General features: G+C 45.3%; 3 protein-coding genes across 3 annotated transcripts; 1 reads left to right on the plus strand and 2 right to left on the minus strand.

Moving 5' to 3' along the window:
- Positions 1-71,194: 71,194 nt before the first annotated feature.
- Positions 71,195-181,461, minus strand: BAG1 (BCL2 associated athanogene 1). The gene is made up of 7 exons (XM_029589883.1): positions 181,224-181,461; positions 172,598-172,726; positions 164,723-164,805; positions 152,541-152,654; positions 140,661-140,768; positions 117,373-117,435; positions 71,195-72,095 (listed from the first exon to the last, which is right to left on the minus strand). The coding sequence occupies exons 1-7, from the start codon at positions 181,261-181,263 to the stop codon at positions 72,006-72,008; spliced, it is 627 nt and encodes a 208-aa protein (XP_029445743.1). The 5' UTR covers positions 181,264-181,461; the 3' UTR covers positions 71,195-72,005.
- A 20,919-nt stretch (positions 181,462-202,380) lies between these two features.
- Positions 202,381-272,247, plus strand: FRRS1L (ferric chelate reductase 1 like). The gene is made up of 7 exons (XM_029587096.1): positions 202,381-202,425; positions 204,007-204,191; positions 204,711-204,910; positions 206,561-206,645; positions 233,420-233,558; positions 257,922-258,168; positions 270,128-272,247. The coding sequence occupies exons 1-7, from the start codon at positions 202,381-202,383 to the stop codon at positions 270,298-270,300; spliced, it is 1,074 nt and encodes a 357-aa protein (XP_029442956.1). The 3' UTR covers positions 270,301-272,247.
- A 59,093-nt stretch (positions 272,248-331,340) lies between these two features.
- Positions 331,341-903,720, minus strand: NFX1 (nuclear transcription factor, X-box binding 1). The gene is given in 31 exon segments (XM_029589884.1): positions 331,341-335,279; positions 336,032-336,136; positions 344,284-344,429; positions 351,133-351,199; positions 382,081-382,179; positions 400,009-400,050; positions 433,281-433,382; positions 452,828-452,901; positions 455,988-456,218; positions 487,999-488,078; positions 544,481-544,600; positions 627,208-627,316; positions 632,331-632,413; positions 632,647-632,677; positions 635,272-635,369; positions 635,912-636,129; positions 651,197-651,296; positions 702,984-703,123; positions 712,590-712,661; positions 754,627-754,732; positions 756,658-756,735; positions 821,860-821,886; positions 821,889-821,927; positions 821,930-822,019; positions 862,308-862,533; positions 862,536-862,877; positions 862,879-862,914; positions 862,916-863,005; positions 863,008-863,195; positions 863,198-863,356; positions 903,222-903,720. Coding segments are annotated over 31 exon segments (3,405 nt in total). The 5' UTR covers positions 903,244-903,720; the 3' UTR covers positions 331,341-335,194.
- Between the last annotated feature and the right edge of the window lie 249,713 nt (positions 903,721-1,153,433).

A 1,153,433-nucleotide genomic window follows, 5' to 3' on the forward strand; every position in this document is an offset into this window, starting at 1 on the left:
TCTCCAATTTGTTTTAAACCTGCAACTGTTAGTTTTATGGAGGATCCCAAAGTCCTTCTACTATTTGAAAGATTACAAGACCATCCTAGTTCTCTTTTCCACCCCACGCATGACTTTATAAACCTCTCATACTCCCTCTCAGCCGTCACATCTCCCAAGCTGAAGAGTACTGATGTGTTTAACCTTTCTGCATAAGGCAAGAGTTCTAGTTTCTTTAGAACTTCTCTGTAACTTTTCTGGTTCCTCAACCAGAGCTGTACCCAATACTCAGTGTGCGGTTTTGTGCCATAGTTATGTAAAGAAGCATTATGATTTTATCCGTTTTGTTCTCCATTCCTTTTTCTAATCATTTCTAGCTGTTTGTTGTTTATGGGGAGGAGGTATAGGCTAGTGGTTAGAGCAGTGGGCTACAAACCAGATCAGTGTTTGAGTCCCGCTATCACTCCTTGTGACCTTGGGCAAGTCACTTTACCCTCCATTGTCTCAGGTACAAACTAACGGGCCGATTCAGTAAAGTCCACAGGAGAGTGGGTGAACACCCACTCACCTGTGTGTGCAATTCAGTATTTAAATGAGGCCCAGTGGTAGAAACAGGCAAAAGGAGGCGCTAGGGACACTAGCACCTCCTTTTGGCCCAGAGCAGCAGTTGTCAGCGGGTTTGACAGCCGACGCTCAATTTTGCCGGCGTCGGTTCTCGAGCCCGCTGACAGCCACGGGCTCGGAAACCGGACGCCTGCAAAATTGAGCGTCCGGTTTTCGACCCGACTTCAATTTTTTTTTTTTTTTTACTTTTTTTACCCTTCGGGACCTCCGACTTAATATCGCCATGATATTAAGTCGGAGGGTGCACAGAAAAGCAGTTTTTACTGCTTCTCTGTGCACTTTCCCTGTGCCCGAAGAAATTAATTTCTGAAAGCAAAATGTGCGGCTTGGCTGCACATTTTGAATCGCACGGGAATACCTAATAGGGCCATCAACATGTATTTGCGTCCAATGGCGGGTTAACAGTGCGCTCCGTCGGAGCGTACTGTACTGTATCGGCCCATTAGATTGTAAGCCCCCTGGAGATAGGGAAATACCTACAGTACCTGAATGTAAACTGATGTAATATCTCAGATCGAATGTCGGTATATAAAAAATAATTAACTGCTGCTGAACACTTAACTCAGGATTGCAACGTGTTGTCACAATATCACCTAGATCCTATTACTAAGTGGTTAGCAGAATGGAGTGCAAAGCAGGGAAGCCAGCATTCAAATAGCACTGCTGGCCATTTGGACTAATTTCCTGTACATACCCAGACCAGTGGGTTATGCACTCCCACCAGCAGATGGAGGCAGAGAACAAAACTTTGAGGCACTGCTATATCCAAGTGTACCACCTGCAGCTCCTCAGTATTTCTCTGTCTCCAGCAGATGGTGGTGCATACCTGCATCTCTGAGCTGAGTTTGGATTTCTTGTTCCTCGGGGTGCCAGATTCAGTTTTCTGGACCATTCCTGCTAGCCCGTGTGGTCCGAGACTCCTGATAGCCAGGGGACTGGCTCCCTCTCCATGACCGTGGGTTCAGAGAAGTATCCCCGTTGGGGAAAGTTAATTTTTTCTCAGAAGGCCGCACGCAGATTGGGCGCTGGCACTGGGTCCAAAGATAGGGCTTCAGCGTCCGCTGCTCCCCCTGTGGGAAAAGATTCCCAGGGTGACCCTCCTCTGCTGTTTCCCAAGGTGCGGGAACCGAGGCCAGAGGACTTGATGGCCGCGGAGTCGGATTCCAGCTGTGATGATGCTGGTTTTTCGCCGGAATTTGTGCTCCTAATGCATAAGGCATTCCTGGCATGGAAGTTTTGCGAAGCGCAGATCCCTGGAGGGGAGTGTAGGGGCCCCCAAGCATCCTCATCTCTGAGCAGACAATCATACTTTCCACGCTGCCTTGGGGCAGGAAGATTTGGATGGCTCGGATGACCCATTGGGGAAGGAAGTTTCCCCTCCCCCGGATGACCCTGCTGACGATCAGGGGGAGGGCCCCCTGGACTCGGATGGGGGCAAAGGCGACCAGTGTCAGGTGGATCCTGGCTCGGAAGGTGGCAATCCCCGTGTGGTCCAGTTGTTCAAGAAGGAGGAGCTGCAGCCCCTTATTCCCCAGGTGCTTGAGGAACTGGGGGTGAAACTCTCTCTGGAAGAATCCGACAGTGACGGCGTGAACCCGGTCCTGGATGGCCACCAGGGGCCACCTAGCTCTTTCCCCATCTTGAAGAAAATTAGAAGCTCATGAGTCGTGAGTGGGAGTCCCTGGACGCAGGTCTTAAGGTCGGCCAGGCAATGCAAAAGTTATATCCACTACTTGATGAGCACTTGGAGCGCCTTAAGGTCCCTAAGGTGGACGCAGCAGTATCGGCATTCTCAGGCGGCCCGCCTGGAGGCGGCGGTCACTTATGTGGTGGATGCCTTATATGACCTGATACGTGCGTCTGCCTGGACCATGGTGTCTTTGGTAGCAGCTCGGCTTCTGTGACTCTGCAATTGGGCAGCGGATGCTTTCTCTAAGTCGCAATTGTGTAATCTTCCCTTTTGGGGGAAATTACTATTTGGAGAGGATTTGGACCAGCTGATGAAATCTCTGGAAGAATCCAAGGGCAATAAGTTGCCGGAAGATAGAAAGCTCTTTAAGAAGTCCTTCGTTCCATGGATCCATTTTCGGGACTACCGAAGAACCAGATCGGGGAAGGTTGCACCCTCCTCTGGTGCCAGGCAGTTAACTTCTCACCCACAGTCCTTTCACAAGAGGCGGCTTCGGGCAGGGGCCTGGAGCCGGTAAACCTGCCCAGTCAGGCCCACCCACCCCTTGTGCGGGACGATCAGGGGCAGGTTGTCCCATTTTTACAAGGAGTGGGCCAAAATCACTTCAGATTGCTGGATGCTGAACGTGGTAAAGGACAGTTATGCCTTAGAATTTTCTCGGCCACTCAGGGAGGATTCCTGCAATCGCACTGCATTTCCCACAACAAGCGGGTCACGGTAGAAGGCACCCTGCAAAGATTGTTGGATCTGCAGGCTATCATCCCCGTACTGCCGGAAGAGCAGGGGCGGGGGTGGTATTCCATTTATTTCGTGGTTCCCAAGGAGGGAGCAGACTTTCCTCCCCATTCTGGACCTGCAGAAGGTGAATCGCAGACAGAAGGTTCCCCACTTTCGGATGGAGACTCCGAATTGTTATCGCGGCGGTCTGGAAAGGGATATTCCTCGCCTCTCGATCTCACTGAGGCTTACCTGCACATCCCGATTCGCAGCGATCACTGGAATTTCTTGTGCTTCAACATTCTGGGTTATTTCCAGTTCCAAGCGCTTCCATTCGGCCTGGTGACAGCCCCGCACACTTTTACTAAGGTGATGGTCGTGGTGGCATCGGCCCTCCTGCAGGAAGGGGTGATGGTTCACCCGTATCTCGACAATTGGCTGATTCGAGCCAAGTCGGAAGAGGACTGTGTGGGGGCGGTATGCCTGGTAACTCATTGCCTTCAGTCCCACAGTTGGGTGAACAACGAGGCGAAGAATCATCTGATCTCTTCCCAGCTCCCATTACCCGGGGTCCAGCTGCTGATGGCTGAGGAAGTGCGCCTGCACGTTGTCCACACCTGCCACGTGAGAGGCTGCGATTCCTTCCAGATGAAGCTTGGCCCACGCAAACAGGAGGTGAGCCTCCTGTGCCACAGCCGGATTCCGGGTTCCTCCCTGGCAATTGAGATAAGCCACCGTGGTGGCGTTGCCCGAGAAGATGCGAACCATCCTCCCCTGAACCAGGAACTGGAAGGCCACCCACCTCTTGCGGACTGCTCTCATCTCTAGGCGATTGATGGACCCTGACCATTCGGGCAGGGACCAGAGACCCTGGGCTGCATGACCTAGACACACCGCTCCCAGTGCTGGAGACTTGCATCCGTCGGAACGATCACCCAGTCCAGGATTTCGAGGGGCATTCCCTTTTGCAAGTTGGCTTCCAACAGCCACCACGCCAGGCTGGACCGGGCCTGTGGTGACAACGGCAACAGTAACTGGTCCAGTTCCAACACGGGATTCCACTGAGACAGGAGTTCCCTCTGCAACGGTTTCAGGTGAGCGAAGGCCCAAGGGACCAACTCCAACGTTCATTCCATGGACCCTAGGACTTGCAGATAGTCCCACAGTCTGGAGATTGGAAGATGCACCTGCTGCTGCAATTTGCACATCCTGTCCATTGTCAGGAACACCCTGCCCAGCAAGGTGTCGAAGCAGGTTCCTAAATAGTCCAGGGACATGGAAGTGATCAGATGACTCTTCGCCTCATTGAGCACCCAACTGAGGGACTGAAGGCAATGAATCACCAGGTGTACTGCCCGCACGGAGTCCTCTTCTGACTTGGCTCGAATCAGCCAATTGTCGAGATACGGGTGAACCATCACCCCTTCCTGCAAGAGGGCCGCTGGCACCACGACCATCACCTTTGAGGTATGAGTGAACCAGTTCATCTACCCATCCAGCAGACCCAACATAGGCATGACATGTACAGGGGTATTAAGAATATCAGATATCTCTTGGGACTGCTGCGACTAAAACAATTGAACACTTGGACAATACCACCATATATGTATATGCCACTCCTCCCACACCCATGCCATTATAGATGTATCAAACCAGGAAGAAATTTAGAATAGTGCACAGGGGTACGATAAACTGTTGCATAGAACTTAACCATGAGTTCAGTTCACTTAGTAAATATAGTAATTTGATGCGCTGATGTCCATATTTTCTTCCAAGCTTTAGCATCTAGTTCTGTCCCAAATCTTCATTCCATGCTTCTATCAAAGAAGGTACAGTATTTGTACCATATTTCCCTCCAAGAATGCCTCTATATACCATGGCTATCCCTTTTCTTTTCACCCTGGGGTCATTCAAATATATCTCCATACTGTTCAAGGGTCATGGAGGTTCTGCAAATTAAAGTGTTGCTCCAAAGCAGTTCTCAATTGAAAGAAAGAGGCCCTTGAACCTGGATTAAGTTTGTAATTCTTTTCTAATTCAGAAAATTCCAGAAAAGCATCAACCTCCTATAACTAGGATATAAAAACCAAACCCTTATCTCCCCAACTCTTGAAAGTCGTAGAAAAAGTACAGCTAGATAAGATAGGGTTCTCATATAAAGCTGCAATAGGCGAGAGTTTCTCTCTATTCCCACCCCAAAAATGTATTAACCTGACCCCAAACTGAAAGAGTTTGTGCCAATATGGGATTCAATCTACAGATTTTACGGCATATAGGGGAACTAGGGGAGATAAAAGGAAAGCATAGCTATGTTAACCATCTCATCCTGCATCTTTTAATAGCTAACCATGAAACATCCCCCCCTCATTAAGCCAATCATGCAAGCAAACTAATCTACTAGCCCAATAATACAGACACAAATTGGGGAGCGCCGTGCCACCCTGTGATTTAGGAAACCACAATTGCCCAAGCCTCACCCAGGCTCTCCACTGCCTCCAAATACATTTCATTATTTTATGCAACTCCACAAATACCTGGGCAGGGACTGAGAAAGAGAGGTGCTGAAATAAGTACAGCAATTTAGGAAAAATATTCATTTTAAGTAGCTTAATCCTTCTCGCCCAGGAAATTGAAAGATGTTTCCAAGCAACTGTGTCCTGCTTTACCTTGCCTAACATTGGCCCATAGTTTTTAGCATACACATTTTTTAAATTTTTAGTAACTGAGATCCCAATATATTTGAAACTGTCCTCTGTTTGACGGAAAACAGATAAACAATTTGGAAGGGTCATGCAACCAGTAAGGAAGAGCATTTCAATTTTATCAACATTGATTTTGTATCCTGCAGTTTCTCAAAAGTAATAAATGTCAAGTAATGCAGGCCCCAATATACAGGACTTGGTGAGGTACAGGAGAACGTTATCCGCATATAAAGAAATAGCATGTTCCCGCCCACCCAATCTCACCCCTGTAATACCAGAATGTTGGTTGATTGCTCAGTAACTAAGTTAAACAATAGAGGAAATAATGGGCAATCTTGCCTGCTCCTCACGCAATCCTAAAAAAGGGGGACAAAGTGGTATTGATTAACAATCACACCCTTGGTCTTTCATACATATCACAGACTCATGCTACAAATCTGTCTGGGATACCTGCATAGGCCATCACTTCAAACGGAAAGGGCCAAGACACTATCTTCTTTGTGTCTAAAGATATCAAAATACCAGAGACTCCTTTCTGTTTGGCCAAACGCAAGATATTAAACACTCGCCTAGTATTTGAAGACGATACCCTAACCTTTGACAAAGCCAGTTTGATCAATGTGAATCAGTTTAGAAGTACTTGTTCCAATCTTGTTTGTAAAACCTTGGCTAGAATTTTTATATCAGAATTGAAGAGAAATGGGTCTATATGAACTATTACGCATCCAAGATCCACCACCTAGTCTTCGATGCTAAAGCCCTCTTTAGCTACGTTTCTAACCTCACACAAACAAGCCCTCCAGAAATAGCTCTCACCCAAGCTAAATCTAAAGCGGAAGAACTAGCAATATTTTTCAACAACAAAATCAGCAAACTTCTAACCCAGCTTTCCTCTAACACCGTTCATACATCAACCTCACCTCAGACCGCCGTCAACAATACCCGCTTAACTGAACTGGAACTCACTTCCTCCATCGAGATCCAAGATATCCTACGGAAAATGAAACCTTCCTCTCACCCATCGGATCACATCCCCTCGAAATTGCTTCTATCAATTCCTGACGCCATCTCCAAATCCCTGTCAGACATCATAAACTGCTCAATACAACAAGGATCTTACCCAGATGACCTCAAAATGGCCTCGCTCAAACCACTACTCAAGAAACCTAACCTAGATCCTAATGACCCAAACAACTACCGACCGATCGCCAACCTCCCCTTCATAGCCAAGATCATGGAGAAATTGGTGAATACCCGACTCTCAAATTACATCGAAGAAAACAACCTCCTATTCCCATCACAATACGGATTCCGCAAAACACTTAGCACGGAGTCACTCCTCATCTCCTTAACAGATCACCTCATCTTGGGCCTTGATAAAGGACAATCATTCTTACTGATCCTACTGGACCTTTCGTCAGCCTTTGACACCGTTAACCATTCCCTACTCATTAACCAGCTAGCCTCCTTAGGTATCTCAGGCACAGCACTCTCCTGGTTCATATCTTTTCTTAGCAATAGAGGATACAAGGTCAAGCTACAGAACAAAGAATCCTCACAACACCCTTCGTCAGTAGGAGTCCCACAGGGCTCTTCCCTGTCTCCTACTTTATTTAACATTTACCTCACACCGTTATGCCAACTTCTCACCGACCTCAACCTCAAACATTTCCTGTACGCTGATGATATACAGGTCCTGATCCCCATTAAGGATTCCCTCGCAAAAACGCTGTCTTACTGGAACACATGCCTTCAAAAAATTCAACTCCTCCTCACCAGCCTGAACCTGGTACTAAATTCAGGCAAAACAGAACTCCTACTCATCACCTCTGAGAACAGCACCATCATCTCAACACAGCAAGACACACCAATAATTACACAAGTGAGAGACCTAGGAGTCCTAATTGACAATCGTCTGAATTTCAAAGCTACTATCAACAAAACAACCAAAGACTGTTTCTACCAACTACAGGTGCTGAAAAGAATTAGACCTCTTTTCTATGCCCAAGATTTCAGAACCATCCTGCAAGCAATCATTTTTTCAAAACTGGACTATTGTAACGCCATCCTACTTGGTCTTCCCGCCTCTTACACCAAACCGCTGCAGATGGTACAAAATGCAGCCGCACGAATACTGACAAACTCCAGGAGAAGGGATCACATAACCCCCATCTTAAAGAACCTCCATTGGTTACCCATACACTTTAGAATAATATACAAGGCCATTCTTATCACATACAAAAATATCCAACTACTGGCACCCATTGACCTACAGATCCCTCTCCAACTACATAACTCGTCAAGACCGACAAGAGATGCATACAAAGGATCGCTACAGGTACCACCGCCCAAATCCACCAGACACATCACGCTAAGAGATCGGGCATTCTCTACAGCCATTCCACCGTTATGGAACTCTATCCCCTCTAACATCAGACTGGAAACATGCATCTCAACCTTCAAAAAAAGACTAAAGACATGGATATTCATACAAGCATTCCCGGACTCAAACTGATATTTCTCATCCTCACCAATCCTTATCTCCAACTACACCATGATTAACCATCTCCATTATTGTTTACATGTTTGAATTAATAACCTGACCTTTCTCTTCTTTCTCTGCCAAGTTCCAATCTCCCTGTTATATGTAACTGCATTTTCCGCACCATTGTTTTTAGTTATGTTTACGATGCACCCCTGTTTTATGTGAACCAGCATGATGGGACTGCGTTCTCGAATGCCGGTATATAAAAACCCAAAATAAATAAATAAATAAAAATATTCAACAGCATCCTTTCCAGGCTTAGGAATGAGGAAAATGTTAGCATCTTCCATGTAGCCATCCCTGCCAAATTAAAATTCAGATATAGGAAATGTGCCACCTATTGAAAACATTTTTTAAACAAATCTATAGGGTACCCATCAGGACCTGGGCACTTACCTCCAGGAAACCCTTTACAGCTGCCTGCATTCCTAGCAAAGTTATCGGCTCCAATAACTTCTCAATCTGATCTGGTTGAAGTTTAGGCATACTTTATTGGTGTTGGTTAGGCAATTTTATTGATGTTTTCTTTAAAAATATATATTTTGTATACATTTAAGAAATTCATATAATTAAAAAAGCTTTGAGGAATATGTAAAATGTTATGTACCTCTGTTACTGGGTTTTGGTATTGATTATACACTCAGAGGGTTAGGTATACTTTCCATATTTTTACCTGGTGAAGTTTAGGCATATACAGGCCATTTAAAAAGCTTGGTATTTCTTCTTTGGTCACCCTAACAGAATGTGTATAAATTTGTAAAAAAGTGAACAAAAGATTGTTCCACTTCCTCAAAATTTGAAGTAAGATTACCATTGGGTTTTCGTGTCTTAAGAATATAAGCTTTGCTAACCCTCTTCTTCACAACTCTAGCCATGAACGCCCCAGGTTTAATCACCATGCTCATACAATTTTAATCTGGTAAATTTAAGAGCCTTACTGAGGTGAACAATTTTGCTTATGCAGGCCTTCCAAAGCTTGAGAGCTTCAATTTGTTTTTTTCCGCTCTCTGAAGAAAGCTAGCAAAGCCAATGATCTTTTCTCATAAATAAGCTTTAAAGGATTTTTAATGTAATGCTGGGTCTCAATCAGATTCAGGATTATTAGTTTCATATTCATTAATTGCCTCCTGAACCAAATTCCAAATTTTGAAATTGTCTGTCCCCTAATAGTAAAGTATGAAGTTTCCGTGAGAACAATTGAGCCTGATTAATCTTAAAAAGGAATTTCAATTGGACCGAGTAATGATTGGAGATTGTGCTAGGCAAGATATTACTGCTTTGTAATAGGGGGAGCACAAATAATAATCTGGTTGTAATTGCCATTCCTTGGCGAATAAAATGTATAATCTCGCTCCCCTGGATGATGGAGCCTCCAGATAACCATTAAATGCAATGTATCCAAGAGATCTTTAGTATGCACTGACAATATGTTTAGCTTTAGGTGGTAGAATCTTTATCTAGGGATGGCTCAGGGCACGAATTCCAATCACCCTCTCCCCCTTCCAGTACAAAACCGTGTATATCAAAATATAATCAACTTGTCAGCGAAGGCTCTATAAAAAGTTGATTGATCCACATTAGGCCCATAAACATTTACCAATGTAAATTTAAGAGAATGAAGCGTACAATCCAGAAAGACATATCTCCCCTCATCATCACTTAAGGATCTGTTCACAACTATGGGCAAATTTTTATCAATAAGAGTACACATTCCTCAACTGTGAGAGTTATAGGAAGAGTAATACACAGATCTCACCCAACTAAATTTAAGCTTATGTTCTTTACTAGTGAGGTGTGTTTTTTGTAAGAGAAGTATCTGTGCATGATTTCTACGCGCTAATTGAAGGATTCTCTTTCTCTTAATCGGGAAAGCTATACCACGCACATTCAAGGAAAGACAAATCACTTCTATAGTCATTTAATCTGTGAAAATATGTAAATTAAAAAATTAGACTCACAAACTTTATTGGAAAGAATAACCCAAGTAAACAAAATCTGATATCTTTTGCAAGACCCCTGTTCCAGTTGCCCCAGATTTGCTCCTTTGCATAGCTGCATATCCATTTAATCAGTATGCCTTTTAATCCCATCCTATGGGATTTGAAACTATTAACCAGTGAACAGACTTTTCCCATCTCCACCCATACTTCAACACCCAATTAACCCCAACAGCCCTTTACTCCTTAATTGGGAAAGTCTTCGGGACCCAAAAGGAGGGCCACCACAGCTATTTATCTCTATCCTTACCCCAATCAATAACCAACCCCAGCCTATCCTACCATCAACCCTCCCCAACTACTCTTAATCCCAAAGAACCACCTCAACACCCTCCCATCTATTCCCTTCAGATTTCCAAAATTCACTTTCTTATGGAAACTCCCAACTCTCTATCACTTAATATAACTTCTCAGCATTGCTGCCAATACCCAAAAAACAAAAGGACATGAATGCAGAGTTACAACCCAGAAAAAATAAACAAATGCAAAAAAGGAAAAGGCAAACAAATGGTGAAGAATAGCACAAGACCAAAATTAATTTTGTTCCATAGAAACACTGGTCTCTTTTGCCCAACATTTCCCAGTCCATTGAAAAAAAAACAAACTGAATAAAGAAAAAAAGAGAAAGTACAGATCAATGGACAACACAGTAAATATATATGTCATTGCAATTAAACAAATAAATCCCCAGAAAATTCAAAATAAATTGAGGGTCTCAAGACAATCATAACTAGAAAAAAGAAAAGTGCTTCCGTGACACATGATCATTTGTATAGCGCATCTGCGTTTCATAGATACCAGCTATCTTCTACTCTGGCCACTGAAACATCAACTTTCTCGCAGATGTATCCATAGTCGCAGAAGAGCTGTGCAGGCATCAAAAAGAAAAACTGAGTCACACGATATTCCATCTGAGCCCCATCATAAAAACTCAAAATCTCTGACTGCAGCTTTGCCCTTGACAAAACAGAAAACTGAACACATATCCAGGATAGAAACAGCATTATAATTACTTAGAAAGTCATGCTGGGTATAAATAACAACTTGAAAAATCTTGAGAATTAGCACACATTGAATGAAATAAAAAGAAGTGCGCTTTCCATCTGCAAAAAGCAGAGTCCCTTCCGTAAAATTTCAACCTCTTCTCCCACCATTTCTTGCAGATTAACTAGTGCAGATAGACATATTCACCTGTTATTTAGCCGCCTTCACAATAAGGGCCAGATTTTAAAAGTCCTGTGGTGCAAAAACCCGACATTTACATGCATAAGTAGCCGGCGCGCACACAAACTGAATTTCGCTTAGCGGTATTTGTGCGTGTAAATGTCCCTACGCGCACAAAGTTGTTCGCATAAAAAGGGGCGTCAGGGCGTTACATGACGTACGCGTGTATGACATAATTTATAAGGGCGCGCACATATCCACTGGCACGTTCAGTCAGTCTCACGAGCGTATATTTACTACTGCCTGCCTGTGTGCGCAAGTGACTGCTTAAAGTTTCCTTGGTTGGTTGCAGTTTCTTGGCCTCATCGCTCAGGGACACTCCATTCCGGATGAAGGCAGAAGGTGGTAGGAAGAGCTTGTGGGACTTACTGGTGGTAACTGGGAAACAGTAAACTGTTTATCTATGCACTGTTGATTTGTGACTAACTGTAAGGGAATGCATCAGGAGGTGATAAACACAAGGAACAGCAATTGTGTGGCATATTTGCCATTCCTGTTTCTCCACATGATTATAATAGCTGCATGGGTCCTCCAATCTATATGGCTCAGAAGTGAAAGAGAGAGGAGAAGAAGAATGCTGAGACTGAGGAGGTACCCTTTACATAGAGTTTACAGGACTTGTACACGATTTCTGGATCTGTCTGAGGAGGAAGTAATGCACAGGTTCAGATTTAATAAGGAAACCATACTGTACCTCTGCCAAATGTTAGAGCCTGACCTGCAACCTATCGCCCAAAGGGGCCATGCCTTGCCAGTACACATCAAGGTGACTACTGCCCTGTCCTTTTTTGCTACCGGCACCTTTCAAACACTGCTTAGGCGTGACATCTGGAAACACTCAGTCTGCCACCTCAAGGTGTCTAGAGCAGGTCCTGGCTGCCTTGCTCCAGAAAACATAACACTTTCTCTCCTTCCGCTTCGGAAAACAGAAACAACAGGAAATAACGACAGAGTTCTATCAAATTGCAGGCGTCCCCTCGGTCTTGGGAGCTATTGATTGCCCCTAAGGGCACCAGGAGGATATGAGGCCACGTACCACAACCGCAAGGGATTCCACTCCCTAAACATGCAAGTGGTCTGCAACGCCAAGGGCATCATCACAAATGTGGTGCCCCGCTTTCCAGGATCCACTCATGATGCCTACATTCTATCACAATCCAGAATTCATGACCACTTCCAGGAAGGACAAGTCACTGGGGGATGGCTACTAGGTAGTAAGCTGACCACCACTTCTAACATACATAGTTCCCAGCTATCTTTGTCAGCCTTATATTTATGGCACCACAGCAGGGCTCCTGTTTACTTGGCCTGTGAGCTGTGCCACAATGAAACACAGAAGGAATATGTTACTCTGATTTTCTGTGTCTTCTACAGGTGACAGAGGCTATCCACAAAAAACCTGGCTCATAATCCCCATTGCCTCCCCCGCATCTGCCGCTGAGGCTCACTACAACATGGCACACCGTAAAACTAGGGCTATCATAGAGCGAACATTTGGCTTACTTAAATCACGCTTCCGCTGTCTAGAAAGATCTGGAGGATGCTTTCTTTACAGTCCCCCTAAAGTGTGCGAGATCCTTTTAGCCTGCTGTATGCTACATAACCTTGCACTTAACAGACACATGACTTCTCCAGAGGAGGCCCCTCAAGAGAATGAGGAGGAGGAAGAGCATCTGACTCAGGCAAGAAATCCATTGCTTGAGTCAAAGGCAGGCTATACAACAAAGGAGCACTCTCATAGAAAGCCAGTTCATAAGGTGATAGTGGATTTATTTACAATAAAGTGCTTATTTAAATAAAGTGCATGTATGTACAAAAAAGTGCAGATAAATACAATTGAAGAAACTAAAATATCACTTCCTTGGCTGTCCTCGCTTTCTGGCTTCAGGAAGCTTAGGCTGCCCCAACCTGGAGCTCCTGCACAGTAGACTCCTGCCACTGCTCACACTACCCTCAGAGGACAAAGGAGGTTGGGGCAGTTCCAGTTCATGGCTGCAGGAAGGTACAGCCAGCGGCTGCAGTGGCTCTGGTGGTGGTGGGGAAAGCATGACAGGTGGTGAAGGCGGGGGTGGTAGTGCCATCCACGGATAGCCTGGGGCAGGCTGAGGTGCAGGTGGTTGTCCCACAGCGGGCTGTTCAACATGGGCAGGTGCCATTCATGGGAAGGGCAGTCCATAAAGCAGAGGGTAATGCATCCAGGGCACCATGGAAGGCCATGGTGCCGCTGGTGGCTGCGGCTGCACAGGAGGCAACCGCTGCAGCATCTCCCGCCACACTTCCGTTTGTTCATCAGTGGCCTGGCAAAGGTCCCGTATCGCCTGCTGAATCCCCTGTCCTTCCTCTCTGATGGTATCACAGAGGGATTCTGCTGCCTGCGGCACCACATCAGGTAGGCCTGAGATAGCATCCAAGAGGCTGGCGCTTTGCTGCAGTAACAGTCTCTCAGCCTGACTGGCAACCAGTTTGGGCTAGTCAGACGCACTGCTGTCCTGCGGGCGATCCTGTAGCAGATCAGCCAGTGTGTCCTCTGGCTCTTTTCCCTGCTGCTGTTGCTGCTCTTTCTCCTCAGGCTGTTTATGTGCTCCCCCTTCCTCCTCATCTGAGGAGTCTGGGATTACCCGCAGATGACGGTACAGCCTTTGGGGTCGTCTAGGTGCAGGTCCAGGACGCTCATCATCTGGCTCCCCTAAAAAAGTCATAATAAAATGATCACACACTGCCAATCGGTGTGTTATGTACTTTGGTTCATCTGGGATGAATGCTACTACTCCTGTGGTATAGAGCTATGAATGCCCCAGGCATTCTATATAGTCAACAACCCAGCTTTACACTCCAGGTGGTATTCCTTGTGGAAGAGGGAGGGCTTAAGGCACACAACTGAGCGCTTGGGGAATATGACTTTCAGAAGAGACAGAGCATTGTCACTGTGCTGCACAGAATTGGGTCACAGTCTACCAGTTACACAAACACAAGGCCCTATCCTTGGAAGAATCAGGAAAGTGTCTAGATACCTTAAAAAAAAAAAACAGAGACCACCAATGTTCTTTGCACTGCAGGGACACATGACATTTCTTATCTGCTGGGGACCTTATTTATTTATTATTTATATACCGTCGTTCAGTTTTGCCATCACAACGGTTTACAAAGTTTTGATGGTTAACAGAGTTTCCAAAAGGTTCTTGTGATTGTTAACATAGTCTCAAAAAAGATATAGTTGCGATGGAGAAGGTACAGAGAAGGGCAACCAAAATGATAAAGGGGATGGAACAGCTCCCCTATGAGGAAAGGCTGAAGAGGTTAGGGCTGTTCAGCTTGGAGAAGAGACGGCTGAAGGGGGATATGATAAAGCTCTTTAAGATCATGAGAGGTCTTGAATGAGTAGATGCGTCTCGGTTATTTACACTTTCGAATAATAGAAGGACTAGGGGGCATTCCATGAAGTTAGCAAGTAACACATTTAAGACTAATCGGAGAAAATTCTTTTTCACTCAACGCACAATAAAGCTCTGGAATTTGTTGCCAGAGGATGTGGTTAGTGTAGCTGGGTTCAAAAAAGGTTTGGAGGAGAAGTCCATTAATGGCTATTAATCAATTTTACTTAGGGAATAGCCACTGCTATTAATTGCATCAGTCGCATGGGATCTCCTTAGTGTTTGGGTAATTGCCAGGTTCTTGTGGCCTGGTTTTGGCCTCTGTTGGAAACAGGATGCTGGGCTTGATGGACCCTTGGTCTGACCCAGCATGGCAATTTCTTATGTTCTTAGATATTGTCGCTTTTATAAACGTAGTTCGGTTGTCGAACTATACAGGTTTCGGTTATATGTTATATTATTTTCTTGCATTGGTTCCACATGTTTGCATAGGATTCGTAGGAGGGAAGTGGTGTTTGAGAGTCATTAGGTGAATTGGTAGGCTTTGATAAACATCCAGGTTTTTAGATATTTTTTTTTAAGTTTTTAAGTTTTGTTGTGTTCTAAGTTCGATTGGGAGGGTGTTCCAGACTTTGGGGCTTGCTAGTGATATGGCTCTCTTCTGAGATGAGGTGAGTTTGGAACGAGCAGGTGGAATCTTTACTAGATCTTTATTAGCCTTGTGAGGTGGGAAGTGGTCAAGGAGCTAGGCCTAGGGTGAGCATACAGCTCCTTGTCAAGGGGACAAGCCAATCCAGTCCAGATTTTACCACATTGCTTTCATTGAGAAGCAGTTCTGATTTCTCTAGTGATCTCCATAAGAAAAGCTGAATACTAACTCATAGCATACATTGTGGAAAGCCTGGAGCAGGTTCATGGTATTTCACATTGAACAGCAGCTAATCGGTCAGCCTACATAGACCCTAAAAAGAACCTCCCCTATGCATTTTAATTTACAAGCTATGCAAGTAGATCTTAAAGAATCAACTTTATTAGGCCATAATGCATACAGATTGCATTTCTTCATACACACTTGAAAGACCACTGCACGCTTTGACCTAGCTTATATGACCCAAGCTGCAGCAGATACAAACTGTGTGCTGGCTTGGTACATACATGTGTAGATCATGCATTCCTACAATCCTAGGATAATGAATGCCCAAAATACAATGGCTCCATGTTCATTACAGAGCTTAACATAAACTGCTGTACTCTATACTGTGTACATACAGATAGTTAGAGATGTCAACAATGTTGCTTTCCATACAGTACATGAAAACATTTACTAGGAGAGTAGCTAGAAAAAGGCAGGGTTAATAAGAAGTGCTAGATAGATATGAATACAGCCTACTTAAAAATATATATTACTCTGCTCATCTTCTTGCCCTAGACGAGGCAAGGTGTCAAGCTGGCCAACTCCACCCACAGCTCCTCAGATAAGGTGCTGAGTATCAGCTGCTCAGAGGGAGTGAAGCTGATGTGGCTGCCTCCTCCATTTGCATTCCTCCTGACCTGCTTCCGCTTCACAAGTCTCCTCAGGTCCTTCCACTTGTGCATCAGTTCCCCAATGCTACGGTTGTGGTGGAACACAGAGTTGACAGCATGTCTGATCTGCTTCCAGATCTGCTCCTTCCTGTATGCACCCAACTTCTTAGACTGGGGACCATACAGCAGATCCTGGTGCCACATGACATGCTCAACAAGCATGTCAACCTCAGCTGGCAAGAAGTTGGGCTTGCAAATCGGAGCTGCACATGCCTGAGACATGGTGAAGGTAGCCATTGAGTGGACAAGTGAACCTTTTGTAGGCATCCTAATTTGCGCATTTCCCCCCTCACACCCGCGTAAATCATGCGCACAGGTGAGTCCTATCTGCGCGTATTGCAGTTATGTGCGCCATCCATTAAAATTGATGCGGAACTTGTGCACGCTGGCTGATCTGTGCACGCTGCCTATTAACATTAAGGGAGATGTGCGCGCTGCAAAATGTGTGCGTACAGCTATTACCAATTATATGCAACATGTGCGTGTGAGTTGATTTGTGCACTTTACAATCAAAAACGCTGGCACACATGTGCGTGCTGTTTCTTTTCTCCATGGGTAATTAAGATTAATCACCTACTAGAGTCGAGTTTGTCTCCATCCACTGTTAAACCCTGGGGTTGATCTAACTGCCTTGCTGGGTGGGGGAGGGGGTTGATTAGCAGCTGGCCATGATTGAGGTGACCTTCTCTGTGACCCTGCAAGCCAGATCCTGCAGTGTTCACAAGTATGTGCAGATACTAGTGTGTCGATTGCTGCGGCTTTAGGAACCAGAGTAAAAGATAAGGCTTAACTAATTCATGACAAGGGGAAAATGTGTATAATATTTTTATATTCTGGGATACTTGTGTAGAGAGTTTGTATCTCTGATTTGCACTTTTTTGTGTTTGCTCTATAAGGGGATCCAATCCATAGTTTCGCTTTAAAACATGTCTTGTCTGCTTCTCACCTGTCTATGTGAGTTTAAGAATCAATGTTTGGTAGGGTAGGAGCTCACATTTGTATGTCACTTGACTCTCTTCCCACTATACCAGCTCTGCAGAATTTCTGGTATCCTGATGGTATTCTATTGTTTGCTATGTTGAAATCTTTTGAGAGGTAGAGAGAACCTGTATTACATACCTGGGACAACTTAGTTTTTTTTCCCAGCTGGGAACAACCTGAAGCTCTCTAACAGTGGTGAGTAACAAAAACAATTTTGCTTTTCTTGTCCTAAAAAAATATGACCATGCGGTTGGGTGTACAAGATGAAAAATGTGGATATGAAAGAATTGTCAAGTGATAGGTAGCAATGAGTACTCTGTTTCTATAATTGACTATGTATGTGCTGCGATATTTAAAAAGGGTGTGATTTACTGATATTTTTGGGCCTGTGGTTGCCCCCTCTACATGGCTTCATGGTGTGTATACTACTGCAGAATAAAACAAGATATAGGGCAGGTAAGTACAAATGTGTTCTGTCCCTCAGCTGTTCCTCCTTCACCATGTGTCCTTTATGATCCATCTGTGCAGCTGTATTACTGTAACAATGTTTAAAATTTATAAACACATAAACCTAAATGTCAGCCCATTACGTTTTGGCTACACTGTCCTGAGTGCCTCCCTGCGACCCATAGCTGTGAAGAAATGAGAAGATAGCTAGGGAATTCTTAGTCATCTCTTTTCCTATATGACTTGCATGTCCATGTCATTCGAATGGACATCACAGCTGTATGTGTTGCTGGAGATGGTGCTGCCAATCTTCATTGATGATGCTGACTCGGCCACAGCTCCTTGGCTTCCAAGCTGGTTGTTCCTCCTTGACCATTGGATGATTAGTTGAAGTGTTATTGTAACTATTCTCCCCTTCCCCCCACCCCTTCCTTCACCCCCACTGCTCCAATTCATGACCCCCTTCCATCCATGACACACCCATCCATGACCCACTTTCCCTTATCACCCCCTCCCTTCAAGCACCTTGCCTTCATCTGAAATAAACACACCTGTTTCGAATATAAATAAATTTTATAAAACTTTTTTTCAAAACTATTAACAATATAACATTTTTTCAAACAAAAAAGGATGGGAAGAGGAGAACTAGGGAGCAAAACTATTTACAGAAAAAAAAACCCCCGGGAAGTTAGGGAGGCAGGGACAAGGGAGGATGATCAGGAATGTAGGACAAGATTCCCCAGGACCCTTACAGCTGCGCCAAGCAGCTGTATGGCCCTGAGGATTTGATCCGTGTTCCAGATCATCCTCTCCTGGAAGGCATTCACAGATCTCAGTGCCTCTCGCACCCCCCTCATGTAAGCTCAGAACTCATGCCGTTTCAGAGGCTCATCAGCGGGAGAAGGTGCTCCCGATGATGAGCCTCTGCTCATCATCCTGGACCAGCAAACCGCGTTACTAACTCCCCGGGCAAAACAAGGACGCCCTATGTGGGTGGGGGGCGCTAGGGGGGAGGCCCAGGGTGTGCCTCGCCCTGGGGAGGTGGGTGCCGCCTGTGATATCTCCTCGCTGGGGGGGGGGGGGAGAGAATCTGGTCCGGGGAGAGCTGGTCCGGGTGCCGGAGCTGGGCCTGGCCTTTCCTCCAGGTTCTGCAGCATTGTAAAACAAAAGGAGAGGTCAGAAAAAACTGTACATTCATGTGGAAAAACATGTTTGAACATTCCATTAGCATGGAAGGATCACTTATCACCAGGCCCAGCCTGCTCCACCCGCAGCCGCTCCAGCCACCACCTCCTTTTTAGGCACAGCCACTGGGCCTTCTTCAGGTTCTCTATTAGAAAAAATGGAAAGAGAACCATGAGTATACTCTGATGGTCCTAATAGGACCTGCATACTGGAATGTGACAATGAGTGGTATAACAACATTTAGCAACCATGAAGAACCATGATACTGAGCTTCAATAGTCATGTAGGTAATAAGCTATGCCACTAATCCACTCTATGCCACTAATCTTTGGGTTTTACATTACACTCTCCATGCAAAATCCTATACTATAACATTCTGTTTCTCACTGTTTCCTCCTCCCAGGCCTAACCCGACATTCACACTCCCATAGTGCCCCCATCTGCAGTAGTAAAGACTGTCAACTTACTCCACGTGGGTGTGAAGCCTCTGATTGAATTTCGCCTGGACTTGCCTCCAGGCCCTCCTCAGCTGAGGAAAATCCATCTTCCGGCCTCTCCTTGGGAACAAGCAGTGTGTCTTCTCCACCACCAGGGACGCCAACAGTTCAACATCCCTGGTGGTGAAATTTGGCTGCCTCCCCCTGCCAGACATTTTGGAGTGGAGCAATAGGAAGTCCCGCCCTCGCATTCGCATGGGCATGCACGTGATTGCATGGGGCGCACAAGTATACTTGCGCGTGCTACGCATGATGGATGTGCACAAGTCGCGGCCGAAACATGCGCGTATTTTGCATACTGTGCGCACAGATGCGTGAACTATGTAAAATACATGCCGCCCGCTATGTGTACAGCTGCGCATGCCATTATACAGGCGCGTGCACATCTTTGAAAATCTACCCCTAATTGTGCAGCCATTGTTCAACCGCCGACACTGTGTCCAATGTAACAGAAGCACCGTTGGCAAAAATATGTAGTTTAGCTGAATAAGCATGGCATACCGGATATTTTATTTTTGTAATTCCTTTTTGACAGCGGCAAAGTGTTGCTGCTTTCTTTGCAGATCCAGTGAAAAGTCAGGAAAAATAAGAATGCCATGACCCTCAAAATGCAGGTCTTTAATATCCTGGGCTGCATTCATGAGTAATCGCTTGGTAGTAAAATTATGAAGCTTAACAATGATAGCCCATGGTATTCGACCTTCAATTGGTTGGTACTGGAGCTCTATGTGTTTGATCCAGTTTGAGGGGCCCATGACTCACCTCCATTTTGAGCAAATCCGGTAGTCACTTAGAGAAACATTTCACTGTGTCAATACCCTCAGCTCACACTAGATCTCCTATAATTTGAATGTTACATTGGTGAGAATGATTCTCCAAGTCAGTCAAATAATTTCTATCCAGCTTATCTATTTTGGCGATAGTAGTAGTAGCCGCCATTTCCAGTTCTGTAAACCAACCATCATGTTGTCTAGCCCAGTGTTTCTCAACCTTTTTTCTGTCAGGACACACCTGACCGATGATGCTCACATGCATGACACATTGCACACTACATTTAATAGCCATACTAAAAAAAAAAAAAAAAAGAATCCTAGATATTTTATTGTTGAAAATGATGCAGGAGAAAGATAACATTCTTTAATTTCAATAACTGCTTATAAAATATCATTATTAAATGTTTTTTTTTTTCACAAAAATTGTAATGTTTGCTTACTACATCAGTGAGAAATATGGGACTGAAATGCATATGCAGCACACAGTTTTTTTTAATACAAACAAACTATCATGCATTTTACTGTCAACCTCAATAAGTTCTGACCTCTTCTGGAGTTTATACAGAGCAAAGTTAGGAAATTTCCCCTTTCAACTCACCATACAAAAAATATATTCAAATTCTGGTATGCCCTCAGTAATAGTACTTCAAAATCCCTTCCCTGCCAGCCACTTTGTGAAATAACATGAAAACCTGCTAAAAAGACATTTAGAAATTATATAGCATACCAGCCATACCATAAGAGCACTAACACCCAGAACTTGAACAGCAACAATCTTACCTATGAAAAAGCAAGAGTGCAAATATAGAACACAGTACACTTACAATTGGAAAAAACAAAGAAAGCCAGACTGCTCTAGATTCCTACACTGAATCTACATCTTAGCAGAAACCCTCACCTTTGTCAACCATGCAGAATGCAGACTGACTCTTATCTACTACAGAGTAAAAGACCATAAATTATAAACAAGCATACGGAGAAAAACAAACTCCAAGAAGCGAGGGGGGGGGGGGGGAGCGGCAGAATGGCAGGCAGGATACAGCATACCTGCATCATTTCTGGCTTGGATTAGTGTTGCCAGTGATTGCCAGGGTTGAGGGAAAAGCAGCAACAGGGTGCAGTGATGAGGAATTGTAAGTACCAGCTCCTTACTCTGCACTCTCCTCAAGCTGTAAGCACATGTGGCTGTTATGGAAAACATAGAAGCATAGAAATAATGGCAGAAAAAGACCAAACGGCCCATCCAGTCTGCCCAGCAAGCTCCCACACATACTTATCTGTTTCACCGACCACCAAGGTCAGGGCCCTTGTTGGTAACTGTTTGATTCGAATTTCCTGCCACCCCCTTGCCATTGATGCAGAGAGTATTGTTGGAGTTTTATCAAAGGTGAATCATAAGGCTTAATGGTTAAGGGTAGTAATTGCCGCATCAAGCAAGTTACCCCGATGCTTGTTTACCCAGACTGCACAGATCAGTGCCTTGTTGGATGTTGTCTGAATGTATATCCTCTTTTCCACATTTCTCCCTGCCGTTGAAGCAGAGAGCAACGCTGTATATGCATTCAAAGTCAAGTATCAGGCTTAATTGGTTTAGGGTAGTAACCGCCGCAATAAGCAAGCTACCCCCATGCTTATTTGTTTACCCAGACTGTATAGTTCAGTCCTTGTTGGTTGTTGTCTGAATGCAAATCCTCTTTTCCACATTTCCCCTTGACGTTGAAGCAGAGAGCAATGTTGGAGTTTCATTAACCGTGTGAAGGCTTATTGAGTAATCACCAGGTAGTAGCCACCAATCCAGCAAGCCACCCCATGGCTCTTCTTTTCATACCCATCCTCTAGCCTTTATGGATCCACATGACCTTTATCCCATGACCCTTTGAAATCCTTCACAGTTTTAGTCTTCACCACTTCCTCCGGAAGGGCATTCCAGGCATCCACCACCCTCTCCGTGAAGAAATACTTCCTGACATTGGTTCTAAGTCTTCCTCCCTGGAGTTTCAAATCGCGACCCCTAGTTCTACTATGTCAAATCTTTGGTGATGACACACCTTCCCAACTCTTGGTGACACACCAGTGTGTCCCGACACACTAATTAACAACCACTGGCTCTCTAGGTGCTCTGAATTATCACGAACACTCTGCATTAGCTGAGCAATTTTCTCCATGATAATGCTTAAACAAGAGTCTAACTTTACAGAGATTCGCTCAGCAAAACTATCCATGAACTCTCGTATAGACGCAGACCCTACCTCCACATATCGGGCCTCTGCCAGCTGGCCGTCATCAGAAGCAGAGACAGTAGTGTGTAGCATGTCTTCCAGGCAAACATTTTTACTACTTTGCGCAGGTTCACTTTTGTTCTCTTTTTCGGCCCATTGGGACTGAATCTACCTTTTCCCCAACTCTTTTACAGGGGGCACGATTACCTGAAAATCCAATTATTCAGGAAAAAACAGGTGAAATAGAAGGAGTTTGGCAGGAGCTCAGCATGCATCAACCCCCTTCAGAGCAAAAATGGAAGTCCATTATGAAATTTTTGATCACTGTCGATACACAGGTATAACAGAGGGGAGAATATAATCCTTAAGCAATACATCTCTAAATGACGGTATATAAAATTTAACAAATAAATAAATACATTTTTGTCATTGTAGAAGTAGTGTTTACTCCTGGGGGAATTCTATGCAAAAAAATTTTTAATTCTGCACACAAAAACTTAAAATTCTGCAAATTTTATATTGGTCAAAATAACACAATTTACAAGACAGTCTTTAAGTAATTACATTTTAAATTAATACAGAAAAAAGTTATTACTTAAAGATGCAGAATTTTAAATATTTTGAGCAGAATTCCCCTAGAAATTCACTGAAACCTTCCACTTGCTCTTCCTACTCCCCTGGCCACTTTGCCCTCTCAGGCTCCATTTCCTCCACCTGCCAGTATCTCTCCCCTCCACCTGTATACTCAACTCCCTTCAACTCTATCACCACTCCCAGAGTTTGACCCCATTCTCAGTACTGCCCCTCACACAGGCTCCCTCTGTCCTTCTCTCTAACACACACCCTCCCTCTCCCTAGTGCACATACACACACCCTCATACAGGCTCCCTCACTTTCTCGTAAACACACATCCCCTCATAAGGGCTCCTCTTCTCTTGCGTACACCTCCTCTCTCTCACACAGGCTACCTATGTCTCTCTCTCATGCACCCCTTCACACAGGCTCTCTCACACATACACACTCCCTTCACACAGGCTAGCACCCTTACATACACACTATCCCTTTTTCATACACACCAGCTCCCAGTCTCTCATACATATACACACTCCTTCACAATCTCCTCATATAGGCTCCCTCTCTGTGGCACCCCCTGCTCTCTCACATACCCTCTGCTCTCTCTCACCGCCCACCCTGCTTACCCTCCCTGGTATCTCACCCACCCCTGCTCTCTCACCTTCCCTGCTCTCTCTCAACCCTCCTGCTCTCTCTCACACCCCCTCCCTTCTCACACCTTCCCCCTCCTCCCTTCCCTCCGCCCTCCCTCTCCCCCATACCCCCTCCCTTCTCACACCTCTCTACACACATTCACTCTCACCCCAGCCTTCATTTATGCCGTGAGTGGAGCGCATCCCACAGCATGCAGGGGCCTTCATCTTCGCTGCGAACGCGCATGCTCCGTTCACGGCACGCTGGGGCCTTCATCTTCACTGCACATGGTGTGACAGGGCCTTCATCTTTGCTGCGAACAGCATGCTCCATTTGTGGTACACTGGGGCCTTCATCTTCTATGCCATTTTCTGCGCAGAAATTGGCAATTCTGCACGGGGGGGGGGGGGGGGATTTGCTCCACAGTAGCGCAGAATTCCACCAGGACTAAGTTAGATAGACCTCTGTCCACTATTACCAAACAAGACTGATAGTCCTGAGCTTTTAGCTACATGTGCCATTTTATGAAAAGACAAACGAGATTAGGGTGGTAATGGGTGACACCCATGCATTATCAAAACATAGTTTACAATCTCTTGCAGCAAATAACATCTTATACAGTAAAAATGTTGTAAATGTTTGTGGAGATGTTTGAATCAGTATAGGCATTTCTTATGAAATTATGGAAAGAAGTAATAAAGTTCAGGAAGACTGTGTGAAAAAGTACTGGAATAATCAAATTATATAAAAAAATATTCAACATTCCAATAAATGATAAAGAGAAAGATTGCATCAATATATTTGTTTATTTTCCAAGCTTTTTATGTCCTATAAAATATTTAAGCTAATTGGAATTTGTATGCCACTTCAAAGAAAGAAGTGTGTCAATAATTAAATGACAAGAGGCGAGAGGCACCTCTTGTCAAAATTCAGATACCCCGAACCGCACCAACATTATCAATCTGTCCAACCATAAGCTCAGCCAGGCAGAGAAAGCTGTCTTTGCACAGGGGCTCTACTGCACCACCAAATCTACACAGATAATACAATTCTGCGGTGATCTGGAATCCTGCTTCCTCCATCTCCAACTCAAGGAATACTTCTATATCAACCAGCATACCTACACAAAGTTATACATGGAAGATGCGGATAAACCATCTTCATCTACTCAGAACCACAAAAAAAGAAACTCTCAATGGACATGCCCAGAAGGATGTAACACTGGACTGGATTTTACATGGAATGCTTCCAACGGGCCCGATCTGAAATAATTAATAAATGGTACCACTTGCGCTACACACTCAGCCACATAGAACAGGAAGCCATCCATAGCTTCCAAAATAATCCAGGCATCATTATCAAAGAAATGGACAAAGGAGGAGCTGTGGTTGTCATGAATAGATTGGACTACACATGGGAAGCAAAGAGACAACTCTCCAACACAACATTTTACAAGCCCCTGCCCTCAGATCCCACTGGAGAATTTCCAGAAGGAATTACACAATCTCCTGAAGGATTTCCCCACTGGAATTCGCTAATGGATTTACCTGGACACACCTCAGGAACCTCAACAGAGTACTTTCTACATACCAAAAACACACAAACTAAGGAACCCTTACTTTATTTCTAGCATCAACACCATCACAGTAAGAGTATTTGGCTACATGGACTCCATCTTCAGACTCTATGCCACCAGCACTCATAGCTACCTTGACATCACCACAGATTTTCAGAGGAAGCTCCATTCTATTGGCACTTCCCATACAAAACCATCTTGGCAACTACAGATGTTAAAGCCCTTTACACCAACATCCCCAACAAAGATGGACTACAAGCTATCAGTAATATCATCCCATATGCCATCACAGCTGATCTTGCCAACAAACTTTGCCATTTTGTCTTCACACACAATTACTTCAGGTTTGAAGAGGAATTGTCTCTGCAAATTAACTGTCATGGGTACCTGTGTGTCGAGGATTCAGTAGAGACCTGCACCGGGATGCGCCCTACACAGCCGCTTGTGGCTGGTTACAGACCACGCTGGAGTGGAGCAGGTTCTGGCAGAGTCTTGGTCATGGACTGAAGCAGGCATAAGGGAATCCAAGGGGCGGAACAAGATTCAGGACCCAGGACCAAGACGGGACGGCTTCAGGCAGGGAGATTAAAAACACAGGACCAAGATAGAACTTGGTTACAGGCAAGGATAACCCTCCGGAGGCTTGTGCTGCTGACGAGAAGACAGGCCTTGTGCCACGACATGGCACACCAGGAAAGGTGGTGACAAGGAACCAGAGGTTGAGGACATCAGGACTGGATCACGGAACATCAGGACTAGATCACGGAACATCAGGAACATAGACAAAGGACATTCAGAAGAGACCAGAAACACAGATGACGCGGGAACCCACGAAGAACATAGAAGTCAGGCAGGAGCAAATACGAGAAGTCCTAGGAAGGACTAACCCCTTGCAAAGGCCAGGAAGGAATGAACTCAAGGCCCTTTTATAGGGCTAAGCAAGGAAACGCCAAGGGAGGAGTCCAGAGGTGGGGCTTGGGGCGTACCCGGCCGCTGGCCCTTTAAATAAAGAAGAGAGGTGCGGCCCCGCACCTGTGGAACAGGAACAGGAAGCAGCAGGACCCTGGACAGCGGCCATGCTGCCGCTGAGAAGAGGAGGAGCTGAAGCAGGCTGCGTCCAGGCCCGACGCTGGAGCGACAGCGTCCAGGCCACGGAAGACAGCTGGGAGCAACTCCTTGCTGCAAGTGAGGCCGGGGACTGCGGCCTCGGCTGCAAAGCAGAGATGACTTCAGCGGCTCCTACCGCTCTGGAATGCCAGCACGGCCCCACCGGGCTGAGGAAGGAAAGCAGCCTCCGGGCTGTGGAAAGATGGTGGCGGCGGTTGCTTCCGAGCCGCGAGAGAACCAGGAAGAGAGAGGTGAGAGGCCTCCCGTGGCTCTGGCCGCGGGAGGGATCGTAACATGAAGTACTTAAAAAATTCCACCAAGCATTTAACAAACGCAACCCCATCATCAGCATGAGCCTAGAGTAATCTATATAGCAAGTCTACTTTCTGGATACCACTGTCCAACTACATGAGGGACATATAAGAACAAAATAATTCTGTAAATCTACCAACTGCCATACATACCTCCATGCCTCCAGTTTTCACCCACCCCATACCACCATTGTCTACAGCCAAGCCCTATAGTACAACTGCATCTGTTCTGACCCTTAAGAGGAGGACTCCTATCTGAAGAAATTACAATGGATATTTATCTAATTACAGTACCCACCCAATGAATTAAGAAAACAGAATAACAGAGCCAAACAAATACCCAGGAACATTCTGTTACAGAATCATCTAAAAAAAAGATAATAACAGAACATCTATGGTTGCTTACCTATAGCTACCAGTTGAAACATATCATCAAGGATGATATACACCCTCTCACAGTGTGGACAATGATACACCCTCTCACAGTGTTATGTTCTTGATGTATTTGTGGACTCTTGGATCGTGGTGAAAGTTGGCTCCACCCTCAGGGAGGAGCCCTGAGGGGACTCACCACGATAGGCTAGCCTCAGAGAGAAGGACACAGGAGGGAACACACTTTATTGTACAGCAAATAGTAGAATGTCCACCACAAGGGCTGAGGTTCAGCCCAGGGTTGATAGATGGTCAATGATGGTCCTTGGTAGTGGTCCGCGAAGTGGGGTATGCCAAGGATGGCTGTCTGCAAGTAGTCTTGAGATAGGTGGATCCGGTAGTGGCCCGCGGAGCGGAGTACTCCGAGAATCTACCCAATAATGGATGGAGATAACAGACAGGCTGGATGGTAGCAAAGAGTGTGATACTCACTCTGAGGAAGAAGATCTTGCTGAGGAGTGCAGGCAATAACCCAAGGCACGGGGTATGCTGGTAGTGTCGTCTGTCATCCGCAGGGTTGTTGGAAGCGGATGTCCTCACCCCGAAGAGAAGACAGAAGCGGAAGGCATGGCAATGTCCCGAGGTACGAGGTGTACCAGATGGTTCCGTCAAAGAGGCAGATGGAAGCGAGGAATTACTCACACTGAGATGAAGTCTGGCTGCAGGAGCACAGCAATGGTCTGAGGCACGGGGTACACCGGAGGAGTCCGTCAGCAGGAAGACAAGTGAAGACTATTGAAGAAGGCCCTCTGAGGAGCGAATAGCCCAGAATGTAACAAGGCCCCTGAAGAGCGGGTTCAGAGAGTCGGTAGCGAAGCGTCTCCGACGAGGTGGGATATAGCAGGAAGGGAATCCTTGCTAACTCGTAGGAAGCCAGGCTCAATTGGTTTAAATACTGTTGCATCCGTCGGTTCCCAACACCCTCCGCCTGCATGTCCTACCTCATTGGCGCCTCCCTCTTCGTCCATGGGAGGTCTAGCTGCCACGGCATTCCTTTGCTGAGGTCCTCCGGTGTCCCCGGACCGGCTGCATGCTGCGACTCGCCGTGGCTCCTGCGGGCCTAGGGGTGAGCTCGCGGCGCAACCCCGATGGAAATACCGGCGAGGGCGCGAAGCTCGGAGGCGTCCCTTGAAGATGACATCATCCGCGACCAACATAAAAGGTCTCATCATTTGCTAACCGGCGAGTTAGCAAGGGGTTACCTACGGGAACTTTCCCGACCTAAGCTACTCTGCCTCATCGGACTTACCTGAGGTACCTGCTCCTCGGGGGCCTCGCTCTCTCTCTTTTGTTTGCCTTTGCAGGTTACCATTGGAACCGGTACTCGCTCCTCGAGGGCCTATTCTCTCCAGCACCTGGGCTTCCTGAGACCTTTGCGTGAGTGTTACCATCAGGTTCGGTACTTGTGCCCTGCATGCCTTGTCTACTCACTGAATCTTCAGTTTCTCTACAGCTCAGCCTCCAGGGATCACTGTTCCAGTATCTGAGGGATGACAGCCCAGCCGGGCATTCCAACTCACTACTGCCACCTCTGGTGGCTTCCAAGCCTTTCTAATAAAAGAACTATTGTGTGTTTGTCTCCACATCCTCAGTCTAGCCGGTGGTCCCTCTCGGGCCCTTCCCGGGGGTGTGGTCATCTGCCATCAGCCCAGGGATCCACCTACAACTCCTCCTACCAGGGGAGCACACCTAAACAAGTGCTTTTCCTCCATCTCCAGGAGCAAAGCATAACAGATTCAGAACAAATACCCAGGCGGGTGACATCATGCGGAGGGGACGCCCCCGAGGTTCCCACCATGACGCTGTTAAGAGAGGGCCTGGCGCACACGCACGTGCCCTAAGTGATCCCTGACCCAAGATGGCCAACTGGATCGCCAATGCCATCCCGGGGACGCTGGGGAAGGCGGTGTTTGCAGGCGGAGACTGCCAATCATCCGAGGCTTTCAGAAACAAGGAAAAAAAGAGGTAAGCAGGAGCGGTCACAGCAATCTGCAACCGACAGCCGTAACAGTACCCCCTTCTTAGGGCCCCTTCCTGGGGGTTTTGGCTTCTTGGGATGAGCAAGGTGAAAATGTCGGATCAAGTCCTTAACAATGATGTTGGCAGCAGGCTCCCAAGAATTTGCCAGGCAATGAGGTATTCCCAGTGCTTTCCTCTCTTGCGTATGTCCAGGACGTCATCTACCACGTACACAATATCCTCTTCAGCATCAAGAGGATGTGGCTCTGGGGTTTTTGCCAGAGAATTTAGAGAGAATGAGTGGCTTCAAAAGCGATACATGGAAGGCATTGTGTACTTTCATTGAAGCAGGTAACTTGAGGCTGTAAGTTAGAGATCCAAGGCGGCGTAGGATGGAAAAAGTCCGATGTAATGAGGGGCAAATCTGACCGATGGCAGCTTGAGGCGAAGAAACTTGTTACTGAGCCATACCTTGTCTTCTGGTTCGAAAAGAGGTGCTTCTCTGTGGTGTGCATCATAGTATTTCTTGGCTCGTTGTCCCACCTTGACTAATAGGTCCTTGGTTAGCTTCCATAACTTATGGATTTCTTCTGCAGCAGCCTGAGCTGCCGGAGATGTTCCAGACAATGGTAGAGGAAGTGGAGGTAGTGGCTGATGACCGTATACAACTTGAAATGGACTGAATCTGGTGGCTGAAGCAGGATGAGAGTTTAGGGAGAACTCAGCCCATGGAAGTAAAGTAGACCAATCGCTTTGCCTGGAGTTGACGTAGGAGTGAATGAATTGTTTAAGGGTCCAGTTCATTCTTTCAGTCTGCCCATTTGATTGCGGGTGGTATGGTGATGTTAAGTCTAAGGCAATGTCGAACTTCTGACATAGCGCTCTCCAGAACTTAGCAGTGAATTGGACACCTCTGTCCGATACAATGTGTTTAGCATGCTGTGCAGGCAGAAAATATGCCATATAAACAGTTTAGCAAGTTCTGGGGTGGATGGCAAGCCAGGTAATGCCACAAAGTGTGCCATTTTTGAGAAGCAGTCGACTGTGACCCATATGGTGTTGTTACTGCTGGAAGGTGGCAAATCGACGACAAAATCCGTTGTGATGTGTGTCCAGGGCTCATCTGGGACTGGTAAAGGTTGAAGGAGGCCCCATGGGCGGCTGGCAGGAGGTTCTGTCTGGCACAAGTAGCACAGGATTCTACTTACGCCTATACATCTTTTTTCATTGAAGGCCACCGGTAATATCTCGACAAGGTGGATAGCATACGGACTTGTCCAGGATGATTGGCTATACGAGAGTTGTGAGCCCATTTCAAAAGTATTTTCCTCAGTGCTTGAGGGACCACCGTCTTACCAGCTGGAACGGAATGAGTGGCAGCCAACACAATTTTCTCAGGGCTGATGTTATGGAGAGGTGCATCTGGAATGTCTTCGGGAGTGAAGGAGCGTGAGAGGGCATCTGCACAGATGTTTTTCTCGCTGGGTGATACTTGAGCAGGAAATTAAACTGGTTGAAAAATAAAGACCATCGAGCTTGTCTGTGGTTGAGTCGTTGCACATGACGAAGGTATTCTAAATTTTTATGGTCGGTAAATACAGTTATCTGGTGTTGAGCCCCCTCAAGCCAGGGGCGCCACTCTTCAAATGCTAATTTGATAGCCAACAGCTCTTTGTCACCGATACTGTAATTTCTCTCGGCAGGAGAGAAGTGCCTGGAAAAAAAATTAACAGGGGTGCAGGACATTGTTATCCCTGTATTGGCTAAGCACAGCTCCTACACCAACATCAGAGGCATCAACTTCTACGATGAACGGGTGTTGTGGGTCAGGATGGCGCAGGCAGGGCTTTTTGAGGAAGGCTTCTTTGGGAGTTTGGAAGGCTGCAATAGCTTCAGGCGACCACTGAGAAGGGTTAGCTCCTTTTTTTGTCATGGCAATGAGTGGTGCTGTTAGAGTAGAGTAATTCTTGATGAATGTATGATAGTAGTTTGTAAAGCCGAGAAATCAATGAAGTGCTTTATTCTCAGTAGGTTGAGGCCATTCTTATATAGAAACATAGAAATGATGGCAGAATAAGACCAAACGGCCCATCCAGTCTGCCCAGCAACTTTTTTTTTTCCTCATACTTATCTGTTACTCTTGGCTTTTAGTAACCTTTTGGTTCTATTTCCCTTCCACCCCCACCATTAATGTAGAGAGCAGTGTTGCAGCTGCATCTAAGTGAAATATCTAGCTTAATTAGGAGTAGTAACCGCCGCAATAAGCAAGCTACACCCATGCTTATTTGTTTACCCAGACTATGTAATTCAGTCCTTGTTGGTTGTTGTCTGTATATAGATCCACTTTTCTTCATTCCCCCTGCCGTTGAAGCAGAGAGTTATGCTGGATATGCATTGAAAGTGAAGTATCAGACTTTCTCCCCTGCCGTTGAAGCAGAGAGCTATGCTGAATATGCATTGAAAGTGAAGTATCAGTCTTTCTCCCCTGCTGTTGAAGCAGAGAGCTATGCTGGATATGCGTGAAGTATCAGTCTTTCTCCCCTGCCGTTGAAGCAGAGAGCTATGCTAGATATGCATTGAAAGTGAAGTATCAGGCTTATTTGGTTTGGGGTAATAACCGCCGTAATAAACAAGCTACTCCCCGCTTTTTTGTGAATCCAAATCCTTTTTTCCACATTTCCTCTTGCCGTTGAAGCTTAGAGCAATGTTGGAGTCGCATTAACCATGTGCATGTTTATTGAATAAGGGTATTATCTCCAGGTAGTAGCCGTCATTCCCGCAAGCCACTCACTCTTCATTCACGTCCTCTAGACTTTATGGATCCACAGTATTTATCCCACACCCCTTTGAAGTCCTTCACAGTTCTGGTCTTCACCACTTCCTCCGGAAGGGCATTCCAGGCACCCACCACCCTCTCCATGAAGAAATACTTCCTGACATTGGTTCTGAGTCTTCCTCCCGGGAGTCACAATTTGAAGCTCCAGGGAGGAAGACTCAGAACCAATGTCAGGAAGTATTTCTTCACGGAGAGAGTGGTGGATGCCTGGAATGCCCTTCCGGAGGAAGTGGTGAAGACCAGAACTGTGAAGGACTTCAAAGGGGTGTGGGATAAACACTGTGGATCCATAAAGTCTAGAGGATGTGAATGAAGAGTGGGTGGCTCGCAGGAATGACAGCTACTACCTGGAGATAATACCCTTATTCAATAAACATACACACAGTTAATGCGACTCCAACATTGCTTTAAGACTCCAACATGCTTTTAGTCTTCTGTGAATCCATCTGAAAGCCCCTGCTGGAAACAATGTATCCCAGAAAAGCTATGGTCTCTTGGTGGAAAGCACATTTCTCGAGCTTGGCGTATAAACGATTCTCTTGTAGCCTTTGAAGAACCTTGATGACATCTGCGTGATGGCTTTGAAAGTCACGAGAGAAAATGAGGATGTCATCTAAGTATACGACTACGCATTGGTACAACATATCTCGCAGGATCTCATTCATCATATTTTGGAATATGGCAGGGGCGTTGCACAGGCCAAACGGCATCACCAAGTATTCGAATTGTCCGTCACGAGTATTAAAAGCCATTTTCCACTTGTCCCCTTGGCAAATACGGATTAGATTATAAGCTCCTTTGAGGTCCAACTTAGTGAAAATTTTAGCTCCTTGAAGCCTATAGAATAGCTCCGAAATCAGAGGTAGTGGGTATCGGTCGGGTATGGTAATTGTATTGAGACCTCTGTAGTCGATACAAGGGCGGAGGGTTCTGTCCTTTTTGCCGACAAAAAAGAAGCCTGCACCGGCTGATGACTTGGAAAGTCTGATGAACCCTTTTTGGAGATTCTCTGATATAAGCTGACATGGCTTCTGTCTCGGTCAGGGAGAGAGGATATACTCTTCCTTTAGGAGGTTCAGTGTTAGGTCTCAAGTTAATAGCACAGTCAAATGATCTGTGTGGTGGCAGAATGTCCGCTGCTTGTTTAGAAAAGAGATCTTGATAGGATGCATATTGAGGCGGTAGGCCAGGAGGGGTTGCTGAAGTAGCCAAGCAAGGTAATGGTGTTACTTTCTTTAGGCATCGGTCATGACAGGCAGGGCCCCAGTGCGAAAACTCCATCCCAGACCAGTCAAACTGGGGGGAGTGGTCTTGTAGCCAAGGTATGCCAAGTACTACTGGATGAATGGCTTTATCAAGAAACAAAAAGGAGATGGTCTCAGTATGTAACGACCCAGTGCGAAGGCATATAGGTTGTGTGGTGAGGGAAACTTCTCCCAGTAAGGGTTCGCTGTGTATAGAAGAGAGAAGCAGCGGCATGGAGGTAGGTTTATTTGGGATTCATACGTACTCCACTAGCCTTTTCAAAATAAAATTGCCACCGGCACCAGAGTCGACTAGTGCAAGAGTTTGAAACTCTAGGGTCCCAGAGATGTTAGAAACAGGTAGGGTGAGTGGAGGAGATGGTGTAGTCAGACCTAGGAAGAGTCCTCCAGCGGATCCTAGGTCTGCATGTTTCCCGGACAGATTGGACATGATTGCTCAGCATGGCTGGTTTGTCCACAGTACATGCGTTTGTCCACAGTACACAGTACATGCGTTTATGATAGCGCCTCTCCTTGGTGGTCAAGTGTCTTCGGCCTAGCTGCATAGGCTTGTCTTCCTCAATAGTGGGAGGAGACTGGGATGGAACTGTAAAGATGGAGCAGGAATCTCCAGAGAGATGTCTCTTAGGGCTCTTTGTCTCTGATGATCGTTGCCAGATGCGGCGGTCAATTCTCCCAGCGAGGTCAATGAGAGAATCCAGTGTCTCAGGTAACTCGCGTACAGCAAGTTCATCCTTTATCCCAGAATTGAGACCCTCCAGGAAGATTACTCTTAAACAGCCCAGGTCCCAGTGAAGTTCTGAAGACAAAGTCTTAAATTCAATTACATAGTACGGAAGAAGCTTACTGCCTTGGTGAAGGTGCAGAAGTACAGATCCAGCAATTGACTGGCAAGCGGGGTCATCAAATATTGACTCGAAGAGAGCCAGAAACCCAGGAAGATCATTTATCACTGGATCTTGCGTTCCCATAAAGGTGAAGCCCAGGCTAGGGCCTTCCCATCTAACAAAGATTGGATATACGTTGTCTTAGCAGTGGCATTGGGAAAGTAAGACAGCTGAAAAGAAAAGTGCATACAGCACTGGTTGTGAAAGCCTCTACACAACAGGGAGTCTCCTGAAAAGCGAGTGGGGGCTGGTAATGGCACTGCAGTACGTACCACCAGAGCGGGAGGCACAGTGTCCTTGTCTGAAGTAGGAGGAATGTTCAATCTGGCATGCAGTTCATTGAAGGCTTTTGCTAAAGTCTCTAGTGTCCTCTGTTGATTTGAAATGCGCTGGGTCAGGCCAGGAATGGCCTGCAAGGCTGAGAGCTGAGCCAGGTCATGGAGTTAGCAATCTGTTATGTTCTTGATGTATTTGTGGACTCTTGGATCGTGGTGAGAGTTGGCTCCACTCTCAGGGAGGAGCCCTGAGGGGACTCACCAGGATAGGCTAGCTTCAGAGAGAAGGACACAGGAGGGAACAGACTTTATTGTACAGCAAATAGTAGAATGTCCTCCACAAGGGCTGAGGTTCAGCCCAGGGTTCATAGATGGTCAATGGTGGACCTTGGTAATGGTCCTCAAAGCGGGGTACGCCAAGGGCAGCTGTCTGCAAGTAGTCTTGAGATAGGTGGATCTGGTAGCAGCCCTCGGTGTACCCGCGGAGCAGGGTACACCGAGAATCAACCCAATAATGGATGGAGATAACAGACAGGCTGGTTGGAAGCAAAGAGTGTGATACTTGCTCCGAGGAAGATCTCGCTGAGGAGTACAGGCAATAACTCAAGGCATGGAGTATGCCGGTAGTGACGTCCACAAGGTTGATGGAAGCAGATGTCCTCACCCCAAAGAGAAGACAGGAGCAGAAGGCACGGCAATGTCCCGAGGTACAGGGTTATACCGGATGGTTCCGTCAGAGAGGCAGATGGAAGCGAGGCGTTACACTGAGATGAACAAGTCTGGCTGCGGGAGCACGGCAATGGCCCTAGGCACAGGTACACTGGAGGAGTCCATCAGCAGGAAGACAAGTGAAGACTCTATCAAGGAAGACCCTCCGAGGAGCAGATAGCCCAGAACGTAACAAGGCCCCCGAGGAGCAGATACCTAAGGCGTTCAGAGAGTCTGAAGCGAAGTGTCTCCGAAGAGGTGGAATATATCAGGAAGAGAATTCTTGCTAACTCATAGGAAGCCAGACTTGAGTGGTTTAAATACCCAGGCGGATGACGTCATGCGGAGGAGACGCCCCCGAGCTTCCCGCCATGATGCTGTTAAGAGAGGGCCTAGCGCACGCACGCATGCCCTAAGTGATCCCTGACCCAAGATGGCCGACTGGATCGCCCATGCTATCCCGAGGACGCCGTGGAAGGTGGCGTTTGTAGTCGGAGACTCCCAATCATCCGAGGCTTGCAGAAACAGGGAAAAAAGAGGTAAGCAGGAGTGGTCGAGGCCGTCTGCGACTGATGGGCGCAACACACATGCTATAGGTAGCAAAACTATTCTGGTTTACAGACAGCCCCCCCAACCTGAAATGGATACTTACCATGAACCACAAATGGTACAATGACACCTAGACCTTGCCAGAAAGCCAGATGCCAACTCTGTCCACATTTTAATCCAGGCAACATCATCATAGGATTTTATCTAAAATAGCCTCTTTCACTTCACCTTTTAACCATGACTGTAATCGTTTTGCCTTCCTTCCACCTTTCTTAATGTGTGTAAAACATATGGACTGTGCCTCTAGGATTGTATTTTTAAACAATGTCCACGCCTGTAGGGGTGTGCATTCGTTTTGAACTTATATGTAAAACACTACTTTTTTTTTTTTTTTAACTTAAAAAAGTGATGAGGCGAAAACGATCGGATTTCCAACTTATTCAACATAGCTATGTTGAATAAGTTGGAAATCGCGATCGTTGAGCCTAAAAACTCAATGACAAGCTGGCCAAAAGCTCCGTTTGTGTCCAACGAGGGGTCCGGGAGCGGAACCGCGGTGGATCACGTGACGGCCGCATCACTCCTCGCAAAGGAATAGAGGAATGGCTTCCTGACTCCCCGCTGGACCACCAGGGAATTTTGGTAAGTCTTGGGGAGGGATTAAGGAGGGTGAGGGGTTTAAATTTTTATTTAGGGAACCGGTGCACGTATGGACATAGACTCAACTTATGGAATTCTCCATATGTCCATATTGACCGAAATTGACCCCCCTTTTCGACTTATGGACTTATGAACATAAACTTTTTGTCTGCACATCTCTACGCGCCTGTTGAACACTTTTAACCTTTGCAGCTGCACCTTTCAGGTTTTTTTTCTAACTATTTTCCTCATCTTATCGAAGTTTCCCTTTTGAAAGTTTAGTGTTAGAGCTACAGATTTACTTATTATCCTCCTTCCAGTTATTAGTTTAAATTTGATCATGTTATGATCACTGTTGCCAAGTGGCCCCACCACCTTTACCTCTCTCACCAAATCCTGCGTTCCACTAAGAATTCAATCTAAAATAGCTCCCCCTTTTATTGGTTCCTGAACCAGTTGCTCCATGAAGCAGTCATTTATTACATCCAGCAAGTCCTGATATTACAATTACCCAGTCAATATTGGGGTAATTGAAATCTAAGAAAAAATGTTGTGAACCAAGATTTTGACTAAACAAGTATCAAGCATTCATATTCACATTTGCATATTTAGGGACCTTCATAATATCCACAGTGCTGCAAGTTAATACTTGTATTCTGCACTTTGGTGGATCATGTTTAATCATAGGTCCATTAGTCCATTCAATGAATACAAAATTCAATGTCTTTAAACCTTCTTAGATAATTTTTATGTGTTTTTGATTTAGTATAAAACAAACGAGGTTACTTCCTTCTTTGTACTCAGCTCAGCCGGAGTCAGGGGTCCGACGCACGCGTTTCGCGGTCCGCTGCTTCAGGGATGTTAATGGCTGACTTGCATGGCTCGGTGTTTTTGGCTGCAATATTACTGTGGGAAAGAATTCCACTTCAATCAGTCATAGAGGTCCCGATAAATTATTTCAGACCTATCTTCACATACAAGTTCGACATGTCAGCCAAATCAAAAACGTCAGACTAAATCAAAAACGCATAAAAATGATCTAAGAAGGTATAAAGACATAGAATTTTGTATTCATTGAATGGACTAATGGACCTATGATTAAACATGATCCACCAAAGTGCAGAATACAAGTATTAAATTGCAGCACTGTGGATGTTATGAAGGTCCCTAAATATGCAAACGTGAATATGAATGCTTGATTCTTGTTTAGTCAAAATCTTGGTTCACAACGTTTTTTCTTAGATTATATCAGTCGTTGTTGACTCATTTTGAGAAATCTTTTTGTTTTGGTAATTGAAATCTCCCATTATTGCACTGCCAAATTGGTTAGCTTCCCTGATTTCTCTTAGCATTTCAACATCTTTCTGACCATTTTGTCCAGGTGGACGGTAGTATACTCCTATCACTATACTCTTACCCAACACACATGGGATTCCTACCCATATAGATTCTACTGACCATTTAGTCTCCTGTATGATCTTTATCCTGTTGGCTATACCCTCATCAAACTAAACCTAGGTAACTGGTATTCTGATTTTCAACAATAATAATGTGGAACCACATGGAATCACCAATTGCAATTAATTTACGTATTTGTAGGGCCTCTGGTCTACATGAGTCTGTTACACATCCAGACTCATTAGTAGTTTACAGGTCCAAAATTACTTTATTAATCACGAGGCAACTTCTTTGAAAAAATTTTTTTTGAGTTTTTTCTTTTCTATAAAACATTTATAGACCCAAATCGTTATTTAGTCATTATATGCATCACCATGCCGCACCAATTTCAAACAGAGCCAAACTTTCAAATTTGTTCGGTCAATCACTCATAGTACTCATCTATTGTGATGATCCCAATGGTATACTCGTCATTGAAACCGTCCCGACACGATCGTGTTTCGGACCGTCCTGCATTTTCCAGAGCGTCTAACATCCAAGATCTGGTGGTACATTCGACATTCCAGTCGACACGATTTTCCCCAGTCACAGGGGGACATCAAGCCTGTGGACACTGTGACATGTGTGCCTTAACAATTACAGGGACACAATGGATTTTGCCCAATTCCACAATGGTGGTACAACAATCTGCGTTGACGAATTGTGATACAGAACGCTTGATATATGTCATTCAATGCCCCTGTGACAGAGTATACGTTGGTCGCACAAAGAGAAAAATCAGAACGCGACTTATTGAACATAGGAGTTGCATTAAGACTGGCAAGCTCACCGCACCTTTAGTTCAACACTGCTCTCGTTTAGGGCATCAATTTACAGACCTGAGATGGTCTGTCTTAGAACATATTCAGGCTAACACCCGTGGGGGTGATATTCAGATTTTGTTAAACCGTCGTGAGCATTTTTGGATACACTGTCTCAATTCAGTTGAACCATTGGGACTCAATGACAAGATAAACTGGTATTCACTGATTTGATTTCATGGCCTTTTGACATACAAACTGCATTCATCCAGTGACATAGATTGTAATGTCCCAGTTGATCTATTGTCTTAGCCATAGACATGGACTTAAAACATTCAGGTTTGCATCTGTTCAAATATACTGTTTCTGACATTACTTTATACACTCCCAATGAAATGGGAGTATATCTTCGCTGTTCTGTGTATTACCGAATGACTAAATTGAAAACTTGTTATATTTTCCGTCCTCCTATAATAATTACAATAGAGGACGACGCAATTGAAGCCTACAACCCAGTGTATTTCTATTTTCATTACTATACCTTTAATGAAAAAATACGACCTAATAGAAGACTGAGGTTGGGGTGACCAGATGCCGGCATTGCGTATTTAAACCGGAAGAGCTGCCATGTTTTGGATAAAATGGCCGTCGAGGATGTCGACCGAAGACAGAATGAAATAAAAGAAATGGAACCGCAAGAATAGCCATTTTTGGAGACCCAAATTTTCTTGGATCAGACGTTACCCCTGAAGCAGGACCAGGACAGTCCGAAACACGATCGTGTCGGGACGGTTTCAATGACGAGTATACCGTTGGGATCATCACAATAGATGAGTACTATGAGTGATTGACCGAACAAATTTGAAAGTTTGGCTCTGTTTGAAATTGGTGCGGCATGGTGATGCATATAATGACTAAATAACGATTTGGGTCTATAAATGTTTTATAGAAAAGAAAAAACTCAAAAAAAAATTTTTCAAAGAAGTTGCCTCGTGATTAATAAAGTAATTTTGGACCTGTAAACTACTAATGAGTCTGGATGTATAACAGACTCATGTAGACCAGACTCATGTAGACCAGAGGTCCTACAAATACGTAAATTAATTGCAAATAGTGATTCCATGTGGTTCCACATTATTATTGTTGAAAATTAGAATACCAGTTACCTTGGTTTAGTTTGATGTGTGTGTGACAATTTTGGAGGTTCTGGAGTAAGAGTGTTTGGGGCATATTGTATGTAATGGACTCTATACCCTCCCAGATATAAAGTGCCACACCCCCAAGTTGATCCTCCCTATCATTGCGATATAATTTGTACCCTGATATAGCACTGTCCCATTGGTTATCCTCCATCCACCAAGTCTCTGTGATGCCAGTTATGTCAATCTCATCATTTGCTGCTATACACTCTAACTCTCCCATCTTACTTCTTAGACTTCTGGCATTGGCATACAGACATTTCAAAGTGTGATTTTTGTTTGTATTAACAACCTGCTTTTCAGTTGTTAGGGATAATTCGGAAACCATTAGCTTCGGTGATTTTTTACATATAGGCACCTGGTCTATATTTGCTTTTTTTTTTTTTGTAACCTTTATTTTTAAAATTATTGGAACCTCTCTGTTGGGATGCCTTAAATCTCTTGTTTCATTAGTATCCTTCAAGGATACATTTCTCTGAACCATGCACTGCGGAGTGACTGTCGGCTTTCCCCCTTGTTCTAGTTTAAAAGCTGCTCTATCTCCTTTTTGAAAGTTAGTGACAGCAGCTTGGTTCCAATATGGTTAAGGTGGAGCCCATCATTTCGGAAAAGTCTCCCCTTTCCCAAACGTTTTCCCAGTTCTTTACAAAACTAAATCCCTCTTCACTGCACCATCGTCTCATCCACGCATCACACACACCACACCCCCACTCTACTCTCCCAGGCAAGTTCCCATTCACATACACATACACACTCTCCCAGGCAAGTTCCCATTCACACACACACACACACACACACTCCCAGGCAAGTTCCCATTCACACACACACACACATACTCCCAGGCAAGTTCCCATTCACACACACACACACACTCCCAGGCAAGTTCCCTTCACACACACACACACACACTCCCAGGCAAGTTCCCATTCACATACACACACACTCCCAGGCAAGTTCCCATTCACATACAAACACACACACACACTGTCTCCCAGGCACGTTCCATTCTCTCTCTCTCACACACACACACACATACACACACACTCCCAGGCAAGTTCCCATTCACATAAACACACTCTCCCAGGCAAGTTCCCTTTCACATATACACACACACACACACACTCCCAGGCAAGTTCCTATTCACATATAAACACACACACACTCCCACGCAAGTTCCTATTCACATATACACACAAACACACTCCCAGGCAAGTTCCAATTCACACACACACACACACACACACTCCCAGGAAAGTTCCCATTCACATACACACACACACACACACACACTCGCACTCTCCCAGATAAGTTCCCATTCACATACAAACACACACACACACACAAACTGTCTCCCAGGAAAGTTCCCATTCACATACACACACACACTCCCAGGCAAGTTCCCATGCACACACACACACACACACACTCCCAGGCAAGTTCCCATTCACACACACACATTCTCCCAGGCAAGTTCCCATTCACATGCAAACACACACTCTCCCAGGCAAGTTCCCATCCACATACACACACAGACACACACACATTCCCAGGCAAGTTTCCATTCACACACACACACACACACTCCCAGGCAAGTTGCCATTCACACACACACAAACACACTCTCCCAGGCAAGTTCCCATTCACATACACACACACGCACACACTCCCAGGCAAGTTGCCATTCACATACACACACACACACACACTCTCCCAGGCAAGTTGCCATTCACACACACACACACACACACACTCTCCCAGGCAAGTTGCCATTCACACACACACACACACTCCCAGGCAAGTTGCCATTCACATACACACACACACTCCCAGGCAAGTTGCCATTCACACTCACACACTCTCCCAGGCAAGTTGCCATTCACATACACACACAGACACACACCCACTCCCAGGCAAGTTGCCATTCACAGACACACACAGACACACACACTCCCAGGCAAGTTACCATTCACATACACACACAGACACACACACTCCCAGGCAAGTTGCCATTCACACACACACACACACACACTCTCCCAGGCAAATTGCCATTCACACACACACACACACACACTCTCCCAGGCAAGTTGCCATTCACACACACACACTCTCCCAGGCAAGTTGCCATTCACACACACACACACACACACACACACACTCTCTCTCCCAGGCAAGTTGCCATTCACACATACACACACACACACACACACACACTTCCAGGCAAGTTGCCATTCACATACACACACACACACACACATACACACACTCTCCCAGACCAGTTCCCATTCACATACACACACACACAAACACACACTCTTCCAGGCAAGTTGCCATTCACACACACACAAACACACTCTCCCAGGCAAGTTCCCATTCACATACACACACTCTCCCAGGCAAGTTGCCATTCACACACACACACACACACACACACACACTCTCCCAGGCAAGTTGCCATTCACACACACACACTCTCCCAGGCAAGTTGCCATTCACACATACACACACACACACACACACACTTCCAGGCAAGTTGCCATTCACATACACACACACACACACACACATACACACACTCTCCCAGACCAGTTCCCATTCACATACACACACACACAAACACACACTCTTCCAGGCAAGTTGCCATTCACACACACAAACACACTCTCCCAGGCAAGTTCCCATTCACATACACACACAAACACACTCTCCCAGGCAAGTTCCCATTCACATACACACACACACGCACACACTCCCAGGCAAGTTGCCATTCACACACACACACACACTCTCCCAGGCAAGTTGCCATTCACACACACACACACACTCCCAGGCAAGTTGCCATTCACATACACACACACACTCCCAGGCAAGTTGCCATTCACACTCACACACTCTCCCAGGCAAGTTGCCATTCACATACACACACAGACACACACCCACTCCCAGGCAAGTTGCCATTCACAGACACACACAGACACACACACTCCCAGGCAAGTTACCATTCACATACACACACAGACACACACACTCCCAGGCAAGTTGCCATTCACACACACACACACACTCTCCCAGGCAAATTGCCATTCACACACACACACACACACACACACACACTCTCCCAGGCAAGTTGCCATTCACACACACACACTCTCCCAGGCAAGTTGCCATTCTCACACACACACACACACACACACTCTCTCTCCCAGGCAAGTTGCCATTCACACATACACACACACACACACTTCCAGGCAAGTTGCCATTCACATACACACACACACACATACACACACCCTCCCAGACCAGTTCCCATTCACATACACACACACACAAACACACACTCTTCCAGGCAAGTTGCCATTCACATACACACACACACACATACCCAGGCAAACTCCCAGGCTAGTTGCCATTCACATACACACACACACACACTTCCAGGCAAGATGCCATTCACATACACATACACATACACACACACACTCTCCCAGGCAAGTTGCCATTCACAGAGACGCACACACCCACACACTCCCAGGCAAGATGCCATTCACATACACACACACACACTCCCACGCAAGTTGCCATTCACAGACACACACTCCCAGGCAAGTTGCCATTCACACACACACACTCCCCCAGGCAGGTTGCCATTCACACACACACACTCCCAGGCAAGTTGCCATTCACATAGACGCACACACACACACACTCCCACGCAAGATGCCATTCACAGACACACACTCCCAGGCAAGTTGCCATTCACACATACACACACTCTCCCAGGCAAGTTGCCATTCACACACACACACACACCCACACTCTCCCAGGCAAGTTGCCATTCACACACACACACACACACACTGTCTCCCAGGCAAGTTGCCATTCACACATACACACACACACACACTCTCTCTCCCAGGCAAGTTGCCATTCACACATACACACACACTCCCAGGCAAGTTGCCATTCACACATGCACACACTCCCAGGCCAGTTGCCATTCACACACACACACACTCTCCCAGGCCAGTTCCCATTCACAGACACACACACACACTCTCCCAGGCCAGTTCCCATTCACAGACACACACACACACACTCCCAGGCAAGTTGCCATTCACATACACACACACACAAACACACACTCTTCCAGGCACGTTGCCATTCACACACACACACAAACACACATTCTTCCAGGCAAGTTGCCATTCACATACACATACACACACACTCTCCCAGGCAAGTTCCCATTCACACACACACATTCTCCCAGGCAAGTTCCCATTCACACACACACATTCTCCCAGGCAAGTTCCCATTCACATGCAAACACACACTCTCCCAGGCAAGTTCCCATCCACATACACACACAGACACACACACATTCCCAGGCAAGTTTCCATTCACACACACAGACACACACACATTCCCAGGCAAGTTTCCATTCACACACACACACACACACTCCCAGGCAAGTTGCCATTCACACACACACAAACACACACACACTCTCCCAGGCAAGTTCCCATTCACATACACACACACGCACACACTCCCAGGGAAGTTCACATTCACATACACACACACGCACACACTCCCAGGCAAGTTGCCATTCACATACACACACACACACACACTCTCCCAGGCAAGTTGCCATTCACATACACACACACACACACACTCTCCCAGGCAAGTTGCCATTCACACACACACACACACACACACACACTCCCAGGCAAGTTGCCATTCACATACACACACACACTCCCAGGCAAGTTGCCATTCACACTCACACACTCTCCCAGGCAAGTTGCCATTCACATACACACACAGACACACACCCACTCCCAGGCAAGTTGCCATTCACAGACACACACAGACACACACACTCCCAGGCAAGTTGCCATTCACACACACACACACACACACACTCTCCCAGGCAAATTGCCATTCACACACACACACACACACTCTCCCAGGCAAGTTGCCATTCACACACACACACTCTCCCAGGCAAGTTGCCATTCACACACACACACACACACACACACACACACTCTCTCTCCCAGGCAAGTTGCCATTCACACATACACACACACACACACACTTCCAGGCAAGTTGCCATTCACATACACACACACATACACACACTCTCCCAGACCAGTTCCCATTCACATACACACACACACACACACACACTCCCAGGCAAACTCCCAGGCTAGTTGCCATTCACATACACACACACTTCCAGGCAAGATGCCATTCACATACACATACACATACACACACACACACTCTCCCAAGCAAGTTGCCATTCACATAGACGCACACACCCACACTCTCCCAGGCAAGATGCCATTCACATACACACACACACACTCCCACGCAAGTTGCCATTCACAGACACACACTCCCAGGCAAGTTGCCATTCACACACACACACTCCCCCAGGCAGGTTGCCATTCACACACACACACTCCCAGGCAAGTTGCCATTCACACACACACACTCCCCCAGGCAGGTTGCCATTCACACACACACACTCCAAGGCAAGTTGCCATTCACACACACACACACACTCTCCCAGGCAAGTTGCCATTCACATAGACGCACACACACACACACTCCCACGCAAGATGCCATTCACAGACACACACTCCCAGGCAAGTTGCCATTCACACATACACACACTCTCCCAGGCAAGTTGCCATTCACACACACACACACACTCTCCCAGGCAAGTTGCCATTCACAGACACACACACACACACACTGTCTCCCAGGCAAGTTGCCATTCACACATACACACACACACACACTCTCTCTCCCAGGCAAGTTGCCATTCACACATACACACACACACACACTCTCTCTCCCAGGCAAGTTGCCATTCACACATACACACACACTCCCAGGCAAGTTGCCATTCACACATGCACACACTCCCAGGCAAGTTGCCATTCACACACACACACACTCTCCCAGGCCAGTTCCCATTCACAGACACACACACACACACTCCCAGGCAAGTTGCCATTCACATACACACACACACACAAACACACACTCTTCCAGGCACGTTGCCATTCACACACACACACAAACACACATTCTTCCAGGCAAGTTGCCATTCACATACACACACACACACACTCTTCCAGGCAAGTTGCCATTCACATACACACACACACACACTTCCAGGCAAGATGCCATTCACATACACATACACATACACACACACACACTCTCCCAGGCAAATTGCCATTCACACACACACACACGCACGCACTCTCTCCCAGGCAAGTTGCCATTCACACTCACACACAGACACACACACTCTCCCAGGCAAGTTGCCATTCACACTCACTCACACACAGACACACACACACACACACTCTCCCAGGCAAGTTGCCATTCACACACACACACACACTCTCCCAGGCAAGTTGCCATTCACACACACACACTCTCCCAGGCAAGTTGCCATTCACACACACACACACACACACACACACTGTCTCCCAGGCAAGTTGCCATTCACACATACACACACACTCTCTCTCTCCCAGGCAAGTTGCCATTCACACATACACACACACACACACTCCCAGGCAAGTTGCCATTCACACATGCACACACTCTCCCAGGCCAGTTCCCATTCACAGACACACACACACACACACTCCCAGGCAAGTTGCCATTCACATACACACACACACAAACACACACTCTTCCAGGCACGTTGCCATTCACACACACACACAAACACACATTCTTCCAGGCAAGTTGCCATTCACATACACACACACACACACTCTTCCAGGCAAGTTGCCATTCACATACACACACACACACACTCTTCCAGGCAAGTTGCCATTCACATACACATACACACTCTCCCAGGCAAGTTGACATTCACATACACAAACACACACACACATGCACACTCTCCCAGGCAAATTGCCATTCACACACACACACACGCACGCACTCTCTCCCAGGCAAGTTGCCATTCACACTCACACACAGACACACACACTCTCCCAGGCAAGTTGCCATTCACACTCACACACAGACACAGACACACACACACTCTCCCAGGCAAGTTGCCATTCACACAAACACACACACACACACTCTCCCAGGCAAGTTGCCATTCACACACACACACACACACACACACACACTCTCCCAGGCAAGTTGCCATTCACACACACACACACACACACACACTCTCCCAGGCAAGTTGCCATTCACATACACACACACTCTTCCAGGCAAGTTGCCATTCACATACATACACACACACACACACACTCCCAGGCAAGTTGACATTCACATACATACATATACACACACACACACACACACTCTCCCAGGCAACTTGCCATTCACACACACACACACACACGCACTCTCCCAGGCAACTTGCCATTCACACACACACACACATACACAAACACTCCCAGGCAAGTTGCCAATCACACATACACACACACACTCCCAGGCAATTTATAGATATGTCTCAGAGAGATTCAATACTTAGACTATACTTTAAATATCAAAATGTTAACTTTCATAGTCTTCCTATTAGAATCTTCCCCGACATATCTTTCAACACTCAATTAAGAAGAAGAGAGTTTCTTTTAATGAGAAATAGAGCCATTCAGCGGGGTGCCAAGTTCATTCTACGTTTCCCATGTCGTTGTATTATAATACATCAGAATGAAAGATATGTCTTTAATGCGCCTGATCAACTGTGCTCGTACCTGGACTCTTAAACTCCAATTATCTCCTTAGTTAATAATGGGGGGGAGGAATAGATGTTTATGGTTCGGACACAAATATTTGAATGTTTGAATTACTTTAGTAATCTGCTCTTTTTTCTTTTGCCAGTATCTTTAATTTCTGATAAAATATTATTCTAGGTTTCACAGCGATTATCTGTAATGTTTTCTTTTATAACTGTCTTATAACTTACAAGCATCTTGATAAATGCTGTGTAATATTCTTTGGAAAATGAAAATGTTCAATAAAAATAAAATGGAAAAAAAAAAAAAGAACATAAGACATTACCATGTTGGGTCAGACCAAGGGTCAATCAAGCCCAGCATCCTGTTTCCAACAGAGTCCAAACCAGTCCACAAGAACCTGGCAATTACTAAAATTCTAAGAAGATCCCATGTTTGATTAATAGTGTTAATGGACTTCGCCTCCAAGAAGTTATCCAAACCTTATTTGAACCCAGCTACACTAACCACATCCTCTGGCAACAAATTCCAGAGCTTTATTGTGGGTTGAGTGAAAAAGAATTTTCTTCGATTAGTCTTAAATGTGCTACTTGCTAACTTCATGGAATGCCCCTTAGTCCTTCTATTATTTGAAAGTGTAAATAACCGATTCACATCTACTCGTTCAAGACCTCTCATGATCTTAAAGACCTCTATCATATTACCCCCTTAGCCGACTCTTCTCCAAGCTGAACAGCCCTAACCTCTTCAGCCTTTCCTCTTAGGGGAGCTGTTCTATCCCCTTTATCATTTTGGTTGCCCTTCCCTGAACCTACTCCACTGCAACTATATCTTTTTTGAGACGCGGCGACCAGGATCGTACACAGAATTCAAGGTGCGGTCTCACCATGGAGTGATTATAGAGGCATTATGACATTTTCCGTTTTATTAACCATTCCCTTCCTAATAATTCCTAACATTCTGTTTGCTTGTTTGACTGCTGCAGCATTGAGCTGACAATTTTAAAGTATTATCCACTATTTTACCTAGATCTTTTTCCTGGGTGGTAGCTCCTAATATGGAACCTAACATTGTGTAACTACAGCAAGGGTTATTTTTCCCTATATGTCTGCTACTCCCCTAACCCAATGGCCACCCCCTTGTAACTCATGACCCACCCCTCTCTCCTACCCCTTTGTACGCCCTCCTTTGTATTTTTCCCTCACCCTCCTTTTCTCTCCCATACCCTTTTACCTCCGTTATGCTATTTTCTCCCCGACCCACCCTTTGAATCTCTGATTTACTCAGCTCAACACCGCTGTTTTTACACTTTCTCATGACAACCTTGTATAGTTTAAGGTTATTCTTTTGCTAGTATCATGACCCCTACATCATAATTGTTCTCTTTAAGATATATTTATTATTATAGTTGTCTAAGAAACCCTCTTTCATACTCCCTGTTATTATATACATATTTATCCCTTGTATATTGTTGCATAGAGCGATTAATTACACATATATCTCTTGTATATTTGTTTTCCACATTCTTTTTACTGTTCGTTGTAAGGGCTACGCCCACAAGTTATTAGTTGTATGTAAACCGATATGATGTGCAAACGGCTATCGGTATATAAGAAACCCCAAATAAATAAATAAATAAATAAAATAAAATAAATATATGCAACACCTTGCTCTTATCCACATTAAATTTCATCTGCCATTTGGATGCCCAGTCTTCCAGTCTTGCCACATCCTCCTGTAATGTATCACAATCCGCTTGTGATTTAACGACTCTGAATAATTTTGTGTCATCCTTAAATTTGATAACCTCACTCTTCGTATTCCTTTCCATATCATTTATATATATATATTGAAAAGCTCCGGTCCAAGTACAGATCCCTGAGGCACTCCACTGTTTACCTTTTTCCACTGAGAAAATTGACCATTTAATCCTACTCTCTGTTTCCTGTCTTTTAACCAGTTTGTAATCCACGAAAGGACATCGCCTCCTATCCCATGACTTTTTAGTTTTCTTAGAAGCCTCTCATGAGGGACGTTGTCAAATGCCTTCTGAAAATCCAAATACATTACATCTACCGGTTCACCTTTATCCATATGTTTATTAACCCCTTCAAAAAAAATTAAGATTTGTTAGGCAAGACTTCCCTTGCTTAAATCCATGTTGACTGTGTTCCATTAAAACATGTCTTTCTATATGTTCTACAATTTTGATCTTGAGAATAGTGTTTCCACTATTTTTCCCTGCACTGAAGTCACGTTCACTGGTCTATAGTTACCCACATCATCCCTGGAACCTTTTTTAAATATTGGGGTTACATCGGCCACCCTCCAGTCTTCAGGTACAATTGATGAAATTAATGATAGATTACAAATTTTAACTAACAGATAAGAAATTTCATTTTTTATTTCCTTTAGTACCCAGGATGCATACCATCCAGTCCAGGTGATTTGCTACTCTTTAGTTTGTCAATCTGGTCTACTACATCTTCCAGCTTCACAGTGATTTTGTTCAGTTCATCTGACTCATCACCCCTGAAAACCATCTCCGGAACTGGTATCTCCCCAACATCCTTATTAGTAAACACAAAAGCAAAGAATTCATTTAGTCTTTCTGCAATGGCCTTATCTTCCCTAAGAGCCCCTTTAACCCCTCGGTCATCTAATTGTCCAACCGACTCCCTCACAGGTTTCTTGCTTCGGATATATTATAAAACATTTTTATTATGAGTTTTTGCCTATATGGCCAACTTCATATCAAATTCTCTCTTTGCCTGTATTATCAATGTTTTACACTTAGCTTGACAGTGCTTATGTTTTATCCTATTTCCTTCAGATGGATCGTTCTTCCAATTTTTGAAGGATTTTTTTTGGCTAAAATAGCCTCTTTCACCTCACCTTTTAACCATGATGGTAATCGTTTTGCCTTCCATCCACCTTTCTTAATGTGTGGAAAACATATGGACTGCGCCTCTAGGATTGTATTTTTAAACAATGTCCATACCTGTTGAACACTTTTAACCTTTGCAGCTGCACCTTTCAGTTTTTTTCTATTTTCCTCATTTTATCAAAGTTTCCCTTTTGAAAGTTTAGTGTTCGTGCTGCAGATTTACTTATTATCCCCCTTCCAGTTATTAGTTTAAATTTGATCATGTTATGATCACTGTTGCCAAGTGGCCTCACCACTGTTACCTCTCTCACCAAATCATGCATTCCACCAAGAATTCAGTCTAAAATAGCTCCCTCTTTTGTTGGTTCCTGAAACAATTGCTCCATGAAGCAGTCATTTCTTACATCCAGGAACTTTATGTCACTTGCAAGTCCTGATGTTACATTTATCCAGTCAATACTGGGGTAATTGAAATCTCCCATTATTATTGCACTGCCAAATTGGTTACCTTCCCTGATTTCTCTTAGCATTTCATCATCTGTCTGACCTTTTTGTACAGGTGGACGGTAGTATACTCCTTTCACTATACTCTTACCCAACACACATGGGATTTTTACCCATATAGATTCTACTGAGCATTGTCTCTTGTATGATCTTTATCCTGTTGGATTGTATACCTTCCCGGACATAAAGTGCCACACCCCCACCAAGTTGATCCTCCCTATCTTTGCGCTATAATTTGTACCCTGATATAACACTGTCCCATTGGTTATCCTCCTTCCATCAAGTCTCTGTAATGCCAATTATGTCAATCTCATCATTGGCTGCTATACACTCTAACTCTCCCATCTTACTTCTTAGACTTCTGGCATTGACATACAGACATTTCAAAGTGTGTTTTTTGTTTGTATTAACAACCTGCTTTTTCATTTGTTAGGGATAATTTGGAAGCTATTAGTGTCGGCGATTTTTTACATATAGGCATATGGACTATGTTTGCTTTTATTGGAACCTCGCTGTTGGGATGCCTTAACGCTCCTGTTTCATTAGTATCCTTCAAGGATACATTTCTCTGAACCATGCATTGCTGAGTGACTGTCTGCTTTCCCCCTTGTTTTAGTTTAAAAGCTGCTCTATCTCCTTTTTGAAAGTTAGCAGCTTGGTTCCACTCTGGTTAAAGTGGAGCCCATCATTTCGGAAAAGTCTCCCCCTTCCCCAAATTTTTCCCAGTTCCTTACAAAATTAAATCCCTCTTCCCTGCACCGACTCATCCATGCATCACACACACACACTCTCCCAGGAAAATTCCCATTCACTCACACACACACACTCTCCCAGGCAAATTCCCATTCACACACAAACACACACTCACCCTCTCTCCTAGGCAAATTGCCATTCACACACACACACACACACACACTCTCTCTCGCACTCTCCCCCAGACAAGTTCCCCTTCACATACACTCTCCTAAGGGAAGTTCCCATTCATATATACCAATCCAGTGAGGCTCTCATCCACTTGTTCGTTCGTTCATTCATATACACATACCATCGAGAGCAGACAGGGGAGCCCATTCTGCTTCTCCTCTTTGTGTGCTGGCCCCTGTGGTAGTCAAATCTCACAGTGCTAGCACTTCCTCTATACTGATCTTGTGCATCACAAGAGCAGCATAGAGTGGTGATAGCTGCACATGGTATGCATACCGAACGCCAGCACAGAGGAGCAAGAGAATGGGCTCCCTTCTTGTGAGCTTCATTTTAGCTGCCGGTGAGATTGGGTCCACTGGTAGCCTCGCGGGTCTCCTCTTCTCGGATGCCAGTGGAATGAGGTCCACCAGCGCCCTTGCAGCCTTCCTCTTCATTTCGGCCACCAATGGGATAGAATCCGCTAGTGGCCTTGTGCCCTCCTGTTCATTTTGGCTGCTGATGAGATGGGGTCCATCAGCAGCCTCGCAGCCCTCCTTCTCCTCTTCTTGTCCGTCACCCCCTCTGGTTATGCACACCAGTAGCACTGGGCCTGGTCATGGGCCTCTTCCACCAGGCAGGATGGGATCTCCCAATAGCTGTGGGGTTTTTTTGGCTGGGGAGGATGGGATACCTTGCCCCCCCAGGCGCTACCTACAGATTAGCACCTGGGACCTTAGCCCCCCATTCTCGGTATGCCGTTTACATGCCTCATTAAGGTATATATGAGATGAATTTATAATTAATTCCTATTAAGTGAATGTTGCTTTGTCACCCAATTAGGAAAATGTTATGAAAACAAATAAACTAGCTCATTGGTCTGGAAATGGGATTTAACTTATTGTGTAAATAATGCTCTTTGAGGTTGCTTCTGAATTGCTTTGCTGGTAATCTCACACTCTCCTGGAATATTCCAACCATTATCTAAAGAAAATATCTTTTTTAAACTACAAATATAAATTGCTTAGTTTGGTTAGAACCACAATAGATTTTGGCATTCTGGGGGGCACAAGATGAGAAAGAGGGGCAGTTTGCAGTTCCTGGTTGGTGAGTGAAGCTCATCCCTTGCCTTGCTTTTCTTGATAGGGAGCCCATTTTACTCCTTCCCTTGTGAAGGATCCCACCTAATTTGGATATTTTTGCAACATACCAGCACATGAAAGAATTGATTTATTTGCGGTTTAGGTTTTTTAAAAAATGTTAAGTTGTTTAGTGTGAGTATAATTTTATTTAGCAATAGTGGTTTGTAGGATTATGCCCACTGCCTGGAGCACAAAAGGGCTAGGTGTTAGGTTTTTAGTTTGATCTGTGCAAATAGGAAAAGTTGGAGGGCTTTCCCTGGTACTTGAAGGGGGCAAGCAATCCTGGTTAACCTTGGCGTTGTAGCCCTGGGATACTCGGGATATCCAAGCAGTTAAACAGTTAACCTTATGGTTCCATCAGCGCAAGGCATGTTGGACACTCAACGCATGATGCATTGATGCACAACCCACCAATGTGCAACCCACAGGTGCACTTGACACACGATAGATCAAAGCCCTTGAGTGTATGGGCATGCACTCCATTGATGTACCTTGCCACATCGCTGCATCATGCTTGCAGTGCAGCACATGATCCATCGATACATAGTGCAAGAACACATGAGGCTCCTTCTAGACAATCCATCCTGATGCATACATCTATGTAGCTCAAAGGAGGTCTCTAGAAGCACTCGAAGAAACTCTATGGCAGGTTCCAGACATTTAATGCCATCTAAGTACCAAGCTCCTCTACTGCTGCAATTGATGCATCAAAACTGGACCAAGCCCAAATATACTTCAGAGAAGAGCTGTCCACCAATCAGACAGCTGACTTGAAGCAGTTGGTAGAGAAAAACAAAGATCTTCTTGAATCTACTCTGTCATACTCACCTGGTAGAATATATTATGTTTCCTGGCATGGTGGTACAGCAGGATCCTTATCAGATTCCTGAGGCCAGGTGGCATATCATCAAGGCTGAAGTGAAGGAGATGCTCCAGCTCGGCATACTAGGAGGAGTCCAGTAGTGACTGGTCCTCACCCATCGTATTAGTGCCAAAGCCAGAAGGCTGTATCGACTTCAAAAGGGTCAAGGAAGACTCAAACCAACACCTATCTGATGTCACAAGTGAATAAACTGATTTGAGCTTACCAAGGCGTATTGGCAGGTGGCTCATGCCCTCTATGAAAGAGAAAGACTGCATTCTCTACCCCCCCTGGAGCTGTTCCAGTTCATGGTACTCCCATTTGCCATTCATGGTGCCCCCACCATATTCCAATTGGTCGACTGCCTGCTCAGCCCACATCAAGGGTATGTAGCCGCCTATTTAAAGGATGTGATTTATAGCCCCGACTGGAAGACCCATATTAGCCAACTCCAGGCTGTATTCCCATATTAGCCAACTCCAGGCTGTATTAACTAGTCTGAAGAAAGCTTGGGATTAACAGTCATACCTGAAGTACTTGCTAGGCAAGCAAAAGGTTCAACATCTTGGCTTGGGGAAGGGTAAGGTCCATCCACAGAGCAGAAAGATTGAGGTGATCATGTAGGTGCTAGTCCTGCAAATGAAGGCAAAAGTGAGAGCATTTTTACGGCTTACACATAAGGAGTTTATCCCTAGCTATTCACAGAAAGCAGAGCCTCTCACAAGGCTACTGGTAAAGAAAGCACCAGAGAAGGTCCAGTGGTCAGAGAAAGCAGAAAGCCTTCAGAGTTCTGAAGGAGGTGATGTGCTCTGAACCAGTCCTGATCAGCCTGGCCTTCACCAAACCCTTCATAGTGCAAACCAATGCCTCAGAAGTTGGCTTTTGCCCAGAAAGATGGCCAAGACCATCTGGCAGCCTACATTAGCCAAAGCTAATGCCATGCAAGAGATGGTATTCCACATTTGAGGAGGTCTTGGCAGGCAAGTGGGCATTAGAGGCCTTGCGCTATTATCTGCTGGGGTGGCAGTTCAAGCTTGTATCAGAAAACCAACCACTCCTTTGGATAAATAGGAACAAGGAGTCCAATGCAAGAGAGATGAGGTGATTCCTAGCCCTGCAGCCTTTCAACTACAAGATCCAACACCGGGCAGAGAGAATACAAATGCAGATTTCCTGTCCCGAGAGGTGTCCCTGCTACAGGCAGACACTCATTCCAGCAAGGATGATCCGAGGGGGAGGGTATGTGAGGAAGTTTGCAGACATCTCCCTCAGACTACCTTAAAGAACCGGGCACAGCTATCCTGCCCCGTCCTCCTTAAAAGGTGAAATCTACAGACAATCCTAGATGGAGGGAAGAGCCCTTCACCAGAGCATAAGACCTCAGGGTCTAGAAGGCTTAGGGAGCCTCAAGGAGCATGGAGTGTTCTCATATGTTAAGACTTTCTCTGTCTGAAGCCTAACTGTTCCCTGAAGCTAAGGTGAGCTGTACTATTGTTTTGCCTCCCGCGATTAAGCTGAACTGCTGCAGTTTGCATTTCTTGTCCTGAAGTGAAGGCTGGTAGCCATTTTGCTTGTTTAATTTCACTGTAAATAAAGAGCACTGAGGCTCAGCCATAGTCTACTGGTGGTTTCCTCTGGCTACACCCAAGCCACTGATCACTCGAGCTACAACACAGCCCTATTAGGAAAACACAAATTAACAAAACTGATACAGATCCCTACATCGAACTAAGGACAACAGAATACCTCACCTAAATTACACGTGCAAAATGACCTCCAAGAAAAGCATTAACCTGTACCAAAATAGCTGGAAAGCTATAAGTACAAATGCTCATAATTTGAGCAATAAAATCCCAGACTTGGAGGCGGACTTGGACACTGTTACTGTCACGGAGACGTGGTTCACTGCTTCACATGATTGGGATACTACCATACTGGGATATAACTTATTAAGGAAGGACTGAGAGGACAGAAAAGGGAGAGGAGTGGCTCTTTATATCAAAAACAATATCCAAGCTCAGTACAATATCCAAGCATCCAAGTTCAGTATACTACCGTTGTGACGGTAGTATACTGAACGACGGTATAGAAAAGATTTTAAATAAATAAATAAATAAATAAGCTGCAAGGAAGATGGGGCAAAGAAGCTTTAGGGGCCGTCCTAAAAAAAAGATGATGGGGAATCCGTTTTTATTGGCATGGGTTACAGGCCTTCAAATCAAATGGAAGTACTAGACAGAGATCTGATTGAAGACATCCAAAAGATAAGTAAGAAGGGAGAAGTGGTGATTGTTGGAGATTTTAATCTATCAGCTGTAAACTGGAGAATCCCTTCTGCGGAATCTAACAGTAGTAGAGAGATAGTGGATGCCCTGCCAGTGGCTCTGTTCAAACAAATGGTAATGGAGCCTACAAGGAAGGGACCTATACTCGATTTAGTGCTCACTAATGGAGATAATGTCTCTAATGTCCGGGTGGGAGCCCACCTCACCACCAGTGATCATCAAAGAGTATGGTTTCATATCACTAATACGATATGGAGAAGTCACACAAAGACCAGGGTTTTGTGTTTCAAAAACACAGACTTTGCTGACATGGTGAAGTACCTGGAGGAAGAACTAAAAGGCTGAGAGAAAACGATAGATGTGAAACAACAGTGGGCCAAACTAAAAGGAGCAATTACTGAAGCGACTAATATATATGTTAGAAAAGTAAAGAAAAGCAAGAAAAGAATGAAACCAATCTGGTTCACAAAGGAGGTGGCTGATAAAATAAAAGATAAAAGAACAGCGTTTAAGAAATATAAAAGATCCCAAAGGAAGGATCACAACGAAGAATATCTGGTAAACTGAGGGAGTGAAGAAAGTAATCAAGAAAGCGAAAAGCCAAGCAGAAGAAAGGATTACCAAAGAGGTAAAGCGAGGAGACAAAACATTTTTCAGATACATCAGTGAAAGGAGAAAAGTCCAAAGTGGTATAGTGAAATTGAAAGGTGAAAAGGATCAATGGGTGGAGACAGATGAAGAAATGGCAGAAATATTAAACGAATACTTCAGTTCGGTGTTCACTAAAGAAGACCCCGAAGAAGGACCATCGCTAGTTAACAAGAAACTGGAGGGGAGTGGAATGGATGAAACTCTGTTTACGGAAGAGAACGTATGGGAAGAGCTAGGAAAACAAAGTGGACAAAGCCATGGGGCCTAATGAGGTTCATCCCAGGATACTGAGGGAGCTCAGAGACAGGATGGAGGCGGTCCAGAGAAGGGCAACCAAAAAGGTGATCTTCATCGAATGACTTAGGAGGAGAGAGAAGAATCTAAATATGTATACCCTGGAGGAAAGGAGGCGCAGGAGTGATATGATACAGACCTTCAGATACTTGAAAGGTTTTAATGATAAGTGTCAACAACAAACCTTTCAGTTGGAAAAAAATCAGCAGAACCAGGGGTCACGATTTAAAACTCCAGGGAGGAAGACTCAGAACCAATGTCAGGAAGTATTTCTTCACGGAAAGGGTGGTGGATGCCTGGAACGCCCTTCCGGAGGAAGTGGTGAAGACCAAAACTGTGGATTTCAAAGGGGCATGGAATAAACACTGTGGATCCATAAAGTCTCGAGGATGTGAATGAAGAGAAGATGCATGGGGGTGGCTTGTGGGAATGATGGCTACTACCTGGTGATTAATACCCTTATTCAATAAACATACACATGGTTAATGCGACGTCAACATTGCTCTATGCTTCAATGGCAAGAGGAAATGTGGTAAAAAGGATTTGAGTCACGCATAAGCGTGGGAGTAGCTTGCTTGGTGTGGCAGTTACTACCCCCGAATCAATTAGGCTTGATCCTTCACTTTGATGCAGCTCCAGCACTGCTCTCTACATCAATGGCGGGGGTGGAAGGAAATTAGAACCAAAAAGTTACCAATAAGGGCCCTGAACTTAGCAGTCAGAGTAACAGATAAGTATGAGAAAAATTAAGTGTAAAGCTTGCTGGGCAGACTGGATGGGCCATTTGGTCTTCTGCCCTCATTTCTATGTTTCAACGAATACAAAATAACAGGCCGATACAGTACAGTGCGCTCCGGTGGAGCGCACTGTAAACCCACATTTGGACGCGTGTTTTCGATGCGCTAGCTTTACCCCTTATTCAGTAAGGGGTAATAGTGCATCAAAAACACATGTCCAACTCCCCCCCCCCCCCCGAGACTAATAGTGCCCGCAACTGCAAAGGTAGGCATTAATTTCTGCCGGTGCCGGGGAAGTGCACAGAAAAGCAGTAAAAACTGCTTTTCTGTGCACACCCCCCCCCCCCCCCCCGACTTAATATCATGGCGAAAGTTAAAAATTAAAAAAAAAAATTAAAATTTAAGATCAGCCCATGGCTTGAAAACCAGACATTCAATTTTGCCGGCGTCCGGTTTCCGAACCCGTGGCTGTCAGCGGGTCCAAGAACAGACGCTGGCAGAACTGAACGTTGGCTGTCAAACCCGCTGACAGCCGCCGCCGCTGTCCAGAAAGAGGCGCTAGGGACACGCTAGTTTACATGGTTTACATTATTTACTTCCACTGTTTAATTTGTTCTCTGTAAAGCCTGTTGCAGTTTTAGTTATTTGTGAACAGAGATGATGTTCCCAACGTATCCCGGTATATAAAAACACCTAAATAAATAAAATAAATAAATAGTGTTTTTACCGCATGCCCTATTTTAAATATTTTGTTTTACTGTATCACGCGCACAGGACACTGGCTGTGCACTTGCCCGCTCTCCCGCGAACTTTACTGTTTCTGCCTGTAAGTGATCATAAGTTAAAAACAGAAATATTCAAAAACTAGAATGGAAACATCAAGAAGCTAGACTCTGCATTCAATGCAATGCAACACTGGAGCACTAGAAACAGACATGCATATCTTCCTAGACTAAGCCAAGTGGTAGTCGTTGTTCCTGTGGGAGTAAGGGCTGTTATGTAACTTTACCCCCCCCCCCCCCCGAAAAACGACAGTTTCAGAGGCACCCACATTATATGGTATTATGTGTGTGGGGGGGTGTCACTGAGCCCTTGCCATTTTTATGTGGGAGGTAGGTGGAGGTAAGGGTAGGAGGGAGAACAACAAAAGGAAGAGTGAGCAGGGAGAAGAAGCTGAAGGAAGAGGAGCGGGGTTTGGACAATGGATGAGAGCAAGAGGGAGATGGGGAGAGAAATGGAATGCTGAAGGAGAAGGGGTACGGGGACAGAGATAGGGTGCTGAAAAGGATGCAGGAGAGGTCTAGTGGCCAGAAAAAGAGGTCTGTTCCCAAGAAAAACAATGAAGGTTCTGCATCCCCAACATATGGGGGATAAGGGTGGCAGGAGAGAGAAGAAAGAGCAAGATAAGGGGGGGTTGGGGCAGGCTGAAGGAAGCAAGGCTGGAGAAAGAGGCTGCGGGAGAAGAGGTGAATGGGAGAGAAAAGATGGAATGTGGTGGGGAGAGAATGCTGGGAGCAGGGGGAAAGGCCTCGTCCCTGTCCCCCCCAAGAAAAATGACAAAGGCCTGGTGGCCCCAACATCATAATTCTCCCAATAAAAATGTTGACCAGGCCTCTTTTCTTTCTTGCCTCAGCTTTAGTTCCCACTCCCCAATACCTCCAACCCATCCCCTCTTTCTTTCTTCCCATCCTCTCCCCTTCATCCCCTCTCCCCACTCTTGCTATCAAACCTGCCACCTCCTTCATCCTCAACTTCACATTGACCCCCCACAATCCTTTCACTCCCAATTCAGTCTCTCCCTTCCCATCCTCAATTCACTGACCTTCCCCTTTACCTGCAAAGACCATTTTACTCACTCCCTCCCCTTTGTCCCCCTTCCCCAGTTCACTCTGTCCCTTCCACCTTCCTGATCATTGGAAGATTCACTCCTTTCCTATCCCTCCCTGCAATCAGGCAAACATGAGATGGCCAGCCATGCGGCACTTTCTTCTCCCCTGCCCAAGTGTTGCACTTTGAGCTACATGGGGCCCAGCAGGAGAGGAGGAAGTGCTGGAGGTACTGCAAGGCTGGCAACTAATCTATATGTTAGAAAAGTAAAGAAAAATGAAACCTATCTGGTTCTCAAAGGAGGTGGCTGACAAAATAAAGGCTAAAAGAACAGCGTTCAAGAAATATAAAAGATCCCAGAGGGAGGAGCACAAAGAAGAATATCTGGTAGAACTGAGGGAGACGAAGAAATTAATCAAGACAGCAAAAAGTCAAGCGGAAGAGAGGATTGCCAAGGAGGTAAAGAGAGGTGACAAAACATTTTTCAGATACATCAGGGAAAAGAGAAAAGTTCAAAGTGGTACAGTGAAATTGAAAGGTGGAAAGGATCAATATGTGGAGAGAGACAAAGAAATGGCAGAAATATTAAACGAATACTTCAGTTCTGTGTTCATTAAAGAGGACCCTGGAGAAGGACCGTCGCTAGTTAACAAGAAACTGGAGGGGAGTGGAGTAGATGTAACTCCATTTATAGTAGAAAATTTTTGGGAAGAGCTGGAGAAAATGAAAGTGAGCAAAGCCATGGGGCCTAATGAAGTTCATCCCAGGATACTGAGGGAGCTCAGAGATGTGCTGGCGGGTCCGCTTTGTGACCTGTTCAATAGATCCCTAGAAACGGGAGTGGTGCCGAGTGATTGGAGAAGAGCGGTGGTGGTCCTGCTTCACAAGAGCGGGAACAGAGAAAAGGCTGGTAACTACAGGCCAGTTAGCCTCACTTCGGTCGTGGGAAAAGTAATGGAGTTACTGTTGAAAGAGAGAATAGTGAAATATCTAGTCGGGAGAATTGCTGGACCAGAGGCAGCATGGATTCACCAGGGGAAGATCCTGTCAAACAAATCTGATTGACTTTTTTGATTGGGTAACCAAGGAATTGGATCAAGGAAGAGCACTCTATGTCATCTACTTGGATTTCAGCAAAGCTTTTGATACGGTCCCGCACAGGAGACTGGTGAATAAAATGAGAAGCTTAGAAATGAGTGCCGAGGTGGTGGCCTGGATTGCAAACTGGTTGACGAACAGAAGACAATGTGTGTTGGTAAATGGAACTCTGAAGAGAGAGCGGTTTTAAGCAGTGTACCGCAAGGATCCGTGTTGGGACCGGTCCTGTTCAATATCTTTGTGAGCGACATTGCGGACGGGATAGAAGGTAAGATTTGTCTTTTTGCAGACGACACTAAGATCTGCAACAGAGTGGACACGCCGGAAGGAGTGGAGAGAATGAGACGGGATTTAAGGAAGCTGGAAGAGTGGTCGAAGATATGGCCAAGAAGTGCAGAGTCATGCATATGGGGAGTGGAAATCCGAATGAACTGTATTCGATGGGGGGAGAAAGGCTGATGTGCACGGAGCAGGAGAGAGATCGTGGGGTGATAGTGTCTAATGATCTGAAGTCGGCAAAACAATGTGACAAGGCGATAGCTAAAGCCAGAAGAATGCTGGGCTGCATAGAGAGAGGGATATTGAGTAAGAAAAGGGAAGTACTTATCCCCTTGTACAGGTCCTTGGTGAGGCCTTACCTGGAGTACTGTGTTCAGTTCTGGAGACCGTATCTCCAAAGAGACAGAGACAAGATGGAGACGGTCCAGAGAAGGGGGACCAGAAAGGTGGATGGTCTTCATCAAATGACTTATGAGGAGAGATTGAAGAATCTAAATATGTACACCCTGGAGGAAAGGAGGAGCAGAGGTGATATGATACAGACTTTCAGATACTTGAAAGGTTTTAATGATCCAAAGACAACGACAAACCTTTTCCGTCAGAAAAAAAATCAGTAGAACCAGGGGTCACGATTTGAAGCTCCAGGGAGGAAGACTCAGAACCAATGTCAGGAAGTATTTCTTCACGGAGAGGGTGGTGGATGCCTGGAATGCCCTTCCGGAGGAAGTGGTGAAGACCAGAAATGTGAAGGACTTCAAAGGGGCGTGGGATAAACACTGTGGATCCATAAAGTCTAAAGGACATGAATGAAGAGTGGATGGCTCGCGGGAATGATGGCTACTACCTGGAGATAATACCCTTATTCAATAAACATACACACAGTTAATGCAACTCCATTGCTCTAAGAGTCCAACATTGCTCTAAGCTTCAACGGCAAGAGGAAATGTGGAAAAAAGGATTTGCATTCACAAAAAGTGGGGAGTAGCTTGCTTGTTACGGCGGTTACTACCCCAAACCAAATAAGCCTGATACTTCACTTTCAATGCATATCCAGCATAACTCTCTGCTTCAACGGCAGGGGGAATGAAGAAAAGTGGATCTATATACAGACAACAACCAACAAGGACTGAATTACATAGTCTGGGTAAACAAATAAGCATGGGTGTAGCTTGCTTATTGCAGTGGTTACTACCCCTAACTAATTAAGCTAGATATTTCACTTAGATGCAGTTCCAACACTGCTCTCTACATTAATGGTGGGGGTGGAAGGGAAATAGAACCAAAAGGTTACTAAGAACTTCGGTATAAAAAAAGTTATAAATAAATAAATAAATAAGAGCCAAGAGTAACAGATAAGTATGAGGAAAAAAAAAAAGGTGCAAAACTTGTTGGGCAGACTGGATGGGCCGTTTGGTCTTCTTCTGCCGTCATTTCTATGTTTCTCCTTTCCATGTTTAGTTAAATGAGCGGGTGCGTGAAGGGATGGAGTGGGTGCAGTTGCGCTGCTCATACTGTCTCTGATTCTCTTCTGGGGCAGGTAGGTGGGAGAGGCGCAATGCACCAAGCACCATCCCACTACTACCACTGCATTTGTTTGTAGCAGGTCCCTGGTCTCTAGTGGCAAAATAGCCGGTGGAAATTTGGGAGAGGCCATGGCCCCTACAACGCTCCTAGTTGTCCCCCCCACCCCCCGCTGCCTATAGTGCTTATCCTTGGATAAAAATGACTTGAGGAGGCTTACGAGGTAACTTCTGCACATGCTCAGTATAGCTAAAAGCTCTACTACCTAGGAGAGATGAGTCCGTTCAGTGCTGCCAGAGGACATCACCTACATGTCATGGCTAATTCAGCCTGCGTATCGACAGAAAATAATCAGAAGCCTTAAATATACTATATACAATTTTTGAACAGCATTAACAGTAAATGGAAACCCAGCTCAATGAATTTAGTAATGCAGTAAAAATGTAATACATTTTCTTCCAAAGGATATTTTAAACCTTGCATTTAAAACAGAAATGAGATTTACAAGCTCCCTTCATAGGAGATAGATAGCTACTGTATTTCAGACAGCTAGTTTCATAAAAGAAAGACACCAGTAACCTGTGTTGTGTGTTTCAGTATATACTCCTTCTAATTCTGTCACTATGTTTAAGCAATAATTTCTCTGGAACATATTTGTCATACAGATATGTTTTGTGGGCCAGTCCCATGGCTCAGGCCACAGCGAAGACTCATGTTCTCAAGGTCAAAGAGGGAAAATAGCTGTTATTACTGCAGCAGCCCCTGAGGGTAATTATCAGAGGAGACTTCTGGGCAGCCCCTTAAAATCTCAGATCTTCAGAGATTTAAATATTAAATATCCTTGGCAAGTTTTGTCTCATAGATTTGTTTCATATATTACCTAAATATGAATAAGCAAGTTTGCTTATCGTAAACGGTGTTTTCCGTAGCTAGCAGGATAAATTAGCTATTCTGCCTAGGAGCGCCCCCTGGCATCCTGGTACAGGAACTTCTCATAGAAAATTGAAAACTTCATTCCTGCCCGGTACCTTCCTGCACAACTGACTCTCCCCCTCAGTTAATTAGATAGTAATTTGCATGTTATGGAGGCAGTGCATGCACATTTTCTCTCATGCATATTCATTGCAGATATCCTGAAAACCAGACTGGCTGGGGGGGGTCTCCCGGACAGGGTTGGGAACCACTGCCTTAGTATTTCCCTTTCAATCTCCATGTTGTCAAGTGAAGGGAGTGTTGCAGTGATTCTTCCTCCTGCGTTAGAAGGTCAAAACTGTTTGGATGAAGGATTTGTTGTTGTATGGAGAGATGCATGAAGTAGTCATACCAGGGCTGCTGGGACCCGCCAGTGCTGTGCGGATGAGATCCAACTCGTCCACTATGCATTTCTGTATTATTTGAGTTATTAGCGGGATTGGAGGGAACACATACAATAGGTTCCCCGTCCATTTGAGCAGAAAAGCATCGATCTAGCCTTCGTTTGTTTGGATATAGAGAGCAGAACTTCTGTAGCTTTGTGTTGTACTTGGTCACAAAGATCTATGTAGAGTATTCCCCACCTTTGGAATAGAGAGAGTATGCTTCGTCCCAATGAAGCTCCCATTCGTAAGGGTGAAAGATTCTGCTGAGGCAGTCGGCCTCCATATTTCTTACTCCTGGCAGATAGATTGCCTGCAGTCATATTAAATGAGTTAATGCCCATGATTCCTTGCTTAGAATCTTTGAACCAGACCCGCCTCCCGTGTTTATGTAGAACATAGCCACTTGATTGTCCGTGTATACCATCACTGTTTTGTGTTGAAGAATGTGCGAGAAGGCGTGGATTGCATATAATATGGCACGTTGATCTGGAATGCTCTTTCGGTGGGGGATAAAGGCCTTGTGTCTTGAAGTGGAGGCATCTGTAGTTAGTACCATCTGATGAGTCGGGATTTGGAAAGGTGCACCCGACTGTAAGACCCCGGGATTCAGCCACCAAGCAAAATCCAATAACATTGGCTAAGTCAAGGTTAGGAATCTCAACATGGGATGGAAGCATTGTGACCACTGGGATTTCAGACCCTATTGCAAACGGTGCATGTGAAGGCATGTGTGAGACTACGTACATCGATGCTGCCATGTGACCCAATACGGTGAGGACTTGCCCGAATGTGGAAGGAGCTTTATTGTTGAGGCCATGTTCTGAAAACTGCGAATCCTGTCCTCCGGAAGGAAGGCTTCACAAAGGCACATGTTTAGGATCGCACCTATAAATTGTAGGGTTTGAGAAGAGTCGCGCTGCAACTTTTCATAATTTATGATGAAGCCCGATCTTTCCAAGCAAGTTATCTGAATTTGGTGGGCATGGGTCATTTCTGAAGAGCCAGTTGTCCAGGTAGGGAAAAAGCTTTATTCTCTGTTTACGAAGGTGGGCCACAGCTACTGCTAGCCATTTTGTGAATACCTTGGGTGCCAAAGAGAGGCCAAATGGTAGGATTTTGTACTGGTAAGTGCTGGGTTCTGACTTGAAAATAAAGGTAGCACCAAAAAGAGGGGTGCATTGGTACGTAGATATATGCATCCTTCAGGTCCAGAGAACAAATCCAGTTGCTGGGTTGTAGAAATGATAAAATGGTTTTCAGAGAAGTCATCTTTAAATTTCTCCCTCTAAAGGTATCGATTCAAGGACCAGAGGTCCAGAATCAGACGTAAGCCTGCACTTTTTTTGGGGCTGAAGAAGTTTTGGGAATAAAATTCCTGGAACTGTCAATGACGTTGAACCGCTTGCTGAAGAAAAGATTGGACTTCCTGAAGGGGGCAGGGGGGAACATCCTCTTCATTTCATGGAAGTGAAGCTAGGTGTGGTAAATGTGGAACTGTATGAATTTTAGGCCATAACCACTCTTTATGATATTGAGGACCCAATGAGCTGATGTGATCCAATGCCATTCCTGGGAAAAAGGTGTCCTCCCACTGGTATTTGTAGCTGTGGCCTGTTCAGGCTCAAAAAGACTGTAGGGCGTTTTTGACTAACAGGCTGTGGCGGCTTTGATGTTTGCTAAGAACATAAGAAATTGCCATGCTGGGTCAGACCAAGGGTCCATCAAGCCCAGCATCCTGTTTCCAACAGAGGCCAAACCAGGCCACAAGTACCCAAACACCAAGAAGATCCCATGTTACTGATGCCAGTAATAGCAGAGGCCATTCCCTAAGTCAACTTGATTACTGTATTTTTCGCTCCATAAGACGCACCAAGGATTCAGAGGGGGGAAATTAAAAAAAAATTAGTGTGCTAAACCGGCTCTGTTCAGGGCATCTGTGCGTCTTATGGAGCAAATCAGGAGAGTGCATAAAACATTTTTTGCCCCCATTTTATTTCCAGCATTTATTTCCATTTAGGTCCAGCAGTGATCTCCTGCACTTGGGCCATCTGCTGCCAGTAATCAAAATGGCGCCGATGGCCCTTTACCCTTACTATGTCACAAGGGCTACAGCTGCCATTGGTCGGCCCCTGTCACATGGTAGGAGCACGTCCTTTGCTCCTACCACATGACAGGGGCCGACCAATGGCACCGGTAGCCCGTGACATAGTAAGGGCAAAGGGCCATCGGCGCCATTTTGATTACTGGCAGCCGACAGCCCAAGTGCAGGAGATCGCTCCTGGACCACCAGGGACTTTTGGCAGGTCATATTGGGGGGGGGGTTTGTAGTTAGGTTGTTTTTTTAAATATTCACTCCATAAGACACAGACATTTTCCCCCCACTTTTGGGGGGAAAAATGCGTCTTATGGAGTGAAAAATACGGTACTAGCAGTTAATGGATTTCTCCAAGAACTTATCCAAACCTTTTTTAAACCCAGCTACACTAACTGCACTATCCACATCCTCTGGCAACAAATTCCAGAGCTTAATTGTGCGTTGAGTGAAAAAGAATTCCGTCCTTGAGATTGAGTCTGCTGGGACTGTGGTCTTTGTTGATATGATTGAGTCCTGTATGAGGAGAATGGCCTATAGGAGCATCTAGGATAAAATGGCTTCCGATAGGGTTGATAATAACACTTCATCACTGTTTGGTCAGTGGGTGATGTAGGAGACGAAACCACCAGTCTGTTCCTTCAGCTGGGATACAGTTTCCCGAAGTTTCTCCCGGAAAAGGGTATCCCCTTACATGGAAGGTCTGCTAATTTGTCGTGGACCTCCTTGCGAATGGCACTTGCCTGGAACCATGCTATTGTTCTGGCTGCGAAGGCTGCTGTCGAAGTATGGGCTGAGGTATCAAAACCTTCATAAATTGTGCGGAGTAGGTGCCGCAATCCCTCTTGCATATTCGCTATACCTGTTTCTGCGGGATATCGTCTGTGGGCTGTTGTGTATCAGACTCCATTTGTTGAAGACATTCATATAAATACTGCGTTATATAGAATTGGCGATGCTGGATCTTAGCGTTGAGCATTGCACCCTGGAATACCTTCTTTCCAATGTCCTCTAGATATTGACTATCTTTCCCTAGAGGAGTGTTTAATAGAGCTTGGTTTCCTGGCCTTCATCGCAGACTCCACCACAACAGATGCGTGTGCTAGATTGATGGACCATAATATGCTGACTTCCGTAACCTGAATTTTAAGTCTAAATTCTTGGAAGTTGGGGGGGAGGAAGGAAGATGGTGGTGGTGGTACTCAGAGAGGTGACTCCCATGTCTTTCCATTATTCCATCCAATACAGAATGGGACAGCAGAGCCATTGGTTCCTAAATCTTGAGTAGCCCATACATGTCTGTGCTAGGATCCAGGAGTTTTTTGGTTTCCAAGTTTAAGGTGGTTCCTATCTTCTCTACGAACTTGGGGTATGAAAGATCCTCTGGGGGTGCTGACGGTTCTGGTGGTTCCTCCAGAGGATCCAATGGTATACCTAGTGAAGACTCTGGGGAGGGTGGAGGCAAGTAAATAGGCTCTCTACATGATCCCAGTTCCGGCGGGCTCAGCTCCAGCATTTGTTCCTCATCTTCCGATTGTAATCTGGGCGAGGGAGTAATGGAATGCTCAGGTTCCTCTGCTGATGGGCTGGGGGTGGGGATTATTAGAGGACACTATCATGTCGAAGAAGGTTTGAAGAATTCCCATAATTTGGGACAGTGATTGAGAGGCCGCAACTTGTAACCCTTTGCTGGTAGTTGCAGATGTTTTCTTTTTCTTTGCTGGTGGAGAGCTGTCTTGGCCCTCTCTAAGGGAAGTAGACTTCTTCAACTGCTTTGGAGAGCGGTCTGAAGGTTCCTTGGTGTGTGCCCTCTTGTGATGTTTATCTTAAAGTTGATGAAGAGGAGCGCTTTGGAATGCGATGGCTATCGGCATCTGAGCCATCGGAACCTTCTAGATCAGAGATGGTAAACACTATGGGTACAGCCTTAGATTGGTGTAAGTGTCCTGCAGCCAAATTTTCCAAACCATGGTGCTTCTGTGTCAAATGTGATTTATTAGTTTTCAATAGCCTTGACGCATGCATTAGAGTCTGTTGCGTTGGCGTTCTGGAAGTATGGTCTGAAGCAGACCAACGCACTTTTTGATGTTTGCATCAACTCATCAGCTGATTTGCAGCGATCAGATTCCTGCGTCAGTCTCGAAGGCTCAGCCTGATCCCGGTTATCATGGGCGACGCATTAGTGCTTGATTGCGCTTTGGTGCATCTGGGCTGTTATGGAATGCCCATGCTTCCTATGACCCGCTACGGTTTTTGGCAGTTTTAACTTACTGGTAGCTGGTTCCAAAGAGGATGTCCACTTTTGTTTTTCCATTCTGTGGGTTCTCACCCCGGTGAAGATTGTGTGGAGCACTGGTTAGGGGCATAAGAACCGGAAGGGCCTTCCTCCAATTTCCTGAGTCTGGCGCTCTTCACAGCTCTCTGCCACTAGGCCCATGGGGATATTCTGCCACAATCCCGGCAGGATGCCCGATCGTGATTTGGGCTGAGACATAAGTAACAGCGGGTATGCCCATCCTTGAGTGTCATGATTTTGCCACATTGGCAAAATTTAAAACCGGGAGCTTTAGGAGCTATTAGGGCACTGAAAAATGCCATTTGGGGTTCACCAAAGTTATCTTGAGAAGAGAGCAATTTTTTCCAAGAATAACGAGAGAGAAGAACTCGCGACCATTACTGCGTGGGAAAGCAAAAAACTGAGGGGAGAGAGTCAGTCGCGCAGGAAGGCACCACGCATGCATGCAGCAGCGAAGTTTTCAACATTTTCTGAGATGTTCCCACACCAGGATGCCAGGGGGCATTCCCAGACCACATGGCTAATTCAGCCTGCTTAAATTTGGGAAAATATGTACTACTTCAGACTGCTAAATACATACAGATAAAAAAATATACAGTACCTCAGTTGCTTAATGTTGGAGATTTCTTTCTTCAAGAAATGGGAACAAATATCTGTAATTTTTCTACATTTAACAGTGGCATGTGTTATGATATGATGTAAAATCAGAAGCCATTTCTTTTTTGCACTGATTTACAGGGAAGTTTATTATTGAACTTTCATGTAACTGTTACAAAACTGATTCTAGGAAAGAGGTAAAGATGAACTGGAGAACTGTAAACTATTTTACTATTTTGGTTCTGGCCCAGCAGTTTCCTTTGGACTTCCAGTTCAACTGGAACCAGCCCATACTAGGGTTGTGGTTTTATGAACCTTCATTTGCAATTACCCCAGGATTTACCTCCATCGTTAACCTGGCCCACCTATCTACCCTTGCCATTATAGTGATGATCTCTGGCTTAGGACCACAGTGCTCAGCTCTCTCTGGAATTCAGTACAGATGCACCTTAAATCTTACCTCTTGCTATTATCAATGGCAGAGACTCCCTTCCCCTTCAGACTCTATCAGCATTGCTTGCATGGCATCCCTGGCCCCAGCCAACCCAAAAAATACAAGCCAGGCCTGAGAACTGACCTTATATTTCCTATATAATTAACTGTTTAAATAGTTTGTGTTCCATGTTCAACTATTTCAGCTCAGCAATAGCTTGGCAGCACCAACAGAGAAATTAATAGGGAGAGTAATTTTATAACAGCTCATATAATAAATTTTTACCAAGTATTTTCAAAGCAAACAAGTTCACTTTGAAAATACTCAGGTAATTGGATGAATAACAAACAAATAGCTTGCACCAAAGTTACACTGCTCCAAGCAGAGCATAACTTGTTTATGTGTTGGCGGGTAACTTATGTGCATATTTTTTAAAATCAAAAAGTATGCATTGCAACACCACCTTGGAACACCTATTTTCAATGCATGTAAAAGTATATGCTAAACCAAATTATGCGCATACTTTTGTGCACACTGGCCACTGATTTTCAAAATGAGACTTACATGCATAAAACAGGGATTTATGTGCCTAACTCCTGTTGAAAATCAAGCCCATAAAGTATTGAATCAGTCCTTGTAGCTGCAGAAATTATCACTAGGTAACTAACTACACATGACCTACATTAGATGTTCTGAGCTAAAGGAATCAGTCAAAATAATGTCCTGTGATAGTGGTAAAGCTATATACCAAAAGGACTATCACTTTTGGAAAATGATATCTGAAAGATTAAAACAACTTTAAAAGATTTTAAAAAGTAAATTTAACTTGTTTCCATGGTGTAGTTCTAGCAAGTTTCTACAGTAAATAGAATCAGATAAAACTCACACATGATCAAATGATATGAATGCGCCACTCTATAAATAACTGTATGGTAAATATACAGCACAAGCAGACCAGCCCAGTGACAGTAAAGGTCTTCAGTTTGATTTCTAGATAAGATCTTCTGCACCCCTGGCTGCCTGGGGCTTGGTGCAGGGAGGAAGTCATGGTTATTAACAGTGACATCTGATTGCTGAATTTAGGGCACATGGAAGAAGTTCTGGTGTATGGCGCCCAGCCTCAGGATTGTAGTGCAATGACTAGACTAGGTTCAGTGAGATGAAGGGTCTATTAAATTAAGGGAATAAAAGAAATCCCAATTCCAAATTGTTTATGGCACCAGAATCCCAGCACTGGTTCCAATTAAGCTGGAAAGAAAAAAAATGAACGATTGGGCCAAAAAAATCCAAAGAAACATCACACGGGGCAGACCACTGAGCATTAAGAAGGAAATCTGCATTATTTTGATAACAATTAACATTAATTATCAAGACATGCCCTCACCCTGGCTGCTGCCTCTTTCATTCAGCAACAAACACTGCACTTTAATGTCAAATTCTTATCAGCTTCCTCACTTGTTGCATGTCTTTTGTGCTATCATTAGAACATAAGAAATCGCCATACTGGGTCAGACCAAGGGTCCATCAAGCCCAGCATCCTGTTTCCAACAGAGGCCAAACCAGGCCACAAGAACCTGGCAATTAACCAAACACTAAGAAGATCCCATGCTACTGATGCAAATAATAGCAGTGGCTATTCCCTAAGTAAACTTGATTAATAGCCATTAATGGATTTGTCCTCCAAGAACTTATCCAAACCTTTTTGGAACCCAGCTATACTAGCTACACTAACCACATCCTCTAGCATTTTGACAGTCATGCCCCTTCTCTCCTCTGCCTGCATGAGTATTGGGCACAGAGCTCATTGTCACCCAACATACTTATCTTCAATGATCTGCTGCAGGGTTTCTCGGAATCCCTTTGTTAAATTATTTTCTGAAAACAAAATGGAGCAGAGCTACTGCGAGCCACTTTACTAAAATAAACTGGCAGCATACCATTGCCCATCTAAGCTTTAACTATTGATCTATGCATACCAGGTACAGTAGTAAATACAATATAAACACTATAAAAATAAGATTAAGAGTTACCATTCTCCTAGGGGAATATATTAAAAGCCTATGCCTTGATAATACAATATGCATTAGAAAGTGTTTTTGTATGAAATGGAGATGGGGCACAGCCTGGGTCTGGCCATAGAGAGATGACACTTTCCATCTTGTATCGAAAAGTTTGCAACAAAGTAGACTGGATTTTAAACAGGTCTTTGATTCACCTGGTGATCAACAACTATCCACGATTTCTAATACAGAGAGCTGTTTCCTGGGTCACAAAAGAATTGCTACACCTGCAACTCTTAGATTGATAACAGAAAGCAGAGAAAGTATTAAAAAAAAGAAAATCACTGACATGCATGAAGAACAGCTCCACGAGAAAAAGGAGCTACATCTACAGGCCAACAACAGTGGAAAGTTCTGTTATAATTGTCTAACATGTATATATCAGAAAAGATTACAATGGCCTCATGATTATCAAAACAATGTATACCTTATACAGATACTGTCATCCTATAATTGTGAAAACGAATATGCAGAAATGCTCCCAGTCTGAAACATGTCACAGCAATTCTGATGATCCATCTGCCGCAGCAAACAAAACATGCAAAATCTACTATACAGACATTTCTGCTTTGATACAAAGTTTTAGCTTTCAGTAGCTAAGGTTACAGCCAGAGGGGGAATAAAATAATTGGTACTAAGCTATACATACAGAGTTAAAAAGAAAAAAAAAAGCTGAATACATGCTCCAAAACAAAGAGCAAAGTTTTTTGCTCACAGAGCAATTATTTTTCCTAACTACAGGAACTAAAGCTTTATTCTGAGAGTGCCAAATTCTTCGATTGCAGCTTGTCCATTTCTTGACCAATGTTGCCTTCAACTGTATCGCACTGGGCAAGAAAACCCTGAAAAGATAGACAGAAATTAATGGCATGAGAATCACTCGTAACTTTACTTGGCTACTGCTGAGCATGCCTATCAATAGTCTGGCACCGAGGGTTGGATAATCAATATAAAGAATGGGATAGCTGCATAAACCCATGCATCCATCATGGTTGGTTTGAGGGATCCTATGATTAGGAGAAAGGGGAAGGAACACTTGATTTGAGGAAGGAAGGGAGGAAGAACGGTGGTGCATTGGACTGTCATTCAGGAGACCTGGGACTTTCCTTCTGCTGATCTGAAAGTGATGGTACTATTATAGATCCACACTTTGCCTGTGGAAACCTGTACTTTTCAGCAATAAGCACTTTTTTATGACGCCAAGAGGACATGATTTACAGTGCAGAATCACAAGTCCCCTTTCTTGATCATCTTCTCCCAATCTTCCCTCACCCTACACTCAGGGCATCTCCTTTTGCTGAAAAATGACATGAGCTCTCTCTCCTAGGCATCCTTCTCCCTCCCTTCCTCCCCTCTGAGCAATGTTGTCAGCCCCTTCTACTAGGCCATTCCCCCTCCCTTCCCATTTGATATATTGTAAAGCACCATTAGGCGGTGTCATTCAGATTCTGTCATCTGGGCCAACAGTAGGAGCTCTGCAGTCCTTCTTGCTGCTGAATAGGGAGCACCTACAGAATGCAGACCATTTAGGAAGGGCAGGTGGTGGCATTAGGTAGCCCTCAGAGGAAGGAAGTTAAGAAGCTAATGTTATTGTGATGCTGCTAATTGGGGAGGGGGCCAAGGAGGTAAGAGGGACATTATTTTGGGAAAGGCAGGTGGTTTAGGGAGGAAATCCCCTCTGCTAACTAGTCCTTTCACTTTGGGCTAGTTAACACTGGGGATTTCGGGCCACTCTGGGCCTAGTAAAAATTTAGCAGTGGTCATAAGAACCTAAGTTGCCATATCGGGTCAGACTGCAGGTCCATCAAGCCCAGCATCCTGTTACCAACAGTGGCCAATCGGGGATACAAGTACCTGGCAAATACACAGGAAGTAAATAAATCCTATGATCCTAATGGAAATAATAAGTAGTGGCTATTCCAAAATCAATTTGATTAATAGTTTATGGACTTCTATACTTCTATTGAGGTAGTTATTACATTTTTACCCCCTTTACTGGACCCACTGAAAACAGATCGTGCCACATTATTTTTCATGGTTATGATAAAGGCATAAATTTGCATACAATGCTTCCTTGATCACATATGAGATCATGATTTTTTTTAATGTCGCAAGGAAGCATATTTAACACATTTTAAAGCCTTACTGCATAGCATGCTATTTTTAGGGATATGCATATTAAACTTCATTGCATAGTCCCCAGAGAGTACAGCTTTTAAGAATCATGAATGACATGTAGATGCTCAATTCTAAAAAAAATTTCAGCTACAAGGGTCTACTAACATGCTCCTGATTAATTTAAGGGAAACATTATATTGAAGTGGTCCTTATATTAAAGGGCATGGAAAGCAAGTTTGCTTACTGTAAACAGCGTTTTCCGTAGAAAGCAGGATTAATTAGCCATGAGATGTGGGCAACATCATCCTGCGGTACCAAATAGGCTTGTCTCTTCAAGCTAGTAGATCTTTGAATTTTACTGAGCATGTGCAGGAGTTCCTGCGCAGGAGCTACCTCGGTCTCTCTAATTTGTCACAGAGCCAAGCCAGTGTGTAGGATTGGGAGGGGAGAAGGGTAATCATCTCTTGGCTAGTGCAACCTGCTATCTACGGAAAACACTGTTTACGGTAAGCAAACTTGCTTTTACTGTCAATAAGCAGGGCTGAATTAGCCATGATCTGTGGGTTGCCAAAGCTGAGGGCTGCAGCCAAGTATACTGCATATCACCCTTTGTGATTCCTGAACTGCTGATATTCTTTTATTTATTTATTTATTTATTTTAACCTGGAATCCATCATGGAGATGTGATTACTGCGAGAGCGCATGCTACAGTATAGCTTTTCCAACTAACTGTCAGAGAAGGCGAAACTGTCCAGACAGTAATATCAGTTAAAAGTATGGATGGAGGACCAGGTGGCCACTTTGCAAATGTATTCCTGTGCTACTTCTTGCAAGTGTGCAATGGACGAGGCTATGGCTCTGACCTGATGAGTCTTTACTGGGTTTGAGAGATCCAGTCTTGCTGTTGAATAGCAGTGCTGAATGCAATCAGTTGTCCAGTTGGATATAGTACACTTTTGTTACTGATATTTCAAGTCTATTGGGAACAAAGGACATAAACAGCTGTGAAGTCTGATGGTGAGGCTGTGTTCTGTTATTATAAGCCAACACTCTTTTGCAGTTTAATGAATAGAGAGCTTTTTCATCATGAGCATGGGGGTGGGGAAAAAACATAAGGATGATAGACTCATTGATACGAAAAGCAGATACTACCTGAGGAAAGAATCTAGGATGCCTCCAAAGGACTACTTTATCATGAAAAAGTATGGAGGGAAATGCATTCAAACTTGCAGTTTGCCAACTCTATAGGCAGAGGTGAAAGAGACAATGGAGAAATTACTTACCTGATAATTTCATTTTCCTTAGTGTAGACAGATGGACTCAGGACCAATGGGTATAGTGTACTCCTGATAGCAGTTGGAGACGGATCAGATTTCAATCTGTTATCAGCCCTAGTACATATACCCCTGCAGGAAGTGCAGCTCTTCAGTATTCCCCTCGAAAAGCAATTGTGGATATATGTATGACTGAATAATTTGAATAACTTGATTAACTTTATAACTTGGATAACTTAATTTAAACTGGTTGAATTGGTTATAGCTGGAGATCGCCAGTGTCCTCAACCGAGAAACGTCGACACCCGGTAGGATGGGTGTTCCAGTTGGAGAAAGGCATGGCTTACCCGTGAATCATTTGCTGTCGGTGATGTCATTCGAGGATTCCATGAATAACGGCAGCCGTGGGTGAGATGCTGAGGCCATCTGTCTACACTAAAGAAAACGAAATTATCAGGTAAGCAATTTCTCCATTTCCTAGTGTGTAGGAGATGGACTCAGGACCAATGGGATGTATAAAAGCTACTCCCAAACCGGGTGGGAGGCTGCCCATGACCCACTTAGTACTGCCCTTCCAAATGCTGTGTCCTCTCGAGCCTGAACATCCAAGCGGTAAAACCTGGAGAAGATGTGGATGGAGGACCATGTCGCCGCCCGACAGATCTCGGCGGGTGACAGCATCTTGGTTTCCGCCCAGGATACTGCCTGGGTTGTAGTGGAATGGGCCTTGACTTGTAAAGGCGGTGGCTTGCCTGCTTCTACATAGGCCGCCTTGATGACTACTTTGATCCAGCGGGCTATGGTTGCTCGCGAGGCCGCTTCCCCTTGCTTCTTCCCACTGTGAAGGACGAATAGATGGTCCGTCTTTCGTATGGATTCCGACCTTTCCAGGTATCGGACTAGGAGTCTGCCGACGTTGAGATGGTGTAGACCGCGAGCCTCTTCCGAATTCTTATGCTCATCTGCCGATGGTAGCAAGATGGTTTGGTTGAGATGGAAGTGAGAAACCACTTTGGGGAGGAACGATGGAACTGTGCATAACTGGATGGTTCCCGGTGTGAGTCTGAGGAATGGCTCCCGGCAGGACAGTGCTTGTAGCTCGGAGATAAGATGGGCCGAGCAGACTGCCACCAGGAAGGCTGTCTTCAATGTTAATAGTCGGAGAGACAGGCCGCGAAGAGGTCTGAAGGAGGCTCCTGCTAAGAAATCTAGGACCAGGTTGAGGTTCCAAAGAGGCACCGGCCACTTTAGAGGTGGTCGGATCTGCTTGACTCCTTTCAGAAAGCGGAAGACATCCGGGTGAGAGGCTATGCTGCGGCTCTCACTCTTGGTTCCGTAGCATGACAATGTGGCCACCTGTACCTTGATGGAGTTGAGAGAGAATCCCTTCTGTAGTCCGTTCTGCAGGAATTCCAAAATCGCAGGAAATTTGACTGAGCGTGGAATGATGTCGTGGTCCTCGCACTAGGCTTCAAATACTCTCCAAATCCTTATGTATGTTAGGGATGTGGAGAACTTGCATGCTCGGAGCAGGGTGTCAATTACTGCCCCCGAGTATCCGCTCTTCCTCAGGCGAGTCCTTTCAATGGCCAGACTGTAAGAGAGAATCGAGCTGGATCCTTGTGGAGGATCGGTCCTTGTTGAAGCAGGTCTCTGTGTGGAGGTAGTGGGAGAGGGCTCCCTGTAAGCAGTCTTTGCATGTCTGCGTACCACTGTCTTCTTGGCCAGTCCGGGGCCACTAGAAGTACTGGTCCCATGTGGTGTTCTATCTTGTGGATGATTGCGCCCAATAGGGGCCAAGGTGGAAAGGCATATAACAGAGTATCCTGTGGCCAGGTCTGTACCAAGGTATCGATGCCCTGGGACTGGGGTTCCCGCCTGCGGCTGAAGAAGCTGGGCACTTGGGCGTTGGACCAGTTTGCAAGGTAGTCCATGGTTGGTGTTCCCCAACGGTTTACCATCAATTGGAATGCTGTGGTCGACAGCCTCCATTCTCCTGGGTCTAGACTTTCTCTGCTGAGGTAATCTGCAGCGACGCTGTCTTTCCCCGCGATATGGACGGCCGAGATCTCTTGAAGTTCGCTTCCGCCCATGACATGAGGGGGTCTATTTCCAGAGACAGCTGTTGGCTTCTGGTTCCTCCCTGATGGTTGATGTAGGCCACTGTTGTGGCGTTGTCCGACATTACTCTGACCGATTTGTCTCGAAGTCTGTGGCCGAACCGTAGGCAGGCTAGTCTGACTGCCCGGGCTTCTAGGCGATTGATGTTCCATCGCAACTCTTCTTTGTTCCATTGCCCTTGGGTGGTTAGCTCCTGGCAGTGTGCTTCCCCATCCTCATAGGCTGGCATCCGTGGTGAGCAGGATCCAGGTTGGTGAGGATAGTCTCGTTTCCCTGGCTCAGATGGCCTTCTTGTAGCCACCATCGTAGTTGTCCGGGAGCTGAAGTACGGTGTAGTTCTGGGACAGTGGAGTCCATCGTGATAGTAGTGAGTGCTGAGGGGTCTCATGTGAGCTCTTGCTCATGGCACTACTTCCAGTGTGGATGCCATGAAGCCGAGGACTTGTAGGTAGTCCCATGCCCTGGGGCGAAGTTCACTCAACAGGGTTCGCAACTGGGTCATCAATTTTGATCTCCTTGTCAGTGTCAGGATGACCTTGCCTTGTTTGGTGTCGAACTGGACTCCCAAGTATTCTAGAGATTGGGAGGGCTGCAGACAGCTCTTGTTTGTGTTGACCACCCACCCGAGGCTCTCCAGTAGAGTTTTGACTCTGTTGGTTGCCTGGTGGCTTCCCTCTGGGGATTTCGCCCTGATCAGCCAATCGTCTAGATAAGGGTGTACGTGGATTCCTTCCTTCCTCAGTGTTGCTGCCACCACCACTATGATCTTGGTGAACGTCCGGGGTGCTATGGCTAACCCGAATGGTAGTGCCCGGAACTGGTAGTGACTGTCTACGATCGTGAAGCGTAGAAAACGCTGATGCTCTTGATGGATCGGAATGTGTAGGTAAGGCTTCCTACAGATCCAGGGATGTAAGGAACTCTCCTGGTTGTATCGCCCTTATTACCGAGCGTAGGGTTTCCATGCGGAAGCGAGGAATCTTCAGGTGACGGTTGACCGCCTTGAGGTCCAGGATGGGCCTGAACTTCCTTCTTTCTTGGAAATGATAAAATAGATGGAATAATGTCCAGTATTTATTTGTTGTGGAGGCACCGGTGTTATAGTCTCTAAGGCTAGCAATCTGGTCAGTGTAGCTTCCACTGCCATCCTCTTGGAAGGATCGTGGCAGGGGGATTCCACAAACTTGTCCGGAGGGAGGTGGTGGAAATCCAGGTAATATCCCTCTCTAATGATGGATAGGACCCACTTGTCTGAAGTTATCTCGACCCATCTTTGGCAGAATAGGGCAAGTCTGCCCCCTATGGCTTCTTCCTTTGGACGGGTCAGCTGATTTTCATTGTGGGGTGTGGCTGGGGCCTGGACCCGAGCTGGCTCCCCTTTTGCTGTGCTTGTTCCGAAAGGACTGGCTCCTGCCTGCGGGGCGAGCCGCTTGATATGGGCTTCTGTATGGGTTGAAGCGCTGTGATCCACTGCCCCTGGAGGTTCGGGGGAAGGGTCGCTGGTTTCTCTTATTCCTGTCCTCCGGTAGCCACGGAAGTGGGGATTTGCCCCATTTGTTGGCTAGTTTCTCTAGTTCGCTTCCGAACAGGAGGGTTCCCTTGTGAGTCTAGTTTTGGAAGATGCGTTGGCTGACCAGCTTCGGAGCCAGAGTTGTCTTCTGGCTGCCACGGCTGATGGCACTCCTCTAGCTGTTGTGCGCACCAGATCAGAAGCGGCATCCGTGAGGAATGATACTGCTGGTTCCAGGGTTTCCCCAGGAATGTTGTTCCTGGTCTGTGATAAGCAGGCGCGTGTCACCACGGCACAGCAGGCCACGATCTGTAGAGACATAGCGGAGATGTCAAAGGATTGTTTGAGGACGGATTCCAGACGTCTGTCTTGAGCATCTTTGAGTGCTGCTCCTCCCTCCACTGGGATAGTACTGTGCTTCGAAACCGCGCAGACCATGGCATCCACTTTCGGACATGCCAGGAGGTCTTTGGCAGCTGGGTCCAGAGGGTACATGGCTGGGAGAGCACTCCCCCCTTTGAACGTAGTCTCCGGGGCATCCCATTCCAGGTCAATTAGCTGTTGGATGGCTTGTAATAGTGGGAAATGGCGGGAGGTCTGACGGAGTCCCTCTAGTAGGGGATTCGTCTTAGGTTCCCCCGAGGCACTAGTGCCCAGGATAGCAAGCTCTTTCAAGCTGTGTGTGACCAGGTCTGGAAGCTCGTCCTTGGTGAAGAAGCGCCTCATGGTTCAGTGGGGCTCTGTCCCTGGAGGGAGTTCCCCTTCCTCCAGGGGTTCTGATTCCTCATCTGAGTTGTCCGTGTCCCCGAAGTTGGGGCTTCTGGGCGGTGGAATCACTTCCCTGGGCATAGAGGGTCCCGGGATATTGAGGTCCTCTGGTGGAGGTTGTGGCCGTATTATCGGAGGCTTCGGGTTGCATGTGGATGAAGGCACGCAGGCCTTTGAAGAATTCCACCCAGGAGATAGATGCTGAGTCTAAATTAAGAGGCGCTGTTGTCCTTGGGGAGCCCCATTTGAGGGAGGGTCCTGCTGGGATAGGCTAGGTCCAGGGTACTGTTTGAGGAGCTGGAACCCGGTACCGGCTGGGGAGGGCCATGGGCTGGATCCCCCAGGGCCTCCTCACACTATATACACAGGGCAGAGGCCTCCTCATGCTGTGCAGCTCTAATGTGGCATGCTGGGCAGAGGCCCTGAGCCTTGAGCTTCTTTTCCTGTGGTGCCATGGCTTTGTGCGCGTAAAATACAGTTATGCACTCCGGTGCGTCGAAGTTGTGCGTGTAGGATTGGTATGCGCTCAGGGAGGTGAACGTGCTGTTGTGCGCCCAGATCGAATCAATGCGCCCGGCACAGTAAGCGCGTGGCTGTGTGCGTCGCTTGTGCACACGGTACTTGGGCGCACGACGGTGTGCGCATAAGGTATTTGTGCGCGCGGCTCGCCTCTGTGCACACGGGTTGGAACGGCGGACAGATTAACATGGCGACGGCGACCACGCGGACAATATGGCGACCACCTCGAAGGGTCTCCACGTGGGAGGACCCTCGGATCTGACCAGGGTCTAAGCCCTGCTAGGGCAGATCAACCCGGGGCACTGGTCCCAGCTGGCGACCTGTGTGACTCCTCGAGCTTCGGAGACCGGAGACTTTTAAATAGATTTCTACCTTACCGTGTCTTGGCGCTTCCCAGTCTCATTCCGGGCGGTCTCCGGCTGCGGGAGGAGAGGAAAATACCTTCACTGCCGTGCTCGAAGTGGCACCCGCTGCCTCTCAGCCTCACCCGATGTTGGGGGCTAGGTCCCCGCCGAGGGTCGGCCGCCGGACCGAGGCTTATCTCTGAGGGATTGCAGAAATCACCTCGGGAATTCTCAACTGCGGGAGGGACCCAATGGGTGTCACCGCAGGAGAGCGGGGCTCGTCTGTAGAGAAGATTTCTTCTTGTTTTGGGTTTTCTTTGTAAAATTTACTCTAACGCTGTGCTAGCATACATAGAGTCCCGAACTGCTATGGAGGCGGAAAATACCGAAGAGCTGCACTTCCTACAGGGGCATATGTACTAGGGCTGACGTCAGATTGAAATCTGATCCATCTCCAACTGCTGTCAGGAGTACACCTATACCCACTGGTCCTGAGTCCATCTGCTACACGCTAGGAAAGAAAAACAACTTTCCGTGTGAGATGTTTAAGCGAGGCTGCTTCCATTGGCTCAAATGGAGGCTTCATTAAATGCATGACTTTGTCAGATCCCATGGCACTGCTAGTTTACAGAGTGGAGGATTAATTTTTAACAATCCTTTCAAGAATTTGGAACCTAGGGGATGTGTCAAGATAGGGAATAGTCTACTGCATTGTGGTAAATGGCAATGGCACTAAGATGGACCCTGACAGATGAGGCCAGACACTGACAGAAGGTGTAGGTAGGATAAGAGCTGGTACAGCTCACAACAAAATGGGTCATAGCCATTTTGTTCGCACTAGGTTGAGTATTTTATGTCACTTAAAGAAAGTAGTTGCTTCTGGTAGAGAGTTTCCTGGCTGAAAGGAGGAAATCCTGACATAGTAACATAGTATTAATGGCAGAAAAAGACCAAATGCCCAGCAAATTTCCTATGGTAGCAACTGCCACTCCATGCAGGTTACCCCATGTTTCTGTTAAGGGTAGTAAACTGCTGCTCCATGCAGTTTACTCCCGAGCCTTATATATTAACAAAGCAACATTTTTACTGCATGAGGAACAGTCTTGAAAATTCAGACATATGCTGCTTGATGTGCTTTTCTTTTGAACTTGGCCATAGAAATTTTGTTCTTTTTTTCCTTATGTCTGTGTATCAGTACCCCAGACTGTAAAAGTCAGGGCCCGTGTTGGTTGTCCTTTGAATCCAATTCCCCTTTTCCCTACTGTCAAAGCAGACAGCTGTTCCATCAAAACCATCAAGTCTTATTGGTTAAGGGTAGTAATTCCCATGCATATTAAGGGTAGTAACCACCACTGAGCAGGTTACCCAATGCACCCTTTTCTTCATTTCCGTCCTTTAGCATTTAGGGATCCCATGTCCCTTTGAATTCTTTAACTGTTTTTGTCTTCAATGCCTCCAGAAGAGCATTCCAGGAATCCACCACCCTTTCCATGAAGAAATATTTCCTGACATTGGTTCCGAGTCATCCCTCCTGGAGTTTCATTTCGTGAGCCCTAGAGTTCTACTGTTTCCTTTCCAACGGAAAAGGTTCAAAGTATGTGCATCATTAAAACCTTTCAGATATCTGAACTTGTGTCATATCTCCTCTGCACTTCCAGCAAGTGCATATGCAGATCATTCATCCTCTTCTCATAAGTCTTCCGATACAGACCCCATACTATTTTGGCCGCTCTTCTTTGGATCGACTCCATCCAGTCTCTATCCGTTTTGCGATACGGGCTCCAGTACTGAACACAGTACTCCAGGTGAGGCCTCACCAAGGACCTGTACAAGGGCATTCACACCTTTTTCTTACTGGTTATTCTTCTCTCTATCCTCTACTTCTTTGGGTAAGGATAAGTCAGCGACTACTGAGTGCTCAGCATTCAGGGATGATGGATTTGGATACAGAAGGTATCTGCTGTCTTGCGTTAGGAATGAGGGTTGTGTCCTGAAGTGGACAGAAGCTTGGATTCAGAGTCATATGAGGTAAGTGTACCACATTTGCCTTGGTCATGCCAGGGTGATTAATATCATTTGTGCACGGTCTCGCATGAGCTTCTGTACCATCCCCGAAATAAAAGGTAATGGAGGAAAAGGGAACACGAAGTCTGTGCCCCAGTTTATGAGGAACACATCCTGAGAGAAACAAAGTGGACTTGGAAATATGGAGCAAAATAGTTTTCAATTGACTTCTGATGCAAAGAGGTTGATTATCAGTTCCCCCTATAATTTGAAAAGTCTGTTCACTACTGACTGATCGAGCGACCATTCGTGTGGTCGACATCCTGCTAAGACGATCTGCCATGCTATTGGATAGTACGTAACAAACCCAAGCACAAAAACCACCTATGCGGGTAATACCTAAATCTAACAACACTGAACCCACAACTGTTTAACCATTGGTTTTTGTGTCTCTACTGTAAATGGAGTTTCATCTCTACTGTAAATGGAGTTTCATCTACTTCATTTCCCTCCAATTTCTTGTTAATTAGCCACAGTCCTTCTCCGGGGTCCTCGTTAGTGAACACAGAACTGAAGTATTTGTTTAATATTTCTGCCATTTCTTTGTCTCTCTCCACACATTGATCCTTTTCACCTTTCAATTTCACTATACCACTGAACTTTTCTCCTTTCACTGATGTATCTGAAAAATGTTTTGTCACCTCTCTTTACCTCGTTGGCAATCCTTTCTTCCGCTTGACTTTTTGCCATCTTGATTATTTTCTTGGTCTCCTTCAGTTTCACCAGATATTCTTCTTTGTGTTCCTCCCTTTGGGATCCTTTATATTTCTTGAACGCTGTTCTTTTAGCCTTTATTTTGTCAGCCACCTTCTTTGAGAACCCGATAGGTTTCATTCTTCTTTTGCTTTTCTTTACTTTTCTAACATATAGACTAGTTGCCATGGTAAGTGTTCCTTTAAGTTTGGTTCACTGTTGCTCCATTTCTCTCTCGTTCTCCAAGCCTACTAGTTCTTCCCTCCAGGTATTTCCCCATTTCATTAAAGTCTGTGTTTTTGAACTGCAAAACTCGGGTCCGTGTGCTTCTTCTCCGTATCCTTTTTATGATATTAAACCATACCATTTGATGATCACTGGTGCTGAGGTGGGAGCCCACCTGGACATCAGAGACATTATCTCCATTAGTGAGCACTAAATCTAGTATAGCTCCCTCTCTCGTGGGTTCCATTACCATTTGTTTGAACAAAGCTCCTTGCAGGGCATCCACTATTTCTCTACTATTGTTAGATTCTGCAGATGGAATTCTCCAGTCTACATCAGGCAAATTAAAGTCTCCAACAATCACCACTTCTCCCTTCTTCCCCATCTTTTGGATGTCTTCAACCAGATCTCTGTCAAGCTCTTCCTTTTGGTTTGGAGGCCTGTAAACCACTCCAATAAAAATGGATGCCCCATCTTTTTTTTAGGTTGGCGCATAGTGCTTCTTCTTTGCCCCATCTTCCTTACAGTTCGGATGCTTGAATATTGACTGATATAAAAAGCCACTCCTCCTCCTTTCCTATCCTCTCTGTCCTTTCTTAAGTTATAGCCCGGTATTGCCATATCCCAATCATAAGATAGCGTGAACCACGTCTCTGTGACTGCAACAATGTCCAAGTCCGCCTCCACCATTAGGGCTTGCAGATCTGGGATTTTATTGCCCAAACTACGAGCATTTGTGTTCATAGCTTTCCAGCTTTCCTTGTCCAGGTTACTGCTGTTCCTGGACTCCTTTTGTGACCTCTTTAGTTGAGTTTTGTTATCCACTTATTTATTATTTTTTATGTACCGCCATTCAATCTGAGATATCACATCGGTTTACATTCATTACATTTGCACTTGTGCATAGGAGATAATTAGTGCCTCTGATAGATTCATCCAGCACAATGAGCTTATTCCTTTGGTTACTGATCTGGAATTTCTTTATGCATTGGGTTTCTTCTTCCTTTTCAGTTAACACTTCAATCTTTTTCTCAAGAACTTCTTCATTATTTAATACAGAGAAGGCCTTTTGTGCTTGTTGCACTTGATGCAGTGTATGTCTCTGCATCGCAGGTCTAATTCTACCAGAGCCCACTGTATTCCTGTTATTTATTGTTGTTTAGTGTTTACAGATGGACTCAGGACCAATGGGATTATATGCTCCCCTGCTAGCAGAAGGAGACTGAGTCAGGTTTCAAAGCTGACATCACCTTAGATATCCCCCTGCAGTGACCTCAGCTCTCCAGCATTCTCTTCCAAAGCCATTGTGGACATACTATTGAAAAACTTGATTAAAAATGGATAACCGTAACTGAACTCGACCAAACATAAGTGCTGAATCCCAGCAAGATTACAGATGCCCTGATCTGGGGATTTGGGCGACGTCTTACCTGTAACTGGAATCGAGATTCACCTCATGGGTGATTCCCTGGCACTGTTCTTGGGCAGCCGTGGGCGGGATGCTGAGTCCATCTGTCTACACTAAGGAAAACAAAATTATCAGGTAAGTAATTTCTCCATTTCCTAGCGTGTAGCCAGACGGACTCAGGACCAATGAGATGTACAAAAGTTACTCCTGAACGGAGGAGTGCAAGGCTGTTCGTGGTCCGGTAACCGCTGACCTTGCAAAGGTTGTATCCTCTTGGCCCGAACGTCCAGGCAATAGAACCCGGAGAAGGTGTGAAAGGAAGACCACGTCACTGCTCAGCAGATAACGACAGGAGACAGTAGCTTAATGTAACCCATATGGGTTAAAATAAAAAAATGTAATTCCCTGGATCTCAGGCTGGGAAATTGGTGTAGGGGGGAAAGCAAAGGAGGGAAAAATAAATTAAAGAAGAAAAGTTCTGAGAAGAGGTAAGGGGGAATAAAAGGGGCAAATTTAGGTGTGTCTGAATGAAAGTTCTGTATGCATGTGGCTGTCACAAGCTCACTGAGCTTGGGACGGCTGCAGTCAGCATTCCAAGTGTGACAGTTAAACATTGAGTGGGTGGGTAGCCTTGAGAGAGGAAGGTTGTGTATGTGAAGATCCTTTCTCTCAAAGGCATTTTTGTGAGGTTTTTTTTTTATGACAGTCTGAGAATGTGGGGATGTGAATGTGTGTGTGTGAGAGTGAGAGTTTTAGTTAACTCAGAGAGCCCCACAGGAGTTTGGCTCTAGTGTGTGGATGCGATAGGGACTCAAAAAAAAAAAGAAAAGAAAAGAATTTTATTGAAGTTTGTTAGTCTTAAACTGACAGTGGTCTAGTTAATGTAACATAACTTTCTCTCTGAAGTCGGTTGAACTTAAACCTGGCTGATAGGAAGACAGAGCCACTGTTAAGCTGCTGTTACCACCTGAATTTAAAGGAACCCTTTAGGAGTCTGAGGATCCTATATTGATTTCAAGGGAATTTCTTAAGCTTTAAGAAATATTGTAAAAGCTGAGGCACAGGTTAAAAATTGGCCAGTTCTGAGCTGTAGACAGAGGGCCATATTTATTGCCTAAGTGCCTATAACTAAAGCTTTGAATTATTACTTTCTAAAGATGTTCAGTATATGTGCACAAGTAAACAATGCTAATGCATAAAGACCCCCTATAATCTATTTACATTTTTTTAGAGACTGTCTGGTTAAGGGTTTAGCTTCTGCCCAGGATACTGCCTGGGTCCTAGTGGAATGAGCTTTAACCTGAATGGGTAAGATTTCCTACCTCTACATAAGCTCCCATGATCATCTCCTTGATCCAGCGAGCAATGGTAGCTCGCGAAGCTTCCTCGCCTTGTTTCCTTCCACCATGAAGAACAAACAAGCAGTCCCGTCTTGCGCATCGGTTCAGAGATTTCCAGATACCACACTAAAAGCCTACTGACATTTAAATGGCGGAGGAGGCAGTAGCCTTCCGTGTCCTTGAGGCCATCTAGGAACGGTAAGGAAATAGACTGATTCAAGTGAAACTCCGAGACTATCTTAGACAAGAAGGAAGGCATGGTGTAAAGCTGTAGCACGAGTTATCCGGAGGAATGGTTCCCAACACGACAATGCTTGTAGTTCAGAGACGCGACGAGCTGAGCATATAGCCACCAAGAACACCATCTTCAGTGTTAACAGGCGTAAGGATAGACTATGCAGCAGCCGAAAGGAAGGCCCTACTAAAAAATCCAACACTAGATTAAGGTTCCACAGGGGAACCAGCCACTGTAAGGATGGTCAAAGGTGTTTAACCCCTTTTAGGAAATGGGCCAAGTGCGAATGCGCTGACAGGCGCGTTCCGTTCACCTTGCCTCTGAAACAGGAGAGACACGCTACCTGGACCTTCAAGGAGTTAAGGGACAACCTTTTATTCAGGCCATCCTGTAAAATTTTCAGAACCATAGGGATTTTGGTCGTCTGAGAGGCAACCCCGTATTCCTTGCAACAGGCCTCAAATATTCTCCAGATCCGCACATACGCTAAGGATGTCCAGAACTTCTGTGCATGGAGCAAGGTGGAAATTACTGCTGCAGAATATCCACATTTCATCAGGCAAGCCCTCTCAAGGGCCAGACCATAAGACAAAACAGAGTTGGGTCCTCGTGAAGGATCGGACCTTGTTGCAGCAGGTTCCTGTGCAGAGGAAGGCATAGGGGGGTCTCCACCAGAAGCCTCAGCATGTCTGCATACCATGGGCGTCTGGGCCAATCCGGAGCCACTAGAAGGACGTCCCCTGTGGTGCTCGATTTTGCCCAGCAGGGGCCATGGAGGGAAGGCATACAGCAGGTCCTCCTCTGGCCAGGCCTAAACAAGGGCATCGATCCCCAGAGATTGCTAATCTCTTTTGCGACTGAAGAATCAGGAGACCTTCGCATTGTGAGATGAGATCAGCAGGTTGATGGATGGGAGGCCCCAGCGATCTACAAGCAGCTGAAAGGCTCTGGTAGACAACGTCCATTTTTCTGGATCCAGACTCTCTGCTTAGAAAGTCTGCTCTGACGTTGTCTTTTCCTGCAATGTGGGAGGCCGAGATCATCCGTAGGTTCAATTTCACCCATTCCATAAGGGGGTCTATCTCCAGGGACACTTGCTGGCTCTTGGTTCCTCCATGGCAGTTAATGTAGGCTATTATTGTTGCGCTGTCCGACATCACGCGGACCGCCTGACCCTGAAAGCCTGTGGCTGAACTGTAGACACGCTAATCTGACTGCCCGGACTTCCAGGCGGTTTATGTTCCAGCATGCCTCTTCCTTGGTCCAACATCCCTGGGTCGCCAGTTCCAGTGAGCTCCCCATCCCGGAGGCTTGCATCCGTTGTGAGAACTAGCCATTCCGGAGGGGACAGGCATATACCCTTGCTCAGGTGGGCTTCCTGCAGCCACCACTAAAGCAGATAACATACTTCCATCAGTAGGTGTAGGTGAATTGCATAGTCCTGGGGCAGCGGATTCCAACTTGACAGCAGGAAGCGTTGGAGTAGATGCATATGTGCCCTCGCCCACGGTACGACCTCCAGGGTTGATGCCATCAGACCGTGGACCTGAAGATAGCTCCACACCCTGGGGCATATGGTGTTCGTCAACCAGCGCACTTGACATATCATCTTCCTTATCCTCAAGGGAGGAAGGAAGACCTTGTCCTGTTTGGTGTCAAACCAGACCCCTAGATACTCTAAAGACTGGGAGGGCTTGAGACTGCTCTTTTCCATGCTCACGACCCAACCAAGCTCCTGAAGCAGGGACTTCACGCCGTGGGTCACCTGGAGGCTCTCCTCTAATGACTTCGCTCTGATCAACCAGTCGTCCAAGTATAGGTGCACCAGGATTCCTTTTTGGAAAATGTTCTGAGGGCTGCGGTCAGGCCGAAGGGCAGCACCCGTAACTGATAATGGCAGCCTAGCACTGCAAAGTGTAGGAAACGCTGGTGGTCTTGTTGGAATGTAATATGGAGGTAGGCCTTCGAGAGGTCCTGGGAGGTTAAGAACTCCCCCAGGTTGTACGGCCATTATGACGGAGCATAGGGTTTCCATGTGGAATGAATTACTCGTAGATGATGGTTGATGCTCTTCAGATCCAGGATGGGGCGAAAGGAACCCTCCTTCTTGGGTATGATGAAATAGTGCCCTGTATTTTCCTGGGGTGCAGGTACTAGAATTATAGACCTTTACTGCCAGCTTCTTGTACTGAGAGTGGCACAGAGACATCATGAATATGTCCCAAGGAATGCTGTGAAACTCCAGTGCATATCCTTCTTGTATGATATCCAGTACCCATTTGTCCAACATGATCTGGCCCCACCGCTGGTAGATAATCCCCTTGTTTCTTCATCCCGTGGATAGGTTGGCAAAACTTCATTGGGAAGTTCGGGGCGAACCTGAACCAGCCCTTCTTTGGTTGTAGACTCCGAAAGGACAGACCTTCCCGAGGACCAAGATGTCTGAAACGATGAGTTCTTGTAGGGCTGAAAGTGCTGGGAGCCCCTGGCCTGACCCCTTATAGGCAAGGGGTGCTGTGACCTCCTTCTCCTATCTTCTGGTAGCCAAGACACTGGAGAGTCACCCCACTTACTGGCCAACTTTTCCAATTTCTACCGAATAGGAGGGATCCCTTAAAGGGCATCTTTGTAAGGTTTGCCTTAGAGGTCACGTCTGCTGACTAATTCTGCAGCCATAGCTGTCTTCTGGCCGCCACCACTGAGGCCACTCTTCTGGCCGAGGTACGGACCAGGTCAGAGCTCATGTCCGCTAAAAAGGCAGCGACCTGCTCCATAGCCTCTCTTGAAGGTGCTCCAGAGTTATCTGCTTCTCTGGAGAGAAGCAGGCATGAGCGTGCCACCAGGGCACAACAGGAAGCAATCTGGAGTGTCAATGCTGTTGCATCAAAGGCTTGTTTAAGGATGGACTCCAGCCACCTATCATGTGCATCCTTTAAGGCTGTTCCTCCCTCCACTAGGATAGTTGTTTGCGTCGAAACAGCGCAGACCAGGGCGTTCAACATTGGAGAAACACAGGCGGTCTCTGGCCACCGGATCCAGGAGGTAGAGAGCTTCCAATGCCCGACCTCCTTTAAAGCTGTCTTCCGGGACATCCCATTCCAGGTCAATCAACTCCTGGATGGCTTCCAGCATCGGAAAATAGCACGAGGCTTTCCGTAGAGACACCAGGATGGAGTTCTGCTTTGGTTCCATTATAAGGTCTGTGCCAGGAACTCCCAGAGTCTTCAGGGTCTGGGAAACCAGAGCCAGCAATTCATCTCTATGGAAAAACTGCAACATGGTCCGACTTGGCTCCAAGCCAGGAGGGATTTCCCCATCCTCCAATGAGTCTGCATCCCCTTTGTCGTCCATGATGTCTGGGTCCCTGTTAGGGATACACTTTTGAGATAAGGCATGTCTCGAGGCACGCTGATAGGGCTGAGAGAGCAAGGCCTTCCGGGCTGAGTTCGGTCCAGACAAAGGCAGAAGAGACAGACTGCGCCTGTACGAAGGCTTGAAGGCCTTGAAAAGATTCCACCCAAGAGAAGGCCGCTGGATCCATACCTAACTCCAGAGGAACTGGGGTAGGTGCAGCTGAACTGCCCTCTCCTGAGGTAGACCCAGTCCCGGGATTACTCAGATCCAGGGTGCTACCGGATAAAATCATGGCAGACTCATCTTCTGAATGGGAGGAGCCTGGCTTGGAAAAGTTCTGGGAGTCAAACCCTCCCTGGGCCTCCTCACAGTGCTGGCATAGGTAGGACTCCAGGTCAGACTGTGAAGCCCTAATATGGCAGGCAGCACAAAGTGTGTCGCTTGTGCTTCTTTGCTACTGGAGCCATGCTAAATGGTAACTGTGTGCTCAGCTGGCTGAAGCCCAAAATCGAGTGTGCACAGATTTGTCCCGGAGCACGCAAGTAAAAGCGCCCTTACGTACGAACATATGCAAGCAGGTATGTGCACAGGTACGCGTGCAGAGCCGGCCCACACCGCACATACAGACGGGCTATGGAGGGCAATGGTGATGCACAAAACAGCATGCAATGGTGGCACCGTGGCCTGCCTCGTGAAGCGGGGCCTAGCCCATCGGGGGCTGCTCAACATGCTCGGAAGCCCCCCTTCCCTTGCCCCAATGGGATCGGGAATGTCATCGGTATGGCGTGTCGAGCAAGGAGATCGGAGGAAAGACTTACCAAAGCCCTTCCACGTCTCTGAATCAGGAGGAATCCTCTTTTTTTTTTTTTTTTTTTAAACTTACCTGGGCTCAGCGCATATCGGATGAGAACAGATGGTCTCCGGCCATTTGGGTGGGGGGGGGGCTTTGACTGTCACCACTGCGCTCTGCTTCTTGCACCCGCTGCCTTTCAGCTGCTTCAGCAGTAAAGTCCATGCTGGGAACCGGCTACCAACCCCAGGCACACCTCTGAGGGATCTCGAAAATTGCCTCAGGAATTCTCAACTGGGGGAAGGACCTTAAGGTATCACCACAAGTGAGTGGGGCTCAATCTTTCTCCAATTTAAAGGGAAATTTTCCTCTTCTAATGAGTATTGCAATCCCGCTATACCACCAATGCTGGTGTAGGGAAAGCACATCCACATCTGCTAGGAGACTGATACTGGAGGGCTGAGGTCACTGCAGGAGTATATCTTTTTTTTTTGCCACGAACATTTTTATTGACACAGTAAGTAACAGCAGAACAACAATAAAGTAATCAACAAATAAGTTGCGTCACAGTGTCATTATTTCAGACCTTCCCAAATTCCTTCCCCCCACCCCGCCCCTTGTACCAGAAGGAAGTCCCCTCCCGAGAGTACATAAGCAATGATACTATTCATAGGCAACAGCATATCAAGGTAAAAAGGAAACAATGGTTCAAAGAGCCAAAGGCCAAGACAGTAAGACCGTATGGCGACTCCCCGCAAGGACTAAATCCCCCAGCCAGAGAATAAAAACCAATAGACAAGAAATATACAGTAGGCAGGTGTACTCAGGGCTAAGTAACAGAAGTCAAGGAAGCCTCAGTAGTCCGCCAGTTGAGATAAGGATTCCAGATTTGGTAAAACATTTTCAATCTCTTATGTTTTTCCGCTGTGAGTTTATTCAGGGTACAGATATGATCAGTCCTCCGTTGAACCACAGCCAAGCCTGGCCCGTTCCTGTCCCTCCACAGACGTGCAATTTCCAAACGAGTAGCTACACACACCTGTACACACAGTTCCGATGTCCCCTCTGGTTCTAGGCGGTCAAAGTCATTCAGTAACGCGCCATTAGGAGTGAGATTAATGGGATGGGGAAGCATCTTGTTTAACCAACATTCAACTTTCCTCCACACATTTTGGATACACGCCCCCTCCCACCACATATGCAAAAATGTTCCCCTAACATCACACCCTCTCCAGCATTTACCATCATGTTTTGGATACATTTTCCCCAACTTGTCAGGGGTGATATACCAACGAAATAATAACTTGTACCCATTTTCTACAAGAAGGGATGAGATGGAGGCTTTACTAAGACGAAGGTAAATCTGCTCCCATTCAATTGTGGTCAGTTCCCTCCCGAGATCATCACACCAGGCTCTGATATGACTGGGGGCATCCAACAACCGACCATTAAGCAATTTATAAATCTTGGAGAGAAGGCCCCTCGTTCCAAGGGGGTTGGAACAGAAGCCCTCAAATAAAGTCTTGCCGCCCCGCAAATCTGCTAACACTCCATTTGCAAGACAAAAATGTTCCAACTGCTTGTAGGACAAATATTCAGTAGTCGGGATGTCCACCCTCTCACGCAGCAAGGCGTAGGAAAGGAGTTTATCCCCACCCCACAAATGCTCCAATCTAGTGATAGATCTGGCCTTCCAGGCTTGAAATGCGGAGGCATGAAGCCCCGGGCCAAAATTGGTATTATGATATAAACTCGTCATATAGAAATATTTCTTAGTACCCACCAACTTAGCTTTCCAAGTGGACCACAACTCTAACGTGTGAGAGGTAGTAGGCAAGAACTGGTTTTTGCAGGCCCTCCACGTACTCCTAGGTTGCCAGGGCAAGGCAGCTAACTGCAATTCCGGTACCTGAGACTGCTCAAGAGCTACCCAGTGTTTGGGATCTCTATCCACATGCCACTCTATAAGAGAGCGAACCTGTCCCGCTACATAATACCACTGAACATTAGGCACACTGAGCCCCCCTTCAAGTTTAGTTTGATAAAGAACATGTCTACTAACGCGTGGTGGGCGTCTTCTCCAAATAAAGCTAAAGATCCGACGCTGCCACAGTTTGAGGGCTATATTAGGGATTGCTATAGGTAATGACTGAAACAGATATAATAACTTTGGAAGGATATTCATCTTGACAGTGGCTATGCGCCCCAACCAGGACATAGGTAGCCGATGCCAAATATCCAAATCATAAAAGATTTTTTGTATAAGCGGAGGGTAATTGCAAGCATAAATATCCCTCGGGTGGCTTGGTAGATAAACCCCCAGATACTTGAGTTTTTGGGAAGCCCAGCGAAAGGGATGAAGAGGTTTTAAGGTGTGGGCAGTGGAAGGAGAACAGGTGAGATTAAGGATCTCTGATTTTTCCCAATTGACTCGGTATCCAGAGGCCTCGCTAAACCACCTTATTTCCTGTTCAATGGCCAAGAGGGAGTCATGTGGATCCGTCACCGGAAAGATAACATCATCTGCAAAAGGGCAAAGTTTATGTTGGACATCTCCCACCTGCACTCCCCGAATGGCTGAATTACTGCGAATTTTAATTGCTAAGGGCTCCAAAAATATCGCAAAAAGAATGGGCGATAGTGGGCACCCCTGTCTTGTTCCCCGACCCACCGTAAAACTCTCAGAATATCCCCCATTAATTTTGAGGCAGGCTTGAGGATGTTCATACAATTTAAGCAGCCACTCACAGAAAAACGGGCCAAACCCCATTTTACGCAATACCCCAAACAGGAAGGGCCAATGAACCATATCGAACGCTTTTTCTGCATCCATGGAAAGAAGGAGCGCATCCTCCCGGCTACCGTGAACTATCCACATCAAATCTATCAATTTCCGAATATTGTCCCCAGCCATTCTCCCCGGGATAAATCCCTCCTGATCTTGGTGTATGAGGCCCGTGATGTAGTTGTTCATACGACCAGCAAGTATCTTCGCTAGAATCTTAAGATCCAGATTGATCAGGGAAATGGGACGATATGAGCCGCACACCGTGGGGTCGCGCCCTGGCTTGGGGAGGACCGTAATACCCGCTAGGTTAGCTTGAGGTCCTAGAGTGACTCCCTGTCTTAAAGAATTATATACTTTTTGCAGATGTGTGACCAGAAGGGGCCCAAATTGCTTATAAAATTTTGCCGTCAGGCCATCGGGGCCTGGTGATTTCCCCACCTTCAACTCATGGATACTATCTAGTATTTCGGCAGCGGTAATCTCAGCATCAATGGCCTCTTGTGCCTCAATGGTAAGACATGGTAACTGAAGATCCGCCAGATAGCCATCTACATGTGTTTGAGAGATATTAGCGTTAGGGGCATATAACTTAGCATAGAAATCTAAGAAACACTTCCGGATTTCCGTGTTATTAGTGAGGATAGTGCCCGCGGGGGATTTAATTTTGGCAATATTATTTTGATATTGTATGCGTTTTAATCTAGATGCTAGCTGTTTGCCAGCTTTATTGCCCCCCTCGAAGTAAGTCTGCTTCGCTAGCAACATGGAGTGGGCAATCTGATTGGTGTCTAAACGAGTGAGATCCTCCCTAGCGCGTGTGAGTTTCAGCCATACCTTCTGGGAGCCACGGAGCTGATGCAGCCGAGACAAATGGCGTATAGTATCCCTCAATCCCTGGGCGATTTTTGAATCCCTTTTTTTGACAAAAGTACCACGAGAGATCAATAGTCCCCTGAAATAAGCCTTAAATGCGTCCCACACCATGGGCGCAGAAACATCCTCCCCCATATTTAGAGAAAAAAAACTCTTGATGTCTTCATTGAGGGTGGAGACATAAGCTGTCTCGTTCAATAGGGATTCATTAAGGCGCCAGAACCGTACCCCCGCATCATACCCCTGTAAGGATACCTCGACGACCACAGCGGCATGATCCGTCCACACCACCGGACTTATATCGGAGTGACGTATCTGATGGAAGAGCCCCTTGTCTGCCAAAAAATAATCGATCCTGGAATAGGAGCAGTGAGGTGTGGAGTAGAATGTATAGACTCGAGAGGTGGGATAATGTACCCTCCAGACATCCAATAACTGCCAGGTATCCATGAGAGTATTCAACTTAGCTCTATGAGTAGGAGAAGAGGAGACACTGCCCTTAGAGGCATCCAGGCACGGCCTCCGCACCACATTGAAGTCTCCACCGAGCAACAAAAATCCCTGGCCATGCTGTAAAAGCAGGGATCCCACCTGGTCAAAAAACCTTCCCTGTTCCTTATTAGGTACATAAATATTCATTATGGTATACACCACCCCGTTAATAGAGAGAACTAAAATAAGATAGCGACCCAGAGGATCCCTAATACAACTTAGACATTCAAAGATCACCTGTCTACTAAACAAAGTTCCAACCCCTGTATACTTCGCCTTGTTTGAGCTGGCTGCATAATATTGGTGCGGATAGAGGGGAGAGGCCATGAGTGACTCATATCTGGCTCGTAGGTGAGTCTCTTGGATAAGAATAACATCGGTTTTAAGACTGTCCAGTTCCTTATAGAACAGGCGTCTCTTGTAGGGAGTATTAAGCCCCTTAACGTTTAGAGAGGCTATGCGCAAGGTAGTCATTACATCAGAGCTAAAACAGCCGTCACTAAGCTTTGAAATTTATGAGACCCTATCCCCCTCGCCAGCACCTTGTTTCCCACACAAAAATACCATTGCTGTGAACCTCTCATACCCAGTAGTGTAACCAGCAAGCATCGGACCTCCTCCTGTTTCCCCCAAAATCCCCCCCTCCCCAGCCCCCTCCCCTCCCACACAGCAGATCTACAGACTCCGTGCTGCAGATCCAACCTTTTTAGACTCATAGAGGAAGATTATAACTGACTTCACTCCCCCTTCCCTAAAAACATATGAAAAATGCAGTAAATATCTAAAGTTCCCCAATTCTTGAACAGATACATATCTCAAAAAAAAACATTTGAAACAGTGAAACAGTGAAACAGTGAGCGCAGGTTTTCATGGGCACTCGGCTCACTTATCCTGAGGTAAAGAATGCAAACAGACCACCAACTATGTGGGCCCGTATCAGGTCAAGTTGCCCCAGCCACAGACTTGTTAGCGTCAGAGTTCCTTTTCAGCCTGCTATTTCGGGTACCAACTCTTTGCCACCTGGGATGCTGGCCCTGAGGTAGAGCTTTCCTAGATGGACCCGGTAGCGATGTCACAGGGCAGAACCCCTTTCCCTTCAAAAGCGTAGTCGCCTCTGCCACCGTTTGCAGATGGGAAGTCTGACCCTCCCATGTGAAAGTCAACCCAAACGGGTGGAGCCATCGGTACTTAACATTGGCACCCCGAAGGAATTGGGTAACCTCCCGGAATTCATAGCGGCTCTGTAGCGTGGCTTGGGAGAGATCAGCATATATAGAAATCTCCTGGGTTTCCCACACCCATTTCTGTTGTTTCCTTGCCGCCGCAGCTATTTTCTCCTTCTGTGAATAGCTGTGGAAACATACAATTATGTCTCTAGGGACATTTGCCCTCGGAGAGCGCAGGGCTCTATGTGCTCTGTCAATCTTTATGTCCACCTCTACCTGCTGCGCATCCGAATGCTCGCTGTTTAATAGAAAAATGCAGAAGCGGGTAATTAACTGCTCACAGTTCTCGCCATCAGAATTCTCTATGAAGCCCCGAAAGCGAAGGTTCCCTCTCCTCGCTCTGTTTTCCAGATCCGCTATTTTGGCCCGTACGGCGACATTTTCACTCTGCAACTCGGTGCAAATATCCTGGAGTTGCTTCGTGGCCTCCGCCTGCTCATCCATCTTGCCCTCGTGGTCATCGACCCGCCGGCCCATGGCGTGCAGCTCCTCCTGGAAGTCTTCCATCATCTCGCGAATTTCCTTTTTGTAGCTTTTGAGGTCCTGCCGAATGCTACAAAACCATTCACGGAACTCTGATCGCGTCGGGGCCACGTCTGATGTTACATTAAATTCATCTGCGCCATCAGAGGGTTCAGTAAGCATGTCGGAAGTCGCGCTCCGGATCGGGGCCTCCGTCTCCTCTCCTCCCGACTTTTGGTATGAATAGCAGCGAAAATCAACTGATTTTCGTTTCGTCGCCATCCGAGATGCCTGCACTCAAATCTCACCGCCGAGGAAGTACAGGCGTGCAATTTGCCACTCGTAAGTTAGCTTTTGATAGGGAAGATATCGGGAGCTCAAAAGTTAGGCAGCCATTTCATCGGCTGACGTCACTTCCTCAGGAGTATATCTAAGGTGACGTAAGCTTTGAAACCTCACTGTCTCCATCTGCCAGCAGGGGAGCATATAATCCCATTGGTCCTGAGTCCATCTGGCTACACGCTAGGAAAAGCAAGTTTGCCTACCGTAAACGGTGTTTCCATAGATAGCAGGATGAATTAGCCATGCTGTCTGGAAAGCATCGCAACCCAAAGTAGGCGGAACCTCCTCAGCTAGTAACAGAGCTTTGACTCTGTGCGGTGGTGTTCCTGCACGGTTCCCTCTCCTCTTCAGTTTCTTTGTAGCCAAGCGAGAGGTAAGCTAAGTCAGTGTGTGCTGTAGTTGACTGTCTAGGGAGGAGGGAGGGAACGCATGGCTAATTCATCCCTGTTATCTACGGAAACACCGTTTACGGTAAGCAAACTTGCTTTTTCCCGTCGATAGCAGGGCTGAATTAGCCATACTGTCTGGGAGTCCCAAGCTCCCGGGTTGTGTCCTTGTATAATGTCTTTGAAGGTTTGGACAGAAACCCTTGAAGTAGTAGACAGTCTCATATCTTTTTAAGTGTTGATAAGACTGCTGTGCCTATTGCTGCATCAGAGGTCGTTAGTTGCTGTAGAGAATAGTGCAACGTGAAGGTACGAATGGACGACCAAGTTGCCGCTTTGCAGATTTATTTTATTTATTTATTTATTTAAATGCTTTTAAAATATACCGACATTCATAGGACATATCATGCCGGTTCACAATCAACATTGTAAAGGAGGAAGAGGAAATTACAAATAACAGGGAGGGGGGAGGTGGAGCAGTGAAGGAAAAAGGAGAGGATGGGGGTCAGGTGACAGTAAGCGCAGAAGTTGCGGGAAGGAGAAAGGTAGAGAAAGGTAGATATCCAATAATGGAACATTGTTCAAGTGGGCAACTGATGCTGCTGTGGCACGTTATCTGGTGCGCCTTGGGTTTGCTTTCGAGTTTGATGGAACGTTTATTGTAGCAAAATAGAATGCACTGTGATAACCAACTGGCTATAGTCCTTTTCGAAACGGGCTGGCCCGGATCATTGGGATTAAAGGATAGGAATAGTTGAGAGTGCCTGGAAGTGGATTGAGTCCTCTGTGTATAGTAAGCCAGAGCTCTTTTGCAATCTAGTGTATGTAGAAGTTTCTCTCAGTCATTGGCATGCGGCTTTGGCATAAAAATGGGGAGAGTGATGGTATGATTGAGATGAAACATGAAGACCACCTTAGGCAGGAAGGTAGGGTGAGGTCGGAGAATTAATTTGTCATGGTAAAACTCCAGATAAGGGGAGTAGTGAACCAATGCTTGAGTTCACTGACCTTCCCTTGCTGATGTAATGGCCACTAGAAAAACCATTTTCCATGTTACATATTTTATGTGGCTCGTGTCCGTTGGTTCAAAAGGAGCTAGCATGAGCTGTTCCAAAACCACATTTAAATCCCATGGTACCGATGGTTTGGACACCGGCGGGCGAAGTCGTAACATGCCTTTCATGAATCTAGATATTAGTGGATGATTTGAACTAGGCAGATCGTTATATGCTGGTCATGAAACGCTGCTATAGCACTGATGTTTACTCTGACCGAGGTAGTAGCTAAACCCGCCTTGTACAGGGTGTGTAGATACTGTAATAATTGGGAGGCGGTAACAAAAAAGGATTTATGATCCTAGGATTGCACCAGTTTAAATAGTGATGCCATTTGCCTGTATAGTTACGCCTGGTGGAAGGTTTTTTGGATGCGATGAGGTTATATTCCACCTTTGAGGGTAAATAGAGGTGAGTCAATACCTGCCGTTCAATCTCCATGCTGTGAGATGAAGCAATTGATTCATTGGGTGGAGAAGAGAGCCCCCTTCCTGCGTTAGAAGATGTGGATGGTTTTGAAGCAGTATTCGTGGGTGTATGGAAAGACGCATACCATGGCTCCCTTGGCCATGCTGAAGCGATGAGTATCATGTCCGCCATATCCTGTATGCACTTTTGAATTGTCCGAGAGATTAGTGGAATGGGAGGATAAGCATACATCAAGCCTGGCATCCATGGAATGAGGAAGGCATCTGGGGCGAACCGTATGCTGCTGGGATAAATGGAGCAGAAGGTTTGAACTTGTCTGTTGGTTTTTGTTGCAAAGAGATCTATTGAAGGGCATTACACCCTCTTGATATGATTCCAATTTCATCCTTAAAACAGATGGAGCAAACTATTGCATCAACAATAATGACGATCACTAACTTATCACTAAACGACAGTGTCCTACCCTCAGATTTAAAGCGAGCCATAATTAAACCCATTTTGAAAAAAAAAAGGCATGGACAACAAAATCCTGAGTAATTATAGACCAATTTCAAATCTCCTGCTACTTGCTAAAATCATTGAAAAAGTAGTACTAAATCAACATCTTTAAGACAATGAAATTTTGTACCCAACACAATTCGGCTTTCGAAAAAATTTAAGTACCAAAACCCTGCTCCTTTCTTTACACGATTATGTACTATGAGGTTTTGATACCGGAAAAATATATATACTGCTGAGGATCAATCTTTCAGCAGCATTAGATACTGTTGACCATAAAATCATAGTTGTTTCTTCTTTTTCTTTCTTTTAGTTTTGTAATGTAAAAGAAAATTATTCCTTACCTGCTAATTTTCGTTCCTGTAGTACCATGGATCAGTCCAGACGGTGGGTTATGTCCCCCGTCCAGCAGATGGAGTCAGAACAAACTTCGAGGGACGTCACCAGTATAAGCCAGTGCTCCCTCTGCTGGAGCTCAGTATCACGTCTAGCAAAGCCCGATGAGCCCGAGAACAGACTGGATCAAGTTACTTAACCATGTGTTAAACATTATTAAACATTAATCAAAAAGGAATAACCATGAAAAATAACGAGGGGCAAACGCTCAACTTGTAGGGAGCTGTGTAGAGCGACAAGACGCCACACGCTAAGAAATACAGTAGACAGACAATGAGCAAAGAAGCCGAGCAGGAGCAGAAAGAACCCAGAGCGGCGGGCGTCTGGACTGATCCATGGTACTACAGGAACGAAAATTAGCAGGTAAGGAATAATTTTCTTTTCCCTGTACGTACCAGGATCAGTCCAGACGGTGGGATGTACCAAAGCTTCCCTAAACCGGGTGGGCCCCTGAAAGCCCTGCTCGGAGTACCTGACCTCCAAAGTGTCCAGTGGTTGACGAGGCCAGGTGAAGTCTATAATGTCTGGAGAAAGTATGCAGCGACTTCCACGTCGCTGCCGACAAATCTCCTGGGAGGAGACGGAACGGGATTCCGCCCAGGATGCAGCTTGCGAGTGTGTCGAGTGAGCTAGTACGCCACGGGGCGGCGCACGTCCCGATCCGATGTAGGAGACGGAAATAGCTTCCTTCAGCCATCTTGCAATCGTTGCCTTTGAGGCCTATGACCCCTTCTTCGGACCCGACCAGAGAACGAACAGATGATCTGAGACTCTGAAGTCATTAGTAACCTCCAAGTAGTGGATAAGAGCTCACTTGACGTCCAGGAGACGAAGGGACTGCGGTTCCTCGGGACCGAATGCAGGGAGTTCCACCAACTGATTCAGATGGAAGGCAGACACAACCTTCGGAAGAAAAGAAGGGACTGTACGGAGGGAAACTCCCGCATCCGTAAATCGGAGATAAGGCTCCCTGCAGGACAATGCTTGAAGTTCCGAGACGCGGCGCGCTGAGCAAATGGCAACGAGGAAAACCGTCTTGAGAGTAATGTCCTTAAGAGTCGCTCCATGAATCGGCTCAAAAGGCGCACCTGACAAAGCACGCAGAACCAGGTTAAGACTCCAAGAAGGGCAAGGATCCCGTACAGGTGGTCGTATGTGCTTGACACCCTTGAGGAAACGAGCGATGTCCGGTTGGAGGAGGAGAGAACCGTCACCTTGCACGAGAGAATTCAGAGCCGCCACTTGTACTCGAAGGGAATTATAGGCAAGCCCCTTGTCCAGACCATCTTGGAGAAACTGGAGAATCGCCAGAACCGAAGCTTCCGTAGGACAATACCCTCGGGTAGAGCACCAGATCTCGAAGATCCTCCAGACTCGCACGTAAGCAACCGAAGTGGAGGATTTGCGGGCCCGCAGCATAGTGGAAACTACAGCTTCCGGGTATCCTCTGCGTCGGAGACGTCTCCGTTCAAAAGCCATGCCGCAAGACAAGAGTTCGGCCTGCTCGAAATATACCGGCCCCTGGTGTAGCAGTCGCGGGAGATGCCCCAGCCGGACCGGCCCATCCACGGCCAACTGTAGGAGATCTGCGAACCAAGGCCTCCGCGGCCACTCCGGAGCAATGAGAATCACGGGTCCCTGATGACCTTCTATCCTGCGAATAATCTTTCCCACCAAGGGCCAAGGGGGGAAGACGTAGAGCAGACGGTGCGCTGGCCAGGGAAGCACTAGGGCATCTACCCCTTCCGCGCTGTGCTCCCTCCTGTGGCTGAAGAATCGCGGAGCCTTGGCATTGAGGGAGGTTGCCATCAGATCCAAGTGAGGAACTCCCCAGCGACGTATCAGTAACTGCATCGCTTCCTCGGAGAGGGACCATTCGCCGGGATCCAGTTGTTGACGGCTTAGGTAATCCGCCTGGATGTTGTCCACTCTGGCGATGTGAGAAGCCACGAGCCGAAGAAGATGAATCTCTGCCCACTCCATTAGGGGTGTCGACTCTAGGGAGACATGCTGGCTCCTTGTGCCTCCTTGCCGATTGATGTATGCCACGGTGGTGGTGTTGTCCGAGAGAATCCTTACTTCCCTGTTTTGCACCAGAGGAAGGAAGCGATGGAGCGCCAGGCGTACTGCCCTGGTTTCCAGCTGGTTGATTGGCCACGTTGCTTCTACCGGGGACCAAGTTCCCTGCGTGATGCTGCGATCGCAGACGGCGCCCCATCCCACGAGGCTGGCATCGGTGGTCACCACCACCCAATTGGGGATCTCGAGGGACACTCTGCGAACCAGATTCGCCGGGTCCAGCCACCAATCCAGACTGGCCCTGGCGATTGGTGGGAGAGGCAGGACAACTTGATAATCCTGAGATACCGGTTTCCACCTGGAGAGGAGAGCCGCTTGCAGAGGACGCAGATGCGCAAATGCCCAAGGAACCATATCGATCGTGGAGGCCATGACGCCTAACAACTGAAGGTAATTCCAGGACGTGGGTTCTGTCAGCGAGGAAAAACGACAGACATGCTCCCGCAATGATTGGGCCTTGTCCGGGCACAAAAACACCTTGCTCTGACGTGTGTCGAAGCTGGCCCCCAAGAAGTCCAAACGCTGAGAGGGCACAAGGGAGCTCTTGGAGAAGTTCACCACCCATCCCAGAGATCGGAGAACCTGAACAACTCTGGTTACCGAGGCCTGCCCGTGGGCGAAAGACTTCGCACGAATCAGCCAGTCGTCCAGATAGGGGTGCACTAGGATCCCCTCTTTCCTTAGAGCCGCTGCCACGACAACCATGATCTTGGTGAATGTCCGGGGTGCGGTCGCTAGACCGAACGGGAGAGCCGTGAACTGGAAATGCTGTCCCAATACCTTGAAGCGGAGAAATCGGCGGTGAGCCGGGAGGATGGGAATGTGCAGATAGGCTTCCGTCAAATCCAAGGAGGCCAGGAACTCCCCCTGATGTACCGCCGCAATCACTGAGCAAAGCGTCTCCATGCGGAACCGGCTGACGTGTAGAGACTTGTTGACCTCCTTCAGGTCGAGAATGGGCCGAAAAGACCCGTCCTTCTTGGGCACGACGAAGCAGATGGAATAGTGGCCCAAGCCCACCTCGCCGAAGGGGACGGCATAGATGGCCCCTATGCTCTGCAGCCAATCCAATGTTTGTTGTACTACCGCTCTCGAGGTCCGAACCACAGGGAGAGAAAAGGAACCGATCCCTTGGAGGGCGGACAAACTCCAAGGCGTAGCCGCTCCTTATAGTGTCCAAGACCCACTGGTCTGCCGAAATACGCACCCACTCCTCGTAGAAGTCCGCCAGGCGACCCCCTATCCTGGGAGTGGTGGAGTGGGAGACTCTGGCATCATTGGGAAGACTTTGGAGGGGGATTGCTCTGCCCCGGGCCATCCCGCGTGGATCTACGCCCACGAAAGGACCGCGGCCAGGACTGGGCTCTGGAGGGGCCGGAACGGGCCCCAGGCTGCCTGTAAGACCTATAGCACCGCTGCGCTCTGGCCCTAGTTCTGGAAGAGGAAAAGGACCGGGAAGGACGATGGCGATCCTCAGGAAGCCGGTGGACCGCATTCTCCCCCAGGGTCTTGATGAGCTGGTCCAAGTCCTCTCCAAAAAGAAACTTGCCCCGGAAAGGCAAGGAACCCAAGCTAGACTTGGAGGAGGCATCTGCCGCCCAGTTGCATCGCCAGAGTAGACGTTGGGCCGCCACCACCGAAACCATGGAGCGCGCCAGTACACGAAACAGGTCATACAGAGCATCCGCTCCGTAGGCTATGGCGGATTCCAGGCGGTCCGCTTGTGCAGTCTCGTCGGGCGGCAGGGACTGGGAGGTAAGCAGTTGCTGAACCCACCGAAGGCTGGCCCTTTGCGTAAGGGAGGTGCACATCACAGCCCGCATTCCCAAGGCGGAGACCTCAAAGACCCTCTTGAGGAAAATTTCCAACTTACCGTCCTGGGTGTCCCGCAGGGCCGTGCCGCCCGTGACGGGAATCGTCGTCCGCTTAGTAACCGCCGAGACTGCAGAGTCCACCTTGGGTACCCTGATGAGATCCAAGAAGTCTTCAGGCAGGGGATACAGCTTTTCCATGGCCCGTGTGACCTTCAGGGACGCTTCAGGAGTTTCCCACTCCCTGGTGAGAAGCTGCAGGAAGGAATCATGGATGGGGAACGCCCTGGGCCTAGGGCGCAGGGCGGCGAGGACCGGATCCCCCTTCTTGGACGAAGTGGCGACTTTCGGAGCAACTAGGGCCGGAGGCTCGGGTGGAGTATCCAGATCCAGTTCCAGAAGAATCTGCGGAATCAGGTCATTCAGTTCCTCCCTCTGAAAGATCCGAAGCGCGAGTGGGTCGTCCCCCTCGGCTGGTAGATCCGACTGCGCAGGGTCTGGTGGATCCAGGGAGGCACCCCCGGAGGGTGCAGCCGCTGCTGTGGCCCCCAGCGCAGTCCGGGTACAAGGAAGCAATCCTGGTGCCCCTGCCACCGAACCTACCAAGTCGGGGGGGGGCCGCGGAGGAAGTCGGGGAGACCCTGGGAGTCTTGGCAGGTGGGGGGCCCGGGGGAGGACCTCCGGGGGTCCCCAGACCCTGGAGATAAGCGCTGTGCATTAAGAGAATAAACTCTGGTGAGAAGCGTGGCAAGCTGGGAGGGGGGCCTGAGAGAGGAACCTCCGAGGGCTCCTGGATGGACACTCCCCCCTCCGGGGACAAATTCGGGGGAGAGACCTCCCGAAAGTCCCTCCGCTCCTGCGCTGAGACTGAGGCAGCAACTTGCTGCAGCTGTAAAATGGCTGCCGATCCCGCCAATGGCGGAGACGTGGCCGGCCCGCGCCTCCCGGGTTGTGAGGAGGTGAGAAATGAAAAAGTGCTGGCCAGCTGCGAGGTGCCCTCCACGCCGGGAAGGCACCTCGCACAGATCCCCTCCCGTGAGATTCTTGAGCCCGGCTCGCCGCAGGGCGAACAACAGGACGGCCGCAGCATGACAGACGCCGGGGGAGAGGTCGCCAAAACCACGGGGGGGGAAGGGCCCAGAGCGCAAGAAATGTGCCGCGGGGTGGCCGAAAACAGCCTGCACTGCCCGCCGGGAGGACCCCTGATCGCGGGAAAACGCCCTCCCCACCGCAGCGATCCGAAGAAAAAAACATGCTTCGGGGCCGCGGGACGAACGGAGTCGTGGAGAGGCCGGCACCACCGGCATCCACGAGGCACCTGCGCTGCAAAAAAAAAAACCCAAAAGAAAACCCTGCAAACAATAAAAGAAGCTAGCACTTACCCCGGCAGGAAAAAGGAGAAACTAAAACAAGAGGAGGCCGAAAGCCCTAAGCCACGCCTCCCTAAAATTTGAGCAATTTACTTTTTTTTTTTTTCCCAAAAACTTTAAAAGTTAACAAACTTGATCCAATACCAGAAGAAAGTGACAGAAAAAGGAGATAGAGTAAACCCCAAAACCCTGTCAGCCTGGGGAAACTACAGGTTCCCCACTCTCATCTGCTGGAGTCAGAAAGATACTGAGCTCCAGCAGAGGGAGCACTGGCTTATACTGGTGACGTCCCTCGAAGTTTGTTCTGACTCCATCTGCTGGATGGGGGACATAACCCACCGTCTGGACTGATCCTGGTACGTACAGGGAACAGCCAACTAAATTACTACCCTAGGTCATCAAATTTTATGTTATTGATCATATTATTTGGTTATTGACAACCAAAACAAGGTCTTCCAATGCATCCAAACGACAACCCTGGTTTAACGATGAACTACGAAAGCTCAAACAACTACTTCGGCAAAAAGAGAGAAAATGGCGTAAAGCCCCTTCTCCGGCCACACTCTCTGACTACAAACGATCACTCCATCTATACAAAAGTACCACGTTAAAAACCAAAAGAGACTACTATGCCCGAAAAGTTCATCATCTCATCTTTGACTCAAAAGCTCTATTCACCTTCGTCTCCAGCCTCACTAAACCGATCACTCCAGATATTCCACCCGAACAAGCCCAGACTAAAGCAGACGAACTGGCTCTCCATTTCAACAAAAAAATATCGGATCTCCTCAATCAGCTAACTCCAATCACTACTTCTCCAGATAACACATACTTCCCCCAAAACAAAGAGATCCAGTTTATTGCCTTCGAACACATCACAATCACAGAGATACAAACGGTGTTAAAAAGAATGAAACCATCATCTCACCCATTTGATCAAATTCCATCCAAAATGCTCCTTCTCATCCCGGACACAATAGCAAAAACCTTAGCAGATATCATAAACTGCTCTCTATCACATGGTATCTACCCTGATGACCTAAAAACTGCCTCAATCAAGCCACTGTTAAAAAAACCAAATCTAAATGCAAGCGATCCCAACAACTTCCGCCCTATTTCCAACCTCCCATTCATAGCGAAAATCATGGAAAAATTGGTAAACACCCAACTATCCAATTACCTAGAGGACAACAGTATTCTTTCCCCAAACCAATATGGTTTTCGCAAAGCCGCAAGCACTGAAACGCTACTACTCTCACTCACGGACTTCCTCCTCTCTGGAATTGACAAAGGCCAAGCATATTTACTAATCCTCCTTGACTTTTCGGCGGCATTCGACACCGTCAACCACACCCTCCTTCTAAAACAGCTGGCAAACATTGGTTTAACAGGTGCCACACTAAACTGGTTCAAAACATTCCTTGAAAATAGAAGATATAGAGTCAAAATCCACAATAAAGAATCCCAATACCACCATTCTAATAGAGGGGTGCCGCAGGGTTCTTCACTTTCACCCATGCTATTCAATATCTACCTCCTACCACTTTGTCAACTTCTTACAAAACTAAGCCTGAAACACTTCCTTTTCGCAGACGACGTACAGATCGTGATCCCCATAGAAGAATCAATATCTAAAACAATGGAATACTGGGACAGTTGCTTAGTAGAAATTAAACTTCTCCTCACCAGTCTAAACCTGGTACTTAATGCTTCTAAAACAGAATTCCTGCTCATATCACCGGAAAACAAAAATACACACCCAAAACCACCCACACTCCTTCAAACAGCCCACGTAAGAGATTTAGGAGCCATCCTGGACAATCGACTCAACCTCAAACCTTTCATTAACCAAACCACCAAGGACTGCTTCTACAAATTACATATCCTGAAAAGAATTAAACCACTTTTTCACGCCCAAGACTTTAGAACAATTTTGCAAGCAATAATCTTTTCCAAATTAGATTATTGCAACTCATTACTACTAGGCCTCCCAGCTTCCTATACCAAACCTCTACAAATGGTCCAGAACTCTGCAGCCAGAGTCCTCACAAACTCCAGGAAAATGGACCACATTTCACCTATCCTCAAAAACCTCCATTGGCTACCGATCCACTATAGAATCATGTATAAAACCATTAACATCATATACAAAACTATCAACCAAAACACGCACCTCGACCTACAAATACCTCTTAAAAAATACACTTCCGCCAGACCCATCAGGGAATGCTACAAAGAGTCACTCCAAATACCAAAGGCCAAAACCTACCAACATAAATCATTGAGTCTCAGAGCCTTCTCTTCAGCAGGTCCAACTCTCTGGAACTCTATCCCACCAGATTTGAGACAGGAGCCATGCTCTCTAACATTTAGGAAAAGACTAAAAACTTGGCTTTTCAAAAAAGCATTTCCAAGCCTTGAATAATTCCTCCATTAAATAGCACAAACTCTTATCCAATAACTGGACCAAATACAATTCAATCAACCTTAAATTGACAATCATCAATACCTGCTGAACTTTTATCATAACACTGTCGTATTTATGCATTTGGTTATTTATGTTCCGTTCCATAGTGAGGTATTGCCACAGTTTCTCACATATTCTTATTTACTCACTATGCTACTCTATTACATTAATAGACTGAAATGTTAATATTGCTCTGTGCAATCTCTCCCCTTTTCCAGCTCCAAGTTGATTTCCCTGATTTATTGTAACTTTCTCAATTCCTATATCTGATTCACGATATTTAAAGTTCAAGGTTCTTTTTGAGAACATTGTTTTACGTTATGTTATGTTTTACACACTTTGTTAATTGTAAACCGGGTTGATGTGATGCCTGTCATGAAACTCGGTATAACAAAAACAATAAATAAATAAATAAATAAATAAATTAGTAATTGTATTTTTATGCAAACTTTATTCAAACTTTGTTTAGATGCTCATTTCATTTTATTTTTATTTTATTTTTTATTTTATTTATTTTAGTTTTTTATTAGATATTTTTGATTTTAAGTACATTGTTGTAAACCGTTTTGATCAATATTTTGTATTGGTAAACGGTATATAAATACGTTAAATAAATAAATAAATGAGACAAAGACTAATTGAGATTGGTATCTGTAATAAGCCTCTAGAATGGTTAACTTCATTTCTACAGAATAGAGCATATCAGGTTAAATTCAACAATGTTATTTCTGATATCATTAATTTTGATACAGGCATACCACAAGGTTCTGCCTTGTCAGCGAACTTATTCATCATCTATCTACTCCCCTTGGGCCACCTTCTATCTGGACTCGGGCTAAAGTATTTTTTATACTCCGATGATATTCAGATCATAATTCCAATCACTGATACAATAGAGACCACTTTTCAATTAATATCATTATACCTTAACGTAATTAAACAACTCTTGAACCAACTAAAACTCTGCATTAACGTTGCAAAGACCGAAATAATCATGCTCGAAAGGAAGATATCACCAAATACTAATAACTTATTATTCAATTATGAAAATCATCAAATTAAAATGGCATCCTCAATTAGAGACCTAGGGATATACCTTGACCAAGAACTAAACTTTAAAACACACATTGTGAATAAAACAAAAGAAGGATACTATAAGTTACTAATATTGAGAAGATTAAAACCATTACTAAAACCAAATGATTTCAGAACTGTCCTTCAGGCCTTGATCTTTCAATCCATAGATTACTGTAACTCCTTACTCCTGGGTTTACCCTATACCAGTGGTTCTCAACCTTTTTTCTGTCGGGACACACCTGACAGATGGTTCTCAAATGCGTGACACACTGACCCATGATCGTCACAGGGCTAGATGTAAAAGTACAGTTTGCATCCATGGGAACCCCCCTGACCCACAATAATGGATGTAAAGCAGAATTATGACATTCCCCATACAACTCACCCTACAAAAAAGATGCTCTGGTTCTGGTGTCATCTCAGTAACAGCAACTCAAACTCCTTCTACTTCCAGGCTCAATAGCCCTACTTATGAAAAGACAGCAGTTTACCACCAATGCATGTCCTCTTGAGAAAACACAACAAATAAGACTGATACAAACGCTTACATGCTAGTAAAGTATCTCGGTAACAGACACAGAACCGACCTAACATACTCCCAGGATCTGTAGTAATGCACAAACTAATCCGCACACAGTTACACCTGTATTATGGAATACACTCAAACAGGAGCAACCCTATCTATGAAAAGGCAACATTACAAATATTAAATCAGGCCCTAAAAACCAATATACCTCTTATTAGGAAAACAGAACTAGCAAGCAGCTATAGATCCCCACACAGAAATAATTGTAAAACTATACTAATAAGCAGAATAAATGTTTCACAACAACCTTGAACAGAATAACATCCAACAATTAAAAACTCATAAAAACTATTAAAAATTCTCCAACACCAATAAAATATTTCAAAAAAAGCAGACACATCACATAATATTAAATAATTAAAATGGCAGTCAATCAAGAAAAATAAACTTAAAAAGCCACCTTTACTTACCCCCCTCCAGCAGCTCTCCTACTCCCCTTCCATGCAGGCCGTGGCACACACCAGAAGTAGCAGTAGAAGCTAAGTTCTATACTCATGGTCCTCTTCCTTAGTGCCCATGTCTCTCACACACACACCATATCAGTCATGCCCCCATGACCAGTTTCTGTCTCTCACACACCAATCATCTCCCAAACAGTCTTTGACAAACACACCAGTCACCTTCCTGAACAGTTTCTCTCATGCCATACACACACACAGGCTTCCCACGCCCGTGTTCCACTTACATATATGGGCTTCTCACTCTCATAATCACTTTCTCTCTCTGACACACACACTCACCAGTCTCTCACTCCCATGCGTGTTCTCTCCACATGCACAGGCTTCTCATTCCCATAATCACTTTCTTTCTCTCTCACACACACACACACACACCAGTCACCTGATCTCTCTCATGCATACACACACAGGCTTCCCACTCCCATGTTCTCTTTCAGATATACAGGCTTCTCACTCCCATGCTGTATCACACACTCCCAGCTTTTTCACTCCCATGCTCACTCTTCACATGCACAGGCTTCTCATTCCCATAATCACTTTCTCTCTCTCTCACACACACACACACACACACACACACACACGTCACCTGATCTCTCTCATGCATACACACACACAGGCTTCTCACTTCCATGTTCTGTCTTACATATACAGGCTTCTCCCTCCCATGCTGTGTCTCACACACACCCAGGTTCTCACTCCCATGCTCACTCTCTTCACATGTACAGGCTTCTCATTCCCATAATCACTTTCTCTCTCTGTTACACACACACACACACACCAGTCTCTCATTTCCATGCTCGCTCTCCACGTGCACAGGCTTCTCATTCCCTGAATCACATTCTCTCTCTCTCACATTCACACCAGTCACCTTACCAACCAGTCTCTCTCTCATACATGCACACACATACACAGGCTTCTCACTCCCATGCTTTCTCACATACCCAGATTTCTCACTTCCATGCTTTTTCTCTCTCTCTCACACACACCAGTCACATCCCTGACTGTCTCACACTCTCACATACACATCAGTCATCTCCTTGAGCAGTCACTTTCATTGTCTCTCACATATACACATATATCATCCTCTGACCAGTTTCTCTCAATCACACACATGATCTCGATCAAATACATTCTCTCACTTACACACAGGCTCTCAATCACACACACATTCTCTCACACACTGGCTGGCTGGCTGCTTCTCTCTTTCTCTCACTTCCTCTCTCTCCCCCCCCCCCCCCCCCCCCCCAGCACAAATGGTAGCTGCAGCAGCCTCCTCCTCCACCCCCCGCAGGCCAAGAAGGAAGAATTCCATCGACCGCGGGAGGCTCATGCTGCTGTCTCCTTTCTCGATTACCGGCTGCTTCAATTGCTCGGGGGCCGATGCTGCAGCGGCCGGTGTTACTTTATCACCCGGCACGGCTCTTTCTTCTTCCCGCGCACCACGTATCACTTCCTGTTCCAGGTCCGGGGGGTTGCAGGCGCGGGAAGAAGAAAAGGCCAGCCACGGATGCCACAGCTTCTTTTAGCACTGCTACCATTCCCACTGGCTTGAACGTGCTGATAGCCCGGCGGCAACGGCAGCAGGGAAGAAAGAGCAGTGGGAGAGACCGGGAGCACGCGACACACCAGCCGGTGCTTGGCGACACACCGGTTGAGAACCGCTGCCCTATACAACACTCAGTCCGCCAAAAATCATGCAGAATTCTGCCGCAAGGTTATTAACAGGTTCAAAGAGAAAGGAACACATTATGCCAATTTTGCGAGAACTCCATTGGCTGCCAATTGAACAGTGAATACAGTTTAAAACCTTATGTATCCTCCGTAAAGCAGTACATGGGAAAACGTGGAATGGCTGAACGCTGCAATAAGGGTACATACATCCCAGAGAGATCTGAGATCCGCCAATAAAGGCTTGGGGGCGGATTTTCAGAGCCCTGCTCGCGTAAATCCGCCCAAAACCGGGCGGATTTACGCGAGCAGGGCCCTGCGCGCCGGGAAGCCTATTTTACATAGGCCTCCCGGCGCGCGCAGAGCCCCGGGACTCGCGTAAGTCCCGGGGTTCTCGGAGGGGGGCGTGTCGGGGGGCGGGCCCGGTCGTCGCGGCGTTCCGGGGGCGTGTCGGCAGCGTTTTGGGGGCGGGTACGGGGGCGTGGCTACGGCCCGGGGGCGTGGCCGCGCCCTCCGTACCCGCCCCCAGGTCGCGGCCCGGCGCGCAGCAGGCCCGCTGGCGCGCGGGGATTTACGTCTCCCTCCGGGAGGCGTAAATCCCCCGAAAAAGGTAAGGGGGGGTGTAGACAGGGCCGGGGGGGGGGGTTAGGTAGGGGAAGGGAGGGTAAGGTGAGGGGAGGGCAAAGGAAAGTTCCCTCCGAGGCCGCTCCGATTTCGGAGCGGCCTTGGAGGGAACGGGGGGAGGCAGCGCGGCTCGGCGCGCGCAGGCTATACAAAATCGATAGCCTTGCGCGCGCCGATCCAGGATTTTAGTGGATACGCGCGGCTCCGCGCGTATCTACTAAAATCCAGCGTACTTTTGCTTGAGTCTGATGCGCAAGCAAAAGTAGGCTGATCGCGCTTCTTTTAAAATCTACCCCTTACTGTCCATTCCTTGAAAGATCTCAGCAAAACTAACATCAGTAAGGCAAAGAGCCCTATCACGTGCTGCTCCAAAAATTTGGAATAATTTACCAGTTGACATTCGGCTAGAACCAAACAGAATGGCATTTAGAAAAAAAGTCAAAACATGGCTTTTTCAGCAAGCGTTTAATGATGGTGACAGTAATTTGTGAAATTAAAAATCACAAAAAAGAAAAGAACTAAAGGCTGAGGTGAAACAAAGTTGCGTTAGTCACAGTGTTGAATGCCGTTGTCTAGATGTCTTACTGTTAGGCCATTATTATGAAAATTGTAATGAAGCTTTTAACTTTTTAGAATTGTCATTATATTATTTGTAAATTTTGATTTTTTAGTATAAATGTTTTTATGTAAGCTTGTAAACAGATATGACGGTTCCCACCAAATAGCGGTATAGAAATTTTAACAAATAAATAAATAAAAATAAGGGAAACCCCATTATTGAAAAATGTTTGTCGCTACCTCTGGATTCAGGGTCCATTCGTGTGGGTGAAAAACTCGGCTTAGATGATCTGCTGTTATATTGTCTAGGCCCGGAAGGTAAGTGGCTTGGATTGAGATTTGGAACTTGAGAGTCCAGTGAAGTATTCGAAGTGCTTCCCGACACAGCATCCAAGAACCGGACCCTCCTTTCACGTTTATATAAAACACTGCCACCTGGTTGTTGGTATACACCATGAGGTTTGAGTGTTGGATTTGAGTGGAGAAGGTTTGAAGTGATTTCCAGATCACTCGCTCGAAGCTCTAGGAGATTGATCTGGTACGCAGATTCTTGTGGCTTCCAGAGACCTTGTGTTTTCAGGTTGTCTATGTGGGCCCCCCAACCCTTCCTGGATGCGTCCTTCGTGTTAGTTGATGAGGAGGCAGACTGAAAGGGGCTCCCGTTGATAGGTTGGAAGGAGAGAGCCACCAGCGGATGTCCTCCTTCATTGTGTTGGTAATGCGAATTTTGCAGCTGAGTGGTTGTAGAAACAGACCACTGTGTCTTTAGCCCCCACTATAAGCGACGTATGTGAAGTCTGGTGTGGGGGACTACGTAGATGGCTGCTGCCATATGTCCTAGAAGCTGAAGAATTTTGCATGCGGATGCTTGAATCATGTTGATTAGGCTGTTCGCTAATGTCATAAGTGTGCGCATCCTTCCAATGATGATGATGAGAGCACCTATGAACTGAAGTACTTGCGTAAGTTGTAGTTGGGATTTTTTGAAGTTGACTAGGAATCCCAACGTTTGAAGGCACTTAATTGTGCGTAACATATGCGCCTTGAGAGTGGACGGATCGGAAGCCACTATTAACCAATCGTCCAGATAAGGAAATATTTGGATCGAAAGTTATCTGAGCTGAGCTACTGCTAGACATTTTGTGAATACCCTGGGGGTTGAAGACAGTCCAAAAGGGAGAACTTTGTATTGGTAGTGTGAATTTGAAAACAGAGGTACTGCCAAGAGGAAGGGTGAATTGGTATATGGGAATAAGCCTCCTTCAGGTCGATGGAACATAGCCAATCGTTGTGTTGTATCAGAGGTAGAAGGTTTTTGAGAGAGGTCATTTTGAATTTCTCTTTCTGAATGTGTTGATTCAGGAGGCGGAGATCCAGTATAGGACAGAGGCCTCCCGATTTCTTTGGAATGCGAAAATATGGGGAATAAAATCCCTGATTCTGATGTTGAAGAAGGATTTGTTGAATAGAATTCTGAAGTAGTAGTTTGGTTAACTCTGCATTGAGGGATGATGTATGGGTGGGTATAGTCCGCATTAGAGACTGTTGAGGAAGCAGGATGGATTTGAAATTTAGATGGTAACCTTCCCCGATGATGTTGATCACCCATTGGGCTGAAGTGATTGCTTTCCAATTGTGTAAGAAGAATTGGAGGCGACCTCCTATGAAGTCTGGAGGTTGCGGTGGCTAAATGGTACTCAAAAAGAACATTGCTGCTTTTGCTGCAGCGCCAGTGTTTGCTTTTGCTGTCTTTGTTGTCTGGGCCTTCCCCTTGGCGCAGCTTAAGGTGTGGACCTAGGGGGAGCATATGGCTGTGGTCTATACTGAGAATAAGGTCTGGAATATGAACGTGGGTAATACCAACAACGGTAAGATTGATAAAACCTTTGCTGAGGTTTGTGTGATTCCGAGGGGAAGGTAAGAGATTGTACAGCTACACTTTGTTCCTTCAGTCGGGAGACTGTGTCTGAATTGGTCACAAAAAAAGATTGTCCCCCACGCATGGAATGTCCACCAATTTGTCATGACATCTGTTCGAATAGTGCTCAACTTGAGCCAAGTAAAACGCCTGGCTGCTATAGCCAAAGTGGAGGCTCTTGTCGTTGACTCGAATGATTCATAAACTGATCTGAGCAGATGTCTAAGCCCTTCTTCTAAGTTCAGAAATTGTTGAGAAAGGGTATTATCTTCTGAAAAGGGTATTATCTTCTGCAAAGTGGGCACAGTTTTTGTAGTCTCAACAAGGTACTGCGTAATGTAAAACTGATGGTGTTGAATCCTAGAGGTCAACATTGAGGAATGGTAAACCTTCTTTGCGAAGTCATCCATTTATTCTCCTTATTTGGTGGGGTATTTGAATGTAGCCTGGAGCGTTTTGCTTTGAAAGAGCGGACTCCACCACCAAATGATGAGGAAGTTGAGGAGTTTCGTAAATGGAATAACTGCGTATCTTGTATTTAATATTAATTTTCCTGGAGGTTGCAGTTGTGGAAAAAGGGGTTTTCCAATTCTTTAAAAGGAGGTTTTGTAAGACTGAATGCGGTGGTAGGGCAGTTGGTTCAGCAGGGGCTTAAAAAATTTTAAGAGTGCCCATCATTTCAGATCTAGGATATGGGATCCAACCTGTTGGAACCTGGAGGAGGACCCCTTACTTTCTCAATAAATTTAACATAGGTTAATTCCTCTGGAGGAGAATAAGGCTCCGGTGGTCTCTCTGGGGGATCTGACGGCAGTCCTGTGGAAGAATTGGAAGAAACGGTTGATACTTTTGAAGCAGGGCTTGCTGATTGGAGCACCGGTTCTGAGATGGGTTCCTGTGGAACAGGTTCTGGTGAAGGGGGTGTGGAGGTGTGTGGAAGTGTGTGGAGAAAACACTGGTGGTAATGGTTGACCTTGTTCTAGGTCTTGAAAAAAGGTGGATAATACCTCTGAGATCTTTGACATTGCAGATGCTGCAAGGGTTCCCTGAGGAGGGATATGTAACCTTGGTTTTTTGTGTTTAAGAGGAATGACAGCTAACAAAATATGCTCGGGTGAAGTATTCCCAAGTTGGGTTTTGGGTTTAATAAATGGAGCATGGTGGTATCGTTGGGTTAACGGAAGTTGTAGCGAGGGAGAACATCTCTTGGATTTAGATACTACCGAGATACTGAGAAAGAGTGTTCACTCAAAGGAGAATGTTGTGAGGAACAGGATTCTGCGGTAGAGAGAAGTTCCACATCAATCTCTCGGCTAGATCTGGAGGAAGCAGAGGAGTCCTCCTGATGCTTCCGTTTTTCCGTCCTTTTCGTAGGAGTATGCTTCAATAGAGAATGATGTGTCTTGCTATGAGATTGTGGTGTGACAGAAGCACTCCCCGTTGATGTGTCGTAGATGAGTATTGTTTTGTTGTATGCATTGAGGGCACATCATGTTTTGCACTGTGTTTCGTAGACAGGCCGTGCTTCGAAGATGCGCCGTGTGTCGTAGATGCCCGTTTCTTCAACGCAGAATGATGGGGTTTTTTTGGCTTTGACGGCCTGGAACTCATCAACGCATCTCCATCTCCCTGCATCTCTCGAGCCTTTGCCGGAGCCCCGGTTTGAATCGAGGGTAGTTTTGGTTTCTCTAGGCCCCTGCTTCGGAGGGGCCTAGAGAAGAAGCCCGTTTTCTGTGGGCTTTACCAGTCTTTGCCGGTCCCAGCGAAGAGTGGATGGATGACGGTGGGGCATAGGAGCCAGTCTTCAGGCGCTCCATCTTCGCTGCCCTTTGACGTTGGGCCAGAGAAGACATGCGGCCGCAGTCTCTACACGATGCTTGGTCGTGATATGGGCCTAAGAAAATGTTGCAATAATTATGTCAGTCAGTTACAGACATAATTTTGCCACATTGGCAATATTTGAATCCAGAAGGCATCGGAGCCATCTGGAAATCAAATATAAGGAAAAAATGTGAAAAATGGTGAAAAAAAAAATCGCTGAAGAAAAAATTCCTGAGGAGAAAAACCCCACTTGCGGAAAAAAAGAAACTGAAGAGAAGAGGAAACTGCGCGGGAACACCACTGCGCAGCCGCACAGAGTCAAAGCTCTGTTACTAGCTGAGGAGACTCTGCCTACTTCGGGTCGCGACGCTTCCCAGACAGCATGGCTAATTCAGCCCTGCTATCGACGGGAAAAGCTCTACTAGCTTGGAAAGACAAGTCCATTCGGTATCTCCAAATAATGTCACCACATCTCATAACTAATTCAGCCCTGCTTATTGACAGAAAAGTTTTATTTACAAATTATTATGGTGCAGGTGAGTACTGCGCAATAATTCTTAAATGGGTGAAAAGTGGTTATTTAAATAAGCTTATGAGGGTCCCATTGGGGCTTAGGCGACTGCAATCCCAACTGCAGATAGCTCTGCCTTCCAGCAATGTGTCAACTGACTATTGCTCTCTGATGCTTTTTCTCAGCACTAAAGGAAACAGGACAGAGTCATCCAGACTTGGGCATAGCCATGGCTTGACTGACAGCTATCTGAGGACTCCTTTCACTGTCATGCAACAGCTTTGCTAAAATAGCCAATTTAAGAATTATTATTGCCAAACACCCAGATGCACTAGTCTGAAAAAGCATCACTAATAGCTATGTTTTCAAAATGGAGTGCCCTTTTATACATAAAAAATGTTTAGAATTTTTAATTTTTCTGTGTGCCACTTTCAGATGCAGTGGGAAAAAATTAAAGGCTGAAGAGGTCTCTCACAGATAACATACTATGAAAATGAACATTTATGTCTTCTTCACTCTCTGAACTTCAAAGAAGGGAAATATATTTATGATATACCAGATGGAAAAATATTTTTAAGATATCACTCTCTTCCAAATGCAACCTTTCCTCTGATCTCTTCCCTAACTCCTCCCCCCCTCCCCCTCCCCATCTTAGTCCCTGCCCTGCCACCACCCCCCCCCCCCCCCCGCTTACCTCCCCATGTTTCCTCCGTCCACAAGATATGTTAATAATCGCCTAAGATAAATCTACAGCCGAGATCAATCTAGCTGTTTATGTCTCGCTACCCTATTGTTTTTCATTGACTATTTTATCACTCTCCAGTTGTTATTGTTTAAAAATCTTTCCAGTCCTCCAGCTCCCATGTTTTCGCTCCCTGTTTAATGTAACTTTACCTTCTATATAGTTGTTAATTGGTTTCCCCCTGTTCTATTGTAAACCGGTACGATAAGACCTCGTCTTGAGTATCGGTACAGTAAAAGAATTTAAATAAATAAAATAAAATATTTTTTTCATAATAGTCTCAGTCCAGTTGACAGTTTGACATGTGGCTCATTCCACTCCAGACATTTTGCTTATAGGCTACAAAATGCTGCAGACCAAGCTGGTCCCACTCATGACTCTGCCAGCAATATGTAAAAATGTTTACTTTTTAAAAATCACCATTTTCAGGCTCTTTGGCCATCCCTCCACCTTTTCTTTTAAAGGGCTTTTTGAATGACAAAGACAAAGCTACTGTTTAAAGAAAATCCGTTGTTAGTGATCATCTATAACTACTTACGTTTGAGTCCTGGAGATTATGTGATTTTCTCAAGGTCATAAAGTGAAGATAGAACAGAATCACCAGGTTTAACGGCTGTTTTATATTAGGTTAATTCTATGTAATTAGATCCCTCTACTAAGCCACCAGATATAACATCTATATACCGAACCCTTAAAAGTTTATTTCAATCAATACTTACCTGAACCTTCTTAACTAAACCTTTTCTTTTGAGTCTGCAGTCACTGAAATTTTCTGGTACATTCTGCAGGGAAATCACATGTAAATCTGTATTTACTGCAACATGAAATAACTGCTTGTTTGCTTTCAAATGCCTAACTTAAGTAGCAACATAATCTCCACAATTAAGAGCAAGAAAAACATAAGAAAAATATGCAAGTTGAACAATGGAGAAATTACTTACCTGAATTTCGTTTTCCTTAGTGTAGACAGATGGACTCAGGACCAATGGGTATAGTGTACTCCTGATAGCAGTTGGGAGACTGAGACAGATTTCAATCTGATGTCAGCCTACATAAACCTGTGCAGGAAGCTCTGCTCTTCAGTATTCTCCTCGAAAAGCAATTGTGGATATGTGTGTTTTGCTAACTTGATTACTTGGATTGGTTGAACTGATTTCCAACTGGAGGCCGCCAGTGCATTCAACCAAAAAACGCCGACACCCGGCCACTATGGGTGTCTTAAACTAGAGGTAAAGCCTGGCTTACCCGTGCTTGTTTTGTACTTGGGGATTGTCACCCGAGGTTTCCGGACTTTGGGGCAGCCATGGGCGGGATGCTGAGTCCATCTGTCTACACTAAGGAAATTGAAATTATCAGGTAAGTAATTTCTCCATTTCCTAGCGTGTAGCAGATGGACTCAGGACCAATGGGATGTACAAAAGCTACTCCCAAACTGGATGGGAGGCTGCCTGTGGCCCACTTAGTACTGCCCTTGCAAATGCTGTGTCCTCCCGAGCCTGACATCCAGGCGGTAGAACCTCGAGAAGGTGTGGATGGAGGACCAATCGCCACCCGAGAGATCTCAGCAGGTGACAGCATCTTGGTTTCTGCCCAGGATACTGCCTGGGCCCTTGTGGAATGGGCCTTGATTTGTAGAGGTGGAGGCTTTCCTGCCTCTACGTGGGCTGACTTGATTACTTCTTTGATCCTGTGGGCTATGGTTGCTCGCGGGGGCGCTTCCCCTTGTTTCTTCCCGCAGTGAAGGACGAATAGGTGGTCCGTCTTACGTACGTATTCCGATCTTTCCAGGTATCTGACTAGGAGTCTGCCGACGTTAAGATGGTGAAGAAGGCGTGAGTCTGAAGATGGCAGCAAGATGGTTTGGTTTAGATGGAAATGAGAAACCACCTTTGGAAGGAAGAAGGGGACAGTGCGGAGCTGTATGGATCCCGGTGTGAATCTAAGGAACGGTTCCCGACAGGATAGTGCTTGAAGTTCGGAGATGCAATGGGCTGAACATATTGCCGCTAGGAATGCAGTCTTCAAGGGCAGGAGCCGTAGTGACAGACCGCGAGTAGGTCTGAAGGAAGCTCCCGCCAGGAAGTCTAGTCAAGATGGTGAGACTGCCAGTGAAATGCTAAGAGAAATTAGGGAAACTAACCAAATTGGTAGTGTAGTAATAATGGGAGATGTCAATTACCCCAATATTGACTGGGTAAATACATCATCGGTACATGCTAAATATATAAAGTTCCTGGATGTAATAAAAGACATTTTTATGGAGCAATTGGTTCAGGAACCGACAAGAAGTTTGAACTTCAGAGAGAGCCAGCACAGGAGGCAGCAGCAGACGAAAAGCTTTTTCTTACTAGCTTGAAGGTGTGGCCAGGGGTAGGATGGGAAGTGGTGATTCCAGGAGGGGGGAGGGAAGGAAAAAGAAAGTGCTGGTACCAGGAGGAGGTGATGATGTGCCATGACAAAAAGACAAAGACAAAGAGAGGGAGCAATTTTAGATCTAATTCTCAGTGGAGCACAGGATTTGGTGAGAGAGGTAATGGTGGTGGGGCTGCTTGGCAATAATGATCATAATATGATCAAATTTGAATTAATGACTGGAAGGGGGACAGTAAGCAAATCCACAGCTCTTGTGCTAAACTTTCAAAAGGGAAACTTTGATAAAATGAGAAAAATTGTTAGAAAAAAAACTGAAAGGAGCAGCTACAAAGGTAAAAAGTGTGCAAGAGGCATGGTCATTATTAAAAAACAACAACAAACCATCCTAGAAGCACAGTCCAGATGTATTCCACACATTAAAAAGGCAGCAAAACGATTACCGGTATGGTTAAAATGAGAGGTGAAAGAAGCTATTTTAGCCAAAAGATCTTTATTCAAAAATTGGAAGAAGGATCCAACTGAAGAAAATAGGATAATGCATAAGCGTTGGCAAGTTAAATGTAAGACATTGATAAGACAGGCTAAGAGAGAATTTGAAAAGAAGTTGGCCGTAGAGGCAAAAACTCACAGTAAAAACTTTAAAAAATATATCCGAAGCAGAAAGCCTCTGAGGGAGTCATTTGGACAGTTAGATGATCGAGGGGGGTTAAAGGGGCACTTAGAGAAGATAAGGCCATCGTGGAAAGATTAAATGATTTCTTTACTTCGGTGTTTACTGAAGAGGATGTTGGGGAGGTACCCGTACTGGAGAAGGTTTTCATAGATAATGATTCAGATGGACTGAACCAAATCACGGTGAACCTAGAAGATGTGGTAGACCTGACTGACAAACTGAAGAGTAGTAAATCACCTGGACCGGAAGGTATACACCCCAGAGTTCTGAAGGAACTAAAAAATGAAATTTCAGACCTATTAGTGAAAGAAGTTAGCATGTGGCACATTTAAAACTAATCGGAGAAAGTTCTTTTTCACTCAATGCACAATTAAATTCTGTAATTTGTTGCCAGAGTATGTGGTTAGTGCAGTTAGTATAGTTGTGTTTAAAAAAGGATTGAAAAAGTTCTTGGAGGAGAAGTCCATTATCTGCTATTAAGTTGACTTACAAAATAGCCACTGCTATTTCTAGCAACAGTAACATGGAAGAGACTTAGTTTTTGGGTACTTGCCAGGATCTTATGGCCTGGAAATGGCCACTGTTGGAAACAGGATGCTGGGCTTGATGGACCCTTGGTCTGACCCAGTATGGCATGTTCTTATGTTCTTAGATTGAGATTCCATAGGGGCACCAGCCACTTTAGTGGTGGACAGATTTGCTTGACCCCTCTCAGGAAACGGGAAAATTTTGGATGGGATGATAGACTGATGCCGTCCACTTTGGCTCTGAAGCAGGCCAGCGCGGCCACCTGAACTTTGAAGGAGTTGAGAGACAACCCCTTCTTCAAGCTGTCCTGCAGAAATTCCAGGATCATGGGGATTTTGACGTCGCGGTCCTCACACCAGGAAAACTTGCGTGCTCGGAGCAAGGTGTCAATCACTGCCCCCGAGTATCCGCTCTTCTTCAAGCAAGTCCTCTCAATGGCCAGACCGTAAGAGAGAATCGAGTTGGGTCTTTGTGGAGGATTGATCCTTGCTGGAGCAGGTCCTTCTGTGGGGGTAGACACAGAGGTTTCCCTGCCAGAAGTCTTCACATGTCTGCGTACCATGGCCTTCTTGGCCAGTCCGGGGCCACTAGAAGTACTAGCCCCCTGGGGTGTTCTATCTTGCGGATGATCCTGCCCAGTAGTGGCCATGGGGGAAAGGCGTACAGCAGGTCTTCCTGTGGCCAGGTCTGGACGAGGGCGTCGATTCTCTGGGATTGTGGTTCTAGTCTGTGGCTAAAGACCTTGGGAACTTGGGCATTGGACCAGGTTGCCAGAAGATCCATGGTTGGTGTTCCCCAGCAGTTTACTATCAACTGGAAGGCTGTGGTCGACAGCATACATTCCCCTGGATCTAGACTCTCTCTACTGAGCTAATCCACAGTGACATTGTCTTTTCCCGCGTTGTGGGCGGCTGAGATCTCTTGTAGGTTTGCTTCCGCCCACGCCATTAAGGGGTCTATTTCCAGGGACACCTGTTGGCTTCTGGTTCCTCCCTGGTGGTTGATATAGGCAACTGTTGTGGTGTTGTCCGACATGACTGACAGATTTGCCCTGGAGTCTGTGACTGAATCGAAGGCAAGCTAGTCTGACTGTCTGGGCTTCCAGTCGGTTGATGTTCCATCCAGACTCTTCCTTGTCCCACCGTCAGTTCATGGCAGTGGGCTCCCCACCCTCGTAGGCTCGCATCCGTGGTGAGCAAGACCCAGGTCGGTGGGGATAGCCTTACTCCCTTGCTCAGATGGTCTTGTAGCTACCATTGGAGCTGTGTCCGCACCTCTGCTGGTAGCTGAAGGCGAACAGAGCAGTTCTGGGACATCTGGTTCCATCTCGACAATAGGGAACATTGTAGTGGTCGCATGTGGGCCCTTGCCCATGGGACAACTTCTAGTGTAGATGTCATGAGGCCAAGGACTTGGGAGTAGTCCCATACCTTGGGGCGAAAACAGGTCAACAGTTTTCATAACTGGTCCATCGGTTTCCTTCTTGTAGGGGGAAGAACGGCCTTGTCTTGTTTGGTGTCAAGCCGGACTCCCAGGTATTCTAGTGATTGGGAGGGCTGCAGGCAGTTCTTGGTTGTGTTGATGACCCATCCGAGATTCAGCAGAAGATTCTCGACTGTGGTGGTCGCCTGGTGACTTTCCTTTGGAGATTTTGCCCTGATCAGCCAATCGTCCAGGTATGGATGTACGAGGATTCCTTCTTTCCTTAGTGTCGATGCCACTACAACCATGATTTTGGTGAACGTCCGAGGGGCAGCGCCCGGAACTGGTAGGGATGGTCCAGTATCGCAAAGCATAGAAAGCATTGATGGTCATGATGGACCGGGATGTGGAGATAGGCGTCTGACAGATCCAGAGAGGTCAGAAATTCTCCTGGCTGTACTGCCATTATGACCGAGTGTAGGGTTTCCATGTGAAGTGTGGTACCCCTCAGGTAGCGATTGACAGACTTGAGGTCCAGGATGGGTCAGAACATTCCCTCTTTCTTGGGGACGATAAAATAGATGGAATAAGTGCCCAGTATTTTGTTGGTGCATGGGCACCGGTGTTATCGCCTTTAGGGTGAGCAGTTTTGTCAGTGTGGTTTCCACTGCCGTCCTCTTGGAGAGGGAGTGGCATGGTGATTTCACAAATTTGTCTGGAGGGATTCTGTGGAAGTTGAGGTAGTATCCCTCTTGAATAATGGTTAGGCCCCACTTGTCCAATGTTATCTCGACCCATCTTTGGTAGAATAGGGCAAGCCTGCCCCCTATGCCTTCTTCCTGTGGATGGGTCTGTTGATTCTCATTGTGGGGTGCGACTGGGGCCTGGAACTGAGCCGGCTCCCCTCTTGTTGTGTCTGCTCCGAAAGGACTGGCCCCTGCCTGCGGGGCGAGGTGCTTGGTATGTGTTTTTGTACGGTCTAAAACGCTGCGATCCTCTGCCCTTGGATCTTCGGGGTGAGGGGCGTTAGTTTCTTTAGTTCCCGTCTTCCAGTAACCTAGGTACTGGGGATTCGCCCCATTTGTTGGTTAAATTCTCCAGTTCGCTTCCGAACAGGAGGGCTCCTTTAAAGGGCATTCTCGTGAGTTTTGTCTTGGAAGTCGCATCAGCTGACCAACTTCGGAGCCAGAGTTGCCTTCTGGCTGCCACTATGGGTGAGACGCCCCTGGCTGACGTGCGCACCAGGTTGGAGGTTGCATCCGTGAAGAAGGATATTGCTGGTTCTAATGTTTCGACGGCCATGGTTGCGTCCCTGGAAAGCGACAAGCAGGCACGATCTGCAGGGGTATAGCTGCGACATCAAATGACTGTTTAAGGATTGATTCCTGACGTCTGTCCTGGGAATCTTTGAGTGCAGCACCTCCTTCGACTGGAATGGTTGTGTGCTTTGAGACCGCGCAGACCATGGCGTCCACTTTGGGGAACCCCAGGAGTTCTTTGGCTGAGGGTTCCAGGGGGTATAGGGTTTCTAGGGCCAGTCCTCCTTTGAAGCTGGCCTCCAGAGTATTCCATTCCAGGTCAATCAGTTGTTGTACGGCCTGCAGCATTGGGAAATGGCATGAGGCCTGACGGAGCCCGACCAAAACAGGGTTCGTCTTTGGCTCCACTGCGGTGCTTGTGCCTGGGATGGCCAGCGTCTTCAGGCTCAGAGACACGAGATCTGATAACTCGTCTTTGGAGAAGCAACACATCATGGTTTGGTATGGTTCCGTTCCTGGAGGGATTTCCCCTTCCTCCAGGGAGTCTGGCTTTTCCTCCGAGGTGTCTGTGTCCCCCTAAGGGGAGACTTTTGCCCGGAGGAGGCACCTCTCGGGGAGGTTGAGGGGGGCCTGAAAGGTTTTGCTCTTCTGGTGGAGGCTGTGGCTGTGTCACAGGTGGCACCGATTGCGCCTGGACAAAGGTTTGCAGCCCTTTGAAGAATTCCATCAGGAAAAGATCCCTGGGTCTATATTGAATCCAGTAGTGTTCCCAGAGGAGCCCATCTGAGGAGGGCCCGAGCCGGGGATAGAGAGGTCCGGTGTACTGTGATTGGTGGAGTCGGATTCCTGTACTGGCTGAGAGGGGCCTTGCCTCGGTTCCCCCAGAGCCTCTTCACACTGCAGGCACAGGGCAGAGGCCACTTTATGTTGTGCACTCTCAGGTGGCAGGCTGGGCAGAGAGCTTGTCCCTTGGCTTTCTTGGCCAGCAGTGCCATTATTTGTGCACGTGGAGTGGTTCAAAACTCGTCTATGCGCATGCCGGGAGGCTTATTTGTGCGTTCCGGGTGCGCCGACGCTGTGCGCGCAGGCCTGTACTTAGTGAGATGCGTGAGCCGTTGTGCGCCCGGCACAGATGTGCACGCCACTGTGCGCACAGCTCAGTTGTGTGGACAATACAGCGATCAAGGGGTGGAAATGGCGCCGACGTCCATGTGGGTAAGATGGCGACCCCCCACCCCCGGAGGGTCTCCACGTGGAAGGACCCTCGCACCAGATTGGGGCCTAGCCTGGATGGGGCTGCTCAACCCGATAGAATAGATGCCAGATGGCGATCTGTGCAGCTCACCGAGCCTTGGAGACCGGAGACTTTAATAAAGTTTTCTACCTTACCTTGTCTCAGCGCTTCCCGGTCTCGTGCCGGGCAGTCTCCGGCTGCGGGGGGAGATGGGAATACCTTCACCGCCGCGCTCGGTATTGCACCTGCTGCCTCTCAGCCATTCAGGGGCTAAGTCCACGCCGGGAACCGGCTACCGGACCGAAGCTTACCTCTGAGGGATCTCGGAAATCACCTCAGGAATTCTCGACTGAGGGAGGGACCCTTAGGTATCACCGCAGGAGAGCGGGGCTCGTCTTGTAGAGTTAAGATTTTTCTTTCTTCTTTGGTTTGGATTTTCTAACACTGTGCAAGCATGTTTAGAGTCCCAAACTGCTTAGGAGACTGAGAAATACTGAAGAGCAGAGCTTCCTGCATGGGTACATGTGGGCTGACGTCAGACTGAAATCTGACTCCGTCTCCCAACTGCTATCAGGAGTACACTATACCCATTGGTCCTGAGTCCATCTGCTACACGCTAGGAAAAGGGATGTTTTCCAGTAAAAAAAAACCCAAAAACAAAAAAACATAGGATAATGGACATATGGATGGGTGTTTTATTCATGTGTTTCATTTACTAAGGCTTACTAAATCAGACTCAGTGATTTAGGGTTGCTAGGCAAACCAAAACTTGCTGAAGATGAAGGGATGTCTGTATTTGGGATGTCTGTATTTGGCCTACATTGTACATACATCTGAACCCACCATAACCATTCAGAATTGTCCACTTAACAGCTGAGGCTAGCACAATGAGGACAGCTATTTCATTTCATTAATTAGTTAAATTTGCCTGTCCTTTTACAAAAGCACCCAAGAGGAAGTACAGAATGATCATTCAAATATACAATACACAAAACATAAAACAAAACAGATATCCACAAATCTTGAGGGGACCATGCAATACCCTGAACTATTCCTACTATCACTCAAAAGGGAACATTTTTTTGCCATGGACCAATGAATATCAAAATGCCCTCTCTCTCATTACCACTCTACCCTAAAACCTTCAATAGACCCCCCCCCCCCCCCCAACACACACACAGGTTCCATATCAACCTAAATAGCAACTTCCCCAAACACACTTAGGACAACCATGTTCAACCCCCATACGAATAAAAATCCTAAACTAAGAACAAAAAAACAATTTACAAATCTGAATACACTGATGTCTTAATAGTAGGCAAATGGAGAAATTACTTACATGATAATTTGATTTTCCTTAGTGTAGACAGATGGACTTAGGACCAATGGGTTATGCTCCCCTGCCAGCAGATGGAGATGGAGTAAGAGTTCAAAGCTGACGTCACCCTAGGTACACCCCTGCAATGACCTCAGCCTTCAGTATTCCCTTCAAAATCCACTGTGGACATACTATTGAAAAAACTTATTTATTTATTTATTTATTTTTATTATACCGAGTTTCATGATAGGAATCACATCAACCCGGTTTACAATTAACAATGTGAGTAAAGGCAGAGAGTAACAAAGTAAAGAACATTTCCCAATACAACAACAAATATAGTATGAAACTTAACAAATATTATAACAATATTTTGGATGTGAGAAAGTTACAAAAAAACATGGACAAATAACTTGGATATGAAAGGGGAGGAATTGTAGAATGACTATTAGCATTTTAACCAGCTGTATCAATTAATAAATATGTATAATATTATAAAATATAAAATAAAGATGTGTAGCAAAATGATTAGATATGATATTGTTGTGAAGTATAATAAAATGTTGTTGTGACTGCGTGTGAAGTTAGTGGGATTTTTTTTTTTTTTTATTACAGTTCCTAACTTTTGTGTTTATGCTGATGATGAGTGGGGAATTTAATCCAGATCTGGGAAAGCTTTTTTAAAAAGCCAAGTTTTTAGTCTTTTCCTAAAAGTTGGAGCGCATGGTTCTTGTCTTAAGTCCGGTGGGATGGAGTTCCAAAGGATTGGACCTGCTGATGAGAGAGCTCTTGAGCTGTAGGATTTATGATGGTAGGTTTTGGCATGTGGAACCTGTAGTGATTCTTTGTAGTGTTCCCTGATGGGTCTGTCTGATGTGTGTTTTTTAAAAGGGATTTGTAGGTCGAGTTGAGTGTGTTGATGGATGTTCTTGTAGATAATCATGATGGTTTTATACATAATTCTGAAGTGGATCGGTAACCAATGAAGGTCTTTGAGGATGGGGGAGATGTGGTCGATTTTCCTGGAGTTTGTGAGGATTCTGGCTGCTGTGTTCTGTACCATTTGTAGAGGCTTGGTGTAGGAAGCTGGGAGGCCTAGTAGAAGAGAATTGCAATAATCTAGTTTAGAGAAGATTATTGCTTGCAGGATTGATCTAAAGTCATGCGCGTGGAAAAGTGGCTTTATTCTTTTCAGTATATGTAATTTGTGGAAGCAGTCTTTGGTAGTTCTGTTAATGAATGGTTTGAGGCTAAGACGATTATCTAAGAAGGCTCCTAGATCTCTTACATGTGTGGTTTGTAGGAGTGTTGGAGGCTTTGAAAAAGTATTGTTGTTTTCAGGTGCTATAAGGAGATATTCCGTTTTCGATGCATTGAGGACTAGGTTTAGGCTGTTGAGGAGGTGTTTGATTTCTAGTAAGCAATTGTCCCAGTATTCCATTGTTATCGAGATTGATTCTTTTAAAGGGATCACAATCTGTACGTCGTCAGCGAAGAGGAAGTGTTTCAGGTTTAATTTTGTGAGTAATTGACAAAGTGGTAGAAGGTATATATTAAATAGAGTGGGTGACAGGGAGGAACCTTGTGGCACCCCTCTGGTGGAGGGGTGATATTGGGATTCTGTATTATGTATTTTGACCCTGTAACCTCTGTTTTCCAGGAAGGTTTTGAACCAAGTTAGTGAAGTAGCTGTCACTCCAATATTTGCCAGTTGTTTTAGCAGGAGGTAATGGTTGACGGTATCAAAGGCCGCCGAGAAGTCAAGGAGGATTAGTAAAAATGCTTTGCCTTTATCGATTCCGGAGAGGAGGAAGTCTGAGAGTGAAAGAAGTAGTGTTTCTGTGCTTGCAGCTTTTTGAAAGCCATATTGGTTTGGAGACAGAATTCCCTGGTCTTCCAAGTAGTTGGAAAGTTGAGTGTTCACAAATTTCTCCATTATTTTGGCTATGAATGGAAGGTTGGAAATAGGGCGGAAGTTGTTGGGATCATTTGGATTTAGATTCGATTTTTTTAGGAGGGGTTTGATTGAAGCTGTTTTTAGTTCATCTGGGTAGATACCCTGGGACAGGGAACAGTTTATAATTTCAGCAAGAGATTTTGATATAATATCAGGAATGAGAAGTAGCATTTTGGAGGGAATTTGATCAAACGGGTGTGATGAAGGTTTCATTTTCTTCAGCACCGATTGTATCTCTGTGACAGTGATGGGTTCGAATGAGTTAAGTTGGATATCTTTGTTGGGGAGAATGTATGTGTTATCTTGAGAGCTAGTGGTTAATGGCAATTGATTAAGGAGATCAGAGATTTTTTTACTGAAATGAAGAGCCAGTTCATCTGCTTTGGTCTGAGAAAGTTCGGGTGGTATATCAGGAGTGATGGGTTTGGTGAGATTGGAAACGAAGGCGAATAGAGCTTTTGAATCATAGATGATGTGATGAACCTGTTGGGCATAGTAGTCTCTCTTTGTTTTCTGTGTACTGATTTTGTATTGGTGGAGCGTGCGTTTGTAGTCTGAAAGTGAGGCTGGAGAGGGGGCTTTACGCCATTTTCTTTCTTTCTTTCTGCCGAAGTAGTTTTTGAGATTTCGCAGTTCGTCATTGAACCAGGGTTGTCTTTTGGATGCCTTTGAAGACTGTTTTTTGGTGGTCAGTGGGCAAAGTGTGTTTGCTACTTCTTTTGTTATTTTGGTCCATGATTGGATAGCGGAATTAGGTGTAGAAACATCGATGGATGGTAGTTCTGGGGCTATAACTTTGCTGAGGAGTTCAGAGTTACATGTTTTTCTGTAGAGGAAAGCGGGTCTTGAGTCCGGCTTAAAATCTGGTTGTGGTAGGGAAAAACTGGTGGTGATTAAGGAGTGGTCTGACCATGGGACTTGTTGACAGTCAGGTTGATTAGTTTGGGATATGCAGGCATTTGTAAAGAAGAGGTCGAGTGTGTGTCCTCCTTTGTGAGTGGGTTTGTTGATTTGTTGTTTGAAACCCATTGCGGACATTGCGGTGAGGAATGCTTCGCAGTTCGTTGAAAGGGGAACTTTGTCAACATGTAAATTGAAGTCGCCCAAGATTATAGCTGGGGAGTCAAGGTTAAGGTGTAAAGTTATAGTTTCTAGAATGGGAGAGGTGTCTGACTCTAGCAGGCCTGGAGGGGCGTAAACTAGAAGGATTTGGAGATCTTCTGATTTGAACAATCCTAATTCTAATTTGGTGTTTGTGTTGATAGGATAGGGTGTGAACCTCAAGGATTTTTTGGCAGCTAGAAAGATACCCCCTCCTCTTTTTCTTTGTCTTGGGATAGAGAAGAAGTCGTAGATCTGTGTTGGAAGTTGGTTAATGAGTGCGATGTCAGTGGGTTTGAGCCATGTTTCTGTTATGGCGCAAAAATCCGGAGTTGAGTCCAGCAGTAGGTCGTTAAGTATTAAAGTTTTGTTAGTCAGTGATTGTGCGTTAAATAGGAAGATGGTAAATAAGGTGAGACCTAGAAACTGTGTGGTAGAGGAAATCATGATTGGTATAAGGGATTTGTAGGTGCGTGGGCGGTAGGGCATTTTCAGTTGAATGAAGGCTTCTTATAGATACCAGCGGAATGGCTATTTGAATGCTGCTGTGGGTTGGATGGGTGCTGAATGAATGCTGTTAAAGGTCAGATAAGCGTTGAATGAATGCTGTAGAGGGCTGGTTTGGTGCTGGTTGAATGCTGCTGCAGTTTGACTGCGTGCTGGTTGAATGCTGCTGAAGTTTGGCTGCGTGCTGGTTGGCTGCGTGTTGGTTTGACTGCCTGCTGATTTGACTGAGTGCTGGTTGAATGCTGCTGTATTTTAGCTGCGTGCTGGTTGAATGCTGCTGCAGTTTGACTGCGTGCTGGTTGAATGCTGCTGCAGTTTGACTGCGTGCTGGTTGAATGCTGCTGCAGTTTGACTGCGTGCTGGTTGAATGCTGCTGAGGTTTGGCTGCGTGCTGGTTGAATGCTGCTGAGGTTTGGCTGCGTGCTGGTTGAATGCTGCTGAGGTTTGGCTGCGTGCTGGTTGAATGCTGCTGAGGTTTGGCTGCGTGCTGGTTGGCTGCGTGTTGGTTTGACTGCCTGCTGATTTGACTGAGTGCTGGTTGAATGCTGCTGTATTTTAGCTGCGTGCTGGTTGAATGCTGCTGCAGTTTGACTGCGTGCTGGTTGAATGCTGCTGAGGTTTGACTGCGTGCTGGTTGAATGCTGCTGCAGTTTGGCTGCGTGCTGGTTGAATGCTGCTGCAGTTTGGCTGCGTGCTGGTTGGCTGCGTGTTGGTTTGACTGAGTGCTGGTTGAATGCTGCTGTATTTTGGCTGCGTGCTGGTTGGATGCTGCTGTATTTTGGCTGCGTGCTGGTTGGATGCTGCTGTAAATTGATTGCGAGTTGATGAATGCTTCTGTGAACTGCCCAAGTAGTGGCAAGTAAACTACGAGAGGGGCCTTGGATCTGGTTCCAGTGTCTCTCCAAGGGGCTCGCTAAGGGGCAGGCCCCTTAGGTCGCGCCCCTTCGGGAGCGCGACACCCGGCGGGAGTCGCCGCGATTTAAAGGGCTTATTGGCGCCTTCTGATTGGCCTAATGCCTTTCGAGGGGCGCAGCTGACTCACCAGGTGAGCTCTGAGCAGGAGCTTCCTTCGCCTTTTTTTTCTGTTCTGTTTGGCTTCGGTTTCGTTAAATTCGGTGGCCTCCTCTGCACGGCTCGGGTTGGGGACGAGCGGGCTCTGACCCCGATTGGGCCTCGAGAGCCCCGACAGAGGAGGAGGAGGTAAGCGGGAGCTGGAGTCCGACGAATTTAAAACATGATTTAAGAACATAAGAAATTGCCATGCTGGGTCAGACCAAGGGTCCATCAAGCTCAGCATCCTGTTTCCAACAGAGGCCAAACCAGGCCACAAGAACCTGGCAATTACCCAAACACTAAGAAGATCCCATGCTACTGATGCCAGTAATAGCAGAGGCCATTCCCAAAGTAAACTTGATTAATATCTGTTAATGGACTTCTCCTCCAAGAACTTATCCAATCCTTTTTTGAACCCAGTGACACTAACTGCACTAATCACATCCTCTGGCAACAAATTCCAGAGCTTAATTGTGTGTTGAGGGAAAAATAATTTTCTCAGATCAGTCTTAAATGTGCTACTTGCTAACCTCATGGAGTGCCCCTTAGTCCTATTATCCGAAAGTGTAAATAACCGATTCACATCTACTTATTCAAGACCTCTCATGATTTTAAAGACCTCTATCAAATCCCCCCTCAGCTGTCTCTTCTAAGCTGAACAGCCCTAACCTCTTCAGCCTTTCCTCATAGGGGAGTTGTTCTATCCCCTTTATACTTTTGGTTGCCCATCTTTGTACCTTATCCATCGCTACTATATCTTTTTTTGAGATGCGGAGACCAGAACTGTACACAGTATTCAAGGTGCGGTCTCACCATGGAGCAATTCAGAGGCATTTTGACATTTTCCGTTTTAACAACCACTCCCTTCCTAATAATTCCTAACATTCTGTTTGCTGTTTTGACTGCTGCAGCACACTGAGTCGACGATTTCAAAGTATTATCCACTATGATGCCTAGATCTTTTTCCTGGGTGGTAGCTCCTAATATGGAAGCTAACATCGTGTAACTACAGCAAGGGTTATATTTTTCCCTATATGCAACACTTTGCACATGTCCACATTAAATTTGGATGCCCAATCTTCCAGTCTCGCAAGGTCCTCCCTGTAATGTATCACAATCCGCTTGTGATTTAACTACTCTGAATAATTTTGTATCATCCGCAAATTTGATAACCTCACTCCTCTTATTCCTTTCCAGATCATTTATAAATATATTGAAAAGCACCGGTCCAAGTACAGAACCCTGAGGCACTCTACTGTTTACTCTTTTTCCACTGAGAAAATTGACCATTTAATCCTACTCTCTGTTTCCTATCTTTTAACCAGTTTGTAATCCACGAAAGGACATCGCCTCCTATCCCATGACTTTTTAGTTTTCTTAGAAGCCTCTCATGAGGGATTTTGTCAAATGCCTTCTGAAAATCCAAATACACTATACCTATCGGTTCACCTTTATTCACATGTTTATTAACCCCTTCAAAAAAAATGAAGATTTGTTAGGCAAGACTTCCTTTGGGTAAATCCATGTTTACTGTGTTCCATTAAAGCATGCCTTTTCTATATGCTCTACGATTTTGATCTTTAGAATAGTTTCTACTATTTTTCCCAGCACTGAAGTCAGGCTCACTGGTCTACAGTTTCCCGGATCACCCCTGGAGCCCTTTCTAAATACTGGGGTTACATTGGCCACCCTCCAGTCTTCAGGTACAATGGATGATTTAATGATAAAGTTACAAATTTTAACTAATACATCAGAAATTTCATTTTTGAGTTCCTTCAGGAACCCTAGGATGCATATCATCCGGTCCAGGTGATTTGCTACTATTTAGTTTGTCAATCTGACCTATTACATCTTCCAGGTTCACAGTGATTTGGTTCAGTTTGTCCGACTCATCATCCTTGAAAACCATCTCCGGAACTGGCATCTCCCCAACATCCTCATTAGTAAACACAGAAGCAAAGAATTCATTTAGTCTTTCTGCAATGGCCTTATCTTCCCTAACAGCCCCTTTAACCCCTCGGTCTTCTAATGGTCCAACCTAATCCCTCACAGGTTTCTTGCTTCGGTTATATTTTAAAAAGTTTTTATTATGAGTTTTTGCCTATATGGCTAACTTCATTTCAAATTCTCTCTTCACCTCTTTTTATCCTATTTTCTTCAGATGGATCCTTCTTCTAATTTTTGAAGGATTTTGTTTGGCTAAAATAGCCTTTCACCTCACCTTTTAGCCATGCCATTAATCATTTTGCCTTCCTTCCACCTTTCTTAATGCGTGGAATACATCTGGACTGAGTGTCTAGGATTGTATTTTTAAACAATGTCCATGTCTGTTCAACACTTAACCTTTGCAGTTGCACCTTTCAGTTTTTTTCTAACTACTTTCCTCATTTTATCAAAGTTTCCCTTTTGAAAATTTAGTGTTAGAGCTGTAGATTTACTTATTGTCCCCCCCTTCCAGTTATTAGTTTAAATTTGATCATGTTATGATCACTATTGCCAAGTGGCCCCACCACTGTTACCTCTCTCACCAAATCCTGTGTTCCACTAAGAATTCAATCTAAAATAGCTCCCTCTCTCCTTGGTTCCTGAACCAATTGCTCCATGAAGCAGTCATTTATTACATCCAGGAACTTTATGTCTCTAGCAAGTCCTGATGTTACATTTACCCAGTCAATATTGGGGTAATTGAAATCTCCCATTATTATTGCACTGCCAAATTGGTTAGCTTCCCTGATTTCTCTTAGCATTTCATCATCTGTCTGACCATTTTGTCCAGGTGGACGGTAGTATACTCCTATCACTATACTCTTACCCAACATACATGGGATTTCTACCCATATAGATTCTATTGAGCATTTAGTCTCTTGTATGATCTTTATCCTGTTGGACTCTATACCCTCCTGGACATAAAGTGCCACACCCCCACCAAGTTGATCCTCTCTATCATTGCAATATAATTTGTACCCTGATATAGCACTGTCCCATTGGTTATCCTCCTTCCATCAAGTCTCTGTAATGCCAATTATGTCAATCTCATCATATATAGAAACATAGAAACATAGAAATGACGGCAGAAGAAGACTGGCTGCTATACACTCTCTCTCCCATCTTACTTCTTAGACTTCTGGCATTGGCATACAGACATTTCAAAGTGTGTTTTTTGTTTGTATTAACAACCTGCTTTTCAGTTGTTAGGGATAATTTGGAAATCGTTAGCTCAGGTGATTTTTTACATATAGGTCCAATGACTACATTTGCTTTTATTGGAAACTCTCAGTTGGGATGCCCTAACTCTCCTATTTCATGAGTATCCTTCAAGGACACATTGCTCCGAACCATGCACTGCTGAGTGACTGTCAACTTTCCCACTTATTCTAGTTTAAAAGCTGCTCTATCTCCTTTTTAAAAGTTAGTGCCAGCAGCTTGGTTCCACTCTGGTTAAGGTGGAGCCCATCCTTTCTGAAAAGTCTCCCCCTTCCCCAAAAGTTTCCCCCAGTTCCTCACAAAACTGAATCCCTCTTCCCTGTACCATCGTCTCATCCACTCATTCAAACTCTGGAGCTCTGCCCGCCTCTGGGGACCTGCACATAGAACAGGAAGCATTTCAGTGAATGCCACCCTGGAGGTTCTGGATTTCAGCTTTCTACCTAAAATCCTAAATTTGGCTTCCAGAACCTCTCTCCCACATTTTCCTAGGTCGTTGGTGCCCATATGTACCATGACAGCTGGCTCCTCCCCAGCACTGTCTATAATCCTATCTAGGTGATGTGTGAGGTCTGCCATCTTCGCACCAGGTAGGCAAGTTACCAGGCAGTCCTCATGTCCACCAGCCACCCTGCTATCTACATTTCTAATAATTGAATCACCAACTATGATGGCCGGCCTAACCCTTCCCTCCTGGGCAGTAGCCCTGGGAGACTTGTCCTCAGTGCGAGAGGACAATACATCACCTGGAGAGCTACAGGATCAATTCCTGCTACACCAGGGTAATGTTCTCCTACTGGGAGACCTTTCTGATACAAGGCAGTACTGGGGCTGCCAGACTGGATTTGGTACTTGGCTACTATGTCCCTGAAGGTCTCATCAGTGCACCTTTCTGTCTGTCTCAGCTCTTCCAAGTCTGCTAACTCTAGCTTCCACAGATCAGACTCGTTCCCTGAGAGCCAGGAGGTCTTTGCACCAAGTGCACACATACAATCTCTCACCGGCGGGTAAAAAGTCATACACGTGACACTCAATGGAAAAGATTGGAAAGCCCCCCTCTTGCTGCTGGTCTGCTGCCTTCATCTTAATTTTATTGAGTTCCTAGTAAGTTTAGGATACTATGGGAGTTGGAATTAGAGTACTTTAAATTTACAGGTGAATTTACTAATTAATCAGCTAGTGTCCTACAAGGGGATGGTTAAAATTCCAATAAGGGCTGGTACAATAGTATGATTTAGATAAGAACCTGATTGATTTTTAATGAGAAAGTGTCTCTCGCCTAAAAATCAAGGGTTGCGTGGGTGGGAAAGATACTAGAATTAACTCTCTCTGACTTGCTTATTACTTACCTTAGACACAAACAAACTCTAAAGAATATATCCCACTATTTCACCTTTCTCCAAACTTTTATAAGACCAAAGATTTCTCAAAGCTATACTTACCAATCCTCTTTAACCACCATTAAATTGATCTTCAAAAGAACTGAAGGGTGCATGCTTCTGGTCCTCTTCTACTGCAAAGGGTTCGGGGCCTCTGGAAGCTGGGGCTGTGGGATTCAATCCCTGGATCGCTTGCAGTGACCTCTGGACTCCTCTCCCGGGGGATGCTGGAAGCAGTCTGCAAATGAGTCTTCCAGTCCTCTTCTACTGCAAAGGGTGCAGGGCCTCTGGAAGCTGGGGCTGTGGCTTCAATCCCTGGATCGCTTGCAGTCACCTCTGGACTCCTCTCCCGGGGGAGGCTGGGAGCAGTCTGCAGATAAGCCTTCCGGTCCTCTTCTACTGCATAGGGTGTGGGGCCTCTAGAAGCTGGGGCTGTGGAATTCAATCCCTGGATCGCTTGCGGTGACCTCTGGACTCCTCTCCCGGGGGATGCTGGGAGCAGTATGCAGATGAGCCTTCCGGTCCTCTTGTACTGCTAAGCCTTCCAGTCCTCTTCTACTGATTAAAAACGGATACCCATAACTAACTAAACCAAACACTGAACCCCAGTAAAAATATATAGATGCCCTGATCTAGGGACTGGATGACAGCTTACCCATAATCTCTCGGAATAGATATCTACTCCATTGGCGAATCCTTGGCACCATTCTTGGGCAGCCGTGGGCGGGATGCTGAGTGTCTGTCTACACTAAGGAAAATGAAATTATCAGGTAAATAATTTCACCATTTACTAGCGTGTAGCCAGATGGATTCAGGACCAATGGGATGTACAAAAACTACTCCTGATCAGGGCGGGAGGCTGCCTGCGGGCCAATTAAAACCACTCTTGCAAAGGCTGAATCCTCTTAGGCCTGTGCATCCAGGCGATAGAACCTGGAGATGATGTGCAAGGAGGACCACATCGCTGCTCAGCAGATATCGATGGGAGACAGCTGTCTAGCTTCTGCTCATGAAACCGCCAGAGCTCTAGTGGAATGAGCTTTAAACCGAGAAGGTAATGGCTTTCCTACCTCTACATAGGCTCCCGTGACCACCTCCTTAATCCAGTGAGCTATGGTAGCCCGCAAAGCTGGTTCGCCCCGCTTCCTTCCACCGCGAAGGACAAACATGCAGTCCATTTTTTGGACCGGTTCTGAAACTTCCAGATACCGCACCAAAAGTCTACTGACATTCAAATGACTGAGGCAGTATTCTTCCATATCCTTGTGCTTATCTAGGGATGACAACAAAATGGACTGATTCAAATGAAACTCCGAGGGTACCTTGGGCTAGAAGGAAGGAATGGTACGAAGCTGTAATGCTCCTGGAGTCATCCGGAGGAACAGTTCATGACAATGCCTGTAGATGTGACGTGTTGAGCATACAGCCACCAGGAACACCATTTTCAAGGTTAATAAACGCAAGGAAAGACTGCGCAGCGGCCGAAAGGAAGGCCCTGCCAAAAAATCTAATACTAGAAGAAGATTCCACAAGGGAATTGGCCACTGTAGGGGTGGTCAGAGGTGCTTCATCCCTTTCAGAAAACGGGCCATGTCTGGATGAGCAGACAGTCCGGTTTCGTTCACCTCACCCCTGAAACAGGAGAGCGCTGCTACCTGAACCTTCAAGGAGTTAAGGGTCAAACCTTTATTCAAGCCATCCTGCAAAAATTCCAGAATTAGTGGGATTTTGACCGCCCGAGGGGAGATACCGCGTTCTCACACCAGACCTCAAATACTCTCCAAACCCGTTCATACGCTAAGGACATACAGAACTTCCGAGCATGGAGTAGAGTGGCAATTATTGCTGATATCCTCACTTCAACAGGCAAAGCTTCTCAAGGGCCAGACTAAGACAGAATTGAGTCGGATTGTCATGAAGGACCGGTCCCCTCTGCGGTGGGAGGCACGGGGAGGTGGAGGGTGTTTCCACCAGGAGTCTCCGCATGCCCGCATACCACAGATGCCTGGGCCAATCTGGAGCTACTAGTAGGACTAATCCCCTGTAGCGCTTGATTCTGCAAATCACTCTGCCCAGCAGGAGCCACGGAAGGAAGGTTTATAGCAATTCTTCTTCCGGCCAGGTCTGAACGAGAGCGTCTATCCCCAGGGACCACTGATCTCTTCTGCTACTGAAGAATCAGGGAACCTTTGCATTATGAGATGCAGCCAGCAGGTCGATGCACAGGAGACCCCAGCGATCTACTATCAGCTGAAAGGCTTTGGCCGACAATTCCCACTCTCCTGGATCCAGACTCTCCCTGCTTAGAAAGTCTGCTCTGATGTTATCTTTTCCTGCAATGTGGGAGGAGATCTGTAGATGTATTTCCACCCATTCCATAAGGCAATCTATCTCCTGTGACACTTCCTGGCTCTTGGTTCCACCCTGGCGGTTGTTGTAGGCTACGTCATTGCGCTGTCTGACATTACACGGACCGTTTGACCCTGGACTCCATGGCTGAATTGTAGACATGCCAATCTGATCACCCGGGCTTTCAGATGGTTGATTTTCCAGAGGGTCTCTTCCTCGGTCCAACATCCTTGGGCTGACAGTTCCTGACAGTGAGCTCCCCAGCCCCAAAGGCTCGCGTCTCTTGTGAGGACTAGCCCAGTCGGGTACACCCCTGCTCAGATGAACTTCCTGTAGCCACCACTGGAGTCGAGAGCATATTCCCATCGGTAAGTGGGGGCAAATCGAATAGCCTTGAAATTGCGGGTGCCAACATACTATAGAGCGTTGGCACCCGCAATCTGTGTGCCCTCGCCCATGGCACTACCTCCAAGGTTGCCGCCATCAAACCGAGAACTTTGAGATATAGCTCCCCACCATCGGACGTATCGTGCTCATCAACTAATGCACTTGGGACATCAACTTCCATATTTGCGTGGTCAGAAAGAAGGCCTTGCCCTGCTTTGTGTCAAACCAGACGCCCTGACATTCCAAGGACTAGGAGGGCTTGAGACTGCTTTTGTCCAGGTTTATGACCCAACCGAGTTACTGAAGCAAGGAGGTCACCTTGTTGGTCACCCGGAGACTCTCTTCCAAGGACTGGTCTGGATCAACCAGTCATCCAAGTGCAGATGCACCAGGATTCTCTCTTTTCTTAATGCTGCCGCTACGACCACCATAATCTTGGAAAATGTTCTGGGGGCAGTGGCTAGGCCAAAAGGCAGTGCCCAGAACTGATAATGGTGACCCAGTACCGCAAAGCGTAGGAAACTGTGTTCTTGACGGATTGGAATACTTAGGTAGGCATTGGTTAGGTCTAGGGAGGGTTAAGAACTCTCCCAATTGAACGGTCATTATCATGCTCTTGAAGTCCAGGATGGAGTGAAAGGAACCTTCCTTCTTGGGTACAATGAAATAGATGGAATAACATCCTGTATTTTCCTAGGGTGCAGGTACTGGGATTATAGCCCTCATCCTGAGGAGCCTTAAGAGAGTAATCTCCTGCCTGCTTCTTGTGTTGGAAGTGGCAAGGAGATGACATGAATATGTCCCGAGGAGGGCTATGAAATTCCAGCGCCTATCCTTCTCATATGATCTCCAGTATCCATTTGTCCAAAGTGATCTCGAAAGACCTCTGTTATAAGTGGGACAGTTGACTCCCTATCTGCTCGTTCCGAGGGTGGGTCAGCAAATTTTCATTGGGGGTTTGGGATGAACCTGAACCAGAGACTGCCCCTCTGTTGGCCTATGAAAGGACCGAGACCTCCCAAAGGGCCGAGACTTCTGAAATGTTGTGAGCCCCTGGATCGACCCCTTATAGGCAAGGGACACAAACTACTTTTTCTTATCTTCTGATAGCTGGGGAACTGGAGATTTGCTCCATTTACCGGCCAGCTTTTCCAATTCGCTTCCAAAAAGGAGTGATCCTTTAAAGGGCATCTTTGTAAGATTTACTTTGGAGGTTGTGTCTGCTGACCAATTCCACAGCCATAGCTGTCTTCTGGCCACCACCACTGAGGCCACTCCTCTGGCTGAAGTACAGACAAGATCTGAGCCTGCATCAAGCTAAAAATGCAGTGCGGGGTTCCACTCTGGAATTCACCCCCGAGTCATCCACCTCCTGAGAGAGGAGTAAGCACGAACGAGCTACCAGGGCACAACAAGAAGCAATCTGTAAGCTCATTGCTACTGTGTCAAAGGCCGGTTTAAGGATGGACTCCGTCTATTATGTACATCCTTTAAGGCCGCTCCTCCCTCCACTGGGATAGTTGTTCGCTTAGAGACTGTCAGACCAGGGCAGCCACTTTAGGGAAACGCAAACGCTCTCTCACTGCTGGATCCAGTGGGAATACAGCTTCTAACGCTCGTTCCCCTTTAAAACTTGCTTCTGGGGCATCCCATTCAAGGTCAATCAACTCCTGGATGGCTTCCAGTACTGGAAATTATGCAAGAGGCTTTCCATAGGGAAATCAGAATAGGTTTCTTCTTTGGTTCCATCAGAGTCCGCCCTAGGAAATCCCAGCATCTTCAGGGTCTGGGAAACCAGGCCGGCAATTCGTCTCTATGGAAAAACCATAACACTATCTGATACTGTTCTAAACCAGGAGGAATTTCCCATCTTCCAAGGAATCCGTATCCTCCTCTTTGTCCATGCCATCCGGGTCCCTGCCAGAGATACCCCTTGATGAGGCAAGGCATGCCTCAAGGGAGAGGGAGGGCTTATCGGCTGAGGTTCTGTCCAGACAGGGGCAACTGAGGTAGCAGACTGTGCCTGTACAAAAGCTTGAAGGCCCTGGAAAAATTCCACCCAAGAGAAGGCAGCCGGGTCCATGCCTAGCCCAGGAGGAACCGGCTACTGGACCAAGGCACACCTCTTCAGGGATCTTGGAAATTGCCTCAGGAATTCTCAACTGGGGGAGGGACCTGTAGGTATCACCGCAGGAGAATGGGGCTCAATTATTTCTCCAATTTATATGCAGAATTTCTCCTTCCAAAAAATACAGAAATCCCCAGAAGGAGAGGTACGTCCACCATCTGCTGGTGACGGAGAAATACTGAAGGGCTGAGGTGTATCTAGGGTGACATCAGCTTTGAAATCTGACAGTCTCCATCTGCTGGCAAGGGAGCATAACCCACTGGTCCTGAGTCCATCTGGCTACACTCTAGGAAAGTAAGTTATATTACAGAATAGCCAACTTAAAACATTTTCATGATGTTCCAGAATGTTAGATGATCCTGAATTTCTTGGACCTGTAACAAGAGCTGGTCCCACAAAATAGGGCAAGCGCAACTACAGGTGCGGTCCTGAGTGAACAGTAGTCATGCTATTTTCAATAGTGGAATGGGAAGTAATACAGCTTAAGATCTCAGTAGGCTTTTGGGGCAATATGACAGAGGAAGGCCCCTATGCATTTTTAGTAAGGGGTCTTGTAAATACAGAAAGGTGCCAAATGAAAATATACATTTTTGACCCCCAAAGTGGAAATCATTTATTTAGAAGAAAGCAAAACTCTCAGAGGTCTATATTCAAAGACATTTATCCAGATAACTGAGAAGTTATCTGGCTAAATGAAGATTTGGGCACTTATCCAACTAAATTCTAGCTGGATAACTTTTTAGCCAGCTAAAATCTAGCCAGTTAAGTTAGGGGTGTAACAGGGAGGAGTTGAGTTAGCTGGATGAGTTATCTGGCTAATTTTGATATTCAGGAGTTAGCTGGATAGCTTATCTGTCTAACTCTGTTCGGCCTGTAGACCTGTTTTAAAGTTAGCCGGATAAACTTATCTAGCTAACTTTAGGATAGCCAGATATAGTCAGCGAAGCAGCAAATATATAGGTTAAGTCAGCCAGGTAAGTACCTAGTTAACTAGCTAAGCTGCATAGCGGCTGAATATGGACCCTCTCACTGTGCTAATAAAATATTTCTAAATGTTTATATCATATGCAAAACAAAAATGGAATGTATCAAAACTGCAAAGGAAAACGTTTTTTTCTAAGTAATGATAACTCACCAAGGAATCAATCTCTTCCAGGATCTTCATGAACTGTTCAACTGTTGATTTTATTCTCCTGTCCAGTTTGTTAAGAGCTTCAACCTGGAGGCTCTTGGATAAAAAGCCCTGTACAAAAGAAGCCTATTAATTATGCTATGTACATTTATATGTAACTGCATATATTTACAAAATCATACAGAAACACACACATTTATCTGACACATTGTAAGCAAGGCAGGTTTCATTGAATGGATTATTTCATCTGAGAAAAATGGGTACAAATGAATCACATCTTATTTTCATTAGAAAAAATATTTTATCTTCCCCTTCCTTCTCTCTCAGCACGTCACAGCCTGCTTTTGCCTTAAACTTGTAGTCAAGCTCCTGCTGGCTAAGTGACTGGAACAGGAAGCCGCTCTCTGCTTTGGAGTCTAACAGAGAGTTCTCAATCTGGTCAAGAGGCTCCCCCATGTTGGTTTGGTTTCAGGATACCCACAATGAATATACACAAAAATATATCTGCATGCAGTGCATCCAAGAACATGTTAGTGTTTGCAAATGTATCTTATTCATATAAAGTATGGGCATCCTTAAAACTAGATTAGATACTGCACATATCACAGTCAACTGTTCACCTTCCATAGTGGAAAAAAACTGCCTCCAAGGACATCACAAAAAGATGAGAACTTAATTCTGCTTGGTTTTTGAATGACTATTTCTTAACCCCATGTTGCTCTAACCTTTAGCTAGGCAGCAGAGAAACAGATGTAAATGTCATCCCTGCAAGGGGATGCAGTCAGCTATCAAGCCCTGGCTGCTCTCCCACATGAGAGCTGTAAACAAAAGTGTAAGAACACTTCAAACTGCTCAGATGCAGACAAAAGTTGTCTTACTATTGTGCAAAAAAAAAACCAAACAGCTACTGCAAGGAAGGAGATAACAGTGCTCAAGAAGGACGTGACAAATTATTCAGAGGGCTTGATTAAATTCATTTCAGTCTCTGGAAAGAGAATTTAGGATTGCTCTTCAACACAACCAGACTTAGCTGGGTAAGGTAACTGGATAAATCTGATAATTATCCAACTAACTTAACTCTGTCCTGCAGCATCCTCAGACTGCCTCCAAGTTATCCAGATAAGTTGGAGGTGGTCAGAGCAGTGAGATTGTTAAAGCCCACAATTTGTCCAGCTAAGTCCCGATTGTCCTCAGAGAAAATTATGCACATAGGGTGCAGAAATAGGAAAATTTGTTCTTACCTGATCATTTTCGTTCCTGTAGTATCAGTCCAGACAAGTGGGGTTTATGCACCCTACCAGCAGGTGGAGGCAGAGAACAAAACTTTGAGACATTGCTACTTAACAGAGAATGCTACCTGCAGTCCCTCAGTATTGACCTGTACCCAAGCCAAGATGTTTAGACTACACCACCTGAACTAAGGGCGACCCAAAAAAACAGTTGGAGCCCCTAGAAACTAGGACCCTTGACATAATAAGTAATGAACATAAACTTATGTACACAGCCCAGCAACTCTGTAGTTATTTACCTACTGCCTCAACAACATCCGGAAGCAAGGAAGTCTTTCAATTGAAGGGGGATGGGTCTCTGGACTGATCTGTGGTACTACAGGAATGAAAATTATCAGGCAAGAACAAATTTTCCTTTCCTGTGCATACTCCAGATCAGTCCAGACAAATGGGATGTACCCAAGCCCCCCATACTGGGCGGGAACCCAAAAGACCACGCATAACACACCTGCCCCAAAAGTCGTCTCGTCAGGCGTCTGCACATCCAAGCGGTAATTTTGGGTGAAAGTGTGAAGAGAAGACAATGTCGTAGCCCGACAGATCTCATGGAGATAATTGACACTCTGCCCAGGAAGTTGCCTGCACCCTATTAGAATGCGCTTACAACCCCCTCTGGACCTAGATGCCCCCTACATATATAAGATGAACTTATAGCTTCTTTCAGCCATCTAGAAATAGTGCCCTTCGAAGTTTTGTCTCCTTTCTTTGCTCCACTAAAAAGGACAAACAGATAATTTGATTGCCGAAAAATGTTTGTCACTTTAACATACCGTAATAGCACCCATCGTACATCCAAAAGGTGCAACTCCTTTGCCAATGGCTCTGATGGGAACAAATTCGGAAAGGCTGGAAGCTCAACCAACTGGTTAAGATGAAAAGACGACACCCATACCGACCTTCTCTGAATGAGCGGTAGAAAGGCAAGCAAGATTTAGCGAACTGCCCTGGTCTCCAATCGATTGATGGACCAGGACACTTCCTCTGGCAATCACCGCCCCTGGGCCAACCTGCCTGGACAAATTGCCCCCCATCCTTTGAGGCTGGCATCCGTGGTCACCACCACCCAGTCGGGCACCTCCAGGTCCATTCCTCTCTCCAAATTGCTCCGAGACAGCCACCATGACAGAATGGATCTGGCACATCGTCCACAATGATATCCCATCCTCTGAAATCCTCAAAAAAGGATCTCTACAAGACGACTCCTCAAGCTCCGAAATCCTTCTGGCTGAACAAATAGCCACCAAAAAGACCGCCTTCAAGGTCAAATCCTTCAAAGTCTCCCTTCTAACTGGCTTGAATAGAGGACCACACAGAATCCTAAGCACCAGGTTAAGGTTCCAGGCTGGACACACATTCCGGCCTAGAGGACGTAAATGTTTCTCCCCTTTTAAGAAACACACATCAGGATGAGCAGCCACCAACATGCCTTACATCTTACCTAACAGAGACCCTAAGTCTGCCACCTGCACCCGAAAGCCGCACTGCAGAAAGGATAAAACCTGTGGAATCTCCACCCTTAAAGATTGAAAACCATTCTGCAAACACCACTGTTGCCAGTAGATTTTTGGTGCCTGCAACACAAAAGCAGGGATCGAGCAGGCACCAAAGATCTACTGGCATGAAACTTTCTTGCATCTCAAAAACGAGTATGCGGGGGGAAAAGACTTCTTGGTGGCCTTTTTGTCCTCAGGCAACTTACTGCCCTTCGACTCTCCCAATTGCTTCATGAGTTGCTCCAGATCCTCTCCACACAGCAACTTGCCCTTGAATGGGAGATTAGACAACTGGACCTTAGACCACACATCCGCCGACTAATTTCGCAACCACAACGGCCTTCACGCTGCCACCGCAGAGACCATATTCCTGGCAGAAGTTCGAATCAAGTCATAGAGGGCATCCACCACATAGGCCACACCCACCTCCAAAAGCCTGGGTGGACTCACAGCCGCCCCTGACACCATCTCGTGAGCCTTCTGCACCCAGCACAAGCAGGCTCTCTGCATCAGACTTCCACAGACCGCCGTCCAAACGCTCAAGGATGAAACCTCAAACAGCCTCTTGAACAGAATTTCCAGCTTTCGATTCTGGATATTTATTTATTTATTTATTTAAAGTTTTTCTATACCGGCATTCACAATAGATATCGCATCATGTCGGTTTACAATTAACAAGTGGATAGGTAACAAAAAAGGTAAAAACTAATATTTATCTTAATAATAATAATAATAATAATCGTAGTAATAATAATAAAACATTAAACAAGAGAAGGCTAAGGTATGCAGTTACAATAAAACAAGGGCGTAATACAACTTGGAGCATAGAAAAGAAGCAGGGGATATCCTTTAGAGTGGCCGACCCTGTCACTGGGATGGTTGTCTTCTTGGTCACTGTGGAAATCACCACATCTACCTTGGGAATCTTCCAATTATCTAGGGTCTGCTCCGGTAATGGATACAGTTTGGCCATAGCTCTGGCCACCTTCAGGCCCGCCTCAGGAGACTCCCACTCCCGATCCACCAACTTCTTTACCATCTTGGGCAAAGGAAAGGCCTTAGCAGGTCCACGCAGTCCCTGCAAGACCAGGTTCACCCCCTCATCATCCGACGCCTACTGAGCAACCTTGATACCCAACTCTTCCAATACCTAAGGAATCAAGGGAACCAGCTCCTCCCTGCGGACTTCGGCCACATCCAGCATAGGATGCCCCACAACAGTGGCACTCTCGGTTAAGAAGCAGTGCCTCAAAGTTTTTGTTCTCTGCCTCCATCTGCTTGTAGGGATGCATAAACCCTACTTGTCTGGAAACTGCTGAATAAAAGGAAGACGCAAGGTAAATCTCAGATGACCTGAAGGTTTTCAATCAGAATAATAAAACTGAAGGGAAAGTTAGCAGTATGCTTGGGTGTATTAGTAGAAATAATAGTAGTGTAAAAAAAAAAGAAAGAAAGAAAAAAAGAAAGAGGTATAAGTCACTATACCCCCCAACCATGAGTACTGTTTAGTTCTAAAAGTCATACCTTCCCTACAGACACTGATAGGTTGGAAGCAGTTCAGAGAAGGACTATCAAAATGGTATAAAGCTTGCAACACAAAATCTGCATAGAAAAGCGGAACTCAAAATATACTTGCTGGAAGAGAGAGGGGAAAAGTGGATATTATAAACAAATTCAAACATTTATTATGTTTCACTAAAGCATTATCCATAAAAAATGAAATTCAAGGTTAAGAGTTTTTGATATGAGGTTGGAGGAAGGAAGGCTTAGATGAAATATGAGGAAAGACTTTTTTACTAAAAAGGATGGCGAAAGCACAGTTGCTTACCTGTAACAGGTGTTCTCCTAGGACAGCAGGATGTTAGTCCTCACATGTGGGTGACATCATCTGATGGAGCCCAGCATGTAAAACTTTTGTCAGTTTCTAGAAGCTTTGACCAGCACGCTGCTATGCATGTGTCCATGCGAGTCTCGTAATATAGATGAAAAAAATACGAGCGAAAAAATAAAACCACAAACTGAAAGGAGAACCCAACTTCGTGGGGAGGCAGATGGGATTCCTAGGACAAGGAGGATGGTAGTCATCACATGTGGGTGAGTACCAAGCTCCAGACTGATGGACAGAGATGTGCAGGTAGGCTTCTGACAGATCCAGGGATGTCAGGAATTCTCCCGGCTGTATCGCCCTTATGACTGAGCATAGGGTTTCCATGCGGAAGCGAGGGACCCTCAGGTGGTAGTTGAAGGACTTGAGGTCCAGGATGGGCCGGAACGTGCCCTCTTTCTTGGGAATGATAAAATAGATGGAATAGTGCCCAATATTTTGTTGTTGCGTGGGCACCAGCGTTATGGCCTTTAAGTCGACCAATTTGGTCAGTGTGGATTCCATTGCCGTCTTCCCGACAGGGTCGAGGCAGGGAGATTTCACAAACTTGTCCGGAGGGATGTTGTGGAAGTCCAGGTAATATCCCTCTCAAATGATGGTTAGGACCCACTTGTCCGAAGTTATCGCGACCTATCTTTGGTAGAATAGGGCAAGCCTGCCCCTTATGGCTTCCTCCTGTAGATGGGTCGGCTGATTTTCATTGTGGGGTGCAGCTGGGGCCTGGACCAGAGCCGGCTCCCCTTTTGTTGTGCTTGTTCTGAAAGGACTGGCCCCTGCCTGCAGGGCGAGATGCTTGATATGTACTTTTGTATGGTTTGAAGCACTGTGATCCCCTATCCTTAGATGTTCGGGGGGGGGGGGGGGGGGCGTTGGCTTCTCTTGTTCTTGTCCTCCGGTAACCGCAGTAGTGGGGATTCGCCCCATTTGTCGGCTAACTTCTCCAGTTCGCTTCCGAACAGGAGGGTTCCCTTAAAAGGCATTCTTGTGAATCTAGTTCTTGGATGTCGTGTCAGCTGAACAGCTTCGGAGCCAGAGTTGCCTTCTTCTGGCTGCGGTGTGCACCAGGTTGAAGGTCGCATCTGTGAGGAATGATACTGCTGGTTCTAGTGCTTCAACGGGTGTGGTGGCGTTCCTGGTCTTTGATAAGCAGGCGCGTGTCACCACGGCACAGCAGGCTGCGATCTGTAGCAACATAGCAGATATGTCGAATGACTGTTTGAGGATGGATTCCAGACATCTGTTCTGGGCATCCTTGAGCGCTGCTCCTCCTTAGACTGGGATGGTAGTGCGCTTTGAGACCGCACAGATCATGGCATCCACTTTGGGGAATGCCAGGAGATCTTTGGCAGCGGGGTCCAGGGGGTATAGGGCTGCCAGGGTTCGTCCCCGCCTTGAAAGTGGCCTCAGGAGAATCCCATTCCAGGTCAATCAGCTGTTGGACGGCTTGCAGCAGAGGAAAATGGCGGGAGACCTGACGGAGTCCCTCTAGGAGGGGGTTCCATCTTTGGTTCCCCTGTGGCACTAGAGCCTGGGATAGCAAGCTCTTTCAAGCTGTGAGCCACAAGGTTTGATAGTTAGTCTTTGGCGAAGAACCGCCTCATGGTTCGGTAAAGTTCCGTTCCTGGGGGGGATTTCCCCTTCCTCCAGGGAGCCTTGATCCTCATCAGAGGTGTCTGTGTCCCCAATGTTGGGGCTTTTGGGCAGGAGAGGCAATTCTCTGGGTCTAGAGGGTCCCGGGATGTTAGGGTCCTCTGGGAAAGGCTGTGGCATCGGAGGCGCCGGTTTGCATGTGGACAAAGGCCCTTGAAAATTCTACCCAGGAGAAAGATGCTGGGTCTAAATTGAGAGGCACTGTGTCCCCGGGGAGCCCCGTTTGAAGGAGGTTCCCGCTGGGGGCAGAGAGGTCCGGTGTACCATCGGTGGACCTGGATCCCAGTGCTGGCTGGGAATGACCCCGGCCTGGTTCACCCAGAACCTCCTCATACTGTAGACACAGAGCCATGGCCTCTTCGTGCTGCGCAGCTCTTATGTGGCATGCTGGGCAGAGGACCTGAGCCTTGAGCTTCTTGTCTGGTGGTGCCATGGTTTGTGCGCATAGGATTGCAGAAACCCCCGGTCTGTGTGTTCAAGTGTATGCCAGGAGGCTTAGTTATGCGCTCCGGGTGTGCCAAAGTTGTGTGTGTAGGCTTGATGCGCGCGCCACTGTGCGCACGGGGTTTACCTGTGCGCCCGGCACAGTTGAGCGTGTGGCTGTGCACCCGGTGCCCTCATGCGTGCGCCGGTGTGCGTACAAGTGATTTTGTGCGCACGGCTCGAAGTGGCGGACAGGGCGGCGATCAGGCGAAAATGACGGTGATCATGTGAGCAATATAGCGACCACCTTGGAGGGTCTCCATGTGGCAGGACCCTCGTATCGGACCGGGGTCTAGCCCGGATAGAGCTGATCAACCCGGTGGCACTGACGCCGACTGGCAACCTGTGCGGCTCTTCGAGCCTCAGAGACCGGAGACTTTTAGGACGTTTTCTACCTTACCTTGTCTTGGTGTTTCCCGGTCTCGTCCGGGTGGTCTCCAGCTGCAGAGGGAGAGGTCCATTTCACCGCCGCGCTCGAAGTTGCAGCCACTGCCTCTCAGCCGCACCCGATATCGGGGGCTAAGTCCACGCCGGGAACAGACTGCTGGACCGAGGCCTACCTCTGAGGGATCGTGGAAATCACCTCAGCAATTCTCAAACTGGGGGAGTGACCCGTAGGTATCACCACAGGAGAGCGGGGCTCGTCTGTAGAGGTAAGATTTCTTCTTGTTTTGGATTTCTTTGGTTAGAATACTCTAACGCTGTGCAAGCGTGTATAGAGTCCCGAACTGCTATGGAGACGGAAAATACTGAAGAGCAGAGCATCCTGCAGGGGTATATGTACTAGGGCTGACGTCAGTTGAGAATTCCTGAGGTTATTGAATGAATGCACGCCCGCCTGCTCCCGCCTGGATGAATGCACGCCCACCGGCGCGTACGGGCGTGCATTCATTCACTCACCTTCGCCGGCGGGTGCTGCTGGAAGCCGCTTTCACCGCCGGCTGCCCCCGGGAGGCAGGGGAGCCGCAGTGCGCGCCTCGGGAGAGAGGACTGTTCAAAGAAAATTCACATGCAGTAAGTTTACTTTTATTACACTTTATTTACTTTTGTTTTAATGACATGTCGAGCCGATTTTCGCCCTGAGCCTTGCTTCGGGAGGGGGGGGGATTTTGACCGGAGCCTGCCTATTGCTGTCACACCACACTAACACCAGGGTAAGGGTCCCGGGGGGTGAGGGGGTCGTTTGCCCATGAATTTCGTCTCTCTGACCTGACGCTCCACGCTAATGCAGGGGTAAGGGTAGGCGGTAAGTTAGCAGGTTAAACGCGCGGCAAAACTACAGGTTAAAAAGGAGATAATCGGGGCGCACATTACTGTATGGGAGGGAATAGCTAATCGGAGTGTTTACATCTCATATACATGCTGCGGGCGGAAAGGGTTACCGGTTGATTTAAAGAAGCGGTAAGGATGAGTTAAAAGGGATAGTGAATCGTGGGTTGGACTTATGCGGCCAAATTGTGAGTTAGAAGCTGAACAATTAGAAAAATTGTTGTCTTCTAAAGAGATATCTGCATAATTCTGTTATTATATCCAGGAGATAAGTATATTAATCCCCACTATCTCCTTGTTTTCCTTGATTAGATTTAATCTGTAATAATGCTCCGTTAATAATAGATGGTAAAATAAGGTAATAGCATGGTTAAAATTAATGGGAAGATTTAAAGATGTATTTCATAAGTCGATTGTATTTGAATTTGCTATACCTAATGGTAAGGTAAATCCTTATTTGTATTCTTATGAAAAATTTAATAAAGAGACAAATAAAAAAAAAAAAAAGAAGCTGGTTAGAAGCAGGGTAACCGCGGCCGCGCTTTACTGTATCGGCCTGTTTGTTTGCAAGCTCTCTTTCAACACGGCAATGCATTTCCACCCATTCTTCCCAGATTCCCTGGTATAATTTAAGCTACTGTAGGAACAAAATCCCGCTGAGGCTTACAGGAATGATAGGGATGCTGTGAACTCAAGGCAGGTCAGGAAAGAGGATTTAAAAAAAAAATTGTGGGAAAGGGAAAGAAACAATCAATGTACAGGCTCCGTGGTAAGGGAGTTAAAGTCACAAGCTGCTTCTCACTCGGGACTGCATTTTGGGAAATTGCATGCGTCTCTCAAAACATGCTTTCAGATGTGCAAACAAAATGCTTTAACTAACAGAGGCACAGGAGAGAAATCGCCAAACTTCGAGAAGTAAGAGCAGTGTTGCTTTCCTGGGCCCTTTTAAGAACAATAAAGGAAAGTATTGCATTGTATTATTACTACCAATGCTTTTGCTATATCGATGTATTCTCTCTGCTGCATAGCTTTCTGAAGTGTAAGCAAGCAGATAATAAATCTATTTCTAGAATCTACAGTTGTACTACTCAGGTTGTGAGTGTGGTGTTTTATGCTTGGGGTAGCAAATCTCACCTAGGTGCTTGGGGGATACATGTCTTGTATTTTACCATACCCACAGTAAATCTGTAAAATACCTCAAGCTGGAGTCTAGCTCAGGTCCACAGCAGGCTCAGCATGGCAAGAGGAAAGAACTGGCAGCCTAGCTTGTCTAGTCACTATGTAGACATGAATATCTTCTAAGTGCTGCTAGATAATCAGTGCAGCTATTGACAATCTTGATAGTTTCTTTTATTTCAATGAAGAGAGGATTTCTTGATCTGTCCTGGAACAGTTTAGATCATACTTATCTGGAAGATCAACAGATCCATATACATACTCAATGTTCACGTTGGCAGTCTGTCACTTCAGGATCTGCCCTTTAATTTAATATTTATTTAGCACCCATTTGTAAATAGTTAGCCAACATCTGTGATGAGAATAGAATGTATGCTGACAACATCCAGTTTTTTGTTTGTTTTTTTTTTTATCTTGGGCCAAATCTCGTGAATTGGTGTCCATCTGTATTAATGCTATCAAAGCTTGGATTAATGTGTCTGAAATTGAACTGAGAGTGTTAACCAGAAAATCAACTGTTTTGTACTCTCCCTCAATTTCTGTTGCTGGCACTATACTTCCTATAGCCCAATGTGTGAAAAGTATGGGAGTTTTTATTGACACTAAGTTATCCTATCAACCACAAATCAAGGCTATTGCGTGCAATGGGTTTTTTAAACTAAGAGTTTCATGGGGGCCTAAAGCCACATTCATACAGTGGTTCAGGCTTTTATTTTATCTCTGTTAGATTATTGTAATTCTCTATATATTGGCCTGCTAGATTTTGTACTAAAATCTCTACGAAATTTACAGAATGCAGCCACTCGACTAATATCTGGGAGTAATATTCGGGAACAATTTTCCCAGTGTTGGCAGACCTCCACTGATTGCCTGTTCTCTATTGTGTGAAGTATAAAACTGCTATTCTAGTTCATAAATTGATTTCCCTCGATTCTTTACCTTGGGCAAACACCATACTTCATTTAAAGTATGGAGAAGAGACGACTGAGGGGGGATATGATAGAGGTGTTTAAAATCATGAGAGGTCTAGAACGGGTAGATGTGAATTGGTTATTTACTCTTTCGGATAATAGAAAGACTAGGGGGCACTCCATGAAGTTAGCATGGGGCACATTTAAAACTAATCGGAGAAAGTTCTTTTTTACTCAACGCACAATTAAACTCTGGAATTTGTTGCCAGAGGATGTGGTTAGTGCAGTTAGTATAGCTGTGTTTAAAAAAGGATTGGATAAGTTCTTGGAGGAGAAGTCCATTACCTGCTATTAAGTTCACTTAGAGAATAGCCGCCACTGCCATTAGCAATGGTAACATGGAATAGACTTAGTTTTTGGCTACTTGCCCGGTTCTTATGGCCTGGATTGGCCACTGTTGGAAGCAGGATGCTGGGCTTGATGGACCCTTGGTCTGACCCAGTATGGCATTTTCTTATGTTCTTAACCCATCTCCTGCACTACACTTGTATCACAGAGAGGTATTGGATGTTCCATCTATGCATGTTGCATGTCTGGTACAGACTAGAGAAAAAGCCTTCTCCGTAGCCGCTCCAGTTTTTTGGAATATAGTGCCTGCTAACTTGTGTTTGACAACCTGCACCAAAACATTTAAGTCCTTGCATTTCTTGAATCAGTCTCTATTTCTTTTTAACAGTTCATGTATTGTTGCCTGAATTTTAATCATGTGTTTTTACTATTTTTACTCTATGCTGTGTGTTTTTGTATGATTGTTTTAACTATTTTAGTATTATTTCATGAAATGTGTGTGTAATCTTGTAAGTCACTTAGAGTCCGTCACCAGGCAGCCAACAAAATAAATACATAAATAAGGACCATCCAAAACACCCATACGATTTGGCTTGGATAAAGTGTGCATATTGCTCAATAAAGCTGTTAACATTTTTTCCCCAACCAATAGTGTGTAATTATTGTGTCTTGAGCTTCTGCAGCCTGGAAAAAGGAAAGTGACAGAAATAGTCATGTCTGCCTGTATTAATTGTTGCTTGGGTTACATCAGCAGTATTCCTGTTACAATTCACTTGTCGATGTACTCGTATATTCAGACAAGATTATCTTTGCCTCAATCTGCACTTACCCGGTGAAGGAAATTGAACTCTCTAAAACTGGTCATAAGTGGATTAAGATAATCCAGACATCTGCAATTTAATTTCTAGATATATAGGGATCCATTTTCAGCCGCTATCCGGCCAGCAAAGTTAGCCAGATAAACTTATCCAGCTAATTTTGATGGGACATTCAGTTGTAGCACAACATTGAATATACCAGACTATTTTAAAGTTATTCAAGCTAAGACTGCTTGCTCTATGGCACGATTAGCGGGATAACTTATCCAGCTAATTCTAACTTAACTCCAGCCCACAACTCTACATTATCTAGCTAAAATTTAGCCAGATACTATACATTGCAGAAATATTCAAACGTCAGCATTTAGCCAGATAACTCAAAAGTTTTCCAGCTGTATGCTGTTGAATATGGACCCCATAGTATTTTTGAAAGAGTAGTTACAAAAATATTAAAAATCACAGTAATATTTAAAAACACAACTGAAATGGACCCTAAAGCACATTGCCAACTTCAACTGTCCAAGAGTCCTATGACAAGCAACAGTAGAATGACAGACAGACCTTCTGAATGCCTGTCAGTTCCTTAGTGACCTCCTCCAACTTGTTAGCAGTCTGCTTCACTGACTTCTCCAAATCTTTCAATTTCTTTAGTTCAGCATCTTCTTCTGGGCTGTTCTGTATTAAACAAAAACATACAGGGTTAGATGTAATAAATTACAAACACAAAAATGTGTGCTAATATATACAGGGTGTTTCAAAAAGATGGACCCATCTGTGAAATATATTGCTTTGAAACTAGGTCCATCATTTTGAAACACCCTATACATACATATAAAATGATAGAAATTGGGCAATGTATGTAATCAATAAAGTGCTCTGTGTGATATATGAAGAAATTTCCAAAAAGGAAAAGATGACTAATGTGAAAATATTTTGAAAAATTTTATAAAATAGTTAAAATAAATGAGCAATGCCTGATGTATAAAGCTCTACATATAGAGTCTACTTGTATTACATTACTAGATTCTAACATAACATTAAACTGCTATCTCATATAAATTAACAAATAAGTAGTAAACTATTAAATAGTACACAGTTACAGTATAGCAGATTAACAATCAAATGTACATAATTATTTGTGCTTACATGTCACTGCTTCAAAATGTTACATTCTTGAATTACACACAATGTATGATCACAAGAACATACACATACATTCTAACAGTCATACACACACAGAAGACACATTGTGATCTCTAATGTCCCAGGTTGGCAGATAAACAGTCCCAACGAGGCCCTTGTTTTGCCGATTAAGGCTTCCTCAGGGGGAACCTTGGTACCATAGACCCCACAAAAAATGTTTTTGTGTAAAATATTTTTAAATATTTGAGAGCTGTGGCAGGACCTGTAAAGTACTGTCTAAGTGTGTTGTCATTGTTTCTTTGAACACCACCCTGGGAATGAAGACTAGAAGATCAATGCTAAACTCATTTAAATTCAATGCATAGCTGTAACCACAGCAGGAATCCACTAAACAATCTGACTTTCAAGCCAAGTGGCTCATAATGCAGGCAATAGCCATACAGTTCTTCTAATGAAAACGCTGCATGCTGATGTATTGTGACCCTGAAACTGTGCCAGGCAACGCTTCCCTTTGAATACAGAGGCTGAGAGAACCATAAAGACTAAGGGGCGGATTTTCATACTCCGCGAATAGGCCTACTTTTGTTTGCGCTCCAGGCGCAAACAAAAGTACGCTGGATTTTAGTAGATACGCGCGGAGCCGCGCGTCTCTGCTAAAAACCTGGATCGGCGCACGCAAGGCTATCGATTTTGTATAGCCGGCGCGCGCCGAGCCACGCGGCCTACCCCCGTTCCCTCCGAGGCCGCTCCGAAATCGGAGCGGCCTCGGAGGGAACTTCCTTTTGCCCTCCCCTCACCTTCCCCTCCCTTCCCCTACCTAACCCACCCACCCGGCCCTGTCTAAGCCCCCAGCTTACCTTTGTCGGGGGATTTACGCCTCCCAGAGGGAGGCGTAAATCCCCGCGCGCCAGGCCGCGACCTGGGGGTGGGTACGGAGGGCGCGGCCACGCCCCCAGACCGCACCGGGCCGTAGCCACGCCCCCGTACCTGCCCCCAAAATGCTGCCGACACACCCCGAAAACGCCGCGACAACCGGGACCGCCCCCGACACGCTCCCCTCGGAGAACCCCGGGACTTACGCGAGTCCCGGGGGCTCTGCGCGCGCCGGTAGGCCTATGTAAAATAGGCGCACCGGCGAGCAGGGCTCTTAAAATCCGCCCCTGAGGAGATATATATATATATCTGTAAGACATTGATAAGACAGGCTAAGAGAGAATTAGAAAAGAAGTTGGCTGTAGAGGCAAAAAACTCACAGTAAAAACTTTTTTAAATATATCCGAAGCAGAAAGCCTGTGAGGGAGTCAGTTGGACCATTAGATGATTGAGGGGTTAAAGGGGCACTTAGGGAAGATAAGGCCATCGCGGAAAGATTAAATGATTTCTTTGCTTCGGTGTTTACTGAAGAGGATGTTGGGGAGGTACCCGAAATGGAGAAGGTTTTCATGGGTAATGATTCAGATGGACTGAATCAAATCATGGTGAACCTAGAAGATGTGGTAGGCCTGATTGACAAACTGAAGAGTAGTAAATCACCCGGACCGGATGGTATACACCCCAGAGTTCTGAAGGAACTAAAAAATGAAATTTCAGACCTATTAGTAAAAATTTGTAACTTATCATTAAAATCATTCATTGTACCTGAAGACTGGAGGATAGCAAATGTAACCCCAATATTTAAAAAGGGCTCCAGGGGCGATCCGGGAAACTACAGACTGGTTTAGCCTGACTTCAGTGCCAGGAAAAATAGTGGAAAGTGTTCTAAACATCAAATTCACAGAACATATAGAAAGACATGGTTTAATGGAACAAAGTCAGCATGGCTTTACCCAGGGCAAGTATTGCCTCACAAATCTGCTTCACGTTTTTGAAGGAGTTAATAAACATGTGGATAAAGGTGAACCGGTAGATATAGTATACTTGGATTTCAGAAGGCGTTTGACAAAGTTCCTCATGAGAGGCTTCTAGGAAAAGTAAAAAGTCATGGGATAGGTGGCGATGTCCTTTCATGGATTGCAAACTGGCTAAAAGACAGGAAACAGAGATTAGGATTAAATGGACAATTTTCTCAGTGGAAGGGAGTGGACAGTGGAGTGCCTCAGGGATCTGTATTGGGACCCTTACTTTTCAATATATTTATAAATGATCTGGAAAGAAATACGACGAGTGAGATAATCAAATTTGCAGATGACACAAAATTGTTCAGAGTAGTTAAATCACAAGCAGATTGTGATAAATTGCAGGAAAACCTTGTGAGACTGGAAAATTGGGCATCCAAATGGCAGATAAAATTTAATGTGGATAAGTGCAAGGTGATGCATATAGGGAAAAATGTTGAGATTACTTACCTGATAATCTCCTTTTCCTTAGTGTAGACCAGAGCTTTCCAAAGTGTGTGTCGGGACACATTAGTGTGTCGCCTGTAGTGTGGAGGTGTGTCGCCCGGTCCACAGGGCCGGCGGAAGCAGGGAACTATAGCAGGAAGATCGGCGGGCAGTGGTGGAGCTTACATCACCACGGCCCGAAGAAAAGGGTCACGTTCACTCCTCCTCCTTCCTGCCTGTGCAGCCCTGGATGAAAAACGTTGCCGGAGCCGCGTGGGCAGGAAGGAGGAGGAGCATCTGCTGCATACAGAAGAAGAGCAGCATTAATGGGCCGCTGCGGATCCCACGTTGCGACGGCCCGAGAAGAGGAGGAAACCCGATGGCAGGGCCGCTGTGGATCCCACGTCGCAGCAGCCCGAGAAGAGGAGGAAACCCGATAGCAGGGCCGCTGCAGATCCCAGGGAAGATCAGGGCCTCTGAAGAGCCCATCCTTCGGCAACCCGTGCAGAGGGACAGCATGTGCCAGTGAGAGCCTGTGCTTGAGCAAGAGAGCATATAGGAGTGAGAGAGCCTGTGTGTGTGAGAGTGAGACAGCATGTGCACGAGAGAGACAGTATGTATGTATGTATGAGAGAGAGGCATGTGAGAGTGAGAGCTGTGGATGTGTGAGATTGCATGTGAGTGAGAGCCTGTGTGTGTAAGAATGTGTGAGATAGCGTGTGAGAATGAGAACCTGATTGTGTGTTTGAGGGAAGACAGATGGAGAGAAAAGAAATAGAAAAAAAGACCCTGCAAAAGGAATTGGCAAAAAAACAAGAAAGGAAAGGTGGAAAAAAAAGCCTGTGACCAACCGATTAGAAAACTAAGATCAGACAGCAAAGGTAAAAAAAAAAATTACTTTTTTAGTGATTGGCACATGTAATCTTTGGGAATGTGCAAGAGTAGCACTTTCTCTATGCCGATCTCACAATGTACGAGATCAGCATGGAGGAAGTGGAAGCCTGCAAATATTTATTATGAGATAGGTTGTGTTGTGAAACATTTTATTTATGTATATATTTAAGGAAACATACATAAATTGTTGAAATACATTTTGTTCATTTAGGGGCGGATTTTCAGAGCCCTGCTCGCGTAAATCCGCCCAAAAACCGGGCGGATTTACGCGAGCAGGGCCCTGCGCGCCAGGAAGCCTATTTTACATAGGCCTCCCGGCGCGCGCAGAGCCCTGGGACTCGCGTAAGTCCCGGGGTTCTCGGAGGGGGGCGTGTCGGGGGGCGGGCTTGGTCGTCGCGGCGTTTCGGGGGCGTGTCGGCAGCGTTTTGGGGGCGGGCCCGGGGGCGTGGCTACGGCCCCGGGGCGTGGCCGCGCCCTCCGTACCCGCCCCCAGGTCGCGGCCCGGCGCGCAGGAGGCCCGCTGGCGTGCCTTTGTCGGGGGATTTACGCCTCCCTCCGGGAGGCGTAAATCCCCCGACAAAGGTAAGGGGGGGGTTTAGACAGGGCCGGGCGGGTGGGTTAGGTAGGGGAAGGGAGGGGAAGGTGAGGGGAGGGCAAAGGAAAGTTCCCTCCGAGGCCGCTCCGATTTCGGAGCGGCCTTGGAGGGAACAGGGTAGGCTGCGCGGCTCGGCGCCCGCCGGCTATACAAAATTCATAGCCTTGCGCGCGCCGATCCAGGATTTTAGTGGATACGCGCTGCTCCGCGCGTATCTACTAAAATCCAGCGTACTTTTGTTTGCGCCTGGAGCGCAAACAAAAGTAGGCTGTTCGCGCTCGTTTTAAAATCCGCCCCTTAACCTTTAACTTCTGGTTTGCTGGTAGACTGAATTACTGTGTCACGAAATTATGTTGGTCTAAAAAGTGTGTCACCAACATGAAAAGTTTGGAAAGCTCTGGTGTAGACAGATGGACTCAGAACGAATGGGTATAGTATGCTCGTGCTAGCAGTTGGAGACGGATCTGACGTCAGCACGGGTGTATATATACCCCCACAGGAAGCGTAGCAACTTAGTAATCTTCCTTGCAAAAGCTGTTATGGATGTGTGTACTGACGCTCAGTGAAATAGGGAAACAGGATGCCCCTGACCGATTGATAGTAGCTGGAGACCGCCAGCAGTCACAAACGGAAGCCGTTGACACCAGGTAGAGTGTACGCTCTTATGTAAACAAATGACATGGCTTACCTCGAATCGGTGAAACCCATGTACACAGGCAGCTGGGCGGGATGCTGAGTCCATCTGTCTACACTAAGGAAAAGGAGATTATCAGGTAAGTAATCTCAACATTTCCTGGCGTGTAGCCAGATGGACTCAGAACGAATGGGATGTACAAAAGCTTTACTCCCAGCCTGGGTGGGAGGCTGCCTGAGGACCATGTAGTACCGCCCTCGCAAATGCTGAGTCCTCCCTGGCCTGGACATCCAGACGGTAGAATCTGGAGAAGGTATGGAGGGAGGACCATGTCGCCACTTTACATATTTCTGCAGGCGACATGCCACTTGTGCTCTGGTAGAATGAGCCTTGACTCGTAGAGCCGGAGACTTCCCAGCCTCCACGTAAGCTGCTCTGATAACTTCTTTAATCCAGCGCGCGATGGTGGGCCGCGAGGCCGCTTCACCTTGCTTCTTCCCGCTGTGCAGGACGAACAGATGGTCCGTCTGTCGTACTTCTTGTGTCACTTCCAGATATCTGGGCAGCAATCTGCCAATGTCGAGATGGCGTAATAAATGCCCTTCTTCAGATTTCTTCAACCCCGCCGTGGTAGGCAAGGATATGGTTTGGTTAAGATGAAATTGTGAAACCACTTTAGGTAGAAAGGAGGGGACCATGCGAAGATGGATAGCCTCAGGAGTGATCCTGAGAAATGGATCCCGGCAGGACAGTGCTTGTAGCTCTGAGATGCGGCGTGCTGAACATACAGCCAGCAAGAACACCATCTTCAAAGTTAGAGAACGGAGAGACAGGCCCCGAAGGGGTCTGAAGGTGGATCCCGCGAGGAAATCCAAAACGTGGTTGAGGTTCCATAAGGGCACAGGCCACTTCAGTGGCGGACGGATATGCTTGACTCCTTTCAGGAAGCGAGAAACATCTGGGTGCTTGGCGATGGTCTTGCCATCCCTCCTAGGGCCGTAGCAAGACAGCGCAGCCACCTGAACTTTGATGGAGCTGAGGGAGAGACCCTTCTGAAGTCCATCTTGCAGGAAATCCAACACAATAGGGATTGTGGTCACATGTGGATTGGTGCCATGAGTGTCGCACCATGCTTCGAATACTCTCCAGATCCTTACGTAGGTGAGGGAAGTGGAAAACTTGCGAGCTCGGAGGAGTGTATCTATCACGGGCTCCGAGTAACCTCTTTTCTTCAGTCTAGCCCTCTCAATGGCCAGACCGTAAGAGAGAATTGAGTCGGATCCTTGCGGAGGATGGGACCTTGACGTAGAAGGTCCCGGAGAGGAGGCAGGGGAAGAGGCTCCCCTGCCAGTAGTCTTCTCTTGTCCGCGTACCAGGGTCTTCTTGGCCAGTCTGGTGCCACTAGAAGAACTAGGCCCCGGTGTTTCTGAATCTTGTGGATGATGGCGCCCAGCAGAGGCCACGGAGGAAAGGCGTATAGCAGAGTCCCTGGAGGCCATGGCTGAACCAGGGCATCGATTCCATGTGCGAACGGGTCGCGCTTGCGGCTGAAGTATCTGGGTACTTGAGCATTGGACTTGTCTGCCAGTAAATCCATGTCCGGAATCCCCCAGTGATCCACAATCATCTGGAAGGCTGTGGGTGACAGCTGCCACTCTCCCGGATTTAGGCTTTCTCTGCTGAGGAAGTCTGCCGTGATGTTGTCCTTCCCAGCAATGTGGACGGCGGAGATGTCCTGAAGATTCGCCTCTGCCCAAGCCATCAGTAGTGCGATCTCCAGCGATACCCGTCGGCTTCTGGTTCCGCCCTGACGATTGATGTATGCCACCGTGGTGGCGTTGTCAAATATCATTCTGACTGCTCTGTTCTGCAGTCTGTGAGCAAATCGAAGGCATGCCAATCGGACTGCCAGGGCCTCTAGACGGTTGATGTTCCACACTGACTCTTCTCTGTTCCACCGCCCTTGTGCAGCGAGTTCTTCGCAGTGTGCTCCCCAGCCGCTCAGGCTGGCATCTGTGGTGAGCAGAGTCCACGTGGGGGAGGACATCTTCGACCCCCTGCTCATGTGGTTGGACTGCAACCACCACCGTAACTGGGTCCGTACTTTGGCCGGCAGAGGTAGGTGCGTGGAATAGTTCCGTAGCCGGGGGCTCCAGCTAGTGCCGCGGGGGGGCCTGGAATGGCCCTAACAACCCGCCGAAGGGGTCCAGGAACTGCGGGGGAAAACCCCCGTTTCAGTTGAGCACACACCCGCGGGCGGAGCTTGCGAACCGCGGGACCCACAAACGGAGCGGCCGGAACCACCGGCATCCACGGGGCACCACCAAAAAGAAGCAAACCTGTGGAGAAAGAAACTCAAAAAACTTCCACTTACCCCAACGGAAGAGGAAAGGAGTACAGAATAGAGAAGGCAGAGCCACAGACACACGCCTCCTCAAAAATTGAAAAGTCTTTTTTTTTTAAATTTTAAGGATCCAAAATGAAGAGAAACATAAGAAACCCTGTCAATCTGGGGGAGCTAGTGGATCCCCCCACTCACATCTGCTGGAGTCAGAAGAATACTGAGCTCCAGCAGAGGGTGCACTACTCTATATGCTGACGCTCTCAAACTCTGTTCTGACTCCATCTGCTGGTCGGGGGATATAACCCACTGTCTGGACTGATCCAGGTACGTACAGGGAACGCACCTGTTACTTATCTGTTCATTCATACAGGTTTGTAAAATCCCTACGTCCTATCATATATTTACAGCCTGATACAGTATGACAGAATCTGTTAAAATTGTTTATTAAAAAAAATAAAGCATAAAGTTGGAGAGAGGTACGCCATGAAATGCCCAAAACTTCCAAAGGAGTTCCTTATATTCTGGTCACATGGATATTTTCCTATTGCCTTTCCTGTCATGGATGTATGATTTTTATGGTAACTAAAGCACATTTATTTATTTTTTTATTGATTTTATATACCACCGGTTTACAAATAATATAACATTAGATGATATAATTTTCCTTAAGCAAAAATAAAAACATGTCAAAGCAATATTAATATAAATACCTCATTACATAATAAAAGTAGTAATAAAAAAAAATGTTAAAATAAAAGGCTAAAATTAGTCAGTGTACATAAAAGGGGAAAGTATCTGACAGTTTTCAGTTCCTGTCATGAAGTGAATCCTCAAACATTTTATTTTAAAATTGTGTGTGATATTTTTATTGTTCCTCCTCTAGACTGTAATTTATGTACTATTACCTTGAACCTTTGGGGAGAAGCGCATCACAAATACAAATAAATAAATGCCTTGAAACTTAAGCAAGTAACTTTCTGTTGCCAAGAAAGTTAGGTGCACAAGTTGGTCATCCTTTAATAAAGTTATACCAGATACAAATCAAAAAATTGTAATCAAACAAAAAATATCAAATTCTCCTTTAAACCCCTGTTCGGGTTTACTTTTCAAAAATCTAGGCGAAATATGTTCAGAACATATCTGCTCAATGGTCAATCAATCCCTGGAAACAGGTAAATTTCCAACATATTTAAAACAAACTTCGATACTACCCATACCCAAAAATTAATCAGTGTCCACTAGTGATTTTTCCAACCTTAGACCTATTGCTACGCCAACATCACTTTCAAAAACCTTAGAATCTGTAGTTCTGCATCAACTAAATTAATTTCTAACAGAGCTTGATATTATGCACCCTAATCAACACGGCTTCAGAAAAGGCCACTCAACTGAAACCCTTCTTCTTTCCTCTTTTGATACCTATCTAAGAGGTTTCGACTCTAACACGGATTATATCTTAGTACTATTAGATATTTTGGCAGCGTTCTATACGCTTGACCATAAAATATCATCATCTAGACTTCATTCAATAGGATTACAAGATATAGTTTTAAACTGGTTTAGCTGTTTTCTCACTGATCGATCATATCAAATCAAATGTCGGCTCTTCTTCCTCTCAACCATACATGCAATCTACAGGTGTGATGCAAGGTTCATCCTTGTCCCCCATACTGTTCAACCTATACTTACTACTGCTTTGCCATATTTTATCGGCACTAATCGTCCAATTTAAAATCTATGCGGACGACATTCAGCTGTTTGTCCCATACAAATCCTCATGGACCGAAACCCTCACTTTAATTCAGATTTACATTAAAATCACAGAACAATGGCTTGCCCATAGTTGGTTAAAACTAAATCCAAAAAAAACCTGAAATACTACATCTAAGTATGATCGACATTCCACCATCTCATATTATTATAGGAAGTGAGATTTCAATAAACAAGACAGCCCGTAACTTAGGAATTTTACTAGATACAAACTTGTCTCTAACACATTGCTAATGTGGTTAAAAACTCATTTTTAAAATTACAAGTTAAAACGATTGCGACAGTTACTATTTTTTTCGGACTTTCAAACAGTTCTTCAAGCTTTAATTTTCTCTGGTTTAGATTACTGCAATGGGCTATATTTGGGTCTATCAGATTCCACAATTAAACCTTTGCAGCTGATTCAGAATGCTGCAGCTCGCATTCTAACAGGTATATCAATAAAAGAACATATCACTCCCATTTTATATAAAACTACACTGGCTACCAGTTAAATACAGAATTAAATACAAAATACTACCACTAATACATGCTTTGTTAAATAACCAAGACTCCATCTGGTTATGCACCTCTTTACGCTTATATAAGCCCACAAGAGATCTTTAATCTAACAATATGAATTTGATAGAAGTTCCCTCTGTACGTCTAGCCAGACTGCACTTAACTAGGCAGAGAGCCCTCTCAGTGGCAGGTCCTATCTTGTGGAACTCTCTCCCAAATGTGCCAAGACAAATCGCCAATAGAAAGGACTTTAAAAAGGGATTAAAAACATACTTCTTTAATGAAGCATTCCCGGTTACAGATCGCTGAACAAGACAACTTGTATAGACAGAAAGACATATGAATACACTCACCTTTTCAAGCAACTCTTTGTCTAGATTATCGATTCTTTGTTTTTCCTTCTTTTTCTGAGTTTTGTAAAAGTAGATGAGCCAGGCTTTTATTTCATTTTATTATTTTTAGTAATTTAGTTTAGAACATAATATTGAAATCTGATTGTATTTTTCTTCAATCTTAATTTCTTTTATTGATTTAGTTAGTGTCTTTTTCTTTTTGCTTCTCCCTTGAGAAGTATTTTTATGTTGATCCCAAGATTGACTTGTAATCTAGCTAGGTTTGTGTGTGTTTAGTTAGTTTTATTTAGTATTTTTACATTTTTACCAATCACACATTGCTAAGACGGTATAGAAATATTTTAAATAAATAAATAAATAAATAAATAAATAAAACCCAGATGTGAACTGGTGGGCATATAAAGTGTTCCACAGCATAATCACTGTAAAGGACAACTAAAAATTGACAATATAATTAATAAAAATATTAGATTACAGGGGTTTGAGTGCAGATCTCTGGGTGATCCCACTTCTCACTTTATTCCAAGGCAGTGTATAAATAATACAATCAAAACTGGAATGTAGGCCATTAATTATGGCCTCCGCATCACAATTCTTTCATAAGCATCATTATCCCTAGGCCCCACTTCCCACAATTTGAAAATCAGTCTTCCATTGGAACACTAGCCACAATGTCAGCAAACCCAGATAAGCATAAGATCAAAAGATCTGTCATACTGGGTCACATCAAAAGGTCCATCAAACGCGGTATCCTGTTTCCAACAGTGGCCAATCCAGGTCACAAGTACCTGGCAGGATCCCAAGGGGTAGATAGATTCCATGCTGCTTATCCCAGGGATAAACAGTGGAGTTCCCCAAGTCCACTTTAATGGTTTATGGACTTTTCCTTTAGGAACTTGTCCAAACTTTTTTTTAAACGCAGATACACTAATAGCTTTCACCACATCTTCTGGCATTGAATTCCAGATTTTAATTGTGCATTGAGTAAAAAAATACTCTATTATTAGTTTTAAACGTACAACTTAGTAACTTTATTGTGTGTTCCCTAGTGTTTGTACTCTTTCAAAAAGTACAAACACTAGGGAACACACAAATGATCAATTCATGTTTACTCGTTTCACACTACTCATTTTATAGACCTCTTATCATATCTCCCCTCAGTACTCTCTTCTTAAGCTGAAGAGTCCTAATCTCTTTAGCTTTTCCTCAGAGGAATTATTCCAATCCCTTTATTGACCTTCTCTGTACCTTTTCTAATTCTGCAATATCTTTTTTGAGATGTGGTGATCAGAACTGCACACAATATTCAAGATGAAGTCGTATCATGGAGCGATACAGAGGCATTATGATATTCTGTTTATTCTCCATTAATTTCCTAATAATTCAAGCAGTCTATTTGCTTTCTTGGCTTTTGCTACACACTGAACATAAAATTTCAAAGTATTATCAATTACAATACCCAGATCCTTTTCCTGAATGTTGACTTCAAAAGTCTAGCTAAAATTTAGGTTACTCTTCCCTAAATGCATCACTTTACACCTGTCCTCATTAAATTCAATTTGCCATTTGCATGCCCAGTCTCCCAGTTTTGCAAAGTCCTCTTCCAATATCTTACAATCCTCTTGATTTAACAACTTTGAATAACTTTGTGTCATTGGCAAATATGATCACCTCACTCACTGTTCCAATTTCCAGGTCATTTACAAATATATCAAAAAGCAGTGGTCCCAGAACAGACCCCTGGGGCACTCCATTATTTATCTTTCTATATTGAGAACATTGACCATTTATCTCTATTCTCTGTTTTCTTTAACCAGTTCCCAATCCACAATAGGACATTGCTCCGTATCTCATGACTTTTTAATTTTCTAAGTCTTTCATGCGGGACTTTGTCAAATGCTTTCTGGAAATCCGGATACACTATATCGAGCTAACAATCATTTTCCATATCAAAGAGCATGTTATAAATAACAGAATTTAATTTAATTAAGCCTTGCAGGACCTGTTTCCCCTGAACTCATACTGATTCCTGTGTAGTCATATCCTTTTTTTATAAAATCTTCCCTCTAGAACTAAAACTAGGCTATATAGTCAATGGTACCCCAATTCTTGTTGCGATCCCCTACACGCACCCACTTCCAGCCCAAGCAAAGTCATTTAATTTTAACTGACTAAAATCAGCAGTTACCCTTTTTCCAATTAACATGACTTTACAGCCATTCTTAATTCCAAGCGCTGACAAGGATTGCTCCATCTCCTTCAGAGACTTTCCTGAAAATTCAAATACACAGTTATTATTGTGAGTACTGTTCAAGAAATAAAAAAAAACAAAAAACAAACAGCCAGCATTCGAAAAGACTATCTTCAAGCTCCTGTATGAGGAGGGCCCCCTGCATTCAACATGGCAAAATGACTGAGCAGGTGATACAAAATATGTGCAGAAGGAAAGTTAAAAGGGGTACACAAATCGATAAATATCAGGATGTACAATGGAGAAATGACTTACCTGATAATTTTGTTTTCCTTAGTGTAAACAGATGGACTCAGTACCAATGGGTTATGTGCTCCCCTGCTAGCAGATGGAGACTGAGTCAAGTTTCAAAGCTGATGTCACCCTAAATATACTCCTGCAGTGATCTCAGCCATTCAGTATTCTCTTCAAAAGCCATTGTGGACATATTATTGGAAAAACTTGAATACAATTTAATAACTTGATTAAGAACTAGATTAAAACTGGTGACAGTAACTATACTCAAACAAACATAAGCACTGAATCCCAGCAATATTATAGATGCCCCAATCTAGGGATAGGATGATTGCTTACCTGTAACCTCTTTGGGATCAAGATTCATGTGCAATTCCTTGGCACTGTTCATGGGCAGGGCTGATTCCATCTGTCTACACTAAGGAAAATAAAATTATAAGGTAAGTAATTTCTCCATTTCCTACTTGTAGCCAGATGGACTCAGGACCAATAGGATGTACAAAAGCTACTCCCGAATGGGAATAGCACCACCCTCGCAAATGCTGCATCTTCTCTGACTTGGAAGTCCAGGTGATAGCACCTGGAAAAGGTGTGCAAGGAAGACCACGTTGCTGCTCAGCAGATGTCAATGGGAGACAGTAGCTTCCGCCCAGGAAACTGCCTCGGCCCTAGTGGAATGAGCTTTAACCTGAACGGCTAAAGACTTCCCTGCCTCTACATAAGCTCTCATGATCACTTCCTTAATCCAGCGAGCTATGGTAGCTCACGAAGCTGCTTTGCCTTGTTTCCTTCCACCGTGAACAAGAAACAAGCAGTCCGTCTTGCGCACCGGTTCTGTACGTTCTACACACCGTACTTACAGCCTACTGACATTTAAGTGGCGTAAGAGAGGGTAGTCTTCCGAGTCCTTGCGTCTATCTAGGGGCGGTAAGGATATGGACTGATTCAAGTGAAACTCCAAGACTACCTTTGGCAAGAAGGAAGGGACAGTGCGAAGCTGCAACGTTCCTGGAGTCAACCAGAGGTATGGCTCCCAACATGACAGGGCCTGTAGTTCAGAGGGGCTCTCCACAAAAAACCTTTGCATGTCTGCATACCACAGGCACCTGGGCCAATCTGGGGCCACCAGAAGGCCTAATCCTCTGTAGTGTTCGATCTTGTGAATGGTCTTGCCCAGAAGAGGCCACAGAGAAAAGGCGTACAGTAAGTCCTCCTCTGGCCAGGTCTGCACAAGGGTGTCGATCCCTTGGAAGAACTGACCTCTTCTGCGAGTGAAGAATTGGGGGACCTTTGCATTGTGAGATGTGGCCAGTAGGTCGATGGCTGGAAGGCCCCAGCGATCTATTAGGAGCTGGAAGGCTCTGGTTGACAATACTCATTCCCCTGGATCCAAACTCTCCCTACTGAGAAAGTCTGCTCAGACGTTGTCTTTTCCTGTGATGTGGGAGGCCGAGATCCCTTGTAGTCCCCTTTGTTGATGCATTAGCTCACTAGCTCATGCTCTTCCCATGTCTATGCCCTTCAACAGTGCTCACTGTCACCTATATACCCCAACCAGTACATTCCAACCTTACCTACCAATTATTTGTAGCTAATCTTATCATTTATTCATGTTATTTGACGAATTATTGTTGTCTATTTTATATTTAATATTTAATGATTTACGTTCTTTTGTTCAAAACTCTGTTTAATGTAACGCCTTACCCGCAACAGTTTTGTTCTATGGAAACCGACCTGATTTGATATTTATATCGAGAATGTCGGTATATAAAAACCCTAAATAAATAAATAAATAAATTTAACTCCGCCCATTCCATAAGGGGGTCTATCTCCATTGGTTCCTTCCTGGCGGTTGATGTAGGCTACCATCGTGTTGTCAGACATCACACAGACTGCTTGTTCCTGGAGCTGTGGCTGAATTGTAGACATGCTAATCTGACAGCTCGGGCTTCCAGGCGGTTTATGTTCCAGCGTGCCTCTTCCTTGGTCCTTCGCCCCTGGGTTGTCAATTCCTGACAGTGGGCTCCCCACTCTTGGAGGCTTGCGTCCATAATGAGGACTAGCCAGTTTGGTAGGGACAAGCTTACACTCTTGCTTAGATGCACTTCCTGTAGCCACCACTGGAGCCGAGAACATACTTCCATTGGTAGGTGGAGGCGACTCGAGTAATCTTGAGACAGTGAGCTCCAACATGACAGCAGGGAGCACTGGAGTAGCCGCATGTGTGCCCTCGCCCACAGTACTACCTCCAGGGTTGACACCATCAGGCCAAGGGCCTGAAGATGGCTTCACACCCTGGGGTGCATTGTGTTCGTCAATGACACATTTGGCCCATCAGTTTCCTTATCTTCAAAGGGAGGAGGACTTTGTCCTGCTTGGTGTCGAACCAGACTCCCAGTTACTCTAAGGACTAGGAGGGATTGAGGCTGCTCTTGTCCATGTTCATGACCTAACCAAGTTCCTGAAGCAGGGACGTGGATGCTCTCTTCCAATGACTTCACCCGGAACAACCAGACATCTAAGTAAGGGTGCACTGGGATACCTTCTTCCCTCCGCCACAACCACCATAACTTTGGAGAATGTTCTGGGACAGTTGCCAGTAATATGAAGGTAGGCCTCAGAGGTCCAGGGAGGTTAAGAACTCTTCCGGTTGTACGGTCATTATGACAGAGCGGAGAGTTTCCACGCAGAAGTGGAATATCCGCAGATGACTATTGATGCTCTTGAAGTCCAGGATGGGGCAAAATGAATCCTCCTTCTTGGGTACGATGAACTAGATGGAATAATGCCCCATATTTTCCCGGGGACGTAGGTACCAGAGTTATTTATTTATTTAAAAGTATTTATATACAGTTTTTTAAAAATAAATTTTGTCAAAACAGTTTACAAAAATATGAAATTAATGAAATTAAAAGGTAAATTAAAAGGAATAAAAATACACAAATTGGTATATAACTAATAGGTAACTAATCTTAAAAAAAATCTTAATACAAAGGAGCTGTGCCATAGATCGCTTTATGGGCATAGGAGGAGGGAAAGGAGGAGGGAAGGGCTAAGAGGTATCTAGAGGAAAATATTCTCAAAAAAAAAAAATAGAAAGGGGTGAGTAAGTCTGTTTTATTGAAATGGTTCACAGAGAGAAATACTATAAAGAGGAAGGGGAAGGGAAGGGGATTGAGTAGTGGAAGTTAAGTGAGTTGGTGAGATATTAAATGCTAATTGAAACAGATATGTTTTCAAAGATTTTTTGAAATGAAGTGGATTTGGTAAAGAATTCCAGAGGGAGGGTCCTCCTCAAACTGAGGAGCCTTATCAGCGTAGGTTCCACTGCCAGTTTCTTGTGCTGGGAGTGTAGGGGCAACATCATGAACACATCCCAAGGGATGCTGTGAAATTCCAGAGCGCATCCTTCTCGTATTATGTCCAGTACCCATTTGTCCAATGTTACCTCGACCTACCGCTGATTGAAGAGGGATTGTTGGCCCCAGTACTGGAAAGTAACAAGAGGCTTTCTGTAGGGAGATTAGAGTGGACCAAGGAATCTGGCACCTCCTCAGTGTCATCTGGGTCCCTGCCAGGGATACCTTTGGTGAGGCGAGGCACACCTCGAGGTCTGTCCATAATGGTGGGAGAGGAATTTTATTTTTTTTTTTTACTGGTTGAGGTTCTATCCGGGCAGGGGCCAATGAAGTAGCAGATTGCGCCTGTACAATGGTTTTCATCATCTTGAAAAAATCATTCCATCCTAGAGAAGATGGCAGGGCCCCTGCCTAGCCCAGAAGTACTGGGGTAGGTGCTGCTGAATTTCCCTCTCCCACGGATGGCCCAGTTGTGGGTGCTTCCAGCTAAGGCTGTGGCTAACCCCTCATATGAATGCGAGGAGTTGGGCTTATCAAAGACCGAGGAAGCCAACTCTCCTCGGACTTCCTTATAGTGCTGACACAGGTTGAAATTTAGGTCAAGCTGAGAAGCCTTAATACGACAAGCAACACAAGGAACAAGGCGCTTAGTGTCCTTAGCTGCCAGCGCCATTGGTGGTGGTAGTTGTGCAATCCAATTGGCTCGCTCTTAAAAAATTATCTGTGCATAAATTTAGAGTGCCTAGATGGGGCGCGGCAAAGCACACACTCGGGTCGTGCACTCCGCTTTTCCTGTATGCATTTATGACGTGTGCTTAAGTACACGCAGACATAAAGCGCTCAGCACCTTCAGAGTTATGAGCATAAGTATGCGCTGATGTGTTGTGCACACAGGTAAGTGCTCATGAAATGCGCACAGTTCTTTCAGTTGTGAACGTAAGAATGCGCTGTCACACACACAATGTGCTTTCAGAGTTCTGTGTGTAAAGGACGCGCTGATGTCATGCGCTCTCAGAATTGTGTGCATAAGTACGCGCTGACGTTACGTGCACAACCGACGTACTATGCATACCGGCATTCGACATGGGGCCATGACACATACAGAAACGCGTGCAAGATGGCACTGATGAGGCAGACCACGCAATGTGTCTAATATGGGGCCTAGCCCACCGAGGGCTGCTCAACCCACTCAGAGGCCCAGTTCTCCTTACCCTCCGCAGGAGCAGGAATGGCGCCGGTACGGATAAGGTCATGTTGACCCGTCCTGCGACTGAGAGGGGCCGGGCTTGGGGAACTTCTGAGGGTCTAGCCCTCCCTGGGTTGCCTCACAGTCTTGACACAGGAAGGATTTTAGGTCAGTCTGTGCAGTCCTAATATGGCAGCAGCACAAAGACTGTTGCTTGTGCTTCTTTGCTGCCGGAGCCATAGTTGACTTCTGCATTCAGCCGGCAAGCGATTGGATTCGAGCATGAACAGATCCGCCCCTGTGCGCGTACGCATAAGCACCCTTAAGCTGGTTGTGTGCGAATATAGGCGTGTACTTATGCGCTCCGGTATGCGCGCAGGTATGCGCATTGGTGCACATACAGGTATGTGCGCGTCAGACACACAAAGGGCCAGACTGCACTACATGTACCTAAGGTCAATGGGGGAAAATGGTGCCGCCGTGGCCTGCCCACCGAGTCTGAAGCAGGACCTAGCCTATCGGGGACCGCTCAACCCGCATGGAAACTCCCTTCCCTAGTCCTAATGGGATCGGGAATTTCGTCGGTACGCCGTGCTGAGCAACCAGACGGGAGGAAAGACTTCCATGTCTCTGAATTGGAGGAGTTCTTCTCTACTTACCTGGGCTCAGCACTTACCGGCTGAGGCCAGAGACAGACACCAGCTGGGGAGGAGAGGGCATAGGCTATCACTGCCGCGCTCGGCTTCTTGCACCCGCTGTCTTTCAGCTGCTTCAGCAGCAAAGACCACGCCAGGAACCGGCTACCAGACCAAGGCACACCTCTGAGGGATCTTGGAAATCACCTAGGAATTCTCAACTTTCTCCAATTTAAAGGTAAAATTTCCACTTGTAAAGAGTACTGTGTTCCCAATAGGGAAGGCATAATCCATATCTGCTAGGAGACAGATAGATACTGAATGGCTGAGGTCACCGAAGGGGTACATCTAGGGTGAAGTCAGCTTTGAAACCTGACTGTCTTCATCTGCTAGCAGGGGAGCACACAACCCATTGGTCCTGAGTCCATCTGGCTACACACTAGGAAAAGCCCTACTGGAGCATATGCCCAGAATATAATCTGATGATAAAAAGGAGCTTTAATCACCTTGCAAAACCTAACAATAAAATATTTACTGCAGGCCTGGGCCCTCAGAATTTACAGAGACAAAAATCCAACCAACAGAGATGGTGACATTTTCCTCCAGGTCAGCAGAGGCCAGAAGAAAGCCAATTCCTAAGCCAGGGATTTCCAGTTTTGGGCCTCCTAACCCCAAACAGGTCTGCTTTCTAGGATAACCAAATACACAGAAATCTTCAACATGCAAAAACAAACAGCCATTGAAGATTCAGTGTGGATGTCCTGAAAATTCAAACTCTCCGAGGGCCATGAGGATCAGAGTTCAGCACCATGGACCCAGAACCAGAGTTTGTTTTATGTTACTGTTGTGAAACTTCCAAACTAGTCAAGTTGCTGGTGGTCCTTGGAAGGTATTGAATGGAAGAAATGCATACAGTCATTACAGAATGCATTTGATTCCACATCAAATTCAGACATTTTAAAAACTTTATCAAATGATATGACCACTTCACAAAACAGTATGCTGTGGGTTCTGTTTCTCTTGCTTCAACAAAAGGTAGAAACAAAAAAAATGGATATAATCCAGAACACCTCTACTAAAATGTTCTCTCACCATGTCATATACCACCAATGCTCCCATTGGTGTCCGGATTGGTCCCCTGGTTTTAGAATATAAGATTTGTCATACTGGGTCAGACCAAAGGATCAATCAAGCTCAGTATCCTGTTTCCAACAGTGGTTGACCCAGGTCACAAGTATCTGGCAGGATCCCATAAAGTTGATAGATTCCATGCTACTTATCCCAGGCATAAAGCAATGGATTTCCCGAAGTCCACCTTAATAATGATTTATAGGCTTTCCTTCCAAGAACTTATCTAAATCTTTTTTAAACCCAGCTAAGTAACAGCTTTCACCACATCCCCTGTCAACAAATTCCAGAGTTTAATTATGCGAAGAGTAAAAAAATATTTTCTACTATTTATCTTAAATGTACCACCTAGTAACTTCATTGTGTGTCCCAGAGTATTTGTACTTTTTGAAAGTACAAATAATGTGGAGTGGAGCAGGTAAAAAACAGATATGTTTACCCGCTCCACTCCACATTATTTATAGAACTCTATATCTGCCCCTCAGCCGCCTCTTCTCCAAGCTGAAGAGCCCTATCCTATTTAGCCTTTCCTCATAAGAAAATTGTTCCATCCCCTTTATTATTTTAGTTGCCCTTCTCTATACCTTTTCTAATTGTGCTATATCTTTTTTTGAGATGCGGTGATCAGAACTGCGCACCATGGAGCAATATAAGGCATTATGATATTCTCTGTTTTATTCCCTATTCCTTTCCTAATAATTCCTAGCAAACTATGATTTCTTGGCCTCTGACACACACTGAGCAGAGGACACCTAGATCCTTTTCTAGGTAGTGACTCACAAAGTGGAAACTTGTATAGTGTAGTTATAATTTGGGTTGCTCTTCTCTACATACATCACTTTGCAGGTGTCCACATTAAATGTCATCTGCCATTTGGATGCCAATCTCCCAGTTTTCCAAAGCCCTCTTGCAATTTAATAATTTTGAATAATTTCGCATCATCAGAAAATCTCATCACCTCACTCATTGTTCCCATTTCTAGGTCATTTATGAATATGTTAAAAAAAACAGTAGTCCTGGTACAGATCCCTAGGGCACTCCACTATGGAAAGGGAAAATTCCATGCTTAAGGACTGGTCTGGCAGGAAGAAAAGGAACAGGTCTATTCTTTGCAGTCTTCCAGGTACTTTCTAGAAATCCTCATGTTCGAGACAGGTTGCTGTACTGACTCAGCACGACACTTAAGTTCATGGTGGAAGTCATTTTTTTTTATCAACAAACATTTTACAGCAGTATACATTTTCTACCACTTTTACAGTGGTAAACTCACCTTTATAAATCAGCTTTTGAAATGCCACTGGCACTCCGGTGACTTGTTCAATAGCCAGGGCCATGTCCTGCAGGATAGGTTCCTTATCTTCTCCCTGCGCAGCAATCTGAATTTTGTGTTTTTCACTACCTACACAGAAAAAAGAAAAAAAAAAAAAGAATGCATGATTAGCTTCTAAAGAGAAGTTTCAAAGTGCACAGGAGATAAGGGTATTCTGTAACCTGTGGATTGCAGCTCACTTTAGTTTTCCCCCCTCCCCCTTGGGGATAGGGGCAGCACTACAGAACTGATGCAATGTATGCAATCCAAGCTGCTCAGGAAAGGATACCGTTTACCTCAGAATCAGACTTAAATTTATCAGACTTTTTCAAGCTTACCAGATAGAATAAGACAGACAGTTTATGGATCTTAGAAAAAAGAAACTCATGCAGACCTCCTGAACACAGCAGACACTTGCACTAGGTACAACTGTGCACATCTGGTGTAAACAGAGCAACACACATCAGATACCTTGACTTGCAAAAGGGTTATTAATAAACTTAGCTAGCTAGGTATCTCATTTTAGCAGATTACCATCAATTCTCACCATTTTGGAAGCCAAGTCTGCAGAGACGCTGCAGTTCACAGAGGGATCTCTGGGGTGACAGCACATGTTGAGATGTTTTTCTCGGCTTCTAACCAACAGGCAGGCCCATTGCTCCTACCATGTAACAGAGGCCGGCCAATGGCACCGATAGCTTGTCACATGGTAAGGGTAAAGGGCCATCGGCACCATTTTGATTACTGGCAGCCGACGGACCGAGAGCAGGAGATCACTCCCGGACCCTGCTGGACCACCAGGGAATTTCGGCAAATTGGGGGGGGGGGGAAAGGGGGTTGCAATGAAGTAAATTTGAAGGGTTGGGGTTTTTAGTCGTACAAACCCGGTTTTAATTAATTAAATTTGAAGGGTTGGGGTGGCAGCCAAAATAAAATCAGCCCAAACCGCGGGAAAACAAAATTTCCCGCAGAAGGCCGATAAAGGACGAATCAAAAGGTTCGGCCGAAAATTGAATCTGACTGGTGAATGAAAGAGGAAGCGGGTTTAGCCTTGTCCTCATTCACCAATCATGGAAAAAAAATAAGACATCCCCTGAAAATAAGCCCTAACCTTTTTTTGGAGCAAAAATTAAATATAAGACCTGTTATTTTTGGAGAAACACGGTAGTACCTTTGTCCACTCTCATTGCATCTACTACACTAATTATTCTTTTGGTCCATGCTCAAATCAATAAAAAAAATCTGCTGTAATCCATGGCTTGCTAGCTTCAAGATCTATGATTGCCTATGCATAACTAAAACTTGGCTGAAAGATTATGACATACCAGTTCTTAATTGTCTCTGTTCCCATGTATAAGAAAGGTCATTATCTCGACTAGGTTTTTACTAATGTTTCTGTTTTTTTTCTCTGGGAAATGCCGGTGTTTCTTCTACTGAAATTCCATGGAGTAACCACTTCCTCATCTCCTTCTCACTCACTTCTTCGTGTAATAAGCATATGCCCACCTGTGATACCACTACTATCATGAAGTGGGGGGTCATATAGATTCTCAATCAGTAGCATCTGAATTAATATCCTTGTTGGAAAATAACTATAATTGACCTGAGGAATTTCTGGAATATTGGAATCCCCCAGGAATGGAAAATAAAACAGAAAATGTCATAATGCCTCTGTATTACTCCATGGTGAGACCGCACCTTGAGTACTGTGTACAATTCTGGTCGCCACATCTCAAAAAAATGATATAGTTGTACTGGAGAAGGTACAGAGAAGGGTGACCAAAATCATAAAGGGGATGGAACAGCTCTCCTATGAGGAAAGGATAAAGAGGTTAGGACTGGTCAGTTTGGAGAAGAGATGGCTGAGGGAGGGATATGAAAGAAGTGTTTAAAATACGCAGAGGTCTAGAACGGGTAGATGTGAACCCATTATTTACACTTTTGGATAATAGAAGGGCTGGGGGCATTCCATGAAGTTATTAAGTAGCACATTTAAAACTAACGGGAGAAAATTATTTCACTCAGTGCACAGTTAGGCTCTGGAATTTGCTTCCAGAGGATGTGGTTAGTGTTGTAGAAAATACTTACCTGATAATTTCATTTTCCTTAGTGTGGACAGATGGACTCAGGACTAATGGGTATAGTGTGCTCTTGATAGCAGTTGGAGACGGAGTCAGATTTCAATCTGACGTCAGCACTACATATACCCATGCACAAGGTTCTGCTCTTCAGTTTTCTCCTCGAAAAGCAATTATGGATATGTGTGTGTTTGGATAATTTTGGTTAACTTGAGTAACTTGATAATTGATTACTCGGATTGGTTGACGTGGCTTCTAACTGGATACCGCCAGGGCACTCAACCGAGAAGTGCAGACACCTGGTAATATGGGTGTCTGAACTAGAGATAAGGGTTGGCTTACCCATGCTTGTGTTGCTCTCGGGGGGGGAGGGGGGGTGTGGAGGTTCCCCTGAGGATTCTTGATTACGAGGCAGCCATGGGCGGGGTGCTGAGTCCATCTGCCTACACTAAGGAAAATGAAATTATCAGGTAAGTAATTTCTACATTTTCTAGCATGTAGCAGATGGACTCAGGACCAATGGGATGTACAAAAGCTACTCCCGAACCGGGTGGGAGGCTGCCCTTGTGAATGCTGTGTCCTCCTTGGCCTGAACATCCAGGCGATAGAATCTCGAGAAGATGTGGATGGAGGACCACGTTGCCGCCCAACAGATCTCTGCGGGCGACAGTATCTTAGTTTCTGCCCAGGACACTGCCTGGGCCCTTGTGGAATGGGCATTGACTTGTAAAGGTGGAGGCTTGCCTGCCTCTTCCTAGGTCGCCATGATTACTTCTTTGATCCAGTGGGCTATGGTTGCCCGCGAGGCTGCTTCCCCTTACTTCTTCCCGCTGTGAAGAACGAATAGATGATCCATCTTTCGTACAGGTTCCAATCTTTCCAGGTATCTGACTAGGAGTCTGCTGACATTCAGGTGGCGAAGAAGGCGTGAGTGTTCAGAGTCCTTATGCTTGTCTGGAGATGGTTTGTTTTAGATGGAAGTGAGAAACCACCTTTGGCAGGAAGGAGGGTACAGTGCACAGCTGTATGGGTCCCGGCGTGAATCTGAGGAACGGCTCCCGGCATGATAGTGCTTGAAGTTCGGAGATTCGACAGGCTGAGCAGACTACCACGAGAAACGCCGTTTTCAAGGTCAGGAGCCATAGGGACAGGCCGCGAGTTGGTCTGAACGAAGCTCCCGCTAGGGGTATCGGCCACTTTAGAGGTGGCCGAATGTGCTTGACCCCTTTTAAGAAGCGGGAGATGTCTGGATGAGCTGCTAGGCTGGTGCCGTCCACCCTGGGTGTGAAGCTGGCCAGGGTGGCCAGTTGCACCTTGGAGTTGAGGGACAACCCTTTGTTCACGCCATCCTGCAAAAATTCCAGGACCATGGGGATTTTGACTGTCCGTGGAAGGATGTCACGGTCCTCACACCAGGCTTCGAATATTCTCTTAACATGTTCTCTTAATATGTTCTTAACATCCACCCTTGATAACTCATACCCTTGAAGTCTTTCTCTAGGAAAAGAACCAAAATTGGCCCCATGGTTTGATAATCTCCAAAAAAAGAAATGTGAGCGGAGGAGGTTAAGAGAGAAAGTGGCATCGGTACCCAACTCAAACTAATAAACTTATTTAATTCCAATCTTTCTGCTTATCAAGATGTAATTAATGCAGGGGGGAAAACATGGGCTAAGACAGAATCATTTCTTCTTTCCTGTCTTACAAGGAAGACAATTGAAATAATTTAGCTCTCAACATTTCAAAAACTGAAATTATCATCTTATCACGTTTCCCAATCCCAAATACTCCAACTAACTTTCAATTTGTTAATCAGACCAATACTCTCTCCCAAAATGTCCATAACCTCGGAGTCACTGATCCTGCCCTTTCCACACGTGTTCATCAGAATGGTCACTCAATCCTCCCTTTACAAAATTTAGAGGCCAATGCAATACAGTGCGCTCAGCCGAGCGCACTGTTTAACCCGCTGTCGGACGCGGGTTAAATAGGCGCTAATCCACTCCCTAATGCAATAGGGGGTGGATTAGCGAGCTCAGACACACATTTATCGCTCAGATATTAACGCCTGCCTGGAGCAGGAGTTAATAGCTGAGTGCATTAAAAAGAAGTACAGAAAAACAGAAAAAAAACTGCTTTTCTATACTTAAAAAAAAACAAAACTTGGCAGCCGTTTTCATTACTGGCAGACAGACAGGTTATGAAAACCGAGGCAGAGTTTACTGGCGTTGGTCTTCATAACCGGCAGCCGCGGCGGGTCACGTTAGCAAGGAGGTGCTAAGGTTGCGCAAGCGATCCTAGCACCTCCTTCCTAGCGCGACCCCCTAATTAACATATTACATGGCACCACCTTTGCGGGCGCCATGCGTGCTTTAAGAAAGCAGGCACTGAAAAGTCAGAACCCGCTTACCGCGAAGATTATTGCATCTGTCCCTAAGACTTTTTCACCATCTCAAACCACTCCTTAACCCCATTGATTTTCACTCTGTTCTACAATCACTTTTATTTTCTAGAACTGATTACTGCAACTCTCTCCTCATTGGCCTCCCAGCATATACTATTCTCTCACTACAAATTATACAGAAATCTGCAGCCAGGCTCCTCACAGGAATTCCAACTTGTAATCACATCACAACTGTACTTGAATCCATCCATTGTCTCTCAATATCATAACGCATTCAGAACAAATTGGCCATGATCAAACACCCTTCCATTCATAATATTCACTCTCCCTGGATCTCATCTGTATTAAAAATCCATGCCCCTGCTATATCATAGACAGGCCAATGCAATATCAATGTATGAAAAACGGGCACGCATGATAGAGTGCCCACTTTTCTAACATACGCCCATCCTCCTCTCCTGGGCGTGTGATGCAGTAGGCAAAGAAGTCGCCGAGTTAAAAAGGAGGCGCTAGGGCAGTGATGGCCAACCTTTTGAGCTCAGTGTGTCAAAATTCATTAAAAAACCGAGCATAACTCGGGTGGTGTGTCACTTCTAGAAAAATCCATAATTTTGTGATATTTGTAGCTCTAATCAATAACAAAGTTATAATTTTAATATATATACTGTATTTATTAATAAAGCAAAAACAAATAATTCTTTACCTTACCTGCTTAGTGACTTTTTTGTTGCTGAATTTCATTGGCTAAATCTTCAATTGAAGGTTGGTATTTCGTACACTTCAAGTCCAAGCAAGCGTTACAAACTTCATCTGTCAGTTGATTTTTTATTGGCTCCCATTCATGTTCACAAAACTCCCTCCCCATCTCCCAGGCATGCACACATTCATTCTCACACACACAGACCCCCAGGCAGGCACCCATGCATTCACACACATACACCCCCAGGCAGAGTCCCATTCATTCACATTCACACACTAAAGGCAGACCCCCCTCTCTTTCTTTTGCCAGCAACCTCGGAACCTCTCTCATTCCTCTGCTGCCACTGTCACTGATGCCGCGTGGCTATTGCGGAGGTGCCGATTGCTGCTACTGACACTGAAGTCCATTCTGCTGCCTCCTCTGTGCAGGCCCCGTGGGCTTCCACTTTCTCCATGCTGATCTCGTACATTGTGAGATCTGCATAGAGAACATGCTATTCTTGCACATTCCCAAAGATTACATGTGCCAATCACTAAAAAGTAAATTTTTTTTTTTGCCTTTGCTGTCTGATCTTAGTTTTCTAATTGGTTGGTCACAGGCTTTTTTTTCACCTTCCCTTTCTTATTTTTTTGCCAATTCCTTTTATATTGTCTTTTTTTCTGTTTCTTTTTTCTCCATCTTCTTCCCTCAAACACACAGTCAGGTTCTCATTCTCACATGCATTTCTCTTTCTCACACACACAGGCTCTCACTGGCACATGCTCTCTCTCATACAATCATTCATACACACAGGCTCTCACTGGCACATGCTCTCTCATACAATCATTCATACACACAGGCTCTCACTGGCACATGCTCTCTCTCATACAATCATTCATACACACAGGCTCTCATTGGCACACGCTCTCTCTCATACAATCATTCATACACACAGGCTCTCACTGGCACATGCTCTCTCTCATACAATCATTCATACACACAGGCTCTCACTGGCACATGCTCTCTCATACAATCATTCATACACACAGGCTCTCACTGGCAAATGCTCTCTCTCATACAATCATTCATACACACAGGCTCTCACTGGCACACGCTCTCCCTCATACAATCATTCATACACACAGGCTCTCACTGGCACACGCTCTCCCTCATACAATCATTCATACACACAGGCTCTCACTGGCACACGCTCTCTCTCATACAATCATTCATACACACAGGCTCTCACTGGCACACGCTCTCTCTCATACAATCATTCATACACACAGGCTCTCACTGGCACATGCTCTCTCTCTCTCTCTCTCTCACACACACAGAGGCTCTCACATGCTGTCTCTGCAAACATTCAGGTCCTCTCTCTCAACTCACCTCATACACGCACTCTACGGGCCCTCAGCCTCTCTCTCACCTCTGGGCCTCCTCTTCGCGGGTTGCCGCAGGTTGGGCTCTGCAGCGGCCCTGATCTTCTCGGGCCGCGGCAGCCCTGCTACCGGGCCTCTTCCTCTTCTTGGGCCGCTGCGACTTGGGATTCGCAGCGACCCGCGGCGGCTCCTCCTCTTCTGCACGTGCTGATTCTCTTCCTCCTTCCTGCCCACGCGGCTCCGGCAACGTTTACTTCCGGGGCCGCACAGGCAGGAAGGAGGAGCATCAGCGCGTTTGAACGCGATCTTTGACTTGAGCCTCCCTGCGCCCGGGGGCATTGGTGGAGGGTAGGGGGAAACTAAAAAACACATTTTAAAGGGTCGGCGCAGCTGAAAAAGAAAAGGCTCGGCGCAGCCGATAAAAAAAAAATAAAATCCTGATAGTCCTTGAAACGCTGTGCGTGTCAGCCAAAACGACTCGGCGTGTCACCTCTGACACGCGTGTCATAGGTTAGCCATCACTGCGCTAGGGGAAACTGTATATTCCTATTCGGCATTGGCGCTCAGGAGAAGTGACTGCGTATGTGTTACAAAAATGGATGCTCAATTTTATGAGCATTTTTTTTCCTAACCTGACCGCCAGAAAGACATTTTTTTTTATGTTACTCCTTTTTTCAGTTCTGCCGACTTAATCTCCACAACATTAAGGCAGAGGATCTACAGAAAGGCATTATTTTATGCTTTTCTGTTAACTTTTGGGGTGCCTCAAGACTTAATAGCATTAATTTTTGAGAGTAAAAATGTGCACATTGGGCGCACATTTATTTTTTACATAAGGAGGGAATAGCTAATAGCGTTATCAACATGGCATTTACATGTGATAAGCACTATTAGCTATGCGCTGGTTTGGATGCGCTAATCTCCTTATTGCATAAGGGGTTATGGACACGCTACCAAAATGCACATCCAGCCACAGGTTAACCTGTGCGCTAGAATGAATGCAGGGTATTGCATCGGCCTAAGATATCTTCAAGTCAAACCCTCCTCGATATTCCTTCCCCAAAAATAGCCCCATCTTGACAAAACAAGAGAACGTGTTTTTTTCCAGCAGGCCCATTTCTCTGGAATACTTTACCAAAAGAACCTCTATGAAAGAAGCTTCTTTAAAAAAGTACTAAAAACATATCTATTCAAAAAGCATTCTTGAATCAGGCTAAGTCTCCCTACTTTCACCCTTAGCCTCTTCCAGTGTAAGTAACTCTAGTCAGCAAAGCAACACTAACTTGTATTCCTAACATATTTTAAGATTTATTGTAATGTTGTTTTTTTAACTGTAACTTCTTATGTGTGTTTTATTGTACCCTGCCCTAAACGTAGGAAGGGCAGGTAACAACTGTTTTAAAATAAATAAATCAATCCAGATCATTACCTGGGTTCTGCTCTCAGTACCTTGCAGCAACAAAACACACCAGTGGTGTCCCGTAAACTTATAAGTGTTCTTTTTTTGAGAAAATGTGCAAGCATTTGTTTATAGAGAGTCATTCTATTGTGACACGTTCATGTGTGTCTCTGCTCCATCTCACTCTTTGTTTTTCACATTTGGAAGACAGACTGGGGGGGGGGGGGGGGGGGGGGGGCGGCTTCAGTGATTCCATAAATTTTATTTTGATCATATAGATTCTCTTCATGTCTATATTGCCTACTTTGTGGAGATTGGTATACCACACATTTTTGTTAATGTAGGTGTACCTTGAGCTTCGAAAGGCTGCGAAACACTGTACTACGTAAAAACCTGCAGGACTGGCTGGGCAGAAACAAAAAAAAAAACAAAAACCTTGCGATGGATCCTACCTGCAACTGCTATGCACTCAAAGAAAATATATGCAAAACAGACACACACAACATATAGAGCCTCACTAATACAGAAAAATAAAGGGTTTACATGGCCATAAATGTTTTAAATGCATATTGCTGATAACTATGCTCACTGAGAATGTGGAGTGTATACACACAGAAATATTCTAATTTTCGCTCTTGCTCTTACCGTGGCTCACAGTGACGGACCACTCGTTGCTGCCAGCCATGGTCCCACGCGCGGGCGTCAACAATGACGCGCCTCCACCTCCTGCTTTCCGCCTTTCCTCAAAGTAGAGGGTGAAGGAGCACAACGACAGTGTCCGCCTCGTGGGCGATGCAAAGCAGCGGATAACAGCCCGATTCTGATCGGGGAAGCAACTACCGAAAACTTCCGGCGAAGGCCCGGAAATAGGAGGCGGGGAGAAGGAAGAGGCGTGCTGAACAATAGAGCCAAAGTGACCTCACTTCCGTGCACAGGAACTAATGAGGCCGATCTGAGGACTGCGCCCTATAGATCGTGGCGGCCGTTTGTGTGGTTGTAATGAGGAAGCGCGGGAGGTTGTTAAGTACGGCAGATGTGCAGCTTGAGTGAGATGACGTAGGGCAGAGCCTTTCCCTGGCCTGTTCTTTGCGGCAGCGCAGGAAAAACACCTTTACATAAATTTCAAATGTAGAACTAGTTTACCTTATAGAAGTACTGGAGCAACTGTGCACTTATCTGGATAATTTATTTTGTTTTTTACTTTCACTGATTTTTCTTCACTTTTTTCTGACTTTGTCTCTCACACTTGCCGTCACTACCGACTGTCTTTCGCTTGCCTACTTTTATCCCTCCATTATTCCTTTTTCTTCCAAAACTTTCTGTTCTTTATTTGATCTCTCCTGCCGTTTTTCTCTTCTTCAGTCTCTCTCGTAAATCCACACCCTGCCTTCTCATCCACATACCGTCACCTAAATTCCCTTCCCTCCCCTGTACCTGTTGCCTCCCACGTTCCCCCTTCATTGCCCCTCCACCATTTTTCGGGCTTTTCCCTTTGCACTACCTTGTTTCCTTTCTATCGCACGCTTCTTTTTTTTCTTTCCCCTACTCTCTATTAACGTATTTATATACCGCCGAACGCAGAAACTCAAGGCAGGTTACAAAAAGAAAACCATACATAATCATATATAACAAAAAAAAAACCACAAACCTCCGAAACTGAGGTAATAGCAAGATTTAAATTCACTACATGAATTGCACACAGCTTTTAAGAAGATAAGATTTCAGATAAAATCATCCACTGCCGTAGGTTAGTATTAAATAACAAAAGCATGAACAAAAAGATAACTTCTGAGCATTCTCTTAAATGTCTTGGTGCAGTTTGTGAAATGCAAAGTCATGGGGACAGAGTTCCAAAGGTCAGGAGCAGCAACCAAAATCACCCATTTCCAAGTCTCAGTAAGCCCAGCTTGTTAATATCATGATCGCACAAAATGCATGCACTGCTAAATCATTCAGCTAAACCAGGTACTGAATCTCCAATGAAGACATCACTCTTTGCTTCAAAGGAGGGGGGTGGAGGGAAAGAGGAATTTGGATTCAGAGGCGACCAACAGGAGCCATGGCTTTTTTAAAGTCTGGGGTACTGATGCATAAACATTAAGGGAAAAAGCACAGGACTGCTTCTATAGCCACGTCCATAAGTAAAGCCCATCAAGCAGCACTCACTGATAAATGAGGTTAACCTGCACGGTGCAGCAGATACCATCATGGGAAGTTTGCTGGGCAGACTGAATGGACCATTGGTCCTTTTCTGCTGTCATTTCTATATTTTTCAGTCGATAAACAGGGCATTTAGCTATGCATAGTGGGTGGCATCGTCACAGAGGCGGAGCTTTCTCTCTAAACTCAAAAGAGCTTTGAAGTGCGCATGAGCACCACTTCCCGTGCTCCTCGAGCCTGCCTCAGTTTTCGTTTTCCGCGACTCTACACGGACGTATGTGATTTCTCTCTTACCTCAGAAAACAACTACTTCAATCAACAAGGAAGAAAGATGCCGAAAACCCCGGGTTCAAGTACTGTTCATGCGGTAAGATCATGTCGGTGACCGACGGGCATAACTACTGTTATTTATGCCTCAGTCCCGATCATGATCAAACTGCATGCAGGGACTGCGGACGGATGTCCCCGCGGGCCAGGAGACAAAGAGCAGAAAAGATGGAGAGGCTCAGACAATCTTCTGCCCCCTCCCCAGCGTCTGCAAGATCGACAAAGTCCTCCCTGCGTAAACCTAAACCCTGGCAAGAGACTTCTCGACACGCGCATTCGGCTTCGGAGAGCCATGCGCCACAACTGCGTCGTCTATCACGCAGAAAGCGTCAAGTGTCACGTCGGATATGACGCACACACAAAACCTGCATCGGGTCAAACCCATTTGACGCATGTGTCGACAACATTGGCAGCGTTGAAGGCATTGAAGCTTCATGACACACCAAAAAATTCTACGACGCATTCCGACGCAAAAAATAAACCTACGACACTCCTCTAAAGGCTGCGACGCATCACAACTCAACATCAAACATTACGACACATTCAACATCTAGTCATCAAAATACTTCCTCAGAAATCCAAAAAACAACCCCTGGCCTGCCTGACAGACCATGGAAGTCATTTTCAAAGACAAAGCATGTTGCTCCTGCATCAGTGCCTTCAGTTAAACCTTATAAACAGCATTCAACATCCCTGCTAGAAGGTGACCACTCTCCTTCCTCGGTATTCTCGGATGTTGTAATTGATGAACCAACTGGAGACTGGAACTCATCACCGGAGATTCTTCTTCAATCTCCAGGACCAAAAAAGAGACCTCCATTTCCATCTCCATTGCCAAGGACACCAGTCAAGCGACTCAAAAAATCGATAAGGCCACCTGACCTTTCTTCCTGCCCAACAGCTGAAGAAACAATGTCTCATATATCCTCTCTACTTCATAGTTTCTTCCAAGGTTTACCTCCGAACCCAGATATCCTCAAGATCCTGCATCGCCTGCTTCTCCTTCACCACCAAATCCACCATCTCCGACACATACCAATTCTCCTGTGTCATCCGCTCATACCGTCTCTCCAGTATTCTCTCCTCAAAAATCTCTGGGAAGTTCAACGGGTATTCCTTCGGACCCTCCACAGGAGCTGCATCAGCCAACATCCCCTCCTGAGGATCTTACGCTAAATTCTTGGAGAAGCTAGGGGTAGCTCTCGGCATAGACACTCGCAAGCTCCCAGATCCACGGACAGAAATCATGGGACGTCTACAGATGTTTGATGTACCATCTGAGCCCACTGCTCTTCCTCCACAAAAACTTCTAGAAGGTCTCATGGACAAAGCGTGGGATACCCCGCTACTTCTTCCACCTGTATCCAGGAAACTGGACTTAAAATATAGGATGCAAAAAACACCATACTACTCAAGCGTTCAAATTCCCTACAATTCCATAGTGGTCGAATCAACCCTAAAAAGAGCTAAAAAGAACAGACTCTACTCAAATACGCCTCTTGGAAGAGACAATAAACTGTTAGATGATTTTGCCAAGAAAATTTATCAAAATTCAATGTTAAGTTCCCATATAAACCATCATCAGTTTTACATCATCCAATATTTGTTTAACTGCACACAAAAACTGCAACCCTTGCTTCACACCTCACAAGGAGACTCTTCCTTGCCTCAACATTTCTTAGATCTGCAAGAAGGTCTACGACATTTGTTGCGCACTTCCTATGAAGCCTTTGATAGTTCAGCACGTTCCTCAGCAACAGCAGTCTCAGCTAAACACATGGCATGGCTGTGAGCCAGCAGTATACGGGATGATGTGCATGACAGTTTGGCTAATTTCCCATGTAGACCAGACAACCTGTTTGGAGACAAACTTCAGGAAACTGTCTCTTTGATTAAAGAACAAAACATTGCAGTACAATCAAACGCGCCTTTCCATACGCCATCTACATCCAGGAATTTCCTTCCCCAATACAAGAGAGGTTATTACTTCATTTTCATACCCCGATTAGAACCACCAGATCCGCCCACACTGGCACCCTACATATCCCCCACACCTAAACTCACACACCTTATCTCCACCAGAGAGAGAGCTTTTTGCATTGCTGGCCCCTTTCACTGGAACACGATGCCCCCTGACCTCTGACTAGAACCCTGCACTCAGAAATTTAAAAAGAGATTAAAAACATGGCTCTTCAAACTGGCCTTTACCTAACGCCCCTCCATCATTCACTCCCTATCAAACAACCGCAAACCTCTTATACATAGTTTCATTTACTATTACAATTATTATTATTACTATTTATTACTATTGTTATTGTTACTGTTGATTTGCCTCTTCATTGCTCTCTCCTCCAACTCCTATCCTATCTAGACACTATTCCTTCAACTCTCCTCTTTATATCAATTGATGCAACTATTTACATTGTTTTTTGTAACTAATTCTCTTAATTCTCCTTCCTTTCCCCTTCTTTGCTTCGCTATCAGTTAAATGTAAACCGATGTGATATACAAACGAACCTCGATATATAAAAGCTTTAAATAAATAAATAACTATTCTTAATACTTTAAGCTTAAAAAAAAATCAGGGAATACCTACATACATATCACTTTTCTTTCCCTCACTACAAAATATCAAACAGCTGTCTCAGTAGTAAGTAACTGCTGGAAGTGTAAGCTGAGCGTAGTTAAGAAATATAAGAACATGCCATACTGGGTCAGACCAAGGGTCCATCAAGCCCAGCATCCTGTTTCCAACAGTGGCCAATCCAGGCCATAAGAACCTGGCAAGTACCCAAAAACTAAGTCTATTCCATGTTACCATTACTAATGGCAGTGGCTATTCTCTAAGTGAACTTAATAGCAGGTAATGGACTTCTCCTCCAAGAACTTATCCAATCCTTTTTTAAACACAGCTATACTAACTGCACTAACCACATCCTCTGGTAACAAATTCCAGAGTTTAATTGTGCGTTGAGTAAAAAAGAACTTTCTCCGATTAGTTTTAAATGTGCCCCATGCTAACTTCATGGAGTGCCCCCTAGTCCTTCTATTATCTGAAAGAGTAAAAAACAGATTCACATCTACCCGTTCTAGACCTCTCATGATTTAAACACCTCTATCATATCCCCCCTCAGCAGTCTCTTCTCCAAGCTGAAAAGTCCTAATCTCTTTAGTCTTTCCTCATAGGGGAGCTGTTCCATTCCCTTTATCATTTTGGTCGCCCTTGAGTGAGTGAGACCCTTGCTCCTGGCAGGGATTTTTCTTGCCATTGGGGGGGACAGTGGGGGAATCTTGGGAGTACTAACAATTCATTTGAGACTGTGGGAGGAAGGAGGGGTCAATGTCTGGGGGGGGGGGGGTCGAGAGATGATCTGGTAATGTTTGGGATGAGGAGCACTGGGTGAGACAAGGCAATTTACACATAAGGTTGGGAGCCACAGGCCCTTTGATTTGTTTTTTTTTTTTCTAATACTGATACTGACAGTGTTAATTATCCGGATATATTTTAAAGATATCCAGACAAGTAGCAAGTTATCCAGCCACATAAGGCCGGATAACATTACACTTGCTCTAAAGCAGGTCTAAAGTTATTTGGCTAACCAAGCCAGGTATACCCGATATTTGGCTAGGTTAGCTGGATCTCTCAGCTTCTCTCCGAAACACCTCTTTTTTATCCAGCTAAATTATAGCCAGATAACTTAGCTGGATAAGTGACTAAGTATGCCACATTTGCTATTCAGATGGATAAATTTTGAGTTATCCATCTAAATGGGTTTTCCATATGGACCTCAGTAAATTTTACACTTTTCCCTACTGAAGAAATTTATAATTATGGGATTAATTTTCAAAAGAATTTATGCGCATAAACCCTGGTTTTGTGCTCATTAATGTAATGGCCTTTTAGAAAACTGCATGAGGGGTTGCATGTGTAAAACTACACATATTAGCAATTTTGCATGTGCTTTTACATGCACCTCAATGATACATTCTGGGGTGGAGTGGAGTCAGGGAAAGAATATATGCACATGTTTTCAAGCTTCAAAAGTGTGCAAGTAAATATATAAGAACAAAGAGTTACACCCGTTCCTGAGCATGTATGCTGGTGCCAGTTACACACACACTCTAATTTTCAAAGCAGATTTATGCACATAAATCCATTTTGAAAATTCTGGCTAAAGTCTGCAATTAAAAAGTACCCACAGACTTTAGACTATTTATTTATTTATTTATTTTTGGTTTTTATATACCGATGTTCCTGTATAATATACATATCACACCGGTTTACTATGCGGGCTGTTTGAAAATGACCATCCCTAAGCAATAAATGTACAAGTACAGTATTTACGGTAATACAGAATATGACACATATACATACAATAGCTGGTTAAAAAACATTAAATTAGATGACTCAGGGTCTAAATGGAGGTGCACATCCCAGTGACATCAACATTCAGTACAAATTGTTGTTGAAGTGGAGGAGTAGCCTTATGGTTAGATCCAAGGTTCAAATCCTGCTGCCACTTCTTGTGACCTTGGGCAAGTTATTTCTCTCTCCATTGGCTCAAGTGCCAGATTAGGGTTTCATATATTAAGCATTTTCCCCTTATACACTGAATAGGAAAAAAGTCTTAATAAATCAGGCCCTTAGATTGTAAGCCCTCAGGGGACAGGGAAATATCTACTATACCTGGTTGTAACTCGCCTTGAGCTACTATTGAAAAGGCGTGAGCTAAATCTAAAAAATAATTGAGGTAGTTAGTACAGTATATATAAACATGACACATTGAAAATATATTACTTCCATCTGGGTGAAGGAAAATATGACACTACTTTAAAATTAGAATCAAAAAGAGTTCTGGTATATCCCAGACATGCTATAGGACATCATATTGTCTCACTACAAAATTCACATTACCATATACACCATTAACCATGATTAGCTGTGAACAGGAGAGGTATAGGAACACCCTAATACAAGGTCTTGAGATCATTTTAAACCCAATAAAATACACAGATTTTAATAATGTCTCTTGTGTCATGCCTAAGATAATTGTCCCTGTGATAAATCCCTTGTAAACTCCCTGTGTGGAAGCATTGTAATCCCTTTATTAAGTCTGAACAAATATCTGAACCACACTTTCAATATCAGTCACTCCCCATCTTTACAAGAGAAGTATGTGGCTCTCTGGATTAGAGACCTTTTCAATACCCCTTCCTCCCCAAATTCTGTTAGTCCTCAGTGATTCTTTGGGTAGGAAACTCCAATTATGCCTCCATCATTCTCTGGTCATTCACCTGGATGATGAAAATTTTCCAGGAAGAAATACAATTTTCCACACAGAAAGAAGTTCACACTCTCTTCTGCAATTATTTCTGTAGAATAAATTAGGCATTAGCTGGTGGCCTCCACCATCAGCAAACTGCACTGAATAAGTAAAGTAAAATAATAGGTGCCATTTATGCCCTAGTCCCCAACCTGAAAAGAAGTAATGATTTACACCACTAAAAGTTGATGGTTTGAATGATATGAAAAAAAAAGTTAATACCAGCTTAAATTGGAATATTTTATATATTTAGAATTTAAAAAAAATGTTTCTTTTTAACACTCAAAACTCTTATTTTCAGTAACAAATATTGGAAGGTTGCTAGTTATCGGGCCAATACAGTAAAATCGCGGGAGAGCGGGCACAATACAGTAAATACATTTATTTAAATTAGGCCCGGCGGTAAAAAGAGGCGCTAGGGACACTAGCGCGTCCCTAGTGCCTCTTTTCGGACAGGAGCGGCGGCTGTCAGCGGGTTTGACAGCCGACGCACAATTTTGCCGGTGTCGGTTTTCGGGCCTGCTGACAGCCACGGGTTCGGAAACCGGACGCCGGCAAAATTGGGTGTCCGGTTTTCGAGCCGCGGGCCTATTTCAAATTTTTTTTTTTTTTTACTTTTTTTAACTTTCGGGACCTCCGACTTAATATCGCCATGATATTAAGTCGGAGGGTGCACAGAAAATCAGTTTTTACTGCTTTTCTATGCACTTTCCCGGTGCTGGCAGAAATTAGCGCCTACCCTTGGGTAGGCGCTAATTTCTGAAAGCAAAATGTGCGGCTTGGCTGCACATTTTGCTTTCTGAATCGCGCAGGAATACCTAATAGGGCCATCAACATGCATTTGAATGTTGCAGGTGCCATTAGGTTCGGGAGGGTTGGATGCACGTTTTGGACACGCTATTACCCCTTACTGAATAAGGGGTAAAGCTAGCGTGTCAAACGTGCGTCCAATCGCAGGTTAACAGTGTGCTCCGCCGGAGCACACTGTATTGTATTGGCCTGTATGTAAATCATTTCTTTCTTAGATTATTAAAGTTCTTTAGTCACTGTCCTCAGAAATACATTTATTTTTTCCTGTTCTGGTTTTCTTGCCATCTTCAAACAGGCAGGAGGGAGGGAAGGTGAGAAGAGGCTGGGGGTTCCTTTTGACAGGGGGTGTGATGGGTGGCAGAGAGGGAGGGATCAGAGGATAAAGATGTTCTGTTTTTGAAAGCAGGTGGGATGAAGGAGAGTCTCTCTTCTAAGGATCTTACCTGCCTAACTTAAGGAATTTGACAGGTATATCCTCAAGGATAAATTTTCATTAAGCTGCCTAGTGGCCAACCAGCTAAGGTAATTTAGGGTAGGCTGTAATTGAAAATGAATCTAAAAATATCCTGCTCAGTGGCTCTTTGATAACTGACCTCTTAAGTTGAAAATAACCTTGACAAGGAAGTGATTGAAACATACAACTATGTTTCAATTACTGAACCATGTCTAATAAAAATGATACGGATATTTGAAATGATTGTCTATGAACAACTCCATCGATCCATACCCAAATAAAGAGTTAAAAAAAAAATCCCACTGAAGAAACCAAGCAGAACCCTGACTTCAGCAATGGTCCCTGGCCTTCCAAATTTACATTAGTTTTGCAACAAAGTACAGTACAGAGGTCAGCTTTCGGTCTTTGGGCACAGGAGGTAATCCTTTACTCAGGAAGAACCTACACTAACTATAAGGCCATGCTTGCTCCGTTAACCTAAGCAAGAAAATATCCATGCCTGACAGGAGGACCTCCCTGTCAGCAGAAAGCAGAGCCAGTTGCCAAGGCAACAGGCTCCGACACCACAGCTGAATTCAAAATTCTCGCTCTGACATCAATTCTTTATTGATGTCAGTTTTACTATGAATGTGTCTGTAACCCCCCCCCAACCCAAATCCATCTCCTGAAAACCCACCCCAATTCAAAGTGCCCCTCTAGAGTGGTACATACATATAGAGTGTCAGACTGAATTTATACAGAGATGCTCTCTCTTTCTCTCGCTCTCTGTCATGCATAAAGGCTGTAGAAGTACACAAAGCAACAGTATTTTAAATGCTTCATGCACACTTTATAAAATGCAGCATATTTTTGCATACACCACAATATGCATGTTCCTTTTAAATTTTCCAGATAGTGATTAAGTTGCCATCACTCTGGCAAATCTATTTTTTATAATCATCTTCTAGCCCCTCCACTATCACCTTCTCAGAAACATAGGGCCGGATTTTAATAGCTACGCATGGGCGTAGATTTGTGTGCGCAACCCGACGCACACAAATCTATGCCCGATTTTATAATCGCAGTTTATAATCGAGTTTATAACATGCGCGCATGCAGCCGCGCGCATGTTATAAACTCCAGGGTTGGCGCGCGCAAGGGGGTGCACACTAGTGTACCTTGCGTGCGCCGAACCCTAGGGGAGCCCCCGATCGCTCCGAGGCCGCTCCGAAATCGGAGGGAACCTGCAGGCTCCAGCCCACACCCCGCCCCTTTTTTCGAATCCCGGGACATACGCGCATCCTGGGGCTTTAGGCCCGGCGCGCGTAAATCTGCCTGGATTTACGCACGTAGGCTTTGAAAATCTGCCCCATAGTGTTTCTCCCACCAACATGAAACTAGTTTTTTTTTAAATATTTTCATATATACAAATAAACTTTTTTTTGAAGGATTTTTTTGTACTTATCTTCTTTGCTAAAATCCATCAGTAATTTCACTGATGTTTCATATGTTCATTCAAATCCAAAAGGCTCTGGTAATGAAAGTAGAAGCTCGCTGGTTTCAAACACACCCAACATTGCAACATTTCTGCAAATTATATTGCATATATCAGGGACTTCTTTGTAAGACCATAAGAACATGCCATACTGGGTCAGACCAAGAGTCCATCAAGCCCAGCATCCTGTTTCCAACAGTGGCCAATCCAGGCTATAAGTACCTGGCAAGTACCCAAAAACTAAGTCTATCCCATGATACTGATGCTAGTAATAGCAGTGGCTATTTTCTAAGTTAACTTGATTGAGTGGTGGAGTAGCCTAGTGGTTACAACAGTGGGCTCTGAACCAAGAGCCCAGGGTTTGAGTCCTCCTGTTGCTCCTTGTGACCTTGGGCAAGTCATTTTACCCTCCATTGCCTCAGGTACAATCTTAGATTGTAAGCCCTCTGGGGATAGGGAAATACCTACAGTACCTGAATGTAATCCACTTTGAAGCATTGAAAAAAGTGCAAAAAGCAGAATATAAAAAATAAAAATAAAAAAATAATAGCGAGTAATGGACTACACCAAGAACTTTTCCAAACCGTTTTTAAACCCAGCTACACTAACTGCACTAACCTCATCCCCCGGCAACAAATTCCAGAGTTTAATTGTGCGTTGAGTGAAAAAGAACTTTCTCTGATTAGTTTTAAATGTTCTACATGCTAACTTCATGGAGTGCCCCCTAGTCCTTATATTATCTGAAAGAGTAAATAACCGATTCACATTTACCTGTTCTAGACCTCTCATGATTTTAAAGACCTTTATCATATCCCCGCCCCTCAGTCGTCTCTTCTCATGACACTCACAGATTCTAAGTCAGAGCCAGTCCTATTCCTGCAGAGTCCACACAAGACATTCCATCACCTGCATTCCCTGAGCCCTGGCAGCTCAGCATCTCCTCAGCTCCAGAGCCACCACGCTTCATGTGCTGCTTTCTGATCTTGATTTGAAAACCTCAGAAATAACTGGAATGGTTTATTTATTTGTTTGTGAACAGGGGTAACAATATTTACCTCAATTCCCCCTCAAGCCCTGACCACAGCCTATTTCAATATTGGAGCATCCAATTTTTAAGACAGACTTTGAAGCTACGATATCTCATATCACTACAAATGCCTCCCCCTTAACCACACTTCCAGTATAATGACTGCAGAGTCACAAGTAAAGGGCAGATACCACCTACTCCCTCTCCCCCCAATACACACACATCCTGCCCAGCTAGCACAGAAATTGTCAGTAAACAAAATAAACAATTTTCCAACCTTTGTAGTTTCAATCTATCCTCTGTCTCTGCTTGCTCTTAGCTTTCGCTTAGTTTTTTCTCTACCTCCTCATTTCTTTTTTTTCTAAAGCTTATTTTCTAGTCTTGCTCTCATTTATCATTTATTAAAGATGATATTTAGGTCCATCAACCTCTCCTCATAACAATGTATATGTATACCCTGGAGAAGAAGTGGTGCAAGGGAGATATGATACAGACCTTCAGATACCTGAAAGGTTTTAATGATGCACAGTTGACAAACGTTTTCTGTTGGAAAGAAATCAGTAGAACTAGGAGTCAAGAAATGAAAATCCAGAGAGGCCGACTCAGAATCAATGGCAGGAAATATTTCTTTCACAGAGAAGGTGGTGGATGCCTGGAATGCCCTCCCGGAGGAGGTGAAGACAAAAACAGTGAAAGATTTCAAAGGGGCATGAGATAAACACCGTGGATCCCTAAAGGCTAGAGGACAGAAACAAAGAAATGAGTGCATGGGGGTAACTTGCTGGTGTGGCGGTTACTACACTTAACAAATAAGCCACAACTTCATTGTTGCTCTCTGCTTCAATGGCAGGGAGAAAGGAGGAAAAAGGAATTAAACATAGACAGCAAATAACTAGGATACTCAATTTTGGGGTCTGGAAAAAACAAATATAGGGGTAACTTGCTGGTGCGGCTGTTACTACCCTTAACCAATAAGCTTGAAACTCTTGATGCAACTCCAACAGTACTCTCAACTCCAACATTACTCTCTGCTTCTACGGCAGAAAGTAACAGGGAATTTGGACTCTATCAGCAACCAACAAGGGCCCTGACTTTGACAGCCTGGGAAACTGATAAGAATGAGTTCAACAGAAACTACCATAAACTTGCTGGGCAGACTGGATGGACCCTAGTCCTTTTCTGCCATCATTTCTATGTTTCAATGTTATTTTTCTCCATGTATATATTTCTATCTATCTGCTCCCGCTGTGAAGGTAGGAAGGGTGGGTAATAAATAATACATTTAAATAAATAATCTCTCTAAAGAGCATTATTTTCTTTCAACTGCACTTAGTTTCACCCCTTCCTTCCATCATAATCCCCTCCCTTCTCACAAGCCTTTCTTGGTTTACCTCCGCTATCAGCCCCCTCCTCTGTGGCCACATATCTCCTTTCCAAGTCTTCTTCACCTTTCTTTTCCTCTTAAGTTACCTTGTTCACAGAAAAATAAATAAACCATTCCTCTCTTTTATCCTATATGAGACAGCAGTTACTTCTGCTCCTCTTTTTATCACAGCCCATGTCCTCTCTCCCACCTTGTATCCCCTTCTCACAGCCCATGTCTCCTCTCTGGCCTTACATCCTGTGTCTACTTCTCTCCCTCTTCCACAACTAGGGCTGGTGCAAGGATGTTAAGTTCTCTAGTTGAAACTTACAGCCTTGTGCCCATACCCTCCCCTCCCCCCAATACAATTAAAAACATGCATTTACAATAACAGATTTTACATGAAAAAGGACAAAGTACAGTCTTCTGTGGTAAAAATATTACTGACATGTATATTATTTTTACATGCACAGCTGTGGCACCAACCAGAAAACACTGCAAAAAAGACACTTGGAAACCATATGGTATTAAGCCTATTGTAAGGCATCTTGAGTATGAGCTTGGCCCCCAGACAGTCATGAGTAAACTGAACTACGATTACACTATATTAAATCTTCCATACCATAACACTAAATGCCTGTACTCACAGTAGCAATCCTATCTATGAAAAGACAACACTGCGAATATTACAGCAGGCTCTAAAACACAAATACACCTCCTATTAGGAAAACAGATCAAGCCAGGGAAAAGAAAGGAAAAGAAAAGAAGGCAAGTGACAGAAAAAAGTAAAAACCTGAGACTGCCGTGATGTCCGCGATTGGGAGGCCCGCCCCCCCAACGCCATCTGATCAAGCCGCGGACCATTAAATCAGACGCAACGACCAAGCGTCGCACGCCGTCTATCGCATGCCGAAGGGGCGCGACAAAGGGGCACTCCCCTTTGTGCACCCCTTAGTGCAAACCTTAGTGCTAACACTAATAAGCACTAAATTATCATAAATCTTTCTTCCCTAACTACCCAAAGAAATGACAAACCCTCAACCCCCTGACCACAGCATGAACCACAGAAACGACTTGAAATTAGATCTTAACCAGAACGACTCAAGCATGAAATTAAAAAAAACACAAATACCAACACCATACCTTAACTCATAACAACACAAAAACATACAGCAGCTACTTAGCACTATCATTCATGCTCTTTAATGCACAATCCATAATAAAGAAAATTCCCATCATCAATGACTTTCTTCAAGACGACAAGCTGGACTTCATAGCAATCATGGAAACATGGATTAAAAACACAGACAAAGTACTAATCAACCAAATCAACAACCCTCTCTACAAAACCTTCTCAATTCCAAGACCAAAAAGGAAAGGCGGAGGCCTAATGCTGCTCATTAAAAAAAACTTACAGATGAAATTACTCACAACTAACAACTACTCCCCTCTGGAAATTGCACTATTTGACTCACCAAAACTACAAATCTGTCTGATATACTGCCTCCCAAATACGCTGGATTGGAACTGCTCACCACTTATTGAATTCTTCTTGACAAAAATATCCATCAACAAACCCATAATCATCTTAAGTTACTTCAACATACACATAGACACCATCCCCCACTCCCCCACATGTTCATCAATCATTGACATGCTCTCATCAATAGGCCTTAGTCAAATCATCAATGGCCCAACGCACAAAGCAGGTCACACACTTGACCTCGTCTTCATAAATACTAAAATATGGAATAATCACCAAACAAAGATCACCAAGATACCCTGGTCGGACCACTCTTTAATCCATGCAAATTTATACTCAAACTGTAAATTTACTACAATAAAAAACCCACCTAAATCCTTCTCATACAGACCACCTTTTCACATCGAAACACTTCAAGAATTTTTATAAACAGAACTAACAAACATAGACCTATCAAATGCAGAGAATGCAACTTCTTCCTGGATCTCCATCACTAAAACAGTAGCAGATAAGATAAACCCCATGATAAAGAAAACAATAAAAAACCCAAAACATCAGAACCAATGGTACAAGGAAAACATAAGATCAGCCAAACGTGAACTCAGAAAAAAAGAGAAAACCTGGAGGAAGAACAATAAATCATCCACACTACTTAACGCATACAGAGCTCAACTAGCAGAATGCAAAAAACCTCATCCTCAAAACAAAAAAAGACTTCTACTCAAATAAAATAAACAAATACCAACATAACCCAAAGATGCTTTTCACTATTGTAAAAAGCTTAACAAAATCATTCATTGATGACCAGTTATCTTCAACATCCAAGATTACTAGTAACGACCTCGCCGAATTCTTTAATGAAAAAATTAAAAACCTCATAAATAACAACCTCAACATCAACAACAACTTACAAGATCAGAAAATACAAAACTTTCAAACACTAAGTTGGCCCAACTTTGAAACTGCATCACGTGAAATCCAAACAATCATCAAAAAAATGAACCCAGCTAAACACCCTATTGACTCCATTCCCATAACTGCAATTACAAATATCGAACCTTCAATAACTAAAATTTTAACTGACATTGTAAACCTATCCCTCAATGAAGGAAGCTACCCAGAATGCCTAAAATTAGCAATTATCAAACCCATACTGAAAAAGAACAACCTTGATCCAGAAAATCCACCGAACTACCGACCCATATCAAACCTACCCTTCATTGCCAAAATCATTGAGAAAGTCGTCCACTCCCGTCTCAGCGACCACCTTGAAGAAAACAATATCCTACTACCTACGCAATTTGGCTTCAGAAAACAATTGAACACTGAAACATTACTACTATTTTTGAACAACACCATACTCAAAGTCTTTGAAAACGGCCAAGCTACCTTCTAGTACTTCTCGATCTATCTGCAGCATTTGACACAGTAAACCACTCTATCATGATTGAACAACTATAAGAAATTGGTGCAAAAGGTAAAACACTACAATGGTTCACATCTTATCTATCACAAAGAACATACCAAGTATGGATCAATGACACCCTTTCAAAAAAAAATAAATCTAGACACCGGAGTCCCCCCAAGGCTCCGCGCTATCAGCAACACTTTTCAACATCTATCTCCTTCTGATCTGCCACCTCCTATCAAACCTTAACCTGACCTACTTCATATACGCAGATGACTTTCAAATATTAATCCCAATAATCAACTCATTGGAAGAAACCTACAAAAAAACAACCACCTACCTAAACAAAATAAAACAACTACTAACCAACTTGAAACTCATTCTAAACTTTGATAAGACTGAAATAATCATACTGGATAGAAAGAACAACACTCCTCAACCACCACCACTCAACTTAATAAACCAAAAAGTGGCTATCACTCCAGTCAATTTTGCATGCAACCTTACTCTCCTTCAAAAATCACATCACTGCAAAAATCAAAGATGGATATCACAAACTCCTAACATTACGTCAATTAAAACTTTCCTCTCCCCCGACTTCAGATCAGTCCTTCAATTACTCATCTTCTCCAACCTGGACTACTGTAACTCCCTTTTATTCAACTTACTTCTTAATACCATTCGCCCACTTCAGGTCCTGAAAAATGCAACTGCAAGAATACTCACAGGATCAAAAAAATATGATCACATTACTCCTACATTTATATCTCTACACTGGCTCCCAATAAAATTTAGGATCGCATACAAAATACTTTCCATACTTCATAAAATAATATATGAAAAACAAACAAACTGGTTAAGTTCATCCATAAAACTGCATGCTCCAAACAGAAACCTCAGATAAGCTAACAAAGGAGTATTAAAGATCCCACCTTCTCGATCTCAACAACTCACCTCAACTCAAAAGAGAGCAATTTCACTTGGAAGCCCCAAACTCCGGAATACCCTCCCAATTGAACTAAGAATACAAGAAAACTTAAAAACTTTCAAAAAAGACCTAAAAACATGGATGTTTACCAAAGCCTACCAACTCACCCACTGACTCTAAAATACCGCTCCCCTACTATAACACTAGCCAAACTGAAGGACCCATGAAAGCTATGATTATTATTCAGTTATGTATCATGTTTTAATATACAAACCAAGTTCATAAATTATATCTTCTATGTTAGCAACCTTTTGAACCATTTTGAAACACTGTTAAACACTATAACTTTGTAAACCATTGTGAAGGCGAATGCATGTTGATGCATTCGCGCATATTCCCGCGCAATTCACTAAGTAAAATGTGCAGCCAAGCCGCACATTTTACTTTCAGAAATTAGTGCCTACCCAAAGGTAGGCGTTAATTTCTACCGGCACCGGGAAAGTGTACAGAAAAGCAGTAAAAACTGCTTTTCTGTACACCCTCTGACTTAATATCATAGCAAAGTAGAAAATAATTAAAAATTTAAAAAATTTAAAATTTAAAATCGGCTCGCGGGTTGAAAACCGGACGCTCAATTTTACCGGCGTCCGGTTTCCGAACCCGTGGCTGTCAGCAGGTTTGAGCGTTGGCTGTCAAACTCGCTGACAGCTGCCACTCCTGTCAAAAAAGAGGCGCTAGGGACGCGCTAATATCCCTAGCGCCTCTTTTTACCACGGGCTCTCATTTAAATACTGAATCGCGCGCACAGGAGAGTGGCCTGTGTGCTCGCCTGCTCTCTTGCGACTTTTACTGAATTGGCCTGTAAGGGAGGAAAATCAAGAGAAGCTGAACCAGGTACAGAGGAATAAGGAAATTAACAGTCAAACAAAAATGGGGATTAAATTAAGGAAGGGGTTAGCAACTAAAGGAAGGCGTGGATGCTCCAAAAAAATTTTTAACTGCTCTCACCCACAATCCAGCCACAACCTGCATTGTTTATTGCCCCAGAAGGCAGAAGAAAAAAGGCACCAATTACCTTCTGTCTGGTTTGGAACCAGCAAGGACCCACAGGGGAGCAGCTCCTGTGGGGGAGAACAACAGTAAAATCCAAGGGAAGGGAGGGAAGTTTAAGTGGCTTGTTGGGGAAGGGGAGGGAAATTTGGCTGGTTTTGGAGGGAGGGAGAAGGTAAGCAGCAGGGGAGAAAACGTGGTGGAAATGGAAACTAAGCAATGGTTTCCTCAGGCGACAGCTCCCTGTCCCCACTGCAGTTCAGCAAGCTTTCTGGCTTACCCTGCTCCTACTCTCTAGTACCCCTGCAGCCCATTGGTCAGATATTCCACAGACAGTCAATGGACTGCAGGGGGAGACGGGGAAATATAGGCACTTCTTGTCTGTCCTCCCCTACAGCCTATTGGTCAGACATTTCACAGCCAATCAATGGGCTATAGGGTGAGGCAGGAGAAATAGCAAGGAGACAGAAGCTCTTTTTTTTACTGTCCTTCCCCAGTATGGAGCTCTGAGTGTAAGAGACAATATTGGGATGAAGCATGTGGTAGTAAATTTTTATACTTATAAGCATAAGGAAGCTTTACACAGTTTTGCTATATATCAGGCCGATACAGTAAGGTGCGGTAGAAAGAGGTGCGTTAGTGCCGGGCGCACCCGCGTTTACTGCAACCACAGTCTGGATCACATACTGCTCGATACTGTATTTAAATGGGATGCAAATGCAAGCCGCATCCAACGCGTGTCCATGAAGCGCAATCCATTTTACTGTATAGGCGCTATACAGCACCTATACAGTATCCTGGGTGCGCTGGTACCTGTCATTTCAAATGACATTTGAAATGACAGGTACCAGGAAGTGGATCCCAACTTTAAGCAAAAGAAAACCTAAAAACCTAAAATCCAACGCGCTGGGAGAACCACTCTTCAGATCGCGACTAATCCCATCCCCCAGCCCCCACTCACCTGCCCTAGCCGCATCCATGGGTGCAGGTCTCCGGGGCAGCCCCAGTGCTCTCTCCCATCCTCCCGGGGGCAGCCGGCAGCGAGAGCAAGAGCAGCCCGGGGCAGATCGCGAGGCGGCTTCCAGCAGCCCTCGCCAGCGATGGTGAATGGGCGCACGCCGTGACCTTTGACGTCCAGCCGGGCGCTCAGGTCACGGCGTGCGTGCGTTCATGCACCTTCGCTGCCATGAGCGCACGCCGTGACCTCTGACGTCCAGCTGGGCGCTCAGGTCACGGCATGCGTTCATGCACCCTCGCCGGCGGGGGCTGCTGGAAGCCGCCTCGCGATCTGCCCCGGGCTGCTCTTGCTCTCGCCGCCGTCTGCCCCCTGGAGGATGGGAGAGAGGACTGGGGCTGCCCCGGAGACCTGCACCCATGGACGCGGCCAGGGCAGGTGAGCGGGGGCTGGGATTAGTCGCGATCTGAAGAGTGGTTCTCCCAGCTCGTTGGATTTTAGGTTGGGCAGGCAAGAGTTTAGGTTATGCTTGGAAACAACAGGTCCTTCCTTCCTGCTCCGGAGCTGTCAGCGCGCCTGCACGGGAGACATGCACCATGGACGCGACCAGGGCAGGTGAGCGGGGGCTGGGGGAAAGTTTGCCCGATCCTGGTTCTTGTCCTGGGGGGTGAGGGGGTCGTTTGCCCATGAAATTTCGCACCTCTGACCTGACGCTCCACACTAACGCAGGGGTAAGGGTAGGCGGTAAGTTAGCAGGTTAAACACACGGCAAAACTGCAGGTTAAAAAAGCGATAATTGGGGCACACGTTACTGTATGGGAGGGAATAGCTAATCCGATCGTTTACATCTCATATACATGCTGCGGGCGGAAAGGGTTTCCCGTTGATTTAAAGAAGCGGTAAGGATGGGTTAAAAGGGATAGTGAATCGCGGGTTGGACTAACGCGGCCAAATTGTGAGTAGAAAGCGGGTTAGAAGCAGGGTAACCGCGGCCGCACTTTACTGTATCGGCCTGTATGTTAGGTAAGAAATAGCCAGCAGTAGGGGAAAGCCTGAGGAGGGACTGTTTTACCACTGCAGTTTTTTTCTTCTATGTTACCTTAGCAGGCCTGCAGGGCCGCCATCAGGGCAGTATTCTTGGGCCTGCAGTATGGGGCCCCAGGATCTACTGCCACATATGGGGGCCCGCAGCCGCCAGGCGGCAGGTGCGCTTGGGGGATGTATTAGTTCATGGCAAAGAGGCCCACTGAGGCTCTCTCCAACAGTCTGTCGCCCAGGGGCCTACTGAAACCTGGAGCCGGCCCTGGGTGCGGGCCCCAGAGAAGGGAGAGAATCAATGCTATGCGTGTCTTTTAGACACGCATAGCATTGATTTACAGAGCACCGCAGACAGAGACTCGTCCGCGCGCTCTGTCCTGCCAGCGTTCACTGTCTGACGCGGCTGTGACGTCACCGCCGGGTCAGACAGTATGCGCCGGCAAAGCGCGCGGGCCGTCGCTGTCTGCTTGCTAGCTGGAGGCCGAGGAGCCGCGGAGTCCCCGGAGCGCAAAGGGTAAGTAACAAGTTTGTTTTGCCGGTGCATTATCTATTTATTACTGGGGGGACGTCTGGTGCATTATCTATTTATTACTGGGGGGACGTCTGGTGTATTATCTATTTATTACTGGGGGGACGTCTGGTGTATTATCTATTTATTACTGGGGGGAGCTGGTGCATTATCTATTTATTACTGGGGGGACGTCTGGTGTATTATCTATTTATTACTGGGGGGCTGGTGCATTATCTATTTGTTGCATATACTTTATCCACTGAATGCTTGTGGCCCAGACATTTTGGCTGTATGGGGCCTCAAAATTCCTGATGGCGGCCCTGCAGGCCTGCATCAATATCCCACAAAGCAGCATACCATGACCTATCAGCATAGAAAGACCCAGGCCTGAGCAATGTTTCAAAGATAATTTCTGAGATGTGTTCATCCAGGTGTGGCAAGTACAAAGAATTAACTTTGGGCAACAGTAGTAGAAAAATGTTGCTCACCTCAGAAATAAAAAGTAAGCATTTGTTCTGTTTTGAATAAAGAAATTTCTCATTAGGAGAAGGTAGATTTGGCTGAACTAAATACTAAATACTAAATAGCAGGTGCACATAAGGTGCTGAAAATGACCTTATTGGCCTGTAAAACACAAGCTTTGCAGACTGATTGTTAGGGTTTGTTAGTGTGTGGGTCCTGGGCTGAGGTGAGAGATGGTACCATCCACAGGGAGGAGCCCCATGAGCCTCACCGTCGGGATGCGAGGTCTCAGCCGACATGAGACAAAGTATCAGCTGACATGAGACAAAGTATCAGTGGTGCCACTCTATTTCTATTAAAGAAATAGAGTGGCACCACCTGTGGAGTGGGGGGTGCCAGAAAGGGGTCTCACAGACCCAGAGACACAGGGTCGGTGGAATGGGGGATACTCAGAGAGGATACCTCAAAAGAGTTGGTAATGGTCCGCAAAGTGGGGTACACCAATGAGGTCTTCAGTAGAGATGATAGTGGCCCACGGAGCGGGGTACACAGAAGAAGATCCTCAGTAGAGTTGGTAAAGGCCCGCAGAGCGGGATACACCCGAGGGAGTCCTCCGTAGAGATGGTAATGGTCCGTGAAGTGGGGTACACCAGAGAGGTCCTCGGTAGAACAGGAAGTAGTCTGCAGAGTGGGGTACTCACGAAAAGAGTAGCAATGGTTCCAGGGAAGCCCCGGGGAATGAGGCAGGCAGAGGTCCCAAGCAATAGACTCTCCGAGGAGCGGATAGCCAAGAAGTGGAGAGGGCCCCCGAGGAGTGGGTACCTGAGACATCTTACGCCAGGAAGCAGGAACTGGAATGCAGGGTCCTCTGAGAGCGAGGCGGATTTAGCAAGGAGGGATCTCTTTGTCAAGTCGTTGGTAGGCAGGGTCAGCTGGTTTAAATATCCTGGAAAGATGACGTCATCCGGAGGGGACGCCCACGAGGTTCCCGCCATGACATGCTTAAGACTGGCCCACGCGTGCCTAAGATGGCGGTCAGCGGCGTCTGTGCCGCCCCGGGAGGCCTGGGAGCGGTAGGCAGGCAGTCAGCAGCTGGCGGAGGCTGCCAGTCTACCCCACGGAGTCAGGGAAGTGAAGAAAGAGGTGAGCAGTAGCGGTCACAGCCCTCTGCGACCGATGGGCGTAACACTAAGTAATTTAATGTCTGCCTTCAGGACCATCAAGAAGATAACCATGGCTCCTGCACCTGATAAACCTACTACATCAACTGTGTTTTACTATCTGCACTTCTATTATTTTCACTTAAATTATACGGTTAATTTTCAATCTTTGTGATTTGTGGTCTTTACACTGTATTCTTTGGGCTTTAATTTGATTTCTTAGAAATTCCATTGTACACACCTTTCTGTGTTCACAGCCTTCTGAGGTGGTCCTGTCAAGTGTATTCTGCAAATACATGAACCAGAGAAATTCCATACACTTGACAGGACCACCTCAGAAGATGAACCCAGGACCCCTTCTGAAGGACATACCATCCACAAACCACAGAGAAGAGGGGAAGCTGACTCTCACAACCTACTATGCCTGGAAGGAGTTACACCTGTTTAAATTATAGGGTAAGGCAATCTTTCACAACCTTTTCTAGCCCAAGGCACACACATTTTTAGAAAAATGTTGTGTGGCACCCTAAGCAGGCAGTGAGGACATAGAGAGGACTCCTGGCCAAAAGAAGAACTAGGGAAGCACTGGAAGCCCCACTTGTCTCACTTCCAAATTTTAAAACAAAGGCAGAGACGCACACAAACCCATCACAATGTACCAGCTGCCACAACAGAAGGACAAGTCTGTTTTGTTTGAGCCACTGGCTTAGTTACCTTGGCTGCTGCATGTGGCTGTCAGAGCTCCTTCACTGCTGCTACTCCAACACTCAACGCGAGTCATATCCAATGCTGAGTCACTGCTTTCAAAGTCTCACTCAGACCAGGGATAAGACAGAGGCTGGAAAGACTCAAAGGAGGAGGCTCAGGAGGAAGAACACTGTGTGTACTGCGCATAGCGAGGCCTGGCTAACCATGTCCTGCATGCTCCCATTTACCACACTTCAGGACTCATGCTGTGGGTAGGAAGCAGAGGCATGCATGATTACATATGTCCTCAGAAAGGAGCTCCTTTGTGTTTAAGAGCCACCGTTGGGGGTCTCTCGTTGCTGCAAAATGCTGGCCTGGATCTGAGCACCAGGCAGTGGTAACTTTTTTGTGATTTATTTACTTATTTATATGATTTATATTCCACTTTTTGACACTTCAAAGTGGATTACACTCGGGTACTGTGGATATTTCCCTATCGGCGCACCAGGTCAGGTATGAAGGCCATTGCATGTTGGTTGGGAAATCCTAGCATAAGGAGCCTTCTTCTCAATAACAAAATACTCAAGTGCCTCAGGTTGACCCAATCTTATATTTTATTCATTAGCAATGATATTTTCTATCATTAAGAATCCAAATTTGCTTTGTGATGCCATAGAGAAAAAGAAACACTGCTGTGCAATTGTCAGGTTTTAATTAGATTTTTCTTCTTTCCTTCCTTAATTTGTGTCATTTTTATAGTAATATTCACTGCCCCATTTAATCTTCTTTCTTAATACTTGTATCTAGCTCACAGCCCTCTTAAACTTCGCCATCTACGATCTGCCCCCAAGTACCCGCAGTGCCCAGGACAAGCTGAGAAAACTGCTGCTCCTCTACTATAAGCAGGCTGGTAGAAAGCAAGAGCTGTGTAACCCTGTTGTTAGCATTCGTTACCATAGCAACTTAACTTCATCCCAGCAAGCACATCCCAGGTTTGAGGCCTAATCTCTTTATATTCTCCATCCTCATCCTCTTCACCATATCATTTTCACTCCTTCACTCTACAGAAATGCATTTTCTGCAGGACTCATAGGGCTCCCATCCTATAACTATTTTAAGGGAGGAATTTACGCTTCGTCATGAGCATATGTAATACCGAGAAGAATGGGAATCAACTTTTCTTATTTGAAATTGAGTCAGATTTGGCAGCCTGGCTGAATAATTCAGTAGAATCAAAGGAAAGAAGGAGCATAGTAAATCCCACTCCCTTCCCTATTTCTTTTCCTTGCTTTGGAGGAGGCAGGCAGAGGAGGAGCATCAGCAGCTCAAGCAGGCGAAGCACTGCAGACTCAGGCTGCCATCGCATGGAGGACAGATCGCTGTGCAAACCAGAAACAGAACTGCACTAGACCTTTTTGTTTTATTTTAAACCTGGAGATAAGACAGTGTGTGTCTGTTGTGCATTTTCATTTTTTTTTCTCCTAGTATTTGCTTTTTTTTTGTCTTTTCAGTGTCATCGTGATGCTTCAGCATCTGGGCTGGGTGACTTGGTTGCTGTTTGCAGGAGTCACTAGAGCCAGCCCTGCCGATGAGAACTCTGCCCGGGGTGGCCGCAGGGAGCAGGGAGAAGCTGCCCTGGATGAGCTGCACCAGGACACCTATGGCACCTTCGCCTCTGAGTTTTATGATCTCAGATATCTTTCGGAAGAAGGTCAGGAGCGGACATACCCGACACAGTCCATCCTCTATACTGCTAATAACAATATGGCAGGCGGTGCATACTAGGGTTTAGCTTCGTATCATCATTGTGATTAGCCACCAGACTGCTTTATTTCACATTATTTCCAGAATATCCCTTAGATCCCTAATAATTTAATGTATTTTAAAAATCAATCTGTGGCATCAAGAATGCTTTAGATACAATCTTGCAATTCGGTTTATGCACGACTGCTGGAAAGACGCCTGCAGGCAAAATGTGAAGGCCAATCTGCGTTTCCTATATAAGGTTTTGTACAGTTTCGGTGATTTGCTATTTTTTAAAAAAGAAACATGTTTCTGTTCTGTAAGGCAAGAAAAAAAACTTGTTTTGTTTCAGCTTGGGATGAGGAGTGAATTGGTTGAGCTGGTGCGGTTTATCAGAAATGCAGGTTTTCACAGGCCGTTGTGAAATCACTTTTATTTCAGCACAAAGGCCAGCAGTTCCTGCAGAGAGAGAGAGAGAGAGAGAGAGAGAGAGAGTCTAAAGAGCTCTAGCCGAGAATATGCATTTCACGTGACATGGTAAAAAGACATTTTTTTCAAGCAAAGAGAGAATTAGGCAATCATTTTTATTTGGTTTCGCGTAGGTATTTGATTTGAAAGGGAAAAACATGGATAATGATGGAGGAAGAAATCATTTCGTAACTGTAAATCAGCCACTCCCTATCCTAAATTTGTCATCCTTTTCTTAACTGTACAATAGTTTTCTCATAGGCTTTTGCACTGCGGTGTGTGGACGCCAAAAATGTCATGCTTTGATGTTTAGATGTTGTAATCCACTCCGAGCATATTTCTGTGAGGGGAGCAAGATACAAATATCAATAAATAAAATAAAAATAAATAAGAATGTGTGTAGAAAAATTTTTTATCAGACAGAAAGCCAATGATGATTAGCTTTCTTTCAGCGACTAGGAAATGGTTCAAATTGTGTAATCCTGGACTGTATTATTGAATTTATAAAATGTTTTGAGGACATCATCTCTTCCCTTTCCACTTCCTAAACAACTCAAGAAATTTTGCTTGTAAAATTTAAGAAAAATGTGAATTGGACTTTTTTTGTATTAGAGATTTGGTCATTTTTCACAATTTCCTAGGTTTGACTTGCATATAATAGTCACAATTCTGATATTCCCATCCCATACTGGAATGCATGAATAATGGGCAAAACCTGCAATTGCGGTTTTTAAGTCCATCTCCAGTGTAAAATGAGTCAATGTCCATATCCAATAGTGTAAATGCTAGCCAACCAACAGTAGCTCTTTTCCCTTCATTGAGACAAAATATACTTTTTATTTTCTGGAACCTAATGTACTCTAGTGCTGTTTGTCTTTTTTTGTGTAGTTATTAACACATGGTAAGCTTATGTGCTCTGATTCCAAATGCTACATAAATGCAAATGAAAATCAAAATAATGCACACCTAGGTATGGCCTTCACTGCAGGAATCATGACTTTCAAGAAGTTTGATATATTACCATCATATTGCCCAACACCTCCTTGAAATTAAGTAGGAATGAATGGTAATTTTCTGTTTTATTAAGTGTATCATTGTATATTAAAGTGGTATTTTCCTAATGATATTGCATTTTATTCTCATAATGCAGGGTATCCTTTCCCCACAGCTCCCCCTGTAGATCCATTTGCAAAAATACGTGTTGATGACTGTGGAAAAACTAAAGGCTGCTTTAGGTAAGTATAAAGTGAATTTGGATGTGTTCACTCACATGTGTTTATTGTTAGTAGACATATATAAGAGATGCTATAGCTTTCCAGCTCTGTGTTCATAAGATTTACTAATGCAGCAAAGAGAGGATAACTCTTGAAAGCACATCACAGATGTATTAAGTTAGTCCAATAGAATGGTATCACCCTCAACTTGTTTGATGACCCCAGGGCCAGAACAACCCCCTGTGCAAATTGAGTGAGCTGCTGGCGCCACCGTGCAGCGAAGAAAAGGAACTTCAGGGCCACAGCAGCAAAGAGGAAGGAGTTGCAGGGCCGTGCAACGGTTCCCAACCCCCACGTGGCGAAGATGAGGAGGAGCTGGAGGATCGCATGGTGAATAAGAGGAGGAGCCGTAGGGCTGTACGATGAAGAGGAGGAGCAGCAGGAGGGCCACCGTGGCAGTTCACAACCCACCACTCAGCAAAGATGAGATATTTGCAGGGCTGCGCAATGAAGAAGAGGAGGAGGAGCCATAGGGCTGCACAGCCATTCCCAAACTGCCACAGAGCAAAGATGATCGTAGAGCTGTGATGTGAAAATGAGGAGCTGCAGGACCACATGGTTCTCAACCTGCTAGGCAGCCAGAGGGAAAAAACAAGCCACAAGGCAGCTCCCAACCTGCCCCGTGACAGAAGTGGAGGACCAGAGCTGCTGGGAGAGGCCTTGGTATATGTATGAGCAGGAGGAAACCTGTGTGTGTCGTAGCATGTATATTCGTGTGTGTGTTTGTATCTGAGCAGAAGCAGTGTGTGTGTGTGTGTGTGTGTGTGTCCAAGCATGTACGTGTAGGAGGAGGCATGTGTGTGAAAGAGGTAGCGTGTGTGTTTGTGTGTGTGTGTGTGTGTGTGAGGGAGCACTGAGATGCAAGCTCTAAGGATGATGGAATTAGAGGTCTAAATAGTAGTAAGTTCTTTTTGAGCAGTAAATTCTTCAGTTTATATAAGGAAAGGTTGAGGTATTGAATCATAGGGTGTTCTCTTCATTAGTGTCTGAGCATGTGTGTGTTTGAAAGTGTGTGAATGCCTGAGCTTGTATATATGAGAGAGGGATCATGAGTGTGTGTATATGTGTATGTAAGAGGGAATGTGTGTGTGTGTGTGTTTGTGTGTGAACATGATATGTAGAAGGGAGCATCTTTGAGCTTGTCTATGAGAGAGAATGTGTGTGAGTGAGAGGAAGTATGCACATGTGAGCATGTGTATGTGAGAGAACATGTGCGTGTATGAAGGAGACAGCATATGTATGTATGGTATGTATAGATATATAACTACGAGAGAGAGGAGAAAGTTTATGCCTCCCTCTCTCACTAATCCACAACAATCTCAGAGTGACTGGAAATCTAAAGTTTCCAGGTTGGAGAGGGTGAATTATTTTATCTGTATTAGTTTTAATTTTTGGATGCTGTTTGATGAGTCTGCTGTTTTGAAATATTTTATTGGTGTTTGAGAAATTGAAAACAAATTGTTTATGAGTTAATTATTGGATCTTCCATTCACCAGCTATTTTGAAATATTCTTTTTAGTAGTATGTTTATTATGATTATTGTATTTATTATATTTCTTGATCTTATTGTTTAATATCTGAGGATTGGTGATGGTTTCTGTTTTTCCATTGTTTCACTGCCTAGAGCCTGACTTGTTGTGGTTTTCCTATTCAATTTTTGCCTGTACATTTCTATTTATACTTTATGAGTTGTTTTTCCTGTTTTTGGTGAGGGTCTGCCAGTGTTTTGCATATGTGATTGAGAAGGGGTATTCTGCTAGTGTGTAGGAATCTATAGCAGCTTGGGTTCTTCTAGTTTCCTAATAGGAGGTGTATTAGTGTTTTAGGGCCTGGTGTAGGTGTTGCAATTCCTCCCGCAGCCAGAGCCATGGGAGGCCTCTTACCTCTGCCTGCCAGTTCCCTGACGCCGCTCCTCCACCTCCGTGGCAGGAGCCGTCCCCAGAGGCCTCTTCGCGGCTCGGACGCCACCTCCCTCGTCGGACCCTGTCTATGGCCTGTTCTTCCTGCTTCAGCACCTTCAGCAGGACTGCTATCCAGGGTCCTGCACCACTTCCTCTTCCTGCTTCTTAGGCGTGGGGCCGCGCCTCTCTACTTGTTTTAAAGGGCCAGTAGGGAGTGGTCCCTATGGCTCCTCCTGGAACTCCTTCCTGGGCGTCTCCTCTTCTTTAGCCCTATAAAAGGGCTCAGTTGCCAGTCATGCCTTGCCTTCACAAGGAGTTGGTCCTTCCTGCTCTCTACTCCTGCTTGGCGTTCTTCGTGGGATCCCTCGTCATTGTTTCTGGCCTCTCCTCTTGTCTCGTTTCATCTTGTTTCCAAGTCCTGCTGTTCCTGATGTGTCCTGATGTTTCATTGGTCCTGTCATCCTGATGTCTTCACGTCCTGATGTCTTCATCCATGCTCCCAAAGTTCTTCAGGCTCCGTCATCCCATCCCTCATGGTCTGTGACCAGCCCCGGCTGGGCTGAGTAGGGCGTGCAGTGGCCCAGTGGTCCGTGAGCACCCCCGCTGGGGTGTGTAGGGCGCTGGCAGGATTCGTCCATCCCACGGGGCCGAAGATCCTCCTCGTCCATCATGTCCTGATGTCCTCGTCTTGTTCTGGGTTCCGCATTGAACCCTAGTGGCTGTCTTCAGCCCAACCTCAGGATTCCCTCTGTTGCATCTTCCACGTCGGGTCGGAGGTTTCATCCTCCATCTACTGACCTGTCAGGTGTGGCGATCATGCTGGGTCCCGAGGATCCGTCCAGGATGTCTCTACTTGAGTTATCCAGATTCCTTCTGTCCAGATGTTCGTCTGCTGTTCCCAGATTCCTTCTGGGGCCATTGTCCATCCTGTGCTCGTTGCTGCTTTTTTTTTGTAGTGTCTGCCAGCGGCAGGAAGCCCTCTGCTCTCCTGGAGTCCAGGACTTTTATCTTGTCTGCTTTTAACCTGTCCTAGTCATTGTCACTCCCTGATGTGCCTTCGTCAGCTCTGCTGTCATCAGTATCCACGTTCAAGCCCTCTTCCACCTCTGCCTCATGTCTGGCCTGCCGCCTCTGCTGTTACTCAGCGTCAGTTCCGAAAGGGCATGGAGTGGTCGGAGAACTACTCTCAGGCCAACCTTGCATGGTTGGTCTCACTGAGGCGTGCAGGTTGGCAGGGGCTCAGTCTTCACTCCATTCCCAGACAAGGACCCGTCTCATCGCAAGGGCACACACTCGTCGCTCCTTTCCATCCCTTTGCAACAGTAGGGCTGTTACTTTTTAAAATGCTGGCAGTTAGTGCTGTTTTGGTGTGGGAGGTTTATTATATTTTAATTTTAATTTACTCATGGCTTGCTGAGGGTCAAGCCCACACCTAGCAAGCATTACAGTAGCCTTTATGCCATATGAGTTCCAAGTGTGTTTATTTGCAGAGTTTTCTGGTTGGTACCAAAGACGTGCATGCAAATACTTATTATATATATATATATATATATATATATATATATATATATATATATATTACATCAGAAGACTGTACTTTGAATATTCTTTTTCATGAAAAATCTATTATAAATGCATAACATTTAACTGTGTATGTGGAGAGAGCAGGAGGCATTGTGCAATGGTATAAGATTTGCCTAGGGTACCTAATACTCTTGCACCAGCAATGGGTTCTGGGAGAGGTGGTGAAGACGCAGAGGGTAGAGGGTGATAGTTTTTAAAGTTTAGGCTGCTAGAAGGAGCTGGGCTTTTTTTGGCAGGCCCTAGACAGAGACTGAATGAAGTGAGGTGGGGGCAGCACAATAATTGTTCGTGTAGAGCAGCAAAAAAGCTAGCACTGGCTCTGGCTGACCCTTAATTCCACATGTCTAAGTGAACTAACACGGCAACTACAATTCTTTGCTCAACTAATGCATGTTTGAAATTATGTCAGTGTTGATAGACTGTGTTTTTCTATAGATGGGCAAGTGAGAAAAGTTCAGGATGAGTTAAACTTTTCAGAATTTCCTACTTTAAAACCCCTTTCCTACACACACACACACACACCACTGTCTCTTTCAATATTTGCTTGCACAGGGCAGCAAAAGAAACCCTATTGTCAACTCTTTCCTCCACACTCAGGATAACAGACCAATGAAAGTCATTCTTTAAACATAAGAACATAAGAAAATACCATACTGGGTCAGACTAAGGGTCCATCAAGCCCAGCATCCTGTTTCCAACAGTGGCCAATCCAGGCCATAAGAACCTGGCAAGTACCCAAAAACTAAGTCTATTCCATGTTACCATTGCTAATGGCAGTGGCTATTTTCTAAGGGGCGGATTTTCAGAGCCCTGCTCGCGTAAATCCGCCAAAACCGGGCGGATTTACGCGAGCAGGGCCCTGCGCGCCGGTGAGCCTATTTTACATAGGCTCACCGGCGCGCACAGAACCCCGGGACTCGCGTAAGTCCCGGGGTTTTCGGAGTGGGCGTGTCGGGAGGCGTGTCGGGGGCGGGGCCGGAGCGCGCGGCGTTGCGGGGGCGTGTCGGCAGCGTTTCGGGGGCGGGTACGGGGGGCGTGGCAACGGCCCGGGGGCGTGGCCGCGCCCTCCGTACCCGCCCCCAGGTCGCGGCCCGGCGCGCAGGAGGCCCGCTGGCGCGCGGGGATTTACGCCTCCCTCTGGGAGGCGTAAATCCCCCGACAAAGGTAGGATGGGGGTTAGACAGGGGCCGGGGGGGGGGGTTAGGTAGGGGAAGGGAGGGGAAGGTGAGGGGAGGGCAAAGGAAAGTTCCCTTCTAGGCCGCTCCGATTTCGGAGCGGCCTAGGAGGGAACGGGGGTAGGCTGCGCGGCTCGGCGCGCGCAGGCTATACGAAAATCGATAGCCTTGCGCGCGCCGATCCAGGATTTTAGCCGATATGCGCGACTACGCGCGTATCTACTAAAATCCAGCGTACTTTTGTTTGCGCCTGGAGCGCAAACAAAAGTAGGCTGTTCGCGCTCGTCTGAAAATCTACCCCTAAGTGAACTTAATAGCAGGTAATGGACTTCTCCTCCAATAACTTATCCAATCCTTTTTTAAACACAGCTACACTAACTGCACTAACCACATCCTCTGGCAACAAATTCCAGAGTTTAATTGTGCGTTGAGTAAAAGAGAACTTTCTCCGATTAGTTTTAAATGTGCCCCATGCTATCTTCATGGAGTGCCCCCTAGCACTCCATGGCTGGCTTTGGTTTCTTCTTTGTTCTTTTTGCCCAAAATATTACACTTTGCCTTCAGTCTAAGACATGGAAGCAGCATGCTGAATGTTGCAGTTTGCCATTTTGTCAGCAGTTCAAGCTTTGGGCTACATTCATCAAACTATTGCATGCGATAGGAAGAGGGGCATGTTTTATGGTAATAGCTTATTTATCGCAATGTGCATTACCTTAGCGCTTCGCATAGGTATTACCGCAGAGTGCGATAACTTTTTTGCACTTTGCGTTAATACCACAATTATTGCATTTCCTAATTACAACCACTGGAGGTGGGGGGGGGGGGAGAGAGAGAGCTAGGTTGAGAGAACATTGTACAAATCTCGGACATCAAATCTTCACAAGAATGTACTTATCTCTTCATTTGTCTCACTATACATGTCAAAGTGGCCCCTAAACCCTACACTACTACCTAAACCTCACCTCGAGTAAATAGGAGGTCCTCCTATAGAGAAATAAATACCTAATTACTAGAAGGGCCTTATAGCTAGTCTGTCTCTCTCTCTCTCTCCCCCCCCCCCCGCCAGCTGCCTCTCTCTCTCCCTCCACAAGCTGCCAGCAGGTTCTCAGCAAAAGAAAAGCAGCCCAGCCGGAAGTAGTCCAATGCTAGAGCTAGCATGGCCCCGTGGCTGGAAGTCATTCCCTTGGCCACAGGAATGAAGAAGGAGATTCTTGCTGCCTGCTCAGTCAAGGAGGAAGTGAGAGATAGAGAGAGCATGTGTGCGGGAGAGTGAGCATGTGTACTTATGTGTGGGGGAGTGACAGAGAGCATGTGTGTGAACAACTACTCCAGTTGCTCTCTGCCTGCTACTCCATGACAATTTCAGGGCATCTGGAAATCAAAAGTTCCAAGGTATGGGGAATTTTTTTAAATCCTTATTTTAATTGTTGGGTGTTAATAGATGTGTTTGTTTTGAAATATTTTATTGATATTTGGAAGATTTTCATATCAGTTTTTAATTATGGAATGTTATTCATGGGCGGCGCACCCAAGGAGGGAGGCAGACATAGGCAAAAATCACACGGCGACGCATCATCCAGCTTCCCCAGTTCCCTCTCAGTCCATTCTAATTAAGAAGAGGACTGGGAGGGAACTTCCCTACTCCCTACTCTAACCTCCCTTCCCCTATCCTACCCGCCCCCTATCCCTACCCTAGGTAACCCTATTTATTTTTTTATTACCTTTTGCTCCTGTAAAGGAGCTGTAGCAAGTTGCACGTGCTGGCACAGCAGCAAATGGTCGCTGTACCAGGCGCCTCTAGCCCTGCCCCACTCCTGGACTGCCCCTCCCTGTCCCCCAGACCGCCCCTCTCCCGAGGCCAGGCTCGTGCATGCGTAATCCCTGTGTTTTGCACGCATGGGCCATTAAAATTGGGCCTTAATTGTTTTGAATTATTCTTTTTATTGGTATGGTTTTACTAATTTTGTTTTATGAAGAATGGTAATGTTTCTGTTTTTTACATTGTTGCAGTGCATATAGAATTTGGCTTGTTGCAGTTTCCAGTTCAGTTTTTGTCTGTACATTTCTATTTATACTGTATGTTCTCTTTATTCTGTATTTGAGGGTCTGTTTGTGTTTTGCATGTGTGACTGAAGTGAGTTATTCCATTATTGTGTAGTTTCTATGTAGGGATCTATAGCAGCTTGGCTTGTTCTATTTTCTTAATAGGGGTGTATTACTATTTTATGCCTGGTAATATTTGTAATATTAACATTCATATGTAGGGTTGTTGCTGTTTGAGTGCTGGCAGTTAGTGCTGTTTTTATATAGAAAGTTTTTACTCCTGGCTCTCTGAGAGTCATGCCCATGCCCAAGAGGCATTACAGTAGGCCTAATATCATATAGGTTCCAAGCATCTCTTGCTTTTTTGTGGGGTTTTCTGGTTGGCACTCAGCAGTACATTATATACATATTGTAAGTTATATTTTTACCTCAGAAGACTGTGCTTTGAATGTTCTTTTTCGTGTAAAATCTGTTATAAATGCATACTTTTTAATTGTGCGTGAAGAGGGTGTGATGGGGTGCAAGGCGGTAAAGTATACCTAGGGCCTCTAATACCCTTACACTGGCCATGGGCATTGCTATATAAACGTTTAACAGAGTCTTCCAAGTTGTGGTGTCACATGTTGTGTAAAGGGAGAGAGTGCAGTTTTTCACTTGGCCATATGTGTTATGCTCCTGCCCGCAAGAAGCGTAGGCAGGCTCTTACCTTCTCACAGACAGCCAGCCGGGCTGCTGACGCTGCCACTTGCTTTCTCCCTGAATCAGCTGGGGCTGTCCCCGCAGCTGTTCCATGCGGCCGGCTTCTCTGTTCCTGCCTTCCCCCGACGTGCTGCTGCGATCCCGGGCCCTTCAGTCAGCAGGCCGTCTCTGCTGGTGCCTGCTACAGCCCGGGTCCTTGCCTGGCTGGGAAGCCGTCCCTGCCAGTGCCTGCAGCCTGCTACAGCTCTCTACTCTGCCTGCAGTCTTACCTCTCCTCCTGGGGCTGTCTTCACGGCATGGAGCCGTTCCTGCAGTCAGCCCTTCTCCTGCTTCAGTCCTTACAGCTCTCTGTTCTCTCTGCCGGTGCCTGCAGCCAGCCTTACCTCTCTCTGCTTCTTCCTGCTTCTGTCCTTGCAGCTGGGAGCTGCTCCACTGACCTGCCTTCACCCAGCTCCAGCCCAGGGCTGCTCCACTGCTTCCTTGGCCTTCCACGTGGCTGAGGACGCCACCAGCTTCCAGCTCTTCTCTCCAGCTCCCTAGGGTGCGGGCACGCGTCTCTCTGCTCCTCTTCAAGGGCCAGCCAGGTGTGGCCCCCTGCTGACCCCTCCCTGGGCGTTGTCCACCTCAGCCCTACTAAAGGGCTCAGCTTTCAGTCTGTCTTTGCCTTCGCAAGGAGTTGGTCACTCCTGAGATCCTTCGCTCCAGGAAGTCGTCCGTGTTCCAGCACTTCTGCAAGGTCCTGTGTTTCTTGTTACCTGTTGGAGCTCCTCGTCCAGTCCTGATGTCTGCTTGCCATTCCAGTCCCAAGGTCTGTCTTTTGATCCAGTACTTGTGTTCCAGTCCTGATGTTCCTGCTGTTTCAGATGTCCATGTTCCAGCCCTGAGGTGTGTCTCCTGTTCCAGTATCCGTGTTCCTGCTGTTCCAGATGTCCTTGTTCCAGCACTGAGGTCTGTCTTAATCCTTGTTCCTGATCCTGATGCTTTAACCTGCCTCGAAGCTGCCAGGAGTGCAGCGTATCCTTGTCTCGAAGCTGCCAGGAGTGCAGCGTATCCTTGCCTCGAATCTGCCAGGAGTGCAGCGTATCCTTGCCTCGAAGCTGCCAGGAGTGCAGCAACCTGCTCTTCCCTGTGCTCTCCTGCTCACAGGGTGGTCCGCGACTCAGTCCCGCAGGTGGTCTGAGTAGGGCGCCCTAAGGGACAGTGCCCATGTCTTCCTTCAGCCCTCGTTCCTGACTCCACCTCTGTGCATCCAGTACCTCGTCCTGAGTCCATATCTGTGCCTGTCCACGTCTTTGCATCCTGCACCTCGTTCCAGAAGTCCACGTCTATGCCTGAGTCTATGTCGTTCCTGAGTCTCGTCTGAATCCATGTTCCAGTCTTCGCTGCCCTGGCCTCCATCCGGCCTGCCGCTTCGTGCCGTACCCTGCGGCAGGTCCGAAAGGGCTAGGAACGGTCGGAGGACTGTTCACAAGACCAACATTGCGTTGTTGGGTCTTCCGAAGCGTGCAGGTCCGGAGGAGGGCCTGTCTTCCATGTCACTCCAGCCCTGCTCCCGTCCAGCCCATGCTCGGGCATGTCACGCCTCCCGCGGCACCTCTTCAGAGCCCTCTGGGGTCGAGCCGTGGCCCAAGGACACACATCACCCAGGAGTGGGATCGCTCTCCTAGCGCTCCACAACAATATGTGCCAAATTGCCTCGCTACAGCTCTGACTGGCTGCATATAGATTAACACAATGGGAAAAGAAAGAACAGACTGGCTGCAGAGAGAAATAGTGGTTTCTTCAGGATTTTTGATGGTACTATATTTTCATAAATCATAAGGTGTGACAAACTTAACTTCTTTATTTCCTTCACTTCTGCTAACCTCAGTGACTGCTCCATGGTGGAGAAAGGGCTGATTGTTTTGTTCTCTTATGAGGGGCAACCTATTCCTCTGATAATTTCCCTTCTCAAAATGTTATAGGCAATGGTTATCAGTCTGGAAGGGCATAAACAAATGATTGGTAAATAACTAACTACCTCTAGAGAAATATTGTTTCTGTTGTGAAATTTTCCAGATATATTTTAGTTTAATTTAGTTTAATTTGTATTCCACCTTACCCTGGTTAGACCTAAGGCAAAGTACAACAGTAAAACTTAAGGAGATAAAAAAAATTGATAGACATTTTGATGAAGAATTTTATTAATAAACACTGAATTGAAAAAAGTTCAATGTGCACATTAAATAATAACATAAAAATTCAACTGTACAAATATCCAAGCAAAATAAACAATTAAAATATATTTTAAGTAATGCCAAGAATCAATATCCTGGTCTACAAAAGAGAAAAAAAAGATAGTAAAGGTAACTCTGCTCTTTTATCTGAATTCATATATGGCAAGTTAGCATTAGAATACAGCTATAAAGGTAACATCCTGGTCTAAAAAGAAAAAGCTAATGAGAAAAATGTACTCTACATTTTTTTCTGAATTCTTGCAAATTGACAATAAAATGCAGCTCCTGCAGCAGATCATTCTACAAATAGGGTACAATATAAAATAATTCCTTTTTCCTTGTAACTTCTAACCTGATTTCAGTATTAGGAGGGAGTTTGAAGAGACACTCAAATGCAAAGAGCCCTGTTTAGGATATGTCGAGCAAGTCAAGAAGCCAAAAAATAGGATACTGAATTATTCATCACCTTAAGAGCAAGAGACCCAAGTTTGACCGCACTCTATACTAAGTGGGAAACCAATGCAATTGTTTCAGAATAGGGGAGATATGAGCTCCCAGTTAGGTACCTAAAAAGATTGGCTGCAGAATTCTGTATCAACTGTAGCTTATGAAGTTTATTTTGTGAGACAAAAGCAAACAAAATGACAAAAATCCATATGAATCATCACAGTGCCTGAATCAGGGTAGTCAAATCATCTTGGGTGAAAAAATGACAAAGCTGATGTATACAGTATGTCATAGTTGAAAAAACCAACTAGAGAATACAATCAAAATCTGTAGTCCCATACTCAAAGTTTCAGCAAGAATAATTTCCAAACTCTTAACTTTGGTCTCTGGATGGTCCCATCCAAAAGAAGTGGTAGCAAAAGATACAGAGAGGATGTTTTCCTATACACAGAACCTCAGTTTTCTGTGGGTTAAGCTTTTTCCTATTTTGTTCTGACCATTGTAAGATCTTTTCCAATTTAGCAACAGTCCAATGGTTCCCTAGTGGCAGGTATAGCTGAATGTCGTCTGCATAAACAAAACAAATTGTCCCAGAGTTATACAGTATTTCAGGTTCCCTAGAGATCTAACATAGATGTTAAGCATACTAGGAGAAAGGATAGCCCCCTGAGGAACTTCAGACTTTTAAGTGCCAAGGAATGATAATTACCAAGGCTAACCTGGAAGAGACTAAGTAAAAGATATGATACAGACCTTCAGATACCTGAAAAGTTTTAATGATGCACAATCATCAAATATTTTCCATTGGAAAGGAATCAACTCAGAACTAATGTCAGGAAATATTTCTTCATGGAGAAAGTGGTGAATGCAGTGAATGCCCTTCCTGAGGGGGTGGTGAAGACGAAAAGGGGCATGGGATAAACAATGTGGATCCCTAAAGGTTAAAGGATGAAAATGAAGAAAAGAGTGCATGGGGGTAACTTGCTGGTGTGGCAGTTGCTACCCTTAACAAATAAGCCTTGATACTGTTAATGCAACTTCATCGTTGCTCGCTGCTTCAATGGCAGTGGGGAAAAAGGAAATTGGATTCAGACAGCAACCAAGAGGGCCCTCGACTTTTATGGTTTGGGGAACAAATAAGCATGGGGGTAACTTGCTGGTGTGGCTTTTACTTCCTTAAACCAATAAATCTGATATTTTTTATGCAACTCCAACTTTGCTCTCTGCTTCCACAGCAAGGGTAAAGGGAAATTGGATTCAAACAGCATCCAAGGCTCTTGACTTTTACGGTCTGGGAAACTGATAAGCATGGGGTAACCTGCAAAGTGCAGCAGATACTAGCATGAGCGTGCTGGGAAGACTGGGTGGATCATTTGGTCCTTTGCTGTCATTTTTATGTTTCTGTTAGTAAAAAAATGAGAAAAATCAATCAATCATAAATTACATCACTAATCTTTATTTCTGTCAGATGATTCAATAAAATGTTATGATTTACTGAGTCAAAATCAGTAGAATAATCAAAAAGAACAAGAGTGTCAAAATATTGATTCAAATTTCTTCTTAAATCACCCACCAATACTAATAATACAGAATCAGAGTTGTAGCCTGGCCTAAAACCTTCCTGAAGTAGTCAAGAATCAAATTAGTGTCCTAAAAGCCTTGCAGATGTAGCTCTATAAATAAGCTTCCAAAAAAGAAAAGTTAGGACAGGGCAGTAATTATCCAAATTTTTTTTTTTTACCTAAAGTAACTTTTTAAATTTGGGGATGAACAACCATCTTTTCAGAGGTGCTGATAAGTCACTGTCTAGTAAGGAGATATTTACCATCTTGGTGTAACCCCTGTTAGGGGTACATAAAATAAAAAAACAAGTACTGAAGGGTTCCTATCCTTGTACTGGTCTGTGGATTTAAAAAAAATGGTCAAGCAGATGGTGTGGTGGACCAGACTCCAGCAATATCTCTTACTGGACAGGAAATCATTTCCCTTCAGACTTGCAATTCACAGGTTTCTTCCACCACAACAACATGCCGAAATGGCTCATAATGGGAAATGCTCTAAATATTGTTGTGCATGCTAAAATGCTGCTGTTATAGCAAAAAATAGCATACACACTACCCCAGAAGCATAAGGAAAGTGATAGCTTTTTTTGTAGTCCCCTGTGTAAAGCAGCCCAATGTGAAAGGGCTGAATAGCACAAAGGTAGAGAAGTATCTGGTCCCCTTGCTCCACCCCAACAAAAACCACAAGAGGCAAGGTTTTCCTTACTCTTGGCCCTGACTCAAACTACAATGTACCACTTGATCTTGAGTGGGGCAAGGACACATAAGGGCATAGAAAATCTCTGTGCTTTGAGTTGAAGGCTCAGGACATAGAGGCCCCTTGTTCTTTGAATCAGGTGGCTTGGAGGAGATCAGGGTACAGAGGCTCCAGGAACTTTGTATCAGGAGTGATCAGGGTATGAAGCACCCTTGTTCTGTGTGTCACCTGAGTGGGAGATAAAGGGGTGATCAGGGCATGGAGGACCCTTCAACTCTGTGGTGGGGAGGAATTAAGGGGAGGCCCTAATGGTAGGGCATATCCCAGAGTAAAATGTTAGTATGCTGGCCCTGCAGGCAAACTAACATTTAACATCCATATTTCATATGTGCTTTGTAAGCACATATGAAATAGAGTGTAGAGGAGACCATACCTTGCTATTTCTTGTATACCCAATAAAACCTAATTTGCATTTGATATTTTCTCGTTTGCATATGTATACTCACTAACATCCTCAGAGACTCGTCTAGCATGCATGCTTGACCCTTAAAGGTGAATAATAAAAGCCTGATGTGTGCATCAATTAGGGTATGTCCTCACAAGTTGGGCGGTGCACACCCACCAAATTTTAAAAGCTGCCAAGATGCGTGCATATCTCTGGCAGTGCGCACATCTCACTCAAATTGAAAAAGGAGCAGAGTCTATGCAGGGCATGGCTATTCTAGAGCGGGAAAGCCAACAAACAAAAAGTGGATCGATGTTAGAAGAAGTAGATTTTATTAATCATATGATAGACAGGGCCTGGTTGAGGGGCTATATTAATATTGAAAAAATATTAAAAAAATACATTAATGAACTATAAAAGACACATGTATGAATAATAAAAAAAACTTAAGAAACTTAAAAAAAAACCATACATAAAAAAAAGAAATACATACATAAATATTTTTTAAAATGCTAACAAGATGGACTTGACTTATTTTTAGAGATGACACAAGTACAAATGGTGCGGAATATACCTATATTATTCAGAATTTGTCTGTAAAATGATTGTAGCCAGTAATTCTTTGTCAGGAGAGTAGTGCACACTCCAACTCTTCTCTATTAGGGCCTCATTTTCCAATATCGCATTAAGGGGCTGCAGTGGGGAAACTTCACATGTGGCAATGTTTTTGTGATTTGTATATTGTGGAGGGAGGGAGGGGGAGAGAGAGAGACACAAATACCTGTCTACTCCCTAGACAGGTATTTGTATCCCTATGGGAGGCCCACCTAGTTACTCGAGGTGGGGATTAGGTATTAGTGTAGGGGGTTGGGGCCACTTTCACATTCAACATGAGACGTACGAACAGAACAGTGGTCTCTTGTGAAGATTTGATGGCCTTCGGAGTAAGGAAACTCACTCCAAGATGAGATTTGGGCACTGTTCTCTCAAACTAGCTTGATGGACACTCTACCTGGGCAACAACAAGCTAGGTGGAGAGAACATTGGCCAAATCTCATCTTGGAGTGAGTTTCCTTACTCCGAAGGCCTTCACATCTTCACAAGAGACCACTGTTCTGTTCGTACGTCTCATGTTGAATGTGAAAGTGGCCCCAACCCCCTACACTAATACCTAACCCCCACCTCGAGTTACTAGGTGGGCCTCCCATAGGGATACAAATACCTGTCTAGGGAGTAGACATGATAGCAAGGTTCTCTCTCTCTCTCTCTCTCATATACTGAAACAGGCTGTCCAGAAATGTCATGAACCACAATAAACCTTTACTGGCCTCTAGCACACAACGTATCGCAAATGAAAGGGTTGTAGCTATTGGCCACATTAGGAGCCACGCTAACACTGCGGCTGTTTCGCCGCACACGATAACTTTACATATACTCCGCCCCCTGAATACAAAATTAAAAATTTGCATTCGCAAATCACGTTAACAGCTGTTAGCGCGATTTGCGAACTTATCTCCTGCAGTAACTCCTTGGAAAATGACCCCCCTAGGGTCTAGAAAAAAATATTTTAATTAGATGCAAGGTACCAAAACAATACATTTTGATTTTAGCTAGAGGGGCCAAGGGGGTCCTTATTGTTATTAAAAATGAAAAAAGGAATAAAAGAACAAACAAGCAAAAAACAAACAGTGATGGCAGAGAGTTGCTTTCTGGCATAGAATTTCTCAGTAGGTGGTTTAAAAGGACTTGGGGGCAATAGAGAAGCAGCTAGGGGGATATGAAAATGGCTGGAGAGGGTGAGAAGAGATGGGCTGGGGAGGTGAAAGAAGCTAGGTGATGTAAGAGGGGATGAGGTTGAAAAAGGGGTTCTGCTGGAGGGGAGGAGGTTAAAGCCCTCTGGAAGGGGTGGAGATTAAGAGAATGGATCGACTGGTGGGAGTGGAGGTTGAGAGGCAGAATCAGCTGGAGTGCAGGGAGGGTGCAGTGACCATTGGAGGGGGGACTGCATCCTTACTAATTTGTTTTGGTCATTTTGGGGGTCATATGAAATTTCAAGTGCTTAAAATAGGGTCATATTGGCTATTAAACCTCCCATTCTAAAACAACCCTAAAAACCTTATCTATGAAAAGGCAACACTGCACATATTACACCAGGCCCTAGAACACCAATAAAAACTCTTATTAGGAAACCAGGCTGCTATAGATCCCTACACAGAAATTACATGCTAGCAAAATACCTCACCTCAGACACATATGCAGAATACAGAGAGACCCTGACCAAATACAGAATAAAGAGATCAGAAAGTATAAACAGAAATGTGCTGAGAAGAACTAAATTGGAACCCACAACAAGCCAGCCTCTTTATGCAGAGCAACAATGGAAAAATAGAAACATTACCATTTTTCATAAAACATTAAATAATAAAAATAATAAAATCAAGAAATATAAAACATTAATCATAGTAGTCATATTCATAAAAATATTATTTCAGACCAGTTAATGAATAGAATATCGAAAATTTCCCAAACACCAATAAAATATTTAAAAAAATCTGATGAATAAAAAATCCAATTACAAATGTTCTATTCCCCCCAAAAATAAATATTTTAAAAGAGCAGAATCATCAAATTACATCCAATAATTAAAACTAATAAGGATTTTAAAATCTTCTCTCCATACCTGGGCTCTGATTTCAGTCACCCTGAGATTGTCAATGATTGGGGGAAATAGGGCCGCCGAAATTTTATCTTCTCTCTCACACACATGCACAATAACACATTCATTCTCTCACACACTCCCTCTCTCTAACATACACATGCTGCCTCTCCCTCACAGATACAGTATAGGGTTGATTTTAAAAGGAGTGCACATGCATCCTTGAGCATGTACATGGATGCACTGATTTTATAAAGGGCACGCATCGCCATGCGCACATGTGCTCCACGTGCGCATGTGTGGGCGGCCCGCAACTCACAAGTGCCGGGGGGGGGGGTGGATTTTAAAAAGCAACATGCAGCAACGTGAGTAGGGCTTCCCCAGTTTCCTCCCAGTCCCCTCCAATTAAGGAACGGACTGGGAGGGAACTTCCCTATACCCCTACCTAACCTTCCTACCTTTTCCCCTTTCCTCCTCGACCTCTAACCCCTTCCTAGCTATTAGATTTTTTTTTTTTTGTTGGTTACCTTACTCCTCTCCTTCGGAGCAACAGTAGACTCTGTGCACTGGCCAACTGTTGACGTGCGCTTCCCCGGGACAGCAGCTAATGGCACTGTCCCAGACTGTCCCCACCCTGCCCCTGGCCCACTCCTTCGGCGCATATCGGGAGTTATGCACGTGGTACATGCAAGGCCCGGCCATGCACATAACCCCCGAATTCTAAGCACGCAGGTGCACATATGTGCCTGGGAGAGCCTGTGTGACACATAGGTTCTCAAAGGCACAAAACTTACACAGACACACAAGTTCTCACACAGACACATTCACAAGCACATAGGTTCTCACACAGACACACACAGGCTCTCACACAGACACACTCACATGCACACACAAACAGGCTTACAGACACACACAAGCTCTCACTCATTCTCACATACATACAAGCTCACACACATGTTCTCCCAGGACAAGTAGGATGGTAGTCCTCACATATGGGTGACGTCATTAGGTGGAGCCCTATTACGGAACACTTTTGTCAATGTTTCTAGAAACTTTGACTGGCACACTGAGCATGCCCAGCGTGCCATGATCCCTGTGTCCACAGGGGTCTCCCTTCAGTCTCTTTTTTTTACACGCTGCAGTTTGCCTCACGTTTAGGAGCTCTGTGATTGCTTTGAAATGTCCTTTCGTTGCCAGTAACAGGACTCAGTGCTAGATGGTGAACCTAGCTTACGGCCCCTGATTTACGGCCCGAAGTCCAAGATAAACTAGCTGATCTGCCATGCACCGCAGATCATCTCTTCATGCACAAGGTCCAGCAGACAGTGCCTCAATTGCAAGACCACCACGAGACCCTGCGACAGCTCTCAATGTTTCTTGCAAATCCCCCCTCCTCTGCTAGAAAACCAGCAAAGAGGGATGCTAGGAGGACTTTTTACCGCTCACACGAGTATTATCCAGCTCTCACATGAGACCAACCAGTCTACTTCAAAAAGTACGTACATGTCAACAACTGATATCCAGATCACACCAGTCAGGCAGGCAGGCAACTGATATCCAGATCACACCAGTCAGGCAGGCTTCTGGATTTTGAAACCTTGCCAGAGAACAGAACGGTCCATCCTAGTGAGGACCAGGGCTCAGGACACCGTTCCCCGGACACAGCAAGGCAGAGGATCTTAATCCTGCTATTTCCTACTTCCAAGGAAAACAGGCGACCTCCACCCATTCTGGTCCTCAGAAATCTCAACAAATTTCTTCAGAAAGAAAAGTTCAGCATGGTGTCTCTTGGCACCATGCTTCCCTTACTACAACAAGGAGGTTGACTCTATTCTCTGGACCTTCAATATGCTTTATAGTGAGTCAACAGCATTTTCAATACCAAGTTCTACCATTCAACCTAGCTTCGACACTTCGTGTAGTACACCAAATGCCTATCAGTGATTGCCACTCATCTACGAAAAAACAGCATTCACATGTTTCCTTACCTGGACGACTGCCTGATAAGGAGTCAATCCAAATAAGGAGCTCTAAATTCTCTAAGACTCACTATAAATCTACTAAATTTGCTGGGATTTCTGATCAACTAACATAAATCCCATATGGATCCGTCTCATCTCCTTGCCTCCATCGGACCAGATCTGGGCACTATAGTCCAAAAGGCCTTCCTGCCCAACAACCGCGCAGACATCCTATCAAACTGTCCACATCTTTGCGCACATGCAACATAGCCTCAGCCCATCAATTCTTCCCATTGCTGGGCAACATGGCTTCCACGGTCTACGTCACTCCTATGGCCAGACTAGCCATGGGAAAAACTCAGTGAACTTTCAAATTTCAGTGGCTCTAAGCTGTTTAACCGCTTTCATCCCTGATCCATGTCACCTATCCAGTAACCAATTCCTCAGGTGACCTTGGCCACGGCTGCATCCATCTTGGGTTGGGGAGCTCGTATTAACAACCTCCAAACCCAAGATGTGTAGACTCTGCTTGATGAACAGTCTCGGATCAACTTCCTGGAGCTTTTGAGCCTTTGCACTCCCATGACATTAAAAATTCTAACATGGGAGGAAGTGATGTCATCGGCAGCGATGGCCCCTTGATTTTGGGCTCTTGCCCCGGCTCAGCATATTCTTTCCCCATCCAGCCCTGAATCACACAATTTGCCGGTTTTCAGTGTCCTCCTCCCCCGCTCCCACACTGAAGATGTCCCTGCCGTGGAAAAAAGCCGATCTTCAGCGCTTTTCCTTTTCTAGTTCTGCGGTGCAGATGGTGGCTGGATCGGCGGATCAGGAGTCGGTAGGCCATGCGGAATTGGAGGTGAGCGTGGCTGGAGGGGTCGGGGTGGGTGGTGTAGTGCCGAGTCGGGCCAAATTTCTGGGCTCGTTCAGTGAGCTCAGGGGGTGCCATGTCCAGGCTGCAGCAAGACATCAGGGACCTCAGATCGGAGATAGCCGGTGAGATCGCAGCTCTGGGGGGCAGAGTGGAGGAGGTGGAGGCCCGTTTGGAGGACCAGGCCTCAGAACTCACTAACTGAAAAATAGCACAAGACAAACTGTTAAAAGTGAATGTGGAGCTGGAAGCCAGGCTGGAGGACTAGAAAATAGATCACGGAGGGCTAACCTGCGTTTCAGGGTCCCTGAATCATCTGATTTTTCAGACTGCAAACAGGTGGTAAACAGCATTTGTGCTCAAATCCTGGGGCTAGCAGTTGAGGGCTCGGAACCTGCAGCGGTGGTGAAACTGGAAAGAGCTCACAGGGCATTGGGGCCCCCACAGGCTAACCGGCCGAGAGATAGAGTTGTTTGCTTCCACAGCTATATGCAGAAAGAAGAAATCGCAATGAAAGCTTGAGTGACAGGTCCAGTGCAGTGGAAAGGAAACCACGTTGAGGTGTATCAGGACTTGGCCCCTATGACTATTCGCAAGAGAAGGGACTTTAGAGAAGTGGTAACTGCACTTCGCACCCATAATGTTAAATATCAATGGCTAATCCCCTTTGGACTAAGCTTCACTATTTCTGGAGTTACTTCCACGATTTCAACACCAGAGGAAGAGGGAGATATACTGCAAGCGGCGGGTATGAACCTTCATTCTACTAGTTCTAACAACCCCGCTGGAAGCGAGAAGATAGGTTGACCTAATGGCAAAGCCCCAAGATGGCAATGTATTGAAAAGGGAGGCAAACGACTGCGGCGACACTCCAGCGGTTCCATGCCTCTTTAAGACTGTCCAGGCTGATTGCAGATGGTGTCTGTTTTGTGGATCTACAACCATGTCAAGGATCTGCCTTCGACTTATTAGATGAAAAGACCCTGGTGCCGTATACTGATGTTAATGTTCAGGGTTTACATTTTCTATATATTCAGTTTGAAGGGCTAAGCATGTCGATGTACGCATTCCTCCATTCAGAAGCCTACTGGGTCAAGAGGTGGGCCACATTCTAGTTGGTTATGGGGTGGGGGCAGGGGGGAGGAATTGGGAAAACTGCAAGCACTGTAAATACTGGTTGCTTAAGTCATAATAGATTTGTGTGTAGAAGAGTCTTACGGGGCTCCTTTTCTCAAAATCTCTGCTATGTATGGGGGGTTCTGGTTGCTCAATTCCCAACTAAAATTAATGATGGCTGAACTACGCATTATGTCTGTAAATACAAAGGGGCTTAACTTGCCTTATAAAAGGAAATCCCTCTTTCAAGAGGCAAAAAGGGGACAGGCGAACGTAATATTTTGCCAAGAGACACATTTGCTTAAGCATACAGAACGCTTGCTTTGGGACAGATTGTACTCTCCACCATATTTAGCGTCTGCCACTGTTAAAAGGAAATATTGTGGGGTGGGAATACTAATAGTACGAACACTGGTGGTTGATGATAAGGATAGCAAAAGGGATCCTGAGGGAAGATATATAGCGCTTAAACTAATGGTTGGGTCAACCTTGCTTACCCTTCTGAACATATATGGTCCCAATTCTGAGCAGGGAACATTTATTCAGACTATATCATCTTTATTAGAAACTTGGGCAGAGGGGCAGGTAATAGTAGGTGGCAATTTCAACTTAACTAGATATCCCTTTTTAGATAACTCGGGGAATGGGGGAGGCCCACCTCCACAGGGATCGACAGGCTCTCAAACATTTGCTTTCTGATAGAGGGTTGGAAGATATCTGGTGATTATGACACCCTACTCAGCGCAACTATACGTTCTATTCTCATGTTCACAGTACATATTCCCATATCAATATGTTTCTTATGGATAAAGGCTGTAGATTCGGATATTGGCCTCATCACTTGGTCTGACCATTCCCCAATCTGGTTGGGTATCAAGCTTCACTCTAAGCCGGCCGGAAAACATACTGGAGATTGAACGATAGCCTCTTAAATGACAACCATTTAGACTCTATCTCTGGGAATAGTAAAGTTATTTTAATGCTATGCTTTTACTGTTTTTTTCTGTATTTTGATGATAGCTTGCTTGTTTGGAGAGATAACTTGATGAATTTGTTAATTGTTCTTTGTTTGTTTTAACCATTATTTTATGTTTTGAGTAGCAGCCAATAGTTTTAAGATGTTATTAAGGAATTTTAGGTTTGTTTTTCATATATGTTTTAGATTTGATTTGAACTAAAATTGCTTTTAGGTTAACTGCATTGTATTTTAGGTTTATTTATGATATATTTTAGATTAAGTATGATTTATTTTACTCTTGTTGTGAACTGTTACGATGAGCCCTTAGTGACAGCATATAAAACTAACTAACTAGGTAAATAACCAACTAACTAAATATATGACAATCAATTGTACAGAGAGCATTTCTCCTAGTACCATATGGGATTGCCTTAAGGTAGTAGTTTTATTGAGCCAGTTTTCTCAATAAAAAGAGAAACTCCAGGCGGCTACAATTACTACATCAGATAGCCCATCTTTCACTTAGTTATAAAAGGTCCCAGGACCCCCAGAAACTAGAAGAACTCAAATCAGCACAAAAGGAATTACATGCTTTAGATCTGGCAAAATTAACTTTTCAGATGGATTTGTTGAAGCAACAACATTTTGAATTTGGGAACAAGGCCGGGCATAACTACTAAAGGAAAAGGCCGCTCAATCACATATCACTAAGGTACAGGATACTTCAGGGGCCTTATTATATACTGCAGAAGAAATTAGTACAAGATTCACTAGTTTTTACACTGAGCTTTATGCAGCCAAACAGTTGGTGGGCTCCCCTAATATAGATTACCTACAGGGGGGGGGTGTGGAACTCCCAACACAGACATGCAAGATTTTCTTAACACCGAGATAAAGCATGCAGAGTTGTATCAAGCCATACAAGGGTTAAAGGTGGGTAAATCTCCTGGGCTCAATGGCTTCACCACTAAATTCTATAAAGTGTTCCACGCTGAGGTGATTCCTCCCTGAGGGAGGACGGCTCAATTTCAGCAGACTCGAATTTGGTGGGCATAATGATTCTGGCCAAAGGAGGGTGGGATCCTACTCAGTGCAGCTCATACCACCCCATATCTCTGATTAATGTAGATCTCAAACTCTTGGCCAAAATTTTAGCCACAAGATTAGCCTTAGTAGCTTCGCCTCTGATCCATGAGGACCAGTCCGGGTTCATTCCAGGTCTCCTAGCCTCCGATAATGTGAGGAGGGTTCTGGAGATAATATGGCAAGCAAAAAAGGCGGAGATACCGATGGTACTGTTAGGGGTCGATGCTGAATAGGCCTTTGATAGGGTGCATTGGCCATATCTGTTTAAGGTTCTTGATAAATTCCGGCTTGGTGCCCATTTTGTTAAATGGACTCAGCATCTATATGAAAACCCATGGGGGAGTTTGAAGGTTAATGGGGAATATGCAACCCCATTCCCAGTACAGAGGGGTCCCAGGCAAGGGTGCCCCCTTTCACCACTTCTATTTGCTCTCTCCCTGGAATCATTTGCTGCTAGGGTGAGGGCAAACCCAGGGGTTAGGAGTCTAGTGAAGGGACCCCATGACTACAAAATTTCTATGTTTGCAGACGACCTCTTGTTTACAATTACCAAACCCGAAGACTTGTTACCTCCTTTACTGCATGCCCTGAGAGACTTTGGAGGAGTTTCCGGTTTTAAGGTTAATGAAGATAAATCAGAGCTCCTTAATATATCTGTACAGCCCACCTGCTTTGATACCATTGCTTGCACTTTTCCATTTCGCGTTGCGAGGGAATGGGTGAAATACCTTGGAGTCAAGATTGGGTCAGAGTATGGGAACCTCTACAGACTCAATTACGATCCATTGTTTAGAGCTATTCAAAGGGACTTGAATCGCTGGGATAGGGGATTATTTTCCTGGTTTGGGAGAATAGCCATAGTGAAGATGAATATCCTCCCTCATCTCAGTTACCTTTTCCAAACACTCCCGATACCAGTACCAGATATTACATTGACACAATGGCAAAGCAAGCTGCTTCATTTTATTTGGAAGCAGAGACCTCCCAGAGTAGGCCGTGCCACACTCTTCCAAGGGAAGTTACAAGGGGGGCTCCAGGTGCCAAATTTAATCTGGTACTTTGGAGTATCCCAGCTGAGTGTGTTCCTTCAATGCCAATCAGGGGATTAACTTAAACTAAAGCCATGGGTAAGGATTGCCTCACCTGCCAGCCATCAGCCTCCTCTCTATGTTAGGGCCTGGCAGAAGGGTCGCCGTGAGTCCAAGGATCTCTCTCCCTTCATGCAGCTATTATATCAAACTTGGGAAAAGTGGAAATTAAGATTGGTAGGAGATAAGCGAGTGTATTATCTAACATCCTTCCTATATGATAAATCATTCCCGCTGGGTACTGCACCCAGTGCCGTTACCAGATGGGGAACTATAGGCCTCTACAAATGGGAACAATTATGGGATGGGCAGCAATTTATTCCCTTCCCTGATCTACAGCGTTTATACAATTTGCCAGCTCAGGACTATTATGGATACAATCAGGTTTTACACTATTTCACTGCATCCCGAATACGGTTGGAATTAAGCAAGGGCAAGTCTTTGTTTGAAAACTTGTGTTCCCAATCTTCCAGGATTACAAAACCTATTACAAGAATACTTATGATTATTAATGGGTCGTACATCCCATCGTTTCAGCAGGCATGGGAACGGGATTTTTGGGGTCCCCTGAAGGATGATGAATGGGACCAAATCTTCGCCACTGTCAGTAGAAGCTCAGTGTCCACAACCATAAAAGAGAATGGGTACAAGATACTGTACCATTGGTATATTACACCAGAAAAAATCTGTAAAATATATGGTGGAACAGATGGCTCTTGCTGGAAGGGGTGCGGACAAACTGGGACTTTTCTGCACATGCAGTGGGAGTGTCCGAATGTGTCCAAGGTGTGGGAGGCTGTCCGAGATTTTATTTCTACGGAGGCAGGAGTCATAGTTCCTGCAGATCCTAAAGTATATTTATTACGTATCTCATTCGAGGTGGGCTCTAAATACAGGTCACATTGGCTGCAGCAGGTTTTTTCTGCTACCACATGTGAACTCGAATTCTGGTGGCGCAAACATGAGGTCCCATCCTTGAACCACATTCTGTCCCGGTTGGAAACAACATTTTATATGGAAAAATTAACAGCTCTCAAAGGTGATTGCTTACATAGTTTTGAAAAAGTGTGGCAACCCTACCTGACCTGGAAGGGGGGATCACCAAATATTGTGGGCTAGAGGAAGGTGTCATGCCTTACCCCATGTTCTCCCACTCTTCAATCCCCTTTGAGTATGGCCACTTGGGACTTAGTTTTTGGGAAGTGAGGTATCTATGCCTCTCATTTTGGTTATAGGCCTCTGATATGTTTTAGCAACACACAACTCTTAAACTAATTATTGTGTTTAACTTTAGTAGCAGAGTTTGCAGCCTAAGGGGGGTGGGGAGGTGGAGAGTGGAGAGAGGGTGGGCTGGGGGAAGGGGGGAAGAAACGGGGGAAATTATCTGTTTGTATATAGAACGTTGACTAACAGAAAAAAATGGACACAACATTCTCTTTTTTGAATGTTGTAATGTACTGTACATTATTACATATTCTGATTTCATTGTCAATTTTTGGTATTACATGATCTATGACAATTCTACATGTAAGATATATATACCGGGAATGTTATTTTGTTTCTTGTGCCATGCTGTGTTCTCAATAAACTTTAAATTACAAAAAAAAAAAATTCTAACATGGAATATTATTTTCCTCATAGCCATTACATCTGCTAAAAGGGTCAGTGAGTTACAAGCCCTTGTTGCATACTCACCCTACACTAGGTTCCTCCGTGACCGAGTGGTCCTCCGTACTCACCCTAAATTTCTTCCTAAGATGGACACTTAGTCTATAGTCTGCTCACTCTTTTCCCAAGGCCTCACTCTCACCAGGGCGAGAGGTTTTTGCACAACTTGGACTGTAAGCATGCACTTGCATTCTATCTAGACCGCACTGCAGTCCATAGGAAATCCACCCAACTCTTTGTTTCTTTTCACAAAAACAAGCTGGGAGTTGCAGTGGGCAAACAAACTCTCTCCAACTGGCTAGCAGACTGTATCAAATTCTGCTATGAGGAAGCAGGCCTTCCTCTCCAGGGGTGAGTGAAGGTACATTTTGTAAGGGCCATGGCAACGTCGGTAGCACACTATCGTTCAGTACCAATTTCCGACATCTGCTAGGCTGCAACATGAAGTTCTCTTCACACATTTGCAGCCCAATACTGCTTAGATAAGGAAGTCCGTCAAGACTCTGCCTTAGGACAATCTGTCTTGAAAAATATTTTTTGCCAGTATAATGCCCAACTCCTTCCACAACCACCTGCAGTGATTTCAGGCTGCCTCATCATTGCCAATAGCACCCCAATTATTATGCCTGTTGCACAAGTTGCCTGCTATTGGCCTGTTGTAATATGAGTCAGCCTGTGGCTTGCTAATCACCCATATGTGAGGACTACCATCCTGCTTGTCCTGGGAGAAAGCAGAGTTGCTTACCTGTAACAGGTGTTCTCCCAGGACAGCAGGATGTAGTCCTCACGAAACCCGCCTGCTACCCCGCAGAGTTGGGTCCGCTTACGTTTTGTTATTTTACTTTTCGCTCACACTTTTATGTTACAAACGAGACTGAAGGGACACCCCTGTAGCACAGTGATCATGGCATGCTGGGCATGCTCAGTGTGCCAGTCAAAGTTTCTAGAAACTTTGACAAAAGTGTTCCATAATAGGGCTCCGCCTAATGACATCACCCTATGTGAGGACTACATCCTGCTGTTACACAGGTAAGTAACTCTGCTGTCTCCTGTTATCATTGGTCTGTGGTGGGATGAGCTCTACCATGGTCCCATGGGCCTCTTGCTATCTTCGGGCCCTACAGCCCACCAATCTTCCTGCTTGGGGGGGGGGAGGGAATGAAAGCTGTGTGCGGGCATGTGCACATGCATGCCCACACACGGAAGATGGGCCTCTCCTTGAGTTGATGGCGCTCTTTTCTTCTTCGGCCACCAGCTGGTTAGGCTCTGCCGGCGGCCCGCCACCTCCATGGAAGTGCCAACCCATGCAAATGCACGGAATGCACACCTGGTCACACTGGGCCTGCGCATCTGGGTGCATGCCCAGGTCATGTGCCACGTAAGTTTACCTCTGCTAGGGATGATGAAACATTTTAAAAACAGCAAAAAACTGTCCATGAGGGGCTTTAAGGGTCTGGGGGTAACTGGGGGGAGCAAAGGCTATTAAACTAGGGGAGTTTGGAGGACCTAACAACTGGATGAACTGGTGGACAAACTAGTGAAACTGGCAATGGCATGGGCCCAACCCTTTAAAAATCTCCCAGCTTACACAGTAGATGCGGGATTTGCATTCCTTTTTAAAACTGAGTGCACATGTGCACACGCCCAGGCTATTTTATAACATACATGCATATGTGCATTCAAGTTATAAAATGTCCATGTCCTTGGGTGCATGCCGGTGTACACATTCTAATGTGCGCCCGCGCACTGGTTTGAAAGTTACTGTCCCTGTGCATAGCACCTTGATTAGCATGCATAGTAAACAGCTTTAACTTGCATGGTAAACTTTAATGAACAGGTCCCAAAGTTCACTTCTCAATATCCACTACTCCCATTGGCCCTTTAGATAGAGGGATTTAGGGTCAGGATCAAAACATCAGAAGGTGCTGCTGTTCCCAAAAAAAATTAACTACATCTCATGTTACCACAAATCGCATGGTTTTTAACACAATTTGTGGTAAGCTTAAATATTGAGCTGCTTTGCATGAATTTGCATGTAAAGCAACTCATCAAAATGTGTGTGTGTGTGTTGGAGGTATGGTTTGCATTAATGGAACAAAAGTGCAGGTGTTACCTTTAATACATGTTAATGCATTAATACAGTCATTTAATATATCTTAATGTACTTTAGTATATAGTAGCTATATCTAATTTAATTTTGGGCACTGTACTTATTTGCAATATTATTTGTGAAAACCTTTAATGGAAAAATGTTGTCCAGTTTCTAGTCATTGTCGTGTTGCATCAGGTCAGCACGATGAACATATGGTATCCCAGGTACCTGGCTCAATCTGTAGGTGCTAGTGCATATCTCCCCTGTAAATGGGATTCATGTATAGCAGAATATTGAACTCACTAATCTATTGTACAAGTCATCCTTTATCAGCATATTATTATCTAGTTATGTAGGTGCTGGACCTGCAGATTGACTATATACTATTAATATAAAGTAAGATAACCCGTGACAAAAGATTTCCTTAGCATGCTCCAGCAGGAGAACTGAGAATGCTTCTTTTATTTCAGATACGGAAAACCTGGATGTAATGCAGAGACCTGTGACTATTTTCTCAGTTATCGAAGAATAGGGGCCGATGTTGAATTTGAGCTAAGTGCTGACACTGATGGTTGGGTAGCCGTTGGATATTCTTCTGATAAGAAAATGGTAAGATAAATCAATTTTAAAGATGCTTTTATGCTCTCTCCTTTTTTTTTCATTTTAATTTGGGAGATTTATGAAGCAAACCTTAAGAAACACATTCATACAATTGAACATTTAACAATAAAAACAAGTTTACAAAAAAGAAAATCTTGTAATATGATTGTACCCAATCCCCATTATTGGAAGTGGAACAAGAAATAAAGGAAAAAACAATATTACCAATATATAAGAATGTTATATTCTATCTAGCAATGAAATACAATCTTATTTATTTATTTATTTATTTAAACAAGTTTGTGGTAGTTGTGGAATATAAGATTGAATTACATGTCATACATTCATAAATAACCCATAACACAAACAACAATAAATATGTAAAATGTAAAGTAAAACACAAAATTTATAAAACACACAATAAAAAACATAATACTCATATGTACAGATAAAGTAATTATTCAATTAAAATACAGTGCCTTCACTATATTTTTAAAAGGTTTAATGTCCCCCTCCTCATTAACTCAGCTGGCAATTTGTTCCACAGCTTAGGGCCCACATATGAGAATGCTCCAAAATGTGTGCTCTGCATCCTGTATGCCCGGATACTGGGAGTTTGAAAACACTTGATCTGTATGATCTCAGTATCTGAGCAGGCACATACCAATGTATGTTATTTGCTGCCTAATGCTCCTCCTCAGAATATAAGAATTTGTGGATAATCATCCCCTTTTAAAATGTGTTCTCCCTCTCACTTGGAGCCAGTGCAAAGTACACAAGACTGGAGTAATGTGATTTCAAGCACCAACACCGCTTATTAAGTTACTGCTGCTACATGCTGAATTAATTGTATTAATCTAGGTGCTGCATGTTGAATAGTATTAATCTACTGCTGCATGCTGAATTAATTGTATTGCACATAACTTGTCAAGAAGACCAACAAACAAACTGCTAAATAATCCAGGTGCCATAGCACTAAGGCCTATAACACAGTCCTGAACAAATCAGCATTTAGAATGGCAATAAAAGCTTCAACCTCTTTTTTTTTTATATTTAATTTTTTTTTAAATTAATGTTAGCATAACAGTGACAACAGACGCGTTAGCCTTCAGATAACATCATTTCGCTATCATCAACAATTAGCACATTCAAGCCAAAGCACTTATAAATAAAAGTACTAACATCAATCGTTTTCCCCCGTTTGTCCATTCAGAAATCGACCTAAGGTGTGAGAGAATGTAAGGCCATGAAGACATTGCTAACAGCATAAAGACCATCACATGTATTGCACATAAATCACCAAGGTGAGACAGTCTGTTATGCCCAGGGGGATCGTGAACCCTTGGACCAAAGGGAGGTTGGTAAGACCTTTAGGAGATGGCTCCGAAGGTTCCCCCGTCGGGTGGCGAGGCGGAAGAGAAGTTGGGGCTGGCTGGATCTTCGCTGTTGGAGACTTAGATGAGCCCTCTGAGAGGGCAAAGCGGCGTGAAGGCGGAGCAAGGGCCAACTGGATCTTCGCCACTGGAAGTCCGTGGTCCCCCCCAGGAGGAGCCCGTAGGGACCCGGACCGCTGGGACTTAGGTGGACCTTTGAGAGGTCGAAGAGGCGTGAGGTCGGTGCAAGGGCCAACTGGATCTTCGCCACTGGAAGCCCGCAGTCCCCCCGGGAGGAGCCCGTAGGGACCCGGGCAGCTGGGACTAGCTGGGCCCTTGAAGATGGATGGTCTGGAAGGAGTCCGAGGTAAGGTACCGAAGGATCACCACTTGCCAGTCCGAAGTCACACACCGAGGAATCACCACTAGCCAGTCCGAAGTCACACACCGAAGAGAAGTCCGAGGAGAAGCAGGAACCCGAGGCACCAGAAGACTCACCGGAGCCAGCAGACTCGTTGCCAAGTCGAGGAATGACTGTGGGCAGTCTCCTTAAGTAGGATTCAGTGCCTAGCCCATTAGGGGCAGATGATAGCAATTTAGTGGACGAGGCCCCTTTAAATCTCACCGGGAGGCGCGGCCTCACGCCTAAGGGGAGAGCCGGCAGGCTGCACCCGGCAGGGCCTTGTAGAGCAGCCAGACGCCATAGGAGGAGGCCTGGGGAGCGTTTCCCCCGCGGAACCTCACGCCTGGAGTGCAGAAGGAAGGAGCATGCCGGAGACCGATCCCAGCGCGTTCCCCGGCCGCGGCACCGACCGGGAATCACAACAGATTACAGCTCTTACCAATCATACTCTGTTCCCCTTATAGCATAGTTCATATAGCTCTAGCATGATCCTATTGTTTGCACCATCTCTGAAAAGGTTCCCATATCCGAAAATGACGAGCAACAGTGTCCTCTGTATGGCAGTGAGGTATGACCAATAATGAACTTGCCACAATCTACTGATTAATGACTATTTCGTAGGAGGACATTCACATTTCCAGCAGGCTGCCAATACTTGGCGGGCCCCACACAGTATATGGTTAACTAGAGCGGACTGATCTCTAGGCCACTCTTCTGGGTAGTTAGATAGAAGGAATATCTCAGATACAAAGGGGATGTTCAATTCTATTAACTCAGAGAGCAATGTTGTTACCCATCTCTAGAAGGGAGTAATCTTTGGGCACGTCCACCATACATGATAGAATGTCCCCTCCTGATTACACTTATGCCAGCATTGATTGGATTGATCAGGGAAGATCTTATTTAATCTGGTTGGGGTCATGTACCAGCGATACAAAAGTTTATAATTGGTCGCTACTACACTAGCAGAGACAGAACTCTTCGCTATAGCTTTATAGCAACTTAGCCATTGTGTCTCTGACCATTTATACCCCCAATCTGTCTCCCATCCGATCTGATGCTTAAAGCGAGGAAGTTGCTGCTTTTGAGCCATATGTAAATCTTAGAAATAAGACCTTTAGTAGTTTTTTGGTTGAAGCACATATCTTCAAAGGGAGTCCTTTCCCTAAACATATGCTTCCATAGTTGTGGACTCGTCAAACAATGTTTCAATTGTAAATACCTATACTGTTCACCAATGGGCAAGTCAAACTTCACCCACGCTTCCTTGAAGATCAATGAATTGTCCTCGATCAGTTGGCCACAACATCACACCCCCCCTAAGAATCCAAGACTTGAAGAACCCTCCAGATTCAGGTACTAATTGAAAATCCTTATATAGACCCAATGGCAGTAAAAGGGTGTACCATCTAGGGCCTGCTATCACATGTCTCCACCTCTTCCAAATTTTTAAAGTCAAGTTTGTAAAAGGATTGTAATCTATATTACAGACGCCTCTGCAACTCATACTCCAGACCTTGGTATATAAAGAATTATTCAGGTCTTCAACTTCTTCTATATAGATCCAGTGTTTGCTAGGTGAGCGGGATGACCATTCATAAACCGCCTTAAGCTGTGTGGCTGCAAAATATTGAGTGAAGTTTGGAACCGCCAGCCCTCCTTTTTGCTTAGATAAGAACATGACCAGTCTATTCAGGTGCAGTGGCCGTCTCTTCCATATGAAGTGGAAGGCCTTAGCATGCAGGGCTTTGAACATTTTTACAGGGACATCCACTGGTAGGGTTTGGAACAAGTATAGCCATTTAGGTAATACTGTCATTTTTAAAACTGCTATTCTACCTAACCAAGAGAGCGGGTATGAGGTCCAAATATCTAAATCTTTGGCCGTTTTTTTTAATAAGGGAAGATAATTTATACTATATAACTGTTTCCAATCAGAGCTTAATTGAATACCTAAATACCTAATATGATGGGCCGCCCATTTGAAAGGGAAATCTGCTTTTAAACACTCCATCTCTTGCCTGGACAAAGATATATTTAAAATCTCAGATTTACTCATGTTGACTTTGAAGCCAGAGACTGTGCTGAATTGGGGCATTTCCTGAATTAATACCGGTAGTGAAAGCTGTGGATTTGCTATGGAGAATAAAATATCATCCGCAAAAAGTGTAATCTTAAATTGAGCATTTCCCCCTTTGATTCCCCTGATGTCCCTATTGCATCGAACTGCTGTAGCTAGGGGTTCCATAAATATGGCAAACAGCAATGGGGATAGGGGACAACCCTGTTGCGTCCTCCTTCCTAATTCAATTGCAGCTGAATATGGGCCATTAACTTTAATGCATGCTTGAGGGGAGGTATACATGGCCTTCAGCCAGGTTTGGAAATTTTGGCCTAGGCCCACTTTCTGAAGGACCCTGAACAAAAATCCCTAATGTATGCGGTCAAAAGCTTTTTGTGCGTCAATTGCTAGTAACACCACTGGGGTCCCATCCAATTTTGCCTGCCTCATTAAATTAACAATTTTATGGATGTTATCTCCTGTCTGCCGTCCGGGCACAAATCCTGATTAGTCTATATGAACTAAGTCAGGAAGTACACAGTTCAATCTACTAGCCAGGATTTTCGCTAAGATTTTTAGGTCTATGTTCAATAAAGAAATGGGTCGATAGGAACCACACACCAACTTATCCTTGCCAGGTTTCGGTAGAATTGTTACCCCTGCCAGTTGCATGGTTAGGGGCAGTGCGGGTTTAAGCAGTCATTCATTATACAGTTTCTGCAGATACGGAATGAGAAGATCTCCAAATGTTTTATAAAAAAAAGGCCTGTATAGCCATCCAGGCCCGGGGTCTTGTTACTTTTAAGAGAAGCTATAGCCGCATAAATTTCTGTCTGGATAATCAAGCCATCGAGTTTATGGGTTTTTTCCCTCCGAAAGAGCAGGTAGGGATATCTCCGCCCGATAGCTATCAATATTAGAAACTAATATTTCTTGTTCATTAGTATATAGCTCCATATAAAACTGAACGAACCTATTCCGAATACTGGCATTGACTGAGACTATCTTCCCATTACTTTCCTTAACTTTCAGAAGGAAACTTTGGGAGAACTGCTTATGAAGCTGCCTCGCTAACAGTTTACTGGGTTTATTGCCCTCGATATACCGTCCATGCCTGCTTTTATCCAAATGATATTGAATATCACTGTATAATAGGGTTTGTAATTTACTTCTATATTTATTGAGCTCCCTGAGGATTTTGTTACTGCCATGGGCCTTATGCTCATGCTGCCACTCAAGATGCTGAATGGTAAGTAATAGAGACGATTTCTCCCTTTGGTCCTGTTTCTTCATTGCAGAGGCTTTAGATATTAATTTACCCCTTAACACAGCCTTAAAACAATCCCAGACAGCATGGATTGATACTTCGCCATTATCATTGAGTTGGAAATATTCTTTTATGTCTTCTCTAATTTCTTCACATAACAGATTTTCAGTAAGGAGTGAGTCATTAAGTCGCCAGTATTTAACCCCTTGTGGCTCACTTTGTAAGCAAAAAGAGGCATATATGGGAGCATGGTCGGACCATGTAATCGAGCCAATTTCTACCGATATGCATCCCTGGACCCATGCCCCACCCCCAGCCATAGGTCTGTACAGGAGTATGTCCCATGTACTCTGGAAAAAAAAGTATAATCTCTATCAGATGGGTGTTTTGAGTGCCATAAATCATGCAGACCCCAGGTCTCATTACGCGATTTCAACCTTAATCTGGCCCGTTTAAGGCTATCGGATGCTGCATGGCTATTATCTAGGGCAGGATTCATAGATAGATTAAAATCCCCTCCTACTAAGATTTGTCCCTGTAACAGGTCACTTAATGAGTGCTCCAGCATTGCCAAAAATTCCCCTTGGTGTACATTGGGTGCATAGACATTAATTAGTGTTACTAGAGTTGTATTAAGGCGGACAACCAGAGCTAGATATCTACCTCCTCTATCCTTTCTGGATTCTATTACCTCTACTCGCAGTCTTTAGAAAACATTATGCCCACTCCCCCTTTTTTCTTTTGCTCAAGATTAGATGCCAAGAATATTAAGGTATAGTTAGTATTACATAACAGCGCTCATTTTTCTTTAATAAATCGGTTTCTTGTATAAAAAATATAGAGGCCTTTCTAGCTCTGGCTTCCTCGAACAATAGCTGTCTCTTCCTAGGTGAATTGAGACCTTTAACATTCAGCGATACAACTGTGACATCAACCATTGTTATAACACCATATGAAGCTAGAGATGTCTTCCAATAGCGCAGTCTGAACCATGGTAAAATAATTCCCCGTACTTTTTTTACTGTTCCCTTTATTCTCACCTCCTTCCCATGTACCCAAATATGGGTGGAAACTTTAGCCACCCCTTTTCCATGAGGAATGATATCCTCTTGGTGGTCATTAATTATCAAACAATGTTGAAATCGGTTATCTGTAAATATGGTAACAATAACGAGTGAAACTTGAAACTGAACAAGTTGTGGGTTCCTAATATGTCCATTGCCTAACCCACAATATACTTTATTACAGGGTTCATGACACAAAACAGTATGAAGCATTACTCGTATAGCTCACTCCTGAAAATATTCCTCCATGTAGGGCTACATAATCAGGGTTGTGTAGATAGTAGAGTTAACGCCCGGTGATCTTCAGGAATCCTCTCATGTGTTAGGACCAGAAGAGCCTGAGACCTCGCTGGTGTTGGCATTTGCCCCCTTTGCCATCGAGTGGTTTCTCTGCGAGGTCCTGGTTGTGTCTGTTTTGCTCATTTTAATGTCCAGACCTTTCTATTTTAAAAGATTTTCTGCTGCCTCTGGGGACCTGGCAGTCATCGTGTCTCCGCTAATCATAAAGGATACTCCAAAGGGATATAGCCATTTGTAATGAATATTTTCAACCCGCAAGGTGTCCGTGATGTTTTTCCATAGCTCTTTGGCACTGAAGGGTTATGGCTGAGATATCATTGAATATTTGAATTTTTATCCCCTTCCAAGTAATGTATGACACAGCCCTCGAAAACGTCATACATATACACAGATCTCAACGTAGAACTAGATCCGCAAGTAAATTACAGCTGATCATATCATCACTCCCACTAGCCAAACTTTCCACCACAAGAAACAGAGCCATTTCCATCGCTGGTCCGAAATTATGGAACTCACTCCCAGAACACCTGAGCTCACAAAGTAACATTAAATCATTTAAAAAAGAGCTCAAAACATGGATATTCAGCCAAATGTTCAAAGATGGTATTGGTTAATATCTCATAACTTATCTAATTCATAACTTTTCAGTTATGCAATTTCACTCCTAAGGCCATTACATAGACCGTTCTCATACTGGTTCACTTCTGAAAGTCTAATTGAACATTTCATAGGCTCGTCCACCTCATTTTCATAGCTCAAGCACTGATTTATTCTGTTTATAAAAGTTGATGTCAAATGTATTAAATAGTTATTGGTTAAACTACTGTTAATCGTAAAATATTGTTGTATTTGTATACTGTATATAAATGTTGATGTCAAAAGTACTAAATAGTTAATGGATAAGCTACTGTTAATTGTACGAAGTTGTTGTATATGTAAACTGGAGTGAAGGCAGCTAGCTATACTTTGGTATATAAAAACTCCTAAATAAATAAATAATTATTCCTAGAGTCCTGGCTTTCTAGATTATAGCATTTTTTATTGGGAAATCATGTACACAAGCTATTGATTATTGATGATTCTACCCAGGGCCCTGTGCATGCGATCAATTTGTGCCAGCTTTTCCAGGCCCTTCCCAGAGTCAGCATTAAGAATTGCTTTGCATATGGACTGTACCAGTTTTATATAGTCCATGTTTCCTTCCACTTCTAGGACCCCTCTAATGTGGAGATTGTTTCTTCGGGATCTATTTTCTAGATCCTCGAGCTTTGCTAGTAACACCTCTGATGTCTGTTTCAAGTGGAGAATATCTTTAGCCTGGTGTGCCATTGTTGCTGTTTGGTCCTCTGCTGTTTATTCTAACTCATGCACTCTCTGTCCCAAATCGTCAACGTCCCGGCTTAAGTCACCTACCACCGCTTGTATTTCAATTTTCACCGCTGCAATATCATTCTTCAAATCACAGAACCAGGCCTTAAATTCTTCTCTAGTGGGGCCCTGTTCGCCACCATTCTCCGTTCCCGATTCTAACGCCATCTTAATCTCTAGCTGTGCTCCGTCTGTGTCGGCTATGCTCGCTTCTTTTTCTCGTGACTCACCTCCTGTGTAGGAGAAGTCAGCAAGATCTATTGCTCTTCATCGACTCGCCATTTGCCGCTCATCCTCTTACTATCATTATGGACATGATTGGAGTGCTGTAGGCAGTAAAATAACCGATTTTATTGAAAAGCCACGAGGAGCTCTCTGTCTATGTGACCATTTGCTGGAGTGACGTCACTTCCTCAAAGGCTTCAACGTCTTTAATTTACAAAAAGAAACCATCACCAAGTGCTGAATATATGGTTTCAGTGTCAATGTGGAGTCTAGGTACATCCCCAAATTCCTAATCTCAGTTAATTTTGGCAATAAATCACCCTCACAGCAAAGTCATAGTACCATCTTTGGATGAGTGTTCACCAACCCACAAAAATCTAATTTTCTGTATATTCAATAGTAAATCATGTTTAGATAACTAACGTTTAATAACGTTTAGAGACCATCTTCAGCACATAGAAAAACCTGAATGTTGTCTGCATATATGTAATACAGTATAACTAATGATTTAATTAAAGAGTCCAAGGAGGACATATTAAATGATATTGGAGACCGTGCCAACCATTGCAAAACTCCGAAAGATAAGAGTTCTTCAGTTGGAATGAATAGTGCCTATTTGAACATGTTGCCTTCTGTTTCTCAGAAATGAGGTAAACCAAGCAAGTACCATTGCCATGCCAATATTACATAAATGCATGAGTAAGAAATCATGTTTTACAGTGTCAAATCCAGTTGAATCAGAACACCTGATTCCCCATTGACTAATTTGCAAAAGAGATTATCTTTCAAGAATTCTCACAGAAATTCCGTGCTATAAGCTTTTCTAAAACCTAGGAGGATAACTTTAAAACAGCTGTGCGTGGAAATCTACTCCTGCATTTTATAACCTGCACATACATGAAATATGCGGGTTATAAAATATGCACAAATATATCCAGCAACCTGCACATATATGTAAAATAAATCACACTATCCATTCATATGTCTTACTTAGCCGGATAAGTATAATTTTTCATATTTATCTGGCTGACATATAGATAAGTACATTTTTAAGACTTATCCGGTTATGTACCATCAAAGCAGCTACTTAGTGGGATATGTTGGAACTTATTTGGATAAGTTACATGCATTTCCTGTTCATACCCCAGATCAGTCCAGACAAGTGGGTTTTGCATCAATACTAGCAGATGGAGGCAGAGAATAAAACCTTTTCAGGCACTGCCACTTAATCAAGAGTGCCACCTGTAGTTCCTCAGTATTTCTCTGTCTCCAGCAGATGGTGGAGGAGCAAACCTGCAGTCTGGAGTTTAGAAAGTAAAATAAAATAAAATAAAGGAAGAAGAGAGAGCACGATGTATTTTGTGGGAGCTCCCTGAGGTGTTAGGTTCTTTCATGGGCCATCTCTCAAGTAGAGCAGGGTGAGCAGGAGATTGGAGATCCTTGAATTGGCTCGGCCCTCAGCATCCAGAGGTAGCGACAACCAGGGATCCTGGTTCCCTTGCTCTCTCTGAAGCCTTATCTCCCCCACCGGCAGCCAGATGCAGCAGCCAGCCAAGATCCAGAAGCAGGGAAGTATTTATTTTTGTGCTTGGCTTCTTTGTTTGCACTGTCACCTTAAAAAAAACAACAAAAGTGCAGAGTCAGAGCAGGGCTGTTGGTGTGGCTGATACAAAGCATCAAGGCTGGAATCGGGGGTGAAAGAGGGAGCCCACGGCTCAACAGCAGCACCAGGGGTCTGGAGCAGAGTCGAAGGGGTGTTTGTGTGTCTGTGAGAAGGCTCCATGATCTGGCACTCAGCAGCATTTTAGCGGGCTGGCCAGAGCAAGCAGGAGTGATAAAGTCATCAGTGGAGCATGGGAAAGTTTGTCGGGCCTGCAGATTGAGGCTATCGCACCTCATTGCAGCCTCATTGTGTGCTGCCTGTGTCTCCAGAAAGGTGGGAATCTCCGCCAAGACTGCAGGCAGCAAGCGCTCCACCCGGTCGACAGGACCCGAGAGGGTGAAGATACATGCGACTCGGCAACAGCACCAGGGGGGCCGGAACAACACCGGCAGGAGTGACTCAGTGATCGCTACTCTTGGGAAGTTATTTTTACCACTAACTGCGGCAAAAGCATGGTGCCTCCTGCGGAGCGCAAGAAATTGTGTCAAGTCTGCGGAGTGAGGCAATCGTGCTTCAATAGGGCCTCGTCAAGCTATGCCTCTGGAGAAGAAGGGACCTCCTCATGATCTCTGCATGTGTTCTTCAGGTCCCGTTCAGGAGGCCCCGGGGTGGTTGGAGGAGACGGCAGCTAAGTTGCCTCCCCATGGCAGAAGGCTTGCTTCTGCTAGGGATTTCATGGACAACCCTTCCCCACTGTCTCTGGCGGAGCAATGCCCTAAGGAAGTTAGAGAATGGGCAGGGGAGCCAGTTGAGGATGCTGTGGAGAAAGGGGCCAGTGGTTTTGAGGATTTTTTTCCACAGATTTTGTCTTGCTATTCCATGAAGCTTATTTGGCTAAGAGGGAAGCAGTGAGTAATCGTTTGGCCACCCAGAAGTCCCACTGCTTGGCCAAGAGGCCTAGAGCAGCTATGCAGGTAAGGGCAGGGGGGCTTCTTCGGCTCCTTGGTCTGGGATGCCCGCTGGGTGAAGATGAGGAGTCTTCTTAGGATTCAGAAGGTGAAAGTCTATGGGAAGCTTCTCAAGTGGGAACCGGGCATTGATCCTGTGGACGCACCGGTGAGTAGTGGACCTTTTTCTGAGGAGGTTCCTGTTTCAGAAGGGGATGATTCTAGGGAGATGAGATAATTCTGTAAGGAAGAACTGCGTCCTCTAATTTCCCATGTGCTGGAGAAATGGGGGCTCGAAGTCAAGCAGGAGGATTTGGACAATGAAGGGGTACATCCTGTCCTGGATGGGTTGCGAAGGTGAGGAAGTAATTGGTTGAATGGGAGTGGGATTCTCCGGAGGCAGGCCAGGGCTATAGCTAAGTTGTATCCCTTGCCGGAGAAAGACCTCGGAACTTTGGAGACTTCCGAAGGTAGATGATGCATAAGAACATAAGAAATTACCATGCTGGGTCAGACCAAGGGTCCATCAAGCCCAGCATCCTGTTTCCAACAGAGGCCAAATCAGGCCACAAGAACCTGGCAATTATCCAAACACTAAGAAGATCCCATGCTACTGATGCAATTAATAGCAGTGGCTATTCCCGAAGTAAACTTGATTAATAGCTGTTAATGGACTTCTCCTCCAAGAACTTATCCAAACCTTTTTTGAACCCAGCTACACTAACTGCACTAACCACATCCTCTGGCAACAAATTCCAGAGCTTTATTGTGTTTGAGGTGACAAAGAAGGTGACCAATCCTGCAGCAGGGTCAGCTGTGCTAAAGGATGTCCAGGATCGAATGTTGGAAATCTGGTTGAAGAGACTGTTGTAGGTCTTGGCTCGAGCTTCAGTCTGTGCTAACCTGATGCAGAGAGCTTGTTTGTGCTGGGTGCAGAAGGTGCAGGAGAAGACATCATGATCTTTAGCTGATTCAGCCTAAGTGGCTCAGTTGGAAGCATGAGTGGCCTAGGTGGTGGATGCCCTATACAACATGGTCTGGATGTCTGCCTGGAATATGGCTTCCATGGTGGCAGCATAGAGACTCCTGTGGTGGGTGGCGAATGTATGGTCTGAAGTGCAGTGTGTAATCTCCCGTTAAAGGAAAGCTCTTGTTTGGAGAAGAATTAGAACAGCTGATGAAGCATTTGGGGGAGTCAAAAGGTAACAAGTTGCACAAGAATAAGAAGACCGGCAAGAAGAGCTTTCTGCCACATCCTCGCTTTCGAGATGAGGAGGTTTTGCTCCATGAGGAGTTCTCCCACGTCCATGCAGATGCAAGTTTCAGAAAGGCACAAGTCCTTGCTGGCGGAGGTAAGACCTGCCAATGAAGGTAGGCTGGTCCACTCTTCTCTGGAAACCATCGGGGGGGGGGGGGGGGGGGGGGAGACTAGCCCTCTTTTACAAGGAGCAGACCAGGATCACGTTTGATCAATGGATTTTGGAAGTGATAAGAGATTGCTATGCCTTAGAAATTTTGCGCCTGTTCAGAGAGGTCTGTGTGGTGTCTCATTGGGCTTCTCGCATCAAGCGAGTGGTGGTAGGGGACACGTTGCAGTGGCTGCAGCACCTGGATGTCATTGTCATGGTTCCCCTAAAGGAGCAAGGGCTAGGAAAATACTCAGTTTACTTCATGGTTCCCAAGGAGGAGGACATATTTCAGCCCATTCTCGATCTACAGAAGGTCAATGCAGCACTGTAGATGCTGCGCTTTCTTATGGAGATGCTGTAGATGATGATAGCAGTGGTTTTCAATGGAGAGTTTTCTTGCATCATTGGATTTAACAGAGGCTTACCTGCACATTCCCATACATACAGACCATCAAGGATTTCTTCACTTCATGGTGCTAGGAGAGCATTTCCAGTTTTGAGTGCTTCCTTTGGTCTTTCAGGAAGGTGATGGTTGTGGTGGCAGTGGTCTTCTGGTCCTGGTGCATCCGTATCTGGATAACTGGCTAATCTGAACAAAGTCAGAGTTGGAGTGTTGTCATTCAATTCGACGTGTCATGGAGCTCTTGAGGTCTCTGATTGGGTGAAAAACCTGACAAGGAGTCACCTGGAGCCATCCCACAGTCTCTGGAGTATTGAGGGGCGAGTTTTGATTCCCGCTTAGGCAAGATCTTCCTTACTTCAGAGAGGGTGTTCAAGTTGCAGGCTCAGGTGGTTTGACTACTGCGTATTTTGGTGCACAGAATCTGGGATTATTTGCAGGTCCTAGGTTCTATGTGGCCTCTCCAGAGGGGGCTTTTATTGTGTTGCAATCTGCTGTCAGAGGAGTTTCAGTTTTCCTTACCACTTCAGGGAGAGTGCAGATCCAGGCTCTCATGATGGCTGTCACATCCCAATTTGGAGAGAAGAGTAGAGCTGGAGGCCCTGGACTGAGTGGTAGTGACCACAGATGCCAGCCTCAGGGGTTTGGGGGGGGGGGGGGGGGAAACTTGTCAAGGACAGACGGCCCAAGATCAGTGATTGCCAAGGGATGCATTCTAGTCCATCAACCAATTGAAAAGAAGGATGATTCGCAGGAGGTTACTTGCTTCCCCCCCATGGATTTAGGGGCATGCAGTAGAGTATTCTCAGACAATACAACAATGGTAGCATACAGCAATCATCAAGGTGGGATGAAGAGTTGTGTAGCAGCTCAGGAGGCACAGGAGTTGTTTGGGTGGTAAACAAGCCAGCAGGGTTAGCAGCATCTCATGTTGCTGGAGTAGAGAATGTGCAAGCAGATTACCTCAGCAGGCTACAGCTGGATCTGGGGGAATGGAAGCTGTCAGCAGAGGCCTTTGCCCTCATCTGGGACAGGTGGGGCAAGCCTCAGTTGGATCTCATGGAGTCTCAAGGAAATGTCAAGGATGACAGATTTTTCAGTCGCAGGAGGGATTTTGGCTCTGAAGGGATCGACGCCCTGATTCAATTTTGGCCAACAAGACTTCTACTGTACATTTATTTATTTATTTAAAACTTTTCTATACCGTCGTTTAGTAGTGCACCATCACAACGGTTTACAGTTAGGCACAAATATGTGGCTTCTCAATTATCCATAGGGTGCCATTATTATACGGTTACATAGTTCAATAATATCCTCTAAATGGGGAATGGGTGTGGTTACCATTTACGATTAACTGTCTTTCTAATTTAGTACTTAATTGTGAGAAAATAATAAAAAATAAGCAATTCTGCTTTTTTTTTTTTTTTTATAAAGTAATTTTTTATTGAGAGAACAATCAACAAAACAGTCAGTAACACATGAAGCTGAAGACCCCCAACAATTAGAGTTTCAATTTTCCGTTGCCTTACCCCCCCCAGTAGCAAGCCCCCCCTAGAGAACCCCCCCATCCCTCCCTCCCCCCCAGCACAAAGATCAGTAAATAACAGAAAACAAAGATACAAAGCATAAAATCTGGGCGTACATGTTGAAATAAGAACAAGCTTGTACAGAGCACTGTACAAGCTTGTTCTTATTTCAGCAATTCTGCTTTTTCTTGGTGACTTCCTGCTTTGTGTATGTGTTGTTATTCCGCTACCTCACTGTGAAATGCTTTTTTGAAAAGCCATGTTTTTAAGCCTTTTTTGAAGAGTTTTAATTCCTTCATTAGTCTTAATTCCAGTGGTAATGTGTTCCATAATAATGGTCCTGCCAAAGATAGTGCTCTCTCTCTAACTTGGGTCAACTTTGCTGTTTTGACTGAGGGTATGGTTAGCAGAGCTTTATTGGCCGATCTGAGATTTCTTTGAGGGACATGTAATCGCAATGCGGTGTTTAGCCAGTCAGAATTTTCGTCATTAATTAGCTTATGAACTGTGCATAGTGTTTTATTTATTTATTTAGGTTTTTTTATATACCGGCATTCATGAACAAGTCACATCATGCTGGTTTACATAGAAACAAGGGGTGCATAGAACAGTAGAACTAAACTTGTGCAAGGGGAAGCAGTTACAAAAAACAGGGGTAAGATAACTGGGAGAGAGAAAAAAGAGGAACGGTGGGGCGTAAAGATTTGTAAAGAGATAATTACTTAATAACTTAATAATAACTTAATGAATATTTACAGTAACATTGACATTTTACAGTAACATTTTAAATTGAACTCTCTGTTCTATTGGGAGCCAGTGTAAATCTGCAAGTGTTTGGGTGATATGATCTCTTCTGCCTTTACCAGTAAGTATTCTGGCAGCCGAGTTCTGTAGTATTTGCAGTGGTCTGATAGTGGTGTATGGTAATCCTAGGAAAAGTGTGTTACAGTAGTCTGTGCTGGCAAATAGTAATGCTTGTAGTACTGTACGAAAGTGTTCCTGATTTAATAAGGGTTTTAGTCTTCTAAGGACCATTAGTTTGGCATAACCTTCTCTTACTTTTATTGATATGTGTTGCTTAAGGCTCAGTTCAGTGTCTATAATTACTCCTAGGTTTCTAGCTTTATCAGTTAACTCTACTGATTTGTCATTTTTAAGTCGAATGTGATTTTGAATTCTTTCGATGTTTTTTCGTTCAAGATGTATAAATTCTGTTTTTTCGATGTTGATTACTAGTTCCATTTGGTTTAATAGTTGTTTAATTATGTCTAGGTATAACATTGCAAAGTTTAGTGTTTTTTTCAATTGATTCTTCAACTGGTAGAATTAATTGAATGTCGTCAGCATATATGTAGTGTATGATCCCTAGCCCAGGCAGTAGGTGGCAGAGGGGGAGCATGTAAGTGTTAAATAGAGTTGCTGAGAGTGATGAACCCTGGGGGACTCCTGTCTTTAGTGTGATTTTGTCTGATATTTATTTATTTATTTGTTTGTTTATTTATTTATTATTTATTTAGAGTTTTTCTATACCGACATTCTTGAACAAAAATATCAAATCATATCGGTTTCCATTTAAACAGAACAGTCGCGGCTATGGCGTTACATAGAACATTGAGCAATGAACATAGAACAAGTCAACAATTCAACAATACCAAATAGTGAAATAATTCGTCAGTGAATAACATAATATATAGAGCAACAACAACTGGGGCGGCTATGGGCGTAACATCAAATAATACGTTTAATGGAGTATCGTTATGCGACTTCAAATGGATAAGGCGTGGCGGGGGCCCAAGGCATAGGGTAGCAATGAGAATCTGGCTGAATGGAGGAGGGAAGGGGGAGTATGTAGAAGGGAAGGATATGAGGCCTTGAATCATGATTGGAGGAATATAATACGGAAGTAAAGGGTGATCAAGTGTCTCCTTAAAGTCCTGATATGTCTTATGCCCAGAGGTTCCCTTGTGACATGTTATGTCCTATGACCAGTGTCTGAGTACTGTTGAGATTCTGGGAAGGCTTGTCTGAAGAGCCATGTTTTAAGGTGTTTCTTAAAAATTTGGAGAGAGGGTTCTTGGCGAAGCTCGGGTGGTAGCGAGTTCCAAAGGCTGGGCCCGGCTGTGGACATAGCGCGTTTTCTTAAAGTGGTTTTGATCGGAGGTGCGTATAGGGATCCTTTATAGGCGTTTCTAATTGGTCTAGCGGATGTTTGAGTGCGGAGTTGAGAACTTAATTTGAGGTGGGCGATGCCGTGAATGTCCTTGTGAATCATCATTAGTGTTTTGAAGGTGATCCTGTGTTTTATGGGAAGCCAGTGAAGACTTTGGAGTATGGGTGTGATGTGTGCTCTTTTGTTTGAATTTGTGAGTAACCTTGCCACAGCATTCTGGACCATCTGTAAAGGTTTGGTAGTTATTGCAGGGAGGCCTAAGAGAAGAGAGTTGCAGTAGTCTAACTTTGTAAGGATGATAGACTGTACTACTAGCCGGAAGTCACTGAAGTGTAGAAGAGGTTTCAGATTTTTGAGGACTTGCAGTTTATAGAAACATTCCTTGGTTGTGTTGTGTATGAACGATTTTAAGTTGAATAGGTTGTCGAGCCGGACCCCAAGGTCTCTGACGGAGGAGTTGTGGTTGATGAGTGTGTTTGTGAATTGGAATGTGCTTTGTGGATTAATGAGATTGTGTTTTTCATCTGGAGAGATGATGAGGATTTCTGTCTTATTTGAGTTACGGATGAGGTTCAGGCTGGTAAGCAGGTTAGTGATGGATTGTAAGCAGCAATTCCAGTGTGCCCAGGTTTTTTTGATATTGAGTTTTTTATCTGTACCTGATAAGATCTATTGTTAAGGTAAGATGTGAACCATTTAATTGTTTTGTTTTGTAATCCAATTTCTTCCAGTCTTTTCAATAGTATGTCATGGTTTACTGTGTCAAATGCTGCGGACAGATCTAGCAGTATCATGATGTAGTGTTTTCCGCTGTCAAATCCGTGAAGTACGGTATCTGTTAGAGAGATTAGTAATGTTTCGGTGCTATAGTGTTTTCTGAAGCTATGTTGTGATGGGAAGAGTATGTTATTGTTGTCTAGATGTTCTGCTAGTTGCTTTTGTACATGTTTTCCCCGTGGCCTCTCGGAGGTCGAGTTTTGGTGACCTGGTTCAACCTTGGCCAATGAGACTTCTACTGTACATGTTTTTCCACTGTGGCCTCTCGTAGGTCGAGTGTTGGCATCTCATCTGGACATCAAGTGTTTTCTTAAGGGGGCGAAGCACTTGCGCCCACCAGTTCTTAGGATGTGTGTTACACGTGCCGGATGCGCAGACCTGTGGCCCGGCCCCTTCACCTTTCTCGGACAAATCCAGTGCCTGGTTCCTCATCCCTGGTGGCGGTGGGCCCCCAGCTCCGTACTTGGGCCGCCCCCCATTGCCTCAGTGTCAGCTATGGACTCCCGTGCTCCGCATTGGGTCTCTCCGCATGGCCTGCGGAGAGACGCTGCCGTCCAGCGCCGCACCCCTCCCTAGGTGTGCATCACTGTTCCTTATGAAGGGCCCGTGGCGGGAACCTGGCCGCAGCCCGGATGATGACGTCACCTGAGTTCCGGTACTTAAGGCTGGGCTCGACTCCCTATGATTGCCTTTGCAACAGGTCTCCATGCTGGTCGTGTACTCGTTGCTTCCTGGTGACTCTCCCGCACTCCTGGTTCCTGATCCTTGCAAGTTCCTGTTCCAGTTCTCCTTTGTTCCTGCATTCCTGATTCCTAACCTTCACTCAGATTGCTTACTCGGACACGACCTCTGCATTGCCTGACTACGCTATTAACTCTCTCCAAGCCCAGACCTCTGCATTGCTTGACTACACTATTGACTCTCTCCAAGCCCGGACTTCTGTACTGCCTGACTATGCCTTTGACTCTCTCCTCGTCCAGACCTCAGCCTTGCCTTGCCACTGCTTCCTGATTGCCGCCGTCCCTGACTCTAGCTTGCTCAATGACGCCTCTTCAGTCTACGTCTTGGACTTGGCCTATTCAGGCTTCGGCCTGTTCTTGCTCGGGCGCCCCCTGTCTGACTTTGATTCTATTGGCACCCGGGTCTCCAGGACTCTGCCTCATCCAGTACAGACTTCTTCATTCCACTGTTGCTGCCTCTGGGCTGACCCCCTCAGTCCTTTCATCGACGACGACATATGGAGGCCCACCTAAGTCCAGCTGGCCCCAGTACCCAAAGGCTCAAACCATGGGGAATGAGGGCTAGTATTGGTGAAGCGCCAGTCGGCCTCCGTCCTTCAGCCCACTCCACCTACCAATGGTGGGGACCCGTAGGATCCCTCCTACGGGTAGCATCAACCCCACCTCGGCCCAAGGGTCCACCTCCGGTGCAACAATGTGTCCATCGTGGAGCCTTAATCTAGTTCTTTGGGCACTCTATATCTCCCTTTGAACCACTGAGAGGGACGTTTTTGAAGGATCGCTCCTTGAAGACCATTTTCTTGGTGACAATTGGTTCAGCTCTGCAGATTTTGGAGCTTAGGCCTTATGATGCAGAGATCCTTTTCTATGGGTTTCAGATGACAGGGTATCGCTGTGTACAGTTCCTTCCTTTTTGCCAAAGGTCATATCCTCATTTCATCTCAAGACGGTGGAGTTGCCGGTTTTTCCCACACCTGACGTCAGATAAGCTGCATGCAAAGGAGTTTCACTTGTTGGATGTTCATTGGGCTCTGGTGCGATATCTTAAGGACACCAAGGACTTTCAGAGATCAGATCATCTTTTTGTTTTGTTCAGTGGAGCAAACCTTCTAAGAGCACGATTTCATATCTATGTAAGGGTTGATCGGTTCCAGAGGGGTTGCGGGCACATTCTACTAGGGTGCAGGTAGCCTCCTGGGTGGAGTGTCAGCTGGTATCTCCGCAGGAGATTTGTTGGGTGGTGACATGGTCTACCCTGTACACTTTTACCAAACATTACCGCCTGGAAGTTCACACATCAGAAGAAGCGATGTTTGGAGAAAGTGTGTTGTGAACAGGTCTTTTGTGTTCCCACCCAGTGTAGAGGGACTTGGGTACATCCCACTTGTCTGGACTGATCTGGGGTATGAACAGGAAAGGAAAATTGGTTCTTAGCTGCTAATTTTCATTTCTGGAATACCCCAGATCAGTCCAGAGACCCATCCCCTTTGTTTTTTCGAAAGACCTTTCCCGTTTCAGGATGCTGATAATGCTGTATTTGCAAAGATGGTACATATGTTAAACAGTTAGGGTTGGAAGTTTTCATTGCCCTTATTGGAGATGTTGGGGTTCCAGGTTTGTAGAGGGCTCCAAATTTTGATTCTCTGCTCTCCCCAGATGGAAATCATTTGGGTTTTGGGGGCTTAGACATCTTGGCCTGGGTACAGGTCAATACTGAGGGACTGCAGGTGATACTCTCGGTTAAGTAGCAGTGTCTAAAAAGTTTTTATTCTCTGCCTCCATCTGCTGGTAGGGTTGCAAAGCCCACTTGTCTGGACTGATCTGTGGTATTCCAGGAACAAAAGTTAGCAGCTAAGAACCAATTATCCTTTATCCTCCATAAGTCAAATTTTGTGTGTGTAAATCAGGGGATTATATAGCATGCACACAGTAATGACATTACCAGTGTTACCAATTAGTATACCAGTCTGCTCAGTCCATCTGCAGTTCATTGAGATCCTCCTGGCTTTTCAGCCTCAGCTCCCCCCATATTTCACCTAAATCCTCCCATCTAGTCAGTATTTCACTTTAAGAGGTTTACAATCACCTACTCCAAATAAGGAGCAGCTGTAAATACATGCAAGTAAGCTGCCAAATCTACACAGGTAAATCTATTATAAATAGCAATTTACACAAGTAAATGTTGGCCCTGCCTGGGACCACCCTTTTTTACACACAAATTTACTCACGCACCCTTACTTATGCATGTATGTTATAGGTTTCTAAAAGAGTATATGCACAAATATATGCAATTTACACATGTACATGCTGATTTTTACATGCTCAACTTTTGAAAATTCAGCTTAAATTGTTGATCAGCCAAAATCTAATTTTCCTCTAAGAACTCCTGTAACTGCAGCAGATCACATTTTTCAATCACTTTAGCCAAAGTTGGGAGGTTGGAAACTGATCTATAATGTGTTAAATCTTCCAGTCACAACTGGCCTTATTGTAGCCTCTTTAAGCTGTTTGGCCATATAACCCTTAGCCTCTCAGCCAAAGATGCATTAACGATCATCCTCATAATCTCAAATGATTCAGTACTCATATTTTTAATGAAAGGACAGGGATCCAATTGAGAAAATGTAGATTTTAATTATCCTGTAACTAAGGTCAGTTCTCTAATTAAAACTGGCTTAAACTCAGACCATTTCGCTGTACTTCCTATATTGAAACATCTATATTATCAAGATTTAGGGCAGAAGCTAATTCTTAATATTTTCTCTTCATAATAATCTGCTAACCAATCATAGGTTGGATAGTCACACAAATCAAATTGTACTTTAGCTGTTAGTTTCTTAACTACTGCATAATAATTCTAGGGGATGATTAATAGAACTTTCAGTTTTATGAGTAAAATATTCATATCTTTCTTTTCAGCAGTTTACTCTTTATTCTTGCAACTGAGCAGCAAATAACCCCTTATTACAATCATCAGCATATTTTCACCTTGCAGCCTCTGCTTTTCTAAGATCCCTATGCTGAAACACCAAATGATTTGTAAACCAAGGGGCTTTTTTATTTGCCTCCCTTACCTCACTTAATGGAACTACTTTATCATAAATTATTGACAAACTAACATTCTACTTATTAGCCATCTCTTCAGCCCATTCTTGATCATCTAATTCTGTTTTCCAATGAGTAAGAAAACCTGCCTGAACAGGTGGCTGAATAAGTTTCTAATCATGTTGAATAATACTTTTATACTTAGTAATAGAAGTCAAATTAAATTGGATTAAAATTGATCCAACCATAATATGTCTGTAATACAAGGATGAGTCACTAAATTAACCAAAACTTTATGACAAAACAATAAATCAAATATGTGCCCCTCCCCCCCTTTGTGTGTTGGAGAGTCCACCTATTATCTCTGCAGCTTTTGATACTATAGACTACTACATTTTGTTATATAGGATGCGTGAATGTGGAATTTCTGGCACTATCCTTGAGTGGTTCAGATCCACTGATAGAACCCACAGAGTATCTGTGGCAGTGCGTGCCAGAGAAAGCCTCAGAACACCTTAGAGGACCAGTCCCAGAGCTCTGGTCCTGTTCCACCTTAAGGCAAGGCATTTTGGGTGCAGGGTGGCTCCTCTGAGCAGGAATTTAGCTTGGGCTCAGAGGAGAACAAGAGAGGCCCTGGGAAGATGAGGAGAAGGCAGCTCCAAATAAATACTGCTTTGTTGATGCTGATTTGTGAAGTACTCCAAGGTAAGCAGATTATTATATTTTTTCTCTACGTTGCTAGTTTTTATCTCGGCTGCAATTCTGCGGGCCTGGCACAAAAGAATTCATGACTTCATTTGGAATCGTAGACCACCTAGGGTATTGCGATGGGTACTCTATCAACCAAAATCACGAGGGGGGCTAGAGGTACCTAATGTCCACTGGTATTTTGCAGCATCTCAATTAAGATCATTATTGGACGTTTTTAGACAGAATTCTTCCAAACAATGGGTAGTAATTGAGCAAAAGCTGATTGGAGTTATGCCCCTCACAGCTCTCCCATGGCAATCAAGAGACACCTGGAGACCGTTAAAGTGCTTCCCTAGTAAACTGTTACCTTAAGGGTATGGACACAGTGGAAATCCATAGTGGTGGGGACAGGGCAATATTTCTTCATATCACATCTCTTTCACGATGTCCTGTTCCCATCAGGCATATCAAACGGCATGTTTGAGACTTAGAAGAGTAGGGGAATTACCCGCTTTGAACACATTCTTTTCGAAGGCAGTATTATTTCTCAGAGTTCCCTCGCTGATAAATACAATTTAAGTGCCACAAATTTTCTGGCCTATGCACAAGTTCGTCATTTCGTGACATCTCAGTTACTTTTACCCCTCCATGGGCAAAATTGGGTATTTTTGAGCATTACTGCGATCACATAGATAAGTTGCAAGGTGTGATCTAAAAAATGTATTCCCTACTGAATAAAGAGTCTGAGACACCACATAAGCATATTTTGGCATGGAAGTCATACCTAGGGGAAACCATGAGTATAGATGATTGGGACCTCGCATTTATGTATGCATGAATATGCTCTGTATCTGCAGCTCTTCAAGATAATTGCTATAAACTATTATACACTTGGTATCTCACCCCAGTTAAGCTCCATGCCATATATCCTAGGATAGAGGATAAATATTGGAGACAATGCGGACAAGTTAGTTCCCTTTACCATATCTGGTGGACATTTACCCCTGTCTCCGATTTCTGGAGACAAGTTATGGCATAGCTCTCGCAGATACTGGGAGTTAGACCCAGCTGCTCGCCATGTTTTATTTAATATTCCCTACGAGGCTTTGGATAAATATCAGCATAGATTTTGCCTGCAGGTTTTTATTATGGCCCGGTGTGCTTTGGCAGCCTATTGGAAGCAAGTAAAAGTCCCTTCAATTTCTGATGTTCTCCTTAGGCTACATACACACCATTGAATGGCCTATATTACAGCAACCCTGCACAACTGGATGCCTTCTTTTATGAAAATATGGAAACCCTACATGGAATGGCGGGCATCTCAGTCCTAAGTCTAATCAGACTTTGTTGTTTTTGGACTATTTATTTACACTGTCAAGCTGCTGAAGAGTTGGGCTTCGCTTAATTGGACTGTATGCTATATTCACTTATTCACTTGTAATTTTTATTGCCATTGTTTTATACCTTGTGACGTGACTCTGTTTTCGTTTTATTTTGTTAGAGTTTTAATATGCTCTAATTAGTATCGTCAAGACCACATACTGAGCTGTATGAGCAGAGTTTCCTATTGTTCTGGTAACTAAATGCCCATAAGGGGATGTGGGGAAGGGGGGTTGGGAGGGGATATTGTTAGCTTTATTTTAAGTAATTAAAAAACACATCATTGAATGTAAGAAATGGTTTATTGTTACATGTCAAGAGGTATCATTAATACATCTTAAATAAAAATAAAAAAAAAAGAATATGTTTGTGGTCATTTGATTTAGCAGTTAAGATAAATTTATCAGACCAGGTACCCACCATAGCTAGGGTCACACAGCATTTGAATACAGTCTGTTATTTGAATAAACTCACCGCTGTTAGGCGGAAACAAATAGCCAAATTTGATCTTTGATGGCGATGTTGGTTCTTATGGAGGGGAGAGACACATACACAATAGGGCGCATAAGTATTCCTAGTGTATCTCGACACTAATACAGATAGGGCCCCCACGTGGTCAAAGGGTCGGACAGCAGACCAGATTTGTGGGAGGAGGGTGAGGAAGGGTGGGAAGCATTAAAACTCAGACAATTGCAACAGAGGTTTCATTTTTGATGGTTTATTATTCATGCTGCCAGCTTTTATGATATTACAGCTTTCAGGCCTTTTTGTAGAGTCATTATCGCTCTTTTTGCGAACATAGTTTACATCATTATATGTCTCGTATGCTTCCCATTGAGTACCAGTGATGACTGGGAGTCCTGAACAGTGATTTCTTGATCGGGGGGGGGGGCTGCAAGACAAGATAGAAAATTGATATAGCCTGTTCTAGCTTATTTTTCTAACTATATGTTGATAATCAACGTTTAATATGTAATGCTACAATTTTATTGTCTCCATGCTGCTCTGTACATGCCATAGTTGTAACCATTCTGATTGTTATTGTATTACATTTCTACTTTAAAAACATAAATAAAAAAAAAGATAAATTTATTTAAAAACAAAAGAAAAAATGTAAGCTTTATTTTTAGAAGGTTTTGAAAAGTAAAAGAAAATGAAATGGAAATCTGTAAATAGATGTTGACAGGGCAATTTTCAAAAGGTATTTCCACAGGAAAAGTGTTTTACCTGAGAAAAAGGGCTTTTGAAATTTTTTGCGCATTAAAGTGATTGCATGCTTTTACATGCAGCAAGAGATGTTCAAAAAATTACCTTATTAGAATCCTCTCTGGGTAGGGCACTAACTGCTTACAGATGCTCAGTTTGCACCAAGGCAACCTGGCTTGGCGAATGGCTGTTCATAGATTCTTTTTTGTTCATGTATTTATGAATCTAAAGAGGCACTCATACCTGTAATCGATAGACGTTAACATAAGCAGTAATTTATAGTCCTATACAGTACTGAAGAGTTTCATAGAAAACTTGATCAAAACAAATGTTTGGGTCAAATTTATGTTTTATTGTATCAAAGGTTTATCCTGAGCAGAAAGTTAACTTATTAAATATTCTTTTTTGCATGTACAGGGTGGGGATGATGTAATGGCCTGTGTTCATGATGACAACGGCAGAGTTCGAATACAACATTTTTACAATGTTGGACAGTGGGCTAAAGAGATCCAGAGAAATCCTGCAAGAGACGAAGAAGGTATCTTTGAAAACAACCGTGTCACTTGTCGATTCAAGCGTCCAGTATATGTTCCCAGAGATGAAACCATTGTGGACCTTCATTTGAGCTGGTACTATTTATTTGCTTGGGGTCCAGCGATACAAGGTGAGTTGCTTTTTTGGTGCTGTGCCTACATAATGTAGTTTACCTAAACAATTCTAAATTTATTATCACTAAACTCTGTCTTTATGGCTGTCCGATATACCTCTTACATAAGCTCTACAAAGTTTCTCAAACCTGTCCTGGAGGACTCTCAGCCAATCAGGTTTTCAGAATATCTGCAATGAATATGCCTGAGGAAGATTTGTATGTACTGCCTCCATTGCATGCATATTAATCTCATGCATATTTACGGACAATTTTTCAACCTCCCCCCTCCCACCTGTGCATAAAATCCCAGGGTTACGCGCACAAGAGACGGTCCGGGGGGGGGGGGGGGGGGGGGGGGGAGGGGCAGAGCTGGAGGCGGCCAGTACAGCAGCCATTTGCCACTGTGCCGGGGGATTGCCTGCCGGCGTAAGTTCTGAAATAAAGAAAAAAAAAGGTAGGCCGTGTTAAGTGGTCGGGGAGGAGAGGGGAAGAGGGAGGGAGGGTAGGAAAGTTCTCTCCCAGTCCACTCTTTAATTGGAGTGGACTGGGAGGGAACGGGGAAGCTGCGATGTGTCGCCACGCAAAACTTGCAAATTCTACCTCCCCTTGCACGTGCTGCCCCGGATTTTATAACATGCGCACGGATGTTATAAAATCGCACGTCCATGTGCATGCCAGGTACTGCGCTCACAAGGACGCGTGCACGTTTGTTTTTAAAATCTACCCCTTATTGTGGATATCCTGAAAAACTGACTGGCTGAGAGTCCTCCAGGACAAGTTTGGGAACCACTGCTCTACAATAATTACTTCCATAAATTTAAATTCCTTAGCTTCAAAGACCAGTTTTATAAAGAAGTTTCAATAATAGTAATGCAATACGAATCTATCTACTAGGTCAACAACTGGGACTGTAATATAAAATGAGTACTTTGTTTTTACATTAGCTTTAATAGCCAAGCTGCTAAAAAGCCTGAGCACCTTTCAGTCAATTATGGGTGACTACTTGGGCTGAAAATAACCACCTAACTTTAAACTAATTCATTTGTTGCTTCAGTGTTTACTGAGGATGAGGAGGTACTATGCCAGAAACAGTATTTAATAGTGATGATTTGGAAGAACAAACAAATCACAGTGAATGGACAAAATGCTAAACTAAAGAGTAGCAAATCACCTGGACCAGATGGTATACACGATAGGATTCTGCCAAAAAGTAGCTTAGCTGGCAAATGTGGGATAGCTGAGTAACTTTCTTAGGCTGGAGGCATAATACACACAGGACTCCAGCCTTTCTTCTTAAAGATTATAGTTTTATTTACACTTAGCATATATAGTACAATAGTACACTGCTTACCTTATAGCAGTACACTCACACCATTATCTTCTAGAGATGTGATTCGGCCGAACCTTTTGGTTCAGCTTCACTATCGGCCCGCCGTGGGAAATTTCATTTTCCCGTGGTTCGGGCCGAATTTATTTCGTCTGTCCCCGAAATGATGTGTGAAACCCGCCCCAACCCTTCATATTTAAAAAACAAAAACCCCCAAACCCACCCCAACCCTTCAAATTTAATTGTGACCCCCCAAGACTTGCCCGACCCCCCCCCCCAAGACTTACCAAAAGTTCCTGGTGGTCCAGTGGGGTCCCGGGAGTGATCTCCCCCTCTCGGGCCATCGGTTGCCACTAATCAAAATGGCGCCGATGGCCCTTTGCCCTTACCATGTGACAGGGCTATCGATGCCATTGGCTGGCCTCTGTCACATGGTAGGAGCAATGGACGGCCGGCGCCATCTTAAAAAATGGCACGGGCCATCCATTGCTCCTACCGTGTGACAGGGGCCGACCAATGGCACCGATAGCCCCGTCACACGGTAAGGGCAAAGGGCCATCGGCGCCATTTTGATTAGTGGCAACCGATGGCCCGAGAGGGGGAGATCACTCCCGGGACCCCGGTGGACCAACAGGAACTTTCGATAAGTCTTGGGGGGGGGGGGGGGGCAGGGTTTTTTTTGTACCCTTTCTCCCCTCCCCAAAAATGATAAGAAAACTGCACGAAATTTCGTGGGTTTTCTTATCGTTTCGTCGCCCCTCCCCTGAACCATGATGAAATAGGAAATCATCTCTATTTCCTATTTCATCGCAAACGAATGCACATCTCTATTACCTTCTACCAGAGAGGATTCAGGAGTTGGCGTCTTTTGGAGATACGAGGCCCCCCTGTTCCCAGCTGGACTCCACTTCTTATATTGTCTAGCAGGGTTTCGCTCACAGAGCTCTTTCCCTCTATGGGTTTTAAGGTGGATCAGGCCTCTAGCTAAGTCTTGCACAAGTTAAGGAGGGGTAACATAGAACCACTCCTTTACATTCACTCTCCCAGCTTAAACCCATTGAGCACTCACTCTGGATCCCAACCAGGGAAGGGACTCCACTCACCAATATATTTTTATTGACCTCCCGCTAGCTAGGCTGTGATTAGGGGCTTTAGGGTCATGCTCTCCCCTCTTATTAGGGTTACCACAACCTCCCACTGCACCCTTTGTCCAGTGTCCACCCCCAGTGCATTAAAAGAGTCCCTTTGTTGCTCCAGGTTCCATTCTTTTCCCGGCCAGACTCTCTGCACTTTATTTGGGTGTTCCTGTGGTGGCTTCAAATCTTTTTCCACTTTTTCCTTTGCGTGTGCATTCTACATCTATGGAGCCACTTTTTGGCCATTTTACAATGGTTGCAACTGGGTACTCATTAGTGCCTTCCTCTGGCCTCTCTGCAATGCTTCTCTCAGGCTCCACCATGCTGCCTTCCTCAGGTCAGTCTGTGCTGCTTCCAACAGGCCACTCTATACTGACTTCTTTAGGGCAGTCTGTGCTGCTTCCTTCAGGCCACTCTATACTGACTTCTTTAGGGCAGTCTGTGATGCTTCCTTCAGGCCACTCTATACTGACTTCTTTAGGGCAGTCTGTGATGCTTCCTTCAGGCCACTCTATACTGACTTCTTTAGGGCAGTCTGTGATGCTTCCTTCAGGCCAGGTTGTAAAGCTCCACCATGAGCTGTCCTGCACACCAGTCGCAGTCACTGAAAATTCATTCCCCAGGCTTTCCTTCTCGTCTTACACTTTGCTGTGCCTGCCCTTACAATTCAAGCTTTTCTTCCTCCACCTGTTCCAATGGTGTGTTCACTGATTCCATGCCAAGTTTTCCTGTCACACCATCCATAGGCTCCTCTCTGGCCTCAGCACTTTTGCTGCTGCACTTTTGGCCCTCTGGAGGGTAAAGCACCATTCATATGATTCAAATGACTGCTGTGCTTCCTATGTCTCCAGCTTTACTTTTGCTAGGCTGGCAGTTATATGCACCCAGCTAGCTTCCTGTTCTTACCAGGCAGTCTGACACTTCATGGCATTCTTGCAGCTGTCTCTGTCCTTCCAGGAGGATTTGAATCACAGCTTGCATTTCGTGCTAAGTCATGCTTTCCCACAGAGAAGGATGACTTTCTTGAGCACTAGTGCAAAGTGACTGGCTTGCTACTGAAGAGGCTACACACTGTTCAAACACACAGCAACTCTGGCAATTTCACTTTCTGCAGGGGCAATGCCCTGTCCAAACAGTCTGCATAAACATTTTCCTTTTTTTCTGAGGAAAAGGTAAAAGGGGAAAGCCCCACTGCTTGTCCTGCAAATAACTAATTTTATTTCCATCACTGAGCAAGTGGAGCTTCTCTCCTTACTTCCAAACAAACTTTTACAGCTAATATTCTTCTTCAGGTCCTATGATACAGCTCTCTCTAGTAAAGGAAAAAAAATGTTTATTTCTGTGCTCCTTCCCACCACAATCTTTTAAACTCTTCAGTGCTTTGTGTACTGCTAGCAGCACTGCTTCTTTGGCATGCACCGCATACCACCACACTTTCTTTCCCTTCCATGGAGACTGGGTTTCTCTCTGAGCGGTTGCGTAGAGCAGAAATCCTTGAACTGTCACCATATGCGAGATAGCCAAATAACTTTGTTAGGCTGGAGGCATAATCCACACAGGATTCCAGGCTTGTTGTTTAAAGATTATAGCATTATCTACACTTATCAGCATAAACAATACTAGGGCTGCTTACCTTACAGCAGTGTACTCACACCATTAGCTTCTATTAAAGAGGATTCAGGAGCTGGCTTCTCCTGGAGACGCAGGGGCCCCCATGTTCCCAGCTGGGCTCTGCCACTTATCCTGCCCTGCAGGGTCCCACCACCCCCAGAGCTTTCTCCCTCCATGGGTTTTAAGGTGAACCAGTCATCTACCCTGGTACCACACAGTTTAAGGAGGAGTAGTAGGGCCACTCCTATACAGCAAGATACAATGTACAGAGAAGGGCACCCAATTTGATTGTCCTTGGTCTGACCCAGTATGGTGGTTCTTATGTAATTTTAGGAGCCTAGCCCTGAAAATCTGCCTTCACCTAGCCAAGTCCTCTCCCACATGCCACATTGAATTGTAGAATGGAGCTGATAGAGGATTGATCCCATTACTCTGGTGAATAAATGAATACTAAGTGTGAAAAGGTGTCAGCACTACCTATGCTCAGTATTCAGATGAGTTGAGAGGAGGAAAGACTGTGTTCTTCACCTGTTTTCCAATAAATGTTTTTTAGTGGGGGTTAGGGACTTGAGGAGTGCTCTGCACTGCATCTTTTTAAAACTCCAGGGAGGGGGAAGAACATCACATATCAGCCAGGGGCTCTGCACCTTATTTTTCTTTTAGGACTCTCCTGGAGGTATGAGATTGAACATTTTTTTGTAAGCTCCAGCTGGGGGTGGGATGATTGGGAAAAGGCTCTTTTCCTATTATTTTCAACTCAGGTGGGAGGTTGGGGGCTGCTGAGCTGTCAGTTCCACATGATAATTTGAACTGTAGTGGCCAGGGCGGTGCTAGGTTTTTTGCTGCCCTGTGTGCACAATTACTGTGCTCCCCCCTCCCCCGATTCATTCAGTCTCTGTCCTGGCCCATCAAATAAAGCCCAGCTTGCTCCTGTGATCTATATTTTTAAAAACTGACATGCCCCCACCCTCTCACCTTAGTCACATATGCAGAACACAGACAGACCCTCATCAAATACAAAATGAAGAGATCACAAAGTACTAACAGAAACGTGCTGAGAAGAACTGAACTGGACCCCATAACCAGCCAACCTCTACCTGCAGAGCAACAATGGAAAAACAGGATCATCACCATTCTTAATAAATAATAAAATCAAGAAATATAAAACAATCATAATAGTAAAATCATATTCATAAAAAAATAAATATTTCAAACCAGTTAAGGTTTGAAGACTATCCAAAATGTCTCAAACACCAATAAAATATTTCAAAACATATGATGAAGAAAAAATTCCAATAATTAAAAATATTCTGTTCCCCCCCCAAATGAAATATTTCAAAAGAGCAGAAACATCAAATTACACCCAATAATTACAACTAATAAGGATTTTAAAATCTCCCGCTCTCCATTTCTGGGCTCTTTTGATTTCCAGTCACCCTGAGATCATTGTGGATCACACATGCACAATAACACATTCATTTTCTCACATACTCTCTCTCACATACACAGGCTCCTTCTCCCTCACAGATACATTATGTATGTATGTGTGTGTGCCTGTGAGAGCCTGTGTGAGACACATAGGCTCTTACAGGCACACAATCATTCACCAACACACACACAAGCACATAGGCTCTCACAGACACATTCACAGGCACATAGGCTTTCATACAGACACACACACATGCATACAGGGCCTCCTGATGTCATCATGGGTTGTGGAATGAGCTCCACCTCAGCCCCGCAGACCTGTTGTCATCCGGCAATGGTGAAATGAGTTCCACCATGTCACCGCGTGCTTCCTGTTGTCTTCGGGCAGTGGTGGGATGAGCGCCACCATGGCCCACCAGCCTTCCTGCTTGGGGGAGGAGCAGAAGTTGTGTGTGGGTGTATGCGCATGCAAATAAAAACATAGGTCTCTCCTTCTTCAGCCGCCAGGGGGTTAAGCTCCTCTGGTGGCCCTGTGGCTTCTCCTGTTGCTTCCAGCCCACAACCCTCCCAGGTGTGCCACCCCATGCAAATGCACAGTATGCACACCCGGTTGCACTGGGCTGAGGGTGACTGCAATCTGTCAGTCTGCCTTAAACTTTGTTTTAGAGCAGGAGGGAAAGAAGAATCTGGCAAACAGATTTAGTGATGCTTTGGCAGTATCTATATTTGGCTGCACAAGTTAGGTGTCTAGCAATGAAAATCAGCCCTAGGTGACTAAGTTCCTTCCCCAGACCTGGTCTCTCCCCAGCCTCCATCCACTGTTAAACCATCTAAGTTTAGGAACTCAAAATTGGAAATTTTTCAATAGTCCTGATCTAGGCATCTCGATCTTTTGAATATCGGGCTCTATGACGCACATTCAGAGCAATCCTAAAGTTATATGGCTGCATATTGCTGGATAACTTAAGACTTAACTGTTTATATTCAAAATAATATAGTTGGGTAAGTGGCACAGAATTAAAAAAAATAAGTGCAAGCCTGTGGCCCAGTTTCCCTCCCACATCCTGCAATCTTCCAGCAAACGCCCAGCAACCTCCAGCACCCTTCCATACAGCATACATCCAGCACTCATCTATAACAACATTCATCCAGAACTCTTACCTACCAGCAATCATTCAGCGGTCCCCGCCGGTGAAGATGAGCGCACGGGCGCTCGTCAGCAAAGGCGCATGAACGGGTGTGCGTGACGTCACGGCGTACGTTCATACGCTTTCGCTGACTTGGGTGCCCGTCAATTTGGGTGCTCAAGCCAGCGAAAGCGTATGAACATACGCCGTGACATTTGAAATGACAGGTACCAGCGCACTCAGGATACTGTATAGGTGCTGGATAGCACCTATAAAGTAAAATGGATTGCGTTTCATGGACGCACGTTGGACGCGGCTTGCATTTGCATGCCATTTAAATGCAGTATCGAGCGGTAGGTGATCCGAACTGTGCATGCGGCAAACGCGGGTGCGCCAGGCACTAACGCACCTCTTTCTACCGCCCCTTACTGTATCGGCCCGTTAGTGAGAGCTAGGGAGTCGCCCATGAGCACAGAGACCCTCTCCTCCACCACCTCCAGTCTCAGTCTGAATTCTGAAATAGTATTAGCCTGCTGAACAGAGCAGCCACTATTGCCGCTATTAATTCTGCAATTGCCTCATTGTTGCTCAGAATGCTAACCTGTTTCTCTACCTCGGTGGCCATTTTTTCATCAGCCAGTGCATGCAATTTTCTTTTTCCTTTTTCCCAGCCTTCAGGGGCATAATCTGTGACGATTTATGCATATATTTGTCTATTGACACAACCTGATCGTATCCAGTGAAAATATGCAATTTGTAGAGTTCAGATGCCACAGATTTGACGTGATTTTCGGGGGATGGCACCCAGAGCTAGAATGAATAAGTCTATCCCAATCTACCACATCACGTGACCTTTCTACCTTCCTATTTAGTTCTTGTGTACATAGGTAAATTACCAGAAAAATTGGAATGTTGTTTATGGGTGCTAATAATTTGTATTCTAAATGCTATTTGGTGGCATACGGAAGATTGAACATAACAAAATACAAAGACAGTATAAAGAGTATATTTCCTGTCTTTAGATTAGAGTTACTATAGGAATCTTATTATTCTGTCATTAGTATCTCTGTAATCTAGAACTCAACTTTCCATTGTTCTTGGAATCATAAAAACATAATAATTGCCATACTGGGTCAGACCAAGGGTCCATCAAACCCAGTATCTTGTTTCCAACAGTGGCCAATCCAAGTCACAAGTACCCAAACAATAAATACATCTCAAGCTACTATTGCTTAATAATTAACAACAGTTTATGGATTTTTCCTCTAGGAACTTATCCAAACCTTTTTTAAACCCAGCTATACTAACTACTGTAACCACATCCTCTGGCAATGAATTCCAGAGCTGAACTATGTGCTGGGTGAAAAAGAATTATTTTCGATTTGTTTTAAAATGAGCTACTTGCTAACTTCATGGAGTGCCCCCTAGTCCTTCAGTTATCTGACAGTGTAAATAACCTATTTACATTAACTTGTTCAAGTCCTTTCAAGATTTTGTAGACCTCTATAATATCCCCCCTCAGTCATCTCTTCTCCAAACTGAACAGCCCTAACTTCCTTAGCCTTACCTCCAGGGCAGTTATTTTGGTCAACCTTCTCTGCGCTTTCTCCAGTGCAACTATATCTTTTTTATAGATGCAGTGACCAGAACTGCACAAAGTATTCAAGATGCGGTCTCACCATGGAGCGATACAGAGGCTTTATTACATTCATCATTTTATTTGCCATTCTCTTCCTAATAATTACTAACATTGTTTGCTTTTTTGATCACCACAGCACACTGAGCCAACAATTTCAATGTATCATCAACTATGACACCTAGATCTCTTTCCTGGGTGGCAGCTCCTAAGATAGAATCTAACATCATGTAACTACAGCAAGGGTTATTTTTCCCTATATGCATCACCTTGCACTTTTCCACATTAAATTTCATCTGCCATTTGGAAGCCAAATCATCCAGTCTCACAAGGTCCTCCTGCAATTTATCACAATCTGCTTGAGATGTAACTACTCTGAACAATTTTGTGTCATCTGTAAATTTGATCACCTCACAACCAGGTCATTTATAAATATATTAAAAAGCACTGGTCCAAGTACAGATCCCTGAGGCACTCCATTGTTTACCTTTTTCCACTGTGAAAACAGACCATTTAATCCTACTCTGTTTCCTGTCTTTTAACCAGTTTGCAATCCACAAAAGGACCGCCTCCTATCCCATGACTTTTTAGTTTTCTTAGAAGCCTCTCATGCGGGACTTTCTCGAACACCTTCTTAAAATCCAAATACAGCACATTTAGGGGTAGATTTTAAGACCTGCGCACGGGCGTACATATGCGTGCGTTATCCAGCACCCAATTTTATAACATGCGTGCGTAGGCACTAGCAAGTTATAAAATCTGGAGTCGGCGCACACAAGGGGGTGCACAATTGTGCACCTTGTGTGCGCTGAGCCTGCACTGAGCCGCACTGCCTTCCCCCGTTCCCCTCCCCCACCCTTTCTTTTTTTGTTTTGTTTCAAAACTTACTTCAGCCCTGGGGCTGAAGTAAGTTGTGCGATCCCCGGCACAGTGGCAAATGGCCGCTGTGTCAGAGGCCTCTGGCCCCACCCCTTTAGTAAAGCCCCGGGACTTGGATGCATCCCGGGAATTTACGCTCGTCGCCGGGCCTTTATAAAATAGGCCCGGAGCGCGTAAGGCGCTTTATGCACGTAGAGCTTTTAAAATCCGGCCCTTACTGTTTCACCTTTGTCCACGTTTATTCACCCCTTCAAAATGTGTAGGAGATTTGTAAGGCAAGACTTCCCTTTGGTAAATTCATGCTGACTGTGCCCTATTACACCATGTCTATCTAAATGTTTTGTGATGTTATTCTTTATAACAGTTTCCACTATTTTCCCCAGCACTGGTCAGGTTCACCAGTCTATAGTTTCCCGGATCACCCTTGGAGCCATTTTTAAATATTGGGGTTACATTGGCCACCCTCCAGTCTTCAGGTACAATGGATGATTTTAATGATAGGTTACAAATTTTAACTAATAGATCTGAAATTTCATTTTTTAGTTCCTTCAGAACCTTGGGATGCATACCATCCAGTCCCGGTGATTTGCTACTCTTTAGTTTGTCAATCTGGCCTACCATATCTTCCAGGTTCACTGTGATTTGGTTTGGTTCATCTGAATCATCACCCTTGAAAACAGTCTCTGGAATAAGTATCTCCCCAACATCATTAAACACCAAAGCAAAAAGATTGTTTAATCTTTCCACGATGGCCTTATCTTTTTTAAGTGCCCCTTTAACACCTCGATAATCTAACGGTCCAACCGAATCCCTTGCAAGCTTTCTCCTTCAGATATATTTTAAAAAGTTTTTATTGTTAGTTTTTGCCTCTACGGCCAACTTCTTTTCAAATTCTCTCTTACATTTAACATGCCAATGCTTAATCCTATTTTCTTCTGATGGATCTTTCTTCCAATTTTTGAATTAAGATCTTTTGGCTAAAATAGCCTCTTTCACCTCACTTTTTAGCCATGCTGGCAATTGCTTGACCTTCCTTCTACCTTTCTTAATGCGAGGAATATATCTGGACTGTGGTTCTAGGATGGTATATTTTTAACAATGTCCACGCCTGTTGCACACTTTTTACCTTTGTAGCTGCTGCACCTTTCAATTTTTTATTTATTTTTTTTGTTTTAACTATTTTTCTCATTTTATCAAAGTTTCCCTTTTGAAAGTTTAGCACGAGAGCCGTGGATTTGCTTACTGTCCCCCTTCCTGTCATTAATTCAAATTTGATCATATTATGATCACTATTGCCAAGCAGCCCCACCATTACCTCTCTCACCAAATCCTGTCCTCCACTAAGAATTGGATCTAAAATTTCTCCCTCTCTTGTCAGTTTTAGACCCAATTGCTCCATAAAACTGTCATTTATTCCATCCAGGAACTTTATCTCTCTAGCATGTCCTGAAGACTCTCTTACCCAGTTAATATTGGGGTAATTGAAATCTCCCATTATTACTGCACTATCAATTTGGTTAGCTTCCCTAATTTCTCTTAGCATTTCAGTCTGTTTCACTATCTTGGCCAGGTGGACGGTAGTATACTCCTATCACTATACTCTTCCCCAACACGCAAGGGATTTCTACCCATAATGATTCGATTGTGCATTTAGTCTCATATAGGGTCTTTATCCTGTTGGACTCTATGCCATCCCAGAGAAAGCATCACCCCACCACAAAGATGCTCCTCTGTCATTGCTATATAATTTGTACCCTGGTATAGCACTATCCTATTGGTTATCCTCTTTCCACCATGTCTTCAATTATATTTTCTTGAACTTTCTTACATCATTAACTTCCAACCAATCATCAAAATACCTTTCCCCATATCCAGTTAATAGACTTGGTTTGCTCTGCTGATTGCTTTCTCACTACTCTAGAACACATCACTGCTGCTTAACACATGCTACCGTACAGTACTGTATAATTAGGGATCTTCATTTTTAGTTTTTGTTTTATTTTTTCATGGGAATTTCAATGTTATAACAAAAAAATCAGAGGAAAAATGACTTTTCCACTGATTTTTCTCCTGTGTATTATAAGAAAGTCAGTTTTCAACTGATTTGTTTGTTATAAAATTGAAATTCTCAGGAAAAATAAATTAAAAACTGAATACTAAGGACCCTATGTATATTTTTTATTTTGTTCATGTTTCACAAACTACTTTCTAACTGGATTCTCACATTGCCTAGTTTCATAGGTTTCTTTATTTTTTTGCAAGCTGCTAAGGTCATTCTACTGCTAATAAATGTTTAGTTACATACAAATGCTACTCCCCTTGCCTAAGCAAGAATTCTATCTGGGTCTACTAAACCTAATTTTAATCCAGCAGGATTAGTACATATACAAAGACCATGGAATAGTAGCTTGATATGACTATGCTCTGTAAAACTTGGTTAGTCAACAGATACTGCTAGACACATGGAGAGTAAGTGTGGCATTTTACAACAGCTTGCATAAAGGCATTCTGATGGGGAAAGGATAATTTAACATGACTACCTGCAATGGGCTCCATTTTCAGATGAAATCCATTTCAGAGTCAGAATAGCAGGACAAGATTTGAAAACTGAATCCAAAGATTAATCTTAAAAGATTGCTTGACCAGATCTCTTATATTTCAAGATGTACTTTCATAAGTGTTGCAAATATAAGTTGAGAGATTGTGGTTTATATTTTAAGTATATTGTAAGCAGGCAACTCAAATTAGAGAGAGATACTGCACTTGGTTGGATATTCTATATGCTGTGATACTCACACAGGGCTTTTTTTCTACCTCTTGTCTGCTAAAGGTTCTATAACTCGACATGATATTGACTCTCCACCAGTATCAGAGCATGTAGTCAGCATTTACAAGTATGAAGACATTTTTATGCCATCAGTGGCCTACCAGACCTTTTCATCACCTTTCTGCTTGCTACTTATTGTTGCATTGACTTTCTACTTATTGATGGGAACCCCTTAACCACAGCTTATGCTACATGCAGAAGATTGCCAACAGGAAATTCTGAACAAGGATGCTTCTTTTTTGTTTTTCATTGGAATTTATGTTCAGCTGTCCATTTTCCACATTGTGTTGTGTTGATGCACAAACTCCTGCTAAGGTGTGCCAAATAATTATTGCAGCCTGTTTGGTGATAAAGTGATAAATCGCTGACAGGAACAACTGATCACTCCTGATACTTGTGTTTGATTCATGAACATAAGTCCATTATTTTCAATATTATAGCAATCAAGATAACTGTGATAACAGTGTAATCCCACCTCTCTCAGGGTACTTCCAGTAGAAGGCAAGAGGCCACCTTCAGCTGCTGCAGAGTAGCAGAAATACTAACTGCAACTCCGGATCAGAATTCTCCACTGGGGGACAGCTAAAGCTGCAAGAACTATGGGACTTACCACACAGACTTTTAGTAATTACATCCACATAATAGGTGAAGTTCCAAACACAATTATACTTTAGTGAAGTTCAAAAAGTAGGTAAAACAGTACAAAGGTTCAAACAAAAATATAGGAAACAGTTTTTTCAGCAACCAATAGTCAGATAGTCCCAGGTAGTCAGTAGAGAAAAAGAAGAAAAAATTATATTTCTCATGCTGCTTGAGTAAAATAAGTGGGAATTGAATTTCTGATAGTCCTCCAGGCTCCTTTCCTCCCTAGAACCTGGCCTGAGCATAGAACTCCTTTTTCTCCCCAATAGTAGACAGTATTTCTTTACCTAATTTGTTGCAATGAGCCTCCTTTCTCCATGGACTAGGGAAAGTCATCCTCCAAAAAGCAGCTGAGTCCCTCAAATCAAAGCACTCACTCCAACCCTGAAACATCTCAAACAAGGAGAATCCACACAAGTCCTCCTAAAAGGACTGGAAGGAAATTTCTCTTCCCCTCTCCAGGAAACTGGATTGCACAGCACCTCACTGTCTCTCACTTGCTCCTTTTGGCCAGCAATCTCCCTCCCCCCCCATTTCAGTGACTTCTAGAGTTACTCTGTAAGGCAGGGCTTCTCACTCTTTTTATTTTTGCAGGGCACACTTCCAAATTTGCTTGATCCTCAGAGCTTACATACCATAGGGGGCAGTGGCAGTCTGGGGCCCTTCCTCTCTAGTGGATGCACTGGCAGCCCAGGGCTCTTCCTCTTCAGGAGTGCTTCCTCAATTCTGGGGCCACCTTTCTCTGGCAGCAGCTCCAGCTACTCTTCCCTGCACATGACTGCCACCCTATGCAGCAGACACCTCTGTGTCTGCATCTAATGAACAGGAGCATCATCTGTGGCAGCCTGTACTGGCTCTATTAGGAAGTGAGAGGGTCAGCTGGGGATGAAGCTGACCATTGCACACTGGTTGAGAAACTCTGTAGTACTTATGGACCAGCACAGTCTTTCACAAATAACTCTGCAGCCCTGGAATCTCCCCCATTGCTGGAAGTTACCTAACTTTATTCTATGGTGAAGGCTTAATCCACCTTAGAATATTCTTCCAGATAAAATAAAAAAGTAGTGGGTTGAGTATAGTTTTATATTAAATCCATGCTAAAAGTATATAAATTGGGAGCTGTTGACCCTTTCTGAAGCAGTTCAGATTGTTGGAAGTGTTTTCCTGAGGAGGGAGCACCAGAAATTTCCCATATCATACAGAGGCAGCCTGGCACTCTTCTGTACTACTTATTCCATGTAACAGTAAAACTAAGGCTTGATTTCATATGGAAAAGCTACAGGTATGTAAATGTAGGATAATTAGCAAGGCATACTAGCTGGTGTGTGGTAAGGGGTTTTAAAGAGGGTGAAAATGTGGGATGGAAATTGTTTTTGCCTACACAGCAACTCAGAGTCAAAATTCAGTATTTTAACTATCCAAGAAGTAGCTGTATATTTCTATTGTTTACATTAAAAAGTATTTGTGATCTGCCTTTGAGATGTTCTGTTATTTTAGAAATATTTAGTTGTATTTATAAAAATTTCAAAAAAATGTGCACAAAGGAAATTAAAATATACACAAAATAAATACAATATTCATGTCTACTTTACTATATACTGCCTATCATTAGAAGGCTCAATGTGTGTACCTTCCAACATAAAAACTAAGATAAAGGTAAACAAAAAGCAGCAATATAAAATCATAAATTAAAATAAAATATAGTTAAAAATATATACAATTAGAATAGGCTTAAGTAAAATCAAATTCTGGTAACCAGCTCCCAGACCTAACTAGTAAATACAGTCCCCCAATCACAGAGTTCATCTCACTAATACAATATATAGGACCTGATGATGAAACCTAAGAGTTGATCAAAAAGAGCTGTGAATAACTATGCTTTGCACAATTTATAAAACATGGATACATCCTTTTACACATTTAAATTCTTATTTAAGGGAGTTCCACAATGTTGGGTCTATGCAGGAAAGGCTTTCCTATCTGTATCCACTACTGGGTTTTTTGTGGCAACTGAAGAGAGAATGAGCAGAGTATAATACATTAGACAAGATGCCAGGTACTCTAAGTGTCGTTATTTATATTTAAGGTCTTGAATGAAACTAGGAAAACTTAAAATTGTATCCTAGAGGCCAGCTGAAAACCAGTCAGGAGGACTTTCACTTCAGGCATAATAGGGCACTGCAACATGATAGTAAGCCCGACAGCTGTATCAGCTTAAGTCTTTTCAGTGACTGTCATGCTTTGCAGAAGGCAAGGCAAGCCTATAATCAAAGTGTAGTAAGACTAATGTAGCAATTCTGCTTTTCTTCAGAAATGGGTAAAGGTTTTGGATGTTCCACAAATAGCATTTACATAGTATAGTATCCTGTTTTTTAAGCTATTAGACTGTAGAACAAGAACATTTTCTGAAATCCTTATTTATAGCTGTACACTTGTGCACTATTGAGTTCTTTAGATCTGTGTTATGCCATTTTCACGGTGCTGAATATTTGGCATATGTCTTTTGGAGTATGACATTTGGAGTATGTCTTTCTTCTGTTAGATTTCTCTACCTACAGTACCTGAATGTAATCTACTTTGAAGTGCCTGAAAGATGGAATATAAATCAAATCAATTAAATTATCATCTACTCCATGAACCATGTAGATAAAGAAGGTAATTTTCAAGGGACTTCTCTGGATAAAATTGTTCTTTATCTGCAGAAATGACCATGTAGAAAATTGTGCAAATGATAAGCATGCAAAAGTACATGCATATACACTGTATATATGTACTTTTATGCACACTGAGGAGAGACATTCTAGGGGGTGGAGTTTGGGCAGAGTTGAGACTAGCATGTATATGATTTTTAAAAAGTACATGCATAAATTCTCTCAGCAAAAACCTCTGTGCACCATATAGCAAGTATAATTGTGTAGGCATAGTTTTGCTGGGATATTCTCAAAGTGAACTTACATGTGCAGATTCAGTTTTGAAAATAGCATGTGCATTATTGTCCTTCCCACACCTAAATATGCCCAAAAAGCACAACCTTTTTTTTAATGTGGTTAAATGTATGCACATTGTAAACCCCACATATACTTTTAGCTAGATTGAGGGAGGGCAAATTTCAGACAAGCAAGTTTACCCAGGCACATGGGTATGTACTTGCATAAATGGGTTTGGAATTTGCAGTGGTAGGTTGTAATTTTGTGTGCTTTCAAATTTATGTCGCCTTTTATAAATTATACCAATGTGCCTGGATAAATTGGTCTTTTTTGGCACCCACACTTAAGAGCAGGTGCAAAGTACCACAAGCATTTTTAACACGCATGCCTTATGCAGATTTTCAAAGAGAAAATACTCATTATTTCCATTTGAAACTTCCGGGTAAAACACCTGTTTAAAACTGGCCCATGTAGTTTGTAACTATACAGACGCTTTGAAAATTACTGTCAAGAAGTTAACTTTCAGTAGGCTCCCTAATAGGCACTTACCTGATTAATACTAGTGGCCTAAAAGCTCTCTCAAATTTGTAAATAACTGCAGCAAGACATGCTGTTCTGAAAATCCAAATACGTCTGCCCAGAAATGCATGTGCATTGTGGGCCAAAACCACTTTGATGTTTTTTTGATAGGCAAGACATCAAGTTTGTAAATGGAAATAAATAGAAATGTGCTTTAGGCTCCAGATTTATTTCACACATACTTTTGCACGATCCATTCCAGTTCATATGCATGCATAGACTACATGCTCATCACACCATTCTCAGATCACAATCCAAGCTTTGCTAGATGAACCTACTTCTCCTGGTACGTTTGTTCCTGCTGGAGGACAGCCACCTATTTCCAACATCCAGGTGGCAGACACATTTGACAGACCTATCTGCCTCCTTTCACGCCCTCCTCCAACAATATAACCATCAGGCAAATTACCCACAGAAGCTTGAAGATCTAAAGTAGTGCTGGGTGTTCCAGCTTCATGACCAGGAGTGGCTGGCCTACCTTCAACTGGCTATTTCTGGTGAGTACATATGGTCCTCCTTTTATCCTGACAAGCTTTGTTATTATTACTCTCACTGCAAGTTAGAAATTATGTGACCTTTGAGTATCCGTCTCTCTCTCTCCCATACATATAAACACACCATACTAACCAGACTGATGTATGTATCCCTGTTAGGGCAAAAGGAGCTCTGGCTGACTGAACTGGAGTCTGTTCCAGTTGAGGGCTGGAGCTCTGCTTCTGAGCCACTGTGTAACTCTCCTGATCAGAGGCTGAGCAACCCAGAGAGGGCTTTGCCTGTAGCCTCATGCAAGGACTTGCAGGTCTGACTCTGAGGATCTGGGTTCAAAAAGGATTGCTAGGATCAATTGTTTCCAGCAGTTTGAGGGCTGTGAGCCATGCTGTGGATGCCATATGGAGAGTAACTATAAACCTGCAGAGCCTATTGGAGTATTTTTTATAGTATCAGTGAAATAACCCTATTGAAGTGTTTGTAGTATATGTGAAAGCTAACTGGAATATTCTGATGTGGGACCGGATTGTTTATGAAACCTATAAATTTATCTGACCTGCTCTGTCGGAGTGCTGTGCTGAGAAGTTTTTGTGCCCCATACTTTAAGAGAGCCTATGTGTTCTGTTCAATTAGCAAGGTGAAAAAACTTGCTACATGTGAATAAACTCTACACTGAATCTAAATGAATGTTTTCAAGTATCCTTTGGCTAGCAACCTAATTTTCCCCAAGACAAGGTCTATTATCCCCTCCTAAAACCTTTTAAAAAATACCAGAGGGAGGAGTACTTAAAATCTCTAGTGAAGAGATGGTTGGGATATAAAAATGTATTACATTCCATCAGGCATGCAGAACAAGAATGATGTGGACGGGCCACTTGATACCATCCTGACAATTGATAGTCTGGACTTTCAGCATTTAACCATTTGGTTAAATTAGTTAATCTTTCCCTAGCTGAGGGTATAGTTCCTGAGTGTTAAAAAAATCAGTAATTCAGCTGGTTCTTAAAAAGAAGTCACTGCCCCCATCCTGGCTGAAAGTTATAGGCCAATTTCAAATCTCTTAACATTAGGGAAGCTTCTTGAAAAGTTGAATGACTTTCTTTATGATCAGAAAGCCTGCATTACAATTTAAGCTCTAGATAGCAGTGAGTAAAAATTGGTCATTGTGGTCTCTCAATTTCAACTTTGTTGCTGCTCTTTTTAACCTGTTCTGTGCTCTTTTAGAGTCTCTCAATATAGTTTTTAGATATTATGCTTACAACATTCAGTTGTATTTTCCAGTACAGGATGAAGTTTCTGCCACTCTTGCCCTAATTAAGAACTGTTTATCCTATTGTTATGAACTGAATGACCATGAATGCCTTGATTTAAATGTCTCCAAAACTCTCTGGTTTTCCTAACCACAAATCTGATCTGATCTTGTAGAATTTACTTTTAATGGCAAGAACGTTAGGTTTTCAGAAACTGTTCGTACTTTGGGTTTAATTCAAATTTAACTTTCTCACACATTTACGTAACGTTCTTAACTACTGGATATTACAAACTTATGGGCCGATACAGTAAAAACGCGGGAGGGCAAGCGAATGACCGCTCTCCTGCGCGCACAGGCCACTCTCCTGTGCGCTAGGGACACTAGCGCGTCCCTAGCGCCTCTTTTTTGACGGAAGCGGCAGCTGACAGCAGGTTTGACATCTGACGCTCAATTTTGCCGGCGTCGGTTCTCAAGCCCGCTGACAGCCACGGGCTCGGAAACCGGATGCCGGCAAAATTGAGCATCCGGTTTTCGACCCGACAGCCGCCGGCCCATTTAAAATTTTTTTATTTTAATTGTTTACTTTTTTAAACTTCTGGGACCTCCGACTTAATATCTCCATGATATTAAATCAGAGGGTGCACAGAAAGCAGTTACTGCTTTTCTGTGCACTTTCCGGTGACCGGAGAAATTAGCGCCTACATTTGGGTAGGCGCTAATTTCTGAAGCAAAATGTGCGGCTTGGCTGCACATTTTGCTTTCTGAATTGCGTGGGAATACCTAATAGGGCCATCAACATGCATTTGCATGTTGCAGGCGCTATTAGGTTCGAGGGGGGGTGGGGGTGGACGCGCGTTTTGGACGCGCTAGTTTTACCCCCTTATTCAGTAAGGGGTAATAGCGCGTCCAAACGCACGTCCAAATGCTGTATCGGCCAAATGCTTGTATCGGCCCGTTAGAATGCACTGCGCCTCCTTGGGCCTTTCAACACTTGTTCAGGCATTTATTTTCACTACCAGTTTACTGCAATTCTCTATTCTTCGGTCTGCCGCAGTACGATTGCGCTCCCTCCAAACTTTTAAAGAATTTGGTTGCTTGACTGATCATTAAAGCTCCTAAAACTGCTCATATTATCCCTTTGTTATAAGAGCTCCATTGGCTGCCTCTTCAGTATAGGATTAAATATAAAGCTCTCACAATTTTTAAGTTCCAACTGGCTACAGCCCATTTGTATTTAAGTAATTTACTAAGGGGTAGATTTTAAAAGTTGCGTGCGTGCATCCATATGCGCGTGCTTCCCAGCATGCACACATGGATGCGATGATTTTATAACAGGCGTGTGCCAGTGCGCGCATGTTATAAATCCAGGGGCCTGCACGTCTGTGCAGGCAGCGCACATAGGGGGGCCTAATTTTACAAAATTACCTGTGGCAATGAGAACGGACCTCTCCCAGGTCCCTCCCAGTCCGCTCCAATTAATGAACGGACTGGGAGGGAACTTCCTTATGCCCTGCCCATACTCCCTCCTTCTTCCCACCCCCTAAACCCTTACCCTACTTTAAAATTTTTTTTAATTTTGTTGCTTTCTGCTCCGATGGAGCAGTAGCAACTTGCACGCGCCGGCAATTTCTTCCCCGGTACAGCAGCAAATGGCCGCCTCCAGTCCCGCCCCCCCCCACCCCCTTTCCTTCAGCCCGGACTTCTGCACATATCGGCCTTTACACGCGTGGCCGGGCCTTGTTGAAAATTGGCCTTGGCGCGCTTAAAGGCTGGAATTTACATGCGCGGCGAATAAAAATTCGGCTGTTAGTGTCTATACACCCAGAAGGGCTTTATGATCTGGACATTTACATTTATTAGAGATCCCAGGTTAAAGAGGCCCATTTACAACTGACCCGGATCCGGGCTTTGTCAAATATTGGCTCAAGACTGTAGAACACACTACCAGATGAGCTTCGGCTTCTCACTGATTTTAAAATTTTTAGGAAGAAACTGCAGAGTTTAATGTTTATGGAGGCTTTTCCTTGAACATATTGTATGAAGTTTACAATTAATTATTTTGTTTAATCTTTTACTTTTGTATGTTTTGTATGTAGTAGAATTGTTTTATATATGTTTGTTGTAACCCACTGAGCATAGCAAGTTACTATCAGCAGGTTAGAAATCTGGAAATAGCAAATGTGCTTACCTGTAACAGGTGTTCTCACAGGACAGCAGGATGTTAGTCCTCACATATGGGTGACATCACAGGATGGAGCCCAATCACGGAAAACTTCTGTCAAAGTTTCCAGAACTTTGACTGGCCCCTACTGGGCATGCCCAGCATAGCACTAACCCTGCAGCCAGCAGGGGTCCCCCTTCAGTCTTATTTAAGTAAGTATTAACGCTTTTTTATTGAGCATAAACCAAAAATATAACAAAGAGTACACCTGGGCGGTGGTACTCTGAACCCCCAGGATGACAATACAAATATGAGCTCTTTACAATAATCCCCCCCACAGCTGTCATATCCATCCCATCCCCCTATTCCCTCCCTCATAACCCTCCCCCCTTCCCCCCAAAAACCAGGTCAATATAAGCAAATCTTGAGGGTAGATCATCTGTGGTCAGCCGCCAAACTACAGATAGGTCGACTGTGAAGGGTCACTGGCCCTCTCCAGAAACGTTGAGGATCTGACTTCGAGTTCGATGTGGCAGCGCTTGTATGTACACCAACCAGATACGGAGGAAGCGACGCCAATGTAGAGGCGAGGTGTAGGAGGCCATATTCTCCATTTGTAGTAACTTGTGAAAGTTGTTCCTCCATTGCCAATAATTAGGCACTTCAGCACCTTTCCACTGCAATAAAATCCAATTTTTTCCCCACATAACATGCCTTTTGACAAGAGAAGTCGTGTGATTCCACGCTTTTCACCTGAGTAACATGTAACTACCAAATAGTAGAGCAGCGGGAGTACAAGGAACAGCGAAACCCAACAGCCTTTCCAAATAGTTTTACGATGCCATCCAAAATCGGCGAATACTAGGGCAGCCCCAGAAGGCATGATATAAAGTACTCGTGTCCGTGAAACATTTGGCACATTGACTAGTTTCACGTAAATTGGCACGAAAAAGACGTTGGGAGGAAAAATACTTCCTCCATAAAAATTTATATTGCATTTCTCTATAGTATGAATTACTCGTCACCCGAGAAATCTGTTTAAAACCGCGGCCAATTATGGATTCTGTGACCTGAAAGGTATTATCACTGTTCCAGCGCATCGCCAGCCACCCCCAAGGTTTCACTGATAAGGAACGTTTTAGACCTTTATGAGCTTCAGCGAGAGACAACTTTCCAGTCTGTTCCAATTTTAAAAGCTTATTCAGGGCTGCAAAATTGGCAGGATTCTTATATTCCCCTGATAAGGACAATATGTAATGTTTCAATTGCAAATAGGGAAAAACCTGCAGGGGCCGCATCATATATAACCCACTGAGGTCGGAAATAGATAGCAGGGATCCCTCCCCATCCAGGACATGTCCCAACAGAGTGATACCCCTCTGAGCCCACGTCTTAAAGGCAGCTGACTGGGAGCCTGGTGTAAATTGCAAGTTGCCGCTCAAAGGCATTAAGTAGGTACAAATAGAAGGGATATGTAAATAGGCACACACTTTTTTCCATGTTCTCCTCATAGGTTCCAACAAAGGATTCATCTTCAAGGTTTCTGGCAACTGTGAATTAGAGCATTGTAAGACAACACATAAATCTAGTGGTGTCACCAAAGTATGATCCGCTGGGAGGGTGGGTTATACTGAGAGCTGTCTAGTATCCACTCCCTTATTATACGCAGATAGCTCGCCAGATTATATAGCAACAGGTCGGGAACTCCCATTCCTCCCTCCCCCCAGGGCCCCTTTAGGCTGGCTAGAGCAATCCTAGGCGTTTTACCCTGCCAACCCCCCCCAGGACAGAATCTAATTTCCGCACATCTCGTCGCTGCAAGAGGATTGGCAGATTTTGAAGCACATATAACCATTGGGGGAGAAGCACCATCTTGAAAATATTAATGCACCCTCCCAATGATAATGGTAAATGGCGCCAGTTAGAAAGTCTGTCCTTAGTATGTTGTAAGAGACGGGGAATGTTTAGGGAATATGTCTCCAGGGTCCGTAGACAAGCATACCCCCAAATACCTAAAGTGACCTTCGGCCCATCTTAAGGGAAACGTCCCCACCCAATCAGAGCGGATCGTACCTGGGTGTCCCATGGCTTCAGACTTGTCCCAGTTAATCTTGAATCCGGAGATCTGACCATAGTCTGAGAAGATCTCCAATAATGCCCGTAAGCCGGTTTGGTTAGGAATAACAAAATGTCGTCAGCAAAAGCAGCATATTTGTACACCTGTGATTGTAACTTAATCCCCCTAATCGCTGAAGGATCCTGAATGGAATGCAAAAGAGGCTCCAGCGTAAGCAAAAATAATAAAGGCGATAAGGGACATAGAAACATAGAAACATAGAAATGACGGCAGAAGAAGACCAAATGGCCCATCTAGTCTGCCTAGCAAGCTTCACACATTTTTTCTCTCATACTTATCTGTTTCTCTTAGCTCTTGGTTCTATTTCCCTTCCACCCCCACCTTTAATGTAGAGAGCAGTGATAGAGCTGTATCCAAGTGAAATATCTAGCTTGATTAGTTAGGGGTAGAAGCCGCCGCAATAAGCAAGCTGCACCCATGCTTATTTGTTTTACCCAGACTATGTTATACAGCCCTTATTGGTTGTTTTTCCTTCTCCCCTGCCGTTGAAGCAGGGAGCTATGCTGGATATGCGTGAAGTATAAGTCTTCTCCCATGCCGGTTGAAGCAGAGAGCCATGCTGGATGTGCATCGAAAGTGAAGTATCAGGCACATTTGGTTTGGGGTAGCAACCGCCGTAACAAGCCAGCTACTCCCCGCTTTGTGAGTGCGAACCCTCTTTTCTTCTCCCCTGCCATTGAAGCAGAGAGCTCTGCTGGATGTGTAAAGTATCAGTTTTTCTTCTCCCTGCCGTTGAATCAGAGAACTATGCTGTATATGCAATTGAAAGTGAAAGTATCAGGCTTATTTGATTTGGGGTAGTAACCACCGTAACAAGCCAGCTACTCCCCTCTTTGTGAGTGTGAATCCTTTTTTCCACATTTCTCTTGCTGTTGAAGCTTTAGAGCGATGTTGGAGTCACAGTAAGCCTGTGTATGTTTATTTAATAAGGGTATTGACTCCAGGCAGTAGCCATCATTCTGGCGAGTCACCCACTCTTCATTGGCAGCCTCTTGACTTTATGGATCCACAGTGTTTATCCCACGCCCCAACCATGTCTCATTCCTCTAGCTACCGGAAACAATGTGGATTGATTGGCATTAGCAGTAATAAACGTGGCTGGGTCCTGATATAGCAACTGTATACAACGCAAAAAAAAATCCCCAAATCCCATGTGTTGCAGAGTCTGAAACATATTTCCAATTCACACGATCAAATGCCTTCTCGGCATCTAGGCTAACCACCAAAAAGGATTCAGCCACCCTTCTACAGAGCGCCATGGCTGTGGTTACCCAACGTATATTAGTAAGGGCATAGCGTCCCTTAACAAAGCCCACTTAGCCCGGCAGGATCAAAGTTGGCAGTATAGAGCTCAGACGCTCCGGCAAAATCTTGGATAACAGTTTTTGGTCGACATTTAAAAGAGAAATTGGCCAATAAAAAGTTGGCTGGAGGGGGTCTTTGCCCAGTTTGGGAGTCAAAGTGACGTGAGTCACATTAGTGTGCGCCATATAAGATCCCCGTTGAACCAATTCATTAAAGGTTAAAGCCAGCAAGTCTCCAATCTCCATTGACAGTGTTTTATAGAATTCAATGGTAAAGCCATCTGGACCTGGTGCTTTAAGTCACTGTGATGGGACCATTCATGTATGTGGACTGTATAGGCGTGAGAGAAGGAAGTGATACTGAAGACAAAAAGCGGTCAATTGCATTAACCTGTACCTCATCCGCCGCATATAGTTTGGCATAGTATTGCTGAAATGTGACCAGAATCGCCAAGGTGTCAGTGAGAATATGCCCGGACGAGTCTCGCAAGGCTGCTATCTGCTGAGGATGGCGGTGAGATTTTATTAAATTGGCCAGTAATTTCCCCGTCTTGTTACCATATTGGAACAGACGAAATTGATAATACAATAGACTTTTTTCCCCGCTGTGATGGAGGAGGGTATTCACCGCGGCTTGTGCTATCAATTTTTCTCGATTAACGGGTGTTCTTGCTTGTACATATAGCTTCTTAGTGTTCCGTAAATCGGACGTCAAGGAGAGCAATTGTTTATCTAACTTTTTTCGTCGATGTGCCAGATAGGAAATTATGTCTCCCCTTAGAATCGCTTTCCCAGTATACCAAAAGAGAATGGGATCTCCCACATGCGCTTCATTAGCCTTGGAATATTCCATCCATTTTGCCCGAATATAATTCTGAAAAGACGTATCCCTCTGCTAGATACTATGGGTATCGCCAAATTTTTTGAGAGGAGGACTGTGAGAACCATCGTATGTTAAACCACATGGGGGCATGATCAGATATGCATATATCGCCAATCTGCGCATCTTCTACCTTGGAAAAACGCCCGGGTACTAAGCAAAAAATAGTCCAAAACGGGAGAAGGATGCATGTGCTCTGGACATGTGTGTGAAATCAGTTTCAGTGGGGTGCAGTGTGCGCCAGACATCCACCAAATGCAGGGAGTTCTCCAAAAGCACTATGCCCTTACTTGGCGTGCGATGCACTGCCAGACCCTGAGATGGATCTAGACTGGGTTCTCGGACTGCATTAAAGGCTCCCCCAACTATTAAGATACTATCCAGCAGAGGCAATAGGTGGCGATATATCTCCCGAAAATAAGTGGGAGTATATTGATTGGGAGCGTAAATATTACATAACACTATGGAGGCGCCATACAAGTCTGCCACCAAAATCAAATAGCGACCCTGAGGGTCCTTCAATTGTTGGCGGATAGTCAACAGTACCCCTTTACGTATTAAGATGGCCACACCCGCCGATCGGGTGGAGGCCGTGGCGTAGTGTATCTCCCCCACCCAGCCCTGCCACAATTTCTCATGATCCTTATCAGAATGATGTTTTTCTTGAAGGAAGGCAATATCTATCCGCTTAAGTTTTAACGCCGTATAAATCTTTGTACGCTGCACTGGTGAGTGCAGACCCCCAACGTTCCAGGATGCAATTTTAAGGGTATCAGCCATTCCACATATTGGAACTATTATTTTGGGAAACATTCAATACATTCTGAAAAACGGGAATTGCCCTCCCAGCTGGAGCAACCCCCCGCAATACATGTCAACCAGAACATTAGTACTAGAGAAGTAGGCATTAGTATTTTCCCTCAAGACAGGCAGTGCCACAAGTCCCCCCAACATATCCCACCCCCCCACCCCCTCGAGCATCACCCTTCCTCCAACCCCCCACTCCCCCTAATCCCTTTTCCCCATCCCATGTTCCTTACTCAGGCCACTGGTGTACAGCGAACAGAGATCACTTTGACACGACCTAGCCTCCCCTCCCCCCATCCAACCATCCGCGACAATCATGAGCAGTTCAATAACGTGTCCATTGACTGAGCAGTCTCAAATATCAAAGGTCAGTCCAACGTAGAACAATCCAAATGAACCTTCATCTGGCGGAAAAGAATTTATCTTTGTCCAGGAGGGCCTATCGGGCCAAAAAGTCTCCTGGCATAGGAAAGTACAAAATCAGTCCAACGGGCAAAATGTATTTAAGCACTAAGGCAAACAATTAGGCAAGCAAACCAATCCCAAGTGGGCCAGGTAGTCAATAACCCGGCTGTGAGCTGCCATAACAAAACCAAACTTTGAGTATCGCTGAGCTTGAAAAAGCACCTGTTGCGGAGACTGAAGAAAATACCCACTCAGTTACCGAATAGCATTAGCAGATCAGGGGGCTCCACTCTAATTCCGAAGCTGAGACCTGCAGTTCCCCAACAGGATTAGAAAAGGCGCTCTCTCGAACCTCAAGTTTAAGTTTCCAGTCCCCCTAGCCCCGGGGCTACCAGCTCCAGATGGCAGCCCCGCAGACAAGGTCGCCAGAAATTGCTGAACGGTCTCCGTGTCCATGAACCAGTGCACTCCAGTCGCGGTTTGCAGTCGCAATTTAGCCGGGTAGATAAGAACAGCCCTCATGCCTTTATCAGCTGCGAGCAATATGGGGCCAAGGCTCGGCGCTGCAGAGATAGTGAGGCTGAAAAGTCTTGAAATATCAAAATCTTCTGTCCTTCGTGCAACAGGGGATCACCTCGGCGGGCCGCTCTCAGGATCGCTACTTTATGGGCAAAGTTAAGGATTTTGGCTATTACTACTCGGGGACGAGCCGTGCCTTTGCGCCGCGGGCCAAGTCTATGTGCTCTTTCCATGCGAAGTGGGCAGGGCGCTTCCGAGAGATTCAGGTTGTCTGGCAGCCATTTTTCCAAAAACGAAGCTAAGTTGTTATCTTCAATAGCTTCCGAGAGTCCCACAAATATCAAATTCGACCACCTAGAGCGGTTTTCTAGGTCTTCCAGCTTTGTGGTTTGAAGGGTTACTGCCTCTTTAAGAGCCGCGATCTTGGTCTGTGCCGCGTGGAGGCCATCTTGATTTGAGGAAATGCGCGCCTCCACCTCCACGAAGCGTTTTTCGAGCCCGGCCATACCTGCTGCAATCTCGGTGAGTTGCGCCGATATCTTCTGCAACTCAGGGGTGAGTGCTGCTACAACCGCTGTAGTCATGTTGACCGAGCTCGCTGAAGGCGCCGAGCAAGAATCCGACAGCGCCGCTTCTGCCTCTGGTATTGGGTCCGGTGTACGGGCCTTGTCCTTGTCTTTTTTTGTGGCCTGCGACGCCATCCCTCGGGTCAAATAACAGCCCCAACGTTCAGCTGCTTGTAATTATAATTCGAGGGATAGCAATCGCGACGGTTGGTAGCGGGATGGGGCTGGATAGGAGGAGGTTACGGCCCAGGAAGGGAGAGCGCGTCCTCTCCCTTCAGCGTGTCATGTGATCTCATCCTTCAGTCTTATTTAAAAGCTACAGGCAGTGCCGAAAAATAAAATAAAACGTTACGAACCCTACACCGTGGGGCGGCGGGCGGGTTTCGTGAGGACTAACATACTGCTGTCCTGTGAGAACACCTGTTATAGGTAAGCAACATTTGCTTTCTCACAGGACAAGCAGGATGGTAATCCTCACATATGGGTGAGTACCGAGCTGAGGATGTCTGAACATGCACCAAACGTAGCCAAAGGTGTACAATAGGCACAACAACTGGGGTAGAATTTGGAAGAGGGCATCCTGAACCCCACCGGGCAGGCGGAACATAAGAACATAAGAAATTGCCATGCTGGGTCAGACCAAGGGTCCATCAAGCCCAGCATTCTGTTTCCAACAGAGGCCAAAACCAGGCCACAAGAACCTGGCAATTACCCAAACACTAAGAAGATCCCATGCTACTGATGCAATTAAAAGCAGTGGCTATTCCCTAAGAAAAATTGATTAATAGCCATTAATGGACTTCTTCTCCAAGAACTTATCCAAACCTTTTTTGAACCCAGCTACACTAACTGCACTAACCACATCCTCTGGCAACAAATTCCAGAGCTTTATTGTGCGTTGAGTGAAAAAGAATTTTCTCCGATTAGTCTTAAATGTGCTACTTGCTAACTTCATGGAATGCCCCCTAGTCCTTCTATTATTCGAAAGTGAAAATAACCGAGTCACATCTACTCGTTCAAGACCTCTCATGATCTTAAAGACCTCTATCATATCCCCCCTCAGAGTGTTGGTACGTCACGTTGTAAATAGATTATGAAGGACAGACTGGCCGAAGATGGAATCTTGTCTTCCGGCTTTGTCCAAGCAATAGTGGGCTGCAAAGGTGTGGAGACAACTCCAGGTGGCAGCCCTGCAAATGTCAGGAAGTGGCACCGATCGTAGTTGTGCTACTGAAGTTGCCATGGCCCTCACAGAGTGTGCTTTAACACAGTCTTGAAATGGAACGCCCGCTTGCTGATAGCAAAAGGATATGCAGTCCGCCAACCAGGAGGAGAGAGTCTGCTTACCCACAGGCTTCCCCTAACTTGTTAGGGTAGAAAGAGACAAACAATTGAGTGCTTTCCCTGTGGGCAGCTGAATGGTCTAGGTAGAATGCTAGAGCCCGTTTACAGTCAAGGGTATGCAGAGCCTGTTCTCCTGGATTGGAATGGGGCCTGGGAAGGAAGGTAGGTATTATAATGGATTGATTAATGTGAAACTCCAATACCACCTTAGGCAAGAACTTAGGGTGAGTGCGGAGTACCGCCCGGTCCTGCAGAAGTTTAGTGTAAGGCGGATAGGTAACTAGGGCCTGTAATTCACTAACTCTGCGAGCTGAAGTGATTACCAGAAGGAAAATCACTTTCCATGTGAGATAGCGAAGATCAGAGGAGTGAAGAGGCTCGAATGGTGATTTCATGAGCCGACCCAAAACCAGGTTGAAGGCCCAAGAAAGGGCCAGAGGACGCAGTGGAGGCTTGAGGTGAAGCAAGCATTTCAGAAAATGGGTTACAAGGGGTTGTACTGATATAGGAACATCCCCGATACCTTTATGGAAGGCGGCTACCGCATTGACATACATTCTGATGGAAGAAGTCTTTAGAGCTGACTCTGATAAATGCCAGAGATAGTTCAAAAACTTCGTGATTGGACAGGAAAAGGGGTCAAGGGACTGAGAAGAGCACCATGACGTGAACCTTTTCCATTTGTAAGAGTAAGCTTTTCTCGTGGAAAGCTTCCTTGAAGCAATCAAGACATGGGAAACTGGTTCAGAAAGGTTAAGTGGCTGAAGGATTAACCTTTCAACATCCATGCAGTCAGGGACAAGGTGTGAAGATTGGGATGGCGGAGGCACCCGTCATTTTGAGTGATCAGTAGCGGATGCTTTCCCAAGGGAATGCGCCTGCGAATGGAGAGATCCTGCAGTATTGGAAACCACACTTGGCGTGGCCAGTGAGGTGCTATCAGGATCATGGTTCCCTTGTCCTGACGTAACTTCACGAGAGTCTTCGAGAGAAGAGGAAGTGGAGGGAATGCGTAGAGTAGACTGGTTGCCCACGAGAGGGAGAATGCGTCTCTGGGCTGAGAGTGTTTGCTGCGAATGAGAGAGCAGAATTTCTCTACTTTGCAGTTTTGAGGAGACGCAAAGAGGTCTATCTCAGGATATCCCCATTGTTGGAAGATGGAGTTCGCCACCAAGGAGTTGAGAGACCACTCGTGTGGTTGAAAAATGCGACTCAGCTTGTCTGCCAACATATTGTCCACTCCCGGCAAGTAGGTGGCCCTGAAGTACATCAAATGGGAGAGAGCTTCCGCCCAAATCTGTGCAGCTTCCTGACACAGAAGGAAGGAGCCTGTGCTTCCCTGTTTGATGTACCACATGGCCACCTGGTTGTCCGTCTGGATTAGGATAACTTGATTTGAGAGGCAATCCTGAAATGCCCTGAGAGCATATCTGATTGCTCGAAGCTCCAGGAAATTTATTTGGTGTTTGGCTTCCTCTGGAGACCAAGAGCCTTGTGTCTGCAGATTGGCCACATGGGCTCCCCATCCGAGGTTGGAAGCATTGGTGGTGAGAATTAATTGAGGGTTGGAGCCTGAAAGGGCAAGCCTTGGAGGAGATTGATCTGATTCTTCCACCAAACTAGAGACTGACGGAGTGAGTCGGTTACGTGGACAATGGTCGACAGGGGCTGAATGCTTTGAGTCCATTGAGACCTTAGAGTCCACTGCATGACTCTCATGGCCAAATGACACCATGTGTCCCAAGAGGATGAGAAAGTGGTGTGCAGCCGCGGAGTGCTGAGACTGCAGCTGGTGTGCAAGAGACACGAGAGTGAGAGCTCGCTGTCAAGGCAGAAAAGCCTTTGCCTGGAAGGTGTCCAAGTCTCCCCCAATGAACGACAAGGTTTGAGATGGGACTAAGTAGAATTTGTCGTAGTTGACGAGAAATCCTAATGAAATTAGAGTGTGTAAGGTTAGATTCAGGGATGACAGAGCAGCTTGCTGAGTGGGAGCCCTGATCAACCAGTCGTCCAGATAGGGGTAGATGTGAACACCTTGGGTCCTGAGGAAGGCTGCAACTATTACGAGGCATTTTGTGAAGACTTGTGGCGCAGATACCAGGCCGAATGGAAGCACTCGGTATTGATAGTGCTTGGGGCCTACTAGAAACCTCAGGTATTTGCGATGAGATGGAGTTATCGCAATATGAGTGTATGCGTCCTGGAGGTCCAGAGAGCAGAACTAGTCTCCTCTTTGTAGAAGAGGAAGAAGCGAGCCTAAGGTTACCATCTTGAACTTCTCTCGCTGGAGGTACTTGTTGAGAGCCCGTAGGTCCAGTATAGGATGAACACCTCCCGATTTTTTGGGGATTAGAAAGTACCGGGAATAGAACCCTAGGCCATGCTGACAGTAAGGTACTGGTTCTAGTGCCTTGGACTGGAGAAGGAGAGACCTCCTGTTCCAGAAGGATGGAGTGATCGGATGTTCTCCACATCGGTAGAAGTGGGGAGTCCGGTGGAATGGAGAGAAAGTTCAGATGGTAACCCTGAGCAATTATCGCTAGTACCCATTGGTCTGAGGTGATTGAGTGCCATATGTTGTGGAAGTGGCACAATCGACCTCCTGCTGGTATGCGAGGCAGTAGAATCTGGCAGCTGCTCTCTAGGTGGAAGTAAAAAACCTGAAGCAGGCCCTGGTTGAGGAGCTGCTTGTGGTCTTTGTTTTTGACGAGACTGTGCTTTTTGAAAAGGTCTCGTGGCATGGGATCTGGTTGGTGGCGGGTAGGACTTTTTCGGGCGGAAGAATGACTTTTTAGAGTCTTTTCTGAAGGGCTGTTTAGAAGAATAGAGAGAAGGCATCAGAGAGAGCTGTCTTAGGGTCTCATGATAGTTCTTAAGTTCAGCCACTGTCCGTTGAATCTGTTCTCCAAACAGATTATCTCCTACACAAGGTAAGTCGGATAATCTGTCTTGTACCTCAGGGCGAAGGTCAGAAGACTTGAGCAAGGCCCACCTTCTCGCCGAAATAGCAGCTGCAGATACCCTAGTGGCAGTATTATAGATATCATAAGATGATCTGATCTCATGCTTGCCTGCCTCAAAGCCCTTGTTTACTAGGGTTTGGAGCTGATCTTGAAATTGCTGAGGCAGAGAGTCCGTCAAGTCTTGTATCTGCTTAAAAATGACCCTGTTATATTGGGTCATATAGAGCTGATAAGCGGCAATTCGGGAGATGAGCATTGATCCTTGGAAGACTTGGCGACCAATGGCATCTAAAAACTTCTGTTCCTTGTCAGGGGGAAAGGAAGTGTGAGGCTTTGACCTCTTTGCTCTCTTCTGTGCAGATTCTACCACTACCGATTGGAGGAGAAGTCCATTACCTGCTATTAAGTTCACTTAGAGAATAGCCACTGCCATTAGCAATGGTTACATGGAATAGACTTAGTTTTTGGGTACTTGCCAGGTTCTTATGGCCTGGATTGGCCACTGTTGGAAACAGGATGCTGGGCTTGATGGACCCTTGGTCTGACCCAGTATGGCATTTTCTTATGTTCTTATGTTCTTATGATCCAATTGTGGCTTCTGAAAGCACAGAGCTGACTGCACCAAATAGGTAGTGTCAGCTTTTATGTGGACTGGAGCAATGGAGCCAGGATGTTCCCAATTCTTCTTCAGGAGATCCAGAAGAACCAGGTGGATAGGGATGGAGGTTATTACCTTGGGAGCATCTTGTTCAGTCTGTAATTGGAAGGGAACCAATTCAGACATTTCCTTCACAAAATTTATAAAGGAAAGGTCCTCTAGAGGAGAACGCTTTCTACTTTCAGTGGGTGAAGGTGGTGAAGGCAAATCATCGGTGTCTGGTGAGGAATCATCAGTCCAAGTATCATAGGGATCAGCACCTGCGCGCCTCTAGGATGTAGAGGGGGATGGGATGGTGGGATACCTGAAGGTCCTGGTCTAGGCTTCGAAGGAATCGAAGGAATAATCTGAGGCACCGATGAAGGCATCGAAGGCACCGGCGCAGGCATCGAGGGCATCGATAGGCATATCGGCACCGATGGTTGGATTGGTGGCAATGGATATATCGGCATCGATGGCTGAAGCAGAACTCCCGAAGGAGGGATGCGAAATGGTGTTTCTCCTCCCGATGACAGAGTGAGCGGGGAGGGCACTGGCGCCATCGGTGACCCAGGGTCCATCAGTGGAAAAGCGGTTATGAGCGCTTCCATCCTGGAGAGCAGCGGTGCCAACGCTGCTGGAATCGGGTCGGTGATTGGTTCCGCAGTTGGTAACTGTGACTGTGCCGGAGGAACCTGGAGTTGTTGTATCGCCTTGTCGATGGCCTCCTGAACCATCCGGTCCAGTACTTCTCAGAGACCTGGAGCAAGCAGCCCCGGCTCCGGAACAGAAGGAGGAGGCAGAGATATAGCCGGAGGGACCACCGTTAAAGGCGGAGTCGCGGCTCCCAATGCCCTATCAGGGGAGGGTTGCCTCGGTGACCCGGTCGCCGAAAAGGTCTGTGCCTTTTCTGGACGGGGTTTCTTTGACGGCGGCTCGGATGATGGCAAGGTCGATGATTTCGCTCCCTCGATGGTCCGAGACTTTCTATGCCGGTGGCGATGTTTGTCTCTACGATCCCCTCGGTCCTGAGGGGGAGTAGAGGGTGTCGAAGGCCGAGATGTCGTTGATGCCGGACGGTCACCGGCCGGTGGACGATGCTGGTATGAAGTTGACTGTGCCAGTTCTGACGATGTTGATGCAATGGACGGAGTCGGGGTTTGAGCACGGAAGAGATGTTCCATCTTCTCCATTCCGGCCTTGCGACCTTTTGGTGTCATAAGGGCACATTTGGTGCAGGTCAAGACATCATGCTCTCGTCCAAGACACATTGCACAGACTTTATGGGGGTCTGTGATGGACATGGTGTGATTACAGTCCGGACACCGATGGAACCCAGACGCCATGGCAAAAATTGAGCCGCGGTACAGTCGACGGCCAGTAGGCCGCAAGGGCCAAAGAACAGTAATCGACGGAAAACTTACCGGAGTACCGCGGCTTGAAAAAGTGTGAGGAGGGACCCCTGTGGGGCAATTTAACTTTTAGTAATTCCGTGAGGAAAATTCCTGTCAGGAATCTCTGCATAGCTCCTTAACCGCGAGGCTACTGCTGTGCGGAAAAAAGAAGACTGAAGGGGGACCCCTGCTGGCTGCAGGGTTAGTGCCATGCTGGGCATGCCCAGTAGGGGCCAGTCAAAGTTCTGGAAACTTTGACAGAAGTTTTCCGTGATTGGGCTCCATCCTGTGATGTCACCCATATGTGAGGACTAACATCCTGCTGTCCTGTGAGAACACCTGTTACAGGTAAGCAACATTTGCTATTTCCAGATTTCTAACCTGCTGATAGTAACTTGCTATGCTCAGTGGGTTACAACAAACATGCGGGTCTATCCTGTAAAGTGCAGCCGCGTTTACCCTGCTCCTAAGCCGCTTTTTACTCACTTTCCGGCCGCGTTAGCCCTTCCTGCGATCCTGAATCCCCTTTAACCTACTCCTACCGCGTCCTAAATTCCCCGGGCAACCCCTTCCGCACGCGGCATGCATATTGCATGCAAACGAGCGAATTAGCTATTCCCTAGCATCCCGTAACCCGCGCCCCGACTATCACTAGTTTTCCCTGCCGTTTTGTCGCGCATTTAACCTGCAAACTTACCACCTACCCTGACCCCTGCGGTAGAGGCAGGGGTAAGGGTAGGTGGCAAGCTTTCCCCCAGCCCCAGCTCACCTGCCCCGGCCGCGATCATGGGTGCCGGTCTCCATGGCAGCCCGTCCTCTCCCCTGCTCCCAAAGCCAAAGCCAAAAAAAAAAAGCGAAAAAAACGTTGCAGCCCCCCTCCGATGTCCGGACTGGGGCTGCCACGGAGACTGCAACGGTGAAGCAAAAAAAAAAACCAAAAGCAAAAAGTAAGTCGCTTCGCCGCTTCACTCTTCCCTCCTCCCGGAGCAGGGCGCGAAAAGCAGCCTTGCTCCGGGAGGAGGGAAGCGGCGAAGCGACTTACTTCTTGCTTTTGGTTTTTTTTTTTTTGCTTCGCCGCTGTCAGTGTCTCCCCTCCTCCCGGAGCAGGGCGCGAAAAGCAGCCTTGCTCCGGGAGGAGGAGACACCCTGGGAGGAGGAGAGACACTGCGGCGAAGCAAAAAAAAACCCAAAAGCAATTTTGGGTTTTTTTTTCCAAAAGCGACAATTTTGGGTTTTTTCCAAAAGCGACTTACTTTTGGGATCTGTCAAGATCCCAAAAGTAAGTCGCTTTTGGACGCCTGCACAACTTACTTTTTTGAAGCCATCAGCAGGAACACGATCATAGCTCCTCCTGACGAAGACAAAGATGGCCGCCTGCACGGGGGAAAGCGTGCAATTGGCCGCTGAAGACGTGACGTCACAACGTTTGGCGTCACGGGATGTGACGCCACGTCTTGAGCGGCCAATTGTACGCTTTCCCCCGTGCAGGCGGCCATCTTCGTCTTCGTCGGGAGGAGCTACGATCGTGTTTCTGCTGATGGCTGCAAAAAAAAAGTAAGTTGTACAGGCGTCCAAAAGCGACTTACTTTTGGGATCTTGACAGATCCCAAAAGTAAGTCGCTTTTGGAAAAAACCCAAAATTGTCGTTTTTGGAAAAAAAACCCCAAAATTGCTTTTGGTTTTTTTTTGCTTCGCCGCAGTCTCTCTCCTCCTCCCGGAGCAAGGCTGCTTTTTGCGCCCTGCTCCGGGAGGAGGGGAGACACTGACAGCGGCGAAGCAAAAAAAAAACCAAACCAAAAGCAAGAAGTAAGTCGCTTCGCCGCTTCCCTCCTCCCGGAGCAAGGCTGCTTTTCACGCCCTGCTCCGGGAGGAGGGAAGAGTGAAGCGGCGAAGCGACTTACTTTTTGCTTTTGGTTTTTTCGCTTTTTTTTTGCTTCGCCGCTGTCATCTCTTCTCCACTCCTCCCTGGTATCTGTCATTTCAAATGACATTTGAAATGACAGATACCAGCGTGGCGTGAAGCCTTAGGCCCGCGCACCCAGGATACTGTATAGGCGTTCTATCCAGTAAAATGGGTTGCGCGGACCTAAGGTTTCACGGACGCGGTTTACATTTAAATAAAATTAGTGTTCAGGATCGAGCGGTAGGTGAGCTGCACTGTGCGTGCGGCAACCGCGGGTGCCACAGGCACTAACGCAGCTCTTCCTACCGCTCGGTACTGGATAGACCTGTAATAAAACAAGTGAAGCACAATGATGCTAGGCTTGGCCATCGTGTCCTTGAGCTGCTCCAGCGAAGAAGCTGATCCCAGGACTTGCCTTTTTCGCCCATCCATAGAATACAGACATCCTCTTCGCGGCCCAGTGAACAAAGGAATGTGATAATCCAAACAATCCATTGCCATTGGGCCAACTCTGTAAAGAGAGTTTGAAGACAGAAAAGAAATAGGTTATAAATTCATGCCTGCTCTGTCTTAATATACGAGTTATCAGTACTGGACCTCCATCGACTGATTCTCTGAATGGTGTCTATGTGCAACCCAGCCTGCGCTGGTGGCCGCTCCTATTCTAAATGAGTGAGTTCCTAATTCATTTGCATTTCACCCTATGGCAGTCAGTGCCCAATTCAAGACTTCCAAAAACTGATATATTGTAAGGGGTAGGAGACTGGCATGGACCAAAAGAAACTTGCTGCCACTGGATCGCGAAACCAAGAAATTCTGCAAAACTGCACTGGATAGGTGACTTGCGATGATGTGCGTTTCAGGCATAACCTGCAACCCTGGCCAGCTTGATCTGTTTTCGACCTTTGAATTGAATTGTCAAATAGCTTGGTATTTTGTATCAGTAAACTTCTGGAACCTGTGTCATTTTTGGAAGCGGCCACCAGTTCACTAATGCGCAGCGCACTGAAGACCAGGGAAAAAGCGGCGAGGAAAAGTTTGACTTCAAAATCAGAGGCACAAATGTATGGTAAAACTTGCCACAGTTGAATGAGCAGGTTGTGTGTGATTGGGCGTCTCATGTCTCGTGATGGTCCTGTCTTTCGGGCCCACCCTACCAACATCTTCTTAAATAGAAAACCCTTGGTGGGATCACCCCAACCCTGGGCCTTGGAAAAGAAAGAAAACCCGGCAATTTGCTTCACCACTGCACCTCTGGATTTTCCCCTATCCTTGGCCCAAGCTATGTATTCTGCCATTAACCTCTCCTTTACGGGTCCACTGACCCAGCCTCGTTCCTTCAAGAACTCGGACATGGCCATGTAAGATCTGCAAAAAGCATTCCATGTAGCTGTATTCAGGTAGAGACTGGTGAGTACCACCTCCCTTAGCAACTTGGCTACCTTGTGACATCTGGCAGACTGTCGGTTTATGACCTGCACTAGGGCCATATTATCTCACCAGAATACTGTGTGTTTGTTACGCAGTCTGTCGCCCTATGCTGGAACAAAGTCAGCATGGCTTTACCCAAGGCAAGTCTTGCCTCACAAATCTGCTTCACTTTTTTGAAAGGGTTAATAAATATGTAGATATAGGTGAACCGGTGGATATAGTGTATTTGGATTCTCAGACGGCATTTGACAAAGTTCCTCATGAGAGGCTTCTAAGAAAAGTAAAACGTCATGGGATAGGTGGCAATGTCCTTTCGAGGATTACAAACTGGTTAAAAGATAGGAAACAGAGAGTAGGATTAAATGGACAATTTTCTCAGTGGAAAAGGGTATACGGTGGAGTGTCTCAAGGATCTGTACCAGGACCCATACTTTTCAATATATTTATAAATGATCTGGAAAGGAATATGAGTGAGGTAATCAAATTTGCAGATTGATACAAAATTATTCAGAGTAGTTAAATCACAAGCAGATTGTGATAAATTGCAGGAGGAAATTGTGAGACTGGAAAAGCAAGTTTGTTTACCGTAAATGGTGTTTTCCGTGGATAGCAGGGTTAATTAGCCATTATGTCTGGAAGATCCTCCAGTCCTTCCCCTGTGGTTCCCAGCTTGCCTCAGTAATTATCCGAGCTTGTACTGTACTGGTTGAGACTGTCCAGGGAAGTGGGTGGGTTAGCATAGTTAATTCACCCTGCTATCCATGGAAAACACTGTTTACGGTAAGCAAACTTGCTTTTTTCTCCATGGATAAGCAGGCTGAATTAGCCATGTTGTCTGGGGAATCCCAAGCTGAACAGTTGAGTGCCCTACTGGATCTCTGGCAACATGCGCAGTGCCTTCTGGTAGGCCGAGGGGTGTCTCAGCCGAGACTATGGTTGTGGGCAGTCTCTTTGGTTGTTCCTGCCGTGAGTCTAGTCCTTCTTACCACTGCATCTAAGGCTGTCTGCTGATTAAGGCAGTAGTGCTGCCATCGCTCTTACTTGATGGGCTCTTGGCGATGTAGCCAGAGTCTCTGCTCTTCTGCTGTAGCAGAATACGATGCACTGTGAAATCCATGATGAGAGGGTCCTTTTTGATACCGGGAGTCCAGGGGCGTTCAGGTTAAAGGAGATGAAGAGTTGAGAAGCCCTTGACTCCGTGTGAGTGTGGCACTTGTAGTAGGTCAAGGTAGCACTTGCAATCCAAGGTGTGCGGCCGTCTCTCCATATCAGACTTGTACAGCTTCGGAAAGAAAATTGGCAAGTCAATGGTCTGATTGAGGTGAAGGGCGAAACTATTTTAGGGAAGAAGGAAGGGTGTACGTAGTGTCACTTTATCGTGGTGGAACTGTAGGTACAGTGAATAATGCACTACTGCCTGCAGCTGGCTCACCTTCCTGGCCGAGGTGAGGGTAACTAGGAACAGGACCTTCTAGGAAAGATACCTCACATAGCAATTGTCCATGGGCTTGAAGGGCGGGAGCATCAGTTGTTCCAGAACCAGATTAAGATCCCATGGAACCGGCGGTTTTTGGACCAGCAGGTGCAGATGCGGAATGCCCTTCATAAACTTTGAGACTAGCGGGTGGCAGGACACTGGGGTGCCCCCATGAGGAAGATGGTACACAGCGATCGCGCTGACATGTACTCTGACACTGTCGCTAATCCTGCTTGGTATAGGGAGTGGAGGTACTCAAATAGCCGTTCCGGTGGGCATGAGAAGGGGGTTCATGTCATGCTTCTTGCGCCAGCTTGAGTATCTGGCCCACTTGGCCTGATTAGTTTTCCTTGTGGACAACTTCCTGGAGCACACCAATACCTCCTGGATTGGTGGTGGTAGGTTCAGCTATGACAGTACTGTCCTTTCAACCTCCACGCCGTTAGGTGAAGCATTGGGCATGTAGGGTGGATGAGGGATCCCCCTTCCTGTGATAGTAGATTCTCGGCTTTTCCCAGGGGCCATGGTTGTCTGTTGGAGAGCCGCACCAGGTATGCATACCACGGCTGCCGGGCCCATGCCGGCACTATGAGGATGAGGTCAGCTCTGTCCGTGATGCACTTTTGCAGAACTCTCGCTATCAGTGGGATGGGCGGAAAAGCATACAGCAGCACTTGCTTCCACGAGATGAGGAAGGCGTCTTGTGCTATGCGATGCTTGCTGAGGTATACCAAACAAAACGCTCGCACCTTCCTGTTGCTTTCTATTGCAAAAAGGTCTATGGCTGGTCAACCCCATTTTTGGAAGATTCGGTTGGCTACCCCCTCATCAAGCTCCCACTCGTGGGGGTGGAACATCCTGTCCACTCTAGCGTTCCCAACACCTGGGAGATAGGCCGCCTGGAGGGAGATCAGATCTGTCTCTGCTCATTCCCAGATGTGCACCGCATCTTGGCAAAGTTTTCAAGAACTGGACCCTCCTTGTTTATGTAAAACATTTTATTTATTTAACAGTTTTATATACTGATGTTCATCGGTGATATCACATCGGTGTACATTAAACAAAACTGAAAGTAGTGCTTGACAATGAACGTGGTGGATAAATATATGAGCCTAAACTAGAAAATGCAAAGTTATATATGATATTTACAGGATAACATCGGTGTATCTTAAAAAAAAAATGCAGTTATATATAATATTTACAGGATAATTTTGGACTACATTAAACAGAATATTACGCTGGGGTACCCAGGGGTGGGGCTAAGGAAGGATAATGCATTAGGGGAGATGTATGTGAAGGAATAAGATTATAGTGTGCAAACGAAGAAATTAGCTCAGAGTAGTTAAGAGAAAATGTAAGCTAGGGAGGGGTGGGACCATGGAAGCTAGGTGGCAGAGGTGGAGGGTTTAGGTGTAAGCCTGTGTGAAAAGCCAAGTTTTTAGTTTTGCTTGAAGTTTTATGGGTACAATTCCTGGCGTAGATCTGCAGGCATTGAATTCCATAAGGCGGGACCAGCTAAGGAGAGCGCGCGTACTTTTGAGGTCGCAAGGTTGGTGAGTTTGGGGGAGGGTGTACATATGGTAGCAAGGTATTGGTTTCTGGTCAGTCTGGAGGAGGAGTGGAATTGCAGGGAGTCATTAAACCAGTTCATATCAGGGTTGTGAAGTACTTTATGTATGATACAGAGGGTCTTGTATTGGGTCGCCAGTGTAACTCTTTTAAGACAGGTGTAATGTGCTCATTGCTGCGTGTATTGGTAAGGATTCGAGCGGCTGTGTTTTGCAGAATTTGAAGTGAGTGGATAGAGTTTTTGGGGAAACCTATGAGGAGAGAGTTACAGTAGTTGATTTTAGAAAAAATCATAGTTTGTAGGACCGTGCGAAAGTCAGAGAAATGGAGCAAGGGTTTAAGTTTCTTTAGGGTGTGTATCTTAAAGAAGCATTCTTTTTTTTTTTTTGAAACTTTATTTATTAAATTTTTTATCATATCAACATCACAAACATATTTTACAATGTGCTTATAGCAAACAATTTCCCTCCCCTCCCTCTGACACCTCCCTGTACCTGGATTCTAGTGACTCACATTCCGTGTCTATGCCAGAACACATCCTTTTCTGATGATTTTTTTTTTTTTGTGTGTCATACCATGCCTCAAACAATAGTTGTCCAGCGCTAACTTTTGGGGACTAGGTCTTACACCATGGGTCCCTATATACCCCTACACGGGGGGATAAATATCCCATAAAAGCATCCCAAATTTGCTTCGTCCGTACAGATCGTTTAGGCATCTCCGGCAAAAGGATAGCATATTCGAAAGAGCATAGGCGTACCAATTTCTTAAACCAATGCTCATAACAAGGGGGGCCAGTAGCTAGCCAGGTAGTTAAAATAGTTTGTTTGCCCACTGTGCTCGCCTTCAATAAAAAAAAACGTTCTGGGATGGTCAGTTGGGGGTGTGGTGAGCCCTCCAGCCCAAAAAGCCATAAGCTGGGGTTCAGAGTTAGCGTCTTTTTCAAAATGACAGAACAAGTACGGCACACCCTACTCCAAAACTGGGATATCAGTACACACTCCCAAAAACAATGAAAAAAGTCACTATTGAGGTCTGCACATTTCGGGCAAGCATGTCCTTGCGTTATCTTCATTTGGTAAGCCCTTTGCGGTGTGATATAACTCAACCATAGAAATTTGTACTGTGTTTCTTGTATTAACACATTTTCCGATATCTCAGGCAAATCACAAAAGCAGTTTATGAACTCTGTCATTGTTATGGAAAACAGTGCCCATGTTTGCCATTTCTCATAAAGCGGAGCTAGAAACCCTTCCTCTGAGTACCCCAGTATCTCCTTATAAAAGTAAGAGACCCTAAGTTTGTGACCTGTCCCCCCCTGGATAACCTCCCTTAATTTCTGAGCTTCTGGGGTATCTGCAAGTAAACTTTTCTCTGACTGAAGGAAATGCGTAATTTGACAATAGGCGTACAGGTCTGTATCTGGTAAGGTGTAACGTTGTTTAAGGGTCAGAAAGGGTAGTACCGTCCCGGTCAATCTGTCGTATATATCAAAGACATATGTCAGCCCTACTTTGTTCCAACGTTTAAACGTCCCTTCCCCTTTCCCCGGAGGGAAAAAATCATGGCCAGTGATTGATATAAGTGAATTTAGATGGTGCGGTATGTGGCCTATTCTGCACATCAATCGCCAAGCTTTCCGACACGTGACTAAAAAGGCGTGTGATTTGATATTCCAGGGGAGCATCGAGTGGGAGATATATAATAAAGGATTCAGCGATTGCACGCCATACCACTCTAATAATACTGCATAGGGGGTGAGAGCGGAGAGTCCATTGAGCCAATCCCTGATGTATCTTAAACTACAAGCTAAATTGTAAAATTCTAAATTCGGACATCCCAACCCCCCTCGCTCTCTGGGACTCATAAGAGCTGCTAACGTTATGCGTGCCCGCTTACCCCTCCATAGAAAACAACGTAAAGCTTGCTGTATAATATGTTGGTCTCTCTTGGATATCCAAATAGGGGCTAATTGTAGGAGATACAGCCACTTTGGCAGTAAGATCATCTTGTAAAGGTGTACCCGACCCGTTAGTGACAACGGGAGGGGTGTCCACCGTCTCAGGGTGGTCCTAGTAAGCTCTAGTAGGGATTTCACATTTGCTGAATAAAATTGGGACATCTTTTGGGGTATATGAAGACCCAAATACTTTTAAGTTTTCCTTAGCCCACCGGAGAGGGAAATCCGATTGCCACTTATGACGAAGTGTTCCTGTAACATCTAAAACCTCAGATTTAAAATAGTTTATTTTGAGGCCCGAAAACTTACTGTACTGATCCAGAAGTGTAAGCACTGTTGAGAGAGATATTATGGGTTGCGTGAGAAAAACTAATAAGTCATCTGCGAAAGCAGCTATTTTAAAAAATATGGTTCGGTCCTCCAAACCCCTTCACCCTCTTGCATTCATCTATTTTCCTCAAAAGGGGGTCAAGCGTCAAGATATATAACAGTGGAGACAACGGGCATCCCTGGCGTACCCCCCTCTGAATGACTATTGCCTCCGATAAACAACTATTAGCCAATATTCGCGATGTTGGACTTGCATATAATAATGATATATACCTCAGGAAGTCGCCCTGAATACCATATTTTTGCAATACCGAAAAGAGATAAGGCCATGCGACTTGATCAAAAGCCTTTTCCGAATCAAAACCAATCACTAGTTCTGGAATGTCTTGGTCCTGGCAGATTGTCATAGCCGTAAGGAGTTTTATGATATTCGCGTTAGGCTTTTGACAGTGGACAAATCCTGCCTGGTGATGAGATATCAAATGCGGAAGGAAGACCTTTAATCGTTCAGCTAGTACCTTAGCTAAGATTTTTAAATCACAGTTAAGTAATGAGATAGGCCGATAGGATGACGGGCACGTTGGGTCTTTCCCCGGTTTGGGAAGAACCGTGATATATGCTTCATTAAAAGAAGAGGGAAAGCTTCCTTCCCGAAGTCCGGCTGTAAAATAATTCGTTAGGGGGATACTGACATAGGTCGATAAGATTTTGTAAAAATCAAAAGAAAATCCATCAGCACCCGGGGACTTACCCGGCTGGGCCGCTGAAATCACCTGCGAAATCTCAAATGTTTGAAGGGTGCGATTCAAAAAGCTGCGTTGTGCTGCTGAAAGGTTGGGTAATTTAATATCTTGAAAAAAGAATGCCTCTGCTCCCCCCGAGGTACCAGATTGATATAAACTGCTGTAATATTGTTTAAATACTTCGCTAATTTCGAGTTCATTAACCGTACTCTCTCCAGAAGTCTTTTTTAAGTGAGCAATAAAGGACCTTGGCCTCTGTGTTTTTGTTAAATTTGCCAAAAGTCTGCTGGGTTTGTTATCGAACCGAAAGAACGCCTGCTGTCCCTTCCATAGATAGGACTGGGCTCTGGAATCCAAAAGAGTATTCAATCTGCCCAATATTCCATAATACTCAGCACGGTTTTTACTTGTATTATATGTTGGATCATTGTGCGTTTCGCTCTATTAAGTAAACTTTCAAGGTCCAGAATAGCCTTATTAATCGCCCTATTTCGGGAGTGAACGTAAGAAATGATATCCCCCCTCATCATCGCCTTCGCGGTCTTCCAGAAAAGACTCGGAGTATCTACATGTACTTGGTTATTGATGGCATAATCCTTCCACCGCTCCTTAAGAAAAGCCTTAAAGGCGGCGTCATCCTTAAGGAAGGCCGGAAACCGCCATATATGTTTTTGATGGGTAGGTGCGTTTGGCCGGACCTGGATCGAAATCGGGGTGTGATCTGAAATCACTAAGGGTTCTATCCGGGCTCTCGCCACTGTGAAAAAGTCGGGTTGTGAGATTAAAGTGTAATCAATGCGTGAGAGTGTATTATGCGATCGGGAAATATGGGTATAGTCTCGCTCTGTCGGATGTAATGTTCTCCAAACATCTAAAAGGGTTAATTGTTGACATAGGTATGCCACTCCTTTAGGCTTCTTTCCCCTGACGCTCTGACATGGGGTATTTTTGTCCAAAGACGGGTCATGAACACAATTGTGGGATAGGAGTTCTGCTTTCCAGGCTCGCTGGAAAACCACGTCATGGAAAGGGGAAACTCCATTGCCATCTCTAACTGGTTTTTCCTTAACACCTACTCTTAGTATAAAGAAAACGTTTTGTGCCGACCGCAGCAAGCAAACAGATCTCCTGTCTACAGCTAACAGGAAGTCAGCAGGAAATATCTAGTGCAAGCTTTTCTGCAGCCCCAGAATAGCTCATGACCTACTTGCATTTCTGTGGGTTTTCACACCTAGGTAGCTCAGTACCATTGCCTCATGACCAGCTAATGACCTCCCCCCTCCCTGCCTGAAGACTGACCGCTTGCACCTACTGCCCACTTGCACCCACGTAGTAAAAGGTCAGCATAAACATTTATGTGGAAATATTGTAGCAGTAAATATGTGACGTATGTATCCGATGCAATGCTATGTACAAGATTTTACAATAAAAAGGGGGCTGCCCAAAATGCTGGGAGCACGCTTCACCCTGAAGACCGTCTGAGGTGTTTTCATTGCGACACACAATTGAGATCACCCACCAAATATAGTGTTCCTAGAGTATGAATATGTAATAAATTGCAGATGTTTTCAAAAAACTGGTGGCTATATTCATTGGGGGCGTACACATTGCATATGGTAACCTGACTATTGTTCCAGACCCCTACTAAAATAATATAACGTCCATTGGGGTCCACTATTGTTTTTGTAGGGTGTAAATTTGTGTTTCTACTAGTCAAGATCGCTACACCTCCCTTCCTATGTAATGCCTCCGTATAGTAACATTTGCCTACCCAGTCTCTCTGTAGTTTTTGGCTTTTGAGCGCTGTAAGGTGAGTCTCTTCAATGCAGGCAATATCCGCATTCAAGCGCTTGAGATGGGACAGGACCTTCTTCCGTTTCACCGGAGTTCCCAAACCATTAACATTCCAAGATACTAGATTAGCTATAGTCACTTATACACATATGGAAAGAAGATGCGTGTTGAAGATTGCCAATAAACTCGAAGAGAAGGCCCCCAGCCTAGCCCCCCCTTCTTCCTCCCCTCCGCATAGGTTTGAAAAACTCGTCACCCCGTACCACCTCTGAACCTGACACATTTGGATGGTCTCCACAGCACCTTCCTGCGGGATATTCTGAAGGTATGTGTAACCAGGCAATAAATCATAAACCCTCCCTCCCCTCCCCAACTCCCCGAACCCCGCCCTATCTTTCCCCTCCCCCTCTCCTCCCCCCCCTTCCCCAATGCTAAATGAAACCTGAACGCCTCCTAAACCTACTGGAGACATGGAGACCCTGTTAATGTGTCCAGGGTATCCACTTCACCAGTGCCTGGATGTAACTTATGGTAATACACAACACAACCATAACACTCTTTCAACCTCAATAACAAATTACAGTTTGAAAAATGCTTAGAAAGAGATAACTGGGAGTCTCATTGTCCGCTGCCCCCCGAGTTACTGCTGGTCCCAGCAGTTGATCTTCAGACCTGAAAAATGCACGTGGGCACCTTATGCGATGTGCTGAACTCTAAGCAGGTGAAAATGCCGTCCCCCTGCTGTCCTTAAAGGGAAGACCGGGCAATAATGGTCCTACACAGAGGGTGCGTCCTCCCTTCACAGCGTTGCGGCTTCCAAGAGGTCATGCTCCGTCGGTTGGGTGGCCTTCATGGTGCTCTGCCGATCATCCCGAGTTCCCCCGAGGATCCCTCCCGCTGTCTGGAGCTCTGCTTTATTCCGCGCCGGTCGTACATCCTCCTATACCGTCGTTCCGGGTCTCTATGCGGTACCTCGTGATGCCGCCTCTCCGTCTTCGACTCTCCATTGAAGAAACCTTGTAGAAACTCGGCGATCTCACGAAGTGTGTTTTTCTTTGTTTTTTTTTTTTTTTTTTCGTCATCCGGGTCTGCCATGTAGATCCTCCGAAAGGTGACTTATTACTGGGGACACATTCTGTCCGCTTTGCAATTTTGCTTCCTGTTGTGCTAGTCTTTGTGTTTTTTTGTTTTTTTGTTTTTTTTTTTTAGTCCGTGAGCTGTCCGATGATTTCAACCTGCGTTGCCGGCACGTTCCCTATATCCACCACCCTAAAGGATTCTGGGAAAACTTCCTATAGGCGTACCAATGTGGTGGTAGTGCTTGTAGTAGTTTTGTATTATTTATTTTTTCCCAAAGGAAGATAAACTAAGCTCCCGCTGGATGTTGGCCCATTTTTTTTTTTTGTCCCACCAGCGTCGGCCGCCCGTGTTTTCTTACTTGTCGGCCATTTTGTCCACAAAAGTTTTCGCCGGGGCCAGGGCCTCAAAGGTATGCATTTTGCCAGCGTGCCATATTCTCAGACGAGCCGGAAAGAGCAGAGAAAATTTCACTCCCCGATTATGTAGCGTGGTGCATAAAGGCGAAAAGCCTCGTCGGGCTTCAGAGACCCCCGCAGAGAAGTCTTGAAAGATACGAATGCTTTGCCCCTGGTAAATTAAATCTTTCTGTCCTCTCGATGCCCTCCAGATTTCAGATTTGTGGGCAGAGTTCAATATTTTTACTATAATTAACCGCGGATAAGGGCGGTCATCCCTCTTGGCTCCGGATCCTGTGAGCTCGTTCCACGACAAGCTTTCCTTGTAAGTGCGGGAGGGCTAGGGTATCCGGCAGCCATGTTTCCAAGATTGAACATAAAGATTTTTCATCCAGACTTTCCGGGAAACCAAGGAAACGTAGGTTATCCCGTCGGGGATCTATTTTCAAGATCCTCCAGTTTGCTTTGTAGGGATTGCATTTTTTTTTCTGTGTCTGCCAATTTCCTTTCCATCTGCAGCGTATCATCCTCTACACTGGAAATCCTATTCTCTGCTTGCTCTAAGCGTGGCGTTAGCTCGTTTAAAGTCTCTTTAACTTCTCCTATTTGGGTTGTTATGTAATTCAGCTTGTCTTCCAACGCTTCCCGTATAGCCTCTTTTATATCAGCGATAGTTATAGCTGCCGGTGTGGCAGATGATTCCCCCTCTCCAACCGTCGCCATTTTGGGGGTAGTAGTCTTCGGCTTCTCTTTCTCACGCCTGCCAGCCCTAGATGTCATCAGCGGAGTCAGTCTGTTCATATAGTTGATTATGGACATAGACTCTTTCCGTTTATGTCTCTGTGGGCTCGGCCCAATGCTTGCTAGGTTGTGATGACTCGCGATGGGTGAAGTGGGCCCTGGAGCTGGTGAGAAACGCGTCCTCCCAGCTCACCACATCACGTGATCTCCTCCAAGAAGCATTCTTTTAAGTGTTGAGTTGATGAATTTTTTTTAGGTTGATTTGATTGTCTAGAGCAGTGTTTCCCAACCCTCTCCTGGAGGCACACCTAGCCGGTCAGGTTTTCAGGATTGCCGCAATAAATATGCATGAGATTGATTTGCATACCCTGGGTCTCCAATGTATGCAAATCTCTCTCATGCATATTCATTATGGATATTCTGAAAACCTGACTGGTTAGGTGTGCCTCCAGGAGAGGGTTGGGAAACACTGGTCTAGAGTGACCCCTAAATCTCGTACCTGTTGGGAGAATGAGATAAGGTGAGGAAGTGAGTGGTGTAGGGGGAGGGCATTGGTGTAGGCTGGTGGGGAAATAAGCATAAGCTCAGTTTTTGCGGTGTTAAGGGCGAGATGAATATTAGATAAGTGCTTGTTGATTGACATTAGCGTGGATTCCCAGATGTTGATGGCTTTAGAGAGAGAGTCAGTAATAGGAATGAGTATTTGCAATCACTGTTTGATTGTCGATATGAGCCATCACTGCTTTCCCCTATAGTGCATCCCTGAATCTGCGCATGGCGTAACGCACCATGCGCAGTTCCAGCAGATTGATCTGCTGCAACCTCTCCCGCTGAGACCATTGCCCCTGGGTTTGCCTCTGGCCTATGTAGGCTCCCCAACCTTGTAGAGAGGCGTCCGTGGTTAAGACGACCTTATATTGTGGTTGTCAGAAGGGCATGCTTTCAGTCAGTGCTCTGGACTGCAGCCACCACTGAAGATCCTTCCTCATGCTTGCAGTGACTAGCACTCGCTGTGACAAGGGATGCAAATGTGTCCATTGTGCCTTTATACCCCACTGTAGTCAGCGCATATGCAAGTGTGTATTCGGCACCATCTGAATTGCCACTGTCATGTGGCTTAGGAGGGTCAGTACTTGCTTGGCTGGCACGTGTCTGGTCACTAAGCAGTTGTGCTGCCAGGGTCCTTATGGTGCGTGCCCTGGACTCTGGTAGGTAGGCCCTGCCAATTCTCGTGTTGATAATTGCTCGAACTGCAGAACCTGCGATAGCTGCAAGTGTGATTTCTCGTAGTTGATTAATAAGCCCAAGTCCCCCATGCAGTCTGTGGTGATCTGCAGGCTGCATTGTAGGGCAGACTGGCTCGGGACTACTACCAGCCAGTCGTTGAGGTAGGGGAACAGCTGTACTCCCTACCTCATGAGGTGGGCAGTCAACATTGCCAGGCATTTGGTGAAGACCCTGGGAGAGGATGACAGTCCAAATGAGAGCACCCACTGGAAATACTGTTCCCTGACTTGGAAGCAGAGGTACTGCCAGCAGGCACAGTGGATAGGAACATGGGCATACACATCTTTCAGATCTAGTGCACTCATCCAGTCGCTGGGCTATAAGAAAGGGAGGAGCTGCAGAAGCATTGGTGTGCTGCTGAAATTCAAAGTGTACCCTTCCTTGACAATTCGGAGTACCCAGCAGTCTGTGGTAATCCTCTCCCAAGCATGGTAGAAGTGGGGGTGAACGGGGTGAGCAGAGCGTTAAAACCCCGGCTGTTCCTTCTGGGGTGTGTGTTGCGCTATCGACTACAGTTCAGTGGCTGTTGCAGCTGTGCTCCTCTTGGGGGCTGGTACGCAGGCTGACAAAAGGTGGGATACACTAACTCCTTTCTTGTGTGCGTGCGACCTCTGGGAGGTATGGTAGTATCTCCTCAATGATGCTCTGTCTCTCAGGGAAGTCAGGGACTGAACTGCCACACTTTGCTCTTTCAGCTGTGCCACTATCTCTTTCAGTTTCTCTCTGAAAAAATTGTCCAGGAAGCAAGGAAGATCAGTGAGGTTTTCATGGACATCTTCCTGGATTGAGCTCGCTCGCAACCATGTGAGCCACCTTGCCGCAATGGCTCCCACAGTGAACCTGGCCGAGGTATCAAACGCCTCGTAAATGGAGTGGAGCAAGCGGCGCAGCCCTTCTTCCATCGCATGCAGCTGTGGATTCTCCTCTGGGGCTCAGCTGCGCATGGTTTGGAGGGAGGTATCTTCAAAGGATACTAATGATGCATTAGAATTAAGGCATCCCGACAGTGAGGTTACAATAATAATAAAAGTAGTCCAAGTGCCTGTAAGTAAAAACTCACCTGAGCTAAAAAATTCTAACTTATCCCTATCAATTAAAAAGCAGAATGACAAGGGTACTGTAATAAAAAAGAAAATCACAGAGATAACCTGTTGTCTTAAAGACAAGAATTCCGGCCGCTGGACTATTACTTTCATTGGGAATCAGGAAGTTTGCCTTGTGGTAAGCCTCCGGTGTTATTTCCTCGAATCTTTTTTTCAAATCTCCGCCTAACCCCGACATCAGAGGGAGGAGCCGGGACAGCTTTAAAACCTGCATGTTTGAGGCGCGATATTGCAGCCGGCGTGACACCTAAGGGGTGCGCGACTTTGCCTGGCTTAGCCCAGATTAGAGCGGATTGGAGTAATTGTGTCCAGCGGCCAAGAGACCTTTGGGAGGAAAGTAAAGTTTATTGATTTGTCGATTGGAGATACAGCCTTCTTACGGATTTCTCATCACTAACGAGTGCTCTTGAAATAGTGAGTTTTTGTCTTTTATTGAGATGCCACATACAAAGAGAAAAGCTTGAGTGAAAGAGCTTTCCTCAACCCCTATTATGCAACTGAATCAATCGTGGATAGAAGACTGCTTCTCATGAACTCCTTCATATACGCCGGGTACAGTCGCAAGAGGAATCGGCCAGGAGCAGGAGCTGAGCTTCCAGACTAATGAAACATCTCTAAGTCCCGGCGCTCCAGCAACACCAGAGCCCCCGTCTGGTAAGAGAGTTAGAATCCTTTCACCAGGACTCTAAAATAAGATCTGTTAACACACCATTACAGGACCAGAGAGGAGCTGAGGGGATAGTTAGCTCCTCGGAGAACCCAGAAGAGCAGGGTTCCAGGGATCAGAATGGTGTGTCTATATATCTCTCCTAGATGAAGTTGGAAGGGCATCTGTAGAGAAAGAATTGAGGATCAACAAATAAAACTTAAAAGGATTTTCCAATAATAACTTCAAAGAAATGTACAATTGAAGAGATTGGGACTGTGTTAATTTTGATGCAGAAATCTATAAATAATTTGACAATCACAGAACAGGATGCATTAAATAAAAGTACTTTAATGCAGAATAAAGTAGAAAAGATAGATAGTACTGTTAATTTGTTAGAGGGGAAAATTGAAGATATTGGAAAAGTACAGGCTAACTTAAGATCAGAAAAAATGTATATGCTCAGCTGTAGCTGCTGATAGGGTACGGAAAGTGGAACAGTGATCTTTAATAAGATCTACTTTTTCCTTCACTTTGTCTCTAAAGAAATTCTCTCCCCTGTGCACGAAGCATCAGCAAGTTTCTCGTGAACATCTTCAGAAAGACCCAAAGTCTACAGCCATACTAGCCTTCTGGCTCTAATGGCAACTGCAGACATTCTGGAGGAAGAATTGCATGCATCCTAAGTTGATCAAATAATAAATTACTTACCTGATAATTTTGTTTTCCTTAGTGTAGACAGATGGACTCATGATCAGTGGGTTATGCTCTCCTGCCAGCAGATGGAGACAGAGCAACTGATGTCACAGTATTATATATACTCCTGCAGTGATCCCAGACTACCTATATTCTCTTCAAAAGCAACTGTGGACAGACTAGCAAAAAACATGATTAAAAACAGTCAACCATAACTATACTCAACCAACAATAAACGCTGAACTCAAGTAAGAACAAAGGTACCACAATCTAGGGACTGGATGAACACTTACCAGTAAGCTCTTGGGACCCGTATCCCCAAAGGAGAACTATTGTCACAATCATTTGGCAGCCGAGGGCAGAAAGCAGATTCCATCTGTATACACTAGGAAAACAAAATTATCAGGTAAGTAATCTCTCCATTTCCTAGTATGTAGATAAATGGACTCAGGACCAGTGGGATGTACCAAAGCTACTCCTGAGCAGGGCGAGAGGCTGCCCGCGGTCCAGTCAACACTGCACGTGCAAAGGCTGCATCCTCCTGAGCGTGCACATCCAGACGATAAAACCTAAAAAAGATGTGTAAGGAGGACCACGTCGCAGCTCGGCAGATATCGACGGGAGATAAAACTTACCTCTGCCCTTGACATTGCCTGAGCTTAGTGGAATGAGCCCAAACCTGAGTAGGCACGGCTTCTCAGCAACCACATATGCGGCCGTGATCACCAGCTATTGTAACTCACAAAGCTGGTTCCCCCTGCTTCCTTCCATCAAGAAGGACAAACAGGCAATCCGACTTTCAGAGAATATTGGAAACCTCCAGATACCGCACTACAAGCGTCTTGACATCCAAGAAACGCAGGAGGCGATACTCCTCCGTGCCCCGGATCTTATCCAGGATTGGCAAAGAAATGGACTGATTCAAATGAAACTCTGAGACCACTTAGGCAAGAAGGATGGAACAGTATGCAACTGTAACGCCCCAGGAGTCACCTGAAGGAACGTCTCCCGGCAAGACAAGGCCTGCAGCTTGGAAATGCTATGCACAGAACATACAACCACCAGGAACACGTCTTCAAGGTTAATAACCGCAAGGAAAGGGTGCAGAATGGCCAAAACGTAGGGCCTACTAAATAAAATCCAGCAACAAGTTAAGACTCCACAAAGGAAATGGTAACCGCATAGGAGGCAGAAGGTGCTTTACTCCCTTAAGAAACGGGCCACATCAGGATGGGACAATAAAGAGACACCATTCACTGTGCCTCTGAAATAAGAAAGAGCCACAACCCGAACCTTCAAGGAATTAAGGGCCAATCCTTTAATCAACCCATCCCGCAAAAAATTCAGAATAATAGAATGAGGAATAACACTGTGCTCTTCACACCAGGCTTCAAACACTCTCCAAACTCGCACATATGCTAGAGAAGTGGAGAACTTCCGAGTGCGGAGTAAGATAGTAATCACCGCAGTAGAATATCCACACTTCAACAGACGAGCCCGCTCAAGGGCCAAAGTGTAAGACAGAACCAAGTAGGATCCTTGTGAAGAACCTGCCCCTGCTGTAGCTAATCCATGTGCGGTGGCAGATGAAGGGGGTTCTCTACCAGGAGCCTCTGCAGATCTGCATACCACACACATCCGGGCCAATCCGGAGTCAGCAGGAGTACTAGCCCCCTGTGGACATCCATTCTGCGAATGAACCTGCCCACCAAGGGCAATGGAAGAAAGGCATAAAGCAACTTGACTTCCGGCCAGACGTGTACGAGGACATCGATGTCCAGAGACCAAGAATCTCTCCTGTGACTGAAGAAGTGAGGAAACTTCGCGTTGCAAGAAGTCGCCAGCAGGTCCCCAGTGATCCACTATCAGCTGAAAGGCCTCGGAGGACAACACCTATTTGCTGGGCTCCCTGCTGAGAAAGTCTGCTCTTATATTGTCCTTTCCTGTGATGTGGGAGGCCGAGATCATCTGTAGATGTCTTTCCGCCCATTCCATAAGTTGATCTACTTCTTGTGACACTTGCTGGCTCTTAGTTCTTCCTTGGCGATTAATGTAGGCCACCATTGTTGCGTTGTCCGACTTCACTCGGACCGCTTGAACTTGTAGTCTGTGGCTGAACTGCATGCACACCAACCGAACTGCCCAGGCTTCCAGGCGATTGATGTTCCAGAAGGCCTCTTCAGCAGTCCAACGTCCCTGGGCTGTCAGTTCTTGACAGTGAGTTCCTCAACCCTGGAGACTCTTATCTGTCGTGAGAACCAACTAGTTTGGGGAGGCCAAGGACACTCCCTTTTTCAGATGATCCTCCTGCAACCATCACTGGAGGTGACTACAGATGTTCATTAATACAACAAAACTGTATATATATATATGATGTAAACACGTAACTTAGATTCAAACAGCATCATATTTTATGGAAATATCAATAGCTGATACCATGTAGTCTCATATGCGGGACCAGAGAAACCTCATATCAAAATGGCGGGCTTTGCTTCCGATAGCCCTAATTGCCACTAATATAATTGTGCAGTCACAGATAAGTATTCGGACCGTCACTAAATTTTTTAATCATCGGTTTCTCTGTGGTAATTTTTTAAGATTTATGCTTTTTCAAAATGTTTTCATTATTTTAAGTCTGGTTACATTACCAGTATAAGGGCAGTGCGATTACACTTATCGCAGCAGAGTATATGCAGCCGGAATATCAAACTGGCCCTGGCCCGACACGGCTCGTGTTTCTGTCAGCTTCATCAGGGGCCGGAGATTGCCAGATCTAGGTTTAAAAATAACATGGTTTACTAAGATTGTGCAACAATATGGAAAATTAGCACTGCTATCTAATGCATACATACGATTCCAAAGTCTGCCCAGCGATCACATCTGCTACTTGGTTGCAGCTTTAACCTGACAACTGGATCCGCCATTTTCAAAGGTTGTTTTAAACCTGCTTGCATCTTAGAAAGGAACCAATCAGAGAATAAGGTTCGGTAGACTAGAAGCCAATCAAGAGCTAGATCAGCGAGGACCATTCTACAGAATCATTAAGTCCCTGTGGGGATTGAGAGGCTAATGTGAAAATCCACCACTGTTCACGGTAGTTTAAAAAATAATTATGATCACCACCACGAGGATTTTGTACAACTTGTTCAAAAATTGTCCATTTTAATTGATCAAAGGTGTGGCCCAACTCTGTGCAGTGACTTACCATCGGTGCCTCCATGTTGGCTGTGTTAAGACGGCTCCTGTGTTCACGAAGACGTTCTTTAATTTTTCTGCTGGTGCGGCCCACATATAGAAACTGACATGGGCACTGGATTACATATACAACGAAAGTTGAATCACACGTAGTCACCGATTTCTTCTTATATCTGTAACCGGTCACAGGATGTTGCCAATATTGATCTTCAATGGTAGTAGCACACATGTCACACTGACCGCACTGATTGTGACAGCCTTGCACCAATGTTGAATCCTGATAGCTTAAGGCAGCCCGCACCACATGGTTGTGAAGATTTTTGCTACGCTGGTATGCAAAAAGTGGGGGATCAGAAAAAATTGAGTGTAATTGTAGTACATGCCAATGTTTTTTTATACTTTCCATGATGAGATAAGATTTATCCGTATGTGTCAATACGCAAATATCCATGGATACAGGTTCTCTCTCCTTATTCTGAATTTGGTCAGTACCTCTCTCTCTGTGTTTTTCATATGTGACTGAGGTGAGTTATTTTGCTGGCATGTAATTTCTGTGTAGGGATCTATAGCAGCCTGTTTTCCTAATAAGAGTTTATTGGTGTTCTAGGGCCTTGTGAAATATGTGCAGTGCTGCCTTTTCATATAGAAGGTTGTTAGGGATGTTTTGGAAAGGGAGGTTTACTATATTGAAATGGTAATTCTGTTTATTCATGGCTTTCTGAGGGCCAAGCTCACACCCAACATGCATTAAAAAAGTCTAATTCCATAGGAGTTGCAAGTGTCTTTTTTGCAGTTTTCTGGTTGGCACCACAGCAGTGCATGTAAATATAATATGCATGTTGTAAGTGATATTTTGGCTCAGAAGACTATACTTCTAAATGTTCTTTGTCATGTAAAATTTGTTATAAATGCATAATTTGTGTCTGTAAAGGACATGAGAATGTGTGTGTATATAAGGCTGTAAGGTTTGCCTAGGGTTCCTAATATCCTTCCCTATCCATGGGTTCTGGGAGCTGGGCTTTATTTGACAGGCCCAGGACAGGGACAAAGACTGAATGAATTGGGGGGGGGGGGGGGGGGAAAGCAGCACAGTAATTGTTCATACAGGGCAGCAAAAATCTAGCACCAGCCCTGCGGGATACCAATCAGATCATTATGGTGCTTCCAAAGCCTGAGTAAATAAATGATTCTAATGCTTTTTTGAAAGATTTTGGGCAACATGTAGAGCACAGTGATTCAGGAAGTGAATTCCGTATGTGTGGACCGGCTACAAAGGTGGTCCCCATCTCTGCTTATTGATAAATGTGTATGCTTTGGGGAGGGAACTTCAAGAAGCATTTTATTAGCTGAATGCAGCACTCAAAGGTCTATATAACTAAGATCGAAGAGAGCTGATCAGGACATTGTTTAATAATTTGTAAGAGTGGCAACCTTTTAATAAATACAGTATTGTACTGGCAGCCAGTGAAATGAGTGCAATACAGGAGTATCTTTGGACGAAGGCTAACCTTGAGACTTAATCTGCAATGGAGTTTGCAGGATTTCTTGACTGAATTGATATGTTGGAATGTTGAGATTAAGGAAAAGGAAATTATCAGGTAAGTAGTGTAGACAGATGGACTCAGAACGAATGGGGTATAGTATGCTCGTGTTAGCAGTTGGAGACGGATCTGACGTCAGCACGGGTATATATACCCCCACAGGAAGCGTAGCAACTCAGTAATCTTCCTTGCAAAAGCTGTTATGGATGTGTGTACTGACGCTCAGTGAAAAGTGAAACAGGATTCCCCTGACCGATTGACAGTAGCTGGAGACCGCCAGCATTCCCAACCGGAAGGCGTTGACACCTGGTAGAGTGTACGCTCTTATGGAAACAGATGACATGGCTTACCTTGAATCGGTGAAACCCATGTACACAGGCAGCTGGGCGGGATGCTGAGTCCATCTGTCTACACTAAGGAAAAGGAGATTATCAGGTAAGTAATCTCAACATTTCCTGGCGTGTAGCCAGATGGACTCAGAACGAATGGGATGTACAAAAGCTTTACTCTCAGCCTGGGCGGGAGGCTGCCTGAGGACCATGTAGGACCGCCCTCGCAAATGCTGAGTCCTCCCTGGCCTGGACATCCAGACGGTAGAATCTGGAGAAGGTATGGAGGGAGGACCATGTCACCGCTTTACATATTTCTGCAGGCAACAGCATCCTGGATTCCGCCCAGGATGCCGCTTGTGCTCTGGTAGAATGAGCCTTGACTCGTAGAGGCGGAGACTTCCCAGCCTCCACGTAAGCTGCTCTGATAACTTCTTTAATCCAGCGGGCGATGGTGGGCCGCGAGGCCGCTTCACCTTGCTTCTTCCCGCTGTGCAGGACGAACAGATGGTCCGTCTTTCATAGTTCTTGTGTCACTTCCAGATATCTGGGCAGCAATCTGCCAATGTCGAGAAGGCGTAATAAACGCCCTTCTTCAGATTTCTTCAAACCCGCCGTGGTAGGCAAGGATATGGTTTGGTTAAGATGAAACTGTGAAACCACTTTCGGTAGAAAGGAGGGAACCGTACGAAGATGGATAGCCTCAGGAGTGAGTCTGAGAAAGGGATCACGGCAGGACAGTGCTTGTAGCTCTGAGATGCGGCGTGCTGAACATACAGCCAGCAAGAACACCATCTTCAAGGTTAGAGAACGGAGAGACAGGCCCCGAAGGGGTCTGAAGGTGGATCCCGCGAGGAAATCCAAAACAAGGTTGAGGTTCCATACGGGCACAGGCCACTGCAGTGGCGGACGGATATGCTTGACTCCTTTCAGGAAGCGAGAAACATCTGGGTGCTTGGCGATGGTCTTGCCATCCCTCCTGGGGCCGTAGCAAGACAGCGCAGCCATCTGAACCTTGATGGAGCTGAGGGAGAGACCCTTCTGAAGTCCATCTTGCAGGAAATCCAACACAATAGGGATTGTGGTCGCATGTGGATTGGTGCCATGAGTGTCGCACCATGCTTCGAATACTCTCCAGATCCTTACGTAGGTGAGGGATGTGGAAAACTTGCGAGCTCGGAGGAGTGTATCTATCACGGGCTCCGAGTAACCTCTTTTCTTCAGTCTAGCCCTCTCAATGGCCAGACCGTAAGAGAGAATTGAGCTGGATCCTCGTGGAGGATGGGACCTTGACGTAGACGGTCCCGGAGAGGAGGCAGGGGAAGAGGCTCCCCTGCCAGTAGTCTTCGCATGTCCGCGTACCAGGGTCTTCTTGGCCAGTCTAGTGCCACTAGAAGAACTAGGCCCCGGTGTTTCTGAATCTTGTGGATGATGGCGCCCAGCAGAGGCCGCGGAGGAAAGGCGTATAGCAGAGTCCCTGGAGGCCATGGCTGAACCAGGGCATCGATTCCGTGTGAGAACGGGTCGCGCTTGCGGCTGAAGTATCTGGGTACTTGAGTATTGGACTTGTCCGCCAGTAAATCCATGTCCAGAATCCCCCAGTGATCCACAATCATCTGGAAGGCTGTGGGTGACAGCTGCCACTCTCCCGGATTTAGGCTTTCTCTGCTGAGGAAGTCTGCAGTGGTGTTGTCCTTCCCGGCAATGTGGACAGCGGAGATGTCCTGAAGATTCGCCTCTGCCCAAGCCATCAGTGGGGCGATCTCCAGAGAGACTTGTCGGCTTCTGGTTCCGCCCTGACGGTTGATGTATGCCACCGTGGTGGCGTTGTCGGACATCACTCTGACTGCTCTGTTCTTCAGTTTGTGAGCAAATCGAAGGCATGCCAATCGGACTGCCCGAGCCTCTAGACCAGAGCTTTCCAAAGTGTGTGTCGCGACACTTTACTGTGTCGCCTGAGGTGTGCCGGTGTGTCGCGCAAGCCCGGTGCACGTGACACACCGGCAAGTGCAGGGACCGGGAACCCATGGCTCCGAGCCAGATATGGCTCTTTTGAGGGCTGCATCTGGCTCGCAGACAAGTATCGCCACACTTTCCCGCTGACCCAGCTGCTCCCCGGTCCTCCTCCGCCCGGGCGGAACGCGGCAGGACAGCTGGAGTCAGCGGCACCGGCGTGCTCTCTTCTTCCCGCTCCCCCCCCCCCCCCCCCGGAAGAGGAAGTGGAGCGTATCTGGTGCCTGCGCGGCAAGAAGAGGCCACGCTAGTGCGCTCGGCATCGGCCCGAAGAAAAGAAGACTGCAGCGTGACTCGGAGGAAAATGAAGAGGTTCAACCGCGGCCGATGGGACTCCGCCTCCGCGAGGGCTGAAAATGAAGAGGTTAGCGTTGGGAGGAGGCTGCTGCTGCTGCCGCGAGTTCCCGGGGTGGGGGAAGAGAGAGAGCTTCCCCCACCCCGGGAACTCGCGGCAGCAGCCGCCTCCTCCCAACGCTAACCTCTTCATTTTCAGCCCTCGCGGAGGCGGAGTCCCATCGGCCGCGGTTGAACCTCTTCATTTTCCTCCGAGTCGCGCTGCAGTCTTCTTTTCTTCGGGACGATGCCGAGCGCACTAGCGTGGCCTCTTCTTGCCGCGCACTCACCCGATACTCTCCACTTCCTCTTCCGGGCCGCGGGGCCCTGTGTGTGTGTATGAGAGAGTGAGAGATTGCATGTATGTGAATGATTGAGAGCCTGTACATGTGAAAGACAGTATGTCTGTGATTGAGAGCCTGCCTGTGAGAGAGAGAGAGCATGAATGTAAGTTTACCATTGGGAACCTGTATGTGTAAGTTTGTGATTGAAAACCTGTTTGTGTGAAAGAGTATGTGTGTATGATTGAGATCCTTTGTGTGTGAGAGAAATCATGTGTAGGTATGATTAAGAGCCTGTGTGTATAAGTAAGAGAGAGATCATGTGTGTCTGTGTGTGATTGAGAGCTGGATTAGGTGATGGAGCATGTGAGTATGTGATTGAGAGCCTGTGTTTAAATGAGAGAGAGAGACCATGTGTGTCCGTGTGTGATTGAGAGCTGATTTAGGTGAGGGAGCATGTGAGTATGTGATTGAGAGCCTGTGTGTAAATGAGAGAAAGAGAGGACATGTTTGTAAGCATGTGAATGAGAGTCTGTGTGTGAGAGAAAAAGACAGCATGTATTTATGTGATTGAAAGCCTGTGTGTGTGTAAGCGTGAAAAGATAGACAGCATGTGTGTAAATGTGTAATTAAGAGCCTATATAAGTGAGAGAGAAAAAACATGTGTATATGTGAGTACTGAGAGCATGTGTGTATAGGTGTGTCATTGAGAGCCAGTGTGAGAGAGAGCGCTGGTATGTGACAGAGAGGAGAAAGTTCCAAGCAAACCACCCCTCCTCCTGCTAATTCAGAACAATCTCAGGACACCTGGATATCAAACGTTCCCAGGTATGCAGAGCAAAAAAATGTTTGTATCCTTATTATTTTTCATTACTGGGGCTTTGTGTCTGCTATTTTGAAATATTTTGTTGGTATCTGGAAATGTTTTATATGAGTTTTTAATTATTGGATATTCCACTCATCAGCTGTTTCGAAATATGTTCTTTTTGTTAGTACAGTTTTACTGCTGATGATTTTATATTTCTTGATTTGTTTTATAAGGATGGGTGATGTTTCTTTTTTCCTTTGTTACACTGCATACAACCTCTGGTTTGCTAGTAGACTGAATTACTGTGTCCCGAAATTATGTTTGTCTAAAAAGTGTGTCACCAACATGAAAAGTTTGGAAAGCTCTGCTCTAGACGGTTGATGTTCCATGCTGACTCTTCTCTGTGCCACCGCCCTTGTGCGGTGAGTCCTTCGCAGTGTGCTCCCCAGCCGCTCAGGCTGGCATCTGTGGTGAGCAGTCCACGTGGGGGAGGACATCCTCGACCCCTTGCTCATGTGGTCGGACTGCAGCCACCACCGTAACTGTGTCCGGACTCTGGCAGGCAGAGGTAGGTGCGTGAAATAGTTCCGTAGACGAGGGCTCCAGCGAGAGAGCAGGGAGTGTTGTAGAGGTCTCATATGGGCCCTTGCCCAAGGTACCACTTCCAGGGTGGATGCCATGAGACCGAGAACCTGCAGATAATCCCAAGCTACGGGCCGACTGGCTCCCATCAAGTACTGGATACGCGTCTGAAGTTTCAACCTTCTCTTGGTAGTGAGACTGACTGTGTCTGCCTGAGTGTCGAACTGCACTCCCAGGTATTCCAGTGACTGGGAAGGCTGTAGGCAACTCTTGCTGAGGTTGATTACCCAGCCCAAGCTTTCCAGAAGGGCGATCACTCTGTCGGCTGTCCGATGGCTCTCCTCTCGAGACTTCTCCCTGATCAGCCAGTCGTCTAGGTAGGGATGGACCAGAATTCCTTCCCTTCTGAGTGCCGCTGCTACCACAACGACCACCTTGGTGAAGGTCCGCGGTGACGTGGCCAACCCGAAGGGCAGAGCCCGGAATTGGAAGTGGCGTCCTAAAACCTTGAAGCGTGGGTAACGATGATGATCCGGATGGATCGGGATATGCAGGTAGGCTTCCGATAAGTCTAAGGCCGTGAGGAATTCTCCTGGCTGAACTGCGGTCTTGACGGAGCGCAGAGTTTCCATGCGAAACCTCGGGACCCTTAAGTATCGATTGACTGACTTGAGGTCCAGTACGGGGCGAAAGGTGCCCCCTTTCTTGGGTACCATGAAATAAATGGAATAGTGTCCAGAATTCACTTCCCATGCAGGTACTGGGATGATGGCTTTCAAGGTCAGGAGCCTCGCCAGGGTAGCTTCCAATGCTGCCTTCTTGTGTGTGGGACAGGAAGATTCCACAAACTTGTCCGGAGGGAGGTGATGAAAGTCCAGATAATACCCCTCTCGGATGATGGCGAGGACCCACTGGTCCGACGTAATCTCGACCCATCTGGGGTAGAAGAGGGTTAACCTGCCCCCTATGGCTCCATCCCCCAGATGGATCGGTGGATTCTCATTGTGGGGTGCGTCCAGGATCTGAGCCCGGGCCTGCTCCCCTCTTGCTCTGCTTGGTCCGAAAGGACTGATTCCGGGCCTGAGGACGAGGTGCCTGGTAGCGACTCCTGTAGGGAATGAAGCGCTGGGAGCTTCTACCCCTGGAGGGCCTTGGAAAGGCGCGCTGGTTCCTTCTGAACCGATCTTCCGGTAGTCGAGGTACCGGAGAAGCGCCCCATGTGCTGGCCAGCTTATCAAGGTCGCTGCCAAACAGGAAAGAGCCCTTAAAGGGCAATCTGGTGAGGCGTGTCTTTGAAGGCGCATCGGCTGACCATTTCCGGATCCAGAGCTGCCTCCTGGCAGCTACGGAGGATGAGATCCCCTTAGCTGTTGTTCGGACTAGGTCTGATGCAGCATCCGTGAGGAATGAGAGAGCTGACTCCATGTCAGCTGCTGGAGCGTTGTTCCTGACCTGTGACAAACAGGCACGCGTCACCACTGTGCAGCAAGTTGCGATCCGCAAAGATAGAGCTGCCACCTCAAAGGTCTGTTTCAGAATGGCGTCCAGTCGCCGGTCATGAGGCTCCTTGAGGGCTGTCCCCCTTTCAACTGGAATGGTAGTGCGCTTGACCACAACGCTAATCAAGGCGTCCACCTGAGGGCACGCCAGCAGCTCCTGGATAGCCGGTGCCAATGGGTACATGCCCGTCAGGGCCCGGCCCCCTTTGAAGGAAGCCGCTGGTGCTGCCCATTCTAAATCTATCAGTTGTTGTGCTGCTTGCAAGAATGGAAAATGGCGGGCTGTAGGACGAAGACCTTCCAGCAGGGGGTTCTGCGCAGAGGGTACCATAGTGCTGGGACCTGTAATATCCAACTCCGCCAGACACAGACACCAGGTGGGAGAGATCCTCCTTTGGGAAGAACCGCCTCATGGTTCTATATGGCTCAATCCCTGGGGGAAGCTCCCCCTCGTCTGGGAGTTCGGACTCGTCTGGTGAAACCTCCTGGTCCGACTGATCTGGACTGTCCAGCGGCGGAAGGTTCCGCTCACGATAAGGGCGTGAGGGTCCAGGAACAGGATCCGCAGGAGCTGCCACTGCAGCAGCAGCCACCGCAGGAACCGCAGAAACAGCAGGAACAACAGGAACCGCAGGGCCTGGACGTGAAGCCGTTTGCATCTGTACAAAGGCATGAATCCCCTTAAAGAGATCCACCCAGGAAATTGAAGCAGCCTCTAATCGCCGGGGTACAAGATCCCCTGGGATTCCCGATTGGTCGAGACTGACCGCTAAATCCGGGGTAGCCCCTGGGGAACTGTCAGCAAATCGTGGCTGAGACTGGTCCTGGCCCGAGGGTCCAACGGCCTCCTCACATTGGGCACATAGGGAGTCTGGCTCTTCACTGTGCGTGGCTCGAAGCTGGCATGCAGAGCAGAGGCCGAGGGCTTTAATGCCGGAGGCAGGCGGCGCTGCCGCTGAAGACGCTGAGGCGTTCTATTCCATTGAAAAGTATGCGCTGAATGAAAAGCGGCAACAATATACGCTTAATAGAACAGGCGCACAATAATAATAATATGCGGCAGCAATATGCGCTTAATACAACAGGCGCACAATAATAATATGCGGCCGCAATATGCGCTTAATACAACAGGCGCACAATAATAATATGCGGCAGCAATATGCGCTTAATACAACAGGCGCTCAATAATAATAATAAGCGGCAGCTATACACGCTTAATAGAACAGGCGCTTAAGAATAATAATATGCGGCAGCTATATACGCTTAATAGAACAGGCGCTTAATAATAATATGCGGCAGCAATATAGACAACAAGCGCTCAGCCATATGCAATAGGCTCTCAGCAATAAGCGGTTAGCAATACACGCTCAATGGCCTTCAATAGGCTCTCAGCAATAAGCGGTTAGCAATACACGCTCAATGGCCTTCAATAGGCTCTCAGCAATAAGCGGTTAGCAATACACGCTCAATGGCCTTCAAAAGGCTCTTAGCAATAAGCGGTTAGCAATACACGCTCAATGGTATGCAATATGCTCTCAGTAGTAAGGCAATATACGCACAATAAGGAATATAATATGCGCTTAGACATAGAGCTGCGCCTATTACGGACGCTCAATACCTGAACAAGGCTCACAAAATGGCGCCCTCCACGGCGTGCCATGCCGCCGATCCTCTGTTCCTCGGAGACCAGAAGTAAGAGATGTACGCCTTACCTGATCCTCGGCGCTTCCCGGCTGGAACCCGGGCGGTCTCCGGCTGCGGGGGGAGAGGGCAAGTACCTTCACCACCGCGTTTGAGGATATGCACCCGCTGCCTCGTCCACGCCGGGACCGAGGCGCCTCGTATGCCTCACCCGAACCTCGCCCAGGGGCTACGTCCCTGCCGCGATTCGGCCACCGGACCGAGGACTTAAACCTCCGGGAGATCACGGAAATCACCCCGGGAAACTCTACTGGGGGAGGGACCTTAGGGTATCACCGCAGGAGTGCGGGGCTCGATGCTGTAGAAGGTTTAGTTGAAAGAAAGTAGAATGTAGAAATTAGATTTGGAAAACACGCTCAGCGAGCGTGCAGGCACTCCAAACTGCTTTGGAGACGGAAATTACTGAGTTGCTACGCTTCCTGTGGGGGTATATATACCCGTGCTGACGTCAGATCCGTCTCCAACTGCTAACACGAGCATACTATACCCCATTCGTTCTGAGTCCATCTGGCTACACGCCAGGAAATATAGGATTGTGTTTCAGATTTTGGATACATGGACTCAAAAATGGGAGACTACGATGGAAAATGTGTAGAATCTGGTATATTGGTAAAATAATTTTTCCTGATAAAGAGGTGATGGCCCTGTTTGGAACGAGAACTATTCAATTCTCTAACTAGAATGGGCATGGATTGTTTAATAGAAGTGAATTTGTAATAAACTGATATGGTTGATTGACCGACATTTGTATCTCAGTGCTGAGAAATTGATGGCCCCAGCTGAAAAGTGCTGATGCCGAAGTCATTTTCTTATGCACCGATGTATTGGCGCCAAAGGGGTCTATTTTGATTTCTGAATGTTTTGGCACCAGACAGCATGTTTTCTTTCCCTCTTAAGCGGGGGCACAGAGGATGCTGCCTTTTTATTTAGGCTATAGTCCCTGAGCTAGTGATAATTTCCTTTCGCTGACCTGGAGGGATGAGCAAATTTAAAAATTCACGTGCATAACTTCTGGATTTTCTGGCCTTACTTGGTTGACATTTGGGTATAGGCAGTAGAGGTGGAACATAATGGATCAGACCTAAGCCGTGAACACAGTGGTTATTCTCACCTGATCAAGTGATCTTGTCGGGACATCTTTTGAAAACCAGTTTGCTATATACCATTATGGCTTAAACAGAGTTTAGGTCAAACTATCTTGAAGAAATTGAAAGCAATTTTTGTTTTAAAAAAATATACTTTAAAGAGGAAACGCATCCTTTTGCACAAATGAAAGAAAAAATATTGAGGAGACTTGTGTGGCAATAGCTGAGTGGGAATATTTGTGCATGCTTAGAAAATCTTCTTTGGTTTTCTGAGTTCTGAAAGTTTGTTTTAGTGCCATTGGATGAGGTTAAACACTTGTGTAGCTGATTACTGTCCTGCTTGTTCACTGAGAAAATGATATTGGAATTCAAGAAACTACACAGCAGATTCTTAGTGAAGAGAAAGCAACAGGTAAGCTCAAGGTCAAGTAGGATCTGCACCATTCCAGCAGGCTGGAAAAAAACAGCAAAATAGTATTTGTCATCATTTTGTCTCTATGACCTGTACACTCACAATCCACATGAATTCTAGGGAACAGTCATAAATGATACATATTAGAGATGTTTCAATCCAATATATCCAATAAGGTGGTGGTTATTTACATCAAAGAAGGATGTTTCTCTATATACAGTATTATATTGGGGCAAATAATTGTATAAAGTGAAACCTATCATGGGGAGAACAATTTTCAAAGCAATTTATGTGGGTAAAAAGGAATTTACTCATGCTAATCAGATGTCTGAAAATTGCCCTTCATCAGTGGGGCTACCTGCAGAAAAAACACAGGCTCAAGTGATTGAATATACTATGTCCATGTTGCAAATTCAAAGCAAAAACGCACATATACTTTCGCTTTGAAAACTGATTCAAAGCCCATGGCTAAAATGTATGCACAACTATGTCCCAATATATAGTTTGAAAACTATCCCCTTAAAGGCTACAATTAAATACCTAGTGCAAGAATGGACAAATGCAAATGGCAGGCCACTTTGCCATGAGGAGGGTGGGCCAGCACCCCGCAGAGCTCGTTAGAGCACTATATGTGGAAAGGGAGATTTATATCCTGACCTGCCTGCCGCACTATCACTTTCATTGGTCCATAGATGCCACTGCTGAAGATCACAATTTACCTGCCCCTGGTCTAGTCCAGAGGTGGGCAAACCACGGACTGCAGGCCAAAATTGGCCCATCACCTCTTTTTTTCCAGCCCACCAAGTTATTATTAAATTTATATTATATCTGGCCCACCAACTGGGGCTCCGGGGCTGTCCTGCTTAACGTTGTTAGATTTTGAATGTGTCAAAGGCAACATTTGGGCCTTTGTTTATGATGAGTTAGTTTCAGCCACGTATGTTTGCATCCACAAGTTTTTTCTTTGCCAAGGCCTGCAGGAAGACAATCTGAGGTGGCAGAATTGGGCGCAGGACAAGCTGTTGTGCGTGCCTCAGCGTCCACTGTCATGCTGCCTCATGTCTGTGAGCTCTGAACTACTGCTGCATCTCTAAACTTGTCACTGCTTAACTCCTTCCCCTCCTTTGCTCTGAATCTGCTGAAACTCCCAGTCACAGGAAGTAAGTTGATTTTTCAGAGGCAGGGGGGATGTTGAGGGGGTGGGGTGAGAGGGCTTGTTCTGTTTGCAGAGCAAGAGCAGCTAGCAGATAAAGTTGGGAAGGGACAGAAGTAGGAGCAGGTTTGTTTAAAACAAAGTATGTTAAGGAGGCTGGGATTAGGAATGTATCAGACAGAAGAAAGGAAAGATGTCAAGTCATGATTATATCTAAAGTTAAAAACAAATTGTAAGCACAATATGACAGAACAAAAGCCTCATTTGGACATGGGGGTCTATTGCCATATCTCTTGTGCAAAAGCTAAATACAAATTGTAATGTACATAAGACATAACTGGGAGACTGTTGAGTTTGATTTGAAATGAGCACAAATTGACTGTAGATCAGCTATAGCAGGTGCTGGTATGGAGTTGCTACCACCTTCCTTGGGGCTGAATTGCACAGAAACAGCAACTTCCAGCAGGATGTACATAATAGAACTAGCAGCATCTACAAGCGGTTAGGATCTAGAACACAACAAAATCTACACAAGTTTGATCATGCCACGCAGAGCAGGGCAATTTGTGGACTAAAGCCATTCTTGCTTGAGAGGCCTTGTGAGTCTCTAATTCAGAGAGGACAGGGTTTACTTGTGGGAACAGCCATCTCCATGGTGATGCTGGAAATGATAGGCTACAAGCACATATCATGCAAGCCACACTGAAACCTCCAGCAGCCATATTAGTTAAGGGTACAAGAACCACAGACCTGCCAGAGTAAACAAAAGCAGGAGAGAAGGCGGAGTTGCTTACCTGTAACAGGTGTTCTCCCAGGACAACAGGATGTAGTCCTCACATGTGGGTGACATCAGCAGAAGGAGCACTTTTCTGTCAAAGTTTCTAGAACTTTTGACTGGCACACTGAGCATGCTCAGCATGCCATAATCCCTGTAGCCACAGGGGTCTCTCTTCAGTCTCGTTTGTAGCAAAAGGTGCGAGCGAAAAAATAAAACAAAACATTTCGGACCCAACTCCATGGGGTGGCGGGTGGGTTTCGTGAGGACTACATCCTGCTGTCCTGGGAGAACACCTGTAACAGGTAAGCAACTCTGCTTTCTCCCAGGGCAGTAGTCCTCACATGTGGGTGATTAGCAAGCTACAGGCTGACTCATATTTGCTTTGGACCAATAGCGTACAACTTGTGCAACAGGCACAACAACTGGTGTACTGTTGGAAAAATGAGGCAGCCTGAAAATCACAGCAGATGGAAGTGGAAGGAGGTGGGATTATACTGGAAATAAGTTCTTCAAGACGGATTGGCCAAAGGCAGAGTCTTGACGTTCTTCCTTGTCCAGGCAGTAATGTGCTGCAAATGTGTGAAGACAGCTCCATGTTGCAGCTTTAAAGATCTCAGCAATGGGTACTGAACGATAGTGTGCAACTGAGGTTGCCATAGCTCTCACTGAGTGCGCCTTCACTCATCCCTGGAGAGGAAGGCCTGCTTTGTCATAGCAGAATTCGATAGTCTGCTAGCCCATTGGAGAGAGTTTATTTGCTCACTGCAACTCCTGGTTTGTTTTTATCGAAATAAAGAGTTGGGTGGATTTCCTATGGACTGCAGTGCGGTCTAGGTAAAATGCAAGTGCACATTTACAATCCAAGGTGTGTAAAACCCTCTCGCCCTGGTGAGAGTGAGGCCTTGGGAAAAAAGTGGGCAAGACTATAGACTGGTTCAAGTTAAAGTCAGTAACCACTTGGGAAGGAATTTAGGGTGAGTATGTAGGACCAGTCAGTCATGTAGGAACCTTGTATAGGGTGAGTATGTGACAAGAGCTTGTAACTCACTAACGCCTTCGAGCAGATGTAATGGCTACTAGGAAGAGAATTTTCCATGTAAGAAACTTAACATCGCATGAGTGGAGAGGCTCAAACGGGGAGCGCATGAGCCTTGTAAGTACTGCATTTAGGTCCCATTCAGTGACTGGTGGCCGTAGAGGGGGCTTAAGTTGTATTAAGCCCCTCATAAACCGACTCACAAGGGGTTGCGCTGTAACCAGGGCATCCCCTACTCCCTTGTGGTACGCTGAGATGGCACTCGGTGTACTCTCACCGAGGAAGTCTGGAGACCAGAGTCTGAAAGGTGCCAGAGATAGTCTAAAAGAGATGGAGTGGGGCATGAAAAAGGGTAGATACCTTTTTGTGCGCACCATATGGTAAATCTGTTCCACTTAGAACGATAGGATTTTTGTGTGGAAGGCTTTTGTAAAGCTACAAGCCCTTGAGAGACATCAGTTGAAAGGTTGAGTGGTTTCAGGATCAAGCTTTCAACATCCAGACTGTGAGGGATAGAGTCTGAAGTTTCAGGTGGCGTAATATGCCTTGGTTCTGAGTTATGAGATTAGGCGCCGTGCGCCCAGGCAAATGGGTTCTCTGATCGAGAGGCCGAGAAGCATGGGAAACCATACTTGTCGAGGCCAATACGGGGCTATGAGTATCATTGACCCTTTGTCCTGTTGTAGTTTCACAAGAGTTTTGGTTATCAGCGGTATCGGGGGATAACCGTATAGGAGGCCTGTGTTCCAGGGGCAAGCGAAGGCGTCCATGGCTAACATATGTTGCTGCCTGTGCAGGGAGCAGAATTTGTCCACTTTGTGATTCAGTTCGGATGCAAAGAGGTCTATTGTTGGTTGACCCCAACGCTGGAAGATTTTCTTTGTTAACACAGAATCCAGGGACCACTCGTGAGGAAGGAACTGTCGACTGAGGCCATCTGCTAGTATGTTCTGTATGCCTGCTAGATAAATGACCTGCAGATGCATGGAGTGTGCAAGGGCCCAGGCCCAGATCTGCACAGCTTCTTGGCAGAGAAGGTAAGAGCCTGTGTCTCCCTACTTGTTCAAGTACCACATTGCAAACTTGTGTTGTCTGTTTGTATGAGAACAGTCTTGTGTGTAAGGCAGTAATTGAACGCATATAGAGCATAACGTATAGCCCTAGGCTCTAGGAAGGTGATCTGAAACGTTGCTTTGAGCTGTGTCCAAGTACCTTGAGTTTAAAGATTCTTCACATGAGCTCCCCAATTCAAGTTGGATGCGTTTGGGCTAAGGCAGGGGTCAGGAACCTTTTTGGCTGAGAGAGCCATAAACGCCACATATTTTAAAATGTAATTCCATGAGAGCCATACAATATGTTTAAAACTAAATACAAGTAAATGTGTGCATTTTATGTAAGATCACACTTTTAAAGTACAATAAGTCTCTGAAAATATTACACCAGGCCTTAAGACACCAATACATCTCCTATTAGGAAAACGGACCAAGTCAGGCTGCTATAGAGTCCTACACAGAAACTACACGCCAGCAGAAAACCTCACCTGAATCACGTGCTGTCCCTCACCTAACATAGAATAAAGAGACCAAAACGCATAACAAGAAGCATGCAGACAAAAACTGAATTGGAAACTGCAACAAGCCAGAGTCTCTGTATGCAGTGTAACAAAGGAAAAAAGAAACATCACACATCCTTATAAAACAAATCAAGAAATATAAAATCATCAGCAGTAAAACTGTACTAACAAAAAGAACATATTTCGAAACAGCTGATGAGTGGAATATCCAATAATTAAAAACTCATATAAAACATTTCCAGATACCAACAAAATATTTCAAAATAGCAGACACAAAGATCCAGTAATGAAAAATAATAAGGATACAAAAATTTTTTTGCTCTGCATACCTGGGAACGTTTGATATCCAGGTGTCCTGAGATTGTTCTGAATTAGCAGGAGGTGGGGTGGTTTGCTTGGAACTTTCTCCTCTCTCAGTCACATACCAGCGCTCTCTCTCACACTGGCTCTCAATGACACACCTATACACACATGCTCTCAGTCACTCACATATACAAATGTTTTTTCTCTCTCACTTATATAGGCTCTTAATTACACATTTACACACATGCTGTCTATCTTTTCACGCTTACACACACACAGGCTTTCAATCACATAAATACATGCTGTCTTTTTCTCTCACACACAGACTCTCATTCACATGCTTACAAACATGTCCTCTCTTTCTCTCATTTACACACAGGCTCTCAATCACATACTCACATGCTCCCTCACCTAAATCAGCTCTCAATCACACACAGACACACATGGTCTCTCTCTCTCATTTAAACACAGGCTCTCAATCACATACTCACATGCTCCCTCACCTAAATCAGCTCTCAATCACACAGACACACATGGTCTCTCTCTCATTTAAACACAGGCTCTCAATCACATACTCACATGCTCCATCACCTAAACCAGCTCTCAATCAGACACAGACACACATGATCTCTCTCTTACTTATACACACAGGCTCTTAATCATACATACACATGATCTCTCTCACACACAAAGGATCTCAATCATACACACATACTCTTTCAAACAAACAGGTTTTCAATTACAAACTTACACATACAGGTTCCCAATGGTAAACTTACATTCATGCTCTCTCTCTCACAGGCAGGATCTCAATCACAGACATACTCTCTTTCACATATACAGGCTCTCAATCATTCACATACATGCAATCTCACTCACACACATACACACACAGGATCTCACAGACACATGCTTGCTCGCTCATTCACTCTCTCTCTCCCCCTCCCCCGGGAACTCGCGACAGCAGCAGCCACCTCCCAACGCTAACCTCCTTCATTTTCAGCCCTCGCGGAGGCGAAGGCGGAGTCCCATCGGCCGCGGTTGAAGATTTTCATTTTCCTCCGAGCCGCGCTGCAGTCTTCTTCCCGCGCAGGCACCCGATGCTCTCCACTTCCTCTTCCGGGCCGCGGGAAGAAGAGAGCACCGGCGTGCTCTCTTCTTCCCGCGGCCCGGAAGAGGAAGTGGAGAGCATCGGGTGCCTGCGCAGGAAGACCCGCGCAGGCACCCGATGACTCCAGCGCTGGCACCCGGCTGACACCCGATGACTCCCGCGCAGGCACCCGGATGACTCCAGTCGGCGTGCTCTCTTCTCCTCCCCCCCGCGGCCCGGAAGAGGAAGTGGTGAGCATCGGGTGCCTGCGCGGAAGAAGAGACCACGCTAGTGTGGTCTCTTCTTCCCGCGCAGGCACCCGATGCTCTCCACTTCCTCTTCCGGGCCGCGGGGGGGGGGGGGGGGAGGAGAAGAGAGCACGCCGGTGCCGCTGACTCCAGCTGTCCTGCCGCGTTCCGCCCGGGCTGACAGCATTTTAAGCCCGGGCGGCGGAGGACCGGGGAGCAGCTGGGTCAGCGGGGAACCGCGAAGTATGGCGACACGTGTCTGCGAGCCAGATGCAGCCCTCAAAAGAGCCATATCTGGCTCGCGAGCCATGGGTTCCCGACCCCTGGGCTAAGGTCACTTGTAGAATTGGTTGCTGGAAGGGTAGACCTGTCATCAAGTTGGTTTTGTTTGTCCACCAGAGAAGCGATAGACGTAGCTGGTGGGTTAAATGAATCTGGGATGAAAGAGGTTGAGTGGCTTGGAGCCATTGAGATTTCAAAGTCCATTGAGTTATTCTCATGGCCAGTCTGGCCACAGGAGTGACGTGGACCATGGAAGCCATGTGGCCCAGCAATATTAGGAATTGATGGACTGAGGTTGTTTCTTTTGTGCGCAGAGACAAAACTAGCTTGGATAGTGTGTCTGCACGGTCATTGGGCAGGAAGGCCATTGCAACTGTGGTGTCCAAATCTGCTCCGATGAAAGTAAGGAGGTGAGATGGAGTCAGGTGGGATTTTTGGTAGTTGATGAGAAATCCCAACAAGTGTAGTAGATTGATAGTGATCTTGAGAGCGTTGAGAGCTCCTTGCCTGGCTTGGCTCTTGATTAGCCAGTCGTCCAGGTAAGGAAACACGTGTATGCTGCTCTTGCGTAGATGGGCCGCAGCCACTGCTAGGCACTTTGTAAATACACAGGGTGCCGAAGCAAGTCCGAAAGGCAGAACCCTGTACTGAAAATGTTGATGTCCCACTATAAAGCACAGGTACTTGCGGTGCTGTGGGGATATTGGAATGTGAGCATAAGCGTCTTGAAGATCCAGAGAGCAGAGCCGATCTTCTTTTTGCAGAAGGGGAAGCATGGTGCCTAGGGACACCATTCTGAATTTTTCTTTCTGCAGAAATTTGTTGAGATTGTGGAGGTCTAGGATGGGGTGGAGGCCACCTGATTTCTTTGGAATGAGAAAATAGCGGGAGTAGAACCCTCTGCCCTGCTGTGCCCGGGGAACGGCGTCCACAGCCCTGGTGCTCAGAAGGGTGGACAGTTCTGACTCTAGAAGGGTTGTGTGATCTTTTCACATCCACATTGGATTGGGTGGTGAATCCGGGGGGTACCATGAGGAAGTTTAGATGGTATCCCTGGGTTATGATGGATATAACCTATTGCTCTGTGGTAATGCTGAACCAGTTGGTTATGAAGTGGTGAATCCGACCTCTTACTGGCAAGTCTGGTTTTGGATTTGTGAAGATCGATGGCTCCAGTGTTGGTATGGGGGCCGGCATCGAAGGAGGATGAATGCTCCGGAGGGCATTAAGGACCGCCTGTTGGACAAGCATGTCCAGCTCCTCCCTGGAAGCTGGCATAGGTAACACAGCTACAGGGGGAGACAGGCTAGGCCCTACTGGCACCTCCACAGGAGTCTGTGGGGGCTCAGAACCCGGCACCGGGGATTGCCGGGGCACCGGGGATTGCCTCAGTATCTCGGCATCGGCTCGATAGCCATCGAAGCTGATGCGGTGTCGGCACCGGAGTAGACTCGTGCTGGTGCCGGTGTTTTCCCCTCGGTGCTCGGCCTGGTCTTTCTCCAGCACCAAGGAAGAAGATGCAGATGCCCTAGATGTCGTTGGTGACGGATGGTCACCACTGCCTTGCTGTTCATGGTGAGGTTTGTCGATGGACTTTGTCGATGCTCCTGCCGGTGATGACTGGGTAGATGTCTATGGAGTTAACTTTATTTTGAAAACGGACTCCATTTTGTCCAGTCGTTAACGTCTGCCCTTCGGGGTCATTTGAGCACAGCTTGGGCATCAACGAACATCGTGTGTTGAGCAGAGGCACAACACACAGACATCATGTGGGTCTGTAATTGACATTGTACGCGGACACACTGGGCATTTTCTAAAGCCCATAGCCATGTTGGAAAAAAGGGCCACGGAAACGGTCAGTGGCCTGCAGGAACAGAGGGTAAGGTAGCTGGAACTGACCAAAAAATGGTGGAAATTACTCACTGAGCGTTTAGGAAAACGATGGGAGACCCCTATGAGGGAACGTTTTGTGAAGAAAACTTCAAGTTTTTCCGTGAGGAAAAGTAGTGAGAAAATTCTCACAGAGCTCCTAACTGCAAGGCAAACTGCAGCGCAGAAAAAAAGAGACTGAAGGGAGACCCCTGTGGCTACAGGGATTATGGCATGCTGGGCATGCTCAGTGTGCCAGTCAAAAGTTCTAGAAACTTTGACAGAAAAGTTTTCCGTGATAGGGCTCCGTTTGCTGACATCACCCACATGTGAGGACTACCATTCTGCTTGTCCTGGGAGAATCACATGACTACTGCTGCTGGGGAGAGTACTGGCTTCAGTATTTTTTTGATTATATTCTCAGGCTACATAATTAAACAACTGCTACAATTCTAAGTATATCAATCATTGCAAGGCTTTAGTGTTTTTTGTTTTTTTTTAATTATGTGGCCTGGGAGTATACGTTGTGCTGTCCTTTCTTGAAGTGACAGCTTGACCAAAGCTCCACCTTACCCCCCTCCCCTTCCTCTCTGACTGGAGTTCCCCCCCCCCCCCCACCCCCTAGTGGCCCTGCATAAGAAATGTTTGGTCTAATCTATAGAACAGGCTGTGGTTTTACTACAAGTGTTTTACAGACAAATGGTAGTATGTTGTGCCAGTTAATAGCTAAGTTTTATGAGTGGTTTGTAATATAGATTTCACTGAAAAGGAAATCCTATATTTCTCTCCTATACTTTTTTCCCTATCACTATCAAGTAACTGTGTTATTTAAACAAACACAAAAACATGTCATTGTTCAAGCAGTATTTGTTTACTTTTTTATGTAACAAAAAATACCTTGGACTAGAATGAGGCAAAAAGTATTCAAGAAGCTATAAAACATATCAGCTTGAAGTTTGATCTTTATTACAGCATTGTGGGTAACTTATGACACCACTTAACCTGACAGGAATTATGTCAAATAGAAAGCTTTTAGCAATTGACTTATAAATCAACAGTGATAACAATGTCGTCCTGTTTACTTCACCAAAAAGCATATAAAAGTAAAACTGCCAAAACAGCAGCTTTCACACATCTATGATTTGGGGATAAACATGTTATTTTACTGTACATAAAGCACTGAATATTCAGAGCACTCAGACATTAAACCATTTAACATTTACACTGTCCTTGTTCTGATACTCCACACTTGCAGCATTTATACAATAATTTAAAAGATGTGCACTTTTCAGGAGATGGTCAGCAAAACTGCCTTTCCTCAGATTCTACTCAAAATTAAATTCAGTATATTGCATTGTACACATGAAGCAATGTACTGTGTACCCTGCTGAGTGCGATATGTGGAAAAACTCTTTCCAAAGCCTGAGAAATATGCTAGAAAGAAAAATAATTTACCATATGTCTAACTGACAAGCTGGAAAAGAAGAAATGCAAATAGCTGTGTTGTATGCCTGATGGAATCAAAGTACTAAAAGAAACACATGAACTGATAGTTTTTTCAATGACACAAGCAACAGTCAAGTTTAAGGTAACAGTGAGCAAACTAGATATATTCTGTCACAATGGGGTACTTAAAAGCCCTATGTATGCAAGATGAAGTGCATGCACGTCAGCATTTAAAGGAGCAAAATGACTTGATTTAATTAAAAAAAAAAAAAAAGAGTTAAATTGTATGGCACACAAATTTCATTATTATAATGAGGGAAATACAGCAGTTCTTTTAATTTATGCAGTTATTTAGAGCTGTTCTTTGTATAAACCTGTCTTTCAAAATGCAGATTGTAAAGAATATAATCATTTTGTGTTTTGGGATAACTAAGGAATTGTTTTTTAAGCAGCAGGTTTAATCTTGATTTGATGATTATCATTACATCAACGTATCCCCAATGAGGTGAGGTGGCAGGGTGTTAACCCCCTTCATATTGTACAGGTTCTCAATCTTAGCCAAAATGTCAAGAGACCATCCACAGCTCATAGCTCAGACCTTGCACATGACTGATGCTGATGGGAGGGAGGGAAGCCTTCAAAACCAACTAAAGAAAATAATGGATAAACATGAGATTACAGCTCACTTTCTCACTATAGCAGCTTGTGTAACATACAGGCTTATATGGCTTACTCACGAACAGTGAGGCTTCATTCTGTGCCTACAGGAAAAGTTCTTATTAAATAGGACCCAACATTATGATGGTATACTCAAATTAAACACTCAAAAGCCACAAACTCCCCTCCACTCTAGGTTAAAATATAAATGTAAATACAAGAGATGGACCCAGGGTATCAAGAATACTGTAGCAGTGCAGCCTTAACTCTTCTGTACAATACAATGTACAATCATATACCAATTATTGTAAACTGTAAAATGCAGAATGCTTTTAACCAAATTACCTCACATGCAGTACTCAAAATTCCATCAAATAAAAACAACCCCTTCCCCCCAAAACCTGGAAAATAAAAGATAATGGATCTTGTTTTACATACATACTGCATTGTTAAAACACAACTATTAATCTTGCTAACAAAGGTAATAGTTTTGCAGTTTCCCAGGCAACAAAGGTTGAAGGAAGGAATGTGCAACACGCAAAACTGCATACCTGATTATATATGCACAACTTAAGAGTGACAAAAACTGCTGAATGCATCAGGAAATGAATTCTTTAGTCTCTTGCTGCCAGTGGGTGAGGAATTCCCGCAAGAATGCTGATCAGATTGGAAAATTCAGACTGCACTGCCAGCTACATGTAACTAAATTGATTTGTTCTGGATTTAATTACTTTTGGAACAGTATTTTAAAAAATTTAAATAATCCTTAGCTATTATTAGCTGCACCAAGATTTTTAGTTTGTAACAATCATTCAGGAAATTCAGTCCACACTGTGTTTCCCTATTTCATCACTCTTAATTTTGATCTATTCCATCATTTATATTTACCCAAGATGACTACACAATTTAATTTGATTGGCTTATAAATGTATATATTATTTAAATCTTCAGAACTACTGAAATGAATGACAGCAGAAGTTATAGGTAAGAAAGGGATTTGAAAAAATTCAGTTTTCAAGACATTTAAACAGTGCTAATAAAGCAGTATCACTTATTTAAAAAACATTTCACAAAAAGGTCTGTAGCTTTCAGACCAAAAGCCAGAATTTGTGGAAAACTTAAGTCTTAGATTATCACAAGTGATTGATATGTATAGGAGGTTGGGAAACACTGGTAGAAGATATGCTATCTCACTGGGTAATCTGCGTGATTAATACAGGTATAAGTCCAGATATATACAAAAATAGCAAAGTAAATAAAAAGACCCAAAATGTAACATTTTAAAATTCAGTTCAATCCAATGTAATTAATATATATAAAATGTATATAAATCACTGTAGACTTTTGTACGTAGTAATAAATTGACTTAAGCTTTTGGGTCCATTTCATGAAGTTTATTTCAGAGGTTGTATATTCTTGTGCATTGTCCCTGCATAAGCAGTGCGTTACTTGACACAGTGTAAATCTCCAGCCAGACTGGAAAACTGGTCATTAAAGAACTTTTAGCTAAGGCCACATGTCAATACTTATGGGGAAAATAATTACAGAGGTTAAGATTTTTGTGAAGTGTTTGGCCTTGGTTCAGTAAACAGTCTTATGAAATCCTACTGAATGATGTGTGTGTGTATGTATATATACATATACACACACACACACATATATAGAATATTGTGGTTCCCCTCCACTCTCCTCCCTTATAACTTTAGACCTAGCTGCACAAAAATGTGTATAGAGTTAAGTGCTTGGTGGGAAAGGATCAAACTTTAGTGGTTTTTAAAGTTAATGAGAGATTTGCGGGTGCCCAAGAGAGCAACACTGGCACATTTGCAATAGGAAATGCATGAGGGCAGAACCAAGGCTATGTAGAATATCAAACTTCCTACTGCTTTTCTTTTACCAATATAAGCAAGTAGCAGAGATTAATTTACATTTTTTTCTTTTCTTTTTTTTTTTTTTTTAATATAGCTGGCACTTCCTACATCATGACTGTCTGCCAGTTTAATTGAGAGGGCAATAATCAAAGTTACTCTGGCTATAAATCTGGTATTTAAATTAATTTCTTACATAGATATAATTTTTTATACAAATGCAGTTATACTAACAGTACAGTTGGTTCCATCTATTTAAATCTTTGGAATGTATGCCACTGACATTACCTTAAGTAATTCAATATCCAATTCTTTTCAATACATGACTTGTAAAAACAGGATGCATTAGATTTATCATCAGATTCAAACTCATTGATTATATGGGAAATCCTCTAGAGTTAATTGAATGTGCTTGCATACAAACTAAGGGCCTCATTTACGAAGCATTTTTCCCATAGACACAGAATGAGAGAAAAGCCTTAGTAAATCAGACCCTAAAATGGAAGAATAAATCCTCAATTACATCTAACACCTTGGTGCTAAAATGTTTTGAGTACCTCGCATTACTAAAAGTAAAGATTTAATAAGAGGACAATGGCTTATCTTGCAATCCTTTATATAGGACATGCATTATTTGTTAATGTCATGTCCATATGATATTTCACATGCTCTAAATTTAACAGTGCTTTTCAACTGTGCATGGCAGCAACTCCCTCCTGGATAGTTAAGTAGTTCATAGACTGCTCAGGCACAAAGGTGGGTTAAACGAAAAGTCAGTATTTTCTCTTTCCCATCTGTGACATACATTGTAATTAAGATTCCTGTGATTAACACTTAGTCCTTGGACAATCAAAGTAATCAATCACTGGTTCTTCTTTCACTGTTTTATGTAAACCACTGCTTACACTGTTCCTATAATTTAAAGAAAAAAAACAAAACATTGTCACTGAAACGTTTCATATCAAAACACTACTAGAAAAATCTGAGTAGAAGCCAGTGTCTGAATCCGCGTTAATGTTGTTAATGCTTACCAAAATTTGTGTGGAGGAGTACCCTAGCGCTTAGAGCAGCGGGCTATGAACCAGGGAGACCTGGGTTCAAATCCCACTGCCGCTCCTTGTGACCTTGGGCAAGTCACTTTACCCTCCATTGCCTCAGATACAAACAGATTTTGAGCCCTCTGGTGTCAGGGAAATAACTATAGTACCTGAATGTAATCTGCTTTGAAGTGCTGAAAAACTGAATATAAAAATCAGATAAAGTAAAATCTCTAAAAACACTAAGGATCTCACTAAGGATCTTTCTGAAGTTGTCTTAAAGAGAGTATGCTGAAGTATCACTGGTAAAGTTATCAGACTGCTCTAGGTGGTGGGCAGTATGGTACAGGGCAGCCCTAGTACCTTTAAAATGTTTATTCTATTCCTTCACAGCTTGATAAATCAATTAAAAAAAGAACAGCAAGTCTTACAATTTAGTGGTTAGTATTAAAGTATTGCTTTTCATTTCCCTTAAACAGGAAAACAAAGCATGATATAAACATGAATATGGGCCATGATATATGTACTCTGTGTTAACACTGTACTTATTCCCTCCTTTATACAGCTTACTCCTGGGGCAACTGTTTTAGAGCCAGTCTTGATGTGATAACCATTAAGTGTACTCACCGGTCTGGCTGGTGTCTGTAGTGAGGAATAGGTGGTGGAGGTCTTGCTTGTATCTCTCTCTCTATCACTAATGTGAGGGGGATGCTTGGGCACATTGACTTCCCTCTGTAAAAAAAAAAAAAAAAAAAAAAAAGCCCAAAAACCATGAGTCATGAAACAAAACGGATTATAAACCTACTAGCAAAACCACTTATAGCATAACATCTGGCCAATTCAATGTCCAACATATTCTAACTATAGAATCTGACTACAATTTAAATATACAGCTTTTATAATGCAAATCCATTCTAAATACTCTCCAATAAGCTTGCAGCAATACTCCACTAATAAGCAAGACAGATTTTAGCAACTTTAGATCTGTTTACAATATGTTCTACTCAGACTCCGAGAAGTGAAATGACACCATCTTAGTGGAGGAATGTGAACCACATATGACTAAAAAATAAGCATAAGAATGGGGGAACACTAACCTACAGATACATTCAACTTAGAACTGAAGGTAGAAGAGGTCTTAAGGCTAAGGGAAAACCCAAACATGGGCCATAAAACAAATCAGTACAAACAAAAATATTAAGGGCTCAATGTTAAACAGGCTGACAGATTTTTCTAGGTAAAATTTAATTTAGCATTATGTAATTTTTTTAAAATATATTTTCCTTCAAAACTGGCTCTAGCAACATAGGACTGGAACTAGAAACATGATTTTCTATGAAAGAACGGTTGTAGTACTCCAACCAAAAGACACATACTTACATGGAAATCAAAGCCCTTCTATGTGCTATGTAGATCAAATGAAGGACATTTATCACTCATGTAGGAAAAGGGCTAAAACATGAAGCAGCACATATGTATTTTCTATAGTTGTTGCATGGTTTTGTGGCCTGCCTTCTGTTATTAATAGTTACAATCATTGCTGGTTTTCAATGGAGCAATTGCACCGTATATTTGGTTTCCAAATATTTAAAAACCAAATACCACCAACTATTTTGTGGCTTCAATATATTTTAGTATACCAAATACATCTTCTCATGGTTCTTCCTCTTCTTGTAAAGTAAAAAGAATAATTTTCATCATTTTTTGGACAAAAGCAGGATATGACATATCCTCCGGAAGAAATGTACTTCTGGGAGGTTGTGAAGAGGGGTCTGATGGAAGACCAGTTGACTCTTCATCATCAGAAGGGTATGACAGAATTGCATGATGATTGTGATCCTTCTTGACAGTGAGACAGCCATATAGATGGCTCTCTTCTGAGGCTGTCCTATCTTTGGATGAAGGTGAACTGAGCCAAATCTGTGAGACTCAGTTTTCAGGATTTCTTGCCTGGCTTGATATGACAGAATAGAGGACTGAGTTTCAGATTTTGGAGCCATGGACATCAAAATGGAAGAACTTAGCTCCAATGTGCTGGAGGAGATGGAGAATCTGGTATATTGATAAAGTTATTGACAAAGTCAAGCTACATTTTTGTGATGAAGGGATGATGGTCTTGTTTGAAGGAAGGAATCCCAATTGCTTTCCAGTTTTTACAATAAAAACTTCTAAAGTGATGTATAAATCAAATAACATAAAATAAAAGGACAATAAAATCATAAAACCAAACAAGACATACTCCAAACAGTGGAAAGAGCTAACATTGCTTACAAGACAACTAAAATAACCATAAATCAGAAGTAGCACAGATGAACTATTCGATTTTGGAACTAAAATGGGCATAGATTGTTTAATAGAAGTTGATTCAGAATAAAATGGCTCTTGATAAGCAAGTTTGCTTACTGTAAACGGTGTTTCCGTAGATAGCAGGATGAATTAGCCATGCTGTCATGGGATCTGTCAATCAGGTCCGGGAGGCGGCGCTTGTCAAAGCAGAGATCAGAGCTTTGTTCTCTGAGGATGCGCGTGTGTTCCCGTGCAGGAAAGTAACGGAATCTCCTCAGTCTGTGATTAAGCTGTATTGTAGTCGAAGACTTGGTGACTGCCAGGGAGGAGGGTGGGTCAGCATGGCTAATTCATCCTGCTATCTACGGAAACACCGTTTACGGTAAGCAAACTTGCTTTTTCCCGTCGATAGCAGGACTGAATTAGCCATGCTGTCCATGGGAGTTCCAAGCTCCCAATCACGTTGTTCTGATATATAGTATGTACGTTATCATTAACAGTGTGGCAGTCACCGTGGACAGGAGGATAGAGATTGCAGTATTGCTTGCCCTGTCTTCGCATCAGTGGCTGCTTGTTGATCAAGGCAGTAATGAGATGTGAAGGTATGCAGCAATGACCGTGTAGCTGCCTTACAAATGTCTATGGGTTGCACATTCTTTAGGTGTGCCAATGAGGCTGCTACTGCTCTGAATTGGTGAGCTTTAGGCTCTGAATATAGCTGTAAATTCTGTTTATAGTAACATAATTTGATGCACTGTGCTATCCAGCTGGAGATGGTGCGTTTAGTCACTGGTAATCCAGGTGCCTTTGGGTCAAAGGAGACGAAGAATTGAGAAACACGGGAGTCCGAGTTTGTTCTTTCTTTGTAATATGCTAACGCTCTTTTGCAGTCTAGCGTATGCAGTAATTTTTCTCTGTCATTTGCATGAGGTTTAGGGAAAAAGGTGGGTAATTCCATGGTCTGATTGAGATGGAATTGAGAAACCACTTTTGGTAGGAAGGATGGTGAGTTCGGAGAACTACCTTTTGGTGATGAAATTGCAAATATGGAGAATAATGGACAAAGGCCTGTAATTCACTAACTCTTCGTGCTGATGTTACTGCAACCAGGAATACAACTTTACATGTGAGGTATTTAATATGTGCTGAGTCCATGGGTTCAAGGGGAAAAGCATGAGTTGTTCCAGAACTATGTTGAGGTTCCATGGAACTGGAGGCTTAGAGATTGGAGGACGAAGGTGAGTTAGTCCCTTAATGAAACGAGATAGTAAGGGGTGATTGGATATAGGAATATTGTTAACTGGTCTATGATATGCCCCTATGGCACTGAGATGAACTCTGATGGATGATGTTGCTAGACCAGCTGCGTATAGTGTATGACGATAAGTCAATAAGTAGCTCAGGTGAGCAGTCCAACAGTGGTACACCTTTGGAAATGCACCAGGTAGAGTAACGTTTCCATTTATAGCTATAATTTTTCCTCGTTGAGAGTTTCCTGGATTCTAACAAGATGAATTGTGCCGAAGTGGAAACTCCCTGTTCTGTTAAAAGGAGCCTCTCAATCTCCACGCTGTCAAGTGGAGAGATGAGTAACGGGTGTAGGAGCGTCCCCTGATCTTGGCAGAGAAGATCTTGGCGATTCGGTAACCGAATTGGATCCATGATGGATAGTCTGAGAAGGAAACTGTATCATGGTTGTCTCGGCCAGGCCAGGGCGATGAGTATAAGTTAAGCTTTGTCTGCTATGCACTTCTGAATTGTCCTCATTATGAGTGGTATGGGAGGAAAGGTGTACAGGAGGGCCTGTCGTCCACGGGATGAGGAAGGCATCTTGAGCGATCCTGAATTGGCTTGGTCTTATCGAGCAGAATTTGGGAACTTGAGCATTGATCTCCATTGCAAAGAGATCTATCGAAGGCATCCCCCACTGCATGAATATGTCTTGGGCTATTTCTGTATTGAGTGCCCATTCATGAGGATGAAATATGTGGCTTAGCCTGTCCGCTCTTGTGTTTGCAACTCCTGGTAGGTAAGTTGCTTGGAGATGTATGCAGTTTCGATGAGCATGTTCGAAGATTGTCAGGGTCTCCTTGCAAAGGGACCATGAACCAGACCCTCCTTGTTTGTTGATGTAAAACATCGTCACTTGATTGTCCGTGAGGTTCATTTCCCTGCGTCCTTTCAGGTGGTCTTGGAACACTTGTAATGCATTCTGAATCGCTCTGAGTTCCAATAAATTTATTTGCAGGTTCTGTTTCGAGATTGTCCATAACCCTTGTGTTTTGTAAATCTCGAGGTGTGCACCCCAGCCCTTGTGAGACGCATCTGTGGTTAAGACTGCGTTGTGAGAAGAGGAACTGAACAATGCTCCCTTGGATAGGGTGGAGTCTCGGAGCCACCGTGTTATATCTTTTCTCATTTCGGCGGTCAACGATATCTGCTGTTTCCATTGACGTTTCAAGCCCCATTGCAGGCGTCTCATGTGTAGCCTGGTGTTGGGAACCATGAAAATCGCTGGTGCCATGTGGCCAAGGACTACTAAAACCTGTCTTGCTGAAGGTCTCTGAGTATGGTTTAAGGTATGTAAAAGAGGACGGAATTGTGATATTCTGTCGCTTGGTAGGTATGCCCTGTTGCACGTAGTGTCCAGGCATGCTCCTATGAACTATAACTGTTGTGTTGGTTGTAGGTGTGATTTCTGAAAATTGATCACCAATCCTAATTCTTGCAAGCATTGTATCACCCGATGGAGGTGATCGAGTAAGATGTTTGGAGTTGGGGCGATTATGAGCCAATCGTCCAGATATGGAAAGATGGTTATACCTTGTTGTCTGAGATGAGCCACCACCACTACCATGCATTTGGTGAAAACCCTGGGTGCAGCCGATAGTCCAAAGGGAAGAACTTTGTACTGGTAGTGTTGATGTCCATAGCGAAAGCATAGGTAACGCCACGAGGATGGATGGATGGATTGGAATGTGTGTGAAAGCATCCTTCAGGTCGATGGAACACATCCAATCGGTTTGAATCAGAGGAAGGATTGATTTCAAGGATACCATTTTGAATTTCTCTTTGGTGAGAAATTTGTTCAATTCCCTTAGGTCTAGGATGGGGCGAAGGCCACCTGACTTCTTGGGTATGGGGAAGTATGGGGAATAAAATCCTACTGATTGGATCCCCGGGTAAATTTGTCGAATTGCTTGTTTGCGAAGCAAAGCAATTTGCTCTCCCAGTTGTGGTTGGAAGTTGTGAATTCTGAGAGTGGAAAGATGAAGTAATATGGGTTTTGTGACAAATTGGAGTTGGTAGCCGTGATGTACTATCTCCAAAATCCATTGTTTGGATGTTATTCTCTCCCAGGCAGGAGTGAATCCTGCCGGGTGGTGCTTGATATTGTGGTGGTGGCTGGGTAACTAAAAAGATGAAGTTGCTTTTACTGCAGTAGCTGGCTGTTGTGCCTGCTGTCTCTGGTTACGTGGTTTACCTCTACGTTAGGTTTGAGGTATTCTGTTGTGGAGCAGGACGCTGGTAAGCAGGGTAAGGTTGTGTACGAAAGGACTGGTAAGATCTATAGGGTCTCCTGGCATATGATTGCCGACGAGTGGATCCCATATAACGACGTGTGTTCGAATAGTGAGGATGTGATGTTAATGACTGTACTGCTAGAGCTTCTTCCTTCAGTTTACCTACTGTGTCCTGAAATCGTTCCCCGAACAGGTTATCTCCTGTACATGGGAGGTTTGTTAGCTTCTCATGCAAATCTTCACGTATCAAACTTGAGCGTAACCATGCTAATCTGTGGGCTTGCAATGGCTGCTGCAGATGCCCTAGACGATGTTTCATATGCTTCATAGATTGACCTCAAAAGGTGTCGAAAACACTCTTCCATGTCATGAAGAGGCGGAGGTATCTGATCCACAGTTGAGGAAAGCATACCTTTTATATCTTGTATGCACTCATATAGGTATTGTACCATGTAGAAACTGATGTGCATAATTTGGGCATTCAACATTGAGTTATGGTATATTTTCCTGCCAAACTCATCTAAATATTTGTTGTCTTCCCTGTGGGTAGGAGGAATGCGACTGTTTTCTTAAATCTTTGCAACGCCGACTCTACTACAATTGAAGCGTGAGGTAATTGTGGTATAGAGTACGGGGATGTTTTCCTCATATGAAATTTTATGTCCGTCTTCCTGGAAACCGCTGAGATTGCGTAAGGTGTTTCCCAGGATTTCTGTAAGACTGAATGCAGGAGTTCTTGTGGTGGAAGAGATGTTGGTTCTCCTGGAGTATCGAAAATCTTTAGGAGGCCAAGAGTTTCTGATCTAGGGTCTGTTTCTTTTTGAACCTCTAGATGCAGTATTGAACCTAACTTTTCCAGAAATTTTGGATATGTAAGGTCTTCCGGAGGGGAATACGGTTCCTGAGGTTGTTCCTGTGGATCCGAAGGGAATCCCGTAGATGATGGGGATGTTTGCGGTGAAGGAGAATCAAAAGATATATCCTGTTTATAATTTGGTGAGGCTGGTCGGTTTGCTATGGGAGATTTTAGAGGCTCCACCGACTGCTCTCTATTAGTCTGTGTCTTATGTTCCGTAGATCTGCCAGAAGCAAGATTAGTCATTTTGAATGATGACTGCAGAGATTCATAAAATCCTGCTAAGGATTGGGACAATTGATAAGATGCCTCTTTTGTATGAGGGGGCATTATTGTACGACCATCTGGTTCTTGTGACTCACATGCTTTAGGTTGCATTGGAGTGTTGTGAGGTAAAGTACTGGATACTTTAAGGTCTTTCTGTTTTTTGTCGCATATCATGTCCATCGAATCCTCTGAAGCTGTAGAAGCGTTAGAGGAAGCAACTTATATTACCTCTGTATGGGAGGTAATATAAGCTTATTTCCCATGTTGCACTCTTCTTTGCCGATCTTTTGTGGTGGTTGAGGATTGAGGATTCCACAAAGATGCCCTCTTTTTTGAGGGAGCCGGTAAGATTGCAGGGCCAGGCGACGAATGAGCCTCCGATGGCTCCGGTGAGGCAAAAAGTTCCTGAAGCCTGTAGGCCCCGTTGTTTCAGGGCTCTCGGAGACATCCTTGAACAAAATTCACAATCTTCACGATTGTGATCTGGCCCTAGGCATCGGTAACATCGGTTATGTCCATCCGTGACCGACATTACTTTGCCACAATTACAGGGTTTAAACCCCGATTTTGACATTTTATTTAATAACGCTGAGGAGGAGAACAGCTTCGTGTGCGATCCCGCACGTGGAAAGAACAGACTGAGGAGATTCCGTTACTTTCCTGCGCGGGAACACACACACAGCCGCAGAGAACAAAGCTCTGATTTCTGCTTTGACAAGCTCCGCTTCCCGGACCTGATTGACAGATCCCATGACAGCATGGCTAATTCAGCCCTGCTATCGATGGGAAATGATAGGTATCAATATTTGTATTTTGGTGCTGAGAAACGGGTATAGACAAAGATATCGTACATTCGCTGGTCAATGCTGCCTGCAAAAGTTTTGTGCTTAAAAGTGATGGCACTGAAGCAGCTTTTCTATGCATCAGTGTGCTGTCAGCACCATTAGGGTCCTGAATGCTTTGGCACCAAACAATGCATTTTCTTTCCCTCTTTAAGAGAAGAGGGAACACCACCTATGCCAGACTTCAAGTTATGGGTGCACAGCAAGAGAATGCACCTTTATTTTTTAATTTAGGAAACAGTCCCTCAGCTGGTGATTGGTTTTCTGTTTGCTGACCCAAAGGGTTGAAGAGAACTCAAAAATTGAGCACGTAACTTCTGGGTCTTTTAGCCCTGGAGACAGTTCAGGCACAGGTAGTGTAGTTAGGATTATGGGATGGTCCTAAGCAGCAACCAGAGTGATCATACTGATCCATATAAAGTCATTTTATAGGGACACGGTGGCATCTTTTCAAGTCTGATTTGCCTTCATGCTGTCGTGAACAGAGGTTGCAGCTAGGGTCTAATTCAATTTTGGAGAAAAGGAAAGGACTTTTTTTTTTTTTTGAGACTCGCAAATTAAAAACTAAAAATACTTCGACAGGAAGAGAAAATAAAGAGAAAACATGAAAGCAAAAACGTGTCCTTTTACACAAGTGGAAGAAAAGAAGATGGAGGATACTTGCAGCACAGTGGCTGTGTGGAGCTTTTCCGTCTCTGCACGTTGGATGACATCACCCGCTTGTGTGCGGATTATTCTACAGCTTGTCCATGGAGAAAAACCAATTAAGTTTCATGTTTTCACTTTTGACATATTGGCTGTATTGTTTTATTATATGCTTTCATTAATTTATGTATTTAATAATATATGCATTTAATAATAGATTATTTTACTCACAAGTATTACCCATGTTTATACTTATTTACTCACTTGGCCCCCAATACTCATATTTAATTCAAATTTGCACCCAAACAGTCATCGTCAACCTTCATATTCTCCACCACTTTCTTTTTCTTCATCCAAATATTTTAATATAAATGAAATCAAACATTTTTTATTTTAGCAAAACCTAATGTGTAAGAGCATGGCCATTTGGCAGAAGCAAAAGGGGAGAACGTAACATACTTTACTGCAGTGATGACCACGTTGCGCTTTGGTTCATTATCATAGCTCATGCTCTCTACGCCATAAACCTCGGCTAAATCATGGATGATCTTGCGATGGTCTCTATTCATGGGTGGAAAGCAGTGACTTTTTTTGGTCTGCTTGCCCTGATTTCAAAGGAAAAAGCATAAAAAGCTATGATGAGTATCTTGAATTACAGCATTGCTTTAATTTTCTATTATATCTTTAAGGGTGAATTGAGAACTACACACCACAAGAACACAAGAACACCCTCATTCAAATTACAAAAGCATTAATGCTGGGAAGTTTTACCTATGAGATATTTAACAACTGTACTGATTTAATTTATTTGATTTATATTCTGCCTTTCAGACATTTCATTCAGGTACCAAATATATTTTTTTATCACCAGAGAACTTACCATATGATCTAAGGGGGTCATTCACACAGTGAGGCAAAGACCGGGTAGTACCATTTTGGAAAATGGTGGCCAGTGGACCTAGAGCCTAGGGGATGCTCTGGGCATTCCTTAGACCACCAGTGACATTTTGGGGAATTGAGAGGGTCTGGGGGGGGGGGGGGGGGAGGAGGGACTACTACACCCCAAGGTTTTACCAAAAAGAGGGGCAGGTCCAGGGAGTGGGCATTAGATCATAAGGGATACCTTCCTGGGTAAAGGGGGGAGCCAGAGGTGGGCTACTGTGGGGGTCCAGATCCTCAGGACTGGGCAATTTTAGTGAATGGAAGGGGTTTTGAGGGCAGGGCTTGTGCCAAGGCTAAGTTACTTTTATTTTAAATTATTTTACAATGGCCACCAAATGTGGCGGTGGGAGTAGGACAAGGGCATCTGTGCAAATTCCAGGGGTGTTTATCTACTTTTGGGGAGGGTATTACTCTGGACTGTTGGCCCCTTTAAGACAGGACCCAGGGAGCCTTGTGATATGCATTAACATCCCGAGTCTCCAGGAAGAAATAAGCTACCACTTAAGAGCTGTAGCTAATCTCTAATCAAATAATGCGCTGATTAGGGTATAGATGAACTCATTTAAATATGCAAGGTGCCAGAGCTGGAATAGCACAAGATATTTCAAATATTTTGTGTTATCTCCGCATTAGGCTATTTACAATATTTTTCATGAAGTAAATGGCCTAACGTGGTTTAGTAAATGATCCCCTAAGTTTATATCTGAGGCATCAGAGGGTGAAGAGACTTGCCTAAGGTCACTGTGTTGATTTCATACATCACTGCATATAATAGAGGTAGGCAACTCCAGTCTGGAGTCCCACAAACAGGTCTGGATTTCAGGATATCCACGATGAATAAACATGAGGTATATTTGCATGCACTGCCTCCATTGTATACAAATATCACTTATGCATATTCACTATGGATGCCCTGAAAACTAGACCTGTCTGTGGTACTCCAGGATTGGAGTTCTCTAGCCTCGGCATATAACTATTAATAATCACTAGAACAGGTTAAACTGCATAAAGCTGTCTATACTTTACTATAAATTAAACAGCAGGAACATTCTTGCAATGGGAAGTTCAAAGGGGGTTCGTGGAGACTGTGATTGAAAGGAAGGTCCATACCCCAAAAGGATGGGTCAGTGGTTGAGTTCTAGAAAGGGGACTCCTAGCATCCTGAGGACTGTCAAAGAGGGAGCTGGGGGAGGGGAGCAACATGAGGTTGCTTACTCACTGGGTTCCAGGATAGGAAAGGGCAAGTGGCCTTCTCTCCCATCTACTGAGAAACTATTTCTTGCTTTTTCATTGGTTTGGAGAAGAATTCCAAGGGGAATTAAAGCCAAAGAGCTCTGCAGATTTTTTTTCTTCCTAAATTTAACAGAAGAACAACACTTGTCTGGAAGATCGAGTGTATCACCAGGTATTTGCTGTTTTCTTGGTAAGAGAATTCCTAAATTCTGACAGGATATTTGAGAAGAATATCCTTAGGAATTAAGGGAAGATGCAGTTTCCAACTTTTACTGCTACTCACAGTGCATGAGGATTTGAATTATAACATTATTGATTGTATAAAGATACATTTATATTTACTTATCCAATAATTTCCTTACCTTTATTTCTGCTACACCAGTCTAGAACGATTGGGTTTAGTCCCTCATCCAGCTGATGAAGGTAGCAAGCATTATTGTTTTGTTTTTTTTAAATCTGTGATAGCTCTACTACATATGTTGAGAGCACAGACCGGTTTGAGCCAGTATTCCTCTGACATAGCATCCTGAAAACTATGGAAAAGCCATATACTCTAAACAGAAACAACCTTTTATTTTGGAATGGAAGAGGTAAGCTCATCTTTGAGAAACTTTTGAAGATTTTAATTCATTTAGTTTTTGTATAAAGTTGATTTTTTCCCAGGTGGGTTTCTGGACCCGTGTAGCAGAAATAAAAGGAAATCATCAGATAAGTGTAAATTTCTCCTCCTTTTTCTTTCTGCTACATCGGTCCAGAGAGATTGGGAAGCACCAAAGTCCAATTGCTCTGGGTGGGAGTATACTAATGTTGGTTTTAGAATGCTTGCTTTATAAGCAGTATTGTTTTTCATGAGAACATTCAATCTGTAGTGTTTTGAAAAGGAATGTAATGTGGAGCATGTAGGCGCTTTACAGGATGTAGCTTACTTCCAAGAAGATAAATGTACTCGAGTTCAGTGGTTCTCAACCTTTTTTCGGCCAGGACACACCTGTCAGATGGTTCTCACACACTGAACACATGTTCATCATGGGGCTAAATGTAAAGATGCACTCTGCATCCACAGGAACCCCCTTGACCCCCAGCAATGAGTGCAGAGCAGAACTAGGGTATTACTCTCTACAACTCGCCATACGAAAAAGATATTCTGGTTCTGATGACATCTCAGTAAAAGCAAAACAAACTCCCTTTACTACCAGGCACAACAGCCTTCCTTATGAAAAGACAATAATTTACCACTAATGCATATCCTATTGAGAAAACACAACAAATAAGATTGATACAAATGCCTACATGCTAGTAAAATACCTCACCTCAGTCACACACCCAGAACTGACCTTCACCAAGTATAGAAAAACCACAAATTATAAATATGGAGACAGAAACTGGAATGGAAAACCAAAAAAGCCACTCTGCATGCAGTGCAAACCTGGAGAAATGGAAAGAGAAATATAGCACCTAACAGTCCCAGGATCTGCAATAATGCACATAAACTAACCCGCACAAAGTTACACCTGTATTATGGAACACACTCAAACATTAACAACCCTATCTATGAAAAGGCAACACTACACATATTCAACCAGGCCCTAAACACTAATACACCTCCTATTAGGAAAACAGAACAAGCCAAGCTGCTATAGAGCCCCACACAGAAATAACTGTAAAGCAATACTAAAAATGTTACAAAACAGCTGCTGAACAGAATAATGTCAAACAATTAAAAACTCATAATTTCTTCAAAGACCTCCCCTGGCCGCGAGTGAACCCATTGCAGTTAGAGGCGTTAAATGCCCTGGTTAGGGATTGTGAAGTGCATGCCGTTATCCATACCTTAAAAGTTGGAAAGGCGGCAGGGCCCGATGGCCTGGGTCCTGAATTTTATAAAATTCTGAAGTTTCCTTTACTGCCAATTTTGACTTCGTACTTTAATGACTTACTCAAAGATCGGTCTCTAAGTGAACTTGCGAACCAATCTACCATTGTACTTCTCCCTAAACCAGGGAAGGACCCTTTTGAAGTAGGCTCTTATCGCCCTATTTCACTGATAAATAGTGACTTAAAAATATTTGCAGCAGTGCTAGCGGCTCGGTTGGCCCTGATTCTTCCAACATTGATACATCCAGACCAGACCGGATTCATCAAAGGTAGACAAGGGGTAAAGAATGTTCGCCGGTTAATAGCGGCTCTAAGTTTTCATCAGCAGACAGACGCATTGATTTTGAGTCTAGATGCTGAGAAAGCGTTCGACTCTCTCTCTTGGGGATATTTGTTTTGGAGCTTGCGCCAATATGGCTTTGTAGGCCACATTATCACCTGGCTGGAGGTGTTATATAGTAACCCTGGTGCACGCCTCCTCATTAATGGCGCGCTGACTGAGCCTTTTTCCTTACATTGTGGAGTGCGCCAGGGTTGCCCTCTGTCCCCGATACTATTTGTGCTGGCCATTGAGCCGCTAGCCATCAAAATGCGCTTAGACCCTGAGTTTATAGGACTCCAAATAGGGAGACATAAGTTGAAGTTGGCGTTGTTTGCAGATGACATTCTGTTATTCGTGGGAAGGCCCAGAAATAGTGTCCCTGTGATTATTAGGCATTTTTCTCTTTTTAAAGAGATTGCAGGCCTGACTATTAATTACGCTAAATCTGAAGCCTTGGCGCTTGTACCGGATACTGCTCGGCTGTGGGGCGCTGGATTTCCCTTTGCTTGGGCACCAGATAAATTAAAATATTTGGGGGTGTGGATACCAAGGAAGTTATCGGACCTTTATGCCCTCAACATTAAACCTACACTAGCTGCTTTGGGGGCTCAGCTGAATGCCTGGCGCACCTTGCCGATATCCCTCTTTGGGCGTTGTGCCTTGATTAAGATGATATTGGTCCCAAAATTGCTGTACAAACTACATATGTTGCCCTTGCTGGCTTTCATGTGCTGATGTTCTGTGGCTACAGCGCTCTTTTCAACGGTTCTTGTGGGTGGGGAGGAGAGCTCGGCTGAAATACTCAGTACTGGTACACTCTAAGGAAACTGGGGGATTGGGCATGCCTGATATTCGTCTGTATAATGCGTCGTGTCAACTTCGCTTTGTGGGTGAGTGGCTCTTGGACCAATATTCCTACTGTGAGGATAATTTGCTTATTAGTATGGTGGCTCCCTGGTCTCCAGTATACCTTGTTCAAGCTGACACAGTAACCTATAGTGCTTTGAACATACCTAAAGAACTTCTGCAACCTTGTCGAAAGGCGTGGAGGTGGCTTCGTCAGCAGGAGGGACTCAACGGCCTGACATCACTACTTATGCCGCTTCTGGGAAATAAAAAATTCCTGCCTGGCTTGGAGAGTTGGGCAATCTTTCAAGGTTGGCTCCAAAAAGGACTGCCATTTATATTCCACTTTTATATTTTGGATACTCCGGTGATACGGGACTTTGCTTCTCTGGCCCGGGATTACACGCTTCCACCAAGAAATTTCTTCGCTTACCTACAGACTCGCCACTATCTTCAGTCGTTTAAGTGGCAGCGGAAGAGTTTCGACGAGAGTCCAGTTTTGCCCAACGTTTCTTTGATACAGCTTTTCATCAAAACTCTATAAGGGGCTGGAGTGTCGTGGGGCGGAAATGCAGGGACCCACGGCATGTCCGTAGCCTGGCCAGTTATTGGACTGAGGTCTGGGGGCAGACTATTTCTTCTACCGACTCAGTTCCTGCTTCCAACTGTTATCGCACTCCGTCCCAGATCTCACCCTGAGGGAGCTTCAATTTCGGATCTTACATCACGTCATATGTGATGATGTTTGTCGTTACCGAATGGGACGTTTGTCATCGCCCCAGTGTGTTAAGTGTAATGGCGCACTTGGCACGTTGGCTCACAGGTTGTATCAGTGCCAGACTCTCCAGACATTTTGGGATAATGTCCTTGCTCACGTAGCCTGCTGTATTACTTCCACTATTTCAAGGTCAGGCAGATTGCTGTTGTCTGGGCTGCGAGGTAATATGTCTTTTTATACTGCAGCTGCTGATCGATTCGGTCACACCGTAATATTGTTAGCGTGCCGGACAATATTGGCCTCTTGGATAGACCCCACGACACAACCTACTATGCAAGCCTGGTACTATAGACTGGCGTCCACCATGCAACTGGAGCGTCTAAATGCTCTTTCAACAGGACGCACTTCGCCCACCTCATATGTGGCCTATTGGGCAGCTTGTTTTGCATTACTCCCTTTGGATATACAAACTCAACTTTTAAGTACTGGATATAGTACCGCATGGACCTGAATGTGTCATCTCTTTTGAATAATTGTGTGTTTGAATATTCAGTTTATTCGTTACTTGTTCACAATGCATCATTCCCTGGGGAAAGGGGGGGAGGAATTATAGGGGGGCTGTATGGATGAATGCTTGTGTGTGACAAGGATGGATGGCAGGAGGGATGTATGAGGGGAGATGTATACAAATTGGAAAAGGGGAACGTGAATGCAGTTGCAGCGCATGCATTGTCTTTCTTTTAGTCCAACTGTTTTTTGGGTTTTTTTGTAATAAGTCGATGTTTGATACAGGCTCAGGGCTAAGATTGGTTATCTTGTCTTGCGGCTGCTGTAGTTGTCATTCTGCGTTCTCAAAAAAAAATGATTTTGAAAAAAAAATAAAAAATCAAATAGTGCAGTTTTAAAAGCCATATTGATGCTGGAGACATTTTTGTTGATTCTTTAAAAAGGTATCACAACCTAAAAGAATTCTGTTTTAAAATAAAGAAAAGCTTTCTTTACAATAAGAAAGGCATGCACTCAACAAATTTTAAGAAGGTATCTATATGGTGTCAAAACTTCACCATTTTCTTCAGTTAATTCTTACACTGGTTCAATAGATGAGATCACATTCTGCAAAGAACCCAATTTTCTCCAGGACCCACACAGCTACTAGAACATTATTTACAATACAGATATTTAGTGATTATCTTTGATTTATAGTTAATGAAAACATGGATGAATATATCTAGACCCAAATTAGAAGAGCCCTAGAACATTCACAAGATGGCTGAATGAAATGGATGTAGGTTGTTTCAGACCAATTGCTTTGGTTACTACAACTTTTTATTAGGTTACACTGTGAGTTGATTTATACACACTGACTACTTACCTTATTTACAGCTTCTACAAGTGTTTTGATTTCTCTCTCAATTTCAGCGACAAACTTTAAATCTTTCCTGAAATTACAAAAGAAGCCACAATTCACTTTGTAAAGCTCGAAGCAATTGCAGCTTTAAACCACAACTCATGCAGCACATTAGCTATTTTCTAAGGAAATGATGAAAATAAAATTTGAAGCTACACAAACAATGCTTTCTGCAACCATCAGAATAAATTAGCCATAACGCATGGGTAATGTCATCTGACAGTGCTGACAGACCCAGCTCTCAGAGCGCAGATAAATTCTGAGTATGTGCGAGTTCCCTCAAATGGATATTGCCTCATGAAACCCTAGTCTCTTTCAAAGCTTAAGGTTTAATTAGATAATCAACTCTCCAGGTGGGCAGGCAGGAATTGGGTGTGATAGATTTACTTTGCTGTCTATGGAGAACCTTGTTTATAGGTAAGCAAACCTGCCTTCTCTGTTAACAAGGGCATAAATCAGCCATAATGCTTGGGGAGTCCCAAGCTAGGTGCTGCACTGCAGAACAATTACTATCAGGCAGCCTGGATCTCACTAGTAGAGAGTGGACTATTGGTTAAACAGGCTATGCAGAACTGTGTCCCCAAAGTTACTGTCCCACCGGGATATGTCCAGAAAGTAATGGGACGTGAAGGTGTGAACAGATGACCAAGTAGCAGCTTTGCATATATCTTATTTATTTATTTATTTAGTAACTTTTATATACCGGCATTAGAGAGGCACATCATGCCGGTTCACATAATAACAAAAGCGAAGAAAGTACATTATAACAGGAATAATAGTAGGGTCAAAGCGAAAGTAAAGGCAGGAAATAGGGGGATATAAACTAGTAAACAAGTGAAAAAAAACCTGATAAATAAGTACTAAAACATCTAATAATTACAAGCTCTAACAAAAAAAAAAAAGGCAACTTCCATCTTCAATGGATGTGGTCCTGAAATGAGGTCCTGAAGTCACCATGGCTCTCATTTGATGAGCTTGGACAACTGGTACTCTGTAAACCAGCCAAACTAAGTATGTGCTCTACAGTATGCCACCCAATCAAAGTTCTTTTGGCAAATGCCCTTCCCAACTATTGGGATCAAAGGACACAAACAGTTGAGAAACTTGATGGTGAGGCAGAGTCATCTTCAAGTAATACACTAGGGCTCTCTTGCAATCTAAAGAGTTAAAATCCCATTCCCCTTTGTGGGCATGTGGTCTCGGAAAGAATGTGGTAGCATAATAGCTTGGTTAATGTGGAAAGCAGATACCACTTTTGAAGGAATTTAAAGTGAGTTCTTAGCCCCCTGTTGTAAAAAAATTGTATGGCAAATAAAGAGACAGAACCTGTACTTTGCTTACTCTCTGCACCAAAGTGACGGCAATGAGTACATTTTCCAATTAAGAAACTTCAAGTCCACTGATTTAAGAGGCTCGCAGGGAAGGTTCATGAGTTCAACCAGACCATGCTGAGGTCCCAAGGCACTAGAGGCTTACCGATTGGAGGCTTGAAATGCCACAGTTCCTTCATGAACTTTTATATTATAGGGAGGAGAGAGAGATTGGAGTTCCATCCCCTTGCTGCTATGCTGCAATGGCACTGAAATTACTTAAACAAGCTGCTATGCTGCAATGGCACTGAAATTAAACAAGCAAGTCCCTTGGACCACAGGAGAAGAGATCCAGTTGGCTGGTCTCACACCATGTAGAGAACCTCTTTCACTTGAAGCTATAAGATTTCCTGGTTGAAGGCTGAAATCAGCTCATCCTCCATCTCCCTGGAAATGAGTAAGGATGAGATTACTGCACATTCAACAGCCACATCAAAAGAGCTAGCAATAGCAGATTTGGGTGGCAGAGCCTTCCGCACTCCTGGGTGATGACAGACAGCTCCCAAGTGAACTGACAGATGGAGGAATGTGTACTACACTTGCTGTGGCTAAGCCTGGGGTATGAGGATCTCACTTTTGCCTTGTTTTCAAGCATCTTTTTGATAATTCTGGCAATAAGAGGGACTGCAGAGTACAAATTTATTTATATACTGTCTAGCCCAAGGGCCCTCTGCCTAGCCCATGCTCTCCAAAAATGGAAAGCAGAGTTGCTTACCTGTAACAGGTGTTCTCCCAGGACAGCAGGATGTAGTCCTTACATGTGGGTGACATCACTGGACGGAGCCCTATCATGGAAAACTTTTCGGCAAAGTTTCTAGAACTTTTGACTGCCACACTGAGCATGCCATAATCCCTGTAGCCAAAGGGGTTTTCCTTCAGTCTCGTTTGTAGCAAAAGGTGCGAGCGAAAAAATAAAATAAAATGTTTTGTACCCAACTCCGCAGGGTGGCAGGTGGGTTTCGTGAGGACTACATCCTGCTGTCCTGATAGAGCACCTGTTACAGGTAAGCAACTCTGCTTTCTCCCAGGACAAGCAGGATGGTAGTCCTCACATGCGGGTGATTAGCAAGCTACAGGCTGACTCATATTTGTTTGGACCAACAACTTGTGCAACAGGCACAACTGGCGTACTGTTGGGAAAAATGAGGCAGCCTGAAAATCACAGTAGACTGGATGTGGAAGGAGTTGGGATTATACTGGAAATAAGTTCTTCAAGATGGATTGGCCAAAGGCAGTCTCTTGACATCCTTCCTTGTCCAGGCAGTAATGTGCTGCAAATGTGTGAAGAGAGTTCCATGTTGCAGCTTTACAGATCTCGGCAATCGGTACTGAACGATAGTTGCTGAAAGGGTAAGACTTGTGAGCAAGTTGGCTTTGTTTGTCCACCAGAGAAGCGATAAACATAACTGGTGGGTTACGTGAATCTGGGATGAAAGTGGGGGGCTCAGTACTCGGCACCGATATTGGAGGGGATCGCCTTGGTTTTTCGGGTGGAAAGGGTGTTAAGGGCTCCTCTACCCGTCTTCTTCGTAAGCGGCTCGATAGCCATCAAGGCCGATGTGGTGTCGGTGCCGCACCGGGAGTAGACCTACGTCGGTGCCGGTGTTGGTGCTTCCCTCGGTGCTCGGTCCAGTCTTTCTCCAGCACTGAGGTAGATGATGCCTCCAACAGACAACCTCCAACAGACATGCCTCCAACAGACAATGCCTCCAACAGACAACCTTGGTTCACCAATGAACTCAGAAAACTAAAACAAAGCTTAAGAAAGAAAGAAGCGACTTGGCGTAAAACTCCTTGTGACTTCACCATTTCATCATACAAATCCACGCTATACCAATACAAAGCCCTCACTTCAAAATCAAAAAAAGATTATTTTGCATCTAAGATTCACAACTTGGTCTTTGATTCTAAAGCCCTCTTCGCTTATGTATCCAGCCTCACTCAAACTATACCACGAGAAATCCCCAGCGACTTGGCACAATCCAAAGCTGAAGAACTTGCCCAGTTTTTCCAAAATAAAATCAACAATCTTTTAACTCAACTGCCTTCCAATACAGCTGATGCCCTCCCGACATATAATCACCCGACTTTCATAAACTCCAGCCTAAACACTTTTGAGCCCATCTCTTCCACTGAGATACAAACCATCCTGAGAAGAATGAAACCTTCGTCTCATCCTGCTGACCACATCCCCACCAAACTACTCCTATCTATTCCTGACTCAATAGCCACATCATTAACAAACATCATCAACTGCTCTCTAGCCCAAGGATCCTTCCCAGATGATCTCAAAATGGCCTCAATCTCACCACTCCTAAAGAAACCCAACCTTGACCCGAAGGACCCCAACAACTTCCGACCCATAGCTAACCTCCCATTCATCGCCAAGATCATGGAAAAACTAGTCAACTCTCAACTGTCAAACTACATCGAAGACAATAATCTCTTCTTCGCCCCACAACACGGATTCCGAAAAAACCGAGGCACAGAATCTCTCCTTATCTCTTTGACAGACCATCTCCTACTGGGCCTCGACAAAGGAAACTCATTCCTTTTGATCTTGCTAGACCTATCTGCAGCGTTCGACACGGTCAACCACGCTATCCTCCTAAACCAGTTGTCATCCATAGGAATCAGAGGCACCGTCCTTTCCTGGTTTAAAACCTCTCTCAGCAATAGAGGTTACAAAGTCAAACTCCAAAACAAGGAATCCTCAAGATTTGACTCTACCATAGGAGTCCCACAAGGTACTTCATTATCTCCGACTCTATTCAATATTTACCTTCTTCCCCTATGCCAACTTCTCACCGACCTCAATCTAAAGTTTTTTCTATACGCAGACGATATCCAAATCATCATCCCTATCAAAGACACATACTCTAATACTCTTGACTACTGGGAATCATGCCACCAAAAAATCAAACTACTCAACAGTCTACACCTCATCTTAAATTCCTCCAAGACTGAGATCCTTCTTATCTCACCTGAAAACAACACCAACAACAGTACTCTTCCCACCAATCTTCCTACCACACAAACTAGAGACCTCGGAGTGATAATAGATAACCGACTAAACTTCAAGGCACACATCAACAAAATAACCAAAGACTGTTTCTATAAACTCCAGGTCCTGAAAAGGATAAGACCTCTTTTCCACGCTCAAGACTTCAGAACGATCATCCAAGCAGTCATATTTTCGAAACTGGACTACTGCAACTCCCTATTGCTAGGTCTACCTTCATCATACTCCAAACCACTACAGATGGGTCAAAATTCAGCTGCCCGTATTCTGACAGGCGCAAGGAAAAGAGACCACATTTCACCCATCCTGAAAGAGCTTCATTGGTTACCCGTATACTTCCGCATCATGTATAAAGCCTTAACTATCACCTATAAAACTATACATCAACTCACCACTCTCGATCTCCAATTCCCTCTCCAAGTACATAATTCCACTAGACCTACCAGAGATGCATATAGAGGTTCCCTCCTGGTCCCCCCAGCGAAAACGACCAAACACATTACCGTAAGAGATCGTGCCACCTCCACAGCTGGCCCTCTACTGTGGAATTCCATTCCTACAGACCTCAGACTGGAGCCTTGCCTCCCAAATTTTAGGAAAAAACTTAAGACTTGGTTATTCAAGCAAGCCTTTCCGGACACAACTCAATGACACAATCCAATAACTCCTAAATCACCTTGCCGTTTGTTTATAACATTTATTTATTTTGTATACTACATTTAAATTGTATATTGTTTAACCATTTCTATCCTCTTTTCTATTTTTCCTACTCCAAGTTTGGCCACCTTTGTTAAATGTAACTGTACCTTCTGTCACCACAGTTCTAGTTCTTTGTTCTTAACGTTCTATGTATTTTATTGCACCCCCCATTCTATGTAAACCAGCAAGATATGTTTTCATGATTGCCGGTATATAAAACTCTAAATAAAATAAAAATAAAAATGATATAGATGCCTTAGACGGAGTCGGTGATGGATGGTCACCGCTGCCCTTGTGCTCCCGGCGAGGTTTGATGACTAATTTCTTCAATGCTCCTGCTGTGACAAAGTCCACTTTAAACAGGGTCTCCATCTTGTCGAGGTGAGCTCGTCTACCCTTCGGAGTCATCTGTGGCACAACTTGGGCAGTGAGAAACGTCGTGTGATGAGCCGAGGCACAGCCACACAGACATCTTGTGGGTCATAATTGACATGGTATGGGGGCCACTCGGACATTATTCTGAAACCTGTTGCCATAATGGCAGATGTTGAGGCCCCCAAAACGGTCGATAGGCCTGCAGACACCGAACAAAAAGTGGGAGTGGGAACTGACCAGGGACAGTGAACATTACTTACTGAGCGATGAAAAACACTATCGCGATGGGAGACCCCTATGAGGGAACTTTTTAATGAAGTAATCAAGTTTTTTCTGTGAGGAAAATTGTGTGAGAAAATTCTCACAGAGCTCCTAACCGCGAGGCAAACTGCAGCACGGAAAAAAGAGATTGAAAGGAGACCCCTGTGGCTACAGGGATTATGACATGCTGGGCTATGCTCAGTGTGACAGTCAAACGTTCTAGAAACTGACAGAAAAGTTTTCCGTGATAGGGCTCCGTCCAGTGACGTCACCCACATGTGAGGGTTTTCTATCCTGCTTGTCCTGGGAGAACAAGCCTATTCCCTCCAAGGATACTCACGAGGCTTAGAACACTGCTGAGATGATCCACCAGCTTATACTAAACACCTGGTAGGTATGCTGTTTGAAAATGCATGCTGTGATGACCAGCCCATGACCAGATTCAAAGAGCCTTCTTGCAGCAGGTATTTGAGCCCTACGCCTCAGATGTTTATACAGATCATGGCCATCTGATTATTTGGATCAAGATTCGTTTGCCCAAGAGCAGTTGAAAGCAGGTGAAAGCCCTTAACATATATTGGTTTGCGATGGAGAAGGTACAGAGAAGGGCTACCAAAATGATAAGGGGAATGGAACAGCTCCCCTATGAGGAAAGACTAAAGAGGTTAGGACTTTCAGCTTGGAGAAGAGACGACTGAGGGGGGATACGATAGAGGTGTTTAAAATCACGAGAGGTCTGGAACGGGGTAGATGTGAATCGGTTATTTACTCTTTCGGATAATAGAAAGACTAGGAGGCACTCCATGAAGTTAGCATGTGGCACATTTAAAACTAATCTGAGAAAGTTTTTTTTTTTTACTCAACACACAATTAAACTCTGGAATTTGTTGCCAGAGGATGTGGTTCGTGCAGTTAGTATAGCTGTGTTTAAAAAAGGATTGGATAAGTTCTTGGAGAAGTCCATTACCTGCTATTAATTAAATTGACTTAGAAAATAGCCACTGCTATTACTAGCAACAGTAACATGGAACAGACTTAGTTTTTGGGTACTTGCCAGGTTCTTATGGCCTGGATTGGCCACTGTTGGAAACAGGATGCTGGGCTTGATGGATCCTTGGTCTGAATCAGTATGGCATGTTCTTATAGTGATTTGCAGGTGACTTTCTGTTTGGGATTAAGTCCCTTGGGTCCATGCGACATCAGTGTGCCCTCCCCAACCTCCGATGCAGGTTTTCAGTAGAAAGGGTCATTTTGAAGTGCTGGGATGAGAATTGAGAGACGGAGCACCAGGACCTCCGAGCTTATTCACCACTGCAGAGATGCTTTATCTCAGGCGTGACTGATATCCGATGGGATAATGGCTGGAGCAGATGATCCCACTGGCATTGGAGGACCCCAATGAAGACCACAAATGAGTCAAAGGAACCACATAGCCCTGCCATAGCCAATTGACCTGGAAAGTCAGATTGACTTTGCTAACATCCGGTTCTACTGCAGAAGAAACCTTCCAAAAAGATAATAGGCTGACTACGACCATATTTAGGAAATCCACTGATTGTAAAACCTCCTTCGATTGACAGTTTCCATCCTTACTACACTGCACTGCTAATTTGCCGATTGGCCAATTTTTAGTGCTTATGCAGAATTTGTTTCAGTAAGGAGGAGTACATTATACAGGGAAAATAACTCTGCTTAAGATTCTTATGAAGGAGTTATCCTATGCAGGTAATTAAACCAGCTTTTAAGAGAGCTTTAAATGCTCACAGACAATGGGTCTTGCTGAAAAGTAATAGAGAAAAACCGCCAGATCTCTTGGTATGTGTGATTCGTTATTCCAGCAATTCCCATTAGTTAATATCAATATACAAAGACATTGGCATGTGTTACAATTACATTCCATCTTCAAGAACAACCTTTGATTGCATATATGAGAGGAAGAAATTTAAAGGATGTGTTGGTCAAATCGATGCATACTGCACAAAATAACACAGCAAGTGTGCAACCCTACGGACATAGTCCTTGCGATAACTGTACGATGTGCCCCTATCCGTTTACTCTTTCTTCATGGCAAGATCCAATTTTGGGTCGTACTTTCCAATTAAAGGGACATACTGATTGTACATAAAAAACCGTCATATACGCTACCCGCTGTCCCTGTAATCTTTTATATATTGGATGTACAAAACGGATAATTGGGATATGTCTTTCAGAGCATAAAAAGTTATCTTTCTACCAAAAAAATTGCAGATTCTACAGCGGTTCACTGTATTGAAAAATCTCATACTCTTCTGGATTTAAAAATGGTGGATTATAGAACAAATTATATCTACTGGCTGTGATTTGAATTTGAAGCATAAACAATTTCAGAGAACAATTTTGGATTTCTACCTTAAATACAGTTGCTCAGCACGGTTTAAGTGCAGAGATTGAATGGTACTCTAATTTGAAGTTTGGTTTGCTATTCATAACTTTTTCTGCTTAGTGACGACATAGAACTTTTTCAATTAAACGATTAAAAGTTTAATCTAAAAAAACAAATGAGGATAAATTCTGGAGTGCTTCCGGGGTCAGGTTAGAACCCGCAAAGCTGTTGAGCCTTATAAGTATGGTGCACATGCTGTGTTATTTGTTGTGTGCTACAGGCTAATATTCTGTTCTAATGTTCTCTTTTTATTTCAGTATTGGTTGTGTCACAAGATAATCCCCTAAAGCAAGAGCTTACCTCAAAAACGCGGCCCATGTCTGGATTGATGTGATTTTCATAGCAAAGACAAAAAAAAGAGGCAAAGGTAAGTATTGCTCACTCTTATTTTTATTATGCATACTAAATACCAACAAAATATGTTTGAACTTGGAAGATCAATGATTATTTAAAAAGCAATGAAAGTTTTTGGACAGGTAGTGCTTAGTATGATGGTCTCTCTAACTTTAAGTTAAAAATTGTTTTCCTGTACTGTCCGTGTGCTGTAAAAAAAATATACTGACACATGGCTGGACCAAGCTGGTTCTCTGCTGATGTACAAAGCAACTAAGAGTGGATTGATGCTCCTTGATCAGAGCTACCATCTCCTGCACCAAAATCTGTGAAAGGAACATCTGCATCTACTTGTACAAATTCTGCACCATGAACAGCTACACTGCCACAATCCTAGGGCTATGCATAGAACATTGGAAGGCCTTCCTGAAGGCATCCACAATGCCTCTGGATCCTTCCTGGGAGGGTGTTAGAGTGCTCTCTCTAGCACTTGTTCTGCTTCAGCACCAACTCCACCACCACTGAATAATAAGGCAGCTGGACTACACTGAAACCTGGACTCTATATTTGAAGTCAATTTTTCAGGCTACTGGAAGAGATGCCATGAGAGCCTGCCACATCCTCATTTGTGACTACTTCATGAGGTCACGAACTGGGTTCTGCAGGAGGCTGCAGAAATAAGCCCAAAACATCCCTTCTCAGATCTGCTCCTTTCTCAGAAAGATTATCATCTTTGCTAGCTTGTTAAGAAAGTGAGAATAATTGAGATCTTTTGTCGGTGCTGTATGATGTGACAAGTCCAGCAGGGGATGTGAAGAAATCCCTGTAAAGTCCTCCTCACACAACCATGGTGGGACATTTAGAGAGGAACATCAACAAAGATGAAGGAGAGTGTGGATTTCATCTTTAATGGTCCAAAGAATAAAGGATTGGTAAGAACAAAAAGTAAGCTGATCCCACCCGTTTCCCTTTCAAATCATGAAGGGACACTCTTGGAGAAGGTGAATCAGCCAAGTCAGGAAGCAGACTCACTCCAACTGCTGGTAATCCTTGAGGAGAGATACGGACCTCTTGAGTATTCTGGTGCCCTGCTGTCTGGAAAAATTTCCTCCATCTTCAACAGGAGAGGTTCCAACTTCCCTCTCTGATCAACTGGACTTAAGGAAGCAAATTCATTTTTTGCCAATTTATACAGCTGGGCACTCCTTCTGGTTGAGGAATCCTCTGTACTCAAGTGCTCCAGTCCGATGAAGCTGAAAGCACCCTGATACTCCATGCTGATGATACTCCAATGCAATACAAACACAGAGGGCAATAATATAACAGGTTCTCTAATATCCAATAATGTAAACCCCACAAAAAAACGAGAACCAAGAATGTCATCATATCAGAAAAACATATATAAACATAAAAAATGTTTATTAAGAATAATACATCCTAACTAGACATAATACTATCTAACCATTCAACCCCATTCATTCATTAAAACATCAATGAACAACATGTAGACAGCTGTAAATACAAACATTTTCCAAAGAATACACTTTTCAAAAAAGTAGTTACAGATCTCTCATTTTTAAACAAATCAAAGATGAAAAAATGGAATGTATGAAGGCTTTAAGTATTAGGAATATCTATATAATCAAAGATCCTTTAAAGCCTTCATACATTCCATTTTTTCATTTTTGATTTGTTTAAAAATGAGAGATCTGTATCTACTTTTTTGAAAAGTGTATTCTTTGGAAAATGTTTGTATTTACAACTGTCTACATGTTGTTCATTGATTGATGTTTTTAATGAATGAATGAATGGGGTTGAATGTTTAGATAGTATTGTGTCTAGTTAGGATGTATTATTCTTAATAAACATTTTTTATGTTTATATATAAGTTTTTCTGATGTGATGACATTTTTGGTTCTCGATTTTTGTGGGCGTTTACATTAGATGATACTCCAATGCCATAACAAGCACCAGTTATGCAGAGATTGTACATATTATTACTCCCTTAAACCTGTTGGGAAGGCTCTCCTTCCTCCCCTCTCGATCTGACAAAGATTGAGCAAGGTCCAGAAGCCGAAGGTGCTGGATGAGGCACCAAGAAGAGTGTGTAAGTGGCAATGCAGATCCCCTCCTGGGCCGTGTCCCTCAGTACCAAAGAAGTGTGGAGCTCTGGTCCTGGCATGCTGCATACAGAGGAAATGGGTAGTGCCCTAAATGCTGGAACATCCAGGGAAAACAAGTTGCTCAGCATCATGGGAATCTTCCATTCCAGGGAGGATCAGGAGACTTGCACTGAGGGACTTCTCTCTCCTTGCTGTCGAGTACTAGTCTGCCCTACCACAGTGCCACACTGACAGCAATTGCTTCTTTGGTGCTGAGGGATACGGTTCAGGAGGAGATCCCTCATACCTCTTACACATTCTTGGTGCCTCATACACACTTTCAGCTTCTGTGCCTTGCTCAACCTTTGACAGATCTGGGAGCTAATGCCACAGGGGAGGGGGAAGGGAGGGAGGAGAGCCTTCTTGGCAAGTTTTCAGGTGTACTAGGATGTACAATCTCTGCATAACTGGTGCTTCTTATGGCACTGGAGTCTGAAGAGGTCTTGCTCCAGGAAGTGAAGCTGCTGCACTACCAGCACTTATACTTCAGGGTCTTATCAAATGACACCTTCCACAGGGCTTCCATTTTTCAGATAAGGTACTGCTGTATCTGCAGGGACATTCAGCCACAACTGGAGCAACTGGGTACATCATGGTCTGAGCGGGTATCTGTAATGGGCATGTAACGCTCACAGCCACTCATCTTTAAATAGTTGACAACAGGTTTATTAGCCTTGGATTTCTCCATCTCTTTTTTCTTAATTTTATTATAAACTTACTAAAAAAAAAAAAAGAGAGGCTGCTGAAGAAATATAAAAAAAAACCCCAAAAAACCCAGATATGCAAACTTGCAAATCCAAAGCAAAAAAGTACAAGACCAAAAAGGTACAAGCCAAAAAACAGAGACTGGGAAGCATGCCCGTGCAGTAGCTCAGATGAAAGAAAGATTGATGAGCTTATGAGGCAGTGACTATGTGAAGAAACTCCTGCACATGCTCAGAAAGACTGAGTTTTGAGAGCAAGGTCTATATCACCCACATGGTATGGCTGATTTATGCCTGCTTGTCAATGGAGAAGGAACATTTAATTTAATTTTAAGGAAGATCTGTGAGACAGGATATGAAATCTTCTGGCTAGTGAGATTGTATAGGGAATATCAGGAAACATTTTTAAGATTACTTCCTGATCATACCTAATATTATAGTTATAAAATATGTCTCCAAAGAGGTTTGTATGCAACAGGCAACTAGAAAGACTGATCTCTCAGCAATCTGTGGTTATTTCTCCTCCTCGCATGGCATGTCTAAGTGGCTCAAAGTGGCCTGAAAGCAGAAGGGGCGCTTCCTTCGAGGCATAGCCTAAGTGCTGTTTATTGGTCAATAGGGGTCACCATACAAGCATTAATTGTATTCTCTCCCTCCCTGAGCAGGCCATCTCCACAGTATGCGCAATCATTTCGTGGTTTTCATTTCAAAGTGGACCAAATTCTCTTTCCTATCATATATTGCTACCTAAAATAAAGCTTTCTTTGCAGAATGTCTGCAACTTAAAATAACATTGGTCTACCATATCAAAGATAGAAAACTACACAATCTATAAAGTTAGAACCCATAATTTTAAAATGCAGAAATGGCAAACTAAATCCTATTTTGACTTTCTGTTAAGCAGACTACACAAAGAACTTACACAAAGAACCTTAACAGCCATGCACTCTCTAAATAAGGACCACCAACTCAGGAGCCAGAGGGGATGTTTTGCCCTCCAGCCCCCTGCTTCCATACACTGTCCCAATACTGATGTCCAAATTATGTTGCTTTTGATATTTCCAGTGTTTCCCCACCCTTCCTGATGTTTAGTTCAACAGTAAGATGAAGACTGCCACTGGACTGCCCCTTAGGAAATGACCTGGAGCTGTGGGAATATTAACCTCATGAAGTAGTAGGTGGTGCTGTAGTTGAGTTTATTATGTATCTGTGAGAGAGAGTATGTCATGTGTTTTATGTTCTTTTTAAGAGGAGAATATTTGATATGTTTAAATTTTAAGGGACGCAGCTAGTTTATTCTCTAGTGAGTGTGGATTGTAACCATGCTGCTGAGTGAGAGATTTCTGTATGATTGTACTTTTTGCTGTATTTCATGTTTACTTAGCTGTAAACCACTTTAGGTCAATTCCTGAGAAAGGCAGTTTACAAATATGAATGAAAATAGATACAGATCTGAAGTTCTATGATGAAGTTATGCTAAGAGCACATGTGAGTGACAATACATTGTCTTGCTAAACGTTAACATATCTTATAGTCATACTATCACAAATTTAAAACTTGTTTTGATTGTTTCTCAATTTACAGGATAAAGCAAAATAAGCACAATTTGATAACTGATTCTCCAGAAGAGATTCTAAAACACTATTACCCAATCTCAATATAATTGAAATGGCATTATACAATAGTGGTTAGAATGTAAAGCCAGGGATAAACAAAGTGTAGCCATAGTGGTTCCCAAACTGTCCAGGACTAGATCTGCAACTCTACTGTGAGTTTAGCCCTGAGAGAAGAGGCAGAAGTGATGCTGCTATGGCTGCTGGTGTAAAGAATTGGAGGAGCACTGCTGTGGCTTGGTAGGTTCAATCATGCTGGGCCACTGATGCGAGGAGTTGGAGGGCACCATCATGACCCAGTAGGGACACCATCATGACAAGTAGTGCTGCTTTACGCATGGCTGTGACCATTCCGCTGGACTGGCAAGGGTAGGAGGAACAGTATTGCAGTGGCAGGGAAAAAATGCCAAATTAAGGGGTTAAAGAGGGGATAGGCAGGAGAGAATGGGAGGGAGATGGGAGAAAGAGGAGGAAATGGAGAAAGTGAGATAGTGAGTGGGTGAGGGCAAAAGGGTAAGAAAAAGGGAGATGAATCAATAAGAAAGAATGTAGGGGAGAGGGTAACAAATCAAAAAGTGATGGCAGAGGAAAGAGGTGGAGATAAGCAATATGGATGAGAAAAAAGTAACAGATGAATGGGGGGGGGGGGGGGAGGAGAAGAAAAGGTAACATGGAAAGAAGAACAATTAAAAGGAGTAAGACGACAAACAATGAACATAAGAACATAATATTTGCCATACTAGGTGAGACCATAGGTCCATCAAGCCCAGTATCCTGTTTCTAACAGTGGCCAATACAGTTCACAAGTACCTGGCAGGATCCCAAAATGTTAATAGATTCCATGCTGCTTATCCCAGGGATAAGCAGTGGATTTCCCCAAGTCCACCTTAATAATGGTTTATGGAATTTTCTTTCAGGAATTTGTCCAAGCCTTTTTTAAACTCAGCTACAAGATCAGCTTGTACTAGATCTTCCAGCAACAAATCGCAGAGCTTAATTATGCATTGAATAAAAACATTTTTTCCTATTTATATTAAATGTATTAACTAGTAAGAACATAAAAACATGCCTTACTGGGTCAGACCAAGGGTCCATCAAGCCCAGCATCCTGTTTCCAACAGTGGCCAATCCAGGCCATAAGAACCTGGCAAGTACCCAAAAACTAAGTCTATTCCATGTTACCGTTGCTAGTAATAACGATGGTTATTATCCAAGTCAACTTAATATCAGATAATGGACTTCTCCTCCAAGAACATATCCAGTCCTTTTTTAAACACAGCTATACTAACTGCACTAACCACATTTTGTGGCAACAAATTCCAGAGTTTAATTGTGCGTTGAATGAAAAAGAACTTTCTCTGATTAGTTTTAAATGTGCCACATGCTAACTTCATGGAGTGCCCCCTAGTCTTTCTATTATCCGAAAGAGTAAAAAACCGATTCACATCTACCCGTTCTAGACCTGTCATGATTTTAAACACCTCTATCATATCCCCCCCTCAGCCGTCTCTTCTCCAAGCTGAAAAGTCCTAACTTCAAAAGTCTTTCCTCATAGGGGAGCTGTTCCATTCCCCTTATCATTTTGGTTGCCCTTCTCTGTACCTTCTCCATCGCAATTATATCTTTTTTGAGATGCGGTGACCAGAATTGTACACACTATTCAAGGTGCGGTCTCACCATGGAGCGATACAGAGGCATTATGACATTTTCCGATTTATTCACCATTCCCTTTCTAATAATTCCCAACATTCTGTTTGCTTTTTTGACTGCTGCAGCACACTGAACTGATGATTTCAATGTGTTATCCACTATGATGCCTAGATCTCTTTCTTGGGTAGTAGCACCTAATATGGAACCTAACATTGTGTAACTATAGCATGGGTTATTTTTCCCTATATGCATCACCTTGCACTTGTCCACATTAAATTTCATCTGCCATTTTGATGCCCAATTTTCCAGCCTCACAAGGTCTTCCTGCAATTTATCACAATCTGCTTGTGATTTAACTACTCTGAACAATTTTGTATCATCTGCAAATTTGATTACCTCACTTGTCGTATTTCTTTCCAGATCATTTATAAATATATTGAAAAGTAAGGATCCCAATACAGATCCCTGAGACACTCCACTGCCCACTTCCTTCCACTGAGAAAATTGTCCATTTAATCCTACTCTCTGTTTCCTGTCTTTTAGCCAGTTTGCAATCCACGAAAGGACATCGCCACCTATCCCATGACTTTTTACCTTTCCTAGAAGCCTCTCACGAGGAACTTTGTCAAATGCCTTCTGAAAATCCAAGTATACTACATCTACCAGTTCACCTTTATCTACATGTTTATTAACGCCTTCAAAAACGTGAAGCAGATTTGTGAGGCAAGACTTGCCTTGGGTAAAGCCATGCTGACTTTGTTCCATTAAACCATGTCTTTCTATATGTTGATTTTGATGTTTAGAATACTTTCCACTATTTCTTGGCACTGAAGTCAGGCTAACCGGTCTGTAGTTTCCCGGATCGCCCCTGGAGCCCTTTTTAAATATGGGGGTTACATTAGCTATCCTCCAGTCTTCAGGTACAATGGATGATTTTAATGATAGGTTACAAATGTTTACTAATAAGTCTGAAATTTCATTTTTTAGTTCCTTCAGAACTCTGGGGTGTAATACCATCCGGTCCAGGTGATTTACTACTCTTAAGTTTGTCAATCAGGTTTACCACATCTTCTAGGTTCACCATGATTTGGTTCAGTCCATCTGAATCATTACCCATGAAAACCTTCTCCAGTACGGGTACCTCCCCAACATCCTCTTCAGTAAACACTGAAGAAAAGAAATCATTTAATCTTTCAGTGATGGCCTTATCTTCTCTAAGTGCCCTTTAACCCCTCGATCATCTAACGGTCCAACTGACTCCTTCACAGGCTTTCTGCTTCGGATATATATTTAAAAGTTTTTACTGTGAATTTTTGCCTCTACAGCCAACTTCTTTTCAAATTCTCTCTTAGCCTGTCTTATCAATGTCTTACATTTAACTTGCCAACGTTTATGCATTATCCTATTTTCTTCTGTTGGATCCTTCTTCCAATTTTTGAAAGAAGATCTTTTGGCTAAAATAGCTTTTTCACCTCCCCTTTTAACAATGCTGGTAATCGTTTTGCCTTCTTTCCACCTTTCTTAATGTGTGGAATACATCTGGATTGTGCTTCTAGAATGGTATTTTTTTTTAACAATGACCACGCCTCTTGCACACTTTTTACTTTTGTAGCTGCTCCTTTCAGTTTTTTCTAACTATTTTTCTCATTTTATCAAAGTTTCCCTTTTGAAAGTTTAGCACGAGAGCCGTGGATTTGCTTACTGTCCCCCTTCCAGTCATTAAATCATATTTGATCATATTATGATCACTATTGCCAAGCGGCCCCACTACCGTTACCCTCTCTCACCAAATCCTGTTCTCCACTGAGAATTAGATTTAAATTGCTCCCTCTCTCGTCGGTTCCTGAACCAATTGCTCCATAAAGCTATCACTTATTCCATCCAGGAACTTTATCTCTCTAGCGTCTCCCGATGATACATTTACCCAGTCAATATTGGGGTAATTGAAGTCTCCCATTATTACCGCACTATCAATTTGGTTAGCTTCCCTAATTTCTCTTAGTATTTCGCTGTCAGTCTCACCATCTTGACCAGGTGGACGGTAGTATACTCCTATCACTATAGTCTTCCCCGACACACAAGGGATTTCTACCCATAAAGATTCAATTGTGCAGGATGTTTATCCTGTTGGACTCTATGCCATCCCGGACATAAAGCACCACACCGCCTCCCGGGTGCTCCCTTCTGTCATTGCGATATAGTTTGTACCCCAGTATAGCACTATCCCATTGGTTGTCCTCCTTCCACCATGTCTCTGAGATGCCAATTAAGTCTATGTCATCATTCACTGCTAATAAATAATAAAAAATAAAAAATAAAAAAAAATAAAAAATAAAAAACTTAAATAAATAATAATAAAAAACCCAAAATCAATCCTTCATATTACATGTATAACTTCACTCTATTCAATTCCAATTAAGATTATGATTATATCCATATTCACATTACCCTGGTTGGGGATTTATGACAATTGTATATGAAACGTTCCTCTCCTTCCACAAAAATTTTTTTTCATAACAGCTGTGAATTGGTAAACTCTTTTTTTGAGAATTGGAATTGAATAGAGTGAAGTTATACATGTAATATGAAGGATTGATTTTGGGTTTTTTTATTAGCATTGTAGAATCCTTCTTAAATCGCTTTGGTGCTCATTGATTATATCTTGATCATTCACTGCTATACATTCTAATTCTCCCATCTTACTTCTTAGACTTCTGGCATTAGCATACAAACATTTCAAAGTTTGTTTTTGTTTGTATTTTCATCTGCTTTTTAGTTGATAGGGATAAGTTAGAATTTTTTAGCTCAGGTGAATTTTAGTTAGTTACAGGCACTACTTTTCTTATTATTGGAACCTCACTGTCGGGATGCCCTAATTCTAATGCATCATTAGTATCCTTTGAAGATACCTCTCTCCGAACCATGCGCTGCTGAGTGACTGTCGGCTTTCCCTTTTGTTCTAGTTTAAAAGCTGCTCTATCTCCTTTTTAAAGGTTAGCGCCAGCAGTCTGGTTCCACCCTGGTTAAGTTGGAGCCCATCCCTTCGGAAGAGACTCCCCCCTTCCCCAAAAGGTTCCCCAGTTCCTAACAAAACTGAATCCCTCTTCCTTGCACCATCTTCTCATCCATGCATTGAGACTCCGGAGCTCTGCCTGCCTCTGGTGACCTGCACGTGGAACAAGGAGCATTTCAGAGAATGCTACCCTGGAGGTTCTGGATTGTGTGCCCCAGAATCTTTGCACTTTTTTCAAAAAGTAAACGGATTCATGTTTATTTATTTATTTTATTTGTTTTTATATACCGATATTCAAACATAAGTATCACATCGGTTTACATAATAACTTAAGTGATAGTAATAGTGTGACCACAGGTCATATTATCTTTACATTGTAACATAGCAAAAAACTGCATCTACGTATTGCTCTAACAATTATAAAATATTATTACATTGAATAACAACACGACTTAAGTCTTAACATTATAACGGCTAACGTTATTGTGAAAAGGATGGGCCTTTGTTTGGAGGTATATTGAGATCTCTAATGGGCTATGTGTGGGGTTTATAGAGCTGGTTGTTTGGGGTTGGATCTCAGTGGCGAGGGTTAATTGTTGGCGGGATAGGCTTTTCGGAAAAGCCAGGTTTTAATGCTTTCTTGAAGTTTTGTGAAGAGGGTTCTGTTTGGAGTTTTGCTGGTAGTTTGTTCCACAGTGCAGGGCCTGCTATTGAGATTGCGTGTTGAGGTGAGGTGGGCTTGTTTGATGGAGGGGATAGTGAGTAGTCCAGTGTTTTAGAGCACAGGTTTCTTTGCGTGGTGTATGGATGAAGGGTGTCCTTTAGCCGGTCTGTTTTCTCGTTGTTGATGAATTTGTGCATGAGGGTGATGAGGGCTTTATATTGAATTCTGTGGGTTTTTACTTTATATTGTATTCTGTGGAATGTTTACCCATTCCACTATCATAGCTCCTGCCTCAGCCTTCTCTTTTCTAAGCTGAAGAGCTCTCATCTCTTTAGCCTGTTCCTCACAGAGGAATCCCTTTATCATTTTGGTCACTCTTTTCTGTACCTTTTCTAATTCTGCTATTCTTTCTTGAGATGTGGTGACCAGAACTGCACATACGACTCAAGGTGCAGTCTCACCATGGACAGATACAGAGGCATTATGACAGGCTCTGTTTTATTCTCCATTCCTTTTCTAAAAATTCTGAAGCATTCTATTTGATTTCTTGCCTCACACTGAGCAGAGGATTTCAACATATTATCTACGATGACACCTAAATCCTTTTCCTGGGTGATGACTCCCAATGTTGAGCCTTGCATTGTTTAGTTATGACTTGGGTTGCTCTTCACTACATGTATCACTTTATAGTTGTCTACATTAATATCTGCTATTTGGATGCCCAGTCTCTCAGTCTCCACAAGGTGGTCCCTGCAATTTCTCACACTCCTTTTGGGATTTAACAACTGTGAATAATTCTGTATAAACAGCATATTTGATCACTTCATTTGTTGCTCTCATCTCTAGGTTATTTATACATATGTTACAAACGCAGTGATCTCAGGAAAGATCCCTGGGGCACTCCATTAAGAAAATTGACCATTTAGCCGTACTCTATTTTCTATCTTTAACCCGTTCTCTATCCACAATAGAACAGTTGATTCCTAATCCATAACTCCTATTTTCTCAAGTTTCTCATGAAGTACTTTGTAAAATGCCTTCTGAAAATCCAGATATACTATATCAACTGTTTTTTTCTTGCCTTCAACAAATGTAGTATATTGATGAGGCTCACTTGGCTAAATCCATGATGTTTTTGTCTCCATTAAACTATGATTATCTATTTGTTCAGTAATTTTGTTTATAAAAGTTTCAACCATTTTTCCCAGCACTGACATCAGGCTCATTGGTCCTATAGTTTCCTGGATCACCCCTGGAATCCCCTTTTAAAAACAGGGGTTATAACTGGCCACCCTCCAATCTTCAAGTATCATAGGTTGATTTTAATGATTATTAATAGTAGATCTGCAATTTCATTTTTCAGTTCTTTACCACTCTGGGATGGTCCAGGTGATTTACTACTCTTTAGTTGTCAATTTGCCCTTTTACATCTTCCAAGTTTCGACGAGATTTGTTTCATGTTCCTTTGAAATCATCACCTTTTAAATAATCACTTCTGGAATTTGTATCTGCCTTACATCTTCCTCAGTAAAACTAGAGCAAAGAAATAATTTAATCTCTCTGCTATGGCCTTGTCCTCCCAAAGTGCCCCTTTTTCCCTCGATAATCTAATAGGCTCAACTGACTCCCCCACAGGATGTTTGCTTTGAATGTATCTGAAAATTTTTACTAAGAATTTTGCTTCCACATCAAGCTTCTTTTCAAATTCTGGCCTTTGCTGCCTTATTCAATACTTCGCATCTAACTTGCCAGTACTTATGCTATTTCCTGTTTTCTTCATTCAAATTCTTTTTCCATTTTTTGAAAGATGATTTTGGCTAGAACAGCCTCTTTCATCTCACCTTTTAACCATGCCGGCAGTCATTTGGGTCTTCCTGCCTCCTTTTGAATTCTTGAATACATCTGATCTGGGCTTCCAAGTGGTATTTTTAAACATCCATGCCTGATATAAAAGCTTAACTGTTGCAGTTGGGCTCCTTTCAGTTTTTCCTAATGAATTTTCTCATTTTAGCACAGTCTCTCTATTTAAAGTTAAATGTCATTGCAGTAGATTCTTAATGTTCTCCCTTCATTTACCAAGTCAAATTTGATTATGTTATGCTCACTACTGCAGTGGCCTCAAAACTTACCTCTCGCAAAAAATCATGCTGTTGCGTCCGGTCTCAGACAGCTTCGCTCAACATGTCTCACTTCTATTCAGCCTTCTCCACCAGCCTTGAGAGAATGGCGTCCGGAGCGTCTCCTTGCCACAACCCTCCAGCATCCCCGGAGCGGCTTTGGCGCGGCGTCCCGCCTTGTGGCCTGAGGACTCCTAGGGCACGCGCCACGACTCACGTCTTATAGCAGTGTTGGCACGAACCACGGGGGCAATCCCCCTCAAGTGACGTCACTGCTTCCAAATACAAAAGGTTGCCCATTTGCTGACTCTCGCCGATTAGCAACGGATTGGATTCGTTCCGGTCTGAAGCTGCTCTGCTGCTGCTGGAAGCTTTCTACACCCTCCGGGGTTCTACTAACTTGGGTACCCCTACTCAGGGGCCCTTTGCTTATTTCCAGGTGCCTATCCTGAATCCAGGTACTCGCTCCTTGAGGGCCTGTGTCTCTATCCTGGTGCCTGCTACCAATTCTTCTACCTGCTGGAACACTACCTATCAGCTACAGAGTGAGTACTATTTCTCTCCAGTCTGTTCATCTACAGTTCCTTGTTGTCTATCTGCATCGGGCCCTACACCACCATTGTGGGACGGATCTCCGCCGCTGAGGATCACAGACTGTTGCTATCTAATCCACTCTCTACTGCCACCTCTGGTGAACCATACAAGCTGCACAATAAAGATATATTCTCTGTGTTTGTGCATTTGATTCTAGCCTGGTGCTACATTTCCCTAGGGGGCTCCTTCCCGTGGGAGTCACCATCATTGTTGCCCCTAAGAATCCACTAAACACCTCGATATCATAACACATGCATTCTGCTAAAGACTAGGTCTAAAATAGCACCCCATCTTGTTGATTCTTGTACTACTCCATGATGCAGTCATTTATATCTAGAAATTTTACCTCTTTAGAATGTCCTGATGTGATGATACTGACCCAGTCAATACTGGAATAATTTAAATCACCTATTTCTACTGTGCTAATTTTATTAGCTTCCCCAATTTCTGTTAGCATTTCATCGTCTCTTTATTCTGGCCAGGTGGAGAGTAGTGTATTTCCACTGCTATTCTATTTCCTTTCTCACATGGAGTTTCTATCTATAAAGATTCTAGAGTGCATTTTGTTTCCTGCAGAACTTTTATCCCATTTGACTCTATGCCCTCTAACATATAGCACCACCCCTTCACCAATTTGATCCATCCTATCATTGCAATTTGTACCCTGTTATGAGTGCCTCATTGGTTATCCTCCTTCCATCAAATCTGTAAGATGCCAATTATATCTACCTCATCATTCAATGCTGTACTTTCTAACTTGATTTGATTTTTTTTTTTTAGACTTCTAGAATTTGTATACAGACTTTTGAAAGTATTTTTTTTTAATTCGCAATATGCTTATCAGTTTTCAGGGGTAATTTGGAATCTTTCTGCCCTATCTTTATTTAACGGCATCTGGGCTGCTTTAGCATTTACTGCAACCTATCAGGATGCCCCTAACATCCTTGTTTTGTTAGTATCCTTCAAAGATACATCATTCTCAATTATACACTTCTAAGTGACTGTCATCTTTTCCCCATCATCTAGTTTAAAATTTGCTCTCTCCCCTTTTTAAAGGTTAGTGCCAGCAGCCTGGTTCCACTCTGGTTAAGGTGGAGCCCATACTGTCGAAATAGGCTCTCCCTTCCCCAAAATGTTCCCCAGTTCCTAACAAATGTGAAACCTTTTTCCCTGTATTATCATCTCATCCACACTGGAGCTCAGCCTGCTTCTGATGAGAAAGCCAAATTTCTTACCTTGTAATAGGTGTTATCCCAGGACAGCAGGATATAGTCCTCACATATGGGTGACATCACTGACGGAGCCCTATCACAGAAAACTTTGTCAAAGTTTCTAGAAACTTTTGACTGGTATCCTGGGCCTACTGAGCATGCCCAGCATGCCATGAACCCTCGAGCCACAGGGGTCTCCCTTTAGTCTCGTTTGTAGCAATAAGCGTTAGCCAAAAATAAAATAATAAAACATACACCGGACCCAACTCCACGGGTGGCGGGTGGGTTTCGTGAGGACTACATCCTGCTGTCCTGGGATAACACCTATTACAAGGTAAGCAATTTTGCTTTATCCCAGGACAAGCAGGATGCTAGTCCTCACATATGGGTGATTAGCAAGCTACAGGCTGAGTCATCCTTGTATTGGACCAACAGTGTACAACTTGTGCAACAGGCACAACAACTGGCGTACTGTTGGGAAAAATGAGGCAGCCTGAAATCACGAAAGGTTGGATGTGGAAGGAGTGGGATCATACTAGAAACAAGTTCTTTAAGACAGATTGTCCATAGGCTGAATCTTGTCGTCCTTCCTTGTCGAGACAGTAGTGTGCTGCAAAGGTGTGAAGACAACTCCATGTTGCGGCTTTACATATGTCAGTTATTGGTACTGAACGATAGTGTGCTACTGAGGTTGACATTGCTCTTACTGAGTGAGCCTTTACTCGCCCTTGGAGTGGAAGGCCTGCTTTTTCATAACAAAATTGTATACAATCGGCTCCTCCCCCCCACCCTACCCCCTGTTACATTATCAGTTTCATTGTGAAGCCCTGTTGGCTAATTTTTTGTTCGATGGAAACCGATGTGATGTTTTCTTAACGAATGTCGGTATACAAAAAACTTTAAATACATAAATAAATACATAAAAATTGCTTGCCCACAGCTTTTCCAAGTTTGTTTTTATCAAAGACAAAGAGCTTGGTGGATTTCCTATGGGCTGCAGTGCGATCTAAGTAGTATGCGAGCGCATGCTTACAGTCCAAGGTGTGTAAAGACCTTTCTCCTTGGTGAGAATGCGGTTTTGGGAAGAAAGTAGGCAAGATGATGGATTGATTCAAGTGGAATTCCGTAACTACCTTGGGGAGAAATTTTGGGTGTGTCCGGAGTACCACTCGGTCATGGAGGAATTTTCTGTAGGGTGAGTATGAAACAAGTGCTTGTAACTCGCTAACACTTCTCGCAGATGTGATGGCTATTAAGAAGATAGTCTTCCAAGTGAGAAATTTAATATCACAGGAATCCATGGGTTCAAAAGAAGAATGCATGAGCCTCGTTAAGGTCGGTGTGGAGGTTTAAGTTGAATTAAACCTCTCATAAACCTACTAACGAGGTGTTGCACTGATATTGGTGAATCTCCGATGGTACTATGATAAGCTGAGATTGCACTAAGTGTACTCTTACAGATGAGGTCTGGAGACCAGAGTCTGAGAGATGACATAAGTAGTCTAATAAAGATGTTGTAATGCAGGAAAAAGGGTTAATACTGTTTTGTGTGCACCACATGGTAAACCTTTTCCATTTAGCACGATAGTTCTTTTGTGTGGAGGGTTTATGTGAAGCTACAAGCACTTGAGAGACATTAGTGAAAGATTGAGAGGTTGTAGAATCAAGCTTTCAACATCCATGCTGTGAGTGATAGGGATTAAAGGTTGGGATGACGCAACCTGCCCCGATCCTGAGTTATGAGAGTGGGTGCTGTGCCCAGGCGAATTGGGTCTCTGATCGAGAGATTGAGGAGTATTGGAAATCATACTTGTCGAAGCCAATATGGGCTATAAGTATCATGGACCCTTTGTCCTGTTACAGCTTCACTAGAGTCTTGGTTATTAGCGGTATCGGGGGATACGTGTATAGAAGGCCTGAATTCCAGTGGTGAGCAAAGGCGTCCCTGGGTAAGTGGTTTCTCTGCTTGTGCAGGGAGCAAAAGTTGTCCACTTTGTAATTCAGTTGTGATGCAAAGAGGTCTACTGTTGGATGGCCCCAACGTTGAAATATCTTGGTTGCAACTACTGAATCCAGAGACCACTTGTGAGGTTGGAACTGACGACTGAGGCGGTCCGCCACTACATTGTGAATGCCTGCCAGATAAGTGGCCCGAAGAAACATTGAGTGCGTTAGGGCCCAGTCCCAAATCTGTGCTGCTTCCTGACAAAGGAGATAAGAGCCCGTACCTCCCTGCTTGTTTATGTACCACATGGCTACTGTGTTGTCTGTATCAAAACAGTCTTGTGGGAAAGGCAGTCCTTGAACGCATGCAGCGCATAATGTATGGCTCGAAGCTCTAGGAAATTTATCTGAAATGTAGCTTCGAGTTTTGTCCAAGTACCTTGAGTCTGCAGATGTCCAATGTGTGCTCCCCACCCGAAGGTGGATGCATCTGTAGTTAACGTCACTTGCGGAGTTGGTTGTTGGAAAGGTAGGCCTGTGAGCAAGTTGTCCATGTTCGTCCACCATAGGAGTGAGGACCATAGTTGTTGAGTTACTTGAACTGGATAAGACAGTGGTTGAATGGCTTGTATCCATTGGTTTCTTTTTTTTTTTTTTTTAATTTATAGTTTATTAAATTTCTTCAACATTTATACAAATGCAAATGAAAACAAGAAAATATTGATTCACATCATCAACAATAATACAAAAAATATACATTTCCCCTCATTCATCATGCGAACTCAATATCCAGTCCACTTAAAGGGGAGCTATTAACAGGAAATTATAAAAGGTAAATTATCATAACACTTATGAATCACTAGGAGAAAGCCATTTATTTATCCAGTTAAATCCCGTAAAGGGGGTGGTCATCTAGCTTATCCACCCTTATCTGCAAGGAAAGATTCCAGATGAGATGGATCTAAAAATACAAATTTATTTCTCTGAAAGGTGACTATGCACTTACATGGAAATCTGGGTAATAGGTAGCCCCTAGGGACAACACTCTCTGCCTCAAATTTAAAAATAGCTTCCGTCTCAACTGGGTTTCTCTTGAAACGTCCGGGAATATTTGAATTTTTTGACCACAGAATGTAGTATCTTTATTTTTAAAGTAATTTTGAAGAACCACATTTTTTTCATTCTCCAAACTGAATACCACTAACAAGGTGGTTCTCGTTTGTATATCATCCATAGTAGTCTCCAAAAACGCAGTTAAATTAGGACTTTCTGAAACTAAAACATCAATCCCCCCTTCGGGGGTTGATGTATCTCTTTTCTTAACAGGCAAGTAATACATCTTAGATATGGTTAATTCCTTCATTATACCCAGAATTTCTTTAACATATTTATTAAATAGTTCTAAGGCTGATAACAATCTAATACACGGAAAATTTAAAATTCTCAAATTTTTCCTTCTTAAGACATTTTCAAAACTCTCTAATTTTTTATGAACAATTAAGGAGTCCTTTATGGATGCAGCACTAGTTGCTTGTAACGTTGCTAACTGACCAGAATGTGACACACACTGAGTTTCCAAAGAGGCAAGCTTTTTACTGTGATCCGCCAAACTTTTCCTGGTTTCAACAGTCAAACTGGTGGATTGAGCTATGGTAAAGGATAGCATCCTTTCCATTTTGGTGACCACCTTCCACACATCGGTCAGGGAGATATTATCTGGTGGGGCTACATCATCTGGCAATTCAAATTTAGGCAGTTCATTAATCGATAAAGACCCATCTTGTATCCCTGACAATTGAACCCTCAGGTCTGGCGATGTTGTTGCCAGTATTGAGGAGCCAGAATCTCTATTGGCTCCATCATTCCTTGAGGTTACAACGGGTAACTGAGTTTCGGCAGGGCTACCGGGGGTACCTGAGGAGAAAGAGATGTCAGGAATGACATCTCTTATAGTCTGGCTTACCCTTCTGACGAGGTGCTGATCCATCGGGCCTGTTATCTCTGTCCTCGTAGGTGTGGAAACTGCCATCTTAACCTTCCTTTTCTTTCCCATTCAGGTCTTCACACGAAAGGCAAGTCTCAATTCAAGGAGACAAACAGCAAGGAAAAAAAAAAATCTCCCAGGGGCGCGCCCCTTTGGCGTGCGGCTTCGGCGCGCCGCTGTCCTCAAGTTTAAATAGGGGGCAGCGGCGCTTTAGGTGTCGTCACGGGTAGGCAGGGCTGACCTCCTACCCTCCGATACAGCGTCCCTCTCAGCCGGGTAGCTCTCTACGCGCTCAAGCTCACAAAGCGCGTCTCTCCTCCTCAGTCAGCTCCCACCTTTCTCCGCTGTCCTCAAGTTTAAATAGGGGGCAGCGGCGCTTTAGGTGTCGTCACGGGTAGGCGGGGCTGACCTCCTTCCCTCCGATACAGCGTCCCTCTCAGCCGGGTAGCTCTCTACGCACTCAAGCTCACAAAGCGCGTCTCTCCTCCTCAGTCAGCTCCCCTGTATCCATTGGTTTCTGAGTGTCCATTGAGTAACTCTCATGGCTAATCTGGCCATAGGATTGACGCGAACTGTGGAGGCCATGTGACCCAAAAGAGTGAGACATTGATGAGCTGTTACTTGCGTGCGTGCGCGGAGAGAGCCTGCTAACGAGGCGAGTGTCTGTGCATGGTCTTTTGGAAGGATAGCTTTTGACGTTATGGTGTTTAATTCTACTCCGATGAATTGCAACAGGTGAGATGGTATGAAGCGGGATTTCTGGTAGTTGATGAGGAATCCCAACAAATGAAGTAGAGTTATTGTGAGCTTGAGAGAAGTGAGAGCTCCTTGTCTTGTTTGATTTCTGATGAGCCAGTCGTCCAGGTAAGGAAAAACGTGTACACCTTCCTTGAGCAAATGGGCAGCTGCCACTGCCAGGCACTTTGTGAACACTCGAGGTGCTGAGGCAAGACCGAATGGTAGCACCTTGTACTGGAAATGTTGACTTCCTACTAGGAATCGCAGATACTTGCGATGAGGAGGGAATATTGGAATGTGAGTGTAAGCGTCTTGAAGATCCAGAGAACAGAGCCAATCTCCTTTTTGAAGTAGAGGTAAATGGTGCCCAATGATACCATCCTGAATTTTTCCTTTTTCAGGTATTTGTTGAGTTTCTGGAGGTCCAATATGGGACGTAGGCCTCCTGTTTTCTTTGGAATGAGGAAATAATCGGAGTAGAATCCTCTGCCCTGCTGAGGCCGGGGAACTGGTTCCACGGCCCTGGCTCTCAGATGGGTGGATAATTCTTTTTGTAAGAGTTTGGATTGAGTTTTCACTGTCCACGACAAGGTGGGTGGAGTATCGTTTGGTACAGTGAGGAAGTCCAGGTGGTACCCTTGCGATGCTATCGAGAGTACCCATTGGTCTGTAGTGATGTGCGACCAATTGTGATGGAAGAAAGTGATCCGACCTCCTACTGGCAAATTTGGGGTCGGATTGGTAGGCAGGCTGCTGTTCTCTGGTGAGCTTTCAAAATCCCGAAGTCTGGCCTGTTTGCGGAGGGGGTTGAGCTCTAGGTGCTCTTGGTTGTTGGGCCTGCGATCTTTGTGCTGGCCTAGACGACCTTCCATGGGCAAGAGGTGGATAGTATCTCAGTGGTCTATAATATGGCCGTTTTGAATCCTTCCTTGGAAGTCTTCGTGAGGATGTTTGGGACTCCTGCGGAGCAGAGGAAAGTTGCCGTAAGGTTGCTGATTGTTACTTCAGCTGGGAAACTGCCTCACGAACTTTATCTCCAAAGAGACTGCCTTCTGCACAAGGAAGATCAGCAAGCTTCTCTTGTATTTCTGGTCTCAGGTAGGAGGCCTTGACCCAGGCCCATCTGCGGGCACGTATGCAAGTGGCAGACATTCTAGATGAAGTCTCAAAGCTATCATAAGCTGCTCGAACTTCATGTTTCCCAGCTTCTAGGCCCTTATGAATTATACTATTGAAGGAATCTTGAAATTGTTGGGGAAGAGATTCTGATAATTCCTGAATTTGTTTCCACAGATTACGCTAATACTGCGTCATATAGAGTTGGTAGGACGCAATTCTGGATCCCTGAAACATTTTTCTGCCGATGGTGTCCAAAAACCTGTTATCTTTCCCAGGAGGATTTGATGAATGAGGTTTAATTCTTTTTTACCTCTTTTGAGCTGATTCTACTACTACCGATTGGTGAGGTAGTTGAGTTTTTTGGAAGCCTGGGATATGCTGGACTAGGTAGGTAGCATCAGTACGTTTACTTACAGGCGTTATGGTGCAGGGATGCTCCCATAGCCTGTGTTGTAAGTCCACTAGAACTTCGTGAACTGGTATCACCAGGACTTCTTTAGGTGGGTCCACGAATTGTAATACCTCCAAATTCACGCATATCCAGCATAGCCCTAATTCACGCATATCCAGCATAGCCCTTTGCTTCAACGGCAGGGGAGCAAGTCTGATATTTCACTTTCAATGCAAAGCCAGCATAGCTCTTTGCTTCAACGGCAGCGGGGAATGAAGAAAGGTGGATCTATATTCAGGCAACAAACAACAAGGACTGAATTACATAGTCTGAATAAACAGATAAGCATGGGTGTAGCTTGCTTATTGCGGTGGTTAATACCCCTAACTAAATTAAGCTATTTCACTTAGATGCAGGTCCAACACTGCTCTCTACATTAATGGTGGGGGTGGAAGGGAAATAGAATAAAAAAAGGTTACTAAGAGCCATGAGAAACAGATAACTGTGAGAGAAAAAAAAGTGCAAAAGCTTGCTGGGCAGACTGGATGGGCCGTTTGGTCTTCTTCTGCCGTCATTTCTATGTTTCTATGTTTCAGAGTTTTCTGTCTAGTATCTTCTTCAGATACCAGCTGAAAAGGGATAGTATCAGCCATGTCTTTGATGAAATTTGAGAAAGGTCGGTCCTCTGGAGGGGATTTCTTTCTTTCTTCCGAAGGCGAAGGTTCTGAGATGACTTTCTCCGAGAGAGTCAGTATTTGGATCCTCCCAAGTGTCCGATGAGCGTGGACGAGGAGTCGTCGATGGAAGAGGAAAAGATGGCATCGACGGTTTCCCCAGTGGCCTCGATGGAAATAGCGGAGAAAACGATGGCCGTGGACATGAGATTCCCGATGGACCTGGAGCAGGTTCAGGTATCGGTACTTCCTTCACTATTTCTTCTTCCATCGGCCTTGGCGTCGGGGCATCGGGTGGTTGCACCGGGATGGCACAGATAAGCATGTCCAATTCGCTAAAATTGGCGCGAAAAAGGACATATCTGGCATCGGTGGATGAACTGGAACCGGTGATGGACTCTGTGACAGTATCGGAATGGGAACCGGTGACGGGAGTGGAACCGGTGTCGGCGATGGAGCTGGCATTGATGGTGGAACCGTGATCGGTGCTGGCATCTGAGGCATGTCACGGAGTGCGTCTCGAACTGCCTGGCGGATATAACCGTCCAGTTCTGCCCTCATAGCTGGTGAAACCAGAGCAGCTACGGGGGAGGCAGCGAAGACGATACCAGTATCTCCGCAGGACCCTGTGGAGATACGGTTCCCGGCACCGATATCGGTGAGGATCGCCTAGGAGTCGAAGGCCTCGGTGGACATGGATAGTCCTCTCTCCGAGGTTTCTTCAGAGTTGATTCGATAGTTGTCGAGGGAACTCCGGGTATCGGATCCAACTCAGGATCGTGAGGCCTCCGATGTCTATGACTGTGTTTCTGTCGATGTTCGATGCCTTTCTCGATGATAGATGTAGACTTTCTCGATGATCTTGAAGGCGTTGGTGAAGGCCGATCACCTGCTTCATCCGGTCTACGTTTTGTTTTGAGGACGACTTTTCTAATCGCTCCAGCCGGAGACGATTGTGTCGAAGTTGAGGTCGACGGCATTAGTTGAAGATGGAATAAATGTTCCATTTTCTCCATGCGCAGTCTTCTGCCTTTCGGCGTCATCTCGGCGCATCTCAGGCACGTCGAAACGTCATGTCCCTCGCCGAGACAAACTACAAATTCGATGTGTGGGTCCGTTATGGACATACTGTGGGAACAATTCGGGCACTTTTTAAAACCAGTAGCCATAGTGAAGGCCGGACAGCCGTCGACGACCTTCTGACTCGGTTTAGCGGTAATGGAACCGACCGGAAAAATTTAAAGACTTACCGACGGTGGAAAAAAGGGAGACCCCTACGGTGCTTTAAAGTTTTTCCGAATTTTTAAAACTTTTTTATGTAGTGAAAATCACCACATAGGACTCTTTAACCGCGAGGCTAACAGCTTCGCGGAAAAAAGAAGACTGAAGGGAGACCCCTGTGGCTCGAGGGATCATGGCATGCTGGGCATGCTCAGTGGGCTCAGGATGCCAGTCAAAAGTTTCTAGAAACTTTGACAGAAAGTTTTTCGTGATAGGGCTCCGTCAGTGACGTCACCCATGTGTGAGGACTAGCATCCTGCTTGTCCGGGGATAACAGTATGTGCAAACTAAAAACTAATGACAAAGTGAGAATTTTGTTTTAAATACTGGTTGATATGACTTTTAAATGATATATTGTATGAACATTTTAAATGGTTTAAAAAAATTATCTGTATCAAGTAACAAGCAAAACTGCTTTTTTAGACATTTATAACAATGTGTATACACAGAATTTCATGCATTAAACAATATGGTAACACATAATATAAATATATACACATATATATACACACACATATTTATGTTCATGTTCTCAAATTGGGTTCATAATCAAAATATATTGTCCACATACCTTGCATCATCTTTTAAACTGTCACTATACTTTGATCCTGAGGAGCGGACATTAAAAGGGTCAGTACTATCATCAATATTCAAAGCCTCAGCCAAACGTCTGAAATTAAAAAAAAAAAAAAAAAAGAGTTATTTTGGATAGTAGATAGGATCTTGTTATAAGCAAAATAGATTTATTACAGATGTTATTAAAATGAACACTATTTCTAGCTAGACTGGAGTATCTCCAGCTGGTCCTGGAGTACCTCCAGCCTTCGAGAGTTGCCAACAGGTTGGGTTTTCAGAATATCCCTAATTAATATGTATGAGATAGATCTGTATACAATGGAGGCAGTACATGCAACTCTCTCATGTACAAATTCATTGGGGATATTCTGAAAACCTGACCTGTTTATAATCCTTGATGGCTGGAAGTGAATATCATTATCCTGGACAGTCTGTTTTTCAAGATATAAACAATAAACATGCAGGCGCTAAATCTGAATGCACTGGAGGCAGTGTATGCAAATTTCTCCCAAGCATATTCATTGTTGATATTCTAAAAACAAGACTAGCTATGGATACCCCAGAATAAGCTTAAGAAACATTGAACTAGATTATATTAATCAGAAATCGTGATCTTTGCCAGCATATTTGAAGCACCTAGATCTACCGTATTTTTCACTCCATAAGACGCACTTTTTCCCCCCAAAAGTGGGGGGGGGGGGGGGAAATGTCTGTGCGTCTTATGGAGCGAATATTAAAAAAAAAAAAAACAACCTAACTACAACCCCCACCCTCCTGACCCCCCCAAGACTTGCAAAAAGTCCCTAGTGGTCCAGTGGGGGTCCGGGAGCGATCTCCTGCACTCGGGCTGTCAGCTGCCAGTATTCAAAATGGCGCCGATAGCCTTTGCCCTTACTATGTCACAGGGTCTACTGGTGCCATTGGTTGGCCCCTGTCACATGGTAGGAGCAATGGACGGCTGGCGCCACCTTGTGCTCCACTAAGGGCTGCACAGAGACTGGGGTATCGCCCACCCCTCGGTGGTATGCGCTAATGGCACTCAGCTGTACCCTGATCGAGGTGGTCTGTAGACAGGACTCTGAAAAGCACTAGAGATAGTCCAAAAGCCTCGGCGTGGGGCAGGAGAAGGGGTCAAGGGCTTCTTGCGTGCACCACGAGGAGAACCGCTTCCACTTCACCAGATATGACTTCCGTGTGTAAGGCTTTCGCGAAGCTACTAGGACCTGTGAGAGATTGGCAGAAAGGTTGAGAGACTGGAGAATCTGGATTTCAACATCCTTGCGGTCAGGGACAGGGCCCGGAGGTTCGGGTGGCAAAGCCTGCCCTGATCCTGCGTGATGAGGTCCGGCGAGGTGCTCAGGCAAATGGGTTCCTGGACAGAGAGATCGCGTAGGATGGGGAACCAGACCTGACACGGCCAATGAGGGGCTATGAGGATCATGGAGCCTCAGTCCTGCTGTAGCTTCACAAGAGTCTTGGTTATTAGCAGAATCAGATGGTACGCGTATAGCAGGCCCGTATCCCAGGAGTGGGCAAAGGCATCCAAGGCTGGTTTCCTGCGGTCCCCCCTGTAGGGAGCAGAATCAGTCCACCTTGTGGTTCTGCGGGGATGCAAAGAGAGAGACACCCGGCTGACCCCACCGGTGGAAGAGCCTGGTCGCTACAGAGGGGTTTCATGGACCACTCGTGGGGCTGGAATGTCCGGCTGAGGTGGTCCGTCACTACAATCTGAGTGCCTGCCAGGTAGGTGGCTTGCAGAAGTATAGCACGCGATAGGGCCCAGGCCCAAATCTGCACCGCCTCTTGGCAGAGCAGGTAAGAGCCTGTGCCCCCCTGCTTGTTCAGGTACTACATGGCTACCTGGTTGTCCTTCTGGATCAGGATGACTTTGCTGAACAGGCAGTCCTGAAATGCGTAGAGGGGCGTACCGCATTGCTTGGAGTTCCAGGAAGTTGATCTGGCAGGCCGCCTCGGCTCTCGACCACATCCCTTGTGTGCGCAGGTCGTTGACATGGGCGCCCCAGCCTAGGTTGGAGGCATCGGTGGTCAAAGTTATTTGAGTTGCTGGGGGCTGATAAGGAAGCCCTTTTCTCAAGTTGCTGGGGGCTGATAAGGAAGCCCTTTTCTCAAGTTTAATGCATCCACCCAGCGAGGGACAGCCAGAGTGGAGTGGTTATGTGGATCTGTGCCCAGAATTCCTGAGAGGCTTGGTGCTACTGGGAATGGAGGATCCACTGGATGACTCTCATGGCTAGGCGGGCCATTGGGGTGATGTGGACTGACGATGCCATGTGACCGAGCAACCTGAGGAGCAGGTGAGCAGAGGTAGTCCGCTGGTGGCGATAGAGGCACCCAAGTTGGATAGGGTGGCTATGCGTTCGTTGAGGAGGAACACCTTGGCTAAAGTCGTGTCCAGGTCTGCCCCGATCAATGACAGTTGTTGAGACGGAGTCAAATGGGATTTCGGGTAATTCACTAGGAAACCAGTGACTGAAGGAGTTGCAGAGTCAAGTAGAGGGAATAAAGGGCTCCCCTCTTTGGACGAGCTTTTTATGAGCCAATCGTCCAGATATGGGAAGCGTGTCTGCCGTCTCGGCGCAGATATGCGCTGCAACAACTGCCAGTCATTTTATTTATTTATTTAGCACTTTTCTATACCGGCATTCAAGATAAACATCACATCATGCTGGTTTACATTTAACAGGGGGCGAAAAAATAAATACATAAACTGTAGCAAGTGAAAAGAAAAACTCTGAAGTAACAATAAAACAGGGGAAATTTGAAACTGGGAGGAGGAAAGTCTAAAGGAATTTAACATAGAGAGCAATTATTTACAATGTTCTAGGAATGTCTGATTGTGGTTGTCGTTGAATTGCGGTTCAATTGGTGTCTGGAAAGGCTTGTTTAAACAACCACGTCTTAAGCCTTTTTCTGAAAGTTAGGAGGCACGGTTTTTGACGTAGATCCGGTGATGTAGAGAAGGTCCTGCTGTAGAGAAAGCCCGGTCTCTAAATGTTATATGATGAGAGGTTTTGGCTTGGGGTACATGTAGTGAATCTAAGCTTCTCTAATGGGTCTGGAGGAGGTATGTTTTCTGAATGGGATTTGTAGGTTAAGTGGAGCATGGTTATGGATGGCTTTATAGATAGTGGTAATGGACTTATGAATGATTCTATAGTGGATTGGCAGCCAGTGTAGGTCTTTAAGGATGGGAGAAATGTGGTCTCTTCTCCTCATGTTTGTTAGTATTCTGGCTGCCGCATTTTGGACCATCTGAAGAGGTTTGGTGTGAGATGAGGGGAGGCTTAGTAAGATACGAGTTACAGTAGTCTATCTTAGAGAAGATTATAGCTTGCAGAACTGTTCTGTAATCTTGGAAGTGAGTGGTTTTATTCTTTTCAGGACATGTAGTTTGTAGAAGCAGTCCTTAGTTGTTTGGTTGATGAAGGATTTTAGATTTAGCCGATTATCTATAATAACCCCTAAGTCTCTTGCTTGGGTGATATGAAGGTTTGCTCGTGTATTCGTAGTGATAGTACTGTTTTCTGGGGAGATGAGAAGGAGTTTGCTCTTAGAAGCATTTAGAATTAAGTTTAAGCTAGTGAGGAGGCTGTTGATTTCTTGAAGGCAGTTTTCCCAATATTCAAGTGTTTTAGTGATGGATTCTTTAAGGGGGATCACGATCTGGACATCGTTGGCGTATAAGAAGTGTTTTAGGTTCATTTTGGATAACAGCTTGCATAGTGGGAGAAGGTAAATGTTGAAAAGCGTGGGGGAAAGGGAGGAGCCCTGGGGAACTCCTAGGGAGGAATGATGACAGTGTGATTATTGTGTATTTTGACCTTAAATCCTCTTATCAAGGAATGTTTTGAACCAGGCCAATGCAGTGCCTGTTATTCTGATGTTTGACAGCTGGTTTAGGAGGATGGAGTGGTGAACAGTGTCAAATGCAGCCGAGAGGTCCAGGAGAATCAGTAAGAATGAATGACCTTTGTCTAGGCCCATGATGAGGTAGTCTGCCAGGGATATGAGTAGGATTCTGTGCTTACTGCTTTTCGGAATCCATATTGGGTGGGGAACAGAATTTTGTAGTCTTCGATGTAATCTGATAGTTGTGTGTTGACTAATTTTTCCATGACCTTGGCTATGAATGGAAGGTCGGAGATCGGGCGGAAGCTATTGGGATCTTTAGGATCCAGATTTGTTTTTTTTTAGGAGTGGGTTGATGGAGGCCAGTTTAAGATCGTCTGGATAAATTCCCTGGGATAAAGAACAGTTAATGATGTCCGCCAGTGCATTGGAGATGGAGTCGGGAATTAGTAGGAGCAGTTTGGTAGGGATTCGGTTGAAGGGATGTGAGGAGGGTTTCATTTTCTTCAAAACTGCTTGGATCCCCCCGAGATCCAATATGGCCGCCGAGGGAGAGGTCGGCGTTTTTTGAGCTCCTCGACTGAACTCTTTTTGCCTCAGAAATAATGCCCCACACGAAGAGGAAGGGGAAGGTGAGAGTGGATCCTCCTCCTTACCCTCTACACCGTCCCCTTCCCAGCCACGTATCGAGGGCTTTTTTGCTCCGACTGTAGTTTCCAGCCCCGGGATTGAGTCTGCTGAGAGTCTGGCTGAAGGACACGTTCCGTCTCTCCTGGACGAAATATCGTTGTCCCCGAGGCAACTAGAGAGTCTCTCTCCTCCTAACCAAGGAGTAAGCCCGACTGTTTACACCCCCCCCACAAGGTCTTTGCACCGAAGGGGGAGCGGTATTGGAAGACCATTTGGGGAAGAAATCCGAGGTTTTGGTACCTGCGACTGTGACTGCGAAGGCCAGATCGGAGGGTGGAGAAATCCCCCCGAGCATGGCGGAGGACATCGCGCCGGGGCCTAGCAGTAATTACAACCTGCAGGGGAGCAGAGAGACACCTACAGACGAGTCAGTCAGGATTGCAGAGGTCTGTAGGCAAGGAGTGTGAGTCAGACTTTGTCTGTGCAGAAACTTGTCCGGCCAAAAGTTACAACTCTTGACTCTATTTGGTCTGCAATTGTAATGCTTGAAAAAACTATTTCTACACTTGTGGTTGCTGTGAATTCGTCACAAAATATTATAATGGAATTGGAATCTTAAAAAAAAGATCATGAGAAAAAGATACAAGAAATCTCTAAAGAGGTTTCGTCTGTTAAAGATATCCAGGTAAAAATGATTCAAACTGAAGAGATGGTCGCAAGGAAAATTGAAAATTTGGAAAACAAATCAAGATATCTTAATTTGAGAGTTCTAAACTTTCCAAGTGTTAAAATGTTATCCCCTCAAGAACAGTTTAAAAAATATATGACTGAGATATTGTCAATTCCTAATGAAGCTTTGCCACCTATATCAAACACATATTTTGCTACAACACCTAGAAAAAAGAACCAACAATTTCAAACTGCATCTGACCAAGCAGCTGAAGGTGACTTGTCATTATTCCTAGAAACATCAATGGAGGATCAAGTGGAATTTTTTGGGACTTTGTTGGTAACTTTTATGTTTCCTTTAGACAGAGGTAATATTCTAAGAATGTTTCTCCGCAATCGTGAGAAGTTATATCTAGGTCAGAAAGTCTGGATCTATCCAGACCTCACTAAAGATACACAAAAACGCAGAAAAGAGTTTCTAAATATGAGTCATGAAGTTAGGAATTTGGGGGGGGGGGGGGTCAAATGATTGTACGTTACCCGTGTAAATGTACTTTGAGATTAGGAGAAAGTAAATATATTTTCTTGACCCAACCCAATTGAAACAACTGTTGGACAGTCGCACAGTACCTAGCTGAGGAACCCATCTCTAGTGTGATTAATTAGAAACATATATCCTCCCTCTTTTCTTGCAGTTTAATTGTATGGGATGTCCTGTTTATAAATATTGGATCTCCAAATTTCTTTATGTCATTGTTTGCAAGGGGCCAGTATTTCTTATAATTTTGTTTTTACTTTTACTTAACATATTCTGTATAATTGAAAAGAAAAAATATACCATATTTTTCGCTCCATAAGACGCACTTTTTTCCCCCAAAAGTGGGGGGAAAATGTATGTGCGTCTTATGGAGCGAATATAAAAAAAAAACTAAAAATCTAACAAACCCCCCCCACCCTCCTGACTCCCTCAAGACCTGCCGACTTAATTTACTACAACCCCCCACCCTCCTGACCCCCCCCAAGACCTGCCGACTTAATTTACTACAACCCCCCACCCTCCTGACCCCCCCCAAGACCTGCCGACTTAATTTACTACAACCCCCCACCCTCCTGACCCCCCCAAGACCTGCCAAACGTCCCTGGTGGTCCAGCGGGGGTACAGGAGCGGTCCGGGAGCGATCTCCTGGGCTTGGGCCGTCGGCTGCCAGTAATCAAAATGGCACCGACGGCCCTTTGCCCTATGTCACTGGGACCGACCGCTGCTATTGGTCGGTCTCAGTGACATAGTGAGGGCAAAGGGCCATCGGCGCCATTTTGTTTACTGGCAGCCGATGGCCGAAGCCGGGGAGATCATTCCCAGACCCCCGCTGGACCACCAGGGACGTTTGGCAGGTCTTGGGGGGGTCAGGAGGGTGGGGGGTTGTAGTAAATTAAGTCAGCAGGTCTTGGAGGTGGGTCAGGAGGGTGGGGGTTGTTAATTAATTTAAAGGATTGGGATGGGGTTTTTTTTGGGGGGGAGGGGTTCCCAGAGAAAGAAAAGTTTTCTGATCTGGGGAGTGGACCGAAATGGCCCTCCCCAGACCCGAAAACAAATGGGGAGAAAAAAAAAAAGCTATGCATTCCCCTAATTTGCTCCATAAGACGCCCAGACGCAGAGCCGGTTTAGCACAATTTTTTTTTTTTTTTTTTTTTAATTTTCCCCCTCTGAATCCTAGGTGCGTCTTATGGTCAGGTGCGTCTTATGGAGCAAAAAATACGGTACTTCCTTTATTGTTGCAGAATATGATGTTGAATTGGTATAAAAGTTCCTGTACTTGTAATATTTTGAAAATGAGAAATAAAGAAAAAAACTGCTTGGATCTTTGAGGCTGTGATGAGTTCAAAAGATTTGAGAGATATGTCTTTGTTAGGGTGGTGATATGCATTGGAGGGTGAGGTGGTGTTGGAGGGAAGCTGTGATAGGAGGTTGGTGACTGTTTCGGAAGAAGAGGGCCAACTCTTCTGCTTTAGATTGAGCTTGGTTGAGTGGAATGTCAGGAGCGTTGATTTATTTATTTTATTTATTTATTTAAAATTTTTGTATACCGACGTTCGTTATGCAAACATCACATCGGTTTCCATGTAACAAAAACTGGCCAACAGGGCTTTACATTGAAACTGATTAAAGAACTGGGGAGTGGAAAGAGGGGGGAAACATGAAGGGAAATTATTGTACAAGAATAATATAAGCTAGGTAACATGATTATAAGCATGAGAGCATGATTATATATAGGCAGTAAAAATTACAAATATTATATACAAGTAAATTTTTTTACAATGAGGATGATTTGGGTAGGGGAAAAGTGGAGAGAGGCGGGGGGCAAGGGGAGGGGTTTGGGGAGGAGTGGAGGAGTGAAGGGCAGGGGGTTCAAGTGTAGGCTCGTGCGAAAAGCCACGTCTTGAGGTTTTGTCTGAATTTTTTGGGGCAGGTTTCATGGCGTAGATGGGTGGGGATAGAATTCCATAAGGAGGGTCCAGCTAGGGCAGGGGTCGGGAACCTTTTTGGCTGAGAGAGCCATGAACGCCACATATTTTAAAATGTAATTCTGTGAGAGCCATACTAACTACAACCCCCCCCCTCCTGACTCCCTCAAGACCTACCAAATTCATTTACTACTACAACCCCCTACTCTCCTGACGCCCCCAAGACCTGCCAAATTAATTTACTTCAACCCCCCATCCTCCTAAACCCCCCCCCCCAAGACCTGCCAAAAGTCCCTGGTGATCCAGCGGGGGTCCAGGGCTCGCAGACAAATCTACAATAAAAAAGTAAAAATCTAACAAAACCCCCATCCTCCTGACGCCCCCCCAAGACCCCAAAATTAATTTACTACAACCCCCACCCTCCTGACCCCCCCAGACCTGCCAAAAGTCCCTGGTGGTCCAGCAGGGGTCCGGGAGTGATCTCCTGGACTTGGGCTGTCGGCTGCCAGTAGTCAAAATGGCGCCGACGGCCCTTTGCCCTCATTATGTCACTGGGGTCGACCAATGGCGGCGGTAGCCCCTGTGACATAGTAAGGGCAAAGGGCCGTTGACACCATTTTGATTACTGGCAGCCGACGGCCCTTTGCCCTTACTATGTCACAGGGGCTACCGCCGCCATTGGTCGACCCCAGTGGCATAGTGAGGGCAAAGGGCCGTCTGTGCCATTTTGACTACTGGCAGCCGACAGCCCAAGTCCAGGAGATCGCTCCTGGACCGCTCCTGGACCCCCGCTGGACCACCAGGGACTTTTGGCAGGTCTTGGGGGGTCAGGAAGGTGGGGGTTGTAGTAAGGAGGGTGGGGGATTTTGTTAGATTTTTACTTTTTTATTAAAGATTTGTCTGCGAGCCAGATGCAACCATCAAGAGCCATATCTGGCTCCCGAGCCATAGGTTCCTGACCCCTGAGCTAGGGAGAGCGCACGTTGTTTGGTGGTTGTTAGGTGGTAAAGTTTGGGGGAAGGGGTGTGAATATTTGCTGTGTAGGGTGTTCTGGTGGGTCTGGAGGGGAGACGGATGTGTAGACTGTGAGAGAACCATAGCATGTCAGGATTGTGGACGGCTTTGGGTATGAGGGTGAGGGTTTTAAACTGTATTCTGGCAGTGATAGGAAGCCAATGTAGTTGTTTGAGGACAGGTGTAATGTGTTCTTTTCTGCGGCAGCCGGTTAAAATACGTGCAGCTGCGTTTTGCAGTAGTTGGAGGGGGGCAAGGCTGTTTTTCGGGAGGCCTAGGAGCAGAGAATTGGAGTAGTCCATTTTGGACAAAATAAGGGCTTGTAGGGCAGTTCTGAAGTCATTAAAGTGCAAGAGGGGTATAAGTTTTTTAAGGGTGTGAAGTTTGAAATAGCAGTCTTTGATGGTGGATGCAATGTATTTTTGCATGCTGAATTGGGGGTCGAGTGTGACACCCAGGTTCCTAATGGTTTGGGCGAAAGTGTGAAGGCGGGGGGGAGCATTAGTTGCAGGAGTAAGTAATGAATTGATGGATTGAGGGGAGATGATCATAAGTTCTGTTTTGGTGGGGTTTAGGGCTAGGTTGAGCTGAGTGAGGAGAGAGTTAATGGATGTAAGGGCAATGTCCCATCTTTTTAGGGCATTGTGATGGAATCGGAGATAGGTATAAGGATCTGTACGTCGTCTGCGTAGACGAAGTGTGGTAGACTGAGATTTGAAAGCAGCTGGCAAAGGGGGAGGAGGTATATATTAACGAGTGTGGAAGATAAAGAGGAGCCTTGAGGGACGCCCCTTGTGATGTTGATTGGTTCAGGTTCATGGTTTTCAATTTTTACTTTGTATTGTCTGTTGTTTATGTATGATTTGAACCAGCGTAGTGGAGTCCCAGATATGCCAATGTCAGCTAGCCTCTCGAGTAGAATGGTATGGTTGATGGTATCGAAGGCTGCTGAGATGTCTAATAGGGCTAGGATGTAAGTTTGACCTTGGTCAAATCCTCTGATGATGAAATCAGAGAGGGAGAGAAGAAGTGTTTCAGTGCTGAAACGCTTTCTGAAGCCGTGTTGTGATGGGTAGAGAATTTTGTGTTGGTCTAAGTAGTTTGTGAGTTGGTTATTAACTATTTTTTCAAGGATTTTGGCAACAAATGGCAGGTTGGAGATAGGGCGGTAGTTGGATGGGTCCGAGGGGTCAAGTTTAGGTTTCTTAAGAATAGGTTTAACAATGGCTAGTTTAAGTTGTGAGGGAACATCCCCAGTGGCGATGGATATGTTGATGATATCAGCTAGAGGTAGGGAGATGCTGTCTGGGATGGTCAGGAGAATTTTTAGGGAATCAAGTCATAAGTGTGTAGATGGGCGCATTTTCTTAAGAATAGTGGAGATTTCAGTAAAGGATGTGTTTTCGAAAGCGTCCATTTTGAAGTAGGTTTTAGGGGTAGCATTGGTCTGAGGGGGAACATGGGAAAAGCGGGAGGCAATGGTGGTAACCTTGTTGTGGAAATATTGGGGGAGTTGGTTGCATTTGGTGCTAGAATCCTCGCATGGTGAAGTCGTTGTGTGTGATTTGGTGAGGTTTGAGATGAGAGAGAAGAGGGCTCTCGGGTTGAATTGAAAGTCATGAATTTTGGAGGCGTAGTGGTTGCGCTTGGCGTTGAGGGTGTTAGTTCTGTAGTTGTGTAGTAAGGTTCTGTATTTGGCGAGTTGCTTGGCAGATGGGTCTTTGCGCCATGTTTTTTCTTGGGTTCTAAGATTGTGTTTTTGAAGTTTTAGATCAGGGGTGTACCAGGGTTGCTTAGCTTTAGTGGAGGGGTAGATCTCTTTGGTTATTATGGGCAAAGTTTGTTTGCTGTTTCTTTGGTGATGTGGTTCCATGTGGTTATGGCCGTTTGGGAGTCAGAAAGGTCTAGGTTTTTGAGGTTGCTGGAGAGGGTATCAATAAGGTCGTCTCTAGCACAAGCTTTCCTGTATTGGATTGTAGTTTTTGTGTTAGAATGTTTGATGAATTCTTTGATTGTGCATGAGGTTTTAATGAGAAAATGGTCTGACCAGGGAACGGGAGTGTATGTGGTGGAGCGGGTGGAGGTGAGAATTCATGAAAATAAGGTCAAGGGAGTGTCCCGCTTTGTGAGTGGGGCTAGAAATGATTTGATGGAGGTCCATTGCATTAAGGCAGTGAGGAGTGTTTGACAGCTGTGAGAAAGTGGGAGTACATCCCTATGGAGATTGAAGTCTCCAAGAACTATGGCGGGTATGTCTCTGTTGATGTTTGCTGCAATGCATTCAATGATGGGGGAGATGTCAGCATCTAAGACTCCAGGGGGGTGTATACAAGGCAGATTTGTAGTTTGGAGGATTTGAATAGGCCTATTTCGTATTTGGCAGGGAGGAGTATTGGAATTTGTTTTAGCTTGAGGTATTTCTTTGGCAGCAAGGAGTATTCCCCCCCTCTTTTTTTGGGTCTAGGAATGGAGTGTATGTCATATTCTGTTTGGGTAGTTGATTGACAGAACAGAGTCAGTGTCTTTCAGCCATGTCTCTGTGATGGCACAAAATCAGGTTTTTCGTCGAGGAGCAGATCATTTAGTATAAGGGTTTTTTTGGTTAGCGATTGTGAGATCAAGAGCATAGCTATGGTTGAGATGCCTAGGAGTTGTGTGAGGGGGTGAGCATGATAGGGAGGAGGGAGTTGTGTTGACGGTGGGTTGTGAGAATGGACGTGGGGTGGGGGTCTGAGAAGTTGTAGCGGAGTTTGGATATGGGACAGGTAGCCATTGCAGGGGAAATGGCGGAACTGGGTACAACCGACAGAGCACTGGACTCTTGGTCGTTTAGGCAGGTTGCTATGTGTAGGTGTAGCACTATAGTGAGCGTTGAAATGTGAAAGGTATGGGCTTAAAATGGTTGCAGGGGGTGTTCAGTGGAACCTGGGTTAGGGGCCTGCAGGTGCATGGGGCCAGGGTTTCGAAGAAGGGGGCAGGTGCTCAGAGGCAGGTTTGAGCAGATTGCAAATGTAGGAAGTAGAATGCAAGGGAGTGGAAGGGTAAGGGACAGTTATGAGCAATTATGTTTAATTAGAAAGAGTCCTGAAATATGCACTGCGGGCCTGCACGAAGGGGCGCACAAAGGGGCGGGCCCCTTTGTTGCGCGACGCCGAGAGAGTCCAGAATTTACTAGCAGGGGGCGTCGCAGAGGAATGATGTCAGCGGTGCATCCGGGGATCGATTGGCCGCCTTGGACGGAGGACCCAGCAACGAGCAGGTAAGGTGGAGCAGCCGTGCGATCGGAGCGGGAGCCCGGTTGGGGTAGGAGAGGAATTTAAAGGGCCTTACCCCGACGGGCTTCAGCGCCGATTGCGCAGGCCCGATCCTCCGTTTGCCTGCACGATCGCGTCTGAAGCGTGGAGCTGGAGCAGGGACTTCGTGCCGAAAAAGCGACGCCGAGACGAAGTCCAGAATTTATTAGCAGGGGGCGTCGCAGAGGAATGATGTCAGCGGTGCGTCCGGGGATCGATTGGCCGCCTTGGACGGAGGACCCAGCAACGAGCAGGAAAGGTGGAGCAGCCGTGCGATCGGAGCGGAGCCCGGTTGGGGTAGGAGAGGAATTTAAAGGGCCTTACCCTGACGGGCTTCAGCGCCGATTGCGCAGGCCCGATCGCGTCTGAAGCGTGGAGCTGGAGCAGGGACTTCGTGCCGAAAAAAGAATTTGTGTTAAATTAGATACGTTGAAAAAAGGGCTTTAGCGTCAAAGATGAGGTCATGGATTTTATGAGCATAGAAGTCCCTTTTTGCTTTCAGGGTGGAGCTCTTGTAGTAGTGAAGAGTGAGCTTGTAGGCAGCGAGGATGCTGGGGCTAGGTGCTTTGCGCCATTTACTCTCTTTCTGTCATAGGCTCTGTTTGAGTTTACGAAGTTCGTTAGTGAACCATGGTTGTCTTTTGGAAGAGTTGGGATTGAATTTTTTTGTTGAGAGTGGGCATAGTTTGTTTGCTACAGCCTCTGTTATGTTAGTCCAGGAACAGAGGGCTGAGTTGGGAGTGGAGACATCTAAGCATGGGAGTTCTAGGGCCAATTGTTTGCTGAGGTCGTTGGATGAGCAAGATTTTCTGTAGAGAAATGAAGGTTGAGGGAGGTGAATGTTGTTGGTTTTGGCCAGTGTAATGGTAGTGGAGATTAATGCGTGGTCTGACCAGGGACCTGTTTGCATACCGGGTGGGAAAGAGTGTGTGATACCAGCATTTACAAGATAAGGTCCAAAGTGTGACCCCTTTGTGGGTAGGGTTGTGTGATTATCTGCTTGAATCCCATGGCTGACAGGGCGGGGGATTCAATCCCATGGCTGACAGGGGGGATGTAAACATCCAGGGCACGGAGGTGAACCCGAAGGGAGAACCCTGTACTGGAAGTGACAGTGACCCACGACGAACCGCAGATATTTGCGGTGGGGTGGAAAAATCGCAATATGTGTGTAAGCGCTCTGTAGATCCAGAGAAGAGCCATTCCCCCTGCTGCAGCAGCGGGAGTAGGGTGCCCAAGAACACCATTCTGAACCGCTCTCTGCATAGGAACCTGTTTAAGGCCCGAAGGTCGAGAATGGGACGGAGGCCGCCTGACTTTTTTGGGATGAGAAAATAGCGGGAGTAGAACCCTTGGCCCGGGGAAACTGTTCCATGGCTCTGGTCTGTAGTAGGGTCAAAAGTTCTGACTCGAGGGTAGTAGTGTGATCGACCAGAGTCCACACCGGAGAAGGTGGGGAGTCTGGTGGCACCCGAGAAGGTTGAGGTGGTAACTGTGGGCTATTCACTGGCTTTTCTGAAAACCCAGGACTTGCTGCACAAGGTAAGTAGTATCGGTCTTTTTATTGACCGGAGGCACAGTACCTGGATGTTCCTAGAGATGGTGTAGGAGGTCAATAAGGACCTCATGGACTGGGATGGCCATGACCTCTTTTGGAGCATCCACAAACTATAGGACCTCCAACATTTTGTGGGCAGCATCTTCCTCTTTTGCAAGCTGGAAGGGTATTGTCTCCGCCATCTCCCATACAAAGCTAGCAAAGGAGAGGTCTTCTGGGGTGGGGGGGGGGGGGGGGGGGGGGGGGGGGGGGGAGGGAGTGGCATCTCTCCTCCGGGGGAGAAGGCTCTGAAAGCAGTTCCTCGGAAGCCTCCTAAGAATGGTCAGAGGATACGTCCTCCCAAGGTTCTTAGGGGGCCTCTTCCTCACCAGGAGGGTGCCTGGGTCGAGGAGAGAGGGCTAACCCTAGCTTATGGGGAATGGGCACCAATGGGAGGTACAGACGATGGCGGTGCCAGCACAGATGGCACCGGGATCTGAGAGGGGCGCCGGGGCACTGGGAGGCCCGATGGTTCAGGTACGGGATCCAGCATTGGTGATCCCGCGGCTTCATCTTCCTCCAAAGAGCCCAGGATCGGAATGGAGACGGAGAGCTATCAGTGGTTGGCTGGGCACCGGAGGCCCCTGGCATGGGCTGCCTTCGGCAGAGCACCGAGCAAGACGTCCAGTTTTTCCAGAAGGGGTGCCAACATGGATGGTGCCGGTTCCAGTGCCGGTGGCGACTAAAAACCCCGAAGGGCGTTAAGCACTGCTGTTGGACCATGGTGTCCAACTCCTCTCAAAACGAGGGTGTGGAGAGAACCGACCCTAGAGAAGGAGGCAGGCTAGGTGTCACCGGAGCGTCCACGGGGTCCTTGGCAGCTCAGTGCCCACAGTTACCAGTGGGGAACTGCTCGGGCTCCTGGGTCCAGAGGAGGATGGGGGATCCTCTCCCTGGGGACTTTTTCGGAGGAGGCTTGGCCGAGGCCGGTGCCACTCTGATGTTGGTGCCAGCACCAGGCGGCAATGTACGTCTGTGCCGGTGTCAATGCTTCCCCGTCTTGCTCGGCCCAGTCCCTTCTCCGGCGCAGGGATGATGATGCGGAATCTTGGAATGGGTCAATGCCAGTGAGGGTCGATCTCCTGCTCATCGGTCCTCCTGGCAAGCTTCGTGATAGACAGAGTCGATGGCCCCCTTGACCCGTACCGAAGTAAGGAGCAGGTTTGCTTGGGCCCAAACAGTGCTCCATCTTCTCCAGGTGGGCACGCCGGCCTATGGGGGTCATCTGGGCGCAGCTCAAGCACCAATGGATGCCATGGGAAGGCCCAAGGCACAGTGACGCACACGGTGGTGCATGTCCTTTATGGACATTGTCCGTGGGCACTTGGGAAACTTCCTAAAACCAGTCACCATGGTAAAAAATAGGGCGCGTGAGGTCGGTGGGTTTCTGTCACCGTGAGGTGAATAAATGGGAACTGACTGTTCAAAGCGCAAAATAACTCACCAAAGCTTCAGAGGAGGTCAAAGCGCAATGGGGTACCCCCGGTGACGGGGTGAAGAACGAGATATACTTCAAAAATTTCCGTGAGGAAAACTCACACACAGCTCTAAGAACCGCAAGGCACTGCTGCGTTGGAAAAAAAAAAGAGACTGAAGGGGGACCCCGTGTGGGCCACAGGCTTAGTGGGCATGCTGGGCATGGCTCAGTGTGCCAGTCAAAGTTTATTTATTTATTTTATTTATTTATTTAAGTCTTTTCTATACCCGTCTTTAGTAGTTTCCGTCACAACGGTTTACAATAAGGCACAAACAAATAATGATGCTGAAACGTGACTTTACACAAGTGCTATAAATCGGTCCGGTACATAGTTTTTTTAAAATAAGATAGAATGTAGTGTGATAGATACTGTACAGTGTTTTGTTTTGTTTTTCAGAATTAAAAAGCAATGCTAATTATTTATCAGTGTCACTTTGTGCCTTATAGTGATGGATGATCAGACAGAGTAATATAAAATAAATAAAATACAGCTACACGCGTCTTGCTTTTGTTCATATCTCGCACTTCACCAGGCTTCACTATTCACCTACTCTCTTTGATAGACCTTCTTAAATAACCAGGTTTTTTCGAAAGGATTTGTTGTTGCTTTGTAACCTTAATTCTAAAGGCATAGGTGTTCCATAGTATGGGTCCGCCAGCGATAGAGCTCTTTCTCTACTTGTGTGAGTCTTGCTGTTTTATTGATGGGAATTGTAAGAAGTGCTTTGTTAGCTGATCTAGATTTCTGTTTTGTCAAAGTTTCTAGAAACTTTGACAAAAGTATTCTGTGACAGAGCTCCATCTGATGATGTCACCCATCTGTAAGGACTACCATCCTGCTTGTCTGAGGAGAACACCTTATTTAAAGCAAGATTGAACAAGCTTTAAGAAGATAAAACATTAAGATGGGCCAGACTAAATTTCTACTGAGACCAGCATCCTGTCTGACAGTGGCCAGAGTCACTAGGAAGTATTTATTTTCTTTACTTATTTAAAACATTTCTATGCTGCATATGTCCACAGCTCAAAGCACTTACAAATTAAAACACTCATAAAATTCAAATAATATACAAACAAATACGTATTCAAACACTATTAATGACCCAAACAGGATGCTATTTGGAAGAACATCCTAAATATTTAACAAGCACCTGCATAATTAAGCAACAGGCTGCTGAAATAAAAAGGTTTTTAATGAAACACTATAATGTTTTGGTACATATTAGTAACCACAGATTCCATAAACCAGGCCTGCATCAGAGAATGCTCTCTTAAGCATCTTCCTAGGACGAGCTTAACGTAGAGAAGATACGCTGAGCAACCTCTCTGTGAAGATGTTAGGGGATTGGGTTGGACTGTAAATGCATAACACTGCATTCATACAAGGTAATGCATACTCTCCTACCATTTTGTGGATCATCGTGGCAACTTATATTTAATGCACCATGCAACTGGGAGCCAATGAAGGTCATGTAAAACTGGTGATATGTGACTTCACACTCACACTAGAAACCATGTAAGCAGCCACAGTTTGCAAAAGTTGCAAAGCTCTTAAGGTACATGTGGGCATTGCTTAAAGGAGTGAACTGCAGTAATCAAGACTGCAAAGGATCTGCAACTGCAAAATCCACAATAATCCAGTAGCGGGTTTTAACCTACGGAAACTCTTAAGTTTAAAAAAAAACCATTTTACTACTGCTCTTATATGTTCGTGCATAGTCAACTTACTACCTAAATTACACCCAAACTCTACCTGTGTAGTAACTGGTATTGTAATATTTTTACAAACAAATGATGTAAAATTGTAGGTTGGTATTGAACAATCACTTCAGTCTTATTCAGACTGAGGATTAGTCTATTATAAGTTAACCATCGTTTCACAGCAGAAAGAAATTGAGAGCATGGTCAAAAGTAGCAGCCAAGAAGATTGAACTGTAAAAAAGAAATGCATAGTCGGTGTACAGACGACAACCAAAGCAGACAGGGTATAGATGTTAAAAAGTGTGGCTGACAGTACAGACTACTTAGGTACCTTAGTTGAAAATATATGCCAATTGGATGTGTGTACCCAATACTGACATGCTGAGATCTTCCCTCAAGATAGAACAGAACAATGCCAAGACTGTACTGATATCCCACACTCACAGGGTAGATAGATTAGAATCCGAGAATCAAGAGTGACTAAGCAGTGAAGATATGTAGTAGCACTAATACAAAGCTCTGTCCACATTCAAGGCCTCCCAAACACATTGAAGCTCAAAACTAACAGGGTTTTTCCTACTGTGGATCTTCCAAAATCCAAACTGGTCTAAGATCTCATGTTCTTGAATAAAAATATCAATTGTTTCAACATGGCAGTTAAATAATTTTGGAGAGAAAAGACAGCAGAACTTAATAGATCCATTTCTTGTTGCTCATTCCCAGAGATAAGTAATAGCCTGGCTAATAATGGTTTATGTATTTTCCTCCAGAACTTGTCCAAACTTCTTTAAAAACCCAACTATATTAGAATTTTTGACTAGCTTTCCCACGATTTGGATTTCATAGTAAAGGGGGTATTTCACTACTGGATTGAGCTACAAAATCCTTTCATGAATCTAGAATCCCAACCTTCAAGTATTTAGTGATGTGGTCAGTACACATCCAACTGTCTATTAATGGACAGAGTTAGATGTCATGAATAAAAGTTTACAGGGGATATTCTAAATTCTGATGAAACAAAATATAAAAATACATTTATCATTATTAATGATTTCATAGCTGGTTAGGAAATGAAATTGCAAAAAAATCATAGCCTACTATAAAATACAGGATATTGCATTCTCAAATTATATGATGTTTTCTCAGCATTTTCTTGAGAAAGACGACAAGAGTGTATTATTTTGGTAAAATTATTTAAATGCCTCTCACCTGTTCCTTTCCAGGGCCATACACTCTTCATCACATTGCAGCCTTGAAAAGCAAGAGAGAGAGAGAGTCAGAACTAATGCTTAAAACCAAGTAGTATTGTAAAATGATTATGCTATTTTGATAAGGTCATTAAGTTGCATTCTCTTTGCTCACTAACTTCTTATAGTTGCATTTACCCACTAATTAGAGAAGCAGTAAGCTAACGCTGAGGTACTTTATTATATAAATGTAAAAGATTTCTTCCCAGATTTACATACAGATTTCACAGAAATAAGTCAACAAGAAAGTTGTTTGTGAGGAATCCAATATGTTTCTGACTAGCTTTTCTAGCTTTCAAGAGTATAACTGATATGCCCTTCTAATAAGAAACCTGCCTGGGCACAATGACAGTGGCAATCTACTATCTGATTAGAGATGGTATTTTCTGACAGAGGCCCACAGTCTGTTGGTATCAAAAGAAAATGTCACGTGGACTTTAATCTTATCCATATAAAACATGATGGCTCATCTGCACTCCAGAGCGTGACATATAGAAGTGGGTAAGAGTAAAATGTTATAGAACACTACCTTAAAACAGGAACTCAAGGATGAGAGCAATATATCATGTTATAATGAAATTTTGCATAAGTTTGAGAAGTTGCTAAGCCCTGGAACTTGCCAATTTTGCAGCCTGGCCATCACAAAAAATGTTATTCTCGGTCAGATACTTGAATTCACACGATACAAGATTTGAGAGGGCTTTCATGAGCTACATTACTGAAAAAGGTTTGTGATCTGAAATATAAATGACAATTACAAGTTCTTACCATGACACCCTTTTTAAACTGAAACCAGTCTTTTCTTATTCCATAAAATGGTTATAAAACTAGTACCGAAAAGCGAAACATAAATCAAATAAATAAATACAAATTCTGTTTCTTGTACAAAGTAGGAACAATAAGACCAATTCAGATTCAGTATGGTAAAATAGTAAGTGAAATCCCAGTGTCACTAGCACAGTTGGCTAATTAGAATCAGGTGCTTATACAGTGACATAGTGAAAGACAGAAGATAAAGACTAAAATGGTCCATCTAGTCCTGCCCAGCAAGGATACCCCCAATAGTTAGATAATAAGCAAACCACTTCAGAGTAAACTGATTTAGAGTTTAGTCTTCACTATAAGGCAGTGGGAATGCATGCCACAATCAAAAGAAATGTCAGAGGACCTACAAGAAAGAATAATTGAGAAATCATCTGTCTGGACATAGTTACAAGACTATTTCTAAATATTTGGGCTCCATTCATCCATTCTCAGTCAACAAATCGAAAAAGTTGAAGACTATAGTGACTCTATCCAGGAGTGGTCATTCTGCCAAGATCACACTGGAAAATTGTCTATGAAGACAAAGACCCTCATACTAATATCTAATGATCTGCAGACCTCTCTCACTATGGCTGATGTGAGGTTTCAATGTAACAAGCATGAGGAAAAAACTGAATGGAATGGTTTTCATGGAAGGAGAGCTAGAAGAAACCACTGCTCTTTAAAAAAAAGATTTTCTGCATGCACCATGCTCACCAAAGAGCACCGGATGACCGGCATGAGTTCTGGAATAAGGTTCTCTGGGCAGATAGGTCAAAAATTGAACTTTTGGTCAGAACAACAAATGTTTTGCTGGCAAAAACCAAACACTACCTTCCAAAATAAGAACCTCATCCTATCAAGCATGATGGTGGAAGTATCATGGTATAGGGCTGCTTTGCACCATCAGGATCTAGAAGGCTTGCCTCATAGATGGAACATTGAATTCAGCTTCAGAAATTCTAGAGGAGAATATCAGGCAATCTATCTGTGAATTGAAGCTGAGCTGAAAGTACGTCATGCAGCTAGACAACAACCCTAAATATTTAAGTAACCTACTAAAGAATGGCTGAAGGAGGACAAATTTAGGACTGGATTTTTAAAAAATACGCTTGCGCATCCATGTGTGCGCGCTACCCGGCGCACTCACATGGATGCGCGATTTTATAACACGTGCACGCATGTGAACGTGTTATAAAATCGCGCATGTGCATGGGAGCGGCGCACGCAAGGGGGGGCTACATTTTTGTGAATTTTGTGCGGCGATGCATCGGGGCCTTCCGCAATTCCCTCCCAGTCCGCTCCAATTTAGGCCAGCACGTGAGGCTCCAGGACAGCAAATAATGGCGCTGTCCTGGCCCACTCCCTTCCCGCCCAAAACACGCCCCTCCAGCCCACCCCTTCCAAGAGGCCCGGCACTTAAGCATGTCCCGGCTTTACGCGCATGGCCGGGCCTCATGGAAGATTCACCCGGCACGCGTAAGGTCCAGCCACGTGCGTAAAGGCCGGGATTTATGTGCACCGGGCATTTCAAATCTGCCCTTTAGTTTGCTCTGTTAATTTCCTTTCTATGAATTCTGCTAGACCAGAACAGACACATGGATTTATACCATCCTACCAGCAGATAGAGGCAGAAAGCCCAACTTTTCCAGTGACATCATCACTCTTATTAGTAGAAGTATAGCATAGTCACTTGCCAACATCCTTAAGGCAAAGCAATGTAGTAGGAAAAACACCCCTAAAATGTATTTAAAAATTTTACAGGTGCGAACTCTCTTGGAACAATTCCTTCTTTGCCCCTTATCCAGACTAATTGGCAAAGGAAGACTTCAAAGCTGCTACACTCTTGTGGGGACCACTAAATAAGTCAAATAGATTCTTGGTCCTTCTAAAAGATTAATCATTCAATAGTCAAAAGATTTATGTTTACCATGCTGTCAAGCAGTGCCCTAGTGTTCCATAATTTCCTGTGCAGGACCAGGCTAGATGCCTGGTCCACCTTAAATCCACTAAGGAGAGTATGCTCTATGGGAGAGATCCGCTGGTGTTCAGAGGTCATAACCAGAGACTGGGGAAAAAAAAGCTGTCCAAACATTGAGCTGAGATGAAGCAGCACAACTGTGAGAGAGAGCACAGTTTGAAGGTAAAGTCAGTATACTGTTGTCTGTATGAATGAAGCTGTAAATAAAAAGTATGTTTTAAGAAAGGCTGGAGTCAGACTGAATTTCTGCATCCAGGCATGTGGGAATCACCACTCATTCCCACACATGGTGTCATGCATGGGATTTTTTTTCTAAAGCTTTGTACAGAAAAAAAAAAAAACAACCCAGCCTCCAAGAAAGTGTTTGTAGTAAAGAAAGAGTTGTGATGAGGACCTGTGGGTCTACACATAATACAGAACACAGAGCACCTGTGGCTCTAAAACAAAGTACAGAGCGCAGGGGTGCACACAGCATGGTAGCTAGTGTGAAAAGGTGTGGCTAAGAAGCTACATTGAAGGAAAAAACTGTTTAAAGTTTCTGGTAGAGAGGAAACTGAGTGGGCCTAGTTGCAGGGACAGCCAGGAAGTGGTAGCTTTGTACCAGCTAATGGGAGAAGCCCAACTGGAGGTAGATAGGGATTCAAAGAGATTTAGTTATTGCTAGTTATGCAGGCTTTTTTTTTTTTTTTTAACCTTTTTTTTGCCTTGAATAAAGAGAGGAAGGAACACTGGTGCAGCAGTGCTGTGCTGAACAGGGTATGGCCCTGGAAAAGCTGCCAGAATGGGCTGTGAATGCAGTGAATGGAACCAGGGCGGGCCCTTTTCCAGCAAGGAAGTGTGAAACTACGAGAAAACCTGGAGTGGAGCAGCCAGTCTACTGCAGCACCAGAATGCAGCAGTCTGACAGTATGACTACAGAGAGCTGGCAAGCCTTGACCTGGAATCTCCAGGAGGGAGATAGAAGGTTACAAGAGAGCCTTGAAGGAGTCAGCAGGCCTGGGCTAAGCAAAAACAGACCCAGGAAATACACCTGGCTGTGCTCAACTTCAATCTGGAGTGGAGCCTCGTGGCCTTGCCAAAAGTGGTGACACACCGATTGGCCAGAGGATGGCGTTACAGATGGTCCTGAGGAAGAACCTGTAGAGATCCCACTACAGGAAGTCCAGAGACTGCTTCCGTGAGAAGCCCCGATAAGGGGGTGGTGAGAAGTCCAGAGAAAGAGGACATGGAAAGGCCAGCAAGAGATGCCATGGAGTGCTCAGAGGGTGGTGCTGTGGAGACCAGAGCAAGTGAGGCTGCGGAGGAGCCAGCGACCAGCTTGGGTGAGTGACCAGAGTAGGAAACTGTGGACAGCCCAGAGGGAGGCACTGCAGAGTTTATAGACGAGGAAACTGTAGAGATCCCAGAGGGAGGCATTGAAGAGTGTACAAAGGAGGAACCCGTGGAGAGCCCTGAGGGAGGTGCTGCGGAGAACTTGGAGGAAGAGTCCATGGAGAGCCCAGAGGATGGCACTGTGGAAACCCCAGCGAGTGAGGCTGCAGAGGAGCCAAAGAGGGGCTCTACATCAGAGATACCAGATGCCAGGAAGCAGGCACAGCTGGTTATAGAGGAACCAGCACTGGTGGTTCCCCAGTTGTTCCATATAGCTCCATCAGGGTGGAATTCAACCCTGGAGCCAGCAAAGGACTGAAAGGACTGAGAATGTGCACTGCGTGAACAGTTGTGATGCTGTCGAGGGTAACCCTAAGAGAAGGGGGGTGATCATGTCACGAGGTCTCTGTTCCCAAGCGTAGCTGGTGGGAAGCTAGAGGAAGAGGACTGGGAGGTCCTGGATTCTCCTGGATAGGATCCAGGAGGGAGCAGACATGCTTGGCCTGACGGGTCCAAGCTGAGAGGAGTGGTAAGTGAGGCAGTGCCCCTAGTGTTCCCCTATTTTCCTGTGCAAGACCAGGCTAGATGCTTGGTCCACCTTAAATCAACTAAGGAGATTATGCTCTATGGGCGGAATCCTGCAGGGCAGATGGGGCTCAGAGGTTATAACCAGAGACTGGAGAATAAGAGCTGTGATCCAGGTGGGGATAACCAGACTAGGTCCAGGTCTCTGGGAGGAAGGCAGCTCCTGTGTGTAACACTGTCCAAACACTGAACTGAGATGAAGCAGCAGAACGTTGAGTAGAGAGAGAGTACATGGTCTGAAGGTAAAGTCAGCCTACTGTTGTCTATATGAATAAAGCTGTGAATAAAGAGTATGTATTAAGAAAGGCTGGAGTCAGACTGAATTTCTGCCTCCAGGCCTGTGGGATTCACTGCTCATTCCCATACATGCTATTTTAGTTTATTAATTTGTTCAATTGCCTTTCTACATAAGATTGTGCATCATTTTGATTTTAACATACATAATGTCAAAATTTAAATATACAATAAAAACAGCTAATACACAAATTTAAAAGCGGCTGAGGGGGGATATGATAGAGGTGTTTAAAATCATGAGAGGTCTCGAACAGGTAGATGTGAATCGGTTATTTACTCTTTCGGATAATAGACTAGGGGGCACTCCATGAAGTTAGCATGTGGCACATTTAAAACTAATCGGAGAAAGTTCTTTTTCACTCAACGCACAATTAAACTCTGGAATTTGTTGCCAGAGGATGTGGTTAGTGCAGTTAGTATAGCGGTGTTTAAAAAAGGATTGGATAAGTTTTTGGAGGAGAAGTCCATTACCTGCTATTAAGTTGACTTAGATAATAACCACCACTATTACTAGCAACGGTAACATGGAATAGACTTAGTTTTTGGGTACTTGCCAGGTTCTTATGGTCTGGATTGGCCACTGTTGGAAACAGGATGCTGGGCTTGATGGACCTTTGGTCTGACCCAGTATGGCGGCATGTTCTTATGTAAATATATTACACAATATAAACACTGATCAATAAATTAATTGGACACCATAGTGAAAAGTAAGCTGTTAGGATACAAGTATTATCAAAATACTGAGTAAAAAGCCAGGTTGTAACACCCTTTCTGAATTTGAGGAATTTGTTTTCTTGATGCATGGCCATTGATAAGGCATTCCATAAGAACGGTGCCAGGTATTAAAAAATGTTGAGATTACTTACCTGATAATCTCGTTTTCCTTAGTGTAGACAGATGGACTCAGAACAAGTGGGTATAGTGTGCTCGTGCTAGCAGTTGGAGACGGATCTGACGTCAGCACGGGTACATATACCCCCACAGGAAGTGAGGCAATTCAGTAATCTTCCTTGCAAAAGCTGTATTGGATATATGTGTACTGACGATCAATGAAATAGTGAAACAGGATTCCCCTGACCGATTGATAGGAGCTGGAGACCGCCAGCATTCCCAACCGGAAGGCGTCGACACCCGGCAAAGGGGATGCTCTTATGTAAGAAAATGGAATGGCGTACCTTGAATCGGTGAAACCCATGTATACTGGCAGCCGGGCGGGATGCTGAGTCCATCTGTCTACACTAAGGAAAACGAGATTATCAGGTAAGTAATCTCAACATTTCCTAGCATGTAGCCAGATGGACTCAGAACAACTCCAACATTACTTAACTCCCTTCAATCAACATACTTCGCTAGTAATAGCATTAATAGCCACCCCTTATAATGTTATTATATATATATATAATTATCTGATCTTCATTTTCCTTCTTACTCCAAGTTATTGATTCCCTGTTACATGTAACTGCTTTTCTGCACTATTGTTCAAATTGTAAAGTTTATTTTAATTGCACCCCTGTTTCTTGTGAACCTGCATGATGGGACTATCGTCCTGAATGTTGGTATATAAAAAACTTAAATAAATAAATATAAATAAATAATGTACAAAAGCTTTACTCCCGGACTGGGTGGGAGGCTGCTTGAGGACCGCGTAGGACAGCCCTTGCAAATGCTGTGTCCTCCCTGGCCTGGACATCCAGACGGTAGAACCTGGAGAAGGTATGGAGGGAGGACCATGTCGCCGCTTTACATATTTCTGCGGGTGACAGCATCCTAGATTCTGCCCAAGATGCTGCTTGGGCTCTGGTAGAATGAGCCTTGACTTGCAGAGGTGGTGACTTCCCAGCCTCTACGTAGGCCGCTCTGATAACTTCTTTGATCCAGCGGGCGATGGTGGGCCGTGAGGCAGCTTCTCCTTGTTTCTTCCCGCTGTGAAGGACGAACAGATGGTCCGTCTTTCGTACTGCTTCTGTCATTTCCAGGTATCTGGGCAGTAATCTGCCGATGTCGAGATGGCGTAACAAACGCCCTTCTTCTGATTTCTTCAAACCCGCCGTGGTTGGCAAGGATATGGTCTGGTTGAGGTGAAATTGTGAGACTACCTTAGGCAAGAAGGATGGAACCGTGCGAAGATGGATAGCCTCTGGAGTGATTCTAAGAAAGGGATCATGGCAGGACAGCACTTGTAGTTCCGAAATGCGGCGTGCTGAACATACAGCCAGCAAGAACACCATCTTCAAAGTGAGAGAACGGAGAGACAGGCCCCGAAGGGGTCTGAAGGTGGATCCCGCGAGGAAATCTAAAACTATGTTGAGGTTCCACAAAGGCACTGGCCACTTCAGTGGTGGACGAATGTGCTTGACTCCTTTCAGGAAGCGAGAAACATCTGGGTGCGTGGCAATGGTCTTGCCATCCCTCCTGGGACCATAGCAAGACAGCGCAGCCACCTGAACCTTGATGGAGCTTAGGGAGAGACCCTTCTGAAGCCCATCCTGCAGGAAATCCAGAACAATAGGGATTGTGGTCGCATGTGGATTGGTGCCGTGAGTGTCGCACCAGGCTTCAAATACTCTCCAGATCCTTACGTAGGTGAGGGATGTGGAAAACTTGCAAGCTCGGAGGAGTGTATCTATCACCGGCTCCGAGTAACCTCTTTTCTTCAGCCTAGCCCTCTCAATGGCCAGACCGTAAGAGAGAATTGAGCCGGATCCTCGTGGAGGATGGGACCCTGACGTAGCAGGTCCCTGAGAGGAGGCAGGGGAAGGGGCTCCCCTGCCAGTAGTCTTCTCATGTCCGCGTACCAGGGTCTTCTTGGCCAATCTGGTGCCACTAGAAGAACTAGGCCCCGGTGCTTCTGAATCTTGTGGATGAGGGTGCCCAGCAGGGGCCACGGAGGAAAAGCGTATAGCAGGGTCCCTGGAGGCCATGGCTGAACCAGGGCGTCGATCCCGTGAGAGAACGGATCTCGCTTGCGGCTGAAGTATCTGGGTACTTGAGCATTGGACCTGTCCGCTAGTAAGTCCATGTCCGGAATCCCCCAGTGATCCACAATCATCTGGAAGGCTGTGGGCGACAGCTGCCATTCCCCCGGATTTAGGCTTTCTCTGCTGAGGAAGTCTGCCGTGGTGTTGTCCCTCCCGGCAATGTGGACGGCGGAGATATCCTGAAGATTCGCCTCTGCCCAAGCCATCAGCGGGGCTAACTCTAGGGACACCTGTCGGCTTCTGGTTCCGCCCTGACAGTTGATGTATGCCACCGTGGTGGCGTTGTCGGACATCACTGACTGCCCGGTTCCGCAGTCTGTGAGCAAATTTCAGGCAGGCTAACCGGACTGCCCGTGCCGCTAGACGGTTGATGTTCCACCCTGACTCTTCTCTGTTCCATCGCCCTTGTGCGGTGAGTTCTTCGCAGTGTGCTCCCCATCCGCTCAGACTGGCATCTGTGGTGAGCAGAGTCCACGTGGGGGAGGACATCTTCGACCTCCTGCTCGTGTGGTTGGACTGCAACCACCACCGTAACTGGGTCCGCACTCTGGCTGGCAGAGGTAGATGCATGGAGTAATGCTGGAAGCGAGGGCTCCAGCGAGAGAGCAGGGAGCGTTGTAGAGGTCTCATATGGGCCCTTGCCCAGGGTATCACTTCCAGGGTGGATGCCATGAGGCCAAGAACCTGCAGATAATCCCAAGCTATGGGCTGGCTGGCTCCCATCAAGGACCGGAGACGCGTCTGAAGTTTTAACCTTCTCTTGGTGGTGAGACTGACTTTGTCTGCCTGGGTGTCGAACTGGACTCCCAGGTATTCCAGTGATTGGGAAGGCTGTAGGCAACTCTTGTTTAGGTTGACTACCCATCCCAGGCTTTCCAGAAGGGCGATCACTCTGTTGGTTGCCCGATGGCTCTCCTCTCGTGATTTCGCCCTGATCAGCCAATCGTCTAGGTAGGGATGGACCAGGATTCCTTCCCGTCTGAGCGCCACTGCTACCACTACGATCACCTTGGTGAAGGTCCGCGGCGCCGTGGCTAGCCCGAAGGGCAAAGCCCGGAATTGGAAGTGGCGTCCCAGAACCTTGAAGCGTAGGTAGCGCTGATGATCCGAATGGATCGGGATATGCAGGTAGGCTTCTGACAAGTCTAAGGCCGTGAGGAATTCTCCTGGCTGTACTGCGGTCTTGACTGAGTGCAGAGTTTCCATGCGAAACCTCGGGACCTTTAAGTATCGGTTGACTGACTTGAGGTCCAGTACGGACCGGAAAGTGCCCTCTTTCTTGGGTACCATGAAATAAATGGAATAATGTCCAGAATCCATTTCCCATGCAGGTACTGGGACTATGGCTTTCAAGGACAGGAGCCTCGCCAGGGTAGCTTCCAATGCTGCCCTCTTGTGGATTGGACACGGAGATTCCACAAACCTGTTCGGAGGGAGATGATGGAAGTCCAGATAATACCCCTCTCGGATGATGGCGAGGACCCACTGATCCGGCGTAATCTCGACCCATCTGGGGTAGAAGAGGGTTAACCTGCCCCCTATGGCTCCGTCCCCCGGATGGATCGGCTGATTCTCATTGGGAGGCGCGGCCGGGCCCTGAACCCGAGCCGGCTCCCCTCTTATGCTGCTTGGTCCGAAAGGACTGGTTCCTGGCCTGAGGACGAGGTGCCTGGTAGCGACTCCTATAGGGAATGAAGCGTTGGGAGCTTCTGCCTCTGGATGGCCTTGGAAAGGCGCGCTGGTTCCTCTTGAACCTGTCTTCCGGCAGTCGAGGTACTGGAGAGGCGCCCCATGTGCTGGCCAGTTTATCAAGGTCGCTGCTGAACAGGAGAGAGCCCTTAAAGGGCATTCTGGTGAGGCTTGTCTTAGAAGAAGCATCGGCTGACCAATTCCGTATCCAGAGCTGCCTCCTGGCAGCTACAGAAGAGGAGACCCCCTTGGCTGTCGTACGGACTAGGTCAGATGCGGCATCCGTGAGGAACGAGAGAGCTGACTCCATGTTCGCTGCTGGAGCATTGTTCCTGACCTGTGACAAACAGGAACGCGTCACCACTGTGCAGCAAGTTGCGATCCGCAAAGATAGAGCTGCTGACGTCAGATCCGTCTCCAACTGCTAACACGAGCATACTATACCCATTCGTTCTGAGTCCATCTGGCTACACGCCAGGAAAGGTCTGTTTCAGGATGGTGTCCAGTCGCCGGTCATGAGGCTCCTTGAGGGCCGCCCCCCCCTCAACTGGAATGGTAGTGCGCTTGACCACAGCGCTAACCATGGCGTCCACCTGAGGGCACGCCAGCATCTCCTTGATTGCCGGATCCAGGGGGTACATGCCTGTCAGGGCCCGACCCCTTTGAATGAGGCCGCTGGTGCAGCCCATCCCAAATCTATCAGTTGCTGTGCGGCTTGCAAGAAGGGAAAATGGGGGGCTGCAGGACGAAGACCTTCCAGCAGAGGGTTCTGCGTAGATGGCACCGTAGTGCTGGGGCCTGTAATAGCCAACTCCGCCAGGCACTGAGATACCAGGTCGGAGAGATCTTCCTTGGGAAAGAACCGCCTCATGGTTCGATATGGCTCAATCCCAGAGGGAAGTTCCCCCTCCTTGGGGGGTTCGGACTCGTCCTCTGAAACATCAGGGTCCGCATGAACCGGACTGCCCGGAGGCGGGTGCCCACGATAAGGGTGCGAAGGTCCAGGGGCAGGATCAGCTGGAGCAGCAGCAGGGCCTGGACGGGAAGCTGATTGCATCTGCACAAGGCATGGATCCCCTTAAAGAGATCCACCCAGGAAATGGAGGCGGTCTCTAGTCATCGGGGTACCAGGTCCCCCGGGATCCCAGGTTATTCGAGACTGCCCGCTAGATCCGGGGTGGCCCCTGGGGAACTGTCGACAAACCTCGGTTGAGACTGGTCCTGGCCCGAGGCTCCCACGGCCTCCTCACATTGGGCACAAAGGGAGTCTGGCTCCTCGCTGTGCGTGGCCCTAAGCTGGCATGCTGAGCAGAGGCAGAGAGCTTTCACGCCGGAATCAGGAGGCGTCGCCGCAGGAGACGCCGGGGCGTTCGAGTGCTCCATTGCGCGCTGAAGAATATGCGCCTAATACAATATGCGCTCAATAATATGCGCTCAATAATATGCGGCAGCAATATGTGCTCAATACAATATGCGCTCAATACAATATGCGCTCAATAATATGCGGCAGCAATATATGCTCAATGATATACAATATACGCTAAATGATATACAATACGCGCTCAGTAATATGCGATCAGCAATATGCGCTCAATAAGATACAGGCGCCTATCATGGGTGCTCAATACCTGAACAAGACCGACAAAATGGCGACCTCCGCGGCGTGCCGCATACAGGCAACGCCGCCGATCCTCGTACCTCGGAGACCAAAAGTAAGAGATGTACGCCTTACCTGATCCTCGGCGCTTCCCGGCTGGAACCCGGGCGGTCTCCGGCTGCGGGGGGAGAGGGGAGATACCTTCACTGCCGCGCTTGAGGAAATGCACCCGCTGCCTCTAGGTCCACGCCGGGACTGAGGCGCCTCTCAGCCCGGCCCAAGCCCTTCTCGCTCGGGGGCTAGATCCCTGCCGCGATTCGGCCACCGGACCGAGGCATAGACCTCCGAGGGATCGCGGAAATCACCACGGGAAACTCAACTGGGGAAGGGACCCGAGGGTATCACCCGCAGGAGTGCGGGGCTCGTTGTTCTGTAGAATTTAGTAAGTAGAAAGTAGTATTGGAAAACACGCTCAGCGAGCGTGCAGGCTCTCCAAACTGCTTTGGAGACGGAAATTACTGAATTGCCTCACTTCCTGTGGGGGTATATGTACCCGTGCTGACGTCAGATCAGTCTCCAACTGCTAGAACGAGCACACTATACCCACTTGTTCTGAGTCCATCTGGCTACACGCTAGGAAAAACACATTTGTTGGGTACTATTTAAACTAATCTCTGCTGGGGAGGGAAGTCTTAATAGATACTTCTAGGAAGAATGCAGACAGTGACTAGGTGTACAGGTTGGCAAATTGGCAAGTTACAAACGGAAATCTTTATGCAGTGCTTTAAACATTAGATACAACATTTTAAATTTTATTCTACACAATACTGGAAGCCAATTAAGCTCCTATAAAAAAGTGAAGTAACATAAAATCTTTTACAGCCAAAACCCAGCCTAGTAGTTTTATTTTGCAAAAGCTTTAGTCTTTTTACAGATACCATTGGGAGTCCCTGATAAAGGTTGTTGCCAATAATCTAAATCACTCAGTATTAAAGCATGCATGAGTGTTATAAGATCATTTTGATCTAAAAACAGATATAATCAAATACATTTCAAGTATTACAAAGATCATCATACAACTGCAGACATTTACCAAGACATTCATCTTTTGAGAAAGCTGGATGAAAAAAGCAGAGTTGCTTACCTGTAACAGGTGTTCTCCCAGGACAGCAGGATGTTAGTCATCACATATGGGTGATATCATCGATGGAGCCCTGTCATGGAACACTTTTGTCCACGTTTCTAGGACTTTGACTGGCACACTGAGCATGCCCAGCGTGCCACCAACCCTGCATCCAGCAGGGGTCCCCCTTCAGTCTCGTTTGTAGCAAAAAGTACGAGCGAAAAATAAATTAATAAAACATAAGCGAACCCAACTCCGCAGGGTGGCAGGTGGGTTTCGTGAGGACTAACATCCTGCTGTCCTGGGAGAATACCTGTTACAGGTAAGCAACTCTGCTTTCTCCCAGGACAAGCAGGATGGTAGTCCTCACATATGGGTGAATAGCGAGCTACAGGATGCCCGAACAGAGTGAACCAAAACCACCCAACGACGTGCTACAGGAACAACAACTGGGGTGGTTTTGGGTAGGAGAGCAGCCTGAGTTTCTCAGTGAGACGCAGGAAGGAAGTTGGGTTATCAAACTGGAAACAAATTACACAGCACAGATTGGCCAAAGATGGAATCCTGCCAGCCAGCCTTGTCGAGACAATAATGAGCTGCAAAGGGGTGGAGGGAGCTCCATGTGGCAGCTATGCAGATGTCAGTAAGAGGTACAGAAAATAGGTGTGCCCCTGACGTTGCCATGGCTCTCACAATGTGCTTTCACGCGTCCTTGTTGCGGAAGGCCTGCTTGTTGGTAGTAGAAGGAAATGCAGTGATAGGGGTATACTACCGTCCACCTGGTCAAGATGGTGAGATGGACAGTGAAATGCTAAGAGAAATTAGGGAAGCTAACCAAATTGGTAGTGCAGTAATAATGGGAGACTTCAATTACCCCAATATAGACTGGGTAAATGTATCATCGGGTCACGCTAGAGAGATAACGTTCCTGGATGGAATAAATGATAGCTTTATGGAGCAATTGGTTCAGGAACCGACGAGAGAAGGAGCAATTTTAGATCTAATTCTCAGTGGAGCACAGGACTTGGTGAGAGAGGTAACGGTGGTGGGCCGCTTGGCAATAGTGATCATAACATGATCAAATTTGATTTAATGACTGGAAGAGGAACGGTGTGCAAATCCAAGGCTCTCGTGCTAAACTTTCAAAAGGGAAACTTTGTTAAAATGAGAAAAATTGTTAGAAAAAAACTGAAAGGAGCAGCTACAAAAGTAAAAAATGTCCAAGAGGCATGGTCATTGTTAAAAAATACCATTCTAGAAGCACAGTCTAGATGTATTCCACACATTAAGAAAGGTGGAAAGAAGGCAAAACGATTACCGGCATGGTTAAATGGGGAGGTGAAAGAAGCTATTTTGCCAAAAGATCTTCATTCAAAAATTGAAAGAAGGATCCAACAGAAGAAAATAGGATAAAGCATAAACGTTGGCAAGTTAAATGTAAGACATTGATAAGAGAGAATTTGAAAAGAAGCTGGCTGTAGAGGCAAAAACTCACAGTAAAAACCTTTAAAAATATATCTGAAGCAGAAAGCCTGTGAGGGAGTCAGTTGGACCGTTAGATGATCAAGGGGTTAAAGGGGCACTTAGAGAAGATAAGGCCATTGCAGAAAGATTAAATGATTTCTTTGCTTCGGTGTTTTCTGAAGAGGATGTTGGGGAGGTACCCATAATGGAGAAGGTTTCATGGGTAATGATTCAGATGGACTGAATCAAATCACAGTGAACCTGGAAGATGTGGTAGGCCTGATTGACAAACTGAAGAGTAGTAAATCACCTGGACCGGATGGTATACACCCCAGAGTTCTGAAGGAACTAAAAAAATGAAATTTCAGACCTATTAGTAAACATTTGTAACCTATCATTAAAATCATCCATTGTACCTGAAGACTGGAGGATAGCAAATGTAACCCCAATATTTAAAAAGGGCTCCAGGGGCGATCCAGGAAACTACAGACCGGTTAGCCTCACTTCAGTGCCAGGAAAAATAGTGGAAAGTGTTCTAAACATCAAAATCACAGAACATATAGAAAGACATGGTTTAATGGAATAAAGTCAGCATGGCTTTACCCAGGGCAAGTCTTGCCTCACAAATCTGCTTCACTTTTTTGAAGGAGTTAATAAACATGTGGATAAAGGTGAACCTGTAGATGTAGTATACTTGGATTTTCAGAAGGCGTTTGACAAAGTTCCTCATGAGAGGCTTCTAGGAAAAGTAAAAAGTCATGGGATAGGTGGTGATGTCCTTTCGTGGATTGCAAACTGGCTAAAAGACAGGAAACAGAGAGTAGGATTAAATGGACAATTTTCTCAGTGGAAGGGAGTGGATAGTGGAGTGCCTCATGGACCTGTATTGGGACCCTTACTTTTCAATATATTTATAAATGATCTGGAAAGAAATACGACGAATGAGATAATCAAATTTGCAGATGACACAAAATTGTTCAGAGTAGTTAAATCACAAGCAGATTGTGATAAATTGCAGGAAGACCTTGTGAGACTGGAAAATTGGGCATCCAAATGGCAGATGAAATTTAATGTGGGTAAGTGCAAGGTGATGCATATAGGGAAAAATAACCCATGCTATAATTACACAAAGTTGGGTTCCATATTAGGTGCTACAACCCAAGAAAGAGATCTAGGCGTCATAGTGGATAACACACTGAAATCGTTGGTTCAGTGTGGTGCGGCAGTCCAAAAAGCAAACAGAATGTTGGGAATTATTAGAAAGGGAATGGTGAATAAAACGGAAAATGTCATAATGCCTCTGTATCGCTCCATGATGAGATCGCACCTTGAATACTGTGTACAATTCTGGTCGCCGCATCTCAAAAAAGATATAATTGCGATGGAGAAGGTACAGAGAAGGGCTACCAAAATGATAAAGGGAATGGAACAGCTCCCCTATGAGGAAACACTAAAGAGGTTAGGACTTTTCAGCTTGGAGAAGAGACGGCTGAGGGGGGGATATGATATAGATGTTTAAAATTATGAGAGGTATAGAACAGGTAGATGTGAATCGGTTATTTACTCTTTCGGATAGTAGAAAGACTAGTTGGCACTCCATGAAGTTAGCTTGGGGCACATTTAAAACTAATCAGAGAAAGTTCTTTGTTACTCAATGCACAATTAAACTCTGGAATTTGTTGCCAGAGGATGTGGTTAGTGCAGTTAGTATAGCTGTGTTTAAAAAAGGATTGAATAAGTTCTTGGAGGAGAAGTCTATTACCTGCTATTAAGTTCACTTAGAGAATAGCCACTGCCATAAGCAATGGTATCATGGAATAGACTTAGTTTTTGGGTACTTGCCAGGTTTTTATGGCCTGGATTGGCCACTGTTGGAAATAGGATGCTGGGCTTGATGGACGCTTGGTCTGACCCAGTATGGCATTTTCTTAAGTTCTTATGTGGGTATTTTACCAGTGCCTATAGCTCATTGACTCTGCGAGCTGATGTTATAGCACCTAGAAAGATCATTTTCCAAGTGAGATGTCGAAGCTCGCAGGAGCGCAGGGGCTCGAACGGAGGTCGCATGAGCCGTGCTAGTACAACAATAAGGTCCCATGCTGGAACCGGAGGACGCAGTGGATGCTTCAGTTGGAGCAAGCCTCTCATAAAGCGCCCTACCAGGGGTTGCGCTGAGATCGGAGCATCTCCTATACCTTTGTGGTAAGCTGCTGTGGCGCTGACATGCACTCAGATGGAGGAAGTCTGTAGACCAGACTCTGAAAGGTGCCACAGGTAGTCCAGGAACATTGTTGTGGGGCAGGAAAAGTGATCTATTTGTTTTGTCATGCACCACAAGGAGAATCTTTTCCATTTGGAATGATAAGATCTTCTAGTAGAAGGCTTTTGTGAAGCTACGAGGACCTGGGACACATTGTCAGAAAGGTTAAGGGATTGTAATATTAACCTTTCAACATCCAAGCTGTCAGAGACAGGGAGTGAAGGTTCGGATGACGCAATAGTCCGTTGTTCTGCGTTAGAGTTGGATCTGTGCCCAGGCTCATTGGTTGCTGGACTGAGAGGTCGCGTAGGATGGGAAACCTGACACAGCCAGTGAGGGGCTATGAAGATCATAGTGCCCAAGTCCTGCCATAACTTCACGAGAGTCTTGCTGATTAGTGGAAGTGGAGGGAAAGCATACAAAAGACCCATTGTCCATGAGTAGGTGAAGGCATCTCGTGATGGTGTGTTGTGGCTGCTGTGTAGAGAGTAGAAATTGTCCTCTCTGCGGTTGTGAATTGATGCAAAGAGGTCTATGTGCGGGCAGCCCCACTGGTGGAAAATTTGGTTTGCTACAGTGGGATTTAAGGACCATTCATGGGGATGAAAGGTCCGGCTGAGATTATCCGCCATCACATTATCCACGCCTGCCAGGTAGGCTGCTCTCAGTAGCATGGAATGGGAGAGAGCCCAGGCCCAGATCTGCACCGCCTCCTGGCATAGCAGGTAAGAGCCTGTGCCCCCTTGCTTCTTGAGGGACCACATGGTTACCTGGTTGCAGTTTGAATTAGGATTACCTTGTTGGAGAGGCAATCCCGAAAAAAGAAGAGGGCATATGGAATTGCCCGGAGCTCCAGAAAATTTATCTGGTGCTTTGCTTCCGCTGTGGTCCAGGTTCCCTGGGTTTGGAGGTTGTTGACATGGGTTCCTCAACCCAGGTTGGAGGCATCTGTTAATGTAATTTCAGGTTTCGGAGGTTGAAAGGGTAATTCTATCTGAAGATTGGACTCCTGTATCCACCAAGCTAGTGAGAGACGAAGTTGGCTGGTGACGTGGACAATGTGGGACATATGTTGATGTGATTGGGACCACTGGGACTTTAAAGTCCATTGTGTTACTCTCATGGCTAGGCGAGCCATTGGGGTAACGTGAACCGTGGACGCCATGTGAACTAGCAAGGTTAGTAGGTGACGAGCTGTAGTGGTTCGGCAAGACTGTACCGATTTTGCTAAGGTTGACAAAGAGCATGCTCGGTCCCTTGGGAGGACCGCTTTGGCTTGGATGGTGTTTAGATCTGCTCCGATGAACGAGAGGGTGCGTGATGAGAGTCAGATGTGACTTGGGATAGTTTATGAGAAACCCCAAGGATTGTAGTAGGCTAATGGTAAAATGGAGGCAGTGAAGTACTACCTCCTCGGATAGACCTCTGAGCAGCCAATCATCTAGATATGGATAGATGTGGATGCTGCGCTGTTTTAGGTAAGCTGCTACTACTGCCAGGCATTTCATAAACACGCGGGGTGCTGACGCTAGGCCAAATGATAGCACTTGATATTGGACATGTCTGTGACTGACTACGAATCTGAGGTATTTTCAATGAGACGGGTCTATGGCTATATGGGCAAATGCCTCCTGAAGATCTAGAGAGCACAGCCAATCTCCCTGTGCAGGAGAGGGAGCATGGTGCCCAGGGTTACCATTCTGAACTTTTCCTTGCAGAGATGTTTGTTTAGGGCGCGAAGGTCCAGTATAGGACGAATGCCGCCTGACTTTTTTTGAATTAGAAAATATCAAGAGTAGAACTCTTGACCCCACTGCAGTCGAGGTACCGGTTCCACTGCAGGAGGGTCGAGAGCGCTGCCTTGAGAAGTGGAGTGTGGTGAAAAGTCCAGTGGTAGCATGAGAAAATTTAGATGGTAACCGTGGGTAACCACAGAAAGGACCCATTGGTCTGTTGTAATTGAGTGCCATATGTTGGCAAAGTGGCACAAGCGGCCTCCCAAAGGAATTGGTGTGGTAGGCGGGGGTTGACTTCTGCTCTCTAGGAAGGAGTGAAAACCCCGATGCTGGACCAGTCTGCGGAGCTGGTTGGGCTTTTGGGGCCCTGTGTTGCCAAAGGCTGACCTCTTTGAGAGGGTCTAGGCTGTCGAGTACGGGATGGAGGAGGGTAATACTTATGTGGCTTATAGGATAGCCTCCTAGGTTCACGTCTAAAAGACCTCTTTTGGTGGTAAATGAGAAGTCCGAGGGGAGACTGGACAGCTGACGCAAGGTGTCAGTGAACTTTTAGTTGCGCCACTGTTCCTGAATTTTGTCGCCAAACAAATTGTCCCCTGTGCATGGAAGGTCTGCCAACCTTTCCTGGACTTCCTGGTGTAGGTCACAAGATTTGAGCCATGCCCAGCGTCTGGCACTTATGCCTGCTGCTGAGACTCAAGGCAGTTTCAAAGATGTTGTATGCTGCCCTAACTTCATGCTTTCCAGCATCGAGTCCTTTTTGGAGGATTGCAGTGAGTCCCTCTTAAAATTCCTCTGGTAGGGTCTCTGAGAATTCTAGGACTTTCTTCCAAAGATTCGAGTACTGAGTCACGTATAGCTGGTAGGCTGCTATAAGTGCCATCAGCATAGAGCCATGGAACACTCTTCGTCCGAAGGCATCCAAGGATTTCTGCTCTTTACCAGGAGGGGCAGAAGAATAGGGCTGGGATCTCTTGGCTTTCTTCTGGGCAGACAACACCAACAGAGTGGTGGGGCAGTTGGCTTTTCTGAAACCCTGGAGCTGACTGAACCAAATATGTGGCATCGGTTTTTCTCTTCACTGGTGGAACTGTGCCAGGGGGCTCCCAGGTATATTGTAACAAGTCAAGGAGCACTTCATGTACTGGAAATGCCATCACTTCCTTAGGGGCATCAACAAACTACAATACCTCAAGCATTTTGTGCCTGGCATCCTCCTCCATTTGTAGTTTAAAAGGGATGGTTTCAGACATCTCTTTAATGAAATTGGCAAATGTGAAGTCTTCAGGAGGGGAGCGGCAGCGTTCTTCTGGGGGGTGAAGGCTCTGACAGGAGTTTATCTGAGTCCTGAGTGTCAGAGGAATCATCACCCCAGGGATTATATGGTGTATCTCCAGCACCATGCGGGCCTTCAGATGGAGGTAGAAGTCCAAATCCAGCCAGATCTGGAGGTGGCACCGATGGGAAGGATGGAGGCACCGAAGCAGGAGGAACTGGCACCAAGGACGGCGATGGCATCGGCATTTTCTATGGATATCGGGGTGGTAATAGACCAGATGGTCCTGGAACCAGCTCCAGCATCGGTAAATGTTGTTCCTCATCAGAGGATAATGGAATGGGAATCAGTGTCGGAGGCGCCGATGGCATCAAAGGAACAGGTACAGATGGCAGTGCACCAATTGGCATATCCGAGCGCTTGAGGCGTGGAGTCAGCATGGTAGGCACTGGATCAGGTGTTGGCATGGGAGCCGGCGGCAATTGGAATTCCCGAAGTGCCAGAAGTACTGCCTCTTGGACCATCCAGTCCAATTCCTCCCGGAAGGCTAGTGTTGGTAACACAGCAACCGGGGTTGGAGGCTCAGAAGGCGTTGCCGGAGGGTCCACCTGAATTAGTGGAGTCTCGGCTCCCGGCACCGGTGCAGGTGGGGAATGCTTCGATGTCCCGGGTCCAGAGGAGGATGAAGCCCCCTCTCCCCGGGGACTTCTTGGCTGGTGGCTCAATCGATATCGATGCCGAAGGTTTGTTCGGTGGCGGCACCAGAAGAAGGCTCATGTCGATGATGATGACTGTGCTTTTCCTGATGCTCGATTCGGTCCTTCTCTGGCACAGAGGACGAAGATGTCAATGCCTTCAAAAGTGAAGATTCCGGTCACGGGCGGTCACCGGTGTCTCGATGGCTCTGAGACATCGATGGCGACGGAGTCTATGAAGATGAAGGCTTTCGACCCGATGTACTTTTGGCTAGAGTAGACGGAGACACATGCTTGAAAAGGTGTTCCATCTTCTCCTGGCGACCTTTTGGAGTCAACTGGGCACAGCTAGTGCACCGCTGGACATCGTGGGTAAGCCCCAAGCTCAAGACACACACATCAGGAGGGTCCCGTAATGGACATAGTCCTCGGACACTCAGGGCACTTTCGAAAACCGGTCGCCATTTTTCAAAAAAGAAGGGTGGCGTGCGGTCAGTGGCCGTCAGGCACAGATGAAAGCACTGCTGGGAACCGACTGCAAAGGACGAGGTAAAACTTACCAGTGTCGGCAGAGGTCGGCGGTCGATGAGGGACCCTGGGATGGGGAAAAAGTTTGAAATTTTAAAGAAAAATTCAGTGAAGAAAATTCTTGAGGACAGAGCTCCTGAGAACTGCGAGACTACTATTGTGCGTAAAAAAAGAGACTGAAGGGGACCCCTGCTGAATGCAGGATTGGTAGCATGCTGGCCATGCTCATTGTGCCAGTCAAAGTTCTAGAAACTGACAAAAGTGTTCCGTGATAGCGCTCCAGCGATGATGTCACCCATATGTGAGGACGGACTTCCATCTTGTTTGTCCTGGGAGAATCATCTGGTTAAGGTGAAAATTCAATGCAACCTTAGGCAAAAAGGTCAGAACTGGATGAAAGAAACCACCTCTGCTGAAAACACAAAGTACAGGATTTCTGCATGATAATGCCTACAATTCTGAATTATGCCTGAATGAACAAATTGCCATTAAGAACACTACCTTCCATGACAAATCCTTCAGAGACGGCTACCAAAGAGACACAAAGGGCTAAGCCACAAGTTCACTAAGGATTAGATTAAGATCCTACTGGGATACTAGGACCTGAATAGGGAGATGAATACATTTAACCCCTAGAAGAAAACGGACAACATCCAGATGGGAGGCTACTAAGGCTCCCGAAGCTGACCCCTATAACAAGAGATCATCAGCACTAGAACCTTCAAGAGAACTGAGGGCTAAACCTTTATCTAGCCCCTCTTACAAGAAAGTAAGAATGGTTGAGATGTCTGCCTGCTAGAGCAACAGTGAATGAGCTTAGCAACAATGCTCAAATAACTGTCAGACCCAGACATAAGCCAAAGAGGTTAAGTGGTTAATGGCCTTTTAATAGGGTAGAAATCTGAGTTGTTGAATATCTTTTCCTGCACAGATGAAACCTCTCAAGGGCCAGGCTGCATGACAAAATATGGATCCTCCATCAGAAGTGAGCCTTGGTGCAATAAACTAACCGCAAGGAAGACAGAGTAAAGTCAGCCCTTAGCCTCATTAGAGCCACATACCATGGTCTTCCTGCTTAGTCTGGTGCCACCAGGATCACTGGTAACCTGTGATCCTCTATTCTTCTTCTTATCCTGCCTAGCAGCTGTCAAGGAGGAAATACCTACCAAAGTTTATCCTTTGGCCAAGGTTGGAGTAGTGCACCAATTCTGCTGAACTCCATTCCTTCCTGTGAATGAAAAACTTGCTGACCTTTGAGTTCTTGAATGTCACCATGACATCCATACAAAGGATGTCTGATTGGTATACTACCATCTAAAAGGCTATCTGGCTGAATTGAATTCCCCACTCCCTGAGATCCAACATATTCCTGCTAAGGATTGTCAGTTTGAATGTTTTCTGCTCCTGCAATGTGAGTTGCTGAGAGGTGAAGAAGATTCTGTTTCGTCTGGAATAGACTTGCTTCTTGAGCCACCATAAGGCTCTGAATGCCCTCGTTTGTTAACAGACAATGCCACAACAGTAGTGTAACAACTTACTAGGAGCAGAAAACACAGCAGTACCAACCAGATGGCCCTGATCTCCAAAATGTTTTTCAACCAAGAGGCCTCTGCTTGAGATCACAGCCCCTAGGTCACTTGGTTGCCACAGAGGGCTCCCCAGCCTAATAGACTTACATCCATGACTACAATCTAACTAGGAGGCTCCAGATCCATTTCCTTTAATATATTTATGGAGGAAGCAAACTCCCATACTGCAGGCAGAAGAGGAAGATAACCTTTCTATTCCTTTCCCTGTGGAGACCAATGCGATAGGCATCTGTAGGGGACGCATGCAAGCCTTTCCTGTGTAAAAAAAAATAAAAAGACGACTCACCTTGGTATCAAATCCAGTTCCAAGGTATTCCAGCGACAGAGAAAGCAAAAGACTGCTCTTTGTATAATTCACTGCCTGGCCTAGGTCCTCCTGAATCTGTACTACTCTGAATAAAGCAGCTGGCTCACCTGAAATAACTCTGCTTTCATCCCAGGTTGGGATGAACCATACCACCTTCTCTGAACAAGAAAGCTAGGACCACAACAGTTACCTTGGAAAAGGTCCTCAATGCCTTGGCAAGACCAAAAGGAGGCACTTTGAATTTTCCTAAAATGCAAAAATGAAGACCCTCCCTGATGGAAATGTGAAAATATGCTTCTGAGAGGTCCAGGAATGATAAACCACTTGTGTGATTGCCACGATGGACAAAAGAGTTTTCACGTGATATTGAGGTATCTGCAGGCACCTGTTGACTTCTCTGTGGTTGAGAATGGAATGGAAAGACCATCCTCCTTTGGAATTACAAAACAAATTGAATACCTAACTCATCCGTGTTCATCAAGAGATACCAAAATCATCATATCCATTCAATGGCGCTTTTCTAGAGTTGCCTTTACTGCTATCCCCTTGCATCCAACTTCAGAGAGAGGAAGAACAAATTCCAAGGAGTAACCTTTCTGAATAATCTCATGAATCCACTGGGCCGATATGACATGGGTCCACTCCTGCTTATTGAGATCACCTTGGAGGGAATCTGCTAACATTCATTGAGCCACTTGGGCATTAGTAGAGGCTGCTGGGTCTCCTAGCTCTCTAAAAAGACCTAGATGTCTGGGCTGAAGACTTACTCTGGACAAAATCTTCTGGTCTCTCTGTGGTGACCATGTCCTCTATTACAGCAAGAAGCTGAATGGCCCCTATACTCCGGAAGCTTTTCAGGCTTCACTTCTGCCAGAACTTTAACTAGTTTTTCCAGATCTTCTCTGAATACCAACTTCCCTTTAAAGAGAAGCTTTCTAAGACATACCTTTGAAGCTATATCTGTTGCTCAGTTTTACAGCCATACTAACTTTCACACCAAGACAATAGACTTCACAGATCTAGAATAAACCCTCGCCAGTTCATAAATAGGAGTAGTGTTTGTGGTGTTTCCTAATGAGTCATATCCAGACTGTCCAGAAATTGCTGCAACCAGTGCACTGGGTTTGGAGCCATGTAACCTCCACAAATGGCAGACTGGTAGCCAAAACTGAAGTGGAAAAAGCTTGCTGTCTATCCTGTGACTCCTTAAGAGCAATACTCACTTCTACAAGGATAGTCATCTTACAGACTATGACCAACACCAGGGCATCAACCTGAGGAATCTGGAATAAGTATTCCCTGTCCTCCACCAAGAGAGGATAAGCCTATTCATGGATTTACTCTCCTTGAGGGCCCCTTCAGGAGACTCCCATTCTGCCAACACCATGTGCTTCAATGCCTTGTGGAGCAGAAAGGCCCTACATAGCTTTTCTTGATCCCTAGGATAGGGTTTCCTTCAAGGTCCTCCTCAGAGTCTGACATACAGAGACAACCTTGGAAATGACACAATTAAGATCCTCTTTTTCAAACAACCTAATCACCAAGGATTCTTCTCCTCCTCCACCAAATCTCAGGGCTATCAGGCCCCACATCTTCCATTAGCTCCCCAACTGAGCCCAAAGGAGAACCTGGAATGGGCAGCTTCTGGGGAAAGTCCAGCACTTGCATAGCCATCTGGGGCTTGGGGGCAGAAACCCCACGGAGAAAATCCAGTCCATGACCGCAAGGCCTGGGGTGCCTGAGACCCCCTCCCTTACCAGGCTTTTGCATATAGAAAAATAAACTGGTATATGGCCTTCAAACAATCCCGAGGCAAAAAAAAATATTCTTGAATTGAGCAATCCAAGCCCAAGAGGTCCCCCTTAGGAAAGGTTTCCTTCTGATCCAGCCCCAATTTCCCCCTCATCCTCACCCATAATGACAGGCCTTCAGAGCAGCCATTTACTCAATAGTGCCATGTTGGGGTGCTAAAATGACAGCTATCCCCATCTGCACCTTATCCCTCATGACAGCCAGCTCCTCTGCTTGTATTTTTCTGCAACTGGGAGAAACCTCCACTAGGAGCGCCATCCAGTTCCCTCACTGATTTTTCTTAAGTACCATCACAAACTTGGCAGGAAGAGCTGGCCGTGTCTGGGACACACTGATCCCCATACCCAGTGCAATGATAGTCTCGATCAGCCAGTCTCCGCCTTCCCCAGATTCCCTCCAGCAGCAAAAAACATTGATTCCCATGGCCCAGCCGATTAACACCCTAGCCATGGTGGCCCCTATGGAGGTCCACCTCCCTGGATATAAACAGGGCGGAGTTGATCCAGATGGTAGCTATTAAAATGATCCGTGATCTTCGTTAAAAAGCATATGGGGACAGAGTTAAAGATCTAAACATGTATATCCTAGAGGAAAGATGGGTTAGGTGGTGTTATGATAGAGATATTTAAATAACTCCAAGGTATCATTGCATAGGAGGCAGGTCCCTTTCATTAGAAAGGAGACTTTGGAAGAAGGGGTCATGGAATTTATTTATTTATTTAGATTTGTTTTTAGGAATGAGGGTGAAAGGGAGTAATATAAGGAAGTATATCTTCAGAGAAAGGATGGTGGATGCATGGAACCAAAATCTAATTGCTTTCATTATTAGACATACTATACTGTGAATTAGAGCATGGAAAAAACAGGAATTCTAGCCCAATTAGATTTAACAGCAACCTTCGATACAGTAAATTATAAGCAATTATTGTGTAGAATTGCTCAGATTAGTATTGGTGTCAAAGTATTATCCTGATATAGGTGGCATATAAATGCAAAACTAAACAAACACCAGCAAACAAACTAGAGGAGAATGCTCCACTTGGAGAAGGGAATTGAGTGGTGTACCTCAGGGATAATCTTTATCCCTTATTTTGTTTTTATATATATATATATATATATATATATAAACATTGTGTGAGATATTATATAAGCTCAACAAGACGTCCCTTCCATGGATAGGCAAAAACCTCCAGAGTGTGCACTATCAGTAGTAGAGTATACAGACAAACTAGATTTAAAATTGTTTTTAAGCCACATATTAAACAAGTGGTAAAAAAGGGATTTTTCAAAAGCTTAAGATGTTAATGCTATTGCAAAAGTTATTAATGGCTGACCTTTTAAAATCCACAGTGCAATTTCTAATATTCAGTCAGATTAACTACTATAATAGTTTCATGGTGGGTCTTCCAAAAAAAAAAACAAAACACACTTTTGAGACGTCCAGTTGTAACTTGCTTAGCTTACCAGGTGTATTATAAGTGGGCTAAAATGCTTTTAAATAAATAAATGGTAATGGGAGCTATGCGATGAGATCATATTTCCCCAGTACTGCATACGTTGCACTGTGGCTACCACTTAAATGGAAGTCTCAATTCAAGATTTCAGTTGCCATGTTTAAGCTTTTAATTACTGACCATACATGTTCAATAATAGGTAAACTATATAAATATGTACACCTGGACGTATACTGAAATCAACTGATGAGAATCTATTGATAGTTCCATCTGTGCGTGAATATAAATTACAGGCAATATGTGTTTGGACTTTTTCTTTTGTTGCACAGACCTATTGGAATGTCTTACATTCAGAACTGCATGCCAAACGATATTAAAGATTTTAGAAAGAAAATTAAGTCTTTATTTTAGAAAGGCATTCCAAAATATTACACAAGTTGAGTGGCCTTTTTATTTTATGCAAGTGCTATTAATTTTTGTTTATGCAATATGATTTAATGTCTGTTTTAAACGTTTTAGGACTTTTTCTGTACACCATGATCGTATTGATGGAAATTTGTGGTATATAAAAATTGCAAATAAAATAATCTTCAAGTGGAGGAGGTAGAGAAGAAAACATGGGATCTCCGAGGAAGTGATTGGGATTGTAGAGCTAAGTAGTTGTGGGGATAGGTGGACAAAATTGTATTTAAAAGACTTGTTACCCACTGTTATCCATGGTTCAAGGCAATGTACAAATGAACATTCATAAGATAGAAAACCTATACAAATCAGCATGAATGATGCCTATCAACTTGACTAGAATGTAAAACATTTATCACATTCTCATGTCCAGGACCAATAATAGTAAATATCTAATACATCTCACTAACTAATCACCAACCCTAAATTCTTGTCTAAATAGAAATATTTTCAACTGCTTTTAAAATGACTGGGTGCAAGTGGGAAAACACAATTGTTCTGGTAGGGAATTCCAGAATATAGATCCTGCTACTGAAAATGCTCTATCCATGGTTTTGGAACAGCGAGCCCTCCATGGAGAGGGAATGTCTAGTAAATTTTGATGTGCATATGGGGGGGGGCGGTTATAAATATGTAACATGGCATAAATCGAAGGAGAAGTGTTACTCAATAACCTATGGCCACCTTGTATTTAACACATCACTTAACTGGCAGCCAGTGGAGTGAATTTTTTGAATTATGTCATTGTTGATTGAATCTTATGTAATTTTATTATGTTTTCTTGTACTCCCGCCCTGAACACAGGAGGGCGGTAATACATATTTTAAAATAAATAAAATAAAACACAGAGGTAATGTGATCATATATCCTAGCAGCGGTGATAATATATGCAACTGAATTTTGAATAAGCTGCAAAATACTTAGCTGGCAACCCAATATAAAGCACACTGCAATAATCCAAGCTGGTGAAAACCAAGGCTTGAAGTACTGTCTGAAAAGCTAAGGGAATGAGTAATAGCTTCAGCAAACATAACAGTCACAATTTAAAGACAGACATTTTTACTACAGACTTGGGCTCATGATTCCAATAAGACTCCTAAATTTCTGACTTGGTTTACAATAGGTATAATCACAGCCCTAAAAGCTGAAAACAGATGGAAATCTGATCAAATGTAAATCTATTCAAAATATTCACTTCTGTTTTCTCAACATTGAGGAGCTAACTTGTTGTAAAACCACCACTTTTTAACAGTAGGTGCATAGAGCCAATAACCAAACTAGTGCCACGTAGATGTTAAACAAGGCTGTTGATAAGGCAGATCCTTGTGGAATGCTTGTGTCAAATGTGCACCAAAAAGGATGCTGCGGAACATTCTTCATCTGGTAAGAACACAATAAACAGACATAATAAAATCTGATGGTTGAAGCTATTAATGCAGCTGACACACTGAATAAGACCAAAACATAATTTAAGTAGCTATCAAATTCTATTTGAAAGATCCAGGCTGGAAAGCAACAAAGTCTTGGTGCTGAAAAGTTTATGAAACCCAAATAGATATTAGTCAAGAACTGAATGTTCCTCAATGTATTCATTCAGATATTTCAAAACAGCACTCTCAATGAACTTCATCAGAAAGTGGAGAGACAAAATGGGTAGATAGTTCTAAAAACATGATGGATCAAGAGCAGGTTTCTTTTTTTTTTTTAAGCCAAACAGAAGCCCTAAGATTATCAAGAAGATGCCTTTCGTTATAGAAAGATTAATGATAGCGTTGACAGAGCTGCTGATATCCCTAAGAACAATATAGTGACAAAGGTATTTAATGGACAAGTATCAGGATTCACGGCAGCAGCAATGTTTCACAATCTCCTGTCTAGTCAAAAGAAACTTGTGGGTCGGTAAGGATTTCCCTTCCCTGTTGAACTCTGTAGCCGAAACTCCTGAGAGCACCTTTCGGCACAGCACTGACATCCTCTCTCTGTGCTCCAGACCACCACAAAAGGAGGCACACAATGGCATGCCGCCAAAGCCACGCATCCCTTTGTTTCAATTTGAGCTCAACTGTTCTCTTTAGACTGCCTGCTCTTCTCTCTGTTTTTTTGATGTTCAACGGGTAAGCAGAAGGACCAAGTACATGGCTCTCATGTCCCCATACTCTCCGGCCAATCAATGATTCCGCAGATGTTTTCAGGAGTCGAAGAGCTCTCAAGCTCTGTTAATCCTCTTGTTGCTGTTGGCGCTTGGAGCAGCGTCTCAGCTAGAGACAGAAACATCTCTTAGTCCCGAGCTCTGTCCACTTCCTCCTGCACTGGATCCTGCAAGGTTCTCATTGTCTTAAAGTGTGGCTGTGGTCACTCGGATAGGTGGGTTTTCACCCATGGTTGTTGAGTCATCTGGACTAATGGAGGAACCTGTAGTGGATTCTGTTTTGCAGAGGCTAGCAAGCATAGGCCTGGAAGATATTTGGCGTGATTTGCTTCTACCTGAGAAAAACTGTGAGCAATGAAATGAATTCCTTTTCTTCTTTGCTGGATACAATGAAGAATCAAGTTTCTATTCTGCAATCTGGAGTTTCATGCCAAGAGGAAAGGATTAAGAATTTGGAATCTTATGTTTCTACTACACAAGAATTCAAGGCAAATTTGGTTAAAGATATGTCTTTTGTTTATTGGCATTTAGAACTCTGAAAATAAATGGAGATTAAGTAATCTCTGTTTTTTGGGTTTTTTTTTTAAATTTCGCATGCTCTTCTCCAGTCCAAATGAGTTTATCCTGAGGTTTATGGAAAATGTTCTGGATCTTTCTGATGAGCATTATATGCCTATCTTCACTAAATTACTTTAGATCTCTATTAAGGGGAAAAGAGATTATTTTTCTAATGTCATTACATTTTGTCATCTTCTCCTCTTTGCTTAACTGATTTTTTGCAAGAGTTGGAAGATGTGATTAATGAGAGACATTTTATTAGTATCAGTTTCTTCATTTGCTCAAAAAACTCAGAGAATGAGATTATAATTTTCTAACATAGATGCTCTCTTCATGGGTCACAAAATCCAGATTTTCCAGATGTTTATAGTCAGACAACAATTTATTTATTTAGTGGCATTTATTATCTGCCTTTCTTACATTCAGAGCGGGGTACCTTAAGTACATAATACAGTAATAAACTAATAAAATAAACTCTTAGGTGATTCAACCATATGAGTAAAGCCAAACGTCATATAGCATGGATACACATGGAAACAAGAGGTATATGGTAGCAACTAATTGATCAAATAGTGACTAGAGTCGCAGCATACATGGAGCTAACAGGTATACAGTAAACAATTAAAGATGTCGCTATTGAGTAGTTATGAAATTATGAATAATATTGAACAGAGGATAACATGAGCATTAGGGATCTCAGGGAGGATTTATAGGCAATTCGAGGGGGCTAATTGAACTCCAGAAGGGAGAATTATTGGGGAGTATAAATTGTCTCATGTTGGGAAGGCATTTTTAAAGAGGTGGGTCTTTAATGTTTTTTTGGTTTTTTTTAAAGATTCTTTTACGGAGGCACCTCTCTTCCTTTGGTAGGCTGTTCCACAGGAGTGGACCCGCTGAGGAGAAGGCCCATTTGTCTGGTTTCATCAAAATGGGCCAGGTTCAGAGATGGAACACTGAGTAGCACTGAGTTTGTCGAGCTAAGGGACCGGGGGGGGTGTGGATTTTCAGTATTGAAGAAATCCAGGGGAAGTGTATGTTGTATAAAGATGAGTGAATAATCATAGCAAGCTTGTATTGTACGCGGTGAGAGATTGGGAGCCAGTGTAATCTTTCAAGGATTGGGGTAATATGTTCTTATGTGGAACTGCCAGCTTGCTGCAGAGTTTTGTATGATCTGTAGGGAACGTGTAGTGTACCCTGGGAGACCTATTAAGAGAGAATTGCAGTAGTCTAAAACAGAGAAAATTAGAAACTGCAGGATGGATTGGAATTCGAGTGCTCCAGGAGAGGTTTCAATTGGTGGAGAAGTCGCAGTTTGTAAAAAGAGTAATTGGTAACATTGTGTGATCACGTAAAGAAAGGGAGGGGTCAATAGTAACTCCTAGGTTATAGGCAGTTTGAGAGATTGTAATGCATTGAGAATCAAATGAGAAGTGGTTGGGAGTGTTTTGGACTTGGCTCGTGATAATATCATCTCAGTCTTAGAGACATTCAGTGCTAATTGGTTGCCATGGAGCCATTTTTGAATGGTTTTCAGGCAGTGGGAGAGAAAAGTTTCGGTCAGGGCCCATGCTTCCTTCAGGGGAAAGAAGAATTGGATATCATCCAGATACAGCTTGTAATGAACTCCAAGGCTAGAGAAAGTTCAACATAAGGGTGTTAGGTAGACATTAAATACAGCCGTAGAGAGGGCAGATCCTTGGGAAACCCCAGATGTAAGGGTTGTGGTGAAAGAAGTAGTGGATTCAATGTGGAATTTCTGAGTCCTATTAGTGAGGTAGGAGGTAAACCAGAATAGGATGGAGTCACTTAGACCAAAAGAGAACAGCCTGGTTAGTAGGATAGAGTAGTCCACTGTGTCAAATGCTGAGATGTCGTCAAGGAGACCCCATCTCACTGTGTAGGAGTTAGAAAGTAGCAGTAATTCAGTACTATGGTGCTTCCTAAACCCAAATTGGTATTGACTGGTATTTATTGTAGTTATGTAGTTATTGTAGTTATGATGATTTCTGGCTTTCTGCAAAGAGGATTCATGAAGGAATACTTTGATTTTCATTTTATTATGATTGGATATGTTTGTTTTCTTTGCTTTGTACATGATATACTTGTATGTTTATAAACTGCAATAAATATTAAAGTAATTAGTTTGTATTATAAATTAACACAGATTAATAATGAATTTTTAATGCTAATAAGTGTTTGAAATGTTTTAAAGTTTCATGCATGATACATAATGGGTATTGCAAACTGCTTAGAAAGCCACTGTAGGAAGCAGTATAAGTACATAAGAAATTGCCATGCTAGGTCAGACCAAGGGTCCATCAAGCCCAGCATCCTGTTTCCAACAGAGGCCAAACCAGGCCACAAGAACCTGTATATGGCATTATTTATCAATAAGAATACAACTAGTAGGTCTCAGACCTGCATGCCTACAGCCCACCCATGTTAACCTTGTGCCCACCCAAAAAATCAGTTCTGGATAAGCTACTGATGCTGGGTGGAGGAATTGGTCTATATTTTGAATTATCAAGCTTGGGAGGGCCATAGCCTGATGGAACATTTCCAGGCAGAGAGAAGGCAATATGAAGATCATAGACCCGTCTTCTGAATTTTATTATCATCTTGGCTATCAGAAACAGAAGAGGAAGATATGAATATAGAAAACCAGTCCCTTAATGAAGAGAGAAAATGTGTTAGATTACCTTTTGATCTCTTCCAAGAACAGAAGTCTTGAGGAGTGGTCAAGTGATTGGCAATAAATTTCAATACAAAAAACTGCAGACATGCATTTTCGGCAAAACTCCAAATGAAACATGTAATTGGGGTGAGATAGTAATATCCAAGCATGAGAAAGACCTCACAAAACAATATGACAAGGTGGTGGCCAGACTAATGCTAATGCACACAGTGAGGTATGACAAATATAACTGAAAAACAAAAGGAGGTAACATTTCTGTACAGCTTGTTAGCGAGATCTCATTAAGAGTAGTGTGTCCAATTATGGATGCCATACCTCCAGAGCAGAGATAATTCAGAAAAGAATGATATAGGCTACATAAAAAATCTTATAAGAAGAGACACGGGGTGTTGGGGGGGGTGTAGAATCTCAATAGTGATAAATCAACCCCAGTCCTTGATTACCCCTCTAAACAATTTTGTTTTCATGATATCCACAAAGAATATGCATAAAATAGACTTGCATACAATGGAAGCAGCATAAGTAAATCTTTGTTATGCATATTCACTGTAGATATCCTGAAAGCCAGACTAGATAGGGGGTACTCTAGGTCTGGTTCAAAAGCATTGTACTAGAACAAAGGGTCATGATATGAGGCGGCATAAATTTAAAAATCTCTCTTCATTTGGGAGGAGTAAAAACATGATAAATTGGATAACAGAGCTTTAAGTAGAACCCATAGCAGAAGATAATTCCAATAGTATGGTTTCCAGGATATCTCCCTTAAACAAGAGAGTGTACCCTCTTCCTTTTGCTGTTTGCTCTGGTCACAGGCCACTCACCAACATAATACATTCTCATCCTGATACTACGTGATTAGGAGTAGGGATGGAGAAGAGTCCAGAATTGCCTTGGTTCCTAGCGATACTCTACTATATATTTAAAACTCAATGAAGTCTGTTTTAATAGAGGATATAATGGAATTTGGTTGCTTATTGGGATATAAGGTAAATATACACAGATTTGTTGGCACCAAAGCAATCTCAGGTAATTAGAAAGGAAATTACGGACAAATTCCCCGTTAAATTAGCAAAGGAATATCTGCATGAGATTAGCCTGAATAGAGCAGCAGTTATAACTCTGAACATTTTGCTGGGCAGTCTGGATGGACCATTTGGTCTCTGACATCATTTACTATGTTTTACTTACCAAGTGATCTGGAAAGACTATAAGACTAATTCCATTCCTGTGCTAAAGAATATCTAACAAGACATAGGTGGTGGTGGTGGTGGTGGAGGGGGGGGGGGGGGGTGTCTCCATACCAGTTGTCTTGGTTGAGAAGCATCTCTACTGTTAAGATGAATGTGCACATGAGAATTATATTTTATTGTAAAGCGATACGATATGATTGGTATCATGAGTGTCGGTATAAAAAAAAGCCCTAAATAAATAAATAAATATTTGCAGTGATTCCCATTAAATTGCCTATTTTCTTTGATGGTCTTAGTAAATCTATCTTTAAATTTATGTGAAAAAGGAAAAGTCCAAAAGTCTTGTGAAATATCTCCACAAGGGTTAAGATTTGAAGAGACTTGGAATAACCAGACTTATTGACCAACCATAAAGCTAAACAACTTAATTATAAATGGTGTGTAAGAAACTTTTGGATAAATCGTGTTTTTTTAATGACACTAAGAAGTGAGTATTCTGAAATGTTGCCACTATTCTTGGGTTATTTTATTCTCCAATCTGTCAGGAATGTGTGCATTATTCACACACTGCATATAACACGGAAGAGTATGGCAAGCAGATAAAATTCCTTATTTAAAACGTACTTTTGATTACCTTGTTTGCTTCATTTCTTTCTTGGTTATCAGTCTGCTAATCTCTACCGAATCTCCAAGCTGCATATCTGTAAGTTTAGTGGCCATGGATATAGCAGCTATTCTGTAACCAACAGTAAAAGCATTACATTCTTGTAAGGATGCTACAATAAAACTCAATCCATAAAATAAATGAAAATAAGCATACTGTTAACACAATTATGGTATATAATATGGTAGTTCTTACTGAGCACCTTTGCCCAAAGTACTTTACAGTTGTAAAGTATACCATCCTCAGGAAGGATGGATGAATAGTCAAGTTGACCATGCTGGGATGTAAACCTGGACAAATGCCTTCAAAGAATGATGTGTCTCTCTAAAAAGAACTAATAACTAAATGGATAAGTTTGGCAAGTCAGATTCAAAACCAGGGTTTAGGCCCTGTGCAGGGGGCGGGGACAAGGAGGGGAGAGGGGATGGCCACTACTGTGATAATCGCTGTTGGTGAGAAAAGGGGGTTCAATCTTAGATTTCCCTTAGATTTCACCAAGCTACGAAACCCTCAAGACACCAATACCAGGCAACCATGCAAACCCTTTCACACAAATCCATTAAACTGGCTTCCACCAGAGCCCGTCTACTCTCAGTATCCGGGCCAACCCTTTGGAATGCCAGTAGGTTTACACCAAGAGGACTGCCATAAAACATTCAAACGAAAACTCAAAACCTGGCTCTTCACCAAAGCATACTCATAGTGATCATCACCAAAGTACACTCATAGTGCCTCTCCTTTGCTCAACATCTTTCCCCTTCCCCTCCTCCCAGCCTACCACAGTCCCTCAGTATTTCTCCTCTCCGCTTCTCTCTACCTTTCACATAACTCACCTCTTTCCCCCTTCATTCATTTCTTTTCCTCTTTCCCATGTCTCCTCCCCTACAGGTCGATACAGTAAGGCCGCGGTAGAAACAGTGCGGCAGTGTCAGGCGCACCCTTCCTCCCCGCACGCACAGTTCTCTTCACTAAGTCCCCGATACTCTCTTCTAATTGCATGCAAATGCATGCCGCGGCTGTGAAGCGAAAGGGAAGGGTTATGCCCGCGCAACCCATTTTACTGTATAGGCGCTTAATACAGCACCTATACAGTAACCTGGGTGCGCTGGTACCTGTCATTTCAAATGACATTTGGAATGACAGGCACCGGGAGGAGGGAAGTGGCGAAGCGACTTATGTCTCTCCTCCTCCCGGAGCAGGGCGCGAAAGCAGCCTTGCTCCGGGAGGAGGTGGGACACAGCGGCGAAGCAAAAAAAAACAAAACCAAAGGCGCGTGTTCGATCGGGCGGGTGGGCGCGTGTTCGATCGGGCGGGTAGGCGGCAGCAGCGGCGGCAGAGAAGAAAAAAAAAACCAAAAGCAATTTTTTTTTTTTCAAAAAGCGACAATTTTGGTTTTTTCCAAAAGCGACTTACTTTTGGGATCTGTCAAGATCCCAAAAGTAAGTCGCAAAAGTAACTTACTTTTCTGAAGCCATCAGGAACAAGATCGTAGCTCCTCCCGATGAAGACGAAGATGGCCGCCTGCACGGGAAAGCGTGCAATTGGCCGCTGAAGACGTGACGTCACGACGTTTGGCGTCACGGGATGTGACGTCACGTCTTCAGCGGCCAATTGCACGCTTTCCCCCGTGCAGGCGGCCATCTTCGTCTTCGTCGGGGGGAGCTACGATCCTGCTGATGTCTTCAGATCCCGGGGGGCGGGTGGGTGCGTGTCCGGCTCCCGCCGCTGCCTGGATGGGTGGGCGCGTGTCCGGCAGGATGAATGCCCGTGTGATTTTGGCGCTCATGCCATGAGCACCAAAATCGCACGGGCATTCATCCAGCCGGACACGCGCCCACCCATCCAGGCAGCGGGAGCCGGAGGTCGTTCGCCGTCGGCTCCCTCTGCCTGGATGAATGCCCGTGCGATTTTGGCGCTCATGGCATGAGCGCCAAAATCGCACGGGCATCCATTCCGGCGGGGGCCGTGCATTCATCCAGGCAGAGGGAACCGTGGGCCGTTTTCGCCACCGGTTCCCTCTGCCTGGATGAATGGCCGTGCGATTTTGGCGCTCACGGCATGAGCGCCAAAATCGCACTGGCATCCATTCCGGCGGGGGCCGTGCATTCATCCAGGCAGAGGGAACCGTGGGCCGTTTTCGCCACCGGTTCTCTCTGCCTGGATGAATGGCCGTGCGATTTTGGCGCTCATGGCATGAGCGTCAAAATCGCACGGGCATCCATTCCGGCGGGGGCCGTGCATTCATCCAGGCAGAGGGAACCGTGGGCCGTTTTCGCCACCGGTTCCCTCTGCCTGGATGAATGGCCGTGCGATTTTGGCGCTCATGGCATGAGCGCCAAAATCGCACGGGCATCAATTCCGCTGCTGCCCCCGGATCCCGGATGCCGCTTTTTTTGCTTCTTTGCTGCCCCCCCCCGCTGCCGCTGCTGCCCCCGGATCCCGCTGCCCCGCGAAATCGGGAGGAAGGGAGAAGGGACTACCATAGCAGGCCCGAGCCTTGCTACTTTTTCGGTTTTTTTTTTTTTTTTTTGCTTCGGGAGGAGGGGACCGGACGGGGCTGCAGGAGACCGGACTGGGGCTACACCGGACGGCTGGACCGGGGACCAGGGCAGGTAAGCAATTTTTTACACTACACTACACTAACACCTACTAGGGGGAGGCGGTAAACTAGCACGTTAAGGCCGCGGCAGAACAGCGGGTTACTGAGGAGATATCATCAGTGCCCGTTACAGTATCGGAGGGGAATAGCTAATTCCTTCATTATACAGCTTTTTCGTTCATTTACATGCTGGGTGCGGAAAGGGTTATGTGTTTATTTTAGGAAGCGCTAAGGACGCGTGAAACTGGAGACTGTATTGCTGGACCGCCTTACTCGTCTGTATTGTGCGCTCCCAGCACGTTACAGACGGGGAATCTTTAACTGAACGTTACTGTATCGACCTGCTATTGATCAGTAATTTTTAAACTCTTGGACTCAAATATAATGTCCACTTTTCACAATCGCAATAATCATGTAAATTCACATATGTCATTGTTTATGTTTATGTAACCACACAATTGTATATTATGTAAATACATCCACTGTTACCAAAGTAAATTTTGCCTCCCCCCTCCCTTTTTCCCTATCCCCCCTCCCCCTCCTCCTCTCACTCTTTCCTCTTGCCACTGCTCCCTACATTTAATTGCTTTTATCTCTGTTTACTTATAATTCTTATTTAAGTTTTGTATAATTTTATTATAAGTTTAATTATAATTTATAACCAAGATAATTCTTATACTTCTGATTTAAGTTTCTATGTAAAGCCTTGTTGTTGTTTGAAGTTTTCATCACTGTTTACTTATAAGTTTTATGTAAAGCCTTTGTTGCTGATCTCGAAGTTTTACTGTAAACCGATCAGATGTTCCTTACGATGTTTGGTATATAAAAGCCACAAACAAATAAATAAATAAATCTTGGCTAAGATTTCCAACACAGCCTTTTGGCAGTAAGATAATCTGTAGTTGCTTTAAACTAAAAGAAATGGAGGAAATATGGCATGTATGCTATTCTACCTAATGGGCAAGAAATAAGATGACAAAAACTATTTTATTTAAAAATACCCTAGCATAAAAAATGTTATACCATAAAAAGTATTAGGTCTAGTACAGTCCATTCCTATTGTGCAGTATGTTTTTAGCATTCCTCACCTGACCAATTACATAAATTATCTGGTACATCAGAAACACAAGTCACTCCATAAATGTTGACAACCTAAATCAAATTCTGGTGTTAATGTCTCATAAAAATGAAGCTATGTCTACTAAATAGAAGAGTACCTTAAAAAGGCAATAGCAAATGTTGCTTACTTGTAACAGGTGTTCTCACAGGACAGCAGGATGTAAGTCCTCACATATGGGTGACATCACAGGATGGAGCCCAATCACGGAACACTTTTGTCAAAGTTTCTAGAACTTTGACTGGCCCCTACTGGGCATGCCCAGCATGGCACCAACCCTGCAGCCAGCAGGGGTCCCCCTTCAGTCTTGTTTAAAAAGCTACAGGAAGTGCCGAAAATAAAATAAGAAACGTAACGAACCCAACACCGCGGGGCGGCGGGCGGGTTTTGTGAGGACTAACATCCTGCTGTCCTGTGAGAACACCTGTTACAGGTAAGCAACATTTGCTTTCTCACAGGACAAGCAGGATGGTAGTCCTCACATATGGGTGAGTACCGAGCTGAGGATGTCTGAGTATGCACCAAATGTACCCAGGTGTGCAAGGCACTAGGACTGGGGTGAAATTTGGCCGAGGGCATCCTGAACCCTACCGGGCAGGCAGAAGGGTGTTGGTACGTCACGTTGTGAATAGGTTACGCAGGACAGATTGGCCAAAGATGAAATCTTGTCTTCCGGCCTTGTCCAAGCAATAGTGGGCTGCAAAGGTGTGGAGAGAACTCCAGGTGGCAGCCCTGCAAATGTCAGGAAGTGGCACCGAGCATAGGTTTGCTACTGAAGTCGCCATGGCCCTCACAGAGTGTGCTTTAACACGGTCTTGAAGTGGAATGCCTGCTTGCTGATAGCAAAAGGATATGCAGTCGCTAACCAGGAGGAGAGAGTCTGCTTACCCACAGGCTGCCCCAATTTGATGGAATGGAAAGAGACAATTGAGTGCTTTTCCTGTGGGCAGCTGTACGGTCTAGGTAAAACGCTAGAGCCAGTTTACAGTCAAGGGTATGCAGAGCCTGTTCTCCTGGATTGGAATGGGGCCTGGGAAAAAAGGTAGGTAGTATAATGGATTGTATGAGATGAAACTCCGATACTACCTTAAGTAAGAACTTAGGGTGAATGCGGAGTACTGCCCGGTCCTGCAGAAGTTTAGTGTAAGGCGGATAGGTAACTAGGGCCTGTAACTCACTAACTCTGCGAGCCGAAGTGATTGCCAAAAGGAAAATCACTTTCCATGTGAGATAGCGAAGTTCACAGGATTGGAGAGGCTCGAATGGTGGTTTCATGAGCCGACCCAAAACCAGGTTTAGGTCCCAAGAAGGGGGCCGGAGGACGCAGTGAAAGCTTGAGGTGAAGCAAGCCCTTCAGAAAACGTGTTACAAGGGGTTGTACTGATATGGGAACATCTCTGACACCTTTATGGAAGGCGGCCACCTCACTAACATGCATTCTAATGGAGGAAGTTTTAGAACTGACTCCGACAAGTGCCAGAGATAGTCCAGAAACTTCGTGATTGGACAGGTAAAGGGGTCAAGGGATTGAGAAGAGCACTATGACTGAAACCTGTTCCATTTGTAAAGGTAGGATTTTCTCGTGGAAGGCTTCCGTGAAGCAATCAGGACACGGAAAACTGATTCAGAAAGGTTAAGTGGCTGAAGGATTAACCTTTCAACATCCATGCCGTCAGGGACAAGGTTTGAAGATTGGGATGGTGCAGGCACCCGTCGTTTTGCGTAATCAGAAGCGGGCCCTTTCCCAAGGGAACGTGCCTGCAAATGGATAGGTCCTGAAGTATTGGAAACCACACTTGGCGTGGCCAGTGAGGTGCTATCAGGATCATGTTTCCCTTGTCCTGACGTAACTTCATGAGAGTCTTTGAGAGAAGTGGAAGTGGAGGGAATGCATATAGGAGATCGGTTGCCCATGAGAGGGAGAACGCATCTCTTGGCTGATAGTGTTGGCTGCGAGTGAGAGAGCAGAAGTTCTCTACTTTGCGGTTTTGAGGTGACGCAAAGAGGTCTAATTTGAGGGTAACTCCATTGTTGGAAGATCGAGTCCGCTATTGAGGGGTTGAGAGACCACTCGTGCGGTTGAAAGGTGCGACTTAGCTTGTCTGCCAACACATTGTCCACTCCCGGCAAGTAGGAGGCCCTGAGGTACATCGAGTGGGAGAGGGCCTCCCCCCACATCTGCGCAGCTTCCTGACACAGGAGGTAGGAGCCTGTGCCTCCCTGTTTGTTGATGTACCACATGGCCACTTGGTTGTCATTCTGAATCAGGATGACTTGGTTGGAGAGGCGATCCTGAAATACCCTGAGAACATATCTGATTGCTCGAAACTCCAGGAAATTGATTTGGTGGTTGGCTTCCTCTGGATACCAAGTTCCTTGTGTCTGCAGATTGGCCACATGTGCTCCCCAGCCGAGGTTGGAAGCATCGGTGGTGAGAGTTATTTGAGGGTCTGGAGCCTGGAAGGGCAAGCCTTGGAGGAGATTGATCTGATTTTTCCACCAGGCGAGAGACTGACGGAGTGAGTTGGAGACGTGGACAATGGTCGACAGGGGCTGAATGCATTGAGTCCATTGTGACCTTAGAGTCCACTGCATGACTCTCATGGCTAGGCGAGCCATTGGTGTGACCTGAACTGAGGATGCCATGTGTCCCAGTAGGATGAGAAAGAGGCGTGCAGTCGTGTAGCGTTGAGACTGCAGCTGGTGAGTGAGAGAGATGAGAGTGAGAGCTCGTTGTCTAGGTAGAAAAGCTTTTGCCTGCAAGGTGTCCAAGTCTGCCCCTATGAATGATATGGTTTGAGATGGGACTAAGTAGGATTTGTCGTAGTTGACGAGAAATCCTAGCGAAATCAGTGTGTAAGGTCAGATGTAGGGATGACAGAGCAGATTGCTGAGTGGCAGCCCTGATCAACCAATCGTCTAGATAGGGGTAGACATGAACACCTTGAGCCCTGAGGAAGGCTGCAACTACTACGAGACATTTTGTGAAGACTCGTGGTGCAGACGCGAGGCCGAATGGAAGCACTGTGTACTGATAGTGCTTGGGGCCTACCAGAAATCTCAGGTATTTGCGATGAGATGGCGTTATCGCAATATGAGTGTATGCGTCCTGGAGGTCTAGAGCCAGTCTCCTCTTTGTAGAAGAGGAAGAAGAGAACCCAAGGTTACCATTTTCAACTTTTCTCGATGGAGGTACTTGTTGAGGGCACGTAGATCCAGAATAGGACGAACGTCTCCCGATTTTTTGGGGATTAGGAAGTAACGGGAATAGAACCCTAGGCCGTGCTAAGAGTAGGGTACTGGTTCTATTGCCTTGAACTGGAGAATGAGGGAGACTTCCTGTTCCAGAAGGATGGAGTGATCGGATGTTCTCCACGTCGGTAGAGGTGGGGAATCCGGTGGGATGGAGATAAAGTTGAGATGATAACCTTGAGCGATTATCGCTAGGACGCACTGGTCTGAGGTGATTGAATGCTACCTGTTGTTGAAATGGCACAATCGACCTCCCACTGGTATGTGAGGCAGTGGAAGCTAGCTGCTGCTCTCTATGCAGGAGTCAAAAACCGGAAGCAGGGCCCGGTTGAGGAGCTGCTTGCGGCTTTTGTTTTCATATCTGACGAGACTGGGTTTTTTGAAATGGTCTCGTAGAGCGAGTTCTAGCCGGTGGCGGGTAGGATTTCTTCAGACCAAAGAAGGACTTCTTAGTGTCTTTTCGAAAAGGCTGTTTTGAGGAGTAAGAACATAAGAAATTGCCATGCTGGGTCAGACCAAGGGTCCATCAAGCCCAGCATCCTGTTTCCAACAGAGGCCAAAACCAGGCCACAAGAACCTGGCAATTACCCAAACACTAAGAAGAACAACCCATGCTACTGATGCAATTAATAGCAGTGGCTATTCCCTAAGTATAATTGATTAATAGCCATTAATGGACTTCTCCAAGAACTTATCCAAACCTTTTTTGAACCCAGCTACACTAACTGCACTAACCACCTCCTCTGGCAACAAATTCCAGAGCTTTATTTTGCGTTGAGTGAAGAATAATTTTCTCTAGTTAGTCTTAAATGTGCTACTTGCTAACTTCATGGAATGCCCACTAGTCCTCCTATTATTTGAAAGTGTAATCGATTCACATCTACTCATTCAAGACCTCTCATGACCTTAAAGACCTCTATCATATCCCCTCCTCAGCCATCTCTTCTCCAAGCTAAACAACCCTAACCTCTTCAGCCTTTCCTCATAGGGGAGCTGTTCCATCCCCTTTCTATCATTTTGGTTGCCCTTCTCTGTACCTTCTCCATCGCAACTATATCTTTTTTGAGATGTGGCGACCAGAATTGTACACAGAATTCAAGGTGCGATCTCACCATGGAGCGATATAGAGGCATTATGCCATTTTCCATTTTATTAACCATTCTCTTCCTAATAATTCCTAACATTCTGTTTGCTTTTTTGACTGCTACAGCACACTGAGCCGACGATTTTAAAGTATTATCCACTATGATGCCTAGATCTTTTTCCTGGGTGGTAGCTCTTAATATGGAAGCTAACATCGTGTAACTACAGCAAGGGTTATTTTTCCCTATATGCAACACCTTGCACTTGTCCACATTAAATTTCATCTGCCATTTGGATGCCCAATCTTCCAGTCTTGCAAGGTCCTCCTGTAATGTATCACAGTCTGCTTGTGATTTAACTACTCTGAATAATTTTGTATCATCCGCAAATTTGATAACCTCACTCGTCGTATTTCTTTCCAGACCATTTATAGATATATTGAAAAGCACCGGTCCAAGTACAGATCCCTGAGGCACTCCACTGTTTACCCTTTTCCACTGAGAAAATTGACCATTTAATCCTACTCTCTGTTTCCTGTCTTTTAACCAGTTTGTAATCCACGAAAGGACATCGCCTCCTATCCCATGACTTTTTAGTTTTCTTAGAAGCCTCTCATGAGGGACTTTGTCAAACGCCTTCTGAAAATCCAAATACACTACACATCTGCTGGTTCACCTTTATCCACATGTTTATTAACCCATTCAAAGAGTGAAGGAGATTTGATAGGCAAGACTTCCCTTGGGTAAATCCCTTTTGAAAGTTTAGTGTTAGAGCTGCAGAATTACTAATTGTCCCCCTTACAGTTATTAGTTTAAATTTGATCATGTTATGATCACTGTTGCCAAGTGGCCACACTACCATTACCTCTCTCACCAAATCCTTTGTTCCACTAAGAATTCAATCTAAAATAGCTCCCTCTCTCCTTGGTTCCTGAACAAACTGCTCCATGAAGCAGTCATTTATCACATCCTGGAACTTTATGTCTCTAGCAAGTCCTGATGTTACATTTACCCAGTCAGTATTGGGGTAATTGAAATCTCCCATTATTATTACACTGCCAAATTGGTTAGCTTCCCTGATTTCTCTTATCATTTCATCATCTGTCTTGACATTTTATCCAGGTGGATGGTATTTCTACCTATATAGATTCTACTGAGCATTTAGTCTCTTGTATGATCTTTATCCTGTTGGACTCTATACCCTCCTGGACATAAAGTGCCACACTCCCACCAAGTTGATCCTCCCTATCATTGCGATATAATTTGGACCCTGATATAGCACTGTCCCATTGGTTATCCTCCTTCCACCAAGTCTCCGTGATGCCAATTATGTCAATCTCATCATTTGCTGCTCTACACTCTTAACTCTCCCATCTTACTTCAGACTTCTGGCATTGGCATACAGACATTTCAAAGTGTGTTTTTTGTTAGGATTAACAACCTGCTTTTCAGTTGTTAGGGAGAATTTGTAAATCATTAAGCTTCGGTGATTTTTTACATATAGGCACATGAAGTACGTTTGCTTTTATTGGAAACTCTTTGTTGGGATGCCCTAACTCTCCTGTTTCATTAGTATCCTTCAAGGATACATTTCTCCAAACCATGCACTGCTGAGTGACTGTCTGCTTTCCCCCTTGTTCTAGTTTAAAAGCTGTTCTATCTCTTTTTTGAAAGTTAGTGCCAGCAGCTTGATTCCACTCTGGTTAAGGTGGAGCCCATCCTTTCGGAAAAGTCTGCCCCTTCCCCAAATGTTTCCCCAGTTTCTTACAAAACTGAATCCCTCTTCCCTGCACCATCGTCTCATCCACGCATTGAAACTCTGGAGCTCTGCCTGCCTCTGGGAACCTGCACGTGGAACAGGAAGCATTTCAGAGAATGCCACCCTGGAGGTTCTGGATTTCAGCTTCCTACCTAAAATCCTAAATTTGGCTTCCAGAACCTCTCTCCCACATTTTCCTATGTTGTTGGTGCACATATGTACCACAACAGCCGGCTCCTCCCCAGCACAGTCTATAATTCCATCTAGGTGACGTGTGAGGTCTGCCACCTTCGCACCCGGCAGGCAAGTTACCAGGCGGTCCTCACGTCCACCAGCCACCCTGCTATCTACATTTCTAATAATTGAATCACCAACTATGATGGACGGTCTAACCCTTCCCCCTCTTGGGCAGTAGCCCTGGGAGACTTGTCCTCAGTGCGAGAGGACAATGCATCACCTGGAGAGCAGGTCCTTGCTAAAGGATCACTTCCTGCTACACCAGGGTGATGTTCTCCTACTGGGAGACCTTTCTGATCCAAGGCAGCACTGGGGTTGCCAGACTGATTTGGGACTTGGCTACTAATTATTTTTATTTATTTGTCGATTTTTATATACCGTTGTTTGGAGCAAGCCTTCACAATGGTTTACAATGATAACAACAATTTACATCAAACAGGGTAAAAACTGGTTACATTTTAACAGGAAAATCTTGAACAGATGTTTAGGTCAGGAACTTTGTACATGATAATAGCATATTTACATGGGCGTGCTTTGAAATGTTGTAAATACGGGCGGTATGTGGGAGGGTGGTAAAGGGAGGTAAGGGAAGGAAGAGGACGGTAAACTAAGGGTGGACACATGGCAAAAAATACTGGATAAATTGAGGTTGTTGGAAACAGCTTTAGGGATAAAGATTCTAGTACAATGCATGTAGCGGTGACAGTTGGGGATGCTTTGATAATTTGTAAAAAGTCTTGGCTCCAGGTGTGTTGAGTAGGGAAGTCCATTTTTAGGGAAGGGGTTGGAGACGGAGAAACTGTGATAGTATTTGGAGCGTAGAAATTTATCCTATGCCGTCTCTGATGTTTGTTCGAAAAGCCAGGTTTTTAGGAGCTTTCTGAATAGTTTTATGTTGCCTTGTTTCCGTATGTTTTCTGGTAGGGTATTCCATAAGCATGGTCCAGCTACAGGGAACGCTCTGTCCCATACTGAGATAAGTCTGGCGGAGTTGGTTGTGGGAATTGCTAGTAAAGCTTTTTTGGATGATCTCGTGTTGCATTTAGGGATGTGTAATTGGATTGTGTCGTTTAGCCAGTTTATTTCCTTTCCATAAACTGACTTGTGTAGTATGGTGAGAACTTTAAACTCAATTTGTTTTTCAATGGGTAGCCAGTACAGAGCTTTTAGTGTCTGTGTGATGTGCTGTGTTTTCTTCTGGCCAGTTAATATTCTTGCAGTTGCATTCCGTAGAATTTGGAGTGGTCGCAAAGTCGATTTGGAAGGCCTAGTAGAATTGAGTTACAGTAATAGAGACTTATGAATATTAATGATTGAAGAATGATTCTAAAGTCTTGGGAATTAGTAGGGATTTTAGACGTTTTAGGACAAGAAGTTTGTTGAAGCCTTCTTTTATCTTAATGGAGATGTGCTTTTTGAAATTGAGTTCAGGGTCTATCCAGATCCCGAGATCTTTCACTTTGTCATTTAGTTTGACGATAGAATTGTCATTGACTTTGTTTTTCAACATTATATTTATTGTGGATTTCCGTTCTAGTAGGATGTATTCTGTTTTATCCATGTTTAGGCAGAGTTTCATGTTGTTTAGGAGTTGTTTGATGGAGTTTAGGTAATTTGTTGATATTTTGAGGGTTTTTTCAAGTGTGTCAGTGACTGGAATTAAGAGTTGAATGTCGTCAGCATACATAAAGTAAGTAATGTTGAGGCTTGAGAGGAGTTGGCAGAGAGGTATGAGGTAGATGTTGAACAGTATGGCTGACAGAGCTGATCCCTGCGGGACTCCTGTTTCTAGTGTGGTCGGTTCTGATTTGGCATTGTTGATGTTTACTTGAAAAGATCGATTGCTTAGGAAGGATTTGAACCATCTCAGAGTAGTATCTGTGAGGCCTATATCAAAGTTTACTGATTAGGTTTTTGTGGTCAACAGTGTCAAATGCTGCTGATAGGTCAAGTAGGATGAGGAAGCTTTGGCCTTTGTTGAAGCCCCTTAGAATTGTATCGAGAGGATGAAGAGTAGGGTCTCGGTACAGAAATTTTTTCGGAATCAGTGTTGTGTAGGGAAGAGGACGTCATTCATTTCTAGATGCCGATTCAGTTGTTTGAGAACTGCGAGAAAGGATAAGTTGGAAATTGGTCGGTAGTTGAGTTCAGATGGATTTAGATTCTTTTTTCTCAGGATTGGTTTAATTGTGGCTACTTTGAGGATGTCAGGTAGGGTTCCTTCTTCCAGTGATTTGTTGATGTTTGATATTGTTGGTGAAATAGTTTCTGCAATTTCTTTTAGGGTATGAGTTGGTATTGTGTCAAGATTGTGGTTGGCAGGTTTTAGGGTTTTGATTAGATTCTCTACATCAGTGCAGGAGATGTGATCAAAGATAGACCAAGGTGCTGAGTCTTTACTGTGTGGCATGATATTTGTTTGTGGTAGGATATTGAAGTTCTCTGTAACTTTGCAGATTCTTTTGTTTGAAGAAGTTGGCTAATTCCTGGCTTAAGTTGGTGTTTGTGAGAGCTGCGGTTGGGTTATTATCACAGATTAGTTTGCTAACGTTGTCAAATAGTGTTTTAGTGTTTGTGAGAGCTGCAGTTGGGTTATTATCAGAGATTAGTTTGCTAACGTTGTCAAATAGTGTTTTAGGGTTGTGGGAAACTTTTTGAATTTTTTTTTTTTTTACTGTAGTACTCTCGCTGTCCCTGAAGGTCTCATCAATGTACCGCTCTGTCTGCCTCAGCTCCTCCAAGTCTGCTACTCTAGCCTCCAGAGATCAGACTCATTCCCTGAGAGCCAGGAGCTCTTTGCGCCGAGAGCACACATACAATCTCTCATCAGCGGGTAAAAAAATCATACATGTGACACTCAATGCAAAAGACTGGAAAGGCCCCCTCTTGCTGCTGGACTGCTGCCTTCATCTTAGTTTTATTGAGCTCCTAGTTAAGGTTAGGATACTAGGAGTTGGAATGAGAGTACTTTAATTAGTAAATTCACCTGTAAATTTAATTAGCTAGTGTCCTACAAGGGGATGATTAAACTTTCAATAAGGGCTGGTACACTAGTATGATATAGATAAGACCCTGATTGCTTTTTAATGAGAAAGTGTCTCGTGCCTAAAAATCAAGGGTTGAGTGGGTGGGAAAGACAGACACTAGAATTAACTATCTCTGGCTTTATTACCTCAGACACACACAAACTCTAAAGAATATATCCCTCAATGTCACCTTTCACCAAACTTTTATGAGTCCAAAAATTTCTGAAAGCTATACTTACCAATCCTCTTTAACCACCGTTAAATTAATCTTCACTCAGCGGCTGCTATTAAGCCAGATAAGTTGTGGATGGGATATGGGTGTTCTGGGAATGAGCTACTTATCCTGTTAGCCGAAGTAGCAATATTAAAACGTATCTGGTTAAATTAACTGGATAAGTTAGACTTTCTCAATAGGGTAGCTGAATAAGACTTATCCGGCTAAGTAGTGACATATTCAGGGATATTTTTGCAACATAGCCGTGCAACATAGCCAAATAAGCCTTATCCAGCTAACTTACTTAACTGTTTATATTTGAATATTTAACTTGATAAATTGTAAATTTTTGTACTTGGTTCATTTTTTTATTTATATATTTAAATATTGTCGGAAAACAATGGTTTTCAATAAGAACTGAATTTTGTTTGCACAGAGGTATGAATTTTTATGCTAAATTATGCAAATTTGCCTAGAATTTTGAAAAACCTGTCACAGATGTTCTGGCTATATGAAAGCCATTTGTAGGACCGCGAGTCTAGCAGTCAAAAGAAAAAAAAAAACCCTCATCGGAAGGCGCCCATTATCCTGTTTCTCCACATGTACTGACCCTATGCTTTCAAAATCTGTGCAGCCAGTAAATGCTCTATGCTCATCTAGTGCATCGCGAGATTATAGAGTTTAGCTGCGCAAGTTTTGAATACCGCGGTCAGGCACACAAGAAACAGCAGAACAGGCTCCCCCATTTCCTACTGATAGGGAACCTGCCTGTGTTTTGTGTGTGTGTATGTGTATATGAACGGTAGCCTGCGTGCGTGCGCGCGTGTGTGTGTGTATGAGAATGGTAGCCTGCTTAGGGGGGGGGGGAATGTGAATGAGAGCCTACATGAGGGGTGTGTGTGTGAGAGAGAAATAGAGAGCATGTGGTAGTGAGAACTTGTTTATGTAGGAGTGAGAGCCTGCATGTGAGAGTGAGAGCATGTGTGTTTACATCTGTAAGGAAGTGGAAGCAGGAGTCTGTATATGAGAGTGAGAGTGTGTGTATTGTGTTCGTGGGAGTGGGAGGCTGTGTATTTGTGGGAGAGTGGTATTCTGTGGGAGAGAAAGTTTGTGTGTATGACAGAACGTGTGTGAGAGAGTCTGTTTGTGGCATGAAGGAGGAAGGAAAGCAGACAGCCAGAATAAGAGACCCTGAAAAGGAACAAGGGTGGAAAGAGAGACTGGGACCAACTGATTGATATTATTTTACTAGACAAAAAAGATTAAAAAAAAAAAAGATTAAAAAATTATTTTGCCTTTCAGCAGTTGGAATATCCCATCTTTGGAAATGTGCATTTTTTATATATTTGTTCTCAGGCTTTCCATTTCAGTTCTGACTGCATATTTGTTTCTAATTTGTAGTCCCTTATTCTGTCTTAGATAAAGAGTCTATTTTTGTTGCGCATGTATGACAGAGGTAGTATTTTGGCTAGCATCTAGTTTCTCTGTAGGGATTTATAGCAGTCTAGTTTGTTCTGTTTGCCCATTAGGTAGTGTATTAGTGTTCTACGGCCTGGTGTAACATTTGCCTTGCTGCATTTCCATAGATAAGGTTGCTGCTGTTGAGTCCTGAGAGTTACTGCTGTTATGGTGTGGTAAGGTTCTATTTATTTATTTATTTGCAGGGTTTGTGTTACTTCACAAAGCGTTTGGGAGTGAAGGGAATTTGTTTTGCTGTCACTGAGATGACACCGGAATTTGAATTATTTTTTTTTTGCATGTCCTAGTTCTGTACCTGTTGCAAATTTTTATGATTATGATTGTTTTATTGTAGTTGTATGCATTTTTGGAAAGAGGATTCATAAAAATATATTGATATTTGTTTTATTTCATGATTGATCTGATGTTTCTGAAGTGTTCTTTGTTTACTTTCTACTTGATATTGTGTATTTATAAACTGCAATAAATATAAAATAAAATTAATAGAGTTTAATAAGGCATTTTGGCAAGCACTTGAGGTAACAGAATTAAAATATTTTAAAATGTTACTCATGCATGATGGCTATTGCCAACTACTCAGAAGTCCATTGTAGGGTGCATGCTAAGGCATTATTTATCGATAAGAGTACAACTAATAGGGCCTATATCTGTATGCCTACTCCGCACCCATGTTAACCTTGGGCCCCCACCCCAAAAATTCAGTTCTGGCTACACCAACTGCCTACCAGTATTTTCTGCAAAAGCCAACCACAAATCGGCAGCCAAGGGCAGGAAGGTGGATTAATCTGTTTTCACTAGAGAAAAGGAAATTATCATATAAGCAGTAATTTCATATTTCTCAGCATTCAGACAGGTTAATCCTCGACCAGTGGCATGTACCAAAGCTACTACCAAACAGGGCGGGAGGCTGCTCACGATCCAACCAACACAGCATGTACAGAGGTTGCATCCTCTCGGGCCTGCACATCCAGGCGGTAATACCTGGAAAAAGTGTGTAAGGAGGAGCACACTGCAGCTTGGCAAATCTTGACAGGAGACAACAATCGAAGGTCCGCCCATGACACTGCCTGAGCTCTAGTAGAATGAGCCCTAACCTGCTTAGGCAAAGGCTATGTCCATGCCCGAAAACTGGCTACCGGACCGAGGGAGATACACATCCAGCATCTGCTGGAGACGGACAATACTGGCAGGCTAATGTCAATGCAGGGGTATATATACTGTAATGTCAGCTTTGCTCCATCTCCATTTGCTGGTAGATGTGCATAACTCACTGGTCGTGGATTAACCTGTCTGAATGCTGAGAAAACGCAGTGGCTTACCTGTAACAGGTGTTCTCCTAGGACAGGAGGATGTTAGTCCTCACATGTGGGTGACATATTCCAATGGAGCCGGCATGAAAAATCTGTGTCAAAGTTTCTAGAAACTTGGACCAGCAGACTGAACATGCCCAGCCTGCTACTATCTGCGAGTCCACATGAGGTCCCCCCCTTCAGTTTCTTAACATAGCAAAATACAAGCGAAAAAAATAAAACAAATCAAAGGTGAACCCAACATCATGGGGAGGCGGGTGAGATTCCTGAGGACTAACATCCTGCTGTCCTAGGAGAACATCTGTTACAGGTAAGCAACTGCACTTTCTCCTAGGACAAGCAGGATGGAAGTCCTCACATATGAGTGAATACAGAGCTCCAGACTGCCCCATTCGACTGGAAAAAAACAGCGGCTGAACAAGGTGCCAATGGGCACAACACAACTGCGGTGCTGTGGGAAACAGAGGGCAGTCTGGTCCCACAAGAAGCACAAGCAGAAAGAGTTGGGTTCAGGTCTGGAACAGGTTGCGCAGGATGAACTGACCCGGCTGTCCCTTTCGAGGCAATAATGAGCTGCAAACGTGTGGCGAGAACTTTAGATTGCAGCCTGGCAAATTTCCGTGACGGGGACTGCACGCAAATGAACCACTGAAGTAGCCATGGCCTGCACAGAGTGAGCCTTCACCCTGCTGGCTAGCTGAAGGCCTGCCTGCATATAGTAGAAGGAAATGCAATCCGCCAGCCAGTTCGACAAGGTCTGTTTACCCACCACCGCACCCAGTCTATTGGAATCAAATGACACAAAGCTGGGTGGACTGTCTGACTCGCCATGCGATCTAGGTAGAAGGCTAACGCCCATTTGCAGTCCAGGGTGTGGACAGCTCATTCCCCAGTCAACTGGTTGATGTGGAAATCAGTCACCACCTTGGGCAGGAACTTAGGATGAACTTAGGACTTAGTACTTAGAACCACACGGTCATGGAAAAATGTTGTGTATGGTGCGTACATATCCAGGGCCTGAAGTTTACTGACCCTACGAGCGAAGTGATCGCCATCAGGAATATGATTTTCCAGGTGAGAAACTTCAGGTCGCAGGACTGCAGTGGCTCAAAGGGAGGCCATATCAGTCTTGCCAGGACAACGTTGAAGTGCTAGGATGCTGCTGGTGGCCAAAAAGAGGGCTTCAGTTGGAGGAAACCATGCATGAAATGGCCAACTAGGGGCTGGACCGAAATGGGCGTACACTTCGGTGATGCGTGCTGAGGTGCACTCTGACGGAACTGGTCTGGAGCACAGACTCGGGTAAGTGCCACAGATAGTCCAGCAGCCGGGGGAAAGGGCACGGAAATGGGAAGCAGAGTCGGACAACGAGGGGCTTCGATGACGGTGTCGATGTTTCGACTTTGATTTTTCTATCAATTTCATCGACGTCTAGGACGATGAAGGGGACGAGTGGTCTCCCGAAGGTCCCGGTTGAGGTTTTTTAAGTATTACCCTCTTAGTCGCTCCAGCCGGAGACGACTTCGACGACTGCGATGTGGAAGGAATGAGTTGCAGGCTGAATAGATGTTCCATCTTTTCAAGCCTGATTTTCCTAGTTTTTGGAGTCATCTCCGCGCACTGTGGACAGTTATGGACATCATGTTTATCTCCTAAACATATCACACATTTCGTGGGTGGGTCTGTAAGAGACATTTTTCTCATACACACAGGGCATTTTTTAAATCCTGTGGACATTGTGAAATCGACGGCCGTCGATTCGACTGAGGAGAATTAAAAAATATATCTCCGAAAGCAAAATTTTTGACTGGGTTACTTACCGGCCGGCAAGAACAAACCCCGAGAGATTTCTGTGACAGAGAATTTCAAATTTACGACTATTAAGTCGAATAACAGTTGAGGTAAACTCAACGGCTCCGGATCCGCGATGCTAGCTGCAGCGCGGAAAAAACGAAGACTGAAGAGAGACACCTGTGGCAGAGAATATCATAGCATGCTGGGCATGCTCAGTGGCCTCACTGGGGCCAGTCAAAAGTTTCTAGAAACTTTGACAGAAAGTTTTCCCGCCTGGGCTCCGTTCAGTGACGTCACCCATATGTGAGGACTAGCATCCTGCTTGTCCTGGGATAATAGGGATTGCTCTGGTGGAGAACATCGGTGGGGCATCAAGGGCCCCTCAGGCACCGGTTGCATTGGTAGGGTGCCAAGAAGGACGTCCAGATGCTCCAGCAGAGGTGCTAACATCGATGGCAGATGTTCAGGCACCGGTATGAGGGTTGGTGGCATCAGCATCTCAAAGCCTTGCAGCACCTTGAGCACCGCCGATTGCACCCTGCGATCCAACTCCTCCTGGAAATCCTGGGTGGCCAGGACTGATGGAGAGGGACGAGGTGTCGCCGGCTCATCCTCGGGTTCCCGAGGAGACACGGCGCCCTGCACCCGTGTCGGTGGGGAAACGCCTCGGGCTACCAGGGGCACTGAAGGATAGGGCCTCTGATGGCAACTCTGTGGTCGCCGATGCTGCCCCGAAACTGGAACCGTGCCTGGACGGTGACCGTGCCGGTGCCTATGGGACCGCTTATGGTGCTTGGCCCGGTCTTTCCCCAGCATCGAGGAAGTCGATGACCTCGAGGTCCGGGAGAGTGGAGAGGCTATTGAGGGTCAATCTCCTTCTCCCTGGTCCTTGGAGGTGCTAGCCAGGGGGGTCTGAGGGGGGAGCGGTTCAGACAGCTCCCTGCGATCCTTGGGTGTCGAAGAGACCAACACAGGTGTGGAGAATTTCGAGGTCCCAAAAGGTTTCTCCCTTTTGTCGAGGCGCGCCAGATGCCCTTTGGGTGTCATCTGGTCACACAGAGGTAGATCCACGGATGTCGTGCAAATCCCCCAGGCAGAGGATGCAAACCTCGTGTGGATCCGTGATGGACATGGTCCGTGGGCACTGACGAAAACCAGTCGACATTATGGAAAAATATCTGGCGTGCGGTCAATGACAGTCACCCTGGGGTGGGAAGTCTGGAAACGACTACAAGTTGGGGAAAAAAAAATTGACCGAAAATCTTACTGTACCAAGGAGGTACCGACCGCGAAGGGGGACCTGAAGAGGATCTGGAAAAAACAGTCTGAATAAATCGATGAAATTTTAAAAAATGTTGGAGCTTCACGAACCATGAGGCAACTGCAGCGCGGAAAAGAAGAGACTGAAGGGGGAGCTTGCGTGGACACGTGGATAGTAGCAGGCTGGGCATGTTCAGTCTGCTGGCCAAAGTTTCTAGTATCTTTGACAAAAGTTTTCTATTAGATGACATGTGAGATCTACCATCCTGCTTGTCCTAGGAGAAATATTACATTTATGTACATAAACAGTGCTGGTTTCTTCTAACTACAACAAGTAATGGGAAGCAGTATCTAGAATAAGACAAAGAAAAAGGCACACAGCACTAACCTTTGATAAGTACTAGATGCCTCTGAACAAATCATACTCTCCTTTCTTCGACCACACTCACACTGAAGCTGTACCTGTTATTTAAAAAAAAAAAAAGGAAAGATTATGTTTTTCTCCCCCTGCTGAGCATGATTATCATCCAAATATCTTTATCAACAGAAAGCGCTTATAATCAATTAAAGCAATTTGCTTAGGGGAAAGGAAACCTGGGTGAGAGGAGGAAGAGATATTTGCAGCAAGTTTCTTAATGTCAGATCTGGTATCCCAACTGTTCTTTTGGTTTTTAGCCCAGTAGTTGAAATGACAAGGTCCCCGGATGGCCAAGCCTTATGGTGGTACTTCAGACTGAAAAGGATATGACAAAAGCAGGAATATACAGTTCTAACCCCCAGTCAGAGCACTTTTCAGATATTACAGAGAAGGTCTACCAAAATGATAAAGGGAATGGAACAGCTCCCCTATGAGGAAAGACTAAAGAGGTTAGGACTTTTCAGCTTGGAGAAGAGACGGCTGAGGGGGGATACGATAGAGGTGTTTAAAATCATGAGAGGTCTAGAACGGGAAGATGTGAATCGGTTATTTACTCTTTCGGATAATAGAAAGACTAGGGGGCACTCCATGAAGTTAGCATGTGGCACATTTAAAACTAATCGGAGAAAGTTCTTTTTTACTCAACGCACAATTAAACTCTGGAATTTGTTGCCAGAAGATGTGGTTAGTGCAGTTAGTATAGCTGTGTTTAAAAAAGGATTGGATAAGCTCTTGGAGGAGAAGCCCATTACCTGCTATTAAGTTGACTTAGATAATAACCACCGCTATTACTAGCAACGGAAACATGGAATAGACTTAGTTTTTGGGTACTTGCCAGGTTCTTATGGCCTGGATTGGCCACTGTTGGAAACAGGATGCTGGGCTTGATGGACCCTTCGTCTGACCCAGTATGGCATGTTCTTATGCCATATAATCCGTAATACATGTTCAAATTAAAATGATAAAGGACATACAATGGCTCCCCTATGAAGAAAGGCTTAAGAAGTTAGGGCTGTTCAGCTTGGAGAAGAGATGGCTAAGGGGGGATATGATAAAGGTCTACAAAATCATAAAAGGCCTTGAACAGGTAAATGTGAATTGGTTATTTACTCTTTCAGATAATGCAAGAACTAGGGGGCACTCCATGAAGTTAGCAAGTAGCACATTTAAAACAAATCGGAGAAAATTATTTTTTTTTCACTCAACGCACAGTTAAGCTCTGGAATTCATTACCAGAGGATCTGGTCAAGGCAGTTAGCATAGCTGAGTTTAAAAAAGGTTTGGATAAGTTCCTGTAGAAGGAAGGCTATTCCCAATTGATTTACTGCTATTAATCAATAGAGAATAGCCACTGCTTGCTGCCGGCATTAGTAGCATGGGATCTAGTCAATGTTTTGGTACTTGCTAGGTATATGAGACTTGGATCGGCCATTTTTGGAAACAGGATACTGGGCTTGATGGCATATCTTATGTTCTTGTGTACAAATCAACAGTTCTCAGTGAATTAATTTAGCATCAAGCATAAATAAAAGCTACATTCAAAACTTCTCTTTGTTTTGAACAGAACTGCCATACATTTTTTTTTTAATGAATATATACTAACCACTTACCATTGGAGGCTATAATTTTAGAAACTGACAATTTAAAAAAAAAAAAAATCAGCCTCTTTTACATATTTCTAATGTAGTACTCTCACGTGATTCCAACTGTGCCATGACAGTTGGGAATTGGGAGGTCCATATTCAGAATTTTGGAGGTAAATTCAATAGTGAAACTGCACTACTGAATATAGCTGGCTATCTTAAAGTTAGCTGGCTAACTATAGCTCCCTAAGTTTAGGACAGCCCTTTGGCTTGACCAGACTTAGCCGGTTAAGTCATCAGTCTAACTCTGAATATCAGAGTTAGCTGGCTAACTTAACCGGCTAACTCGACTCTTCCCAGTTACGCCACTGGAACACCCCTAATCTAGCCGGCTAAATTCTAGCTGGTTATCTTAACTGACTAGAATTTAGCTGAATTAAGTGCCCAAATATTCATTTAGATGGCTAACTTCTGGTTAGCCTGCTAAATGCTTTTGAATATGGACCTCTAGGCTTCCGATGTCATTGCAGAAATGGTACACATGCAGTAACATGAGAGATCAAGGGAACACTATCAGTAAATATTCAAAATACATTTAAAAAAAGACCATAGGAGTTTTCAAAATCACAGCATCCTATATTAGAAGATTTACAGCAACATATTTAAAACAACTCTATGGTATCTTTGTTCAGTCTTCACATTTAAGAATTAACTTAATTTGTACTTCTTTAACAATCCTATGAAAGCTTTAAATTAGGCCTGAAACGCCATAACAGAAAACATTTATGACACAAAGTGACTGATTATAGGTAACTAAACTATTGACATAGTTCTAGTGCTGATGTCTATTAGTTGAAGCTTGAGTCCATGCTCTTCCTTGACCACACGGAATAACATCTTTCACAAAACCTGGTAGTTTTAATGGGTGAAATTGTTTGCAGGCATTACATGAAGACTTTATGGTACTGAGCATTGGTCCCTCCTCCCATGGTTTTATTATGATTTATTTTACCCTATACAAACAGTAGCATATGCACACCATGTACAAGCATGTGATATAGGGGCATCAAGCTTCTGTACTCAAGAACTATAAACAGATCTGGTTTCTATATCATCCACAATGAATATGCAGATCTGTTTACACACAGTTTCTAGATGTTTGGTATCCTGAAAAATCAAACTAGTTTACAGTTTTCCAAAACTGGAGTTTTGACACCCTCTTTTCCTCCTCAATCTAATATAAGTGAAAATAACAGGAACTATGCAAGTTTCACAAAATTAGGTATCAATTTAATCTTGATTTGGGATTTGTAATATAAATGGAAGAAATGAAAATATCCTACTGCAATTTAGTTTTCAACTGTAATGAATGAAAAACTATACATGACGCAATGTGAGGCTTCATCAGCTTTAGTAACAATTAAGGATATTTTATTAGTCAGAACAGATTTTCCACTATTATAAATTCAATCTTTAGGGATTTCATACTGCATTATTAGTTGTAAAAGTGCAATTATCACATTTAATTAAGCTATATTAATAATCACCTTTGCATTGCAGGCCGTTGTAGGGCAGGGCAAAGATGGATGACAGGAAGCCATACATGGGTGATTACACTCAATCCTGAGCAAAGGACAGGGCTGTTTACATTCCTCGTCAATGAGGCACTCCCCTCTGTGGCAGATCCTTTTACACTTGTGCATCCCACACTTTAACAGCTGATTACAGCGAAGACCACAGGAGATATCAGTCAGGTGACAGGGAATGTTGCTTCGCAGCTGTAAGAAATACATTAAAGATGTAAGATTAATTAGCATTATATATCATAAGCTGTTTTACAGATTCAATTTGCACAAAAGTGTATTTATAGGTAATTTTTTCCAGCACTTTCTTCAAAGTGTCTGAAACACACTCCTGGGCGTGCACAATAGTTCTCGCATTACTGTGGCCATGCAATATCTCAGTTCTATTAAACTGCTCAAATAATTTATTTATTTATTTGAAGTTTTTAATATACCGACATTAGTTTAGTAACATCATGTCAGTTTACAGTTAACAATGTTTTGCAACGACGCTAGCAAAACAGAGATTAGCGGCAGTGCTTTACAATTAAAGTTCAACTTAGGAGAAAGAAAGTCAACCATATTTCCTTCACCAATGAATTTAACTTCATGGGTGAAGGAATGTGTAATTGGTAAGGACCTTGTCCACAGAGGAAGAGAAATTACTACTTACATGATCATTTCCTTTTCTTTAGTGAAGACAGGTTAATCCACACCAGTGGGTTATGCACTTCTACCAGCAGATGAGTCAGAGCAAAGCTGATGTCGCGGTATATATACCCCTGCACCAACATCAGCCCGCCTGCATGTATTCTCTGCAAAAGTTGACGTTGTTCAACTAAACCAGAGCTTTCCAAACTGTGTGTCGTGACACGATAGTGTGTCGCCTGCAGCGTGAAGGTGTGTCGCCTGGTCCACATAGCAGCAGGGCCGGGGGAAGCAGGGAACTACAGCAGAAAGATCGGCGGGGTCGTGGTGAAGCTTATTTCACCACGGCCCGAAGAAAAGGGTCATGTTCACTCCTCCTCCTTCCTGCCAGCGCAGCCCCGGAAGAAAAGCGTTGCCGGAGCCGCGTGGGCAGGAAGGAGGAGGAGCATCTGCCGTGTAAAGAAGAAGAGCAGTGTTAATGGGCCGCTGCATATCCCATGTCACGGTGGTCCAAGAAGAGGAGGAAACCCGGTAGTAGGGCAGCTGTGAGAATGAGAATCTGACTGTGTGTTTGAGGAAAGAAGACAGATGGAGAGAAAAGAAATAGAAAAATCCAGCAGGCTTTCATAGCCCGCGATGTCGGCTTATCCTGTTTACTCTCCCCATGGAGTATAAACAGCTGGTTCGTCAGTCTTCCTGAGAGGTTTAGAAACTTCCAGTACCTCATGATATGCTGCTTGACACCCAAGGTCCGTTAGCAGGTGACAGTCACCACATCTCTCTTCCTGCCCAGAGTTGGCAGGGAATTGATAGATTCAAGTGAAAATCCGAGATCGCCTTTGGTCAAAAAGACGGAATAGTTCACATCTGGACTGCCCCTGGAGTCACATGCAGAGACTGTTCCCGGTAAGCCAGAGCCCATGGTTCAGAAATTCTACGAGCAGAACACTGTTCTGTAGTAAGTAACCTCCAGAAGAGGCTACACAGTGGTCTAAAGGTGGGACTCAACAGAAATCCAGAACCAGATTAAGACTCCATAAGGGCACCGGAAACCGCAAGGGAGGACGAAGATGCTTCACACCTTTCAAGAACTGGGCCATAACCAGATGGGCTGATAAGGGTTCACCATTCTTGTGACCTAGGAAACAGGCAAGAGCCACCATCTGTACCTTCAAGGAATTAAGGGCCAAGCCATTAAACAACCCATCCTGCAAAAATCCAAAGTGAGAAGGATTTTAATCGAACGAGGATGAACCCCTCGTTCCTCAAACACTTGCTAATTGTGAACATAGGCTAAAGAAGTAAATAACTTCCACACTCAAAGCAAGGTGAATCACAGCAATGGACTATCCACGCTTCAGCAACTAAGTCCTCTCAAGGACCACAACGTAAGACAAAAATCAAATCCAGTCTTTGAAAAGAATAGGCCCCCATGCCGTAGCAGATCCCTGTGGATCTGTAATCAGAAAGGAGAGTCCATCAGAAGCCTCCACAGATCTGCACACCACAGCCTCCTGGGCCAATCTGGTGCCACCAGAAGTACCAACCTACTTTTGTCTCTCAAACCTCCGAATCATTCTACCCAACATGGGCCATGGGGAAAAGGCATATAGAAGCTTATCTTCCAGTTATTCCTGCATGAGGGCATCAATGACTGAAAATTTCAGATCTCTCCTGCGACTGAAGCAAGGAACCTTCACAATGTAATGTCACCAGCACGTCTAGAAACAAGAGGTCCCAGCGGCCCCACCATGGAGCTGGAATGCTTTGTTGTACAATGGTCTTTCTCCTGGATCCAGACTGTCTGCTGAGAAAGTCTGCTCTTACATTGTCTATTCCTGCAATGTGTGAGGTTGAGACCTCCTGAAGATGTACTTCTGCCCATTCCATGAGTTGGGCTATTTCCTGTAACATTTGTTGGCTCTTGGTTCCTCCCTAGCAATTGATGTAAGCCACAGCTGTCGCACTGTCCAATATCATTCGGATTTTTCGATGAGTCGCAAGCATGCCAACCAAAAAGAGCAGACTTCCAGCCGATTATTGCTCCAGAGGTATTCTTCTGTTATTGAGCGCCCCTGCGCTGTCAACTCCCGACTGTGAACCCCCAACCCTGGAGGATCGCATCTGTCATGCATAGTAGCCAGTCTGGTGTTCGTAGGGGAATGCCCTTCATTAGATGATCTGCTTACAACCACCACTATAGCTGGATGTTGATCTCCACCAGCAACTGAAGTTGTATCCAGTAGTTCTGAGACTGTGGACTCCAATGTGCAAGCAGTGTGCACTGAAGAGGATGCATATGCTCCCTTGCCTTCGGAACTACCTCTAGGGTGGCTGCTATCAGCCTGCGCACCTGTAGATAGGACCACTCCGCCGGACTTATTGTTTCTGTCAATAGTCGCACCTGTGCCATCAGTTCTGAATGCGGACCCCCAGCAGTAACACCCGGTCATGTTTTGTGTCAAAAACGAAAACAGATACTCGAGTGTCTGCGATGGCTGCAGATGATCTTGGCCAAGTTCATCACCCAACCTAGCTCTTGCAGCAAGGAGAACATCTTGTTTGAGGCCTGAAAACTCTCTTTCATGGCTCTTGGCCCGAATTAGCCAATCGTCGAAGTATGGGTGGATCAGAATGCCATCCTTTCTCAACTGCCACTATGACCTTAGAGAAGGTTCTGGGCGCAGTGTTCAAACCGAAGGGTAGCGCTCAAAAACTGATAATGTCGCCCCAAAACAGCGAAACACAGAAAACCACTGATGCTTCAGCCAGATGGGAATATGCAGATACACCTCTGACAATCCAGAGACATAAGAAACTCCCCCGACTGTACTGCCATTATCAGCGAGCGCAACATTTCCATGCGGGAACGAGTCACTTGCAAAAGCCAGTTGACTCCCTTGAGATCCAGGATGGGGGGAAAGGAATCCCCCTTCTCGGGGAGAATGAAAATTGGAGTTTTGGCCTGTATTATCTTGTGACATGGGCACTAGGATTACAGCCCACAGGCTGAGGAGTCTTGACAACATATACTCCACTGTGTCTCTTCCACGGAGATCTTCAGAGAGACACCATGAAAACGACCCAAGAAACATTGAGAAACTCCAGAAAACAGCCATCTCTTATCACCTCCAGAACCCACTGGTCTGACTGTGATCTCGATCCACATCCAATAAAAAGGATAGGTAACCCCTATTCTCCTGTTCCAGGGAGTGGGCTAGCACACCCTCATTTAGGGGGGTGGGGGGGGGGGGGGGGGTCGGGCTGCACTGCCACTCAAGCCCGCATCTGGGCTATCTGGGACAAAGGACTGAGACCTAACCAAGCCCTAGGAGAATTCGCTCCTCTGTAGGTTTGAAAAATGTTTGAAAACCCCTAGCATGATGTATCGCACCAAACGAGCTCAGTGCTTGCCGTTAATCCTCTCGTAACAGAAGAATCTGGGATTCATCCCACTTCTTGGCCAATTTCTTTTTTTTTTTTTTTTTATCTCACTCCCAAACCAGAGTGATCCTTTAAAAGGTCATTTCATAAGATTAGACTTTTAAATTGTCTTGGCATTAATTCATCAGCCTTAGCTGATGGTCAGTCCTGCTTAGCTTTCGAGATCAGATGAGACTGGGCACATCCAGGGTGGTGAGGCTGTAGGGCACTGCCCTGAAATTCAAACCAAACTTGTTAACTTCCTGAGAGAAAGCAAGCAAGAGCGATCCACCAGGGAGCAGCAAGAGGTTAGCTGCAATTCATTGCTACAGCCTCGAAGCCTGTTTAAGGGTAGCCTCAATTCTCCTATCCTGGGCCTCCTTCAAGCCGCTCCCCCTTCCACAGTGTTAGTCGTCTGCTTGGCGATGGCAAACATCAGCGCATCCTCTTTCAGAAAGCACAACTGCTCTCTCTCTGCTGGATCCAGGGGATACAGTGCTACCAAGGCTCGTCCCCCTTTAAAATTAGCTTCCAAGGTGCCTCATTCAAGATCAATCAATTCTTGAATAGCATCCATAATTCTTTACATAAGGAATCTAAATGGGATTCTTGTTTGGCTTCAGTACCCAGCACCTTCAGTGCCTGGGCGATATGAGCCAGCAACTCATCTCCATGAAAAATGCAACATTGTTCTATACAATTCCAACCCCGGAGGAATTTCCCATCCTCCAGGGAGTAAGGGCCTCCTTCACCAACTGTGTCACCTGGGTCCCTATCAGCGTGACCCGCAGCAGGTGTAGACTTATCCCTCGCTTACCTGCAGCACCAGGCACGCAAGGATCCGCAGTTTGCGATCCTGAACTCTTAGGGCTACCATGTCGGCGACTGAACAAAATCTGCAAGTGGGGCCTAGCCAAAATGCTGCTCAACCTGTGAAGCTGTTTCGCGGCAGACGTACAAAGAAAAGCACGCGAACGCTGCCGCGGTTCATACCAAATCGAGGGGGCATCTGTCCTGTGCCCACTGAGAAGCCTTCCCCTGCTGATGAACCAGATAGGGGAGCCCCAAAACCAGGCAAAACCTCTGACAGATCCCCCTCCCTCATCATGTTGGGAAGGGAGAGCTCAGTAAAAGCAGCGGAGATAACTCTCTCTGAGCCTCCAAGCAGCACTGACACAAGTTAAGGGGGACATCAAGCTGAGATGCCCGGAATGTGGCAAGCAGTACAAAGTAAACACCTGCTAGCAGCACGCTCCCAAAGTGTCTGACAATTATGCGCCCAAGCTGCGTGCCTGCACAAGCGAGTGTGAACTGGGCACTCAAAAACAAGGCCTCTCCAATAAGCATCCAAAAAAATATAGGTACACAATACACGGTCCAGGTAGGCACCCACCTGAGTGCCCACGTAAGCGCACACCCAGGCGTGCAAGCACGAACCAATGTCAGACACTTTTGATGCACACTTGTGCACAGAAAAGCACGCGAATGCTGCGACCTACCATGCAGCATTTAAGCAAGGCCTGAGAGCAGAGCCTAGCCAAAAGGCAGCTCAATCCGTCACCACTCCCCAAGCTCTCTCGGAGGCGAGAATGGATGTCGGATCGAAACACCAAGACTCGGAAACCCTCACTTTTTTTTTTTTTTTTTTTTTTAACTCTTTACCTGAGCTCAGCCCATCTCAGCCAAATATAGAGAGTCTATGGCTACAGGGGGATAGGGCAAAGGCCTTCACTGCTGCGCTCAGCTTCCTGCACCTGCTAGCCTCTCAGCTGTTTCTCTCTCTAAAGCTAAGTCCATGCCGGAAAACCAGCTACTGGACAGAGGCAGTCATCTGAGGGAGGGATCTGCAGATATCACCTCAGGAAAACTCGACTGAGGGAGGGACCATAGGAGAGCGGGACAAATTAATTTCTCTCTTCTTTCTCCTTTCATTTTCTATTTTTTTTCAAGCAATCCCCAATAGGAAGATACATGTCCATCATCTGCTGGAGGCTGAGAATACTGGTGGGCTGATGTCGGTGCAGGGGTATATGTACCGTGATGTCAGCTTTGCTCCATCTCCATCTGCTGGTATGCATGTGATAGAATGCAAATTAGGGGGAAGGGAGGAGTCAGCGGTGTCTTCGCTGCCGGCAATAATGTTATTAACACATTATCGTTGGCGGTGGCGCTATTCGGTGCGAAAGCCAGAGCACCGCCATGGTGTGAAGGCTGCGGGCTTTCGCAGGCCCACCCCCGCCTCCGGTTTTCGCAGGATTCATCATTCTGCGAGGAATGATGAATCCAGGCCTAAAATGGTTCGCATAGCACAATAAGTCCCATTTTGATATGTACATAAACTTTTTTTTGTTTTACAGAGGTCAAGGTCACTGTAAAACTTGCCATCAATACTGAACACAAAAAAGTGCTTCGTCCACATTAACTGTAACCTAAAATCCCCAGTCTAATAGGCCTTTTCACTTTGGGCTGGTTAACATGGGAGATTTCATCTCCCCTCTCAATCCCAGTAAGAAGAGTGTTCCCCTCCCCAACTGAGCACCATCAACTACCCCAGACAGGCATCATCTCCCTCATCCCTCCAGAAATATGCCACAGTATTATAGAGGGAGCTGAATCATCATGGGCAGGAGGAACATCAGAAGCCTCTCTGTCCACCCTACTGCTGCATCAAATGCCACTGCTAAGTATACTTTATCACTGTCACATGACAGTGGTGAAGCACCCCAATACTAACATAAAAGGACTTAATAGAGTCTAGGGTTTTTTTTTTTTTTTTTTAATTCTTTATTTCTTCATTTTCTAATAAATCACATAACTTATGATTTACAAGTAAAGAATATATGGTTTTAGCAAGGAGAATTAACAGCTAATATTCCGGATAAAGAATATACTTGTTATTACATATTAGCTAAACCATAACATATCAAATCAAACATGAGAGGGTTTGCGGATAAAGAAAAACAAGGGAGATTATAACAATGAAATTTCCATAATCATCAAATTGCACACATAGAACTTGCATCATAAAATTCAACTTAATTATTGGACACAGGGGATGAAGTTGTTAAATGGCGTTGAGCTAGAAAATTTTTTAACTGATCGGGTATGAAAAAATATATAGTTCCTCTTGCTTTTTTATTAGACATTTACAAGGAAATCTCAACGTAAAAGAGTAGCCTAAGGCAATAACTTCTGGGCGAAAAGCCAAAAAGGATTTTCGCCTTCCTTGGGTGGATATTGCCAGGTCGGGGAACATTTTTACTAGTTTCCCCAGGTGGTTAATGGGGTATCTGCTGAAATATCTCTTCATAATAACATTAACATCATTTATTGATGAAAATGTTGCCAGGAGAGTACCCCTATCAATCACCTGAGCAGACGAGTCCTCTAAGAAGTTTGTTAAATCTCCCTGAAACATCTGATTTGATTCATTAGATATTTTGTTTCTAGGTTTAGGTAGAAAATATGAATTTATAACAGGAGACTCTCTCCCCACAAGGCCAAGGTTTTCATTAAGAAACTTTTTTAAAGAAATTAATGGTACTTCCCCAATTAACCTAGGGAAGTTTAAAAATCTTAAATTTAAACGCTTGGCGTTGTTTTCGAGAGCTTCAACTCTCCTATGTGTACATTCCCTATCCTTAACCACTGTAAGATACAATTCTTGATTCATTTTTTCGTTTAATTCAAGCACTTTAATTCTATCGATAGAATTTTTAATTTGTTTTTGTATCTGAAAAACCTCTTGTTGATTCCCCGTCCTTAGTATATCCACCTTTGTTTCCAACCCCTTAATATTACTCATCATGCCAGCCATCATATCCCATAATATGTCCAATGTTACCACCGCAGGACGAATGAGTGGTGCTGGGGGTATTCCGATGGTCAGATGGTTTCCAACCCCCTGAGGGGGGAACTTTGTCTCACTCTCTCCTTCTCCTCCTGATAGAGACAAACATTCAATATCCAGAGCTACCTGTGGGCCTAGTCCATTATTGCGGGTTTGATATCCCGCTCCAGGGCTGGCAGATATATTATCCACAAGAGCTTCTCCAGTTTCTACCTCGCCCACTCTCTGCGCTGGTGGCAGTCCATCATGTGGACTTAAGGAGGCCTCCTCTGGGGGCTGAATCAGTCCTCCCTGACTGATTAGCACATCAGGTTCCTCGGAACCTACCTTGTGTGATGCAGGTGAGAGCAGGAAACGGCTGATTTCTTGTTGTATAGGTGAAGGCAATGAAGGTGAGGGAAAAACCCTCACCTTTCCCTTTCTTTTTGGAGGCATACCACTATATATCTCCTACACAAAGAATCTGCTCTGTTTCCACTCTTAACTATGGGCCTCATTTTCCAAGCAGTTTACCGCGTGCGATAAATTCGCAAATCGCGTTAACAGCTGTTAACGCGATTTGCGAATGCAAATTAGTAATTTGGTATTCAGGGGGCGGAGCATATGTAAAGAAGAAACCAGTTTATCGTGTGCGGCGAAACAGCCGCAGTGTTAGCGCGGCTGCTATCGCGGCTAATAACTACAACCCTCAAATTTGCGTTATGGACTGCGCTACGGGCCAGTAAAGGGTTATCGCCGTCCACGATAGTACCAGACAGCCCGTTTCAGAGAGAGAGACGGCCAGCAAATCTTCACTAGAGACCACTGTTCTTTCCGTAGGACTCATGTGGAATGCGAAAGTGGCCCCAACCCCCGACGCTCATACCTAATCCCCACCCCGAGTTAGTAGGTGGCCCTCCCAAAGGGATTAAAATACCTGTCTAGGGTATAGGCACTATAGTAAGTCTGTCTCTCTCTCGGCAAATATCATGCACTGCGATGAAACACCCAAAGAATCATCGCCGCACGCGATGTTTCCCCAGTGCACGAAAGAAGCCTCATTTGCATTGGTAACGCCCCCTAATGCGTTACCAATGTGATATTGGAAAATGAGGGTCTATGTGATTTAATTTTTACCCGCTTAGATGGTCCGTGGAGATAACAGGTAAGAAATGACAAAAGCAAACAGTACCTTTATGAGGACCTGTCTGTCAAGCAGATAACCCAGGCCGGATCCAGGCGGTATCCTATCCAGGCTAAGCCAGGCGAAGCCAATTGTAACGCGCGCCCCTTGGACGCGCGTCGGCTCCACTGCGCGTCGCGCTCAGCCCGATTTTGTAGGGCTTCCTGGTTCCGCCTCCGGGTCTGCCCCTTGACGTCACCGGGTCCTCAGCTGCGGCTCACCTTCGGGTTAGGCAGGCTCCGCTCCCTCCAGGTAGCTTTCAGCAGATGTTTCAAGGGTAAACTCGAACCAGTTCCTTTCTCCACGCTCTCAAGGAAGGCTTTCGCCCAGCCCGATTTTGTAGGGCTTCCTGGTTCCGCCTCCGGGTCCGCCCCTTGACGTCACCGGGTCCTCAGCTGCGGCTCACCGTCGGGTTAGGCAGGCTCCGCTCCCTCTAGGTAGCTTTCAGCAGATGTTTCAAGGGTAAACTCGAACCAGTTCCTTTCTCCACACTCTCCGAGTCTAGGGTATTTTTAAACTTACTGCCAGACAACTTTCTACTGTCTGTCACCTTCTTATCACTAAGACATCAAAACTCCACCCCTTCCCTTCTGCACTTTCACTAATTTAACCTGTGATTCACTTGTTTTTGGCAATTTATTTTTTGTTCTGATCTGCTCATTCTGTTTGGATCCGACAGAGGAACTGTTAGCACTCAAAAGCCAGACAATAATGTATTAAGTTAATCTAATAAAAATATATCACTTTACATAACTTTTTAAAACCTTTTAATTTACTTTAATTCATGCCTTTTCATTTTTAACTCAAGGAGAGTTACATTCACATATAGTAGTTATTTGCTTGCCCCAGAGAGCTCACAATCTAAGTTTGTACCTGAGGCAAGAGAGAGTGAAGAGACCTACACAAGGTCACAAGGAAGGGCAGCAGGATTTGAAATGTCTTCCCTGGTTCTCAGCCTGCTGCTCTAACTACTAGGCTATTCACTCCACTGTGTGCATTCAAGTACACTAACATAGTAGCCACACTACTTTATCCAAGAATTAAATAAAAGGGATACTTAAGAACATAAGAAAATGCCATACTGGGTCAGACCAAGGGTCCACATAGCCCAGCATCCTGTTTCCAACAGTGGCCAAACCAGGCCATAAGAACCTGGCAAGTACCCAAAAACTAAGTCTATTCCATGTTACCATTGCTAATGGCAGTGGCTATTCTCTAACAGGTCAATCCAGTAACGAGCGGTAGGAAGAGCTGCGTTAGTGCCCGGCGCACCTGCGGTTGCCGCACGCACAGTCCAGCTCACCTACCGCTCGATCCTGTATGTAAATAGCTTGCAAATGCGCACAACCCGTTTTACTGTATAGAGCGCTATACAGCGCCTATACAGTAACCTAGGTGCGCAGGCCTAACGCTTCACGGACACGCTGGGATCTGTCATTTCAAATGACATTTGAAATGACAGGTACCAGGAAGTGGACAGTTCTCAGACGCTCGGGATTGTCAGCCCTCTCTCCCCTCCTCCCGAAGCAACAAAAGCGAAAAAAAATCGAAAAAAAAAAGTTGCAAGAGAGAGAGGACGGGCAATCCTATGCTCGGGACTGCCAATCCCCTCTCCCCTCCTCCCGAGGCAAGGCGCGAAAAGCAGCCTTGCTCCGGGAGGAGGGGAGAGAGGATTGGCAGTACACTGCACGGGAAGAGCACCAGAATCTGCTGATCCCTCCCTGCCCAGGTGGCTTCCCAGCTCCAACCAATAGCATCAAAGCGAGTCAGTACTCCGAGTCGGACGGAGGCAGGAGCTAGAAAATGCAGGCAGCTGCCCAGACTACCAAGTGACGAAGCGACTTACTTTTTTTGCAGCCCCCCTCCGGAGACGGACATCGGCGAGGATGACCGCAGCTGCCCGCGAAGATGGACGCCTGCACGGGCAAAAGCGGCCCCTGTTCGTGCAATTGGGCCGCTCAAGGCGTGACGTCACATGCCGTAACGCCAAACATCGTGACGTCACGTCTTGAGCGGCCCAATTGCACGAACAGGGGCCGCTTTCACCCGTGCAGGCATCTATCTTCGCGGGCAGCTGGAGGCAGGGAGCCGCGGTCGTCCTCGCCGATGTCCATCTCCGGAGGGGGGCTGTAAAAAAAGTAAGTCGCTTCGTTGCTTTACACTGTCAATCCCCTCTCCCCTCCTCCCGGCGCAAGACTGCTTTTCGTGCCTTGCTTCGGGAGGAGGGGAGAGGGGATTGGCAGTCCCGAGCGTAGGATTGCCCGTCCTCTCTCCCTTGCAACTTTTTTTTTTTTCAATTTTTTTCGCTTTTGTTGCTTCGGGAGGAGGGGAGAGGACTGGGGCTGCCCCGGAGACCAGCACCCATGGACGTGGCCAGGGCAGGTGAGCGGGGACTGGGGGAAAGTTTGCCGCCTACCCTTACCCCGTCTCTAATAAGGGTAGGCGGTAAGTTAGCAGGTTAAACCCGCGGCAAACGCGCGGCAGGGTAAAAAAGCGATAGTCGGGGCTCGTGTTACTGGATGGTAGGGAATAGCTAATTCGATAGTTTACATGCAATATACATGCCGTGTGCGGAAGGGGTTGCTCGGGGATTTAAGGACGCGGTAAGAGTAGGTTAAAGGGGATTGGGGATCGCAGGAAGGGCTAACGCGGCCGGAAAGTGAGTAGAAAGTGGGTTAGGAACGGGGAAACCGCGGACGCACTTTACAGGATTGACCTGTAAGTGAACTTAATAGCAGGTAATGGACTTCTCCTCCAAGAACTTATCCAATCCTTTTTTAAACACAGCTATACTAACTGCACTAACCACATCCTCTAGCAACAAATTCCAGAGTTTAATTGTGCGCTGAATAAAAATGAACTTTCTCCGATTAGTTTTAAATGTGCCACATGCTAACTTCATGGAGTGCCCCCTAGTCTTTCTACTATCCGAAAAAGTAAATAACCGATTCACATCTACCCGTTCTAGACCTCTCATGATTTTAAACATCTCTATCATATCCCCCCCTCAGTCGTCTCTTCTCCAAGCTGAAAAGTCCTAACCTCTTTAGTCTTTCCTCATAGGGGAGCTGTTCCATTCCCCTTATTTTGGTAGCCCTTCTCTGTAATGATTTTAAAATATTAGTGAAAACAATGCTTTTAAAAATTCAGATAATAAGTATATTTGAGAATAAAAATAACGTCTAATCACAAAAAATGACTAATCGTATTGAATTGGAACTAGGATTTTTAAAATTACTTGCAACATTTAGGAAAACCATGTAAAGCTAAGTTGCACATTTTTAACAGGTGTTCTTTGAGCAGTAGAGGAAGACTGGAAGGCTCATCTGCATACTGCTCCCAGCATCCCCCAGGAGAGGAGTCCAGAGGTCACGGCAAGCGATCCAGGGATTGACTTCCACAGCCCCAGCTTCCAGAGGCCCGGCACCCTTTGCTCCATCTCCATCTACTGGTATGCATGCGATAGATTGCAAATTAGGGGGAGGGGAGGAGTTGGGGCGGGGAGGGGAGTAGTCTTTTGCATTGAGTGTCACATGTATGATTTTTTACCCACTGGTGAGAGATGGTATGTGTGCACTCGGTGCAAAGAGCTCCTGGCTCTCAGGGAACAAGTCCGATCTCCGGAGGCTAGAGTAGACTTGGAGGAACTGAGGCAGACAGAGGTACATTGATGAGACCTTCAGGGATATAGTAGCCAAGTCCCAAATTCAGTCTGGCAGCCCCAGTGCTGCCTTGGATCAGAAAGGTCTCCCAGTAGGAGAACATCACCCTGGTGTAGAAGGAAATGATCCTTTAGCAAGGACTTGCTCTCCAGGTGATGTATTGTCCTCTCGCACTGAGGACAAGTCTCCCAGGGCTACTGCCCAGGAGGGAAGGGTTAGGCCAGCCATCATAGTTTGCGATTCAATTATTAGAAATGTAGATAGCAGGGTGGCTGGTGGACGTGAGGACCACCTGGTAACTTGCCTGCCTGGTGCGAAGGGGCAGACCTTACGCGTCACCTAGATAGGATTTTAAACAGTGCTGGGGAGGAGCTGGCTGTCGTTGTACATATGGGCACCAACAACATAGGAAAACGTGGGAGAGAGGCTCTGGAAGCCAAATTTAGGATTTTAGGTAGGAAGCTGAAATCCAGAACCTCCAAGGTGGCATTCTCTGAAATGCTTCCTGTTCCACGTGCAGGTCCCCAGAGGCAGACAGAGCTCCAGAGTTACAATGCGTGGATGAGACGATGGTGCAGGGAAGAGGGATTCAGTTTTGTAAGGAACTAGGGAAACATTTGGGGAAGGGGGAGACTTTTTCGAAAGGATGGACTCCACCTTAACCAGAGTGGAACCAAGCTGCTGGCACTAACTTTCAAAAAGGAGATAGAGCAGCTTTTAAACTAGAACAAGGGGGAAAAGCAGACAGTCACTTAGCAGTGCATGGTTTGGAGAAATGTATCCTTGAAGGATACTAATGAAACGGGAGAGTTAGGGCATCCCAACAGAGAGGTTCCAATAAAAGCAAATGTAGTCCATGTGCCTATATGTAAAAAATCACCGAAGCTAATGGTTTCCGAATTCTGCCTAAAAACACACTTTGAAATGTCTGTATGCCAATGACAGAAATCTAAGTAGTAAGATGGGAGAGTGTATAGCCGCAAATGATAAGATTTACATAACTGGCAGGAGGATAACCAATGGGACAGTGCTATATCAGGGTACAAATTATATCGTAATGATAGGGAGGATTAACTTGGTGAGGGTGTGGCACTTTGTGTTCGGGAGGGTATAGAGACCAACAGGATACAGATCATACAAGAGACTAAATGCTCAGTAGAATCTGAAATGGCTATAGTTGCCCATTCCAGAGAGCCTACCCTTTGATTTCACTTGGCAAAATGGCCTTGCATGCGAGACTGGCACTGGGCATCCCGACTCGGGCACAATCTTGCATAGAAGTCAATTTTGGTCACACTCCTTCCAACTTCAAGTGCTAACCTCCATACTGGTTTAATGCACTTAAGTGGATTTTCAGGTTAACTCCTTGGCCTGAGGAGGAGTAAATGTTAATTCACATTTCTGATGGCCATGATAGTCTATTGCTGTGTGCATGTTGTAATGTCTTTCTACCAAACTGGGCACAGCAACAGAATAAATCTGGCCACCAGAAATGCGAGTTTATGCCACCTCAGACCAAATAAGGCATAAGCTTTCTGGGGCTTAAATGTACAGTTGAACAAAACATAAGCTCTCTCGGGCAGGCACTTCAGCTGATTGATACGCACTTGGTGTTGTGCATCACGATATTGAAGTATTGTTTAGCTGTAGGTGCCTGCCCCAGAGAGTTTTCACTGGAAATGTAAATCGTTCTGGGTCTGAGGTGGAGTAACACGCTGGCACAACAGGGAGTTTACTCTACCTCAGACCCAGGAGTTAAATTTCCGATGTAAGCTCTCTGAGACAGTCATCAGTCAAGTTCTCTGTTTTCCTGAACAACTGGACAGCATATGCAAATGTAGTGCTAATATGTGTACTGTTCTGCTGTAGGTACCCACCCAGATAGCCTATGCTTTGTTCATATAGATGTAGATTTATTCCTCAAACAACTTATGCTTTGCCATGTTGTGTCAAAATGACCTTGAATGAAAGAATGTGCCCACAAGTTGGGATGCACAGCACCAATCTCACATACAGTGCAGTTTGGCAAAGCATGGCAAGTAAAATCATAGAAATGAAACATAGAAATGATGGCAGAAGAAGACCAAACGGCCCATCCAGTCTGCCCAGCAAGCCATGTATTTTTTTTTTTCCTTTCCCCTCTCTCTCATACTTGTTACGCTTGGCTTCTAGTACTCTCTAGTTCTATTTCCCCTCCACCCCACCATCAATGCAGAGAGCAGCGCTGGAACTGCATCAAGTGAATATCCGGCTCAATTAGGGGTAGCAACCGCCGCAATAAGCAGGCCACATCCCTGCCCCTGTCCACCCAGACTATGCAATCCACATACAGATCCTCCCTTCCTCACTCCCCCCGCCGTTGAAGCAGAGAGCTACGCTGGACATTCATTGAAAGTAAAGTATCTGCCCAGCTGCACCTCACTTCCCCGTGAATACAAATTTTTTTTTTTTCTTCCACATTACCTCCTGCCGTTGAAGCCCAAAGCAATGATGGAGTCACAACCGTGTGTATGTACACTGAACAAGGATATCTCCAGGTAGTAGCCCCCATTTCCGCGAGCCACATTAACAAACAAATATTGAACAAGCCTAGTAATATTAATGCTGGTTTTTTACTCTTATTTTAGTGTGCATTTTTAAGGAGTTAAAATTCCTGGTACACACCAGAGCTAACTTACGACAGAAAAACACGCACTAAAACAGGAGTAAAAACCTGCGCTAATGTTAGTGGCTCCTTATTACATTGGTCCCAATGTGTCAACTACCATTCAATACTAACCCCCCATATACTGGCCAGACTTAAGTCAATATTGAAACTGGTTTAATTTAAAATCTCATGCCTAACCAACCCAGACAGTTTTGGGTTTTTTTCTAACATCTCTCTATTAAGTCACCAAGGACACTACAACCAATCATGTATAGTATCAGATGTAATAAAGCAGTCAAAAGTAATAAAGCATGCCTGAAAACAGCACATGATCAATAACGTAATTTGCCCCGGTGACTATCAACATTTTTCACTTATTCCAAAGATCCCCTCATTGGCACTACTCACCACATACACTTTTATCCTTTAGATAAGAAAATTAGATAGAGAAAGAAAAAAAAATTGGACATACATTCACAAATATCTAGCTGAACAATCCACAAATGCATATTGGGTGAAGGCCCCGTCTCCCTCAGGACAGTTACAAGAACACTGTATTAAAAAATCAACCATCCAATTTGTGCACTAGTAAGCTCCCAATGATATAGTTTTCACAGTTAAACATTTTATCCACCTTATCCCACAGTAAAAAAAATAACCTCTCTGAGCAATCAGTGCTTTGGGATTCTGAAGTCTTTTTTGACATGAGCTCTAGGATAGTTGTTTGAGACATTAAAAGATTCCAGCTACTATATGTCAGAAGCTCATCACTCTTCCAAGTGGCAACAGAAATGCTATCACTAAATTTCTTGCCCCCTATTGGGAAATGAAAGTCTTTAAGGGCAACACTTAAATAAAGACCCCAGCTAATACACTGGCATTCCCATAACCTTGTCAAGAATAAAATAAATCTGTCTCCAGAAAGCTTTCAGTTTATGGCAACTCGCAAACATATGTCCCAAAGTTACCCTCTTGATATTTAGACATTTTATATACCGCTGTTCCATATAAAAGTTCACAACTGTTTACAACAGTAACATTCATAATTACAGTTCAGACATAGGTCTGAGGGCCAAAGGTTCATTTTATACCTTAAGAGTCTGGTAATATAAACTCCATGAATCAGTTTGAATTGAATTTCTCTCATTGCAGCAGATGAAAAGTATGTGTACAACATTGTGAAAGCTTGGGTTATAAGGTCCTCAGCAATATCTGCCTGTAAGTCTTAGCTAAATTAGCAGTGCAATGGAGCGAAGTGCGAAGAAGGAAGCAATGACTTAACATGCATGGACCAAATTGTGTTTTTTATTATACCTAGGAACAATTTCCCAAAAAGACTCCATATCCTCATTGACAATCAACTGCCCTAGATCTCCCCTTGCCAATTGCAAACAACAGCGATGCCCTTGCAAGTAAGCAAAAAATTGGGTCCTAGGGATAGTCCACTGTTCTCTTAATTGATCAATAAGATTCACAATAAACCCCTTTAGAAACCATTCCTGAAAAACTGAAGAGTCTAACCCTGGGAGAAGTCAGCATTACCCACCAGCTCCAAGCTTTCTGAATGGCAAAAAGCCACGAATTAGGATTGCCAACATTGCCAAAACTTCTCAGAATGCCATGTAACAGATTACACAGTTTATATGAATGTGCCTAATCTAGTATCAAGTCTCTCAACATCAAATTTAGCAAGATTGGAGACCCAATCTTGTACATGACAGAGAAGACGAGACATTGTAAAGGCAAAAATCTGGGAGCGTTAAACCACCCTTATGTTTACCCAGCCTCAACACACTGAACTTTACTCTTGCTCTTCTGCTGTTCCATATAAAGGTGCTTATCAAAGCATGCATTGCTTGATATCCTTCTTTCATAAGAACATATGAAATTGCCATGCTGGGTCAGACCAAGGGTCCATCAAGCCCAACACCCTGTTTCCAACAGATGCCAAACCAGGCCACAAGAACCTGGCAATTACCCAAACACTAAGAAGATCCCATGCTACTGATGCAAATAGCAGTGGCTATTCCCTAAGTAAATTTGATTAATAGCTGTTAATGGACTTCTCCTCCAAGAACTTATCCAAACCTTTTTTGAACCCAGCTACACTAACTGCACTAACCACATCCTCTGGCAACAAATTCCAGAACTTTATTGTGCGTTGAGTGAAAAAGAATTTTCTCCGATTAGTCTTAAATGTGCTACTTGCTAACTTCATGGAATGCCCCCTAGTCCTTCTACTATTCAAAAGTGTAAATAACCGATTCACATCTACTCGTTCGAGACCTCTCATGATCTTAAAGACCTCTATCATATCCCCCCTCAGCCGTCTCTTCTCCAAGCTAAACAGCCCTAACCTCTTCAGGCTTTTCTCATAGGGGAGCTGTTCCATCCCCTTTATCATTTTGGTTGCCCTTCTCAATGCCTTCTCTATCGCAACTATATATTTTTTGGGATGCGGCGACCAGAATTGTACACAGTATTCCAGGTGCGGTCTCACCATGGAGCGATATAGAGGCATTATGACATTTTCTGTTTTATTAATCATTCCCTTCCTAATTCCTAACATTCTGTTTGCTTTTTTGACTGCTGCAGCACACTGAGCCGACGATTTTAAAGTAGTATCCACTATGATGCCTATATCTTTTTCCTGGGTGGTAGCTCCTAATATGGAAGCTAACATCCTGTAACTACAGCAAGGGCTATTTTTCCCTATATGCAACACCTTGCACTTGTCCACATTAAATTTCATCTGCCATTTGGATGCCCAATCTTCCAGTCTTGCAAGGTCCTCCTGTAATGTATCACAATCCGCTTGTGATTTAACTACTCTGAAAAATTATGTATCATCCGCAAATTTGATAACCTCACTCATCGTATTCCTTTCCAGATCATTTATATATATATATTGAAAAGCACCGGTCCAAGTACAGATCCCCGAGGCACTCCACTGTTTACCCTTTTCCACTGAGAATATTGACCATTTAATCCTACTCTGTTTCCTGTCTTTTTTTTTTTTTTTAATTTATTTTTTTATTGAATTTCCCAAATTATAATAACAAAAACATGTCAGAGAAATTTAAGTGCTTTTACAATGAAATACAGAAAATGCAAAAAAAAAATATTGACATTTTCAATACAGGTAACTTTCTCGTTCTAACTCTTAATTATACACTATCACATCATAGAGGACAATATTGTGGGGTGCGTACAGAAATACAGAGTTAAATCTATAGGTAAATTCTAATTTAAATAGTCAACCGAGAGTAAACATTCATAATTTCTATCCCTCCTTAGATGTTTCAATTGTCATTGGACATTTAGAACTCAGGAATTCTCTCAACTGTGGTATATCGAAGAAAATATAAGTAGACCCACGCCAGCCTATAACACACTTACAAGGGTATTTCACAATGAAACTGGCACCCAAAGATAAAACTTCGGGTTTCATTTGAAGAAAAGCTTTCCGCCTCACCTGTGTGGCCTTGGAAAGGTCAGGAAATATCCTTACCAAGTCCCCACAAAAAGGTACCCTTAAATTCTTATAGTAATTACGCATAATGCTTGTTTCCTGTCTTTTAACCAGTTTGTAATCCATGAAAGGATATTGCCTCCTATCCCATGACTTTTTAGTTTTCTTAGAAGCTTCTCATAAGGAACTTTGTCAAACGCCTTCTGAAAATCCAAATACACTACATCTACCGGTTCACCTTTATCCACATGTTTATTAACCCCTTCAAAAAAAGAAGCAGATCTGTTAGGCAAGACTTCCCCTGGGTTAATCCACATTAACTGTGTTCCATTAAACCTTGTCTTTCTATATGCTCTACGATTTTGATCTTGAGAATAGTTTCCACTATTTTTCCTAGCAGTGAAGTCAGGCTCACTGGTCTATAATTACCCGGATTGCCCCTGGAGCCTTTTTTAAATATTGGGGTTACATTGGCCACCCTCCAGTCTTCAGGTACAATGGATGATTTTAATGATAGGTTACAAATTTTAACTAATAGATCAGAAATTTCATTTTTTAGTTCCTTCAGTACCCTAAGATGCATACCATCCAGTCCAGGTGATTTGCTACTCTTTAGTTTGTCAATCTGGCCTACTACAGCTTCCAGTTTCACAGTGATTTTGTTCAGTTTCTCTGACTTATCACCCCTGAAAAACATCTCCAGAACTGGTATCCCCCAACATCCTCATTAGTAAACACGGAAGCAAAGAATTCATTTAGTCTTTCTGCAATGGTCTTATCTTCCCTAAGAGCCCCTTTAACCCTTCGGTCATCTAATGGTCCAACCGACTCCCTCACAGGTTTCTTGCTTCGGATATATTTTAAAAAGTTTTTATTATGAGGTTTTGCCTCTATGGCCATCTTCAATTCAAATTCTCTCTTCGCCTATCTTATCAATGTTTTACACTTAACATGACAATGCTTATGTTTTATCCTATTTTCTTCAGATGGATCCTTCTTCCAATTTTGAAGGATGGTTTTTTTGGCTAAAATTGCCTCTTTCACCTCACCTTTTAACCATGACGGTAATCGTTTTGCCTTCCTTCCACCTTTCTTAACGTGTGGAATACATATGGACTGCGCCTCTAGGATTGTATTTTTAAACAATGTCCATGCCAAAGAGGAAGCATTAAGGACATAAGAAATTGCCATACTGGGTCAAACCGAAGGTCCATCAAGCCCAGGATCCTGTTTCCAACAGTAGGCAGTCCAGGCTACAAGTACCTGGCAAGTACCCAAAAACTAAGCAGATCCAATGCTACTGATACCAATAATAGCAGTGGCCTTTCCTTAAGTCAACTTAAGTCCATTATCTGATTAATAGCAGATAATGGACTTCTCGTCCAAGAACTTATCCAAACCTTTTTAAACCTAGCTACACTAACTACACTAACCACATCCTCTGGAAACAAATTCCAGAGCTTAATTGTGTGTTGTGTGAAAAAGAATTTTGTCTGGTTAGTTTTAAATGTGCTACTTGCTAACTTCATGGAGTGTCCCCTTTGTCCTATTATTCGAAAGAGTAAATAACCAATTCACATTTAGCTGTTCTAGACCTCTCATATTTTAAACACCTCTATCATATCCCCCCGCAGCTGTCTTCTCCAAGCTGAACAGTCCTAACCTCTTTAGCCTTTCCTCATAGGGGAGCTGCTCCATCTCCTTTGTCATTTTGATCACCCTTCTTTGTACCTTCTCTAGTAAAGCTATATCTTTTTTGAGATGTGGCCACCAGAACTGTACACAGTACTCAAGGTGTGGTCTCACTATGGAGAGATACAGAGGCATTAAGACATTTTCTGTTGTATTCACACTCCCTTCCTAATAATTCCTAACATTGTTTGATTTTTTTTTTTTACTGCTGCATCACACTGAGTAGACTATTTCAATGTATTATCCACTATGATGTCTAAATCTTTTTCCTGGTTGGTAGCTCCTAATATGAAACATAACATGTTATAACTTCAGCATGGGTTATTTTTCCATATATGCATCAACTTGCACTTGTCCACATTAAATTTCAACTGTCCTCCTAAAATTTATCACAATCCACTTATGATTTAACTACTCTGAATAATTTTGTATCACCTGCAAAATTGATTACCTCACTTGCTGTATTCCTTTCCAGATAAATATATTGAAAAGCACCGGTCCAAGTACAGATCCCTGAGGCACTCTACTTTTTACTCTTTTCCCACTGAGAAAACTGATCATTTAATCCTACTCTCTGTTTCCTGTCTTTTAACCAGTTTCTAATCCACAAATGGACATCGCCGCCTATCCCATGACTTTTTAGTTTTCTTAGAAGCCTCTCATGAGGGATTTTGTCAAACGCCTTCTGAAAATCCAAGTACACTACATCTACCGGTTCACCTTTAAACACATGTTTATTAACTCCTTCAAAAAAGTGAAGCAGATTTGTGAGGCAAGACTTCTCTTGGGTAAATCCATGTTGACTGTGTTCCATTAAACCATGTCTTTCTATATGCTCTGTGATTTTAATCTTTATAATAGTTTCCACCATTTTTCTTGGCACTAAAGTCAGGATCACTAATCTAAAGTTTCCCGGATCGCCCCTGGAGCCCTTTTTAAATATCTGGGTTACATTGGCCACCCTCCAGTTTTCAGGTATAATGATTTTAATGATAGGTTACAAATATTAACGAATAGATCTGAAATTTGCAAACAGTATAAAAATTTAGGGAGTAATACCATTTTTACTAGAGCACATCTCCCCAGTAGTGTAAGAGGTAGAGGTTGCCATTGCTTAAGTAAGATTTTTACTTTTTCCAACAATACCCCGAAATTCAGACGACATAACTCATCATACATGTGAGCTAGACTGATTCCTAGATATTTCATTTGATTTGGAGCCCACAACGGAAAGGTGCCCGCCCATCTATTTGGTAAGGATTTATCAACTGTAAATGCTTCTGATTTAGTATAATTTATCCTGAAAATGTGCCAAACCTATTCAACACATGTAAAATGCTATCTAGACTTTCTTTAGGGTTCCCCCACATGCAACATCATATCATCGGCAAATAAGCTTAATTTGATGCACTTGGTTCAAAATTGAATGCCCTCAGTGGCAAAACTTGCAACCTCACTGCAAGGGGTTCTAAAGCAAGAACAAATAATAAAGGAGACAAAGGCACCACTGATATCGGCCTCTCTGCAAATAAAACAACAGAAAGTGAAGCATTTACCAACAACTGCACACTAATGTCATTATACAGTAGTTGAACCCATTGTATAAATTGATTACCCAGGGCGAATTTGTTCAGAATCCTCATTAGGTAAGGGCAATCCACTCTTTCAAAAGATTTTCAGCATTTATACTCACTAAAACACCATCTTTACTAACTGGGTTGGAAGCTTAAAGGGCCAATACAGCCTTAAGCAAATTATTATTGGAAATTCTGTTCTTAATGAAACCAGTCTGATCTGGGACTACAAGCAATTGTATAGCCCCCATTTAACCTAAGGGCAAGCACAGCTGCAAGAAGCTTTATATCCTGATTGAATAACGATATTGGCCTGTAGGATCTATTGTCTTTGCCAGGCTTGTTCAGCAAGACAACCGTTGTCAGATTGTGGCCAGGTTGGAAACTTCAAGTTTTGCATGTTTGACTAAACATTATTTAGTGGGGTTAAGTATCCAACGTCGGTGGGACCGGACTTTGAATTCCAGGACCAGGGCCGGATCATCACTCACCCCCAGAAGCCCCGGTGTGAGTAGGAGGAGCCCAACGAGCCATAAAAGCGGCTCGGGAGCGGTGCACTATTGTGGGACCGGACTTTGAATTCCAGGACCAGGGCCGGAACATCACTCACCCCCTGAAGCCCCGGTGTGAGTAGGAGGAGCCCAACGAGCCATAAAAGTGGCTCGGGAGCGGCGCGCGCGGCTTGGTCCGGCTTAGGACGGACTGACGGGGGAATTTCTTTGTATCGGTCCCAATTACTGAGGCTTATTTAAGAAGACAGCACATATCTGGAGTGTTCGAGTCTTCAGCTTTTCCAGGTTACCAAGAGTTATTTTTTCTTTGGATGAATTATGCCAGCAAAAAGGAAAGGGAAGGTAAGTGTCTTCCCTTCAGAGCCCTTGCCCCCGCTTTTGCAGCTAGAGATCGATCGCCTCATGACACAGCTGGCGAGTGAGGGCACCAGTGAATCTGTTGAGAGTTCTCTGGAGGGAGAACGGGTGGCTCCCCTAGATGAGGCTTCTCTCAGCCCAGATCAACGTCCGCCTCCAGCCCAACGCGGTGTTCTTCCTGTAGCCACCATTAAAGCTGCTCCTGCACCTCTGTCGGTAGCTGGAGGCGAATTAAGTAGTTCTGGGTGCACTGGATTCCATCGTGATAGCAGGGAACGTTGTAGTGGCCGCATATGGGCCCTTGCCCACGGAACAACTTCCAGAGCTGATGTCATGAGGTCGAGGACTTGAAGGTAGTCCCATACCTTGGGGAGGACCGAAGTCAGCAGTTTTTGTAATTGATCCATTAGCTTCCTTCTTCGTGGAGGGGGAAGGTAGACCTTGTTCTGTTTGGTATAGAACCGGATTCCCAGGTATTCTAATGAATGTGAGGGCTGTAGACAACTCTTGGTTGTGTTCACAACCCACCCGATTTCTTGTAGTAGATTCTTGACTCTGGTGGTCACATGGCGACTCTCCTCTGGAGACTTTGCCCTGATCAACCAATCGTCCAAGTAAGGATGTATCAGGAGGACACCTTTCCTCAGTGCTGTCGCCAATACCACCATGATTTTGATGAAGGTTCTGGGGGCGGTAGCTAGTCTGAAGGGTAAGGCCCTGAATTGATAATGCTGGCCCAGTATCACAAATCACAGCAAGCGCTGGTGATGTTGATGGACCAGGATGTGAAGGTAGGCTTCGGATAGGTCCAGGGAGGTTAAAAATGTTCCCGGTTGTACTGCCATTATAAAGGGGCGTAAGGTTTCCATGCGGAAGTTTGGAACCTTCAGGTAACGGTTGACAGTCCTGAGGTCCAGGATAGGCCGGAATGTTCCTTCTTTCTTGGGAACAATAAAATGGAATAGTGGCCAGTATTTTGTTGAAGCGTGGGCATTGGAGCTATTGCCTTCAGGCTGAATAGTCTTGAAAGTGTGGTTTCCACTGCCAGTCTCTTGGAGTGGGAGTGACACGGCGATCTCATGAGTTTGTCTGGGGGATGCTTTGGAATTCCAGAGAGTACCCCTCTCGAATGATAGTTAGGACGCACTTGTCCTAGGGTAAGTCTGTCCCCTATGTCTTTTTTTTTTTTTTTTAATTTATAAGATTTTTATTAACTGGCAAACTGAAACATACAAAGTAGTGCACCATCTCGGGATATACAGCCAAAAACACATATAGAAACTGCATACAAAATTCCCAACGTAGCACACAGTACAAAAACAAACAAGCCAGGATACATTTTTATACTTAAAGCCCTTTAACTTCCCCCCCTTCCCCCCCCTCCCGAACTTCTCATTTAGTCCACATGTATTGACCTGTGTATAGCTGCAGAGATGGGGAGCCCCATGACGTAAGAACCAGACTGGGGCAATATCTCCAACCAGGTAGAGGCTATGAGCCAAGGCCCCCACCCTCGCGGGGTGAGGATCTCGCCGCAACAATCTCCTTAAGATAAAGTATCAGAAAGTTTCCACTGTTCATATAAAGACCATATTTTCTTAAAGTGGGACAGGGTTTTGTGTTTATATGCGGTTATTTCCCCCAAAGTATGGGTCGCTATCATAAGTTTGTGTATATCCTGAATACAAGGCATCTGTGGGTCTTTCCATAATCGGGCAAGAGCCCCTCGCGCTACAGTCACTGTATATTTAATAAAAACGTTTTGGTATCTGGAATAATCTGGATTGTCTTTATTGAGTAAGGCCTGGACAGGTGTGAGAGAGATTGGTCTGCCCAAGACTTCTGTTAACCAAGCTGATATGGAAGCCCAATAAGATTGTAATTTAGGACACTCCCACCACAGATGGAAAAAAGTACCAACACCCTGGCAAAGTTTCCAGCACTGTTGAGAATGGGTGGGTTGAATGCGGTGCAATCTCGCCGGTGTCCAGTACCACCGAAATAGCATCTTGTACCCATTTTCTATATGAGCAGCGGAGATTAGACCCTTCCCCAGCGAATGAGAGAGGCGTTTCCATTCGTCCAACGACCATGAGATGCCCAAATCCCTCTCCCACGCTGTGATATGTAATGCAGGAGTAGAGGGGGCACCCACTATTAGGTTATAAAGTTATGATATATGCCGACGTACCTTGGAAGCCTGCAGACACAACGCTTCAAAAGAAGACGTACTCATGTGGCTAGTTCCTATCTTGAGAGTATGTGTCATAAAATGACATGTTTGTAAGTAAAAGTAGTGGTCTCGTGAATCCAAGTGATAACGTTCTTGCAGGATAGGAAATGAAACAAGGCCCCCCGGTTCCCACAAGTGTGCCACCTTGGTTATGCCCAGCGATTGCCAACGGGAAGCCCTCCGTGAGTGCCCAGCATGTGAAAAAGCTTGGTGGTGAAACAAATGTGTACTAGAAAAGACAACATGGTTATTCACCAACACATTCCGCCACCTGTTCCACACGTCCAACGTCGCTTGTACAGTCTCGGGGAGGGTAGGCCTCGGGCTCCAGGTTGTTCTGTGTTGCCATAATAGAGCGGATAAAGGGAGACCACCCACTAACTCCTGTTCTAACTGCACCCAGGGCTTTACTAACTGAGAATTGTGCCAGTCCACTGCCGCCTTCAAATGTGCCGCTCCGTGGTATCCCAATAAGTATGGCATCCCCATTCCCCCTTGAGATTTAGGGAAGTATAAAAGTGTCCTTTTAATCCTAGGCTGTTTAGCCTTCCATAAAAATTTAAACAACCTGCCTTGCCACTTATTAATCAATTTGGTAGGCACCACAATGGGTAAGGTCTGGAAAAGATATAGAAGTCTGGGTAGAATGTTCATCTTTATGATGGCTAGGCGCCCCAACCACGAAATGTGGTAACGATCCCATTCCTCCAGCTCTTTATAAATTTTTATTAACAGGGGGGGGGGATAATTAAGCCGGAAGAGATCTGCATGACTACCAATGTAGATGCCCAAGTATTTCAATTTCCCATTGGCCCATTTAAATGGATGCGACTTTTTAAGCTGGTCCACTAGCGAGACAGGGATAGTTATATTTAGCAATTCAGATTTGTCCCAGTTTACTTTAAAACCGGACACGTCACTGAAAGACTGCATCTCTGCCGTAAGTGCCGCAAGAGAAGCTTTGGGGTTAGTAATGGTGAACAAAATGTCGTCCGCAAAAAGGGACATTTTAGAATAAAAGGACCCCGCTCCCAACCCATGGATCTTGGTATTAGCTCTAATATGGTGTGTAAAGGGTTCCAAAAATAGGGCAAATAGTAGAGGAGATAGAGGACACCCCTGGCGAGTGCCCCGTCCTACGTTAAAGGGGGAAGAATAACCCCCATTGATTTTCAAGCATGCTTGAGGCGCCTCGTATAATTTCTTGACCCAACGAATAAATCTCTCGCCGAACTGGAAAGCTTTCATCGTTTGAAACAGAAAGGGCCAGTGGACCAGGTCAAAAGCTTTTTCAGCATCGATTGCCAAAAGAGCCAAAGGGATACGCTCCGCACGAGCCAACCCTATGAGATCTATGATTTTCCTAACATTGTCTGATGCCATTCTGCCTGGTATAAACCCCGATTGATCCGAATGTATAATTTGAGGGAGATAATTGTTTAGCCTATTTGCCAAGATTTTCGCTAATATTTTCATATCTAAATTTATGAGTGAAATAGGTCGGTAAGAACCACAATTAGTAGGGTCCCTTCCGGGTTTCACCAGTATAGTCACCCCAGCTAAGTTAGCGGCAGTGGAAAGGGATAAATCACCCTGTAGGGCATTAAAGAATTTTACTAATAAGGGGGTTATCAAGCCAATAAACTTTTTATAAAAGGCAGCCGTAAACCCGTCTAGCCCCGGGGATTTCCCCATTTTCAAATGTTTTATAGCCCAGGTAACTTCAGCCGGGGAAATATTACGATCTAAAGATTCCTGGATGGACAGTGAAATGGCCAGAAGCGAGGTTTGAGCTAAGTAAGAATCTATCTTTTCCAATTCGATTTGTCCTTCTGCTGTATATAAAGCAGAGTAAAACCTTATAAATCTCTTCCTGATTTCTGTATTAGATGTGACCATATTACCACTCTCATCCTTTATTTTGATGATATTATTCTGCATTTGTTGAGTCTTAAGCTTTCTAGCTAATTGTTTTCCGGCTTTATTTCCCCCTTCATAATACAATTGTCTAGTGAGCGTTAGCTTATGTGCTATCTGGGCGGTTTCCAGTTTTTCCAACTGTGCCCTCAGTCTGTCCATCTCCTCCAGTATTGTGGGAGCTCCAGACCTTTGATGTTGCAAACCTAAACTATGTAAAAGTTGTAAAATATCTGTTTTGACTTTATTGTGTTCTTTTTTTAAATATGCCCCTCTGGCTATTAATTTGCCTCGGAGTACTGCCTTTAAGCAGTCCCACAGCGTCATAGGAGAGATGTCAGCCGTGTCATTGTGCTCTAGGTGCTCCTGTATCACCATGTGAAGCTGTTGCACAAAAGAATCATCATCCAACAAGCTCTCATTTAACTTCCAGTATTGGAGGCCTTTATCATAGGAACTGAGCGCTACCCGACATAGTATAGGACCATGATCGGACCAGGTAATAGGCCCCAATGTCGGATTTTCTACTAAATTAACAGCTTTTAGAGATTAGAAAAACATCAATCCTGGAATATGTCTGGTGTACTTTGGAATAAAACATGTAACCTTTGCCCTTAGGATTCCAGCATCGCCAAACATCTATCAGGTGCCACTGGGATACAAAGGACTTAAAAAGTTTACGATCATTACCAGAAGAAGTAGCGCTACCCCTAGAGTTGTCCAGATGGGGATTGAGGGTAAGATTAAAGTCGCCCCCTACCACTAAGTGCCCCTCACTGTATTGCTCTAGCAAGTGGCTGATGTGATGGAGAAATAGTCCCTGACCAGAGTTCGGAGCATATATATTAACCAAAGTAAACTTTTCCCCTCCAATATTAATAATAAGAATTAAATATCTGCCCTCGGGGTCTTTGTAGCAGGCCACCTCCTCATACATGACATCTTTGGAGATTAGAATTCCAACCCCTAGATATTTATGGGTGAGGGGTCTGGCTGCCCAATATTGTGCAGGGTATGCCTGATGTTTCAAGAGAGATTCGTAGCGTTTTTTTAAATGCGTCTCCTGAAGGAAAATAATAGAGGCATTATAGTGTAGCAAGTCAGAATAAAGACAGTGCCTTTTATATGGGGAGTTCAGGCCCTTGACATTAAGGGACAATAGCGTCAACAAAACCATGACAGACCCTGATTACTGTCTAATACCACCGCTCCCTCTATGGGGAGAACAGCCCCTGGACTACCGCAGGTCATTATAGTACCCTCATTCCCAAAAGTAACTATTGATACCCCCTCGTTATGGTTAGAGTGGTAGATCACCTTAGATATTCTGAGAAGTTCCCCCGTTCCCAAACCCCCTCCCCCATCCCGCTCTACCCCTATCCCCTCCATTTGGTTTGCAACCAGCATCCAAATTAGCATCTGATGGGAGGAAGAAATCATCCCCGTGAGACTGCATTTCCAAGCCAACCAACTATTAAAGTTAAACAACAATGTTTACAAGAAATTTCCTCTTATAAATGTCAAACCCTTATATCATATATAGAAAAAACCATCCAGTGATACCGTGTCACCATGTCACCAGTAGTACCCCCATATCGCTTACAGAGTCCAGTCTCTCAGGTCTTTGCCTGCTGGGGAGCAGAAGGGTCTGCATTGCGTCTCAGCCTTTTATCCCCTTTCTGCACCCGTTGCCATTTTGGATATTCCTCACGTCGAGCAGTTGCTTGTGGCACCGTTTTGAACTGTTCAAAGCCAGAGAAGCCTGCAGTGTGGAGGAGGGCCGCCGCTTCCGATAAAGATTTGGTACGGTGAGTCTCACCCTTCAAGGAGAAGCTCAAGCCGAAGGGGTACAGCCAGCGATATCTGATATTTTCATCCCTCAGCAGTTTGGTAACAGGTTGCATTTCCTGGCGTCTCTTAACAGTGATGGGAGATAAATCAGCAAACACCATTATGGCTTCCCCCTGCCATTGCCACGTGGCCTGCTTCCTCGCTATACTCAGTAGCTGTTCTTTTTTATGGAAGTCATGAAAACAGGCTAGGAGGTCTTTGGGCTTGTTACCAACTCGGGGTCCCATGACCCTATGGGCACGGTCGATTTTGATATCACTGTCCATATCATCAGTGGGCCGTGTTGAGTCAGACTCGAGCAGCATAGTACAAATTTGTTGGACCACCGATGTACAGTTTTGGTTCTCTGGGGACTTTGGCACGCCGCGAAACCGTAAGTTGTTCCTTCGCGAACGGTTTTCAAGGTCCTCCAGCTTTTCATTTATCCGCTCCACGTCCGCCTGAGTGTGCGACTGATTTTCCCGAAATTTTTTAACATGGTCCTCGGTGGCGTCCACTCGGGTTTCCAGCTCAAAAATGCGGCGGCCATGTTCAGCCAGCTCACCCTTGAGTTCTTCGATCGACTCCATGATGTCCCTCGTGTTCGAGGTAAGTTCCCGTTTTATTTCGGAGAACCAGCTTTTCATTTCTACTTTTGTCAGCAGTACCCCGTCGTCGACTCCAGCCGGAGCCTCCTGATTTGCCGTCCCGGTATCAGCCAACTCCTGCTCCGCCATCTCGTCTCCTTGTGTAGGCCCGTGCTCCACCTCCAGTTTTTGGTATGAATATTTGCGAAAATCAATTTGTTTTCGCCTCGTAGTCATCCGGGCGGGATGGAGCAGCAATATTAAGCACTTTAGAGAGAGGCAGCAAGTCGGATGGTATGATATCGCAGGGATTCTTAGTTAGGTTGGAGGAGCTCACGAATTAAGCAGCCATCCCCGAGGGTGACGTCACTTCCTCCAAGTCTGTCCTCTATGTCTTCTTCCTGTGGATGGGTCTGCATCTTCTCATTGTGGGGTATGGCTGGGGCCTGCCCCTGAGCTTGCTCCTCTCTTAATGTGCCTGTTCCAAAAGGACAGAGACCTTCCTGAAGGACGAGGTGCTCGGGACTGTGTATTCTTGTAAGGTTTAAAGTGCTGCGCTCCTTTGCCCTTGGTTCTTCTGGGGGAGGAGCGCTATGTTCTTTTGTTCCTGACTTCAGGTAATCGGGGTACTGGAGATTCACCCCATTTGGTGGCTAATTTCTCCAGTTCGTTCCCGAACAGGAGGGATCCTTTAAAAGGCATTTTTGTGAGGTTCGCTTTGGAAGTTGCATCATCCGACCAATTCCGGAGCCATAATTGTCTTCTTGCCGCCACTGCGGCAGCGACACCCCTGGATGAGGTGCGCACGACGTCTGCGGTAGCATCGGTGAGGAAGGAGACCACGGGCTCCATCGCTTCTCCGGGTGTGGTTGCGTCTCTGGCGAGGATCAAACAGGAATGTGTGCCACTAAGGCGCAGCAGGAAGCAATTTGTAGCGTCATTGCTGATATATCAAAGGACTGCTTAAGGATGGCCTCCAGCCTTCTATCCTGGGCATCCTTCAGTGTCGCTCCTCCCTCCACTGGGATTGTAGTGCGTTTTGAGCCTGCACAGATCATACCATCCACTTTGGGGAAATGTAGAAGTTCCTTAACCGTGGGTTCCAGCGGGTATAGGGCTTCTAGAGCCCTCCCCCCTTTGAATGTGGCCTCTGGAGCATTCCATTCTAGGTCAATCAGTTCCTTAATGGGTTCCAACATAGGGAAATAGCATGAGGCCTTATGGAGGTACACCAGCATGGGATTCTTCTTTGGTTCCGCTGTGGACTCCGTGCCTGGAAGACCCAGTGTCTTCAAAGTCTGGGACACTAGGGTAGGTAAATTCGTCCTTGTGGAAGAATTGGAGCATGGTCCGGTATGGCTCCATCCCTGGGGGAATTTCTCTTTCTTCCAGGGAGTCTGTTTCGTCCTCTGAGGTATCTGGATCCCCATCAGAGAGGCTCTTGGCTAGGTGAGGCATGTCTCGAGAAGCCCTGGAGGTGCTGGGAAGTGTTTGTGCTTCCGGCTGGGCTTGAGTCAGGTGGACAGTAGGGGCTGGTTGTACCTGGACAAAGATTTGCAGCCCTCTGAAAAGTTCCACCCAGGAGAAGGTTCCTGGATCCATGTTGATCCCAGGAGGGGTTGTAGTGGGAGCCCCGGAGGAGATTTCCTGTGGGAGCTCTGAGTTCGAGATACTTAGGTCCGGGATGCCATCATCCGTGGTACCGGATCCCTCTCCTGGCTGTAGAGGGTCTTGATTTGGTTCTCCCTGGTTCTGTTCGCACTGTTGGCACAGAAGAGATTCCAATCCAGGCTGTGCAGCTCTTAAATGGCAGGCTGGGCAAAGGAAGGGTCTCTTGGCTTTCTTGGATGGCGGTGCCATTATTTGTGCGCGTGTAGGGCTCGCCTCTGAGGGATATCGAAAATCGACCTCAGGGAAGTCTCAACTGGGGGAGGGACCGTTAGGTTTCACTGCAGGAGAAGCGGGGCTCTCTTAAGGTAAATTTTCTTTCTTCTTTCTTGCTGTAAAAGTAATACTATTCTAGTTTGGGATAGTGATAATGCTGCTATGGAGACAGAGAAATACTGAAGAGCTAAGCATGCTGCACTGGTATATGTAGGCTGACGTCAGTTTTGAAATCTGACTCAGTCTCCCATCTATCAGGAGAGCACAATACCCACTGGTCCTGAGTCCATCTGGCTACACGCTAGGAAAACACAAATATATATACTAATAAATGTAAACAGTGGGCTTCTACTTCAAAGCGAAGTGATAGTAACTGAAATGGATAAGCTGACAGAGGATGCCCACGTATGCAATACATTTTCAAAGAGAAACTCCAGCATGCATACATTAGTACTTGAAACTCTGTCTCCCCTTATCATGGACAGTGAATACACAGGGTAATGAAAATTTATTAACTAAGATTAAAAGTGAAAAGCTGGTACTTACTTCATGCTTTCCCATACACCATTTCTGAGTGAGATATGTACACGGTGGGCACTTTTCTTCACTATGACAGGAATGGAAAACTGCAAATTCAGATTAACAGAAAAAAAAAGCTGTGTTACGTGGAAAGCAGAATCTACAGTACATGAATGACAAAATGCATAAGAGCACTGGCTCCACAACTATATTCTATTTTAAATGGGACTACAAATCATGAAAACAGACTGTTCACTCTGTCAAACAAAAAAAAAGAACAAAACTGATTAAATTAGTTGGCACGTTATTCATTTTATCCACAGTAATGTCCCTCTGTCAGCGGTGTGTTTATCTGGTAGCACTATAGAAATGATAAGCAACAGTAATAGTAATCTTCCATTGTTCATAAAGTGTGTTACTCTTTGATTATAGAACGTCATACTTGTGGGTCAAGTGCTTCCATAAGAAATTTGAGTGTGTGAGGGGTGCTCTTGCGCTACGTCTAAGATGGCTGCTTAATCCCAAGGCTCCACCAGACTTTGTTTAACATCTTGGCGAACCCACTTCATTTTTGACCGATACCTCCTGAAAATAACTTCTATTTGCTCAAGAAGATGTCCTCCCCAAAAGCTGGCAAGATTGAGGCTGCCTTTGCAGCAGCAGCAGGCTCAAAACGGGCCAAACAGGACCCTCCAACCCCTGAGAAAATCTCAGCAGCAAAAAATATGGCGTCTGCGGACCTAGTGCTCATTGAATTAAAGCAACTCAAGGATCTGATACAGCATAATACAGAGACTAACACTGCAATAAGAGGCGATTTACAGACCATGTCTCAACAGATCGCAAACTTTCAGAGCAGGCTTGAGGATGTGGAATCACAGACCTAGTCTCTCCTGATTTCAACTGCGTCACTGCCCCGGATTAATAGCGATGTAATACAATTGGAAAGAGAGGTGGAAGAGCTTTCCAATCACAATTGCCGAAACAACCTGCGAGTACTTGGTGTCCCAGAAGGAGTGGAAGGCTCGGATGCAATTACTTTCTTAACGGCAATGATACCGTCCTGTCTGCATGTAAAATTCGACCTTCCTTTTGAAATCAAGAGGGTCCATTCTCATGCCATCTAGGCCTCTTCGAAACTCGAAATATCTGCAGCCTCTAATTTTTAAAGCTCTAAGATGTCCCCAGGTCTTGCAATCTTAGCTGTCGCAAAACGCAACTCACCTATCCAATTTCAGGGCCATACGATCATTTTTGTCCCTGATTTTGCTAAGGCCATGGCTGACAAACGGAGGGCCTTTTTGACTCATCGCCCCAAATTGCGTGCTATAGGAGCCCAGTATGGCTTGCTGTACCCGGCGCAAATGAAAGTCACATATCTGAACCGGACTCAATTTTTCCATCAACCTGAGAAACTGGCAGACTTTCTACAGTCTCTTGTGGAGACAGCTGAGATGGTTACCTGATTTCGCCTTTTTTAATTCAGAGGTGAGGTTTACAGCTGGATCGGGTGTCACCACCCCACAATTATTTTCTCTTTTTTCACCATTGGGTTCACAGATTTACTTTTGTTTTTTCTAAGTCTGGTGTAAGACGAGGATACTAGCAGCCTCTGACCTGTCAAGAGGCTCTTCTGTTTTCAATAGCCTTGGATGGCTTTCCTACATTTTTCAACTCAGCTCACCTCCATAATATGTGAGCTCTTTTCTCTCTTTTTTCCACTAGCTTTAGCTTTATTCTGGTTTTCTTGGTTTGCTGGATTAACAAACATCTTTTTATCACTACGTCTTCCACATATCTCCACTTCTACCAGGCTCCACCATTCATTCTCATTTCCATGTGACAACTCATGGCGTCTACTTCTCACTCCATTATTATTACCTCTTTAAACGTTGGGGGTTTTTCCCCACCCTATTAAGTGGAAGAAGATCTTGACCTATTTGCAATCTCTTCACACAGATATCGCCCTTTTGCAGGAGGCGCATCTCTCAGCTGCCGAATCGGCCAAACTGAAGCAACAATGGGTAGGCTAGGTTCTTTACGCTCCTGCTCAACAGAAGAAAAGAGGGGTTGCCATTCTCTTTCATAAACGCTTAGATGCTCAAATCTCTCATCAGGCTGCACTGGCTTTTAGCTCGGACTGATATAGCACAGACCTCATATGCCCTCCTCAATATCTACACTCCGAATGCTGATGATCCTCACTTTTTTCAGTCTGTCTTCCTCCTCTTACATTATTGGCAGGGACTTCAATCAACCTTTGGATCCCTTTCTCGACAAGAAGACCACTGCTCGTCCTTGTATCTCTAAATCATGTAAGACTCTTCAGCATTTAATGGACTCCTTCAGCTTAACGGATCCTTGGTGGCTATCACATCCTACTACTAAAGATTATACTTTCTACTCCTTCCCACACTCCTTGTACTCTAGGATTGACTTTTTTGATATTATGTATGTTTTAATATGTAAACCGCTAAGATGGATAGATCACTACCCCTAGTGCGGTATATAAAAACTTTTAAATAAATAAAAATAAATAAAAATCTCCAGGTCACTACTCCCTGCATTACAATCGGCAAGCATCTGCCCTATTTTAATATCTGATCATGCCGCTGTCACCATTCAACTTGAATTGTCATCTCCTCTGGTAATTGATCATCAATGGCGTTTCAACTCCTCCTTGCTAGCGGACTCATCTTTTATTGACAACCTTCGCACCAAGATTGCCGATTACTTTCAAGATAATGCGACGCCTGATATTTCCTTCCTTAACTTTATGGGACGCTTTCAAGGCCACAATCAGAGGGGAAATACTATTCATACACGATGTGCTCAAGCTGCTGCTCTATTACGTTTGCAAAATACGATATCTACTTTAGAGAAAACTCATATTGCCTCTCCGTCCCCATCCTCACTATCAGACCTGTTAAAGGTACAATACCAGTACAATTTACAGCTGAGCTCCCAAGTCAAGATTGCCATTTTTCGGTCTAAAGCTCTCTACTATGCTGAGAATAATAAATGTGGTAGATTACTTGTTACTGAAGATAACCTGGATTAAATAATTAAATAATGAAATTAGTGGAACAGTTTTGCACAAGAGAAAGGAATGTGTTTTTGTTTTTAACAGGCTTTGCATGAGAGACGCAAGCAGTTTGTGTGGAGCCAGCTCAAGGCCTAGCATACCAAGATAACAGTACTTTTACATCATTAGTTTAGTAAAGGTTGAGTAATTCTGCACTCCAAATATGGGAGTTATCCAAAAACAAGAGAGGCAAAAAAAGAAAAAATGTTGTCAGCCATACATGTATATAATGTATCTTGTTTCTTATATAGAGGAAGAACAAAAGAGAAAGCAGGACAGGTTAGGTACTTTGCTGTTAGATGCACTATGCTTCTAAGACAAATTAATTATATATTCATTTCTTGCATTTTACTAATAAAGATTATTCATTAAGATAAGTTGTGAATTATTACAGACTGGCAGGCCTTCTGCCCCTTCCTTTGAAATCCCGGAGTATGGCGGCGCTCCGGTAATGAACACTACTTAACTGTTTTGAAAACAGGTACTAGGAGTGGACAAGGAAGGCATACCAGTGCCGGAGCACCTGTGGAGCATTGGGACGACACCACGAGAGATCTCCTTCAGTGATCTGTAGCCCCAGTGACATGGAGCGCTTACTGCAGGGCATATGAGAACACGTCAAAATTTCTGAAAGAGCAGGGATGGGTAGAGGGACCGGTGTCCTAGGAGATAATCGCCAGATTTATTGTTTGGGCCAAAGATAATGGAAAATCAGGGGAGCTGTAACTAATCAGCTGGCAGGAGTCACATTCTTGGTGAAAGTGCAGGGGTGGGCGACCCAATGAAAAGCTTCTTGGTAAAAAAGATGCTCACAGGATGGGCCAGAAAGGCAGGGCCAGCAATAGACGCTAGACTACCTATTACACACGATCGGCTCATTCGGTTGTGGCTAGGGTTGCCAGCGGTGTGTCATTCAGACTTTGAAACAAAATTGCTTAGGGCTGCCTTGCTAGGAGACATAGTGGGCGGCACCGGTGACACAGTGGGTGTCAAATGGGGATAAGTGGCTTGTGCTGAGTATTTTAGTTATGATATTGATGTTAAAATAAATCTATGGCCTCTTCATCCATAAAAAGCCTTGGGTCAGTTTTTGTTAAGGATATGAGTCACATGGAAGAGAGGGCATGTGGGTGACAGCTAGTCAGGGATCTTGGCGTTACTTATCCATTTAAGACTCCTTCCTCCCTGACAAAGCCATAGCGGCGAAACATCAGCCTGCATTAGAGTTTTCAAAAATATGAATTTTCAGAATCTTAACCGATAATTTTGTGCAAGCCAGGAGCTTCTTCTGCAGCTTCATATAAGCATCAATATGTCATGTGATCTCCATGTTACTAAAACTAAATATTTTTGCATTCATTGCAATACAGAATTTGAAGTTTAGATTATTTTCACTTTGGTGGGCATTTGTCACATAAGAAAAAACAAATACTTGGAGGTTTTTTGACTGATTACAAATACTCACTAAGCCTTGAGATTACATCTCAGCACTTAGTATCATCTTTTCCTACAGAAAATATATTTATTTTGCTGTGTTCTATTTAATTTTCACGGGTACTATTTCTTCTATTCCATTTACAGTTGTATCAATTAAGCCTTATATAAATCCCACTTGCTAAATCTTCGACCTCTTATCAAGTTCTCGTAAATCTTTTCATTCTCTCTACTCCTTCAGGTGTGTCCACTCTATTGCAGATCTTAATATCCGCAAAAATACATTTTACTTTCTAACCTCTCTGCAATGCTGCCAATGGCATAGCAAATGGGGTGGAGGGAATCCAGGGGGTACCAAGGGGGCAGAAGATTTCATCCAGCAAAAGAAGAAAAGGCTCAACAGCCACCGGAGGCACCCATGCCACCTGGTAGTAGAAGAGGCGGCGGCCTGTGGCCGCCAGGGGAGCCCATGCCACCCTGCAGCAGAAGAGGCGGCCTACGGCCACTAGGAGAGCCAATCCCTCCTGGCAACAGAGGTGGAGGAGCCCATCCGGTCTGGCATCAGAAGTGGAGAAGACCAATGGCCACCGGGGGAGCCCATCCCACCCGGCAGCAGAAGAGGAGGAAGTTTGCAACCATCGGGGAAGCCCATGCCGCTTGGTGGCAGAAATGGCTCATGGCCACTGGGGGAGTCCATCCCACCTGGCAGCAAAGGTGGAGGAGGCCCACGGCCCAACAGAGAGAGGGAGTGGAGCTAGCGTGTGAATGTATGTGGGGGGGGGGGTGTGGAAGAGATGAGCCTGTGTATGTGGGTGTGTGTGTGTGCGTGTAGACAGGAGCCAGCCATGCATGTGTTTTAGAGAGAGTGAGCCAGTGTGTGGATGAGCCTGAGAGAGAGAGAGTCAGCCAGCTTATGTGCATCTATGACTGTGCGTGAGTTCTGAAAGAATGTTTCTGTGTAGCATGAGGATGAACATGTGCATATGAGGGAGGAGAAAGTTTGTGCACCTCCCATCTCCTCCCACTACTTCGACAATCTCAGGTTTACTGAAGTCAATAGTTCCCAGATATGGAGAGAGTAATTTTTTTTAATCTGTATTGATTGGAATTTATTTGATGTGTATGCTGTTTTGAAATATTGTATTGGTGTTTGGGAAATTTAAAAAAGCAAATGTTGCTTACCTGTAACAAGTGTTTTCACAGGACAGCAGGATGTTAGTCCTCATATATGGGTGACATCACAGGATGGAGCCCAATCACGGAACACTTTTGTCAAAGTTTCCAGAACTTTGATTGGCCCCTACTGGGTATGCCCAGCATGGCACTAACCCTGCAGCCAGCAGGGGTCCCCTATCAGTCTTGTTTGAGAAGCTACAGGAAGTGCCTAAAAATAAAATAAGAAACATAATGAACCCAACACCGCGGGGCGGCGGGCGGGTTTAATGAGGACTAACATCCTGCTGTCCTGTGAGAAAGTAAAATTGCTTACCTTGTAATAGGTGTTATCCCAGGACAGCAGGATGTAGTCCTCACATATGGGTGACGTCATTGATGGAGCCCTATTGCGGAAAGGTTTCTAGAAACATTTGACTGGCACTCTGACCCCACTGAACATGCCCAGCATGCCATGATATTCTCAGTCACAGGGATCTCCCTTCAGTCTCGTATGTAGCAATAAGTTTTAGCAAAAATAAAAATATAAAACGTATCGGACCCAACTCCGTGGGGTGGTGGGTGGGTTTCGTGAGGACTACATCCTGCTGTCCTGGGATAACACCTATTACAAGGTAAGCAATTTTGCTTTATCCCAGGACAAGCAGGATGCTAGTCCTCACATATGGGTGAATAGCAAGCTAGAGGCAGAGTCATTTTGTAGCGAAGCAACAGTGAAGTATTGTTGGTGAAAATGAGGCAGCCAAAGATCACAGCAGGCTGGATGTAGAAGGAGTTGGGATTATACTGGAAACAAGTTCTTTAAGACAGATTGTCCGAAGGCTGAATCTTGTCGTCCTTTGTCCACACAGTAATGAGCTGCAAAGGTGTGAAGAGAACTCCACGTTGCTGCTTTACATATGTCGAGAATTGGCACTGAACGATAGTGTGCCACTGAGGTTGACATTGCTCTTACTGAATGCGCCTTTACTCGCCCTTGGAGAGGAAGGCCTGCTTTTTCATAACAGAATTCTATCCAATCCGCTAGCTAGTTGGAAAGAGTGTGTTTGCCCACTGGATTACCCGGTTTGTTTGGATCAAAAGAAACAAAGAGTTGAGTGGATTTCCTGTGGACTGCAGTGCGGTCTAAGTAATATGCTAGCGCACGTTTACAGTCCAAGGTATGTAAGCCCCGTTCACCTTGGTGAGAATGAGGCCTTGGAAAGAATGTGGGCAAAACTATGGATTGGTTCAAGTGGAATTCCGTAACTTCCTTGGGGAGGAATTTTGGATGTGTACGGAGAACCACTCTGTCATGTAGGAATTTTGTATAGGGTGAGTACGTGACAAGTGCTTGTAACTCACTAACCCTTCTAGCTGATGAAATGGCTATACAGAAGATGGTCTTCCATGTGAGAAATTTAAGAGCACAGGAAGTAATGGGTTCGAAAGGAGAACGCATGAGCCTTGTTAATACCAGATTCAGGTCCCATTCTGTGATAGGTGGCAGAATTGGTGGTTTAAGATGAATTAAACTTCTCATAAATCTACTGACGAGAGGATGTATGGATATTGGTGCATCTCCCATCTTGTTATGGTATGCTGAGATTGCACTTAAATGTACTCTTACAGATGATGTCTGGAGACAAGAATCTGAAAGATGGCATAAATAGTCTAGTACAGAAGTTGTGGGGCAGGAGAAAGGGTCAATGTTCTTTTGCGTGCACCACAAAGTAAACCTTTTCCATTTCGAAGAATAGTTCTTTCGTGTTGAAGGTTTACGTGAAGCTATAAGCACTTGAGAGACATTAGTTGAAAGATTGAGTGGTTGTAAGATCAAGCTTTCAACATCCATGCTGTCAGGGATAGGGACTGAAGGTTGGGATGGCGCAACCGACCCTGATCCTGAGTTATGAGAGTGGGAGCTACACCCAGGCAAATTGGTTCTCTGATCGAGAGGTCTAGAAGGGTGGGAAACCATACTTGTCGAGGCCAATACGGGGCTATGAGTATCATAGACCCCTTGTCCTGTTGTAGCTTCACTAGAGTTTTGGTTATGAGCGGTATTGGAGGATATGCGTATAGTAGGCCTGAGTTCCAAGGGCGAGTAAAAGGCGTCCTTGGCTGGCTGGTGTTTATGTCTGTGCAGAGCGCAGAATTTGTCCACTTTGTAATTCAGGTGTGATGCAAAGAGATCTATTGTTGGTTGCCCCCAATGCTGAAATATCCTGGTCGTTACTAAGGGATCCAGGGACCACTCGTGTGGTTGGAACTGACGACTGAGGCGATCTACCACTACGTTGTGAACGCCTGCTAGATAGGTGGCCCGGAGGAACATTGAGTGTGTTAGGGCCCAGTCCCAAATCTGTGCGGCTTCTTGACAAAGGAGGTACGAGCCCGTACCTCCTTGTTGGTTCAGGTACCACATGGCTAGTGTATTGTCTGTTTGAATGAGAACAGTATTGTGTGAAAGGCAGTCCTTGAATGCATGCGGAGCATAACGTATAGCTCGAAGTTCCAAGAAATTGATTTGAAATGTGGCTTCGAGTTTTGTCCAAGTACCTTGGGTTTGGAGATTGTCTATATGAGCTCCCCAACCTAAGGTGGATGCATCTGTAGTTAAAGTTATCTGTGGGACTGGTTGTTGGAAGGGCAGGCCCTTGCGCAAGTTGTCCTTGTTCGCCCAGCAAAGTAGAGATGAACGCAGCTGGTGGGTTACTGGAATTGGAGAGGACAGTGGTTGAATGGCTTGGATCCACTGTGATCTTAATGTCCATTGGGTTATTCTCATGGCTAATCTTGCCATAGGAGTGACATGAACTGTGGAGGCCATGTGGCCTAGTAAAGTTAGAAACCGATGAGCTGTTGCTTGTTTCTTCGAGTGTAGCGAGTTTGCCAATAGGGAAAGTGTCTCTGCCCGATCGTCTGGTAGAAAGGCTTTTGAGAGGATGGTGTTCAATTCTGCTCCGATGAATTGAAGCAGGTGAGACTGTATGAGATGGGACTTTTGATAATTGATGAGAAACCCCATGGAGTGAAGTAGAGCAATTGTTCGGTTGAGAGAAGATAGTGCTCCTTGTTGAGTGACTTCTGATGAGCCAGTCGTCTAGATAAGGGAAGACGTGGACACTTTCCTTGTGTAAGTGTGCTGCTATTACTGCCAGGCATTTGGTGAATACTCTGGGAGCTGAAGAGAGTCCGAACGGTAGTACTCTGTACTGGAAATGCTGATGACCCACCAGGAAGCGCAGATACTTGCAATGAGGAGGGAATATTGGAACGTGAGCATAAGCATCTTGTAGATCCCGAGAACAAAGCCAATCTCCTGTTTGAAGAAGTGGAAGCATGGTGCCTAGAGATACCATCCTGAATTTTTCTTTCTTCAGAAATTTGTTGACATTTCTGAGGTCTAGGATGGGACGTAGGCCTCCGGTTTTCTTTGGAATGAGGAAATAATGTGAGTAGAATCCTCTGCCCTGCTGTGTCCGGGGCACTGACTCTAAGGCTCTGGCTCTCAGAAGGGCGGATAATTCTGCTTGTAGATGAATTATGTGATTTTCGCTTAGTGGAAGAGGTTTTGGAGGAGAATCTCTTAGAATTGAGACAAAATTGAGTTGGTAACCTCGAGATAATATTGAGAGTACCCATTGGTCTGTTATCTGTAACCAATGGTTGTAAAAGGAGGAAACTCGGCCTCCTACTGGCAGATCCGGCTTTGGGTTGTGGAGATGGCTTTGGTCTCTGGTGATGGCTTCAAAAACCTGCAGCCGGTCCCGTCTGCGGTGGAGGTTGAGGCCTAGCAGCTCTAGGTTGTCTGGGCTGAGATCTTTGCTGTGGACGGGAAGATCTGCCCCTTGATGTTGGAGGATAACAACAACATCTCTGCCTGTAGAAAGGCTTCCGAGATTCCTTCCTTGGAGGATGGCAAGATGATGCAGCAGAATCTTGCGGAACTGATGACAGTTGGTGCAAGGTTTCTTATGTTCTTTCAATTGGGCCACAGCATCTTGTACCTTTGACCCAAAGAGGTTGTCACCTACGCATGGCAAATCAACCAGTTTTTCCTGGACCTCAGGCCTGAGGTCAGAGGCCTTCAACCATGCCCAGCGACGTGCACTGCCAGAGGCCGCTACTCTGGAAGCAGTTTCAAAATTATCGTAAGCGGCTCGGACTTCGTGCTTACCAGCTTCAAGCCCTTTGTGTATTATGGCTTGAGCTGCTTCTTGGTATCGTTGAGGCAGGGAATTGGAAAGTTCTTGCACCTGTTTCCAAAGGTTCCGCTGGTATTGTGTCATATCCCAAGTTATGTCTACCCATGTTTCTATACCTGCTTTCACCCTAGTTATGTTATCCAGGTTTCTCTACCTTGTTCAATGTAAGACAAGACTGTGTCACTGTTGTTTTTTGCTGGTTGTAATGTAAACCGAAGTGATAATTAATCCTGTTAATTGAACCTTGGTATATAAAAGCTATAACTAAATAAATAAATATATAGCTGATATGATGCAATTCTTGAATTGAGCATGGCTCCCTGGTACACTTTCCTGCCCAAGGAGTCCAGGAATCTGTGGTCCTTCCCAGGAGGAGTGGAGGAATGAGGTCTTATTCTCTTGGATTTCTTCTGCGCAGACTCAAACAACAACTGATTGATGTGGCAGTTGTGATTTTTGGTATCCAGGAACATTTTGGACTAAATAAGTGGTGTCCACTCTCTTGTTAATAGATGGAACTGAGCATGGATGTTCCCAGAGTCTATGCTGTAGTTCCAGCAGAACTTCGTGGACAGGGATGGCAAGAACTTCTTTTGGAGGGTCTACGAACTGCAGAACTTCCAAAGTTTGCTGTCTTGTGTCCTCTTCAGATACCAAGTTAAATGGTATTGTGTCTGCCATATCCTTAACAAAATTAGTGAAGGTTAAGTCCTCTGGTGGGTATTTCTTCCTTCCGGAGGAGGAGAAGGATCAGACATAAAACTCTCAGAAGAAGTATCCGTATGTTTGTCCTCCCAGGAATCATATGGGTCTTCTCTGCCAGGAGAAGTGGGAGAAGAACTTGGTGGTCGAAAAAGCCCTGAAGGACCTGGCTGTGGATCTTCAAACTGTGTCCGTCCAGGGACTTCATGTGGTTTGGCTGGAATCTATTTTGGTGGTAAAGCACCGATGATTGCGTCAAATCTGTTCATGAGAAGTTGAAACAACGCTAATTCTGGTTGTCCAGGGGCCCCAGGCACCGCGTAGATATTGACGGAACTGGTTCTGGCATTGGTCCGGGCATCGGTGATGGTAGAGGCATCGGTGTCGACGGATGCTTTGGTACCGGTGCAGGCAGTGGCTTCGGTATTGGTACCGGCATCGGTTCAGGCATTGGCGGTCGTTGATCCTGCAACGCTTGGAGCACCGCTTGACGGATAAATCCTGTCAATTCCTCCATGATAGCTGGTGCAGGCAGAGCAGCTACACGCGGTGGAGGTGTTAGTGGTCCTTCGACAGGGCCCTGTGGCGGTTTGATGGTCGGCATATCGGCGTCGAAGGCCTCTGTATTTCCTGAAGGCGAGGCCGATTTGCAGTCGATTTCTCTGGGGAGAGAAGCGCCTTTGGGATCGATGGATGGCGATGCAGATGGCGATGCTTCGGTCGATGTTCCGCCGCTGACCTCGTCGATGCCACAGATGGGGGTCGGCGATGAACATCCCCCGAGCCTTCCGGACGACATTTTTTTGAGGATTAGACGTTTTGAAACTCCGGCCAGAGATGACTGAGTGGATGTCTATGGGGGAAGGCAAAAGTTGTAGATGGAATAAGTGTTCCATCTTTTCTTGTCGGGCCTTTCGGCCCTTCGCGGTCATTTCAGCACACGTTGGACAAGATGTTACATTGTGTGCTTGACCTAAACAAAGAACACACTCGAGGTGTGGATCTGTAATGGACATAGTCAGATTACAATTGGGACATTTTTTGAATCCCATGGCCATATTTTCTTCGACAGCCGTCGATGAAAATGAGAAGAAAAATATTTACACTCAAAAGAGTGAGAATGAGACAAAAATGACTCACCGGCCGGTGGTAACACGGGAGACCCCGATATGGGAGAGAAATAATCTGATTTTTTTAGTCAGAAATATATGTGAGAAAACTCACACAGTCTCCTGCTCCGCAATGCCAACAGTAGCGCGGAAAAACGAAGACTGAAGGGAGACCCCTGTGGCTGAGAATATCATGGCATGCTCAGTGGGCTCAGAGTGCGAGTCAAAGGTTTCTAGAAACTTTGACAGAAAATTTTCCACAATAGGGCTCCATCAATGATGTCACCCATATGTGAGGACTAGCATCCTCCTTGTCCTGGGATAACACCTGTTAAAGGTAAGCAACATTTGCTTTCTCACAGGACATGCAGGATGGTAATCCTCACATATGGGTGAGTACAGAGTTGAGGATGCCCAAGTATGCACCAAATGTACCCAAAGACGTGCAACTGGCACAACAACTGGGGTGGAATTTGGTAGAGGGCATCCTGAACCCTAACGGGCAGGCGGAAGGGTGTTGGTACGTCAAGTTGTGAATAGGCTGCGCAGGACAGACTGGCCGAAGACGGAATCTTGTCTTCCGGCTTTGTCCAAGCAATAGTGGGCTGTAAAGATATGGAAACATCTCCAGGTTGCAGCCCTGAAAATGTCAGGAAGCAGCACCGAGCGTAGGTGTACTACTGAAGTTGCCATGGCCCTCACAGCGTGTGCTCTAACATGGTCTTGAAGTGGAATGCCTGCTTGCTGATAGCAAAAGGATATGCAGTCCACTAACCAGGAGAGAGTCTGCTTACCCACAGGCTGCCCCAATTTGGTGGAATGGAAAGAGACAAACAATTGAGTGCTTTTCCTGTGGGCAGCTGTATGGTCTAGGTAGAACGCTAGAGTCCGTTTACAGTCAAGGGTATGCAGAGCCTGCTCTCCTGGATTGGAATGGGGCCTGGGAAAAAAAGTAGGTAGTATAATGGATTGAGATGAAACTCTGACAGTACCTTAAGCAAAAACTTAGGGTGAGTGCGGAGTACTGCCCGGTCTTGCAGAAGTTTAGTCTAAGACGGATAGGTAACTAAGGCCTGTAACTCACTAAACTCTGCGAGCTGAAGTGATTGCCAAAAGGAAAATCACTTTCCATGTGAGACAGCAAAGTTCACAGGAGGAGAAGCTTGCATGGTGGTTTCATGAGCCTTCCTAAAATGAGGTTGAGGACCCAAGAAGGGGCTGGAGGACACAGTGGAGGTTTGAGGTGAAGCAAGCCCTTTAGAAAATGTGTTACAAGGGGTTGTACTGATATAGGAACATCCTCAACACCTTTATGGAAGGCGGCCACCGCAGTAACCATGCATTCTGATGGAGGAAGTTTTTAGACCTGACTCAGACAAGTGCCAGAGATAGTCCAGAAACTTCGTGATAGGACAGGTAAAGGGGTCAAGGGATTGAGAAGAGCAGCATGACTGAAACCTGTTCCATTTGTAAGAATAAGATTTTCTAGTGGAAGGCTTCAGTGAAGTAATCAGGACACAGGAAACTGATTCAGAAAGGTTAAGTGGCTGAAGGATTAACCTTTCAACATCCATGCCCGTCAGGGACAAGGCTTGCAGATTGGGGTGGCGCAGGCACCCGTCGTTTTGCGTAATCAGAAGCGGGTCCTTTCCCAAGGGAATGTGACTGCGAATGGAGAGATCCTGAAGTACTGGAAACCACACTTGGCGAGGCCAGTGAGGTGCTATCAGGATCATGGTTCCCTTGTCCTGACGTAACTTCACGAGAGTCTTCGAGAGAAGTGGAAGTGGAGGGAATGTACATAGGAGACCTGTTGCCCATGAGAGGGAGAATGTATCTCTTGGTTGTGTTGGTTGCGAGTGAGATAGCAAAGGTTCTCTACTTTGTGGTTTTGACATGTTGCAAAGAGATCTATGTGAGGGTAACCCCAATGTTGGAAGATAGATTCCACCACTGAGGGGTTGAGAGACCACTCATGTGGTTGAAAGTTGCAGCTTAGCTTGTCTGCTAACACATTGTCCACTCCCGGCAAGTAGGTGGCCCTAAGGTACATCGAGTGGGAGAGTGCCTCCGCCCATATCTGCGCAGCTTCCTGACAAAGAAGGTAGCAGCCTGTCCCTCCCTGTTTGTTGATGTACCACATGGCCACCTGGTTGTCTGTCTGGATCAGGATGACTTGATTGGAGAGGCGATCCTGAAATACCCTGAGAGCATATCTGATTGCTCGCAGGTCCAGGAAATTGATTTGGTGTTTGGCTTCCTCTGGAGACCAAGGTCCTTGTGTCTGCAGATCGGCCATGTGGGCTCCCCAGCCAAGGTTGGAAGTATCAGTGGTGAGAGTTATTTGAGGGTCTGGAGCCTGGAAGGGCAAGCCCTGGAGGAGATTGACCTTATTTCTCCACCAGGCGAGAGACAGACGGAGTGAGTAGGTTACGTGGACAATGGTCGACAGGGGCTGAATGGATTGAGTCCATTGTGACCTTAGAGTCCACTGCATGACTCTCATGGCCAAGCGGGCCATTGGAGTGACCTGAACTGAGGACGCCATGTGTCCCAGGAGGATGAGAAAGTGGTGTGCAGTTGCGGAGTGCTGAGACTGCAGCTGGTGTGCAAGAGACACGAGAGTGAGAGCTCACTGTTGAGGCAGAAAAGCCTTTGCCTGCAAGGTGTCCAAGTCTGCCCCAATGAACGATAAGGTTTGAGATGGGACTAAGTAGGATCTGTCGAGGTTGACGAGAAATCAGAGTGAAATTAGGGTGTGTAAAGTAAGATGTAGGGACGACAAAGCAGCTTGCTGAGTGGGAGCCCTGATTAACCAATCGCCTAGATAGGGGTAGACGTGAACACCTTGAGTCCTGAGGAAGGCTGCAACTATGACGAGGCATTTTTTGAAGACTCGTGGTACAGACTTGAGGCTGAATGGAAGCACTCGGTACCGATAGTGCTTGGGGCCTACTAGAAACCTCAGGTATTTGCGATGAGATGGAATTATCACAACATGAGTGTATGCGTCCTGGAGGTCTAGAGAGCAGAGCCAGTCTCCTCTTTGTAGAAGAGGAAGAAGAGAGCCCAAGGTTACCATTTTGAACTTCTCTCACTGGAGGTACTTGTTGAGGGCACTTAGATCCAGAATTGGACGAATGCCTCCCGATTTTTTGGGGATTAGAAAGTACTGGGGATAGAACCCTAGGCCATGCTGAGAGTAGGGTACTGGTTCTATTGCCTTGGACTGGAGGAGGAGGGAGACCTCCTGTTCCAGAAGGATGGAGTGATCGGATGTTCTCCATGATGGTAGAGGAGGGGAGTTTGGTGGAATGGAGAGGAAGTTCAGACGATAACCTTGAGCAATTATCGCTACGACTCACTGGTTTGAGGTGATTGAGTACCACCTGTTGTTGAAATGGCACAATCAACCTCCCACTGGTATATTTGAGGCAATGGAAGCTGGCTGCTGCTCTCTATGCAGGAGTCAAAAGCCGGAAGCAGGGCCCGGCTGAGGGGCTGCTTGAGGTTTTTGTTTCTGTGTCTGACGAGACTGGGCTTTTTGAAACTGTTTCGTAGAACGGGTTCTAGTTGGTGGCGGGTAGGACTTCTTTGGGAGGAAGAATGACTTTTTAGAATCCTTCCGAAAGGGATGTTTTGAAGAGTATTCAGAAGGCATGAGAGAGAGAGCTGTCTCAGGGTCTCATGATGGTCCTTTAGTTCCGCCTCCGTCCGTTGAATCTGCTCGCCAAACAGATTGTCCCCTACACAGGGGAGGTCGGACAATCTGTCCTGAACTTCAGGGCGAAGGTCGGAAGACTTGAGCCAGGCCCATCGTCTTGCCGAGATAGCATCTGCAGATACCCTGGTAGCAGTGTCAAAGATATCGTAAAATGATCTGATCTCATGCTTGCATGCCTCAAACTAGGGTTTGGAGTTGATCTTGAAATTGCTGAGGCAGGGAGTCTGTTAAGTCTTCTATCTGCTTAAATAAGACCCTATTATATTGGGTCATATAGAGCTGATGAGAGGCAATTCTGGAGATGAGCACTGATCCCTGGAAGATACGGCAACCAATGGCATCTAGAAATTTCTGTTCCTTGCCTGGGGGAAAGGAATTGTGAGGTTTTGATCTCGTTGCTCTTTTCTGGGTAGATTCGACAACCACAGATTGGTGAAAGCCTGGAGCTGACCAAATGAGATAGGTGGTGTCTGCTTTCCTGTGGACAGGAGCAACAGAGCCAGGATGTTCCCAGTTCTTTTTGAGGAGATCCAGAAGAACCTGGTGGATAGGGATGGAGGTTATTTCCTTGGGAGCATCCAGAAATTGTAACAGCTCCATCATTTGATGGCTGTCATCTTGTTCAGTCTGTAATTGGAAGGGAACCAATTCAGACATCTCCTTCTGGAAGAGAACGCTTTCTGGAAGAGAATGCTTTCTGCTTTCAGTAGGTGAAGGTGGTGAAGGCAAATCATAGGTGTCTGGTGAAGAATCATCAGTCCAGGTGTCGTAGGGATCAGCACCTACTCCTCTAGGGACTAAGGAGGACGGGGAGGTGGGATCCCTGAAGGTCCTGGTCGAGGCTCCAAAGTAATAACTGGAAGCACCGATGAAGGCATCGAAGGCATCGATGGACGCGTCGGCATCGATGGGTGGATTGTGGCACCAACGGACGTATTGGCATTGATCGCTGAGGCATCGGCAGAACTCCCGATGGAGGGATGCGGAACGGTGTTTCTCCTCCCAATGACAAAGCAAGCGGGGAGGGCACCGGAGCCATCGGTGACCCAGGGTCCATCGATGGAAAAGCGGCCATAAGCGCTTCCATCCTTGAGAGCAATGGTGCCAACGCTGCTGGAATCGGGTCAGTGGTCGGTTCTGCAATCTGTGTCGGAGGAACCTGGAGTCGATGCATCACCTTGTCGATGGCCTCCTGAACCATCCGGTCCAGTTCTTCTCGGAGACCTGGAGCAAGCAGCCCCGGCTCCGGAACAGAAGAAGGAGGCAGAGGCATAGCTGGAGGGACCACCGTTAAAGGCGTAGTCATGGCTCCCGATACCCTGTCGGGTGAGGGTTGCCTCGGTGACCCGATCACCGAAAAGGTTGGTGCCTTTTCTGGATGGGGCTTCTCCGACGGCGGCTCAGACGATGGTCAATGATTTCGCTCCCTCGATGGTCCGAGACTGTCGCTGCCGATGTTTATCTCTACGATCCCCTCGGTCCTGAGGGGGAGTAGAGGGTGTCAAAGGCCAAGAAGTCGTCGATGCTGGACGGTCACCGGCTGGAGGTCGATGCTGGCGCGAAGTTGACGGTGCTGGATGTGATGTCACTGCAATGGACGGCGTGGGGGTTTGAGCAAGGAAGAGATGTTCCATCTTCTCCATTCTAGCCTTGCGACCTTTTGGTGTCATAAGGGCACATTTGGTGCAGGTTAGGACATCATGCTCACATCCCAGACACATTACACAGACTTTGTGAGGGTCTGTGATGGACATGGTGCGATTACAGTCTGGGCACCGGCGGAACCCCGACATCATGGCCATGAAAAAATTGAGCTGCAGCACGGTCGACGGCCGGTAGGCCACGAGGGCCAAACTCGACGGTAATCGATGGAAAATGGGTAAAAAACTTACCGGAGTATCGCGGCTTGAAAATGTTTAAGGAGGGCAGAGCTCCTTTACCGTGTGGCTACTGCTGCGCGCAGAAAAAAGAAGACTGAAGGGGGGCCCCTGCTGGCTGCAGGGATAGTGCCATGCTGGGCATTTATTTATTTATTTATTTAACATTTTTCTATACCGACCTTCATGGTTAAATACCATATCAGGACGGTTTACATCGAACAGGGATAAAAATAATTAGGTAAAGGAAGAGACAAAGTTACATTAAACGAGGACCGTGAACTTGGAAGCTTAGGTAGCTGGAAGAAAAGAGATAAAGTTAAGTAAAGAAAAGAGAAATAACAAATTCCGGACTAGAGATAGTTCAGAATAGAATTAGTCCACATGTTAGAGTTGGTATCCATGCTGTCCAGGAATCAGATGAGGGGAGGTATGAGATGAGATGAGGCATGCCCAGTAGGGGTCAGTCAAAGTTCTAGAAACTTTGACAAAAGTGTTCCGTGATTGGGCTCCATCCTGTGATGTCACCCATATGTGATGACTACCATCCTGCTTGTCCTGTGAGAAATATGTTTTTAATTACTGGATGATATTCTGTTCATCCACTGTTTTGAAATAATTCATTTTAATAGTATGGTTTTACTATTATGATTGATGCTTTATATTTCTTGATTTTATCGTGTGATGTTTTCTGAGGAATAGTGATGCTTTTGTTTTTCCCTTGGTGCACTACATACAGAGTTTGACTTGATGTGGTTTCCAGTTCAGTTTATGTCTGTACCATTCCATTTATACTTTATGGTCATTTTAGTAAAGGGTCTGTCTGAGTTCTGCATTTGTGATTGAGGTTAAGTGTTCTGCTAATAAGGCTTTTCAATGAAGGGATCTGTAGAAGTTTGGTTTGTTCTGTTTTCCTTATAGGAGATATATTGATGTTTTAGCACCTGGTGTAATGTTTGCAGGATCACCTTTTCATAGGGTTGCAATTGTTTGACTGCTAGCAGTTAGTGCTGTTTTGGAATGTATGGTTTATCACACTATAATTGTAATTTAGTTTGCTCATGGCTTTCTGAGGACCACGCCCACACCCAAGATGCATTACCATAGATAGTCCTAATACCATATCTGTTCTAAATGTCTTTTTAGCTTTTATGGAGGGTTTTCTGGTCGACACAACAGCAGTGCATATAAACATTGTACATGCTGTTGTGATATTTCAAAAGACTGTAGTTTGAGTGTCCATTTTCATGTAATTTTATTTTCCTTTTACAACATCTTTATTATGGAAATGCACAGAGCATACAGTCTTGCAAAATAAGTCAATATTCACAAAAATAACAGCCAGTACATTAACCTTATTTTTGATTAATCACACAAACATTGCTCTAAGCAGCAAACAATACACAGGACAGAAACATTCACACACTCCACTCATTCATTCTTTCATTCATCCCTCAGCAGAGTCAATAAATTATATAGGTTTACTATCCATTAATTTTTTTGGAGGCTGAAGTATGTTAAACTCATTGCTTTGGGGATCATTTTGGTATGGTCTTCATCGAATGCATTATGAGGAGAGATTGAAGAATCTACGTTTTAAAAAAAAAACTTTAAAAAATATATCTGAAGCAAGAAAGCTGTGAGGGAGTCGATTGGACCATTAGATGACAGAAGGGTTAAAGGGGCTCTTAGGGAAGATAAGGCCTTTGCAGAAAGATTAAATTAATTCTTTGCTTTTGTGTTTACTAATGAGGATGTTGGGGAGATATCAGTTCCGGAGATGGTTTTCAGGGGTGATGAGTCAGAGAAACTGAACGAAATCACTGTGAAACTGGAAGATGTAGTAGGCAAGATTGACAAACTAAAGAGTAGCAAATCACCTGGACCAGATGGTATGCATCCTAGTGTACTGAAGGAACTAAAAAATGAAATTTCCGATCTATTAGTTAAAATTTGTAACCTATCATTAAAATCATCCATTGTACCTGAAGACTGGAGGGTGGCCAATGTAATCCCAATATTTAAAAAAGGCTTCAGGAGCGATCCGGGTAACTATAGATCAGTGAGCCTGACTTCAGTGCCGGGAAAAATAGGGGAAACTATTCTCAAGATCAAAATTGTAGAGCAAGGGAGATCACGTGACACGTGAGAGGGAGCGGATGTAGCCGACCCTCTCGGGCTCCCTGATTTCTAATCTAACCCCATCCGGCCCTATTTGCTGTTCATTTTTGCGTGGAAGTCTCTCAATATCCCAGCGGCTATTATTGGTGAGCGGAACGGTAGCGCAGGGACAAGGATTCGGCAAAAGAAAAAGTCAGGCCTACTGACTCGGCCTCTGAGGAGGAACACAGCATGGCGGACCTACCGGCACCAGCGAGCTGGGCAGATCTTCGCACCGCGAAGAGCCAGAGTTTAAACTCTGGCACTGGAGCCAGAGTTTAAAAAAACTTTCGTCCCAACTCGGCGAGGTGACCGCAGCGCTTGCTGGCTATGAAGCGCGATTCTCAGCCCTAGAGCAACGGGTTTCGGACGGCGAAGATGGCGCCCAGGCCACGCGGTCAGAGGTAGCGGAGCTACGTGCGGAGATCACCCGACACACAGCGCGTATTGAAGACCTTGAAAACAGGTCCAGGAGGTCCAATCTACGTCTGGTAGGCCTCCCAAAGGAAATTGCGGATCGAGATTTGCCCCAAAAAATAGAAAACTGGTTGATTCGCGAACTGTCTCTGGGCACTGAGCACGGTCCCCTGAGAATAGAAAGAGCTCACCGGTTGGGGCAGAAAAGGGCTCAGCAAGAAAAACCACGAGTAGTAATAATAAAACTGTTAAATTATGCTCACAAAGTAGCGATCCTGCAGGCCAGCCGTCGGGGGAAAGCGTTGTTGTATGAGGGAAAGAAGATTCTGATCTTCCAAGACTTTTCAGGGGCCCTATCTGCACAGCGCAGGGCTTTCTCCCCATTGTGTACACAGTTTAATCTGGGTCAGAGAGCTGTGGTAGTATACCCAGCGAAGGTCCGTGTAAGTACACCTGGAGGACCCAGATGGTTTAGTGAGGTCGCTGACTTAAAAGCTTACATTGGAACCCTGGAGAAAGACCGGGCGGACGCAGCCCTGGGTCGGATACTGGATAAATGTACAGGACAGGCAGCCAGCTACTTAAGCTGAGAAGTTTCTACCGGCATGGCAAACATTGCCTAATCTATTGCTTATGGGGGCAGGGGGACCTGCACCCTTTGGTTACTTAATATTTGACAGTTAAGTCTGTTCACTGTTTTTTTTTCTCTCTTTTTCCAAGTTTCTGGCACATGCTGGAGCGGTGTGAACAGATCTCCACTTTGTGCTGCAATGGGATATTGGTATACTATAGGTGTTTCAATATTGTATTGTGAAATTGTTTATAGGGGGGAACAAAAGCTGTTATTTGTTCAACTTTTATGTTATGTTATTTCTATGGAGTCCCATCCCTTGTTATGTTGCTGCAAGCTGGATGGGGGGTGAAGAAAGGGGGGAGGGGGCAGAGGAGCCCGAGTGTCTTAACAGGATCTCTTAGGTGGGGAATTAGTTGAGATGAGACTTCTGGGGAGTCTAGTTAGGGGAAGGGGGGGTGGGGGGGGGGGGGGGAGGAATGGAGCGGGGAGGAGGGTCAGGGAAAGATACAAGGTGCTGGCATGATACAGATTTCAAACATTTTGGTGGCATGTGGCGTGGGGAAATCACATTCACAGGGAGATGGCCAGAGCTGGGGTGGTCATCATTCCCTTGGAGTTGGGAAATTCTCATTGTTCAAATTACTTTTCTATGGCGTGATATGGGGTAAATGGCTATGCGTAATCTCAAATTGATATCCTGGAATGTATGTGGTATTAATACACCTGTCAAACGGTCGAAGGTATTACAGGCCTTGAAGAGACAGGCTGCGGACATAGCATTCTTGCAGGAAACCCATCTTACAGATGTGGAGCACCTGAAATTATGTCAGTCTTGGGTGGGTTCGGTGTATTATGCCTCCGCCACCACGAGGTCAGCGGGGGTAGCTATCCTGGTGCGCAAAAATCTCCCGCTACAAGTTCTTTCTGAACATAAAGATCCTCAGGGTCGCTTTCTTATTTTAGAAGTAACAATTAATCAGATGCCTGTGGTGTTGTGCAACCTGTATGCCCCGAATTCTCAGCAAATGCCTTTCTTTCAGAATATACATAAAATGTTACTTTCATATATGGACAAATTCCTGGTAGTGAGGGGAGATTACAATTCTTTACGGGACCCCGAATTAGATAGCTCTGCCACTCTGCGGCGGACGGGGGTCAAGGGTCGGGGGATACAGCTCCTTGAACAGAGTTTGCACCTGGTTGATGCATGGCGAGCTCTAAACCCTTTTGAGCGGGACTTTACACATGTCTCCAGAGCTCATTCCACACAATCCCGTATCGACTATTGGTTAGTCAGCACACATTCCTTCTCCAAAATTTCAGGAGTAGGAATTGGAGACATTATTGTCTCAGATCATGCCCCAATTTGGGTGGATCTGGCAGTGCTCCCTCAAGTGAGTGACTGTAGGGGCTGGCGCTTCCCTTATTATCTGGCAGAGGACACAGCGTTTCAAACCTTTTTATTGGAACGATGGACAGATTTTGCAACCCTAAATGCCCAACATAGCAGTGATCCAGTACTGTTCTGGAACACTGCTAAAGCTGTCCTTAGGGGAGATATTATCTCGTATATATCACATCGGAAAAAAGTGCTAAATAATCAATTATTGACCCTGACAAAGAAATTGCAACAGGCTAAAGGGGCACTAAATCGTTCTTGCACATCGGTAACCAAGAGTGATTATAGAACCATTCAATCAGCTTTGAACTCGCTGCTACACCAGAGGGCTAAACACAGCATTCTATATCACCAACATAGGCTCTATAGATATGGTAACAAATCTGGGAAGCTTCTGGCCAACTTAGTTAAGTCTAATAGAGGGTCCCGGCATATCACGGCTCTTCGTACGCCACAAGGCCACATAGTTCATGAAACCCCTAAAATCCTAAAAGTTTTTCGGGATTATTATGTGGCGTTGTATCGGGCTGAGGGCTGGGACTCAAGTCAATGGGACTCATTTAGTGCCGCGTTAAACCTCCCTATCCTGACCCAGGCTCAGCAAGAGGGGCTTAACCGACCCATTACGGAGGATGAGGTTCGACAGGTTATTCGGAGTTCCCCAAGGTTTAAGGCCCCAGGGCCGGATGGATATAGTGCAGACTTTTATAGGTGTCTTTCAGAGCCCCTCTCCCCCTTGTTGCCATTAGTTTTTACAGCACTAATCTCGAAGGGAAGTTTTCCGGTGCATGGGAATAGGGCCCACATCACTCTAATTCCCAAGCCTGGGAAGGATACCCTGCACCCTGCTTCCTATCGCCCTATCTCTTTATTAGATGTGGACCATAAACTGTTGGCGAAAATTATGGCAGATAGATTGAGTGCCGTTTTGCACAGATGATTCAACCGGGCCAAGTAGGCTTTGTGAAAAAACGCTATGCCTTGACTAATATCCGGAAGCTAACAATTGCTATGGATTTCTGCACCAGACACAATATTCCCTTCCTCATTGCTAGTCTAGATGCAGAGAAGGCTTTCGACCGGGTGGAATGGGGGGTTATGTTTGCCCTATTGAGAGACATGGGATTTGGAGGTTTTTTCTATCAAGCCTTGCAACTCCTATACTCGGGCCCTTTCACCATTAACGAGGCCCGGTTGCCTCGTTAATGGTGAATGGTCAATTTTCCCCTGAATTCCAGGTCTTTCGGGGTACCCGACAGGGCTGTCCCTTATCCCCTCTCCTTTTTCTCTTGACCCTGGAGCCTCTATTACTGGCTATTCAAACGTTCCGAGCGATCCGAGGGGTGTTATTTCAGGCGCCGGGGAAAAAGGAGATTTTCAAATATGCCGCGTTTGCGGACGACCTCTTGGTATTCCTTACTAATCCAAGAGACTCCTTGCCGGCCCTTTTGGAGGTGGTTAGGGACTATGGTGGTATTTCGGGTTTTCGCATTAATTGGGAGAAATCAGAGGCCATGGGATTCCCGATGTCTATACAGGAGCAGTGGGAGAGCCCTTTCCCACTGCACTGGGCGAACGGTGTAATAAAATATTTGGGGATTGATATAGCCTTAGATTTACTTAAGTTATACGACTTAAACAACCAAAAATTACTGAGACTCACGAGAGATAAGCTCAAACTTTGGAAAAGCCTCCCTCTTTCCGTAGGGGGGGGGGGGAGTTAATTTGTTTAAGATGATCATACTACCTAAATGGTTGTATGTGTTGCAGAACCTACCTCTTATTCTAAAACGTAACGATTTGGCCGCCCTTCAACAGATGATGCGGGCATTTCTTTGGCAGGGGAAAAAGGCGCGCATACCATTGTCCTGGCTTATGTTGCGTTGGGGAGCAGGGGGAATGGGAGTTCCCGACCTTCAGTCTTATTGTGTGGCGGCCAACCTCCGGATTGTTAGGGAATGGATATTGGGAATCCCCTTTTGTATTGACTTGGTGGCTGAATCCACATTGGTGGCCCCCTTCGCGTTGACCTATGTACTGATGGGGCCGGGGAAGGAGCTACCCCGTCTGCAATCTCTCGGAATCCACTGATTGTCCCGTTTCGAAAATCCTGGCAATACCTTACAAAGAAGTTGGGACTGCCTCGATGTAACCCTTACCTTCTCCCAGTTCAGGGCAACCCAGAGTTTTTACCAGGATCCCAAGATGTTAGTCTGCGGGGATGGGCCTCAAAGGGTATCACTCATTTGGGGCACTTGGTGAACCCGGAAGGGATACTAATGCCGTTCCCCACAGTACAACGTATATATGGTTTGACCCGGGTCCAGTTCTTTGGGTATCTACAAATCCGACATTACATATCATTGCAGTTGGTACTCAGACTTCCACACATTTAGCGGTGTTAGAATCCTTTTTTCAGTTGGGAAGGGAGCGGCCATTATCTCTCTCGACATATTATAGGGCTCTTCAACGAGGTATGTCACAGCGTACCTATGAGACTTCAGTAGAGCGTTGGACCAAAGATGGAGTATTCACGGTTACAGTGGCAATCTTCTCTGCATGTATGGGGAATTTAAAAAGGTCCAGTGAAAATATGTATTACCGGGAAATGCAATACAAGTTTCTGCGGAGGGCCTTTGTCTCTCCACAGGTTGCGTGGAGAGCGCGGCTCATAACAGATTCGACATGCCCTCGTTGTCACCTTGCAATTGGCACTTTGTCTCACACATTCTGGGCTTTTCCCCTTGTTCAACAGTTCTGGCAGAAAATTGTAAATTACTTACAACGCCTCCTGAAAATACGTTTTCAAGTTACCCCGCAGCTGATTCTTTTTGATTGCATTCCCCAGTCGGTTATAAGAAAAGCGGGATTGAGAACTCTGATTAAAAAGGCCTGGCTGGTGGGGAAAAAAGTTATTCTACTTAATTGGTTGGAGATATCTGCACCATCGTATTGGACTTGGCGTAATCATTTTCATCGAATGATGTATATGGACAGTTTTACTTCTAAGTTGTCGCCAACGCACCGAAGACTTTTCTTGGAGACCTGGGAGGTATATGTGCAGACTTTGCCACATCGGGCTCGCAGCTTGATCCTCAATGCCTGATGGATGTTTGTTCTTCTTTTTTTTGTTTTTTGGGTTAGTGATAGACCCATGCCTCCAATGTTATGATTGGACTCTAGTATACATGGATGTCTCAACTTGGGTAGGGGAAGGGGGGTAAAGGGGGAGAAGCGGGACGGGGAGGTTTGGAGAGGGTGAGGGTTTGGGGATAAGCATACTGGACTCCTGTTCCTTCTTGTTTAAGCAGAGCTAGCCCGCTATAGTTGTTCAATATGTCAGACTGGGGGAGGTATCAGAGTGCAGCCTCTCCTAGTTTGTTGGCGACATGAGTATTCTCTAGGGTGGCTCTAGAGATGTCTTAGACACAGTTATAGATATCTGGAAGGGGGAAAATTGAGGAGTGTTTCCTCATGGTTCTGTGATTTGTGTCATCAATATCGTTTGCTGTATTATGTTTGCTTGTCTGTTATCGGCAAAGTTTCATATTGTGTCTGAGGATCACTCAATAAAAATTGTATTACAAAAGAAAAATAAATTGTAGAGCAAATAGAAAGACGATTTAATGTAACACAGTCAACATGGATTTACCCAAGGCAAGTCTTGCCTAACAAATCGACTTCAGTTTTTTTTGAAGGGGTTAATAAACATGTGGATAAAGGTGAACCAGAAAATGTAGTGTATTTGGATTTTCAGAAGGCGTTTGACAAAGTCCCTCATGAGAGGCTTCTACGAAAACTAAAAAGTCATGGGATAGGAGGTGAAATTAATTGATAATCGCCTGAATTTCAAAGCCACTATTAACAAAACCACCAAAGACTGTTTCTACCAACTACAAGTGCTGAAAAGAATTAGACCACTTTTCCATGCCCAAGATTTCAGAACCATCCTACAAGCAATCATTTTTTCAAAATTAGACTATTGTAACACCATCCTACTTGGCCTGCCCGCGTCATACACCAAACCGCTTCAGATGGTGCAAAATGCAGCTGCACGAATTCTGACAAATACCAGGAGAAGGGACCACATAACCCCCATTCTAAAGAGCCTCCATTGGCTACCTATACACTTTAGAATAATATACAAGGCCATGCTTACCACATACAAAAACATCAACCAACTGGCCCCCATTGACCTACAGATCCCTCTCCGACTATATAATTCGTCAAGACCGACAAGAGATGCATACAGGGGATCGCTACAGGTACCACCGTCCAAATCCACCAGACACTGCACACTAAGAGACTGGGCTTTCTCTACAGCCATTCCACCGTTATGGAACTCCATCCCGTCAAATCTAAGAACAGAACCATGCATCTCAACTTTCAAAAAAAGACTAAAGACCTGGATATTCACACAAGCTTTCCCGGACGCCAATTGATAGAACACCACCAAGCCACCCCTAATCTCCAACTATACCATGGTTAACTAATCTCCAACATGGTTAACTATTCTCCAACTCGGTTAACTAATCTCCAAATACACCATGGTCATCCTTATCTTCTATCGTTTACCTGTGTGAATTTTAATAACCTTTCCTTTCTCTTCCTTCTCAGCCAAGTTCTTATCACCCTGTTATATGTAACTGCCTTTTCAACACCATTGTTATAGTTATGTTTACTATGCACCCCTGTTTTATGTGAACCAGCACGATGTGACTGCTGTCTCGAATGCCGGTATATAAAAATCTGAAATAAATAAATAAATAAATGTCCTTTCGTGGATTACAAACAGGTTAAAAGACAAGAAACAGAGAGTAGGATTAAATGGTCAATTTTCTCAGTGGAAAAGGGTAAACAGTGGAGTGCCTCAGGGATCTGTACTTGGACCGGTGCTTTTCAATATATATATAAATGATCTGGAAAGGAATACGATGAGTGAGGTATTCAAATTTGCGGATGATACAAAATTATTCAGAGTAGTTAAATCACAAGTGGATTGTGATACATTACAGGAGGACCTTGCAAGACTGGAAGATTGGGCATCCAAATGGCAGATGAAATTTAATGTGGACAAGTGCAAGGTGATGCACATAGGGAAAAATAACCCTTGCTGTAGTTACAGGATGTTAGCTTCCATATTAGGAGCTACCAACCAGGAAAAATATATAGGTATCATAGTGGATAATACTTTAAAATTGTCGGCTCAGTGTGCTGCAGCAGTCAAAAAAGGAAACAGAATGTTAGGAATTATTAGGATAGGAATGGTTAATAAAACAGAAAATGTCATAATGCCTCTGTATTGCTCCATGGTGAGACCACATCTTGAATTCTGTGTACAGTTCTGGTCGCCGCATCTCAAAAAAGATATAGCTGCGATGAAGAAGGTACAGAGAAGGGCAACCAGTTAGATAAAGGGGATGGAACAGCTCCCCTATGAGGAAAGACTGAAGAGGTTAGGGCTGTTCAAGCTTGGAGAAGAGACGGCTGAGGTGGGGATATGATAGAGGTCTTGAATGAGTAGATGTGAATCGGTTATTTACACTTTCAAATAATAGAAGGGCTTGGGGGCATTCCATGAAGTTAGCAAGTAGCACATTTAAGACCAATCAGAGAAAATTATTTTTCAGTCAACTCACAATAAAGCTCTGGAATTTGTTGCCAGAGGATACGATTAGTGTAGTTAGTGTAGCTGGGTTCAAAAAAGGTTTGGATAAGTTCTTGGAGGAGAAGTCCATTAACGGCTATTAATCAAGTTTACTTAGGGGTAGATTTTAAAAGAAGCGCGATCAGCCTACTTTTGCTTGCGCATCAGACTCAAGCAAAAGTACGCTGGATTTTAGTAGATACGCGCGGAGCCGCGCGTATCCACTAAAATCCTGGATCGGCGCGCGCAAGGCTATCGATTTTGTATAGCCTGCGCGCGCCGAGCCGCGCTGCCTCCCCCCGTTCCCTCCAAGGCCGCTCCGAAATCGGAGCGGCCTCGGAGGGAACTTTCCTTTGCCCTCCCCTCACCTTCCCCTCCCTTCCCCTATCTAACCCACCCGCCCGGCCCTGTCTAAACCCCCCCTTACCTTTGTCGGGGGATTTACGCCTCCCGGAGGGAGGCGTAAATCCCCGCGCGCCAGCGGGCCTCCTGCGCGCCGGGCCGCGACCTGGGGGCGGGTACGGAGGGCACGGCCACGCCCCCGGGCCGTAGCCACGCCCCCGTACCCGCCCCCAAAACGCTGCCGACACGCCCCCGAAACGCGGCGGCGACCGGGCCCGCCCCCGACACGCCCCCCTCCGAGAACCCCGGGACTTTCGCGAGTCCCGGGGCTCTGCGCGCGCCGGGAGGCCTATGTAAAATAGGCTTCCCGGCGCGCAGGGCCCTGCTCGCGTAAATCCGCCCGGTTTTGGGCGGATTTACGCGAGCAGGGCTCTGAAAATCCGCCCCTTAGGGAATAGCCACTGTTATTAATTGCATCAGTAGCATGGGATCTTCTTAGTGTTTGGGTAATTGCCAGGTTTTTGTGGCCTGGTTTGGCTTCGGTTGGAAACAGGATGCTGGGCTTGATGGACCCTTGATCTGACCCAGCATGGCAATTTCTTATGTTCTTAAATATGTATACCCTGGAGGAAATGAGGAGCAGGGGTGACATGATATAGACCTTCAGATACTTGAAAGGTTTTAATGATCCAAAGTCAACGACAAACCTTTTCCGTTCAAAAAAAGTCAGCAGAACTAGGGTCTCGATTTAAAACTCCAGGGAGGAAGACTCAGAACCAATGTCAGGAAGTATTTCTTCATGGAGAGGGTGGTGGATGCCTGGAATGCCCTTCCGGAGGAAGTGGTGAAGACTAAAACTGTGAAGGATTTCAAAGGGGCGTGAGATAAACACTGTGGATCCATAAAGTCTTGAGAATGTGAATGAAGAGAAGAGGCATGGGGGTTGCTTGCGGGAATGACGGCTACTACCTAGTGATTAATATCCTTATTCAATAAACATACACACGGTTAATGTGACTCCAACATTGCTCTATGTTTCAACGGCAAGAGAAAATGTGGGACAAAGGATTTGTATTCGCAAACAATCGTGGGAGTTGCTTGCTTGTTGTGGCGGTTACTATCCAAACCAATTAAGCTTGATACTTCACTTTGAATACATATATAGCGCAGCTCACTGCTTCAACGGCAAGTGGGAATTAAGATAAGAAGATTTACCTCAGACAACTACCAACAAGGACTGAATTGCATAGTCTGGGTAAACAAATAAGCGAGGGAGGAGCTTGCTTATTGCGGCGGTTACTACCCATAACCAATTAAGAGTAGTAACCAATTAGGGGTAGTAACCCCTAATTGGTTACTATGCAGCTCCAGTACTGTTCTCTACATCAATAGCACGGGTGGAAGGAAATTAGAACCAAAAAGTTACCAATAAGGGCCCTGACCTCAGCGGTCAGAGTAACAGATAAGTATGAGAAAAATAACTGTGAAAGCTTGTTAGGCAGACTGGATGGGCCATTTGGTCTTCTTCTGCCGTCATTTCTATGTTTCTGTTTAAGTCCTCTATAGATTTACATTCCTGTATCCCTTGTTTGATGTAATGCATTCATTTTATGCTTTTCTCGTTTTGCTGTAAACCGAAGTGATATGTAATTTTTTACATGAATATCGGTATATAAATGTTCTAAATAAATAAAGAAATAAATTTGATTTATCCATACTTGAAAAGATGGAGAGTTTACACTCACCAACATTGCTATCTAACCAATTTTGCCAATAAAATTGCAATTTTGTTCCAGCTTTAAATTACCCATAGATAAAGATGCAGCCCAAGTAAAGCAGAGTTGCTTGCCTGTAACAGGTGTTCTCAGAGTCCTCACACATGGGTGACATCATCAGATGGATCTTGACATGGAAAACATATGTCAAAGTTTCTAGAACTTTTGTCTTGGCATACCCTATACCACAAGTCCACGTGGGGGACCTTCTCCAGTCATAACAGAATTATATATAAAAGAAAAATTAGGAGAAAACCAACTCTGTGGGGTGGCGGGCAGGTTTCATGAGGACTAACATCCTACTGCCTTCGGAGAACAACCTCACACATGGTTGAATCTCTAGCTACAGGTTGCTCCCCAACAAAAAAAGGGGACCAATAGACACCCAGCCAATGGGCACACCACCATCAGTGTTGTTGGTAATAGAGAGGGGAGACAGCCTGAAACTAAACAACAGGCCCTAGGCGGGGAAAGTTGGGTTATAACACTCAGATTCTGGACAGACTGACTGAACCAACTGTCGTGACAGCCATGCCTATCCAGATAATAGTGAGATGTGAATGTGTGGAGAGAACTCCATGTCACAGCCTTGCAGATCTCCTCCACAGGAACTGCTCTCAAGTGGGCCACCAACGCTGCCATGGCTCTGACAGAATGAGCTTTGAAATGACCCACAAGATACAGTCCTACCTGGGCATAACAGAATGAGATGCAATCTGCTAGCCAATTTGATAGTGTATGTTTGACAATGGCAATGCCCAACCTATTCCTATCAAAACAAATAAAAAGTTGGGTGGACTGCCTATGGGCATCTGTCCGCTCTAGATAGACGGCTAAGGTTCAAGCTCACTTGCAGTCCCAAACTGTGCAGTACTAATTTGCCTTGGTGAGACTTGATCCTGGGAAAGAATGTTGGTAGGAAGATGGACTGGTTAAAATGAAAGTCAGTCACCACCTTAAGCAGGAACTTATGGCGCATACACAAAACCACCCTGTCAATATATAAAAGTGTAAGGTGGATAAGTCACTAAGGCCAGGAAAGTGCTGAGGTAACCGCCACCAAAACAAAAGTGACCTTCCAGGTCAGGCACTTCAGATCACAGGAGCGCAACAGCTCAAAAGGAGCTTTCACCAGCTGAGCTAACACCACTATGAGGTCCCAAGACACAGCGGGAAGCCTTATGAGAGGCTTCAATTGAAGCAGGCCCTGCATGAATTATACAACTATAGGCTGTACAGAGATGGGCATACCATTGGTGATAGGCGCCAATTGCACGGAGATGAACTTTAACAGAGTTGGGTTTTAAGCCAGTTTCTGATAGGTGAAGAAAGTTATCAAGGAGTTTTTAGTGTGGAGCAGAACAATGGAACTAGGTTATTCTGCTCACACCACACGGAAAACCTCCTCCACTTTAGTCCATACGACTTTCTAGTGGAAGGCTTTCTAGAAGCCATCAGGTCCCAAGACACATCCTCAGAGATTGAGTGGTTGCAGTATTAACCTCTCAACATCCAGGTTGTGAGCGACAGGGCATGGAGATTAGAGATGCTGCAACCTGCTTCGATCTTGTGTAATGAGATCTGAGGAAGTCCCCAGACTGATCGGTCTTCGGATGGACAACTCCCGTAGGAGTGGAAACCAGACCTGTCTTGGCAATAAGGGGCTATGAGGATCACAGACCCCTTATCCTTGCGAAGCTTCAAGGGAGTCTTTGTCATTAAGGGCCATCAGAAGGCCCTTGCCCAAAGGACAGGCAAGGGCATCCGAGGCTGGTTTGACATCTGGTCTGTACAGGGAGCAGAACAGAGGCTCCTTCCAGTTCCAAGGGGACATGAATAGATCTATGTCTGGGCTCCCCCAGAGGCGGAATATCCGATTCGCTACGCTATGGTCCAGGGCCACTCGTCGGGTCTGAAGGCTAGACTTAGCCTATCTGCTACTACATTCTCCGTCCCAGCCAGGTATATGGCTCTGAGCAGCATCCCATGCGACAGGGCCCATGACCAGATCTGGACTACTTCCTGACACAGCAGGTAAGATCCTGTGCTTCTCTGCTTGTTGATACACCACATAGAAACCTAGTTGTCAGTTTGGATCAGGACAACTTTGTTGGACAGCCAATCTCTAAAAGCCCATAACGTGTACCTGATCGCCTGAAGCTCCAGGAAGTTGATTTGACATCTTTTCCGAGTAGACCAGAGAACCTGGGTGCTGATCCCATCTATGTGAGCTCCCAAGCTCAGGGCGGACGCATCTGTTAGGCCAATATGGGTAGGAGAACTTCGAAATGACATCCCCTGTTCCAGATATGAAAGAATCTGCCACCAGGACGCGTCCCAGAGAGATTGGGTGACTCGGATGTAGTCCTGGAGGCTGGCCTGGCACCACTGCAACCTCAAGATCCATTGGGCTCTGCGCATGTGTAATAATGCCAAGAGAGTGACATGGATGGTGGTGGCCATATGGTTCAACAGTCTCAACATGTGCCAGCCTGACACCTGCTAGCTCTGCTGAATCTCTGTGGTGAGGCAGGAAGGCCTTGGCCTGAGCCATGTCTAGCAGGGCTCCTATGAAGTCCAACTGAGGTGACAAGCAGAGATGGGACTTTGGGTAATTGATGATGAACCCTAGTAACTCCAACACCCGAATGGTCAAGCGCATGGATCTGAAAGCCCCTACTTGAGATGCGCTCTTGACCAGCCAATCATCCAGATAGGGAAATAGGGGGAGACATGCACCCCAAGCCTGTGGAGGTGTGCCGCCAAAGGGCAAGCATTTTGTGATGACTTGTGGAGCTGAACTAGCCTGAATGGCAGCACCCAATACTGAAAGTACTGTTTTCCCACCACAATCAGAGATATTTCCTGTGACTGGAGAAGATCTTGAAGTGAATGTATGCATCCTTTAGAATGAAGAAGCATAACTGGCCCCCTTTTTGGAAAAGGGGAATCAAGGTGCCCAGGGAAACCATCTTGAACTTCTCTTTCTTTTTAGAAATTTGTTCAAGGCCCTTAGGTCTAGGATGGGACGGAGTCCTCCTGTTCTCCTTGGAATCAGGAAGTACCAGGAGTAGAATCCTTGCCCTCTTTGCCTTGGTGGGACAGGCCTGATTCTCTCTGGCCGTTAACTGGGAGGAGAGCTCTGCTATCAGTACCTCCTGATGCGCAACCAGCCCTCAAAATGGGCTCAGAGGGCAACTTGGAGGTACAGTCAATAGATTCAATTAGTACCCTTGACAGATGATGGAAAGAACCCACTGGTCCGAGGTTAAACTGGGCCACTGGTCCCTGAAGAAACAAGGACCATTCGTGCGGTTGGAACAGACGACTGAGGCGATCTGCTACTACGTTGTGGATGCCTGCTAGATAAGTGGCCCGTAGAAGAATTGAGTGTGTCAGGGCCCAGTCCCAAATCTGTGCTGCTTCTTGACAAAGGAGGTAGGAACCAGTCCCGCCTTGTTTGTTGATGTACCACATGGCTACCGTGTTGTCCGTTTGGATCAGAACAGTCTTGTGTGATAGGCAGTCCTTGAACGCATGTAGTGCATAGCGTATAGCTCGAAGCTCCAGGAAGTTTATTTGAAAAGAGGCTTCGAGCTGTGTCCACTTGCCCTGTGTCTTTAGATGACCAATGTGTGCTCCCCACCCTAAGGTGGATGCATCTGTAGTCAAAGTCACTTGTGGAACTGGTTGCTGGAAAGGTAGGCCTTTGAGCAGGTTGTTCATTGATGTCCACCAGATGAGTGCAGATCTGAGCTCTGGTGTGATATGAATGGGAGTGGACATTGGTTGAGTGGCTTGTATCCACTGTGCTTTGAGTGTCCATTGCAGTAGTCGCATGGTCAATCTGGCCATGGGAGTTACATGAACTGTGGAAGCCATGTGCCCTAGAAGAATGAGGCACTGGTGAGCTGTTACTTGAAGTTGGTTTCGCAGAGTATGAGTCAAGAGGACAAGTGTTTTCGGCACGGTCTCTTGGAAGAAAAGCTGTTGCTATCGCAGTGTTCAGTTCTGCACCTATGAACTGTATAAGATGAGTTGGTGACAGATGGGATTTCTGGTAGTTGATGAGAAATCCCAAGGAGTGAAGCACTTGGATGGTGAGCTTGAGAGAAGTGAGAGCTCCTTCTTTTGATTGACTTTTGATGAGCCAATCGTCCAGATAAGGGAACACGTGCACTCTTTGCTTGTGGAGGTGTGCCACTGCTGCAGCCATGCACTTTGTGAATATTCGTGGTGCTGATGCAAGGCCGAATGGCAGCACTCTGTATTGAAAGTGCTGATCCAGTACCCGAAAGCGTAGGTATTGGCGATGAGGAGGAAAGATGGGGATGTGAGCGTATGCATCTTGAAGATCCAGAGAGCAGAGCCAATCTCCCCTTTGAAGAAGAGGTAGAATGGTGCCTAGGGACACCATTCTGAATTTTTCTTTTTTGAGAAATTTGTTGAGTTGTCTGAGGTCTAGAATGGGACGAAGGCCTCCTGTTTTCTTTGGAATGAGGAAATATCTGGAGTAGAATCCTCTGCCCTTTTGAGGTCCAGGAACTGGTTCTATGGCCCTGGCTCTCAGAAGGGTGGATAATTCTGTTTGAAGAATTATGGAATGTTGATTTACTGTCCAAGATGGAAGTGGTGGGTTTTCTTTTGGGACAGTAAGGAAATCCAATCTGTAACCGTGAGTTGTGATGGATAATACCCACTGGTCGGTGGTGATGGAGGTCCAATTGCTGTGGAAGTATTGTATTCGACCTCCTACTGGTGTATTTGGGAATGGGTTGATCTGGCTGCTGCTCTCTGGGGCTTTTCAAAAACCAGATGTAGTGGCAGTTTGTGGAGGTGGTTGAGCTCTTGCAGGCCTTTGTCTAGGCTGCTGGCGTTGTGTTGGCCGGCCAGTTCTGGGCCTACTTGCTGGGGGGTAATATCGACTTGGGCGATAAGGCCGTCGAGTGTCACGCCTTGGAAACTTCCTGGTAGAAGGCTGAGTCTCTTGTGGTTGAGAAGATAACTGTTTTAATGTTTCAGTGTGGTCCTTCAGGGTTGCCACAGCTTCTTTTATCTTCTCTCCAAAAAGATTATCCCCCAAGCAAGGCAGATCTGCTAAATGTTCTTGGACCTCTGGGCGCAGATCAGAGGCCTTGAGCCATGCCCACCTTCTTGCAGCAATACCAGATGCTGATAGTCGTGCAGCAGTCTCGAAACAGTCATAGGTGGCTCGGACCTCATGTTTACCTGATTCGAGGCCTTTATGAATGATGTCCTGTAAGGATTCCTGATATTGTTCAGGAAGAGAGAGAGAGAGAGAGTTCTTGAACCTGCTTCCAAAGGTTCCTTTGGTACTGGTTCATATATAGTGGATAGGATGATATCTTTGAAACCAGCATTGAACCTTGAAAGATTTTCCTTCCCAGGTTGTCCAGAAACCTACTCTCTTTCCCAGGTGGTACAGAGGAGTGTGACACTTGCCGCTTCGCCTTCTTCTGGGCGGATTCGACGACCACTGACTGGTGAGGCAACTGTGTTTTCTGGAACCCTGGGATAGGTTGCACTAGGTAGGTTGCCTCTGCTCTCTTGTTTACTGCCGACACCGATCCTGGATGCTCCCAAATCCTATATTGCAGCTCCTGGAAAACTTCATGGACAGGGACTGCCAGCATTTCCTTGGGAGGGTCCACAAACTGGAGGACTTCCAAGGTCTTTTGACGTGCATCCACCTCTGTTTGAATGGGAAAGGGGATGGTGTCAGCCATCTATTTAACAAAATTTGTGAAGGAGAGGTCCTCAGGAGGCGACTTCCTGTGGTCATCAGGCGGAGAAGGCTCTGAAAATATTTCTTCATCCGAAGAATAATCAGAACTGGTGTCCACAGGCATCTCACGTGGTGTGTGGTGAGTGATTGGCTGCATAGGTTGTGGTGGTAAGACAGGAGAACGAGGCCTTGGGGGTCTTGGCACTCCAGATGGGCCTGGAATCGGTTCCCCTGGTAATTTATTAGTGAGGATGTCTAGGAGTGTGTCCAGTTTAGTAAAAACTGGATGTAGCATGGAGACATCTTCTTTGGGCACCGGTGCTGGCATCGGTGGTATCGGTGTGGGCACCGGTGTAGGTACTGGTGGCACCGGTGAAGGTATCGATGGAGGTACCTGTGGCACCGGTGAATGTACCGGAGTAGGCATCGGGACCGGTTCCCGTGGCCTCGTCTGTGTCTGCGGCATCGATGGTGCTGGCTCCCTCGGTGATGGAATCGGCATCGATGGAGGTGTCGATGGCTGAGGCGGAATCGCATCGCGCAGAGCCTGTTGCACCGCTTGACGAATAAAAGAGTCAAGTTCCACTCTCACAGCTGGTGATAACAGAGCAGCTATGGAGGGAGGCGGTGTTGGCGATGCCGATACCTCCTCAGAGCCCTGAGGAGGTACGGAGCCCGGCACCGATATCGGTGGGGATCGCCCTGGATCACTAGGCCTCGGAGCCTCAGTCCCCGTCCGGGGTTTCTTTGCAGGCGAGGCCGTGCCTGTCGATGGATCCTCGGTCATCGTTACCTGGCGTCTTCGATGCCGGTGGCGGTGTTTTTCTTTTTTGCTTTTCGCTCCCCGAGGTCGATGCTTTTGATGAAACCGAAGGGGATGGCGTTGAGGCATCTCCCGCCTCCGGACGTTTCTGCTTCAGCATTAGTTGACGGACTGAAGCGGATGGAGAAGATTGCGCGGAGGTCGAAGGCCTTGGAAGCAATTGAATATTGAATAACTGCTCCATCTTTTCGGCCCGAAGACGACGACCTTTAGCTGTCATTTCCGCACATGATTTACATGTTTGGATATTGTGATCTTTGCCTAAGCAAAGAACACATTCAAAGTGAGGGTCGGTGATCGACATTGTCCTCACACAATTTGGGCACTTTTTAAAGCCGGAGGCCATGGCGCCGGACAGCCGTCGACGGCGAAACCCAAAAAATATCGGTCCCAGCCGGAAACTGACAAAGGAAAAAGTTACCGCTGGTGATACTGTGGGAAACCCCTGCGGTGGAAGTAATTTTTTCCGAAAATTTGAAATAGGTGAAAATCACCTCAGGACTCCAATTAAACCCGCGATGCTAATGGCTTCGCGGAAAAAAGAAGACTGAAGGGAGACCCCTGTGGCAGGGAATATCATGGCATGCTGGGCATGCTCAGTAGGCACTCCGGTGCCATTCAAAAGTTTCATGGAAACTTTTAAAGAAGTTTTTCCGTACATAGGGCTCCATTACCGATGTCACCCATGTGTGAGGACTAGCATCCTGCTTGTTCTGGGATAATGCCTAATACCCCTGGCTCTGACTGATTAGAAAGAATACAAATGTAAAATAAAAGCCAAAAATCCATAACGAGGAAAGGGCCAGCACAGTAATTGTTTGTACAGGGCTGCAAAAACGTTAGTACTGGCTCTGCACGGCGGCACCCTGTGGTGATGCGCAGGCTGGGTTCCCACCTTTCCTCAGTGAAAAGACCACATACAGTGGTGCCATGTGATGATATGCTGGCAGGTGATGGTGGGGGCGAAAGGGTGGGGGCGAAAGGGTGGGGGCGCAGGGGAGTCAACACAAATGCATTGGCCCCCCGGGTGCCAGAGACCCTTCACTACGCCTCTGAACGCCTCTCACAAAGATATTGAGCAGAACGAGTTACAAAAACAATCCTTGAGACACTCCACTTAACACTGTTATTGCTACATAGTAGGTTCTATTTACCATATAAACAGTCTCCTGTCAGTCAACCAGTTTATAATCCATTCCACTACCTTGTCGCCAATTCCCAAGCTTCTCATTTTATTCATGAGCCTTCTATGTAAGACTGTATCTGTCACAAGAACTGTGGTCAGGAAATACCCTCCTAGGAGCATGGCAGGTCCACGGGAGAGGAGTTGGGTCTGTCTGCTGCCAAGTCAGCTGCCTCCTCCACAGATTAAGCTCTTGGGTTCTAGGGGCCAGCTGGACTTGTTACGATGGCTGAACATCATAATGAAAGCTGGGTTGGTCTTCTGCCTAGCCAGCCCCCTTCCCTGCAGACTGGAACCCTGGGTGCTGGGGGCCAGCAGGTCTTAACTGGCCAGCTGTATAAGCTGGTCAAGGCAGGGCAGATAGAGGCTGGACATTGTGGGCAGAGACAGACTGAAAGCAGAAGTCTGGGTGTGGGCACAGACAAGGGAGCCAAGAGCTAGAGACTGGAACAAGCGAGAGACTGGATACTGGATATTGGGATAGGTTGAGGACTAGATACTGAGCAGGGCCTGGGCTGAATACAGATAAAGCAAAATTGCTTACCTTGTAATAGGTGTTATCCCAGGACAGCAGGATGTAGTCCTCACATATGGGTGACATCAGTAATGGAGCCCTATGTACGGAAAACTTCTGTAAAAGTTTCTATAAAACTTTTGACTGGCACCAGAGTGCCTACTGAGCATGCCCAGCATGCCATGATATTCCCTGCCACAGGGGTCTCCCTTCAGTCTTGGTTTGTAGCAATTAGTGTTAGCCAAAAATAAAATAATAAAACGTATCGGACCCAACTCCGCGGGGTGGCGGGTGGGTTTCATGAGGACTACATCCTGCTGTCCTGGGATAACACCTATTACAAGGTAAGCAATTTTGCTTTATCCCAGGACAAGCAGGATGCTAGTCCTCACATATGGGTGATTAGCAAGCTAGAGGCTGAGTCATTATGTTGTGAAGCAACAGTGAAGTATTGTTGTTGAAATGAATCAGCCGAAGATCACAGCAGGTTGGATGTAGAAGGAGTTGGGATTATACTGGAAACAAGTTCTTTAAGACGGATTGTCCATAGGCTGAATCTTGTCTTCCTTCTTTGTCTAAACAGTAGTGAGCTGCAAAGGTGTGAAGAGAACTCCATGTTGCTGCTTTACAAATGTCCAGAATAGGTACAGAGCGAAGGTGTGCTACTGAAGTTGACATTGCTCTGACTGAGTGTGCTTTTACTCGCCCTTGAAGAGTAAGGCCTGCCTTTTCATAACAAAATTGTATGCAATCAGCTAGCCAGTTTGACAGAGTATGCTTACCCACTGCTTTACCCGGTTTGTTAGGATCATAGGATACAAACAGCTGACTGGATTTCCTTTGGGCTGTTGTGCGGTTTAAATAGAAGGATAACGCACGCTTACAGTCCAAAGTGTGTAAGGCTCTTTCACCCTGATGGGAATGAGGCCTAGGAAAGAATGTTGGTAAAACTATTGATTGGTTCAAGTGAAATTCCGTGACAACCTTAGGAAGGAATTTTGGATGTGTACGGAGGACTACCCTGTCATGTAGGAACTTTGTAAAAGGTTCGTATGTGACTAGTGCTTGTAGTTCGCTGACCCTTCTAGCTGATGTAATGGCTTTGAGAAATACCCTTTTCCAAGTAAGATATTTAAGGTCACAGGTATTTATGGGTTCAAAAGGAGAACGCATAAGCCTAGTTAATACTACGTTCAGATCCCATTGTATGCTTGGGGAATGGACTGGAGGTTTAATGTGAGTTAGGCCTCTCATGAATCTACTGACGAGAGGCTGTGTAGAAATAGGTGCATCTCCCAGCTTGTAAGCTGAGATTGCACTTAGGTGTACCTCCCAGCTTGTAAGCTGAGATTGCACTTAGGTGTACCCTTACAGATGATGTCTTAAGACCAGAGTCTGAGAGATGGTAAAGGTAATCTAGTAGTGAGGTAGTGGGCCAAGTGAAAGGATCTAGTGCTTTCTGAGTGCACCACAAAGTAAACCGTTTCCATTTGTAGGAATAATTCTTTCTAGTGGAAGGTTTACGTGAAGCTATAAGTACTTGAGATATAGTGGTTGGAAGGTTGAGTGGTTGTAAGATCAAGCTTTCAACATCCATGCTGTCAGGGATAGGGATTGAAGGTTGGGATGGCGCAGCTGACCCTGGTTCCTGAGTTATGAGATTGGGAGCTACTCCCAGGCGAATTGGATCCCTGACTGAGAGATCTAGCAGTGTGGGGAACCATACCTGTCGAGGCCAATATGGGGCTATGAGTATCATAGTCCCCTTGTCCTGTTGTAGTTTCACTAGTGTTTTGGTTATGAGTGGTATCGGTGGATACGCGTATAACAGGCCTGAATTCCAATGGCGAGCAAAGGCGTCCCTTGGTAGGCTGTTCCGCTGCCAGAGGAGAGAGCAGTAATTGTTCACTTTGTAGTTCAGATGGGATGCAAAGAGATCTATTGTTGGTTCACCCCAGCGTTGAAATATCTTGGTTGCTAGCGTTGGGTCTAGAGACCACTCGTGTGGTTGGAAGTGACGGCTGAGGCGATCCGCTACTGTGTTGTGGATGCCTGCTAGGTAGGTGGCCCGTAGTAGAATTGAGTGTGCTAGGGCCCAGTCCCAAATTTGAGCTGCTTCCTGACAAAGGAGGTACGACCCTGTACCTCCCTGTTTGTTGACGTACCACATGGCTACTGTGTTGTCCGTTTGGATCAGAACAGTCTTGTGTGAAAGGCAGTCCTTGAACGCATGTAGAGCATAGCGTATAGCTCGAAGTTCCAGAAAGTTTATTTGAAAGGAGGCTTCTTGCTTTGTCCACATGCCTTGCGTCTTTAGGTGAGCAATGTGCGCTCCCCACCCGAAGGTGGACGCATCTGTAGTTAAAGTCACTTGTGGAACTGGTTGCTGGAAAGGTAGGCCTTTTAGCAAGTTGATCGTTGATGTCCACCAGAGAAGGGAAGATCTCAGATCTTGTGTTATGTGAATGGAAGTGGACAATGGTTGAATGGCTTGAATCCATTGAGATTTGAGTGTCCATTGCGTTAGTCGCATGGTCAGTCTGGCCATGGGAGTGACATGAACTGTTGAGGCCATGTGTCCGAGTAGGGTGAGGCACTGATGAGCTGTAACTCGAGACTGATTGCGAATAGAGTGCGCTAGGAGAACGAGCGCTTGAGCACGGTCTCTTGGAAGAAAAGCTTTCGCTGCGATGGTGTTGAGATCTGCACCTATGAACTGCAACTGGTGAGATGGTGTGAGATGGGATTTCTCGTAGTTGATGAGAAATCCCAAGGAGTGAAGCAACTTTATTGTGAGCTGGAGAGAAGTGAGAGCTCCGCTTTTTGTTTGACTTCTGATGAGCCAATCGTCCAAGTAAGGAAACACATGTACTCTTTGCTTGTGAAGATGTGCCACCGCTACTGCAAGACACTTTGTGAATACTCGAGGTGCTGAGGCCAGGCCGAATGGTAGTACCCGATATTGGAAGTGTTGTCCTTCGACCAGAAATCGTAGGTACTGTCGATGAGGAGGAAAGATGGGAATGTGAGCGTAAACGTCTTGAAGATCCAGAGAGCAGAGCCAATCCCCTTTTTGGAGAAGAGGTAGCATGGTGCCCAACGAAACCATCCTGAATTTCTCTTTCTTTAGAAAGAGGTCCAGGATAGGACGTAGGCCCCCGGTTTTCTTTGGAATGAGGAAATATCGGGAGTAGAATCCTCTGCTCTGAGGCCTGGGAACTTTTTCTATGGCCCTGGCATTCAGAAGGGTGGATAATTCTGCTTGCAGGATTGTGGAGTGATGAGACACTGTCCAAGATGGAAGAGGAGGATTTTCGTTTGGTACAGTGAGGAAATCCAAGCGGTACCCTTGAGCTGTAATTGAGAGTACCCAATGGTCTGTTGTGATGGAGGTCCAAGTTTGATGGTAATGAGATATTCGACCTCCGACAGGTAAGTGTGGAAAAGGATTTTGAGAAGGGCTTCTGCTCTCTGGCTGGTTTTCAAAAGCCTGATGTGGATGCCGTAGGCGCAGGCTGCTGAGGCCTAGCAGGTCTCTGTCGAGGTTGTGACCGTTGTGTAGGCCGTTGTTGTCTGGTCCTGGTAGCCGGAGGATAGCATCGTCTAGGGCGATAGTATGGTTTCCTGGGTTCTCTTCTAGGAGGCCTCCTAGAAGGTTGGTGTGTCTCTTGAGGTAGCTGAGACAGCTGGTTCAGGGTTTCCGTGTGGTCCTTTATGGTTGCCACTGCCTCTTTGACTTTGTCACCAAAAAGGTTTTCCCCTAGGCAAGGTAGGTCTGCCAACCATTCTTGTACCTCTGGTCTAAGTTCAGATGATTTTAACCAGGCCCATCTTCTAGCTGCGATTCCTGACGCTGATAACCGGGAGGCTGTTTCAAAGGAATCATAAGTGGCCCTCACCTCATGTTTGCCCACTTCTAGGCCTTTATGCATGAGTCGTAGGAAACCGTCCTGAAACTGATCAGGTAATTGTTGTGACAGTGTTTCAACCTGTTTCCACAGGTCACGCTGGTACTGGTTCATGAACAGTTGGTAAGAATTTATTTGTGATACCAGCATTGCTCCTTGGAAGATTTTCCTTCCTAAATTGTCCAGGAACCGACTATCCTTTCCGGGAGGTGTGGACGCATGCTGTTTTAGCCTTTTAGACTTTTTCTGGGCTGACTCGACCACTACAGATTGATGTGGTAATTGAGTTTTTTGAAACCCTGGAATGGGTTGAACCAGATAAGTGGCATCAGCACGTTTATTGACTGCTGCCACAGAACCAGGGTGCTCCCACATCCTGTACATATACTCTTGCAAGACCTCATGCACTGGAATGGCAAGTATTTCCTTAGGAGGGTCTACGAACTGAAGGACCTCCAAGGTCTTTTGTCTGGTGTCTATCTCTGAGAGGAGAGAGAATGGAATTGTTTCAGACATCTCTTTTATGAAATTAGAGAATGAAAGATCTTCCGGTGGTGATTTTCTCCTGTCCTCTGGCGGGGAAGGTTCAGAGAGGATATCTTCTTCAGATGACAGATCTGAGTCAGTAGCGGTATCAAGAGGATGCCCTGTTGGCCTAGGAGGCTTGAAGGGGATCTCAGAGACTGGTGTATGTGGTCTGATGGGTGGTATGACACCTGATGGACCAGGTAATGGTTCCTGATGGTGATCAGAATCGAAATCCTGAGGTGAAGATGAGAAGACCTGGATTAGGGAATCCAATTTGTCCATTAAAGGTTGAAATATGGATGATTCCTGACCTGGCATCGATGGTGGCATCGGGGCCGGTGGCCGAATTGGAACCGATGGCATTTGCGGCATATACGCCGGAATCTGCGGCATCGGCATCGACGGCATCGATGGTTGCGGCATGGAGGGTACCGTGTTGGAATCAACGGCCTCGACAGTTGCGGTGATTTCCCTGGAATCGGCATCGAGGGTACCGGTGTTGGAATCGGTGATATTCTCGGGACCGGTGTCGAGGGTAGGACTGGCGTAGGTGATTGAGGTCGTGGCATCGCTTCGATGAAAGCATCCCTGACCGCTTGACGTATATAGACATCAAGTTCCGCCCGCATGGATGGTGAAAACAGAGCACCCATGGGGGGAGGCGGTGGCGGCAATGCCGGTACCTCCTCAGGGCCCTGAGGAGGCACGGTTCCCTGCGCTGGAATCGGTGGGGATCGCCCTGTCGATGGCTCGGAAGCCTTACCCTGGAGCTGAGGTTTCTTAGTCGGTGTACAGTCTTCCGTCGATGGCTCGCCGGGTATCGGGGCAGCGGATGCCGTATGCGGCCTACGATGCCGATGGCGATGCTTGTCTTTTTCGCGGGCTTTTTCACTGCCCGATGTTGACGCCCTGGACGATGGCGAGGGGGAGGAAAGTGGAGCGTCTCCCGACTCACCTGGCTGTCGTTTTTTAAAAACGACTTTTCGAATCGACCCAGCCGGAGACGATTGAGTTGAGGTGGATGGAGCCGAAACAAGCTGTATTTTGAACAATTGCTCCATTTTGTCCAGTCGCAGACGTCGGCCCTTCGAGGTCATCGTAGCACATAAGGGACAAGCCTTAACATCATGCCCTTCACCGAGACAGAGGACACAGTCCTGGTGAGGGTCTGTGATGGACATGTTCCTGGTGCATTTCGGACATTTTTTGAAGCCTGAGGCCATTTTGGGGCCGGACAGCCGTCGACGGCCAATGACTCAGGACAAAAAATTTGGAAAAAAAGGCGGAACGGAACCGCGAAAATGGTAAAAACTTACCGCGATGGAATTACTAAGGGAGACCCTTTGCGGTTTGAAGTTTTTTAAAGTTTTCCGTGAGGAAAAGTTGTGGAGAATTCCACAGGACTCCTAACACCGCGAGGCTAACTGCTTCGCGGAAAAAAGAAGACTGAAGGGAGACCCCTGTGGCAGGGAATATCATGGCATGCTGGGCATGCTCAGTAGGCACTCTGGTGCCAGTCAAAAGTTTTATAGAAACTTTTACAGAAGTTTTCCGTACATAGGGCTTCATTACTGATGTCACCCATATGTGAGGACTAGCATCCTGCTTGTCCTGGGTTAAAGGCTTGGACAAAATAGAGCAGGGAAAGGATACTGGGGACTGGACTGGGCAAGGCACAAGACCAGACAAGGGCAGGACTAAAGGCAGACAAGGGTAGCACAGACATAGCAGGCAAGGTTAGGAACAGACAAAAACATAGAACAGAGAACACAGAAGCCCAAAGGTAGCAAGGCTGGAGGCCCAAAGGCCACTAAGCAAGGTAAGGCTTGAGTAGGCCACAAAACTAGGCCTAAGTAGACAGAAGACCCGGAGGCCACAAGACAAGGCCAAGGTAGCCCGCAAGGCAAGACACAGAAAGGCCAGGAGGCCATAAGGTAAGAAAAGCCAGGTCAGAGAGCCAAGGGTGACTCCATGAGAGGCAAGGCAGGGTTAAATGGAGCTGGATCTTGGGTGTGGTGCAGGCAGCAAGATGGAGCTTGGCAAGGCTGGATATGAAACTTGCTGAGAACCTCTGCTGGAGAGGAGGCTGCACTACAGGCTAAGTCAGGTGGCCAGTGAATAGATGGCTCAGCTAGCTTGGAACAGAGCTCACAGGAGGCCTCTGCATGTAGCAAGGTATCACAATAGGCTGGATCAGGGCATGGTGAGGCTACACAGCAGGCGAAATCTTGACACTATCGAATGCTTTGCTGAAATCCAAGTAAATCACATCAAGTGCTCTTCCTTGATCTGGTTCTCTAGTCACCCAATAATAAAAAAAAAAAAATCTATCAGATTTGTCTGATAGGACCTTACCCTAGTATATCCATACTGCCTTGGGTCCAGTAACCCACCAAATTGCAGAAAGTTCACTGTCCTTTCCTTCAGCAGAGTCTCCATTAATTTTCCCACCACCGAGGTGAGGCTAACAGGCCTATAGTTATCAGCCTCATTTTCATTTCATTTATTAAAATGTATTAATCGCCTAACACAGTCAGGCCTAGGTGACATACAATGCAAACATACATAATAAAAACATGTATTAACATTACTTAACACACACAAATCTTTAGTTTCACAGAAACTAAAATAACCGATACCATATAAGGTAAATTAAATAATTATTAGCTCTCAATTGTGTATAGTATACCTCGAAGCCTAATAAGACTTATTCTTACTTGAATCACTCTAACATACATTATAGGCACGACGGAGAAAATACTCTTTCAATAGATGTTTAAAATTTTTTACATCTAAGGACCGGAGATCAAATGGAATAAGGTTCCACTGAGCTGGTGCAGCAATGGAAAAGGAGGTCTCTCTAGTACAAAACAGATGTGCTTGACGAACCGATGGAATTTAAGAGATTCAACTGAGAAGATCTTAGGCTTCTTACAGGTTTATAGATTCGCAATAAAGCGTTTAACCAGTATGGTGAATCTGAAGCTAACAGCTTGAAAACAATCATAACAATTTTAAAAACAATACGATCAGTCACTGGTACCCAATTAAGTCTACAGAGAATGGGGGAAATATGTTCACAACGTTTTGAGTGTGAAACAAGACGTGCAGCTGAATTGGGCAATAGTTGTATCGAATGTAATGTAACTTTAGGAAGTTCAATGTAAAGACTATTACAATAATCTACATGCGGAAAGATAATCGCTCGAACGACTGTGAGAAGATCGTTGTCATACAATAAATGCCATAAACCTGCAATAAGCCGGAGTTTAAAAAAAACAATTTTAATGAGAGATCTAATGTGAGGTTTGAATGAGAGTGTTGAATCAAGTAACACACCCAAACTCCTGATGGGTTTATTAAGAGAAAATGATATATTATCAATACAGATCAAATCATGAAGGGATGTAGAATGAGGCCAATGAATCAACAGAATATTGGTCTTATTGGTATTTAACAAAAGTTTGTTTTGTTTTAACCAACATTTGATAGTATCCATACATAAATGCAGTGTCAACTGTTTCCTGCCACGAGTTCTGAACTTTAATATAAAACTGAATGTCATCAGCATAAATTTTAAAGCCGTCCGTAATGATTGCCAACAATTTTGCAATGGGGGCCAGCTATAAATTAAATAACATTGCCGATAAGGCAGAGCCTTGCGGCACCCCGGCTTTTAACAATTGAAGCGGAGAAGATTGATGATTAAATCTAACAGACTGAGAATGACTGGAAAGGTAGCTGTTGAACCAAGAACTGTTACCAGAAATACCGCATTCTTGAAGATGAAATAATAATGTCTGATGATCCACAGAATCAATCACAGATGTAATATCAAGAGAAACCAAGAGAAACTGTTGTCCTCCATCAAGACTCCGTTTAATGGAGTCCACAAGCGAAATGAGAAGTAATTCAGTACTAAGACCGTGATGAAATCCAAATTGGTGGGGGCTCAAAACCTCTTTATTCTCCAAAAAGTCTGTCAATTGCTTTAGAACAATTCCTTCAATAACTTTCGCGATGAGCGGAAGTGAGGAAATAGGCCTATAATTCATTAAATTGCTAACATCTAAGATTGGCTTTTTTTAGTAAAGGCTTAACCAAAGCAGTTTTCAATGCAGTAGGCATTACTCCAGTAGAAAGGGAGGAATTTACTATATGTATAATAGAGGCTTTCATTAAGTCGAATATAGCTCTAAAAGTCACCATTGAAACATTTAAGATAGGACACATAGTATTATTGAGATGTAAAATTACATTCAGAATTTCTGTAGAAGAAGCTAGGTCAAACTCAGACCAACCATCCGAGGTACATAAAGTAGTCTCAGAGAAACAAGGAATCACATCTTTGAAGGACAAAAGGAGATTTTTTAACTTCACAAAAAAATGTTTTGCAAACATATCAGCTGAGAGTGTAGAAGAATTGAAACTTTCTGATTTCTGAACATCAGTTAACCTATGCACCAAGTTGAAAAGAGCTTTAGGACTATTTCCTAACTCTCTGCTAACACTTCTTTGAAGTGGGACCTCAACCTCTCTTCTCCAATCTTGTACTACCATACCAGTTTCCAGGGAGTTATTGTATAGTCTTTCTGCGGACCTGCCAGCACATCTCTGAACTCCTTTAGTATCCTGGGATGTACCTCATCTGGCCCGATGGCAGTGTCCACTTAGTTTTCCTAGTTCTTCTCTCCCCAAACATTCTCTTCTGTAAATGGGGTTGCAGCTACCCCGTACCTATCCATGGACTTGTCAACCAGCAATACTTTCTCCAGGGTCTTCTTTAGTGAACAACGAACTGAAATGTTTAATATTTCTGATATTTCTTTGTTTTTTTCTACACACTGCTTCTAGTCATCTTTCAATTTCACTCCACTACCTCGGGCCTTTCCCCTTGCTGAGATATATATGAAACATGTTGTGTTACTTCGCTTTACACCTTTTTGGCAATCCTTTCTTCCACCTGACATTTCACTTTCCTGATTTCTTTCCTCATCTCCCTTAGCTTCACTAGGTATTCTTCCCTGTGTTCCTCTGTTTGGGATCCTTTGTACTTCTTTTAGCCTTTATTTTTTCAGCCACCTCCTTTGAGAAGTAGATTGGTTTCTTTGTCCTCTTAATTTTTACTTTTCTAACATATGGTTTTGTTGCCTTTGTAATAGCACCTTTTAATTTGGCTTACTGTTCCACCTCACCCATTTTCTCCCAGTCTTCTAATTCTTTCTCCAGGTATGCCTCCATTTTGACAAATACTATATTTCTGAAATTCAAAACTTGGATCTAAGTGACTTCTCTCTATTCTGGCTGCAATATTGAACCATACCATCTTATCAAGTGAGCACCTACCCAGACAGAGACAATATCCCCAGTTGTGAGCACTAAGTTGAGTATCACTCTCTCCCTCTTAGGTTCCATTAACATTTGCTTGAGCAGAGCCTCTTAAAGGGTATCCAATATCTCTTTAATCTGCTGGATTTGGATTGAAGTATACCTATTGCAGAAGTAAAGTCTCCAACTAGCAACACTTCTCCTTTCATTCCCATCTTTTGGATGTATCTGATCAGATCTCTGTCTAGATCTGTTTGAGTCGGAGGCCTATAGACCACACCAGTGTAATCGGAAGCACCATTTTTTCTTATTAAATATTTTCTACCGTTCAGACCCTTCAAAGTGGATTACATTCAGGTAATGTATGTCCCTGATCCCAGAGCTCTCACAATCTAAGTTTGTACCTGAGACAATGGAGGGTGAAGTAACTTGCCCAAGGTCTCAAGGAGCAGCAGCAGAATTTGAACCCTGTTTTTCCTGGTTTGCAGCCCGTTACTCTAGCCACTAGACTACTCTTCCATGCTTTTATTTATTTATTTTTAAAGACAGCCCATAATTTTTCTTCCCTACCCCATGTCCCTTGTATTTCATTTGCTTGGATATTGATTTTGACAAAGAGCTACTCCTCCCCCTTTTCTGTCCTTCCTTAAGTTATAGCCCGAAATAGCCATATCCCAATCATGAGACTCAATGAACCATATCTGTAACAGCAACAATGTTCAAGTCCACCTTCACCAATAAGGCCTGCAGGACTGGAATTTTATAGTCCAGACTATGAGCATTCACCTTTGCCGGACTTGCTGGAGCATTTCTCTCCACCAGAAGATCTCCATTACTTCAAATTTTTGCATAAACTGGCGGGGCCAGTTTTCTATCTTTTCTCTCTTGGTTTGCTGCTCTTCCTAATTATGTTTTCTGCTCCTTTGCTTAAGTGTGGAATATTGAGTTGATTGATTTTATTTTCTCCTCTCACTTCCTGTATTGTTTGGGGGGTGACATTTAAATCTCATTGGATACTTTCAACCATCCCTTTGTTTAAAAATCTGATGCTGTATGATGAATTTCTCACTTAGGATCTTCTTTCCTGCCACTGACAAATGTAAGCCATCCTTACAGCATAGTCGATTACTGCTCCATACAAGCCTCAACCTCCAATATATCCAAATCCCCTTTCTTTACACCATGTTTTGAGCTATACACTGAAATGCTCTATCCGGTTTAGCCATTAACATGTAATATTTCAGAAAAGGCAATATTCTTTGTTGTGTGTCTAATATCCTTCCCCAGTTTATGGAAATTGTTCTGTACTGCTTAGATATTTATTTATTTAGTGCTTTTTTATACTAACATTCATGATACAGATCATATCATATTGGTTTACAAGGAACAGGGGGTTGTAACATTAACATAAACAGAGGAAAAGGCAAAAGTTACATTAAAACAAGGGTACTGGAACTAGGGAGAAGAGGAGCCAGTAGCAGAAGGTAACTCGGTAACTGTAACAATAACAAATCATTTACAATGTTGGTAATGGAGTGCACTGAATAGAAGACATTGGTATAAGACTATAGCTGAGGCGGGCCTGTTTCTAGCACGGTCGTTCTTCCCTAGATGGATGTCAACATTCATATTACAGTCTTTAATTTCTTTTATAATTGCATTGACTACCTGGTTTGCATTTCTACCAGCTGAGGATCCAAGGCGGCATTTAACTTGTTTGTAGATCTCTGAGTAGATGGTGAACTCTAGCTGCATTTGCCTCTGCAGGAGGTTCCAGAAACTGCAGAAGCTCAAATATTTCTTCTTTTGGATCTCGTATTTTTTTCAAACATTAAACTCCCACCACCTTCACCAGTTTATCCAAATGTTTGGAGTAACAGAGGTCTTCTGGTGGAGTCTTTATTAACTCACTGGCCGATACAGTACAGTGCGCTCCGATGGAGCGCACTGTTAACCTGCCCTTGGACGCGGGTTTTCCTTTACCCCTTATTCAGTAAGGGGAGGAAAATGCGCGTTCAACCCGCAGCACCTAATAGCGCCCTCAACATGCAAATGCATGTTGATGGCCCTATTAGGTATGCCCGCGCGATACAGTAAGTAAAATGTGCAGCCAAGCTGCACATTTTACTTTAAGAAATTAGCGCCTACTTCTGTGCACCCTCCGACTTAATATCATGGTGATATTAAGTTAGAGGTCCCAAAGAGTAAAAAAAGTTTAAAAAAAAATGTTTTAAATGGACCAGCGGCTGTCAGGCCGAAAACCGGGCGCTCAATTTTGCCGGCATCTGGTTTCCGAGCCTGTGGCTGTCAGCGGGCTCGAGAACAGACGCCGGCAAAATTGAGCGTCGGCTGTCAAACCCGTTGACAGCCGCCGCTCCGGGCTAAAAGGAGGCGCTAGGGACACGCTAGTGTCCCTAGCGCCTCCTTTTGCCTGTTTTTACCGCCGGGCCTCATTTAAATACAGAATCGCGCGCACAGGAGAGTGGCCTTTACTGAATCAGCCTGTCAGAGATTTGGTCCACTGTCAGTTGTGCTCTTTGAGCTGCAGTTGGTGAATAAATATTCTCCTCAGAATGGCAAACTGACTTCATTCTGAGCCGAAGCAATTTGCATCTATCTAGCTGGGCTGCCAAAGCTTGTGCCAGAGTGACCTGGCACCATGGAAGTGATCAGAGCTGGTGTTACCAGCCATAGCATTGGTGGTGTCTTGGAATACATACTCTACACCAAGGACACTGATGGGGTCTGAGTCAGCTTGGGATCAGGATAGAAGTGGGATGGAGTCAAAGGTATTTTTCAAGTCATGAAGGAAGACAACAGCTGCTTTGGTTCACCCTTCAGCCTTACTGGAAATATGAGCCCAACAGTGCAATCATCCCCATCGGTGCAAAGATGGATTTCTTCAGTGCCAAGGTCAGACATCTTCAGTGCTGACAATGGCACCAAATTTAGTTATTCTTTTTCAGTGCCAATAAGCCCCATGGAGATAAGGCTTAATTGTGTGCCGAGGACTGTGCTGCCAGGCACCCAGCACTTCTTCATCTTGCTGGATCCCAAGGTTTTGGCAGATCTGAAACCCAGCTTCGTAGAAGAGGGAGCTCTACCTACAGGGTAAGAATGTGAGAGGCTTCTCAACTTGGAATGGCAAGTATCCAAAGAGGCCCTGCTCTAGGGCAAGGAACGGCTCCATTCAGCAGAATCATGCTGCTTCTCTGTTTTGCTGAGCTCTGTCATCTTCCAGGCCCAATTCCATTGGGATCTGTGGGGCATTCAACTGCAGTTGAAGTAATTTGCAGCATTGTGGTAAAGGTCCAAGAATTTAAAGCAAATATCATAGCCGTCTATGATAGACATTCAGCAGCCACAGACAATCCTTGAAGCTGCTAACCAGTTGTACCCTCTTCAATCCCCCAGGCGCGATGTGAAAATTGTCCTTTTTTATTCTTTAAGGTAGTACTGAAAAGCTTTTGAGGGGCTGCTGAGACTGATAGAAAGAGAGAGTCAAGAGTTGCAATGAGGCAGATGAAGAGAAAAATATCAAGAGGGTCAAAAAACATCTGTGTGCTAGCTCAGAAAAAAACAGACTAAGTGACTCAAGACAACATTCACATGGGAACCACCATGTATACTCAGTAAAACGTTTACTAAGCTAGACAGATAGATCTATTTGGTGCCATCTGACATTGCCACTAACATGTCATGGCTAATTCAGCCCTGCTTCTCTATGGAGAATGAAGAAATTTCTTTTTTCCTTAGTGTAGGACAGATGGATTCAGGACCAGTGGATTTATGTGTTCCCCTGCTAGCAGATGGAGACGGAGTCAGGTTTCAAAGCTGACTTCACCCTAGATATACCCCTGCAGTGACCTCAGCCATTCAGTATTCTCTTCAAAAACCATTGTGGACATATTATTGAAAAACTTGATTAGAATTTGGATACAACTTTATAACTTGCTTAAAAACCTTTGTTTAAAAAACTGCAATTGTACTCAACCAAACTTAAATGCTGGATCCCAGCAATACTATAGATACCCTGAACTAGGGATAGGGCGATGGCTTACCCGCAACCTCATGGAATCGAGATTCACCTCCTGTGGGCGGGATGCTGAGTCTGTCTACACTAAGGAAAACAAAATTATCAGGTAAATAATTTCTCCATTTCCACTCAGACCCGTGGAATGTACAAAAGCTACTCTCAAATGGGGCAGGAGGCTGCCCACAGGCCGGATGGCACCACCCTCGCAAAGGCTGCATCCTCTCGGGCCTGGACTTCCAGGCGATAGAACCAGGAAAAGGTGTGCAAGGAAGACCATGTCACTGCTTGACAGATGTCAACAGGAGACAGTAGCTTAGCTTCTGCCCAGGATACTGCCTGGGCCCTATTGGAATGAGTTTTAACCTGAAGGGGTAAGCGCTTCTCTGCCTCTGAAAACGCGCCTGAGATCACTTCCTTGATCCAGCGAGCTATCGCCTTGTTTTCTTCCCTTGTGCAGAACAAACAAGCGGTCTGTCTTGCGCACCTGTTCTGAACGTTCCAGATACCGCACTAAAAGTCTACCAATGTTTAAATGGCATAGGAGGCAGTAGTCTTCTGTGTCCTTGTGTCTGTCCGAGGACGGTAAGGAAATGGACTGGTTCAGGTGAAACTCCGAGACTATCTTTGGTAAGAAGGAGGGGACGGTATGAAGCTGTACTGTTCCTGGAGTAAACCGAAGGAACGATTCCTATGACAGCACCTATAGTTCAGAGATGTGACAAGCCGAGCATATCGGCACCAAGAAAAAACAGTTTTTAGTGTTAAAAGGCGTAGCAACAAAGTGCGCAGAGGCCTAAAGGAAGGTCCTATTAGAAAATCCAATACTAGATTGAGGTTCCATAGGGGGACCGGCCACTTTAAGGGTGGTCGGAGGTGTTTCACCCCTTTTAGGAAATGGGTCGAGTCTGGATGCGCTGACAGGCAGGTTCCATTCACCACAGCCCTGAAGCAGGAGACAGCTGCTACCTGGACCTTCAAGGAGTTGAGGGACAACCTTTTGTTCAGGCCATCCTGTAAAAATTCCAGAATCATGGGCATCTTGGCCATTCGCAGAGGGAGGCACCTCACATTCCTTGAACCAGGCCTCATTCTCCAAATCCGTGCGTACGCCAGGACGTTGAGACCTTCCGCGCGCAGAGTAAGGTGGCGATTACAGCCGCCGAATATCCTCGCTTCGTCAGGTGAGCCCTCTCAAGGGCCAGACCGTAAGAGAATAGAGTTGGGTCCTCAAGAAGAATTGGGCCTTGTTGGAGAAAGTCCCTGTGCAGGGGTAGGCAAAGGAGCTCTCCACAAGAAGCCTCTGCATGTCTGCATACCAAGGGCATCTGGGCCAATCCTGGGCCACCAGAATTGACCAATCCTCTGTGGTGTTCGATCTTGCAGATCTTGCCCAGCAAAGGATAAGGAGGGAAGGCATACAGTAAGTCTTCCTCTGGCCAGGTCAGGATGATGGCATCGATCCCCTTGGGAGCGCTGGTCTCGTCTGCGACTGAAGAATTGGGGGACCTTCACATTGTGAGATGTAGCCAGTAGGTCGATAGATGGGAGGCCCCAGCAATCTAGGAGATGGAAGGCTCTGGTCGACAATATCCATTCCCCTGGATCCAGGCTCTCCCTGCTGAGAAAGTCTGCTCTGACTGTCTTTTCCCAAGATGTGGGAGGGTGAGATCCCTTGTAGGTTTAGCTCCACTCATTCTATAAGGGGATCTATTTCCAGAGACACTTGGTGGCTTTTTGTTCCTCCTTGGCTGTTGATGTAGGCTACTGTTTTTGCGTTGTCCGACATCACATGGATTGTCTGTCCCTAGAGCCTGTGGCTGAACTGCAGGCATGCTAATCTGACCATTCGCGCTTCCAGGTGGTTTATGCTTCAGCTCGCCTCTTCCTCGGTCCATTGCCCCTGGATTGTCAACTCTTGACAGTGAGTTCCTCACCCTCAGAGGCTCGTGTCCGTCATGAGGACGATCCAGTTCGGTGGGGACAGGCTTACACCCTTGCTTAGGTGAACTTCCTGTAGCCACCACTGGAGACGAGAACATACTTCCATCGGTAGGTGGAGGGGAATCGAGTAGTCTTGAGACAGTGGGTTCCAGCGTGACAGTAGGGAATGTTGGAGAGGCCCGCATGTGTGCCCTCGTCCATGGTACTACTTCCAGGGTTGATGCCATGAAGCAGAGGACTTGGAGACAGCTTCACACCCTGAAGTGCATTTCTCCAAGTCCAGCCCCTCCCAGTCGGAGGACGGTCAGCCATGATCTTATCTGGTAGCACCTCGGATCTGTGCAATTCTGGGGCTGCGTCCTCCCCCGGAGAGGGCAGTTCAGCAGCCCCTACCCTGGTTCCTCCTGGGATAAATATGGACCCATTGGCCTTTTCCTGGTTGGAATTCTTTCAGGGCCTACAAGCCTTTGTTCAGGTGCAGTCAGCAGTTGCCCTTGCCCGGGTTGAGCCCCAGCTGGGAAGACCTTGCCCTCCCAGCCCTATTAATGTGCCTTAGGACATGCCTTGCCTCACCAAGGGTATCCCTGACACCACGGATGACGAAGGGGATATGTGTTTTTTGGAGGACGGGGAAATCCCTCCAAGCCTGGAGCCATACTGGACCATGCTTCAATTTTACCCTAGTCTCCCAGACCCTGAAAACTCTTGGAGTTCCAGGCAAGGACCCTATGTCTGAGCCAAAGAAGAATCCCATCCTGGTGTCTCTACAGAATGCCTCTTGCTATTTCCCGATGCTGGAAGTTGATTGACCTGGAATGGGACGCCCCGGAAGCAAGTTTTAAAGGGAGTCAGGCCTTGAGGCCTTGTACCCTCTGGACCCAGCGGTCAAGGAAAGTCTGTGTTTCCCAAAAATGGACACCCTGGTCTGCGCTATCTCGAAGCAAACAACTATCCCAGTTGAGGGAGGAGCGGCTTTGAAGGATGCTTACGATAGGCGGTTGGAATTCATCCTTAAGCAAGCCTTTGACATGACAGCAATGACACTGCAAATTACTTTCTGTTGTGCCCTGGTGGCTCATTTGTGTCTGCTTCTCGAGAGAGAGGCAGATAGCTCAGGGGTGCATATCAGAGAGGTGATCGAGCCCATTGCGGCCTTCCTAGCGGATGCAAGCTCAGACCTGGTGCTTACTTTGGCCAGAGGAGTAGCCTCAGTGATGGCGGCCAGAAGACAGCTATGGTTGCAAAATCGGTCAGCGGATGCAACCTCCAAGGCAAACCTCACAAAGATGCCCTTCAAGGGATCCCTCCTATTTGGAAGCGAATTGGAGAAGCTAGCCAGTAAGTGGCTACCGGAAGAAAAGGAAGAGAGGTCGCAGCGTCCCTCACCCATGAGGGGTCGGGCCAGGGGCTCCCAGCGCTTCCAGCTCTACAGAAACTCATAGTCTCAGACATCTCGGCCCTCGGGAATGTCTCAATCCTTTCGGAACAGACAACCAGCTGACATTTCAATGGAGTAGAAAATGAGACCAGATATTTAATAAAGATTGTAAGATTTAATGTAAAGGAGTATACAGCCATGATTTTTAGGTAGAGAAATTCTGTTGCTTGGAGAGTTAGGAAGAAAGAGTATGAAAGTACTGATCAAACAGGAGAGGAATGTGGTGGGTGATCACATATGGAGGACCTTAAATTTTCAAAACTGTGTGACAAGGCAGTGGATTGCTCAGGCACACAAGAAGAATTATAACTAAAACAAAAAACTTAGATGGCACAAATAGTTGATGCGACTGTCACTGTGGCCAGGTCTGGAAACTGCATCTATGGAAACATAGAAACAGTACAAAACAGGGTTATTAAAACAGTACAGGCTTTGCACCATTAGCCACACGAGGTGAAAAATAAGGAATACATATATATAATTCTAGAGAAGAGGTAATATGTGATAGATTACTCTCTCTCTCTCTCTATATATATATATATATATCCTTTGGATTTCCCACTAATATAGGTGTCCTATTTACAAAAGCTGGTTTGGGAGTAAGGAATATATATGTTATGTTCCATTTCTGACAGCACCGAATTTGCCATAATGGAATGCTCCTGCAAGGGGATGTATAGAGCCCTAGTGATTCTAGTGTTCAGTGAAAGAAGCAACTACAGATTTAGAGGCAGGCGCCTCAGCTTCTTGCAAAGGAATCAGAAAGTTAAAGAAAAATAGAAGCTTTCCATCCCAACAGTAGATCCCAGAATCCAAAGGTTAAACTCAAGAGAAGCAGATGTTTCCCAAGTATGGAAGAAAGGTCTTGCTCTCAGGGAAGGGAAGGTTGCTATCCTTGAAATAGTTCCAGTGAAAGTATTCAGGAAAGACCTAGAAACCTACACAACTATCTGCTGAAATCCTAAGAGAAAAATAGGAGTAAACTGACTTGTCCAGTCAGTGTAACAAAGTATGTAAATGATGCTTCACCCTGGGATGAAAGTTAACTGTGCCAAAAAGGTACTATAAAGGAGGAGTGTTCTGTTCTGCAGTGATACAGGATTTCCAGGTACAAAAGCTTCTTAAGAACAGGAGTTCCCTTAAAAGAGACAGTAGAAGAATCTGCCACAGAAGGATAAAGGAGATCCTGGATGACTAGACTTGATGTATGAATAGTGTGTAAAGATTCTTCATCAAATAAAATGTACTGTGTCTCATATCACCATTGAGGACATTTTGTTACTGTATATCTTATATTTGAAACAAATGCTGCATGTGAAGAGTGTTTTTATGGGTCTCAACAACCACACTAGAAGGACCTAAATATTAAACTTCCCCCATGCTTTGGAATGAACCACACCCAGTACTCCCTTCATAGTGAAGACAAGAAGAAAAATTACAAATGCCTACTAGTTACCTGGATGATCACAATCATGTTGTCTGGTGCATGAGTTTTTACATTCTGGGGGCCTGGTGCCACAAGGAACTGGAGGAAAAATCACAGACTCCCCACAGTAGCATGTTAACTCATCAAAACCTGAGAACAGATAAAGGACAATGGATCACATTAACAGCTGAATCCTTAAGTATATGGTTTACCATTACTTATAATAAAATCTTGTTATGAGGTTCAAAAATTGTGTTGCAATGGAGAAATTACTTACCTGATAATTTCATTTTCCTTAGTGTAGACAGATGGACGGGAGCAGAGGGTTATGCTCCCCTGCCAGCAGATGGAGACTGAGCAAGCTGATGTCACAGTATATATACTCCTGTAGTGACCCCAGCCTGCCAATATTCTCTTCAAATCCAACTGTGTACAGACTAGCAAAAAACTTGATTAAAAATAGGCAACCATAACTGTACTCAACCAACAAGAAACACTGAACTCGCATAAGAATCTAGGTACCGGCTGAACACTTACTGATAATCCCTTGGGATCCAGAGCCCCACAGGATGATTGTCACAATCATGCAGCAGCCAAGGGCGGGAAGCTGAGTCCATCTGTCTACATTAAGCAAAACGAAATTATCAAGTAAGTAATTTCTCCATTTCCTAGCGTGTAGACAGATGAACTCAGGACCAGTAGGATGTACCAAAGCTACTTCTGAACAGGGTGGGAGGCTGCCTGCGGTCCAGCCAATTGGGCTCATGCAAAGGCTGCGCCCTCCCGGGCTTACACATCCAGTTGATAAAACCTAGAAAACGTATATAAGGAGACTACAATGCATCTCGGCTAATGTCGATGGGAGACAACAATTTTACCTCTGCCCATGAAGCTGCCTGATCCCAAGTGGAATGAGCCTTAACCTGAGTAGGCAACAGCTTTTCAGCATTCACATACATGGCCGACACTACCTCCTTAATTCAGCAAGCTATGGTAGCTATGGTAGCTAAAGCGCCCTGCTTACTCCATCCATGGAGGACAAATAGGCAATCCATCTTTGAGCAAGGCTCAGAAACTCCAGACAGTGCACAAGTCTCTTGACATCCAAGGAGCGCAGGAGGTGATACTCCTTCGCATACCTGACCTTATCCAGGGACAGCAAGGAGATGGACTGATTCAAATGAAAGTCCGACACCACTTTGGGCAAGAAAGAGGGAACAGTATGCAGCTGCAACACCCCTGGAGTCACCAGACGGAACGGCTTCCAGCAAGACAAGGCCTGCAGCTCAGAAATTTGACGTGCAGAACATATAGAGACAAGGAACACAGTCTTCAAGGTCAATAACAGCACAGAAAGGCTACGTAGTGGTTGGAACACAGGGCTCACCAAGAAATCCAGCACCAAGATAAGACTCTACAAGGGGACCGGTAAACTCAAGGGAGGCCTAAGATGCTTCACGCCCTTCAAAAATCGGACATCAGGATGGGACGACAAGGAATCACCATTCACTGGACCCCTGAAACAGATAAGAGTCTCAACCTGCATCTTCAAGGAATTAAGGACCAAGCCTTTATTCCATCCATCCTGCAAAAAATCCAGGAGGAGCGGGATCTTAACTGAATGAGGGAGAACACTACGCGCCTCACATCAGGCCTCAAATACTCTACAAACTCGCACATAGGCTAAGGAAGTAGAGAACTTCCAAGCATGGAGTAAGGTGGAAATCATCTCAGAATACCCATGCTTCAACAGGCAAGCCCACTCAAGGGCCAAACTGGTAAGACAGAACAGAGTCGGATTCTTGTGAAGATCCGAACTCTGCTGTAACAGATCCGGCACAGCAGAACCCGAAGAAGGGTCTCCACCAGGAGTCTTCCCAAATCCACATACCACTGATGCCTGGGCCAATCCAGCACCACCAGGAGTACTAGTCTCCTGTGGCCTTTGATTTTGCGAATCATCCTGCCCAGCAATGGCCATTGAGGAAAGGTGTAAAGCAATCTGTCTTCTGGCCAGACCTGTTTGAGAGCATCTATGCCCAGAGACCACAGATATCTCCTGTGACTGTAGAATCGAGTAACTTTCGCATTGTGAGAAGTCACCAGCAGGTCTATGAAAGGAAGGCCCCAGAAATCCACAATCAGCTGAAACGCCTCGGCGGATAACACCCATTCTTTGGGGTCTTGACTTTCTCTGCTGAGAAAATCCGCTCTTATATTGTCTTTTCTTGCAATATGAGAGGCTGAGATCATCTGTAGATGACGTTCCGCCCATTCCATAAGTTGGTCTATTTCCTGCGATACTTGCTGGCTCTTAGTTCCTCCATGGCGATTGATGTAGGCCACTTCATGTCAGACATCATGCGGACCACTTGGATCCTGCAGCCTGTGACTGAACTGCAAGAATGCTAACTGGACCGCCTGGGCTTCCAGGTGATTGATGGTCCAGTGGCATTCCTCAGCATTCCAACGCCCTTGGGCCGACAGCTCGTCAGTGAGCTCCCCAACCCTGGAGACTGGCATCTGTCTTAAGTATCAACCAGGTCAGGGAGGACAAGGAAACTCCTTTGCTCAGATGAGCCTCCTGCAACCACCACTGGAAACAAGAGCAGTCTTCCATTGGCAAGTGGAGCCAAACCGAAAAGTCCTGAGACAGTAGGGAACGCTGAAGAGGACACAAATATCCTTGCTCATGGCACCACTTCCAGGGTTGCCGCCATCAAGCCAAGCACCTGTTGATAGGACCACACCGGACGTATAGTGTTCTCCAACTGACACACCTAAGACATCAATTTTTGAATTTGAAATTCTGACAAGACAACCTTGTCCCGTGTCAAGCTGAACCCCCAGACACTTCAACAACTGGGATGGCTGAAGACTGCTCTTGGCAAGGTTCACCACCCAATTGAGCTCCTGCAACAAGGAAATCACCTTGTGCATCACTAGGTGGCTCTCTTCCTGAAACTTGGCTCGAATCGGTCAGTCATCCAAGTAAGGTGCACCAGGATCCCTTTTCTTCTCAAGGCTACCGCTACTACCACCATGACCTTGAAAAATGGTCTGGGGGCAGAGGCTAGACCAAACGTCAGCGCCCGAAACTGATAATGGCGCCTCAACACCGCAAAACGTAGAAAAACGCTGGTGTTCCAAATGAACGGGAATATAAAGGCAGGCCTCGGACAAATCCAGGGAGGTCAGAAATTTCCCCAACTACACTGCCATTATCACGGAGTGTAAGGTTTTCATGCGAAAATGAGTCACCTTCAAATGACGGTTGACCCTTTTGAGATCCAGGATGGGATGAAAGGAGCCTTCCCTTCTTGGGCACAACAAAACAAATGGAATATCACCCCATACTTTCTTGAGGTGGGCACCTGAACCACAGCACCTCAGCCTGAAGAGCCTTTAAAGCGTAGACTTAACTGCCTGCTCCTTCTGCAGGGAGTGGCAAGGAGACACCATGAAAATGTCCGGGGAACACTGCAAAATTCCAGCGCATATCCTTCTCTTATCAATTCCAAGACCCACTGGTCCAATGTGATCTCAACCCACCCCTGATAAAAGAAAGACGTCCCCCTATCTCTTGTTCCCGAAGGTGGGTCGGCAAACCTTCATTGGAAAGTTCAGGAAGGTCTGCCACCCGAGCCCACGTCACTCTTGAGCTATTGGAGACAAAAGGACTGAGACTTACCGAAAGTAGAGTCCTCTGAAAGGTGAACCCTCTTTAGGGAAGAAACTGCTTGGAACCCCGGAGTCAACCCCTCATACCAAAGGGGTGCTGCAATTGCTTCTTACCCTCCAGCAACCAAGGAAACGGCGATTCGCCCCACTTACTGGCTAGTTTCTCTAACTTACTCCCAAACAAGAATGAGCCTTTAAAGAGCATCTTTGTAAGATAAGCTTTGGAGGCTGCGTCAGCTGACCAATTTTGCAACCAGAATTGACACCTGGCTGCTATCACCAAAGCCACTCCTCTGGTCGAACTATGGACCAAATTGCAGCCTGCATCTGCTAAAAACGTCGCAGCGGGTTCCATAACCACTCTAGAATTTCCTCCAGAATTAACTTCCTGAGAGAGAAGCAGACAAGAATTTGCCACTAGGGAGCAACAGGAGGCAATATGTAAAGTCATTGCCACTGCCTCAAAGGCTTGCTTAAGGATAGCCTTAATCCTCGTATCATGCACATCCTCCACATGGATGGTCGTACACTTAGAGATGTTATATACCAGTGCATCCACTTTGGGAAAACGCAAATGTTCTCTCGTAGCTGGACCCAGGGGGTACAGACTTTCCAACGTCCAACCCCCTTTAAAATTTGCCTCTGGGGCATCCCATTCAAGATCAATCAATTCCTGAATGGCATCCATCACAGAGAAAAAACAAGAGGCTTTACACAAGGAAACTAAAATGGGATTCTTCTTCGGTTCTGACATGGTATCCGGTATCCCAGCTGATTCAAAGTCTGGGAAATCAGGGCCGGCAATTCATGGTGTGATACGGTTTCAGACCCAGAGGGATTTCCCCATCATCCAAGGAATTAGGATCTGCCTTATCAGTGCCATCGGGGTTCCAGTCTGGAATACCCACAGGGAGCCAAGGTGAGTCTCATCTCCTTAGCATAGGACTGGAAGAGGCCACCGGCTGAGGGTCCAACCTGACAGGTTGGGTAAAGCAGGTGACTGTGCCTGAAGAAAAGCTTTTAAGTCTTGAAAAAATTCCACCCAAGAAAAAGCAGCTGGGTCCAAACCAAGTTCAGAAGCAGGGCCCAGAGAACTACTCTCTCCAGTGGAGGAACCAGTCAAGGGAGAACCAAGGTCTGGCACCCTCCAGCCAAGACCATAACCAACTCATCATCAGAATGGGGGATGCCAGGCTTAGCAAAATCTGAGGAAGACAACTCACCCTGAGCATCCGAACAGCACAGACATGTTAGAAGAAAGGTCAGGCTGAGAAGGCAACACAAAGAGAAAGGCGCTTAAGTTTCTTGCTTACTGGCGCTATCATTATTTATTATTTATTATTTTTTAATTTTTATATACCGAGGTTCTTATAGAGACTACAAATCACTCCGGTTTACATATAACGATAAACTGCCCAACAGAGATAAGGGGCTTTACATAGAACAGTGGCACATATGGAACAATATAACTGGATGACAATTTAACATAATGATAATAAATAATATAGTATAGTTTAACATTGTAATTAATAAAATTATGTAATATAATCTGTATAATTTAACTATTTAACTTGGATATAGTGACATTAACCATCATGATGGTAAATGTGCGTGTGAACGGCTCACACAAAAATTTATGCCCACAAAAATTAAAAGCTGGAGAGGTATGTGCGGCAAGGCACACGCATTTGAAATAGTGCAATAATTGTGCATGCAAAAGGCGTACCTAAAACTGAGTGCACAATGCGTGAGCAGAGCTTACGCCCTGCGCACACCAATGACCTGTAGGGGGCAGCAAAACATGCACAGGCACACGTGAAAATGCTGCCACAGCCTACCACACGGCATGCAAGCACAAAGCCAAATGCGGGGCCTAGCCAACCGGGGCAGCTTAACCAGCCAGGCTGCCCGTTCCCCAACCCCCATGGGAGCAGAAATGAACGCCAGGACGGCGAACCAAGCATGGAGACTGGAGGAAGTCCTAAAAAACCCTTGTCTCTGTATCTGAAGGTAAAATGTTCACTTTTTTTTTTTTAAACCTTACCTGAGCTCAGCGCTTGCCGGCTGAGTACAGAGACAGTCTCTGGCTGTGGGGAGAGAGGGCATCTGCTGTCACTGCCGCACTCTGCCTCCTGCACCCACTGCCTTTCAGCTCAACGAGCAGCTACGTCCACGCCAGAAAACCGAGCTACCGGACCAAAGCACACCTCTGAGGGACCAAGGAAATCACCTCAGGATTTCTCAACTGGGGGAGGGACCTTTTGGTATCACCGCAGGAGAACGGGGCTCTCTTTTCCTTAAGTCAAATTTCTCCTTCAAAAAAACTCAAAGTAATCCCCTTAGGGAGATGCGCGCCCACCATCTGCTGGAGAAAGAAAATACTGGGAAGCTGGGGTCACTGCAGGAGTATATATACTGTGATGTCAGCTCCGTCTCCATCTGCTGGCAAGGAAGCATAACCCATGGGTCCTGAGTCCATCTGTCTACATACTAGGAAATTTGATAGTTACCAGTTGCTCTAATGCACAAAAATGATTTAGTATGCTTTTAATATAAAATGATTAAATATTAAAGCAAGTAAAAGTGTAAGTGTAAAAAGTCTGTTTAAAGAGCCAGGTTTTAAGGGCTTACTCTGAAAAGTGTACATGTTCCACACAGAAATCTAAGATCAGCTAACAAAGCACTACTAACTATCCCCTTGGTTAAGTCTGCTAGACTCACACAAGTAAGGGAGCGAGCACTATCTTTGGCAGGACCCACATTATGGAATTCAATGCCTCTGGAGATAAGACTGCAGACAAACTTCAAACTTTTCAGAGTAAGCCTTAAAACCTGGCTCTTTAAACAGGCTTTTTACAAAGAGAATGAAGAGAGCAAATGAGAGTAAAACCCAACACTGAATACGTAGTTTTTAACTTCCTTTTCTTTCCACCTTTAAACACACTTAAGATTATTTTCTTTATAAATGAAATGCAATAGTAACTTCAGCCTAACAAAAGCAATAATTAACAAATAGTTTTATATTGAAAGAATCCTGTTACCACATATCTTTGGCACGTTTATAATGTTTTAGTTATCCTAATTAATTTCTGTTACTATATGTGCCTGTATGTGAACCGTGTGCTGGTTAATTACTGAATGACGGTATAGAAAAGTTTTTAAATAAATATTAAAGCTATGGTTAGATCCCCTTTTAAATTTATCTGCAAAAGTTATTTTTTTCCATCATGCCTCCCTTCTCCATAACATTCTCTTCACTAAGATTTTCATATTTTCCTAAATAGTCTAATAAGAGCCTGTTGTACAGGAAAGATCACTATAAAACAAAGTAGTAATGGTCCTTAGGAAAAACAATAGTTATATCTGTAAAAGGGGACATAAGAATTAAACTGTTAATGAAAAGAAGATAGGTAATAAAATGAAGTACGGTACCTCTATACAGTGAGACTGCAAGAACAGATTCAATCAACTTTTGTTGTGTGGGGTTGTTTAAGCTGACTCACCCCTCTCCACATCTGACCTCCCTCCATATCTGAGCTTCTAGCCCAGCTGAAACTTGCTCACAACTCCTGCTTTCTGCTATTTATAATGTGGGGATTGAGAGTCCAGAACAACGGGCCAGTAACAACTTTAAGCCTGAGACAAGAGGACACCTACCTGTAAGTACACACAAAAATGTATGCATGTATATTGGATACATGGTAGCATAAACACACAGGAGTTGAACTGTATATATTGGAACTTGTAAGTATTAGTCCCGACTGTCAAGGCATATTTTGTTTATATTTGATTTATAGTCTCCTTTTCAAGATACTCTCTTTGCAGATTCAAGAGCAGATAAAGGAAGCATGACACAACAATACTGTAAGCTATGGGGTAAATGGGCTGGAACCAGTAGTCTACAATTCACCAGAAACCAACCAGATCAGTGCTGACAGGTTGGTGATGGTTGGGAACTACCCAGCATGGCCACATGTTCAAGCATCAGCCTTACTAGTTTTGGTAGCTGGTTAGATTATTACAAATCTTGTTGACAAGACATGGGGTGGGGGGTTAGGAGTATGACCAGGTGGTGGACTAACTATGGGATCTTACTTGCTCTTCTATCCAGGATGGTAGAAAATCAATGAGAAAATAACAAGCTAACTTGAATAGGGACTAATATCCTAAGGAGGGCAAGCTTCTACAGCTGGCAGATGATACTGTAGTGCGGACAGGAATAAATGTTACAGACTGGATGGGCCAATTGTTTTTTTTTCTGCCATCACCTACTATGTTAAGGAAATAAATCCCTCGTCAGGCTGACCACAGCTACTTGGTAGAAAAGGTGTCTGGACATGAATTTTGTATGTTCACGTATCTTTATTGAATTCACAAACCTTTTTATAGCAAATGTTGCTTACCTGTAACAGGTGTTCTCACAGGACAGCAGGATGTTAGTCCTCACATATAGGTGACATCATAGGATGGAGCACAATCACGTAACACTTTTGTTAAAATTTCTAAAACTTTGACTGGCCCCTACTGGGCATGCCCAGCATGGCACCAACCCTGCAGCCAGCAGGGGTCCCCCTTCAGTCTTGTTTAAAAAGCTACAGGAAGTGCCGAAAAATAAAATAAGAAACGTAACGAACCCAACACCGCGGGGCGGCAGGCGGGTTTCGTGAGGACTAACATCCTGCTGTCCTATGAGAATACCTGATACAGGAAAGCAACATTTGCTTTCTCACAGGACAAGCAGGATGGTAGTCCTCACAGATGGGTGAGTACCGAGCTGAGGATGTCAGTGTGCACCAAAAATACCCAGGTGTGCAAGGCACTAGGACTGGGGTGAATTTTGGTCGAGGGCATCCTGAACACTACTGGGCAGGCAGAAGGGTGTTGGTACATCAAGTTGTGAATAAGTTACGCAGGGGAGATTGGCCGAAGATGGAATCTTGTCTTCCGGCCTTGTCCAAGCAATAGTGGGCTGTAAAGGTATGGAGAGAACTCCAGGTGGCAACCCTGCAAATGTCAGGAAGCGGCACCGAGCGTAGGTATGCTACTGAAGTCGCCATGGCCCTCACAGAGTGTGTTTTAACACGGTCTTGAAGCTATCAGCCTGCTTGCTGATAGCAAAAGGACATGCAGTCCGCTAACCAGGAGGATAGAGTCTGCTTACTTACAGGCTGCCCCAATTTGATGGAATGGAAAGAGACAAACAATTGAGTACTTTTCCTGTGGGCAGCTGTACGGTCTAGGTAGAATGCTAGAGCCAGTTTGGTCAAGGGTATGCAGAGCCTGCTCTCCTGGATTGGAAAGGGGCCTGGGAAAAAAAGGTAGGTGGTATAATGGATTGATTGAGATGAAACTCTGATACTACCTTAGGCAAGAACTTAGGGTGAATGCGGAGTACTGCCCGGTCCTGCAGAAGTTTAGTGTAAGGTGGATAGGTAACTAGGGCCTGCAACTCACTAACTCTGCAAGCCGAAGTGATTGCCAAAAGGAAAATCACTTTCCATGTGAGATAGCGAAGTTCACAGGATTGGAGAGGCTCGAATGGTGGTTTCATGAGCCGACCCAAAACCAGGTTGAGGTCCCAAGAAGGGGCTGGAGGACGCAGTGGAGGCTTGAGGTGAAGCAAGCCCTTCAGAAAACGTGTTACAAGGGGTAGTACTGATATAGGACTATCCTACAAGCAATAATCTTCTCCAAGTTAGACTATTGCAATTCTTTATTATTAGGTATCCCATCAGCACATACTAAACCGCTACAAATGGTTCAAAATACGGCAGCCAGAATTCTAACAAACACAAGGAGAAGAGAGCACATCTCCCCAATCCTTAAAGATTTACACTGGCTGCCAATCCATTTCAGAATTCTTTATAAGTCAATCACCATAATCTACAAAACTATCCAACAAATCGCTCCTCTCAACCTACAAATCCCTTTCATAAAGCATACATCCTCCAGACCCATAAGAGAGTACTACAAAGAGTCTCTGCAGGTACCGCCTTCCAAAACTTCCCTCCACATAACTTACAGAGATAGCAAATGTTGCTTACCTGATGTAACAGGTGTTCTCACAGGACAGCAGGATGTTAGTCCTCACAAATGGGTGACATCGAGGATGGAGCCCACCACGGAAAACTTCTGTCAAAGTTTAAACAGAACTTTGACTGGCCCCTACTGGGCATGCCCAGTAAGGCACTGACCCTGCAGCCAGCAGGGGTCTCCCTTCAGTCTGATATTCAAAGCTACAGGCAGTGCCTAGAAAGTAAAAATAAAACGAACCCAACACCGCGGGGAGGCGGGCGGGTTTCGTGAAGACTAACATCCTGCTGTCCTGTGAGAACACCTGTTACATCAGGTAAGCAACATTTGCTTTCTCACAGGACAAGCAGGATGGTTGTCCTCACAAATGGGTGAGTACCGAGCTGAGGATGTCCCGACTTGCACCAAATGTACCCAACGGTGTGCAGCAGGCACAACAACTGAGGAGAATTTGGGAAAGGGCATCCGCACCCTACCGGGCAGGTGGAAGGGTGTTGGTACATCAGGTTGGAAAAAGGTTACGCAAGACCGACTGGCCAAAGATGGAGTCCTGTCTTCCAGCCTTGTCCAAACAATAATGGGCTGCAAAAGTATGGAGAGAACTCCAGGTTGCAGCTTTGCAGATGTCCGGAAGCGGCACCGATCGAAGGTGTGCCACTGACGTCGCCATGGCCCTCACAGAGTGTGCTTTAACACGGTCTTGAAAAGGAATGCCAGCTTGCTCATAGCAAAAAGAAATGCAGTCCGCCAACCAGGAAGAAAGAGCCTGCTTACCAACAGGTTGTCCCAACTTATTAGGATGGAAAGAGACGAATAATTGAGTGCTCTTCCTGTGGGAAACTGTACGGTCTAGGTAAAAAGCTAGAGCCCGTTTACAGTCTAGGGTATGCAGGGTCTGCTCTCCAGAGTTGGAGTGGGGCCTGGGAAAAAAGATAGGTAGTACGATAGATTGATTGATATGAAACTCCGAAACTACCTTAGGTAAAAATTTAGGGTGAGTGCGGAGTACCGCCCGGTCCTGCAGGAGCTTAGTGTAAGGCGGATAGGTAACTAGGGCCTGTAATTCACTAACCCTGCGAGCTGAAGTAACAGCCAAAAGGAATAACACTTTCCAAGTGAGATATTTCAAGTCACAGGAGTGCAGAGGTTCGAAAGGAGGTTTCATTAGACGACCAAGAACCAGGTTAAGGTCCCAGGATGGGGCCGGAGGACGCAAGGGTGGCTTTAGATGGAGTAAGCCCTTAAGAAAGCGTGTTACTAGGGGTTGTACTGAAATAGGATTACCCCCAATACCCTTATGGAAGGCGGCTACCGCACTGACATGCATTCTGATAGAAGAGGTTTTAAGACCTGATTCAGAGAGATGCCATAAATAGTCCAAGAATTTGGAGATTGGACAGGAAAGGGGATCAAGGGACTGAGAAGTGCACCATGATGTGTACCTTTTCCATTTGTATGAGTAAGACTTTCTTGTGGAAGGCTTTCGTGAAGCTATCAGGACTCGAGAAACGGAATCCGAAAGGTTAAATGGTTGAAGGACTAACCTTTCAACATCCATGCCGTCAGGGACAAGGCTTGGAGGTTGGGATGGAGGAGGCATCCGTCGTTTTGAGTGAGCAGATGCGGGTCCATTCCCAGAGGAATGTGCCTGCGGATGGAGAGATCCTGGAGTATTGGAAACCATACTTGGCGTGGCCAGTAAGGTGCTATCAGGATCATGGTTCCTCCGTCCTGGCGTAGCTTCACGAGAGTCTTTGACACAAGAGGGAGTGGAGGGAATGCATAGAGCAGACCGGTTGTCCACTTGAGGGAGAATGCATCCCTCGGCCGAGAGTGCTGGCTCCGAATGAGAGAGCAGTAATCGTCCACTTTGTGGTTCTGAGGGGACGCAAAGAGGTCTATGCGGGGAGAACCCCACTTGTGAAACAGAGAGGGTCGCTACCAGAGGATCGAGTGACCACTCGTGTGGGTGGAAGACTCGGCTCAGCTGGTCTGCCAATACATTGTCTACTCCCGGCAGGTAAGTGGCCCTGAGGTACATGGAGTGGGAGAGGGCTTCCGCCCAGATCTGCGCAGCTTCCTGACACAGAAGGAAGGAGCCTGTGCCTCCCTGCTTGTTTATGTACCACATGGCCACTTGGTTGTCCGTCTGGATTAAGATTATCTGATGAAAGAGATGATCTTTGAAAGTGCGGAGCGCATAGCGGATTGCTCGAAGTTCCAGGAAATTTATCTGGTGTTCGGCTTCCTCTTTGGACCATAACCCTTGGGTTTGAAAGTCGTCCACATGGGCTCCCCAACCGATGTGAGAAGCGTCGGTGGTTAGGATTACTTGCGGATCCGGTGGAAGAAAAGGTAAGCCCTGAAGGAGGTTGACCTGAGTCGTCCACCAGGTTAAGGATAGGCGCAGCGCTTGTGTGACTGTGACTATGGAGGACAGAGGCTGAAAAGCTTGAATCCATTGGTGTCGTAGAGTCCATTGTGTTACTCTCATGGCTAGTCGGGTCATGGGAGTGACTTGAACCGAGGATGCCATGTGTCCTAGGAGAATGAGGAACTGGCGAGCCGTGGCAGTGTTCTGAGACTGGAGCTGGCGAGCCAGGGACATTAGGGTGTGGACCCTCTGAAGTGGAAGGTAAGCCTTTGCCTGTAAGGTGTCCAAGTCTGCTCCAATGAAGAATAAGGTTTGAGACGGGACTAAGCAAGATTTCTCGTAATTGACAAGAAACCCTAAGGAAAGGAGTGTTTGAATTGTCAATTTTAGGGAGGATTGAGCTATCTGTTGGGTGGAGGCCCTGATTAGCCAATCGTCCAGGTAGGGGTAGACGTGGACACCTTCCTTCCTTAAGAATGCTGCTACCACCACGAGACATTTGGTAAAGACTCGTGGGGCAGAAGCCAGACCGAAAGGTAGGACACGGTATTGATAATGGTCGTGGCCTACGAGAAACCGCAGATATTTGCGATGGGATTGTGTGATCGCAATGTGGGTATAAGCGTCCTTGAGGTCGAGAGAGCACAGCCAATCCCCTCTTTGTAGCAGAGGGAGCAGTGCGCCTAGGGTTACCATTTTGAACTTCTCTTTTTGAAGGTATTTGTTGAGGGCTCGAAGGTCCAAAATGGGACGTAGTCCCCCTGATTTCTTTGGTATTAGGAAGTATCTGGAATAGAATCCCTTGCCTCGTTGAGAGGGAGGAACGGGTTCTATAGCATTTGATTGCAGAAGAAGAGACACTTCCTGTTGTAATTGAGCCAAATGGGTGGATAGACTCCACGCTTGAAGAGGCGGGGAGTCTGCCGGAAGAGTTATGAAGTTGAGGTGGTAACCCTGTGCGATAATTGTTAGCACCCACTGATCTGAGGTGATCTGCAACCAAGGTTGTAGAAAATGGTACAGTCGACCTCCTACAGGAATGTCTGGAAGAGGGGTTTGGCATGTGTTCCCTACAAGGGAGTCAAAGGCCAACCGCAGGCCCCGGTGGAGGGGCTACAGTAGGCCTTTGTTTCCTAGGCTGACGCGGCTGAGGCCTAGTAGAGGATCGAGCTGGACGAGGCCTGGCCGATGGAGGGTAGTAACGGCGTGGCCGAAAGAACGACTTCTTAGAGTCCTTCTTAAGTGGTTGTTTGGAAGAAACCTCAGACGGAACAGAAGAAAGTTGTTTCAACGTCTCGTGGTGATCTTTTAATTCAGCTACAATTTGCTGAATTTGTTCCCCAAACAAATTGTCCCCTAAGCAGGGTAAATCCGCTAAACGATCCTGGACTTCTGGGCGAAGGTTGGATGATTTTAACCAAGCCCAACGTCTGGCCGAAATGGCAGTAGCTGAAACCTTTGTGGAGGCATCAAAGATGTCATAAGCCGTTCTGATCTCGTGCTTCCCTGCTTCAAACCCTTTGTTAAGAAGGGCCTGAAGCTGTGGCTGATATTGGTCAGGTAATGTGTCAGCAAAATCTTGCATCTGTTTAAGGATGGCTCTGTTATATTGCGTCATGTAGAGTTGATATGAGGCTATGCGAGAAATCAGCATAGCTCCATGGTACACTTTCCGTCCCACACTGTCCAGGAATTTATTGTCCTTGACCGGCGGAGTGGAGGAGTGTGGCTTTAGACGCTTGGCCTTTCTTTGTGCGGACTCAACCACAACAGAGCGATGATCCAGTTGAGGCTTTTGAAAGCCTGGTGCTGACTGGACGAGGTATGTGGAGTCAGCCTTCTTGTTAACTGGTGATACAGATGAAGGAGATTCCCAGTTTTTCTTTAAGAGATCGAGAAACACCTGGTGAATGGGGATGGAAGCGATGATTTTTGGAGCATCCAAAAATTGAAGCAGTTCCATCATCTGGTGTCTGTCATCGGTCTCAGATTGCAGCTGAAAAGGTACAATTTCGGACATCTCCTTTACAAAATTAATAAAGGAGAGATCCTCTGGAGGAGATCTTTTTCTACTCTCTGTAGGAGAAGGAGGTGATGGTAAATCTGTGTCAGAAGATGTATCATCACCCCAGGTATCATAGGGATCACTTGGGGGTTGAAGCCCCGATGGACCAGGTTGAGGATCCAAAGGCATCGAAGGAAACCTTGGAGGAACCGGTGGTACTATCGGTACTGGGAACGGCATCGAGGGTTTCGGTGCTGCCGATGGAGTCGGTGCCGGTCTTGGAACCGATGGAGTCAAAGGATAAATCGGTGGAGATATTCGAGAAGGCACCGATGGGACCACCCCGGAAGGGGGAATCAGGAACGGTGTTTCTCCCGCCGATGAAAATCCAGTCGGAGACGATGGCGCTGTCGGTGCTACTGGAATCATCGATGGAAGGGCATGTACAAGTGCCTCCATACGTTGTAGTAGCGGTGCAAGCGCTTCCACCAAAGGTTCGGTGGTCGGTTCCTTCCTCGGTGGCGGAGTCGGTGCCGGGGTCGATGCCGGTGCCGGAATCGGTGCCGGAGACGGTGCCAATGGAGGTTGGAATCTTTGCATCGCTTTCTCGATGGCCTCCTGGACCAGCCGGTCCAGTTCTGCCCGGAGACCAGGGGTAACAATACCCGGCTCGACGGGAGAGGGAGGCTGAGGCAGAGCCGGAGGGACCACCGTAACCGGTGGGATCACGGCTCCCACACCCCGAGAGGGTGAGGGTTTCCTCGATGCCTGCGAACGAGACGTGGACGGTGCCAAGTCTGATCGAGGCCTCTTAGTCGGTGGCTCGGCTTGTTCAGAGGTCGATGACTGTGGATCCTCGACAGGCCGAGACTTGTGCCGTCGATGGCGATGCTTGTCCTTCCGGTCTCCTCGCCCATCCGGGGAGGGGACAGGAGTCGACGGCCGAGAAGTCATCGATGGTGGACGGTCACCGGAGGGTTGACGATGGTGGTGCAACTTCGACGGTGCCAGTTCCGATGACGTCGATGCTATCGATGGCGTTGGGGTGGGTGCATGGAAGAGGAGCCCCATCTTCTCCATCCTGGCTTTGCGACCCTTAGGTGTCATTAGGGCACATTTGGTGCAAGTCAGGACATCATGCTCACTTCCCAAACACAAAACACAAACCCTATGGGGGTCAGTGATTGACATAGTCCGGGTACAATCCGGGCATCGACGGAACCCCGTCGCCATGGCTTAAGGCCAAATTTAGTCGCGGGCTCGGTAATTGCCAACAGGCCTCAAGGGCCAAATTCGACGGTAGTCGAAGAAAAAAGGCAAAAAACTTACCGGTTTCCGCGGAGGTGACAAAAATTTGTCGAAGGGAGACCCCTGAGGGGCAAATTTTCTTCGGAAAGAAAAATACCGAATTCCTGTCAGGAACGTGGTAAGAGAGCTCCTTTCACCGCGTGGCAACTGCTGCGCGGAAAAAAGAAGACTGAAGGGAGACCCCTGCTGGCTGCAGGGTCAGTGCCTTACTGGGCATGCCCAGTAGGGGCCAGTCAAAGTTCTGTTTAAACTTTGACAGAAGTTTTCCGTGGTGGGCTCCATCCTCGATGTCACCCATTTGTGAGGACAACCATCCTGCTTGTCCTGTGAGAAAGGGCTTTCTCCACAGCAGGACCCACTCTTTGGAACGCCATACCAACGGAACTAAGACAGGAACCCTGCTTACTGACATTCAGAAAAAGACTCAAAACATGGCTTTTCAAACAAGCCTTCCCAGACTCAGATTAAACCCAATTCTCTCCGACATTCAACCTCCAAGCAACAACTTTCTTTTTACAACCATCCTGGCAACCTACCCTAAGCATTATAAACATCCAGAATTTTCATTACTTCTGATCTCTTCTTTATTGTTAAAAACTACATCTATGTGAACTGAGCAATTCATTGTAAATCACACACTTCCCTTTTTGGAAATTCTACCATTTTACGGGTTAATATACTATGTTAAAGTTACTATCTTTTCTTCTTCTTGCTCCTAGTTGTACGACTCCTTGTTTTATTGTAACTGAATCTATAGTATGTTTAGTACATATTATCTCGTTCACTGTTCCGGTTATCACCCCATTGTTTATTGTAAACCGGCTTGATGTGACATTTTCACGAATGCCGGTATAGAAAAAAATCTAAATAAATAAATAAATAAATAGGAACACCTCCAACGCCTTTATGGAAGGCGGTCACCGCACTAACATGCATTCTAATGGAGGAAGTTTTCAGACCTGACTCTGACAAGTGCCAGAGATAGTCCAGAAACTTCAAGACTGGACAGGTAAAGGGGTCAAGGGATTGAGAAGAACAGCATGACTGAAACCTGTTCCATTTGTAAGAATAAGATTTTCTCGTGGAAGGCTTCCGTGAAGCAATCAGGACACGGGAAACTGATTCAGAAACGTTAAGTGGCTGAAGAATTAACCTTTCAACTTTCATGCCGTCAGGGACAAGGCTTGAAGATTGGGGTGGCGCAGGCACCCGTCGTTTTGAGTGATCAGAAGCAGGTCCTTTCTCAAGGGAATGTGCCTGTGAATGGAGAGATCCTGAAGTATTGGAAACCACACTTGGCGTGGCCAGTGAGGTGCTATCAGGATCATGGTTCCCTTGTCCTGACGTAACTTCACGAGAGTCTTCGAGAGAAGTGGAAGTGGAGGGAATGCATATAGGAGACCTGTCGCCCACGAGAGGGAGAACGCATCTCTTGTTGCAAGTGTTGGCTGCGAGTGAGAGCAAATGTTCTCTACTTTGTGGTTTTGACATGTCGCGAAGAGATCTATGTGAGGGTAACCCCATTGTTGGACGATAGAGTCCGCTACTAAGGGGTTGAGAGACCACTCGTGCGGTTGAAAGGCGCGACTTAACTTGTCTGCTAACACATTGTTCACTTCCAGAAAGTAGGTGGCCCTGAGGTACATAGAGGGGGAGAGGGCCTCCGCCCATATCTGCGCAGCTTCCTGACACAGGAGGTAGGAGCCCGTCCCTCCCTGTTTGTTGATGTACCACATGACCACCTGGTTGTCCGTCTGAATCAGGATGACTTGGTTGGAGAGGCGAACCTGAAATACCCTGAGAGCATATCTGAATGCTTGCAGCTCCAGGAAATTGATTTGGTGTTTGGCTTCCTCTGGAGACCAAGATCCTTGTGTCTGCAGATCGGCCACACGGGCTCCCCAGCCGAGGTTGGAAGCATCGGTGGTGAGAATTATTTGAGTGTCTGCAGCCTGGAAGGGCAAGCCTTGGAGGAGATTGATCTGATTTTTCCACTCAAACCTCTTTCTAGCTCCTTAAGAAAAAAAAGTGCTTCTTCCCTAAAATAATCATATTCACCTGCAAACCACCTTTTCCAATGGTTCTTAAAATGTCCTAATAAGAGCCCTTAAGTAGCTCAGTCTCAGTACATCTGGATCTTATAATTGATCAGAGAATTAGATGAGATTTACTTTTAATTGTTTTGTATTTTAATGTAATTCAATTATGAGAGGGTTGGTCTGGCCCCCTGGGAGGTGGACTGGAATAGAAACTGGTCAAGTGATAGTTTAGTTTTATTGACTTAATATACTATAATTCTTGTAATAAACAAAGCTGTGCACAAACTAAATATAACAATAACTCATAACACAACATATAATACATATAACAAATATGACAAACATCAAAACAGATTGAAAACGCTTAAAACACAACTATGATACAAGATAAATACAGCCAACAGAGCAATTCAAATAGAAGCAACATCAAAATGAACATATAAAACATCTCTAAAACATCACTGTCAATAAAGTAATACCTGAATGAAAATGTACAACAAAGACGTACTGAAAAAACCTTTCCTTAAAACTTTATGGAAATAACTTGCCATCAGTAGAGCAAGTTTGCTTACTTTACATAGGATTCTTCATAGACAGAAGATGAAAAAGTCATGACACAAGGGTGATGTCATCTGATAGCACTGAATAGTCCCAAATCTGAGTTCAGTAAAGTTTAGGGTGCTGAGAGTATATGGGAATTACCAAACGTACTGCTTCGTGAGCCCCTCAGTCCATTGTAGAGCTTAGCTTTAAGCAAGGTAGTTGATTCTCCAAGGAAGCAGGTGTTTATTAAGCATGGCTAATTCATTCTTCTGCCTACAGAGAACCCTGTAAGCAAACTTGCTTTCTATGTCAACAAGCAGGGCTGAACTAGCCATAACACATGGTTGCCCCAAGCTGAGGGGTGCAAATAGAGCACTTCTATATAAGTGAACTACTGGGTGAACAGGCTGCACATAACTGCTTGTCCAAAGTTACTGACACTTTTTGAAAGACTGTCCAGATAGTTGTGGGACATGAAAGTATTAACTGGCAGACCTGTAACATTAGACTGGTTTTAAGGCAGCTGTACTGTGGGGCTCTCTGTGGGAATAGGAGTGCAGCTGTGTGCTCTATGTTTCATGATTGTTCAACCTACCAGCCTCACAGGTGGTGTCAGAACATTGAAAACGGCAGTTCTGCTGTTGGATAGCCTTCACGCAGCAGAAAGAGTTCTTCTTGTCTGAGCTAATGTAAGTGATACCAGGGATGGGGTATGCTTCCTCCCAACTGAAGTAGGAAGCCTCCATAGCTGGCTTGAACCCTTGGAAGAGTTTGTCCAGAGATTTCTTGTGCTGTCCTCTCTTGACATTGTCAATGACCTTCAGCTGCCACGGTCTGAGTTGAGCACACAAATCTCTGCGCCTCTGAGAGCTGATGGTGGGATCCAGGACAGCCAGCCTCCAAAGAACAACCATCTCATCACATTTACTGGCGCAGGTATGAGCAGCCACTTCAGACTGGCCATTACTGCATCCAGTGTGTCCACTGGCACTGCCTTGGGGTGCAGATGTGCGCACACTATACCACCAACCAGTAATGTGTTCGAAGTCAGTCACTGGGGTCAGTCAAGATCTCCAAGAGGAGTTGCATTGATGTCCCGCTTCTTAAATATCTCCCGAACAATGGAAAGAAGGTTCCAGATGCCCTCAGGCTCCTTTCCTCTTAGAGGACGCAGGCCCATTCTGCAGCAGCCGGGGGCTCAGTAGAGGACAGGTGCATATAGTTCACATCACTGAATTCAACAGGAGAGGGGCCACAGGGGGAGAAGGGAGAGAGGAGGCAGAGAATTGCGCTCTGCTTCGGAGTGCTGCGGGGGCCAAGGGAGACCCGAGCCCCGACGGACTGGAGACGCTGCCCGGACCTGACGTCATCCAGGAGGGACGGTAGCGAATAAAACCGCCCCTCCTGTGGAGTTACCTTCGGGGAGAAGGGAGAGAGGAGGCAGAGAATTGCGCTCTGCTTCGGAGTGCTGCCGGGGGCCAAGGGAGACCCGAGCCCCGACGGACTGGAGACGCTGCCCGGACCTGACGTCATCCAGGAGGGACGGTAGCGAATAAAACCGCCCCTCCTGTGGAGTTACCTTCGGGGAGAAGGGAGAGAGGAGGCAGAGAATTGCGCTCTGCTTCGGAGTGCTGCCAGGGGCCAAGGGAGACCCGAGCCCCGACGGACTGGAGACGCTGCCCGGACCTGACGTCATCCAGGAGGGACGGTAGCGAATAAAACCGCCCCTCCAGCGGCGCGCAGTCGACGCCGGCGCGCTGTCTAAGCCGGGCGCGCGGCTTTAGAAGAATTTGGGACTTTTTATTTTTTCTTACCGACGGAGTTTGCCGACTTATCAATTTGGTATGTAAAGAAATTCTATTCTCTTTCTCTCCCATGACTCCCCCACGATAAGGAGAAGTTAAATTGACTGAACTGAACATTATTGGGGAATACTGTGGGAAGATTTCTGTGACTAAGAATATTCATTCGAGTATATATGCCTCACACTAAAAGAAAAGGGAGATTGAGAGGTGAGGTAACAAGCTCACCAGCAATAGACCCTAGTCAGTCACAGATCCCCGGTTTTTTCCCAATGGCTGGAACCTCCACACCGGAGAGCTTTGTCGCAGGGGGGTTGGAGGGAGAGCGACCACCATCCCCTTTGACTTTAGATGTCACTCTTAGCCCCGGATTTCCAAAGAAGCGATCTCACCCTGGGGAAACTAGTCTGTCACCCTTAGTAGTGGCAGAATCAGTACCATTACAATTATCACAAGAAAGAAATGGGAGGGAAGCTACTGCTGTGAATGAGAGGGAAGAACAATTAAGAGCTCTAGCGGAATCTAGTTTAGTCGTGAAATCTGATTCGATTTCCTTAGAAGGAATTTGGTCTACTTTGAAATCGATTGAAAATTCAATAAAGGTTCTTTCTCAAATTACTTTAGAAACCAAACAACAAACAATGACAAACAATCATTTAATTGCTAAGTTTAATGAAAAAACACATTTACTTGAAAATAAAATTACTTCTTTAGAACAAAAGCAAGTAAAATTGATTGTTTCAGAAACAAATACTTCTAAAAGATTAGAATCAGTAGAAAACTCATTAAGAGCTCATAACTTGAGAATAGTAAATTTTCCAGTGATCAAAAATATTTCCCCAATAAACCTTTTTAGAACTTATATGTTGCAGGTTTTAAAAATCCCAGAACCAGCACTTCCGGTACTGGTTAAGGCTTATTACCTTCATCAGGTAAATCAGGATGAGGCACAAAGTGAAGGTCTGAATTTAACAGATATATTGGAACACTCTTTTGAATTAGAAATTTCTCATAGAAAGCCATTGCTTATTTCCTTTGCCTTTTTATCAGAGAGAAATAATATATTACGTTTATTTTTTAGAAATAGACAGGTTAAATTCTATGGCTTTCCAATTTTGGTATACCCTGATGTAATAAAACAGACACAACAACGTCGAAAGGAATTTTTGCAGATGAGGGAACAAGTAATCAAGTTAGGAGCTCGCTTTACGTTAAAATATCCTTGTAAAGCTTGTATAGTTTATAATAGAAATAATTATATATTTCTTGAACCTGTACAATTGAAAGATTTTTTGATTGCTCACCCTCCTCAGGTATCTACAGCAGTTTTGGAATGAATAAAATTGGGTTCATAGTATTGTTCAGTTAATCAGTCATGTTACTATTATTTGTAAATTTTTATTTCTTGATTAACGCTATATTCTGTTATTCTCCTTATTATCTTATAATTATGATGCCAAAAAGTAGTGAAAATATATGTCAAAGTTTGATTTTCCTTTACCTGATTGTTACTTTGGACATCAGTTTTTCTGTATAAGAATATTTTCTTGGTTATATTTCAAAAATTGAAAATAAAGAATTAAAAAAAAAAAAAAAGGAGAGGGGCCACAGAATTTGTGGAGAGTTTTTTTTATGTTGTCACTCAAAGTAGATTCATCAAGGTACCAGGTGCTTTGATCAGAGGCAGAGGGACCAGCAATGGAGAGATTACTTACCTGATAATCTCGTTTTCCTTAGTGTAGGCAGATGGACTCATTACAAATGGGTATAGTGTGCTCGTGCTAGCAGTTGGAGAAGGATCTGACGTCAGCACGTGGTACATATACCCCTGCAGGAAGTGCAGCAACTCAGTAATCTTCCTTGCAAAAGCTTCATGGATATATGTGTGACTGACCAATTGATTAACCTGACCGTTTGATAGTAGCTGGAGACCGCCAGTGTTCTCAACCAGAAGGCGTCGACACCCAGTAGGGTGGATGCCCTATGTAAGAAAAAACATGGCTTACCTCGAATTGGTGAAACCCCATGTCTATCGGCAGCCGGGCGGGATGCTGAGTCCATCTGCCTACACTAAGGAAAACGAGATTATCAGGTAAGTAATCTCTCCATTTCCTAGCGTGTAGCAGATGGACTCATTACAAATGGGATGTACAAAAGCTACTCCCGGACTGGGTGGGAGGCTGCCCGAAGTCCATTTAGGATTGCCCTCGCAAATGCTGTATCCTCCCTGACCAGGATGTCTAGACGGTAGAATCTGGAGAAGGTATGGAGGGAGGACCATGTTGCCGCTTTACATATATCATTGCAAACTCCTGTTACATCATCACCCATTAATACTTAATTATAATGGTTGAGTTATGTGCCTCCTTTTTGTTAAAAATATATTTTTCTTTTGATGATTCACTCTCAATTAAAACGGATCTTAATACATTGCCATGAAAGATAGAAAATGGCGTGATATATACTGATTTAATATTTAGAAAAGATGAATAACTTCTAAGATATGTTAATATTGTTTATTTTCTGTTCTCCTTCATCTGATCTAATTTTCTCTATTTGCAAAATTTAAAGGTTTTGTAAATTAAAAAAATTGATAAATAAAGAATTAAAAAAAAAAAAAAAAAAAAAAAAAGAAGAGATCAGAAGTAATGAAAATTCTGGATGTTTATAATGCTTAGGGTAGGTTGCCAGGATGGTTGTAAAAAGAAAGTTGTTGCTTGGAGGTTGAATGTCGGAGAGAATTGGGTTTAATCTGAGTCTGGGAAGGCTTGTTTGAAAAGCCATGTTTTGAGTCTTTTTCTGAATGTCAGTAAGCAGGGTTCCTGTCTTAGTTCCGTTGGTACTGTATCCTCCCTGACCTGGATGTCCAGACGGTAGAATCTGGAGAAGGTATGGAGGGAGGACCATGTTGCCGCTTTACATATATCTGCAGGCGACAGCATCCTAGTTTCTGCCCAGGAGGCCGCTTGGGCTCTGGTAGAGTGAGCCTTGACCCGTAGAGGTGGTGGTTTTCCCGCTTCTACGTAGGCCGCCTTGATAACTTCCTTGATCCAGCGAGCAATAGTCGCCCGTGAGGCCGCTTCTCCTTGCTTCTTCCCACTGTGAAGGACGAACAGGTGGTCCGTCTTTCGTACTGCTTCCGACATTTCCAGGTATCTGGACAGCAGCCTGCCGATGTCGAGATGGCGCAGTCTTCGACCTTCTTCTGACTTCTTCAAACCTTCCGTGGTTGGCAAGGATATGGTTTGGTTGAGGTGAAAGTGTGAGACTACTTTGGGTAAGAAGGAAGGAACTGTGCGAAGATGGATAGCCCCTGGAGTGATTCTGAGAAACGGATCGCGGCAGGACAGCGCTTGTAGCTCGGAGATGCGGCGTGCTGAGCATACGGCCAGCAAGAAAACCATCTTCAAGGTTAACAAACGGAGGGACAGGCCTCGGAGGGGTCTGAAGGCGGGTCCCGCTAGGAATTCCAAGACTAGGTTGAGGATCCACAGGGGCACTGGCCACTTCAGTGGCGGGCGAATGTGTTTGACTCCTTTCAGGAAACGTGAAACGTCTGGGTGTGTGGCAATGCTGTTGCTAGCACTCCTGGGGCCGTAGCAGGATAGCGCTGCCACCTGAACCTTGATTGAACTGAGGGACAGACCCTTCTGAAGTCCATCTTGCAGGAAATCCAGAATGATGGGGATTTTAGCGGCATGCAGATTGGTGCTGCGAGTTTCGCACCAGGCTTCAAATACTCTCCAGATCCTTATATAAGTTAGTGATGTGGAGAACTTGCGTGCTCGGAGGAGTGTATCTATTACCGGCCCCGAGTATCCCCTTTTCTTCAGTCTAGCCCTCTCAATGGCCAGACCGTAAGAGAGAACTGAGCTGGATTCTCGTGAAGGATGGGACCTTGTCGCAGCAGGTCCCTGTGAGGGGGCAGGGGTAGAGGATCCCCTGCCAGTAGTCTTCTCATGTCTGCGTACCAGGATCTTCTTGGCCAGTCCGGGGCCACCAGAAGAACTAGGCCTCTGTGCCGCTGAATCTTGTGTATAATGGCACCCAGCAGGGGCCATGGGGGAAAGGCATATAGCAGGATCCCCGGAGGCCATGGCTGCACCAGGGCGTCGATCCAGTGGGATAGAGGATCTCGCCTGCGACTGAAGTATCTGGGTACTTGAGCGTTGGACCTGTCCGCTAGTAGGTCCATGCCCGGGGTCTCCCACTGATCCACAATCATCTGGAAGGCCGTGGGTGCAGCTGTCATTCCCCCGGGTTTAGGCTTTCTCTGCTGAAGAAGTCTGCCGTGGCGTTGTCCTTCCCGGCAATGTGGACGGCGGAGATGTCCTGGAGATTTGCTTCTGCCCAAGCCATCAGGGTGGCTATTTCTAAGGATACCTGTCGGCTTCTGGTTCCGCCCTGTCGGTTGATGTATGCCACCGTGGTGGCGTTGTCCGACATCACTCTGACTGCTCTGTTTCGAAGTCTGTGGGCAAATCGCAGGCAGGCTAACCTGACTGCCCGTGCCTCTAGTCAGTTGATGTTCCACCCCGACTCTTCTCTGTTTCACCACCCCTAGGCGGTTAGCTCTTCGCAGTGTGCGCCCCAGCCGCTCAGGCTGGCATCTGTAGTGAGCAGGGTCCAGGTTGAGGAGGACACCCTTGACCCCTGGCTCATGTGGCCGGGCTGCAGCCACCACCGTAACTGATTCCGTACTCTGGCCGGTAGAGGTAGATGCACGGTGTAGTTCTGTAATCGTGGGCACCACCAAGAAAGGAGGGCGCGCAGTAACGGTCTCATATGAGCCCGTGCCCATGGTATCACTTCCAGAGTGGAGGCCATTAGGCAGAGGACCTTTGGTAATCCCAAGCTGTGGGCCGAGTGGTGCTCAGCAGATTCTGCAAGCGATCCCGGAGTTTTGATTTCCTCTTGGAGGTCAGGCTGATCTTGTCTTCCTGGGTGTCGAATCGGACTCCTAGGTATTCCAGCGACTGCGAAGGCTGTAGAGAACTCTTGTTTATGTTGACTACCCATCCTAGGCTTTCCAGAAGAGATATAACTCTGTTGGTTGCCCGGTGGCTCTCCTCTGGTGACTTTGCCCTGATCAGCCAATCGTCTAGGTAGGGATGGACGAGAATGCCTTCCTTCCTGAGTGACGCCGCCACCACTACTATTACCTTGGTAAAGGTCCGTGGCGCGGTGGCTAACCCCAAGGGTAGAGCCCGGAACTGAAAGTGCTGATCCAGGACTTTGAAGCGTAAGTAACGCTGGTGATCCCGATGAATTGGGATATGCGAATAGGCCTCCGAGAGATCCAGGGATGTGAGATACTCCCCTGGCTGTATTGCACTTCGGACTGACCGCAGAGTTTCCATGCGAAATCCTGGGACCCGTAAGTGCCGGTTGACTGACATGAGGTCCAGGACGGGTCTGAAGGTGCCCCCCTTCTTGGGGACAATGAAATAAATGGAGTAATGCCCAGAATTTATGTCCCATGCAGGCACTGGGATTATGGCTTTTAGGGACAGGAGTCTCTCCAAGGTAGCTGCCAGCGCCGCCCTCTTGAGGGGCGGACAAGGCGATTCCACAAACTTGTCTGGAGGGAGATGAAGGAAGTCCAGGTAATACCCTTCCCGGACAATGGCGAGGACCCACTGATCCGAAGTAATCTCGACCCACCTGCGGTAAAATAGGGTTAGCCTGCCCCCTATGGCTTCTTCCCCCAGATGGGTTGGCTGATTCTCATTGTGGGGTGCGGCCGGGACCCGACCCCGAGCCGGTTCCCCTCTTGTTGGGCCTGGTCCGAAAGGACTGGTTCCTGGTCTGAGAACGAGGTGCTTGATAGCGAGCCCTGTAAGGATTGAAGCGTTGTGAGAGCTTCTACCTCTGGATGGTCTAGGAAAAGGGCGCTGGGTCCTCCTTGACCTGTCTTCCGGTAGACGGGGTAATGGAGATGCACCCCATTTATTAGCCAGTTTCTCGAGGTCGCTGCAAAACAGGAGGGATCCCTTAAAGGGCATTCTTGTAAGGCGAGTCTTGGAGGAGGAGGAGGAGGCCGACCAATTTCGTAGCCAGAGGTGTCTTCTGGCTGCCACTGAGGATGACACTCCCTTGGCTGCTGTACGGACTAGGTCGGAGGCAGCGTCAGTGAGGAACGAGAGGGTTGATTCCATTTCTTCTCCCGGGGTGTTGTTCCTCGCTTGTGATAAGCAGGAGCGCGTCACCACGGTGCAGCAGGTCGCAATTCGTAGGGACATGGCTGCCACCTCAAAGGCTTGTTTCAGAATGGCGTCCATGCGCCGGTCATGTGCATCCTTGAGGGCCGCCCCTCCCTCCACCGGAATGGTGGTGCGCTTCACAATTGCGCTAACTATGGCGTATACCATCGGGCATGCCAGCAGCTCCTTGGTTGCCGGGTCTAGGGGGTACATGCTAGACAAAGCCCAACCCCCTTTGAATGAAGCCTCCAGCGCATTCCACTCCAGATCGATTAACTGCTGTGCTGCTTGTAGAAGGGGAAAATGGGGAGCCGTTTGACGCAGGCCCTCTAGCAGGGGGTTCCTCCTAGGTTCCCCTGGGGTGCCCTGGCCCAGGATAGCCAGCTCTGACAGGCATTGAGAGACCAGGTCTGGAAGATCCTCCTTAGGAAAGAAGCGTCTCATGGTTCGATACGGTTCTATCCCCGAGGGGAGTTCTCCCTCCTCGGGGGGCTCGCCATCTTCCTCAGAGTAATCTGAGTCCCCATAAGTGGGGCTTCCGGGTGGCGGGTGGCCATGCGTAGGTCTTGAGGGTCCCGGGGCAGGGTCATCCGGTACGTATGGGTCCGGTCGGGGATCAGACTGCATCTTGATGAAGGCATGAATCCCCTTGAATAATTCCACCCAGGAGAGGGAAGCAGGTTCTAGCCGTAGGGGCACCAGGTCTGTGGGGTTCCCTGGCTGCTCACCGCGGCCTGTTAGGTTCGGGGTGTTCCCTGAGGAACTGGCAGTCAAACTGGGCTGAGACCGGCCCTGGCCTGGAACTCCCAGGGCCTCCTCACATTGGGCACATATGGAGTCTGCTTCCTTGCTCTGTGTGGCTCTGAGGTGGCATGCTGAGCAGAGGCCTAGAGCTCTTATGCCTGATTCTGGAGGTGCCGGCTCTGTGGACGCATGGGCTCTCATACGCTCCATCGCGTCTGATCTCCTATCAATGAGCGCCTATGAATGTGCGCTTAGTAACGTGCGCCTCTCAGCGTGCGCTTAGTAACGTGCGCTTAGTAATGTGCGCCTATCAAGCAATGGGCACCCAAATATTTTCGGGCGCCTAACATCCGCGCCCGTCGCCCCGCTTAGATCGAGGCGGCGAACCAGGGCAGATGGAGACGGCGAGCAGGCAGGCAAAATGGCGACCTCCTTGGCGGACTGCCACGTAGGCAGACCCTGCTAATCCTCGCTCTTCGGAGACCAATAAAGTAAAGATGTACGCCTTACCTGATCTTCGGCGCTTCCCGGCTGCGACCCGGGCAGTCTCCGGCTGCGGGGGGAGAGGGTAAGTACAGTCACCACCGTGCTCGAGGAAGTGCACCCGCTGCCTCTAAGCTGCGCCCGAACTCATCTCGCTCGGGGGCTAAGTCCTCACCGGGACCGAGGCTGCCTCTATGCCGCGCCCGAGCCCTTCTCACTCGGGGGCTAGGTCCCTGCCGCGATCCAGCCACCGGACCGAGGCGCTTACCTCCGAGGGACCACGGAAATGACCTCGGGAAACTCAACTGGGGGAGGGACCCGAGGGTATCACCGCAGGAGTGCGGGGCTCGTCTTCAGGTAGGATTTCTTCTAAGAATTTAGTCGTTATAATTTGGAAAGACGCTCAGCGAGCGTTAAGGTAGCTCCAAACTGCTTTGGAGACGGAAATTACTGAGTTGCTGCACTTCCTGCAGGGGTATATGTACCACGTGCTGACATCAGATCCGTCTCCAACTGCTAGCACGAGCACACTATACCCATTTGTAATGAGTCCATCTGCTACACGCTAGGAAATGAGATCTGGGGCTCTGCACACAGTGAGCAAAGAGAGGGAAACAATCCAGCCCTTGTTTAATCTTGGACTCTTGCTGTCTCTGGGTCATTAGATCCTCCCACCCCTGGGTCTAGCTTTCTTTAATAACTATCATAATAATCATATAATTAATCTAAATTAGATTCAATTATAATTGAGATTTTTCCATTTAAAACACCACCCTCATGTTCTGAAGTGTTTGCAGACCTCTTCTTATTCACCATGCCTCCAATATATTTTCTATTCCTGTTGCTAAACCTCTCTAATCTTATTCCCTGCTGCAAACCACAGCTACCATTAAGTTCACCCTCCCCTATCCCTACATTCTCTTTCTCACCTGCCATTCTGTCAACTGCACTGGCCATTGTTCCTGAAATTCAAATTTGTCTTCCCCCCATCCTGCCTTTTCCACTATCCCTGACACCATCTCATCACTGTCACTATCAACACACCTCTGTGTGTTGATAGTGACTATAGTCTTCGTATTCTCCTGCTCCTCCTTTTACTTTCAGCTCAGGATATCAATCCCAATCCTGGCCATTCAAAGCAATTTTCACTCCATCCTCCCATATCAAACCATAACCCCTCCAATCGTATCACTATTCCCCCTTTCCCTCCCTCCCTCTTCTCTTCCTTTCTCATGCTCCCTGTGGAATGCAAATTCCATCTCCAAGAAGCTTGCCTTTATTCATGACCTTTTTACCTCTTGTTCTCTTCATCTGCTTGCCTTAACAGAGGCCTGGCTTCCCCCCACCCCCCTCCCGAGGACACTGCTTCAGTTGTTGCTCTCTGTCATGGCGGTTATCTTTTCTCCCACACACCTCCCCTGAAAGGCCATGGTGGTGGTGTTGGACTGCTGCTTTTCCTATCCTGCAGATTTCAACCCTTTCTCCCACCTCAATTCCACTCTTTCTTCCTTTGAAGCCCATTCCAGCCACCTATTCACTCCACTACTTCTCCGGGTAGCTGTCATATATCGACCCTCTGATAAATCTCCCTCCTCCTCTCTCACTGACTTTGATTCCTGGCTTTCCTTCTTCATTGACCCATCTTTCCCTTCCCTTATCCTTGATAACTAACCTCCATGTTGATGACTCCTCTAACTCTTATGCCTCAAAATTTATTTTTTTTAAACTTCATTTGATCTCTGACTCTGCTCTACCACCTTTACTCACCAGCATGGTCAGTGCCTTGACCTAGTCTTTGCTTCCAACTGCCATCTCTCAGACTTCACCACATCAGTTCTTCCAATCTCAGACCGTCAGCTGATAACTTTCACATTAAACCACCCTCCCCCACAGACTCGTCCAGTCACCACTTACACCTTTAGGAATCTCCAAGCTGTTGACCCTTACATCTTTTCCACTGCTGTTTCATCTCTCTTTTCCTCCACAACTTTGAATCTGTTGATGAAGCAGTTTCTTCTTACAACACTATACTCTCTTCAGCCTTAGATACTTTCCCCCCTCCTCTTATCCATCCTGTAAGGTGCACTAAACTCTAGCCTTGGCTCACCCCTACAATTCACTACCTACATTCTTGCACTCATTCTGCAGAATGTCCCTGGCTAAAATCTCATTCCCATGCAGACTTCATACACTTCATGCTGACCATGTTCCAAGTATGCTATTGCATTTGCCAAACAAGACTACTATATCCATCTGACAAACTCTTATATCCAACCTTCGCTGTCTCTTTGCCACTCTCAATTCCCTATTCAAACTTCCCTCCCCTCCCTCCTCCCACCTTCTCTTTCTGCCCAGACTATGGCTGACTACTTCCATGACAAGATTCACAAAATTAGTCTTGAGTTCTCAACTCTTTACCTGCCTTTCCCCTAGCCTCCGCCACTCTCTCCTCCTTTCTTAAAGTCACAGAGGAGGCAACTGCTAGTCTTCTCTGTTCCTCCAAATTCACTACTTGTTCCTCTGACCCTGTTCCCTTCTGATTCCTAAGCTCCATCTCCACTGCAGTCATCCCTTCTGTCACCTCCTCAAGCAATTGCTCTCCACTGCCACTGTTCCTGCTGCCTTTAAACCAGTGGCGTAGCCAGAATTGATTTTTTGGGTGGGCACAAGGTTAACATGGGTGGGCTGTAGGCATGCAGGTCTACTAGTTGTTTTTTTACTGATAAATAATGCCAAATTATGCAGCATAGCATTCACATCTACGCCTAAGTATGAGGTTTACTTAATGATACAAACATAATTCACGGTGATTTGTGGTACTTTAGCCTTCTTATTATTACGATTTTATACACGGCTCCTACCTGTCCATAAATTTTGAGAGAGCGGTTGTGTTGCTTATATTTAAATTGCTAACATCTCAAAATATAGATATATATTTTTACCTTTGTTGTCTGATCTTTGTATTTTTCTAATCAGTTGGTCCTGGTCTCTTTTTCCCATTTTTTCCCTTATAGCTCATTTCCTAATTCCTTTTCAGTGTCTTTCTTCTATTACTGTCTTCTTCCCTTCCACACACACACACACACACACATACACGCTTTCTCTCACAGACTCCCTCTCACACACTCAAGCTGTCACTCTCATATGCTCTCCCCCCACCCCCCCACAAGCTCACATTCAAGTTCTCACTTTCTCACCCCTCCCCAGGCTTATATTCTTATGCACACACAGACGCACATCCAGGCACCCATTCTCACCCACACACATAAACCCAGACTCCCATTCTCACCCACAAACCCATGCTCCCAGTCTCACCCACACATATTCAAGCTCCCATTCTCATCCATACATATACACATTTAAGGTACTATTCTCACCCACACATACACACATTCAAGCACCCATTCTTATCCACACATTCAAGCTTCCATTCTCACCCACCCACACAAACCCAGGCTCTCATTCTCACCCATATATACACACATTCAAGCTCCCATTCTCACCCACCCACAAACCCAGGCTCCCATTCTCAACCACACATACACACATTCGAGCTCCCATTCACCCACATATTCAAGCTTCCATTCTCACCCACATACACACCCAGGCTCCAGTTTTCACCCACACACACTCCCATTCTCATCCACACATACACATTCAAGCACGTGCACAGCTTCCGCTTTCTCCCCCAGAGCAGGAAGATCAGCTGCCTCTCCTGCTGCCACCGGCCTCCTGCTATCTTCTTCGGGCGTCGGGCCGTACTGCCCGCCGAACTTCCTGTCGGGGGGGGGGGAGCGGAAGCGCAGCGCACAACGTCCGCTTCCTCCCTCCCCCCCAAGCAGGAAGATCGGCGGACCATACGGCCCGACGCCCGAAGAAGATAGCAGGAGGCCGGTGGCAGCAGGAGAGGCAGCTGATCTTCCTGCTCTGGGGGAGAAAGCGGAAGCTGTGCGCAGCGCTTCCGCTCCCCCAAACAGGAAGTTCGGCAGGCCGTTTGGTCCGAAGATAGCAGGAGAACGGGTGGCAGCAGGAGAGGCAGCTGATCTTCCTGCATTGGGGGGAGGAAGCGGAAGCTGCGCGCGGCGCTTCACCTCCCCCCCCGAACAGGAAGACCGGTTGGCCATACGGCCGCAGCAGCGCTTCCCCACGTGTGCCGTGATGGCGCGCGAGGCGTGGGTTCTCTTGTTCGCTGTCGCGGGGATGGGATCCCGCGACAGCCTTGCAGTTCCGGTGCTAGTTGGGTGGGCCTGGGTCTAAGTTGGGCGGGCACCTGCCCACCCAGGCCCACCCGTGGCTACGCCACTGCTTTAAACATGCTGTAATCATACCACTCCTTAAAAAACCCTCACTGGATCCTACCTGACTTGCCAACTATCGTCCCATATCCCTTCTCCTTTTTGCCTCCAAACTACCTAAACATGCTGTTCACCACCACTGTCTTGACTTTCTTACAACTTAAGCCGTTCTTGATCCATTCCAGTCTGGTTTTTTGCCCTCTACATTCAACTGAAATAGCCCTTGCCAAAGTTTCCAAAGACCTGTTTATGGCTAAAGCCAAAGGTTTTTATTCTATCCTTATCCTCCTTGTCTTGTCTGCTGCTTTTGACACTATCACCTACTCCTTGATACTCTGTCCTCACTTTGATTTCGGGACTCTGTCCTGTCTTGGTTCTCTTACCTCCCATCGCACATTTAGCGTTTCCTCTGGTTGCTCTTCCTCTACTGCCATTCCACTATCAACTGGTGTTCCTCAGGGCTCTGTCCTGGGCCCTCTTCTCACTATATACTAATTCCCTTGGTGCTCTGATTTCCTCTCATGGCTTTCAATATCATTTTTATGCTGACTGCCAGATCTACCTATGTACAACAGAAATCCAATCCCGGATCTTGCCTGCCTGGATGTCCCGCCGCCCCCTTAAACCTAACATGGCTAAGACAGAGCTCCTTATCTTTCTACCCAAGCTCTTTTCCTTTGTCTGTTTCTGTGGATAACACTGTCATCGTCCTTGTCCCATTAGCTCGTCACCTTGGAGTCCTCTGACTCCTCTCTCTCCTTCTGTACGCACATCCAAAACACTGTTAAAACATGTTTCTTTCTTTATAACTTCACCAAAATCCGTCCTTTCCGAACACACTATCAGAACCCTTAGCTTATCTCCTCTTGCTTAGACTATTGCAACCTGCTCCTCAGAGGTCTCTTGGCAAGCCATCTCTCTCCACTGCAATCTGTCCTAAATTCAGCTCCACAAGTTATCTTTCACCAAGGTCGCTTTGCTCACATAACTCCTCTTCTGAAGTCACTGCATTGGCTCACAAATAGTTCAAGCTCTTCTTTCACACCTACAAATGCCTTCACTCTGCAGCACCTCACTACCTCTCTTATCTATCTACACCCCTCCTCATGCACTTTGCTTGTGGATAAGTCACTCCTATCTGTGCCCTTCTCCACTACTGCCAATTCCAGACTCCGTGCTTTCCACCTGGCTGCACTGTGTGCTTGGAATAGTCTTCCTGAACTGGTGCATCATGCTCCCTTCTCTGGTCATGTTTAAATCCCATCTAAAGACCCACCTTTTTGAAACTGCTTTTAAATCTTATGCCTGATTGTCTGCTTTTAGTCTTGACTTTCTTTTCTTTTAACCAAAACTCTTATACTGTATGTTTGTCTTATTACATTGTAAGCTCTATTGAGAAGGGGCTGTCTTTTTGTATGTTTGTACAGTTCTGCATAGGTCATATAGCGCTATAGAAATGTTAAGTAATAGTAGTAACTGGCAACCAAGTTGTAGCATTGTAGATGTCTTCACTGGAGTTGGCTCTTAGATAAGTCACCGACATAGCCATGGTTCTCACTTGATGAGCCTTAGAGTCTGTGATCTAAAGGCCAGCTAATACGCAATTACAACCTGACAGACATTTTTTATTTAAACAATTTTATATTCCACCTCCTCCATATACTATTTCTGGGGTGGATTTCAAAAGTTACATTCAAAAAATATACTTAATTAAAACAATGATAAACTACATCAAATAAAACAATCACAAAACATAATAAACATAACATTTTAGGCTAACACCTTATTAAAAATGCTTTCAACTGCTTGTGAAAAACTTTTATATCAGTTTCACCACACAGCTGCTCTAAAACAGGCTCTGCATAAGAAAATGCAGTAGTCTAATTTATATTGTTAGACAAAGGACATTTGGCAAGATTATACCTAACTTGTTCGGACTGTAGGAAACAAACAGATGAGAAGCTTGATGATGACGTTGAGTCCTCCTTAGGTAATAGGTCAAATCCTATTTGCAGCCCAGAGAAGAGAAGGCCTTCTCTCCTTTATGCGCATGAAGTCTTAGAAAAAATATGGATAAAACGGCTTAATTCAAATGAGACGCAGAAACCACTTTAGGCTGAAACTTGAGATGGATGCAGAGCACTATCCTATTATGAAAAGCCTTCAAGTACAGCTCAAGTACAGCTCACTGATTTGTCTTGCTGAAGAAATAGCAATTAAGTTGTCTTACCTTTCATGTAAAACTTCAAGAAGGCTGACTAGCATTTCAGAGAGAGGTTTTATTAGTTGTGCCAAGACTACATTGAGATCCCATGGCAGAAGTGGTTTCACAACCAAAGGTTTAATATGTCACAAGTGTTTCGTGAATTTTGATACCAGAAGCTGAATGGATGTTTCTGCATTCACTTGAAGATAAGCCACAATGGCACTAAGATGCAATCTGACTGATGACATACTGAAATCCGATGAGGAGACATAGAACAAGCAGATATTTTGGAGTATAGGCAAAAAGGTTCAGAAAGCTAGCCTGACACCAAGATAAGAAGGGATTTAACTTAAAGCCATATGCTCTTCTGGTGGATGGCTTTCTAGACGAAATCACAACGTCCTCAACCTCCTTGGACAGAGACAAGCTGAGGGAAAGGAGGTTCAGATGACAGACAGCTCCCTTCTTGTATTAACAGGGCCGAGACGGTTCCAAAAAGGATTGGACGGACTGACAACTTGAGATAGGAAAATCACACTTGTCTGGGCTAAGTCAGGGTGTTGAGGATAATGTGAATACTTTCACTATTCCTGCTACAACGGAAGTGGAGGAAATGCATATAGCATATCTGCATCCCATAAAATGCTTAGTAATTTTGATTTGCAGTATATATGCTTTTAAATAAATAAAATAAAATAAATTTGATCAGGAAAACATCCAGAGTGGACCTGAATGTGCTTGGAAGAATGGAACAAAGGTTATTGACTTTCCTGTTGTTATCCAATGCAAACAAGCTTACAGATGATTAACCCCAAAGGCTGAATAGTTTACCACATACTGGTCTAGAGAACACTTGCAGAGCCATAAAACTCTGCTGAGGCAATCTGTCAACATGTTGGAGACTCTGGAAAGGTAAGTTGCTTGAAGAAAAGCCCCATGGCTGAGAGCCCAGTTCCAAATTCTCAGATTCCTGGCAGAGAAGCCAGGATCCTGTGTTCCCTTGCTTGTTCACAAAGAACATTGCCACTTGGTTGTTGATGTGGATCAGAATGTTCAATCTCTGAAGAAGCTACATCAAACATATGTTAAATGGCTCGAAGTTCCAAGAGATTGATTATGAATAGATATTCTGTTAGTGGCCAACTCCCTCTGGGTTCAGAAGCACATGTATGTATGCCCCACCCTCTGGTGGAAGCATCTTTTGTCAGTTACCTGATGAAGTAAAACTCAAAGATGGAACCACCTTCCAGGATAATCTGCTTCAGCCACTAGTGGAGTGATGCTTTCATTTCTGGAGTTACTCTTATGGATTGTGATAAAGACTGGCACAGCTGATCTCACTGACAACAAAGGCCCCACTGGAGAGCTCACATGTTTAGGCATGACATGGGGTCTACATGCACCACTGCTGCTATATACCTGATGATTACTATAACTGCTTGAACCAGGACCTAATCCTGTTGTAGCAGGTTCTGGATCTGTGCTCATAGGCAGACTACCTTTTCTGATGGGAGGAATGCTTTCTCCTGTAGTGAGTCTACTCATGCACGGATTAATTTTTCTGGTTAGGGACAATACTTGCATGCATGTCTTCCCCACAGGATATTAACTCTCAAGCAGGATATCTGCCATACCCCAATGGCTGCAGCAGATCTTGAAATGGAGTCAAAGGACTCATACACTGACTGGATGAGATAGCATTTGCACTCTTGTGTGTCTAGAATAGCCTGCAGATAGCCCTCCTGCTCCCTGTTCAGGAACTCTACCAGAGGCTCCAACTTTCTTTGCAGTCATGTAAGTATTGCACCATACAGAGCTGGTGCATCACCCCACACATGTTGAGCATTCAGCTTTAGAAAACTTTCTTCCCCATACTGTCTAAAAACCTGGGGTCCTTACCCAAGGTTGTGTTAAAAGATCCTGATCTTTTTGGACTGCTTCAAAAGGAAAATTATGTTCTTACCTGATAATTTTCGTTCCTGTAGTACCTAGGATCAGTCCAGACTGCTGGGTTATGCCTCCCCTCCAGCAGATGGAGTCAGAGAGAAAACTGAAACACCCCCTAGATATACTGGGGCGCCACCTGCCATCCGTCAGTATAAAGTATAACAAAGCAGAAGAAAACAATCCTCCGCCAAATTAGCCACAAATAAACCATGGCAACTGTCTAGATCAAAAAGTTAAACACACAGCTGCCAAAAAACTGGCAAACATGAACATAACTGGCAACAACAGAAGCACCCCCAAACCCCGAAGAGAAAAAGAGGTAGACACCTACCGTACTGAAATATGGAAACAGAACCGGCCAAGGAAGCGGACTCTCTGGACAGATAAGAACGGGCGGGCGTCTGGACTGATCCTAGGTACTACAGGAACGAAAATTATCAGGTAGGAACATAATTTTCCTTTCCCTGTACGTACCAGGATCAGTCCAGACTGCTGGGATGTACCCAAGCCGCCTCAAGTAGGGTGGGACCCAGAGAGTCCCGCTCGGATGACACTGCCGCGAAAAACATCGGCAGATGGTCCCCAAACATCAAGCCGATAATGACGAGCGAAGGTATGCAAAGACTTCCAAGTGGCTGCACGGCAAATCTCCTGACTAGAAACGAAGCGACTTTCCGCCCAGGAAGCCGCTTGAGCCCGTAGAGAATGCGCCTTGAGCCCATCAGGGACAGGCTTACCACAGCCAATGTACGTGGAAGCGATGGCACTCTTAAGCCAACGAGCAATAGTTGTCTTAGAGGCCTGTAGGCCCTTTCTGGGCCCCTGCCATAGAACAAACAAGTGATCCGACCTTCGAAACGCATTAGTGACCTCCAAATACCGTAGGAGAACGCGCCGGACATCCAAACGCTTGAGATCGTGCCCATGCGAAGACTTCAGGTCCGCCGGAGAAAAAGATGGCAACTCCACCGTCTGGTTGACATGAAAGTCAGACACTACCTTCGGCAAAAAGGAAGGAACCGTACGCAGAGACACACCAGCCTCCGAGATACGTAAGAACGGCTCCCTGCAAGACAGAGCCTGTAACTCCGATACTCGCCGCGCAGACGCAATAGCCACGAGGAACACGGTTTTGAGCGTGAGATCCTTCAGCGAGGCCTGCTTGACAGGTTCAAAGGGGGCCTTGACAAGCCCCTTGAGCACCAAACTCAAATTCCAGGAAGGACAAGGAGCCCTGAACGGGGGACGCAAGTTCCGAACGCCCCGCAAAAAACGAGCTATGTCCGGGTGAAGTGCAAGAGAGGACCCGTCCACGGAACCCCTCAAACACCCCAGAGCCGACACTTGAACCCTCAGAGAGCTATACGCCAACCCCTTCGTCAAGCCCACTTGCAAAAATTGAAGAATATCTCCCACTGAGGCTCGGCGTGGCTGAATCTGAGAAGCAGCGCACCAGACGTCAAACACCTTCCAAACTCTGGCGTAGGCGAGCGTCGTGGAGGGCCTGCGCGCCCGCAAGAGGGTGGAAATGACAGATTCCGCGTATCCTTTTCTCCTTAACCGCCGCCTCTCATAAGCCAAGCCGCTAGACAGAAGCGGTCCGCTTGATCGAAAAAGACGGGTCCCTGCCGGAGCAGGTTCTGAAGGTGACCGAACCGCAGGGGACCGTCCTGCGCGAGATTGATGAGGTCCGCGAACCACGGTCTTCTTGGCCACTCCGGTGCCACCAGAATCACCGGTCCGCGATGAGATTCTATGCGTCTTAGCACCTTCCTGATGAGAGGCCACAGAGGAAACACATAGAGGAGGATGCGCCGAGGCCACGGAAGCACTAGAGCATCCACTCCCTCCGAGCCGTGGTCGCGCCTCCGACTGAAGAATCGCGCTGCCTGTGCATTCTGTCGAGTCGCCATCAGATCCAGATGCGGTATTCCCCATCGCCGAATGATGAGAGCCATGGCCTCGGCCGAGAGCTCCCACTCTCCGGGATCCAGGTATTGACGACTTAGATAGTCCGCTTGTACATTGGCGACGCCCGCTATGTGGGTGGCCGCTATGCGGGACAGATGACGTTCCGCCCAGGACATTAACAGCGCCGCTTCGATCGCGACCGTCCGACTTCTCGTGCCGCCTTGATGGTTGATGTACGCGACTGTGGTTGCGTTGTCTGATAGAACTCGCACCGCCCGTCCCTGCACCAACGGAAGCAGGCGGCGCAAGGCCAGGCGTACTGCTCTGGTCTCTAGACGGTTGATGGACCAAGAGGTCTGAAGCGGAGTCCACAGACCCTGTAGTGCTCGAGACTGACAGACTGCTCCCCAGCCCGTCAGACTGGCATCCGTCGTCACCACGATCCATAGGGGCGGCTCTAGGTCGACCCCCTGCAACAAATTGTCTGGTACTAACCACCAATCTAGACTGGAACGAGCCGGCTCCAACAGCGGCAATTGGACGCCGTAATCCTCCGATTTCTGGTCCCATCGTGATAGCAGAGCACGCTGTAAAGGACGCATATGCGCGAAAGCCCACGGCACCATTTCCAGAGTAGATACCATATGACCAATGACTTGTAAATAATCCCAGGCCGTAGGCAACGGGAGAGCTAGCAAGGTCCGGACCTGGACCATCAGGTTTTCTAGTCGCTGCTGAGTGAGGAATACCTTGCCCTCCAAGGTATCGAAACGCGCCCCCAAAAACTCCAGTTGCTGACTCGGGTTCAACTGGCTCTTCGCGAAGTTGACTACCCAACCTAAAGACTGAAGTTGTTGAACCACCGACTGGACCGCTCGTCGGCACTCCGCCTCCGACTTCGCCCGGATGAGCCAATCGTCCAAATAAGGATGCACCAGAACTCCTTGGCGCCGCAGATGAGCTGCAACCACCACCAGAACCTTGGTAAACACTCTCGGGGCCGTGGCGAGCCCAAACGGAAGGGCGCAAAACTGGTAGTGTTCCCCCAAAACCTCGAAACGGAGGTACCTCTGGTGACGTTCCCTGATCCCGATATGGAGATACGCCTCGGCCAGATCCAAAGAAGCCAAAAATTCTCCCTTGTGGACGGCCGCAATGACAGACCTCAGCGTCTCCATCCGAAACCGGGGAACCCGCAAGACCTTGTTCACCCTTTTTAAATCCAAAATTGGGCGAAACGTACCTTCCTTCTTTGGGACCACAAAGTAAATGGAATACCGCCCTGTTCGGGTCTCCTCTGGAGGAACCGGCAGAATCGCTCCCAGCGACCGCAACCTCTGCACGGTGTGAGCGATGACCTGCCTCTTCTCCTGAGGCCCGCAGGGAGATACCATAAAAAGATCCCGGAGGGGCCGAGCAAACTCCAACTCGTAACCGTAACGAACGACGTCTAGGACCCACTGATCCGACGTGATCTTGACCCATTCCTCCCAAAACCGGGACAACCGGCCTCCGATGCGAGGGAGGGAGGAACGGGCCTGCGTACCTTCATTGCGAAGGCTTGTTGGTGGACGAGTTCTGCGAGAATCCCGGACGCTGCGGATGCCTACCTCGAAAGGACGGAGACCATGGCTGGGACCTAGGGCCCTGCTGTTTCTGTGGGAAAGAAGCTCCCCGTCCCATACGAAACCGGCGCAGACCTCGGAAACGGGACCGTACATTCCCAAAGGAACGAAAGGAGCGGGGCTTATCCTCCGGCAACTTATATACCTTGTTGTCCCCCAAGTCCTTAATGAGCTGATCTAATTCATCTCCAAACAGCAACTTTCCCTTGAAGGGAAAAGAGGCAAGGCGTGACTTAGACGAGGCATCCGCCGACCACCGTCTAAGCCAGAGCAACTGCCTCGCCGCAACCGCCGATGACATCGTGCGGGCCGAGGTTCTCAACAAATCATACAAGGCATCAGCTGTGTAAGCAACCGCCGCCTCCACACAGTTAGCCTGCTCAGCCTCAGCTGGCGGGAGCTCCTGCGTGGTAAGCAACTGTTGTACCCAGCGGAGGGTAGCCCGCTGAACCATACTGCTACAGGCCGCCGCCCGGACTCCCAAGGCCGCTATCTCAAACATGCGCTTCAGCAGCACCTCCAACTTACAATCTTGGAGATCTTTCAAAGCTATCCCCCCTGTAACGGGTATGGTAGTATGCTTGACTACGGCAGTCACCGCAGAATCCACGGAAGGGACCTTAAGGATATCCAAAGAAGCTGCCGGCAGGGGATACAACTTATTCATTGCCCTGCTGACTCTCAAGGAGGCTTCTGGCACCTCCCATTCTTTGGATATGAGTTGTAAAACCTTGGCATGTAAGGGAAAAGTCTGCGGGGGAGCTCGCAGACCTGCCATAGCTATGTCCCCTGTAGAAGTGTCAGTGTCCTGCTGCAGGGCAGGGATCTCCAACTCCTTCAAAACATGAAGGATCAAAAAATTAAGCTCGTCCTTTCCAAACAGACGCAGGATCTCGGGGTCATCGCCTTCAAGCGTTCCCAGACCATCAGTGACCTCTGTCCCAGTGTCGTCCGGAGATCCTGCTCCATCCGGAGATCCTAGGGGGGGTCCTGATCTCCGGAATCCCCTTTTTCCACCAGGGAATAAAGTCTGGGTGCCCCCGAATCCCCCGTCTTGCCCCGAGGTCCCGAACGGCCCCGCTCTGGCGAGACCCTGGGGACCTTAGGGGAAGGGGGTTCATCCGGCTCCCAACCTGCCTCTGCGTCTAAAAAAAGCTTGGTGCATCAGCAAAACAAACTTCGATGAAAAAGGCACTTTCCTTTTTGAACCCCCCGGGGGCTGATCCCGAGGGGGAGGGGGCCGAGGGGCCTCCCCCTCCGATCCGCTGCGCGGGCTGACAGCAGGAAGAGAGATAGCAGAGAAATCCTCTTCCTCTGAAGCTGAATCAACAGGCTGCCGCGTGCTCAAAATGGCCGCCGGCTCCCTAACAGTGGGGGGCGGGGCTGAAGAACGCGCGGCAGCCAGGCTCCCCACACGCTCCGAAAAGGATCGCGAAGCGGGACTGCGGGTTGCGCTCGGCCCCCGGGAGGGTCCCTCGCCCCCTGGGCTGCAATGGGAGCAGAGACCCTCCCTGGAGAGTCGCGCCCCCACCTTGCCGCAGGCCGCGCAGGCCGAAGATCGAGGCATCCGGCGACAGGAAGGTAAGTAGCTGACAGAAAAACAGCCGGTGCGCGCCAAAATACTGTGAGCAGAAAAAACGCCGGGTGAAGAAACTTCACCCCCTCCGGAGTCCCTGGTCCGCGCGGCAGGCTAGGGCTAGACTAGATCCCAGCCTGTCCCCAACAGGACTTACGGGTCTTGTATAAGATTTAAAATTAAAATTCTTATTTATCTTTTTGGTTGTTTTTTTTGAAGAAAAAAAGTAGCCCTCGTCGGGCACAAGACCTGGGAACAATCAGATAGCGATGGGGGAGGGTGACCGGACCACCGGTAACTTTCCCCCCGACCAAAGGGACACAAACCCGGGAAAAGAAAAGAGAGCCAAGGCTCTCACAGCCTGCCTTCATGCACCAAAGAACACGCTGCGCAGAAACAGGGAATGAAAATAAATCAAAAACAGACGCCTTCTCACTAAAGCGTTTCTAACTTTTTTTTTTTTTTTTTTAAACGAGGTAGAATAACAAATTGATCTAGACAGTAAAACTTAAGAAAATTAATAAATGACACCTGAGAAATTTTGTCAGGATCTAGACAGGACTGCAGGTTATGTCTCTCAATCTGCTGGAGTCAGAGGAAATACTGACGGATGGCAGGTGGCGCCCCAGTATATCTAGGGGGTGTTTCAGTTTTCTCTCTGACTCCATCTGCTGGAGGGGAGGCATAACCCAGCAGTCTGGACTGATCCTGGTACGTACAGGGAATACAGACTACCACCACAGACAGGTGCAAAGGTTGAACTACACCAAACAGTTGCTTGTTGCACTCTGCATTTAAAGGTCCAATTTCTTGGCTACTGGGCAGCAGGAAGCCAGATTATCCCACATACTTGTTTGCAGATCCAGTTGAATTTGATGAACTGGGATCTCTACTTGTTTGAAAGGGGTTTCTGGAATCCAAAGTAGGCTGAAGATATTGGTGCAGAGATCCTAGTCCCTCCAGATGTTTATATCCAGTGTGTTACCCAGCATGTCCATGAATATGAAGTTTGAGAGATCTTCTGGTGGGGGTGAAAGTTCTGTCACATCAGATAAGGGGTCAGAGGGGATCCAAGCAGACTGATTCTCTGTACCTAGAGCTTGAGGAACATTAACCCACAATCCTAGATGATGGCAATTGGGACGGAGACCTCTATCATCTTGGAAAGGAAGACTCTCAGGACTGATCCTAGTTGGTGGTGCTCTGTACTTCATCCTCAGAATGTTGGCTAGATTCTTCTGCAGAGAGGGAGAGCTTACCCGACTGAGGTGGGCTAGTTTCCACCACTGGGATTTCTGAAGGGAGTTCCCATGGCATGGAAGCAGAAGGGTGCTCCCTTGAGGAAACAAATCTGACATTCTAGAAAAGAGAGGCTGAAGGGTTTCCTCTGTCACTTGCCACCAATGAGGTAAAGAAAGTATTCACCAATTTAGCTAAGTGGTTCATGGACTGTTGGCTTCTCTAGTCCTTTTGAGAAGCATTGGAGAATACCTCCCGAGCTGCCTGTGCTAAAGGCCATATGAAGATCAAAAGCACAATGGAACAAATAGGATTTTGTTTGTCCAACTGAAGTGGGAAGGTCCTTGGGCTGATGAAAATGAAGGGGACCCTGGAAGGCCTGGGATCCGGAAAGAATAGATGAGACAAGGGTGCCAAAATGGAAGAGGTCAGGTGCGAAAAGCCTCCACCAGGGCCCCATTGGTGCCTGGGTCACAAACGTCATCAGCAGTGTAGACTGCGCTTCCTGATCCTGTGCAGAGTATGCCAAATGCACTGGGAACGGCAACTCTACAATGTTGATGGCATTTCTGGCTTAACATGGGCCAAATGATGCCAATGAGATCCCATTTATAGGGGAAAGAGGCCTGGAAATGCACTGTGGAGTGTGATGGTTCTTGCACTCAACATTTCTACATTAATATTAAATTAATATTCATGCATTTACTCCTTCACTTACCGCAGATTGGTCCCTCCACTGTCACATCACTGAATGAACCAATTCTCTTTCAGAATGCTGTCCTGAAAGGGGAATGGTTCTTTCACAGACAAGAGTTAGTGAAAAGGAGCAATTGGGAACAGCCCTGCGGAGGGGATTCTCCAGCCCCTTCCCAGGTGGGGAGGGTTTCATGGGCTGGGAAGTACGCAAAGACCTTTTATTGGAGAAAGAGGGGCCTCAGGGAAGAAGACAGGGACCTGTTGGACAATGAGCATTTAATGATTAGTACAATAATCAAAGGATCTAAGTTCCGCCTTGCCTGCTGGGCCAGATCTCAAGGAGGGGTTTCAGCAACCTAAGGAGGTGTTTCAGCAACCTAAGGAGGTAGGGAGGACTTGACATGCTAGCTGCAGAAAGTTTAACACCTGCCTTTCAGCAGGAGCTAAATTTCCCATGGTACAAAGGGACTCGTTAGGCCGCTTCCCCATTAGCACTCTTCCTTGCATTGCAGGGTAAAAGCTAATTAGGCTATTACCCTACAATTTGCAAGCACCCGTGCTAAGCTTGCTGTGGGTTTTTTAGTGTAGGTTTTTTCAGCTCTAAAACTCTTACATACATTTATAATGGGTTTTTTAGTATTTAAAAACCCATGGTAGGCTTAGTGCTGCTCATTACATTAGCACCAAAGAGCATTACAATAATCAAAATGATTTGTAATCATAGCATGCACTACTTTTCAAAATCTTTTCTTTCAAACATTTTATATGAGACAACTGTAACGAAGATGGAAGAAAGTGGCACAAATAATAAAGAAACTTGATTTTGCATTGTCAATTTAGAATCTAATTTTATATCTGAGATGGTATCTCTCTGGGGCAAATATTTACCCCCATAGTGGTTGGTTGGAAAATGTATTAGTGAATGGTTTACTTTGCTAACCCACAGTGCCTCCGATTTTATGGATTTAAGTTTGTGCATTGTCAACCAGATGGAAAGAGTTAAGACGATTGTTAAGACTGGTCAAATCACTGGAATTTGTTGAGTCCAGATAAGCTACCAGCTGAATGCCATCTGCAGACAGAACTTATTCTGTGGTCTTGAATAAGAGTTGCAAGGGGAGTGAATTATAGATTAAAGAATGTGTACGCCAATAATGATCCCTGTGGTATTCCATACCTCAATTTTCTCTTAGTTAATAGTTGTGTACTCCAATTAACCTGGTAGGTTTGATCCGATAAAGATGAAAACCAATTAAAAACTGCCATCAAGAACCAAGTCATAGAGGCATTCCAAGCAAAAACAGCATTCATATCTAGCAGAATAATAAATGTGCGTCTTTCTCCCCATCAGTTTTAAAATGAATTTCATTGACCATAGCATCTATCACAACAAATTCAAATAGGAAACAACTCATCCAAATGGGCTGAAATCAGATTGGGTATCGCTCAAGGTTCTGTTTTGTCTGCTACTTTAAATCTCTCTCTGTTGTGTAAACTGTTGGGAGGACTTGGCTTAAATTTTTGAATATATGCAGATGATATTTAGATCGTTGTACCAGTATGCAGGGAATCAGCCACTTTTAAAGTAGCTGGAATTCTTTCACAGCTATACAAACATGTTTTTTTTTTCACAATAGGCTTCATTTAAATTTAAAAAAAAAGACGAAACTAATATTCTTAACAAGGCAATCTAAGATGGAGAATTTATCATTATTTGAAATTGGTAAACATAAAATTTCAGTGACTTCATGTGTTCATGACCTGGGTATGCTATTTGATTTCAGACTAAAAATGAAGGGACATATTCAGAATTTGATCAAATTAGGCTATGTATTCTGAGGCATCTGAAACATCTTTTGGAAGAAACTTCAGAATGGTTCTCTAGATGTTGATATTTTCTGGAGTTGACTATTGTAATTCCCTTATAGTTGGGTTTGCTAAGTGGCATGCTCAGAGCCCTCCAATTACTGCAGAATTCTACAGCTTGTGTCCTAACTGGTCATTCTAAATATGTAATTATCCTGTGCTATCAATGTTACATTGGTTGTCAATTCAATTTAGAATACAATTTAAAATTTTAATGTTGATAAATAAAATTATCACCGATTCCAATATAATATGGCTTGTTTTTTTTTACTTATCTTCACAGCACAACAAACATTATGGTCATTGAATAAAGGCCTGCTGGAGATTCCGACAATTCCGAAAACTTACCTTGGGAAGTAAAGGACCATGCCATCTATGTGGCAGGACAGATAATATGGAACTCAATGTCTGAATATTTAAGAATGTCAACAGAAACTAAGGCCTTTAAAAAAAAAAAAAAAAGCCTTGAAAACTTGGCTATTTCCACAAGATTTCAGGGCAATAAAACACATCTTGAGATCTCAGGTTTGGCAGAAAAAGTTAATTCAATCTGCCTGTATAGTGATGGTATGGGGGACAGCTGAATATGTCTGTAGATGGTTTAATGTTTAGTGTTTATTGCTTGTCATGTTTGATGCTTTTTATTATGTATGTGTTTTATTGCAAACCACCATGACCACCTGTATCGTGTGATACTCCCTAAGTGGCTATATGCACTTCAATTGTTACCAATCTTTTTATTACAAAGAGAATTGCAACATTCGGACACATTCTTATCCATTTTTCAGTATGAATCATAGAAAATTGAGGCTTAGTAACCTCCAGATACCTGACAATATGTCTCTTGACATCCAAGGGTTGCAAGAGATGATACTCCTTTACATCTCTCTGTCCAGAGATAGCAGGGAAATGGACTAAGTCAAGTGAAAGTCAGTGACCACCTTCAATACAAAAAGAAGGAACAGTACGCAGCTGTACTGCCCCTGGAGTTACCTGGAGGAAAGGCTCCCGGCAAGACAAGGCCTGCAACTCGAACTCTACACGCAGAACAAATCGCCACAAGAAACACAGTTTTCAAGGTCAGTAACAGCAAAGTCAGGTTACACAATGGTTTAAATTTAGGGCCCGTTAAGAAATCCAACACCAAATTAAGACTCCATAAGGGCACTGGAACCTGCAAGGAAGGACAAAAATTTTTCACTCCTTTCAGGACATGGGCTACATCAGGATGAGCCGACAGGGAACACCATTCACCTGACCCCTAAAACAGGTGAGAGCCACTACTTGTACCTTTAAGGAATTGAGGACCAAGCCTTTATTCAAGCCATCCTGCATAAATTCCAAAACGAGTAGGATCTTGACCGAACAAGATCTATCATCACACCAGGCTTCAAACACTTGCCAAACCCACACATAGACCAATGAAGTGGAGAACTTTTTAGCCCTCAGCAAGGTGGAAATCACTGCCGCAGCAAGCAAGCCCTTTCAATGGCCATACAATAAAACAAAATCGAATCTACATGAAAATTAGGTCACGGCTGCAACAGGTTCCTGTGTGCCAGAGGTCAAAAGGGCGAGTCCACCAGGAGCCTCTGCAGATCCGCATACCATGGTCTCCTGGGCCAATCTGGCGCGACCAAGAGCACCACCCCTCTGTGGTACCTGATCCTTCGAACCAATCTGCCCAACAGGGACAATGGAGAAAAGGCGTACAGTAAACCTGTCTTCCAACCACTCCTGCACTAAGGCATCAATCCCCAATGATAGATCTCTCCTGCGACTGAAAAATTGCAGAACCTTTGCATTGTGAGAAGTCATCAGCAGGTCTAGAAACGGGAGACCCCAGCGATCCAGAATCAGCTGAAACACCTTGTCTGACAAGGTCCATTCTCTTGGGTCCAAACTCTCTCTACAGAGAAATACTGCTCTTACATTGTCTTTTCCTGCTATGTGCGAGCCTGAGATCTGGAGATTTAGGTTGGCCCATTTCATAAGCGGATCTATTTCCTCCGGCACTTGCAGGCTCTTGGTTCCTCCCTGTCGAATTACGTAAGCCAGTCATGGTGTTGTCAGACATTATCCGGACTGATTGACCCTGCAGCCTGTCACCGAACTGCAAACATGTCAACCAGACTGCCCTGGCTTTCAGGCGATTGATGTTACAGAGAGATTCTTCAGCATTTCAGCACCCTTGCGCTGTCGGCTCCTGACAATTAGCTCCCCAGCCATGGAGAATCGCATGTGTCAGCACTAGCCAGTCCAGTGATGCTAGGAAAATTCCCTTTCTTAGATGATCCGCCTGTAGCCACTACTGCAGGCAAGAGGAGACCTCCTTTGCTTGATCCTGCAGCCTGTGACTGAACTGCAAGCATGCCAACTGGACCACCTGGGCTTCCAGGTGATTGATGTTCCAGTGGGACTTGTCAGCATTCCATCGCTCTTGGGCAGACGGTGAGCTCCCCAACCCTGGAGACTCGCATCTGTCATAAGTACCAACCAGGTCAGGGAGGACAAGGAAACTCCTTTGCTCAGATGAACCATCACTAGAGGCAAGAGCAGACTTCTATTGGCAAGTGGAGCCAAACTGAATAGTCCTGGGGGTTCCAATGAGACAGTAGCAAGCATTGAAGAGGACACACATACTCTTGACCACGGCACCACTTCCAGGGTTGCTGCCATCAAGCCGAGCACCTGTAGATAGGAGCACACCTTTGGGCTTATAGTGTTCTCCAATGGCACTCCTGAGACATCAATTTCTGAATTCGAACTTCCGTCAGGAAAACCTTGTGCCATGTCAAACCGAACCTCCAGAATACTCCAACGACTGGGATGGCTGAAGACTACTCTTGGCCAGGTTCACCACCCAGCCAAGCTCCTGCAACAGGGTCACCAGGCGGCTCTCTTCCAGCGACTTGGCTTGAATCAGCCAGTTGTCCAAATAGGGTGTCCTAGGATCCCATCCTGTCTCAATTCTACCTCAACTACTACCATTACCTTGGAAATGGTCCTGAGTGCGGTGGCAAGACCAAAAGGCAGCCCCCAAAACTGATAATGACATCCCAGAACTGCAAACCACAGAAAGTGTTGATGGTCGTCGAATGGGAATGTGAAGATATGCCTTGGACAGGTCCAAAGAGGTCAGAAATTCCCCAGACTGCACGGACAATCATCACTGAGCGCAAGGTTTCCATGCGAAAATACATCACCTGCAGATGACGGCTGACACCTTTGAGATTCAGGATGGGATGAAAGGATCCCTCTTTCTTGGGCACCACAAAATTAATGGAATATTGCCCTGTATTTTCTTGATACGTGGGTACTGGAATTATAGCCCTCAGCCTAAGGAGCCTTGCCAATATACTCTCCACTGTGTGCCTCTTCTGCAGGGAGTGGCCATGAACATGTCTCGAGGAATACTGTGAAACTCCAGCGCATATCCTTCTTGTATCACCTCCAGAACCCATTGATCCAATGTGATCTCGACCTACCTCTGGTAGAAGAGAGAGGCATCCACCTCTCTCCTGTTCTCGGGGGTGGGTCAGCAAACTTTTATTGGGAGGCTCCGGCAGTTCCACTACCCGAGCCCGCACCCTTTCTGGGCTGTCTGGGACAAAAGGACTGAGACCTATCAAAAGGCCAAGTCCTCTGAAAAGTCACTCCTCTATATGGTTGACAACGCTTAGATCCCCTAGCATGGCCTTGCATGCTAAATAGCATGGTATCTGCTTCTTATCCTCCAGTAATCGAGGAACTGGTGATTTGCCCCACTTACTGGCCAGTTTCACCAATTCGCTCCAAAACAAAAGCGAGCCTTTAAAGGGCAATTTCATGAGGTTAGCCTTGGAGGTCGCATTGGCCGACCAATTTCTCAGCCATAACTGACGCCTGGTCGCTACTACTGAAGCCACCCCTCTGGTGTAGGTGGGGACCAAATCGCAGCCTGCATCTACCATGGCAGCTGCTGGTTCCGTAACTACCCTGGAATTCACCCCAGAGTCATCGACCTCCTAAGAGAGAACAAGAGAGCCACCAGGGAACAACAAGAAGCAATCTGCAAAGCTATTGCCACTGCTTCAAATGCCTGCTTAAGGATAGTTTTTATCCTCCTTGTGCACATCTTTTAAGGCCACTCCTCCCTCCACAGGGATAGCTGTCCCCTTGGAGACCGAACATACAAGTGCATCCACCTTTGGAAAACAAGTGCTCTTTCACCACCAGATCTAGAGGGTACAGGCCTTCCAAATCGCAACCTCCTTTGAAATTAGCCTTGAATGGCTTCCATCACAAGGAAAAACAAACCAAGAGGCTTTATGCAGTGAAATCAAAATGGGATTTTTCTTTGGCTCAGACGTGGAATCAACCCCAGGTACGCCCAGCATATTCAAGGTCTGGGAAATCAGGGCCAGCACTTCATCTCTATGGAAGAATTGTAGCATAGTTCTAATCCCAGAGGAATTTCTCCATCATCTAGAGAGAGTAAGGATCGGCATCAACATCTGTGCCATTCGGATCTCTATCAGACAGACCCTGCTGCTGGTCTTGGGAGTACCACGGCGTTTAACAGTAGGTCCAGGAGAAGTTCCAACCTGTGACTCTGCCCTGGGAGCATTAGACGGGACTGAGAACTGCACCTGAAGAAAGGCTTGTAATCCCTGGAGAAATTCTACCTATGAAAATATAGAAGGATCCATGCCTAAACCAAAAGGCACCTGAGGCATAATGACTGAGCTACCTTCCCCTGCTGATGAACCAGTTAGGGGAGTTCCAATATCAGGCACCCCACCTGAAATGTCTTTACCAAGACCTACATCCAGCTGGGAAGAATAAGGCTTAGTGAAATCAGAGGACAATAATTTTCCTTGAACCTCCAAACAGCACTGGCACGAGTTAGCAGGCACTCCAGGCTGAGATGCCTGAATGACAGGCAGCACGAAGGGAAAGGCACTTAGGCTTCCTTAGGTATAGGTGCCATTAGGCCGACCCCAAACTAAATGGCGACTGAAGGCATGCGTCCAGTTTTGGGGTTTTTTTGGGCATCCTAACACCTAGGCGTCCCTAAGGATAGGCGCCGCAAAAAACGTAAGCGCACAGCAAACGCCCAACTAGTACACACAGGTAAGCGGGATAGCCACCAAGAAGCTGCTTAACTTGGAGACACAAACTGAGGCCCGACAGTGTCCAAAAACCGGACGCACAGCTGGATACATACGCCGAATTGAGAATCCTGAAGAGTGCGGCCTAAAACAGACAAAGCGCGTGAAAAGCCATTGAGGCCTACTATGCAAAGCTCAGCAAAAAAGCGTTAGAACAGGGCCTAGCCTACAGTGGCTGCTCAACCCGCCAGGCTGCATAAGTTCCTTAACCTCTCACAGAGCGGGACGAACATCGGAATGACGCGCCAAGCACAGACCATGGGAAGGGGGAAGCCCTACACCAAAAAACTTCCCTTCTCTGTCTCTGTATTTGTTTTGTTTTTAACTTACCTGAGCTCAGTCTTACCTGGCTGAGTACAGAGATGGTCTCTGGCTGCAGTGGGAGAGGGCATATGCTGTCACCGCCACTCAGCTTCCTGCACCCACTGTCTTTCAGCTGTTTAAAAAAGTTAAGTCCATACCAGCTGAAAAACCAGCTACTGGACCAAGGCACTCATCACCTCAGGAATTCTCGACTGGGGGAGGGGACCATTTGGTATCATCGCAAGAGAGCAGGGGTGAATTAATTTTCCTTATTTCTTCTTTTCAAATAGAAGCAATACCCAGTGGAGAGATGCACATCCATCATCTGCTGGCACTGATGGCCCTTTGCCCTTACTATGTGACAGGGGCTACCGGTGCCAATGGTCGGCCCCTGTCACATTGTAGGAGCAATGGATGGCCCACACCATTTTTTAAGATGGCGCCGGCCGTCCCTTGCTCCTACCATGGGAGAGGAGCTGACCAATGGCACAGGTAGCCCCTGTCACATAGTAAGGGCAAAGGGCCACCGGCGCTGTTTTGATTACTGGCAGCCAAATGCCTGAGGGGGGAGATCGCTCCCAGGACCCCTGCTGGACCACCAGGGACTTTTGGCAAGTCTTGGGGGGAGGTCAGGAGGGTTGGCAGCTGTAATTAATTAAATTTAAAGAGTTGGGGGGGGGGGGTTGTTTTCCAATCCGGGGAGTGGACCGAAATGGCCCTCCCCAGACCCAAAAACAAAACAGGAATGAAAATAAATTATATTTACACCCCTTAATGCCGGAAACGGACACTCCATAAGACGCACAGACGCCCGGGAAAGGAGCAGATTTAGCACACCATTTTTATAAATTTCCCCCCTCTGAACCTTAGGTGCGTCTTATGGAGCGAAAAAAACGGTATTTATAAATATATTTAAAAGCATGGGTCCCATACAGATCCCTGAGGAGATCCACTGAGAAAATTGTCTATTTAATCCTACTCTCTGTTTCCTGTCTTTTAACCAGTTTGTAATCCACAAAAGGACATCGCCACCTATCCCATGACTTTTTAAGTTCACCTTTATCTACTTGTTTATTAACCCCTTCAAAAAAAAAAAAAAAAGTGAAGCAGATTTGTGAGGCAAGACTTGCCTTGGATAAAGCCTTGCTGAGTTTGCTCCATTAAACCACATCTTTCTATATGTTTAATAGTTCAACTGGTTATGTACTGCTACCCATCTGTTAAGTACTGTTCTTTCTAATGCTCTGTTACATGATATTGAACACTTTTGTAAACCGTTATGATGGCTCAACCGAATATCGGTATATAAAACTCCTCAAATAAATAAATAAATAAATAAATAAATGTTCCGTGATTTTGATCTTTAGAACTCTTTCCACTATTTTTCCTGGCACTGAAGTCAGGCTAACTGGGTTGTAGTTTCCCGGATCACCCCTGGAGCCCTTTTTAAATATTGGGGTTACACTAGCCACCCTCTAGTCTTCAGGTACAATGGATGCTTTTAATGATAGGTTACAAATTTTTACTAATAGATCTGAAATTTCATTTTTTAGTTCCTTCAGAACCCTGGGGTGTATTCCATCCGGTCTAGGTGGTTTACTACTCTTCAGTTTGTCAATCAGGCCTACCATATCTTCTAGGTTCACCGTGATTTGGTTCAGTCCATCTGAATCATTACCCATGAAAACCTTCTCCAGTATGGGTACCTCCCCAACATCCTCTTCAGTAAACACAGAAGCAAAGAAATCGTTTAATCTTTCCGCCATGGCCTTGTCTTCTCTAGGTGCCCCTTTAACCCCTCGATTATATAGCGGTCCAACTGACTCCCTCGCAGCCTTTCTGCTTCGGATATATTTAAAACGGTTTTTACTGTGAGTCTTTGCCTCTATGGCCAACTTCTTTTCAAATTCTTTCTTAGCCTGTCTTATCAATGCCTTACATTTAACTTGCCAACGCTTATGCTTTATTCTATTTTCTTCTGTTGGATTTTTCTTCCAATTTTTGAATGAAGATCTTTTGGCCAAAATAGCCTCTTTCACCTCACCTTTCAACCATGCCGGTAATTGTTTTGCCTTCCTTCCACCTTTCTTAATGTGTAGAATACATCTGGACTGCGTTTCTAGAATTTATTTTTTTTTTTAAACAATGTCCATGCTTCTTGCACACTTTTTACCTTTGTAGCTGTTCCTTTCAGTTTTTTCTATTTTTCTCATTTTATCAAAGTTTCCCTTTTGAAAGTTTAGTACTAGAGCCATGGATTTTGCTTACTGTCCCCCTTCTAGTCATTAATTCAAATTTGATCATATTATGATAACTGTTGCCAAGCAGCCCCACCACTGTTACATCTCTCACCAAATCCTGTGCTCCACTGAGAATTAGATCTAAAATTATTCCCCCTCTCGTCGGTTAATGAACCAATCGCTCCATAAAACTGTCATTTATTCCATCCAGGAAATTTCTCTCTCTAACATGCCCCGATGTTACATTTACCCAGTCAATACTGGGGTAATTAAAATCTCTCAATTTGGTTAGCTTCCCTAATTTCTCTTAGTATTTCACTGTCCATCTCGGCCAGGTGGATGGTAGTATACTTCTATCACTATACTCTTCCCCAACACACAAGGTATTTCTACTCATAAAGATTTGATTGTGCATTTAGTCTCATGCAGGATCTTTACACTGTTGGACTCTATGTCATCCTAGACATAAAGCACCCCCCCCCCCGCCTCACCAGATGCTCCCCTCTGTCATTGTGATATAATTCGTACACCAGTATAGCACTGTCCCATTGGTTATCCTCCTTCCACCATGTCTCTGAGATGCTAATCAAGTCTGTCGCCATTCACTGCTATACATTCTGATTCTCCTATCTTACTTCTTAGACTTCAGGCATTAGTATACAAACATTTCAAAGTGTGTGTTTTGTTTGTATTTTTATTCTGCTTTTTAATTGATAGGGATAAATTGGAATATTTTAGCTCAGGTGAGTTTTTAATTTCAGGCACTTGGATGAATTTTCTTATTGGAACCTCACTGCTGAGATGCCCTAATTCTAATGCGTCATTAGTATCCTTTGAAGATACCTCCCTCTGAACCATGCTCTGCTGAGCAACTGTCAGCTTTCCCTTTTATTCTAGTTTAAAAACTGCTCTCTCTCCTTTTTAAAGGTTAGCGCCAGCAGCCTGGTTCCACCCTGGTTAAGGTGTGGAGCCCAGCCCTTCAGAAAAGGCTCCCCATAGGAACATGCCATACTGGGTCAGACCAAGGGTCCATCAAGCCCAGCATCCTGTTTCCAACAGTGGCCAATCCAGGCCAAACGAACTTGGCAAGTACCCAAAAACTAAGTCTATTCCATGCTACTGTTGCTAGTAATAGCAGTGGCTATTTTCTAAGTCAACTTAATAGCAGGTAATGGACTTCTCCTCCAAGAACTTATCCAATCCTTTTTAAACACAGCTACACTAACTGCACTAACCACATCTTCTGGCAACAAATTCCAGAGTTTAATTGTGCGTTGAGTGAAAAAGAACTTTCTCCGATTAGTTTTAAATGTGCCACATGCTAACTTCATGGAGTGCCCCCTAGTCTTTCTATTATCTGAAAGAGTAAATAATTGATTCACATTAACCCTGTCTAGACCTCTCATGATTATCTTTTTAAAAGCACAAGCACACTAAATAATATACCCCATTAGTTTACTTCTCCCCAATACTTCTAAAAAATGTTCCCAAGTAGAACTTACTGATTCCTTTCAGTGCTATTGAGTACTAACTTGTCAGGCTGTATTGTGACTAGGGAACAATAACTGACCTGCCCCAAAACATGCTGAAGAAAAGTATTTCAACTGTTTTAAAGGTCTTGCTCCTAGTTAAAACTGCGATGGCTCAGACAGCAAGAGCATTAGATTTCCACTCTGAAGTCCCTGGTTTGAGCTCGGGCTGCAGTAGCAATTCTTTTTGGAAAACAGCTGGGTGATTTTACAAACATGTCTTCTGCCACTATAGATTATAATGTGTTCTTTTGGGGCCATTGTTAACAGAGAGTAAATGTTGACAATACAAGACTATAAAGTGATCAGCCTAGACAGGCCAAGAATATCTTATTTTCTTATGGTATTGGAAGAGCTATGAATGGGGCCCTACAAGTCTGAACGTGGTGCGGGTGTGTCTCTGACTTGCCCCCACCCTTGCCCTGGACATCAGACTTGTTGGCCCCATTCAAATGTCATGTTTCCTAAAATGCAAACTGATCCTTTCATACCATCTCTGCTTTCCAATTGAAACATAGCTCAGGTGAGTTTTTAATTTCAGGCACTTGGACGAAGGTCTGAATGCCTGGTCTTTTTTTTTTTTCATAGCTAATAAATCCTTTTAGTTACTTTTAAAATGTATATATATATATATATATATATATATATATATATATATATATATATATATATATATATGTCTCTTTGATGTTATAAATGCTAATGCTTTTAAATAGTGGACAAACAAAACATCTTATTTTGCTTAGAACATAGTATGTTCCCTTAAAATATCCTGTTAAGAGTTTTTATTGTTCAAATTATCATCTCAGGTTTATAATACAGAATTTTTTTTTTAAGAACTTCTTGTATATCTCTGCTTTTCCTTAGCTAAACTGTGCTGTAATGTCACATACACCTTTATTTTCACAAGTTTGCTTATGTTCATGTTTAAGCCATAAAATAAAATTAAAATGGAGGGAGGAGGGGCTGGTTTGTGGTTGGGGGGGGGGGGGGGGTTGCAGTACTACTTCTGGCCTCTGGATGTCGAAAAGTAGGGGGGCCATGTGGGGGTGCCTTGATAACTATCTACAATGCATTCTTTTTCCCAAGATTCCTTGCACATTCCATGATGGCTGCCTGCATAGGTCTGAATGCCTGGTCTTTTTTTTTTTTTTCATAGGTAATAAATCCTTTTAGTTACTTTTAAAATGCAGCACTACTCTTAAAATATCTTCTCTATGAGCATGTGCATAGTGTGCTGACATCTGTTCTGGCTTCTACTCCATCTGTAAAATGCAAGGGAGCTCTAGTGGAAGGAGGGGGGTGAAAGGAGGGGGTTCTGTAATGTACATGTTATCAAAGCAACTCCGTTAATTTACGACTTGTTGATAAAATGGCCTCTTTGCTTACTTTTTACAAATAAAACAGGCTAATTCCTTGCTTGCTTTTTACAAAAAAAAGCATGGTCTGGCTTCTCATTTTTAAGAATTATATATTTTGAATATTTAAAAAATAAAATGCATTCACACTGCTGCCTGTGCTCACTGCAGTGAGTAGGCAGAAAAGAGGGTTTTGGGTGGAGTGGAGGGGAGTAATTGCTTTTCTCTCCTTTACAGATAGCAGCGAGGGGCTGAGATGGAATTGTATTCTCTTTTTTTCAAATAGCAGTGTATTCCGAGGAAAGAGTGGGAATTAGTAAAAACAAAAAATACTGGCACAAAAATATATGGATTGTTGCAAAAAGAAAACAAAAGGATTGTCTTTACTTTATTTAAAAAACAGAGAACAGAAGGATTTTAATGACTATAGACTACCCTTTCAAGTTCCCAAAGCTGCTTACTGAGCATTCTTATTCCCTCCAACATGGCTGCCCTCCGTGCTCTCTCCTTGTAAACAAAAGGTCTGATCATGCACATGATTGTCATGGCCTGTGATGTCATTCCAAAATGGCTGCCTTCAGCATGGTTCACAGCATCACAATTCAAACGCGCTTTTGTTTTGGTTTTACCATGCATGCACGGATGTTGCTTCATTTCAGGACCCACCCCACAACAGCCACTATCTTGGATCCGTGTCATTTTCTGTCTCCAGGCACCCACCACCATCTTGAAAAAGTATTTCTGGTTCCACTCTGCATTATCCATGAGAGTTTGACAGTTACTCCTACCACTAGGAAGATGTTGAACCATTTTCGGTAATTCAAGAAGGGAAATTGGGGCTCTTAACTTCTCATTTTTTATATCTGAAACATTGAGCAGATATACTCTGTTCAAATAAGTCTCTCATCTCCTGAGCACAGGAATTCTCTCCTGAGTACAGATCAGAATTAAATAAGCAGAAAGTTTCATTTATACATCTCTAGTCTATACCAGTTGATTAAATTGCCTCTGATTCTCTTTCGCTTTGTGCTCTTGCTCGTAGAATCTCTGATGAGTGAACCAGAGAGATTTTTCATTCTGGTAGGTTTGCAATGTCTCCAAGTCACTTTTACATTTCTGCAATAATTTCAAGTCCGTTTAGAACAGGAATGCTAATGCTGGTGTTCGTTTTTATTTTCTGTTCAAGGATCTTTCCTTGAGCAGACGGACACATTTAAAATAGTTAGTATAGTTACTTATATGATCCCGTGTTACTGTTTTCAGTGTCTCTCACAGCACCACTGGGTTATAAGTTTCAGAGGAGTGAACCTCAAAAACATCCTTAATTACCTTGCAGATCATTTCCACAAGATCATCTTTGCCCAAAACTGAAAAATTAAGCCCCCAAGTGCAGGCCTTACCCAGAGACTGGGAAATATTTAAGGACATTCCTATAGGGCAATGAGCTGAAACAGGACAAGACAACACTTTTGTTGATACCACCTTTTCTAACAGACAAGTAAAGTATTGGGAAAAAGTTCAATCAGCTATATGAGTTGTACACACTAGAAAAGAATGCAAAGTCCCTGCTAATAGGATATAATGTGCGCCACACATCAATGAGATCCAATCCACAGACCAGTGAGACTTTAGCCTATTGTTATATTCCACAGTCGCCTGGCCTGGCCAGATCTGTCCAGTTGGGGTCAAGGCAGGTGTTCCAGTCTCCCACTGCTATAATGTGATTGGAGACAGTGTCATAATCAGCTTCATAAGGAGATGGAAGAAAGGAATTTCATCCATAAGACCACAGACAATGAGGGACACATTTTATTTATACTAGCTGTTTAGAATAACAAACCTCCCCCTTTAGTATCTTTGAAAATTTTAGTAACCTTCAGAGTCAATGAATGATGACTCATGATACAGACCCTGCCCTCCCACTACTTCTATTTTGCATCATATAATTCAAGATCTGCCCCAACCAATCCTGGAGGAACTTGTATGTAAGTTATATCTTTTAAAGCAGTGCTTCTCAACACCAGTGTATCGCCAAACACTAGCAGCTGTGTCGCATCTCTCGGTGTCCCACTGCCCCATTGTACTTTCCTTCTCCCTTTTTCCAGCCCCCGTGGGCCAATTGGAAGCCTCCTTTCTTCCTACTGCCCAATGGGAATCCTCCTTCATTCTGCCTGACCCCGTGTAGGCCAATTGGAAGCCTCCTCCCTTCTACCTGCCAGTGGGAGTAGGAAGAAGAGAGGAAGTCTTTGATTGGCCGGTGAGGCAGGCATCACACAGCCCGGGGGTGGGGTGGGAGGAATGGCAATGTCGAACCCCGACGAAGCAAGGCCACCACAGGAGCCCATCCCAGTGGCAGTGAAAAAAGAAGGCCCACCGGAGTAAAGCCGCGGCGGAACTGGAGCCCATCCCTGCAGTGAAGAAGAAGTTTTTGGTGAGAGCTTGTGTCTGTGTCTGTGACTGGGTGCCTGGGTGAGAGCTTGTGTCTGTGGGTGTGACTGGGTGCCTGGGTGAGAGCTTGTGTCTGTGGGTGTGAATGGATGCCTGGGTGAGAACTTGTGTCTGTGGGTGTGAATGGTTGCCTGGGTGAGAGCTTGTGTCTGTGGGTGTGAATGGAAGTCTGAGTGAGAGCTGGTGTGAATGGATGCATGAGCATTTGTGTGATTGAGAGCTTGCATATAAGAGAGCATGAGTGTGATTGAGAGAGAGACTGGTCAGAGAGGTGATGTGTTTCTGTGTGAGAGAAAGAGACTGGTCAGGAAGATGACTGGTGTGAGAGACCAAGACTGGTCGTGGGGCCTAATTGTGTGAGTGTGTGTGTGAGTGTGAGAGACACTGGTTGTGGGCGCTAAGGAAGAGGACTGTGAGGACAGAGCTTCAGCAGCCCTTGCTGCTTCTGGTGAGTGCTACTGGCCTAGAAGAGAAAGGAGTAGGAGAGATGCTGGAGAGGGTATGTAAAGGTGGCTTTTTAAATTTATTTTTCTTCATTGACTGTCATTTTAATTATTGGGTATTATGCGATTCTGCTGTTTTGAAAATATTTTATTGATATTTGGACATGTTTTAATAATTTTTATGAGATTTTAATTGTTGGATATTATTCTGTTCAGCAGCTGTTTTGTAACATTTTTAGTATAGCTTTGCAATTATTTCTGTGTGGGGCTCTATAGCAGCTTGGCTTATTCTGCTTTCCCAATAGGAAATGTATTAGTGTTTAGGGCCTGGTTTAATAGTTGTATTTCTTAGATAGGGTTGTTACTGTTTGAGTGTGTTCCATAATATAGGTGTAATCTTTGTGCGGGTTAGTTTGAGTGCATTAGTGCAAATCCTGAGAGTCTGTTAGGTGCTATATTTCCATTTCTCCAGGTTCACACCGCATGCAGAGTGGCTTTTTTGGTTTTCCATTCCAGTTTCTGTCTCCATATTTATAATTTGTGGTTTTTCTGTACTTTGTGAAGGTCAGTTCTGGGTGTGTGACCGAGGTGAGGTATTTTACTACTAGCATGTAGGCATTTGTATCAATCTTATTTGTTGTGTTTTCTCAATAGGATATGCATTAGTGGTAAATTACTGTCTTTTCATAAGGAAGGCTATTGTGCCTGGTAGTAAAGGGAGTTTGTTTTGCTTTTACTGAGATGTTATCAGAACCAAAATATCTTTTTTGTATGTCCATAGATCTGCTCTGCACTTATTGCTGGGGGTTGAGGGGATTCCTGTGGATGCAGAGTGCATGTTCACATTTAGCCCCGTGATGGTCACATGTTCAGTGTGTCACACATTTGAGAACCATCTGTCAGGTGTGTCCTGGCCAAAAAAAGTACTTTTAACATTTTTTCCAAAGAATATTTTTTGAAAGGACTTGAAAAAGTTAATGTAAATCCGTTATTTGCTCACTCAGATAATAGAAGGAGACTAGGGCGGGCACTCTGTGAAGCTAGCATGTAGTTAATTTAAAACAAATCGAAGAAAATTCTTTCACTCTGTGCATAGTTAAGCTCTGGAATTCATTGCCAGAGGATGTGGTTCAGCAGTTAGTGTTACTGGGTTTAAAAAAGGTTTGGATAAGTTCCTAGAGGAAAAATCCATAAACTATTAATAAGCATTAGTAGCTTGAGATTTATTTAATTTTTGGGTACTTGTGACTTGGATTGGCCAGTGTTGGAAACAGGATACTGGGGTTGATGGACCCTTGGCCTGACCCAGTATGGCAATTTTTATGTATAAACTGAAAAATCTTTGTACGAGTTATAGGGGATGCAGTATCTTGCATATCTAACAAAACAAGTTGAATCTCTGCTTTAGCCATGGTCCAGGAAAATTAAAACATAGTAAGACATCTTTTAGTTAAACAAAACAGCTGGATTTCTATAACTAATCTAAATGTAAACCGCTAAATGAAGCGATATTTACGGTTCCTTGTAAACCGGGGTGATATGTATATTATACAGGAACCTCCGGTATATAAATCCTTTAAATAAATAAATAAATAATCTCACCACTAATAAAAATACATTTTTGCCTGCAGTTTCCTTTTACAGTCAATGGAACTACCCCCATCCCCTCCCATCTTTTACCTCCCTCCCAACCTCGGGGACAAGAGAAATCAGACCAAGGCACTCTTCAGTTATCAACCCCTCATCTAACCCATTCACAATCCTTAAAGTGACTAAGGAATAACTCTCCATAAACTGTCCTGACCTCTTTCTTTTTATCTTCCTTCACCCCAGCCCACATCCAACCCCTTCCAAACACATTCCTATTCCCTCTTAGTGAAATCCCCTCTAACCCCAAATCCATCCCCTCCAAAAGGTATGAAAAGAACAATCAGAAAATTTTCCCTACGTCCAGCCACTCCCCTACTCCTTCCCTTGCCCCTAGCAACTTCTCTCCTACTTAGCCCCCCCACAACAAAGTTGAGCAGACCAGACAGAAGTAAAATTTGGGCCTGAGCTCTACAGCACAGAGCTTGCCAACAGAGTTCCAAGTCCCCCACTCCACCCCGCACTTCACCATCCCCCACCGTGTCTATGTTAAGCCAACCCCATAATATAATGTTGTCCCAAAATTAGAATGTCAAAATTGCCAAAGTCATACAGAGAGCCCAATGTTACCAGAGTTGCTACCTTTTCCACCTCAACTCCCAGCTGTGCATTAATACAAGATGTAAGCTTAGTCAAAAAAGTGTCAAAACGTTTGCAGAGTTTTTGTTGAATCATTGGAGTAGATAAAGGTCACTCCTCATCCAAAGCCTGGTCTTTCAGCATGTCAGGTTTCTCATCCCCAGTTGTTTTTTTGCTGGTCTTTGTTGCTTTCCCATTTGTTCCCTCCAAGTATGAGGCAGAGACTTTTTTTAGATGGTCTTTAGATGATTTTGCCAGCATTATCACAATTTTAGCCTCAAGAAAGAATTAATTCATTTCGCGAGTAAATAGCTGACCTCACTTCTGCACTGGTTCAGTACATCACTTAACCCATTCCCCCCCCGCCCCCTCCATTCTCAGATCATTTCTGAGCTACTCCTTGATATTCAGATCAAAATTTAGAACACCGTTCTTAGAGCTCTAAATAAAGATGCCCTCTTCAATCTTATTTAGTGTCATCTCTAGGATCCCTCTGTTTCATTCTAGTTTAGTTTTGTTCAAAAGGCAAACTCTTTAGATGGAAAGGAAATGGCACAAAAACTTAGTCTAAACTTTTACTTATTTAAATCCAGCATTATTAATTATTAGACCAGCATTAAAACTGTCAAGAAAACGATCACAGGATGTTGTTTGAGATGGATGACATTTCATCTCGTCACAGGGGGTCCCTCTTTTTCTTCACTTAAAACTTGTGTCTAAATTTTTTTTTCTTGGGAGAATGAAATGTTTTTCATATAGGTAAAACATATACACTACAGTATACTCTACAGTATTGAGGGGTTTTTGGGGGGAGAAATATGTCTTAAATCCCTAGAAAGGATGACAAGGGTAAACTGAATGGATCCAAAATAGCTGATGCAATGTCAGATCCCCTTGTGCAGTCTGAATAGGAGACTTTGGTAAGAGATGTAGCTGAAGCAGTGACACAGGCCTTATAAATAAAATTTGAAAAAAACAAAAAAAGTCAATGAAACATCAACCAGATGACAGTTCTCTCCAAGGACCTTCAAGCAATGGAGGCAAGAATATCTAAGGTCGATTATCAGATTCAAGTTCTGGAAACTGAAGTAGGAGCTCCAAAGGTTGCCCTCAGGTATGAAGATAAGCTCGATGATTTGGAGAATTGTTCCAGGAGGAATAACTTCCGATTGTTGGGCATATTCTGGACTTTGAGCTCCCTAAGAAAATGAATTGTGGCTGAGAATGAGTTATCGTTGCGTTATGGTGTGTCACATTTGGAGAGAGCCCACTATTTAGGACAGTGCTCCTAGAATCTTAATAAACTGCAGATGGTAATAGCCAAAATTTTAAACTTTGCAAATAAAATAGAGCTCATTAGGGCTTTGCAGAAGAAAAAAGTGATATACGATGGCCGCAAATTTCTTCTTTTTTGAGATTATTCAGCATCTGTGGTTGCAAAATGAAAATCTTTTTTGCCTATTTGTGTACAGCAAGCAAAAATGCAAGTACAATTTACATTGGAGTTCTTGGTGAGGCTGTGGGTGGGCTGTGAAGGAAAAGTGACCACCTTTGAATCTGCAGCAAAAGAGCACATACCACTTTCTCATACCTCCAGTACCTGAATGTAAACCGATGTGATATCTCAGATAGAATGTCGGTATATAAAAAAATAATAAATAAATAAGGTAGTCATGCATGTGTGACATCAGATGGAGCCCAGAATGGAAATATTTGTCAAAGTTTCTAGAAACTGACCAACCCACTGAGCATGCCCAGCATGCCACTATCCATGCAGGGTCCCTCTTCAGTCTCTCTTTTTCCGTGACACTGAAGCCTCGCATCCATAGAGCTCATGCTCTTTTCAGTGTGGAAAACTGTTTTCCCAAGTCCTGTCAGGTCCCTCTGCACTTTGGGGTTGTTTTTGGGCGCTGCGGTTAAGTCTTTGTTGTTCGCGGTCGATTACAGACGGTGCCGCTTCGCAGTGGCCGCTGGGCATCAACCACGTGCCTTGCTCTGTTTCCCATGGTGTCATCCAGATTCCGCTGTTGCCCCCAGGGCCCCAGGACCATGTCAATTACAGACCCCAAAGAGGTCTGCGTTTTGTGCCTGAGGCGTCTCATGAGGTCCAAGGCTGTGATTTTTGTGCTCAGATGATCCCCAAGGGCTGTTGCACGTGCCTTGATAAAATGGAAAAGCTGTTTGGTGCCAAAAAGTCAGAACCCTCGATTTTGGCATCAGCATTGACACCAAAGGGTAAGGCGGTCTTAGCGAGCCCAGCCCCTTTAGTGACTCCTCTGCTACTGATTACCAGACTGGAACTGGGAGCGGGGCACTGTCCCATGTCGATTTCTTCTCATTCCAGTTCTAGATCCTCACCATCTCCCTCTGCTCCGGGAAAAGGCCAGGCCGAGCATTGGGGGAAAATCAAGAAAACATCGCCATTGATCCTCGTCACATACATCCGACCACAGGAGGGCACAGACCGTATTGCCACGAAACTGTCCCGGACCGAGGACGCCTCTCATTTCGTGCAACCCAAAGGACCACAAAGATCCCCACTGATGTCGGTGGAAGGAACAGATCGCCCCATGGTTCTGGGGAGGATCTGGTTTCGCCGCCGCCTCCTCAAGCTGTCCTATCCTCATCAACATTCGAGGAGGAGTTGGAGTGACGCATGCAGCTGGCTGTCAGCCGGGCCTTGCAGGGCATCGAGCCACCAGTTCCACTGGGACCGCCGCCACCAGAGCCCACTCTATCAGTGTTTTGCCGACACAGCCTGCCCCAATGCCCTGGACCCTCTCGGTGGTGGTGCAGGAAGTATCAATGCGGCCTCCACCAGTGACTATTCCGGTGAGTGATTCCTCTGACGAAGATAGGCCGTCGTCATCAGAGCCATCTATTCTCTCAGAGATCCTGGTGCCCACAGCGCCTTTGAGCAAGTGCACCTTCCGGTTCCACTGGTGCCTTCGGTTCTCGCATCAATGCCTCTGATGCCACCAAGGCTGTTGGGGTCTCGGCATAAAAGCTCACTGGGGGCTCCACCTCAGGTGTCCCCGGGCATACAGAGCGAGGAGGATGCCCCCTATGACCCTTGGGAGGGCGAGGCATCCCTGTCCTCAATGGAGGACATGCCTTTCGAGCCATCTCCTCCTGAGGAGAGGTGTAAGTCCCCTCCAGAAGAGTTAACTTTTGATGGGTTCCTGAGAACCATGGCAGAATCTGTGCCTTTTCAGCTCCTGACCGAGCAGGATTCCACGCACAAGATGCTGGAAGTCCTGCAATTTGTGGTCGCTCCAAAAGAGGTGGTCGCTGTACCAGCAGACATCATCTTTAAAGATCTGGTCGTCCAGCTATGGGAGCACTCCATTTCCATCCCACCAGTAAAGCCCAAGACTGATGCTGTCTATCTGGTACAACCCACTACAGGATTTGAACGCCATCAGCTTCCACACCAGTTGGTAGTGGTGGAATTCGCCTTAAAGAAAGCAAAGAGACTGCGGACTCATGCATCGGCTCCCCCAGGTCATGAGTACAGGGCCCTGGACGCTCTAGGAAGGAGAGTCTTCCAGGGGCCCATGTTGGCAGCCCGTTTTGTGGTGTTAGCTCTGTATGAGCCAATTCTCCAGAAATCTCTGGAAACAGGTTCAGGATCTGGTGAAGCGCCTTCCACAGCAATTTCAGGAGGATTTCCTGAAGGTGATCCAACCAGGCCTGGAGTGTGACAAACACGAGGTCTGCTCTGCTTATGATGTGTTTGAAACAGCGGCAGGCATTGGAGCTCAACACATGGCCTGGCCCAAAGTACAAGACCATCTTGCGGACCTGCCCTTTACCGGGGAGAACCTCTTCGGTGATAAGATCAAAGAAGCAGTAGCACAGATGAAGGATTACCATGAAACCCTCCAGCAGCTTTCAGCCAGCACCTAGGACCCTTAGTCCTCTGGAAAAAAGTCATAGCATCAAGCCTCAAGACTCCTCTTTTATGGGCCACAGAAGTATTATCCGCTGGCTGCTAGGGCGAGACCCCAGTGGGCATCAGCTAGGTCAAGAGTAACACAGCCACATGCCCCTAGACTGCACCTGGCACCGCAGCAGAGCCCTGCCTCGGGGTTTTAACTAGTGATAAGGGAGTTTAAGCCAGCAATCTGTACCCCTGAGGAACGACCCTCCTGTGGGGGGGGCCGACTGCAAATCTTTGCCGACCGGTGGCTCTCAGTCACCTAGGACCAATGAGTCTTATCTATCACTCGGCAGGGGTACAGATTGAACTTCCAACAGACCCCTCCACAATCTCTTCCGTGTCCCCTATGGAGGTCTGCAGCACACCAGCAAGTACTTCAGCTAGAGCTCTCCACCCTCTTAATGGCTTGAGCGGTCAAGCCTGTTCCGCTAAATCAATGGGGCAACGAGTTTTACTCCAGGTCTTTCTTGATTCCCATGAAAACCGGAGGCCTTCACCCCATCTTAGATCTAAGGGCGTTGAACAGATTTCTCATAAGAGAAAAATTCAAAATGGTCTCGTTGGGTGCCCTAATTCCTCTCCTCAGGACTGGGGACTGGCTTTGCTCCCTCGATCTCAAAGATGCTCAACGCTCATATTGCGCTCTCTCCCAGACATCGTAAATACCTCAGTTTTCTGGTGGAGGGAGGAGCACTATCAGTATCGGGTGCTGCCTTTCGGCCTCGCATCCGCACCCCATGTCTTCATAAAATGCCTGGTGGTAGTGGGTGCTTATCTCAGGAGACACTGGGTGCATGTCTTCCCCTACCTGGGCGATGGCTCATTAAGAGCAATACCAGGCAGGGAACGTTTCATTTATCCACCTCTGCTCTTGGTAATAGAACCCATATACTGGTATTCAAACAGGGGGGAAACTTTCAAATATTATGCTGTGGCCACCTTTAGATTCAATATAAAGATGGGCCATAAGAAAAAACCATGGCTACAGGAGTGATATTTTAAAAAGAAGAAATATTTTGGGGGCCCTGGATTACACCCATTATATAAAAAATCCTCTAGTTGAAAGACGTTTTTTTTTTGTTTTTAAAAATTTTATTAATCGCTTAACACAATTGGCCTAAGCGATGTACATAATTACACACAAAATTAAATCTAAAAGTTTCACAGAAACTAAACTCAACAATAACATTTAAACTAACAAATATTATAAACAATAAAAATCATCAAAATAAGGCTAGCAAACAAACCATTGTCATATTTGTATATGAAGTCAGATGACTTTAACTTCATTACATTACGTCTCAAAAACACGGGTAAGAAGAAAATCTTTATAGGATGTTTTAAATTTCTTAACATCATCCAGAGATCTTAAATCCAGAGGAATCAAATTCCATTGGGAGGGCGCCGCAACTGAGAAAGAAGTCTCTCTAGTACTGAACAAACGAGCTTGACGAATAGAAGGAACTTCAAGAAAGTTCAGTTGTGAAGATCTCAGACATCTAGCTGGTTTGTGAATTCTCAAAAGAGCATTAAACCAATATGGAGAATCACTCATACGAAGTTTGAAAACAATCAATCCTATTTTAAACAAAATCCTTTCGGAAACTGGTACTGGTACTGCAGTTCCTTCAAGCAGCCTGCTAGAAATATTCTTTATGAGTCAAGAGTCAACTGTTGAGCATTAGCTGATACTTCCCTCCCTCCTGGGTACTCCTGGTCACCATTGAGACAGTATGCTGGGCATGATAGATCTCTGATGTCTCAGCATGTTAAATTTTATATTCTTATGTGAACATAGGTTGTAAATGCTACAAAGGCCATCAGGCCGATACAGTATGGTGCGCTCAGCTGAGCGCACCATTTAGCACCCATTTGGCTGCTCGTCTAGAAAATGCGCAGCCAACCTCGCAAAAACTAATAGTGCTCATCACGTGCAAATGCATGTTGATGAGCCTATTAGTTAGTTGTCCGGAATACTGAAAGTAAAATGTGCGACCAAGCAGCACATTTTATTCTCAGAAATAAACGCCTACCCAAGGGCAGGTGTTAAGATCTAAGCAACCCGGAAACGTATACAGAAAAGTAGAAAATACTGCTTTTCTGTACACCCTCCGACTTAATATCCTAGCGATATTAAGTCGGAGGAACCAAAAAAAAAAAATATACCTGCCAGTCAGCAGGTTAGAAAAACAGATTTTGCCGGCGTCCATTTTCCTAACCCGTGGCTGTCAGCGGGTTCGAAAACAGATGCCGGTAAAATTGAAAGTCTGTTGTTGGACCCACTGACAGCCACCTCTACTGCTAATAAGGAGGTGCGAAGAACGTGCTATTGTCCCTAGCGCCTCTATTAGCGCAACACCTAATTTCAATAGGGAATCGCAGCCCAGGAAGAGCAGGCGCTTAACACGGAGCGCCGGCTCTTCCACTTTTTACAGAATCGGCCTGTATGTTAGCTACAAGAACCAGAAACATGGACAAAACAAGTGAATGATTAAAAAAAAAAAAAAAGTTAATTAAGAACAAGATATGGCAAGCTCGGTCAAACCATGGTCCATCTAGCCCAACATTCTGTCTCCAGCAGTGGCCATTTCAGAAAACAAGCACAGGTCAATCCCAAAAAGTAGATCTATTTCAATAAAGGTTAAGCGTCTTTAATTAAAATATAAAAAAAGAGCTAAGCAGAATGGGATCTTGGACTGAGACCCAAACAGAAAATAAAATTATGAAACAGATAAGTGAATGTCATTTATCTTGTACTGTTTCTTAAAAGAATTTCAATGCACTTCCTGCAGTGCTAAAGCAGCAAGTGAAGCAGCACATATAGTGTACACTTTTGTTTACTTAAAATGTAGAGATGTGAATTTTTTTTCGTGCTGCCCGATTGGGTTTTTTTGGTTTTTTTTTTTAATCGGCTGTGCCCAAGCCAATAAAAAAACCCCCACTCCTTTAAAACAGCTCCCTTAGCTTCCCCCACCCTCCTGACCCCCCCCCCCAAAACGTTTTAAGATTACCTGGTGGTCTAGTGGGGGTCCCAGGAGCGATCTCCCGCTCTCGGGACGTTGGCTGCCACTAATAAAAATGGCACAGATGGCCCTTTGCCTTTACCACGTGACAGGGTATCCGTACCATTGGCTGGCCCCTGTCACATGGTAGGAGTAATGGACGGACGGCGCCATCTTTAAAAATGGCGCCGGCCGTCCATTAGGAGTGAGGCTAGAAGTGGCAACCTGCGCAGCTAGGAGTGTGCAGCCTCACTCCTAGCTGCGCAGGTTGCCACTTCTAGCCTCACTCCTAATGGATCCAACATGGTTATCAGAGAGCCTCACTCCTAGCTGTGCAGGTTGCCACTTCCCTGATCAACTGATGCCTCAGCCCCAGCCTTATTAACCCAGCTTCTCCATTCCCTAGGTGCCTCTTCATTGAGTCTCCTCAGCTTTCTGACCTGGCCACCTTCATCTCACTATTCTACCTTGCCTTATATCCTACCCAGACCTTCTGGCCTTGCTCTGCAGCCTCTCAGCCATGCTCTGTGCCCTCTTGTGCTGTCTTACCATGCAGCCTTTGGGCCTTCTAGGTTCACCTAGCCAGCCTTGCACCATATTGGGCATTCTTGTTTCATGTTGCCTGTCTAAGAAACTGCCATACTGGGTCAGATCAATGGTCCATCAAGCCCAGCATCCTGTTTCCAACAGTGGCCAATCCAGGCTACAAGTATTTTATTTATTTAAAATCTTTTCTATAGCGTCGTTTAGTAGAATACCGTCACAATGGTTCACATATAGGCACATATAGTACATTGTATATGCAATTGTTCCTATTATTAGTAATGGAGGTGCCTGATGATCTCGGTAACATCGTTTCATAGTAGTGGCTAAGAGTTTAGTGATGATTGATCTGACCTGTGACTAAGATAAAGACTGTTAAATTATACATTTAATTTAGAAGGTGCAATAGACAGACCATGACATACCCAACAAGTACACAAGTACACAAACACTAAGTAGATCCCATGCTATGGATGCCAGTAATAGCAGTGGTTATTCTTTAAGTCAACTTGATTAATAAGTTAATGGACTTCTCCTCAAAGAACTCATCCAAACCTTTTTTAAACCCAGCTACACTAACTGCATAAACCACATCCTCTGGCAACAAATTCCAGAGCTTAATTGTGCGTTGAGTGAAAAAGAACTTTCTCCTATTAGTCTTAAAATGTGCTACTTGCTAACTTCATGGAGTGCCCCCTAGTCCTTCTAGTGTCCAAAAGTGTAAATAACCAATTCACATTAACTCGTTCGAGACCTCTCAAGATTTTAAAGACCTCTATCATATCCCCCCTCAGCCATCTCTTCTCCAAGCTAAACAGCCCCAACCTCTTCAGCTTTTCCTCATATGGGAGTTGTTCCATCCCCTTTATCATTTTGGTTGCCCTTCTCTGTACCTTCTCCATTGCAACTATATCTTCTTTGAGATGCGGCGACCAGAATTGTACACAGTGGTCAAGGTGTCGTCTCACCATGGAGCGATACAGAGGCATTATGACATTTTCTGATTTATTAACCATTTCGTTCCTAATAATTCCTAACATTGTTTGCCTTTTTGACTACTGCAGCACACTGAGCCGACAATTTCAAATCATTATCCACTATGATGCCTAGATCTTTTTCTTGGGTGGTAGCTCCTAATATGGAACTTAACATGTAACTACAGCAAGGGTTTTTTTTTTCCCTATATGCAACAAATTGCACTTGTCCACAAATTTCATCTGCCATTTGGATGCCCAATCTTCCAGTCTCGCAAGGTCCTCCTGTAATGTATCACAATCCGCTCCCTCTCTCATTGGTTCCTGAACCAATTGCTCCATGAAGCAGTCATTTATTTCATCCAGGAATTTTATGTCTCTAGCATTTCCTGATGTAGCAAAATTGCTTACCTTGTAATAGGTGTTATCCCAGGACAGCTGGATGTAGTCCTCACATATGGGTGACATCAGTAATGGAGCCCTATATGGGAAAACTTCTGTCAAAGTTTCTAGAAACTTTTGACTGGCACAGTGTGCCCAGTGAGCATGCTCGGCATGCCATGATATTCTCAGCCACAGGGGTCTCCCTTCAGTCTCGTTTGTAGCAATGAGCCTTAGCCAAAAATAAAATAATAAAACGTATCAGACCCAACTCCGTGGGGTTGCGGGTGGGTTTCATGAGGACTACATCCTGCTGTCCTGGGATAACACCTATTACAAGGTAAGCAATTTTGCTTTATCCCAAGACAAGCAGGATGCTAGTCCTTACATATAGGTGATTAGCAAGCTACAGGCTGAGTCATCCTTGTATTGGATCAACAGGTTACAATTTGTGCAACAGGCACAACAACTGGTGTACTGTTGGGAAAAATGACACAGCCTGAAATCATGAAAGATTGGATGTGGAAGGAGTTGGGATTATACTGGAAACAAGTTCTTTAAGACAGATTGTCCATAGGCTGAATCTTGTCGTCCTTCCTTGTCGAGACAGTAGTGAGCCGCAAAGGTGTGAAGGGAACTCCATGTTGCAGCCTTACATATGTCAGCTATTGGCACTGAACGATAGTGTGCTACTGAGATTGACATTGCTCTTACTGAATGCGCTTTACTCGCCCTTGGAGAAGAAGGCCTGCTTTTCCATAGCAAAACTGTTTGCAATCTGCTAGCCAATTTGGACAGAGTTTGCTTGCCTACTGCTTTTCCAGGTTTGTTCAAAAGAAACAAAGAGCTGGTTGGATTTTCTATGGGCTGTAGTGCAATCTAAGTAGTACGCAAGTGCACGCTTACAGTCCAAGGTGTGTAAAGCTCTCTCTCCTTGATGAGAGTGTGGTTTTGAGAAGAAAGTAGGCAAGATGATGGATTGATTCAAATGGAATTCCGTAACTATCTTTGGAAAACATTTTGGGTGTGTACGGAGTACCACTCGATCATGTAGGAATTTTGTGTAGGGTAAGTATGTGACAAGTGCTTGTAACTCACTAACCCTTCATGCAGATGTGATGGCTATTAAGAAAATAGACTTCCAAGTGAGAAATTTAACATCACAGGAATCCATGGGTTCAAAAGGAGAACGCATGAGCCTTGTTAAGACCACATTAAGGTCCCATTGTGTGACCGGTGGTCAGTGTGGAGGTTTAAGTTGAATTAAACCTCTCATAAATCTACTAACGAGGGGTTGTACTGATATTGGTGCATCCCCAACGGTATTGTGATAAGCTGATATTGCACTTAAATGTACTCGTACAGATGAGGTCTGGAGACCAGAGTCTGTGAGATGCCATAGATAGTCTAATAAAGATGATGTAGTGCAGGAAAAAGGGTCGACACTGTTTCGTGTGCACCACATGGTAAACTTTTTCCATTTAGCACGATAGTTTTTTCGTGTGGAGGGTTTACGTGAAGCTACAAGCACTTGAGAGACGTTAGTTGAAAGATTGAGTGGTTGTAAGATCAAGCTTTCAACATCCACGCTGTGAGGGATAGGGATTGAAGGTTGGGATGGCGCAACCTGCCCTGATTCTGAGTTATGAGAGCAGGTGCTGTGCCCAGGCGAATTGGGTCTCTGATCGAGAGGTCTAGAATTATGGGAAACCATACTTGTCGAGGCCAATATGAGGCTATGAGTATCATGGACCCCTTGTCCTGTTGTAGCTTCGCTAGAGTTTTGGTTATTAGCGGAATCAGAGGATACGCATACAGTAGGCCTGAGTTCCAGTGGCGATCAAAGGCGTCCCTGGGTAAGCGGTTTCTGTGCTTGAACAGGGAGCAATAATTGTCCACTTAGTAATTTATTTGTGATGCAAAGAGGTTTACTGTTGGATGGCCCCAATGTTGAAAGATCTTGGTCGCCACTGTTGGATCCAGAGACCACTCGTGAGGTTGGAATTGACGACTGAGGCGATCCGCCACTACATTGTGAATTCCTGCTAGATAAGTGGCCTGTAAAAGCATTGAGTGTGTTAGGGCCCAGTCCCAAATCTGTGGTGCTTCTTGACAAAGGAGATACGAGCCTGTACCTCCCCGTTTGTTGATGTACCACACAGCTACTGTGTTGTCTGTTTGTATCAGAACAGTCTTGTGGGAAAGGCAGTCCTTGTACGCATGCAGCGCATAACGTATAGCTCAAAGCTCTAGGAAGTTTTATTTAAAAATGTTATTTAAAATCTTTTCTATACCGTCGTTAAGCTAGTTGCCGTCACAACGGTTCACAATAAGGCACATAATTTCAAACTTAAATGTGTTGAATTATATTAACTAAACAGGTGCCATCAAATACTGTAACAGTTTCATATTAAATATTACTTAGTGGTTGTGATAAGTCATGTCTACTTTAAGTATATCGGCTATAAGATAAATTAACCCTCTTGTCTGGTCCTCTTAGATTGCAACCACATAGAGGTAAAGTAAAATAAAATATATACACACACACACACACACCATTTGAGTAAATTGATGTGTGTGTGTGGGAGTTCTTTGAACTGCATCATACAATTCCCTGGATTCTACTCTTCATTCCCTTTATGGTATGCTTGCTTAAATAGCCATGTTTTTAAACTTTTTTTGAATGCTTTGATGTCTCTTAGTGTTCTGATTTCTAAAGGCATTGTGTTCCATCTGAAATGTAGCTTCGAGTTTTTCCAAGTACCTTGGGTCTGCAGATGACCAATGCGTGCTCCCCAGCCTAAGGTGGATGCATCTGTAGTTAACGTCACCTGCGTAATTGGTTGTTGGAAAGGTAGGCCTTTGAGCAAGTTGTTCATGGTTGTCCACCATAGGAGCGAGGATCATAGTTGCTGAGTTACTTGAATTGGATAAGAAAGCGGTTGAATGGCTTGTATCCATTGTCTTTTGAGAGTCCATTGCGTGAGCCTCATGGCCAATCTGGCCATAGGAGTGACGTGAACTGTGGAGGCCATGTGACCCAAGAGAGTGAGACATTGATGAGCTGTTATTTGTGTGTGTGCATGGAGATAGCCTGCTAACGAGGCTAGTGTCTGTGCATGGTCTTTTGAAAGGAAAGCTTTTGCTGTTATGGTGTTTAATTCTGCTCCGATGAATTGTAACAGGTGAGATGGTGTGAAGTGGGATTTCTGGTAGTTGATAAGGAATCCCAAGGAATGGAGTAGAGTTATTGTGAGCTTGAGAGAGTTGAGAGCTCCTTGCCTTGTTTGGCTTCTGATGAGCCAGTCGTCTAGGTAAGGAAACAAGTGCACGCCCTGCTTGTGTAGGTGGGCAGCTGCCACTGCTAGGCACTTTGTGAACACTCGAGTGCTGAGGCAAGACCGAATGGTAGCACCCTGTACTGGAAATGTTGATTTCCTACTAGGAATCGTAGATATTTGCGATGAGGAGGGAATATTGGAATGTGAGCGTAAGCATCTTGAAGATCCAGAGAACAGAGCCAATCTCCCTTTTGAAGTAGAGGTAACATGGTGCCCAGGGAAACCATCCTGAATTTTTCTTTTCTCAGAAATTTGTTGAGATTTCTGAGGTCGAGTATGGGACGTAGGCCTCCTGTTTTCTTTGGAATGAGGAAATAACGGGAGTAGAATCCTCTGCCCTGCTGAGGCCAGGGAACTGGTTCCATGGCCTTGACTCTCAGAGGGGTGGATAATTCTGTTTTTAGAAGTGTGGATTGGTTGTTTACTGTCCAAAACGAGGTGGGTGGAGTATCGTTTGGTACAGTGAGAAAGTCCAAGTGGTACCCTTGAGATGTGATGGAGACTACCCATTGGTCTGTGGTAATGTGAGACCAATTGCGTTGGAAGAAAGCAATCCGACCTCCTACTGGCAAATTTGGGGTCGGACTGATAGACCGGCTGCTGCTCTCTGGTAGAATTTCAAAACCCCGATGTTGCTCCTGTTTGCGGAGGGGGTTGAGCTCTAGGCACCCTTGGTTGTCTAGATTGTGCTCGTTGAGTTGATCTGGATGAGCGTCCACGGGCAGGAGGTGGATAATAACACCTTGGCCTGTAGTATGGATGCTTGGACTCTTTTCTTGGGAGTCTTCTTCATGGTACTTGAGACTCCTGAGGTACCGAAGATAGTTGCTTTAGGGTTTCAGAGTGTTCCTTTAGGAGAGAAACCGTTTCCTTCACCTTATCCCCGAAGAGATTGTTTCCTACACAAGGGAGATCAGCCAGTTTCTCCTGTATTTCGGGTCTCAGGTCTGAGGCCTTGAGCCAGTCCCATCTTTGAGCACTTATACCTTTGGCTGATAGTCTTGATGCCATTTCAAAACTATCATATGCTGCACGAACTTTGTGTTTGCCCACTTCCAGACCTTTATGAATTATGCCAGAGAATGACTCCTGAACTTGCTGGGGGAGAGTTTCAGAGAGTTTTTGCATTTGCTTCCATACGTTACGCTGGTATTGCGTCATATATAATTGGTAGGATGCAATCCTGGAAACTAGCATGGATCCCTGAAACATCTTCCTACCTATGTTGTCTAGGAACCTGTTGTCTCTTCCTGATTGAGTTGAAGAATGAGTTTTTATTCTTTTTGATTTCTTTTGTGCTGACTCAACTACCAATGACTGGTGAGGTAGTTGAGTCTTCTGGAAGCCTGGGATGTGCTGGACCAGGTATGTTGCATTGGTCCTTTTGTTTACTGGAGATATGGAGCAGGGATGCTCCCATAATCTGTGTAACAATTCTACGAGGACTTCGTGGACTGGTATTGCTAATACCTCCTTAGGTGGGTCCACGAACTGCAACACTTCCAGGGTCTTTTGTCTGGTGTCTTCCTCCGACTGTAGCTGAAAAGGAATGGTGTCAGCCATATCCTTGATGAAGTTGGAAAAGGATAGGTCCTCCGGAGGGGATTTTCTACGTTCCTCTGGAGGAGATTGTTCCGAGAGGACTTCTTCTGAGGAGGTATCAGTGTCAGTATCCTTCCATGTATCAGGTGTATGTAGTCTAGGCACCTTTGGTATCAATGGCATCGATGATTGTCCCCTGGGTTTCGATGGGAACAATGGGGATATTGGTGGGAATGGGCGTGGAACCCCCGATGGACCCGGGTTCGGAGCTGGAATCGGTGATTCTCCGGCAGTATCTTCTCCCCTCGGTGGTGGTATCGGCACTTCCTGAGGTTTCACTGGGATTGCACCGATAAATGTATCTAGTTTTGCTAAAATCGGCGCAAAAAAAGATAAAATCGGGTATCAGCATCGGTGGAATCGACGATGGAACTGGTAAGGGCATCTGTACTGGCATCGATGGACCCGGCGATAGAACCAGTAAGGGCATCGGTGCTGGCGTCGATGGAATTGACAATGGAGACAGTACTGGCGATGGCGCTGGCTTCGAAGGGATGTCGAGGAGTGCATTCCTGACTGCCTGGCGGATATAGCCGTCCAGTTCCGCCCGCATAGCTGGAGAGAACAGAGCAGCTATGGGGGGGAGACAGTGAAGGTGATTCCGGTACCTCCGCAGAGCCCTGAGGCGGTACGGTTCCCGGCACCGATATCGGTGGGGATCGCCTTGGGGTGGAAGGACTCGATGAAGCATCCTCTCTCTGAGGTTTCTTAGACGCTAATCCAGGATCCTTTGATGGACCGCCAGATATTGGGTCGGTCTCAAGAACATGAGGCCTCCGATGTCGATGCTGATGCTTCTGTTTGTGGTCGGTGCTTTTTTCGATGACTGACGTCGATTTTATCGAAGATATAGACGGGATTGTTGACATTCTATCTCCCGCTTCATCCGGTTTTCTTTTCTTCAGGACGACCTAATGGATCGCTCCAGCCGGAGACCACTGCGTGGACGTCGAAGTTGAGGGCATTAGCTGTAAATGGAACAGGTGCTCCATCTTCTCCATCCGGAGTCTCCTGCCCTTTGGCGTCATCTCGGCACATTTCGGGCAGGTTAGGACATCGTGTCTCTCACCAAGACAGAGCACACACTAAGTGTGGGTCCGTGATGGACATTGTACGACAACAAATCAGGCATTTCTTAAAACCCGTAGCCATTATGAAGTCGGACAGCCGTCGACGACTTTCGGCTAATAGATACAGTACGGAACAGACGCAAAAATGGAAAAACTTACCGCGATGGTAAAAAACGGGGGACCCTTGCGGTTTCGAAGTTTTTCGGTTGTTTTTATATATATAGTGAAAATCACCACACAGGACTCCAGTTAACCGCGAGGCTAATGGCTTCGCAGAAAAAAGAAGACTGAAGGGAGACCCCTGTGGCTGAGAATATCATGGCATGCCGAGCACGCTCAGTGGACACACTGTGCCAGGCAAAAGTTTCTAGAAACTTTGACAGAAGTTTTTCCCTATAGGGCTCCATTACTGATGTCACCCATATGTGAGGACTAGCATCCTACATTTAACCAGTCAATATTGGAGTAATTGAAATATCTCATTATTACTGCACTGCCAAATTGGTTAATTTCCCTGATTTCTCTTAGCATTTCATCATCTGTCTGATCATTTTGGCCAGGTGTAAGGTAGTATACTCCTATCACTATACTCTTACCCAACACACGTGGGATTTCTACCCATATTGATTCTACTGAGCACTTAGTCTCTTGTATGATCTTTATCTTTTGGACTCTATACCCTCCCGGACAAAGTGCTGTACGCCCATCAAGCTGATCCTCCGTATCATTGAGATATAATTTGTACCCTGATATAGCACTGTTCCATTGGTTATCCTCCTTCCACCAGGTCTCTAAGATGCCAATTAAATGATGGAGAAGGTACAGAGAAGGGCAACAAAAATGATAAAGGGGATGGAACAGCTCCCCTATGAGGAAAGGCTGAAGAGGTTAGGGCTGTTCAGCTTGGAGAAGAGACGGCTGAGGGGGATATGATAGAGGTCTTTAAGATCATAAGAGGTCTTGAACAAGAAGATATGAATCGGTTATTTACACTTTCGAACAATAGAAGGACTAGGGGGCATTCCATGAAGTTAGCAAGTAGCACATTTAAGACTAATTGGAGAAAATTATTTTTCACTCAATGCACAATAAAGCTCTGGAATTTGTTGCCAGAGGATGTGGTTAGTGCAGTTAGTGTAGCTGGACTCAAAAAAGGTTTGGATAAGCTCTTGGAGGAGAAGTCCATTAACGGCTATTAATCACATTTACTTAGGGAATAGCCACTGCTATTAATTGCATCAGTAGCATTGGATCTTCTTAGTGTTTGGGTAATTGCCAGGTTCTTGTGGCCTGGTTTGGCCTCTGTTGGATGCTGGGCTTGATGGACCCTTGGTCTGACCCAGCATGGCAATTTCTTATGTTCTTATATCTCATCATTCACTGCTATATTTTCTAACTCTCCTATCTTACGACTTAGACTTCTGGCATTGGCATACAGTCATTTCAAAGTGCGTTTTTTGTTTGTATTAACAACCTGCTTTTCAGTTGATATGGATAATTTGGAATTCTTTAGCTCAGGTGATTCTTTACTTATAGGCACATGGACTACTTTTGCTTTGATTGGAACCTCTCTTTTGGGATGCCCTAACTCTCCTGTTTCATTAATATCCTTCAAAGTTACATTCCTCCAAACCAGGCACTGCTGATTGACTGTATGCTTTCCCCCTTGTTCTAGTCTAGTCTAGTCCTATCCTCGTGCAGTCCTTGCCCTGCCCAGTTTAGTCCCTTGTCTACTTCCCAGATCTTGCCCTTTTCCTTTGTTTGGGTCCAGTTAGAACCTGGATCCAACTCCCAGTATCTTATTTCCAGTTCCCTATTTGCCAGGAGGAAAAGTCCTACCAGCCCCCAGAACCCAAGGGCTCAACCTGCGGGGTAGAGGGCTGATTAGGTAGCTCCAGTCTTGTCCTGCAGACCTGTATTGCTCCTGCAAGGGTGCTCCCTGATTCCAGTCTGTCAGACTGTGACAGATGACTCATAAAAGAAAGCAATGCAGGCTTCATACTTGCTTACATATGGACCTAACTGTGCAAGTAGAGAGTCAAGACTTAATGAAATTCTTTCATATTTAGCTGTGCCCAAAATATAGTGTATAAGTTAAAACCCTGTTTTACTGTTCCCTACACCATGCCTGAAGTTACACAGCTCCCTCCCTCTGTACTTTGTGCTGAAATATACTGATACAGGAATATTGCATGCTCTGGATGGGACAAAATGGCTGAAAAATTTATAACAAGAATGCTGAACACTGAAAACTGTGTGATACTGTAACCTTCCTTCAAAGAATAGTCTCTGGGAAGGGCAGCAGGCCTATCAACCAAAGATCCAAGCATGATGAAAGATCAGTTATTTACCGAAACAAAAAGGGCCTAATCATTTACCAGAATAGTCCAGTTTCCCTGCTGTGCCAAGCATCTTTCCTGATAGTCTCTAACTATGGGTCAAGTACCAATGAGCTCTAATTTAATCATCTGGAAGTGTCACTTGATACAGCCAGCAGATGACCACCTCACTTTCAAGGAAACCCATGATCCACTTGAGCCAGTCCAGACTATTATGACTTCTCAACCCTCTCCCTCCATCTCAAGAATCTGAAAGAGTTAGGGTCATAACACAATATGTGACCTACGTTCCTTCAAGATACTTAGGGACTTTTGTTTTCAAATTTTATTTTCATCTGAAATTTATCAGTGTTTATTATAACAAAAAAGGGAGACAAATCAGTGGAAAAGAGTGACTCTTTTTTTTTCCACTGATGTCTGCCATTTTTGTTCATTATAAACATTGGTAAATTTCTGGGGAAAATAATTTAAAAACTGAAAATGAAGATCCCTAAAGATACTAAGGGGAAAAAAAAAATACAGATGAGGAGATCTGCAGAGAGAGAGAGACAATACACATTATCACAGAAGACACACACACAGATCCATGCATGCACAGACTATTACAGAAGATCCTGGCAGAGAAACCAGAGGCCAACAGATACACACACAAGCACTAGAGGAAACATTTTTTCAATAAGAGATTCCTGCAAAATCACTGCACTGAAGAATTTCTGCTATCAGTAAGTTTTATAGTCTTAGAAATAATGTACCATAAAAGGAAAAGCATTATTCTTAAGCATATTTTCCTTAAAGATTCCAAAAGAAAATATGCAGGTATTTAAGCAGAATACAGGCAATCCTCTGTTGTAACAATGTTGTGATTGTTACAGTAAATTGCCAATGTAACATCTAACCTATAATCTGGATTAAAGCCTGCTCCTTTAAACTTTAAATAGTTTTTCCGCTATCTAGAGGTTGTCAAAGCATATGGCATTCTAATTTTAAATAACATTCAAAACAATCCCTTAGTACAATGAATTGTTAAATTTATTTATTTAAAACTATTTGTATGTCACTTCTCCAATTAATCACAAAGTTAAAAGAAAAACAATTTTTATCGAACATTTATACAATACATACTTATTTAACAGCTTTTCTATACCGACATTAAAGTACACATCATATCGGTTTACATAATAACAAAAGGTGGAAAGTACAAATAACAGGGGAGTGGGGGTGGACAACCGATAGGCAAACAGTATGAGGTTCCATAACAGCGGACCTGACAAACTAAAATAGAAAAAGGAAACGGGATAGATGGAGCATAGTTAACAAATATAGAAATATTCAAAGTTTACAAGATTACTCGATTTACAAATTTACAAGTGGTTCTGAGAAGATTATTTGATTTACAGGATTGTTTTATAATGATTATATACAAGTTTTACAAGATTAACAGGTCGATACAGTTATGCCGCGTTAGAAAGAGTGCGGCAGTGCCGGGCGCACCCTCGTTCCCCGCACGCACAGTTCTCTTCACATACTGCTCGATACTCTATTCAAATTGCTTGCAAATGCAAGCCGCGTCTGCGAAGCGTTAGGCCCGCGCAACCCATTTTACTGTATAGGCGCTTAATACAGCGCCTATACAGTATCCTGGGTGCGCTGGTACCTGTCATTTCAAATGTCATTTCAACTGACATTTGAAATGACAGGTACCAGGAAGTGGATGGTTTCCCCCCTCCCGAAGCAAGGCGCTGGGCGAAAACTAAAACAAAAGTTGTTATATATATATATATATATATATATATATATATAAATACCTAGATGTCACTTTCCGAATCCTCCATCTCCACGCGCGTTTATCCAGGCGGCGGCGGCGGGAGCCGGCGGGCGGGTAGGCGCCCGTTCATCCAGGCGGCGGCGGGAGGGCACACGTTTATCCGGGTGGCGGGCGGGTGGGCGCGCGTTTATCCGGGAGGCGGCGGGCGGGCGTTCATCCAGGCGGAGGGAGCTGGCGGCGAAAGCGGCTTCCAGCAGCCCCCGCCGGCAGTGAATGAATGCACGCCTGTGTACGCCCGTGCAATTTCGGTGCTCGACGCTTGACGTCACGGCATGTGACTACCTTGAGCGCCGAAATCGCACGGGCGTACACAGGCGTGCATTCATTCACTGCCGGCGGGGGCTGCTGGAGGCCGCTTTTGCCGCCGGCTCCCTCCACCTGGATGAACGCATGCCCGCTGGCTCCCGCCGCCGCCCGGATGAACGGGCGCCCGCCCGCCCGCACCGCCCGGATGAACGGGCGCCCACCGCTGCCTGGATAAACGCGCGTGGAGATGGGGGATTCGGAAACTGATATATATATATATATACCTAGATGTCAGTTTCCGAATCCCCCATCTCCACGCGCGTTTATCCAAAAAGCGGTGGCAGTTAGTGATTCATGGATAGGGATGATAATTTGGACATCATCTGCGTAGATTTAGAATTTGAGACCAAGATCAGATAGATGATGACAGAGGGGGAGGAGGTATATGTTAAATAGGGTGGAGGAGTGGGAGGAGCCTTGGGGTACTCCTTGCAATAGGGTGAAAAGAGAGGATTCTGAGGTACCAAGTTTTACAGAGAAGCATCTGTTAGTTAGGTAGGATCTGAACCACAGGAGGGCAGTGCCAGAAATGCCAATGTCGGCTAGGCGGGAGATGAGAAGATCATGGCTTATCGTGTTGAAAGCCGCAGAAATGTTGAGGAAAGCGATGAGGAACTTGTGACTTTGGTCTAAGCCAATGAAGAGGAAGTCCGTGAGAGATAGTAGGAGGGTTTTGGTGCTTAGATTTTTGCGAAAGCCAAACTGTGAGGAGTGAAGTATGTTGTCGTCGTCAAGGTATTCCATGAGCGGGGTGTTTACTACCTTCTCCATGATTTTTTTAAATGAGAGGGAGATTGGAGATAGGACGATAGTTGGATGGGTCTTTGGAGTCACGAGAGGGCTTCTTGAGGAGGGGTTTGACTACAGCATGTTTGAGGGGGTCAGGGATTGAGCCAGTGCACAGGGAGCAGTTTATAATGTCTGCTAAGGGTTGAGCAACAGTAGTAGGGATGGAGAGTAGCGTTTTCATGGTTATAGTATCGGATGGGTGGGATGCAGGCTTAGATTTTTTGAGGATTGCCTCAATTTCCTTAGATGAGTTGTAGTCAATGGAGTTGAGTGAATTTTTCAGGGTGGGGGGGTTATTGTTGGGTTTGGGAGGGAGGGGTGTGTGGGAAGCTGCAGGGGGGAACCTGAGGAGTATGTTGGCTATTTTGTTGTGGAAGAAACAAGCGAGTTCTTCGCATTTTGTGCTAGCTTCTTCCTCAGCGATGATGGGGGTGGAGGGGATTGGTGAGAGCTGCGACATAGGAGAAAAGGGCTTTGGGGTTGAAAGTGTACTGATGGATTTTGGAGGCGTAGTAGTCACGCTTGGCCTTTTGAATGGCAAGGCGGTATGTGTGTAATTATGATTTGTAAGAGGTGGAATGCTGTGGGCTTGGGTCTTTGCGCCAGACTCTTTCTTTGAGTCTGAGGTTGTGTTTCATTTGGTGTAGTTCCGTTGCGTACCAGGGTTTGTTGTTGGAGGGAGAGGTGCGTTGCTTACGGGTGATGATGAGGCATATCTTGTTGGCTATGTCTTGAGTGATGCTGACCCAGGAGTTGAGTGCAGTGTCGGGAGAGGAGCAGTCAAGCTTGTTCATGGAATCAGAGAGTGCTGTGGTGAGCTCTTCAGTAGTGCAGGTTTTGCGGTAGGAGGAGTTATTATTTTGTGAATGGTTGCGGGGATTAGAGGAGCTAAGGGTAAGGCAGGACTCAATAAGAGCGTGGTCAGACCACGGATACAGGGGTACAGGTAAGGGGGGATGGGACCTGGATACAGGAGTGAGGTCCAGGGTATGCCCTGCTTTGTGTGTGGGGGCTGAAATGGTTTGGGTGAAGCCTAGGGCCTGAAAGGCGGCTAGGAAGGTTGCACAGGACCGTGAGAGGGGAGTGGAATCTACGTGGAGGTTGAAATCTCCCAGTAGTATGGCAGATTTTCATTATTTATATTGTTGGATATGAGTTCAATGAGGGGGGAGGGGTTTTGTTCCAGGACACCAGGGGGGGCGTAGACGAGGCAGATTTGGAGAATGGTAAATTCAAATAGTCCGACTTCCAGTTTAGGTGGGGGGTTGATATTCATGGGCCTGAGTTTGAGGGGGGTTTTTTTTGTTGTTTTTTTTAAAGAGATAAGGAGAATGCCACCTCCTCTTTTTTTCAATCTGGGGATGGAGGATATGTCGTGGGATGATGTAGGGAGTTGGTTCAAGATAACAGTGTCAGTGTCCTTGAGCCAAGTCTCTGTAACTGCACAGATTTCAGGTTTGTAATCAAGAATGAGGTCATCAAGGATGTGGGTTTTTTTTGGAGAGGGAGTGAGCATTGAATAGCATGATGGAAATTGTGGTGAGGCCGAGGAGTTGGGTTAAAGGGGAGATAAGGATGGGGAGGAAGGATTTGCGCTGGGCTTGAGGGTTAGCAATGCGAAGAGGTGGAGGTCTGGGTATGGGTGGGTGTATACGGGGGAAGGGGAATGATATGGGAGAGAAGTGGGAGTAGGGGGCATGGTGGAGGAGATTGATTAGAAAACCTCTGGGGGTGAGGCTGACAGAGGCTGGCAGAAGAGGCTGAATGAGCGTTGGGGTGGGGCGTGGAGAAAAGGGTGAAGAAGGGAGAGGAGGGATAGGTGAGAGAAAGAACGAAGTTAACTCGTGGGATTGGTACGAGGCAGTAGATAACTGATAAAAATTATGATGCAGTAATACCAGGTACAACAGTTGATAAATTAGTGCAAAGCAATACTAAAAGTAATACAGGACAGTATTAGATACCGTGCTAAGCAGCAGGTGTTAGCGGTGGAGTACTGAGACTGCTTAAGCACACACAGACCTCTCAGAGGGGAGCAAGAGTAGCCCAGAGTACTACAATGATGGCAAGGTGGAGCAAAAGGTGGTACAATGGTGCAGCAGGCAGTATTCGAGGTCAGTTGGTTGGAGGAGGGAGGGGTGGAAGGGGAGAAAGGGGAGCACAAAGGGGCGCAACAAGGGGCAGGCCCCTTAGTCGCGCTCCTTCGTTGTTTATATTTATTAGATACAGAAAGCAAAACTGAGTGGGTTGTTTACTACAAATTCTAAAGCTTTAAAAGATTTGAAACAGACTGCACTTCCCCTTAAAAAGTTTAAAAAATACATGAGAAAATCCTGAGGCCAACTGCACAGTAAAATATTCCTTACTTGTTTGCCAGCATGTCTGACAGTTTCCACGGTGACAAGGCTCCTCACACCTGTGAAGGCCACAGTTAAGCTTGCGTCCACAAATCAAGGAACATTTGTGCTCTTTGTCCTGTACAAAGAATGAATATGAAACAACAGCTACTTAAAACATCTTTTGCCTGCATTTCTTAACAATTCTCAGCAGTATAGGTTATATTTTCACTAGAAAACCATACACAATTTGCCCAAATAACCAGGAAAGTAAAGCTGAATCATATTTTAAGTTCCTTCACCTTTCCTCCCACAAATGTGTGAAATATTTTAAAGGCATTATAAAATAAAGACATTTATACATTTCTTTCCAACCCCCCCCCCCCCCAGACATCTTCTCTTTGTCAAGCAATTTGCATGAATTTTCTTGTTTGCTTGTTTTTAGATCTGGTGCAATTAGGACTGTATATGTAAAATTACACTGAACTGTACACATTGCCAGTATTAAAGTACTGTTTGCTGCAGAAATCAGTGAATTGATAATGCCTTGCCAGATGGTTATACATAGAGTTTAGTATTTTAGCATAAAAAATTCTTCTGTGTTGGGTTATGATGAACCAACTACATTCTCTTCAATACTGCAGTATTCAAAATTTTAACTTTTTCCCAAAAATCCCCACCATAACATCTTTAATATCACAAAGTCAACTATATTATGAAAACTTTTAATCCTATTCACTGGTATTTTAGCGCCAATGTTTTTTTTCACATTTAAACTGTCAGTTACACACCTTAGATGCTGCCACCTCAAACATTATTCAGTCCATGTCAAACATTTAATTGCTATTAAATCCATTACAGGTAGCAACTGCTTTTTCCTTTCATCTACAAAAAAGGGCCAATGCCAGGGGCCAGAAGCATGAGTCAAATGAGGTGTGAGAGACTGGAGGACCTGAAGGGAGAAGTTGAGGAAATATCCCACTTTTTCCTGCTTCATCCTCTCAAAGTCTAGTAGATAAGCTAGTGACTTACACAAGCCAATGTGGTAAAGAAAAAAAAAAGCCAATGATTTAATTTAAATGTTTTCTAATATTTCACAATTATATTTATGCAATGTTAAGTGTTTGGTGACATCATTTTGTAAAAAATGAGATATTCAGAATGTTTGTGTGTATGGCTGCTATGCAACTTCCAGTTCTTATCCACTTAATTTATTATTAAAATTCATTTTGTGCATAAGGTGGCACATATGTACTAAGCATTCTTCCCCACAGGAACAAAATGGGAAAAACCATTAGTATATCTGGCCCTAAGTTATTTGTCAAGGAATAAAGTAGAGTTGCTTACTTGTAACAGTTGTTCTAGGACAGCAGAATGTTAGTCCTCACACATGGGTGACATCATCGGATGGAGCTCAGCACGGAAAACTACTACTGTCAAAGTTTCTAGAAATTTGACTGGCACACTGCGCATGCCCAGCGTGCCACTATCTGCGTGGCCACGAAGGGTCCCCTACTTCAGTTTCTTTACAGAGAATTACAAAACAAAATAAACATAGGAGAAACCCAACTCCACGGGGTGGCAGGCGGGTTTCATTTTTTTAAATGACATCACTAGAAATTAAGTGTTGATTAGTACATATTCAACCAGTTTACTATTGTAGTCTTCACACATGTAGCTAAGTGGTTGAAGAATACTATCTCTTCAGCTTACTTTATTACAAGGTAAAATGGTTTCTAATATGATTAAAGCCCATTCAACTTGAGCATAAGCCTCATCATGGGCTGAAAGGTGTTTGGTAAGTCCATTGGAAATATGCAAGGTGGCAACATGGACTTCTTTGGGAACATTCGTAAAGCATTTTAGGTTGGATCTTCTTGCTGGAAAAGATGCCAATTTTGTTTAGTCTGTCTTAAAAGCGGGATTGTTATCCACCTACCCTTAGATGGGCTTTGGTATTTTCCATAGATTTGGGACTGGTGGAGCAGAAGGTAATGGAAGGAGAAATTGTGTTTTACCTTTACTTCTGCTACACCAGTCCAGAACCTCGCCCTTTATATTTGAAGATAAGATTTCTAATCAGATTATTTTGAGTGTTTTCATATTTACTGTTGGTTACATTTGGGCTTGGTTTCCTTCAGCCCATGATGAGGCTTATGCTCAAGTTGAATGGGCTTTAATCATATTAGAAACCATTTTACCTTGTAATAAAGTAAGCTGAAGAGATAGTATTCTTCAACCACTTAGCTACTGAAGATTTTAAAGCCAATTCTCCCTTACGTGGTCCATAAAAAAGAACAAATAATCTTTCATACTTTCAGAAATCCTTAGTTTTCTCAAGATAAATTTTTAAGCATCTTCTGACATTTAATAATCTTAATGAATTTAGACCTTCCTTACACTCACTCCTGTAAAACACAGGTAGAACAAGATGCTGGTTTAAATTAAAAAGAAATACTACCTTAGATAAAAAGGAAGGAACAAGCCTCAATTACCAAATTCTTAGAAAATCTCAAAAAAGGAGATTGACATGATAAAGCCTGTAAATTCTGAAATTCTTCTTGCAGAAGTAATTGCGACCAAAAAGACTGTTTTAAGTGTTAAATCCTTAATTGAAGATTCGCCCATAAAGGCTCAAAGGGAGGTTTAGCTACAGCTTGCAAAACAAACTCCATTGATGAAAAACAGATCTAATGGGAGGAATGCAAATGTTTTACCTCACTCAGAAAACGGGCAATATCTCTATGAAAAGAGATCAAATTAACATTAATTTTGCCCCGAAAACATGAAATGGCAGCTAACTGCACTTTCAAAGAGTTTAAGGCTAAAAGTTTGTCTAAACCACATTGTAAAAACATTCTTTTATTTGTATTTTCCATGGAGATACATTTCTTTCCTTGCAAAAACTCTCATATATGCTCCAAACTCTTATATAAGACAAATAAGTAGATTTCTTTCTGGCGTGTAACATTGTACTAATTACCGAAGGCAAGTAACCTCTTCTTACTAGCCTTGCCCTTTCAATAGTCATGCCTTGACCAAGAATGGTGTTGGATCCTCCATCTCTACAGGACCCTGATGTAGAAGACCTTTGATTTGCGCCACGAGAAGAGGCTGATCTACTAAAAGCCTTAAGACTGCATACCATAGACTTCTTGGCCAATCGGGGGCTACCAGCACCTCTAACACACACTCTTCTCTCTTTATCTTCCTTAACACTCGAGCTATTAGACATCATGGGGGAAAAAGATACAGAAGATCGTATCCCTTCCAACTCTGATGAAAGGCATCTATTGCTTTGTTGTTGAATTCTCTCAGATGACTGAAAAACCTCTTAACCTTTTTGTTTTGATTGGAAGCCATGAGATCTAACCGATGTGGCCCCCATCTCTGTACTATCTGCAAATAGGCCTCCTGGCATAATTCCCATTCTCCAGGATCTATTACGTTCCAGCTTAGATAATCTGCTTGAACATTGATCTGCCCTGCTATGTGTTGAGCTGTTAAATGAAGCAAGTGATTCTCAGCCCACACAAACAAGTGATCCTTCTCTTTCAGAACACCCTGTATGTTCCTCTCTGCTTGTTTATATATGCTACCGCTGTTGCACTGTCACTTAAAACTTCCATTGCCTTTCCCTGAAGATAAGGCTGAAAATGCAGTAGAGCCAGTCTGATAGCCCTGGTCTCTAAATGATTTATTGGCTACTGTGACTCGCTTTGATTCCACATTTTCTGAGTATAAATATTCTTATAATGAACTCCCCAGCCTAACAGACTTTCATCTGTAGTCAAAAGCTCCCAAACTGGACTTTCCAAAGGCATCCCCTTTTTTAAATTTGGTGTACAAGTCCACCAATTCAGAGATCTCCTGAATCTTGTCAGGTAAAGGAAGACACACATGGTAACCCTGAACTTGTGGATTCCATCCAGAAAGAAGCAAAATCTGTAGAGGTCTCAAATGGGCTCCTGCCCAAGGCACTAACTCTATGGTCAAAGCCATTGACCCTAAAAGCTGAAGATAATGCCAAGCTGTCGGCATTTGCTGTGCAGAGAACTCTCTCACCTAGGCACAAAGCTTTAACATCCTTTTCTGAGGAAGGTAATCCATACCACCTGTCAACTCGAACACATGCCGATTTTATAACTTGAGCGTGCAAGTGCACGCAAGTTATAAAATAAGGTGTCGGCGTGCGCAAGGGGGTGCACAATTAACTAACGCCAAAAAACCCCTGGAACAGACTGCAAAAAAAAGGTAAAAAACAAAAAAACAAAAAAAAAATCTTATTGCACCACACCACTGACTGGGGGGAACCAGGTAAGGGGGACCCCACTTGAAGGTGGCGAAAAGAAATCAAAAGAAAACAAAGAACTGAGGACAGAGCAGAGCTCCACCACTGCGAGGCAAATGCACCTTGGAAAGAAAGGAAGACTGAAGGGGGGACCCCCACTTGGCCACATGGATAGTGGCATACTGGGCATGCTCAGTGTGCCAGTCAAAGTTCTAGAAACTTTGACAGAAGTTTTCCATGCCGGGCTCCATCTGATGATGTCACCCATGTGTGAGGACTACTATGCTGCTTGTCCTAGGTGAAAAATAGTCATTTCTCTATAGTGATCCAACAAAAGGCTGAAAGACCTCCTACAGAATTCAAACACATAGCAGCAGATTTTCAAAATAGGGCTAGGGGGAGGAAGGGGGTGGGAAGGTCAAGTTAGGGGAACGGGGAAGGCAGCGCGGTTCGGAGCGCGCAAGGTGCACAATTGTGCACCCCCTTGCGCACGCCGACACCCTATTTTATAACCTGCGCGCTCAAGTTATAAAATCGGCATGTGCGTGCGCCGGGTAGCGCACGCACATGTACGCCCACGTGTGCGCCGGGTAGCGCACGCACATGTACGCCCACGCGTGCGCCGGGTAGCGCACGCACATGTACGCCCACGCGTACCTTTTTAAAATCTACCCCAGTATGCTCAAACAAGGCCTAAAATGGGTCATATTGTGTCAGCTTTATATAAAAGCCAAAATGGTTTCCAAATGAAGTGTGCTTGCTAAATAAAACATGCAAAAACCACATTAACCAGAAATAAATGCCTCAGGTTCAGTCATAACCTACAGTTGTATAATAAAGATTTCTTTGAAAGTGAACTTACTACACAGCAAATTTCATTACATTTGTGCCGTCCACACAAACGTTTTTTGTTGCATCGCTTGTCGCATATAAATGTAAGATCCGCTGTTGTCAAAAATAAAACATATCACCTTAAGAATAAAATATACTTTTCAGTGCATGTTTATCATTTTATGTTGTAAACCACTTTGATGACTTTAAATAACGGCCAAATTTAATAAATAATAAATGAACAACAATGCACATAATGCACTGCACTCTGCTCCATTTTCTAAAATGGATATACCTTAGCAAAAAAAAAAGTTTACAGCTGGAATGCTCTACAGCTTGATGCTTACCTTCATTTCTAATGAGAGCACAAGGAACTTCCTAGGAAGCAAAGGTGAACTATTTAGAAAACAGCAACTGAAATATACCAAAAGCACAATATGAAAAGTTAAATGGTAATCTATGTAGTGCAATCTTGTAAACAGTTTGAAACAGTTACTTTTCTTTCTTTTTTTTTTTTTATCGTTAGGAAAGAGGATAGCAAACTGCCCAAGAGCTATCCATTGACCACTATAAATGAACTATTATCATTTATTCTTAAATTTATATTGTAGATACCAATGGATCTCAGATGGCATGTTTATCTGCTTTTAAAAGAAGCAGCACCTTATCTTGAGTGAATATAAGTAAAATCTCAGTAAGGTATACAGTAACTTTCTACAGAATATGAACAAATTAAAAAGCATGACTGTCCCAGACCTTTTTGGGGTTGGACCAAAAAAAGGAACATGCTCCAAAACTAAAAATAAAATACATAGAATTTTGAGGAGAAAAAAAAAAAGAACTATTTGAAAATAGCTCTAGGGCATCTGTTTTAAAGACAGCAAAAGTTTGTGAAAAAGATTTCTGATTAGTGAAGAGAGTGCTAAGAAGAGAATATAAGAAATATCATGCTGAGTTAAGACCAATATCCATCGAGCCCAGTATCCTGTCTCAGACAATAGCTGGTCCAGATGACAAGTATCCAGCAGTTCCCAAAAAGGAGATCTACTTCCTGTCATTCACTCTGAGTGAAAGCAATAGCTTTCTTTAGTCGACCTGGCTAATAATGTACTAAGGTCTTTTCCTCCAGGAACTTGTCCAATCCACTTTTAAATCTATGTTAGCTGCTTTGACCTCATCCTCTAGCAACAGATTCCACCGATTGTGCGCCCAGTGAAACCATACTTTCTATGATTTAAGTTTATGTTAGTTTCATGGTCTGTCCTCTTGTTTTAGTGTTATTTGAGAGTATAAATAATCTATCCTTTACTTACCTGTTCCACCCCATTCATGATTTTATAAATGTCTACCATTTATTTATTTAACGTGTTTTGTATACCGTCATTCGGTTTTGCCATCAGAACGGTTTACAGTAATCGTGAAAAAAGGTTAGATAAACATCACAGCAGATAGTCTTGAAGTCGGATTATAATAATGGCTGATGGCAGCTTTGAAATCTGACCTCTCCTGTCTGTCTTTCTTAAACTGAAGAACCCTAACCTGTATAGCCTCTCACCATAAGGGAGCCATTCCATCTCTATCAGTTTTGTCACAACTTTTCTAGTTTTGCTAGATTTTTTTTCAGATCGACCAACCAGAACTGCACACAGTACTCAAGATGCAATCATCCCATGGCTCTATACAGAGGCAATATATTTTCCATTTTAGTTTTCATTCCTTTTCAGATTATTCCAAACATTTTATTTGCTATTAACAGTTACCAGAAACATAAATTGCCATACTGGGTCAGACCAAGGGTCTTATTAAGCACAACATCCTGTTTCCCAACAGTGGCCAATTCAGGCTACAAGTCCCTGGCAAGTACCCAAACACTAAGTAGATACCATACTACTGATGCTAGTAATAGCAGTGGCTAATCCCTGTCAACTTGATTAAAAGCAGTTAATGAACTTCTCAAAAAACTTATCCAAACCTTTTTTAAACCCAGCTATACTAACTGCACTAACCACATCCTCTGGCAACAAATTCCAGAGATTAATTGTGCGTTGGGTGAAAAACTTCTCTGATAACTTTTAAATGTGCTATTTGCTAACTTCATGGAATGCTCTCTAGTCCTTCTATTATCCGAAAGAGTAAATAACATATTCACATTTACCCATTCAGATAACAGAAAGACTAGGGGGCACGCCAAAGTTAGCAAGTAGCACATTTAAACAAACGAGACAATTCTTTTTCACTCAACACACAAATACGATCTGGAATTTGTTGCCAGAGGATGTGGTTAGGGCAGTTAGTGTTGCTGGGTTTAAAAGGTTTGGATAAATTCATGGAGAAGTTCATAAACTGCTATTAATCAAGTTGACTTAGGGAACAGCCACTGCTATTATTGGCATTAGTGGCATGGAATCTATTTAATGTTTGGGTTCTTGCCAGTACTTTTAACTTGAATTGGCCATTGTTGGAAATAAGATGCTGGGCTTGATGTACCCTTGGTCTGACTCAGTATGGCAACTTATGTTCTTTAAACAGAACTCAGCATTATGTACTTATACTTGGGATTATTTTCCCTATATGCCTCACTTTGCACTTTTCCACATTAAATTTTGTCTGCCATTCAAAATGTCCAATCTCCTAATGTCACATCTTTTTGCAGTTCCTCACAACTCTGAATAATTTTGTGTCATCTGCAAATTTGGTCACCTCACTTGTGGTTCCCTTCTCTAGATCATTTATGAATATACATTAGTATTTTGTTCTGGGAGCATAGCAGTTAGTGATGTCATAATGTCTCTTATTTTCCAAATAGGTGAAGACTGAAAACTATCCTAACAGAAGTCACAGGGAGCCCTTTTTGAGATACGTTTTAGACCCAAATGGTCTTTGACTTAGTATATTGCTTAAACAGATAGTTACTTTCACCAGGTCGAAAAATCATCAGTCAAATTCTATGTATTATGGTTGCCAAAACATACCTTTGTTTTGAAGCCGCATCTGCAGGAAATATTTGATGTGCGAGTGCAGGGCCCACATTCTCCTTCATGGCAGAGATTTTCACATATATGGATAAAATCTTTAATAAGAATAAAAATTTAAGAATGTTTTTAAATTTAATGTTTTTCATCTAAATGTTTAATAAAAAAATTTGAATACTCAAATATTTGCTTGAGGCTTTTACATTGCTTCACAGACTACCACTTCCTACTCTATCTTCCAAGATTTTCCCTGCAGTCTAAAATTATTTTTCTGATAGATTAATAACCCCAATTTCCTATATTCAGCTGCAGGCTACAAGGCACCCTCCAAGATTTTGTTCTCTTTTCCTTAGTGCTGACAGTTTCCCAACATGCTACTAGAGTTGGAGCAAAAGATGTACATTAAAGAAATCTGTTTTAGCTCATGCTTGACAACAGAATATGCTGTTAAGTGCTATGTATGACCAGAGGACTAAGAGGTATTTAGTACTACAATATGGAAACCTTTCTGGGAGCTACAAATTAAATACTTCTGTTCATAATATTTATAAATAAATGTACCAATGGAAATAGTGTTGTGAATGCTGTTACACACTGAATACCAATTTGAAATCTTTACAATACTCAAGAGCATAGTTACCATGGGAACCGCAGGGGAGAGGTTTGCCACATGTTTTGCCACATGACGGTATGGGGTCCATACAGGTTTTACGGTCTACGCAGCCTAGTTCAAGTAGTTTGCTAAGAGGAGTCTGTCCACAGGGACAGAAGCGTACTACCTGTGGAAGTCGTGGACAAGGCTGGCAGGGCTGTGGATGACACACTTCAGTGCAGCCATGCCTCCCACAGTTCAATTTTCTGGCAACACAAGAAATAGAAGGGTGTATTATAAAATGTAATTTTTTAAGATTACATACAGGGGAAGGCAACATTTTAGAGAAAATAATAATGAAGACAAACTGGATATGTTGTGGAAAAAAGGCAACTATAGGGTAACAGTTACAGGACACAATAGTTTGTGAAAGAGTTGCTCACAATAATACAATAAAGGAAAACATACTGAAGCATGAAATAAGCCTATGTTTCCTTTTGGTATCACAGACAAACTGAATACAAAAGGTTATTAGGCAGTTCCTGATGTAGCTCTATTCTAGCTTTTTCCAAAACTGCCAGCATACATAAAAAAGACCATTATGCAACAAGAACACAAAGTCTAGAATATATTTACTAATAAGCTAACATATCGATTCTGTTTCTCAGATAAGAGACTGCACAGTGAAAAGAAAAAGCAAGAAGGAAAAGTGAATTGTTTACCTTTAACTGGGTTTTTCAGTGGACAGCAAGGTAAATCAGACACACTAGTAAGTGGCATATGACAGTGCCAACAAAGACACTTCTCTCTGAACTCAGAAAAACCTTCAGCATATGCTGGCATTCCTGCACAGCCACTGCCTCAGACTGCCCCCACAGTCTATTTCAAAGCTTAGGAGTCAGTCCTGGGGATGGGTATGTGTTTTGCTTTTTCTAGCTACAGAAAACCCCTTTCATGGGTAAGCAACTTGCTTTCGCCATCGAAAATCAGGATGAAATCAGTCATACTAGTGAGGAATACCAAGCTGAGGATTTTCTTGATGTATGGTACTGTCGGACAATCTGGAGTTTATATGGTATGGGCGAGGTTCTCCTAACTGAAGAGATTCTGAAGGACCACTTGTCCAAATACACTCTCTCATAATTTCACATTGCATCAAGGTACCACTTTACATATTTCTGTAATAGGGACCATGCAGAAATTTGCTTTTGATGTTACCCTGGCTCTCAACAGATGTGCCTTCATTGATCCAGCTAGCTGCATATCTGTTATGTTATAGTAATATGAAAGTGCGGTCCACCAGTCAGTTGGATAATGTCCTTTTTGCTTACAACAGCTACAATTCTGCTGGGGTTGAATTAAATGAAAAGATGAGTAGACTGACATAGTGGTTGTATCCTTTTTATATAATGGTTAGAGCCCTCTTGCAATCCAATGTATACAGAGCCTACTTTGCCTGGTAAGCATGAGGTCTTGGGAAGAATATGAGGTGTACTATTAATTAACTGATTCATATGGAAAACAAACTATTTTTGGTAGGAATTTGGGATGCATATAAATCACAACTATATTGTGAAAGAACTGTACATAGGGTTCATTTGAGCTTGAAGCTCACTCACTCTACAGGCTGAAGTGATCTCTACTAGGAATAGAACCTTCAAAATTTTAGTTCCATTGAATCCATTTTTTCAAAACTGGCTTCAAAAGTTGCGCTAGAACCATGTTCAAGTTCCAAGAAACTGGAGGCTTTGTAACAAATGGCTTGGTGTGTCGCAAGCCTTCCATGAACATGTCTCTTCCTGTGCAAGTGGTATGCTGAGACTGTGTTTAAGTACCTACATGGAAGAACTGGTAAGGCCTTAAGTTACTCCTGGGGGAATTCTGCACACAAAAATTTTAAATTCTACATATTTTATATTGGTCTAAATAATTTAAACATGTAATGCAGAAAAGTTATTACTCAAAGATACAGAGTTTTAAATATTTTGAGCAGACACTGTAAGAGTGTCCCTTCCGACTTTCTCCTTACTCCCCTGGTCAGACCCCTTTCACTCTGCGTATACACAGGCCCCAACTCCTTTGCTCTCCACAATCTCTCCAGTTCCCCTTTTCACTCAATCCCTTCCATTCTATCTCCACTCCCAGAGTTTGAGCCCTCCCTCATTTAGCCCCTCACAGGCTCCCTCTCACAGACATACTCCCTCATATACAGGCTCCCTGTAGCCCACTCACGCACCCACACATACACACAGGCTACTCCTCATGCATTCACACTCACACAGGCTACTCCTCTCTCCCACATACACACCCTCTCTCTCTTGTATACACACCCATCCTCATTCAGACTACCTCTCTCTCACAAGCCTTTTCAGATCCCCCAGATACACATTAGTCTGTCCTTATTCTCTACCTGAACGATGGACCTATCCGTTGCCTGAACGATGGACTTTGATACTTTGGTTTTTTTTTTTCTCTCTACTGTATTATATTATATTCTTACCGCCGCTTTAACCTCTCTTTCCAGCTGATTAAGCTTCCAAGTTCTTACCCCTTGTTTGAATGTAACTTTGGTCTCTTCCACTTCATTTGCTTATTTATTCTAGTTGTCACTCCAGTTATTACCCTGTTCGATGTAAACCGATCCGATATGGTTTTTAACTATGAAGGTCGGTATAGAAAAGTGTTTGCACCCGCCCTCACACACGCATATATACACAGGTTCCTTCTCTCTCTGGCACACACACACACTCACCCTCAGCACACATTACTACACTGATTTCTGTCACAAGCTTCTTGCCTTTCTTCTGTCTTCTGCTGCAAGCGGGATGGACTCTGCTCACAGCCCACAAGCCTTTCTACAAATTCTGCTCATAAAAGCAGAGTTGCTTACCTGTAACAGATGATCTCCAAGGACAACAGGATGGTTAGTCCTCACACATAGTTGACATCATCCGATGGAACCAGGCATGGAAACTTTGACTGGCACACTGAGCAAGCCCAGCATGCCGGTAGCCATGTGGGGTACCTCTTCAGTCTTATAACAGAGTTTGCGAAAAAATAAAATAAATCGAGAGAAAAAAACAACTCTGCGGGTTGGCGGGCGAGTTTTATGAGGTCTAATATCCTGCTGTCCTTTGAGAACACCAGTTACAGGTAAGTAACTCTGCTTTCTCCAAGGACAAGCAGGATGGTAGTCCTCACACAAGGGTGATTAAGTAGCTTCAGACTGCTCCCAACATGTGCAGCAGAGAGCAGGTGCCAACGTGCACAACTAGAGCTGCAACAACCAGAGGCGCATGCCTGCATCCAAAGACAGAGCCCATGGAGGGAGAGTTGGATATTCATGGCTGGAAGAGATTACGAAGGACGGATCATCTGAATCGACTGTCCTGCCAACCATCCTTGTCCAGGCAATAATGTGAGGCGAATGTGTGGAGGGAACTCCAGGTAGCCGCTCTGAAAATCTCGTGAATGGGGACTGCATGCAAATGAGCCACCGAGACTGACATGGCTCTTACAGAGTGAGCCTTGACGTGACTGTCAAGCTGTAAGCCCGCCTGTGCATAGCAGAAGGCAATGTAGTCCGCAAGCCAATGGGATGAAGTCTGCTTGGAGACAGCAACCCTTAGCCTGTTCCTGTCGAATGAGACAAAGAGTTGAGTGGAGAGGCGCTGAGGCGCCATCTGCTTCAAGTAAAAAGCCAGCAGTCTCTTGCAATCTAGTGCGAGCAGAGCCCGTTCACCCTGGCGACTATGAGGCCTTGGGAAAAAGGAAGGCAACATAATGGAGTGATTGAGGTGGAACGCTGAAACCACCTTGGGAAGGAACTTCGGGTGTGTCCGGAGGACCACTTTGTCATGACAAAATTTTGTATAAGGTGGGTATGACACTAGGGCTTGCAGTTTGCTGACCCTGCGAGCTGACGAAACTGCGACCAAGATGATGACTTTCCAGGAGGGGTACTTCAGGTCGCAAGATCGCAATGGTTCAAACAGAGATTTCAAAAGTTGCGACAGGACGATGTTGAGATCCCAGGAAACCGTTGGAGGGTGAGTGGGGAGCTTTAGTTGTAATAAGCCCCTCATAAACCGCCCCACAAGCAAATGAGAAGAGATTGCAGTACCATTTGTACTCCGGTGGTAAGCCCCTATGGTGCTGAAATGAACTCATTGATGTGGTTTGTAGATCGGATTTGGAGAGGAACAGATAGTCTAAGAGCGCGGGAAGGGAGCAAGAAAAGGGATCCAGACCGCACCCCCTCAAACCAAGTTGAGAACCTCTTCCACTTCATATTCTAAGATTTTCTAGTAGAAGGTTTTCTGGACTCCAGAATAACCCGCGGTATTTATTTAAAAGAATTTATATCCCGCACCCTTCAATATTCGGGGCGAGTTACAATAAAACATACAATATCATTTGAACATAAAATAAATTATAAAATAAGACAAAATACAATCAAATAAAATGAAATAAGATGCATAGATATACAGAAAAGACATGAGGTAATGAATGCGGAAAACCAAAGTATTATTGCATAATTCCAGGAACGCTTGTTTAAATAAGTAATATTTTAGTGCCTTTTTGAAATCTTTTGCATCGAATAAAATTTGAAGACGGGAGGGAATTCAGTTCCAGAGGATTGGTCCTGAGATGGAAAAAGTCTTTTCTCTTGTCATAACCAGTCTTGCAGATTTCGGTGAAGGGGTATGTAATAATTGATTTTTAGATCTTAAGTTTCTTGTAGGTGTATATATGTGAAGACTGACTGATAGTCATTATTATTATTTCTGTGGATAACATTATGTACGATAGTTAAAATTTAATATTTTATCCGCCACTTTGTTGGACAGTTACCTTATTGCAGCATTCTATTTTAATTGTAGAGGCTGTATAATAGTTGATGGTAGTCCTTCATAAAGAGAGTTACAGTAATCAATCAGGGTGATCCAGTACCGAGCGGTAGGAAGAGCTGCGTTAGTGCCTACGGCACCCGCGGTTACCGCCCGCACAGTGCAGCTCACCTACCGCTCGATCCTGAAGCCTAATTATATGTAAATGTAAGCCGCGTCCGAAAAGCCTTAGTCCCGCGCAACCCAGGATACTGGATAGAGCGCCTATACAGGATCCTGGGTGCGCGGGCCTAAGGCTTCACGCCACGCTGGTATCTGTCATTTCAAATGTCATTTGAAATGACAGATACCAGGAAGTCTGGTCCGATCGGATGCAAAAATAAGTTGCTTCGCCGCTGTCATCTCTCTCCTCTCCTCCCGAAGCAGGCCCTTGCTCCGGGAGGTGGAGAGAGAGATGACAGTGGCGAAGCAACTTACTTTTCCATCTGATCTGACCCGACAGCGCTTCTCCCCCCCTCCCGGAGCAAGGCCTGCTTCGGGAGGAGGGGAGAGAGATGACAGCGGCGAAGCTTTCCCCCAGCCCGGACCCGACCCGGACCCCCAACCCGGACCCGACCGGACCCGACCTGACCGCTGTCAGTCTGTTCTCCCTCCTCCCGGAGCAAGGCTGCTTTCGCGCCCTGCTCCGGGAGGGGGGAGAAGAGGTGACAGCGGCGAAGCAAAAAAAAAAAAGGGGAGCAAATTTTGTTTTTTTTCAAAAGCGACTTACTTTTGGGATCTGTCAAGATCCCAAAAGTAAGTCGCTTTTGGATGCCGGCAAAACTTATCTTTTTTGCAGCCATCAGCCATCAGCAGGAACACGATCTGGCTCCCGTAGCTCCTCCCAACAAGATGGCCGCCTGCACGGGGAAAGCGTACAATTGGCCGCTGAAGACGTGACGTCACGACATCACGTCTTGAGCGGCCAATTGCACGCTTTCCCCGTGCAGGCGGCCATCTTGTCTTCATCGGGAGGAGCTACGATCGCATGTGTTCCTGATGATGGCTTCAGAAAAGTAAGTTGCTTCATCGTTGCTAGTGTCCCCCCTCCTCCCGGAGCAAGGCGGCTTTTCGCGCCCTGCTCCGAGAGGAGGGGGGGACACTGAAAAGTCGCTTCGCCGCTGTCAGTGCCCCCCCTCCTCCCGGAGCAAGGCGGCTTTTCGCGCCCTGCTCCGAGAGGAGGGGGGACACTGAAAAGTTGCTTCGCCGCTGTCAGTGTCCCCCCTCCTCCCGGAGCAAGGCGGCTTTTCGCGCCCTGCTCCGAGAGGAGGGGGGGACACTGAAAAGTCGGCTTCGCCGCTTTCTTCGTCGTTGCTTCGCCGCTTTCTTCGTCGTTGCTTCGCCGCTGTCAGTGTCCCCCCTCCTCTCGGAGCAAGGCGGCTTTTCGCGCCCTGCTCCGAGAGGAGGGGGGACACTGAAATGTCGCTTTGCCGCTTTCTTCGCCGTTGCTTCGCCGCTGTCAGTGTCCCCCCTCCTCCCGGAGCAAGGCGGCTTTTCGCGCCCTGCTCCGAGAGGAGGGGGGACACTGAAATGTCACTTTGCCGTTGCAGTCTCCGTGGCAGCCCCAGTCCGGACATCGGAGGGGGGCTGCAACGTTTTTTACGCTTTTTTTTTTTTTGGCTTCGGGAGCAGGGGAGAGGACTGGGGCTGCCACGGAGACCGGCACCCATGATCGCGGCCGGGGCAGGTGAGCGGGGGCTGGGGGAAAGCTTTCCACCTACCCTTACCCATGCCTCTACCGCCTGGGTCAGGGTAGGCGGTAAGTTTCCAGGTTAAACGCGCGACAAAACGGCAGGGAAAGGTAGCGATAGTCGGGGCGCGGGTTACGGGATTGCAGGTGAATAGCTAATTCGCTCGTTTGCATGCAATATACATGCCGCGGGCGGAAGGGGGTTGCCCAGGGAAGTTAGGACGCGGTAGGAGTAGGTTAAAGGGGATTCGGGATCGCAGGAAGGGCTAACGCGGCCGAAAACGAAGTTAAAAACTGCTTAGGAGCAGGGTAAACGCAGCCGCACTTTACAGGATAGGCCTGAATGTTTGTTAGCATCAAAGATTGGAGAATGGTGTGAAAATCAGACAGATCAAGTAGAGTTTAATATGTCCTAGTAAGCAGAGTTTGTTAAATGAGGACTTTACAACAGTTTTAATGTGAGATTGCATGTCTAATTTTGGATCTAATATAATACCAAGATTACAAATATTGTTTGATATCCCTTCCGAAAGGCCAAGGGACTGCACAGTCACCCGTTCAACATCCAAGCCATGAGGGCCAGGGCTTGTACGTTGGGGTGACTGAGCCTGCCCCGGAGCCATCCCCAACCGGATCGGGGGGACGTGAGGCCTGGTCCTGTAGGGTCGGAAACCAGTCCTGATGGGACCAAAAGGGGGCGATCAGGATCATGGAGTCCTGATCCTGCTGAAGCTTCTGGAGTATTTTTGAGATGAGAGAAAGGGGAGGGTAAGCGTATAGCAGCCCGGTGCCCCAGTGAATTGAGAATGAAGCCACCAACGATCCGTTGCTCCTCAGGCCTAGGGAGCAGAAGCGACCCACCTTCCTGTTTTCCAAGGAGGCGAAGAGGTCTATGTCCGGAGTCCCTAATGAGCAAAAGATCCTGTTTGCCACTTTTTGTCTGAGGAACCACTCGTGAGGTCAAAAGGCACGGCTCAAGGAGACCGCCAGGGTGTTGTCCACCCCTGGGAGATACACTGCCCTGAGGAGGATGCCATTGTCGATGGCCCAAGACTAAATGTAGACTGCCTCCTGACAGAGGGTGAAGGATCACATTTTCCTCTGTTTGTTCAGATACTACATAGCTACCCGATTGTTAGTCTGAACAATAAACACTTTGTTCAGGAGCTGCTCTCGGAATGCCTGTAGGGCATACATAATCGCTCAAAGCTCCAGGAAGTTGATTTCAGACTGTGATTGTTATGCAGACCAGCGCCCCTGGGTGTGGAGACCCGCAAGATGTTCTCCCCACCCAGTCCAAGACATGGCTGAGGTGGGGATAGCCTGGGGTTGCGGGCTCCAGAAGGGGATTCCCCTATCCAGACTGGAGGGAGTCGCCCACCACTGGAGAGATTGACGTAGCAGTGTAATGATTAGGACACGAATACACAGGACTTGAGTAGCCTGGCACCATTGAGAACGTAGCGTCCCTGCGTCCTACACATGTGCAGTCAAGCAAAGGGGGTGACATGCAACGTCGCTGCCATGTGGCCCAGCAAATGGAGAAACTAGTGAGAGCAAGCGGAGAAACATGAGAGCAAATGGAGAAACTAGTGAGAGCAAATGGAGAAACATGAGAGCAAGCGGAGACCACTCGAGCGAGAGCTGCGAGAGGCTCCGCCCTGTCCCTGGGCAGTGTCCAGTCGAGCCCCAATGAAGTCTAGTTGCAAGGACAGTAGGAGATGGGATTTTGGATAGTTGATCAGAAATCCCAGAGTTTCCAAAATTTGGATTGAGGTGCGTAGGAGAGTGCCCTATGTTGAAGTGCTTGTGATAAGCCAATCGTCGAGGTACAGGAAGACATGAATCTCCTCTCTCTGAAGATATGCACCAACAACCGCTAGACATTTGGTAAAGACATAGGGTGAGGATCCCAGGCCAAAGGGCAGAACGTGATACTGGTAGTGATTCCCGTTGACAAGGAATCAAAGGTATTGCCGATCCGCTTGAAAGATGGGGATATGGATGTACGCGTCTTTTAAATCGAGGGAGCAAAGCCAGTCTCCCGCTTTGAGAAGGGGAATCAAGGTGCTCAGTGAGTCCATTTTGAACTTCTCCTTTACCAAAAAACAGTTTAAGGCCCTCAGGTCCAAAATGGTCCAGAGTCCCCCCCGTCTTCTTGTGGATTAGAAAATACCTGAGTAGAACCTCTCGCCGTGCTGACTGGGCAGAATGTGTTAGACTGCTCGGGTTAGTACGAGGACAGAGAGCTCTACCCAAAGAACTTGTAAGTCGCCTGTTGGTCTCCACCAGTTACCAGTGGGATGGAATTCGCTGTAAGTGCAACCTGACGAATGATGGACAGGACCCAGAGGTCTGATGTTATCGAGGTTCATCGGTCTGCTAACAGCTAGTTCTGACCCCAACTGGAAGGTCAGTGTCCTGCGGTGAGGGCTGGCTCATGCTCCCTGGCTGCCAGTCAAAACCCCATGGAGGGGTTCTGCGGTGGAACAGTGGTTGTCCGGGGTGCCCAAGGCTTCCTGGGCCTCACTCTGGGAGGCGGTTGTTGAGGGCTGGCCCTCTGTGCTGGCAGGTAGAATTTTCGGGCTGGTAGAAGGGCCTCTTTGGATATTGCCAAGGGGGCTTCCTGGGCATCTGGGTGTCAGAGGTACTAGCTGACAATTGCTGAAGGGTCTCCTGATAGTCCTTCAATTGTGCCACTGCTTCCTTGATTCTGTCTCCAAACAGATTTCCCCCCATGCATGGCAAGTCAGCCAGGTGGTCCTGGATTTCAGGGCATAAGTCTGAGGCATGTAGCCATGCCATCCAGAGTCCCGATGCCCACTGCAGCGGTTCTCATGACTGTCTCGAAAATGTCATCAGTAGAGCAAAGTTCGTGCTTATCACACTCCAGGCCCTGCTGCACAATTCTTTGGAAATCCTCCTGGAATTGATGTGGTAGGCATTCACTAAATTCAAGGGCCTGTTTCCACAGGTTCCTGGAGTACTGCCCCATATACAATTGGTAACAGGCAATTCAGGCAGTTAACACTGCGCCCTGAAACACCTGGTGTGTCCAAGGGTATCGAGTGCTCTATGCTCCCGCTCTGGGGGACTGAGGAATGGGTGCAGATCCTCTTTACCTTCTTCAAGGCAGACTCTACCACCACCAATTGGTCGGGGAGCTGACAGCGCTCGAACCCGGTGGTAGGCTGGACTAGGTAAACTGCATCCGTCTTCTGGTTCACCGGTGGTATCGAGATGGGGTGTTCCCAAAGGTGGGCTACCAGCTCTTTGAAGATGTCATGGACTGGCACTGCCACTACCTCTTTCAAGGCATCCATGAATTGCAGAATCTCAAGCATGTGTCTGGTGTCTTGCTTTGTTAAAAGCTGGAAAGGCACCGATTCTGCCATGGCTTTCATGAACCTCACACGAGGGAGAGATCCTCTGGGAGAGATTTTTGCTGTTCTTCTGGTGGAGAGGGCCCTAAGGACAGATCCTCCATTTCCTCAGCTGAGGACATGGATGCCTCCTCTTCCCAGGAGTCAAAAGGGGCCTCCCCCTCACTGCGTCCTTCTGGGGATGGGGGGGGTCATCAAACACCCGAAGGTGTTCGAGGTGTAGGCCTCGAAAGCACCAAAGAAGGAACAGAGGGCATCAGCAGGCTTCAAGGCCGTAGAAGAACCAATGGGTAATGATTCAGATGGACTGAACCAAATCACGGTGAACTTAGAAGATGTGGTAGGCCTGATTGACAAACTGAAGAGTAGTAAATCACCTGGACCGGATGGTATACACCCCAGAGTTCTAAAGGAACTCAAAAATGAAATTTCAGACCTATTAGTAAAAATTTGTAACCTATCATTTAAATCATCCATTGTACCTGAAGACTGGAGGATAGCTAATGTAACCCCAATATTTAAAAAGGGCTCCAGGGGTGATCCAGGAAACTACAGACTGGTTAGCCTGACTTCAGTGCCAGGAAAAATAGTGAAAAGTGTTCTAAATATCAAAATCACAGAACATATATAGAAAGACATGGTTTAATGGAACAAAGTCTGCATGGCTTTACCCAAGGCAAGCCTTGCCTCACAAATCTGCTTCACTTTTTTGAAGGAGTTAACAAACATGTAGATAAAGGTGAACCGGTAGATGTAGTATATTTGGATTTTCAGAAGGCGTTTGACAAAGTTCCTCATGAGAGGCTTCTAGGAAAAGTAAAAAGTCATGGGATAGGTGGCAATGTACTTTCATGGATTACAAACTGGCTAAAAGACAGGAAACAGAGAGAGTAGGATTAAATGGACAGTTTTCTCAGTGGAAGGGAGTGGGCAGTGGAGTGCCTCAGGGATCTGTATTGGGACCTGCACTTTTCAATATATTTATAAATGATCTGGAAAGAAATACGATGAGTGAGAATCAAATTTGCAGATGACACAAAATTGTTCAGAGTAGTTAAATCACAAGCAGATTGTGATAAATTGCAAGAAGACATTGTGAGACTGGAAAATTGGGCATCGAAATGGCAGATGAAACTTAATGTGGATAAGTGCAAGGTGATGCATATAGGGAAAAATAACCCATGCTATAGTTACACAATGTTAGCACCTAATATGGAACCTAACACCCAAGAAAGAGATCTAGGCGTCATAGTGGATAACACATTGAAATAGTCTGTTCAGTGTGCTGCGGCAGTCAAAAAAGCAAACAGAATGTTGGGAATTATTGGAAAGGGAATGTGAATAAAACGGAAAATGTCAATGTCTCTGTATCGCTCCATGGTGAGAGACCGCACCTTGAATACTGTGTACAATTCTGGTCGCCGCATGAGAGTTCTAGAACAGGTAGATGTGAATCGGTTATTTACTCTTTCAGATAATAGAAAGACTAGGGTGCACTCCATGAAGTTGGCATGTGGCACATTTAAAACTAATCGAAGGAAGTTCTTTTTCACTCAACGTACAATTAAACTCTGGAATTTGTTGCCAGAGGATGTGGTTTAGTGCAGTTTAGTGTAGCTGTGTTTAAAAAAGGATTGGATAAGTTCTTGGAGGAGAAGTCCATATACCTGCTATTAAGATGACTTAGAAAATAGCCACTGCTATTACTAGCAACAGTAACATGGAATAGACTTAGTTTTTTGGTACCTGCCAGGTTCTTATGGCCTGATTGCCACTGTTGGAAACAGGATGCTGGGCTTGATGGACCCTTGGTCTGACCCAGTATGGCATGTTCTTATGTTAATGGGTCCAATGCGTTGGTGGAATCAGGGGCACCAAAGGCACTGATGGAAACAGATCCCGATGGCCCTGGGGTTGCTGGTATGTGGCGGAGCACCATGCGCCCCCCGAGATGCCATCGAACCCAATGGCCCTTCCTCTTCTGAAGAGTCGCTCACCGGGATGGGGGCCAGTGGCGGTGGCAGCGATGCTCCCTTCGGCCACGAAGGTGCTTAGGGTATTGGTGCCAGCTGTGTCAGTAGAACACTGAGCAGCGTATCGAGCCATTCCAATAATGGCGCAAACACCAGTGGAGTTGGCTCCTGCGGCGGTGGTGGTCCCGGTGGAACTGGGGACTCTAAGCCCTGAAGGGCCCGGCCAACCAACCACCTCTCCAACTCCTCCTCAAAGACAGTAGAGGACAAAACGGCTTGAGGAGATGGCAGTGGAATTGGGACATTCCCCGGAGAACTGGGGGGCACCGATCCCTCCACTGATGCCTGTCCATGGTCTGGCTTAGAGGATGATGACCCATGTCGATGTTTCTTCGACCGTTCGATAGACACCAGAGTCTTTTCCCGGAACCGAGGGAGACGTCAAGGAACCTGACTGGGAATGGACAAAGACCGCAGTCTGTCCCTGGCTCCTATCTTGGGGCTGGAGAATGGCTGTGGTGGTGACTGACAAGGTCGAGATCAGAACCTCCTTTCCGAACAGGGTGGAGGTCCCCAATGCGACAACAGATCCGATCTTTTGGAGCCAAACCTTTTTTCCATCTTGTCAAGGCGTGCCCGACGGCCCATAGGGGTCATCTGGCCACAGAGGTCACAGTTGCGGACATCGTGGGATGCCCCCAGGCAGAGGACACAGACCTTGTGTGGGTCTGTGATGGACAGTCCAGGGGCATTGGTGACACCGACGAAAACCAGTCAATGCCATCGCAAAACGTATGTGGCACACGGTTGAAGGTCAGCAGACAGTAGGAGATGAAACTGTCTGCGATCGACCGCAAATGTTCGAAGGACTTACCAGGTCGCGGAGAGCGGAACCAGACAAAAAAATACGAGGGACCCTACGCGATGCGGGAAGAGAACAGCAACATTTTTTTTTTAAACTGTGGAAAAGAAGCGTGTGCTCATGACCGTGAGACAGCAACTTCACGGAAAGGAAGAGACTGAAGAGGCACCTGGGTGGACACATGGCTAGCAGCATGCTGGGCATGCTCAGTGTGCCAGTCATCAGGCTCCATTGGATGTCATCCATGTGAAAGGACCTCTATCCTGCTTGTCCTTTGAGAAATACAAATTCTGTGCAGCAGGGGAATTCTGCGCAAAACCTGCAGTAGTGCAGAAGTCTCCCAGGAGTATTACAGATGTGAACCAAAATATCTCCTTCAGTATTTATTCCATGTGTATGGATTCTGGATCATCTGAAAGCACCATATGGAGAGCGCCTTCCTTGAATCTAATAGATCTTCTTGTATATGGGTCTTCTTCAAGCTATTAGTATGTTTTCCAAATCTTTCAGCAGTTGATGAGATGAGACTAAGGCAAGTTCAACATCCACACTGAGGGCTACGGAGGAAATATCTGGATGTAACATTCCTCTTTCTCTCCCACCCCAGGATATTAGGTGTGGACAATTCCCCCAAGGAGACTGGGGTGTGCTCTGAGAATTCAGAGAAACCATATTTTCAAAGGCCATGATGGCGCTAGGAGGAAAAATGTGACTCCATCCTGCTTCATTTTCTGTAATGTTTTGGAAATCAAAGGAATCTAAGGGATATGCATGCATCAGCCCCATATTCCAAATTAGTTTGAACACAACAGAAGCCAACTTTAAACTGCTTGGCCTTCTAAAGCTGTATCTTTGAATTTTTCAGTTTTCCCCTGATGTAAATAGGTCTACATCCATTGAATGAAGATATTTGCTACATCTTGATTTAGCAACTACTTGTGTGGTTCTAGAATTCAACTGAATTTGTTCAAGTTTTGTATTCCTGGAAGATATGATGCCCAAAGCAGGACATGGTGCATGACCACCCATTCCCAGATTCTTACTGCTTGTTTGCAGGGAAATATGAGCCCGTTCCTCCTTGTCTGTTTAAACACAACATTGCTACTTGGTTGTCTGTCTGCACTAGCATTCTTTTCCCAGTTAAATAGTTGGTGAAGGCCTTTAGGGCTTTGTGGACTGCTCTCAGTTCAAGCAATTTGATGTGCCTTTTCCCTTTGTGGCCATGCTCCTTGTATGCAGATGGATTAAAGGTGTGTGCCCCATCACATTTGTCAGAATTACCTGGTGCACTGGTGAATGAAATAGAAGATCCAAAGACAGGTACTCATCCAATCCCATTGAAACTTCAGACCCCACTGAAGATGACTAAGTTCCTTCATTTTCAGTTTTTATTTTCGCCCCAAGAATGTAGGAGTGTTTATTACAACAAACAAATGAGAGAAAAATCAGTGAAAAGAAACAAGTCGTTTCTTTCCATTGATTTTCTTCAATTTTGTTTGTTCTAATAAACACTGACAAATTCTCAGCAAAAATAAAATAAAAACAAGGGTCTCTTAATATGATACATTAGCCAAAGGGTGTGACATGTACTGTTGCTGTCATGTATCCTAATAGCGCCATTAATAAATGTGCTATGGAAACAATCTTGTTGGAGAGTACATCTAGTAGTTCATTTCTGTTTGCATTCTGACTTGGGAGAAACATCCTTCCCAGTGAATAATCTGGGCTGGGATTAGATTGGATTTTTGAAAATTTATGACTAAACTCAGTGACTATAAAACAATCTAATAATTATGGGGTTTTCTCTGGAGATTTGCTCTTTATTAGCCAGTTGTCCAGGTATGTATAGATAACCACCACCCACTTCTGCAGTCAATGCCAGTATTCTGTCTCCAACAGCTGGTAGCACCTACTCGACTGGTGCAGCAGCATCCCAGCTTCTGGGAAATTGAAGAAACTCGGACATCTCAAATCAAGTTTGTCCTAGTTTATTTTAAATTCATACTGCCTTACTAAAAAAAAGTATGCTCTAGTGATTTTTTCCCTAACTGTTAATACAAGTTATTCAGATTATATTTATCCACTTTAAAATATTACTACACAATGACAAGGGAGCCTAAAGCAGTTTTCTTTTTAGAAATAACCAAGAGATATCTCTGGCTATCAATTTTAGAAAGAACATATGCGTGCACAAATTTAACTCTATATTCCATTTTCATTAGATAACAGTGTATGCAAAAATAGCTATTTCAATTAGATATTGAACTGATCCAACCTTGAAGTCACAGAGCTATCAAACAAGCAACCTGATCATTTCATTTCTTTTTAGTGAGACTGAAAAGAGGACATGATTTCATGCACTGAGAAGTAGGTTATTTCAAAGAACATGATTGTCTAAGGCTGTACTGGTGTGATATTTTCCTTCAGAATTCCTATTAAAATGATAAGCAGCGTAAATAAATGTCTACTTTTCCAGCACTATTATATAGGTATATTTAAGCAATATTGTTTTCATTTAACAAGAGATGCAACATACTTGCCACACTGCTTCTGACAGGAGAAGTTTCCAAAGCCATCGTAATTATCTTTGTCCATTCCACACAGCACATCCCGAGAGCTGCCACCACAGTAACAAGCTTAATGAGGGAAAACATAAAAAGTTGCTTCCTGAAGCTTTTATGGAAATTTTAACCACATCCCCAACCCTTAAACCCCAGAGAAAAATATTTTAGTGTATTTTGAACCTAGTGCAGGAATGTGTGAATTACGGTGGCCAACAATCCTTCATTTGACATGAATGCTTTAAAAAAACCAAAACCAACCAAAGTTGATGAATTCAGTGCATTTTAGTGGTGCTTTTAGAAGTGTTCTCCTACCACACTCACAAAACACCATTTAAAAGTTGGCCATCCTAACATGAAACCAAAAAGAAACTCAGTGCTTTAAAAAGCAGAGATACAATTTTTCACCACCATAAAGTATACTACTCTCAGCAGAGCCAATATTTCCATTAGGCAAACTAGGTGATCACCTAGAGCACTAAAGTTTTGGGGGCAGCAACATTCAACTAATGCGAAGCCAGAGGGGTGCTGTGCCAGTCAATATTGCCAAAGAAGGGAAGGCTGTACTGGAGACACTGCTGACAATAGGTAAAATGGGGAAGGGGGTGCGCATACTGAAGGTTTGCTTAAGGCACCAAATACTCTCGCACTGGCCCTGACTAAGTAGCCCATATCTCCACCTTTACCTTAAAAGCGTAAACAAGGTTGGGGGAGGCAGAAGGGAGCACATCATCAAGATTTAAACAGTCAAAATAGATTTTAATTTTTATTTAAAGCCCAATATTGGTATTTTTAGCCATTGGATCTATGGAATTATAGTGATACTTTCAAAGAAAAGCATCACTATAAGTATACAGATATAGAATTACTAGTGGTACCCGGCCATGCGTTGCAGTGGCAGAGTCAGGTTCTTTACCCTCCCTCCCCCTTCCCCTTGCTCATTTACCTCAGTCACTCATCCTCCTCCCCCTTGGTCACTCACCCCCCCTTTCCCTCCCCTGTCCCCACTCCAACTCTCTCCCCTCACACTCACCTCCCCCCCTCATTCTCCCTCCCCTGACACTCACCTCCCCCCCTCATTCTCCCTCCCCTCACACTCACCTCCCCCCCTCATTCTCCCTCCCCTCACTGTCACCCTCCCCCCCCCCCCCCCCCCGCCTACCCTTCAGATCAGAAAACCTTTGTCTTTCTATTTCAGTGGGAATCCCCCCCCCCAATCCCAACCCTTTAAATCAAATAATAACCCCCCACCCTCCTGCCCCCCTCCCAAGACCTGGGAAATTAAAATTGTTGGTGCTACATGTGGTCTGTCCCTGGGCGTCTGTGCGTGTTATGTAGCCAAATAGGGGAGTGCCTGACCAAATTTGCACTTCCAAATTTGTTTTGTGGTCTGGGGAGGGCTATTTTGGTGCGTTCCCGAGATCGTGCAAGTTTAGTGTATGTATTTGTGTGTGAACCTCCCCCTTCCCCCAAAAAACAACCGTATGAGAAAAGTTCTCTTAAACTAACCACCCCCCACTCTCCTGCCCCCCTCCCCCAGCCCTGCGAAAAACAGTAGCCCACCCCTCCTACCCCCCCCCCAGAGTTGCTGAATGAATGAAACCTGCCCCCCCTCCCCAAGATGTTCGCAATAAATTCATTACCACCCCCCACCCTCCAGACCCCCCCCGAGACCTGATAAAAATGTCTGTCAGTGGAGTGGGCGTTCAGGAGCAGTCCGGGAGCGATGTATTGGCGTTGGTCCGTCGGCTGTGAGCACTGAAACGGGTTCCGACGGCCCTTTGCCCTTACTATGTCAGTGGGGTGGAGCAATGGCAGCGGTAGGTCCTCTGACATAGTAAGGGCAAAGGCCCGCCGGCTGCCAGTCCTGAAAATGATGCCGAGGGGCCCTCGCCCTTACTATGTCACATGGGCTACTGCTGCCATTGGTGTCCCCGAGTGGCATAGTAAGGGAAAGGGCCGTCGGCGCCATGTTGAGTGCTGGCAGCAGACGGCCGTAGTGCAGGAGATGTGTCCCGGACCGGTCCTGGCCCCCCGCTGGAGCCTCCCGGACTTCTGTCAGGTTTTGTGTGTGTTGTGAGGGCCTGGGAAGTAAATAAATTTGGCATGTGTGTGGGGGGTGTGAGGAGGGTGGTTTTGTGTGTGTTGGGAGGCTGTGGGAAGTAAATCAATTTGGCATGTGTGTGGGGGGCGTGAGGAGGGTGGTGGGTGTATTTTGTCTGTAAAGGAAATAGTTATCTTCCGGCGAAAAAAGTGCGCAAATGTGTTAAAATGGAAGTGAAACGTGGACCTGGTCTGGCGAAATGATTAGTGTAGCGTGTGTTAGTGTAAGGTGTAACAGATGTCGCTTACGTCCAGCAGATGTCGCTGTTTTCTCGAAATAATTTTTAAACCTATTTTACCTGTCACAGGTGTGACATATCTGTAATCTAAGTACAGAAGAACCTTCCTGTATGCGAAATGAAGGTTGTGTCCAAATTTGAAAGCAATCGGTTCAGTGGTTTCTGAGATTAGCGATTTTGTCCAAACTATTTAACATTTTTATTTATATAGATAAAACCAAGACATACTAATTTGAAGTTCTACTGCATATCAGTGAATGTAAATATTCATAATACAATACAACACAAACATAGAAAATAAGATGACCATTAGGCACCCATCTAGTTTACCCATTGCTGATAAACCATAGATTAAATCTCAAGCTTCATCCCCACTTCTTCAGATCTAAGGATCCTCTTGTTTATATCCCATGTTTTCTTGTGTTCTACTACTATTCTGGCATCCACCACCTTTCCAGTCTTTTGCCAGTACTGTCCCATCATTAATAGTTTAGTATGGCTTCAGCCTAATCATGGACTCATTGCATGACATCTCCGTGATAACATTCTAATATACCTCCATTACTAGGGCCTACAAGTCTTGGATTTTATTACCCAAACTGAACATTTCTACACATAACCTTCCAGATACTGCTTCTTCCCACAACCTCTTTGCATATATTCACCCATGTCAGGGGTGGGCAATTCCAGTCCTCGAGGGCTGCGAACCAGTCGGGTTTTCAGGATATCCCTAATGAATATGCATGAGCGAGATTTGCATGCACTCTACCTCAGGTGTATGCAGATCTATTTCATGCATATTCATTAGGAATATCCTGAAAACCCGACTGGTTCTCGGCCCTCGAGGACTGGAATTGCCCACCCCTGACCCATGTACTCCTTTTCCTCCCTGGGTTTTTTTTTTTTTTTTTTTTACAAGTGGTTTTGTGGATTCCCATCTGCATGTGTTTCTCCACTTACCTTATTTGTTAGAGGTAATTGCTTGATTCAACCAGCTTCCAAATCACCCCCTTACTTAGATTAAACTCCTGCCAATGTAAGATCTGAACTCTTCACTTAGGCTCATGAAGGTTCCCCTCAAACAGATGCATGTCTTCATTAATATAAAGTCATTTATTAATTTGTATTTATTTATATTTAGCTCATTCCTCTTGTCCCTCCTGGTGGAGCTATAGGCCTAATAAATCCATGCAGCCACACAACTCCTTGTATGTCTTACCTATTGCCTTGTACAGTTAAACACCTCAAAAAAGGCCACTGCTCTTGACTGTGGCTTTAAACCCTCCCCTGAACTAGTTTCTGGCTAAGTCATCTTTTCCAAAATAAGGCAAGATATCAATCTCTTCTTTCCTTTATTTAGCTCCAGCAACATGCTTTCTTTCTCTGCTAGCTTCGGAACTGAGGGAGCATTTAAACTTTCTCTCTCTCCAATTCTACACCTAAATCTATTCATTCTGATAGCATCCCCTTCAGATGCTAACCAACACTATTCATTTTCAAATCTGTTTTAAATAAACATTTTCTAAAATAAGTCATTTCCACATTAACAAACTCCAATATTGTATATAAAGTATAATCGGATACAGAGCAGTAAATTAGTTCTGTAAGTGTACACTACTGGTATTTTAATGTGATTACTTTGTTAGACTACAGTCTCTGGTAAGTTAGCCCACAAAATTCTTTTAAAAAAAAAAAGAAGCCCTTTAAAACCAAAACCATAACCATGTTTCAAATGTATAGCACTTCATGAGAAGGGAGAGACGTGGAACAGGGAAAGTTAATTGGTTCTAATAAAAAAATACCTTGGGTTCTTTTAATTGATGAATCAGTCACAGGAGAGAAATTCATAGCATTTATCCCAAGAGAAACTGCAAAATACTGCATGCTACGGCTGAGCTGTTTTAAAGGAAAGGTTTGCTAGGTAGTGGAGAGAATATGTCCAGCAGTTCTTGTAACTGTCTGTGACAGTACAGCTCATATCAACTTTAGTTTTAGAAGACTGAAAGTGCACACACTCAGATGAGATTGTGGTAGGTGTACTTGTTCTTGAGAAAAGTTGATTCTTTGTAGGTTGTGAGACTTTTTTTTTTTATAAGCAACAAATAGATTTAATGCCTGAAAAGGTTGAAACAAATCTGTCTTGGCCAAAAAGGAGCTATTAGGATCATAATTCCTTGTTATCTTCCAAGTTTTATAAACATCTTCATAAATAGGTACCACAAGACGTGCATTAAGACGACCCAACCCCAAAAGTGGGGAGAAGGTACTCAAGACTAGCCTGCCCTCTAACTCTCCTGGAATAGAAATGTAGGACCTTTCTGTTCAGAGAGGTCAAACAGTTCTTCCTTAGGTATTCCCTCTTAAAAGAAACATCTCGTTACATCCTATTCCAAAGATTTAACTGAGCTTGTCTGCCAAGATATTGTTCTTTCCTACGAGTATGTGGCTCTTAAAGTTAATTAGTGAGAGATGGCCTAGCTCCACGCTGACAGCTTCCTGACAGAAGCAAACCTGTTCTTACCTGATTGTTCATTCAGAACACAGCTACCTGACTGTATGGATGAGGACAGCTTTTTGGCTACCTGATCTCTGAAAGCCCAAAGTTCCAGGAAGTTGATGTGAAGACACATTTATTGAACTAACCAAGGTCCCTGGGTGTGAAACCCTCAAGTAAGATTTTCAATCCATGTCTGATGCATCCATTGTCACTATCATTTTTACTTTTTATCATTTTATCATTTTTTACTTTTACTTTTACCTTTATTTATTTTAGCTTATTTTCAAATCTACCATACCCATTGTTATTTATCTCTATAATATGATATTGATATCAAAAGTTTTTCCTTCTCTTGTAACTATTCTCTATACCATGTTCCAGTTGTACGTTGTTATTATAGTTTTATAGTTATATGTAAAGCCCGTTGTCTTATAGTTATATGTAAAGCCCCTTCAGTTTGGGCATTTCACTGTTTTATGTAAACCGGAGTGATTTGTATCTGATACAAGAACTTCGGTATATAAAAATTAAAAAATAAATAAATAAATATCATTTGGTGAAGAGGATTTTAGAAGTGCAAATCCTTAGCCATACTGGCATTTGATAACCACGAAGAATCTCTAAGCTGACCTATGATGTGTGTATACGCTGAGTCCCTGAGTGGCTCAATTCCACTAAAGTCCTTTGGGCTCAAATCATATGAAAACATGCCATAGGTGTGACATGAAAGGTTGATGCATTGTAGCCGTACATTTTCAATATGTCTCAGGCTGATGTTTGCTAATACTCCTCTTACCATGGTAATTCAGTGCTCCTGATGGAAGTGAAAAAGACCTTTGCCTGAGTCAGGTCTAGCAGAGCTCCAATAAATTCCAATAAAGGTATAGTGCTGAGTTGGATTTTGGGTAATTTGTGGCAAACCCTAATTATTCCTGTACACAGTCAGGGTAGCCCATGGATTCATTCACCTCTGCCTGAGATGTGCTCTTAACCCATTATGTCTCAAATTTTTTAAGAAGCTGTCCTCTAAAAAGGATACTGGGACATAATGGGTTAAGCAGCAAATTATCCAGGTAGGGAAACACATATACAACTCCTCCCACCCCTCCCCCCGTCTGCATAGAAATGCTGCAAGTACTGCCACACATTTCATGAACACTAGGAGTTGACACAAGGCCAAAGAACACATGGTATATGCGTTGCTTCCCTACTGAAAATCTGAGTAGGATATACTGCTATATGGATGTATTCAACTTTCAGATCCAGCTAGCATAGCCAATCTCCTTTGTTTATAAGTGGAATAAGAGTGGCTGAGGATCCAAGACATCTGCTGTTGATAGCTCTGATTTGGAGCTCTGAGCCTGAATGAAATGTTGTAATCAAGATCTGTTGCTTTCATCCCAAAATGAAATGGTGAGGGCTTACCTTCTAAAGACCTCAAGCACTCTTTTGCTTATATAAACTACCCTTGGTGGATTATTTGTTCCACCAGCTGGTGTTTTAGCTCCAGGCAGAAGGCTAGATGGATGGTTCAGTGAAACAGAGATCTCGCTTGGCTCAGAAAGCCACATGCTGCTGCCAAATCTAGGAAGTGATCAAGCAACATACTTAGGACCCAAGGCAGCAATGTGAGCTGCTTGGGAGGCAGAATCTTGAGGAAGCACTCCAGCCAATTTCCTGTCCCCACTGGTGTCCTTCAATGCCTAATAAGATTTACAGAGCAGTTGATGGAATTGGCAAGCAAAAGCGCCAATGTATTCTCAAGACAAATCTGCGGGTTAGCCTGCTACTGTGCTGTCTGTCAGGAGCCAGTCCAAAGATCACCTTCTCTACATTTTCACGACTTCCGCTTGGTACTCCAATCTATTATCTTCTCAAAAATCGATTACTGTAATGCTCTTCTCATCTGCCTCCCCGCAAACACCATCAAACCACTACAGATGCTGCAAAATTCTGCAGCCAGAATACTGACAAATACAAAGAAAAGAGATCACATCTCCCCCATCCTATACATCCTCCACTGGCTGCCAATCAAATACAGGATCCTCTACAAAGTCCTTTCTATAACTCACAAAGCCGTACACAACCTCTCCCCTATTGAGCTTACCATTCAACCACGTCTCCATAACCCGAATAGACCAATCAGAGGAGCCTATCAAGGTACACTACACGTTCCACTAGCGAATACCCCTGGTAGTAAACGAACACTTTCCACAGCCGGCCCTTCAAATTGGAATGCTCTTCCCCCAGATCTCAGACAAGATCCATGTCCCCTGACTTTCAAGAAAAAACTTAAAACATGGCTCTTCAAATTAGCATTCCCTGATTGAGATTCCTCTTACAACAATGACCAACCTTGACCAATTGGTCCAACACGTAACACCGTCTCTTTAGTTATGATTAGCCAGAAAGCTATTAAGAAACTATAAACTCCCGTTTGTAAATATTTTGTTTCTAAATTTTATTTAGTTAATAAATGTTGAATTATACTCTGTATTTACTATGAGAATGATGTATTTACTTTGAGAATGATGTTAGATCAATATTGTTACTTGTCACTTTGTTCCATGTAATGCTCTCATGCAAAGTTTTTTGTTCTCTGGAAACCGATCTGTAATTTCTACAAGAATGTCGGTATATAAAAAACCAAAATAAATAAATAAATAAATTAGAACTATTTCAATAAATTACAGAAAGGTGGTACAGAAAACTTAAAAACAAACCAATCTAAATTAAATGGAACAGTGACAGAATTGACTGTTTTGTGGGTATCATGTGATTTGTAAACCCAAACTATCATCCAGGCACAAGGAAAACCAGAGCATACGAAAAAACTATTACAATCAAATCAGCAAGTTAAAGGGTTATAGACTTTAGTCTACTGTAACATGGAAATGTTAAGGTAGATGACAATTTCTGTTTCCTTAATTTTCCCAGGTCTCCCTTATTCTCCCCTGGAAATAGGCTCAAGAAGTACAGATGGACTATGATGCAGATAATTATAAATAGTGACGACAATAGGAATCGGATGATGACAAGCCCTTTATTAAAATGCCCGACTCTGGCCGAGTTTCGCTCCCTTGCACAGAGCTGCCTCAGGGGCAACTAAAAATGGGCATACAAATAATTAAACCACATACATATAAAAATTAAACCACATACATATAAAAAAATTACATGTATATAAAACTAACAATAATCATACATTCATTTAAAATATGTGTCATAAAACAATCATGTTTTAGGAGACATAAAATCAAAACAACTACATATATATGTGTATAAGAGTATGCGTGTACTTATGGATGCAATACAGTAAATGACAACATACATGCATGGCAGACATAAAAATTGATGCAAAAACTAAATAACATGGTTATGCAGAGAGATTAGAGGTGGTGACTTTGTGTCATAGATAATATGAAGGTGTGAACAATGGAGTCAATACTGGTTATAAAACACATTATGAACCTCAATAATATAATATGTAATGCTTACTTCATTTTACCAGGACTTGATTTGGTCAATGTAGAAAATGTCACATTGATTATGCCTAATTGAACAAGAACAATGAAATGAAATAAAAAAAAATATACCATAATAGAAAAAATAAAAAACGAAAAAATGAAAACAAAAAAATGAAGAATAAAGCGAAAAAATAAAAAATAAAATTATTATTTTATCAAAAATAAAAGAAATCAAAAAAAGAATGTAAAGAATAATAATAAAGAAATTCAAAAATCAACCGATGAAAGATAACTGATGAAAATGCCAAGTGAAAGAAAATAATAATATATAGAAAACTTAAAAGGGGTCTACCTTCAGTGCAGATGAATTCCCACTCAAACACATAGACGTTCTCTTATCAGCATAGTATTGCTACGTAATAGCTGCTTTGAAGTCAAAAACGTTCTGTACATAACAACTATATTAGATAAGAAATATCATAATGTCATTCATAAAGCACTCTTAAACTGTTCAAATCAATGCTCTGCTATTAAATACACTAATATATGTGATGTCACTCATAAACTAACAGTGACTGGCATAACATAAGTTATCACAAAGAACGGCTTATTTCTATTTGTTAGCTGTTGACTGTGATTACAGATGACGCTCAGTTTGAAATTACCAACTCGCTGTGAATTTAATACTAGCAGAACTATATAAATAGCTTAAGAACTTATACTATAACCAGAGCCGGCTAATATTACTAACTGCTAAAGCAAACCAAAAGGAATTTGGAAGTGCAAGATATATTGTGCAGGAGCGGTACTTACATTCAAATAGACGAGCCGTCTTTTTAGCTAGTCAAGAGAAAGGACGCCGTGAATGGCGTTTATTTATGCAGGCTCTCGCGATATCCAGCCAGATTTTCGCGCCAAAATCATAAAAATCAAATCACTCTTAAACAATGAATTTTGATCATGAAAATAGTGTGTACTATATCGCCTGTCTAAAAATCTCCTAAAATTTATGACTGCTGATCAAAATCATGATACATGCTGTATTTTTAGTTCCAAAGAAAAAATAAAAAATAAAATAACCATGACTATATGTAAAAAATTGTTTTATAATTTTGATTTTTTGATTTCCGGGCTGCCATCATAGATTGTCGACTAGTTTACATTATTTATTTATTTATTTATTGATATATTTTTTACATATAGTCATTTTTACATATAGTCATTTTAAGGCACATACTTTTAGATCATGACATAAGACAGCTTTTAAAGGGTCACCAACGCAGGTTCATTCATAGTAGTGCAAGTCATTTCATCTTATTCAGTATGGTTTATTTTATTTTTTATTTGGAACTAAAAATACAGCATGTATCATGATTTTGATCAGCAGTCATAAATTTTAGGAGATTTTTAGACAGGCGATATAGTACACACTATTTTCATGATCAAAATTCATTGTTTAAGAGTGATTTGATTTTTATGATTTTGGCGCGAAAATCCGGCTGGATATCGCGAGAGCCTGCATAAATAAACGCCATTCGCGGCGTCCTTTCTCTTGACTAGCTAAAAGACGGCTCGTCTATTTGAATGTAAGTACCGCTCCTGCACAATATATCTTGCACTTCCAAATTCCTTTTGGTTTGCTTTAGCAGTTAGTAATATTAGCCGGCTCTGGTTATAGTATAAGTTCTTAAGCTATTTATATAGTTCTGCTAGTATTAAATTCACAGCGAGTTGGTAATTTCAAACTGAGCGTCATCTGTAATCACAGTCAACAGCTAACAAATAGAAATAAGCCGTTCTTTGTGATAACTTATGTTATGCCAGTCACTGTTAGTTTATGAGTGACATCACATATATTAGTGTATTTAATAGCAGAGCATTGATTTGAACAGTTTAAGAGTGCTTTATGAATGACATTATGATATTTCTTATCTAATATAGTTGTTATGTACAGAACATTTTTGACTTCAAAGCAGCTATTACGTAGCAATACTATGCTGATAAGAGAACGTCTATGTGTTTGAGTGGGAATTCATCTGCACTGAAGGTAGACCCCTTTTAAGTTTTCTATATATTATTATTTTCTTTCACTTGGCATTTTCATCAGTTATCTTTCATCGGTTGATTTTTGAATTTCTTTATTATTATTCTTTACATTCTTTTTTTGATTTCTTTTATTTTTGATAAAATAATAATTTTATTTTTTATTTTTTCGCTTTATTCTTCATTTTTTTGTTTTCATTTTTTTGTTTTTTTTGTTTTTTATTTTTTCTATTATGGTATATTTTTTTTTATTTCATTTCATTGTTCTTGTTCAATTAGGCATAATCAATGCGACATTTTCTACATTGACCAAATCAAGTCCTGGTAAAATGAAGTAAGCATTACATATTATATTATTGAGGTTCATAATGTGTTTTATAACCAGTATTGACTCCATTGTTCACACCTTCATATTATCTATGACACAAAGTCACCACCTCTAATCTCTCTGCATAACCATGTTATTTAGTTTTTGCATCAATTTTTATGTCTGCCATGCATGTATGTTGTCATTTACTGTATTGCATCCATAAGTACACGCATACTCTTATACACATATATATGTAGTTGTTTTAATTTTATGTCTCCTAAAACATGATTGTTTTATGACATATTTTAAATGAATGTATGATTATTGTTAGTTTTATATACATGTAATTTTTTTATATGTATGTGGTTTAATTTTTATATGTATGTGTTTTAATTATTTGTATGCCCATTTTTAGTTGCCCCTGAGGCAGCTCTGTGCAAGGGAGCGAAACTCGGCCAGAGTCGGGCATTTTAATAAAGGGCTTGTCATCATCTGATTCTTATTGTCGTCACTGTTACACAGCTCACTGGATCGGCTACCGCTTTGTTTTTTGGGTCCGATAATTATAAATATACATCTAGAACTAACTTCCTTCATATTTTCTTAGGGTGACTGTAGCTCTTATTGTGGTACATTGTTTAAAGCAGTGGTTCTCAACCTTTTTTCTGTCGGGACACACCTGACAGATGGTTCTCACATGCGTGACACACTGACCCATGATCGTCACAGGGCTACATGTAAATGTACAGTTTGCATCCACGGGAACCCCTCTGATCCACAATAATGGATGTAAAGCAGAATTATGACATTCCCCGTTCAACTCACTCTACAAAAAAGATATTCTGGTTCTGGTGTCATCTCAGTAACAGCAACTCAAACTCCTTCTACTTTCAGGCTCAATAGCCCTACTTATGAAAAGACAGCAGTTTACCACCAATGCATGTCCTCTTGAGAAAACGCAACAAATAAGACTGATAAAACACTTACATGCTAGTAAAATATCTCTGTAACAGACACAGAACCGACCTAACATACTCCCAGGATCTGTAGTAATGCACATAAACTAATCCACACACAGTTACACCTGTATTATGGAATACACTCAAACAGGAGCAACCCTATCTATGAAAAGGCAACACTACAAATATTAAATCAGGCCCTAAAAACAAATACACCTCTTATTAGGAAAACAGAACTAGCAAGCAGCTATAGATCCCCACACAGAAATAATTGTAAAACTATACTAATAAGCAGAATAAATGTTTCACAACAACTATGAACAGAATACATCCAACAATTAAAAACTCATAAAAACTATTAAAAATTCTCCAAACACCAATAAAATATTTCAAAAAAAGCAGACACATCACATAATATTAAATAATTAAATAGCAGTCAATCAAGAAAAATAAACTTAAAAAGCCACCTTTACTTACCCCCTCCAGCAGCTTTCCTACTCCTCTTCCATGCAGGCTGTAGCACACACCAGAAGCAGCAGTAGTGGCTAGCTCTATACTCGTGGTCCTCTTCCTTAGGGGCCCATGTCTCTCTCACACACACACACCATACCAGTCATGCCCCCATGACCAGTTTCTGTCCTCTCACACACCAATCATCTCCCAGTCCTTTGACAAACACACCAGTCACCTTCCTGAACAGTTTCTCTCATGCCATACACACACACACAGGCTTCCCTCTCCCGTGTTCCACTTACATATATGGGCTTCTCACTCTCATCATCACTTTCTCTTTCTCACATACACTCACCAGTCTCTCACTCCCATGCTTGTTCTCTCCACATGCACAGGCTTCTCATTCCCATAATCACTTTCTTTCTCTCCCACATACACACACACCAGTCACCTGATCTCTCTCATGCATACACACACAGGCTTCCCACTCCCATGTTCTCTTTCAGATATACAGGCTTCTCACTCCCATGCTGTATCTCACACACTCCCAGCTTTCTCACTCCCATGCTCACTCTTCACATGTACAGGCTTCTTATTCCCATAATCACTTTCTTTCTCTCTCTCACATACACGCAAACAACACCAGTCACCTGATCTCTCTCATGCATATACACACACACACATAGGCTTCCCACTCTCATGTTCTCTTTCAGATATACAGGCTTCTCACTCCCATGCCCACTCTTCACCTGCACAGGCTTCTCATTCCCATAATCACTTTCTCTCTCTCTCACACACACCCGTCACCTGATCTCTCTCATGCATATATACACACACACAGGCTTCCCACTTCCATGTTCTGTCTTACATACACAGGCTTCTCCCTCCCATGCTGTGTCTCACACACACCCAGGTTCTCACTCCCATGCTCACTCTCTTCACATGCACAGGCTTCTCATTCCCATAATCACTTTCTCTGTTACACACACACACACACCCAGTCTCTCTCTCATTTCCATGCTCGCTCTCCACGTGCACAGGCTTCTCATTCCCTGAATCACATTCTCTCTCTCACATTCACATACACACCAGTCACACCGTCACCTTACCAACCAGTCTCTCTCATATACATGCACACACACAGGCTTCCCACTCCCATGCTCTCTCTCACATAATCAGGCTTCTCACTCCCATGCTTTCTTTCACATACACCCCCACAACACCAGGCTTCTTACTACCCATGCTTTCTCACATACCCAGATTCTCACTTCCATGCTTTTTCTCTCTCTCTCTCTCTCTCTCACACACACACATATCCCTGACTGTCTCACACTCTCACATACACATCAGTCATCTCCTTGAGCAGTCACTTTCATTGTCTCTCACATATACACATACATCAGCTCTCTAACCAGTTTCTCTCAATCACACACATACTCTCGATCAAATACATTCTCTCACTTACACACAGGCTGGCTGGCTGCTTCTCTCTCTTTCTGTCACTCACTTCCTCTCTCCCCCCCCCCCCCCCAGCACAAACGGTAGCTCTCCTGCCTCCAGCCCCCGCAGGCCAAGAAGGAAGAATTCCATCGATCGCGGGAGGCTACATTCTGCTGTCTCCTTTCCCTTCCGCTTTCTCCCCCAAAGCAGGGAAGATCAGCTGCTCCGCCTGCTGCCACCGGACTCCTGCTATCTTCGGGCGTCCGAACTTCCTGTCGGGGGGGGGGGGGTAGCGGAAGCGCAGCGCACAACGTCCGCTTCCTCCCTCCCCCCCCCAAGCAGGAAGAGCGGCGGACCATACGGCCCGACGCCCGAAGATAGCAGGAGGCCGGTGGCAGCAGGAGAGGCAGCTGATCTTCCTGCTTGGGGGAGAAAGCGGAAGCTGTGCGCGACGCTTCCGCTCCCCCACCCCCAAGCAGGAAGATCGACGGAACCATACGGCCCGACGCCCGAAGATAGCAGGAGAAACGGGTGGCAGCAGGAGAGGCAGTTGATCTTCCTGCATTGGGGGGAGGAAGCGGAAGCTGCTCGCGGCGCTTCCGCTCCCCCCCCCGAACAGGAAGACCGGTTGGCCATACGGCCGCAGCAGCGCTTCCCCATGTGTGCCGTGATGGCGCGCGAGGCGTGGGTTTCTCTTGCGGCAACGGCCTTTCTTCTTCCCGCGCACCACTTCCTGTTCTGGGTCCGGGGGGGGGGGGGGGGGGAATGCAGGCGCGGGAAGAAGAAAAAGGCCAGCCGCGGATGCCACAGCTTTTTTTTTTTTTGCACCACTGCCGTTCCCGCTGGGCTGAACGTGCTGATAGCCCGGCGGCAACGGCAGCAGGGAAGAAACAAGCAGCGGGGAGGGACCGGGAGCCACGCGACACACCTGCCGGTGCTTGGCGACACACTAGTGTGTTGCGACGCACCGGTTGAGAACCGCTGGTTTAAAGGGTATTGTGATGTTTAAAAAATAAACTGAAAACATCTTTCAGCATTAAAAGATATTGATTTGTGTGAATTACGTTTATTTCTTTTCAAGAGAAAATAGAATAATGGAAAATTGAAAAAGCACTAAAAAAAAGAGTGGGATACAAGCACTTTTGTATTGCAACAAATGTTTATAATCACTGAAGAAAAATCAAAAAAATGTGTATTACAAAAAATATTACAAAAGATGTTAATTTAATCATAACAAAATTAGTTTATATTTAAATGTACATCATATTCACTATCATCTGTTAATTCAAAATGGAGAAATTACTTACCTGATAATTTCATTTTCCTTAGTGTACACAGATGGACTCAGGAACAATGGGTATAGTGTACTCCTGATAGCAGTTGGAGACAGATCAGATTTCAATCTGACGTCAGCTCCAGTACATATACCCCTGCAGGAAGTGCAGCTCTTCAGTATTCTCCTTGAAAAGCAATTGTGGATATATGTATGACTGAATAATTTGAATAACTTGATTAATTTGAACTGGTTGAATAGGTTATAGCTGAAGAACGCCAGTGTCCTCAACAGAGAAACGTCGACACCCGGTAGGATGGGCGTCCTAGTTGGAGGAAAGCATGGCTTACCCGTGAATCACTCGCTCTCGGGGATGTCATTCGAGAATTTCATGAATAACGGCAGCCGTGGGCGGGATGCTGAGTCCATCTGTCTACACTAAGGAAAACTAAATTATCAGGTAAGTATTTCTCCATTTCCTACATGTAGCAGATGACTCAGGACCATGGGATGTATAAAAGCTACTCCCGAACCGGGTGGGAGGCTGCCCGTGGCCCATTTAGTACTGCTCCCCAGGAGTGTTGTTCCTGGTCTGTGCTAAGCAGGCCGCGATCTGTAAAGACAGAGGAGACGTCAAAGGACTGTTTGAGGATAGATTCCAGAAGTTTGTCTTGAGCATCCTTGAGTGCTGCTCCTCCTCCACCGGGATAGTGGTGTGCTTCGAGACCGCGCAGACATGGCATCCACTTTCGGACATGCCAGGAGATCTTTGGCGGCTGGGTCCAGAGGGTACATGGCTGCCAGAGCCCGGCCCCCTTTGAATGTGGTTTCTGGGGCAACCCATTTCAGTTGCTGGATGGCTTGTAATAGTGGGAAATGGCGGGAGGTCTGATGGAGTCCCTCTAGTAGGGGGTTCGTCTTAGGTTCCCCCGAGGCACTTGTGCCGGGATGGCAAGCTCTTTTAAGCTGTGTGCAACCAGGTCTGGAAGCTCGTCCTTGGTGAAGAAGTGTCTCATGGTTCGTGGGGTTCTGTCCCCGGGAGTTTCCCCTCCTCCGGGGGTTCTGACTCCTCATCTGAGATGTCGTGTCCCCGATGATGGGGCTGCTGGGTGGTGGGATCACTTCCCTGGGCATAAAGGGTCCCGGCATGTTGAGGTCCTCTGGTGGAGCCTGAGGCCGCATTATAGGAGGCCCTGGTTTGCATGTGGACGAAGGTATGCAGCCCTTTGAAGAATTCCACCCAGGTGATAGATGCTGGGTCTAGGCTAGGGGGCGCCGTGTCCCTGGGTAGCCCCGTTTGAGGGGGGGTCCCGCTGTGTAATGCTATGTCCGGCGTACTGCTCGAGAGGCTGGGATGGGCCATGAGTTGGGTCCCCAAGGGTCTCTTTGCACTGCATACACAGGGCTGTGGCCTTCTCATGCTGTGCAGCTCTAATGTGGCATGCTGGGCAAAGGCCCTGAGCTTTGAGTTTATTTTCCGGTGGTGCCATGGCTTGTGCGCGTACAATAGAGTTGTGCGCTCCGGTGTGCTAAGTTGCGCACGTAGGTTTGTTGCGCGCGTGCAGAGAGATGTGCGCACTCTTGTGCGCACAGGTCGAAATTATGCGCTCGGCACAGTAAGCGCGTGGCTAAGCACGTCGCTTGTGCGCGCGACGTTGTGCACATAACGTATTTGTGCGCACGGATCAAAACGGCGGACAGGGCGGCAAACAGAGCCAAAATGGTGACTGCGACCATGTGAACAATATGGCGACCACCTCGGAGGGTCTCCATGTGGGAGGGCCCTCGGATCTGACCGGGGTCTAGCCCTGCTAGGGCCGATCAACCTGGAGAGACCGGAGACTTTTAACTAGATTTCTACCTTACCTTGTCTCTGTGCTTCCCGGTTTCGTTCTGGGCGGTCTCCAGCTGCGGGGGGAGAGGGAAAATACCTTCACCACCGCGCTCGAGGTTGCACCTGCTGCCTCTCAGCCTCACCCGATGTCAGGGGCTAGGTCCCTGTCGAGTGTCGGCTACCGGACCAAGGCTTACCTCCGAGGGATCGCGGAAATCACCTCGGGAAATCTCAGCTGGGGGAGGGACGCAAAGGGTGTCCCTGCAGGAGAGCGGGGCTCGTCTGTAGAGGTAAGATTTTCTTTTTAATTTGGTTTTCTTTGGTAAAATTACTCTGTGCTAGCGTGCATAGAGTCCCTAACTGCTATGGAGACAGAAAATACTGAAGAGCTGCACTTCCTGCAGGGGTATATGTACTAGGGCTGACGTCAGATTGAAATGTGATCCATCTCCAACTGCTATCAGGAGTACACTATACCCATTGGTCCTGAGTCCATCTGCTACACGCTAGGAAATTAGACATTTTCTCTAGCTCACTCTCAAACAAGAGCAAGCCTTTAAAGGGCAGCTTTATAAGGTTAGACTTGGAGGTTGCATCAGCTGACCAATTTCTCAGTCATTACTGATTACTGGCCACTAACACCAAACCCATCCCCTCTTGCTCAAGTACGGACCAAATTGCAGCCCGCATTTGCTAAGAAAGCAGCTGCTCCTATTAGGAAAGCTCCATCACTGCCCTAGCATTCACACGAGATTCATTGACCTCCTGAGAGAGAAGCAAACAGGAACGAGCCACCAGGAAACAAGAAGTTATCTGCAAATTCATTGTCACTGCTTTACAGGGCTGCTTAAGGAAGACCTCAATGCTCCTATCCTGAGCATCCTTCAAGAACGCTCCCCCTTCTACGGAAATAGTTGTCCGCTTGGTAACAACACACACAAGCACATCCACTTTCAGAAAGCGCAATTGCTCTCGTGCAGCCGGATCCAGCGGGTACAGTCTTTCCAAGACTCGTCCCCCTTTGAAATTAGCTTCCGGGACGTTCCACTCAAGATCAATTCTTAAATGGCCTCCATAATAGGAAAGAAACACAAAGCTTTACACAAAGAAATCAAAATGGGATCTTTATTTGGTTTAAACATGGATTCATTCCCAGGTACTCCCAGCATCTTCAATGTCTGGGAAATCAGAGCCATTAACTCATCTCTATGAAAGAACCGTAACATAGTCCTACACGGCTCCTAACCCAGAGGAATTTCCCTATCCTCCAGGAAGTAAGGATCAGCTTCATCATCCGTGCCATCTGGGTCCCTATCGGGAAGCCAGGCTCCAAGCATATAAACGGTGCTTACCTGCAGCCCCAGGCTTGCAAGATTTCACCACCTGCAACCCTGACCAGTTAGGATTAGCTGGGGCAGAGAACTGTGCCTGAAAATGAGACTGCAGTCCTTGAAAAATTCTACCCAAGAAAAAGCAGAGGGATCCATGCCAAAACCAAGGGCAACCTGTTCTTTGCCCACTGAACTACCTTCCCCCACTGACCAAGCAATTAGGGGAGCTCTTTTTCTATTCCCGCATCAGGCTTGGAATAACCACGCTTAGTAAAATCAGACCGAGGCAATTCCTGCCTAAGCCTACAAACAGTGTTGACAAGTTAGAGGAAACGCCAGGCTGAGATGCCCGAATATGGCAAGCAACACATAGGGCAAGGTGCTTAGCTTCTATGATTTGGGCGCCAGTCTGTCAATACACCTTAAACAGGTGTCTGACAATAGTGTGTCCAAAATTTAGGCACTCACTATGCCCTGATAATCGCACAAACCGAGCTCCGCCAGTACGCTCAGGTAGTGCGCACAAAAAAGCACATGCATGTGCGTGACAATTGAGCACCCTAGTAGGTCACAACTAAGCATACAACAGGCCGCACAGCCAGGCGCCCAAGCACAAACTGACAAACCGAAGAGGGCAGTCTTTGGCTGCGCAAAAATGCTGCCACAGCCTACCACATGGCACACAAAAGGTAGCCTGAGAGCGGACCCTTTGCAAAAAGGCTGCTCAACCCGCCAGGCTGTCCATGTCCCATGCACTCCCCTGGAGGCGGGGAACAATCGTCAAATCACATGCCGAGCACAGAGATCAGGGGGAAGAAAGGGAAACCCTACTTAACTCCCCTTCTTCTCTATTTTTTTTTTTGGTAATTACCCTTTACCCTGAGCTCAGCCCATCCCGGCTGTCTACAAGGCCGGTCTCCGGCCTTGTAGACAGCCGGGAGAGGGCGAAGACCTTCTCCACTATGCTCGACTTCTTGCATCCGCTTGACTTCAGTTGTTTTTTGTTTTTTGTTTGGTTGTTTGGTTTTTTTTACAGCTAAGTCCACACCAGCAGAAAAACCAGCTGCCGTACCAAGGCACTCATCTGAGGGTACCAAGAAAATCACCTCAGGAATTCTCAACTGAGGGAGAAGACCATAAGTTATCATCGCAGGAGAGCTGGGCAAATAATCCTTCTAGTCTCCTTTGAAAAATTCCTTTTTTTTTTTAAGCAATCCTCAGAGAGATGCACATCACCATCTGCTAGAAACGAAGAATACTCATGTGCTGATGTCACTGCAGGGGTATAGTCATACTGTGATGTCAGCTTTGCTCCGAATTTATCTGCTGGTACAGGTGCATAACTCACTAGTTTTGGATTTACCTGTCTGAATGCTAAAAAAAAAACAAAACAACCCTATATTTTTAATAAAATCACACCTGCGCCCCCACCCCCCAAAGTGAGCAGAAGGGTATTAGGTACCCTAGACAAAACTTTACAGCCTTACACATGCCGCCCCCCCCCCCCCCCCCCCCCCCCCAACAAAACACCATCTAGACACACGCACACAGTTTAAATTATGCATTTATAAAAGATTTACATGAAAAAGAAACATTCAAAAGTACAATCTTCTGAGGAAAAAATATCTTATAAAGTGCATATTTACATACACTGCTGTAGTGCCAAGCAGAAAACTCAGCAAACAAGATACTTGGAATTCATATGAAATTAGGCCTTTTGTAATGCACGATGGGTATGGTCTTGGCCCTTGCCCCTTGCCCTCAGAAAGCCATGAACAAACGGAATTACCATTACCATACAGTAAACCTCCCATATTAAAACAACTGCCAGCTCTCAAACAGTAACCAACTTATCTATGAAAAGGCAACACTGCACATATTACATCAGGCCCTAAAACACCAATACACCTCCTATTAGGAAAGTAGAACAAATCAGACTGCTACAGATACCTACACAAAACTACATAAGAACATCCCATACTGGGTCAGACCAAGGGTCCATCAAGCCCAGCACCCTGTTTCCAACAGTGGCCAATCCAGGCCATAAGAACCTGGCAAGTACCCAAAAACTAAGTCTATTCCATGTTACCGTTGCTAGTAATAGCAGTGGCTAATTTCTATGTCAACTTAATTAATAGCAGGTAATGGACTTCTCTCCTCCAAGAAACTTATCCAATCCTTTTTTTAAATGCAGCTATACTAAACTGCACTAACCACATCCTCTGGCAACAAATTACAGAGTTTAATTGTGCATTGAGTGAAAAAGAACTTTCTCCAATTAGTTTTAAATGTGCCACATGCTAAATTCATGGAGTGCCCCCTAGTCTTTCTATTATCCAAAAGCGTAAATAACCGATTCACATCTACCCGTTCTAGACCTCTCATGATTTTAAACACCTCTATCATATCCCCCCTCAGCCGTCTCTTCTCCAAGCTGAAAAGTCCTAACCTCTTTAATCTTTCCTCATAGGGGAGCTGTTCCATTCCCCTTATTTTGGTAGCCCTTCTCTGTACCTTCTCCATCGCAATTATATCTTTTTTGAGATGCGGGCAACCAGAATTGTACACAGTATTCAAGGTGCGGTCTCACCATGGAGCGATACAGAGGCAATATGACATTTTTCGTTTTATTCACCATTCCCTTTCTAATAATGCCCAACATTCTGTTTGCTTTTTTGACTGCCGCAGCACATTGAACCAGCAATTTCAATGTGTTATCCACTATGACGCCTAGATCTCTTTCTTGGGTAGTAGCACCTAATATGGAACCTAACATTGTGTAACTATAGCATGGGTTTTCCCTATACCTTGCACTTATCCACATTAAATTTCATTTGCCATTTTGTTGCCCAATTTTCCAGTCTCACAAGGTCTTCCTGCAATTTATCATAATCTGCTTGTGATTTAACTACTCTGAACAATTTTGTATCATCTGCAAATTTGATTACCTCACTCGTATTTCTTTCCAGATCATTTATAAATATATTGAAAAGTAAGGGTCCCAATACAGATCCCTGAGGCACTCCACTGTCCACTCCCTTCCACTGAGAAAATTGCCCATTTAATCCTACTCTCTGTTTCCTGTCTTTTAGCCAGTTTGTAATCCATGAAAGGACATCGCCACCTATCCCATGACTTTTTACTTTTCCTAGAAGCCTCTCATGAGGAACTTTGTCAAAACGCCTTCTGAAAATCCAAGAACACTACATCTACCGGTTCACCTTTATCCACATGTTTATTAACCCCTTCAAAAAAGTGAAGCAGATTTGTGAGGCAAGATTTGCCTTGGGCAAAGCCATGCTGACTTTGTTCCATTAAACCATGTCTTTCTATATGTTCTGTGATTTTGATGTTTAGAATACTTTCCACTATTTTTCCTGGGCACTGAAGTCAGCAAAATACCACACCTCGGTCACACATGCAGAACACAGATAGACCCTGACCAAATACAGAATAAAGAAACCAAATGGTATAAACAGAAACATGCAGAGAGCTACTGAACTGGAACCCACAATATGCCGGCCTCTATATGCAGAGCAACAATGAAAAAAATACAGTACCATTCATCATAAAACAAACAAAATCAAAAATATAAAGCAATCATAATAGTAAAACCAAATAAATAAAAAGAATACATATTTTAAACCAGTTAAATAACAGAAAATCCAAGTGTGAGGCAGGTGAGAGACCCGGATTTGAGGATGCTTGCATTGTTGGAGTACCCGGAGTGACATCAGGAGGCACCATTACCAGCTATAAAATTCCTCTGCCTGAGGTGCACCACCCATTGGCACATGCTGCCAAAGCCACATGCCCCTTTGGAAGAATTTTGTCAGTGCATTTGCTCTTCTCATCTAATTTCCTTGTTTGGCATTAAATGGGAAAGAAAAGGAAAGGATCTTAAGGCCGCTCCCAACTAGCTCTTCAGTTCTTCCTTCCATTACTGCCTTTATGACGTTCAAGAACAAACATCTGGGGCTTGTCAGCTTGGCTCTGTTACAGTGCCACTGTTGGGGGGGGGGGGGGGGGGGGGGGATTCTCTCTCCCTGAGCCCCAATGCCAGGTCACCTCCTTGACTTTCAGGCAGGCCCCAGACAGGAGATGGGAGCCAATTGTTTGAAAAGGTCTGCAACTCCATTCCTGAAGATGGGAGAATCCTGGGTCCTAGTCAGACTGATCATTGCAATACTAGTGTGATTACTGTCTCAATTCCTGTTGTCTCTGTACAACCTGTGTTCACTAATTTATTTAATAAGCGTGTACTGATAACCAAGGACTCTCTATGGTCTGCTATAATGGGTTTAGAAATTCACTTTCTGGGAAAACTGATTCCATGTTATCTAAATAAGAAGGTTTGCGGAACCAAGTTGAATTATGTGATCAGAATTTAAAAGCTTTAGATGAAAGTTAGTTCTGACTTTTCAGTGCAAGGGGATGCAGCAGCATCAAAATTCCTTAATTAAAATAAAGAATGGTCTAATCAGTAATTTGAAAATTTGATAAAGATTAAATTTAAGATCTCTCAATTTTCCCAAAATTGATTTGAAATTTTTCCTTACAATACGTTAAGACTTTTTTTTTCAGGAAATACTTAAAATTCCAAAGGCACCACTCCAACCTATTTCTAAGGTAATTTATCTACCTAATAGAACTAGTGTTGAAGGTAGTGACAACTCTGTTTTAGGAAATTCAATTGATAATGAGGATCTGTCAGCCCTTTTGCAGAACTCCCAACTGGAAATTAAAACTCGTACAACCTATTGGTGGTTTTTGTTCTAGAACCTAACAAAAAGTGGATATTGAAATGTATTTTCATGTTTAAAATTTGTAATTTTCTTACAGGTAAAATTTCTATTTTCAAGATGTTGCCAGAACCACTCAGACGAAATCATTTCACCTTTTCCAAGAAAGGGTTTTATCTCTGGATGCAACTTTTAACTTACATTTTCCTTATAAATATCATGGTAAATGGGGGTGGCAATAAGTTTGTATTTAATGAGTCTTGTCAGTTAGAAGATTTTTTTTTTGTCCAACAGAGAGTTGCCAAAACCAGTTGTTAGCTGAGGCCCTTGTATGTAAGTTACTGGAAAAAGTTAACAAGTATACTTGGGATGTATCAAAGTTTTATTTCTTCTTCTACGTTTTTTCATATTTGCTCCCCAGATGTGGTCTAATGTTTCCAAATATAGTACTATAAGATTCTTCTTTTGTCTTGCTGTATTTTTTCTTGATGTCTTTTTTTTTTTTTTTTTTTTTAAACAAAGTAAGGAAAATCCAAAAGTTCCCAAAAAGACAAATATTTCAAAACAGCAGACACAAACAAACAGTAAGCAATAATTAAAACAAATGTGGATTAAAACATTCCCTCTCTTCATACCCAGGAACCTTTTTATTTACAGATGCCCTAAGAAAGTCACGGATTAATGGGGGAGAAGAGAGGAAGGCTCATACACACACCCATGTAGGCAAGGTTTCCTCACTAACAAACACTTCCTCATTTGCACCTATACACACACACACACAGGTAGGCAGGCTGTTCCATGGCAACTGGGCAGCGCCGCGGCTCTCTTCTTCGGCTGCCAGCAGGGTGGGCTCCACTGGTGGTGCCATGGCCACTCTTGCTGTCACTTATCCTCCCAGTGTGTGCCCAACACCATGCAAATGCGTATGCACACCCACAATCACGCCAGAACCCAAGTTGAAAAAAAGACCATAAAGAAGTTTTGATGGTTACATCCATCACGGTAAGATAGATCTGTTGGAACTGCTATCTTTCAGGATAATGGATAAAGATGTTTCCTCCAGTTGGACTTTAGTTGTCACTGCACACCCTTCTCATTTTAAGCATGCCAATGATGCCATATGATTTATTATTGTCATGAAAACTCTTGCTATCACTGATGGACTTCGACACTGTATGAACAACTTTCATTAGCTCAAGTATTCTTTGAAGAATTCAGTTGGGCACCTATGAATTCCAGATGACTGTTAAATACTTTGCATTCACCCACCAACACTATATAAAAAACAAAAAAAACCCAAGGGGAATACCTAAGAACATTTGCATCTACATAACAAAACAAATACCTTTCACACAATATTTTTTCTCTAACCCATCAGAATCTACCTAAGCTACTATCTGATGGGTTAGAAAAATAAATATCACCAAAAAAGGAAATGGCTGATTTTCTGGTTAAACCCCATCCAATAATACCAATATTTTGTGGGTTGCCAAAGATCTGTAAGTTAGTGGTGGACCCTCCCAGATAGCTTGCCGTCACAGGGATAGGTTTCATTTTGGAACCTTTATCAATTTTTTTTGCCAGATTTTTGCAACCTTTTGGGGGTTTTTTTTAGCACACTCATATGTTTGTGACTTCTCATTTTATTGAGATTTTTTACTTGTTACCTGCTGTCACTGAGGAAGTTTTATTGGTGACAGACACTGAAATGCTACATAAGAACATAAGAATATGCCATACTGGGTCAGACCAAGGGTCCATCAAGCCCAGCATCCTGTTTCCAACAGTTGCCAATCCAGGCCATAAGAACCTGGCAAGTACCCAAAAACAGTCTATTCCATGTTACCGTTGCTAATAATAGCGGTGGTTATTATATAAGTCAACTTAATTAATAGCAGGAAATGGACTTCTCGTCCAAGAAACTTATCCAATCCCTTTTTTTTTTTAAACACAGCTATACTAACTGCACTAACTACATCCTCTGGCAACAAATTCCAGAGTTTAATTATGCGTTGAGTGAAAAAGAACTTTCTCCAATTAGTTTTAAATGTGCCCATGCTAGCTTCATGGAGTGCTCCCTAGTCCTTTCTATTATCTGAAAGAGTAAAAACAGATTCATATCTACCCGTTCTAGACCCTCTCATGATTTTAAACACCTCTATCATAATCCCCCTCAGCCGTCTCTTCTCCAAGCTGAAAAGTCCTAACCTCTTTAGTCTTTCCTCATAGGGGGAGCTGTTCCATTCCCTTTATCATTTTGGTAGCCCTTCTCTGAACCTTCTCCTCACAATTATATCTTTTTTGAGATTGCGGCGACCAGAATTGTACACAATATTCAAGGTGCGGTCTCACCATGGAGCGATACAGAGGCATTATGACATTTCCGTTTTATTCACCATTCCCTTTTTAATAGTTCCTAACATTCTGTTTGCTTTTTTGACTTGCCGCAGCACACTGAACAGACGACTTCAATGTGGTTATCCACTATGACGCCTAGATCTCTTTTCTTGGGTAGTAGCACCTAATATGGAACCTAACATTGTGTAACTATAGCATGGGTTATTTTTCCCTATATGCATCACCTTGCACTTGTCCACATTAAATTTCATCTGCCATTTAGATGCCCAATTTTCCAGCCTCACAAGTTCTTCCTGCAATTTATCACAATCTGCTTGTGATTTAACTACTCTGAACAATTTTGTATCATCTGCAAATTTGATTACCTCACTCGTCATAGTTCTTTCCAGATCATTTATAAATATATTGAAAAGTAAGGGTCCCAGTACAGATCCCTGAGGCACTCCACTGCCCACTCCATTCCACTGTGAAAATTGTCCATTTAATCCTACTCTCTGTTTCTTGTCTTTTAGCCAGTTTGTAATCCACGAAAGGATCTCTCTCAATTCTAGGACATATAGTGAGTGAAGGAGACATTGAATAAAAAGGACTATTACAATCCTTGGTTGAGCTAGAAACTTGGGCTCTAAAACATTTTTTATGCTTCAACATGATTTTTTTAAGCAGGTTAAAGGAACCACGATGGGAGCCCTTTATGATTTGTAGTTTTAAAATCAACAATTAAGGATGGAATAAAAGTGAATTTATAGTTTAGATTCAATTTCTCCTCATGGATTAAATCTGAAAATAAATCTGAGAGCTTTTATGTAAGATGGAATAGTTTTTCTGTTTTTGATTTATATAAAGTTTTTTGGCTGGCATGGTTTTTATTGGTTGGCAGTCCCTTGGTTGATGATGAGGCTATGTGATTAGAGGATCTTCGTGTGAGGATTAAGAGGTTAGTCTGCATCTCTTCAGAAATGAAGTTTTTGCCATTTGTCGGTAAGATACAGTTCTATTTTTGGGGGATTACATTATAAAGTGTTAGGGTTGTCTTATTTTTTTGTTTTGTTTTATTAGATGGTTTTGATTTGGAGAGTTTTTTCCTTTCCAGCATTAGTCAGCAGTTGGGATTAAGGTTAAGGGTTTGTTTTTTGTATGTGTGTGGGTGGGGGGTTTCTTTGTCATTTAGTTCCCTTGAGGCAGCCTTTTTTGTGAGGCAAAACATGGGCCTATATCAGATGTATGAATAAATACCATTGGAGACATTGGTGGTTGCTCCGCACCGGGTGCAAGAATAAACATCACAGATATAGAGTATACCGGCATGATGCGACTCCCATCGCGAATGCCGGTATATAAGAAATTGAAATAAATAAAATAAATAAAATATACCAAGTGATTTTATTGGAGAGGAATCAGTTGCATTTTATGCGAAGTGGAGATCGGGAAACATTTGTTTCGGGTTAGTGCACACTAAACCGAAATTCGGGGTCTCCCCAAATTTTAAAGGCCAAAACCGCGGGAAATACAAGATTTCCTGTGGCGGGCCAAAAACGAAGCCGGGACCAATAGGTTTGGGGCTTTGCACATCCTATTGGATACCATCATTTTGAACAAAAGTGTTTTGACTATTGTGATATAATGTCACAATGTTTGTGAAATATATGTAATTAGCGAGACTCTCCTGTGTTTTTTACGGGGGTTTGTTTGTGGGTTTTAATTAGGGGGTTTTGGTCACATGTGGGTGATTTTCTGAGAGTATATGTGGATTTGTATTTTGTCTGTCTTATATTAGGGCTTTTGTTTGATATTTAAAACATGAGAATTCATTATATCAGTGGTTCCCAACCTGTGGTCCGCAGATCCCTAGGGGTCTGTAAGACCATCACAGAGGGTCTACAGGATGTATAGCTGACCCAAAAAAAAGCACCACTAAGTGTAGTGCAATGCTGCTGCTGAGAGGATGAAAGACTATTTAACTAGTGGTGGAAGATCCACATTACATAGAAACATTGAAATGACGGCAGAAGAAGACCAAACGGCCCATCCAGTCTGCCCAGCAAGTTTCGCACCTTGTTTTTTCTTTTTTCCTCATACTTATCTGTTATTCTTGGCTCTTAGTAACCTTTTGGTTCTATTTCCCTTCCACCCCCACCATTAATGTAGAGAGCAGTGTTGGAACTGCATCTAAGTGAAATATCTAGCTTAATTAGTTAGGGATAGTAACCGCCACAATAAGCAAGCTACACCCCATGCTTATTGTTTACTCAGACTATGTAATTCAGTCCTTGTTGGTTGTTGCCTGTATATAAATTCACTTACTTCATTCCCCCCTGCTGTTGAAGTAGAGAGCTATGCTGGATATGCACTGAAAGTGAAGTATCAGGCTTATTTGGTTTGGGGTAGTAAACGCCGTAACAAGCAAGCTACTCCCCACTTTTTTGTGAATGCAAATTCTTTTTTCCACATTTCCTCTTGCCGTTGAAGCTTAGAGCAGTGTTTGGAGTCACATTAACCTTGTGTATGTTTATTGAATAAGGGTATTATCTCCAGGTAGTAGCCGTCATTCCCGCGAGCCACCCATTTCTTCATTCACGTCCTCTAGACTTTATAGATCCACAGTGTTTATTTATCCCACGCCCCTTTGAAGTCCTTCACAGTTCTGGTCTTCACCACCAGTAGTGGTGTGCCCATGAACTTATACATGAGGTTCTGGTTGTGGCGCCACCTGAGATTGCTGATACAGAGCCAGGGAATGTAGAAAATGTCAGTGGGAAGCTCTCTCTTTCCTCCCCTTGTCTCCCTCTCAGCTGGTGTCACAAGCAGATTCCTACTTCCGGGTTCATGGAATAAGGAACTATTCCTTCCAGACTGTAGTATAGCAGCCAGAGCCTTCCCTGTGCTTCCCACTGACTTTTTCTACATTCCTGGCTCCGTATCAGCAATCTGAGGTGGCGCCACAACCATATATAAAAAATACGAGCTGAAAAAAATAAAACAAACCAAAAGGAGAACCCATCTCCATGGGGTGGCGGTGGGATTCCTGAGGACTAACATCTTGCTGTCCTAAGAGAACACCTGTTACAGGTGAGCAACTGCGCTTTCTCCTAGGACAAACAGAATGGTAGTCCCTCACATGTGGGTGAATACAAAGCTCCAGGCTGACTCCGCGAACTGTTGGTCAGCAGGAGACTGCCTGGCACAAGGCCAGAAAAGTTGGGTTCAGGGCTGGAAAAGATTGCACAGGACAGATTGACCAAAGGCACTGTCCTGATGTTCATTTTTGTCCAAGCAGTAATGAGCAGCAAATGTGTGAAGAGAATTGCACGTTGCATCCCAGCAAATTTCAAAGACGGGACTGCTTGCACATGAGCCACAGACGTTGCCATAGCCCGCACAGCGTGAGCTTTAACTCTGCCAGCCAGAGGAAGGCCCGCTTGCGCATAGCAGAAGGTGATGCAATCCACCAGCTAGTTGGATAAAGTCTGCTTACCCACTGCTACTCCCAGCCTATTGGTATCAAAGGACACAAAGAGCTGAGTGGGCTTCCCGAGACTGGCTGTGTGATCCAAATAGAAAGCCAAGGCCCTCTTACAGTCCAGAGTATGAAGAGCCCATTCCCCTGGGTGGGAATGAGGCCAAGAAAAGGTGGTGGGTAAAATGATGGACTGATTAATGTGGAAATCAGTCACATCCTTAGGCAGGAATTTAGGTGCATACACAAGAGCACACAATCGTGAAAGAACCTTGTGTATGGTGGGTAAGTAATGAAGTTCACTGATCGTACGAGCTAAAGTAATCACCACCAAGAATATAACTTCCCAGGTGAGGAATTTTGGGTCGCAGGAATGCAGTGCCAAAGAGAGGGGACACATGAGCCACACCAGGACAATATTGAGGTCCCAGGACACAACAGGAGACCGAAGAGGGGGCGTCAACTGGAGCAGGTCCCTCATGCAGCGACCCACTAAAGGCTGCACCAATATGGGTGTGCCAGTGACATCTTGATGGTATGCACTTCCAGCGCTAAGATGCACCCTGACTGAGCTGGTTTGAAGCCAAGACTTGGAAAGGTGCCACAAGTAGTCCAAAAGCTGGGGAAGGGGGCATGTGAGTGGATCCAAGCCATGTTCCACACACCAGACGGACAATCTTCTCCACTTCAAACTGTAGCACTTTCTGGTGGAAAGTTTCCTGGAAGCCACCAGCACCTGGCAGACACTGTCCGAGAGGGCCAAGGGCTGGAGGACTAAGCGCTCAACATCCAAGCATTAGGGCCAACACCCAGAAGTTTGGATGGCGCAGGGTGCCCAGGTTCTGTGTGATCAGGTCGGGCATGGTCCCCAACGGGATGGGGGGCGGCCTGACAGACAGGTCCCGCAGGAGAGGGAACCAGACCTGCCGGGACCAAAAGGGTGCCACGAGTATCATGGACCCTCTGTCCTGTTGAAGCTTCAGCAGTGTATTCGAAAGGAACAGGAGAGGAGGATATGCATACAGCAGACCCTTCCCCTAGTGGAGGGAGAAGGTATCACAGTCCAGATGTCTGCCCCCCCCCCCCCCCAACCACAGGGAGCAGAATCTGCTCACCCTGTGACTGTGCGGGGAGGTAAAGAGGTCTGCATCTGGTGTACCTCACCGAAGAAACCTCCGGATTGAGGGACCATTTGTGTGGCTGAAAGGATAGACTCAGCCGGTCCGCCAGCACATTCAGAGTCCCGGGCAGGTACATCACCTGCAGACATCCCCTGTGACAGGGCACAGGCCCACACCTGCACCGCCCAATGACAGAGGAGGAATGAACCCGTACCTCCCTGTTTGTTGATATACCACATTGCCATCTGGTTGTCCGTCCAGACTAGGACTTGTGTGACAACCGGTCTCTGAACACCCAGAGGGTGTAACAAATCACCTGAAGCTCCAGAAAGTTTATGACAGCGGGCTTCGTGAGCAGTCCAGAGAACCTATGAGTGGAAACTATCTACATGGGTTCCCCAGCCCTAAGGAGAGGCGTCGTGGTGAGGATCCTTGAGGTGGAGCACTGAGGAAGGGAATCCCTCACTCCAAATAGGAGAGGTTTTCCCACGAGGACAGAGATGCCTGAAGAGGTTCTGTGACTGCAACGGAAATCTTGAGGTCCTGAGACGCTTCTCACCATTGTGACCGCAAGGTCCATTGAGCCCTTCACATGCACAAACGGGTGAGAGGGGAAACATGGACAGATGCCATGTGGCCCAGCAAACAGAGCCAGTTGCTGTGGACAAAGGATGCCAGCAATGTGAGGGCAAGAGCCTAGTTGCAAGGCAAAATGTTGGGATTACTGCCTGATAATCCCCTTTTCCTTAGTGTAGACAGATGGACTCAGAACAAATGGGATAGTATCCGCGTGCTAGCAGTTGGAAACTGATCTGACGTCAGCATGGGGGTGTATATATATCCCCACAGGAAGTGTAGCTATTCAGTAATCTTCCGTGCAAAAGCTGTTATGGAAATGTGTACTGACGCTCAGTGAAAAGTGAAAACAGGATTCCCCTGACCGATTGATAGGAGCTGGAGACTGCCAGCATTCACAACCGGAAGGCGTTAACACCTGGTAGAGTATACGCTCTTATGGAACAGAAGACATGTCTTACCGTGAATCGGCGAAACCCATGTACACAGGCAGCTGGGCGGGATGCTGAGTCCATCTGTCTACACTAAGGAAAAGGGGATTATCAGGCAGTAATCCCAACATTTCCTGGCGTGTAGCCAGATGGACTCAGAACAAATGGGATGTACAAAAGCTTTACTCCCAGCCTGGGCGGGAGGCTGCCTGAGGCCCATGTAGTACCGCCCTTGCCAATGCCGAGTCCTCCCTGGCCTGGACATCCAGATGATAGAACCTGAAGAAGGTATGGAGGGAGGACCACGTCGCTGCTTCACAGACTTCCGTAGGCGATAGCATCCTGGATTCTGCCCAAGATGCTGCTTGTGCTCTGGCAGAAGGAGCCTTGACTTGTAGAGGCGGAGACTTCCCAGCCTCTACGTACGCTGCTCCGACAACTTCCTCAATCCAGCGGGCGATGGTGGGCCGAGAGGCCGCTTCACCTTGTCTCTTCCCGCTGTGCAGGACGAACAGATGGTCCGTCTTTCGTAGGTCTTGTGTAAGTTCCAAATATCTGGGCAGCAACCTGCCAATGTCGAGATGGCGCAATAAACGCCCTTCTTCAGATTTCTTCAGCCCCGCCGTGGTAAGCAGGGATATAGTCTGATTAAGATGAAACTGTGAAACTACCTTAGGGAGAAAGGAGGGAACCGTACGAAGATGGATAGCCTCTGGAGTGATTCTGAGAAAGGGATCATGGCAGGACAGTGCCTGTAACTCGGAGATGCGGCGTGCCGAACACACCGCCAGCAAGAATACCATCTTCAAGGTGAGAGAACGAAGAGACAGGCCCCGAAGGGGTCTGAAGGTGGATCCTGCGAGGAAATCCAAAACAAGGTTGAGGTTCCACAGAGGTACAGGCCACTTCAGTGGCGGACGAATATGCTCGACTCCCTGCAGGAAGCGAGAAACATCCCGGTGCTTGGCGATGGTCTTGCCATCCCTCCTGGGACCATAGCACGACAGCGCCGCCACCTGAACCTTGATGGAGCTGAGGGAGAGACCCTTCTGAAGTCCATCCTGCAGGAAATCCAACACAATAGGGATTGTGGTTGCATGTGGATTGGTGCCGTGAGTGTCGCACCATGCTTCAAATACTCTCCAGATCCGGATGTATGTGAGGGATGTGGAAAACTTGCGAGCTCGGAGGAGGGTATCAATCACGGGCTCCGAGTAACCCCTTTTCTTCAATCTAGCCCTCTCAAGGGCCATACCGTAAGAGAGAATTGAGCCGGATCCTCGTGAAGAATGGGACCTTGATGTAGAAGGTCCCGAAGCGGAGGCAGGGGAAGGGGCTCCCCTGCCAGCAGTCTTCTCCTGTCCGCGTACCAGGGTCTTCTTGGCCAGTCTGGCGCCACTAGAAGGACTAGGCCCCGGTGTCTCTGAATCTTGTGTATGACAGCGCCTAGCAGAGGCCACGGAGGGAAGGCGTACAGTAGAGTCCCTGGAGGCCAAGGCTGAACCAGGGCATCGATTCCGTGTGAGCACGGGTCGCGCTTGCGGCTGAAGTATGTGGGTACTTGAGCGTTGGACTTGTCCGCCAGTAAATCCATGTCCGGAATCCCCCAATGATCCACAATCATCTGGCAGGCTGTGGATGAGAGCTGCCACTCTCCCGGATTTAGGCTTACTCTGCTGAGGAAGTCTGCCAGGACAGTGTCCTGCCCGGCAATGTGGACGGCGGAGATGTCCTGAAGATTCACCTCTGCCCAAGTCAGAGGGGCGATCTCCCTAGATACCTGTCGGCTTCTGGTTCCGCCCTGACGGTGGATGCATGCCACCGTGGCGGCATTGTCGGACATCACTCTGACTGCTCTGTTCTTCAGTCTGTGAGCAAATCGAAGGCATGCCAATCGGACTGCCTGGGACTTTTGCCGGTTGATGTTCCACGCTGACTCTTCCCTGTTCCACAGCCCTTGCGCGGTGAGTTCATCGCAGTAGGCTCCCCAGCCGCTCAGGCTAGCATCTGTGGTGAGCAAGATCCACGTGGGTGAGGACATCTGTGACCCCCTGCTCATGTGGTTGGCCTGTAGATAATCCAAGGCTATGGGCAGACTGGCGCCCATCAAATACTGAAGACACTGCTGAAGTTTCAACTTTCTCTTGGTAGTGAGACTGACGGTGTCTGCCCGGGTGTGGAACTGCACACTCCCAGGTATTCCAGGGACTGGGAAGGCTGTAGGCAGCTGTTGCCGAGGTGGATTACCCAGTCCAAGCTTTCCAGAAGGGCGAGTACCCTGTCGGTCGTCCGAAGGCTCTCCTCTCGAGATTTTGCCCTGATCAGCCAGTCGTCTAGGTAGGGATGGACCAGAATTCCTCCCCTCCTGAGTGCCGCTGCTACCACGACGACCGCCGAAGTGAATGTCCGTGGTGACGTGGCCAACCCGAAGGGCAGAGCCCGAAACCGTAAGTGGCGGCCTAGAACCCTGAAGCGGAGGTGGCGCTGATGATCCGGACGGATCGGGATGTGCAAGTATGCCTCTGACAGGTCCAATGCCGTGAGGAAGTCCCCTGGCAAATGACAAATAGGAACGTGTCACCACTGTGCAGCAGGTTGCGATCCGCAAAGGGAGAGCCACCCCCTCAAAAGGTCTGCATCAGAATGGCGTCCAATCGCCGGTCATGAGGTTCCATGAGGGTAGTCCCCCCTTCAACCGAAATGGTAGTGTGCTGGAGCACAGCGCTAATCAAGGCGTCCACCAGAGGGTACGCCAGCAGGTCCTGGATAGCCAGTGCCCATGGGTACATGCCCGTCAGGGCCCGGCCCCCTTGAATGTAGTCGCTGGTGCCGCCCATGCGAAATCCATCAGTTGTTGTGCCGCTTGCACGAATGGAAAATGGAGGCCGTGGGACGAGGATTCCAACTTCGCCAGACACAGAGACACCAGGTCGGAGAGATCCGCCCTAGGAAGAACCTCTTCAGGGGTCTATATGGCTCAATTCCCGGGGGAGAGTCCCCCGCGTCCGGGAGTCTCGACTCGGCCTGTGAAATCTCCTGGTCTGCATGATCCAGCCTGTCCAGCGGCGGGAGACCCGCTCCTGATAAGGGGTTGAAGGTCCCGGAACAGGAATCATAGAAGCCGCCACCGCAGGAACCGCAGAAACCGCAGGAACAGCAGGCGCTGGCTGGGAAGCCGTCTGCATCTATACAAAGGCAGGAATCCCCTTCCTGGGGACCCGTCAGCAAATCGTGGCTGAGACCGGTCCTGGTCCAGGGGACTCCCAGCCTCCTCACATTGGGCATATAGGGAGTCCGGCTCTTCACTGTGCGGGGCTCTAAGCTGGCATGCAGAGCAGAGGCCAAGGGCTACAATGCTTGAGGCAAGCGGCGCCGCCACTGAAGAAGCTGCAGCGGTGTGAGCCATTGACAAGTATGCGCGGAATGTACAAGAACAGGCGCACAAGTAGAGGAATATGCGGCAGCAATAGGCGCTTAAGACAACAGGCGCACAATAATAATAAATGCGGCAGTAATAGGAACAGAATACAACAGGCGCTCAATAAGAATATGCGGCAACAAGAGGCGCTTAATACAACAGGCACATAATAATAAAAATATGCGGCAGCAATAGGTGCTGAATACAAGAGGCGCTCAATAAGAAGAATATGCGGCAACAAGAGGCGCTTAATACAACCGGCGCACAATAATAAGAATATGCGGCAGCAAGAGGCGCTTAATACAACAGGCGCTCAATAATAAGAATATGCAGCAGCAAGAGGCGCTTAATACAACAGGCGCGCAATAATAAGAATATGCAGCAGCAAGAGGCACTTAATACAACAGGCGCTCAATAATAAGAATATGCGGCAGCAAATATGCGCGAAGTACCACCGGCGCACAATACGTTCTCAGCAATAGGCGGCCATGAACACAGCTCAATTATATGCAACCTGCACACAGCAATATGCAATTAGCAAGACACGCCTTATAGTGTACCATAGGCCCTCAGCTATAAGCGGTGAGCGATACCCGCTCAATGTCATTCAAGAGGCACTTAGTAATATGCGGTTAGCCATACACACTTAATGGCATTCAAGAGGCTCTCATTAATCTGCGGTCAGCAATACACGCTGAATGGCATTCAATAGGCTCTCAGTAATATGCAGTTAGCAATACACGCTTAACGGCATTTAATAGGCTCTCAGTAATATGCAGTTAGCAATACACGCTTAATGGTATTTAATAGGCTCTCAGTAATATGCAGTTAGCAATACACGCTGAATAGCATTCAATAGGCGGACAGTAATATGCGAGGAGCAATACACGCGTAATGGCCATCAATATGCTCCCAATAATATGCGGTAATGAATATACGCACAATGGCATTCCATAGGCAGTCAGCAATACGCAATTAGCAATATACGCTCAATAGCTCTCAATAGGCAGGCAGCAATATGCAATCAGCAATATACGCTCAATAGCTGTTAATAGGCAGTCAGCAATATGCAAGTAGCAATAGACGCTCAATAGCTGTTAATAGGCAGTCAGCAATATGCAATCAGCAATATACGCTCAATAGCTAAAGGCAGTCAGCAATAGGCAATCAGCAATATACGCTCAATAGCTAAAGGCAGTCAGCATATACGCTCAATAGCTTTTAATAGGCAGTCAGCAATATGCCGTTAACAATATCTGCTCAATTTGCAGTCAACCGGCTTTCAGCAATAAGCGGTCATCAATGCATGCTGAATTTGCATTCAATAGGCTCTCCGCAATAAGCGATTAGCAATACACGCTCAATGGCCTGGAATAGGCTGTCAGCAATAAGCAGGTAGCAATATACGCTTAGGTGGCATTCCATAGGCTTCCAGCAATAAGCGGTCATCAATATACGCTTAGTTGGTATTCAATAGGCTTTCAGCACGAAGCAGTTAGCAATATACGCTTAATGGCCGTCAAGAGGCACTCAGCAATTATGCGGCGAACAATATACTCACAGTGGCAGCCAACGTGCAGGTACAGTAACAATGCCACCAACGCATAAGGAGGAAGAAAGCCGTGCCTATTACGGGCGCGGAATACCTGAATAAGGCCACAAAATGGCGTCCTCCCCGGCTTGCCACGCCGCCGATCCTCTACTTCGGAGACCTGGGCGAAGAGACGTACGCCTTACCAGATCTTCGGTGCTTCCGGGCTGGAACACAGGCGGTCTCCGGCTGCGGGGGGAAAGGGCCGGTACCTTTCACCGCCGCGATTGGAGGAACTGCACCCGTTACCTCGTCCACGCCGGGACCGAGGGCCTCGAAGCCACACCCGAGTCTCCCCCGGGGGGCTATGCCCCTGCCGCGGTTCGGCCGGACCGAGGACTTTCACCTCCGGGGGACCACGGCAGTCACCCCGGGAAGCTCAACTGGGGGGAGTGCCAGAAACGTCCCCTGAGGAGCGCGGGGCTCAAAAGTCATTGAAGAAAGATAAAGTAGAATCTAGAATGATAAAAAACAAAAGATTAAAGTAGTCTTGGAAAGCAAGCTGAACCAGCGTGCAGGCACTCCAAACTGCTTTGGAGACAGAAATTACTGAATAGCTACGCTTCCTGTGGGGATATATATACACCCCCATGCTGACGTCAGATCCGTCTCCAACTGCTAGCACGCGGATACTATCCCATTTGTTCTGAGTCCATCTGGCTACACGCCAGGAAAACGCCTTTGCCTGCCTCATGTCCAGTCTGGCGCCTATGAAGTCCAGCTGAGGAGACGAGCAGAGGTGAGACTTTGGGTAGTTGATCACGAACCCCAAGGCTTGTAGAGTCCACACTGTCAGGGCCAAAACACTCTGCCCCTTGCGCAGGAATCACACGAGGCACCACACGACGCCTGAGGTACGCAGCCACCACCGCTAGGCATTTGGTGAAGATGCAAGGGGCTAAGGCCAACCCAAAAGGCAGCACCTTGTACTGATAATGAGTCTTCCCCACCACAAAGTGGAGGTATTTTCTGTGGCCAGGGAAAATGGCTATGTGAGCGAGGGAGCAGAACCAGTCTCCTCTTGAGGAGGGGAATCAGCATCCCCAGAGAGATCATCTTGAACTTCTCTCGAGAGAAACTTGTTCAGCACCCTGAGGTCAAAGATGGGGCATAAGCCGCCATTCTTTTTCAGGATTAGGAAATACCTCGAATAGAACCTTCGGCCCTGCTGTGGGCAAAGAACCAGCTCTACCGCTCCTGCTATGAGGAGGGTAGAGAGTTCCTTTTGAAGTATGTACTGCTGGGCGGACAAACCCCATGATGGATATGGGGGAAAAGTCCTTGGGAGCTGTCTGAAGTTGAGACGGTACCCCTGACTGATTATGGAAAGGATCCATCGGTCCATAGTGACCTCCTCCCAGCGATGGGTAAAGCCAATGAGCCTGCCTCCCACTGGGGGATCCGGCGTCAGCCGCCAGCCAAAAGCCCATAGCCAGGGCTTGCTGCTGGCAAGAGTGGCCCCTGGAACTAGTGCGTGGCATGCGAGCCTGGGAGGCCAGAAGATCATACTTCCTCTGCCTATAGAAGGGCTTTTGGGGTCCTGGTCTGGAAGGTTTCCTGACTGAGGAAATGGCATCGGAAGCACTAGCAGAAAGCTGTTGAAAGGTGTCATGGTGGCATCCCGGACCTCATCACCAAAGAGGTAGTCACTTGTGCAGTGGAGGTCTACTAGCTTCTCCTGTACCGCTGGGTGGATGTCAGAAGCTCTGAGCCAGGCCATCCTTTGATGCCAATGCCCACTGTGGACACACGAGCTGCCATTTCAAAAACATCGTCTGTGGAGCGCATATCGTGTTTGCCAGCCTCTAAACCCAGTAGGACGATAGCAGAGAGTCTCCTTTTGCAGTTGAGGCAGACCCTCCGCGAGGTCCTGGACTCGCTTCTAGATATTCCGGTGGTACTGGGTCATATACAGCTGGTAGGCAGTAATGCAGGTGACAGCAAGGCGCCCTGGAAGACCTTCCTGCCGAAGGCATCAAGCTCCCTATGTTCTCGCTCCAGGGAGGGGGGGGGGGGGGGGGCACGGAAGTGTGGGTATGGGAGCACCTAGCTTTCTTTAGGGCAGACTCCACAAACATCGACTGGTGGGGGAGGGTGCCATGTCTCGAACCCCACAGCGTGCTGAACCAAATAAGTAGCATCCGCGTTTCTATTAACTGGGGATATGGAGATCGGGCGTTCCTACATCCAGCGGAGAAGACCTTTAAATATGTCGTGGATGGGAACCGCCACAATTTCCTCTGGAGCATCAAACTTTAGCACTTCCAGCATTTTATGTTGTGCATTCTCCTCCATAAGGAGCTGGAAAGGGATAGCCTAGGCCATGGCCCTGACAAACCCCGTGAAGGAGAGGTCCTGGGGGGGGGGGGGGAAGACACGCCTTTCCTCGGGTGGGGAAGACAGAGAGGGGGTCATCCGAATATTCGGACGAGGACTCCGAAGAATCATCTTCCCAAAGGTCAAAAGGCCCTTCCCTCCTCCTTAAGGCCAGCACGGTACAGTCAATGCCTGTGAGGGATCCCAGCCCTGGGCTCCGATAGCTTCGGATGCATCAAGGACACCGCAGGAATCGATGGTTCTCCTGGCAAGAAAGGGATTACGGTGCCCAGGGAAACCATCCTGAACTTGTCCTTTTTCAGAAATTTGTTCAAGGCCTTTAGGGTATAGGAGGAGATTGAGTACTTCTGTTTTCTTTGGTGTAAAATCCATGCCTTCTTTCTCCTGTGGAATGGGTTTGACCGCTCTGGCCATCAAGAGAGAGAAGACCTCCTCTACAAGTACCTCCTGATGAGCAACTGGTCCTCAAACAGGACTGGGGGGGGGGGGGGCGCATTTTAGCAGGGCACTCAATAGATTTAATTTGTACTCATTGTGCACGATGCCAAGGACCCACAGGTCTGAGGTTACACTGGGCCACCGATTTGCATAGAACTGCAGCCTGCCCCTGACCAGAAGAGCCTTTGCCATGGGTACGGCAGACGTGGCTATGTCCCATGCGAAGCAATCAAAACCCTGTCCCCGGAGTTGACCGAGGAGCTGGCTGGGCCTCTGGGGCCATCTGTTGCATGGAGCGGCCGAGAGGGGCCTGCAATTGCTGATGGGAGTCGAGGAAGAGAAGGGTTGTATTTCCAAGGAAGAAAGACTTCCATCCTTCCAATCTTGAAGGCCTCCTGGATGCGGACGGCATGTCCTGGGTGCCAGCAAAGAGTTGCTGGAAAATCACATGGTGGTCCTGAATTTGAGCCATCACATCTCTTCTGAGATAAGGGAAGATTCTCTCCTGTGCACAGCAAGTCATTCCTGCACCTCCAGTCAGAGGTTCGAGGCCCACAGCCACATGAGTCTATGAGCGCCAAACCCCACTGTAGAGTTTCTATGCCATTTTGAAATCATAGGTAGACTGAACCCCATGTTTCCCACAATCCAAGCCCTTGTGCAACAGCAACTGACATGTATCCTGCTGCTGTTGAGGCAGCTGCTCAGCTACCTCCTGCACCTGCTTCAGAATGTCCTACATATACTGGCCTATATAGAGCTGGTAGGCCGCTATGCGGGAAATAAGCATAGCTCCTTGAAAGCCCTTTCTCCCGCGAGCATCCAAGGCCCTCTAAATCCTTCCCCAATGGTGCTGAGAAATGGGTCCGAAAGTGCTTGGCCTTCTTGAGAGCAGATTCAATGACTACAGATTGGTGTGGTAGCTAATGCTCGTCCAATTTGAGAGCCTTGTGGACAAGATAAACCATGCACACTTTCCTGTTTACAGAAGGCAGTGAGAGGGGGTGTTCCCACATCCTCATCAGCAACTCCACAAGTATCTCAAGTACTGGAACTGCCACAATTACCTTGGGAGGCTCCATGTACTGGAGGATAAACAGCATCTTGTGCAAGGTATCCTCCATCTCTAACTAAAAAGGGATGACTTCCACCATCAACCTAACAAACCCTGTGAAGGAGAGATCCTTCGGTGGAGACTTCCTTTGATCTGCTGGAGAAGAAGGGTCCAAGGGAGTACCATCTGATGCACCAGTATCAGAAGCATCCAAGTTGTCATGCTCCCAGGGATCATAAGGGACATTGTCATCAACAGGTGATGGGCCCCATGGCACTCTGGCCCCGGCCAGCAATATGGGAACTGATGGAACTGACCAGGTTGGCCGCATCCACCTCCAAGGGAGCTTCCCCCTCCTGGGGGATCGGGAGGACACCAGATCGGCAGGTGGCGCCTTCGATGCTCTATGCACCGGCACAGGCTGTATAGGCAACATGCCAATGAGTGAATGTAGAGATTTGAGCAGGGGCTCGAGGTAGATCGGTGCTGGCCCTGGTGCTGTCGGTGACTTGTCACAGAGACTCTGCATTGCCCACTCCATGGCCACCTGCATGCATTTCTCAAGCTCCTCCTTGAATATCGCCAATGCCAAGACCGACTGGGAGCAATAAGGAGTGGCCACATCCTCATCAGACCCAAAAGGAGGATCAATGGCAGACATCTGGACTGATGGAGGCCGTGGCAAACCCCTAGGCATCCTGGAGGATTGGTTGTCTTGCCCTCAGAGTCACTTCGGGGGCATCACTGCAACTGCTGGTGCATCCCTATGCCCGGCACACTGTATTAACAGGGACCAATGCCGATGCTTCTTTGGCTTCTCTCAATGCTCTGATCAGTCTCACCCTGGTGCCTAGACTGATGATGAACCCATCTGCGATTTGGAGGAGCTAGGCGAGTTCCTGTCTCCGGTGTCCCTATCAGCCATCAATATCTATGGAATCTGCTGATGTTGAATGTTCGATGGCCATCGGTGCAGCTCAGAGGTCTGTAGATGTCAATGACTCAAACTTGCCCGATCCAAAGAGTCTCTCAATCTTTAAGTCGGGCCAGACATCCTTTTGAGGTCATCTGGGCGCAATTCCAGATGTCATGCAATGCCCCTAAGCCGAGGACACATCTATCATGGGGATCTGTGATAGACCTGGTCCTTGAACACTTGGGGCATCACTTAAATCCAGTAGAGGACATGGCATTGTGAAATAAAAGGAACACAATCAAAATAGATGGCAACGGCTGTCAATGGCCAGCAGGCACCAACCACATCACCGCCTCAGGAGAACAAAATGAAACTTACCCAAACCGCCAAAAAACTTATCTAAGATAAGGGGAAGACACTGAAGGGACCCTCAAACATGAGGTCAGAATCACAAAAAATCATTAACTTTATAAAAAGAGGCAGCTACTTTAACCACAAAAACTCAAGCGAAACAAGAGGCTCCATGGAAAACAAGATACTGAAGGGATCCCATGTGGATGCATAGTATAATGGCATGCTCAGCGAATCTCAAACTTTGAACTAAGTTTTCTGTGCCAAGCTCCATTGGCTGATGTCACCCACTTGTGAGGACTGCCATCCTGCTTGTCCTTGGAGAAATGATTAATATTCTCTTCTAGTGTAATAATTATATGATCTTTTGAAGGTCTGGTGCTATCTTTCCTGGGTTGGTTGTTCTGAGAATGCCGTAAATAAAGTTTACAAAACTGTATAATGCTTTTTAATTATTTCCACAGCTTCTTTAATCTTTACCCCAAACAAATTATCTCCTAAACATGAAGCATCTTCTATCCTATTATAAGGATTTTTTCGGGGCCCCGAAGCCTTTAAAAAGGCCTCCTCCATGCTATACCTATAAAAGATGCCCTAGATGGATAGCAAATGTTGCTTACCTGTAACAGGTGTTCTCACAGGACAAGCAGGATGGTAGTCCTCACATATGGGTGAGTACCGAGCTGAGGATGTCTGAGTATGCACCAAATGTACCCAAGATGTGCAACAGGCACAACAACTGGGGTGGAATTTGGCCGAGGGCATCCTGAACCCTAATGGGCAGGCGGAATGGTGTTGATACGTCAAGTTGTGAATAGGACAGATTGGCCAAAGATAGAATCTTGTCTTCCGGCTTTGTCCAAGCAATAGTGGGCTGTAAAAGTATGGAGAGAACTCCAGGTGGCAGCCCTGCAAATGTCAGGAAGTGGCACCGGTCGTAGGTGTGCTACTGAAGTCACCATGGCCTTCACAGACGGGACGATACAGTAAAGTCCGTGGGAGAGCAGGCGAATGCCTGCTCTCCCGGCGCGCACACAGGCCACTCTCCTGTGCGCACGATTCTGTATTTAAATGAGGCCCGGCAGTAAATCAGGCAAAAGGAGGCGCTAGAGTCACTAGCGCGTCCCTAGCGCCTCCTTTTGGACCGGAGCGGCGGTTGTCAGCAGGTTTGACAGCCGATGCTCAATTTTGCCGGTGTCTGTTCTCGAGCCCACTGAAAGCCACGGGCTCAGAAACCGAACGCCAGCAAAATGGGTCGAAAACCGGACGCTCTGACACCCGCGGGCCGACTTCAAATTTTTTTTTTCCTTTTTTTTACCCTTTGGGACCTCTGACTTAATATCGCCATGATATTAAGTCGGAGGGTGCACAGAAAAGCAGTTTTTAGTGCTTTTCTGTGCACTTTCCCAGTGCCCGAAGAAATTAGCGCCTACCTTTGGGTAGGCGCTAATTTCTGAAAGCAAAATGTACGGCTTGGCTGCACATTTTGTTTTCTGAATCACATGGGAATACCTAATAGGGCCATCAACATGCATTTGCATGTTGCGGGCGCCATTAGGTTCGGGGGATTAGACGCGCGTTTTCGGCCCCTTACTGAATAAGGGGTAATGCTAGCGTGTTGAAAACGCGCGTCCAATGGCAGGTTAACAGTGCGCTCCGTCGGAGCCCACTGTACTGTATGGGCCCGAGAGTGTGCTTTAGCACGGTCTTGAAGTGGAATGCCCGCTTGCTGATAGCAAAAGGATATGCAGTCTGCCAACCAGGAGGAGAGTCTCTGTTTACCCACAGGCTGCCCCAATTTGAAAGGATGGAAAGAGACAAACAATTGAGTGCTTTTCCTGTGGGCAGCTGTACGGTCTAGGTAGAACGCTAGAGCCCGTTTGCAGTCAAGGATATGCAGAGCCTGCTCTCCTGGATTGGAATGGGGCCTGGGAAAAAAGGTAGGTAGTATAAAGGATTGATTGAAATGAAACTCCGAAAGGCAAAAATTTAGGGTGAGTGCGGAGTACTGCCCGGTCCTGCAGAAGTTTAGTGTAAGGCGGATAGGTAACTAGAGCCTGTAATTCACTAACTCTGCGAGCCGAAGTGATTGCCAAAAGGAAAATCACTTTCCATGTGAGATAGCGAAGATCACAGGATTGAAGAGACTCGAATGGTGGTTTCATGAGCCGACCCAAAACCAGGTTAAGGTCCCAAGAAGGGGCCGGAGGATGCAGTGGAGGCTTGAGGTGAAGCAAGCCCTTCAGAAAACGTGTTACAAGGGGTTGTACTGATATGGGTACATCCCCGACACCTTTATGGAAGGCGGCTAGCGTACTGACATGCATTCTGATGGAAGACGTTTTGAGACCTGACTCTGATAAGTGCCAGAGATAGTCCAAAAACTTCGTGATTGGACAGGTAAAGGGGTCAAGGGACTGAGAAGAGCACCATGACGTAAACCTGTTCCATTTGTAAGAGTAAGATTTTCTCAAGGAAGGCTTCCGTGACGCAATCAGGACACGGGAAACTGTGTCAGAAAGGTTAAATGGCTGAAGGATTAACCTTTCAACATCCATGCAGTCAGGGACAAGGCTTGAAGATTGGGGTGGCGGAGGCATCCGTCGTTTGGAGTGATCAGAAGTGGGTCCTTTTCTAAGGGAATGTGCCTGTGAATGGAGAGATCCTGAGGTATTGGAAACCACACTTGGCATGGCCAATGAGGTGCTTTCAGGATCATGGTTCTTTTGTCCTGACGTAACTTCACGAGAGTCTTCGAGAGAAGAGGAAGTGGAGGGAATGCGTAGAGCAGACCGGTTGCCCATGAGAGGGAGAATGTATCTCTGGGCTGAGAGTGTTTGCTGCGAATGAGAGAGCAGAAGCTCTCTACTTTGCGGTTTTGAGGAGACGCAAAGAGGTCTAAACTGAGGATATCCCCATTGTTGGAAGATGGAGTTCGCTACTGAGGGGTTGAGAGACCACTCGTGCGATTGAAAGATGCGACTCAGCTTGTCTGCCAACACATTGTCCACTCCCGGCAAGTAGGTGGCCATGAGGTACATCGAATGAGAGAGCGCTTCCACCCAGAACTGTGAGATGGACTGAGGACACCATGTGTCCGAGAAGGACAAGGAATTGTCAAGCTGTTGCTGTATACGGAGACTGCAACTGGTGAGCGAGAGATACGAGGGTTTGCACTCGTTGTTGAGGTAGAAAGGCTTTTGCCTGTAAGATGTCCAAGTCTGCCCCAATGAACGACAAGGTTTGAGATGGGACTAAATAGGATTTCTCATAATTGACAAGAAATCCTAGAGAAATTAGAGTGTGTAGGGTCAAATCCAGGGACGATCGAGCGGCTTTGTGTTGGGGCCCTGATTAACCAGTCGTCTAGATAGGGGTAGACGTGAACACCTTCTTTCCTGAGAAAAGCTGCGACAACCACGAGACATTTGGTAAAGACTTGTGGTGCCGATGCTAGGCCGAATGGAAGCACTCAGTATTGATAGTGCTTTGGGCCTACTAAAAACCTAAGGTACGTGTGATGAGCTGAAGCTATTGCAATGTGGGTGTACGCGTCCTGGAGGTCCAGAGAGCAGAGCCAGTCTCCTCTTTTTAGAAGAGGTAGAAGCGAGCCCAGGGTTACCATCTTGAACTTTTCCCGCTGGAGGTACTTGTTGAGGGCACGTAGGTCCAGAATTGGACGAAGCCCCCCCGGATTTTTTGGGGATCAAAAAGTACCGGGAATAGAACCCTAGGCCTTGTTGTGAAAGAGGGATGGGTTCTATTGCTCTTAACTGGAGAAGAAGGGACAGAGTGGTCGGTTACACTCCACCCTTGTAGAGGTGGTGAATCCGGTGGAAGAGTGAGAAAGTTCAGGTGGTAACCCTGAGCAATGATTGCTAGTACCCATTGGTCGGTTGTGATTGATTGCCACATGCTGTGAAAGTGGCACAATCGACCTCCCACTGGTATGGCTGGCAGAGGATCAGGCTGCTGCTCTCCAAGGGAACATCAAAAACCTGAAGCAGGCCCCAGCTGGGGAGCTGCTTGTGGCTTTTGCTTCCAGGGCTGGCGGGGCTGAAATTTCTGATAAGGCCTCGTAACTCGGGACCTTGTTGGTGGAGGATAGTACTTCCTTGGGCGGAAGAATGACTTCTTAGAATCCTTCTTGAAGGGCTGCCTAGAAGGGAAGTCAGAAGGTATCGATGAGAGCTGTTTGAGGGTCTCATGATGGTCCTTTAATTCAGCCACTATTTGCTGAATCTGTTCACCGAACAGATTATCTCCTATATAGGGCAGGTCAGAGAGCCTGTCTTGTACTTCTGGGCGAAGGTCAGAAGACTTGAGCCAGGCCCAGCGTCTTGCCGAAATGGCAGTTGCAGACACTCTAGTGGAGGTGTCGAAGATATCGTAAGCTGTTCTTATCTCATGCTTTCCCGCTTCAAACCCCTTGTGGACAAGGGTTTGAAGATGTTCTTGAAATTGGTCAGGCAGGGTTTCAGAGAAGTCCTGTATTTGCTTGAAAATGACCCTGTTGTATTGGGTCATATACAGCTGGTAAGAAGCAATCCTGGAGATAAGCATGGCCCCTTGGAACACTCGACGACCAATATTGTCGAGGAACTTGTGTTCTTTGTCAGGAGGGGTAGAAGAGTGTGGTTTTGTCCTTTTTGCTTTCTTTTGAGGAGATTCCACCACAACTGAGTGGTGGTCAAGCTGAGATTTTTGAAAGCCAGGGGCTGACTGTACCAGGTAAGTAGAGTCAGCCTTTCTGTGTACTGGGGAAATGGATCCAGGGTTTTCCCAGTTCTTTTTGAGGAGGTCAAGAAGAACTTGATGAATGGGAATAGAAGTGATCATCTTAGGGGCATCCAGGAATTGGAGAAGCTCCATCATCTGGTGCCTATCATCTTGCTCCGTCTGAAGCTGGAAAGGGACCAATTCTGACATTTCCTTCACAAACTTAATGAAAGAGAGGTCCTCTGGAGGAGAACGCTTTCTACTTTCAGTAGGAGAGGGAGGTGAAGGTAAGTCATCTGTGTCTGAGGAAGTATCGTCACCCCAGGTGTCAGAAGGATCAGTAGGTTGACCTGTAGGACGAGAAGGGGGTTGGATACCCGAAGGCCCCGGCTGAGGCTCCGAGAAAATCGAAGGAATCGCCGGGGGCACCGTGGACAGCCTGGAAGGCATCAGTGCCGGTATCGAAGGCATCGATGGTGCCGATGTGCGTATCGCTCTCGATGAATGGATCAGTGGCGAGGGACGACATGGCATCAATGGCTGAGGCAGAACTCCCGAAGGAGGGATGCGAAACGGTGTTTCTCCTCCCGATGAGGCTGTCATCGGGGAGTGCACTGGGGCCATCGGAGACCCAGGAATCACCGGTGGAAGGGCAGTCATGAGCGCCTCCATCCGGGATAGCAGCGGTGCCAGCGCTGCTGGAATCGAGTTGGTGACCGGTTCCACTCTTGGTGCCGATGTCGGTGCCGGAGAGACCTGGAGCCGTTGCATCGCCTTGTCGATGGCCTCCTAGACAAGCCGATCCAGTTCTTCCCGGAGACCTGGGGCAATCAGCTCCGGCTCCGTGATGGAAGAGGGAGTCTGAGGCACAGTCGGAGGGACCACCTTTACAGGTGGAATCGCAACTCCCAAACCCCGATCGGGTGAGGGTGGCCTCGATGCCCCGGTCGCAGGAGTGGTCGGTGCCGTTCCTGGACGGGGCTTCTTTGATGGTGGCTCGGATGGTGGTAAGGTCGATGATTTCGCTCCCTCGATGGTCCGAGACTTACGATGCTGATGGCGATGTTTCTCCCTTCGGTCCCCTCGATCTTGAGGGGGAGAAACGGGAGTCGATGGCCATGAAGACGTCGATGGCAGGCAGTCACCGGACGGTTGTCGATGTTGGTGCGACTTCGACGGTGCCGGTTCCGATGACGTTGATGCGATGGACGGCGTCGGGGTGTGAGCATGGAAAAGGAGTCCCATCTTCTCCATTCTGGCTTTGCGACCTTTTGGTGTCATGAGGGCACATTTGGTGCAAGTCAGGACATCATGCTCACGGCCTAAACACATTACACAGACTCTATGAGGGTCTGTGATAGACATGGTGCGAGTACAATCCGGGCACAGACGAAAACCCGACACCATGGCCATAGAAAAAAATCGAGCCGCGGTATGGTCGACGGCCAGTAGGCCGCGAGGGCCAAACTCGACAGTAATCAACGAAAAACGGCAAAAAAACTTACCGGAGTACCGCGGCCAGAGAAAAGTTAGAGGAGGGACCCCTGTGGGGCAAAGTTATTTTAAATAAGTCCGTGAGGAAAATTCCTGTCAGGAATGTGTTCAGAGCTCCTAAACCGCGAGGCTACTGCTGCGCGGAAAAAAAAGACTGAAGGGGGACCCCTGCTGGCTGCAGGGTTAGTGCCATGCTGGGCATGCCCAGTAGGGGCCAGTCAAAGTTCTGGAAACTGACAGATGTTTTCCATGATTGGGCTCCATCCTGATGATGTCACCCATATGTGAGGACTACCATCCTGCTTGAAACTGAGTTTCTGGAATTCAGCATTGCTGTTTGGAACAGTTTCTTGCCAAATGTATCTAATAATTTAGATTCTTTCACTACAGGAATGGAAGTGAAGAACTGACTAACTTCTTCATGGCTGACTCCACTACTAGAGAGTCATGGAGCAGTTGAATTTTGGAATGCCCTGGACACCGTTGAACTCTGTATTTGATGTTTTTTGCCACAGGAAGTCCTGTTAGAAGATTTCTCCCCACTTTTGCTTATATAGTGCACTGAGTGTAGGAATTGCTTTTGTTTGTTTAGGAGGCTGGATGAATCTCAAAACTCCTTGAAGTTCTTACAGCTCTTCCAATATTCTCCTAGAGATGAAACAGAATATTGTCTACAAAGCAAGGGATATGTTAAATCCCGTACACTCATCCACAAATGTCTTAATGAAGAAGAGAGTCCATTTATTTGTAATCAAACAGGCAGTCTGAACCTTTCAAAACTGAACAAGTTATAGTACATTTACAGCACTGTCAGTCCCCCAGCACAGGCCGCGTTTCACAATGGCTGTATTGGGAAGGATAGAGTCTGACCACACAGGTCTTCAAAATGCTAAGAATTATAATCAATAAACAGAAAATATATACAATAGCAAAGCAGATAAAATCAAAATAGACCACAGTAAGAATGAAAAGGTTCAAGACATATCTTTAAAACATATACTGTGCTTAAGACTGCCAGTGTGAGACGCTAGTAGAGCAATTAAATACACTGAAGACATACCAAAAGGGAGCCAATCAAAGGAGGAGCATAGACATGTAATCTAATGCCAAACCAAAAGCTACATCATGAGCAAAACACCAATCAGAGAGGGAGGCGATTTATAGTGTTCAAAAATTCTTTTTTTTAATTTTTCTACTTGTTTTACCCATATACATAAGTAAACAGAGACAGGTAATAAACAACCCCACAGGAATTGCAGTCTGAACAATGCTTGAGAAGGTATCGTTTGTTATACTGAAGGTGTGTGAAAACAGATAGTGATTCTGATAAGGGACATGCAGTGCACTGGCCACAAGGCCACAAGTACTCTCTATCAAAATGGAATGGAAGGGGGGGAGGGGTTCTCTGCATACATTAGAATTTCCAAGAATATCATTAAAATTTATGCCTCTCCAAAAAGTAAACCGGGGTTGCTCATTAAAGACCGAATGTGGAGCTAAAGCTGTCCAATGGCATTTAATATTGGCATAAACTTCATCAATTCTACTGGAATAGGGTAACAGAGATTAATCTATCTGTAGTTGGAATTGGGGCAGGTAAAAATAAGAGGTCTCTATCCTCAAAGTGCATGCTTGCACATACTCTTAATACGCGCTGGACAACACCTGGCTAGAAAAAGTGCCTTTATAGTTTGGACTTGCGTAATATGAGAGCATAACGTGCAGAGCCTCCTCAACCAAAGAAACTGGTCAATGGGGATGTTGTCCCTTAGCATGCGAAGATAGTTACTTTCATATTGCAGCAAGGTGTTTATCTGTTGGTTTACAAAAAATAGACGTACACAGTGAACCCTCACAAACTGTAACCAGAGTATCTAAACAGGATATCTTAGATAAGTCTAAGCAGTGAGAAAAACGAAGGTTAGGGTCACGGGTGTTCAACTAATCTCTAAATGTAAACTGTATGTCAGTGCCTGTCAACAAAAGGAAGATATCAATGAAGCAAAGCCATATTAGGATGAACTGGGGAAAGATATTGTTATATCTCCACTGAGCTTCAAAAATTAAACAACACAGGCAAACTATGTCAGGGGCCATAGAGGCCCCCATAGCAGTACCTTTAATCTGTTTGTAAAAGACACTGAAAACTGAAAATATTTTCAATGAGTGCACTTTATGTGAAAAGAAACCTCTTATTTTTACCTGCCCCAATTCTAATTATGGACATGTTAATCTGTGTTACCCTAATCCAGTAGAATTGGTGAGGTTTGTGCCAGTATTAAATGCCATTGGACAGTTTTAGCTCCACATTCAGTCTTTAATTTGCAACCCCGGTTTGCTTTTGGGGGAAGCAGAAATTTTCGTGATATTCTCGTAAGTTCTTATCTACACAGAGAAACCGCCCCCCCACACACACAATTTGATAGAGAGTACTTGTGGCCATACTCCTTGTGACCAGTGCACTACTGCAGGTCCCTTATCAGAATCACTATTTTCACACATCCTCAGTATAACAAACTATACCCTCTCAAACATTGTTCAGACTGCAATTCCTGTGGGGTCGTTTATGTCATTACCTGTCCCCGTTTACTTATCTATGTGAGTAAAACAACTATAAAAATTAAAATAAAAATGTTTGAATGCTGTTCTTGCAAACACCAATCAAAAGACTGAGGCACCTCTGGTATCGCATTGGCTAAAGAAGCATTCATTTTCAGACCTCCGATTTTTTGTTATTGAAATAGTACATCCTTTTTCCCATGGAGGTGATGTTGCAACTCATTTGCTATGCTGGGAACAGCGATGGATCTTTGAACTGGAGTCTTTTTCCCCATTGGGACTCAAAGAAATTGAATGGTCTGTCTTTTTATTAAAAAAATGATTATAAATCGCCTCATTCTCTGATTGGAGTTTCGCTCATGACAGTTTTTGGTTTATGTCAAGTTACATATTTATGCTCCTCCTTTTGGCACATCTTCAGTGCATTTAAGTACTCTACTGGCATCTCTCACACCAGCAATCAAGCACGGTATATGCTGTTTTAAAGATATGTCTTGAACCTTTTCAGTCTTACTGGGATTTGTTTTCATTTCAACTGCTTTGCTATTATATATATTTTCTATTTATTTATTTATATATAATAATTCTTAACATTTTGAAGACCTGTGTGGTCCTACTTTGTCCCTCCTGATGCAGCCATTGTGAAACACAGCACATATTGGGGGACAGAGGACGCTGTAAATGGACTATAACTTGGCTCAGTTTTGGAAAGTTCAGACTGCCTATTTGATTGATTGATTACAAAGAAATGGACTCTTCTTCATAGTCGTTTACATCTGGGTATGAGTGTAAGTGACTTAACACATCCCTTGCTTCATGAACTATAGTTTTGGCATGTTTATATCTTCTACTACTGTGCTGGTATATGGAATACTTTCTGACATCTTTTCCAGAAATGCTAGATCCTCAGGTCATGTGTCAACTTCTCTGAGGCTTCGGAGACAGCTCTAAAGACAAATTCAAGAAATCCTTCCCTGAATGAAAGGAATATAAATAATCAGACATCACAAACTTCAAAATAATGATGGGCGAGGATTCCTTCAGCCATGATCTATGCTTCAGAGAAGTAGATGCAGTAGTAAATAGTTGAGCATGAAGATGTTCTGTTGAGTTCAGAGCAGGCCATTTCTGGAGAAAATGACTGGACATTTTATTTCAGAAAGTCTGTCCATATCTCTACACAAAGTTATGTCACACTGGTAATAGAAAAATCAGTAGTGTAGGTGGAGCTTTCACTGAAGAGTTATCTGACTCTGGTACTAATATCCAAGAGAAGGCTATCCCTTTTTTATATTTTTCTTCAGTGCTGATGTGTTTGGTCTGCCCGTGGTGTCAAATGAAATGGGTAAATGGCACCCATTGTTTCTACTCCATTGTTGTGGATTGGTGTTTTTCTGATGGCTTCTGCATTAATCTATCAGTACTGTGTCTTTCCTCGAGTGGCACAAATGCATGTTTCTGTTTTCTGCGCCATGTGAAGAGGAAGATGTGCTCTTTCTATCATGAGAATGACTTTTGGGCACTGGTCTCAAGGAGGTGGATTACTTCTTTTCTGAAAGAGGAAAAAAATATCTTCAACTTCATGCTTCTATAGGCCCTGGTTCTGGGTAACATCCTTCTACAGCAACCACAGTTAGAAGGACTGTGTCCTAGACACTTAAGGCACAGTTCATGGGAATCTGCACTATCCATCTTATGGTGATATTTTGAACATAACTTGAAGGGTTTTTTCCCCTACTATCCTGGGAGAAATAAAATGAAGTTAACTGTAAAACATTTTTGGGGAGGAGGGGGCTCAAAAATAAAATTAAATAAAAAATATAAAAAAATAAAGAGAGAAAATAGAAGTAAAATTTCTAAAAAAAACAACTGCAACAGCCAGAGTAATATGTTTCTTCCATCAGAGTGCTGAGGCAGACAAAAAAAGACCAGTGTTAGTTCAGACGGTGGCAGCAACAGTCCAGGAAATTCCATGTTCAGAAACACCTTTTGGTCTTTCTGGGATCATAGAAAGTTTTTTTTGGGTTGTTTTTTTTGGCGCATCAGCACCATCAGATGTCACGCACTTATGTGGCTGCTTGTTCCTGCTTATCCATGGAGAATAATAATTTTGTTAGAATTTAACTTTTACAATATCTTGCTAGCAACACCATTAGATATGATGCAAGAGCAAGCTTGAAAGTTTATACTGACATATTTCTTCTTTACAAAAATTTACATAACACTATGCTCAGAGTCTCTGGATGCTCACCTTGCTGAACTGCTTGCTGGCAGGGCTGGCATTTCTCAGCATGACATACCTGAGCACAGCTGTGCTCACCACAGTTCAAAGGATTCTCACATACATTACAGCAATGGATTGCACTGGACTGACCACAGCGAACTGAATGACTGTAGAAAATAAAGACATTGTCAGATGAAAAACTTCTACAGCTAGCTAATATGACTCCTTATAAAGTGAGCATCTTCTAGTGCCCTTGCATGTAAACGATATATACTTCTGGAAAGGTATTTCTTTTACTCAGCAGCTGTTTTTAATTTGAATCTACATTCAAGTAAAATAATTTACACAGATGTTCACTCTAGACTCTCAGATTTTTATTGAATTAAAAACTACATATAGTCCATAATATAGTTTTAATATACTTCTGTTTTATAAATGAAGATCATTTTTGAAGGAATATTCTGATCAGTGTATTTTTTACAGCAGCATTTCAACATAATGATTTCATACACTGGCTAGGCTGAAACACCAATTCAGGTATATAACCTATTAAAAATCAAGTATTCACCCACTGGAAGGAAACAAAACAAAAAAAAATATTCAAAAGATGATTTTCTTCTGTATTTTCAGCAATTCTTCTACCCCCTGTGCTTCTGGCCTCTCTAATTCCTAGAAATCCCCCCCAGATACCAGTCCATTCAACACCAACAAGAATTTAAGTGGTCAAAAAGACTAACAATCTGTGGAGAGCACCAGCTACCAAACTATGGAGGATAATAAATCTAACAATAAAAAAGGTTTTGATTTGCATTTTTAATCTCCTGCAAGTGTACAAGCAACAATTTGAACACTGACAGATTCTTCTTGATTACTATTAAATTTCTCAAATGTGAGTATCATGAAGAGGGTTTTACTCCATCAACTGTTTTCTTTCAACCAAACTGTTGCCATTACCTTAAAGGGTAGCTCCGTTGTCAAAATTCAAATTATACAATCAAACTAGGTGAAAGTACCTCTCCCACATCTAGGTTCTAGATTTCAGCAAATTATAAATTAAGTTCTCAGAGAGGAATTTATAATACTATTGGGTACATTCACTTTTATACTAGAAGCAGCCAAGATGTGATATCAGAAAGCTCTTCCTCATTATGCGGGAAAAAGTGGAGTTTTGACATCACCTAATCAACTGCTGTTAGCACAAAATGGATCAAATGTGCAATTACAGTGCCCTGCAAATATCTTCATGCCTTTGTACATTTTTCACATTCTGCTGTGTAAAAAATACAAATCAAATGCATTAAAGGATTTCAATGCACAAACCGATCCACACAACACGCTCTATACTTTCATGAGAAAAAGCAAATGTTGCTTACCTGTAACAGGTGTTCTCACAGGACAGCAGGATGTTAGTCCTCCCATATGGGTGACATCATCAGGATGGAGCCCAATCATGGAAAACTTCTGTCAAAGTTTCCAGAACTTTGAATGGCCCCTACTGGGCATGCCCAGCATGGCACCAACCCTGCAGCCAGCAGGGTTCCCCCTTCAGTCTTATTTGAAAGCTACAGGCAGTGCAGAAAAATAATAAAACGTTACGAACCCAACACCGCGGGGCGGGGGGCGGGTTTCATGAGAACTAACATCCTGCTGTCCTGTGAGAACACCTGTTACAGGTAAGCAACATTTGCTTTCTCACAGGACAAGCAGGATGGTAGTCCTTACATATGGGTGAGTACCGAGCTGAGGATGTCCGAAAATGCACCAAATGTACCCAAAGGCGTGCAACAGGCACAACAACTGGGGTGGAATTTGGTAGAGGGCATCCTGAACCCCACTGGGCAGGCAGAAGGGTGTTGGTACTTCACGTTGTAAAGAGGTGACGAAGGACAGACTGGCCGAAGATGGAATCTTGTCTTCCGGCTTTGTCCAAGCAATAGTGGGCTGCAAAGGTGTGGAGAGAACTCCAGGTGGCAGCCCTGCAAATTGTCAGGAAGCGGCACCGATCATAGGTGTGCTACTGAAGTCGCCATGGCCCTCACAGAGTGTGCTTTAACACGGTCTTGAAATGGAATGCCCGCTTGCTGATAACAGAAGGATATTCAGTTCGCCAACCAGGAGGAGAGAGTCTGCTTACCCACAGGCTTCCCCAATTTGTTAGGGTGGAAAGAGACGAACAATTGAGTACTTTTCCTGTGGGCAGCTGTACGGTCTAGGTAGAATGCTAGAGCCCGTTTACAGTCAAGGGTATGCAGAGCCTGTTCTCCTGGATTGGCATGGGGCCTGGGAAAAAAGGTAGGTAGTATAATGGATTGATTGAGATGAAAATCCGAAACTACCTTAGGTAAAAATTTCGGGTGAGTGCGGAGTACCGCCCGGTCCTGCAGAAGTTTAGTGTAAGGCAGATAGGTAACTAGAGCCTGCAATTCACTAACTCGGCGAGCTGAAGTGATTGCCAAAAGGAAAATCACTTTCCATGTGAGATATCGAAGTTCACAAGAGTGAAGAGGCTCGAATGGTGGTTTCATGAGCCGACACAGAACCAGATTCAGTTCCAAGAAGGGGCCGGAGGATGTAGCAGAGGCTTGATGTGGAGCAAGTCCTTCAAAAAACGTGTTACAAGGGGGTTGTACTGATATAAGGACATCCCCGACACCTTTATGGAAGGTGGCTACCGCACTGACATGCATTCTGATGGAAGAAGTCTTAAGACCTGATTCTGATAGATGCCAGAGATAGTCCAGAAACCGGGATTGGACAGGAAAAGGGGTCAAGGGACTGAGAAGAGCACCATGACGTGAACCTTTTCCATTTTTAAGAGTAAGCTTTTCTCGTGAAAGGCTTCCGTGATGCAATCAAGACTCGGGAAACTGGTTCAGAAAGGTTAAGTGGCTGAAGGATTAACCTTTCAACATCCATGCAGTCAGGGACAAGGCTTGAAGATTGGGATGGCGTAGGCACCCTTCGTTTTGAGTGATCAGAAGCGGGTCCTTTCCCAAGGGAATGTGCCTGCGGATGGAGAGATCCTGAAGTATTGGAAACCACACTTGGCGTGGCCAGTGAGGTGCTATCAGGATCATGGTTCCCTTGTCCTGACGTAACTTCACGAGAGTCTTCGAGAGAAGAGGAAGTGGAGGGAATGCGTAGAGCAGACCGGTTGCCCATGAGAGGGATAATGTGTCTCTGGGTTGAGAGAGTTTGCTGCGAATGAGAGAGCAGAAGCTCTCCACTTTGCGTTTTTTTTGGGGCCACAAAGAGGTCTATCCGAGGATATCCCCATTGTTGGAAGATGGAGTTCGCTACCAAGGGGTTGAGAGACCACTCGTGCGGTTGAAAGACGCGACTTAGCTTGTCTGCCAGCACATTGTCCACTCCCGGCAACCAGGTGGCCTTGAGGTACATCGAATGGGAGAGAGCTTCCGACCAAATCTGCGCAGCTTCCTGACACAGAAGGAAGGAGCCTATGCCTCCCTGCTTGTTGATGTACCACATGGCCACCTGGTTGTCCATCTGAATCAGGATGACTTGATTTGAGAGGCAATCCTGAAATGCCCTGAGAGCATATCTGATTGCTCGAAGTTCCAGGAAATTTATTTGGTGTTTGACTTCCTCTGGAGACCAAGATCCTTGTGTCTGCAGATCGGCCACGTGGGGTCCCCAACAGAGGTTGAAGAGTCTGTGGTGAGAGTGATTTGAGGGTCTGGAGCCTGGAAGGGCAAGCCCTGGAGGAGATTGATCTGATTTTTCCACCAGGCGAGAGACAGACAGAATGAGTCGGTGACGTGGACAACGGTCGACGGGGCTGAATGGATTGAGTCCATTGAGACCTCAGAGTCCAGTGCATGAGTCTCATGGGCAAGCGGGCCATTGGTGTGACATGGACTGAGGACGTCATGTGTCCCAGGAGGACGAGAAATTGGCGTGCAGTCACGGAGTGCTGAGACTGCAGCTGGTGAGCAAGAGATGCAAGAATCAGTGCTCGTTGTCGAGGCAGGAAAGCCTTTGCCTGTAAGGTGTCCAAGTCTGCCCCAATGAACGACAAGGTTTGAGATGGGGCTAAGTAGGATTTGTCATAGTTGACGAGAAATCCTAATGAAATTAGAGTGTGTAAGGTTAGATTGAGGGACGACAGAGCAGCTTGCTGAGTAGGAGCCCTGATTAACCAATCGTCCAGGTAGGGGTAGACATGAACACCTTGGGTTCTAAGGAAGGCTGTGATGACTACGAGGCATTTTGTAAAGACTTGTGGCGCAGACGCTAGGCTGAATGGAAGCACTTGATATTGATAGTACTTGGGGCCTACTAGAAACCTCAGGTATTTGCGATGAGCTGGAGTTATCGCGATATGAGTGTATGCATCCTGGAGGTCCAGAGAGCAGAGCCAGTCTCCTCTTTGTAGAAGAGGTAGAAGCGAGCCCAAGGTGACCATCTTGAACTTTTCTTGCTGGAGGTACTTGAGGGCACATAGGTCCAGAATAGGACGGCCGCCTCCAGATTTTCTGGGGATTAGAAAGTACCGGGAATAGAACCCTAGGCCGTGCTGAGAGTATGGTATGGGTTCTATTGCTTTGGACTGGAGAAGAAGGGAGACCTCTTGATCCAAAAGAATGGAGTGATCGGATGTTCTCCACATCGGTAGATGTGGGGAGTCCGGAGGCACGGAGAGAAAGTTCAGATGGTAACCCTGAGCAATTATTGCCAATACCGATTGGTCGGAGGTGATTGAGTGCCATATGTTGTGGAAGTGGCACAATTGACCTCCCACTGGTATGTGAGGCAGAGGAATCTGGCTGCTGCTATCTAGGTGGAAGTAAAAAACCTGAAGCAGGCCCTGGTTGAGGAGCTGCTTGTGACTTTTGTTTACGTGTTTGACGAGTCTGCGATTTTTGATAAGGTCTCGTGGCATGGGATCTGGTTGGTGGCGGGTAAGGCTTCTTCGGGCGGAAGAAGGACTTCTTTCTGAAGGCTGTTTTGATAGTCAGGAAAGCAGAGTCCTGTCTGGTTGACAAACGCCCCGCTATGCTTAGACGTTATATTTAAGCCGCTATTTCTTTGTCTCAATGCCTAATCTTGTTTTTTGTTACTCTGTCCTTTATCTCTGACCAGCCCAGCCCCCTAGTTATCTACCCTTGTTATATGTAACTTCCGCTTCTGGTTAATTATGTTTAAGTTATACCCTCTGTTACATGTAAACCGATCTGATATGAAATGTTTTCATGAAGGTCGGTATAGAAAAGTGTTAAATAAATAAATAAGAAGTCGGAAGGCATCAGAGAGAGCTGTCTTAGGGTCTTATGATGGTCCTTTAGTTCCACCACCATCCGCTGAATCTGTTCGCCAAACAGATTATCTCCGACACAAGGCAGGTCGGATAACCTGTCTTGTACTTACGGGCGAAGATCCGAAGACTTGAGCCAGGCCCACCGTCTCACCGAAATAGCAGCTGCAGATAACCTAATAGAAGTATCAAAGATGTCATAAGATGTTCTGATCTCATGTTTGCCTGCCTCAAAACCCTTGTTTACTAGGGTTTGTAATTGTTCTTGAAATTGCTGAGGCAGGTAGTCCGAGAAGTCCTGTATCTGCTTAAAAATGACCCTGTTATATTGGGTCATATAAAGCTGATAGGCGGCAATTCGGGAGATGAGTATTGACCCTTGGAAGACTCGGCGACCAATGGTATCTAGGAACTTCTGTTCCTTGCCAGGGGGAACAGAAGAGTGAGGCTGTGACCTCTTCGCTCTCTTCTGTGCAGACTCCACCACGACAGAATGGTGATCCAGTTGTGATTTCTGAAAACCTGGAGCCCACTACACCAAATAGGTAGGGTCAGCTTTTCTGTGTACTGGAGCAATGGAGCCAGGATGTTCCCAGTTCTTCTTAAGGAGATCCAGAAGGACCTGATGGATGGGAATAGAGGTGATTACCTTGGGAGCACCCAGGAATTGGAGCAACTCCATCATCTGGTGCCTATCATCCTGTTCAGTCTGTAATTGGAAGGGAACTAATTCAGACATTTCCTTCACAAAGTTTATAAAGGAGAGGTCCTCTGGAGGAGAATGCTTCCTACTTTCAGTGGGTGAAGGTAAATCATCGGTGTCTGTCGAGGAATCATCAGCCCAGGTATCATAAGGATCAGCACGTGTCCCTCTAGGAACTAGAGGGGGACAGGGTGGTGGAATACCTGAAGGTCCCAGTCTAGATGCCGAAGGAATTATCGGAGGCACCGATGACGGCATCGAAGGCACCGATACAGGCATCGAGGGAATCTATAGATGGCTTGGTGACGCCGATGGACGTATCAGCATCAATGGCTGAGGCAGAACGAACTCCCGATGGAGGGATGCGGAACGCTGTTTCGCCTCCCGATGACACTAAGTGGGGAGGGCACGAGAGCCATTGGAGACCCAGGATCCATCGGTGGAAAAGCAGCTATAAGCGCTTCCATCCTGGAGAGCAGCGGTGCCAGCGCTGCCGGAATCGGGTCGATGATCGGTTCCGCAAGCGGCGCCAGTGTCGGTGCCGGAGGAACCTGGAGTTGTTGCATCGACTTGTCGATGGCCTCCTGAACCATCCGGGTCCAGTTCTTCTCGGAGACCTAGAGCAAGCAGCCCCGGCTCCGGAACAGAAGAGGGAGGCGGAGGCATAGCTCCCTCGATGGTCTGAGGACTTGAGGTGTCGATGGTGATGTTTGTCCCTGCGATCCCCTCGGTCCTGAGGGGGTGTAGAGGGTGTCGATGGAGAAGAGACGACTGAGGGGGGGGATATGATAGAGATGTTTAAAATCATGAGAGGTCTAGAACGGGTAGATGTGAATCTGTTATTTACTCTTTCGGATAGTAGAAAGACTAGGGGGCACTCCATGAAGTTAGCATGGGGCACATTTAAAACTAATCGGAGAAAGTTCTTTTTTACTCAACGCACAATTAAACTCTGGAATTTGTTGCCAGAGGATGTGGTTAGTGCAGTTAGTATAGCTGTGTTTAAAAAAGGATTGGATAAGTTCTTGGAGGAGAAGCCCATTACCTGCTATTAAGTTCACTTAGAGAATAGCCACTGCCATTAGCAATGGTAACATGGAATTGACTTAGTTTCTGGGTACTTGCCAGGTTCTTATGGCCTGGATTGGCCACTGTTGGAAACAGGATGCTGGGCTAGATGGACCCTTGGTCTGACCCACTATGGCATTTTCTTATGTTCTTATGATGCCGGGTGGTCACCGGCTGGTGGTCAATGCTGGCGTGAAGTTGACAGTGCCGGCTCTGACGACATCAATGCAATGGACGGAGTCGGGGTTTGAGCACGGAAGAGAAGTTTCATCTTCTCCATTCTGGCCTTGTGACCTTTTTGGTGTCATTAGGGCACATTTGGTGCAAGTCAAGACATCGTGCTCATGACCTAGACACATTACACAGACTTTATGGGAGTCTGTGGTAGACATGGTGCGGGTACAGTCCGGACACCGACAGAACCCCAACGCCATGGCAAAAATCGAGCCGCAGTACGGTCGACGGCCAGTAGGCCGCGAAGGCCAAACGCAACGGTAATCGACGGAAAACGGTTAAAAGCTTACCGGAGTACCGCGGTATGAAAAAAGTTAGAGAAGGGACCCCTGTGGGGCAAATTAAACGTTTAGTAATTCCGTGAGGAAAATTCCTGTCAGGAATCTCTTCAGAGCTCCTTTACCGTGAGGCTACTGCTGCGCGGAAAAAAGAAGACTAAAGGGGGACCCCTGCTGGCTGCAGGGTTAGTGCCATGCTGGGCATGCCCAGTAGAGGCCAGTCAAAGTTCTGGAAACTTTGACAGAAGTTTTCTGTAATTGGGCTCCATCCTGATGATGTCATCCATATGTGAGGACTACCATCCTGCTTGTCCTGTGAGAACAATTATACAAATATTCCAAACGTAATTAAGAATAAAAACTAAAAATAAAAAAAGCCTTGATTGCATAAGTCTTCATACCCCCATACAAGGTGGAAGCGCCTCTGGCAGCAATATCAGTCATGAAACATTTAGACCTGGATTCAGGTCTGGGCCACTTAAGTACATTCATTTTCTTCTTGCTGGCCACATTGTTGCTTTTACTTTGTACTTAGAATCATTTCTTCCTGAAAGATGAAGGTTTTCCCCAGTCCCAAGTCTATGGCAGACTGGAACAGGTTTTCCTCCAGGAACTGCCTGTAGTTTGAGCCATCCATCATGCCTGTGATCTTCATAAGCCTCCCACAATATTTATTTATATTCCACTTTTCCAACATATTACGGCCACCACCATGCTTATTGTAGAGATAGTAGTGTTAACAGGGTGATGTGCTGTGTTTGTTTTACACCAGACATTATGGTTAGTAATGGGACAAAAACTTTCCTTTTGGTCACATCAGACCACAAAACCTTCTCCCACATGAATGCGATGTATCCCAATTGTTTCTTTGCAAACACTACGCATCACATCATATGGCTGTTCTTCAACAGTGACTTCCTTCGCCAACCTCCCATAAGACCATATTTCTAAAGTAATCTTTAAATTGTTGAACTGTCAACATTTTCCCCAGTCTCAGCTAAAAACGTCTGTATTCTTAGGCCCCACTGTGACTTTCTACAGAAGTTTCCTTAACACAGTTACTGACTTTGGAGGCCTGATTGCAGCAGTGTCTTGTGATGTCAAACTGTTTCCACTTTACAATAATGGATCTGTCAGTGCCCCAAGGAATATCCAAACACATTTACGTATACCTTTGAATAACTATTTTGAAGTTCTTTTGGCAGCTCCTTGAACATATTTTGATCTTTGCTTCAAATTAATCTCATAAAACCGAAACAGCTTGATTCTTCATCCAGGATTATTCAAATCACTTCAACTACTGTGGGCTCTATTTAAATTATGGGCTTTCTTAAGGCAATTTTTCAAACTGGAGTTAATACAGGTTTGCTAAGGGTGTGAAGACTTAAGCAATTAGGACATTACTTTTGTTATATTTCTATAATGCTCTTTTGTGATGAAAGTGTAGAGTGTGTTGCATAGATCAGTGAAACTGCTACTTTAATGCATTTTGATTTGTATTTTTTTTTAAACTGAAGAATACAGAAAATGTATAAGATTTTAGCAAGGAACTGGAGATTTAAATTTAAAAAAGGATGTTCTTGGCACTAGTAAAGAGCCCAGTTTACTATACACTAGTTCACAATCGTCTTGGATGCAAAAAAACAGAACAAAAACCAATTACTGTCCAGTTGGGTGTATTTTCACTTAGAAATCCCAAGACCAGGATTTTGAGAATGGAGGTCCACTTACAGTAGTGATTACAGATAAAGACTAATCAGAACCACTATATTAATATTTAAAGCTGACAACTTGCCAGGGAGGAAAAATAAATTATCTCTGATTCTCACAGGCATAAGGTCAGTGATGCATTATCACTATTATCACTCAAAGTATCACTCAAAGCCCCATCATCAAGTCCACCCTCTGTCAATCCTTCACACTTCTGGTAGCACCTCAGGACATAAAACAGCAATGAAGCTGAGTTGATGCCCATCCATTTGGTTTCAGTCTTGCCACTTTGAATCTAACTGTTTCTCACACAATTCTTAATTCTTCTCAAACATTTTAGAACTGATTATATTCAAGTGTCTCACCTTGTTCTTCCACATTCACACGTCTTTGTCATAAAGGCAGGGCATGATGGGCAAGGTCCTGGATGGCAGAGTCTTGAATATAAAAACACCTTACTGAATAAACAAAACTATACAACATAATTTAGTGAGAAATTCCTAAACTGCAGTGACAATTTAACATTTGCAAGCTAAACTTTTAATCTTAAAAGTCTAACTAATGTTAATCTAAAATCTTAATACAATTACCAAAATAATGAAAATGTATTGCTGATTATGCAAGAAAGTTGTATTAAAACATGCAACCATTACTGCAAACATGCTATTTTAAATCAGCCTTTAAGTGGATGCTACAAAATGCACTGCTTAACACATTAAAATGCTAAGATAGGAATATTAATATTAAAATATTATAATAGTGAAGGCATAGCTTAGTGGTTAGAGTATTAGTCAATTCCCACTGCCGCTCCTTGTGATCTTGGGTAAGTAACTTCACTCCCCAGTCTCAGGTCCAAATTTATATGGTAAGCCCTCTGAACACAGGGAAATTCCTATGGTACTTGCAAGTAACCTTCCTTGAACTATACTGAATAGGCATATGCTAAATCCAAATAAAGGTTTATTACTCATTGTCCTACAGAAGTACTCAGAGAGAGATACAGGATTACAGTATACTTTACATGTATGATATATAATACAAACAATTCCAGTGTGTTGTAGCAAGTATAATGTCCCAAAGAGTTCCAACACCATAGATTTAGTTATTCGTCTGCAGAAAGTCACTTAAAATGTCATTGACCAGGAAGTGCGCCCCCCCCCAACACAGGCCATGATTCTTCAGGGAGGCTGCTTCGGAACAGACGGTAGGTTCAGATACTTTACATTAAATCAATAGTGGTACAGGCAAGGGACGAGGTAAATACAAACAACTTACATCAATTCAGTCATAATATTTGCACTTAAAGTGAAACTCAGCCCATATCAGGGGACACACTTCTTAGTCAATGAAGTTTTTTTGGGCTTCACATAAATTTTCTTTTGATGAATAATAAAATCTATGATTTTTTTTTTTTTTTTTTTTTTTTAATTCTTAGGGACATTATGGGGGTCATTTTCCAAGGAGTTACCGCGGGTGATAATTCCGCAAATCGCGCTAACAGCCGTTAACGCAATTTGCGAATGCAAATTTTTAATTTTGTATTCAGGGGGCGGAGTAAATGTAAAGTAGGGAGGAGTTATCGTGTGCCGCGAAACAGCCGCAGTGTTAGCGCAGCTCCTAACGCGGCCAATAACTACACCTCTTTCATTTGCGTTACGTTGTGCACTAGAGGCCAGTAAAGGTTTATCGCGGTTCACAATGTTACCGGACAGGCGAGTGAGTGAGAGAGAGAGAGAGAGAGAGAGAGAGAGAGAGAGACTTGCTATAGTGCCTCCTCCCTAGACAGGTATTTGTATCCCTATGGGAGGCCCACCTAGTAACTCGAGCTGAGGGTTAAATATTAGTGTAGGGGGGTAGGGGCCACTTTGACATTCAACGTGAGATGTACGAACAGAACAGTGGTCTCTTGTGAAGATTTGCTGGGCTTCGGAGTGAGGAAACTCACTCCAAGATGAGATTTGTGCAATGTTCTCTCCACCTAGCTTGTTGTTGCCCAGGTAGAGTGTCCATTATTTATTATTATTATTTATTATTTATTTAATCGCCTTTATATACCGGCATTAGTGCGAGACATCATGCCGGTTCACATTTTAACAAAATGAGCTGAAGCTCATTTTGTTAAATCAAGCTAGGTTGAGCTCATTTTGTCCATCAAGCTAGGTTGAGAGAACATTGCCCAAATCTCATCTTGGAGTGAGTTTCCTCACTCCGAAGCCCAGCAAATCTTCACAAGAGATCACTGTTCTGTTCGTACATCTCATGTTGAATGTCAAAGTGGCCCCTAACCCCCTACACTAATATTTAACCCTCACCTCCAGTTACTAGGTGGGCCTCCCATAGGGATACAAATACCTGTCTAGGGAGGAGGCATTATAGCAAGGCTCTCTCTCTCTCTCTCTCTAGCATACTGAAACAGGCCTGTCCGGTAACATTGTGAACCGCGATATATACTGGCTATGTAGCCCAAATTGGGCTAATAGTGCAACTTGCGATAACAGCCTTTCGCATAGCTGATATCGCAATTTGCGATACACATGCTTATTAGCATAAGGTACACCCCTTTTTGGTATCGCATGCGATACCAATGCGATATTGGAAAATGAGGCTCTATAATTTGCTACAACATACTGTTTGGACTTGAACATCATTTAATGTGTGTTGGTTTACTCTACATTTTGGGATTTTGATATATAATACATACAAAGCATAGATAAAATATAAATATATAATAATCCATACGAATCTAACATAAATGCATAACTTATTCAGCAGAAAAACATTTGAGTCAGGGGTCAGCATGTTGGGGTGAGGCAGTATGAGGTAGTGTATTTTGACAGCCAAGGGAAAAGTCGCTGGTGGAAAAGTCAGGTCTTTACTGTACAACAAAATGTCAGTAGTCGGTCCAGCCTCAAAAGGGAAGGATCCAGAGTCTGGGGATGAAAGAAGGCATGTTTATGGGCTCAGGCTAGCCTGAAGATTTTAGAGACTAAGTTATATGAATGCATCTATTTTGGATCTTAATCTGTGGGAGGCAGGTGATCCTTCAGATAGATTTCTGGTCTTATAAGATCTACGCTGATGACATTCAACTCTTTGTACCGTATAAATCTTCTTGGACAGAAACATTGGCTATGGTGCAGCTATATATAAGTACCATCGAAAAATGGATGGCCCATAACCGTTTAAAATTAAACCGAAATTCTATTACTTAGCTTTATATCAAATTCCAAAAATGCTCCTCCTGTAAATATTAAGCTGGGAAAAGATACCATCCAAATTACCAAAATCGCCCAGAACTTAGGAGTTTGGATTGATTCAAATTTATCACTTACACAACACATTACTAAGGTTGTGAAAAATTCATTCTTTAAGTTACATGTGGTAAAAAGATTAAGACCCTTATTATTTTTCAATGATTTTAGATCTGTCTTGCAAGCCTTGATTCTTTCTGGTATAGACTACTGTAATGGCCTATATTTAGGCTTACCCGAATCTACCATTAAACCGCTTCAAATTATTCAAAATTCTGCAGCGAGACTACTTACAGCTAACTCCGATGAGGCAACACATTTCCCCAGTTTTACAGAAATTACATTGGTTGCCGGTAAAGTATCAAATAAAATACAAGATTCTTAATCTTATTCACTCACTACTAAACAATATCGATTCTACCTGGCTCTGTTAAGAACTCAGAATTTATAAACGTCACCAGACATAGAGCATTCTCAGTTGCGGGACCCATATTGTGGAACGCCTTGCCTGACCCTTTAAGGCAAATTTATAATAAAAAAGAATTTAAAAAAGCCTTAAAAACTCATTTTTTCAAAGAAGCCTTCAGTACCCTAGATACTACTTAGAAAGGTTTGTCGTTTAGCTGTCAACCTAATATCAAATAAGTTTGTAAACTGTAGTGTTTTTTGTTTCTTTTTATAACTTAATGTAAAGTTATATCCATTTTTTTTTTAATTTTTGGTTTATTGGATTTGATCATGATGTTTTAATATAATTTTGGTTTTTATTATTTTAGTTAGTAAGTTTTATTTCATATTTCTTTTTATTTTATTTACTATAAACTTTATTTTAAAATTTTTTTTGAAAATATTGTAAACCGCTTCGGTCATTTCTAGCATTTGGTGAAACGGTATATAAATGTATTAAATAAATAAATAAAATAAATATGAAGGCAATGCAGAGGGCTCTGAATTGAAACCAGTAAAGGATTGGCAGACCATGTAGGTTCCAGAGGGATTGGACTAATTGCCTCTGTAGCTGCAATCTGATAACATCCAAGCTGCAAAATTCTTCACTATCTGTAAACGTTTTAGCAGTTTTTGTGGGAGACCTATGTACTGCGTATTGCAAAAGTTTAGTCAGGATAGGATGAATGCATATAGCAAGAGTGGCCAGGTTGAGTCTTTCAACACATGAATTTGCTTTAGGTCACTGCAGGTGGTAGAAGGCATTCCTTGCAACTGTGGGGATTTGAGTTTCCATGCTTTGTTTGGCATCCAGGTTGAAGCCCAGTCTTCTGACTTCCAATGTCAATGGTGGGGGGGGGATGCATTTAGAAGCAATGTTAGCTCTTATTGGAGCACAATGGGTATGCCTAGACTTAATACTCTGCTTTGGTGGTGTTTAGCTTGAGTTTATTGGAGGTGGTCCATTTCCAGATTTCTGTAAGCAAGTAATTTTTTGTGCAGTAGTGTCTGTTAGTTCCCACTGAGAATGACTTGGATGATGTCAGCACAGATGAAGCACTGGAGCTCAGATTTCCTAATCATTTGAAATAGGTGGCCAGATATTTTTTTTTTTTTTTTTTTTATTATGCATTTAAAATACAAGACAGCAATACCGCATGTCACAGATTGGGTACAAATAATATTACAGGCAATTTCCATTCCTCTACTATACTCTATTTAAATCAAGAAAATCTGCATATTACAACTTTTTCTAAGAGAAATAATATAGGTTAGAACGAAACAAAAACTAACCCCCGTTATAAAGTAATAGGAGATCCAAGATGTAATTAGAGCAAGAAAGAAGAAAAAGCATTATTGCTAAAACATAAAGCATAAAGCAGGTAAGCAGTGCTTTCAAACTATTCCCTTTAACTGATATCAGCAAGCTCTAGGTAATTTTGCATCAATAAACTTTCGTAATTCAAGCGGTTCTAAAAACACAAACCTCTCACTTTGGAATTTAACCACACATTTACTGGGGTAATAAATCATAAACTGAGCACCAAGGGTCTTCACCTCTTGGCCCATTAAAAGAAATTTTTTTCTACGTAATTGTGTGGTTTTAGTTATGTCAGGGTATGTCCAGACTTTCTGACCCAGGAACGTCTTGTCTCTATTTTTAAGAGATAACCTCAACATTTTATCTCTATCTGCTATATTTGCAAATTTCACACATAACGTCCCCCTTTGCTCTACTTGATCAGTCATGCTTTGTTCAAGAAATGCTGTTATATTTTCCATTTCCTGTTGTTGTTGTGATCCATTTTTTCCCGGTTCTTGATCTTTCTTTTCCATTTTCTTTTGGTTTATGAAGAAAATCTTCTCCATCACAGGTATTTCTCCTGGTGTTAACATCAAGACTTCTGAAATGTATTTTTTATACATCTCGTAGGTGGCCAGATATTGAACACAGTTGTAGAAAGGGCTAATCCATACAGTACTCTTCAGAACAGGGTTCTGACATTAAGCATTGCCGCACACATTGACCTGCTGTGTCCTACCTGTTACAAGGACCAAAACCATTTCAAGGCTGGGCCCTAGAAACCAATGACTGATAGCCTATTAGAATATCATGTCAATGATGTTAAAGGAGCTTAAGAAATAGAGTAGGATCAGGGTAAAGCATTAGAGGCCCTGAGGAAGTCATCATCTAGTGGGGCTGTGATGGAAGTAGGCAATTCCAGTTCTCAAGTGGCACACGCCAGTCAGATTTTAGGAGGTTGTAAGAACATATGGGCCGATACAGTAAAATGGGAGCGTGATTTTCTATTTAAATGAGGGCCCGTGGTAATAAGGAGGCGCTAGGTACACTAGCGCGTCCCTAGCGCCTCCTTATTGGCAGAAGCGGCGGCTGTCAGTGGGTTTAACAGCCGACGCTTAATTTTACCGGCGTCGGTTGTCAAACCCGCTGACAGCCACGGGTTCGAAAAATGGACACCGACAAAATTGAGCGTCTGTCTTCCAACCTGCGAGCCCATGGGCTGATTTTTTTTTTAATTTTTTTTTTTTTTTTGTTTTTTCTGCTTTTCTGTACACTTTCCAGGTGCCGGCCGAAATTAACTCCTACCTTTGGAGCTTGGCTGCACATTTTACTTTCTGTATGGTGCGGGAAGAACTAATAGGCTCATCAACAGGCATTTGCATGTTGCGGGCGCTATTAGTTTTTGGGGGGTTGGACATGCGTTTTCCTCACGCTATTACTCCTTACTGTATAAGGGGTAAAAACAGCACGCTGAAAACCCGCGTCCAGACAGGGGCTAAAAGTGCGCTCGGCCGAGCACACCGTTCTGTATTGGCCTGATAAGAAATTGCAAATACTAGGTCACACCAAGGACCCATCAAGCCCAGCATCCTGTTTCCAACAACGGCCAATCCAAGGCTACAAGTACCTGGCAAGTACCCAAACATTAAGTAGATGCCATGTTGCTGATGCCAGTAATAGCAGTGGCTATTCTCTAAGACAACTTGATTAATAACAGTTAATGGACTTCTCCAAGAACTTATTCAAAGCTTTTTTAAACCCAGCTACACTAACTGCACTAACCACATCTTCTGGCAACAGATTCCAGAGCTTAACTGTGCATTAAAAGACAAACACTTTACTCTGATTAGTTCTAAATGTGCTACTAGCTAACTTCATAGAATGCCTTCTTGCCTTTCTATTATCCAAAAGAGTAAATAACAGATTCACATTTACCCATTCTAGACCTCTCATGATTTTAAAGACCTCTGTTATAACCCCCCTCAGCCACCTCTTCTCCAAGCTGAACAGCCCTAACCTCTTTAGCCTTTCCTCACAGGGGAGCTGTTCTATCGCTTTTATCATTTTGGTCACCCTTCTCTGTACCTTCTTCATCACAACTATATCTTTTTGAGATGTGGCAACCAGAATTGTAGACATTACTCAAGGTGTGGTCTCACCATGGAGTGATAGAGGCATTATGACATTTTCCGTTTTATTCACCATTCCCTTCCTAATAATTCCTAACATTCTGTTTGCTTTTTTGACTGCCGCAACACACTGAGCCAAAAATCTCAAAGTATTATCCACTATGATACCTAGATCTTTTTCCTGGGTGGCAGCACCTAATATGGAACCTAATATTGGGTAACTACAGCATGGGTTATATTTCCCTATATGCATCACCTTGCACTTGATCCACATTAAATTTCACCTGCCATTTGGATGCCCAATCTTCCAGTCTCGCAAGGTCCTCCCGCAATTTTTCACAATCCACTTGTGATTTAACTACTCTGAATAATTTTGCATCACCTGAAAATCTGATCACCACTCATATTCCTTTCCAGATCATTTATAAATATATTGAAAAGCATCGGCCCAACTATAGATACATGAGGTGCTCCATTGTTTACCCTTTTTCCACGGAGAAAATTGACCATTTAATCCTACTCTTATTTCCTGTCTTTTAACCAGTTTGGAATCCACGAAAGGACACTGCCTCCTATCCCATGACTTTTTTTTTTCTTAGAAGCCTCTCATGAAGGACTTTTCAAATGCCTTCTGAAAATCCAAATATACTACATCTACCGAGCCACCTTTATCTACATGTTTATTAACCCCTTCAAGAAAATGAAGATATGAGAGGCAAGACTTCCCTTGGGTAAATCCATGCTGACTGTATTCCATTAAGCTACATTTTTCATATAATCATGTTATAATGCTAGAGTTATTCTCCTGAGGTTGGCTCCAAGCCCCTTCTCTCTGTTATATCTCTCTACTTTGGTTATCCTTCTCTTCATTTCCAATTCAAAGTTATTCACCCTTGTTATAATGTAACTTTTTACCTTCTGCTCCCAATCTGTCTCCTCTTTTGAGGTTTGACTAGTTATTGTTAATGTACTATCGTTCTATGTAAACCGAGTTGATTTGATCTGTATCAAGAAAATCGGTATATAAAAACCCCTAAATAAATAAATAAATGTTTATTAACCCCTTCAAGAAAATGAAGATATGAGAGGCAAGACTTCCCTTGGGTAAATCCATGCTGACTGTATTCCATTAAGCTACATTTTTCTATATGCTCTGCGATTTTGATTTTTAGAATAGTTTCCACTATTTTTCCTGGCACTGAAGTCAGGCTCACTGGTCTAGAGTTTCCTGGATTCCTTTTTAAATATTGGGGTTCCATCGCTCACCCTCTAGTCTTCAGGTACAATGGATGATTTTAATGATAGGCTACAAATTTTAACTAGTAGATCTAAAATTTAATTTTTTAGTTCTTTCAGTACCCTAGGGTGCATACCATCCAGTCCAGATGATTTGCTATTCTTTAGTTTGTCAATCTGGCCTATTACATCTTCCAGGTTCACAGTGATTTGGTTCAGTTCATCTGGACTCATCACCCTTGAAAACCATCTCCAGAACCGGTATCTCCCCAACATCCTTATTAGTAAACACAGAAGTAAAGAATTAATTTAATATTTCTACAATGGCCGCATCTTCTCTAAGAGCTCCTTTAACCTGGTCATCTAACGGTTCAACCGACACTCTCACAGGTTTCTTGCTTCGGATATATTTTTAAAAAAAAAAATTTTTAGTTTTTGCCTCTATGGCCAACTTCATTTCAAATTTTCTCTTCACCTGTCTTATCAATGTTTTACACTTAACTTGACAATGCTTATGCTTTTCCTATTTTCTTCAGATGGATCCTTCTTCCAGTTTTTGAAGGATTTTTTTTGGCTAAAATAGCCTCTTTCACCTCACCTTTTAACTAGGTAATCATTTTACCTTCCTTTCACCTTTCTTAATGTGTGGAAATCATCTGGACTGCACCTCTAGGATTGTATTTTTAAAACAATGTCCATGTCCCTTGAACACTTAACCTTTGCGGCTGCACCTTTCAGTTTTTTTCTATTTTCCTAATTTTATCAAAGTTTCCCTTTTAAAAATTTAGTGTTAGAGCTGTACATTTACTTATTGTCCCCCTTGCAGTTATTAATTTAAATTTGATCATGTTATGATCACTATTGCAAAGTGGCCCCACCACTTACTTCTCACCAAATCCTGCATTCCACTAAGAATCAAATCTAAAATAGCTCCCTCTCTTGATCGATCCTGAACCAATTGCTCCATTAAGCAATCATTTATTACATCCAGGAGCTTTGTCTCTAACATGTCCTGATGTTACATTTACCCAGCCAGTATTGGGGTAATTGAAATCTCTCATTATTATTGCACTGCCAAATTGGTTAGCTTCCCTGATTTCTCTTAGCATTTCATCATCTGTCTGACCATTTTTATCCAGGTGGACGGTAGTATTCTCCTATCACAATACTCTTACCCAACACACATGGGATGCCACACCCCCACCAAGTTGATCCTCCCTATCACTGTGATATAATTTGTACCCTGATATAGTACTGTCCAATTGGTTATCCTCCTTCCATTAGGTCTCTGTGATGCCAATTATGTCAATCTCATCATTTACTTCTGTACACTAACTCTCCCATCTTACTTCTTAGACGTCTGGCATTGGCATACAGACATTTCAAAGTGTGTTTTTTGTTTGTATTAACAACCTGCTTTTCAGTTGATAGGGATAATTTGAAAATCTTTAGCTCAGGTGATTTTTTACATATATAGGTTGATGAACTGACGGTAGTCAGTTATTTCACAATATTGAAGAGTATTTTCGAGTTATGTCCAGCAGCCTGAATCAAATTGGAATATAACTTTTTTGCTTCATTAAATTGCTGTTGGTAATTTGACAAAGATGCTTTAAAATTAGCTAAATTAATCTCACATGGATCCTTGCACCATTTTTCTCTGGGTTCAGCCATCTTTCAGCTGATACTGGTTTAACTTCCTCTCCCAAAGAGGTATAACATCAAGGGTGTTTAACAGAGTTTCATTCCAAGCTAGTAATGCTTTTTCACTACCATTACAACATATTGGAGTTAGTTTCTGCTCTAAGATAAGAGGGATAAACTGTCCTAAGTTTTGAAAGGAAGAGATGCAGTTTTTAGCTTTAATTGGAGAGACAGATCAATTAAGAAATGGCCTGACTAGGTAACAGCATTTGATGATATTTTACAGGTATGAGAGACTAGTAAAGACGAATTTATGAATATCAAATCCAAAGTATTTCCGTATTTGTGAGTCAGGGCAGCTGATACTTATCTCATCCTAAAGACTTCATTATATCAAAGGGAAATATCACAACCTGACGACAAAGGATATTTATTCACACGCAAGTTAAGGTCCCCTAAAAACAAATTGCTTTATTCAAATTGGCTTGAGATATCAGTAACGGCTCAAACATCTACAAACAAGTTTACATCCATTAGACCTGGGTGAACATAAACAAGGCATGTGGATAGATATTTATAATTTGATTCAAGACAAAGATGTTCATAATTAAACTTTAAAAATGACTTCTAGAACACTAATGAACTTCCTCCATGCTTCTTTGCACGGATTGAGATACAGCGATATAATCTGGAGCAGCGATTCTCAACCAGTGTGTCGCGGGGAGGAGTCACGTGATGTGGTAGCTGGGAGGACGTGGTTTCTCCTCGCTCCTGTCAACCCTCCCTAATCGCGAGGCATCTCAGCGCGTTTTTGGACTTATTTTGACTCGGAACCGCAGGGTGATAAGGTCTATGTCCCCGGTTGCTCTTCGTCAAAAGCTCTCGACCCCCATGAGTGTCCGACCCGGAAAAAAAGACAAAGAAAAAACGCTGACGCCTGGCCCAAAGATGGCGGCCGCGCCGGAACGAGAATTCTCCTCCCCCGCTTTGCCGCTGACGCTGCTGGACATCAAGGTGGCCATACGAGAGGCTCTGGACGAGAAACTGTCAGTGCTCACAGAGCAGCTGGGAGAGGTACGTGACACTCTAGCCACTATTCTGCCGCGCATAGCAGCCGCTGAAACACGCATCTCAGACCTGGAAGACGCGCGGCCCGAGGTGAAGGCTAAGATGGCGGAACACACTAACCTGATAAAAGCTCTGCATGCCAAGGTAGACGACTTAGAAAATCGGGCGCGGAGGGACAATCTCCGGTTCCTGGGGTTCCCCGAGGCCCTGGAAGAGCGCAACCTGTGTGTAACCTTAAAGTCCTGGCTCCCCACCGCCTTAAATTTGCCGCACCTGGAAGGCAAGCTGACCATCGAGAGGGCCACCGCCTTGGCGCGCCAAACCAGAATGCGGGCAGGCCGCGACTTATTATTGCCAAGGTCCTCAATTTGGCGCATCGGGCGGAAATCTGGAGAGCGTCCAGGGCACGGCCTGATTTACAGTATGATTCATACCCCATACGTATATTTCAGGATTTTTCAACTGCAGTTTCCAAAGCGCGGCGGGGTTTTTCTGGACTCTGCTCACTCCTTCATAAACGTGGCATCAAGTTTGCCTTACTGTTCCCGGCTCGACTACGAGTGTGGCATGCGGGGAAAACTCAAACCTTTGACTCCGTCGACCGCGCAAAAGCTTTTGTGGATTCCATAGTGGTGGAATAAAGTTGGCTCTGGATCGCTCCAAGGGTGGGCTGCCCAGAGGGGCCAGGTTTACAACCACTCTAGTCTGAAAGTGGGACATGATACCTTGTTGTACCTCGGCTTTGTTTGGCCATCTGCATGAGCTGAGAGGATGCTAGTCCGGACTCCGGGGTTAGGCCTGCTGGGTCAGTGGAAGGACTGCACACGGGCTAAAACCTGGACCCATTCTGACTTTTTGTTCCCCGGATCCCAGTCCCGGAAAGGAGCTACTTTTCTTGATGCACACCGGATTAGTCTCGGCGATACCTGTCAGCGCTGAACTAGGCGCGACAACATGGAGTCCCTTTGATCCTGGACGTCGAACTCACTTTATATATTTTTCATATATATTTCACTGTTTAATTTTTATTTTTACTGTTGAACTGTTTGACGAGACTGTTGGCTTGGCCATAAAACAGGCGCAGTGGCTGAAGGAAGCTACTGATTGGGGGAGCAAGTGGATATCCTCACTGAACTTAAGGACGATATCAGACTTCTCAAGGACGTATCATTGCTCTCATGCTTGCAGTTATGATGCCCCGGTTACACTTTATTGTTGTTTCTTTGTTGATCGGACCACAAGGGGAGCTGGGAAGGGGCCTTTGTTTCGGGACCCCACACCTGGGGGTTCCCCATGGGTTTGTTTCGGGGGACATCCACGCAGAGGGGCTGGAGGCCCCATGCCTCTCTAAAAGATGTAATCTTGTTACGTTGTTGTTTCGTTCTTAAGGGATGCAAGCTGTATGATCTAAGATATGAGATGAGGGAGGGGATGTATCGGACACATAGGTCCGTGACTCTAGTACTTCCCTGGGAAGTACCGACCGGTACATGGGGTTAAGGCAGGGGGCTGGGGGGCAGCAGTGAGGAGGGACAGGAGGGCATGGGAGGGTTCGGGGAGGGAAGGTAGTTATAAGGGAGGCAGGGGGGGCACAAAGAGACTTGGGCAGAGAAGGGACATCTGGATTTCAGAATAGTGTCTGGTACGGAGTTGGCGCACTATTGCCAGTATGTATGCGAGGAACTTATGGGAATAGAGGAGTGATGGGAGCCTTAGCTGGGAGGGCTTTCATCGGAGTATTGAAGTATCTCGGTGACTATAATTTACACAAGGTTGTAGACTATGAGTAATACTGTTCGTGTGCTCTCTTGGAATGTCAATGGGATCCACTCCCCTATTAAGCGCTCTAAGGTCATTGCTTTATTAAGGAAAAAACAGGCACAGGTAGCTTATTTGCAAGAGACGCATCTAACAGCAGCTGAGCACGCCAAACTAAAGCGAGACTGGGTGGGGGAGGTTAGATCCGCAACGGCCACCACCAAATCCGCGGGGGTCGCCATTTTATTCCACAAGTGTTTGCCCATAACAGTCACCCGTGAGATTGTAGACCCACACGGCAGGTACCTAATACTGGAAACCGAATTATATGATCAAAAATTGATTTTTTGCAATATATGCACCTATTAATTACAGCGCTACCTTTTTTAGGGGTCTGTGTGCGCACCTACTTCCCTATCTTAATGAGACTCTAATTATAGGAGGTGATTTTAACACAGTCCGGGATGGGGACTTAGATGTGATGCCGCCTCGCCGTAGAGAGCAGGGATTGGGAAGGGGTCCACAGATGCTGGAGCAGTCTTTGCACCTGATGGATGTATGGAGGGTGTTACACCCCACAGAGCGCGACATTACACACATTTCACGTGTGCATGCCTCCTCCTCCCGATTGGATTACTTCCTGGTCAGTGGCCATGCTTTTCCCAAAATACAGGAGGCACGCATAGATAACATAATAATCTCGGATCATGCCCCAGTGTGGGTGGACTTTCAGTGGTCAGGTAGCACGTTGGGGAGCAAATTGTGGCGCTATCCCTACTATCTGGCTGACGATGCTAAATTTAAGGACTATTTACAGGGTAAATGGCGGGATTATGTTACCAATAATCGTGATTCTTGCCCTCAACCCTCCTTGTTTTGGTATACGGCAAAGGCCGTCCTTAGGGGGGACATTATTTCTTATGTGTCCCACAGGAAGAAAATGATAGATAAACGAATTCTGGCATTGAATGTGCAGCTAACCAAAGCCAGATCGAAGTTAAATGCTTGTGGCAGTGTTCAAAATCGTGATCACTATAGATCTTTGCAAAATGCCCTAAACATATTAATCCACCAGAGGGAGAAAAAAAGCTTTCTTTATTATCAGTTTTGCCTTTACCAGTACGCCAATAAGACAGGCCGGATGATGGCCAACTTGATAAAGTCGGCTCGCCCACGGCGCTATATCCCGGCCTTGCTTTCTTCCCCTAACACTGTGGTGCGTGACACCCCCTCTATATTACGGAAATTCAGAGATTATTATGCTACCCTATATGCCTCTGATGGGGGGAATGATGAGATGCGCGAGCGTTTCTGTTCGGCTTTACCCTTACCTTGCTTGACTGCAGCTCAGCGGGAACAATTGAATTGCCCAATCACGGCAGGGGAGGTTATTACAGTCATACGACAGACCAAGCCGTTTAAAGCCCCGGGCCCTGATGGGTATACTGCAGAGTTTTACAAGTCACTTCAGGATCAGATTGCTGGCCCGCTAGCGGAAGCCTATATGGAACTGGTCGCCCAGGGCTCCTTTCCAACCCATGAAAATTTGGCCCTGATCACGCTTATACACAAGGCGGGCAAGGATCCTCTGTTGCCCGAATCCTACCGACCCATTTCCTTATTAAATTCAGATATCAAGATTTTGGCAAAAATCTTGGCGGACAGGCTTGCTCCCATTCTTCCATGCTTAGTAGGGGCACATCAAGTGGGCTTTGTCCGCAACCGTTATGCCCTGACTAATATTCGTAAAGTGTTGGCTGCTATGACCGTGTGTAGACAAATGCAACTCCCTCATTTAATTATCAGCTTCGATGCCGAAAAGGCTTTCGACAGAGTGGAGTGGCAATATTTATTTGATATACTGCAGAAGATGGGCTTTGAAGGCTTCTATGTGAAGGCGGTGGCCCTACTATACAGCAGCCCTCGAGCTTATATTTTTGCTAATGGGGCCATGTCAGAAACCTTTGAGGTGGCAAGGGGAACAAGACAGGGCTGTCCGTTATCTCCTCTGTTGTTTGTATTGCAGTTAGAGCCGTTGTTGCTTGCAGTTCAACAGACGAAGGAAATCCGGGGAGTACGTCTTGATAACCAGATCTTTAAGAGTGTGGCCTTTGCTGATGATCTCTTGGTCTTCCTCACGGAACCTAGGACATCATTGGCCAGACTACAGCGGTTGATCTGGAACTTCGGAGTTTTTTCGAGTCTTCGCCTGAATGAGTCCAAGTCCTTGGCGCTGGCCTACCCTCCCGCGCTGCGCAGAGAATGGGCAGACTCCTTCCCGCTGGAATGGGCACCGGGGTTTATTACATATTTAGGAGTCAGACTTCCGGAGAACCCGGCCGACATTTATGTGGCTAATATTCCAAGGCAGGTACAAGCGACCACGGAGAAGCTAGCGTTATGGCGGACTCTCCCCCTCTCTTTAATTGGTCGAGTAAATTTACTCAAAATGATTATTTTGCCCAAATGGCTTTACATACTCCAAAATATACCCTTACTTATCAAGCGAATAGATATACTGCGTTTGGAAAGTGACATTCGGCGTTTTCTGTGGCGGGGAGGGAAATCCCGGTTGCCCCTGTTCTGGCTAAAGACGAGGTGGGAGAGAGGAGGCTTGGGGGTACCTGATTTGGCCTTGTATAATTTGGCCTATAACCTGCATATCCTCCGTGATTGGTTGACCAATAACCCAATATACACAGCTTTACAAGCAGATCGGGCGATTATGTTCCCAGTGGCGCCGATGTACACACTACAAGCGAACTCTACCCATATTGTCCCATACATTACCCGAAATGTGATGATTCGGCCTTTAAGGCAGACTTGGCTTCGATTGATGAAACGTTTGAAGATACAGGGGGTTTGTGCGTATTTTCTCCCCATTAGAGGGAATATGGAATTCAGACCGGGGTTGCAGGCCTCCTATTACCGGCACTGGGAAGAGAGGGGAATTACTTTCTTGGGACATTTGCTGACAGGGGAAGGGCAGTGTCTTTCTTTTAAGGAATTTATGGCAATGTCTGGGTTTGGAGTCACACACACCTTCCCTTATTTACAGGTCAGACATTATATCCAAGCGTTACCCGAGGAGACCAAACGCCCCTCGACGTATCATACTCTTGACCAGTTGTTTCAGTTCACGGCGGTCAATGCCCCCACTCTATCTACATACTATAAAACTCTAGTACGCAATGTGGAGGTAGATATGTGCGCTGTGTTGGAAGCTCGCTGGAATAGGGATGGGGTGTTCGTGGTTAGTCAGACAATATTGAACTGAGCATTTCGGGGGATAGCCAAGCTCTCGAGTGCCACGAATTACCGTGAGCTTCAGTTTACATTTCTCAGTCAGGCCTACATATCGCCGCAAGCGGCGCACCAATCGACCATAGCGATCACTGCGGCCTGTCCTAAATGTGGCGCAGTGGTGGGGACTCTCTCTCACATGTTCTGGGCGTGTGCCTTCATACAGCGTTTTTGGCACAGAATAGCAGCTTACTTAGCTGATTTGATAGATATCTCTTTTCCAGTAACCCCGATGTGGATGCTCTTTGGATGTATTTCCCCAATTCGAATTCGGGATCCGGGTTCCCGATTGCTTCTTCAAAAGGCTAGTTTAGTGGGGAAGAAGCTGATACTTTTGGCATGGAGAACCTCGGATACTCCGTCCTATTGGGCTTGGAGAAACCATTGGCATATTATGATGACCATGGAGAGTTTGGAGGCGAGGATCTCTGCGAAACGTAGACAGTGGTTTCTGAAGGTGTGGCAACCCTATATTCAGTCTCTTTCCTCACACGCCCGAAGCTTGGTGATTAATGATTAAGCTTTCTGACAGTAATGAGGCGCCAACTCTACTGTAATACTGTACTGATGTGACACTATTGGCAGTGTTTCCTATGGCAGAATGTTCCCTTGTCTGGGGGGGGAGGGGGGGAGGGGGAGGGTGTTAGACTGAGTACTGAAATACTTATTGCTGTACTTGTTGTTTCATGCGAGGAGGGGCCAAGTGTCCTGCTCTTCCTCGCGCTGTTATCATTACAGTTACTTTTAAAAACTCAATAAAAACCGTTTAAACATACAAACCAGTGTGTCGCGGCTCCTGGTGTCCCACTGCCCCGGTTGTGCTTCCCCGTTCCCTGCCCCCGCATATTCCAATCAGAAGCCTCCTCCCTTCTACCTGCCAGTGGGAATATGAAGAAGGGAGGAAGCTTCTGATTGGCCAGTGAGGCAGGGACATAGCATAGGCCAGGGGTGGGGGGTTGGGAGGAGTGGCAGTGTCAAAGCGAGGCTGAGGAAACCAGACCCCCGATGAATCAAGGCCGCCACGGGAGCTCATCCCCATGGCGGCGAAGAAGAAATCCAACCCCTGACTAATCAAGGCTGCCACGGGATCCCATCCGCGTGGCGGCGAAAAAGTCGTCCCACTGGGGTAAAGCCGTGGCGGAACTGGAGCCCATCTCTGCAGTGAAGGAAGAAGAGGTTTGGTGGTGCGGGTGTGTGTTGGTTTGAATGGGTGCGGGTGTGTGTTGGTGTGTGTGTGAGAGAGAGAGTGTGAATGGGTGTGAGAGCATTTGTGAGTGATTTTGAACTTGTATATAAAAGAGAGAACATGTGTGTGATTGAGAAAGAGATTGGTCAGGGAGGTGATGTGTTTCTGGGTGTGAGAGAGAGATTGGTCAGGAAGATGACTGGTGTGTGTGAGTGTGAGTGACTGGTTGTGGGCCCTAAGAAGAGGATCGTGAGGACAGAACTTCAGCAGCTACTGCTGCTTCTGGTGTGTGCTTTTGGTTTGCAAGAGAAAGGAGTAGAAGAGTTGCAGGAGATGGTAAGTAAAGGTGTCTTTTTAAGTTTATTTTTCTTGACTGACAGCCATTTTAATTATTGGGTATTATGTAATCTGTCTGGTTTGAAATATTTAATTAGTATTTGGGCAATTTTAAAATAATTTTTATGAGTTTTAATTGTTGGATGTTATTCTATTCATCAACTGTTTTGAAACATTAGTATAGTTTTACAATTATTTCTGCATGGGGTTCTATAGCAGCTTGGCTTATTCTGTTTTTCTAATAGGAGGTATATTGGTGTTTAGAGCCTGGTTTAATATTTGTAGTGTTACCTTTTCATAGATAGGGTTGTTATTGTTGGAGTGCATGCCATAATGCAGGTGTAAGTTTGTGCAGATTAGTTTGTGTGCATTATTGTAGATCCTGGGACTATGTTAGGTGCTATATTTGTTTCCATTTCTCCAGGTTTGCACTGCATGCAGAGTGGCTTTTTTGGTTTTCCATTCCAGTTTCTGTCCTTGGTGAAGGTCGGCTTTGTGTGTGACAGAGGTGAGGTATTTTACTAGCATATAGGATAGCTTCTTTTTCTTAATAGGATATGCATTAGTGGTAAATTACTGTCTTTTCATAAGGAAGGCTATTGTACCTAGTAATAAAGGGAGTTTGTTTTGCTTTTACTAAGATGTCACCAGAACATCTTTTTTGTATGGTGAGTTGTATGGGTAATGACCTAGTTCTGTTCTGACCCATTGTTGAGGGGGTTCCCGTGGATGCAGAGTGTATGGTTACATATAGCCCTTGACGGTCACATGTTCAGTGTGTCAGGCATGTGAGAACCATCAGTCAGGTGCGTCCTGGACGGAAAAAAAGTTGAGAACCACTGATCTGGAGGATAATGGAGAAATTACTTACCTGATAATTTCGTTTTCCTTAGTGTAGACAGATGGACTCAGGACCAATGGGGTATAGTGTACTCGTGCTAGCAGTTGGAGACGGATCAGATTTCAATCTGACGTCAGCCCCTAGTACATATACCCCTGCAGGAAGTGCAGAACCTCAGCATTCTTCCTTGCAAAGCATTGTGGATATATGTTTGACTGACCGATTGGTTAATTTGATTAACTTGTATAACTTCGTAACTATATAAACGTTATAACTTGATTAACTAGAATAATTTGAACTGGTCGATTGAGTATAGCTGGAGACCGCCAGGGAGCTCAAACGGAAAGCGTCGACACCCAGCCGGGTGGAGACCTAAGTAAACGAAAGGAGGCTTACCCTTGAATCATTTGCAATACCATGCGTGACGGCAGCCAAGGGCGGGCTGCTGAGTCCATCTGTCTACACTAAGGAAAACGAAATTATCAGGTAAGTAATTTCTCCATTTCCTAGCGAATAGCAGATGGACTCAGGACCAATGGGATGTATAAAAGCTTCTTCCGAACCGGGTGGGAGGCTGCCTGGGACCCACTTAGTATTGCCCTTGCGAATGCCGTGTCCTCCCGAGCCTGAACATCCAAACGGTAGAATCTGGAGAAGGTATGGATGGAGGACCATGTCGCCGCCCTGCAGATCTCGGCAGGTGACATCATTCTTGTTTCTGCCCAGGACGCTGCCTGGGCTCTGGTTGAATGGGCCTTGACCTGTAGAGGTGGAGATTTCCCTGCTTCTACGTAGGCTGCCTTGATAACTTCCTTGATCCAGCGGGCTATGGTTGCCCGCGAGGCTGCTTCCCCTAGTCTTTTCCCGCTGTGAAGGACGAAAAGGTGGTCCGTCTTCCGTACGGGTTCTGACATTTTCAGGTATTTGGAGAGAATTCTGCCAACGTTGAGGTGACGCAGATTACGGATTTCTTCCGAACTCTCCAGGGCTCCCGCCGAGGGAAGCAAGATGGTCTGGTACAGATGGAAGTGGGAGACAACTTTGGGAAGGAATGACGGTACCGTGCGCAGCTGGATGGATCCTGGGGTGAACCTAAGGACAGGCTCACGGCAAGACAGTGCTTGTAGTTCAGAGATGCGTCGCGCTGAGCAAACTGGAAGTTCAGGACGAGGTTGAGATTCCACAGAGGTACCGGCCACTTCAGCGGTGGGCGAATGTGTTTTGACTCCTCTCAGGAAACGTGACACATCCAGGTGAGAGGCTAGGCTATCACTGTTGTCCCTGGTGCCGAAGCATGCCAGTGCTGCCACCTGTACCTTGATGGAATTAAGGGACAGTCCTTTCTGAAGTCCGCTCTGTAGGAACTCCAGCATCACGGGAACTTAAGTGAGCGTGTCTTGATGTCGTGAGCGTGTCTTGATGTTGTGATCTTCGCACCAGGCCTCAAATATTCTCCAGATCCTTATGTATGTTAGCGATGTGGAGAACTTGCATGCTTGGAGGAGGGTGTCTATTACCGCCCCCGAGTATCTGCTCTTCTTCAGGCGAGCCCTCTCAATGGCCAGACCGTAAGAGAGAATTGAGTCGGGTCCTCGTGGACGATCGGACCTTGTTGTAGCAGGTCTCTGAGAGGGGGCAGGAGTAGAGGGTTCCCTGCCAGCAGTCTTCTCATGTCTGCGTTCCACGGTCTTCTTGGCCAATCCGGGGCCACCAGAACTAGTCCCTTGTGTAGCTGTATCTTGTGAATCATTGCGCCCAACAGGGGCCACGGCAGGAAGGCATATAGTAGGGTGCCCTGTGGCCAGGTTTGCACCAGGGCATCGATCCCTTGGGATTGTAGATCCCGCTTGCCGCTGAAGTATCTGGGTACTTGGGCGTTGGTTCTGTTCGCCAGGAGGTCCATTTCCGGTGTTCCCCACTGGTTCACTATCATCCGGAAGGCTGCGGGAGATAGCTTCCATTCTCCTGGGTCTAGACTTTTTCTGCTGAGGAAGTCCGCCGTGATGTTGTCCTCCTTCCTGGCGATGTGGACGGCGGAGATCTCCTGTAGATTAAATCCGCCCATGCCATCAGTGGGTTTATCTCCAGTGACACCTGTTGGCTTCTGGTTCCCCCTTGCCTGTTGATGTAGGCCACCGTTGTCGGACATCACTGACCGCTTTGCCTCTGAGTCTTTGAGCGAACCGCCGGCAGGCGAGTCTGACTGCCCGCGCTTCTAGCCGATTGATGTTCCATCCTGCCTCTTCTGCGTTCCACTCTCCTTGGGCGGCTAGTTCCTCGCAGTGTGCTCCCCATCCCCGCAGACTGGCGTCTGTCGTTAGCAGAGTCCAGGTTGGGGATGACAGTCTTGAGCCTCTGTTCATGTGGCTGGGCTGCAGCCACCAGCATAGTTTGGTCCGGACTGTACCCTGGAGAGGTAAGCGTACGGTGTAATTGTGCGACCGTGGGTTCCAACGGGACAGCAGTGAGTGTTGTAGAGGCCTCATGTGGGCCCTCGCCCAGGGGACCACTTCCAGTGTGGATGCCATCAGCCCTAGGGCCTGCAGGTAATCCCATGCCGAGGGGAGAGGGTCGCTCATCAAGGATTGCAACTGTTCCACAGTTTTGATCTCCTTGTGGGAGTCAGGCTGACTTTGTCTTCCTTGGTGTCAAAGTGGACCCCCAGGTACTCCAACGCTTGTGAAGGCTGCAGGGAACTCTTGTTCGTGTTGACCACCCATCCGAGGCTCTCCAATAGAGACTTGACTCTGTTGGTTGATTGGATGCTTTCCTCTGGTGACTTTGCCCTGATCAGCCAGTCGTCCAAGTAAGGATGTACGAGGACTCCTTCCTTCCGCAGTATTGCCGCCACTACCACTATCACCTTGGTGAACGTCCGTGGTGCTGTGGCTAGCCCGAAGGGTAGGGCCCGGAACTGGTAGTGATGGACCAGGATCTTGAAACGTAGGTAACGCTGGTGTTCCTGATGAATTGGGATGTGCAGGTACGCCTCTGACAGGTCCAGGGAGGTGAGGAACTCTCCCGGCTGTACTGCCTTTATTACGGATCTCAGGGTTTCCATGTGGAAGCGGGGGACCTTCAGGTATCGGTTTACGGATTTGAGGTCCAGGATTGGTCGGAACGTTCCCTCTTTCTTGGGAACAAGAAAATATATGGAATAATGACCAGAGTTTATCTCCTGAGGAGGTACCGGAGTTATGGCCTCGAGGTTCAGTAGCATGGCCAGTGTAACTTCCACTGCCGCCTTTTTGGTGGGGACGTGGCAGGGAGACTCCACAAACTTGTCTGGGGGGGTGCGTATGAAGTCCAGGTAGTACCCTTCCCGGATGATGGCTAGGACCCACTTGTCCGAAGTTATCTCGACCCATCTTTGGTAGAATAGGGCCAGTCTGCCCCTTATGGCTTCCCTTGGATGGGTCGGCTGATTCTCATTGCGGAGCGCGGCCGGGCCCTGAGCCCGAGCTGTTTCCCCTCTTGTGCTTGCTCCGAAAGGACTGGTTCCTGCCTGGAGGGTGGGGCGCCTGGTAGCTGCTCTTGTATGGGTTGAAGCGCTGCTAGCTTCTGCCCCTGGAGATCCTGGAAGGCTGTCGCTGGACTCTCCTTGACTTGTCTTCCGGAAGGCGCGGTACTGAGGATTAGCCCCATTTGCCCGCCATCTTTTCCAAATCGCTGCCGAACAGAAGTGATCCTTTGAATGGCATTCTTGTGAGGCGTGTTTTGGAAGATGGGTCGGCCGACCAGCTTCTGAGCCAGAGCTGTCTCCTGGCCACCACCGCCGATGATACTCCTCTGGCCACTGTGCATACGAGGTCTGAGGCTGCGTCCGTTAGAAAGGATAGCGCTGGGTCCAGGAAATCTCCCGGGGTGCCGTTCCTGGCCTGGGATAAGCAGGCACGTGTCACCACGGTGCAGCAGGCCGCAATCTGAAGAGACAAAGCGGCCACGTCAAATGACTGCTTAAGCATAGCTTCCAGCCAGTCATGGGTGTCCTTGAGGGCTGCTCCTCCCTCCACCGGGATGGTGGTGCGCTTGGAAACTGCGCAGACCATGGCGTCCACTCTTGGGCAGGCGAGCATGTCTTTGGTTGCTGGGTCCAGGGGGTACAAACTGGCCAAGGCCCTTCCCCCTTTAAAGGCAGACTCTGGGGTGTTCCATTCCAGGTCAATAAGCTGTTGCGCGGCTCGCAAGAGTGGGAAATGACGGGAGGTCTGTCGAAGGCCTTCCAGAAATGGGTTCTCCTCAGGATCCCCCTGGGTTTCTGAAACGGGAATCGCTAGTTCTGCCAGGCATTGGGAGACCAGGTCCGGGAGCTCCTCCCTTGTGAAGAACCGCCTCATGGTTCGGTGGGGTTCTGTCCCCAGGGGGAGTTCCCCTTCTTCTAGAGGTTCGGCTTCGTCTTCTGAGAAGTCCATGCCCTCGAAGGTCGGACTACTTGGCGGTAAGGGTCTATGCCTGGGTCTTCAGGGGCCTGGGGCATAGGGGTCCACCTGCGACGTATGTGGTTGGTCCGTCCGGGAATCCGTTTGCATCCGGACAAAGGCATGAATCCCCTTGAAGAGTTCCACCCAAGAAATAGACGAGGGGTCCACATTGAGTGGCGCTGTTTCCCTGGGAGCCTCCGGCTGGGAGGGGGTCCCGCTGGGTGTTGCTAGCTCCAGGGAGCCCCCTGAAGAGCTAGTCCCTGGCCCTGGGCGGGTCTGAGGTTGTGGTGGATCTCCCAGGGCCTCCTCGCATTGGGTGCATATAGCGTCTGCTTCCTGGCTCTGGGCGGCCCTGAGGTGGCATGCTGAGCAGAGGCCTAGGGATTTTACTTCATATCTTGGCGGCGTCGAGGTTGCCTGCGCGTACATGTTTCGCTCCGGAGCGCCTGGTCTCGTGCGAGGACTTGAGCAAGTATCTATGCGCTTAACCCCGGATGTGTGCGCCGGTAGTCGAGTGCGCGTAGTCCGTGCGACCGGGACTTGCGCGTGCCGCTTATGCGTCTGAGTGTTCCTGTGCGTGTAACTTGGGCGCAGAAGTAGGTTTGTGCGCACAGGTAAATTTGTGTGCTCGGCCGGTGGCGATGAGAACGGCGAGATTAAGCCAAGATGGCGACTGCGACCATGCAAGCAAGATGGCGACTACCTCAGAGGGTCTCCACGTGGGAAGCTCTTGGAAATGCCGGGGTCTGGCCCTGCTAGGGCGGATCAACCCGGTGGCGCTGGCTTCGGCCGATGGCCTGCGCTCGTCCTCAATCCTCGGAGACCGGCACAAGTAAAGATTTCTACCTTACCTTCGGCGCTTCCCGGTCTCGTCTCGGGCGGTCTCCGGCTGCGGGGGGAGAGGGCAATTACCTTCACCGCCGCTTTTTGAGGGTGCACCCGCTGCCTCTAAGCCGCGCCCGAACTCGTCTCGCACGGGGGCTAAGTCCTCGCCGCGAACGGCTCCAGACCGAGGCTGCCTCTATGCCGCGCCCGAGCCCTTCTCACTCGGGGGCTAGGTCCCTGCCACGATTCGGCCACCGGACAGAGGCTCTTACCTCCTAGGGACCACGGAAATCACCTCGGGAAACTCAACTGGGTGAGGGACCCGAGGGTATCACCGCAGGAGTGCGGGGCTCGTCTTCAGGTAGGAATTTTCTTTAAAATTTGGTAGAACGCTCAGCGAGCGTGAGATAGCTCCAAACTGCTTTGGAGGCGGATAATACTGAGGTTCTGCACTTCCTGCAGGGGTATATGTACTAGGGGCTGACGTCAGATTGAAATCTGATCCGTCTCCAACTGCTAGCATGAGTACACTATACCCATTGGTCCTGAGTCCATCTGAGGGTGCACAGAAACGCAGTTTTTACTGCTTTTCTGTGCACTTTCCCGGTGCCAGCAGAAACTAGCTCCTACCTTTAGGTAGGCGCTAATTTCTTAAAGTAAAATGTGCGGCTTGGCTGCAAATTTTACTTACTATATCGCGCGGGCATACCTAATAAGGCCATCAACATGCATTTGCATGTTGAGGGCGCTATTAGGTGCCGCGGGTTGGATGCGCGTTTTCTTCCCCTTACTGAATAAGGGGTAAGGGAAAACGTGCATCCAAGGGCATGTTAACAGTGCGCTCCGTCAGAGCCTGGCAAGTACCCCAAAACTAAGTCTAGTCCATGTTACCATTGCTAATGGCAGTGGCTATTCTCTAAGTGAACTTAATAGCAAGTAATGGACTTCTCCTCCAAAAACTTATCCAATCCTTTTTTAAACACAGCTATACTAACTGCACTAACCACATCCTCTGGCACCAAATTCCAGAGTTTAATTGTGCGTTGAGTAAAAAGGAACTTTCTCCGATTAGTTTTAAATGTGCCCCATGCTAACTTCATGGAGTGCCCCCTAGCCTTTCTACTATCCGAAAGAGTAAATAACCGATTCACATCTACCCGTTCTAGACCTCTCATGATTTTAAACATCTATCATATCCCCCCTCAGTCATCTCTTCTCCAAGCTGAAAAGTCCTAACCTCTTTAGTCTTTCCTCATAGGGGAGTTGTTCCATTCCCCTTATCATTTTGTTAGCCCTTCTCTGTACCTTCTCCATCGCAATTATATCTTTTTTGAGATGCGGCGACCAGAATTGTACACAGTATTCAAGGTGTGGTCTCACCATGGAGCGATACAGAGGCATTATGACATTTTCCGTTTTATTCACCATTCCCTTTCTAATAATTCCCAACATTCTGTTTGATTTTTTCACTGCCGCAGCACACTGAACCGACGATTTCAATGTGTTATCCACTATGACACCTAGATCTCTTTCTTGGGTTGTAGCACCTAATATGGAACCCAACATTGTGTAATTATAGCATGGGTTATTTTTCCCTATATGCATCACTTTGCACTTATCCACATTAAATTTCATCTGCCATTTGGATGCCCAATTTTCCAGTCTCACAACATTAAATAGATCTCAAGCTACTATTCCTTATTGAATAGCAGCAGTTTATGGATTTTTCCTCTAGGACCTTATTCAAACCTTTTTTAAACCCAGTTACACTAAGTGCCATAACCACATCCTCTGGCAATGAATTCCAGAGCTTAAATATGCGCTGAGTGAAAAAGAATTTTCTTTGATTTGTTTTAAATGAGCTACTTGCTATGCCCCCTCATCCTATTATCTGTCCACATGATTATCTACCCCTTCACAAAAAAAAAAATGTAGATTTGTGAAGCAAGACTTCCCTTGGGTAATTCCATGCTGGCTGTGTCCCATTAAGCCAAGTCTACCTAAATGTTTTGTGATTTTATTCTTTATAAGAGTTTCCATGATTTTTCCCAGCACTGAAGTCAGTCACCCCAGTCTATAGTTTCCCGGATCAGCTTTGAAGCCCTGTTTAAATATCGGGGTTACATTGGCCACTTTCCAGTCTTCAGATACAACAGATTATTTTAATAATAGGATACAAATTAATTGTAATAGGTCTGAAATTTCATTTTTTATTTTTTTCAGAAATCTGGGGGTGTATACCATCTGGTCCAGGTGATTTACTACTCTTCATTTTGTCAATCTGGCCTACTACATCTTCCAGGTTCCCCGTGATTTGATTCAGTTCATCTGAATCGTCATTCTTGAAAACAGTCTCCAGAACGGGTATCTCCCTAACATCCTCTTCAGTAAACACCAAAGCAAATAATTTGTTTAGTCTTTCCATGATGGCCTTATCTTCCCTAAGTGCCCTTTTAACCCCTCAATTATCTAACAGTCCAACCGGCTCCCTCTCAGGCTTTCTGCTTCGGATATATTTTAAAAACTTTTTTTTTTTTTTAATGAATTTTTGCCTCTATGGCCAACTTCTTTTCAAATTCTCTCTTAGCCTGTCTTATCAATGTCTTACACTTAACTTGGCAATGCTTATGCTTTATCCTATTTTCTTCTGAAGGATCCTTCTTCCAATTTTTGAAAGAAGATCTTTTTGCTAAAATAGCCTCTTTTACCTCACTTTTTAGCCATGCTGGTGTGATAATAAAATTTATGGTAGGCATCTGTTTAGTGAAACTCCAGGAGGCACTGCTTGAATTTTTGAGGCCTTCTTTCAAACTGTCTCACACTTAGATAACAGAAGAAATAGTGTATCTCTTTGTAATCTTAGGCCCACAATGAAGAATTATGAAAGATGCATGTCTTCAAGGTTAGCTAGTTTCCCAGGACTCTTTGGAATGTTAGATGTAAGCAAATGTTTATTTTCACCTTGTGACCTTAAATCAAAGGAGTGCTTTAATTACTAGGGCAAAAGTGTATTTAAGTACTGCACTACCAATTTGGTTAGCTTCCCTAATTTCTCTTCGCATATCACTGTCTCATCATTTTGGCCAGGTAGACAGAAGTATACTCCTATTGCTATACTCTTCCCTAACACACAAGGGATTTCTATCCTTAAAGATTTGATTATGCATTTAGTCTCTTCCAGGATCTTTATCCTGTTGGACTCATCATCCTGGACATAAAACGCCACCCCGCTACCAAGTTGCTCCTCTCTATCATTGCAATATCCCACTGGTTATCCTCTTTCCACCATATCTCTGAGATGCCAATTAAGTCTATGTCATCATTCACTGCTATAAACTAACTCTCCCACCTTACTACTTAGATTTCTGGCATTAACATACAAACATTTCAAAGTGTGTTTTTTGTTTGTATTAACATTCTGCTTTTCAGTTGTCAGGGATAAATTGGAATCTTTTAGCTCAGGTGAGTCTAATTATAAGCACATGGACCACATGGACCACTTTTCTTATTATTGGAACCTCTCTGTTGGGATGCCCTAACTCTAATGCTTCATTAGTATTCTTCAAAGATACCTCCCTCCTAACTATGTGCTGCTGAGCAACTGTTGGCTTTCCCCTTTGATTTAGTTTAAAAAGCTGCTCTATCTCCTTTTTAAAGGTTAGTGTCAGTAGGCTGGTTCCACCCTGGTTAAGGTGGAGCCCATCCCTTCAGAAAAAATTCCCTCATATTATGTTTCAAAATTTTTTTAACCAGTGGTTATTCACCCATCAAATAATCTTTTTAACATGCTTTATTTATTAATCGAAAACTCCTTTCTACCCTGTGCTATTGAAGACACTTGACAGATTTGTATCCTCCCATTCTCTAACTGGACTGTGAGGTCTGTATGATTATAAATCACCATTGGCTGAAGTTATCCTCCTTACCAGCTTTTCAAGCCCCCTTGTGCTTTGTTTTCTGATGCAGTCAATCTCTGGGACCATCTGATATCTTCTGATTTGCCGCTTCTAACTTCACATTCCTTTGATAATCCTGGACATAAACCATGCAGTTCCTGTTTGGCACGTATTTTCTCCTTTAACATTTCTGTTTTTGTTCATTCCACCTCTAGTTGATTGCAATCGGTATTACAAAGCAATACCGATTGCAATTCATCGGGAATGATGTCATTTTTTGCCCATGTTCATTTTAATATTTTGGTAAAACCTTATGTCAAGTAACAACTCATATTTATGGCATTGTAGTAACATCCGCAATTCTCACATTGGCTTAAACACAACCATGAGACATCCAATCTGGAAATTTGCTCCCCCCCCGAAACCCACAGCGGTAATTTTACTATACATCTGCTCCACCGTGAACAAATTTTCTTTAAACGCATTACAGCCATTTGGTCTCAATTCAGAGATTGAATGGCTTTTCTGTATTTAATTTTGTAACTCTTTTCTATTATTTATGCACCTGTTTGCTACATGCCTCCTTTGATTGGTCGATATTATGTGACCATTTGGCGCCATTTCTACACTTTAAGTTAACTTATCCCTGCTGTGGTTGCTTTGAAAGCCTTCATGCAAAGAGTTTGCTGATGCATTGTTCAGTAAGTCTTTAGATGTTATGGAAGTTTTTCTTTATAGACCTTACACTTAGTACTGTATTGTATTATCATTGAATTATGTCCTAATGCCTTGTTTTTTGTCCGTTATAGTTTGCTGATTCTTTATTTGTTCTTGTGTTTATAGATGGCCGTCTCCCCCCTTGAAAACCGCATTGCTGCTAAACACATTTTGTATTGGGGTTAATGGTGAGACTTTGTCCCGCTTTTACATATTGGCAACTGTCATCCATCAATTATACTCCATATTAAATTTTTAGACGGAACTGATTAAATAAGCTATTGGGCTTTCATTATAAACAGTGGACTTTTCAGTATATTTTGTTGCACACTCCTATTCTCCTTTGCATTTGCTTGAGTGTATTATTGGCTCCTCTTCTTTGTTGGAGAGAGATAAGGATAAAGTTGAAGATGACTAACTACTAATTGCTGGCAAGAATACATATGGAAGAGGTGTGGATAAAAACAATTTACAGAACAGTGAGTTTGCAGAGAACTAGCCAAACAAAGTAGAATGGATTGGACACATCTTAGAGTAGTTAAAGAAACTCAGAGGTTCTGGCAGGTTCATTGGAAGAACCATTCAATAGATCTTTAGAGATAAGAGTGGTTTCACAGGACTAGAGATGGGTGGATGTAGTCCCTATTTACAAAGCTGGTAACAGAGAGGAGGCTGGAAACTATATGCTGGTTAGACTTGCCTCAGTGGTGGAAAAATTAAGAGAGATTCTCCTGAAGGAAAGGATAGTGAACATTTCAAACAAACCTGATTGATTTCTTCAATTGGCTGACAAAGGAATTAGATCAAGAACATCCACTGGATGTGATTTAGTTGGATTGCAGCAGAGTACCATATAGGAGGCGCATGAATAAACTGAGCAGCCTGGGGGGGTGGTAAACAGAATTCATTCTGAGGAAAGTGCAACAATTACTGCATTCAGATCTATCTCATGCATATTCATTGTGGATATCCTGAAAATCTAGTGTTTGTGGCTCTTGAGGACTAGAAGTGCCCACGTTTAAATTAGTGGAATGCCTCTGGCATTGGTCATTGGGCCAGTTCTGTTCAATATTATTATGAGTGATACTGCAGAAGAACTAGAAGTAAAAAAAAAAAAAAAAAGTCTCTTTTTGCGGATGACATTAAAATCTGCAATTAAATGGACACATTCTAAGGCAGCAATTCTCAATCAGTGTGTCGCCAAGCACCGGCAGGTGTATTGTGGCTCCTGTCCCACTGCCCTGGATGTACTTCTCTTTTCCCAGCCCCCACAGACCAATGGGAATCCTCCTTTCTTCCTGCCCCCACAGACCAATGGGAAGCCTCCTTTCTTCCTGCCCCCGTTCAAGCCAATCAGAAGCCTCCTCCCATCTACCTGCCAGTTGGAGTAGGAAGAAGGGAGGAAGCCTCTGATTGGCCAATAAGGCAGAAAGAAGGGACATCGCATAGCCCGGTGGGGTGGAAGGAATGGCAGTGTCGAACCCCGATGAAGCAAGGCCACCACAGGAGCCCATTCCTGTGGTGGTGAAAAAGAAGGCCCGCCGGATTAAAGCGGCGGTGGAACTGGAGCCCATCCCTGCAGCAAAGGAAGAAGAGGTTTGGCGGTAAGAGCTTATGTGTGAGAGTATGTATGGGTGAAGCTTGGATGAATGGGTGCAAGAGCATTTGTGTGTGACAGAGCTTGTATATGAGAGCATGAGTGTGATTGAGAGAGAAACTGGTCAGGAAGATGACTAGTGAGTGTGTGAGAGAGACAGACTGTTCATGGCGTCTAACTGGGGGTGTGTGTGTGTGACTGGTTGAGGGAATTAAAGAAGAGGACTGTGAGGAAAGAGCTTCAGCAGTCCTTGCTGCTTCTGCTGAGTGCTATTGGCTTGGAAGGGAAAGGAGTAGGAGAGTTGCTCGAAAGGGTAAGTAAAGGTGGCTTTAAGTTTATTTTTCTTGATTGACTGCCATTTTAATTATTGGGTATTATGGATGTCTGCTGTTTTGAAATATTTTATTGATATTTGGACATGTTTTAATAATTTTTATGAGCTTTTAATTGTTAGATGTTATTCTGTTCAACAGCTGTTTTGTAAAATTTTTAGTATAGCTTTACAATTATTTCTGTGTGGGGCTCTATAGCAGCTTGGCTTATTCTGTTTTCCCTAATAGGAAGTGTATTAGTGTTTAGGGCCTGGTTTAATATTTGTACTGTTGCTTTTTCATGGATAGGGTTGTTACTGTTTGAGTGTGTTCCATAATATAGGTGTAAATTTGTGTGGGTTAGTTTGTGTGCATTATTGCAGATCCTGGGACTATGTTAGGTGCTATATTTCTTTTTCCATTTCTCCAGGTTTGCACTGCATGCAGAGTGGCTTTTTTTGTTTTCCATTCCAGTTTGTGTCTCCATATTTATAATTTGTGGGTTTTCTGTACTTGGTGAAGGTCAGTTCTGGGTGTGTGACAGAGGTGAGGTATTTTACTAGCATGTAGGCATTTGTATCAATCTTATTTTTTGTGTTTTCAATAGGATATGCATTAGTGGTAAATTACTGTCTTTTCATAAGGAAGGCTATTGTGCCTGGCAGTAAAGGGAGTTTGTATCACTTTTACTGAGATGTAATCAGAACCAGAATATCTTTTTTGTATGGCGAGTTGTACAGGGTAATGCCCTAGTTCTGCTCTGCACTCTTTGCTGGGGATCGAGGGGATTCCTGTGGATGCAGAGTGCATGTTTACATTTAGCCCTGTGATGGTCACATGTTCAGTGTCTCACGCATGTGAGAACCATCTGTCAGGTGTGTCCCGGCCGAAAAAGGGTTGAGAACCACTACACTAAGGAGTAGCCAAAATGAGAAGTAATCTAAGAGCTCTGAGTGGTCAAATGCTTGGCAGGTAAGATTCAATGCAAAAAAAGTGCAAAAGTCATCCATCTGGAGTGTAGAAATCCAAATAAGCTATACGAGATGTTATGTGAAAAGCCAATATGCACCGACCAGGAGAGAGACCTTTGGTTGATATGTCTATTGATCTCAACATAAAACAATGTGTTAAGGCAATGGCTAGAACCAGAAAAATGCTGGGATGTATAAGGAGACACATAACCAGCAGAAAATAGGACATGATCATGCCACTGTACAGATCATTGGTGAAGTTTTACCTAGAATAGTGTATTCTGTTCTGGAGACCATATCTCAGAAAGGATAAAGAATCTAGAGGCAGCATAGAAAAAGGCAACCAAAATGGTATGGGGCCTGCATCAAAAGTCATATGAGATGAGACTTGAGGATCTAAAAACGTATACCCCTAGAGGAGAGGAATATGATACAGACTCTAAAACAAATCTTTTTCAATGGACAGCAAATTCTAGAATTATGAGGTATGATATGAAGTTCCAAGGAGGTAGACGCAGGACCAACAACAGAAAATAATTTTTTTATATATATATGCTGTAAGAAGCATCTTTTATGGAAAAGAAGTAAAACACTGCACCAGTCAGCATCAGGAATTAAAAGCTAAATTACAGATTTAGATGAATTACTCTTTTCAAAGAGCCCCTCTGCCACCATCTCCTATAAATTCTAGTTAGGGCTCCTGGCTGAGCCTCATTCAGGTTCATGCAAGTTACCTTCCACAGATTGTACTGACAGTTCTCAACTGCATTTATCAAGGTACATATTTTAACAATTCTCTATGTTCCTGCTACCCTCTCTTCTGTTTTACTGGCCAAGAACTGTAGCAACCTCCTGTGGCCAAAGAGAATGTGATATAGCCATCTTGGAGAATGCTTTAGTAAAGGACTAGCCTGCTAGCAGGTGGGAACAACCTTGTAATGGTAGGATAACCCATGAAGCAATCAAGAATCAAATGCTTGGCAGCTCAAATTACAATCACTAAAGGTATTTCATAGCTTTCTTTGCTGAAAAGCATAGCATTCAACTGAAGTTTCACATATATATAAAATAGCAGTATAAAGACAGGGGAGATATGAGAGATATATAAATACCTCAGCAGTATCAATGCACAGGAGGTGGGTCTCTCAACAGAAATGAAACTCTGGAACATGGTCATGGGATGAGGGTGAAAGGAGGCAGACTACGGGGAGTAATCTAAGAAAGTATTCCTTTACAGAAGAGGCAGATTCATGGACAGCCTCCCAGTGGAAGTGATGGAGACAAGAATATGAATATAAATTCAAGCAAGCTTGAGACAAGCATAGGGAATCTCTGCGGGAATAGTAGGGGCTATAGAGCAGAGCAGTTGTGTGGATGAGCAGACTAAGGCTGTATGGTCTTTTCCTGCCATTATGCTTCTAAGATAATAGGGTGCTTTACATGACTGGGAGCCCCAAATCAACAGTTAAAAATACCCTTGGCATAAAGGGTATGTAATGATAAGCAGTCAGTACTAGGCAGAGAACAGACTCCAGGCTGGACTCTGGTAAAAATCTTTATAAGCTTCTTTATTGGTGAACAATAATAAAAATTTTGCTGGTTTGTGCAGCACAGCAAAATAATGGTCACTTACAACTCAGCCACAAAACGCTCCACAACGGCAAAATGGACTGGTTAAACACATCCCTATGCTTTCATACACCCCAAAGAAACGTCTGCTCCATCAACACTGGTCTTCTCCCAATCCCCACCCCGAAAGAGGCACATCTGACCACAACGAGAGAATGCGCGCTATTTGTAGCTGGTCCGTCTCTCTGGAACAACCTTCCAGCACAACTAAGAACCAAACCCTCAACTCATCTATTCAAAAAACACCTAAAAACATGGCTCTTCCTACAAGCCTTCCCCCCTGTGACCTAATATCCCCCACCACCTCCCCCCCCCCCAGAACCATATCCTCCTTCCCCCTAATACAAGCTCCCCTGCAATACGACTAAATCTCCCCTGAAATGCAATATTTCCCTCTATAGTACTCCTCCCACCTTTTTTGTTTTGTTACCCCCTAGTCATCCTGTTATTCCCAGTTACGCTTCAAAAGCTCAGTCCTCACAATAACATTATATTGTTACTAAGTTTTTCCGTGTTAGAATTAAGTTCTATATTGTTACTACATGTTCTTTGTAAGAAATAAGAAATCCATATGCTTATTTCACCTTCTGTTTCCTGTAAACTGATGTGATATCTTTGATCTAATGTTGGTATATAAAAATGAATAAATAATACATTTTCTTGAGCTTTGGGCCTTGGGCTAGGGCTATGGAGGCAGTGATCCTCCCTAACCCAGAATCCCCTTTATGGGTTGGGCATTAAGAAGCACCAGTAGGAGGGCGCAGAGGAAAAATCTGACCAGCTACCTGAGGCTGTAGAGAACGGGGCAGGGAACCCCCTTGCCGACCGTGAGCTCCAGCTGACCCGCCGACGCCGCGACGTGAGGGGCGGACCCTGAGGCGGATCCCGGAAGTTGCCCTCTTAAGCGGGGCTTCTGAGTTCCTAAACCGAGGGCGCAGAGGAAAAATCTGACCAGCTACCTGAGGCTGTAGAGAACGGGGCAGGGAATCCCCTTGCCGACCGTGAGCTCCAGCTGACCCGCCGACGCCGCGACGTGAGGGGCGGACCCTGAGGCGGATCCCGGAAGTTACCCTCTTAGGGGAGCTTACCAGCGGCGCAAGGCAGAGCCGGCGCGCTGCTGAAGCCGCGCGCGCTAAAGGGGCGCGCGGCGAGACGGCTTTGCCCGGCTTCGCCCGGAATCGCCGGATGACGGCAAACATCTGTTGGGTATAACCAAGGTACTGTTTTCTTTTCTTTGCTTGTTTAAACGATTATCCCCTCTGCTTGCCAACAAATTGCACATAAAATTTGGCGTCAAACTGGGTGAATCTGCTACTATTAAAAAGCTAAATGCCTCCAAAAAGGAAAGGCAAGGTGCGAGTGTTTCCACCACTCCCCTTGCCGTCTCCAATTCAGCAGGAAATAAGCAGATTTCTCCTTTCACCTGCGAATGAGATGAAGTCCAAAGACTCTGATGTGCCTCTCAGTCAGGGAGGGCTGAGTGGGCCTACAGACGAGGCTTCATTGAGCCCGAACATCGGCATGCCTCCTGCACAAAGATTGGCGGACAGTACCCAAGCGGTTATTGTACAGACCATCGTAGAGGGGGCGTCTGCTGTCTCGGACTCAACTTCAGGAAGTGGAATAGGAGACTTGAGGTTGGAAAACCCTGAGGGAGGGAATTTAGAACAAAAGTCCCGAGACAGCAGTAACATTGACCTCCCTACTCGCCCAGCAGTGGTAACCCTTGATTCACTTTGGGGGATGATGGAAGGAATGCTACTGAATATTAAAGGGTTAGAAAAGAAAGTGGATAGTTTAATAACAGGAACTCAACAAGACACGCTACAAACACAGAAACAAATTAAAGAGCTGGTTGACAGGACTAAAGATTTGGAGAATTCCCAAAAGAAAAATATAGAATTCCAAGTAGCTGTTGTTAAAGACAGAGAGATAATTTCTAGAAGGCTTGAATCTCTAGAAAACACAGCCAAGAAATATAATTTGAGAATTATGAATTTTCCTAGAGTAATTGGGGAATTGCCCCATATTACTTTAAAAAATCTGCTTAAGGAAATACTTGGCTCTGTTGCTGGAGATAAAATAATTGTACTAAATTGCTATTTTATACCAAAAAAAAGAATTCCAGAAGATAGATTAGAACAGCCCTTTCAGGGTGATCTAACAAATTTTCTTGAGTCTAGTAACCAGGTAATTGATTGGGGGACTCTTTTGGCCAATTTCTCCATATTAGAAGATATAGCAAATGTTGCTTACCTGATGTAACAGGTGTTCTCACAGGACAGCAGGATGTTAGTCCTCACAAATGGGTGACATCGAGGATGGAGCCCACCACGGAAAACTTCTGTCAAAGTTTAAACAGAACTTTGACTGGCCCCTACTGGGCATGCCCAGCAAGGCACTGACCCTGCAGCCAGCAGGGGTCTCCCTTCAGTCTGATGTTCAAAGCTACAGGCAGTGCCTAGAAAGTAAAAACAAAACAAACCCAACACCGCGGGGTGGCGGGCGGGTTTCGTGAGGACTAACATCCTGCTGTCCTGTGAGAACACCTGTTACATCAGGTAAGCAACATTTGCTTTCTCACAGGACAAGCAGGATGGTTGTCCTCACAAATGGGTGAGTACCGAGCTGAGGATGTCCTGACTTGCACCAAATGCACCCAACGACGTGCAACAGGCACTACAACTGGGGTGGAATTTGGTAAAGGGCATCCGCACCCTACCGGGAAGGTGGAAGGGTGTTGGTACATCACGTTGGAAAAAGGTTACGCAAGACAGATTGGCCGAAGATGGAGTCCTGTCTTCCAGCTTTGTCCAAACAATAGTGGGCTGCAAAGGTATGGAGAGAACTCCAGGTTGCAGCCTTGCAGATGTCAGGAAGCGGCACCGATCGAAGGTGTGCCACTGACGTAGCCATGGCCCTCACAGAGTGTGCTTTGACCCGGTCTTGAAAAGGGATGCCCGCTTGCTCATAGCAGAAAGCAATGCAGTCCGCCAACCAGGAGGAAAGAGCCTGCTTACCCACAGGTTGTCCTAACTTGTTAGGATGGAAAGAGACGAATAATTGAGTGCTCTTCCTGTGAGAAACTGTACGGTCTAGGTAAAAGGCTAGAGCCCGTTTACAGTCTAGGGTATGCAGGGTCTGTTCTCCAGAGTTGGAGTGGGGCCTGGGAAAAAAGATAGGTAGTATGATGGATTGATTAATATGAAACTCAGAAACTACCTTAGGTAAAAATTTAGGGTGAGTGCGGAGTACCGCCCGGTCCTGCAGGAGCTTAGTGTAAGGCGGATAGGTAACTAGGGCCTGTAATTCACTAACCCTGCGAGCTGAAGTGATAGCCAAAAGGAATAACACTTTCCATGTGAGATACTTTAACTCACAGGAGTGCAGAGGTTCGAAAGGAGGTTTCATTAGACGACCAAGAACCAGATTAAGGTCCCAGGATGGGGCCGGAGGCCGTAAGGGTGGCTTCAGATGGAGCAAGCCTTTAAGAAAACGTGTTACTAGGGGTTGTACTGAAATAGGGACACCCTGTACACCTTTATGGAAGGCGGCTACCGCACTGACATGCATCCTAATGGAAGAGGTTTTAAGACCTGATTCAGAGAGATGCCATAAATAGTCCAAGAATTTGGAGATTGGACAGGAAAGGGGATCAAGGGACTGAGAAGTGCACCATGATGTGTACCTTTTCCATTTGTATGAGTAAGACTTTCTTGTGGAAGGCTTTCGTGAAGCTATCAGGACTCGAGAAACGGAATCTGAAAGGTTGAAAGGCTGAAGGACTAACCTTTCAACATCCATGCCGTCAGGGACAAGGCTTGGAGGTTGGGATGGAGGAGGCATCCGTCGTTTTGAGTGAGCAGATGCGGGTCCTTTCCCAGAGGAATGTGCCTGCGGATGGAGAGATCCTGGAGTATTGGAAACCATACTTGGCGTGGCCAGTAAGGTGCTATCAGGATCATGGTTCCTCCGTCCTGGCGTAGCTTCACGAAAGTCTTTGACACAAGAGGAAGTGGAGGGAATGCGTAGAGCAGACCGGTTGTCCACTTGAGGGAGAATGCATCCCTCGGCCGAGAGTGCTGGCTCCGAATGAGAGAGCAGTAATCGTCCACTTTGTGGTTCTGAGGGGACGCAAAGAGGTCTATGCGGGGAGAACCCCACTTGTGAAACAGAGAGGTCGCTATCAGAGGATCGAGTGACCACTCGTGCGGTCGGAAGACACGGCTCAGCCGGTCTGCCAATACATTGTCTACTCCCGGCAGGTAAGTGGCCGTGGGCTTCCGCCCAGATCTGCGCAGCTTCCTGACACAGAAGGAAGGAGCCTGTGCCTCCCTGCTTGTTTATGTACCACATGGCCACTTGGTTGTCCGTCTGGATTAAGATTATCTGATGAAAGAGATGATCTTTGAAAGTGCGGAGCGCATAGCGGATTGCTCGAAGTTCCAGGAAATTGATCTGGTGTTCGGCTTCCTCGTTGGACCATAACCCTTGGGTTTGAAAGTTGTCCACATGGGCTCCCCAACCGATGTGAGAAGCGTCGGTGGTTAGGATTACTTGCGGATCCGGTGGAAGAAAGGGTAAGCCCTGAAGGAGGTTGACCTGAGTCGTCCACCAGGTTAAGGATAGGCGCAGCGCTTGTGTGACTGTGACTATGGAGGACAGAGGCTGAAAAGCTTGAATCCATTGGTGTCGTAGAGTCCATTGTGTTACTCTCATGGCTAGTCGGGTCATGGGAGTGACTTGAACCGAGGATGCCATGTGTCCTAGGAGAATGAGGAACTGGCGAGCCGTGGCCGTATCTTGAGACTGGAGCTGGTGAGCTAGGGACATGAGAGTTTGGACCCGTTGAAGCGGAAGGTAGGCCTTTGCCTGTAAGGTGTCCAAGTCTGCCCCAATGAAAGATAAGGTTTGAGATGGGACGAAGCAAGATTTCTCGTAATTGACAAGAAACCCTAAGGAAAGGAGTGTGTTGATTGTCAATTGTAGGGAGGACCGGGCAATCTGAGGGGTGGAGGCCCTGATTAGCCAATTGTCCAGATAGGGGTATACGTGGACACCTTCCTTCCTGAGGAATGCTGCTACAACTACGAGGCATTTGGTGAAGACTCGTGGAGCAGATGCCAGACCGAAAGGTAGTACTCGGTATTGATAATGGTCGCGGCCTACTAGAAACCGCAGATATTTGCGATGGGATTGTGTTATCGCAATATGGGTATAAGCTTCCTTGAGGTCGAGGGAGCATAGCCAATCCCCTCTTTGCAGCAGAGGGAGTAACGTGCCCAGGGTTACCATCTTGAACTTTTCTTTTTGAAGGTACTTGTTGAGGGCCCAAAGGTCCAAAATTGGACGTAGCCCTCCTGACTTTTTTGGAATTAGGAAGTACCTGGAGTAAAATCCCTTGCCTCGTTGAGAGGGAGGGACAGGTTCTATAGCATTTGATTGCAAAAGAAGGGATACTTCCTGTTGTAATTGAGTCAAGTGGCTGGATAGACTCCATGCTTGAAGAGGCGGGGAGTCTGTTGGAAGAGTTATGAAATTGAGGTGGTAACCCTGTGCGATAATTGCCAGCACCCACTGGTCTGAGGTAATCCGTATCCAATGCTGCAAAAAGTGGCACAGACGACCCCCTACAGGGATGTGGGGGAGTGGGATATGGCATGTGCTCCGTATCGGGAAGTCAAAGGCCTGCCGCAGGCCCGGGAGGTGGGGCTACAGCAGGTCTTTGTTTCCGAGGTTGGCGTAGCTGAGGTCTGGTGGAGGATCGAGCCGGACGAGGCCTAGTCGACGGAGGGTAATAACGATGTGGCCGAAAGAATGACTTTTTAGAGTCCTTCTTAGGTGGTGGTTTGGAGGATACCTCAGATGGAACAGACGAAAGTTGTTTCAACGTCTCGTGGTGATCCTTCAATTCCGCCACAATCTGTTGAATCTGTTCTCCGAACAGATTGTCCCCCAAGCAGGGTAAATCGGCTAGACGATCCTGGACCTCTGGGCGAAGGTTGGATGATTTTAACCAAGCCCAACGTCTGGCTGAGATGGCAGTAGCTGAGACTTTCGTGGAAGCATCGAAGATATCGTAGGCCGTTCTGATCTCGTGCTTCCCAGCTTCAAATCCTTTGTGAAGGAGGGCTTGAAGCTGTGGCTGGTATTGGTCCGGTAATGTGTCAGCGTAGTCCTGCATCTGTTTAAGGATAGCTCTGTTGTATTGAGTCATATAAAGTTGGTATGAAGCTATGCGAGATATCAACATAGCCCCATGATACACTTTCCTGCCCACACTATCAAGGAATTTGTTGTCCTTGATAGGGGGAGTGGAAGAGTGTGGTTTTAGGCGCTTGGCCTTCTTTTGCGCAGACTCAACTACAACAGAGCGATGATCCAGTTGAGACTTCTGAAATCCTGGTGCTGACTGAACGAGGTATGTTGAGTCAGCTTTTTTATTAACTGGTGACACAGATGAAGGTGATTCCCAGTTTTTCTTTAAAAGATCCAGAAATACCTGGTGAATGGGGATGGAAGCGATGATTTTTGGGGCATCCAGAAATTGGAGCAGCTCCATCATTTGGTGCCTGTCATCGGTCTCAGATTGCAGCTGAAAAGGCACAATTTCTGACATCTCCTTTACAAAATTTATAAAGGAGAGATCTTCAGGAGGAGATCGTTTTCTACTCTCTGTAGGAGATGGTGGGGATGGTAAATCTGTATCTGAAGATGTATCATCACCCCAGGTATCATAAGGATCATGTAGGGCTTGCAGTCCTGAAGGACCTGGTAGAGGATCCAAAGGCATCGATGGAATCGGTGCTGCAAGCGGAACTGTGAACGGCATCGAGGGCTTCGGGGGTACCGATGGAATCGGTGCCGATCTTGGAATCGATGGAGCCGAAGGATAAATCGGTGGAAAGGTATGTGAAGGCACCGATGGAACGACACCGGACGGGGGAATCCGGAACGGTGTTTCTCCTGTCGATGAATGTCCTTCCGGAGATGATGGTGTAGTCGGTGCTACTGGAATCACCGATGGAAGGGCGCGCATGAGTGCCTCCATACGATTTAGTATCGGTGCCAACGCTTCCACTAGAGGCTTGGTGGTCGGTTCCCTCCTCGGTGGCAGAGTCGGTGCTGAGGTCGGTGCCTGAGGTGGTGCCGGAATCGGTGCCGGAGGCGGTGCCGGTGGAGGCTGGAATCTTCGCATCGCATTCTCAATGGCCTCCTGGACCAGCCGGTCCAGTTCTGCCCGGAGACCAGGGGTAACCATACCCGGCTCGACGGGAGAGGGAGGCTGAGGCAGGGCCGGAAGTACCACCGTAACCGGTGGGATCACGGCCCCCGCACCCCGGGAGGGTGAGGGTTTCCTCGGTGCCTGCGAACGAGACGTGGACGGTGCCAGGTCTGACCGAGGCTTTTTCGTCGGTGGCTCGGCCTGTTCAGAGGTCGATGGTTGTGGATCCTCGACGGGCCGAGACTTGTGCCGTCGATGGCGATGCTTATCCTTCCGATCTCCTCGCCCATCCGGGGAGGGGACAGGAGTCGACGGCCGAGAAGTCATCGGTGGAGGACGGTCACCGGAGGGTTGACGATGGTGGTGCAACTTCGACGGTGCCGGTTCCGATGACGTCGATGCTATCGATGGCGTTGGGGTGGGTGCATGGAAGAGGAGCCCCATCTTCTCCATCCTGGCTTTACGACCCTTAGGTGTCATTAGGGCACATTTAGTGCAAGTCAGGACATCATGCTCACTTCCCAAACATAGAACACAGACCCGATGGGGATCTGTGATTGACATAGTCCGGGTGCAATCCGGACAACGACGGAACCCCGTCGCCATGGCCTAGGGCCAAATTTAGCCGCGGGATTGGTAAGTGCCAACAGGCCTCTAGGGCCAAAATCGACGGCAGTCGATGAAAATCGGCAAAAAACTTACCGGCTTTCGCGGAGGTGACAAAAATTTGTCGAAGGGAGACCCCTGAGGGGCAAATTTTCTTCGGAAAGAAAAAAACCGAATTCCTGTCAGGAACGTGGTAAGAGAGCTCCTTTCACCGCGTGGCAACTGCTGCGCGGAAAAAAGAAGACTGAAGGGAGACCCCTGCTGGCTGCAGGGTCAGTGCCTTGCTGGGCATGCCCAGTAGGGGCCAGTCAAAGTTCTGTTTAAACTTTGACAGAAGTTTTCCGTGGTGGGCTCCATCCTCGATGTCACCCATTTGTGAGGACAACCATCCTGCTTGTCCTGTGAGAAAAGCTTGATAATGAAAAATTATTTCCAAAAATATCCAGTCAACTTCATGGGAAAACAGATTAAGATATTCCCTGATCTCGCTTTTTCAACACAATTACGTAGGAAAGCCTTTCTGGCTTTACGCCAGGAGGTAATTGAGATGGGATTTACTTTCACCTTAAGATTTCCGTGCAAGTGTGTCTTGAGAAAACAAAATGATTTATTTATCTTTTTCTCCTCTGACCAACTTAAAGAATTTTTAGAACAGAGGAAAATTCCAGCCTCATCCCCAATAGTGAGTTAAGGAATAAAGGAAAATATAGTAAGCAGGTATTATGAGCCCTTTTAGTTTATATTTGAAGTAAAATACTCCCTATGGTTTCCGTATGTAGTGCAATGAGCCCTCAAATGTGATTAATACTGAATGAAACTGGCTGTGGTAAAATGTTAATGGTTTCCTTTTTAATGGAGATAAGAGCCCATTGAATTTATTGTTATAGATTTTCTTCTGTTATTCATGTACCACAAGCAGATCATGTATTTCCTATTGCAAACATTGTTTGTATATATTGAAAAGCATAAATAAAGGATTAAAAAAAAAAAAAGAAGCACCAGTACCAATAGCTGTGGACGGTCCTTTAAGGTGTTCTGAGGGAGTGCCTTACATGCTCCCTGACAGAGTATTAAGGATTAATACAGTCCATATATACACAACTCAAGAATTTCACCAAAATCTTACCACTTATGGCTCGAACTTTATTAGCATGAGATGCCAGAATTCTCTCCTCCCTCCCAGATTCGCTCTTCCTCAATTCCTCTATTTTGGAGTATTTATTTGCTCCCCAACCTTCACCTTCCCTCCAGCCTCTTTACTTGCTTCCCTTTCCTCCCTCCAGCCTGCAACCCTCCAGCAGCAGAAGTTCAGAATGCAAGAGTGCTCCCCTTCCTCACCCCTCTCTGCTGGCAGCCCAGACCAAAGCAGGAGCCCCTCTCTCTCTCTCCTCTACCAATGGCTCAGGCTGTGGAAGCTGTGATAGTTTTTCTCCACCTTCCCTTTCCTCCCTAAGCAGTCCAGATTGTTGACAGCAACCTCTCTCCCTGTCTCCACTAATGACCTACCCTATAGCTTCTCCCTGCCAATGGCCCAGCTCTAACATTACCCTTCTCACTATGCTTAAAAGCCGCTTGCATTTAGAAAGTCGTATTCTTGTGAGTTGTCTAAACTGATAGGAAAACAGAAAGCTAAATACAGCCTATGCCATTAAACATTCCAGTTCAGAGCAATCTCATCAAAATTGTACCATCATCTACTTACATATTGCAGGAATGAGGACAGTCCTGCCCTGATCGCCTCTTTCCACAAAGTTCTCCACAGCTATGTGGAATTTCATTTCTATTCCATTCCGGGTTGTTAATCTTACCTGCAAATACACCAGATGCCAATAACAAGCACTCACATATTTTAAGCTTTGTAGTACATTTAAAAACATAAAAATACATATTACAATAAATTGATAAGTACACTATGTGTTTGTGGGTAAGTCCCTCATGATCAGTAACTGGCATAGGCTGTCTGCACTGTTCAATACAGAAAGTGCAGTTGCTTACCTGTAAACAGGTGTTCTTCTAGGACAGCAGGATGTTAGTCCTCAGGAATCCCACCCACCTCCCCACGATGTTGGGTTCACCTTCGGTTTGTTTTATTTTTTTCGCTCGTCTGCTTTGCTATGTTACGAGATTGAAGGGGGACCTCCCGTGGACATGCGGATAGTAGCAGGCTGGGCATGCTCAGTCTGCTGTCAAAGCTTCTAGAAACTTTGACAAAAGTTTTCTGTGCCGGGCTCCATCAGATGATGTCACCCACATGTGAGGACTACCATCTTGCTTGTTCTAGGAGAATGTAAAATACAAAAAATGGATTTAAAGTCAGAATAAGAGCAAAGGAAAAATAGAACTAAAACAGAAAGATGTTTTAGTGCTATGCATGGCACTGCTACAGAAAACCCACACACTACATTTAATGGGCTGGAACCATGGCTCAGGCTGCAGTGGAGGATATGGCTTCTGAAGCCCATCCATCACAGCCAGTCAAGTCTATGAGCACCAGAGGGAGTGAACTCATGCTGGTGGGGGAGGGGGGGGGGAGAGAGAGAGGGAATAGTAAGGTAGAAAAACAGGGCAAGTGAAGGAGAGAATGACTGCTGCTACTGTGATGAACCCTGATGGCAAAGAGTGGAACAGTGTGCATCACAAAGAAAGCTCCATTCCAGCCACTGGAGCTGCCCAGGTCATATCATTTGGGGAGGAAAAGGGGTTAAAATAAAAAGGGTGAAAGAGGAAGGAAAGAGACTTCCCCTCCTCCCTTACAAAAAATTTAAACAAAAAACATTTAAGCCACACAAAACAAAATACAAACATTTAAACTAAACTGTCTCCCAAAAGAATATTTTCCACAGTATTTGACCTAGCAGTCAAAATTACTCCATATATGTTCTCTTTATTAGACAGATGTTAATTCATATCAGATTACCTCTAGAAAGGGACTAATCTTTTTCCTCCCCTCACTTAAGCCTTTTAAAGAAAAAAAATATTTACAAAATTACACAACGATTGTTTTAAATTTTGCTTTTAGTGAATTTTATACTTATGAAAAGTACAAAAATGATCCATAGTCTTCCATTTATCCACAAAACAGGTGCACCACAAGCAGCTATTTTGCAAGTTTCCCCAGCACCATGCCAATCTGCCTCACACCCTTCCAGACCCACCCTCAGGCCTCAAACCCAGCTTGAGGGATGAATAATTTTCTTCCCTAGCCCGTACAATCTTTGCCTCCTCTGTTACAGAAATGTATTAAGATTTTAAGTATATTAGAACCTCTCTCCTTGCAATGAGAATCATTTTATTAAAGACAATAGAAAACAAATCACTTAGTACACATCTGACACACCATCTCCCCTCCATCCCCAAAATAAAATGTAAAGCTGGCATGTTAAAGAGCTAGTAAAAACCACCCAAATCCATCTGAATTGTCCTGAGCTTTCCTTTATGACAAAAAGAGAACCAAAATAAGCTTCACATTTTTTTTTAATTATATATGCCTCTTTTTCTTCATAATATTAAAGTGATGTAATAGCACATGCTATTGAAGCTAGGAGAAATTAGTTTCTTGGGAAAAAATGCATGTTTAAATATCCATGTGTGTGTGTCACACACATGGATACAAAACATGAGGAGAACAGGAACATCAGAATATAAATATCTTTGGTTAAGCTTATACATGTTGGTAAGCCTTTGCTCTTTTAATTCATAAAAAGGCAACACTGGAGGCACGAGTCATACTTACCACAAAAGCAAGTGTACATGCCGGGGACACGCGCAGACACATTTTGACAAGCAGGGCATCTCCAGCCACTATTTCCATCTGTAAAAAAACAGACACATACTGAGTTCCTTTGCAGCAGAGGATAGTACAAATTGCATTAATATTCAGCTATTCCTGAAAAATGTATGGAAAGACATGTAATTTATTAGTATTTAGGGCAAATTTGTTAAATTGTAAAGGCAAAATAGCCAATAGGTGTTTTACATTGCAACTTTAAAATACATACTATACCTATGGAAAAATCTGTGGTAAATAGGGTACTAGATGTTTAAAAGAATTTCTGAAATTTTATTTTATTTTTTTTAGTTTGAACATGAATTACTGATCAGAAGTGTTTCAGCACACAGAGATATGAATGAGTCATATCTGTAAGCCGCAATGCGCCGGAATCACTGGCTTCTGCATTCACTGTGCAATTTGTACTAATCACAGTCTTTTGGTGTGAATAAGGTAATGTTGTAGCAACCTAATATAACCTTATTTATAAAGAAAAAATAGTCAGTAAACAAATTACTGAAGAAATCAAGAAACAGGTGTACTATAGGGTTTATCTCATTTTTTTTTTATCCATGGGAGAAATTCTTAGTACATTTTGATCTCTGAATTCAATTGTGGTGACTAATATATGCTGCCAATACGTACAACTAATTAATATCATATTCACTGAGAGTCCTAGTAATTTATAGAAACAAATGCCATGCTGAATCAGACAAAGGTCCATCGACCCCAGCATCCTATCTCTGAGTGGCCAGTCCGAGTCATAAGTACTCAGCAGATCCCATAAAGTACACCTATTTCCTGTTAGCAAGTTCCAGAAATAGCACTAGCTTTCTTTAATCTGCCTGGATAATATTTAATGGGCTTTTTCTTTAAGAATTTATCCAAATGTAGCCGACCCTTCGGTCAGCCACTAGATGGCCTTGGATTCCTGCCCATTAGTAATAACAGCTTAGTAGGATATTCCATTTCAGTCTCTCCTATGAAGCTGACTGTGATTGGCTATCCCGAGGGTACTAAGGTGAGTTAGTGGTATAGAGTGCATGGTCATTTTGAGTTGGCTCTTGGAGAAGGAAGAGGTACATTTCCTTTTCCGTGCTGAGTTGGGCTTGCTAACCCAATGGTGTGTTTTCTGCATTCATAGGGGATTCCTCATCAGTACAGAGGGTCAGAGGGTCTGCCTCATTTTTGGAAAAAAGATTTTTGGAGATTTTGATCAGGTTTTGGATTTTTTTTTTCTCGTTCTAGGGAACACCTTGAACCCTTCAGAGAGAGACAACCCACCCAATCCAGAGAACAGGTGATGAAGGCCTGTGAGCAACCCCTCTACTCCCTACAGAAAGCAATACCAGTGACTGCATTATCCAGCGTGGGATTTTTAGATTTAGAGTAATTTGGATGTTTTCCCCTTTTGGTTTGTGTGGACTTTTTTTCCCCTACCTCTCTCCTCACAGATTGGAGTCAGGAGATTGAGAACTTTGTTCAAGACTGGAAACATCGGACTCCCCCCTCCCCATGAGAAGTCACACAATTTAAAGGCAGTGCGGGACAGATTATCAAGATCTGGAGACTCCCAACCGGATCGCCACCCTAAAGGGTGACCAAAATGATAAAGGGGATGGAATGGCTCCCCTATGAGGAAAAGCTAAAGAGGTTAGGGCTTTTCAGCTTAGAGAAGAGATGGCTAAGGGGGGATACGATAGATATAAAATCATGAGAGGACTAGAATGGGTAAATGTGAATCGGTTATTTACTCTTTCGGATAACAGAAGGACTAAGGAGCACTCCATGAAATTCGCAAGTAGTACATTTAAATCAAAGAGAAAATTATTTCACTCAACACACAATTAAGCTCTGGAATATGATGCCAGAGGATGTGGTTAGGGCAGTTAGAGTAGCTAGGTTTTAAAAAGGTTTGGATAAGGTTCCTGGAGGTTCTATTGACTTAGAAAATAACCACTGCTATTCCTGGCATTATCATCATATGATCTACTTAATGTTTGCGTGCTTGCCAGGTACTGGATTGGCCACTGTTGGAAACAGGATGCTAGGCTTGATGAATCCTTGGTCTAACTCAGTATGGCAACTTCTTATGGGATCAGGACACAGGCTGTGGGGCAAGAGACAGAACTATGGACTCTGGTAGGATTTTGGCATGCATTTGGGGTTCCCCAATAGGATTCCCCTACACCCGAAGCTGTTTGTACACTGATAAGGAAAAAGTGGCAAGAAGGGAGGTGGACACGAGCACCCCAGCAGAGAGACTATGTAAATAGTTCTAATGTACAGTTTCAGTTGTGGAAAGTATACTGGATGGACTATGAATGACATTTTGGAAATAAACAGTAAATTTTATTTGAACACCCAGTCTATGACCAGCCTGTCTGTCCTTGAGGAAAATACAGATCCAGAGAGATAAACACACTTAAGGAGAAACACTCCATCACCTGGGCCAAGAATGATTTACTCCCCTCCCCCCTCATAGGATCTATAAAAAGAAAGAATATGACTGAGACAGTAGCCATGAAGAATAAATACTTTTATGGCATTAGGGAAAAAAAGCAAACCCCTTAGCAAAGGGTTACACAAACCTTTTTTTAAAACCCCTCTTTAAAACTGTTACAAGCCTTGATATTAAAATCTAGATCGCCTCTAGCTTCCCCACCTGAAATAGTGGTAAAGCAGAAGAGTTCTTTTCACTTTAGTAGCACAAGCAAAACATGTTACTGCATATTTCAAATCACTCACCAAATATTTCATCAGAATCATCAGGGATGCTCATACACATCAAAGTTAGAACTGCCATTATTATACAAATAATATATTACATCGGCTAAAGATGAGGAAGCACTTGTGCAAGTACCTGCATCCCATTTGAATGAATACAAATAATTGTCAGATTATGTTCTGTTCAAAGTTCAAACCAAATGCAAATTCCTACAACTATCCTATTCAAGCTGCCATGAGGCCGAGGACTTGTAGGTAATCCCATGCTGTGGGACAAAGTTCGCTCAACATGGTTCGCAACTGGGTCATCAGTTTTGATCGCCTTGTCTGTGTCAGGATGACCTTGTCTTGATTGGTGTCGAACCGGACTCCCAAGTATTCTAGAGATTGGGAGGGCTGCAGGCAGCTCTTGTTTGTGTTGACCACCCACCCGAGGCTCTCCAGTAGAGTTTTGACTGTTGGTTACCTGGTGGCTTTCCTCTGGGGATTTCGCCCTGATCAGCCAATCGTCTAGATAAGGTTGCACGCGGATTCCTTCCTTCCTCAGTGTTGCTGCCACCACCACTATGAGCTTGGTGAACGTCCGGGGTGCAGTGGCTAACCCAAATGGTACTGCTCGGAACTGGTAGTGACGGTCCAGGATCGAGAAGCGTAGAAAACGATGATGCTCTTGATGGATCAGAATGTGTAGGTAAGCTTCCGACAGATCCAGGGATGTAAGGAACTCTCCCGGTTGTATCACCCTTATTACAGAGCGTAGGGTTTCCATGCAGAAGCGAGGAATCTTCAGGTGACGGTTGATCGCCTTGAGGTCCAGGATGGGTCTGAATGTTCCTTCTTTCTTGGGGACGATAAAATAGATGGAATAATGTCCAGTATTTATTTGTTGTAGAGGCACCGGTGTTATAGCCTCTAGGGCTAGCAATCTGGTCAGTGTACCTTCCACTGCCATCCTCTTGGAAGGGTGGTGGCAGGGGGATTCCAAAAACTTGTCCGGTGGGAGGTGATGGAAATCCAGGTAATATCCCTCTCGAATGATGGATAGGACTCACTTGTCCGAAGTTATCTCGACCCAATTTTGGTAGAATAGGGCAAGTCTGCCCCCTATGGCTTTTTCCTTTGGACGGGTCGGCTGATTTTCATTGTGGGGTGCGGCTGGGGCCTGGGCCTGAGCTGGCTCCCCTTTTGTTGTGCTTGTTCCGAAAGGACTGGCTTCGGCCTGCGGGGTGGGCCGCTTCATATGTGCTTCTATATGGATTGAAGTGCTGTGATCCTCTGCCCCTGGAGGTTTGGGGAAAGGATTGCTGGTTTCTCTTATTCCTGTCCTCCGGTAGCTGCAGCAGTGGGGACTCGCCCCATTTGTTGGCTAGTTTCTCTAGTTCGCTTCCGAACAGGAGTGCTCCCTTGAAAGGCATCCTTTTGAGTCTCGTTTTGGAGAATGCGTCGGCCGACCAGTTTCGGAGCCAGAGTTGTCTTCTGGCTGCCACGGGGGATGACACTCATCTAGCTGCGGTGAGCACCAGATCAGAAGCGGTGTCCGTGAGAAATGACACTGCTGGTTCCAAGGGCCTCCCCAGGAGTGTTGTTCCGGGTCTGTGCTAAGCAGGCGCATATCACCCCGGCACAGCAGGCCGCGATCTGTAAAGACATAGCGGAGACGTCAAAGGACTGTTTGAGGATAGATTCCAGACGTCTGTCTTGAGCATCCTTGAGTGCTGCTCCTCCCTCCACCGGGATAGTAGTGCGCTTCGAGACCGCGCAGCCCATGGCATCCACTTTCAGACATGCCAGGAGATCTTTGGCGGCTGGGTCCAAAGGGTACATGGCTGCCAGAGCCCACCCCCCTTTGAGCATAGTTTCCGGGGCATCCCATTCCAAGTCAATTAGTTGCTGGATGGCTTGTAATAGTGGGAAATGGCGGGAGGTCTGACGGGGGTCCCTCTAGTAGCGGGTTCGTAATAGGTTCCCCCAAGGCACTTGTGCCCGGGATAGCAAGCTCTTTTAAGCTGTGTGTGACCAGGTCTGGAAGCTCGTCCTTGGTGAAGAAGCATCTCATGGTTCGGTGGGGCTCTGTCCCCAGAGGGAGTTCTCTTCCTGTAGGGGTTCTGAATCCTCATCTGAGTTGTCCGTGTCCCCGAAGGTGGGGCTTCTGGGTGGTGGGATCACTTCCCTGGGCATAGAGGGTCCCGGGATGTTGAGGTCCTCTGGTGGAGCCTGTGGCCGTATTATATGAGGCCCCGGTTGCATGTGGACGAAGGTATGCAGACCTTTGAAGAATTCCACCCAGGAGATAGATGCTGGGTCTAGACTAGGGGGCGCCGTGTCCCTGGGGAGCCCCGTTTGAGGGGGGGGTCCTGCTGTGCAATGCTAGGTCCGGCGAACTGCTCAAGAGGCTGGAACCCGGTACCAGCTGTGGAGGGCCATGAGTTGGATCCCCTTGGGCTTCTTCGCACTGTATACACAGGGCTGTGGTCTCATCATTTATTTATTTATTTATTTATTTTAAGTTTTTTTATACCGATTTTCCTGCATAAAATGCATATCAAACCGGTTTACAATGAAACAGAATGAGCAGGAAGTAAAATTCCTTAGTCTAATACATCTAATACATGCTGTGCAGCTCTAATGTGGCATGCTGGGCAAAGGCCCTGATCCTTGAGTTTATTTTCCGCTGGTGCCATGGCTTGTGCGCGTAAAATACAGTTGTGCGCTCCTGTGCGTTGAAGTTGTGCGAGTACGTTTGGTGCACACTCAGGGAGATTTGCGCGCTGTTGTGCACACAGATCGAAGTAATGCGCCCGGTATAGTAAGCACGTGGCTGTGCGCACAAGTTATTTGTGCCCACGGCTCGGAACGGCGGCGAACAGATCAAAATGGTGACGGCGACCACGCGGACAATATGGCGACCACCTCGGAGGGTCTCCACGTGGGAGGACCCGCTGATCTGACCAGAATATAGCCCTTCTAGGGCAGATCAACCCGGTGGCACTGGTGCCGGCTGGCGACCTGTACGACTCCTCGAGCTTCGGAGACCAGAGACTTTTAGCTAGATTTCTACCTTACCTTGTCTCGGCGCTTCCCGGTCTCGTTCCAGGTGGTCTCCGGCTGCAGGGGGAGAGGGAAAATACCTTCACCGCCGCGCTCAAAGTTGAACCTGCTGCCTCTCAGCTTCACCCGATGTTGCGGGCTAGGTCCCCGCCGAGGGTCGGCCACCCGACCGAGGCATCGCGGAAATCACCTCGGGAATTCTCAACTGGGGAGGGACCCAATGGGTGTCACCGCAGGAGAGCGGGGCTCGTCTGTAGAGGTAAGATTTCTTTTTATTCTTTTGGTTTTATTTGGTGAAATTAACGCTGTGCGAGCTTGCATAGAATCCCTAACTGCTATGGAGATGGAAAATACTGAAGAGCTGCACTTGCTGCAGGGGTATATGTACTGGACTGATGACAGATTGAAATCTGATCCGTCTCCAACTGTAATCAGTTGGTCCGGAGTCCATCTGCTACACGCTAGGAAATGATGCTTTGCTTATTAATTGAAACGTACATGATGGCAGTAACTACCACAAACCCATCTAGTCTGCTCACTTGCTTTATTGTTCCAATACCACAAGCTCAAATTGATCTTTGGCTTTACCATCATTTCCCCATAACCATAGATCTGTGCTTTTCCTGTGTGTTCACAATTTCCAGTATTATTTTTGCCTCCATCATCTTCTGAAAAAAAATGTTTCATGTTATTCCTGAGTTTATCCCCTTCTAATCTCACATGACCATTTGTTCTATAACATTTTCAATGACAAAATGGTAGCCTCAAGGCAGTATTTACATCTTTGGGATATCTCAACGTATCTAGTATATCCCATGACCATTGCTTTCCTCTCTTTTATGGTACTCACATTAGCAAGGGTGGAAAAATCATAAGTGGCTTGCTTAAAATTCAGTGCCTACCATGGAACCAAAAGACTGGAAGGAAGGAAGATGAAGAAGCTAGAGAGGAGGGGCTGGAGTGACAAAGTGGAGAGTTACAAAAATATATATATATAAAAATCAAAATGAATTAAGGAAAAACAGATTTTAAAAAAGCAAAAAACAAGTTAAGGAATAAAGTTACTCTGGTGATCAATTTTCAGTGGCTAGCCAGCCAAACAGGCCGATACAGTACAGTGCGCTCCAATGGAGCGCACTGTTAGCCTGCTCTTGGACGCGCGTTTTCCCTTACCCCTTATTCAGTAAGGGGAGGAAAACACGCATCCAACCCGCGGCACCTAATAGCGCCCTCAACATGCAAATGCATGTTGAAGGCCCTATTAGGTATGCGCGCGGGATACAGAAAGTTAGAAAATTAGCGCCGACCCAAAGGTAGGCGCTAATTTCTTCCGGCACCGGGAAAGTGCACAGAAAAGCAGTAAAAACTGCTTTTCTGTGCACCCTCCGACTTAATATCATGGCGATATTAAGTCAGAGGTCCCGAAGAGTAAAAAAAAGTTAAAAAAAAAAAATTTGAATTCGGCCTGCAGCTGTCGGGCCGAAAACCGGACGCTCAATTTTGCCGGAGTCTGGTTTCCGAGCCCGTGGCTGTCAGCGGGTTCGAGAACAGATGCCAGCAAAATTGAGCGTCGGCTGTCAAACCCGCTGACAGCCGCCGCTCCGGGCTAAAAGGAGGCGTTATGGACGTGCTAGTGTCCCTAGTTTCTCCTTTTGCCCGATTCTACCACACCACCTCATTTGAATACTGTATCGCGCGCACCGGCGAGTGGCCAGTGCGTGCGCCGGGAGAGCGGGCATTCGTCCTGAAAGTTAGTCAGATATAGCTAACTTTTACACACCCAGCTATATCAAAAGTTAGCCATATAAGTTTATCCAGTTTGACGAATAGCAGACCTAAACTTTTCAGCAAATTTAGCCAGATAAGTGTACTATGCTTCAGAATGCTCCTGGACCACCCCTAACTCATCCAAGTAACATTTTAGCAGGATGAAAAGTTAGCTAGCTATGTCCAGGGCAGTCATACTGGCAGTGTTTTCAATTCCACTGTTGTCCAGCTAATTCAGGGACTTACATCAAAATGCTGCAACAATGCATGGATAACGCCCGTGCTAAGAAAAAGGGGCGTGTTTATGGAAATTTTAGAATTACTGCACCACGCGGTAACATCGCTGGGTACAGTAAATGTTTTGCACCCCGCAATACTTCCTATTTCGCATCTCGCACTGAGAGAGCAAGAGACTATCTATAAGGCTTTCATAATAGTCAAATATTTATCTCTCTATAGGAGGACCATCTAATAGCTCGAGATCAGGTGTTGGTTTAGGGACCAGTTTTTCATGCAGAGTAAGATGTGCGAACAGCACAGTTCACCTCAGTGAAGATCTGACTTCATTTGGCGTGAGGAAAGTCTCACAAAGATGAAATTTCTACTATGTTCCTAACACCCTAGCCTGATGGACTCTATAACAGGGTACCATCAAGCTAGGGTGAAATAACATAGTACAAAATTTCATCTTTGTGAGACTTTCCTTACTCCATATGACGTCAAATCACAGAGGTGTACTGTGCTGTTCGTACACTCGGCATGAAAAATTGGCCCCTAAACCACCACCTCACCTCGAGCTATTAGATGGCCCTCCCATAGGCATATAAATAGTTGCACACAGTGAGGGCCTCCCCAAAGGCTCCTTCTCTCTCTCTCTCTCTCCTCCACTTCCTCTACCCTCCCAAGGCCAGAAATGGGCAAAATGCAATTTGAAAATTTTATCGTGAATTGCGTTATGGCCATATCGACAACTTAATGCCAGGAAGAAAGGTTTAGTTATTTTTGGCCTTAAAACCGTGCAATAGCATGTGTTATGCTATCGCATGGTGCAATATTGCCCTTCATTTTCATAAATCCCGCCCCTTCCCAAAATGTGCGTTCACCCACAAAGCATTTTGATAAATGACCCTGTTAGCTGGTCAAACTGCGTTCAATATTGACTCATCAGTTCCTAAAACATTTTGCTGCATAAGCATCTTACCCATATTTTAAAAAATTTATGATTTTACAAACTTTATTGCTTTAAATTTGTAAAGTACGAGATACTTTTGTTAGATGCTAAAATGTTTGACAAGTTTTATTTTATGTAGCTTGCTCTACAGAGACCTTGACTACTTTGGAATGATATAAAATTATATGCAACTTCCAAAAGTCACATATGCTCTCTTTCCATTTTTTCTCTCTTTTTTTTTAAAGAATACACATACAGATTTCTCTGTGACAAAAGGGGATACATAGTGTTCTATGGGCTAGTACAGCAGTTCCTAGGCAATGTTGAGTGCTCAGAATAGATGACACCCAGCAGGGAGAATAAAATCAAGCAGCAACAATACAGGTTATCAAATTGTTCAGGAAGGATCTGTGCTAAAGCAGTGTTAGGATAAAAACCTAATTATGGAATTATCAAAACATCCAACTTAGAAGGGCTCCTTAAACACCATGAAAGATAAGTTGTTTCCTTAGTGACTGATTCTGCAGTAGTTTCCAGCCAATAAGAGCTTGCATAGCTAGCAACACAAGATATTACTGTCCCAACAATCCAGTGTCCAATTTGCTATGTTTGTAGTATTTCAGAGGCTTAAGACATAGCTTTTGCTTCTAGATCTCTCCTGCATCTCTGCAACAAACAGGCTGGGAAGAGAATAAAGGACAGGAGAAAATGGCAGCAACAACCTCTATATGAAATATTTCAAACAGGAGCTATGGCAAGAGGCAGTGAGACAGCATCATGACCAGATCTCATCAAGCTTTAAAGTCTATAAGCATATGAATTTAAAAAAAAAAAAAAACAAAAAAAACAAAACCTGAAAAATGGACAAACCTTCATCCACATAAAAAAAAGTTACTGATGAGCTCCAATTAATCTGACAACTGCATATCAGAATAGGTGATAAAACAGATTGCTCACTGATTTTCTGGCAATTCTTCCTGTGCCAAAATCAGTCACATAAAGCAGCAACAGAATTACTACTAGCAGAACAAATAAGCAGTCTGAAAGTAAATTGATGCTCCTGTTGATAGTCTTCTTTTACAAGTCCCCTTGTTACAAATCATGAGAAGGCTCGTTCTCCTATACCTCCTACATCTTTCCTAAAACAGATGGTAAAGTTTATTTTTAAAGACTAATAATTCTTACTCTTTTGCTCCCTCCCTTTTCAAATCCATGCTATTGCTTGAACTTCTTCCCTCAACATTTTTTGCTCCCATGGTGTTGAGTTTCTCAGTCTAGGATGGTGCATCGAAGTCCACCACCTCATCTGAAATACTGCATCCAATTCAGGAGGCCAAATCACCAAATGGACAGACAAAACTGATGAAATCCAGAGAATGACCACCAAAACGGTGCAGTCTCTGTTCTTTAAACCCTATACAGTGTAACTAAAAGGACCTTCATCAGTATACCCTAGAACAGTGGTTCTCAACCTTTTTCCCATCGTGACACACCTGACAGGCCACGCTCACATGTGTGACACACTGCTCATTACAATTCACGGTGGAAATAAAAAGTAAAGGTCCGGTAATTATTTTATTGTTTAAAATGACACAAGGAAAAGATACGTATTCTGTCTGAACAGAAATTACATAAATAGTAAACTTCCCACACCAAAACAGCACCAATTTCCAGCACTTAACAGTAACCACCTTACCTAAGAAAAGGCAACACTGAAATTATTACACCAGGCCTTAAGACACCAATACACCTCCTATTAGGAGAACGGACCAAGCCAGGCTGCTATAGAGCCCTACACAGAAACTACATGCCAGCAGAAAACCTCACCTGAATCACATGTGCTTGATCCTCACCTAACAAAGAATAGAGAGACCAAAATGCTTAACTAGAAGCATGCAGACAAAAACTGAATTGGAAACTGCAACAAGCCAGAGTCTCTGTATGCAGTGTAATAAAGGAAAAAAGAAACATCACCCATCCTTATAAAACAAATCAAGAAATATAAAATCAGTAGCAGTAAAACCATACTAACAAAAAGAACAGATTATTTCAAAACCCTGAGTAGAATATCCAATAATTAAAAACTCAAAAAATTTCTAGATACCAATAAAATATTTCAAAATAGCAGACCCAAAGACCCAGTAAATGAAAAATAAGGATGCAAAAATGTTTTTGCTCTGCATACCTGGGAACGTTTGATATCCAGGTCTCCTGATATTGTTTTGAATTAGCAGAAGGAGGGGTGGTTTGCTTGGAACTTTCTCACACAGGCTCTCAATTACACACACCTATACACACATGCTCTCAGTCACTCACATATACACATGCTTTTTCTCTCACTTATATAGGCTCAATTACACATTTACACCCATGCTGTCTATCTTTTCAGGCTTACACACACAGGCTTTCAATCACACACATACATGCTGTCTTTCTCTCACACACAGACTCATTCACATGCTTACAAACATGCTCTCTCTCTTTCTCTCATTTACACACAGGCTCTCAATCACATACTCCCTCACCTAAACCAGCTCTCAATCACACACAGACACACATGCTCTCTCTCTTACATATACACACAGGCTCTTAATCATACATACACATGATCTCTCTCACAAACAAAGGATCTCAATCACACACACATAACTCTTTCATACAAACAGGTTTTCAATCACAAACTTACACATACAGGTTCCCAATCGTAAACTTACATTCATGCTCTCTCTCTCACAGGCAGGCTCTCAATCACAGACATACTCTCTTTCACATATACAGGCTCCCAATCATTCACATACATGCTATCTATCTCACACACAAACACAGGATCTCAAACACACATGCTTGCTTGCTCATTCACTCTCTCTCCTTCCCTCCCTCCCCGGAACTAGCGGCAGCAGCAGCTTCCTCCCAAACCTAACCTCCTTCATTTTCAGCCCTTGCGGAGAAAGGAGCCCCATGGGCCGCGGGGGTTAACATTCATCTTTTTTCTCTGAGCCGCGCTGCTCATTCCTCCGGTCGCGTCTCTCTTCTGTTCTTCGGGCCGATGCTGCCCACACTCGCATGGTTCTCTTCTTCCTGCGCACGCACCCGCTGCTCACCACTTCCTCTTCCGGGCCGCAGGGAGGAGGCGGGAAGAAGAGACCATGCCGATGCTGGTGCTGTTGACTCCACCTGATTTTCCGCATTCCGCCCGGGCTGACAGCTTTTTAAGCCCAGGTGGAGGAGGACCGGGAAGCAGCTGGATCTGCGGGGGACCGGGAAGTGTGGCAACACACCTGCGTGTTCTTGGCGACACACTAGTGTGTCGCGACACACCGGTTGAGAACCACTGCCCTAGAACAAAGGCCCCCAAAACTTTTCAAAGGAAGGGTCACATAGGAAAATTCAAAGCAGAAAGTGGGTGGGGAGGGGATGTTTGTCCTCCCCTCCTTTTTCTTCACTCAGTAACCTCCCTTATACTTCAGGTGTGCATGTAGGATCATCTTCTCCCACTGGTGGGGCCTGGCCACCCCACCAGCAGTTTTCTTCAGTACCGTAGCCCTAGCACCTCTTCTCTCACTGGTGTGTTTTTGGTTTTTTTTCTGTGCCATGGCACCAGTGGTCCTCCTCGCCAGTAGTTTGCTTGAATGTCACGGTCATGGCGCCCCTCACCAGCATTTTACACATTGCTGTGAGTACACAAAATGTCCTCTGCTGGCCACATAATGGGCAGTCTAACTAGCTCTAAGAGCCGTGTCTGGCCCATGGACCAGTTTGGCAACCCCTGCACTAGGAGAAAGGAGGGAAAAATCAGCAACACTGGAAAAACCCATTCAAATAGCTCAAATTATAAAGTACCAGAGTCAATTTTTCAGTACAAAATTCTAGAATAGTGTCCTAGCTAAATGACAAAGTAATATCTTCATAAAAAGGTTGGTGGAACCAAGAAAATAGCTTTTTGGTGGAGAAAGCATAGGATAAGGATAATTAGTTTTGAGGCAGTGAGAGTAAAATCGGAAATCAAGTAAGGTCAGCAATATTTTAAAAGGAAGGGAAAATGGACTTTATAATCTTTATCTACCGCATCTGGTGATGCAACCAGTGGAAGGAATGCTGTCGAAGACCTGGAAGCCATTCAATGACCTGGAAAAATAACAGTGCCAGAAGCAACACCGCTATGGAACTTAAAGTGGAAAAGATGCCATTAGTAAAAAAAACTTGCTTTTCTGTAACAGGTATTCTCCAAAGACAGAAGTTTGTAAGTCATATTTAGGTCACAGGACCACACCCAGCATCAGAGCTTCTTTCAGAGCTCCTGGGAAAGATATAAAAGCCTTTCACTGTTTGTGTGTGATAATTCGCTTGCTGGCATGCCTCCCCCCTCAGGTTCCATATAAATTAAAGTTGCTTACATGTAATGGGTGGGGGGCAGGGGGAGATTCTCCGTGGACAGCAGGATAAATTAGCCATCCGATCCGTGTCAAAACAGATGTGGATCTCAAAGCTCAAAAATCTGAACATGAATGGCGTTTACACACGTAGTCGCTACCTCATGGGCCTCTTGGTCTCTTTCCAGAGCTTAAGGTTAAGCTGATTAGTTGACTCTCCAGGCAGACAGGTAATGTATGGCTGATTTATCATGCTGTCCATGAAGAACTCCCTGCACTTAGGCAGTAATGGGATGTGAATGTGTAACCTGAACTGCACATCACAGCCTTAAGTCTCAATGAAGGTAGACCTTACATGGTAAACTAATGCCATAGCCCTAATGTTATGGGCCTTGAGAGACCTACGTAAATATAACAGGAGGAGATATAATCTGCTATTCAATAAGAAATGGTGCATTTTGTCTCTGTACTCCTTGGTCTATTAAAAGAAAGAAAAAAAAAAAAAAAAAAAGAGTTGGATGCACTTTACAATGACTTAAGTCAGCTCCAGGATGAAAGTGACAGCTTTCTTGCAATGCAGGGAATGAAGAGCCTTTTCGCCTTAATGGGTGATGTGACCTAGAGAAATATGTTGGAAATACACCACCAGAGACAGAAGCCTGTAAGGTGTGCAGAGCACTATCCTATTATGATGAAATCACTAGGGCCTGGAGCTTAATGACAGTGGGCTGAAATGACTACCACCAAAACTGGAAATTTCCAGATTAGGTACTTGTGTTCACAAGGTTCTAGAGGCTTGAAAGGGATTTTCATAAGCTGAGAGAACCACACTGTTATCCAATGACACTTCAGGCAGGTTTCAACAGAAGTAAACCCTGCATGAATCTGACAGCTGGAAGCTGTAAAGAAATAGATTTTCTTCTACATGCTGATGGTACAAAGATGAATCTTCGAGTTGGTTTTAGCTCAGATTCTGAAAGATGTAGAAGGAATTCAAGCAGTTTTGTGTGGGACAAGTGAAGGGATTTAGGGACTCCGTCACAAAAAAAAAAACCCCATAGCAAACACCAAATTCATAAAACTTCCTGATGGAAGGAAACAGAGGGTTTAAGATATCTTTTTGTAGTGACAGAGATTGTATTATACATCATTCAACCATCCAGGATTTGAAGGCCAGAGACTGGATGCTAGAGTACAGCCATCTTCTCTGTTCTGTATGCTCAGAGTTGAAGAAGTTCCCAAAACTTTACTGGTATCCTCAGGGACAAATGAGAAATGACTACTTACCTGATCATTTCCTTTTCTTTAGCACAGACAGATGAATCCAGAACCAGTGGGTTATGCGCCTCTACCAGCAGATGGAGCAAACTTACATCACAGCATATATACTCCTGCACCGACATCAGCCTGACAGTATTCTCTTCAAAAGCAATTGTGGACAGACTAGCAAAAAACTTGATTAAAAACAGACAGCCAATACTGTACTCAATCAAACACTGAGCTCAGACAATGTATTAACAATAGTCTAGGGACTGGATTAACACTTACCAGTATTCCTTGGAAACTTAGTCCTGAAGGAGGACCATAGCGCAATCATTCAGCAACCAAGGGCAGGCAGCTGAATTCCTCTCTGTCTGTCCTAAAGAAAAGGAAATGATCAGGTAAGTAGTAATTTCTCATTTCTTAGCGTCCAGACAGATGTTCCAGAACCAGTGGAATGTACCCAAGCTACTCCCAAACAGGGCAGGAGGCTGCCCACTGTCAAGACAAAACCGCAAATGCAAAGGCTGTGTCCTCCTGGGCCTGCAAATCCAGATGATAATACCTGGAAAAGGTGTGTATGGAGGACAACATCGCAGCTCAGCAATGTCGATGGGAGACAACAATCTTAACTCCACCCATGTCACTGCCTGAGCCCTAGTGGAATGAGCAATGGTTTTCAGATGCCACATATGCAGCCATGACCACCTTCTTAATCTAGCAAACTATTGTAGCCAATAAAGTTAGTTCACAAAATTTTCCCCACCATCAAGGACAAACAGGTGATCCGACTCTTGGAAAGGTTTAGAAACCTCCAGATCTCTCACTACACATCTCTTGACATCCAAGGGACGCAACAGGCGGCATTCCTCTGCATCTCTTTCCTTATCCAAGGACGGTAAATAAATGGATTCACGTGAAAATATTAGACCCTTTTAGGCAAGAAGGAAGGAACAGCATGCAACTGTATCGCCCCTGGAATCACCCAAAGGAATGGCTCCCAGCAAGACAAGGCCTGCAGCTCAGACATTCTTTCCACAGAGCAAATCGCCACCAGAAACACAGTTTTCAGGACAGTAACTGCAAGGAAAGGCAACACAGTGGTCAAAACATAGGGCCTGCCAAAAAAACCAACACCAGATTAAGACTCCACAAAGGAACCGGTAACCGTAAGGGAGGTCGAAGAGGTTTCACTCCCCTCAAGAAACGGGCCACATCAGGATGAGACGATAAGGATTTACCATTCATCGGGCCCCTGAAGCAGGCAAGAGCCGCTACCTCAAGAAATCAAGGATCAAAAATTCCAAAATGAGTGGGATCCTAACAGAACAAGGAAGCACTCCTTGCTCTTCACACCAAGCATCAAACACTCACCAAACCCGCACATAAGCTAAGGAAGTAGAGAATTTTTGTGCTCATAGCAAGGTGGCAATCACCGCACTAGAATATCCACACTTCAACAAGCCAGCCCTATCAAGGACCATACCATAAGACAAAACAAAGTCGGATCTTTGTGAAGGACAGGCAACTGCTGCAACAAGTTTCTGCACGGCAGACGAAGGGGGGTTTCCACCAGGAGTCTTCGCAGATCTGCATTCCATGGCCTCCTGTGTCAATCCAGTGCCACCAGAAGCACCGCCCCGCTGTTGCCTTCAATCCATCGAACCATTCTTCCCAATCAGGGCCATGGGGGAAAGGCATACAGCAGCTTCCCTTATGGCCAGGCCTGCACAAGAGCATTGATCTCCAAGGACTTTGGATCTCTCCTGCAACCGAAGAATCGAGGAACCTTCACATTGAGAGAAGTCGCTAGCAGGTCTAAAAATGAAAGGCCCCCGCGATCTACTTTCAGCTGGAACACCTTTGTCTTGACAATAACCATTCTCCTGGATCCAGACTGTCTGCTGAGAAAGTCTGCTCTTACATTGTCTTTTCCTGCAATGTGTGTGGCTGAGATCTTCTGACCATTCCATAAGTTGGTCTTGTGATACTTGTTGGCTCTTGGTGCTTCCCTGCCAATTGATCTAAGCCACTGTCGTTGCATTGTTAGACATTATTTGGACGGCTCAACCCTGCAGCTGAACCGCAAGCACCCCAACCAAACTGCATAGGCTACCAGCTGATTGATGTTCCAGAGAGACTCCTCTGTATTCCAGAGCCCTTGCACCTTTAGTTCCTGACTGTGAGCTCCCCAACCTTGAAGCTCGCATCTGTCATTAGTACCAACCAGTCCAGCGACATCAGGGAGACTCCCTTTCTCTAACGATCCACTTGCAATTACCACCAGAGGTGAGCGCAGACTTCCATCAGCAAGTGAAGCTGAATCGAATAGTCCAGAGATTGCAGGTTCCATCGAGAAAGCAGGGAACGCTGAAGTAGATGCCCAAGGAACTACTTCTATGTCGATAAAGGTGAACCGATAAATGTAGTGTATTTGGATTTTCAGAAGGCATTTGACAAAGTTCCTCATGAGAGGCTTCTAAGAAAAGTAAAAAGTCATGTGATAGGTGGCAATGTCCTTTCTTGGATTACAAACTGGTTAAAAAACAGGAAACAGAGAGTAGAATTAAATAGACAATTTTCTCAGTGGAGTGGGGGTGGGCAGTGGAGTGCCTCAGGGATCTGTACTGGGACCTGTGCTTTTCAATATATTTATAAATGATCTGGAAAGGAATAAGACAAGTGAGGTAATCAAATTTACAGATTATACAAAATTATTCAGAATAGTTAATCACAAGCAGACTGTGATAAATTGCAGGAGGACCTTGTGAGACTGAAAAATTTGGCATCCAAATGGCAGATGAAATTTAATGTGGGTAACTGCAAGGTGATGCATATAGGGAAAAATAACCCATATTCCATATTAGGAGCTACCAGCCAGGAAAGAGATCTAGGCATCATGGTGCATAATACATTGAAATAGTCAGCTCAGTGTGCTGTGGCGGTCAAAAAAAGCAATCAGGCCGATACAGTAAGGAGCGGTAGGAAGAGATGCATTACGGCCGTGCGCACCCGCGTTTGCTGCACGCACAGTTCGGATCACCTACCGCTCGATACTGTATTGAAATAACATGCAAATGCAAGCCACGTCCAAGAAGCGTCCGTGAAGTGTTAGGCCCGCGCAATCCATTTTACTGTATAGAGCGCTATACAGCGCCTATACAGTATCCTGGGTGCGCTGGTACCTGTCATTTCATATGACGTTTAAAATGACAGGTACCAGGGGGGATTGCGAGTCCTCTCCCCCCCCCCTCCCGAAGCAGGGCGAAAATTAAAACAAAAGTGAATAAAGTGTAATAAAAGTAAACTTACTGCATGTGAATTTTCTTTGAACAGTCCTCTCTCCCCTCCTCCCGAGGCGCGCACTGCGGCTCCCCTGCCTCCCGGGGGCAGCCGGTGGCGAAAGCGGCGGGCGAAAGTGAATGAATGCACACCCGTACGCGGTGGCAGCCGGCGGGCGTGCGTGCCTTCACTCACCTTCGCCGGCGGGCGTGCATTCATCCAGGCGGAGGGAGCCGGTGGCGTAAGCGGCTTCCAGCAACCCCCGCCGCCGGTGAATGAATGCACACCTGTGTATGCCTGTGCGTGCAATTTGGTCGCTCAAGGCGTGACGTCACGACGTGTGATGTCGGCGATCGCTAATACACTGCCTTGAGCGCCCAAATTGCATTCATTCACCTTCGCCGGGGGCAGGGGAGCCAAAGCAGCCCCCTCCGCCTGGATGAATGCACGCCCGCCGGCGAAGGTGAGTGAATGCACGCACGCCCACCGGCTGCCACCGCGTAAGGGCGTGCATTCATTCACTTTCGCCTGTACGCTTTCGCCGCCGGCTGCCCCCGGGAGGCAGGGGAGCCGCAGTGCGCGCCTCGGGAGGAGGGGAGAGAGGACTGTTCAAAGAAAATTCACATGCAGTAAGTTTACTTTTATTACACTTTATTTACTTTTGTTTTAATGGCATGTCGAGCCGATTTTCGCCCTGCGCCTTGCTTCGGGAGGAACTGGGGGAGGAAACATTGGGTATCACTGCAGGAGAGCGGGGCAATCCATCTCCAATTAATTCTCCTCTAAATTTAAAGCATTCCCTAGTAGGGAAATGCACGTCCACCATCTGCTGGAGACTGAGAATACTGGCAGGTTGATGTCACTGCAGGGGTATATATACTTTGACTTCAGTTTGCTCTGTCTCCATCTGCTGGTAGAGGCGCATACCCCACATGTTCTGGATTCATCTGTCTGGACACTAAGAAATTCCAAAATAGTGGACAGCAAATCTGTCTTGGCAAAAAAGGAGCAAGGAGGATCATTTCTCCCTGGTCCCTTCTAAGTTTCATCAAAGATTTGGCCAGAGGTAAAGGATATGCATACAGAAAATTTGACCCCCAATGAAAGAAGACAGCATCTGCTGTTAGTCTACTTTCTGATCTTCTGCAGAGACTTGCTACTTTGTGTCCACAAGTATGTCCCACACGAGGAAAATTTTGGTTGCCACTCATGGTAATCCAGCTGTCAGCTGAGATTGTCAGAATATCATCTCTTCTAGCCTGGTATTTGGTACTTATGATTATCTTGTAAGAGAGCCCAGTTCCACAACTAGACAGTTTATCAGCACAGGAGGATAGATACTGTTCTTCCCTGCCTGTTCAAGCGGAACATAACCACCTAGTTATCTGTCTGGACAAGGACAATTTTGCTGGTCACTTGATATCTGAAATACTTCGGAGCATTCCAAACTTCCTGCAGCATCAGCAGGTTGACGTGAAACCTTTTTTGGAGGGACAGGGGCCCTAGGTGCAAAACCTTGTTGATGAGCTCCCAACTCATGCTGGAAGCATCTGTAGTGAAAACAATTTTGTTAAGAATCTGGAAAGGTAAACCACAGATCAAATTGGAATGAAAGAGCCTCCAAGACAGGGAGTCTATTATCAGGGGTGCTAGTAACCACTGAATACCAACAGTCAGAAAGAAAGATTTTTAGTCTAGTTAAAAGATCTCATAATAAGGGCATAATGCAGCTCACCAAACAATGCAAAGTAAACCCCCAGCTCACAGAACCCAAGCCACTCAGTTAAATATGTCACCTCCCCTAAAATTCTCAAATTACTATTTCAAATGTAATCAATTATTAATGTTCCTATGTTTGTGAAGGAACATGTGGAAAAACTCTGCATACGTCTCAGAGAAAAAACACACAGTTTTTATCATCTTCTCAATTGTGACTGAACAACTGCATTTTTTTAATCCAACACCATTTGCATGCTTCGCTTAATCAAAAAATGAAAGTCCAGATTGCTATGGTAATCATTTATTTAAGGCTTTTATATACCGATGTTCCTGTACTAGTACATATCACGTCGGTTTACATAGAACCAAAGTTGGAAATTACATCAAACAAGAGACAGGGCTAACTTCGTATGAACTTATAGATAAAGCAGCGAACGACTTAAAATAAAATTAAATTATTATAAATATAAGTATAAATATACAAAATATAAATAAACAAACATTCAACAAACTTGGATTTACAGCAGACTTGAAAAGCATGAATGCATTATAACATACAGCTTGCGGGGAAATAATGAGATTAAATTATAAGATTAAATGGTTACGGCGTCTGACATCTTGCATCATCGTGAATCTGACCCTGAGGGAGAGACCTTTAAGTGAAGGCTTTTATGAAAAGCCAAGTTTTGAGCTTCTTTTTGAACGTCCGACTACAAGTTTCTAGCCGAAGGTCTGTGGGAAGGGCATTCCAGTGAGAGGGGCTGGCGGTCGAGAATGCACGTTTCTTGAGCAATGACTTGGCTGGAGGTGCATATAAGGTGCCTAAGTAGCTGGATCTGATTGGTCTCAAAGATGCTTGGGGACAAAGTGGGTCACTTAGATTTAGCGAAGTTTGGGAATGAATGGTCTTGTGAGTTATGGTTAGTACTTTGAATATGATTCTAAATTTAATAGGGAGCCAGTGTATGTTCTTTAGAATAGGTGTGATGTGTTCTCCTCTACTAGAGTTGGTTAGGATCCTGGCAGCAGAGTTCTGCAGCATTTGTAATGGTTTGGTGGTGATAGCTGGGAGGCCAATTAGCAGAGAGTTGCAATAGTCAATTTTTGAAAATAAAATAGTTTGGAGGACTGTTCTAAAGTCCTGAAAGTGGAGGAGAGGTTTTAGCTTTTTCAATATGTGTAGCTTGTGAAAACATTCTTTTGTAGTGTTTGTGACACATTTTTTGAGATTCAGCCTATTGTCGATAGTAACGCCAAGGTCTCTTACGTGAGTGGGGGAGATCATTAGCGGTGTGATTAGATTGTTGGCAGCCTGACAGTTGTCATCCAGGGTGATCAGCATAAATTCCGTTTTTGCAGTATTGAGAACTAAGTTAAGGCTAGTGAGGAGGGAATTTATGGACTGTAGACAGTTGTTCCAGAAATTGATGGTGTTGGAGAGATTCAGTGATAGGCAACAGGATCTGGACGTTGTCGGCGTATATGAAGTGTGTGATCTTTAGACTTTAGAGCAAATGACATAGTGGGAGAAGATAAATGTTAAACAGGGTTGGGGAGAGGGAGGATCCTTGTGGGACTCCAAGAGTGGACTTGACCGGGTGTGATTCCTTGTTGCTTATCCTGACCTTGTATGTCCTATTGTTAAGGAATGATCTGAACCATTCAAGGGCTGATCCTGAGATGCCTATGTCTGAGAGCCGGTTGATGAGGATAGAATGCTTTACAGTGTCGAAAGCTGCAGATATATCGAGAAGTGCCAGGAGGTAGGGGGTCTTTTTCTCCAAGCCGGAGAGGACTCTGTCAGTCAATGAGATTAAGAGGGATTCCGTGCTGAGGGATTTGCGGAATCCGAATTGGGCTGTTGTGAGAATCTTGTGGTCTTCTAGGAATTCCAACAACTGTTTGTTAACTATTCTCTCCATGAGTTTGGAGACAAACGGTAGGTTAGCGATAGGGCAGAAATTGGCTGGGTCTGCAGGGTTCAGGTTGGGTTTCTTGAGGAGAGGTTTGAGAGTGGCTAGTTTCAGCGTGTCTGGTACAAGTCCTTGTGTTAGCGAGCGGTTGATGATCTCTGCTAAGGGCTTCGCAATGATGTTTGGGATAATGAGTAGTAATTTAGAATGGCGTCTATCGGATGAGTGGAAGGTTTCATCTTTTTGAGAATCGATTCAATTTCGAGTGAGGAAGTGAGTTCGAAGGATTCTAGGTTTGCTTTCTAGCTGAAGGGGGGGGGGGGGGGGGGGGAGTAGAGAGGGGGCGGTTCTGTATTACATGTAGCCAGAGGTGCTATTAGCTTGAGGATTTTGTTTTTGAAGAATTGTGCAAGAATTGTGTAATCATATAATTGTAATTGTGTAATCATGTAATTGTGCAAGAATTGTGTAATCATGAGCAAACCACATATGAAAACATTTAAAGTACTGTGCTTTAAAACCATGTACTTGACTTAAACAAAGATTGGTCAGAGTTCAGGCAGAAACAAAACTCAATCCTGCCTTTTAACATACATTTTAGCATATCAGCAGCCTTGACTATTTCTACAAGTCTGATCAGAGCAATCTCATTGTGCTGGAATTATCTTTTTCACCACCACCAAACTAGACTGGCTTTATAAAAAACCTTCTCAAAGCACCCTTACACTATGAACTCCTCTATGATAGAGAAGTCTGAGGTTGAGGTGGGCTTGGTTCCACTGGGACTTTAGGGTCCAGCAGGCTCGTCATTGCCCCTGTTGGTAGGGAGATAAACCATGACTTGAGATTAATTCAAAGATCCTAAAAACTCCAGTTGAGAAGATGGGTTAAGATTGGATTTGGTGGTAGGTGATAATAAACCCTATTTTGCAATTTTTTTCAATGTACAAACCTCAAACATTCATGTTTTTACTGTAAAACATTGTTATAACTGTAAACATGAGTGAAAGCTAGATCCAAACTTCGGTATATAAAAGCTTACAAAAATAAAAAATAAATAAATATTGAATACAGTATCCAGACAGTACACTGCTTGAATTCAACCACTCCTGCCTAACATGGAAAACTGACAGGTCAAGAGCATAAATAGGGAAATGCATGAACCCCCAACTTGCATAGAAATGCCATGATTGCTGGAAAACGCAGCACTGAGGCTAGGATAAAGGGTGGAATGCAGTACTGAAAATGCATTTTCTCTCCCTATAAAGCTGAAATCTTCCCTATAACTAGGATCTATGCAAGTATATGCCTCCTGTAGATACAGAATACATAGCTAGTCTGTTTAGACAGAAATAAAGAGCATAGGATAACCATCTTGAAGTTTTCTATTTTCATGAATTTGTTCAAGGCCTTCTTTTGGGAACCAAAAAGCACTGAAGTAAAATTCCTGTCCTCTCTGCAGTGCAACAGATTTGACCATCCTGACCTACAAGAGAGGAGATTTCCAACCTGAACAAGTTTGGGTGTTAGTTAAGCCTACGTACTTTTTTAGGGAAGTAATTTATTTATTTATTTATTTGCTTTTTTATACCGACATTCAATTCAAAATATCACACCAGTTTACATTGAAACAAATTGTCAACAAATATTATTGAAGACCTGATACAGTATAACAGTTGAAAAACAGCTTGTGGAATAAGGGGAAAAAAACAAACCCCTAATAATTATCAATAAATTAAACATAGAACTATATAAGATAATAAGCTAACATTATGAAACCAAAATTCAGTATCTCATCGATAACAAAAGGAACAAAACCGTGTATAAGGGGAAGAAATCTATCAAGTTTATTGGGGGAAAGCTTTGATAAAAAGCCATGTTTTAAGGTTTTTTCTAAAGGTGGATGTGGAGGGTTCAGTCCTTAGTGGTGGTGGAAGTGAGTTCCATAGAGTAGGACCAATTATAGAGGGAGCTCGATTTATAGTAGCGTTTTGAGCATTTTTTTGCTGTAGGGAATAGAGAGTAAACCAGTGTCTGTAGAACGAAGATTTCTAGTAGAAATACAGTGATAAAGTGGTTTTTGTAACCAAGATGAGTCATCATCATACAATGCTTTATGAATAAGCATAAGTATCTTATATTGTAATCTAAAAGCATTGGGAAGCCAATGTAATTGGTGCAAAATTGGAGAGATGTGTTCAAATTTTCTGCAATTTGATAGGGATCTAGCGGCAGCATTTTGAAGCAGTTGAAGTGGCTTAATTGTGGAAGCAGGCAATCCTGTTAAGATGGAGTTGCAATAGTCTAATTTTGCAAAAATTAAGGCTTGTAGTACTGTTCTAAAGTCAAGATGATGTAGTAACGGTTTCAATTTTTTTTAGAACTTGAAGTTACATAATGGGAATCTTTTAGGAAAAAGATTCCCATTATGTAACTTTCCTTTAGGATCTGGAGAACCCAACTGTTTAGGTTATAATGGTTTACAATAAAACTCAAATACTCTAAGGTGGTATTCCAGAATAGACTGGAATTCTGGCTATTTACTCTAGATGTAGCCAAAATCCCTGGTTTTGACCAGGGTAATTCCAGGGCTTTACCATCAAGACCAGAGAACTATGCTATCTAGAACATATTGGGCCTGGGAAACATTTCTTTTGAAAGATCTATTTCCGCGAAGGATCATAATAAAAACTTTGAAATGGGGAGAGTGTACAGAGGTAGCAATGGATAGGGTCTGAAGTACACATGGGAAAACATAGCATGCATATGAAAAGGAAAATAAAATGGTGTTTCAAAGAACTAAAAACCCTATATAGATCTCACTCGACAGGATGCAGATGTGTATACATGAAATTGCAGATCAATGTAAATTCATAAAAGAATGACCATCATACCAAGACTTTGATAGACTTACCATGCTATGTTGCAATTTTTCCCTTATCAAGTACTTATTAATATATATAATATTAATATAAGTACTTGATATGGGCAGAATTGCAACGTAGCATAAGCCTATCAGTCTTGGTATGATGGTCATTCTTTTTTGAATTTACATTGATCTGCAATTTCATGTATACACATCTGCATCCTATCGAGTGAGATCTATATAGGGTTTTGAATATAGGTATTTTCACTTTTGGGTTTTATTGTTTAGAGTATTATTTCAAAGAACTAGGCATGCAAATTTATAGACTACATTGCACATAAGAACATTTTTATGTTAACAGGCCACAAAAAAATTAGAGGGAACACTAGTCTGTAGCATAAACTGGTTGTCTTATGAATTCCACTGTCTCCTTGATCTTATTCCTGAAAAGATTTCCATTATTGCAAGGCAAAGCTGTAAGGTATTTTGGCACATCATCATAAAGGTCCAACAATCACAACCTTAAGAGCCTGCAGGCATTAATGACCATGGCAGATACTCTCGAAGCAGTTTCAAAAGCAGCAGAGATCATGCAAACAGGGAAAAACAAGGAAAAATAGTGGAAAGTGTTCTAAACATCAAAATCACAGAACATATAGAAAGACATGGTTTAATGGAACAAAGTCAGCATGGTTTTACCCAGGGCAAGTCTTGCCTCACAAATCTGCTTCACTTTTTTGAAGGAGTTAATAAACATGTGGATAAAGGTGAACCGGTAGATATAGTATACTTGGATTTTCAGAAGGCGTTTGACAAAGTTCCTCATGAGAGGCTTCTAGGAAAAGTAAAAAGTCATGGGATAGGTGGCGATGTCCTTTCGTGGATTGCAAACTGGCTAAAAGACAGGAAACAGAGAGTAGGATTAAATGGGCAATTTTCTCAGTGGAAGGGAGTGGACAGTGGAGTGCCTCAGGGATCTGTATTGGGACCCTTACTTTTCAATATATATATAAATGATCTGGAAAGAAATACGACGAGTGAGATAATCAAATTTGCAGATGACACAAAATTGTTCAGAGTAGTTAAATCACAAGCAGATTGTGATAAATTGCAGGAAGACCTTGTGAGACTGGAAAATTGGGCATCCAAATGGCAGATGAAATTTAATGTGGATAAGTGCAAGGTGATACATATAGGGAAAAATAACCCATGCTATAATTACACAATGTTGGGTTCCATATTAGGTGCTACAACCCAAGAACGAGATCTAGGTGTCATAGTGGATAACACATTGAAATCGTCGGTACAGTGTGCTGCGGCAGTCAAAAAAGCAAACAGAATGTTGGGAATTATTAGAAAGGGAATGGTGAATAAAACGGAAAATGTCATAATGCCTCTATATCGCTCCATGGTGAGACCACACCTTGAATACTGTGTACAATTCTGGTCGCCGCATCTCAAAAAAGATATAATTGTGATGGAGAAGGTACAGAGAAGGGCTACCAAAATGATAAGGGGAATGGAACAACTCCCCTATGAGGAAAGACTAAAGAGGTTAGGACTTTTCAGCTTGGAGAAGAGACGACTGAGGGGGGATATGATAGAGGTGTTTAAAATCATGAGAGGTCTAGAACGGGTAGATGTGAATCGGTTATTTACTCTGTCGGATAGTAGAAAGACTAGGGGGCACTCCATGAAGTTAGCATGGGGCACATTTAAAACTAATCGGAGAAAGTTCTTTTTTACTCAATGCACAATTAAACTCTGGAATTTGTTGCCAGAGGATGTGGTTAGTGCAGTTAGTATAGCTGTGTTTAAAAAAGGATTGGATAAGTTCTTGGAGGAGAAGTCCATTACCTGCTATTAAGTTCACTTAGAGAATAGCCACTGCCATTAGCAATGGTAGTATGGAATGAACTTGGTTTTTGGGTGCTTGCCAGGTTCTTATAGCCTGGATTGGCCACTGTTGGAAACAGGATGCTGGGCTTGATGGACCCTTGGTCTGATCCAGTATGGCATTTTCTTATGTTCTTAAAACTTGAGCCACTTTCTGGTAGGAATGAAACAATCTGTTTTGAGCAATCTTTGTCAGTCTCAGCGCTTGGTTGGTTCCCAGAGAGGACCAGATAGAAAGCAAAATTGCTTACCTTGTAATAGGTGTTATCCCAGGACAGCAGGATGTAGTCCTCACATGTGGGTGACATCATTGATGGAGCCCTGGTACTGAAAACTCTGTCAAAGTTTCTAGAAACTTTTGACTGGCCCTGTGAGGCCACTGAGCATGCCCAGCATGCCATGATATTCTCTGCCAAAGGGGTCTCTCTTCAGTCTCGTATTTAGCAATAAACTTTAGCAAAAATAAAATAATAAAAACGTATCGGACCCAACTCCGCGGGGTGGCGGGTGGGTTTCGTGAGGACTACATCCTGCTGTCCTGGGATAACACCTATTACAAGGTAAGCAGTTTTGCTTTATCCCAGGACAAGCAGGATGCTAGTCCTCACATGTGGGTGATTAGCAAGCTAGAGGCTGAGTCATTTTACAGTGAAGTAACAATGTATTGTTGAAAATGAGGTAGCCGACAATCACAGCAAATTGGATGAAGAAAGAGTTGGGATTAAACTGGAAACAAGTTCTTTAAGACAGATTGTCCATAGGCTGAATCTTGTCGTCCCTGTTTATCCAAACAGTAATGAGCTGCAAATGTGTGTAGAGAACTCCATGTTGCTGCTTTACAGATGTCAAGGATTGGCACTAAATGATAGTGTGCTACTGAGGTTGACATTGCTCTTACTGAATGTGCCTTTACTCACCCTTGGAGAGGAAGGCCTGCTTTTTCATAGCAAAACTGAATGCAATCTGATAACCAGTTGGATAAAGTATGTTTTCCCACTTCTTTACCCGGTTTGTTTGGATCATAAGATACAAAGAGTTGAGTTGATTTCCTGTGGACTGCCGTGCAGTCTAAGTAAAATGCTAGCACACGCTTACAGTCCAGGGTATGTAAGGCCCACTCTCCTTGATAAGAATGAGGCCTTGGAAAGAATGTGGGTAAAACTATGGACTGGTTCAAGTGGAATTCCGTAACTACTTTGGGAAGGAATTTTGGATGTGTACGGAGAACCACTCTGTCATGTAGGAATTTTGTATAAGGTGAATACGTGACAAGTGCTTGTAACTCACTAACTCTTCTAGCTGATGTAATGGCTATGAGGAAGATAGTCTTCCATGTGAAAAATTTAACATCACAGGAATAAATGGGTTCGAAAGGAGAACGCATGAGTCTTGTTAATACCAGATTCAGGTCCCATTCTGTGACTGGTGGCCGAATTGGTGGTTTAAGTTGAGTTAAACCTCTCATAAACCTGCTGACAAGAGGTTGTATGGATATTGGTGCATCTCCCATCTTGTTATGGTAAGCTGAGATTGCACTTATGTGTACTCTGACAGATGAAGTCTGGAGACCAGAGTCTGAAAGATGGCATAAGTAGTCTAGCAGAGAAGTTGTGGGGCAGGAGAAAGGGTCAATGTTCTTTTGCATGCACCACATGGCAAACCTTTTCCATTTTGAAGAATAATTCTTTCGTGTTGAAGGTTTACGTGAAGCTATAAGCACTTTAGATACATTGGTTGAAAGATTGAGTGGTTGTAAATCAAGCTTTCAACATCCATGCTGTCAGGGATAGGGATTGAAGGTTGGGATGGCGCAACCGACCCTGATCCTGAGTTATGAGAGTGGGGAGCTACACCCAGGCGAATTGGCTCTCTGATTGAGAGGTCCAGAAGTGTGGGAAACCATACTTGTCAAGGCCAATACGGGGCTATGAGTATCATGGACCCCTTGTCCTGTTGTAGCTTTACTAGAGTTTTGGTTATGAGCGGTATCTGAAGGTATCTGAAGCGGCATATAGAAGGCCTGAGTTCCAATGGCAAGCAAAGGCGTCCTTGGCTAGTTGGTGATTCTGTCTGTGCAGAGCGCAGAATTTGTCCACTTTGTGATTCAGGCATGACGCAAAAAGGGATACTTGTTGGTTGCGCCCAACGTTGAAATATCCTGGTCACTACTAAGGGATCCAGGGACCATTCGTGTGGTTGGAACTGGCGACTGAGTCGATCCGCCACTACATTATGAATGCCTGCCAGATAAGTGGCCCGGAGAAACATTGAGTGTGTCAGGGCCCAGTCCCAAATCTGTGCAGCTTCTTGTCAAAGGAGAGACTAGCCCGTACCTCCCTGTTTGTTGATGTATCACATTTCTACTGTGTTGTCCGTTTGGATCAGAACAGTCTTGTGTGAAAGGCAGTCCTTGAACGCATGCAGAGCATAATGTATAGCTTGAAGCTCTAGGAAATTGATTTGAAACGTTGCTTCGAGTTTTGTCCAAGTACCTTGGGTTTGGAGATTGTTTATGTGAGCTCCCCAAACAAAGGTGGATGCATCTGTAGTTAAAGTTATCTGTGGGACTGGTTGTTGAAAGGATAGGCCCTTGCGCAAATTGTCCTTGTTCACCCACCAAAGTAGAGAAGAACGTAGCTGGTGGGTCACTTGAATTGGAGAGGATAGCGGTTGAATGGCTTGGATCCATTGTGATCTTAAAGTCCATTGGGTTACCCGCATGGCTAACCTTGCTGTAGGAGTGACATGAACTGTGGATGCCATGTGGCCTAGTAACGTTAGAAACTGATGAGCTGTTGCTTGTTTCTTCGAGTGAATCCAACAGGAAAAGTGTGTTTGCCTGATCCTCGGGTAGAAAAGCCCTTGAGAGGATGGTGTTCAATTCTGCTCCTATGAATTGAAGCAAGTGAGACTGCGTGAGATGGGACTTTTGATAATTAATGAGAAAGCCCATGGAGTGAAGTAGAGTAATTGTTCGACTGAGAGAAGTCAGAGCTCCCTGTTGAGATTGACTTCTGATGAGCCAGTCATCTAGATATGAGAAGACATGGACACTTTCCTTGTGCAAGTGTGCTGCTATTACTGCCAGACATTTGGTGAATACTCTGGGAGCAGAGGCAAGTCCGAATGGCAGTACTGGAAATGCTGATGACCCACCATGAAGCGTAGGTACTTGCGATGAAGGGGGAATATTGGAATGTGAGCATAAGCGTCTTAAAGATCCAGAGTACAAAGCCAATCTCCTGGTTGAAGAAGTGGAAGCATGGTGCCTAGAGAGACCATCCTGAACATTTGTTGAGATTTCTGAGGTCTAGGATGGGACGTAGGCCTCCGGTTTTCTTTGGAATGAGGAAATAACGGGAATAGAATCCTCTGCCCTGCTGAGCCCGGGGCACGAGCTCTACTGTTCCTGCTCTCAGAAGGGTGGATAATTCTACTTGCAGGTGAATTACGTGATTTTCGCTTAGAGAAGGTGGTCTCTGAGGAGAATCTTTGGTATTGAGAGGAAATTGAGTTGGTAACCTCGAGATATTATTGCAAGTACCCATTCGTCTGTTATTTGCACCCAATGGTTGTAAAAGGAGGATACTTGACCTCCTACCGGAAGCTGTGGATGAGGATTGGACAGATGGGTCTCCGGGAAAAATCTCAAAAGCCAGCAGCCGGTCCCGTCTGTGGCGGAGGTTGAGGCCTAGCTGCCCTAGGTTGTCTGGGCTGAGATCTTTGTTGCCGCCTAGAAGATCTGCTCCTAGATGCTGGAGGGTAATACCGCCTTTGTCGGTAGAAGGGTCTTCTAGGTTCTTTTCTTTGAGGCCTACAAGATGACTGTGTGGCCGGATCCTGTGGAATTAATGAGAATTGTCGTAAGGTTTCGGTATGCTCTTTCAATTGAGCAACTGCATCTTGTACTTTGGAACCAAAAAGGTTATCACCAAGACATGGGAAGTCAACTAATTTTTCCTGGACTTCAGGCCTGAGGTCCGAGACTTTAAGCCAAGCCCAACATCTTGCACTTAAACCTGATGCAGCCACTCTAGATGCTGTTTCAAAGCCATCATAGGCAGCACGGACCTCGTGCTTGCCCGCCTCCAGCCCTTTGTGGATAATTGCCTGGGCTGCTTCTTGATGTTGTTGTGGCAATGATGGTATAAACTCCTGCATCTGTTTCCACAGGTTTCTTTGGTATTGAGTCATGTATAATTGGTAAGAAGATATTTTGGAATTTAACATGGCTCCTTGATAAACCTTCCTTCCCAGGGAGTCCAAGAATCTGTGATCTTTTCCCGGGGGAGTTGAGGAATGTGGTCTTATCCTCTTAGACTTCTTTTGTGCAGATTCCACCACCACTGATTGGTGTGGAAGCTGTGACTTTTGGTAGCCAGGAGCAGACTGCACCAAATACGTTGTGGCCATTCTTTTATTTACAGCAGGCACTGAGCATGGATGCTCCCAAGCCGATGCTGTAGGTCCAGAAGGACATCATGGACCGGTATGGCTACTACTTGTTTTGGAGGGTGTACAAATTGGAGAACCTCCAATGTTTGTTGCCTTGAATCATCTTCTGTCACCAAGGTGAAAGGTATGGTGTCAGCCATTTCCTGGATGAAACTGGTGAAGGATAAATCCTCCGGTGGAGATTTCTTTCTTGGGTCTGGAGGTGAAGGATCTGACATGAAATCTTCAGATGAGGTGTCTGTCCATCATCCCAAGTATCGTATGGATCTTCTCTATGTGGAGATAATGGAGAAGGTCTAGGTGGACGAGGAAGCCCTGAAGGACCTGGTTGTGGGTCACTGAAGGGTATGTCTTCCGGCTGTTCTTTCCGAGGCATAGGAGGAAGAGCACCAACTACCTCATCAAATCTTTTCATTAAGAGCTGATAGAGTGCCAGTTCTGGATGTCCTGGGTCTTCAGGTAAGTTTGGCATTGATGGTATCGGGCCCGGAATCGAAGATGGCGTCGGTGTCATCAATGGCCGTGTCGTTAGCACCTTGGCTGGTATCGGTGTAGGTACTGGCATCGGAGTCGTCGGCATCGGTGTAGTCACCGGCATCGGTAATGGTACCAGCATCGGTGAAGGCGCCGGAATAGGCATCTGCTCCTTAAGGGCCTGGAGCACCGCTTGCCGGATAAAATCCGACAATTCCTGCGGAACAGCTGATGCAGGCAGAGCAGCTGAACGAGGTGGCGGTGGAGGCGTCGATACCCTTTCCACAGAGCCCTGTGGAGGTTCAAGTATTGGTATTACCTCGGAAGGTGAAGGCCCAGACGTCGAGGGTAGCAGTGTTTCCTATAGTTTAAGCCGCTTAGCGGTCGGTTCCTCCGGGGAGAGAAGCGCCGCTGGAGTCGATGTACGCTGTCTGTGACGATGTTTCGGCCGGTGTTTGATTACTGACCTTGTCGATGCCGATGGCGATGGATGATCTCTGGACCCCTCCGGACGACGTTTTTTCAATATTATTCTTTTTGAAACTCCGGCTGGAGACGAATTTATTGATGTTGAGGGAGAAGGAAGAAGCTGTAAGTGAAAAAGATGTTCCATCTTCTCTTGGCAAAGTTTTCTTCCTTTGGGAGTCATCTCTGCACATTTTGGACAGGTTGAGACATCATGTTTGTCCCCCAAACAAAGGACACACTCGAGGTGTGGGTCTGTAATGGACATTGTCTGATCACAGACAGGATATTTTTGTAAATCCAGTAGCCATTTTCTATAGACAGCCATCGATGAAATGAGGGAAAATTTATGAGAAAAAAGTTTTTACTCAGGCAGTAAAAAACGAGACTATGATTACTGGTGGAAATCTAAGAGAGATCCCTTATGGGAGAAAAGAATGAGAAAATAAGTGACTTTTCAGTCAGCAAACTCTGTTAGAAAACTCACAAGGCTCTTTGCTCCGCGATGCTTACAGCAGCGCGGAAAAACGAAGACTGAAGAGAGACCCCTGTGGCAAAGAATATCATGGCATGCTGGGCATGCTCAGTGGCCTCACAGGGCCATCAAAAGTTTCTAGAAACTTTGACAGAAGGTTTTCCGGCAATAGGGCTCCGTCAGTGACGTCACCCATATGTGAGGACTAGCATCCTACTTATCCTGGTATAACACCTGTTACAGGTAAGCAAAATTTGCTTGCTCACAGGACAAGCAGGATGGTAGTCCTCACATATGGGTGAGTACCGAGCTGAGGATGTCCGAACATGCACCAAATGTACCCAAGGACGTGCCAGAGGCACCAACAAATGGGGAGCAATTTGGGAGAGGGCATCCTGAACCCCACCGGGCAGGCGGAAGGGTGTTGGTACGTCATGTCGTAAACAGGTTACGCAATACAGACTGGCCAAAGATGAAATCTTGTCTTCCGGCTTTGTCCAAGCAATAGTGGGCTGTAAAAGTATGGAGAGAACTCCAGGTGGCAGCCCTGCAAATATCAGGAAGCAGCACCAATCGGAGGTGTGCTACTGAAGTTGCCATGGCCCTCACAGAGTGTGCCTTAACACGGCCTTGAAGCAGAATGCCTGCTTGCTGATAACAAAAGGATATGCAGTCCGCTAACCAGGAAGAGGTGGTCTGCTTACCCACAGGCTGCCCTAATTTGATGGAATGGAAAGAGACAAACAATTGAGTGCTCTGAGGGCAGCCAAATGGTCTAGTTAGAATGCTAGAGCTCGTTTACAGTCAAGGGTATGCAGAGCCTGCTCACCTGGATTGGAGTGGGGCCTGGGAAAAAAGGTTGGTAGTATGATGGATTGATTGAGGTGAAAATCCGAAACTACCTTAGGTAAAAATTTAGGGTGAGTGCGGAGTACTGCCCGGTCCTGCAGAAGTTTAGTGTAAGGCGAAGAGGTAACTAGGGCCTGTAATTCACTAACTCTGTGAGCTGAAGTGATTGCCAAAAGGAAAATCACTTTCCATGTGAGATATCGAAGTTCACAAGAGCGAAGAGGCTCGAATGGTGGTTTCATGAGCCGACCCAGAACCAGGTTAAGGTCCCAAGAAGGGGCCGGAGGACGCAGTGGAGGCTTGAAGTGAAGCAAGCTTTTCAAAAAATGTGTTACAAGGGGTTGTACTGATATAGGGACATCCCCAACACCTTTATGGAAGGCGGCTACCGCACTGACATGCATTCTGATGGAGGAAGTTTTTAGACCTGACTCCAAGTGCCAGAAATAGTCCAGAAACTTCGGAATTGGACAGGTAAAAGGGTCAAGGGCCTGAGAAGAGTACCATGATGTGAATCTGTTCCATTTGTAGGAATAAGAGATTTTCTCGTGGAAGGCTTCTGTGAAGCAATCAGGACACGGGAAACTGGTTCAGAAAGGTTAAGTGGTTGAAGGATTAACCTTTCAGCATCCATGCAGTCAGGGACAAGGCTTGAAGATTGGGGTGGCGAAGGCACCCGTTGTTTTGAGTGATTTAGAAGTGGGTCTGTTCCTAGAGCAATGTGCCTGCGAATGGAGAGATCCTGAAGTATTGGAAACCACACTTGGCGCAGCCAGTGGGGTGCTATCAGGATCATGGTTCCCTTGTCCTGACGTAACTTCACGAGAGTCTTCGAGAGAAGTGGAAGTGGAGGGAATGCGTATAAGAGACCGGTTGCCCATGAGAGGGAGAACGCGTCTCTTGGTGGATAATGTTGGCTGCGAGTGAGAGAGAAGAATTTGCCTACTTTGTGATCCTGGGGTGATGCAAACAGGTCTATCTGAGGATATCCCCACTGCTGGAAGATGGAGTTCGCTACTGAAGGGTTGAGAGACCATTTGTGCGGTTGAAAAGTGCTACTCAGCTTGTCTGCCAACACATTGTCCAATCCCAGCAAGTAGGTGGCTCTGAGGTACATCGAGTGGGATGGGGCCTCCGCCCATATCTGTGCAGCTTCCTGAAACAGAAGGTAGGAGCCTGACCCTCCCTGTTTGTTGATGTACCACATGGCCACCTGGTTGTCCATCTGGATCAGGATGACTTGATTGGAGAGGCGATCCTGAAATACCCTGAGAGTGTATCTGATTGCTCGCAGCTCCAGGAAATGTATTTGGTGTTTGGCTTCCTCTGGAGACCAAGAACCTTGTGTCTGCAGATCGGCCACGTGGGCTCCCCATCCGAAGTTGGAAGCATCGGTGGTGAGAATTATTTGAGGGTCTGGCGCCTGAAAGGGCAAGCCCTGTAGAAGATTGATTTGATTTGTCCACCAGGCGAGAGACAGACGGAGTGAGTCAGTTATGTGGACCATGGTCGAGAAAGGTTGGATGGATTGAGTCCACTGTGACCGTAGAGTCCACTGCATGACTCATGGTCAAGCAGGCCATTGGGGTGACCTGAACTGAGGACACCATGTATCCCAGGAGGGTGAGAAAACTGTGTGCAGCTGTTGAGTGTTGAGACTGCAGCCGATGTGCAAGAGACACAAGAGTGAGAGCTCGCTGTCGAGGCAGAAAAGCCTTTGCCTGCAAGGTGTCCAAGTCTGCCCCATTGAACGATAAGGTTTTAGATGGGACTAAGCAGGATTTGTCGTAATTGACGAGAAATCCGAGCGAAATGAGAGTGTGTAAGGTGAGATGTAGGGACGACAGCACAGCTTGCTGAGTCTGAGCCCTAATTAACCAATCATCTAAATAGGGGTAGACATGAACACCTTGAGTCCTGAGGAAGGCTGCAACTACGAAGAGGCATTTTATGAAGACTCGTGGTGCAGACGCGAGGCCGAATGGAAGCACTCGGTAGTGCTTGTGGCCTACTAGAAACCTCAGGTATTTGCGATGAGATGGAATAATCGCGATATGAGTGTATGCGTCCTGAAGGTCTAGAAAGCAGAGCCAGTCTCTTCTTTGTAGAAGAAGAGAGCCCAAGGTTACCATCTTGAACTTTTCTTTCTGAAGGTACTTGTTTAGGGCTCGTATATCCAGGATTGGATGAACGCCTCCTGATTTTTTGGGGATTAGAAAGTACCGGGAATAGAACCCTAGGCCTTGCTGAAGGGATGGTACTGGTTCTATTGCTACGGACTGGAGTAGGAGGAAGATCTCCTGTTCCAGGAGCAGTGAATGATCGGATATTTTCCTTGTCATTAGAGATGGGGAATCCGGCGGGATGGAGAGAAAGTTGAGATGATATCCTTGAGCTATAATCGCTAGAACTCACTGGTGTGAAGTGATTGAGTGCCATCTGTTGTTGAAATGGCACAATCGACCTCCCACTGGTATGTGGGGTAACGGAAGCTGGCTGCTGCTCTCTATGCGAGAGTCAAAAGTCAGAAGCAGGGCCCGGCTGGGGGGCAGTTTGTGGCTTTTGTTTCCGAGTCTGACGGGACTGTGCCTTGAGAAATGGTCTCGTAGAACGGGATCTGGCTGGTGGCGGGTAGGACTTCTTCGGGCTGAAGAATGACTTTTTAGAGCTCTTCCAGAAAGGCTGTTTGGAAGGATAGTCAAAGGTATCAAAGAGAGCTGTCTTAGAGTCTCATGACTCTAAGACATGACTCTAAGATTGTCCCCTACGCAGGGGAGGTCGGACAATCTGTCCTGGACTTCAGGGCGAAGGTCTGAAGACTTGAGCCAGGCCCATCGTCTTGCTGAAACAGCAGTTGCAGATACTCTGGTTGCAGTGTCAAAGATGTCATAACATGATCTGATCTCATGTTTGCCTGCCTCAAAACTTTTGTTAACTAGGGTTTGAAGTTGTTCTTGAAGTGACTGAGGCATGGAGTCTGACATGTCTTGTTATCTGCTTAAAAATGACCCTATTATATTGGGTCATATAAAGCTGATAAGCGGCAATTCGGGAGATCAGCATTGATCCTTGAAAGACTCTGCGACCAATGGCATCTAAAAACTTCTGTTCCTTGCCAGGGAGAAAGGAAGTGTGAGGTTTTGACCTTTTTGCTCTCATTTGCGCAGATTCAGCCACCACAGATTGGTGATCCAATTGAGGCTTCTGAAAGCCTGGAGCTGACTGCACCAAATAGGTAGTGTCAGCTTTTCTGTGGACTGGTGAAATGGAGCCATGATGTTCCCAGTTCTTCTTGAGGAGGTCCAGAAGAACTTGGTGGATAGGGATGGAAGTTATTTCCTTGGGAGCATCCAGGAATTGTAGCAACTCCATCATCTAATGTTTATCACCCTGTTCAGTCTGTAATTGGAAGGGAACCAAATTCAGACGTTTCCTTCATAAAATTTATGAAAGAGGTCTTCTGGAGGAGAATGCTTTCTACGCTCAGTGGGTGAAGGTGGTGATGGCAAATCATCAGTGTCTGGTGAGGAGTCATCAATCCAGGTATCATAAGGATCTGTACCTGTCCCTCTAGGAACTAGAGGGGGACGGGGTGGTTGGATACCTGAAGGCCTCGGTCTAGGCTCCGAAAGCATCTAAGGAGATGAAGGCATCGAAGGCCCCGGCGCGGGCATCAAGGGATGGCTCGATGGACATATCGGCACTGATGGAATCGGTGGGGACGGCCGTATCGGCCTCGATGGCTGAGGCAAAACTCCTGATGGAGGGATGCGGAATGGTGTTTCTCCTCCCGATGACAGAATAAGCGGGGAGGGCACTGGGGCCATCGGTGACCCGGGGTCCATCGGTGGAAAAGCGGCCATAAGCACTTCCATCCTGGAGACCAGCGGCGCCAATGCTGCTAGAATCGGGTCGATGGTCAGTTCCACAATCGGTACCGGTGTCGGAGGAACCTGAAGTCGTTGCATCGCCTTGTCGATAGCTTCCTGAACCATCCGGTCCAGTTCTTCTCAGAGACCTGGAGCAAGCAGCCCCGGCTCTGGGGGCAGAGGCATAGCCGGAGGGACCACTGTTAAAGGCGGAGTCACGGCTCCCGATGCCCTGTCGGGCGAGGGTTGCCTCGGTGACCCGGTCGCCGAAAAGTTCAGTGCCTTCTCTGGATGGAGTTTTTTCGACGGCGGCTCGGACTGTCGAGGTTGATGATTTCGCTCCCTCGATGGTCCGAGTCTTAAGGTGCCGATGGCAATGTTTCTCCCTATGATCCCCTTGGTCCTGAGGGGGAGTAGAGGGTGTCGAAGGCCGAGAAGTTGTCGATGCTGGCGCGAAGTTGACTGTGCCGGTTCTGACAACGTTGATGCAATGGACTGAGTCGGGATTTGAGCATGGAAGAGAAGTTCCATCTTCTCCATTCTGGCCTTGCGACCTTTTGGTGTCATTAGGGCACATTTGGTGCAGGCCTAGACATCGTGCTCTCGTCCAAGTCACATTACACAGACTTTATGGGGGTCTGTAATGGACAAGGTGCGAGTACAGTCCGGGCACCAACGAAACCCTGACGCCATGGCCATAGAAAAATTGAGCCGCGGTACGGTCGACGGCCAGTAGGCCATGAGGGCCAAATTAGACAGTAATAGACTGAAAATGGGTAAAAACTTACCGGAGTACCGCAGTCTGAAAAAGTTAAAAGAGGAACCCCTGTGGGGCAAATTAACTTTTAGCAATTCCGTGAGGAAAATTCCTGTCAGGAATCTCTTCAGAGCTCCTTAACCGCGAAGCTACTGCTGCGCAGCAAAAAGAAGACTAAAGGGGGACCCCTGCTGGCTGCAGGGTTAGTGCCATGCTGGGCATGCCCAATAGGGGCCAGTCAAAGTTCTAGAAACTTTGACAAAAGTGTTCCGTGATTGGGCTCCATCCTGTGATGTCACCCATATGTGAGGACTACCATCCTGCTTGTCCTGTGAGAAAGGGAGCAACAAGTGATCAGATTTGCAAGTTACAATGATATTCAATGTAATTAAACATGCAGACTATGAGGACCTACATATCGGTGGATTGGGCAGCTAAATTACACATTAAATGTAAAGTCATGCACATAGAGAAAAACAACCCTAACTATAGGTACCAAATGCTGGCTTCCATATTATGAGTCACCACTCAAGAAAAGGATTTTGGTGTCATTGTGGACAATACACTGACATCCTCAGCAAATAAAAATGATAGGAATTGTTTGGGAGAGAATGGAGAACAAAACTGAAAATATGGAAACATATCTGCATAGATATTTTTTGCGGCACTAGCTGCATCTTCCACCTTGGAGGATCTGATTACAGAAATCGCTCCTGAGGTGGGCATCGATAGACTGCGAAGGCTCCAATCCCAGCATGGGGACCAGTGGCGCAGGCGGCTCGACGCTCCAAAGAGCTCTGAGCACAGTGGTCTGCACCCTGTGGTCCAACTCCTCCTGAAAGGCATCACTGGCTCTTCCCTTGGTCCTCTTGAGGCGGCACAGTGGGGTATGCCTGGGACTTCCAAGTAGGTCAGAGGATGGGGCCTCCAAGGAACAGGGTCTCTTTGGTAGCAGTATGGCAGCCGCCAGTACCACACCAGAACCGAGCCGCGCACTGTCGGCAACCAGTGTCTATGCTTGTGGGACCTCACACGGTACTCTGCCCTGTCTTTCCCGGGTGCAGAGGATCCAGATGTCCTGGAAACCAGTGAGATCATGGAGGATTGTTCACAGTTTCTGCAATCCTTTGAAGAAGTGGAAAGAGGAGTGGAGAGAGGAAGTGTATCAAAGGGCTCCCCTCAACTCCCTGGTGTCGATGACTGATGTGGGTGTGAATGGAGCAGACTTTTTAGAACCGAAATGTTTCTCCATCTTACCAAGGGTTGCACGACGGGCTTTGAGGGATCATCTGGTCACACAGATGACACCCTCGAATGTTATGCGAAGCCCCAGGCAGAGGATACAAACCTCATTCATATCCGTGATGGACATGGAGCGCGGGCCCTAAGAGCACAGAAGAAAGCCATACACCATGGAAAAAATACCCGATGTGCGTTCGGATGACTGGCAGTGACCGAGAGGCGAAAGCCGGGAATCGACCACAAGAAGCAGGAAAACAGAAGTTTTCACCTACCGTGCTGAGGAGGCACCAACCGCAAAGGGGGACCCAACGACGAAAATGGGAAAAAGACTTCTTACAAGAAAATAAGAAAAAGGATCAGAGCTCCACAAACCGTGAGGCAACTGCACCGTGGAAAAAGAAACTGAAGGAGGGCCTTGTGTGGACACACAGATAGTGGTATGCTGGGCATGCTCAGTGTACTGGTCAAAGCTTCTAGAAACTGACAAAAGTTTTCCATGATGGGCTCCATCAGATGATGTCACCCATAGGTGAGGACTACCATCCTGCTTGGCCTAGGAGAACATGGATGTGCCTCTTGTACAATATTTACACTTCTGATTTGTCTTCATGTACATCTTTCTCTTCCTGTAAATAAATACTTAAAACCCTTAAGTCTCATCTCATAGGGCTTATGGTACGAATTGTGCATCATTTTGGTTGTCCTCCTCTGGGCAATAAAATAAGGAAAAACCAATGGTAGAAAGCCAGAGACCAATGGAGCTGAGAAGCTGAGAAAGGAATATAAGGGAAGAATGAGGAACTGGAAGGGTTAAGAGAAGAGAAGAGACAGAAGGGGAGAGGGAGAGGAGTTGAAAGGACACCAAGAGAGGGCAAGGAGCAGCCTGTTTGCTCACCCCTGAGAGAATTTGAGATGAGGCAAACTGGTAAAAATGGAGTTTCAGAGATGAACTGTAGTCAGAATTGGGATGAAGGGGTAAGGAGAAAGAAAGAAGGCCACATCAAAAAAGTTAAGAATCCTGCAGTACTTGCATTTCATTTATTATTTATATACCCCTCATGGCAAACTTTTACAAGCAGATCAAAGTGGTTCACAGGATAACATGTACAATACATAAAACCATTAAAAAAAAAAACCCACCCCCTCAATTAAAACCAAATTACCTTACCCTCATTAATAATACTGAGAATCCTTCTAAAAGTGCATCTTACCTTCAACAGCCATGTAACTTAACTTTTTTTTGTTGTTCCAGCAATTTACTTCAGCTCTTTTGGGCTTCCAGCTCAATTGGAATCAGGGCTGGTATCTGGTGCCATCAGACTATTCAAAACTACTCCAAGATTTTCCCCCCTATTTTATATCTCCTGCCCAACTCATTAAGACCAGTCACTGCAGCAACAGTCCATGCACTAGGACTCTTAATGGAATGCTGCAATCACGGGCCTAGATCTGGCAGACACTTTCCCCATGGACTGCAAACACAGTTGCCTCAGCATCCCTGCCCCCAGCCACCTCAGACAGCAAGAGACCAAATCTAGAAATCAAATTCAGGTCCTATGCACAGCTCAGTAGCCAAGCCATCAAACTGGCCACTGATTTCTTAAACCATTAAATGCACCAGTTTCAATCTTAAAATGGGACCACAGCTGTTCAGAGTTTTCATAAGCAAGAATAGCTTGCATACCAATCTATACCTTGGAGTTGAGACAGTTTTCTAGTTTAATACATAAAACTGGAGTGCCTGAAATCTTCCCTGTAACCCGAATCAGAACGCAATACTGCATGCCACACTCTTGGTCTTCCTGGGAAAACGACTGAAAAACATTCACTTCTATATTTAAAATAACTAAAATGCATACGAGGCAGTAATTAAAAGATTGTACACAAGTAAATGTGTGTTTACCCGAATAAAAACGTGGTTTGATTGCCCTGTCTAAAGTAAATGTGTGGTTTCATAGTCAAACAGAAAAATGGCCAGGAGGTAGGAGTGAAAGCAAACAGATTTCATACTGAAACTGCTGCACGTATTTTCACAAATACACTTTTACTCCGGGGAGAATTCTGTGCAGAAAGACTGAAAATTCTGCGCACACATTTTGTAAATTCTGCACATTTATTTTTCGAAAATACAATATTTTTTGCAAATTATTCTGCATTTCAGTGCAATCCAGTATTTTCATGAGAGGAGGTAAAAGCAGGAACAGAAGTAGAGGTCAAAGGAGGATTCACATCTCCACTTGCTTTAGGCCAGGGGCAGCAGCCCACGGCACTGGACAGCTGAGCAGACAAAGACAGTCACCGCTACCCTGAATCAGCAAGCTAGCTTCAAGCCTCACATGCAGCAGCAGGAGTCTTATTTAAGCAAACATCTCCCACTGCTGTGGGGCCGGTCTTGAGCAGCAGGAGATGTTTGTTAAGCGCAACCTCTGCGGCGGAAGAGAGTCAGCTCAGCTGTCCAGTGCCAGGGCACACAAGTCAAAGGCTGAAGACCTCTGGCTCAGAACAAATGGAAATATGAATCCCCCCTTGGCCTCTGCCCCTGTCCCCATTCTGCTTATCTCGAGCCCCCACTAGAAACATTCCCCTCCCTCTCCTCTCTCTTCCCCTCCTCTCCTCCCCCCAATTGTAGGGTCCTGGCCTTAGAACTGTGCAGCTTGCTACCCTCGCCCCTGCCGCGCTGCCTCCGCTCTCCATGCGGGAACTTCGTCTGTGATGCCTCTGCTCTCCATGGGCGGCGAACTCACTCATGCTGCGATGCTTCCGGTTTTGCTTTCTCTTCCAACAAAGCATTCGGAAAAGAGAAGCATTCAGCTGCAGGGATTCTGCAAGGTGAGGGAGGTTGTTACAGCTATGGCTGCTGTGCAACCGCCTCACCACCAGGGGTCCCTCAAGAGCTTGCTCTCCTGGCTGGTCCAATCTGCCCTAGTCAGCTGCTCTATGTCCCGGACCGTCTTTATAATCCTGCCTACCCAAGACTCCAGTGCTTCGGCATCGAGCTCGTTTGGGCTCCCTGCTCTAGCCTCTCTTGTTACCTTGCTCTCAGGTTTCTGCCCTGCCGCCTTGCCTCTGGGCTTCTGCCTGCTGCCCTGTCTTCAGGCTTATGTGTTTTGTGTTCAGTGTTAGTGCTGTCCTGGTTTGTCTGTCGGTTCATTGTCAGTGTCTTCCTCAGGTTCCCTCAGTTTCAGTTCACATATACTCACAGTCTATATCACTCTTACCTGCACACTAACCTGTATCCACTCTTACCTGCACTCTGCTCCTGTGTTCTGACCATCTTTACCCGCAATCACTTCCATACGTACCACCATGCTGCTTATGTGTATCAAGCTCACCCTTACCTCCACGCACCTTGTATCAGAGACTCCCTCCGCCTGCATAGAATTCCCGCTAACCAGCACCCAGCTACAATCCAGCTCCACAGGCTCCAGCCAGCACTCAGCTACAATCCAGCTCCACAGGTTCCAGCCAGCACCCAGCTACAATCCAGCTCCACAGGTTCCAGCCAGCACCCAGCTACAATCCAGCTCCACAGGTTCCAGCCAGCACTCAGCTACAATCCAGCTCCACAGGTTCCAGCCAGCACTCAGCTACAATCCAGCTCCACAGGTTCCAGCCAGCCCCCAGCTACAATCCAGCTCCACAGGTTCCAGCCAGCCCCAGCCTCCCTGCCAGCCAGCACTCTGCTCCACAGGTTCCAGTCATCACCCAGTACTATTCACTCCTGCTTCTCTCCACCCGGGGGCACCCCTGCAGGTGGTGTTCTCTACATCTGACCACTGCCTAAACGTAACAGAGGTAATCTGCATGAAGGTAGAGGCTGCAGTGGATTCTGTGAGGTGAGGGGGGAAATCTGCAGGAAAGGAGAATTCTGCACAAATTCTGAATTACGAAGTGGGCAGAATTCCCCCAGGACTAAACTTTACACCTTTTCCATGTATGTGAGTCAACTGCATTTTCAAAAAGGGAAAATCTATGATGAGTACTTTGTACCCACAGGACTGCAAAATCCCCATGGGATTTCAAAATTACCCTGATAGCAAACAGAAAGCAAATGTTGCTTACCTGATGTAACAGGTGTTCTCACAGGACAGCAGGATGTTAGTCCTCACAAATGGGTGACATCGAGGATGGAGCCCAACCACGGAAAACTTCTGTCAAAGTTTCAGGAACTTTGACTGGCCCCTACTGGGCATGCCCAGCACGGCACTAACCCTGCAGCCAGCAGGGGTCTCCCTTCAGTCTTGTTTTCAAAGCTTCAGGCAGTGCCGAAAAATAAAATAAACGAACCCAACACCGCAGGGTGGCGGGCGGGTTTCGTGAGGACTAACATCCTGCTGTCCTGTGAGAACACCTGTTACATCAGGTAAGCAACATTTGCTTTCTCACAGGACAAGCAGGATGGTTGTCCTCACAAATGGGTGAGTACCGAGCTGAGGATGTCTTGACTTGCATCAAATGCACCCAACGGCATTGTTGGAAAAAGGTTACGCAAGACAGATTGGCCGAAGATGGAATCCTGTCTTCCAGCTTTATCCAAACAATAGTGAGCTGCAAAGGTATGGAGGGAACTCCAGGTTGCAGCTTTGCAGATGTCAGGAAGCGGCACCGATCGAAGGTGTGCTACTGAAGTCGCCATGGCCCTCACAGAGTGTGCTTTGACACGGTCTTGGAAAGGAATGCCAGCTTGCTCGTAGCAGAAGGAAATGTAGTCCGCCAACCAGGAGGAAAGAGCCTGCTTACCCACAGGTTGTCCTAACTTGTTAGGATGGAAAGAGACGAATAATTGAGTGCTCTTTCTGTGAGAAAGTGTACGGTCTAGATAAAAAGCCAGAGCTCGTTTACAGTCTAGGGTATGCAGAGTCTGTTCCCCTGAGTTGGAGTGGGGCCTGGGAAAGAAGATAGGTAGTATGATGGATTGATTGATATGAAACTCCGAAACTACCTTAGGTAAAATTTAGGGTGAGTGCGGAGCACTGCCCGGTCCTGCAGGAGTTTAGTGTAAGGTGGATAGGTAACTAGGGCCTGTAATTCACTAACCCTGCGAGCTGAAGTGATAGCCAAAAGAAATAACACTTTCCATGTGAGATATTTTAGGTCACAGGAGTGTAGAGGTTCGAAAGGTGGTTTCATAAGGCGACCAAGAACAAGATTAAGGTCCCAAGATGGGGCCGAGGACGTAAAGGTGGCTTCAAATGGAGCAAGCCTTTAAGAAAGCGTGTTACCAGGGGTTGTGTACTGAGATAGGGACACCCCCGATACCTTTATGGAAGGCGGCTACCGCACTAACATGCATTCTAATGGAAGAGGTCTTTAGACCTGATTCTGATAGATGCCATAAATAGTCCAAGAATTTAGAGATTGGACAGGAAAGGGGATCAAGGGACTGAGAAGTGCACCATGATGTGTACAGTTTCCATTTGTACGAGTAAGATTTTCTTGTGGAAGGCTTTCGTGAAGCGATCAGGACACGAGAAACTGAATGAATGGTTGAAGGACTAACCTTTCAACATCCATGCCGTCAGGGACAAGGCTTGGAGGTTGGGATGGAGGAGGCATCCGTCGTTTTGAGTGAGCAGATGCGGGTCCTTTCCCAGGGGAATGTGCCTGCGGATGGAGAGATCCTGGAGTATGGGAAACCACACTTGGCGTGGCCAGTGCGGCGCTATGAGGATCATGGTTCCCCTGTCCCGACGCAGCTTCACGAGAGTCTTCGACAGAAGAGGAAGTGGAGGGAATGCATAGAGCAGACCGGTTGTCCACTTGAGGGAGAATGCATCCCTGGGCCGAGAGTGCTGGCTCCGAATGAGAGAGCAGTAATTGTCCACTTTGTGGTTCTGAGGGGACGCAAAGAGGTCTATGTGGGGATAACCCCACTTGTGAAAGAGAGAGGTCGCTACCAAAGGATTGAGAGACCACTCGTGTGGTTGGAAGACACAGCTCAGCCGGTCTGCCAATACATTGTCTACTCCCGGCAGGTAGGTGGCCCTGAGGTACATGGAGCGGGAGAGGGCTTCCACCCAAATCTGCGCAGCTTCCTGACATAGAAGGAAGGAGCCTGTGCCTCCCTGCTTGTTTATGTACCACATGGCCACCTGGTTGTCTGTCTGAATTAAGATTGTGTGATTCGAGAGGCAATCTTGAAAAGTCCTGAGAGCGTAGCGGATCGCTCGCAGCTCCAGGAAATTTATCTGGTGTTTGGTTTCCTCTGGTGACCAGAATCCTTGAGTTTGTAGATTGTTTACATGGGCTCCCCAACCGATGTTGGAAGCGTCAGTGGTGAGGATTAGCTAAGGATCTGGTAGAAGAAAAGGCAAACCCTGTAGGAGGTTGACTTGATTGGTCCACCAGGGAAGAGACAGACGGAGTGCATCGGTGATGCGAACAATGGAGGACAGAGGCTGAACAGCTTGGGTCCATTGGGATCTCAGAGTCCATTGCATGACTCTCATGGCCAGGCGGGCCATGGGAGTCACATGAACCGAGGAGGCCATGTGTCCCAGTAGAACTAGGAATTGGCGAGCTGTTGACTTTGTTGAGACTGCAGTTGGCGAGCTAGGGACACTAGAGCCTTTGCCCGTTGATGAGGAAGGAAGGCTTTTGCCTGTAAGGTGTCCAAGTCTGCCCCAATGAAGGATAAGGTCTGAGATGGGACTAAGTAGGATTTCTCGTAATTGACAAGAAATCCTAGAGAAAGCAGAGTTTGAATTGTTAGAGTCAGGGAAGACCGAGCTATTTGCTGGGTTGGGGCCCTGATTAACCAATCGTCCAGGTAGGGGTAGACGTGGACACCTTCCTTCCTGAGGAATGCTGCTACCACCACAAGGCATTTGGTAAAGACTCGTGGTGCGGACGCCAGGCCGAAAGGTAGTACACGGTATTGGTAGTGGTTTCAGCCTACTAGAAAACGCAGGTATTTGCGATGAGATTCTGTGATCGCAATGTGGGTATATGCGTCTTTCAGGTCTAGAGAGCATAGCCAATCCCCTCTTTGCAGCAGAGGGAGCAATGAGCCCAGGGTTACCATCTTGAACTTTTCCTTGGAAAGGTACTTGTTCAGGGCCCGTAGGTCCAGGATTGGACGAAGTCCCCCTGACTTTTTTGGTATCAGGAAGTACCTGGAGTAGAACCCGAGACCTTGCTGTAAGGGAGGAACGGGTTCTATAGCGTTTGATTGTAGGAGAAGAGAAACTTCCTGCTCTAAAAGAATAGAATGATCGGTAAGTCTCCACGCCTGCAAAGGTGGGGAGTCGGCAGGAAGGGATAGGAAGTTGAGATGGTAACCCTGTGCAATGATTGCTATCACCCATTGATCTGTGGTGATTTGATGCCACTTTTCTAGGAAGTGGCACAGCCGCCCACCTACCGGTATGGCTGGAAGAGGGGTTTGGCAACTGCTCTCTAAGTGAAAGTCAAAAACCCGCCGCAGGGCCCGGCTGTGGAGCTGCTGCAGGTTTTTGTTTACGGGCCTGGCGAGGCTGAGTCTTATGGTAAGACCGTGCAGGCCTAGGTTTTGTTGATGGGGGATAATACTTTCGTGGCCTAAAGAAGGACTTTTTGGAGTCTTTCCTAAACGGCTATTTGGAAGGCAAATCAGGAGGAATGGATGAGAGCTGTTTTAGTGTCTCATGATGATCCTTCAATTCAGCAACAATTTGTTGAATTTGCTCACCAAACAAATTATCCCCTAGGCAAGGTAATCAGAGAGCCTGTCCTGAACTTCTGGACGAAGGTCAGATGATTTAAGCCAAGCCCAACGTCTGGCAGAGATGGCCGTAGCAGAAATTCTAGTGGAAGCATCAAAGATGTCATATGCTGTTCGTATTTCATGCTTCCCAGCTTCAAACCCTTTATTTAGAAGGGATTGAAGTTGTGGCTGGAACTGCTCAGGCAAGGCATCAGTATATTCCTGCATCTGTTTCAGAATGACCCTATTATATTGAGTCATATAAAGTTGATAAGAAGCTATTCTGGAAATCAGCATAGCTCCATGATATACCTTCCTACCTATACTATCTAGGAATTTGTTTTCCTTAGTAGGAGGTATGGAAGAGTGTGGCTTTAGTCACTTAGCTTTCTTTTGAGCTGATTCTACGACTACAGAATGATGGTCTAACTGAGGTTTTTGAAACCCAGGTGCTGACTGTACAAGATATGTAGAGTCAGCTTTTTTGTTGACCGGGGAAACAGATCCGGGAGATTCCCAATTCTTTTTAAGAAGGTCTAGAAAAACCTGGTGAATGGGAATAGAAGTGATGACTTTTGGGGCATCCAAAAATTGGAGTAATTCCATCATCTGGTGCCAGTCATCTTGTTCAGATGAAATTGGAATGGGACCAACTCTGACATTTCCTTCACAAAATTTATGAAAGAGAGGTCCTCAGAGGGAGAACGCTTTCTACTCTCCGCAGGAGAGGGAGGTGAAGGCAAATCATCGGTGTCAGTAGAGGTATCATCACCCCATGTATCATAGGGATCTGGATGATGACCCGCAGGACCTCGAGGGGGCTGAACACCTGAAGGCCCAGGCTGAGGTTCCGAAATATCGAGTGGAATCACTGGGGGCATCGAGAAAATCCTCGAAGGAATCTGTGCCGGTATCGGTGCCGGTGTAGGCATCGAGGGAACCGGTGTCGGTCTCGATGGAATTGGTGTCGGCATCGAAAACCTCGGTGGAGCAGAGGTGCGTATCGCCCGGAAGAAGAAATCGGTGGCGAGGGACGACCTGGCATCGATTGAACAATTCCCGAAGGGGGAATTCGATACGGTGTTTCTCCGCTTGAGGAAAGACCTGTCAGTGACAGCGGTCTTACCGGTGTCGGTGACTGAGGTACCACTGGTGGAAGGGCTGTCATAAGCGCCTCCATGCGGTGTAGCAGCGGTGCCAGTGCTGCTGCAATCTGCTCGGTGACCGGTTCCACTCTCGGTGCCGGAGGAGTCTGGAACCATTGCATCGCCTTGTCGATGGCCTCCTGGACCAGCCGGTCCAGTTCTGCCGGAGACCAGGGGGTAACAAGACCCGGCTCGACGGGAGAGGGAGGCTGAGGCTGAGCCGGAGGGACCACCGTCACCGTGGGATCACGGCTCCCAAACCCTGAGGGGGTGAGGGTTGCCTCGGTGCCTGCGAAACAGTAGTGGACGGTGCCACTTCTGATTGAGACTTTTTTGGCGGTGGCTCGGTCGGTGCTGAGGTCGATGACGTTGATTCCTCGATGGGCCGAGACTTATGACGTCGATGGCGATGTTTTTCTTTCCGATCCCCTCGAGCATCAGGGGAAGGAACGGGAGTCAATGGCCGCGAAGTCATCGATGGCGGACGGTCACCGAAGGGTTGTCGATGATGATGAGACCTCGACGGTGCCGGTTCCGATGACGTCGATGCAATCGATGGCGTTGGGGTACGAGCTTGGAAGAGGAGCCCCATCTTCTCCATTCTGGCCTTGCGACCCTTTGGTGTCATTAGGGCACATTTGGTGCAAGTCAGAACATCATGCTCGCTCCCTAAACACAAAACACAGACTCTATGAGGGTCTGTGATTGACATAGTTCGGGTACAGTCCGGACACCGACGGAACCCCGACGCCATGGCAAAAAGCCAAACATTTAGCCGCGGGACTGTCGAGTACCAACGGGCCTCAAGGGCCAAACTCGACGGCAAAAACTTACCGAAGTTCCGCGGACCGAAAATTTGTCGAAGGGAGACCCCTGTGGGGCAAATTTTCTTCAAAATTAAGTTTTTTGAAATTCCTGTCAGGAACGTGGTTAAGAGCTCTTCTACCGCGTGGCTACTGCTGCGCGGAAAAAAGAAGACTGAAGGGAGACCCCTGCTGGCTGCAGGGTTAGTGCGGTACTGGGCATGCCCAGTAGGGGCCAGTCAAAGTTCCTGAAACTTTGACAGAAGTTTTCCGTGGTTGGGCTCCATCCTCGATGTCACCCATTTGTGAGGACTAACATCCTGCTTGTCCTGTGAGAACCATGGTATTACATAAGTGAAAAGTTAAAAATCATTCACAAGATAGAAAACAAAGCAAAGCAGCTTACCTGCAACAGGAGCTCTCTGAAGAAAGCAGTTCTCCAGTTACACAAGTGTGATCATGCAACCAATACACTGCACTGAACAAGCAACTTACCTAGGTCTTTCTGGAAAGGCCTAAAGGCCTATATCACACATGCGAGAGAGCTCCCACACATCCCAACAGCTCCCTTCATTTCTGAACTTTGAATAGGGGAGAAGAACTCCAAAAGACAGATGGGGCTTGAGTGATTGGTGAACTACTATTTTCAGGAAACACCTGTTACATGATAAGCACATTTATTTTCTTAAGACAAAAATCACAGTCATGTGATTTCCTAGAGACTAGTCCAACAAAAAGAAAAAGAAAACCATCAATATTGCCAATAGGTAAATGTTTCTTTTTACATAATATAAAAATGTACCTATAGTACCTGAATGTTACCCCCCTTTGAAATAGCTTAAAGGTGAAATATAAATCAAATAAAGACAACCTGAAATCATATAATGGGCCCTATAAGGAATGACATTGGGCTCTACCTCACATAAGCCATGGTCAACAGATAATTCAAATGTAGTATCTCACTGAAGCTGCATCTAAATAGTAATGGGATGTAAATGTGTGGACTGAATTCTAAGTTGCAGCCTTGGAAATCTCCACATCGAAAGCAGAAGTTAGGTAGATAATCAACATCGCCACAGCCTTCACATGCCCCTATAAGGTCAGGCCTGTCTAGTCGAGGTCCCTCTTCAGTCTCTTAACATAGTAAAAAATAAGAGCAAAAAATAACACAATAACCGAAGGAGAACCCAACATCATGGGGAGGCAGGCAGGATTCCTGAGGACTAACATCCTGCTATCCTAGGAGAATACCTGTTACAGGTAAGCAACTGCGCTTTCTCCTATAACAAGCAGGATGGTAGTTCTCACATGTGGGTGATTACAGAGCTGCAGACAGCCCCATTTAACCAGTCCCACAGTAGCCAACAAGGTGCCAACTGGCACAACACAAGTGTGGCGCTGTGGGGCAAAACAGGGGAGGTCTGGTCCCACAGAGAGCACGACGAGAGATAGTTGGGTTCAGGACTGGAATAGATTGCGCAGGACAGACTGGCCAAAAGCGCTGTCCTGGCAACTATCCCTGCCAAGGCAGTAGTGCGCCACGAACGTGTGGAGAGAACTCCAGGTCACGGCCCTACAAATTTGAGCTATAGGGACCGCACGCAGATGGTCCACTGACGCTGCCATAGCCCACACGGAGTGAGCTTTCATCCAACCTGCTCATAGCAGAAGGCGATGCAATCCGCTAGCCAGTTTGACAAGGTTTGGTTCCCCATCGCTGCTCCCAGCCTATTGGGGTCAAAAGACACGAAGAGCTGGGTGGACTGCCTATGGGCCGCTGTCCGATCCAGATAGACAGTGAGCACGTTACCCAGGTGGGGAATGAGGCTATGGGAAGAACGTGGGAAGGATGATTGACTGGTTAATGTGGAAAAACGTCACCAACTTAGGCAGAATTTTGGATGAGAATGCAGCCACACCACACGATCATGGAAGAATTTTGTGTAGAGAGCGTACATGACCAGGGCCTGGATTCTCACTGACCCTGCGAGCGGAAGTGATTGCCACCAGGAACATGACCTTCCAGGTGAGGAACTTCAGGTCACAGGACTTGAGAGGCTCCAATGGATGCCGCATTAGCCTCGCCAGGACAACGCTGAGATCCCACGGGGTTGCTGGCGGTCTAAGCGGGGGCTTCAGCTGAACGAGGCCCTGCATAAAGTGTCCGACAAGAGGCTGGACCAAAACAGGCACACCAGCAACACCCTGGTGTTAGGCACTGAGGTGTACGCGGACCAAGCTGGTTTGAAGGCCAGACTGACAATTGCCAGAGATAATCCAGCAAGTGGGAGAGCAGACAAGAGAACTGGTCCAGTCCGTGACCACTGCAACATATGGAAAAATGCTTCCACTTCGAACTATAGGATTTCCGGGTAGAAGGCTTCCAGGACTCAATCAAGATCCTGGAGACACCATTCGGGAGCTGCAATGACTGGAGGATCATGCGCTCAACATCCATGCCGTGAGGGCCAGGGCCCTGAGGTTCGGGTGGCGGAGGGTGCCCTGGTTCTGCGATATGAGGTCAGGAGCCTTCCCCAGTGGGACAGGTGAACTCACAGACAGGTCCTGGAGAGGAGGAACCCACACCTGCCTTGGCCAGGAGGGCACCACCAGGATTCATGGTCCCCCTGTCCTCAAGAAGAGCAGGATAAGGGAGTATGTGTACATAAGACCCCGCCCCCAGTGCAGGGCGAAGGCATAGCAGGCCAGATAGCCCTTCCCCGGAATCAGGGAGCATAACGTGCTCACCTTTTGATTGTGGGGAGAAGCAAACAAGTTCATGTCTTGCGTGCCCCAGCGACGGAACAAGTCAGCTGCCACCACAGGGTTCAGGGACCATTCGTGTGGCAGGAAGGACCAGCTGAGGCGATCCACCAGTGTTGTTCAGGTGACTCGGCAGATAGGTGGCCCATAGGTACATCCCTCTGGAAAGGGCCCAATCCTAGAACTGCATAACCTCCTGGCAGAGAAGGAGGGAGCCCGTGCTGCCCTGCTTGCTAACATACCACATCGCGACCTGGTTGTCCATTCTGATAAGGACGACTTTGGAGGACAACCTGTCCTGGAAGGCCCACAAGGCATACCGGATCGCCCAAAGCTCCAGGAAGTTTGTCTGGCAATGGGCTTTGGCCACAGTCCAGAGACCCTGGGTATGCAGGCCGTCCGTGTGGGCCCCCCACCCCTGAGGTGATCATCTGGGGCATGGGCTGAAATGGGAGCCCGGTTTCCAAATTGGGAAGGGCTTCCCACCAGATCAAAGAAAGGCGGCGAGGATCCGTGACAGTAACAGGCACCTCCAGATCCTGGAAATGCCTGCCGCCACTGGTACCACAAGGCCCACCGAGGGTTCCTCATGTGGAGGCGGCCAAGGGGGTCACAAGGACTGAGGCTGCCATGTGGCCCAGCAAGCGGAGCAGTAGACGAGCTAGCACCCTCTTGCTGTTGCAAACGAGGGCGGCCAACGAGGAGAGGGCAACCGCCCAATCCTTGGGCAGGAAAGCCTTTGCTTGTGCCATGTCTAACCTGGTGCCTATAAAATCTAACTGTGGAGACGGACAGAGATGAGACTTGGGGAAGTTGATGACAAATCCCAAAGTCTGCAAGGTCTGAGCTGTCAGAGCCAGCACGTTCAAGGCCCCAGAGTGGGAATCGCTTCAGATCAGTCAATCGTCCAGGTATGGAAAGACATGGACCAAGCGACAACTGAGGTAGGCAGCCACCACCGCCAAGCATTTGGTGAAGACACGTGGGGCTGATGCCAGCCCAAAAGGCAGCACTTTGTACTGAAAATGTGCCATCCCCACCAGAAAGCAGAAGTACTTCCTGTGGTTGGGAACAACTGCAATATTGATGTACACCTCCTTTAAGTTGAGGGAGGAAAGCCAGTCTCCTCTTCGGAGGAGCGGGACCAGCGTGCCCAGAGAGACCATTTTGAATTTTTCTCTTACGAGAAACCTGTTTAACACCCTGAGGTTGAGAATGGGGCGCAAGCCGCAGTTCCGCTTCGGAATGAGGAAGTTCCTTGAGTAGAAGCCGTGGCCCCGCTGTTCGCGGGAAACCGGTTCTACTGTGCCCACTGCTAGAAGGGCGGAAAATTCAGATTGAAGGACAACCTGATGGGTGGGTGAACCCCACGATTGACATGGGGGAGCAGTCTCTGGGAGCCTGCTGAACTTCAGGCGATTAACCTGGCAGACAATGGAGAGGACTCAATGGTCCGAAGTGATCGCTTCCCAACAGCAGGCAAAGCAAAGGAGCCTGCCACCGACCAGGGGATCAACCGCCAGAGGAACCCGTGTTTGGCTCGTGTCCCCTCGCCGCCAGTCAAAAAGCCTGTAGAAGGGGCCTGCTGGGGTCCTGGGAACCTGCTATTCTCGGCCACAACCTCGGATTGGTCCGAGGTGGGCGTACAAGGGTGGCTGGAGGATAGTATTTCCTCGGCCGGTAAAAGGACTTGCGAGAGCCCGGCCTGGAGGATTTCCTGGCGGAGGAAGAGTCTTCCAAGGGGCTGGCAGAGTTGCTGAAGAGTATTCATGCTGATCTTTCAGCTGCACCATGATCTCTTTCACCTTATCCCCAAACAGGTTCTCGCCTGTACAGGAGAGATCCATGAACCTGTCTTGACCCTCTGGCCATAGTCCTGAGACTCAGAGCCAAGCCAAACATCTGGCGCCAACGCCCCTGCAGCCTCAAACACATCGTAGGTAGACCTCACCTCGTGTCTATCCTCCTCAAGGCCCAACATGGCAATGGCTGCAAGAGATTCCTGCTTTGCTGGGGAAGGCCCTCCGCAAAGTCTTAGACCTGTTTCCACAGATTGCGGTTGTATTGGGTCATGTATAGCTGGTAGGCCGCAGTGCAGGCCACCAGCATGGCCCCTGAAACATTTTCCTTCCTATGCCATCGAGCTCTGTGTTCGTGCCCCGGGGGGGGCAGAAGCATGTGTCCAGGAGCGTCTAAGCCAGGGGTCGGGAACCCATGGCTCGCGAGCCAGATATGGCTCTTTTGAGGGCTGCATCTGGCTCGCAGACAAGTGTCGCCACACTTTCCAGTCCCCCGCTGACCCAGCTGCTCCCCGGTCCTCCTCCGCCCGGGCTTAAAATGCTGTCAGCCCGGGCGGAACGCGGCAGGACAGCTGGAGTCAGCGGCAACCGGCATGGTCTCTTCTTCCCGCCCCCCCCCCCCCCCCCCCCCCCCCCCCGCGGCCCGGAAGAGGAAGTGGAGAGCATCGGGTGCGTGCGCGGCAAGAAGAGCCACGCTAGTGTCCGACGAAAAGAAGACTGCGGCGCGGCTCGGAGGAAAATGAAGAGCTTCAACCGCAGGCCGATGGGACTCCGCCTCCGCGAGGGCTGAAAATGAAGGAGGTTAGCGTTGGGAGGAGGCTGCTGCTGCCGCGAGTTCCCGGGGTGGGGGAGAGAGAGAGTGAATGAGCGAGCAAGCATTTGTGTTTGAGATCCTGTGTGTGTGAGTGAGAGATTGCATGTATTTATGTGATTGAAAGCCTGCCTGTGAGAGAGAGAGCATGAATGTAAGTTTACCATTGGGAACCTGTATGTGTAAGTTTGTGATTGAAAACCTGTTTGTGTGAAAGAGTATGCGTGTATGATTGAGATCCTTTGTGTGTGAGAGAAATCATGTGTATGTATGATTAAGAGCCTGTGTGTATAAGTAAGAGAGAGACCATGTGTGTCTGTGTGTGATTGAGAGCTGATTTAGGTGAGGGAGCATGTAAGTATGTGATTGAGAGCCTGTGTGTAAATGAGAGAAAGAGAGGACATGTTTGTAAGCATGTGAATGAGAGTCTGTGTGTGAGAGAAAAAGACAGCATGTATTTATGTGATTGAAAGCCTGTGTGTGTGTAAGCGATAAAGATAGACAGAATGAGTGTAAATGTGTAATTAAGAGCCTATATAAGTGAGAGAGAAAAAACATGTGTATATGTGAGTACTGAGAGCATGTGTGTATAGGTGTGTCATTGAGAGCCAGTGTGAGAGAGAGCGCTGGTATGTGACTGAGAGAGGAGAAAGTTCCAAGCAAACCACCCCCGCCTCCTGCTAATTCAGAACATCTCAGGACACCTGGATATCAAACGTTCCCAGGTATGCAGAGCAAAAATATTTTTGTATCATTATTTTTCATTACTGGGTCTTTGTGTCTGCTATTTTGAAATATTTTGTTGGTATCTGGAAATGTTTTATATGAGTTTTTAATTATTGGATATTCCACTCATCAGCTGTTTCAAAATATGTTCTTTCTGTTAGCACAGTTTTACTGCTGATGATTTTATATTTCTTGATTTGTTTTATAAGGATGGGTGATGGGGTTTTTTTTCCTTTGTTACACTGCATACAGAGACTCTGGCTTGTTGCAGTTTCCAATTCAGTTTTTTCTGCATGCTTCTTGTTATGCGTTTTGGTCTCTTTATTCTATGTTAGGTGAGGGACAGCACATGATTCAGGTGAGGTTTTCTGCTGGCGTGTAGTTTCTGTGTAGGACTCTATAGCAGCCTGACTTGGTCCGTTTTCCTAATAGGAGATGTATTGGTGTCTTAAGGCCTGGTGTAATATTTTCAGAGACTTATTGTACTTTAAAAGTGTGATCTTACATAAAATGCACACATTTACTTGTATTTAGTTTTAAACATATTGTATGCCTCTCATGGAATTACATTTTAAAATATGTGGCGTTTATTGCTCTCTCAGCCAAAAAGGTTCCTGACCCCTGGTCTAAGCCTTCTTGAGCGGGGACTCCACAATCACTGATTGGTGGGGGAAGTGCCGCCGTTCTGTTGCACCAGATAGGTAGCATCGGCCTTCCTGTTAACCGGGGACACAGACACCGAGTGTTTCCCACATATGAAGGAGGAGCTCCTTAAAGATGTCGTGGACTTGCACCTCCATGATTTCCTTGGGAGCATCGATGAACTGGAGGACCTCCAGCATCATGTGACGGGGATCCTCCTTCAACAGGAGCTGGAAGGGGATGGCCTCTGCCATCATCCTTACAAAGCTGGCAAATGACAGGTCTTCAGGTGAAGACAAATGCCTTTCCCTCCAGCGGGGAAGGCTCCGAGAGGGGGTCATCGGAGAACTCAGAGGATGAGTCCTAACAGTCATCGCCCCATGGGTCTTAAGGACCCTCCTTCTCACTGGGGCCGGACGCCTAGGGCGGGGGGCTGGGAGGGGCAGCAAACCTGGGCCTGCTAGTAATAAGGTGGACTTGATGGAAAAGAGCACTTAAATCATTCAGAAATTTTTTTAAAGGGTTAAAATATTACTCGCTGTGTATATTGCCTGCTTGTTTTAAGGTTAGTACTTGTTTGCTATTGTTAATTGTGTTCAGGGAAAATAAGAGTTTGGACTAATTGAGTGAGCCAGTAAAAGTTAGTATTTGTTTGCTAGTGTTAAAACTGTGCCTTTGCAAAGCACACTTACCTGATCTGAGAAGGTGAGTACGGGTTAATGACTAGTTTGACTCCCACATACCCCAGTCAAATGGGTTGGGGTTTTTTTATATAGCTTTCCCATATTTAAGAAATTCTTCAAAATAAAAGTCAATTAGTGATTTAAAATAAAAGTTACCCAAATTTTATGCTCCCAAATGACATTCACACGTGCCCTTAGAGAGGTACTTAGTAACTAAGAACAGTCCTCCGCCTCATCACAACTAACTACTGCTCAAGATAAGAAGTCCTATCCGCTCTCCATGATCTCCCAACCCATTCCCATTCTCAAATATTCTAACTTCTTACACAATCCCATGAGAAATAAGTACAGTATCCCATCTTACAAAACCCTAATCCCCATTATGACATCCCCCCTCACTCAAATCCTAGGTCTGATGACATTTTCCATCTTATTAATAAATGCACAATAGATTGTAAAAAAGGCTACTCTTCTCTGCGATATCCTCACTGACTAATCCCCTGACATTTGTGCAATAACAGAGACCTGGCTAAAGAACTCAGACACCGCTATAATAAACCAACTACCTACGGAAGAATATAACATTTTCTCCATTCCTAGAGGTAAAAAGAAAGGAGGTGGTCTTCTCCTTGCAGCAAAAAAGAAATTCAATATCGCTCTGCAATCCATCATACCTCCTCACAGGCTTGAAATTGGCCTCTTTAAGTCCAAGGAACTACAAATATGCCTAATATATGCCCCCCCTGGTGTATTAGAAAACAACCCCTCACTACTAACTGAATACATTTCCAAATACATTGACATCAATATCCCCACAATCATCCTAGGTGACTTAAATCTACACCTTGACTGCTCACCACTTTCACCAGCCAGTGAAGCCACCCTGGACTCCCTAAACGCTCTTGGATTTAGACAAACAGTATCGAGCCCTACACACAAAGCTGGACATACACTTGATGTCATTTTTACGAATTCACTTATCCAAACTGACTCTCCACTATGCACCCCCATTCCCTGGTCAGACCACTGCCGGACTGACACTTCCTGCATGATTAAATGCACCCCCCACACTCCTAACTACAATAAGAAAACCATAACATTCCGTAAACATTGCAAATCTGAAGTCATTATGGACTCACTATCAGAAGACCTCAATAAGTTAGATCTCACTGATGCCAACTCAGCATGTTCCTCCTGGCACCAAATCACCAGCAATATTGCAAATAAACTGTGCCCACTAATCTCAAAAGAAATCAACACAGAGAAGAAAGCCAAAAGACCGTGGTACACCCCTGATTTGAGAATTATGAAAACGGAACTAAGTAAATGGAAAAGAAATGGCGTAGAAACCAATCCCCAGCGCTACTATTAAAGTTCCGCTCTCTGCTACATGAATACCGGAAAAATACAGACAAAGCCAAGAAAGACTATTACGCATCAAGGATTCATCAATACCAATTCAACCCACGTGCTCTCTTCCAATATGTATCTAGCATCATTACTCCTCCAACAAACGTTAACTCAGATAATGAGGACGAAAACAAGTGTGAGAAACTAGCTGATTACTTTCACGACAAAATAGATAAACTCATGGCACGCTTTACCATCTCCCCCCCCTCCAGTCAATTCACCTACTGCCAATGCACACATCACTACACTCACAACACACTTACACACAACCCTAACACAACTATACCACACCCTGCCACCCTTACAACTTTGAAACCACTACCCCCTCTCGAAATAGAAGCTATCCTCAAGAAGATTAAACCAGCTATGCACCCCTTTGATATCATACCCACAAAAACACTCCTTTCTTCTCCAGCAAGGATTGCCAAACCCATTTCCAAGATTATCAATAAATCTATCACTACTGGTCTGGTACCCGCTCAACTCAAACATGCCATAATAAAACAGACTCTCAAAAAAGTGGACTTGGACCCCACTGAACCATCTAACTATCGCCCAGTCTCGAACCTTCCTTTCCTGTCCAAAATAATGGAGAAAATCATAAACAACTCACAGAATTTCTAAATGAACATCAACTGCTACTTCCATCCCAGTATGGATTCTGCAAGAACCATAGCACCGAAACCCTGCTCCTGGCTCTTTCAGAATTAATACTAAAAACACTAGACAACCGATCACTCTTACATTCTTGCACTACTTGACATATCATCTGCATTTGACACCGTCAACCACTATACCCTGATCACCCACCTATCTCAAATTGGAATCACTGGTTCTGCACTTTGCTGGCTCCATTCCTATCTTAATGAGAGAAAATAGTGTTAAAATTGGCCGCCACAAATCCAAACCTAGAAATCTACAACAAGGAGTACCTCAAGAATCCTCTCTCTCATCAACACTGTTTAATATCTACCTTATCCCCCTATGTCGACTCTTGATGAAACTTGGATTCCCGCACTTCATATACGCAGATGATGTGCAGATCCTCATCCCCATTAAGGACTCTCTACCCAACGCTCTGAAAATCTGGGATACTGCCCTTGAAGAAATAAAGAATCTACTCACCGAAAATTTTCTAGCAATCAATACCAGCAAAACAGAACTTCTCATCATCTCCCCACAAAGCAACATCCCCCTCATCCCTATCAATTATCCACAAACTGGCCTTCTCGTCTTACAGCAGGTCCGAAGCCTCGGTGTTATAATAGACAACCATTTCACATTAAAAAAATTCATTGCGGCCACTGTTAAAAATGGCTTCTTTAAACTCCATACTCTTAAAAGAATCAAATCTCTTCTACACCCGCACGACTTCCGAACAGTTTTACAAGCTACAATATTGTCAAAACTGGACTACTGTAATTCTATCCTGCTTGGACTACCAAAAAATTCACTACAAACCTTACAGATGCTACAAAACGCAGCCACCCGAATACTGACCAACGCACATCGCCATGATCACATTACGCCGGTACTTCCAATACCTTCACTAGATGCTACCAGTAGCATCTAGAATCACGGACAAAGTCCTCACCCTTATACACAAATTTGTCTACAACAAAGAAATGCAATGGGTTCTATCTGACCAGTTTACATTGCACAATTCCAACAGACCTACGAGAACAATACACCAAGCCAAACTCAAGACACCCACACTCAAACATATTAAACATGTTTCCACGAGAGAACGATCATTTACCATAGCAGGAACCAATGTTTGGAATAAAATGCCCACAGATCTGCGCCTGGAGCCATGTCACAAGAAATTCAAACAAAACTTAAAAACTTGGCTCTCAGAAAAGCTTATACATAATGACCTCTTACTCAGCAAACAGCCATCCACCCCCCCCCCCCCCATCACCCCCAACTGCCTCTGCTTGAATGTACCTAGTTATACATAGTTTTTTATTATTATTATTTATTGTTATTTGAACCCAGTGCACCTTATCATATATAGATTGTAATTATACATAGTTTCCCCCAAGAGATTAGACGGGATTCAATATACTATATGTGGACTTTTTGCCTTGTTCGCTGACCTTATTGATATATGTTTTGTTCCTTCTGAATTGATTGTAAAGCCTGTTGCTAAAATTTTTGTTCAATGTAAACCGAGGTGATGTTTTGAAACGTGCCGCGGTATATAAAAATCCTTTAAATAAATAATAAATAAAATAATTTCAATTAACTCTGATTTTAGTGATTGACTAATTGTAGTCCTGTTGCTGGTCATTCACAAACTAATATTAGTCACCTAGTAATCAAGTTAAAAACCATATATTTAGAGCCACTTAATAAAATACATTAAAAACCCTAGTCAAATTTAAAACTGTATTGAAACACTTCACCCTCCTTAATCAGCTTTTAAAACTTTAGCAACTCATATCTGGATCCAGTAGATCTGCCTGGTTCTTGCTTTCAATTAGTATCCCACAGGGGTCAGCTCTTTCAATGTCTGAGTGCAATAGGGAAACTGCTTATTGACCTTTGTATGGGACACCGGATATACTCAGATGTCATACTATTATGTCCAGATTAGCTCATCCTGGGAGGAAACATCTGCCACTGTTTCATGGTATATCTCTGCTGTTAGGTAATGGCTGAACAATGGGGCCGATGTAATAAGGTGCTCTGAAGCTGCCGCGGGTTTGAGAGCAGATGTGTGTTTGTACGCGAGTTTTTCCCGCACAAAGCCCCAAACGGAGATGTAATAAGGGGTTTGTACACGGGAAAAAATCGTGTACAAACACGCTTACAGACCCGTGGTTTTCCTGCGCGAATGCATGCTAATGGCATGCAAAGGAGGCAATCAGCTAATCATAGGCAATGCAGAGAGCCATGCTAATGCTAGTGCAGGTTTTTTACCGCCAGGGTAAGGGCAACGAGTTAAGGGTCGCGCCAACCCAGGGAGCCTATGTCAGCGTCCAAGCATCCTGAAAAACCACGTGGCTGAGCTCCTCTCTCAGCATCCAAGTGGCCAGCTTAGCTAGGTGCTTTTTCTGGGCATCAGAATGGCCAGCTTAGGTAGGTGCTTCCCTAGGCTCTTTTCTCGATGTCTGAGCAGCCAGATTTGCGACCAGCTAAGCACCTAGCTCAGCGCCCTAGCAACCAGATACATGGCCAGAAAAGCACCTAGCTCAGTGCCTGAGCAGCAAGATTAGCTGGGCGCCTTTCTGGGCGCCCAATCATATAGATATTTTTGCCACGAACAGAGCACAAGCTGCCTGATAAGCGCCTAGCTGAGCACTTATCTCGGCTTCAGAGTGGCCAGCTTAGCAAAGTGCTTTTCATGGTGTCAGAGGTAGGGTGCTTCCCCTGGGCGGACAGATACATGGCCAGAAAGACGGCAAGATTATTGTGAAAATATTGCCATGTTTCCTGCAGCAGTTATTTGAAATATTAAAAATACTTTCCAGTATCATACTTTCACTTAATAGGGAAGCGGCAGCTTCAGCCACACACTGTGATCAAAACCTGTGCTTATAACGAGCGCCTGTTTTGGCCACAGGTCTTATTACTTCGGGCCCCAATAAATGGCCTTAAACCTCACAAAGACTGAAATTTATACTTTAGTACACAAGCCTGTTACAGAACTTTCCTACTACGAGTTGAAAATGTGGTGTATAGAGATGCCATTGCATGTCAAGAGCTTAGGTGAGATTATTGATTCTGCTCTGACATTTAATATTAAAATTAAAGCTGTCATTCAGTCTGGTTTTTACTTGAGTGCAACAGATTTTCATGTAGTTGCAAGGGCAATTATATTACCAACATTAGATTACTGATGTGCATTACTCTTGGGGCTGCCGGCTACAACCTTTCGAACTTTACAACTATTGCAGAATGCAGCAAGACTGATATCAGGAAAATCATTGAGAGAACACATCTAACCAATACTAACAGTTCAGATGGCTACCAGCACAGTTCAGAGTAACGTACAGGGTGGCAATGCTTGTACATAAACTGCTAGCATATGATTCACGTCCATGGTTTCATGCCTTGTTAGGATTTGTAATTCAACTCATGCACTGCACTTCTCTCAAAGAGGTTGTTGGAAGTTTGACTGTGTCAGGCCCGGCTGGCTAAGATGAGGGAGCTTTTCAGTAGTTGCCCCCATTCTTGTCAAACTTCTAGTTGTATGAACTGTGTTAAAAACTTTGGTGCCTAACTCCCACTGCAACTGAAGAAATGGTATGCTTTAGCATTCCATTTTGAGGCCATCAAATCCAGCTGAGGGGATACCCAACCTAGACTGAATGAATCTATCTCCTTGTCCACCAGCTCCCATTCTCCTGGATCTAGGACACTGCAACTGAGAAATTCTGCCTGAACATTCTCCATGCCAGCTACATGAGATGCTATCAGAGTTGCCAGGTGTTCTGCCCAGCAAAACAGTTAGAGTCTCCTGGATCCTCCCTGACGGTTGATGTAAGCCACCATTGTCAAAATGTCCAATAGAGCTCTCACTGCCCAACCGTGCAACAGTGGAAGAAAGTAAGCAATGCATTACGAACAACTCTCATTTCCAACCAATTGATAAACCATGAGGCTTCTTCCGCCAACCACTGACCCTGTACTGTTTGCCCCTTCAGGCCGGTATCTGTTGTCATCACTACTCAATCCAGGATTCCAACTCCACTCCCCTCACCAGATGGGCTCAGGAAGCCATCAGGAGAGACTGGACTTGGATTCCCTTTGTAATGATAGCTCCTCTGACTGAGGTTTCCAGTAGGACAGAAGCACACTCTCTGAAGGGTCACAGATGTGCATATATCCCTGGAACTAATTCACGTGTAGAAGCCATAGAAACCCAGGCCTTACAAATGGTCCCAGACTCTGGGAACTGAAATTTCACAATCTGTGGATTGCGCCAGCAACTTCCTCACTCTCTCCTCCCTAAGAAACACCTTGCCTAGGAAGGTAATCTGAACAGGCTCCAGGTGTTCCATGACTGGGTTGGAAACAAAAATGGCTCTCTGCCAGATTGACCACCCAGCCTAAAGACTGCAATACCTACAATCTGTCGGTGCACAGAGGGCCGACAGAGCTCCCTTGACTTGCATGGATGAGCCGGTCATCTAGATAGGGCTGGCACTAAAATGCCCTTCCCTCTGCAGCACTATGGCTACCACCATCACCTTGGTGAATGCCCACAGGGCTGTCGTGAACCCAAACAGAAGTTCCTGAAACTGAAAATGCTCCCCCAGTAGGATCCTGCTATATAGGAATGAGTAGGTATGCTTCTGTGAGGTCAAGGGTCGCCCAGAACTCTCCTTTGCGAACTGCCATAATCAAAGAATGTAAGGTTTCCATTCGGAAAATGAATTCAGAGCTACATTCACCTTTTGGAGATCTAGAATGGGGCCAGTAGGCCCCCTTCCTTCTTTGGAAACCACGAAGTAGACCGATTACTTTCTGTGTTCCATTCTCCCGGGGACCCAGGTACTATACACCATCTAGATACTTCAACTAGTCGAGCGTGGCGCGCACACACTCACTTTTCCTTGAAGGTGCAGGGAGAAGTCCATGAAAGATTCCTAGATCGGATGAGAAAATCTAATCTGTAGCCTTATAACTATTAAGACCCACTGGTCCATTGTTAACTTGGTCTACTCTTTGTAAAAGAGGGCTAATCGTCCCTCTGTGAATCCAGGCTAAAAGGTGGACTAGTCACATTTCATTGCATGGTCATTCTTCTCCTGACCCCCTGACAGAGGAGTCGCAGGCAGATCTCCATGACCCACAAAAGGACTGTGGCTTGTTAGGCCACTGCTAAGCAGAGGAAGTCTTGCCTGGACAGTATTTACTTGCCTCTCTGCACCTTTGCCGGCCTGGAAAAGTCTTTCTACCCCCTTTTGGCTTGTCCTCAGGCAACTTATATCCCATGGACTCACCTAAGTTCTTCACCAGCAGGTCCAAATCTTCACCTCTTACTTGGAATCAGACATTCACTGACCAATTGCACTGCCAGAGAAGATGCCTGGCCGAATCACCAACACCATATTCCTGGCCAACGTGCAAGGCATCAGCAATGTAGATGCCCCCCCCCCCCTCCCAATCGCTCCATCTGCTTTGTATTGTAGCCACGGACAGTGCAGTCTCCGACCCCTGGAGTTGCTGTACCCTATTTAAGCAAGCGTCATGAAACTGCTGCAAACTGCAGCCCAAATCTGAGACCTCAACCATCTTCTGAAGATAAACATTCAATTTCCGGTCCTGGGCATCCTTCAGCACTGCCAACCCCCACTATTGGAAGGGTGGTTTTCTTGGTCACTGCTGAAACTGAAGCATCCCTCTTACGAAGCTTCAGCAATAGCATCCTCAGGCAGGGGTACAGTGTCATCATTACCTTGCCAACCTTCAACCCCGCCCTCCAGAGGGAGTATCCCATTCACAGAAAACCAACCTCTTAACTGACCAGTGGAATGGGAAAGCTTTCACTGGACCTCAACGTACCTCCATGACTAGGGCTACACCCTTATGATTTAACAATTCTTATTACCTTAACTCCCAATTCCTTTAAAATGTGGGGAATCAAAAGAAGGAGTTCTTCATTCTGGAAGAACCAAAACCACCTTGCTCCCTCCTGGGAGGCCAAATTCTTGGATATGGTGCGTCTCAGAGGACTAGGTGAGTGAGCCCACTTCCCAGCTGAGCCCTTCCATACCAATAAAAAGTTTTTGTGCAGTAACAGCACAAATGCAGAAGAAAAGTTTTTTCACCTCTGAGCTCCTTCCTGGGGACTCCTCAGCACTTCCCAAATCGTTCTAGGTATCCTCCTGATCAAGCACAGCAAGGGACAGTTCCAGAGAAGACAGCCTGTCCCCCTGAAGCCTCCTGCAACATGGAAACCAACCCCAAAAATGGCCGGCTTTCACGCTACAGGAGAGAGGGGCCTTAATTACACCAGCAACTTGGACCAAACCTTCTTTTCCCCTGACATGGTCCCACAGCACTATGTTCATCGCCGGATCAACATGTACAGTACCAACCCTACTGGGGTAAGCCCATGATGCTTTCTGTCCTCACAAGCGGCAGCATATTCCAAAATCCACGGTTGTCGCCATGCCACTTCTGCATGCACAAATGCGGTCTTCCTATGTGCCCATAGCACAACCTGCAACCCACCGCTGGGGGGGAGGGGGAGTCCCAAGGAAACAATTCAGCCATCCCCCGACCTTCTCGCAAGCTGGGCTCCTGAGCCACAATATTCCTCTCCCAGGCATTCAGCAGCCACTCTTTTTTTTTTTTTTTAAACTATGACCACAAAGCAGTAATTTCAAGAAAAAAAAGCAAACAAGTATTACTTCCCTTTGACAAACAGCCCGAAGGGGGGGGGGGGGCACACAAAGGCCACGTGGCAGACAAAGAGGGAGCCAGACCACTGGCTGTCAATGTCTCTCTAATCCACAAGCTGAGACAAGCTAGAGTTCCCCAACCCCCTGTCCAGCCACTCAGCCTGGGGGATGGTCCCTAACAGAGCCACACCAGGAAATAAGATGACTTTATTCTCCACCCCCACCCATTTTCCTCAAGGCTGCAGGTTTTACACTTCTACCATCTGCTGGAAACAGAGAAATACATACTGAGGGACTGCAGATGGCATGCTAACATAAGTAGTGCATTTTCAGTAAAGCTTTTCTCCTGTCTCCATCTTTTGGTAGGGAGATAAGAATAAGAATTTTAAATGTACATCATTGTTTGGTAGGTAACTATGTTGGTTAGCTAAACCAAAAATCTCACACCCTCTATCCAAGCCTTTCTGCCCATGTCAATATTATCCCCTGTTTTAGTAGATATCCTCACTCCTCAATTTTTTCAGTGCAAAACATAGTTTGATTATTCAACATCTATTTTCACTGCAACACCATTATTCTATAAATACCTAGCATCAATCTTGTTTACTGATGCCAAATTCAAAGTACCACATACAGCTATATCATGAGAATTTTCCCTAGTAGGATCTAGAAAGAATGTAAATGATTGCCTGAAATTTTCAAGAACTGTTCTTTATGCAAATACACACTCTACTGACCTTCAGCTTGTGATGCTGGAGATCTTGCCACTTCTTGATGCAGTTCAGATGGAACACATGATAACAGCTTGACAGCTCCAGACTGGAGCTATTACTCGGACCACTTCACAACATACCATGCACTCATATTTCTCAGTGGTCAGCTGCTCTATCAAAGAGCCTGTAACAAAAAGAATGAATTATAAAATGTGCTTTCTGATCAATCAACAGTATCTGAACATACAGAAAATATTACTGGGCTATTGTTTCAAATGCATTTTAAAAATCTGTTCTCCCCTACCAATATGAACAATAATGTGAACACCTAATCTTAGGCATTGTCAGCTACATAAGAACATAATGCATGCTGGTTCAAATCAAGGTCCATCAAGCCCAGCATCCTGTCTCAGACAGTGGGTAGTAGAAATCGCAAGTATCCAACAGATCCCAAAAAGCAGACTTTTTTTTTTTTTTTTTTTTTTTTTTTAATTAGTGACTCATCGGAGATAGCAATGGTTTTCTTAGTCTATCCGGCTAATAATATTTCATGGCCTTTTCCTTCAGGAATTTGTCCAAACCCCTTTAAACCCTGCTGTACTAGTCATATTCATGCCTTCTGGCAACAGACTCCACAGTTTCAATTGTGTGCTGAGCGAAAAAGTATTTTCTACGATTTGGTTTAAATCTCATGGCTGTTAGTTTCATGAAATGTCCCCTTATTTTAGTATTATTTGAAAGGGTAAATAACCATCCTTTTTTAGTTCGTTTCTTTATTAAGGTTTCAGTAATACAAATAGTTCACATGTACAGGGGTATAAAAGCATAAAAACGTGTACATAGGGGAGACCACGTGACCTGATGAGCCGGTAAGCTGCGTGCAGACCGTGCTCCTGGCTCCCCCACCACATCGCAGCGATTACAGGCAGCGAATTTCTGAGCAAAGTGGCGTCCCCAACAGAGCAAGGAACACAGAAGCCGATTACAGATTTTTTTTGCACCGAAGAGGCTGCTATGTCCGCGAAACCGCAAAGGAAAGATAAGCTTCCTACCCAGCAGAGTGAGGCCAAGATGGCCGCCGGCCCCCCGAGCCCTGGATCCGCGACAGGAACGGCAGATATTGTGAGTGAAGTGACCGGGGCGGTTGTTAAGGCGCTAGAACCGAGGTTCAGTGATTTGGTGCAGAAAATTAATTTGGGTAATGAAACCCTTCTGGAAATAAAACAACAAGTAGCAGATACTCAGCAACGTGTGGCTGATGTGGAAGCAGAGGCGCAAAATTTAGTACAAAACCAGGGCAACCATGCTCAAGAAAATCTCTGAATTAGAAAACAAAGTGGAGGATCTGGAAAACAGATCAAGGAGGAATAATCTGAGATTCGTGGGGTTTCCAGAGTCCGTGGCAGATAGGGAACTGGCACATTTGTTGGAATCATGGCTGCCTGCAGCTCTCAACCTGCCTAACTTAGTAGGCAAAATTGTTGTTGAAAGAGCGCATAGATTGGGGATGAAAAAAGCAGACGCCCCAAAACCCAGAGTGGTAATTGCACGTCTCCTGAATTTCAGTCAGAAATCAGATCTTCTGCAAGCCTTTCGCAAATGTGACTCCCTGCTCTATGAGACTCATAGAATACTGATTTTTCAGGACTATTCCGCAGCTTTGTCAGCTAAGCGCCGGGAGTTCTCACCTGTATGTGCTGATTTATTCAAAAGGAATTGAGATTTAATTTACAATATCCAGCAAAACTTTGCATGGAGCATAATGGAGTCTGGCACAGTTTTGACTCAGTGGCGGAGGTGAAGCAATTTTTGACTGACAGAATCGACTCCAGTTGAACCGCTCCTTTGAGAGCCGCTAATTGGCTATGATGGATTCATGCAGAATGATGGGCTCTGCTCTGGGCCTTGGCTCTGGTTGGGGGAAGGTTCTTGCCTCCCATAAGCAACACAATGTTTGGTTTTTGTTTTCTGCTCACTGCTCAGTTATATGATGTTATGGCACTGGTTATTGTTGGTGGGGGAGCCGGAGGGAGGTGGATCAGGTGGTCTCTCTTCTCCAATTAATGGAGGACACGAATTTGGTTTATATGAGGGGGAAGGGAATTGGGGGGGGAAGGGGTGGGGGTAGGGATGTTCGCTATGGTCCATTGGGCTTCTGATATTGTATCACACATTGAGACATGGAAATGCAGGTCTTGCGCACATGTTGGAGGAAGTATATGAGATTTGGGGGTCTGTTCAGGGGTCCTCCCTAGGCTGGGGGGGAGGGACCTGTGGAAGTAGAGAAGCTTCTGTACTTTTGTGGGGTGATACCCTCTACTCTCTAGAGTATGGCTGAAACCTTGCGCTGCATTTCTTGGAACGTAGCGGGTCTGGGTTTCTCCTATAAAAGAGCTAAAGTGCTTCAATCTTTGAGACGTCATAAGGCGAACATTGCACTACTGCAGGAAACACACCTTACAGAAGGTGAAAGTAGAAAATTAACCAGAGACTGGGTGGCGCAGGTATTCTTTTCTCCTGCAGTGGGCCGGAAGGGAGGTGTGGCTATTCTTATGGGGAAGAATGTGGTGTTTGAAGAAGCACAGAGTTTTTTCTGATAAGGAAGGAAGATATGTTTTGGTCACTGGGAAATTGTTTGGTACGGTTGTGACACTATGCAGCGTATATGGCCCAAAATGTTTATAGCCATGATTTTTTCAGGACCTGATACACTTCATTTCCACCCATCAACTAGGGTTGCTCTTTGTAGTAGGAGATTTTAATCAGGTGATGGATGGCGAGTTAGATAGATCCACCAGAGGCTCAGGTCCGCGGCAGCGGCAAGATAGAGGGTTGCCTTATTTTTGCCACCAGGTGCACTTGGTGGATCCCTGGAGACTTCTACACCCGGAATTGCGCAATTATACCCATATCGCAAGGGCACATCCCATGATGTCTAGACTTGATTACATTCTGGTGTCTCCACAGTGCTTATAATGCGCTCAGGCTGGCTGAGATTGGTCCGAGGAATGCTCAGATCACACCATGATTTGGGTAGAAGTGCAACTAGGGGGCCCTAAGCCAGACAGGACCAGGTGGCGCTTCCCGGCCTATCTGTCGGAGGATGTGGGATTCCGCTCTTTCCTTCAGGAAAAGTGGCGAGAGTACACCCTTCATAATACGCAGCATTTAGACACCCCGGCGCTATTTTGGGAGGCGGGGAAAGCCACAATCAGAGGTGAGATCATAGCCTATGTCATACGACAGAGAAGGATTGCCAATCAACAACTCATAGATTTGGGAAACGCAGTCACTAAGGCTAGGGGGTACCTTACCACCACATCCCACTCCACAAGCCAAACGGGATTATAGGGACCTTCTTTACACGTTAAAACTGTTATATCCACCAACGGACACAGAGGGATTTATTGCATCAGGCGCACAAGCTGTATAGGTTTGGGAACAAAATGGGGAAACTATTAGCGAACCAAGTTAGGGCTCAGCGGGGAATGACATTTATTCCTATGCTAATGGACACCGCCGGTAACAGACATACCAAGGGTGCTAAGATTTGTGCCATCTTTCGGGCTTTTTATGAAGGATTGTATACCAATGACACTTCTGCACAAGCACCTGTAGCTGAAGCAAGTTTCTTCCGCAATTTAACACTACCTAAAATTAGTACTGCCCAATTGGAGGCGGTGAACGCCCCCATCACTAAACAGGAAATATGGGAGAACATAGGAGACAGTAAGGCGCACAAAGCTCCAGGTCCGGATGGGCTAAATGCGGACTTTTACAAATTATTAAAAATGGAAGTGGGGGATCCGTTACAACGATATTTCCTTAGTATACCCAAGGCTGGGTTTTCTAGAGAAGCGACAATGGCATATATTACTGTACTCCCCAAGGGTGGCAAAGATCCACTTCATCCGGCTTCTTACCGGCCAATCTCTCTGTTGAATTATGATGTCAAATTATTTGCCCGAATTTTGGCCAATAGACTTAGTAAAGTGTTACCAGAATTGATCTCCATCAATCAGGTGGGATTTGTGAAAGGGAGGAAGGCCAGTAGACACCTTTTGAGTTTGTGGATGGCAATGACACATTGCTCGATGCACCGCATTCCAGCCTTAGCAGTGGGGTTTGACGCCGAAAAGGCATTTGACCGTGTGGCGTGGGACTATCTATTTTCTGTTTTTGCAAAAATATGGTTTTCAAGGCAATGTCATTAATAGCATTGCAGCCCTCTATCACCCATCCTTTGTCTATGATAGTAGCTAACGGCCTACTGTCTACTCCGTTTGAGCTATGTCGCGGAGTTCGGCAAGGTTGCCCTCTCTCCCCATTGCTCTACATTCTGTCTCTTGACCCCTTATTAAGAACGATTCAGGGAGATCCTGGGGTGGAAGGGCCTGCAGTTGAGGGGGTCTCAATTTAAGATTGCTGCTTTTGCAGACGATGTGCTGATCTTTGTGATAAACCCGGTAACTTCTCTTCCCAGAGTCCTTTCACTTCAAGCACAATTTGGGGTATTTTCTGGCTTAAAAATTAATAGAGATAAATCGGAAGCTATTGACATTCTTGGTTCCGTGAAAGGACTTTGGCCTGGAGTTTTCCCATTGCGATGGGTAACCTCTGAGATGAAGTATCTGGGTATTAAAATACCGGTGAATGTTAATCATTTATATGATGTGAATATTTTGCCATTATTGAAAACACGAAAAAAGAAACTTTCGGACTGGATGAACCTGCCACTGTCCATCTCGGGACGGATACAATTGTTTAAAATGATTGAGTTGCCCAAGTGGCTGTATATCATGCAAATGCTGCCCATGTGGGTCCGGCAGTGTCACATACGTGAGTTGAATGCCGCTCTTCGGACATTTATTTGGCAAAAGAAGAAAGCCAGGATTGGTATGTCTAGGCTTATGCGTACCCAACAAGAGGGAGGTCTGGCGTGTCCCAACATCCATCTGTATAATGTGGCCCTGTTATTATGTCATCTACAAGACTGGATACGGGGCACGAGTCTTTTTATTCCACGTGACCTTCTTCGAGATTGGTGTCACCCGCTTGACATTGGTAATTTACTTATTGCCCCGAGATCAGCCTTGCCTAAGCATGTGGGGGACTTTCCATATATTGGGGCCTGTAGGATGGCCTGGAAAAGACTGTGCTCTCAGCTCTCTATTTCTTGGAGGTCGTTATATTTTGCTACTATATGGGGTCTTCCACAATTTTCTCTCCCAGCTGGGACCCCTCTATTTTTCGTCAGTGGACTGAGTTGGTCTTACTCACATCGAGCAGCTAATGAACCCCACTGGTCCTGGATTACTGCCCTTTGCAGACTTACAGGCGCTCTATGGCATACCCAAGACACACTTTTATGCTTACCTACAAATTCGACATTTTATTACCACGTGGAAAGCGCCCACGATAACGGGAGTCTTAGGAGAGCGGCTAGAGATGTTTTTCCCTGTTACTCCCCATCGGACTTCTTGTGCCACTATGTTTCAGAAACTTACGTCCTTGAATCCCACAACGGGGTTGACACATCTAACGGACAGCTGGAACGCGGATCTACACAAGTCAACTTTCCCCCAGGCAGCTGGAAGTTTGTTTTCCGCACTATTGGTTACTACACACTGACAATGTACAATTAAAGGAAGTACAATTTAAGTTGCTACATAGAATTTATGTAACCCCGGCTAAAGCCTGCCAATGGAAGATGACCACCTCTTCCGCTTGTTTTAAATGCGGGTCAGAAGGGGCCAATCTATGGCATAACTTTTGGGACTGTAGCTTTATCAATCTCTTCTGGCAGAGATTTGGCCTATATGGGACGGCTGTGGGAGTGTGTTATTCCAGGGGATCCACAGCTGTGTTTACTCCATCTCTCACCAGATCTAAGGTTGGGGACACACACCAGTGCACTGGGACGTTTCTTACGTAAGGGCTTTCTCTTGGCCAAACAGGTCATTCTGTCTCACTGGTTGGATAAAGACCCGCCAACCTTTACTCACTGGCGTCTAAAACTTCATCAGATGGTAGTCTATGAACAGCTAACGGCGAAAGCTACCCTGTCGCTTCACAAGCAAGACCAGTTTCTGGAAATCTGGAACCCGTATCTCCTTACATTGCATCAGCGAGCCCGAAGTAGGATCTTAGATTTTTCATCTTGACCTGGACCATGTCGCACGGCTACATCAACATCTGGTTTACTCACACAGACTCTGCTTTGCTTTCGGTTGTTTCTCTGTTGTTTCTTTTGTTTTCTTTACTTTCTTTTCCCCCTTTTTTTAGTATCTGGTGTTTTAATGAGATCGATATTGAAATTAGGATCACCCGTATTTCATAGAAATGTTTCTCTGTATTGTTCAAAGTTAACTGCTGTCTGTACCTGCATACGTGTCTTACCTGGGACATAGCGGACCGGGGGGGGGAGGTTAGGGTTGGGTTTAGGGAGGGACAGTGAGGGATTGTGACTGCGTGATAGTCTGCTTTCCTGTTTATGATAGTGGTTGTAACGTTAAAATGTTATAATAAAGGATACAAAAAAAAACAAAAAAAATGTGTACATAAGAGTACAATTACAAAAACCAACACCACAAGAGGGGTACATCTTCAGAAGTTAAGGACACCTGTATATAAGTATTAAATCTAGGTATTATTGCAAGGAGCATCAATTGAGTCGAGTCGTTCTAATTGCTAGGAGATTGTGCTTCAGATGTTGGAAGTAATAGTATTAGTGTAGTCATCAAGCAGTTTCCACACCTGACACCAATTGGTCAGCCGTCTGTTTTGATCGCTGCTGCTTTTTCGTATCTGGAATATAAGCATACAGAATTCCACCAAAATTGCTCACTAAGAAGTTCACTGTGCTTCCAAAATGAGAGTATTAGATGAATGGCTACTGCTATAAGAAAATCTAATAGTTTGCTTTCTGTTACTGAAAGGTTGAATGTTGGAGAAGTACTCCGGAAAATAACCACTTGGTAGCTTATTGGGTAGAAGAATTTGAGAATATTAGATATGATTCTCCAGATCTGTTCCCAAAAATGGTATACCAGTGGACAGTCATAAAGCATATGGGACATTGTGGCCTTAGGCACCGAGCAGGGACAAACAATTGTGATTGGATATCAAGCCAGCACGGAACATTTTCCAGGGGGTCCAGATGTCTCTATGTATGACAAAATAGGAGGTTTGTGTCAGACTGGAAGACAGTGATGTCTGCAGCGAAGAGGACCAGAAATATTTCCAATTTACATATTTGGATCAACATTGCAATCATTAGCCCAAACCTTGCATACAATTACTTTATTAGAGAAGGAGTAGAGACAGAATGCTTTTTAAAAACTTAGAGGCTAAATGTCCAAAAGGGCTTAGTTCTGATAAAGGGTAAAGACGTGAGGGAGCTTATCAAGCTGGAAGTTAGAATTACGGGTAGCAGAGATGGCTGTGCTGATCTGAAGCCCAGGCGAATACTTGTGAGGCAGGAAGGGAGTATTGACTGCACAGAGTAGGAAAAGAAACTAAGGTACCCTGATGAAAAAGTTGTGAGATGTACCATATTCCACTGGTTATCCCATATTGCCAATTAACTAAACTGGTAATCCACTTAACATCTGGGTGTGATTTAATGGGCGCTAAAAGGGAGTACTTCCAAGGAAGGGCAGTAGGCAAGTTGAGAGAGTAAGTCTTTAAGGGCTTTATAAGTAGACACAATTATTGGGTGCGTACGAATTTGTTTTATAAGGGGGTCGGCCAATAACTTCTCTAAAGGGGTCAATGCTGTTAGGTCATATTCGAATAATTTCCACCTGGGAGGGTCAGCTAGATTTAATACATCAGAGAACCAATAATATGCCTAATGTAAGATGTAAGCACGATGATTAAGTAGAATCAGGGAATTGACACCCACCTTGCATCTTATTGGTTTTCAATTTAGATAGTGCTATTCGTGGTGCTTTATTGTGCCAAAGAAATTGAGTTAACAACTGTTCCACTTGTTTATAAAATCGGAGGGGAAAAATATCAGTATCATGGATAGGATGTAGTTTATGCATGGGTAAGAACCATTTTTATTGTATCTAGTCTGCCCCACAAGTGAGATAGAGAGGGGACCAAGACAGCAAGTTTATTTTAATTTGGACAGGATACAATTCCCATTATGAGTGTGTATCTGTTAAATCAGAATAGAAGGTCACCCCCAACTATTTAATCCCCTTTGTTGAGAAACAGAAAGGTATGCTGCAAGATCTACCAGGGACACCTTGTAAATTGAAGGCAGTGTTTCTGTCTTGTGCCAGTTTAGACTATACCCAGAGAAAGAGGAACATGGTGATATCGTGGAGAACAGATGAGGAACGGAGGAATCAGGGTTAGTTAGATACAGTAGTACATAGTCAGCATAAGCAGATAATTTAATCGACTACAGTTCCAACATTATACCTCTATAAGTGGGTTGGCCCGGATAGCTTGTAGCAAGGGTTCCAGTGGATAAATTAAAGAGAAGGGGGGACATGGGACATCCTTGTCTGGTTCCTTTGTAAACTAAAAGCCAGAGAGCATCTGTTAATTCAAATATATAAACACCCTAGGATATCGGTATAGTAGCTTGACCCAAGAGATATGAGGGCCAATCCAAAAATGTTAAGCACCCTCAAAAAGATATGGCCATTCAACCCTACCGAAGGCCTTTTCTGCATCCAGAGAGAGTGCGATAATCGGAGAGGGATGCTTTTTCGTAGCTATTTGCGCATGGAGGAAAAGGCATGCATTGTTGAAAATGAGACTCTTTTTGATAAAACCTGATTGATCGGGATGTATGAGGTGCGGCATAATATGGGTTAGGAGAGGTGCTAGAATTTTGGCAAAGATTTTGTAATCCGTATTAAGTAGGGAAATTGGACGATAGTTGGAAGCCAATTGTGGATCTCTGCCAGGCTTTGGAAGAATCAACAATGCAGGCTTCTGAGAAGGTCGAGGAGCACTGGGGTTGAGAGAGTAGATCTGTTAATAGGTATGGAGTTTCGGGATAAGTAATCCCGAACGTCCCAGTAAAACTCCACAGGAATCCATCTGGACCAGGTGCTTTTCCTTCTTTTGAGTGCTGCTAGAGCTGAGGTAAACTCCAAATCCGAGATATCACGGTCCAATGTATTGAGTTGATCTGGAGTAAGAGTTGAAAGGGGAGTCAGGAGAAGAAGTATTCCATGATCGAGGAAGTAGAGGTAGCATTAGATGAATAAAGTTCCTGGTAAGAGGCCTTGAAACTCTTGTAAGATCTCCAAATCTTTCAGTAGAAGACTGCCAGCAGTATTCTTTATGGCTAATATGCATTGTTTGTCAATACGTTTTTCAAATAGCTGGCTAGTAGATCTCCACATTTGTTTGTTCAGCATATCATCTTGCCTTTTTGGAGAAGAATAGCTTCCCAGACTTATGGCTTAACAGTTGGTTGTATTCAAAGCGAGCTTTCATTAGGCATGTCAAGTTAGTAGGAGACGGGTCAGCAATATGTGGTTTTCAAGCTGACTGATGAGAGCTTGTAGCCACAATGTTTCTTGCTTCTGCTCCTTCCATTTCTGGCTATTATAGCAAAATGACATCTCCACGGATCGTTGCTTTAAAAGCCTCCCAAATGGAATGAGGAGAGACGTCTGAGGTCTCATTATTGGAGAACCAATCTGCATACATATGAGCTGACAAAATCCTTCATCTTCTAACAGTGCAAGATTGAGTCTCCAGAGTGGTCTGTAAGAGTTATTGAAGGTAGAATGAGAGTAATAGTAACGGCTGCATGATCTTCAGCAGAATATAGTCCAACAGTTCAAACAGATGTTTCATTACCTGTGTAAGGACATTAAGATCCCATGAAACTGTAGGCTTCGAGACTGGGGGTTTCATATAACCATAACTCCTTCATGAGATTGGAAACTAGAAGTGAATGGAGATTGGCTTCCACATTTTGGTGGTAAGCTGCAATGGCAGCTATGTGCACCCAAAATAATAAAGTAAATAAAGTCCCTGACAAAGAAGGGACAACAGGTATCAAAGAAGATACTTAGGGGGGCAAACAGATGGATCTAGAGAAGTTGACCAACACCAAGTGAGGATCTCTTCCACTTAAAAGCATATAACTTTCTGGTTGATGGTTTCCTTGTGGGAAGCAAGATATCCTCCACCATCTTTGGTAAGGGCCCAAGGAGAGATTAAAGAGGGCTCAACCGCCATGCCATCAGGTAGAGTAAGTAGATTGATACGATACAGTCAACCTTCCTCCTGGATAAGGAGCGATAGAAGATTCCAACTGAATAGGGGAATGAGAACCACACTTATAGGATCAACGTTGCCCAGACATCACTTTTTAAATTGTCCTGGCTACTAATAGTACGATAGAAATGCGTACAGTAGATTGGCATCCCATTCGAGTACAAAAGCATCCATATCAATCTGACTTGCTTGGAAGAATGAAGAAAGCAATTGAGTTTCCAGTTACTCTCTGATACAACAAGTCCATAGAGAGCCAACCCTACAGGGAGTACAGGTCATCTGCCATTCTCTGATCCAATCACCATTCATGTGGTTGAAAAATTTGGCTGAGGCGATTTGCCAGCATGTTGGACATTCCTGGGAGGTATGTCCAACTTGAAGTTAGATTCCATGACTGAGGTCACATACCCAAATTATTGAGCTTTCTGGCACAGAACCCATAAGCCTGTTCTGCTTTGCTTGTTCACAGATACATTGTTACAACCTGATTGCTGGTTTGAATTAAAATTCTTTTTGTTTGCAATAGGTGAGCAACGCCTGCAGGATGTAGCAAATCGCTCAGAGCTATAAACAATTTGATACGGCATCCTGTATCGACAACATCCTTTGTGTGCTAGGTACCTGTGTGTGCTCCCTAACCCCTGACAGAGATTCATCACCAATGTCACCTGAAGAGAAGAATTTGCAGAGGGGTACTGATTTTGAGAACCCATCAGAAAGACATTTTCATCCTTGACATTAACCTCAATAGGATGTGACAGAGGTCAACAGAGTTGCTCCGATTATGACTGAAGGGCCCACCGAAGAGGTCTCATTTGAAACAAGCTAAACTGCACCAAATGGACTGCAGCTACCATGTGACAGAGGATAACCAGTGATGAATGAGCTGTGGACCGGCTCCAGAGCACCAGATCTTGCACTAGGGACTCAAAGTTGGGCTACCTCGTCCTCTAGAAGGAATGCTCTTTTCGTAACTGAATCTATCCAGGCTCCAATAAATTTGATTCTCTGAACTGAGATGAGGTTCAAAGCAGCATAGTGAAGCTGATGATAAATCTCAGAGACTGTAGCAGCTGTATCATTTGGACTCAGTGTATTCAAGATTCCTGTTTGGGAGAGAAGTTTTACTAGCCAGTCATCCAGGAAGGGAACATAAGAACATGCCATACTAGGTCAGACCAAGGGTTCATCAAGCACAGCATCCTGTTTCCAACAGTGACCAATCCAGGCCATAAGAACCTGGCAAGTACCCAAAAACTAAGTCTATTCCATGTTATCATTGCTAGTAATAGCGGTGGTTATTATCTAAGTCAACTTAATTAATAGCAGGTAATGGACTTCTCCTCCAAGAACTTATCCAATCCTTTTTTAAACACAGCTATACTAACTGCACTAATCACATCTTCTGGCAACAAATTCCAGAGTTTAATTGTGCGTTGAGTGAAAAAGAACTTTCTCCGATTAGTTTAAATGTGCCACATGCTAACTTCATGGAGTGCCCCCTAGTCTATTATCCAAAAGAGTAAAAAACCGATTCACATCTACCCGTTTTAGACCTCTCATTATTTTAAACACCTCTATCATATCCCACCTCAGCCGTCTCTTCTCCAAGCTGTAAAGTCCTAACCTCTTTAGTCTTTCCTCATAGGGGAGCTGTTCCATTCCCCTTATTTTGGCAACCCTTCTCTGTACCTTCTCCATCGCAATTATATCTTTTTTTGAGATGCAGCGACTAGAATTGTACACAGTATTCAAGGTGTGGTCTTCACCATGGAGCGATACAGAGGCATGATGACATTTTCTGTTTTATTTACCATTCCCTAATAATTCCCAACATTCTGTTTTGCTTTCATGACTGCCGCAGCACACTGAACCGATTTCAATGTGTTATCCACTATGACGCCTAGATCTCTTTCTTGGGTAGTATGCCTTGATGATGAAGATGTACTGCCACTACTGGCAAACACACCGCAAAAACCATCAGGACTGTTGACAAGCCAAAGGGAAAAACTTTGTATTAATAGTGCTGCCCCTTTCACCGTTAATCTGAGATATTTCCAGTAAGACAGTGTATGGGGACATGAGAGTATGCACCCTTCAAGTCCAGAGCATACATCCATGTTCCCGCTTGAATGAAAGGAAGGGTGGTGTGGAGAAAATTCATTTTGAATTTCTCCCTCTTCAGATGTTTGTTCGGTCTTCGTAAATCCAGAATGAGTTTGAACTCCCACTCCCCGTTTCCTTGGGAATAAGGAATTATCTGGAGTAAAAACCCTTTCCACACTCCATAAGAGGGTCTTGCTCAATCGCCTACAGATGAAGAAGCATGTCCACCTCAAGACAGAGCTTGTCCAAGTGAGACCAATCTGAATTGAAGGCCTAACCACAAATTTGTGCTGACAAATGGCAGAAATGCAAGGAGTACCCACCAATAATTAGCACAGAGTGGTGTCTGGTGATTATCTCCCATTCTGGGAGAAACAGATGAATGCCACCCCCACCCCCCCAACTGGAAATGGTGGGGAGCAAGGTTCTATTTCTGTCAAAAACTAGTTCCTGCCAATGCCCAAGGTTGCTGTTGTGTCAGCATATGAAGAGCTAAGTAACAGATATGCACAGAAGGGGTTTCACTGCACATATGCCCTCTTAAACGGGAAGAATGAACATCTTTAGCTAATAGCAATCAATAAAGATTGAAGGACCACTTCTAAGTGGATGACATCCAGCTGCTAGTTCTACTCAATAAAACTCACGTCATGGCCATCACCAACCTAAATAGCTGCTTAGGAAAAATCGCTTGCTGGCTATGCCAAAACAAAGCTTACATCCTTAAGCAAACAGACGCTGTGGACCAGAAAGCAAAAACCAAGTCACCTCCCATCCACAGGTGATACTTGGAGGGCACACCCCAACCCCCCAGCACTCAAGTCCAGAGCCTAGGAGTCGTTCTAGACTCCCAACTCACTATCAAACCCCAGTTGCAAACAGTCACCAAAGCTGCCTTTTTCCAATTCCACCTTCTTTGATATCTCCATCCTCTTCCTGAACAAGTCAGCTTTTGCAACAGTCATCCAAGCCACTGATCTCCAGCCTGCACTAATGCAACACACTATATGCCAGAATCCCTAACTCCCTAAATCATTGCCTACAACGGATACAAAACACGGCAGCCCGTATGACCATGAAAATAGGCAAACCCCAACATAACACCCATCCTAAAATCACTAAACTAGTCATCAGCATAGTACCACACTAAATTCAAATTTCTGACCTAGCCTATAAAACCCTCTATGGTCTGGCATCCACCTACCTAAACAAATCTCTATCCCATATGTGCACACTACACTACTACCTAGGCCTGCCTCACAGTATCTTCCCTATGGTAAATGCGCCTCACCAAAACTTGAAAAAGAACATTCGCAGGATCAGCTCCTACTCTTTGGAACTCCCTACCACTTCATATCAGACTCCGTCCGGGATTTCTCCTCTTTCAGAAACTTAGTGAAGACTTGGCTACTTGAAGCAGCTTTTGGAACAAAAAACTCCACGTCCTACCCAATTGCTCACTCTCCATGCCACTCCCTGTAATCTCTTGATTTAAATCTTGATGCCTGCCTACAGTACTCTGCACTATGTTTTTAGCCATTACTAGCATCAGTTATTTACTAGACATGCTTATTGGCTGCCGTTACCGATATATATCCTTGTGACAGGGTGCCCCTATTTTCTCCTGTAAACCTGTGTAGGACCAGGTTAGATGCCTGGTCCACCTTAAATCCTCTAGAAGGAGAATGCTCTATGGGCAGGACCCTACCATGCAGGACCCTGCCGAGCAGGAAGAGCTCAGAGTGGGACCAGCAAGAGGGGATCCCAGCTGGGATAGAGAAGCCCCATGTCTCCAGGAGTAGGAGCTCCAGACCCTCTCTGGGGAGTTTGAGCTATAAAGAGGACTGTGAAGGTAGGCAGTTATTGTGAATATCATTTTGCTGTTTTAAGTTAATGAAGTAAAATTGCATGAGAACAGGCTGGAGGTCAGCGTGCTTACTGCTCCAGCCCACAGAATATTGCTTAGCCACCCTCATAAACCTGTACAACATTCTCTCTCTACTTTTAGTGCCTGTTCTCTGCGGGATTCCTGACACTGACTTCTGTTATTGCATGTTGTGTTGTGCCTTGCACATTTGTTATTCCCTATAATTTCAGCTCCTTTTTGCCATGACCTATGCTAGAATTTGTTACCTCCACTACTTACACTGTAAAAGGCCACAATGTAAACTATTCTCTAACTGTAACATGCTTTGCTCTCCTTGGCGGAAAAGTGTGCCATAAATAAGCGAGGATAGTTTTTAGCTATTTGGGCGTTAAGCATTGAGCTTCGAAAGAAAGTATTTCCAAACAAATCAAGAAGACTTAGTTTCTTACAAGGAAGGATGTTGAAGAAAGCAGAGCTGCTTACCTGTAACAGGTGTTCTCACAGGACAGAAGGATTTTAGTCCTCAAATATGGGTGACATCATCAGGATGGAGCCCTATCACGGAACACTTGTCAAAGTTTCTAGAACTTTGGACTTGGTCCACTGAGCATGCCCAGCATGCCAACAACCCTGCATCCAGCAGGGGTCCCCCTTCAGTCTCGTTTGTAGTAAAAGTACAAGCAAAAAAATAAAATAAATCGCAAGTGAACCCAACTCTGCGGGGTGGCGGGCGGGTTTCATGAGGACTAACATCCTGCTGTCCTGTGAGAACACCTGTTACAGGTAAGCAACTCTGCTTTCTCACAGGACAAGCAGGATGGTAGTCCTCGCATATGGGTGAATAGCGAGCTGAGGATGCCTGAGTAATGTACCAAACACCCAAAGACGTGCAAAAGGCACAACAACAGTGGTGGGTTTGGTTAAGAGGGCAGCCTGAAATTCCCAGCGAGTCGTTGGAAGGAAGTTGGGTTATTAAGCTGAGACTAAATTGCGTAGAACAGACAGGCCAAAGATAGAATCTTGCCCACCAGCCTTATCCAGGCAATAATGAGCTGCAACGGTATGGAGAGAACTCCATGTAGCAGCCCTGCAGATGTCAGCAAGAGGTACAGAACGAAGGTGTGCTACCAACGTTGCCATTGCTCTAATAGAATGCACTTTCACGCGTCCCTGGAACGGAAGGCCTGTTTGTTGGTAGCAGAAGGAAATACAGTCCGCCAGCCAGGAGGACAGGGTCTGCTTGCCCACTGGGATTCCCAGTTTGGTTTTATCAAAGGTGACAAATAGCTGGATGGACTTCCTATGGGCTGCAGTGTGTTCCAAATAAAAGGCTAGCACACGCTTGCAGTCCAAGGAATGCAGAGCTCGCTCACCTGGATGTAAGTGGGGTCTTGGAAAGAAAGTAGGTAGTATAATGGATTGATTTAAATGAAATTCAGATACTACCTTTGGTAAAAATTTAGGATGAGTGCGAAGCACCACACGATCATGGAGAAATTTCGTGTAAGGTGGGTATGTTACCAGCGCCTGTAGCTCACTGACTCTGCGAGCTGACGTTACAGCAAGAAGAGCACTTTCCAAGTGAGGTGATGTAAGCTCACAGGAGTGCAGAGGCTCAAACGGATGTTTAATGAGCTGTGCTAACACCACACTGAGGTCCCAAGCAGGGGCGGAAGGACGAAGTGGAGACTTTAGGTGTAGTAGGCCTCTCATGAAGCACGCTATGAGGGGTTGTGTTGAGATAGAAACATCCCCTATGCCTTTGTGGTAAGCAGCTATGGAACTGACAGACTTGGATGGAAGAAGTTTGGAGACCAGACTCCGACAAATTCCAGAGGGAGTCTAGGAACTTCGTTGTAGCGCAGGTAAAGGGATCTATTTCCTTTGACGTGCACCATGAGGAAAACCTTTTCCATTTGGAACGATAGGATTTTATGGTGGAAGGCTTTCGTGAAGCTATGACGACATGGGAAACATCGTCCGAGAGGTTTAGAGATTGTAAAATTTAACCTGTCAAATTCCAGCTGTCAGGGACAGGGAATGGAGGTTCGGGAGATGCAATTGTCCGTTGTTCTGTGATATCAGAGACGGATCTGCGCCTAGGCGAATTTGGTGACAGAGGTTGCGAAGGATGGGGAACCACACCTGGTGTGGCCCATAAGTGGCTATGAGGATCATGAAGCCCTTATCCCGTCGCAACTTCACAAGAGTCTTGCTTATGAGTGGAAGCGGAGGATAGGCATACAGGAGACCGTTGGACCATGAGAGGGCGAAGGCATCTCTTCGTGGTCTGCTGTGACTGGTGTAGTGAGCAGAAATTTTCCACTTTGCAGTTGTGAATTGACGCAAAGAAGTCTATGTTTGGATAACCCCACTGCTGGAATATTCTCTCCGCCACTGTGGGGTTCAGGGACCATTCGTGGGGACGAAATTGCGACTGAGTTTGTCTGCAAGCCCGCCAGGTAGGTCGCTCTCAGTAGCATGGAGTGTGAGAGCCAAGCCCAGATATGCGCTACTTCCTGACACAGCAGGTAAGAGCCAGTCCCTCCCTGCTTGTTGATGTACCACAATCGCAATCTGGTTGTCTGTTTGAATTAGGATTGTCTTGTTGGACAGACAATCTTTGAAGGCTATGAGGGCATACCTTATTGCCCTGAGCTCTAGAAAATTTATCTATTGCTGCGTGGCAAAAAAGAAAAAAAAAAAAAAAAAAAAGAGACTGAAGGGGGAACCCCTGCTGGATGCAGGGTTGGTGGCATGCTGGGCATGCTCAGTGGACCAAGTCAAAGTTCTAGAAACTTTGACAAAAGTGTTCCATGATAGGGCGTCATCCTGATGTCACCCATATGTGAGGACTACCATCCTGCTTGTCCTGTGAGAAAATGCCTCTATCACTGCATGGTGAGACCGTGGCTTGAGTACTATGTACAATTCTGGTCGCCGCATCTCCAAAAAAAAAAAAAAATTAATATACACACACACACATATACATACACACGTTAACAAAAATAGACAACATCGAGAACAGATCCCGTAGAGGGAACCTAAGTTTTATTGGCTTTCCAGAAACTATCAGGGGGTAGACCTGGCAGAAATCCTAGAATCGTGGCTTCCACAGGTACTTGATCTCCCCTCCACACATGGTGTCCTACGAGTGGAGCGCACTCATTGCCTGGGCCAGAAGTCTGAGAATAGAAACCGTCCAAGACAGGTTATAATGAAAATCTTGAATTCAGCAACATAAAATGGACATCTTGCTCGCATACTGAAAGAATCGTTCCCTGGAATATAAAGGGACTTAGATATTAATTTTCCAAGATTATTCTGCATTAGTAATGGCACAGCACAAAGGCTTTGCCCCCAATTTGCACAAAATAAGTGCATCAAGTAGTGGCCTTCATGCTACAATTTCCGGCCAGATTACAAATAACCTGGCAGAATGAGACCCACTTCTATGATTCCGTGGAAGCCGCGGAGCAATTTGTACACACCTTGGATTCCCTGCCAGGAGAGTGAGTACTACAGTACCAGGTTTGGCTAACTTGATTGTCACTACAGCGAGTTTAGCAGTTTAAGTGTTATGGTTCACTCGACATGACATTTCTTTCTCTTTCTGGACACTATCTGGATGCTGGGCCTTTCTACTATTACCGTTAATGCGGTGGCTTGGGATGGTTTTTAACCCACATCAGATCTAACGAACATCCTTAAGACATTAACATAACAAGGAGCTTAATGCTTCATGAGCTGGCTTAGCTGGCGTATTAAACCACAACTCATGCAACAGATTCCTAAGGACCCGAGGCCTTACCATCTTAAGACCCATACAACTTCAGCCTGGTGGTAATATTCAGTGGTGTCGTGGACAGATATGCTGAGAACCCAAGCAACTGCCGATTCAAGCTTGTTGAAACTTTTGGGAGTGACCCTTGCAGAGCTATCTATGGCTCTATAACCTACTTCCCCATGCTGGTTAATGGTTATTTGGATCAGCTATAGGATTTGGTTATAATCCGGAGTGGACACTTTTTTCTTTTCTCTTTTTCTGTTTCACCCTTTTCTTTTTCTCTTCATTTCTCTGTCTCTGGAGAGGGGGGGCGCTACATGCCGATAGGTAGCAAAGCTCTCTATGTTTAGAGAGATAGTAGGCCAAAGTGGTGCAGGGTTCTCAAAATATTGCTAAGTTTCTTGTTTTACATGGATCCTACTCTAAGAGAGAAGACGAAGCATCATCATATTGTGTTACTTATGAACCTGGGTTTAGGCTGGGAAACCCAGCTTCCCACTATAATTAATTCTTGCCATTACCACTCAATGATTAATATTATAAGCTGTCACAAAATGTAGTAAGATTTTGGCCTTGGAATGTTTTCTGGTATAGGCTCGTGTTTTCAAGAGATAAAATATTACAATCCCTGCAAAGGGCATTGCGTGCATATAGCTCTCTTGCAAGAAACAAAAACTAGACAAACTTGAGCATCAGAAGCTCCCGTTGAATGTGGGTAAAATCATGTATACTCTGCACAAGCCTCCTCTAGAACAGATGGGGTAGCGATATTAAATTGGCAAACTTGTGCCTTTTCAAGTTGAGCAAGTAATACTTGATGAGGGTAGATACTTCACCCTGAGTGGCCAGATACATGGGCAAGACTTTACTATTTGCAATATATATGCACCCAATGTCTATAACTGTTTTTTTGTTGGTTTTTTTTTTTACCTGGCTCTTAACATTGTTAGCAACTCATACCAAAGGTCACCTTCTAATAGGAGATGACTGTGTATTAGACCCCCAATCAAAATTGCACTAAAGCACGTGCGGGAACCTGGTGATGCATCAACAAAAGGGGATACCTTTTGGTATGAGTTGCTAAACAATGTTAGAGGCAGGTAAAAAAAACCAGTTATAGCTTGCCATACCTTAGGAATGATAGATGTGTGGAGAAACACTCTATCCGACTGACACTGAGTATACACATTCTTTCCGAGCTCATAGCACAGGGTCCCAGATAGATTATATACTGGCCCAGGAAGCAGACTTTGCTCAGATACTTTACACTGATTGGGGCCGCTGGGAATAACTGATCATTGCCCGGTGATTGTGACTTTAGACCAACCCGCTTAACACCATCCACTTATGGAGATTCCCACACCACCTTTATGATGACTCGGGATTTTGGGCTTACTTAACCCAGAAATGAGAAATCTACACCACTACTAATGAAGGACATAAATCCCAGCCCCTTTTATTCTGGGAGATGGCGAAGGCTGTTCTCAGGGAGACATAATAGCTTACATGGCGATGCAGAGCAAAAATCTACTACAGCAGATCCGTAACTTAGAGAGAAAACCTAAAGGATGCCAAACGTAGCTTTGAGAAGTTATCCACTAGAGAAGTTAAATCTTTACTCTACACTGTCTCGTGTGAATTGAACTCTTTACTACACCCAAGAGTGCAGAAAACAGCTTTATACTTTAAAGCCACGTATTATTATGGTATACATCGGGGAGACCTTCTAGCAAACATGACCAAAATTTGGGGTGCCCGAAGACCATATCACAGTAATGCGCTCTTCGGCCGGTTCAATTGTGAACACAGATGGAGACATACTATCAGACTTTATATCAGGGCAGACCCGGTTGATCAAGTGGTTCTTCAAGACTATTTATCTCACTCAGGCCTTCCCTGCCTATCCGTGTTCCAGCTAATGGGTTTAAACCAACCTATCGATGCCCAAGAAATATGACAATATCAATAATGCTAAGCTATTAAAAGCTATTTAAAAAGCTCCAGGCCCTGATGGCTACCCAGTCGAATTTTATAAAATACTCCTACCTCAAATCGTGTTGCCTTTAAGTGCCATGATGGATGATCTCATTTCTCACCCTAGCTCCCCCTTTTTTACCACAATGCAGTGCATATCACTGTCATACATAAAGACAAAGATCCACCTGACCAGAATCATACAGGCCTATTTCCCTCAATTTCAATGTTAAATTAATAGCCAAGATCTAAGAATGTGGACACAAATTATTCTTTGGAAAAGAAAGTGACAGAGAATGAACTAAGAATTAAGGACATAAAAGAAATTCAAAACAAAACAACTTAGTAAAATCTGAATCTATAAGTTACAATAGTATTGAGAGAATGAAAAATGAGTACAGACGAGTTAATCTGAGGATATTGAATTTCCTGAAGGCTAAGGGACTGTCACCACGAGATTTGTTCAGGAAGTTATGTTAAAGATATCCTGAAATTCCCAGAGGAGGCGTTACCCACCATATCTAGGATATATTACTTGCCTAGTGCCAAGGAAAAGAAACAAGAAAATTCAACACTATTTCAAGGAGGGAAAGAAGAGTCTTTGAATGTTACTGCACTCCTTGATATGACTCTGGACACTGTAATAGCAACAAGGGAAACTTTGTTTCATTTGTTTTTCTCTCTGAAAGAGATTCTATTCTGAGAAATTTTCTTAGAAACCAAGACCTTGCGTTTCATGGTTACAGAATCTGGATTTATCCAGATGTAACAAAGGCTACGCAGGAGAGAAGGAGGAGTTTCCTACAAATGCGACCAGAAGTCAAATAGGGGTGCAAAATTTATATTACTTTTTCCCTCAAAATGTATTTTGATTTTCCAAGACTCTAGGTATGTTTTTCAAGATCCTGCACAGCTGAGAATATCTCTGGACTCACATTCCTGAAATTGCCCCAATGCCCGGGTATTTAAGTAATCCTTCAGGAATCATTCTATAGGGCGAGATGTTTGGTTAAACAATAGTTTCATCTTTTTTCTTTTGTAATACTGCTCAATGTATATTGGACTCCCCATTTACTATGATTTTTCAGATAAGAAAAAGAAAATACTTTTTACTTTTACTTGTATTGTATTGGTTATTAATACAAGTGGGATATTACTCATCTTACCTGATATCCTGAACTTATGTTCTGTAAAATTGATTACAATTCAATAAAAAAATTAGATTGAAAAAAATTAATAGCCAAGATCACGGCGAACTGACTGTCAAACTTGGTACTGTCTCTCATTGGCGAGGATCAATGTTAAGATTACGTACCTGGTAATCTCCTTTTCCTTAGTGTATGCAGATGGACTCAAAACAAATGGGTATAGTGTGCTCGTGCTAGCAGTTGGAGACGGATCTGACGTCAGCACGGGTACATATACCCCCACAGGAAGTGAAGCAATTCAGTAATCTTCCTTGCAAAGCTATTATAGCTATATGTATACTGACCAATCGATTAATCACAGGATTACCCTGACCAATTGATGGTAGCTGGAGACCGCCAGTGTTCTCAACCGGAAGGCGTCGACACCCGGCAGGGTGGAAGCCCTATTGTAAGCAAAACATGGCTTACCGTGAGTCAGCGAATCCCCATGTATACCGGCAGCCGGGTGGGATGCTGAGTCCATCTGCATACACTAAGGAAAAGGAGATTACCAGGTAAGTAATCTTAACATTTCCTAGCGTGTAGCAGATGGACTCAAAACAAATGGGATGTACAAAAGCTACTCCCGGACTGGGCGGGAGGCTGCCCGAGAAACCGTGTAGGATCGCCCTCGCAAATGCTGTGTCCTCCCTGGCCTGAACGTCCAGACGGTAGAATCTGGAGAAGGTATGGAGGGAGGACCATGTCTCAGCTTTACATATCTCTGCAGGCGACAGCAGCTTAGCTTCTGCCCAAGAGGCTGACTGTACTCTGGTAGAGTGAGCCTTGACCTGTAGAGGTGGTGGTTTTCCCTGCCTCTACGTAGGCTGCTTGATAACTTCTTTAATCCAGCGGGCGATGGTGGGCCGTGAGGCCGCTTCCCCTTGCTTCTTCCCACTGTGCAGGACGAACAGGTGGTCCGTCTTTCGTACTGCTTCTGACATTTCCAGGTATCTGGACAGCAGTCTGCCGATGTCGAGATGACGTAGTATTCGACCTTCTTCCGATTTCTTCAAACCTTCCGTGGTAGGCAAGGATATGGTTTGGTTGAGGTGAAAGTGTGAGACCACTTTGGGTAAAAAGGAGGGACTGTGCGAAGATGGATAGCCCTCTGGAGTGATTCTGAGAAATGGATCACGACAGGATAGTGCTTGTAGCTCTGAGATGCGGCGTGCTGAACACCACAGCCAGCAAGAACACCATCTTCAAGGTCAATAACCAGAGCGACAGGCCTCGAAGGGGCCTGAAGGCTGATCCCGCTAGAAATTCCAACACTAGGTTGAGGTTCCACAAGGGCACTGGCCACTTCAGTGGCGGGCGAATGTGCTTGACTCCTTTCAGGAACGTGAAATGTCTGGGTGCTGGGCAATAGATTTGCCGTCACATCTGGGACCGTAGCAAGACAACGCTGCTACCTGTACCTTGATGGAGCTGAGGGACAGACCCTTCTGAAGTCCATCTTGTAGAAAGTCCCAAGATGAGAGGAATCTTAGCGGCATGTGAATTGGTGCCGTGAGAATCGCACCAGGCTTCAAAAACTCTCCAGATCCTGATATATATTAGTGATGTGGAGAACTTGCGTGCTAGGAGGAGTGTATCTATCACCGGCTCAGAGTATCCTCTTTTCTTCAGTCTAGCCCTCTCAATGGCCAGACCGTAAGAGAGAATTGAGCTGGATCCTCGTGGAGAATGGGGCCTTGCCGTAGCAGGTCCCGGTATGGAGGCAGAGGAAGAGGATTCCCTGCCAGTAGTCTTCTCATGTCTGCGTACCAGGGTCTTCTTGGCCAGTCCGGGGCCACTAGAAGAACTAGCCCTCTGTGTCTCTGAATCCTGTGGAACAATGGCGCCCCACCAGGGGCCATGGAGGAAATGCATATAGTAGGATCCCTGAGGCCACGGCTGTACCAGGGCATCGATCCCCTGAGCTCGAGGATCCCGCCTGTGGCTGAAACATCTGGGAACTTGAGCATTGGACCTGTTTGCTAATAGGTCTATGGCTGGCATCCCCCAGTGATCCACAATTATCTGAAAGGCTGTGGGTGACAGCTGCCATTCTCCTGGGTTTAGGCTTTCTCTGCTGAGGAAGTCTGCTGCAGTGGTTGTCCTTCCCGGCGATGTGTACGGCGGAGATGTCTTGAAGATTGGCCTCCGATGCCTTCCATTCCAGCTCGATTAGCTGCTGTGCTGCTTGTAGGAGGGGAAAGTGGTGAGCCGTTTGGCGCAGGCCCTCTAGCAGAGGGTTCTGTACAGGAATCCCTGAGGGGTCCTGGCCCGAAATGGCCAGCTCCGATAAGCATTGTGAGACCAGGCCCGGCAGATCTTCTCTCCGAAAGAAGCGTCTCATGGTCTGATATGGTTCTATCTCTGAGGGAAGTTCATTCTCTTCGGGGGGCTCCTCACTTACCTGTGAATAATCCGAATCCCCATGATTGGGGCTGTCGGGTGGTGAGTGGCTGCGCCTAGGTCTCGAGGGTCCAGGGGCTGGATCAACCGGGACGGAAAGACCCATCCGAGGAGCAGACTGCATCTGGACAAAGGCGTGAATCCCCTTGAATAATTCCACCCAGGAAAGTGAAGCCAGATCTGGCCGCAGAGTACCAGGTCTCTCGGATTCCCTGGCTGCTCACCGTGGCCTGCGAAGTCCGGTGTGGTCCCCGAGGAACCATTAGGCTGGGACTGGTCTTGTCCTGGAACTGCCATGGCTTCCTCACATTGGGCGCATAGGGAGTCTGCTTCCTCGCTCTGTGTAGCTCTAAGGTTGCATGCTGAGCAGAGGCTTAGAGCGTTCATGCCTGATTCTGGGGTTGCCGGCTCTGCAGACACAGAGGCATTCTTATGCTCCATTTGCTTTTAAATGCGGTGGCGTCCTACGATGGGCGCCTAACACGGGCGCTCAACAGCATGTGCCTAGAACGGGCGTCTTATCAACGTGCGCCTATAGCAGGCGTCTTATAAATGTGCGCCTATAAACGGGCGTCTTAGCCTAACAACGTGCGCCTATCGCGTGCGCTAACAACGTGCGCCTATCGCGTGAGCGTTTAGCAAGCAAAAGCGCTTAATTAGAAAAAAAGAAGTAGGCAGGCAAAAAATGGCGACCTCCCAGGCGGGAGGCCTCGTAGGCAGGCCCAGTCAGTCCACACTTCCTCGGAGACCAAGTAAAGATGTACGCCTTACCATTTCTTCGGCGCTTCCCGGCTGCGACCCAGGCGGTCTCCGGCTGCGGGGGGAGAGGGGAATACCTTCACCGCCGCGCTTAAGGAAGTGCACCCGCTGCCTCTAGGCCGCACCCGAACTGCTCGGGGGCCAAGTCCACGCCGGGACCGAGGCTGCCTCTAGGCCGCGCCCGAACCGCTCGGTGGCCAAGCCGTGCCCGAGCCCTTCTTACTCGGGGGCTAGGTCCCTGCCGCGAACCGGCCACCGGACCGAGGCTCCTACCTCCGAGGGACCACGGAAGTCAGCTCGGGAAACTCAACTGGGTGAGTGACCGCCTGGTATCACCACAGGAGTGCGGGGCTCGTCTTCAGTAGATTTCTTCTATGAATGCAAGGAAGATTACTGAATTGCTTCACTTCCTGTGGGGGTATATGTGCCCGTGCTGACGTCAGATCCGTCTCAAACTGCTAGCACGAGCACACTATACCCATTTGTTTTGAGTCCATCTGCTACACGCTAGGAAAGTTGGCTTTATTAAGGAGAGAAATTCATCCATGTTAGTAAAATTCTATCCTCCTTAGAGACCTGTCATTGGCAAGCGATACCTTCCATGCTGATCAGTTTTGATGCTTTTTCAGTTGATGCTGAAAAAGCATTCAGTCAGGACAATTGAACCTTCATGTTTGCCGTGTTAGATTCTGTGTATCACTGGTTATTTCCGTCAAACATTACAAGCCCTATACTATAACACTACAGCATCGGTATTGGTCAATGGAACCTTATCTGCTCCTTTTGCAATATGCCGGGGAACCCGCCAGGGTTGCCCGTTGTTCCCGCTATTTGTTCTTACCTCAGAACCTTTGTTGAATCATATATGGGATAATGATATTAAAGGAATTCCCCTGCGCCTTTGCAAACCGGCACCGTATAAATTAGTGGCTTTTGCAGATAATCTTCTAGTGCACCTTAGTACCCCATCATCTTCCTGGGATGCATTAATACAGGAAATATCTCGTTACGGGAAGGTAGCAGGATTGAAATTAAACTTGGGGAAATCTGAAGTGTTGTTAACTATGCCCGAGTCTCATACATGGATTCCAGCCGATTTCCCAATATCTCAGGCCACACACTTTACAAATATAATATCTGGGAGTTTTAATACCCCGTTTCCCGGCCTTAACACAATCCTTAAATTACAGGGCCCTACTACGCAAAACTAATGCCCAACTCCAACTTTGGCGAGATTTACCACTCACCCTAGCGGGTAGGATAGCACTATATCAAGTGATGGTTTTGCCTCAGTAGCTGTATGCGATGCAACTACTCCCTGTATATTGGTCGAAGCGAGAGCTCAAGGAAATGGATGTTCAAGTGCGACTGTTTCTATGGCAAGGCAAGCTTCGTTACCCTAAAAGTACGGCACGTGGGGCTTGGCTAACTTAAAAACTTATAACGTGGCTTGTCAGTTGCGCTATGTGGCTGATTGGGTTATGGGAACTACCTACTACACTCGTCTGGCCACAGAGCACCTTCAGATCAAACCACTGCAACTCTTGTACCTCTTGCATAATTCCCCAAATACTTTCCACGCATCTTCGACAAATGTACTGATCCGACCAACCTTAGAGGCCTGGTGTTGGGCTTGTCAAAGATTACAATTTCCTCAACAGACCACTCATTTCTTGCCTATTCAGAGAAACAAAGACTTTGTACCTGGTCTACATATTAGAGTTTTCCCAAGAATGGTACTCAAGGGGTATTAAGGCTATACTACATGTAGTGGATGACAATATCATTTCTACGCATATTTGCAATTACACCACTATGTACAGCCCTAACTTTGCCTGACCCTCATAACCATGCATGGGAAATTCTTTCCGATTTTCTGAACATGGATGACCCTACCAGCCATACACACTCCTTTTGGTACAAGCTGCTAAGCAAATATCAACTCCCTCTCAGTTGGGATACAATGGCTGATAGTTGGAATAGAGAGCTGGGAACCCATTAAACTTCAGCATATTATAAGAAATGTTTCACACGCACACAGTCCTTTTCGGTACCTACTCCTCTTCAGGAGCTGCAATATAAATTTTTATACAGATTCTACACTGATTATGCTCAAGCAGTTAAAGTAGGAAACCTAGGAAACGGACAGTGCCCTAAATGCGGTGACTCTCGTGATATGCTTGGGCACCCGTTTTGGTCTTGTCCACGGATTTGCTCGTTCTGGCATTGTGTGCACAAATATTTACTACATATATGTGGGGTATCCTTTGCATACCACATAAATATGTTTCTTTGGGACGACGTCAGAGGTCTCTTTCCTAACAAATATGTACAGTGGTGGTGTAGTTTGGCTATATTCCTTGCAATAAAAATGTTTTACAAAAATGGATCACTTCAGACCTTCCCACAATACCGCAACTTTGCGATATGATCCATATTAGACAAATACATAGAAAAATTGAATGGTTTAAAAAGAAAAAGAACCTCACTAAACGATGGGAAATCTATCTCCATTCTCTATCTCCAGTGGCTCAAAGGAATGATGTAACTTCTGATTAGTTTTATCTTCATGTTTTCTTCCTTTGTGACTAGTCAAGCGATGGTATTCTATGGTGCTTGTTAGTCCTTTTCTTTAGTTGGTTTAGGATCCTAAATTCTGGGGTGGAGGGTTATGGGCTGTATGGCATGCCTCTTATATAATTAGTGAGCTCCTTTGCTGTACGGTGTCCTGCCAGTATGCAGAACCACTTCTGGTGGACGCTCAAATGCGGAAATGGCGGAAATTCCCACTAATGTATATTTAGTATACTTGTTATTGTTACGACTATCGCTGCTGTGCAGCCTCCTCACCACCAGAGGGCCCCCCATGAGCATGATCCCCTGGCTGGCCCGGGATTCCTTGTCTACCTGCTCCATGTCCAGAACCTTCTATTTAACCCCGCCTAGCCCATGCCTTGGTGCTTCAGCATCCTTTGGGCTCCCTGCATTAGCCTTCTGTTCCTTGCCTTGCACGCCTTCGAGCATCCCGCTTCCCTGCCTTGCTCTGTGGCCTATGGGCCTTTGCTGATATTGCTCTGTAGGCATTCTAGTCTTGCCTGCCTTCTTGTCCCCTGTGTCCCTGAATCCCTGTCTGTATCTGCTCTATTACTCTTCTGCTTCCCCCTGCTTCCTTGGACCTCCTTGCCTTGCTGCCTTCGGGCATTTTGTGGTTTCATGTTCAGTGTAGTCCTTGTCCTGGTTTGTCTAGTCCTGTTATTGTCTGTCTTCCTTGCCCTGGTTCCCCTCCTCCAGCTCACACTTACCTGCATACAGTCTCATGCTTACCTGCACGCTATTCTGATTTCACCCATACCTGCACTCAGTTCCAGTGTAACAGTTCACGCTTACCTGCATTCACATCCTCGTGTACCCAAATGCTGTTCCAGTGTTTCCTGAAGTTCACCCTTACCACCACACTCTCAGCTCTAGAAGAGCTTCTCAGCCAGCACTCAGCACCTGACAGCCTTCTCAGCAGAGACCCAGCTCCAGGAATTCTTATCCTTCATGCGGCTTCGGAGACTCTACTCAGCCTCACCAGTTCACCTGCTATTGCTCCCATCCCTCCTGTCCTGTGTCACTCCTGCATGTGGTGTTCACTACACCAGGCTACAGCCTAAACAGTTACCTGGTATTTGTATATCTACAGACACTATGCAGATGGGCATATTGAAAAATGCGTACTCTGTCAATTTGTTCTGTTCATTATTTATTGTTCAATAAAAAAGTTTTGGGTTGGTTTTTTTTTTTTTTTTTTTTTTTTTTTTTTTTTTTTAACTAAACTATCACTTTAGCTTAGGGTTATGTTAAAGTTTTTGACCATGGTATTATACATTAATAATGTATAAAATGCTCTCATTTTTTTCTGAGTACATACCTCAAAGTGTTAAACTCATGAAAATATTTTAGAGTAACAAAAAACCTGGCAGTAAACACCATAACAAACAGTTCCTATATTTTTCATTTAGCAGATTTTCACAAAAAACTTTTCAAATGGAGAAATTACTTACCTGATAATTTCATTTTCCTTAGTGTAGACAGATGGACTCAGGACCAGTGGGTATTGTGCTCTTCTGCTAGCAGATGGGAGAGAGTCAGATTTCAAAGCTGACGTCACTCTAGATCAGGGGTCAGGAACCTTTTTGGCTGTGAGAGCCATAAACGCCACATATTTTAAAACGTAATTCCATGAGAGCCATACAATATGTTTAAAACTAAATACAAGTAAATGTGTGCATTTTATGTAAGATCACACTTTTAAAGTACAATAAGTCTCTGAAAATATTACACCAGGCCTTAAGACACCAATACATCTCCTATTAGGAAAACGGACCAAGTCAGGCTGCTATACAGTCCTACACAGAAACTACACGCCAGCAGAAAACCTCACCTGAATCACTTGCTGTCCCTCACCTAACATAGAATAAAGAGACCAAAACGCAAAACAAGAAGCATGCAGAAAAAACTGAATTGGAAACTGCAACAAGCCAGAGTCTCTGTATGCAGTGTAACAAAGGAAAAAAGAAACATCACCCATCCTTATAAAACAAATCAAGAAATATAAAATCAGCAGTAAAACTGTACTAACAAAAAGAACATATTTCTGATGAGTGGAAGATCCAATAATTAAAATCTCATATAAAACATTTCCAGATACCAACAAAATATTTCAAAATAGCAGACACAAAGACCCAGTAATGAAAAATGATACAAAAATTTTTTTGCTCTGCATACCTGGGAACGTTTGATATCCAGGTGTCCTGAGATTGTTCTGAATTAGCAGGAGGCGGGGTGGTTTGCTTGGAACTTTCTCCTCTCTCAGTCACATACCAGCGCTCTCTCTCACACTGGCTTTCAATGACACACCTATACACACATGCTCTCAGTACTCACATATACACATGTTTTTTCTCTCTCACTTATATAGGCTCTTAATTACACATTTACACTCATTCTGTCTATCTTTTCACGCTTACACACACACACAGGCTTTCAATCACATAAATACATGCTGTCTTTTTCTCTCACACACAGACTCTCATTCTCATGCTTACAAACATGTCCTCTCTTTCTCTCATTTACACACAGGCTCTCAATCACATACTCACATGCTCCATCACCTAAATCAGCTCTCAATCACACACAGACACACATGATCTCTCTCTTACTTATACACACAGGCTCTTAATCATACATACACATGATTTCTCTCACACACAAAGGATCTCAATCATACACACATACTCTTTCACACAAACAGGTTTTCAATCACAAACTTACACATACAGGTTCCCAATGGTAAACTTACATTCATGCTCTCTCTTTCACATATACAGGCTCTCAATCACAGACATACTCTCTTTCACATATACAGGCTCTCAATCACAGACATACTCTCTTTCACATATACAGGCTCTCAATCACAGACATACTCTCTTTCACATATACAGGCTCTCAATCATTCACATATATGCAATCTCTCACTCACACACACAGGATCTCAAACACACATGCTTGCTTGCTCGCTCATTCACTCTCTCTCCCCCACCCCCACCCCGGGAACTCGCGGCAGCAGCAGCAGCCTCCTCCCAACGCTAACCTCCTTAATTTTCAGCCCTCGCGGAGGCGGAGTCCCATTGGCCGTGATTGAAGCTCTTCATATTCCTCCGAGCCGCGCACCATCCAATGCTCTCCACTTCCTCTTGCGGGCCGCCGGGGGGGGGGGGCGGGAAGAAGAGACCACACTAGCGTGGTCTCTTCTTCCCGCGCACGCACCCGATGCTCACCACTTCCTCTTCCGGGCCGCGGGGGGGGGGGGGGGGGGGGGGGAAGAAGAGAGCATGCCGGTGCCGCTGACTCCAGCTGTCCTGCCGCGTTCCGCCCGGGCTGACAGCATTTTAAGCCCGGGCGGAGGAGGACAGGGGAGCAGCTGGGTCAGCGGGGGACTGGAAAGTGTGGAGACACTTGTCTGCGAGCCAGATGCAGCCCTCAAAAGAGCCATATCTGGCTCACGAGCCATGGGTTCCCGACCCCTGCTCTAGATATAAGCCTGCAGTAACCTCAGATCTTCAGTATTCTCTTCGAAAAGCCTTTGTGGATATATCTTTGCTTAAATAACTTGATTTAAAACTTGAACTGGTTCAACTAATTTCCAAACTGGAGACCGCCAGTGCACTCAACCAATTAACACCGATACCGGACAAACTGTGGGTGTCTTGAACTAGGGGTAGGCCTCGGCTTACCCGTATCTGCTTAGTCTCAAGGTTTGCTAGCCAAGGTTCTCCTTTTCTGGAGCAGCCGTGGGAGGGATGCTGAGTCCATCTGTCTACATTAAGGAAAACGAAATTATCAGATAAGTAATTTATCCATTTCCTAGCGTGTAGCCAGATGGACTCAGGACCAGTGGGATGTACAAAAACTACTCCCGAAAACAAAGAGGTAGGCGATCTATGATAGCCGTCAGGAAAACAAAAACACAATAGATGCCTCAGTCTTATTTCAGTATTTATTAGAACAGAGATGTGCTCAATAATTGCCCGACTCAGGCCGAGTTTCGCAGCTCGTTGGCCGCTGCCTCAGGGGCTACAATCAAACCAAACAAGAATCATATTGAATTACATCAATAATCAAATAAAACAAACAATAAACAAACAACATCATTAAGATCTTATAAATATTAAAAAGTTTTTTTCAAATAATCAAAAATCTTTTTAAACAATAATTAAGATCTCAGATATCAAAAAATTATAATTTATAAAATATATGACGACAACACATATAATTAAAAGCTACAATTGTTTATATAAAAAATATCAAAGAGCATTTTTTACCTTGAACACTTCAAATTCTCGGTGGAACTCCACACAGTGAATTTCATCAGACGTACAGCAAATGTATGATCAACTAAAAAATGATTATTTACAATGTAAAACATTAAAACACGTTTCATCATTTATAATGTACATGTGGTATATCAAAAAATCCTATTAGAAAAAATCAATTAAAAAACCAAAAGAAAATGTCAAAAGATGTATTCTTTTAATAATTATATATATTGACAGCATCAATGTTTAAATCAATAAATATGCCTGTTTGAGACCAATCATGCTAAAAATAAAGCAAATATTCTTATCACCGATTCAGTAATACAAAACATAAATATTAATTAAAAAATTTAAAAAATTTTTAATTTATGTAAATGCAACAAAAAAATCGATTGTATGTATGAATGTACTAATCATAAAGGCAACGATAGATATATTAATCAAATGAAAATAGAATGTATCTTGATAATGTTTAACTAGAATACAATTGAATTCTTCAAAGAATGCATTTTAATATCAGGCTTAGCAAAAGGTTAAGCAAAAGAAAAATGTCGGGTGACAGGCACAGAAAAACCAGCCGCGCCTAAACCTAACCATATTCTATTACAAATAAAACGATCAAATTGGTTATAAGCTCAACTAAAAATATATTGATTCAAGATATCGCTATCTAAAATCATCGCTATATACTACACTGAGACTGACAAAAAGTAGAATCAGAACGCACTGAATCCACTGCTAAAAAAATCAGTAATACTGTTAAAAAATCTTAATTCTAAAGCAGTCAGATATTTATAAACTTAAAAAAGGCTAACCAACTTAAAATGAAGCTGTCTTAAAAATGCGATTGAATCAAGAGAATCTAAAACTTACTGTTTCGGGTGGTGTACCGCACTCAGTTTCACATTGAATCAGGATTCTGCGCGCTGAATCCACCATTTTAAATAGCGATTTTGGCGCCAAAAATCAGAAAAACGCTGTCAAGATATATTTTAATCTAATCAAACAAATCAACAATCTAAAAAATCTAAATCTTCTTTTGCAAAACGGCCAAATAAATAAAGCTCCTTAAATAAAAACCAAATTCTTTGTAATACTAGAAATGTCAATCATTCTTATGGGCGTGTCAAAGTCATGTCAAAATTATACAAAAGCAAATCAGACAATAGGAGCCAATAAATGATACAAATATATTAAGAAGTTATTCAAGGATTCATTCAAAAGGATATACCAATCACCACATGCACATAAAAATTCAAAAACGTATTAAAAATTTAAACATCATAAATAATCTTAAAAAAATAAAATATATCAACCCTGGAGGACAAAATTAAACACAAAGATAAATCATAAAATACTGACAAATCAGTCTCCAAATTCAGCCCATTTGAAGTCATTGTATTAAATTCATATATGTATTTCTGTTCAATCTGTAATAACAGCCTATCTAAATTTCCACCTCTCCAATTTAATTTTGGTTGTTTAATAACACAGAAAGTATATTGCTCAAATTTATGATTGTACTCAAGAGAATGATCGACCAAAGGTTTAGATGCGATACTCCTCTTGATGCTGCTTTTATGTTCCAGATTTCCAGAATTCAATTGTATTCTAGTTAAACATTATCAAGATACATTCTATTTTCATTTGATTAATATATCTATCGTTGCCTTTATGATTAGTACATTCATACATACAATCGATTTTTTGTTGCATTTACATAAATTAAAAAATTTTTAAATTTTTTAATATTTATGTTTTGCATTACTGAATCGATAAGAATATTTGCTTTATTTTTAGCATGATTGGTCTCAAACAGGCATATTTATTGATTTAAACATTGATGCTGTCAATATATATTATTATTAAAAGAATACATCTTTTGACATTTTCTTTTGGTTTTTTAATTGATTTTTTCTAATAGGATTTTTTGATATACCACATGTACATTATAAATGATGAAACGTGTTTTAATGTTTTACATTGTAAATAATCATTTTTTAGTTGATCATACATTTGCTGTACGTCTGATGAAATTCACTGTGTGGAGTTCCACCGAGAATTTGAAGTGTTCAAGGTAAAAAATGCTCTTTGATATTTTTTATATAAACAATTGTAGCTTTTAATTATATGTGTTGTCGTCATATTTTATAAATTATAATTTTTTGATATCTGAGATCTTAATTATTGTTTAAAAAGATTTTTGATTATTTGAAAAAAACTTTTTAATATTTATAAGATCTTAATGTTATTTATTTATTTATTGTTGGTTTTATTTGATTATTGATGTAATTCAATATGATTCTTGTTTGGTTTGATTGTAGCCCCTGAGGCAGCGGCCAACGAGCTGCGAAACTCGGCCTGAGTCGGGCAATTATTGAGCACATCTCTGTTCTAATAAATACTGAAATAAGACTGAGGCATCTATTGTGTTTTTGTTTTCCAAAAGCTACTCCCGGACAGGGCGGGAGGCTGCCCGTGGCTTACTTAGTACTGCCCTTGCGAAGGCTACATCTTCTTGGGCTTGAACATCCAGGCGGTAGAACCTGGAGAAAGTGTGCATGGAGGACCACGTTGCCACCTGACAGATCTCGGCGGGCGACAGTAACTTGGTTTCTGCCCAAGAAACTGCCTGTACCCTCGTAGAATGAGCCTTAACCTGTAGTGGTAAGGGCTTCCTTGCCTCTATGTAGGCTGCCTTGATTACTTCCTTGATCCAGCGGGCTATGGTTGCCCGCGAGGCCGCTTCTCTTTGTTCCTTCCTGCTGTGAAGAACGAACAAGCGGTCCGTTTTGCGCACCAGTTCCAATCTTTACAGGTACCGCACTAGGAGTCTGTCGGACATTTAGATGGCGAAGAAGGCGTGAGTCTTCCGAGTCCTTATGTTCATCCGGAGATGGTAGCGAGATGGTTTGGTTCAAGTGAAACTCGGAAACCACTTTCGGTAGGAAGGAGGGTACAGTGCACAGTTGTATGGTTCCAGGCGTGACCCTAAGGAACAGTTCCCGACAGATAGTGCCTGTAGTTTGGAGATGCGCAGAGCTGAACATATTGCTACCAGGAATACAGTCTTCAATTTTAAGAGGCGTAGTGACAGACCGCGTGTTGGTCTGAAGGAAGCCCCAGCTAGGAAGTCTAATACTAGATTAAGATTCCATAGAGGCACCGGCCACTTTAGGGGTGGGCGGAATTGTTTAACCCCTTTCAGGAAGTGGGACAAATCTGAATGGGTTGATAGCCAGATACCATCCACTTCGGCTCTGAAGCAGGCCAGAGCGGCTACTTGGAACTTGAGGGAGTTGAGTGACAACCCTTTCTTCATACCATCCTGTGGGAACTCCAGGATCATGGGAATCTTGGCTGTCTGCAGGACTATCCCGCGGTCCTCACGCCAGGCTTCGAATACTCTCTAGATCCATATGTATGAAGGGATGTGGAATACTTGCACGCTTGGAGCAGGGTGTCAATCACGGCCTTTGAGTAACTGCGCTTCTTCAAGCGAGTCCTCTCAAGGGCCAGACTGTAAGAGAGAATCGAGACAGATCTTTGTGGAGAATCAGGCCCTGCCAGAGAAGGTCCCTGTGTGGAGGTAGGCACAAAGGGTTCTCCGCACAAGGAGTCTTTGCATGTCTGCATACCATGGTCATCTTGGCCAATCCGGGGCCACTAGTAGAACTAGTCCCCTGTGATATTCTGTCTTGTGGATGACCTTGCCCAGTAGTGGCCATAGGGAAGGCGTTCAGTAAGTCTTCCTCTGGCCAAGTCTGGACAAGATAGTCGATTCCTTGGGAATGTCTCTCTCATCTGCGGCTGAAGAACCTGGGGACTTGGGCACTGAGACGGGTGGCCAGTAGATCCATGGCTGGGAGGCCCCAGTGATTTACTATCAGTTGGAAGGCTGTGGTCCACAGCGTCCATTCTCCCAGGTCCAGGCTCTCTGCTAAGGCAGTCTGCTGAGACGTTGTCTTTTCCTGCGATGTGGGAGGCCGAGATCCCTTATAGATTTATCTCCACCCATGCCATGAGATGGTTTATCTCCAGAGACACCTGCTGGCTCCTGGTTCCTCCCTGGCGGTTGATGTAAGCAACAGTTGTCGTGTTGTCAGATATTACTCAAATTGCTTTGCCTCGGAGTCTGTGGCTGAATCGTAGGCACACTAGTCTGACTGCTCGAGCTTCTAGCGGTTTATGTTCCATTCTGCCTCGTCCTTGTTCCATTGTACCTGGGCAGTCAGTTTCTGACAGTGGGCTCTCCACCCTCGCAGGCACGCAATTCGTGGTGAGAAAAGTCCAGTTCGGTGGGGATAGGCTTACTCCTCTGCTTCGGTGGTCTTCCTGTAGCCACCATTGGAGCTGAAAACATATCTCTGCTGGTAGTTGGAGGCGAATTGAGTAGTCCTGGGACAGTGGGTTCCATCATGACAGTAAGGAGTGCTGGAGTGGTTGCATATGGGCCCTTGCCCACAGGACAACTTCCAGGGTTTATGCCATGAGGCCGAGGACTTGAAGATAGTCCCATACCTTGGAGCGTGCATTGGTCATCAATCGTAATTGTTCCATTAGTTTCCTTCTCCTCGGAGGAGGGAGGAACACTTTGTTCTGTTTGGTATTGAAACGGGTCCCCAGGTACTCTAGCGATTGAGAGGGCTGCAGGCTGCTCTTGCCCATGTTCATGACCCAACCGAGTTCCTGCAGGAGGTTCTTGACGCTGCTGGTCACCTGCCGGCTCTCTTCCGAAGACTTTGCCCTGATCAGCCAGTCATCCAGGTAAGGGTGTACCAAGATCCCTTCCTTCCTCAATGTTGCTGCCACAACCACCATAATCTTGGAGAAGGTTCTGGGGCGGTTGCTAGTCCAAAGGGTAGTGCTCAGAACTGGTAATGGTGACCCAGTATCGCAAAGCACAGGAAGCGCTGGTGATCCTGATGGACTGGGATGTGAAGGTAGGCTTCGGAAAGGTCCAGGGAGATTAGGAACTCTCCCGGTTGTACTGCCATTATTATGGAGCAAAGAGTTTCCATGCAGAAGTGTAGTACCTGCAGATGACAGTTGACGTTCTTGAGATCCAGGATGGGCCAGAATGATCCTTCCTTCTTGGAAACGATAAAATAGATGGAATAGCGCCCATATTTTGTTGGAGCATGGGAACTGGAGTTATTGCCTTCAGACTGAGTAGCCTTGTTAGAGTGGTTTCCACTGCCAGTCTCTTGGTGTGGGAGTGGCAGGGTGACATATGTTTGTCTCAAGGGATGCTGAGGAACTCTAGAGAGTAACCGTCTCGAATGATGTTCAGTACCCATTTGTCTGACGTTATCTCGACCCATCTTTGGTAGAAGAGGGCAAGTCGACCCCCTATCTCCTCTTCCTGTGGATGGGTTGGCCCATTCTCATTGTGGAGCATGGCTGGAACCTGCCCCCGGGCCTGCTCCTCTCTTGGTCTGTCGGTTCTGAAAGGGCTGGGATGAGGTGCCTGGAACTGCGAGTTCCTGTAGGATCTACAGCACTGCGATCCTCTGCCTTTGGTTCTTCTGGGGGAGGGACGCTGAGATCTTTTACTCCTATCTTCCGGTAGCAGAGGCACTGGGGATTCGCCCCATTTGCTGACTAACTTCTCCAATTCGCTTCTGAACAAGAGAGCTCCTTTAAAGGGCATTCTTGTAAGATTCGCTTTAGATGTCACATCCGCAGACCAATTCCGTAGCCATAGTTGTCTTCTGGCTGCTACTACTGAGGCAACGCCCCTGGCTGAGGTGCTCACCAGGTCTGAGCTTGCATCCGTCAGGAAATCTGCTGCAGGTTCCATCGTCTCCCCGGTATACATTCCAGAGTTATTTGCTTCTCTCGAGAGGAGCAAGCAGGAACATGCCACCAGTGTGTAGCAGGAAGCAATCTGCAGTGTCATTGCTGTTGCGTCGAAGGCCTGCTTAAGTATGGATTCCAATAGTCTGTCCTGAGTATCCTTCATTGCAGCCCCTTCCTCAACGGGAATCATTGTCCGCTTTGAGACGGCACAGACCATAGCATCCACTTTCGGGAAACGCAGGCGTTCCTTGGTCACTGAGTTCTAGAGGGTATAGGGCTCCCAAGGCCCGACCCCCTTTGAAGTTGGCCTCTGGGGCATCCTACTCCAGGTCAATCAGTTCCTGGATGGCTTTCCTCATTGGAAAGTAGCACGAGGGTCTTACGAAGGGACATCAAGATGGGGTGGTTTTCTTTGGTTTCGCCATAGGGTCCATGCCTGGAATACCCAGCATCTTCAGAGTCTGGGAACAAGGGCTGGTAATTCTTCCTTGTGGAAGAAGCGAAGCATGGTTATCAGTATGGTTCCATTCCTGGAGGGATTTCTCCTTCTTCCAGGGAGTCCACCCTTATCCTCTGAGATGTCATAGTCCCCTGTCAGGGAAGTTACTTGGTTAGGCGAGGCTTGTCTCGAGGCATCCAAGCCAGGCCGATCTTGTGCTTCCGACAGAGGTTGAGCCTGGGCCGCATCTGGGGCTGATTGCGCCTGAACGAAGTCTTGCAGCCCTTGGAAAAATTCCAACCAGGAATGGAACATGGAAAAGAACATGGGTCCATGTTAATCCCAGGGGGAGTCTGAGTAGGGGCCCTAGAGGTGCCCTCCTGTGGGGAAGCCATCTCAGAGATGCATAGATCCAGGGAGCTATCGTCAGTAGTTCCGGAACCATCTCCCGACAGAAAGGGACCAGGCTTTGGTTCCCCCTGGGCTTCTTCGCAATGTTGACACAGACAGGACTCCAATTCAGGCTGCGTGGCTCTTATGTGGCAGGCTGTGCAAAGAGTTCCTTCTGGCCTTCTTGGGCGCCGGTGCCATTGTCTATGTGTTTGCGCGCGTGCAGTTGCAAACGCGGTTGTGCGTGTAGTCATGTGCACGGGTGCGCTCAGTTGTGCGCGCAGCTATGCGTGCGTCTGTATTGGACGTGCGCAAGTTAGGCACATCGGCCGCCTGGCTTGCCCCGCACGTACCGCCGGTCGAGAAGGGAAGATGGCACCAACGACCCCCGGGCGTAAGTTGGCGCTACCAGAGGGTCGCAGTGTGTGGACCCTTGCACCAGATCGGGGCCTAGCCCAACAAAGGCTGCTCAACCTGATTGGTGCTCCCTTTTAACCTCGCCGGAGAAGAATTCAGTACGGCAATCCGAGCTCCGGAGACCCGAATTTAAAGATTTTTTCTTACCTGGTCTCAGCGCTTACCGATCATGTGCCAGACCATCTCCAGCTGCAGGGGGAGAGGGAATTACCTTCACCGCCGCGCTAGTTTCTGCACTCGCTGCCTTTCAGGCACACTGGGAAACCGGCTACCGGACCAAGGCACACCTCTGAGGGATATCGGAGATCACCTCAGGAATTCTCTTCTGGGGGAGGGACCCTTAGGTACCACCACAGGCCAGTGGGGCTCGATCTTCTTTAAGGTAAATTTTGTTTCTTCTTTGCTGTAATTCTTAACACTGTTCTAGTGTGTGGGATAGTGCCTGCATCTGCATGGAGACAGTGAGATACTGTAGAGCTGAGGTTACTGTAGAGCTGACGTTAGCTTTGAAATCTGACTCAGTCTCCCATCTGCTAGCAGAAGAGCACAATACCCACTGGTCCTGAGTCCATCTGGCTACAAGCTAGGAAATTCAGAATGAGATACCAAATATACAGGCCGATACAGTAAAGCACGGCCGCGGTTACCCTGTTTCTAACCCGCTTTCTACCCACAATTTGGCCGCGTAAGTCTAACCCGCGATTCACTATCCGTTTTTCCCCAATCTTTACCGCTTCTTTAAATCGACGTGTATCCCTTTCCGCCAGCGGCATGTATATATGTAAACAATCGGATTAGCTATTCCCTCCCATACAGTAACGTGCAGCCCGATTATCGCCTTCTTAACCAACTGTTTTGCCGCGTCTTTAACCCGCTAATTTATCGCCTACCCTAACCCTGGCGTTAGAGGGATGTGACAGCAATAGGCAGGCTCCGGTCAAATAAGTGGGTGGGTTGGAGCAAGCGAGTAACATGGTGAGGCCTGGTTCTCCTACGCTCGGGCATCGGGGATTGCCAGTCCTCTCTCCCCCCGTCCCGAAGCAAGGCGCAGGGCGAAAATCGACTCGACATTTTATTAAAGCAAATAGAAATTGTAACAAAAGTAAACTTACTGCATGCATGCTTCCAGCAGCCCCAGTCCTCTCTCCCCTCCTCCCGAGGCGCCCACTGCGGCTCCCCTGCCTCCCGGGGGCAGCCGGCGGCGAAAGCGGCTTCCAGCAGCCCCGCCGGCGAAGGTGCATGAAGGCACGTCCAATTTGGGCGCTCAAGCAGCGAAGGCGCATGAGCGCAGGGGAGCCGTGGTGGGCGCCTCGGGAGGAGGGGGAGAGAGGACTGGGGCTGCTGGAAGCATGCATGCAGTAAGTTTACTTTTGTTACAATTTCTGTTTGCTTTAATAACATGTCGAGTCGATTTTCGCTCTGCGCCTTGCTTCGGGAGGGGGGGGGGCGGGGGGGAGAGAGGACTGGCACTCCCCGATGCCCGAGCGTAGGAGAACCATCCACTTCCTGGTACCTGTCATTTCAAATGTCATTTGAAAAGACAGGTACCAGGAAGTGACAGGTACCAGGTACCAGGAAATGACAGGTACCAGGAAGTGGATGGTGGATGGTACCTGTCATTTCAAATGTCATTTGAAATGACAGGTACCAGCGCACCCAGGATACTGTATAGGCGCTGTATAGCACGCTCTATACAGTAAAATGGATTGCGCTTCATGGACGCGGCTTGCATTTGCATGCCATTTATCGAGCGGTATGTGATCTGAACTGTGCGCGCGGCAAACGAGCGGGCACCCGGCACTGCCGCACTTTTTTACGCGCCCCCTACTGTAATCGGCCTGATAGTTATTTATATTGGGTATATTTTTGCTAATGACGCAATGGCTGACGTTATGGATACTGTTACAGGAACCCACTAAAAAATTGTTTCAGACATAGGTATTGAGGATTTCATCATATGCCCAATGTTTTGGCTATTCTCTCTGCTTGTTATGGCATGGCAATCAATTTATACTTTTTCCCAAATAGTCATGTTGAAGTCAATACAGTGTATGGCCTCTAGGACAAATGAGCTTTTTAGATATGGGTATGCAAGAATATAGCACCCATTGTACGATTCATAGTCCTGGAGCAATTCCATATTTTGTCAGGACAAAATGGGAAACTTGAAAACCAATGACACTGTTTAGAAAACTGGATCAAATACATGATCAAAACCTACCTGTATGAGTTTCCTTGTTCTTTGGTATATCACTCTGCTTTTTCCACTGCTGGGTTCGGCCTGAGTGAGAAGATACTTTGTGTGCATCCTGCAGAGGATATTTTCTTCCTGAGTGTTTGTCAGAATCAGACACTTTGTGAGCACGTGTTCTAGAGTCTGGTTCTTGCTTGCTAACAGGGGATTCTTTTCGCCTTTCTGTTTTTCTGTCCTTTGAAGTAAATGCCTGTGGTTGGGCTACTTAATAGCTCTTGTACTTTTGTTCCTGGGTGTTTCATCCCTTTTCTGAATCTCATCATCTGACTGAGGTCTATTCCACAACATGGACTCCCTGGGATATCTCCTGTTTGCAAATGGATATCTCTTCTGTTCATCATAGAATCCATCAAAACCTTCCCTTCCAATAGCAGAAGTTTCAGATGTCCCAGGTTTCACCAAATCTTGTGGTGGTATGTTTTCAAACATTTCTTCCTCCTTCTGTTGAGGGGCAGCTCTTTTTTCCCTTTCATAGGTCTGTTTCACTTTCTCCCTTGGTCCTCTTACCGAACCACCCATCCCATGCATTACTTTCTTTAGGTTTTGCACCTCTGACATCTGCAGTAACTACCTCCCTTCTCGCTTTCTGAAGAGTGAAAGTCACTGGGTTCTCTAGTTTTCATTCGCCAGTTGTCAGCACTGGAGCTTCTCTGAACCCCAGTCCTCCAACACTGTCAGGAGGAAGTCTTGATTGGGTTCTACTGTGCGACCTCTCACTTCTTGACCTATGCCATCGCTGATTTTGAAAGCTGTGGTTCTTTGCTGGTTTACTGATACTAGAAACCTCTGAAGAATCTTCTTGGTTTCTATAATGTCTTGTTTCCATACTATTGTAATCATGTCTCTTTTGTGAAATGCTTCATGATCTCTTGGACGTGGCTGCTGATGAAATGATAAATTAACATTTCTGCTTCGATTCCTGGACTCCACTTTTTCATGCGTTCTCCAGTTTGACTGATGGTTTTGTTTCTCTCTTGGAATGAAATCGGGTGCATCAGGATTGTAATTTGATGAACCTAAATTAAAAAAAAAAAAAAAAGAAAACCAATAACATTAAAAAATAATCTCTTTGGCACAAAATTGTTTAAATCCTTTTTAAGCTTATTTTCTGAAGGTAATAAGGCTTACAAGATCATTGTGTCTCTGTTTCCCCTACTAATATCTTCTCAGATCAATATTCAAAGGGTTTGTCCAGCTAAATCCCAAGATCTGATACTCTCCCCACCACTACAACTCCAGCTAAATGTGTATGTGCAAATCATTGCCCACACATACTTACTAGGCAGAGAAAGGCAGTACTGAAGTCATTCCTGGGGTATGATTTCACTTTGTTTGGGGAGTACTGATATTTAGCAACTAATCAGAAAAATTGCTGTCCTAAAGTTTCCCAGATAACTTTATCTGATTAACTTTACCCTGGTAGATTCAGCAGCACTTTTCCCTAGACATAGAAACAAGATGGCAGGAAGAGACCATATGCCCATCTGTCCAATTACGTTAGCTTTATAATTCCCATCACTCCCTTAGAGATCCCCTGTATTTTATACAATGCTTTCTTGAATTCAGATAGTTTCTGTCTCCACCTCCTCCACTGGGAGGTTGTTCTATGCATCCTCCACTCTCGCTGTAAAAAAATATTTACATTTATTAAATTTATAGATCGCCTAACACAAAATAGGTCTAGGCGATTAACAAAAGAAAAGTATAAAAACAATTACAAACTGGATAAATAAAATCATATAACATTTCAAGACATAAAAGAATTAAAAAGCCAACAAAGAAAACGTTTTAAGGAGACATCTGAAATTTTTGCCAGAGTTACATTTGCTTATCTCAAGAGGGAGCGAATTCCAGAACACAGGTCCTGCAATGGAGAAGGAACAGTCACATGTGATATAAAGGTGTGCGACTTTTGGTGAGGGAACTTCCAAGAGGAAATGTGATGAATTGTAGGGAGCGAGTAGGTTGGTAGAATTTGAGTAGGGAATTGGCCCAAGGACAGGAGTCATCGTTCATAAGCTTATATATAATCATACCAAGTTTGTATTTGATGCGTTCAGTTCTGGAGAGGCAATAGTGGTGAATTAGAGTGGGTGTAATAAGGTCCAAGTGTTTTGTTTCAGATAAAAGTGATGCAGCCAAGTTGACGAGAAGTTGGATGGGTCATAAAGGAGTAAAAGGAAGACCAAATGTAGAGAGCATTACAATAATCAACAACAGGAAATATGGAGGCCTGGAATACTGTGTGAAATTCAGAAGGAAAGAAAAGCTTTTTAAGGCCAGCCTGGAGATGGAGTCTGAAAAATCCCTTGCTTGATTTGAGGTTTAAATAATGATAGGGTGCTATCTAGGAGAATGCCTAGACTTGATCTGATTACTAGTGGTGAAAAATAAAGTGTTAATACAAATGGTTGTTTGCAATACACAAGAATGGGGACTGGAAAGTGAGAGAAATTCAGTTTTGGACATATTTAAAGTTAATTTATGTTCCAGCCAAGATTATATTGAGGAGAAACAAATATTAATATGACAAAGTGTCGTTCCAAGATGACCAAATGCAAATGAGGAATTGGATGTTGTCGGCATAAAGTTTGTAAGCATCTGTCAAGTTTGATAGAATTTTGCATAAGGGTGTTAAGTAGATATTGAAGAGCAAAGATGAAAGAGCAGAGCCTTGAGGAACACCAGCTTTGAATTGAGAAACATCTGAAAGGACAGAAGCAATTTTTACTTGAGAGCGATTGGAAAGATAGGAACGGAATCAATTGAGTACAGTAACTGGATAAACCAGCTTCCTGTAAGTAAAATAGAATGTTGTGGTCACAGTGTCAAATGCTGACGAAACATTGAGTGAAATGAGTATGTATTGATGGCCACTGTCAATGCCTCTTCTGATAGTGTGATATTCCACTCTCGGCGCCATTTTGCAATACAATATGGCCGTATGGCCATATTGCCGTATTGCAAAATGGCGCCGGCCATATGGCCGGCGCCATTTTGCAATACGGCAAATACGATTCGAGTGCAGGAGGTCGCTTCCGGACCCCCGCTGGACTTTTGGCAAGTCTTGTGGGGGTCAGGAGGCCCCCCCCCCCCAAGCTGGCCAAAAGTCCCTGGGGGTCCAGCAGCGATCTCCTGCGCTCATGACGTCGGGGGACAGGAACCAAAATGGCGCCGGCGCCATTTCTATTAACGCACCCGTGGCCCGAGAGTGGAAGATCACAGCGGGAAACACCCCCCCCCCCCCCCCACACTGGACCCCAGGTAATTTAAGACATTTGGGGGGGGGGGGGGTTTAGGGTTGTTTTAGTGTGCCGGTTTTCCCGCCCTCCCCCTCCCCCCGATTTACGATTTTTGACGATAAATCGGGGGAATTCCTATTGTATATCACCTCTAACGATTTAAAATATATCGGATGATATTTTAAATCGTCAAAAAACGATTCACATCCCTACTAAATACCATTTCTGTATTACAGAACCTTGGCTATTAGATTCTGATACCATTATCCTTAACCTAGTTCAACCCCCCCCCCGGTTACTCATTTGTTTCACACCCCTGTCAGAAGAAAAAAAAAGAGGTGGTGGTTTGCTAGCGATTTACAAAGACACCTGGGGCATTCAAACTGATATGTTCTCCCATGAATCATCTCTGGAAATGTTAATTGTTGATGCTAGTTTTTCATTATGTTTAGTTTTATGCTTCTTCAAAATTACTTGCAAATGACCTCTCACCTTTTTGAACTGCTAATGCTCTCTAAGACTGATCTTAATATGATAATTATTGGAGATTTTAATCTCCAAGTTGATATTTCTCCACCACTAGCATTTGTACTACATTTCTTGACATCATGGATTCACTTGGTTTGTGTCAATTTCTGAACAGACTCACAATTTAGGGCATACCTTGGATCTTGTTTTTGTTAACAAGTCTATTTCTCACTCTGCTATTTTTTCTTTGGCTGTTAGTCAAGTTCCATGGTCAGACCATTTCTGGATTCAACTTTGTTTTCATCATACATACAGCACCACCCACACTCCTCAATTCCTCCAATCATTTCAAACGTAGTGACATTGATTTAGATCTCTTTTCCTCTACTATTACATCAGCTGCAAAACTAAGACTTAGTTTTTCAATTTTCAAATTGAAGAATTTAAGAAAAGAATGTGCAGAAAGATTACTTGGAAATCGCAAATTCAGTGGAATGGAATTAGTGAGATGTTTGACAATGTTAAACAGAGTTTTGGGGTCATAACCAACCTCATTGATTAGGTTTGAATAATATTTTTTCTTGGCTTCTAAAATAGAAGCTTGATAAGTTTTAGGAGATGCTCTAAAGGCCTGGGCAAGCAGAAGAACATGCCAAGCATGTTCTGACATTTTTAGAATTTGACGAGTAGCTTTCACGTCAAGAGTTAACCATGGCTGGGGTTTAGATCATTTGGAAGATGAGAGTGTAAGGGGCGCTAATTTATAAAGAGTTGAAAGAAGTATCGTATATTTTCCCACTGAGTGACAACACTAGATATATTAAGAAAGGTCATAACTATGCAGCTGATGCAATAGTAGAGGAAAAGAGATCTGAATCAATGTTACTATGTTTGAAATGATTGGAGAAATTTAGAGGAGTGTGGATATGCTGTGTGTATGATGAAAACAGAGTTGAATCCAGAAATGGTCTGACCATGGAACTTGACTAACAGCCAAAGAAAAAATAGCAGAGTGAGAAATAGACTTGTTAACAAAAACAAGATCCAAGGTATGCCCTAAATTGTGAGTCTGTTCAAAAATTGACACCAACCAAGTGAATCCATGATGTCAAGAAATGTAGTACAATATGCTAGTGGTGGAGAAATATCAACTTGGAGATTAAAAATCTCCAATAATTATCATATTAAGATCAGTCTTAGAGAGCATTAGCAGTTCAAAAAGGTGAGAGGTCATTTGCAAGTAATTTTGAAGAAGCATAAAACTAAACATAATGAAAAACTAGCATCAACAATTAACATTTCCAGAGATGATTCATGGGAGAACATATCAGTTTGAATGCCCCAGGTGTCTTTGTAAATCGCTAGCAAACCACCACCTCTTTTTTTTTCTTCTGACAGGGGTGTGAAACAAATGAGTAACCGGGGGGGGGGTTTGAATTAGGTTAAGGATAATGGCATCAGAATCTAATAGCCAAGATTCTGTAATACAGAAAGAGTCAATGTTCTCATGAACCTCATGAACAATAATATTGTTAATTGAAATTTGCACCTTACTGACTGAGTATTAATGAGGCAGAGAAAAAGTTAAAGTAGAAGAGACATGAGAAGCTTCATTAAGACAAACTGTCTTGAGCGCAAATGGTAATCAAGAGCAGTAAGAGAGTTCGTGAGGAGAGGGCGTGGGGGCAGAGCCAAGATGGCGGGGACATAGCAGCACGGCTCGGGACACTGCCCATTTCATCTGATTTTTCTCTTTGTTTCTTCCTGGAATTATGGCCCCGAAACGAAAAGTGTTAGGGTATAACCCGCAGTACCCTCCCTACCCCAAGGATAGCGAACCATTACGGAGCTGGCTGCTGGCTATTCCAGAGCGGAGGTGCTGTGCTCTGCGGGAGGAGCAGCAGGCAGTTGACCCAGACGAAACCAGTTTCAGCCCTCCCAACTCACAAACACCTCCAGTGTCGATTCCCCAAGAATTCTCGAGCCTGGTGAGTGCAGAAGCGGCCCTGTATGGGCCTAGCCGCGCAAATGTGGGAATCACCGTGGGAAGTGGGAGTATCGAACATGGTCTGGAAGGGGAAGGAATGGCAGGAAAGCAAGCAGCAAGTATTGAGTTGGAATCTATTTCTTCTTTAAATGCCTTAATTGGCGAAAATCCTTTTGAGTCTGAAGCTGTGAATGCCATATTCCTTAAACCTGCAGTAGTGATGCTGGACTCTTTATGAGAGCTGGTGGCTAAATTGGGGACAGCACTACAACAGTATTCCCAGCAACAAGTAAATATTTCTTCAAAAGTGGAAGTCTTTACCCGGGATTTTAATTCAAAACAATTGGAACAGCAGCAGAGGATCCAAAAGCTAGAGGATCAATGAAAGAAGTTTCAGGATACCCAGGTGGCTTTGGTGCAGGAGCGTACAATTCTTAATAGAAAAATGGAACAGGAACATAGGGGGGGGTGCTGTTGCACATCGGATGGAAGCAGACGCTTGAGTGCTGAGCTCTGATCCTCACAAGCTTCCAAACCCTGCAAATCATCATTTATCGCAGTAAATCAGCCCCACCAACGAGAAGGAGGCATTAGCAAGGCAACCACCTCTTGAACCATGGCTTCAAAACGCAGGACTGCGGATCTGAAGCAATTCTCGTACGCGACGTTACCGCCGACCTCAGGCCTGGATGACGACGATCAGGCAGAGCTCGATTTGGACCCGGAAACTGCCGCAGTCAACACCCTTAGCGACACTGCCGCACCAGATCCATGATCAGCCTCAGAACCTCTTACTAGGGGGGAAATTCGCACCTGGTTTGTGGCACTCCGAGCAGATATGCGGCAAAATAAAACAGACATCATAGCGCTGGGCACGCATGTCGACGACATGGACGTTTGGGTTGAAGGCCATGGAGAAGCAATAAACCACCTGAATACTCAGCAGACTATTTCCACGGAAGTTTCCTTGTTAGATGAAAAACTCGAGGACCTTGAGAACAGGGGTCGGCGCTGCAACTTGCGCATATGAGGGGTACCCGACACGGCAGATTATGAGGACGCCCATGCTCTGCACAACAAATTTGCTCTCACATTCTCTCTGTTAGCCTGCAAGCAGTGCCTGACAAGACCCTGCAACCCTCGGAGATGATTGGAGAGAGCGCACAGGGCCCTGGGACCACAAGCTCAAAGACCTAGGGACATAATCATCTGTTTTCACAGCTTCCACCAGAAAACACAAGTTTCGGAAGCAGCGAGGCAGCTTAAAGAAGTGCAGTGGCACAATAATGTCCTGTCCATCTATCAAGATCTTGCACCTTCCACACTAAAGAAGCGCTTTGACCTTCGCGAAGTGACCGCAAGCCTCCGCAGCTCTTCCATTCGCTACAGGTGGACCTTTCCTTTTTGACTGCAATTCCAGGCTCAAGGAGTCACCTATCGAATAAAAACCATCGCTGAAGCTGCGGAGGCGTTTAAACAGGCGCAGCTCACCGTCACCTTTCAAACTACCAAGATGTCTACAGCCCCCTCAAAGCTGGATACCGCGCCACGCTGGCAGCGAGCTGACAAAGGCAGCAAGCGTTTGCGCCGCCAGCCTGAAGCTCACCCATTCTCTGCAGCAGGACAGGGTTGAAGACTCACTAGACCTACAGGACTGCGAGGAGGTTTTTTCTAAGATGCGCTATGTTGTTATACTAGCTCGACTGCATGCTGCAGGCTGATTTTTTTTCTCAACTGGCTTTCTATATGGTTCTGGTAAACAATTCCTAAGTTTTACCACACAGAATAATTGGGTTTGGTTCACGTTACACTCTGATATATTGCATACATCCTTGTGGGGGGGTTTGGGCTTCACTGTGCCTGCTTTGGCCCGGATGTGTGAACCCCACTGGAGTACGTTATTCCGCAGGAGAATGGCGGAATACCTCTGGATTAATAGGGGATATAGCGGGACTTGCTTTTCATTCTATAGAAACCATGTTGGGATTTTCTTGTCTCTGTTTGGATGGGATTTTATTACTACTGCTGTTAGGCTGTGTTATGGGCTGGTGAGGTGGCTGAGTATCAGATGTTGTTAACACAATGGCATTACGAATTATTTCCCTTAATGTCAAGGGGCTTAATACTCCAAGTAAACGTCCCTTATTAACTAAAGAATTACAGAGACAGGGAGCCTCCATAGCTTATATACAGGAAACCCATGTATATAAACACCATGAACGCCTTCTCACCTTTTCCTCATATGCAAATTCATATTGGGCGGTTAGTACTAAAATCTCTTGCTATGCTGGGGTAGGTATTCTCATTTCTAACTCCTTGGTTCATGATGTTCTATGTAAATATGTAGACCCACAGGGAAGGTACATCCTTCTCAAATTGCAGGTGGGCACCTGTGTTATCACTCTTTTCAATGTGTACATCCCTAATTTGAATCAGCTCACATTCCTACACGACATTGATCAAATACTGTCTAAGTATGGGGAAGGTGACTTAATAGTGGGAGGTGACTTCAACGCTACTAGGGTGCTCTCTCTGGACAGCTCTTTTACGACTGTCTCTACCTCTGGGATGTGGAAGGGTTGGCAGTCTTTCTTAAGAGAGATGGTGCCTAGTGGATATATGGAGGCGTTACCCACACTCCCGCTCCTATACTTTTTTCTCATCCCCCCCACGGCACGTACTCTAGGATTGACTGTCTCCTCTCATCTTCAAAACGCTGTCTGTGACGCGGGCATAGAGGCCATGACGTGGTCTGATCACGCTCCCATTTGGATAAAGGTATTTATTGGAGAGAAAGATAAGGGCTTCAGACCCTGGCGACTCAATGATAGTTTAGTAAAAGATAAAGGATTTATGAGTAACCTGGACGCCCATCTTCGAGACTACTTTTCCCGTAATATGCAGGAAGACACACGGCCTACCATTCTGTGGGATTGCTCCAAAGCAGTAGCTAGGGGTTTCCTTATTGCAAGGGCGGCTCATTGTAATAAAGAGCAGGAGAAAGAACACTCATCCCTTATGGCCCAAATTACACTGTTAACCACACAACACATGTCTTATAATTCCAGTACCACATATCAACGCCTACTAGGGCAAAAGATGCTTTATGCTCCTTAGATGACTCCGCTATTAGTCATCATTTACTTATGCTGAAACAACAGTTCTTTGAGGGTAGAAACAAAGCTGGAAGGTACTTGGCACAGAAACTCAGAGCTGCTCGCTCCCAGACACTAGAAGCGAAACTACATAATGCACAGGGATCACTTGTCATGGCCTCCGAGGAGATCCGTGAAGCCTTCACAGCTTTCTATGAGAAACTTTACATGGGAGACCAGTCTATTACGGACTCTGCTATTAGTGATTACTTAGCTACAGTTTTAAGCTGCCCACTTTAACACCAGAACAGCAGACATTTCTGGATAGGCCAATAGAGGCAACTGAGGTTTCGGAAGCTATCAAAACTCTAAAGCCCGGGAAAGCACCCGGCCTCGACGGGTTTACGGGAACATATTACCGCAGCTTTGTCTCCACCCTTGTGGGGACCCTTACGAACATGTTTAACTCACTCCGAGAGGGTGGCATGATAGCCTCAGACACTAACACTGCAGGGATTTCGGTTATAGTTAAGCCGGGGCGAGACCCCACTCAGTGTGGGTCTTATAGACCCATTTCACTGATCAATATAGATTTAAAAATCCTGGCTTGGGTGATGGCTGCTCGTTTAAATGGGGTACTGCCTAAACTTGTGCATTCTGACCAAGTGGGTTTTGTACCCGGTAGATTAGCTGCTGATAATGTTAGGAGAATAGTAGACATTATTGATTATGTTCATCATACTCGCACACCTGCTGTCTTTTTATCCCTTGATGCAGAAAAGCATTTGATTTAGTTCACTGGCCCTTTTTATTTAGAACACTTACACACATGTCCTTTGGCCCCTATTTTATTAATTGGGTAATGAAACAATATGAACATCCACAAGCACAGGTGAAAACTAATGGTAGTTATGGAGCACCATTTGAAATCCGACGAGGTACACAACAGGGTTGCCCGCTATCTCCCTTGCTGTTTGCCTTGTTTTTAGAGCCCTTTACAACCCAGGTTAGGCAGTCACACTCCATTATTGGTGTCCGGACAGGAGGTCAACATTTCAAAATTTTTCCCTGTTTGCTGACCATGTCATATTTACCCTCACAGATCCTTCAATCTCCCTTTCTGGAGTCATGCAAGAGCTCATACAATTCACAGCAGTGTCCGGCCTCAAAGTCAACTATGACAAATCGGAAATCCTCAATCTCACTCTACTGACTGCTGAAATACAGATCCTTCAGCAACAATACCCCTTTAAATGGGCGAAAGGGGCCTTAAAGTATTTAGGTGTCCGCCTTGGGGCTCACTCAGATCAATTATTCCAGCTAAATTATACTCCTCTTATTAAATCCCTTAAGGACAATTTTGCGAAGTGGTCCCATCACACCCACTCGTGGCTTGGGCGTATAGCCATAGTCAAAATGAATATCCTACCTCGTTTGCTCTATTTATTCACCACCATTCCCATTTATCTTCCTTCCATCATATTAAAACAATGGCAACAGCTAATATTTGGGTTCATTTGGCATAAAAAATAGGTTGGGAACACTTAACCCCCTCTATGTTGGTATTTCAGCGCAGCGCAGTTACGTGCTCTGGTGGTATTGCACAGGACAACGGAGGTACCACAGTGGATGCTGTTGGAGCAAGCTTTGGTTGGAGCAAGCTTTGATAGGTAGCATGCTGCTATCGGCCGTACCCTGGCAACACCAATCCACTTGGGGACTATTTACATACTATCCCAGTGCACTACGCACTACACTCCAAGTTTGGAATCAATGGAAAACTTTTTTGGTAGGGAAGGAGGAACACACATTACTGACCCATATTTTTAACAACTCTGTATTGCCCTTACCATCACAATCCTCAGCGTCTCAGGTCTGGGCTGCAGCGGATATTACCCGCCTAGAACAAATACAGTTGCAGGAGGTTCTCATGTCCAGAGCAGAATTTAGCTCTCATTATAGCTTACCTAATATTGATTTTCTACTATATGCTAAGGTGTACCACTTTATAAAACGTGCTCATAGAACTGGATCGCTCCGACTCACTGGATCTTTATTTGAAACCTACTGTATGAATGCTCATCATATACGTGGTGTTATCTCTAAATTTTATGTGCTTCTTGATGGTAGGTCCCAGAACTTTCATCAACAATTAGCATGGGCCAGTGATTTTGAGCGAGATATTACAGACACGGAATGGGATGCCGTATTTACGACTGCCCATAAGTGCTCTATATCAGCTGGTTTGCAAGAAAATTGCTATAAGATGTTATATAGATGGCACTACCCACCCACTAGGTTACATCATTTCTCATCATCTATCTCTCAACATTGCTGGAGGGGCTGTGGACAGGTTGGTACCTACTACCATATTTGGTGGCAATGCCCACAACTTAACCACTATTGGCCCTTAGTCCTATCTTGGATATCTGATATTCTACAAGTGCCCTTGGCTGCAGAGCCATGGCACGTTCTTTTAACGATGCCCATAGAAGATTTAAATAATGACCAACAACGTTTTACACAACAAGTCTTTATTGTGGCTCGAACAGAGCTTGCTTTACCCTACCTAGTCTGGCTCATAATTATTTTCAGTTGGGGCGACTTACAGCTGTACATCATAATCGCTTAACCACCTTTAATAAAATCTGGGATCCGCACAAATCGGTGGTTGATCGCTCATTCGTAGTTGGAAGACTGGGTAAATGGAAGCCTCTCTCTTTTAGCTGAATATAAAATTGTGGCAGTACTCTTTGTTCTGGGACCTATGATTGGGTCTCTGAATGCCCACTAGTTCGGCTCTGCAACTACCTCACTTCCCTGCTTTACTGAGGAGTATCATTCATCCATATCTGTTCTAATGCTCATTCAACACAGCTAGTAGTACTAGTCTCATTGATTTTAATGTTTCATTCCAAAGATTGTTTTAATTTTTCAGTTGTTTCATCTCACTTGTTTACTCTGTTTATGTTGTTTCTCTAGCCGCTGTCCGAGGGAAGGAGGGGAGGGAATTGGGGTTTGGTTTTCTATCTGTACAAAAATGGAACGGATGTTTCTCATTTCATGTACCACATTGTAATGTTGCACACTTTCTGTATGTGCTGTTTATCTTTAGTTCTTACTGTGATGTTCGAATTCTGTTCCAATAAAAATTCTTTAAATATAAAAAAAAAAAAAAAAAATGGAACAAACTGAAAATAAGATAAGACACTTGAACCTTAGGTTTATAAATTGTTAAGGTTCTAGGAGAACAACCAAAGATTACTCTAAGGAAATACATGATGGACGTATTAAAGATTGCACTAGAAAATATTCCTGCTTTAAATAAGGTGTATTTTCAACCACATGTACGATCTAGAGAGGAAGATGTGGCACCTGTGATTGATATGGAGAACTTAACAGCTTTTCTAGAGACTTCCACATCTGAGATAATAGAGAGGGGCTACTCTCTTAGTGTCCTTTATATATGCACAGGACCTGAGTTTTAATAATGAGGAATTATTTCCAAAATATGAGAGTTGAGTTCATGGTGCAAGTTTTCCCTGACTTAGCCAAAGTAACCCAGGAAAGGAGGAGGGGGTTCCTAGCAATGAGGCAGGAAGCCTGCTCTATAGGTGCTACGTTTATGCTCAGATACCCTTGTCGATGTATGCTGAAATTGGATAATGTCATATATATTTTCTTTGTACCTGAGCAATTAAAGGTAGTGCTAGAGAATAGAAAGAAACTATCACCTATCCCCTTAGTCCTACAAGTGAGCCATAAGGATAGAGGAATAGCAGAAACATTAAGCTTATTCTTCTTTTATTTGTTTCCTATTTGATGTAATATCTCCTTGTATTTCTGGCTCTAGCCCTCTATATGTATACTTGGGGGTCAAATTATGAAAATGTTTCCTTTTGTCACAGTAGATACTGTGAAGATGTAATGAAAACATGTTTTTCTTGGTTTCTGTGCAAAGTGAATAACCTTTGTAAATTTTGATTAAACTAATAGAGAGAAAATTAAAAAAAAACAAAAAACGCATTTGTGAAAGGTAAGATTACCATAACGACCCTGACCAGTGAGAGTAAGAATATTAAAGTAGGCATGGCAATCAGCATAAGTCAAAGAGTCACCAATCTCAGCTACACTCTGCATACTCTGTGTATGAAGAGCGCACAAAGGAGCTTCTTTGTTGTGCTCCTTCGTGCACACACAGCTCCATGGCACTCCACTCTGGCTCTTCACACACCCCCCCCCCCCCCCCGGGAAGGTGACATTGAGGGGTGGGGCTGGATGCCATTGCTGTTACAGGAGCCAGCAGGGGGAAGTTGTTCCACAGTCAGTCATTCTCCCAGAGGCAACTGAGCCCAAGTCTACCCCCATTTACCCTCCTTTTCCTTGAAAGTGATTCACCTCTTGGAACATGGAGACCCTTGCGATATTTAAATATCTCAATCCTATCTCCCCTTTCCTCTAGGGCACAGGTGCTCATGGGTCTTATGGGCCTTCCAGATTTCTCTAATGAATATGCATGGTATTTATTTGCATGCACTATCTCCTGTGTATGCAAAGTATTTCTCATGCATATTCATTAGAGATATCCTGAAAACGCAACTGGGGGGGGGGGGGGGCATAGAACCAGTTTCAGCACTCATTCTCAAGGGTATACATGTTTAGATCTTTAGGTCTTTCTCCTTATACTTTGGAACAAAGACCACTCACCATTCTAGTAGCCACCCTCTGGACAGACTATCCTGGTTTATATCCTTTTAAACGTGCGGTCCTCAGAATTGTACACAGTATTACAAATGACGTCTTATCAAGGACCTACACAAAGGTAACATCACCTCCCTTTTTCTGCTGACCATTTCTCTCCCTATGCAGCTTTTGCCATCACTTTATCCACCTGTTTGAACACCTTAAGATCATCAAATACGATCACTCCTAGATCCCACTCTTCCTTCATGCTTTGAAGAATTTCAATTCCAATACTGTACCTCCCTCTTGGACTTTTGCATCCTAAATACATTATGCTGCATTTTTTTTTTATAATTAAAATGTTAGCCTCCAAACCTTAAACCAGTGATAGCAAACTCCAGTCCTTGAGTGCCAACAGGCCAGGTTTCCAGGATATCTACAATGAATATGATTGAGAAAGATTTGCAAGCACTGCCTCCATTAGTTCTGGGTGGAACTCTCTGTTGAATCTTTACCTCAGCTGTTCATTCTCCATAAACATAAATCTGCTCAGACACTATCCATAGAGAAAATAGTTATCCACAAATCATTAGCCTTGGTTCTTTCTGAAGAGAATCTTACAAGAGTGTATTGATGTCTGTGTGTGTTTCGGTTTGCATGGCTCTAAGCAATAATCAGCTCACAGGTTAAATCCAGTCTGGAACCAAAGATGGAACTGTTGTGGCTGAAATTACTGCCCTGGTTTCCACAGTTAAGGGGAAATTACTACTTACCTGATAATTTCTTTTCCTCTAAGGAAGACAGGCCAATCCACACCAGAGGGTTATGCACCTCTACCAGCAGATGGAGACAGAGTAAAGATGACATCACAGATATATAACCCTGCTCCAACATCAGCCCGCCAGTATTATCTGGAAAAGCCAAACTGTGGACAAACCGATTATATTTAAAAATGACTTAATAGTCAGCCACTCATGCTTCCAACCAATTGTGAACACTGAGCTCAGCCAAAAGAATTAGTATTCACTAAACTTAAGCAGGTTATGACATTTACCAGTCCTTCAATGAAAGAACAGGAACACACTGCATTGTCTGCATATAAAAGGACAAACCAAAGGCAAGCCAGTAGCCAAGGACGAGTTATGGATGGGCCTGTCTTCCTTAGAGGAAAGAAAATCATCAAGAAAGTAGTAATTTCTCCTTCCTCTGCACTCAAGCAGACCAATTCACACAACTGGTAATGTACCAAAGCTACTCCTGAAAAGGGCAGGATGCGGCCCGTGGTCCAGTCAACACCACATGTGCGAAGGCAGCATCTCCTGAGTCCGAACATCCAAGCGGTAATACTTGGAGAAGGTGTGTAAGGAGGACAATGTCCGCTGTTCGGCAAATCCTGTCAAGAGACAATAATTGAAGCTCCACCCATGATACTGCCTGAGCCTTAGTGAAACGCACTTTAATTTGCTTAGGCAATGGAACCTTGGCATTCAGATGGGTAAAAAGTCATGTCCACCTAACCGGCTATGGTTAACCATGTCTCTATATCAACTTGTTTATCACCACCATAAAGCACAGTTGATCAGACTTCCTGAAAGATTTAATCAATCTTCAAGTACCGCATCAGATGCCACTTGACATCCAAGGCATGCAGAAGATGATACTCTCCCTCATTTCTATCCCTGTCCACTCTGTATGGGGAAACAGACTGATTCAAATGAAACTCCAAAATCACTTTCAGCAAAAGGAAGGTACTGTCCTAAGCTGTACTACCCACAGCGTCATTTGCAAGAATGATTCGTGGTAAAGAAAGCTTGCAGCTCTGAAACCTGACGTGCTGAACAGATTGCCAAAAGAAAAACTATTGTAATTATGTCTTCAAGGTGAGCAGCTGCAAAGAGACCACGTAATGGTCGAAAGATTTATTTATTTGTTGAGTTTTATATACCGTTATTCGGTTGAGCCATCGCAACGGTTTACAAAAGTATACATTTTCTTAACAGTTGTGTAACAGAAAAGCAATGTGAACGTTATACAATTTTCTTAGCAGTTGTGTAACAGTAGAAACAATTTGAACAATATCAGAAATAAGCATAACAAGTCCAGAGAGCATTATTCGGTTGGATGGGGAGGGTATGCAGGTTCAGGGTCAAGATAATGTATTAAGAGGTTTAGAATTGAGAGTTCAGTTAAGGGTTGGGATGAATAGACGTCTAAAAGTCAGTGAGGAATTTGCGGAACATTAGTGTTTTTAGGTCCTTTTTAAATGTTTTTAGATCATGTTGGGTTCTCAAGAATTTAGGAAGGGTGTTCCAAAGTTTAGGTGAGGCAATTGAAAATGCGCTCTCTCTTGTGGTTGCCAGATGTGCATCTTTGATAGGGGGAATGTTTAGGTAACCTGAGTTATTGGAGTGTAGGTTTCTTGGAGGATTTTGAGGTATTATGTTTAGGGTGTTAAGACCTTGATGATCATTGTTTAGGATTTTGTGGATTATGGTCATTGATTTGTAGGCAATGCGTGCAGTAATAGGTAGCCAGTGAAGTGAGGTCAGAATTGGTGTTATGTGTTCATTTCTTTTTGTTCCAGTTAGGACTCTGGCAGCAGAGTTCTGCAGTATTTGTAGTGGTTTGAGGGATGAAAAAGGTATTCCAATTAGTAAGGAGTTGCAATAGTCGAAGGTGGAGAAGATGATAAGTTGTAGTATTGTTCTGAAATCGTAGGGGTTGAGAAATGGTTTCAAGTGTCTTAGGGTTAGGCGTCTGTGGTATCCTTTAGTTTTATTTGCTATGTGGTTCTTGTAAGAAAGTTCTTTATCAATAAAAACTCCGAGGTTCCTGGTGTGGTTGGTAGGGAGTATAGTTATCATTTGTTTGTCAAGTATTGTCAGGGGTGGCGGAGTTGGATTGGGTTTTTTATCCATGAGTATTATTTCAGTTTTGTCAAAGTTGATTATGAGTTTAAGGGAATTTAGAAGATGTTTGATTGAGATAAGTAGTTCTGAGGTTTTCTTGTAGGTTTCATCAATCGAATTTTGTATGGGAATGAGGAGCTGAATGTCATCGGCATAGAGGAAGTGTGTGATTTCATATTCTTTTAGTAGTTGGAAGATGGGGAGAAGGTATATGTTGAAAAGGGTGGCTGATAAAGCTGATCCCTGAGGGACTCCGGTGTTGAGGTTGATTATTTTTGATAGGCTGTTGTTGATTAGTACTTGGTATGTTCGATCAGATAAATAGGAAGAAAACCAACGTAAGGTATTGCCAGTTAAACCAATTTGGGATAGTCGTTCCAATAGAATAGTGTGGTTCGCTGTGTCTAAGGCGGCTGAAAGGTCAAGAAGAATGAGCAGGTATTTTTCACCTTTAAGAGGCTTTGACAATGTCATTTAGAGAGATGAGAAGAGATTCCGTGTTTAGGTTTTTTCTAAAACCATATTGGGATGGAGATAGGATGTTTGTCTCCAGATAGTCATCTAGTTGAGTGTGTACAACTTTTTCAATGGTTTTAGCTATGAACGAAAGGTTTGATATTGGATGGTAGTTGGTAAGGATTTCTGGATCTAGGTTGTTCTTTTTAAGGACTGGTTTGCTGACAGCAGATTTGAGGTATTTGGGGTAGTTGCCTTCGTTCAGCGATAAATTGAAAATTTTGGTGATGGTTTTGATATGGTAGGTTCAATTGATTTGAGGGTTGTTATTGGTATGAAGTCCAATGGATGGCTGGCGGGGTTCATTTTATTTATTATTGATTGAATTTCAATGGTGGAGGTGGTGTCGAAGTTTGACCATGATGGGGTTATCTTGTTGTTAAGTTTGGTGTACTGGTTGTTGTTTGTTATGTTGGATTGGATTAGATGAGATATTTTGTTGTTGAAGAAATCAGCAAAGTCGTCGCTTCCATTTTTGGTGCATGAAGATTCTTGGGTAGTTTTGGTAAGTTTCTGAACTATTGTGAATAACATTCTGGGGTTATGATGAAATTTGGAGATTTTGTTGGAGAAGAATTCCTTTTTCGCATTGTTGATTATATTTTTATATTGAGCTAAGTTGTTCCGATAATTATTTAGTGTGGTAATATTTTTGTTTTTTCTCCATTCTCTTTCTTTTTTTTTTTGGAGTATGCTTTGGCAGTTCTGATATTTTTGTTATACCATTGGTTGTTGTGTTTGGGTTGTTTAGTTTTAGTAATAATGGGATTGATGTTGTCTGCAACTTGTTTTGTAATGTTTAGCCATGATGAGGTAGCGTTCTCTGAGCTAGATAGGTTGATGTTGTTTAATTCAGATTGAAGATTTTTTTGTAAAAGTTCTGTGTTGAATGGTGGATGGTAGGAAATTTTGTTTGGGGTGATTTGAGGAGGATTAAGGTTGATGTTGGTATGAAGGTTAGCTTGGATGAGGTGGTGGTCAGACCAGGGAATTTCTGTGGTTTGAGTTGAGTTGGACTTCCATATTTCAGTGTTAATAAAGATGAGATCAATGGTGTGACCAGCTTTATTTGTTGAAGATTCAATTATTTGTTCAAGATTTAGAGTCGATAGTGCATCAATGATGGTTTGGCAGGTTTTTGAGTGGGCGGATAAATTGAAATGAATGTTGAAGTCACCAAGGATGACGATTGGTTTGTTTTGTTGAGAGAGATGTTATTCATAATATATTCAATTAGAGGGGAGCAGTTTTTATCGAGCGTCTTTCGAGTCTGGGACACAAGGGCTGGTAACTCGTCCTTGTGGAAGAATCGGAGCATGGTTCAGTATGGCTCCATCCTTTGGGGGGGGGGGGGGGGGGATTTCTCCTTCTTCCAGGGAGTCAGTTTCATCCTCTGAGGTGTCTGGATCCCCATCAGGGAGGCTCTTGGTTAGGAGAAGCATATCTCGAGTAACCCGGTGGGTGCCGGGAATGGCTTGTGCTTCCGGCAGGTGTTGAGTCAGATGCGCCGCAGGGGCTGGTTGTGCCTGGACAAAGGTTTGCAGCCCCTTAAAAATTCCACCCAGGAGAAGGTTCCTGGGTTCATGTTGATCCCAGGAGGGGTTGTAGTGTAAGCCCCAGAGGTGCCTTCCTGTGGGTGTGCAGAGTCGGAAATACAAAGGTCCGGAGTACCATCATCAGTGGTTCCGGATCCCTCTCCTGGCTGTAGGGGGTCTTGCCTTGGTTCTCCCTGAGACTGCTCGCACTGCTGGCATAGGAGGGATTCCAATTCAGGTTGCGCGGCTCTTAAGTGGCAGGCTGGGCAAAGGGGGTGTCCCTTGGCCTTTTTGGATGGCGGTGCCATTGTTTGTGCGCGTGTAGAGCTTCAACTTCGTCTGTGCGTGGAGGTATGCACGCAGATGCACTTAGCTGTGCTTGCCGGGTGCGCAGATGTTTTGCGCACGGGCTATGGACTTTGTGTCCCTGACTGATGTGTGTGCCGTTGTGCACGCGCCGATGTATGTGCAGCACAGTTGTGCTCGCTGCAGTGCGCATGGCTCAGTTGTGAGCGCAGCTCAGCATGTGCCTTTACGGGTGCACTCAAGTTAGGCGCCTCGGCCCTCCGGCCTGCCCAGTACGTACCACTGATCGGGGGGGGGGGGGGGGAATGGCACCGACGCCCCGCTGGCAAGATGGCAAACCCCCCCCCCCCCCCCCCCCAGGGTCTCCACGTGTGGACCCTCGCACCAAATCGGGGCCTAGCCCAAGGAGGGCTGCTCAACCCAATTTTGAACCTAGTCGGGAGGAAGATCGATACAGCTATTTGAGCCTTGGAGACCAGAGACTTAAAAGTAAAGGTTTCTACCTTACCTGGTCTCGGCGCTTACCGGTCGCATGCCGGGTGGTCTCCAGCTGCGGGGAGAGGGGAATACCTTCACCGCCGAGCTCAAATCTGCACCCGCTGCCTTTAAGCCATCCTGGGGGTAAGTCACGCCGGGAGCTGGCTGCCTGACCAAGGCTCACCTCTGAGAGATATCGAGAACCACCTCAGGAAAGTCTCGACTGTGGGAGGGACCCTTAGGTTTCACTGCAGGAGAAGCGGGGCTCTCTTCTTACAGGTAATTTTCCTTCTTCTTTCTTGTTGTGAATATTACACTATTCTTTTGGATAGTGTCCGCATCTCCTGTGGAGACTGAGAAATACTGAAGAGCTGAGTTTGCTGCACGGGTATATGTAGGGTGACATCAGCTTTGAAATCTGACTCCATCTCCCATCTGCTATCAGGAGAGCACAATACCCATTGCCCCTGAGTCCATCTGGCTACACGCTAGGAAAGAGACACTACAATCATATTGGAATTGTAAGTCACTCTGAAGGTATAGAGTGTTAGGGAGTGCTAGGAGAGCGGTCCCGTTTCCAAGGAGATTGTGTGCCCTTGGGCCACGGCACGACCCCAGAGAACTCCAAGGTGGTACCGAGGCAGGCGAGAAATGTCCGAGCCTGGGGTGAGACCAGGAAGCTAGGCCCACGCCGCCCTGCGCAGCTTCAGTGAGGCCAACCATGCAAGGTTGGTCTGTGAGTGGTCCTCCAACTACTCCAAGCCCTTTCGGACCTGCTGCTGGGAACGGCAAAGGCGGCAAGCCAGACAGGAGGCAAGGGCAGATGAAGAACTTGGAACATGGAGACTGAGCACTAGGAAGACTCAGACGAGGATTCAGGATCAAGTACTAGGTTGAGGCTATGACGCAGCGCGCCCTACAGAGTCCACCCACAGGACTGGTCACGGATCACACTTGATGCAAGGCAGACTCCACGAGTAGAAGGGGAAGTTGAGACTGGAACATGTCGAAGATTCAGTAGAGTCACGGACCACGCTGGAGCGGAGCAGGTTCTAGCAGAATCTTGGTCATGGACGGAGCAGCCACAGGGGAATCCAAGGGCCAGAACGAGCCTCAGGGTACAGGACCAAGATGGGACTTGGCTACAGGGAAGGATGACCCTCCGGAGGCTTGTGCGGTGGACGAGGAGGCAGGCCTGTGCCATGAGGTGACGGGGCAAGACAAGATAGGTGGACGAGGTACCAGGGGTTCAGGACATCAAGGTAGGATGGCGGAACATTTTATTTAAGGGTTTTTATATAACGACATTCATCAGGGATATCACATCTGTTTACAGTAAACGTGAAACTGCGCATAATATGCGCTTGACAAACAAGAAAACAGGTACATATGAAGCAATTAACAGAATAAAATGCCTAAATGCAATATGTATGAGACAAAAGCAGTTGAATATAAAGGTAACTTATGTAGCTGGCTTGTTATGGCGGTTACTACCCCAAACCAAATGTGCCTGATACTTCACTTTCGATGCATATCCAGCATGGCTCTCTGCTTCAACAGCATGAGAGAAGACTGATACTTCACGCATATCCAGCATAGCTCCCTGCTTCAACGGCAGGGGAGAAGAAAAACAACCGATAAGGGCTGTATAACATAGTCTGGGTAAAACAAATAAGCATGGGTGTAGCTTGCTTATTGCGGCGGCTACTACCCCTAACTAATCAAGCTAGATATTTCACTTGGATGCAGCTCCATCACTGCTCTCTACATTAAAGGTGGGGGTGGAAGGGAAATAGAACCAAGAGCTAAGAGAAACAGATAAGTATGAGAGAAAAAATGTGTGAAGCTTGCTGGGCAGACTGGATGGGCCATTTGGTCTTCTTCTGCCGTCATTTCTATGTTTCTATGTACAGAGCAGTAGGGTTATTTACAATCACTTACAAGGCTGTTCAATATGGGGACATCTTAAGAGTGTAGCCGAGGAAGATGCTGGGAGTGTAAGGAGGGTAGGATTAGGTGTACGCTTGTGTGAACAACCACGTCTTTAGTTTTGGTTTTTTTTGAAGATTTTTAGGCAGTCCTCCTGGTGAAGGTCTACAGGCATTTTGTTCCATAGGGCGGGGCCAGCTATGGAGAGCTCACATGGTCTGGTAGATGCCAGGTTGTTGTTTCTAGGGGAAGGTGAGCGTATGGAAGCAAGGTATTGGTTCCTGGTTGGTTTAGAAGGTTTGTGGAATACTAGTGAATCATTGAACCAGTTCATTTCAGGGTTGTGGAGAGCCTTATGTATGATGGAAAGAGTTTTATATTGGATTCGGGATGCGATAGGGAGCCAGTGCAGTTCCTTAAGTACAGGTGAAATGTGTTCGTAAGTATCTGTGCAACTGTGTTTTGTAGAATTTGTAGTGGGTAGGCCTAGGAGAAGTGAGTTACAATAATCAATTTTAGACAATATTATAGTTTGTAGTACTATATGAAAGTCTGATTGGTGGAGTAAAGGTTTTAATTTCTTTAGGGTGTGTAATTAAAAACGTAATTTAGGGTGTGTACCCTCCCTCCAGTCATGCGACTAGTCACCTCACTTACCTTGCTAGATCAACTGTTTCTCCGCCAATTTACCAGTTTTACCCTTTTGTTAATCCGTCGTTTCCTGTTAGGCTTGTTATCTCTTGTTACAGCTATCCCCTGATTCTAATATTCACTGTTACCACATTCCTATCATGAATTTTACGTATAATGTTTTTGAGTTCCTATGTATAATGTTGTTCAAATGTAAACTGGAGTGAAGGCCAACACTGATACTTCCGTATATAAAAATAAATAAATAAATAAAATTTAAAGAAACATTCTTTCAGAGTGGTGTTAATGAATTTCTTCAGGTTGATTTGGCTGTCTAGCATGACCCCTAGATCTCGTACCTGTTGGGAGAACGGGATTGGTAGAGATTGGGGGCGAAGTAGGGGGAGATTATTAGGCCGATTTTGTGGGAAGATAAGCATTATCTCGGTTTGTGCCGTGTTAAGGGCAAGGAGAATGTTGGATAGCAGTTTGTTAATAGCTAGGAGTGTTGATTCCCAGATGTTCATAGCTTTAGGGAGGGTGTCAGATATTGGGATAAGAATCTGAACATCATCTGCATAAATATAGTGGGGAAACTTGAGATCGGATAGGAGATGACAGAGCGGTAGGAGGTAAATGTTGAAAACGGTGGAGGATAGCGAGGAACCTTGCGGGACTCCTTGGACAAGAGGTATGGGTTTGGACTCGTGATTTCCAATTTTGACTTTGTAGTTTCGATTACTGAGATATGATTTGAACCAATTATGAACAGCACCTGTGATTCCAATTTCGTGAAGTCGTTGCATGAGGATATTGTGGCTGATTGTGTCAAATGTTGAGGATATGTCTAAGAAGGCTAGAATATATGATTGTCCTTTATCTAGGTCTTTAATGAGTCTGTCTGACAAGGAAAGGAGGAGGGCTTCAGTACTATGGAATTTCTGAAATCCATACTGAAATGGACAGAGAAGGAACATCAGGACTGGATCACGGAACCCCAAAACATCAGCAGAGACCAGGAGCCCACGAAGAACAAGGAATGCCAGCAGGAGTGAAGACGAGAAGTCTCAGGGAGGACTAACCCCTTGAAAATGCAAGGACAGAGTGAAGGAGGGCCCTTAAATAGGGCTGCAAATCAGAAGACGCCCAGGGAGGAGTCCAGGTGGGGTCAAAAGTGCTGGCCCTTTAAATCTTCCTTAGGGGAAGTGGGCAGGACCATGGACAGCGGAGAGAAGGAGCTGGGCTCTGGAGCAGGCCCCAAAGCTGGAAGCGGCTCCCTGCCGCTGAAGAGACACCAAGGGTGGCTCCAGCTGCCAGGCAAGACCGGGGACTGTGGCCTCCGGGCCATGAAGATGGAGAGGGTGTCGCAGCGGCTCCAGCTGCATTAGAGCATGGCGACAGCACCCGCCATGCAGGAGAGGCACTCCAAAGTCTGCGGCTCCTGCCACGGTGAAGGAGAAGAGCTGGCTGCAACTCCTGCCGCGAAGAATGTCGGTGGCTCCGTGCTGCGGAGGTAAGTACCTGCTCGTGGCTGGGACCGCGAGCAGGAGTGTAACAGAGAATTCGGACCCATTCGGCTTTTTCACTAAGTGGCTTCACGCAAGTTTTAAATGTACAATCTGGCAAACCAATTCTCAAAAGTAGACAGGGCCCACAGAGCGTTGGCGCCAAAGCCAAGCGGATATGCTCAAACCTGTGCAGTGCTAGTTCATCTTCACAGCTTTAGTGACAAAGGCAAAATTATGGAGGCGACCAGGAACATACATGATCTAGCTACAGAGGCCATCGCATGTACATGTCCAATATTTTTCAGCAGACTTGCCAAAATGACAAAGCTTTGCTGAAGTCAAATGGCTGCTTCACTCAAGTGGGATATCCTGTTAAGTTGCATGTGTGCAGTGATAGTGGCATCCAATTTATTGTTTAAAAAGCTAAAGAAGCTGAGCAGTTTACTAAAGGTCTGCACTGTGATACCAGTATCTCCACCACAGCCTGATTGCCTGCTGTTAGCACATTCCATGATGCAGGAAACTAAGTGCTGTTTTAAAAGGAGCCAGGAGCTCACTGTATGCGATAGTTAGGGGTAGGGTGGTGATGGATTTTCTGGGGGACTGTTATGCTATTTTTTTTTTTTTGGACAATTTTGTAGTGTTCATGAAGAGTCGGGGGAGAGGAACTGAGTTTATTGGACAACATCTGGAGCATATAAAGCAATGCCCGCTCCTTTATCTGGTACAAAATGGCAGCAAGAATATTACCACTATAAGATGGGCCATATACTTGTGCTGGGTCACAAGCGGCGATGACATCGCATGGCCAGAACTCTCTCTACTCGGGAGTCACAATCAATCAATCAATCTTGCTGGGACCATCACAGGCCTATGCAGAGCACCACAATTTGATGTGCTCACTAGGACTTCATACTGTGGCTGCAGCTTTCATGGAGGAGAACAAGATTCCAGTTGATAGGTGGAGTATGGAGGTAGGAGGGGAGAGGTTGCAGTTCTTGTTGGGTGGGTTCTGGGCGGATGTGTTCAAGAAGTTGGGGGGGGGGGGGTTCTCAGGGATGGGAAGAACTGTTTGTGGCAGCATGCATCAGGCCTTGGGTTGGGTGTTCTCATGCCTGACAGACATGCTTGCCCTATGACTCAGTGTGAGGGTTTACAGTGCTGGCCCTGGAAATGAAGGGTCAATCTTGGGGTCTATATGCTCCCTCCTTTCCTATGCAGGTCTTGGGGTGATTGTTTTGGAATGATTAGGGTTTCTAAGTTTGAGGTTTTTAAGAGTTGTGTATGGGGGGTTTTAAAGAAAAAGAGCAGATCACTATTTCATCTATACCTATCTGGAGCAGGGGCTTTCAAGTCAATAATATAGCACATACAGTGAAATCATATCTATATATGGTATACCACAGATGACTCTGAATCAGGTGAATATTTCCTTTAATGTCAGAGGTACAGTTTCCCCAACAAAACAAAAAAGGCTTTACAAGTATCTTAAAACACACACTCATAAGCGATGCTACAAGAAACACATTAACAAGCTTCAGGCCAACCAAACACTCAGCTGATGTTACTATCATCTCCAATTACTGCCTGATCTCCACCCTATCCGTCATGGCCAAAGACTTAGAAACAGCAGTGCTTCACCAACTCTGCAACTACACTGACACGAACAATATCCTCAACCAATACCAATTCTCATTCAGAAAGCACCACTGCACTGAACTGCTGCTGCTCTCCAGCTCTCACACAGTGAGACAAGGTTTCCATGACGACTCAGTATTCCTCCTTTGTTTCCGACATCTGTCGCTTTTGACACCGTCAACCATACCATCCTACTCTCAAGACTCAGCTCCATTGGGATTTCTGGCTCCGTGTTGGCCTGATCCTCATCTTACTTGAACAAGAGAGCCCAATAAGTCACTATGGACTCCTTCACTTCCCCCTCTGCTGCCCCTGGGCTCTGGGGTACCTCAAGGCTCTGCTCTATATACTGCCTTATTCAACCTTTACCCTACTCCATTATGTCGTACCCTTACCAACCTTTGAGTCCACTATAAGATCTGTGCTGATGACATTCAATTCTTTTCTCCCCTTAGGGCAACTTGAACCCTCACTGAATCCTTCCTCACCTATTGCCTCACGACCATCCAAAGATGGCTACAAAGAAATAAACTAGCCCTCAATATCTCCAAAACTGAAATCATTATCCTATCACGTCACACAGTGGAAAACACACCCAATCTTTTTTCCTTTGACTCCCAATCAATCACCATCTCACAAACTGCAAGAAACCTGGGAATCACAATTGACTCATCAATTTCAATGCACCAACATGAACACAAATTTACATAGACACATAGAAACATAGAAATGACGGCAGAAGAAGACCAAACGGCCCATCCAGTCTGCCCAGCAAGCTTCACACATTTTTTCTCTCATACTTATCTGTTTCTTTTAGCTCTTGGTTCTGTTTCCCTTCCTCCCCCACCATTAATGTAGAGAGCAGTGATGGAGCTGCATCCAAGTGAAATATCTAGCTTGATTAGTTAGGGGTAATAGGGGTAGTAACCGCCGCAATAAGCAAGCTACACCCATGCTTATTTGTTTTAACCCAGACTATGTTATACAGCCCTTATTGGTTGTTTTTCTTCTCCCCTGCCGTTGAAGCAGAGAGCTATGCTGGATATGCGTGAAGTATCAGTTGTTTTTTTTTCTTTTCTCCCCTGCCGTTGAAGCAGAGAGCTATGCTGGATATGCATCGAAAGTGAAGTATCAGGCACATTTGGTTTGGGGTAGTAACCGCCGTAACAAGCCAGCTACTCCCGGCTTTGTGAGTGCAAATCCTTTTTTCCACATTTCCTCTTGCTGTTGAAGCTTAGAGTGATGTTGGAGTCACAGTAACCATGTGTATGTTTATTGAATAAGGGTATTGTGTCCAGGCAGTAGCCATAATAAAATATGATGACTTATATTGGTCCAGCTGTGAAATAGTGGTGGGAGGGGACTGGAAATGTGTGTTTGAACCCACAAATGGACAGGTCTAGCAGGGCAACTGGTCATGTGAAACTGAGGGAGAATGTAATTTCTAATGAAATCATTAGACTTGTTAGATGTGTGGCAACCATAATATTCTTCTAGCAGAGACTATACGTGCTTCTCTGCCACTCAAACGTACAGCTGTATCGTTTATGTTCAGAACAGCTATTTTCAGTTGTTAGGGCTGCAGATATTCTCTCAGCAGAGTTATCGACCATAGTCCAGTGCTACTGCCTTTGATGGTGATGCAGGCCGGACAGGGCAGTAAAAATGGAAGCGCAACACTTCATTATTGGGCAGAGATGATTTTGTACCGTTAGTGCTCAACTCTAATCTAGACTTCCAGCAAATACACCCCAAAGAGAACTATAACCCGGTACCGTTATGGGAAACATTTAAATCAGTCCTATGGGGGAAAATCAACTTTTCCAGTCAAGTTAAAAGGCAGTCTGCTAAATGTGAGACTTCACCTATTCAGCAGATCCAGCTGCTGGAGAAGCAACATAAGGATAGGAGCTCATGGATGGTATGGAAAGAGCTTCAGCAGCATCAGGCTGAACTAAACAGTATCTAAATACAGCAGGTAGAAAGGTCATATCATTTTTTAAAACAAAAAATATATGAGCAGAGTAATAAGACCGCAAGCTTCTAGCCCGGCTATTGAAAAAGAAACTAGTTAGTAATACTATTGCGGATATTCGTACCTTCAAGGTAGCCACTATATATTAAATGGCAGGTATTAACCATATGATCACTGAATTTTTCTCCAGACTTTATGCTAAGGAGAAGGGTATGTCCTTCCACGAGCTGAATGAGGGTGTTTACTTACTTCAGGTGACTGACGTGCAAAATGAGAAATCAGCTGAGCCAATTACTTTGGATGAAATTCAATTATCGGTGCAACAGCTGCCAAATGGCAAATGCCCTTATGATGGACACCACCTCGACAATCTTTTTCCACAGCAAGGACCATGGCTTTCCAGCATTTATAGTATAATCCCAATTGTCCCTACCAAATAACAGATGCTAACATCATAGTTCTCCATAAAAAGGGCAGAGATGCTACACAGGATCTCGTTGCTTAATGCAGATATAAAAATTCTCACTGAAGTGCTACAAATGCGACTGGAAAAAATAATGCTAGATGTTGTGTACCCTGATCTGACAGGATTCATTAAAGACAAGCAGACCTCGGCAAATACCCAGAGGGTTTTCAATATCAAGACAGTGGCATGAAGGAATACTAGATTTGGGGACATTGTGGGCCTGGACATAGAAAAGGTCTTCAACCGCCTGCATTGGCGGTTTCTTTTTCATATTTTTAGCAAATATGGGATAGCTCCACAATTCATAATGGGAGTGTGGGCGTTTTATGTGCATCAAGAGGCTAGGGTCCTTACCAATGGTGCCTTGTCTGACTCCTTCCCAATACTAAGAGGCACCAGACAGGGTTGCCCATGTCACCCTTGTTATCTGACCTTGCCATAGAGGCTTTGGCCTCTTTGATACGAAAAGACCTGCTAATCAGTGGACTTAAATTTGCTGGAAAAACCCATAAGATCTTGCTATATGCCAACAATGTTTTGCATTTTCTATCAGATTGCCAGACTACCATTCCTTAGCTGCTAGATGTTCTTGCTGAGTATGGTAGAGCCTTGGGATACAAAGTTAATAAACAAATCCTCAATTTTTCTTCTGGACCCTTGCTCCATAGAGAGTAGGTTCAGGTCCTCTCTGCCTTTCCAACAGGCTAAAGATGGGTTCAGATGTCTTGGTAATTTTTATCCGAAGACACTGGGGGGATATTTATAAAACAAATTATGCTTTCTGTAACAGATTGAAGATACCCCACTTCTCTGATGAACAACTTAACTGGCTGAATCGACCAATAAGTGAGGGGAGATAAATGCTGGCATCTGTCAGGCCAAGCACTTAAAAGCTCCTGGCTCTGATGTGTTTAATGCATAATTTTTTTAAAATTTTGGTTGATTCAGTTTGTGCTCCTCTAAGCATGGTTTTTAATCGCTTTGATTATCACTGGGGCATATCCCGCTCTTGTTACTCTCATACCTGAATCTGGTAAAGACCCTCTTTCTCCAGCTTCCTACTGGCCTGTTTTAAATTTTGACCAGAAGCCATTTGCAAAAATATTGGCAGATAATGGAAGGTAAGGTCACCGCTAGACTATCAGGCCTGGCCAGGTGGGGTTTGTTTGTAGACGATACGCCCTCACTAATGTTAGACTTTTGTTAGCAGCTATGAAGCTGTATCAGAGGACCGGTGAACCCTATCTGGTGGTTAGTTTCGATCCTGGGAAAAAAAAAAAAAAAAGTGTTTGATAGGGTGGAATGGGGGTATTTATTTTATCTTCTTTACCATATCAGGTTGAATGGTCTCTTTTTTAATGCAGTCCGGTTATTATACCATCAACCAAAAGCATCAATCATAGTTAATGGATTGCATTCTATTTTCTTTTCCATTGGTTGTGGTACTAGACAAGGCTGTCCTGTATCCCCTTTATTTCTTTTGACTTTAGAGCCCCTGTTGAATCACATTCAGTTATCTGAAGTGGTGCAGGGAAAAAGATTGGGACACCTGATGTTTAAATATACGGCCTTCACCGATGACTACCTGATGACCCTGTCAAGTCGTTGGGTTCTCTATTAGATACTTTCAGGGATTTTGGTGGGGGGGTTTTCTGGTCTTCGTTTAAATAAGGATAAGTCTGAAGCACTGGCTTTCCCTGAATCTCTTAAAGAGATGGGGTGCTCATTTTCTATTACACTGGGTTGATGGTAGTATTAAAAACTTGGGTTTACAAGTTCCCATTAATCTGTCGGCTCTCTATAATTTAATAATTTCCAAATTATTGATATTTTCCAGGGATAAATTACAGGCTTGGTTGGGACTTGCCCCTTTTATTGGGAGGCCAAATTAAACTTTTTAAAATAATCATCCTTCCAAAATCTCCCCATGCAGATAAAGCATAAGGACATTCTACACATGGATAAACTGCTTTGCCACTTTATTTGGCAGGGGAAAAAGCCAAGGATTCCCTTAGACTGGTTGAAGGAGAGATAGGACCAGGGGAAAATGGGGGAAATGGGGGTTCCAGACTTAGTAGTTTATAATTTGGCCAGTAATTTACAAATGGTGCTGGAATGGTTATTGAACAAGCCCTTTTATGTTAAACCTCCAGGGTGAGAAGGCTATAGTTGCTCCTTTGCATTTGCGATATGTTCTACAGGCTTCACCAGTGCACCTTCTGAACAATATTCACAGTTTAGTAGCCCCCATACAATGGTCTTGGATTCGCTTAACCAAGCTCCTAAAGGTCGTGGATTCTTAAGAACATAAGAAAATGCCATACTGGGTCAGACCAAGGGTCCATCAAGCCCAGCATCCTGTTTCCATCAGTGGCCAATCCGGGCCATAAGAACCTGGCAAGTACCCAAAAACTAAGTCTATTCCATGTTGCCATTGCTAATGGCAGTGGCTATTCTCTAAGTGAACTTAATAGCAGGTAATGGACTTCTCCTCCAAGGACTTATCCAATGTTGAGATTACTTACCTGATAATCTCCTTTTCTTTAGTGTATGCAGATGGACTCAAAACAAATGGGTATTGTGTGCTCGTGCTAGCAGTTGGAGACGGATCTGACGTCAGCACGGGTACATATACCCCCCCAGGAAGTGAAGCAATTCAGTAATCTTCCTTGCAAAGCTGTAGCTGACCGATCGTTTAAATGAACAGGATTACCCTGACCAATTGATAGTAGCTGGAGACCGCCAGTGATCACAACCAGAAGGCGTCGACACCCGGTAGGGTGGAAGCCCTATTATAAGTGTGATCGGTAGGCGGTAAGCAGTGGGGTTGTTTTGTTGTTCTGCCAGGTTCTCTTTTTTTCGGAGTTCACGTTTGGCTAATCTGATGTTGTCCTTATACCATTGGTTCTGGTGTTTTGGGTTTATTGGTTTTTTTTTTTTATCATGGGGTTTGTCTGCGATTGTTTTTGTGATGTCGAGCCAGGAGAAGTGGCGTTTTCTGCGTTAGATAGGTCTATGTTTGTTATTTGCCAGATCCACCCCACTCAAGATTTTATAGACCTCTATCATATCTCCTCTCAACCATTTCTTCCCCAGGCTGAAGAACCTAAAACTGTTTAGCCTTTCCTCTTAGGGGAGAAGTTCCATCCCCCTTTATCATTTTGCTCACCTTTTCTGTACCCTAACTACTATACCTTTTTTAAGATGGCGTAACCAGAACTGTACACAACACTCAAGGTGTGGACACATGGATCAAAACAAGGCTTCCCAAGCTTTTAGCAAATGTGACCCCATTTCGTTTCATGAAAATTCACAAGTATGACCAAAATAAATTAGGTGTACAATCCCTTTCCCTTCTTTCAAACTCCACCCCTGCAGAAGACCTTGTCTCAATCTTCTCCCCTCGCCTTCCCAGCCCATTCCTTCTCTCTCACCCCCTCTAGCCCTTCTTATAACCCCCAACTGATCCACTATCACCCACCCCTATTCCCTTTCCCCTGTCATCTCCTCTCACCTTCCAATCCTTCTGCCATTCCCAACTGGAAAAGGAACAGTGTGCAAATCCAAGGCTCTCGTGCTAAACTTTCAAAAGGGAAACTTTGATAAAATGAGAAAAATTGTTAGAAAAAAACTGAAAGGAGCAGCTACAAAAGTAAAAAATGTCCAAGAGGCGTGGTCATTGTTAAAAAAATACCTTTCTAGAAGCACAGTCCAGATGTATTCCACACATTAAGAAAGGTGGAAAGAAGGCAAAACGATTACCGGCATGGTTAAAAGGGGAGGTGAAAGAAGCTATTTTAGCCAAAAGATCTTCATTCAAAAATTGGAAGAAGGATCCAACAGAAGAAAATAGGATAAAGCATAAACATTGGCAAGTTAAATGTAAGACATTGATAAGACAGGCTAAGAGAGAATTTGAAAAGAAGTTGGCTGTAGAGGCAAAAACTCACAGTAAAAACTTTTTTAAATATATCCGAAGCAGAAAGCCTGTGAGGGAGTCAGTTGGACCGTTAGATGATCGAGGGGTTAAAAGGGGCACTTAGAGAAGATAAGGCCATCGCGGAAAGATTAAATGATTTCTTTGCTTCGGTGTTTACTGAAGAGGATGTTGGGGAGGTACCCGTAATGGAGAAGGTTTTCATGGGTAATGATTCAGATGGACTGAATCAAATCACGGTGAACCTAGAAGATGTGGTAGGCCTGATTGACAAACTGAAGAGTAGTAAATCACCTGGACCGGATGGTATACACCCCAGAGTTCTGAAGGAACTAAAAAATGAAATTTCAGACCTATTAGTAAAAATTTGTAACTTATCATTAAAATCATCCATTGTACCTGAAGACTGGAGGATAGCAAACGTAACCCCAATATTTAAAAAGGGCTCCAGGGGCGATCCGGGAAACTACAGACCGGTTAGCCTGACTTCAGTGCCAGGAAAAATAGTGGAAAGTGTTCTAAACATCAAAATCACAGAACATATAGAAAGACATGGTTTAATGGAACAAAGTCAGCATGGCTTTACCCAGGGCAAGTCTTGCCTCACAAATCTGCTTCACTTTTTTGAAGGAGTTAATAAACATGTGGATAAAGGTGAACCGGTAGATATAGTATACTTGGATTTTCAGAAGGCATTTGACAAAGTTCCTCATGAGAGGCTTCTAGGAAAAGTAAAAAGTCATGGGATAGGTGGCGATGTCCTTTCGTGGATTGCAAACTGGCTAAAAGACAGGAAACAGAGAGTAGGATTGAATGGGCAATTTTCTCAGTGGAAGGGAGTGGACAGTGGAGTGCCTCAGGGATCTGTATTGGGACCCTTACTGTTCAATATATTTATAAATGATCTGGAAAGAAATACGACGAGTGAGATAATCAAATTTGCAGATGACACAAAATTGTTCAGAGTAGTTAAATCACAAGCAGATTGTGATAAATTGCAGGAAGACCTTGTGAGACTGGAAAATTGGGCATCCAAATGGCAGATGAAATTTAATGTGGATAAGTGCAAGGTGATGCATATAGGGAAAAATAACCCATGCTATAATTACACAATGTTGGGTTCCATATTAGGTGCTACAACCCAAGAAAGAGATCTAGGTGTTATAGTGGATAACACATTGAAATCGACGGTGCAGTGTGCTGCGGCAGTCAAAAAAGCAAACAGAATGTTGGGAATTATTAGAAAAGGAATGATGAATAAAACGGAAAATGTCATAATGCCTCTATCGCTCCATGGTGAGACCGCACCTTGAATACTGTGTACAATTCTGGTCGCCGCATCTCAAAAAAGATATAATTGCGATGGAGAAGGTACAGAGAAGGGCTACCAAAATGATAAGGGGAATGGAACAACTCCCCTATGAGGAAAGACTAAAGAGGTAAGGACTTTTCAGCTTGGAGAAGAGACGACTGAGGGGGGATATGATAGAGGTGTTTAAAATCATGAGAAGTCTAGAACGGGTAGATGTGAATCAGTTATTTACTCTTTCGGATAGTAGAAAGACTAGGGGCACTCCATGAAGTTAGCATGGGGCACATTTAAAACTAATCGGAGAAAGTTCTTTTTTACTCAACGCACAATTAAACTCTAGAATTTGTTGCCAGAGAATGTGGTTTGTGCAGTTAGTATAGCTGTGTTTAAAAAAGGATTGGATAAGTTCTTGGAGGAGAAGTCCATTACCTGCTATTAAGTTCACGTAGAGAATAGCCACTGCCATTAGCAATGGTTACATGGAATAGACTTAGTTTTTGGGTACTTGCCAGGTTCTTATGGCCTGGATTGGCCACTGTTGGAAACAGGATGCTGGGCTTGATGGACCCTTGGGTCTGACCCAGTATAGCATTTTCTTATGTTCTTAAGCTGATCTTTCATCACACCTCCACAGCCAATCTAACCTCAAACCTCTCTTGCATCTGCTCCCTCTTTTCAAACAGCCTCTTATCCAAACAGCCCCCATCCTGGGTCAATTGCAATATTTTCCTTTGGGACAAAAGGTGGATGACACCTGAAGGGAAGATAAGGGCAGGCTAATGATAGGGGCCGAATTTTACTCTTGGCTGGGCTCAGCAGTGAGAATCTTCGTTGGCCCATGCGTATTCAGCCCTCCCCTGCTTCCTCTTATCGCTGGTCCCAAGCCAGACAGTGATCTGCAGCAGCAGCTGTATTAATAATGAAAGTCAGCATGAGGTCTGTGTGCCACTGCAAGCTCACAGGTCCTGTAGCATTCTCGATCCCTCCACACAAACAGCTTCTAGTTATCACAGAAGCTCATGCAAAGATGAACCCCTGCAGGGTCTGAATGCGTGTGCTGGCTCACAGGCTCCATGCTACTTTCCACTACTACTGATACTTGAAGAATGCTTCCATTAGAGAAACTTATGACCCCAGTTGAAGCTTTCGTAACCACATTTGAGGTCCCAACTCTGCATTATGATATCCTTCCCTAATATTATATTTGCTTGTTTATCCTCCGCCACACACCTTCAGTATGGCATGTTCTTATGTTCTTACACTCTGCACCAAGGATTTCAAAGTATTTTCCACAATGATTCCAAGATCCTTTCCCTGAGTGGTGATGCCTAATGTGTTATTGAAGGATAAAGAATTCCCACTGCTTAACTTATGGCTAATCAAGAAAGGTGAGATTCTTCTTAACAGCATGTAACCCAGCTCAGATGGTTTTGGAGCCCGAATCTCAAAAAGCATAAAGACAGGATGGGGGCAGTCCAGAGAAGGGCAACCAAAATGGTTTGGGGCCTAGATCGGAAAACCTACAAGGCTGAATATGTAAACCCTGGAAGAGAGGAGGTGCAGGGGAAAAAAGATACAGACCTTCAGATACCTAAAAGGTTTTAATGATGTATGAACTTTGAACCTTTTCAGTTGGAAAGAAAACAATAGAACTAAGGGGGTAGGAAACGAAACTCCAGGAGGGGGGGGGGTGTGACAAACATCAGGAAATATTTCTTCACAGAGAAGGTGATGGATGCCTGGAATGCCCTTCTGGAGGAGATGGCGAAGACGAAAACAGAGAATTTATAGGGGCATGGAATAAACACTGTGGATCTCTAAAGGCTAAAGTGCGAAAACAAAGAAACATGAGCATGGGGGTAACTTGCTGGCGCAGCGGTTACTACCCTTAGCAGAAGGCATAGAGATTACTACCCTTAAACAATAAGCATTGATGTTTTTAATGCAACTACAACACTGTAAAATTTTTCACTTCTGCCACTTGTTTTACTGAATTTTTTTTTATAATTTTCTCTTTATTGAATTTTCAAATTATGAATACAAAATCACATTTCTGTGCATAATAAATGGTAGTGTCACATCTTATAGATCAGTATATTAGAAATATTCCCAACAAATGTTGTTTCTGTATGTAAACCGGAGTGAAGGCAACTCTGCTATACCTCGGTATATAAAAAAAATGCTAAATAAATAAATAAACAAATAATACAACAGAGATAATGCACTAAAACATAATGGTGGGACCTGACAAAAATAAATACAAAACCATACTCAAATATCAATGGAGGAGGGAGCGCTATCTATTTCTATGCCATCTGGCTTAACATTGCTGGTTCTGCTCCACCCATTCTTTCCCCACTTTTATCTCAAAAAAAGTTTCCAGGCGTGAAGGATCCGAAAATATATATTTTTTCCCTTGAAAATTAATAAAACACTTACTAGGATATTTCAAATAAAAAGTTGCTGCTAATTCCAAGGTTTTATTTTTCAGGGCTAAAAACTGCCTTCTCCTCGCCTGAGTTGGCTTGGAGACATCAGGAAAAACGAAAACCTTCTGCCCACAAAATAACAAATCTTTGTTCTTAAAGAATTTATCAAAAATGAATTCTAAGACAAATGATACAAGCAATGTTGCTCTCCTGTTAATCAGGTCTACAGCTTCCTCCAAAAAGGTAGATACTATTCTCCTATTCCCTCCCAGGTGTAATACTCATTTGGACAGGGAAATAATACGTTTTAGATATTAATGGTATCTGATCACATGCTAGAATTTCTCTCAAGTATTTCGTAAACATCTCATATGGAGAAAGCAATCTAGTGATAGGAAAACTTACAAAACGCAAATTTTTTACTCAAAGTTTTCTAAACTTTCCAAGTCTGAATGTAATACATTATCAGATATGTAAACTTTCCAAATTTTTTTTTTTTTTAACATTTTCTACTTCTAGAAACAAATTAACAGATGTTTCTATATCATTTATCTTTTTCCCATGTTCTTGAATAATTATTTTATTCCCATTAACAGTTGCCCCAAGGGAGGAATTCGAGACATATTTGAGTCCAGCTTAATCAGCATCCTCCAAAGATCCCCCAGCATTATATTAGCTGTGTCTACAGTGTTCATCCATACGCTACCAATGTTAATCATTAGAGGTCGTTCACCTGCTTCTTGTTGCTCTAACTCCAAGCAGGGAGGTTCAGCAATTTTCAGTGACTAAGAAGAAGTTTCAAGGTCATTTACATTTGCGTTATCTCTAACGTGGATGTTTCCTGCAGATGTTCCTGCTAGGGGTTGTAGAAGTGTTGGGCCAATGCCAGGGCTCACAAAGACATCAGACATGTCCCTACAGTTCTCCCTCTGTGGTGATCTCCTCCAAACATGTGCGTCCATGGGGGCCTGACTTTTGTGAAGCCAGAGAGGAGGTGACAAACTTTGCCTTCCTTTTACACCCCATAAAATTTCAGGATCAATCAAAGCTGATTTAAGCCATGCGCAGATTAGGCGGCGCGGGTGCGCCACACTCCCGCAGGCTTTTATGCTCGCAGCACTGGCCAATGACGTCAGCAATTCCGGCGATCCCTCACCTGTTGCTGGATAGTTCACAGGTCTCACCCTTTGCTGTGCCAGGTAGGCTGTGTCCACTCCTTTCCTCCTCCACTCGATTCAGCACTGAATTTTTTTTTTTTTTTTAATTCAATTCTGAGGTAGTGCTACTTCTCCGTTTTTGGTGTTGAAATTTGGCTCTACCCAAATACTGTGGAGAAAATACCACACTTCTCTATAAATGAAAATGCAAAAATTACCGGTATATGCTGAATGTTCAGACACCTGATAACCATATTCCATGATGCAGTACTATGCTTATGTGCTCTATTCACAGCCAATAAGTACATTTTCCTTTAGAGCCTTGACAAACACCAAATGTTTATATTATACGTAACTAATCACTGGCAACTTTGGAGTTGGATAGGGAAGTTATCAATTGGAGAGCATTCAAAGGGGAATTCTGTGAGACTGGAATGTGAACATTTACACAATATTAGCCATTATGAAATACTATTAACATGAAATAAGAAACTTCAGGGAAACAAACATTACTCTGAATTAAAACCTTACAGTGCTCCTGTTAGATCTCAAACCAGCTAAACAGCATGTAATAGGTTAAAAGATCAAAAGGCTTTTTCACAAGTCCCAAAATAAGAGTTGGTCCAATGGCTTAGTGGACAACATTGTACATTTCCATGCAGGCTGGATTCCAACCTCAGAATTCTTACAATCTCACTCTCAGAAGCGAAGAGTCTCTCAGAAAGCCAGGAAAAATTTGGGCAAAAGATAAGAGCAAGAAGTCAATAACCCAGTTTGTCTGAAATAGTACATCTTTTACTAACAGATTTAGTTTCCTTTAACTTTCAGGAAGAGAAAACATTTGTGACAAGCCTTCTGCAAAAATCACTATGCAACATTTGCCTGAAAATCCAAAATTTAAGAAATGAACAAAAAGCACTATAAAACATTTGAATAAGATTTTGCTACCATTATTTTTCGTTGGATTTTTCCCCTCCAGAAGTTTCAATAAAATATGCATATTTCAAAACTGTGCAAATAAAGTGGTTTGCAGACTTTTTGAACTGACTTTGCCTGAATTAAAATCAGACCCTAAGATCAGAGGAAGCTGTGGATGTTTATCGACCACTACTGCTATTATTACATACAGCAATAATAGCCACTTGCAATCTTCGGACTTAGTATCTTAGATCCTATAAAGGGCAGCTGGAGGAAATGGGGTTAATACTGTAGCTCTCAATACTAGTTGTTCTGGCATCAAGCTATTATGGCATTTATACATATTTCTTGATATATGTTTGCATATTTAATTTACTTTATGTAATTTAGTAAAATGACTTCTCTAACAAATCAAAGTAATGGTTATCCTGATAGACATTTGGAGGACTTGAAAGACCAGACTTCTGATCTATGGAAACAGGGCAATAGCTAGTGCATTGTGGTAGTACAGAATGCCTCTATGAGAAAGTATGGATTCTCTAAGCTAGAGCACTACACAGAGTTGAGGAACAGCTAAGCTGTAGTTCAGGGGTGTCAAATATGCAGCCATTGATGCAAGATTTAGTTGCCTGCACATTACTTTCTTACACAGTAAATTGCAAGTGGTATTCTTCAGCTATGAGGTATTCCATGCAGACTTCACCCAGCAGAATCTTCATATTGGGTGCATGCATAAGTGCATAGTCCAACAGTCTCCACAGCAGCCCTAACACCTCCTCCATTGGGCAGTATTACAAGCCCATCCAGTATTACAGACCCATCCAAAGCACAAATTTCCTACCAAGTTGAAAATCAGGAGCAACAAGCACATGTCTGCAGGGAGACCAGATGGAAGAAGGCGCAATAACGAATTAGTGAAGTGCAGAAACAGAAGGGATATGGTGGAAGAAGCAACAGCAGGATGGACTGTGATGTGAAGTGTGAGCCATGTGTGTTTAAGATTTTCTCCAATACCCCAAGTACATTCATTGTGCTTGTACAGAACCAGCACTGCATAAGTGCCAATACAATGTTATTTCAGCTAATTGAGAAAGTTAATTTATGCAATAAAATACCACATAAGATGATATATGAGTAATGGCCTGACATTGCTGCTGTTAGTCCTGGTCTTTGTTTTCACTGCCTCTTGTTAAAGTGATGGTGGTCCTAATCATTTTTTTTTTAGTTTGTTTTGTCTTGTTTTCATTGTTTTGCATAAAACACAGTCCTATGAATCAAAACTAAACTTATGCTTGAAGATTATCTATTATGAGCAAGGTTTTAAGATTATTAGTCTAGAAATTTCAGTAAATAATGGCACATGTTCTTTTGCGAGCATGGTGGTAAACTGTGCTGTCAATACAAAGGGGTTCAATATATGCACAGAAAATTCCAAAGTCATTGGCTGGATGCGTATTTTACTTAATTCAATAATGTCTGGCTATCTAGACATCTGCTTTGTCTACTTTGAAATTTACATTGCAAGTAAAATGTATTTCCTCCCTGCTGTGTTATTCCATTTAAAAACATGGAAACAGAGAAACAAAAAAATACCAATCAGTACTTTATTAAATTAAGTCCAATAAAAGTAATATATTTATATAATATATTACTTTTACTGAACTAATTTAATACATCACTTGATTAGCTTTCAGGAGCTGACACTCATATATAGGAACATAGGAAGTGATGACAGAAGAAGACCAAACAGCCCATCCAGTCTGCCCAGCAAGCTTTCACACCTATTTGTTTTCATACTTATCTGTTACTCTGACCGCTGAGGTCAGGGCCCTTATTGGTAACTTTTTGATTCCAATTCTCTTCCATCCCTACCATCAATACAGACAGCAGTGCTGGAGCTGCTAAGTGAAGTATCTAGCTAATTGGTTTGGGGTAGTAACCACCGTAATAAGCAAGCTACTCCCGTTTGTTTAACCTGCCTGTGCAATTCAGTCCTTGTTGGTTGTCTGAATATAAATCCTCTTTACTTCATCCCCCCCCCTGTTGAAGCAGTGAGCTGCGCTGGATATGTATTCCAAGTGAAGTATCATGCTTAATTGATTCAGGGTTGTAACTCCTTTCCTTAGGTCTGGGAATGTCAGCTTCTTAAAAGCTAGTCAAGAAATATATGAAATTAGTACAATATATACACACACATATATATATATATATATATATATACACACACATATATATATATATAAATAAAACAGCAGAAAAGGACCAAAATGGTCCATCCAGTCTGCCCAGTAAACTTATGGTAACATCTACTGCGCCTTGTAGGTTACCCCATGCTTATCAGTTTCCCACACCATAAAAGTCAGGGTCCTTGGTTGCTGTTTAAATCCGATTCCCCGTTATGCCTTGCAGTTGAAGCAGAAAGCAATCTTGTGAGTTGCATCAATAGTATCAAGGCTTATTGGGTAAGGGTAGTAACCGCCACACCTGCAAGTTACTCCATACACTCTTTTAATCGTTTCCATCCTTAAGGGATCCACAATATTTATCCCATGCCCTTTTGAATTTTCACTGTTTATAATCAGTTTATACGTTTTTTCTCAACTTATTTCCGTGCTAACAATAAAATCCATTACCATCTGTGATGCAGATTTGTTTTAAGACAGCTTTGAGTTATATGATCAAAAAAACAAAGTAACTTGTTGACTGGTTATTAAAAATATTGCTCATAACAGCGTTTGTTAACACCTTTATAAGAATCATATGGTTCTGAAAGGATATATTTAATAGTATTATATGTTATTGGCATTTTTTTTGTTTGCATCTACAGCATAGCAAATGGCCCTTGTGGCCAAATAAGTAACATCCTTGCTGAAGTTAAAAGGAAACCTACCAGATGGCAGGATTAGTACTTCCTTTGGGAAGAGAGAGGTAAACAAGAGGCTTAAAAAGCTGGTAGTAGAAGCCTTCTGCTGGGTATAAATACAAGATAAAGGTGGTGCAATGCACCAGAGCACCTGCCATCTCTATCAGATCTCCAACATACAATAGTGAGACAGAAAGAACAGGTGTTTTAAAAAGCAGGAAGGTAGGCAAGAATAGAAACACTTTCGAACAATAAGAAATGCTATTAAAAAAGGACAGTAGGGAAGAAACAAAAAGATCTTAAGAATTAAGCTACTTTAAAATGGACTTAAATAGTAGTATATAGGTAGCTAAATTATTTCTGGAGACATGAGAAACAGCCCATCTACATTACTTTGTGGGGGGAGGGAGTGCTGCATCTTTTCTGCTTGCTATACTACCAAGTGTGTTTTGGGGAAAAAAAAAAAAAAAGATCAAGTGACTTAATCATCATAGCATACTACTTCAGTTTGAAACCTCACGACAAGCCATGTGCTACGATACACCACGCCTAGCGATTCGCACTTCTTATAGCATTACATAAAGGCGGATATAGCATGGGCTGCCAGTCACGATGGGGAGGAATCGCGCACCTGCACCACGTGACAGTCCGGGTGTGTGCGACGGTTGCGGTACAGGCTATCCCTTACTTCCCTTCTCCCTGCTGCCCGCAAGCAACATTGGCTGTCCTCGAGTATTCACAACTGAGGATGGCGGCAGCCGCTGACTGGGGAAAGGGTAGAGACTACTTCGGGATTGCTCCTTCCCCACGCCTCCAGTAGACGGTTGGCGTTCAGCAGCCACGAGGGACTGGCACGCCGGGGAAAGGGAAGCCCGGCCAACGTGTTAAACTCCGCGGTTACCTGGCGGCTGAGCCTCCGCCATTCCACTGCGGCGGCGGCCTCTCCGGTACCGTTCTCTCTTCTGTGGTTCTTCACTGGTGACCGCAGCCACCGACCTGCGAGAGGACAGAACGCTGTACTAGCCACGTGACAGCCGCCGCTCCGCAGGCTGTCCGCGAGCAAGAGAGACTAAGGGAGGGGGAGAACCTTCCTCTTTTACGTCACCAGACGCGTCCTCCGCTAGGACTAGATCCGCTTTTGGCTCCCTGCTTTCGTTCCAACACCGCCAAAAGCTCACACGCCACGCATCTTGGACGCATGCGCACAGTAGAGGTGGTAGCGTGGAACGTCGCTTGGGGGGGAGTAACTTTATTGAGAGCGTGTAGATGGTGACAAGAAGTACAAACGGTCTCCGAACGCATGGGGGCGTGGCACACGAGGTGGACTTTAAGCTTACAGCCATACTTGGCGTCTGTCTCCAAATCTGCTGGGTATTGTTTTGTTTTTATAGTTGAGGCTGCTCCCTGTTGAGCTATTCTTTGGGAGCTGACGGGGCAGGGGAAGCAGTGACGAAATGAAATGCCGGGCTACTGGAGGCACTAGGGTTGCCAACTTTTACATAGAACAGGACTGGACACTGGAAGATCCGGAGAGGGGCGGGAGGCCGGTGCATTGAGAAAGGGTCCCCCTTGAATAAATTTGCTTCCACTTCCTTTGATTCTAATCTAGCATCCATACTGAGGACCCTCCAGTTCCTGCTGGTTTTTTGTATTCTTTTTTGGAACTTGCTTTTTTACCTGACCAAGCACTGCATTTTCCCTAGATGCTACTACTTGAACTTGCCCTAGGACCCAAGTAATATGAGTGCTAGAAGAAGAGGCTGCAGTACTAATGGGCCTGGCTCTGCCACCCGAGCCATGGGAGTAGAAGAGCAAGCAGCAAAAGTTCAAGTTAGAAAAACAGTCAAGGATATTAGACATACTAGGCAAACTACAACCTTGAGCCCTCCCCTCCATCACACTGCCCTTTACACACACAATTAAAAATTATGCATCTGTAACAGATTTTACATGAAAAAGGACATTTAAGTACAGTCTTCTAAGGCAAAAATATCACAACAATAAATATATTTCTTTTTTTCATGCATTGTTGTGATGTCAGCCATAAAAACCCTGTGCAAAAGATACTTAGGCCTAATTAGCATGTGCTGGGTGTGTTATTAGCATCAGAAAGACATGAATTATGATACAGTAAACCTCCCATACAAAAACAGCACTAACTTCCAGCATTCAAGCAGAAACAACACTACCTATGAAAAGGCAACACAGCAAATATTACACCAGGCCCTAAAACACCAATATATTCTTATTAGGAAAACAGAATAAGCCAGGCTGCACTTGAGCTCTATACAGAAATTACATGTTAGCAGAATATCGCAGCTTGGTTACACATGCAGAACACAGACAGACCCTCACCAAATACACAATAAACAGACCATAAAGCAAAAATAGAAACATGTATACTAAAACTAACCTGGAAGCTGCAACAAGCCAGATTCTGTATGTAGTGCAACAGCTGAAAAATCAAAACATCATTCCTCATAAAACATCAAACAATAAAATCAAGAAATATAAAACATCATAATTAAATCCTACTAATAAAAATATTTCAAACAGTTGATAGGTAGAATCAAATAATTTAACTCAAGCATTTTGAAAAATTTCACAAACATCAATAACATGTTTTAAACATTAAATAATACACAATACTTAAAATGAATAAGGTCTTTAAAAAATCTTCCACACTGCATACCTGGAGATTTTGATTTCCAAACACCCTGCAGTTGTGGAATAGTGGGAATGATGCACTGACTTTCTTGCTTATGCTTACTCCCCCCCCCCCCCCCCCTACACACACACATGCTCTTTCTCTCATTCACAAACACATGTTTATGTTCTCTGTGTCACATTCAAGGAGACACTGCTCATTCTCATGGCCAGCCATGCAGCAGCCTGAGGGGACCGGGAGAATTCTAGGTAGAAGGGGAGACGGGTTACAGTAGGATGCTGGGTAGGAGGGAGCGGCGGAAGTTCAGCAGGGAGAGGGGAATGACAATTGAGGGTATGTTGGGCAAGGAGAGAGGAAAGGGGTGCAGTACATGCAAGGGCAGAGCCTGCGGTTTCACTACAGTACACGGTTTTGTTTAGTAGCAGTTAATTCCAACTTATTAAGGGTGGTTTCCCTTTTTTTTCCACAACCACTATTGACCTGGATTGTTTGGCTCAGCCATAGCAACATCAGCCAGTAGAATAAAAAAAAGGCTGTCAGTCACAGGAGGGAGCACCAGTAGCATCAACAAATAGCAGAACAGAAAACGAAAGGGGGAAGCAACACGGTGTGAGGCTGAAGCGACTGGCCAGGTTCAGACTTGATAGTGACAGCTAATGAATGAATTCCATTAAGCAAAAAGTTTACAATGATCAGCAGAAAACCACAGTGACAACACAGTTCGGGCCACCACTGGACTGAGACATGAGCTGAGAGTGAAATAGATGATGGAATGCAGCTGGTGCCTGCACAGCATGCCACCACTCCACCCCAGAGAAAAAGCGAGGGACCACAGCAGGTGCCTCAGTCACTAGAAGGGGCTCAATGGGAGTAAAGGTAGGGCAGCAGGCTACAGCTAGATGGGCCAAGTAAGTTAAGAGAGAGAGGTGGGATGAGCAGCTCAAGCTTCAAGTAGGCACTAGAAAGGCAACTTTCACAATCTGAGCATGCTCTTGATGCTTCTGCAGCTGCAGGAGCTTTCAGCATCAGCCCAAAGAAAGAGCATGCAGCTGATTGGTGCATCAGGGGGCATGCATATAGATAAGAAATGATTGCCTGTGATGTGTTTTCTTCCAGCCTATCCAAAAAACACCTTAGCCATGCTATTTCACTAAGTGCATTCTCTTCCCATACCGCTCACATTTTTCTTCCTCATTTTGTTTTCACTTTCCTGGTATGTCTACAATCTGACCTCTCAAGTTTGCTGTTCACCCTCTCCAGGCTTTTTTTTCCCTCAGCGTGATTTTGGTGAGAGCATCCTTACTTGCCTAGTCCACGACTCACTTTGCTCTGTCCAGCTTCTGCAAAACGCTATCTTAAATTCTTCCGTCTTGTTCTTATCTCACTCTGCTGCTCCCCAAACCTATCATATGTACAAATGTATTCATGATTCTAGTCACTGGCTCTCTTAATTTCCTGCTATTTTTTTCTATTTATATTCAACCTTTTTGGCACTTCAAAACAACATTTAGGTACTGTAAGTATTTCTCTATCTCCAGAGGGCTTACACTCTAAGGGCCTGATTCATTAAGGCTTTTTCCCATTCTGTGTCTATGGGAAAATAAATTAGTAAATCAAGGCCCTAAGTTTGTACCTGAGGCAATAGAGCAGCAGTGGGATTTGAATGCTGGTTTCCCTGATTTGTAGCCCCCTGCTCTAACCACTGAGCTACTCCTTCACTCCAGCCTGTATAGGGGCCGATGCAATAAAGTGTGCTCAGCTAGCACCCAGGTTAACGCTCAGACCCACTAGAATAACACCTGATGCAATAAGGGGATTAGCGCATCCAATGTATAGCCAATAGCACTCATCACATATAAAATCCATATAGATGAAGCCCCAGAGTTGGCATTAAGTCATACTGTGAGTCAAGGGCTCATGAAAAAAAAAATACTGCTCTCTGTGGTTCCTCCTACTTAGTATTGTTGCAATACTATAATCTACTGTTCCCTGTATGTACCCAGATCAGTCCAGACTCCTGGGTTTTGTCCCCGCACCAGCAGTGGAGACAGAGAAAGTTCTGACAGACTTTGCCATATATACCTAGGTGCCATCCACAGCCTGTCAGTATTACTCTGTCTCCAGCAGGTGCTAGGAGTGCTTAACCCACAGTCTGTGATTATTTAGGATAGTGGTTAATTAGTTCCAAGTGGCCAATTTCAATTTGGGCTATTCTTTTTTGTTCTTAATTGATAAAAAAGAAAAAGAAGCATTTCTACAGCAAGGATCTCAGCCTCCCAGGGGAAGAGCAGTCCCTCCTGGTTTGTGAGGCAGCTGCAGCTATGGTCGAGGACCCAATAGCCTTCCTTCAGCAATTGAGGGGTTGACACCGGGGAGCCCGGCTCACTCACCCCTAGAGACCTAGCGGCAAGACCCTTCCTGTGCTGAGCAAGTAATTTAAAAAAAAAAAAACTTTTCTTGATGTTCCGACTCTCCCTTCCCTCTGCCGGTGGTTTCTTTGATTTTTGTTTTTCGCTCCCGATCGGCGCTTGAAAAAAAAAAAAGCAAGTAGTTGATTTTTACTTTTCCTCTCACGGCCCGACATGCCGCGGAGGTCGGTGTGCAGAGCATGCAGCTCTGTGCGCACTCATTTATCAGGGGACGATTTGTGCTCTGCTTGCATGCCGGGAGGTGAGGGCACCTTGCAAACCACTGGGGGGGGGGGTGTCATGGTTTGCGTTACGTCGGTTACCCGCGAGTTCGGGGAGCTGCTGGAGATTCCTTCTGCCCCATTCCCGCTGAGCGGGGAACAGGCGCCATTTTGGATGGTTTCAGCACAGCAGGGTCAGCTGCATCGGGAGCCAGCATTTTGCCGCAGGCTCGATCGCAGCAGCGTCTGCCCACGGGGGGGTCTAAATCAGCGTAGCCGCTGCCGTTTTCGATGGGGGAGGCCCCTACAGAGGAGGAGGATTCCTCCTCATCCTCCTTGTTTAATTCAGATTATGTTAGGTTTTTACATAAGGGTTTTAGAGCCAAAAGTGCCTCAAAGAGACAGGACAGGGATTGGAGTTCCTCCCCTTTGCCTCCTAAGCCCAGAAAGTGGGCCAGGATCCGGACGGATCAGGAGGCCTCCAAGGATAAGCGCCCCTTAAGGTCCAGGGCACCTCAGGACGAGTCTGATTCGTCCTTGGATGTTTCTCCAGACCCAGAGGATCAGGACCTGGCCACCCCTCCCCGAGGGGGGTAGAGGGTGATGGGGACCAGCAGCAGAGTGCTGCACGAGAGTCCCATGGCATGGATGGCGACAACCCTAAGGGAGTCAGGTTATTCTGTAGGGATGAACTGGCTCCTCTTATTCCAGCTATTTTGAAAGAGTTGGGCATTGCGACGGCACAGGATCAGGCGTCCTTAGGGTCTATGGACCCGGTTTTATTGGGTCTGAGGGGCCCGCCTACTGCCTTCCCTTTCCATTTCATGGCGACAAATTTGCTCTACAGATTTGCTGTACAGGACACCCCAGATATGGGGCTCAAGGTCACGAAGGCTATGGATAAGCTCTATCCTCTGCCTGAAGTTCTCCGGGTCCCGAAGGTCGATGCCGCTATGGCTGCGGTTACAAAGAAAACAACTATCCCAGTCATGGGCGGTACGGCTCTCAAGGATTTTCAAAATCGTAAGCTTGAGTTGCAGCTGAAGAGAATTTTTGAAGTCTCGGCGCTGGGGTTCCAGGCCGCAATGTGTAGTAATTTTGGTTTGAGAGTCGGACTTCGCTGGTGCAGCAACTACTGGCCGAGTCTCTCTCTGAGGAAGAAGCTCGTCAGGCCGGAGATCTGGAAGCGGTGATAGCCTACAGTGCGGCTGCCCTGTATGATCTTTTGCGGACTTCCACCCAATCCATGGTCTCAGCGGTTTCGGCTAGGCGATTATTGCGGTTACGGAACTGGGCGGCGGACGTGTCTTCTAAATCGCAGTTGGGCTCTCTTCCATTTAAAGGGAAGTTGCTCTTTTGTAAGGAGCTGGAAGACATGATTCAATCTTTGGGAGAGAATAAGGTCCATCGTCTCCCAGAAGACAGGCCTAAAAAAGATCCACGAATATCAATTCAACCCTAGGACACTTTTCTCCTATGTCACAGACCTAACCAACTCAAACCAAAATGCTACAACCCACGACATCCCCACCATCTCCAGCGAAAACCTAGCACACTTCTTCAAAGACAAAGTCTCCAACATCATCGCCAAGATCCCCCCCTGTCAATTATGACCTACTAGAACTACCCTCACACAGCTCTACGTGGTCACAATTTGAACCCGTCATATCCACAGAAATTGAAACCATCATTCAAAAGACAAAACCCACCACCCACCCACTGGACCCCATGCCCATCAAAACCTTAAAACGCATCATCAAGCTCATCATCAAACCCATAGCCGATATCATCAACCTATCACTCGAGCAAGGAATCTTCCCCGACAAACTCAAAAACGCAGTAATCAAATCCTCTCTCAAAAAACCTCAACTCGACAAATCTGATCCAGCAAACTACAGACCAGTCTCTAACCTCCCTTTCATAGCCAAGATCCTCGAAAAAAACAGTCAACAATCAACTCACGGATCACCTCGAAAACCAGAACATCCTACTACCTGCACAACATGGTTTCAGGAAACTATTCAGCACTGAAACGCTCCTTCTCACCCTCACCGGCACCATCCTTAGAGGTCTCGACCATGGCCAGTCCTACCTCTTGATACTCCTCGACATATCCGCCGCCTTCGACACCATCAATCACAAAACACTTCTAATCAGACTCAAAGAAATTGGACTGCGAGACACTACAATCAAATGGCTCGAGTCATATCTCACAAACAGAACATTCAACATAAAGATAAATACTTCAGAATCTTCCCAGATACCTCTTACACATGGCGTCCCACATGGATCATCCCTATCCTCCAACCTATTTAACATATACCTCCTACCACTTTGCAAATTCCTCTCGGAATCAGACCTCACATACTTTGTATACGCCGATGACATACAAATTTTACTCCCCATAAACAAAACCATCGAAAATACCCTAAATATCTGGAACCAACTCAGCATGAAAATAACTCAACTTCTCTCACAACTATCACTCTGCCTCAACCAAAACAAGACCAAAATCCTACATATATCTAACAACCACTCCTCACCCCTCCCCAGCAACTACACACCTAACCACATGGGGTCTTAACTTACACATACTATAAAAAAACCTTGGAGTGACTATTGACAATGAGCTCAACTTCAAACATCACATCTCCACAATGATCAAGGATGGATTCTTTAAACTACAAACCCTGAAAAAACTCAAGACTATCGAACAGTCCTCCAAACAATAATCTTTTCCAAGCTCGACTACTGCAATACACTTCTCCTTGGCCTCCCCGATGCCATCATCAGACCACTAGAGGTACTACAAAATGCCGCCGCCAGATCCATCACTAACATTAAGAAATGCGAACACATTACCCCCACTCTCAAGGATCAACACTGGCTACCCATCAGCCACAGAATCCAATACAAAACCCTAACCCTCATACATAAAAAAATGATCAACAATAAGATGGACTAGTTAAACCATGCTATACTCCCTTACACCCCAAACAGGAACCTCAGATCCACTGACTCTGGACTCCTCATCGTCCCCACCTCCAAAACAGTGCACCTGTCCTCTACCCGAAAACACGCCATATCAGTAGCCGGACCCACGCTTTGGAACTCCCTCCCACCCCACCTCAGAACGGAACCATCGACTCAAATCTTCAAAAAACACCTTAAAACCTGGCTCTTCCTGAAAGCTTTTCTGCCAGAAACTTAGCCCCCGCCCAGCCACCACCCCTGTATAGAAATGATCCATACTTCCCCCCCATTGCACCCTGCTAATTGCATCCTCCAACAAACCTGAAGAAAACCCGTAATCCACCTCCCCCTCCTTTGGCACAAGCATATCCACCCTTCCCACTTTCCTCCCCGCCTTATTCCCCCCTTAATCTCTTTCCATATTGTAAATGCACCCCACCCTTTCGTCATACTCTTACCTCCATTTCAAGACACCCCGGTCTTCCCTGTCACCCCCCCTACCCAGCCCCCCTGCTACCCTATATGCTCCCCCTGTAAAAGTCTCTGTAAATAGTTAATCTGTTTCTTTTTCTTTCTTTTTATATCTGTTTATCTTCAAATCACCTGTTAATTGTTATCAACTCGAAGTTATTATGTAAGTTAACCTTCCTAACTTCTTATATGAGTTACAATGTAAAATAAGCAACCAATGTCTTATTTATGTTCAGTTACATGTGAACCGATGTGATATCTCGATCGAATGTGGGTATACAAAACAAATAAATAAATAAAATAAGTCTAGGAGTTCTTTTTCTTGAAGGTCTCGTTTTCGTGGTGGCCGGAGGGCTTGAACACCCCGCTTCGAGTGTCCGCTTCGTCGTTCCGTCAGAATACGGGAAGACAGCAGTCTTGGCCTCAGTCCTTTCGAGGGCGCTGTTTCGGTAGACCCAGTACCTCTCAGTCTGCTCCAGGAGGAAAAACTGTTATTGTTTGTAAGGTTTTGGGTGGACCCTTGGACACTGTGGCTGCTGACCATGTCCACGGGGAGAAGTCCCATGAGGGGCCACAGGTCAGGCTCAGCTTTAGGACACACAGCACAGATAGATCTTTCATTAACAGTTTTGAGGAGCCACCAGAGGTGGCAGTAGTGAGCAGAGATGAAGCCCGGCTGGGCTTGTAGTCCCTCAGGGCTCTGGAACAGCGATCCCATAATGGCTGTGCTGTAGTGAAGAGAAACTGAGACAGTGAGTACAATGAAGTATATGCAGGGTTCTGGAATAGAGCCTCGTTGGTTGAGTACTCACAGAGCGGTTTCTCTCGGTAGGAATCACAGGAGCTGAAGTAAGGCAGGCCCTCGAGAAGCGAGTACCTGGTTCCAGGGAACAGCTCTGAGAGAAGTAGATGGTAACTCACTGATGGTGAAGGCAGCGGTATCTTCCAGGCAGAAGTGAAATCCAGGCAGCGAGTCCAGGAACATGGGCCCTCGAGGAGCGAGTACCGGTTCCAGACAGTGACCTGAAAGAGAAGAGCGGGTACCCCAAATAGAGTAAATCCAATAATGGAGAGGCAGAGTAGCTAGGTACGGAAAGCGAATCCCATCCATAAGGAGTTCACCAGTACGAATATTTATTTTATTTATTTATTTAGTGATTTTTATATACCGCGGCACGTATAGCTATACATCACCTCGGTTTACAGTAAACACGATTAGCTAGCAGTAATGTAGGCTTTTTGTATCCTGGATGCATGACATCATCACAGAGGGACACCCCTGAGGTTCATGCCAAAGAAAGTATTTGAAGCAGGGCCGCGTGGCGCGTGAGCCCTAAGGCAACTGGACAGCATGGCGGGAGACAGCGCCCAAGCCAGACCGGGGACGCCGGAGAGGACTCCAGGCAGACGCTGCGGCAGCCAAACATCCGTCAACCGCAGGAGGAGTCGCCAGAGAGGTAAGGAGGGCGGAGTGGAAACGTCGGGCAGCGACAGTCATAACAAAAACTTCACAATGATGGGCAGCCGGTTCATTCCTCGATTCCAGTGGTAGGGGGCAGACTGTCTCTGTTTTACAAGGAATGGACCGAGATCACGTCAGACCAGTGGGTTCTATCTGTGATAAGAGACGACTACGCTTTAGATTTTGCACACCGACCACGCCAACGGTTTCTGGTCTCTCCTTGCGGCTATGCCGCGAAATGTCAGGCGGTAAAACAGATGGTGCAACGTCTTCTCGCCCTGGGCGCCATTGTTCCGGTCCCTCCGTCAGCTCAGTGCACAGGCGGTTACTCCATCTACTTCGTGGTACGAAAAAAGGATGGGTCCTTCCGTCCCATTCTAGATTTAAAACGGGTCAACAGATGCTTGCGCATCCCAAGATTCCGCATGGAGACGCTCTGGTCGGTGATCGCGGCCGTGCATCCAAGAGAGTTCCTAGTGTCTCTGGATCTCACGGCGGCGTATCTACACATCAGAATCAGGAAGGATCATCAACAGTTCCTGAGATTTGCAATACTGGATCGGCATTATCAGTTCCAGGCTCTGCCCTTCGGTCTCGCTACAGCGCCCAGAACCTTCACCAAGATCATGGTGGTAGTGGCGGCACAGCTTTGTAGAGAGGGGTTGTTAGTGCACCCCTACTTGGACGATTGGCTGATTCGGGCGAAATCAGAAGTTCTTTGCCAGGAAGCGATCCAGCGAGTGTTGCAGCTGTTGAAGATGCTTGGCTGGGTGGTCAATATGGCTAAGAGTCACCTGATCCCCTCCCAATCGTTGGATTATTTGGGAGCTTTGTTCGACACTCGTCAGGGACGGGTCTATCTCATGCCTGACAGGATTGCCAAGTTACAATGTCAGGTGAAGTTATTGCTCTCCAAGACCCAACCCAAGGTTTGGGATTATTTGCAAGTGCTAGGATCTATGACCTCTACTTTGGAGCTATGACCTCTACTTTGGAGTTGGTTCCCTGGGCCTTCACTCATATGCAGCCTTTACAGTCAGCCTTATTTTCCCACTGGAGCCCGATCTCCAAACAGTTCCATCAGAACCTGCCTCTGAAGGATTCCGCTCGTTCCAGTCTACATTGGGGGGTGATTGCGGACAATTTGACCAGAAGAGTCCCTTTGGTGGTTCCGGATTGGACGGTGGTGACTACAGATGCCAGCCTCTCAGGCTGGGGTGCAGTTTGCCTGCGGAACTCTGTGCAGGGGCAGTGGACTCCGGAAGAATCTCAGTGGTCCATCAATCGTCTAGAGACCAGGGCAGTCCGCCTAGCGCTGCAGGCATTCCTCCCGCTGATTGAGGGGAAGTTGGTCAGGGTGTTATCCGACAACGCAACCACAGTGGCTTACATCAATCGGCAGGGAGGCACCAAAAGTTGTCCGGTGGCAGAAGAAGCTCGACTGTTGGTAGGCTGGGAGGAGCAGCATCTCCTCAGCATAGCCGCGTCCCACATAGCAGGGGTGGACAACGTTCACGTGGACTTTCTAAGTCGGCATCGTCTCGATCCCGGCGAATGGGAGCTGGCAGACAAAGCCTTCCAACTCCTCTGCGACAGGTGGGGCATCCCCCACATGGATCTGATGGCGACATTCAAAAATTCCAAGACTCCGTGATTCTTTGCTCACCGCAGGGACACAGGAGTGTAAGGAGTGGATGCTTTAGTTCTTCCCTGGCCAACGACGGTTCTACTGTATGTGTTCCCTCCTAGGCCTCTAATCGGCAAGTTACTCCAGTGAATAGAGGGACACCCAGCGGAGGTGATCTTGGTAGCACACGAGTGGCCGCGAAGGCCGTGGTTTGCGGATTTGCTCCATCTGGTAGTGGATGGTCCTCTACGTCTTCCCTTGATCCCAAACCTTCTTCATCAGGGTCCCGTCTGTTTCTACCAGGTCAATCGCTTCTGTCTAGTGGCATGGCTTTTGAGAGGCAGCGTCTGAGGGGCAAAGGCTATTCCGATGCGGTGGTCACTACTCTCTTGCGATCGCGTAAGACTTCCACTTCTTTATGTTCAGGTCTGGAAAGTTTTCAAATCATGGTGTGTGGCTCGGGAGATTGTGCTCACTCGAGCATCTGTGTCGGATATCCTGGGTTTCCTTCAGGCAGGATTAGCAAAGGGATTGTCTTGTAGTTCCTTGCGCGTACAAGTGGCAGCTCTTGGTTCCTTACGCGGTACTGTGGAGGGCATAGCATTGGCTGTGCATCCAGATGTCTCTCTTTTCTTTAAGGGAGTGAGGCATTTATGACCTCCAGTGATTTCCCCATGTCCGTCTTGGACGTTCTCAAAGCTCTCTGTGCGCCGCCCTTTGAGACTTTAAAAAGGGCGACATTGAAGGACTTAACATTGAAAGTGGTCTTTCTGGTGGCAATAGCTTCAGCTCGTAGGGTTTCCGAGCTTCAAGTGTTGTCCTGTAGAGAACCTTTCTTGAGGATCTCAGATTCTGGTGTCTCCTTGTGCACGGTTCCTTCATTTCTGCCTAAGATAGTTACTTCTTTCCATTTGAATCAATCTGTGGAACTTCTGTCATTCTCCGGTCTGGATAGGTCGGATCCTGTTTCGCGGGATTTGCAAAAATTAGATGTTCGCAGGGCTCTACTACGCTATCTGGAGGTAACTAATGAATTTCGAGTCTCGGACCACCTCGTTGTGCTCTGGAGTGGCCCAAAGCGAGGTAACATGGCCTCTAAGATTACAATCGGCCGGTGGTTGAAAGAGGCTATTAATTCAGCTTATCTGCTCCATGGTCGGCCTTTACCTGAAGGCCTTCGAGCACACTTAACCCGATCTCAGGCGGCTTCTTGGGCGGAATGCCAGCAGGTTTCAGGTAAGAACCAATTTTATTTTTGCGGTGATTAAAATTTAAGGAAAAATGTAAGGGGACGATTAAAAAAAAAATTCTAGGTGCACAATATACACGTTCCAAGCCAATTTCCCCTCTTGCTATTGTACATGTAAATTATCTGCAGCGGGATAAAACAGATGCTTGTACTGAGCGCCGGTTTTCCTAATGCACACAACCACGTCTCCTGGGAGCCTGATGCTTTTGAGCAGTGGTTCTCAACAGGTGTGTCAGGAGGTCCTGAGAGGTGTGTCGCAGGGCCAGCAGATGGCTGCCTCCTTATCAGCCCGGGTGGGAGTTGGCTGACTTCTCGTACATTGAGCTTGATGAGAAGCTACTCTCACTTCCTTCTCTTCTTTCTGGCCCAATGAGAGGTTGTTTCCTCCTTTACCCAGATAGGAGCAAGCGTGCAGGTCTGGTAGAGGTCCCCGGGTTCCAGCCTAGGATTGTCTCATCGCAAGGGCACACTTCTTGTCCTACCTTGGTGAGCGCCCCCTGGTGCTCTCCCCCATCGCAGCGCTACACCCTACTTGTGCACGTATCTCCCAGCTTTGATGCATGCAGGGCTTTTAAAATTTACCTCTTTGTAAGTTGTGCATCAGAGTTCAATATATGTCTGGCATTTTTCTGCTTTTCTTTGTTAATAAACAATTTTACACAAAGAAAAAAAAATTACCTCCCATGTACCCTCCATGAGAGAGGGATCCAAATGCAAGCTATAACATTCTGGGAATATTGTAAGAAGAATAGATAAAGCAGTGATTCACGGATTTAGAATGATGCTTCCCTATGATATGTTCCCTTGCTTTGTCAGACTGGTTTCCTTGACAACAGATCCTGATTCTTCTCTGACCTCAAACGTGAGTCAGGGGCATCAGGTCTGGATGCTATAGAAACTCCCACATGACCTGCCCAGCCTCAGGCTCTATCTTTCCAGTGCAGACAATACTTTTCAATGAAAAACGTAAACAAATTGTTAACCCAGAATAAAGTTCCCATTTCTCTGTAAAAGTATAAAGACCAATTCCCAGTAGCTATGGCATAGTCTATCACATAGGAAACGTCATGCGCACCTAATGGACAAAACAATGTAATGTGTCTTGATGTGGGCTGGCAAAACTGAAATATCTGAGTGTAGAACAAAACAAAGCTCTAAAGGCGCTACTCATCCTTCTTCCCAAGTGCTTGGGATATATGTAGATGTATTAAAAAGCCAATCCCGCAAGTGATGCAATATACAAATCTCCCTTCCCGCCATCCCCCCAACAGACGGTTAATCAATATTCGGGCTCATTTCTCCCACCAGAGAAACCTAGATAGCATGGCATAACTCAACCATAAATCCCTTCTTTGTAGATAAATCAATAAAACCTGCAGCATGTAAAGCCACTTTGGTCACAACATCATTTTAAATAGATTAAAATGCCCAATACGGACAATGGCAGAGAATTCCATAGTAACAATTTATCTTTCATATTTTTCAACAGGGGGAGTACATTCAAATCATATAATTGGGGCAAATCCAAGGAAAGAACTATACCTAAATAACAAAAGGACCATCTGTCCATCTCACTGGGAAGTTCATTCCCTACATAGAGTCCCACCTAATGTGAGGAGGCCAATGCCTCTGACCAATGCCTCTGACTTTTCCATATTAAGTTTAAAACCAGAAAAAGAGCCAAATAAAGAGGATCCAGTGGGAGCACTGAGAGGAGAGGAACACCTTGCTAGGGGCTCAAAGGAATCAGTAAGTTTTGCTTGCATAATTTTCTTTTTTTAAAGCATTGGGGCGAAGTTAACTATTGGGGCATATTATTTAATGTGTTTGTGCTTTTAATAGTCAGTAAGGCAGCGAATAAACAGAAGTTAGACTTTGTATTTCCCAACCCTCCCACCCTTCACCCACCCACCCCTAGCTCATCATTTAATTTATAGGCAGGTGCCACTTTCACACTAAAAAAAACAAACAAAAAAACAGCATTTTAACTTCACTTCACGAATTACCCACACCTTATTGAGAGTTTGATCATTCTCCTGTAGGCCACTACCAGACATATAGTGAATTCACTAATACATTTAAAGGAAGCTAAGTAGACACATTCCTACTCCCATAGCAACCTAAAACGTAACTACGAACTGAACAAATTTGAGATGAAGGTTGTTGCGGTCCCAGTCACGGCAGCTGTGACTGGGCCCTTACCTCCTTGGTCCCGGTCCATCTCCGAGGGTCTGCGGCCTGTTTCGCGGCATCCCCACGGAGGGGATGCCGCCGAGAAGCCCTGCCTGGACGCCTTCTCCCTAGGCGCGCGCGCGCAGTCCGCGCTTATGAAGGCCATTTCCTGCCACTGGAAGCTCCGCCCCATCAATAACGTCAGATGCCGCGGCCTATGTAAGGCCGCCATGGAGCCCAGGACTTTGCCTTGCAACGGGGTTCCTTGCGGTTCTCAGTTGCTCTGTGCCCCGGAGTGCGCTATTGCGTTAGCGACTCCATTCCTGCCTGAGACTTGTGTTCTCTCCGTGCTCAATTCTTGCTTTTGTCTGGCTTGCTTGCAGTAACCTGTTCTGCTTCAGTTCCAGCTTGGTTCCAGGTTCCAGTAGCCAGTTCTGCTTCAGGTCCTGTCTGGTTCCAGTAGCCAGTTCTGCTTCAGCTCCTGTCTGGTTCCAGTAGCCAGTCCTGCTTCAGCTCCTGTCTGGTTCCAGTAGCCAGTTTTGCTTCAGTTCCTGCTTGCTTCAGTCCTAGCCTGCTTCAGTTCCTGCCTGTCACCAGAGCCCTGCCTGCCTGCTTCAGCTCCAGCTTCAGTGATCACCTAAGTCCCAGCGGCCGGGCTCCTACAGGCTCCTCCCGGGGGAGTACCGGTTTCCAGGGTGAATCACCTAAGTCCCAGCGGCTGGACTCCTATGGGATGCTACTGGGGGAGTACCGGCTTCCAGGGTGAATCTCACCTTCTGCTCCTGCCTGGCATCTGCCTCCCGACGTGTCACTCTCTAGAGACTATAGTACACCTCTCCCCAGTCTCTCACAGGTCGGCCAAAGGGTCCACTAAACACTTCACTCACAACAAAGGTAGCAGTCCAGCAACAAGAGGGGGGGCTTCCTAGTCTTTTGCATCAAGTATCACATGTGATTTTTTACCCACAGGTGAGAAATTGTACATGTGCATGCAATGCAAAGAGCTCATGTAACTCAGAGAATGAGTCCGATCTCTGGAGGCTAGAGTGGCAGACCTGGAGGAGCTGAGGCAGACAGAGAGGTATACAGATGAGACCTTCATGGACATAGTAGACAAGTCCCAACTTCAGACTGGCAGCCTTGGTGCTGCCTTGGAGGAAGAAGGTCTCATGATCAGAGAACATCAACCTGGTGCAGCAGGAAAGGATCCTGTAGCAAGGATCTGCTCTCCAGGTGGTGCATTGTCTTTTCGCACCGAGGATGTGTCTCCAAGACCTACTGCCCAGGAGGGAAGGGTTAGGTCAGCCATCATAGTTGGTGATTCGATTATTAGGAATGTAGACAGCTGGGTGGCTAGTGGGCATGAGGATCACCTGGTAACATGCCTACCTGGTGCAAAGGTGGCAGACCTCATGCGTCACCTAGATAGGATTTTAGACAGTGCTGGGGAAGAGCTGGCTGTCGTGGTACATGTGGGCACCAATGACATAGGAAAATGTGGGAGGGAGGTTCTGGAAGCCAAATTTAGGCTCTTAGGTAGAAGGATTAAATCCAGAACCTCCAGAGTAGCATTCTCTGAAATGCTCCCTGTTCCACGCGCAGGTCACCAGAGGCAGGAAGACCTCCGGAGTCTCAATGCGTGGATACGATGATGGTGCAAGGAAGAGGGATTCAGTTTTGTAAGGAACTGGGGAACCTTTTGGGGAAGGGGGAGTCTCTTCCAAAGGGATGGACTCCACCTTAACCAGGGTGGAACCAGACTGCTGGTGCTAATCTTTAAAAAGGAGATAGAGCAGCTTTTAAACTAGAACAATGGGGAAAGCCGACAGTCGCTCAGCAGTGCATGGTTCGGAGGGAAGTATATTCAAAGGATATTAATGATGCATTAGAATTAGGGCATCCTGACAGTGAGGTTCCAATAATAAGAAAAGTAGTCCAAGTCCCTGTAACTAAAAACTCACCTGAGCTAAAAAATTCTAACTTATCCCTATCAATTAAAAAGCAGAATAAAAATGCAAACAAAAAACAAACTTTGACATGTTTGTATGCTAATGCCCGAAGTCTAAGAAGTAAGATGGGAGAATTAGAATATATAGCAGTGAATGATGACATAAACTTAATTGGCATCTCAGAGACATGGTGGAAGGAGGATAACCAATGGGACAGTTTTATACCGGGGTAAAAATTATATCACAATAACAGAGAGGAGCACCCGGGAAGTGTTGTAGTGCTTTATTCCGGGATGGCATAGAATCTGCAGAGACTGCAGTTTGATATGCTGATTTACAACAGGAACCTTTAGGTTTAAGTTGTTCTTGTATTGCTGACATACAATTACTGTTTATTGGAAGAAACAACATCACTGACTGGAATAGTGGAGCCCCTGAGGCAGCGGCTGTAGAGCTGAGAAACTCGGCCTGAGTCGGGCATTTTTATGGATACGTCTCTGCATCAATAAAGTATTTGAAAAGATCCAGGCATCTATTTGTAGGGAATCATCTGAGGCAGTGGCTGGCAAACCATGCTGACTCAGCGATTTCAATACATCTTCACTTCCTTATCTCTGACCTTTGCACTGAGTGCAGCAAGACTAGCACATCTTAAAGCTTTAGCTTATAATTAACCCCCACTGCCTAAGGAGAGGATACCTGGCTGCCCCGTAATCAGCTGCAGACAGAAGACAGACACATATATGGTATAGGCTTCAGCAGCCAATGAAATGATCTGTACGCACCTCCTGAGCCAATGGTCTAATGACACGTCTGTATGCTATGGCTAAGAGAGCCAATGATGTGATGGCACATCTGTATGCTATGGATGTATGTACAATAAAAGGGGACCCACGGGAGTGTTCAGCCCTTTTTGCCATGAATCCTGCCTGATGTGTCTTCATTGCCGCAACATCTGGTGACCCCGCGACGTGATAGCCCTGCTCACTCGGCTGGAACAGCCTAGGTGCGCACCACAGCAGCAGACCCGCTCCCGCAATCGTAAGTATTTTTCAGCGAGTTTGCTCCCAACATTCGTGAGTATGGGAGGTGAATTGTCAGCTCAGCAGACGTGTCATGCAAAAAAGCTGCAAAAAATAATAAAGAATCATTATTTCGTCACCAGGGGAGAAATAGCACAAGTCAGACTAGGGGACTTGGAAAAATTAATAGGTGAAATAGCCTGCCAGTGTCCATGGTATCCAGAGGCTGGGACTCTGGACATCCAGGACTGGATTAAGATAGGCAACAGTCTCCATGTGCCTCCACGCGCTCCCATACGGCAATTGTTACTCTGGCAAAAATGCACAGAAGTGATAGAATATCTGGGGAAATCACCGTCCCCTACCACGGCTCCTGTGGCTTCCTCTGCGTCCACCTCAGAGGAAAAACCCCAGGAAACTAAAGACACTGAAATCAAAGAAGCTAGCCTCCCTCCACCTTACCCGCAAGCCCCTTCCCCACCAACCACCAGCTCCCTGTACCCCCAGCTGCCATTGCCTGTGACAGTCGTTGATTCTGCATCACCGATTTGTCCAGGTAAATTACCATCTCAAACCGCCGCTCCCTGTAACGATTTATGTGCTGCGGTCAGCATGGGGTTTCATCTAGAACAGGTGAATGGAAATCTCACAGGGGAGGAATTATTGGAAAGGATTCAAGCATTTCCCATCACGGAGGTGCCTAATGCCCAGGGTGAGATTCAGTATCAGTGGTCAGCACTACCTTATACTATTTTAAGGGAACTTCGAAAGAGCATCACAGAAACAGGCATTCATTCCACCTATACTCGTGGGATGTTAACGGAAATTGCGAATAGCTATAAATTCATTTCCCAGGATTGGAAAGATCTGTCCCGTATGATCCTTACCCCTGCTCAGTATGTAGTCTGGGACTCAGCATATTAAAGGGAAGCCCTCATGGCTGGTACTGCCTCAGGAGGAGCATATTTCCCTGACCAACTTTACGGGGTGGGACAATTTGCAAAGCTGGAAGAGCAAGCAGTGGGGACGCCTGCCGCTGCCTTTCCAGCGATCACTCGCTGTGTGACCAAGGCCTTTAAGAAGGTTCCTGATTCCGGTAAAGCCGCAGTCCTGATATCACAGTGGCGTTACAAACGAAAACAGTACCAACATGAGAGAAATGATCTAATGAGACAGTACAATGACCTGTTGCAAACCAGAATAAACCATGTGATTGAGCAGACAAAGCAAACCTGGAAGGAATGTTTATCATGGGCCTTGCTATTCTGTTGCAGGAAGCCTGCATATTTAGAGCGCATTTCCCCACAGGCAGTGTTCCCCCACCCATCAGAGAAAGATCCAGTGTATGCAGAGCCTTACGTTGTAACTATAGTGAAACTGGGACAGGACACTGTGTAAACTCAATGTGAAATGGTCCCCTTTGACAAAGTTAAATAGGACCAGATTTAGGATGACTCCCTTACTCTGAGATTTATTTTTGTAGCTTTTGCTTGCATTACCAGTGCACATAATTTGCATTTTTATTGCAGTATTCATTTTAGGACAAAGTAAGTTAAGATAGAATCTGTTTAAGAGATCAGCAAATCCTTGCCAGTCTTATTGTCTCTGGTTGACGTTATCTAGTTATGTTATCACTTGCTGGTACATTTCTTGTATAAGGATTTTAGTTTAACTAAGCTAATGTTATACAGTGCCGCTTTCCAGTTCCTCTAGACTTGAAGGATTGATTCATTGAATGGAGTTCTCTCCTCTGTTTATTTTCTCTTGAGAAATGCTGTTCTGCATTCCTACACTAGCCCTTCCTCTCACTCTTTCTGTTGTTAACTCTTGGTTGCCACTCATGGGGGGGAGGGAGAACTTTTGAAAAGAAAAAACTGGACTTAGTACTGCAGTTTCTCTCCCTAATTTATGTATCTGTTATATCTCTGATACATTTCTTTATCACAACACATACTTCATACCTTTCCTTCCTGAATTATCTGCCCCAACTGTGCGTTGCAGCTTTCAAAGGGGGGCATGAGACAGATCAGATCTCTTGCTGATCCAAACCTCTTTTCCCTCAACCTTCAATACTGAACCCTTTTAATACTTTCATACTTCTTTAATACTGAACTGAGGTTACTGACAGGACATGTAATAGTAGTAACAGTTGCTTTAGCGTGTAGCAGACAGAGCTGAGCGAACAGCGTGTTTAAGTTCCTATTCTAATAATTAATTGATATTGTATTCTGATATTCCACATTGAATTTAAGCTCAGAGTATTATTGATTGAATTTATTGTTCCAGGTTGCAATCTATAAAGTGATGATGGTGCATCCACCAGGAGGCACTATATCGCTATTTTAATAATTCTGTTGTATACTAGTTTTTATTTTTCAGGTCTACAGTCCTCCTGTCTTAAAGGAATTTCAGTTTTATTTTCTTTTTCTAATTTTTGTACAGAATTCTGAACTTTTATTTTTCAAACATTTTTCTAACACCTTTTGATTTTTGATCTTTCATCTAATTTTGTTTTTGATACTTTTTGATACGAATTTTGAGCTCAAATTGGGGCGGATTTTAAGAGCCCTGCTCGCGTAAATCCGCCCGGATTTACGCGAGCAGGGCCCTGCGTGCCGGTAAGCCTATTTTACATAGGCCTACCGGCGCGCGCAGACCCCGGGACTCACGTACGTCCCGGGGTTTTCGGAGGGGGGCGTGTCGGGGGGCGGGCCCGGTCGTCGCGGCATTTCGGGGGCGTGTCGGCAGCGTTTTGGGGGCGGGTACGGGGGCGTGGCTATGGCCCGGGGCGGTCCGGGGGCGTGGCCGCGCCCTCCGTACCCGCCCCCAGGTCGCGGCCCGGCGCGCAGCAGGCCCGCTGGCACGCGGGGATTTACGTCTCCCTCCGGGAGGCGTAAATCCCCCGACAAAGGTAAGGGGGGGGTGTAGACAGGGCCGGGTGGGTGGGTTAGGTAGGGGAAGGGAGAGTAAGGTGAGGGGAGGGCAAAGGAAAGTTCCCTCCGAGGCCGCTCCGATTTCGGAGCGGCCTTGGAGGGAACGGGGGGAGGCAGCGCGGCTCGGCGCGCGCAGGCTATACAAAATCGATAGCCTTGCGCGCGCCGATCCAGGATTTTAGTGGATACGCGCGGCTCCGCACGTATCTACTAAAATCCAGCGTACTTTTGCTTGAGTCTGATGCGCAAGCAAAAGTAGGCTGATCGCGCTTCTTTTAAAATCTACCCCATTATGTGTTATCTGTTGTCTGTCTTGATGTCAAGAAGAGTATGAATGAATATTTGCAGGATGGATGAATATGTGTCAGTCTTGTGTAACATATGTTTAATGTAATGTCTGAAGTACTTGTTGTTTGTGGTTCAGCCTACTGCAAATGACTTTTCCTTTAAATGATTACTTTACATTTATGCTAATTTACTGAATGAAAATTAATCACTGTATAAAAAACATTCTCGATAATGGGATTACCCTCTGTTCTGAAAACTGATAATGGCTCTGCTTACAGCAGCCATTCCTTTGCTGAATTATGTCAACGATGGAACATTAAACACGCATTTGGCATTCCCTACAACTCCACAGGACAAGCCATTGTGGAGTGAGCCAACCACACCCTAAAGAATGCCCTTGACAAACACAAATAAAAAGCAGGGATTGCCCCTGGACTTCCCCCTAAGCAGGACTGGCTGAACAAAGTATTGTTTACTTTGAATCATCTAAACATATCAAATTCAAATCAGACCACAGCCGTGGATAATCATTATGGGACAAGGGTTAGTCACCCACAGCCATCCGTTTTGTATAGAATGTTACCTAACCATGTCTGGCATGGTCCTGTTCCTTTGTTAACATGGGGACGGGGATACGCTGCTGTGCTTGGCCCACAGGTCCACTTTGGGTTCTGGGCCGCTGTGTAAAGCCTTGGAAAGATGGCATGGCATCAAGGTCTACAGAACCCGATCCCAAACTTCACCCTGAGCCTCCACAACCCTCAGAAGGACCGAGACCGAGCTCCCCGCAACAAGCAGCACCAGGTGACCTGGGGACAAATCAAAGCGTTATCCAGCCAATCTACACAGCTTTTGGAACAGCAAGGACTTGAAAAAACTCCAGAGAACTTTTTGCTTGCTACATTTTCTTGCTTGAATGCCAATTCATTGACAATTGTGATGTGCATCTTCTTATCTTGCATTCTCTCTCCTGCCGTGGCGATTTCTGAACAAGGACTATGGCGGAACAACATGTACATCACCGATACGTAGAACTTATCGCACCTGTTGAATCGAACAGACTGTTGGATCTGCATGCACATGCCGACCCACAACCGCGGAGGACTACTGATGCACGCCGTACCATTTAATCTTACAGGATGGACTACTTACCCTTGGCCGGGAGGTTATCTCATTAACTCTCCAGTTGGTAATGTTGAGATTACTTACCTGGTGATCTTCTTTTCCTTAGTGTAGACAGATGGACTCAGAACCAATGGGATAGTATCCGCGTGCTAGCAGTTGGAGACGGATCTGACGTCAGCACGGGGTATATAGCCCCACAGGAAGCGAAGCGATTCAGTAATCTTCCTTGCAAAAGCTGTTATGGATGTGTGTACTGACGCTCAGTGAAAAGTGAAAAGTGAAAACAGGATTCCCCTGACCGATTGACATTGACTGGAGACCGCCAGCATTCCCAACCGGAAGGCGTTGACACTGGTAGAGTGTACGCTCGTATGTAAACAAATACCATGGCTTACCTGGAATCGGTGAAATCCATGTACACAGGCAGCTGGGCGGGATGCTGAGTCCATCTGTCTACACTAAGGAAAAGAAGATTACCAGGTAAGTAATCTCAACATTTCCTGGCGTGTAGCCAGATGGACTCAGAACCAATGGGATGTACAAAAGCTTTACTCCCTGCCTGGGCGGGAGGCTGCCTGAGGACCGTGTAGTACTGCCCTTGCAAAAGCTGAGTCCTCCCTGGCCTGGACATCCAGACGGTAGAACCTGGAAAAGGTATGGCGGGAGGACCCCGTCGCCGCTTTACATATTTCTGCAGGCGACAACATCCTGGATTCAGCCCAGGATGCCGCTTGTGCTCTAGTAGAATGAGCCTTAACTTGCAGAGGTGGAGACTTCCCCGCCTCCACGTAAGCTGCTCTGACAACTTCTTTAATCCAGCGGGCGATGGTGGGCCGAGAGACCACTTCCCCTTGTCTGTTCCCGCTGTGCAGGATGAACAGGTCTTTCGCAGGTCTTGTGTCCTGTCCAGATACCTGGGCAGCAATCTGCCGATGTCGAGATGGCGTAATAAACGGCCTTCTTCAGATTTCTGCAAACCTACCGTAGTAGGCAAAGATATGGTTTGGTTAAGATGAAACTGTGACACCACTTTAGGGAGAAAGGAGGGAACCGTCCGAAGATGCATAGCTTCCGGAGTGATCCGTAGAAAGGGCTCACGGCAGGACAGTGCTTGTAGCTCAGAGATGCGTCGTGCGGAGCACACCGCCAGCAAGAACACCAACTTCAAGGTGAGAGACCGGAAAGATAAGCCCCGAAGGGGTCGGAAGGTGGATCCTGCGAGGAAATCCAAAACAAGATTAAGGTTCCATAAGGGCACAGGCCACTTTAGTGGTGGACGAATATGCTTGACCCCTTGCAGGAAACGAGAAACATCTGGATGCTTGGCGATGGTCTTGCCATCCCTCCTGGGACCATAGCAAGACAGTGCCGCAACCTGAACTTTGATGGAGCTGAGGGAGAGACCCTTCTGAAGCCCATCCTGCAGGAAATCCAACACGATAGGTATGGTGGTGGCATGTGGATTGGTGCCATGAGTGTCGCACCATGCTTCAAATACTCTCCAGATCCGTACGTAGGTGAGGGGTGTGGAAAACTTGCGAGCTCGGAGGAGTGTATCAATCACGGGCCCCGAGTAACCTCTCTTCTTCAGTCTAGCCCTCTCAAGGGCCAGACCGTAAGAGAGAATTGAGCTGGATCCTCGTGGAGGATGGGACCTTGACGTAGAAGGTCCCGGAGAGGAGGCAGAGGAAGAGGCTCCCCTGCCAGTAGTCGTCTCATGTCCGCGTACCAGGGTCTTCTTGGCCAGTCTGGCGCCACTAGAAGAACTAGGCCCCGGTGCGTCTGAATCTTGTGGATGATGGCGCCCAGCAGAGGACACGGAGGAAAAGCGTATAGTAGAGTCCCTGGAGGCCATGGCTGGACCAGGGCATCTATTCCGTGTGAGAATGGGTCGCGCCTGCGGCTGAAGTAGCTGGGGACTTGAGCATTGGACTTGTCCGCCAGTAAATCCATGGCCGGAATCCCCCAGTGATCGGCAATAGGGATGTGAATCGTGTCCTCGATCGTCTTAACGATCGATTTCGGCTGGGAGGGGGAGAGAATCGTATTGTTGCCGTTTGGGGGGGTAAAATATCGTGAAAAATCGTTAAAAATCGTTAAAAATCGAAAAATCGAAAAATCGAAAAACCGGCACACTAAAACCCCCTAAAACCCACCCCCGACCCTTTAAATTAAATCCCCCACCCTCCCGAACCCCCCCCCAAATAACTTAAATAACCTGCGGGTCCAGCGGCGGTCCGGAACGGCAGCGGTCCGGAACGGGCTCCTGCTCCTGCATCTTGTCGTCTTCAGCCGGCGCCATTTTCCAAAATGGCGCCGAAAATGGCGGCGGCCATAGACAAAAAAGATTGGACGGCAGGAGGTCCTTCCGGACCCCCGCTGGACTTTTGGCAAGTCTCGTAGGGGTCAGGAGGCCCCCCACAAGCTGGCCAAAAGTTCCTGGAGGTCCAGCGGGGGTCAGGGAGCGATTTCCCGCCGCGAATCGTTTTCGTACGGAAAATGGCGCCGGCAGGAGATCAACTGCAGGAGGTCGTTCAGCGAGGGTTCCGGCGCCTCGCTGAACGACCTCCTGCAGTCGATCTCCTGCCGGCGCCATTTTCCGTACGGAAAATGGCGCCGGCCATACACGTATGGCCGGCGCCATTTTCCGTACGAAAACGATTCGCGGCGGGAAATCGCTCCCTGACCCCCGCTGGACCTCCAGGAACTTTTGGCCAGCTTGTGGGGGGCCTCCTGACCCCCACGAGACTTGCCAAAAGTCCAGCGGGGGTCCGGAAGGACCTCCTGCCGTCCAATCTTTTTCGTCTATGGCCGCCGCCATTTTCGGCGCCATTTTGGAAAATGGCGCCGGCTGAAGACGACAAGATGCAGGAGCAGGAGCCCGTTCCGGACCGCTGCCGTTCCGGACCGCCGCTGGACCCGCAGGTTATTTAAGTTATTTGGGGGGGGGGGTTCGGGAGGGTGGGGGATTTAATTTAAAGGGTCGGGGGTGGGTTTTAGGGGGTTTTAATGTGCCGGCTCACGATTCTAACGATTTATAACGATAAATCGTTAGAATCTGTATTGTATTGTGTTCCATAACGGTTTAAGACGATATTAAAATTATCGGACGATAATTTTAATCGTCCTAAAACGATTCACATCCCTAATCGGCAATCATCTGGAAAGCTGTGGGGGACAGCTGCCACTCTCCTGGATTTAGGCGTTCTCTGCTGAGGAAGTCTGCTGTGGTATTGTCCTTCCCGGCAATGTGTACGGCGGAGACGTCCTGCAGATTCGCTTCTGCCCAAACCATCAGTGGGGCGATCTCCAGGGAGACTTGTCGGCTTCTGGTTCCGCCCTGCCGGTTGATGTAGGCCACCGTGGTGGCGTTGTCAGACATCACTCTGACAGCTCTGTGCCGCAGTCTGTGAGCGAATCGCAGGCATGCCAATCGGACTGCCCGGGCCTCCAGGCGATTGATGTTCCACATGGACTCCTCTCTGTTCCACCGCCCTTGCGCGGTGAGTTCTTCGCAATGTGCACCCCAGCCGCTCAGGCTGGCATCCGTGGTGAGCAAGGTCCACGTGGGCGAGGACATCTTTGACCCCCTGCTCAGGTGGTTGGACTGCAACCACCACCGCAGCTGGGTCCGAACTCTGGCCGGTAGAGGAAGGTGCGTGGAATAGTCCCGTCGACGGGGGCTCCAGCGAGAGAGCAGGGAATGCTGTAGAGGTCTCATATGGGCCCGCGCCCAAGGCACCACTTCCAGGGTGGAGGCCATGAAACCCAGAACCTGCAGATAATCCCAGGCTATGGGCCGACTGGCACCCCTCAGATACTGGATACGTTGTCGAAGTTTCAACTGTCTCTTGGTCGTAAGACTGACCGTGTCCGCCCGAGTGTCGAACTGCACTCCCAGATACTCTATTGACTGGGAAGGCTGTAGGCAGCTCTTGCTGAGGTTGATTACCCAGCCCAAGCTTTCCAGAAGGGCGATCACTCTGTCGGTTGTCCGCAGGCTCTCCTCTCGAGATTTCGCCCTGATCAGCCAGTCGTCTAGGTAGGGATGGACCAGAATCCCTTCCCGCCTGAGAGCCGCTGCCACCACTACTACCACCTTGGTGAATGTCTGTGGGGACGTGGCCAACCCGAAGGGAAGCGCCCGAAACTGGAAGTGGCGGCCCAGAACCTTGAAGCGCAGGTAGCGCTGATGATCCGGATGGATCGGAATATGAAGATATACTTCTGACAGGTCTAATGCCGTGAGGAATTCTCCGGGCTGGACTGCGACTTTGACGGGGCGCAGAGTTTCCATGCGAAACCTCGGTACCCGCAAGTATCGATTGACTGACTTGAGGTCCAGAACAGGTCGAAAAGTGCCCCCTTTCTTGGATACCATGAAATAAATGGAATAGTGTCCAGAATTCACTTCCCAGGCAGGTACTGGGATGATGGCTTTCAAGGACAGGAGCCTCGCCAGGGTAGCTTCCAATGCTGCCTTCTTGTGTCTGGGACAGGAAGACTCCACAAACTTGTCCGGCGGAAGATGATGAAAGTCCAGATAATATCCTTCCCGGATAACGGCGAGGACCCACTGGTCCGACGTGATCGCGACCCATCTGGGGTAGAAGAGGGTCAACCTGCCCCCTATGGCTCCGTCCCCCAGATGAATCGGCAAATTCTCATTGTGGGGCGCAACCGGGACCCGAGCCCGGACCAGCCCCTCGCTTGCGCTGCTTGGTCCGAAAGGACTGATTCCTGGCCGGAGGACGTGGCGCCTGATAGCGCCCCCTATACGGAACAAAGCGCTGTGAACTCCTGCCCCTGGAGGGCCGTGGAAAGGAGCGCTGTCCCCTCCTGGATCGATCTTCCGGCAGTCTCGGCACAGGAGAGGCACCCCAGGTAGTGGCTAGCTTATCAAGCCCACTGCCAAAGAGAAACGAGCCCTGGAAGGGTAACCTGGTGAGGCGAGACTTCGAAAGCGCATCAGCAGCCCACGGCCGGATCCAGAGTTGCCTCCTGGCGGCTAAGGAAGATGAGATCACCTTAGCTGTAGTTCGAACCAAATCCGAAGCGGCATCTGTGAGGAAGGAAAGAGCTGACTCCATGTCAGCCGCTGGAACGTTGTTCCTGACCTGGGATAAGCAGGCACGAGTCACCACAGTGCAGCAGGCCGCAATCCGCAAAGAAAGAGCTGCCACCTCAAAGGTTTGTTTCAGAATGGCGTCCATTCGCCTGTCATGGGGCTCCCTGAGGGCCGTCCCCCCTTCCACTGGAATGGTAGTGCGCTTGACCACAGCGCTAATTAAGGCGTCCACCTGAGGACATGCCAGCAGGTCCTGGAGAGCCGGAGCCAATGGGTACATACCTTTCAGGGCCCGGCCCCCTTTGAATGAAGCCGCCGGCGCCGCCCATTCCAAATCTATTAGTTGCTGAGCCGCCTGCAAGAAAGGAAAATGGCGGGCTGTAGGACGAAGACCTTCCAGCAGAGGGTTCTGCGCAGAAGGTACCGAAGCACTGGGACCAGTAATATCCAGCTCCGCCAGACACTGAGACACGAGGTCAGAGAGGTCCTCCTTAGGGAAGAACCGCCTCATGGTTCTATATGGCTCAATCCCCGGGGGGAGGTCTCCTTCGTCCGGGAGTTCGGACTCGTCCGGCGAAACCTCCTGGTCCGATTGATCTGGACTGTCCAGTGGCGGGAGGTCCCGCTCCCGATAAGGCTGTGAGGGTCCAGGAACAGGATCCCTAGGCGCTGCCACTGCAGCGGCAGCCGCAGCAGGCGCCACAGACATAGCCACCGCAGGAACCGCAGCAACAGCAGGAACAACAGGAGCAGCAGGGACAGTAGGGCCGGGACGGGAAGCCGTCTGCATCTGGACGAAGGCATGAATCCCCTTAAAGAGATCCACCCAGGAAATGGAAGCAGCCTCTAATCGCCGGGGTACAAGATCCCCCGGGATTCCCGAGTGGTCGAGACTGCCCCCCATATCCGGGGGAGCTGCAGGGGAACTGTCAAGAAACTGCGGCTGAGATTGGTCCTGGCCGGAGGGTCCCCCGGCCACCTCACATTGGGCACATAGGGAGTCTGGCTCAGTACTGCGCGTGGCTCTAAGGTGGCATGCAGAGCAGAGGCCAAGAGCTGAAATGCCTAAGACAGGCGGCGGCGCCGCTGAGGCCGCGGCCGCGTGCTGATCCATACAAATATAGCAAGCGTGCAATAATCCGCGGCAGCAATAGGCGCTGAAGAGAACAAGCGCACACTAGCAATAATATGCGGCAGCAATAGGTGCTAAATACAACAGGCGCACAATAGCAATAATAAGCGGCAGCAATAGGCGCTAAATACAACAGGCGCACAATAGCAATAATATGCGGCAGCAATAGGCGCGTAATACAACAGGCGCACAATAGCAATAATAAGCGGCAGCAATAGGCGCTAAATACAACAGGCGCACAATAGCAATAATATGCGGCAGCAATAGGCGCGTAATACAACAGGCGCACAATAGCAATAATAAGCGGCAGTAATAGGCGCTCAATACAACAGGCGCACAATAGCAATAATATGCGGCAGCAATGGGCGCGTAATACAACAGGCGCACAAGAGCACTAATATGCGGCAGCAATAGGCGCTCAATACAACAGGCGCACAATAGCAATAATATGCGGCAGCAATAGGCGCTGAATAGAACAAGCGCGCAACAATAAGCAATAGGCACTAGAGATGTGAATCGTGTGATCGATCGTCTTAACGATCGATTTCGGCTGGGAGGGGGAGGGAATCGGATCGTCGCCGTTTGGGTTTTTAAAATATCGTGAAAATCGTGAAAATCGAAAACCGGCACACTAAAACATCCCTAAAACCCACCCCGACCCTTTAAAATAAATCCCCCACCCTCCCGAACCCCCCAAAATGCCTTAAATTACCTGGGGTCCAGTGGGGGGGAGGGCGGGAAAACCGGCACACTAAAACAACCCTAAAACCCACCCCGACCCTTTAAAATAAATCCCCCACCCTCCCGAACCCCCCCAAAATGCCTTAAATTACCTGGGGTCCAGAGGAAGGGTCCCGCTGTGATCTTCCACTCTCGGACCTCCAGTGCTTGTAGAAATGGCGCCGGCGCTACCTTTGGTTTTTCCGTACGGAAAAACGATTCGCGGCAGGAGATCGCTCCCGGACCCCCGCTGGACCCCCAGGGACTTTTGGCCAGCTTGGGGGGGCCTCCTGACCCCCACAAGACTTGCCAAAAGTCCAGCGGGGGTCCAGAACGACCTCCTGCAGTCGAATCGTGTTGTCTATGGCCGCCGCCATTTTGCGCCGCCATTTTGCGCAAAATGGCGCCGGCCATAGACAACACGATTCGACTGCAGGAGGTCGTTCCGGACCCCCGCTGGACTTTTGGCAAGTCTTGTGGGGGTCATGAGGCCCCCCCAAGCTGGCCAAAAGTCCCTGGGGGTCCAGCGGGGGTCCGGGAGCGATCTCCTGCCGCGAATCGTTTTTCCGTACGGAAAAACCAAATGTAGCGCCGGCGCCATTTCTACAAGCACCGGAGGTCCGAGAGTGGAAGATCACAGCGGGACCCTTCCTCTGGACCCCAGGTAATTTAAGGCATTTTGGGGGGGTTCGGGAGGGTGGGGGATTTATTTTAAAGGGTCGGGGTGGGTTTTAGGGTTTTTTTAGTGTGCCGGTTTTCCCGCCTTCCCCTTTCCACCGATTTACGATTTTTTGACGATAAATCGGGGGAATTGTTATTGTATCGCGGCTCTAACGATTTTTGACGATTTAAATATATCGGACGATATTTTAAATCGTCAAAAAACGATTCACATCCCTAGGCACTGAGCCCTAAGCAGGTAGCAATATACGCTCTATGGTATGCAATAGGCATTCAGCAGTAATATGCAGCATAAACTCTCAATGGCAGCCAATATGCGAGAACAAAGCAATATACGCACAAGGAGGAAGAAAGCCGCGCCTATTACGGGCGCGGAATACCTGAATAAGGCCACAAAATGGCGTCCTCCACGGCTTGCCACGCCGCCGATCCTCTACTTCGGAGACCTGGGCGAAGAGACGTACGCCTTACCAGATCTTCGGCGCTTCCGGGCAGGAACACAGGCGGTCTCCGGCTGCGGGGGGAAAGGGCCGGTACCTTTCACCGCCGCGATTGGAGGAACTGCACACGCTACCTCGTCCACGCCGGGACCGAAGGCCTTGAAGCCACACCCGAGTCTCCCCCGGGGGGGGGCTATGCCCCTGCCGCGGTTCGGCCGGACCAAGGACTTTCACCTCCGGGGGACCACGGCAGTCACCCCGGGAAGCTCAACTGGGGGGAGTGACAGAAACGTCCCCTGAGGAGCGCGGGGCACAAAAGTCGTTGAAGAAAGGTAAAGTAGAATCTAGAATGAGAAAAAAGAGAAAAAATTAAAGTAGTCTTGGAAAGCACGCTGAACCAGCGGGCAGGCACTCCAAACTGCTTTGGAGACGGAAATTACTGAATCGCTTCACTTCCTGTGGGGCTATATACCCCGTGCTGACGTCAGATCCGTCTCCAACTGCTAGCACGCGGATACTATCCCATTGGTTCTGAGTCCATCTGGCTACACGCCAGGAAATACCATACTACCCATCGGTAGCCGTATTCAAGAGACTGCTGCACTGTGTTGGGAATATGATCCAGGGGATGGTAAGGGGCTTCAGGTGGGGAAATATCCATATTGTAGCCGAACCATTGTATTACAAGAAATCATGAACAGATCATACTATGATGTACAAGCATACCCAACAAATATCACGGAATACTTGCATACCTTTACCCACTATATGTGCAATTGGCTGATCTCAGAATGTTCAGTGGGAGAACCAAAAAGGTGTGAAAAGAGAGAACGATTCTCAGACGGGCAATTTAACCTTTGTTATTATGCAGCCCAAATGATACAACAAGTTAAACAGACCCGTGACTGGTCCACTAACCAGATAGGGAATGTTTGGATGTTATGCGGGCGTAGAGCATATAAGCACATTCCCCCCAGGTGGAAAGGCAGATGCACTCTAGGCTACATCCTCCCCTCATACTACACAGTCAAAAATTTACCTAAAGCAAGACTCCGTAACAAAAGGGAGGCGATCAAGAGTCCTATAGATAAGTATTCAGAAACTCAGATATCTAGAAGCCTGTTTCCCCCAATGGGAACAGCTATGAATTACAGAGACTTGCACATCCTAGCTAACTGGATGACTGATCTATTTAATCAGACAGTCCATGCATTAAAACTACTCACAACAGAAGTTGCTCAGATTAGAGAGGTAGTACTACAAAACCACTATGCTATAGACACCATCTTGGCTGCTAAAGGCGGTGTTTGTGCATTAATTGGATCTCATTGCTGTGTATACATATCAGATTATAAAGCAAATCTCACACATACCATAGAGCAGATGGAGACCATGGTTGCTGATGCACCACTCTCAGACAAAACACCAATTTATCCCTGGGACTGGCTATGGTCCTGGCTTCCTGATATTTCTAGTCTCAAAAAGGTGATTCCTATTATAATAATTGTAATTGTCTTACTTATTTGCCTGTGCTGCTGCATTCAGTGCATACCCAATCTCATATCCATACTGAAACCTCGCTTTCAGCCTGGATACAAAGATATTTTGTATGCTGCTTAAATTAAAACAGAAAGGAGGAGATGTAGGGAATCAGCTGAGGCAGTGGCTGGCAAACCATGCTGACTCAGCGATTTCAATACATCTTCACTTCCTTATCTCTGACCTTTGCACTGAGTGCAGCAAGACTAGCACATCTTAAAGCTTTAGCTTATAATTAACCCCCACTGCCTAAGGAGAGGATACCTGGCTGCCATGTAATCAGCTGCAGGCAGAAGACAGACACATATATAGTATAGGCTTCAGCAGCCAATGAAATGATCTGTACGCACCTCCTGAGCCAATGGTCTAATGACACGTCTGTATGCTATGGCTAAGAGAGCCAATGATGTGATGACACATCTGTATGCTATGGATGTATGTACAATAAAAGGGGACCCACAGGAGTGTTCAGCCCTTTTTGCCATGAATCCTGCCTGATGTGTCTTCATTGCCGCAACACTATTCTTTTGTGTTTACCTGATGGCTATCATAGATCGCCTACTTCTTTGTTTTCTTGGACCAAGATGGTGAGACGGACAGTGAAATTAGGGAAGCGAACCAAATTGGTAGTGCGGTAATAATGGGAGATTTCAATTACACCAATATTGAGTGGGTAAATGTATCATTGGGACATGCTAGAGAGTTAAAGTTCCTGGGTGGAATAAATGACAGTTTTATGGAGCAATTGGTTCAGGAACTGACGAGAGAGGGAGCAATTTTAGATCTCATTCTCAGTGGAGCACAGGATTTGGTGAGAGAGGTAATGGTGGTAGGGTTGCTTGGCAATAGTGATCATAGTATGATCAAATTTGAATTAATGACTGGAAAGGGGACAGTAAGCAAATCCACGGCTCTCATGCTAAACTTTCAAAAGGGAAACTTTGATAAAATGAGAAAAATAGTTAGAAAAAACCTGAAAGGAGCAGCTACAAAAGTAAAAAGTGTGCAAGAGGCGTGGTCATTGTTAAAAAATACCATCCTAGAAGCACAATCCAGATGTATTCCACACACTAAGAAAGGTGGAAGGAAGGCAAAACAATTACCGGCTTGGTTAAAGGTGGTGAAAGAAGCTATTTTAGCTAAAAGATCTTCATTCAAAAATTGGAAGAAGAATCCAACACACGAAAATACGATAATGCATAAGCATTGATAAGACAGGCTAAGAGAGAATTTGAAAAGAAGTTGGCCGTAGAGGCAAAAACTCACAGTAAAAACTTTAAAAAATATATCCAAAGCAGAAAGCCTGTGAGGGAGTCAGTTGGACCGTTCATGATCGAGGGGTTAAAGGGGCACTTAAAGATAAGGCTATCACGAAAAGATTAAACAATTTCTTTGCTTCGGTGTTTACTGAAGAGGATGTTGGGGAGATACCCATACCGGAGGTTTTCATGGGTAATAATTCAGATGGACTGAACCAAATTAGGGTGAACCTAGAAGATGTGGTAGACCTGATTGACAAACTGAAGAGTAGTAAATCACCTGGACCGGATGGTATACACCCCAGGGTTCTGAAGGAACTCAAAAATGAAATTTCAGACCTATTAGTAAAAATTTGTAACTTATCATTAAAATCATCCATTGTACCTGAAGACTGGAGGGTGGCTAATGTAAGTCCTATGTTTAAAAAGGGCTCCGAGGCAATCTAACTACAGACCAGTTAGCCTGACTTCAGTGCCAGAAAAAATAGTGGAAAGTGTTCTAAATATCAAAATTACAAAACATATAGAAAGACATGGTTTAATGGAACAAAGTCGGCATGGCTTTTTACAAGGAACGTTCAACGTTCCTTGTAAAAAGTTGAACCGCGTATTGTTTCAAATTACGAAAAAAAATGTTAAATGGTTTATTGTTACTGTTCAATGTTCCTTGTAATAAGCCCAGGTCGGACCGCTCCAACCAGGGTAACTTATTGTTTCTTGTAAACCGGATTGATTTGTATTGTATACAGGAATTCCGGTATATAAAAATTAAAAATAAATAAATAAATAAATATTTACCCAAGGCAAGTCTTGCCTCACAAATCTGCTTCACTTTTTTTTTTTTAAATTCTTTATTTATCAAGTTTTCACACTTACATTACACACAAGATATTAACTTGTATACAGAAACAATACTGAATATAAGAAAATTTTAACAATATTTATAACCCTTCTATTCATATCCTTCAAAATATTCAGTATCAATTAAAGGTAACCTTAAGTGAACACACTGATTCTTTCAGAGCGATTCTAAAGTAACATATACATCAAATTTATATTATATTATAGGAAAAAGTAAGATAATCTTCTAATTATTTATTTGCCTGAATATCACCTCCCAACAAAACTCTAAGATGGTCAGGATTAGTGAACTGGTAGTTATGCCCCTTATATTTTATAGCGCATGTACATGGATATTTTAACAAAAAATGTCCCCCAGCTTCTATCACTTCTTTCCTATAAGCTAAAAATTTTTTCCTTCAAACTTGCATATCTTTAACAAAATCTGGATATATCCAGATTTTCTGTCCATAATAAGTTTTTTCCCTATTCCTGAAGAAAAACTTTAAGATATTCTCTTTATCTGTGTTGCAGTCTGGGAAGCTGCGGCTTGAGAGTGGACCCTTGAGCCGAACCACCCTGGGTAGAGTAGCTCGGGAGGCAGAGCCACAGGCACAGGTCTTCACCCGGGAACCAGGAACCCCCCAGGAGGAGCCCGTAAGGTCCTGGAGCCTTGGGACTTAGGAGAGACACGTAGGGGTCTTCACCCGGGAACTGGGAACCCCCCAGGAGGAGCCCGTAGGGTCCCAGAACCTTGGGACTTGGGAGTGCAGCTAAGCTCTTCACCCGGGAACCAGGACCCCCCAGGAGGAGCCCATAGGGTCCTAGTCCCTTGGGACGTCTGCACAGGGTAGTCTCTCTAGGAAAGCCCGGGCAAGGAGTAAGCACAGAGTCCAGTAGCAAGGGCCTGTAGGTCAGGGAGCACAGAGCAGGCAGAAGCAGGATCAGAGTCAGTAATGTCTTGACTGGAACTTGCAGGGTGCAAGCTGGAAGCCAGCAGCGAGTAGGCCAGAGCCTGGCAGGAAGTAGAAGGTCTCGGGACCCAAGGCAGTCTGGCAGGAGTTCCAGCCCAGGCCTGCAGAGGGCACTGTCCGTAGGACAGGAGCGTAGCAGCTGCGGCAGACAGCGGTCGAGTCAGGAACGAGCAGAGGTCGGTGGCTAGCGGCAGGCAGAAGCAGAGTCAGGAACGAGCAGAGGTCGGTGGCTGGCGGCAGGCAGAAGCAGAGTCAGGAACGAGCAGAGGTCTGTGGCTGGCGGCAGGCAGAAGCAGAGTCAGGAACGAGCAGAGGTCGGTAGCTGAAGCAGAACAACGGAACTGCAACTAAGAACTACACACTGTAGCGACCCTCGTTGCAAGGCAAATAGAGGACTGAGGGACGCCGGTTATATCGGGCTTGGGGCGTGGCGTGATCAGCTCAGGCGGGGTCAGGCTTCCGGTGAGCGTACGTCCATAACGCGCGTCCCCGCGTGTGCGCGGGGCGGCAGCGAGACGGCCCAGCAATGGCGGACGCCCTGAATGCTCAGCAGAGCCACGGAGGCAGTGTTCCCGGCCTCGGAGGTGAGCCCTGAACACGGCTAGCAAGGGGGAAGCGGTAGAGACCGCAACAATCTGAGACCAATGCGAATGTTATAATCATCGTTCCACGGTTTTCAATCTTTAATTCTTCCTGAGATTTCATCAAGAAATCTGTAAGATTCATAGATTTCTCCCTATCTTCATTTTGCAGGCTAGCTTCCTGTTCTTTCCCTTGCTGATCTAATTCTTTTCCTTTGATCTTTACTGAACTCTTCAAAAAGAAGGCTCTTACAATAATGGGCATTCCTTGTTCAGGGATTTTTAATACCTCTCTAACATAAGATTTAAATATTTCTGCTGGGCTTACTTTGTCCAGCTTTGGGAAATTTATAACTCTCAAATTTAAGACTCTAGTGTGATTCTCCAAATATTCAATCTTTCTCTGTATTTCTGTATCTGCTTTAATTTGTAAATGCTGAATTTTCTCTACCTGCTCCACTCGTTTATCTATATCACAGATTTGTTTTTGTTGAGTATCTAATATCTCAGAATTCTTTTTTACTACAACATTGGTCTCCTGGACTACATCTGCAAGTTTCATAATTGAAGAATCCAATTTTGCAATATAGTTCCACAACGTTTCCATTGTTACAGTTCCAGGTTTCATCTCTATACGCTTGATTTTCTTTTCTACAAAACTATTCCCTTTTTGAGAATAAGATGGAATCTGTTCTTGTTTCCTATCATTCTTTGGTGTACTCTCTTGTTCCGGAGTAAATAAATTGGCATCACTATTATCCAGTCCAGATATTGTCTGTGGTGTTTGTAGACTTTCCTGGCCATTTTGATTTTGTTGAGGCATTCCTGGTAATGGTGGGGAACTAGCCCCATTTCTTCCAGGTGGTGATGGCATCTCAGGCGCCCCTGGACTTAGCGAGATGTCCTTGGCCATAAGGGGAGATTTTCGCCCTGAATACTTCACTTTTTTAAAGGAGTTAATAAACATGTGGATAAAGGTGAACCGGTAGATGTAGTGTACTTGGATTTTCAGAAGGCGTTTGACAAAGTTCCTCATGAGAGGCTTCTAGGAAAAGTAAAAAGTCATGGGATAGGTGGCGATGTCCTTTCGTGGATTACAAACTGGCTAAAAGACAGGAAACAGAGAGTAGGATTAAATGGACAATTTTCTCAGTGGAAGGGAGTGGGCAGTGGAGTGCCTCAGGGATCTGTATTGGGACCCGTACTTTTCAATATATTTATAAATGATCAGGAAAGAAATATGACGAGTAAGGTAATCAAATTTGCAGATGATACAAAATTGTTCAGAGTAGTTAAATCACAAGCAGATTGTGATAAATTGCAGGAAGACCTTGAGAGACTGGAAAATTGGGCATCCAAATGGCAGATGAAATTTAATGTGGATAAGTGCAAGGTGATGCATATAGGGAAAAATAACCCATGCTATAGTTACACAATGTTAGGTTCCATATTAGGAGCTACCACCCAAGAAAGAGATCTAGGCGTCATAGTGGATAACAGATTGAAATCGTCGGTTCAGTGTGCTGTGGCAGTCAAAAAAGCAAACAGAATGTTGGGAATTATTAGAAAGGGAATGGTGAATAAAACGGAAAATGTCATAATGCCTCTGTATCGCTCCATGGTAAGACCACACCTTGAATACTGTATACAATTCTGGTCATTGCATCTCAAGAAAGATATAATTGTGATGGAGAAGGTATAGAGAAGGGCGACCAAAATGATAAAGGGGATGGAACAACTCTCCTATGAGGAAAGACTAAAGAGGTTAGGACTTTTCAGCTTGGAGAAGAGACGGCTGAGGGGGGGATATGATAGAGGTGTTTAAAATCATGAGAGGTCTGGAACAGGTAAATGTGAATTGGTTATTTACTCTTTTGATTAATAGAAGGACTGGGGGCACTCCATGAATTCAGCATGTGGCACATTTAAACTAATCGGAGAAAGTTCTTTTTCACTCAACACATAATGAAACTCTGGAATTTGTTGCCAGGGGATGTGGTTAGTGCAGTTAGTGTAGCTGGGTTTAAAAAAGGATTGGATAAGTTCTTGGAGGAGAAGACCATTCCCTGCTATTAATTAAGTTGACTTAGAAAATAGCAACTGCTATTATTAGCAACAGTAACATGGGATAGACTTAGGGGTAGATTTTATAATTTTGCGCGATCGCGTACTTTTGTTCGCGCACCAGGCGTGAACAAAAGTACGCTGGATTTTATAAGATACTCACGTAGCCGCGCGTATCTTATAAAATCCTGGGTCGGCGCGCGCAAGGGGGTGCACATTTGTGCAACCTGTGCACGCCGAGCCCAGCGCGCGCTGCCTGTTCCCTCCGAGGCCGCTCCGAAATCGGAGCGGCTTCGGAGGGAACTTTCCTTCGCCCTCCCCCCACCTTCCCCTCCCTTCCCCTACCTAACCCACCCCCCCGGCCCTATTTAAACACCCCCCTTACCTTTGTTGGCAGATTTACAACTGCTGAAAGCAGACGTAAATCTGTGCGCGCCAGCGGGCTGCTGGCGTGCCATCACCCGACCCGGGGGCTGGTCTGGAGGCCTCGACCACGCCCCTGGGCCGGCACCACGCCCCCGGACCCGCCCCCGAAACACCGCATCACGCCCCCGAAACGCCGTGTCATTTCGGGAATGCCCCCGATACGCCCCCTTCCCGCCCCTTTTTTCGAAGCCCCGGGACTTACACGCGTCCCGGTGCTCTGCGCGCGCCGGCGGCCTATGCAAAATAGGCGCGTGGAAAACGTGCAGCCAACCCCCCCGAAACTAATAGCGCCTGCAACATGCAGTCCCGCGCGATCCAGAAAGTAAAATGTGCAGCCCAGCTCAGAAATTAACTCCTGCCAAAGGCAGGAGTTAAGTTCAGCCAGCACTAGTAAAATGTACAGAAAAGCAGAAAGACTGCTTTTCTGTACACCCTCTGTTGCGCTCGGGAGTGGACCCTTGTCCTAAGGCAGTGGAGAACCACCTCCTGGTAGGGACCAGGAGGGAACTGCCCCCAGGGGGCTGAGCACTGGAGGAAACAGAGGCTAGGAGGAGCTTCACCACTGGAAGCTCGAGGTCCCCCTGGGAGGAGCCCATAGGGACCCGGGCCACTTGGACTTAGGTGGGCCTCGCAGGATCTCCTGGGAGAGTGGAAGTCCGGCGTGCCCACGGACAGAAGGGGAGCACAGTCAAGTTCGAGACTGGAGGTCAAGTGGAGCAAGGAGGACCAGGATAGTGTAGGCGATGACAAGGTTAGGAACAGAGCCAGACTCTGGAGATGAGGTCGAACAGGCAGAGGTCAGAGTCCAGTAGTCAGTCCAAGGAATGGTCAATGAAGCAGAGGTCAGATACCGAAGGTCAGATGAGGTCGAAGGCTGGCTGAGGTCTTGAGGCAGGCGGCAGGCAGGCAGGCAGGCAGGCAGGTCAGGAACAAGCTGAGGTCAGTACCAGTAAGACAGTCCGAGGGTACTACCTGGGTAGACAGACAGACGAACACAGGAACAAGCAGGAACTAGGATGCAGGAACAAGTCAGGAACAGAACTGGAACAGAAGGATCCTGGAACGAGACTGGAACAAGGTTCAGATGCAGAGACAATCTTAGAGCAAACCGACCTGATTGCCAAGGCAAGGAAGCAGAGACAGGAACTTCCTTATATCGAGGGATCAATCAGGGCACGCCGCGGAGCTAAGACCCACTCCTGGCCCTACATGAGTCCGGGCGGTCCACGCATGCGTATGGGCGTGGCTAACATGGCAGAGGACGCCGAGCCTCGGTGTGAGGTCTGGCGCGCAGTGGAAGGCCCGGCGACCGCCGCCGCAGGACACCGGGGCCTGGCAGGACTGGCAACTACCACGAGGGAGGTCGTCCCGGGGCCCGCTGTGGAACCTTGAAGGTGAGCAGGCCCGTGCGCGAGACGGCCGCGGGCGGGGTGCGTAACACCCTCCAACTTAATATCATAGTGATATTAAGTCGGAGGCCCCAAAAATTAAAAAAAAAATAAAAAAATTGTAACCCCCCCCCCAAAAAAAACAGCCCACGGCTGCGGGTTGGAAGACGGACACTTAATTTTGCTGGCGTCCGTTTTCCGAACCCATGGCTGCCAGCGGGTTCGATACCGACGCCGGTAAAATTAAGCGTCTGCTGACAAACCCGCTGACAGCCGCCGCTTTTGCCAATAAGGATGCGCTAGGGACGCGCTAGTGTCCCTAGCGCCTCCTTATTACCGCGGGCCCTCATGTGAATACTAAATCACGCTCCCAGGAGAGTGGCCAGGGCGCGCATCGGGAGAATCGGCTCTCCAGCGCATTTTACTGTATCGGCCCGATAGAGAAAATAGGTACTGGAAGTATGTGTGGTGGAAGGGGAATGGGGGGAAGGTGGAGATGAAGGACTAGAAGAGGGGAGAGATTCAGGCTATTAGGAAGGGGTTGATCTTCAGTCAGTGCCCTGTGGCTTCTGGGGCATTACTCTTTGAGGAGCTATTTACTTTTCTAGATTGCCATTCATCCAGCTCTCTACTGTCTGTCAGGCCGATTCAGTAAAGTCCGCGGGAGAGCGGACGAATGCCCGTCGGAGCGCACTGTACTGTATCGGCCTGTGTGTTAGGTGATGCATGTGGAAGTGCTTCCCTGTGCTATTTGGCCCATCAGGGAGGATACCTTATTGTTCAGGATATTTCTGCCCCACCTCTGGCTATGTTCTCTGCTAATTCATCGATTGATTTCTGGAGTTCCTTTGTTTCCTGACTCCAGTTCTTTGGTGTTCCCGGTTACCTGTGTTACTTCCATGTACCTGGATCCTTGTACGAGGACCTGTTACCTGGATTTCTTATGTTTTTGGTTTTTTTTCTCTTTATTAATTTTTTTAAAAATACAAAGCAAACACACACTTTGCACAGAGACTCAGCAATCTTGCCATAATTACATCTAACTTCAGAGGAAATCTCAAAATATAAATAAAATTTAACCACAATCTGTGTTGGAGGGGGGTGGATAAGATTTAAGGGAGAGAATAAAGAAATAATAATAGATCAAATATCAGTAATTAGCTTTGCAGGTATGAATATATTTATCCTTCATTACTATTATCTGAGACATTCAAAGGGTACTCTCTAGGGGAAGATGTTAACAAGCCCCTTTTTCTAGTATCTAGAAACATTCTTAATTGCTCTGGAGCAAAGAAAATAAAGACATCTTTATTATATGTGACCACGCACTTGCACGGAAACCTTAGAAGAAACTTAGCTCCAATTGTATTACATTCCTGTCTCATCGACAAAAGGCTTTCCTCCTCTCTTGTGTTATTTTAGCCATATCGGGGAATATTTGGACAGGTTGTCCCAGAAAATTTTCACCTAAATGTTGAAAGTAGTATCTCATAATCAGACTTACATCACTCTCAATAATTAAAGAAACCTGCAAGGTCGATCTATCTATTATTTCAAGTGAGGACTCCAAAAACTCTGTCAGATTCCCAATATCTAGCTGTGGCTGATTAACTTCCCCTCCCCTCTTAAATGATAAAAAGTACACTTTGTTAAAAGATGGTATATTCTCACTAGGTATTTTTAATACTTCTACAAGATACTTTTTTAAGGTTATACGAGGTAGTTCACCAATGACTCTTGGGAAGTTTAAAACTCTCAAGTTCAGTCTTCTCATTTTATTCTCATAATTTCCAGCTTTCTAGACACAGTTTGTTTGTCCTGTATCAACTTTGCACAAACATTCTGAGTTGACTTTGCAAATTCTTCTAATGCAGCAATTTTGTCTGTGTATTCTTGAAACTGATTATCCTGTTCCAGCGATATCCTGTCCATTTTCCCCGATAACAATGATAATTGTTGAGAATAGCCCTTAAACATATGGCGATATGAAGCATGTAATTCCCACAAAGAGTCAAGAGTTACCGTTACCGGTTTTGCGATGTCTTCCATCTCTAAGAGTGTCTGTAGCCCGGAGTGTTCTTTCAGCGGTTTCCCTCTCGCCTTTTCCCCCATTGGGACTGGCGCACCTCCACTCCTGGGGTCCGTCTCCGCTCTCACTGCCGCTCTGACTTGGTTAGACTCGCCAGATGCCATTGTTGATCCGGGACCCTCCAGATCCAGGGCTGCTCCCTCGGCGTTGCTTGCGATACTCTTTGGTGCAGCTTCACTCGGCGTCAGCTCAGGGAGTTGGTAGAGTCCAGGCGCTGCCGGAGTTCTCAGACCTGGGGGGCTTAAAGATGTTTCCCCAGATAGGTTCGCCGCTCCCATCAGCTTACTATCAATGGGGCTTGCTCCCCCAACCAGGTAAATTGCGGTCAGTTCGGGGATCGTTTTCTGGCCGGGCAGAGTTGGGGGCATCGAGGGATATACCCTGACTCTACCTTTCCTTTTGGGAGGCATTCTTTACCAAGGATTCCACTAGCAAGAAAAAAAAGGTTCAGCCAGATCCGAGCTGCCGCTACATGCCCGCCGCCATCTTGGCTCCACCCAACTTATGTTTTATTTAAAATAATTTATATCCCGCGCCCATTGAGATTCTGGGTGGGTTACAACAATACATTCATAATTAACATAAAAACATAAAATAATAAAATATCCTAAAAGCCTCATATTGAAATTGAGAAGATATACAACAGTGTAGACATTAGTTGAAAAGAAGGAATTGTGTTAGGATTCAATAATTCTGCAAAGGCTTGTTTAAGCAAATAGGGCCAGAGTTTTAAAAAGGCCCGGCGACACACGTAAAGCCCCAGGACGCGTGTAAGTCCCGGGGCTTTACTAAAGGGGTGGTCTGGGGGCAGGGCGGGGCCAGAGGCCAATATAGTAGCCATTGCCGCTGTGTCGAAGGATTGCGTGCCGGCAGCCTTTATTCAAAAACTGAACTGGAAACCCCAAGAAGCCAAATTCTGCATGCCATGCAACACCAGAGAAATAGAAACAGTAATAGTATGCAAATAAAAAGATATCATGAGCCACACATTCCCAAAGCTGATATATTCCATGAAGATAAAATGCTTTTTTCTATGATGGCTGTTTGGACGCTTGATTTTTCTAATCACTTTGGTCCTCATCTCTTTATACTGCTCTCTTCTTCTTGGTCTCCTACTCTTTTACAGTATCTCCTGGTCATTTTCCATTTCATCTGTCTCCTCCAGACTTCTTTAGTTCCTTCCCTACATCTTTGCATAATATTGATCTTTCCATTTTCTTCTCCTTTTTCTTCATTCTCTTTATCTCTGCCTATCCACATTTCATCCCCCTTCTCTCTCTCCAGTTTTCTCTGCCAATCTTACACCTCGCCAACTCCCTCCTCTCAGTCCTCCATCTCCTTCTCATTGAATAGCTCCTTTTACCATCTCCAGTTCTCTGGCCCCCTTGTCCTTCCCCTCACCAGCTGCAATCTTTCTCTTGAAAAACCCTTCCCCTCAAATACTCCTCCTTCCCCTTCATCCTCTCTCATCTTCCACAGTCATTTTCCAGCCAATCCTAACTTACACCCTTCAATAGGGCCTCTGTATAGTTAATAGGCACTTTAGATGAAGCTGTTGCGGTCCCGGTCGCTAGGCTAGCGACCGGGTCCTTACCTCTCCGCCGCCTCCCCCGGGTTCGCCACGATCCGCCGCTCCTGGGGCCTGTAGGGCCGCATGGCAGCGTCTCCCTCCATGTGGAGATGCCGCCGAAGGCCGACTCTGACTCCTCCCACTGCCAGGGAACGCGCGCACGCGAGGAGGGGGCTCTTAAAGGTCCAGCACCCGGAAGTGCTGAACCGCCCCGTTCCTGACGTCAGATGCCGGCTGGCTATTAAACCAGCGTCTGACTTCCTTGCTTTGCCTTTGCAACGTGGTCGCTCCTTTGAGTGGTTAGTTGCCTTGATTCCAGCTCTGGTTCCTGCCTGTTCCAGCCGTGCCGTGCTTCCAGCTCCGGTTCCCGCTTGTTCCAGCCGTGCCTTGCTTCCAGCTCCGGTTCCTGCTTGTTCCAGCCGTGCCTTGCTTCCAGCTCCGGTACCCGCTTGGTCCAGCCGTGCCTTGCTTCCAGTTCAGGTTCTGCTTGATCCTGCCGTGCCTTGGTTCCAGCTCTGGTTCCTGCTTGTACTGTACGTACACTGACTCCAGCTCCGGCTTCACGATTCTCCTTGTCTTCAGCCAGCCACGACCCTCGGACTTCTTCACGATTCTCCTTGTCTTCAGCCAGCCACGATCCTCAGACTTCCTCACGATTCTCCTTGTCTTCAGCCAGCCACGACTCTCGGACTTCCTCACGATTCTCCTTGTCTTCAGCCAGCCACACACCTCTGACTTCTTCTCGATTCTCCTAAGTCCCAGCGACTCGGACCCCTACGGGCTCCTCCTGGGGGGGTCTCGGGTTTCCAGGGTGAAGACGTCATCAGTCCGCTCCAGCTGAGCTCCGCCTCCCGGCTTATTAACACCTGTGGACGTTGTCCATCTCAGCCGGCCCAAGGGTCCACTATTGACTCTCTTCACAACATAACAGAAGCTTTCAGGCTTGCACCCCTATTCTCCCAGGTTGTGCCCTCCCCACACACAATTACATATTATGCATTTATAAAAACAGATTTCACATGAAAAAGGACTTTCTGGGGTAAAAATATCATGTATAACATGTATATTATATTTACATACACTACTGTGGTGCCAACCAGAAAACCCTATAAAAAAAAGACACTTAGAACCCATATGGTATTAGGCCTATGGTAACACGTCATGGGTGTGGGCTTGGTCCTGGGAAAGCCTTGAGTAAACTGAATTACAATTACAATATAGTAAATCATCAATTTAAAAAATCCATAAACTGCTATTAATAAGCAATACTATCTTGAGATCTATTTAATGTTTGGGTACTTGCCAAGTACTTGTGACTTGGATTGGCCACTGTAGGAAACAGGATGCTGGGCTTGATGAACCCTTGGTCTGACCCAGTATGGCATATCTTATGTTCTTATGTAACCTTAACTGCCAACACTCAAACAGTAATAACCCAACCTATGAAACCAATACATCTCCTATTAGGAAAACAAAACAAGCCAGTCTGCTATAAATCCCTACACAAAAATACCTCACCTCGGTCACCCTCACTGAATGCAGAATAAAGAGACCATAAAGTATAAATAAAAACATACAAAGAAAAACTGAACAGAAAACCGCAACAAGCCAGAGACTATATGCAGTCCAACAAAGGAAAAACAGAAACATCACCAGTCCTCAAAGCTTCAAACAAAATCAATCAATATAAACCATCAATCATAATAGTAAAACCATAATAAAAATAATATTTCAAAACAGCTGACGAATAGAGTAGCATCCAATAATTAAAAACTCATATAAATCATTTTCAAATGACAATAAAATATTTCAACAGCAGATACTTCAAATAACATCCTATAATTAAAACTAATAAGGATTTCAAAATCTTCTGCTTTCCATACCTGCAAATGTTTGATTTCCAGATGCCCTGAGATTGTTGCAGATTAGCAGGGAGAGGGGAGGGATTGTTGCACACAAACTTTCTATTCTCTCTAACACACTCATGCTCATTCACTCTCTCACATGCTGAATCACACACTCATGCAAATGCTTGTTCTTGCTCTCACATTGTCATACATACACACACAAACAAGCTCATTCGATTTCTCGCTATCTTTTATGCTCAGTCACACACACACACACATACACTCGTTCTCTCTCACATGCTCAATCATACACACACACAAGCTCATTCTTTCACATGCTCAATCATATACACACAAGCACACTCATTTGCTCTCTCTCTCAAACATGTTCATACACACACTCAGGCTTGTCTCACACAAGCACAACCACACACACACATTCTATCACATGCTCAATCGTATACACACTAACACACTCCTTTGCTCACACACACACACACACACGTGCTCCTTTGCTCTCTCACACATATACTCTCAATCATATATACATACACATTCACTCCTTTGCTCTCTCACACATATACTCAACCATATACATACACACATTTGTTCCTTTGCTCTCTCTTACAAATACATTCTCAATCATATACCCACATATATTTGCTCCTTTACTTTCTTTCACACATACATTCTCAATTGTATACACACACATTCACTCCTTTGCCCTGTCTCACACATAAGCTCAATCATATACAAACATACATGCTCCTTTGCGCTCTCACAAATACATTCTTAATCATGTATATCCACACACATTGCTCCTTTTCTCTCTTACAAATACATTCTTAATCATATACTCACACACACACACACTCACCCCTTTGCTCTCTCACATATATGCTCAATCATATGCACACGTGTTCCTCTGCTCTCTCTCTCACTCACACACACACACACACACATAAAACAATGCACAATTATAGACACGCACATGAGCTTTCTTTTTCTCTCCAGAAGCTGTGTTTCTCCTGACTGGCAGAGGGAGGGGGGATTAGGAGGCCAATGTTTCTTTCTTTCAGCCCCCAGGGCCATGTTCTTCCTAATGCCGGGTGTGGGGTGGAATGAGTGGGGGCCTGTAGGAGGCCAATGCTGCAACACAGACCGCATTCCTCTGGACTTCCAGGGGTAGGAGGTCGATGCTGCTGCTTTTGGAATCGCAGGCTGCTTTGATCTTAACTGCAGGCAGAAGGGGAGGGCTGCAGCATTAGTAATGTTTTTGTCCCAATTTGGGCTCCACCCCCAAATGACAGCCCTGAGGGTATGTGGGACACCAGGAGCAGGCACAACAGCTCTTCTCCCCTCAGGCAGCTCAGCTCTTAAGATCCCAAGTTGTATTGGGTGAGACAACATGTTTAAAACATGTTTTAAACATGTTTTAAACATAGCTAGCCTATGGCCTATATGGTCTCAGCCATTGGTGCCAATGGCTGAGACCATATAGGCCATAGGCTAGCTATGGCTCTGGTCTCCCTTCTCCTGCACTTGTGAATGAGTCTCTCTTTGCTTTAAAATTTGGAATATAAACTGATGGGGCTTTCAGGGCTTCTGTAACACTTCTTTTAGTCATATGAGTTCCCCCACCCTATCTACACACTCTGCTCCGTGGAGGTTGGGGTGCCACACAACATTTTTGTTCATGTAGGTTTGCCTTGGGTTTGAAAAGTTTGGGAAACATGGTGTTAAGGTACAGTGAGATTTGTTCAGCCTCTTGTTCCTAGTCTATGTTTGGTAGGCATGCCCAGCAGTAAGCCCCAAGGATCCCTACCCCAGTTCATAGGGGTTGTCCTCATAAATTGCTGTATATGTATGTGTGTCCATTAATGACTTTTGTGTTTAATGTCCTATCCATACCAGATTCTCAGGACCTGTCATGGGAGACAAAAGGTTTCTGATAGAGGTGGGATATTTTCAGATCCATTCATATGGATCTGAACAGAGAAAAGTATGAATGCTTGTGTCCATTCATATGGATCTGAACAGAGAAAGTATGAATGCTTGTGTCCTGGAAAGGAGGCTAATAGTTTTGGGTGGAACTTCTTTTTCAGAAAGATTGGAACTTCAAGTCTATAAGTGCTTGAAAAGACTAAAGGATAATTAATAAATGCAAGAAAGTGTGAGCATTTTAAAATCAATAATTTCAGATAGGATAACATTTAGGATTAGAGCAATTAAAAATAAAGTAGAAAATACATCTAAAGAAAATAAGTGTTGTTAGTTTTCCAATGTGTTTATACAACAACTTTCAGATAGTAAAAATGGTAGCTTTTTGTAGAATATCATAAAAGGATAATTAAATAAACTGTCATAAAACTACATATTTTCTTCTAGAACAAATTGATATTTTCCTAATATCTAGAGATATTCAGACCATAGCAGCGTGTCCAAAGACCTCCATTAATGCCAACTCTTCTTCCTGGCAAGCATCCTACCACTGATTCACCCAAATATGAATGCATTTATTACACACATCCCAGAGGTTTCAGAGAAACACAAGGCAGGCTAACATCCAGCTTAGATGCTGCAGCTGTCCATTATTTCTGAGAAGACCTTTTGACATCCTTTGTCATTATTTCAGAAATTTCTAGTAAGCAACCATGCCATTGATACCAGCTTAAGGAGGGAAAGTGCCATAAAAATAATAGTATCAAACATTAAGAAAATGTCTTTAACAGGATGCTTTAGGTACTGTACCATTTCCCTTATCCAAAAATAATGCAAGCATGTTCTCTAATAAACCTTGGCAATGGCGTAGATTGAGAAAATGTCTTTCATATTACTCAGAATTATTTATAACTTGGCAGGGTATCGAATAGCAATGTTTGAATTAACCTTTAAAAACAATCTTTTACAGCAAAAAATCTCTTTTGTTTTAAACATGTTGTCTTAGCAATGCTTGAAAGATGTGAATCCTGTGACCGTTAAACATGAACATTTTATTTGTACTTTACCAAATTCACAATCATTTCTTTACTTGGTTCAGCATAAAACAAAAAAAAAAACCCATCAATGCTGAGCTGATAGTTCTATTGTCCCTGGAGCCATCTATGTGACTTCTTGCTTTTGAACAAGAGAGATATATTGCTTCTGTCTTCTGATGATTCATTTGTATTAAGAATTAACAAAATTTGTTTCAAGTCGCATAAAAAAAAAGGCAGTGTGCATTTTTTCACAAAGCGATCCTTCATAATTTTCATCAGCTCCTTAGATTCTTACTTTTTTTTTTGCTCTCCCTTGTAATCAGATTTTCTTTTTAACAACTTAACAGCAAGTTTCCTTTATAAAGGCTTGTGTCAACACCTACTGTGATTCAACATATTTATCTGCAACATAAAGGTCTGCTCTTAAAACTGTAATCTCCTCTTGTATTTTATTCATTAGTTATGATTCAGGCTTAGCTTTAAATTCCAACATATTAAATTGCCTGTTAATTTGTAATATTGACTTCTCAGTGACAAATTTACCTCTCACGTTACTAAGGTTACAGGCTCATTTATAACTAAACATTTTCTTCAGTATTGTTTGAAATTTTAATAGATTGCCAAAAACATTTTCTATGGATTTTTTTCAACATTTTTCAACCATTCTTTTGCAATTTTGTGAAGTATCATCTCTGTTCAATTTAGAAATCTGTATTTTCTCTGAGTTCATTTTCATAGCATTCAATAAAGGAGATTTTTTTTCATAGCCAGTAGTCTTTCTGATATCGTATCTCTCTTGTTTTGCATGGAACTGTTTTGTATGGCAAGCAGAGCTGTACCCACTCCCAGTGCCTCTCCCCAACTGATACTCTAGCACAGTGGTTCTCAACCCTGTCCTGGGGACTCCCCCAGCCAGTCGGGTTTTCAGGATATCCACAATGAATATGCATGAGAGAAAATTTGCATACACTGCCTCCATAACATGCAAATTTTATCTCATGCATATTCATTGTGGATATCCTGAAAACCCGACTGGCTGGGGGGGTTCCCAGGACAGGTTTGAGAACCACTGCTCTAGCACCTGGACTCTGAATGGAAAGTTACGGTTACAAGTATTCCTCCATAACTGTCTGCATTTTACGGCCCAAATTCTCTTAACCAACCCAGATTCATTCTTTGCTTCCCTGCACCCTCCTATACATTTTCAAAATTGTTTAGTGATCAAAATTCATCCAACTCAGAAAAAAACCGAAACAAACAAAACAAATTCTTGGTTGGCAAAAGTCTAATAATTTCCAGTAGTATCTGGTGAAAACACTGTGCAAAAGAATGGGGAAAAGCTCTTTCAGATTAATCAACGACAGAAGTATTTGAAGGGGAGGAGAAGGTGCTGGCGAGGAGGGGCGACAGGTTGGCAAGCTAGCTATGTAGGAGGGCAAGCCAAAACAAGATTTCCACCCATCCCCACAGCATGGCTCTTGACCTTTCAATTGGAAATAAAAAATACTACAAGGAAAAGTCTCAAGGGTCTTCTATGAAATAAATAATACCTTCTCCCCCCGGCCAGTTTGAATCATCCAGTAAAACTACTATTAAAGTATTCTATAGTATCATTCATCTAGTTCTTCTATATTAGAATGAAATCTGGAGGCCACGTAGGATGGGCCTGAATCTCATTAAAAATCCTGCATCTTTAGTTCTGTAATACACACTGGGGCAGATTTTCAAAGGGTTACGCGTGTAACCCCCGAAAAGCTGCCCCTTCCACCCCCTGCGCGGGCAAGCCCCGGACACGCATAAGTCCTGGGGCTTTCCTGGGGGGGCATGTCGCAGCCGGCGGGGCGTTCCGGAGGCGGGGCCGTGGGCGTGGTTCCGGCCCAGGGGCGTTCCGTGAAGCATGGCCGCGGCCTCCGGACCAGCCCCTGGACCAGAACATGGTGCGCCGGCAGCTGGCCGGCGTGCGCAAGTTATGCCTGCCTCAGGCAGGCGTAACTTGTAAAATAAAGATAGGGCGGGGGAATTAGTTAGGGCTGGGGGGTGGGTTAGATAGGGGAAGGGAGGGGAAGGTGGGGGGGAGCCTGAAGGAAAGTTCCCTCCGAGGCCGCTCCGATTTCGGAGCGGCCTTGGAGGGAACGGAGGATGGCTGCGTGGCTCGGCGCGCGCAGGCTGCCGATTTTGCGCAGTGCAGCGCATGTTATAAAATCGGGAGTAGATTTGTTCACGCCAGGTTGCGCGAACAAATCTACTCCCGTGCGCATCTTTTAAAATCTACCCCACTCTGAATCCACAAATTTCCCCAGCAATGGGTGCAGAGTAGGACGTTTCCCTTTACAACTACTCAAACATAATAAATAAATTGAAATTCTGGTATTGCCTCAGTAATAGCACCACAAGCTCCCTCCACTGCCAGAGATTTTGGGAAGTAACACAAAGCCTTTCAAAAAAGGGATAGAAGGTAAAGTTTGTCTGTTTGCGGATGATACTAAGATCTGCAACAGAGTGGACACGCCTGAAGGAGTAGAGAGAATGAAAAGAGATTTAAAAAAGCTTGAAGAGTGGTCAAAGATTTGGCAGCTGGGATTGAATGCCAAGAAGTGCAGAGTCATGCATCTATGGTGTGATAATCCAAAAGAGCTGTATAGAGGGTGAAAGACTGAGGTGCATGGACAAAATGAAGGATCTTGGAGTAATAATGTCTGGAGATGTCTGGAGATCTAAAGATGGCAAAACAATGTGACAAGGTGATAGCTAAAGCCAGAAGAATGTTGGCTGCATAGAGAGAGGAATAACCAGTAAGAAAAATGAGGGGAGAATACTCTTGCACAGATCCTTGGTGAGGCCTCACTTGAGTCATGAGTTCTGTTCTGGAGTCCGTCTCTCAAAAGGGATAGAAACAGGATGGAGGCGGTCCAGAGAAGGGTGACCAAAATGGTGTGGGATTTGTATCGGAAGATCTATTAGGAGTGGCTGAAGGTTCTCAATATTTATAACCTGGAAGAGATGAGGTGCAGGGGTGATATGATACAGACCTTCAGATACATGAAAGGTTTTAATGATGCACAGGCTTTGAACCTTTTCCATTGTGTTATAATCTGGTATGGTTGTGGACCCTGGATCGTAGTGAGAGCTGATTCCACCACAGGGAGGAGCCCTGTGGGGACACAGAAGTAAGAGACTTTATTAGACTGGAACGTGGGTAATAGCCACAGAGTGGAGTGAAGACACAGTCCAGAGTAGAAAGATTACTCAATGATGATATCCCTGGTAGTGGCCCGCAGAGTGGGGTATGCCAGGAAACTCCTCTCCTGATGACACACCTCTCAGGATAGATCCAGTGGTGGCCCGCAGCACGGGGTATGCCGAAAATCAGCGAGTAGTAGTTCAGAGAGGTGCAGGAGGTCAGCAGAGCAAGGTAGATGATGTTACTCACTCCGAAGTGTAGAAGAAGATAGCTGAGATGAGCATGGTAGTGGCCCGAGGCACAGGGTACACCAGCGGTTCCGTTAGCAAGGTGGTAGAAACGAGAAGTGTACTCACAAGGCTGAACTAGGCAGGATCCCAAACAAGGATAGATGGATTCTCCAGGCAGGAAGGCCCTCCGAGGAGCGGATAGACAGAACGTGACAAGGTCCCTGAGAAGCGGGTACCTAAAGTGTTCCAAGTCCATGAGCCAGTTCAGAGTAGCGAAGCAAAGTGTCTCCAAGTGTCTCCAAGAGGAGTGGAATAAGCAGGAACGAAGTCCTTGCTAACTCGTAGGAAGCATAGGCTGGATAGATTAAATATGCTGGCAGGTGGCGTCATGCGGAGGGACGCCCCCCCCCCGAGGTTCCCGCCATGACGTGAATAAGACCCTGAAATCAATCTAAAACAGCACATATCGCTAAAAGTAAAAGAAGGATATGCAAAACTCATGGTACTCAGAAAACTAAAACCACTACTAACTCAAAATGACTTCCGAACAATTCTACAGGCTCTAATTTTCTCCAGCACGGATTACTGTAATGCCCTGCTGCTAGGACTACCAAATACTACGTTAAGACCACTTCAAATACTTCAGAACACAGCAGCTAGAATACTAACCGGAAAAAGGAGGAGGGACCATATAACCGAAACCCTAGCGGAACTACATTGGTTAACGATTGAACACAGAATTAAATACAAAACCCTATGTGCCATCCATAAACTAATTCATGATGAGAAATCAGACTGGCTAAACACAGCATTACGGGTACACGTCCCACACAGAAATCTTCGATCAGCAAATAAAGCACTCCTAACCATCCCCTCAGTTAAAACAGCAAGACTAACCCAAGTGAGGGAAAGGGCCTTATCATTAGCAGGACCCACAATTTGGAACACAATGCCTCCAGAGATCAGATTACAAAGTGATCTCAAGGCATTTAAGAAAAGTTTAAAAACATGGCTTTTTAAACAAGCATTTAAAAAGGCGACAGGAGAATAGAAATTATTCAGGAATAAGCAGATAAGCACCGACACACAGTACTTAGGACGATACAGTAGAGTAGTCTATGAACCCCACATCACAACTAGCATATTGATAACACTATGTATGATAAATTTACCCATAAAAGTACCTTCAGTACACTCGGTCATGACCCACTTCTCTAAAAATTATTTTGTCTAATGATATATTGTAACCGAACCTTTGACGGCACCTGTTAGAATGTACTATAGTACACTTTTACCTACATTAAATATGTGCCTACATGTAAACCGTTGCGATGGTATATAACTTAGCGACGGTATAGAAAAGATTTTAAATAAATAAATAAATAAATAAATAAGAGAGGGCCTGGCGCGCGTGCGTGTCCTAGGTAATCTCTGATTCAAGATGGTGGATGGGATCGCCCATGCCGTCCCGGGAATGCCAGGGAAGGTGGCGTTTGCAGTCTGAGGCCATCATGGCTCTGAGAATCGCTGGTGCAGGGAAAAGAGAGGTGAGCAGCAGAGGTCGCAGCCATCTGCGACCGACGGGCGCAACAGTACCCCCCTTATTAGGGCCCCTCCCAGGGGGTTTCGGCTTCCTTGGATGAGTTAGATGAAATTCTCAAATAAGATCCTTGTCAAGGATGTTATTAGCAGGCTTCCAACTATTTTCTTCCGGCCCATATCCTTCCCAGGATATGAGGTTTTTCCATTGCTTTTCACGTTTGCGTACATCCAAAATGTCATCTACTTGGTACGTGATGTCCTCTCTTCAGTAGTAACAGGCTGCGGGTCCGGAGTCTTTTTAGAAAACTTGGAGAGGATGAGTGGCTTCAAGACAGATACGTGGAAGGCGTTGTGTATCTTCATGGAAGTGGATAGTTGCAAGCTGTAAGTTACAGGTCCCAGGCGGCAGAGAATGGAGAAAGGCCCAATGTAGCTGTTATTATTTGTGATAATTGTGGGTGGATCCTTGGGCCGGTGGCAGATGACCACGCCCACGGGGGAAGATCCCGAGAGGCTCAGAGTTGGGAGACAGACACACACTAGTTCTTTTATTAAACTGCTTTAGAGAACCACCAGAGGTGGCAGTAGTGAGCTGGAAGAGCCCGGCTGGGCTGTAGTCCCTCAGGCACTGGAACAGCGATCCCAGGATGGCTGAGCTATAGAGAAACTGAGATAGTGAGTAGGCAGAGTATGCAGAGTTCAGGAACAGAACCTTGATGGTAACACTCACACAATAGTCTCTTGGAACAGCCCCGGAGCTGGAATGAAGTAGGCCCTTGAGGAGCGAGTACCTGGTTCCAGGGAAAGCTCTGAGAGAGAGATGGTAACTCACTGGTGTTGTAGGCAGCGGTAACTTCCTGGCAGAAGTTATATTCGGTAGCAGGTCCGGGAACGTGGGCCCTCGAGGAGCGAGTACCAGTTCCAGACTGCGACCTGAAAAGCAAGAGAGAGAGCGAGGCCTCCGAGGAGTGGGTACCCCTGGTAAAGTCCAAGGAGGCAGAGTAGCAAGGTAAGTGGAGAGCGAATCCCATCCGCAGCGATACCTGGAGGCGGCTAGGTAGGAAACCCTTTGCTAACTCGATTAGCTAGCAAAACAAGAGACCTTAAATATCTGGTGATGATGATGTCATCTCAGGGGGACGCCCCTGAGGTTCGCGCCATAGCTGGTACTTGAGTCGGGGCCACGCCGCGCGCGTGCCCTTAGGCCTCAGGAGAACATGGCAGAAGGCAGCGTCTAGCCGGTCCAGGAACGCCGGAGGAGGTCGGCAAGATGACACCGCAGCAGCCAAACTTCCATCGACTAAAGAGGAAGTCGCCAAAGAGGTAAGGTGGGCGGAGTGGAGACGTTGGGCAGCGACGGACGCAACAGTAGCGTGGAGCAAATTGAACAGATGGCAGCTTGAGACGGATGAATTTGGTACTGAGACATACCTTGTCTCCTGGTTGGAATTGAGGTGCTGCTCTGTGATGAGTGTCATAACCTTTCTTGGCCCGTTGTCCTGCCTTCTGCAAAAGGCCTTTGGTTTGTTCCCAGAGATGATGGAGTTCTTCAGCCGAAGCCTGGGCTGCTGGAGATGAAACTGACAAGGGTATTGGTAGTGTAGGTAATGGCTGATGGCCATACACTATCTGGAATGGTGTTGATCCAGTAGCGGCTGATGGGTGCGAATTCAGGGTGAACTCAGCCCAGGGGAACAACTCTGCCCAGTCGCTTTGTATGGAGTTGACGTAGGAGCAGAGGAACTGTGTACGGTTCGTTCTTTCGGTTTGACCATTTGATTGTGGATGGTATGCTGACATCAGGTCTAAAGAAATATCAAATTTCTTACACAGAACTCTCCAGAATTTAGCCACGAACTGTACGCCTCTATCCGAGAGGATATGCTTCAACATGCTGTGCAGGCGAAAGATATGCGTTATGAACAGCTTTGCCAATTCTGGGGCAGATGGTAGTGTGGGTAATGCCACAAAGTGCGCCATTTTCGAGAAGCGAGCAACAGTAACCCATATGGTGTTGTTTCCGCTGGACACTGGCAAGTCAACGATGAAGTCCGTCGCGATGTGCGTCCAAGGTTCCTCTGGAGCTGGTAAAGGCTGGAGAAGACCCCAAGGGCGACTGGCTGGAGGCTTCTGTCTTGCACAGGTGGCGCAAGATTCTACATATGCTGATATGTCCTTCTTCATCGAAGGCCACCAATAGTATCTTTCTAAGGTTGATAGCATATGGGCTTGCTCAGGGTGACCAGCCAATCGGGAGTCATGAGCCCATTTTAGAAGTTTCTTTCTCAGGATCCTAGGTACTACTGTCTTCCCAGCTGGAACGGAATAGGAAGCAGCCAGAATCACTTTATCAGGGTTGATTATATGGCGAGGTGCATCCGGAACATCTTCTGAAGTGAAGGAGCGTGAGAGAGCGTCTGCATGTGTATTCTTGTCAGTATGGCTGTACTTGAGTAGAAAGTCAAACCAATTAAAAAACAAAGACCATCAGGCTTGTCTATGATTGAGTCGCTGAGCATGATGCAGATATTCCAAATTTTTGTGGTCTGTGTATACAGTTATCTGATGTTGTGCTCCCTCGAGCCATGGGCACCACTCTTCGAATGCTAGCTTGATAGCCAACAGCTCTTTATCTCCTATGCCATAATTTCTCTCGGCTGGAGAAAAACACTGGGAAAAAAAAGAGTAAGGGTATCACTGTTCTGGCTAAGAACGGCTCCTACACCAACATTGGAGGCATCAACCTCGACTATAAATGGTCATCGAGGGTCTGGGTGGCAAAGGCAAGGTTTTTTGAGAAAAGCCTCCTTGAGGGTTTGAAAGGCTGCAACAGCTTCTGGAGACCACTGCAAAGGGTTGGCTCTCTTCTTTGTCATGGCAGTAAGTGGTGCAGTCAGGGTAGAGTAGTGGTGGATGAATGTGCGATAATAATTGGTGAAGCTAAGGAAGCGGAGGAGTGCTTTGAGACCAGTGGGTTGAGGCCAGTCCTGTATACTTTTGGTCTTTTTTCGATCCATCTGGAAACCTCTACTGGACACCACGTAGCCCAAAAAGGGAACAGACTCCTGGTGGAAGTCACACTTTTCAAGCTTAGCGTAAAGACGGTTATCCCGGAGCATTACACAGGCCAAAGAGCATGACCAAGTACTCAAAATGGCCATCGTGAGTATTAAAGGCCATCTTCCACTCGTCCACCTGACGAATGCAGACCAGATTGTATGCCCCTATTAGGTCTAGTTTCGTGAAAATCTTGGCTCCCTGGAGTCTGTCGAATAACTCTGAAATCAGAGGTAAAGGGTATCAGTCCTTTAATAGTAATTTTGTAAAGTTCTCTGTAGTCTATACATGGACGAAGAGATCCATCCTTCTTGCCAACGAAAAAGAATCCTGCTCCGGCAGGTGACTTGGAAGGCTGGATAAATCCTTTTTGCAAATTTTCTTGAATATAGGCCGACATGGCCTCAGTCTCTGAGAGAGAAAGTGGGTATACCCTTCCTCTAGGGGGCTCTGAGTCAGGCTTTAAATTAATAGCACAGTTGAAGGACTGGTGTGGTTGTAATACATCTGCTTCTTTTTTCAAAAACACATCTTGAAACGATGAGTATTGTGGCGGCAAACCTGGAAGAGAAGTAGAGGTTGACATGCAGGGCATAGGTGTTACTTTCTTCAAGCATCTGTCGTGACAAGCCGCTCCCCATTGTGATACTTCCAGGGTGCCTCAGTCAAACTGGGGTGTATGGTCTTGCAGCCTTGGTAGACCAAGTACTACTGGATGAATGGCTTTGTCAAGGACCAAAAATTAGATGGTCTCGGTGTGAAGAGAACCAGTGTGCAGGCATATCGGTTGCGTGATATACGAAACTTCTCCTGGTAGTGGCTCACCATGTATAGAGGAGAGAAGCAACGGGCTTGGTGTCGGAACGATAGGAATCCGAAGATGTTCCACCAGCCTTTTAAGTATAAAATTGCCATCTGCTCCAGAATCAACAAGTGCAAGAGTCTGAAATTCAAGAGTCCCGGAAATGATTGAGACTGGTAGAGTCAGTGGAGGAGATGGTGTAGTAAGACCTAGGAAGAGTCCTCCCGCGATCCTAGGTCTGCATGTTTCCCAGACAGATGGGACAGGATTGAACCGTATGGCCAGGTTGTCCGCAGTACATACAGAGACCTAATCTCTTACGGTAGCGTCTCTCTTTGGCAGTTAGGTGGCTGTGGCTTAATTGCATGGGTTCATCTTCTTAAGTGATTCGAGAAGGCCGAGTCTGAGTTGCAGGTGTTGGTCGTGAGCGCATACTCCCTGATGGATGTTTCTTGGGACTCTCTACTTCTGATGATCGTTCATGCAGGCAGTGATCAATTCTGCCTGCAAGGTCAATGAATGAATCCAAGGTGTCAGGCAAATCACATGCTGCCAATTCATCCTTGATGCGGGAGTGAAAGCCCTCTAGGAAAATTGCACGTAAGCACTCCAGGGCCCAATGAAGCTCTGAAGACAGGGTCTTAAATTCAATAACATAGTCCGGAAGTGGCTTAGCTCTTTGCTGGAGGTGTAGAAGAGCAGATCCAGCGATAGTCTTGCGAGCTGGGTCGTCAAATACTGACTTGAAGAGAGCAAGAAAACCTGGCAAGTCACTGAGAATTGGGTCATTGCGTTCCCAGAGAGGTGAAGCCCAGGCCAGGGCTTTCCCGTCTAAAAGAGACAGGATATATGTGGTCTTTGCTAGTACATTAGGGAAGTAAGTTGGTTGTAGCGAGAAGTGCATACAGCACTGGATGAGAGAGCCCCTACACAACAGGGGATCTCCTGAGAAGCAAGTGGGGGCTGGTAGGTACTGCAGTTAGAATGGAAACCACTTGCAACGAAATATTTTTATCAGACATGGTAGAAACATTCAGTCAGGAATTCAACTGATTAAAAGCATTAGCCAATGTTTCTAAGGTCCTCTGTTGTTCAGCAATACGTTGGGCCAGGCCAGGGATGGCCTGCAGGGCTGAGACCTGAGCCGGGTCCATGGAGTTAGCAAACTGTTATAATCTGGTATGGTTGTGGACCCTGGATCATAGTGAGAGCTGACTCCACCCACAGGGAGGAGAGAGTGACTGAGGGGAGGGAGGAAGGAGAGTGACTGGGGGAAGGAGAGAGTGACTGAGGGGAGGGAGGGAGGAGAGAGTGACTGGGGGGAAGGAGGAGAGAGTGACTGAGGGGAGGGAGGGAGGAGTGACTGAGGGGAGGGGGGAGTGACTGAGGGGAGAGGAGGAGAGAGTGACTGAGGGGAGGGGGAAGTGACTGAGGGGAGGGAAGGAGGAAAGAGTGACTGAGGGGAGGGAGGGAGGAGAGAGTGACTGAGGGGGAGGGAGGAGAGAGTGACTGAGGAGAGGGAGGGAGGGAGGAGAGAGTGACTGAGGGGGAGGGAGGGAGGAGAAAGTGACTGGGAGGGAGGGAGGAGAGAGTGACTGAGGGGAGGGGAGAAGTGACTGAGGGGAGGGGGGAGGAGGAGAGAGTGACTGAGGGGGAGGGAGGAGAGAGTGACTGAGGGGAGGGGGAAGTGACTGAGGGGAGGGAGGGAGGAGAGAGTGACTGAGGGGGAGGGAGGAGAAAGTGACTGGGAGGGAGGGAGGAGAGAGTGACTGAGGGGAGGGGAGAAGTGACTGAGGGGAGGGGGGAGGAGGAGAGAGTGACTGAGGGGGAGGGAGGAGAGAGTGACTGAGGGGAGGGGGAAGTGACTGAGGGGAGGGGGAGGAGGAGAGAGTGATTGAGGGGGGAAGGAGGAGAGAGTGACTGAGGGGGAGGGAGGAGCAGTGGCGGCGAGGGGTGGTGGCGAGGAGCAGTAGCGGCGGCGGGGAGTGACTTAGAAGTCACATGACTGAGAAGTCACATTAATGGTAAGAAGTACTTTATTCATCATTGGTTAGCAACAGCATAACGTTATTAAAAAGAATTCAGATAACCCATGCTATAATTACACGATGTTGGGTTCCATATTAGGTGCTACAACCCAAGAAAGAGATCTAGGTGTCATAGTGGATAACACATTGAAATCGTCGGTTCAGTGTGCTGCAGCAGTCAAAAAAGCAAACAGAATGTTGGGAATTATTAGAAAAGGAATGATGAATAAAACGGAAAATGTCATAATGCCTCTGTATCGCTCCATGGTGAGACCGCACCTTGAATACTGTGTACAATTCTGGTCGCCGCATCTCAAAAAAGATATAATTGCGATGGAGAAGGTACAGAGAAGGGCTACCAAAATGATAAGGGGAATGGAACAACTTCCCTATGAGGAAAGACTAAAGAGGTTAGGACTTTTCAGCTTGGAGAAGAGACGACTGAGGGGGGATATGATAGAGGTGTTTTAAAATCATGAGAGGTCTAGAACGGGTAGATGTGAATCGGTTATTTACTCTTTCAGATAGTAGAAGGACTAGGGGACACTCCATGAAGTTAGCATGGGGCACATTTAAAACTAATCGGAGAAAGTTCTTTTTTACTCAACGCACAATTAAACTCTGGAATTTGTTGCCAGAGAATGTGGTTCGTGCAGTTAGTATAGCTGTGTTTAAAAAAGGATTGGATAAGTTCTTGGAGGAGAAGTCCATTACCTGCTATTAAGTTCACTTAGAGAATAGCCACTGCCATTAGCAATGGTTACATGGAATAGACTTAGTTTTTGGGTACTTGCCAGGTTCTTATGGCCTGGATTGGCCACTGTTGGAAACAGGATGCTGGGCTTGATGGACCCTTGGTCTGACCCAGTATGGCATTTTCTTATGTTCTTATGTTCTTATGACTTATTGTACTTTAAAAGTGTTGGTCTTACATAAAATGCACATATTTACTTGTATTTAGTTTTAAACATATTGTATGGCTCTCACGGAATTACATTTTAAAATATGTGGCATTCATGGCTCTCTCAGCCAAAAAGGTTCCTGACCCCTGTCTTATAGCCTCTAGGCCTGCTAGGTTCTCTTAGTCAGCCTTGTGCCCTGTTGAGCTTTCCTGTTTATTGTTGCATGTCCTTGTCCAGTCCTTGTTTGGTCTTGCATTGCCCAGGCCTTGCCCTTGTCCTTTTGCCTCAGGCCTTGCCCTTGTATCCAGCCCCAGCCCATACAGCTTCCAGCCTGTGCCTAATCCAAGCTCCCAGCCTGCACACAGCTCCAAGTCTGTGGCTAGCAATGATATTCAGCAAGAAACAAGTCCTACTGGCTCCCAGAACCTACCTAAGTACTCAACCTGCAGAGGAAAGGGAAGGTTAGGTAGAAGTCTAGCTCCAGTCTAGCCCTGCAGTTCTGTCCTGCTTCTGCGGGGGTGCTCCCTGACTCCAGCCTGCTAGTCCATGACAATAGTCCAATCACTAAAAACTGAACATTTTTTTTATACTGCTTTTGTTTTCTGGGTTATTTTTCTATTAGTGTTGGTCTCAGTCTCTCTTTTCCACTCTCTTCTCGGTCTTCTCCTAAGTCCTTTTCATTGGTCTTCTTTCCATTTTTCATTTCTTCTCTTTTCTTATTCTTTTACTTTCAGGTCTCTGACATTGATCTTTTACTTCAACTCAATCTCTCCTCTGCTTCTTCATCTAGTGCCCTTCCTTCTCTCTCTCTTTCCCACCCTGTAGTTCTCAGTCTCTCTTTTTTCACTTTTCACCTACCTACCAGCTTTCAATTTTCCACTCTCATCCCCTTCTCCTGCCCTCCCATTACTTTCTGCCTTTCACTCTTTCCCCAACTTATTCCAGCAGTCTTTTACCTTTTCCACCATTTCCACCTTCTTTATTCACCCTTCTCCAGTCCTCATTTACCTTCCTCTACCTCCCATCACCTCACTAGCTCCAACTTCTTTCTGGTCACCAAACCTGGACTTTATCCCCTTTCTTCTGTTTTTTACCTCCTCCCCAGTTTCCCATTCCCCCCCGTTCTTGTTTACCACTCCAGTCACCTTCCATCCTTTCCCCAGAGGGGGTGAGGCTGGAGCAGACATTGCAGGAAGATAGCATGTGGGGAGGAAGACAATGAGAAAAGCTGGAGAAGTAGAGAAATCCTTTTCTGCTCCGTGTCCATTCCAGCTATGCTCCATCCCCTCCTGTGTCAACAGGCCACAGATGAGGAGAAACAGGAGGGGAGGGGCTTGACTAGACACAGCTCAGCCTGTAGTTCTTTGTGATTCCATAGTGATATAGTTCATGATAGAGGATAAGTACCAAAATAGTCCATCCAGTCTGCCCAGCAAGTTGCTTAGGGTGGTAACTGATGCTCTGTGCAGGTACTCAGGGGCATAAGGTGACTACTGAAGTTGGTGGTGCATCAGAAAATTTGCTGCTGCCAGGTATCCTAGAACACAGTACACCTATCAATTTTATACTCACAGCAACCAATCCTTAGAGGGAAAATTAGCTAAGTCCATCCCTTAAAATAATCACTTAATCTACTAACAGAAGTTACAATGAGAAATTACTACTTGTCTGATAATTTCCTTTTCTATAGGATAGACAGATGAATCCAGAACCAGTGGGTTATGCACCTCTACCAGCAGTTGGAAACAGAGCAAAACTGACATCATGGTGTGTGTGTGTGTGTGTGTATATATATATATATATATATATATATATATAAATAAAAATGTTAAATAGTTTGGACAAAATCGCTAATCTCAGAAACCACTGAACCGATTGCTTTCAAATTTGGACACAACCTTCATTTCGCATACAGGAAGGTTCTTCTGTACTTACATTACACATATGTCACACCTGTGACAGGTAAAATAGGTTTAAATTTTTTTTGAGAAAACAGCGACATCTGCTGGACGTAAGTGCCATCTGTTACACCTTACACTAACACACGCTACACTAATCATTTTGCCAGTCCGGGTCCACGATTCACTTCCATTTTAACACATTCGCGCACTTTTTTCGCCGGAAGATAACTATTTCCTTTACAGATAAAATACACCCACCACCCTCCTCACACCCCCCACACACATGCCAAATTGATTTACTTCCCAGGCCCTCACAACACACACAAAACCTGACAGAAGTCCGGGAGGCTCCAGCGGGGAGGCCAGGACCGGTCCGGGACACATCTCCTGCACTACGGCCGTCGGCTGCCAGCAATCAACATGGCGCCGATGGTCCTTTCCCTTACTATGCCACTCGGGGACACCAATGGCGGCAGTAGCCCATGTGACATAGTAAGGGCGAGGGCACCTCGGCGCCATTTTCAGGACTGGCAACCGGCAGACCTTTGCCCTTACTATGTCAGAGGACCTACCGCTGCCACTGCTCCACCCCACTGACATAGTAAGGGCAAAGGGCCGTCGGAACCCGTTTCAGTGCTCGCAGCCGACGGGCCAACGCCAATACATCGCTCCCGGACTGCTCCTGAACGCCCGCTCCACCGACTGACATTTTTATCAGGTCTCGGGGGGTCTAGAGGGTGGGGGGTGGTGATGAATTTATTGCGAACATCTTGGGGAGGGGTCACGAGGGGGGGCATGTTTCATTCATTCAGCAACTCGGGGGGGGGGGGCGAGGGGGGCTACTGTTTTTCACAGAGCTGGGGGAGGGGGGGGCAGGAGAGTGTGGGGTGTTTTTTGGGGGTTGTTTTTTGGGGGTTGTTTTTTGGGGGTTGTTTTTTGGGGGAAGGGGGAGGTTCACACACAAATACATACACTAAACTTGCACGATCTCGGGAACGCACCAAAATAGCCCTCCACAGACCACAAAACAAATTTGGAAGTGCAAATTTGGTTAGGCCTTCCCCTATTTGGCTACATAACGTGCACAGACGCCCAGGGACAGACCACATGTACCACCAACAATTTTAATTTCCCAGGTCTTGGGAGGGGGCAGGAGGGTGGGGGGTTATTATTTGATTTAAAGGTTTGGGATTGGGGTTTTTTTTTGGGGGGTGGGGGGGTTCCCACAGAAATAGAAAGACAAAGGTTTTCTGATCTGAAGGGTAGGCAGTAGGTAGGGGGAGGTGACAGTGAGGGGAGGGAGAATGAGGAGGGTGGTGAGTGTCAGGGGAGGGAGAATGAGAGGTGAGTGTGAGGGAAGAGAGTTGGACTGGGGACAGGGGAGGGAAGGGGGGGTGAGTGACCAAGGGGGAGAAGGATGAGTGACTGAGGTACATGAGCAAGGGGAAGGGGGAGGGAGGGTAAAGATCCTGACTCTGCCACTGCAACGCGTGGCCGGGTACCGCTAGTATATATATATATCCCTGCACTGACATCAGCCTGCCAGTGATCTCTGCAAAAGCCAACTGTGGACAAACTAACAAAACTTGATTATTAACAGATAACCCTTTCAATACTCATTCAACAGGAAAACACTGAGCTCAGATAAAAGAGTGTAATAATACTAGTCTGACTGGATTAATACTTAGCAGTACCCCTGGAACACATAGCCACACAGGAAGACCATAGCACAATTATTTGGCAGTCAATGGTGGGAAGCTATCCTATAGAAAAGGAAATTATCAGGTAAGTAGTAATGTCTCATTTCTTAGCGTCTAGACAGATGAATCCAGAACCAGTGGGATGTACCCAAACTACTCCCGAATACAGCGGGAGGCTGTCCATGGTCCACTCAAAACTGCACATGCAAACGCTGCATCCTCCCGGGCCTGCATATCCAGACGATAATACCTGGAAAAGGTGTGTAAGGAGGACCATGTCACAGCTCGGCAATTGTCTACAGGAGATTACAATCTAACCTCCGCCCATGATGCTGCCTGAGCCCTAGTGGAATAAGCTCTAACCTGACTATGCAATAGCTGCTGAGCATCCACATACGTGGCTGTGACTACCTCCTTAATCCAGCGAGCTATTGTAACTCGCAAAGCCGGTTCGCCCTATTTACCTCCACCGTGGAGGACAAACAGGTGATCCATCTTCCTGAGAGGTTTAGAAACCTTCAGATACCTCATGATATGTCTCTTAACATCCAAGGATCGCAACAGGCAATATTCCTCTGCAACTCTCTCTCTATCCAGAGATGGAAGGGAAATGGACTGATTCAAATGAAAATCCGAGACCACTTTTGGTAAAATGGAAGGAACAGTACATAGTTGAATCGCCACTGGAGTTACTCAAAATAACAGCTCCTGGCACGATAAGGCCTGCAGCTCAGATATTCAACACGTAGAACAAATTGCCACAAGAAACACCGTTTTTAAGATCAGTAAAATCAAAGAAAGGTTACGCATCGGTTGAAACATAGGGCCTGTTAAGAAATCCAAAATCAGATTAAGAATCCAAAAGGGCATTGGTAACTGCAAGGGTGGACGAATATGTTTCACTCCTTTTAAGAAACAGGCCACATCTGTATGAGCCAACAAGGGTCCACCATTCATATGACCCCTGAAACAGGCAAGAAATGCTACTTGTACCTTTAATGAATTAAGGACCAATCCTTTATTCAAACCATCTTGCAAAAATTCTAAAATGAGTGTGATCTGAACTGAATGAGTAAGAACCCATGGATCTTCACACCAAGCCTCAAACACTCGCCAAACCCGCACATAGACTAAGGAAGTAGAAAACTTTCTAGCTCGTAGCAAGGTGGAAATCACTGCGGTAGAATATCCATGTTTCAGAAAGTGAGCCCTCTCAAGGGCCATACCGTAAGACAAAAACCAGTCAGATTTTCATGGAGATCCCTGTGTACTGGAAATTGGAGAGGAGAGTTTACCAGGAGCCTTCACAGATCCACATACCATGGTCTCCTGGGCCAGCCTAGTGCCACCAGAAGCACCATCCTTCTGTGACTCTTGACCTTCCGAATCGATCTGCCCAACAAGAGCCTTGGGGGGAAAGGCATAGAGTAGCTTGTCCTCTGGCCCTTCCTGCACGAGAGCATCAATGTCCAATGACTTTGGATCTCTCCTGTGACTAAAGAATCGAGGAACTTTCGCATTGCGAAAAATCACCAGCAGGTCCAGAAACGGCAGACTCCAGCAATCTACTATTAGTTGAAAAACCTTGTCTGACAATTCCTATCCTCCTGGCCCCAGTCTCTACCTGCTGAGAAAGTCTGCTCTTACATTGTCTTTTCCTGCAATGTACGAAGCTGAGATCTCCTGAAGATACACTTCCATCCATTCCATACGTTGGTCTATTTCCCGCAACACCTTCTAGCTCTTGGTTCCTTCCTGCCGATTGATGTAGGTCACTGTCATTGCATTTTCTGACATTATCCAAACCACTCGACCTGCAACCTGTCACTGAACTGCAAGCATGCCAACTGGACCACCTGGGCTTCCAGCCAATTGATGTTCCAGAGAGACTCTTCTGCACTACAGCACCCCTGCGCTGTCAGCTCCTGACAGTGAGCTCCCCAGCCTTAGAGGCTTGCATCTGTGGTAAGTACTAGCCAGTCTAGTGAACTTAGGGAAACCCCCTTCCTTAGATGATCTGCTTTTAACCACCACTGCAATTGAGTGCGAATTTCCATTGGGAGGTGGAGCCGAAATGAATAGTCTTGAAACTGTGGGCTCCAATGAGACAGCACAGTGCACTGAAGAGGATGCATATGCACCCTTGCTCATGGCACTACCTCCAGGGTTGCCACCTTTAATCTAAGCACCTGCAAATAGGACCACACTGTTGGGCATATTGTGTTCATCAATAGACGCACCTGCGCCATCAGCTTCCGAATACACTCTGCCCTGTTCTGTGTCGAACTGAACATCGAGATACTCTAGCAACTGAGATGGCTGAAGATTGCTCTTGACCAGGTTCACAACCCAACCTAACTCCTGCAATAAGGAGATCGCCTAGCACGAGACCTGGAGGCTCTGTTCCAAAGTCTTGGCCTGAATCAGCCAGTTGTCCAAGTACAGATGTACCAGGATGGAATCCTCTCTTAACTCTGCTGACACCACTTCCAATACCTTGGAAAAAGTTCTGGGTATGGTGGCCAAACCAAAAGGAACTTTTGGCCAGCTTGGGGGGTCAGGCCCCCCAAGCTGGCCAAAAGTTCCTTTTGGGTGCAATGAGGGTCCCGGAGCAATCGCGCGGGGAATCACGTGATGCCGCGTCACTCCGACGTGACGCCGACGTCACGTGCTCCTCGCAAAGGAGTTCAGAAATGGCGTCCTGACTCCCTGCTGTACCACCAGGGAGTTTTGGTAAGTCTTGGGGGGGGGGGGATTAAGGAGGGTGAAGGGTTTAAATTTTTATTTGCACGTATGGACATAGACTCAACTTATGGAATTCTCCATATGTCCATATTGACCGCAAATGGGACCCCCTTTCGACTTATGGACTTATGAACATAAACTTTTGCTCTGCACATCCCTAATATGCAGGTATGCAGCGGACAAATCAAGAGACACAGGAAGTACCCTTACTATACTGCCATTATCACTGCGCGCAAGGTTTCCATGTGAAAATGAGTAACTTGCAAATGACGGTTGACTCCTTTGAGATCCAGGATGGGACAAAATGAGCCCTCCTTCTTGGGCACAATAAAAGAAATGGAATATCTGCCCATATTTTCTTGAGATGTGGGAACTGAAACCACAGGCTGAGGAGTCTGGACAATGCACATTTCACTGTCTGTCTCTTCTGTGGAGATTTGCAGGGAGACACCATGAATATGTCCTGAGGAACACTGCAAAACTCCAGTGCATAGCCATCTCATATCACCTCCAGAACTCACTGGTCTGTAGTGTTCTTGACCTACCTCCGATAAAAAAGAGAGAGGCGACCTCCTATCTCCTGTTCGCAGAAGTGGGTTGGCACAACTTCATTGGGATGCTCAGGGTGCTCCACTACCTGAGTCTGCTCCCCGTCTGGGCTGCCTGGGATGAAAGGATTGAAATCTACCGAAAGGTTGAGTCCTCTGAAAGGCCACTCCTTTGTAGGGTCGAAAACATTGGAACCCCCTAGTACAACCTCTCAAGCTGAAGGAACATGGTGCTTGTTTCTTCTCCTCTGGCAATAAAGGAACTAGGGACTCACCCCACTTACTGGAATTTTCTCCAGCTCACTCCCAAACAAGAGTGAGCCTTTAAAGGGCAACTTCATAAGGTTGGACTTCAAGGTTGAGTCGGCCAACCAATTTCTTAGCCATAGCTGATGCCTAGCTGCAACTTCCAAAGCTACCCCTTTGAAAGAAGTACAGACCAAATTGCAGCCTGTATCTGCCAAAATGGCAGCTGCTGGTTCCATCACTGCCCTGTAATTTACACTCATTGATGTCCTGAAAGAGCAGCAAACAAGACAAGCCACCAGGGAACAACAAGAAGCTATCTGCAAGGTCATTGTCATTGCCTCAAAGACCTGCTTAAGGATAGCCTCAATTCTTCTATCCTGTGCATCCTTCAAAGCCGCTCCCCCTTCACTGGAATAGTCATCTGCTTGGTAACAACACAGACACGCGCATCCACCTTTGGAAAATGCAATTGCTCTCTTGCAACTGGATCCAGGAGGTACAGTCCATCCAAGACTCGTCCCCTTTAAAATTTGCTTTCAATTCAATTGATTCTTGAATAGCCTCCATAATAGGAAAGAAACATGAGGCTTTACACAAAGAAACTAGAATGGGATTTTTCTTTGGTTCAGACATGGATTCAGCCCCAGGTACTCCCAGCAACTTCAGTGTCTGAGAAATGCGATCCAGTAACTCATCTCTATGAAAGAATCGCAACATAGTTCAATAAGGTTCCAATCCTGGAGGAATCTCCCCATCCTCCAGGGAGTAAGGATCAATCTCATCATCTGTGCTATCTGGATCCCTATTGGGAAAACTGGCTCCAGGCATACTCTGACTCTTACCTACAGCACCAGGCATGCGGGATTTCACTGTCTGTTACTGGATAAGGTTGGCCGGGCCAAAGACTGTGCCTAAAGAAAAACTGTAGTCCTTGAAAAAATTCCAGACAAGTAAAGGCTGAAGGATCCATGCTAAAGCCCGGTGTCCTGTGCCTACTGAACTACCTTCCCCTGCTGATGAACCAGTCAGGGGATCCCCAAGATCAGGCAACCCTTCTGGCAGCTCTTTCTCCATTCCCACCCCAGGCTGGGAAGAACCGAGCTTTGTAAAATAAGAGGGGGGCTATTCCCTCCGAGCCTCCAAATAGCACTGACACAAGTTAGAAGGAACGCCAGGCTAAAAATCCTGAATATGACACGCCACACACAGAGCAAGGCATTTAAGTTTCTTCGCTATAGGTGCCATCAGATAAGGCACACAACACTTTGCCGAAATAAGTGCCCAACTTGAGCTCTGACAGGATGCTCAGGGAATGCACGTAAAAACAAGTGCATACATGCGTATGTGCATAAAAAGGGATTGTGTGTGTGCGAGCACAAATGGGCACCCTAGTAGGTACTCCTATGCTCCTAACTAGGCGCACAGCTAGGCAATCAACTAAGCACACAAGCAAACGCACAACAGACTGCAAAGTTAGGTGCACAAGGCACAATCTGACAGAACTGAAGAGGGCAGTATATGGCACACAAAAAGCGCATGAAGGTGCCGGTGTGGCCTACCATGCAGAGAACCAGCTGAGCCTTGAAGTGGGGCCTAGCCGCAAGGGCTGCTCAACCTGCCAGGCTGCCTCCCCCCTGACCCCAGAACACACCGGAGGCGGGAATGGCCATCAGATCACTTGCTGAGCATGGAGATCGGGGGGGGGGGGGGGAGGGTATATACCTTCACCACCACGCTTGGCTTCCTGCACCCGCTTGCCTTTCAGCTGTTTTTGTTTTTTTTGTTTTTACAGCTAAGTCCTCACCAGCTAAAAAGCCAGCTACTGGACCAAAGCACTCATCTACGGGACCATGGAAATCACCCAGGCAAATTAATTTTTTTCTTCTTTTCTCCTAAACTTTAAAGAAATCCCCAGTAGGGAGATCCATGTCCACCATCTGCTGGAGATGGAGAATACTGGTGGGCTGATGTCACGGCTCCATCTCCATCTGCTGGTAGAGGTACATAACCCATTGGTTCTAGATTCATCTGTCTAGATGCTAAGAAAAAAAATATGCGAATAAAAAAATATTTTCTGCAAGAACATTCAAAACCACTTTCTGCAATCAAATGAAATAAATAAAGATCAAACTTCTGGGGGATTGGTGAAGACAGTGACCAAGATGGATGCCTGAATCTGAGCTCCTGTCCCTCTTAAGCCAAATCCACCACAATCTTCAAAATCTGATCTTGCTCAGACAATTTCTCAGTATTTGTTGAGAATCTTTACTTCTAGGATGGCAGCTAAGTGCAAAACGGTGGATCTGAAGCAAATCTCCTTCAGTAAGGACGCTGCAGATCTCGTTGAAAAACACCCCAACAATCAGGGCCCATTAGGCCTCACAGAGGGAGAATCGGAGCTGCTGTCCCAGACACTCATCAAGCACCTTCCAGAGAGGAAATTCGTGGTTGATTCCAAGATTTAGGCAGGGATACAAAGCAGCATAACCAGGAATTACTAGAGATAATGGCTGACATGAGAGAGGACATGGCTGCCTTGGGTAATCAGATAGATGCAAGTGACACCCACGTGGAACGTCAGACTGACTCATTGCATTGTCTCACCGAGCAACAGAAGGAGATGCAGTCTGAAAATGTGCAGAATTCCGACAAGCTAGAAGATCTGGAGAATAGGTCCAGATGCTGCAGTCTGAGATTCAGAGGGGTGCCGGAGACCCTTGCCAACGAGGATTGCAAATCCATGATACTCTTGATCTATAAGTTTCTGCTGCAATCCCAAGATAGTGGCATAGAAGAGGCAGTTTCTGCTTACACTGAGATTAAGCCGGAGCGATTACACAGGGCTTTGGGACCTAAACTGGATAACAAAGCACGAGATATCATTGCTTACTTTCATAGTTTTTCAATGAAGGAGCAAGTTTGTGATTGCATGAAAAAAAAGTGAGGTGTTTTGGGAGGGTTATAAAATTTCCATTTTCACTGATTTGGCTCCTGTCACCTTGCGTAAGCACCAGGAACTGAAAGAGGCGCAACAAGTGTGCTGAGGGCAGAGGGGATCCGGTATCGTTGGACCTTTCCTTTTGGATTGTTTGTTTTATGATCAAGGGAATATCCTATAAAGTCATTAATTGCTGAAGGTGCAGAGGCTTTCAAGGAGGCAGGTCTGCCGCATGACTTTGTGGTTCCTAAAGTGGCGAGCACATCTACGAGAAAGGAAATATATCCAAGATGATAGTGGATAGGTAAAGGAGGCAGGAGACTGAGACGCAAATCTGACGAGGACCAACTTTCTACTTCTGATTCTTGCTGACATAATTTTTTTTGGATTCTAATCACACTGGGACAATGCTTTAGAGAGTGGATTAGTCTATTTCCTTTGTGAGATTCTGTATTGCTAGAACACTTAGAGGAAAGGATCACCTTGCTGGTGGCTGAAAGGAATCAGTAAGTTTTTGCTTGGGACATTGTCTTTTTTAAAAGTATTGGGGCAAAGTTAACTATTTGGGAATATTATTTAGTGTGTTTGTGCCTTTAATAGTCAGAAAGGCAGTGAATAAACAAGTTAGACTGTATTTTTAGTCAGTCAATAAGGTAGCAGTAGGTAGTGTGTTTATTTTTAAAAGTCTGCAGAACTGAGTGTTCTCCAGACTTTTAAAGAGCTGAGTATTTGTATTTAATACTGAGTGCTTGTATTGAAAAAAAAACAAAACACAAAAAGTAGCCAGAAGCTAGAAATAAGCTAGGAGCAGTGTATACCAAAGTAAAAAAGTTGAATAGTTCAGCTCAGTTACTCACCTTGGAAAGGTGTTGAGGTAGTGTGATTGGGTTTGAATAGGGACCAACATTTGTTAATCAAGGGAGCAGTGAGTCACTCAGGCTGACTAACTGAAGTTAGACTGTTTGTATTTCCCACCCACCCCTACCTCATCCCTTAATTTATAGGCAGGTGCCACTTTCACAAAAAAACCCAAAACCCATCAACAAAAACTTTATTGAGAATTCGATCAGACCCCGGTAGGCCACTACCAGACACATAGTGAATTCACTAATACATTTAAAGGAAGTTAGACACATTCCTACTCCCATAGCAACCTAAAACTTAACTAGGAACTGATCAAAATTGAGATGAAGGCAGCAGTCCAGCAGCAAGAGGGGGGGCTTCCCAGTCTTTTGCATCGAGTGTCACATGTATGATTTTTTACCCACCGGTGAGAAGTTGTACATGTGCATGCGATGCAAAGAGCTCCTGGCTCTCAGAGAACGAGTCCGATCTCTGGAGGCTAGAGTGGCAGACCTGGAGGAGCTGAGGCAGACAGAGGTATATAGATGAGACCTTCAGGGACATCGTAGTCAAGTCCCAACTTCAGACTGGCAGCCCTGGTGCTGCCTTGGAGGAAGAAGGTCTCATGATGGGAGAGCACCAACCAGGTGTAGCAGGAAAGGATCCTGTAGCAAGGACCTGCTCTCCAGGTGATGCATTGTCCTTTCGCACTGAGGATATCTCCCCAAGGCCTACTGCCCAGGAGGGAAGGGTTAGGTCGGCCGTCATAGTTGGTGATTCGATTATTAGGAATGTAGATAGCTGGGTGGCTGGTGGGCGTGAGGATCGCCTGGTAACATGTCTACCTGGTGCGAAGGTGGCGGACCTCACGCGTCACCTAGATAGGATTTTAGACAATGCTGGGGAGGAGCCGGCTGTCGTGGTACATGTGGGCACCAACGACATAGGAAAATGTGGGAGGGAGGTTCTGGAAGCCAAATTTAGGCTCTTAGGTAGAAAGCTTAAATCCAGAACCTCCAGGGTTGCATTCTCTGAAATGCTCCCTGTTCCACGCGCAGGTCACCAGAGGCAGGCAGAGCTCCGGAGTCTCAATGCGTGGATGAGACGATGGTGCAAGGAAGAGGGATTCAGTTTTGTTAGGAACTGGGGAACCTTTTGGGGAAGGGGGAGTCTCTTCCGAAGGGATGGGCTCCACCTTAACCAGGGTGGAACCAGACTGCTGGCGCTAACCTTTAAAAAGGAGATAGAGCAGCTTTTAAACTAGAACAAAGGGGAAAGCCGACAGTCGCTCAGCAGCGCATGGTTTGGAGAGAGGTATCTTTAAAGGATACTAATGATGCATTAGAATTAGGGCATCCCGACAGTGAGGTTCCAATAATTAGAAAAGTAGTCCAAGTGCCTGTAACTAAAAACTCACCTGAGCTAAAAAATTCTAAATTATCCCTATCAATTAAAAAGCAGAATGAAAATACAAACAAAAAACAAACTTTGAAATGTTTGTATGCTAATGCCAGAAGTCTAAGAAGTAAGATGGGAGAATTAGAATGTATAGCAGTGAATGATGACATAGACTTAACTGGCATCTCAGAGACATGGTGGAAAGAGGATAACCAATGGGACAGTGCTATACCGGGGTACAAATTATATTGCAATGACAGAGAGGAGCACTCGGCAGGAGGTGTGGCCCTTTATGTCCGGGATGGCATAGAGTCCAACAGGATAAACATCCTGCATGAGACTAAATGCAAAATTGAATCTTTATGGGTAGAAATCCCTTGTGTGTCGGGGAAGACTATAGTGATAGGGGTATACTACCATCCACATGGTCAAGATGGTGAGACGGACAGTGAAATGCTAAGAGAAAATAGGGAAGCTAACCAAATTGGTAGTGCAGTAATAATGGGAGACTTCAATTACCCCAATATAGACTGGGTAAATGTATCATCGGGTCACGCTAGAGAGATAACATTCCTGGATGGAATAAATGATAGCTTTATGGAGCAATTGGTTCAGGAACCGACGAGAGAGGCAGCAATTTTAGATCTAATTCTCAGTGGAGCACAGGACTTGGTGAGAGAGGTAACGGTGGTGGGGCCGCTTGGCAATAGTGATCATAATATGATCAAATTTGATTTAATGACTGGAAAAGGAACAGTGTGCAAATCCAAGGCTCTCGTGCTAAACTTTCAAAAGGGAAACTTTGATAAAATGAGAAAAAATGTTAGAAAAAAACTGAAAGGAGCAGCTACAAAAGTAAAACATGTCCAAGAGGCGTGGTCATTGTTAAAAAATACCATTCTAGAAGCACAGTCCAGATGTATTCCACACATTAAGAAAGGTGGAAAGAAGGCAAAATGATTACCGGCATGGTTAAAAGGGGAGGTAAAAGAAGCTATTTTAGCCAAAAATCTTCATTCAAAAATTGGAAGAAGGATCCAACAGAAGAAAATAGGATAAAGCATAAACATTGGCAAGTTAAATGTAAGACATTGATAAGACAGGCTAAGAGAGAATTTGAAAAGAAGTTGGCTATAGAGGCAAAAACTCACAGTAAAAACTTTTAAAAATATATCCGAAGCAGAAAGCCTGTGAGGGAGTCAGTTGGACCGTTAGATGATCGAGGGGTTAAAGGGGGCACTTAGAGAAGATAAGGCCATCGCGGAAAGATTAAATGATTTCTTTGCTTCGGTGTTTACTGAAGAGGATGTTGGGGAGGTACCCATAATGGAGAAGGTTTTCATGGGTAATGATTCAGATGGACTGAATCAAATCACATAAGAACATAAGAACATAAGAAAATGCCATACTGGGTCAGACCAAGGGTCCATCAAGCCCAGCATCCTGTTTCCAACAGTGGCCAATCCAGGCCATAAGAACCTGGCAAGTACCCAAAAACTAAGTCTATTCCATGTAACCATTGCTAATGGCAGTGGCTATTCTCTAAGTGAACTTAATAGCAGGTAATGGACTTCTCCTCCAAGAACTTATCCAATCCTTTTTTAAACACAGCTATACTAACTGCACGAACCACATTCTCTGGCAACAAATTCCAGAGTTTAATTGTGCGTTGAGTAAAAAAGAAACTTTCTCCGATTAGTTTTAAATGTGCCCCATGCTAACTTCATGGAGTGTCCCCTAGTCTTTCTACTATCCGAAAGAGTAAATAACCGATTCACATCTACCCGTTCTAGACCTCTCATGATTTTAAAACACCTCTATCATATCCCCCCCTCAGTCGTCTCTTCTCCAAGCTGAAAAGTCCTAACCTCTTTAGTCTTTCCTCATAGGGGAGTTGTTCCATTCCCCTTATCATTTTGGTAGCCCTTCTCTGTACCTTCTCCATCGCAATTATATCTTTTTTGAGATGCGGCGACCAGAATTGTACACAGTATTCAAGGTGCGGTCTCACCATGGAGCGATACAGAGGCATTATGACATTTTCCGTTTTATTCATCATTCCTTTTCTAATAATTCCCAACATTCTGTTTGCTTTTTTGACTGCCGCAGCACACTGAACCGACGATTTCAATGTGTTATCCACTATGACACCTAGATCTCTTTCTTGGGTTGTAGCACCTAATATGGAACCCAACATCGTGTAATTATAGCATGGGTTATTTTTCCCTATATGCATCACCTTGCACTTATCCACATTAAATTTCATCTGCCATTTGGATGCCCCAATTTTCCAGTCTCACAAGGCCTTCCTGCAATTTATTACAATCTGCTTGTGATTTAACTACTCTGAACAATTTTGTGTCTTCTGCAAATTTGATTATCTCACTCGTCGTATTTCTTTCCAGATCATTTATAAATATATTGAACAGTAAGGGTCCCAATACAGATCCCTGAGGCACTCCACTGTCCACTCCCTTCCACTGAGAAAATTGCCCATTTAATCCTACTCTCTGTTTCCTGTCACGGTGAACCTAGAAGATGTGGTAGGCCTGATTGACAAACTGAAGAGTAGTAAATCACCTGGACCGGATGGTATACACCCCAGAGTTCTGAAGGAACTAAAAAATGAAATTTCAGACCAATTAGTAAAAATTTGTAACTTATCATTAAAATCATCCATTGTACCTGAAGACTGGAGGATAGCAAATGTAACCCCAATATTTAAAAAGGGCTCCAGGGGCGATCCGGGAAACTACAGACCGGTTAGCCTGACTTCAGTGCCAGGAAAAATAGTGGAAAGTGTTCTAAACATCAAAATCACAGAACATATGGAAAGACATGGTTTAATGGAACAAAGTCAGCATGGCTTTACCCAGGGCATGTCTTGCCTCACAAATCTGCTTCACTTTTTTGAAGGAGTTAATAAACATGTGGATAAAGGCGAACCGGTGGTAGATATAGTATACTTGGATTTTCAGAAGGCGTTTGACAAAGTTCCTCATGAAAGGCTTCTAGGAAAAGTAAAAAGTCTTGGGATAGGTGGCGATGTCCTTTCGTGGATTGCAAACTGGCTAAAAGACAGGAAACAGAGAGTAGGATTAAATGGGCAATTTTCTCAGTGGAAGGGAGTGGGACAGTGGAGTGCCTCAGGGATCTGTATTGGGACCCTTACTTTTCAATATATTTATAAATGATCTGGAAAGAAATACGACGAGAGAGATAATCAAATTTGCAGATGACACAAAATTGTTCAGAGTAGTTAAATCACAAGCAGATTGTGATAAATTGCAGGAAGACCTTGTGAGACTGGAAAATTGGGCATCCAAATGGCAGATGAAATTTAATGTGGATAAGTGCAAGGTGATGCATATAGGGAAAAATAACCCCCCCAAAATGTCTTCAATTACCTGGGATCCAGTGGGGGGGTCCCGTTGTCATCTTCCACTCTCGGGCGCCGGCGCTACCTTTGCCCTGTCATTTGACAGGGCAAAGGTAGCGCCGGCGCCATTTTGGTTCGTGTTCCCCGACGTCACGGGCGTAGAAGATCGCTCCCGGACCCCCGCTGGACCCCCAGGGACTTTTATCGAGCTTGGGGGGGGCCTCCTGACCCCCACAAGACTTGCCAAAAGTCCAACGGGGTCCGGGAATGACCTCCTGCACTCGAATCGTGTTACCATACGGCCGGCGCCATTTTGCTTTGCCATACAGCAAAATGGCGCCGGCCGTACGGCAACACGAGTCGAGTGCAAGAGGTCGTTCCCAGACCCCCGCTGGACTTTTGGCAAGTCTTGTGGGGATCAGGAGGCCCCCCCAAGCTGGCCAAAGTCCCTGGGGGTCCAGCGGGGGTCCGGGAACGACCTCCTGCACTCGACTCGTGTTGCCGTACGGCCGGCGCCATTTTGCTTTGCCGTACAGCAAAATGGCACCGGCCGTACGGCAACACGAGTCGAGTGCAGGAGGTCGTTCCCGGACCCCCGCTGGACTTTGTCAAGTCTTGTGGGGGTCAGGAGGCCCCCCCCAAGCTGGCCAAAAGTCCCTGGGGGTCCAGCCATTTTGCTTTGCCGTACAGCAAAATGGCGCCGGCCGTACGGCAACACGAGTCGAGTGCAGGAGGTCGTTCCCGGACCCCCGCTGGACTTTTGGCAAGTCTTGTGGGGGTCAGGAGGCCCCCCCAAGCTGGCCAAAAGTCCCTGGGTTCCAGCGGGGGTCTGGGAGCGATCTTCTATGCTCGTGACGTCAGGGAACAGAAACCAAAATGGCGCCGGCGCTACCTTTGCCCTGTCATATGACAGGGCAAAGGTAGCACCGGCGCCATTTTCTATCAACGCGCCCGACGCCCGAGAGTGGAAGATCACAACGGGACCCCCCACTGGACCCCAGTGGGGTCCAGTGGGGGGGGTCCCGTTGTGAATACATTTTGGGGGGGTTCGGGAGGGTGGGGGATTTATGTTAAAGGGTCGGGTGGGTTTTAGGGATGTTTTAATGTGCCGGTTTTCCCGCCCTCCCCCTTCCCCTCCCCTTCCCCCGATTTACGATTTTTGACGATAAATCGGGGGAATTCCTATTAAATATCGCCTCTAACGATTTTTGACGATTTAAAATATATCGGACAATATTTTAAATCGTCGAAAAACGATTTAGGAATAGGAATTTAAGAATAGTACAAAGAGGCACAGAGGGATTGGTGGTTGTGACAATGGTGGGCATTTTCCTTGTTAATGATATTCTTGGGAGGTGTGGATTTAAAAAAGAGAGCAGCTGTTAGGAGGGTTATATCTCATGTCTTGCTCTAGAATCTTGTCCCTTAATGTTAAGGGCCTAAATCTCCCAGAAATTGGCCGCTTTTACTTCAAGAATTGTTCTCTTACAGAAATCTTTTAGAGATTTGTTACAGGAAACTCATTTAAAGAAATGATTTTGAGTCTTTAATGACATCTAGGGAGTTCCCCACATAAATATTTTGCTGCCAGCTCTTAAGAAGGGTAAATACATGGGGGTTAGTATACTCCTTTCTTAGCATCTGGTCCATGAGACTATTCTTCATCTGGCTGATCCTAAGGGCAAATTCTGAATCTTGAAATTAAGGTTGGCATAAATTGTATATCTTTGTTAATATTTATGCCCCAAACCAGGACCAGGACACTTTCCTGAAGTCTTTGTAGCAACTGCTTTTATCTCATGCCAAGGGGGTGGCTGATTATGGGAGGAGATTTTAATTTTACAAGAGTGCCTTCCATAGATAACTCTCATTCACATGTTCAGGGGTTGCAGGGAGTAAAGTGAACTCTTACCTCGGTGATGGAAAGATGGAGTTTAGTAGATAGCTGGCATCAGCATTACCAAAATTCTAGGTCATATTCTTTATTTTCTGCACAACATGGTACCTACTTTCGTATTTATTATTTTTTTTGACAAAGGAATAATGAACATGATCATGGGAGCAGGGATAGGTAACATAACTTGGTTAGATCATGCCCCTGTATGGTTTGATTTATAGTTTAAAATTATGATATAGGACAGCGAGACTGGCGCTTAAATGATAGTTTATTAAAAGATGAGTCTTTCAGGATGGCGCTGTAAGGAGAGGACGTGGGAAGAGGAGCTCCCGCAAACTCAAATATGGTTACTTTTACCTTTTTCAATGCCGCAACAAAAAGAAAAGGACGGGTCAGAGACCGGCCCTAGTACAAATGACAATAGCGGACTTCTACCCACCATCGTATCTCATAGCCCCAGAGGTTCCCACGAGAGCGGGGAGTGGAGAGCAAACACCCCCGCTCATGGGAGAGGTCATGCTTAGTCCCAGAGCTCTGACAACACCCTCCCCACCAGCGAGCGCTGCAACTACAGGCCCAGACACACCCCAACGATGGATGGTGTTTTTCGGGGTGAGCACCGCCGAGGAGGGAGCTGTAGCAGTCATTGCGACGCCAATGAGGCGTCGCAATGACTGCTACAGCTCGAGAGCAAATCGAGAGCTGTAGCTGTAGTTTGCTCTCGAGAGCAAATCGAGAGCAAGCCCTCCCCACAGTCGGGAGGGCTTGCTCTCGATTTGGATCGAGATGGCAGCGGTGGTCGAGCCGCTGAAAGTCGAGGAGATGATGCACAGTTCCTGGGGATTGCTGACTCTTCAGCGACTCAAGCTCCACAACTGGTAACGTTTACTCCATATTTAACTTTGGAGAAACCAAGAACAGTAACTCTAGAGTCTCTGTGGCAAGCAATCTCTACCTTATAAAATTTTTTAGTAAATTTAACAGCTACTATTAAGATACACAGGTGCAATTTAATAATATTAATCCAGTTGTAACTCAAGGGTTTGAAAAAATGGAAAAGTTTGAATCAGAAATCCTTCAAATAAATAAAGTTCAAAGTACTCTGATACAAGGAGAAATGGCGTTAAACAAGAAAATAGAGAACTTAGAAAACTCAATGAGTTATACAAATTTGAGAGTATTGAACTTTCCAAAATGTAAGATGGTTTCATCAAGAGAACAGTTAAAAACTACCTTCAAGAAATTTTACAATTACCAACAGAGGCATTACCACCAATAACTAAAGTTTACTTTATACCTGGAATAAATAATGGAGGATTGAACAACCAACCGCCTGAGGAAAGATCACTAGATGTTTCAGAATTGCTGGAAACTTCCTTTGAATCCCAGATAGAAAAAAGAGGTACTCTAATGGTAAAATGTACATTGTCTTCTGACAGAGACAATATACTAAAGTTATTTCTTCATAAAAGAACCTCTTTATATCTGGGACAGAAAATCTGGATTTTCCCAGATGTATCCAAGACCATGCAACAAAGGTGTAAAAGATTTTTGACCCTTGCAACCCCGGGCAAGAACCTTAGGTGCTCAAATAATAATTAGATTCCCCTGTAAATGTATTATGAGGGTTGAAAGGTTAAAATATGTTTTTTTTATCCAAATCAATTGGAAAAATATTTAGATTCCTGTCAGCAAAACCAAGGAGATGTGCAAATTCTGCCGCCTTTAGAAAATATCGGTTTAAAATTATGGTCTGTTACCTCTCCATTTTCTTCTTCTTTATATGTATACTATATTGTGTGGTTTTTTTGCTCAATTTATGGATCTCCTCAAAATTGTATTGTGTAAAAAAAAAAAAAGGGGTTAAATGGATTAGAATATTTTGTTTGGAAAAACATTTTTTTTTTTTTGTATCTGGTGCATTACTGCATATCCATGTATACCTGATATTTCTTACGACTCAAGAATTATTGATGTCCATAATAATTGAAATAATAAAAATAAAATTACAAAAAAAAAAAAAAAGATGAGTCTTTCTGTAACAGTCTGACAGATAGCTTACAGGAGTATTTCCAACTCAACACCACAGATGGGGTTTCAAAAGGAATGGTGTGAGAATGTTCCAAAGATGTAATACAGGGGTTGATGATCTCTCATGCCAGGGATAGTTCTATCATAAGGCAGAGTGAGGCGGTAGCCTCAGGTGGCAGAATTTTGGAGTGGCAAAAAAATGCCCCTCCAAAACACCTCTACCGCAGCCGCTGCCTCTCCCTGCCTCCAAAGTCAAACACTGGATCGAGCAGGGATAAACCAAACCCCTGCCTGATCTGCTCATGTCCCTAACCCCAGGCAGCAGGAGTCTCATTTATCCCGACATTATCTCCTTCTGCCATGGGGCCAATCTCGCAACTTTTACTGCCACCCACCTCACAACTGGTGACCTACGAAAGGAGGAGATTGCAGTGGCTGACAGCGGACCCCATCCTACTGGCGGCTAAAAGAAAAGGCCTAGGCCCTATGGGTGTGTGTGGGTGACTGTCTGTGTGGGTGAGTGTATATGTATGCCTGTATGTGTGCGAGTGGGTGACTGCCTTGCTGGGTAGATGGGTGACTGCTTGTGTGAGTGTTGGAGGGGGGTGAGAGCCTGTGTCTATAGGTGAAAGGCTGTGTGGGATTGGGAGATCTTGTGTATGTGTGTATTGGTGGGAGGGTGAGAGCATGTGTGTATCAGTGGGAGGGTGAGAGCATGTGTGTGTCGGTGGGAGGGGGAGAGCCTGTTTGTGGGTGTGTAAGTGTAACTGCTTGGGTGGTGGTGGGTGACTAGTTGTGTGTGGATGACTCTCTATGTGGGTGGGTGAGATCCTGTATATGTGTGGGTGAGAGGCTCTTTGGGGGTGGGTTTGAGAAGCTCTGTGTTTGGGGTGGGTGGGTGGCTGGATCAGAGCCTGAGTGTCGTGTTGTATATGTGTGACTGTGTGTGGGTGGGGGGGGGGGGGGGGAGGGTCTGTGTATATGTGACCGTGGGTGGTTGGGTGAGATCCTGTTTGTCTCAGTGTATGTGTGTGAGAGAGGATGTGTGTGTGGGGTGGGGAAGAGAGGCTGTTTGCATGGTGGGTGTTATGACCGTCGGTTGCAGACGGCTGCGACTGATGCAACTCACTTCATGTACTGCTCATGGCGTCCGGGACACCGCCATCTTCGTTCTACAATAGAGACTGTACCTGCGCGTCCCCGCTCCTCGGGAGCGCATACGTTCTACACAGACATTGTGCCTGTGCTTCCTTGCTCCGCGGGGCAGCGCTTAGTTGTTTCAGTGACTCTATTCGGCACCCCCGCTCCTCAGGGTAGTGCCTCGTTTCTCTGCCAGAGATTCCATCATGCGCAGCCCCGCTCCCCGGGGTTGCTTTTGTCACTACGGCAGAGATTCACCCAGGCTTCCCCACTCCGCAGGTTAGCCTATGTCACCACACCAGAGCCTCTCTTGCTGCGCAGCCCCACCCCTCGGGTCTCTCCCTGCTGCGGACCTCCAGAAGTTCCTGTCTCGCGCTCCCCGCTCCTCGGGGCCTGCCCAGCACTTCTCTCTCTCAGCGGACCCTGCTCTGGTACGTGCCTCTCCAGTTCAGCGAGAATATTGTGGGTTCTCCCTGAACTGTGTCTCTCATCCCGCTCCTTGGGATCCCCCACAGTACTCCCTTTACTGCACCTACGATCACGTGGTTGTGACACAGGATGCTCCATTCCTCTACACTACTGAATCTCCCACCACAGCTGACCTCGCCTCCCAATGGTGGGGACCTGTGGGGCTCCTCCCCACAGGTGGTACCAACCCTCACCTTGGGCCAAAGGCCTACGAACCCATGAATCCTAACAGTAGGGAGGGGGTTGAGAGTCTTTGTGTGCATAGGTGGGTGAGTAAGAGCCTGTGTGTGTGAGTATGTCTGTGTATGTATGACTGCTAGTGTGTGGGTGTGTGTGAGAGCCAGGGTGGATGGGTGGAAGAGAACCAGTGGGTGATGTGGAGGAGAGCCTGTTTGTTGGGTGCATGTGTGTGAAAGAGTGAGAGCCTATGTGTGTGTGAGAGGATAAAGTTTTTACACTCTCCCTTACTCCAATCAACAACAATCTCAGAGCGGCTGGAAATCGAAATATCCCAGGTATGAAGAGCAGGAGATTTTTAAAATCCTTATTAGCTTTATTATTGGATATATCTGCTGTTTTGAAATATATTTTGGGAAATTTAATAAACATTTTTTGAGGTTTTAATTATTGGATTTTCTATTCACCTATTTAGTATTTGTTCTTTTTATTAGTATGGTTTTACTTTTATGATTCATGTATTATATTTCTTTTTTGGTGTTTGTTGGTCTCTTATTTTGCCTTTCGTAAGGGTCTGTGTTCTGTATGTGTGATCAAGGTGAGGGATTTTGCTGTGTATAGTTTGTGTACGTCTATAGCATTCCATCTTGTTCTGTTATTAATAGGAGTTGTATTGGTCTTCTAAGACCTGATGTAATATTTGTAGTGCTGCTCTTTCCTGAGTAGGATTGTTGCTGTTTGATTTCTAGGAGTTAAGAGTTGTTTTGATATGGCAGATTTGTCTTTTGTGGTAAAATGTGTGCTTGACAGGCTGTGATAGCTTTTATTGGTTATGTAAGTATTATTCAGAACTACTGTACATAAGTTATTGAGACAGTATAGGATCCATCTTTAGATGTGAATGTCTCTGATAACTGAAGAAGGGACTTATGTAGTGTTACATAGTTTTTGTACAATATTTTTAGGTACATGTATTTTTTTTAATTTTATAGCTATTTTATAGCATGATATAATATTTGCAGTGTTGCCTTTTTGATGGTAGGGCTGTAGTTTGAGTGCTGGCAATTAGTGCTGTTTTTGGTATGGGAAGTTTACTATATTGTAATTGTTTATTCATGGCTTTCTGAGGGCCAAGCCCACACCCATTACATGTTACAACAAGTCTAATTCCATATGGGCTCCATGTGTCTTTTGTCTCTAGGGGAGAGTGGGTTTAGGGAGTGAGATTGTTGTATTCATAGGAGGGGGAGAGAGGACTGGGAGCAATACTGAATCCCCTGCTATAAATGTCTCTGCTCACTGAGAAGCAAAGCGAGGGTGGTGTTTGTGTCCTGCCTGCAGGGTTCCCACCCCCTACAGGCAGAAGAAAAGAAAAGCAGGCAGGCTATTGGAGCAAGTTTTAATTGGGCCAATGCCTCTCCAAGCTTTACGTGGCAACCAAGACATTCTTGCAGACCGTCCTGAGATGGTTTCAATGAGTTTGCTCGGCTCCATTTTAAGAAATGTTAGGATATGGCTGAAATTTAAAATTTACTTGCCTCAAGCATCATTTCAGGCACGCACAAAGGGGCACACAAAACAAACACACTCATATTAATCAATCTTTCACATTCAGAAGAAAGATAGAACCAAAAATACTTTAAGAAACAATTAAAAATAAAATAACTGAGTTTGATCTTGATAATGCCTCCTCATCATTTGTCTCCTAGGATACAATAATTAATTAAATAGCAGATACCCTATGTTCAATCCAGGAAAAAATGTTCAAAAATGAAGGCAACACAACCAAACAAAAGAAATCTTGGTATATCCAAAAACTAAGACACACCAAACAGACTCTGAGAAAATTTGAAAAGCAATGGCAGAAATGCCAATCTACAGAATCACTAGAAAAATACAAATCCCTATTAACAAAATATTGTGAACAAATCAATAAAGCAAAAAAAGACTACTACACAAAGCAAATTCATGGTGTAATATTTAATTCCAAATTACTCTTTGAAACAGTAAAACCTAATCAAGGACCCTTCCTCCTCCACCTCAAATAACTGGCGGGTGGATTTTAAAAGCCCTGCTTGCATAAATCCGCCCGGATTTACGCGAGCAGGGCCTTGCGCGCCGGTGCGCCTATTTTCCATAGGCCGCCGGCGCGTGCAGAGCCCCGGGACGCGCGTAGGTCCCGGGGTTTTTCGAAGGGGGCGTGTCGGGGGCGGGACCGGATGACGCGGCGTTTCGGGGGCGGGGCACAGCATTTCGGGGGCGGGACTGGGGGCGTGGTGCCGGCCCGGGGACGTGGTCCAGGCCTCCGGACCAGCCCCCGGGTCGGAAGTCGGCGCGCCAGCAGTCCACTGGCGCGCGTAGATTTACGTCTGCTTCTCGCAGGCGTAAATCTAGGGACAAAGGTAAGGGGGGGGGCTTAGATAGGAACAGGGGGGTGGGTTAGGTAGAGGAAGGGAGGGGAAGGTGAGGGGAGGGAACGGAGGCAGGCTGCGCGGCTCGGCACGCGCAGGCTGCCCAAATCGGCAGCCTTGCGCGCGCCGATCCAGGATTTTAGAGGATATGCGCGGCTATGCGCGTATCTTATAAAATCCAGCGTACTTTTGTTTGCGCCTGCTGCGCAAACAAAAGTACGCGATCGCGCTTTTTAAAAAAATCTACCCCTATGTCTTTTCAAAGAACTCATGCAACTAATATGCTACCTCGTTGTTAAACAAAATCAATACACTAAAAACACAATTCTCCACCTGCTTACCAACAAAAGAACCTGTACAAAAATTTGGTCAAGGGAAATGGAACTCATTCGAACTAGTATCTAAATTTGAAATAAACCAAATCATCACAAAAATGAAGCCTGCTACCCACCCACTGGACCCTATCCCTTTGTTGAGTATTGTTCTGTTTTGCATTGGGCAAGTTCTTTCCTATGCATTTACTTATCTCTCACATTGTTCCATGTAACGCTCTTATGCGAAGTTTTGTTCATTGTAAACCCGTATGATTTGTAGTTTTTTACAGGAATGTCGGTATATAAAAAGTCAAAATAAACAAATAAATAAATAAGTACCCTGAAACAGTAAACAGCGTAATAAGTGTGATATTCACAACCATAATAAACCACTGGCTAGCAGAAGGTTTGGTCCCCGATAAGGCAAAACAAGCTGTGATTAAACCAATCCTAAAAAATAAAACTGGCAGTATCGATGACTGGGACAATTAACAACCAGTATCCAACCTGCCTTTCATCACTAAAGTCCTAGAAAAAGCAGTGTTATCTCAATTAGAGAACCACCTAGGAGACAATAATATACTATACGCAAACCAATTTGGATTCAGAAAAAATTGCTCATTTCCCTAGCTAACCCTGTACTACAGGGATTTGACAACAATGAATCATATATCCTGGTACTAATTGATCTAACAGCAGCATTTGACACAGTTGACCATACCCTGCTATGCCACTAGCTGAGATAAATTGGAATAGACAGAATTGTCAACAAATGGTTCTCTTCCTTCCTAAGTTATAGGACATTCCAAGTCAATCTGGGCAATCAAGTTAGGTCCCCCCCCCAAGGTTCAGCCATCTCAGCAACACTATTCAACATTTATTTACTGCCTATGTGTGCACTACTAGCAAATCTCGGAATCAACTTCTTCCTATATGCAGACGACATACAATTCTATATCCCCTTCAATAAAACATTTGAAAAAACTACATAGTCTCTGTCAATATACATGAAGGCTATACAACAAAAACTTTCTCAACTGAAGCTAACTCTAAACCCCCTTAGCTGTGGTTAAGGAGAGATACCAAGACAATCAAACCGCCAACCGCCAATTATAAATATCACTCCCTTGGATCAAGTACGAGACCTAGGAATACAGATCAATGAGAACTTCACTATGAAAAAGCATATAAGCTAATTAATCAAAACAGGATATTCCAAGCTGAGAATATTATATCGGCTGAAACCATTGCTAACAATACAGGACTTCCGCACTGTTTTACAAACTCTAATATTTTCAAACTTAGACTACTACAACTCCCTATTTCTTGGTCTACCCTCAGGAATACTAAAACCACTTACAGGTTACTTCAAAATGCCTCTGCTAGACTCTTACTAGGGACAAGGAAATTTGACCACATCCCCCCCTCGCTGATAGCACTACACTGACTTCCTGTAAAATCCAGAATTTATTATAAAGTATTAACTCTAATTTTCAATATCATCAACAATATTAATCTATGCTTACTAGGAGTTCAACATTACACACCACAGAGAGTTCTAAGATCACAAAACAAAGGACTTATAATTTTGCCTTCTACTCGGAACACACACCTAACGCAAAATAGGAGACAATGTTCTCCATAGCAGGACCCAAGTTGTGGAACTCTCTTCCAGGGTCATTACGTCAGATGACAGACAGAATATATCAGGGTACAAATTATATATTTCTGATATATATTTATATATCAGGGTACAAATTATATCGCAATGATAGGGAGGATCAACTTGGTGAGGGTGTGGCACTTTATGTCCGGGAGGGTATAGAGTCCAACAGGATAAAGATCATACAAGAGAGTAAATGCTCAGTAGAATCTATATGGGTAGAAATCCCATGTGTGTTGGGTAAGAGTATAGTGATAGGAGTATACTACCATCCACCTGGACAAAATGGTCAGACAGATGATGAAATGCTAAGAGAAATTAGGGAAGCAAACCAATTTGGCAGTGCAATAATAATGGGAGATTTCAATTACCCCAATATTGACTGGGTAAATGTAACATTAGGACTTGCTAGAGACATAAAGTTCCTGGATGTAATAAATGATTGCTTCATGGAGCAATTGGTTCAGGAACCAACAAGAGAGGGAGCTATTTTAGATTTAATTCTTAGTGGAACGCAAGATTTGGTGAAAGAAGTAACGGTGGTGGGGCCACTTGGCAACAGTGATCATAACATGATCAAATTTAAACTAATAACTGGAAGGGGGACAATAAGTAAATCTGCAGCTCTAACACTAAATTTAAAAAAGGGAAACTTTGATAAAATGAGGAAAATAGTTAGAAAAAAACTGAAAGGTGCAGCTGCAAAGGTTAAAGTGTTCAACAGGCTTGGACATTGTTTAAAAATACAATCCTAGAGGTGCAGTCCATATGTATTCCGCACATTAAGAAAGGTGGAAGGATGGCAAAACGATTACCGTTATGGTTAAAAGGTGAGGTGAAAATGTCTATTTTAGCCAAAAAAAATCCTTCAAAAATTGGAAGAAGGCTCCATCTGAAGAAAATAGGATAAAACATAAGCATTGTCAAGGTAAGTGTAAAACATTGATAAGACAGGTGAAGAGAGAATTTGAAATGAAGTTGGCCATAGAGGCAAAAACTCATAATAAAAACTTTTTAAAATATATCCAAAGCAAGAAACCTGTGAGGGAGTCGGTTGGACCATTAGATGACAGGGGGGTTAAAGGGGCTCTTAGGGAAGGTAAGGCCATTGCAGAAAGACTAAATTAATTCTTTGCCTCCGTGTTTACTAATGAGGATGTTGGGGAGATACCAGTTCCAGAGATGGTTTTCAGGGGTGATGACACAGACGAACTGAACGAAATCACTGTGAACCTGGAAGATGTAGTAGGCCAGATTGACAAACTAAAGAGTAGCAAATCACCTGGACCGGATGGTATGCATCCTAGGGTTCTGAAGGAACTAAAAAATGAAATTTCTGATCTATTAGTTAAAATTTGTAACCTATCATTAAAATCATCCATTGTACCTGAAGACTGGAGGGTGGCCAATGTAACCCCAATATTTAAAAAAGGCTCCAGGGGCCATCTGGGTAACTATAGACCAGTGAGCCTGACTTCAGTGCCGGGAAAAATAGTGGAAACTATTCTCAAGATCAAAATTGTAGAGCATATAGAAAGACATGATTTAATGGGACACAGTCAACATGGGTTTACCCAAGGGAAGTCTTACCTAACAAATCTGCTTCATTTTTTTGAAGGGGTTAATAAACATGTGGATAAAGGTGAACTGGTAGATGTAGTGTATTTGGATTTTCAGAAGGCGTTTGACAAAGTCCCTCATGAGAGGCTTCTACGAAAACTAAAAAGTCATGGGATAGGAGGAGATGTCCTTTCATGGATTACAAACTGGTTAAAAGACAGGAAACAGAGAGTAGGATTAAATGGTCAATTTTCTCAGTGGAAAAGGGTAAACAGTGGAGTGCCTCAGGGATCTGTACTTGGACCGGTGCTTTTCAATATATATATATAAAAGATCTGGAAAGGAATACGACGAGTGAGGTTATCAAATTTGCGGATGATACAAAATTATTCAGAGTAGTTAAATCACAAGCAGACTGTGATACATTACAGGAGGACCTTGCAAGACTGGAAGATTGAGCATCCAAATGGCAGCTGAAATTTAATGTGGACAAGTGCAAGGTGTTGCATATAGGGAAAAATAACCCTTGCTGTAGTTACACGATGTTAGGTTCCATATTAGGAGCTACTACCCAGGAAAAAGATCTAGGCATCATAGTGGATAATACTTTAAAATCATCGGCTCAGTGTGCTGCAGCAGTCAAAAAGCAAATAGAATGTTAGGAATTATTAGGAAGGGAATGGTTAATAGAACGGAAAATGTCATAATGCTTCTGTATCGCTCCATGGTGAGACCACACCTTGAATACTGTGTACAATTCTGGTCACCGCATCTCAAAAAAGATATAGTTGTGATGCAGAAGGTACAGAGAAGGGCAACCAAAATGATAAAGGGGATGGAACAGCTCCCCTATGAGGAAAGCTCCCCTATGAGGAAAGTCTGAAGAGGTTAGGGCTGTTCAGCTTGGAGAAGAGACGGCTGAGGGGGGAATATGATAGAGGTCTTTAAGATCATGAGAGGTCTTGAATGAGTAGATGTGACTCGGTTATTTACACTTTCGAATAATAGAAGGACTAGGGGGCATTCCATGAAGTTAGCAAGTAGCACATTTAAGACTAATCAGAGAAAATTCTTTTTCACTCAACGCACAATAAAGCTCTGGAATTTGTTGCCAGAGGAGGTGGTTAGTGCAGTTAGTGTAGCTGGGTTCAAAAAAGGTTTGGATAAGTTCTTGGAGGAGAAGTCCATTAATGGCTATTAATCAATTATACTTAGGGAATAGCAGCTGCTATTAATTGCATCAGTAGCATGGGTTCTTCTTAGTGTTTGGGTAATTGCCAGGTTCTTGTGGCCTGGTTTTGGCCTCTGTTGGAAACAGGACGCTGGGCTTGATGGACCCTTGGTCTGACCCAGCATGGCAATTTCTTATGTTCTTATGTTCTTAAAGAGTTTCAAGCGTGAACTGAAAACATAACTCTTTAAGAAATGCATACGATTTAACATAAAACACCAATATGCTGATAACATCAACGTCAATACTAGAAATAATTTTAGTGAAGCGAACAATAAGCAATGAACGATGTAAAGTAGATTGTTAGTATAATTAGAACTTGTATTTGCAGTTGGATTGATCTAGAAAATGTATGAATATGAACTAGATTATTTATTAGCTGTTGTTGACCTACAACATGTATAAATATGAACCGGAATATGTATTTGCTGTGATGTTGACCCAGAACATGAATGTTGACACAGTATGTGAATGCTGACCATGAATATTAATGTTAATTTCGTAAACCGTTGTGATCTTCTTTTGAACTACAGTATATAACTTGCCAAATTTTCCGGTGTATAAGACGACTGGGCGTATAAGACGACCCCCCCTTTTTTATACATATTTTTAAGAAAAAAAATAATTTTACACTCAAACAGGAGCAACCCTATCTATGAAAAGGCAACACTACAAATACCGTATATCAGGCCCTAAAAACCAATACACCTCTTATTAGGAAAACAGAACTAGCAAGCACTATAGATCCCCACACAGAAATAATTGTAAAACTATACTAATAAGCAGAATAAATGTTTCAAAACAGCTATGAACAGAATAACATCCAACAATTAAAAACTCATAAAAACTATTAAACATTCTCCAAACACCAATAAAATATTTCAAAAAAGCAGACACATCACATAATATTAAATAATTAAAATGGCAGTCAATCAAGAAAAATAAACTTAAAAAGCCACCTTTCCTTACCCCCTCCAGCAGCTCTCCTATTCCTCTTCCTCTTCCTTAGGGCTCATGTCTCTCACACACACACCATACCAGTCATGCCCCCATGACCAGTTTCTGTCTCTCACGCACCAATCATTTCCCAAACAGTCTTTGACACACACACCAGACACCTTCCTGAACAGTTTCTCTCATGCCATACACACACACAGGCTTCCCACTCCCGTGTTCTGCTTACCGTACATATACGGGCTTCTCACTCTCATAATCACTTTCTCTGTCTCACACACACACACACACACCAGTCTCTCTCTCATTTCCATGCTCACTCTCCACGTGCACAGGCTTCTCATTCCCTGAATCACATTCTTTCTCTCACATTCACACACAGCAGTCTCTTTCTCTCACACACACCGTCACTTTATCAACCAGTCTCTCTCTCATGCACGCGCACACACACACACACACACACACACACACAGCCAGTCCTCCCGCTCCCATGCTCTCTCTCACATAATCAGGCTTCTTACTCCCATGCTTTCTCACATACCCAGATTTCTCACTTCCATGCTTTTTCTCTCTCTCACACTCACATACACATCAGTCATCTCTCTGAGCAGTCACTTTCATTGTCTCTCACACACATGAGCTTGCTGACCAGTTTCTCTCAATCACACACATGCTCTCAATCAAATGCATTCTCTCACTTACACACAGGCTGGCTGCTTCTCTCTCTCTCTCTCACTTACACACAGGCTGGCTGCTTCTCTCTCTCTCTCTCTCTCACTTACACACAGGCTGGCTGCTTCTCTCTCTCTCTCACTTACACACAGGCTGGCTGCTTCTCTCTCTCTCTCTCTCTCACTTACACACAGGCTGGCTGCTTCTCTCTCTCTCTCTCTCAATTACACACAGGCAGAGTGGCTGCTTCTCTCTCTCTCTCTCACTTACACACAGGCTGGCTGCTTCTCTCTCTCTCTCTCTCACTTACACACAGGCTGGCTGCTTCTCTCTCTCTCTCTCTCTCTCTCTCTCTCACTTACACACAGGCTGGCTGCTTCTCTCTCTCTCTCTCTCTCTCACTTACACACAGGCTGGCTGCTTCTCTCTCTCTCTCTCACTTCCACTCCCCCCCCCCCCCCCGAGCACAAATAGTAGCTGCAGCAGCTTCCTCCTCCAGCCCCCGCAGGCCAAGAAAGAAGAAACCCATCGGCCGCGGGAGGCTCACGCTGCTCTCTCCTTTCCCGATTACCAGCTCCTTTTACTGATCGGGGGCCGATGCTGCTGCGCCACTGCTATTTTTTCACGCGGCACGGCTCTTTCTTCCCGCGCATCACTTCCTGTTCCGGTTCAAAGGGGGGGGGGGCGGGAAGAAGACAAGGGCAGCCGCGGATGCCACAGCTTTTTTTTTTTTTTTTGCACCGCTGCCGTTCCCGCTGGGCTTGAACGTGCTTTTAGCCCAGCGGCAACGGCAGTGCGGTGCGCGGGAAGGAGAAAACCGTGCCGCATGAAAAGATAGCAGCATCGGCCCCGAGCAGTCGAAGGAGCTGGTAATCGGGAAAGGAGAGAGCAGCGTGAGCCTCCCGCAGCCGATGGGTTTCTTCTTTCTTGGCCTGCGGGGGCTGGAGGAGGAGGTGATGCAGCTACTATTTGTGCTCGGGGGTGGGGGTGGAAGTGAGAGAGAGAGAGAGAGAGAAGCAGCCAGCCTGTGTGTAAGTGCGAGAATGCATTTGATTGAGAGCATGTGTGTGTGATTGAGAGAAACTGGTCAGAGACCAGGTGTGCCCGGCGTATAAGACGACCCCCGACTTTTGAGAAGATTTTCTTGGGTTAAAAAGTCGTCTTATACGCCGGAAAATACGGTAAAAATATTACGGAAGTATTTAACACCTGAGAGGCTATATGTCATGTATGCTAATATTGACAAGTGCTGGAGGGGATGAGGGGAGTAGAACTCTTTCTTTCATATCTGGTGGAGTTATGGGTTGATTTTTAATTATTGGAAATAAATAGCATCATGGACTTTCCTCTATGTGGTGGATGTGGGCCAGATTTTTGAATCTACACCCAATTTTATAACATAAGAACATAAGAAAATGCCATACTGGGTCAGACCAAGGGTCCATCAAGCCCAGCATCCTGTTTCCAACAGTGGCCAATCCAGGCCATAAGAACCTGGCAAGTACCCAAAAACTAAGTCTATTCCATGTTACCATTGCTAATGGCAGTGGCTATTCTCTAAGGGGTAGATTTTATAAAACAGCGTGAGCGCGTACTTTTGTTGGCGCACCAGGCACAAACAAAAGTATGCTGGATTTTAGTAGATACGCGCGGCTAAAATCCTGGATCGGCATGCGCAAGGCTGCCGATTTTGGGCAGCCGGTGCGCGCCAAGCCGCGCAGCCTGTCTCCGTTCCCTCCGAGGCCGCTCCGAAATCGGAGCGGCCTCGGAGGGAACTCCCTTTCGCCCTCCCCTCACCTTCCCCTCCCTTCCTCTACCTAACCCACCCCCCCCGGCCCTATCTAAACCCCCCCCTTACCTTTATCCCTGGATTTACGCCTCCCGGAGGGAGACGTAAATCTACGCGCGCCAGCGGGCTGCTGGCGCATGGAGACGCGATCCAGGGGCGATTCCAGGAGGGCACTTCCCGGCCCCCGAACCAATCCCCGGCCCAAAACCACGCCCCCGGGCCCACCCCCGAAACGCCACGTCCCGCCCCCAAAACGCCGCACCAATCGGCCCTGCCCCCGACACGCCCCCAACACGCCCCCCTCGAAAAACCCCGGGACTTACGCGAGTCCCGGGGCTCTGCGCGCGCCGGCGGGCCTATGGAAAATAGGCGCAAGGCCCTGCTCGCGTAAATCCGGGCGGATTTACGCGAGCAGGGCTTTTAAAATCCGCCCCTAAGTGAACTTAATAGCAGATAATGGACTTCTCCTCCAAGAACTTATCCAATCCTTTTTTAAACACAGCTATACTAACTGCACTAACCACATGCGCGCAGCCGCACGCATGTTATAAAATCTGGGGTTGGCGCGCGCAAGGGGGTGCACACTTGCGCACCTTGCACGTGCCGAGCCCTAGGGGAGCCCCGATGGCTTTCCCATTCCCTCCGAGGCCGCTCCGAAATCGGAGCGGCCTCGGAGGGAACTTTCCTTTCGCCCCCCCCCCCCCCCCCACCTTCCCCTCTCTTCCCCTATCTAACCCGCCCCCCAGCCCTACCTAAATCCCCTCTACCTTTATTATTTAAGTTGCGCCTGCCTCTGGGCAGGCGTAGGTTGCACGTGCCGGCCAAGTGCCGGCACACGATCCCCCAGCCTAGTGGGTCTTCAGAGGCCTCTGGCCACGCCCCCCCCCCCCACACTGATCTCACGGTACTGACCTTTGCTTGCTCCTAACCTCGTCTGACTGCTGCCCGGATCTTGACCTCTGCAAAAAGTTTAATATTACTCTGAACCTGACGTCAGCCTACTACCCTCAAGCAAATGGACAAGCTGAGAGGACAAACCACTCCCTGAAAACATTCTTAAGATCTTACGCCAATGATCTACAGGATAACTGGGCCGACCTCTTGCCATGGGCCGAGTTATCCCACAATACGCATGTCGCCTCTGCTACTGACACATCACTCTTCTCTGTGGTCTTTGGCTACCGGCCATGCCTTCCTCTACCTGTGCCGTTCTCTGTTCCCTCGCCTGCGGCCCAGTCTACTGCACAGACAATACGGAAAATATGGAATCAAATCAAGGAAAGACTGACCCAGGCGGCCAAGCGGGCCAAATACTTCATGAACGCTCATCGTCGCACCGCACTCCTGTTCCGGCCTGGCCAGATTTGGCTGAGCACTAAACATATCAGGCTAAGCCTTCTGTCACAAAGACTGGCTCCTAGGTTCATCAGGCCCTTTCCGATTATCTGGTGCATAGGAGCGGTCACATATCAATTACAGCTTCCCGCTTCCATGGGGATTCATAACACGTTTCATGTATCCCTTTTAAAGCCTCTAATTCTGTCTTGGCCTTCCCGAAGGCCTCCTGCACCTACACAGCATGATACTGAACCCGAGAACACCTTACAAGTAAAGGAAGTATTGGACGTCAGACGACGGAAAGGCCGTTGGGAATACCTCCTGTTGTGGGAGGGCTTCGGACCGGAGGAGAACTCGTGGGAGCCCTCCCACCACATCTATGACAAGGATCTCCTGTCGGAATTCCATCGGACTCATCCTGAAAAGCCCATGCCGGTAAGCAGGAGGCCTAGAAGGGGGGTTATTGTTGCGCGTCCCAGCCTCATCTGCTCCATGGCTGGCCCTGCTTACCTTGCTCTCCCATCCATGAGCTCCGGGCTCTCCTCCTCCTCCGCAGCTGCAGCCAGTTTGCGGCGTCCCCGGCTCCCCTGCTCTCCGTCTCTGATGCAGGCCTCACAGCGGAGCTCCCTTGGGGCTCCGCGTTTTCAGCCCCGCCCCTAGGCGCATGCGCGGCTGACCTGCAGCCCTTTAAAGGGCCAAGCGCGGGAAAACCCCGAGAGGCGCATGCTGATGACATCACAAGGACTCCATATATAAGGCAGGGCTCAGTCCCATGATCTCTGTCTTGGCAATTGGGTCGTACACTCCGGTGTTGTCTAGTTTGCCTGTTCCAGTGTCTCCTGTTCCAGCATCTCTCCATTCTTGGTAGTTCCCTTCGGACTGATCTCACAGTACTGACCTTTGCTTGCTCCTAACTTCGTCTGACTGTTGCCCGGATCTTGACCTCTGCCTGTTCACTGACCACGTCTGATCGCTGCCTGGAACTTGACCTCTGCCTGACCTGACTACTCCCGTATTGACTAAAGGTACTGACCTCTGCTTCGCCGGACCATTCTTGACTGATACTCTGGCCTTGATCCTCACTATCCACTTGGACACTCTATTTTGGCCTCCTGTGACCTCTGAACATTCTTGCCTGGACATTGACCGCGCACTCTTATTTGTGGTGGCCACGCCCCTGTGCTTCCTCTCTAGGAGACCCTGCGAGGCCCACCTAAGACCAGGCAGCCCGGGTACCCAAGGGCTCAACCTGCGGAAACCCCGGGTTGCTATTGGCGAAGCTCCAGCTAGCCTCTGTCTCCTCCTGTGCTCTGCCTCCTGGTGGCAGGCACTCTCTGGGTCCGACCAGAGGGCTGTACCAATCCTGCACCAGGCCAAGGGTCCACCTCCAGTACAACACTAATCTTTTTCATATGAACCTGAATTATATTTCAACAAAAGGAAAGTTAAATATTAACTCTTCCATTAGGACAAATATTGTATAATTTTCACAAAGGGTGATCTTTGTGATATAAAAATCTGACCCATCACTTTATCAACTTTTCAATTTATCAAATCAACAGGGTCATTCTTTAAAATGTGGTAAGGCCCTAATGCACATGATCATAAAAACATAAGAAATTGCCATGCTGGGTCAGACCAAGAGTCCATCAAGCCCAGCATCCTGTTTCAAACAGAGGCCACACCAGGCCACAAGAACCTGGCAAGTATCTAAACACCAACAAGATCCCATGCTACTGATGCCAGTAATAGCAGAGGCCATTAAAAGCAGTTCATGGACTTCTTCTCCAAGAACTTAGCCAAACCTTTTTAAAATCCAGCTACACTAACTGCACTAACCATATCCTCTGGCAACAAATTCCAGAGCTTAATTGTGCATTGAGTGAAAAATAATTTTCTCCGATTAGTATTAAAGGTGCTACTTGCTAACTTCATGGAGTGCCCCCTAGTCCTTCTATTATCCGAAAGTGTAAATAACTGATTCACATCTACTCGTTCAAGACCTCTCATGATTTTAAAGATCTCTATCATATCCCCCCTCAGCCGTCTCTTCTCCAAGCTGAACAGCCCTAACCTCTTCAGCCTTTCCTCATAGGGGAGCTGTTCCATACCCTTTATCATTTTGGTCGCCCTCTCTCTGTACCTTCTCCATTGCAACTATATCTTTTTTGAGATGCGGTGACCAGAATTGTACACAGTATTCAAGGTAGGGATGTGAATCGTTTTAGGACGATTAAAATTATCGTCCGATAATTTTAATATCGTCTTAAACCGTTATGGAACACAATACAATAGAGATTCTAACGATTTATCGTTATAAATCGTTAGAATCGTGAGCCGGCACACTAAAACCCCCTAAAACCCACCCCCGACCCTTTAAATTAAATCCCCCACCCTCCCGAACCCCCCCCCAATGACTTAAATAACCTGCGGGTCCAGCGGCGGTCCGGAACGGCAGCGGTCCGGAACGGGCTCCTGCTCCTGAATCTTGTTGTCTTCAGCCGGCGCCATTTTCCAAAATGGCACCGAAAAATGGCGGCGGCCATAGACGAACACGATTGGACGGCAGGAGGTCCTTCCGGACCCCCGCTGGACTTTTGGCAAGTCTCGTGGGGGTCAGGAGGCCCCCCACAAGCTGGCCAAAAGTTCCTGGAGGTCCAGCGGGGGTCAGGGAGTGATTTCCCGCCGCGAATCGTTTTCGTACGGAAAATGGCGCCGGCAGGAGATCGACTGCAGGAGGTTGTTCAGCGAGGCGCCGGAACCCTCGCTGAACGACCTCCTGCAGTCGATCTCCTGCCGGCGCCATTTTCCGTACGAAAACGATTCGCGGCGGGAAATCGCTCCCTGACCCCCGCTGGACCTCCAGGAACTTTTGGCCAGCTTGTGGGGGGCCTCCTGACCCCCACGAGACTTGCCAAAAGTCCAGCGGGGGTCCGGAAGGACCTCCTGCCGTCCAATCGTGTTCGTCTATGGCCGCCGCCATTTTTCGGCGCCATTTTGGAAAATGGCGCCGGCTGAAGACAACAAGATTCAGGAACAGGAGCCTGTTCCGGACCGCTGCCGTTCCGGACCGCCGCTGGACCCGCAGGTTATTTAAGTCATTTGGGGGGGGTTCGGGAGGGTGGGGGATTTAATTTAAAGGGTCGGGGGTGGGTTTTAGGGGGTTTTAATGTGCCGGTTTTGCGATTTTTAGATTTTTAGATTTTTCACGATTTTTCACGATATTTTACCCCCCCAAACGGCAACAATACGATTCCCTCCCCCTCCCAGCCGAAATCGATCGTTAAGACGATCGAGGACACGATTCACATCCCTAATTCAAGGTGCAGTCTCACCATGGAGTGATACAGAGATATTATGACATTTTCTGTTTTATTAACCATTCCATTCCTAATAAGTCCTAACATTCTGTTTGCTTTTTTGACTGCTGCACGACACTGAGCCGATGATTTCAAAGTATTATCCACTATGATGCCTAGATCTTTTTCCTGGGTGGTAGCTCCTAATATGGAACCTAACATCATGTAACTACAGCAAGGGTTATTTTTCCCTATATGCAACACCTTGCACTTGCCACATTAAATTTCATCTGCCATATGGATGGCCAATCTTCCAGTCTCAAAAGGTCCTCCTGTACTGTATCACAATCCGTTTGTGATTTAAGTACTCTGAATAATTTTGTGTGATCTGCAAATTTGATAACCTCACTCGTCGTATTCCTTTCCAGATCATTTATCACAGCGGTATAATTTAAATCAGGGGAAGGGGAGGAGGGGAAGGGGCTTATGGCTGGCAGCACTGTGGGTGATAATGTTTTCCACATTATCGCCGGCATTACTGTGAGAAATAACACCACCTTTTCCCCTGGTGATATGGGGGCGAAAGTGTGCAGCTTGTGCACCATCACGATGTGGCCGACTGCATACTTTCACCTCCCCCGCCTTGTTTTTTCCCAAGGGCCATCATTCCACTATATTTATAGCAGAATGATGAATCCCGGGGAAAATTTGCTCCTCATTTTCCATATACAGCTCCAGTTTGGTTGGTACACCAATTCAATTTGCCCTAGGGAATAAAAAGGATATGACTATAAGAACATAAGGAATTGCCATACTGGGTCAGACCAAAGGTCCATCAAGCCCAGCATCCTGTTTCCAACAATGGTCAATACAGGTTACAAGTACCTGGCAAGTACCCAAAAACTAAGAGTATACCACGCTACTGCTGCTAGTAATAGCAGTGGCTATTTTCTAAGTCAACTTGATTAATAGCAAGTAATGGACTTCTCCTCCAAGAACTTATCCAAACCTTTTTTAAACCCAGCTATAGTAACTACACTATGGTCACAGTTAAATTGCAAATCTATATTTGAAATATTTCTTATGTCTTCATGGTTCAATTCAAACTCTGTCAGTTGGCATATATTCTATAAATCTGCAGGTGTATGCACTGGTTAAAGCCAAATATACCATTCAAATTCTGATTCCAATTCAATTGTTACATCAAGTAAATCTCTTCCATTAAAGAGAGACATTAATTTGAGCCTTTAGGATTTAATGACTGGACTGAAGGGTTATTGGAAAAAATGATACTTAATCTAGAAACAAATAATATCCTATCCTTACTAGTCATATCCTGACCCCTTCTGATATTTTTTTCATAGCAGTCTTTTAGTGAACCTTAATGCATTTCTGGTTCTCATATCCTACTAAGGGCTGGATTTTCTATCGGCACACAGGTTTGTGAATCCTGTGGTAATGAGGGGCTGGGGGGCAAAGTGGGTGGAGGGCCTGCGAAAGCCGGCAGTGATTGCACCACCACGGTGTTATTGCTGCCAGCTTTCACACCCAATAGTGCCACCGTGAAAGGTGGCGCTATTGGGTGTGCTAGTGGCGGCGATAATGGGTCTTACCTTATTGCCGCCAGCGAAGTTTCCGCCGTATCCGCCCCAACGCCGCCCTGACTCCTCCTCTTCCCGTCCTGACTCCACCCCTATCAAGCTATCGCATGCGAAAAGTCCCTTTTCGCGTGCGATACCGATAGAAAATGACCCCCTAAGTGTGGTTATTGTACATATTTAAATGCAAGAATATCAAAAACTGCTGAAACACAAAAGAACTTGGAGTGATCACTTGTATATCAGTATTATGAGCAAGATCCACTTTACCAACATGAGATGGGTTTAACATTTATAGTAATAAATTTGAGTTATGACATCATCATAATCTATAAAAGGGCAATCCTCCATATACACAAAGTAGTATTCAGAGTGAAAGGGGAAAATGTTTTTTCAATGCAATATTTGTTTTTATTTATTTATTTATTAATTTTTATATACCGCTTAATCAATGAAGGGTAGGTCTAAGCGGTTAACATGTCAACATACATAATAAATCACAGACTAATATAAATAAACATAAGTTAAAGCAATTAAAAGGTTAGAATTTGATGAGAAATAGTAAAAGAGAAAAGCGGAAGGGAAAAGGAAAGGGGGCGAAGAGAAGGGTAAGATTATTTTATGGAGGTTGTTTATAGGCATTAGAGAATAGATGAGTTTTTAACTGTTTCTTGAAGTCTTTGTTGTTAGAAGCCTAAGGTGTTCAGGAAGGGAGTTCCATAGGGTAGGGCCAGCAACAGAAAAAGCACGACGTCTAGTAAGTCAAGTCTTGCTAGTCGTACAGTGTGAACTTCAAGAAGACACTTGTTAGTGTAACTGTCTCGAGGGTTGGTAGAGCCAGAGGAGGAAACATTGCTAGATAGCTGATGGACTGTAAATTAAATTATGAATGAGACAAAGAAGTTTATGTTATATGCGTAAAGAAATGGGAAGCCAATGTAGAAAGTAGAGAACAGGAGTGATGTGGTTTCTCATTCTTGAACCAGTAAGAATTTGGGCTGCAGAGTTCTGGACTAACTGTAGAGGACAAAGAGAAGAATCAGGTAGGCCTAAGAATAGGGCATTACAATAGTTAAGACCAGTTAATATCAGTGCTTGGAGAACTAGGTGAAAGTTGTAAAATAGCAGAGGTTTTAGACTTTCAGGAGGTGAAGTTTATAAAAAGATTTTTTTTTACCACAGATGAGATATGGTGAGTCATTGAGAGGACAGAGTCAAAATAACACCTAGGTTACGTGCCTTAATGGAAATTGCAATGTAATGGTTATCAATGATAAGATGAGTTGGGGGATGGCATGAGGAGGAAGGAATTGTGGAAAGATGCAAGATTTCAGTTTTTGCAGCATTTAGTTTGAGGCGATTGTGTGAAAGCCAAGTATTAATAGATTCAATACAAACGTTGACAAATGAAAGTGTGTTAGACCAAGAATGAGTATATGGAATAAAAATGATGGGGCAATTTTAAAAATGTTAGTTGGGAACTATATGAATAAAAATGGGGTTTACGCAGATAGAATGGCTGAATACCCCTAAGTGGATTTTCAACTGGCTAAAAAGTGCCCATACTTTTATAATGCATGTACTTTTAGCCACAGTAAAAGAGGCATTACCAGGGATATAATTTGGGTGGGATTGAAAACAGATTCATATGTGTGCATATGCAGAAGTGCATACTTTCTCCCAGCATTGTTAATGGTGTGTACATACCTACGTTTTGATGTATAAGCCAATATACCAGACAAAGTATGCAAGAACTGTACCTTATGTTTGAATATCGAATGGATTTGTGCAGGCTAAAAGGTATAAATGTAGACTAGTAGGTAGGCACCCTACTGAAAGCTGATCTCATCCTGGAGAAGGTAAAGAATCATTCTTGAAGAATCTCATTACAGGATTTATATGAAGGCAATTCAACAAAAGTTCCTATGAAAGAACAGTAATATTGGATATGGGAAAGTTTAAAAAACGAACTTATATTTAGGAACATAGTAGTACTGTATAATGGCTCCCATGTTTTAAAGTCTAGATCAGTGGTTCTCAACCCAGTACTCCAGAATCGCTTGGCCAGTCCACATAGGATATGCATGAGATATATTTGCATAAACTGCCTCCACTGTATGCAAATATATCTCATGCATATTCATTGTGGATAGCCTGAAAACCAGACTGACTGGTTGAGAACCACTAGTCTAGATGGCATTAAAAAAGATAAGGAATAAATATGACTCTTATAACTCCTCTTACTATTTAGTCTAACCCCTGAATAACAGTTTTTAAACATCAATACTTCAAAGGTGGAATGCTTGCTGTTTTGACCTTCCATATCACACATGGGATTTAATTAATCAAACATTATCTCCGAAAGCCAATAAAATGAGAGAAAAATGTAAATGCCCGTGAAGCTATCAAGAAAGTTTTTTGTTCATTGTATTAGGTTACTGTAGATACACCAATTTGAGTTCAGTCTTTTTGATATATAATTTCTTCTCCAACTTATTCAAAATTCATTTCTGGCTCATGTTGCTTGGGTTCAGGAGATGGACTTGAACTAAAATTTGTAGTTGTTTCTATTAGGTCTTCATTACTTAATAGTCCAATAGTTTGTTCATCAGGAAAATGGACTTCGTACTTTGATAAATTGATTCTGACAAGCTGGTTTGATGGATTCATTAATTTACTTCTTTGCACTTGAATATCTTTAATATTTGCAATGCTTGAAAATGTTTTCAATATTGCTTTCACTCCAGTTTCTCTTTCTTCTATATATTGTGCTGCCAATGATCTTCTACAACATCTACGTACAATACTGAAAAAAAAATGACATATTGGAAGTAAGGCATGATATAATATACAAAATATAAAAAATCCATTGTAATAATGTATACTATCATGACTGGCATCTACACCATTTTATTAAACAATATTATAGGGGTTATTCTGAAAATATGAATGTAGGTATGAGCAATGTATTAAAACATGGCAGTATTACTGTACTTTTATAGTTTACTTGGGATCAACCATTTCCTTCTGTCAATTAGATTTTCAGGAGTGGAAGAAGATATATAATAACAGTTGTGACTTTTATTCTGGGTTAGGATTGCTACAGTTATGGTTTTGAGGTGTTTGAGTGGATTCTTGGGTACTGTGGAGATGACCACGCCACGGGGAGGAGCCCCATGAGGAACCACAGTACTAGGCTAGACTCGAGACACGCAAATACAGAGATTCGTCTTTTATTATACAGCTGAGATATACCACCAGAGGTGGAAGTAGTGAGGTGATCCAGAGGTAGCAGTCCAGGGACCCTCGGGAGGGGACCCATCTCACAGAGATAGTATAGGGAGATCCGGATGCAGGTTCCCAGTGCAGCAGAGCTGTAGATGAGATAGACTGAGAACGTTAGATTACTTACTAAGTTGGTAGTTGTATAGGTGGAGATCCCAGCAGGCAGAAGTAGTTGAATACAGGCACCGAGCCAGGGAGAGCAGGCCCTTGAGGAGGAGTCCCTAATCCCAGATAGGCACCTGAAAGAAAGCAAAGGGCCCCAGAGGAGCGGGTACCCAGGTTAGAGAAATACCCCAAAGGGCAGAGAGAGCTTCCAGCGGCAGCAAGGAAGTGGCAGAATAGCTCAGATCGGAGGCTTTCCATCCATTCACAATCCTTGCTAACTCGATGAGCTAGCAAACAAGGGCAGGCTAAATACCCAGATGGCGTGACGTCACTCGAGGGGGACGCCCCCGAGGTTCCCGCCATGACATGGATAAAGATGTGGGTGGCGTGCGCACCCTAGGAGGCCCTTAGGAGAAACATGGCATGAGGCTTTGCCATAACCATTCTGGAGATGCTGGAGAGAGTGGCATGCAGATGCGGCAGTAGCCATTTTCCCAAGGCTAGCGGGGAGAGCAGAGAGAAAGGTGAGGCACAAAGGTCGACGCCATCTGAGACCGACGGACGCAACAGCTACTAAGAGTAGAAAGCAACTTAGTAATCAGCAGGGCCATTAAAAGCACTAGGAGGACTAAGCAGCCACCTAGAGTGCCATGGACTTGGGTTTGGCATTAATCAGGTTTGCCTTATCCACTCCTGTGGCCCGAGATGAGAAGCGGACAGGCAACGATAGAAGGACACAAACCAAGGAGGTTAGGCACTTATTTCCATCCTCCTGCCCTGACGTAACACCTAAGCTTGGTGGTGGTCCTCAAGTGCGCAGATGCAGCAGAGAAGTGCATACTGTATGTGCACTCAGAAGGACAGGATAATATAGGAAAAAGGAGGACCAAGGACAGACTGGAGTACTTTGAGATCTGCTGCTTCATTGTCTGACAATCAGCCTGGGCCATTAGTCAGAACATAGAGCACTGTGTTGCGCTGATGGTGGACCCTTGGCCCAAGGTGGGGTTGATGCTACCCGCAGGGCAAGTCCTACAGGTCCCCACCATCGGGAGGCGGAGCAGGCTAGGAGATGGAGGCCAACTGGAGCTTCACCAATACCAACCCACGTTCCCCTCAGGTTGAGCCCTTGGGTGCCAGAGCTGGCTGGACTTAGGCAGGCCTCCGTGTAACGACTCCCAGTTGGTGTAGACAAGAGTTCAAAGGTCTTGAGAGTCTTTTTGAGTTTGTTAAGATTTTTTGTGACAAAAAGTTAGGATATACCTTCATAGCACATAATTCTAAAAGCTATGATGGTTATTTTGTAGTTAGAGAGCTGCTAAAGGAAAAGATGGATGTACGCTTGTTAGCTCAGGATGCTAAGCTTTTACAAATCACGATCAAACCCCTGGGTATACGGTTTAAAGACTCTTTAAATTTCCTGCCCATGAAGCGTAGTAAGCTTCCACAAGCCATGGGGTTTCAAGGCTGTAAGGGCTATTTCCCTCATTTTTGTTTACTACCAGGGATAATCAAAATAATGTGGGACCTATGCCTAGTGTTGAGTACTATGGAGATGGGAATATGATACCTGGAGAAAGAGAGGAATTTTTAAAGTGGTTACAGGCACAATCAATATAACAACTTTGATTTACAAAAGGAGCTCACCTATTATTGCCAGCAGGATGTGAACATTCTGAGGCAGGTATGGATCTTGTACAGATCTGAAATCATGGCAACGACAGAGAGAGAGGCAGCTGTTGTTGCGTCCGTCATTGCTCGACACCCTCACCCCGCCTCTCTACCTCTGCGGCGACTCCCTTCGGGTATGATGGATGATCGCTGCCATGGCATCTCCATGCCGTCTCCCTCCGGTGTCCCCGGACTGGATCAACGCTGCGGATCCACCATGTTGCCTGATGATGTAGAGCGCGCGCGCTCTGACTAATGTACCAGCAAGGGCGCGAACCTCAGGGGTGTCCCCTGAACTGACGTCATCCGCTTCCAACATAAAAGGTCTCAGTAAACGCTAACAGATCGAGTTAGCAAGGATTCCAATTGTCCAAGCTACTCTGCCTCCTCGGACTTACCAGGGGTACCCGCTCCTCGGGGACCTCGCTCTCTTTTCTTTATTTAGGATTGCAGATAGGAACCGGTACTCGCTCCTCGAGGGCCCATGTTCCTGAATACTCTGAAGATTCTCTACTGCCTGGAAGCTATCACAGATACAGACATTTGTGAGTTACCATCGCACTCTCAGAGCTTTCCCTGGAACCAGGTACTTGCTCCTCGAGGGCCTAACCCTTTCCAGCTATTGAGCTTCTGTAAGACCATACGTGAGTTTTATCATCCAGTTCTGGCTATGTACATTGCATACCCTATCTACTCACTATCTATAGTTTCTCTACAGCTCAGCAACCCTGGGATCGCTGTTCCAGTTCCTGAGGGACTTCAGCCCTGCCGGGCATATCAGCTCACTACTGCCACCTCTGGTGGTTCTACTAACCTGTCTAATAAAAGAACTATCTGTGTCTGTCTCCATAACCAAGCCTAGCCGGTGGTCCCTCTCAGGATATCCTCCTGGGGGCGCTGTCATCTGCCATCGGCCCAAGGATTCACCTATCTACTTTCCTCTACAGCTGAGTGCCTTCTCCAAGCACTCCGCTGGTATAGATTGCTACTCTTTCCCATCAGGGGCTTTAGCAATAGTTCATAACAGATTGTTATCTACTCCCTTTACAGGAACTGAGCATATCAGATTGCTAACTCATCCTTCCACAGGAGTAGATTCACAACAAGATTACTAACTCCGCAGTCTATACCTACAAGATTGCTAACTCCTCCCTTCTCCGGGAGTCAGTCCCACCAAGGGAGCTGATTCATCACAGAATGCTGACTCCTCCCACCAAGGGAGCTGATTCACTACAGCTGTAGAGCAGGCGGTGGATCTAAAACTGTGAAAAGATACATAGATCCCTTCCAATATATAACCCTGGCATCTGTGTGCATGGCTATGTACAGGTTTATGTTTTTAGAACCCAAGACCATGGCATTCGTCCCTCCAGACAACTATCACAGGCACACAGAGACTTTCATCACCCTCTTTTTAGTGGATGATGTATACAGAGGCCGCAGAGCAAATAAAGATCACCCAAGCTTTAAAGGGGGGGTGAAAAGCAGGTGGGTCCCTATTTTCTTGATGGTTATGCACTTATTGATGGGGTACAAACAGCTTTTGAATTTAATGGTTGTTTTTTCCATGGTTGAATGAGCTGTTATAATGATAAAGACCAGAACCCTTTAAGAGCTGCAACATTTGTTTTTCTCAATTACAAAACACAAATCAAAGCAGATTTCCTGAAAAGAAGAGGGTTTAAGGTCATAAGCTTGTGGGAACATGAATGGAAGACAATGGTGAAAGAAAATATCAAGGGATGTGCAGACTTTCTGGTTAAATCTGCACTACCGCAGCCATTAGTACCCAGAGATGCCTTTTTTGGTGGTAGAACCCAATGCTGTTTGCTTGCACTATTAAGCAAGGCCTGGTGAAAAAATACATTACTATGATTTTACCAGTCTATATCTGTTTGTCAATAAAACCAAGGAACATCCAATTGGCCACCTGCAAATCATTTATAACAATTTTATTTAAACAAGCCTTTCCTGAGTCTAATATCCATTAACAGACCATAGCTGTATAACGTAAATACTGCCTATTGTAAATACTTTATTGCCTATTGTAAATACTTTACTCCTGTATAATTTTCTTTAACTATTGCCTCCTTACACCACCAGTTCTAGCAACCCTGTTATATTGTAACTTTATTGTTTCTTATGCACTTGTTATATGTACGAAGTTACTGCACCCCTTGTTATCTGTAAACCGGCATGATATGATTGTATCATGAATGCCGGTATAAAAAAAGTTCTAAATAAATAAATAAATTTTGCCGCCCCCCCCCCCCCCCCCCCCGACTATTTTGGGTTTGTTAAAGCCAAAGTGTATCTACCATGAAATAACTTTTTCCCTGTATTACCAGTCTGTGTGGGCAGTAAGGTCATGTTCCCACTATGTCGTGCATGTGCTTACAACAGTCAGCAAGAAATGTGCACCCATTTGGATGAGGAGAGAGCCCTCATGGGACTTGGTGCACTGTGGAGATGGATGTGGCTGTTGCAAAAGGGTATGTGGTTGCTGAAATATTTGAAATATGGCACTTTGAACGTAAATCTGACGGCCTGTTTTCTGAATACATAAAAATGCATCTCCGTGAAAAACAGGAGGAGTAGCAGGTTCCCAAGAGTTCTCCTCAGGCCCAAATCCCTCCCAGGCTAGGAGGTACTCCTACTTGCAGCCTCGCTCCCTGGGCTGTGGAAATTCAGGAACCTTCCGAGTAGGCCAGGTGAGGACTAGGGGTTTCAAAAGAGACATGTGGAAGGAATTATGGATCTTTAGTGTGGCAGGTAGGCGAAGTTGATAGGTCACGGGACCAAGTTGCCGTATCACCGGGAAGGGACCGATGTAGCAGGAGGCCAGTCGTATCGATGGGACCCTCAGGCGGATATGCCTGGTACTAAGCCACACCTTTTCTCCAGGATGGAATCGGGGAGCCGGTCTTTGATGCTGGTCAGAAAATGTTTTTGCTGTGCGAGCCGCCTTTAGGAGCATCTACTAGGTGTGAACCCATAGTCTCTTTAGTTGCATTGCTGTTAGCTGGGCTGCCGGCGAGGGAACAGGCAGTGGCAGAGGCAAGGGTGACCTGGATTGTTGTCCAAAAACAATTTGAAAGGGTGAAGCCCCAGTGGAGGTACAGGAGTGTGAGTTGTGGGAGAACTCGGCCCAGGGGAGAAGCGCTGCCCAGTTGTCCTGGCAGGTGTTTACATACAATCGAAGGAATTGCTTTAAGGTACGATTTGTACGTTCCGCCTGGCCGTTAGCTTGGGGGTGAAACGTGGTGGTGAAATCCAGGGAAATGTGAAACTTCTTGCAGAGGTTGAGCTAAAATCTGGCCATGAATTGAGGACTGCGGTCAGATGCGATGTGCTGCGGTATTCCGTGGAGGCGGAAGATGTGTAGCATGAACAGTTGGGCCAGATGGTGAGCAGACAGGAGGGCGTCCACCTCCACCGTAAACGGGCATCTGGGGTCTGGGTGCCGGAGGCAAGGTCTCTGTAAGAAGGACTTCTTGAGAGCCTGGAAGGCTTCTTCAGCCTCAAAAGGCCAGGCCTTGATGTTTTCCCCTTTACGAGTTAGGGCTATGAGAGGCGCGGCCAGTTTGGAGAAGTTCCGGATAAAACTACGATAGTAGTTAGCAAAACCGAGGAAGCGCTGGAGCACTCATAGCTCACTGGGTTGAGGCCATTCTTGGATACATCTCAGCTTGGAGGGATCCATCTGAAAGCCTCAATTCGAGACAATGTACCCCAGGAAGAGTAGGGACTCTTTTTCAAAGATATACTTCTCTACTTTGGCATAAAGTCAATTCTCTCTTAGGTGTTACAGAACTTGGACGACATGCTGTTGTTGCATCTTAGGTCATGAGAAAAGATCAAGATATCATCTAGGTAAACCACTACGCACTCATAGAGCAGGTATCGAAATATTTCATTAAGGTGTTGGAATTCGGCAGGAGTGTTGGTAAGTCGGAACGGCATGACGAGGTACACATAATGGCCGTCCCAGGTATTAAAAGCCATCTTCCACTCGTTCCCCTCTCATATCCGGATCAGATTGTAAGCTCCTCAAAGGTCCAATTTCGAGAAGACCCTAGCTCCCTGCAGATGGTCAAAGAGTTCGGCTATCAACAGCAAGGGGTACCGGTCCTTGATGGTAATGGCATTTAGCCCACGGAAATCGATACAAGGGCACAGGGTCCTATCCTTCTTGCTGACGAAGATTAAGCCGGCCCTGGCTGGAGATGTAGATCGTCGGATAAATCCCTTCTGAAGGTTGTCCTGAATATACTTGGACATGGCGCGAGTCTCCAGAGCAGACAGCGGATAGACTCTTCCGCGAGGCGGGGTGGCTCCAGGAACCAGATTAATAGCGCAATCAAATTCTCGATGCGGGGGCAAGGTGTCTGCGGCTTTCTTGGAGAACAAATCGGCAAACTGGTTGTATTGTGTAGGTAGGCCCTCCAAGAGTGAGGTACAGAGGCAGCTAGAGGAGGGAGTTACTCCCTTGAGGCAGGTTTCATGGCATGCGGAACCCCAGCGAGTTAGTTGTAAGGATGTCCAGTTGAACTGCGGGTTGTGGTGTTGCAACCAAGGTATACCAAGTACAACTGGATGGATGGCTTTCGGGATGACAGAGTGATGTGTTCCGTGTTCCCCGGTGTGATGTGGCACTCCAGGGGGACCATGAGGTGCGTTATTCTCCCCGGAAGGGGATCTCTGTGGCTGGAGGAGAGAGTCAAGGGTCTCGGGCACAGACGAGTGGGGATGAGCAGTTGTTCTACAACAACCCGCAGGATGAAGTTTCCTACGGCCCCAGAATCCATCAAGGCCAGCGAGGAAAATTCATGACCTCCAAGAAAGAGGGTCACAGGTAAGGTAAGTGAGGGAGCAGGAGAAGTTATGCCTAGGGTCACTCCCCCAGTGGAACCTAGGCTTTGGAGTTTCCCGGACGAATCAGGCAGCAAGCAATGAGGTGGCCAGATCCTCCACAATAGAGACAGAGGCCAGCCTTACGGCGCCTTTGCCGTTCTTCTGGGGAGAGAGGTCCTCATCCTAATTGCATCGGCTCTTTGACAGACCCCTCGGTAACAGGAGAAATTCAGGAGACGGGTGAAGATGGTCGTGGAGGAGTAGCAACTGCCATGCGTCTTCTCGAGCCCTGAAATTCACAAGCCCTTTCCTGCAGCCGGCAATCGATCCTGGTTGTCAGCTTGATGAGGGAGTCAAGCGAGAGTGGAAGCTCCCAGGCCGCCAGCTCATCCTTAATCTTGGCTGACAGCCCCTCAAGGAATATGGTCCGAAGACAGCTCTCTTCCCAATGGAGCTCTGACGCTAGGGTTCTGAATTATATCGTGTAGTCCGCGAGAGAACATCCTCCTTGGCGGAGATGCAGAAGGTCAGAACCCGCGGCTACTTGTTTTCCCGGGTCCTCAAACACGGTCCGGAACAGCTCCAAGGAAGATCTTGCAATACTGGATTGGAACGTTCCCAAACGGGGAGGCCCAGGCCAGGGCCTTGCCTTCCAACAAGGATAGGATGTATGTAGTTTTCATCTTGCTGTCCGGAAAGAGGGAAGACTGAAGGCGGACGTGCAGTGCATACTGCATTGATTAAGGAACCCCTAGCACAGACAGGGTTCGCCAGAATACTGTGGGGGAGTTGGCAGCAGAATGGCTGGGCGAGTAGGTTGCTGCATCACAGGAGGAGTCGGTGCTGGTGGAGGAATCGCGTGAGCCGCATCCACTGAATCCAAACGGGCGTTGAGCCGCTCCATGGAGGACGCCAAGGACTCTACCCATTGTTGATCCAGAATCTTCTGGAACAGAATACTGTTCTATCACTGTGGAGAAAGATTTTTTTATTAATTTTATAAATGTCTTATATTGCTGTTCATGACATCTGTTCGTAGACACGGAGTGGTGAAGAGGACGTAATAATGGCAACTTGAAGATAAAAAAATGCAGCGAGGCAAGAATCCTGCTAGTTGGAGATTTCCATCATGAGACCCCCCTGAAGAAATATGTATGTCTGAAACACGAGCGTGTCGGATCGAGTTTTATTATCTAAAGAAACCAACACACAGGAAGTTGGAAGGTACCCGCTTTAAATAAATTATAAACTTCAAATTTCAATTCATAAGTTTACCTCCCTTCGTGAACAGACCAGAGCCAATAACACGACGGATGTTATCATATTTTTGGGACTTTATTGTGAATATGTTTCATTAAAAACTTTTTTTAAAAAATGAACACAGAGGCAGTAGGAGGTTAATGATTATAACTTGCAACAAATTGGTGCGGGGACACCTACACTATATATGAAACCTTCTACTTTTTCCAAAACATTTTTTTATACAGTAAAATAAGTTTTTTTTTTAAAACAAATACACCCACATTGTGTTTAGGTATTGGATTCAATAATGGAAGCAATATAAGACATTTATAAAATTAATAAAAAAATCTTTCTCCACAGCGATAGAACAGTATTCTGTTCTTGATTTGATTATAAATTAGTGGATCGCTGTTTCTAGTGGTGGTTATATAGAGTTTGGTTTGTCCCAGAATCTTCTGGGCCAGGCCGGGAATGACTTGCAGAATGAGGCCTCTGTCGGATCCATGGCCTTGGTTTACTGTTATGCTTCCGAGAGGTGGATCCCTTGTCCGAGGTAGAGTGGCGCTACCTGTGAGGGTAAACCCCCTCAGGTCCCTACCATCGAGAGGCGAGGCTGAACTGATGCAGGGGCCGGCTGGAGCTTTGCTAATACCAACTCCGTTCCCCGCGGGTTGAGCCCTTGGGTGCTTGGGGCCGGCTGGTCTTAGGTGGGCCCCTGTGATGTCGGTGGAAGCGCAGCTGGAAACAGTGAAGAGAATCAGTATGGGGTCAGAAGCCAGAGAGTCCCCGATAGCCAGTCTGGGGTCAGTAGCCAGAGAGTCACCGATAGCCCATCCAATGTCAGAAACCAGAAGAATCAACAAAGCCAGTCCGAGGTCAGAAGCCAGAAGAATCCGTCCGAAGGAATTGGAGGGTAGGAACAGGAGCAGGACTCGAAGACAGGAAGGGGACTCGAACGCAGGACCTGGAAAAATGGACCAGGAGCCAAGAAACCAAGCCAAGGTCTGAGGAGCAGAACTTGCCTTAAATAGAAAGAAGCCAGGAGGGGCCCTAGGGAGGGGCCGCGACAATTTCCGGTCGTGGTCCCTTTAAATACAGGAGTGAGGCCACGCGCGCGACTCTAGGAAGGCCCAGCGGGGGAGGAGCCAGCATCAAGGAGGAAGTCAGGCCCGAGACATGGCTGAGTTCGACGACGGCTGGGACGGCAGTGAAGAGAGATGTCGGGGATGGCTGCCAGTTGCAGTCAGCGCCCCTGGAACAGCCCGTCTGTGCCGGTAAGTGGCCGGCACCGGTTGCGGACCGCCGCAGTCAGCGGCCATAACAATATAGATATCTCATCGTGGATTTAAATGCTATGACCCCTGAGTGTTACAGACTGAGGACAAACATCTTTCCACCAGACTGGACCACAGCATACTGTGAAAAAACACAGCCCCCCCATAAAAAGAAGTGAATATATATATTCTTCTCCCACATATTTGTTTTGTGTATCCCAGAGACCATGTCTGCTCTCTTAAAGCGGAACCTGGCCTTTTAAAAACATTTAGTTCAAGCCTCTCCACAGCGGAGAAAAGCTATCCTAAATACTGCTTCTAATGATTTAGTGGGGGCCATAGAGGAGATCACACTAAACACTCTGAAAAGTAATATTCCTTTATCACAACAGCAGATAAATATATTGAAAAGGAAAGTCAAGCCATAAGGACTCTGGGTGATAAAAGGGTGACAGTTTAAAAAAAAAAAAAAAAAAGAAGCTGCTGAAGCAGCTGGGGGGGGGGGGGGGGGTAATCGGGCCTCTGCTAGATTTTGCATTGCCAGTCATCACAGCCCTTTTGAGCTAAACCCTAATGCAGTTTACAGAAAAAATGTATTTAGTGCCTAGTCAACAACTTGATCGTTTGAGAAATCCTTTGTTTCTAGAGGAAAATATTAGAACCACTGCAACTCAAAGTTTTGATGAAGAAATGAAAGGTATAGTCAAAGTTCTGGTATGTACAAATATGAGAAGGCCAAACATTATTCAGAAGTGCTACAATGCTATCTGGTGCTTAACAGACATGGAGAAATAGAAAAAGAAAAAATAATTTTGTATCTACCCCTTTGTATCTGCTGGAAGAAACAGCAACCTCCAGATCCCATTCTGCAGGAAGTGTTAAATGGCATCAGCATATGCTATAGAAAAAATGCAGAAGTACTGCTCAATAAACTGTCAAACAATAAGGACATTGCATCCTGGGAGAGTAATGGTACTTTTGTATACAAGGGAAAGCCTGTAAGTGGCTCTATGTTACGCTCGCCGCCCTCAGCAGCCCCACGGTGCGGCCCTCTCACCTCTCTACACAAGCTTCAGGCGCCAGCTCCTCATCACTGGCGGCGGTGGGCTGCCAGTCCCGACCTCGGACTTCCGCCAGCACCTCTGGCCCTGCTCCGCTTCCCGGGACCTCCAGCCAGGATGCCTCCATCCGTCGGGCCTCTCTGCGGGGTTCGCGTGCACCAGTGAAACCTTTAAAGGGCCCGCGGCGGGAACCTGGCCGCGGATCTGGATGCTGACGTCAGTTCCCTCAGCGCTTAAATGCTCAGGCCTCGCACTGAAGCATTGCCTTTGCAACAGGTCTCCTTAGTCTCCGGTTCCAGGTTTCCTCATACTCGCTTCTCCATTAGCCTTGCTTCATGTTCCATGTTTGTTCCTTCTTGTTCCTTGGTGCTTGAGTTCCTGTTCCATATCCCGTCCAGGATAGGACCATGCCATCTGCTGGCTGCTGTCTCTGGGTTGAACCATCTACTACCTGTACTTAACCCTGAGGCCCGCCTAAGTCCTGCCGGCCCCGGCACCCGAAGGCTCAACCCGAGGGAAATGTGGGCTGGTACAGGTGAAGCTCCAGTGGCCTCCAGCTTCAGCCCACTCCTTCTGTGACAGCTGCTGAAATGTCCACAAAGACTGTAAAGTGCAAAGACCCCCTTCCCCCATAAAACGCACTCCCAGAGACACTTTAACTCTCCTTACAAAGAGGGCTGTAGTTCTCATCGGCATCTGCGCTCATTAAGAATGCATCTTTGTTCCACGTTAGTTTAATTTTCACATCCACGCCATTTATGAGCAGCATTTCTTGAAAAAAAAGATCGCTCTGTAAATGCCTCAGAAGCTTTACTTTATGGCTAAGCTCTTTTGGTAAAACCGGTATTATGGGGCCCCATGTCTCTCACTTTGTGGTTTCTGGCTATGTCTTTATAAAACAGACTGCTAGTAACTGTGTTTTGAGAGGTCCTCACCATAATTGAGAAGCAGTTCTATGAGGGCTCTGTAAGGGTAACAGTTGTTGCTCTGACTAATGAGTCTGTCTTCCAAGAGTGACATCCAGCTGGCTAAAAATAGAGGCTATTGGATAGTTCATGAGAGCTACTTTGGCCCCTATGTCAAGACCAGCACCATCTTCTTTCACTATTTTACAGGTCAGGTACAGCAACATGTTGTTTAAATCTAGGTAATCCTTGCCATGTCCAGTTATATAAAAATCTAAAGGGGCTGTTTCTGACAAGGCAGATAATGGCGGAATTTCCACATAAATACTTTTTTCTATGCTGGTTTGTGTGGGGGCCAGTTGAAACAGATCCAATTCTGATTTCAAGCATTCTTCAGACCCCTCATGTACAAAAGCCATAGTGCTTTAGAATATATCTTGCTTCCTGGTGAAGAGGTTTCTCTTCTGAGCCTTTCAGTTAGTCTTTTGAGGCTTGGCACATTTAGGCTTCTTTGTTTTAAAAGGTTCAGGAGGCCCCTGTTGAATAGTTCACTTTCTTTTAACAGTTCTTCTAATAGCCACTAATCCTGACCCCTCCTGTTCTGTGTTATTTTCCATTTTATTCAGAACGGCTGCTGTGACAGCCCATAACATCTTTGGCGATGTTTTTTGCTGCACTTTTCACATTCGGTTTAACAATCTCAAAACCCCTTCTCAAAAGAGGTATTGCTTTTCTAAAGAGACTACGAAACATACCGCCTATCCCCGGCGCCCCGTAATACCCAGAAAGACCTTGACCGGCCTGTGCTGCATAATAATTTCCGGGGTCGTAGGTGTAGCTTAAGGATCACTTTCCTGTAGCGAAATGAGATGTGTTAGTTCTGGTCTGTCCTTATTTCAAATGTTATGGTGTCAATATGTTGCTTGTTCACAGGAACATAATGCGGCTTAACATTAATGAAGGTGATAAACTCATCCTTAGCGGGAACACAGTGAAGTAGCTGCACAAAATGGTCTCCCACCAGCTGGTGCTCTACAATATCTATGTACCAGAATAGGGTATTAAACCCACCTGTGATATCTGTTGGAAATAGCGAGCGCCTCATATTCATTTTAGCTTCCAGCCCCAAAATGGGGCTGGAAGCTAAAACGGAAATTACTGCGCCATCCTCTGGCTTCCTAATTTGATTCTTCGGATATTGGGGGTCATAAATGATTCGTGGTGGCATGGATTTAAGGAGACTATTCATGTCATGGTTCATTTGGTCCACTAGGCTTTGAATGGTTGCACAATACCCTCTTCGTACAACAAAGTGATGCTCCATGCTTCCTTCTCCCATGGTGACAATGTACTTATGGTCTTCTTTAATATTATCCCATGTGTGCGGGTACTGTATTTCCACTAGCCCCACTTCCCACAATCCCTGTAGGTCCAAAGACTTAGCTAATTGTGTCATGAAATTAGAGCTGGTGTTTTGTGGAAATATCCTCATAGAGGCGTTACTAGGCAGCATTATGTAAAATCCCCCTTCCTTCGTTTTTTCTTTTTTATGATACAAGGCCTTTTCAAATCAAACATCTTGAATCTCTGATGCTTTTATTCAACTGTTTAATTTTTCAGGCCACCCTCACTATTTCACAAAGCACTGCTTGTTCTTACCTCTCCCTTTTACCTTTAGAACCTTATCAATGTGGTATATTCTATCCTGTTGAAGGCTGTCTTTCAGTAATTCTTCAGGATAAAAAGAACCTTGAACAGCTTCCTCACCATAATCTTCTATTTTGTACACTGTTTTCTGCCCCTTGTTTAAGACGTCAGTTATTATAAATATCTCATCTGTCCATGTTTGTTCATAACCTTTTTCAAATTTCCCTTTAGTTTTTGACAGTCTAACATGATCCCCCTTTTTAAAAAGCGGCGTAGCAGGTTCATGTTTGTTGTTATTGCCGTAGATTACTTTCCAGAACCACAGAGAGTTTGAGGCTTTTGCATCGATGGGGCGGGCCTGTATTGTTCTGTGAAAGCTGTGGTTATAACTATTCACAAAAGCCTAAAGCACATTTTCATATCAAAAAGTGTTGTGCGATGTAAAGTATCACCACATATTGGATTTTAAAGTCCTGTTAAATCCCTCCACAACTGTTGCCTTAACATCATTGTTGGTCACAAAATGATGAATGCTTCTGTATTTTAACAAATTCTTCACAGAGCTATTTAAAAACTCTTTACCCCTGTCTGGGAACACTGCTGTCTTTAAATATATTTTCAAATGCCTTGGCCACTTCACGACCTGTTTTTGTTTTTAGGCTTTGACAAAACATCTATCACCATCAAAATGTTTTTGTAGTCGCTGTTATACCTCAAAGGATCTGCTCAAATTTCACTCTGCAAGGATAGGGGCCATTGGGCATGCATATCTACAGTGAGGGGAGGAGGGAAGGAGGAGATTCTCCCTGTCACTGTGTACAGAATGAGAGAAAGCTTCCTGCCACCTCACAGCTAGTAACTTTTTAAAACAGAGAGGCTAGAAAAAAACCTGCTTCCGGCTCTATTATCATTAAAAAGTGACAGGGGACATTTCTTATGACGCTCTAGGGGGCTACATTTTTGGGTGTGGTTTGGGTTTGTGTTGTACTTCCAGTGAGATTATCAAAAACAGCCAGAGTCCATTAATTCTGTTGTCATTAAAAAGTGACAGGGCCCTTTCTAGGGGGCGTGTTTTTAGGGGTTGTAGTGAGGGTTGGACTCCCGGTGATGTCATACCTGTGACATCATAGGGGTTTTGGCTTGGGGTGTGGGAAGGGCCACCAGTGACATCATAAGGGGGTTTGGGGTGGGGCGTGGGAGGGCCACTCCATTCACTTCTATTGGGTGGGAGGAGCATGGGTGGGGTCAAGAGCAGAGCTAGTGGCATGGTCGGGGTGGTGGGGGTGTGGACAGAGGCAGGAGTGGCGAGGTTTGGGGGCAGGGCTATGCACATTCACTTCTATGGGAGTGGGTAGGGAGTGGGCGGGCTTAGTCCAGAAGTGAACATTAATTCTGTCATTAAAAAGCGACAGGGCCCTTTCTGATGACGTTCTAGGGGGCGTATTTTTGGGGGCTGTGGTGAGCGGACTTCCAGTGATGTCATACCTGTGACATCATAGGGGGTTTGGCTTGCGGCGGGGTGTGGGAGGGGCTACTCCATTCACTTCTATTAGGTGGGAGGGGCACAGGTAAGGTCAGGGGCGGAGCTAGCAGCATGGCCAGGGGTGGGGCCAGGTGCAGGAAGGGTGGCGCTACACCCATTTAATTCTATGGGAGTGGGTGGGGTTTAGACCAGAAGTGAACACTGATTTGCTGATGTCACTTTTGATTGACAGTAGACTACTGCTATAGAAAACCAAGACTGTTCTTTTAAGAAACATGCCATAGAGCGTTGGCTTGGGTGAACCAACTAGGATTACTGACTTGTGAAAATCAAAAGATCCTCCTGAGGAAACCCATAAGAGGTAAAAACAAAAGCTTTTGTAGAGGTTGTTTGTTATGCGATCACCTTTAGAATTGTTGGAACCTATTATTGAACTTTGGGATTGGAGGTTGTTTGTTTATTGATCACATTTGGAACTGTTGGTACCTATTTTTTAACTTTGGAACTGATCTCCATGATATGCAGCAACATAAAAAACATAGAACATGGGCTTGTGGCAAAATAAGTCTAAAAAACAGCTGTGCCTAGTATATTGTATAATATAGCACATGTTTAGGCTGTGAAGTATTTTTGTATATTTAAAAAAAACAAAAAATGCAACAAGAGTCATTGGGGAATGTAGGGATATTGATTTTAGGATGATATGTGTGTGTGAGTGGGAGTTAGAGGTGTTTCATATAAAACACTAATAAAATTAGAGTATTTTCCACATAGAAGTGAGGGCAACAGTCAATAAAATTTGTTTTGTAACCATCAGAACAACAGTTCAATGTTAATTGTATATTAATTGAGGGAGGCATTATTTTGTGTTTTTTGGATGGATACACACACACACACACATATATATACACATACACATACACACATACATATATGTATACACATACACATATATACACATACACACACACACACACACATATACACACACACACACACAAACAGAGAATGTTGGGAATGGTGAATAAAACAAAAAATGTCATAAAGCCTCTGTAACGCTCCATGGTGAGACAGCACCTTGAATACTGGGTACAATTCTGGCCACATCTCAAAAAAGATATAGTTGCGATGGAGAAGGTACAGAGAAGGGCAACCAAAATGATAAAGGGGATGGAACAGCTCCCCTAAGAGGAAAGACTAAAGAGGTTAGGACTGTTCAGCTTGGAGAAGAGGTGGCTGAGGGACTTCCCGAAGGGGGGATATGATAGAGGTGTTTAAAATCAAGAGAGGTCTAGAATGGGTAAAAGTGGATTGGTTATTTACTCTTTCGGATAATAGAAGGACTAGGGGGCACTCCATGAAATTAGCATGTAGCACATTTAAAACTAATCGGAGAAAGTTCTTTTTCACTCAACACAATTAAACTCTGGAATTTGTTGCCAGGGGATGTATTAGTGCAGTTAGTGTAGCTGGGTTTAAAAAAGGTTTGTATACTTTTCTTGGAGGAGAAGTCCATTACCTGCTATTAATTAAGTTGACTTAGAAAATAGCCACTACTATTACTAGCATCAGTAGCATGGGATAGCCTTAGTTTTTGGGTAATTGCCAGGTTCTTATGGCCTGGCCACTGTTGGAAACAGGATGCTGGGCTTGATGGACCCTTGATCTGACCTAGTAAGGCATGTTCTTATGTAAAACACAAGCAATAACCTTTCTCCCTTGCTTCAAAAGTAAGGATTTATTACTCCTATCCATAAAGTATAGAATATAAATAAAAATAATTTATAAACATTTTATAAGGCACTTATCAAATATTTATACAATTCAGCATATCAAAAATTTTTAAAGCAAACATTTTTAAAACCACATAAAGACTCTCATTCACACTAAGGTAAAACATGAAAGTTACAACAACCTTCATGGTAAGCAGCAAACGTTTTTGGAAAACACTTGAGAATTTAAGAATTATTATCCTGTAGACGTATAACAGACAAAATGGTTGTAAAATAGATTTTGAAATGTTCTATTCCAACAATCCTAAATTATGCTACTTCATGAATGCCAAGTGTCAGATTACACTGTAAAGTTCCTCTGGCTATTTTAAAATCTGTAGAAGCTACAAACTTTAATTATCCAGATTGTTACTGCCTAAGCAGTTTTCAGATGTTTGCCAAGCTCTTCAATGTCTTTACAGCAAGTATTGAGACCTCAACAAAGAGAATAAAGAGCATAAAGAGAAAGAGCCAGAAGGAGGAAGACACCTCAAGCCATGCTCTCATGGGCCTGTATGGGCCAGAAAAAGATAGAGACATGCTTGTGTTGGACCATGCGAGCCAGAAAAAGGTAGAGGCATGTTTATGTTGGGATGGGAGAAGGTAGAGGTGAGCTCGTGCCAGCCCACATGGCTGGAAGAAAGTAGAGGTGTGCCTGTCTTGGACCATGTGAGCTGGAAGAAAGATGGCAACAGCTGGTGCAGAGGAGGAAAGTTTCAGCAGCAGCATCAGTTTAACAGGAGGAGAGTGCTGGGGTCAAGGAGGAGGAAAGTGTTGCGGAGAAAAGGTGGTTAATATTAAAAAAATGAAAGGGGGCCCAGTGACAAAAATGTTTTCCGAGCTCCACTTAATTGGTTAAAGTAGCCCTGCCGCTATCTTCCTATCCCTGAGCTGACATTGGAGGATGAGTGGCTTGGGATGGGAAGGGAAATAAAGAAGAGTGAGGGGATCAGTGGTGTAAGGGAAATGAATAAGGGATTGTGAGGGGAGGGGATAAGGGAAGTGAACAAGGAAGAATGAATGTATCATGATATCATGGTGTTGGTGAAGCAGAGTGAATGAAGGAGAGCGAGGGGATTGTGTTGGGGGGGCAGTAAATGAGAGAAAAAAGTGAATGAGGCAATGTGGGTGGATAGGAGATAGTGCCAAGAGTAACTAGAAAAGTAGATCTCCTCCTTCCTGTTCCAGAATACACCCCTCTCTTTACCTTTCTTCCATTCACTCCCTTTTACTCTCCTTGCAAACCTTTCTCCCTCTGCTCCCCGATTTCCCTTCTCTTTCCCTCCCCTCTGTGCCTTGATCTCCTATCCCTCTTACCCTTCTCCCTCAGATCTCTTCTCCATCTCTCTTTGAGATCTTCTTTCCCTTCCCCAGATCCCCTATCCTATCCTACCCTACCCCACACCCAATTCTCTATCTTCCTCCTCTCTTATCAGCACTGGTCATTATGTTCCCCACTGCAAAAGAACCAAATAAGTTAACCAGACACAAGAAATATCATGATAAGAACTCTATTTTTGTAAGGTAAAATATAAATTAATGTTATTTAATATGCAAATCAACTCAAATTTATTAAACGTTACTACATAATTGCCTCAGAATTTTTAAAAATCTGCACAGAATTTGCTAACTTTTGTCAGGAAATCTTAAAATCTTTCACAAAAACTGGGGGCTCTGGGCAATCCACTAAGCAGACACGTGGGTAAGGTTCATCCATCTTTCAGCACATGAAAAGAGATGGCCCACCTCCAGCAGAAACAGTTGGGCCAGAAGCAGTAAGTTGAGAAATGGGGGTTCCTTGCTTATGTGGGTGCCATGCTTGACATGTTCTGCATTCTTAGGAACCAGAAATAAAATGTGCACAAAGTATGTGGGTTAAAATTGTGTTCACACAAAACATGCACACTGACCTATCAACAATGCATATACTTTTATGGGTACAATTTTATGCACAAACTCTTGCTGCAGCTGTCTGAAATCGGGGACATTTTTAGACAACTGAAGATACCCAATTATGTACTCCTACTAGGAGCATTTCTGAAACTTGACCTCCCCATGGCTTCTTTTATTTCAGCCTATGTCACATTGTTTCTGTTCTTCCCTGTCAGATCCCACCTTTCTCTATATCCATTGCCCCCCCCCCCCCCCCCAATACATAAAGCACTCGACCACCTTATCAAAGTTGGCAAATGAAGTCCAGAAGCATAAAGATCACAAATTGTTTGAGGAACTTAACATTAACTGTATAACATGAAAATATATAAGATACAATGGTTAAACAAACATTGATACAATTTATGTTGAATATTTATATTTGTGATTTGCCTGGTACATAATTTTATACGAGGCGGAATATACATTTTTTAAAATGAATAAATAATTTTAAGGACTTTATAGAATGTATTATATTATAGTAATTCATAGGTAAAACAAAGGTTTCTTACATCCAAGATGTCACTAATAGGAGACAAGTTCCCAAAGAAGAGATTAGGATAACAATCCATATCTGTAGAGTCTCTGAAAGATATTGAGATTTTAAATACAAGAAATATAGAAATAAATGCATCTCTCATGTATTAAACATATTCCAGATACATGCTTTAATAGTCTTAACATTTGTATTATTCGATTAAGTGAATGTTTTACATTAATCTATAAATTGTGGCTATCTCTCCTAACAAACTGTATCAATATTCTTAGAATAAATCAACACTTAGTTTTGCTAGGAAACTGTTTCATATCACTTTACCCACATCTATATACTTCAAAACTCATGTTCTTGAAAACAATAATATCTAATTAACTATAAAGGCAAATGATACAAACATCAACATAGTCCAAATTTAAAATAATTAAATACCTAAGTTGAAATGAGCTCCCTATCAGCAGATCTTGAAATTCAGTCTTCTTTTAATAAAGGGGCATTGTGCAAAATGAGTTATTCACCCAATTTGATGGTGAAAAAGAGGCCATAGCAAATAGATATTCAAGAAGACTGGCTGAGTAAAAATCAAGATTCAAAGATAGAAAAGAGGCTGTACAGGAAGCCAATGGGTAGCAATTTGGGCAATATTAATGGAGAAATTACTTACCTGATAATTTTGTTTTCCTTAGGGGTAGATTTTCAAAAAGCGCGATTTGGCGAACTTTTGTTGGCGCATCAGGCGCCAACAAAAGTACGCTGGATTTTAGTAGATACGTGCGTAGCCGCGCGTATCCGCCAAAATCCTGGATCGGCGCATGCAAGGCTACCGATTCCGTATAGCCGGTGCGCGCCGAGCCGCGCAGCCTACCTCCATTCCCTCCGAGGCCGCTCCGATTTCGGAGCGGCCTCGGAGGGAACTTTCTTTTGCCCTCCCCTCACCTTCCCCTCCCTTCTCCTACCTAACCCACCCCCCTGGCCCTGTCTAAACCCCCTCCTTACCTTTGTCGGGGGATTTACGCCTCCCGGAAGGAGACGTAAATCCCCGCGCGCCAGCGGGCCGCTAGCGCGCCGGGACGCGACCTGGGGGCGGGTCCGGAGGGCGTGGCCATGCCCCCGGACCGCCCCTGGCCATAACCACGCCCCTGGCCACGCCCCTGGGCCTGCCCCTGGCCGTAACCACGCTAGGTCCCGCCCTGAAAACACCGTGCGGATCGGGCCTGCCCCCGACACGCCCCCCTCGGAAAACCCCGGGACTTACGCGAGTCCCGGGGCTCTGCGCGCGCCGGTAGGCCTATGTAAAATAGGCGCACCGGCGCGCAGGGCCCTGCTCGCATAAATCCGGGCGGATTTACGCGAGCAGGGCTCTTAAAATCCGCCCCTTAGTGTAGACAGATGGACTCAGGACCAGTGGGTTATGTTCCCCTGCCAGCAGATGGAGATGAAACATATAAACATATAGAAAGATAGAAATGCCGGCAGAAGAAGACCAAACGGTCCATCCAGTCTGCCGAGCAAGCTTTCACTCCCCCCCCCCCATACTTATCTGTTACTCTTGTCCCTTGTAAGTGACTTTTTTGTTCTATTTCCCTTCCACCCCTGCCATCGATCTATTTCCCTTCCACCCCCGCCATCGATGTAGTTAGCAGTGCTGGAGCTGCATCTAAGTGAAGTATCTAGCTAATTGTTTAGGGGTAGTAACCGCCATCATAGCAAGCTACTTCCACGCATGTTTATCTAGCCTGTGCAACTCAGTCCTTGTTGGTTGTTGTCCGAATATAAATCATCTTTTCATCATTCCCCCTGCCGTTGAAGCAGACATCTTTTCCTCATTCCCCCTGCCATTGAAGCAGAGAGCTATGCTGGATATCATTGAAAGTGAAGTATCAGGCTTATTTAGTTTGGGGTAGTAACTGCCTTATTAAGCAAGCTACTTCCCTGCTTTTTTGTGGATGCAAATCCTTTTTTTTCACATTTCCTCTTGCCATTGAAGCATAGAGCAACGTTGAAGTTGCATTAATCGTGTGTATGTTTATTGAATTAAGATATTAATCTCCAGGTAGTAGCCGTCATTCCTGCAAGCCGCCGCCATGCCTCTTCACTTCATTCACATCCTCTAGACTTTATGGATCCACAGTGTTTATCCCACACCTCTTTGAACTCCTTCACAGTTTTGTCTTCACCACTTCCTCCAGAAGGGCGTTCCAGGCATCCACCACCCTCTCCATAAAGAAATATTTCCTGACACTGGTTCTGAGTCTTCTTCCCTGGAGTTTTAAATCGTGACCCGTGGTTCTGCTGATTTTTTTGCAACGGAAAAGGTTTGTCATTGTCTTTGGATCATTAAAACCTTTCAAGTATCTGAAAGTCTGTATCATATCACCTCTGCTCCTCCTTTCCTCCAGGGTATACATATTTAGATTCTTCAATCTCCCCTCATAAGTCATTTGATGAAGACCCTCCACATTTTTGGTCGCCCTTCTCTGTACCGCCTCCATCCTGTCTCTGTCCCTTCGGAGATACGGTCTCTAGAACTGAACACAGTACTCCAGGTGAGGCCTCACCAAGGAAGCAAGCTGATGTCATGGTATATATACTCCTGCAGTGACCCCAGCCTGCCAGTATTCTCTTCAAAAGCAACTGTGGACAGACTAGCAAAACACTTGATTAAAAACATGAGCAAAAACAGGCATCCATAACTGTGCTCAACCAACCAGAAACACTGAACTCACGTAATAGCTAGGTACCTGTGGTAATGCACGTTTGTGACTTAGTCCCTGAGCAGGAATCCCTGCTTAAACCCCTAGGAGCAGTGCAGGATTAGCTAAGAGAAAAGAAAAAGTAGTTATGCAGGGAACTACACTTCCCATAATGACTCTGCCTATTTTCTTGGGCTACAGGCCATCACCCCTGGCTCAGGACTAATTGAATTGGTTAATACCTCTCAGACTTGGGAGAGGGCTATAAGACGTTTGTGGAGCAGATGAGCAGAGGCTGAGGAGGAGGTAGCTGGGAACAACTAGCCATGGAGGAGGCAGCAAGAGAGCAGCTGGGAACAACTAGACATGAAGAGAAGGATGGAGCTGGGGGGAAAAAGAGGGACCCACCTATGAAAGGAAGCAGATTTTGCCGTTTAATAGAATTCTCCTCAATTAGTAAGCTGTATCTAGGAACTACATAGGAGTAAATACTTTTAATCAAGAATGAGTGAGCTAAAAGCTCTGGCTAAATGATTAGTCAGGCTTTGGATCTACATTTCAGTAAGTTGGTACTGACTGGTAAATCAATGAATTAGGATTATACAGATGTGAAACTCTCTTCCATTGGCCATATAATTGAAACCACAGGTTGAGAGTAAGCCATATAGAATGAGAACTTCCTCTAATTGAAAGCTAATTAACTGTGTGAAACTAAATTTTCATAGCTGAAAAATAGGAAACTACTTGCTGTCCAGATTCGCAGACTGTATTGGAACTGTGGAATCACCTAAGAGCAGTACTAGCAGAATTAGAATTGCTATCTTGCAAAACCCAATTAACCTGAGTTTTATAGCTTACTTGTGGGAATTGCAACTGTTTTGTATTCAAATACGGAATGTAGACTGTGATTAGTTACTGGAGAATTGCATTTCTACCTGAAGAATAAAGTTATGGTTTTTTCTGAAATTGGACATATGAAGCACAAAAATAAACATAGTTGAAGGATACTTCTGGTAATTGGATTTTTTTTTTAACGGAGAGCGGGCTGACTGTTCAGGAGACTGATTAACAATTATTTTGGTTAGAGTAAGAGTTGCTGACCCTTGCCATTGAAACCAACCAGAAGGCCAAGCAGGGATTAAGGGAATGGCATCTAAAGGTTGGAATGCAACTTGGAATTCTAGTCTCCATTAGATCAAAAGCTTGGAATGCAAATGATCATAAATCACAACCTTAAATATCAGATGTGCTTTTCTTTAATTTTCTATTCTGAAATGGTATAAGCCGTATATAGGTGACACAGTACGTCAGGAAGCCGCCCAGAGCATTAGCCACGAGGTGTGTCCTGCCACAGTACCCCAACCAAGGGACTGGATGAACACTTACCAGTAATCCCTTGGGACCCAGAGCCCCACAGGAGGACTACTGACACACTCAAGTTGCAGCTGAAGGCGGGAAGCTGAGTCCATCTGTCTACACTAAGGAAAACAAAATTGTCAGGTAAGTAACTTCTCCATTTTCTAGCGTGTAGACATATGGACTCAGGACCAGTGGGATGATTCCAAGCTACTCTCAAACAGGGTGGGAGGCTGCCCACAGTCCATTTAACACCGCACGTGCAAAGGTTGTGTCCTCCTGGACCGGCACATCCAGACAATAAAACCTGGAAAAAAGTGTGTAAGGAGGACCACATCGCAGCTCAGCAGATATTGATGGGAGACAACAATCTAACCTCTGCCCATGACACTGCCTAAGCCCTAGCAGAATGAGCCCAAACCTGAGTAGGAAACGGCTTTTTAGCATCCACATACGTGGCCGTGACCACCTCCTTAATCTAGCGAGCTATGTTAGCCTGTGAAGCTGAAGCACACTGCATACTCCCACCATGGAGGACAAACAGGCTATCTTCCGGAAAAGTTCAGAAACCTCCAGATACTGCACGACAAGTCTCTTGATATCTAAGGAGCACAGAGGCGATATTCCTCCGCATTCTTGACCTTATCCAGGGACGGCAAGGAAATGGACTGATTCAAATGAAAGTCTGACACTACTTTGGGTAAAAACAAAAAGGAACATTGTGCAGCTGTAATGTCCCTGGAGTCACCCAAAGGAATGACTCCTGGCAAGACAAGGCCTGCAGCTCAGTAATTCGATGCACAGAACATATAGCCACCAGGAACACTGCCTTCAAGGTCAACACAACAGGCCTCAAATACTCTCCAAACCCGCACACAGGCTAAGGAAGTGGAGAACTTTTGAGTGCGGAGTAAGAACAAAAGAACATGCCATACTGGGTCAGACCAAGGGTCCATCAAGCCAAGCATCCTGTTTCCAACATGGCCAATCCAGGCCATAATTTGGCAAGTACCCAAAAACTAAGTCTATTCCATGTTACCATTGCTAGTAATAGTGGTGATTATTATCTAAGTCAACTTAATTAATAGCAGGTAATGGACTTCTCCTCCAAGCACTTATCCAATCCTTTTTTAAACTCAGCTATACTAACTGCACTAACCACATCTTCTGGCAACAAATTCCAGAGTTTAATTGTGCGTTGAGTGAAAAAAGAACTTTCTCCGATTAGTTTTAAATGTGCCACATGCTAACTTCATGGAGTGCCCCCTAGTCTTTCTATTATTCGAAAGAGTAAAAAACTGATTCACATCTACCCATTCTAGACCTCTCATGATTTTAAATACCTCTATCATATCCCCCCCTCAGCCATCTCTTTTCCAAGCTGAAAAGTCCTAACCTCTTTAGTCTTTCCTCATAGGGGAGCTTTTCCATTCCCTTTATCATTTTGGTCGCCCTTCTCTATCGCAATTATATCTTTGAGATGCGGTGACCAAAATTGTACACAGTATTCAAGGTGCGGTCTCACCATGGAGTGATACAGAGGCATTATGACATTTTCTGTTTTATTCACCATTCCCTTTCTAATAATTCCCAACATTGTTTGCTTTTTTGACTGCTGCAGCACACTGAACTGACGATTTCTATGTGTTATCCACTATGACGCCTAGATCTCTTTCTTGGGTAGTAGCACTTAATATGGAACCTAACATTGTGTAAGTATAGCATGGGTTATTTTTCCCTATATGCATCACCTTGCACTTATCCACATTAAATTTCATCTGCCATTTGGATGCCCAATTTTCCAGTCTCACAAGGTCTTCCTGCAATTTATCACAATCTGCTTGTGATTTAACTACTCTGAACAATTTTGTGTCATCTGCAAATTTGATTATCTCACTCGTCGTATTTCTTTCCAGATCATTTATAAATATATTGAAAAGTAAGGGTCCCAGTACAGATCCCTGAGGCACTCCACTGCCCACACCCTTCCACTGAGAAAATTGTCCATTTAATCCTACTCTCTGTTTCCTGTCTTTTAGCCAGTTTGTAATCCACGAAAGGACATCGCCACCTATCCCATGACTTTTTATTTTTCCTAGAAGCCTCTCATGAGGAACTTTGTCAAATGCCTTCTGAAAATCCAAGTACACTATATCTACAGGTTCACTTTTATCCACATTTATTAACTCCTTCAAAAAAGCGAAGCAGATTTGTGAGGCAAGACTTGCCTTGGGTAAAGCCAGGCTGACTTTGTTCCATTAAACCATGTCTTTCTATATGTTCTGTGATTTTGATGTTTAGAACACTTTCCACTATTTCTCCTGGCACTGAAGTCAGGCTAACCGGTCTGTAGTTTCCCGGATCGCCCCTGGAAATCACCTCGGAAGAATACCACACTTAAACAGGTGAGCCCTCTCAAGGGCCAACCCATAAGAGAGAAGCAAGTCCGATCCTTGTGAAGAATTGGACCCTGCTATAATAGATCCAGGTGCAGCGGAAGCTGAAGAAAGGTCTCCACCAGGAGACTTGGCAAATCCACATAACACAGCCGCCTGGTGCCATCAGGAGTACTAGCCCCCTGTGGCCTTTGATTTTGCGAATCATCCTGCCCAGCAATAGTCACGGAGGAAAGGCATAAAGCAATCTGTCTTCTGTCCAGAAGTGTACGAGAGCATCAATGCCCAGGGACCACGAATCTCTCGTGACTGTAGAATTGAGGAACTTTCGCATTGTGAGACATCACCAGCAAATCTAGGAATGGAAAGCCCCAATGTTCCACAATCAGCTGAAACTCCTCAGCAGACACACCCATTCTTCTGGGTCCAGACACTCTCTGCTGAGAAAGTCTGTTCTTATGTTGTCTTTTCCTGCAATTTGAGAGGCCGAGAATATCTGTAGATGTCCTTCCGCCCATTCCATAAGCTGGTCTATTTCCAGTGACACCTGCTGGCTCTTGGTTCCTCCCTGGTGACTGATGTAGGCCAACGTAGTCATGTTGTCTGACAACACACAGACTGCTTGACCTTGCAGCCTGTGGATGAATTGCAAGCAAGCCAACTGGACAGCCCAGGCTTCTAGGTGATTGATAGTCCAGCAGAACTCTTCGGCATTCCAATACCCTTGGACCGCCAGCTCCTGACAGTGAGCCCCCCCAACTCCCTTTCTCAGATGAAACTCCCTTTCTCAGATGAAACTCCCTTTCTCAGATGAAACTCCCTTTCTCAGATGAGCCTCCTGTGCTGGAGGCGAGAGCATATTTCCATTGGCAAGTGGTGCCAAACCGAATAGTCCTGAGACTGCGGGTTCCAATGAGACAGTAGAGAACACTGAAGAGGACACATAAGTGCCCTTGCCCATTTCCAGGGATGCCGCCATCAAACTGAGCACCTGTACATAGGACCGCATCGTCGGGCGTATAGCATTTACCAATTTATGCACCTGAGACATCAATTTCTGAATGCGAACTTCCTGCAGGAAATCTTTGTCCTGCCTCATGTTGAACTGAACCCCCAGATACTCCAGTGACTGGGATGGCTGAAGACTGCTCTTGGCCAGGTTCATCATCCAACCGAGCTCCTGCAACAAGGAGATCACCTTCTGTGTCACCAGACATCTCTCTTCCTGAGACTTGGCTCGAATCAGCTAGTCATTCAAGTACGGGTGCACCAGGATCCCGTCTCTTCTCAAGGCCGCCGCCGCTACTACCACCATAACCTTGGAAAATGTTCTGGGGTGGTGGCTAGACCAAAAGGCAGTACTCTAAACTGATAATGGTGCCCCAACACAGCAAAACATAGAAAATGTTGAAGTTCCAAATAGATGGGAATATGAAGGTAGGGCTCAGACAGATCCAGGGAGGTCAGAAATTTCCCTACTGCCTTGCCATTATCATAGAAGGTAAGGTTTCCATGCGAAAATGAATCTCTGTCAAATGACAGTTGACCCTTTTGAGTTCCATGATGGGAGGAACGGAACCCTCCTTCTTAGGCACAACAAAATTAATGGAATGTCGCCCCATACTTTGAGACGTGGACACCAGAACCACAGTCCAGCCTGAGGAGCATTTGAAGCATAAAATCTACTGTCTTCTTCTGTGGGGAGTGGCAAAGGGACACCATGAACAAGTCCCGAGGAATACTGCTAAATTCCAGGGCATATCCTTCTCTTATCACCTCCAGGACCCACTGGTCTGACGTGATCTCGACCCACCTCTGATACAAGAGAGAGAGGTGGCCCCCTATCTCTTGTTCCCAAAGGTGGGTTGGCAAACCTTCACTGGGAAGCTCAGGAAGGTCCACCACCCGAGCCAGCTCCTCTCTTGGGCTGTCTGGGATGAAAGGACTGAGACCTACAGGAAGGCCAAGTCTTCTGAAAGGTCAGACCTCGGTAGGGACGAAACCGCTTTGAACCCCGGAGATAACCCCTCATGCTAAAAGGGCGCTGCAATTGTTTCTTATCCTCCGGCAACCGAGGAACTGGATATTTGCCCCACTTACTGGCCAGTTTCTTCAACTCACTCCCAAACAAGAGCAAGCCTTTAAAGGGCATCCTTGTGTGATTAGCTTTGGAGGCTGTGTCAGCTGACCAATTTCGCAACCAGAGCTGATGCCTGGTTGCTATCACCAAAGCCACTCCTCTGGCCGACAGCAGGCACCATAAACACTCTGGAATTCCCTCCAGAATCACCAAGCTCCTGAGAGAGAAACAGACAAGATCACACCACTAGGGTGCAACAGGAAGCAATCTGTAAAGTTATTGCCACTGCCTCAAAGGCTTGCTTAAGGATAGCCTCAATCCTCCTATCATGCACATCCTTCAGGGCCACTCCTCCCTCCATGGGGATAGTCATCCACTTAGAGATGACACATACCAGTGCATCCACTTTGGGAAAACGCAAACACTTTCTCACAGCCGGATCCAGGGGGTACAGGCCCTCCAATGTCTGACCCCCTTTAAAACCTGCCTCTAGGGCATCCCATTCAATGGCATCCATCACAGGTGAAAAACAAGAGGCTTTATGCAAGGAAACCAAAATGGGATTCTTCCACAGCTCCAACATGGCGTCTGTACCAGGAACACCTAGTTGTTTCAAGGCCTGGGAAATCAGGGCCAGCAGCTGTATACATGGTTGTATACGGTTCCCGTCCCGGAAGAATTTCCCATCTTCCAGGGAATCAGGATCTACCTCATTAGTGCTCTCTGGGTACCTGTCAGGAATACCCGCAGGGAGCCGAGATGAGCTCTGGCGCCTTAGCATAGGATTGGAAGTGGGAACAACCACCAGCCAAGGTTCCAACCTGACTGGATTGGATGAAGTGGAGGACTGCGCCTGAAGAAAAGTTTGTAAGCCTTGATAAAGTTCCATCTAAGAAAAAGCAGCTGAATCCAGACCAAGACCAGAAGGAGCTGGAGCGGGGCCCACAGAATTGCCCTCTCCTGTGGAGGAACCAGTCAAGGGAGAACCAAGGTTTGGCGTCCTTCCAGCCAAAGCCATCCCAACAACAGAATGGGAGGAGCTAGGCTTAGCAAAATCCAAGGAAGACAACTCTCCCTAAGCATCCAAACAGCGCTGACACATTAGAAGACAAGTCAGGCTGAGAAGCCCTAATATGACAGGCAACACAATGAGAAAGATCCTTAGGCTTCTTGTTTACCGTTGCCATCATGGCGGTAAATGTCAAAATTTTATGTGCTCAAAAATTAAGCGCCAGAGAGGTAAGTGTGGCAAGGCACACACACAACTTGTACACCAAGTGAAAGCGTTTAAGCCAGTTTAAAATTTGTGCGCATAAAGGCACACCCAAAATGGAGCACACAATGCGTGTGAATAGCCGATGCACTGCGCATACCAATGGCCTGTAGAGGGTAGCAAAACACGCACAAGAGCTCGTGAAAATGCTACCGCAGCCTACCATGCAGCATGCAATCCAAAAGCCTAACTGTGGGGCCTAGTGCACTGAGGCTACTCAACCTGCCAGGCTGCCCAGTTTTGCGCTGAGCACGGAGACTGGAAGAAGTCCTAAAACCCTTCTGACTCTGTTTCAGCTGAATGAGCAGCTAAGTCCATGCCAGGAAACCCAGCTACCAGACTAAGGCATACCTCTGAGGGACCATGGAAATCACCTCAGGAATTCTCAACTGGGGGAGGAACCTTTTGGTATCACTACAGGAGAGCGGGGCTCTCTTTTCCTGAATTTAGAATTTCTCTTTCCAAAAAACCTGAAGCAATTCCCATAGGGAGATGAATGTCCACCGTCTGCTGGAGATGGAGAATCTTGGGAGGCTGGGGACACTGCAGGAGTATATATACTGTGACGTCAGCTTGCTCCGTCTCCATCTGCTGGCAGGGGAGCATAACCTACTAGTCCTGAGTCCATCTGTCTACATGCTAGGAAAGCCTATTTGGGGCCAGGCAGGCTCTGAGGTGCAATTGCATTATCAGTCTTGTTACAATATGCACAGTGAAGCCAATATTCAGCAGGCCATTTAGTGGACAAGTTATCCGGTTAGCCAGATAATTTGTCTGGTATATTTAGTGGTATAAACCTCCTGGTGAATATACTAATGTAAAGTTATCCAGCTACATGTATCCGGCTAATTTTAAAACCTAACCGGCTATGTTTGAATATAGCCGGATAGATTTTTAAAGATAAATAGATACATGTAGCTGGATAACTTGCTACTTATCTGGATATCTATAAAAGTAGCGCTGTATCAGTTCCAAAAAAAAGAAAACCACAAAAAAATCAAACGGCTCGTGGCACCCATCCTCTCATTAGAATTGCTGGCCCAGTGCTTCTCAAATACATTTATGGGCCATCTATGTCCATCCCCACCTCCCCACCACCACCACATGCACCCTTTTCCCTTTCGGCAGTTTTTAAATGTCTATTGTGCCACATCCCTGATTTTGAACCCCTCCAGTCTAAAAGAATGTCTTCGCTCCCCCCCCTCGAGCGCTCATTCCACCTCCCAGGAACCCCATTCTATTCTACCCTCCCCCCAGTGAATTGCTGAGAGTGAGGGTCCCACATACCCACTCCAGGCATGGGAGATACCTCTTTTTTATCTGGCTAAATTCTAGTCGGGTGTGCCATTTAGATGGATAACTGTTAGGTTATCCATCTAAATGGCTTTTGAATATTGACCTAAGTTATTTTGGTGGAGAAATATTATAGAGCATGTGCAAAATATTCTGTCCAGACTTCAGTTGCAAGTTTGGCTCATTTGCATACACTCTTAAATGCTTATCCAGCCCTACTCCATAGAATATAATGGGACAAACCCTTGCACACAAATACACATACAACCCCCCCCCCCACACACACACACACACACACTTATTACAGTGAGAAGAAAGAATGTGAATGGCTTAACAAGCTGCTGTGCAGGAGCAACTAGTGGCATGCAAGGCTGACATGGTAAAATAATGAGAAAAAAAAGCCTAATACCTGTTACTATCTGCCAGGGCTGGTGCAAGGGGATTAGGCACCCTTGGCACCTTCTGCCATGTGCCGCCCCACCCTGCCCCCAGTTGCAGTCCCCACCAAACCCCTAATTTCAAATCTACTCTAGGTGTTCCCCAAGGCTCTTCTCTATCCCCTACCCTCTTCAATATCTACCTCCTGCCCCTCTGCCAGCTGCTCACAAAGCTAAACCTAATTCATTACCTATACGCAGACGACGTTCAGATCTTGATCCCTATAAAAGAATCCCTTACAAAAACACTTTCCTACTGGGAGGACTGCCTTAAGTCCATCAACCACCTACTCACCAGCTTAAACCTGGTTCTCAACGCAGCCAAAACAGAAATCCTTCTTATCTCCCCCAACCGCTCAGACAGCTCAGATCAGACAGTCTCTAACCCACAGACCACTCAAGTTAGAGATTTAGGAGTCATCCTTGATAACCATTTAGAAACATAGAAACATAGAAATGACGGCAGAAGAAGACCAAACGGCCCATCCAGTCTGCCCAGCAAGCTACGCACTTTATCCATTTTTTTTCCCTTTTTCTCTCTCCCACCTGTTACTATTGGCTTCCAGTACCCTCCAGCCCTAATTCCCTCCACCCCACCACCAATGTAGAGAGCAGCGCCATAATCTGCATCCAAGTGAACCTAAAGAAATCAATCAACAATATCACTAAGGACTGTTTTTACAAGCTTCAAGTTCTTAAAAGACTCAAACCCCTTCATTTCCAAGATTTCAGAACTGTCCTCCAGTCAACACTGTTCTCAAAAACTGCCTATTGTAACACTCTCCTTCTAGGACTCCCGATCTCCGCCACCAAACCACTACAGATGCTCCAGAACTCAGGAGCCAGAATCTTAACCAACAACAACCGGGGAGCTCATATCACCCCTATACTCAAAAACTTGCACTGGCTACCTATAAAATACAGAATCCTACACAAAGCACTCACCATAATCCACAAATCCATTCATAACCAACTACCTCAGTTCCCATTCAAACTATACTCATCCGCAAGACCAATTAGAGAAGCATATAAAGGAACCCTTCAAGTCCCCCCAACTAAAACCACACATCTATCCTCCACGAAAGAACGGGCATTCTCCACAGCAGGCCCAATCATCTGGAACAACCTGCCGACTGACCTAAGATTGGAACCCTGCCTGCTAACCTTCCGAAAAAAACTCAAGACCTGGCTTTTCCTCCAAGCCTTCCCTTAAGTTCTAACATTTTAACATAACTCTACCAGAATCGTCCCAATTGGCTAGACGCTCGTTACAGCCACAGTGTAGACATATGTTCTCAACCCCTAGTTTTTTGCTGTCCTTTTATTTCCAGGCTACTCTTGCCCCCAAGTTCCATCACCCTGTTATATGTAACTGCGCTTCAGCCTTCCTGTTATTTGGTTATGTTTAGTTAGCCCCTAAGTTCTATGTAAACTGGTCTGATATGAATCTTGTCATGAAGTTCGGTATAGAAAAATGTTAAATAAAATAAAATAAATAAAACTCATATCTCCAGGGGTGGGGGACCACATACTGCCTCTCCTCCACCCCCTGCGCCCCCCCCAAATTTAAATAAAATAACCCTTCCACTCTCCCGACCCCTCCTAGACTCATGAAACCCCCTGGTGATTCAGTGGGAGGCCTGGGAGCGATCTGCCACTCCCGGGCCATTGGCTGCCACTAACCAAAATGGCGCTAGTGGCCTTTAGTTCATACCATGTGACAGGGGCTACCGGTGCCATTGCCTGGCCCGTGTCACATGGTAGGGGCAATGGATGATCAGTGCCATTTAAAAAAAAAAAATATATATATATATATATATACTTTTTTGCAAAAGTATGTGATCTCTAAAAGATTAGCAGATTTATATGGTTTACAAATGACACATACTGTTGCAGTTGGGTACTGCAGGCGAGGTAGTGGACCCTTGGGCTGGCCCACCTAGGATGACAGGGTAGGCCGGGAGGCGGAGCCACAGGCTGGCAGTGTTCACCCGGGAACCAGGAGCCCCCCAGGAGGAGCCCATAGGGTCCTGGAACCTTGGGACTTGGGGTATATGCTCAAAGTCCAGTGGCAGGTAAGGCCTAGGCTGGGAGTGTAGTATGGAAAGTCCAAGAGTGTAAGATAGTCCGTGGACCGGCTGTACAGGCCGAGGGCCAGCTGATGACAGGGCAGCGGGCGGCAGCGGAACCTGTAGCTAACTGGACAGTGAGGCAGGGTCTGTAGAATGCTGGGCCTGGAGCAGGCTGAAGACTGAAATGGAATCTGTAGCAGACTGTGGACTGGAACAGGCTGTGGACTGGAACGGAGTCTGTAGCTGGCTATGGACTGAAGCAGGCTGTAAGCTGAAACGAGGTCCGTAGCAGGCTGTGGACTGAAGCAGGCTGTAGACTGGAACGGAGTCTGTAGCTGGCTGTGGACTGAAGCAGGCTGTAGCGAAGTCGGGAACGGACCAAGGTCTGAGGCAGGCGGCAGGCAGAAGTGAAGTCGAGAACGGACCAAGGTCTGAGGCAGGTGGCAGGCTGAAGCGAAGTCGGGAACGGACCAAGGTCAGAGTCAGGCGGCAGGCTGAAGCAAAGTCAAAGGCAGTCCAAAGGTCAAGTCAGGAACGAGGAACAGACGAAGCGCAACTCAGAACTACTAGGCAGTAGTGAACCTCGTTGCAAGGCAAAGAGAAGGAGTCCAGACGCCGGTTATATCAGGCTTAGGGCGTGGCGTCATCAGCACAGGCGGGGCCAGACTTCCGGGAGCTGTGCGCACAAAGTGGGCGTCCTCACGCGCGCGAGGCAGCGGGGAGACGGGCAAGCAATGGCGGCCGCCACGTGAAACTGGCAGAGCTGCCGGAGTCCCAGCCACGCGGAACGCGGCGTTTCCAGCAGCGGAGGTAGGCACTGTTCAGGGCTAGAGAAGGGGAAGCAGCAGAGACCGCAACACATAGATTGTTCCAGACAATATGTTTATTGCAAACAGTATGCTCTTAAAATAAATTTTCAAAGTCACAATTCATTATTTCTCTGCATTTTTTGTGAAATAAAATTTAAAATCTGAAAAATTCTGCTTGCATAAGTATTCAACCACTGTGCTATTGAAGCTTCAAATTTACACAGATGAAATAAATTGCCCTAACAATTGGCTTCTATCTATGAAAAGGTCAGCTTTTCTGGATAAAAGACCCTCTAATTCCAGTATCAGTGAATCTGAAGGAAAGCTGTGAAAATGAAGACCAAAGAGCATTCTCTAAGGAAATTAAAGATAAAGTTACTCTATGTAGATCACCTGTGTACGAGCTGGTATTAGAATGGTCACATGGGTGGTTTCCAGGGTGTCAGGCTTAAAAAGGAGTTTCCTTTAGTTAATACAGCTCTTGAGATGGAATGCACAAGACATTTTCAGCAAAGCTAATAAAAAAATTTTAAAGAAAAATATAGACTTTTTGAAAATAAAAAAAAATGTCTAAATGAACTGAAACTGGCCGGTGGTATATGTTCAGTTTTTTAAAAGTATTTATTTGTGAAATTAAATGTTCATGACATTAACAGTTATCAACAATATATACTGTTCTAAATCACAAGCTATTATCTCCCTGTAATATTTTTAGAAAAGTATAACAATTTCCTTGAGATGGAAACACTTTATAAGGAAATTCCATCAAAAAACACCTATAAGAAACTCATACACTTGAGAAGGTATGAGAACCCACAATAATTTCACAAGAGCTCACAAGAATATCAGAAAACATTTTTTTAGAACGTGTTCCCAATACACAGAAGCTCTGTCAGATAAGTATAACCCTAATATTGTTTACCTTAGCTCATTACTACTTTAAATAGAAATTTAAAGTTTCAATTAAGAACTGATTCTTTGTGTTTCTTTTCCTTTACAGGACTAAAGAGAAATGCTAGACAATAGATTTGGGTATTACTTTCCTAGATTTGTGACTACTGTGATTAACTCAGTTTCTAGTTTCGTTGGTGCACATAGCTTACAATCCTTGCCAAAAGCTGCTAGGGGATACTGTTTGGGTATGCTGATTGAGAGCAGAGAATAGGAATAACACCCCACCGGTGAGATGCTTTTGTGCCTTTGGAACCAATGCTAGGGGGCACTGTTTGCAAGCATCGACTGTAGCCCTCTTACTATTCACCTCAATGATGTCTGAGTTCCAAAGGCATCAGCTACTATCCTAACTTTAAAACTTAAAGGACTAATCCCTTTCATAGAAAATTATGTCTTAGTGTAAGCTAGGGTATACGTTTGCGATATATTTACTAATTACAATAAATAAAAGGATAATTAGAACCCTCATCTGTACATGCTGAAATAGAGCTGCTGAAAAGTATGTGTCCTTAAATTCAGCTGTGCTGTAATAAGACAGTGATGCAGGTGAAATATGCATTCAACCTTTCAAGTATAGTTATTCATAACCACTCATTGTTTAAACAATCACCCCAAATAACGAGGGGTTAAAATATTTATCCCTCAGAGATCCTAATAATTTAAGAAAAAGAGCTTATCAGGTTTTAATTCTGAGCTGAATCTCATCACCTGTCAGCAATTTCTTTTATATGCTGCATAGGAATTTTAACAGCTTCTTTATTTTTTTCAACTTTCCCTTATTTACGAGAGAGGGCCAGCCTTGGGATTAGCTCAGTCCTTTTTTTACAGGAGGAATAACCTGATGTTAAAGGGCTATTTTCCAAGCTGTGTTATGGGCTTTTCACATGCTAGGTTGAGAGAACATTGTACAAATCTCATCTTTGGTTAAATTTCCTCACTCTGAAGGACATCAAATCTTCACAAGAGAGCACTGTTCTGTTCATACGTCTCACTCTGAATGTCAAAGTGGCCCCTAACTCCTACACTAATACCTAAACCTCACCTCGAGTAACTAGGTGGGCCTCCTATAGAGGTATAAAGCAAAATTGCTTACCTTGTAATAGGTGTTATCCCAGGACAGCAGGATGTAGTCCTCACATATGGGTGACATCATCAAATGGAGCCCTGGTATGGAAAACTTCTGTCGAAAGTTTCTAGAAACTTTTGGCTGGCACTGTGAGCCTACTGAGCATGCCCCAGTATGGCATGATATTCTCAGCCCAGGGGTCACCCTTCAGTCTCGTTTGTAGCAATATGCGTGAGCTAAAAAATAAAATAATAAAAAGTTCGGACCCACTCAAACGGGGAGGTGGGTGGGTTCTGTGAGGACTACATCCTGCTGTCCCTGGGATAACACCTATTACAAGGTAAGCAATTTTGCTTTATCCCGGACCAAGCAGAATGATAGTCCTCACATATGGGTGATTAGCAAGCTACAGGCTGAGTCATTCTTACATTATACCAACAGGTACAACTTGTGCAACGAGCACAACAACTGGTGTACTGCTGGAAAAAATGAGGGCAGCCTGAATCACAAACAGGATGGATGTAGAAGGAGTTGGAGTTATACTAGAAATAAGTTTCTTTAAGACGGATTGTCCAAAGGCTGAATCTTGTCTTTCTTTTCCAGACAATAATGAGCTGCAAAGGTGTGACGGGAACTCCATGTTGCAGCTTTACATATGTCTAGGATGGGCACTGAACGATAGTGTGCTACTGATGTGGACATAGCCCTACTGATGTGCTTTTACTCGCCCCTGGAGAGGAAGCTTTGCTTTTTCATAACATAATTCAATACAGTCTGTTTTCCTACCGCAACTCCTGGTTTATTTTTGTCGAAAGAAACAAAGAGTTGGGTGGATTTCCTATGGACCGCCGTGCTGTTTAAGGTAAAAAGCTAGTGCACATTTAGGTCCCAAGGTGGGAGGACTTGGAAAGAACGTAATGCAAGACCTATGACTGATTGATATGAAAATCGTTACTAATTTGGTAAGAATTGGGGTGAATGCGAAGGACTACTCTGTCATGCAGGAACCTTGTGTAGGGTGAGTATGTGACGAGAGCTGCAAACTCACTGACCCTTCTAGCCGATGTAATGGCTACTAGAAAAGCACTTTCCATATAAGAATTTTCTTCACAAGAGTGTAGAGGCTCGAACGGTGAGCGCATGAGCTTGTTAGTATAAATTCAGGTCCCATTCAGTGACCGGTGGTCGAATGGAGTTTTAGGTTGAAGTAAGCCTCTCATGAACCTACTTACTAGGGGTTGTGCTGTTATTGGCGCATCCCCTATTCCCTTGTGGTATGCCGCTATGGCGCTTAGGTGTACCCTTACAGAGGATGTCTGGAGACCAGAATCCGACAGGGGTTTAGGTAATCTAGGTAAAGAAGAAGTGGGGCAGGAGAAAGGTTCTATACCCTTTTGTGTGCACATTTTGTAAATCTAGTCCACTTAAAGTGGTAGGATTTACATGAGGAAGGCTTTCGTGAAGCTACTAGAACTTGAGAAACTTGTGTTGAAAGATTAAGTGATTGCCAGAATTAAGCTTTCAGCATCCAAGCTGTTAGGGCAAGAGTTGTCAGGTTGGGATAACGCAACTTGTCTGATTCGGAGTGATGAGAGTGGGCTCTGTGTCCAGGCGGATTGGTGGTTGAGATCGAGAGGTCGAGGAGTATGGGAAACCATACTTGTCGAGGCCAGTACGGGGCTATGAGGACTCATTGTCCCTCTGTCCTGTTGTAGCTTCACGAGAGTTTTGCTATGAGCGGAATTGGAGGATACGCAATATAGACCGGTGTTCCAGGGGCGGAGCAAATGCGTCCCTGGGGACAGTTTGTCAACGTCCGTGGAGGGAGCAGAAACCTTTCACTTGTGAGTTCAGTGTGGACGCAAGAGGGCTATGGTTGGGCAACCCCAGCGTTTGCTCGCTACACGTGGGTCCAGCGACCATTCGTGGGGATTGAAATGTCGACTGAGATTGTCTGCTAGGATGTTTTTGATGCCCGCCAGATAAGTTTCTCGGAGATGTATGGAATGTTCTAGATCCCAAGCCCAAATCTGTACTGCTTCCTGGCATAGCAGATAAGAGCCTGTGCCTCCTTGTTTGTTTATGTACCACATTGCTACTGTGTTGTTTGTTTGTATCAGCACAGTCTTGTTTGAAAGGCAGTCTTTGAAGGCATAAAGGGCATATCTCATCGTTCGAAGTTCCAAGAAGTTTATTTGATACTGCTTTTCAAGCGTAGTCCACGTCCCTTGTGTTTGAAGGTTGTTGATGTGAGCTCCCCATCCAAGGTTGGAGGCATCTGTACTCAGGATGACTTGCAGATTTGCCTGTTGGAATGGGAGACCAGCTTTCAATGCTGTTTGATTTGTCCACCATTGGAGCGACAGGCGCAGCTGGTGGGTGATTTGAATTGTGTACGACAGTGGTTGGAAAGCTTCTAGCCATTGAGATTTCAAAGTCCATTGAGTTCTTCTCATGGCTAACTTTGCCATAGGAGTGACATGTACCGTTGACACCATGTGTCCTAAGAGCACCAGAATTTGATAGGCGGATGCAAACTGGTGATGAATTACAATGTTCGCCAAGCGTATCAGATCGTCGGCACGGTCACTTGGAAGAGAAGCTTTCGCCATTGTGGTGTTGAGGTCTGCTCCGATGAATGTGATGTGGGATAATTGATGAGAAATCCCAGAAGGTGCAATAGTGTTATTGTGGTTTTCAATGCAGAGAGAGCTCCCTGTCTAGATGGACTCCTGATTAACCAATCGTCTAGGTATGGAAAAACATGAATACTGTTTTTTCTTAGATGTGCGGACACCACTGCTAGACATTTTCGGGCGGATTTTAAATGCCCTGCCCGCGTAAATCCGGCCGGATTTACGCGAGCAGGGCCCTCGCGCGCCTATTTTGCATAGGCCGCCGGCGCGCGCAGAGCCCCAGGACGCAGGTAAGTCCCGGGGCTTTTAAAAAGGGGCGTGTTGGGGGCATCGCCAAATGACGCGACGTTTCGGGGGCGTGACGCAGCATTTGGGGGCAGGCCCGGGGGTGTGGCGCCAGCCCGGGGGCGTTCCGGGGGCGTGGCCGCGCCCTCCGGAACAGCCCCCGGGTCAGGTCTTGGCGCCCCAGCAGCCCGCTGGCGCGCGCGGATTTACGTCTGCCTCCAGTAGGCGTAAATCCATGGATAAGGTAGGGGCGGGGGTTTAGATAGGGCCGGGGGGGTGGGTTAGGTAGGGGAAGGTGAGGGGAGGGCGAAAGAAAGTTCCCTCCGAGGCTGCTCCGATTTCGGAGCAGCCTCGGAGGGAACGGAGGCAGGCTGCGCGGCTCGGCGCACGCAGGCTGCCCAAAATCGGCAGCCTTGCGCGCGCCGATCCCAGATTTTGTAAGATACGCGCGGCTATGCGCGTATCTTATAAAATCCAGCGTACTTTTGTTTGCGCCTGGTGCGCGAAAAAAAGTACGCGATCGCGCTGTTTTTTAAAATCTACCCCTTTGAGAATACTCGAAGGGCAGAGGCTAGGCCGATTGGAAGGACTCAATACTGGTAATGACTCTTTCCACTGCGAATCATAGGTACTTGCGATGTTGTATGGAAATTGGTACAGGTAAGCAACTCTGCTTTCTCACAGGACAAACAGGATGGTAGTCCTCACATATGGGTGAATAACAAGCTGAGGATGCCCGCGCATGTACCAAAAACACCCAAAGATGTGCAACAGGCCCAACATCAGGGGTGATTCTTTGGATAACGGGCAGCCTGAATATCCCAGCGGGTGCAGAAGGAAGTTGGATATTACACTGAGAATAGATTGCGTAGAACAGACTGGCCAAAGATAGAATCTTGTGTACCAGCTTTACTATGCAGTAGTGGGCTGCAAAGGTATGGAGAGAACTCCAGGTTGCAGCTTTATAGATATCAATAAGAGGTACAGAACGAAGGTGTGCAACCGAAGTTGCCATTGCCCTAATGGAGTGCGCCTTAACCCGTCCCTGGAGTGGAAGGCCTGCTTACTGATAACAGAAGGAAACACAGTCTGCCAGCCAGGAGGACAGGGTCTGCTTTCTAACCGGGAGTCCCAGCTTAAGCTTATGAAAGGAAACAAAAATCTGGTTGGATTTCCTATGGCCTGCAGTGCGTTCCAAATAAAAGGCTGCGCTAAAACCACATTAAGGTCCCAAGATGGGGCCGGTGGACAGAGAGGAGGCTACAAGTGAAGCAATCTTTTCATAAAGAGCACCACCAGGGGTTGGGTTGAGATAGAGACATCTCCCGTACCCCTATGGAAGGCAAATACCGCACTGACATGCACTCTGATGGAAAAGGTTTGTAAACCAGACTCTGAGAGATGCCAGAGGTAATCTAAGAACTGATTTGTGGGGCAGGTAAAAGGATCTAACTCCTTTGAATTGCACCACAATGAAAATCTTTTCCATTTAGAATTATAAGATCTTCTAGTAGAAGGCTTTCGTGAAGCTACCAGGACTTGGGATACAGATTCCAAAAGACTGAGCGGTTGTAAGATCAACCTTTCAACATCCAATCTGTCAGTGACAAGGCCTGAAGGTTGGGGTGACACAATTGGCCGTTCCTCTGAGATATCAGGGACGGATCCGAGCCTAGGGGAATCTGCGGCCGCACCGAGAGATCCCAAAGAATGGGAAACCATGCCTGACGCGGCCAGTGGGGGGCAATGAGAATCATCAGACCCTTGTCCGTGTGCAGCTTCACGAGAGTCTTGCTGATGAGAGGAAGTGGTGGGTAGGCATAGAGGAGGCCTTCCTTCCAGGACAGGGCGAGCGCATCCCGAGGTGGAAGTTGGCGACTGTGATGTAGAGAGCAGAAGTTGTCCACCTTGCGATTCTGAAGTGACGCGAAGAGGTTCATAGTCGGGTGCCCCCACTGCCGAAATATTCTGTCCGCAACTACCGGGTTGAGGGACCACTCATGGGGCTGGAATTCCCGACTGAGATTGTCTGCTAGAACATTGTCCACACCCGCCAGGTAGGTCACTCTAGAAGCATGGCCTGAGATAAAGCAAAAGCCCAAATCTGTGCTACCTCCTGACATAGGAGGTAGGACCCAGTTCCCCCCTGCTTGTTGACGTTCCACATTGCTACTTGGTTGTCCATTTGGATCAGGATTGTTTTGTTGGACAAACAATTTCGAAACGCAGAGAGAGCATATCTGATCGCTTGAAGATCCAGAAAATTTATTTGATGTTGCGAATCCGCTGCCAACCAAGTTCCCTGAGTCTACGGGCTGTTGACATGCACTCCCCAACCTAGAGTGGAAGCATCGGTTGTCAATATTATTTGAGGTTCTGGAGCTTGAAAGGGTAGACCTTGAAGCAGATGGGACTCCAGGATCCACCATGCCAGTGAGAAACGAAGTCGCCTGGTGATGTGGATAATGTTGGACATTGAATGATGTGCCTGTGACCACTGGGACTTCAATGTCCACTGTGTTACCTGCATTGCTAGACGAGCCATTGGAGTAACATCGACTGAGGATGCCATATTCCCCAGCAAGATTAGCAGATGACGAACCGTTGTGGTTGGACGAGACTGTATATCCCGCGCCAATGATGCCATTGTGTGAGCTCGGTCCCTGGGAAGAAAAGCCCTTGCTTGGATTGTGTTTAGATCCGCTCCGATAAAGGAGAGGAACTGAGATAGAATTAGGTGAGATTTCTGATAATTGATTAGAAATCCCAATGATAGTAGTAGCCGCACTGTAAGGTGGAGGGAGTGAAGTACTCCGTCCGAAGACTGAGCTCTCAGTAACCAGTCATCCAGGTAAGGATAGACATGAGTGCCCAGTCTTCTTAAGTATGCGGCTACTACCGCCAGGCATTTTGTGAAGACCCGAGGAGCTGATGCCAGGCTGAATGGAAGGACCCTGTACTGGAAATGTTGGTCTCCAACAAGGAAGCGGGTGTATTTTCTGTGAGATGGGGTAATTGCAATGTGCATGTACACATCTTTTAGGTCTAGAGAGCAGAGCCAATCCCCCTGTTGAAGAAGTGGAAGTAAGGAGCCCAAGATTGCCATCCAAAACTTCTCTTTCCGAAGATGTTTGTTTAGGGCCCGAAGGTCTAATATCGGGCGAATGCCTCCCGTCTTCTTTGGGATTAAGAAGTACCGGGAGTAGAATCCATGCCCCCTCTGGGCCAGAGGAACAGGTTCTATGGCATTTGCTTGCAGAAGGGAAGTTACTTCCTGCTGCAGTTGTGGACAGTTGTCGGAAGAGGGCCACCCTGGCCGAGGTAGAGTGTCCGACGGGACGGAGAGGAAGTTTAGATGGTAGCCTTGAGCTACGACCGACTGTACTCACTGGTCTGTGGTGATGTTTAGCCACATGGTGGAGAAGTGGCATAGCCGGCCGCCCACAGGCAGATTGGGCAAAGGGGGATGATCTCTGCTCTGGAGTTGGAAGTCAAAATCCCACCACAGGAGTAGGCTGAGCAGGAGGTTGAGTTTTCTGCATCTGTGGCTGGCACGGTGCAGACTTCTGGAAAGGCCTGGACTGGCGACTCCGAGTTGCTGGTGGATAATATCTCCGGGCTTTGTATGTGGTTCGTTTAGCTTCACGTCTGAATGGGCGCTTGGAGGAAACCAAAAATTCAGCTTGAGTGGCCGAGAGCTGATGGAGTGCTTCATTGTGGTCCTTCAGTTGGGCCACCATCTCTTGGAGTTTTTCACCAAATAGGTTCTCTCGTGCACAGGAGGTCAGCCAAATGATCCTGCACCTCTGGGCGGAAATCGGAGGACTTCAGCCAAGCCCAACGGCAGGCGCTGATACCAGTGCTGATAATCGGGAGGCCATATCGAAGACATCATATGCCGATCTGATCTCATGTTTTCCCGCATCAAATCCCTTTTTAATGATGGAGTTCAGCTGTTCCTGAAGCTGCTCTGGGAGGGACTCAACTTCTGTAGTTGTTTAAAAAGGTTTTGGTTGTACTGTGTCATATATTACTGATATGATGCAATACGCAAGATGAGCATGGCCCCGTGAAACACCCTACGGACTAAAGCTTCGAGAAATTTCTGGTCCTTCCCAGGCGGTGCCGAGGAATGGGGCTTTGGACGCTTGGCCCTCTTCTGGGCGGACTCTACCACCACCGAATGATGGGGAAGGCTGGACTAGGTAGATTGCATCCGTCTTATGGTTCACTGGAGGTACCGTTCGAGGATGCTCCCAGTTTCTCTGCATCAAATCCTGCAGAACTTTATGGACTGGGATGGACATGATTTCTTTTGGAGGATCTAGGAATTGAAGTACTTCCAGCATTTTAGGCCTGGAATCCTCCTCCGTCTGCAATGTGAATGGAATAGTTTCCGCCATCTCTTTGATAAAGCTAATGAAGGAGAGATCTTCTGCGGCTCTCCTCTGGAGGGGACGGCTCTGACGGAACCTCAGTTGAATCCTGGGAGGTGTATTGTCCGTCCATGGATCATAAAATTGATCCCCTGCATCCATCAGTGGCCTTAGTGGCAATTCTCCGGCCGGAGGAGGTCTTGGCAGTAAAGGGATCGGTGCCGGCATCGATGGACCTGGCCTTGGCATCGAGAAATCAAGGTCCGGTATTGGCACCGGATGCAATGGCACCGATGGCATCGGTGCAGGAACTCCCGAAGGCCCTGGAATGGGCTCCGGTCTCGACGCGTCCTCTTCTCCTGATGAAAGTGGGATGGGCGTCGATTGAGCCATGGGTAACAGTGATTTTCTCGGTGCCCCCGGCAGGGCACCGATATGCAAATCTAGCTTTTTCAGGAGAGGAAGCAGCATCGGTGGCATCGGTGCTGGTTCCGGCATAGGCACCGATACTGGAGTCGGTGGTCTCGGGAGGCCTTGGACAGCCTAGACCACTGCCTCTTGCACCATCCGGTGCAATTCCTCTCGGAGCGCTGGGGTGGTGAGCCCCAGGTCCGGAGTGGGAGGCATGGCGGGCAATACCGGAGGGTCCACCGGTCTCGGTGGAATCTCGGTAGCTGCGCCCTCCGAAGGCGTGGGACGCCTCGGAGCATCCAGCTTCGAGGGCAAGGGATGCTCCTCGGCCCGGGTCTTCTTCATTGGTGGCTCGCTCGATGACACCACCGGTGTTGCTGAAGTCGAAGGCACCGGTCTCTGATGCTTGTGTTGGTGCTTCTCCCGGTGTTCCGCTTTACTCGACTCCGGCATCGATGAAGGAGACGCCGAAGACTGAGACACCGATCGGGAGTCTTCAGCCTCGGAGCGATGTTGATGCTTTTCTTGAGATGGCATCGACGATGCCTGTGGAGATGGACGCTGAAATAAAAGCGCCATTTTTTGAGTTGTGCCCTACGGCCCTTCGGGGTCATTTGGGCACAATTGGTACCACGTCGTGCGACGGTCCGAGACATAATACACAGACTAAATGGGGGTCCGTGATTGACATAGTTCTCGTACAGTCAGGGCACCAATGAAAACCCGTCGCCGAAAAAATTTAGGCTGGTCGCGGGCAGTGCCGACAAAGCCCACAGTGGTCCCCACCAGGAACCGACTGAAAAACGGGGTAAATTTACCGTATGACTCAGCACTCGACGGCGGAGAAGGGAGATACCTAGGGGTATAAACTTTTGCAAGTTTTAAATTAATTTCCTGAGGAGAAAATTCCTGTCAGGAACTATGAAGAGCTCCAAAAATCCACGTGGCTATAGCTGCGCGGAAAAAAAGAGACTGCTGGATGCAGGGTTAGTGCCATGCTGGGCATGCCCAGTAGGTGCCAGTCAAAGTTCTAGAAACTTTGACAAAAGTATTCTGTGATTGGCTCCATCTTGATGATGTCGCCCATATGTGAGGACTACCATCCTGCTTGTCCCGTGAGAAATAAGCTATTACCATAAAACACGCCCCTCTTCCTATCGCATGCGATAGTTTGATGAATCTAGCCCTTAGTTCTTTAATAAATGTTAAATATTCTTAGTGTAATTCAACTAATTAATATTTACTAGTACTCTAGTATTTACTAGTACTAGTACTCTAGTAAATATTTACTAGTACTCTAGTAAATACTCTAGAAAAACCCGCATTTTGGCATTTAATTACTTTTAACTAACCCTAATTTCCTCACCTTTACCTTTTAAAGGGTTTTTATAACTTGAGACACTCTCTCACAGTCACATTCATACAACTTTATGTGTTCACTAGCATTATTGTATGTTTTTCACTTTTTACTAAACCTCAAAATTGGGCTCTAGTAATACAGGTCCTCCTCTTAGCATTTCTTTCTTCAGTTATTTTTCCTTAGTTCTAAAACTGTCAGTAGCTTTTTTTCTAAGCTGTGATGACACTAATTTGATGGTCAGCTAAATAGTGCTAAAGCTATTGAGATAAGATATTTAAGATCTTGACTTCTGTTTAAAAATTCTCTGGCACACATAACTGTGATAAGAAAGAATTTTAGGGGCTATCAGAATCTTTCTAAATAGAATTAATTTTAAAAACAGTTTGATGTTTTGTCTTAAAATTAGTACTACTCCTCCTGCTTGTTTACCTTCCACTTGGTGCATTTATCTATTAATCATGGAATTACCATAGTGATGACTTCAGAATGTTCAGATTAAACCATTAAAAAAAAAAAAAGAGAACTTGTTTTTACCTCAGCTCCCATTAAGTTCTATGAAAGGGGAAAACCAATTGAAACTAATAGAAATGAAATACCAGCCATTAAATCCTAAAAAAACTAACTTAAGTCTAAAAACACTCTTCTAACATTCCTAACTGTTTGAGCGCCCCATTCGCGCTTGGCCCGCACCTGGGCCTGCTCACCTCATCCCTGCTCCGACGGGTCCTGGGCCGTCCTCCCCCGTTGCTGCTGCTAGCTCGGCTTAGCTGCAGCGTCCCGTGGTGGCGACCGCCGGGCCTTCTACCTCCTACCAGGCCTCATGGCGGGGCTTGGCATCCTCCGTGGGATTCGCCCGGCCTCTTAAAGGGCCAAGAGCAGATCCCAGCTCCGCGGCATGCCCTAGTTGATGGGAATACTTAAGGAAGTGGTCAGACACCACTTTCTCACCTTGGCAATCGAGTCGTACACTCCGGTGTCTCTAGTTTGCCTTCCAGTGTCTCCTGTTCCAGCGTCTCCTGTCTCCTGTTCCTTCATCTCTCCATCCCTGGTAGTACCCTTCAGACTGATCTCTCGGTACTGACCATTGCTTGTTCTCTGATTACTCCTGATCGCTGCCTGGAACCGACCTCTGCCTGACTACTGACTACTTCTGATCGCTGCCTGGAACTTGACCTCTGCCTGACCTGACTACTTCCGGATTGACTACAGGTACTGACCCCTGCTTCGGCTGACCATTCTGGACTGATACTCTGGCCTTGATCCTTGCTATACACGCGGACTCTGTTCTGGCCTCCTGTGACCTTTGGACATTCTGCTCTGAACATCGACCGCGCACCCTTGTCCATGGTGGAGACTTCCATGCGCTTCCTCTCTAGGAGATCCTGCGAGGCCCACCTAAGACCAGGCGGCCCGGGTAACCAAGGGCTCAACCTGAGGTAACCCCGGGTTGCTATTGGTGAAGCTCCAGCTAGCCTCTGTCTCCTCCTGTGGTCTGCCTCCTGGTGGCAGGCGCTCTCTGGGTCTGACTGGAGGGCCGTACCAATCCTGCACCAGGCCAAGGGTCCACCTCCAGCGCAACAGGTTGCCAAGGCCATGGACTTGGCGGAGTCTCCCGCCTTGCAGGCCATTCCAGGACTAGCCGCTCATGTCTGAGAACAACAGCGAACTATTGAAGCATTGACTTCATACATGGAGAGACTATGGTCTCAGCTACAGGACACTGTTAAGGCCAATTCTGGGGGTTGGGCTCAAACACTGCCTCCACAGGCATCACTGGCCCTTCCAGCTCCACCTCATTTCAACGGGGATCCACACCTCTGCCGAGGCTTCATCAATCAGTGCTTTATGCAATTTGCCCTGCAGCCTGCATTGTTTCCAAGTGAGACCACCAAGATTACCTTCATTTTCTCATGCCTTGAAGGGAAAGCCCTGGCATGGGCTTCCTTACTTTGGGAATGTTCTGATGACATCCTCCATCACCTCTCCCACTTCATGACCGTTGTCAAGTGGACCTTCGAGGATCCCGGCCGACAGGCGGTTGCATATCATCAGCTTCTCCATCTTCGTCAAGGCTCGCATTCACTCACTGAATTCACAGTGGAATTCAGGACACTAGCCACCACACTGGGATGGCAAGAGGACTGCCTATGGGCAATTTATCTGGATGGCTTGTCTCCTACCCTCAAGGATGAGCTGGGTGCTCGTGAGATTCCCACATCTCTAGATGACCTGATTTCCCTGGTTGGCAAGATTGATCATTGCCTTCATCAGCGACACCAGGAGGTAAAGGTCTCCCGGCCACCTGCCTCACACCCAGTTCGTGCTATGAGTCCTCAGTTAAAGGCCTTACCAGCACCTCCTCCTTCACCAGAAGAGCCGATGCAGATCAATCGCTGGTGCTTGTCTCCTGAAGAGCGCCTTGTCACAAGAAGGAAGGCCTTTGCCTATATTGTGGTGGCTCCGTCCATCTCCGACAATCCTGCCCTGTACGGGAAACTGCAGAGCTTGAGCCTGACGGGGGTCCCGAGCTTGGGCGTGACTGTTACTGGCCCCCAATTATTATTGTGTCCCTCTCTAGGGAATCACGCTCCTTTGCCACAACCGCGCTCATGGATACTGGCGCGAGTGGCAACTTCATTCTGGACAATATCGTCACACTACAGATTCCTCTTCAGCCTCTGAAGGTACGCCTCTGCATCGCATCTATCCAGGGAGAGCACCTCCTCGGATGCATCACTCATCGCAACATGACCTTCCGCCTCTCCGTGGGAACTCTTCATGAAGAGGAGATCTCCCTGTATATCCTAAAGCGTTCTACGCATCCGGTAATCCTTGGACTTCTGTGGCTCCAGGTTCACGGACCCCAGTTCGACTGGCAATCCCTGCAGTTGATCCAGTGGGGACCCCAGTGCCAGAACCACTGTCTGTGACAGGTGGCCCCAGCGGTCACTGTTCTGAACTCTATGACCCTTACTGGGTTACCTGCTCCATATTTAGATTTCCAAGATGTGTTCTCCAAACACAATGCTGACATTCTGCCTCCACTCCGTGAATTCAATTGCCCCATTGAGTTCCTACCAGGTACCATGCCTCCCAAGGGCAGAAGCTACCCTCTCTCGCTGCCAGAAACTAAAGCAATGTCTGAGTACATTAAGGAGAACCTGAGTAAAGGTTTCATAAGACCCTCCAATTCCCCGGCAGGAGCCAGATTCTTCTTCATGAAGAAGAAGGATGGCAGTTTATGTCCTTGCATCGACTACCGTGGGCTGAACACTGACTCGCAAGGATTGCTACCCTTTGCCACTCATTAGCGAACTCTTTTGATCGCCTACAAGGAGCTCAGATCTTTACAAAGCTTGATTTCCGGGGGGCATACAATCTGGTACGGATCCAACCAGAGGATATCTGGAAGACCGCTTTCAATACTAGGGACAGCCACTACAAGTACGTAGTAATGCCTTTCGAACTTTGTAATGCCCCTGCGGTCTTTCAGCATTTGATGAATGAGATCTACTGGGACCTACTATATTCATTTGTCGTGGTATATCTAGACGATATACTGATCTTTTCCAAAGACCTGAAGTCACACCACTTACATGTTCAAACAGTCCTCCTACGCCTCAGAGACAATCGTCTCTATGCAAAATTAGAGAAATGTATCTTCGAACAGACTCGTCTCCCATTTTTGGGCTACATTATCTCCAATTGTGGTTTTACCATGGACCCTGAGAAACTCCAAGGAATTCAAGATTGGCCCCAGCCAGTAGGCCTCCGCGCCTTACAAATATTCCTAGGATTTACGAATTATTACAGGAACTTCATTGCTATCTACTCCACGCTAGCTGCTCCACTCACGGCCATGACTAGAAAAGGTAGTAACCTTCAAGTTTGGAGTCCCAAGGCGCAATCTGTGTTCCACGCCTTGAAAGAGGTCTTCTGCACCAGACCCTGTCTACGGCACCCAGATCCTAACTGCTATTGAACCCCAGACAGGCCCGCTGGGCGCTGTTCTTTGAACATTTTAATTTTGAACTCCGCTACCGTCCAGCAGCAAAAAACACCCGAGCGGATACGTTCTCTCGAGCCATAGGATACACCAGAAACTCCTAGGCATATCATCGACCCAGCTTGCATAACCCTCGCTGTTATCAACATGGTGCCAGCTGGGAAGATGGTGGTTCCACGCTGTCTCCAGGATCGCGTCCCACGACTCGAAGTTGGCCAGCCATCCTGGCCGAGCTTGGACCCTTGAGATGTTAAAAACACATTACTGGTGGCCCAGCATGATTAAGGACTCCCGCAGTTATGTAGATTCCTGCCCCATCTGCGCACAGCAGAAGCCTCCAACTGGCTGCCCTTAGGGACTCCTCCAGCCTTTTCCGGCTCCCACCAAACCTTGGTTAAGCATCTCAACTGTCTTCATCGTCGATCTGCCCCGTCAAAGGGCAACGTGGTCATCTGGGTTATTATCAACCGCTTTTTTGAAAATGGGCCACCTCGATCTTGTGCCAAGCCTCCCCTTGGCTCCTGAATTGGCAAAGCTCTTCTTAAAGAATGTATTCCACTTACATGGGCTGCCCAGAGAAATTGTTTGATCGTGGACCACAGCTCGCTGCCAAATACTGGAAATCCTTGTGTACCAAATTTGACATCACCCTGAACCTGACGCCGGCTTATCACCCTCAAGCGAACGGCCAAACCATAAGGACAAACTGCTCACTGAAGACGTTCCTGAGGTCCTACGTCAACGATCAACAGAATGATTGGGTCGACCTCTTGCTGTGGGCCGAGTTATCCCACAATATGTCGCCTCTGCCACTGATGTTTCACCCTTCTCAGTGGTCTTTGCCCGTCAGCCACGCCTGCCTCTTCCAGTGCCGCTTTCAGTTCCCTTGCCCATGGCTCAGTCCACAGCACAGACAATACGTCGCTTATGGAATCAAGTCAAAGAAAGATTAACCCACGCAGCAGAGAGTGCCAAACGACTGACGGACACTCATCGTCGCACTACACCCTTGTTCTGACCTGGCCAGAAGGTTTGGCTGAGCACCAAACATATCAAACTAGGGCTTCCATCCCAACGATTGGCCCCTAAATACATAGGTCCATTTCCGATCCTCAGACGCATAGGGGCAGTAACTTAGCTTCAGCTTCCTCGCAATATGGGCATCCATAACACATTTCATGTGTCCCTCCTGAAGCCCCTGGTATTGTCATGGCCCACCAGACGTCCACCAGCTCCACCGCAAGTCTCTGCTGAACCTAACGCTACCCTCCAGGTAAGAGAGGTCCTCGATGTCCATAGGCATCAAGGCTGCTGGGAATATCTTCTTGCCTGGGAGGGATTTGGGGCTGAAGAGAATTCTTGGGAACCCTCACAGAATATCCTCGATAAGAATCTATTGCGAGACTTCCATCAGGCTCACCCAGACAAGCTTCGACCGAGAAGGGAGAGGCCTGGGGGGGGGGGGGGGGGGGGGGGGTATGTTGCGCACCCCTTCTGCTCTCAGCCCACGCCCGAGCCTGCTCACCTCATCCCTGCGCTGACGGGTCCTGGGCCTTCCTCCCCCGCTGTTGCTGCTAACTCGGCTCGGTTGCAGCGTGTCATGGTGGCGACCGCCGGGCTTTCTACCTCCTACCAGGCCTCACGGAGGGGCTCGGCGTCCTCCGTGGCGTCGGCCCCGCCCCTAGGAACGTGCAGACCGCCCAAGCTCTTAAAGGGCCAAGGGCGGTGCCAGCTCCGCAACGTGCCCTGATTGATGGGAATACTTAAGGAAGTGGTCAGACACCACTTCCTCGCCTTGGCAATCGGGTCATACACTCCGGTGTCTCTAGTTTGCCTTCCAGTGTCTCCTGTTCCCGCGTCTCCTGTTCCAGCGTTTCCTGTTCCTTCGTCTCTCCATCCCTGGTAGTACCCTTCGGACTGATCTCACGGTACTGACCATTGCTTGTTCTCTGACTACTCCTGATCGATGCCTGGAACCGACCTCTGCCTGACTACTGACTACTCCTGATGGCTGCCTGGAACTTGACCTCTGCCTGTCCACTGACTTCTCCTGTTCGCTGCCTGGAACTTGACCTCTGCCTGACCTGACTACTTCCGGATTGACTACAGGTACTGACCCCAGCTTCGGCTGACCATTCTGGACTGATACTCTGGCCTTCATCCTCGCTAAACATTCGGACCAAGGGTCCACCTCCAGCGCGACACTAACCCTCACACTCAATCACACTGTTACATTCTGACAAAAATATTTATTATAGCTTCTCTCAAAAGTATTTAATAAAATAATTTAAAATGTGTGAAACTTTTTATCCAACAAATGGTTTTTTTATGATTTATAATACTCCTTCTGGTGATCAAACTCACTGATTTTTGAGAAGTTTGTAAGCATTTTTTAGGGGTCACAATCTCCAAGGAGATAAATAACTTTTAAACTAAGTGTGACAGAGCTCAAATTTCAGTCCTGGTCATTTAAATGAGTCTTCCTCAGGTGACCACTACTGACAAAATTTAAAGTTTATTACTTTGAAGAAACTCATTTGAACCTATTGGTGCTGGGTCCACCATGGTGATTCCCAGTGGTTAAAATTACAGTGGCAGGCTCTGCCCTGGCTCCTGACCAAAATCGCCATGGTTTAAAACAATAAATTTGCCCCCAACTTTTTTTTTAATTAAAAAAACTGCTGCAGGCACTTTTAGGCACCTGCTGATGTCAGTAATGACATCAGTGGGTCCTCGGCTCCTCCGGTGTACCAGGAGCTCTCCAGGACTCCTGGGCAAGTGTAACTGTCAGTGTGATTTTATATGCAGTGGTAGCTCCCTGCTGCTACCATTGCTATTCTGGACCATGCACGCTACAACGTGCCTTTGTATATTTATTTATTTTTTTACTTCCTCTGTGCTGATGGTAGTTCCCCAGGCTCCTGTGGCACTTGTACACATGTGAGTGGCCTCATCGGGGAAGTCCCAAAGTGAGTGCAACACTCGCAGCCGCCAGCAACGGCTCCCCATTGCCTCTCTCTGCCTCCTCCTCCTGTCCGGCGCGCCCTATCCCCACCCCCCTCATTTGTGGCAATTTACCAAATGCAGCTTGAAGCTGCAAAACCTCCACCGCTTTCCCCTCACTCGCGACAAATAAAAAAAATATGCGGCCAGAGTCCTGGGCCTGTCTCAGCCCTCCAGATCACTGCGGGGTATGAGCAAAGGCTCAGAAATGTTGCTTCTTCAGTGGGCAAGACAGGGGCAGATCTGAATCTCTTTCTTTTCTTTTTTTCTTATAAAATAGAGTTAACGAGAGAAACTGCAAATTGCTTGAAACTAGATTAGCTGCATGCAAGCAACTTACAAGAGAAATCCAGCAAACCCCCCCCCCCCCCCCCCACCCTGACCCAGCTTCCTCCTTGGCAACAATAATGCATAAGAACAAATTAGAAACCACAAATCTGCTTAGGATAGCACAGGTAGTACAGACAGGGGAAGGAGCATGTGACTAACGGATTGTCAAGGAGAAAGCAGAGATAAGACTGTACCCTTCCTCACCACATTCATAGTTATAGCCATGTACAAGATAGGAGAAGGCTACAAAATAATATCCACGTACTTGAATATCCCAGTGAGCACTGTTGGATCAATTGTGAGGAAATGGAAGTTGTATCATACCATCCAGTCACTACCTAGACAAGGCCATCTCTCAAAACTCAGCAACAGAGCAATGAGACTTGTGAGGGAAGCCACAGAGAGGCCAACAATCACTTTGAGGGAGCTACAGAGTTCAGTGGCTATGATTGGAATGGAGTGCACCAGTCAACTCTCTCAAGAGCTCTGTATACAACTGGCCTGAATGGGAGGTAATGGCTAGAAAGAGCCATTACTGAAGAAAAACCATAGGAAAGCACATCTGGAATTTGCCAGAAAGCAAAGAGTGACCCAACTAAATTGTGGGATAAGGTTTTGTGATCAGATGAGACAACAATGGAATTTTTTGACCAAAATTCCAAATGCTATGTGTGGTGCAAACCTAATACTGCCCATTCCTCAGCAAACACCATTCCAACAGTAAAGTATGAGGGTGACAGCATCATGTTGAAAGGATGCTTTTCCTTAGTGGGGACTGGGATTCCTGTTAAAATTGAAAGATGGATGGTGGGAGATGCTGCAAGACAACCTGCTTCATATGCTAAAAAACTAAAACTTGGGAGAAAGTTTACCTTTCAGCAGGACAATAATCCCAAGCATAAAACCAAAGCAATACAGGAGTGGTTGAAGAACAAAAAGGTGAATGCTCTATAATGGCAAAGTCAAAGTCCAGAACTCAATCCAATTGAGAATCTGTGGCACTATTTGAAAATTACAGTCCATAAATGTCATTCAACCAACCTGAACAACCTAGTGCAAATCTGCCAGGAAGAATGGGCAAAATCACTCCCAAACAGTGTGCAAAACTGGTAGAAACTTACCCCAAGCTGTTATTGCAGCAAAAAGTGGTTCTTACATGTACCATTCTGAAGGGGTTGAATACTTATGCAGGCAGCATTTTTCAGTTTTTAATTTTATTTTACAAATAATGCAGAAAAATAATGAACTGTGACTTTAAAAATTTACATTAAGATCATACTGGTTTGCAATAAACATACTGTTTGAAACAATTTGTGTGTAATTTGTAATCCGCACAAATCTTCTGACTTTTTAGCCACCGTATATACTTCTGCAAGCCACTGTGTTTATATATATAAATCTACTGTGAACCTTGTCTGCTTATACCATTCTAGTGTGCACCTTTGCTTCCAGTGGTTCTTGTGAATGCCTTGCTTCTTCCTAGATCTAGAATCTTCATTGAACTCTCTCTGCTTCAGGCTCCAGTTGTGGCTTGGTCCTTCTTTCGAAGTGACTTTCTCTGAAAGTGTGTATTCAGTTGGTTTCTCCTCATGGCTACATTTACAGTGATAGGTGGCATGAGTGTAAGCCCTTGTTGCTGTGTTGTAGTTGACACAGCCTTTTAGGCGAACTGAGGCCTACACCGATAGCTAACGAACATGCCCTTAAGCAGGACAGGCTGGAGCTTCACCTATAACAGCTGTCTCCCCTATAGGTTGAAACGTTGCATTCTGGTGGCCAGTAGGGCTTAGATGGGTCCCTAGGGCAGTCAGATAAGGAGTCTGAGGGAACACCAAGGTCAGGGCAGGACTTGAGGAGATGAAGGCAGGCCAAGGTCAGGACAGGCTGTAGACAGACATGGTCAGGTGCAAGCAAGAGGTCAGGTCCATGCAGCAGGCAATCATGGTCAGGTCCAAGCAAGAAGTCAGAATCTGGAAGTCAGGCCAAAGGTGGACGAAAACGTACAGAAGAAACTGGAAGAGGTGGGATGAGGCAGGCTGGGCAAGACAAGGCAAGGCTGAACAAGACAAGGCACAGTGACAAAGACAATCATGAAGGCAGGGCACACAAATGAAGACAATTGGGAACGCAGGAGCAACACACACTATTAACAGTAGGAGACACATTGCTGAGGCAAGCAACTGTGGTGCCAGGAGAGCTTATAAAGCCCTAGGGCTGTGACGTGATTCAAGGCGCCATGTGGCTGTTCCCATGGGCCCCTTAAAAATCGATGCGTGCCTAGAGGGAGGCCCAGGAGGAGCAGCAGCCTGATGGGGACTAGATGCTGTGCCGGTGTGCTGACTGTGCAGTGCAATTCTGGTAGTCGGAAACAGTGTCCCTGCTATGGGTGGCCAGGAGTGACTTTGGGGGTAAGTGAGGCAGCTTTCAGGGCCATCCTGTGAGCCATGCATCATGACAATAAGTTGGAAAAATCGCTGCTTATCTGGCTATGTAGTGCTGAATATTGGGCTCCAATTATCCTTGAATGACTGTTTCCTGAACATAAGATTACCTTATCAACCTTAAACCTTTAATACTTAACTTTTCTTTTGTACAGCTGATACCTATGCTTAGACTTAAGCACCCATTCTTGATCTACCCTGCTCCCTAATAAACCCAAATAATCCAACTACTTTGCATATAATCTATTTCACTCCAGATGTCACATCAATCTACCTCTTATCTCCTCTTTCTACTTATCTGCTCTCTTGTGAATACTCCTGTGATGATTATAAATTTTGACGCAACTGTAATTGTAACACAGTTTTTGATTGTAATCCACCTTGAGATCAAATTGGAAAAAGGTATAAAATCAAATGCTTATAAATAAATAAAAACATTTTTGTGCTAGGAACAGCTTCCTGTTACAAATTTTGTCCTTTAACCAGATAAGAAAATTTATCAAGCTGTGCTAGGGCTCTAACACGTAGTAAACACTGTATATCACGGTGATATCACGTTGCTTTTGCATAAAATCCATCCCCCTATTACAATTAGCATAATGCATGCAAAGCAGCTAATGCACTGTAAATAATATGTAAATAAAATAATGCAGCTGACATACATGTTATTTTAGCTACACCTTTTCTGAAAGCGTTATTCTAACATGGGAGCACCAGGACTCTAACACTAGAATTGAAGGGCCATGTGGTGCGATATAAACACCCAAAATAGTTTAAAAAACCACTGGGAGTCTTATTAAACACCTTCCCGCCCACCCTGTGCTGCCATTCAAGGCAGTCCTGCAAAAAAAAGTTTAAGAATAGATAAAACATACTGCACAGTGACACCTTTCCCCCCCTCTCCCCAAGACTTGCCAAAAGTCCCTGGTGGTCCAGCAGGGGTCCTGGAGTGATCTCCTGCACTCGGGCCGTTGGCTACCAGTATTCAAAATGGCGCCGATAGCCTTTGCCCTTACTATGTCACAGGGGCTACCGGTGCCATTGGTCAGCCCCTGTCACATGGTAGGAGCACAAGATGCTGCCAGCATCTTGCTCTTACCATGTGACAGGGGCCGACCAATGGCACCGGTAGCCCCTGTGACACTGTAAGGGCAAAGAGACATCAGCATCATTTTGATTCATAGCAGGCCTGACAGCCCAGAGGGAGAGATCGCTCGCGGGACCCCGCTGGACCACCAGGGCTGTTAGTAAGTCTTGGGGAGAGATCGGAATGGTGTGTGTGTGTGTGTGGGGGGGGGGGGGGTTGTAATACAGTAAATGTGAAGGGTTGGTGTGGTTTTTTTTCTGATTCGGATTTTTTTTTTAATATTCGTTTTTCCGGGTTTGGGTTCCAGCTTTGTTTTTGCCGAGAAACGATCCGTGGGAAAACAAGTTTTCCCACGAAGCGCCCGAACTGAAACCCGACCCGAGCCAGAAAAATGAAGCTCATCTATAATACCCTGCTCTGACATCAGCTGGCCAGTATTCTCTGCAAAAGCCAACTGTGGACAAACTAACAATACTTGATTATAACCATTAACAGACAACCATTCAAGCACACAGCCAACAGGAAACACTGAGCTCGGACAAACAGGCTGATGCTATACCATTTGCTGGCTGCAGTGCACAGTTTAACCTGCAATTGGACATGCATCAATATCCCCTGATAGAAAACAGGGGTTAGCACATCCAAAACGCGTGTAGGTAATAGCGTTCATCACATGCAAATGCACGTTGATGAGACTATTATCAATTCCCCCTCCATGCAAAAAACAAATGTGTGCCAGAGGGCTATGGAGCTGGTGTTAAGTCTTGAAGAGCCGAAAAAGTGTACAGAAAAGCAGAAAATACTGTTTTTCTGTACTTCCTCTGAAAGAGTGTAACATCACTAATCTAGGGACACTTACCAGTTATACTCAGAAACATAGCCACTCAGGAGGACAATAGAACCACAAACTGGCAGCAAAGGGAGGAGAGGTGGCCCGAAAGAGTGTAACCTCGCTAATCTAGGGACACTTACCAGTTATCCTTGGAAATTCAGTCACTCAGGAGGACAATAGAACCACGAACTGGCAGCCAAGGGCAGGGAGGTGGATAAACCTGTCTTCACTGAAGAAAAGGATATTATTAGGTAAGTAGTAATTTCTCATTTTTCAACATTCAGACAGGTTAATCCACTACCAGTGGGATATAGCTAAGCTACTCCCAAAAAGGCTGGGAGGCTGCCTGTGGTCCGACCAATACCGCACGCACAAAGGCTGCGTCCTCCCAGGCCTGCTCATCCAGATGATAATATCTGTAAAAAGTGCGTAAGGAGAACCACGTCGCCACTCAGCAAATTTTGACGGGAGGCAAAAATAGAAGCTCCGCTCATGACACTGTCTGAGAAATGGAATGAACCCTAAGCTGTTTAGTTAATGGCTGCTCAGCATCCACATACGTGGTCATGATAACCTCATTAATCCAGTGGGCTATTGTAGCCCGCAATGCCAGCTCACCTTGTTTACCCCCACTATGTAGTACAAACAGCGGGTCAATCTTTCTAAGAGGTCTAGAAAACTCCAAATACCTCAAGACATCCAAGGTCCACAACAGACGATATTCATCCACATCTCTCTCCCTGTCCAGCGTTGACAGGCAAATCAATTGATTCAAGTGAAAGTCCAAAACCACTTTTGGCAAAAAAGATGGAACAGTTTGCAACTAGTCTGTCCCTAGAGTCACTTGCAGGAACAGTTTCCACCAAGAAAGTGCCTGCAGTTTGGAAATTGTCATAAGAAAAACTGTCTTCAAGGACAGGCTACACAGTGGTCGAAACATGGGATCCCCAGAAAATCCAGAACCAGATTAAGGTTCCACAAAGGCACTGACAACTGCAAGGAAGGACGAAGATGCTTCACCTCCTTCAAGAACCAGGCTACATCCGGATGGACCAACAAGGGTCCACCATTCACCTGACCCTGGAAATAGGCAAGAGCTGCCACCTATACCTTCAAGGAATTAAGGGCCAGACCCTTAATCAACCCATCCTGTAAGAAGTCCAAAATGAGTGGGATCTTAACCGAATGAGAAACAACCCCTCGTTCCTCACACCAAGCCTCAAACACTTGCCAAACACAAACAATAGGCTAAAGAAGTGGAGAACTTCCAAGCTTGAACCAAGGTGGAAATCACCGCAGTGGAACATCCATGCTTTAGCAACTGAGCCCTTTCAAGGGCCATACCATAAGATAAAATTGTGTCGGATCTTTGTGAAGAATAGGTCCCTGTCGTAACAGATCCCTTTGGACCTGTAACTGGAGAGTCCAACAAGATTCTCCACAGATCTGCATACCGCGGCCTTCTGGGCCAGTCAAGAGCCACCAGAAGCACCATGTCCGTGTGCCTCTCAATCCTCTGTAAGAACCAGCCCAACAAAGGCCACTGGGGGGGGGGGGGGGGAGATATACAGAAGCTTGCCACTTGGCCACTCTTGCACTACAGCATCGATGCCCAGAGACTTTGGATCTCACCTAAGACTGAACCTTCGCATTGTGTGACATTGCTAGCAAGTCTAGATACGGTAGGCCCCAGCAGCCCACTAATAAGCTGGAACGCTTCTTCTGACAATTCCCATTCTCATGGATCCAGACTGTCTGCTGAGAAAAACTGACTCACATTGTCTTTTCTTGCAATGTGGGAGGCAGAGATCTGTGGATTCCACAGTACAAGCAGTGTGTGCTGAAGAGGATGCATATGTGCCCTTGCCTACAGAACCACCTCTATGGTGGCTGCCATCAAACCGAATACCTGCAGGAAAGACCATACTGTCAGGCAAACTGCTGCTATCAATAGTCTCACTTGAGCCATCAGTTTCTGAATGCGGATCTCTGGCATAAAAACCCTGCAATGCTTCATATTGAAATGAACAGAGATACTCCAGCATCTGAAACAGCTGTAAATTGCTCTTGACCAAATTCACCACCCATCCTAGCTCCTGAAACAAAAAGACCACCTTGTGCGAGTCTTGAAGACTCTTCCAATCTTTTGGCCCGAATTAGCCAATCATCTAGGTACGGATGGACCAGAATGCCATCTCTCAATGCTGTCATTACCACCACCATGACCTTGGAGAAGATTCTGGGCATGGTGGCCAAACTGAAAGGCAGCGCTCAAAACTGATAATGTCGCCCCAAAACAGCAAACCATAGCAACTGTTGATGCTCCAGACTAATGGGAATATGTAGATATACCTCTGACACATCCAGAGATGTAAGAAACTCCCCTGACTGTACTGCCATTATCACTGAGCATAAGGTTTCCATACAGAAATGTGTCACTCGCAAATGATAATTGACTCCCTTTAAGTCTAAAAGGGTCAAAAAGAACTCTTCTTCTTAGGCACAACGAAATAAATGGAATAACAGCCCATATTGTCTTGTGCCCTGGGCACCAGAATCACGGCCCGCAAACTCAGGAGCCTTGACAACGTAGTCTCTACTGCCTGCCTCTTTTGTGGAGAGCTGCAGGCAGACGCCATGAAGATGTCCTGAGGAATGCTCAGAAACTCCAGAGCATAGCCATCCCTTATCACATCTAGAGCCCACTGGTCTGACATAATCCTGACCCACCTCCGATAAAGAGAATGGCGACCTCCTATCTCTTGCTCCAGAAGGTAGGTCGGCACACCTTCATTGAGGGAGTCTGCACTCCATCTGGGCTGCCTGGGCCAAATGGACTGAGACCTATTCAAAGGTCTAGCCCTCTGAGAAGCTGCTCCTCTGTAGGGTCGAAAACATCTGAAACCCCTAGCACGGCCTCTTGCACTGAATGAGTGCAGTGCCTGCTTCTTATCCTCTGTCAACTGAGGAACCTGGGACTCACTCCACTTATTGGCCATTTTTTCTAACTCACTCCCAACTAAAAGTGATCCTTTGAAAGGCAATTTTGTAAGATTAGACTTTGAAATTGTATTGGCTGACCAATTTCGCACCTGATGCCTGGCCACTATCACCGAATGCCACTCCTTAGCAAAAGTATGGACCAGGTCACAGCCTGCATCTGCCAAAAAGGAGGCTGTTGGTTCCACCACTGCCCTGGAAGTCAAACCAATCTCATTGCCCTCCTGAGATAGAAGCAAACAAGCGCGAGCCACGAGGGAGCAGCAAGAGGCTATCTGCAAATTCATTTCCACTGCCTCAAAGACCTTCTTAAAGATAGCCTCAATTTTCCTATTCTGAGCATCCTTCAATGCCACTCACCTTCTACCAGAATGGTTGTCCACTTGATGACACAAGCGCATCCACTTTCAGAAAACAAAACTGCTCTGTCGCCACTGATCCAGGGGGTACAAACCTTCCAAGGCTCGTCCCCCTTTAAAATTAACTTTCAGAGTGCCCCATTCAAGACCAATCAACTCTTGAATAATCATCCATAATGGGGAAGAAACATGATGCTTTACGAAAAGTCACTAAAATGGGATTCTTCTTTGGCTCAGACATGGGATCAGCACCCGGCACTTCTAGCATCTTCAGTGTCTGAGAGATCAGTGCCGGCAACTCATCTCTATGAAAATGCAACAATGATCTATAAGGTTTCAACCCTGGAGGAATTTCCCTATCCTCCAGGGAGTAAGGATGTTCTTCCTCATCTGTGCCATCTGGGTCCACATCAGCGTGACCCGCAATAGGCCAAGACTACTTCTGATGTTTACCCGTGGCATCAGCCTGTGATCCTGAATGTTCAGGTTTGGCCGGCTCTGCTGAACGTGCCTGAAAAAAGAACTACAGCCCTTGAAAAAATTCCACCCAAGAGAAGGCGGAAGGGTCCATACTAAAACCAGGGGTCAACGTTCTGATGCCGACTGAGTTGCCTTCCCCTGCTGACGAACCAGTCAGCGGAGTCTCAAAACCGGTGAAACTTCTGACAGATCCCTCTCCAATTCCTTTCCTGATCCCTCTCCAATTCCTTTCCTGAACCTTTCCTGAATCAGTTGAAGACAACTCATTCTGAGCCTCCAAGCAGCGCTGACAGAGACTAGAGGGGACCCTAAGCTTTGATGCCTGAATATGGCAAGCCTTGCAAATTGCAAGGCACTTAGGCTTCTTTGCTACCAGGGCTATGGATAAAGACATCCAGTAGAAGCATGCTCAATAACAAACGTTTGGCAACTGTGCATCCAACAGTGTGTCCATACCCAGCAAGCCCAGACAAGATACCCAAAAAAACGGATGCCCAAATCAATCTATAAAATATCCCCTTCCCACCTCAGGAGCGATCACAAGATATCATCTCAGGAGAAGTGGTACGTGATCAATCCTCTTTCTCTCTTTTTTTTTTTTTTAAACAAGCAATCCTCAATAGGGAGATGCATGTCCAACATCTGCTGGAGATGGATAATATGAGTGGGCTGATGTCAGAGCAGGGGTATATATACCTTGACTCTATCTGCTGGTAGTGGTGCATAACCCTCTGGTTGTGGATTAACCTGTCTGAATGCTGAGAAACACACATTTTGCTGGGTATAAAAGGAGGTCCAGCTAGAGGTATTCCAGGGTAAAGATTTTAAATGTGGCCTGTTAGCTTGATCTTCAGCACTAAATGGTTAAACTGAGCTGGGTAACTGCAGTCAGGCAAATAATACTGCCAAAGTTACCTGTTCAGATTTTGAGCAGGTAGGGTTAGCTGAATATTCAGCTGCACTAGTATGGCTAAAAAACAGTGTAAAGATAACTATCTTACCAGTCAGTGGGTTTTTGAATATCAAGCCCTATGTGATCAAAAATTTTACAAACAAGGAATTCCATAACATTGCTATTAAAATCAATATATAAATCTCCTATATTTGTAACAGATATATATAAAGAAATAACCTACTTTGGCATTCTTTTCTACTCTTTGCTCCTTTTCCTCCAGTCATCTCTGTTTTAGGACAATTTATACAGGCAGTCTGTCCATAGTTTGCACTGTAGGAGCCAAATGCACATAAAATACATGCAGTGTCAAATCTTGCACTGAATCTACCAGGTGGGCATGCTACTGTTAATAAACAGAAATGTTAAAAATTGTAATTAAAACTGAGAATACCACATGTACTATTATAAAGTATGTAGTTGAAATTAATATCTTAACTATATATAAATTCTTCTAGCAAACTGAAAGTTCTAGGAATTCATCTACAAGGGTATTAATACATTCTCCACAAAGAACAGTGGAGGGCAATTTTCAAAAGCCATTTTCCTTGAAAATGGCTAGTTACCCAGGTAAAAGGACTTTTTGAAAATTGCCCACTCTATATGCAGGTAAAGGTACATGTGTTGTTTCACGACACACATATGTTTACCCACATTTTCAGAGAGGCATTCGCATGGTACAGTTAGGCTGGGGAAAGGCAACATTGCATATAGGTTTGCACTTTCAAAACTATACACATTGTTTTTGCAAGTGCAAATCTTTGCAGGTACTTTTTCCTTGAGCAGTTTTCAAAGGGAATATATGCTTATACTTTCATTTTGAGAACAGATGCAAAATCCACAAATAAAAGTACCCTCAATCTTCCCACCTGCCTTTAATTTTGAAAATTATTCCAATATTGTTCAAATGATCAGGGAGTCCATGCTAGATATAATATGAGATATAAAACTAAGAGAATACTTATAGTAGAGTAACTGCAAATATATTAGATGATTTTACAATAAATTAATGGTCATAACCTGACAAATTTTAACATGGGTATTAAACTTCATACTACTTAGCTAATGATATGTAGAACAAGTTATGCTAAAATGGCCACACTAAAGTGATTGTAGCATAGCCAAACTCTGCATTTTAGTAGTAGATGAAGGCCTTCCCATGATAACTATACAAAGCTAAAGAGATGGTTAGTGTGGGACCACCTCCTCCTGATGAAATCATGCTTCAAAATACCTGAAATGAAATCCTCATGCATGCTTTCTGTTTCCCCTGTCCCCAGATTCATCTATTTCCGGCACAGGATATATACAGTTTTCATAGTGTACATACTTTTCCCTCCATTTAGTGGGGGAAATTTCAAACAACCACATAATCCATTTTAACTTGGATAGATCTGTTTGAAAACTGCCCTCATAATCAGTGATGCTCTACAAGTTTCTTAATACCAGACTCTCACCAACATTGTTCTACTTCATAAGAAACTTTCAAGGTCATTCATCAAATTGCATTAGGGCGTTATCGCGGGCGTTAGGGCCCTAATGCTTGCGATAATGCATGCGATAAATATCACATCTCGAAATGCAAATATGAAAAATATATTCAAGAGGGAGGAGTTTGGACAGAGTAAATGGAAATGAGGGCTATTTAACATTGTGTGCGGTAACATAACGCATGCTATCGTGGGATTTAATGCCGGAAATAACGACACCTTTGGAGAGAGGGAAGAGGGGAGAGGGGGACAGTGAGAGGGAGAGAGAGAGAGAGCCTCTGAGGAGGTCCACTGATTTTTGAACTTTTTATACCACTGCAAGTGGGGGCATTATGAACTCGGGGTGAGGTTTGTGGGGTGAGTTGGGTTTTAGGGGATAGTTTAATATGCACAGTCATGTGTATGAACAGCACAGTTACCTTCAGTGAAGATTTTATGTGATTTGGAGGGGTGAAAGGTGAAAGAAGAGTAGATCTGTACCCTTCTCAGTGGAAGGGAGTGGACAGTGGAGTGCCTCAGGGATCTGTATTGGGACCCTTACTTTTCAATGTATTTATAAATGATCTGGAAAGAAATACGACGAGTGAGATAATCAAATTTGCAGATGACACAAAATTGTTCAGAGTAGTTAAATCACAAGCAGATTGTGATAAATTGCAGGAAGACCTTGTGAGACTGGAAAATTGGGCATCCAAATGGCAGATGAAATTTAATGTGGATAAGTGCAAGGTGATGCATATAGGGAAAAATAACCCATGCTATAATTACACAATGTTGGGTTCCATATTAGGTGCTACAACCCAAGAAAGAGATCTAGGCGTTATAGTGGATAACACATTGAAATCGTCGGTTCAGTGTGCTGCGGCAGTCAAAAAAGCAAACAGAATGTTGGGAATTATTAGAAAGGGAATGGTGAATAAAACGGAAAATGTCATAATGCCTCTGTATCGCTCCATGGTGAGAACGCACCTTGAATACTGTGTACAATTCTGGTTGCCGCATCTCAAAAAAGATATAATTGCGATGGAGAAGGTACAGAGAAGGGCTACCAAAATGATAAGGGGAATGGAACAACTCCCCTATGAGGAAAGACTAAAGAGGTTAGGACTTTTCAGCTTGGAGAAGAGACGACTGAGGGGGGGATATGATAGAGGTGTTTAAAATCATGAGAGGTCTAGAACGGGTAGATGTGAATCGGTTATTTACTCTTTTGGATAGTAGAAAGACTAGGGGGCACTCCATGAGGTTAGCATGGGGCACATTTGAAACTAATCGGAGAAAGTTCTTTTTTGCTCAGCGCATGGTTGGACTCTGGAATTTGTTGCCAGAGGATGTGGTTAGTGCAGTTAGTATAGCTGTGTTTAAAAAAGGATTGGATAAGTTCTTGGAGGAGAAGTCCATTACCTGCTATTAAGTTCACTTTGAGAATTACCACTGCCATTAGCAATGGTATCATGGAATAGACTTAATTTTTGGGTACTTGCCAGGTTTTTATGGCCTGGATTGGCCACTGTTGGAAACAGGATGCTGGGCTTGATGGACCCTTGGTCTGACCCAGTATGGCATTTTCTTATGTTCTTATATGGGTATTTTACCAGTGCCTGGTTCCAGTACTCGAGTCTTGCTACAGTTCTTGCCTGGTTCCAGTGTCCGAGTCTTACTACAGTTCCTGTCTATTGTTCTAGTCTGGTTCCAGTTCTCAGTCCTGCTCATCAGCCTGCCCGCTCCAGTCTCAAGATCATCAACCCGCTTAAGTCCCAGCGGTCGGGCTCCTACAGGCTCCTCCCGGGGGGGCTTCGGCTTCCAAGGATGAAGCTTCACCTAAGTCCCAGCGGTTGGGCTCCTACGGGGTCCTCCCGGGGGAGTATCAGCTTCCAGGGTGAAGAGCACCTCTACGTCCTGCCTGAACATCTGCCTCCCGGCCTGCGGTGTACCAGAGACATTGAATACCTTTCCCAGTCTCTTGCAGGTCGGCCCAAGGGTCCACTAAATTGAGACTCCATAACAGGTGACTGAAATAATTGGCTAGAAAATTTCTGAATTTATCAGATCTTGTGCCAATACTGAGGTCTTCCCTTCAAAAAATGTAATAATCTTTAAAAAAAAAAAAAGAAAAAGAAGTTCTTTGAATTTAAATAAAAAGTTAAGAATTTTAATAATTATTAACTGATTGAATTATTCAAGACGAGACTCTCCTCAAACATATCAAAATTAGTCAACTAGCTTATTTTTCGATAGCAGTGAATAATGTCATAGACTTAATTGGTATCTCAGAGACATGGTGGAAAGAGGATAACCAAAGGGATAGTGCTATACTGGGTACAAATTATATTGCAATGTCATAGAGGAGCATCTTGGTGGCGGTGTGGCACTTTATGTCTGGGATGGCATAGAGTCCAACATGATAAAGATCCTTGTAAGGGCAATAAAAAATTAATGACCATGTAGACTCCATTTTGTATCAGTAGGAATGACTCCATTTCATTCCATACAGAATAGCACACAGTGTTATGTTCCCGGGCCGTGCCCCAGTCCCTTCACCTACCTCGGGGCCGGCCCAGGCCGCTGTTATTCCTCTCCGGCCGGCAAGGCCTGTCCCGGCTTCTGCTGCGGCGCTCCCTCCTCGAGGGAGACGCCATCGATCCTTGGTGCTTGGCCCCGCCCCCTAGGCGCGTGCGAGCGTGGGAGCTCAGGACTTAAAGGGGCCAGTGCAGGAGAAGTGAGGACGGCCCACAGATGACGTCAGATGCTGCAGGGATATTTAAACCCTGCAGCTGGGCCTATGCGTTGCCTTGCAACGAGGTTCACTCTCTGTTGAGAGCTACTAGTTGCTGCTTTCAACTACTGGCTTCTGACTTCAGCTTCCGACTACTGGCTTCTGACCCTGGCTTTCGACTACTGGCTTCTGACCCCGGCTTCTGACTACTGGCTTCTGACTTTGGCTTCCAACTACTGGCTTTTGACCCCGGCTTTCGACTACTGGCTTCTGATTCCGGCTTCTGTCCACTGATTCCAGACTCCGGTTTTCTTCCAGTTGGCCTCCTGGCTTCAGCCCTACTCTTCTCGATCCTCTGGAACTCCTCTTCAGACACCGGCCCACAGGAGACCGCATGCAAGTCCAAGCGGCTCGTATCCTCACGGGCTCCTCCTGGGGGGACCTCGGGCTTCCAGTGGTGAAGATCCCTCCGGTCTCCTGCTCTGTGCCGCCTCCTGGCTTCGACATCCACTGTGGGTCTTCCCACGGTGAGTCTTCATCTGTCACAGCCGGCTCAAGGGTCCACGAATCCAACAGTTTGCAAGGCCAGCAGACGTGGCCGGCTTAAAGGCCATCCCTGGAATTGCCCAGCGTCTGCAGTAACAGCAAATTTGTCTGGATGCCCTGATGATGACCGTAGAGAGACTGGCCAATCAGACTGATAGTACACCTGAACTAGTACCTCCTGTGCAGTTGCTGCGGCCGATCCTGGACCAGCGACACCCACACAGCTGCTGGCACCCTCGTGGTACTTGGGGGAAGTGAAGTACTGCCGCGGATTCCTCCATCAGTGTTTCATCAATCTGCTGCCTTCCCAGTTTTCGATGGATCAGATTAAGACCAGTTATATTTCTTTGTTGGACGGGAAGCCCCTGGCCTGGGCTTCTCCACTATGGGAGTGTAAAGACCCCCTTCTGGGGAATCTGGAACAGTTTCTCTTGCCTTCTGGCATATCTTCGATGAGCATTCTCGCAGGCCCACTGCCGCCTCTGAGTTACTTCAGCTACGCCAAGGCAACCAGTCCCTTGCCGAGTATATGGCAGAATTCCGTACCCTGGCAGCCAAGCTAGACTGGAGGGATGACAGCCTCCATGGCAAATTCTTGGAAGTTATCTCTTCAAGACTACAAGACGAGCTGGAGGCGACGGACCTCCCAGATGACCAGCACAGCCTGATTGATTTGGTTGGACGGGTGGACCGCCGTATCCAACGCCGTTTACGGGAAGGAAGGTCCAGTCGTAAAACCAGTAACTCTGGGCCTACATTTCCCCGACCGGTACCCTCCTCCTCTGCCTCTCCCGGGAACCAAGATGTAGAGCCTATGCAGTTGGATTGAGGTCCAATGTCGCAGGAAGAAAGAAGACAGCGCCGCGCTCAAGGTCTGTGCCTATATTGCGGTGGCAAGGGGCACTTCCTAGCCCCATGTGGTGAGCGTCCGGGAAATGCCAGAACCTAGGGATCAATGGGGAGCTGACCCTAGGTAATACATGTTCCGCCTCCTCATGTACTGTACCGGTTACCCTCGTCTACCCTGGGGGTACGTTTGATACGCTGGCTTTGGTCGACTCCGGAGCCAGAGGGAATTTCATCCTCACAGACCTCGTCCAACAGTTGCAGATTGGGGTCCGACCCCGAATTCCTTCTATCCGGGTATCTTCTATTCACGGAACTCTCCTTCCAGGGAGCATTACTACCTGCACCAAGCCCTTGGTTCTTCGCACCGGCCTCCTGCACACTGAAGAGATTTATTTACTTATACTGGAGAAATCTATGCATCCCATCATCTTGGGCTTACCCTGGCTGCAGAAACACTCCCCAGTCATACACTGGGATGCTCTTCAGATTGCATCTTGGGGCTCGTCTTGTTTTGACTCCTGCCTGATGAGTGAACCTCGTCCTAGTCTGCCTCTCGTGACCACACCCATGGCACTCCCGCCACAGTACCAAGACTATGAAGATGTCTTCTCTAAGGAGAAAGCTGAACTTCTCCTGGAAAACTGGCCCTTTGACTGTGCCATAAACCTGGTTCCTGGCACTACGCCTCCCGGGGGCGGGTTTACCCCTTGTCGCTTCCGGAAACTCGGGCCATGTCTTCATATATTCAAGAGAATTTGGACAGAGGGTTTATTCGGCCCTCTAACTCCCCTGCCGGGTCCGGGTTCTTCTTTGTGGCGAAGAAGGATGGGTCACTCCAACCCTGCATCGATTACTGCGGCCTCAACACCATCACATGATAGGACAAGTACCCTTTGCCTCTGATTCCAGAGTTATTAGACCAACTGCTAGGAGCGAAGGTCTTTACCAAGTTGGACCTCCGGGGTGCCTATAATTTGGTACGGATAAGACCCAGCGACGAATGGAAGACCGCCTTCAATACTAGAGATGGGCACTACGAATATTTGGTCATGCCCTTTGGCTTGTGCAATGCCCCGGCGGTCTTTCAAAACCTCATGAATGAGGTCTTGAGGGATATGTTGCATACCTCGGTTAAAGTGTACCTCGAAGACGTGTTGGTATATTCTAAGGATTTGCCACGCACCGTGTACAAGTGCGGAAATTACTACAGAAACTTCAGGACAATCGTCTCTTTGCCAAGTTAGAGAAGTGCCAGTTCGAACAGGAATCCTTGCCATTCCTCGGATATATAGTCTCATCCACGGGCTTCCATATGGACCCTGATAAAGTGGCGGCCATTCGGAATTGGCCACAGCCGGTAGGGGTCAAGGTCCTACAACACTTCCTGGGCTTCGCCAATTTCTATCGCCAGTTCATACCCCATTACTCCTGGATGGTGGCACCACTTACGGCCCTTACCAGGAAGGGTGCTGATGCAAAGAATTGGTCCCAGACAGCAATAGATGCTTTCCAGAGGCTGAAGGAAGCCTTTCTCCTTGAAGTCTGTCTCCACCATCCAAATCCGCAGCAGCAGTTTATTGTGGAGGTAGACGCATCTGATTTTGCGGTAGGGGCTGTCTTGAGCCAGTTATTCACGAAAGTCAAATCCCTACCATGTTCTTATTATTCCCGAAAATTCTCTCCGGCGGAGAGAAATTATAGTATCGGCAATAAGGAGCTCCTGGTCATCAAGCTCGTGCTGGAGGAGTGGTGGCAATGGCTGGAGGAGAACCAATACCCTGTGATCGTCTATATGGATCACAAGAACCTGGAATCCTTGTGCCGAGCCCAATGCCTTAATTCTTGACAAGCCCGATGGCTGCTCTTTTTTAGCCAGTCCAATTTCCTCCTCCGGTACAGGCCAGCCTCCAAGAACATTAGAGCGGATGCCCTCTCACGCACTGCTGAAACAGAGGATAACCCGGATCTGCCCCGTTATATCCTCGATCCAGCCAAAGTCCTTCTTGCAGCTTCAGAGGTGGTTCCTATGGGTAAGATGGTTGTACCCGTTCACCTGCGCAAGAAGGTGTTGACATGGGCTCATGACTCCTAGACTGCAGGGCATTTGGGGGTCGCTCGGACTTTGGATCTGCTGACTGAATATTACTGGTGGCCTCAGGTAAGGAGAGATGTTCGTCTTTACATCAGCTCGTGTCTGACCTGTGCTCGACAAAAGACGCCGACTGGTCGCCCGTGGAGGCTCCTTCAACCATTACCTATTCCCACCGAGCCATGGACCCATTTGTCCACCGACTTCATCATGGACTTGCCACCTTCTGAAGGGAAAACCGTGATATGGGTCAAGATCGACAGGTTTTCGAAGATGGCCCACTTCATCCCCCTCACTAAGTTACCAACGGCACCTGAGCTCGCTAGTATTTTTGCCCAGCACATCTTTTGCTTACACGGATTTCCTCTCCATATTGCCTCCGACTGGGGCTCACTGTTCACGGCTAAATATTGGAGAGCACTCTGCAAGATGTTTGGGGTCCAGTTGGACTTCACGACCGACTTTCATCCCTAAGGCAATGGCCAAGCGGAGTGCACAAACCGGACCTTGAAAGCCTTCCTCTGAGCCTTCGTTGGAGACCTACAAGATGATTGGGTGGCTTTACTCCCATGGGCAGAATTCTCCTACAACCAGCATTGGCATTCGGCCACCGGTAGGCCTCCCTTACAGGGAGTCTTTGGGAGACGTCTCCAACCTCCTTTGCCTTTCCCATTAACTGTCCCATCACCAGCCGTGCAACTCACAGCCCAACAGCTACACAGCCTCTGGAGCTCCACTCAGGAGAAACTTCAACGCACGGCAGTCACGGTAAAGAGGTATGCATAGAGGCTACGACGTCCAGCTCCAACAATCCTTCCCGGATACAAGGTATGGTTGAAAACCAAACAGCTTCACCTGCGGCTTCCTTCAATGTGCTTGGCTCCGAGGTACATTGGCCCGTTCCCTGTCATGGAACGGGTAGGTGCGGTCTCCTACCGGCTCCGCCTTCCCTCTACGCTCAGGGTTCATAACGTTTTTCATGTCTTGTTGCTCAAGCCGCTGGTCTTGTCCGCCTTTCATAACAGGATTCCTGCATCTGCCGTGCCCGTGGCCCAGGAGGATACGGTCTACAAATTAAAGGATGTCTTGGATGTTCGGTTCCACCTTTGTAGATGGGAGTACCTCCTTTCCTGGGAGGGCTACGGCCCCGAAGAGAATACATGGGAACAGGCCTCTAACATCCTGGCTAGTTCCACTTGGACCATCCTGCTAAACCTAAGCCTCCGGGAAGTGGGCGTAGGAGGGGGGACACTGTTACGGTCCTGGGCCGTGCCCCGGTCCCTTCACCTACTTCAGGGTCATCCCGGGCCACTGCTACTCCTCTCTGGCCAGAAAGGCCTGTCCCGGCCTCTGCCGCGGCGCTCCCTCCTCGAAGGAGATGCCGTCGATCCTCAGTGCCTAGCCCCGCCCCCTACGTGCGCGCGTGGGAACTCAGGACTTAAAGGGGCCAGCATGGAAGAAGTGAGGACGGCCCACAGATGATGTCAGACGCTGCAGGGGTATTTAAACCCTGCAGCTGGGCCTATGCATTGCCTTGTAACGAGGTTCATTCTCTGTTGAGAGCTACTAGTTGCTGCTTTCAACTACTGGCTTCTGACTTCGGCTTCCGACTACTGGCTTCTGACTTCAGCTTCCGACTACTGGCTTCTGACTTTGGCTTCTGACTACTGGCTTCTGACCCCGGCTTCTGACTACTAGCTTCTGACCGACTTCCAACTACTGGCTTCTGACCCCGGCTTCTGACTTCAGCTTCCAACTACTGGCTTCTGACTTCGGCTCGTCCACTGGCTTCTGATTCTGGCTTCTGTCCACTGATTCCAGACTCTGGCTTTCTTCCAGTTGGCCTCCTGGCTTCACCCCTACTCTTCTCGATCCTCTGGAACTCCTCTTCAGACACCGGCCCACAGGAGACCGCATGTAAGTCCAAGGGGCTCGGGTCCTCACGGGTTCCTCCTGGGGGGACCTCGGGCTTCCAGTGGTGAAGATCCTTCCGGTCTCCTGCTCTGTGCCACCTCCCAGCTTCGACATCCATTGTGGGTCTTCCCACGGCGAGTCTTCATCTGTCCCAGCCGGCTCAAGGGTCCACGAATCCAACACATAGGCACTGGTGCAAAAAAGTAAACTTGTTAAGGCAGAAGCTGTTTTGCAATGTATTTTGTGTTTTTCATGTTTTCAGTTTACTGCTGAGCCAAGGTCATATGACCCTGACTCACTCGGGCTGAAAGCTGGCCACTTTCATCTTAGAGTGAACGAGGAAAATAACATACAAGCTCCGATCATAAGGTATAAAAACAGCGGGACTTTCCAGGGTGGGCAGAAGCTCGTTAACTACAGTAAAGAGGGACGCCTCCCCGTAGTTGGTGTTTCTCGGACGAGTATCTCTGCCCACACTGAAGGAGCTTCCCAGCTGATGTTAAATGGACAAATGATGCCTACTCTCTGGTGATGAAAGTTTTTGATCCTTTGTATATTGATAATCACTGCAAAAGAGAAGCTTTGCATCTACTTGTGGAGTTGTAAATAAAAATCACTTTCTTTAAAGTGTAACTCAGACCTGTTCTTTATTTGGCAATACGTGGCGCTGTGAGCAGGACTATACAGAAAGTGAAAGGAAATTAGTGTAGTGTAACGTGTAAATAATATAAAATGTCTTTATTTAGAAAGAAAGACAAAAAGATAGGAAAAAAAGAATAGTGACGTTAGTGAGGTAAAAGATTTCTTTGATATCCCGGGATGGGAGAATCAACCATATAAAATGTTAGTGGAGCAATGGTGTTGTAATACGGGTCTATGTGAAAACTGGGAATCAAAGGTGAAAAATGATTATAAGCCTTTAATTTGTGTCTGTGTATCCCTTGATCTTTTAGTGTGAAGGGCTGATTTGTTTATGTTGGGACAGTCTAGCAGAAATAAGAATAGAGCATAAGAAAACCTATTGAGTACAGAATATTCTGTGTGTGTATTTAACGTTAGCATTATGTGGCAACAGAAGGTGTCATTTGTTAAGAATCAAAAGGACACTAAACTAGAATTAAAAGCAGAAACAAAGAGAAAGCACATTTTGGAGACTGTAGCAGCAGTATGTGGGAAGAACCCATGGGATTCTAATGTTGCAGCAGACTTAAATTATTTTGATGATGTAGAAAATAAGATTTCTGAGTATATCCATGCCACAATGCCCAAAAATAAGCGTAAGCAGAGCACAGCCTTAATATGGCTACTGTTAAATATTATAAGTGCTTGGTCACAATGCATTAAGATATTGACAGATAAGTTGAGACAAGAAAACTGTAATTGGTTAAAACGGAGAATTTTCTGCCTAGTTGCAGAAGATAGACAACGCTATGAGCAGTGTGAGACTGATTTAATTGAGAAGCTAAAACTTGCTAGAACCCAGAATGAAGCTTTAAAGTCTGAAATTAACCATCAAAATAAACAGTTACTTGATAAAGATGGAGAGCTAGAAATCCTTTGGCAACACTGTAAACACAAATCCTCCTCTGATTATAAGAATGAAAAAGAAGGTAATATAAAGACCACAGTGAATAAGGGAGCAAATGATCCAGAAGTGGGGGAGTGAGAATGTCGCCACTGCATGCATCTGTGACTGGACATTAAAGGGAAGGCCTGCACTTAGTCAGAAGTTTTGTGGCATTTGTTATTGATGCAGGAGAAAAGGACATACAGCATAAAATTGTCACAAATCCCGGATTTTGCATTCAGTATTTACCTCCCCCTCCCAGCAGGCCCACAGATTGTTGGGGATGGCTGACCCCATTCCTTCTACTCTCTAATGGCACACCCAGTACTTACTTAAACAGTGGGGTGTCTGGCATCAGCTGATAACCGAATTTAAAGCTTGCAATATTTTAATTGTGCAGCTACAGTTTTAGCAAAAGGATTTTGTATAAGCAGGGAGAGATCTGTCTCCTAAACCTTTTTCTTTCTCGTCTCTTCCTTCTATCTCGCATGACCAAGTTTGAATGAATGTAAACAATTCTGGTTTCAGTGATTAAGAAATCAGAATCTTGTAGTTAGAAGTTAATCAAAGTAGTGGCTTTCTACTTTAATTGTGTAGCTCAGTTACTTATAGCTAGCTATTTATTACTTTGTAATGTGATTTAAAAGATTTAAATTAACCTCTCTTTGTAGCTGTGATTTTTTTTTTTTTTTTTTACAGATTTACAAGAATAAAAGCTGCTGTACAGGCCAAAGTGTAAAACCTGAGTTTTTTTCTCTCGCCTAGATTTTGTTTTGTTTTTTGAACAGATCTGTTTTAAAAATTCTGATTTTTTTGCTTAATTCTGAATCCAAGATTTTTTTTTTTTGCTTTTAAAAGGCCTACTTTTTGAGCTCTAATGATAGATAATTTTTTACAGTTTGTGGTTCTCTGTCATTAGGTGGAAAGAAGGCAAAACGATTACCAGCATGGTTAAAAGGGGAGGTGAAAGAAGCTATTTTAGCCAAAAGATCTTCATTCAAAAATTGGAAGAAGGATCCAACAGAAGAAAATAGGATAAAGCATAAACGTAGGCAAGTTAAATGTAAGACATTGATAAGACAGGCTAATAGAGAATTTGAAAAGAAGTTGGCTGTAGAGGCAAAAACTCACAGTAAAAACTTTTTTAAATATATCCGAAGCAGAAAGCCTGTGAGGGAGTCAGTTGGACCGTTAGATGATCGAGGGGTTAAAGGGGCACTTAGAGAAGATAAGGCCATCGCGGAAAGATTAAATGATTTCTTTGCTTCGGTGTTTACTGAAGAGGATGTTGGGGAGGTACCCGTAATGGAGAAGGTTTTCATGGGTAATGATTCAGATGGACTGAATCAAATCACGGTGAACCTAGAAGATATGGTAGGCCTGATTGACAAACTGAAGAGTAGTAAATCACCTGGACCGGATGGTATACACCCCAGAGTTCTGAAGGAACTAAAAATGAAATTTCAGACCTATTAGTAAAAATTTGTAACTTATCATTAAAATCATCCATTGTACCTGAAGACTGGAGGATAGCAAATGTAACCCCAATATTTAAAAAGGGCTCCAGGGGCGATCCGGGAAACTACAGACCGGTTAGCCTGACTTCAGTGCCAGGAAAAATAGTGGAAAGTGTTCTAAACATCAAAATCACAGAACATATAGAAAGACATGGTTTAATGGAACAAAGTCAGCATGGTTTTACCCAGGGCAAGTCTTGCCTCACAAATCTGCTTCACTTTTTTGAAGGAGTTAATAAACATGTGGATAAAGGTGAACCGGTAGATATAGTATACTTGGATTTTCAGAAGGCGTTTGACAAAGTTCCTCATGAGAGGCTTCTAGGAAAAGTAAAAAGTCATGGGATAGGTGGCGATGTCCTTTCGTGGATTGCAAACTGGCTAAATGACAGGAAACAGAGAGTAGGATTAAATGGGCAATTTTCTCAGTGGAAGGGAGTGGACAGTGGAGTGCCTCAGGGATCTGTATTGGGACCCTTACTGTTCAATATATTTATAAATGATCTGGAAAGAAATAAGAGTGAGATAATCAAATTTGCAGATGACACAAAATTGTTCAGAGTAGTTAAATCACAAGCAGATTGTGATAAATTGCAGGAAGACCTTGTGAGACTGGAAAATTGGGCATCCAAATGGCAGATGAAATTTAATGTGGATAAGTGCAAGGTGATGCATATAGGGAAAAATAACCCATGCTATAATTACACCATGTTGGGTTCCATATTAGGTGCTACAACCCAAGAAAGAGATCTAGGTGTCATAGTGGATAACACATTGAAATCGTCGGTGCAGTGTGCTGCGGCAGTCAAAAAAGCAAACAGAATGTTGGGAATTATTAGAAAAGGAATGATGAATAAAACGGAAAATGTCATAATGCCTCTGTATCGCTCCATGGTGAGACCGCACCTTGAATACTGTGTACAATTCTGGTCGCCGCATCTCAAAAAAGATATAATTGCGATGGAGAAGGTACAGAGAAGGGCTACCAAAATGATAAGGGGAATGGAACAACTCCCCTATGAGGAAAGACTAAAGAGGTTAGGACTTTTCAGCTTGGAGAAGAGACGACTGAAGGGGGATATGATAGAGGTGTTTAAAATCATGAGAGGTCTAGAACGGGTAGATGTGAATCGGTTATTTACTCTTTCGGATAGTAGAAAGACTAGGGGGCATTCCATGAAGTTAGCATGGGGCACATTTAAAACTAATCGGAGAAAGTTCTTTTTTACTCAATGCACAATTAAACTCTGGAATTTGTTGCCAGAGAATGTGGTTGGTGCAGTTAGATTAGCTGTGTTTAAAAAAGGATTGGATAAGTTCCTGGAGGAGAAGTCCATTACCTGCTATTAAGTTCACTTAGAGAATAGCCACTGCCATTAGCAATGGTTACATGGAATAGACTTAGTTTTTGGGTACTTGCCAGGTTCTTATGGCCTGGATTGGCCACTGTTGGAAACAGGATGCTGGGCTTGATGGACCCTTGGTCTGACCCAGTATGGCATTTTCTTATGTTCTTATGTTTGTGTGTCATTTTATGTGTTGCAATCCCTGGCCACGGTAGCCCTCGGCCAGGTCCCCTACCTTCCGTGGGTCACCGGAGCAGGGACCCCCTCCATCGCAGCGAATGGCGCGCGGGCCGCAGCGCGACTGCCCCGGCACTTCGGCAAGTAAGAGATTTTTCATTGGCCAATTGTAGATAAAAGTGCACTATTTATTTTGATTTTGCTGTGGGGATGTTCAGATTCTTTCTTGTATACTTAATGAAAGCTTATTAGGAGTGATTCTGGTTCATTTGCCTGTAAAGTTGTTAATAAATTTGTACTGGAACAGAATACACAGAGGTTTAAGACAACAACAGTTAGTTCTTAGTTTTAAGTCCTTGCCTTGCTTGCATGGTTCTGAGCGGATTGATGCCATGGTGTAAATTATAGCAGTCTCAAGTTACAATTTCCATGGAATTTTAGCATTTGAAAGGACACTGTGTTGGAAGATAAGAAGAAGCGGGACTCGTAAATCTCAGTTATTCATATGCGCAAGTAGAAACAGTGGGGAGAACTTGTTTAAATGAATTGCTTTGGACTGATGAAGAATTAATTTGTGGAGAAATGAGTTGATTTTTACAGAAAGTGAATCTAATTTAGTAGATTCTTTAAGAAAGTTTGGTCTTGCCTGCTTTCTCTTTATGGCTAGCATTGAATTTGAACAGAAACTACTAAGGTATGGTTTCTTTAAACGATGGGTAAATAAATACTTGTATTTGTGTTAAGATAAGGAAAGTGAACTGCTCTGAAGCTGTCTTGATCCTTTTCTCAGGGATTCTTTATTGGTGTTAGCCAGACTCTGGCCGAGTTTCGCTCTTGCAGGAGCTGCCTCAAGGGCTACTGGAGCAATGGTTGCTTGTATGTGTCTCACATAAATGATGTGAGAACTTCACACCATATCAATTGGAATTATGGTAAGTTGAATCAACGTGGGAGCAGTAACTTGCCAGTTAGAGTATAATTGATGTTTGTTTTAAACAAAACAAATGCCACTCTTAGTGCGGTGTATATCTTAGTAATGCAATCACAAGTTTATGTGAGACACATACAAGCAACCATTGGTACAGTAGCCCCTGAGGCAGCTCCTGTGAGAGCGAAACTCGGCCAGAGTCGGGCTAACACCAATAAAGAATCCCTGATTACCGATCACCACTGTTTGTCCTGCTTTTCAGCATTATTGATCGGCTTCCGATTTGTTTCCTTGATCCTTTTCTCTACATGTAATGTATGTTTTGGTCTTGAATCAGACTGGAATGCTTGTTAGATGCCTATATTTATAACTTTTGATATTTTATTCCTATTATCTGTAATGAAATACTATAGATACTGTATATTTAGGGAAGGAACATGTATGGCAGAATGAGTTGAAACATGCAGTTATTTTCCGAGTGCCTTGCTCTTTGACCAAAGCAGATGATTCAAAATAGTGCAGCCCGAATATTAACCAGGACCCCTCTTCACAACCACATCACCCCAATTCTCCAATCACTACATTGGCTCCCAATAAAGTTTAGGATACAATTTAAAATTCTGTCTATCATTCATGGTCTGATTCACAACCCAACCTCCACCTGGCTCTGCTCTTTACTACGGATTTACAAACCCACCCGACATCTACGTTCACTTACCCAAAATCTCCTAGATATCCCATCTCCTAAACAAGCGAGGCTAGATGTCACCCGAAAACGAGCTTTCTCGGTAGCTGGACCCATTTTGTGGAACTCCCTCCTCAACCCTCTTCGTTCAATTTCAAATTCTTCTCATTTCAAAAAATCACTCAAAACCCATTTGTTTCAACTAGCATTTAAAACACTTACTCAAGACCAAATATAAAGTCTTTTCCATCATCTTATTTACAGCCCCTATCACTCTCATTCATATCTTTCCATTCCTTCCCCACTTTTCCCTACTTTTCCCCTACTTTTCCTCCCTCTACCTTATTCTCACCTTTTTGTACCATCCCTCTCTTCCCCCTCCCGTCCCATATCAATAGCAAGTCCTACGGCAACAATTTTTATTTTATTTATTTCAGTAAATATTTGATTTATTTTTAGCTAGAATTTGTTCCAGCTATTAATTAATTTTATGTATTTTTAATTTAATTTGTTTTTGACTGTTTCTTTATAATTTTTATTTTTTATATTTTTTTTTTTATAATTTTTTTTTATTTTATTTTTTTTTATTTTTATCCAATGTAAACCACTTTGACAAAACCAATTTTATAAAGTGGTATATAAATGCTTTTAAATAAATAAATAAATATACGGAGATCTGATAGAGATGAGAAGCTTCCTTTTTACTTTCCTGCTTCTTGTCTTCTCTGCTTCATAATTAAAAAATCATATGGTTGGAACAGAATAGGATTTCTTTCTTTTTAAGTTAGGTGAAATATTCACAGTAGTTTCCTACTTCAGTTAGAAATGAAACGGTATCCGGTAGCTGTCTTCGTCTTCCCATGTGATTAGATTTAAAAGATGCATAAAATTTTTCCCTGTACGTGAGACTTTATTTCTACATGTTAACAAGATATTTGCTCTGCTACATGTGGGTCTGTGAAGTGTTTTGTTACTAAATAAACTACTGATTGAAGTGTAAAGTAAAATATGTAGATCGTTGTTTTACGGGAGCAGTAGGAGTAGCCCCTGCCCTCAGGAATTTAATCCTCTTTGCAGCAGTGAAAAAAAAAAAAAAAGAAACAAGAGTAGGGATGTTGTTTTTAAAATGAACTGAAGGAGCTCTCCTTTTAGTTTTTGTTTGCTTGATACTGTAAATTGTTTGATGTTCAGGGTACGTTAGTGGATGGAGTGAGTTATGCTATGGTAATGTGTAAGAGAAGAAAATGGATTAAGGATACGAGTTATTTAATTAAACAGATGTCAAAAAAATAAAAAGAAAGAACTTATATACATATAATCCATGCTAAAGTATTTGTTGATTAACAAATATGTCATATCCTAATGATAACAGATATATTCCAGTTTTGCCTTTACCCAATGAGATTCCAATTAAAAATTCAGAAATATAGGACTCCATGCTATGTTTTACTGATGGGTCTGTCCTGTTTGTAGCAGTAATTTACAACATAATTTAACCATATATGCTGATGTAGATTATGTTTTCTCTCTTATACATTATCACCTTAGGAAATGGAACAAAGAGGTTTTATATTTGCAGAGGGAGAGCAGCTATCTCCCAACAACTCATGATAGCGTCTCCTAGAGGTATAACTATAGAGATAAGAAAGTAGCTTCATGACTGCTTTTTGCTGAATTAATACCAAATAACATATACGGGCGGATTTTCAAAGCCCTGCTCACGTAAATCTGCCCGGATTTACGCGAGCAGGGCCTTGCGCACCGGCGCACCTATTTTCCATAGGCCGCCGGTGCGCGCAGAACCCCGGGACACGCGTAGGGGCGTGTCGGGGGTGGGGTCGAACGACGCGGCGTTTTGGGGGCGGGGCGTGGCATTTTGGGGGCGGACCAGGGGGCGTGGTTTCGGGCCGGGGCATTCCGGGGGCGTGGCCGCACCCTCCGGTACCGCCCCCGGGTCTGGTCTTGGCTCGCCAGCAGCCCGCTGGCACGCGTGGATTTATGTCTCCCTCCGGGAGGCGTAAATCCATGGATAAAGGTAGGGGGGGGGTTTAGATAGGGCCGGGGGGGGGGGGGGTGGGTTAGGTAGAGGAAGGGAGGGGAAGGTGAGGGGAGGGCGAAAGAGAGTTCCCTCCGAGGCCGCTCCGATTTCGGAGTGGCCTCGGAGGGAATGGAGACAGGCTGCGCGGCTCGGTGTGCGCCGGCTGCCCAAAATCGGCAGCCTTGCGCGCGCCAATCCAGGATTTTAGAAGATACACGCGGCTACGCGCGTATCTTATAAAATCCAGCGTACTTTTGTTTGCGCCTGCTGCGCAAACAAAAGTACGCGATCACGCAGTTTTTCAAAATCTACCCCATAGTGACATATATATTGTCTCAATCTTTATTTAATGAAAACTTCACAAAACAGTACTCAAAAGAACTTTACCACATCACCCCAAGGAATAGGTCATTTAAAAATACCCACTTTATCTCACACATTTAATCATACCCATTCACACCACACACATTCTACAAATCACTCACCATTAAAATACTTTCATAATTTTGAATTATGCACAAATGTAAACCTTTTCATACCACAATGTAAATCTTTTAAATACAATTTGTTTATAAGCAGAGAAAATTCTATTGCACAAATTTTTCTTCGCTCAAAGAACGAAAAACCTTCAATCCTTCTTCATCTTCTCAACATGTTTCGCCTTCCCTGGGGAGAAGTAAATGATGTACTTCCGCTGATTCACTCGATGGCGGCGGTTTTGTAAGCCACGGAGGTGGCGTTTTTTGCCGAAACGTAAAAAGGTAAGGTTTCCTTCTCTTTATCATGCATGTAAAAATCTTTGATTAAAAGGAGATGGAAAAAGTTGTTTTTTTTTAGTTGCTATCTTGATTCAATTTGCTTTAGGTAAACGTATACAATGTATAAGACGAGGCGTTCTACAAAACTGTGTTTGAAAGACGCCGCAAAGTAAGAGTCGGGGATATACCTGGTTGCACGTCCGGAAAAAATCTTTGGGACGTTCAGGTAAATAAAATGTAAATAATATTTGAAGGTAAAAATTAAAAGGTTTTGGGGGGTTGATATATTTTGAGCAATATTAATTCAGCTTGTGAAACGTTGTAGATGAAACCCATTGGAAATGTGTTGATGATGCATGACCAGTAGGAGATTCCTTGGACGTTCTCCTGAAGAAGCCTGTGGGAAGGCGAAACATGTTGAGAAGATGAAGAAGGATTGAAGGTTTTTCGTTCTTTGAGCGAAGAAAAATTTGTGCAATAGAATTTTCTCTGCTTATAAACAAATTGTATTTAAAAGATTTACATTGTGGTATGAAAAGGTTTACATTTGTGCATAATTCGAAATTATGAAAGTATTTTAATGGTGAGTGATTTGTAGAATGTGTGTGGTGTGAATGGGTATGATTAAATGTGTGAGATAAAGTGGGTATTTTTAAATGACTATTCCTTGGGGTGATGTGGTAAAGTTCTTTTGAGTACTGTTTTGTGAAGTTTTCATTAAATAAAGATTGAGACAATATATATGTCACTATATGTTATTTGGTATTGATTAATTTGTGATATATGATTAAATTGCCAGAATAATTGTATCTTTTAGATGTAAAATGGCGTTTCAGATTGATTCAGTTTTTAGCTATTCAGACACTATCCTTGACTCTTTATTAAAAGGAGCCCCTCTGTTTGATCAGAAAGCAGATGTAGTGGGTGACGCTCAATGGTCTGATTTATCTCAGTTGAAGAAGCGCTTTTTTCGCTCTGATTTACATGCCTCCACTTTGGTTGAGTACTTGAGAACAAAAAGAATCCCACGTGGATTACGTTTATATAAAGAACCTCATTTGTTTTCTGAGGACAAAGATTTTGTGGCAAAATGGAACTCAATACTCAATAAGTGTGCAATGGATCTAATGATTCTTATAGTGGAGACAACACAAAAATTATTGATAGACACACAGAAAGAGATTGATATTTTGAGCGCCACCCTGAAGGATAATATGTCTTCAGAGAAGTTTGAAGAAAAGTTAAGTGAATTGAATCAGGAAATCACTAGTATGCGTGACAAATTGAAGGAAACTAAGTTAAGTAAGTTTAAAAGAGACGAAAACGACTACACCCATGGATAAGTTTATCCATGGTATAATAAGAATCGAATTAAGTTTAAGAAATCATCTAATTTTGACAAGTCATCGAGTGACTCATCGGGGGAAGAGGGAGGACATGTGACTTTTTTAGATCAAGGTACGAAGCCACGACAAGGGACGGAACGACGGGGCGGACAAGGGGGTCGCTCCTCGAGGAACCGCAGTCCAGTCCGTTTACGGGAACGCAATCAACAGTAAAAAATGATTTAGTTATAAACCTTTCCTCTCATTCATTAACAACAGTAGAGTTAAAGGTTTTAAATCAGGGTCTATCTTTTTCACCAACTCCCAGATATGATTTATTCGAAACCAGGTTGGCACTACAAAGATTCTTTCGGTTAATGAAATTAAAAAATTTTTTTCAGGGGAATGAGGGTTTATATTCTGATGGCTCGGTAGTTAAGAATCCCTCATGTTGGATGCCACCGGGTCCGGTACATCCATTGATGGTAGCGTTTGAGGAAGTTGTTGAGCGTGATTTGAAGAAAAAAGAGGCGGAACAACGATTCCCATTTTGGAATCTAAATAAAGAGGAATATATGGCATTGGAAAATCTGAGTCATGAGCAAGACTTAGTGTTTAAACCTGCGGACAAAGGTGGCTCTTTGGTGATTTTAAATAGAGAGCAATACGTACAGGAGGTATATCGCCAACTTAGGAATGAAAGGTTTTATCAAAGACTAGATGAGGATCCCACTAATGTATTGGCTGTACGGATTTCTGAGATTGTTACAGAGGCCCTAAGTGTAGGGTGGGTAACTGTTAAAGAAGCGGCTTTTTAAATGAACCGTAACCCTCAGATTCCCGTGTTTTACATCTTGCCTAAGGTGCATAAATCTCTAGTGTCTCCACCTGGGAGACCTATTGTGGCCGACATTGGCTCAGTATTAGAGTATCAATATATGTGGATCACTTTTTACGTCCTTTTGTTCCATTGGCCAGATCGTACATAAGGGATTCATCACACCTGATAGCAGTATTGCAATCTCTTCCTATAATGGTAGAATCCACCCTACTTATTTCAATGGATATAGAATCTTTGTATTCCAGTATCATTCAAAGGGCCACGATTAGTCTGATTCAAGAGGTTTTGGACACAAGAATTGATAAGAAGGTTCCAACACATTTTTTGGTAGAATCGGCAACAATTGCACTCACACAGAACTATTTTCTGTTCCAAAATGAATTCTACCAGCAGGTTCATGGAACCATGATGGGGGCCACGATGATACCGGACCTCGCATGTTTGTACGTGTCAGCGTTCGAAGAAAGATTTGTATAATCTTCAGTATGGTACAAACATGTGAGGTTATGGTGTCGTTATATTGATGACATTCTCATAATTTGGTCGGGCTCTCAAGGAGAATTCAAAGATTTTTTCCATTATCTGAATGTTCAGGATGTGAATCTTAAATTCACATGTGCTATTCAAACACAATGGGTTCCATTCTTGGATATGAAGGTAGGTAAGAAAGATGGAGTATTTGTGACTGAGCTACATCGGAAGGCAACAGATAGAAATTGACTACTGCATTTTAGTAGTTTTCATCCCAAGCATGTTAGGGAAAATATCCCATTGGGACAGTTTTTCAGAGTAAGGAGGATCTGTTCAGATGTGTCATCCTTCAAAACACATCCTAAAGATTTGCGAGAGAGATTCAGTGTAAGGGGTTACCCTAAGCGTGTGGTCAATCAGGCTTATAAAAGAGCCCGGTATATCAATAGGGATCTTCTGTTAAACCCGAGGAAAATACAGAAATCACCATCATTAGTGTGTGTATTACCCTATTCAAACAGGGTAGGAGATTTAATTCAGGTTATTAAAAATCATTGGCATCTTGTTAGTGGGTTTGAGGGTATGAAGGATCCCCCAATGTTTTCATTTAAAAGATCTAGGAACCTTAGGGATATTTTGGTACACTCGGATTTAGGTGATAAGAAGAAGAGGGATGATAGAATTGGTGGACATTACCCTTGCACAAAATGTGGTGTGTGTAAATTCTGTCTGTCGGTTGAATTCTTTACCCATCTGGTCTCTGGGAAAAAGTTCTTCTTGAGAAGTGTTACAATGTGTCAGACATGCTCAGTAGTGTATATTGTGCAATGTCCATGTGGACTGTTTTATGTGGGGAAAACATCAAGGAAGATTAGAACTCGAATATTAGAGCACTGCAGTAGACTTCGGAATGAGGTAGAAACTGCTCCATTAGTGAAGCATTGGCGTGAATACCATCATACAGTGGAAGAACTCCGTTTTTTTGTGGTACAGGAGGTACACAATAGACGTGGAGGGAATGCGAATAAAACATTATTGCGAATGGAGCAAAGATGGATTTTTTCATTGGGAATGCTGTGGCCTAAGGGGTTAAACGACAGAATTGATTGGGTAGCGTGTCTTTAAATTTTGTTTCTGTGAGGTTCTTAAGAGTTTAAATGATCAAACAAATTGTCCAGTGAGTTCTCAAGTGTCTTTGGGTTTTGTGCGAGGGTTGGAGGTATATTGAAGATTTGGTGGTTGAAGATGGTTCTCTAGAAAAATAAAAAAATATAAGAAAATATAAAAAGAAAGAAAGCCTGGTTCGAGGTGTGTGAGTGAATAGTATAGCTCAGTCAAAATTTGGCGGGCAGTGGAAAAGGGGTGGAGATATACTGAGTGAGCTTTCTTGATTGGTGTAGAGGGATTTAAAAGGACGGGGAGAAGTAGATGATGTACTTCCGCTGATTCACTCAATGGCGGCGGTTTTGTAAGCCACGGAGGTGGCGTTTTTTGCCAAAAAGTGAAAAGGTAAGGTTTCCTTCTCTTTATCATGCATGTTATAATCTTTGATTAAAAGGAGATGAAAAAAGTTGGTTTTTTTTAGTTGCTATCTTGATTCAATTTGCTTTAGGTAAATGTATACAATGTATAAGACGAGGCGTTCTACAAAACTGTGTTTGAAAGACGCTGCAAAGTAAGAGTCGGGGATATACCTGGTTGCACGTCCGGAAAAAATCTTTGGGACATTCAGGTAAATAAAATGTAAATAATATTTGAAGGTAAAAATGAAAAGGTTTTGGGGGGTTGATATATTTTGAGCAATACTAATTCAGCTTATGAAACGTTGTAGATGAAACCCTTGGAAATGTGTTGATGATGCATGAGCAGTAGGAGATTCCTTGGAAGTTCTCCTGAAGAAGCCTGTGGGAAGGCGAAACATGTTGAGAAGATGAAGAAGGATTGAAGGTTTTTCGTTCTTTGAGCGAAGAAAAATTTGTGCAATAGAATTTTCTCTGCTTATAAACAAATTGTATTTAAAAGATTTACATTGTGGTATGAAAAGGTTTACATTTGTGCATAATTCGAAATTATGAAAGTATTTTAATGGTGAGTGATTTGTAGAATGTGTGTGGTGTGAATGGGTATGATTAAGGGGCGGATTTTAAAACCCCTGCGCGCGCCGGTGCGCCTATTTTGTATAGGCCGCCGGCGCGCGCAGAGCCCTGGGACGCGCATAAGTCCCGGGGCTTCCTGTCGGGGGGCGTGGCAGGATGACGCGGCGTTTAGGGGGCGGGGTGCAGCTTTTTCGGGTGCAGCGACGTGGGCATGGTTTCGGCTCGGGGGCGTTCCGGGGGCGTGGCCGCGGCCTCAGGAACAGCCCCCGGGACCGGACCACGGAGTGGGGCAGCCGGCCGACGCGCTCAAAGTTACGCCTGCTTTCAACAGGCGTAACTTTGCCGACAAAGGTAAGGGGGTTTTTTTTAGATAGGGCCGGGGGGGGGAGGGGTGGGTTAGGGAGGGGAAGGTGGGGGGAGGGCGAAGGAAAGTTCCCTCCGAGGCCGTTCCGAAATCAGAGCGGCCTCGGAGGGAACAGGCAGCGCGCGCTGGGCTCGGCACGCGCAGGTTGCACAAATGTGCACCCCGAATTTTATAAGATATGCGCGGCTACGCGCGTATCTTATAAAATCCAGCGTACTTTTGTTCGCGCCTGCTGCACAAGTATATAAAATCTGCTCCTAAATGTGTGAGATAAAGTGGGTATTTTTAAATGACTATTCCTTGGGGTGATGTGGTAGCGTAGCCGCACGCATCTTATAAAATCCGGGGTCGGCGCGCACAAGGGGGTGCACATTTGTGCATCCTGCGCGTGCCGAGCCCAGCGCGCGCTGCCTGTTCCCTCCGAGGCCGCTCCGATTTCGGAGCGGCCTCGGAGGGATCTTTTCCTCGCCCTCCCCCCACCTTCCCCTCCCTTCCCCTACCTAACCCACACCCCCGGCCCTATTTAAACCCCCCCTTACCTCTGTTGCACGATTTACGCCTGCTAAAAGCAGATGTAAATCTGCTGGCGCGCCATCACCCGACCCGGGGGCTGGTCCGGAGGCCTCGACCACGCCCCCGGGCCGGAGCCATGCCCCCGCAATGCCGCGTCTCGCCCCCGAAACGCCGCGTCATTCTGACACGCCCCCGACACGCCCCTTTTACAAAGCCCCAGGACTAACGCGCGTCCCGGGGCTCTGCGCGCACCGGTGGCCTATGCAAAATAGGCGCGCGTAAATCTGGCCGGATTTACGCACACAGGGCATTTAAAATCCACCCCTTTACTTTCAGAAATTAGCGCCGACCCAAAGGTCGGCGCTAATTTCTTCCGGCACCAGGAAAGTGCACAGAAAAGCAGCAAAAACTGCTTTTTATCATAGCGATATTAAGTCGGAGGTCCCAAAAAGTAAAAAAAAAAAAATAAATTTTGATTTTGGCCTGCGGCTGTCGGGCCGAAAACCGGACGCTCAATTTTGCCGGCGTCCAGGTTCCGAGCCCGTGGCTGTCAGCGGGCTCGAGAACCGACACCGGCAAAATTGAGCGTCGGCTGGCAAACCCGCTGACAGCCGCCGCTCCTGTCAAAAAGGAGGCACTAGGGACGCGCTAGGGTCCCTAGCGCCTCCTTTTCCCCGTTTTCACTGCGTCACCTAATTTAAATACAGAATCGTGCGCACCGGCAAAGGGCCGGTGCGCGCGCCAGGAGAGCGGGTGTTCGTCCGCTCTCCCGCGGACTTTACTGTATCGGCCCGTTAGTAATAAGTTAAGAGGCTTTGCTCCGAAGTAAAAAATGCACCATACTGAGAGAACTGTATACGCCATGTGTCAGTGATTTCAAAAATCATCCCATCCTTTGCACAGAAATCATCTTGCACCTTTCATTATATGAACTGAAGTGCTTACCCTTTATACCTGATTTTCTCTCTGTTTTTCTTGTTCTATGGGAGTTGCTTTACCTAAGAACTTAAGAACATACCATACTGCCATACTGGGTCAGACCAAGGGTCCACCAAGCCCAGCATCCTGTTTTCAACAGTGGCCAAACCAGGCCATATGAACCTGGCAAGTACCCAAAAACTAAGTCTATCCCATGCTACTTTTGCTAATAATAGCAGTGGCTATTCTCTAAGTCAACTTAATTAATAGCAGGTAATGGACATCTCATCCAAGAACTTATCCAATTCTTGTTTAGTATAAAAACGTTTTTTATTGAGTGTGAAACAAATAATATATAAACAGTGGTTACGCAGGAAAAGAAAACCAGTAACATATCACATATTTATTTTATTTATTTATTTGTGTTTTTCTATACCGGCATTCACGGAGGTTCGTATCATGTCGGTTTACATAAAACAAGGGGTGAGCAATACATTATAATGTACATAACTATAACATGAGAGTATACATTACAAATTATATCAAGTGCACAGAAAAAGAAGTTACAATAAAACAAGGATGATTCTAACTGGGAGTGGAGGAAGAAGATGATAGAAGTTTAACATAAGAAGTGGTGGTATCCCTTTGTTTCCCCTTCCTGTTTGGAAGTAAGGGACATGGTCAAACCGAGCTGGGAACACTTCGGGAAGGCACCAGGGATGTGGAACTCTGATACACTCCTCAGCACCCCCCAACAGAAGAAGAAAAGAAACCAAGACATCGTCTTACAGGGTATAAACATTAAGCATACTGCTCCCTTCCTCCCCCCCCCCCCCTCCCTCCCAAGTCCCTTCAATGAAAACCAACAATAGTTCAACAGCTGAAAATGTGGTCGTAGCTAGTCCACGGACTACAAGTACCTAATGCTTTTCTAGGCCAGCGGACTGTCCAGGACATTCAGTCATTAAGAATCAGAGTCCGAGCATCGTGCGGCAAAGCCTGGAGATAGACTTCCCAAGTTCTTAATAAGATTCTACGCTATAGCGGTGATAGTTTGGAAGTAAGGCTGTCCATTTGCATCATGCAGTGGAAATGTATACGCCAGGTCCAGTACGAGGGCGTAGTCAATTCTTTCCAGCTGAGTAAAATAACTTTTTTCCCTACCAGCCAGGCCTTCTTGACCAGTAAGCGAGAGCCTGCCCCCCGAATTAAAGTCTGAGGAATGCAATCAAATAAAATCAGCTGCGGAGTAACCGGGAACTGCACCTTCAATAGGTGTTGTAAATACTTTACAATCTTCCCCCAATATATTTGGATCAGAGGGCAAGCCCAAAAGGCAAGAGATAAGGTTCCAACGGCAAAGTGGCAGCGAGGGAAAGTGGCGTCCAGAATTAGTTGCGCACGCCAGGCTAACTGCGGAGAAACAAAGGCTCTCCGCAGGAATTTGTATTGCATTTCCCTAAAATACATATTCTAAGTGGTTTTGGTCAAACTTCGCATACAAGCAGAAAAGGCCGCCAGTGAAACCGAAAACAACACATCTTTTTCCCAGCGGTCAACTGAGATAATATAGGTAACTTGTGACTGGCCTTGCATGAGCCCCTTGTAATAATTAGGGAGTGAAGGGGAGTGCTGTCTCTCCAATTGAAAGAAGGATTCCAAGGACAGAAAGTGGGCAGGGCTATGGTTATCGATCTGTAAGGACAGAATAATGCCTGATCTGCAAATAGACAAAGACATGGACAGATGTTAATCCATAGGTGCCTTGTAGGGTTGCAAAAGGCAAGAGAGTCCTCTCCGGATTGAGCAAATGACCCAGGTGTGTGATGCCCCGTTGCTCCCAGCCCTGCAAGCTAGTAGATTGGGAACCAGGCAAAAACTTCGGATTCCCCTGAATCGGAAGGAGGTAGGAACAGTATTTAGGCAGTCCAAGCTGCCTAGTGAGGAATAACCAGGCCTTCCTAATAGGGCTTTGGGAAATCGCAGTAGGTAGTTCCACGCTCAGGCCCATCAAAATGAATTTGAGATCCAAGGGAGCCACCAGAGTACGTTCTGCCAAAATATTTGTGTAAAAGGAAGTCCCTAAAATCCATTCACGGACAAGACGGAGATTAGCCGCCACACAATAATGTACTCCCATGCCTCCCTCGCCCCATCGCAAAGTCAGCCAGTAGAGCGGTATGCGTGCTGTCCTCCCCTGCCAGAAAAAAATGCGCAACAATTTGCTCAGGTGTCTATATCACGGCGCTTAAGCGATAATGGAAAATTTTGCAACACATACAGCCACTTAGGCAAAAGGGTCAATTTGAACAAATTAATACACCCTCCCAGAGAAACCCGGTAGACCTTGCCAAAGACGCAGCTTTTCCCGGGTATGTTTGAGCAAGCCTGGAATATTAAGATTGTACATAGTCATCAGGTCCAACGAGAGGTGTATCCCCAAGTATCGAATAGTATCACCCGCCCAGTATTTTTATTTATTTATTTATTTATTTTAAATTTTTATATACCGGAATTCCTGTATGCAATACAAATCAGTCCGGTTTACAAGTAACGAAAGAGGTTGCCCTGGTCTGGGAAGTTAGACCTGGGTTTTTTTACATAGAACATGGAACAATAACAATAAACCATTGAACATTATTACAAATAACATAGAGTGTAACAATAGCGTTTAACAGATTTAACCTTTTTTACAAGGAACTTTAGTAGCGAATATGGTCTGCAGTAGACGGTTATATAAAGGTGAATAATGACTGTTAGAATTGTGAATAAGCAATTACGGTATGAAAATTAAGTGGCAAGGTGTTGGTGATACCCTGCAATGGTTGGATCTGAAAGTCAGGAGGAGGTGCCTATTGGAAAGCTTGCCTGAAGAGCCAGGTTTTTAACCTTTTTATGAATTCTAGTAGATTGGATTCGAGTCGAAGGTCTGGTGGGAGCGCATTCCATTGGTGTGGTCCCGCAGTGGAGAGTGCTCTTTTTCTTAGTGTTGATTTGGCAGGAGCTGCGGCTAACGTGCCTTTGTAGGCGCTTCTGATGGGTCTGGAAGATAAGTGTGGACGAAGTTGGGTTTGTAGAGATATAGGTGCGACGTTATGAATTGCTTTATGAATGATGGTTAATGTTTTATATAGGATTCTCTGTTTGATGGGTAGCCAGTGGAGGTTGCTCAAGATGGGGGTAATATGGTCTCTTCTCTTCGTGTTAGTTAGGATTCTGGCTGCGGCATTTTGTACTATCTGTAGGGGTTTGATGTTGTTGGAGGGGAGGCCAAGTAAGATTGAGTTGCAGTAATCAAGTTTCGAAAAAATAATGGATTGAAGTACGAGGCGAAAGTCATTGAAGTGAAGGAGTGGCTTTAGTTTCTTTAGGACCTGTAGTTTAAAGAAGCAGTCCCTGGTGGTTGTGTTTATGAATTTTTTTAGGTTAAGTTGATTGTCCAGCCATGCTCCTAGATTCCTGACGTCAGCAGAGAGCTCAATGTTTAAAGATGTGGTTTGTGTCAGGTTAGGTGTGTGGGTGTTCGGGTTGTGTGAAATCAGTAGCAACTCTGTTTTGCTGGAGTTTAGAATCAGGTTCAGGCTGGAGAGTACTTGTTTAATTGGTTGAAGACAATTCTCCCAGTAGGCGAAGGTTTTTTGAATAGATTCTGTGATAGGGATTAGGATCTGGATGTCGTCTGCATAGAGGTAATGAGTAAGTTTAAGCTGTGATAGCAGATGGCAGAGGGGGAGGAGGTAGACGTTGAACAGGGTGGGAGAGAGGGAAGAACCTTGAGGTACACCTTGGTCTGATAGGATGGGGTTAGAATCCTTGTTATTAATTCTGACCTGGTAAAACCTGTTTGATAGGAATGATTTGAACCAACTGAGAGCTGTGCCTTTAATTCCTATGTTTGATAGTTGTTCCAAGAGTTGTGAGTGATTTACCGTGTCGAACGCTGAGGATAGGTCTAGTAGGACCAGTAAGAATGATTGTTTTTTCTCCAGGTTCAAAAGTAAATTATCAGTGAGAGAAAGCAAAAGTGACTCTGTGCTTAGTGATTTTCGAAAACCATATTGTGCAGGGGAGAGAATGTTGTATTCCTCGAGATAATCGGAAAGTTGTTTGTTTACGGCTTTTTCCATCAATTTGGAGATCAGGGGCAGGTTTGCAATGGGTCTGAAGTTAGCTGGGTCCGTTAGTGATGCATTTGGTTTTTTCAGTAGGGGTTTGATGATTGCAAGTTTTAGTTGGTTAGGAACTGTGCCCATGGCCAAAGAGGTGTTGATGATTTCTGCAATAGGTTTTGCGACGGTGCTAGGGATGGCAGTGAGCAGATTGGTAGGGAGTGGGTCTGATGGATGTGCAGATGGTTTCATTTTTTTAAGTAAATTTTCAATCTCCATGGCAGATGTGGGCTCGAATGACTTTAGTCTAGAATTCAGAGTGGGTTGGTAAGAGCTATGAGGTATTGGTAGAGTTTGATGGGTTGTGAGGGAGCTAGTGAGGTTTGAGATTTTTGTTTTGAAGTAGGTGGCTAATTAGAGGAAAGTAGGTGGCTAGTATAGAGGAAAGGGGCCACCCCATTGCTCCCAGAGGGTCCGCAGGAAGCCCAGGGCCTCGGATTTTTCCCAATTAATCCGCAGACCTGAAAAAGTGCCATAAGCCTGAACCAACTCCAGCAGGGCAGGCAAGGAGTGACGGGGGTTAGTGAGAAAAACAAGGATGTCATCCGCAAATGCGGTATATTTGAAAACCTCTTTCTTTTCCTGAAAGTGAAAAAAAAAGTCCCCGAATCGCAGAGGAGGTTTGGATGGCAAGGAACAAGGGCTCCAATGTCAACAGAAAAAGAAGGGGGGAGAGAGGGCATCCCTGACGGGTACCCCTTAACACCGGGAAGGGGGCGGAACACTGTCTATTCACTAACAATAAGGCAACCGGGGAGTCGTACAGCAACTGGATTGCTTGATAAAAAAACCCACCAAATCCCATTAATCCCAGAATATGGAACACAAAACCCCATTCTACTCGGTCGAAGGCTTTTTCTGCATCCAAACTAGCAATGAGAAAGGGAGCAGCATTCCGAGTGCATAGGTCCATGGCCACCGCCAGACGCTGAATGTTAGTCAAAGCGTAACGTTTCTTAACAAAGCCCACCTGACCAGGTTGGATCAATTGGGGGAGAATATCACCTAGCCTATCCGCCAGAATATTTGTCAACAATTTATAATCTACGTTCAACAAAGATATGGGGCGATATGAAGCAGGTAGTAGGGGATCCTTCCCCGGTTTAGGGATAAGAGTCACATGAGCCACATTCCCATGCACCGGAAAAGCCCCCTCAGAAATCAAGGCATTAAACACTAAAGAAAGGAGTGGAGTGAGGGGTTCGAGAAGGCAGGTACACTATGACTGCACGCTGGCCCAGGTTATATAATTGTGCGCAGAGAGGAGAGAGCACCTGCCGTTGTGCTGATAGGGCGCCTGAAAAATCTAGAAAAATCAGGATCTTCTTCTCCTTGAAAATCAACGATTTCCCCCTGCGAATCGCCTGCAATATTTCAACTTTATGCAGGTAGTTCAGGATTTTGATAATCACCACTTGCGGCTTCTCCTGCTGCGGTCACTTCTGGCCCAGTTGGTGTGCTCGCTCTATGCGCAGGGGGCCATGTTCACTGGAGAGAGAGAGTTCCCGGGACAGCCAGTGCTCTATTAATTTGGGAAGGTCATGTTCCTCCAAGGTTTCTGGGAGACCTATGAGGCGAAGATTGGAGTGCCGGGATCGGTTCTCCAGATCCTCAAGGCGCTTAGTGTGCCGGACGATTGCGGCCTGCAATGCTGCAATGTCTGATCTCATGGTTTGGGCACCATCTTCCGCCTCCGACACTCTCTGCTCCAGCTCCGTGAATCGTACTTCATAGCCCACTATCGCTGAGGTAAGCTCACCGAGCTGGTGAGAGTTTTTTAAATTCGGGCTCGAGGGCTTCCACAACCGCCATCCAGAGATCCACCCAGTTCGCTGGCACTGGGGATTCCGCCACCCCGATGTCATCGTCGGAAACCGCGTCAGCAGGCCGCGTCTTCTCTTTAGTTAGCTCTCTCTCTTTACGCACCGTTTTCGTGGTCATTGTTAGCCGTGATCAGCTGAATTTCAGTTCCAGGGCTCAGCGAAAACCGAAAAGTGGCGCGGGATGGGGTTAGATCGGCGAAACGGGAGCCAGAGAGGGAAAGCTACATCCACTCCCCCTCACAGCGTCACGTGATCTCTTCCAGTCCTTTTTTTTAAACACAGCTACATTAACTGCACTAACCACATCCTCTGGCAACAAATTCCAGAGTTTAATTGTGCGTTGAGTGAAAAAGAACTTTCTCTGATTAGTTTTAAATGTGCCACATGCTAACTTCACGGAGCGCCCCCTAGTTTTTCTATTATCCGAAAGAGTAAATAACTGATTCACTTTAACTCTTTCTAGATCTCATGATTTTAAACACCTCTATCATATCCCCCCTCAGCCGTCTCTTCTCCAAGCTGAAAAGTCCCAACATCTTTAGTCTTTCCTCATAGGGGAGCTGTTCCATTCCCTTTATCATTTTGGTTGCCCTTTTCTGTACCTTTTCCATCACAACTATATCTTTTTTGAGATGCGGTGACCAGAATTGTACACAGTATTCAAGGTGCGGTCTCACCATGGAGCGATACAGAGGCATTATGACATTTTCCGTTTTATTCACCATTCCCTTTCTAATAATGACCATCGTTCTGTTTGCTTTTTTGCCTGCCGCAGCACAATGAACCGACAATTTCAATATGCTATCCACTATGACCCCTAGATCTTGGGTGGTAGCTCCTAATATGGAACCTAACATTGTGTAACTATGGCATGGGTTATTTTTCCCTATATGCATCACCTTGCACTTATCCACATTAAATTTCATCTGCCATTTGGATGCCCAATTCTCCAGTTTCAGAAGGTCTTCCTGCAATTTATCACAATCTGCTTGTGATCTAACTACTCTGAACAATTTTGGATCATCTGCAAATTTGATTACCTCACTCGTCGTATTTCTTTCCAGATTATTTATAAATATATTGAAAAGTACGGGTCCCAATACAGATCCCTGAGGCACTCCACTGCCTACTCCCTTCCACTGAGAAAATTGTCCATTTAATCCTACTCTTTGTTTCCTGTCTTTTAGCCAGTTTGTAATCCACGAAAGGACATCTCCAGCTATCCCATGACTTTTTACTTTTCCTAGAAGCCTCTAATGAGGAACTTTGTCAACGCCTTCTGAAAATCCAAATATACTACATCTACCGGTTCACCTTTATCTACATGTTTAATAACTCCTTCAAAAACGTGAAGCAGATTTGTGAGGCAAGACCTGTCTTGGGTAAAGCCATGCTGACTTTGTTCCATTAAACCATGTCTTCCTATATGTTCTATGATTTTGATATTTAGAACACTTTCCACTATTTCTCCTGGCACTGAAGTCAGGCTAACTGGTCTGAAGTTTCCCGGATAACCCCTGGAGCCCTTTTTAAATATTGGGTTATATTAGCCACCCTCCAGTCTTCAGGTACAATGGATGATTTTAATGATAGGTTGCAAATTTTTACTAATAGGTCTGAAATTTCATTTTTTTAGTTCCTTCAGAACCCTGGGGTGTATACCATCCGGTCCAAGTGATTTACTACTCTTCAGTTTGTCAATCAAGCCTACCAAATCTTCTAGGTTCACCGTGATTTATTTGTATGCTTTAAGATACCGAAGTTTAGCGAATGGCCTCACTCCGGTTTACAGGTATAACAACAGTTTACAGGTGTAACAACAACAGCTTTGTAAAAACGACAGATTTGGTTCAGTCCATCTGAATCATCACCCATGAAAACCTTCTCTGATACGGGTATCTCCCCAGGATCCTCTTCAGTAAACACTGAAGCAAAAAAATCATTTAATCTTTCCGTGATGGCCTTATCTTCTCTAATTGCCACTTTAGCCCCTCGATCATCTGACTCCCTCACAGGCTTTCTGCTTCTGATATATTTTTAAAAGTTTTTACTGTGAGTTTTTGCCTCTATGGCCAACTTCTTTTCAAATTCTCTCTTAGCCTGTCTTATCAATGTCTTACTTTTAACTTGCTAACGCTTATGCATTATCCTGTTTTCTTCTGTTGGATCCTTCTTCCAATTTTTGAATGAAGATCTTTTGGCTAAAATTGCTTCTGTCACCTCCCCTTTTAACCATGCCGGTGATCGTTTTGCCTTCTTTCCATCTTTCTTAATGTGTGGAATACATGTGGACTGTGCTTCTAGAATGGTATTTTTTTTAACAATGACCACGCCTCTTGCACACTTTTTACCTTTGTAGCTGATCCTTTCAGTTTTTTTCTAACTAGTTTTCTCATTTTCTCAAAGTTTCCCTTTTGAAAGTTTAGCACGAGAGCCGTGGATTTGCTTAATGTCCCCCTTCCCATCATTAATTCAAATTTGATCATATTATGATCACTTTTGCCAAGTGGCCCCACCACCGTTACCTCTCTCACCAAATCATGTGCTCACTGAGAATTAGATCTAATTAGATTCATCCAGGAAATTTATCTCTTCAGCATGTCCCGATAATACATTTACCCAGTCAATATTGGGGTAATTGAAATCTCCAATTATTACCGCACTACCAATTTGGATAGCTTCCCTAATTTTTCTTAGCATTTCATTGTCCGTCTCACCATCTTGACCAGGTGGACGGTAGTATACCCCTATCACTATAGTCTTCCCCGACACACAAGGGGTTTCTACCCATAAAGATTCGATTGTGCATTTAGTCTCATGCAGGATGTTTATCCTGTTGGACTCTATGCCATCCCGGACATAAAGCGCCACACCGCCTCCCGGGTGCTCATCTCTGTCATCGCGATATAATTTGTACCCCGGTATAGCACTGTCCCATTGGTTATCCTCCTTCCACCATGTCTCTGAGATGCCAATTAAGTCTATGTCATCATTCACTGCTATACATTCTAATTCTCCCTTCTTACTTCTTAAACTTCTGGCATTAGCATACAAACATTTCAAAGTTTATTTTTTGTTTGTATTTTCATTCTGCTTTTTAATTGATAGGGATAAGTTAGAATTTTTTAGCTCAGGTGAGTTTTTAGTTACAGGCACTTGGACTACTTTTCTTATTATTGAACCTCACTGTCAGGATGCCCTCATTCTAATGCATCATTAGTATCCTTTGACGATACCTCCCTCTGAACCATGCGCTGCTGAACGACTGTCGGCTTTCCCCTTTGTTCTAGTTTAAAAGCTGCTCTATCTCCTTTTTAAAGGTTAGCGCCAGCAGTCTGGTTCCACCCTAGTTAAGGTGGAGCCCATCCCTTCGGAAGAGTCTACCCCTTCCCCAAAAGGTTCCCCAGTTCCTTACAAAACTGAATCCCTCTTCCTTGAACCATTGTCTCATCCATGCATTGAGACTTCGGAGCTCTGGCTGTCTCTGGGGACCAGCGCGTGGAACAGGGAGCATTTCAGAGAATGCTACCCTGGAGGTTCTGGATTTAAGCTTTCTACTTAAGAGCCTAAATTTGGCTTCCAGAACCTCCCTCTCACATTTTCCCATGTCGTTGGTGCCCACATGTACCATGACAGCCGGCTCCTCCCCAGCACTGTCTAAAATCCTATCTAGGTGACGCGTGAGGTCCGCCACCTTCGCACCAGGTATGCATGTTACAAGATGATCCTCACGCCCTCCAGCAACCCAGCTGTCTACATTCCTAATAATTGAATCTCCAACTATGATGATCGACCTAACCCTTCCTTTTCCTTTGTTTTATGAGGCAATGTTCCTTTATTTGACATGTGATAACTGATTTTCATAACACAACATTATTTCTATGATATACCTAGTTAATATCTAGTTATGTACCTATTTGCAGATGCCATTATTTAGGTTTTTAAGTTAATGACACAGTCTGAATTAATGCAGTTTTTATTAGTCTCTATATTCCAAGCCTTTTGTAGCATTTTCCAGTGCTATAATTTCTAATATGTATATGCATTTTCTTGCTGAGTCAGCTAAATGATTGTTTGATATGCACCTTATTGTAAACCGATGTGATATCTCTTTTTGAAATGAACGTCGGTAGATAAAAATCGCAAATAAATAAATAAATAAAATAAATATGCTCTCCTTTACTTTTATCTGTGAAAGCTGGTTTGATCACACTAATCATTCACCCTGCTCCACTACTTGTCATTTTCTGGTGTGATATGTCTTGGAGTAGATCAAATGTTCCCGAGAGTTCCTTATTCTTTGCCCACCTGTCCTGTTCTCTGGATCTTCCCTTCCCTGTTGTAAACTTTGTTGTCTCAGTGATGGTTCAAGAGGGATGTTTCATACTGCCACACCAGCATGTGGCAAATACATGCTGTTCTGTTTGTTGTAAGAAATGCAGCTAATTGCATTACTGAATGCTTCCTATTTCTAGCTTTCTCTTGCTTGCCTTACTGCTGGTGCCTCCTCATAAGTCTTTTCTCTTATTTCTTCTTTTGCAGCCTGCATTTATGTTTTTCAGTAGTGTGGCACTGTGTTTCCCTATATTCCTATTTCTGCCTATGACCAGAACATGTCTTATGTTTTTTTTTAACACCTTTCTACTTCTGTTCTTGGTGCTCATTATGAGACTGTCCTCCTTGCAGAGACTCACCCATTATAGATGGTGCTCAATGTAGCAGGGATGTGCAACTATATTTTCTATACCTTCTTCCATAATAACTTCTCATTGTTCTTTTTATTCTTATGCTGGTTGTAACACTACTATATGTGATTTCAAACATTTTTCCTATACTGCTATTCTATGTTTTTCTTTTTGCTTCTTTGTCCACTACAACGGACTGCCTCTTATCTTTCTCCCTGTACCCTTTAAGAACAATTTCTTCCTTCAGCATGTTCTTTAGTTCCCTGTACGTACCCGGATCAGTCCAGACACCTGGGTTGTGACTCCGCACCAGCAGATGGAGACAGAGCACGACCTGTCGGGCTCCGCTACTTATAGCAAGGTGCCACCCACAGCCCCTCAGTCTTTCTCTGTCTCCAGCAGATGGGGCAGGTACAACCACAGCCTCTGGGATCCCTGGGAAGTAATTGGTAGTTAGTTAGGTTTTCAGGGATTTTATTGGAAGTCTGTCTGGGAGCCTCCCAGGGGGGTTGTAAGGTTCTGAGGGGACCATCCCCCCTGGTTGAGGCCGCCGCTAAGGGTCGAGGACCCAGCCCTTCAGGTTAGCGGCTTCGGGGGTGACACCGGGGAGCCCGGTTCACTCATCCCCGCCGGAGCAGCACTATCAGGACCGAGGACAGCGGCAAGTAAAAAAAAAAAAAAAAAGCCGTCGATACTGTTTCCTTTGTTCCATGCGCCGGCTCTCTGTTTCGCTTCTCAGGGCGCCCGGTGGCTTGTTTTTTCGGGGGTTTTCAGCTGGCTGGGGGCTCTGGAAGGGAGGCGGATGCCGCGGGGGTCGGCGTGCCATGCGTGCGGCTCGGCGCGCTTGCGCTTATTGCACGATGGTATTTGTTCGGTTTGCGTCTCGGGCGGCGAGGGGCCGTCCGAGGCTGGTCGGGGGGGCTGGTCTCGGCCAGTGCGATCGCCGCCACAAGGTGGGCCGAGCGCAGAGGTTAGTCAGGATCCATTCCCGCTTAGCCGGGAATGGCGGACATCTTAGAATCTGTACGAGAGGCCTCGCGGGTAGCTGCTGGAGATGGCGCCCTGCCTCCCGTGCTTTCTCCACAGCAGAGGCCCTCCGGGGGGGGGCACTGTGTCGCCAAGGTCGCAGGATAGTTTAGAGGACGAATCCTCTTCTGAGTCCTCTTTCTCATCGGATTTCACGCTCCTTCTTCAGAAAGTATTGAAGCATAGGATGTCTAAGCGGAAGGCTGGCAGGAAGAACAGACATTCACGGGCCCGGAAGAAGAAGGAAAGGGAGGGGTCCGGGAGGAGCTCAGACCCGGCTAAAGAAAAGCGCCCTTTACGTGCTGGCCCTCAGGGCACTGACACTGACTCCACGTCGCAGGATGAGGCGCCATCGCCCACGGGGCCCCTGGGGGGGCCCGATGGGGTGGATGAGGAAGTGGCAGCCCAGTCTGGTTCCAGTAAGGGAACTCCTGCGGTGGAGGGTGATGACCCAAAGGTGGTCCGGCTGTTTCGAAAAGAGGAGCTGGGCCCACTGATTCCGGCAATTCTGCAGGAGCTTGGGGTGGACGCCCCACTGGTGGAGTCCCGGCGGGGGGCCAAGATGGATCCGGTGTTGTTAGGCCTTACTGGTCCAGCGGTGGCTTTTCCCTTTCATTTCTCGGCGTCGGATATATTGTTCCGGGAATGGGACACTCCGGAGTTGGGCCTGAAGGTGAGTAAGGCCATGGATAAACTTTATCCGCTGCCGGAGGACACGCTGGAGCTTCTCCGTCTTCCCAGAGTGGACGCAGTGGTGTCGGCCGTAACGAAGAGGTCGATGATTCCGGTAACAGAGGCTACGGCACTGAAGGACATACAAGATAGGAAGCTGGAGCTCCAACTTAAGAAGGTTTTTGAGGTCTCTGCTCTGGGGGTCCGTGCGGCCATATGTAGTAATTTTGCCTTGAGGGCAAGCCTGCGCTGGGCCCAGGTGCTCCAGGCCAATGCTGGTCTCTCAGAAGAGGAGTCTGCTCAGGCGAATCATTTGGAGGCGGCGATCACCTACAGCGCGGATGAGCTACATGACCTACTGCGCACATCGGCCAGATCCATGGTCTCGGCGGTTTCCGCACGCCTTCTCCTTTGGCTACGGAACTGGGCGGCGGACGGTTCCTCCAAGGCTCACCTGGGCTCACTGCCGTTTAAAGGGAAGTTGTTGTTTGGCAAACAGTTGGATGATCTGATGCAATCGCTCGGAGAGAACAGGGCATTCAAGCTCCCTGAGGACAGACCGAGGTCTCGGAGCTCCTTCTCCAACAGGACACGGTTCCGGGGAAACAGAAGATCACGCCCTCAAAGATCTTCAGGGTTGTCTTACCGTTCAGGCTCTTCCAGGCAGTCGTCGTGGACTCAGTCCTTTCGAGGCAGGCGTTTCGGGAAGCAAGGTGGACCTTCGTCGGGAGCGGGGTCTAAGGCTTCTCAATGAGACACGTGTGGTCCATTCCTCTCGGCCGATCCCGTCATCCGTGCCAAACGTGGGAGCTAGATTGGCGCACTTTACAGAGGAATGGACCAAAATAACGTCGGACCAGTGGGTCCTCAGCATGATAAGTCAAGGTTACGCTTTAGATTTTGTACGGATCCCGGCAGACAAGTTTCTCGTCTCACCCTGCAAGTCCCGAGAGAAGCGAGTAGCGGTACAGGAGACTCTTCGGTGCCTGGAGGACTTGGGAGCGGTAACCCCCGTGCCTCCCGGGCAACAATGCGAGGGCCGTTACTCCATTTACTTCATAGTGCCAAAAAAGGAGGGCACATTCAGACCGATTTTGGACTTGAAAGGAGTCAACAGGTGTCTGTGCATTCCACGCTTCAAAATGGAAACGATTCAGTCGGTTGTCGCATCAGTTCGTCCCGGCGAGTTCCTGGCATCGTTGGACCTCATGGAGGCATACCTCCATATAGGCATTGAGCCGGTTTATCAAAGGTTCCTCAGGTTTTGCATTCTGGGTAGGCACTATCAGTTCAGAGCTCTTCCCTTCGGTCTCGCCACTGGTCCACGCAAGTTTACCAAGGTGATGGTAGTGGTGGCAGCTCATCTCAGGAGGGAGGGGTTTTTGGTGCACCCCTATTTGGACAACTGGTTGATTCGTGCGAAGTCTCAGATGCAGTGTTGGCGGGCGGTCGCCAGGGTCCTTCAGCTCTTGCGCTCTCTCGGATGGGTGGTCAATCTTACCAAAAGTTGCTTGGAGCCAACCCAGACCTTGGAGTATCTGGGAGCGCTATTCGACACGAAGCAGGGCAAGGTGTTTCTCTCCAGGGGGGCGTGTGCTCAAGTTTCAGGGCCAGGTGAGGTCCTTGTTGTCCCTCCAGATGCCACAGGTTCGCGATTATCTGATGGTCTTAGGCTCCATGGCATCCACACTAGCGTTGGTTCCCTGGGCTTTCGCTCATCTACGTCCATTGCAATCAGCATTGTTATCCCGCTGGAAGCCGGTGTCCGAACAATTCCACCTTCCGCTCCCGCTCATGGATCAGGCGAGGGCCAGTCTCCACTGGTGGCTCGTGTCGGACCATCTGATGTGCGGAGTATCCCTGCTCATGCCCAACTGGACGGTAGTCACCACAGACGCCAGTCTTTACGGTTGGGGAGCGGTCTGTCTTGGACGGTCGGTGCAGGGACAGTGGTCCAGGGCGCAATTTAAGTGGTCCACCAATCGATTGGAGACCAGGGCGGTAACCCTAGCCCTGCAATCCTTCCTTCCACTGATACAGGGGAAGGCGGTCAGAGTGTTGTCGGACAATGCAACAATCGTGGCGTACATCAATCGCCAGGGCGGGACAAGGAGTCAGCTAGTGGCGGAAAAGGCGCAACGGTTGATGTGCTGGGCGGAACAGAATCTCAGCAATATTGCGGCGTCTCACATCGCTGGAGTCGACAATGTTCAAGTGGATTCCCTCAGCCGTCATCATCTGGATCCAGGAGAATGGGAGCTGGCGGACGACGCTTTTCACCTCATCTGCGAGAGGTGGGGCCCACCACATATGGATCTGATGGCCACCTCTCAAAACGCCAAGGCTCCACGGTTTTACAGTCGCCGGAGGGAGCGAGGGGCCGAGGGCGTCGACGCACTAGTGCTTCCCTGGCCAACCGACGTATTACTGTATGTGTTCCCTCCTTGGTCCCTGATAGGCAAGGTGCTTCGGAGAATAGAACTGCATTCGTCGGACGTGATTCTGGTGGCGCCGGAATGGCCACGACGCCCTTGGTTTGCAGATCTACTTCTGTTGGCAGTGGAACCTCCCCTTCGTTTTCGAGGGTCCGCGGCTCTCCTCTGCCAAGGCCCCGTTTGTTTGGAGGAAGCGGATCACTTCTGTCTCGCGGCATGGCTTTTGAGAGGAAACGCTTGAAGAATAAAGGGTATTCGGATGCGGTGGTAGCCACCCTGTTGAGGTCTAGGAAGCAGTCTACGTCCTTAGCCTACGTTCGGGTGTGGGCGATATTTGAAGACTGGGGTAGGGATCGCAGGGTGGATCCTATGACAGCGTCCTTATCCGATGTCCTAGCTTTTCTTCAGGGGGGTCTTTTGAAAGGCCTCTCTTGTAGTGCTGCCACCTGCGGGTCCAGGTGGCGGCACTCGGTTGTCTCAGAGGTAAAGTACACGGGGTGTCTCTGGCACTGCACCCGGATGTCGCTCGTTTCCTTAGGGGGCCTAAGCATTTACGTCCTCCGTTGCGACAGCCTTGCCCGTCCTGGAATCTCAATTGGGTACTTTCTGCTTTGTGTTTGTCGCCGTTTGAGCCGATCAAGCGGGCGACGCTAAAGGATCTCACTCTAAAGACGGTATTTCTCATCGCGATCACATCGGCAAGGAGAGTTTCGGCGTTGCAGGCGCTGTCATGCAGGGAGCCGTTCTTGCGGATCTTGGATTCCGGAGTATCCTTAAGGACGGTTCCTTCCTTTCTACCGAAGGTGGTGACGGTGTTTCATCTGAACCAGTCGGTGGAGCTTCCCGCATTTCCAGAAGGGGAGCGGTCGGAGCCTGGGGCGAGAGACTTACGGAAGCTCGATGTTCGCAGAGTCCTCCTACGCTACTTGGAGATCATGAACCCTTTCCGTGTCTCAGACCATCTCTTTGTTTTATGTACGGGACCAAAGAGGGGTGGTGCAGCTTCCCGGACTATGATCGCACGTTGGCTCAAGGAGGCCATTGGCACGGCATACATTATGCGGGGGAAGCCTGTGCCCGTGGGCCTCCGAGCTCACTCTACACGGTCGCATGCTGCTTCGTGGGCGGAATCCTCTCAGGTGTCGCCTCAGGAGATTTGCAGGGCGGCTACTTGGAAGTCGTTACATACCTTTACAAGACATTACCGGCTGGATGTTCAGGCCGCTGATTCCGGGGTTTTTGGAGAGAGGGTTCTCCGAGCGGGACTCTCTGGTTCCCACCCTCGGTAAGTTGGCTCTGGTACATCCCAGGTGTCTGGAATGATCCGGGTACGTACAGGGAAAGGAAAATTAGTTTCTTACCTGATAATTTTCGTTCCTGTAGTACCACGGATCAGTCCAGGAGCCCGCCCATATTGTCTGTATTATCGGCACTGAAGTAACAGAGAGTCCGCTCGATGGATTCATTTCTGGTTTTGGTTCTATTCGTTCTCTCCTTTGGTTCTGGGAGTTCTGTTCCAGTTGGGAGTTGATGAATTGGCCCTTGTTGAGGGCGTTTAGATAGATAGTTTGTTCATTCTCTGCTTTGACATTACGTAAGACTGAGGGGCTGTGGGTGGCACCTTGCTATAAGTAGCAGAGCCTGACAGGTCTTGCTCTGTCTCCATCTGCTGGTGTGAAGTCACAACCCAGGTGTCTGGACTGATCCGTGGTACTACAGGAACGAAAATTATCAGGTAAGAAACTAATTTTCCTTTTTTTCATACTGTCCTTTTATGCTCATATAATGTAAACTACAGCTTATGACTAATGTCATGATAATGCAGTCACACTTGCAGTTCAATGACAGAGCTGAATGACTTTTATTGTAACTCAGCCTTAATGCTGCCATTTGCTACCTGAGAATGCTTGTATCTATGTGAGTATCACATACTTAATTTAGGGATCTAGAAGGACACATACTTTGCTCGATACACCCAATACAAACCAAGGGTTAGTTGTTAGACTACACATCTAGGCCTACTTGCCATGGACTATCCTAACATACCTGTCACCCTCTCTGATGCTTTGGTGTGCCACTCTTGCCATTTGAAAGTGGTACAAGAGGGAAATGATATGTGTGCATGAGTCTGAAACCAACATGGAGACTATGGCTCACCCAGAATCCTTTGCTGCCTTGGCCTGTTTGCAGTTCTAACCATGGGAACCTTAACTGCCCGATTGACCCTGATGTGGAGAAACTGCAGGAGACTTCTGGACAGCTGCAGGAGATGTAAAAAACTTATGATGGAAGATCATGAGGTCACAGAAAAGCAGAAGGAAAAGGTTAGAATCTCACAGGCTGTTTCCACTAATTGGTACCAGCAAAACTAGAGTCTCCCTGAGGATGAAAACCTGATAGGACAAAGGACTAACAGAAGATTGATGTGAACATCAGGCAAGTGGGCCTCAACTGGGAGGGGGCTCAGGGTAACTTAGGTTTAATTTATCTTGTTTTGACACAAGAAACTTAATACATGGTACTCCCATTCATGAATCCCTATTAGGGACTATTGTATGCTTTACCTATAAAAAACCAGGACTCACTGACATACACTGAGTCACAGAGTAGTGCTTCTCTGTACTGAGAGAACTGCGACTCTGTCGCTCCCAGAGGTACCTGTATTGCTTATTGATATGCAATAATAAACTTAAATTTGTTTGTACTAAATTTGGTATTGTACCTTTCTGTTTATGGGGCAGCGCCTTCAAGCTGATTTAGCGCTGAACAGTAACCTATTAATAAATCATCCGATGTACCTGAAGATTGGAAGATGGCCAATGTAATCCTTATGTTTAAAAAGGGATCCAGGGGTGATCCGGGAAACTATGGACCGATGAGCCCGACTTCAGTGCCGGGAAAAATTGTAGAAACTGTTATAAAGAATAAAATCACAAAACAGTTACATAGACATGGTTTAATGAGACACAGCCAGCATGGATTTACCCAAGGGAAGTCTTGCCTTACAAATCTCCTACATTTTTTGAAGGGGTGAATAAACATATTGGCAAAGATGAACCAGTAGATGTGATGTATTTGGATTTTCAGAAGGCGTTCAACAAAGTCCTGCATGAAAGGCTTCTAAGAAAAGTAAAAAGTCATGGAATAGGAGGTGATATCCTTTTGTGGATTGTAAGCTGGTGAAAAGACAGGAAACAGAGAACAGGATTAAATGGTCAGTTTTCACAGTGGACAAAGGTAAAACAGTGGAGTGCCTCAGGGGTCTGTACTTGGAACAGTGCTTTTTAATATATTTATAAATGATCTGGAAATAGGTATGAAGAGTGAGGTGATCAAATTTGCAGATGACACAAAATTATGAACAGTAGTTAAATCTCAAGTAGACTGTGATGAATTGCAGGAGGACTTTGCGAGACTGGAAGGTTAGACTTCCAAATGGCAGATGAAATTTAATGTGGACAAGTGCAAAGTGATGCACATAGGGAAAAATAACCCTTGCTGTAGTTACACAATGTTAGGTTCCATATTAGGAGCTACCAGCCAGGAAATAGATCTAGGCATCATAGTGGAGAATCCATGGAAATAATCAGCTCAGTGTGCTGTGGCAATCAAAAAAGCAAACAAAATGTTAGGAATTATTAGGAAGGGAATGGCAAATAAAATGGAGGATGTCATAATACCTCTGTAGCGCTCCATGATGAGACCGCACCTTGAATACTGTGTGCAATTCTGGTCACCTCATCTCAAAAAGGATATAGCTGCACTGGAGAAAGTGAGGAGAAGGGCGACCAAAATGATAAGGAGCATGGAACATGTGCCCTATGAGGAAAGGCTAAAGAAGTTAGGGCTGTTCAGTTTGGAGAAGAGATGACTGAGGGGGGATATGATAGAAGTCTACAAAACAATGAAATGACTTGAACAAGTTAATGTAAATCAGTTATTTACTCTCTCAGGTAATAGAAGAACCAGGGAGCAGTCCATGAAGTTAGCAAGTAACTCATTTACAACAAATTGTAGAAAATTCTTTTTCACTCAGCGCATAGTTAAGCTCTGGAATTCATTGTCAGACGATGTGGTTACAGAAGTTAATGTAACTGGGTTTAAAAAAGTCTGGATAAGTTCCAAGAGGAAAAATCTTAAACTGCTATTATGGTAATTAATAAGCAAAAGTAGCTTGTGATTTATCTAATGTTTGGGTACTTGCCAGGTTCTTGTGACTTGGATTGGCCACTAGGGATGTGAATCGTTTTTTGACGATTTAAAATATCGTCCGATATATTTTAAATCGTCAAAAATCGTTAGAGCCGTGATACAATAACAATTCCCCCGATTTATCGTCAAAAAATCGTAAATCGGGGGAAGGGGGAGGGGAAGGGGGAGGGCGGGAAAACCGGCACACTAAAACAACCTTAAAAACCCACCCCGACCCTTTAAAATAAATCCCCCACCCTCCCGAACCCCCCCAAAATGCCTTAAATTACCTGGGATCCAGAGGAAGGGTCCCGGTGTGATCTTTTACTCTCGGACTTCCGGTGCATTGTAGAAATGGCGCCGGCGCTACGTTTGACCTGTCATATGACAGGGCAAAGGTAGCACCGGCGCCATTTTGTTTTTTTGTCCCCCGACGGCAGGAGCGTAGGAGATCGCTCCCGGACCCCTGCTGGACCCCCAGGGACTTTTGGCCAGCTTGGGGGGCCTCCTGACCCCCACAAGACTTGCCAAAAGTCCAGCGGGGGTCCGGGAACGACTTCCTGCACGCGAATCGTTTTTCCGTATGGAAAATGGCGCCGGCCATACGGCCATATGACAGGTCAAACGTAACGCTGGCGCCATTTCTACAACGCACCGGAAGTCCGAGAGTAAAAGATCACACCGGGACCCTTCCTCTGGACCCCAGGTAATTTAAGGCATTTTGGGGGGTTCGGGAGGGTGGGGGATTTATTTTAAAGGGTCGGGGTGGGTTTTAGGGTTGTTTTAGTGTGCCGGTTTTCCCGCCCTCCCCTTCCCCTCCCCCCCACTGGACCCCAGGTAATTTAAGGCATTTTGGGGGGGGGTTCGGGAGGGTGGGGGATTTATTTTAAAGGGTCGGGGTGGGTTTTAGGGATGTTTTAGTGTGCCGGTTTTCGATTTACACGATTTACACGATATTTAAAAAACCCAAACTGCGACAATCCGATTCCCTCCCCCTCCCAGCCGAAATCGATCGTTAAGACGATCGATCACACGATTCACATCTCTATTGGCCACTATTGGAAACAGGATACTGGGCTTGATAGACCCTTGGTCTGACCCAGAATGGCATATCTTATGTTCTTATGACTTCCTTTTGCTAAATCCCTGTTGGTTCTTCTCCATTAGTCTGTGTCTATCCAGATGGTCAGTAATTTTCTTTTTCAGAAAAGCTTTTTGCCTGGTACTGACATCAGGCTCCCCAGTCTGTATTTTCCTGGATCACCTCTGGAATCCTTTTTAGAAATGGGCAATATGTCGGCCACCCTCCTTAGGTACCATAGCTGACTTGAATGAGAAATTAGAGATTGCTAGTAATAAGTCTGCAATTTCAGTTTTGAGTTCTTTCAGAAATCTGGACTTTATAATTATTTGGCACCAGTGATTTGTTACTCTTTAGTTTGTCGACTTGTTGTATTACATCTTCCGGAATCACTCTGATTTGATTCAAGTTATTCTGTATCATCGCGCTCAAAGAATAGTACTGGCATAGATATCTCCCCAATACCCTCCATAAGTAAATGTTATGTGTGCCGGCCACAGCAGACCCGTCAGACAAATCCAGTGCCTGGTTCCTCATCCCTGGCGGCGGTGGGCCGCCGGATCCATCCTCAGGCCACGCCTGATGCCTCCAGCTCAGCTACAGATCCTTGTGCTCCGCGTCAGGCCTCTCCGCGTGGCCCGCGGAGAGACGCCGCCACTCAGCGCTGCACATCACTATGTCTTAAGTAGGGGCTGTGGCGGGAACCGAGCTGCGGCCCTGGATGATGACATCAGCGGAGCTCCGATACTTAAGCCCAGGATCCACTCTCAAGGATTGCCTTTGCAACAGGTCTCCATGCTGGTCGTGTACTCGTTGCCTTCTGGTGATTCTCCTTTGTTACTGGTTCCTGATCCTTGCTGACTCCTGTTCCTGGTTTCCTCGTTCCCGTGTTCCTAATCCTCAACCTACCCTCGGATTGCCTCCTCAGACTTTGACTTCTGCTTTGCCTGACCAAGCCATTGACTCTCTCCAAGCCCGGACCTCTGCATTGCCTGACTACTCCATTGCCTCTCTCCAGACCCAGACCTCTGTATTGCCTGACTATTCCATTGCCTCTCTCCAGACACAGACCTCTGCATAACCCGACTACACTCTTGACACGCTCCTCGTCCAAACCTCAGCCTTGCTTGCCCCTGCTTCCAGATTGCTGCCGGCCCTGACTTCAGCTTGCCCTATGATGCCTCTTTAGTCTACGTCCTGGACGAAGCCTGACTTCAGCCTGTTCTTGCTCAGGCACCCCCTGTCTGACTTTGGATGTATTGGTGCCCAGGTTCTCTGGGACTCCGCCTCATCCAGTACAGACTTCTTCTCTACTCTGTTGCTGCCTCTGGGCTGACCTCGATCCTTCCATTGATGATGTCATATGGAGGCCCACTAAGTCCAGCCGGCCCCAGTACCCAAAGACTCAACCCACGGGGAACAAGGGCTGGTATTGGTGAAGCGCCAGCCGGCCTCCGTCCTTCAGCCCACTCCGCCTGCCGACGGTGGGGACCCGTAGGATCTCTCCTACGGGTTGCGCCAACCCCACCTCCGGCGCAAGAGTAAAGGGAAAAACCAATAATTCATCTAGATTTTCTGCCATGGCCTTCTCTTCCCTGAGTGCCCCTTTTACCTTTTGCTTATCTATTGGTCCAACTGAATCCCTCATTGGCTTCTTGCTTTGAATATACTTGAAGAATTTTTTTTTAATTTTTGCCTTTCTGTAAAGTTTCTTTTTAAATTCTTTTTTGGCCTGCCTTACAGATGCTTTACTTCTAACTTGCCAGTGCTTTCTCTTTCCTATTTTCTTCTTTTAGATCCACTTTCTAGTTTTTGAAGAACAATATTTTGGCTTTAATAGCCAATTTATATGCTGGCACATACAATGACGTCCATGAATAACTTGTATACTGTTGTAAGAAAAGGAATCTCAACTTGCAAAGATTATTCAGAGGCATCAAAACACATTTATCAAAACAGAAATGACATATTTGGACAGCTATGAAAAAAATAAGTGAAACATAGTCACTGCTGTTTTAGTTACTGTATAACTTGTTTCTGCTGTTTAATATTGTTGTTCTGTCTGTGCCCAAGTTTTTAATTTGTGATTGGTTTTATGTTCCTTTTAGAAACTGCTTTGAACATTTATGGAAAGGCACGGTACAAGTCTGTAAAATATATCAAAATAATGGGGTTCATATTGAACTGCTGTGCTGCTCAGCTAGTTACCTGTATAAAATTATCCAGCTAACTTTAGGACAGGTTTATGGGATAGGTTACTTATCCAGCTAACTCATCTCCTCCCAGTTACACCCCCGGAATGTTACTACCTTATCCGGCCAAATTTTAGCAAGATAAGAAACATAGAAGTGATGGCAGAAAAGGACCTAATGGCCCATCCAGTCTGCCCAGCAAGCTCCCATAGTTACCAGTTTCCCATACTTATCAGTTACTCAGACCGCCAAGGTCAGAGCTCTTGTTGGTTACTGTTTGAGTCCAATTTCCTTTCCCCCCTGCCATTGAAGCAGAGAGCAATGTTGGAGTTGCATCAGAAGTGCAGTATCAGGCTCTTTGATTAAGGGTAGTAATCACTGTATCAAGCATGTTATCCCCATGCTTATTTGTTTTCCCAGACTGTACAGTTCAATGTCCTTGTTGGTTGTTGTCTGAATCTAATTCCTCTTTTCCCCTTGCCATTGAACCAGCGAGCAATGATGAAGTTGCATCAACAGTATGAAAGCTTATTTGTTAAGGGTAGTAGACATTATCAGACTAGAATTTAGCTGCATAAGTGCCCAAATATTCATTTAGCAGGATAACATCTGAGTTATCTGACTAAATGCTTCTGAATATTAACCTCAATATGAAAATCAATAGAATCCACTTGAGTCATAGTTCCACACACAATCTTAAATAGTCAGACACTGGCATTAATACCTAGTAATTTATTATAAATTATTTACAAATCCTATCATATTATTTGAGAAGAACTTAATAGTATCTTTCAAATATGTCCCCATGCCTACTGAGATAAGGTGAGAAAAGTGAATCTCATTTTAACATCTGAATCTCGTTCTTCATCCAAGCTATATTATGGTCATCCATCCTTTCCTCAGACAAAATGGCATACTTTTTATTCTTTTTCAATATGATTAGGTTTTTCCAAGAAACAAAACTTTCAGGTTACTTGGACGAACCCTGAGATTTGAAATTCCCATCCCGCAAATCAGCTAAATTTTACCCAGATAAAAAAAAAGGCAGAGCAGGGGGCGTGCTTATCTTTTACACAGGTAGTACTCATATTTAGCATTATTTGTGGTATGGTTCACTGTCCTAAAGTTCCCCAGCTAATTTTAGTCAAGTAATTTTAGCCAGATAAATTCAGTGGTAGACTTATCCAGGTAAGGCCCACTGAATATCCTGGCTAAACTTACCCTAGTAACACAACATAGGTAACTTCCTGCTCACTGTTCTGCTTCATAGTGCCTTCCTTTTATTTCATGAATAAAGGTACTTGATATTGAGGCAATGAAGACACATCAGGCAGGATTCATGGCAGGCAGGAAAAGGGAAGGACCACTCCCGTGGGTCCCCTTTTTATTGTACATACATTCAATAGCATACAATGTGTCATCACATCATTGGCTCCTCTCCCCATAGCATACAGACGTGTCACTACACTATTGGCTTGGCTCAGGGGGTGTGTACGGATCATTTCATTGGCTGCTGAATCCTATACCTCCTGTCTTTATCCTACATCTGAATAGGTGGCAACTAGTTATCCTTTCAGGCAGAGAGGTTTAATTATAAGCTAAAGATTTAGATGCACTAGTGTTGCTTCATTTAGTGCAAAGGCCAGGGAGAAGGGAAGTTAGTGTTAAACCCTGACATGGCCTGCTGGCAAGCTCATAATTCCCACATCTCACCTTTTCTGTTTTTATTTAAGCAGCATAAGAATATCTCTGAATCCATGCTTTAGATCCCTACTGAAGTCTGTTATGCCTTGCATATGGGCTGGAGATAGGAAAAGGGGGATATGGAGGAAAAATCTGAGTCGGCGTGGTGTGCCAGCTGCCGCAGAGCTCCTGAATCTCCACATCACCCAGAGCTGATGCAGCATGGTGTGCCAACTGCTGCAGGGCTCAGGATTCCCTATTAAGCAGCATACAAGACATCTTTGTATCTGGGCTGAGAGCAAGGTTTCAGTATGGATATGAGGTTGGGTATGCACTGAATACAGCAGCACAGGCAAATAATTATGACAATTACGGTCATTATAATAGAAATCACCCTTTTGAGACCAGAAATATCAGGGAGCCAGGACCATAGCCAGTCCCATGGAGAAGTTGGTATTCTGCCTGAAAGTGGTGCATCAGCAACCATGGTTTCTATCTGCTCTATGGTATGTGTGAGGTTTGCTTTATAAACTGATATGTACACACAGCAATGAGATTCAATTAATGCACAAACACCACCCTTAGAAGCTAAAATGGTGTCTAAGGCATAGCGGTTCTGTAATGCTACCTCTCTAATCTGAGAAACTTCTGTTGTGAGTAGTTTTAATGCATGGACTGTCTGATTAAATAGGGCAGTCGTCCAGCTAGCTAGGATGTGTAAGTCCCTGTAATTCATAGCTGTTCCCATTGGAGGAAACAGGCTTCTAGCTACCTGGGTTTCTGTATACGTATCTATGGGACTCTTGATCGCCTCCCTTTTGTTATGGAGTCTTGCTTTGGGTAAATTGTTGACTGCATAGTATGAGGGGAGGAAGTAACCTAGAGTGCATCTGTCTGTCCAATTGGGGGGAATTCGCATATATGCTCTACGCCCACATAGCATCCAAATGTTTCCTAACAGATTAGTGGACATGTCATTGGTATGGGCTACATAACTACAAAGGGTAAATCCCCCGTCCCCTCTATACTCTCTGCACCTGCTTGGGTCTCCCACTGCACATCCTGAAATCTGCCAATTGCACATATATGTGGTATAATTATGTAAGTGTTCAGTGATTAATACAAAGGTTCGGTTACAATATGGATATTTTCCCACCTGAAGCCCCTTCCCATCCCCTGGATCATAGTCCCAACAAAGAGTGGCAGTCTCTTGAATACGGCTGCCGATGGGTATTATGGTATTACCAACTGGAGAAGTAATGAAAACACCTCTCTGTAAAGGATAATTAGTCCATACTGTAAGGTTAAATGGTACAGCATGCATCAGTCGATTCAACAGGTGTGAAAAGTTCTGTGCATCGAGGATGTACATGTTGTCCTGCCAGAGTCCTTGTTCGAAATCGCCATAGCTGGAGAAATAAGGCAAAGGAGGAAGGTGCAGAACACAATTGTTAATGAGTTGGCATTCAGGCAAGAAAAAGCGGCTAATAAGAAGTTCTCTGGATTTTTCTCAAGGCCTTGCTGTTCCAAGAGTTGTGCAGGTTGGTCAGATAGCGCTTTGATCTGTCCCCAGGTCATGTGGTGCTGCTTTTTGCGAGGAGTCCGGTCTCTGTCCTTCTAAGGGCTGTGGAGGCTCAGGGAGAAGTTGGGGATCGGGTCCTGTAGACCTGGATACCTTTCCATCTTTCCACGGCTTGATATAACGGCTTGGAACCCAAAGTGGACCTGTGGGAGCAAGCACAGCAGCTTCCATGCCAGACAGGGTTAGGTAACATTCTATACAAGACTGATGGCTGTGGGTGACTAACCCTAGTCCCATAATGATTACCCATGGCTGTGGTCTTATTTGAATTTGATATGTTTAGATGATTTAATGTGAACAATACTTTGTTCAGCCAGTCCTTCTTAGTGGGAAGTCCAGGGGCAATTTTTAGGGTGTGGTTGGCTCGCTCCACAATGGCTTGTCATGTGGCGTTGTAGGGGATGCCAAATACGTGTTTAATGTTCAATTATTGACAAAATTCATGCAAAGGAATGGCTGCAGTAAGCAAAGCCATTATCAGTTTTCAGAACAGAGGGTAATCCCATTATCAAGAAAGTTTTTATGCAGTGATCAATTTTCATTCAGTAAAATAGCATACATGTAAATTAATCATTTAAAGGAAAAGACATTTGCAGTAGGCTGAATCACAAATGACAAGTATTTTAGACATTACATTAAACATATGTTACACAAGACTGACACATATTCATTCATCCTGCAAATATTCATTTACACAAAACTGACACATATTCATCCATCCTGCAAATATTCATTCATAGTCTTCTTGACATCAAGACAGACAACATAACACATAATTTGAGCTAAAAATCTTATCAAAAAGGTATCAAAAACAAAATTAGATCAAGGATCAAAAATCAAAAGGTGTCAGAAAAATGTTTGAAAAATGTTAAAATAAGCTGCAAAGTGTTCATCTTCACATCTCTCATGGCAGGAAGGCTGTCAATCTGGAAAATATTAAAAACTGGCATACAGCAAAAAATTTACTAAGGTAAGGATTAAAGTGAAATTCTTACTTTTTTAACCTTGGAGAAATCAATTCTATTATTCAATTTAATAAAATCAATTTGGATTTGCAAGAATAGGCTTGGGAGGGGTAGATGTAGCAACCTCTATCAGTAAAAATTTTAAGGTTCAGAATTCTGTAAAAATTTGTGAAAAAGAAAATAAAACTGAAGTTTCCTTAACACAGGAGGACTATAGACCTGAAAAATAAAAACTAGTATACAACAGAATTATTAAAATAATAATATAATATAACTGGTAGAATAGCATAGCGCCTCCTAGTGGAGGCACCATCATTTCTTTATAGATTGCAACCTGGAACAATAAATTCAATCAATAATACTCTGAGCTTACTTTCAATGTGGAATACCTGAGCTTACTTTCAATGTGGAATATCAGAATACAATTTCTTCATATAATTATTAGAATAGGAAATTAAACACGCTGTTCGCTCAGCTCTATCTGCTGCACGCTAAAGTGACTGTTATTACTATTAAATGTCCTTGTCAGTAACCTCAGTTCAGTATTAAAGAAGTTTGAAAGTATTAAAAAGATTAACAACAGAAAGACAGAGTGAGAGGAAGGGCTAGGAATGCATTGAAGGTTGAGGGAAAAGATTTGAATCAGCAGGAGATCTGATCTGTGCCCCCTTTGAAAGCTGCAACGCATAGTTGCAGCAGATAATTCAGGAATTGAGAGGTATAAAGTAAGTGTTGTGATAGAGAAATGTATCAGATTTATAACAAATATAGAAACTAGGGAGAGAAACTGCAGTACTAAGTCCAGTTTTTTCTTTTCAAAAGTTCTCCCTCCCCCCCCATGAGTGGCAACCAAGAGTTAATAACAGAAAGACAGAGTAAGAGGGGGAGGAACAGTGTTTCTCAAAAGAAAATAAACAGAGCAGAGAACTTCCTTCAATGAATTAATCCTTCAGTCAATAGGGACTGAAAGACAGCATTGTATAACATTAATTTAGTTAAACTATAATCCCCAGGCAAGAAGTGTACCAGCAAGTGATAACAATCTAGATAACATCAACCAGAGACAATGACTGGCAAGGATTTGCTGATCTCTTGCAGATTCTATCTTAACTTTGTCCTAAAGGGAAAATTACAGTAAAAATACAAGTTCTGTGCATTGGCAATGCAAGCAATTGCTATAAACTTAAATCTCAGAGAAATGGAGTCATTTTAAATGTAAGCCAATTTAACTTTGCAAAAGGGGAACATTTCACATGAAATTTACACAGTATACTGTTCAAGTTTCAGTACAGTTATAACATAAGGCTCTGCATACACTTTCTGTGGGGGAAAGCTGTAAGTATGCAGTCTTTCAGTAACGGAATATCAAAGACCAAGATAAACCACTCCTTCCAGGTCTGCCCTGTCTGCTCACTCGGTTTAATCTGGTCTGCAATAGGTCATTGTACTGTCTTATTAAATCATTTCTTTCATATCGATACTGTCTTTGTTTGTAACGCCACTGTGATATCAGGAATGTTGCTGCCTGGCCCAAGGTCTTATAAGCTAATTTCTTTGAAGACCTGGGGGATCTCTCTAGCAACCCTCGGGTGTAAGAGGAGTGAAACCCTGCCTCTTTGATACTTGTGCAGAGTTCTCTAAGAACACTATGGGGAAGGGCGGACCAACTATATTCTGTCCCACCTAGTTCTTTGGTCCTTTCTGTAATGGGAGAGGCTTGAATCCCTTCCAATAATTCCTCCCTTGTGAGATTTCCATGTTCTAGGTGAAATTCCATGCTGACCGCGGCACATAAATTGTTACCGGGAGCAGCGGTTTGAGATGGTAATTTACCTAGACAAATCGGTGATGCAGAATCAATGACTGTCTCAGGCAATGGCAACTGGGGGTACAGGGAGTTGGTGGTTGGTGGGGGAAGGGCTTGCGGGTAAGGTGGAGGGAGGCTAGCTTCTCTGATTTCAGTGTCTTTAGTTTCCTGGGGTTTTTTCTCTGAGGTGGACGCAGAGGAAGCCACAGGAGCCATGGTAAGGGACGGTGCCTTGTGAGTGTGTGTCCCCAGATGTTCTATTTCATATTCTGTCCCCCCTAGTTCATGGGTCCTTTCTGTGATGGGAAAGGCTTGAAGTCCTTCTAATAATTCTTCTCCTGTAAGGTTTTCTTTTTGCTGTTCCTGGTGAAATCCTATGCACAGGCCAGGTTGTGGCTTAATTGTGCTTAAGGGCTGTGTGAATGGGTGTGGGTATGGGGAGCTGCGGATACAGAGAATTTGCTGTCTCTGAGGGAGTTTGTGGATAAGGAGGGGGAAGGGTATGTGGATTGAGTGTACTGATGGGCGGTCTGCCTGCTTCTTTACTGTCTGCTTCTAAGGGCACATGAACTGGAGATGGTGCCTTGAGACTTTTTTTTCCTATGTGTTCTAGGGCCTCTGTGCATTTTTGCCAGAGTAATAATTGCCTTATGGGGGCTCTTGGGAACATATGAAGACTGTTGCCTATCTTGATCCAGTCCTGGACATTCAGAGTTCCCGCCTCCGAATACCATGGGCAACGGCAAGCTATTTCACCCATCAAATCTTCTAAATCCCCTAGCCTGACTTGTGCTATTTTTCCCCTGGTGATGAAATGATTCTTAATTATTTTCTGCAGCTTTCTAGCATGACACGTCTGCTTAGCTGACAGTTTCCCCCCCATACTCACGATTGTTGGGAGCAGACTTGCTGAAAAATTACTTACACTTGCGGGAGCACGTCTGCTGCTGCGGTAGCTACCTAGGCTGTTCCAGCCGAGTGAGCAGGGAGCTTCTTATCACGTCGCGGGATCACCAGATATTGAGGCCATGAAGACACATCAGGCAGGATTCATGGCAGGCAGGAAAAGGGAAGGACCACTCCCGTGGGACCCCTTTTTATTGTACATACATTCAATAGCATACAATGTGTCATCACATCATTGGCTCCTCTCCCCATAGCATACAGACGTGTCACTACACTATTGGCTTGGCTCAGGGGGTGTGTACGGATCATTTCATTGGCTGCTGAATCCTATACCTCCTGTCTTTATCCTACATCTGAATAGGTGGCAACTAGTTATCCTTTCAGTGAGGCTGGATAGCTCAGGATAATGGTCACAGCATTAGAGAGACTTTAACTTCTAGGCCTACAGTTCACATCCCAGTTCAGGTGGCCTATTTGAATTGAGAAAGTAGTGCAGGAGCCAGAGCAGAAATATTCACATTGCAGCTCCTATCAGATTCCTATGAAACTGAATTCTGATGTACATGTCATTATTGAATTGTGACAAAGACAAAGATGAGAGAGAATGATTTTAAAATATACACAAAAACTTACTGCAACATCCTGGACATGCTGTGCCATTTTTCTCATTTTTACCATATCCTGGTTTGCAGTGGTCCACTTTCACACCAGCAAGGGAGCCATTAATATAATGTATAAGTGAACTATGGCTTGAATCCATCCTCTCAAATAAATGTTTAATTCTTACATATGCCTGAAAAAATAAAATAAAATTACCAGACAAAAATGAACTGTTAACATTCTGATAAAATGTATGCTATAATGGGTCCAATATATTAAACGATGATAATGGGGTCTATATGCACTAAATCTTAACAATCACAAATATAAAATGCTATGCACTAACAGCTTAGCGTGTATGCTAAACCAGTCCCTAAACATGCTAGTGGCTGCAAATTAAAATTAGTATAACCCGCTATGGTTGCTCGGGTGCGGCCATGAGTTGGGAAGCAGCCTGGAGTACAAAAAGGAGGCCAAACGCAGGCTGATTCCACAAAAACAAACTCTTTATTTACAAGGTAAACAAAGTACAGCGCAATGGCCACTTACTTCAGCAGTCATACAACAGTCCAATATAAGCAGTTCTTGCTTAGGCTGGCTTCCTGCCTTCTATCTGGGGCCTTCCCAGGCTTTGGGCTTTGCCTTCTTATCAAGGCTGCAGGGAATGTCTCTGGTTCAGAATCCCTTGTTGGGTTGACTTTTAAAGAGGTTGGAGCAAGAAAACTGTGGTTGGTTCATTAAGGTGATCTGAGGGAATGTCTTATATACTCCTCATATACCCACCCTCTTAGCTTGGCTTTGTCAGACCAAGCATCCAGTTGTTCCTGGGCTAATTCCCAGTTTCTCCTCTTGTGGTCCCTGTAGCTTTCCTCAAGGATGTCCTGACTCTGGGTAGACTGCTTCGGTTACCCATGAGCTGGCCCCCACGGGGAAGAGTATATGCACTCTCCATACCAGAGATGGAGGCCATGAATCTTTATATCCAAGAAAACCTAGCACAGGGATTTATCAGGCCTTCATCCTCTCCGGCGGGAGCCGGGTTCTTTTTTGTCAAGAAGAAAGATGGATCGCTTCGACCCTGTATTGATTATCGAGGTCTGAATGCCATAACTCGGAAAAACTGAAACCCCATTCCTCTCATCTCGGACCTTTTCGACTGACTCAAGGGAGCACATATCGTCACCAAACTGGACCGACAAGGGGCCTATAACCTGGTACGCATCCGGGAGGGGGATGAGTGGAAGAGAGCATTCAACACTCGTGATGGACATTATGAATATTTGGTTATGCCTTTTGGTTTATGCAACGTGCCAACAGAGTTTCAAGCCTTGATTAATGAGTGTTATTGTTCGGTGTAGTTGTGGACCCCTGGGTCGTGGTGAGGATGACTCCACCCACAGGGAGGGGCCCTGTGGGGACTCACTAGGGCAGGCTCTAGGCAATAGGCAGACAATAGTTAAATACATTTTATTAAGCAGGAACGCAGATCTCCCACAAGGTGGGTGTAGGCTCTGTCTGGAGTGAGGTGGTGCTAAGCTGGTCCTCCTGGGAGTGGTCCGCAGTGCGGGCTACACCAGGGCAGTTCCTCTGGAGTGGAAATGCTTCGTTGATGTGATCTGGTAGTGACCCGCTGTGCGGGATACACCGTGCATCAAAGAGATATGACAGAAGCACTCGTAGCAGAGGAACAGGATGGACAAGAGCACTCAGGATGGTAACGATGAGGCAGGTAGCAGAGAGCAGTTGATAGTGGCCCGAGGAATGGGGTACACCGGAGGTCTTGTCACCAAAGTAATGATGATGGTATTCACAGACAGTAAAGGTAGATTCCTGCAGATGAGATGGCCCTCTGAGGAGCGGATAGCCAGAACACAAAAGGCCCCCGAGGAGCGGGTATCCTAAGTCCAAGTTCAGTAGACAGGAGCGAGTACTGAGTAGCGAAAATACGATCTCCGAAGGAGAGGAATCAGGCAAGATGGAAGTCCTTGCTAACTCGTATGAAGCTTGTAGGTTGTAGGTTTAAATACCTCTTGGCGAGTAACATCATTGGAAGGCACGCCCCTGAGGTTCCCGCCATGATGGTAATAAGAAGGGGCTCGTGTGCGTGTGCTAGGTAACTCCAATTCCAAGATGGCATCCGGGATCACCCATGCCGTCCCGGGGATGCCAGGGAGAGCAGTGTTTGCAGGCTAAGGCTGAGAGACTCTTGGAAATGACTGGAGCAGGCAGAAGAGAGGTGAGCAACAGAGGTCATAGCCATCTGCGACCGACAGGCGCAACAGTACCCCCCTTCTTAGGGCCCCTTCCAGGTGGTTTTGGCTTCCTTGGATGAGCAAGGTGAAACTGACAAAGAAGGTCTTTGTCAAGGATGTTAGTGGCTGGCTCCCAGGTATTCTCTTCAGGTCCATAATCTTCCCATGTTATGAGGTATTCCTATACCTTTCCTCTCTTGCGAACATCTAAGACAGCATCAACTGTGTAAGCAATGACCTGTTCAGTTGATAAAGGCTGTGGGTCTGGAGTCTTTTTAGAAATTTCCAAGAGGATGAGTGGTTTTAGCAGTGACACATGGAAGGCATTGTGTATCTTCTTAGAAGAAGGGAGCTTCAGATTGTACATTACTGGCCCCAGGCAGCGTATGACAGTAAAAGAACTAATATAGCAAGGAGTGAATCGGACCGATGGCAACTTGAGACGTATGTATCTGGTACTGAGCCATACCTTGTCTCCTGGTTGGAATTGCGGTGCAGCTCTGTGATGAGCGTCGAAGCTTTTCTTGGCCCGTTGTCCTGCCTTCTCCAGAAGGCCTTTGGTCTGACTCCACAGTTGGTGAAGTTCTTCTGCAGAAGCCTGGGCAGCCGGAGATGATACCGACAATGGAAGTGGTAAAGATGGTAGTGGCTGACGGCCATATATTATCTGGAATGGTGAAGATCCAGTGGCAGCAGAAGGATGTGAGTTTAAGGCGAACTCAGCCCATGGAAGTAGTTCTGCCCAATCGCTCTGTCTAGAGTTGACGTATGAGAATAAGAACTGCTTGAGTTCTATTTGTTCTTTCGGTTTGACCATTCGATTGAGGATGGTATGCTGACGTTAGAGCTAGAGAAATGTCCATCTTCTTGCAAAGAGCTCGCCAGAACTTTGCAGTGAATTGCACGCCTCGATCCGATAGGATGTTCTTGGGTATGCCGTGGAGACGGAAAAAATGCTGAATGAACAGCTTGGCCAGTTCTAGGGCTGATGGTAGTCCAGGCAGTGCCACGAAGTGTGCCATCTTTGAGAAGCGGTCGCTTTCCCCTGGAAAGAGGCAGGTCGATGACGAAGTCTGTCGCGATATGCGTCCAGGGTTCTTCGGGAGCTGCAAAGTCTGTAGAAGGCCCCAAGGGCAACCGGCCAGGAGATTTTGTCTGGCACAAGTGGCGCAGGATTCGACGTATGTCTTTACGTCTTCCTTCATGGTATGCCATCAATAGTATCTCTCCAGAGTGACTAACGTACGAACTTGTCTGGGATGTCCAGCTAAACGAGAATCATGTGCCTACGTCAGGAGTTTCTTCCTCAGATTCCGAGGTACTACGGTTCTCCCCGCTGGTACAAAGTGTGTGGCAGCCAGCACTATCTTCTCTGGATTAATAATGTGGCGAGGTGTGTCAGGGACATCCTCTGGCGTGAATGAATGTGAGAGGGCGTCTGCCCTTGTGTTTTTGTCAGCAGGATGGTATTTGAATAGGAAGTCAAACCGATTGAAAAAAAAGTGACCATCTGGCTTGACGATGGTTGAGTCATTGCGCATGACGTAGATATTCTAAATTTTTATGATCTGTAAATACAGTTATCTGGTGCTGTGCTCCCTCTAGCCAAGGACGCCACTTTTCAAAGGCGAGCTTGATAGCCAGCAGCTCTTTGTCTCCAATGCCATAGTTTCTTTTGGCAGGTGAAAATCGCCTTGAGAAAAAAAACATGGATGTAGAGTATGATTGTCACTGTGCTGGCTAAGCACTGCTCCCACCCCGACATCAGAGGCGTCAAATTCCACAATGAATAGTCGTTGCAGATCCGGGTGGTGAAGGCAAGTTTTTTTTTTTAGAAAGGCCTCTTTAAGTGTTTGAAAAGCGGCAATGGCCTTGGGAGACCACTGTGAGGGATTGGCTCCCTTTCTAGTCATGGCAGTGAGTGGTGCTGTCAGGGTAGAGTAGTGGTAGATGAATGAGTGGTAATAGTTTGTGAAGCCGAGGAAACGGTGGAGAGCTTTGAGCCCTGTGGGTTGTGGCCAATCTTGGATGCTCCTTGTCTTCTGGGGACCCATCTGAAATCCTTTGTTGGATACTATGTAACCCAGGAATGGAACAGACATCTGATGGAATGCGCACTTCTCAAGTTTGGCATAAAGACAATTCTCTTGAAGCCTTTGTAGAACTCTGGAGACATCTACTTGGTGGCTTTGTGGATCTCGAGAGAAAATGAGTATATCATCCAAATACACAACCACACTCTGATAAAGCAAGTCTCGCAGGATGTCATTCATCATATTTTGGAAGACAGCAGGGGCATTACATAGGCCGAATGGCATCACTAAATACTTGAAGTTGCCATCACGAGTGTTAAAGGCTGTTTTCCACTCATCCCCTTGACGAATGCGCACTAAGTTGTATGCCCCTTTTAAGTCCAACTTAGTAAAAATCTGGGCCCCTTGAAGTCTATCAAATAGCTCTGAAATAAGAGGTAAGGGATATCTGTCCTTAATAGTGATTTCATTGAGACCTCTGTAATCGATACAAGGGCGAAGGGATCTATCTTTTTTGCCAACAAAAAAGAAGCCTGCTCCAGCTGGAGACTTGGAGGGACGAATAAAAGCTTTCTGTAGATTATCTTTAATATAAGCCGACATGGCCTCAGTCTCTGAAAGGGAGAGCAGATATACTCTTCCTCTAGGGGGCTCGGAGCCTGGTTTTAAGTTTATTGCACAGTCGAAAGACCGATATGGTGGTAGGATATCTGCGGCAGTCTTAGAAAACACATCCTGAAATGAGATATTGAGGCGGCAATCCAGGTGGGCCAGTAAAGGTCGCCATGCAAGGCATAGCAAGTGTTGCTTACCTGTAACAGGTGTTCTCACAGGACAGCAGGATGTTAGACCTCACATATGGGTGATATCATAGGATGGAGCCCTGTACGGAAAACTTTTCTGTCAAAGTTTCTACAAAGTTTTGACTGACACTGGCACACTGAATGCACTGAGCATGCTCAGCCTGCAATTATCCCTGTGAACCACAGGTGTCTCCCTCAGTTTCGTCTTATAGCTAAAAGCGCAAGCGAAACTAAAATAAAAGTAAAAACGTATACACACCCAACTCTGCGGGGTGGCGGATGGGTTTCATGAGGACTAACATCCTGCTGTCCTGTGAGAACACCTGTTACAGGTAAGCAACACTTGCTTTCTCACAGGACAAGCAGGATGGTAATCCTCACATATGGGTGAGTACCGAGCTGAGGATGCCCGAGAGTGCACCAAATGCACCCAAGACGCGTGAAAGGCGCAATGACGGGGGTGGAATTTGGAATGGAGAGCATCCTGAAACCCGTAACGGGTTGGTGGAAGGATGTTGGGTAGTTAAACCAAAAAGAATACGAGTAGACGGACTGGCCAAACATGGAGCATGCCAGCTAGTTGTTTCTAAGAAATAATGGGCTGCGAAGATATGGAGAGAGCTCCAGGTTGCAGCCTGAAAAATATGTACAAGCAGCAGCGGCCGAGGGGAAGCTATTGAGGCTGGGACGGACGCAACAGAGTGTGGTTACACACTGTGTTGTAGTGAAATGCCTGCTTGTTGGTAGGAAAAGAGATACAGACCGTTAATTAGGAGGAATAGGTCTGTTTGCCCACTGGAACTCGCAGCTTGACTCTTGCCACAGAAGGAAAGAGTTAGATGGAATTCCTATGGAGTGTAGTGCAATCTAGATAGAATGCAAGTGCATTATTACTGTCCAAGGAGTGGAAAAACCCTCTCGCTTTGGTGAGAGCGAGGTGTTGGGAAAAACGGGCAGAGTATATTCTGAGTAAGGTGAGATGCAACGTCTACCTTAAGGATATGAAGTTGAATACGTAAAACCACTCGGTCACGGAGGAACGCAGGGTCGAATGAGTATGTAACAAGGTGTGTAACTCACTGACCCTGTTGGCAGAAATGACATTTATGAGGGAAAGAATTTCCCATGGCAAACTGTGAAATGAAAGGAATGGAAAGGCTCGAACAGAGAATGTATGAGACTTATAAGCACGAAATATAGGTTCCATTCCGTGACTAGTGAAAATAGAGGCGGCTTGATCAGTGGATAATCCATGGTAAGCTGACTCAGAAGGGGTTTACCGTTAATCGGGTATCCCCACTCCCAAATGATATACCAATTGGAACAGAGGTGTACCTATGTGGAGGATGTCTGGGGAGCAGAATCCGAGGAAACAAGAGAAGAGAGTGCCATTTTGAATGGCAGGATTTATGTGTGGAAGGTTTTGTGACGCTACCAGTACCTGAGAACATCAGTGAGTCTACGATTTGTGACTGACTGGTGAGAAGGCGAACTGGTTACTGGTGTGATAGATTCAAAAGTATGGAAGCATACAGGTCTCGGCCAGGACGGGGGTCTGAGGAACAGTGAACCCCGTCCCGGTTCAGCATTAGAAGAGTGCTGGCTATGAGAAGCAGCGGAAGAGAAACATTTAAGAGGCCCTTGATGGAAGAAAGGCGTTTATGGGAACACATTGGAAACATGTGTAGGGAGTAGAATCTGTGCACCGTATGGTTCGATTCGGACGCAGAGGGCAAGTTCGGTTGACCTCAGCGCTAGAAGATTTTTCTCACCACACATGTAGTCCAAGACCATTCGAGAGGATGGAACCTATATGGAGAAGGTCTGTTAGTGCGTTCAGTAAGTCTCTTAGATAAGTGGCCCAAGGATGCATAGAGTGAGCAAGGGCCAAGGGTAGAGCTGCGCAGCTTCCTTGCAGAGCAGCTAAGAGGTTGTGCGTGCTTGTGTGTTGGAAAGCACATTGTCCCTATGCTGTCTGTGTATATGCACAAAGATTTGTTGCAGAGGCAGTATTGGAAGGCATAAAGGTATAACTCATGGCTACAAACTCCAGGAAGTTTATGTAAAACTGTGCCTGGAGCGGAATCGACGCATACTGGGGCGGATTTTCAGAGCCCTGCTCGCGTAAATCCGCCCAAAACCGGGCGGATTTACGCGAGCAGGGCCCTGCGCGCCGGGAAGCCTATTTTACATAGGCCTCCCGGCGCGCGCAGAGCCCCGGGACTCGCGTAAGTCCCGGGGTTCTCGGAGGGGGGCGTGTCGGGGGCGTGTCGGGGGCGGGCCCGGTCGTCGCGGCGTTTCGGGGGCGTGTCGGCAGCGTTTTGGGGCGGGTACGGGGGCGTGGCTACGGCCCGGGGGCGTGGCCGCGCCCTCCGTACCCGCCCCCAGGTCGCGGCCCGGCGCGCAGGAGGCCCGCTGGTGCGCGGGGATTTATGCCTCCCTCCGGGAGGCGTAAATCCCCCGACAAAGGTAAGGGGGGGGTTTTAGACAGGGCCGGGCGGGTGGGTTAGGTAGGGGAAGGGAGGGGAAGGTGAGGGGAGGGCAAAGGAAAGTTCCCTCCGAGGCCGCTCTGATTTCGGAGCGGCCTTGGAGGGAACGGGGTAGGCTGCGCGGCTTGGCGCGCGCCGGCTATACAAAATTCATAGCCTTGCGCGCGCCGATCCAGGATTTTAGTGGATACGCGCGGCTCCGCGCGTATCTACTAAAATCCAGCGTACTTTTGTTTGCGCCTGGAGCGCAAACAAAAGTAGGCTATTCGCGCTCGTTTTAAAATCCGCCCCATTGGGTTGAGAAGATTTTAGGTCAAACTCACAACCCTGAGAAAATGCGAGCATGAGCAAGATCAGACTAGGTTTTGGTTCTAGATCTGCAATATAGATGAGGGATGAAAGCGGTTGAAGAGCTTAGACCCACTGGTAATGGAATTTCACTGAATCTAACCCATAGCAGTTTTGGATCTATGAGGAAAGTGCATAGTGAAAAAACCCCATAGCCCGACAATGAAGAATTGAGGGGCTAAGGTTATGGAATATGCGCGCAGGGACATGTAGGAATTTATTAGAATGTCTGCGCGGTTGCTGTACAGGAAGGTCATTGTGACTGTGGAGTCCAGAAGTGTTGTATAAGGGATTTATGGCAGTGACAGTAATCCCAGATAGTAAATTTATAGTGAGTCATGAAGAAGTTAGAACTCCTTGTGTGGACTGACTGTGGTTATGCAGCTGTCCATGCAAGGAAAGAGTGAATGATGTTGCACTCTGTAGAGAAACAGCAGTTACCGATAGTGATTCAATGAAATACCCGAGTTGCCGAAGCTGGTGCAACCGACAAAGCTTGGGATTGTAATATTGTTGACTCACCATGAAGCACATAGAAAGATTAGAGGTAATGTACTTACTGTGATATGGAAGCATGGTGACGAGAGATACTATTTTACCTGTGCCTTCTGAAGAAAGTTGGTATTTCTGAGGTCCGGGATGGGCGGAGAGTAACTACTTTCTGTTGAAAAAAGAATAGTGTAATTAAAAATTCCCCAAACCCCCCCCCCCCGTGCTTTGTAGCGTCTGGGGGAGGGTACCGGGAACCTTGGTACAAAGTTGGGTGGCCACTCTGATATCCGGCCAGTTGGGAGACCAGGAGGTGTCCAACTGGAGGGGCTGATGTAATCTGGATATCATGTAACCTCCCACGGGAGCGTGAGCGGTAAAGTCTTACCCGCATTTCTGTGTGCTGTACAAGGAGACATTGAGACCTGTTGTCAGGCTTCGAGATGGACTTGCACTTGAGGTAGTATTTGCTGGATCTCGTGTTTAGCAGATCAGCGAATGCATCTGGAACTTTGGTTCTGAATTAGGAACCAGAAGCCAGAGTATTAATCAGTACAGAGCCCCGTTGCTGAAAATGGGAGGATGTCTTGATGCAATCCCAAAGAAATAATAGAGAGGTTCTCTTGGTATTGTGGCTGACATAGCTGGCATAGCGATATGTGACACTAATTCAGTTCTTGAAAGGTACATGACCTAGAACATTTCGAACCATGTGGCCTGAATTAGAGAACACATCTCAATGGGAATGCCGCAGAAGCGGGTACTTACTATCCGACGTGGATCGCCGAAGGACGAGCCGGTGAAGATTGCTGGCTCCATGCATTTCAGGAGTCATTGAGGGGTAGTCTGTTGGCTGTAGACGCCCATCTCAACTCTGATGCCTGGTATGGTGGTGCAGGTATGGAGGAGACAGGCTGAGCATGGTTGGCGCTACCACAGTAATTTTGTGGAGGGCCACAATCCTGCACCGATGTCGGTGGGGCACACCTCGGGAACAGGGGAGCCAATTAATCGCTCGTGAACCCGGCCCTCGTTGCAGCGGCTCAATGTCTCCTGACGCCAGTGCAGAATTCTTCGGAACTTGTTCCGGTGTTTATGGAGCACCAAGGACTGCCAGCACTGTGCAGAACAGTGGTGATGGCAGTGGTGATGTTTCTTGGCCCTGGCGTTCTCCAGCACTGAGAAGGATAGCACCGATGTGCTGGATGGCGTCGGTGGTGGACGGTCACCGTGTCGGTGACGATGGGTGCCACGATGCTTGGCCCGGTCTTTCCCCAGCGCCGAAATGGATGTCCTCGCTGTCTTGGATAGCGACTGATGACAGTCAGCATGCCTGCACTGCTCCTGGCACTATGTAGTGTCGTAGGCTAATACGGGGCTTTAATAAGAACCCAAAGCATGGAGCACTGTGTTTAGGTGAGGGCATAATGTGGAGGTGCTATGTCGGTATTGACGGTGTCGATAGCGGCTGAAGCGGCCTCGAGGGTATCGTCAAAATATATATGAAAAAACGTTGATTTCCTGGGCAGAGCAATGATGACAGTGACGGAAGCACTGATGGCATCGGCGTAGGTATCAATGGAAACAATGTGGCATCGAAAAATCATCGTTGGCATCGGAAAAATGATACCGGCATCGACGGAGTCGATGACCGCATTGATAGGAAAGTCGAAGTCACCGATGGAAAAGACGTGGGTGTCGAGGGCATCGATGTATGGAGGTGGGCGCCAATGGCATCGGTGGCATGGCCACGGGCATCGACGGCTTGGCCACAGGCGTCGACGGTATCGATTGGATCGACTCAGGCACCAATGGCATTGATGGCATAGACATGGGCACCGAAGGAATCGATGTTGGCATGGATGCCATCGATGGAATTGACATTGGCATCGATGGAATCCACTTTGGCATCGACGGAATCGACATTGGCATCAATGCCACCGGTGGAATCGATCCTGGCATCGATGCAACTGACCTGGGCATCAATGCCATCGACCTGGGCATCGAATCCATCGATGGAATCGATCCTGGCATCGATGCCACTGGTGGAATTGACCCTGGCATGGATGCCACCAGTGGAATTGATCTGGGCATCGATGCCATGGACAATGGCATCGATGGAAATATCCTGGGCATCGATGGAAGTGCCCTGGGCGACAGTGGCATCGACCCGGGCATGGATGGCACTGATGAGACAAAGGTATGCGTCTGGCATCCATCTGAGCAATGATGGCACCGATGAAACCGAAGGAAAAATCAGTGCCATGGATGAAAACATAGATGGCACTGATAGAAACGATGCAGGGACCGATGGCATCAGTGTACCGCGGGATGGGGGGGGGGGGGGGTACCAATGGCATCGAAGAATCCAGGATGGTCTAAAGGGGGTACCGACGGTAGCGATGGGGGCATCGACTGCACAATGGTACCGAGGAAATCGAAGGACCTGAAATCGACAGGGGCCCTGGTGGAACGTAAACTGTGGAAGTCCCTGTCCCACTAGCGCGAATAACCAGGCAGAGTGTCACAGAGGGACACTCGCAGGCTATGTGTGGCTAACTGAAAACATAGGGAGAGGGAAGGCCACAGTCGGTTGGCAGGCCAGGGAGGTGACAGGAACCGACCGAAAAAACAGGGCATAGTACTCACCGAGCGTCGAATAAACGTATGCGAAGGGAGACCTGTGGAGGGAAAAGTGTTTGTGAAGTAAAAGTTTAAGTGTTTCCATGCGGAAAAAGTGTTAGAATTTCTCACAGAGCTCCTAACCGCTATGCTTACTGCAGAGCAGAAAAAAGAAGACTGAGGGAGACACCTGTGGTTCACAGGGATAACTGCAGGCTGAGCATGCTCAGTGCACTCAGTGTGCCAGTGTCAGTCAAAGCTTTGTAGAAACTTTGACAGAAAAGTTTTCCATACAGGGCTCCATCCTGTGATGTCACCCATATGTGAGGACTACCGTCCTGCTTGTCCTGTGAGAAAGGAGTTACCTTCTTCAAACATCTTTTGTGGCAAGCTGTACCCCATCATGATAACTCCAACTTGGCCCAGTGTTCTTGGAGCCAGGGTAGGCCAAGTACGATGGGATGGATGGCTTTGTCGAGGACAAAAAAGATATAGTCTCAGTATGAAGAGATCCTATGCACACACATATGGGTTGTGTTGAGCAGGAAACCTCTCCAGGCAATGGCTCACTGTGGATAGAAGAAAGGAGTAGAGGAGTGGATCTGGGAATGGTAGGGATCCAAAGATGCTCAACCAGTCTTCTGAGTATAAAATTGCCCCCTGCTCCAGAGTCGACTAGTGCAAGCATTTGATGCTCTAGAGTCCCAGAAATAAGTGAGACTGGTAGTGTTAGTGGAGGAGATGGTGTTGTGAGACCTAGGAAGAGTCCTCCCGTGATCCTAGGTCTGCATGTTTCCTGGACAGATAGGACAAGTTTGAACTGCATGGCCAGGTTGTCTGCAGTACATGCAGAGACCCATCTTCTTGCGGTGGTGTCTTTCTTTGCTGGTTAAATGACTGTGACCTAGTTGCATGGGTTCGCCTTCCTCAGAGATGGAAGTGGGCTGGGTTTGTATAGCTGGGGTAGGTGTAGGATGTATCCCTCCTGATGAAGACTTCTTGAGGCTCTTTACCTCAGATGAACGCTTCTGCAGGCAGCGATCAATTCTGCCTGCCAGGTCAATGAGGGACTCCAGTGTCTCAGGTAGTTCACACACTGCTAGTTCATCCTTTATGCGGGAGTTAAGGCCTTCTAGGAAAATAGTATGTAGACAACTCTGGTCCCAGTGAAGCTCTGAGGATAGTGTCTTGAAGTTGATGACATAGTCCGAGAATAGTTTAGTTCCCTGTTGAAGATGCAGCAGGGCTGATCCAGAGATAGTCTTGCGGGCTGGGTCGTCGAATACTGACTTCAATAAAGCCAGAAACCCCGGCAAGTCACTGAGGATCAGGTCTTTGTGTTCCCAAAGAGGTGAAGCACAGGCCAGGGATTTCCTGTCAAGCAAAGACAGGATGTAAGTGGTCTTGGTTAGTACCGTAGGGAAGTAAATTGGTTGAAGTTCAAAGTGCATACAGCACTGGTTGAGAAAGCCCCGACATGACAGGGAGTCTCCTGAGAAGCAAGTGGGGGCTGTTAAAGGTACTGCCACTCGTGAAGAACTCACTTGCGGTGAAGTACCCTTGTCTGGTGTTGTAGTATTCAGTCGGGAGTTCAACTGATTGAAAGCAGTTGCCAATGTCTCTAAAGTCCGTTGCTGTTCAGCAATGCGTTGGGCCAGGCCTGGAATGGCCTGTAAGGCTGAAGCCTGAGCCGGGTCTGACGAGTTAGCAATCTGTTATTGTTTGGTGTAGTTGTGGACCCCTGAGTTGTAGTGAGGATGACTCCAGCCACAGAGAGGGGCCCTGTGGGGACTCACTATGGCAGGCTCTAGGCAAAAAGGCAGACAATAGTTAAATACATTTTATTAAGCAGGAATGTAGATCTCCCACAAGGAGGGTGTAGGCTCTGTCTGGAGTGAGGTGGTGCTAAGCTGGTCCTCCTGGTAGTGGTTCGCAGTGCAGGGTACGCCAGGACAGTTCCCCTGGAGTGGAAATGCTTCGTTGATGTGATCCAGTAGTTACCCGCAGCGCGGGATATGCCATGGATCAAGGAGATATGACAGAAGCACTCCTAGCAGAGGAACAGGATAGACGAGAGCACTCAGGATGGTAACGATGAGGCAGGTAGCAGAGAGCAGTTAGTAGTGGCCCGAGGAACGGGGTACACCGGAGGTCTTGTCACCAAAGTAATGATGATGTATTCACAGACAGTAAAGGTAGATTCCTGCAGATGAGATGGCCCTCTGAGGAGCGGATAGCCAGTGCACAAAAGGCCCCCGAGGAGCGGGTACCCTAAGTCCAAGTTCAGTAGACAGGAACGAGTACTAAGTAGCGAAGATACGATCTCCGAAGGAGTGGAATCAGGCAAGACAGAAGTCCTTGCTAACTCGTATGAAGCTTGTACGTTGTAGGTTTAAATACCTCTTGGCGGGTGACGTCATTGGAAAGCACGCTCCTGAGGTTTCTGCCATGATGGCAATAAGAAGGGGCTTGTGCACGCGCGCGCTAGGTAACTCCAATTCCAAGATGGCGTCTGGGATTGCCCATGCCGTCCCGGGGACGCCAGGGAAAGTGGCATTTGCAGGCTAAGGCCGAGAAACTCTTGGAAATGACTGGAGCAGGCAGAAGGGAGGTGAGCAACGGAGGTCGCAGCCGTCTGCGACCGAAGGGCACAACAATGACATCTTTCGGGATCTTCTGTATTCACGTCTTGATTTACTTCGATGATTTTCTTATCTTTTCTAGACCTATGGATCAACACGTAATCCATGCACGACAAGTCCTCCAGCGTCTTCGTAAACATAAACTGTATGCCAAGATAGAGAAATGCCTGTTCCATAAGAAGGAATTACACTTTCTGGGATAAATTATTTCTCAAATCAGGTTACACATGGACCCAGATAAACTTAAGGCAATCCTTGATTGGCCTAGACCAGCTGGACTTAAAGCTCAACAACGTTTTTTAGGATTTTCAAACTATTACCTACAGTTCATTCCGGCTTATTCAACCCTGGTTGCGCCTCTCACGGCCATGACCAAAAAGGGAGCCGAGATTCGTAACTTGTCCCCAGACGCCACCAGAGCCTTTCAACTACTAAAAGAAGAATTTACTAAGGACCCTTGTTTATAATGACCAGATCCATCCAAACCCTTCGTGGTTGAAGAAGATGCCTCAGCCTTAGGGGTAGGAGCTATCCTCCTACAATCGTTGGAGGATGGTAGTCTGGTTACCTGTGCCTATTTCTCCAAAAATTTTCCTTTACAGAAAAGAATTACACCATTGGAGATCGAGAACTCCTAACCATTAAGTTAGCCTTGGAAGAATGGCAGCACATGTTAGAAGGGGCAAAAATTCCAACCCTATATATACGGATCACAAAAATCTGGCATATTTATCACATGCCCAACGTCTGAATCCACGGCAGGCCCGGTGGGCCTTATTCTTCACTCGTTTTAATTTCAAGTTACTTTTTTGACCAGCCAAGAAGAATCAACGAGCTGATGCTTTGTCAAGAAGTTTTCTTCCAGACGACATTCCAGAACCTCCGCGATATATTATTGATCCTGCTCAGATTATGATTGCCACTATATTTACAGTTCCTATGGGAAAGGCTGTAGTTCCTAAGCGGCTAAGTGTTACGACTGTCACTGCCCGTCTCCACTCCGCCTTCCTTACCTCTCTGGCGACTCCTCCCGCAGTTGACGGACGTGATGACGTCACACATCCCGGATACAAAAGGCCTACGCTACTAATAGCTATCGAGTTAGCAAGGTGAACTCCTTAGGGATGGGATTCGCTCTCCGTACCTAGCTACTCTGCCTCTCCATTATTGGACTTACTCTATTTGGGGTACCCGCTCCTCGGGGGCCTCTCTCTTCTCTTTCAGGTCGCTGTCTGGAACCGGTAGTCGCTCCTTGAGGGTCCATGTTCCCAGACTCGCTGCCTGGACTTCACTTCTGCCTGGAAGATACCGCTGCCTACACCATCAGTGAGTTACCATCTACTTCTCTCAGAGCTGTTCCCTGGAACCAGGTACTCGCTCCTCGAGGGCCTGCCTTTACTTCAGCTCCTGTGTTCCCTACCGAGAGAAACCGCTGTGTGAGTACTCAACCAACGAGGCTCTATTCCAGAACCCTGCATATACTTCATTGTACTCACTATCTCATTTTCTCTTCACTACAGCACAGCCATTGTGGGATCGCTGTTCCAGAGCCCTGAGGGACTACATGCCCAGCCGGGCTTCATCTCTGCTCACTACTGCCACCTCTGGTGGCTCCTCAATAGTGTTAATAAAAGATCTATCTGTGTTGTGTGTCCTAAAGCTGAGCCTGACCTGTGGCCCCTCACGGGACTTCCCCCCGTGGGCGTGGTCAGCAGCCACAGTGTCCAAGAGTCCACCCAAAACCTTACAAACAATAACACTAAGAGAGAAGGTTTTACGATGGGTTCACAAATCCCATGTGGCAGGCCATCCGGGCCTCCACCGCACCAGAGAGCTTCTCTCTCGCCAATATTGCTGGCCAAAATGGAAAGAGGACACTAAAAGATTTGTGGAATCATGCTCCACTTGCGCCATGCACAAGCCCTCTCGAATCCGACCATGGGGTCTGCTGCAACCCTTAGCTATGCCTGATAAACACTGGTCCCACATAGCGACAGACTTCATCACTGACTTACTTATATCTGAAGGGATCAACACCATCTGGGGTGTAGTAGACCGTTTTTCTAAGATGGCCCACTTTGTTCCCCTTCCTGGCTTACCCTCAGCACCAGAATTAGCTCATCTATTCATTCAATATATCTTTCGAATACATGGACTGCCTCGACACATCCTTTCAGACAGAGGAGTACAGTTTACTGCGAAATACTGGAGAAACCTTTGTAAAAAATATGGAATTCAACTGGACTTCTCACCCATAGACCAATCAGTCACTTAAGACATTCCTACACTGTTACTCAAATCAACGTCAAGATAATTGGGCTTCACTACTTCCTTGGGCAGAGTTGTGCCATAATAACCATTATTCTCAAGCCACTGGGACATCACCCTTTTATGTGGTTTTCGGTCATCATCCCCAAATACCTCTACCCATTGACATGACCTCATCTTGTCCGGCAGTAGAAGTAGCCTCCCAAGATTTGAAGAAATTGTGGAAAGACATTCGTATCCTTTTACAATAAGCCGCAACCAAAGCCAAGAAGCAGGCAGATAAAAGATGAAGACCTGCCCGCAATTTCAACAAGGAGATCTAGTCTGGCTGAGCACTAGGAATCTCAGACTACGTATGCCTTCCTTGAGATTCGCTCCTTGTTTTGTGGGACCCTTTCCAGTCGAGAGACAGATTGGAGAGGTCTCGTACAAACTATGACTACCACCCTCATTCTGAATTAATAGTGTCTTTCATATGTCTCTTCTGAAACCAACAGTCTTATCCTGGCCTTCAAGGAAACCTATACAAACTGCAACCGATGTGGTGGAGGAAGACTCACAATATGAGGTAGAGGAGATTTTGGACTGCAGAAGAAAGGGGCAATCTTTTCAATACTTAATCTCGTGGAAAAACTATGGCCAAGAAGAAAATTCATGGGAGCCACTCAAGAATATTCAGGCACCACAATTGCTACGTGACTTCCATTGACAATTTCCCTCCAAGTCCAAGTCTAAAAAACAGAGGAGAGGACCTTGCAGAGGGGGTACTGTTACGACGCACCTTGGATCTGGGGGACAACCCCCGACTTCGCGTGGCTCCCCTCCGTCGTCGGCAAGGTCACGCGCTCTTACACACAGTTCAAGACACCCAAAAGCTCTGCTCCCTCACGTTGACATCTCCAGGCCGGCATGGAGCGCAGGAAATGTTGAGATTACTTACCTGATAATCTCCTTTTCCTAAGGGGGTCATTTTCAAAGGAGTTACGCATGTAAATGTGACATACTATCGTAGCAATTTTCAAAAGCTATTTACTCGAGTAAAGTGCACTTACTTGAGTAAATCCTATGGACAATTCAATGGCATATATTGTAGCAATTTTGAAAAGCCCACTTACTTGAGTAAAGTGTATTTACTCGAGCAAAACCAGTTTTGCTCGAGTAAATGCTTTTTAAAATCTACCCCTTAGTGTATGCAGATGGACTCAAAACAAGTGGGTATAGTGTGCTCGTGCTAGAAGTTGGAGACGGATCTGACGTCAGCACGGGTACATATACCCCCACAGGAAGTGTAGCAATTCAGTAATCTTCCTTGCAAAAGCTTTTATGTGTGACTGACCGATCGTTTAAATGAACAGGATTATCCTGACCAATTGATGGTAGCTGGAGACCGCCAGTGTACTTAACAGGAAGGCGTCAACACCCAGCAGGGTGGAAGCCCTATATAAGCAAACATGGCTTACCGTGAGTCGGCGAATCCCCATGTATACCGGCAGCCGGGCGGGATGCTGAGTCCATCTGCATATACTAAGGAAAAGGAGATTATCAGGTAAGTAATCTCAACATTTCCTAGCGTGTAGCAGATGGACTCAAAACAAGTGGGATGTACAAAAGCTACTCCCGGGCTGGGCGGGAGGCTGCCTGAGGTCCGTTTAGGATTGCCCTCGCAAATGCTGTGTCCTCCCTGGCCTGAACGTCCAGACGGTAGAACCTAGAGAAGGTATGGAGGGAGGACCACGTCGCCGCTTTACATATCTCTGCAGGCATCAGCATCCTAGTTTCTGCCCAAGAGGCTGCTTGCGCTCTGGTAGAATGCGCCTTAACCTGTAGAGGTGGTGGTCTTCCTGCCTCTACATAGGCCGCCTTGATAACTTCTTTGATCGAGCGGGCGATGGTTGGCCGTGAGGCCGCTTCTCCTTGCTTCTTCCCGCTGTGAAGGACGAACAGATGGTCCGTCTTTCGTACTGCTTCTGACATTTCCAAGTATCTAGCCAGTATTCTGCCGATGTCGAGATGACGCAGTATTCGACCTTCTTCTGACTTCTGCAAACCTTCCGTGGTTGGCAAGGATATGGTTTGGTTGAGGTGAAATTGGGAGACTACTTTGGGTAAGAAGGAAAGAACCGTGCGAAGATGGATAGCCTCTGGAGTGATTCTGAGGAATGGATCATGGCAAGACAGTGCTTGGAGCTCTGAGATGCGGTGTGCTGAACATACAGCCAGCAGGAACACCATCTTCAAGGTCAACAAACGGAGAGACAGACCTTGAAGCGGTCTGAAGGCGGATCCCGCTAGAAATTCCAACACTAGGTTGAGGTTCCACAGGGGCACCGGCCACTTCAGTAGCGAGCGAATGTGTTTGACTCCTTTCAGGAAACGTGAAACGTCTGGGTGTGTGGCAATGCTGTTGCCGTCACTCCGGGGACCGTAGCAGGATAGCGCTGCCACTTGAACTTTGATGGAACTGAGGGACAGATCCTTCTGAAGTCCATCTTGCAGGAAATCCAAAATGATAGGGATCTTAGCGGCATGTGGATTGGTGCCGTGAGTTTCGCACCAGGCTTCAAATACTCTCCAGATCCTTATATATGTTAGTGATGTGGAGAACTTGCGTGCTCGGAGGAGGGTATCTATTACTGGCCCTGAGTATCCTTGTTTCTTCAATCTAGCCCTCTCAAGGGCCAGACCATAAGAGAGAATTGAGCTGGATCCTCGTGGAGGATGGGACCTTGCTGCAGCAGGTCCCTATGTGGAGGCAGGAGTAGTGGAATCCCTGCCAGTAGTCTTCTCATGTCCGCGTACCAGGGTCTTCTTGGCCAGTCCGGTGCCACTAGAAGAACTAGGCCTCTGTGCCGCTGAATCTTGTGTATAATGGCGCCCAGCCGGGGCCATGGAGGAAAGGCATATAGCAGGATCCCCTGAGGCCATGGCTGTACAAGGGCATCGATCCCCTGGGATAGAGGATCCCGCCTGCGGCTGAAATATCTGGGTACTTGAGCATTGGACCTGTCCGCTAGTAGGTCTATGCCCGGCGTCCCCCACCGATCCACAATCATCTGGAAAGCTGAGGGCGACAGCTGCCATTCCCCTGGATGTAGGCTTTCTCTGCTGAGGAAGTCTGCTGTGGCGTTGTCCTTCCCGGCGATGTGGACGGCGGAGATGTCCTGGAGACTTGCTTCCGCCCAAGTCATCAGGGGGGCTATTTCTAAGGATACCTGTTGGCTTCTGGTTCTGCCCTGTTGGTTGATGTATGCCACCGTGGTGGCATTGTCTGACATCACCCTGACCGCTCTGTGGCGAAGTCTGTGGGCAAATCGCAGGCACGCTAGCCTGACTGCCCATGCCTCTAGTCGGTTGATGTTCCACCCCGAGTCTTCTCTATTCCACCGCCCTTGGGCGGTGAGTTCTTCGCAATGTGCTCCCCATCCGTTCAGGCGGGCATCCGTAGTGAGCAGGGTCCAGGTTGAGGAGGACATTCTTGACCCCCGGCTCATGTGGCCGGGCTGCAACCACCACCGTATCTGATTCCGCACTCTGGCTGGTAGAGGTAGGTGTGTGGTGTAGTTCTGTGATCGTGGGCTCCATCGAGATAGGAGGGCGCGTTGTAATGGTCTCATATGAGCCTGAGCCCATGGTATTACTTCCAGAGTGGATGCCATAAGGCCAAGGACCTGTAAGTAATCCCAGGCTGTGGGCCGGGTGGCGCTCAGCAGGGCTTGCAGACGATTCCGGAGCTTTGATCTTCTCTTGGAGGTCAGGCTGACCTTGTCTTCCTGGGTGTCGAATCGGACTCCTAGGTATTCCAGCGACTGAGAAGGCTGTAGGGAACTCTTGTTCAAGTTTACAACCCATCCTAGGCTTTCCAGAACAGCTATAACTCTGTTGGTTGCCTGGCGGCTCTCCTCTGGCGACTTCGCCCGGATCAGCCAATCGTCCAGGTAGGGATGGACGAGGATTCCCTCCTTCCTGAGGGACACTGCCACTACTATTATGACCTTGGTAAAGGTCCGCGGCGCGGTGGCTAACCCAAAGGGTAAAGCTCGGAACTGGAAGTGCTGGTCCAGGACCTTGAAGCGTAAATAGCGCTGATGATCCCGATGGATTGGGATATGCAGGTAGGCTTCCGACAGATCTAGGGATGTGAGAAACTCCCCTGGCTGTACTGAACTTTTGACAGACCTCAGAGTTTCCATGCGAAAGCTGGGGACCCGCAGGTATCGGTTGACTGACTGGAGGTCCAGGACGGGCCGGAAAGTGCCCTCCTTCTTGGGCACGATGAAATAAATAGAATAATGCCCAGAATTCATCTCCCTTGTAGGCACTGGGATTATGGCCTTTAGGGGCAGGAGCCTCAGCAAAGTGACGTCTAGGGCTGTCCTCTTGATGGGCGAACAAGGAGATTCCACAAACCTGTCCGGCGGAAGCCGAAGAAAATCCAGGTAATACCCCTCTCGGATGATGGCAAGGACCCACTGATCCGAGGGAATCTCGACCCACCTGCGGTAGAAGAGGGATAGCCTGCCCCCTATGGCTGCTACCCCCGGATGGGTCGGCTGATTGTCATTGTGGGGTACAGCCGGGACCCGAACCCGAGCTGGTTCCCCTCTTGTTGTGCTTAGTCCGAAAGGACTGGTTCCTGGCCTGCGAACGAGGTGCCTGGTAGCGAGTCCTGTAAGAGTTGAAGCGCTGAGAGTTTCTACCTCTGGATGGTCTGGGGAAGGGGCGCTGGTTCCTCCTTGACCGGTCATCTGGTAGACGGGGTAATGGAGAGGCGCCCCATTTATTGGCCAGTTTCTCAAGGTCACTGCCGAACAGGAGGGATCCCTCAAAGGGCATTCTTGTGAGACGCGTCTTGGAGGAGGAGTCGGCCGACCAATTACGTAGCCAGAGCTGTCTCCTGGCCGCCACTGAGGATGACACTCCCTTGGCTGCCGTACGGACTAGGTCGGAGGCTGCATCAGTGAGGAATGAGAGAGCTGATTCCATTTCTTCTCCTGGGGTGTTGCTCCTAGCCTGTGATAAAAAGGAACGTGTCACCACGGTGCAGCAGGTCGCAATCCGTAGGGACATGGCTGCCACCTCAAAGGCTTGTTTCAGAATGGTGTCCATGCGCTGGTCATGTGTATCCTTGAGGGCCATCCCCCCTCCACTGGAATGGTGGTGCGCTTCACAATGGCGCTAACCATGGCGTCTACCTGAGGGCACGCCAGCTTCTCCTTGGTTGCCGGGTCTAAGGGATACATGCCAGCCAAGGCACGACCCCCTTTGAATGAGGCCTCCGGCGTATTCCATTCCAGATCGATTAACTGAGCTACTTGTAGGAGGGGAAAATGGTGAGACGTTTGGCGCAGGCCCTCCAACAGGGGGTTCACTCTCGGTTCCCCTGGAGCGTCATGGCCCGGAAGAGCCATTTCCGACAGGCATTGAGAGATCAGGCCTGGGAGATCCCCTCTCAAGAAGAAGCGCCTCATGGTCCGATATGGTTCAACCCCCGAGGGAAGTTCTCCCTCCTCGGGGGACTCGTCGTCTTCCTCAGGGCAATCTGAATCCCCATAAGTGGGGGTCCTGGGTGGCGCGTGGCCGTGCCTAGGCCTTGAGGGTCCAGGGGCCGGGTCATCCGGTATGTATGGACCCGCTCGGGGAGCAGCCTGCATTGAGACAAAAGCATGAATCCCCTTGAATAATTCCACCCAGGAGAGCGAAGCAGGATCTGGTCTGAGGGGTACCAGGTCCCTCGGGGTCCCCGGCTGCCCACTACCGCTGGCTAGGTCCGGGGTGTTCCCTGAGGAACTGGCAAGTACGCTGGGCTGTGACCGGTCCTGGCCTGTAACTCCCAGGGCCTCTTCACATTGGGCACATAGGGAGTCTGCTTCCTCGCTCTGTGTAGCTCTGAGGTTGCATGCTGAGCAGAGGCTCATGCCTGATGTTGGAGGGGCCAGCTCCGCTGATGCCTGGGCTCTCTTATGCTCCATGTGCGTCTAGGAACGGACGCCATAACGGCGTGCGCGTAACAACGGGCGCCTAACAGCGTGCGCCTAACGCCGTGCGCGTAACAGTGTGCGCGGAGCAGCGTGCGCCTAACAGCGTGCGCCGAACAAACCAGGCAAGAAAATGGCGACCTCCGTGGCGGATTGCCACCCAGGCAGACTCTGCAAAGCCTTACTTCCTCGGAGACCAAGTAAAGATGTATGCCTTACCTTGTCTTCGGCGCTTCCCGGTTGCGACCCGGGCGGTCTCCGGCTGCGGGGGGAGAGGGTGAGTACCGTCACCGCCGCGCTCGAGGAAGTGCACCCGCTGCCTCTGGGCCGCGCCAGAACTCGTCTCGCTCGGGGGCCAAGTCCACGCCGGGACCGAGGCTGCCTCTATGCCGCGCCCGAGCCCTTCTCACTCGGGGGCTAGGACCCTGCCGCAAGCCGGCTACCGGACCGAGGCACTTACCTCTGAGGGATCACTGAAATCGCCTCGGGAAACTCAACTGGGGGAGGGACCGACTGGTATCACCGCAGGAGTGCGGGGCTCGTCTTCAGGTAGGTGTCTTCTATGAATTTAGTCGTGTAGAATTTGGAAACACGCTCAGCGAGCATGAGGGAGCTCCAAACTGCTTTGGAGACGGAAATTACTGAATTGCTACACTTCCTGTGGGGGTATATGTACCCGTGCTGACGTCAGATCCGTCTACAACTGCTAGCACGAACACACTATACCCACTTGTTTTGAGCCCATCTGCTACACGCTAGGAAAATGGGCATTTAAACCCAGACTCTCCACATAGCAAGTGCCTTGGCTACAGGTTGCTTGTCCTGGTGCATTCTTGGTTGCTGTCTCTTCTTCTGAACCTGGACTGTTATTGGATCTGCTGTCTTGCCTTGCTGCCTGCCCCAAACCCGGATTGTTATTGGATCTGCTGTCTTGTCTTGCTGCCTACCCCGAACCCGGACTGTTATTGGATCTGCTGTCTTGCCTTGCTGCCTGCCCCGAACCCGGATTGTTATTGGATCTGCTGTCTTGCCTTGTTGCCTGCCCCAAACCCGGACTGTTATTAGATCTGCTGTTTTGCTGTGCTGCCTGCCCCAAACCTGGACTGGTCTTGAACCTGCTGTGTTGCTGCCTGCTCTGATTCCAAGCGGCCTTGGAGTATTGTCTCATCACTGACCCTGGATCTGGACAACCCTTGGGTTCATTCCTCACTGCCACCCTGCTCAAGGCAGGCGATTACCCTACCACTAGGGTCCAAACCATTGTCAGAGGACTAACAATACTTGACTGCATGGAAAGGAGGCATGGACTCCACCTCCAACATACACGGGCAGGACTGGTGCACTTGAGGGCTCAGATCAGTTACACCCAGGCACTGCAAGATCAGACAGTAACCCTTACACACAGCCTAACCACCATTGCCAATCTATAAATAATAGGACGACTGCATTAACACAAATAATTAAAAGATTGCCAGAGCCTCCACCTCTACCTTCCCCAGCTTCCCAGAACTCCACTTTGCGCAGCAGTCCCCAACTAGAAGGACGGGTCAGGGTAGGCCCACCAAACAAATGTCACCCCTAATCCAAAAGCCCAGGCAAGGAAAAGGCCCATGAGGCCCCCACAAGTTGGAAAAGTTATAAAAGGTAAAATATTTCAATCAAAGATGGCTTGTTCAAACAAGCCAGGCCAGTCCTCTGTACAGATTTCCTGTTCTAGCTGGATGAAAGAGTCCTGCTGGGCCCGTCCTGTCTACAGAGTTCCAGTGCCAGCTAGATGGAAGAAGCTTGCTGGACCGTCCAGTCTACAGAGTTCCTGTGCTAGCTAGATGGAAGAAGTCTGCTGGGCCCATCCTGTCTACAGAGTTCCTGTGCCGGCTAGATGGAAGAAGCCTACTGGGCCCTTCCTGACTACAGATTTCCTGTGCTAGCTTATTTATTTATTTTAAGTCTTTTCTATACCGTTGTTTGGTGGGGACCGTCACAACGGTTTACATTAAGGCACATAAAAGTAATGATACTACAATTTGTCCGTTTACATAGGTGCCATAAGGTTCGGTAACATAGTTTGTTATCAATGTTAGGTGTTAAATGTGATTAATCATGTCCATGTCTTTCCTTCTCAGTTTTAATTACAGAGCTAATTTTACAAATGTAACTTATCCATTAATAATGGTGTGCTATATCTTAAAAACTACGCACTTAGTGAATTTCTGCAGTGTGTATGGTTGTTTAATTGTTCGTGCTTTGCCCATCCCTGGCTTCTATTCTCCCTTCTCTTTCTGGAAGGCTTGTTTAAATAGCCAGGTTTTCAAACCTTTTCTAAAGGTTTTGCTGTCTCTTTGTAGTCTTAAATCCAAGGGCATGGAGTTCCATAGTATGGGTCCTGCCAATGATAATGCCCTCTCTCTTACTTGTGTTAGTCTTGCTGTTTTGACTGATGGTATAGTCAGGAGGGCTTTGTTTGCTGACCTTAGGTTTCTGTTAGGGACATGTACTCGGAGGGCTGTATTTAACCAGTCTGCGTTTTCGTTATGTATTAATTTATGTATGGTGCACAATGTTTTGTAATGGATGGAAAGAGCCTGGTGGGCCAGTCATTTCTACAGAGTTCTTGTGCCAGCTTGATGACATGAATGGTCTACTGTATGCCAGTGTTGTCCTACTGCTTCCTTCTTATGCCCTCCTCTATGTTCTGCCCGTAATCCTTCCTCCTTGATGTAGTCTCCAGTCACAGTCCTACTGGTGCATCTTCTCATCATGTCTCATCTCATCCTGCTGCAGCCTCCATGCTGGTGTCACTTCTTGTCTCATCTTGCTGCTGCCTCATCTCCTGGTCCTGCTACCTCCATTCTTAACTCTCCAGTCCTGCTCCTGCTGCTTGAACTTTGCTGCCATGGCACTTAGGCTGTCCCCTTTGAGTGCACTCTTTCAACGTGGACTGTCTGGGCCTTCTTCATGAGCTTTGCTGATGTGGCCCTTAGGCTTTCCCCCCTGAATGTACTCTTTCAACATGGACCTTCTGGGCCTTTGCTTTCTATCACATAGTTGTGCTGGTATCAGCTCTAGTATTACAGCTGTACTGTAGCTATTGGATTGCCACTTCCATTATCTATGTTCTTTGCTGAATCATGATTTTGTAATAGGTTAAGAGCATAATACTGTATCTGTCATGTTGCCGTTTGTACATGTCTCCACAAAATGTGGTCATTTCAGTTAAAATGTCATGTGCTGTTTGATGTCTTCTCCTTGCAGAATGTGATTACCAAAGACATTGACTTGCTTTGATTCTGGTGACTACAATTGTTGGTTAATAAAGTAGTCACACGCTTTAAAACTTCAGTTTTTGGTTGTCTTTTCATTGTGTGCTTTTTGTCTTAAAGGTTCACTAGGTAAAAGGCTTGGGACCTACATGCCCTTGCATTCAACCTTTCCAACTAGGCACATTTCTCACATGCAAGACCATATGGCCTAGGAACTAATACTGAAAGCTCATTGTATGCTCCCAAGGAAGACAGCAAAAGCAAAATAGGAAACTCCTTATTGTGGAGCTTCACAAGTGGCTTGTGTTGCCTTCTCCACAGAACATACTCTTAGCTAATAGGTATGTACAGATTAACAACCCAAGGCAGTGCATGGGTGGGAGCCAGTCTGTTGAAGTCTGCCAAGTCCCAAGCAACCACATCACTAAAATTATAATATATCAAAAAAAATATATTTTTTATTACATATCTAAATGTGAATCTTCAACCATTATGTGACCAACACCAGGGTTAAAAAAAAATTATTTTTTAAAATTTTTTAAATGAGAACTGTGGTAGTTTCATAAAGTGAATCAAAGGGTACCATCCAGGTGACCCAAATTCTGTTTGTAATCATAGACATACCACCGTTCCACTTTAATTTGTAAATGTTATCAAAATTCAATTCAAAACAATTTGTTGAACATGCTGCATTTGAACCGTGAAAAAATTCTAAGGAAATTGTCCCACAATGCTGCATATAAATTCTCTTGAGTGCTGCTTAACTGTACAAAAAATGTTATCAATGCACGTTGTTAAAATCATTAAGTAGCACCTTTTCCCCACAGTTATCCCGCAATTACGCACGAAAGGTCTCTAAGATGGTACTTAGCTGTGTGGAAAAGTTCATCTAGTGACGCTATTGAAATTACTTGGTAGCACCATTTCCCGACATGGCCAGGTTTTGGATTGGATCCTTCAATAGGGGTAACAGCTCACCAAATAACTTAAACATCTCTGTTCTATCACAGAGCACTGCATTCAACTTCCTATATTCAGCTTCATCGGGTCTCTACTCTCTCACAAAGCACTGCGTTCAACTTCTTTCAACATGGTGGACAACAGTTCCCTTTCACAGCGTCCTTTTTTTTAAAAGGAACAGAAACCATGTGACCACAAAATGACATCAATGTCAGAATAATCTACCATAAGACCAACGAAGGAATGACTCAATCATAATAAAGATGACCAGTCTAGCTGATCATTTAAACCCTCAGGATGTTCAGTTTTCAATTTGTAAATCCAAAATTGCTACCTATAGTTGAGAAAAGTAGTTATATTCCCAAAAGGGGCGTTGCTAACCACCTTGTCAAGCACTGTTCATTTTAGGTGTTCAAAAGTGTGCCCATGTTCAATGCAATGAGTTACCAAAGGTGCAGAGGTACATATTTGAAGGATACAATTCATTTTTTGAACAACCTATCAGAGATTGAGGTGGAGGAGGGATTTGTGCTATTGGTGACAATGGACATTCAGTCATTATACACTTGTATTCCGCAGCAGTCAGCCTTAGACATTGTTACAAAAGCTTTGAAGAACCACAAGGGCCCATCTAGTATTCCTGGAGATTTTCTCACGCAATTGACAGAACTAATTTTGTTTAACAACTATTTCAGTTTCAAAGATGAATTTTACCATCAAGACCACGGGATTCCCATGGGCTCTTCATTAGCGCCCTCTGTAGCCAATCTTTATGTGGCTGACTTTGAAGAGAAATGTATATATTCATTTCATTGGTGGACACATATTATCAGATGGTATCGGTACAACGACGACATTTTCATCATTTGGAAGTCCTCTATGGAGTCATTAGAAGAATTTGTAGCATGGGTAAACTCCTTGGATGAACATTTGGTTTTCACCCACCAATTTAGTGAAGCATTAATTGCATATCTGGATGTTTTAGTATCTATACAGGGACAACACCTGATTACTACTGTCAACAGGAAACCGACTGACAAGAACAATTTGCTATGTTATCATAGTCACCATGCTTCCTCTTTTAAGAAAGGGCTTCCTGTTTCTCAATTTTTTCGGATAAGACGCATTTGTTCCTCTAATGAGGAATTTGAAAAACAAGCTATGTTGCTAGTTGACAGGTTCAGGCCCTGAGGGTATCCTTCCAAGGTTGTGAAACAAGCTTACAAAAGAGGATAATATAGTGACCAGGAACAACTTCTGAAATACCAGGTTCGTAAAGATCAATCATGATTGGTTTGCTTATTGCAGCAGAGTACTTCTACTTCTGCAATATCTTCTATCAAGAAACACTGGCATTTTCTTGCATTTCACGATGTCTTCAATGAACTTTCGTTGTTTGCCACCACCCGGGGCGTTAACATACGTGACAAGGTAGTGAGGACAAGCATGACAAGAACTAGTTTGGTTCCTGTAGAACAGGGAGGTCATTACAAATGTGGTAATTGCAGTGTCTGTCACAACACTATGGAAGGAGAACATTGGGCAGATCCTGTCACTGGATATAATGTAAAGCGCATTCACCGGACTGATTGTACCATTCAGGTAATATACATTTTGACATGTCCATGCCCCAAGGTGTATGTGGGTCGCACTAAGAGGGCTGTCAAATCAAGAATTATGGAACACCGGTCGAGGATTAACAGCAGCACTCTCTGCACCTTTGGATACTCATTGCATTGAACATGAGCACACTTTTGAACACAAAAACTGGACAGTGCTTGACAAGGTGGTTAGCAGCGCCCCTTTTGGGGATATAACCACTTTTCTCAACTATAGGAAGCAATTTTGGATTTACAAATTGAAAACTGAACATCCTGAGGGTTTAAATGATCAGCTAGACTGGTCATCTTTATTATGATTGATTCATTCCTTCATTGGTTTTATGGTAGATTATTCTGACACTGACGTCATTTTGTGGTCATATGGTTTCTGTTCCTTTTAAAAAAAGGACGCTGTGAAAGGGAACTGTTGTCCACCATGTTGAAAGAAGTTGAACGCAGTGCTTTGTGAGAGAGTAGAGACCCGATGAAGCTGAATATAGGAAGTTGAATGCAGTGCTCTGTGATAGAACAGAGATGTTTAAGTTATTTGGTGAGCTGTTACCCCTATTGAAGGATCCAATCTGAAACCTGGCCATGTCGGGAAATGGTGCTACCAAGTAATTTCAATAGCGTCAATAGATGAACATTTCCACACAGCTAAGTACCATCTCGGAGACCTTTTGTGCGTAATTGCGGAATCACTGTGAGGAAATGGTGCTATTTAATGATTTTAACAACGTGCATTGATAACATTTTTTGTACATTAAGCAGCACTCAAGAGAATTTATATGCAACATTATGGGACAATTTCCTTAGAGTTTTTTCACAGTTCAAATGCAGCATGTTCAACAAATTGTTTTGAATTGAATTTTGATAACATTTACAAAAAAAAGGGGGACGATGGTACGTTTATGATTACAAACAAAATTTGGGTAACCTGGATGGTACCCTTTGATTCACGTTGGGCTGTGTAGGGCACCCTGAGGGACAGCACTCTCCCTCGTCTTCAAGAGTCCTGTCTCGTCCAAGTCCTCAAGAGTCTCGTCTCGTCCAAGTCTCTAAGAGCCTCGTCTCTTCCTCGTCTTCAAGAGTTTCATCTTGTCCAATTCTTAAAGAGTCTCTTCTTGTCCCAGTCTCCAAGATTCTCTTCTTGTCCAAGTCTCCAAGAGTTTCGTCTTGTCCAACTCTCTGAGAGCCCCGTCTCATCTCGTCCAGTCCAGGAGTCCTCTTCTAGTCCAAGTTCCAGGAGTCCTTGTTCCCTTAGGTACTCTGACTCTTTTACGCTCTCGGGTCTGGAATCTCCTATTCCGGTACCTTGCCTCGTTGTTTCCAGCCCTCTGCCTCCGTCTATCCCGTGTTGACTCACTTCGTCCTCCTCCTGTGTTCTTGCTCCGCCCATGCCTGTACTTGCTCGGGGTGTGTCTTGGGGCTTCTCCCTGAGCCACCTCGGGGCCCAAGGGCGCACTCTCTCCCAGGAGCAAGCGATTGCGCCTCTATGCCCTTCCCAGGGCTCACTGGGCGTGTTCGTAACATACAGAGTTGATGAGTGAGAGTTGATCAGCACACATGTCTTGGTTTCAGTACAAAGTCCAAAAAGTTCAAACACAACATGACACCCATCCTATAGGACAGCTACTATGCTATGTTGGCCGCAAGTAATGGCAGTCATGCGGACAGGTAAGGGTCTCAAACCTGATAAGACCTGAAAGGTCCCTAGACTGCTTGGAAAATGACCATTCTGTAAGCTTGTCTCCCCTGGAGTCCTCAGTTTATGTGTTTTAAGAGAGGCCACAGACAGGATAAAGATTGTAACAGCTACTAGCAATCGGAACTAACATAATCTGCAGAATTTCTATGTACCTACATAAAGCTGGACAACATGGCTAGCCCTGAGCTGGACAAATAAAGATCCTTGCTGTGCCATGTCATCTCAATATTTCCAATGGCTACTGGTGACATGTAGGTTATTTGCTTCTAACAAAGCTTTGCCTTGGGTTCAATGAGGTGAACCTTTTGTTATGTGGGTGCTCTTATAGCCATTACTAAAAAAACCCCACTGTTCTATCCATTTCAGAGGTGACTTTCAACCACAAGTGAAGGCATGACACCATCATATTCCCAATCCAGCCTTCGGATAGTCAAACCAACATCCTTTCCCTGAACAGCTAACATAATCAACATGACAGCCCAAGGGCCAAGGCCCTCACCATCTGTACATGAGAGTTGACAGTTTGCGTATCTAGGTATAGCAGGACCCAGCTGTGCATGGTCATGTGCAATTCCTATTTGATATGCTAGCTTGCAATGACCTGTGAGAAGTTTGGTATTAGCGACCAAAGAAGAGAGGATCAATGAACACCAGGAGTTCTTTATTCAGCAGATAATGTGATAAAAAGCCCGACTCAGGCCAAGTTTCGCTCTATGAGCTGCTTCAGGGGCTAACAAAATAAAACATATATAAAAACATGTAAATACAAATAAAAACATATACACCATACATACATAATAAAATCATATGAAATAATATCAAATAAAAAGGAATTGAATACTCAAAAGCAAAATAACAAATGACAAAACTTAATCGCAACAAAAACACTTGATGACAACAGAAAAATGTTAATAAAACATGGTCTAATAAATCTTTATATGTAATTCCATATATGTCCACATATAAATTAGTACATAAAAAATTAATTAAGAAAATAAATTAATCCGTACAGTCTGTTAATTACTAGGAACTTCTAATAAAAAATAAAAAATATATTAATCGGTGCAGTCTGTTAGTTACTAGGACCTTCTAATAAAAAACTTAAAAATACCTATTGGGGTAGATTTTCAAAAAATGCGCGTTCGCGTACTTTTGTTGGCGCACCAGTCGCAAAAAAAAGTACGCTGGATTTTAGTAGATACGTGCGTAGCCGCGCGTATCTGCTAAAATCCAGGATCGGCGCGCGCAAGGCTGCCGATTTTGGGCAGCTGGCATGCGCCGAGCCGCGCAGCCTGCCTCCGTTCCCTCCAAGGCCGCTCCGAAATTGGAGCGTCCTCGGAGGGAACTCGCTTTCGCCCTCCCCTCACCATCCCCTCCCTTCCTCTATCTAAACCCCCCCTACCTTTCTCCACGGATTTACGCCTCCCAGAGGGAGGCGTAAATCCACGTGCGCCAACGGGCTGCTGGCACGCCGAGATGCAACCTGGGGCGGTTCCGGAGGGCACAGCCACGCCCCCGGACCGCCCCCGGCCGAAACGACGCCCCCGGGCCCGCCCCCCGAAACGTCGCGTCCCGCCCCCAAAACGCCACGTCGATCGGCCCCGCCCCCGACACGCCCCCGTCAAAAAACCCAGCGACTTACACGAGTCCTGGGGCTCTGCGCGCGCCGGCAGGCCTATGGAAAATAGGCGCGCAAGGCCCTGCTCGTGTAAATCCGGGCGGATTTACGCGAGCAGGGCTCTTAAAATCCGCCCCATTACATCTAATGCCGGTGGTTTGTCTCCATACAGCAGGTCAGCCTTTTTCAGTGAGTTAAAAATAACCAGAGAAAATTGAACAAAAAATGAGTCCATTTTATGATACCCCTTTGTGAGACAAAGTATCACATCATTTGAAACAAAATATCAAATAGGTGTCTGCCTAGGATAAGTCTCCTTTATGACCAAAGAGCTAATAAACCCAAAATATTCCCAATGGCCTATTTATAACCATACAGCTGATGACAAAAATTAAATTAACTAATATGCCTTTTGGCGCCAAAAATGTTTTTTATAATTGAAAATGCTCTTACAGAAGCCCTCATATAATTCAGTCTAGAGAATCCCATGACAAAAATCAATGTTTTAAAGGGCTCTCAAACAAAACTTCTAGATAATTGAACCAAGCCATAACCAAAATATAAATTTTAACATGACCTTAAAGGTATTTAAAAACCAACATGTTAAATTTAAAACTCACTCCCACAGTTTCATTGTCAGCTTCACTGTGTGACATTATCGGTGTTATCACTGGTCATCAGCTGGATTAAAAAACATTATCAGCGCTACAGCTGTTCTTCAGCTGGATTTTAAACAACATATCAATTTTCAACAACCTGCTATCAATGCTCATTGACTGGATTTTTTAAAAGAAAAACATTATAGAAGCTGTCACTGCTTATCAGCTAGATTTTAAATTAACAAACTCACCGCCACAACCACAATTTTAGAAGCAGCGCGTGCACTTATCATCGACTGGCATCTCCGTGTCAGCCGAGCATGAAACAGTCTAGATCTTTAAATCAGCCGGTTTAAAAACATTATCAATGCTATAGCTACTCATCAGCTGATTTTTAAAAAAAACATATTGATCCTCAACAACCCGCTGCTGTACTGTGCTGTAAATACTGTCAATGCTTATTGACTGAATTTTAGAATTATCGGAGCTGTGTCGGCGAGATAGTTAAAGGTATGTTATCGGAGCTGTCACTGCTTATCGGTTTAATCTTAAAAAAATATTAGTTTTCAAAAAACTCACCGCCACAACCACGAATAAATACCAGCGCATGCACTTCTCATCGACTGACAACTCCGTGTCAGCCGAACATAAATCAGTCTAGAGCCACCGCATCTAGTCTTGCTCTTAAACGTCAAAATAACTTTCTGTCGGTCAGCGTTCCAACCGGAAATGCCGGGCTGCGCGTAGTTCCACCATTTTAATACTTCCTTTTCGCGCCATTTTCTTTGAAAAAACAGCTGATGGAGACTGACAAATACCACCATACATAATAAATAATATCATAAAAATCGTCGCACCAATAAGGAATAAAATTTTTTTTCATAAATAAATAAATATGTGAACATATATAAAAAAGATTATTCCAAAGACATAAAAGATGCATAATAAAAAATTAAAAAGTAAAGGTTATTCCCAGACATCTATAGCAAAACCAATAATTCAAAAAATAATGAAAATGAAAATAATAGGGCACTCTAAAATCAGAGATTAAAAACAATGTTATCATGCAAATGATAAATAAAAAATCATAAACAGAAATTAAAACTGAAATTAAAATTAACAGATCATACAGACCCATAGGATCAATAAAAACATAAAATGTGTGAAATCATAGAAAAACAGAAAAATCAATTTCATTATTAAGGCCATTTGGTGACATTGTATTGAAATAAAAAATAAATTTCTGTTCTATTCTGAGAAGATTCTGGTCAAAATTCCCTTCTCTCCAATTGATGTCCTGCCTCAATACTGTGTGCCACTAAAGGTTTACCATCAACCTTTCTATTTACTGCACTCTTAGGGGTAGATTTTAAGAGGCGCGCGAACAGCCTACTTTTGCTTGCGCATCAGACTCAAGCAAAAGTACGCTGGATTTTAGTAGATACGCGCGGAGCCGCGCGTATCCACTAAAATCCTGGATCGGCGCGCGCAAGGCTATCGATTTTGTATAGCCTGCGCGCGCCGAGCCGCGCTGCCTCCCCCCGTTCCCTCCAAGGCCGCTCCGAAATCGGAGCGGCCTCGGAGGGAACTTTCCTTTGCCCTCCCCTCACCTTACCCTCCCTTCCCCTACCTAACCCACCCACCCGGCCCTGTCTACACCCCCCCCTTACCTTTGTCGGGGGATTTACGCCTCCCGGAGGGAGACGTAAATCCCCGCGCGCCAGCGGGCCTGCTGCGCGCCGGGCCGCGACCTGGGGGCGGGTACGGAGGGCGCGGCCACGCCCCCGGGCCGTAGCCACGCCCCGTACCCGCCCCCAAAACGCGGCCGACACGCCCCCGAAACGCAGCGTCGACCGGGCCCGCCCCCCCGACACGCCCCCGACACGCCCCCCTCCGAAAACCCCGGGACGTACGCGAGTCCCGGGGTCTGCGCGCGCCGGTAGGCCTATGTAAAATAGGCTTACCGGCGCGCAGGGCCCTGCTCACCTAAATCCGCCCGGTTTTGGGCGGATTTAGGCGAGCAGGGCGCTGAAAATCCGCCCCTTAAGTTCTATTATATTTTGGGAAGTGGTCTTACGGTCTTGCCAATGTACATCTTTTTACACGGACAAATGACCACATAAATTACTCCATTACTTCTACAATCGTGAAAAAGGCTGACCTGCTGTATGGAGACAAACCACCCGCATTAGATGTAATAGGTATTTTTAATTTTTTTATTAGAAGGTCCTAGTAACTAACAGACTGCATCGATTAATATATTTTTTATTAGAAGTTCCTAGTAATTAACAGACTGCACTGATTAATTAATTTTCTTAATTTATTTCTCATTTTCAAAAATACAAACAAATCAAATAAGTTTGCATATGAAATACATGAACTGGATTGCGTTTATCAAGAAAAAGAAAAAATCCATTTCCTTCAAATCAATGAAGACAAAATTCTATAATTAAAAGAAACATGAAAACCACACCAGTTTCATTTAGTATTAAGCATAATTGAGAGCATGTTGCATAGTAAAGGAAAATTCAATGGGGAGTATATATTATAAGAATTTTTTAATTTACGGGCTCATATTACCTGCTACCTTTCATTATTCCATTAACTCGAGATTGGGGA

This window comes from Rhinatrema bivittatum, chromosome 2, assembly GCF_901001135.1.
Source record: "Rhinatrema bivittatum chromosome 2, aRhiBiv1.1, whole genome shotgun sequence".
NCBI lineage: Eukaryota > Metazoa > Chordata > Amphibia > Gymnophiona > Rhinatrematidae > Rhinatrema > Rhinatrema bivittatum.

Bases quoted from the DNA above. Each gene is read 5' to 3' on its own strand.
- BAG1 (XM_029589883.1), bottom strand. From the start codon at position 181,263: ATGGCTGGCAGCAACGAGTGGTCCGTCACTGTGAGCCACG. The intron at 172,727-181,223 runs GTAAGAGCAAGA...TTTTCTGTGTAG, and splicing joins GTCCGTCACTGTGAGCCACG to GTAGTGAAAAACACAAAATT. The intron at 117,436-140,660 runs GTGAGTTATCAT...ATTTCCCTGCAG, and splicing joins TGGAAGAGATTGATTCCTTG to AATGTACCAGAAAATTTCAG.
- FRRS1L (XM_029587096.1), top strand. From the start codon at position 202,381: ATGGCGGTCAGCGGCGTCTGTGCCGCCCCGGGAGGCCTGGGAGCG. The intron at 202,426-204,006 runs GTAGGCAGGCAG...ACTTGTATCTAG, and splicing joins CCCCGGGAGGCCTGGGAGCG to CTCACAGCCCTCTTAAACTT. The intron at 258,169-270,127 runs GTGAGTTGCTTT...TGTCTGCTAAAG, and splicing joins TTGGGGTCCAGCGATACAAG to GTTCTATAACTCGACATGAT.